Raw genomic sequence first — 1137406 nt, 5'->3', positions numbered from 1 at the left:
ACATACATTACAAACAAATATCATAAACTTATAGATTTTTCATGTTTTTTTACTGCATGTATTAACCCCTTCGCGCCGACTGTCACGTATACGTGCCAGCAACGAACGCACTTACCTACCGGCCGACACACAGGCGTGCCAGAGGATTGTTCCATTCTCTACCGACTGTCACGTATTTGTGCCAGTACTTTGGAACGTTTTTCAAACTATAATTTCTGCCACAAGATGGCACTGTATGTCCATATGGTTTCAGATACATGTAAATTAGACCTTCTACTGAGTCTACTTCTACTTCTACTACTTCTACTTCGAAATGAGAGAAGCATGACTCACATACACGTGTTTTTGATTATATAAACAAACGGGGAAATAAATGTTTCCGAATGGCGTGATTTATGACGTCTCTTTAAATTGCACTTTATTCGCACGTGGTAGTTGTTTACTGTAAGTAGAGAAGTTTTATTTGCTCTAAAGCGTTGGGTATTTCGGTTTGCAGTTCAGTTTTTAGAAAATAATTAGATCTTGTTAGACGTGAATTCTTTGTTTTTACCGTTGCAATGTCGAAGCGTCGAAAATGTTTAACAGAGCATGAAATAGCAGAAATGATGCAAAATATTTCAGATATTGATTCTGAAATTCTGATATTCTGATATTGATTCTGAAAGATTAACTGAAAGACATTTTCCAAAACTTTGTTCGCCCACCAGCGGCCGAGCGGTAAAGTCGCTGAACACTGGTAGTTCGGTCCGAGGTTCGAATCCCGCGAACGGGCTGGCTGCATGGGTGTTTTCGTGGTTTTCCCCATGTGTAACGTGTATACGAGCCAGTTTCCCTTAGAAAGTCCTCCACGAAGGCATCCCTCCCCTTAGGCAGATAGCCCTAGTGTGCTTTGCCATAATTAAATACACCACACCACACACACCAAAACTTTGTTCAGAAGAGACTGATAAGAAAATGAGACGACGATGCTTCGTTTGTTCACATTCCCGGAAAAATCCTCCAAAACGGCAAATGAGTTATTACGAGTGCAAGGAATGTAACGTAGGACTGTGTGTAGATCCCTGTTTTCAAATTTTTCATACGAAAAGAGAATTTTAAATATATTTAGTTTTCAGATGTATAATGTTAAAATTCATAAAATGGTGGTGTTGGTGTATTTAAGTATGGCAAAGCACACTAGGGCTATCTGCCTAAGAGGAGGGATGCCTTCGTGGAGGACTTTCTAAGGGAAACTGGCTCGTATACACGTTACACATGGGGAAAACCACGAAAACACCCATGCACAGCCAGCCCGTTCGCGGGATTCGAACCTCGGACCGAACTACCAGTGTTCAGCGACTTTACCGCTCGGCCGTTGGTGGGCCTCATAAAATGGTGAGTAATTAAAATAAAATGTGTAAAACATGCATTTAAACAAGAAATAAGGTAATTAAAGTATATATATATATAAATATTTATAAAGCATAAGCCGTTTAAATACTCTATAGAGCATTATTAAACAATGCGTTGATACTTCGGAAATTTCATGGATTTAGGCTTAGTAGCAAAAAAGGCCCCCGGCCCTGGAGAGACGCTCGCGTAAGACACTGCCGGCCTCAGCGATAAGCGCGCGTTTTCGCTACCCGGCTCGAAGGGGTTAAAATTTCCTAAAAAGAAGAATGCAGTTTAAACAGATTTCGTCGCATTAAGCAGATTTCGTTGCATAGAAGCAGCTTCTTTTACTAAACAGCTTTATTACAAACTTTTTTATTCAACTTATTAAATTTGCCCAAAAGGAATATTAATTTTGTTTTGGCATTTTGCGTTGATTCACTACAAGTCTTGTTTCATGTTTCAAATTGTTGCCACCAAATATTATCGCCCTGCATTATATTTAAGGAAATTAAATAATGAAGAATCTGCATAAATGTATGCATGTTTCTCGCATTGAGATAAAACAACGATACCTAGAGCCATCAAATTTTGATGCATTATCACGTCTGGTTTCAATAAATTCAGTTTTTGATAAACTTATGATGACGCTATAAAGCGAGCTTAAATTATCGAGACACAAATTCAGAATAATCACATATGTTTGGGAATAGAATTGCATTTCACATATGTGTAGCCTTCTGATCACATTGTTAAATGTAACAAGCCAACTGGCATTTATCACGTAATTCCCTTTCTCAACAAATTACTGTCTCAACAAGGACTTTCCGAAAAGCGGATGAATCGGGGGAAATTCAGCTTTCCATCATTTGGAATACTACTGAGAGGAATGGGGAAGATCGGCGGATAAAATGGGGAAAATTTTGTCAGTAGGGGTTACTGATGAGGTAGATGGGGGATTGCAGCGGATGAAACGGCACGATTTTGAACACCGGATGAAAACCGAAAGGACCAAATCGGAAATTCCCATTTGCTTCAGGAATAAATACCTTCATGAATAATTTTTTAAAGGAAATTGGTTCGTATTTCTGTCACAGATGAAAAAACCGCTAAAACTCCATTCGCTGGAGTTTGAATCAAGATTGAACTACTAGCATTCAACGATCTTATCCATTCAGCTACTCGTGGGCTCGATTATGTTTGAATTGCAAAAGGGTAAAAATTCGTAATTTTATAAACTCTTCAGTGTTACCAATTTTTATCTAAATATGTAAGTAACCGTACCTGTATCAATAGATTTTCTGGCTTCTAGAGCTTTATTAATTATTTTCCAAAATTTAATTGCTTCTCATCTTATTTTTTTTCTATTCATAAATTGTAGAATTCCTTTTTATTGTCGTCTTTTAAGGCTTTCATTAGTATGTAGCGTATGTTGGACCACCTCTAGATTTCTGTGACCATATTAAGGTTTCTAGACCATATTAAGGTCTTGTAAACTTTTGCCTTAATGAAAATAAAACTTCCACTCTCGTAATTTTTGACGTTCTTAGGATGCTTTAATTACTTACCTACTTAATCTTTGCTTATATTTTTCTTATTTGTAGAGGTTGATACATTCCTACTTAGTAAACATGACCCCTGAAGCAATGCTTCATTTCTTGGATCCAGTATAATTGCTATTTTCTGATAAATTAGTCGTTGGACAGATATAGAAAACATGAGCTCCATTTATTACTCTGCTCTATAATTAAGGTAAGAAAACGTAATATAAGCTCTATAACAACAGAACGCAAGAACTGTATTTATAACAGATATTTCTCATATATTGTAGCAGTCAGTCAAATAACTTACAGTATTTTACGTTAGTTAACTTAATAAAATCGAGAGGATCAAATCTCTGACAAGCAATGGGAGTTAGCAGCACTGCATGTTTTTGAATTGTTTGAATTATTACTATTACGAAAGCTTTGTTTTACAAGAAAAAGAAAATTAAAAACCATATCCCTTATATAATATAAAAAAGATAAAATTAGGCAATTAGTTTTAGTTTATTTAATTGCAATTTTAATAAAAGGAAATATCAAAATTATTATCTAACATCAGGAAAGTATATACTGAAAATTAAAATACAGCTTTACGGATATAAATATTGTTTCAAATTCCTTTAGAACCATAATTGCTCACCCCAAGTATAGTTCTCACTCAGCTTCAGAAAGACAAAATTTTCAGATCAAAACGCAGCATCTGAAGCACAAATCGCTTTGCAAGGATTGTTATTCTTTAAAATAACCTCAGTGCTGCTCACATCTGCTTTGATTTGTGCAGATCTATGTTTGTGACAAAAGTACAGCGCGACATGTATAAATTAAATTTAAATATATCAGGTTTAGATCCTCAGGTTTAATTAAGGTAATGGCCAACACTGATAAATTCTGAGGTGTTCGAGTCTGACATGGCTATTCCCACAATTTGTGTTAAGATAACCAGGTTATGAATTCCTACGCCGCAGTACAAGAGTTCCAGTGGTAGATCGTTGTTAGGTTACTTACGATTACTTTTGTGAAACTTTACGATTACATTTGAAATTAAAGAGAATTCAGAATCGGTCTTAATGAAACGTTTCAAAATTGCTAAAAAGAAAGAAAAGAACTTTATTAAGCTAACTCAAAAACTTGTGCTTCCCATGATTTTCTCCTTCCAACTAAGTTCAACAAAAGAAGATCTATTTAAAGTAACAGAAAAATTTATAATAAAAATCCAAGAAATCTGTTCAGATACCTTCCCAAAAAAATCTGCAAAACCCTATTTTCATATAAATTGGTGGACTGAAGAGTTATGTACTGAGAAGCATAAGGTGAGAACATTGAAACGTAAAATGAAATCGATTACTGATAATAAATTAAGACACCAATCCTGGATTAATTTCAAGCAAAGAAATGCAGGATACAAAAAGATAATTCTCAAAGCTAAATTAAAAAGTTGGCATAAATATTGCTCAAATAAAAAACAAATTTATGTCACCTCAAATTTGCAACAGTTCCAAATTCAGCTTCCCTCAAATTTGCTTTCAAGTTCTGCTGACATTCAGTATCCCACTCTCTCAATTCTAAATGAAATTCTTGACTCCGTCTTTCTAAAAGATGATCCAGCTGAAGCTTTTCCTACTCAAACTATAATCCGTAATTGCAATGATATTCCGCAAATAGACAACAGTATCCCTTTCTCAAAACAAGAAATTAAGCATAATAATTAAAATTTTAGCTTAAAAAACGCACCAGGCCCAGATGGCTTTGATAATCACATTATAAGATTAAACAATCAAGTGCATCCTGATATGATCTGTAGTTTTTGCAATCACTGTATACAGCTATCGACCCTTTTTTATTGCCTGAAAATTGGCAATATCATAACTCTTTAATAAGAAGAATAAAAGCTCCGATGAACCTGCATCTTATAGTCCGATAAATCTTCTCCCAACCTGGGTAAAAGGTTTGGAGAAATGTCTCTTTGGTAGCCTAAAATTTCATGTTTACAGCAAAAACTTAATAACGAATAACCAGTTTGAATTTCGAAGCTTCCTTTCAACAAGTCATGCAGTTAAGGCAGCTCTTCAACAAGTCAAAAACAATAAAATGAACTAACTTCATTCTGCAATAATTTGTCTTGATTTAAAATCAGCTTTTGATTCTCTGTGGCGGCCAACAATTTTACGATCTCTGCATTCCTTTAAGTGCCCGCAAAATTTATTTCTATTCAAAATTATTTCAGAAACAGGAAAAATATGATTCTTTACAAGAACACTGAAATTGTGCGTAATCAAGTCAGATGATGTCCTCAAGTGTTTTGCATGAGTGCAGATCTCTGGAATAACAGTTTCAACAACATCATTACCAATCCATCACCAAACCACTCAAAATTTGTCTTTTTTGTAGATGATTTTTCTTTTATTACAAACGGTCGTACCAGGGACATTTTACAGGATAATTGTAATGAAACACTTCAGATATTTAACCCACTTTGCAAAATTAAAACACTGCAGATCTCATATAGTAAATCTCAAGTCTTAGTAATCCCTAAACCAGGGCAAAATATAACTAAAGCTTGAGCTCTAAAAATTGATAATCAAAATATCAAATTTGTGAATACTATCAAGTACCTTGGGTTAATAATCGACAAGAAATTCTCCTGAATTCCTCATCTACAAATCATCAATAGCTAACTGTTTACGACGCATGAATGAATAGCTGAGGCTTAAATCCACATATAACACAGATTCTTCTAAAAACTGTTATATCTAAGATGATAAATTACTGTACCGGAATTTGGGCACAACCAGTAACAGTGAGAAAGATTAAATGTTTAAATTAAGTTCTAAGGCCTTTTATTCTTTGCATTAGTCGAGAGTATTGCGCAACTTCAAATATAGCTCTTGATACTTTAGCTAGTACTACTACTGAATAATAGTACTACTACTAGTACTACTACTGAATAATAGTACTACTACTAGTACTACTACTGAATAATAGTAGCTTCCACTATTATTCAGTGCAGAAATGGAAAGCACCTACATGAAAGTCCTTTAGCTTAACCAGGCAAACATTTAACAACCAAACCTTTGTTCTATCCAACTATGAAAAAAATTAATCCTAATCTTACTCATTCAGCGCTTTGTTTCAGCAAAATAAAATTCCCAAAGTCTGGTTGAAAATTCAAGTAGTTCATCTCCAGTTGCATAATCTGATGAATCAAAAATCGAAAGAATAGTTAGTTCAGCAATCTATTTTCAAACTGCCATCTCCATAATAATAATAGTGGTTTCCAGGCTGAATTGTCAGCCCTAAAAGCAGAGACTGTAATAATCATTTCCAAAATTCTCAACGTATTTAGTATACAATCTCGCTGCCAAGCAGTTATTTTAGCGATTAAGAATCCCTTACCTTCCTTTCCATTGATTTCCGACATAGATTCTCTTCTTGCTTCAATTCCAAACTACAAGATTCAAACTTCATGGATCAAAATACATAGTATCCATTTTGGTAATAATCAGGCAGATAAATTAGCCAAAGAAGCAACTCTTAATCAAGATGTATTGAAATCACCCTTCCATGGCCTCCCTCAATTATAATAAATATTGGCAAGCTTTATGGAATAATGCTTCACAGGGAAACTTGATCCCAATGTAAGTTTCGCATCCCTGCACTCGAATCCTTAATTAAATTATTATATAAAAGGACACGATCCCTTCCCCACATATTTCTACGAAAGAAATATGGCAAACTCCGACATTTACATATGTGGGGAACAGATAACTCCTGATCATTACACTTTCTCATGCCCCTTAACTGATGATAATCACATAAAATATTCAAAAACTCCAAAGGTTTCTAATTAAAGATAAACATCAGTATCCTAACTTTCCAAAAATTATGCAACGACTCTCTTCCTACTGCATAGATCTTTGTCAAGTATAAGTTCTCATACTTCATAAATTAAATGAACTTTTACATACTGTGAATATATTCAAAAGGACTCCGATTGGGAACTTTATGAACTGTAATAACCTTTTATAACTGTAATAACCCCATGGACACCTCTTTAGTATTATTATTACGGTTCATTATAAAAATTCGTTCCCAGTACTTATTATAGTATTTATCTCATTGCGTTTATTTGTATACTTATTATCTATTATTTTTGTTTTCAATTTCTGAAATTCAAATTGTATTGAAACTATGCTGTAATCTCTTTATGTCCTAAATCATTGTTTTTAATAAATACTGCATGGGGGATGCACGGTGGCATTGTACGATGTATCATGATAGGTAAAAACCAGATCCTTTGCAAAGCTTCAGTTGCTGATTTTCTCAACCTTTCATTGTAAACTCTAATAAAGCTTGCATTTTCTTTTTTTCCCTTTTCTTTTCTTTTTTTAACAGTTTATGTTAGAAGCCATTACCGTGGCGTGTATTTTATGTTCAAGTTCTGATTTAACAGAAATGTTATTTTAACTTTCTCAAGTCTTTGTAGTTCATTTCAGACACAGCGACAATTTGCTTAACGTCTGTTCTGTTAGGATTTTGATTCTAGTTTATGCTCCCAAAGCAAATCAAACTCTGTAAAGGTTTTATAGAAAGGATTTCAAGCACCAGTTTTCTGTGAATAAATATCTTTCGTGTTACCTATTTTGAACGCTCCATGCATGTTTAGTCAACTCCCAGCGCAAACTGCAATACGATAACTACAGCCTGAGTTAAAGAAATAAAATTGTATTCTATTGTATAAAAGATTTTTTTATTATAGCCTATTAGAATTCTTTTGATAAACGTATATGCATATATAGCGTTTCATTATATTAGTTAAGATCTTATATCTATATGAATTTAAGACACATCTGAAGTTATGAGCTTATGAAGATGCAGCAATATGAGGCGACAATGGCCAATCCCCTTCAAGGGTCGTAGGAAGTAGAACAACTAGTTTTAAGTGGCAATGAAAATTTTATTAAGATAAGGAGTGGCTGAAGAAATGCTCTTTAGAAGTGATTTCTGGCCGCTCCTCTGCGCGTAAAATGACTTCAAACCATTCTCTTGAATACTCAAATTTAGAAACTTGTCAAGAAAAGGTTAATAAATTCCTCAAAGAAACAATAACTGCTTTCCGCCAAACTGTCTTTGCCATATGTTCATACGTAAAAAATAAATAAGGATTTAAAATCTTGGTTACGTGTTTAAACTATAAATCGATAGATGTCGAGGAATTCCTGTGTGACTTTCTTCCCAATATAAAGACGGTAAAAATAAAAATTTTAAATGAAACTATCGTTTGTCAAACAGATATTTTAAAAGATAGTACTAAAAATTTAAATTACTCTAGACTTCTCACTGAAACAAATTTTACTTAAATATTTAAATTACTCTAGACTTCTCACTGAAACAAATTTTACTTAAATATTAAGCGCAAAGAAATTACATAAGGCGAACAAGCTTTTAAAAAGCTACTATCGCTTGAAAGATTTTATACGTTCATGTGAATAAAGAATGTGAATATAAATTTTTAATGATTTTCAAAATAAAGAAAGCTGATTTTGCAAAGCTTTTGATAAGCGTTTCATTTAAGTAAACGCAATGCTTGAGTGAGCATTTAACTTTGCGTTAAAAATATACATACATTTAAGGGTGTAGAGCAATAAATATTTCAAACTTGGTATTTTCAAGACCCAAAGTAAGCTTTTTACGTGTGTTAAGATGCGATAAGAAAGCTTTTTTTGCTTAAAATCAAAATTCACTTTACAGTCATACTTTCGACAGACTACGATAACTATAAAAATAAAACACATACAAATTTTAAAAAATTAACTACCCGGGTATTTTTTAGAGTAAGAGAATAATGCGTATTAAACATATCAATCACTTTAGCGTAATGAGTGAATTAATTAAATTTATTATTTAACCATTAACTAAAATGTATTAATTAAACGTTATTATTTATAAATTAAAGTTCTAATTATGTATGGTTAGGTTCATATTATTTCAATTTATTAATTAATGTATATATATATTTATTCTTTAAATTAATGTTGAAGCGACTTTTACAGAATTTGTTTTATGCCTTTGCATTAACATGAAATTAATAGTCGCATAGTTTCATTCTTTGCATCGGAAGATACATTAAAAAGTAAATTTTTAAGTGCAATTAACATAATTTACCGAACTTCCGAGATTTTTCCAAATTAATGGATATTTTCAATCCTCTCTAATGGCCAATATTTTATTCCAACCCTGGAAATCAGCTGTTTACAACGTTTGGATATTACTTGAGTGTTTAAGTATTTTAAGTTTCATAAATTCATTCAACAATATTCTCATTATACTCTTTAGCGACATTTGCGTCAAATTCTTGGCCGCACAGGTTGCAAGCAGATAATATTGTAGGATATTGACAGTTGGACCTTGGATTGGTGATGTCCACTTTTAACCGTGGATTTTGAGTCAGAAAGGTGTGTATTTAATTATGGCAAAGCACACGAGGGCTATCTGCCTAAGAGGAGGGATGCCTTCGTGGAGGACTTTCTAAGGGAAACTGGCTCGTATACACGTTACACATGGAGAAAACCACGAAAACACCCATGCAGCCAGCCCGTTCGCGGGATTCGAACCTCGGACTGAACTACCAGTGTTCAGCGACTTTACCGCTCGGCCGCTGGTGGGCTTGAGTCAGAAAGTGGAAAAAAAAAAGTGGATTCTTAGCCAAACATTCTGTCCCCCACGTAAGGAACATGTATAAGTAACCTGACTAATATCAGCTGTGGCCTGAATGTACAGTTTCAACTACTCAAAGTTATCCAATACGCACAACTGCACATTTGGCGATAACTTGCTAAACTTCGCTTTTGTAGAGCATTCGAACAATGGTGAAATACAATTTATATGAATTTAACCATGGTTAGAATTAATGTAAAAAAAACATGAAAGCTTTCAAATTCCACTATTTTCTCGATTTTCCCTTGGGGCTAAAAATCCACTGGCTAAAAGGAAACCAAACCCTTGGATTTTCCTAGTTTTTTTTTTTATAATGACTCTCTTTGATTGCGTAAAAAAAATTAAGTCGGGTGACGAAAGCGTGATGTGTAACTTAGAGGTTTGTACATTTTTCTGTTGAAATCAGTTTAAAACATCAATTTCAAAAAATATCTAGCCATTTTTCTGCCCGATATATTATATCTAACAGGGAAAGCATTCAAATATGTCACAATTAGCATGGTAATTAAAACTATTGTAAAAATAAAGGCTTAAATCAGTATATAAACTTTATATATGAGAAGAGAAATTGTAGTTGTATTGTTCTTACAACCTTGCTTATAATATATATATATATATACATGCGTATGTATGTAAGATATAACAAAATATGATAGCTGTTTCAAAATATAATGACCTCAAAATTAACATTCTAAATTTGATGATCTACCCCTAAATTCATCTCTTCTCACAGGTTCCAGAGTTTTCTATCTTACGTAACGTTTTAATGCAAATAGCTCTTGTCCAATCAAATTAATTCTAAACCAAAACTCTGAACTGAAACTTTCCCACTCCCAGCCTTCTTCCTATGAAAGTACTATAACCTTTCCCTTTTCCGCGTTAGCTCTCCTGCTGGTAAGACGCTTTTCATCCATGCTGCTGCCGCTTACTTGCTTAAGATGACGTCGTACTTCAAAATGGGAGTTATTCTATTCAAATATTATTAAGAAATATATCGTCTGAAAAAGGATTCTTTGATATGCATGGAAAAAATAAAGATTGTGATTTTTCAAGATATGTTGTGCTAAATTTCGTCATCATGCTTTCCACTCTGCCACCTTCAAGCCACTACGGTCTTCTCGGTCATCTACGCAGTACCGTAAGCTGTTGGGAGGTCCACTGCTTCCAATCATCACATGTATATGTAAGACAAAAATTGTGTAAATCAAAATTATAATTTAAACTAACTGTAGAACTTAATTTCTGCCTCTGGGTTTTAAAAATCGTAATAACGTCTCTGAATCGCCTCATATCCAGATTATTCCATTTTTCATAGCCTACGCAGCGCTGATGACGTAATAATTGGAAACTGAAACATTTTAACTCAAAACAAAACTTTTGTCTTCGTGTGCTTCCATCTTGCATAACTACGCACTTCAGCTTCTCTCTCTGCTCTGCTTGGACGTAATTCCGCTATGCTGCTTGCTGTTGCAATAATATCAAAAAATGTAAATGTTCTTGAATAGGCACGGTTAGAGTGCCAATCGAACTGTGGCCACAAATGTCAGTTGCAAATAAAAATGGAATTAAAACTGCCTCGACTGCCAAGTTTCTTAGATGTTGCGAACTCAACATGTTAGCATACTAACGCAATCGGAATGCTTCCTCTTCAGTATGGATCTACGTACGCAATCAGCCCGTCTTTTCCTTGCTGTTATTATGTCATATATATACTGATTTAAATATTTATTTATATAACGATTTAATTACAGAAAATGTATTTAAATAATTACGTGTACTATATACCGATTTAAATATTTAATTTTATAATGACTAAAATACGAAAACGTATTTAAATTGCACCCATTTTCAACAATCAACATAGAAGATATTTCAATCAGTACTTCAGAAATGGTTCCATCCACAGCGTGATACACTATCTGAGTACACACTTACTAGAGAAATTATTCAATATTTAGAACACTTTTAGTAAGTTTCCGATGGAATTTATTCATTGAAATCGGGTATATATTTACATCATATATAAATGTTGTATGATCTTAAATTCACTTAGAGCGAAATTGAGTTATTCTATATAATTGTTGTTTTAAGGACCAAATCAACAAATTTCAAACTTCCTACGTTTCTTAACCATCAGCTTTCCTTGAAAAAATCGTTTATGCGCTTTGAAGACAATAACGCATTCTGCCATGTATAAGCCGCACTGTTTTCGCAAAAAAGAAAGAAGATGATAATCGGGAATGCGCCTTATGTATGTAGGCAATTAGAAATAGGTATACTCAAACATGTGGCAACACAGCAATGCAATATGGCAACGCGTAATTTAACAACTGAATATGAAATGCATTGGTGTTGGGTGAACGTTTCATAGGACTGTACGATGTACAAATTTAGTTGTGATTAGATAATGATAATGTGGGCAACAACTCTTGTAGTACCGATAATGACAGTGAATAAGACGTGCTAAACTCAGAAGTATGTTTCTTTTGACCCATGATAAAAATTTTGTCTCAACTGCGGTAATTGCGGTGAGTACTGCTTTCAGTTTAGCTGCTTTCACAATTTAAAAACGAAAAAAAAAATATTGTAGATGGTAGACAAGTTATCCGCGGCTTATACTAGAGATTGACTTTTTTTTTGTTTGTTTGATTAGAGGTAAAACTTAAGGGTGTGGTTTATACACGAGAAAATACGGTATTTTGTTTCAGTAAGTACAAAAATAAAGTAACATAGAATATAAAAGAGATGTATCAAAATGTAGCATAATAACAATTATTTAATCACTAGTAAGTGTGCAGTGGCAAGCTTCCTACGTATCTGCTTAATAATATTAAACTTGAGTTTTTTGTCACCAATATATTTTACGCATTTTAAATTTAAGTAATAACAAATTTAGATAAAAGCATCGCTTTTCCTGTTTAAATACCAGTGTAACTTGAATGCGTATCGCATTATGCTCTAGGTGCAATAAATATATCGTTTTTAATCTCTTCTTCAAACAGACCTTGTTGAAAGGCTGAAAAAAAATTATTATTATCACTGTCTAGTGTTTTTCTGTTTCTGAGGAAGGCGTAAACCGGTTGCAATGGAAGAGATTGTTAAAAATTGGAAATGCAAAAATAAAAAGCACGTTGAACTTGCATTGTAATAAAGCGAACGAAAGTGCCATTATAGATATTATCTTGCTCTGTTCTTTGTTGCAAACAGCAATAGACTTCTCAGCTGTACAAATAGCGTGATTAGGGTTTGTTTGAGTAAGCGTAGCTAAATCAGAGCGTGCCTTTCAGACATAGCAAACATACATGAGTCTGATATTTGCCATAGTGGATAATATTGCCAAGAAAAGCAATAACTTTCCATTCCGCCCAATACAGTTTCCGTTACATTCGTCAAATGTCCTAAATATAAATAGCTGGACAGAAAGCATGTCACTTTGAAATTTAAAATTATTTAAAATTCAGTCTCGAACTGAATTTTGTTTAATTTCAAAAGCCTTAAATATTCTTCGCCATCACCTGGATAAAAGTATTAACATATATTTTCTGTTTACACTATTGTTATAATCGCGTGGTAAACTAATGTGTACAGGATGTGTCGTCTACAGATCTATCTAAGCAAGAAAAATTTCTCATTAATTAATAATCCTGTAAATATTTCACTTAGAGCTGGAAACATAATGATTGATGCAGATGTTTTTGCCGAGAATGGAATGGGTTGGAAAATTTATGTGTGTTCATTAAGATCACTTTCATCTTACACGACAAGCAGTCATTTATCAGCGCTGAGAAATAACATTATTAAGGAGGAAGAAAAGGTAATACTTACTTCTAACGTCTCCTTGAAAGATAGCCACCACTAAATCTTTATTTACGTACTATTTTTTATTACAAAAAACTTATTAAAGTATGAAGACGCTTTATGTTGGTATAGTTATCTTTCTGAATCACTGCGGTAAAAAGAATATATCTTCAAATGTAACACCCTATATATTACTTCTAGAAATGTGTACCTATGTTAGACATTTACGCCTCGTTGATATATGTAAATAATGCAAAATGCAAATTTTTTTTCTGATATATATATATATATATATATATATATATAAATTACAAATATGCTGATATATACAATACCAATATTTTTGTTTTTATTCATTCCACTCATAAGTCATTCCACTTATTAATTTTTAAAAATAATTTTCTTGTTAATTTCTGATACATATATATATGTATATATTTAAAATTCAAAAAATAATATAACATTTTAGAGTGAAATTTTACGCATTTTTAATACTCTTTTTTAAGTATAGTTTTTATTTATTATTTTAAACTATTTTTGAATCATTCTTACTAAATATTTATGCATATCATGCTCACAAGTCATTTTTTGAAAGTTGCGTAAATTTTCAATTTTGTTATTGGTGTATTAAAATATATGAAACCTAATATATTGAGTATTATTTACATGAAATAAATTCCCGATTTTAAATGTTAATTTTTCTTTAAATCGTTTGCTTATGAAAGAAATGCTCTCAAATTCGTTTGAAATGTCTGGGGTTTTGTCTCTGATGAAGAATACATTTTAAAATAATGTAATGTAAGCAAGAAATTATGTGCACTTTTACCAGGAAATAATTCATAATTTTTATAAAAAATTCAGGAATTTGCTTTTGATAATTTTTCAAAGGGTCTTTTTAAATAACTTGAAAGCCAAAAGAGCATAAAGAACTTTGTAAATCTGATTTACTTTAATTTTGTATTACTGGAGCAGATTGTGAAATTTGAACACTCCTAATAGGGCAAACAATATTCTGATACTCTTAGAAGTTACAGATAAGTACAAATGAGTAATATTTTAAGGAGTCTCACACTAAAAAAAGTCAACAAAGTGGAAGATATTTCATTAATTTAATTAAAATTTTTCATTTAAAGTCTCATGGAAGATATTTCATTAATTTAATTTTCAAAATAACTGAACACATTTTTCCGATTTTGAAATCAAGATAAATTCAATCTTAGATTAACATTGTTATAATTTGTGTTTTGAAATCGATACCAATATCAGATTAAATTTGCTTAATTTTAAAACTGGAATGCTTTTCTTATATCTTCTAACAGCATTTTCTAGATACATTTATATTTTTAATTTATTAGTTAAGATTTAGTATATGAACTTAGCCTATCTACTTGTTAGAGAAATTTGCATGAGAAGCTGAATCATATTTACATTATACATGAGGAAAGCGATAAAAAGACTCTGACAGCCAACCCGTTCAGTCTCTAAGACAAACTACTAAAGTTTCAGACATTTAGGCCACATTGCTGCCACTAGAGATGTCAGATCGGTACAGTGGTTTAAAGGGCTAGTTTCCACACTGATGTGTCTGGTCTTGAATCGCGGGTAAGACATAAACTTTTGACACTGTAACAGCTTTTGCTGAAGTGCTCTAACTATTAAGTGACCAGATGTTGGAAAAAGAAAAATACGGCCTTTCAATTTTATTCGTTATAAGAATTAGAAACATTCATATTAATTGAATAAAAAAGGAAATTTCTATCCATCGCAAGTCTTTTTGTCAATAATCGAGGTGGAACTTGAAGTCACTCGATCATTTCGAAAGCAACTTTGAATTACTGTAGATCTGAATACAATTCTATCGAGAGGGATCTGTCATAGTTCGTTCTTCTTTAGAAAGACAAACCAACCAACAAAAAAAATTATAATATCTCTTTTCCTGGAGACGAGGGTCGTATGGTAAAAAAAAAATTTCCTAATTTCTGTTTTTGCTTCTCCAAATGATCCTTGAAATCAACAAAGTATTATACAGAATTTTTGCCAGACTAAGGTTATATTTTTGCCTAATTTATTTTTCACATGGGTGAGTTTTTCTTTTAATTATATCTCTAAATTTCTTGTTTTTGCTGCCTTAAAACTTGCATATCACATCTGTTTCTTTACTGAACGTTCATGTTACATATAATTGCTGAATGCTGCAAGTACTTTGAAAATCTTTAAATTCGCTTCAATACCTAGTATTTCTTTATTAATACGTCACGTTCTTCTTTTTAAGTAACGCATTTGTTGAAAGTATTACTCACAACAGATGCAACTTTACATTAAGACATTCTGAATAACTCCTAAAAAAGATGGATGCACAAAATGGTAGTATAGAATGAAAAGGTGATAAAAGGAACAAAAGTTTCCCATGGAAGATAAGATATTAAATAATTTAAAAATAAAATCACAAAATGTAAAACTATTTCTTAATAACATATCATATCCCAATACCTCAACGATAAATGCTTTAGTAAACGTAGCTTAAATCCTCAATCTGACATCCATCTTATTCTACATTTCATAGCTTGAGGATTTGCAGACAGTTGATTTACAGATGAAAACATTCTATGGGAAAGAGACTGAAAAAAAAAGTTAAATTTAAACAAATAGCACCATTCTCATCATTTGCACACAGCGCGGAAAAAATTGTATATATATTTCACTTTTTATGATGTCGGAGTCTTTGGAAGTGACGATGATGGAGCGCGCAGCTCCAAGTCAGCGATAAATTCACACGAGAGATTTTTTAACAGAGACTTATCCCGCTTCTTTATGACTCATGATCGCAACTTGCCAAATGCTCAAGACACTTTACAACCCATTGGTTCTAAATTTTGTAGAGTAATGGAATTCGCATAAAAATATGTCTTCGCCTAGAAACGTCTTAGATTATAAATTTTAAATCATTTGCTATGTCAGCTTAAGTTTCGAGCAGTGACATTTTATTCAACTAAACAAATTGGCAATCCCCAAAAGGAGTCGTTACTTTCTCCTCCCATTCGACAGTCTAAGTGATAAATGTGATAAAACTCTTGAAGTATCTAACTAATAAAATATCTGGCGTCTGGTAACATGAATGAACTTCATATTAAAATCACAGCTGAGTTATATCCAAATGATCCAAACATTTTACACTTTCAGGACTAAAATTATTAAAATACATCATCCGCCTTTTAAAAAAGTGCAATGTGTTGTCTGTGGTTGCACTAAATTGACACATCATTGTCTCGATATTGTATCATCATCATTGTCTCGATATTGTATCATCATCATTGTCTCGATATTGTATCATCATCATTGTCTCGATATTGTATCATCATCATTGTCTCGATAAGCGAGCCTTCCTCAGAATCTTTCTTTACACTTCCTACTTAATAGCAGCTGTTGTTTCCAAGCTTTTTTTCCTTTCTCCTCTCTTCCGGTCATTCATATATCCCGTGCTATTATTTTATTTTACTCTGTTGGTAACTCCAATCCTTGAAAAATTTCGTAGAATTCATTCAAGTTTTGTGTTTAAAAAAAAAAATCAAAATTTGGCTTTATGTGCAGTGTTTGATTTCCCAGCATCTTCTCTAATGTACGCCTAAGAATTTTTTAAATGGTGTTTTTTTTCCTTTTTGTCTGTTTTTGCTAGAGTTTAACGTTTTCCGGGTTTTAGATCATGACAAGTCTTAAAAGCACTGTGTTCAAAATTAATTGCGTTCCCATATTGTTTAAATTAGATTTATCAAGTTGTAGAGCTACTAGATATTTTGGAAGCAGGAGAAATGAAAAATGAGCAACACCTTTGCCAGAAATCGAACCACGGAGCTCTGGAATGCGCGCCCAGCGTGCAGACCACCACACCACGAAGGCACGCTAAGAAGGCGGGAGACATACCTTATAAGGTTAATCGTAAAGAAATTCAAGGTTGGAAGAGAAAATTACCAAAGAGGAGAGGATATACCGTTCCTCAACATTAATTATTATATAATATCCATTATATCGTATGTCTTCTGTCCATCTTTCAGCTTTTCGATCTCCTTTCTGAAAAGAGTTTTTGATTTTGCGTCAAAATAATCATTTATTACGTTTTTAGCACTTTTTCCTCTTGGGAAGATTTGACAACAAGAAAATATTGCAGTGATCTAAAGTGGTAGTAACTGGAAGAGGAAATATCTAAGTCTCTAAATCGGATGAGTAAGAAGTGCTTATTAATCTTTTATAGAATCACTGTCGCAGTATGTGATTTAGCATTATCTTGCTGAAGAATCACATCAGATCTATTAAATAATGGAGGTCACTTGATGGTTAAAGGCTTTTCCAAATTCTTCAACTGATGAAAATTGATGTCTGCGCTAACAGTTTATGACCTAACAGTTAAATATAAAACACACCTTTCATATCTTACATTACAAATAACGAAACTTTTTATGGATGCAGTCATTTTTATCTATGAAGCCTGGCTTATGTTTTGGGCTCAACCGTTGTCTTTCTCGGTAATATAAACAAAGAATTATGTTTCTCATCTCCAGTAACAATAAGTATTGAGTACTCCACTCCATCTCCCGTGAACAGCTAATTTCAAATACATACTCATTGTTGACGATTTTCAAATAGAACCGAAAACTAGCAAATTATAACTAATATTTATTTCAAGTAATCTACTGCTGTTCACTGGATGCAATTGAAATCTTGTCGCTATTTCTTTATTGGTGATATGCGGCTTTCACTTTATCAGCATCTTCAGCCCATCATTTTCCACTGTCCATAGATGCTCCATTCCCGAGTTCGTCGTCAAGATTAATATTCCACTTTGAAATATTCTAAACAACACTTGAAATTGGCATCTAGTTATAGCACCTGGATATACGTAACATGTGTTCCAATTAGCCTGTATAATATTTCCATGAACGCAATACTCATAAAGCATGATGTGAAGAATATGCAGCTTATTTTATTAGTTTTACCCACATGAAATTATATCATTCAACCGTGGATAAAATGAATGAAATTGGAGCTGTGAAAGGAAATGCACGGAATGGAGATTAGAGATAATATGTAAAACTAATTTAAGAATAACTTCAGTACACAGAATAAGGTCAGTATACACGTAGATTTTGGTTAAATTAAAATTATAAATTATCTTTTTATCAACCGGACCAAAAACATTTATCATAAAAATGTAAAAATGCAAAGAATTCGCCCCTTTCCGTTAAGTGTTATAATAACATCTCTGACCTTATTTTAAATAAGAGTTATATTCTGTTATCCTGTAATTCTCAAACTGGGAGTTCATTCAAATTTTTAAGGCAAAATTCTTTTTTTCCTTAAAGAAAAAATTTAACCCTTAATTATTTCCTTAAACGAAATAGTTCTTCTAGTAGTGCTAATGCCATTCAGAACACTCAGAATTTTTACTGTAAAAAACATGCTTAGAAATCTAAAAGAAAAAAGGTTTTTATACTCTTTATAGAAATCGACGAGTAAGTTTAAAAGTTTCTCGAAACTGCCTTACACCATCGATTTATTTCATGTCAGTTCAGTTTCATAACAAATTTAATTTATAAATACTTTATAGAACTAGTTATAATCAATGAAATCATCAATTTCAGTAGCTCTGAAAGCAGTATGCTAGTATATTGACATGATTGACCAGTAAAGGGAAAATCTACTCAATTCTTAAGCAGTAATTTTCTAGCTGTTTTCATAAACCTTGAAATATCCTGTTTCCTGCATCATTACTTCAAAAATTCAGTAATTTCTCAAACCAATAAGTGTTTTTCCTTCCTCTTCGGAAAAAATTATCAAGTCATCCCGTAAGTAATGTCGTTATTTGAAGATAGTAATGAAGAAATCCTAAAAAAAAAAAAAAAAAAAAAAAAAAAAAAAAAAAAGGAAAGAAGTTGTATGGTTCTATTCTGTAACTTACCCTTACAGTCCTTAAACCCTACTTAGATTCACAAGCGAATTATCTCTCCATGTGTAAAATTATAGTAGCATCCTAAGAAACTTTAAACTATCTTTATATTAAAAACTTTAAATGGAAAAAAATGCACGACTTGTGCTTACAGTTTAACTCTCCGCTACTTTCGGGATACCAGCTAACAGAAAACTGAATTCATATTTTAAATGGATTCGGTACGAAAGACTACAATCCAAAGGGCCAACTAAACATTACCTCAGATTTTAAATGCACAATTTAACTTCGGCTAGCAATATGGCTATCGCCGTATAAATAAGGTACTAGAGCTGGACGAGAGAAAAGTACTACTGCGAGCGCCGCTGCCAAAGCTTTAGCTCGAAAGCTATCAATAACTCCGCCTTAAATATCTTTAATTCCGTAACATCATGGTCAGAGCTAATGAGAAGGAGAAGTGATAATATACTTCCAGATAGTAAGAAAATGAGTTAATTAGCATAAAATAGGCCTTACAATGTAAGATGCTAATAATTTAATTAATTGTATGTTTCCCATTTGAATCAACAACGTTCTTCGAATGCTGTAACAGTTTTTAATACCATTCCTAAATTTTTTATACCTGCTTATTGGGAAAAAAAGACTTGAATTTCCATTCCAGTAGCTTCTCCATCAATGAAGTTTTGCAAGCTTTAGAGCCACCAATCTCTTTTCATTACCGGAGGCTAGACGGTTCAAGAAAAGAAAATTTTTATCATGTGAATGAAAAGCAATCCAAATGTTCACACGTTCTCTTCCACTAGCATCAATAGGTTCGTGTCACCGAAGAAGGAAGGATAATTACTTCCATAGTTCATGTGGAACTCACCTTCCAAGTTTATTCAAATAGTGACAGATAGCTGATGATGAATTAACCTCTTCTGTCAATTCTTCAACAGCTGCACATGGATTTCTTTTAAATTCAGCTTTCAACACATCATTATCAAAAACCTACAGAGCGTCTACAGTATATACAATCTTAGATGACTAAAATAAATAGTATTTGAATAACTTGAATAAATGCGTACAAATTTAAGAACTGTTCTGACAAGAAAAATTTTTATGGCTTTTATACTTCAGAAGTTTTTAAAATTGCTAAAATATTTAACACGATTCGGAGGAATGAACCCCCTGCATACTCGCCTTCTCTTTTAGTTAGACATAAATGTAAAATTCGAATCTTCCGTTTTCTTAACGAAGAGTATCGCGAAGTTTCTTAACGAAGAGCTAAGCGATCTTTCCATGTTTCCCAACGACCCCTGTACCCCGCACCCACACCTTCTCGCAGAAGTTAAAAGTATCTGCACCTTCGATTGGAGTAGTATTGAGAGGTTGCCTGCAGAATGGTGGGTTACGTTTACTTCCGTATTAAGCTCAAAGTATTAGCCATGAGATCTATTTATAAGTGATTTAAGTAACAATCTTCGTCATGGCTCGTCTTTGAACTTTGCAACTAGCCCGGAATATGCCCACTAGTAGAAAGTTTTCTTATCCACAGAAAGTTATCAAAAATACCACAGAACATGGTTGACGCTCTGATACCAATCAGAAACAAAGTACGATATAATCATGCAGATTTAAAACAATAATAATTATTTGTTTAAATCACTTTAACTAGAAGTGCAGTTTTATTAAACAGTAGGCCTGTATACAGTACATTGCTTTACCATTAATGTTTATTAAGTACCTATTTGCCAAATGATATATGACTATTAAATGCGAAGAATGTACACGGCATGCTTATTATTGGTTTACAATATACTATTTTTTATTAGAAGCTAACGAATGTGTTACGCACATTCATCGAAATTTAAAAAAATTGCTTCTGAATAAATAATATACATCTTTTTTGTGTTAGCTAAATAAACGAAAAAATTAAAAGCCCTTAAACAAATTAACGGCAAGCTTAATTTTAAATGGCCTGGAAAGAACAAGCGATCCGGATGATCAGAATTTTACTGCGCGTATGGATCAGCTACATAAAAGTACAATAATGCCCCGATTAGTTAAGCCAGTATCTCACAGAACTTCTCCACCCTCATATAAAATATTTCATTATTGTGAATCTTACCCATGTGCTCTGTCGGAGCGTCTGCTTATCGGCCGGGTAGATCTCTCAAATCATTAATCAAAGGCATAAGGGAAATGTCTTACGTTAGTCACGAACGGGCTCCTAACTCGGAGGTGCAGTATTTTGACAAGCTTGGCAGGGAAATTCTTTTGCAATAAATCTCCAAGAAATTATTTCATCTGGAACATTTACATGGGAATATTGAGTTTGTATCATTAAATTCCAGATGGTTTTAATTAATATATATCTTCCAGTTTGCTCTGACTGGATTGTTTAAAAGAAAACCGAAATAAAAATGAAAACGATAATTGCTTCAACATAACGTTAGAGCAGAACTTATAAAGGTCTGTAAACAAATGAAAGCTTTATTTTCATTAAAGATTGCACTTTTATCTTTGAAATAGAAGTACTTAGCTGCGAAAGACATATCCTTAAACTTCTGCCCTAGAGAGTAACAAAGCTTTTGAAGTAAAATATATATATACTCATCATGTTAACATTATGTTATATATATACTCGTGCACTCAAAATACCGTTGCTAAACCTGTAATGTGCTGAATAATGGTATTGGATAATTTACGAATTTTAAACTGATTAATGAAAACAATTAAAGAAAACCTGTACTGCAAAATTAAATATGGCTAACAAAAATTATATCCATTTATACATTTTTCTACTAATGTCTTCTTTTGTATATATTAATTTATACAAAGATCAACAGTTTTTTATTATTTTCATTGTTTTTACAATGCTATAAGAGCGTCGGGGAATATATTTTCTAAAATAAAAATCTTCTCTAATTCAGTTCTTAAGGAATACCTTAAATTAAGAAGAATTTCTTACTCATTTTTATCTTAGATTTTTTTTTTTCTGATAAACAATTTTTTGGCTTATGTAGACTAATATCTTTCTAATAATTGAGTATTGTTCTCAGCTTATGATTTAACTTTCAGAAAATAACTAATTTGATCCTTATTTGAAAAAAGACGAAACACTCTCAGTTTATTTGGTTGTTGCTAATTGATAGTAGATTGGTTTGTTCCCCTAGACAAGTCAATTAATCTACGATCAATGGCAACAGCTACTTTTCCATAACTATGGATTTTTAATTTAATATTTCGAATTTTTACGGTTACGGGATTTTTCTATACAGATTTTAAATAATTTTTACTACAGTAGAAATCTAGATAACTCTGGATACTGACTTGGAAAGCTATTTTAAATACTAAAGTTTTTTCTAATAATTCATAGCTATAATTAAATTTCTTTTTCTTAAAGATGATATATAAATACGTTTTCTAAATAATAAATTATTGATTTATTATTTACAAGCTTTAACGCAAGTTTTCGGCTTTTAAAATTACTCAGAATTATTTTTACTTATATATGTAACGATAGCACAATTTTGGAAGCCCTAATGTAAGAAAACTGAGACGTAGAAGTGTAGCAATGTTGTTTAGTGTAGATACTGGATCCATGTAAAAGAGGAACACGTCGATCCAGATATATTTCCTTTTTTATTTAACTTTACATTTCTGGCCACAATTCACTTGGCACTCCAATCGTGCCTATTTCCAAAATATTTACATTTTTGATACTATGGCGATAGAAGCGAGCGTAGATGACTGCAGCATCGTCTTGCCAGGATGAAAGCATAAACGAAAAGTGACATAAGGATTCAGAGGAAGAAGGGAAAGAGTCAAAAGTTTCAGTTCGAGTTAGAAAAAGTTTTGGTTTATAGTTATTTGATTGGGCAAGAGGTATCTGAATTATGCGTTACGTAGGATCGTATGATTAATTTGAATGACGCAGTTTAAACTTATAGAGCCGTTTTTAAGATAGAGAGGAGAAGTCCCCAAATTCGATAAAAAAAAATAAAAGTGGTTATACCTAATTGAAATTAGAAGTTTGTCTTCATATTTTTTATTTATATATACCAAGAATAAAACTCCTTATATATGATTCGGTACAATTTCCTTGATCGTTCTGTATCTGATGGCAATATTTACCTTAAAAAGAGCTTTTCTGGCTCATAAAAAAAGTCTGATTTAAAATCCAGTTTATTTATTTTAATTAATTTCGTATGCTGTTTCTGAATTCATTGTTTTTAGATTTTGCTGAATTTTATATGAATAACGCTACCCTTTTTAAAAGGTCTACTTTAAGCCAATGGAATCCTTTTACTCAAATTTAAAAGTTGTATTCACAATTTTACTTCAAATTACATTGCAGTATTTTCAATACATAATGTTAAGTTTGCAGAAAGAATGAATACTCTTTGCAGCAGCGTGATTAGTCGCCTAAAAAGGAATCGTGATAAGGAATCACGATTTATATCACAGATCCTCCCCCATCCAATCACTGACAGGTTGTGGAAAATAAGATTTAAATTGGCATGCTGCAGCTGGTATTACCAACTATCTGGATGCTCACGTGGTCAACGTCTGCATCGTACAATAATAAATATTGATTGCTTGCACCTGAATTAAACTAATAAGCTAATAACTATTATCAATGACACAACATTCCTCAATTATTTAAGCAGCGTAGAAGTACTGTCAAAATGTCACGGTTTATTTCATACACCTCTATTCTTATTTTCGTGAACTATATATGCAACAAAAAGAAATTGAAATAAAAACAGCATGTTTTATTTTATTTAGCTCAAGAATTATTTTCATGAGTTAGGTAGGCAACACCGTGGTTTTAAAAAAATATTGAATAAAATAGTTTTTCTCTCCTTACGGCTTGCTTTGGTAATGCAATTGGAAGCACATCCATCTAGCACCGGGGAGTCCGGAGCTCGAATACCAGCTAAGACATTGCACATTTCTCATGTTTATTGTTTCAAAAAACCAAATGACTTTAGAGATGCGCCCGAACTAAAACCTAGTAGGGATAATTCAACACCAAGATCGGGCGATTGGGCGAAGGGCGACTAGTGGAGAGAATGTTAGTTTTACTTTCTTCTTACTTACCGCATGCCTTCGTGGTGTAATCGGAAACACGTCCGGGAAGCAGTTGGGAGATAGGGAGTCAACATCTCGGTGTAGGTATTGCACATTTTTCACGTTTCCTGCTCCGACAAACCTTATGTCCCTACAAATAAATCATTTATGTGCTTACTTGAAGTAGAGTTTATACAAAGTTACTCAATTTTATACAAAAATAATGCAGACAGAACAATTAAAATATTATTTATAAACCCTCATTTTTTTTACATTCCTCCCGATAATTCTTTTTCAAAATTAAATTAAAACAATTCATTCGAGTTAAATAAATGTAATAAGTATTTCCATGTACTAAGCAAATATCAGATTATATTTTACTTGTTATAATGAGATTAACGCAAAATTTCAGTTTCTTATAAATTGGATTCAGGTGATCTATATTTTCAGAGAAGAATTTTAATTTTCTTTTAACTTCCCTGACTTTTCTCGTTTCTAAGGAGAAAATAGAGAAGATTTAGAATCATAACAGAAAGATCATACGCAAGATGGAGTGAATAATGATTCTTCACAGATGCATTGAAAAATGGATATAAGTACTAATTCATGTGTAGCTATGAAAGCTACTAAATCGGTTTCCAGATTGATCAAAATATAAAATTTTGTCAAACCTCGGAATCGATTTCAAGATTTTCCGACAATTTTTATTGATACAGAAAAAGAAAATGCTTTCAAATTTTCTGCTACCCCTTCAAATGCTACCCCGCCTGAACCGTCTTTAAAAAATTCATATATAATTTTCTGTAAGTAATTTGATATACATTATTAAATTGGAAAAAATTATCACAAAAACCGGAGAATTTCTTAATGGATTTTTAGTCATGCCGCGATCATGGATGATTATAGAAACGCAGTCAGTCTGAAGTTCTTGAGATATATTATCAGGTTTTGTGTTCCTCCTTACTTGCTTTGGGAACATTAACTGTCCTGACTCGGAAGAGGGAGCTTATTAAAGCTATGTTCAATAAATTTGGGAAGTAGACAATACACACAGGAAGGGTATACGAAACCCTTTATTTTTCTCTCTTTACAATGATTTCCGGAACTTCGGAATACAGAGACCAACCACTTGTGGTCTGAACGTAAGAATATAAAAAATATTAACTAAAAATCTAACTAAACTAACTTTGGATTAATAAACAAGTGCCTAACTCCAAGATTGGCCGTATATTAACAAAAAGCCGTATGTAGTACAGAGAACTGCTAACACTACGATACGTTTAAAATTATCAAGAGGATTAAACCTCTGGCCTTGAAGGCAACCAGCAACCGAGTAAAACTACTATGGCAAGCGGCCTGCTTCTAATAGCTCCTTCCTCTCTCTTGCTTGGCAAAAAGCCACAACTTAAGTACTTGGTGTTAGCAAGACAAATTTGCATAAATAAGTTAAAGCTTTTAATTCTGGCCGGAAGTAGAAAATAAGAAGTGATAGTAAAGATTTAAAATAAAATAAACGTTAGTAAAACTTAGGATCCTTACAATATGATTCATTTGAAAGCAAAAAAGTCTAAACTTGATAATACGCTATAACGGCATATTAAAATTGCCCCGAAATTTTATCAGGTGTTAGTAAAATTACATTTTATTATTTTATTATGAACTTTCAGAGTATCTCTGACTTCACATCATTATCTAATTCAAAAAAAAAAAAACTTCTTTCCTCAGATCTTCCGTTGAATCATTAATCTAGATGTGAACTTTTCAAAGCTGGCTTAAATAATTGAAAGACTGACTGTGATAACAAGGTCTTATTATATATGTAGATTACAACTCTGAGCCTTCTAACTGTAATCTGATGTATGTCAGTCGCTTTGAATTACATGGTTAATAAAGATAATTGAAGGAATGTACCTACCGCTCTAAGGTGTGAAAAACGGCTAATTATTATTAATTCTTAGTTAATCTTTTACAGAATATCTTGGAGCATAATTCTGATGGCGCAACATCATTATTCAAAATAACCTCTCTCCTGAAAGCGGAAATAAGAGATCCGCAAAGTAAACCAGAGCAAGAACCGCAGTGAAACATTGTGAAGAAGGGGGAGCAAACTGGTTCTAGAAGTCTAATTTTTATTTGGTAAGGATTAAGTTTATACTTGACCGTGCGATTGAACAGGATATTAAACTGGCACTGAACTCCAATAAGTAAATAAGATGGTAACTTCTTTATGAACTTCATTTTTTAAAGGAAGAACAACTGTCAGTCTTTCAAAATATCAGTCATAAAACGTGCTAAGTTAACCAAAGCACACAGACTCGTAACCTTCGCTCTTCGAATGATACTTAATCTACCAAAGAAAAGTAACTAAAGAAATAGTTCATTCTCACGTATACTTCTGAGAGAAAATTAATTTTCTTATTTAACTCATTAAATATAAGATCACGTACTTCAAAATTAAATAACTACGCAATGTAGTATAATGTAAATTGCAACAGGAATAAGTAACTTTTTCATAAAATATACCTTATTTTTCGGAATTTGAAAGAAAAGTTCTGTTATATATCCAACACACAAGCTACCGCTGTTATCTCAGGAACAAAATATCAAAAATCAGTAACAAATACTATAACTTCTAATGCATCATTTACATTCCAGTTTAAAGGAATTGCTCTTCTTCTATGAATCTTGTATTTCAGAAATAATTTTGCTTTATCTATTTTATAGTAGGATACACACACAAACACGTATAATATATAGTAAATTTAAACAAAGAACAATATAAGTTCAAAACCAGAACCCAATTATGAGTTGAAAGCTCCAATGAATCTGTGGCCATACTCATGAATGTGATTTCAATCTACTTTGTTTATATTTATTCTTTAATATATGTGTATATAAAGTAAGTAATTCTTATGCGTGCTCCACCATGCTTAAGTTACTATATATGCTTACACCACGTTACCTCCGTATTAAGCGGGAGATGAGCTCACATTAGATGCTTTTCGGAGCGGAGTATCAGTATTGCTCAGTTGCCGCAACGACCCTGGTTCCCCAATGCACAGGACGGCGAACTTTTTAAACTGAATACTCTCTAAAACAATACTCTCTAAAATACTCTCTAAAACACCACATCGCTACAACGGTCTACAGGGTCACCACTCGTGGGGGCAGAGAGACGTCACCAACAGAAGACCGGTCTTTAGGTGGCGACGACGGAGATCACGAAGCGCGTGGAGCATATTGATACAAAACTGACCATCGTGCTAGCCACTCGGATTTTTTACGCCACTACCATCCGGGCAACATCGGTATCCGCCGAAATCATCACGGCAAAAACAACGCGGTCAAAAACATCGCGAAAAATACAAAGCAAGGCAAAAACATCGTCGTACAAAACATCTTGGAAAAAGGAATACAAGGAGATTGCATCGCAATTCTTAAACATCGTAGTCGAACACAAAACGGTCCAAAAACATCGCAGTTTTAAAACATATATCGTAACATAAGGAGCCAACCACTCAGAATAAAATCGAGAAGCGTAGTGTCTAATTACTCACTTGCTTGAGTTGTCTATAAAATTAATTTGAACAGATAGACAGATAGTTGTCTAGAATCTAGGTTTTGCTGTAAAAATGCAAAATATCAGGCGATATCGGCATCGATGTTTTTATTACATAAAAGAGTTTTATTGATGGTAAAATTCCTTTCATTTTTATCAGCTTATTGTAGACCAAACTTTTATTTCTTGCTTCTTATAAAAAATGTTATTAATTTTTTATAGCAGGGAATAATTTTATAATTATTTAATTTAATGGTATACTTTTCTGAAAAATTATTACAGTGAACATTGATATAAATTAAGTAGCTAGGAGCAAAATGCAATGCGTAAATTTAAAAAATATATATATTTCTAAAACTTCTATAACTAGCAGTTCTTAATATTTATTCTCATTTTCTGTGACAACTTAGTTTCTGTGACTAAATGGAGGAAAATCATTTATATATTTTCCGTCTATATAATTAATTATGTAGAAGGTGATAGTAGGGAAACGGAAGATCAAAATTCTCAGATTCTGTTCCATATATGCTTTCGATGAAAACTAGGGTAGAATATATGCCGATCAACTGTTGCGCTTTACCGAAACTGAATAATCCTATCCAGCCTAATAAATGACCTAAGTCCAATATCTGGACTGTACGTTGAAAAGATATGTTTTTATTAATTTTCACGATAACATATAATATAGCTAGGTAATGTATAGTAAAGGAACATCACATCTATATGTCTTTGTTGTCATGCTTTCTCGGAAGACATTTTACAAGAGAGACTGATCCCTAGTGAGCCAGTATTGTAAACTGGGAAAAAAATCTGTGGGAGAAACTAACAGTAGGTAATGTATAAATGATAGGCATATTCTGAATGTAGGGAAAATATATAAATGATACTGGACTTAAGTGCCATAGCCAACTGAGTCCAAGAGAGCCTACTAGTCTGTCAGAAAACAACAATACTAAACACCAAATCGATCAATGTTTCGAAGGAAAACAGTAGGAAAATGTAAATAGCATAGTAAATTAACATGCCATAGATTATTATTTGCTCACCATTGTGTCCGGACTATGAATCTCGATCAAATTGTGTTAGTATAGCCTTATTTCAACTACAAAAACTGTTTATGATCCCCCCAAAAAAGACTAACGTGTTTCTCAAAGAAGATTTATCAAAAGGTGCTATTTAGCCCAAGATTAGATTTTACTTCAAAATTGATTTATTTGCTTTCCTATTGTCTGGTTTGGGATATTTGAACATGGGGAAAGCACACGAGGGACATCTGCCTAAGGGAAGGGATGTTCTCTTGAAGGATTTTATAAGGAAAACTGACTCGTATTCGCGCCACAAATGGGGAAAATCAACCATCTAGCCAACCGTTTGCCTAAGTTCGAACCAGTATTCAACACACTTTTCGTCCACTGGTGGGCATAATAACCTTAGAATACTCTTAAGCGTATAATAGTTCCTCACTTAGAAAATACTATAAAAGATGCAATTTTTTAAATGTCAAAATAAAGTTAACAACAGGAAAAATGTATGCTTTTCCGGAAGGTGGAATTAATTTCAAAAGCTACCTTCACCTGTTCTTTCTGTCTTTGTCGTATTGTGCATTCCAAAATTTTCCACCCTTTTATTAAAATAACTAAAATCTCTGAAGCTTTATAAAAAGATTTGTATAAACCAGAAAATGATTTGATTTCTTTCAAAACTTATAGTTTGGTAATTTTTTCCATAATTCATTCTGATTCAAAATTATTTTCCTTTAATAACAGTCGTACTTTTTTCATTCTGAAAGCAAGTCTTGCAAAACTACTTGGTGTATACATTAAACAATCACGGATTTCGCATAACCGGTTACTTTCTTTCTTTTTTATGCGTATATTTGCACTTCGCCATCACCTGCCCACATGGATGATAAACCGCTAAAGCATATGGATTCCCTTCTGACCCAGACCTACGGCCCATGAATATGAATCCGGTGCGTAGTTTCCTAAACTAGTGTTTTTCTTCCGCCTTGTCATTCTTTTCTTAAGGTTTCTTTGAGAAATAAATACTATTAATCTTAACCTTTTCCACAGTTTGTTCAGTCGCTTAAACGCTGAATAAACTTAAAATCATTATTCATGCATAACGTTTTGCTGAAAGGAAACCGGACCTTACAGATTGAGATAAGCTAGGACTTCTCTTTACTTTAAACAGCACTGAGATGAGCATATGGCGTGCCAAATATTGCAGCAGTTTCCAGATTTAGAAAACTTTCATTGCTGTACCATCGAATAGGTGGAAACGAAATATTTTTTATACCGCAGAGCTTTAAATCGAATAAATATGGAATTGTGCTTTTCTGGATGCTGTTAGGCCGATAAAATGATGGTTCGTGAACATATAAAAGAAAATATGATTAAAGAAAGTATCTAAAAACAAGTATGCTTTGTTCAATTATAATAAACTTTGTTTCATAAAGAGACTAGACTTCGGAGGAGCCTGCGTTTCTTCTAGCTGTTTTATGCTTCTACATGTTTTGTAGAAGATAAAAATCTTTAAGCCTTCTATATTTTTTTTTCAGTTTTACTTTTCGAAAGTAAAAGCTATTTACAAATATTCTTTTGCCAAAATAAATCTGAATTTACTTTCGATCTACTTTTTATCTCCATTTAATTTTTGAAAGAAAAGTAAAAATCTTTTTTATTTTTCTCAATTTCGAGAAATAAATATTATAAATTAAGGACAAACATTTAAATGCTTTAAACTGGGAGACAGGTGCCTGCTATTTGTGACTTTGTAAGGATATTACACTACTCTTAATTTACAAAATTTCATGCTGATTTCAACTTCGATTCTGAAATAAAATTACTGGTTAGCATGCCAGATATAAAATTAATAATTAGTAAATGCTATCTTTGTCTGGCTTTAACAATTAAAGTGTTTAAAGAGATAGAAAAGTGGTGTCTCTTCTTTAAGAGCAAATGGCTATGAACAATTGCTGACGTATTCGGAGTCGAGATAAGCAGAAGTAAGAGAGATATAAGCTATTAGCAACGAATCTATAATTTCTTTGATAATTTAGATTGGGTTCGGAGTTTCAAAAGACAAAAAATGTTAATTTTATTAGAAAAAGACTAATTAAACTTGTTGGAGTCAGGATTTCTCTTTTACATATATACACTATGTACCGTTTTGTTTTACGTTATTTACCAGGACAGAAATTCACAACAACATCATCAAAATGCTTTATTCTACTTATCTTTTAAAAAGTGCATAAGTAATTAATATCGTCTGTTGCCATGGTTACATTCTTTATCTCTCGTTTTTATGCTTTGAATATCTTTTGATATCATGACGCCATCTGGCGGTAGACTGTGAAAATTGTTAACAAACTGGAAACTGAAAGTATGAATTATTTGAACTAATGTAAATGAAATGTAATGTAATTAATATTGTAACCAATGTAGACGAGAAGAAACAAATTTACAAACTATGGTTGTAAAGAATTTTCGCCTTCCTCACTGCATGCATTCGTGGTATAGCACATCCGGCTAGCAACTGGAGGATCCAATCAAGAATGAAAGATTCGTGTTCTTTGATGCAAAATTTTAAACTATCTAGATTATTTATTTTGCAATAACTGCATTGGTTAGGTGCAATAACTACATTTAATAATTTAGATCGGGTGAAGAACGGTATAGTGGCAGTTTTATCACAACAAGGTAAATGACGTTTGTTATGAAAAGAAAAATATGAAAAAATATTTTATCAGTAAATAAATTGACAGCGACAAATTATCTGGCAGCATTTGTGTACAGACTTTCACTGATAAGGAATTCATATTGGATGCTGCAAAAACGTCTCTAGCGACTGTTTAATCGCCGAGTGATTAAAGCTGCTGAACAACGAGAGTTCATACCAGTTTCTGATCCTGGCGGCAGAATGGATTGCCTCTTTCGGGTTACTGAAGTTGTTGTTACATGTGTAATGTAAACTCGGAGAGTTAGCCTTAGCAGCCTCTCACGAAGACATTCCTCCCTTTAGAGAGCTAGCCTTCCACTGCACTGCCGTAATAAATTAACTCAGACAACTTTGCGTACCTTGTAACTCCTACGACCTGCTAATATTTGTCGGAATATGTAGGATCATCATTACATAGGGCAGAAAGTTATATTTAGTCCCTTTGATGTACTTTACGTAGAGAGAGAATTTCAATGAAATTCCTTCGTATGAAGTTAGGTCTCTAGGGGTTCGGATGTTAACCAGTTGTGTAATCAATATACCTGATTACCAGTTCTTAAGCGTATGAGAGAAGAATGATGAACAAGCATTAATTTATAAATTCAAGTCCGACAAATAAATAATAAAAATAAGTTTTCTTTATCTATTGAAATACAGTAAGTTCGAAATACGCTGTTTTTGAAGCTACAGTAATAAGATGAATATTATCAAATAACTTAATTGAGCCATACACACAGAATAATATTTTGCTGTCGGTTTAAAATAAGTGTTGGTAGTGTCATTAACTATTTTTTCTTTGGAAAACAATTAAATCGGAATATGTAATAAGGGGCTAAGTGACAAAAATCAAATTTGGCAGGAGCAAACATAAAATTATCCCATTTCTCGCAAGAATGTTAGAAATCGAGAACAAACAACTATGAGATCTATTTAACTAAAATCCATATAATGAAGAATTACTTAAATTTTATAAGGTATTTCTCCCGCCTTCTTAGCATGCCTTCGTAGTGTAGTGGTCAGCACGCTGGACGCGTATTCCAGAGGTCCGTGGTTCGATTTCCGACGAGGCCGTTGCTCATTTTTATGACTCCTGCTTCTAAAAAATACCTTATGTCTCTACATTGGCCCCTGAACTAAAAGGGCGGTGGATGATGATTCTCCACACCCAGGGTTTGGCGATTGGGTCCCCTAAAAACCTCAGTCGCCCTTTAAAAAGTGGGAGTATATAAGGTATTTCTCCCGCCTTTTTAGCATGCCTTCGTCAGCACACTGGGCGTATATTCCAGAGATCCGTGGTTCGATTATCGGCGAGGGCGTTGCTCATTTTTCATCCCTCCTGCTTTAAAAATAACCTAATGAATCTACAGTGTCTTTTGACATTCTTATGAGGAATGGGATACTTTTTGTTGATTCTGTAAAATTTGACTCTTGTCCCGCAGCCGCTTTTTACATCTTCCGATTGAATTAAAATTGTTACAGAAATCTCATTTATGCGTGAAAGGTTTTATAAGGTATTTCTTCGTGGTTCTGCACCTTCTTGCCTTCGTGGTTCTGCACGCTAGGCCGGTATTCCAGAGGTCCGTGGCTGGATTCCCGGCGAAGGCGATTGCTCATTTTTCATCTCTCCGGCTTTTCCAACTAACCTAATGTCTCCACAGTTTAATTGTGCGTCTGTGAATAATGTGTTCTGGTTACGATAAAAGTAATGTAAATGTTAGAAGAAATGGAAATTTTCAGCTAACAGCGATTAACCGAACGAGACCATTGGTTACAGTCTTAATGAATATTTTAATGCATAAACGTGAGAAATATTTGACAAGAAGTAGCCAGTAAAATTGTGCGGTAAATAATAGGAATAGGTCAGATTTCAATAAAATTATTAATGCTTTATATAACATATAATCAATAAACATCACATTATTAGGTTGTGTAAATTGCTTAAAATATATAAGCACTAAAGGCATGATGGAAATTTGCTGAAGGAATTTTAATCATGTTCATTTTTCAAGTGACGTTATGGTCATGGTAAGTGTTTTACGTGAACATACAATCTGTGCATAATCATCTGCCAGTGTAAAGGATTCCAGACTTCGTTACTCAGGCAACAGAAAGAAACAAAAAGCTTGACTACTCAAGCGAAAGAATTCCACGAAGTCCCTGAGTATAGGGAGATTAATATCTATCTTCAACGTGATTGATTTTTTTTAAGAAAAATTCTTGAGTCAATGTGACTATGAGAACAACCTCACTTTCCTTGTGGAGAAAGAAATGATTGCATTGCAACATTAAGTGAATTATTCATTCGAGGGGCCAAATTCGCAAAAAAAAAAAATTACAAAATTGCTTTTTAATAATAATTTGATGCAGAAAAATTTTACAATGGAAATTCTGTGTTAATGGGCTTCTTGTGCTCAAACTGTGAAATTAGCCTCGAATTTTCATCAATATATTTGATTTCTAATTTTAAATTTACATTTTAATTCTGAATGAAATTATATGAAAAATACAGTCTAGAGCAGGGTATCTTAAACTTTTTTCAGTCGCGACTCCTTTTTATCACTGAGATTTTTTCGCGACCCCCAGGACCCCATAAGTATTGCGCAAATCCGACACACGTGTGAGTGAAACTGTCAATTTTTTCACTTATACTGTAATATACTATTGCAGTTTTAGGTCATTAATTTTAATTTCTAATTTTAAAACATAAAACAACGTGAAAATTTTTAATAAATAACAGACGAAATGACAGCGTCACGTGCAAAGAAAGGAAAATGAACGTTTATATTATAAAAATATTGCGTCTAAACGTTTTCGTTTTTTCTTTGTCTGTATTTACTTATCTTTAACTATTTTCAGAAATATTGTATAAAAATATTTAGTAATTGTAAAATTATTATAAGTTAAAAAATATCAAAACTGCTAAAATTTTTGGCGACCCCCTGCTGCAGGTGCCTGGGGGTCGCGACCCACAGTTTAAGAAATCCTGATCTCAACCTTTTCAGAATTTTTTATTCAACTCAAGGATTCTGAACCTTTTTTGACTAACGCGTACCATCTAAACAAAAATTGAAAAACTTCAGTACCACCGCTACATTTTACAAGGATTATAGTTTTCAAATTCTCAATAGAAATATTTAAAATATATATATATATATCGCCATTTGCATTACCTATTGGCTATTTATCTTAAATATACACACATACAAATGTTAAATTAAAAATTGGGTTTCATTTTAATTATCAAAATTTAAGTTATAATACTGAGATTCTAAATTTTAGTGTGAAATTTGGGTCTGTTTAAGAGAGATCAATTTCTTAACGCCTGGCCTTATTTCACTTAGCTTTAACTGTAAATTAGGATCCCCTTTTAATTTTGTTCTGTATTTATTTTTCAAATATAACATGGAAGAAAATCCTTGTTCACAAAAATAGGTTGTGAAAAAAGAAACAGCTGTTCTGGTCTGTTGCGAAACTCTATATATTTACATCTCTGATCACTTTTCAGGTTTGCCCAGTAACCGAGTGGTTAAAAACGTTGAATAATTTGAATTTGACTTACATTCCACTTACCAAGCAACTCTCTGGACTTCACCTCCTCTCCCTGGTATTCTCAGTCTTGGCATATTTTTAATTAAGTTACACACGGCAGTTATCCCTGTTGATCCTGTAGTATTCTACTCGTTATGTTGGCAAAATGTCCGAAAACTTTTTATCGATGTAAATTGTCCTCTGTAATCCTACTTGTAGGCAACTAAGTGGAAAATTCCTTTAGATGACCAGCAGAAGGAACAAAAGAAGTTGCCAAGTATCTTGTCTTGGCTTCATTCACACTAAGGAATCCAGTGACGGACATGGTTCTTTAATGACGATTTCCAAGCGGATACTATTGTATAATGTACTACCTATAACGAATGACCACACTAATGGAATCTATCAGGACAGATATTTGAAGGCGTTAGACACTAATGGTTATTGGGATCAAGTTTATAAAATTCGAATCTACAATTTTTTATTTATTAAAGTACAGAAAAAGAAACGCAAAACTTCCTGTATAAGTTTACATAGCGGTATATTAAGGTGATTGATAATATAATATGCAATAATTAGGTTTCTAGTTGCTGTCAGAACAGCCGCCCAGACGGTAAAGTCGTTAGTGACTATGACTGTGGTACAGAAAGGCCCGGGTTCGAATCTCGGATAAGGTATGCTTGTAAATTGCCTGTCCGTTCACAGGAGGCACCGATGGCCCACCTATTAGGTGCCTCCATAATAGAGTGATCACTGCTTCCGATCTTAGTAATGGCCAATGAATTGACTTATTATATTTGCCGTCGATAGCTATATATCACAATAAAATAACACCACACACACACTCAAACTTTCAATACATTAATTTTCCATAGCGACCCTCTGGCGCTAGGTTTCTTTCTTACTGCGTAACATATGAATCGCAACTTCGAATGTACAACAAAATCAAGTGCTTCACAGATTAAAATTTCAATGCCGACTCTGCTGGCGCATGCGCTATTAGACAAAGATTCTCCTCTGTCGCCAAGTATTTCTTAGCTAATACAAAACAGTCAACACCTATAACGGCTAGTGCCCACCATTACACATAAAAAATGTTGATGCCAGAATAACCTTAATTTCTCATACAGAATGCTGAAGATGTTACTTAAATGTTCTACTTTCATATGAAAAACCGCTGTAGCGAATTTGCATGCATACTATTGCAGCGAACCTTTTTGCTGTTACTGTGTAACTTGTCAGATCTTCACCACACTGCAGCACATGGATTGGCCGGCAAGGTCTCTGGATCTAAATCCCATCGAGCATGTATAAAACTTTCTATAGAGACGCGTGGCAGCACGTAACTTATTGCCAGTAACGATTCCGGAGCTGCGATTAGTGCTACAAGAGGAATGGGCAGAAATGCCTCAACAACTCACTGACAACCTCATATTCAGCATGAGCAAATGATGTGAAACCTACACAGCAATCAGGGGAGATCATATCCCTTACTAAAGGCTGGATGTTTCTTGCTGGACGCGTGTCACATGGATGTTTCGGCTTTCTGTTGCATTGTGCTCCATGCTTCGTTTTCAATTAAGTTCCTTTCTATCATTTTGATTTCTTTTTTGGGAAGTTTTGCTTACATTACCCATGTTATTACATCTTGGGAATCTTATGGTATTATTTTTGTTGATTTGGAAAGCTTTTGCATAACTTTATATTGGAAAAAACGCGTCTCGTCCTTAATTTTTGTGCCAGCTTCTTTACGATAACTCCAAAAATAAGCTTTAATATTAAAAAATGGTACTTTTGGAAAACAAATTAATCACTCTAATTCTCCTGTTTATTTGGCTGGACTATTTGTAATATAAAATAATTATTAACAGCTTCCTAGAAATCAATGGAAATGCGATAGAAAATATGCGTTAAAGAAACCTGATTGCAGTAAAGTAAAAGTAAATAAATTAAATCATATTTAAATAATTTTGTTTCTTATTATGTTGACCTTAGGCTGCTTCAAAATGTGAACTGAGAGGCGCCATCCATACTGAGAAGATGGCTACGAAAAGAACGACTAATGGAAATCACATAAGCAGCCATTATATACACAGAAAGAATGGAACATCAAGAATGCAGTGCTTTTTTATCATAAATAATGCTAATAAAATTGTATAGCTGTAAATATGGTTTAAAATAAATTCTTTTTGATGCGTTCCTAATTTGAAAGTTAACAATCATAATTCCTTTCTTAAAATTTATTTCTGATTTTTCATCGCTAATTTTTTCGCTCCTTCTAATTCTTCACCTGAGACAAGTGCTTCACTCGCCTTACCCTTATCCCGGCTCTGGCAGCTGCTGTATATTGTTCTTAAATTTTTCTAGTTATCAAATCATGTTGAAGAATGGAATTCTAAAATAATTAAAGGCAAAGTTTATTCAAATTTATATATTTGCACTCGAATATATTTTTATCAAAAAGATTTATTATAAGATTATTTTACTTTTTGACCATATAGATGTTTGGCTTGTTTTGGTTTACTGAAATACGACAAAGCACACTAGGGCTGTCTGCCTAAGGAGAGGGATGCCTTCATGGTGGACTTTGTAAGGGAAACTGGCCCATATACTTGTTACATATGGGAAAATCCACGAAAACACCCATGCAATCAGCCCTTTCGCCTAGAATCGAATCCAGTTCGGAACTATCAGTGTTCAGCGACTTACCGTTGTCGGTACGCTAGGCCACTGGTGGGCTTTGATCATATAGAATAATACCATGCCCTAAGCCAACCTGAAATCATATTGCAAATAAACTGTTATACTATCGAATTTATTTATGTTCTACCTGCTAGCTTTTAAGAACCATAAATTCAAAATTATGAAATTTCTGAATTTTTCACTAAATTTCGTTTTCATGATGATTTTTTTCCTCTTAGTTTTCTGCAAAGCAGTCAAGAAAATATATTTATTTTGTAGCATGAAAATGTTATATAGAACTATTTATATACCAAGACGTAAATGAGAGTAAATTATGAGAAAGTATAATCAGATTTGAAGTATTTTTATTATTTATTTACTTAAGCATATTTTGTGAAGTCTTGCGATATTCGTTGACTGAAGATGTGCAGATACGTTATTGAGTACACTTTTAATATTTGAATCTATAATGTAAATTACTTCCATAAAGTAGTTCATAAAACACTGAAATCTTGAACTATACATATCAGCAGCTACGCAATATAGCACAATAAGAAAAAAAAGGTAATTATGAATGATAAAAAGTATTTACGGAAGTTTATTATGGTAATTTTTGCAACTCAAGCAGCCTACGTTCTACCTGGCGGAATGCCATGTTCTTATTCTAGGAATAAACTATCAAGAAACTAGTTTTCTAAAAATGTGGCATCCTGTTAGAATAAAGAAACCAAACTACATTTTCAACTTTTGAGACATAATATATGGATATTTTTTAACAGACACAAATACCTACTTCAGCAAACTAAATACGTTGACACAGTTTTGAAGCAAAGCATCTGCGTTTGTTCTGAAATTATCCATTATTTAGAATTATGGCTCGAATATCATTTAAATTGCATTCTTTGAAAACGTAGGAAATTACTCGTTTTCAGGTGTCAAAATACACGAAATATACACACTTTTTTATATATTTTCTTACTAGTTTCAATCCAAGAGGATGGCTTCGTTTCCTGAGATTACGGCAAAGCCTCAAAGGCTATCTGCCTAAGGAGAGATATGCCTTCGTGGAGGACTTTTGAAGGGAAAGCAGCTTTGTTATTTCAGCTGTTGTTAATTATTGATTAAATATCAATTGTTGGAAGAAAGCTTCATAACTATAGGAAGCGAAAAACAAATATTCATAATATTAAAATAATTTTATTGTGTGTGCATTTAAGTCTGGAATATTTCCCTAGTGATGTTGGAGATAGCTTAAAAAAATAATTTTGCATATTTGAAATAAAGTTTAAAATTTGAATGTACAGAAATTTTTAAAGCTCCCATTTTTTCTTATATGAAATCCTAAAATAAAATAAAATTTGCATGAAAATTAATGTAGTCATTTCTTGAAATCTATAAAATCAAGAAGCTGCGTATTTTATTTTTATGGTGATAAAAGCCTAGCCTTGAAATATATAAAGTAATACAAGTTTATTTATTCATTTCATATAAAGGCTAGCCTGTCCAAAAGACATTTTCATAAAGATAGAAGTTAATGGCTGAGACTAATATTTCATATCAACTGCTATAATGCAGCAGAGATGAAGCATGAAACTTTATCTCTCAAAGAAAAGTGATTTATTCTTACTTCTGGTGGCTTCTTTATATCAAACGAAAAGAAATCTCGAAGGTTCTAATAAATCACTTCTTTGTTTTTTAAATTTTATATTAATGTCAAAACCTTCCATGTATAAATTCAGTGTCAGCTGTCATTATTAGCTATTTTAAGTAGTTAAAAAAAAGATGGTTTCGTTTTAAAATGCAAAGTTTGTTCTCCTACGGAGTTTTCTGTCGCTCATTTTAGAACGTAAATTTTTAAAGCAGTACTTTCTTCACCCTCTACAACTATATTGCCAAGTATACTTTTTTTACTAAAAATTTATCTTCTACATGTGTAAGCTAAAATTAACAGACTAATACCTAATAGGGACTAATAAATTACATAAATCAAGTGAAGAAACTCTATTGAAGTGTAAATATCTAAAATCCAGGTATTTTTCTTAAGAATTTCAGGTTTTGTTGCAATATAAAACTGGAGTGTCTTATTCAGCACTAAGGATTTCTCACTTATCAGTCAGTTATATCTTTTCATATCATTTCTAACTCCTTTACAACAAAAATTGAGGTGATAATTGGTTTTATTAATCGAAGAACTGAAAGCCACACCCTGGAAAAGCTAAAAATAGTTACTTATGGTTGTTAATATGAAATTAAAAATTATAAAATCTGTCCATGTAATTCATCCAAGTTGCATAGTTATTGCAGAATGATCAAAGAGCCAACTGCCAGAATGTAGCCAAAACTTTAAACAGATAGCAAGTTTACTCCGATTAGAGATCTCATTAGTAGTCATCCCACTGGAAATTGTTATTAAAGACATTGCCAGGGAGGTTAAATGCGACTTGTTTGTTAAAGGCTGTTGACAACCGTTTTCATACTGCGAGATGAATGAGATAATTTTGCATTTCATGGCATCTGCTGGAAGGCTTAGTGCTGAAGTAGTATTTTCTAGCTTAAAGTACCAGCAATAGATCTCAACGGCATTACTTTAAAATGCATGGTTAGCTAAACTTTATTAATTTCATTCCCTAATATGATTGGTTTTTTTATCTTTTGCAGGTTTGCTTCACTGCATTTTTTGTAATCTTTGGCAGTTTTGGTTCATTTTACATTGCTTTAGTATAGTTTCCGAATGCAGAAGTAAGCTATCTCATTCAAGAATTTTAATACTCTAGAACCATTAATATTGGACTAAGTTAGTGATCAAAATTTATTGGTTGCAAATTAAAATCTATGTTCTAATCAAATCTCTGTACGTCTAATGGTCCTTATCTTCTGTCAAATAGTCTGTCCAACATTTCCTTCTTTCCAGCCATGTCAAATTTCCTTTAAATTATATCATGGGACAAAAGTTTGAAGCAAAACGGTTTGAAATATTTTCTTAATAATTTAAAAAGCAAAATATTTTAGTAATCAATGTTACCAAAGCGATCACAGCAACCTTCGGGAAAATATCTCAGAAAGACTAATAAAATAATTAGAAAATGATTAAAAACCTACACTCGTGCTTCTTAAAAAGAAACGCAAAGAGATATATAGTTTCATGTTCTAGTTCCCTAAGTTAGCCGGATACGTGTCCCTTGCATCTGCCTTCCATCAAAAGCCTATTTTCGCTATATGATTCTTGCTGACTTTGTCTAATGATATACAGTAATAATACGACGATGAAATCTGCCATGATTGCCATTTACTTCAATATTGCTCACCTCAGAATTATTAACAGCAGGGCTATAAAATTGTATCACCTCAAATCTCAAGACAATGGTTGACTGTGTTATTCAGTGGCTGCCTTAATTATGTTTCAGAACTAGTATTTGAGGCTTAATTAATCGCATTATATCAGTAATTCAATAAGGAGGGTTGCCTTTACGACACTAAGTTTCGATTTGCGGCATGAAATTTCCAATCGTCATATTTTAAGATGAGAGGCAGAAAACATAATTTTCAATCAGTTTCGGGTTACTTTCTGAATCATTCTGAGCTTTCCTTCCAAAACGTATTATTAGTAAATTTATTCTGCTCATTATCAAAAAATTTCGCTTTTTACGACTGGTTAAAATTCAAATATGTATTTAATTTTTTGCACCACGACAATACTTAAAGGATGACATGCCTGGAAAGAAGCAAAAATATTCTTGCTTATTTGTATTTTCATTGTATATTGGTTTTTATTTCTTTTTTGTTATTAAAAGCCAGACAAGGAACAATGGACGTTATGAAGACTATCTCGACCCTTAAACTAAAAATTCAGTGTCTGTTAACTGAAAAATGGCACAAAGCTGGTACCAGCGCATCACTCATAGCAGAACCCAGTATTTTTTCCCACAAGTTATCAACGCACTAATCAGCGAAAAATTCGTATTTGATGCAAGTCTTCAATTGCTAAGGCTCGTTCTGTATCGCTTCGATCTCCAAGCAGATGATATCTGCTCATGCAAAAGAAAGATTGATGATGCAGACCACTTATGTTTTTGGATGTTCAAATGTAAGTATTGATTACATCATCTTGGGAAGATAAGAGTGACAGCATCAGCCCATAGTCTATGAACAAAATTAATAGTAAGATAGCTCAAAACTACATTGAACGTTCAATAAAACAGGCATTGCATTGGATTGGATTAGATTACGGTAAAGCACGTGAGGACTACCTGCTTAAGGGAAAGCAAGCCTCCACTTCTAAGAAAACTCGCTCATTCTTTCACGTTGCACATAGGGAAAACCACGATAGGCTTTCCATATAGCTAGCCTGTTCACCGGAATTTGAAACTAAATTGAATTACCAGTGTTTAATGGTCTTACCGCTTAGCGCTAAGGAGCTAATGAAGAAATCAGTAGCTCTAGTAGAAAGCTTAATTCTTGCACCTAATGAGCCTAATTCCTAAACCTAATGTGCATTTCTGTTTCTCTAAGATAAGTTTATATTTTGTTTATGTACACTGCACGACAACATATAGGATGGCTTAGTGTCACATAGCTAACTAAACGTATTCATGCAAGCAACAAGTCTATTTCACCTAGAAATTATGCAAAACTAAGTAATAATGCTGATGAAAGTTTTACTGAAAAACCTATCTAAAATAATGCATATAAATGCAATGTACTCAAATATTTATATGATGTGTTTACTTCTATTATTTACTCAATTTATTTTGTGAGTCTTGTCTTATATATTTGTTTGCATATTTAATACACTGTGTTTATTTATATCCTTATAATTACTTTTATTAATGAATAGCATATATAATATCTCGGAGAAAGAATGGTGAAATTTCACGTAGTTCCTATGAAGTCTGTATTGTATAAAATGGACTAAAAATGCTTTGATATAATTCAGTCACTCAAAAATGTTTAGAGTAATATTAATCAGTTTCATTACGCACGACATTTCATTAACAGCACCATAGATACAATAATGATGCCATTCTATATTTTGGAAAGAACACCTAGTATAAATTGCTTCCTTCAGGCCAACCGACCTGGAAATCAATAATTCAGTTTGTCAAGCTCATAATTTACAAAAGGGGGGTAGCTTTCCATCTTCTTGAAAGAAGATCTGCAACTCAACATTTTCCATTTCCATTTGCTCGATTTTGTGGAACAAACTTTGAAGTGGATACTAATGTCAACAAAGAAAATGTAGCTAAATATATTGCTACTCATTAGACCGCCCCTGACACTACCATAGGAGAATCTGAAATGTGTTAATGTGCCACACGCGGCTACAAGTGTTACAATAAAACATACACATACAGACCTTTTGAAATTAATCGAATTATAAAAAAGGCAGTTTCCGTTAATTTCACATAATTAACACTTCCTATACATGAAATTAATCGAATTAAAAAGAGGCAATTTCAGTTAATTTCACATAATACACACTTCCTATACATGAAATCTCACCATTCATACTCGGAGAATGCGAAATGCTTTCTGTAGTATTTCACAGTTCTACACAGTTATATATCTATATAAGTTTATAATCTCATGCTTTGTGTTTCTTTGTATTTACATGTAATTCATTACATATCTATCCATTACCTTGTGCTTTATGTACATCGATCTACAAATTTAACAAAAGGAACACACTTCTTTTTTTTTCTTCAAATTTTTCAAAAAGTAATGGATAGAAATTGATGAGGTTCGTATGGCTGCAGAGTAATATAAGACAAAAATTTATACTACACAAAAGTGAAAGGACCCAATGATGATCCTGAGTAATACTCAGGACAGCAATAATGTTCAAAAATGGCACTGCAAGATTAAATTGAAGCTGATAGAAAGCATGGTGACCTCTAACACATATGCAGATCTCACGGCAAGTTCTCATACTGTTAACGAAGCATATATGAGTACTTGCGGCAGCGGCGCCTACAACTGTACCCAAGAGTTTCAACTTACTGAATGTTCTTCGGAAGCAATTCGGGAATTGCTTTTGTCCTCCCAAGCACATTTTGAATATGTTCAATAGTGTTGAGGTCTGAATTTAGCCTTTATATCAGAATTTTTTAAAAATGTGTACTGAATATAATACTGAAATTTATTTCTTAAATTAAAAGCTGCAATTTTCATTTAATGGAAAATAAATTTAAGAATACACTTTTTAAAATTGCATTCGTATTTATTAAAAAGATATAAATGAAATTTAGTAGATGAAATAGTTAGTTGAAATCTTAAATTTAGAGGTTCATTTTCTTAGTATAATTTGAGAAAAAGTATTTGTCAATAGTTATAATATTTTACATTTTCCCAAAATATTTCTAAATCAAAGCAAGTGCAGAAGGAAGAGATTTATTTCAAGAGTTAGCATGAAACATAGACATCTTGATTATCTTCAAAAAATTAATTTATGTACGGTTACTTGTATATGAAAAGTATATGAGGGCTGCCAGCCTAACTGGAGAGATGTTTTCGTGGAGGATTTTCGAAGGGAACCTTAACTCAAGCTATAAAAGGGGAAATCCACAGAAAACACCCATGCAGTCTGCCTATTCTCCTAGGTTCTAACATGAGTCTAACTATCAGTATTCAGTGGTCTTAACCACTTGACCAATAGTATGGCCAAATAAATTTCAAAGTATGGCATTCAGATCCGCCACGAGGTGGTATTAATGATCCAAGTCCAAATTACAATAAATTTTGACGAATCGCGTCCTTTCATTTTATAAATAGAATGAATCTTTCTCAAGTTCAAAAAATATTGAACTGTTTTTAGGTTAAGATTCGAAAGATTCCAATGACGAAAAAAGCACTGTGATTCGAGTTTTCGAAGCTCGAGTTCTTTTTAGGATCTGAATGTCTCATCCCTACTTTGAACCCTAAATGATTTCCTGAGGGTAGTTATGTTGGTACTACGGTTAGCATGTTATTAAACGCGAGAGGTGGTTCCTCAGCTAAGTACTCGCTAAAATGGAGTGCTTTAAAATGATGAGAAACCTGAGATTTTTTTTCCTTGAGAAACTTGAGTTTTTTATTCACTTTGCAGTTAGAATTACACAATACATTAAAAATTTCTAGTTCTTTTTTACTCTTGAATGTTATGTAAAAGCTCATGCAAAACCTGTAAACGTCATATGTAACAATCTGTCATCCTTGCTTTATTACTTTTATGAACTTGATTTTTTAGCACATAATCACTCCTTCTCTCTAGATGAAATGAATGTAAAATTTCTGGATCTTTATTCTAAGAACATTCATTGTCGCTATATCTTTTATGCAAATGAAAGTTTACCATTAACATTTACTGTTTTTGTTTCATAATTTCAAAGGTTAATTAAATTTAGGAAATGAATTAATTCCAAAGGTTATTAAGTTAATAGAAATTTTTATAGCTCTGATGAGTTATGTGCACAAGTACTCGAAATCAGGTTATTAATTATCAAAATTAGCTCGCTATATTTTTCATCTTTTTATGGAACAATTTTCTGTCTTGGTTTACTTGTATCATTATATCAGTTCATCATTATATCGCATTATATGTCGTTTTAACTTCCGATGTCTTTTTTGTAATTATTCTTAAAATATATGTAAGCATATGCTTTAAGGATATAAGCGCTATTCATTAATCCACAGCTATTGCTTCCTCAGCTGCCTTTAGCATATAATAAACTTATTTCCGCATTTCGAGAACCCTGTTACCCAAATTTGAAGGAAAGAAAACCGGTTCTCTTATCCCCATCAGTTCTGACACTCTGTGCTGACTCTTAATAAAATATGAAATTCGCCACAAATCCTCTTTATTAAGCTCTGGCTAATGCAATTAAATGAGCGATTAATATCTGCTACAAACAAGTTAAACTGTAATTAAAGCTATAAAACTGTCAGTTCAACCAATAAAGGATGTTGACTGCTGGATATCCGAAGGAAAATAAAAAAAGAACTTCCATGAATTTTCGGAGATTACCTTCATTTTTTTACTACATTCATTAGATAATCTCCGTCCAGGAGCACACTTTTATACCGAGAGATTGTTAATGACCTAAGATGATCTAAAAGGCTAAAGTATACTATAATTGAGATTGATTATCAGAACGCTGTTATCAGATAATTTTTTTTAACTGGCGTAAAGTAGTTAATTCGGTGCAGCGTTCCTGTAGCAAACGAAATGGTAAAAACTTTTTGTGCCTAATACATTTATGGAATAACTTGTGTTTCACAAGCATTTTAGCAACAGTTATATATGATTCAGAGTTAAAGTGTAAATGTCGAAGAGTATTACGTAACAATGTAATTTTTCTTTGCACGGAGCATCTAATGAAACTTTATTATTCAATATCTTTATTTTAAAATGTTAAAATGACCTGGAAAGGTAAAATGTCATTGAATAGATTGATCTGAGAATTATAGCACTGTAGAAGTTTCTTTTGAAAGAAAACATATATTATCATTATCATATTTCATCCTTTGCAAGTTGGTGACTGCATTTTTTGATAAAATAATATTTTGTGAATATACAGATCAATAACACGTACTATTATAATAACAGTTACCATTTCATGTCAAGCGAATTCATTTAAAAGAGAAACTGTAATTTCCAAGTTTTCTTCTTAATATATATACTAAGTTAAAAGAATTTCTAGTCAATACTCATTCGAAAATTGACTAGTAATATAATGTAAGTGTATGTACCCGACAGAACCAAACTTTTAAAGCAGCTGAACACTGGGAGTTCGGAACGGGGTTTCAGTTTCGGTGAACAGGCTGGCTGCATGGGCGTTTCCCTGTTTTTCCCCAGGTGTAGCTTGGAAATCAGACAGTTTTCCTTAACCTTTTAACTGTCATTATCTCGTCTAATCAAATTTCTGTAATCAAAATTCTGTCGGGCACAGCACTGGTGTTCGAAAATGTCACGCCCGAGTATTTCTCGGAGTAATTTTTTTTTTTTTTTTTTTTGAGTGCATCGTATTGTCATACCCGATTATATATCGGGAGATGTTTATTTCGGCTACATTTGGTTTTTCCAATAAAAAAATTTGACAATTTGTGTACCCAAATCATCAAAATAACTTGACAGTTAAAGGGTTAATCCTCCACGGAGCATTGCTTCATTTCCGTATACCATACTAGCACGCTGCAGCGATCTACTGGTATTGCTCACGATTGAAGTTTTGGCAACCATTGTTCTGGATATAACTTAACATAGACATGGACAAAGCTTTTTTATGTATATATCAGTGATAAAGAAATAATTATATCATAATGATTGAGAACACGAATGTGTGTCTGATTCGAAATTCACTTTAAACTGAATTTTGAATAAGGTAATGGTAATGTAATATACGAGTGTGCAGCCATCTTCCTGGCTGACAATAATTACCATCATGGTTAACGTAGCACACCCAACACAGATCAAAACACAAATACAGCAAAAAATATCAAATAAAAATTCCCAACGTTGTTCTATTGCCATTTATAAGGGTTCACCAAATCCTTTGCAAATATAAACTCTTTCCTGCGGCAATAGCATTCCTTTATGTTACCATGTTTACGCAAGAATACGCAGTCTTCGACGAAATATCGTGCATTGCCTTCAGCGCTACAAATATTACATACTATTATTTTGCAGAGGTACACCGGGAAGTGCCTGTGTCGAATAATTATTCGATTGTAATCAAAATCATATATCTTTCTCATATTTTGAGAAAATTCAAAGTTCAACAAATGTTGTTTCCTTTTTCCCGAAATGTTCCATTTCTCTTTCCAGCAATCATAATAAAAATCCTTTATTTAATCAATAACAATTCTTTTTTATTCCTGAATATCGAACGCATCCCCGGCATTACCCATAGCAGCCTCTTTGGCCAGCATATCGGCCCTCTCATTACCTATGACACCCGTATGGGCTTTCACCCAGTTAATTTTCACTTCATGTATTTTCTCAACTTATACAAAGAGATCTTTTACATATGAGGCCAAAGTGTGTTATCAGCATCTGCTGGTGCTTCCAAACCTGATAATGAGTATATATATATATGTGTGTTTTTACAGTCAGGTTTTCACCAATCCATTTAAGAGCGAATATGATAGCAGCCTATTCGGCTTGAAAAACCGAATTGTAAGGTTTAAGTTCTAATTTTTCCATAGTATATTTCTGAACCAAACAAATAAACTACATATACTGCACCAATTCCATTGTCATAACCCGAACCGTCAGTAAATATATCAAATTCTCCTGCGCAAGGATTTGTTCTTTGATATTCCACAGTTTTTCTTAAAGCAGGATGTATACTGTTAATATTAAAGACAAGAAAACATACATTATAATCAGTAAAAAATCCGTAAGTAACAAAAGCAACATTTTGTGTGCTTAATCACCAATCTGATGTGTGTACCACATGACTTTCTTGTACGGAATATTAAATTATACGCATTTTTTCCTACATTTCATTCAAACTTACTGGATTGAATTAAATCTACTTCGTCGATAGCGCATAAACCACAATAAAATAAATGCACTCTTTAAAATTCAGTGTATTTGTTTATTATAGCAACACTTTGGCCCTAGGTTCTCTTAACAGCATTTCATTCATTTTTTATTAACAGCATTTTATTCATTTCATTCATATTTTAACTCAGAATGCACAAAATTTATATCATCTTAAGAATTATCTAATCGTTGCCACATGTTCTATTCAAATACTATAATAAATCTAAAAAGAAATTAAGCAAAGAACAACAACAACAAAACAGAAATAGTTTTTCACAGACGATTTAGTATTTCTCATTCAATTATTTCAGATTTCACTTCGCGACAAGGCAAAAATACATAAAAACTCAAATTGTCTGTATTGAAAATTACGAAGTAAATCTTAAACACTTATTTCCTCGAATAAATTCCAGAATGGATTAAGCATGATTTAATTCACAATAATAAAAGGAGGCGTTGTATTTGTTATTGAGAAGCTTACTTTCTCTAGATTGGCAACAAATCTACTATTCTGCAGTTTCAAATGTAAACAAACAATGGCCGCCATGGCAAAATTATTAGGCTTAACGGCACTTAAACAATTTTTAAATTGTTGATAGTCCTAAAAATATTACATACAGGTTTACTAAGGGCATAAAAACCTTAACTGGAAGATAAGAACAACATAACTCAATCATTTTTAAAACAAAAAAATGCATAATTTACAAACATATAAGAATAAAGAAACTGAGATCACTGAGCCGAGTAACAATAATAATGTAATAATGTTATTTTTCAGTGCTATATATATATAATAATGTTATTTCAAACTCAGCTGAGAAATTTCTTTCATAATACATCAGAATATAGTTAGTTCATTTATAAATATTATCAAAATGTTCTTCAAAATTCAGTTTACAATCGAAAAAAACACCAAGATATTTAAAGTATTCAACACATTTAATTCTTTACACCTTCATATTTTAGTTGTGGGGGTCTAGTTTTTTCCCCACTCTTTGGGTAAAACAAAAAATTAGTTTTTCTTTAAATTTAATCTCAGCTTTTCGTTTCAATCCACGTTCTTAGATCTTCTACAGCAAATGAATGCAGTTTCTCTAATTTCTCCAAGAGTATTCACGAATGACATATAAAATGTCATCAGCATAACATAACATTCTTACACCATTCAGACACATTTTCTTTAACAATCCATACATTACGGTGTTCCAGAGCAGCGCAGCACTTCAGGAACTCTGTGGGCATTCTTTGCAAACCATTCTTTCAGTACAAATATCCTTATTAAATTTGAAAATAACTTTCCTTCGGTTAAAATAACTATGAAAAATTCTATGATCATTTTTGGGTATCCCAAAAATCTCAAAGGGTGGGAGCAAAGATGTCCATCAAAGGGTCCCGAGACATTGAAGCAGACCATAGCCGCATGGAATACAGATTTTTTTAATAAGGTATCACATTTTTGCCTGGACCTTTCTGACCGGCCTTTCAGGTAGAACGAATGTTATATTAATTGCAGGTCACAGAAATGCTATCCGCCTATTATCAGGAATATCTTCATGAAATGCTTTCTGTGAGAAACAGTCTCATCTTTACGTTATCCATAAGGAACATCAAAACCTTTCGCTGAGAACTGAATCCAAGATGAACTATTAGTGTTCAATAATATTCCCCAATCGGTAATTAGTGAACTGGGAAGGAATGCCTTCTTAGAAAAGAGAAACTATTCTATGTTTAAATTAAATTATGAAAAGGGAAACTGTTCTGTTTTATAAGGGAAACTGTTTTGTGTTTAAATTTTAAATGGAGAAAACTGTAAAACCCTCAAGCAACCAGCTCGTTTAACCGTCAGGAATAGAACGCATGTGAACTAATAGCGTTTCCCCTTTTACGATATTGAAACTACTTTATATGAAAAAACGCAAATGTTCGTAAGACAAGAATTTTATGGATATGTTGCCTAAACTCTGATGATTGAAAAGAAGTTGAATTTAGATGAAAATTATAGAAATTTAATCTTTTAATCAATCTAATTCACTATTAAGCGTTTAAATACACAATCAAGGGATTCCACTAGAAATGAAAGCTTATTTTTTTAAACTGTAACTAAATTGCAATAATAAAAAATGTAATATTGCATTAATCTACCTCCCTCCCATAATAAATATATAAAATACTCTATTTATGAAATGCGACTTTGCGATAATTATTTTTAATATTAAAGAGAATGCAAATGCATATGAAAAAGTCTTGTCATTGCATAAAAGTAAACATTATTTTATATATGTAGAAATTTAATTTATGAAACAATATTATTATTACACATCTTAAACCCTCGGAAGCAGTGTTGACACTGATTTAGTTTCCTAAGGTGTGTAATAAATAAATTAATATGCAGATTAAGATTAAAAATATTATACTGAAAGTGTTAAAATATTTATCCTCAAAAAAGCTTTTTTTTATTATAATACTTGACATAATAAGGTATTTCTCCCGCCTTCCTAGCGTGCCTTCGTGGTGTATTGGTTCTGCACGCTGGGCGGGTATTCCAAAGGTCCGTGGTTCGATTCTCGGCGAAGGCTTTGCTAATTTTTCATATCTCCAGCTTCTCCAATTAACCTAATGTCTCTACAACATACGGGAAAAATTTTTAAATGTGTGTGCGAAGAAATGATATGAAACTAAAAAATTAATTAACTTTAGCTGTACATATTCACATAAACCTTCCCTTCTTATTCTTTAAAATTGAATGTAGTAACTTACAATATTCGATGCAGTTATTTAACAAAATTTCAGTCCTTAGCAGTTTTTCTTTTAAAGCTTTTAGGCTTTCATTTAAAATTTGGTACATCAATTTGGTTTCTTCAGCGCTTAAACAATCATAAGTCAAAATTCACTTTAAAATAAGTAATTAATAATATTTGTAATCAGTTTAAGCTAGTGTTTTAAAAGCACAGATAGGAATTCGTGACTAATGATGTAGGAATAGAAGTAAACAGAGAAATGGAGAATACTCCTATCTTCTCCCCTTCCCCTTGAGGCACGTGTAACGAAATAGAGGTATACTGGAGGAACATGCACTCCTCCGCTGGTGTCAAGGTAGAAAGAAAATTGGGCAAAAATTTATTTTAGTTTGTCGATACCCAGACCGATGAAGCAGTCGCAATTCATAAATGACCCTCGACGAGATGTCTAAGGAATGATTTCTGCTTAGCAATTTTCGTACTGGATAAGAAACTTTATTAACGCTTGCATGTAACCTGTGAAAGAAAAATAACTTAAAGAATGACAGAATTACAGAGCAATTATAGACAACCCTAAAACTAATTACCTTTACTTACCTAAGAGAGATAATCACTATCCATCATAATGAGAAAAAAAAATTACTGATAAAAGATTCAATGACAGCAGTTTTCTTACGGAAGTTTGAAACAAGCGTCCAAATAGATTCTCTTTAATGCGTTTAGTGTTTCTTTTTAATGTATTTTATTGAGCTAATATTCCCATTCGAGTTATAAAGATTTAATTTGCTGTCTGAAGCAGCCAGGTTCTAAAGAGTTCTGCGAAACATAATTTTTACATGTATAATTCAACATACATCTGGTTCTTCGATACATGACTTAAATCATTTAGATAGATTCATGAGCATTTTACTTTGTAGGTAATAATAAAGGTTATGTAATCGTAAAATAAGCAAAGAGCTTAAAGCTGCAATATGATAGTTAAAACAAGCTCTAGCTTAATAGGGCAGTAAAGAAACATTTTAACAACAATTATCCTTTTACTTCAACCGGCTGTAGCAAGTTAACGCCGACAACAGCAGACAAAAATAATTATTTATTAGACAAACACTACGTGCTTCTAAAAAATAAGACATTTGCAATGAGTCTATCGTAACATTTTCGGCATCTGCCTTTTGATATTTTTGCTATTGACACATAATTTTAAGATCATAATCATGTTAATCAAAGAAAATATGGATAAATAAGTACACCATTAATAAGCACATCAAGAATGGAAGGGTTGATCCAATTTATATTGCAGTTAAGTATTTATACTGCAAATCAAGCATCAAAATGAAAAAAACTAGAATTTCTAAAGAGATTTACAAATAGTTAACATTTTGCTTTATTTTATTACTTCTCCAGTTCTTCAATTCGTTTATGCTGATTAATGCGCATTTCTTCTGTAGTTTAATTTGAGCGGCTCTTACAAAATATCATTTCAAGAAACATGCTTAAATATATGGATCCAATTTGTAAAATTATCAAAAATGTTTAAATGCAGCGAATGTAATAATACTTAATAAAAGCAATGATAATTTGGTTTTCTCAGTTTAGAAGTATAAAATAGTCATAAATTCATCATTTAAAAAGTAACAATGTCTTAAAATGTCTCATTTTGAAATGGCCTGAGGATATTAATTAATAGGTAAGACGTAACATTTAATTCCTACGTTAAATAGTATGTAATATATGTTGTAAAAACAAATTTTGAAGTAGCAGTAATACCAATGGTGAAGCACGTAGTAGATCTAATCTTACCGGATAATTGTAAAAAAGCAAAATTTAGAAGTACTGATGTAGGAACACTGAGATGCAGAAACGTAGAAATACTGATTACATAGACGTAGATGGCATATTGTATACGTAGATGGCGGCATATTGAAGAGGAAGAATTCTGATTGGTAGTATGCTGAAATGTTGAATCTAAGTGTTAACGTGGTTAGGAAACTTGGGAGTCGAGGCGAATTAAATTCCATTTTTATTTAAATTCACATTGTGCCCACGATTTACTGGCAGTCTGATCGTGTCTATTTCCAGAACATTTACAATTTTGATACTATTGCGATAGAGAGAGAGAGTGCAAAGTGAAATAGCATCCGAGCAACACAGAGGGTGAAGCTAAAAGTGCGTATTTATCCAATACGGCAGCCTTTTAAAAGGAAGGTTTTGGTTTAGATTAGAAAAGTTTCAGTTCTCATATTTTAGGTTTCGAAATAACTACGTCATCAGCGTTACGCAAGCTCTGTGGCATATTAATCTAAAAATGGCGCAGTTTAGAAATGCTGTTGTTGTTATTCTTAGAATAGAGAGACGAAATACCCGAATTAAAAATGAGGAATTAAAAGACTGTTACTAAATTAAATTATAAAGCTGATTTACAAAACAAATAAACGTAGGAGACTTCAAAGTTTATCTGAACATATACTGATTCGTAAATTTAGTTAACATTAATTTCATGCTAATAATAGTTATTCAGGTTTTTCAATTAATCATGTTTTTATACGTTATTATTCTATTCTACATCAAAACATTTAATATTTTCTATAGTTATATTCAAAAACACTATTTGTTTATCATATTCTACACTAATTTTTTTAATTATTTCATGTACTTAAAAATTCTCATAAAAAATTCAAAAATTTCAATATAAATTCAAACATTATTATTTACCTTAATATCCTTCCCTAAAATAGTTTAAACATTTTTAAATTCGTGGCTTAATTTTGTCACACATAATGATAAAAAGTTAAATCTTTTGAACAATAATTTCACATTTTTGCAAAACAGCACACTCAAATTGCAAAACGTTTAAGCAAAATTTAAATGCAAACTATACAGTCCACAGTATGTTTAATAATTTTGTCTCACTGAAAAATCAACACGAGTTCAGTGCACACGAAGATAAACAATTTTGAGTTTTCGACTGTCGAAATGCGGTTTCAAAAAAGGGAAACGCAAATAATAATTTTCTGTCGCACATACTTGATCCACAATAAACAGATTGACGACCTTGAACCAACTTTAATGCTAAGTCTCTTAAGCAGTAATTCACTGATGATTTAAAACACTTTTTTTTTCCCTTTTAAATATTGCAGAGATGCCCGAGGCAAATTGTACACTTCGTTTCACTAGACGTTAGAATTTCCGGACTTGCAGATAAACAAGCACACTCTTTTTTTAAGCACACTTTTTTTAATGTCGTAGATATTTTACCGAAATCCTAACACACTGTCGACTCATTGTGATGAAAGGGAAAAAAACATAATCCAGAAATGTTATTCTTTTAGAATAAAGAAGAAATACGTAGATACGTAGATTACAAATGAGAAATTAAGAAGTTATTATTAAATTAAATTATAAAGCTGATTTACGTATTTTTTGGTCTAACGTATATATATATATAAAATAAAGCGAGGCCTTTATCAGAAGGCGCATTTCGTATTCCATTTTCAATGAATTTAATCATTTAATCGAATTGCTATGCCATTTCAAATCTTAAAACAACTTATAAATTTAAAAAGAAGATATCTCCCACTGGTTTTGTAAAAATGGTAAGAATTTTTAAAGGTAAGTACGTAAAAAGAAAGGGATTTTAGATGCGCTATTAGGGTAACACCTTGTCTTCTTTGCTGAGTGTAGCCACACTTTGCCGTGCAAGAGCATCATCCGTGATACACTGATGCCGTTGACATCAGAGACGAGGGTTGGATGTCATCCGACCTTAACTCCATTTCCTCCTTTCCCAGTTCAGCAATTTTCCAATTTCCAATTTTTCAGCTCAAAATAGTGCCGATTCGTCAGTTACCTTCCTCCACTGATTCCCTCTTTCCCATTTCATCCGCTCTTCAAAAAGTCACTTTCTGATCCAGCATTAGAAGGTTTGGACAAGAAGCCCAATGCTACAGCTTTTGTCAATTAAATCGTTTAGACGAGATAGCCCTCTTAGTTCTTTGACTTGGCATAGCTTTCAGTTTCTAATTTTTATTAAATATTTCCTTTTGAAAATTCAATCTGAGCTGAATAATGAACTATAGGTATCCTCAAAATGAGTATATCTGAATCTAGTTATTTTTTTCCCGTAGTGCCCCCCCCTTTTTTTTTCATTTTGAAGTAAATCAATAGAACTACTGCTCCACTGATGTGAATAAATAAATAAAAATGTAGCAAATGTATACATAAGACTAACGTACATATTTTACTAAACGTGCACGGAGTCTTCTTTCTTTAAAAGCGACCATCCACGGCTTTTGGAGCTCTGTGAATGTGGCAGGCTTAGAGAGGTTCATGTCTTAAAAGTCTAGTCTGAAATTAACAAAATTTCTTCGAAACCCATCTAAGACAGTCAGTAAGTTGTATGTACAAGTTGTGCAAGTGTTCAGTCAACAACTGCCAAACTTGTGCTTACAGCTTACATTTTCGCAGCTTGCAAGATATCAGTAACAGAAAAGTGAAATTAAAATTGTAATTAATTCATTGTTGGGGTCTACCTTATTAGAGTTTGCTCAAATTACTCAGTGCGCTATTTACTTCAGGTAGCAAAGTGACCTTCAACTTGTATAGACATTAGGCTATTTTTTGAAAGCCGGAAATATGAAAAATGAGCAATGACTTGGCCGGGAATCGAACCACGGACCTCTGGAATACTGGAGAGGAAAAGCCCTACGGCGAGTGTCGCTGCCCAAAGCTCATTGTCTAAGTTTTCAAGATCTCTGACTTAAATACGTGTATTTCATTTGCATTCTGCTGAAAGCGAACGAAAAGAAGTGACAGTAAAATTCCAAATCATAACAAAATGTGTTAATTAGCACAATGATACTTTACAAGTCTACCATGAAAAAAGTATGTTTTACATAATTTACAATTCTGTCATGAACAAACGTATGTTTTACATATTTAAAGAACATAAGATAGATTTTTAATATTTCTTATTTCATTTACTTAAGTTTCCAAAGGATAAGAATACAATTTAAAGCTCAGATTTAAAATTTTTTGTAGCGAAGATTAATCCGAAATATCGTACAGGTTAAAAATAACTGTCATTAAAAATGTACTGAAATTGAATAAGTACGTCACGCCCTCTCTTTTTTATACGCTCCCTTATCTCCTCTTAGATATGTCAGGAACGCAGATATTTTTTTTTTTTTTTTTTTTTTTTGTTGTTGTTTTTGTTTTGTTTTGTTTTTGTTGCCCAACATCATCTTCAGCGCCTGCCAGTGAAGTTCTGTAGCAGAATGCTTCTTGGCAAAGCTTGAGTTTATTCACATTTTTTTAATTTCTGTTTAATATTTATGATTTACCTTCGAAATTATTCCTAAATGACAACGCTTAGGAAACCAAATTCACGTTTCACATTTGTTTAAGCGTTCGTTAAACGTAATACATATATTTATGTTTCGTTTAAATTCATGATTATGCTTTAAATAGCTATGCATAAAAATATCAAAAGGCAGATTTAGAATAATCACACGCGATTGAAAACAGAATTGCATTTCCCGCCTGTGCATCACTAAAATCACTTCACGGCAATTGGTGCATTACTAAGTTAGGTTGTTAATTTAAACAAGCCAATGGGTATTTATCACGTACCAACAAATACTCTGTCAGCAACAGCTTTTTAAAAAGGGAATGAATCGGAAAAAATTCGGCCTCCTGTCAGTAGAGTTTATTGATGAGGTGGAATGAGGGATAGCAGAGGATACATAGATACGATTTTAATCACAGGATGAAACTGATAAGGATGAATCACGAAAATCCCTGTCACTCATTAAGAGTCAAAATACGACTCTTTCGAACTGAATGAGTCTTGTTTCCGCGATTCCTGTTTTCGCCAAAGCGTGCACTATTTCCCGCCTTCAATTTTCTGCCTGGGGTAAATCACGATTAGTCAGTAAGACAGATTGGGTTGTTTCTTTATGAATAATTGAAGCTTCGGCTCGATATTGTTCGGCTGATTTCGTTTGTTTTGGTTTATTTGATTACGGCAAAGCACAAGAGGGCTATCTGCCTTATTGCAGACGCGTCTGAGTTTAGTCTCTTTCTGCGAATCTCTAGTTTCCCATTTCTTGTTTTAATAAATATGGACATTTTTGAGACTAAAAGGGGAAAAAATATGAAAAAAGTATATAAAGCTTATCAATATTGAATTCTGCATAGAAATAAGGAAAATGAAGTTTACCGGATTTGCGTAAACGAAAAGCTCTAGACAAAAGAGCTAAAAACTGTAAAGGCGAGATTGAAACGAAAGCTGAAATCATTTTGCGAGAAATATTTTAGTCATGTCAAACTAATACAGAAAATTCTCTAGTTAAAATATATATATTAGTGGTAAAAGCAAAAGGAGAAAATATTCCAATTTACCAAATTTATAATGATAAAGCAGGAAAACTATATAATTAAGATTTCAACGTATTGACTAATATTACACATTTTCAGAACTGATCTATATAATTCTAAGCAAAGTACTCAATAATACTGTAGAGAAGCTACCTGTAAGAAAGATTTAGAAATTTCGCATGAATTATTATATATAATAATAATGGATAATAATTTTATATTCTCGTTATTTAATGACTTAAAAGATAGCCGAATTTTGGCTTTTTCGAAAAAGGAATGAAGGGATGCAATGAAAGGCGATGAAACTATCTTCATAGATCGAAGCTTAAAAGTTGTTCAAAACATTTTTCTGTGGTTCATACTATCCATATTACTATTGGCATCTCCAAATGAGGATAAATGTTTTTCCTGTGCTATTTTGCTTTCTAGCCGATGAACAAAAGCAAAGTTATGAAAAATTATTCTGATTACTTAAAATTTCAATGTTGGGTGGTATCCTGAAGAGAGCGTGATGTCATTTGAAGTTGCAGGTATAACTAGTCTAAAAAGTGTTTTATTTTTCTTTCATGGAAATAAAAAATTGCAGTTATTTCCTCATAAATAAATGTCTCTCGAAAAAAATTCAAGACTTGGGATTCGTTATCGAGTATAGGCACAATGAAGACATGAGAACTTACCTCAGAAAGTGCGCGTCCCTTGCATGCATAAACCCGCAAAATATATTAATGGTATTTGGCGTTCCATACAAAAAATTCACCATATGATGCAAATTAGAGGAATTTGATGATAGCTTTGTTCAGTAATAGATGGAAAATGACGTCATAACGATACAGATGTGGAACTGCAATGGAAAAATACACATGTTAAATAATACTGAAGAAGGATGGCATGATAGATTAAAGTCGTCCCTTTTCAGAAAAATCCATCCTAAAACTCTAGAGCTCATCAAATTTTTTAAATATTAAGCTATAGAAAGCGAATTTTTAATGCTCGCGGTTATATAAATGTAGGAGAAAAAGGAAATATATATACTTAAAAATTGTGAAAGAATCCAATGCACAACGCAAAATATGATAATGTACTAAGTTACTTCTTTTTTTTTTCATCTATAAAAATTAGACTAAAACATGTAAAAAGTGTTTTAAGTAACTTAAAAAAATAAAATTATTAACATCACACAACTTTTAAATACTTAAATACGCCGGGTTTTTTTTTTTTTTTTTTTTTCGGTCTTAAGCCTGGAAAAGTGTGACGGGTAGTTTTCTTATTTTCTCAATCATTAGACTAGTAATCAAACTATTAATTTTAGTTATCAAATCTATCAAATTTCATAATCATGCTACGAATTTTTTAGGGATTTTCAGAGGTTTACCGAATATTGAATTAACTCCTGAAATACCCGTCATCACAGAAGACCAAAATCTGTTGATAGTTGCCTCAGAAAGGCTTTATTAAACCAGTGCATCCTAAACTTTCTAATATTGCTATCAAAGGCTTAATTTTCAATTCTTGTAGTGGCAGCTGTAATTTTAGTAGCCCATAAAGCGTACTTTCTCTTTAAAAAAAAGCTAGAAGAAAAGAAGACTTAAGCAATGTGCAGTAAAAACCCGCTTAATGTGATCACGTCTGTCCACAGCTATTTCGATAACATTAACGGGTGAAAAAAATATCCTTCGAAACAGCAATAGAATATAGCTAATTTTACATAAATTACATAAAAGTACCAAGAAACATATAAATAGGATATATAAGTACTTTCACAGCGTTTTAATTAGGAAAATGCAAAAGTTTACGAGATGTCCATAATGTCTTTAATGCAAAGATTCATTTATGGCTTGGTTTACTTAATTATAATAAAGTACTCGAGGGTTAGCTGCATAACGGTAGTGAAGCCTTCGTGGAGGACTTTCTAAGGGAAACTGGCTCGTAGACACGTTATACACGGTAAAATACACGAAAACGCCATGCAGCCAGATCTATCGTCTAGATTCGAAACACGGAGAGAACTACCAGTGTTCAGCGACACTACTTGCCCACACGTAGGCTAAAGCTCATTTATGAACTGTTCATAACGTTTCTTGAAATTATTTGACCAATGCTGTACCCCTATTCTTGATATTCGGAAGGCATCCCTCATTGGAAGAGAACATGGCAATGTAAAAATATAAATTAAGCAAGAAAGCAATAGTTTATCGTAGATGTTTTCAGGGAATTTTTATTCCAAGGAAAAATCTCTGCAGATTTTTTTTTCCCCTGGAGAAGAAAGACTAGTGTCTGATCTTTCTTCAAAATCGATAGAAATTTTCAGAAACTACGTCAAACTAAGGCTGTTTTTTTTTTTTTTTTCTTTCTTTTTTTCCTCCCCTCTCCCCTTTTTAGGGGGGGGGCTAATTTTAAATGGTTGACTGAAATCGAAGCCAGTCTGTTTGGTGACGTAACCCCTCACTTGGCGACATTTCTTCATCCGTTGTCAACTGATCTTATTTGACGATTTTTTCTTTTATTTGCTGATCTTCCATCAATTTAAAAAATTTTTTCTATAGCAGTTTCATCATGTTAACCAAATTGTTGATTATATTAAGCGATGTATTTTCTGTGTTTTCGTCTACAAACAAGCAGCACTTCGGCAAATCAATAACAATATTAGAATGATCACATTAACCGCGATCACATTACGGCGTCTATTGTATAATAAAATCATATTGAATAATTTGATAATAATTAATAATTTCATTATTAATATTACATATATGATTATCTAAGACTATATATCTATATATCTACCATATGTAAATTTCTATATAGAACAATATATACGAGATTATCTAAAACAAAATTAATTAAAAATATATTATCTAACTACTTATTTGAATTATCAGTTATTATACTATAAATTATATAAATCATTTTACTAGATATTTTCATATAATAGCGTTTTAAAATTCGGTACCCTGAATTTAAACCGCTATCGGTAGCCTGAATTTATATAACATGGCTGATTTTCACAAACGAAGAGAAGCAAAAATATTTGTCTTCTGGTAACTCTCTTTAATCTGCAACAAAATCCTATTGTGATTTATGTTTTTTGCAATGCTTTCTAAGCATGTAAACCCGGTTTGATTAAGGGAATAATTTCTACCAACTTAATATCGATTTAAGTAACTTCAATTAGACCTGAAGGCGACAAGGAACTCAATCAACAAAATGCTGTCCGTGAGTTAGTTCTATTTGGAATTTTGAAATGGATTCATTCTTACTTTCGAAAATCTAACAGTGATCTAACAGTAACAGTGATCAATGATCTGTTTTTAAATTAACAGATCCTCATTTCTCCGAGTGTGTTATCGCAGTGAAAGTAAAGAAGCGTTATTTAAATAATTTTAAAATCTCAAAGCACAGAACTGAATATTACCTTGCTTTTAAATTCACGTTGAATGTTAGGCATTACTACAGGAAGATAACACACAGCATGAAGAAATTATAATGTTTTGAATATTTTCAGAACTGGAATTGGAAATTTAGATTCATATTGTGTCTTTTATTTTACGACATACCCTTTTTGATTAATAATGTTGTTGGCTTAAACTCTTAGAAAGTACCGCAATATTATAGCAGTTAAATCTGGTTACTGAAATTTCACACGGCATCTGTACACTGTTCACGAAAGACGATTCTTATCCACCTTTTTCACTTATTAGAATTTTTTTATCTACGTTGACAATATAAAAAGCTAGATTTCATATTTATATAGATCTCTACCTCAGACTGTTGAAACTGTTTTCTTAACTAAGATTCTCTACTTTATTTTAGGTGTGTATTTAATTATGGCAAGGCACACTAGGGCTATCTGCCTAAGGGAAGGGATGCCTTCGTGGAAGACTTTCTAAGGGAAACTGGCTCGTATACACGTTACACATGGGGAAAACCACGAAAACACCTATGCAGCCAGCCCGTTCGCGGGATTCGAACCTCGGACCGAACTACCAGTGTTCAGCGACTTTACCGCTCGGCCGATGGTGGGCTCTACTTTATTTAGAGAAACTCTGAAATTTACTGTTATTAAAATTTAATAGTTAGGCTGATTAATTTCAGACAATCAATTGCCGAGCGATATTTATAGAAACAGGCGAATTGCCATAATTTTCGCAGATTCTACACAACACTTTTCTGTTGAATCGAGGATGATTTGCGCGAAGTGTTATGTGTGTTTCCTTTGGAACCAGCTAAGCTATCTATGAGCTGTCTATATGAAACTTTTTTCGAATGTGACGCAAAAATAGAATGCAATGAACACTCTTCTACATTTCCCGCATTTTAGGGAAGTTAACCAAGCAAGAGCAAAGAAGATAATGGAAAACAGGGAAACTGAGAATAGTGAAACATCCCATAGCGGAGAAGGAAAAGAATGCACCCCTAAAATGCCATAGCCACCTCGTTAGAGGTTGCTGATTGACAGCAGGAAATACCAATTTAAGGGGACTTCTTGTATCTGAGTGAGGAGCTGCCATAACTCACCAAAACTGACGTGCAAAATCAAGGACCACGCGAGGCTGTATGAAAACTATAGGTGTCACTTTTTAACTAAATATTTTTTCCTCGCCGTTTCTGTCTGTAGGCGGAATAGTAAACCTTGCTTTAAAGAAACTTCTGAAAAGACATAAAGAAATCAGGTTTCGAGAGTTGTTTGAGGGCTATAACGACACCGTGTTTGAACTACGGTTCTATATATAGATCTAACCGCACAATAATATTATTTTCCAATGTGTTCCGCTTGACTTCTTGGAATGGGTGCCCATCTGTTACCCATTATTTTGGTATCTTCCGAAGCGTCTTTTTGTTCTCCTCCAGTTTAAGATTATATGAAATATCTGAACCAAATTACGGTTTCCAATACAATTTGTAACTGAAAAAGGGCTTTTTTTACTGTCAAATGAAGCTGAAGTTTCAAAGCACTTCTGAAAATATTTCTCAGACATAAAGGATGGACAGTTCGGCCATAGCATCAAACAGAAAATTTTAGAAAAGCCAACTCTGCACTTTCTTAAGCATCTGAGCTTTAAATATTTGCATGGCAGACTCTATAACCTTTTAATTTTATTCCATTACTAGCAGAAACAGACTCAGTTTCGGTGAGTTCAAGCTTCAGCCAACAGCGATTATTTATTTTTAGGGTCTGTAAAACTTAAATTTAGTAATTTTTACTCAGTGTAAGTGAATAGTTAATACCAATCGAATAACTCATCATGAAGGAAGCTTAATCCAGCATAATAACTGAAAGGCTATGCCTGACCTTGAACCATAGTTCCGTCAATTAAGTGCGACTGTGCTACATTTGAAATGATTCAAGCTGTAAACTGAAGAGTTTCAAGTATTAACAAACTGAGGTCGTCCCTTGAGTTCGGATGTAACTTACTTGGGAAAGGTAATAGTATTTCATCGTGCGTACTCCCCTGGTGTAAATGGTTGGCATATCCGTCTAGCATTGAAAAATTTGTGGTTAATATTCCAATCAAAGTACGATTGATTTCTCACGTTTTTTGCTCCCAAAAGTCTAACGGTGTTAATAATGGCACCCGAACGAAACCCGTGTTGGACGATAACTAGTCACTGCTTAGATTTGGTCAGCTGGGCCTCTTACCTGTCTTCAGTTGCCCTTTAAGTGGGGGCGAATGAAAAGATGCTGTCAGAGATACTGGCAGTCCTCAGCATCGCGTCGAAAGAAACATTTCTGGGAATCTTGGCTTTCAGGGTAACTAACAGGTTGACTTACGCATAAACCAGTTTTGGGGGGAAGACTTATGAGTGATTAAACATGCGTAGCGAAACATTTTTCGTCATCGTCGAAAAACACCCCGGGTAGCGCAGTTGTTTTGGTTAGAAACCCTGTCGTTTAAAGCAATGCTGGGAGGCACTCGTTCTTGGAAAAGTTTCCTCCAGCGTTACCCGTCGCTAGGTCGCTATTTTTCATATTATCTGATCCTTAATGTGTATTGGTTTTTAAACTCTTATTTAAATTTTGAAATCGACTATCCTTGAAAACCGTGAATGGTCGAAATGCAAACATATATTATTTTTATCTTGTAAATGTATTTCGGCAGCAGAAAAATCAAATAATTCACAGTTAAATCAATTGCGAATGAGAATAAAGTTGAAAACACTATCTTTGTGCAAAAATATTGTAAAATGATTAAATTATGGTGAAATAGATAAAAAGAACGTTGAATATATAGGTTCTATTTATAAATGAATTGGGATAAAGGAGCAGATATTTGATAATAAAGAATACTAATATTTTGATACTTTTTAAATCTCTTATGTGTAAGACATTATTCTCGGACAAAGACTTAATATTTTATAAAAATTAGAACCATAGAATTAATATCTGCTGACACGAATATATAATGTTTCCAATTTTGTTACCAACCCAGGATCGTTCATATTATAACGACGTGTTCTTTTCGGAAGTATGTTTGTGAAAACTGTGACACTATGAAGAAATCATGCAAGTACACTGCAACTTACAGGAAATGGCAAGCAGAGTATTATATACAAATACTAAGAACTTGAGAGTGATCGCTTATGCATGGGCTTATCTCATCCTTAACTTTCGTCTTAGCTGTATTCCATAGTGGAACGTTGAAAATAGGATTTTATTACCTGTCAACAGCAAGAGTTTCCTGAGAAATCATTATGCCTTGTCGACTGCTATAGGTGTGCCATCGGCAACTTCAACAGTTCATCAGCATCTGCTGTGGCATGAATTGCGTGCATGCATTTCTTTGCCCAGGATTTTCCTGATGTAAAGCCATAGACTCTTGTGGCTGCAATTTGCTCAACAACATAGCCATTGGCACGTCTGTTATCAACACATAGCATTTTTCTATGAATCTCGCTTCAGTCCGAGTACGACGGTGGTCGAGTACGTATAGGGCTATAGGGATGGACGCCATGTCCGGGATTGCATTATCCAGCTTAACACTTGATAATTGCCAAGCGTAATAGTCTAAGGCACCATGAAGTATGATGGACGATCTCGTCTGCTGAAAACTGAATATACTCCCACTAGCAACCACTATATCAGAAAGCTTGTGAAGCTCGAAATTTTCGGTTGTATTTTAAATCCTGTGATTCGTTATAGTAGAAGATGATATCAGAAGAGCTGCAGAATCATTGGTTAGTCGGCCCCTTAAAATCGTGGGGCTTTGATAACAGACACATTGCGGGTCGCTAGAAACTCCTGACACTGGTCGGGAAGTTACGGCTTTTGTAATCTCAAGCGGCGGCATTATTGAGCAAGTTATTGGGTTCTGTAACGTCAGAGCATGTTATTTGCCACCTCGTAACAGCTCGAAGATTGCGACTTGCACACATAAATTTCTTATCTTTCTGGGGTCCGGGTCCAATATGCAAGTTTGTGACAAGTTCATGAGCTTGACCTTTATGACGATCAAAACCAGGAGAAGGCCATATTGACCTTACATTAGTACACTAATGACGCATTACTAGGACAACCAAAATTTAGCCTTGCTGATGTGTTTCTTATATTTTATTTCAAGATAATGGATGAAAGAAAGTAGAAAAATTCTATGGAAGAAGAATTAAAAGAGCGCAATAACGAAAGTTAAAGAAGATAATCTTCCCGCCCAAGTAGCTGAGCAACAAAATACTGCAGAACCGTTTTACCAAAGAAACTAAAAAATTTAAATTAGCTACACAAAGGCAAATGTACTTTTTTGAAAAGGATCAAGAAAGTAACCATTTTCTGCTAATCAAATCTATATGACTTGCTACGTTTCCTGTTTCGACCGAAGCACTTATACATACCCTAGCAAAACTCGGGAAAAAAAGAAGAAGCTTTACCAAGGACAGGATAAGACGATTTAAGGAGAAAATAACATAAACATCTTTAAAAAGATGTCATTTTGATAGCAGAATGTAGACAATCCAAAATTTAAGTATAACCAGACAATAAAAATATCATAAAATTAATAAAAAATTAGTTTCTAGACAATAGCACTTACTTAAAATGCAAAAAACTTGAAGATATTTCATCTAACACAAAGTGATTCTCCACCTGCGATGAGAATGTTTTCTTTCTAAACCCCCAGGATAGAGAAAGTTCGCGCTGAAAGGCTTTAATAAAAAATTAACACAGAACCGAAGTCATTAAAATTTTAACTTGCTTGTTTTTTATTACGCAGAATAGATAGCGAACTTTTCAGTAACTATAGTGTTTTTACAGTGTTATAACATCGTAAAGATCTATATCAGTTAATTTAGATTATCAAACGTCTTCTGATCCTTGCATTTCTGCAAAGAAGAAGCAGGTGAATCTTCTGAGAGAGCACAACGAAAATGTTGAATCTGTTGAGGTGGGCTGATTATGCGAGAACGACCAGTTGGATTTGATGAAAATGCAGTGCACCAGCATCATTGGGCACTGTCATTGCTGGAGCGTGTAATAATGTATCATCTGCTTTCAAAAGAGATTTCTTTTCGATCCAGAAAGAACAGTTGACAAGGTAAATAAAAAGAGAAAGAAAGAAAAGTTGCTTACAACTGTGACTTCTCCTCAAGCACTTAAATAGTATAACAATGAAAAAAAGGACGTATCGAAAATATGAAAGTTGCGAGAAAAAAGTATGAAAAGAAGCTGAAGAAAAAAAAAGAAGGGGAGAAGAAAAAGGAGAAAAGACAGACAGAACCACAAAACATTTCGTCCGATCCTCTCTCATCCGAAGCTTCTACTTTGTAAAGAGTGCGACGATACGATTGATTTTCGGGATGAAACTTGCAGGGTTCTACTTTAACTGAAAGTTCTGGAGACCCTGCTAGACTGGTAGTGAGTTATTTTTGAGTCTGACACAAGTGCAAGGTCCAAAGAAAGGTTTAAAATAAAAGAAAAAGAAAAATCTCAAAGCTTTCAGATTTTATATTACGCTCAAAGAGGTGTTTTTTTAACGTTTTGTGTGTTTTTGCGCTACCTCGCGGAATAACCGTAGCAGAACCATAACTGAACGCTCAAATTTCAATGTCACTATACCGTAGTCGTAAACTACAATTAATATAAACTAATTAAGGTGGCTCAGATTTTTACCGTCACGTATTTTAAAGCATTTGCTAGCAGCAAAACCGTAGCTAGGATTTTCAAGCCCCGGGGACAACTAAAGATTTTGGCCCTCCTCCTGTTCGCCAAGAATGGAAAATATTTCATTCTAAAATAGTGTAACATTAAATTGGCGTCCCCTTGATGCTGCACTCGGGGACTGATGTGCCCCTTTGCTCCTCCCCCCGCAATGCCACTGGCTACCAAGACGTTAAACCTGGAATGTAACTTTAACAGACCTGGCGCAACAGTAAGACGCGGCTGCCAGCAGCTCTAATCTGAACATTCAAAATCCTCAGCTTAAATACACAAAAATCTTTTTTGCATTCTGGTGAAGAATACGGAAAAAAGAAGCTATGGTAAAGGCTGAAATCTTAATGATTGGTTAATTGAAATAAAATAACTTACAAGCTTTTTTACGTGCAAAATTCATGAAAACATTACAGATCACATTACGGATTATTCACACTTTAATGCAAATTTGTGACTGAGATAATGAGATCAAATATTCCCTGAAATTTTCAAAATGTTTATGGGGGAACTGCAAAACAAAGTAACTTGCTTTCACAATTAATGCATTTTTATTGGATAAAACAACACTAATAAAATTTCTCAAATACCAGGAGAAAATATTATTTATGAATACCTCATTCAATTATGTACGTTAAAGGTAAATGACTTCAGCATTTGATTCATTGACGCATAAAATTATTTTAAAACTGACGACTTTGCCCAAGGAAGATCATATAAAAGTTTAAATTTTACTTTCAAAATCATTCTACACACAGGGGCGTAGTTAGAGGGGGGCAAGGGGGGCATCTGTCCCCGGGCGCCGAATCCAAGGGGTGACAAACTGATGTTATGACATTTTAGAATTAAATGTTTTCCATCCTTGGCAAGCAGTAATGGAGCGCGAAATCTTCAGTTGTCCCAGGCGCTGAAAACCCTAGCTACGACTCTGTCTACACATGATCTCATAAAATAAACCAAATACTTAACCGTTCTGATATATTCTGAACTTTAATTTGGGAAATCTACGACCGAAAGTATTATGTCTAGGGTCAATATTTAAGAATATAAAGCCTTTACCACCCCTTTCGCGTACTACGTATAAAAGGTTAGGTATTTGACTATCACGAAATCTATCTGCGTAAGAGAAGAGATTTCTAAGGAAAACTGGCTTGCACACATCACGAAAATCAACCATGGAGCCAGCCAGTTTGTCTAGAATCGAACCCAAGCCAGGTCGGACTACCAGTATTCAGCGGTCTTAACCACTCAGCCGCTGGTGGAGCCTATGTGTAAAGGAATTATTGCCTGCTCATGCCTTTCGATTTTATGCCTGTCTAAACGCTGACCTAAAAAGAGAAAATACGTTTCCAAATAAAATATCTATCTAGTAATCAGTACATTATTAGCCTAGTGAATATTCCCTTCCTAAATTTAAATATGGGCCGAGAGTACTACACATTCGACATCATTTCTGTTACTAATGTGTAACTAATTCAGTGTGGATCCTGACATAATATGAAACCGTTTTCATGTATTATTAAATTTCATGTATACGTACAAAATTAAGTAATAAGCAAATTTAAACAGAGTTTAAGGTCATTTCCTGATCCACCTTTCTTTGAATGAAGATTTGGATAGTGCTGAAACCATGTAAAAATACGATATGCAAGAATAGAAAGAGTGAAACGAACATAAATATATTTTTTTTAAATCCTTTTTTACACCATGAATTTAAATATATCTAGTCTACATAGCGTACTTTATAAAAAAGTTTATATTAAAAAGTTGATTCTACTTTCTCTGTGTTACTAGAAGCTTTTCTTAAAATACAGTTAGACGTAAATTAAGAGCAAGACTGCGAGCTTAATTTTTTTATATGTTCACATTTCTGTCAACGCGGAACGTGCTTCTTTGGGTTCAGGAGTCGTTAAAACAGGACTTACGGTGTGTTGACAGTGTTCCAGTGGGCCATCTGTTTTTCGTAAGGAATAGCACGTTTTCGGAGTACTTTTAAATGATAGAAATGTGACACGACAAAGCGGCAAATACGTAAATTAAGATAACAGCCCTCGGTCTCGGAACTGCTGAAATGTTAACTACTCCATATCGAGAGAACGGGAGGGGATTTCCCAAGTTCCACAGCCGAGTAGAGGAATCACTCTGATTAGAGAAGCAAAGCCCTTAAATGTAAAACAACCCTACTGTGAGGGATGGGGGGTTAAAAAAAAAAAAGAGAAGGATACAGTTCCTTGGCGTATCCGAGCAAGCAGTAAGCTTTATTTATACACAGGAAGTTTAGCACTTCGATCTCTTCCTTCCTCGACATAAAGATATCAAATTTTACTTCGTTGGAAATGGAAAATGAGAGGGAAATAAATTGCATGAAATTTTATTTTTCCTTTTTAAAAGTATACTTCATCTCCTTATTCGAAAAATGTGTTTTTTGTTATCAGATTTGAAATATATATAAATATATGTAAATGAAATTTTACAGTCACTTTAATAATGAAAGGAATTATTAAGCAGTAGATAAAAGCTACTATTTTTATGGGAAAAAAATACGGTGTCTGTTACTCAAGAGCGAATTATAAATCTATAAATGTAACAGAATCCATTACTTTGTAATACTACTACGGAAAAGCAAGCTACCTGCAAAATCGAAATTCCACCAGAATGTTAGGGTATTAATCTTTGCTTTCATAATTTAACTGTGTGATTAAGATATTTCTTTATCAATTCAGCAATAAATAATTTATAGATTTTACAAAGCGGTCTAATATGATATAAAAATCATTCTGAATTTTTTCTATGGTAAAAGTCGCGTATATTTTAGGAAAAGAATTGATTTAATATATTATTTTAATATACTGTTTTTCCTCCCAAAACACTCCAAAAAAAGCGTTTTGGAGAACGCAAGTATCCCTCTTTTGTTAACTTTCTTCCATGTAAACGTAAATTATACAGTATCTCATTTCAGACATAATTTTTCTTCACGTCAGTAAAAAGTCGCAACGGAATGATATTTATCTTACATTAGAAAGTGTATAATAAACGTCATTTGAGCATATGCCATAATGTGGGAATATTCCTGGAAAAACTGGCAAAGGAATTAAGAACTTTATTTACGTCATTAGTTTATTTCCAAACGCATTAATTTAGCCCTAACCCTAAACCTTTAAAGGCTGTCAAACGGTATCTTATAGCAGTGGTCTCAAACTCAAAGGCAGCTGACGATCCGAAATAAAAATAAGTAAATAAATAAATAAATAAAACCTCTTACCCCCGAATGGCGAGCACTAGCCGTTATAAGCGTTGGCCATTACTAAGGCGGGAAGCGATGGTCACTTCATTATGGAGGCACCTGATCAAAGACCTTTGACCTAATAGATGGTCCACCGTTGCCTCCATGAACAGACAGACAATTTTACATCCATGCCTTCTATGGAATTCCAACCCAGGCCTTTAGCGGTACGGCAGTCACTAACCTCTTTACTTTTTACTAAATTACAATTGTTTACTACATGTTTGTAAACACATAAAGTAATAATAATGACGAAAAGAAAAAAATACAAATTTATACTTATTTTCTGTCTGAAATCTAAAGGCAACACTTTGGAATTCAAACGTATTGACAGCTAAATAATACATTTTCAGACTGAGATTTTTTCAAATAATGTTAGTGTAATGAAGTTAGAAGATATTTCTCCCGCCTTCTTAACATGCCTCAGTGGTCTAGGGGACAGCACGCTCGACGCGTATTTGAGAGATACGTGGTTCGAGTCTCGGCGAGGGAATTGCACATTTTTCACATCTTTTGCTTCCAAAATAACCTAATGTCTCTACAAAGTAACCATTAAAAAGTCGCAACGGAATAATATTTATCTTACATTATTTAAGTACGAATAATACATAAATAAATAATTTACAAAAATTTCCCAAGAGGAACAAACAAAAATTAAGAATAAATAATGACAAACAGTTTTCTTTTTTTATTTGTAACATTTTTCTACGACGCATACAGAAAATATACATATTTGTATGCAAATAATTATAAACTATTTTGTTGTTGTTGCTGTAATTTTCAGCTACAACACCCATGGCATTTTAATTTTGATAAAGTTTGTAATCTTAGAGAAAAATTACTAGGAATTATCTTCATCACAAACTGTAAGTACACATGGGCAATTTGTATTTTTTCTCAGTCTTATTAATTTCAACTACAGAAAAAAACTATTCACATCTAAATGCATTCTCAAGCAAAAGGTTTACTTTTACTGCAGAAATCCGTAACTGAGGGTATTTATCTTTTGACAAGAACGAATAAAGATTAATCAATGTTTTATCTTCAGATCCTTGAATAAGATTTATATCACAGTGCAAATTACTTAGCTCCATTTGTAGACTTTTGGGACTCACTTACGTTTGCTTTTGGAATGAAAATAACGTAAAATTGGGCACCAAATATTTAAAATTTTTCTTCAAATTCTTGCCATAATAATGCTTCTTAATTTATGGGAAATGTATTCGCCGGCGCGAAAAATTACTTTCGGTATGTGGCCTGATAGCCACGAGTTTGAGACCACTGTCTTGCACTACAAATGAAAAAAGAAATGGAGTGATGCTTGTAAAATTTTATCTTTTGATGTTTATCAGAACATAAACTCGATACTGACGTTCCTACTTCATAATTTCTAACACTAAAGTATACGTTAAAAATTTTATCTGTTAAATGCTACTATTTTTTTTATTTATTTATTTCTAGCAGTAGCATTTGATATAGATCATTCGCCAGAGTGTAAACAACCAAAAACATGCAAAAAGAAAGCAGAAACATCAAACAGTGAACCGTAAAGAACAAACACATCAATAACAAATGTCAGTCAGTTTGTAAGGCTTGTAACTGTTCTAAAGGTCTTCCAATATCTTATCGTAAATATTTCCTGAGACAGCTGGGCATACTCCGAGATGCTCAGCGTCCATCACATGGTCCCTGCTGCATAAGATACAGTTTATGGTGGACAGTATTCCAAATCTGTTCTGGTAACCAGCAAGGCAATAATGGCCTGATTTTAGCCTGAAGGCTGCAAAAGCATGCGGTCTTGGAAAATCAGAAATCCCTTCAAGATACTCTTTCCAAGTTTTATCACTGTAATTTCAGATAATGTTGTCTGGTAGTTCTTATTCAAAGTACTTTTGATTATTATATTTATTGAAGAGCATGGGATCTCTTTTTGTGTGGATTGCAGAATCCCATCTCATTTCCGTATATACCACAATGAGAAGTCAGCCAATACGGGTGTCAGTCTTGTTCCCATGGCATCAGATAATGCGCGTGTCTACGGAAGAGAGCATCATCATTCGACCATGGATGATTGATTCTATGTTGTCTTATTCAAATGGGCTACAGATTCACTGGGGGGGGAGTGAGTTGAACACTGGTAGTTGACGCGGATTTGGATTTTGGAAAACGAACTGACTGTAGGTTTCGTGATTTTTCCCACTTGTAAATTAATATAAGCAAATTTTCCTTCCAAAGAACTTAACAGAAGCTTTTGTGTGTTATATAGTCAATTAAGATAAAACAAAACGAACAAGAAAATTGTTTTCCATAGAAATAAGATTCGTGAGTCAAGAAGTCTGCATGAAGCTACAGATCCAGCCCATCAGCAACGTGTTCTTAAAGTAAGCGATAGCTCTGTCATGTTTAAGAATATTTTTTTTTTGATACCGATAAAAGATTTTGTGATAAGGAGGTACGCAAATCTTACTGTGCAAATTATTTGATTCCTTTATGAAAGCCATCTTCCTCAACGTTAATTGTACCAATACCATAATGCATTCTTCTCTTCAATCGTGCACGGATGACGCAAAAATGATTTCATGGACATTGCACTGATTTAGTGTACTCCATTTTGCCCCGGGATTTCCATATTTAATTCTTATGAAATACTAGGCATACTTCACTACGCGCTTTGTAGCAAAACCTAGTGAAGAGGGCCGCGTTATGAAGAACCACTGAATATGATTGGTACCTAAAAATAAATGAAATTATTCTTAAGCAATAATATTATACTCTATATTTAGTACTTTATTTAGCTCAAAGTATTGTCCACCAGTAACAATACGCACTTCCCAATGTTTTGTCCCCGATTGGAGACATGAAAACAGTATTAGAAATCTTGACACGGAATTTTATTCAAGGCAAAAAAAAAGTATTTTTGCACCTCATCCAAACCACTGAATAGCCGTTTTATGCACCGATCTGCTTTTTAAAAGGTTTCCCGTGAAAATAGAAAAAAGGTGAAACTGAGCAAGAGGAAGACCTGTTGAATAGCGCCAGTGAGAAGACAAGCACGATGCGTAACATCAAAATTCTCGCTTGACGCACAGTATTGCCTATTCGATTGCTTTTGAGTATAGCCCTACGTATGCTTGGCTCTATTTGATATATGATAACAGTGACTCTAGCACTAAATAATTCCATTTAGGATTTGGATGTCATTAGTTAAGCTTGTCTAATGCTTTGCACAGTTTATACGGTTAAGCAGTTTATATGGCGTTTATTTTTAGTGCCACCAATGAATCAGCTTGATTTTTTCGACGTTATTTTTACCATTAAAATTTGTTGTGACTTATCTCACTTGTTTGAGAGTATCATCAGAACAAACACACACATTTAATCATCGTGAGGAGACCAGGATTGCTATTGTCGAGACCTGGACTTTAGGCGCCTGATAGGTGAGAGTATGACTTTCCCCATTTCCGTTCCAGTTTTGAAAGAAAATCCCTCCGAAGGGGAATCCAAGCGTTTCCCATCCCTCTTTGGCTACCACTCGAGAGGACTTTTGGCTTGCCGTGTATTTTAGTGCTCCCATGCGACAAAGACACTGTACAATTATTACAAACCATGCAAACTTTTCCGGGATTCCTGCCTGGGCCCAATGATACTGCAGGCCAGCAACACTAACCGCTATGCTGATCAGAGCGCTCATTAAAACTGGAATTATGTTATCAGCAATTCACTGTCCTTCTTCATCTCTGTTGGGTCCACCAGCGGCTGAGCGGTAAAGTCGCTGAACACTGGTAGTTATGTCTAAGGTTCGAATCCCGCAAACGCGCTGGCTGCATGGGCATTTTCGTGTTTTCCCCCCATGTTTAACGTAAATACGAGCCAGTTTCCCTTAGAATGTCCTCCATGAAGGCATCCTCCCTTAGGTAGATAGCCCTCGAATGCTTTGCCATAATGAACTAAACCAAACCAGCTCTGTTATTACCTTCTGCTTCTGTAGTGTACCTTTCTCGTAATCGTAGCCTGCTTATTACGTTTCATTTACTGCAGACTTATAATTTAATCCTTCTTTTCTTCACTTTGTTCTTTTCGGTACAAGTATAGGTTTTTAGTGCCCCTTTTTTTACTTAATCTTTCGTCTGTTGTGAGAATTAGTAATTCTTTCTTCGCAAATATGTGCGATATCTGTCATTCGTAGTAAATTTGTAATTTTTTGCCTCATGCTGTGCGTAAATAGAATGCAAGCTGAGCTCGTTGATGTCCATCGAAACGTTAAAGTAAAATAAAATCAAAATGTTACAGTTGTATTTTTTTAGAAAGTCAGTTGCTTTTTAAAGATACGTAGGACTTGTACAGTGTGTTTAAGGAGTTTTCTCATTACAATGGTACGTTTTATTAAAAAATTCTAAGCCGAAAGTATTTAAATAAGCAGTGTCGAATTACTTAAGGCAACTCTTTTTCTGAATCAAGCATATCATTTCGTCATGAGGGCTAGGTGCACTTTGGGGCTTTTTGAAGAAGTCAATCCACCCACGCTGATCCCACAACAACAAATTGTTTTGCAACTAGGCATCGTCAGCAGTTCTTTACCACACCTACTTGTCGCGATGCGAGACTTCGGCAGAGAGGTGGTATGACAAGTTTTTTCTTTTGCGTGTGTTGACAAGCTAGGAAGATGTGATTAATGGCTCAAAACCTTTAGAAACCTCGCCCTCCATGATAGTTTACACTCAGTGGAAAGCTATCTCGTCAGAACAGATGTCATAAAAAGAAAATTTTGAACCTCATTTCGTGTGATTTATTTTTGAAGACTGAGTTTAAACAAATAAATAGAATTGCTATATTCAAAGTCATGCCTTGATACCTTATGGCAAATACCTTGTGAAAAGTACTAAACAGTTTAAGGATAATTAATTCTTGCTTTAGGTGGTGTTTTAATTTAATTTAATGTATCATTAAATTTATTTTATGATGTGTTAATTACAAATTTAATGATACATTAATTAATGAATCTTTTATTTTAATGATACATTATAACTCTATTCGAAAACATTGTAATTCATAATATTTAAAAAGGCATTAATATTTTTAGTTTGAAAGGTAATAATACACTTCTGCAGTGCCAGTTAAGTGAGTACTGACGTTAGAAATCTCTTGCGCAGAGTCTTATGAAATTTTTGGAGCTCTTACATCCCGTAACGTTTTTATCGCTACATGAGATGTAAAGTCTTTTATTTGTCTTTCGTGCGACCTGTCAAATAGCGAGTTTACACTACTGCTCATGTTACATCGATTCTTCTTGCTTATTATTAACTGCAATTAAAAAATTTCCTGAGTGATGCCATTCAATGTTTAGTAAGACTTTTAATTTATGTTCCAAATATCAATGTAGCTAACTGCTACAATTTAAAATATATTTTAATTTATACAGAATTAATAGTTTTTATAAACATTAATGGCATTACTCTAATTAATAAAACATGTTTTTCACGCCATATACTACATACCTGGTACAAAAAAGAAACTACTCCCTCCCGCCCCTTTCTTACCTGATACTTTAAAAATTATTCAAATGCAACTCTGGTAGTTTGACTCCCAAACATAAATATCATATCGAAATAAACATTCGTATAAAACTGAATAACATACATTATTACGGTCTTTAATTAATCTAAAGAAGAAAAAGGGAGACAAGAAGACTTTGATCAAACCCAGTCTCTTAAAACTTTGTTCATACACGATCATTTAAACTGTGAAATACGTATGTTTATTGGAAACCGAAGAAATGTTAACAAATCGAGAGCAGTGAGCGATAAAAAGAAAAAAAATTACCCCTTGCAAAACTGAAGATGAATAATTTTTTTTTAACATTTTTAAATTCAAATCGAAGCTGTTTGCTTGATAGATTTATCAATCATGTCACTATCAAACTGTTTATTTATTGAGAGAACTGGAGCTTACTAGTATACAATCATTCTTTCAAAATATCGAACGAGGTTCGTGAAATGTGTCAGAGATGACTATTTGAGTAGATAAACAAACTTGTCAAAGAAGGTATGATAATTATTGCTCCATAGCCCGGTTTCTTGCGATTAGCTGTCCGTTTCAAGGAAGGTCAGACTGTTGATTTAGAAATGGTCTGACGGGTCAAAAGATATCGCAGATCAAATTAATTTCAGGTTCAAAGGATAAGACATTCACTCTTTCCAATTAAATTATAGATTCTTAGTGAATTCTTTCTAGCCTTGTATTAAACGCTACTTTCCAGCTTAAGAGCAAATAAGCTCGGAAGTGGAAAAATAGAGGTGTTATACTTCACTTCTTTTTTCTTTCCCCACAAATTCTCGAATCATGCAGATAAAATCTAATAACCACCTCCCTTCTAAAAAAACTTTAAATAAAATAATAAATAAATAAATAAAAAGTTCTCAAAAACATATCTGTTAAAGTATTTACTAGGAGAAGATGCGGTAAAAGTATATTTACAAGTATCTCTTGGCGAAACTTGGCGATTTTGGGCTGTACATGGATACCGAGTTTGTGCAATTCTTTAACTTGTTATTTTGGCTTGCGTAGCGGTGACTTTTGGCCCCAAAATCGGCGCTATACAAAGCCAAAATAACAAGACAAAGAATTGCACAAACTTGGTATCCATGTACACATCGACCTATTTTCACTTAAAAAAATATCCCAAAATTGCACAAAAATGGCAATGCGCATTCCCTTGACGTTATCCATGTGCACATGACCTATTTTCACTTAAAAAAAAATCCGAGAATTGCACAAACTAGGCTTTGCGCACTCCCTTAAGATTGTCCATGTAGACATCGAACTATATTCGCTTAAAAAGTCAAACGAGCAGCCAACAAAAAAATATCTAATCTCAATAAACTGCATTTTAAATCAAACAATAAAATAACATAAAAAAGAAAATTCAAATTTGCACTACACAAAAGAAATATCCACTTACCTTATTTACGAATTCACACTTCTTTAGTCAAGCAAAATTCCTTAACAGCATCCAAAAACTTCCTAAATTTATCTGAACTAGAATCTGTAACTGGCGTCGCCACATAAATTCACAAAATAAGAGTCAAAAATATCCACCGTAACGACGTTCGACCGTACGCATTTCCGACGTTCGACCATACGCATTTCCTTCCTACAAACAGCACACCTAATAATGGCTACTAAGTAAACCTTCATTTACACACCAGTCAAGTAATGCTCTTTTTCCCTTTCTTTCAAAATCGTACAGAAACTTCAAATTAATCTTACCACATTCGGACATTTTACCGTTTAACCACGAAACAAGCAATGTAATATACTTCCTAACCAACACACACACACCACAAGCCCTAACGAATTTACCGCAATCATGCAAACGATTACGTCATAATAGGGTTTCCATAACATCCAACTACTCAGACTACCATAAATGAAACAACAACTTGGCGATAATATAAGGGGTACCCTTCTTTCTATTCTAACCGAAGATTTTAAATTTATGCTTAATAATTTGAATGTATGCCAAAAGTTTTGAAAGATATACGCCAAAAAGTATTCTGCTTAAAGATTTTAAGACACTGTGCTGAAAGTAATACTTCATTTATGAAACAGTCATGGTTATGAAGCAGGTACATATCAAGAACTGAAAAGCTGACAATAAGCAGTAACTTTCAGGAACGGTTAAGTTTTTTAAAACTTCGATTAAATACTTCTTCCACAAAAATCTTACTTTTTCCCCCTTCCTTCTAGTGCTTAGAAAGACAAGCGCAGTCTAGAGTAACAGAGCTTTGACTTTTATCACGATCAAAATGAAATTAATCAGCCGACATGCAAAATTATTTCAAATTACTAGCCACGAATGCAGACTTAATTGATTTACACTATTCGTCAGAATTAAAGATATTGGGAGGTTAAAAACATTATTTGCTACTTATTAGAAATTGATTTTAAAGCAATTTCTGCAAAGCATTATTTAATATAAATTGTCATATGATGAATCTTAAAATACTGAATTTAGAAACAAATTTATGGAAATTAAAAATCATGGAAAAATGATCTCCACTTTTTGCAACCAGTTTTTCTTTAATAAGGTGCATGTTCACCTCTGATAAAATACAAACCTCACGTATTGATTTCATGCCACTATAACAAGCTGTTAATCAAATCGCTCAGAATTGCACGCCACCCTTCTGAAAGTTTACTTTTCTGATCCTGAAGGGTCCGGGAATCATTTAGCGTTCTACAGATTAGCGACCAAGGCTTCCCACACATGCTGACAGGTATTCAAGTCTGGTAAACAAGCTAGCCGATCAGTTTGAGAGATATATTCTGTTTCTAAGTATTCTGACACCACAGATGCTCAATGCGAAAGAGTATTAGCAAAACTTCTGGACAAACACCACCCCTAAACAACGTTATATGGGATTTCAAAGATCTCGTTTACATATATGTGACTGCTGATAAAACCTTCGTCAAAGATATACATCTCGGTGCGTCCATTTTTGATAATACTAAATTAAGGCTTCCTGCAACAGCATACCAACTGTTTCGAGTTCCTGTGGTAGCCTAAACATCTGAAAGCAACTCTATTGTAGTCTCTTCACGGTTTTTTCGAGCTACATGATAGAAAACAGTATTCGTATGCAGATATTGCTCATGGTCAGTCGTGACAAACGGGTCTACTAACTGATTCAATGCTTAAAATTGGTACCACTTTGAGGGTATTTAGATCTTGGGCAACCTCCTTTTTTATTTGCTTCCCTCGAACTTACTACTTAACTGCGACTTTTGACATTCCCTTATATAATGCCTTTGAATCTGAATATTAATCACTTTCAGAAACTACGTTAATTTTAAAACCCAATACAAACTCTAATTCCAAAATGCGTCCATTCAGAAGCATCAGTCGTCTGATTTCATATTTCACACGCAAGTCTTCTATGCTCATAAGTCCAATTTTGCGTTCAATTACGAATAATTAACATAAATCAAACTACTGGACAGTGATTGAAAAATTTTATCTAAGGGCATGTTTTTAGATTATCCTTTAATTTTAATGAGTACATCAGTTAATCACACGACTCCTTACGGAATTTTTTCGCATAACTGAGGCAAAATATAAACAAGAGAAAATGTAATTATTATAGTAGTTTAACATCATTATGAGCTGCTAATTAGTTAAATATCTCTTTTAACAGCAGAGAAAACATATATGACATAAGAATAACAATTCAAAACAACGTATTGGAAAATATACTTTCTTAAAGATTGAATTATATTCTTTTCTTGGATTAAACCTGAACAATTTGTTCTAACTATAATTAAAAGTGTTTGGATTTTACAGCTGACAGTTATAATGAAAGCCGGAATAAGATCGTTCATGCTGCATGCTTCAGGTTTTGCGATTAACATGCAACGATAAGTTCTGAAATGTACTTATGTCAAGAGTGAAACAGCTATTCGTTTATAAACTTTCCACTCAAAATCTCTCCCTAAATCATTCGAGATTTAACGAGGATGTTAATAATATCTAAAATCAGAAAAGAAGTTTAAAAATTTACTTTTTGATTAGCCATTTTTTTTAAATTACGGCCCACCAAAAAAAAATGAATTGCAAAGAATATCAACTGTCAGTATTTGGGATGCTCCAAATTTGCATTTCCGGCAAATTCTCATTTTCATTGTGATTTCCCTCAATAAATAAATTCTGCTTTTAAAATAAAGCATCCTCCCTAAAAGGAAACTTTTAATTTGATAGTTATTATTAATCTGGAATTTTAAAAATAAAAATTATACTTTTTGAGAATAAAATCCCTAACTGAAGTGTTTGTGCATTTCATTTTCTTGGTTATGCGCTTGCTGGGAAACAGAAGGAGCCCGTTTGCTCATAAAACAAAATAATAACTAAAGAAGATGTAGAAAAAGGCTTTTGCCAGCTCTTTTTTCGCAAAGAGAAAAGAGTAGAATTAACAACTTTTTATTTCCGTTCCTTTTTCTTTTTTCTCAGAGCATTAATTCAATTGAATTTTCGAATTGTAGAATAAAGCTAGAGAAGGGACAGTTCCCTGCTTTCTTCTGATCAAGTAAATTCTTGACTGCCTGGAGTCATACATTTTAAAAACTCCGCCTAATTAAATGTTTAAATCAATTTCTTTTTATAAAGTCCATTAAATGGATGCCGTTAATTTACTGAACTGAAAGAGGCTTGACTCTTTCTTTTCTTTTTCTTTTTTTCTTTTTTTTTTTTTTTTTTTTTTTTTCGCTTCTAGTTTTCTATGGCGCATACGTTTTTAAGCACATTTTAATTTAAAAATTGTAGGTTCCGTAATTTAATAAAGCATTTTAACTCTGTTGTGATCCGTTTCTATCTACACGTCACTTACTTTCTAAAAATTACTCTGATACCATATGAGAACAAGAACAAAACCTTTGAGCTCAGCTTCAATTATATGCTTAAGCCATCCATATTTCTGCTACATTATGAACTAAAATCGCAATAAAAACATGTGACTAAAGCTGTTGTAGCCTTTATTGCGCTATTTACTTTCGAAGGAAAAGCCTTTTTGTGGAAGAATAATTTTCGTTCAATAAAGAGTTAATTGTTTTAATATTAAATCCCGAATTTAAATTATTCCTCCAATTTTCTGCTTTATTTGAGGTTACCTGAAACGTAATTTCATTAAAATGATCATTTGAAATTCTGATACTTTTTTCTTTCCTGTTACAAATTTAATAACTTTATATTTGTCAACTTTAAGGTAAACTAAAATTTTATATGAAATCGAAATCGAATTTTCGAAATTTAGATTTGAGAGTAATGTAGATTTCATGATTTTTGATTTCTGAAGCTCATAAAAACCAAAGCAGAGACCTATATTGATGAACTGTATCAACACGAAAAGCAGATAAGAAGAAAAAAATTTATCTCACTTTCAAATAATCAGAGTCGCTTAAAATTAATTCATCAGCTTTCAACGCCTTAAATGAAATGCTTCCGGTAAACCCTAATTGAAAAAGTACCTAGCTTTCAACGTTTTTATTGCATAATTTTTAATCTTGATCGCCTTAATAAATAAAGTATTTTAGTTATTCTGTCTAATTAAAATACTAATAGCAGGCTATTAAAACAGGTGGAGTTATTTTAAATAATTAATTACTCTCTGAAATGTTCCAGGAAAAAATGAATTATTGCGCCTCCTTTAGAATCTAAAGGAGGTAATTTAAACACTATGTATCAATCGTTAAATTAGAAAAACGTTAATAATGACTGACGTTTATGAAATAAAAGTGGTTTTAATACATAGAAGTGTTAGGAAAGTTAAAGAGGTACCTTATTCGTAGCAAATTTTTGCATCGCATTAAAGAACATGGCAAATCTTTTATATAAAAATTTATTTCATTTTCTTGAATGCATGTAAACTGCATTAATCATTAATTGTATTTCTATTGTTCAAAACTATGCAGCTTATCGCTTTGTAGATGAAAATATTAATGTATGAAAATGTATTTTCTGTGATTACAAAGTAAATGAACCAAAACATTTATTCGGAATATTTTGGTTCAGTTTTTAAATTTATAAGCATATGAATTTAAACTGAGTTATGTCAACTGCAGTACACAGGTATGTGAAATGCATATCAAAAGTATTCGGAACGGTTCATTTCGATCTGCTAGTTCAATTTTATTTCATAATATATATCATTCTCTTCTAAAAAAATATGCTCTTATAATCTTAGCTTAATGCATTTGTTCAAAAGTTCCGAATTGTTAATTCAATACAAATTTGAAATTCTCAGCATTCTGGATTTTCAATTGCTTCAGAAGTATAAGATATATATAATATATATATTTTCACAGGAATGAATATTCAGTTTTATATAGTGATTTAAAATATAAAGATCCTTTAGCTTGTGAGTTTATTATACTTCGCGCATAACGTGCATACTGTTGCAAATTTCGGAAAAGATTTGAGTGCTTTTGATTTTACTGTCCTTTCCGTATATTGTTATAATGTTTTTTCTTAATTTTATTTATTTAGTTTTTTATTTGCTGCATTTTAGGTAATGATTTTAAGGCGTATTTTTGTGCAGCTGAATGTTTAGGCCATGAATTTTGTATATAAATGCTTATTTCTTGTATATAATTGTAGATCTTGTGATTCTGAATACAACAACTTTTAAATTATGGAAACAGCCAGACTATAATTCAAGATATAAGCAGAAACTCGCCTGACGGGTCTTAGTGACAATTTTTGTCGGCAGATTGGCGCCATTTTTTGCTTTATCGCCAACATGGAGACTTTCTGGAAACTTTGAGGAAACGAAGCTCCAGAAATTTTGAAACTCCAGGAGCGATGTTTCCCAAAACTTCCCAAAAGCCTGGAAAACATACACGAACGACCGCTTTTGAACCGCCAAATATCAGTTTAGTTCTGAGTTAGTTGAAAGAGACTCCAGCTCAAAGAGTTAGCTGAATTGGAATTTAGAGTTTATTCTGAGAATAATATCGTTGAGACCGTACATTTCTTGTGTTTTAAGGAGGATTTGCCTTATCTCCGCTCTCTTTCTAGTTATTTACGGCTCTTTTTCCCCTGCGTAGACTTACTAATTACATACTCTGTCAAAAAAGTTCCAGGACAAAAGTCGTAAAAAATAGATAATTGCATTTATCAAGTAATGATCCTAGCTGCTATCAAAGTAATCCCCTTGGCTATCTATACACAACTGCCAACGTTTCTGGAGATCTTGGAAGCAAGCAGGGAACGCTTGCAAGCTCATTTGTCACATCTCGTTGGATGTCTGCAGTAATTTTGATGAAGCTTTCCTTTCAGCCACCTTTTCATTCATGGAAACAAGAAAAAGTTACAATAATCTTTGACACAAATGCGGGATCACGTCTGGCTCTATCCAATATTAATTAGAAGTCAAACAGCAAAAATCAGCGTTAAATTTTCAAATTTTCACAGGACTAGTTTCGATGGTTTTACCGAACCATCATTTTCAGCTGCAAAAGCGCAAATGAACGGAATAAGATATAATGATAGATAAGAAAAGAAAGCTTGGACAGGAGATACGCCCCTGGCGCCATCTGTTGATGAAACAGAACTAAAACATAATTTCTTTAAAGGTTTCCCATGCACAAACAAGAAAGTAATAATAAAAAAGTATTGGCGAATATAAAAAAACCTTAAAAAATCGATCTAACAATTTACTGGGATAGCTTTTCTTTTTATGAATTCACTGAATCTTCTAAGCATGGCTTTCATAAGATGTTGATTGAGATTTATTACTAAATGTCAATCAACATCTTATGAATTTATATTACTAAATGTTTGAGAGTTTCTTGAAGCACTTTAAGCACGATCAAATAACTAATGTTATAAAGTTCACAGAGCAAAATGTTGCCCAAAATTTCGATTCCGCAAGGAGAACATTTGCCAGCGGAGCTGCAAAAGAAAGAGTTGAAGAATTATCTCATTTTCTTCTATATGCTCTCGTGGTTTAAGTGGTTATCATTCCAACTGGTAGCTGAAAAAAATCCTTGGTTAGAATCCGGACCAACTATAGCTGTTTTCTAACGTTTTATGTTCTTCTAATTACGAGCTAGACGTGCTACGTATACAATTAAAACTGTTAATTGAAATAAATGAAGAAATTGAAGAAAGAATACGGCATCAGTACAAAAATAAAAGCGTTAAGCAGACGGCCAAACTGCCTAGCACCAGCCATGCAAGCAAGGCATTAAACACAATTTAATAAATAAATTTAAGCAGGAGTTATTATAAAGTGTTGAGTACTGAAAAAAACATCCACGTATTGTTGAAATAAACACGAATATGGGAAAAGTGAAAAACTGCTAAGTTTCCTGCTTCCACCTTAAAGGCCTTTCTCTTTAATTTTGCACGAAAAATAGCTAGGAACAAATTAATCATATATTATCGTTTCACTATACAAGTTAATCTCTCCTACAGCGAAAGCTGTCAAACAATTAATTCTAGGACATGTTCCACTGACATGTAGTTGGGATGACAGTTAATAATATTAAACTATCATGTCTAAACTAATCATTCTTGACCGCTTTGCGCTTGCATATCACCCGTCCTCCTACAAGATGCAAGTCAATTAATATACTATGAATTCTAGATTTGTCAATTACAAAGATAAGCACAGGTTATACCTAGTCCAGTTTCCTCAAACTAAATAATACTCTAATTTTACGTAAGTTATTTTGAGTTAGAAATTTAAAATACTGATTATAATTAATTTTCCTACGAAGTGAATGTTTTACTATCTTGGAGTTTCGTTTTAAGAAAAGCATTTTTTTTTTCAACTTGCTGTCGCCTTTCACGTAAATCTGCTGATGTGTCTTTGTAGAAAAGGAAATTAAATTGTTCACAAAAGTAAATATAATGATGTAAAGCGACTGTCAACAATTCGAATTTTTAAGGCTTCTCTTTGTCTGAAATATAAAAACTTGGTTTTTGACGTGATAAAGTACGAGCACTTTTTCCATTGAGTAAAAAGGCATTAGCTGAGAGAAAATTAATTAGTATTTCAGCTTCACAGAAAATTGCAAAAATTAAGTATTGAGCAAAGCTATTTACTTCCAGTTGATTAATCGGAGGGAGTGGTTTATTTGAAAGTTAATTTTTTTTCCAATTAATTGGAAACACTTTTGTGTGAGGCGTATGACATTTTTAGGGTAATGCATTGTGTCAAATGAGCAGTCTACGATATTTTGCGAGCTAATAATGATAAAAAATTAAGCTAAACTTTTGTACTTCTACCACATTTCTTTTACTTAATGATCTAATTATTTAATTCTGTCCTGTAACTTTACATTTTGATTGTTTACTTTCTCTGCTTTAGCATTTTACTTCTAGTTTCGGAAGAGATACCTAAATCGATTTGTAAAAAATCTAACAAATGGGTAACTATACGCTAACGAAAGCAATAACAATGCTCTTTCTAGAATATTATTTCATTATTTAATCGGTAATTCAATGGTTTCAGCTCTGTTTTGGTCATCGACTACGCAGACTCTTAGTTAAGTGCTAAAGCCTAGTCAATATCAAATTCGGTATAGTTCAAGGCAAATAATAATGTATTTGTATGCAAAACAGCCAGTGATGAAATAGGTTCCTAAAACTCTACAAGATTTTAAGGATCTAATTCAAATGCACTGTAAAAGCAGCTAGAGGAGAAATCTAATTATCTGTAATGGATCTAAATTATCAATCCTTCTGCCTAGCACTGTTATATTGAATTATGCGATAGTACTTCGCAATTTCAATATATAGTTACTCCCAAAATTCTATATATTATATTTTTAGACGTTTAGCAATGGAAAAGAAGAATAAAACACAGAGATAAGTTAAAAATATACAAGGGATGCTGTATAAATTATCAGATGTAATTACTTCGCATTTACATGTGTGCACAATCCAAACATTTCCGAAAGACAAACATTGTTATGCAGTAAAATTTCTGAATTTATCGACGAAAGATTTAAATAACGTAATTGTAATTATTTGGGAACTAGAATTATTCTAATGTAATTTTGTTCCTTTATTATTTGATTTAATAGGGGAGAATATCACTAAATTCTCATCTGAAAACCAGTGCTTCAATGTTATTTTTGTTTGTTAAATTTGGAAATTGTGAAAATAAGGAAGTAATTCTTGTATATAAAGGAAATCGGCAGGGCTGGCAAATTTTTACTACGCCATTTTCGGATTCCGGAAAGCAACAGATTTGTTAGAGAACATTCGCTTTTGTCTCATCTTTCTCGGTAGACTTGAGTACATGTTCTTTTTCATTAAAGGTTAAGGGTTAATGTTAGCTTACGCGGAAAGGTTAACGCGTTGGCTGTGTCCACTTTTGGCTTTTGGGCTTACTGGCCGCGCTTGCGCAAACGGGATTTTTTCTGACGAATTTGGTATTTAGTCGTTTTGGGGGCTGCGAAACTTGAGATTTTTGGTATCCTGTTTGTTTTTCGTTATCGCGTGAAAGATTCTGTGATCTCGTTACTTTTCGCTTGCTCCCAGCCAAGAGAGGTTGTTATAGTGTTGACCTCTGAGCTTGAAATGTTAGGAGAGTTCGAGTTTTAAAAAGGCAGTGTACTTTGCAGAGTTGTAATATGTCGTATTATAAGGTTTTTCCTTCTTTTGGAGAACCTCTACTAGCATCGCCTTTTAGTGAGCAGTGAAATAACTTCAGAAATAATCTTGTCCATACTTAGACATAGTTCGATAAAGAGCTCGATGTTTTTAAGCCGGTTTATTCAACTCGAAACAAAAGGTAGTCGCTACCTGCCAGTCTAGATGCCTGTCTGTCGTGATGGAAGTGAATTATGACGGTCTTCCATGGGTCAGCTCAACTTTGCCTATTAGACAATGTGCAGGCGGTATCCAGGAGCTAGGTCGACCAAAGTCTGGTTTTCCGAGGTCTTGACTTCCTTCTAGGACGATGCGAGTTTTCCTTCCCCAAAGATAGGCCAGATTCAAATTCTTCGTTCTCCGTGTTCCTGCACTCGTGGTTAAGCAGAGGAAGGAGCCCTTGCCCATTCCAGTTTCCAACCACCGATTGGCAAGAAGATTCTTTCAAGATAAGTTCGAATCATTTGTTTTTCCTGTTAAGTCTAGAATCCTTTTTAACGAATAGAAATTTGATGGACTGTAGCTTTACTTGCTAGTCTTCTTGACTTCAGAAGTAACATAAATAATTTTGTTTAAGGACTAAATTGAATTAATCTTACTGTGTTAATGGGAAAGCATCTTTCGCCTGTGTGGCTGTGGATCAAGATCTCCTCTTGAAAGAATAATTTAATTATTTTCTCTTTTGATGCTGACTTAATGTGTTCAAAAATATGATATGATATACTGTAGTAGTTCTAATAGTTAACCAGTTTAAGAAAATAGAGTAATTGACCTTTAAACATTTTACTCAAAAAGTAATGGAAAAGAGCTTAATTTAGTCTGACGATGGTTTATTTTATTCTAACTTATTATATTATATGTTCTCTTGCATGGTCATTTGACATATATTTCAGTATTTTTGTTACCTGTATGCATCAGCATGGTTAACTTAAGGTTGGGAATTTTAATTTAATAAATGTATGGTCATTCAACCGGCAGGAACCCGGAATTCTAATCACAACGCAACAACCACATACTCGGTTTAATTACGAATATGAGTAAAGGGAATTCTGTTAGTTATTAGAGTAATAATTGTAGTGCTTTTGAATGGTACTTTTTAGTTAGGATTTCATGTTCCCGCACTTTCCAATAGTACTTTTATTGTTTAAGTTATGTAACCAAATTCTTGAATGCTCTAACTAATTAACTGGCTCCGGAAGAACTAATTAACTGGCTTTTTTTAAACAAAGGTGAGGCTCAAAGTTGAAAATATCATATTTAATACATTAATACATGAAAATTTTAAAAATATTACATTAGTGAAAACTTAAAAATATTTATTGGTCCGGTTATACATTATATAATAATATGCTGAAGCAGCAGTTCCTAAAGCTCAAAGTACGGCTTATTATAGATTTTGGTGGTTCGCAAAATGTTTTGAAGTGTTAGTTTTTGTATTACGTAGTTATAGCACATATTTACATGCGGTTACAAATCAATTTATAATTCTGAATTAACTGTTACTTATTGTATGTGCATACTTATTCCAACTTATTCCTTTTTTCTTGAGTTCAAAAAAACTTTATTTTTTCCCTTCTTTCCATCAGAGCATATGAATCGCGATATTTTAAAGTCTACAAATCTCTGCACTTTATTTCAAGCACTTTTAACCAAACTACTTTCAAGATTTTTATCTATGCAGCCTAAGACATGAACTTATTTTTATTTCTCCATTTTAAAGAAAATAATTTTAAAACAGCAGGATTTGTCTAAAAAACTGTTTGGTCTTAGTAAAGTCATAAGGATTGCTCTAAATTACTTGATTATAGCAAGGCAGAATCTTGAATTATCTGGCTATGGGATTGTATGCATTTGTGGAGAGATTTTTCATATTTTGGTTACTCAAGAAGGCCTCTAAAACCTCAGACAGCAGCCCTTGTAAACTTACGCAGGCTACACACAGATTAGATAGACAGATAGATAGATAGATAGATAAATATATATACATATAGCTATAGATATAGATATATAGGAATGTGTGTGTGTAAAATTAAGAAATTTGAAAGCAAACTTCTAATTTTAATTGGCAATAGCCTCTTATATTCTTCATTTTAATTTGGGTATTTCGCCTTTCTGTCTTAAGAATAGTAGCTATTTACAATATCAATCTGAGCTGCGTCATTTCAAATTAACTCGTATCATGCGATCTTATATAACGCTGCAATTCAGATACTTTTTAGACAGTCAGCGAATAAGATTTCAATTGAAATCAAAACTTTTTTCGGAACCAAAACATTTTGACAATCTTCCAGGTTTTCTTCTGAATGCGTCGTACTCCCCGCTTGCTGGTCTCTAGCTAACATGTAACGGTTCACTTCTCTCTATCTATTGTATGTCTTAAGATGCAAAATTCCAAAGACTGGGTGCAGATTACGCCCTTGATAATGTGTGAACCAAAATATGCATCTCAAGTATTAGTTTGTCCAGAAATAAATTGTGTGAATCTGCAGCTATGTTTATATTCAGCTGTCATCATTCTACTATGCAGTAACGTATTCTACTCACCAGCACCATCTACAGCCATCGGCCATGATTAAAATTATTTGCGTCTTCTTCAGTAGTCTCGACTTTATATTTTGGATGAGACATCGAGGAAATCACAGGACAGAGACAGAGATTAAGTGCTGTTTTTTTTATTTTATTTTTTTATTTTTTTAATTTTTTAGGTTAACCTCTATATTTAGGTGTGTCTGAAAACAAAGAAACATGAGTATAGAATAATTACATTAATTTTGCAAAAAGATTCGTTCATGATTAAAAATGCAATTAGTTAACAGGAATTCTTTATTGAATGAAATTTTTATGGAGTAAATTGGAATATATGTGTAATTTTAATGATTAATCAATCACATAAGGTAAATTAACATTAGAATAGCTGTGGAAGCATGGACCATCAGTTGCAATACAAGTACCTGTTCGTCTCATCTTTTACGAATTTAGGCAAAATATTCTTAAGAAATATTTGTTTGTATTTCTAGAGCTCCTCGAAGGCTAAGAATTCAGAAATGGAATTTTTATTTTCGACAGATTCACTCTGCTTTTATTTCCTGAGTGTGTATTTGTATTTGTTTTTCATTTTCAAGCGGTTTTACAGTGTTCAACAAAAGGCCAACACAAATCATCCTCTTACAAGTAAAATATTAATGCAATGCAAATATTCATTAAATCTGGTTACGACATTTGCTCTGCATGTGGTGTGACAGAACTGGTTATGTTGAGCCAAATTCCCGTGCATTTGCATTTTCACATTAACTTCCGTTAGATAATGAGGAGAAAACCCTTATGTCTAACTTCTAACACATCTTCAAGTGGTTAAAAAGTGTATTTTAGACAACGTTTTGAAGGTCTACTTTTATACCTGGTTAGAAAGAAGGAAGTTAAAGACCTTCCCTTTATCATAAGATTATTTATCAAGCAGATTTCACTGTATATCTTGTCTTTTCACAAGTCATTAAAAATACGTTTACATTTTTTAACAGTTAGGAACTTATATCTGGTGTCGATTAATGTATTTTATATTTGCTTTAGACCTTTTCTTACGCTCCTTGCCTAAATTTTAATGTAATTTCTTACTAGTTCCTTTCTTGGTATCTCAAATACGAAATATAAGTAAAAATTATTTAATAAATTTTAATAAAATTTTCAATTTTTAACGAAAATATTAAGAAAAATGATCAATCTTACTCCTGTGAACAGTTACTCATAGAACTAAAAGTTCGTGAAAGACTTCGTGAAATATTTGCAATCCAAACAGTAACATTCTTCGACATAGGCAATATTTATTAATTAGTTTTAGTTTGAAAACTCATTTCCATTGTCAAAATTTAAAAAAACTCAAACTTCCCTCCACAAAAAAAATGAAGATGCTAGTTTGACATAGGTAAACATGTTCTTTCTTATTCGACCAAATTCGCCAACTTACCGTTTTCGCACAACGTGAAATAAATAGTAGGCGTTGACTGATAAGCACTGATGTACAGTACACTTCAGTAAATATCATGCCGCAGTAAAGTACATATTAAAAGAAAAGATGTCTCAAGAATGCATGTAATGAAACTGGAAGAAGAATGAAGGAGGCAATCGAAAATATGCATTATATATATGCAATTACATACTACATTCATTACATATAAGATGGGAAAGGAATCCATTTACACGAAATAATATAACTGCTGCTTACAACTGAGCCTGGTCCTTGCATTAGTGATACTAACGTTTAATGTACAATATTGATTATGTGTATCTCCGAAATTACTCTTATTGACATGTTAGCTCTAGTGACTTACTCATTTTGGGATAATAAGTTTGCTTCTGATTACTACTTAACTTCAAAAATTAGGATATGTAGGCAAAATGCTAGAAAATTATTATCTGAAGTAATTGTTGGATATGAAATGAAGAAATGGGACAGATGAAGTTTCGCATTGATTGAATGTTTTCTCTTCAAAAGACACTGTTAATCTAGCAATTTTTTATTTGCACTGTAAATGAAATCAGAACTGATTAAATAGGGATCATTGCAAAATGCAGTGTTTTGGTCTAAGCTAATTATCCGAACTACTCTAATTATCCGAAGGATAAGTTTTGTAGAGACATTAGGTTAATTGGAAGCAGGCAAGATAAAAAATGAGCAATCGCCTTCACCGGGAATCGAAACACGGACCTCTGGAATACCGGCCCAGCGTGCAGAACCACTACATCACGAAGGCACGCTAAGAAAGCGGGAGAAATACCTTATATACTCCCCTTTTTAAAGGGCGACTGGTGTTTTTAGGGAACCCTATCGCCAAATCCTGGGTGTGGAGAATCCTCATCAAATACCCTTTTTTTAGTTCGGGCGCCACTGTAGAGACATTAGGTATATTTTTGGAAGCAGGTAAGAGGAAAAATGAGCAATCGCCTTCGCCGAGAATCGAACCACGGACTTCTGGAATGCCGGCCCAGCGTGCAGAACCACTACACCACGAAGGCACGTTAGGAAGGCGAGAGAAATACCTTATAGTTTAAAATTAAAGAAAACTCAAAAACTGAAACTAGCATTTAAGAAGCTATGAATTATTCTTTCAAATGAATTACGCAACAACGAAAGGTAAAGAGCATATTTACTAATAAAGTGTTTTTATATTATGTTTTCTACTTAAATAAAAACTTCTAAAAATTATTCAGTTATATGTTTTTATCCATGATATACTTTTGCTTAATTTTCTTTAAAAACAATTATGAGAAAATAGATAACATTCAAATGTGCAGTTATTTTTCTGATACTGTACGTGTATTTATTTATCAAAGCTATTTCTAAAAGTTAGTGATGAAGTGATGAAAAAATTTATGCATTGTACCCTCCCATAATCTTGTGATTATGACTGAACAAAATTAGAAAAGATATTTTATCACTATTAGGAAAGATAAAGTTAGAATAGACATCCTATAATACTACTTTCCTATATGAAATTTGAGTTATCCTTGAATTCCCTGGCATATTTTTCAAGAGAAAGTGTCAAATGCGATATTGACACTTCCTCGATTCGACCCGATTCACCCGATACCTGGATTTGATATTTTAACAGAATGCTTCCAATTATTTAATCCCCACTATTTTCATTTTCATTGCGTTATTCGATGTATTAGTCGCCTTTAAAGTTTTTGCAGTTAATTATTCGAATTTTTAAATGATTCAAACTCATTTTCTTCAACTTCTGGAAATTTTATGGATGAATTTTTAAGGCTATAGAGAAAACATAATATTGCTCTTTTTTTTATCTCGTGGACCATCGGCAAAATAGTTGCATCGCTTTGAATAGATTCGCCTTCCATCGCACATCTTCCTTTGTAAAGTTAAACCTAATTAACTATCAAACTGCAAATCTGCTCCGACTTGTAAATCCGACCGAAAAATTTTCTTGCTCCGACAAGTTATTTTATTCAAGCTGAGACAGTAAACCCTAAAAGTATTCATTTCAATTTTTTAAACCATTTTTTTATTTATTTATTTACTCATTAGTTTTTAAATATTCAAAAGTAAATATGTAATTTATAACACAAATAAACGGTAGCAAAATATTACATGTAAAATTAGTGTAATTGTGATTTCTCTATTTAGGAGATGACTTCCATATTCATTCACATATTATGGCAATTAAAATTTAAGTTACATCAAAAGAAAAACTGACCAGAAACCGGAACCTCAAATATTTCAATAAAATTTGAGGGAGAAATAAACTTTTGTAATTTATATTAAGCTAATTTTTGCTATTTTGTGAGTAAATCCCCTAAAACTTGCCTGATTCTTGTTGTTTGACTTCTCCAATAATCATTATTCGCCGTGTTATTTTAACCTAAATTAAAGAAAGTTCGGGTTCAGCGAATTATTAATTTTAAGCATTCTCTTTCATCATTGTGGATTCTTGGTATTAGACAAACTTGTCCGCTCAGCTTAGTGAATTATTTGTGTTTTAGTACCTTTCAGATTAAATTGCCTAAAAATTGCCATCTGAAAATGACGTCGTTAGAGTTAGTTAAATATCCCGCTTCCTTTTCCGAGTATTTTTAAATGCATGTTCCTGTTTTTAAATCGTAATATTTTTATCACGTGTTTTTAAAACTTTATCAACGGCGCTAATAGTTTAAATGTAATAAAATAATAAAAAAATACGACAGATTTTGGAGAGGAGCTGGCAAATAACTAGAGATGCATGTTATTTCTTTCATATAATTCTAAAGCTCGTTTTATTCAAAAATTATTGTTGACAACGATATGTACAAAACTGAGATATTTTTTATTTTTAATGTAAATGATTCTGACCAAAAGAGCGTATTATCCGAAATGACTCCATCCCGGTTAATCCAAATACCAAGGGTTCTACTGTATTTTGGTAAAACTGCTCTTGTTTAAAAGTAATGATTTCCGAAAACTAACATTCGTAATAGTAAAAACTGGCTGGATTACAACAAATACTATTGCTTAATCTGAAAGGTATAAAAACACAAATAATTCACTAAGCTGAGCGGACAAGTTTATCTAATACCAAGAATCCACAATGATGAAATGATGAAAGCAGGAAAAAGTTTGCAAATTTTGCAAGACTAGTTTCCATGGTTTAACTACTGGACCAACTTTCTCAGTTGACTAAATGCAAATGAACAAGATAAGGTATGGAGATAAGAATGGTGGAAAGAAGTTAAGCTACTGGCGCCATCTATTTATGAAACAAGAAACTAAAACATAGCTTCCTTAAGAACTGTAGGTAAAGACAGATTAGATCTAGGACCGTTAATTAGAGCAGAAAGATATTTTGAATGCGAAATGCCATTAGTAAATCTAATTCACCAATGGAAGAAGTTTTATGAATAAATATGGCTGCAGAAAAATGGAAAGTGTGATTTTCTAACCAGCAGGTCTGGGCAAGAGAGGATTTCTGTGTTTCCTTTTTCCCTAACATATGTCTCATATTTTCTTTAACGCGAAATTTTAAGGCTCTCTTAGTTTGACCAACGTAAATTAAACCACACTGGCAAGGAATCCTGTAGATACCCCAGGAATTCATATCCGGAATAAGGTTCTTAAGTGTGGAATTGGGAATGTTATTGATAGGGAAAAAATACCCTTTAAATTTTAATTTAAAGTTAAATTTTTGTGAAATACCTGCAATTTTATAGAAAAGATATAGATAGAAAGAAACGAATGACAACAGAATTATCTTATCTTATCACCATATCTTATCTTGTTCATTTGCACTTAGGCAGCTGAGTAGGATGGTTCTGTAGTTAAACCATCGAAACTAGTCCTGCAAAATTTACAAATAGTACCTGATTTTTGTGGTCTGACTTCTCCAGTAACTGAAATTCCTTATTAGTTAAACATGAAGCTTTAAATTAGATAATTAAGAATAATGTGCCATGTTGCTAAACATGAATACGTAAGTATATTTTAAGCAACAAATAAACTAAATCTTTCAAAAATAATATCCAGCCTGTCTTGGAGAAAATATCTCCGAATTTTTATAAGTATTTAAGAGACCAAACTGAATGATTTCTTTAACTGTAATTTAAAAAAAAAAAATGTTTGTATACAGAATCGCTTCTTTCACAGAGAATGTTTGTTAGTTGAAAACAACTTACCGATATTTTATATGAATTTTTTAGCCTTTTTTCCGTCAAGAGATCTTGCTCTAAAGTTTTGTACTTTATTTATTTATTTTTTTTTTCAGCCTGCTTTCTTCAAATTTGCTTTTGTTTATGTAGGAAAAATGTATACGTCAATAAGCATAACTACGCTAAAAAGTAGTAGATATGCTGACGCTGGAATCGTTTCCATAATTTTTTGCTTTTATAGATTTTAAGTCGTCGCGCGCATAAAAATGTGCTGTAACTGCTGGAGTAGAGTTGCGTGCAGTTCGAACGTTCCACGAACGAATAAAAGCTAGCTGGTTGACCCTCCCAGTAATCCTATGCTTGTTTCACAGATTAAGCCATGTATGTCAACGTAAATGCCGTATTAAGGTGATCCAAGGAACTATAACTGATTTAATGAGCCACGAATGGTTCATTAAATCAGTTATATTTGCTTGGATCGTACCTTACTGCCTAGATAATTGTGGTAAGAAGCAGAGCTCCGAAGCTCTGACCTTTGGGGACGAGCGCTTTTATCAGACAAAAACCAGTAGGACGTCGTGTCCGTATTATGTGATGGCTCTATATATATAACTCTGGACTCTGGACTCTATATATATAACCTTTTAGTTGTCCGCGTTATCAACTGTCTATGGTAGGCTACGCACCTACCATGGTCGTAATGGGCGACGTAGATTCAGAGTTCGATTCTTGAATGCCAACAATATCGATAAGAAATTACAGCGACTAACTTTAAAATGAGTACTTTGCAGCTGATAACTTAAAGCTATTGGCGAAGAATAAATTTATTAAAATAAAATAGACATTAGTATAAATAATAAAATAAATATAAATATTGACAAAGTACATTAAATCATCATAGAGTTAACTTCCTAATTCTTTTCAAAACTGAAATAAAAAATACTGGAGCTACGCTACAATTTCTAAAAAAAAAAAAAAAATGTTTTCTAAAAAGGGCATTGCTTTCTTTCTCATGAGACAGATAACAAAATTTCTCAACATCCGAAAAAAATTAATTGCAGACGAAAAATCCAGATTTTCGCAAGAGATTTCTTAGCAACTTCTGAAAATTCCCACATTGTTTAGTACATCATGTTGATCTTCCTGATGAAAGACTGCCTTTTCAGTGATGCGAATTCCGAAAATAAAAATGAGAATTGGAGAGTTTATAAAATAGAATATTTACTTTTCTAGAACATTTTTTCTCTTATCTTAAAATTACATTTAGTAGAATTCACATGTATGAGAAACATCCTGAGATAATCCAAATTCAAGTTGTCCGAGGATATGAAGCATGATGAAGTGCTTTTTGTTTAGTATTTTACTATTTAATCATTCTACCATTGCAAAATAAACATACTGCTAAGGAAAAATGGTTTAGATGAAAATCATTGTTGCACTGAAATTTAAACCCCCACCCCCCCAAAAAAAAAACTTTTTAAAACCCTTAATTTTGAAAAGAAGTTGAAATCTGAAGTACTGTTTTCACGGAATCAGTAGTTTTGTAAACATACCACATTTATTTTACATTTTATAAACATAAAACACTAAAAACTAAGTTAAATAATAAATGATAAAAAAGTTTTTCCTTTTATTTCAAATATAATGCAAGTATTAAAGTTACTTAGGAAAATGGTGTTTATCTTATGCTAATAACCATTTTAATGAAAATGAGTTATTCTTACCGAAATATCTTCAGCTGGAAACTTATATTGAGACATAAGTGTTACTAAAGCTAAGATTAAATTAAGGAATCAACTTAAAAAAAAATGAGCGGTTGTTTAAATACATTTCTTTTACGTCAACAAAATAAACTGCGCGCACTAGAATACATTTTCCGTGGATGTGATTTAAAGACTCAGTATTAGCATCCGAACAGTTCTAAAAAGTAACTCGTAGATTACAAAATAAAGAACAGTAAAATATAAAGCATCCAAATGGATCAAACGAAATTTTTTTCTACGATATATAAAAGTAATTAGTTAATATAATTATAATATGCGTAGTAAAGTTTTAGATTGAAAAGCAGCCCCAACCGGGCCACAGTTTTTAAAGTACATTTACGTAATACTTAAAATCTAGAAATTAGTAAATATGTGTACAGATTGTTTATTCGTTTATGGTAGAGAAGCGGCTATTTTTGTAAAGAAAAAAAAAAAAAAAATTTTTTTATTTTTATTTTCAGTTCGATGTTTGTACCTTCATAGGATAAGCTTAGTTTTATATAAATTTGTAAAATACCATGAAAAAGCTTAGTGTAAAATGATATGTGACTATGTTGTTTTTAATTTCAAAAAGTTGAGATAAATTTAGTAATATAATGAGACAAATTACTTTTCATTTTTAGTTTTAAATCTGAAACCTGTAGTATTTTTAACCTTATATTGTCGGAAAGTAATAAAAGAAATTTTCATAGGATTGTTTTTAGTGCTGAACCAATCAAAAATTCCGAAGTTTTATCTTTAATTATTCCGAAATCATACAATGAAGTACGTAACACAGTATAGTGATTAGTGTTAATGGCTGACATATCGTTAATCCCGGATATGGCTGCGATGTTGGTGAGTGTAGAGTGTCTGCGCGGTACAGGGGCACTGTTAAGCCGAAATTCCTCTCGAGAGAAATGGTAATAGCGACAGAGGGATGGAAGAAGCTCGGGTCCAATTGTGACTGCTAAATGATTCGATGCATATTGGCCATTTCTTTTGAGAGCATTAAGTTGAAAGCGTCTCGCCTTAACCATTATGGTAAAGGGACAGTGCCCGTTACCTATACCTATGAAGGACAGACAATTTACATCCATGCCTTCTCCGGGATTCGAACCCTGGCCTTTCGGTACGGCAGTCAGAGTCACTGAACACTTTCGCGTCTGGGCGGAGTCTTTTTGATATAATACCGATAAATTAGTATAAAGAAAATAAACTTTTAACATAACACAAATCAATGTGCAAGGTTTGGTCTATGAAACTGAAACACTTGGCAAATACAGCACTCCAGTTTTCTAAGCAGCATATGCCCTTTGAGTTAGGCCTGAATTATTCTGAATTTTATTCTACCTTACAAAATGTAAAGTTTCAATCAGTCCCTCTAACATCCCTGAAATTATCCTCTAAATCCCTGAAAATTATGGGACGGAAATTAAGGAAGTATTGGGGATAAAAGGCGGAAAAATTATTAGAGCTCCTCTGGCTGATTTATTTGTTATCAAGGCAGTAAGTCCTTTTACTGCCACATTGCGAAAGCCACATTATGAAAGCTCATATCTGTACGCTTAGATACGCGAAGAACTGCATCCAGATGGAGTAATTGCCGAGATATGAGATTATCCGAAAATGTTTTCAAAATGGTAATAATAACCACAACCAAAAAAAATGACAAACTACGGAATTTATAACAAATATTTACATATTTTTTCAACTCACCAATTACTAAAACATTGTTTGTCGGGAGTTGCCCAGGTTTAACATACACGGTCTGCAGCTGTAGCAAAACCAGTGATAACCAGAATCCATGGTAAGCTAGTTTCAACGGTGTCAAGAGCATAAATCTCGTCATATTTTATGCATTATATATTGTAATGCATGCATTGTTCAGCGATGAATCCACCTACATCGTCTTACCTAGTTTTGAGAAAGTTTATATAGCAAGCAGAGCCTGAAAGTATGTGATCTGGACTATCACATATGCATACGAAAGCATGAAAGTGGACTGGGGTGGTTTGGGCCGCAGTATCAAGCAAGTCTCTGGGAAGTTGATTGTTCTTAGCGTTCACATTCTTGTCAAGGATAATCGGTGGTTTGAGTTTATAAGGAACTATCGCATTCCTTTGCGTGGGCTGGGGTAGTGTAAGTAATTATCACATGCTGTCAACAACTGGAAGATCCGTGGTTCGAATCTCAGCGAGATAAGGTGGACAACAACTCTTCATCACTTACATATGGCAGCAAATCTTTCTCAAACCTTTACATATGAAAATCTCCAAAATTTTCAACTTATCGTTAGATCCCCCTGGTCACGTGCTTCTTCCCTCCCCAAAAGAGAATATAAGGAATTGTCGCATTCCTTCATCCATTCTTTTGTGATGTTAGTTCGTTCAGCTAACTACTAGAAGACCCGTGGATGGAAACCCGACGAAGGAGCAGTTGATTCTTCTCGTTCTCTGGCTTCAAAAAATCCAATATTTGTACAAATTGCCCATGTGTTCAAACTTTGTATCCCCAAGGGCTGACATGTATCAAGGTAGCAACGTCAAAGAATGTCACCTTCAAAGAATGATTTGAAGAACATGAAAGGGAGCTTGAACATCTTCCGCGTACTACACAATTCTCTTAACACCAACGCTATTAAGGCTGTTTGGGAACAGAGCCGTAAAATTTTATTTTACTGCCTTTCCTCCTTTACTACTTGCTATGAAATGAAATAGGACTCCTTTGCGAGAGTAAATGCCTTTAATGATTTAATGAGATTTGCAATGGTAATTTTCAAGTAGATTCGTTGACCTGCGGAAGAGAACATGAAGTGTATTAATGTATCAAACTCTAGATGCAGATGTTTCAGATTCAAACGTTTTGCTTTCGAAATTTATGTGTGAAAGCTCAAAGTTTATTCTAATTTTTCTTGTAATTGCGCTGTAAAAACTACATATATACGAAGAAATGCAGTTACGGGCTAGGTTATTCTGATCATCATCATGTGGATCTTGATGTCCTACAGGCGACTTAAGTGTGGGATAAGAAGGCACCTACACAGATTCAAAAATATAAATGCTGCATACCGTCTTTTATGAAGCTATACATGTGTCCAAGTTAGAAGGAGCATTAACGTTATTTATGATACGTAATATACTTCCAAAAATGTGACATTGAAAACAATAGGACTTTGAAGAATGGCAAATGGAATTTCAAAGATGAGAACTGTATTGTGGAAAATAAGCTAATAATAATTTTATTACAGCACAGCCATTCTCAAAATAAGTTTCAACAATTTCTTGCTATAGAGCTGAAAAAGTGCGACTGTTAACAAAGTTTATAGCCGGATCATAAATTTTGAAACGTCTAATGTTCATTTTTATATATTATAAGGTATTTCTCCCGCCTTCTTAGCGAGCCTTTGTGGTGTAATGGTCAGCCCGCTCAGCGCGTAATTGAGAAATCCGCGGTTCGATTCCCGGCGAAAGCGGTTGCTCATTTTTCATCTTTCCTGCTTCCAAAAACAATCCTAATGTCTCCACAATATAATAAGAACAAATACATATAGAAATAATTTTAACTCTATATTCAGTATTAAACTACCTTTTTTAAATTGTTGAAATTTATAAAAACTTTTGGGACAGCAGAAGATAAACTCATAAAGTCGAATCTATGTAAATTAAATAAACTTCAAAGATTGAAGAGTCCCCTCCTACCTTATGCTCAGATGGTTTCATGTTTCCTCGAGATATCGAACTTTATTATCTTAGTCCATCTCGTATGGAAAGTAGTCGACATGACAAAGTGCACTTTTCCCAATAGGATGAACAAAATATAAGTACACAAAACTTTGAATAACTTACAGCATTCAGGAACTAGAGTATGAATATCATTTCTATTCTTGGAAAAGCAGTTCTGGGATATAAATAATGGGAAAGCAACATCTTTGGGATCAATCAGATCGTTTATTGTAATTGGTTTCAGCTGAAAATCTGATCAGATCATTATGATAACTAAGCGATTTCATTTCAAAATCGGCCAGATCATTACAATAACGAAGGGATTTGTTATGAAACGTATCCTTCCTATAGAAGCAAGTTTGAGAGCACCAGATTAGTATTTTAAATCTTCCAATTAATCAAAAATAGAAATTCTTTTTGATTAATTGGAATAGAAAAATACTCAGGAGGATAACTATGCGAATATAAATATTTCAAACGGTGATCTATAGTAAATAAGTAGATGAAAGCAATAAGTTCGCCAAGAAAAATTTAAAAAGAAAATAAAACGAAAGGTATTATAGTTAATTTAATTAACCTTAGAGAACAAACTTTTCTGGCACACAATGAGTTTTTCTTTTCTTTTTTTTCCTTGTAAGGGGAAAAGTAAGACAAATGTGAATATCTCTTTTATGGATTATTTCGATAAAAGGCATTTTATATCCCTGTGAAACACATTATCATTCTGGAATATAATAACTGCTTGTAAGAGTTACAAATATTGCACTTTAGTACAAAAAGGAAAATTTGTAAATAAAATTGTAGAGACTTTAGACATTTTTTTAAGCAGGCAAGATTGAAAAATTAGCAAAGCCTTCGCTGGGAATTGAACCAAGGACCTCTGGAATACGCACCCAACGTGCATACCACCACACCAACAAGGCACTTTATACATACGCAGTCGCCCTTTTAAAATACCCAGTCACCCTTTTAAAGGGCGACTGAAGTTTTAGGGAGTCCAATTGCCAAATCCTCTGTGTGGGGGATCATCATCCAACACCCTTTTAGTTCGGGCGTCACTGTAGAGACATTACGTATTTTTTGGAAGCAGGAAAGATGAAAAATGAGAAACACTTTCGCCGGGAATCGAACCACGGAGCTCTGGAATACGCACCCAGCGTGCAGACCACTACACCACGAAGGCATGCTAGGAAGGCGGGAGAAATACCTTTTAAAATAAATCCAAAATAAGACTTTAAAACAGCATATCGAAAGTTTTTAAATACTAGAATTTTTAACCCATCAAGAATAATAAATGAATATGCATAAAAGCTCCGACTTCAGTGAATAGATGAATTCAGGGCATACGAATTATTTTAAAAAAAAGTACCCTTTACAGTGCGTAACCACGATTAAGTAAAATAAGCAATAAGTAACTATTAATTATTTTAAGTAAAATAATTCTTGCTGTTCACTGACACGAAAATATAAGTAGAAAAGAAAAAGTTAGTGAAAATGATTTTTTTAAATACAGATATAATTTTGCAAAAATATTACATTTGTTTCCACACTTTGTTTCTTGAAATATTATAAGTTCTTTATTATTTAAATAAAATTGGATATAAATCATAGTTCTTACAGTAAATTTATAACTAGACTTTTTTTCACAGCAATTAATATTTTTACATTTTATTAAAAATGAGGTTGCAGATGGGTAATAAAAGGATCTTTCATATGTTCTGTATGATACACATACTTTTCCTTATCTTTTACTACTCTACATCTTCTTAATTCATTTTTTTAATTTATTTTTAGATAGTTCATCCTTTTTTTTTTTTTTTTTCTCCTGCGCAGCTGATGCTTTTGACAGGGAGATGGATTTAAAGGTAGCGCTATTCTCGCCCCTCGTGTCAGTGTCACAGGTAAGGGAAAAGCCGAAAAGTTTTATTGATATAACATAGCAGACTAATCTGAACCGAGAATTTCTTTGAATGTTTTTAAATAAAAGCTCAGAATAATAAGTTGCTTATCATAAACCGTTATTTGGCTTAATATTGCAATTAGCTGCAAATTGCCCAATGGAAAGGTTTATTTGAATGTGGATCTCCATTTACTGAGCTGCCCGCTTTCAAGAAAACGGATTCTTTTGATCATGACAAAGCACATCCTGACTGTCTGCCAAAGCGAAGGGAAGCCTTCATAGAGGGTATTTATAGTGGGATTCAGAAAATAAAAGAATCATTAAATAATTAATAATGCTTACGTTAATCACTTTCCTTCATTCTTCCATGTAGATATATGTACATATATATCAGTAGAGACATTATAAAGTATTACTACTTGACTTATAAGTACTACGTGCCTTATAAAGTATTTCTTCTGCTTTCTCAGCATACCTTCATAGTGTAATGGTGAGCACGCACGCGTATTCGAGTCCCTGCAAAGGCGTTGCTCATTTTTCATTTCTCTTGCTCCCAAATACATTATGTCTCTACAAGTAGCGCTCGAACTTAAAAGGTGGTGAATGATGATTCTTCACCACCAGGATTTGGCGATTGGATCCCCTAATCCCCAGTCGCCCTTTAAAAGGAGGAGTATATAAGGTATTCTTCCCGCCTTCGCAGTGTAGTGGTCAGCACGCTCAGCGCGTATTCGAGAAGCCCGTGGTTCGAGTCCCGGCAAAGGCGTTGCTCATTTCTCATCTCTCCTGCTTCCAAATACCTAATATCTCTACAACATAAAGTTAGACATGTAGAACCAATTTTGCACAAAGATCAAAGATTAAAATTCATAAGTAATAAATTTTAAAAAAATCCTAATAATGTGTAAAAGAAATATATATATAAAACAACAAAAAGTAAAGAATGAAATATATGTGTGTACGTGCTAAATATGAATTATTAAAATTATTAAACTTATTTGGAACCAATTGGCAACATACGTTTAAATTTATAAATTTTAATTAAACACATCCCGGCTTCAAGGATACGCTTTGCACAGTTTTGCGTCACTCTGCAGCATATTATGTCACTCTTTCCCTGCAGTTTCTTTACTTTGCGAAATTTTTAACTCCGTCGCTGCTCAGGATTAAAATAAAGAACTTATAAACAAGACCGCAGTTAGTATACGTCAACTTTTATATATTTTTATGCATATTTTAGTTTCAGTTTCCTCTCAAGTTAGACGCTTTTGATTTCATTGGTATTATGTACCTATCTATTCAATTTTCTAAATATTATGTTCTCCCCATTGTGAGAACACTTTATGTAATTTTCATCGTTATACTCCGAAAAGACCAGGTTGAATCTCTAAGAAGTATTACTTCGGTAACAAAAATCTAGAATAATACAACATTATCGCGTCACCTTTTCTCGCCTGCTGTTGTCTCAATAAACCACATCTGGCGCTTCACCTTCTTTCTCAATCGTTAAAAAATGCGATCGCGTATTTAAAAATTTTGGGGGAGCAGATTGCCTCCATTATGTGGTGATACTCAGTATGATGCCTGAATAGCGTATTCATCAACTAATAAAGACATATTGTGATTAGCCAAGGATTTTATGGTTCTTCTAAGAGTTCAAGACATTTGCGCTATCTGCATGTGTGTCACTTCTGTTACCGCTTGGACCATGACTAAAAAGTGAAAAGTACCACAATTGTACTTGTGTTCGGTTTGACTTATAATTTAAAATTCTTTTCCAGTAACTGAACATTTGAGACATGTCTTTTATTTCGTTTCAAACAAAATGCTACATTAATATTAATTTTACAAAAAATCTAGAATCAAGTCTTATCTCTGTAAACAAAAAGTGAGCATTTCAAATAGTGTGATTCCAATAACTGTGCGTATATCATTTTAAACGCAGTCTTAATAAGATCAAGGTATAACTGCATGCATTTACAGAATGAAAGAAATTTACACACCTGCATGAAAAATTTCGGCCAAACTTTCTACTGTGCAGACTAATATATGTATGCTTGTAAGACGAAATAATAATTTTAGACACAGTTTTTATGCAGAAAGTCAAACTCTGTGATAATGTCAAACTCTATGTTAAGGCTATAATTCTTAGTAAAAAGCACTGCACATTTTTTAAGTATAAATTCAACTATTAAACTGAATTCTTAGTATCATACACTGCATGTGGTGTCACACTTTCCAGGTTGCCAAGATTTCTAGAGAGACAAGTTTTCGATTCAATGGATTTACTTTTATTTTTTAACGAACTTTTATTCTGCTATCTTCTAATATTTATCAACATCCGCTAAAGATCATCTGCTAAACATCTGCATCAAAAAAAGGCTAAAGATAAGTAAAAAAAAAAAAAAAAAAAACTTTGCAAATACCTCTCTAAATATTACCGACATTAAAATGTTTATCTAATAACACTTTATAGTAAGCAGAGAAGCTAAATGAAAATGTATCAGACATTCAAACGCTGAGTTTTCATTTCTTTCCATAATTTTTTATTATAACTCAGTACTTAAGTAAAGAATTCGTTTGGCTGTTCTAAAAAAGGAAAAAAAAAAATACTGAAAGTATGACTAGAAATTATATCACTCAACGTTTTCTTGAATGGTAACCCTGGTTGGAACACACAAGGATCATGACAAATGAGCGGAACCGGTTTTTTGCCCTTTGAGGTTCCTCCCTCTCAACCAGAAGACGGCACTTACAATTGACTCCTTCAATTACGAAGATAAATCGCCTATCGCTATCTACGCGGAATGCCATGGACCATACTGTGCATGTTGGAAATAACGTGTTTTTCGTTTTGCAATGTTACAGCGACATGAAGATATTCCCCAACACGTTTTAAAATCAAACACTATTCATATTTAATAGATAGATCAAACAAAAAAAAAATGACAACTTAATAAATTAGGCGGTATTTGTTCTTACAACAGATTTGTTTTAGAAAAGACAGTTTTGTTATTACAATTGTGGGTTCAATTTTACTTAATTTTAAACAGTTCATGTTTAATTAATAACACGCCGAACAATACACGCCGAACAATACACGCCGAACAATAACACGCCGATACAATAACACGCTGAACAAATACTAATTCAGAAGTCAAACAAAAGAAAATCAGCGTTATATTTTCAAATTTTCATATCGAAACTAGTCCTGTGAAAATTTGAAAATATAACGCTGATTTTTGTTGTTTGACTTCTGAATTAGTTCATGTTTATTTACTGCAAGAAATTAGTCGGAGCTTAAAAGGAGGAAATTTAATTTAATTAATATTGCTTTCAATTACCTGTCAAATCATTATACAGTAAAATTTATTAATATATATAGCCAGATTACGTTACAGAATATGCGGGAGGCCAATCAGGACACTAGCAGAATTAATGAAACGCTAAATGTGTCAAAAATGAATTTAAATAAACTGTATTCTGGATGCTATTATATTAACAGGAGCCAAAGACATCTCCTTGACGAATTTTCAGCATTTATATAAAAATTCTTAATAATCATTCCCCCCCTTTTAAATAAGGTTATTCGAATGTGACAAAGTACATGAGGGCTGTATACTTAGGGAAGGCACGTTTTCGTGAAGAACTTTTTTATGGTTACACATACGGAAAAACGCCGAACACGTTACACGTAGGGAAAACCACCGAAAGTAAAAATGCAGCCAGCCCGTTTGCTTGTGATCGAGCCCAGCTTTCAGCGATCTTAACCATTCGGCCACTGGTGGGAAATTTTATTTATTTTTTTTTTATTTTAACATTATGAGGTGTTTAAAAAGAAACATATGAAAGTATATATTTAAAAATATTCCGGCAGCAACTTTTTTATCCGATTTTACATTTGAAGTATACTTTCTGACATCTGTGCAATCTGACACTGAACTAAGATTAATCACAGCCAGATTAAGGAGAGAAGGAAGGTGTTTCGGGAAGGTGTTTGGGCCTCCAATTTTAACGGGACACTAAATCTGATGTGTATTAAAATAAAGTCTGACAAAAATTTCATATTTTAATGGTGTTATTTTCTTCAGTCTTCCAGTTTGGCTGTTAAAGAAAAATGAAAGGTGTTTTTTTTTTTTTTTTTTTTTTTTTTTTTTTTTTCGGACGGAGGGGGGGCACTGTTAAAGAAGCCTTCTGTTTGAGACACAAAAGTATTTTCATCTGCTTTATATAGTGATAAATTTTATATAAACTATTTTTTACGCTTTTAGCAGTGTTAGATTTTCATAAAATAAGAGGGAAATAATTTATAAAATTCTGCTTAATTTATCCACATATATTTATTTTATTTCATGGGAACGGTATTATTTTTTTCCTCCTTCCTTCATCTGCAATTCTCAATTTTCTTGCCTTTAAAAATCGACTTCATAAAATAGTTTGTGCACGTTTTAAGAGGAAATGTCTAAAAAAAATTATGTAAATTTTTCGAAGGAAAAGGGCTGTGTTGCTTCAGCTAAATACATTCTAGCAATAATTCGTCGTCAATTGAAGCGTCGAACCCCTGTCGCTAACCACGCTATCCTCACCGCGGGGAACTGTGTTGCAGTTCAAAGCCTGGATCAACAACAAAAATGAGAGAGGTCTTCCTAGCGCTTTTTTGTCAGTGAATATTTATGAACTTTTTTCTAATTCATTTGCATTAACTCACACCCATCTTCGAATTTTCATACCCCAAATACAACCAAGTAATACTAAATTAAAGCCAAAAGATTAAAGTGATGCATTAAGAGTTGTAAGATCTGTCTCTGTAATTCCACATTAACTAAATTAGATCCTAAAATGAACCGAGCGAATTCTCGCACAGGCGGTGAATAAATTATCAGCACAGAAGAAGGGTGAAAAATAACCCTTTAATTTAATTCAAAATGATTAACAGAAAGGCGCGATCTTTGGGCTTTACAATGGCACCGTCAACTTGCGGTGAAAATGAAACGTAGAATATGATTCAAGTCGAAATCTAAAATAAAATAGTTCTAACAGGCGTGATGATAATCCGAAATGGCCAAGAGGTTTACTAACGTAAAAGCGAGATAGCAACGAAACCTGCGCACCCTAGCGAAAACACGCTCTGAATAAACTCAAATTCATCCATTCAAATACTCACTTTAAATTTACATCCTGGCGAGAAAATGTGAGGGGAAGTTGGGGAGTTCAGGAAAGTTATCAAACTTAAAATGAATTTGTTATGCAAAATAAGGGAAACCCTACAGAGTTCAGTTCAGAGCATTCAATTATTTAGATAATTATACGATTCATTCATACAGTTTTGAATGCTATCGGGTATATATTAGCTAATTGTTGCTGTAGTATTTGATTCGATATCTCATGTAGTATTTCCGAATGGAAAGGAAAGATAATTTAAGTTATTTATTCTTCCCTGAAATAGTATTTCCCGACTTCAGGTTTTGTTACCAAATCAATAAACGAAAATTCAAGAATTCTTTTTGACTACTCTCGAAACTTTTTGATTTCGTGAAATAAAACCTTTAGGCAAAGAAACGTTATGGCCCTTACAATTTTCTTTCTCTTTTCTTTTTTTTTTTTTTTTTTTTTTTTTTTTTTGTTTCTAGTTTGCTGTTTTGGGTCAAGATGAGTCACCAGATATTTGGGTGTGTCGTATAGCAAGGCACTTCTTAAAAGAAAAGACAAAAATACAAATCTTGAAGAGTACTTGTATCATAAATCTACCATATGCACTTTGTCAGTTTAATCGCGCATCTGATACTGACGTAATTTAATGTTAAAATATTTCTGAAGATCTCTTAGCCTGCATTCTTCATCAAGCTTCTTTGCCGCACTACTTTCTTTTTTTCCACTAGAGTTTCATCTTCCTATATAAAAGAAATGGCTAAAGGCACGGAATGCTTTGTGAATCATTAACTATTAATTACTGAATACACTCATGCAATTAGAATAAATTAAAACTATTTCCTTCCAAGATCGAACGCTTAATATCTGATTGCTCTTTATCTCATTGCTCAATTGCTTACTTTTCGTATTTTAAAGAGGAGATGGGTCAGTGACTGTGTAACAAATTAATATATATATATATATATATTGTCGCGTAGATGAGGGAATCCTACAAATGAACAGGCAAGTACAAGTCTAAACTCAATACTTTTTATTAACTAGAACTGAATGAAGAGCTACTTATATACAGCTGGTGAACATGCTGAAACATTCCAGACTTGGAATGTTCTGGAAGAATAAGAAGGAAATTTACATAAATAAGATAACATTAACAACAAGGATATTTACATAAAAACCAATTATCAGGCATCTTGCCGTTGATGGGTTTCGAACCCGGTACTTTCGTGTTTCGAGTCCTGCGCCTTCTCCGAGCTCCTCATAGCTTCTCCGCTAAGCTATGAGGAGCTCGGTCGAAAAGCGCGATTTTCGCTACAATATATATATGTGGAATACTGGAAAAAGTTTTGAATTAACCATTAGCAAAGTAATAAAGCTATTAAGTTTTTCGCTTAAATTCATACTAACACGCGGTCCTACAGCGGCCGAACGGCAAAGTGGCTGAACGCTGCTAGTTCGGTAAGGTGTTCGAATCACAGCGAACGAGCTTGGCTGCATCGGTATTTTTGTATTTTCCCTTTAGTGCAGTGTGTATCTCGAGTACTTTGTCATAATCAAATAAATCAAAACAAAACATAATAACACACATTCGATTTGCTTTACCATTAAAAGTAAACAATTCTCCCTTAAAAAAAAAAAAAAAAAATATGGGCCCTCATGAGGACGAATACATAAAATGTTAAGCACTTGTAGTTCGACTTGAAAGGTTTTGCTCTATGGGTTTTCGATAACGTTATCGTGGTGTTCCCGAGCATGACTTAAATGGAAGCCAGCTTTCTTTAAAGAGTCCTCCACGAAGACATCCCTCCGTTAGGCGAGACAGCCCTCGCACGCTTTGCTTTCATCAAAATATTAACTAAGTAAAAGCGCAGTGTATTTAAGTATTTCTTAATCCGTAGTGCTTCCTCAACAGGTAAAACTTTTGATGAAATTAGATTTCATTTGTAGTGTCATTAGGTTATTTTGATGCTAGAGACTTGAAAAATGAGCAATGCCCTCACCGGGACTCGAACCTGGACCTCTCGAATACGTGCCGAGTGTGATACCATTACAGCGTGAACAAAACAGAATAACTTTACCCATGCAGTAACACAATAGTTCCTACATTTAATTCTAAAGCTGATTACTTGATGCTGTTAAATATGCATAATAAATGCCAAAATACGTATTTTTAAATATTATTTCACAAAGCTATCATGTTTCCATTTGTGCTGTATAACAGAACATTTTATTTTTACTCTCATCTGGAAAAAATAAGAAGTATAATATCTTGTAAGTTTATTCCCTGCCCCCTTTTTTTCAAAATATTGATATTTCAGCGAACAGTTTATACTTCTCATAAAATCTGGCAAAGACTCAACATGCCAGAAAGAACTGTATGTTATGTATAGCAGTACTTACGTATTATCCCGCCGACTGACCAAACAGCCCGATTTAGTGACAATTATGGATGACCGTATCCTTTAGAATTCCGCAGTAACGACTGGCGACCATTGTCGAAATTTCCGTCAACGGTCGACGGGATAGTACGTAAGTACCTTTGTAGCTTATCCCTAAATTGAAAATAGTTTTCAATTTACTCAGATGATCTCATTTGTTAATGAACGTAGTCAGGGCAAAATAAAATGACTGTGTAAGTTAAAACACTGAAAAATTTTCTGCGTTTCCAAAACTTAGAATAACAGGAAGGCATTTAAATTGAAGTTCTGAAGTAAATTACATTCTATAAACAGGGGCATATAGAGCGAATATTTCATTAGTAGTTAAATATAGCAAATAATGTGTGTGTAGTCGCTCAGACGGTATAATGGTTAGGGGAGCCTACTACGCTGCCGAAAGGCCTGGGTACAAACATCCATGTTCCGGAGAAGACATGGATGTTTGTAAATGTATAGTGTCGGTGCGGCATGGCGGTACTCTAAATATGCGGCGAGCCGAAAGTCCGCTTGTGTGGATTGGTGGGAGGGGAGAGGGGTGGGAGATCTCCGGATTCCTCCGGAGTGCTCTCCCTCAAAATTGGGGGTGGAAAATAGAAGCCCAACCTCTCTTTGGAGTAGGCTCTGGCAACCATTGTTCCATGTAATATGGACAAGACAACAGCAGTGTGTTTGTTAGTTGCTTCATGTGACTGATGCATATAAAGTAAACTTTGCTATTAAAAATGCCTTCATTTGTATGGATTGTCGATCTATGAAATATCGCATAGCAAAAATAATATTGTGACCTCTGCATAAAATTTAATTCGGAGCTCCTCCATTATAGAACAAAACACACCAAAAAAATTTCTGCAGAAAGATATTTTATGCGTCAACACGGCTTACTGGACACTTTTAAATTAGAGATATTCTTACCGCTTGTAAGAGTGTACTTGTTTTTTTAAACAGCAATACTTCATAATCCGAGTAATTTGTTCCGCCAGTATCCCAGACAGTTGAAACCGGACTGTAGGTACTTCAATGTCTTTTCACCTTTCCTCATTTTCGATCGTAACATGTATCATCATCAGCGCAAAGTGCAGAGTTTCTTCCCCTTATTTGAGAAGTCAACTTTTTATTCGTATGCTTTTCACAAGGTGACACATGCTAAACGAAAGTAAAACAGGGAAAAAATAAAATATAAACTATGGAACTCTACAGTCGCCACAGTTATCGTTACTACAGCTATGAGGTAAGCCAGGCAAGATGAAATGACCATTAAGTGCTTATTCTGAAGTAATAAATTACAGTCGAGGAACTACATATATCTCATCCAATTATCCCTTTTTTGTTTATTATATAGTTCCTTATCCAATTATCACTTTTATATATAATTTTTGTTTCTGCATGTTTCTCAATAAATAAAATCAGATTCCTTTATTAGAAATAATTTTTATAAATATACGTTTTTCTTAATTCATTTTATGTTGTCTAAATATTGCAATAAAATTAATTTAATAAAAATTATGAAATTAAAGTCCTTTAATTTGCAGTATAGAAATATTAAAACTTTTACAAATGTAATTAATTTTTAAATAATCACCAAGATATAATCTGCTCCGATGACCCTAAAATAAAAATTGTTGAAACATTACAATAAATTTGATGATTAATTAAAATTAATTATATTAAAAAGGTTTAAATTTTCACTTTTTTAATTTTCACACTTTATTGTATTTTTAAAGGACTAATAAATTTTATTGAATTAAATTTTGTTCTACAACTTTTATTTCAAATATTCACATTCATCCAGATATAATTCAGAAACTTGGCTCTGTTGAAAATTCTTTGATTGCTCCTTGGAAAAGACCAAAGAATTTTCAACCACATTTCAAATGTTTAATTTTATTATAGTGTGTTAATTTATATTTTATTGATTTACTTTTGCTTCAGTTTTTATGCGTGTACTTCCATAATTGGAACATTCATTACATTCTTGATTTAATTTGCGATTTAATTGCGCGATTTTAATAATTTATTAATTTAATTAGAAATTACCAGTCTTTTGTTTATATATATATATATATGTATGTATCGAGAAAAATGGGGAGTTCAAGGTTGGGATGAACTGGAACTTTGAAAAGATAAGGAATGGGAAAGCAAATTTGTGGCTGCACTCCGGTTCATTTCCAGCTGATCGGGAGAATTAACATCTGTTGAATGGGGAAAGGAACGGTTGTGTATAGCCGGAAAAAACATAGACTGGAATAACTCCTTGCAGGAAGTTTGTACTTACAGCGTTCTAAACATAACTTCTGAAAAAACGGGAGGGCTTAAGAAAATAGTAGAAATGAACGAAAGCCTTTTTCCAAAGCGCAAAATCAATGCAGATCGAAGATTGTTTATTAAATAAAGAGGGGTCAGTTCCTTGATTTCCGCAGTAACGTCTGAAACAAATTTGACGGTATCTCCACCAGTTTTCATGACTCGATGGTAGCCAACTTTAACGGTCGGCGGGATAATGCGTAAGTACCAAAACAGAAAATTCTTTTTTATGTTTTCAAGCTGTTTATTTGCAATATTATTTGTAAGGAAAAGTACGAAACAGTCGTGGGATTGCGGTTATTGATTTAATTTCATACCCTATTAAGATACCTTTGTCTCAGTTTAAAGGATACAAAATATGTTCATTAAAATTTAAAAATACATTAGGGCAGCAACATTCCTCTTTAAGGTATAAGAAAGTGGACGCATATTTTATAATACCACTGTTGAGTTATGATGTTTAAGATCTGAGCTAAATTTCTGAAAGAAAAAAAAATCATTCCAAAAGTAGGGTGCTAAAATTAAGTAACAATATTCGGTTAAGTGGCATTTCATTTCAACTCGACAAATTTACAGCTTATGCACCAGGTGTTTATACAATAGAAATTTTGCTGCTTTCAGTAGCAGAAAATAACAGACGCAATAATATAGTACTGTTACTTACGGAGCCACTATCTTGTCATTTCCAACGCAAAAGAAAAAATTAATCACCTACTAAGATTTTAAAGTCGATTTGTCCTTACAATTACCGAGATTTTCCGTACTACTTCAGTTGCTGCAGCTCTTGTGCTTTCGGGTTTCTTTCCGTTGCATATTCGAGCGCAGCATGAAGCAATTAGCAGTTCTCATGACTTTACTACAAATACAAAGGCAAGTAAACTATGACGAAGAAGTATTTATTAATGAATATGCCATAACTTCAGATAACATTCATCCAGCACGTAAGGATTGTACATTAATAAAAATAATAAAGAAACACAACTTGAACATTTATCACATCGCAATAGAATGCCTAGAATCTGCACCGATGACGCCAAGATTAATGATACCAAAATTAATTATAATATGGGATTGATAATAATGAGCGCATTTGTCTACTGGAAGGTAATTCTATTCAGTATCAATAGAAAGGACGCCATGACAATGAGAGTAGTGTATTCCAGGCAGAAACATTAGCAATTCTTAAAGCAATTGAATATATTGTAAACAGTAATATTATTCATTTAAATATTTATGCTGATAATATGTCAGTACTTTCTGCAATTTCAAATTATTCGCAAATATCACCATTAATTTATAAGATTCAGCCATTATTACGAAACTGGAAAAGCATTCCTGTCGATCTTTGTTGAATAAAATCTCATGCTGAAACACATGGCAGAGTTGGCGGGTCAATCAGCAAAAGAGTGGCTGAAATTTATAATGCGGAATATGCTCTGATTCTTTGACCTAAAACATATCTTAAAAATATCTCCTGACAGCTCGGCTAAAAAAAAAATGTCAACAAGAAAATGGAATTTTTATGAACAGAGCCGATGCACCTTTAACTATCTGCCAACTTTGAACCTTTAAGTGGTAAAGTCGCTGAACTTCGCTGTTCGTTCCGGGGCTTCAATCCCGGTGGCTGGTTGCATGACCGTTTTCGTGGTTTTCCCCCACTGTGAACTTGTATACGAGCCAGTTTCCTTTTAAAAGTCCTCCACGAAGGTATCCCTCTACTTAGGCAGATAGCCTTCGAGTGCTTTGCCACAATCAAATAAAGCAAACCAAAATCTGCCAACAGCCGGAAAATTTAGATTCCGCAGTTATCAAGATGCCAATTGACTATGAGGTCAGTTAGCAACGTTCTTCTATATACATGGCTTTACCAATGCTGATCATGATCATTGTGTTTATGGAGGCAGTGGATCTCCAGATCATTATATAATGGTTTGGTTTATGTGGTTACGGCAAAGCCTCGAGGGCTATCTGCCTAAGGGAAGGGATGTCTTCGTGGAGAAATTTCTAAGGGAAACTGGCTCGTATACACGTTACACATGGGAAAACCACGAAAACGCCCATGCAGGCATCCCGTTCGCCGAATTCGAACGTCGGACCGAACTACCAGTGTTCAGCGACTTTACCGCTCGGCCGCTAAAGAAACAATACCATATCAAATTTTCTGCAGCTGATTTCATTTCTATTATTCTTAAAATTTTAAAATTATGAATCTATTTTCTGCATTGGGAAAGATACTTGACATTCCGCTTAGAATTATGAATATAATAGTAGCATATTTTTTTTAAATTTTCATTATTTTATTTATAAATTCACACGTAGTAACTTTATTTTACGTGCATAAGGTGTAAAAGCTTAATTAAGACATTATGATTATTTGTGTGATCGATTTTATGACTGTTTGATCGAACTTTGTGGACTATATGAACTGTGGACTTTTTGAACTTTACTTTTAATGCAACTGCATTTCAATTTTATTTTTTTAATTCCTCTTTCATGCAAGTATGTTTCAAAATTAGACTTTCAAATTGTGTATTGTAACATGAAAAACGTAATTAATTTGGCTGTTATTATTTTTAATTAAAATAAAATTAGTTAGTCATGATTTCTATTATTTCTTCTTCCCATACGCGACTGCAAATCATATAGCCATTAATATAAATTAATAATTAGGCGCATTTTTCTCTTGCAAGACAAATACGCCAATTTGAGATAGCTAGCAAAAAAAAAAAAAAAACACATTTGTCACCAGCTCATTTCGACTTTTTTCCAATCTAAGCTATTTCTTATGTTTGGTAAAATTTTACCAAACATAAGAAATAGATTAGTTAGTAGTGGAATGACACAACTTTAAAAACTTTTGTTCACAATATTGCTTTGTAAAAAGAAACACTTATACATGATTTAAAGAAATAATAATAAATAAATAAATCAGTTAAATGAAAATGAAAATCTGAAAGCTTTCAGATTTTACGTTACGCCCAAAGAGGCGTTTTTTTAACGTTTTGTGTGTTACCTTTATTTATTAAATATCATGTTATTCGCACTTAAAACATAAAATTTAATGCAACAGCAATATTGCAAAATACTTTTAAAATGAGCATATGTTTAGAATTTCCGATACACAGTCTCACGCGCTGGAGATAAAATGTTTCTTCTACCCCCCCTCCCGTATAGTGTTGCCATTGCTCGCTTTGAAATCGTCGAATTTGTTAATGAAAAATTCGTTAAAGTGTTACAAAATATGAAATCGATAATAAAACAAATTCCAAATTAGGGTTTCCAGATGCCCATATTCAGTGGAGGATTACGTTATTCAAAATTTGATGGCTCTAGGTACCGATGTTTTATCACAATGCGGGAAACGTACATGCATTTATGCAGATTCTTCATATTTAATTTCTTTAAATATAATACAGGACTCTAATATTTGGTGGCAACAATTTAAAAAATGATTCGCCGTTTATAGTGAATCAACGCAGCCAAAACGAAATTAATAGCCATTTTGGGCAAATTGTCCCTTTGGGCTAAAAAATAATTTCATTTTGAGGCGATCAATGGACAGTTTGAGCCATATATAGTGAAACTGATGAGCAGATAAGAGGTTGTGATTGAACCAATTAAAATCATTTGTCGTTAGCATGAGTCCTTGGTCAACAGTAGTAATAGAACTACTTTTATAACGATTATGAACGAGAACATCCCATGGAATGAAATCCAAAGGTCTTCTTTCATTTTCGAGTACCATAAACTTCTTAGACAGCCCATTTTGACTTGGTAGGTTTTAAATGTCGCACGCTTTACCCAAGATTTAAATCCAAGAGTTTGGCAATCAATTTTGTAAGTCTCTATACCGTACCGAACATAAATAATTACTTTAATTTTATAGTTACAGAACTGAAATTTATACATCACAGAAGGCTTTGAGCCCACTAGTGGCCAAGTAGTTAAACCTGGCGAGCATTGACAGTTTCATCCAGGAATAACTGCATAGTTGTTTTAGTTTTTTTCTCTATGCATAAAGTGAATACGAGCGATTTTCTCTCAAGTTTTCCACGAAGGCATCTCTTCCTTTAGGCAGATAGCTCTATATCAGTACTTTGCCATATTCTAATAAACGAACGAACAATGCCTTTGTAGGCATTTAAGCAAAATAAACTTTTATTCCTTCACATCCCCTCTCAAAGTAAAACTCAAAAGTGCCTGAGACAGAGTTCTGTTTAGTCCCCCCCCCGGTTTTAATAGATCTAATTAAATAAATCAAATTCAGGTGAGTAATTTTTAACTTTTTGCTAGTGATTAATTTGTATTTAAAAATTCAAAATTTGTTTTGATGTAAGCATGAATGAAGAACTCAAACATACTTATAATTTTTACGACAGTTTTATTCCAACTCAAAGCATATCCATTGCACGTCACGTTTTCTCTATCCATACATTACGATCGTAATGCGACAAAGGAAGCAGGAAAAGAAAAATAAAAAGCAACTATTTGTGGTTTCCTGCTAGAAGTTCTTCTAGCGGATATCTTTTGAGACAGTTGAAGACAAATTACTGTTTCTTCAAGCCGATAAATCCCTTGACATCCAACACACTTAAAGGTAAGCAGAGAGCAACCCTTTGACCCAACCAAGGCGACCTATCCTGAGGCTACTCAGCTTTTTTCAAGGACAAAATCATTCAGATACGGACCACCTAAAACTGGTCGCTCTCTGGATGATACCATTGCACGATAACGCAATGACTGAACTCGGTGGGAGGCCATATTCTTCCAATATCTATTAAAAAACGGTCTGCAACTAATGGTAGATTGAAAAGAGTGAAATTTTACTTTCCATTGAAATGTCATGGGAAATTATAAGCAGTGAATTAATTGCAGCCCCTGATGTAAAACTTCATTAATATAATTTACTCGTAATTCATTGATTGACTGATTGATTCTGCTATGAAGGAACCTTGAGTACGGGAATGGAAGACCCTATAACAAAGAGCAGGAAGTAATTTCCGCTATTATGCACGCCATTTAACAAGTCATTTTGTTAAAATATTTGAACATGAGAAAGCAACCGAGGGCTGTCTGCCTAATAGGAGGGATGCCTTCATGGAAGATTTTCTAGTAGAAACTGCCCTTTAAACATCTGGGAAACCACGAAATCCACCCATTCAGCCAGCCCGTTTTCCTCGGATCGAACTCCCAGTATTCAGTGGCCTTAACCACTCTGCCACTGGTGGAGCACAAATCATTTGTAGATCTCAAATTAGAGTGAGTCCATGCTGGTTTCGCTCAAAAACTCCTCCCACCATTGACGAGTAACGGTTCGACCTCCCTTTATGGTTCTCTCTTCCCCTTAGATATCCCTCCGTCTAAATCACTTCTAATTCTCCTCTTCCAATAGCAAGTCATCCTTCCGGTAGTTTATTATTTCGTCTCGTCCGAAGATTGTTTGAGTCTTCCTTAAGAGAGTTAAGATGCTCTGTGCTTGAAATTCACTTATAACTTATGTAACAATACAGCATAAGTAACAGTAGTTTATATCATATTATATGCATTTATATGATTATTACTAAATAAACTTGTACGATACTCTCAAATTTTAAATTATCTAGTCTAAGTAACTACTTAACTATTTAAAACCTTTTACGACTTTATATCCAAAATATCCGTACCATAACATAAAATACATTTAAGAACTAGATTTCCAATAGGAAAAAATGCTTGCTTAACTCACTGATTAATAGTTTTAACATTATATTTTAATGATGAATACTTTGAAAATGTCAAAGCCGTAACTTTCTATTGAGGCAATAATTCAAACAGATTCTGCAGTTTAAGTAGAGTTCTTAGAAATAAGTCACTTTGAACTTTTGTTTCTGATGAATGTTCATCAAATAGAGGAATAGTTTTATTATTCAGCTCTGGATAATTCTTGACACAAATGAATAGTTTCAGTTTTAAGGTTAGTAGCTTAAGTCTATTAGATTTAAGGCGGTGTAGCAATATTGCTACGGCGTTATTTCTCACGTAGCTTGCAGATTAAAATTTGAATTTATAACACTTTTATGGAAAATTAAGAGAATTAATAAATTATGCTTATTATTACGAAAAGTATTGAACCAAAGTTACTAATTATGCCGCCGAAGAATTATGCAAATATTCGGAATCGAATATGTAAGCGTACACGTACATGTGTGCGGAGCTGTGATTGAGGAGGGAATGAAGCGGACTAGGGGTTTTCGGCAATTTGTGCACTCGTACTCATTCATGACATTCACTGTGATGCTTGTAAGAGTCGTGTAAATTATTAGGTATCAGGTAAAATAAATTGCGACGAACGCATGAATGACGGAAAGAGATGGAGAATTGCCGGTAGATTGAAATCAGGCCAATCACAAATGCAGGTGCTCTACAGAGCTCAATATAACTCTCAGTGTCCTCTGATATTTATGGAAATAGTTTCAGAGTACTGTATCCATATTGAGAAGACCTGCTCAAGGTCTACCAAGATCCACAACGAGGAATGAGGATCATCATTTGGCATTTTCGGCGCAGCGGTACAGGACTCATACAGCTTCATAGCTTTCACATGAGCTTTGTGCTGCCACTGGAACCCGAGTTTCAAAGTCTAGAGTTGCCCGAAGGTTTAACGAGGTATAGCTGTATGCCAGAAGACCGACTATTTGCGTCTCACTCTCTGCAGCACACAAGAGAGCACGTTTATCATCATACACACAATATGCACCATGCTAAACCAAACTTCAGTGGAACACCATGCTTTTGACAAATGACTCGAGATTTAGAGTAGACACTGATGCTCGGCTTGAGGAGAGCGTCTGGAACATGATACCATCTCTCCTTCATCAAGGAAAAGGATCATTACGGTAGAGGAGTAATGGTTTTGGCAGGCATTATGTCAGACAGTTGCACATTCCTGCATGTGTTTGACAAAGGCTTGTTGACCGCTGTGAGGTGTGCAGAGGAGATCTTACAGCCCTATATTGGACTTTTCAGGAACGCAGCTGGTCCTTTAGACGGTAACACTCGTCCACATAGGCTCCCCGTTGGTCGACATTTACCTGGAACGTGAGGATATTCGTCGTATAGGTTGGCCAACCAGATCTCCTGATCTTAATCGTATAGAATATGTCTGGGACTTTCCTTGGAGAGCCAATTCATCTCGCCATCTCCCTCCGAGAACCGTCCCCGGATCTGAAAACTGCCTTGTTACTAGAGTGGGATCGATTGCTACAGAAAGTCTTCAGATGCCTTCAGTCCAGTACGCCGTCACGCTGTGCGACTTGTCTGGATGTGAGAGGGGATCATATCCCCTGTTAGATTCATTTTCTGTTCGATATCACAACTTGGATTTCGGACATTCCTGCATTATGAGCGTTATTGATAATCATGCGTGCATAAAAACGACTTTTGAATGGTACATCTCTTTCTCTGTTAAAAATGTATATTAATGACAAATTTCATTAAAATCTGTCCATTAGTTTTTCAGAAGTTCGACATAATGTGGATATCTTCTTGATATTGCACACGAGTGCATATAACCATATATTTACTGTATGGGTTCCTAAAGTTATCGTGAAAGAAAAGCATTCTTACATGAGCTACTAAGAATGCTGACGTGTACATTTAAGGTGTGAGTGTCATAAGGTGCCAGAGTCTACTCATTTCGCTTGGAGTGTTATGCTTTATCCAGCTGTACCTTAACTATAAAATCTACTATCTAGACCACGGGTTTCAACCAGAAGGGAACTTCATAGTTTCAGGGGAGGAATTTGGTCAGCCTTTTATTTACCTGCTAAGTATTTAGTTTTATTTTATGAATATAAAAATCTACTTTTATTCAAGTTTTAGTATTTATCAACATTTCCAATACTTTTCTTTGCCTTATTTCTAAAACATATTTAAAAAAATCTAAATTTAAGTAAATGTATGTATATTTTCCAAGCTTTGATTGTGTGTGGTCCTCCCACTGTGTGATTGTGTGTGTGTGGGATGATCGTCTAGAAATCTTGAAAGGGGTACATAAAGCAAAAATTGTTGAGAATCTCTTATCTAGATCAAGGGAGTCAGTTTAGCAGTTTAGTTAAACACTGTTCTGTAAAAGGCGAAAAATTAAACACCCGGTAGATATGTAATACATAAACAAAAGAATATAAGTTTTTTTCTGCACACTTTATCTCCTTAATTATATTTCAGATACATAAAAAGCTGACAGAAATACATGAACTCAGCAGACACAGTGTTTTTCAAAACAGATTTATGCAAGGAAAGACTGGATTAAACTTGATGGAAAAAGAAGATAACGGTACTTACATATTATCGCAACCATCTTAGTAGAAGTCGCCAAATTTTCAGAAATAGCCAAACTCTGGCAACCATGCGCATAACACTTCTTTAACAACCATGCGCATAACACTATATATCCATTGTAAGTTGTAAGCCGAAAATTCACCAAACCACCTTTATTTCTGAAAAAAGTTCGCTAAACTGCGCCAAGGTGGTTGCGCTAATACGTAACTACCAAACTAACAATGGATCTTATCATATTATGTTTCAGCTCACCGTTTACACTTTAATTTGTAAAATTACTCACTTTTTCCATGACGAGAAAGCATGCCTTATATGGTTTCCCTAGAAAGATATATGCGCGAACTTGATACTTCCAGAGAGAAAACATAGTAGATCCGTCATCAGATTATTTCGTCTGTAGCAAAATGTTTCTAAGCATCAGAAATATACGTCTTAAGAATAGAATCGAAAGAATAGAATAGGTTGCATACATTAAAAGTGTTTTATTGGCAAACTTCCTTTGAAAACACGAATACTGTTAAAAGAGAGAACATATTTAATTTAAAGCGCTTTGCAAAGCACGTCTCCGCCCTCTCTCATTCGAGGACTGAATTGCGTAATTGTGTATATACTCTTTTAAAAGAACAATATTGGAAGCGTGCGTTTAGCGCCTTAAAAGTACAGAACATGCACGGCCTCTTTGTTCAGCCGATTCTCACAACAGAAGTGGAATTCTCAATGACCTTGTGACAATCACGTCCCCTTTAAACAAGCACCACATGTTCAAACTGAAATATTGTTTATTACATTTGGCAGAGGACAGCTCGGGGGATTTAACGGAACACCGAGCAATGAAAATGAATCCTAAGACGGGGTTCAGTACTCCGACATGCTAAAAACTCAGTTGACCGGCCGCCCGGTCGTCGGTGCCAAAATCTGTAATATTTAAACAATCTTTAGCAATCTTGCTTTTAAGCAAGAAGAAAGGAGATGAAGACTTTGGCGAACGCCGTTTCCTCCAGTCCGTGATTGAAATCATCTCATCTGTAATACTTAGACATGAAAACGCTATGCGGTTTACGTAAAATTAAATTTGCTTTTAATTTTTTCATTAATTTGAAGGCTTTAAAATATGATGTAATACAGAACTTATTTCTTAAAAGCTGTTAAATTAATCCGGATGCATGCCTACGACATATAGATTAGTGTGAAATTCTAAACTTATAAGCCCATAAACACAAGCTTCAAAGTAATTACATACTGTTATCGGCTTACACTTCCTTGTTAAGTAGTTAGTCTACAGTCTTAGTAACAGTCTAAGTCTACAGTCATCTTTTAAAGTTTCTAAAACATCTCATCTAAACGAGTACTTGTTTTAATGTCATAATTTACAACGAAGTTGATGATATTAAAACGCTTGGTGTTTAAATCATTTTTCATTGCAAAAGCATTAAGTGATTTTGAAAAAAAAGTAAACATTACACAAGCAGTTTCTTATTTGTGTTATTTTTTAAATAAAAAAGTAATTAAATTAACTAGACTCACAAATATAAAGCACATAAAGGTAACATAACAGTTTTATTAGAATAAACTACTAAAAGAATTATTGATTTATGTTATACATAGTGCTGTTTTGGCCGCTTGTCTAAAGAAGCTATTGCTTAACCTTTTTAGCTATTTAAAGAAATCTTGTCATCACAGTCTCTAAGTTAAACAAGGACAGAAAGGGATTTGAGGGAAATTCACTTTAGGAAATTCCATCAAGTTTTTCTTGTGGATTTTTCAATTCTGAAAGACATTTTATTATATCTGAGAATGAAAACACCAGTTCTCACACTAAAGGAAAGTGATTTCATGCCTCAAGGCATTCCATGAAGGGAACGAAATGACATCATTTGAGGAAACTTAATAGTGGAAAGAGCCCCGGCGCTCCATCTTTATACTTTATTGTCAACTGTATGGCTGAAAGTATTTTCGGATGGCATAGACATTCCTATAAAACCATCCTCCGGGAAAAAAGTCATACTTTCCTTAAAAACATCTTGAAATATTTCTCATAGGAGAGAAAAAGTGAGGGCAAGTGTGAGTTTGATATGGCGTGTGGAGGTGGTTCCATATAAATTCAAAAAAATTCTTGATTTGATATGCAAAGCTTGAGTTGATATGATAAGAGGAGTGTAGAAAGTTCTACATCATATTGAAGTGAAGCCCAAATCTCATATCCTTTCACTTGTAACGTTTTTGACAGAAATATCCAAAGCTTTCAGCTTTGTTTCAGAGTTTCAGAGCAATATTCTCTAGAGGAAGCATAAAAGAAATTTCTATATTCCGTATAAAAGAATAAAATAAGATCGGATATAGTTCACAGCGGATAAAATTAAGTTACGTTTAAAAGTAGCGTGGAATTAAAAAATAACAGAAATTTAAGACAAAAATTAATTACTAAAATAGCAAAATATATTGAAATTTTGTAAGAAAAGTGAAAATATTTTATTACATCTGGTTACGTCCTGAAATCCTTGTCTTTACTTTTTGTACTCGGGTATACGTGAAAAACTCCCATTTCGCTCGCTAAAGTAATCAGAGACTGGGAGACTTTATAATATTACTTTTCTTTGTTGGTGACCCCATTTAGTTAAATTACTAATCTTAAAAGGTAACACTGAAAAGCTGTTTTATAGTCTACATAGTTTTTTTATAAAAAATTGCAAACTTGTTAGGTATATACAAAAATATCAAGGGAAAAATCATATTTTTTTCCCTTCCCTTTACATTTCTTTCGAAAAAACTTTCAGGGCTATTCTAATCAGATGCGCAGAATTCGTTAATACTAATTGAAAAGTTATCGTTGAACATAGTAACATCTATCGTTAAACACAGTGCTTTTAGGTCGAAAGTCCATGGATAAAAACTCCTTTACCAAAGCGAGCAATAGAGTCACTGATCAGGGTTCGATTCCAGGAGAAAGGGGCTGGCTGCATGAGCGTTTTCACGGTTTTCCCCGTATGTAAGAAAGTCCTTTACAAAACTATCATTCTCCTCATGTAGACAGCCCCGCGTGCTTTGCTATAATCTAATAAACCAAACTAAACCAGACCTCTATCAAAGATTAACAGATAAACACAACTCAATACGTACAGTTTCGTCTTCTGCTATCTAGCGTTTATCCAAAAGGCGATAAAAAATGGAGCTGTTATGATATTAAATAAATAGAAATAAAATATGCCCCTAAATGGAGCTGTTATGGTATTAAATGAAATTTAACACCATAACAGCTCCATTTAGGAGCCCACAGTGGCCGAGCGGTAAAGTCCCTCAACACTGGTAGTTCGGTCTGAGATTCGAATCCCGCGAACGGGCTGGCTGCATGGGCGTTTTCGTGGTTTTCCCCATGTGTAACGTGTTAATATGAGCCAGTTTCCCTTAGAAAGCCCTCCACGAAGGCATCCCTCACTTTCCTGTAGTGCATTAGGGCAGAACACGTAATTAATATTAATAAATGTCAAACTGGAAACAGCTCCATTTAAGCAATTCCCTACAGGTGTCTGATCATTGCTGGCTACATAGAGCATGTTTGACAAATGGATTGCCAACTGATTTTTACATTTCCTTCTTTACGTACCAAGCTTCATCAAAATCGAACACGTCGTCTCATTTGAGGGAAAATGTTTTTTCGCTTAAAAAATATAGCAGTGTTGAGTTTTCTTTTACCATTGCTCAAACGCAATTCATATAAACATATCACTATAGGAACGACTGAGATAAAATGCAGCTCAAATTTTGTTGCCGCGGAAAGATATTTTTATCGTGTTGAAAAACTTAATTGGGAAAACGTCTCTTCAGTAGCTAACCCGTAGAGTTTCTGTCTGGCTGTGTAAAAGCTGATAACGAAACCTTCGCAGTTACGAGTAGTGCATATATAAGCAGTAAAAAATAAAATGCGTATCATTTTTTTTCTCTGTTTGACGAATAAGCCAGAAAAAGTTAAATAGAAATCTTGAAGGCTCTCTAACGAAAGCAAATTGCTAAAGTAATCTTCGCAGATAAAATGGAAATGCAGTTAATATTTTTTTTTAAAATGAAAAAAATTAAAATTAACCTCCTTAAATTCACATTCAAATTCTAATTCAAATTCTTCTAGAAGAAAGACATGTTTTAATAAAAAAAGGCTTTCTTCTTCAGTATGCTATCAAAGCGAAACAGGAGGAAAATACGTAGCATGATAATGAGATATCTACTTTCTAAGGCACAATTCAAATTTTTCTGTTTCCCTAGGTTGAGTCACATTATTATTAATTTAATTCAAAAGATGTCTGAAACTTACACATATTGTAGCTTAAGGCATGATTGCCAGGTCCATAAAACTGAGACGACACTTTGAATGCTAACATTGATTTTTCACACCATTTCTTGTTCTACGAATTTTTAAATGCAGCTGTTTTAAAAGCAGAAAAGAAAACGTAGATGTTATGCGTCTACGCACGTTCTCTTAAAAGGTGAATGCATTCTGGTTGCCATATATATAGTGAATTATATTTATCTTTAGTCCCATTAGGCATTCCCCCCCCTTCCAAGCTACAATATCTTTATGTTCCACAAGGCTTTTAGGAGTAAGATGCAGAGTTAACATAGCAAACAAAAACAGTATCACATTACTGCAATATTAAAATAAAGGAAAGAAAAATAATTAAAGAATTTAAAATCAGTTAAAGATATTAAAAACCTAGAGTGAAATAAATTTCTGAAAAGCAGAAAAAGAAATTCAGGGCAAAATATAAGTAACCACGTTAAAGGGGTTTGGAGAATCATTTCTTCCTGAAACGACAAACAGAATACACCAACTCTAGGGCTACCTTCCTAAGGGAAGGCATGCCTTCGCGGAGGACTTTCTAGGGGATACTAGCGTGTATGTACATTACATGTGGGAGAAACCACGAAAACGCCCTTGCAGCCAGCCAGTTCTCTTAGGATCGAAATACCAGAGTTCAGCGACTTATGCTGCATCAATCCAATTTCGATACGATATATGATAAAAATATCCTATTGTAGGGGAGCTGGATATTTACACAGATGGATCTGGAATTGGGAAATGGCGAGTTGAACCCTGTTTATCAAGCAGAACTTCTAGCTATATACAAAGCTGTAATTTGGATTAAGAACAAGTTTGGGGAACTAAATAAGATTGCAGTTTATAGAGATTCTTTGTTCGTACTTCAGTTCTTCTCCAACCCGGACGACCCAATTGTCGATATTTAAGATGTAGAGGAACTTTACAAACGCTTAATGGAGAGACACTCGGTCAGCTTCTCCTGGGTGAGAGCACACGTGACTCACATAGGCAATGGGCAATGAGAGAGTGGACATCCTTGCTAAAGATTGGTTTTGTTTATTTTATTACGAAAAAGCACACTAGAGGCTAATTGACTCAGGGCAAGGAAGCCTTCGTGGAGGAAACTGACTCGTATACACGTTATACACGGGAAAAAACACGAAAACGTACATGCAGCCAGCCCGTTCGCCTGGAACCGGACCCAGGTCGAAACTACCAGTGTTCAGCGACTTAACCGCTCGGCTGCGGGTGGGCCTTCTCTTGCTAAAGAGGCCGCTGTGTAGGAGGGTATTAGAAAAATAGATTTCCATTCCATTAAAAGAGTTGAAAATTCCTGGCAATATTAATAAGATTTTACTAAATTATTTTTTATGGAAAAGTTGTTTAAAAATTAGATAAAAATGAGAATAGTATTACTCATATGGTTTTTAATCGTTGCCCACAAGGCTGATGCAGTACTCAGCTGTTCTGGAACTTTATTGTAAATAAGTTTATTACACGACTCTTTGACCAAATATCCAGTTGACTTGTTTATGCCGATGACTTTTATACTGACATTTTATTTTGATAGATACTTTATTAGAAAAAATGAGTACTCATTTAGTTTGTTGCGTAATATCCTTTAAGGCTGCATTAATAAAAAGAACTTGACTTTTAATTTAAAGAAATTAATTTCATGCATTTTATCTGATGATTTGCGTCTGCTGTTTCTTTCATCCCGGAAGATTAAAGTATTACATTGTATTTAGCATAATTTTGTTTGCAACATTTTCAGCATTTAAAATGTAACACCAAACAAATTCAAATGAAAAAGTTTTGATATGGTACTGTGCACTCGAATTCTTAACTGGTATCTTTAATTCGTAATTTTGAAAAAGTCTCACTAATGTTCCTAATATTGCTTTTAAATGATATCATTGCTTTAATTCTGTTTTCCCATGTAGTAATACAAAGCGGTTTTAAAATTAATAAGCTCTTTTACTTTTTGAGCCTGACGCAACATAAATACTGAAAAATAATTTTACAATTCCTACACGTTATTCTTTTCCCTCCAAAAATGCAACTGTTTCAAATGAAGTTTTAGCTGAAGAATTACTATCAAATTTAATGAAAAAGAAGCATATGGAATGAAAAAGAGTTTTGAATTTACCTCAATGAATTTTTGTTAAGTGTCTCTTATGTTTGCCTCGAATATTATCACCACTGTCAATGCTTCCTCAGTAATATCAATATCCCCAATATGCCTTCCTCAGTAAGTCTGAAGTATTAATATTCAGTAATTTGAAATTATTTATAATAAATTCAAATAATTCTGACTAATTATATTGTGTGCAGACTAAAATCTAAAGACCTATTAAAAAGTAAGTTCATGAATTTATGTGATATTAATACATTTATTGCAATAAACTATTCAAATAACAAACAGAATAACAGCATATTCAGCATTGCGTGTAGATCAAACCCACTATAGTATCAAAAATTATAGTACAAGTCGAACTTCAGTTATCCGGATGGACTGAAATTAACCGATACATTACAGTAGAAACAGTTTGCTGATTCGAAAATTTATAACATGATAATCATAACAAATAAAGCAGGAAAGTGCATATTAGTACATAAAGAACTCTCCAAGTTTTTGTTGTTCCTTATAGGTACTACATATAATATGAACCTCTGGTGATGCGACAGACTTCGGTCTCAAACATCGGTCCCGGTTTGTCAGTTTTGCATAGCATATGTTGAATTTGTTGCTCTAAGCAGTCTCGTTTGTAAAATTATTTTGTTTTATATTTCATACGAAATCTGCACTGTACTTCTATAACTGACTCGCATTCTAATTCTAAAATAAGCTTTCTGGCTCTCTAGAGATGCCATGTTTACGTTATAACCTACTACCACTTAACGACTAAATTTTAAATTATGCCATTGGATGTATTATGAGCGAAAATTTAAAGCAACGTTTTAGGTACTGAGTAGCACTTTTTTCCATATATATTACAGTTATTTTACGATCAACTTTCGAAATCCCGGAAGAAATTATAAATCGCACTATTTTTCTAAAAGCAGGAATATCAGTGATTTGATTTGATTCTTATGATACCAGCAAAGGAATAAGCAATAGAATCTATCCAAAATTGCTAGAATTAATGAACTTGGCTATCAACACCATTTTTTTTCTGCTGCATATCTAAAATTATCTTTCGTGAAAGTCTTTTGATATAAGTAAACTACATTACCATAATACTGAAAAATTATTTTAAGTAGAGAAGTTGTTGCGACTAATGTCGCTTGTCTGGTATCAGAACAAGCCCATGAAATTCATCGTGACAAGTAGGCAATATTGAGCCTCTCGTTGGCAAGATCCTAAATAGAGAAATAGGAAACTTTAGAAAGAAAAAATCACTTTTAAGCTGATTTTTAAGAATAAAATCACTCAACACTTTTCTTAATACAAATTTTCTTTTCGAAAGGAAAGGTTTTGTAAGGCGTATGTTATAATAATAAAATATTCCACGGCATGTTCATCACAATGAATTATATTGACTGTATAAAACGAATATACTGCTAAGACGCTAAAGATGGTGTATTAAACGGCATGTTTAATGTGCTCAATAAAATTTAAATAAGTAATGTCTTTCATGCAATTTATTATAAATTTTTCTTTTGCTGCTTTCCTCCCGACACACACAACGAATAATTTCTTCACGAATTTGATTCGCCGTTAAGTAAACAAAATTTAGTTTAGAATTTAAACAGCAAATAACTTGTTCGGCGTGTTATTTTATCTTAAGCAAAATTTAGTTATAAGAGGTCTCTTTTGTACCGTGTGACAAAGTACTGGGAATTGTTACGAAAACTCGAAGGAAAATGCTGGATGTAAATGAATAAATAGAGTCGAGTTTTTCTATGATTAATGTCAAACTTTTTCAAATGAATTTCAAAGCAATTTTAAGAAAAATCTTCGCACCTTACTCAAGTAACAAAAATTGCTTTCTGTAACTTCGTATTTTAATTTGTTTTCGTGTTTCAAAATAATGCTGCAATTCAACAATGAAATGGGTAGTTTAGGAAAGTCATGTATTTCTTCAAATGAACTTAAAAGCGAAATCAGATTGATTTTCATGTAATTATTTAGCAGAATTTTTAATCTAGTTTGAGAAATGAAAATAAATGAAGATCTGCAATAATGAATTAAATTATTACATAAAAATATAGCAAAAGTTCGATAATCCAATACGTTCGTGACTTGAGAGATGCCAGATTATCGGAATAAAATTTTACAGTGCTACAAAACGATTTTCTTTCGCATTATTGAATGCATTAGTTTGTAGCCTTCAAATGAAAGCAACTTTTGAATGCTAAAGGTAGTAAAACGATATTTACGATCTTCGATGAATGAAAGATGATTAAGACGGCTTTCTGTAACGAAAAAAAAAAAAAAAAAACACATCGTACATTCGCATATATAGCAAAGCTAGTTAAAACGTTTGATATTCAAAGATAAAGAAATGTGAAGGTTTGCAATGAGTAATGCAGAAAACAAAATATCCAAAGGTGAATGAAGTCATAAGAATAAAGAAAATATTATGGTGATTTTAATAGAAGAAAACTGTGACAATATAAGATAACTTTTACGAAAAATGATAAAAATAATGTGAGAAATAAATTAAATTACGTGCTTTTAAAGTAATTCTGACCCCACAGTATTGTTAAATCTAGAAATTACTAGAAGATATGTGTTGTAAAGTATAATAAATTGGGGTATGCTAATTTTTTCATACGTTTGAAAATTCTATGTGTTTAATTGCTAAATGCGTTGAAATTTTTGTTGGTTGTAATTTGTAAGTGCCTATAATTTTTATTTTCGAAGTAAAATGATTAGAGGCAATATGTAATAAGTCTCAATCTGCTACAGGAGATGCATTTTTAAAGCGGGTCGCGTTAAGAAGCCTTCATATCCCAGGTTTACGGATACCGCCGAACTACCTTATACATGCTTTGATTTAAATTTTGCATTTTGTTTATATTAATTAAAAATTATCATTTGGAATACATGCCATATATTATGTTCTATCGTTTGCCTTGAAATTTCCAAATTTGAAATTCTTAAATGAATAGTTATCGCGAAGCTGAACAGAATGTATTTCTCAAAATAAATTAAATAGGTCTAGCCAGAAAAAAAGAGGGACGGAAAAAGATACGGTCGAGTTCTTTTTGTTAATAACATTAGTAATTGATGTTTTAATTTCTAAGTTAAATCTTTAGCAAACCGTTCCCTTACCTAAACGAAAACCTAGAACCTGAACGAAATTTGTGCAAAACAGTGTAAACAATCCTTGCATAAAAGTGATATAAATGAAAAATTTTTAAAAATTAAATAATTTTATGGTAAAATTAAATACAAAATTGACACCGATCAAAATTTCAAAAAGGTGTACCCAGGTAAGTCAAAGCAGAAAAATGAGGAAACTCGACCAAAACAGTGCATATAGGCCACTGCAAAAATTTAAGAAATGTGGATAAAAAGCTCCTTACAGTTAAGCAAACTACCTAGCATCCTTACAATAAGTACACCTTCGGGCACTTCGTTTTAAGCGCCATCTATGCGAAGAAAAATTTACGATTTGTAAAATATTGATTTTGTTTTGCATAGTGTTCTTTCCCGTTTGGTCCTTCTTAAACTTTTATTGCAGCATAAATTTTCGTTAGCTGAATTGTATCATCTAACTTATATCTAATTATATTATTCTACATAAAATACTTTATCTTCTATATTATTTCATTGTTTTCAGAAACAAAGAAACACAAAACAGCAAAAATGACAAAATGCTTAGTTTTTGATGGAATGTAAATGCTGAAATAATGATTTGGTAACAATAATATACAAAATTACTTGCATTATGATCTGTTTGACCAGCCAACTTCGGAAAGCTAGAAAAAATTTATAGACTTTCAAGTAATTTTCTATTAGTCGATCTATTACTTTTCAATTATTTCTCGGTAAATAATCTCATCATAAATTATACATATAATGTGAAATAGTTTTTAAAGTTCATCAAAATTTTAACAAAAAATTTGACTTAAATATCATAACAGCTTAAAATTTAAATGAGGAATTACCTTAGTACTTTTATTAAAAAGATTATTTTAAAAGGCAAAATTCATATTATAATACTTCTGTCCATGTATTATATCATATGATATCTGCGTGTGTAAATATATATATATATATAATAAAAATAAAAATAGAAAACAATAATTTATAATAAAACGGAAGCTAAATTCCGCGTTGAAAGCTGCTGTAATTTAGTGATAATAATTTAAATGAAGTTAAAAATAAAGCAAATTCAAATATCATACTCAGATACAACGATATAGAACCTAAACGAAATTTGTGCAAAACAGTGTAAACAATCCTTGCATAAAAGTGATATAAATGAAAAATTTTTAAAAATTAAATAATTTCATGGTAAAATTAAATACAAAATTGACACCGATCAAAATTTCAAAAAGGTGTACTCAAGTAAGTCAAAGCAGAAAAATGAGGAAACTCGACCAAAACAGTGCATATAGGCCACTGCAAAAATTTAAGAAATGTGGATAAAAAGCAAATTTTAAAATTTATTTTAATTAAAGTAATTTACAATAAGCCATTCGTCAATATACAGAGCTAGTGCATGTTAATACGTTTTAGGCATCTTTATTTTTTGATGCTGATATAATTTTGGTGTGGTGGTGGGGTATTTAATTATGGCAAAGCACACTAGGGCTATCTGCCTAAGGGGGAGGGATGCCTTCGTGGAGGACTTTCTAAGGGAAACTGGTTCGTATACACGTTACACATAGGGAAAACCACGAAAGCACCCATGCAGTAAGCCCGTTCGCGGGATTCGAACCTCGGACCGAACTACCAGTGTTCAGCCACTTTACCGCTCCGCCTCTGGTGGGCCTGATATAATTTTGAGGAACATTGATGCACACTGTAAAATTTTATTTGTGTCTTATTTATGAACATTAAGTGTTCATTAATAAATAAATAAATAAAAATAACAATTAAATGAGAATTTGTAAAATAAAAGAAAACAAGCAAGTATAGAATAGTTTTAACACACGCCCCTATTTAAACATTGCGTGCTTTTGTCTCAGTGTGCATGAACTTCATGTACTTTTCATAAATCATTTCTTTGAATTTTTTTCATATGAGCAAAGAAACTGTATTAAAAAAAATTAATTCAAATATGTTTTGTTGGATTCTTAAAGATCGTAGCTGTTTGTAAATAAATTAAAGTATTTCGTCTGATCTTCTGCAGAGAGGTGTCGTCAAGGAAAAAAGCTCTAAATTTATTATTGAAATATGGGCTCCTATATATGCATAGCTACAAAGTTTTGTTTGAAATATCTTTTCCCTGTTGAATATGATAAACAGATGCAGTAAAATAATAACTCTGAAAAATAGAGAAAACGTGTAATCATCGTATGTTTTGAAGAAAAATACTTTTCATTGACATATATCTAAAAACTTCCATTTTAACGTGTGGTGCCTTTCTGTAGTCTATAATGAATAGTGAGTATCAGCTCGTGAATTAAAGTTATTTAGAGCAAATAACGCAGTGCTTTCAAGAAACTGATCAGGTTTCTAGAGGTCTAAGAAACCAGGGCTACACCCTGATAGTGAAAATGACATGTATCGCTTTGATCATCTGATCCAAGCAACTTCGTCCCCAATCTTCGTTTTCACCTGTGAGACAGTCATCTATAGGTGAAGTGTGAAAGTTCCGAGGTGACAGATATGAGATTCTAGTAGCTACTCGTCACACGCTATAGCCGGAATCTCGTGTCATTTTGATGGACAGTGCTGAAACGATAATCCCTGCCATCTGTAAGACATCCTAAATGAGAGTTGACGGGCTGACACTAGATCTTTGAAAAGAAGGCTTATTAAGTGATTGACCGCAATCAGAATGAAAGATAGGTGAACTGAATTTCCGGAAGAGGCCTTTATAGAAAAATTCCGAATTTTTTTTTAGATATTTTATTATCTAAGTGCAATATTTTTTTGATATTTTATTATTTATTTAAGAGTTTAAGACTCTCCCTTAAGCAAATCGAAAGGCTAAAATATATTAATTCAAGGTTTATATGATTATGACGGAAAGTTTTCAACTTTTATGTAAACCTAAATCACTGAAACAAAATAATTATCTGGTTTATTGCGACAGATATTAAAATTTCAAAAATGTTGATATCGTACTGAATTTTGGATAAAACCTGAAAATGTTTGAGCTGAGGTCTCAGAAAAAGAAACTCAGGTGATGTTTGCCCTTCGTAAATATTTTACAGGGCATACGTACATTCAGCGTACAATGAATTTGAAATAACAGTTTCGAAAGCTTTTAGTTGAAAGACATAAACCCGCTTAAAGAGATCTCATATTCAGTCAGAAGACGAGATGATTACCGAAATTAGAATGAAAGCAGTTTCGTTAACTTGAGAAACAGAAATAATTACAACAATTCACAATTCAAAACAAAACTAAATGCTTGCATTTGGAAATAAGTAATATACAGGTTTATTTAAAAATATCTGACAAAAATGTAAAGACAGGTGAGAGGACCGAAATAAACAGATTTTGTAATGGAATGAGTGAGCAGAAATGGCGCGATGAGGTAGTACAGGATGTTGTCCAGCGGTAGTATAAAGCATTCTGCTGGTGTAAATCTTCATTCCTCGCACGAATTTCGAGCGGTATGCGTCGCTATATGAAAACGAAGCTCACTGGTATGCATTTTATCTACGGCGTTGAGGATGGAAATAGAGCAGTTGTTGAAAAGAGGTATTCGGGAGCCGTTTTCTGTACCTGTAGTCTGTACCCTGGGGGGGGGGTTGACTCAGGCGAATGCCTCGGAAGTACTGGTTAGGATCTGTACCTAGGCAGTCTCAAATACGGGGGTATAAAAACAGACTTCACAGAAGTCCTGAGGGCTCTCGGGACAGAGTAAGGCTCTGCAGGGACCGTACGGGTACTGCCTTGTCTGCCCTTGCTCTGTGGGGTCGTCACATGGTAGATTGTAAATTCGGTGGGGCGGCACTTAATTCCGTTTGGCAATAGCCTCAGGTCGGAAGCGGCCCCATCCGCCAGCGTTGTACCTGTAGTCTAGTCATTTCTCGAAATGATCGCCTACATTATGTGGCGGTCATGTTACATTTTGGGGACAATCCTAAATCTGACAGCTACAACTTATACCGGCAAACTTAGAACTGGCTTGCTAAAGGCCGAAGTACTGATAAATTACAGCATATTTCGAATAATTAATTGATAATAAATAAATAAATTGTTGTATATTCCGAATAATTAACGAAGAATTATTACATCATTGAATATTTAAATTCGTGTTAGGCAGTATTATGCATGCTGTATTTTCATAACTTCTTTGTGTTTTTCTTCGGAACATTTTATTTTTTTTCTCTCTCCTTAAAAAATATTTGTAACTAAACTTTGACCGAGTTGAATACGGGATCTTCGGTATGCTGTACAGATAAACAAGCCATCGTACAGCAAAAGCATATGTAAAGAACGTCTGAATTCCTTATATTCTTAAATGCTAGGGTAAGGTATATAATACCTGGGACAAATAAAACTAGCTGATGCTTTATGCTATGGCTTCCGGTCAATATTAGGATCACGAATGGCCAAGTAATTAAGACCGCTGATTAGTGAAAGTTCAACATGGATTCTGTCCCATGCAAACAAACTAGTTGCACAGTTGGCTTTTCCCATGTGTTACGCAAATACGAAACAGTCTGCCTTAGAAAGTACCCCAAGAAGGTATCCCTCCCATCAGGCAGAGAGCCCTCGTGTGCTTTGCACAATTCTAATTTACCTAACAGGTTAGTATTAGATTACTAGTACTAAACAACAACTTTGTTCAAGGAAACTGTATTTTATTATAAAATAATATCTGAATTTATACATTCATTTGTTAAAAACTGGAAAGATAAATTGAAAGAATCTCAGAAATTTAACGTCGTTGCTTTTACGCATCATTTATGTGATCAAATTTCACTTTCACTTTAATGAATGTAAAAGACAATCCAAATAATCATGAAATCTTTGGAAGAAAAAATAGATTCGATAACAACAGAAGAATAGTTTAACAGTTACTGAATTACATTTTTCGGATTAATTAGTAGCATTAATTTTTGAGACCCACACATATCTTCATTAAATTTTTACCTCCAATGAACCTCAAAGCAGTGCTTTAACTCTCTTTTTAATCTTTAAGCAGTGCATATATTAAAAATTTTTAATTAATTTTCTTTTTTATTTGTAATATAACACATTAACGAAAAAATTAATAAAAATAAATTTAATGTAAAAATAAATAAAGATAATGTTAATGTAAAAATTAATAAAAATAAAATAACATTAAATTCTACGTTTTTCAGAGTCGTATTTATTCCTTAGATGTTCAGTAGGGTTACGTCTACTTTTTCACATTGGTAATGAAATGGTTCATTTCGTGTGACTTTTGACAGCCGTCAAGAAACTCGAAATCGCGTGCCATTTGATGGCTGTGCAAGTCGGTGCACTGCTTTGGCGATTGCAATCAGTTGGCTAGCTGCATATTCCAGTTTGGTAGATAAGTCTTAAATTATTCATATGTCGTGCTCCATTAATACAGGTATTATGGCTACTCATAGCGCTTTTTTTCTACCGCTAACTAATTATTGGCTTTCTACGACACTATCGGTTACTGCTCCTATTGGGAATCGTTTTAACACAGTGATTGATAGAAAATAAGAATTTTCGGCCTACAGAGCCTTGCTCTTCATCTAAGCGAACTGTGAACCCGGAAAATTCCAAAATTTTCTTACTGTTATCTTTATTTTTATTTCATTATTATTATTTTTTAAAAGAGGCGTCCGGTTTAGAGCTGATACTATTACTCATCTTGCGGCCACAAAGAATGTAATGTTCCTCTCTAATGGGACAAAATTGCAAGCATGATAAATTATGCTGTGGAGGGTCTAATCGTCATTACTATGCTTGTGGTGTTAGTTGTAGATTTGTGCGATGTACTAGACCTTTCAAAGGCAAAAGAAAATTTTCTATTCTTGTTCACGATAAATGCAAAAATTTTCTAAAGACAGAAATCATACCAACGTACTATTTAAGGAACATGTGTTTTTCTGCATTCATACGATTTAAATCTATCGAAGCGTCTCAATTCCTTCAAGTTTACTTCAAGTATGACTATTTATCTGCTGTAGAAACCAGGAAAGTGAATGAAAAGATTTAAACTAAAAATTGCTTCAATCACATTAACAGAATTAAACATATCTACACTACAGCAGTCATAGATTTGCAAAATCCTATTCTTATAATCATTTCAACATATGAAGAAAATGAAATTACCAAACACTTTATTAATGAATAACTTTAAAAAACTTGGAATTAAATACCCATTTTAACGCATGAAGTCTTAATTTAAACTCTTGGGGGGGGGGGTTCATTACGGAGGTGTAATTTATGTATAAACGTAAATGAGCTTCTTTGGTAGATTTCTGAACAAAGACCTTTTCGTTTTAAGTCTCATATGAGCAGAGAATTGAATTTTTTCTCCTACCATTTAAAAAAACATTATTTGCCTCATTTACTTAAATGTTCGCTCCTTGTGATTTCAGTTTTAATTAATCGTCTTCCAAAATGCAAAAACTTTAGTTTTTACGAGTATTTAATTTCTCCGAAAGGACAATTCTTCCGAAATGATTACCGTACCAGTTAAAACTCTCGCACCTTCTTACTTTCCCTAATGATAGACGTCAGTGGGTGGTTGTTCGTGCTCTCTTTTTCTCTTGTTCGTGCTCTCTTTTTCCCTCGTTCGTGCTCTCTTTTTTATGCTCAAAAATGGAGCTTAAATTGAGCTGGAGCTTACCGGAGTCAGGTTCCGGCACTCCTTAATTTTTGGATTAAATCGCAATTCTAGCCGGAGCGCACCTTAAATAAGCAGGCTTCGGTATTTCTTTTGTGTAATCGAGACCACAATTTTAGTAGAAAATTATTCCGAATCCTTAAAATTTTATTTGAGAAATAATAATAATAATAATAAAGAAAAAAAGAAAAAACCCAAAAGTTTTGAACGTATATTTCTTTTTTCCCTGGAAAACAAATACTTGGACGGAGGTCGAGACTTTTAGGTAAAGGAAAGACCCCCCACATATGTCAAATGCCTATTCTCCAGGAAGCGCAAAGAAGTTATGACTTCCTTCCTCCCTAGGAAAATAGTGTTTGAATAATTTTTGGAATGATGTAACCAAATACGCAGGACGAAAATTGTCACTTGTTACTTTGTTCTCAGCTAATCCTCATATTCCGAAGAAAATTTTTTCCCTTGTCACATATTCTGCTTAGGCTAAAATTATGTTACCCAAAGATCATGGTCAGAAAGTGTTGGAATTTTCACTCTTTTTTTCATACCTATACATCCTCCGTTAAAATTTCCTCCCCGCTTTGTTACTGTTTACATCATTCTCTCTATTCTCATAGTGATTCTTTAACCACCTGAACTTTTTTCATTCGTGTTTCGAGGAAAAAAAGATATTTGTTTCTAACATCTCTTGAAGTAATATATTATATTATATATTTAGAACTTAAATTCAGCCGAAGCCCGATCGAGCTTTTTCTTAATTTTTTGCGTGAACTGTAGATCCAGTCTGAGCCCCAAGACCATGTCTAGCCATATTATTTTTTATTCTACTATTTACCACTAATTTAAAAATTTATTAAATTTTTATTTATCTCTTTTCAGTTTATAAAATGTTAATTATTTATTTTAATTACTAATTAATTTATTATTTTATTGGTAATTTTATTTATTCGTTTTCCTTCTTTCCTGGTGGACTTCCACAGAGCTCTCATAGTTCTAATTTTAGAAATTAAGCCCTGCGGCAAGAAACGCCGTAGAACTCGCGGATTCCAGCATGTAAGTTTATCCCCTTATTCTCTTTTGTAAAAAGACGTTAACTTTTGGCTTTAGTTTCCCTTTTTCATTATTTGTATATATTTTTTGTATTGCTTTAGTTTTTCTGTATTTGTATATTGTTTATTTGATGTTTTTCTCTAATTACCTTTTGCAAGATTTTTTTTCTTCAGGCTCATTATTGAATTCCATTTCCTCCAGTTTAAATAATTTGGACGCGTTTAAATTTCTCTAAAAATTTTAATAAATTTCTTTTTATTTTTTTACTACAACATTTTCCGGAAAGCAAAACAACGTCGATGATGGAATTTATAACACAGCAGATTTTATTTAATTTTGTTTCTAAAAAACAATTTAACAGTTTATTCATTTGACAGTTTATTTATTTATTCTTTTGCTGGCCATTTTATAATTTTCAGAAACATTGCTATTGTACTTCTTTGATACTGGAACTTGGTAACTGTTTTAAATCCGTCCATTCCCTAGTTTTTAGATTTTTATCTTGCCCTTTCATTTTTTTTAAATCTTACGTTTATCATTTATGTTTTAATTAAATTACTTCGTTGTATTTTTTCCCATCACTGCTTAACTTTGCTTAATCATTTCTTACATACCTCTGGTATGAAAGTGGATAGTTTAAATTATTATTTAATTTTTTTTAATGGCGGGCAGTAGCCATTTTTGGTTTTGGGCTTTCACCACTACTAAGGCCAGAAGTAATGGTCGTTTTATTATGGAGGCACTTAACAGGCAGCCACCGTTACTTCCTACGTGAGGGGACAGAGGGTTTACATCCATGCCTTCTCCGGGATTCGAACCTGGATAGCAGTCGGCTGCCTAACCATTATACCGTCTGGGCGGCATTATTTTAAACTATATATATATAAGAAATGCCTAATCTTAGCCTCAACAAACAAAGGATTAGGCTTTGATATTAAAAATTTGACATAATTTTTAAGTTAAGGATATCCATGTTCTTCTTTAACCTTGATACATATTATTTACTTACAACAAAATTTTCGGATGAACTGAATGAGAAGAACAATTCAATTAATTGCTTTTCATCTATTTAACCGGATTTTTTTTTTTTTTTTTTTTGAAAATTTATATTTATCTTTTTTTCGGGGGGGGGATTCGTTTACTGAGAGAAATATACGTATCTTGGTCTGGAAACTATTGTTTCCTCGTAGCTTGGGGATCCCCCTGCTCAGGTTGTGTTTCTGTAAGAATATCTAATTGAGCAGAAATATCGAGAAGCGAATTCCCGCTAGTTTTTATTTCATATTCCAGATTGATGTAGTTCCGTTTCCCGTATAAAAGTGTCTTTGTAATTAAATTTAGGGATTACAGAATTTTTTATAAAACTAATAACTTTTTGGTCGAATAAAGTTCGAAAATTAAATCAAAACTTCTTTGGAAACTTTCTACTTAGAGTACGTGTATGAGTAGTAAAAAGTGTGAGTTTATAATAGTAAAAAAGGAGCTTTCTCTAACTTGGCAACTACTAGTGGTCACCTTGCCTCCACTCATTAAGGTCTCGAAAACAAGGATGGTAGTAGATTGCTCCCTATGAATAAAACATTTGAATGAGTTTTGTCTGTTTTTGTCTCCAACATGTAGTTCGAATTAATGTATTTACGATCTGTCTGTTTCATACGACAGGGGGGGGGAAGTTCTAAAAAAAACTGTTCGCACCTGATTCTGTTCATTCAATTCTGTTCATTCATTCAATCCATTACGAATCCTTACGCATGTAAAAATTTTACTACTTTCATATAAGTAAAACATAACAAAAAATTTTAAAATATACTATTGGCTATCTAGGAGTAATTTAAGAAATGTAGCAACTTTGTTATGATGCTGGATGACCGAAAAAAGACGGAATTTACCAGACAAGGACTTCAAGGCAGTTCAAGGTGATGCCATTTGGACAGTGTAATGTGCCGGCAACATTCGAACGCCTCATGGAGTCTGTTTTGAAAGGTCTTTCCTACAAAGCCTGTCTGATATAATTGGACGACATCATCATCGTCAGGAAGAGTTTTGAAGAACATATAGAAAATCTTAGAAAGATGCTTTAGAAACATAAAAACGCCAGTCTGAAGTTAAGTCCTGCCAAATGTAAATTATACGGTCAGGAAGTCACTTACCTCGGACATGTCATTTCTGCTGAAGGTGTGTGTACGGATCCTGTAAAAGTGTCAGCAGTTAAAGACTGGAGATGCCCCGAAAAATTCCATTATCTAAAACGTTTCCTTGGTCTTTGTCCCTACTACAGGACTTTTCCTCCATCACAAAACCCCTTCACAAGCTGACAAAGAGCAATCAAAAGTTTTTGTGGACAAAAGAATGTGAGGATACCTTAAACAACCTGAACTTGCTTCAATGCTGACGTATCCTCAACTCGACAGACCATTTATTCTCGACACAGATTGCGAGTAATGAAAGTGTCGGTGCTCTTTTTTCCTACCAAGAAGTAAACTGCCAAGAAAGTGTCGTGGCGTACCGGAGTGCCTGAGTGCCTGTCTAAACCGGAGAGAAATTATTGTGTCACCGGGAAAGAGTTACTTGCCATAGTTAAAGCCGTAGAACATTTCCATCATTATCTCTACGGCAGAAAATCCCTACTCTGCACGGATCTGCATCGTTGACCTGGCTTCCTGGTTTTTAAATTTCATGAATGCTGAAGATCAAATAGCCAGGTGATTGCAGAGACTCCAGGAATAAAACCCTTATGTTATGCAACATGTTAGTGAATATTCATCCTTTACCTCGTGTGATATTATACTTCATGTGTGTAAAAGAGTAATGTGCTTTATATAAAGACATTTTTATATACCTGAGGGATATCAAGAATTAAATATTACGATGTTTCTTTGCTTGAAAATTATCTGCTTCCACATCATAGAGATAAAAATAAGAGATGAAAATGAAGCGTAGGAGCCATTAGACTTCAAAGAAAAAAACAGTAGACAAAATTAACATGACTGAGAAAATGTTTGAAGATTTTATGATTTTTTAAAATATTTTTTTGGTATTTCTTAAACAGATTTGATATGTAAAATGATACAGCGCAGAGAAAGCAATTAATTATGTTAGGCTGTTTGTTCACATAGTCGGGGGGGGGGAAATGTGTTTCTCGCTGTCTTCATTATTTTCAGTGAAAATATTAAACATATTTTTTATGTTAAAATAAAATTATTGATCTTTTCTGTAAATAAGAGATTGCGTATTTGAAAAGTATTTCTGATTAATTATCATTTTTTTCCTTAAATAACATTCTTTAAATTTTTCATATTGTTACAATTTTACAAATCTTTTCCTAAATTAAAGTATTCAAAATATTACCCTGATAAAAGCAATTAGTTCAATTTCGTTAAAAATAAATCAGAACAAAAGTAAATCCACTTTTGCACGTTACGCGTTACGCGGGACTCGCAATTCACTACTGGCATTTAAAGAAATTGACTACATGTCATATATGTTACATGTCTGTCTGGAATCTAATGCCTGTCTTATTGGGTAGTAAGCAGGTCTACAAGAACATTTGATGCATGTACCATTATCCACTTTTGGTGCATGCGTCAAATGTTCTTGTAGACCTACTTACTACCCAATGTTACCATACCATGGGGTACATGTGTATGAAATATGTAACTTTAGGATGGAGTACATGATCTCTATGAACGACAGAATGCTTCAACCTCGCATATATTTTTCGTTTTTAAGTCTATGTCTGCAAAAATTGAAGACGCGCTTGCTACTTGATATTTCCTGTTCAGCGGTTTTGAACAGCAGCGAAAATATCACATTTTACATTTGGTGTTCATTTCACATGCTTTATCGTCGTTGCGATTGTCGTCGTGAAGTTCGAAACTTTCCTTGTCAGCAGCAGTGACAGTTAGTGATTTCTGAAAATGCTATTTCATGTTGCCTTATAGCAGCTTATTTTCAAGTAGTGCTCAATGAAGATAGTTAGTTGTACGATATTCAGTATTTGCTATTTGGTAGAAAATATGAAAACTCTCCCATATTCAACATTTATTATTATGGAAGAATGGCCATCTAGCGGTAGAAATGTATTTATAATTCATAAAATTTTTTTTAATGAGATTCTTCACAATTTAATGTATTTCTGAATTATTCGAACTACTGTGCGTTGCAAAGTCGTCGAAATACAATTTTGTTTTTAATTTTACTTACATTTGGATATCTTGTACTTTATTCGAGCTTATTATTTTTTGAATTTCGCCCGTTCTTAATATTTTTAACAAGAAAGTATATATAGTAAGATTTAAAAATTTCAATAATTTATCAACTCTTTTTTCAAAATTTTGATTCATTTTGAGCAGGGTTAGTTTTGATATTTCTTTAACTTATTATAATAATTTTACAATTACCAAATATTTTTACACTATGTATCTGAAAATAGATAAAGATAAGACAATACAGAGAAAGAAAAAAAACGAAAACATTTCGACGCATTCTTTTTATAATATAAACGTTCATTTTCCTTGCTTTGCACGTGATGCTGTCATTTCGTCTGTTACTTATTTAAAATTTTCACATTGTTCTATGTCTTAAAATTAGAAATTAAAGTCAATGACCTAAAACTGCAATAGTATATTACAGTACAACTGCAAAAATTGACAGTTTCTCTTACGCGTGTGTCGGATTTGCACAATACTTATGGAGTCCCACAAATTTTTGCTAAATGCTATGGGGTCCTGGGGGTCGCGAAAAAATCTCAATGATAAAAAGGAGTCGTGAATGCAAAAAGTTTAAGAATTCCTGATTTCGAGCATTTCTAGTGAAATATATGATAAATAGTACTTCTGCCGCCATCTGTGCGTAAAGCAGCAGTATTTGCTCAGTGAATCAGTTTTTATCCGGGGCATAGCGCAACTTTTGTTTCTTATCAAAGTGTTTCTTGAGATCCTATAGACAATATTTTATCATACAGTATTTTATATGTTTTTCGAAGTAAATAAAATAGCGTCCTTCAGATGTAAAGTTCTAAGTTTACTTCTTGAAATAAACAAATTAAAATGAATATGAAGAATATTTTTTTATTGCGCAGTCTTCTAACAAACTCATTTTATTGTCACTAGAAATATTGTCAAAACACAACTAACGACATCTGGGACTTCCTCAACCAAAATTTGACACGCCATTCTTTAGTAGCAAATGTTTCAACTTTGCATGATTTCTTTGATCGTTTTTCAAAAATGCTGTATCAAACACGTCAGTAAATGGATGGTGTAAGAAGCTAGTGTTGTTGCTCAATCCAAAATCTTAAAAAGTATATATTCAAGATATTTGAATTTAATATTAATATATGTCAATATAAGATAAGGATAATGACAAATTATTAAATTTCTGCTTCTTTAATTTTGACAGTAGGGAATTCCTTATGCTCTGCTAAGAACTGATGTAGAAATAAAAGAAACAGACCTGTTTTTTAGAGAAATTTTGAATAACAAAAACTATTCAAATAATAGCAACTGAGGTTTATTGTATGCATTATGCATGTCAAAATATTAATTCAACTCAGATTCAATAAGGAAAGCGGTGAATACTAAACAGCCTTACTAGTCATACTAAATAGCTTAATAGTCCCACTAAAGAGCTTTAACAATTAAAATAAAGCACTAATTTTGCAAAATCGAAGTTATCCTCGCATACGACGATGCCTATTTAACATAAATGTTACTCACGCTTTGTCAGGAAAATATTGTAAATTTGCTCGGCAGTCAGGTGCACAAACTGAGTTGCGTTTTTTAACAGTCATATAGTAGATGCGCATGTAAACAACATTTTCCCGTCTACAGCTTTGGTAATTGCACCGTATAAATAACAAAGAACAGACACGTGTTCATCATTTCGATCAATCATAGGAATTGATTTGTATTAAATGGCACGCAAAAACGATCCTTGCGTAAATTGATCACGCACTTGTGCCTCCGGTCACGCAGCTTCCCATTTCTGACCGATACCGAGTCCTCTTGTCTCTATCTGTCTTGCGGAATTTGCGGCTTATAGGACTAAGAAATAATCACATCTCGTACTCGTGCATTGCGTCGAAATGCACAGTCAGAGATTTGATGACGCAAGTAACCTAGGAATTGCCATTATTTGAAGTTACTGAAGAGATAAATGCTATTTTTTTTTTATTTCAAATCTGGTCTTTGTATTCATGGTTATAAAATATAAGTATGCGGGGATAATTTTTCCCCTAAATACCTTAATATTAAGATTGGATCTAAAAGCTAGATTCGGGACAAGGATAAGGCTAATGAGGTACTTGCTTCAAGTGAATGACTAGAAGTGTCTAAAATTAGCTACGAAAATTTAGAAATTCATTAAAGAAAATTACGGTTGCTAACTTTTAACTTTAATTACTTATTATTAAATATTACTAATTTTTTTATTATCAATTACGGTTGCTAACTTTAACTTTTAATTACGTCGCGAAAAGTTGTTTTTAACATCATATTTTAAAGTACCGAAATATTATCAACGCTATTTATTATTAGTTCGAAGTATTACATACTTGATAGTTCTTTCATTCTCTGTGCTACATGGCAAACTGTCTGATTTTCATCAACTATCTTTCGTAGTCACCTTCTTGGATAATGTGGTGACGCTCTGTTTGCATTTCAACATAATATCAACACAATAAAATTATTTAAATAGGGCTTAACTGATTTACTTTGTCACCTTGCCACAATAATTTTTTTTCTACATACTTTTTATTTCATGGTTTCTATTAATTCCTTGAAAGGGTTATGAGGTATTTCTCCCGCTTTCCTAGCGTTCCTTCGTGGTGTAGTGGTTTTGTTTGCTGGGCCGGTATTCCAGAGGCCGTGGTTCGATTCCCGGCGAAGGCGTTGCTAATTTTTCATCTTGCCTGCTTCCAAAAGCTTTCATCCTGCCTGCTTAATGTCTCTACAGTGGCGCCCGAACTAAAAGGTTGTTGGATGAGGATTCTCCACACCCAGCATTTGGCGATTGGGTCCCCTAAAAACCCCAGTCGCCCTTTAAAAAGGGGAGTATATAAGGTATTTCTCCCGCTTTCCTAGCGTGCCTTCGTGGTGTAGGGGTTCTGCACGCTGGGTCGGTATTCCAGAGGTCCGTGGTTCGATTCCCGGCGAAGGCGTTGCTAATTTTTCATCTTGCCTGCTTCCAAAAGCTTTCATCCTGCCTGCTTAATGTCTCTACAGTGGCGCCCGAACTAAAAGGTTGTTGGATGAGGATTCTCCACACCCAGCATTTGGCGATTGGGTCCCCTAAAAACCCCAGTCGCCCTTTAAAAAGGGGAGTATATAAGGTATTTCTCCCGCTTTCCTAGCGTGCCTTCGTGGTGTAGTGGTTCTGCACGCTGGGTCGGTATTCCAGAGGTCCGTGGTTCGATTCCCGGCGAAGGCGTTGCTAATTTTTCATCTTGCCTGCTTCCAAAAAAATACCTAATGTCTCTACAGGGTTAAGGTGAATTCTGTATCATAAACAATCCGGCTAAACTTAGAGGTAAATTAATAACGTTAATATATTCTAAAAAATGCTGCGGTTTATTCCTTTCTAATATTTAAATATATTATTAAAATTAGCGCAATAAAACTGACTTTTGTTTAATAAGCTTCATATAACCGACATCAATAATTATCATCCATTCCTTTCTTCTTATGAAACTTCTTATGAAAATTTCTTTACCAAATAACTGATACATATCATCATATGACTATTCCTAACTGCTATATACCGATCAACATTTCCAGGAACGCGAAGAGTGCTTAACCCAGAGGCTATTTTTTTAATTTCGTTGCGCCTTCTGCATCCCATTTACATCTTCGGAGCGCAGTGTCATGCGGTGATTCATCCCAAGTTTTGTAAAATAACTTAGGAAACGTCATAACTCACCAATGTTTGCTTTAATGTGCTCTGTAATTTCCCGAGAATGAAGAGATTCAAATAAAAAATTCGTGACAGTGCATTTTTTATGATATTTACTACTATTTCATGTGAATATTTACACATTGCAACTCTCATAATCTACAGTCTTTGTTACGATTCCAGTAATTTATATATTTTTTGACATTTTATCAAGCGAACATAGCGATTTCTCAAACGGGTTCTGTTCCTTTTTACTTCCTTGTACGAAGTAAAAAGGAAGTATTGTTATCGCGAAAAGTTTCAGGCAGCATATTTCAACGAAAATATCCATTTTGACCGCTATCGAATGCAATTTAACGATGTTTTTGCGTGATATCTGTACGTAAGGACAGAATAAAAGACTCTTTTCCTTCAAAAAAAATTATAAAACTGCTTTAAAATTAATTCTGAAGAGAATTTTTCGTGGCGTCTGTACGAACGTATGTACGTACGTGCGTAAGTACGTATCTCGCATAACTCAAAAACGAGTAGCCTCAGAACGTTGAAATTTTCTATATAGGACTGTTATACCATGTAGATGTGCACCTCGTATTTTGGTAGCAATCGGCCGCACCAAACGTATATAAATATATTTATATATATATCCACTCTGTTACCCGGCTCAGTGATCTCAGTTTCTTTACTTTTATATGTTTGTAAATTGTACATTTTCTGCTTTAAAAATGATTGAATTATGTTGTTTCTATCTTCCGGTTAAGGATTTTATGCCATTAGTAAATCTGTGTACAATATTTTTAGAATTATCAGCAATTTTAAAGTTGTTTAATTGCCGCTAAGCCTATTTTTAATGGCGGCCATTGATGTTTACATTTGAAACAGGAGACTAGTGGATTTGTTGCCAATCTAGAGAAACTTAGCTTCGCAACAACAAAGATAACGCATTCATTTATTATTGCCAATTAAATCATGCTTAATTCTTTCTGGAATTTTTTCGAGGAAATAAGCGTTTGAGATTTACTTCGTAATTTTTAATATAGATATTTCGAGTTTTTATGTATTTTTGCCTTCTCGCGAAGTGAGAACTAAATTTATTAAATGAGAAATACTCAATCGTCTGTGAAAAACTGTTTCTTTTTTGTTTTGTTTGCTTAATTTCTTTTATACATCATTCTAGCTTTATTATAGTATTTGAATAGAACATGTGGCAACGATTAGATAATTCTATTCTTTAAATGATATAAATTTTGTGCATTATGAGTTATAATATGAACGAAATATACAAGTTAATTGTTACGTAATTATTGGATTATATAACAGTTAACTTAGTTTCCGTTTTATAATTATTATATAAGTTAACTGCTATATAATTATTAATACTGTTAAGTGAATCTAGCGCCAGAGTGTCGCTATGGTAAACAAATACTAGAGTGAATTTTAAAGAATGAATTTATTCTATTGTGGTTTATGCGCTGTCGGCGAAGTAGATTTAATTCAATCCAATAAGTTTAAATGAAATGCAAGAAAAAATGGGTATAATTTAATATTCCAATACAAGGAAGTCATGTGGTGTACACATCAGATTTTTTTATACTGCATACATCTAGTATCTTTTGCCACATCAGATTCTTACGTGAATGTTTCATTTTCAAGTCGAAAATATATATATCAAAGTATTAATAATTTGATCTCAGTTCTTAAATTAATGAAACACGTAAAGAAAACTGCATTACAGCTGAAAAATAACTTACTTAGAGTAGCATTTAAAATTAATTTCGCTGGTATAGCAACAAATATATACTTCTTTTTGACAATGGAAAACAAGACGTGGCAAATAGAGAAATAAAACAAAACGAATAAATCTCTCTTCGGAAAAGACCCTCTCTCTGTTTCAAAAACATCTGAAGTCAATAAGAGCTCCGTATTTCTTTCTTGTTTGAAGCAAAATTTTTGTGGAGGTACTAAAATGCAAAACCAAAAGTAATCTGCTACTGTTGCAAATGTTTATTTCTGTTTCTATTAATTTCTGGAGAGAAACTCAAACGTAGTCTACGTTTATTTTTAACTGTTTACTGCATTTACTACGGATTTGATTAGAAAGTTTCAAATATTAGTACAACGACTCTTCCAATTGCTTTGACCCCCGAAACGTTTATTATTCTACATATTTTGCCTTTACTTCTGTATATGTCAGAATGTAAAATATTGAAAGAACTTAATTTTAGCGTATTATACGAAAAATAAGAAGATATTTGCCTTTTTCGTATTTGCTTCGAAGTTTCAGCATCTAGATAATTTATTCGTTTTTATAAAGCAGAGTTACCATCATTCTGAATTAGAAGCATGAAAATACTGACCATATAGTTTCCTATGAACATCTGTTATGTAGAGAAATTATCTGATAGCGTTGTAAAAACTAGGTGAATGATTTTATGATTTATGGAAATTTAAATTTTATTTTGATTCTGAATTATTTAATTTAAGACTTTAATTTTGGGGAAAAACAGATGCTTCTGGAAATATTATTTAGTTTAAAAGAGTATTATTTATTTTCCTCTATTTGTAAATCTTGTACAAACTTTTATTCATTGTGAAAGAAGCAGGGAAAGGGAGGCAATTTTCGCCAAGTCATGATTTCGCGCGCTTTAGAATGTTCGAGAAAGAATTTTCACATTGTTAGTTGACCTTAAGAGAGGAAAGTACGTGACGGAAAGGTCAAAGGTTGCTACTTGTCTTTCAATGTAAGTCATTCAGGTTTTTGGCGATTGAGGGTCCGGTTGTTGGCTAAGTGAAGAAGGGCGCGCATGCGCGATCACCCTTTTTTCCGCATTCTGGAGTTGAAAACGAAGATTTTGCCATAATAAAGGGGGCGATAAGTGAAGCCATAGTGGGAGCCCGTTTGGTGAAGGACAAGAAGGAAATTTGAGTTGGACACTTACTTTTGGCTGACTCTCGGACTGACTCGCTGATTTTTGGGCTTGCTGGACAAAATGTAAGTGACTCCGAGAGGTGTTTTCCGGCGGGGAGCGGCAAATATGCTCCCCGGCCGCGTTTGGTTAAGAGGCGAGACACACTTACTCTTGACCGGAGAAAGGAAAAGATTTAGTCGGCATCGAGCAGTGCTTCCGGCGGGGAGCGGCAATTATGCTCCCCGGCCGCGGGTTTTCTCAAAAATGCGAAGAAAAAAAAAACTGTTGAGCGAATAACAAAAAAAATTAACAGAGACTTGGGTCTCTATCTGTATCGGCAAAAGTCAGGACGATGTCCTCTGAACTCCGACTTGAAAACAGAAGGAATTATGTCACCTTAGTCAACTGGAAGCCTGCGTTAGCCGTTCTCTAAAATGCCTAGCTTCATTGTCTACGTTTTCCTTGGTGGAGCTGAGAGTCTGGGCAGACAGCCGTGCGGTGTAAGCTGTTCTCTTGCTTCCAGTGGGAATAATTTTCTATGGAAAACAGTAGCAGGCGTAAGATTTGACGGTATAGCTGATGTAATTTATTGTCGTGCCGTTCGAGTCTCTGTCTTGCGGATTTGCCAAGTGACGTAAGGATAGAGCTAAGATATGAGTTCTCCTCCACTTCAAGATGTCCACTCAAGATAAGTATTATTTTTTTTTTGGTGTGTTGGAACTTTAGGCAAGTTTTTTCAAAAACGTCCTTAGCAGTAAAAACAACGTCGAATCTAAAATTTAACTCTCAGGCCATAAATTGTTTCCCTTTCCTTTCTTTTAAATCACCAGACAAACCTTAAGTTTTTTTATGAATTTAAATGAACAGACTCTCAGATGAGGTTAAGATTTTTCTTATTGTGTTGTACGAATTGTGTCGTAATTGAATAAACTGATATTTAATCTGGAACCTCTTACAGTATGTTTTCTTTATATATTTAATATGAACTTTTCCTTTATATCTTGTATATGTTTTATGTTTTCGATCCTCTCACGGCGCGGTCCCGGAATGCATTTTTTTTCACAACGCAAAAAAATGCTGTACACGTTTCACTATACGATCACTCCCTTTAACGGCAAGTAGTTTCATATTTAACATTTTATATGAATTTAAGATATAACATTGGTGCCGTGAAGTAAGATTCATAACATTATTTCCCGGCGTGAACTTAAGCTATTTAACACATCTTCTATACAGTACATGAAACATTTAATCAATTTAAAAACTAAAAGTCCTTATTTTTGTTTGCTATAATGACAGTTCAGAAATCCAAATTGTAGTCCCCCCAAAAACTATTCAAATTGATCATCATATAACTAGCTTCAAATAATACTTATTCATCAACATTTAGTCCATTTTTTCCCAAATCAAAGAAAATAATATGTAAGCGTAATTTTTATAAAAATTATTACTTTTATCTTAAATGTTGTAGCAAATTTTTCTTTCTCTTGAAAATAGACATTAGCCATTTCATTTCATGCTCTCACCCTGCACTCATAAGATAAAATTTAGCGTATCTCTTATAACTGAACAACATGCTATTTGATTTGAGATTAAAAAGAGAACTACAGTTACAGCTTTATGCCTTTTGTTTGTTTCTTATTTCTTAAAGTGCAATGCATCTCATTATAATGCTGGGAACTGGCCAAGAATTCGGCTGATATTATAATGGAAAAGATGATTGCTGCAATAGAAAATATCAAATAGTATCTCTGCAGAATAAAGAATTATGTATTTTAGCATTTATTAGTAGGAAGCGAAAGCCGTTGTCATTTGTTTCAATCAATGAATTATTTTAAATAAAAAAACAAACTAGAACTTACGAAATATGATAGGTAAAACATGAAATATGAATGTGTAATTTCTGTGTGGATGTATATGTATATAAATTCAATCCAAAATTTGTATATAGTTTTATAAATATTTTTTTAATTCGTTCCCAAAATGTTCATCTGACTAAGTTCTTACGTAGAATTTAAATTTTGATCTCGGATAATTGCATTTTTTTGCGTCATTATATTTTTTCTCTTCATATTGATTCTCGTTTATACTGTAAAATTTTTTCAAAGATAATTCAATTTTTATTGTTGTTGTTGTTGTCGCTGTTAGATGCAAAATTTTGAAATATATTGTGATAAAATCTCTCCTAGCAGTTAAATGGCAACATCAAAATAATGAAACTTTTGAAAGTCTAACTTTAAATCTGAAATTTAAGCCTATAACATAAAAAGTACATAAGCCTATGACATAAAAAGTACTTTTGTGTTATGTTACTGCCACCCGAAATAATATACCTTATTCAACCAACGAACCAAGGAATTATCCAGAACGTACAGACGAATTACGTCAAGGCGTACAGACGAATTACGAATCCAGAACGTACAGACGAACGTACGTCTCTTTTTATGTATCGACGTGTGAAGTTGAAGGGAATGTTCAAGATTTTCAGAAAACATTCACATTGAAAAACGTCATAGTTACTTCATACCATAGTTACTTCAGGAAAGATGTAAATGACATTACTTTAAGCCCTTGTTGGCGCAAGTTGTGGGGCTTGTGATCATCTTCAAGACTGACTAGTCTAGTGACGAAGATTCTCGTTGTTTCAAAATACGTCCGTCGCTCGTGTCCGATCTCTTGGATTTAGTTACATGTTGGGCGAATGTTAACGTTAGTAAAGAGGTGTGGGCTTGGGTAGATGTAGACAGATCTGTTCTCGCCATACTCTTTTAAGGAGCCCGACGAAATAATCAGACATGTACTCAGAAATGAGAAAAAGGAGGAAGAGTAGGAAGAGGATGAAGATGAGGACGACACTCAGAACAAGAAATTTAAGTTGAAGGAAGCTGACGAACAGTTGAAGATTTTTATAAGATATTCCGAGCAATGTTCCTTTCTGTCAGTATATGATGTTACGAAGCTTTATTATATAAACAGAGAATTTTTAAAACTACGATGATAATCTTGTAAGGAGGCAGACATTTTAAGTTATTCCTCATCGCTCTAAGAAATGAGTATTTTTCATGTGATAATATATAAAGTAATTTTAAAATGTTGTTTAATTTTGTTTTTCTGAAATATATAATTTCATGTGATAATATATAAGGTAATTTTAAAATGTTGTTTAATTTTGTTTTTCTGAAATATATAATGATGTGCATGTATTTAAATTTTAAGTTATCTATATGATTTTCGATATTATTGATTTAATAGTGGCCGCTGGATTATATTATTTCCTTTATTTCATTTTCTCCGTGCTTTATTTATCATTGTTTGGTATATTAAAATTTTTTAATATTTTCATATGCTTGTATTCGTTTTCAGAAGTTATATGCATTGTCTTAATGCGGAATTCCCCTCAGCTTTAGGGCAGGAATTAATTCATAATACCATTAATGACGAATAAATAAAAAATACAGGATGTTTATAAAATATCGCGCAAATAGCTTTTCCTCCTGCAGTATGCTTTATAACTGAAGGTATATCTTACCATACAGATGCAATCATTTTGCTCCTGATTTTTTTAAAATCGAAATAAGTACAGCGTACTGTACACTGTTGATTATTTACTCTTATACAGTTAAATATTTATGAAGAATTTTCATTTGAGTTTAAAGTAATTTTGACTATAAGTGAACAACGGTACTGAGAAACTAGAATTCTTTTATGTGACAAATATTTATATATTTTAATTACGGGTTAAATTCAAAACTTTTCGATGTAGCCAAAGGTATCCGCTACCAGTAGGCGATCTGGCTAAAATAACTAAACAGAAGTAAATTCCATTCCCGAAGATGGGACTTTTGCTTTCGACTGTGTATAGTATAAATAACAGATTAAGGCAGTTCTCTACTATAGCGAGTCCCACTAAGCAAGAAACTAAGAGCAAAACATTAAGCTCATTCCCTTAAATTTTGAGATTATGTGGCCTATATGTCATGTATTAAGTCTTAGGTGTGAGAAAGAAACAAAGAGTGGTGTTGATTGTGCTCGAAATCTTTGATTCATTGGCAGAGAGAGGGAGAAAGAGAAAGGAAAACTAAACAACACTTAAATCCTCACTAAGAAGGGGGCAGTTTCACTGAAGCAGGAATGATCATATATATGAGCTCAGTTAAATTGTTTCGAGCATCATTAATTGGAATACAATCGAACCTGCTCAATGGAGTAAACATTTTGTCAGAGAAAAGTATTCCGCTAAGCTAGATATCCAGTTATTTGGGATTTTTTCATGTGAAATCACATATAAATTTCCATGCGAACTGAAATAAATTGTGAATGAAAACAAATTTTTAGAAATAGATAAAATGAAGTTAAATGAAGTATTACGGTAAAATTTATTTAAATTAAGTTAAATGAAGTGTTATGGTAAAATTTATTTAATTAACAATTTATAATGTTGTACATTTAAAAATTGCATAGATTTAATATTTATAGTTTAAAAAATAGTCAGTTATTTAGGTTGCTTTGTTTTCATATTTTAATAAATTTGTTACTTCATTTTCCATTCTATAATATACATTGATGCTTATTTTTTTTTACATTCCAAAACTCATCTTAAAATGCTGCATGCGTTAGTCACTCCTAGCACTTCAATATCCCGTTCTGATTGTGGAGTTTTCATGACGAAATAGATACTGGAGACGTAATTTCTTCAGCCACTTTGCACTGGTGCTCTTTACGCACTATTTTAAAAGTATCCTCCTGCCATTGCGATGTATTAATGTTATGCTACCTCAAATCCTATAGAAAATTGAATATATACAGTTCTAACTTGCATTGAAAGAACTGGAATTAATAAGAATCTTAGCTTTCCTGGATTCCGAATCATATGGCTTCTCAAATCTCAGATCTCTCGAATCTTCAAGTAATAATAATAAGAAGGAGAACAAGAATCTTGTCTTAATATTAAACGTTTTTAAATTAAGCAAAATTTAAAATTCCTGCGTAATGAAAAAATATTTTTAAGGGAATAGTTTAAAAAAAGATGCTCGTATAGTTATTAAGAAGATACATAAACGAAATTTAATGAATAAGTCTATAAATAAATTCTTGTATCTCGAGGCTCATATTCTTAATTTGACAAATATGGGTGAATAACTTTTCAATTTTCAACCGCGTGTTCAAAATTTAACAACCATGGCTGAATAGATTAACTGGCAGGTAAATGAAGTCATGTGCAGAACTCAACGTGTATACACCATGCAATTAACTGCTGGAAACAGCCAGGGTCTATAATTAGTAATTGAGTACCTTCAAAATCATCGAGACGACTGGAGAAATAGTTTGGAGAATTATTGACAAAATGCAGCGGACCAGTTATTTGAAAATTTTGATAGATTTCACTAAATACCATACTGAAACAATGTGATACTCAGAGCGGTCATAAGGTGATACTAGTATTTTAGATACTTCTGAAATTGCAACGCTCGTGTTCTTTTGTTATAAAATACCTCTGCAAGACGTCAGTAAACTTAATATTTCCAATGTTTAACGTGAAACCGTTCAATAGTTTATTAGGCTAAGATTTTAAATATTCGTTTGATGAAAAAAGAACTAATGTTTTGAATTTTCAGATCTTTTGAAGATAAGCTGTATTTGAAGAAACGAATGTCTCTTTTTAGAAAAACAAAAAATAATTGTTAATAGATTTGTATGTACTGAATTAATTCAATTATTTAAGGCTATAAAATATTTTCTCTCGCCTTTCCGCATGCCTTTGTGATGTAATTGAAGGCATACTCGACGCGTATTCGAGAGGTCCAGGGTTCGAGTCCCGACGAGGACACTGCACATTTTGCACGTCTCTAGCAGCAACCTGATGACTCTACAAGTAGAGCTCGAATTAAAAGGTGGTGGACTTTACTTCGTCACCCCTAGGATTTGGAGATTGGGTCCCCTAATCCCCAGTCGAGCTTTAAAAGGGGGTCTATCTGGCAATTTTTCCCTCCTTTCCGCATGCTTTTGCGGTGTAATTGGAAGCAAACTCGACGCGTGTTCCAGTGTTCCCGCAAGGGCACTGCATATTTTTCACGTCCTCTGCTTCGAAAAATTTAATGACTGTACAAGGCTAGCTTTAATCTCAGTTTTGTTTTATCTTCGTGTAAATGTACAGAAAAACTAAACCCTTAATTTTACACAAAAGCTCGTAGAAGTTGACAATTTTTCAAAAAAAAAAAAAAAAATCTTTTCATGAATCAAATTTTCTGTAATACTCACTGCCCTATAGCTCTTATTTTGTTATCGCCAAAGGAGTGCGTGTGAGTTAAAAATAAAGAAAATTACTGGCTCTGTTTTAAAAATTAAAACAATACTCGCTGATCAACTGTACTTTTTTTCACATTATTATGCTCTTAAGACCATTTCAGTTTACTTCTGCTGACAACAAGTAAATAATTTGCTAGTGTTCCTATTGATCTGAAAGCTGAAGTTAAACCTTGCAGACCCTAATAGGCAAGTTAACGAGTTATCGCTACGTCTGAAATATTATGACAAAGTCTTGAGAAGTTTAAAGTCTGAGAAGTCTGAAATATTATGACAAAGTTTTAAATAACCTTTTTTTTTAGTTAATATGAACTTTTAACATAAAAGACACAACTTGTGTTATGCTACTTGTGGTGATATGAATTAAGAAATGACTGGCAATTCAGTTCGAACTTTGATAACGTAGTCTAAGACAACGTAGTCAAATACGCTATAAGATGTCTTAATTGATTTTACTGGTGCGTAAGTTTAAACTATCGGCTAGCCAGAGAATGCAAAAGTCGGAATAATTACCTTTAGATAGAGCTAGCGAAATTCTAAAAATGCGGCGCGAGTGCCAGAAACTCTCTCTCTAAGATTCAAAACTCTGATCTTATATACTCTAAAAGCTAATTCGCGTTCTGGTGAGGAATACGGTAAGACGTTATAGTACAGACCAAAATCACAATAATTGGTTAATTAACTTAAGAACCTTACAAGCTACACAAAAAAATGAAAACCAGACGCAAAACGAGGGTTCAGTTGTCATCCAATGGTTAAAAATTTTTACATCCTGAGAATATATTTTATCAATTACAGTAAAGAAATATGCTCTATATATACAGAGGGAGAAAGAATTACTTACTTGTAATTATATTCAACTTCTTTAATTTCACAAGAAATGTGAAGATCTTAATTAATTTGCTAAAACGTTTTCGTTCCGTTTAAATTTGTTTCACTACTTTTAGAAATATGTAAATACAGCATTGCGGCTCTTGAATTTTTCCGAAATCTAATATGCGGCTATTACTGCTATGAGGTTTGGTCACCCCTATTATATTCAATTTTCGTGGTTTGGGATGTAGATCCTTTGAGAGGAACATTCCATTAACCGATATTCTATTCAGAAAGTTTGACTGCACACGCATTTTTTTTCCGTAAAGGATATTTAATATTATTTGCATTAGCTTTCTCATAAACCCCGTAACAAAAATGTAATATACTAAAAGATAAACGTACTCATAGTTTTGTACTTTGTTCAGTCAAAAATTCCATATTTAGTATTGGGTGATAAAATAATAAGGAGAAATCAATTTAAGAGTATGCTCTACTTACTTTATCTAACAAAAAAAACAAAAATAATAAATAAATACAGATGGATATTGAAATGAAGGGCATTTCATATAATTGCAGTTTTCCTAACATTGGTCATAAAAGTGAAGCATTTCCGATTATTCATTTATTTTAATTTTACTCCATAAAATTTATTTAATTATTAATTACAGCTCGTTATTATTACCTTTAGAAACAAAATTCCACCTTTTCTGCTTCCATTTTTTAAAAAAAAACGCTACAGCTAAGAAAGTAAATGAAAGGTAACACAAATGAATCTTCAATTAAGAAATAATGACAAACTTACCACAAATTTTTTCCTTAGGAACCAACATAGAAAAAGCAAATTCAGCAACTTTTTTTTCACTCCAACACATCTTTTTTCTTTTTTTTCCAGTAATTAAGCTCTTCATTACGCATGTTAATGATCATGAGTTACTTTCCTTTATAATTCTAACTTTCTTTATCATCCGTCAGAATTAAACTCTATTCATTTCATTCTAAGCAGTATTATTCCTTTACTGTGCTATTTTGTCATAGTATATATTTTATCTACAATTTTTCCTAAAAATTTCGCAGATGTTCAAATTATTGAGAACGTTATCCAAAAACAAAATCCAGGAGAACAACAGTTGAAAATAAAATCAAGAATATACTTTTCTTCAAACTAAATGAAAACGCTTTTAATGATTTCTTTTAATTTATTGACACACGAGTGCATAATATACTCAGTAAAGCTCCCTTTGCCTTACTCACTTTGCGTTCAAGAAGAGTTATTTCTAAAATAAATAAAAATAATTTAAAAATAATTCTATTTTGTTTACCTGACAACAAATTAAGCATCTATACACGGATTTCTTATTTAAAAAGTAATGGAAAAGATTTATCTTTAAAAATATATTCTGCAGCAGATTAAAGGAACGACTGATCATTTTGAATAATCATATTATTATTATGCGCAAACCGAATTGAAATTCGAACCGAAATACAAAACTGTACAAATAACTTCTGTTTGTAACGAACACACATTTCCATTTAATGCTTATTATTGAGAGAGAATTTAGCTGAGCTATGAATATAAATATTTTAACAGAAATCGTCATTTGTTATAGTAGGAAAACCAAGCAAACTACTATTTTCATTTTAATTTATTTTACTTAAGCATCTGAAGATGCAGCAAATATTAATAGCTAAAAGAGAAAATTTTCTTCTGATTTTTATAAAGTTCAAACAGTTTTGCTCGCCTGTGAACTATATAGGAAAAATTAAATAGCTCAAAAAACGCATCTTCCAATAAGAAATTGAAGTGGATCTTTTATGCGCAGCGAGGGGGCCTCCGCTGAATGCTCAAAGTGATGGCTGATTTCCCTAAGGGGCGGTGTTTCGCTCTGTAAGCACTATAATTCATAAACGTTATACAACCACTTGATATATCGCTTTAGAGCTAGTAAGTGGGATGTTTATACATACCACTGAGATGTAGTGTGATGAAACCAGGCGGAATCTCAAGTGGTTCTGGTTAGAATGATTGGAAGTAGCTAATTGGCACTTCATCATCAGAACTTTACCAGCTGTATTCGGAGGCCAGTCTGATAAAGGCATTTCAGGAGTTGATGACCAGCTGAAAACTGCGACGTAATTTCAGTCAGATCTAGGGACCGAAAAGGTTGAGAAATGGCGAAAGATTAAGCGACTGCACATTAGAAAGAATTTTTGCTTACCTTCGCAAACTAATTTTGCTTGCCTTTGTTTTGCTTAACTATTTACATTATTCCTGCTGCTTATTATAATTTTCCGCGTCGTATTTGCTCTTCTGCTTTCTTTTCTGCAATGGAAGGAAAGTATTTCAGACCATGGTCGTTTCCGGAAAAAGAGGTAAAATTTCCAATACGGCCAATAGCTTTGTTGCCGTGGTGCGTTGTTTTACAGCGTATGCAGAATTCCTTGAAGAAAAAGCACCGATGTTCGTTCTGCCCATCAGCATTTACCAATTGTTATCATCTTAAAGTACATATTCGCAAGCACACAGGTAAGTCACTTTCATTATGGTAAGACAAAAATTCCTATTGTATAAAGAAAGTTAATTTTTCTATCAAGGTAACTGAGCTTATGGGCGATCTGTTAAAAGTTCAGTTTTAAAAATTATTTCTTTTCAAATCTAAGCACTTTGCTACAGAGATATTTATTACTACAAATTGTATTTTCTGTTTTTAACTAAGAAACAAAGTGATATAGATTATATAACACATTTTTATATGTAACTCAATACTCTTGAAATATTAAGCTAATTTGAGCCTTAACTGTACTCTAGAAAAATATTTTTTAAGTAAAATTAAATGTATATGAAAATATTCATATGGTGAACAAAAAATAAAAAGTATGGCGTATAAATTTACACAGCGGCAAGAATTGTTTAGACCGCGATAGTCGAAGTATAGTTTAATTATTATCTTAAAGAAATGGTTTGAAAGAAATGCCCTAGGCAACCAAGAAAACATTTAACACTTGCATATGAAGCTATTTTAAGCTAAAGATGCTGCTGTGCTTTTCTTTTGTTCCAAACATGTATTAAAGTGTAACAGTTGTACTAGAACTCCCGAAATCTGTTTCAACAAATTTACTGGATAATACTAAAAAGTGTATTTTAGTCTTATTAGCCACCGGAAGACTCGAAATTTAATATTTCATTTAGTATGATATACTGGTGCCAACTGATTTGCTTCTGATTAATTTATTTTTTAGTGTATTCTTATGAAAATCCAGCTGTATAAATCGAATCAGATGAATTTTCTATTGTTTAAAAATTTTTCTGTTTTTCCATTTCTTGTATAATTCATTTTTTACTTTTTCATTCCGCCGGTATGGACCATTTTTCGGCAATCAGCAATTTTTAAAAAATTAAATTATCCGCCATTTTTACAAAACATTTCTTAAATAATTTATCTTGTGATATCTGTAAAATAATATTTGGTTTTTCCCAGTAGAGAAGATACTTATTTTCTATGTTTATTCAGTAAACTGCTAGGGCAAAAGTTAATGTTTCCTCTATGAAATTATTGCTTTCGTTATCAGATTACAATAAAAGATTATTGCAAATACATTCATAATATAAAAAATAACATACGTACGTTTGTGTTAAATAAATAAGTCAGGTAATTTAAATGTAATTGTTGACAATAATCACAAGAACTAATGACATAATCTTTCACAGTTTTATGAGGTAAGTTATTTTTCTAAATTATATAATAAATAAGAGTGAGTAACATCAGCTTGGATGAGAGCATAACGTAAGTATACCATGTAGAATCGAAACTGTGATGTACATGATTGAAAGAAATGACCCGTAATTTTAAAATATATATCGTTCAAACGCTTTCACTGTTAACTAATTTAAGCTTATGCTATTTCACTATCATTAGCTGCTGCTCTGCTTTGCTTTTAACTTAGCTTTTGCTTAAATGTAATTTCTTTCTCAGCCGTATAATATTGTATGAGTTATTAATTTGTATTTTTTTTAATAAATCATCGTCATTTTTAATTCATATGATTTTTTTAAAATTATGATTGCGTTTTGTATCTAAGAATTAAGTTGTATGCAGGAAAAGTACTTTGAAAAATTAAAGATTCATCCAATTCTTACGTGTCTCTTTCAATTAAGATGCGAGGTGTGCATATGATGCACTTTTAGTCTTCTAGGAACAACGAACATTTTAGGAAAGGTTCCCGGGTAATCATCATATCTCAGTTTCCTAAGCGAAATGCTAGAGTGCTAGAAAAGAGAATATAACTCTGATCTCGTCCTCGAATTTCAGATGAAGATCCGTTATGCTCTTCAACAAACAGAACTCAACTCAATGTAATCAATCAGTTTGAGATTGGAAAATGGTAAGATAAAGGTAGTCTTAGAAAAATAAGTGAATGAGTAAAAAATAAGTAATTACCAAATCATATTAATATTGTTTTCTAGCATGCATTTAATGGGACAACTATTCGAAGAACTGGATCATTTCAATAAATTAATGGTAATCGTGTTATTCAGATAATACAATCACTGTTTAATCACTGTTTATTCTATTCTTCACGATCACTTCGCGGTACACATTTAGGCTTTTACCATTTCTATATATTTTAAAAGTATTTATGTACATGCATTTAATAACATTTTTCTTAACTGATTAATTTCTTATATTAGTATGTTAGTATTGACATGCTTTAAAGTAACTACACTTACTATTTCAACATATCCAGATCCTGAAAATACAAGTCAAGTTGTTGAGCCTATTAGGACTTTTCGAAGCCAGAAACGTGAGAAATCAGATGCCGTCGCCGTTATTTGAACCATGGATCTTTCAATAGTTAAGATTCTTACTAAATTACAGATTACTGAATCTTCCTATTTCGGACGTGCTACCAGTTACACCACGAGGGGCCGCATGGGAAAGGGCAATAATTCCTTGCAATGTTAGCAAATCAACATGAATGAAGTTTAACCCTTAAACCTAAAGTTAGACCCACCAACAGCCTAACTCGTAAGACGTTAAACGCTGGTATTCTTCAAGGGTACGGTTGTTGAAGAGCAGACTTACTTGAGGTTTCAGTAGCTTTATGCAATAAAAGAGTATGTGTATGCGAGCCAGTTTTCCTGAAAAACTCTCCATGAAAATATTCTTCTTATGCCGGAGACCCCTTCTTGGCTTTGCCATAATTCATCATCCAACCTAATTATCTATAGTGTTCGCACTTAACATTATTCTCACGCATACAATTTTTATGTGTGTGAAAAATTTGTTTATTAACGAATTGCGTAATTAACGTTTGAATGTCTGAAACAAAAATGTTCGAAATGTTTTGAGTGGAATTAACGTTTCAGCAAGGATATTTTATAACCCTTAGACACGTTTTCTTAAAAATTTAAAATTATTCTCCTGAGTGTTTTGAATTATGGTTCCTTATTGTAGATCACACTTTTATTTTGGGCGGCTTATTTTAATTATTATTATAGACAACCCTTTTCTATAATTTTTTAATCCACTAGCTAACGAAAATTCAACTTGAAAAATGGTTTTATTGACTGTTATGATCTCTAATATAAGATTTAACATAACATTACATTTAGATATGATATTGATATAAAGAAATTGAATATATTATTGTATTATATTGATATACTATTGAAAGAAACTTTATAGTTGTTAAAAAAAAAAGAGTGAATGCCGGAAATGTAAGGATAAATAACTTTTAACACAATTTTAAGGGTTATCATATTTTTATAGTTTTCCAGAGTTAACAATAAAGTTATTGTTCGCTGTTATCTTTTCTGAATTTCATATTTATAAAGAATTGCCGAAACTTCCGTTAAATAAATTGTTTAACCTTCATACTTATATCGAAAAGTTTCACATTTACTGAGAATTAAAAATAACTTTTTTAACTCAAATTCTTTAAATTTAAATGTGCTTAAGCCTTTGCAGTCTTTTCATAAACATTTGAAGCACAACAATGAAATGAATTTATAAAGAAGTTTTAACACTATTGAGAATAATTAATTAACTTGGAAATGAAAATTAATAAAATTGCTCCAAAAACAAAGATATCTCAACTCACAGCATCATTTAAAATTACAGTTTGGACATCAAATTACGTATAGGAGAAAAATCGCACTTTTTACAACAGTTGTCAAGAGTCAGAGCTTAAGAAAAAACATACAAGTGCATTTCATACTCTATTTTAACCATAATGCAACAAATAAAAGTAAGTAAAGACATTTAATTTTAAAATGCAGCGATGAAAGTGCAAACTCCGTTCTCATCTGATTATGCTTTTTTTCTTTAAGCTTTTTAATCCTTTACAGAATAAAATGATAGTAAAACATTTTAAATGTAATCTCTTTAGTGTTAACTTGCTACAGCTTTTAGCTAGCAGATTGCATATTATTATGCTGAGCATAGGCCATATTCCTTCGTAAAATGTATTGTGTCTCTAGCTATTTACCCTGTGGACGCGATCAAGTTTTCCAGGAAATATCCCAGAAGATTTAAGAGTCATCTAAAGTTATTTTTGGAAGCATCAAAAATTATCTTTTTCGTTTGTCGTTATTAATACTACTGATCGAAACTACTACAAGTCTGAAAAATTGTCCTTGTATTAAATAACTTAATCTATCCCGATATGCAAGACAAAATTTAAACAGCAATAAAAAAATAAAAAAAAAAGAGAGAAGAAGAAGAAGAAGAAAAAGAAAAAAAAAGAAAGAAAGAAATTTCTTTAACATTTCGTTATTAGAACGATTTTTGACTACAAATGGACACTTAATTATCTTATTGTTTGATTATTATTTAAAATTGTCTGATCTATTCGGAACTTTTATAAATTAAATTTTATTAATTTTATGTAATTATTCAGTACAAATAAACGTTAAGGAATCTAAGGGCGCTGTCTGCATTGCAGAATGCTGTAAATATACTAAACCATCACACTTTTGTGTTTTTATAAATTTTTTATTATTATGTTTACATCACACTTTTGCGTTCTAGTTTAATTCTGCAGACAAATTATAGTTTAAGTACATTAGTTTTTCATAGTATTTATGAAATGCTGTTGAAGGAAAGTATTAAAGTTTCATTTTATTTATTTATTTAACGTTTTTCATATTTAATCTATGATATTCTAGGAAAAGTTATAATCTTATAAGAATTTTCTTTTGTAGTTTGTCACCGTCTTATCTTAATTTTAAGTGATTGAGAAGTAACATTAATAAGGCGTTTGAAAAGTTTAGATGTCACGTAAAAGCATTAAAAACTCAAGGTATTGACACGTGAAAAAAATTATTAATGACTGTGCAATTCAAAACTGCAATATCGCAAATTCATTACTACGCTTGGATTAATTTATGATTTGTTTTTACACGGTGAATATTATTACACTACTTCATGGGGAAAATACAAAGCGATGAAAATTTTACATTGGACTACGCAAATTTCAAGGTATGTAGAGAGAAACAAGTCATGCAAAGTTTTGCTGTTTTCTTTTAATGATATCATTTAAAAGCGTGATAAAGAGAAATATTCTTTCAGTTAAATTTTGAGACTTTCTGAATTCTTAGTTGGTTGTTGTACTGCTTTCACTGTTGTTAATGACTGAAAACGGTTTTCAGACACGGTTCATAATACTTTCTTCACACTGGTGAGTTTGTTAGATGTTTAATCGCAGTTCTACAAACAGACGATTGGCCTTTGGATCGTATTCTGGATGAAATTTAACATGAGACAACTGCGGGTTGAATATGGAAATAATATTTAGACTAGGCTAAAAGACTTCGTACTGAGAATGGAGCGTCAAGACAAACATAATTCATATTCGAGTCTATAAAGAAGTGCAACCATAATTTACATATGACTACCTAAACGCTTGCACTGATGTTGCACTTGAAATAGCTGAAATAATCCTTGCCACAGATTCATCTCGATTCTTGTCTTCGCAAATAGTATGATCACTGAGTATCTGAAGGTTGTGTGATCCTTCTGTCGTTTCTAAAAGTAACGCAACCCAAGCGTTATGGTTTGGATGCTATCAATATCAATAACTGAACACCTCTAGTTTACATAATGGGCAATGATGGCCCGACGCTCATGAACATTGCAATAAGGTATCTTCTACTCTGATCAAGTGACATTTTCCAAAGGAAGAATGCATGGTCATCCCACACAACTAACTTCAGCGTCAATCCTTTGTAACCATCTAGGTCAGGTGTTCTCAACCGGTGGTACGCGTACCACTGGTGGTACAAAAGAGAAAAACAGGTGGTACGCAAAGAAGCAAAATAATTATAATTATTAAATTTAAAAATTAAAACCCCAACATCCTGATTGAGTTTTTTTCTCTAACACTCGTAAATTTATGGGATCTGAGCTTTGGTAGTAGTGGTGGTGGTAGTAGTACTTTGTAGTGGTGGTAGTAGTAGTACTTTGTAGTGGTGGTACTAAAGGCTTTCAATTTATGTTCAGATGGTAAGCGTTAGTCAAAAGGTTGAGAATCGCTGATCTAGGTGATTCCTTGGAGAGCGCGATCCTCAGATATCTTTCCGATCAAAAATCTGTAGGACATTATGGTCATTAGATGAATGTTCTCCCACACTCTTTCAATGATCAAAAACTGAGAACTTTGTCAAGACATGATTCACGGTACCCAGCTAAGAATAATTCAAGTATTCATTGAATTAAGGCCAATCGAGTTAACAGTTACATCAACTCTGATTGTGACCGTGTTGCTTAATAAAGTCCCTCTATACTTAGCTGCTGAGCATGTGTCATTGTTTGATATTAAAGTATTCCTATCCTTCCGATAGTACACCTTCTGTTTTTCCAGTTTTGTCTCATTTGAAGCATTTTTCTATCGCTTTGCATTTTCACTGTGTTAGTAGTGCCTGATATGGGCACGATTTCAGTCTGTAATCATGAATAAGTATCCCCACGAAAATTAATTAGAAAATACTTAAATATGATTGACTAAAACTATTACGAGTTATTAATGGCCGAAAACTACGTCTTATTTGTCATGTGAATTGAAGACTGCATGCTATTTCGAAGTAAAAAGAATAACGTTAAACGTTGCAGTCATAAGGTTTATCGAAGCAGGAGATGTGAAGAATTAGCAATGCTCTCGCCGAAGTTCGAACTCCGAACCTCCCGCCTGATGGTCGGACGTACTTCCAATAACACCACGAAGACAACGCGGTAAGGAGGCAGAAAATAGGCGACTGAGAAAGAGGCCCTGTCTCCAAATCCTGGTGGTGACGAATTAGCTTCCACCATAATTTTGTTCGGGCGCTACTGTAGTGTTTTAAAATTTTTTGGGAGTTCAAAAACGCAATAAATCAACGATGTTCTCGCCAGGATTCGAACGCCGAACCTTCCAATTGCTAGCCCTCCTTCTTGTTACACCCGGCGATAAGAAGGGAGAAATTCCTTACAAAGTCTTAGAGACAGCTGCTTTCATAGGAATAATATGTAATGGATCTCCAGGTATTTCAGAAAACTGAAATTGGAACGCATAACAGTAGAGACTGGGAGCTACTTTTACTTCCTATTGGGTTTTGATTCTCGATTTCTATCGACTGCTTTAAAAATAAAAAATTCACCTTGCGATTCTGAATATTAATACTTAAGAAATTCATATTTAAATATATTGAAAGTCAATTTAACAATTAAACTAACGTTAGAATTGAATATAAATAGAATTTCAGTGTATCGACGAAGCTATTTAATTACCCATGCATTCAAAAAAATGGAAAATTACCCATGCATTCAAAAAACGTTCGTAAACTGATTGTAGCTATACCTCAATTCATTTCTCTTTTGGGGTTCTTAACATTTCCTCGTAAATAAATACAATATCATATTACCTTAGGAAATATGTTTTTTGTATAAGCAAATAATGAGCTTTTCTAAAAATAAAACTTCCATCTTTCCATCAAATTTTATAAGCTATCAAGTGTCAATCCAGTTTATCTATAAAACTTATGTAGGCATGAAAGGATATGCATTGATACTGAAATATGCAACATGCTTATCAAGAAAAAGCCTAATGCCGGGTGACATTCCTCAACATGCCGAGACACTTAATGGGATTTCGGCAGTATTTCATTTTTTTTTATCAGACCGAAAGAATGGATCCGTCGTATCATCTTTGAATCATGAAATGATTAGCCAGTTCTGACAGCTATGGCATCTGAAGTTCATTTAGTATGCGAGGCGTGTCAGTTGCTATCCGACTTTTCTAATTTGAGTATAATTGCTGTTATGAAGGATGCAAAATGTGATGGTAATGAAATTCGAGTTTCATAGCAACACTGAGATAAACCATAGGGATATAATAATATCCATTTTCGTTTCTTTTTTTTCCATTAATCTATCTTCTTAGTATAGGCTGAAATTGATTTCTAATGATCAAAGTCTAAATGAGTTGCTACGTTGCAATGTATCTACTAAGCTTCTAGACTAAAATTATTGCTAGTTTAGCCATCAATTAAAACACGTGATTTAAAAAATACATCATCGCATAATAAAATGGTGATTAGGTAACCATTAACTGTATTTGCAAAACAAAGCTGTTTTATTTGCAGAACACAGAAGTTAATTATGTATATTGGCCGATGTTGTCAAAATATGAGACGTCATTATCGAATCCTTAAAAATGAATCATCTCTTGAAAAAAGATCTAAGACGCATAAAAGTATAGTGCATACATTATCTCTTTAGCAAATGAATGGTCAAATATTTAAAGTTTTCATATTTTTATCGAAATGTTTTAGCTTTTTATAGCTGATATGGTTTTAGTTGCATTTTTATTCTCATTTCTCTGTGTGATACATCATATGGCTTAGTACCGTTTCATCCTTTCCCATTTCATCCCCACCTCGAAATAGTGTTGTTTCGTCTGCTGCTTTTCCCCGCCGATTCGTTACTTTCCGTTTCATCCTCTCTTCGAAAAGTCACTTTATGATATAGAGAACACCCGTTTTCGTCGATTAAACCGGTTTAGATAAGGTGACTTTTACAACTTCGACCTCTCTTAGCTTTTGATTTCTAATATTTATTAAATGTTTCCTATAGATAAATTAATCTGAACAGAATAAGAAATTTCAAGCAATCTAGTTATGTTTCTGTAATATAGTGCCTTTTTTACTGCCTTGAAAGAAAATAAAAATATAACAAATTTATAATTACGATTAATGCACACTGAATCAAAAGAAAATGGGACAGTCAGTTATAAATGTTCCGTTCTACTGCGCCAATTGACGAAATTTAACTTCCGTTTTTTATCTCTCGAAAGCGCGACTTAGGATATATATTATATTTATATATAGCATTGCTTTAACACAGGTAGTTTGAGACTAAAATCGGACTTTTTCTGAAATGAGATGAATTCTTTTTCTGAATTCTTTTTCCCATATTTCGATCCTATGTCTCAAATTATTTCAAAGTGCCAAGTTTTGTAAAAAATCGCATGAATAGTTTTTAAATAAATTAGCTCTAGAAATTTTAGCTCCTCAATGTTTAACTGCGTGTATAATTATTAATATCTCTTTTTTTTTACAACCTTACTTAATTCCTTCTTTCAAAACTCTAAATTTAGGTTGAGGCCAAATAAAATTCGCACAATTTTTAAGATTTATTTTTTTAAATTTATATTTTTAAATAATTTTTTTGGAATTTTTCGGGGAAAAAACTTGTTAATCTTAAAGTAGCTCTAGTTTTTCTAAGCATACATGATAAAAATTTAGTTGTTTACTCAAAATTTCCCAAGACAAACGTGTTTATATACTGGCGCGTTTTGAAATTTGGCATATTTGTTATAAATCAGCGGTTCTCAACCTTTTGACTAACACGTACCATTTAAACAAAAATTGAAAACCTTTAATACCACCACTACAAAGTACTACTACCACCACCACTCTTGAACAAAGCTCAGATAGCATAAATTTACGAGTGTTAGAGAAAAAACTCAATCATTATGTTGGGTTTTTAATTTTTAAATTTAAAAGTTAAAAATACTTTGCTTCTATGCGTACCACCTTTTTTTTTCTTGCGTACCACCAGTTGAGAACCCCTGTTATAAACGATAATAATGCCAAATGTAGTTACGCACTTTGTTATAATCTTCAATGAACTGCAACAGTTATTTTGAACCTTAAATTTCCAAATAAATTTTCACTGAGGATTATTCATGGGGAATTACTTTATTAATAATGCTTAATAAGTATTTATTAATAATATATGAAAAGATGTTTCTTTAATTTATAAAGAATATTAATTAATTTAAATGGTTTTTTTTTAATTGTATAAGAGGAAATTTTTACCTTCCCCATTTTATCGTCTGCTATTTTACTTAACTTAGTTTTATGTGCAACGAAATTTATTTTACTGTTTCAAAATTGTGCATCATATATGCATTCAGTACGTCTGAATATATCCAATACGTCAAAAATATAAAAACATGTCTCCTATTACAGAAATATTTAACAGCTGCAAAATTTGCTAGAATGAAAGATTATCTTCTTTCTTGTGTGTAGTAAACGCAAAATATTAAAATGATTTTCAAGATGTTTTACATCCAACAATATTTCGTGACCTTTACTGCAATGCGAATTTCTAAATTGTTGTTTGCGTTTCAAATGTAAACAACAACACTGTATGTGATTTTTGTTGTTTACATTTGAAAGGGACCCTAAGACCTTTTTTTCCCGGAAACAGAATAAAAGTTTTAGGTAAACATAGGATTTAGTATAAACGCATTTTTAAAATTTAATTGTGATTTATCAAAACCTGAATTCTGATCATTAGTAATATAGTAAATGATGATTGTTGTTACATCTATTTTCACGTTATTATTTCTGTTATATTAGATTTTATTAAAATTTTTCTCGTAAAATAGTTTTAAAAATTTGAAAGGTTCTGCATCGTTGGGAGCCATATTACTAATTTTATATCAATCAAAATTCTAACACTCTAATTTCTACTCTGTCCATAAGCTCTGCAACAAAGTATAAATTAAGTTAGTAACATTGGCAGTTTAACCGCCAGCACTGTATCTATCTTATTCCTTCCGATTAGATAACTACAATAGGCTTCGGTGAGTTTCTGGTTTTATTAGTTTAAAAATCGCTCATAAATTTGATTGGTTGGTTATTTAAATATGGCAAAGCACATGACGGCTGTTTGCTTAAGGGAAAGAATGCCTTCATGGAAGACTTTTCGAAGGAAAAGGTGGCTCGTATTCAGGCTGCACATGGCGAAAATTATGAAAACCATGCAGCCAGCTCGCTCATCTAGGTTGATTTCCGGGACAAAATATCATCAGCAGTCTTTAACCGCTTGGCCGTTAATTAACCACTTGTTATGATTTAAGTCTTTAGTATAACTTCTCTTTCCGTATTCGTAACAAGAATGTAAATTAGCTTTCTGTATATTTAAGTTGAGAGTTTTGAATATTTAGTTGAGAGAGCTTCTGGCAGTCACGTCTTGCTGTTAGTATTTTTCGCTAGCTTTGTTTAACAGTGATTTTCCGGCTTTAGCATTGTCGCTAGACGATGCTTTAACTATGCGCCGATAAAATATATGAGCTAGCTTATTTTGTATAATGTGTAGTCTTAGACTACGATATCAACGTTCGAATATAATTGTATATTCTGTTAATTTAAAATATCTCCCAAGTGGTTGAAATTTCGTCTGTAGCACAAGCTGAGCCTTTATGCTCAAACTGAAGCTGTAATGAGAAGTTATTTAAACCTTCTTCTGTATTTTGTGAGTTGTTTAAGACGCAGGGATAACTAACTCCCTATGTGTCTAGTAGGTTCTACAGGATTTAAACCCAGTTTATGGTAATAATAGTAATCCTACAGATTCTAGTTTATTGTTTGATTTGCAAATATTTATGCTTTTATTATGTTCTCAGGCACAAATATTAGAGTTTTGTTAACGCGTTAGATTTTAAACTACCAAGCCGTAGTGCAAATGAGCATTCAGTTATATTTGCTATTATTGTATTCACTCGATGTTCTTAAAAATCTAAGCTAGAGGTGGGATGATTATCTCAATACGTTAGTCACCGTTGGAAGATTAAGTGTCAAGTGTTTAAGTGACATTAGGTTTGTCTTACAAGCTGAGGTGTCAAAACAATTCTGCAGTTTTAAATGTTTTGTTGAGTAGCTGACTTAAATAACTGAGAATTAAGGAGACGATTGTTAATCTTACATTATTCACTTGGAAACCGTTGCACTGCATGATAATGCATCTTCGCACTAGTCAATAACCCCTTCGAAGAACCGCTCTGTCCTAAAAAAAAGTATATGTGCTTAATCATCCTGCGTTGTGCTCTAGATTTCTCTCCTTGAAATTATTTTCGCTTCACGAAAGTCGTCTCCTTTCATTCTACTCTTACAGACCTCAAGCCTTCTCTTTAATTGCCTGTCGTATTTGTATTAAGATAAGAAATTGCATCAATGTAAATTCTGCAACGTTTCTATTTTTTTAATATACTCTGATTACTTAATTCCCATACTTTGAATATGTACTAAAACTTGGTTTAGTTGAACTTCAGTTAGTTGTAATGATTGCGCAATTAGAAGCTCGAAGGTAACTCAAAGGGAATGTCGAAGCCTATTATTCGAAACTGAAACTGATTCAAAGTAAAATTATTATTTTTGGGGGCTATTCTTTCAATTTTGGCTTTTTGAAACTTGACTATATTTGGGCTAATTATTCGCTAAACGTGAGCTCTACAAAACATCGTGAGAGGAAAGAAAGCAGTGTGAAAATATCGCAGTTCTAAAACTTCATGATATAAAATCTTTCACCGGTGATGAACGGTAAAGGCCTCTGAATACCGGTAATTTGACCTGGCTTAGGTTCGATCTCCGACACACAGGCCGGCTGCATGTTTCCTTTTTGTGTTTTTCCCCATGTGTAAATTTAATACTAGCCAGTTCCCTTAGAAATTCCCTAACGAAGGTATCCCTCCTGTTAGATAAATAGCCCTCTTGGCTTTTCTGTATTCAAATAGCGTAATCTAACTTAAGCATGGTATAAAATTTCGTGGTAGAAAGTCTTCGAATCTTCGTGGTAGAAAGCCTTGCAAAATCTTCGAAGTTTTAAAAAATCGTAATACGTGGTAAAAATAAAGCACATACAAAGCAGATTATAAAACATTTAAGTAAATCTTTGCATAGTGATTTTGAGCATAAGAAGTAAACAATATTTTTACTTCTGGCATTTCATACTTTTGCATTAACTAATAAAGCTTACTAAAAAGGCGAAAAGGAAACTTCAGAATTTAAAATCTGAAAATCAGTAAAAATTAATCCTACATAAAATTTTAATCTTATGTTGTCAATTCATAAAAGCCATTATTTAATGAACCTGTTTTATAAAGATATATTATACGATTTTCACATAAAAACATTTACGTTTGTGAAAGAGATTAGAAAGGGAGAGATGCATAAGTTTAAGACTTTATTAACTGATATATATAGCATTAATTTACTCTTCCGTGAAGGCTTACCTGCTTATCACAGTGCGAGAAACATACATACATTTATGCAGAATCTTCATTAAAAATATAATACAGGGCGATAATATTTGGTGGCAACAGTTTGAAAAGTGAAACGGACATTCAGAGTGATTTGACACAAAATCGCAAATCGAAAACAATAATCCCTCAGAGACAAAGCCCCTTTGGAATAAATAAAAAATTGTTGTGAAATCTGAATGGTTGCAATTCCTTACAAATGATGTCGCCGTTTTTACTATATAATAAACATTCTGAACTATACACTGCGCACTAAATATTATTCATATTTTTCACATTATGTAATAATTCAGTATCGAATTTTATTTCGTGACTTCATGAACGCTTTACGTAACAGTTGTTAGACATGGAGATGAAATATACTCCGTATGTGTCTTGAAATAGAATGAACGTAATGTATAACTACTAAAAGGTAACCAATTCCACTTGACAAGTTTTCATGAAGCTATTGAAAATAGCTGAAATTTATAATGCATGATTCAGAGGAAAATTCTGTGCACGCCGAATTTAAATATCACCAGTTTTACAAGTCAGCGTAAGAAAAAATAACTTTTGATAAATATTATTAAATGCCAAAAAAACTATACTTATTAAAATAAATGGGCAAGTGGTAGAAAATTTCGAACTTTGTTTCGAATATAAAAACCACAGAGTGCAATAAAAGCGTAATTAATTGAATTGGCGTAGACTCAAAAGTTGCACACAATATAAAAATTAGCGAAATTCGATTTTTTTTTTCCTTTAACCTTCAAAATAGATCATTTCAAGAGATAAGTAACACTGTCCTCCTTCTCAACAGGCAAAATATTTAGCAGATCAATGGAAATTAACGCCTAAATAAAGACCAACTTTTAAAAATTATTGACTGAAAAATATTAAAATTCATTTTAATTTATGCATTATCTCGTATAATAAACGGTTATTGGAATTTTCGTGTCACTGTGCACTAGGTTATGTTATTTGAATATGACAAGTCTACGATGGCTATTTGTTTAAGGGAAGAGATGCCTTTGTGAAGGACTTTCTAAGAGAAACGGTCCCGTACTGACGTTACACATGAGGAAAAACGCAGAACCAACCATACAGCCAACCCCCCTTTGCCTGGGATCGTATTAGGGTCGTACTACTTGCATTCTGCGCTATTAACCTCTCGGTGTTTGGAAAGGCAAACAATATGTGACAGAAATATACACGGGAATCTTTATTTAATCATCGATTTTGGTTCGTAACATTTATCTCTAAATAGTTTGTATACCTAAGCCTCAATATGGCAGAGTCATTTTTGTTTTACATTTCGCTATCATATTTTAATATATATCTCTGTTAATAATATATTTAATGTAATTTACTTTGTTAATACTATATTTTAATATATAGCTCTGTTAAAAACAGTCAGAATCCAAGATTAATTTCAGTTATATAAAGCAATATCATGTGTAATTTATAGTACATCTGATCGTACAACAACCAGTGGGAAGCATGTTCGCAAAGCAGAAGCAGTTGATAAAACGTAATAGACATGCTGTTCTTGGCTTGGTCTTTAATCATGTTTAATAATCTTAGGAATTCGTTTAGTTTAATCCCTTATATAACTTGAATTTTTTAACATTTAATGATAGATTCTTCAGGTCTGTAATACATTTTTCATTGTCCTAAAGTTTAATGACACTGCAGATATAAAGTCTCAATACACTGCCTTTGTTACGAACTCATTTATGTTTATTCGAAAATTTTAATTTGCGAAAAATTCTTCACATATTTTTGGAGATGGGAATTAGTGACATTATTATTATTGCTTTACCTAAAAATTATCGTTTTCATTAGCTCAGCATTGTATTTCAAACACTTTTAAAGCAAGCACTCGGCTCTGAGGAAGAACGAAATCGTTTTATACGCAACAACTGAATAATTCCCCCTCCAAAAAAAAAAGCTTTTATATTTAAATATTAAAAAATTGATCGGTTGCAATTCAGCGTTTTAAATTCAAATCTGAAAAGTCAAAAAACATGCTTAAGTTTCCCACATCGCGATTAGTAAGGATCTTAAAATTTCACACAGGAAAAAAGATTCAAATAATAATTATGTTTGGCGGATACAGTCTTATCTAATTTGAATGATATAGAACGTAATATTAATGAGAAACGTTAATATTAATTTTATTTCTAAATTGCATGCATTGCAATAGTCCTCTTTATGTGTAACAAAATTTCAGGTTTCTATTTTATGTATTAAACAAAGAATACTTAACTGCAGGTGTTCAAAATTATGTTTAGAGTTTTATTTAATGGATCATTTTGATAACTAATTTGTCCAGGTGAAAAGTTCAAAAATATCTTCTACGGACTGTTGGTACCATCCCTCTGAACTGTTTATCCTATTTCTAAAATGTAGCATCTAGTTTTTCAAAATAATATTCTCTATTCTATCGAATCATGAAAAAACTGCTAGCTACGTCAGTAAAAATTAATCTTTTTGCGACAAGCATGTTATATTGTCCCCATGGAATTTCATCGCTAGTATTTGAATGTTCTAAAGTTGACACGCATTTTAAAATGAGAATCCAGACACGTTTAGACCAGAGCTTATCAAACATTTTTGGATTCTTGTTCCTTGTTTGCATTTTAGTAAAGACCTCTGCCTCTTTTTCATGTATGACTTTATATATACAAATTTATTTAATAATTTAGTTTTGTTAAAACGGACGATTTAATTCCCATTCTTCTTTTCTTTGACCAAAAATTAATAATAAGTAACACTGAACCTTAAATACTTTCTGATAAAAAAACCCATAAACATGCAGTTATACAATAATAATCAAACATTTTATGTTGCATTTAGGTGTCATAATTATCAAGATGCAAGCATTCACAATTGTCTTCTAGATACGCAAGGATACTAAAATGATTTTGTGACACTGTAATTAATGTACGGGTACCACATAAGAAATCTTGAAAAGATTTGGAAAATGTACTATGTTCTCTTCAAGACAGAATTTAATTAAAAAAGGCAATAATATGTACGAAAATATTTCAGATTTTTCTAATATTATTTTAATTATTAATATTGTAAATTATTTTATTTCCTTCTTTCCCCCTTTTTTAATGCAATTTGTGAATGCTTAATTCTTATTGATATTCTTTCATACTATATGGCGGGATCACCACCGGCAGAGCGGTAAATTCGCTGAACACTGGTAGTTCGTTGCAAATCCCGCAAACGGGTTGGCTAAATGGGCGTTTTCGTGGTTTTCCCCATGCGTAATGTGTATACGAACCAATTCCTTTCAGAAAGTCCTCCACTAAGTCATTCCTCACTTTAGGCAGATAGCCCTTGAAGGGTCGTCGTCGTCTTAAAGCTTTGTCGTTAATCGCATAAACCAAACCAAGCCAACCATATTATATGGCACTGAACAAATACTGCACAAAATTGCGATACCACTGAATTCGAACTCAATTTACTTAGACAGTTTAACAACTTGTCTACACATTTCACAGCGCGACTGTGGCCATCGTTACTATTTCATTTCCTTTTTTGCGTTCAATATTTGAGGTACTTCCCTTTGAGTCTCTGCATCACCAATCTTGGTTAGATAGAGTTCTATGCACATATTTTTCTTTTTTCAAACTTCTCTATTTTCTTCACTCACGTTTTCAAACTTTCAACACCACAAGTAGTTTCATTCAAGCCCAATGCTCCTTTCTTTATCGAAAGAAACCCGATTACAATTTTAGGGTTTAGTCTTTCCATCCGTGAACGACAAACTTTTAAAACATCATTTCATGTTTTAGCAGTGAAATCTAGGGCACCAAATATGTGAATTTCTTCTTAAAAAATCGTAAATTCCTTGCCTTTGTTAATAATCTGAGAGCTTTTCGGGAACGGTGAGCACACAACTTGCAAAAATGGTATTCCATGCGCGGATAATAGAGAATTTGTTGTAACCTTGTATGGGGAAAAAATACAAAAGACGGTGCTATTTTCATGTAGTACATTTATGTTATTAGATTTATTGTGCCTAATCGTATAGTATTATTGTAAAATTATTGCCAGTACTGATCATTCTTTAAGGCCTCTTGCCATCTTCTTGATGCCTAATATCTAATGAATAATTCAAACGCGGCCAAAGGAGGAATATTGTCATTTTCAAAAACCCTGGTTTACAGTTATTTTTAAATACTCAGATTTTCCAATGTTAACAAGCACTATGATGTAATAATGTATTAATAAACATTGGCATTTTTAACTCAGCATTTGAGCAAAAAGAGACTACTCTTTATTTAAGTGATAATAAACAACATACAATAGCATTTTGTTATTCTACATTTTTTAATAACCACTTACGAGCTGAAGTTTCGACTTTTAAAATATCCGTTTTGTAGATTTTTTATGCTCTTCAAATGTTTTTGAATATTTCCTTTATTTATATTCAAAATAAATTCATATGATAAGAAAGTCACTTTATTCAATCAAAGAGATGGAACTTCCCTATTACACATATGGCAAAATCATCAGATTCCAAATTTTGTCTTTGAGACTGAAAAATATTTAGAGCCTGAAGAAATACTGAAGACGATTTTCTAAAATCAAGTTATTTTTGATTCCATAAGTTTCAAGCAATTTACTTTGAGAACTGTGCTACGTGCAATAATTTTTCTAAATGTTCCTATATACTGTAAAGAAAGCATTACACATTTTTCAGAAACATGTTTTAATCTGGAAAAATATAACTTCAAATATTATGTAGAGACATTAGGATATTTTTGGAAGCAGGCAAGATGGAAATTTAGCAAACGCCTTCGCCGGGAAGCGAACCACGGACCTCTGGAATACCGGCCCAGCGTGCAAAACCACTACACCACGAAGGCACGCTAGGAAAGTGGGAGAAATACCTTATAATTAGATCTCCTCTTTTTATAATACAAAACTTGCCTTTTTGATTCAATGTACTTAAAGAGTAAATCTTGAGCTTACGTAAATAATAATAAAATATGCATGTAAATATGAAGAAGTAAAAAATAAGTACTATACAAATAAATGGTATTGACATGAATGCTTAAAAGTCAGTCGTTTTTGTGTAATTCTGCTTTTCGAAATGTGTTCCATTGATTCCCTTTTGCTTTCCGTTCCGTCATAGAAGCCCACGCGACTGTTTTTATCTATAGCTTTCTCGTGAACGCAATGTCTGTTATTTGTACATTAATCTTTTAAAAAAATTATTATAAAAAATGTTAAATTTATATTTGCAGACAGTGCCTTAAAGAGTAAATGATAATATATCTAACATCTACAGCTATGAAAACTTTCTCGAATCGTAAACATGATTGATTCTTTACGACGATCGGTTAAAAAAATAATCGGCGTAAGATTTATTTTCATACACAGATTAAATAATTTTCCTAACTTAAATTTATATCCGATACTTTACATAATACATTGTGTTTCAGTTTCAGTTTCATTGTATGATTAATTCTGTTAACTTGAAATCGATTTTGCAGAATAATACATATTTAGTACATCTCGTACAGCAAAATTCATTAAATCTAATGGCGACTTTCTCATACTAAGTTATATTACTGCATTATAAAGCATATTAACTTTCGGTAACATTTATGACATGATATTAAATATTTTCTTATAAAATTATCAAAAAATAAGTACAAGCTCCTATCCCCAGCACGAAGGACGTTCATTGGGTTACCCAGTCTTATCGGACAGGGAATGCACAGACAGAGACAAAGCAGACACACTGAATCCTTCAAGGCAGCGCGCGTGCGTGCGGCCGCGGACATCTTAAGGGTATCACAGACTCGTTTATTGCTCTGTCTCGTGCGCCTAATAAATGCCGCTTTAAGAACGTCGGACTCGAAGGATCACAGCGTATATTTAATTAGCTAGAGTCTTTTTCGTTATCGGAATCAACAAGACAAATCGCTCCACAAGCTAAGATAGGCCATGCATCACCATCCACCGAATCAAGAAAGAGCTCTTGAATTCGTCAATCCTTCCTGTGTCCGAGTCGGGTGTGTTCGCCCGTGTTGAGTCAAATTAAACCGCTAAAACAGCCATATATTTTAGAGACTTATTAATTTTTTTTCGGGGGTATATTTTTTGAGGTATTTTTTAAAAATAATTTTTCCCAACATCGCAAATTTTCTTAACACTACTTTTTACGAAATAATTATAGATTCACATTTATCAATGATCCGAAGTAATTTCAATCATCATTATCTGGGATACTCGAGATTCTACTCTATGTGACGAAAATCTAATTTAACAAAACTGAAGTATTGCAAAGCTCATATAAAATACTTATTAGGAAGACATTAACGCGAATTAATTAATTCAGGTTTAAATAATTTAATTATTTATGGTAAATTCCCCGTGCAATTCATAATTTAGCATCCTTTTAAGTTATTCAACCTAGGTGAGAACTTCTTTCGCTTCATCATTGTCTTGGTCCTGTTCTTATGACAGAAGTATTCAAATTATTTTCAAAAGCCTGCTCTAAAAATCAGAATTGTTTGGAAATAAGCACAATGCATAATTTAGACATTAGTTATGTATACATTTTAAATGTACATGTTTTACAGGTATGTTGTTTCCCAAAATTATTATAATCTCATATCATATGGCTTTATGTTTACAAGTTAGACTAGACTATGGTAACTGTCTGAAGAGAAGGAAGCCCACGTGAAAGACTTTCTTTCTTTTTTCAGGTTCGTATTCAAGTGACACGTGCGGAAACCAACCGTGTAGCCAACGCATTAGCCTGAATCGAACTCTAATCAAACTCCCAGTATTCAACAAACTTCTCTTCCCGGCCACTGGCGGGCCTTGCATGAAACAAATAGTGTTTTTACACGTTGGAATGATTTGGGAAACGTTTGCTTGAACAAAATTCAAGACAAAATACAAAACAAATGCAAAGAATATTGCTCGATTATACATGTAAAAATACAGATAGACAGTAAGTAACTAATAATGTATTTGACTGATTTCATAATTCGAATCTTTAAAAGTGTTTTACTAGTAAAAACAAATGGTACTGTATGCCTTTACCAATTTACTTATGACACATAGTATGCGCATGTAAGGCATATCTTCTTGATATGGATAACTAAAACTGGGCTGCTGAATTATTGCATTTTTAAACTACTTCTATTTTAATTCAGCATGAATATTTTTACTCTGACGAGTCTCACCTCTATCTGTTTCTTTGTTTGTATATTGCTTCTAGTTGTCTACTGTAGACATTTCGGTCTAATTATTTTGAGATTCAATTAGAATCTGTTATTTAATTTAACGACATTTTGATTTAGGGTTCAGCCGTTTTAAAATAATTAAATAATTTGTTCCGATTTTAAAATTTCTGTTTATTACTTTTTCTCGGTAAAAATAGTAATACTCGTCAAATGAAATGCGAACTTATAATTTAATTTTTATTTAATCTTTAATCTACATCCAGCGCTATGCATAAAAAGTGCTTATTCCTTTTAATATAACAAAACTAATTTCAGATGTGATAAAAATAAATCGAATTGCAAACTGCTTAGCTGACATTTTTCACCTTACGGAATACTTCTCATTTAACTATGTAGTGACTCGAGTGACATTTTTCAGTTAACAAAATGTGACAAAAATTATTTTAAAACGGCTGAAACCTAAATCAATATGTCGTTGAATTAAATGTCAGATTCTAGTATAATCTCAAAATAATTTCACTGAAATGTCTACAGTAGACAACTAGAAACAATATACAAACAAAAAGAAAGAGACAGAGTGACATTTTTCAGTTAAAAAAATGTGAAACGTTGTTCGGACCAGATCGGGAAGCAGGGGACTTACACCTGGAGGAAACCAGTGTTTGACAATCAATAGATAATATATATCTATCTAAACTGATTTATTGGTCGCTTCCAGATATCATAATTCAATATGTGTTAAAAAATAACAAGTAACAGTTCAAAAGTTTTCAAATAAAATAATTGAAAAATTAAATGCTTACTAAAGCAAAAAATCTGATGTGCACACCACATGACTTCCTTATACGGCATATTAAATTATGCACACATTTTGCTGTACTTCATCTAAACTATCTCCTAGTGTTTTTCTAACTTAAATAACTGAACCTTTAAGGCAAGTTGGAAATGGTATTAAAAACTGCAGATTTTGAAATTAAATATCCCGTCCAATTTTTGTCGTACGGGAGTTAGACTTCTTATCATTTTATTTCTTTCGTAACGAGTGTAAATCTCTCCTAAGTATAGGAACTTGGAGACCGCATTAAAATTTAGATTTCGTTATTTGTCAAAAATTATTATTTTTTTTAATTTGACCAAAACATGAATATTGTCGTCATTTGAAATACTTCTGTAATCTGTAATTGAAAGTAAATGATTACGACCAACGATTGAGAAAATAAAAGCTGGAAAGGCTTTTAAGTTGGGTAAGGGGTGAGTACATATATATAAGGGAAGAGAGTTAATTCCCTTTGAAAAGACGGCTCTCTTGCTGGTGTGGTGTAGTGGCCGAAACAGCTACTCAAATCCTGGGTTGTGACACTGGGTTGAAATGAACTTCACGAGAGGAATGATCGTTCTAGGAGGCCAACATACCCATAGCTCCAAACAGGAAAGTTGTCCCCTTTTTTCTCTCTCTGTAGAATGGTGTTTGAGACACCAGGGTGCCTGATCCAAGGCTCTACCACTTGTAGAACAGTTTGATCATTTCGAAAGGTAGTATACAATAACCGAAAGATAAATCGAATAGGGTTTTTTTTTATAATTTTGTTAAGGTCAGATAAGAATATTGTTAACGTATTTAATATCAATGGAGTTGTTGTCTAAATTAGTGAGAGCAGAAAAATCGAGAAACTGGTGACTGTGACAAGAATGAGGTAGTGCAAACATAGGCAAATTGAATCCATTAAGAATTATCAAGTACACAACATCAAATATTAAGACATGAACTTGAAATAATTATATTCATATATCTATAACATACACAAAAGTGAGAACGCAGACAGAAAATTTGAAGTATAACAGATAAGAGGAATGAAAATAAATACATAAATAAACACATATGTCAAATTATTAGAGTTACATATTACATGATCCATACATTTAGTTGGGCCATAGGCATATCCATATTTTCCAAACTGTTATCGTCATAATCACATATTTTAATACTGGGATTATCAATATTTTGCTGCCTTTCATTAATTTTTTTGGCTAAGTTATAATAATTGAGTGCGCAGTAACTCAATGCCTAACTCTTCATGTATTTTATTATTCCTTACATACCATTCAGCATTTACAATTTGTCGTAGAACAGTATTCTGGCAGACTTGCAATCTTTTCCTATGAGTTTTCTTGGTATATGCCCAAACTGGACTTGCATAACACAAAAGTGGACGTAGAATGGACTTGTAAATGAGTAACTTGTTGTCAATAGATAATATACTGTTTTGAGCAATTAAGGAGTATAGTTTGGCTTTACGAACTCGAAACTTCTGGATAATAGATGTAATGTGCGGGGACCATGTAAGTGACTTATTGAGGATCACCCCAAGATAAGGGACTTGCTTGGCCCAGGGAATATCAGTGCCATAGAACTTCAGGTTTTTCTTGAAGTTAGTCTTGTTCGTAAACATAATAGCTGTTGTTTTTTCCACGTTCACGAGGATCTTTCACCTGGAGAGCCAAGTCTCTAGCGTGTGTATGTAATTTTGCAGTCGTTGTATAACTGGACCTGGAAATGCACTTAATGAGAGGACCGCTGTGTCGTCTGCATACATAGGTAATGCTGTGTCGTGTGTGGAAGGTTCGTTCACATAAATATTAAAAAGTGTAGGTCCGAGCAAAGATCCTTGCGGGACGCCAGCCATGATGACATGGCTTGTGGAATTTGTGCCAAAGACGTGAACAACAAAGTGTCTACTTGTTAGGTAGGAATTAATAATGTTTATGATGTAGCCCGAGAAGCCCAGGAATTTGTAAGTGTATTTTGTAATGTGTAATTTGTAAGTGAGGCCATCCAGCACAAGGAGGTTAGAATAGAAGGAGGGAGGGTTCGCAGTTTCCTGCACTATCGGGGAATAAAACTCCACGGAACTTCAAAGCGGCGTCCATGTTTGTAATTTCAAAACATTGCATTACAGCAGTGAAACGTACGTGCTCCATGCATGCATTTTCCAGTAAAAATATGTTAAACTTATAATGAAATGCTTCGCTATTGTGAATTTTTTGTTTTAAAGTTATACAGATGATATTCGTAATTTACTACGTACAGAAAATCATTAAGAAATAGTTCGAAATCTAAATGCATGTGCATAACATTAAAGCCTTTAAAAATGATGTTTCTGCATATTTCAAGAATTTGTTTAGGTTTTATTAACAACCTGTTGGGTGTACTTTCCAATATTTCTTTTAAGAAGTGATATTTCTGATTTATTCACAATATTATCATAATTTATTAAAGAATCATTTCATATACAAAATTTAAGAGATAGGAAAGAAAGTTATTTATATTCCTTATTCTTACTTGCGCTTACAAATAAATCTTTGTGCGAATATGCATTTGTAACTTTTAAAGCCGGAAATACACATGTCTGTGATAATATCGTCATGCGATGATGTGTAGATGCTTTATTTTTAACCACAGTATTTTTTAAGACTGTTTTTTTATACCGCGATGTTTTTTTCTTGCTCTCATTTCTCCCACGATGTTTTGTACAACGATGTTTTCGGCTTGCGTTGTTTTCAAACCGACGTTTCCTTCCGCGGGATGTGTTCAGCTGACACCATGTCTATACCGTCCGAGCGGTACAAGTTTCCTTAATTTTTACTTGCGTTTAAAGAGTGTAATTATTTTTAATCTTTGATCTGAAAAGCGTTATCATGCACAAAGGAGACTAAAGGATAAATGGAAAAATTGATGACTGGATTACTGGTCACCCTTGTCCGCTTTAAAATTCATGCAATTCGTTGATAAAGTTTTGATTTATTGCTTTGATCATGGCAAGGCATCATAGCTATCTGTCTACATAAGTGAAGGAATGTCTTCTTTGAGGACTTTCTAAACGACACCGGTTTGTATTCAAGTGATACACGGAGAAAACCGCGAAAGCGGCGGCCAGCCGGCTGATAAAGTAGTTTAGGTGTATTATTGATAGTACTATACTATTCATTAAATAATTTACTGTTTGTGTTATTGCAGAAACACTTTTCTGTCTTAAAATTGTGTGTGTGTGTGTGTTTTTTAGTTCAAAGGGGCTTTGTCCCTGAAGGACTATTATTTTCGTTTTGCGATTTTGCGTCGGAACCCTATAAACGGCGTATCACTTTTCAAATCGTTGCCACCAAATACCATCGCCCTGTATTATATGTAAAGAAATTAAATAATGAAGAATCTGCATAAATGTATGTATGTTTCTCGCATTATGATAAAACAGATCCATCTAATTCCGAATGACGTAATCCTACTGCGAATATGGTCATCTGAAAGCCCAAATTTGAAATTTGTTTCATTAGCGATTTCATATTTTGTAAAACTTTAACGAATTTTTGATTAACAAACTCAACGATTTAAAAGCGAGCAATGGAAACACTCTACGGAAAAAAAAAAAAAAAAAAAAAAAAGAGAGAGAGAGAGAGAGAGAAAGAAAGAAAACACCTTTTTATCTCCAGCGCGCGGAACTGTGTGTATATGCTCATTTTAAAATTATTTTGCGACATTGCTGTTGAACTGAATTTTATGGTTTAAGTGCAAAGAACATGATATTTAATAAATAAAGGTAACACACAAAACGTTAAAAAAACGCCCCTTTGGACGTAATTTTAAAATTTGAAACCCTTCAGATATTTAGTCCAAAGGGCTCTGTCCCTGAAGGACTATAGTTTTCGTTTTGCGATTTTGCGTTGTTTCACTATAATGTCCGTTTCACTTTTCAAACTGTTGCCACTAAATGTTAGAGTCCTGCATTATGTTTGAAGAAATTAAATGATGAAAAATCTGCATAAATGTATGTATATTTCTCGCATTGTGATAAAACAACGGTACATAGAGCCGTCGAATTTTGAATGACGTAATTATCCTACGAATATGGGCATGTGGAAGCCCAAATTTGAAATTTGGAATTTGTTTTATTATCGATTTCACATTTTGTAAAACATTTAACGATTTTTGATTAACAAACTCAAGGATTTCAAAGCGAGCAGTGGCAACGTTGTACAGGAAAAGCATTTTTATCTCCAGCGCTCGAGTCTCTGTATCGGAAATTCTAAAGGATATGCTCATTTTAAAACTATTTTCCGATATTGCTGTTGAACTGAATTTTATGGTTTAAGTGCGAAGAACGTGATATTTAATAAATAAATGTGACACACAAAATGTTTAAAAAACGCCTTTTGGACGTAATTTAAAATCTGAAATCTTTCAGATTTTTTTTAAATTTTATTACTTTGTCTTATTTTTATTTTTTTTCAATGTAAAAAACGATTCATTCTGTTTACGGTATTATTCAGCATTACGCGGTTTGTATTCTCTGTTTTGAGAGAGCGTAATGCAGACCCACATGTTCGGCGTTTCCCGCTTTCGAAAACCGATACGACTTCTAATGTTATAGCTGTTTTGCTTATATTATTTATGTGTTCACAAATTTTTTTCTCCAGTAACTGAAATAAGTTTTTAAATGCAAAATTTTTTAACCTAAATATTTATTGATTGTTATTATTCGAAACCTCAAGTACGCTGAATGCTCTGAATTGCGAATAAAATGTAAATTTGCTGGCAATACACAGTTACGGAGAGAAAGAAAAGGTATACTTTCGTCAATGTACCAACAATAAAATTTAACAGCAGTTAACGTTGACTTCAAAATTTATTATAATGTTGGAACAACTAGCTGCATAGACATAGAGATAAAATTTCATCCGCTCAGCTTGTAGCAACTCAGATTATGAAGGCCCAACCTACATTTCGAAATGATTCTTTATGAATAATATTCGTAGAATAAGTGATGTTTAATGAAACTCTCTTTTCTGATATTTCTGCCTTTAAATTCATAAACTTCTGCTCTTGCGTTCAAAAGGTTTAAGGAAAGTGATTTAAGCAGCTGTTTTTGAAAGGTTAAAAAAGATATTACCTAGTGATCTTTGAATAATACCAACTGGAGCAAACGCAATTGCTTCAGCTGTCATAACATTTCTGAAAGCATCGGTAGATACATTCTTTAGACAACGGTCATAGACTGTCCGTCGCAAGCACTTTGGATAGCTTAAACTGTCTGAAAACTTTGTAGAACTATCCCGATTACAGAAACAGTGGGGTCAGAGGGGGAGATATAAAGTGATTTAGCATGATATGGGGTCAGTTTCTGAGGAAAGAAATCCAATTTTTTCCGCGCTCAAAATGAAACATCGTGGCAAATAGTCGAACAATATTTTAACTCCGTTAGCACTCCAACAAGAACTTCGTTATCCGGGTGATATCGTTTTATATGCTTCTTCTATATACTAAAGTATGATAACATTTTCTGACAACCAGATTCATGTATTTTAAGTGTTACACACGTGACATGGCTTATCCACGACCATTTCGAACACAGGGATATATTTACATTTACATTCAACATAAGCATACATTATAACAATATTGCTATTTCTCTGTTCTATTATATAAATAAGAATGCATTACATACTTGATTTTATGTTCTTTCCGTAGGAAAACTTGAAAAGCAAAGTGTTGTAAATTTAAACATTCAAAGCATATAAAAATCGTAAGAAAAAGCGCTACTTTTTAAAACGTTCACAAACTTCATGCGAATAAAATTCCTTATTAATTGATTTTAACAGTTTGAGGGAATAAGTATACATTTAAGTTAGGATAGATTAATCATTGTGGCAAAAACTCGAGAGAATCTTCCTTAGAAGGGTGTCTTTATATACCGTTCTTACTTTCGTTGCGACTAATTGCAAATTTCAAAACACTGCATGAGAATAACCTATTTCTAGAAATTCATTGCGACTCCAGAGTAAAAAATCAAGATGTTTTGATTTCCCTTTTATGAATATATTATACTTCATTTAAAGCGTAGACAGCTTAATTCACTGTGCTATTTTTAAGTCTAAAATATACTATACGAGATTTTATTAAATTTATCAAAGTATACACCACCTACAAAAAATATTTCATTTTCAGTTTATCTTTATTAGACATCCGAGAAAGGATCTTATTTTAGCATTAGTCAATTTGAGAAATCTTCAGGCGTCTGAAGTCTTGTGCACTGGTCAGACACCGCAAAAGAGTGATTTATAAGGTTATTTTTTTAACTTGAGTCGTAAATAAATACGGGTTTATACACTCAGGAAGTCATATATTTTCATCAAACATTCATCACCTCGATTTGCCAAAAAAAGGATTCTTCCTCAATTATCGTTCGACGGGGACTAGAGGTCTCTTCTTTAAGAGGGTGTCAACATAAATGTCTGTATTGGCGTCGTTCGCGATTCGGCCAGCGCACTGGAACCACTTCCACTAATTAACTCATGCCTCCATAGGGCGTGTGAGATATTTATGGAATGTGACGAGAATTAACTTTTCTCCATCCTCAGAAAGCACGCCGTTCATTATGAACTTCGTAGACGCCTGATTGGTGATTAAATTGTCTGTCATTAATAGGAAAATAAGTCTGTGGAATGACGTAGCAGGAAACGCAAGTAATTGGCTGTCAGCGCTTATATTAATTTGAGAAGATATTCAAATTTTAAAACCGTCCATGTTTAATTAAATGTTTTATATCAGCTGAAGGTTAAGCTCACTTTTAATTAGAGGCACTCAAAGGCTAACGAAAATATCTGTATTTAACTTTTATGCGATAGTTTAAATAATTATCGATATTCTAAGCATTGCATGACACAGCAGTTTACAAACATAGGAGATTTTTGCTCTTAGAGGTCGAATAAATTAGCAGTTCACAACTCCAGTATGCATAAATAAGGGACGTAAATTAAAACAAGCAGTTTAGAATTAGAAATGCAGTCACAGTTTGCACCTCTGAAATTAATGTGTTCGGATGTATGCAAATGCTTCAAAATCAATACTAGGGAGAGGTCTCATACATTTAGTAAATTCATTAACTTCCATCCACTTTGGGGGGAAGGAAAGTTTTAAATTAAGGAACTTATCCACTAAAAATTGCATAATTACTAGCACTGTGAGTTTCTTCAAACTTCCATGTGTTAAAATTTCTTTTATATTAAATGCACATTCCCGGTTTATAAATTGTTCATGTTTCGTTTGCATATTTTGATTAAGCTCTTAAATAACGTTTATAATATTTATAAAATATAACGGGCAGTGTGTTTATATACTTGTCATCAGTAAATGTTGATGACAGGTTAAAAAAGGATTAACGTTTCCATTTTCATGCAATTATAAAAGATTAGAAAATTGCTATTAAAACACTCTAGGTTTTAGTTCAAGATTCTTTACCGTTGTCTTATAAGAAAGATTAATCCTTAGACCATAATTATTGAATTAATTACCTAACAGATATTACTGTGACATATAGTAGATTTCCAATACCAGGGATAACGTCCATAGTTTACTCCAAACCACTATTAATCCGATAATCTCCCATCTCACCGAATCACCTGACTTTTCGCTCAGTAGTATTTTAAGTGCCCTCCATGCCACACAAGAACTGTACCCTTACAAATATGTGTGCCTCCTTCGGGACTTGAATCCGATCCCGATGATACAGGCATAGTTAAAAAAAGATCAAATCAGAAATCCAGCTGTAATTAGCGAACCTAATTGAATTAAAGTTGTCAGAAATGCAAGAACATTAGCGACCAAGCGGGTTCGACGTGAGTTAAAATTCCGACGAAACGGGTGGGTGTATGAGGAGTTTCCATCATTTTCCCTTGTATAATGGGAATATGAGCTACTTTCGCTTAAAAAAGTCTTTTGTTTAAATTATTTATTTATTTATTGTGATCGCCAGACTTTCGGAGTTCTTTCTCCCAACAATAAAAAATGCAGAAAGGATCACCTTATATAAAACTTTCTTACATAAAAATGCATAAAATTTAAAATATTTTATAAATTGGAAAACTAACTATTACGAATAAATAAATTTTTTTATTGTAAATTTCAAGTGCTTTTGTTATTTTCTTTCAATGTAGAAATGTGAACATTTTTATTCATCACTTTACGTTTATTCATCATTTTAGATTTTTCAATAATAAGAGAAATATGTAATCGAGCCGCTACTACATATAAAAACATACTTAGAGTTATTTCTCTCCAGTCAATCGCTATATATGACCTTTACAACTTGTATAGCCGAAGAATAGGTCATGTAGATAACTTGTAGGGTTTTATGTAAATTAAACCGATTACCAAATTATTTCACCTAACCTATCACTTCTATTTTTGTCGAATTCCACTAAGGTCCATGTTAAGGTATTTAAGCGCCCAGTTTTTGAGTTCAAGAGAGAGCCTTTGGCAGTATTCGCTGACATGTTATTCTTTCGTTACTCTTTGAGCTAATTATTAGCTTCGCTAGCCGCAGTTGCTACCTGAAATATGTAAAGTCAAGCCAAAGCTTATTTAGCTTATTTAGACATATTACTTTGCATTTAGTATTTTATTTAAATGGATATGTTGGTCTACGTTTTCTCGCAAATACTAGAGATTTTTCCTTTTATTTCCTTTTATCGTTATCAGATTTATGTAACAGCTAGTATACTATTTAATAAAAAGATTCTTTTAAAACCTCTATCTTAGTTTATAGTTACTCTGTTTAAAAGATATGACTGGACGATTCAAGGAGTCAGCAATTTAAGTAGTATATAATCTACATACCTTCGAATAAATTGCATTATCTCTTTACAAAAACATAAGCATCCAGAGCAAGTTAAGAAAGCATTCCTTAAATAATTCTACTCTTAAGCGGAGATAGCTTAACCTGGAAATACGAGCTTATTATATGTTTGCCTTTACATGCATGATTACTCGTATATTTGTTTTTCACATTGTCTTTCCATAAAAAGACCTCAGAATACAGACCAGATTTTAAAAATATTCCTTCAATAATTCTGTTTTTAAGCAAAAATATCTTAACCTGGAAATGAGAGCTTTTCATTTTTCCTTGCAGAAGTCTGTTCGTAGGTTTTTTTTGCATTATTATTTTTTTTTAAGTAGTGACCATGCCTTATACTTCGTGAAGCACATTCGTTTAGGGCTGACAAACTCATAAAGCAAAGAGTGATGAATAGTATAGGATGTATTAAAAAAAATAAACCTAAACTTAACTTGTAAACACGCCAATGGGATCAAAACTGATCCAGTAGGAAAGAATTTCCAATAAGCAAGTCAACACATTATCTAGTTCCTCTAACTATCAAGATATCTCTTATACTCATTTATCAGATGGTACAGATGTAAAATTTCAGGATCATTTCCTTATCTGTCTTTCTTGTGAATGATTTATTGGTGTGGGTGAAATTTTACCCCAAGTTTAAATTTTCTGTGTAAAATGTAATAAACTCATATTTTACTCAGAAAATTACAGTACCATACAATTTTTCAGAACATTCTTTACGCCGTAAAACAAATATATATGCTCAAATACATTTATTTCTGGGTAATAAATGTATTCCGAAAGAATCCATGTAAAAATCGCGGAAGAAAATAAAACGGATTTGATGCAAATGTACAAATTCGTAGATAATTATTAGTTATTTTCAAGTTTTATAATAAAATAAATTACACTGATACCTACAATCTTCATTTTCGTCTACTATTATTAAGTCACTATGCAATTTTTATAACATTTAATTTGAAGTAAATGTTAAATTCTAAAATTAGTGTACGAGTATCCTAATATTTCACAAACGCAGAAGCGTATGCTTAAGGTTTAAGCAAAGAGAATTCGGAATATGTTAATCTTATAATAACTTTAACCGTATCGATATGCCAACTAGTTTTGTCGCAATTTTTTATTATAGTGACCGTAACATATATTTAGTGAAAAGGTCTAAACAATCTAACTGATTAGTATCTAACTTTCCCGCTTTTAGGAATCTTTCTTGTTTGCCTTTTCATTTTTGCATATTTCTTACACTTTTCTACTTTTATATCTAAGAAATACGCAATATATTGTAAGTATTTTTTCTTATGTGTTTGTCCATTATATGGCAAATATGTGATCAATCACTAAGTATTCCTTCATTCAACAACGTTTTATTTTATCTTATTATGCAATATATTTCTTAAGAACATAAAAATACAACATGGCTTCTTTATAAAAATTTTATCTAAAATTTCGCTTTTCGTATTATAGGTGAAAAACCCCATATATGTGAAGTCTGCCGTCGTCCCTTTACCAGGAAAGAAGAACTTACTCGTCATAAGATGATCCATTCTGGTGAAAAACGTTTCACATGCATCGTATGCAACAAGAAATTTTATCGTAGAGACCATTTGAGAAAACACATGTCATCTATGCATTCTGACACCAAACTTCAGCCTAAAAAAGTGCGATATAATGAAACAGCTCCTTAATTAAATAGTTTGAGATAAAATCTTCAAAATATCATCAACGATACAGAGTTGCTGCATCACGTTTTTGCAAAAATAATTTGCTCCTCCAAAATCACTGAAGATCATAAAGTACATGAATTTTAACAATTAGAGGAATTCAACCGTTTTCGCTTTTATTCCAAATAAAAAGTGTCGATGCGTAAGAAGAGGCAACCAAGTGGTGTCTTTTCCTTAGAAGCAGATAATTCTGCTTCAGAACACCAAACAGCTATTGAAGTCTATTATTGTTAAAGCTGACATGCAGCTTTTGTAATTGTTGCATACAATACATTCAGAGTATGATACATTTTGCTTAATTTCATACATGAATTACTTATTTTCAGAACTTATATATCATATGAAATTTTAAAGATGTAGTTTATTTAATATTGCTACTGGAATGTAATACAAGAATTACATCCGAATTCCATGTATTTTATTCACTGTGAAACTATTTTTAAATATGCTCTTCGATCCAAGCATCATTATTTCAACTATTGTATTCGTTTTGCTTCCGTAGAGGACGTCTTTCCAAAAAACAGAAAAATAGTCAGTTTGGCATTCGTAATGAACTAAAACCAAGTTACTTCTCCATTTGCAGAACAAATAAAGTTATTTTTGGCTTCCTTAACGTGCCTTCTTATGAAGCGTGACGTACAGGCCTGTGCTTTAAATAGATTGTTGCGAGAAAAATGCGATTATCTATAATTAAGAATCGTTAAATCTCTAGAAGTTTCATGCTCAATATGCCTGTTTCTGAACGAAAGAAAAGCGAAATGGGGGAAGGATACTTTCCTCAACGAGAATCTTTTAATGAATCAATAAGGAAAAAAATTCGTAAATGGACTGGTGCCTTAATGGTTATATTATACAAAACACTAAAATCGGAAAAGGGTTTAAAGAAATAAAGAATAAGAAACAACATCCATGTTAATAAAAGCTATTATTACTGCAACTGTGACATTTTAATGTATGAAAGACTGAATTCCAAATAAAGGTCGAAAATTATTACAGTATATTGGCAATCAGTAAAGTCAATAGTTTAAATCAGTAGCGGCTGAATTCTATAGAACTGATGGCCAATTTAAGATGTGCGCTGGCATCGCCGCCAACATATTGTATTTTGTTTCGAACAAATCCTCGAATAATAAATACTAGTTATTTAAAATAGTACTTCTATGTGCCACTGTAAAGAGTTTTACTGCTAGGCCGCACCATAAGTAAAAACTTCATGCATAAGATATTTTAGATGCTATTTTGAAGATATTTTTCTGTAAAATGTTTATGTTTTAAAATTTTAATTGTATACAAGGTAGTGGGGAAAACTATGCATTAAATTTTAATGTACCATTACAAATTCATGAAAATTAAAGCGTCTTGTAAATTAGTGATAACATGCAACATGTTCGCAAAGTCAATTCTCATCTGCACTCTTTCAAAAATCTGTACTCATTCAACACATCTATACACTGTAAATTATCAGAAAAGCGCATGAAAATATACATACAACAGGATATCCGTGGTCCATAACAATAGTAAAAGAAATTTTGTTAATCCTGTTGTGAACCGCATGTAGCCCGTGGGCCACCATTTGGCCCCCAGTTATTTAAATGCCTTAAAAAGATTTTCACTATACAGCGTATTTGAATCCAGTAAGATTATATTATATACAGGTATATTCTTGGAAACGAAGACTTAATATCCTAATTAGGCCAGTGTCCAGATTTGAAATTATAAGCTACATCTGAAGCACCTATGTTTATTTTTGCAGATGTATATGATGATATATGATGTGAAAAGAGATATTTTAAAAGCACGGAGGAGCATGATTATGTAAAACGTTTTAGCACTCTTTTTCATCTAGGAAATACTGTTCGTCACTTCTAATAATTAACAATTTTAAAGAATTAAAAATTTGCCTTTATTTTTCATTGTTCGAAGCATTTATTGCAAATTAATTATTAGTTCCAGCGCAAACCATCAATTTAAGCCTTAGAACCTAAACAATTAATTTGCATGGTAAAAAAATTTCATTTAACTCTAGAACTGATTTGTGGAAATTCAGAAAGATTCTCTGAGCAGCATTATGATCTCTGATTTATTTATCAGCTAGAGCTAAACTGTAAATTAATAAATATAACAAAATATGAATCCATCTGTGTAACATAAATCTCTAATATACATGACACTGTAGCAAACTGTCGCAAAAAAATGACACTTTGAAATGTTACATTAAAATATTATTAAAAAATGATCATATTTGGGTTTCTAAACATTTTACAGTCATTGGTTATGTATTGAAAAAATAAATTAGTGTTTGAGAAACGTGTTAAACGTTCTAATGAAATGCGAGAAGTTGAAGTTTAACGCCATCTTGCGGACATCAGTAGCATTTGTACTGATAAATAAAATAATTTAAAAGGAATTATTTGGATAAAATACAACGCTAAAGAAAAAAAAAAAAGATGTAGAAGAAAAGAAAAACGGGGATGAAAGGAAAATAAAAGAAAATGAAAGAAACTCTTCTGTAAAATCAACATGTAAACAGCAACTGAATTTATACTTTATTTATTAATGAAGAAAAATAAGTAACTCTTAATTTAATAATTTTTTTAATGTTAACTGACCTAAAACCGTTGCAGTTTTCCCTAAAAGAGCTAAAGCGCTAAAAGGAAGTTACGATCATTGTATAATTGTCCATGGCAAAAACTGCTTGTTTCCGGGTTGCAAAATTTCTGTTTTCCACAGAGCTTTGAGTTCTAATTACATTAAAATAGTACTTTATATCACAAATTTGTTGTTAGCAGTAAACGAGGTGCGCAACTTTTTTTCTTTACTGAAAATTATTCTTAAGAGTCAACATTATCACTCACACTGAAATTGAAAGCTCCATTGCATTTTAAAATTTCTTTCGAAAAAAATAGAAACACCTATTTTTCTAATAAAAATCTTTCTAACATTTAAATCTCTGAATTTTTATTTTCTAAACATTCAAGATCTGTTGTGTAAATTCCAGAAGATTACCTAAAATTTGTGCAGGTAACATTTATGCTATTCTCTTTCGTCCTAATTTATTTCACAGCTGTAAAATAAGAGTTCAAGTGTTGCTTCTCTATATATGAATGAATAAATGCTTCTAACATTCTTCTCCGAAATGGCTAAAATATATTGCATTATATTAAAAATCTTCCATATATATATAGTATATGTATGTGTGTGTGTGTGTGTTTATGTATGAATATACACAAATATAGATATTTTCTGAGAAAAAATTTTGTGAACTTATTGAAATGAAAAAAAATTAAATATTTTAAAGAGGTTCTGCAAACTCTGACTAGTCTGTTAAAATGCCAATTAGAAGCATTCATGCGAAAACAGTTATGGTCAAAATATTATCAGCGTTTAACATACTTTGCAATTCTTCTATGATATAAAAGGCGGAACCAAAAATCTTTTAATTACGTCAAGGAAATTCTTAAAGTTTGTCATTCTTGGAGGGTGCTCGTAAGAGTCTGTTTTTAGAGATAACCTAAGATGGTCATTAATTAAGTTGAAGAAATTTTAATGTCAGATTAGTCAGGAATTCTTTATTTGTAAATATCTGCCAAAAACTTAATATTGTTCGAATACACAGAGCACATTTGCCTTAAGTTTAATAATCAAGAGTGTATATTTTATTTTGTGCATATCTACATTGCTATTAATTGCAGTATGTCCTATGAATGAAAGATTATATATTCGAAATGTTTACTCTTTGAAAGCTCGATTTTTGATACATGTATAGTCTGTGAATAAATTTTATTAAGGAAATAAAAATTCTTTTATTATTTTCATGAATCATTATCAAATTTTTAATCATTTCATAGAGTAAAATAAATATTACATTACAGGTAAAAGAACATTAATTCTACAGGATTCATAAAATCTGGCATGAAATTATGATACCACATGGCATGAAATTATGATACCACTTATTAGAAGTGAAACAAATTTTAGTTTAAATTATTAAGCTGAAATATAAATAAAGGTAAATGTTATTAAATTCAAATACTATTGCTGCAAAGTCTTTTTGAAATGTTCACTTATATGCAACAGTACTCAAACCGACTGATCTTGAAACAAAGTGGATTTTCGTGAAACAGTGTGCTTCAAAGGGAAAAAAATTGAAATAAAGAAATTGTGTAAAAGAAACTGACGTTCACTCACTGTTGCAAAGCAATAAGTACAAACCTTTCATCAAAATTTCGCCTTGCATGAAAACTGCATTGATTTCTTTATTCTGAAAAAGCATGCTAGGTTTATCTTTCTAAGCGCAGATTCTGGAAATCTCGTATTTATTTTGCATATTTAAAAGCTATGACGGCATTCACAAAATCAGTATATATTTTGGTATAAACTGAACTTCTTTATACCGTAACTTACGATATAGCTATGAAATATATATTTTCAAATTTACAAAACCTATATCCCTTAGTTAACGTGCATCTCCACAGTGTAGCAAGATATAATTATTCCACCCTAATAACATTACCTGCTCGCTAAATCTTTGCTCTTGCATTTATTAGGCATTGCCGTGAATTTATCCATATTATACTACATCCTATATTCTCTGTATTGTTCAATAAATTTCATTTTTTCCTTTAGAGGAGTTGATATTTATAGATGCACTCATGTATTGATTATTAAACATCAGAAAGAATATGCACTATTAAATTTTACTACATTAATAACAGCAAATAATACGAGCCAAATATTATAATTTATTATCAAATAAACTTGATCCAAAAATTAAATATCATAAAAGGATCATAAAGAAAACGGATCTGGAACAAAATTGTTTGTTTATTTGATATTGGAGAGAATACTGAACTTTCGAAATTAATTTATAATATTAGAATCTCATTTTAGAAAAGTATTTGCCATTATATTTTCAGATTAGGGCAAGGAAATAAACACTAAGCTGTTGAAATATAGCGGTTAATGAAATAATTGTTTTATTTCTACAGTGCAAAAGTTCAAGCATAACTTATGAGTTTATTTTTGTAATATGTAAAAAACTTAACTTGACAGTTAGATCGTACATTTAGTGTATAAAGTAGTTCAACTTAAAGCGAATGATTTTTTTAAACTAGAAAATGTTGCTTATCTGTATTGAATTACTGTATGTTTTACTGTTCGAATGTTATATATAAAGTACGTTTATACAAATGTAAAGCATTAATCACGTCGAATTACATTGAGCGTACATAGTATGCGCAGGCTGGAAATAGAGATTGTATAAACCTTCTGGGTTCATATTAGCCGTAAAAAAAAGCGGATTCATTCGTGTTTTCACATTTTTCCTAAGTGTAGCGTAAATATCAGGCTCTTAATTGCTTTATTTCCTCTGAATGACTAATGACTACATTTGTTAGATTTCGTCAAGAAATTCAAATACAATCTTCGGGATGAAACTCTATGAATTACACCTCAATTTCTTTTGTTTTAGGTGTTGCTTATGTTAGGAAAGAAGACAAGTGCGCTTGGAACTGGCAAAAAATTATTACCTCTTCCCCACTAGACACCTACGTATTATTCCTTCGACCTGAAAGTTGCCTATCATCGTACTATGAAAGTTGGCGAAGATCCTATCAAAGGTGTGCGAATCGTTTCTAGGGGATTTATTTATTTATTTAACAACCAGCATTAAACCCGTTTCGTTTTTGCTTTTCGTAAAAAGCCTTTCGTCGATTTCTACTATTTTGTTAGCCCCCCCCCGCCTCGATTTGGTCGAAATCCCTGTTTATAAGTTCTATTATAAGTTCTATTCCTCGAGAGTACAAATTTCCCATATTTAATTATTTCATTGTTGTCTTATTATTTACTGATTACAACTGACTTCACCGTATCTAGTAAACCACAGTTTTTTAAAGGTAGGATTTCATAACTTTTAAATTATTCCACTCTTGTTAACCTGCAGAAGACAGGGCCCCCATTTTAATATTTTTTTTTTTTCAAAATGGAAGAAAATAATGCAGCAATAACAGTTAATTCATATCCTTGTTTATAAAAATATAAGGTGCCTTATCGAGAATAAAGAGAAGAGAGAGAGGGGCCAAGCAAACGCGCAAATGTTATAAGTGTGTTATTATGTCCCACTTATCCGTAACTGGCGATAAATCGCGCTCACAGGCGACAGTTTCGGGATCGACGGGATAATACTTAAGTACCAATTATTATTTTTGATAAATTAACTTATATTCTTATTATTATTACTCTTTAAATTATCATAATACTTAAAATTGTATTACTCTATTAAATTATTATTTTTGGCCAGATGGGGGCTAAAAGTAATAATTTATTACAAACAGCAAAATGCTGCGGTATCGGTTAGTGTAAAACATAGATTTAGATGCATAATTTGTAATGGAATTAAAATGAAATCACTTATGGAGATCATCATGCATAAATGAATATTTCTGAGAGTGAATATAGTTCTTTAGAAAATAAAACCTCTAATTAAAATTCTACATTTGCGTTTTGAATTTAAGTAAGCCCAGGTTCTACGTAAAGCTCCGGGTCACTAAAACTTTTCATCTCAAGCATGGAGAGACGATGGTAAACCACCAATCAAATAAACAAATACGAATTTACCTTTAAAATATTTTTATTCATTTTCTAGATTAAATCAAACATTCAGATAGCTGGGATAACTGGCCAGGTCCATGCATGATTCTTTTAAAGGATAATAAGGCACATTTTAAGTTTTTAAGAGAAACATATTCATATTCTTAACACTGAAAATAGGTCTTTTTGAAATACTTCACTGGGCTAACTTATTTATCATTACAAGCCTAAACATTATAAATCATTATTTTTAGATACTATAGGCCTTTTTTTTCTGTAAACTTAAGTTTTTTATTAATTAAATTCAATTAATTACTTTCTCAAACTAAGGGGTGATGAACAATTTGAAAATAAGCAAAATAATACTGTGCAATTTACGACACAATTCATGAGACAAGCGCAAAAAAATACTGTGCATTTCTGCAATACCAAAACACTGGTGCACTAATACAAGTACATATAACGGTATAATACAATTATAATATTAGTACAATACTATGTTAAGCTCTTATATTGCAATACTAATACACTTTATAAATTTGTTCTACATATATTAATATTGTTAAACAAAATTTACATTGGAGATACAAGTTTGAAGAGAACTTGAAAAGGTGTCTTGTGAGCTGATATACTACTGTCTTGAAATATGTATATTATGCATTTTTCAAGTTTATGGCATTTCTTTCTTTCCAACCTGGCGGTTGGTCAACTCACGTTCACGGTTCTGGATCACTACTACCCTTAGCTGTTGAAAGCTGCTATCTAGTTATTTAGTCGAGTGGAGATTCCAAGAGCTATTTCAGAGCATTTCGAGATACGTCTGAGCGCGCATGTATTGCAGCAGATGTTATTTGCCCATACATGGTTGTTTTCAGCTGATGGAATGCGGAGCTAATAATCTCTTGTTTCTAAGCAATCAATCTCCAACCCCTCCACATATGCACTGCGCACTGTCCTGGAAATCGAAAAGAAAGAAGTAGCTCATGTATGGGCGATTCCATTCAGGAATTGTGTTATCTCAGAAGTCCTACTGCGTAATTTATCTTTGATCTTAATTACATACACGCCTGCCAGTGTCGTCGTTGTCCCGGGAACTTTGCCGTTGTTCCATTAAAAGGGCCCTAGTAGTCGCTTTTATGTGCGACTTCCGGCATAGAATGTACAGTAGCCGCGTACGTTCGTCCGTTCCCACTGGAGCTTTGGCCTGACACTTTCCGACAAGGACAGTAGCATTCTCTGGCTCTCCTGGACTATGGTGTTCCTATTTATCTAACTCCGTATAGACGCATGACGCTGAGTCAGAGTATATGGTTAATTCGTGACCAATTAGAATGCTGTTGTGAAATGCTACTTTAAGTGCTGCAAGCTCAGTCTTACTGTACTGACAAAATTCAGTTTTCGTGCCCAGGTAAATGCGCTGCTGGTGGCTTGTATCACAGAGAAACCACAGCCTGTGACTTGGTCCCCTTTCATCTACCAGGATATACCGCATATGACTCAGAGTTAATGAAGCTTGTAGTTTCGTATCAAGATAGAATTCTGCCGGGTGGCAGGGTACTGTTAGGCTACTGCGTTCAGAGTCAGTGCTGATGAATACTCTGTCCCATAGAGATGCGTTGGTGAGCAGTCTTAAGTATGTGGACAATGGCATTTTCCCTTTGTATGACGAGATGGAGGAGGGAAAGGCCAGCTAAGCCGTTTAATGTACTGGTAGGGAATGTTCTGCATCCCCGACAGATGCTCTGGAGAAAAGGTCGCAGTGCAGATCTGAGCTTCAAACTCATAGTTACTGTGATGTAAGAACACCACACAGGACCTCTGACAATTGTAACAGCGTGCAACCCTTTGATACACTCTAAACCCACTGGTGCTAAATCCCAGATGTATTCTGTTAAATTTCGTAAGCTGGTAGTATAACTTCAGCTGGATATCCGCTATTCAATGATATTTTCCCACAGCTATATACAAGGCGTTACTGGGCTGTATTTGATCTGCAGTAGCCAAGCGCACAATATCTAGCAAGGCCTGTCGAACAGCATCAACTGTTGCAGTGGTGGGACTACCCAAACAAGGTAATTGCAACTAGGAGTCCGAATCAAAACTATTTCCGATAATAAAGGTTTTTCATTAATTGCCAGGTGTTTTTTCTCTTTACACCCAATTAGAAGTTCTTTAGACTTGGTACGTCTGACCTCTCCAACTACAATGCCTAAAGTTCTTGTATTTATTTCTTAGGTTAATTATTCCCTAATCTGCTACGAAGAAGGCCCAGTGCTACTTCATTTCAGGAGCAGGACGTGGTCAGAGCTCAAAGTTCTTCTGAGCCATTCTCCTCTTACCTTTTACAAGTGTGAAAGAATTTTGCAGTCTTCTGCAGATTCCGGAACTTGTGCTGGTGATGTGTTTCGTGGTGGAATTATCGAAGACAGGGTACAATGGCTAGGATTTAATGCTTAATAATTCTTTGCTGCTGGCACTCAGTTGTTCCTATAACTCCTGCAATACTCTACGACGTTCATCGAAGGAAATGAGATGTTTTCTATCCTTTGCGTTAAGTATTCGTGAATCTTTGGCTTGTTGCAAAAATAAATCGAACTGTTCCCAAATATGATTAATTTTTCAATCTTGGATGTGGAAGAAGAAATATTTGGAGTGCACTTGTCTACTTTTGGAGAATTTTGCACAGTTGGCGAAACCAAATGGAGATGTGGGGGATACTATATGCAGATTATGCAGATTCATGTGCTGAGTTAATATAAAAGAAACTTGATAATGTGAAACAGAAACTTGAGTATTGTACTAGTTCAAATGAATCAAGCCGTAGCTAGTACACTTGTGCGCACAGTTAACGCTATAATAAATGGTGAGGTAAAAGTGCACTGAAGAATACCCTTTGCACAAAACACTGAATGCAGTCAAAGCAAATTAGCACTACCATGGCGAGACACGGCTGACGACAAAATTTAGCGGCAGTAGAAAGAAGCACAATAATTGTAATATACTGTACAAAATATTAAAATAATACTAAAAATTGAACTGATTAAATTCAATTCATCAATAAAATAATAAATAAATGTTATAATGATAGACGTGCTGAATAATAATAATAAAGAAAACACTTTGCGCTAAAAGGTACATACAATTAGCACTAATAATGCATTGAAGCTGTCAACAGGTGCAATTAAGTGCTAATTATACGTGGTCAAAAATGGCGGAACTGCAATTAATTGGATTAATTAACACAGTAGTGGAAAAACATGGCTAAAGGCATAATAAAGAAGCAATAGAGAGAAAGGCAATGATCAGAATGTACTGTTAACTTTAGAATTGTACAGAAAATAAAAATATCATTTAAATTTTATCTCATGGAATTAAACAAATATTAAATAAATGATACAATATTAGACACACAGGCAAAAAATAATAATTATAATACTTTTGAACACCCATATACTAAACACTAAATGCAATGAACACTAAAATATACTGAAACTTTTGGAATATGCAGTATGCTAAATGTATTCAAATCCAGAAAAAATTAAAAATATTAAGGTAAAACACTGATTTAACGAGACTAACAACACAAGAGTTTGAGAATTAAAAATAGAAACAGCTTTCGCCGCTCCGAAAGATATCAGCTTTGAATTCTTAATTGGGGCTGAAATATTAATTTTTTTAATTAATTTTTCTTTGGCTGAGATAATAATTTTTAAAAAAATCCTGGAAGAGCTGAGCACAGAGAAGAGCGCATGGTTTCACAGTGGCCGCAGACAGCTATGAAGAAATATCGCAGCAAAATAGATATTCACTGTAAACTGGACTCGCGAGAACGACCGTGCCTAAGTCCGCAGGCCCCACGGGGAGACGAAACTTCATATCTCTTTTTCTTTTTAGCTCTTCGGAATCTATACAGAATCTGATTTCTAAAGCTGTGCAAAAGTCCGAAGAAAACTTCGTTTCTCTGTTCCCAAAATATTACCTGTTGAAGAAGAAAATTAAAATGATGTTTTGACTAAATTGCACCTAAGCAGAGAGAATTTGTTTCAACTGAGTTTAAATTTTTCCCTCAAACCAGTCTCCGAATTGCGGTCACAACGACTCTTCTTTAACACTTGCAAAAGTGAATTAGGAAACTGCCATGCGGAAATCGGTAAAATTACGATCAACAGGAAGGGAAATTCTCCGGTCATCCTGTCAATAATAGTATGAAAATCACTTCACACACCCAGTAAAGGCAACCGCCGCAATTTTTTGGTTAAAGAAATACAGATGAAAGCAATAAATGTACCCAAACTTGAAACTTTACTCTCTTGGAAGCCATTTTAGTAGCGAAAAATGACACAATGCTCTTTCTCATAGCGATTCCTTTTTCAGACCCTAGTAATTTAAGCCCCATATTTCCTGTTCAGATATTCAGAAAAAAATAACTTGTTGCCCGCTCTCCTATCTCTTACGCCATAAGAAGTCTAATAAGAAGAACTGAAAATATAACGCTGAGCTTTTAACTGCCAAAATTAAATTCTTGCTACACTAATAAAAAAATCACTTACTTAAGTTGTGAATTAGGGAAATAATCCCTAATTCACAACTGACTTAAATTAATTAACACATGGTTAAAATTTGTGACATCTGCGGCACAACCCCATCTCCACAGAAAATCAAAATCGTCTGGAGTCGATGGTGGCCGTGTTAAAGAAGTTTCACTCTACTTTAAATCGGGCCATAAGTTTGTAGAGTTATTAGGTTAACTGGAAGCAAAAAAGATGAAAAATATGCAACCGCCTTCGCCGGGAATCGAACCACGGACCTCTGGAATACCGCCCTAGATTGCTACCGTTACACCACGAAGGCACGTTAGGGAAGTGGGAGAAATACCTTATAAGTTTATCCCTTAAAGCTCCTTATTAAAAGCTTTTTCTTTTATATATGTATGAATTTTGCGATAGGAATGCTCGTAGAATCATTCGGTTATTTTGATAAAGGAGACAAAAAAATATGCAGTATCCTCGCTGGAACTCGAACCGTGGACTTCTTGAATACGCATCGAACGTGCTTCCAAATACACCTCGAAGGTATGCGGAAAAGAGGGAAAAATATACCTTATATTATCTCCCCTTTAAAGGGCGACTGGGGATAGGGAACCCAATCGCCAAATCCCGGTGGTGACGAATTATGATCCACCAACTTTTATTTCGGGCGCCACTTGTAGCACCATTAGTTTTTTTTTTTTTTTTTTTTTTTTTTTAAAGCAGGAGACGTGAAAAGTGTGCAGTGCTCTCGCCGAGATTCGAATTCTGGATCTCTCGAATATGCATCGAGTACGCTTCCAGTCACCCCGAAGGTACGCAGAAAGGAGAGAGAAAATACCTTATATGTTTATTATTATTATTATTATTTATGTTCAGTTTGTTGTTAAAATGTTTATATTATTTACCAGTTTATGGTTCGAACGCTTGTTTTTATTATCAGTTCGAAACTAAGTTGTTTATATTGTTTATGAATTTGGGGGTTAGTTTTTTTGTTTTTATTTTAATTAACATAAACGTTTATGCGGATTCTGTAGAATATTTTCAGTTATGAAAGCTGAATAAAAAGATAATTTCTTATATTTAATTTTCTATTGCAGTTTAGAAAGTCATCTGTTTCTAAGCACAGTTTGAAGGAAACTTTCATCTAGTAATATGGTTCAAAATTAGCAAACCATAAAACCATTGTCAGTCTGTCTGAACAGTCTTTATCTAGCTCAATCATTTTTTTTTTAAATCTAGAACAGAATAATTCGTAATTAACGATTAACTCATTGCTTGAAACGACGATGCAAGAGCTTATTCTTTACTCATATTAAAAAGGTATTGGTAAAAAGAATCCCCTTTAGTCGAATTTTATACAAGATAGAGTAGATATTTTTTGGCCATAAAATAGTGCATCTTCTGCCTAATCCATCAGCTAACACTTGAATTGCATTGTTAAGACAATACTGTAATGTTTTTTCAGAGAGTTATATTTTTATGCTTATTAAAAATCTCTTCACTTCAGTTTGCTTCGTAATGGCAGAAGCCTCTATATTTAAAAATAATCCATGGCATTAATCGGCAAAAAGTCTGTCAGGAATTCTTTAAACTAACAAACAGTTCATAAAGAAAGTCTTCCTTTTCGTCTTTTCCTGTTGCATATATATAATAACTCTTTAATAAAATGTTACAACATATCGCTCTCATATTCAGAAGACGTATACAAACTCATGTAATTATATATTTCCCTAAACTGTATGAGCCATGAAATGTGAATAATAATAATAATAAAGAAATATTGAAGTGTAGAGCTTCAGTTTGATGGATTGCTTGCCTTAACAATTGACATTAAAACTGCCTGACGACAGTGATTTTTCATTGCATCTTATTATTTATTTATTTAATTTCTTTCTTTCATTTTTAATATGAATGTAAAATATAATCAAAAATGTAACTAACTGAATGATAGGTTATGTTATTCTTAGAAAAGTTCCGAAGCTAACAATTCACTCAAAACTATTCTTAGCTTTTTTGATAGCACAACTTATCACTTTTAAACGGCATACCACAAAAAAGTGAATGTCTGAAAACGAAGGTTTTCAATAAATAGTAAAACCGCTGGTATACTTTCGTCTTCTCTAGCTTCAGTTACTGCACTCTCCGTCGCGACTCAGATACAAAAGGTGAATTTGGTTAGACATTATTTGATAGATGGCATCCAAAGTGAGACGGATGGTTTATATGAGAATAACGTGGGCGGATCTAATCGCCTTCCAGCAAGCACTGTTTCGGGATGACGAAGTTTCATTTATCATTTAGGGACTGGTGTGACATGCACAGAAATCAGTTTCTAAAAAAACGCTTGTTGGGGCATTTTCAGTAATCTTTTGATTTCTCCTCTTTAGCGGTTCTCATGAATATATAAATGTAAAATATAACTATTAATGCTCCTTGCGAAGATGGATAATTATTTTCCTTGCAAATTCGTTTACTTTTGTGTAAGGGATACTGAATCTGCAAAAGGGGTACACATTTGCTGCTGACGTAAATAAATGAATTTCTAAATACCGCTATTCCTAGCAACAATTTGACGTAGAATGAAATATCTATCTGTTGAAAAAATATCTATCGTTGCATAATTACTTTCTCACTCATATACAATATACCCCTAAAGCAAAGAAATATGTTAACGATAAAAATCCACTGTAAATAAATATTATTTAATAGTTAATAATTAATTCATACTGCATTACCTGCAATTTTGCCTGCGTATAATATAATTTCCTTCGGAAAGTTGTCCAGGAAGGCATTTCTTTGGAAGAGGATCCTTGAGTACTTTGTGCAATAAATTAATTTAAACATTTTTTATTCCAGATTTTATATAGAGAAATAATAATTATGCGCATAAAACAAAAGAAAACATTAGTTTAGAAAGTCCTGTATGGAAAGTACCTCTTTCAGATAAATAATGTTTGTATATTTAACACTTGATTAAAAAACATTAAATAAGTATTGGGATTTATTTGTTCACTATTTTGAAACGATTTAAGCATTTAATTTGAGAATGGAAAAACAAATCGAATATTATAAAATATATATTAATAAATACGCAGATTTAACAATGAATAAACACCTTGAAATATGGCAAAATTTCTCACCATGCAACTTAAACCCTCAGTTTACTTTGATAAGAATTGCTTGTAGTTTCGAAATAGAAATAAGGTTATCTATTTTTCATTTATTTGAAATCTAAATAAAGAGTTGCATATAAAAGGCATACAGTTCTAGAGTAATTAAAATAATTGCTATCTAAATAAATTCTAAGTTCATAGAGAAATAGCACAAAGAATTAGAAAACAAGTCATACTGAAATAGAAATGAAACAATTAAGTACCGTAAGCTGATTTAAACACTTAAAAATTCATAAAGCAATGAAATGAAGACACGAAAATAAGATAATAAGCGGACGGAATTATTATCTTATCTAATCATTTTAGTATATATCTATATTTTAGTATATATATAACCCAGAGGCACTAAAATTTAATCCCCGGATTAAATTTCAATGCTTCTGGGTTACCTCTGGGTTCAGATACATTCTACTTATATTAAGAGATACTATAATCAATATTACTTTAGAAAATAAATTATTATTATCTTACTTTGCAGCTATTGCGCAAGTATTAAAAATGTATTCCGATATTAATGAATTTCAACTAATTACTTCAATCTATATTAACATACATGCACACACCTGTATGTGTCTGCATGTATGAAGGTAAGCACGCTTATGTACACAGTATAAATTTATTGGAACAGAATGTACACAGAATGTCTTCAAAAGAGATAACTTCATACAATTATACATGTTCATCTTTGTCGAAACAGAATTTCTAAGCATCAAAAACAAAGACGAGATAAAATTAAACATCATTAGTATGGAATAGTTTTGTAACTTTACAAATGCTGCTAAATAAGAAAGTTGAACAAAATGAACACGTTAAATACTTTATATCGTATTAAAGATGAGATTTCTAACACTGGTGACCAGAAATTTCACCAGAGTTCCTTATTTGAACTCATAACCTTAATGAATAGGAAAGCAGTGTACTGCCTGTTGTGAGGATGAGTACCCACTGCTCCCCAATGTGCGAATTTCATCCATCATTATCATGTCATCCCTGTCTTCCGATAACAAATAACTTCAAAACGTGTAGAAGTCTTTCTCACAAAAGAACAGATGTACAGCTTTTCCGCAGTTTGCCGGGGCAAAAATCAGTAATTGTCGAAGGTTAAGAATCGTTGTCACTGCTAAAGTATAAGCTCAGCTGTAAGTTTGATTAATGATTAAAACCTTGTGTCGGAGGAGGAGATAATATTGTAAAAAATTTGCAAAAAAACTTCTGAGCATTATGCTATCCAAGATAGAACGCCGATGACAAAAAGTCTCTTAACGAATTCTTAAAAAGCAGCAGCAATTACTTGTAGCATAGTCAGCTGATGTGTAATTTGTATTCCATATGTATATATACTCATTTGAAAGTCTGTGCTCACGTGTTTACAATACAATAAAGAAATTCATTTGAATTAAGTGCTATATACTAGATATATAGCTACGCCAATGTCAAATTGAGAGGTGAGTTATACTGATAGTTGTTCGAGGTGCTAGGCATAAAAGTATTAAACTTATCCAAAATTCATTTAAGTAAGCCATTAACCTTGGGCTAATATTATATTATAGAACGTCAGAGATGCCTTCTTCCCGGGACACAAAGGTATATTAACCCAACATTGAGTTATGCAAGACAAGAATAAAAATATTTAAATGATAATGCGAATATTTAATTTTAAAAGTGTTATATTGAATCCTGCAGCGATCTTCCCACGAGAAATGTTGCATTTGAGCAGAATTAAACTCTAGAGCCAGCCTTTGACCCAGGACGAATTCAGTACTGGTGGATTTAAGTTATATTACAAATATCTTTAGATTTCTCATCAATTACAAGAAGGAAAAGGCTATTACGAGCAGGCAAATAACATTATAGTAATCGCAAAAATCAGTCATTTATTGGCATAATTTTAAATTAGAATGCATTTCGAGAGAGAAAATTCGGGTCTTCCATCTTTAAGGGCATAATATTTTGTTTCTTCCTTTCGTTTGAAATTAAAGACAAACCAATTCGAATTTTTACTAATCATTAAGATTTACGCGAAAGTTTTGCATATTATTTTAAAAACAAGATATAGAATTTATATATTGATATAATCTTGAAAAACTTTATTATGACAAGAAAAGTCTAATTTTTACAGATATGCATATCCTTTACACAAAATAACCAACAGGTATGACGATTTGTTTAGTGCTAAATTTGATGATAAACATGTGTATTTGAATTCGCGTTATAAATAAAAAAATTAATATGAAATTCAAAAGAAAACAATTTTACGTCAGCTTACGTTATGTACCTAACTTTCAAGAAAACGAAGAAATAATAAGAAAGTAATAAATGTTATTTTGTGCATCTGTTTCTGCTGATACATCAGTTTAGATGTTAAAATTATAAAATTAAGGAACGTTGAAAGTTAAATTTCTACAGTGAGCTTTTATTATTTATTTTATTTCTGTAAAATTAAAGAATGAGATAAACACAAATATTTTCATACATGGGTATTATGTTAGCTCTTGTGTTTATTTTATTGTTTAAACTTTCTTTGGTTTAACTACAATACACCAAAACTTTTAATAGCAGATAAAAAGGGAATTAATACTTCTCAGATCGTTTCTATTCTACCTCCACGAAGAAAGCAAATCATCTAAAATATGCAAAAAGAATTTTTTTTTTGTCTCATATGTTGGTTGAAAATCTAAAACCTATTTTTCAATATATTTGCAGAAAGTGTATTGAATGATGGAATGATAAAGCCATCAGTGTCATGTTTGACAATCAAAATTTTTTGGGAGAAATATAGAATAATTCAAAGTTTCAATCGGATTTCAAATAACTTTATTTCTGAAATCTTCTACAATGAATGACAAGTAATGAATGAACGATATGAAATGAAAGGAAAGCTATCAAAGTGTGTTGTTTCACATGAACTCTTTTAGTTACATGCTCAACTAAGATGCCCTTTTTCCTTTGATATACTATATCAGATTAATAGCCGACAGATTACGCCAGATTACGACAGATTACAGAACTACGCTGATCTGAAGATTAGGTCTATCATTTTGAATTATGCTCATCTAAAATCAAATCAATCATTTGGAATTACTCTATATTACCAATTTACTTTGATTATTGGTAAAATGTTTACAAACAGTAAGTAAATATGAAATTTAAAAAGAAAAGATAATCCTCTTGTTAAAAAAAAAATCCTCACTCTAAAGCAAACTTCTGGTTAGAAACAATTACCTTCTTCATTAATGAAAATTAATTTTGAAGGGTCCTAAAACATATTTTACTCATCAACTTGCTATTAGAGTCATTACAAAACCAATTTATTCCATTCTTAATTTGATTAAAGAACAACCATTTATTATTATACATAAGTCATATATCTTCAAAGGCCATTCTCCAGTAAATTTTCTGGATTGTAAATACACATTTTAAGCACTAAATAACTGATGCTCTTTTCTTAATTACATTTTACTACACTACATTTCACTTACTTTACAACTATATTATAAAATTACTAATTTTTTTGAAAAGTTCACTCCGTTGAGAAAAATAAGGAGAGGAATAGTGAGAAAAACATACGATAGGGGGGAAAATGCTAAAATTAATAACAATTTGTCCGGATTTCTAATAAAATTTTAAAAACTTATTGCTCCAAAATTGTTTAAATATGCATTGCTAAACTATAGACGCATTCATAAAATTAAAAAAATTACTGATCCAGAATTATTCTAATCTGCATTGCAAAGGTATACGTGTATTTTGGTTACAAAAGTATTATGTATAACGCCAGATTATTCATATTTTGCATTCTATTTATGCATTCTAAAATGACATATATTATGTGTTGTATATATAATATATATATAATTACAAAACAATTTTTTAAAAAACATAGTATAATCTTGCCTAGTATTTTCACGCATTAAGCTGCTAAAACAGTTAATCATTATCACTTGTTAATCTAATATGGTAGAAAAACTTTGATTTAACTCCTATACAACAAGGATACTGTAACTAGCTCCCAACTCTCAAGGATAATGTCCAGCGATGGAGTAACTATTAGACTGCTTCCCCTTCCATAACCAAAAACTCCAAATATTATAACAACAGCTAGCCAAATAGTTATATTTTAGATATTTTGCGAGCGTCGATGGAACTATCCAGTAGTTTTGGTAACAGAAGCTCTCTTTTGACATCTGTCGAAAACTTAGAAACTAATTTTTTATTACACCCGTTTAGAGAAGAACAAAAGGTTGCTAAAGCAACCGTCGTATTGTGAGGCTAGACGTTGACCGGTGCAAAGGCATTGGAAAATATCTGCTGAGTGAACCGGGAAGCGAAATTAAAGCTGCACGGGCGAAAGTGTTTCCTACGGTTAAAGATAGGTCGGAACTAGAATCACAACAGTATGGCAGCTGTCCGGCGAATGCAGACGAGTTAACGGATTTCATTCTGGGAAAAATCCAGATCATGAAATTATTATACGGGAGGAAATCCGATGCAGAAATTATTGAGATAATGTTGCACAGGTTCTTGTCGCATATGCAAGACTTCGTAGAAGTGGTACTTTGCCGTGGTACGTTGGAACAACTATTTAAATTAGCCAGGGCTTAATTTCTAAGATTAGAAGTGACGGAGCCCTATGGAAGTCCGTCAGCAAAGAGGAACAAGAGTAAATAAATAAATAAAATGACTATTAAACTCATTAATAATTTTTAAATTAAACAGTTAATTACTATCAAATTAATTAATAGATATTTAATTAATGTTTATAAATTGTTATTCAATCAATACTTATTATATAATTAATTAATTATAATTTAATTGATAATTATTATAAAATTAATTATTATTTATTGAAATAATTAAAGATTTAAATAATTAAAATTAAATAAAATGTAAAGAGATAAATTGAAATTTTATAAGCGATTTTTAATATAATTTTATTGTTAAAATAAAATTTCTACTGAAATTGTTATTCAATTACATAAAAGAAGTACCGCAGCCTTCTTATTCAGGGCTCCGGTGCGTTCCGACTAGAATTATGATTTATTACAAAAACTAAGAAGCACCGGAGCCGAGATCCGGTGGGCTCCGGCCCAATTTAAGCTCTGATCGTAGGGAGGGGATGAAAAGTTCTTTTATCATCACAAAAATTAAATATACTTAAAGTACAGCTGATGAAAATTCCAGGGCGAAACAGAATGAGGGTATGAGTGGGTGGAAACAAAAAATGAGGGGAATTTTGGTGAGAGAGAACGTTCTCTTTGACCGCGGCTCTCTGCTGATATAATTATAGCCATTAAGCAGCTGTATGTCAGGGGTAAAATGAATCCTGAATCTGACTCCTAAGAATGAATGTAAAGTTGCTGACCATTATCGGATACTGTGGGAAGACGATGTAGAGGAGGTGCTTGAGCGGTTTATCTCAGTATTTTACTTTTATTGTACTCGCTGTCACTTAACGCACATTTTAGAACACAAATTTTCCTTCCTACGAGGATAACTAACTGTACGCAGAAGATACGATGGCATGGCAAGAAATTTACGCGTTTCTAAACTAACTCCCCCAAATTTATTGCCCTTCTTAAAGGAAAAGGTTTCCGCGTGTGAGTGAGAGGACTTTACTTGAACGTCTCACGTTCTCATGAGTTCGTATTTCTAGGGAAATAGAGGTCTGCTTATTGTTAAACTAAAACGTTTAGGAATTTAAAAATTTTCCCCCTTGAAATTGTGGTTCAGTTTTATAAAAAGAAGTACCGGAGCTCATCTTATTTAGGGCTCCGGTGAGCTCCGGCTAAAATTGTAATTTAAATTAAAAATTGATAAGTACCGGAGCCGGGCTCCGGCGCAATTTAAGCACTGAAATTAGCTATGAACTTTGAAAATTGTTTGTTTCAGCAAACAAGCGTGGGCGGAAGTATAATGAAAGATTTAGCCGAAGTTCTGGAATGCCTGTAGTCGAAACAGGTAACAAAGTTACAGAAGAAAAAGTTTTAGTGACCGGCAGAATTTTTTATCTAATAATGATGACCGCCAAAATAAGGCCTAAAAGCGAATAAAAGTTAAGCGGGTGCTGATAAAAAACAAACATTTAAAATTGTTAGATATGCTGTGGGTCAAAGAGGTCAGTCATCGTATAAAAAAGAGAAAGCTTCTCAGTTTCAACTGAACACTGTTTTCGTTAAAAATGCAGATCTGTCAAATTTCCAAATGTTCTTAAATTCGATCCCGTCTGTGATGTTGCTAGATACATATTTACTTACTGTTTAGTAGCGCACAGTAGCCTTTCCGCAGACTAGTTTTTTAAGAAAGATTTTAGAAAATTTAGATTGTTTGATATTATACGAATTGAGGTGATAACAACGGAAGGAAAACATTGTGAATGCATAAGGAGAGGCAACTTTGAATATTCAAGTTAAGAATGAGAAACATAAGTTGGTTATTTCGTGGTTATAAATTTGCAGGTAAGCATGGTTTTTGAGTTCGATTGCTTGAAAATTGCTGGAGTGAAAACTGACTTTCAGGAAGATTTGGGGCTGGTGGATATGAACACGTTGAAGAAGAAAGAGGTAGAGCCGCCAGCTTTGGACATGAAAGACTTGCCTCCAGAATGAAAGATAAAGCTGAAGCAACTGGTAGGAAATCTTTCAGACATGCACTGGTTATCATAAATTAAGGAAAAATCACAAAAATAGTGATAACTCCCTCAAAATTAAGCCAAACTGTGTAAAATTTGAATATGTTGCCAAGTAAGAGTAGGTGAGTAAAACTCCAATATGCAAATTAGTGGCCCTGCACTTGGAATACGTCATCTGCGAGGAGCATAAAAAGTCCATGTTTGAGAGCAAGCCCGCTTATTTCACTGTTATAGTGACATCAGAAATCTGAGATAGCCAATTCGTAACAATGACCTCCATGCATCATTTGCCTGCAGAACTACGATAGAGAGCCATTGGAAGACTAGAGGCAGGACAAAGTCAAACAGAAGGGGCTAGATGGCTCAATGTGAGTATTTCTGTGGTTCATAGACTTCGGAGACTATTTCAAATCACAGATTCGGCACCTAGGAGGTTCAGCCAAGGACGGCCAACTGCTACGACGAGCGCCGACGACCGATATTTGACATTATGTGCACTCAGGAATAGAACCGTTACTCCGACTCTTCTTATATCCTCCCTTGCTGCAGCCACCGGGAGGTTGGTGTCAGCGTCAACTGTGCATAGAAGGCTTCACGACGGTGGTCTGTATGCGAGGCGAACAACCATTTGCGTGCAGCTTAAGTCACGCCATAGGAGGGACCGTTTTCAGTGGACACGACAACATGTCCACTGGACGCCTGAGCAAAGGAGGGCTATTCTCTTTACGGATGAGTCCAGGTTTAGTCTATAAAGCAATAATACGCGTTATTTGATATGGAGAGAACCTGGAACCAGTTATTATCCGTCAAACATCCGTGAAAGAGAGGCATACGGAAGAGGCAGTGTCTGTATTTGGGGTGGCATCTTTTTGGGTGAACGCACAGACCTCCATGTTTTTCCAAGGGTAACCGTGAATGCTCATGTTTATAGAAATGACATCCTTGATGCTTAAGTGCGCCCATATGCTGGGGCAATAGGTGATGCTTTCCTGTTACAGGACGATAACGCAAGACCACACAGGGCTCGCATCGTAGATGATTATCTTCAACAGGAAACAATTATGCGCTTGGAGTGGCCAGCTCGATCCCCGGACTTGAATCCTATCGAGCACGTTTGGGATGCTTTAGGGAGACGTCTAGCTGCTCTCAATCCGCCCCCTTAGACCCTTGTCGCGCTTGCAACTTCTTTGCAAGAGCAATGGCTCTCGCTTCCTATGGAACTGATAGACCGCATAATTGAAAGCATCACACATCGCTGTATGTGCTGTATTGCTTCTAGAGGCGACCATATTCCATATTGAAGGCACTTTTCCTATAGCAAACTGACACCTTCGATTTGTTTATTTTATACATGTGCTAATTTCTATACTACCATAATTGTCTGGTAATTTCTTCTTGTGTTATTTGATACCTTACTATATGTTGTATATTGTGGGTAAGTTTCATAAAATTCTACATGTAACTTTTTCAGTAATCGTGATTTTTCCTTAAATTTATGATAACCAGTCTATTTAGTAAGACCCCTGGTTAATGCATATAGTGAGTCATGACATCGAAACGAGAAACAACCCTCCATGCAAGGAAAAAAAAACTTACCGCTATTGTAAAATAAGATCATAATCCCCATGAGTAGTCTTTACGCAAGCCCTGTAGTGTTATACAAAAAGAAAAATAATTTACCTCCCATCGAATTTAGGGCTGCTGATTCGCTAAATTCGGTTCAGTATCGATTGCAGAAAATTAAATTGTGTAACTAAATATCCGTTTTATCCCTAAACAGTAATTCAAGAAATAATAAGAAAATTTAAATCTCTAATTTATATGTTACGTCTCTAATTTATACGTTATATCTCACGTCTGGATATTTCCAGATAAGAGTGAAATATGAAGACGTTTTAAAACCAGCATTTGTTACCAAATCTGCAGTATACATGTTTCTTAGAATGTCGTGTGGCCCATGGAGAGCTTCTGCTGCATATCAAAAGGCAATAGACATAATTTTAAGGCCCGTATAAGAAATCAGCGATTAAATACTTAGATGATAGAATAAGCACAAGTAACACAATTGATGAACACACTGAGGATTTGCAAGAAGTTTTCACGCTTTTAAAGGAAGCAACTTTAAAAGTGAATGCAGCAAAATGTAAATTCGCCGCTAAAGAACTTCGGTACCTTTAATATAAAATATCAAAGCTTGAAACAGAAACCGAAGATTAAAAGATTTCAGTGATCAAAAATTATCCTCCATCTATCACGACAAAGAAATGGACATTATTTTTTGGCTCGTGTTCCTATTATAGGACTTTGATTAAAGAGTTTGCTCATATAGCAGAGCCTTTATTGAACTTAAAAAGAAAAGAGACTAGATTCACTTGGTTGGCAGAAGAGAATACGCATTTTGAAAAACTTAAAGCGACATTAATCTAAACCCGTTTTGGAAATTTCCAAAGCTGGAGGAAAAGTTAGAAATCGGCAGAGTTGCAACCCATTTTAAGGTAGAAGCCGTGCCTATGCAAGACTGACAACGAGTAGTGTATTTTAGCAGAACACTTAAACCAACTTAGAGAAATTATACCGTTACTTAGAGAAAACTACTAGTAGTCCTGTTCAGAAATTTAAAGTTAATTCTGGCAAGGAACCTGTTACTGTATACAGGGATCATGTTGCCATATCACGCCTGTATTCTGAAAAAATTTGTCGCACATACTCATAAGGTAGGCTTTTAAATTACAAGAATATAATTTAAACTTTAAACATACCCCGGGGATATAAAATCTTCCAGCGGATACCCTATCAAGAATTAAGCTAGATGACGAGGGGACCGAAATAAATAATGCTTTGTTGACTTAAAAAATTTTAGACTTGCGAAGGAACAGTTATTTCAGAACTAAAAACGGAACCAGAATTTAAAAATATTTATGTTTATTTGAAGGATCTTGATCACATTGAGCATCATGAGATAACCGGAACTAAGCACAGGGCCACAAACTATGAAATTACTGACAACCTTTTGTTTTATTCAAAGAGAAAAAATAAAAACAATAAATTACGACTGGTTATCCCAGCGATTTTAAGATTAAGTATTTTACATTAACTGCATCATTCGCCATTGTTAGGTCATCTCTGAATAAAGTATTTTACATTAACGGCATAATTCGCCATTGTTAGGCTATCTCTGAATAAGAAAAACAGTTTAGAAAGTAATTGCAGGTTTATTTATTTATTTCCCCAGCTGAAGAAATTTGAAACTGAATATGTCAAGCCCTGTATGTGGCAGTAAAATGCGTTGTTGATTTGATAACGTGTATTGTAAAGGAAAATTAAAAGCTAGCACATTTTAAATGAGATTACTTAAAAATCTTAGTCTCTTTAGTCAACAATTTAAAGTTACAGGAAATTTACGTCTAAAATATTAGGTGTAAATTTTGAAATACACTGTTACCTATTACTGAAATCTGATGAGTCAGAATGTTTTAACCATGTAGGAATTCAACTAGTAATTAGAAGTTGCTGAAATATTTTAACATTACGCACTTGTTCACACAACACAAAGCTGGAGAACGGGGTGAGAAAGATGTTAAGAGAAAGGTGAATTGTAAAAGATTATTCTCGTACATTAAGATACTATATATCTCAATTATTCTCTGCAAAACTATTTTTCCTTCGAGGAATCTGAAAGGAGATATGTGCCTAAGAAAGTCGTGAGAAAAAAGTGTTCTTCAGATGGCGTAACAATGTGAGCTTAGAAATAATGTTAAGCTAAATAATATTTTGTAAAAGGTCGATCAAGCTTTTAATTTTAAAATATCTCATCCAATGTCACTAAGACCTTTCTTTACGATTAGTTTAAACTCTGGTGGGTACGAATATAAGGTATTTTATGTTATTTAACCAATTTTTGTGATTTAAACATTTACTATAATTTCTCCTTTCCACATTCCTCACCAGGATGCAAATTAGAGGGTAGAGTATAAGTCAAGGTTTTGAGTGCTTTAGATGCGTAGCTTGCGTCATCTGCATCGCTCCGCTATGCCAGTGAATATCCCGGCTATTGAAACTCCAGTTTTTTTATTTTAAATACCCACAAATTGTGGAGTTTATTTTTTCACACAAAAAATCTTTCTATTCATTTATAGATTTAATAAAAAAGACTTACTTTTTAGGACTTTGTCATAATATTTTAGATGAAGAGATAACTCGCTTGTTATTCTAATAGATTCATTTCAGTTGATTTCATTTCCACGCAAGTAGGACATTATGAATTTATGCATTTGCATAAAACCTTACAAGTGAATCATCGGTATTAAACATATACCATGATGATTCTTTACTACTCAGAAATGTTTGTAGCAGAGCAAAATAACAGCACTAATAGTTCTCACTCTGTTGCCATTAGCAGCAATATTCGAATGAGAAGCTGTTTACGTTTTCATACACATTCGGACTTTCCGTAGGAGAAACAGTATAGCTTATCTTATGCATTAAAAAATCTGCAAGTAATTTACAAGTTAATGTTATTCAGAGAAAATTAAATTAAAATTTAACATTATATTAAAGAAAATTTTATAATCTCTATAATAAAAAATTCGGCGCACCAAGAAGGAGTTGTCCGATGGAGGCAAAAATTGGTGGATAGGAAGATTATGTAGAGAATAGAAAATGATTAAAATTTCACCACAGTTTGAATGATGTATTTCAAAATTACCTAGTTACAAAGTAACGAGCTCAATAAGGTGCTGACCCACCTCTGGCCTGTATGCAAGCTGCTACACGGCGTGGCATAGACTGATAAAGCTCCCGGATTGTTCCTGCGGTATTTCTTGCCAAATTGGCTCCAATTGTCGGGCTAGGTCATCAGCATTTCCTGGTAGATGCAGTCGCTTTCTCATCCTATTCCAGACATGCCGATGGGAGAGAGATCAGGCTGGCCAAGTGTTTGACAAGCTATAAGACAGCTCATAGCAACATGTGCCATATGTGGAATGACATTAAATTGCTGAAAAATAAGACCAGGATACTTCAAAAGGAACAGTAGCAAAACAGGTCTCAGAATGTCGTCGACGTACCGCTCTGCTGTACGTGTGCCTCTGATGACGACCAAATGGGCCCGGCTATCAAGGGAAATGACACTCCAGATCATAACTCCTGATTGAAAGCCTGTGTGGCGTGCACTAGTGAAGCAGGATCGGCACGCTGCTCTGGGTGTCTCCAGACACGTCTTTGATGATCGTCAAGACACAGTTGGAAGCGGGATTCGTCGCTAAAGACTATACGTCCCCACTCAGCATTATTCCAACCTGATCGAGCCAAGCGCCGCTGTAATCTGGCTCGACAGTGTGCAGGCGTGAGTAGCAAATGGCTTAATGGTCGCTACGAGCGTAGATTTCGTTCTATCAGCCGTCTGTGAATGGTCACGGTGGACACTCTCTGATGGTTGATAGCGATGGATCAGGCGCTGTGATAGCTGATATGACAACCACTCTGTATTCCCGATCTGTTGTGGCCCTAGGTAGACCGCTACCATCATGACGCTGAAATCTGCCATAGTCCACCCATTCTTGCCAGCGTCTTCTAATCTCCGCATCGCTTCGACTCATATGATGAGCGATTCTCTGATTTACCCAACCTGCCTCTTTCAATCCAATGATACGACTTCTTTCAAACTCTGATAGTTGCTCGTAATGAGCTCGAAATCTGTAAAGACTTTTACGAAGTTAGTGATTTCTCCTCATACAACGGAGCTGAAATAGTAAAACTTAATGTGTGGAAATGGAAGAAAGACTTTAAAATTTATGGTTGCTAGAGTCCACCCAGTAATACCAAACTTGACTTAAGTTTCTTGACTCTCTCCAGCAATAAAATTCTTTGTGTCGATTTTAATGCCCATAGTCAACTCTGGAAATATAAAAACACAAATTTTGCTGAAAGATCTTTTGAATTCTGCTAAACTGGAGTTTTTGTATAATGATTCAGACGTCCCAACCTATCTGCACTACAACGGTAGTGGAACAAATCCAAAGACTTAAGCTTCTACAGACATTTCCGATGTTGCTGAGAAAGAAGTAATTTACGATCCTGGTTCTGGCCATCGCATGATTGATACTACTTTCAATTTTACCTCTAAGAAATCACTAAGGAATTCCGTTACGCACAGATGGAATTTTACTACAGCTAATTGGAATGCCTTTGCTCTAGATCTTGAATCTATTTTTGGATCTACTTCTAGTTTCTGTGAAACAGGAGAGAGTATTGATAGCGCCTTTTCTAGATTTACTAATATCGTTTTTGGATACTACAAAAAGTGGATATCGAGGGAGAAGCAATTTATCTATAGACCTTTCTGGAATGAAAGTCTCGCCATTCTTAAAGAAAAATCTTTTATGGCTCGTACTGCTTCTGAATAATCCAAGAGACCTGAGGACACTCAATACTGAACAAGGTGTGTTCTATCCTTTGTAAAGAAATTCTTTCCGCTGAGGATGGCAAAAGAGTTTACAACTATGTAAACAAATTACAGAATAAGACGATTCCATCTACCAGACAGCCGTTGAAAATTGGTAGTAGTGTTTTAACTGATGACAGAGGTATTTCCAATGCTTTTAATTCTTTTCATTCTTCTAGACAACGCTTGAGGAGAGACCTCAAGATCCAATAGAACTTTATTAAACAGGAACTTCATCACTTCGCTTCTTCCCTAAATTGTGGACGCGAGATTTTTTATCAAAACTTTAATACGGCAGAACTTGCAGAAACTATTATACGTGTCAGGAGAGGCAAGAGCTCTGCTCCAATAGGTATCGACCCATTTCTTTAATTAGCGTTTTATCCAAAGACATGGAAAGAATGATTACATCTAGTCTGAATTGGTTTCTCGAGTCTAAACTCACTCCGGATTTAGAAAATGGATGTCTACAAGCCAACAAGTTATCTTACTGAGTCAGTCCATAAAGGACGCTCTCAGACATGCTCTGTTTTGAATGTGTTTGTGGACTTTGAGTTTGGTTTTGATAAAGTTTAGAGACTCAAATGTATCCAGAAATTACAAAAACCTGGATGTGTGCAGTAAAATGCTCTTTTGGATCAGGAGTTTTGTTTCACAACGTTTCTGCGCCACTCATTTTGGTGATTCTGTGTCCAACTTTAAACAAAGTGAAATTGGCTTACCACAGGTCACTGTGATCAGCCCTATTTTATTTAATATCCTTACTGATGTCCTACCGAGTATTGTTATTACTAAAACATAGTCTTATCATTAAATATCATTAAAATAAAAATACTTCCTTCACTCATCCCAGATACCGAGCAATCCAGAAAAACTAAAGACAAAACTTGCTCACTTAGCTACGTAGTGTGATGTTGAATCTGTAATAAAAACTCTAAGAAGTTGATTAATCTAATTATATTCTCTCTACACTACAAAATATATAATTTTTTAACAATTGTCGGGAAATTTTTCTGGCCCCGAAAGTTATTACACATCTTAATCAGTTCACGTCACGAGGTCGAAAGGGAAAAACCCTTTTTTTCTTCCTACTTCAATGACAGCCAGCGCCATCTGTGTCTCGTACATCAAAATGAAGAGATTTGTTTTTAATGTTTCAATGAAGTATTCCACAACACTCCCACCATTTTGATTTTCAGAAGCAAAATCAAAAATCAAATAATGGTATCCTTAGTACAGGAACACACTTCTAGAGGGTACAGTTTACGTACAGGACGAATCAATATGCCATTTCTAGTTTTCACTTTTACAACTCTTACACGTCCATCTCTGCTTGTACAAAGTTCTTGGACACGAGCAATTGGCCAGTTCACTCTTTTAATGTTCTCACAACCTATTAGCACGATGTCTCCAACTTTTAATTCACAGTCCTTCTGTCCATGCTTTTGTACTAACTGTCCAAGGTACTCCTTGCGGAAACGGCTACGAAATTGTTCTCGAAGTTCCTGGCAGAAACGCTGACGAGCCAAGAGTTTATTTCGATCTAAAGCATCCAAATCTGCTGTACCTGAAACCTTAATGTCCTGTAAGAACATAGAAGGCGTTAATGGTAGAAAATCCTCAGAGTCATTTGACACATAAGTAAGTGGTCGACAGTTTATTACGGCTTCCACATCACAGATGACGGTGAGTAACTCTTCGTAATTGACTGCAGTTTGTCCTAAGACTCTCACAATCAAATTCTTGGTTGTGCGGATTAGACGCTCCCACCATCCGCCCCACCAAGCAGCAGTGGGCGGAATGAATTTCCAAGTGATGGGATGCAAAGTTTCCTGAGCAATTACCTTTACCCAGTCAACCTTTTTCAGCAATGCAGATGTACCGACGAAATTTGTGCCGTTGTCTGAGTAAACTGTAGATGGCCGACCTCTTCTGGCTATGAACCGACGAAACGCTTGAATGAAGCATTCGGTACTTACGGATGTCACTAGTTCCAAATATACACATCTATATACAGCACACGTAAACAGTACTACCCAGGTTTTGTTTTTATTTTTGAGAATCAGAGGGCCACATAAATCTATGCCGGTAACTTCAAATGCGAAAGCATCTCGAACTCTGTCTAATGGTAATTGAATGGGTGCAGTAGTTGGAGGTTTTGCTGAAAATCGTTTACAACGGACGCACTGTTTCACCACCGATCTAATTCGGCGTCTTGCACCAATGATCCAGAATTCTTCTCTAATTATAACAGTTAATGCTTGTACGCCGGCATGAGAATGCTTTAAATGGTAATCTCTAATTAAACAGTCAACAATATAATGCTTAGAAGGTAATAAAATCGGGTACCGGAATGCATAAGAATCATCTCGTTCGGTGATTTTCGTTTTTACTCTTCTTAAGCCACTCTGATCTCGTACGGTCAAAAGACCATTGATGGAGTCTCCAGTCTCTGGAAAACTCTCCCCCTGGACAAGTGAAAGAAGTATAATTTTAGATTCCTTTATCTCGGAAGCAGACAGAAAAGGCTCTTTATTTACAATTTTCTTTCGACAATTTTTGATAAATCTCTTTATCCAACCTAAAACTCTTAACATTTTTGAAAATTTAGAAAACTTCTCACACCACTTAACTTTATCCACTTTTGTAGTTATACTAAGATTTACATTTAAATTTATGCCTTTCCTGGGCTCTGAAAAAACTAAAGTTTCATTTGGCTTAACCTCTAATTTTGGCCAGCTATCTCTAGGGTCTTTGAGCCAAACAGGCCCTCTCCACCAATTTAATTCGAAAAACTGAAGAGGGGAACAACCACGAGAAGGTAAATCAGCTGGGTTAGAATGACCCTGTACATATGACCACTGATTTGCTTTAGTGAAAGCGCAAATTTCCTTCACGCGATTGCCCACAAAAGTCCCCCACGCATCATTTCTTTGAATCCAAGATATGGCCGTGGTGGAATCGGTCCAAAAATATTTCGGGATGTCATCTAATGTAAGAGCTTCTGTCACATATTTGGAAAGAAGCACGCCCAAAAGACAGGCCATAAGTTCTAGACGGGGAATAGTAAGTTCTTTTAAGGGTGCGACTCTTGACTTAGCCATTGCAAAACTGACTAATGTTTCTTCTTTAGTTTCGCATCTCAAAAATATTACCGTGGCATAAGCATGCTGGCTAACATCACAAAATACATGAAGTGTCCAGGAACTTCTATCTCCAAAACCTATACGTCGCGGTATTCTCAACTTATTCAAAATTTGTAATTTATTATACCACCTCGAAAATTTACTTTTGATACTATCTGGTAATGGAGTATCCCAGTCTGCTTTTATCACCCAAATTTCCTGTAGCAGTAGGCAATTTCTTCCTCAGCAGCGTTAGTTGAATTCTGATGAGCATCTAATATTCCAATCTTAATCAGTTCACGTCACGAGGTCGAAAGGGAAAAACCCTTTTTTTCTTCCTACTTCAATGACAGCCAGCGGCATCTGTGTCTCGTACATCAAAATGAAGAGATTTGTTTTTAATGTTTGAATGAAGTATTTCACAACAAGTATCATGGCTTCTGGTGGACTGACTAACGCTGCCTTTTTTGCGGACGATCTTGCTATTTGGTCCTATGCACCTAAAGGTGATGAATCTAAGCTAAATACTGTCCTGAATAAGTCTCTCGAAAGGCTGGAGACCTGGAGTTTGGAGAATAATATGACTATATAAACTTGAGGAAGACTACTACTCAGTATTTTACTTTAAATAGACAGCCTTTCATTTCTGATCTTGTTTATATAGGTTCTCCCTTGCAGTATAATGATGACTCAATTTATCTAGGTTGCATCTTTGATAACATGTTGAAATGGACTAAGCATGCTGAATACGTCATCTCAAAAGCTAGGAAGAGACTTCTCCATTCTTAACAGACTAGTTGCTGCTATATGGGGATGTGGCATAACTAGCCTTAACACTACTTATAAGACCAGACGGTTTTAAATTATTGCAATGAAGTGCTGGTCTCTGTCTCGGATAGTCTTGGGAATGCTTGATGTTTTCCAAACAAAGCTTTACGCTTGATCACTGGCGGTGTTAAAACTACTCCCGTACTTGCTATGCATTTGCTTGTGACCTACACCCAATGACTAACCTGGTTCGGAGGAATGCAGCTATCCTTTATAATAGACTTACTAAACTCCCAAATATTTCTTTTTGGCGTGAACGCGATTTCAACAGAGTACGTAAGCTAAAGACTCAGACGGGCTTCATTCAGTGCGTCCAGGAGAATGCTCAATATAATGCCATTAACGATAAGGCTCATATAAATCCACTGGAGCTTATGTTTCTCGATGTCAGATTGGACTTGACTTTGAATGTGAGGAAAAACGACCTATGCCAATTGCTCTTCGTGCCATCTCTTTGGAAACCATTATTATTCTCTATCCTCCTGGTGAATGGCTTCATATCTACACTGATAGTTCCCTTTTGGATTTCACCCAGGGCGCTGGTGCTGGCGTCTTCTGTGATCTGACTTCCTTTTACCTACATGTTGGCTCTCATACAACCCATTTTGACGGTGAAGTCGAGGCCATCCATTTAGCCCTTCAACAGCTTTTTTCCCATCTCTCTCCTCTTGATAAGGCTGTAAGTTTATCGGACTCAAGTTCTGCTCTTCAGGCCTTAGAGAGTAACCTAGGAAAACACAGTGCTTGTGTCCACAGCTTCAGGGAGCTGTTGAGCAGAATTCAGACAAAGATTGCTTTCCAGTGGGTGCCATCACATTGTGGCCCTTGGGGAAATAAGATGGTGGACCTTTTGGTAAAGAAAGATACGGATATTCTCCAAAGGTCTTCCACAGAACTCTTCACTCAGCTAAACTTGAAATTAATAGGATTTATAAAAAATCCTTTCGTAATGCTACTGTTAGTGATTCTGAAAATAAATCATGGAGGGTGCTATTGAAAGCTGATTGTGTCTCGGACTCTCCTCGTGCTACTGCTGTGGCTGAGTTTAAGACTATTGACTGGACATGATTGCCATAGTGCTCATTTGTTTCGTTTTAATCTGATTTCCTCCCCTTTATGTGCTTTGTGTGATTCTGGACAAGTCATGGACGATGCTCATCTGGACGTCCGTTCTGCACTTGGTGCACTGGGGTTTGGACTGTATTGTGAAGAAGTATTGGACAACTCGTTGCCTAATGACCTGATGGTCAATGGCCAGGCATTTGATAACTAAATAAATGATGACAATTCTTAATTTTTTTGTGTGAAATTAAATACCTGTATTATGAAATATTTTTAACCTTAACAAAATTTATACTTCTATAAAAATGGTGACAGGATACCAAAACCAAATGTTGCATTTCTTCATTGAAAAATAAAGCATACGTTCAAATTATTCGCAAAGTGAAAATACTGCTATACTGTAATGACTAAATGATAAAAATTCGCAAGTTTCCTCCCCCCCTCTCTTTTTCATTAACTTCATGCTGAATCTTCTGCAAGTATATTTTGTTCTTTCGACAAAAGTCATATTTTATAAAACGTTGTTTAATATAATGGTGATTTACATAAAACGTTTTTTCTAAGAGCTACGCTAAAATATTTTTCAGTTAAGTGAAATTTTCAGTTAATGAACCCTTAAACGAAATGAGACACTCTGCCTTCTTACAAACAAATTAATTTCCATTCAAATATAATTGTTTCATGTTGCTAATTATCCACTGGTGGCTGTATTTGAGTCGCAACATTTCATTTCAGTATTACACTGCTTTCATATTGATATATAGTTCCTAAATTAAAATAATCCAAACGTGGAAGAAAAAATAGAATTCTGTAGGTCAAATGAAAGGTGATAGATAGATACTATTTTAGTTTATTCTATTATGAAATAAAATGACCTTGGTTCCCATAGTAATGCAGCACAAATTATGAGGTATTGATTTCTTTTGTGCTAGATTTCTCATACAGAAAAAGGACACTAAAAATCCTCTTAGAAACACTCAGCCCCAGGACATGTACCTTACAAAATTTGAAAAAAATTTCTCTTATTATTATTTTACTTAGAGATTTTGTGTGTCCTTCTGCTTCAAAATGTATTTCCCATGATGTTAAAACATGTGAAATGAAATGAAGCAAATGTGTCTCCCTTTATTCGCATTCTGTGTTTATGAGTAGAAAATATTTAGAGATTAACTCTTAATCTAGAAACGTTAAATTTCTGTGACACACACGTGCTCATAAGAAGAATGTAAATTTTGTACATCTTTTGGTTTTAAAACAACCGCGTAAAATTATAATAAAAAAATCTAGATTACATTTCAAAATATTATCATCTCTTTTATTTACTAGCTTTTTACAAGAAATAATTCAGTTTTTGAGTTCCTTCCAAGTTTTGATGAAAATCACACTTTGTCTTTGAACTATCTCTTTCCTTAATAAATTTCATTATAACAGTGACCGACTCCAAAACTTAAAAACGTACACTGGGTGAATTAGCAAATTAGGTACGGTAAGATAATTAAACAAAGTAATAATAAAGTGTAGTATACACTACTCTGTTTCATAATCCTTACAACTAAATAAAGTAGTGCCTTCCTATACATATGAAAGTAAGGGATTTTGACACTTTTTTAGCCTAATCCGCAAAAATGAGTGAAAATGTTGAATGCAGTTCCTTATACTATTTAAAGAAAGGCGGAAACAAAAATCATTCTTTTTCAAACAAAGCTATGAAAGAAGATCTTATGATTAGGGGAAGGTGGTATGAAACGTTGCACAAAATTCAAAACTAATCACAGGTCCGAAAGTAAGCGAATAAAAAGATAGTTTGCAATGCTATTGGCGTTTAACTTAGAGACTTACTGAGACTATAAACGGGTAAACGAAATGAGTTAATCTCACTGAAGCATTTGAAACATCTACTATGTTAATTTGTGCTGATAGTAAAACTAAGCATCTGGCTTTAAAGATAAAAGATCGTAACATACTGATCAGAGATCATAACACTAGCTGTCACTATTTCCCAATGTAAACGGCCTGAAAAACTAGGACAAAATAACCATTATACGTAAAAACAAACATGTAATTGTAGTTCCTGTCCTTTTTGCATTGTTTCAGCACCTCAAAATGAAAAATAGGGAAATACAATATTGTACTCCTTTACACCTTTCCGTTCTAACTTCCCTGCCACCTTTACACGGAAAATTATATGTGCGTACCTGTACAGAACCAGTAATAAAGAAAATTTGCTTTTGAAAAAATATAGTAATATTTCACGAGCACTCTTGAATTTCCCATTCTAGCTGCGGCGATGATCGCTGCTAATGACGGCAATGACTAGACTATATATGATGATAGCACAATGTCTGCGATAAGTCAATGAAACAAAGTCATGCTATAGGCATTGTTACGATATATTTGGCTGTCAATCCAAGGAAAGGAAAGACGGGAAAAAAAAGGTGAATAGATGAAAAAGTGATAATAGGATGACGTCAAGCGTAGATGATGACTAATATTTTTATTTCCTCACTCTTGTGGAAGAACATCATGAGAGAGAATTATAGCATCTGTCTTTCCAATCCGTTAATTACTCTTGGAGAGTTTATATGGCTTCCCCCTCGTTCCATCATAGAATTATCCTCCATTACTTTTCCTTTAGGATTTGTGCTATTCAGGTTCAGATGGAAATGTAGTGGGACACCCAATGTTTACTATAAGTAATGTAGGTAGAGTCCCACTACACTTCGGTTTATTTTTAAAGTTAATATTCAAAATAGTACATAGTATAATATAACATAACAGTATAAATAGTATATCGACATTTTGATTGATATCATATCTATTAGATATAATTCTAGTAGTTATAATAATAGTAGGCTAACAGTCATAATTTATAACAGTTCATAATAGTTCCTTGAGATAAAGTTTATTATATGAATCTATATCTTCTTCCTCTTTATTTCCCCTTTTTTTTTACTATATCATTATTATTGCAAGGATTTATTTTTAAGATAATTAGATAATAAAAGTTTAAGATGAATTGCAGCTTCAAAAATGAATTTTGACATTAATTACGTTAGTGCTCACATAAAGTTTTGCCTATTGAAGATAGATATTTGATTGTATTTTCTATTTTATTTTTAAATGTTTGTTGGTAATTGCAAAACGAAGGAAGGCACTGATATTTGAATTAGGCAGTTTAATATGAGTTGACTTTGTTAAAGGACATTGAGTAATATAATGGATTGGATCACCTTTATTTCCACATACACATTGCTCAGAGTTTGAGATGTTTATTCTGAAGAAGTATGTGGGAAATGGCCCATGTCCAGTTAAAAAGTGGTTTATATAACCATTGACCATTGTACATGTATCATTCACATGAGGTCCTATTTGATGTAATTCTTCTTCCCACATTTGGAAGTTGATTTTATGTAGATATTTCTTGAGGTATGATTTCGACCAGGAGATTTTTCTTGAAGGGATATTATTGTTGGTAGTAGCTGATTTGGCTGCTGAATCGGCTTCTTCGTTAACAAGAACTCCGACGTGAGCCTTTATCCAATAAATGTTTGCTGATATTGGATAATTTTGTTAAAAATATCTTGAATTATTTCAGATGTGTGCTTGGGATTTTGTAAAGCTAGTATTGCTGATTGACTATCTGAGAATATATTGATATTTTGTAAATTGTTATCGATTGAGTATTCTATTGCCATTCGAATTGCGTGTAAGATCTGCTTGGAAGATACTATTTTCCTTGGAAAGTCGGTTTTGGAGAATTATTTTCTGGGTTTGATCTATTTGTACGTATTATATATGCATAGCCAACTCCTAAGTCCATTTTCGATCCATCTGTATATATTATTGGTGGAGATATATGACTGGTTGGAGGTTTTATTGTGCTATATATTTTAGGATTAAAGGCAGGATGTCTTCTGTAGGGGTTGACTGAAATTTCAAAATTGTTTGGATTAAATATTTCATCATGTAATATACAGGATTTTTTTAAATTTGAGAACTGTAGCTTTTGCATGTACAGTTTGTGCTAAAGTATGAAGAGGTGCTATTCCTGAAAGTACACATAGGGCAGCATTCATGTTCTTTTATAAAATTTTGTGATCCGGAAAAGGAATTGACGTTGTATGGCTTGCAGTTGTTTTTGTTTTGGAATAGTCATAGGCTGCGCCCAAATTTCTGCACCATATAAGACTATTTTTGTTATTACTGTATTGAACAATATTTTTTGAATATGAGGATTTAGTCCTTGGACATAACGTAAGTTGTTTGCTATTTATGTGTTTTAATTCTCATATATTTGAGATGTTTAATCCAGTTGAGGTTTTTGTAAATGATTATGCCTAGAAATTTAAGTTTTTGAACTATTTTTATTCTATTATTTTCTACTGAAAATTTTGGTAGTCGAGTAATTTTTTGAGACTTTTTATGGAAAATTATAGCTTTTGATTTTTCTTCACTTACTGTCAGTTTCAATTTGTAGCATTCAGTTTTAAAAAGATGAAGAGTTTCATTTACATTATTTTCCAGAATATTTCGTTCTACAACTGATCACAAAAGCTGCGCCGTCAGCAAAAGCAACACTTTGTGTATGGTTTGGCCATTTGAAAGATGTTATTGAGTTAAAAGTAAGGTTCCAAAGGTCAGCACTAAGGCAGGAACCTTCTGGACAACCTCTTTGAGCATATTCTATTATCTCATTGTTGTATATTATAAAACTTTTTCTTTCACATAGATAATCTTGAAGTAAATTAAATATATTTTTTGGACAAATTGCTTTTCTTAATGCTTCAAGTACAGATGGCCACCATAATGAGTCAAAAGCTTTGGTTAGATCCAGGCAAATAAAAGCAGAATGCAGATTATTGGAGTTATTGATATGAATTTGGTTTAAAACTGTATCTATGGCATTCGTTGTCGATTTATTCGGGATGAATCCAAATTGATTATTGCTGATAAATTATATTTTTGTTAGATGATGTCGTAGGCGATTTGCTATTATTCTTTCCAAGACCTTTCCTAATGCTGGTAATAAGTTGATTGGTCTGTATGATTTTAGAGTATTTGCATCTGCACTTGGTTTGCTAAACAAAATGACTTGACCAGTTTTGAAATGAGTAGGAAATGTGCTTAATTGTAGGCACTTATTACTGAGATCTAAGAAAATAGTTCAATCAATAGAATGAATAAATTGGACTATTTGGTAACGTATTCCACCTGGTCCTGGTGCCTTATTTCTTGCTAAATTTTTTATTATATTAGAGATTTCCTTTAATGTAAATGGAAAGTCATCCATTCTATCTGGAGCTGTATTATTATTTCTGATGTACGATTGTTCAGCAGTATCTTCTTGAGAGGAGTCTTGTAGAAAAACTTGTTCCACGATATTAGAAAGAGTTATTAAAGTTGTATCTTGATCTTGATGTTGAAATTGATTAAGGTTTCAAGTGACGGAGATTTGGGTTGGTTTAAAAACTTCGTTCATACAGATCTTACAAATATTTCCATATCTTTGTGTTTTTGGTACAATAATCTCTCCAGCATTTATTTTTAGCTGATAGTATCATTTTTTATACATTGCTTTTTGTTGTGAGTATTTAATGTAAAATTTATCTTTCAGTTCTTGAAGGAAGGTTTTTTTTCATTTTCCTATAGAATGCTCGTTTTGTTTCTCTGTATCCTTAATTCTTTAGTCCACCAGTTTATTATTTGGTTCTTGGGTTATAAATGATTGTTTTCAGCAGTGTTGTATGAATATTGTAAGGTTTTCTATTGATTTATTGAGTGTTATTTTATCAGATGAATTATTGATTTCCCGATGGATCTTGAAGAGATCTTGTTTCATGAACTGATTAAAAGATCTTTGATTAATTTTAAATCATAAGTTAAGGTTATTTCAAAATTAAGATCCATTCTGAATGAGATTATTTTATGGTCAGATAGCGATATGGTATCTAAAACTTCCATGATAAAATTTTGTTAGCTATTTGATATGAGGTTACAGTTAAGTCAGGCCATCCACGTCCATGTATTGTTTCATACGTAGGTAGGCTGTTATCATTATTCTGAAGAATTAAATTATGTTCTGCTATAAAATCTTCGACATGCTCACCTCTTATATCAATATTATTATATCCCCATATTGTATGGTGGGCATTAAAGTCACCTCCTATTACGTGTTATTTTGAATGTTTCCTTATTATTGAAGAAAGGCTTGTAACGTTAATTTCTAGGTTTATTAATGGCGATGTATAGAAGGAGGTGATGATAAGTTGATTTTCTTTATTATTTAATAATATGGAAACTATATCTTGTAAAGATTATTATTGGAGATAAGTATTTGTTATTGATGATGATAGCTGATCTGACTGAAGATTTATATTGAATACAATTCCAACAGTTTGGTATTCCGCTAACACAGTAGGGTTCTTGTATGAGGATTATGTCTGGATTGAGCTCGGTTGAAATTTGGACCAGGTTTGTCAGAGAATAGTGGGCTCTTTGAAGGTTAATTTGTTGTATTTTGAGAGTCGTGTATCATTAACATTTTCATGTATAACGCGCAGTTAATCGTTTAGATATATTGCTTATGATGAAGCATGTCAACTAAACAACATTTATTCAAAATGTACTCAATTTTCTGGTTTTAAGTGCTTAAATTTCCTGCCTACTTTTTCAGTAAAAATTTATTAGTTCAAAAATATGAAATATAAAAGTCAAAATATTCCTCATTCCTTCTTGCACTCACAAATCATTAAGTGACTATGCATTTACAACTTTCAAAGACTGAAAAACGCATGAAAGTGATGCTATCATCATGCAACGATTTGTAGCAGCTTTATTTTTTAACACAATATTTTTGATGATGTTTTTAAACTACGAAGTTTCTTATCCGCTTTATTTTCAACAACGATATTTGGTGCCACTACGTTTTAGAACTGCGGTGTTTTCCCCTTGCTTTCTTTTCTTGCACGATATTTTGTATGACGACGTTTTTGGCTTGCGTTTGTTTTCTTCACAACATTTTCGTCCGCGATGCTTTCGGCAGACGCCACTCACTATATCACACCTAGCTAGAAAGAACCATGATTTCCGAATATTTCAATTTATCAAGAAAAGATATGGTGTACTCATACTTTTAAAAATTATTAATAAAATAATAAGTTTTAAATTGAAAAAATAAATTATGTCTTGTGTTTCTTTGCAGTGTTACCTGCATACAGTTTCGTAATACACTGAATGCACAGAGGTCAGATTATAAGTTAATATTTATTTTATCAAAAGAAACACTTCAAAGTTCTCAAATTTCACACAGAAATACTCGTACAGGTGTTCACAGTATCACATAGTACTAAGAACATTAAACGCAACTCAATGTAAAGCGGGCCTAAAGATAAAGCTAATCTGGAGAAATCTCATTTCACGTTAACTAACAAATCGAAAAAAAAAAAAAAAAATACTGAGAGCAGATGCTCTCTCCGTCCTTATATAATTTTCAACTGGCCGCCGAGATATTTCTTACTTTCTGCTTCTCGAAATTACTGGAAAGCAATGAGAGGGTCTAATTACGGTTACAGCTTACATTGTGGTCAATTACATTTATTCACTTAGAACACCTATTGCAGTGATACAGGGACAGGACCAAAATGTCGCCAAAACCAATGCTAGCTTGGCGATATCTCGCTAAATTAACAAGATACCTGTTTTCTCAAAGTTAAATGTTTCTTGCCCTTGTATTCCTTACTTTTCCGGCATGGCTTGATTCTTTTAGATTTTTCTTATGCCATATTACACAGAAAAATATGATTTCATATATAATTGCACTAAAATAATCTATCTATGTACAAAGTATGTAAAATTGCCCCTTTCCCAAGGACTACATGTTCCGGGCAGTACAATCGCTGGACAGGAAGCCATCCTTACTACTAAGAAGAATCAATGGACTACTTAAATAATAATTCAATAAATGACATAAAACAAATCAAATGCTAAACGGATAAAATGCGCATATTAACAAATTCATATGCAAAATAGGACCATGGCCTTAGTATACTATTTACATTATATACACTATGGGGACTACGTACTATGGCCATAGTAAGGAGTTAGCCTGTCGTAATGAACGACTTAGGCTTACAATTCTGTGACTTACGGATTCGAACTACGACATCGTTCAGCCTATTTAGAACTGTGTAATAGTATTATTACACTATTTAGAGTAAGGACCATCCCAAGGTGACTGTAGTTTAGGAGAGAGTCCTTTTCGTTGAATCGGACTTCACATAAAAAATCAGGTAAAATTTCTTTCTTGATCGGAATATAACTAAAAGAGGTACTCAATCTGGAAATCCAATTCGTGAAGTAATCAGTGACAACCAGGATGTATTTGTTGCCATAAGCAGTTTGTGGTAGAGGTTCCAGGGTTTCAAAGGCGATACGTTCAAAAGAGACTTCTACATTGTAACTTTGCCGCCTGCCTCAGCTGCGTTTCTTCGTTCCTTTCCAACCCGCACAGGCATCGCAAGACTGGCACCATTTTTGCACATCTTCCCTTGCATTACTCCAGATGAAGCACTCTCGGATACAGTGGGTCCATAAAGGTGGTAAACATTATTATTTGTGAGTTTTCTATGAAACCACAATGGTTATTAAACATTAGATTGTAAACTAGAAAAAATTAGTTGTACTGAAAACAAATTAAACCCTGAGAAACCAAGAAAATCATTTTGTGTCACCTTAATTTCAATTTTTTTCGAAACTACCTCTTTTAGCAAAATAATTTGAAGATACAGTCCAAGCACTGTGAGCCATATTCCACTGGCAAATTTACACTTTCACATAAGCTTACAGCCTGATTCTACAACATCCCATTGAGAAATAAAATAGAAATATGAGACAAAAAGAAAACTCAGCTTTAAAGCAAAAGGAATTTTTGTAAATGAAGATTGATTTCTTTCATACATTTTTTGATACAGGTGTCTAATTTGATTAAAAAAATAATAAACCAATAGTGTAAACAGTATACTTTTTAGAGTTAGGATAATTAAGTCCTTTACACTGTAGTTCAATTAAAATAATTAAATGAAAAAACTAAAAGAATGCAGAATTAAGACTTAAAAGTACTCCTTTATTACTATAAAAATAATTAATTCCGCTCTTTGATTAAATAATACCTCTCCCCTTTTCTTTAAAATACTGAAACACACATACAATTAGTCTTAGCCATAATATTAAAAATAGCTTTTGAGGAGCTTTTTCCCACCCACACATACACAAAATAAATAAATACCTTTTCTGATTTATCATCATAAGCTAACAGTTAGCCATTTAATCAAAATGCAGAAAGCTTGTTTTCCATTTAATAAAATAAACAAAGTAGCTATAAAAATGTAAACAGACATTTTGAAAAATCAAACTATTCCATTTATTATAAAAATCATAAATACATTTTATACTCATAGAAACCCTATGTCCTTTTATTAGTGTGAGCTTTTATCTATGTGCACTTTCATCCATGTGAATCTGCAATTATCACAGTGGGGTTATTTTTGTGGGCTTTCGTTGCATGCACTTTTGTCCAGCTGGTTTTTATCAGAGAACTAACGAGAGGAAGAAGAGAGAATAGATTGCCAGCCAATGTAAAGCAACAAGAGAGCTATACAAATGTGCAGTGTCCAAGTAATAAAATTATACTTTAAAAATTCTCAGATTTAACATAACATCTGTTTATTCTCAACTATGACCAATTGATATAAAATTCTTAAAGCATTGCTATCCATGAGCTCTTCCAAAGTTAAAAAAATTACAAGTGACTCTATTATTGACGAAAGCAACAATAAACGGTTCACGGAATAAACACTGATCTTTCCATTTCAAATCAAATGCATATTCATTTGATATTTGAAATTTATATTATTAAAAAATTCAGATAAGCAACATAATATCTTGAGTTTCTTATTTTTTATCCATTTTCCATTGTTTTTTAAAATTTTGTTCAATTTGCGGTTATTATCTACAGTGTCCACAGAGCCTTTCAAAATTACAAACAGTGCAGCACAGATTGGGAAACCACAAATTTAAACATATCACTTCAAGGAAATAATTGCAAAGTTAAAATATAAAACTGATTGTTAAAGATGTAAAAATATTAAAAAAAGAGGTTGCAAAGTGGATCTTGAAGAAAGATTTACAAAAAATGCTTTTTAGAATAACCCTTGAAAATATTTAATTCTGAAAGTTACAGACTGAAGTGTATCAAGACGAAAGAATATTTTCATTCAAATGTTCACAATGAAAACAGTGAGTTCAAAAAGCATACTCATCTGAAATGATTAATTCCAATCATTTACCATTAAACTCTAAAGAATTTGCTGCAATTTTGAGTGAGACGCATTTAAACTTGAGTTTGCCAAAAAATCATTAAATAAATTTTGGCTAGGGATAAGGATTTTTTAAACATTTTGATATGGTTGAGACACAATAACACGCCGAATAAATACTAATTCAGAAGTCAAACAACAAAAATCAGCATTATATTTACGAAATTTTCACAGGACTAGTTTCGATGGTTTTACCGAACCACCATCCTCAGCTGCAAAACCGCAAATGAGGATGGTAGTTCGGTAAAACCATCAAAACTAGTCCTGTGAAAATTTCATAAATATAATGCTGATTTTTGTTGTTTGACTTCTGAATTAGTACTTTGATATGGTCTTAAATATACTTCTAACATTTTGTACTATGCATTTGTTCAACTTCATATTTTCAGTATTAACAATTAATTATGCAGTAAAATACCTCAGTCAACTTTGCAAAATGTTGAAGAAACTGCAGTAACAAATATTCACTTAAGTCTTTACCTAACAGTACACAAGCACACCTAGCTCATTAATATGAATATTTGACTATCTTTAATACACAGTTAAATTAATACACAATAACACGCCGAATAAATACTAATTCAGAAGTCAAACAACAAAAATCAGCGTTATACTTACAAAATTTTCACAGGACTAGTTTCGATGGTTTTACCGAACCATCATCTTCAGCTGCAAAACCGCAAATGAACAAGATAGGAAATAATGATTAGATAAGATAAGAAAGCCTGGACAAGAATAAGCAAGTGGCGCCATCTGTTGGCGAAACCAGAACTAAAACATAATTTCTCTAAAAGCCGAAGGCAAATTTCTCCAATGGAAGATGTTTTTTGAATAATTTTGGCAGCAGAAAAATTGAAAGTGTGATTTTCGGACCAACAATGTTGAGCAACAGAAGACTTCTGTGTTTCCTTTTTTCTAACATATGCCTCATGTTCTTTGATGCGAAATTTTAAGGCTCTCTTAGTTTGGCCAATGTAAATTAAACCGCACTGGCAAGGAATCCTATAAATACCCCAGGAATTCATATCCGGAATGGGGTCCTTGAGTATAGAAGTTGGAATTTTATTGATGGAAGAGTAAACAACCCGAAAGTTAAATTTCTGCAAAATATGTGCAACTTTATAGCTAATTGATGGAAAGAAGGGAATGACAACAGAATTTTTATAATCTCCTAAAATAAGAGTGTGGCTTTTAGTGTGTTGAGATGAGAATTTTTTAACTGCTTGATTAATAATGTTGGGTGAAAAGCCCCTGTCAATAGCTATTGCTTTTAAATAATTTAGTTCTTCATCAAGGGCTAGTTTGGAGGAGCAAACTTGAAGAGCACGGAAAACATAGGAATAAAATGAAGCTAACTTTTGTTTAGTCGGATGACATCTTCTGTGCTCTTCAAGTTTGCTCCTCCAAACTAGCCCTTGATGAAGAACTAAATTATTTAAAAGCAATAGCTATTGACAGGGGCTTTTCACCCAACATTATTAATCAAGCAGTTAAAAAATTCTCATCTCAACACACTAAAAGCCACACCCTTATTTTAGGAGATTATAAAAATCCTGTTGTCATTCCCTTCTTTCCATCAATTAGCTATAAAGTTGCACATATTTTGCAGAAATTTAACTTTCGGGTTGTTTATTCTCCCATCAATAAAATTCCAACTTCTATACTCAAGGACCCCATTCCGGATATGAATTCCTGGGGTATTTATAGGATTCCTTGCCAGTGTGGTTTAATTTACATTGGCCAAACTAAGAGAGCCTTAAAATTTCGCGTCAAAGAACATGAGGCATATGTTAGAAAAAAGGAAACACAGAAGTCTTCTGTTGCTCAACATTGTTGGTCCGAAAATCACACTTTCAATTTTTCTGCTGCCAAAATTATTCAAAAAACATCTTCTATTGGAGAAATGGATTTTCTAGAGGCATTTCACATTCATAAAAATCTTTCTGTTCTAGTTAACGATCCTAATTCCGATCCAAATTTGCCTTCGGCTTTTAGAGAAATTATGTTTTAGTTCTGGTTTCGCCAACAGATGGCGCCACTTGCTTATTCTTGTCCAGGCTTTCTTATCTTATCTAATCATTATTTCCTATCTTGTTCATTTGCGGTTTTGCAGCTGAAGATGGTTCGGTAAAACCATCGAAACTAGTCCTGTGAAAATTTTGTAAGTATAACGCTGATTTTTGTTGTTTGACTTCTGAACACAGTTAAATTATATTCATGTATATATTAGAGAACAGTTTTTGAATAAATTTTCACTATGATTTAACAGCAAATGTTTCCACTCATAATCTTAGTTCACCTACCTCAATAAGCAAGGTCACATGCATTTTTGCTTGGGTAAATGGTGATCACAGAGTAGAAAAGTTTGAGAAGCTGTGATCTAGACTACATTACGAGGATTATTTCCAACATTCATGAAAAGACAGACTAACAAGCTTTTTTTTTTTTTTTAAAAAAAAAAGGAGTAGTTATGAAGCAGTATATTTTATATAGAAAATATGTTTAATTTGTAAAACCACACTTATGTGTCAAATGTATTTGAAATTTGATATATTTTAAGAAACGTTTTGTAAATAAAAATATTAAAGGCTTTAAGAAAAGGCATAACTATTTCATTAAATAATTTTTCATATTAATTCATTAGCTATTATTATGCTAAAGTGAAATAATTCAATTGCTAAGAATATTTGCATGCTACAGGTTCCCAGCACTATACTACAGTTACACAACATCTCTCATCAAGCAACCACTAAAGGCAAATCAAAAATTATGCATACACACAACAAATCAGTGCATGCAAAATTTCATGTTTTTTTTCACTTTCCACTAATAAGCAATATAAAATATGCTATTTTCTAACAAAAGTGATACTTGATTAATATTGCTTTAAGGAGTTGATTATACTACTACTCCTTTTCAATCATTGCACTCTTTCACTTGAAAACCTCATCATTTATGTATCATATTTTAAAATGAAAATTTTCAAGTTTTTGTATTAGTTTCTTAGCTTTCTATCGCTATGCATCTGCACCTGAAAATTCTTCAGAATTTAAGTAACACTTATAGATTTGAAACCAATACTGTGAATTTGTTTACTCTGGTTCACAAATACGGATTCAGAGAAGATTCTTTACACAGGGATACAAACAGGTAATTTTGGAGACCATTATATTCGCTGTTATAGTTTCATGTTTTCTTTACCAAGGATAAAAACTAGTAACGAATATATTTTTCATTAAGTTAAGGATACATGATCAGAGACAAACTGATTCATCTACTATAAAATCATTATATCTTTATGCCAAAAAATACTGAAAAAACACAGAGTCCATAAAGGAATGAGTAATGTACAACTCTCGACGAAATTCACAATACTGCCAACTAAAAAATAAATGTACAAATCTTCGTAACAACCATCATTCATACGTAATTTCAGGGGCTACCATTTACAGTTAATGATTATACATCTAAAAGATGCAACAAAATAATAGTTTTGCCAAACACTCTTGCCTGAATGGAAATGAATGAGTTATGTTCAAAAGCAAAAATTAACCACAGAGAATATAAAAATATGTACTAACTTGCACTTCTTCCCAGTTTGAATACAACAAACTGGGAACTCCACTAACAAAGAATGCATCATCATATTTGAGATTTTAGTTTTAAAATTTTGAGGGGAGACAGATGAATTAATTTGATATGGTGCAACACATCCACAAAGTGCATTAAAAAAGAGAAATGTGAAGCAGCAAATGTCTAAGTAGCATTTACACATAGCTAAGTAAAAAGCATATTTTGAAAAATACTACTTTGATTCCTCTGAAGATGTTTGCACGAATATATAAGAGATATTAATTTGCAGTTTTGTAAAAAATATAATTACTTTCCTCTATGTCACATATTTGTTCAATTACATCATTTATTTCTCACTATCGCCTAAAATAGGATATAATGTGATGACAATCATACGTTTTAGAAACATATTTATCATAGCCAAACCAGAGTGCTGTGACAATATTTTAACTGAAAACTTTATAAGATTCATAACACTTATTAAATCTGATCTCAAGTGATAAAGCATTTCACATCTTTTTTTTAATCCAGAACTCTTGGCAAAAGATAATCAGCAAGCTAAGATGTAATCACATATTAACATAACACTTGTTTCATCAATGCCTAATAGCTAAGTGATATTTGAGAAAAATTCTGTATGGTTTCCACATTTGCAGACAACAGTTATTCTAATGTACGTGTGATGTATTTATAAATTTGAAATCCTTTTCTTCTAGTAATTTAATTCATCAAATCAATCTACAAATTCAAATGATCAAATTGAGTGTGTTTCATTAAATGACTAATTTTATTGGAAATCATTTTACTCCAGGTTTTTCTTTGGTGGAGTCAAACATGGCACAAAGACTCCTGATTGCAAAACCTAAAATAAAAATTACTGTTTAAATATAAACAATATACCATTAAGAACAATAAAAATTTAATATAAATGAAAACATACAAGATGAAAATTTCAGTATACTTCTAAAGAGTAATCAGAGTTGGTTAATATGGAATTTCTTATTATGATTGCTTTACTGGTAACGATTTTTGGTTAGAGTTGACTTTAGTGTACCCCTTGTACTATCGCGAAGTTGGTGTTTCATTTATCATCAAGTTCTTGTTTCATTTATCACCAAGTTGTTATTTCGTTTATGGCCAAGTTGCTGTATCATTTATGGTAACCTGAGTAGTTAAATGTTATGGAATCCCTATTATGATGTAACCGTTTTCATTATTCCGGGAAATTTTGAATCATGGTATGTCTTGCAAGGGCTTTTGTGGTGTGTGTTGCTTAGGAAGTACATTATTTCTTTGTTTAGACGGTACAATGGTTGAATGTAGTAAAATTATGAAGTTTCTGTATAATTTGAAACGAAAGGGAAATGTGCATTAATTGGCTGGTGTGTAAATGAAAGTTTACTTAGTAGCCATTTTACTAACAGTCCAGAACTACGTAGTATATTTTTACTGTTATTTTTGTGAATTTATGTGGCTACGTCGATATACGGATTTTAGTTCGGATAATTTTAGGAAGTTTTTGAATGCTGAAGACGAACGAATTTCTAAATAAGGTAAGTAGATATTTGCTTCGTGTAGTGCTTAAATGCATAATAGGTTTTTCCTTTTCTATGTTATTTTATTATTTGGTTTAAAATGTAGTTTATTGAGATTATGTATTTTTTGTTTGCCTCTACTGTAGAATTGGGTGCTCAAAGTTTTTAAATGAAAATATATCGATGTGTACATGGACAAAGTCAAGGAAGTGTGTAAGGCATAGTTTGTGCAATTCTGATTTTTTTAAAGTGAAAATAGGTCGATGTGTACATGGATAAAGGGAGTGAGCAATGCCATTTTTGTGCAATTCTTTGTCTTGTTATTTTGTCTTTGTGTAGCGACGATTTAGCCTAGGTTGTGCAATTCTCAGATTTTTTTAAAGTGAAAATAGGTTGATGTGTACATGGATAACATCAAGGGAGTGCGCGATGCCATTTTTGTACAATTCTGGGATTTTTTTAAAAGTGAAAATAGATTGATGTGTACATGGATACTGAGTTTGTGCAATTCTTTGTCTTGCTATTTTGGCTTTGTGTAGCGGCGATTTTTGGCAGAAAAACTGCCGCTACCCAAGCCAAAATAACTCAAAGAATTGCACAAACTCGGCATCCATGTACCATCAAAAATCGCCAAGGGATATCCTAAAATATACTTTTACCTGATTTTTTACTCATTACTTTGCCCCCCAAAAATCATTACCCCTACATATACAGGTGGGAGATCATGTAAGAAATATACATAAACTGAAACTTGTACCATCGTAACACAGATTACGAGTTATGAGGGCATGTTAAAATACCCTTAACCAACCCAACATTTAACCAATTTAAGCCGATCAAGTCCCAATTTAAAAATTACATTTTAAACCAAAGCATGAATGGGAAATAAAAACTTAAAGTTTGGAATTTATCATCAAGAATGACTAGTATATTTAATAGCAGGGATAGATTGTTTTCATTCCCCATGAACATCTGTTACTTGTATTTAGTGTGGCTTGTTTACAATATTTGATTTTCCCACTTCTTTCTCCCTCCTACAGCATCCTCAGTACAACTTTATTTATAAGGTAGTGATAATCCTCATAAGCAAGAGTAATTTCTTGTTTTAAGTATCAGTCAAGTTCTGTTTATTTACCTCCACCTTTTTGTTTTTTCTTTCCAATTTTAGGCTTATTAACTTTTTGATTTTAGAGCATAATGATTTTACAGCATTTTTATACGACAGCATAACACCATTGCATAATCTATTTTCAAATTCTATTTGCAAACACATACAATCTTCTATGAAAATCAGTTTATGAACTTTCAATTAATGTGATTGTTTTAGGTAAGTCTCCAGTTAAAAGCTATATGAAGTTTAAATTTTATGACTAAAAATCACGACAGCAAATACTTCATTGCACAGCATTTAAAATCTACAAAAGCAATAAATCAGAAGCTCCGATTTATAATAAAAGGAAATTAAATCTAAACATGATCTTTAAAAAATTAGGGTAGCACAATCCTTTGAATCGTAATGATGATTCAAAAGCTCAAACTTCAGCACATTTTTTCATCATTCCAATGTTTCAAATGCTTAAGAAACATTTTACAAAAATAAAAAAAGGAGGAATACGCATGTTACAATTTCAGTAAACCTCACCACCTTTTTTTTTTTTTTTCTAGAAAAATATATGGCATTCCCTGTTTTAGATTTCACCTACCTTAATTCTTGAAAAAATTGACTTAAAAAGATTATTTAGGTGTTTTTTTAAAATTCCTAAATGTCATTAAATGCATATTTCAAATTAATTTTGCTTTAGTTAAAACCTTTAACCTCCCTTAACCCAAAAGATTTCAGATTTCATGGGATTTAAAGAAAATTTATGAATCACTGAGCTCTATTTACGAGTCAATTACACCAATATGCCAGAAAAGTTATTCTAAATGTTACGGAGCTTCAAAATTTCAGTACAATTTTTATAATAGAGGAAATAATATATATGAAAATTGACAAGTTAGTAATTTAGAAGGCAAAGCACAAGAGATTATCGGCTTAGAAAAGAACAGTTTGTATAGAATTTCCTAAAGGGATTACAATTATAAACTGACACACATCACAAAAAACCTGGAAACATCATGGAACCTAAACATTTTAAACTGCTGGAAATAGAATCATAAGCATCCAATGGCCTTCTTTACCATCACAGTAAATGACATATGACAGCTTAGATGTAAAAGAGTTAATGCAACTATTTAAATAAATCACAATATACTATAACATCATATATACTGCTATCAAGGAAAACTGTTGAACTGAGTTCCAGCGCAAAAAGGTAATGTTCCATCAAGATAATGAAAGGCCACATGTTTGCATTCACCAGCTGGACTCTGTATGGACTCCGAAATGAGGTTAATCTATTTCTGGACACACTAACACCAAGTTTCTAGGTAAAAGGCTTTGAAAAACTACCAAAACATTGGCAGAAAATCATAGATCTGGGTGCTGATTACTATCTGCACTACAAGTACTGTTTTCATGTGTTTTTTCCCCAACTTTATTAAGAACTTTCGGTGGAAAATGTTTCTTAACCAGATATTTAAAAATAGCATATCTTTAGAATTCAAGACAGTGTTATCATGCATTTTTCTATATTTGCTATATTATTTTTAAAAAATAACATGTTAACATTTGGTAGCAACATCCTTTTATTTGAAATGTAATTCAGACACAAATGTGATAAGGACAAAAAAGCGAGGATTGTGATTAATAGCACATCTAACAGACTAAAATTTAATATATAAACACTGGTCATCAAAATTAAAAATATAATGAGAAAAAAATTTTCACCAAGTTACTGCTGCAATCAAAGCCCAATGCTGCAATTATTTACGTTAATTAAAGACAACTGAGCACAAAATCGCACCAAAAATATACAAATTCAGTGACTGACAATACGGTGTGCAATGGTCACATGTCGGACTTCTGGTCTGTAGTCCTGTTTGATGTGAATGTGTTTTCAGAGAGTGATCAGTATTCAGTGGTTATGGCTCAAAGGCATCATTTAAGTGATGGTCAAAAGTGGAGAACAGAACCGAGGGAAGTCAAACACGAATGGAAATCAGCCAAGATTTGAATATCCCTTAAAGTGTCATATCAAGAATTTAGAGCCACTTTTTAAGCACTAGATGAGTTGATAGACAGCCTGTTCAAGGGCAACAACTATATCAGAAAACTCTTTTTCCATCATTGTCGGTTTGAAGAAATTGCAAAACGACTAGAAGAGATTTGGTTTTAGATCTTAAGGCTGCAACAGTGTACATTCAAGAATACACAAACTGAATGTTTGAAATCATACTTACAAAACTGCAAGTTGATATAAAAAACACTATGCCACAGGCGAGAACAAAATTGTTGCCAATCTGCCGCCTTTTATAGCCTACTTCAAATGGCTCATGAGGAACAGGGAAATCATTCATATGGGGTTCTTTAATTGATGGTGTATAATCTGACATACAACGACGATGAGGTCCTGGAAAAAGAGAAAAAATAATTGCAAAAATACAGAACTATATACTGCACATAAATTTTATAAACTTCCAAACTTCAAATATAAAACATGAGGAACTAAAGTGAATAAAATACTTTATAAATTAGGTTTCCATATGCATATTTATATTTAATATGAATGATATAGAAAGGAGAACACTGCACTACACTGTCATTAACTATCTCCTATTAAGAATGGTAACCAAAAAAGTTTCGTTTTCCAGAAGATTTCGCTCAAAGTCCACTGTGTGGCAAAATATGCCCAGTACTGTTTTCATTTTAACATATTACAATTATTAAGTTTCTTTCACAAACCATTTTTTGTTCTTCAGCCTCTTTATAAAAAATACAGATCTCTTACATATGATACCTATAGTCTATCAATATTCTCACTAATCTGTAACAACTCTTCATGACAGAATTAAATATTAGTTAATTCTTTGCTCGGGCAGTATAGAAATTTGACTGTAGCGAGAAGCAGATGATAATTATCAAACCATTTACTGGTATGAATCTCAACATGTTCAATACAGTCAAAAGTCTTTAATCCAGACGTCCATAATCCGGAATGATCTATAATCCGGACCTCAAAGCTACAAACTTTCTGCGCATGTGTAAATGCAAAATGCGTTTATGCATGCGCGTTTAATGTATAATGGACGGTATAAGCTAAGCTAAAATTATCTAATTACCTATTTCAGTTAATGTTGCAGATTGCGTTGTTCCTTAATCTTCGAATTGGATCCGGCTTATTATTTTTTGCAGACTGTTAGAGCAATTTTATAAAACGTAAGCTTGAACTTTTGATTATGTCACTTAATACCTCTTATATATATATAAATAAAATAATGTGTGAGGAAAAAAGAAGTCCCATTATTGGATTACCACAACGGATGACAGCAAACTAAATAACCTTTCAAAAGCAATCATCACATTGGTGTCAGAAGTGGGATCACTTTGTTGTCGTGGTGAGCATCATCAAGAAGATAAGAGGTAGGCAATAATTTTATCCGACCTTTTGATTTCTTCTCTTATTGCACGAAAATAAGACAAAATGTTTGCTGTAAAAGGAATAAGAAAAGAAGATTTAATATTTGTCGCGGAAGAATTAGGTCAGGCTGTTCCTCCTAACTTAACAGCAGCTGATCTAAGAAAACTTATTATTACAAAGTTCAGAATGTGAGAATGATCCAGAATTCATTACAGAAATTTTAAGGGGCACGGTCTCAGATAGGCTTAAATGTGAGGATCGAACTCTGGAGCTAGAGAAATTAAAATTAGTGCATGATAATCAATTAGAATTGGCTCGTATCCAAAGTAATACAAGTAGGAATTCCGATGTAGAAAGAACATTAACATTAGAAGATATGATTAAAAGCGTTTGGGCATTGACAATTCCCGTACCGCAACATGCAGAAATCTGGAATTTATTCTTCACTTTTTTAGAAAAAGCTTTTGAAATTAAAAACATCCCTAGCGAAATGAAAGTAGAAATATTACTTAATATATTGGGAGAAAAAGCAACGAATCTATTAACCTATGTTAAAAGCGAAGAAATGCGTAATTGCGAACGGGTGAAATCAATCGTTCTAAGGGAATTTGAACCAACGGCAGATGCATGCTTAGACAATTTCAGAAAAGATAAATGTTTCCGAAATGAAACCCATATACATTTTGCCTCAAGATTAAGAGCGACATGGGATTACTATTGCAAATTAAGAAAAGTTTAAATTAAGAAGATTTTGAAACTTTAAATGAATTAATTGTAGCAGTCAAATTGATGGAATCACTAGATAGCGAAACAGCAGCCCATATAAAAATACATCAAGGGGATCACTAGTTCACTCTAATAGATTTAGCTAAAGAAAGCGATCCCTATTTTACTTCGAAAGGAAAAATGCTTACGCAGACAGTAATAAGCGATGCAGCTGCGTTTCCTGGTCAACAGCTTCCAATTACCAGCGCAGAGAGAATAATTCAAACCCAGGAGGTAAGACCCCATAACCACTCCCAAACTAGAAGCAGCTGGAAGGGGAAAACTTTCTCTGATAAGCCACGGGGCCTTCGTACAAAGCAGTGCTATATTTGTGGCGACCAAACGCACTTAGCGCGGAACTGTCCTCAGAAGGCTAACCAAACAGAAAAGAATGTTTCGACTCAACGGGGGGAACAATGATGTGGTAATCGCAAAGGTGATTTCGTGCAACTTCGGGAGCCGTCGTTAACAAGTAAATGCATCGGAAGTTATTCAGCCCCTGAGATTTATTACGGTAAACGTGAATGGAAGGGAGATTGAATGTATTGAAGACAGCGGAACCCAGATTACCATCTTAAGACCAGAAAAATGTCCCTAATGTAAATGACAATTATGGAGTCATCACCTTAAGTTCAGCTTTCAGGGAAGAAATAAGAGCCAAATTAATTAAGACTTTTATGTCGATAAATAAGGGTAGAAGCAGTATATTATCAAAACCTATAGAAGTCGTTGTAGCGGTCACAGATAAACTGAAAGGGCCAGGGTTAATTCCTACCAATGTATTAAAAATGATGGAGAAGGAATATGAAAACTTCTTTACACTGTTAACATTTAGAGATTCACAAAAGTCAGACAAAGGGATAGTAGTCGAAAAGAGCCTAGATATCGAGACAGCAGATGATGGAAGTCAGTGCCAGAATTTAAATGTAATGGGAACACCATCGTTAGAAAGTGAAAACAACAGACTTATATCGGCTAATATTAAGGTAAATAATGAAGAAATTAAAGAAACGTCACAGGCAGAGAAATCGGAAAGGGAAAATTTGAAAGAAGAACAGAGGGAACGTGACGATTTAGAGACTGTCAGGTTAAATTTAAAGAAGGGTAAAGGAAATTTTCTTTTAATTGATGGTTTGATATATCATAATGATAAAGTTTCGGGTGAAAAGGTATCTCAACTGGTATTACCCATGAAAAGATGCTCGAAAGTTCTTCAGTTAGCACACGAATCAGTCTTTGGTGCACACTTAGGAATTAAGAAGACCAAAGAGCGGATTCGATATAACTTTTATTGGCCTTCCATGGTTAAGGACATTGCGGAGTATTGTAAATCTTGTGAAAATCGTCAGCTAAGAAATCCGGAAAGAATACATGAGAGAGCACCCATAACCCAGTGTGCAGACCGGATTTGCTATTCGAAGTCGTGAACATGGATATTATTGGTTCTATCGATCCACCATCGGGTCGAGGACATAAATATGTGTTACATGTGATGGATCAGCATACACGATGGCCAGAAGCTATACCTATAACTTCTTTGAGTGCTAAGTCTACGTGTGAAGCACTATTGCAAATACTTTCTAGGACAGGAGTACCAAATATAGAAGCAAGCGATCAGGGAACTAATTTTACTTCGGCATTGACCCAGGAATTTCTTAGAACTGGGGCATTCTCGAGATTTTCATGTCCAGGTCATGTAGCTAGCAATGGTTTAATAGAACAATGGAATAGAGTACTTAAGAATATGTTACATCATGTAATACGAGAAGACCCCAGAGGATGGGACAAACAAATTCCATTCCTATTATTTGCTTATAGAGAGGTTCCAACCTGCACTACAGGAGTGTTGCTTTTTAAACTTCTATATGGAAGAGAAGTCCGTGGACCTCTAGCAATTTTAAGGTCATTTTGGGCAGGAGATACACCCTTGCCAGCCAATATCTCACAATCCATTGTAGAATATCTACAAAATCTGAAAATACAATTACAGAAAGCAGCGAAACAAGCTTCTTTAACCACTCCGGATAAGCAGAGAGCCTATGCCGAATATTTTAACAGACGTTCCCCCGTTCGGAAATTTGACATCAGGAGCTAAGCTTAATAATGCTCATGCTTTGTCTCAATTACCTCTACAGGACTGATGTGTGGTAGTCCTCCTGATTATAGGTGCCATTATTGTGTGGACTCTGTGTGACTGTAAGTGACATTAATGGTGAACTAAGTAATTCACATCTGACTAAGTGGACACTTTACGTGGTTCTGTGTGACTTGAACTCTGTGAACTATATTGAAATAAGTGACTTTATTCAATATCTAACTAAAAACACTAAGCTTAAAACCATGACAAAACACTTACCTCTTATTGATATTTTTGTTATATTAAATAACCATATCTATCTTTTATATTTTACAGGTTCAGTGAAGATAAGAATTCTCATGTGGTTATTGTGTTAAGTAGATTTTAATCGAATTTTTAATATTTCATGCTTTGGTATTTATGTTTAGATATGTTATGCTGAGTTAGTGGTATGATATATTATTTGCTATGATTTCTATGAATTATTAGAACATTTTTTTTCATGTATTTTATATAGATAATAGTGATTAATCTATCATTGATAATTGTAATAATCAAGGTAGAAATTTGTATTGTATGAAAAATTATTCATGAAATTTATATGAATTGATGATAGAAATATTTCAATGTATCAGACGATTATCAGATATGTGATTTTGGGTTTGCACCCCAATCACAATCTTAGGTGGGGGGGTGTAATGTCTGATACCTCCCTCCCCGTGGTATTCAAGGGAAAAAGTTTGTACAACTCCCTCTGGCGATTGATTGCCGCAGGGGACAGTCAGGGTTTGGACAGCGTCGGAGGTGACTGCACGATTACTGTAGGCGTGCACTCACCGTATATCTTAATAGGACTACACGATAATATGCAGGCGTGTACTCTCCATTTGACTTTAATTAGTGTTAATCTTAATGTAAATATTTTGTAATCTACTTAATACCTCTTATATATATATAAATAAAATAATGTGTGAGGAAAAAAGAAGTCTCATTATTGGGTTACCACCACGGATGACAGCAAACTAAAGAACCTTTCAAAAGCAATCATCACACAACACTTGCAATTTTAATACTTACTTTTACACAAATTAAATAAACGTTGGTTCTTTTAATATCTTGCGCATGTAATTTTTTTTTAAATCTGTTCTGACGCACCGTACAAAAATTTTGGTTGTTATGTGTGCGTGTGTGAATGTAAAATCTTTCTGCTGCAAACAGTAGCACAAAAATATCCAAGACGGCAGTGCAGGCAAAGTAGTTGCAGCCACATAGTGGAGAATCAGTAAGCGGTATTATTTCTAATTTCAAGCTACCGCAAGAAAGAAAAAAAAAAAAGCATTACAACAAAAAGACTACCACCAAGTCTTTCATTGCAATATAGCCATTTCAAAACACCCACAAACCACCCAACCATTCCAGCAAAATAAAGTTTCAATGTCAAAAGGGTTGCCATACAAACAACATCGCGCCAAAAAACCATCGCAAAACACATCGATCCAAAAACCAGCGCAAAGCACATATTGCCACATTTGGCGATGCCATACATCTGAGGGTGTATATAAGAATAGTACCATTTTTTTATCGCACCTTTATTTCATCCTTGCAAATCATTTTCAATTGCACCAGCACACACTAATTATTAACACAAACATAATACATACACGTTAAATATTAAAATTCAAATTCTAAGCAGTTTTTAAAAACTTATAATGCACAATTTTCAACACATACATAGTACCAGTACTTTTTTCCCTTTTTCCACGTATTAGTTATCATAGTCATCCCTTTCTTTACTCGCATCTGCCTCATTTTCTTCATTCACATCATCTTTCTCCTTTTAGTCATTCACATTATCCTTCCAAAGGAGATAATCTTCTGTTCTATCCAAATCATTTGATATACCAGTTACTTTAAAATTTTCATAATCACTTTGTCGGATATGCTTATCCAAGCACACACTTCCGAGATGGATGCCCTTCTCAGATGTCTAGCTGCCGTGGTCCCCCTCCCCAACCAGAAGTCATCCAATTACGGTAGCTCCGTTTGAATGGCTTGTTTATACAAACATCAAGTGACTAAAGAATAGAAGTTGGACCTCCTGGAATCACAGCAAGATCAGTTCTTGAGGTTTCAAGATTTTGTTTCACTGCGTCTGTGAGAAGCCTTTTGAAGCTCACACGAGAAGAGAAGGTAGCTGCAACAGAGCTCCAGGTCGTTTATACCACTAACTCTGTAGCCAGTCCTGAACAAAAGTGTCATCCATCCAACTTTTCTCTCGAACTCGTTCCACAATTCCTGGTGGCAGTTTTTCTTTTGGCATTGTTTTTTTGCTTACAAACCACGTACGGCGGAAGTTTTTTTGCCATCGGCATTAACTGCTAACATAACAGTCGCTCTTTGTTTTTCATGCAAGTATTGGTACAGATCTTGCACCCTGTTCATTTACGGTGTAATTATCTGAAGCATCAAAATAAACTGCCGTCTGATCGGCATTCGCAATTTGTGAAGCTAAATAATGACAGCTTTGCAATTTGCGATAATGAAGCAATGAAAGGACATCATCTTATCTTCATAGTCACTGGGGAGTTTTTGACATATTGTTGTATACTAGGGAAACAAAAATCCATTTTGTTTCATCATTTGCCGCAACCAGCTTTCACTTGCCTTAAATTGAGATATAGGAATATATTCTCGTGCCGCAGCAAGCGCTCTTATTTGGCAATTTCCTGTGTTACTGTGTACCCTTGAGTACGCATATCACGAACATACACAACTACTTTTTTTAATAAAATCGGAAACTAGCATTTTGAACCACAAAACACATGTCTTGTTCTATTCGGTGCCGCCAGTTGATCAGACTGTTTGCTCCAATTGCACACACACTTTTCGTCCACCTTATATACTTTTGCTGCTGCTTCTTCCATTTGCCAGCACAAATTCTACAACTTTCAATTTAAAAGCCGCTGTATTTTTTAATTTCACGCACGCTACTTGCTAACAACCACCAATTCGAAATGATACAGTCAAAAGTCGTTAATTCGGACACACATAATCCGGACCTCAAAGCTAAAAACTTTCTGCGCATGCGCCGCGTTGATACATGCGCATAGGCGTTTACGCATGTGCGTAAGACCTTTATGACTGCGCATATGCGCGTGGCGCAAGCGCAGAATATGTTTTCGCATGCGCGTTTTATGTATAACGGACGGTATAAGCTAAAATTATCTAATTATCTATTTCAGTTAATGTTGATGATTGTGTCGTTCCTTAATCTTCGAATTGGATCCGGCTTATTATTTTTTGCAGACCGTAAGAGCAATTTTATAAAAGTAAACTTGAACTTTCGATTATGTGAAATAGAATTTTCGATGCTGGAGCTCCCAAAGGATCTACAAAACGAAAGTATGTTTCGATATCCATCAAACAAAAAGTGGAATATCTGCAAAAAAATGGATAAAGACATGAAGGTGACAGAGAGGTTAGTGAAAACGAAAAAATTTCGATTGACAAGTTAGTCGGTATTCTCGGCACAGCAATTACGGGACTTGAACAGCGGAACTTTGTAACTGAACAAGAAATTATGTCTGTTTATAGAATTAAAGAGAAAGTATTATCACATAAAACGAAGCAACTTAAACAACTTACATTGAAAGAAATGTTTAATAAAGTAAACAAATAAATATTAAGCTTTTTTTTTTTTTTTTTGTAAATTTTCATACCCTTTAGATCGTAATTTTTCTTTATTTCATAAATTACGGTTTCATATTTGTAATTTTAGAATTTCTGCATGCCATCTTAGGAGATTTAAACTGATGATCTATAATCCGGAATCGCCGAAGTCCCGACGAGTCCGGATTAACGACTTTTGACTGTACTATGAAAGAAAAGAGAAAGCTTGAAATAAGCAAATGCTCCAAGGAGGAAAGAGGGGGAGGTAATTTCATTACAAAACAGTATTTCCTGGAAGCCAGTTTGGTGAAAATCTGTTTGGACAGTCTTCATTTATTATCGACTCTGCCAAGTGGATTGCTGGTGCCGATGTTATGATTGAATAACAGCTGCACCAGAATGCAAGGAAAGTCTCTGCTTTCCATCCTGGCACCAATCATAGAAAAAACAAATAATGCATATTCTTTCTTTAAAGATGTTTATTGACTGAAGGGAAAAAGAAAATGTTAAAAAATATATATTTTTAAGTAAGAAATTTACTAGTTTTTGGGGCACTGACATTGTGCAGATCACTTTTTTTTTAACATAAATTTTATCTGTAAAGTTGGGGTGCGCACATTACACAAGCGTATACGGTATACGGCAATACCGTTCACAGACCCATATGATTTCCGGATAGTAGCATCCTTCAAATGATACATGTCAAAATTTCATGACATTCTGATAATTAGTTTACAGTGATTTTAGTTACCCCAGTTTTATAATTTTCAAAACAATGCACAAAAACAAATTTTGCGTGTTGAATAAACACTCTTTTTTCATGGGGGAAAATACTGCTGAAGCTATACAGTGGCTTAACAAGCATTATGAAGACTCTGCACCAGGGAAATCACCTATTAGTGAGTGGTATGCTGAATTTAAACAGGGCCATACAAACATCGATGGTGCCAAAACCTCTGGTTGCTAAAAACTGGCAGTTGTTCTGGAAAAGCATAGAGTGAAGTTGCATGAGATAGCTGACACCTTAAGATATCAAAAGGTTGTGCGTTTACAATTTTACACAAAAATATGAGTATGCATTAGTTTCTTTCGAAGTGGGTGCCGAGTTTGCTCACACTGGACCAAAAACAATGCACCAACAATTAACAGTGTTGTTTGAGCTGCTCAAGCAAAATAAAATGACTTCTTGCATCGGTACGTGACAATGGATGAAATATGGACCTACTACTACTGAATAAAAAAGATCATCAGCTGAGTGGACAGCAGCTGGTGAAAGTCATCCAAAGTGACCAAAATTTAAAAAAAAAATCAGCTGGCAAGGTTTTAGAATCCATATTTTAGGACGCGCATAGTATTTTATTCACTGACTATCTTGAGAAAGATAAAACTATCAATAGCGAATATTACATGCCATCACTGGATCGACTGAGTGCAGAAATCAAAGAAAAGGGCCTCACATTCAAAAGAAAAAAGTGCTGTTTCACCAAGACTCCATATGTCACAAGTCGATAAAAATGATGGTTAAATTGAATTAATTATGCTTTGAATTGCTGCTCCCCCACCATACTCTCCAGATCTGGCCCTCAGCAACTACTGGCTTTTTGCAAATATTAAAAGGATACTCTAGGGAAAATGTGGCTCAAATGAAGACGTGATTGCTGAAACAGATAACTATTTTGAGAGCAGACACAAATTGTTCGTATCACTTTTGAAAGAGAGTATGTTGACGAATAAAGTCGAATTCCTAAAACAAATTTTTTTTTTCTTAGCTAGACTGGAGACTTAATGAGCGACGTGTTACATTAATTTGATTATTTGTGATTTTGCAGCAAAATATTGTATTCCTCTTGAAATTCCAAAGCACTTTTCTCTTTCACTGCAGGCAAATTCTATAGATGTGCATTTTAAAACTGAGTTTAAAATAAAAAATATCACATTCTGCCTTTAAAAACTTTGCAGCTTGTAATACAACAACACAATAAGAAAATGGTGATGTTGCTTGCACAAACCGAAAGTTATGCTCAAGGTTGTCTGATAAATTGTCTTGTACATGGTTACCAGAATTTGCCTACTACTACTACTACTACTACTACTACTACTACTACAGTGGTCATGCTATTATGTAATCATCAACTTACTTAGACCATGATAAAATTTTTTTTAGAAAACAGGAAATATATCTTGTTGGTTATTTCAACAAAGAAAGAATGACAAACTATAAAAAATGTTTTAACTGATTATACAGTAGAAGTCCAGAAGAAATCCACAAAGCTTGGGACCAGAGGTTGCGTGGATTTTAGGATTTTGCGGATTTCAGGACAGAAAAGATATATCATAATATTCAGGCTAAAAAAGCAAAATAAATAAGGCGTATTAGATGCATTTAATTAAATTATTATATACATTATTACTTCTGCTTCCCCTTTTCTTGCAGAAGTTCTCCTGAAATTGGTACCCCATCACTCCACCGCTGCCAGAATCACTCGTACAAGACAGCATCAAGGTTTGCCGATTTCGCCTCTTGCAAAGATTTTTGGTTTCGGATTCCAGTGTTAGAATCACTGTTGCTGAAAAATTTCAACAGCTTTTCTTTATTTTTCCGTATATCATACACAGTCTGTCACAATTCCATACAATTCTGCTATAAACCAAGGAGTAACACCTGCCTCTATCTTTTGCAGAATTTCCACTTTTTGCATTACCGTCAATGCAACGTGTTTACGTTTTTTAACCTTTCAAAGCAGTAAAACCACAAGTGCGTTTCTTATCTGTCAATGTATTAAAAAGTGCTGAAGTTTAAAATATTCATAATTTATACACAAAATATCCAGAATAATAATAATAATAATAATAAAAAACGACAGCACTAAACAATCTTGTGAAATAACAAAGCTCAGAAACATAAATCGTGAACTTGAAAGAAGAGTTGAGTGAATCATCTGCTTTTTTACCTTGATGCAGATTGGAGAGGTAAAAACTTTTATCATGATGTCAATAATTTGATATTCCGTTATGACTCATTATTATTCAGTAATTATGACGTCACTATTCAGTAAGTATTTTTTCTTAGATATTTCGTACACTATGTTGCGGTTTCCGGAACCTATACATTGGATGTTTATATTTTGAGAGGCAACACAGATTTCAGGAGTTGGCGGATTTCACGTCGGCAGATTTTTGGTATTTGACTGTACTTTCAAAACCAAAACATTGTTAGTAGGGATACGAATATGACATTTAATTTAATGGTGGTCAATAGACAAACATTAGTATATATATCTTTCGGAAAAAAAAAATATATTTGGCATATGTCGTCTTTAACAGAAAAAATACAAGAAATATAATTTTTTTTTTTACATTTCCTTTATGCACTGTTTTAAATTAAATTTTTAATGAACATTCCACAGGTCAAGTTATTTGAATAAGGCAAAGCACATAAGACCCAGCTGCCTGAAGGGTTTGGTTTACTGGTTTATTTAATTTTAACTGCGGCAAAGAACTTGAAGGCTATCTGCTTAAGGAAAGGAATGCTTTCGTGGAGGACTTTCTAAGGAAAATTGGATCATACACACATACACATGGGGAAAACTACAAAACGCCCATGCAACCAGCCAATTTGCTCAGATTTGAGCCCTGGATGGAACTACCAGTATTCAGTGCCTTTACCACTCAGACAGTGGTGGGCTTGCAGCCTGAAGGGAAGGTTGCTTTTGCTGAGGGTTTTCTAAGAGAAAGTGAATTATATTTAGGAAGGAAACCACACAGACAGTCCATCATTTAACTCTCGGCAGGTGCAGGTGATAAAGTCGCCAATAATGGTAGAACCGAAGCTAAACGGAATATCCTCGCTGGTAACCTTTTACGCCTCATTTTCAAAACAAGTCACAGCTATTTCTTATCACATTGATTGTTTCTTTCAACACAGGCATACAATTACATAGAATTTTTACCAGATAGTTCAATTTTATGCCCTAAGGCAATTATAAGGCGGAAATTAAGTCAATTAGAATGCAATTAGGATGCGAAAATATAGAAAAGGCAAAATCAAGGGTTAAATTCATCAATTCTAATGAGAATGCATTAGTGAAGTAAAGCAATGCGGTTTTACATAATTTCTGAGTAAGCTATTTGTACGAATTGAAATAATTCTTGGATTTAAACTTGTGTTCCAAATTAAGATTTAACTTGTAATTAATGTAGATAATTATCAAGAGAATTAGATTTTGTAGCATAGTTTACGCGAGATGAGGTCATTTGAGTCACGTGATATGAACCGGCAAATCAGGATGTTGAACTATGAAAGCGTAGTAAATTCTTAAATTAATGTCTTTTTATAAATTTATTGTCTTTATTTATTGGTTTTTTACAAAACTTTAAACGACATTAAAATGTTTATGCCTTCAAAATAAAAAATTCGTAGAACTAACATTTGTTAATATTTTTTATGTGTATACTGTATGTTGTCGCCAATAAAGCCTGCTTGGCGAGATTTGTGCCGGTAAAACTGAAAAGTACCCAAAACAAAATATCCTATACCAATTAAATAAACCTAAACAATTAAAAATCAATGTTAGCATTAGAAATGTCTTTTGTTAATTACAAAGTGCAAATGTTTATAAGCAAAAGTAAAATATTTAAATTATTAAGTGTGTTTATTGCCTTTAAATTGCTTAACATATTATTTAATGCCAGGTTAATTGTATTTAAAAAGCAAATTAGTTACGGTTTATCAAATGAAACACATATGCGCGACAGCGTGTGAAAGGTACATATTTTGTTTCATGCAGTGAGAATACACTGCTTTTACTCTCTCTATTTATAAAAAGCAGGCTGATTCAGCTCTCTGAGAATCCACAAATTATATTTTGAAAGGGTAGAGCTGTATAAGATAGGCAAAAACAATACACTTCTTTCAAGGTATAAAACTAAAAAAACAGGCTTATCATATGGAAAATCTGGCTATCCCTTTCCTTATATGAAATCATCTGCATATTGAGTATATTCAAGACCAAGTTGCTTAAGCAGTGAAATGCTGATAGTATGCAGCAAGTTTGTTATGTCAAAGCACACAAAAACTATCTGACTAAGGGGTGAGATACATTCATGGAGAACTTTTTGAAGGAAACTGGCTAATATTCACATTACACATGAAGAAAACCACAAAAACCAATCATGAAGCCAACCTGTTTTCTTGGATTCAACCCAATGTCAAACGATCAGCATTCAGTAGTCTTAACCACTCGGCCCCCGATGTGGCACTTCCATATTAGATTTTCTAAGGGATGTCAGCTTGTATATACTATTATTTATAACTGTTTATAGTTCTGCCTATTTCTTAATTTGTGGCCTTGAAAATGGCCACCATACTTTTAATTTAATTTGTGTCCTCAATTCCGTTAAAATTATCGTCTGAAGAATCTGAGCAATTCATAAAATGCTAAATTTCATGCAATCAACGGTGCTCTCCACCAGGTAATCCAATTTCCAAATTTTTTCTTCTTCTATTATGTGTCTTCTGCATTTAGCCCATTGCATAAAAGTCACCAAATTAATTCCTTTCTCAATCAATTTATGGACTTAATCCTTTTAAGTTTAAGGACATAATCTTTTTTGGATGCTGCATATTACTCCATACGATTCAGTTAGCAATAATATGGCAGTAAATAGCCAAAGTATGTCCATCTTTAGCAGCTACAAGCATCGATAAGACACAATCTAAATTGTTTTTGAACCTTGGAAGTTAAAACTAAGAGTTCTGCTTTCAATATATCAGCTTCCCAAGGAATATTTTTTTCTGTTAGCCACAGTTAAATGTCTGCTTTCTTTGTAGCCAAAGATGGAATGTTTTCACACAAAATGCTATAGTAACACACATTGTCCAATGAAATTACACTGTTCAGTTGCAAGCTAGGCAGATTTTTTTTTTTTTCCCCCCATTTTCATAATAGTCTGCATTCATTTTTCAGGACAATCTCCTTTCCTTTTTTTTTTTTTTACCTTCAAATGTATTGCATACTTCAAGAATAAATCTGTCCTGGTTACCAGCGTGAACAACTATGCATCATGAGTGTTTTCCTGAGGGGAGCAATTAAACCTGTTGAAAGGCTGCTCAAAAAGGCTCTCTTAGCAATTCATAGTGATATCCTCTAAAATTTTGGTTTTAGAATGCCAAAAATTTACCCAAGTTTAATCAGTATAATAAATTGTTCTACCTTGCACACAATATTTTTTAACATCTCTTAGATATCAATGCCTCCAGCATTGAAAATCATCACGATCAATCAAAATTGACTGAGGTTTTCATTTTCTGTATGTAAATCTTAAATTATTCATCATTCATCCTACTGTGTGAATGCATGTATGTGCAAATTAGTTTCATCAAGCCACTTTTTGCACAGTAGGAATTTCATTCTGTAAAAAGAAACCATGAACGTGCCTTCATATTGTTGTTAAAGTTAGCTTACCATGTTATTTCATTTGGGTTTACGTACCGACCGTTTCTCCCCAGAACTGAAATTCTGCCATTTTCTATCAGTTCGGATTTAACACGATTTACGCTTATCACGGAAGTGCCAGTCAAATTAGCAACAAAAGTAACATGTCATCAGAGTTATTAAGAAAATGCTCTCGTAATTTGACAAAAACATTCATAATGAGTGCAGAACTGTGCAGTGGTTTTTTGGCCTTTATGATGTTGAAAATGATGCACGTATGTCAAAGATGAAGCAGATGCCATAACAACTGCTTTCTTCTGGTGAGCAAATGGATGCTTTAATTGCTTTTCTCATCGAGAGCTGGGCGAGATTCAGATTGCAGGAATTTGCAGGTTCACCAACAATGACAAAAACAAGGGAATGTCTTCCTGTTGGTCATTGAATGATTGATGTGATATTAGTAAATTTTTAAATAAAAAGCTGGACACAATGTAATTTATTGTTTTACACAATTTTTTTTCCCCTTCCGTTAACTCTGATCAATAATATTTATATTTCACGGTGTGATTTTTACTATATAACTTCTTGAAATGGTACAACTACATTCTACGGAGGACACACACACACACTTTCTGCTATGACTAGTGTTCTCATCTCAGGCTGACCTGTAGTATAAGATAAAAACACATGCTATCACTATAATCTTTCTTCTGGTCAGAATATACAAAATCTAATACACACTGCCTCCAAAAGTTAAGGATCAGCATGTTTTTCTGTCTAATCTGAGAATAAAGCAATACAAAAACACGGAATTTACAGGATATGTTCACTAAACAGTTCTTTAATGAATGCAACATAAAATGTTTCTAAAGTTCCACCAAACATAAATTGCAACAAAAAATTGCACTATTGGCAGAGAAATCCAGTCTTGAAGAAACAGTATATGACAGGTTTTTTTTTAGGAAAAATGGGGTGGTAACATTACAAAAATAGGTTCTAATAAGGAATGTGTCCACCCCTAGCTGTAAAACATTGGCGGCAGTGATGTTCCATGCAGTCAATTAAGTTGTCGGTCAGTGAATTGGGAAGCAACAACCAGACACAGAGAAATCCCTGTTCAAGCTCATCTAAGACCTTGGAGGAGGACTTGAAGCAGCAACCTGTCTCCCAAGGTAGTCCCAAACATGCTCTATCAGATTCAGGTCTGGAGATTGAGCTGGCTATTACATCCACTCCACACCATGACCCTCAAGATATTCTTCAGCAACCCGAGCTCACAGTCACGCATTGTTGTCCATCAAAAGAAATCCAGGATGAATAGCAGCGGCATATGGGCAGACAATATTGATCAAGGATCTCGTCTCAATACCTCACACCGGTTGAAGTTCCTCCATGCAGGTCAGTGTGGCCACCGAGAAAGATCCCAGCCCAAACCATTATCCAACCACCTCTGTAACTGTGTCTTTACACAGTGTAGGATTGGTTGTATTTGATGCATTACCTCCAGATCAGCTGACGATCTGAATCACTCTCCAATGTGAACCTGGACTCGTCTGTGAAGAGAACAGATGCTCATTGTTGACTGGTCCATTAGAAGTGTTCTCTTGCCCAGTATACATGGGCACCTCTACGTCCTCAGGTCAAGGGGACACAAAAAACTGGTCATCTTACATACACACCTGTATTGTGCAGCCGTCTGCACACTGTAGTAGCCAAGATTCTTGTTCCTATTGCCCCTAAATGATCTGCCACGAGCTGAGACACAGTAATGTTACTTCTCCTTTGGGCTGAGAAAGCTAAATAACGGTGTCCTGCAGGTGTTGTAACTCTAGGTCTGCCTGGAACATGTCTTCTAGACACAGAACTGATTCCGGAACATGTCTTCTAGACACAGAATCTTCGGATTCAAACCGATTCCATAGTCGTTGGACCACATTATGAGAGACATTGAGATGTCTAGCAACATCAGCTTGTGACATCCCCATTTCCATCCATCTGATCGCCCACCACCTCAAGGAATCAGGCAAATGACTTCTAGACACTGATAGACTCTCCTAGATATTGTCCATGAAACTGTAATAATAACTGAAGATCAAAAATTACAATTTTTGCATCTTTTTCCAACTCCTATAAAAGTATTCATTTCTATAAAATAAAAGTGGTAACTACTGTTTTTGCATATATTTTCTTAAACTTCATTACTGCCATTCACATAAACTGTGAATTCAAATGTTATTGACAGTTTTGTAATGGTGAGCTTTGGAAAACTTGCTGTTCCTTTTTTGGGGGGCAGTATGTACAGTGTCCCACCAACAATCGATTTAACAAGACCTCCCCTTTCCAATATTCTGAATAATAACATTTCTCAATTAGATCTGAATTAACATTTAAGAACATTAAAAGAATTCTTTTTGTTTCTTGAAAATACAAGCCATTACAAAGCAGTGATTCTCAAACTTTTCGGCCACATGCACCTCTGCTACATGATCATTTCCCTTTCCTAAGCTCGAAAAATAACATATACACTTATTTAAACTTCAATTATGCTTTAATATGCTTTATAAATTAAACAAGAAAAAGTATAGAAAATGTTGATAAATACTAAAACTTGAATAAAAGTACATTTGGAACTACTCTTATATATGCTCTCGTTTGGCGACAAATTTCTGGCCAACAACAGTGCCATATTACTACCTAAATTTTTTGTCTACATTTCGAACTTTAAGCCTAAAATGTTTCCAAAAAAGTGGTTTTTATTTTGAATAGACAATTTAAGCTAAAAATCCGAAACAAAAACAAAAAATTTTGATAGCAAAAACGTAAAGTTTCTAACCAAAAATATTTTAGGTTGATCTTTACAATATGGTAACTGGTAGTTTGGCGACATTTTGGAGGCGATAAATGTTACTACCTGGGACTTTGGTGATAATGTGAGCAGTACTCAGTTCCGATTACGCATTATTTTGTGTGAGGGAAATGAGAGATCATGGGATATGTCATGTGATATTAATGGACCAATTACGGTTCTTTAATCGGAAAAAGGGGGGAAATCGGAAAAAATCTGGAAATTTTGTATTTGGCTTTATTCTGTGTTGTGTGAAACAGTGTTCATGAATTTTTGGATCCCATGGCCGTAACTAAAGAAAAGTTTATCAGACACGTAATCAAGATTCTGAAGAAGATAAGGTAAGTTAGTATTTTTAATTATTTGAGGATATTATTTTTATGCATTGTTCTAAACGTAAGGTGGAAGTAAAGGAATTTGGTATTATTGGGAAAATTGTTATTACCAATGATTTAGTTTAAAGTAATTAGGATTGTAAGGTAATTTTTATTAATTTAATGTATGTGCTCATTTATATTTTAAGTAGTGTTTTTGAATTTAATTATATTTTAATTAAATGATAGTTATTTTGTGAATTTTATGTTTGTAGGAATTTGGTATACGTTTCAGTTGAAGTAAACGTGCATGGAAATAATTTAAATATCTGACACTAAGTATTTGTAATGGTTGCGGTATGAATTCGTTGGTGACGTTTATAATATAATAGATGATTTAGAGGTAAACGTTTTTGGATATTTTATTTATTTTATATGTGGAAATGTTCATATTTGGAAAGGGTAAATACTTTTTCGCGATGAGGTAATTTCATATATGTTCTTTTTACCGGGTTTAAAGATTGAGAAAATTGTCATGTATTTTCGTGAAATTTTTCTAATTTATGAGAAAAAAGCAGTGTACATGGATATAGTGAAGAGTGTGCGCAATGCCATTTTTGTGCAATTCTGGGATGTTTTTTTAAGTAAAAATAAGTCGACGTGTACATGGTTTAGTGATATTTTAATTAAATGATAGTTATTTTGTGAATTATATGTTTGTAGGAATTTGGTATACGTTTAAGTTGAAGTAAACGTGCATGGAAATAATTTAAATATTTGATACTAAGTATTTGTAATGCTTGCGGTATGAATTCGTTGGTGACGTGTATAATATAATAGATGATTTAGAGGTAAAAGTTTTTGGATATTTGATTTATTTTATATGTGGAAATGTTCATATTTGGAAAGGGTATAAACTTTTTCGCGATCAGGTAATTTCATATATGTTCTTTTTACCGGGTTTAAAGATTGAGAAAATTATCGTGTATTTTCGTGAAATTTTTGTAATTTATGAGAAAAAAGCAGTGTACATGGATATAGTGAAGAGTGTGCGCAATGCCATTTTTGTGTAATTCTGGGATGTTTTTTTAAGCAAAAATAAGTCGGCGTGTACATGGTTTATGTGTATCTGTTATTTTGAAAAACGCGTAAGGAGTATGGTATTGTGCACTTTTTCCCAATTTTGCAGTGAATATTTGTCATGATTAAGCAGTTTTGTTAGATAAAATTTCTAGCATAAGTGTAATTCGGCTAGTAGATTGTTGGAAGAAGTGTTCAGTAGATAAAAAGAAAAGAAAGATGTGTTTACTTCGTGAAGACAAAATGGCGGCGGGAAAAAAAAAATAGAGGGTTGCTGTAGGAGAGTTGGTCGCCAAATTTTCGCCAAAAAATCGCCAAGTTACCATAATGTAAAGATCAACCATATTTTACAAGAATCTATGTAGGCAGCAATATGTTTTAACTTAAAAAAAAACACAGAATTGCTTGCACAATCCATGCAACGAAAGAATCTACGAACTACGCACACCTAGCTTAAATAAATTAACACAACAATAAATTTCAAAAAATACCATGTACACAGCGTTCTGTTTAAACTTCTACGAACAAAACATCTATGAATTGCACAATCTAGGCATTGCGTACTAATCAACAAAATAAACTAAAATAAATTTCAAAGAATTAAAACAACAATGACAGAAATTCATACTAAAAAAACAATGAACCTAACATTCTACAAAATAAGAACAAGAATAAAATTAATTTACCATAAATGAATGCTTCTTCAAACAGCAGAAACACAAATTTCAAACATCACCAAAACAATTTCACCACAAATTTGTTAAAAGCATCTTCTCCCGTTTCAGAACAAGAATGGAAAAATATATAAACCACCAAATAAAACGCAAAATAGCAGACGATTTTGGATCTTCACGAGTGAAGGTTGCTCTATTTGATGCTCTTCTTGGATTATTCCATGTTCTAATTGTGTTTTCGCTGTTGTGCTCTTCACACCCTTTTTTATTCATCATGACCACGACTTTTCCTGAAATAGATGTTGAATTTGCCTCCAAGAAAATTATTCGATGGATGTTGGATAATAATAAAGAACCAGTTCAATTGATGTTAGCACTTGGAAAACTTGGTGATCTTCAAATTGCTTTAAAGAATGGTAAACTGGTTGAAGATGAACAGCCTGCTTTCGCGAAATTCAAAAAGAAGTTAAAAAATGAAGGTCTGGACCTCGTTCAGCTCATTAATAATGATAATAAGAAAATGATACTTTGTTCAAATACTTTCAAACAAAGTTTCATACAAAGTTCAAATACTTTGGAAAGTAACACTACTGAAGTTTCTTCTTCCAGAAAAGGAAAGAAACACAAGAAATCTCATAAGCCTGCAAGCTCTAAGGTCACAAATTACAATGAATCCAAAGATGAAAATAGTTGAACTACTCCTACTTAATGCGCTAAAAATACTGTTTCCGAGTCTGAGATGAATTATACCTCTTCTCAGAGAAGAAATTCTGCTTCTTCGAATAAATTCGAAGTTTTGAATTCTACTCCAGAAACAGACGATAAAATGGACTGCTATGAAGCTCCACCTCCCAAGGATAACTACAATCCGGATCCTCCCTTGGATTTAGACGCTACCTGTAAAAAGAAACGACTGCCACTGATCATTTGCCCTAAACCAGAGGTTACCTGGAAAGAAGTTAAAGAAATGGTGTCAAATATTTTACAGGAACTCTCCCCAGAGACAAAATTATCATTACTCTTGATTCTGGTCACTATCATGATCTTGCACTTGCTGGTTTTACAAAAAACAAAGTACAATTTAGTACTTCTCGTGCAAAAGCCGATAGTCCAATCAAAGTGGTGATTAGAGGATTAACTGAAGATTCCAGTGTTGATGAAATCAAAACTGAACTGTGTGAAGCCGGATATCCTGTTTTGAAGGTTACCCAATTCACTAAAAAATCTGATGGTGTTGTGACGAAGCTACCTGTTTTCTTTGTCTCTTTAAAAAGAGATGACATTGGATGTAGCATTTACAAGAAGCGTTCACTCTTAAGCTTTAGAGTGAGTATTCGTAAATATCATAGCAATTGCAGCTACATGATGTGTTTCAGATGCTAGCATTTTGGCCATAGTCAACTTTTTGCAACAACCTCCCAAGATGCTTAATTTGTGGTCAAGATCATCTCATGTATATATATCCCAAAACAGATCAACTTACTTGTGTCCGATGTGGAAAAAATCACGTGGCCTTTTTTAAAGATTGTGAATTATATCCAAAGTTTCGTAAGTCTCGAAATGATGAAAAGAAAGCTCATCCGCCGCCCACGGACTATAAAAAAGCTATCTCCTCTCAGAATGTTTCCACTCCTGTGTCTAAAGCTTCAAATGATTCTTCTGAACCCTCAGGAATGAACTTTGAAAAAATTACAGATGTAGTCAGCAGATTGATTACATTTGCTGATCAAATCAAGAAAAAGAAGACTGCAGCTGAAAAATTGAAGCTCGCACAGTCTTGTTGAACTTTTAGATGGCATAGATGCTTAATTTACATCTGCTTTTGAAAGATGACTGTCCTAGTTTCTTCTAGCGTCGATAGATGGCACCACATTGCGGTGACTTTTATGATGTCCTGCCCTGCGAAGTTCGTGACCACTCCTTCTCCAACCTCCTCCAATTTCTCTTCAGAGATCCTCCCACGTCTGGAACTTTATATGTCATGTGCCTTCGGGCTTTCTTTCAAAAACCGAGAAAGTTGCTTTTAGCAATACCTTGGTATAATATAGTGTCCAAGTCTAACAAAAATTTTATTATTTATTAAGCATTTCTGATTATAAGTAGGCAACATAGCTTTAACATGCCGCCACGTTAATCTGTATCATATTTATACGACAGTCACACTCACTATCCACAAAATTTATACTATCTCACAAATAAATGTTCAAAACCTTCTTCTAAATACTTGCAGAATTTCCAGCCACCCGAAAAAATAATTGTACCAGACACGCAACTAAAATTTTGCCAACATGTCTTTCACTGCATCATAAATCGCAAAACAATTAGCAACAAACCACTACAGTAAAATCCAAGTTTCTTTGTAAAAAAGGCTGCCATAGAAACCAACGTCGCCCCCCAAACCATTGCAGAACACGCAATCGCGCCAAAAATCCTCACACAACACATATCACCGCATTTGACAACCTGAGGGCGCATATAAAAGTAGTACCCTACATGTTTATACTCATATGCTAAACATAAGTACTTAACAGTAAATCAAAAGCTGATTACATCCTCACCTTGAAACTCTGAAATTCCTCCCTGCCCTAGTTAAGAACTTCTGCATCAGTTTAATCAGTTTCTCATATAAATTAAACAAGCTTAAGCTGCATTGACTCTATATGAGCACCAGACTAGCCAGTTCTCTTTTACTACAACTAGTATATTGGGTTTTAAGCTTATTAACCCAGTTATATTATTACTTTGCTTGCTAATTTAACATTTTGACACACACAGTGTAGTCTGCAGCTTAATTCAGTGCCAAGATATTTTGGGAATCTTTCAATTCAGTAAAAATAGTAAAATCTTCACATGGTAATGAAAGTTTACACTAATGAAAGTTACTAATCAGGAAAAGAAATCAAATAATTCTGATGAATATTAAAGACATTAAAAATTAATAATTTATTTGTTAACTTTTCTCTCTTCCTCATTTTGGTATTTATCAGTTCTAATAATTATTTGCAGTTTTAAAAGAGCTAAAGAAACACAATTTTGAATTTCTTATTAGTAAGGAGACATGACTTACTAATTTCAAGAGTAACTTAAAAACATTAATTTCCAAACTGTTGGAACACAAAGCAATTTGAAGTTTTGTTTTGTCATACTGGTGCTTGAAAAACTAACTATGGGTTTTAAAAATAGCATAGAACAACCCTTATAAAATAACCCAAGGCCACTTAATTGCCCTTCTACAAAATAAGCAAATGCTGCTCAGCTATTTTACAAGAGAACTACAAAAAACTATGAAAATTAAAGAATTTGAGAATAAATATGTTATCCTTGTGTTTAACACTAACAGTTTCATAAGATATTTACACTATAAATATTCTAGTATGACTACTTATACGGTATGTCATATTTTAGTTCTACAACTTTCACATTAGTCCGCACTACGTTCTTTGCCATAATAAACTAAACTAGACTAACTACCACATATGTACCTTAATTGAATAAAAGTTACTACAATGTTAATATTAATAGTTTATTAGTCATCAGAAAAATCTTGCTGCTGTTTTGAAGATATGAGCTAGTACACACGTTATTTTACAGAAAAATATAAATTGGAAAAAGTATACACAATTAAATTTAAACAGTTATTAAACATATAAGTGGATTAACTGTCAAGTTTCTATTTTTACAATAGTTCACATATTAAACTGTTCTTAAACTGCAATCTGAATGCCTTAATATTATCCTCAAATTAAATTTAAGTTTGATGGCATAGAATAATATAACTCTCCTTTTACTTATAGCAAATTCTGGTTTTAATTAACTCATTACTTTTCGGAAAAATTTACAGAAAAAAGGTGCAAAATTTAGTAACTTACAGGCTTTAAATATCCAGGTTTCATTTTCGGAGCTAAAAATGGCAATTCACATAGTTTTTTTATTGACATTAAAACATTTACTTTTATTTTGAATCCTCTGCAAAATTTCTATTCTCTAAAAAAGAATCTTACACCTGCTGTACAGAAACAGCTAATGCTTTGAATATACCATTCCGTAGGTTTACAAAGTACATACACACAACTATTTGTAAACATTTACATAGTTTAAAAAAGCCTTTTAACCCAACACCAGTAGATTATTTATATCAAGCAACAGTTACCATCCACACGACTTACAATTTTAAAACTATTTGCAGTAATCAAAGACCGAGTACAAATCGTACTCGAATCTCTCCCCTCAAGTTATAAATTAGCAGGCATGGTAACATAAATTTAGCGTGATTCGACATTCAGAATAAAATCGAGAATATAGCATAATGAAAAATTAAATTATCTACAAATTTAAAAAAAAAAAAAAAGTTAATTTAATGAACAATTTATTAATGCAGTATTATGTGAACTTCTTAATGTGAATCTCGTCACGCTGTAATAGTTAAATAATTCTGAAAGAGATATATGTTGTTTATGGACTTACGAATGAGTTTTGAGATATTTCCTCGAGTATTTATGAGTATTTTTGAGAACATCGCGGACCTTCGAAAAAACTATCTACAGCATCAATAAGGTCGACAAGGGCAATAATTGTTGAGTTGAGTTGAAGTACATTCATTGAAAAGTGCAACATAATAACACTGAGAGACTCTTACAAATTACTACTCATTATTAACATATTATTAGAACTGAAAATATCTTGGAATATAAAAATAGAGCAAAGAGTTTATCAACTCAATTTTCCTGGAGTTCAGATAAAGAGCCGAAATTGTTTTGAAAATAGTAATAATTGACAAACCGTTCTCACATATTTTTCATTCTTCAACAAACTTAAGATCTTTAAATACATTACATAAAATTCCAAATACAGGTTCATTATGTTGCTTTTTACAATTACTGCTATTATTTTAATAGTATTATTTTTAGCCTCTTGTCGCTTAACAGACATAATTTTTAATTAAAATAATTACTCAAAAAAGTCATTCCAAATATTCACCTACAGTCTTGTTAAAGTATGAAAATGGAAATCATTATCGACCTTCACTTTTCACTTATAAAGGAAATACATACATCCTGTATTAGTGTATATTGTTATAAAAATAGCTGAAGTATTTCATGAAACATTTATTTACGTTTTAAAACTTTGGATTCATAAAAAGAGAATAGGAGTTTAAAAAAATAATAAGAAGAGTAACCTCCTCGAAATCCAAACTTTCTTGCTTACCATAATAAAATATATAAAAATCTACTTTTGCCTTTCAGCGATTCAGTTATTCAAATAATCCTAATATTTGTGTAAAAACACTATAAATTAGGTATTATTTTTAATGAAATTTCACAATTTTATTGAATGACAAACTTAAAAATCTAGACGTACTGGCATCCGCAAAGATTGGAATGGCAACATTTTCTATGCGGATGCAGAGCAGCGGTTTGAGAATCGGCAGTTTGTTATGTTACCGCTGAGGAAAGTGTTGTATATAATAAATTTGGGAATGTTGGTATTGCTTCAATGGCTGTGTTTCTGGAGGGCAATTTAAGTTTTTGAAATTAAGCTAGCATTCATTGTTACTTAAGATCATTTTTCAAGGCTGCATTTTTGTACATCAGCATATTGTTTTTCTATGAATTGAACTTTTTCAGCTGTATTGAAAGGTAATTTTATTAGTTGCTTTGCTGACAGTTTGTGAAAAGTACAGTTTCCTTTTGTAATAAATTTAAACAAAGGTTTTGAAATTCTTTTCGATGTACATAATGCAAGGCATAATATATGTGCTGACATTATGTTTCATTTCTTTTTAAGCATTTTTTTCTTTGGTGATGTTATAATACTTGTTATATATAATAATGCGGAACATCAAAATAAAGTAATTTTGTCTTCAAGCGAAGAATGAAAATTGTGATCATATGGACCGCACGATTCTACTTTATGCTTACATTAATTTTGTTTATTTGAAATTTAAGTGGAATTTTAGAATTACATAATTCATGCCATTACTTATAATATGGATTGTTGTATCGATTCTCAAATACTTCTGAGAAAATTGTCGTAAAAATTTTAGATGTTATTTATAAATGCTTATGAATATAATTTTATGATTAATAAAAAGCGTGCATTTTAATAAAAGCCAAAATGCGTTGATGTGGTTTAAGTTGCGAAATATTTGTAATTCAGACTTCCGTTCCCTATGCCGAAGAGTGCTGGCTGTACGATTATTCCATAGTTTTCCTTATATGTAAAGTAAATATTGCCAATCTCCCGTAAAAAATATTTCATTAAAGCATCTCTTCTCATAAGCAGGTAATCTTAGTTAGCATTGCCATAATCAAATATGTCAATCAACCTTTGTTTTAACTGTTTCGTGGGGTAAATAAGGATAGACATAATTATTCATTTGTAATAAAGTGATACATACATACAGAATGAAGATAAATGGTACTGAATAGTGGAAGAATACATCTGAGATGGACTTGATTTTGTTTCAATGTAATCTAAGCTTTTTTACGTGCAAAAAGTTTTAGTTCTTATTGTTTCGCATGTTATGAAATATCTGTTTACTTCTTAGTCTTTTTAGAATGCATAGGTTTTCAATTTGTATATGCAAATTTCACAGTGAAAATTTTTATCTTAAAACGTATTTCAGTTATATGATTGAAGTTTATATATTTAAAAGTATACAGTCACTTAAAATTACGCAGTAGTGCATTGGAAATAGTTTGGAAATTCTTGCACATTTATATTAAAATGATTTGATGCTGAAGCTATTTTTGTATTGTTTTAAAGGATGCATGATTGATGGTAATCTCAGGCTGCAAGTTTGTACAATTTATTAGAGAAAAACATTTTTTTGTTTGGTTTTACATAATTATTTTTAACTGAAAAGTTCTGCATAATAATTATGATCCACGTGAAATTTTTTGTCTGTAAACTGCATAAAAATTAATGCTTAATTTGTACTCAGAATAGAGGAAGAATTATTGTACCAGATTACTGCCAAAGTTAGCCAATCCTACTCCATTAACATAGAAGTACCGTATACACAAGGTGAATGAATGTTGTCCCCTGAGAACTTTCCACAGGAAAAGGTTTGCCCAAAAAAGTGATCAAGTGTAGATATGCATTTACTATAATTGGTTTGAAGTTTGTATTGAAATAAACAACAACAAAAAACAGGTCATCCCCATCCTTTCTACCCCCTTCCCCAATGAAAAGAACAAGAACATTAACAAAAGATTTAAAAAAAATTCCCTTGTTCTAAAAACTTTGTAGTTATATTGAAGATAGATGAGGCAAAGACTAGTATGATTAGCATATTGTGTTTTTTTAAAGCAAATGAACTTAGCAAAGTAGTTAAAAGGAAGGAATTAGCTATAAATAAATTAGATGCTAAAAACTATCCAAAAAAATTCAAATTAAAAATAAAGTACCATTATTTCTGTGTTGTACCTACATAAATCTTCTTTATTGTGTCTGCTCTATGGTAATGTACTCCACCATATTTGAACAACATTTTCTGGCATGTAAAAGGGGTTGTTGTGCTCCATGTCCTCCTTCTCCCACCCACACACACTCACCAGATCTAACCCCTTCCAAATACCTTTCTCTTCATTTGAAGGAAAAATTAAAAGGAAAATGTTTTTCAGACAATACTGACATCCATCACAGTGTGAACACTGAACTCAACCACATCACACGTCCTACCTTCACCCTAAGGTCCCAATCACATTATGTTTTGGCTACGTGGGACTGGACGTCCAAAGGGACAATTCTCAGAACCCACACATTTCCAGGGAACTCACATAGCTATTTTACCATTTTCACTTACTACAAAGACTTGAATGCCAAATAGTAATCGATTATCGCTCAGATTGGGATTACGTTATCCTTCAAAAGCAGAACTTTCGTCTGATTAGTTGACTTTACCCGGGACAGAGCTCCAGCTGAGACATTTTTGGTAAGGTCTCAAAAAATCCCTTGTAACCGCGACATCGTTTCTGTAGCTAGGCGGGACTTTGCTTCCAGCGGGGCTCTTTTTTTTCTAGGGATCCTCCTGTTTAAACCAGTGCTACCAGAACTTTGTTTCTCAGAAAAGTCCCGTCTGGCTGGGACTGTCGATAGATGTGATAATACCTTAAGTATGCGAGACCTCTGTGCATATTTGCAGACGTGCACAACCATAGCCAATTATTTTGAAGGACAATAAGCTGTATTCCTGCATACATATCTCACCTCTTCTGCAAATAAATTATGAAATCATTTACAGTATTTATTGATCAAAGGTTGCTAAGTATAAGTTCATAGTGTTTAAACAGGAAAATCATTCTTGTTGGTCATGGAAAATTAGAGAAATTGAAGGACAGTAAGCTGTATTCCTGCATATGGTTGATCTTTACATTATGGTAACTTGGCGTTTTTTTGGCGAAAATTTGGCGACCAACTCTCCTACAGCAACCCTCTATTTTTTCTCCCCGCCGCCATTTTGTCTTCACAAAGTAAAGACATGTTTCTTTTCTTTTTATCTACTGAACGCTTCTTCCAACAATCTACTAGCCGAATTACACTTATGCTAGAAATTTTATCTAACAAAACTGCTTAATCATGACAAATATTCCCTGCAAAATTGGGAAAAAGTGCACAATACCATACTCCTTACGCGTTTTTCAAAATAACACATACACATAAACCATGTACACGCCGACTTATTTTTACTTTAAAAAAATCCCAGAATTGCACAAAAATGGCATTGTGCACACTCTTCAATATATCCATGTACACTGCTTTTTTCTCATAAATTAGAAAAATTTCACGAAAATACATGACAATTTTCTCAATCTTTAAACCCGGTAAAAAGAACATATATGAAATTACCTGATCGCGAAAAAGTATTTACCCTTTCCAAATATGAACATTTCCACATATAAAATAAATCAAATGTCCAAAAACTTTTACCTCTAAATCATCTATTACATTATACACGTGACCAACAAATTCATACCGCAAGCATTACAAATACTTAGTATCAAATATTTAAATTATTTCCATGCATGTTTATTTCAACTTAAACGTATACCAAATTCCTACAAACATAAAATTCACAAAATAACTATCATTTAATTAAAATATCACTAAACCATGTACACGTCGACTTATTTTTACTTAAAAAAACATCCCAGAATTGCACAAAAATGGCATTGCATCTTTAAACCCGGTAAAAAGAACATATATGAAATTACCTGATCGCGAAAAAGTATTTACCCTTTCCAATTATGAACATTTCCACATATAAAATAAATAAAATATCCAAAAACTTTTACCTCTAAATCATCTATTACATTATACACGTCACCAACGAATTCATACCGCAAGCATTACAAATACTTAGTATCAAATATTTAAATTATTTCCATGCACGTTTACTTCAACTTAAACGTGTACCAAATTCGTACAAACATAAAATTCACAAAATAACTATCATTTAATTAAAATATCACTAAACCATGTACACGTCGACTTATTTTTACTTGAAAAAACATCCCAGAATTGCACAAAAATGGCATTGCGCACACTCTTCACTACATCCATGTACGCTGCTTTTTTCTCATAAATTAGAAAAATTTCATGAAAATACATTACAATTTTCTCAATCTTTAAACCCGGTAAAAAGAACATATATGAAATTACCTGATCGTGAAAAAGTATTTACCCTTTCCAAATATGAACATTTCCACATATAAAATAAATAAAATATCCAAAAACTTTTACCTCTAAATCATCTATTACATTATACACGTGACCAACGAATTCATACCGCAAGCATTACAAATACTTAGTATCAAATATTTAAATTATTTCCATGCACGTTTATTTCAACTTAAACGTATACCAAATTCCTACAAACATAAAATTCACAAAATAACTATCATTTAATTAAAATATCACTAAACCATGTACACGTCGACTTATTTTTACTTAAAAAAACATCCCAGAATTGCACAAAAATGGCATTGCATCTTTAAACCCGGTAAAAAGAACATATATGAAATTACCTGATCGTGAAAAAGTATTTACCCTTTCCAATTATGAACATTTCCACATATAAAATAAATAAAATATCCAAAAACTTTTACCTCTAAATCATCTATTACATTATACACGTCACCAACGAATTCATACCGCAAGCATTACAAATACTTAGTATCAAATATTTAAATTATTTCCATGCACGTTTACTTCAACTTAAACGTGTACCAAATTCCTACAAACATAAAATTCACAAAATAACTATCATTTAATTAAAATATCACTAAACCATGTACACGTCGACTTATTTTTACTTAAAAAAACATCCCAGAATTGCACAAAAATGGCATTGCGCACACTCTTCACTACATCCATCTACGCTGCTTTTTTCTCATAAATTAGAAAAATTTCATGAAAATACATGACAATTTTCTCAATCTTTAAACCCGGTAAAAAGAACATATATGAAATTACCTCATCGCGAAAAAGTATTTACCCTTTCCAAATATGAACATTTCCACATATAAAATAAATAAAATATCCAAAAACGTTTACCTCTAAATCATCTATTACATTATACACGTCACCAACGAATTCATACCGCAAGCATTACAAATACTTAGTATCAAATATTTAAATTATTTCCATGCACGTTTACTTCAACTTAAACGTGTACCAAATTCCTACAAACATAAAATTCACAAAATAACTATCATTTAATTAAAATATCACTAAACCATGTACATGTCGACTTATTTTTACTTAAAAAAACATCCCAGAATTGCACAAAAATGGCATTGCGCACACTCTTCACTACATCCATGTACGCTGCTTTTTTCTCATAAATTAGAAAAATTTCACGAAAATACATGACAATTTTCTCAATCTTTAAACCCGGTAAAAAGAACATATATGAAATTACCTGATAACGTATACCAAATTCCTACAAACATAAAATTCACAAAATAACTATCATTTACTTAAAATATAATTAAATTCAAAAACACTACTTAAAATATAAATGAGCACATACATTAAATTAATAAAAATTACCTTACAATCCTAATTACTTTAAACTAAATCATTGCTAATAACAATTTTCCCAATAATACCAAATTCCTTTACTTCCACCTTACATTTAGAACAATGCATAAAAATAATATCCTCAAATAATTAAAAATACTAACTTACCTAATCTTCTTCAGAATCTTGATTACGTGTCCGATAAATTTTTCTTTAGTTACGGCCATGGGATCCATAAATCACGAACACTGTTTCACACAACACAGAATAAACCAAATACAAAATTTCCAGATTTTTCCCGATTTCCCCCCTTTTCCGATTCAAGAACCGTAATTCGTCCATTAATATCACATGACATATCCCATGATCTCTCATTTCCCTCACACAAAATAATGCGTAATCGGAACTGAGTACTGCTCACATTATTACCAAAGTCCCAGGTAGTAACCTTTATCGCCTCCAAAATGTCGCCAAACTACCAATTACCATATTGTAAAGATCAACCCTGCATATATATGTCACCTTTCCTGCAAAAAAAGTATGAAATTATTTGCTATATTTATTGATCAAAGGGTTCATTGTGTTTGAACAGGAAAATTGTTCTGTTTGGTCATGGAAAAGAGAAATTATTAAGTTTAATTTTAATAAGAATCCTTGAATTTTTCTTGCAATATATCATTTCTCTTGGGAAAAAACTTTACATTAAGTAGCAAACCTATTTACCTCTCTTTGTGAATGTGTGTATTTATTTATATATTTATCTAAAAATATTATGGTGTGTGTATGTATGCTTATTTTCTTTGTTTGGTTTGTTCATTTTTCTGAAACTAATTATTTTTATTCTTTTAGAAAATTAAATTTAAATTCACATGTCCTTCCATAAAGTATTTCTCCCACCTTCTTAGCATGCCTTCGTTGTATAGAAGTCATCATGCCCGATGCGTATTCAAGAGGTCTGTGGTTCGAGTCCCGTCGAGGGCATTGCTAATTTTTCATGTCTCCTGCTTCCAAATAACTTAATGTCTTTACAGTGGTGAATGATGAATCTTATCCACCAGGATTTAGGGAACAGATCTCTTAAAACACCAGCCGCTCTTTAAAAGGGGGAGTATGTAAGGTATTCCTCCCACCATCTTAGCATGCCTTCGTGTTGTAGTAGTAGGCACGTTCGACACGCATTCGAGAGGTCCGTGGTTCGAGTCCCGGTGAGGGCATTGCTCATGTTTCATATCTCCTGCTTCCAAATAACCTAATATCTCAACACATCTACAAATTTAATAGGTAATAAAACAGGAAACGGGTTTTTAAAACTTTATAAACGTACGTTGCTTTTCAACCATCTGCTTTTAAAATCCTTTTCCAGTTATATGCAGAACCCATATATTTGTTGTTTAATTTGGTACTTTTCCATTTTGCCGGCGCAAACAATAAAACTCACCAATAATGATACAACTGATGCCAAACAGAATATTTTCACTGGTAACCTTTTACGCCTCATTTTCAAAACAAGTCGCAGCCATTTCTTACCAGATTGATTGTTTCTTTCAATTCTGGCATACAATTACATAAAATATTTACAAAGATAATTAAATTTTATGCCCTAAGAACATTCGTGGTAATTAAGTCAATTAGGTTGCAATCACACCGCTCACCCGAAGGCGAAAATATAGAAAAGGCAAAATCAAGGGTTAAATTCATCAATTCTAATGAAAGTGCACTAGCGAAGTAAAGCACTATGGTTTTACATAATTTCTGAGTAAGCTATTCGTACGAATTGAAATAATTCTTGGATTTAAACTTGTATTCCAAATTAAGATTTAACTTGAAGTTAATGTAGATAATTACTGAGAGAATAATTTTTTTGTAGCGTAGTTTACGTGAGATGAGATCATTTGGGGTCACGTGATACGAACCGGTGAATCGGAATGTTGAACCATGATAGCATAGTAAATTCTTAAATTGTCTTTTTACAAATTTATTGGCTTTTTACGAAATTATAAACCATATAAAAACGCTTATGCCTTCAAAATAAAAAATTCTTAGAACTAACATTTGTTAACATTTTTTTATGTATATACTGTATGTTATTGCCAACAAAGTCTGCTTGCCGAAATTTGCACCGGCGAAATGGAAAAGTACCCTTAATTTTTATCTATTTCCCCATGTTCATAAATTTGAAAACAGGTGTTTACTTGTCCTTTTTTTTTTTTTCTGTGTGTGTGAATGTGAAGCGTGTTATTTAACTTTTACACAAATTCATAAATATTATGCAATGCAATGTTTGCATATTTTGGTACATAAAGACTTGTCGTATAAAAGGGGAAAATTTGCATTGTGGTGATCTTTTGTTATTGGCTGCTGTGATCTTTAATCATTTGAGTAAGTGAGAGAATGCTTGTATTAATAAGCATACTTCTGGTGTGATCAGATGATCCGACTTATTGTGTTTTAATAACAAGAGTGCGGGGTCTTTATCATGTTTATTTAAACAATTTTTCAACATATTTCAGAATGTTAATGTAGTAAGCTTCTGTTGAAATTATGTAGATCGTGGGTAATCAAACTTCATAACAGTAAGAACTGCATAGTATGATTGAGGAAATTTCAAGAACCACAACTAGGTATTTTCTAAAAGCTGTTATTTAGTATTTACGCGTAAAAAAAAAAAAAAAAAAAAAAAAAAATGTTTGAAGTAAAGTAATGTGAATTCCGAATTTTTCTTTTGTCTTTCTTTTGTTGTTGTTGTCGTAATTAATATGGTTATATAGAAATAAGAACTTTCACATTTATCCTACTATACATTTGTACATATATTCAGGAACATTTGTACTTAAGGTTGCAAGATGCAATTGATTTGTTTTTCAGACAGAAATCAAACATTTCTTCTGGTTTCCATTTCCCCTATTTAAATTGTTGACTGAATTTAGCAGGAATAATCTAACATCAAAAGAATTAATCATAATGATTTTTTTTGACAAATACAGATATATAAGAGAGTTTCCAATTGAATGAAAAATAAAGCATGAATTTGAGAAATATATTCAGTGATTTCAAAACGCAGTTTTCATCGAGTGGGGCAAACACTGAAGTGCTTGGTCTATGGTGACCTAACTCCATCGAAAAGTAATTTGCTACTGAACATAGCAACAAAATACTGCAGATGTTCCAGAATAGTGAATTGCAGTTCCAAAACTATTAGAAAGTAAAGAGCATAAAAATTATAGCAAAGCAATCGAGATGGTGAATAACATGGAAGATCAAATTTAGAAATATGCAACAGCATACAGAGTAGGATATTGCATTGCAATTACAAAAATAAGTGAGTTAAATAAGACATCTTACACCAATTATAACCAAATACAAAAATTTCCGGAGAATAGACCAAAGATTTGCCTAATACAAATTTAAAGTAAACCAAATAAGATAAATAATAAAGACCAAAGATTATAGGAAGTACACCAACAAGAAAGGAAATTACTGATCAAAATTAAATTAGTTGCATCCACAGGGGAGAGGGGGCTTCTGCTGAATAAATCTGCGAACATGTTGAAAATAATGAGCAATTTATCTTTGGGTGTAGGGAGCTTGTTTCATATCATGTAATTTACAGGTAATTGTTTGTAGGACATCCAAAATAGAAAAATCAGTAAATATTTTCTTAATCTCTGAGATCACACAGTAAAAAGAAAGACTGCAGAAATATTGTCATTACTGTTTCACAATTTTTTCATTGAGGAATTAGAGGTTTCATACAATTTAATTTTTTGTGATCCATCCATTGTATTTTTTGCACTTTCAGATGGCTTCTGAGAGCTAGGAATTTCTAGGTTTTGCATGCTGAAATCAACTGATTCACCACGTGGTCTAGAAACAGTTGCCTTACTATTTTGAAATTATCTGTACCTAGAATTTAGAAGATTTTTTTGCATTTCCTTTAATTAGCTCCGTGTTCTCCACCGCAATTATAGCAAGTGAGCTTTGACATCCATTTAGCTTCACAATCTGAGCTCTTGTAAGGCAAGGCACACTTGACAGACCTCGGAACGAGTTAACACTCATCAGACAGACTATGATCTACAGAGAAAACGCAATCTGAAATTTTGTTTTCAGCATATTACAGGATATTAGAATTCTTTGCATTGAATTTCAATTTAAAAGTTCTGATATTAGTTTCTGCATTTCTTTACTCAACATAAAGCAGTATAAACAAAAAAGTATTTAAAAAAAGCATTTTCTTTTTTAAATTAAATGTATGGAGAGGTTTGCAGTTTATATGCTACTAAAAAGGTTTTTTTCGTCCTTATCTTTGTTTTGTATGCAGAGTATAATGTAAAGGAAAATAGTTTTGTATTTGATATAGTGTGCGGTTTTAGGAATCTGTGATTCATTGCTCTTTTTGTACAAAATATTAAAAAGTAGAGAACAATAAACCTCTCCTATTTGTCAGAGTTAAAGGATATTGATGAAAATAAAACTTACTGAAAAATGATTGGAAAAAAGAAGAGCTAAAGCATGACATAAATTACTATATTTGTCAGTTGTGTAATCTCAAAATATTGAATTTAAAGTCAGAGTTATTGAAATTTAAAAATGATGAAAAAAATTCTCTCTCTTTTGTTACAAATTTGTCTTTAATATGGTGTAAGGTCATGTCTTACAGAAATGCAAATGTCACATCTTGATTTCATAAAATTTTCCAAACTGTAGATCAATCAAGTGTTACAGAATTGCACACCTTTCCTGAAAATGGACTTTTCAGATTCTGGGGTTCTATGGAAGCATTTGACATGTTGAAGTTTGATAACCTAAAGCATCTCACATGTGGTCAGTTAGATTAAAGTTTGAGTAAGCTGTATAATTAATTGATTTGAATGGTATCTTCTATTTTAACTAGTATTTTGACTCTGAAGATGCTCAGTGTGGATTGTGATTTATTAGCAAAAGTTCGGGGCAAAACCTGCCTTAAACAGCCTTATATGGAGTTTCAAAGTCATCTCCATATATCTGTATAATTGGTTACAGGACCCCCATCAAAGGTATGCAGCTATTTTTTGATGATTCCACAACAAACCATGAAACCACATCTGTAGCAGTAGGATATTTCATGAACAAAAGAAGGCAACTTGCATGTTTCTTGTTGCCTCTAGATTTAAGTACATTTAATGTCTGAACTCATCAGTAAAAAAGTACACAAAGCCATTTTCTTGGTTCCATTTCATATGACACCACCACCACCTTAAAGGGATCCTTTTGAAAGATGAATGAGGTGAAACTCAGACCATTATTTAATCTAGCATGAAAGTCCAACATCACAACGACTTCTTGCAACTGTAGGACAGATGATTCGAGTTCTTGTGGCAACATGAAGGTTAAAAACGAACTCTGTTATAGTTGCTTCCTGGTTTGAGCTGATAGAGAAAACAGTCTTTAGGTACAGTTATTGCTGTTAACCGACTGTCACTTATTCTGTGTTTGAAAAGCAATTTCAAATTCTTGATATGGTACTTTGGGGGATATTCATAATGATGGGCGTATTCTGTTTGTATTTACTCCCCTCCCTCGAGTCTCAATTAACTACCACTTATGCCTTTCACTTAACACCCTGAGTGGCATGATTGCCTGTATCTGGTCATGATTTTTTTTAATTATTTGATATATATTGCCTTATTATTTAAAATGTTTTGCTTTCTAATTTTTTAATGATCTAAATATTGTCTTAATGAATAAAAGTTCATGAAAACTAACTAAATTTGTATGAATTTGAATAAATTTTAATTAAACTAAATTTGAACTTAACTAAATTTAAATGAAAACTCACTAAATTAATTATACAAATTTAGTTAATAAGTTTCTTTTAAAAATAGTTTTACATAGCTATATTCAAAACATAACGCTACTCAGAAGATTTAGTGATGCTTTTGGGTTATAAGTAATAAATACAGACCACTCCTAAAAACCAGATTAACCCAAATTCCAAAACATGCATCTAAGCACAACACATTGTCAGTCACCTAATTTGCATATTTCATTTGCTAACCTATGAAAAAAATCTCTCTTTGCACTTAGGTACAAATAATTAACATGAATAATTCCATGTTTGGATATTAGTTAAGCATTTTTTTCCCCCAGATTATTCTTTAATTTTGGTAGGCAGTGTGTATCTGTAATAGATTAAATTTTGTTGCAAATTAATATGAGGTATAGAAAGAGGGGAATAAATTGCATTTTTTTTTTTTTTGCTTGTTACTAAGAATTATTACCTTTTTGTAGAGCAGAATAAATGTTAAAATTTTGCAAAAAGTGTCTGTACACACTAAATGTAAATTAGAATTTATATTATTATTATTATCTTATGTTTGATATCTGCCATAGTCTGTGATTTTAAATTCATTTCTAATAGTTTTTCTTTTCTTTTTCCAGGATAATATGTCATTAAATTTTCTTTCGATTGTTTGTGTTATAGATAATTTTGCATGTCTTTCGTGATGAAACTATATAAGTAAAGTTGTTATTTCAGGTAAGTTGACTTAAAATATTTATTTTTGGCTTATGATTTTTCAATAATTAGCTTTTCTTTATTATGCATATTTAATGATAAATTGTTTTGATTTCTTTTCATAGCAGGAATTGGCAGTATAATATGCACTAATTTAAAATACCAGATTTCCTCGCATTTATCCACCCTAGCTTTTTTAGCTCTGGGTTCTGAAAATTTTTTGAAGATTTGCATAATTTTCCCCCTTCTCGATACAGTCAGAGAATGAACTTCCTTAAATTTAAAAATATAGTAATTCACCCATGTAGTGAAGAGTTTCATTTTACTAACGAATACAGATCCACACAAAATACCTACGTTATGTCAAAACTTTCTCTTCTAACCATTGAAATTTGCTAACCTAATACATGAACTGACCAGTCATAGCAAAGCAAACATGAACTGACATTCAGTTTACGATTTCACTGAGTGAGCTACACGTTTACCTTTTCTAATTATTTATGGATGATTTGAGGCCCAAGGAGTAGCAGAGACAACAATGAGAATGGACGAGATTCAAGTTTCAGAGAAGTAGAAATGAAGATACCTTATTAGATTTCATAATGTTAATACTATCATGTATTCTTATTAGAATGTATGTTTCTTTTAATAAAATTAATTATATTGTAATAATAGTTATATAGATTTGTTATGTTCTTACTGTAACCAAAGAGCGTGAAGAGGAGAAAGCAGGCTCTTGTAGACACAAGTAATCTTGTAATGTAAACCTGCTTCGCTTGCCTCGGACAACTTTCGAATCCCGGCCAGTATGCAGTAAAGCAAATGCGTAGGGTACTGGCAAAAATACTACTGAAACACAAAGCATAAATTTTCTGTTTGACAATTAGTTTTTGCTGTTACTTTATTCTTGAAATTTTTGTTGTGTAGTGTGCTTTATATGCAATTTTTTGATTTTGCAGAAACTTTTTTTTTGTTTCATAATTATTCATTTTTATGCTTAAATATTTCATAAATGTTGCTATTATCTTAATATTTCCAGTGTAATTCTGTATTAGATTATGCTTTAATTTTTAGTGCTTATGCAATATATTTCCATAAATAAATTAATAAATGTAACATTTATTATTATTAAAAATATAAAAAATAACGAGAAGAGTAGCAAAAAATGGCTGATCATCTATAAGCGGGGTAACAGTAATAGTTGGCACCAGACTCGTTTCGTTTGCGATTTCAAATTTGCATCACTGTTTCATTTCCCAATTGTGAAAAGAAATGGTGATGTAAAATCTAACATCGCCAAATGAAAATGACGCTAAATATAACACAAGCATAAATTACTACAAACTAAAAAATAAATTTAAAATAAACTACAAAAAATTCAAGTCACAAACATGAAACTAAACATTACAAAAATAAATTACTACAAAAATACAGAAATAATACATACCACAAATATCTCTTCACTCAATATATTCGAATTCACTAATAATGGATGCATCATACACTCACTAAAAATATGCAAATTACTATCATCATGGACTTTAGTGCACTGAAACACTTTAGCTCAACACTTTAAACATTCCACATCTCTCAGTTGCCACAAGCAAGAAATAAAACTTAAAAAAAAATAATTAACTGACACGAAAAACATTAACTAAATAAAATTAAATGAAAACATTCATAAATTGTAAACTAATACATGTCATCTGAAATCCAACATTCTGCCACCAACACTAGCTTAACGTCCTGCAAATATTAAACAGTAAAACTTTTTAAAATAAATACGATATTTCAAAATTAAATTTGAAAAGAAAAGAATCTTCTGGCTACACTAAACTCACACTCATTTCATTCACCAAAATAAAGCTCTATGTTTGCCACAAGAAAACATACTGCTGGAAACCACAACTAAATCGGAACTGCACCAAATAAAAACTCTCGCTTATGGAAGATTAACCCAAAAAGTAAAGCATACAGTAAGCCTTAGTAGTGATCACCCTCTGAAATACTGGCTATGTCCTTGACTGCTTGGGTTTGGCTGAATGGCAAAAAATCGAGTTTTACCCTCTGGTCTAGCGAAATGTCAGGGTGAGAATTCATACTAAGGCATGTGTTTAAATATTGCAGTAATAGTTCAACTATCCCTTAGAGAGCTCAAGTAACCGGGGTGTTTTTGAAAAATTGAATAAATGAGAGATGTGTAATGTCCTTAAACTTGCAGTACTATTAGCTTGTATACATTGTCACTAAACAGTGCAATTTATAAGCATGGTGTCAAGAATTTTGTTTTGTTGTAATGTAAATTCAATTAACTCTTGATAATTTAATTTTTGTAAAGGAGGATATATAAGTTCTATTTTTTCGTCACATTTTAAAAATAATTACTATTTCGCACTGCATGAAATTTGGTGTTTTCAAAGGTACATGATCTGGGCATCAACAAAAGCCACAATACACATCTTTGAAAACAGATAAACAACGGTGATGTAACTTAAAAATTATTATAAGTGATTTAAGTTTTTCATATTCTATATCTTTAATTTATATCTCCTTATTATGTAACCATATTATAAATGATCTATTAGTTTAAACTTCTGCAGAATTGATTGCCGATATCTCCACCAGCTTTTCGTGTTTGGTGGGTTTTTATAATTTGATCAGGTCTTTTACTTTCACGTTTAAAGCCTAGGAAATATGTTTGGTTTTAATGTATTTTTTCCCTAAAATCTTACATAATTTTTTAGGTAGGCTATTGATATTCAAGCTGGTAACAAATAAGATGTCTGTTTTTATAATTTTGCAGTATAAATTTTTTATACTCATTTGTCTTTTCTTATGGGAATTCCATTTTTTATATGCTAAACTATGCGAAATTTTCACATATCCCAAATTTGGCATTTCGTGAGCTTTCCAAGTAGTTTAGCTTTTACTACTTCAGAATATTTTCTTTTCTTCAGAGATTAGGAATCAAGTGTTTTCTCTATTGGGATTTCAGCATTTCTTTGCTGTTGTAAGTTGTTATTAATAAGAAATGTTGATTAGGATAATTTAGTGCTTCAGATGTTTTCAAACTCCCTCATTATGCAATAATATTCAATAAAATTTTTATTGGCCTTAGTGTAAACTGTTTCAGAATAAGATTTATGTTTTAAGATAGGAGTAAATTTGGAATTGTTTCTGTTAGGTGTTATTTTGTTCTCGTTAGGTGGAGAGTTTCCTGGCTTGTCAATTTTTTGAGTAACATTATTATGTTGAAAATAGGTGGATTTGACAAAGTTCAGTTTTGGGATATTTTGGACAGCCATTGATTCTTGAAAGTGGCAGAGAATCTGCATTAGTTGAGAAAATTTGATATTGAAGATAATCCCAAATATTTACAATTTCTTTAATAATCTGAATAAGTAAAATCTTCCATTGAAAAATAAGTTTCAGTTCAGTTGTTCATTACATTTGGTTTCTTATTACTTTCTCGTGGTATGAAATGGATTTTTAACGTAATGCTGACCGGTTAAAGGTATTATTGTGAAACGTCCATCTGCAGTTAGATAAGATAACTTTCCTGCAAAGCAGGATAATGAAAGGCATGATTGCCAGATTTGGCGTGAAATCGCCTATTTGGCGACAAAATTGCTGATATGCCATGGACAGAGCGAGAACATTCTAGAGTGAATTCTTGCCAGTTTTCTCGAAAATGTTCTCAAAGGCAGGTCAAAAGCTATATGTACCCTGCCTGTATGTGGAGTAGGAGAGTATCTAGTAGTATGTTAAGTTCAGTAGTAGTGTCTTGATTATAAGTTATCAAGAATCTGGCTAAGACCAGTTTGTGCCTTTACCCCCTCAAATGGAAACATTTTAACAAATACAGTACAGAGTCCGAGATCCGGACTCGTCGGAACTCGGCAATTCCGGGTTTGGGATTTTTCCGGATATTAGATCATCAGTTTAAATCTAGTAAGATGTCATACAGAAATTAAAAATATGAAATAATGAAGCATCTATGATCTAAAGGCTATCAAAATTTACAAAATAAGCTTAATATTTATTTGTTTACTTTATTAAATATTTCTTTGAATGTAAATTGTTTTAAGTTGCTTCATTTTTTGTGCTTATTCTTTCTCTGCAGTTCTGTAGACGGACATAATTTCTTGTTCAGTTACAAAGTTCCGCTGTTCAAGCCCTGTAGTTGCTGCATCGAGAATTCCCGACTAACTGTCAATCGAAATTTTTTCATTTTCAATAACCTCTCGTCACTTTCTTCAGTATTGTTAACGGTATTTTCTGGATCTAGAACCATACTACAGACTTCGCCGTCCGTTAACCCTTTGACGCGCGCAATATTATTTTTATAATTTTTTTAATTAAAAACTCTAGAAATTGAATATTATGATCCTAGAGACAAATAATATATGAATTAAAAAAATCTACTCTTGCCCATTGTTCTGTGGTTGGTGGTTGTACTGTGAAACCACCGCGCGTCTATGACTTTGAAACTTACTGGTGTAGTAGGAAAAAAAAACTTGCCATTTTCCACGCGTGTTTCCAATAAATGACAAAATTTACGGATTTTAAAAAAATGTATGTAAGAATTGCATTATATATAATTTTTTTACATTATTTTACAAAGTAAATCGTCAGAAAAAATTAAAAAATAAACATTTATGTAATTTTTCTATAGCAGTGAAAATATAAGTACCTACATAATAAGGACATTTTGATAAATGGATTAAAAAAACTCAATAAAATAAAGATAAAAAAGAACTTTGGTTTTTTTTTTTTTTTTCCCCAAATTTCAAAGAACAAATTTTTTTTGTGACACTGCTCAAAGCATGTTTTGTCATTATGGTACATCCATAGACCCACATTGCACATTTCGCACATACACCTTGTTCTATGAGGTTTCTTTGTGCTACAAAATGTACACTGCCTGGATTTAAATTTCACTGGTATATGTCCAGCTTTATTTAGTTTCTTTTCATCTGGCACATGAAATTTGTGGATTTTTATGTTAATGGGGGGGGGGCTTGGTCTTTTTGGCTTTGTATGGATCATTTGTTTCCCATTCATACTTATTTTATTCGTATTTCGTCCCAAAATATTCAGAAAATATTTTTAATTTAAATAAAACTTTTACGAAATTTCTATTTTTAATTATAGCAAAGTATATTTACGTTAAATTTAAACCACAGTAAATAATTTATAAAATCACAATACTAGCTTGGGGAGCAAGTGTGTTGATGTCAGAGAAAAGTATTTGGTAAAGAAAGACCTCTTTATTGGGCAGGTGCATGTATTGTTTAGTAATAACTCTGTGGTTTGAAAGCCCTTTATCTATATCCGGGTAAAAATAAGCATTCCTATTTGAAAAGCAAGCAAAAGCCATTGAGAAGCAGACGGCAGTGGTTTCAAGGCACGACCACCGAGCCTCTAGAGAATTGTAAGCATTGTGACACAATGCTCTATTGGCGCAGTGGTCGCGCCATGAAACCACATAGCAAATGCCATACATATAGAGTTTTTTTTTATATGTGCAGTTTAATTACTGCAATTTTTTATTGTTTATGATAGAAATCATGATGTGCGATGACTAACTTTTGAAATTGAAAGTTGTTTATATTAATAAAAGGAAGCTATTTTGTCTCATCGAAAATGCATTTTAAAAATCATCCGATCTGAAGTACTAATACCTAAAACATATATGATTCTACAGTCATTTTGTGTTATTTAGATGTAAAAGATCAGTAATCAATTCATTTTCACTCAAAAATTCGGAAAATGGTGGTTTCAGGGCGCGACCACCATGCGTCAAAGGGTTAATTGATTGATGATTTGGGGTGTTGTTATCGCAATGAAAAACTTCTGTTATTTCATCTTCACTTATTACCACTTCTCCACGTTTCATTACAAAATCCATTAATTGGAAAAGCAGATACACAGCTGCAGAGCCAAATTATTGACACACAAATTTATGCTTAAAATGATTGTTTCTTCAGTAGCAAAGTATTTTATTCAGTACCGAAGTGAAATTAAGAATCAGTATTCTCCAAATGCTTTCGTACAGGGGAAAAAATCAAATGCGCATGTGTAAAGCATTAAAAAAATTCCAAAAAAATTTTGTTGGTGGCTTGAAGGTCCGGATATTGGACGTCCGGATCTCAGACTTTGTACTGTATAGCATTACTGTAATATTATTAAAATAACAGTAATATATCAAAATTACATATCTTCAAAAAGTAACATTACAAACTGCTATGATTTTGTTTTCCTCCATCATGTTTTATTATGCCTTTATCTTTCATTTTTGGAATTTGTTAAATATCTTGATTCTGAAATTTACAAAGTAATACATGTTATAAAGCTTTATTTCCTAATTATTTTTTAACAAAAGCTGAAAAGTTGTAGAAGTATGGTAAAATTATTTTCATTTATCTAATTTTCTGCTTTTTTTTTTTTTTTTTTTTAAGGTAAATGTTTTTCTCAACACAATTATTTCAAAATGCTGAGGTTTTCGGAAATGTTCTGTTTTTTTATTCTTGATGTAGTGTACAGATATGCTTTACACTTCTGAAGTATTTTTTATCCTTTGGATAATATGCTGTAGAATAGGATACTTTATTTATTTATGTCTTTTGATTCTGTAAACAGCCTTTTATGTATTGAAGGCTAGTACTGATGTATTAGCACAACCACCTTACTAAAAGTTTCCAGATTGATAGAATGGGGAAACTTAGACAACTGTATGCATAATAGTTCTTTAGTTTTAACAAGCAGCTTCACCAATTTTATGTGCATTCTTCATTGTAGTCAGTTTTCGAACAGTTTTTATGGACAACATGTATGTTTTGTCAAACTCAATTTAAAAATATATTCTTGTAGTACTGTAATTCTTTTGCCTGCAGTGAAAGGAATTACAAAAAATTTTTGCAGAAATATATTTTTCTACAAAATCATTAATAGGAACAACTACTTTGAAGTAATTGCCACGAAATTTCTATCAGAACTAAAGAAACAGTTCCCTGCTAGTAGGCAGGTTTGTTGATTGATTTTTGAAATAAATTACAATATGCACAATAATAGTATATAACAGGGGTGGCCAAAGTGTGGGTCACGAGCCTGATACGGCTCTCGCAGGCAATTTGTGTGGCTCATGCATGTAAAATATATGTATGAAATATCCTAAACTAAAACTATTCAGTGTCGAAAAGGAAGTAATTAATTAGTTTAGACTCTTTTTGCAAAGTTATCGGGGATTTTTTTTTCTATTTAAAACCTCCTCTACTTCTATAATGATGTAAATATGAACTTGTGGCTTTTAGAAATTCTAGATGCGCCTCTCGAACATTCCTGAATTCAAATGTGCGGCTCTTACATGAAGTTTGCCCAACCCTCGTATATAATAAATATGTATATAATAAATAGTTTTTGCAAATGTAAGTCATTATGCTTTTTCTTTTGTTAACAATTGCTAAATACATTTAGGTGGTTGCACTAATACATGAGTACCCAGTATTTTAAGATTGAAGGATTTTGTAAGTGTTATGATTTTATTGAAAAAATTATAAAACTTATGTATTGAACTATAGCTACAAATTATTAAGCAACCCTTCATGCAGAAAAACCAGTATTTTCAATCCTGGTGTTTTGTAAATAGAATTCAATAATATATACTTGGTAAGCTTAAGCTTTTAGAAAGTTTAATATTTCAATTTTAATATTCAAATAATTTTAACATTCCATAATTTTAGAAATTTGAACAGTTTTTAAAATAATGCTTGCTGTTGCCTTGCATATTGTTATTTGTAGAAAATTTCAACATGCTGTGGACAAGATATACGAGTTAAATACATAAAACAATCTGAAAATGTCACAGCTCTCTCCACAGAGTTGAATGTATTAAAATTTCACAGAAAAAGCAAGCGTAAAAGTCTCTTTTTCTTCATTTAAAAAAAGTGTTAATACAGGCTTGTTCATGACAGAATTTACTCTAAAACAATGCTATGTTTTTGGGTGCCTGTTCATTGACTGAACAACAGCCAAGATGTATGCAGTCACAGCAATATTATCCTTACTGCAAATCTATTGCAAATTGCCCCAAACATGCTAACTCACCACTTCTTCAGTTTTGCTGATTATTTTAGGAAGAAACCTGGATGGATTTCACAGTTCGAATTTTTCAAATGATAAGAGTCAGATGTTGAATTCTTTCTGGGAAAAGGAATTAATTATCCATACTAGTTGAATTATACAAATAGTATCAAGATAAAGTTATGTTTAACGTTGATTCAGTACTAAAATGTCACTGAAGTCAATGATCATGCCAAGAGATGAAAGAATTATGAATAATTTACATCATTTTGGAATTCTATAATACTTTTTCAGATAATAATCTACAATGATATTTTTAAACAGTGATGCATCGTGAATGTTTTCTTAAGTTTTTCATTACTCTTTCAGCATACATTTAACTCCAGTATTTATGTTTGTCGCTTATTGCTGCCCTGTTAATTGAAAAGTAGTGACCATTGTTATGTTTGTCTACATAGAAACACCATTGATTACTACTAATATTTTTTCTATCCCTGATGCCAACCTGGCGAATCATTATTTACTATATTTTGCTTTCATCATTGCATGTTTAACCAACATATGACAACTTGAGTAACGACTAGTAATTAATAAGGTAATAAACCCAGAGTGGCACCAGAGCTCGTATAGCACGCACCAAGCAGCAGACTTTAGGGAAGAGAGAATTTTTGGAATTTTTGAGAAGCATCGAGCAACAAAATTTCTAGAATTTAGGGAAAGAACTGGGACCCAAAATTGACAGGTGGCAAAAATTTAGAACTTAGGGAGATGCTTGATAGCAGAACATCAGGCGGTAAGAATCTAGCGCTGGCTCTTGTTAAGCATATATGATTTTTTATTTATTCAGGACTCGGATCAGTCTGAAGCATGTGCAAGAAATATACAGAAGTTAATAAATAACTAAACTAATACTATTCAGGCTTAATTGTTGTAGTGCACCACAGAAGCAATGCAAAATTTAGCAGAACAACTTTTCTTTCGTCCCCAATCTCATGATACATAGCCAGTAATTTATAGCAGATGCTTTTAAGCTAGACTAAAATTATACTCTACTGATTCCAAATATAATATAGCAAATTGCACTGTTCCTTAACTTTCTGATTTGATCCAGCTTATTTTTTGAAGGCTGTTTTTTTAAAAAATTTTATAGCAATTTTCTGAAAATTAAAATTTGAACTTTGAATTATGTCAAAAGGCATTTCGAATTCTGGAGCTGCAACAGGATCTATAGAAGCACGGCTACCAATAACTAAAGAAAGCATGTTTCGATGTCCATTAAACAAAAATTGGAATTGCTGCACAAAAATGGATAAAGATATATCCACCTCAAAATGATTCTAGGATTATGGCATTGCAAAGTCAGTTGTATATGACATAAGAAAACAGAAGAAAAAAAAAACTTTTAGAATTTTTTGTGGATTCCGATGCCGCACTCGTAATGAGTGACAGAAAAATTATTCGTTATGCTTAAACTTACGATCATTGCGAAGTGATAATTGAATATGGCAGACAGCATTGGAGCGAGAGCATGCCATTGATGGGTCGAATGTTAATGGCTCAAGCCAAAATATTTCAAAAAGAAATTAACTTAAAAACTGAGTGCACATATTCAACAGGTTGGTTAACCAAATTTAAAAATTACAATGGTGTTAAGGTAATAAAAAATTTTCAGGTGAAAGAGCTTCAGCTGATACTTAAGCTGCTGAACTATTTGCAGATGAATTCATCGAGCTCACTAATAGTGAAATGTTGTCCAGCACAAATTGACAATGCTGATGAACTGATCTTTTCTGGCAATATGTACTGCTAAATACCTTAGTAACCTTAACAGCAGAGACGTCTCCAACTGGTGTCAAAGATTCCAAAGCAAGACTAACAGTTTTAGCATGTGCAAATGCTACAAGAATGCACGTGTGCACTTTTCGTAATAAAAAAAAAGTACACTACGTTGAACATGTAAAGAAGTAAAGATTTTCCCTGTTATATATCATGCAAATAAAAGAGCATGGATAATGCAAGCGTTAATGAATGATTGGCTTGAAAATCATTTCATACCCGAAGTTTGGCAATATTTGTATTCTGTTCGTTTACCTGATGATACAAAAATTGTCCTGATTGTAGACAACTGTAGGGCTCATACTTCACTTTTAGTTTTTAGTGAAAGATAATGTATCCATATCATTCTTTCCCTCAAATTGTACATCCATCATTCAGTTAATGGATATTGGAATAGTGCGTGCACTAGAATGCAAATATAAAGTAGCATTTTTAAAGTTGATGTTAAATTTCTTTGAGTAATGGCTAGACTGTTCAAGAATTTTTGAAATATTTTAGCATAAAATCTGCTGTGTGGAGCATCGCAAAATCGTGGGAGGATGTGTCTCCAGATACTTTAAAAAATTATTGGCATAATTTATGGCTAGGTACCATATTTCATGGTGAGGACGATGAAGATGATAGCCACAAATTTGAAGGTTTTTGGATAGTGCAAACCAAAGGTGAAATTTTGCAATTAATGCATTTTTTAAATAAATGTGGAGAAGTTTTAATAAATGAAGATGATATAACAAAGGTTTTTCACTGCGATAACAGCACCCCAATCATCAATCAACTTACGGACGGCAAAATCTGTAGTATGGTTTTAGATCCAGAAAATACTGCTACCAATACTGAAGAAAGTGACAGTGAGGTTATTGAAAATGAAAAAATTTCGATTGACAAGTTACTCGGAATTCTCGACACAGCAATTACAAGACTTGAACAATGGAACTTTGTAACTGAACAAGAAATTGTGTTTGTCTATGGAATTAAAGAGAAAGTATTAGCAAAAAATGAAGCAACTTAAGCAAAGAAAAGAAAAATTTTACTTTATTAAACATTGAAAGAAATGTTTAATAAATTAAGCAAATAAATATTAAGCCTTTTTTTTTTTTTGTAAATTTTGATGGATTTTAGATCACAAATGATTCATTATTTCATATTTTTAATTTCTACTTGTCATCTTGCTAAATTTAAACTGATGATCTAATATCCAGAAAAACCCCAACTCCGGGATCACCCGAGTCCTGATGAGTCTAGGTCTTGAACTTTACTGTATTTAAAATCAAATTTGTATTGTGAATAATTTGTACTGCATTTAAAATTAAGTATTTCTTCGTTATTTTGAATGATTTTTATATGTTTGTAATAGAGCTGGTATACTGATTATTAAGCCATGTTAACTTAGGTATTTTATTAAAATCTTCGGATTAATAGCTTAGACCTAAAATTAATACTTGAGCTGTTAAGAGAATTTTCAGTCAGTACTTCCTGACTAATAACCTTCAGCAGCAGAAATTGCAAATGGCCTCTCTTTTCCTGCAAAACACATGGCACTTATTTTCAGTAGCTCTGTGAAGAATTTAATTGTTTTAATGATGAACTGATTATTACATTTTTTAAGTGAGTTCGTGTCTGAAAGAAAAGGCACTTGAAAAGTGCTTGTTTATTCTTCCATTAACCATTTGGATAAACAAAAGCTGTCACCCAAAAAGTATGTTAAGTCTGACATCACAACATTAATAAGTCCTCTGGTTTAGTTCTATGCAACCCAGATTAATTCTTGATAATCCAGTTTTATTTTTGTGAGAAGCAATATAAATAAACTGCTGTTTCTCTGTTTTTCTCTTGAATTTTGAGAAAACGATTAGAATCAGTAGAATAGCAAGCAGTGGATTTTTTAAAAGCAGTCTGACTATCATACCTAAAACACCAAAAGCTTTGGAATTCAGCAAAATGATGCAATAAAATACACCAGGTAATACAACTTAAATTGTTTTTTAACCACTTCCCAGTTTTGACTGAACTCTGTTCGGGTACTTGGAAATGGCACTTTTTTTATATTTTTTTTCTAGTCTAATATACTGATTTGCCCGAATTTTTTGCTTGTGTAGTGTGTAATGTTTCTGGTGGATGGCACTAGTAATCCAGTAAAATTAGAATTGCAAAACAACTGGTTTCAAAGTTAGGTTTTACTGAATTCTTTTACACAAGTAAAGGCGCGAAATTTCGTTTCACTAGCTCGGTGTAGCAGTTACTGCAAATACTATTACTTTTAAATTTGGAGCTAAAATAAAAGAAGAAATGAATGATAATGAGCAGCTTATAACTGAAGATAACTCTGACTCAGATAGTGAACCTGAAATTTCACTAAATGATTCTGGAAGTAATGACAGTTTATTATCTGACTTCTATAGTGATGAAGAAACGGAAAATATAGATAATCTAACGCAAATTCGGAACTTTTGTAAACTTGATATTAATAATCCTTCTTTCTTGATATTAATAATTCTTCTTTGGAATTGAACACATATGTAATAACAATAAAACATTTTAAATTCTGACATCTATTTTTGTAAAGTGTTCTTTCTGGTTCGCTTACTTGTTAAAAAAAAGCCAACTTTAAGGAAAAATGTGCTTTTTATGATGAAAATAAAAATTAGCATAAATCAATAAATTCAACACTTGTAATAGTTCTGACTGCTGATTTGGTTTTATATAATGAATTTCTTCATAAAAATGTTTATCAAAAATATGCTTATTTTTTTCATAACATGACGGAAAAAATAAACTGTTAAAGTGGTTAAGCAAGTTCGCGTGGTGTTCAGTTAACAAAAAAGATGGCTATTTTGTTCTAATTTTAACCCTTTAACTGCCATGGAAAACATACAAGATTCATTTCCCAGCGCCACAGTTTTTCACACAGGCGTGCAAAGTTATGCGATGTATGGGGGGGGGGAATGTGCAAGTTTTACTTTCTAAAACCTTGTTACTATCACAAAGTAAAGAATAAAAGAAAAAATGAATGCACAAAATTTAATGTTTTGAGTAAAAGTATAATAAAAATGATGTTTTTATAATAAAAAAGATCTCTAAAATGGAGTTTTGATCGACATTTTTAGACCAGTAAAGTGTAATATCAGGTTTCAGTGTTATACCTTGAGAAATCAGTATGCCTAAAAAAACATATATTTCTTCTGAACTGGTTGAATGCCATGATTTTGTTCTTGATTTTTCGTTTGCAAGGTGTTAGCTCATATAGTCGTTTACAAAACGGTTAGTTTCAGTAACAATATGAAGCATGAGCAGTTCATCAAAAAATAATTCAAAAAAGATAAAATGGGTTTGAAACATCCATTTATCTTTCCTTATTCCTGGAATCTACTATAAAGTAAATGAAAATGGAGGACACAGAATAAAAAAAATACATTTTACTCAAACAGCACCAGCCAGTACCGTGCAGTCATTACTTTCACGGCTTTAGACACATCCCTCTCTCCACACTTCTTTGAAATAGTATACTCCTTCACATACTTTGTCAAGGTCATTGAGGTGTTGCATTCCAAAGCTTTGCGAATAATTTTACGGGTAGCAGGGCAAAGCAAATGATAGTATTTTGGAAGGTCGTATATACCGTATTTGACAGTATATAAGACGCATCTTTATTTAGAAGGCCACACACAAGGAAAAAAAGTTTCAATAGTCCGCGTGGTACCACAATAACTTAAAATGTGGTCTCTTTCTCTTTCATCCATATTTCATCCTATTTGGCCGAGCTCAAAAGAAGTTTTCTTGCGTGCATGTATAACAAACCTATGAAATGCTAGTATTTTTTCTTCGTAATCTGCTGGCATTTTCTGTGCAATAGTTGTTTTTGATAAGCCTTGCCGTTTCATGAACCTGTAGCACCAGCCCTCAGACCCTGAAAAGTTGTGATTCCCACGTTTTTCTGCAAATCCTTTGGCCTCGTTGATTATCATTTTGGTTGAAACACTTATCCCAGATTTTCTCTTATCTATTACCCACATTTTTACGGCATTTTTAAGTTCAGGCCAAGATGGAGCTGGGCATCGAAGGTTATGTTTTTGTTTTTTAGCAGTCTTCAGTTGATCTTCCTGCAGTCGCCAAGTACGTATTATTTTTTCAGTAGGTGGTGGACCGAAATGCCTTGCTGCTGCTCTGTTTCCGTGCACTTTGGCGTAGGTTAACACTCCTAGTTTATACTGAATTGTATAGCTTAATCTTTTGTTTCCTGTAGTCATATTTTCCAGGGTATTTTTTTACTAATAGTTTTAAGCACCGATACCGACACATGTGTCGGCTGAGTTAAAGATCGTCTATGTAAACAAGGAAAGGCTTCATAGACGTAATGTGACCATCGAACCTGTTCGAACTTCGACATCTGCTTCGAGCTTTGGCGCTTTTGGGCGACAGATATTTCACGCATGCGCAAAATAATTATGGCAGATGTAGAAAACGTTATGTGTGTCTAGACCTTTATCCGGGCTAAAAATAGCATTCAGTATTGAAAGTTAACCTGTGTCCTTCACGTATAAGACGCAGGTAACTTTTTTGAGACCAAATTTAGGAAAAAAAGTGTGTCTTATATGCCGTCAAATACAGTATATGCCCGGGACAGTTAACTCATCTGCTGAGCAAGCCGTATATATACGCCCGCAGCAGTTAAGGGGTTAAACACCATTAGGCAATTTGGCCTCTCAGAATTAAGGGTGCTAGTTTCAGTGGATTTGTTTGTTAGATAATTCCAAAGCTTGAATTCATATTTATTTATTTATATGCTGTATAAGCAACTTGTATCTATCAATTATATATTCAAATGAAGAGGGATTTGTAATTATATAATCCAATGAAGTGCCATTTTGCTACAGCGATTGGCAGGACCTCTGCCAAGTTTCACATTCGCAGAAGGCAAATTTCAGGGTTAACAGGAAACTATGTAAGTACTGCAGACAATTATGGTGCAATTTTTAATTCGATCTAAGTTCACGAAATGCAATTAATTTCTATGAGTTAGTTTTTTTTTTTTTTTTTTTTTTTTTTTTAATGTTAGTTGAAGAGTAGACTGGAAAGTTCAACTGTACTCGGGGGCATATTTTTGCATTGCTTCTAAGGCTGGTTTGTATCTTATTAAGCAGGAGTCATTCAGATGAGCTGAGTTTCTTTGTATTCATTATGGTGCATATTTCAAATGTGAGTTAGAATTGCTCATGACCACTAAAGAATTGAGTGTTTTTATTTTATTTATATATTTATTTATTTTGAATGATCATTGTGAAAGACATCTTAACATTTTGCTATATCCATATAGTCTTTTAATCATGGTTTCTTCTTTTAGTTTGTGAGGGAACTAAATTGCACAAAAAAAAAAAAAAAAAAAAAAAAAAAAAATGAGCAAAAGCAGTACAGAGAAAATCTCCAGTCCTTTATTTTGCATGAGCTTAAAGAAGCTTTCTTTGGTGACAGTTGTGCTGCCATTGGCATCAATGGTGTTTTGTTTTGTAACTTCAATGGTATTCAGTTTTGAACTGGTGAATACTACTATATGTCAAGTAAGTTTCAAAATATGTTGAGTATCGTCTTCAGTATCCTTAATTGCTTTAATTTTTCTGTACATTTAAGCATTTGCCTTTATTAACAAATTTTACAGCTGTTATAATTACTTTTTATAGGTTTTTAATTTTTGTCCGTCAGTAAGCGCAATAACAGGTATATCACCTCAGAGATATGTTTGGCGTATAGGTGTTGCTCTCCACTCAACTCCACGTCTTCTCTTGGCTTCGGTATATTACAGTCATTACATCAGAAAGGCAAAAAATGTGAAAGAATCTTCAAAGTCTCTGTATGAACACCTTGTGACCTTTAATTATTGGTTTCATGTCACCGAAATAATGGCTCTAGTTGGTGTCACATATATTTCAAATAAGGAAAATTATCGTATGTATATTTTATTTCCTATAAAATTCAAATTTTTCACTCTATCTGTCTACCTGCATATTACTAGTCTTATTTCTAAACAGGAAATTTTTAGCAGGATTATGTAAATCATGCATTTTCCTTTTCAGTTTATTTTACCAAAGTTAATATATTGAAATGTCTCTTTTTCTTGTATTGGGGGCATATATTTGTGTAATAATTATAAGAAAATTAAGTTTTAAAAATTGCAAAATGGTGTTAAATAGTAAAATGTTCTGAATCTGCAGTAAATAAATCAGTGTTGTTATTAATATGTGTAAATTAAATAATTAATATGAATAACTGCTGTTGGCTATGGCATCATAAGTATTCTTTTGTTAATGTCACATAATAAGTTTCTGTATGTTTGTGATGTATTTATGTGTACAGTTATTTTATTATTTTAATTTAAAAATTTTTTTTATGTATAATGATTTAGAACCTGTAAAGGATCTTCAATGGAACTTATCAGATTAAAAAATTTTGCTGTTCAGATACCCATGCTTTTATTATTCGTGCTATAAAATTTTTATTCCTTTTTGTGGAGGATTATCCTAGTTATACGAGGCGTATTCGGAAACTAAGTACCATTTTGAAAAAAAAAAAAAAAAAAAATAGTAAAACAATTTTTTTCGATTCCAATTTTATTTTTACATGAAAATACATGTCTTAAACTATTTTTCAACATAGTTTCCGCCAATGATCAAACACTTGTCATAGCGGGTGACCAGCTTTTGTATACCATCGTCAAAGAAACTTCCCTCCAGTTTCGATAACCACGACTCCACAGCATTTTTCGTGTCATCGTCAGATCCAAAGCGCTTGCCACCAAGCTCGCGCTTCATGTGCAGGAACAAGTTATTGTCCAATGGCGCCAAGTCCGGGCTGTACGGCAGGTGATCGAACTGCTCCCAATGAAACTGTTGAATTAACGATTGAGTGACACCAGCAGTATGGGGCCAAGCATTGTCATGGAAAAAACACAATTCCTTTACTGAGCATTCCTCTTCGTTTGTTTTGAATGGCACGCCTTAGTTTTGTTAAAGTCTCATGTCGTGTCGCATTAATGGTTTCACCTCTGGGAAGAAATTCAGTAAGCAAAACGCCTTTCCTATCCCAGAAGACAGTGCACATGATTTTTTGTGATGACATTGTCACTTTGAACTTTTGTTTTTTCGGAGAATGAGTGTGTCTCCACTCCATCAATTGTTGCTTCGATTCTGGTGTGAAATGACACACCCAAGTTTCATCACCTGTCACAATTTGGTTTAAAAAGTTTTCTCCCTCATCACTGTACCGCGTGAGAAATGTCAGGGCACTACCAAGTTGCTTTGTTTTGTGAACAACAGTGAGCATTTTTGGAACCCATCGGGAACAAAGTTTGCGATAATTCAAGCGGTCAGACACAGTTTCAAACAAAACAGTATGTGAAATTTGTGGAAATGCCTCTGAAAGAGTTGTCATTGTGAAGCGTCTGTTTTCATGAATTGCTTCATCAACTTTCCTTCCCAAATCATCGGTGACAACAGAAGGCCGACCACTCTGAGCCTCGGCATGGACATTTGTTTGACCTGCATTAAACATTCTTACCTACTTTCTCACCATTCCATCACTTATCGCGTATTCACCATAAACTTCTGTCACTTGACGATAAATTTCGGCCGGTTTAACATTCCTCGCGTTCAAAAATTTAATCACGGCACGAATCTCACAGTCAGCGGGAGAACTATTTGTCTTAGACATTTTGAATGTGCACAACAAACTGAAAACACAACATAGAGCAACCAAAATGGCGACAATTGAAAGTCAGTGAACAAGAAAGACTAGTGCTCATGCACGGGACGCCTACCACAGCGCTGCGATGGCGCTAGAATGAAACGGTACTTAGTTTCCGAATACGCTACGTATTATAATTTTTCACTGTTTGTACTAAATCTAAACATTTCAGAGTTTCAGTGAAGAGCCTTATTGTTGGGTTATTTACTTAAAAGATCAAGTGTAATGCAACACTACAAATAAAACTCCTTTTTGAAAATTGTTAAATAAATCATATAGATTTTTAATAGGTTTTTTTTTTTTAATCATGTGTAAAGAAGTACAAAAAATTACTTATAGTGTTTGTCCGTAAAGTAATTAGACTAGGTCTGGTAAAAAGAATGTATTGATCTGATCAGTACATATTTTTAAAATTCTTCCAAATAGTCTCCTTGGGTCTCGATACACCACAGCCAATGTGATTCCCATGCTTGCAAAGGTTCCCTGTAAGTCAGCAGCCATATCCTTAACTGTGTAGCACTGCTCTAGCGAACACTCCATTTTTTTACATTTTCTGCCATGTTAAAAACAGCTTTTGTGTCACACGTGATCCTCACTGTGTCAGGCTCAGACGCAACTGCTGCCTAATGCATTGCTTATTTTAGATCCTTCACCACAAATCCTGCCCCAGGGACAGTACACTTCCGCTGCCTTCATTGTGACCACCTACCTGGCCTGAACAGCAATTGCAACTTTGCAGCAGCCCTGGCATGAGCCGACAGACTTTTCCCTGTTCCTGAAGCTTAACTTGGAAGGTCACTATTTTGAAGACTATTATTACTTATTTTTGTTCTCACTATCCAATGGGCTGTCACAGAGGTTACAACGGCTGATTTACAGGGAGCCTTTGCAAAGTGGGAATCATGCTGGCAGTGATGTATTGTCCCCCAAAAGAGATCATTTTGAAGAATTTTAATAACATGTACTGATCTGATCAATAAATTCTTTTTACCAGACCCAGTCTCATTGTTTTACGAACAAACCCCATGAAAAACAGCATTTCAGGAGGCAAAGGGTTAAGGCTTAAGCATATAGGAGATATTTGTACGTGAAGAGAAAACTACTTCTATCACAGCATAATTTTTAAAAATCGTTCTCTTAAATGTTAGTTGATTCCCAGTAGCTGAAAACAAAGCATCACATAAGTAACCAACTTTTGTAATAACCTTTTGTTTATAAGATATAAAACAATAGTTATATTTACATTACTCACAAGACAGTGTAAAATATGTATCACTTATATTACTGGTGGTGCATCGTAAAGTATCTTACTGTAGAGAATAATTAGGCAGTTAATACCAGCTCAAATAATGAATCAAAAGTAAATTTTCATAGAATAACAAAATTGTTTTAAAGCCTCTGTAGACATGAAATTAATGTAAAATAATGGCATTGTAGAGTTATTTCCGGGTGGACTGCAGTTTAAATTTAAAAACACAAACACTATTTAACATTTTTAAATATTTTTTTAAATCTTTTCAAATTTTGCTTCCGATGAAGCAGCGAATGAAAAACAAACGAATGAAATGACAAACGAATGAAAGTTTTTTAAAAAAAACTACATTATCATAGCAACATGCCATATTAAGCAATACAAATATAGCCAATTTAATGGCGCAGACGATTAGCTATTTTATAGAGTGGCATTAACACCGCCCGACTTTGAAATCCTTTGGATTTTAACAAAATTAGATTAGCAAATAACAATGAAATTTTTAAGAAATTATATAAGAAGGCATTTCAAAATTCAAAATAACAATAGTATAGTAAAATATGTTTTAATGCAATACACAATATTTATTAAAACAATAAAATGCTATAAAAGTATGTAAAGGTTAGGCATTATTTCCAGGAAATAAAAATAGATTAGAAATGCTGCGTTTACAAATCCTGCTAGGTGTTTTCACTTAAACAATACATATTTTTCCATCTTTCCCAGGTCTTACAGCATGAATTCTGCTATTAACCAAGAACAAATTGTGAGGTTATCTTCCTTTAACAATACAAGGCTAATCTTTTGGATGTTACTTTTTTCAAACTGCCATTTTCCTCATTGTTGGAGATTATTGAAATAATCTCTTGACCATTTTTGCCAAACGATTAAGTTTTTAAACTTGTTGCTATCTAGAAAATCTACTAGTCGAAACATTAATTTGTTGAGGTTCAGGAATGGCATTAATAGTTTGACCAATTAAAGAAATGACCGGGTGTTAAAAATCTTAAAGTCATTTGGATCTGATAACTTGATTGACAACTGTTAAGAATTCTTCAAGAATTAATTTGGAATTTCCTACAACCCCTTTTAGATGATATTTAAACAACTTAACTCCCGCTTCCCAAAGTCTGCCAAAATCAGGAAATAAAAATTTCTAAGCAATTGACTGTGAAACTAAATAAACAGCTAAATTTTCGGGATGGCTGGAAGCGAGGTGATACAATTTTTTCAGGTCTGAATTAGCACCTACAAAATTAGTAGTATCACCTATTGTTGTAGAAATGCCACGATGAAGGAAAAAAAATTTTTTTTAAGTAACAATTAAAGCCTCAGTTGTTAAATCAGTGAGAATTTCTATGTGTATTGCACGAGTGGAAAAACAAGCAACTACTGCTACATAAATTTTGTTTAAAGTACCTTTACATCGATTTTTATATTTTATGTAAAAGCGGCCACAAAGGTCCATACCGGTGTTAGGAAAAGGAGGAGTTACTGTGACTCTTTCCTTTGGCAAAGATGCCATTAACTGCCCTTCTATTTTTGGTTTTACTTTGAAGCATGTAATGCATTGATGTACAATTCTCCTAGCATTATTTCTTCCATTTAGTGGCCCTTAATATATTAAGTAGAATTTGAGCCCCAACATGCAAATTTTTATGAGAAAATGGTTCATTATAATATTAGTTTATGATCTTGAGGAAGTAAAATAGGATGTTTCTGGTCGAATGATAAATAAGAATGGACAGGCTGACCGCCAACACATAAGAGATCATAATCAAAAAAAATGTTTAAATTATTCACATTACTTCCCTTAACATTTTCTTTTAAGGCATTAATTTCTCTATGGTGTACTGTACATTTGCCTGTACTCCTCTAATGAAATACCTTTTTGGCATGCTCAAATTCTTCAATAGTTAAAGAACCAGATATCTTTTCGTTTTTTTCTGCAGTTATATGTGAACCTAAAAATAAAACTAAGAATTCATATAAGTTTATGAAAATTATTACTTAGAAATCTGTTGATAAAAGTCACTTGTAGTAGAAAGAACTAAGCTGATGTTAGATAATTTTTTTTTAAGTTCAGTTAAATATAGTTGCTTTTCAGTGGAGTCCATTTGTTTCATACTGGAACCATCTGAGATGTCAGTTTTGGTCAGGGCAGCAGTTGGCCCTGACCAGCGAACGTCAAGATATTTGAGATCAGAGGGATCAACACCATGAGATATTAGATCATCAGGATTTTCACTAGACAAAATATATTTCCACTGATAATTTGATGTAAGAGATTGAATTTTAGACACTCAATTTCATACAAAAGTTTTGAGCTGATAAGGGAGTGAATTTATCCAGGCGAGAGAGATAGTTGAGTCCGAAAATAACAGGACTTCGTGAATGTCCATTTTTAGGGAAAGGATGATTTTGTTGACACGTTGTGAGAGTAATAAGCAAGAAGATAGCTCTAGTCGTGAAACAGAAATTGACTTTAAAGGTGAAACTCTTGATTTGCTGGCAAGCAATTTAGTTGTTGGAGAAGAATTTTCATTATAACTTCAAAGATGCTCCATATGCAGCAATGGAAGCATCACAAAAACCTAGTAAAACAATGAATTGAGGATCAACACTCAAATTATATCTGTCAATTCTAATGTTTTCAGTTTCCTTTACGGTATGAACAAAATGGTTTCATTCTTTTCTCAGTTAATCAGTAAGTTTGTCATACCAGTTAATTTTCTCTAGCCACAGCTTTTGGAGAAATATCTTGGCCTTGGTTATAACAGGTCCAATAAATCCAAGTGGGTCATAAAGTTTAGCAGTAGCTGATAAAACTTCTCGTTTGGTATAAACATTTTGCAGTTTCACTGAAACTTTAAAAACAAATGTATGTTCTTTTGAATTCCAAACCATATTTAGCATTTTAGTAGAAGATTCTTCAGTGTGGACAAATAAATTCTCTTCCGAGTTTTGAATTTCTATTTCTAGTAGCTCATCGTAGTTAGAATTCCATTTATGTAGACTCATGAAACATGACTGAAGCATTTTAATTAACAAATCTTTAAGAACTTTACAAGTTTTGATATCTTGGCTACCGCTTATAATATCATCCATATATATATACTAGAAAGTGGAACTTCGACAGCTAAGGGGAACTTAGCAGATTTGTCTGAGGCTAATTGTTTTATAACTCTAGGAGCTAGAAGTGGTACACATTGGGTGCCATAAGTCACTATATTCAATTTATACTCTGTAGGAGTCTCGTGTTCTGTGGTTTTCCAGAAAAATCTTAACAGATCTCTCTGGGCTGAGTCTATCAGAATTTGTCTAAACATTAATGTAATATCAGCTATTAAAACTATTTTATGCTTTAAAAATCTAAGCATAGTATGAAAAATGTCTTCGTGTACTTTTCTAGCAGGACGAATATCATTTAAACTTCGACCAGAAGTGGTCAGGGCAGACCCGTTAAAAACCAACTGATGTTTGGTAAAAGTTTTCTCAGCTCTAAAGACACATGATACGGCAAAAAATAAATTATAGGGGGCCGGGTAATCCTCAATTACTTTCTGCATATGACCTAATTATTCATATTCTTGAAGAAACTCGCAATAAAGCTTATGCTTATCAGGACTTTTATTCAGTTTTCTGTTTGTTGCACTCATTTTTCAGATAAAATTTGTGAATTACCTAGAGTATTGAATCCCTCTTCTTTGATAGGCATCTGAACTGCAAATCTACCCGTACAATCCTGTTTGTATTAAAAATGTTTTTCACAGAATTGTTCCCCTGAACATATGGGTCGATCAATGGAAATTTCTTCAATTTCTCAAAATTTTCTTTGTTATCAGTAGTTTCCATATTAGTTGTTAAATAAAAACATTGTTTACATGTATCTGAAGCAATTGATCCGTTAGCAATCTAGCCAGATATGGAATTTATAAATATTTAATTTTCTGATACACATTTTCTACTATCTTTTATTATTTGATAAAAAAGTTTAGACCCTAAAATTATATCTATATTTTCAGGAATATCAAATTTTGGGTCGGCTAATGTAGAACGATTTGGCATACTTAATTTTTCGTGTTCAGGATGAGGACCTGATGAAGGAACTAAGTGTAATTTTAGGTACAACGAGAAAGTCTATTACTGAGGTAAAAGAAGACTCATTATTATTAATAAGAGCATCATGTATTTTCCATTTGATAGTCATTGCCATTCCACTTAAACCATTAACGGGAATGTTTACCTTATGTTTGATAAGACCCAGCTAAGAAGCAGATTGCAAAGTCATAAAATGCAATTGAGATGCAGTGTCAAGTATCGCTCGGCCGCTAATATAATCATTTCAAACTTTTGACCAAACCTTAACCGTAGCTGTAGAAAGCAAAACTGTTTTGTTTAATATTTTATTTAAAGAGGCAAAAGTCTTTACCACTTCAGTTAGGCTTGGATTCTTTATTACTTCTGCCAAATTAGGGTTGTTTATGCTTTGCATATTACTAGCATCTGCAGTCTCTGAAAGGGGAAGATTTCCCGACTGTGAGCTTGCCAAAATACTTTGGTCTGGTGAAGTTTTCCGCACAAGAAACTTTTAGTTTCAGACTGACATAATAGATAATTGTGCTTTCCTTGGCACAAGTGACAAGAATATTTGGATTTGCACGATGCAAGCTTATGTTTGTCACTTAAACAGTTTATACAAAGTGCATGTTTTTTAACAATATTAAATCTTTGCAATGGAGTCATTTTAAAAATAAGGAACAGCTCTATTCAAAATGTGACTTCTTACACAATATGCAGGAATTACTGTTTAACTTTAACATGAAATTTCTGGTTTTATTTGTATAAGAAGTTTTGGTTTTTAGTGACAATAATTGAACTCCATGCAAATTTTCTAACATTTGGGATCTTTTTTCTAAATATTCCATGAACTTTCCAAATATGGGTAATTCAGTCAATGTTAAACTAATTTCTTATTGTTTTCTTGTTTCTTTGCCTAACTTTTGAATGCCAATATTTGTTAGAAATTAATGCTTCATTAGCTTCTAATTTTATTAAATTGAAACCTCTTAATAGGTTTCTTAGGTTTCCTAAGACTCATATAAGATTCAACGTGTATTTTCTCAAAATTTAAAATATTGATGAGAATTAACAATCTGATGTTCATTTTCATACCTATCAATTAAAACCTCAAATAAAGACTGAAAACTGTCTTCTCCAGTTTCCAGAGCTTTCGCTTCTCCTTTCAACGCAGAACGCAAATAGAACAACTTTTTAATATCATTTAAAGAAGTTATTTGTAATCAAACTATCTTTTTTTTTTTTTTTTAATTACTCCAGTTCTCGATACAACCATCAAGTTCTGGTGAGCTTAAATCGGGTAACTTAAACAGAATTTGGTTCCTAATGTTATTCGTCAAAGCATTATCAACTGAATCACTTTAATGTTTGTAAGCTTACCTTTATTTCTTCTTTATTCTTCAGTCTTCTGTCTCTTCAAATTCTAAAACCACGCTTGATAAATTTTTATTGTTGATGACATCGTAATATTCCAGTTGTAGTGATTCGATCTGAGATATGTCTGAAACCATATCCGATTTGATTTGAAGATGTATCTTGTCAGCATTCAAAGTTGAATCTTTCAGAAAGGTTTCCAATTTTCTGATCCTAGATTTAAAGTTTCCACGGTGTTGATTAAGCACTCTTAGTTTTGCATCTGATGACATTCCTGTAGAGTTATCCTTGCTATTCAATACATTGTCTGAGTTAGCCATTTTCCTTTCTCATACGCAGTCAAACTAATGCTTTTAACGTTTGAAACAACAGTTTAATGTGCCGATCCTTCTTGGGCTCAGCGGACTACAAATATGTATCACTATTTCTGAGTGAATAGTAATATAAATTTAAAAATGCAAACACCATTTAATATTTAAAAATATTTTTATTTAACCTTTTCAAATTTTGCTTCCAATGAAGCAGAGAGACAAATGAATGTCTAATTTTTTTTAAACTACATTATCATAGCAACAACATAGTGTTGCCATAATACTATGTTGCAATACAAATAGACATAGTGTTGCCATAATACTATAAGCGACAACATAGCAACAACATAGTGTTGCCATAATACTATAAGCAATACAAATATAGCCAATTTAATGGCACAAATGATTAGCTATTTTACAGAGTGGTGTTAACAGGCATTATGAGCAAACTTTCTGGAGCATTTAAATCCAAGGTTAGGTAGGTTATTTGATTATGGCAAAGCACACAAGGCTATCTGCCTAAGGGAAGAGATGCTTTCATTAATCACTTTCTTAGGGAAACTTGTTCGTATTTGAACTACACATTGGAAGAACCATGAAACCCACACAAGCAGCCAGCCCATTCACTTGGGTTAAATTAACAATATTTAGCACTCCTAACTGCTGAGTTAGTGATGGGGCATTAAAAATCCAAGATAAATCCGTGTTAAAGGTAACACTTCATAGTAAATGATGATGATGTAATGTCAAAAATTATGATAACTGATTTAAGTTTTTTATATGCTGTATTCGTAATTTGTATCTTTATTACGTATATAAATAAAGAGCAATTTGTTTTTAAACTTCTTCCGGAATGATTGGTGACATCTCCGCCACCTTTGACATTGAGTGGGATTTCATAATCAAATCAGATGTTTTATTTTCATGTTTACGGACAATGAAATACTCTGCTTTATGTCTGAAAATTCCCTCTCCCCCCAAATCTTATATAATTTAGGCTTTTGATATTGAAGATGGTAACAAATAAGATGATTGTTTTCATAATTTTGGGGTAGAAAATTTCCCATGCATTTAGTTTTTTAATGTAAATTTCATTTTTTGTACGCTGAACTATCCAAAATTCGGCATTTTCCAAGTTTTCTAGATGATCAGGTTTTTAGTATATTACTTTGTTTCAGATGATCATGTACTTTTTAAAGATATCAGTATTTTTTAACAGTACTGATTTCTTCACTTTGGTCTAAATCACGAACATCATTCACACAAATGTGTTGAAGAAACAGAAGGGGTTAGAATTTTAAACTCTTCTTCTGGTACATATCAGTGGTCTGTTATTGATAATGGATTCACAATTGCAAACTGAAGTCTTAATTCTTCATATGTCGGAGAAGAACACTGAAAAATTCTTTTTGAGGAAGTCTTTTAGAATTCCATTGAGGCATTCCCAAAACCCTTCCCACCATGGACAGGATGGAATTGAATTTCCAGTGAATTTTTTTCACTTCAATTTTTATTTTGAATCTTCCAGTCCATTTGCTTTAAAGCAGTGAAATTAGAACCAGTATCTGAATGCAAAACAGATATCCATCAACTCCTTGTGACAAATATTCATATAGCCTGAATCAAGGCTTGTTTTTAGAGAAGATATTGGCTCTAAATATACAGCTGCTAATACCACATGGGAAAACAGTACAATTCAAACCTTTTCTTTAGATTTCTTCAGTAAGAGACTAGCTAAATCAACACCCAGATATCTGGAAAATAGCTGATATTCTAGTTTTGTCTTTTGAAAGAGGTTAAAAAGGTAACTCAGAATTTTTAACTCTTTGTTTCTTGCAGGGGATGCATTTGCTGATCGTAATGCAAATGGTTCTTTTCTCTTTTAAATTCATAGATCTTTCATGCAGAATGGTTAAAAGAGTGTGTATGTCCCAACATGTTTGTTCTCAATAAATCTTCTCAGTACCATATGTTTGGAAAGCAGAATTATTGGAAAATGAAATCTTGAGGTCCATCTTCATTTATTAATTTAGATTTAATTTGTGAAATTTCTTCATTATCTTCATAAATTTGAAGATTTATCAAATTCTTTAGTGTTTCTTCATCAACAAAATGTTCTTTTTACACAAGTACTTTTTGGTGCATTCAACAATTCATGTTTTGCAAAATCAGTGCATATTCTTAAATTTTTATATTTAAGACTTGTAGAAGAACAAATAGGAATAACAGTGCTTCCCCGCTCTCCGTGATCAAATATTCTTTCTTTTATCATGTGTGTAGTGGATTCAGTAATGGTGGTTAGCTCCGAAACTCTCTTTGTACACAACACACAATGATCAATGCAAAAAGTATGCTGCAGTTTTTTCTGTTCTTCAAAGTATTGTTCTTTCCATGATTCTTTGGACAAATGGTGGTTGATAATCACCATCAGCAAAAACAGACTACAAAATTACTACCAAATATAACATGAGTGTGACAAAATAACATGCACTATCATCATCATCATGCCAAAGAAATAAAAAACCGTAATCTGTTTCATTTAGAAATACAGTGCACACCACTTAATGGGATCGCAGTTAATGTTATCTTTTGGATATTGTTATTAAATTGCCAAAATCTGCCTCTGTGTATGCAGGAAGCATGAAAATTACATTGTTTATTATAATAAACAGTTTTGTTAATATCAAGATATTAAAAAATAATTTTTTTTAAACTGAAGTAAGTCATCAAATAAGGGATTAATTTGCCAACCGACTTGGTTTTGATTTCAGTCAGTGGCTTATAATTGAGAAAAAAGTAAACATTTGTAACATGCAGATTTTCAATAACTCGCCATTCTGAGGGTGATCAGACACAAATCTTTCTACTTCGGGAATAAAAAAAATGTGCCAAAAATCACCCCTGCTAAACTAAAGGCCAGTTTCCACCTGTCTGAGCCGCTCGTCCGGGCATCTCGAACCGAGTGGACTGACAACTCGCCTCCATTTGTTTACAAAATGGGATACAGACGTGGCAGCTGCAGCAAAAAATATGTATTGTAGATGTTCTTTGGGTGCAGTGCTTGAAGCCTGTGAAGCAGTTGCAAGCGAATTAATATCTGTTCGTGGGAAAAAAGAAGAAGAAAAGGAAATGAATATGTGACTGGGTAGCTTGCTGCGATTAATTAGGAGTATCTAATCAACTATTAAAGGACGAATATATTTTTTTCTCGAATTTCAGGACGAGGATGTCCAAACTTACAAAAACTTTATTGTATTTTAGGTACAAGAACTTAAAATATATTCTGTAAACATAATTGAAATTTATTCACTTTCAAATTATGTTCATTAATCGATTTAAAAGAAATTCAGTTTATTGAGGGAAGTTAAAAATCAATCGATTTAAAAGAAAGTCAGTTTATTGAGGGAAGTTATTTAGTCAACTGTGGTTATTGAAATTCAAGTTAACAAAGTTTTTCTACTATATATAACTGTTTATTTACTCCTAATTAATCGGTTACAAAATAATGTAAAAGTAATAAAGTGTTTTATTATTTATTAATAGAAAGAATATATTTATTCATCCAGAATCCACTGAATCAGTAGCTCTCTGTGCATGTAATTAATTATGCAAAGTTCTGACTGGAACTGTATTATTTCTAGAGGAGAATGCAAAATTAACACGTGGAATATTTATTCAAAGTTACCATTAACATGACATAAATAAATTGTATAATATCTGCCTAATTATTCAGAAAATCTTAAATAAATAAGAAGTAGCAAAAAACTTGGGAGCATGACATATATTATCAAAGGTAAAAGAATATATACTATATTATGACATAGTTCCAACAGAAAGATATTTATCGCAAATTGTTCCTTTTGGATCCTACTGAAATTGTGCTTCTGGATAACACACAAATAATATATAAAGTGATATCAACAAATATTAATAATAATTAAATATAGTGATTATACTTTACTTTTAAAATGCTGAAACGGATAGTTTAAGAAAATTAGAATTCATATAGCATAATTTGTATAAACCTTAATATGCCTTAAGTACTTGTACTCGGTGTTTCACATTCAAGCTGAATTGTTACAAATTATACCCCAGAATGTTTTATTCAAAGCAACAAATTTAAATATCCCCAATAAAACAGATCTACAGATTTTTTCTTAATTCCATTTGTATTTTTATAGTTTATAATATATATTTATTGCATCCTAATTTAGGGATGCTTGTAGAAAGATGAATATAAGCTCTCATAATTATAGAAGTATGCAACTTATTACTGAAGCAGTGAAGTGTTCCATAACACTTCATAAGATGCGTATGCATTAAAAAATACCATGGTTTGGCTGTCACTCCATCTCAGCATTTTCGACATTATAGAACTCACCATCACGATGTCTCTGTGAACGCTGCTTGGAGTAACTGCTTGGATAGATTTTCCAACAGGTTCAAAGTAGAAACGGAAGTGCTGACTTATCTCCCCTACATTTCTACTCGGTCGAAGTGAGCGTTTACATTGTCAAAGTAGTCGTAACGAGCGGCTTGCTACGAGCTGCTCTAGCAGGTGTATACTGCCCTTAAGGTTGCTTTTTAGCCTAATTTTAAAATGTCATTTTCTGTACTGGTGAGGGATGCCTTTCAAGTAGTGTTAAGATTAGGAGTACAGAAGAATATTCAGAAACATTATGACTATTTCAGAAAAAAAGGTTTTGCATTTTTCTAATTAAAATTATGTGAAAGTACGGATTTATACTCGTATGGTTCTAGTTATCCATTGCGTCAATTTCATTGCTATTTTGAAGGATATTTTTTCACATGGTTTAATGTTATTAAAAAAAAATCTCTGGAAAAATTTGATGACATTAACCAGTGTCTACTACATCTGTAAAAAAGTTCATCTAATATCCAAAACCACCAATTCCATGCAAGCAAAATATTACTAGACTGGAAGAAGTAGTTTCATTCAAATTAATTATTCTAGTTTGTAAGCTGCTGTTATTTAAAGATGGCTGATTGCCAAAACACTAAAGACTGGTCATATTTTCATGGAAGATACTGAGGATGTTTCTTTAATGCCTGGACAATATAGAAGGTTATCAGAAATGAGTAAGGATAACTGCTCTTGGGAAACTTCCTCAATCACTCCTTCCTGCAGCGATTCATTTAAGACTTCATAATACCTTTTTTTTTTCCAACCTCTTAGTAGTAGATTTGAGTCTTTTCTAAGACAGATTATAATTGCCCAATAAGTGGGTATGCTAACAGTAGAATCTGCATTCTCTTGAGTGTCAGTTGAACATATTTCTTAACTCAATCCAAAACCATGTCTTGTGATTAAAATATCATTACAAATGACGTCATGGTCAATGACACCTAGTGAGCAGGAATAATTACTCTAAAGTCTACTCAAATAAACCTTGTAACATTTATGTTTGCAAATTTTAGTTTTTGTTTTGCCAAATTAAGAGTGATTTAAATTATGCCTCCCACTGCATGTGAGAACCCATTTATTCATTCCTTTAGTGGTAGACCTTAAAATGTAACTTTTTTAGCTCCCTATATCCACCATTAATCTAGCTTTATGCTTTTTATTCTTATCCTATATGTGTATAATCATAGTCTGAAGAAAAACCTCATCCATACTATGTGAATGCAAAGAATCAATTGCTTTCTCTTTTCCTTCATTCTTTTTCTGCTTATGCATTTCAATAGACTTATTATATTCAATATTAGGCCATAAAATCTTCAAATTCCTTTTTGAATAGCTCTTTCACTTAACATTTGATCAACAACCTTGATTAATGAGGTAACCCTTAACCATGCCTTTCTTTATTACCACACACATTTTTACACCTGACACAGTATAACCCATTAACTGCCAAATTTTTATTTCATCAATTTTTATTTTATTTCTGTTAGTTTACCTCTAAATAATAAGAAAAACATGTTTGTCTCATAAATGTGTCAATTTGTTTTCAGAAATTTTAAATTTAAGTCCAATCCCCAAATGGGGATTATGGCTTATACTATCTACTTTTAATGCCAGCGTTCAAAACAGTCTACGTGTAATCCAACATTACATTTTACTCATTGTTTTCTTGCATTTGTTTTGCACACTGCACATTTTCTTTGTTTACCATTTTTGATCCATTCAATATAATAATTACCAAATGTTCTGATAACAATAAAAACACGATTAATTGCTGCTTTAGTGAAAGAATTCCTTCCATCCTTTTTTGCATCTGAGGGTTCTGAAGATAAAGCAAGATATCCTCTAGCAACCATCCTCCTAAAATCTAGCAATGGAATGTTATCATTTGAAATACAATACAGTGCGTGAGCATTAACCAGTGTTACGTCGTTGGCATTAGTAAGCAAAGGAAAATACCATTTTTCCCCCTTATTCTGATTCTGTATTTTTGAACATTCCAATCCATCTTGTCTACTCCACCCATGTATTTGTTATATTCTGATATCAGTTTGGGTTATGGTACTTGAATATCTTTCTTCTGTGTTCTACTCCATCACTTCACCTCTGATATTGGTTCGATAGTTTCATGATTAGACAGAAGCCTTACACTGTTGTCATTCCACGTGACAGCTAAAATTTCATTACGGGAATCGAATCTGAAGTCATATGCCCCACGTTTTTTTTTTTTTTTATCTCTTTGTCTGTTGCAATAGGGCATTTGTTCATTCTGTTGAATCGAACAGTTCCTGTTGCTCTAACGTCAATGTCCTGCAAATGTTTCATCAGAGAAAATCCTGTGAAAAAATTGTCGAAGTAAACTTTATGAGCATTTGGTGTCTGAAGAATAGATACCATCTGAAGGACAACAGATGTCCCAAGCCCATTGATGCTTTCATCATCTCCTAATTTCTTTGATTTGCCTTCATACACTTGAGTCTGATAACAATATCCAGTCTGTGAAGAACAGATAGCCCATTGTTTGAACCCAAACTGCACTGCCTTACCAGGTATAAATTTTTGAGGTAGTGATGTCCATAGTAATGAACCATTTGTTCGTCAATGCTCAAACTTTCAGAAAACACCCCAAATTGTTGAAATTTGTCATTCAGCTTGTCAATCAATGGGCGAATCTTGAAGAGGTTATCACGTTCACTTAGTGGAATCATTTCTAAATCAGAGTTGTCACTGATATGTAGGTACCATTTAATTTCCAGATACCTATTCCGACTCATGCATTAACACACAGAATGTTCATGTCTTCATCTTCACACCAATATAATTGTTCTTGCGGAAGTGAATGATAGCCAGTGAAAAGAAGTATTCCAATAAATTTTTTTAGGCAGTTATTAGAAAGATGAAATTGATGATGGTTTTTCTGTCTGGTGTATATTACAGACTTCTGGACAATATAGGTGACAGTTTCATTATCAAAAAGTATTTCAAAACACTCTACCGGGGATTTTCCCCTGAGTTTTCTAATGACATCATTTCGCCTTGTCTCTATAACGTCAGAATTTTCATATAGTTTCGAGTACTTAGGTTGCTTCTTTTTCTAATTGGAAGTCAATACTTTTTTCTCTTTTTAGCAGGTGGTAAGCCGGTACCTTTTGTTACTTCATTTGCTGAAGATTCAGTTGCATTCACTAAATCATTTTCCTCAAATCCTGCCACACGGTGAATTTCAACACACCCGGGAACATCAAGTGGTTCATCATCATCAATTACGTTGTCATCCATGTCCTCATTATTTGAAATCTCATCAACCCACTCTGGTGGAATTTCAACAATATCTATGGGGCGATTATCGTCCTCATCGTCAGATGCAAAAAAATCATCAGAATTTACAATTTCTTCTATTTCTTTTAAAGAAAGATATCTTTTACGCGACATTTCCTGGAGAAAAAAGAAAAACAGTTTTTTTTACAATTTTAGGATCGATATATCTAAGTTCACTGTACCCATCCAAATTACAGTATGAGGATAAATAATACATTAATTACTTACCAGTGATCAAGGGAAATCCAGTACAACAAAACTAATTGTTCTTAAGTAACTTTTTTGTGCTTTGAAAATAATCGTATTATTTTTCTCATGAAAAGTAACGAGAGAGCAAGAAAAATAAACTCATAAGCTTAACTAACTGAGTCCACATGTTTGTTTAAGATTTCTACCCTTAGTTGCAATCTTCAGGAAAGCATAACCACCCGTAAGGGACCACTCAGGTGCAGCATGACGTCACAATGTATATAATTGTAGGCGATCCCCATATGGGGATCATGGCAGGGAATGGGTTAAAATCCTTTTTTACACCTACTTGTTTCATGATGTTTTTAACTAAATAAACAACAATGGATTGCTTCACGATTTGCCAAGTCCTGCATCGAAGGAATATTTTGGCTACTTGCTAAGTGCTTGCAGTCAGAAAAGGAATAAATATCTGCTCTACTTAATTTTATTTTTTTATCCGACTAACCTTAGGTGTCAAAAATTCAGTTATTACATTAAAATTTTTAATTTTTTGCTCAGATTCAGTATTTTTGATTGTCTTTCAAAAGATTGCAATATATGAAAGGTAGCAAACTTTCAACTAGAAGATACAAAATTGTTCCACGCTGATCCATGGTTACACCTAAACTATTCAGTGCTGTAAGTTGTGTTGAAAGTTTGTTATACAAACTACTCAAAGAATCCAAAACAAGTTTTATTAATTCTCAAATATAAAAATCAATTAAGAGTTAGTTCTCTATGACGAAATCTCTCAGTAAAACTTTTTACAGCCAAAGGATAATTTTTATTCGTCGCAGGAAAAAATTCTACAATATCCCTAGCTTCTCATTTTTGTTGATTGAACCAAATAATGAAATATCTGCATTTAGTAAATTATTTTCATTGATGTTTTTAAACTGATTCCAGAATATAAGCCACTTTTTTATAGCACTTCTTAATTTATAAAATTCTACTTTCGGTCAATGTTGGTACAAAGTTTTATGCATAATTTCATCAACAACTAATTTGTGTTTATTCTGTGATTTAATTTTCAAGAAATCTTAATATTATCGAGAAAGCTTTCCAGTCTTAATTGCACCCTAACAGCCTTTTCTTGATATTCTGCTACTATTTCAAACTGTGTGTGTGTGTGTGTGTGTGAGTATGGCAAAGCCTCGGGGGCTATCTGCCTAAGAGGAGGGATGCCTTCGTGGAGGACTTTCTAAGGGAAACTGGCTCGTATACACGTTACACATGGGGAAAACCACGAAAACGCCCATGCAGCCAGCCCGTTCGCGGGATTCAAACCTCGGACCGAACTACCAGTGTTCAGCGACTTTACCGCTCGGCCGCTTGTGGGCCATTTCAAACTGTGATTCAAATTCTTTATCATCTGTTATACTATCTAAATAAGTACTTGGTGTCAATTCCATTGTTTCCACTTTCCTTTTGAATAAACAAAAGCTTATTTCTACTTCTTCGTAATCAACATTAAAATCACTTAAAATATCCTCTAACTTTTTATGTGCAAAGCAAGCAAAAGGTTGTGTAGTTCTATTTCATTTCATCACATCCATTTTGTCTTAAAAATAAAATATTCAAGAAAAAATTAAGAATAATATTTAAACTTCAGCAAAACAATTAGTAATCAATAGCTTAAAAATGGAAGTATAAAGTAAATTATATCTTACCCTATCTATTCTTTCATCCAAGATGTTTTCAACAACTGCACCTCCTTGGGGCACCAAATGCCAAAATCCTTATCATTAATTTAATCAAATAAATGAGTGGCTTGATAAAATATGATGAGTTGAAAGGTCTTCATTTTAATACAGCGTTATTTAAAGAGATGCACCCAATTCAATACTATGTATTTCACAAAGTATAAATTGAATGTGAACAGCCTAAATACCAAAGGAAAGAGGAAGTTTTGTTTACCACAGCTGGTGCGGTGATAGTTGTCTAAGTGGCCAATAGGGAGGCATTTTGTTTCACCATCAGTTGTGAGATATTTACGATGCAGCATGAGGTTTTCTGCATTCTTGAGTTTGCAAGACCTGCCTGCTACAGTTACAGTGAAACAGGCATTTCATCTCTGATTCAGCATTAACTCGCCAACTAAGAAAACCATCAAACATTTTATACAGTTTCAAGAAACTGGATGTCTCTGCAAAGGAAAAAGCCCAGGCCAACTGCGTGTGTCAGAAGATGATGTTAAAACAAATAGAAGACAGTTTTGTAAGTAGCCCAAGAACGTCAACTAATAGAGCTAGTAGAGAACTAGGAATAATACCCCCTACCAAGTGTTTTGAGATAGCGTTTGCTGTACAAGCCCTACTGCTTACAACTTGTGTAGGCTGTCTGTGAGAATGACAAAGAAAAGCATATTGATTTTTGTGGTGATATGCTAGAAATGATGGAAGATGACACATATCAACCATGCTTAATTTTTAACGACGGATCTACGTTCCATCTTAGTGGCAAAGTGAATGGAATAGCATAACTATACATGTTGGAACAATGGCTTTTTCCTCAACTTACTAAAGACTCACACGACTTCATTTTCCAAGAGGATGAAGCTCTGCCCCATCATGTCAGGATTTTAAAATCAGTCCCTTCATCAGTGATGGATAGGTTGCATGGGAAATCAAGACCTAGTTCTACACTTCTGGCCACTGAAATCTCCGGATCTCACATCATGTGACTTTTTCTTGTGGGGCTATGCTAAAGAGGTTGTTTGTGTCCCACCACTACCAACAGCTCTGACCGACCTGTGAAACTGGATCACAGCTGTGGTACACTCAGTAACACAAAACGTGCTTTCTTGCATGTAGGATGAGTTTGCCGTGCAGCGAGAGGGAGACATATTGAACATTTATAACCTGTGTATACAAAGCTTTGAAACTTACTCTTTTCATTAATATGTAGATTGTTCATGTCTAGTTTATACTTCATGATATACAAAGTAATTAAATTGGGTTCTCTTTTTTAATAACCCTGTATTTTAATATCCAGTGTATTATTAGTAGCTTCTGTGCATTTATTCACAGTACTTTTATATCCATTTACTTAAATCAAAACAATCTTTTGAACAAATGCTACATTGCCATACAATCACAAATAAAAAGACATTACTTACCTCCTTCTCATTTTTAAATCAATAAGTGGTGCAACAATTCCGTAATTTCTAACTTTACAGCAATAGAATCTTTTTTTCTAATCTGGGAAACAGTGTCCTGTTAATAATGCAGTTAAGTATTTTTGATAGCACTTGTCAAAGTGTAGCATCTCTAAAGGTGCGAATCTGCAAGTGTTTGTTTGCATTTATTTTATGGTAAATAAATTGAAAATATGGCTTGCAGAGTTGCCAACTCTCCCGATTTTCGACCGCTCTCCCGCCAACCCGATTTACAATATATTTCTCCCGACTTTTTCTTATTCTTAAAATTTCTCACAATTTTTATGGAACTTGGCTTAATACTTTGTCATAAAAACAAAAAAGTCATTTTGGACGTCTGAAAAGCAATTGAATTTTCTCTAGATTATATCTAAAACAAAACCTTGTGAATTAGATAACTTCTGCTTTGTGAGTGAGAACATATACGTATTCAGAAACGTCGTTCTCCAATGGGCATCGTGCTCCACTGCATGTCATCTGGCATATATTAGCCAATGAGGACAAAGCAAGCTGTTATTTGGATGTTCTTTAGTTAATTCGGTCATTTTGTCGTGAGTTGTGTGAGTACACGTGCCTTTGGTAAATATTTTTAGAAATTATCATCTTTTGTTATGTCTGCGAGAAAGGTGGAATACTCGTGTACGTTTCAAAAATTGTACAGAGTTGACTTTCATTCCATTATTTCCTCAAGGAAAAATAAATTTGCTATGTGTACCGCCTGTCGTTGCGATTTTTTGATTTCTCATGGTGGAAGGGCAGATATTCTCAAATATGTACGTACACAAAAACACAAGGCCAACATGAGTTGTTTTGAAAAAAATGAAAAATTAAATTTTTCTTCGGAAACAAAGGACCAAAAAATTATTAATGCAGAATGTCTGTTCTCTGCCTTTTTACTGGAACACAACCTGTCACTATGCCACAGCTGAAAGAGGGGCAGCTTCTTTACCAATAAATGTGGATGAACACATTGTTGATATTATTATCTTGAAAGGAGTTCCAAAAGGAAGGAAAATTTGAAACAGTTCAAACAGCTGCATAAGAGCAGTTTACAATTAGAAAACTTGGATGAAGTTATAAAATCAGCTAGGATTGACACCCAGTGGAGTTTGAAAACTGAAAGATGCTGATGGAATTTTAAAGTATAGTGAACTGTCTAGAATTATGTTGGCCATCTTGACAGTTCCCCATAGTAATGCAGAGTGTGAGAGGATTTTCAGTGTTGTGAAACCGAGGACTGAATTTAGATCTAATATGATGAAACATTAGAAATGTGATGTTCATGTGATTTCTAATGTGATGACACAATAGAAAAACTTGTATTAGCAAAAGCAGGCCTATGTGGCAATTGCTATGAACAAAATTATGAAGTTTCTTTCTTAAAGGTGTTGATGTTGGTGTATTTCATTATGGCAAAGCACACGAGGGCTATCTGCCTAAGGGGAGGGATGCCTTCATGGAGGACTTTCTAAGGGAAACTGGCTCGTATATACGTTACACATGGGGAAAACCACGAAAACGCCCATGCAGCCAGCCCGTTCGTGGGATTCGAACCTCAGACCGAACTACCAGTGTTCAGCGACTTTACCGCTCGGCCGCTGGTGGGCCCTTTCTTTCTTAAAGAAAGCAAAATCTACCACTGTTTATAACATTTGTACGAAAACTGATTAAAGTGTTTTTTTTTTTTTTTTTTTTGTTTTTGTTTTCTTAAATGATGCAAGTAATAAAAATGTTTTTTATGTATAAGGTATTTTTGTGTTGTTTGCATTTAAGAATTAGTTACTATTTAAAGTTAATTCATTATTAAAAACTATATTTTCGTCATTTAAAAAGTCTTTTTAACGTTGTGAAAAATCTCCCTATTTCTTAAAAAAATCTCCTGATTTTTGAGTGTCATAGGTTGGCAAGTATGGGCTTGTATCTGCATGCATTTTATGCAGTGACTAGCTAAAATGCTTGCAGATACCAATTTCTGTATTTGCAGGTATGTAATTTGTCTGCTAGTTGTAATTTTAGTTTTTGCAATTGTATTTTATTAAGTTTTTGTAGACTACGTAATTTATCTGCTAGTTGTAATTTGCTTAACAAGTGATAAAATGACTTGCATATTCATACGTTCATTATATGTACTCATAAGACTCTTGACTTGGTATTTGTATTCTGTATAGTTTGTCTAGTAATGTTTTCAGATTGTTCTAAATTAAAAAAAGAAAAAAAAGTTTCCAGTATATTTATATGAAATATATGTAAACAGTGAGGAAAACTGAAAAATTCAAATCTGTGTACTGTATAAAACTGTTTACTGAGTCATGACAACCACTGTTTTGGGGTAGCAGTGCAAGAAGTACAAAATATGTATGTTGCAAGAGATAATGTAGGCACTCATTTATTTACAGTAATTAATCATATTAGATGGTAGACTAAAGATGTAACAAAAACAGCACTTGTCACTACTATGTTTTGTTTCATCACAATAGCAGCAAACTTGAACTCTGAGTCATACATGAACTTTTATTATAAGCATAATACACACTTGTGAACATGGTAACATCTTTAAAAGTATTCGTCTAGACCAGGGGTCTCCAAACTATGGCTCGAGGGCCAAATCTGGCCCGTGACCACTAATGATCTGGTCCACCAGGTGTTTCTTAAAAGAATTTTGTAAAATTTAAAGTAAAAAATAACATGCACATTAACTATTTTATATCGCAGCCAATCTAGAAATGTGTTGCCTATTGTGCACATTCTTTATAAAATATATAAACATTATACAACCGTTTCTAAATTTACAGTGAGTGAAATACAGTAACACTCTATATAAAAAAAATCTACATGACTTCCTCATATGTCCTTTAATTTGTACACAGTTTTTGCTGCACTTCATTTAAATTTATTTCCTCGAATTTCATTAGAGCTATAGTTTTTATTCAATCAATTCAGTTCTCACTTCACGACGAGGCAAAAATACATAAAAACTGAAAACACCTTCAAACAAAACAAAATGTTTAAAATGTAAACAAATGGCGACTTCGTTAGTGTTAGTAGCACTTAAATAACTTTTAAATTATTGATAATTCTACAGAAATTGCATGCAGATTAACTAAAGTCATAAAAAGCTTAACCAGAATATAAGAACAACATAACTGAGTTACTTCAAAAGAAAAAATCGTACAATTTACAAACATATAAGAATAAAAAACCTGAGCTCAACAAGTCAAGTAACAGAGTGGGTAGATATGTGTAGACTTTTGATGCAGTCGATTGCAACCAAAAAGTGAGGTGCACAACTACATGTTGTAAACAGCCCCAAATCCAAAATTTAAATGTTTTGAGGCTACTCGTTTTTGAATTATGCGAGAAACATGCATATGTACGTACAGACATCACAGAAAAATCTCTCCTAAATCCACTTTAAATCCATTTTGGGCAAAAGATTCCTTTATTCTGTCCTACATACAAATGTCACACCAAAAAAATCATTCAGATGTATTTGAGATTGATCAAAATAGATATTTTTGTTGAAATATGGTATCCAAAATTTTTTCACAATTACAATAATTCCTTTATGTTGTACAAGGAAGTAAAAAATTTTCGTACATTTTACAAGAATAAAGGTTTCGTGTGTGATCTTTCCTACTTTCATAGTAGTATTCCAAGTTGATTCATAGAAATTTTCAGTAGTGATTTTATTTATATATGCTGTAATTTATTTTAATTTTGGAGATTTTTTTCCTGCACTAAAAAATGAGAAACACTTATGAGCAAAAGTTTGTACGTGATCAAAATGTAAACAAAATGCACTGATAAATCGATTGAAAAGTAAAGTACTGAACTGAAGAAATCTTTAATATTCTTAAAAATATATTTTTGAATATTTTTAAAAACAGCTTTAAGAAATTTATATTAGGTGAAACTGCATGAAAGTCTAAAAAAACAAGGCTCTTAGGTTCATAAGGATCTAAGGATAGTATGGGGTATTGATCCAATTACAAAAATCTCGCTGCCTTGTTTAAAAATGTTATGCTGTTCGTCATAGGTGCATCACCATGGTATGATGAATTACCTGGATCTTGGCTCTCAAAGCTTCATGAAAGTGCCAATATGGACTGCGAGCTGAAAAGTTTGGAGACCCCTGGTCTAGACTATCAGTCACTTGCTGCCAGCACAACATATCCCATCTGCTTCATCATCAAATCATCTGACTTCCTGATGCATGGCATTAGCAGGGTATTCTGGTGTTCAAGAACACTAGCCTTAAAATAGCTCTTTCAATAGCAAATTGCAATTACAATAGGTGTGGTGAACACCCCAAGCATCAGAAAAAGTTCACAGTCCACTGCTTTATGAATCGCTACATTATTGTGCAGGATGACTGCACTGTGTAACAAAGTAAAATTTATTCTGCTATTCATTATATTCTGTAGATACATTGATAATACCTGACACTAATTGCTTGAAACATGCAAAACACAATATCACATTCCATATACTATGTACTAAAATTAGCATTAATTTCTGTTGAGTAGAATTTGTGCCTTTGCTGCAGATCTTTGTAGTGCCTTTCATAGACTGCCACTTCAGCTTGGTCACAGCAGGGCCGGCACTGGATGCCATATCTTTGACTTGTAAATTAGGTTTCTCTTAAATCCCATCACTTGGTGCAACTCCACAGGTTGCACTAGCTCTGTTGTCAGTACTAGGTCCCAGTTTCATCAATAGCAATGGTTTTGTTTAATAACTGCTTGCCTTGCTGTTCATCCTAGGGTACACTTTGTACCATTTCCGTATTTGTGCTTTTTGTCAGTTCAGATGGCACCTATTCTGAGCTGTCTTGTACTTGTTCAAATTATAAAATTTCATGAAAAAATGCTTAGTTAATACCTGTATATCCATCTACCTCAAGCAGAGTCACTAGCTTTTCCCTTTGTGAACTTCACATGCCCAGTAATTAAGGATCAGCAACATTAGTGGCATTGTGTTCAAACATGTCTGCATTTTTTACTCTTACGTGCTGAAATGGCACTGCCTACCATGCTGCAGTTCTGTAATGTAGGGTACATTCACTTAAAGCTTTTGAAAGCTCTAAAAGACATTTCTTAGCATTCAGACTGGAATACTGCTATTTTGATGTAGGAATGCTGCTCTCACCAGCTTGTATTTATTTTCGATGACAACTAATACAAACTATTGTGTATCTGCTTTCATAATTCTAGTACAAGTGTGCCACCTAGTGGTGACATCTAAAGCAAATACATGAATTTGCGTACATCTGTAACAAAAGCCTTGTTGTTAAAAAATTAAATACATTTTTAGAACTTAAATATATGCTGTTGTGACTCCTATAAAGTTCAGCATTTCCCTTTTATTATTATTTAAGACTTTGTTTTGCAATTTTGTTTGATGTATGAATCTGGCAACCAGTTTCGAATGTTGTGATCAGGGAAAAGGGAAATTCCCATTCCTCTAAGCAAGCTGCAGTTAAGTTAGTTACATTACTGAAAAACTGAGGCTCACTTGAACTTTATACTAAACTCTGCATGTAAATAATCACATTTATCTGTATGTGTTTATAAAGTGAAATATATTGGATATAAAATGAAATCTGATTTCGAATTAAAACATATGCATTACAGTTTTTAGATTTTTATTATATAGTTATAATCAAACTACCACTGCCTAAAGATGAAAAAAAAAAAAAAAATCAGTGTAACATTCAGTCTCGTCCTATGTTAATAATATTCAACATGATCATATGTATATAGTTTTTAAAACCAGTGTCATAGCTAGGGTGTCATCTGTGTCCAGGCATACCATCCAGAGAGTGCCAAACTGATGTTCCCCATTGCATTTTGGCCAACAGGAGGCAGCACAAAATCATCATTTATCCCCGGGATGCTGAAAATCCTAACTACATCTCTGTTTTAAACAAGTTAATAATCATTCAAAACTTTGTTATCAACCACTCAAGAAAAAGAAAACTATTTAAGGAATTATTTTTATTTACATATATGCAAGCAACTGTTGTTGTAACTCCTTCTAGTTTTAGTATTTTTAAGGAGCAAAGCATTCAGCAAAATTTCCAATCCTAATTATTACAGTGTATGCTAAGAAATCTGTAGGGAGTTAGGACATGTAGAATATGAGATGTGTCTTTCAATAATAATCCTTAGTCGGTTCTCCCATAATGAAATTTATAATTCTTGAAATGTTAAAGTTTTTTCTTATCTGGTTTTATCAAGCTATTAACCCTTTCCGGCCTGCTACCTTTTAAAGTTGGAGTTTTGATAAAAAAAAAAGAAAAGGTAGGCAGTCTAATTAGGCCTAAAGGAGTACACAAGTAAAATTTTGTGAAGATAGCACTTATCTTTTAATTCTGCTGGGTGAGCCCAAAGTGGGCACACTGATTGAATAGAGCTTCAAAAAGAGTGCTGAAACGAGCATTGTTGTCAATGAACTGACCGATGAGATGCGGAGAAACAAAGAATACAGACTCTCAGTTGTCCTAAATTATCAGTGAGCCCGGTCTGGGCACACCTAGGGTTCACCGTTTGATTTTAGGCAAGATTTCAAGGTAAAAATTTAAAACTAATATAGAATAAGGAGATTAGCATACAGCCAAAAAAATTACATAGAAATTTCTTTTCAAACAATTCCTTTTATACCTTAAAAAAATCTGGAAGATTTCTTTGAAAAATAAAGTCATAAGAAAACTAAACATGGCTAAAATATATGGAAAATATATGGACTGGTTTGTGTTGAGCTGCCATCTACCATAAATAAAGAAGGTTCAGAGTAACCTAGAAATCCTTTTTGATTCAATTTTTCTGTGCGTACAGAAGGAAATTTTTAGGTGTGTCCAGACCGGACACACGACACACTGTGCTGCAAAGGGTTAACCCTTTCAGGAGGGGTGTATCATATATGCATCAGCAGTTAATCCTCTTATGAGATGGCATGCTGGTTAGCACAACTCATCTTGGAGACAGTGTGTTGTTGCAGTAATACAATCTCGTAAGATGGGATATTTCATGTCACTAAGCCTAACTTTAAAAAAAAAAAAAAAAAAATTCATTAAAAATATTTTTTTTATCAATTGTTTTGATTTTGTCTTTAATGGTATCTAACAGTAATATAATCATAAATACAGAATATCAAGAGATTCTGAGAATATTTTAATTAAAATCTAAATGCAAAATGAAATATGTGACTCATCTTGGTGAAATGTTGTAAAAAACTTTGAAATCTCTTAGTACATAAAAAGTAATGAAATATGTGATCAAATATTTTAGGATAAATGATTCAGAAAGGGGACAGTGCGTGATAATCTAGTCGTTACCATTTCATTAGTTATGAAACGCAATTTCAAGTCGAACTTTTTAATGATTCCATTCCAGCAGAATAATTAAGCCTAGGAATCCCCTCATTTTAGGCACATCTAGAGGAGTATATTTATTTTGGATGAAGATGGATTTTTCACTCATTTTTATTTCATAGAAATGATTAGTTTCTTCAACTGTTGTGTTCATTAGCATATAAAAAAGAATGGGGAAAAAATCATTTTCATAATTCTGAATTAAGTTTACTTCTACAATTCCATAAATTCATGAAGTAACGTAATAGATCAAAAACTTAACAGATCGAGTTCTTGACGGAGTAGCCACTGTTCTTCTGGATTGTAAGCTGAAAGAAAAACAAACTTCCAGTTCAGTCTCTGAGAAAATTTCGGTATTGAAATTGCTATTCTCACCTAAATCTAGAGTTTTCGGTTTTCGAACCAAAAAGGTCACTCATGTGCTTTACAATTTGAATACAGTGAAACCTCGGTACAACAATATTTTAGGGAACAAATAAATATTTTGTTGTAGAGAGGCATATTGTTATATCGAGGGCCCACATATTTTGAGCATTTAATAAGAGTTTTTTTTTATTATTATTATTAGTTTAAGGTGCATAACATACTACTTTTAAGTCTATATTTAGAAGAAATTAATTTGTAAAATACTAATAATAGTGGTTTAAATACTAAAAAAATAAATAAATAAGATAAATTCGGAAAATAAGCACAGAAATATTCACATACCTGAAAACACTTTTTATTGAAAATAATCCAATATTTTTGTCCCATCTCATTACACCTATTTCTTTAACTTCTTAATACCTCATCATTCCTTTGTAAATAAGACCCCTCCTTTTTTCCCCTTTCTTTTTTTTTAAGCTGCATTTCTGAACTAATAATGGGAAAAGTTTATTCCTATATGATTTATTTAATTCTATGGGGATGTCTTAGTGTCTCTGCCTTGCAGATGATTGGCATTGAGATGTGATGAGACATTGCCTAAGAACTGTTTTCCATTGCAAAGCTCTCGAGTTTATATTTTTTTGTCGGGGGGGGGGGAACAGTGTTAATAAAACCAGTCCTTAAGTGTTGCTCCATAGAAACATTTGACTGGCTTCTGTACCAAACAGGCAAGTGAGTGTAAATTCACATACTGTTTTATATCTTATAATATAGTAGGACTTTTCACTTTCCTTATAAGCATCAGTCTGATCGTCTGTTGCTTTGCTGTATCTAAGGATTAAAACTCATAATTTATTTTATAGGCAAGAGTAAATTTTTCAGTCATAAGCTGCAACTACTCTTGAAGGCAACATATGAAAATTGAGGCTAAATTCATCACAGTTTTCAATTTGGTGTATAGTTAAATTTATTTTTCTCTTAATTGTGAAATTCGTTTTAAATTAAATATTCAATTAATTTTGTGGAATTTTTTTTCTACAAATGCCGAATTGTCCGATTCCACACCAGTTTTCCATCTTTTTAGACAAACAGTGATTTCAACCAATCCTGTCTCGTGTTCAAGATTTATGCACTTTTTTAATTCACTTGCAAGCTGGTTTCATATGCCACCCCTCCATTTGTGATACCTTCTTTTCTCAAATTACATCTGTGATTCATCTATTGTAATTTTATTTACCACTTTGCCTTTATCCAATTTTTTTATGTTTATAGTTTGACATAATTTTCATGTCAAATTGTTAAGTGTCATGAGATGAACCAGCTGAATGCTGAATTATGATTGTGTGTAAAAGCATCATTGTAATGTTATCACATGTACAGCATTTAATATCATTGTATCACTGCACTTCTTTTAATACATTTATTTTAATATCCATCTCAATACTTCTTTGTTTTCATCTCTTCTCCTAAGATAGTTTTGCAACTCAGTGAAAATGAGGCATAATATATTACTTTCAGACTTTTAAAATGATTCTGTTAAAATTGACAGCTGAAATAGTATCTTCTCTAATTATAAAGGAATATGGCAACTTATTTACATGAGCTACATTGCTTTTAAGAATGTGAGGTAATAGGTTCTCAACACTAAGCAAATGTGTTTTTGAGTTAAGCTCAAGAAATCAGTTCCTTAAGCCCAAAAAAGAAACCAATAACATTTTTTGCATGAATGAAGCCCACTAGCAACTAAGCAGTAGAACTGTTAAACACTGGTACTTCAACTCAGTTCAAAACTTAGCAAGCATACTGCCTGCATGGGACTTGTTTTCCACCACATGTAACTTCAGTTTCTCTTGAAAATTCCTCCACATAGGCATCCCTACCCTTAGGTTAATAAGTGTTGAATGTTTTGTAATCTAAGTAATCAAAGAATAGAAATACTGTCCAAAGAGCAGCTAAAACAGTGGAAATGAGATTTAAGAACTCTGTCCAGCTTCTTTTATGAGATTTACAGCATATCAGATTTTCAAGTGCCAGGTTTGTGGGGTTCTACTTTACTTTCTTATCCTGCTTTGTCTACATTCCAATGATAAAATATGTTAATAGAGCTAAGATGATAAGAGAAAAATTTATAAAAGTTATGATTTGCATTTCACATATTTTGATGTTTTAATTTAATCACTAATGGGAATCTTGATAATTTATTGTTATAATATTTCTATTTTTAGCTGTCCATGAGAAAATTTTCATCACATTTATGGCAGCTTCCATTTCTTATATGTTGAGTACTTGTGTTTTGAGTTATATGAATAAATCACCAACACCTACATATTTGGTGAGTAATTACTACTATAATGATTTGCTATGTCTGTATTCATAAAGTTTTTCCTAATATTAAGTATAGGTGTAGGGAAGTAGATAATTAAGATGACTACAAAGGTAGTTCGTATGTACAATCACACATGCAAGAAACTATGATCCACTTTGCAATTTAGGATAATCAATCCATCAGCAAGTATTTGTAACAGGGTTGCCACGCTACCTGGAAAACCGGAAAAAGTCAGGGAATTCGGAAATTGACCAAAAAATTCAGGGAAAAGTCAGGGAATTTCATACAACGATCCCGCCAAAAGAGGCGAGTTTTGCACCGACGTCGGAAGAGATCACTTTTTTTGGCGAAATATGTATCACGTGTGTCATTCGGGCAGCTGGCATAGAGCCAATTTCCACAGCTCCAATTTGATTGTCTTTTAGAAAGGCAAAGCAATTTTCCCGCAACTTTTGGCTTACAGTAACCTCGAGAATCGCATGTGCAGTGCACAAACTAAAGAAAGTACATGTTCTCGTATAAAACAAAATGGGTTTAATCCTAGTATACGGTACCATGAAGGTTAGAATCAAAGAATATGTATTGTAAAGAAGGAAAACCTCTCTCAAACGGAGGTAGCTCTGTTCCATCATAGAGGGAAACAGCTGTGCATGCGCGATATATCTGTCGCCAAAGTTCGAAACCGGTGTCGAAGTTCGAAGGTCACGTTATCAAGTGTTCATAAAATGAATATCGTTTAAAATTTCTTTAAACTCTAAAGGAAAAGAAAATATTTTTTGGCGCAAGTAAATTAATTCATGGATCAATTATTTTGAGGAAGAAAAAAAAAAAAACCGACGAAAATCCGTTTTTAAAATTATTGCGAAAAGTCCAAGAAGAAATGTTTTATCAAAGAACGTTTTTTCTTGGATTTTTCGCAATAATTTAAAAACGGATTTTCGTAGTTTTCTTTTTTGTCAAAGAACATTTCTTGACATGATCATGAGCAAGCAGTAAACGGGTCATTTTGTTCTTGGCAACAATTTTCAGAATCGTGCGAAGGCCGTACCGTATAGTAGGATTTTACCGCAAAATCTTTTTAAACCTTTTTTTTTCCCCCTTTTCTTTTTAATAAATACGTTGTCATTTTGCAGTAAAATAAAAAAATAGTAATCAGTCGTCTAGGCTAACCATGTAATATAACTATATTCGCTAAAATATCGTTGATTATTCTAATTCAATTTTTAAGTAATTATTTTTATTTTTATGTTATTCATATCATTTAATGTTGCTTCTTCCCTCTAAATTTCTTTATCATTAGTAAATAATATTTCCAAATTTCAGGAAATTTTCGCTGGCATAATCCTGAAATTAATTCTAGCAGTATGATGACATACCATCACGAAATTTAATGCACATATTTTTTCCTTATGTATACTGCGAAATAAATATAAAATACCTCAATTTATTAAAAAAATATCATTAAATAGATTTCTTTCTTTCGTTTAGGTGCAGAATGTCTGCAAAAAAAGACATTTTATTCCAGATTGGGCAGATTCTAATCTCAATCTTCAGTGGAGAAAACAACTCCTATTATAATTATATTTGTGTTTTTGAGTGTTAAGGTGCCTTTTAAGAAGACACCTCATACAAATTAAATTTACCTAAAATCTAACCTAACTATTTAGCATTGCGTTGTGATTTATAAGAACCAAATTAGCCTTGTGTTGAACTGGTGATGATCATGAGTAATAATTAAATAAAACGTACAATTGTTATCCAATGTATATATCTTAAATTTTATTAAGGTTCATAAGTGGAAAAGTAAACAAAGTGTACAAAGAATAATTAATAATAAATGTCCTCTGGGATTTATTGAATAATTAAGTGAATTTGCTACATAATACAAGTAATACTATATTTAATATACCTCTTAGCACAGCCAATGTACATCACACTGATAGACTGGAATTTTCTTGAAACATACCTGAAAGACCTGGAAAAGTCAGGGAATTTCATTCTCGTGTTTGAGTGGCAACCCTGTTGTAAAACTAATTTTAAATAAACAACTTAGAATTCACAGGTGTGCAAAACTAATGAACAGCTTCATTTTATATTTTCACATTTCAACCTCTGATGTGAGAAAGCTTATGAGAATTTGCATAACTGTAGATCTTCAGCAGAAAGTTGATGCACATTCAGATTTTTGAATCATCACATCAGATGCAGTTCTATAGCCCATAAATAATAAAAGCAGAAATTCTTAAATTTCCAGAGATTGTAAACATTCAGCAAGTTTCATTCCATATTACAAGCAGTGAAATGGCCACTAAAACACATTTAGATGATTTGGGGAGTTGGTGAAAGGATGTAATTTGAAGAGTTGCAAATATGTCCAGTTTACTCCTGTCATATTGCAAGCATGAACAGTTTTCAGGCTTTTCAAATGTCTTTTTGATGGTCAACTTTGAACTGCATCTTCCACTGATAAGCCCTTTAACCCCTTAACTGCTGTAGAAAATGTACAAGATTCACTCCCCAGTGCTACCGTTTTTTCACAATAAGTGCAAATTTTCATGCCTTAAGGGATAAAATATTTTTGGAATTTAGGGAAAGCATTGGGGTCCGAAATTTAGGGGCAGTAAAAATTTAGAACTTAGGGAGGTGCTTGGTAGCAGAATTTAGGATCCGCACAGACTGCATCAGACGGTAAGATGTCTAGCTCCAGCCCTTGATAAGCCTTAAGTATATGCACGAATTTATTTATTCAGGACTCGGGTAAGTTTTAAGCACGTGCAAAAAATAGATGTAAGTATAATAAATAACTAAACTAATACAATCAGGCTTAATTGTCTCAGTGCCCTGTAGAAGCAAAACCAAATTTAGTAGAACAACTTGTCTTTCATCAATAATCTCATGCGGCATAGCCAATAATGTATAGCGGATGCTATTGAGCTGGGCTAAAATTATACTTTACTGATTCCAAGGAATTTCAGTCAATATAGCAAATTGTGCTATTCCTTAACTTTCTGATTTGATCCAGCTTAATTATTTTTTGCGGGCTGTTTTTATTATGGCACTTTTATGAAAATTAAAGTTTCATCTTTCGATAATGTCGAAAAGAGTTTCTAATTCTGGAGCTGCAACAGGATCTACAAAGTGAAAGCATATCTCAGTGTCCATTAAAAGGAAAAACAAATTGCTGCAAAAAATGGATAAAGTTGTATCTGAGATAGCTAAGGCAGTAAGCATCAGCATCTTCAATCGTTATTTGGCATGTTAAATGTTTACTTTAATACCATAGGATATTTTGTAATTCTGTTTTATTGATCAGAGGTGATACCAAGATATTTAAAACAAAGTGCAGTATTTTTCAAGGATGGTCTTAGAATAAGAATACTGAGATTGAAAATGGGAGTGTATTCAGTTCTTAATGAAGCAGTTCTAAATGCACATTCACATTATCTTATTTGAAGTACACTGTCACCATCAGATTACAGAGCTGCCTCAAGGAACAAATTTTGAGTAGTGAAACATGCGTATCAATATAAGACTGCAATCTTACAAGCAGCCTACTGCACACCATCATATAAGAATAGTTCCTCTGTTTCTTGCAGTTGCTTCCAGGTGCATTCATCACCATTTGCTAGAAACAGAACTAGGTTTTATTCAAAAAAAAAAAGGTATTCTATAACTAGTTTGTCCTTAGATCACGGCAAAGTATGCCTGTGGGTCAGCAACTAGGGAAGCTGTAAAATGGAGTATTTTCATTATACTCCATTGATTGTTATTGCTAATGAAATGAAGCATTTAAACCTAATGTTTCTTGTCATTCTATGGTTATGAGCCTTAAAAAGCAGCAATGATCCTACTCCTTTAGCACCTTTTTAAACTGCGTTTTTCATGTCTAGAATTTATGATTTTTTTTGGCTATGAGTATACAAAAACATAGGAACCTCTTTTAAAAATGGAGTGCATGTCTTTCACACCCATAGTGCCCTTGATCAAACAATATAAGTTCTTTCTGCATTGTATTACAGTATCTTTAGTTTACTTATATGTTTGTTATGTTTTATAAATACCTCCTAGGTTATCATGTTGAGTTTGTTTATTTCCTGTGGTTAGGAGAACAAAAAGCATACTTTCTCTCTCTTCCCCCTTTTTTTTTGAGGAGGTGCTTCAATTTGTAAGGGCATCTTATTTTTTTATATCAATGATATTATTTATCATTTATACTGTAAGTGGTTGTAAATGTCCGAAATGACTGAGGTGTTTTATTTTTTGTAAGTCTAAGCTTTAAATTGCAGATTTTAACATGAATGCAGATTTTAGCATTTTAGCTGAATGATTCGTTTAGCCTTTTACATAATTCTTGAGGTACTCAGGAATTCGCATAATAATTAAATTTCTTTTATGTAGGAGAAGCTGTCATACAGATCAAAGCTTTTCCTTTGTGTAGTTATTGCAGTTACATCTTTGGGTATGATGTACTTCTTTTATAAACATCGAGTGTACTGCGAAGAACTTGGTAAGTTAATTTAATTATGCTTTCATAAACGTAATTTCTATATTTAGGCTTTTCTTTTCTTTAATCTGTAAAAAGCTGATTAAAAATTACGGTAACCCTTGGAATATCTGTGTAATTCCCTTTATGACCATCTTCGAGGGCATTTATTGAAAGGATAAGAAGTAAATAACTTTTTTAATTTAATTTGAATTTCAAGAAATGTGAATTTTCTCTGTATTATGCTCTGCATTAGATCAAGTTGAGTTGTTTGTTTGAAATATTTTTATAATTTTTTCAACTTTTCAGCATTCAGCTGGTTTGCCTTATGTGAATATCTCATATGTTTTGCTAATATGGCCTTTCATGCTACAATAATTTGGGATTTGCCTGATGAAGAAATAATCATTTGCCTTCCATTAATGCACAGTTCACCCAATTGTCAAAGCATGACAAAAAAGCATGACTAAAAGAAAATTCTAGTTTAACTTGTAATTTATGCTGTAAAATTGTATATAGAATTTTTCACCTGAACACTACTTATGTTACATACTATAAACATTCTACGAATATTCTTAGGAGCATATTTTTAACAATTAGGATACTGCATCATGTGATAGCTCTTGGTACATTTTGTGATTTTCATTGTTAATTGAGATCTGGTGCTTTTATCCTGATATATCCACTCTTGATTTTGGATATTTCTTCAAGATTAATGGTGAAATGTTTTACAGAAGAACTGTTTAATCTATTTAAAGTCAAGATTAAGTTCCAACATTTTGTTCATGTATTTTTTGTTTGTGGAAATTATATTTAAATATTTAAGCTTTATTCATGTGTTAAGAAATGTCGTTGCATTTTGTTCTAATTTAATTACAAAGTAGGCCTTGAATTTAATGCTTTGTAAAATTTCTATGAAAATTTTCACAAGATAACCTGAAGAACAAGCTAGAGATTGTTTATTTGTTAAATTTCTAGTCATTGTAAAAAGTGTGATCTATTCATTTTTTGTGAAGTCTGTTATTTTTATGTAACTATTTTAAGTTTTTATATAAAATATACTTTTTATGCTTTTTTGACAATTTTTTTTATGTTTGGTTTTTATTGCCATATTGTTTTGCTTTTAGATGTCTTTATTTTAATGTTTTGTTCTGTATCAAACTATTTCTAAGTGTTTTGGATTTTTCTTACAAAGGTATATTGAGCATCTTAGAACTTAAAAACTATTGGTAATGGTCCTCATGTTTTAAAAGTACTTTTGAAAAATGGAAAATTTCTTCCTAATCACCTTAGTCATTTTGACAATCTGCTGGAAGTTCTCTATTCTAGTAGTAAGCATTAATTGATTATAGTTTTTATGTGTGTTGAAAGCAATAATTATGTAGTGAATGCTGATATTATATAGTGTAATATTTTTTTTGGTAGTATATTTAATTTTTAGCATGTAAAGTTAATGTAAGAAAATGCACATCTAATTCTTTTATTTTCTGCTTGAATAATTATTGTCAGTAATGCATAATTAAGAATTATTTAAGTTGAGATTTGTTGATCTGTTTTAAAGTTTTTATGTGTTTATTTTTTATATTTAATTCATTCCTTTTATGTTTTGGAGGGGAAAAAACCAATATGGAATACAGTTTTGATGTCTTTGCTGCATGTTGAATTGCAAATTATGATAAGAGGTTGATTTATATTATTTATTAAAAGGTACCTGGACCAAAAAATTAAATATTTAAAATTTCATATGAATGCTTTCTGTCTAATTTCAGAAAAGTTGTACCTGTTCTGCAACAGCACAAGATAATTTTGAAAGCATTAAAAAGTGTTGCTAGTCCATTTTTCTACCTAAAAAGTTCTAAAAATCTTTTTAAGGTATTTTGATTTTCTGTAATATATTTTCATGCAAATATATTTTTTACCTATATAATGTCCATTTAACACATAACTGCATCACCTGTATGATATCACCTGATATTTGTCTTTTGCTCATCATCTGATATCTTATTTTATGAGGTGTTTATTAATTTTATAATAAAACTAAATTTTTCCCCTATTATTTCAACATTTTATTGTTTGCCTTACTTTCTTGCATATTGATAAGAAGTAAATTATGGAATCAACTGTGCATGCATTTTGTGATTTATCTCTGAAATGAAGATTTGCATTATAATGTAAAAATATTTAGAAAAAGAGAAAAGATGTAAATCATCACAAATACTTTGAATACTTTTTAGATGCATAATTTTTGTACTTAGCACACATAATATGAATTGTTATACTAATTTAAAAAGTTAATGAGATCCATCTTGCAAAAATGGAAAAAATATGTTCAATTTTTAAATGTTATTGCAAATGTATTTTTAAATTAATTGAGTATCTTCACTACTCATTCTGTGAATGAAACAGCATGTCAACCTATTTAGAATTTTTATAATGGATGTTAAGTATCTCTTGTAGCTTCATTTTTGTTGGAAAAAATTGTATGTTCTTAAGTACATTTATTTCATTTCCTTAAAAATATTTCAGTTCCTTCTCTTGAACAGTTCTATTATGTATTTTTATTTCTCAATTCATTTTTTTGAAGTGATAATTTTCAGTGTCTTAGATACAGATTTTAATGGTGCACAACTGGTATATAAATGGACTTAAAAATGTCATAGTGCTCATGATTGGCCTTTCTTCATGGCTGTCTACTTTATAAAAAATTTGGTTGAATTATGCACAATTTTTATGCTTTTACCTATTTCTGATGCAGATATGTCTGAGAAAATATTAAACTGTGTTGTAAATATCTTGTCATTGGCTGTTAACTTGTTTTAAACATTAATTTCTTGTAATTTTCACTAGTAACAGTCCACAGTCTCTTTACTTTCATCTCTTTTATTTATTTGTTTTATGAAATATTGTGCTCAGCTCTTCTTTGGAAACAAAGAAACCTTCAGGAATCCTGCAAGTGTCTGTTCTGTCTTCATTTTGTTTGTTTTTAATGTTTTCTCTCATTCTGATTGCCTAATAAACAGAAACTTAAAAACAGAAGTGTTTATCCATCACCTTCTGTAATGCATTGCTACTCATGTTGACTGGCAATAGATTCAGCCATCACTGTATTGCTAAATGATATGTACTGTTTAGAGAGGCATAAAGTATATTTTAAAGCTCTTATACCTGGGAATCATATGTATATTATACCTTTGTCAGTGAATGTTTCTGCATTGGCACAAATTGATTACTTTCTTTTCTCCAAATCACCTCAAAATTCCTATTTTCTTTGTCATATTAGCCAATTAAAAAGGAAGTGTATTTGGTAAATAACTGCAATTGCTTGTTGCAAATTGTCAATCAGTAATTGAAATATGTAAAAAGTATGGAGATTTTTGTAAATGCCCTTGTTGAAAAATTCATAGTTTATGCAATATTTATTTTTTTACTTTGACTTAAAAACTATATTTGTTATATTTGCAAGGGGGGGGGACTGTACATTGTCAAAATTTAGCATGGCAGTAAGGATACTTAAATGTCAGTGTAACAGCACTTGATAATTTAAGTGTGTAGATTGCATATTTATTTTGTGATAAATATTCCATGTACAGCATGCCTAAATAACATGGTGATATTAATTATGCAAGCAATCATAGTAACATTTGAACCAGAAAAAAATGTAATTAAACTTATGCTAGAGCTTTAATTTAAAGCCTTTTAGTGACTTGCTCTTTGGAAAAGTGAACATTTTACAAAAATGAGCCTGCTCAATCTCAGACTAACTTGTATCTCTTTTAAGGTGGTGTAAATAGTTTTAAATTTGTGTATTTTAAAAGATGTGTAGAATTAATTCTTTAATAGGAATAACTTCCATATATATTTGTAAGAAAGTTGCATATTGGATGGTATTATATTGGAAGTGTGTGAATATATATTTTTTTCATTTATTCTAAATAAGTATGTTATTTCTTATATGATTAAAAAGTACTAGGAATAACAATGACAAAAATCTGCCTTAAATATTCTAGTATGCAGTTTTCTTATGTATGTAAAATTTTTAGAAAGCATTCATATGTGTGGGTATTTATTAGCAAGTAAGAAAATGTAGGCAGCTGATTTTAATCATGCGTTTTTCTGAGTGTCACAACATGGCATTATTTTGCACAGTTCTGTTAAAAAACTTAAATCCATTTTTCTCATTTTAAAAGTGGTAGATAAGCAGCAGTGAAAGGCTCATGTGAACAAAAAAGTGTTTTATGTGGCTTATAACTTTAATGCTGAATGTATATTCTGCTGTGAACAAAATAAGATCTATAAAAATTTGATGATATAAAATATTACATGTAAATTATTAATTTTTTTCTTTGATTGCAGAATATTATTATTCCAATCTTGATAATATGTATCTGTACATGCTGTAAGATATTGTCCAGAATATAATTCCTAAGTCTGATTTTTCTGTTAAAATTTGTCAATAGATCTTGAAAAATCTGGATATTTTAAAGCATAATTCATTTGTAATTCTCTAAAATGTAAATCTTATTTGATTTATTCAGATATCTGTGTTAGTTTTAGCTGTAGTGTGTAAGTTTTTTTTTCCTTCCTTTTTTAATTATTCAATGTGCATGGAATTTGAATCATGTAAGATTATTCTTTAAGTAAGTAAAAGTACTTAGCCAGTTAAGTGGTTTAAATTCTGTCTGAGAAACTTATTTCCTGTACCATTGTTGAACTTTCAAATAAAAGGCAGCATGCATATATGGTAATAAAATCATATTGGTATGTTTTTAAAAGGAGCATCACCGATTAACATTCAGTTATCTGTGTTTTCTGAAGCTAAAATTCTAGCATAATAATATATTGTTGCATGCTTTTCGTATGGCTGTATCCCTGTCTTATAATGTAGTATTAAATTAAATATTTATGTATATACTTTTGAGAATTTCCTCCTTGTTTTATATAATGTTTTGTAACCTTTTTTAAAATTTGTAATTGAAAGTTTGTCTAAGTATCATTTCCAGTAATCTACATGAGTTAAAGAAAAGGGGAGCAGTTTAATCGAATCTGCAATGCCTTTTAATGCATTAAGGACTAAAAGCAGGTATTACTGATGTTCAGAAAAATACTGTATATTCTAAGATATATTCTGAACACTTTTCTCAAGATATATTTTTTAATACATCCTGCACTTATCATTTCGTGCCATATAGATGCATATTTTATTTGATTAAGTATATTTTTATTATACATTGTATCCACAAAATTCCTTACGTAGCTTTTATTTTTCCAACCGTTGAATGTAGACGACAAACTTTGAGCTACAAAAATTTATTTTGCTATTTTAAAATAAGTTTTGTTTAAACTGCAAAACCTAACTTTTTATATACACTGAAGAGCCAAGACATTATGACCACCTACTCTATAATGCATTGCACGATTTTTGGCCATCGAGACAGCTGCAACTTGCCTTGGCATGGATGCCACAAGTTCTTTGTAGATGACTGGAGACAGGTTGTACCAAATCTCTAAGCAGCTGTCATGGAAAGTCAAGATACTTCGGCATGGTGGTGTTTAAGCTCTGAGCTGCTGCTTCATGACATCAGAAATGTACTCTGTCAGTAAGGCCGAGTTAGGTGGCCAGGACATTAACTGGAATTTATCCTTATGTTCCTTGAACCACTCCAACACAATTCAAGCCTTGTGACATAGGTCGTTGTCCTGCTGGAAGATCCCATTTCCAGTTGGGAAGACAGATGTGAGTGTTCAACTGATCAGCAATCAAGTAGAGATAGTCCGCAGCTTTCATGGTCTGTTCTACCATAACTCAGGGTCCCACAGCCATTCATGAGAACGGCCACAAAACATAATACTGCCACCACCAGCCTGTGTATGACCTGCTTACAGAAGGGACAACAATAACAGTTCACATGGAAGAAGCGTACCCTGACACGACCATCGACGTGATGAATGAGAAATCGTGATTCATGCGACCGAGGAACTGTCTTCGACGTATGCATGATCCAGTCTCGATATTCCCGGGACCATTGTAGGCGTATTTGACAATGACAGTCAACAGAAGTATACGATCGGGATATCTGCTGTGTAGTCTCATATCCAACAGTGTCCGCTGAACTGTATGTTCCGAAGCATCTGCTCTTGGGTCTCCATCGTATTTGACTGTCAGCTGAGCGACTGTCTGGCACCGATTTTACTGTACCAAGCAGGATAGTCTCCGACGTCCTTTTTCTTTGAGGACGCCCTGACGTCGAACTCCTTGCCATCTACTGCTCCTCTTTCCATAAATACTAACAACGGCAGCTCTTGAACAACTTGCCAGTCGCGAAATTTCGGAGTAACTCATTTTGGGTAATCGGGCCATTACAATTTGCCCTCTGTCAAATTCGCTTAGATCAACAGCCTTTCCCATTGCTCGCAAAAGTAAGCACAAGAATGATTCCTCACCTTCTCCAGTAGTAGTCAAAAACCATTACCACTTAATCACTTGCCCTCCACGTCATCCAGATGAGTTCATTGAAAAATGTGGCAATGGTCATAATGTTTTGGCTCGTGAGTGTATTTCCTTGGTCTCTGTATTTAATAAATTTCATTGTCAATAATAAACTAAAAATAAAGCACAAAACAATTGGCTCCCATACCACAAAAAAATTGACTTAATGTTTCATATATTCAAGGGTAGGACACAAATTGAAGAACAGTACGTTTACATTTGTACATTTCTAAAAATGAAATATCAGTTCAGGAAAAGTTTTCTCATGGCAGTAAATTAAATGACAAGCATTGCTTTCAATATTGCCTAGTTCACTTTTTGTGTATTTGAATATGGCTAAGCACATGCGAGCTATATGCTTAGGGAACATGACTTTTGGAGGACTTTCTGTATCATCATTTAGGATACACATTGCAAAAAGCCTGTCATGCAACCAGCCTATGCTCCTAGCATCAAATTGCCAACATTTGACAGTCTGAACCCTTCAGCCAGTGGTAGAGCTATGCAAATTGGCATGAAAAGTTTTGATCAGTATAATCCGCTCGAAAAAAGGAGTTCTTACGGAATCTAAAAAGCAGTAACAGGTTTCCAGATAACCATCTCATAATATCAGAAACATTAATTAAAAATGAAAATTTTTTCTAGTTTAATTATTTTAGGGAGTTGATTATGTTTCAAAAGTAATAAAACTGCATGCGAATATTAATAATGTAGTTTTAGCATTTGAAAGCTTAGAAATTTCCTGTGTGGAAATCCTTTTGACATATGATATGTAACAAAATTATGAAATAAAAAAGAAGTTATTCACTAGTAAACCACAAAAAAAAATATCATTGGATGACATTAGAGGTGGGAAATGCCCGGAAATATCCTAATTTTGAAAAGCTCTCAAGGCACATGAAAAATAGCATCCAAAATCTTCAATTAAATATCTCAGCTAATTTCTATCATATGGATATCAAACATTTTGTTTTATTTCTGTAAAACTTAATAATATAACGAGAGATGATCAGTTGTGTAAAAAGTTAGATTTTAAAATTTTTCCTTGATTTTTTTATTTTTTTTTTTTTGTTTGCATTTAAAAATGTGAAAAATTTGCATTATTATGAATTTTGTAACTTAATTTTATAATCTGTAACAATCAGTTGTGAAAATAATAGCCACATTAGGATTTTATGGACACACTGTATACTTATATTGATTTCTTTGTATAAAATAATGAAATGTAATTTTTATTTCAGTGTCTTAGTACCTAAAATTTCTTGAGAACTAGCTTTTATTGTTCATTTATGCAATATTTTTTCCAGTAAAACTGACTGTTAACTGTATTTCTTCTTTGCTGCTAATCTGATTGTGGCGGTTCGATCTTTTTCATATATTTAGTGCAATAATTCAATTCTATGAACAAGTGACATCTCGAATTACAATACCTCATTTTTAAGAAAATTTTGTAGTTCCTGTCATAAAAGCATCCTGTAGTTGTAAGTCAGATTTTATGTTTTTCAGTATTTTAACTTTTTTTCAGTATGTCTCAAAATCGTTTAATAAATATTTATATTGCACATTACTGATACCTTGGATCTTTTGTATTAAGAAATGTAAAATTATATGTAGACTAGAGGAATGTTAGACATTTAAATTCAGGAATCTCTATGCATTGTGCCCTCACACATATCATATCTCTTAGCATACATACGAGTGATATTTATAGCACTAACATGTATTAGTATGAGAATGCTTTAGTTACAGGGCTGTTAAAAAACTAAGAACTCTTGACTTCTTAGAGTATTAACCCTTTCCGGATGGGCATCCTATATACACATTATCTACCAACGTCTCGTGCAGCCAGGCATCCCAACCATGCATCACTGGAGTACGTACATAAGAGACAGTTGATGCATATATGCAATTTTAAGCTGAAACATGTTTTAAATACCTAGAGGTAGCATCCTGTGTCCATTACTTTGGAACTGAATATAGTTTTAGGATGCTAACCTTCAATTTGATCACATTCTGCAAAATATTGGTGTCAGGTGTTGCGGGGAAGGAAGCATCGTCTTTTCAACTGGCCACATGATATAAACAATCATGTCTCTGGTATCTTTTCAAATCTTATTCTTTTTTGTTATTATGTATGGTCTTTTATGGTTACTATATGGGATTCTATTACGCTTTATGTTGCTTTTATCTCTTATATTTTGCTCACTTCCCTTTTTATTTCGGAAAGCCTTGACTTCAGTTTATTAAAGCGTTGTTTATCAGGGGAAGGATATATACACATGGTAAGGATCCATTAAATGACATGGATGAGAGAGATAATTCATTTTCTAAAGAGTTAGCGATACTTCTAGTGATTCTCATGCGGACATTTTGTCAGTTGGAGTGCTGCCTTTCACTTCCCGTGAAAGATGAAAGATTTTCTTTCTACTTCTTGTAAATAGTCCTTCTTGTATTTTTGTATTAATTTTAAAGTGTATTAATATATTTTGGTCAATTAAAACTTTGGAGTAGTTTGAATAACACTTCCAGAAATGATTTTTCAAAGAAAGCAATTTGTTTTATATATTTTCGTGTAAAGTAAAGCACGATTATTAAATGCTAATGTTAACAGATATGATAGCTTAACCCATTAACCGCCAAAACTACAAGGAATGCTTCTTTTCTCATGAAAATAGTAACAAGTATTAAATTAAGCATTTATAACATAAATTTACATTGAAAATAAAAAAAAAAATGCTCTTACCTGTAGAAAAAGTGAGTGTTGCGTTTGCGCAACGTCAGCGGAATAAGACTACGGATGTTTAGTGAGTAGGATTGTACTCGTGTGATGTTTCTTTCTAGTGGAGTGCAGGATTACTTTTTATCTGTATAACATTTTAGAAATCTACAAATCACTTTACTTGTAATTAATTTAATATTAAAATATGCATTGTATTTCTTTTACAAATACAGATTATTTCAATTGAAAGATTCAAGCTTGAAAAGCTTGATTACAATCATGATGTAAAGCTACATTACATACTTTGCATCTATAAACAGTCTGGCTATGGTACTCTTTACAACAAAGTCTTTTGTTATCAACAGACTTTACGATAAAATATCTACCATCTCTATACAATGGTTTTTGAATGCTGAATTTACTAGGTCTTCCTGTTGCGGATCTATTTCTAGCTAATTCTACACTCTCAATAGGAGTCTGCAAAAGGAATAATGCATTCTCGCATCTGAAATCTAAAGAGACTTTATATTTCCAGCAGTAAAAAAAGTGGTGATATTTAGTAAGTTTAGATATGGTCTCACCTCATATAATTTATCAGTACTGTCAATTTAACTATTGTCAAATGCAAATTCTGTTTCATATTCCTGTACTGCAAATGTGATATCGTTCTCGTACAACAGAAACAGAAATGTCCTTATCAAAAGACCAATACATTTTTTCTTGAGGTAAAGAATGATATCTTGTAAGCAATATTTCAATAAATATTCTCATATAGGCTTCAAATGCAATAAATTCTGTTTTTTTTTTTTTTTTTTTTTTTTTTTTTTTTTTTTTTTCCTGAGCGTATATATATGTCTGTTCAATGAGAAGAGAGTAAATGTCTAAACCAAAAAGAAAATTGAAAATCTGTGCACTAGTTTTACCTTGTATTTTGTCTTTTATAATTTCTCTTCTATCTCTCTTCATGTTCTTCCTGAGTCATAACTAACAGTTCCTTTTTTATCCACTTCAAGATCTCAGTCTTCTGCTTTTTAATCTTTTTAGTATGACTATAACTGCTTTTAGAAGGCTGAAACTTACTTCTTACACGAATTTCAACTTCCCCAGCAGTATCATTTGGTAAAATATCATTATTTAAAACATTGCCATTCCTTTCTTCTTCGTCACTAGCTTCTGCAATTTTGGGGGGATCAAAAACAATATAATGTTAATAATATATATTATTGATGATGATGATAATTAACATTATCACCATGTTTCTTCATCAAAAAATCTTTGAAGGGCTTCTTCTAATGTAAGATACCTCGTTCTAGGCATTTTTAAATAACCAGAACATCGAAAGGAATGAGTGAAAAAGGAGATTGACTACCTATTTCCTGCTCATGTTACATCAGCGCAACACCTGTTTTCCCTTCCTTCCCAACACAAATATAAACATCTGACTGATGTAATGTTCTGATAAATGGTGACCTTGACTAAAAATAGATCATTCATAAAGACGGCGATTCTTTCGTTAAATATTTTCAGGAAATTTTGCTTAAAGTATGAGATTAATTATTATAAACAAAATGATTGTTGAAGGCAAATATTTTTTTACAGAAATAATCTTCATAATATTCCCTACACAAAATTATCTGCTGGTATAAAATATCATAGTCAGTTATATTTATATATGCATTTATTTTGACTGTTGCGTCAACGCAACTTCAGCGGCTAATGGGTTAAGTAATAATCTAAAATAGTACAATAAATTACGAAGTTAGGACTTAAACTCTTTGTGTGTGTGTGTGTGTGTGTGTTTTCCTCCTAAAGTTAGGCTTAGGAACACAAAACCCCCATCCTTGTAGGAGGCATCCAACTCTTTTCGACTCCCATCCATCCCAAGGGGGCATCTTAAACAAAGGTATGTCGTCTCGAAAGGGTTAAAGACTGCCATAGAGGAGTAGGATGACTTATTATGTATTACATCTGTAACAGATGTTCTTTTAATATGTGGAAATAGCATTTTAAATGTAATTCATGGTTATTTAATAGCATTTCTTTGCCCATCATGTGGGAGTCTTTACATCTTCAACATGCAAAAGCAGTAAAAGAACAAACTGTGGAGACCAGGGCAGTGAATTCATCCATCTATACATTGAACAAGGGGAAAAAAGGGGCTGCCAAAGTTCTTGCATATTGCAGCCACCTGGGTTGTAGTTTAAAAGGTACAATACAAAATTCGTAATCTAGAGTCGTCAGAACTTCGGCAATTTCAGATTAGGGGTTTTCCGGATTATAGATCATCAATTTAAATCTGGTAAGATGGCATGCAGAAATTATACAATTAAAAATATGAAACCATAATTTATGAAATAAAGAACAATTATGATCTAAAAGGTGTCAAAATTTACAAAAAAAAGCGTAATATTTATTTGTTTACTTCATTAAACATTTCTTTCAATGTAAGTTGTTTAAGTTACTTCTACAAAAAATTCAAAAAGTTCCTTTTTCTTTTTTTCTTATGTCATGTACAGTTGACTTTCCAATGTCACACTCGAATATGCCTTTATCCATTTTTTGCAGCAATTCCACTTTCTGTTTGATGGACATCGAAACGTGCTTTCGCTTTGTAGATCCTTTGGCAGCTCCAGAATTGGAAACTCTTTTTGACATAATCGAAAGTTCAAGCTTAATTTTTATAAAATTCCTCTAACAGTCTGCAAAAAATAATAAGCCGGATCCAATTAGAAGATTAAGGAACAGCGAAATCTGCAACATTAACTGAAATGCCTGAATCAGTAAAGATAATTTTAGTCTAACTTATGCCGTCCGTTATACATTAAACACGCATGCGTAAAGCATACAAAAAAAAATTTTGTGGCTTTGAGGTCCGGATTATAGATCATTCTGGATAATGGACCTCCGGATTATGTACTTTGTACTGTATATACTTACTTTACCACTTAACTGGTTAATGCATTTTTCTCGTACATTAAATCCATTGAAACCTCTCATGATGATTTCCTCTGAAAATGACCAATATTTTAGGCAGCTAAAACTTCTGTAGTGAACATCACCATTGCTAGGACCTCCTGAGAAGACCAAGATTATCTGAAACTGGACTTCATCATCTTGGGAGGTTTTATTGTATTTGAAATATGTGCAAGCAAACAAGTCATTTTTCCTAGTTTTTTTATGAAAGCTTTTGTGCATTTTAGTATTTACTGCATAACTCTTTATTTGTTGTAACTTCCTGTTACAAGGATTCACACATGCTTTTGACTGCATAGCTTTCAATTTAAGTTGTAAATCTGCTGCCAGAAACATTTTGCAACAGTTTTTATATTATTAATTTAGTAAGTGCTTGTAGTGAAATGCTAGTCATTTTAATGTGATATTCATATTCTAGCTTTAAAGTTTTCAATTTGTTTAGCAAGTATGGAACAATAATAATTTTACATTCTGTGTAGTTCACGTAGAAAACGGCAATATGGCTTAAAATGATCAGATATAACTCATTTTGAGTCCTATCACATTAAAAGCAATATCTTTGATATTGATCAATGGAAAATATCGGTAATTGTATTATTTGGCTTGCATTGTGACAAATGAAGAGGGTTTGATTCATATTCTAAGAAAAGGTAAAATATTTACTTTCATACATCTATTGAGAAATGCCTTTATATTTGTTTGTTATATATAAATAGTTATGTACAACTATGCCTTTAACCATGCAAGAATTAGAAAGTAAATCTCTTAAAATAATTTCAGAAATTACTTTTCAATGCAACAAATATTTTCTAAAGCAACAATATTGCCCAAAAGCTGTTGTACAGTTGTAAGCATTATCCAGTATGAATTGTGCTAGCATATTTATTCTCTATGGAAAGGATACTGAGCTCTTGTGATTAGGATGTTAAAATATGATAATATATGTTCTGTACAGCAGAATTTCAAAAAATCTTAAACACTTAAGCTCAGCTTTTTTCTTTTTCCCCTCTTTTTTAAATTTAATTTTTTATTCTTGTCTATACAAAGGCCATTACTGAAGTGGTAGATCTGTTGCATCTGCATATGAAATCAAAAGCTAAAAACCACACATTATAGTTTAAAATTATTTCTTCAGCATCTAACAGTAGGCACATACTTTACAATAAGAGCACTTTTCAGAACTTAACAAATTCCCTGTTTTTCACTGCGTAAGTAATAGCAAGGATCTGTTTTATTCTCGGCATTAATTTAAACCTTAGCTTCATAACATTTCTGCATTTTTAGCTTTGACAAGCTTAATGTAATAGCTCCTATATTCATGGTTTTAATGCCCAAGTCATAGCCCAAGTTTTAATGCAAGTCATATCAAGTGCTGTATATAAAGCAAACTATATATATTATAAATAACTCTGGCAAAATTTAGTTGACAAATTGCGTACAATAGAATATTAAAAATAATAAGTACTGTAAGCTGTTTTGTACATTTACGATTTATGTTTGTCATAATTATGAAAGTAAAGGATTTTAATTTTAGCCTTATGATCAAGAAGCAACAAAACAGTGAAAACAAAGCTGTGCTTTTAGTAGATACTATCATACAGCAGTGCGGTCCAATCTTTAGTTACCCAAGAAGCAATCAAATTTTAGTAAACAAAAATGGGAACCAGAGACATTAAAGAAAGAAAATTCTCACTGTAACATCAATAAGGCAAAATCTCGGGCCCTATTCTGGTAAGGCACTTTCAGTGTGATTTCTCTCTCTCTCTTTTTTTTTATTTAATTTGTTTGAGAGAAGAAACAGCATTTTCACATGCACATATATTGTCAAACAGCAGTAACATTTGCAAAGAGAATTTAATGAGTTTTTTTAGAAACCATTTTCCAGAAATGTTCAGGGACATCACACTTTTTAGTCTGCTGGAGTGGATCTGCCTGAAGGTCACAAATTTCCATTTGAAGGTCGCAGCTCATTTCAATTTCCATGGGATTGTTTAACAGTGCAAGTTTGGGATTTAGGGAGTCAAAATCCTGGAGTTCTTTCTTGATATCAATTATTATTTTATGAAATATATTAAAATTTATGTCATTTTCTTTTTTCAACTGCTGATAAGTTAGGAAGTGTATTTGCCTTCACTGCAATATGCATTACATCAAGTTTTTTGCAGAAGCCCCCAATAAATCCATAAATCTGGGATATATTTTGTTTTCTGCCATGTAATTTCAGGTTTAAAGCATTTAGATGGGATGTTAAATCTGTCAGGAAGGCAAGATTATTTAAAAACTGGATTTCTTCCATTTTTTCTTTTTTTGAAAAAAGCAAGAATTTATCCCCCCCCCAAAAAAAATTGTAGGTGATTTCCAGCACTTAGGCTGCATGCTTAACACTTGATAAAATGTCACCTTACTCAAATTCCAAATTATCCAGGAATGCAATAAATGTTCTGTGTCTCTGGGCTTTATTGCCTCCCCTTATTAAATTTACAGTATTTAGTTTTCATTGTCTTACTGAACCATATAATTTTTTTACAGACAGCCTCCTAGTGGATAATGCAGTCAAAAAACAAACAGTATATGCCTTATATTTACACAGGCCTGCTAACCCAGTTCTGCGACAAACCATTGCTTTAGCTCCAACTGTTGTAATGCTAGAGCACTTCCCAAAGCTTCATATTTAGAAATAACATTATCCAATGCATTGAATATGTGAATACAGTTAATGCTAGTTTTCAATGATTTTAATTCCACAGTTCTTTGTGAATTTCAAATTCGTCATTTATTGTTTTCTTAAAGATAAGGAGCTGATTGATATCAGCTATACTAGTGCTCTTAACCAGAGCCAGACAGTGAAATAAACATTTTCCTAAATTGCCGTTGAACGTATCTGAAACTTCACTACCCATTTCATTAATTTTCCTACTTACTGTTTGATAAGCTGAGGACAATGTTTCAAAATTTTAAGCTATTTTATTATTTCCAAATAAAGATGCCATTTTTACAGCACATCTTGTAATGGGCTCACCATCCCTAAAAGACTTTACTTTTAGCTATCTCTAAACCTGCTTCATAAGATGCCTTCAAACCAGCGGTGTTTGATGGTTGCTGAAAGATATGCCTAGGTAATTTCAGCTTCAAATCATTAAATGCACAACTCCTGGTATTGGTCATATTTTGATTTATGCAAGCTAGTATAATGCCTACTCACATTATACTCCTTCGAAACACCTTGAGAACAGATAACACACTGGTTTTCCATTATGTTCAACAAAAAATCCTGCCACTTGGACTGAAACTGTCATTTCTTATCTTTAACATGCTGTTTCCGCCATTTTAGGTAGTGCCAAATGAATGTGAAAATCGAAGCATGAATTCCATGGATTATAATGGTCAAAGAGTGAAGCTTGTTAACGAGGTGTTCGTTATAGGAGAAATGGAGATTGTATGGTGTTGCCATCTGATAGGCAGCATTGCCAGTGTCAGTAATTTTGCTCTAAATCTGCTTTTTTTTTATGTTCTACAGCATAGCAGAAAGAAAATAATGTTTAGTATTGGTCACTCTGTCCTGAATTGTTCTTGCTAACACTGCTGATGCGAGTTTCTTGAATTTTACTGAACACCACCAGCTAGTTCACATTCAGACAGCTGTTTTACATGGCCTGTTTTTGCACAAATATGATTTATTCTGTTTACTGTTATTTAAAGCAAGGAGGGTATACAATTTTTCCAAATGTTTTAAAATTTTTTATCCAGTAAAGCGGGCCAGTGTCAACAAAATGAATAATAGGGCTTTCTCATAAAGTTGGTTTTCCCTGTGTGTAATGTGTATAAGGCAATTTTCCTTACAAAGGCTCTCACAAAGGCATGCCTCCCCCTTAGACAGCTAGCACTCCAGTGATTTGCTGTAATCAAATAAACCAAACCTAGATATATATTTCTCATTGTAAGGTTTCTCAAAAAAAAAAAAAGTAGAAAAATTTGTGAAAACAATTTCCGCCCACTGGGTAGAAATGTGCTGTAACTATAAATTTACCATTTAATATGATCCCTTTAGAGCAGGGGTTCTGAACTAGGGGGGATGCAGTCAACCTAGAGACATTAGGTATTTTTTGGAAGCAGAAGAAATGAAAAATTAGCAACGCCTTCGCCAGGAATCGAACCACGAACCTGTCGATTACGCGCTGAGCATACAAGGCCCCTGCACCATGAAGGCTCCTTAAGAAGGTGGGAGAAATACCTTATAAGTCTTTTATTTACCTGTTAAGTATTTAGTTTATGAAAATAAAAAACTACTTTTATTCAAGTTTTGGTAATTATCACCATTTTCTAAATGTTTTCTTGTTTAATTTGCAAAATGCATTAAAAAATAATCTAAAGTAAATGTGTATGTGTTTTTCAAGTATTGAAAAGGAAGGCTGGTCATCTAGCAGTGATGAAAGGGGTGCATGGGGCAGAAAAGGGTGACAACCACTGCTCTAGAACAAAACATCCATTATGCTTTAATAAGTTGAATACCTAAATTTTTGCACTGTTGCATTCAGACTTCACTTAAATATTAGTAATGAATAGTTTCTGTTACTAGATAACAGGAACTGTTTTACTCGATGAAGAATCATTAATCACATAAGCATTTTATTAATAGAACATACAGAGACCATCTAAACATATTTTATATTTCCCAAAGTGCTGCATTCCTAATGTTGAAACTGTTTTTAAAAAATATGCAAAACTTATATAAATAGGTTAGAAGGAAAGAATTGAAATTGCAGGTTACTAAGAAAGCATGACACCTGTATCAGACACATTTGGGCTTCATTATGATCGCAGAAATATTTGTATGATTTTTTCCATATAGAACAAATACAAGCAAGTTTCCTTTAGAAAGCCCTTCACATTGACATTCTTCCCTTATGCAAACATTCTTCCCTTATGCAGCTATCTTTCTTATATTTGGCCTTAATCAATTAACCAGCTACTTCTCTATTGTATCTTATTGCTTGAGACACATTTTGTAACATGAGCTACTGATTTTTTTTATTTTTCGGGACACTTAAACTGCAAATGTAGCTACCCAACTACAGTAGAGTCATGGCGATAAGATTTTAACATTTGAGACAAATCTGCAGTTCATATTTTCTAAATATTTTTATCACCTTTCACATTAATAATTAATTTTATTCATTTTTGTCTTCTTGAACACTTTTTATCTCAGTCAAATGCCTCACTCAGTACACAAATAGCATGGCTTCGATATCTGAATTTAGCAAAATTTGAAATTTTATTTATATTAAACTTTTAAATCCGGTTCTTCCCTTCTAATTTTGAGTTCAGAAATGCAGTTATTTGATATGAAACCTAAATAAATATACATTTTGACTACTGAAAACATCAATTATTATTTTTCCACATAAGTGTAGAATGTCAATACTGTCAAGTAATTAAATTATGTGTTGTATGTTATAGTAAATATTTTACCTAATATAAGTACAAGGTCTGATTTTTATTTACTTCAATTACTTTACTTACTTATATTTCTAATAAAGTTGTACAAGTGCAACTTTATTAGAAAATTCATTTTACTAGGCAAGTAATGTAAAAAATAAAGAATTGGATTTTGTGGCATTTTTGTTACTAGTATTAATTTCCCCGGGACTTGTTCAAGTTTCAGCAGTTATAACTCATTTCTAGGATTCAGTTCTAAATTAATTTCTGTATTAAATTCCATTCTAAAAAATTAATTAATTCCATTAATTTCCATTTTAAAAAACCTTAGAATGTCATTTTATGTAAAAATGTATTTTTTCATCCTTTATGTTAATCTTTCAAAGTGTCTTTAATGTCAAAGTATGAAATTCCTTCAAAGTTGAAAATTGTTATAATGCAACAAAACATTCTTAAGTAGAGTTTTATATTGTGTGTATTATAGCTGAATAATTAATTGCTTTGTAGTGTGTAATGATTGCTTCAGTTTTTTATAATAGATCTATTTTCACTCATGAATGGGCAGGGTTATTCTGTGCCAATTGTAGCCCAAGTGTTGTTAATATGCTGAAATATGTATTGCTTCATGAAACAAAAATCTTGTTATTAAAAATCCCTAATTTAATGCAAATATCAGTGAACTAGGCATTTTTTTATCTTTTATAAAAATGCTGCTACTGGAAACTAAGCAGTTTGTGAGCATATTATTAAAATAACCCCCTGCAAGATATTTTATGTAGTTGATTAAATTAAATTCATACATTATCCCTAATTCATTAAATACTGTACTTAAAAACCCATTTTTTAAGTACAGTATTTTTTTCCCCTTTCAAATTTTATCACTTGAAAAACTGCATGCCATTTCTGAAGAGCAAAAATAAATTAGCAAATATAATTAGCCACATATAATTCTAAAAGATATGTCATCATATATATTTTTAAGATATCAGTTACCCTTTTTTTTATTATTATAATTTTTACTTTCACATTCTATGTAACTACCATAAACATGATAAAAAATGTTAAGTACAGAAGTTATACAGTTATCTCATTCTGTGTTTGCCTTCATACCTCTATATTATGTATGCGTATGTCTTGCAACAGTGTATGTATATATACTGCTATATTGAGGAAACCTGGAAGAACTAGAAATTTTTCTTACATGAAAAATAATGAAGGTGTTATATTTTTATACAGAAAAGAGCATCAAAATTAACTAACATGTTCAGCGACTAAAGAGCAATTTCATTAGTTTCAGTATAAAGTGTTATCAGCCCAAGATTCTCTTTCTATAATATCCCAACTTTGGGGACCCTCGTGAAAGTTAGCGTTTATGTACTTTAAAGTAAGTAAAACAAGCTTTAATTTTCAATAATCATTTTTGAAACATGTTTTTTTAACTTCCATATTTTGCATCATGCCAGTTTTATTCCATATTAAAGATATATCTTTAGTGTGCTAGTAGATTTTTAAGTCATTATTCTATACTGCAACATTATCGTTTATTATTCCATTTTTAGAATTTTATATACTCTTAATCTTATGATACATCATGCTGTTCAAAATATGCATTAATTACGATATTAGGTGTGCGAAAATATACTAAGAAATTCACTGTTTGATGAAAAGCTTGAATTGGTGCTGAAAATCGGAACGTAGTTAACTTAAAATAAGGTACTGTTATTAAAATTTTTTAAACATTACATATCTGTATTTTATCTCATATTTAGCTTTACTTAAAATATTTGTTTTCGAATTTCAAGTTTCCATTGTAACAAGATAATTTGCCATTGTAAGAGAAGTAACTAGTACTAGAATATACTTCAAGCACCATGTATTTTTTCGTAAAAATGATACATCATTTTCATCTTTTTTAGATGCAAAATTAATATATTGCTCTAGGTAGTGAATCAAATTTTAATATAGTAACTCTGGAACAATGTATTCTTAATTTTAGAAAGGATAAAGTTAGAAGCTTAGCTATAATGTTGTGCAAGTTTCTGCAAACTTTTTCTTGCTTCAGCTTATGCTAACATAAATGATCTGTTCTTTTCCAGAAATATTATTAATGTTTTATAACTATGTGTGATTGTGCTGATTACAAATGCATGTTGCTAAGAAACTTTCAATTCTGCTGAACTTGTTTTAGAATGTTCCTTCCTTGCAGTAGTTAGTGGAGAAAATATATATAAATAGGAATTTAATTTAAATGAAATTTTATTAAACTTGTAAGTGTAAACCATATGATTAAAAGAGAGTGTTTAGAAAAATTCCTTGTCATTTTTTTTTTAATTATTGCATTTACGTGATTTTTTTATTAAATATCTGAACTGGTTTCTAATACCTCAGCATAGAACAAAAAAGTTTTTCCATTTTTTAGGCTAATGTAATACAATATATTAAAAGCTAATGCAATACATTTGAAGAATTTTAAACATTTGTTAAAAAAAATTTGCCAGTATAGTAAAATTCTCATTTCAGGAAAAATATAATGCCATAGCCGTTTATTATACAGCAAATATGTGCAGTAATTAAAAAAAAAGTGTTTATTTGAATTATTTAATTTAGGTAAACCACATTAGTTTGAAGGAAGCGGTTGTATAATTTGAGCTGCTTTTTAACATGAATAGTTTGCCATGCTTTGAAGTTTAAATTAAAATGTTAAATAGTTTACAAATGGTGTCTGTAGTAGTTTCTTCCTGCTGTTTAACCTTTTGAAGCCGGGACTTTGGTAGCAGCAAAAGCTACCAAAGGACGGGAAATCTTAAACCCAATGCTTTCCCCTTTTTAAGAAATCACCTCCTATTTGCAACTAAGATTCTTGTGTGTAGTTTAATGGATTCTCAGAGGGGTGCATCTATGTCGGGAAAGGAAGACCTTTGAAAGAGATAAGTGGTTAAAACCCTAAAGCATCAAATTTGACATTTCACCCCACTTTTCAGCCTGGAAAATCGGGGGAAAAGACATGGCCACTAAAACCCCGTCTTTTCAAAGAGAGGACTCTATGGCCAAGGTGCCATTAGTGGCTGTCTTCAAAAGGTTAATATACAAAAATGTGTCTTTGATGGCATTTGAGAACCAGTAAAAGAAACTGGATTAGCTGTGCTTTCAGTATAATGGCATGGCAAGCCATTTATGAACTGTGAGAAAGCTGTGTGTTAGAGATTCAGTTTGAATAAAGCAGAGCCTTGATTAGGTGCAGTTGTGTTATAATTGTTAGAATTTAAGACCTTTTATACATCAGACAATAGACTCTGTATTTTACAAAACTATTACAGGTGGCGAGGACACCTGGTGTCTAACAAAGGTAAACAGGTACATGTCCAATGCCCTCCACTATCTTAAACCAGCAGCTCCTGAGGCCCAGGAAACCTGCCTCGGGAATGTACTTGCTTCTCTGTCAAGTAGCATGAACAAACTGGGACCTGGATGATGTTACATGAATTTGTTAGCTGCATGAATATGTAAGCTTTAGCTGTTCATTGTTGATGCTCTTGGGCATACGTTGCCATAATTCTTACATATATCAAATATTAATACTACTACTAATAATAATTCTTACAAATCATTATAATTGATAAATTGGAATGGCATTAAAAAGCGAAAAATACAATTTGTACTAAACTTCATTTGTTAGTAAATGCCCCCCTAAAAAATCAGTTTTCTTTGGTTTGTAACAATGCTCAGATAAATGTGTAATTCCATCCAATTAAAGTACTAGCAGATTTGCCAATACATGCAGGTGACTCCAGTTTTTGATCACATTCCGGGCAACCCAACAACATATTTTTCAAGATTTTTATTAGTTTAACTTACTATTTCATTACTTTCACCATAAAAAGTCATCAGAAATCATAGGCATTTTCTTTGATTATCCATTTTTATAAAAAAAAAGTTCATAAGGTTTTGGGAGTAAATATGTCTGAAAATGCTTTATTTTGCCGTCATTGAATATTCTGTAGCAGCTTCCAATTGAAGACTGAAAATTTTATTTATATGTTTCATTTTATTGAGGATGTGATTGCATACTACAGAAACTTCCAATTACTAGTGAAGTAATTTTATGTGCTAAAGTTGCAGATGTTTCTAACTTAACATCTGCATCATTTTTCTGATGTAAGATTTTTTTTTTTTTTTTTTTTTTTTTTTTTTTTTTAGTGCATTTCCAGTTTTACTTATCTTAGTTTTCAAAGATAAAGTTATTGCTATGACAAGAGATATAAACTGCAATCACAGTTTTGCAATTTATAATAAAGAAGTTTGGATAAAGCTGATGGAATTTTAAAATATGGCAAACTCTTTGAAATAATGTTGCCTAGCTTCACAATTCCCCACAGAAATGCAGAATGTGAGAGAAACACACTGGATAAACTTCTACTAGCAAAAAACAGGCCTACAGTGAAACATTAGGAGAATATTTTTTTAACATATGAGATCTTTTGTTCTAATTCCATTTAAAATTTAATGATTTTTTGAATATACGAGTTCTTTTATACTAATTCCATTTAAAATTTAATGATTACAGTTTCAGGTATTGATTAGATGTTTCTTAAAAACAAAACTATAAATACTATCTTTCTCACTTAAAACAAATCTGGTTTCTTAATGAAGAAGCTCTTGAGTTTAGAATTTGGCAAGTCTGTTCTTGACAACCATTTCAGCAATTTGCTTCAAAAGACAATAAATGCCCAGACCACCATTTTGTGTTTTCACTACATACAGCCTACTGAACAACTTTTGCTGATTCTTCTACCTTGTCAGATGGTCCCATTACACTTATGTATGATACTGATCAATATTTTAGCAGCAGTAGCTTCTCCCGTGCATTGGCATTCTCATCTCTATTCTGCAAAATTATATCTTCAGGAACTTGGATTTCTGAACAAAGATTTTACATGAAATTTATCATTCTTACTTATTTCTTGAACTGCAGTTTTAGTTTTAATCCTTTTGGGAGTCCTCATTTATTTCCATTATTATTTTCCATTTACACCATGGAGGGACCTGCACATTGAAATTAGTTTGCAGTTGTTATCTGCAAAACCTGTCCTTCAGACAATACCAGGAAATTGTTTTTAAATTTTAAGTGTTGTAAAAAAACTGTAAACAGAAAGGTAGAATATAAATCCATAAAAAAACACACACACACACACACACAAAATGTATAACTTAATTTTATAAACCAGAGAGGTAATTAACATTAATTCTGTAGAATATTTTTCGGAACCAACATAATATGTTGTTAACATGAGTCTATTGTACTTGAAGTAACTGAATATTATTTCATTGTAATAAATATGCTGAAATCTTTAAATTTAATGCAGGATATTTTTTAATTCTATACTTATAAAAAATTACAAATCCTACAAATATTGTTCAGTATGCATTTGCATGAATTTTTTTTTTAATTCTATATAACCTAATAACTAAGTAGATTGCTAATACCAAATGACTATGCTGATTCCTAACAACATTTGAATTTTAAGGGAGCCCCTGCCCCCATTTTTTAAATTATTATTTTGTATATTGTATTATTATTTTGAATTTTAAAATATTTTATTTTTAAAAAAACTAATACTTTTTTAGAGTTCTTAATACTTTAAATGCCAGTATATTTTTTGTATCTAGGTTTAAAGTTCTCTGTTTTTATTTCTATATAATAGTGGCCTTATTGTAAATATATAGAGTTTCCTTTATATGTGTTTTCTGATAAACGTATTTTATTAAGATGTTAAAGAAAATACATGCAGGATTGTTTCAAAATTATGATTTTTGTTACTTGGTTTAATGTCATGCATTTTTTGAGGGGATTGGAGTGTTGTGAGCTCCATTATCTTTTTTATATGTATAATTTCTGTTAATTTTAATGATATTCTTATGCTAATTTTTGTTCTACTACATCAAATTATCAAGAGCTATTGGGTTAATATGCACTAAATGAGATGTATGCACAATATCATGCATTAACATTAAAGTACAAATTTTGTGGAATGAGACTTTCCGGTTAAGACTATCATGTGTCCTTGTATTTCAATAGAATAGATACTGGTTTGCCTTACAGGACAATAGTCTTCACTACACTAGATACATATTCGTTCTTCTAGGCTAAGTGATAATGGACTTGTTACTTTATTTGCATGATTTTAATACAAAAAGTACATACAATGCATATTTTTAAGAAGCTGTTAAATTAATTTCAGTTACTGTTTACAAAATATTGATTGACCTGTGATATTTGGCAAATAAGTAGCTTATAATCATATTAATGGAACAGTAATTATGTAAGGTTTACTATTCTTTATTACCTCTATGAATATTTTTATCACTGTTCATTGGTAAAATATGTTAGCTTATTAGTTCATTGGTAAAATATGTTAGCTAGTAGAAGTTTATGTGCTTATTTTACACAAAGAAAACAATATCCTTGTTTAATTTTGGTGTAGTAAAATTAAAAATATGTTTAGTTTTAAGAATATGACTTACATGAATGAAACTCAACTTCATGGTATTAACTTAGTTGAAATGAAAATTTGTTCCTTATTAAAAAAAAATTAATTTCATTATTTAATTTTGTTAAAAAAAGTATATGTATTGTTTTATAGATATGTGCATATTTATTGAATTTTTTAATTGTGTTGAAGTGAAAGCAATACAAGAAAGGTACCCTTACTTACCTAACAATAAATATATATTTGGCCCAAGAGGAAAAGACAGCCCACTTATCAAGATTTTTTGAATATCTGGACAGGCTGTGGTCCTGCTTAGTTCTACTGTGTGTTGTTCTTTTGATGTAGTTCTTAAATCATACACAGTGAACTATCTTAGCTGAAGATTAGAAGAATGTTAAAATTAGAATACAGATTTACACTGATGCACAAAATTCTCTTTTAAATCCACTAAAAACATTGTTTTATGTGAAATATTCAAATGTATAGAAATGTTAGAAGGTTATAACTTTCCTGTTATTTTGTGAAAGAAATTAATAACTTTTTATTTATGTTCAAAAATTTCTGCAATAAAATGCATTTTACTTGATAAAATGCTTTTTTGTAAATAAAGAGTTCTTATTGTACATGAAATTACCTAATGTCACAAAGCATGAATTTTAACTGAAAATTTTTTTCCAGTTATTTACCTAGAAATTTGTGTACATCTGATACATCTAACAAATTATAAATCACTTCTTGTATTCAACTATGCCTCAAATATCACGAATGAACCATCAGTTTGAAAGTTAATTTAATTGCATTTTGTAGATGGAAGGGGATCTTAACATTAGAATTATACAAGTAGTCAAATTAATCGTTTTTATAATTTGCATCATTGTATCTATTATAATATTTTAGTTCTGAAATTGAAAATGTATGCTATTTCTTAGAACTACCAGAATATTTAGGATATAAAATTTCATACAAAATAACGATTGTTATATACCATTGGCAGCATTCAGTTTGACCTTTTTATCAATATAGTACTGGATGTTTACAAAATTTTTTATCTGAATAATGAAATAAATAATGCTTCAAGTGACTGAAAACACAGCATATATTTTAACACTAGAATTATGGAAGGGGTCATTTTGACACATAGCGAACTTTTATCTCTGACAGCTCTTCTTTTTTTTGCAAATATTTTAATCTTTTCTCGACTTTTCCTAAATCATTGTGATTTACGAAATAGTAAAGATTTCAAGAAAATCGTATTTTTATTTTAGCCCTTACAAATGTTTATACCTAGAAATACGGCAGGTGTCATTTTGACCCCTATGAGAGAAAAGAAATGTGAATACATTCCATTGTATTATCTGAACACAGTTACTTCTGTAAACTATTTTTATTTGCACCTAAACAAAATACAAACAAAGGAAAAGAATATGGTTGGTCTGCGTAGTTTCACATCAGTCACATGATTTGAAATATGTGCAATACTTTTCTTTGTGGAAAGAAAACAGAAAAGAGATTATTACGAGCTAAACGTTTGTAGATTTTTCATAGATATTTTTTATATCATTCATAACAAGTTTTAACAGGAAAATTTTATTCTATTTATATGAATTTATTATAGTGACATACTAATGGCGCATAGAAAAGAACTAATGCATGAAGAAATCATGAAACTGATGCAAGAACTATCTGATGCCGATTCCGGTTCTGAAATCGAACATAATTCTGCAGATAACGATGGAGATGAAACATCTTGCGATTCTGAATTTATTATAGAGAGTAATCAGGCAATATCATCCTCTAGCTCAAGTGAAAGTACAAATGGATTTGTTTCTATGAGTTCAAATTCTGCCGTACCTAAGAATGCCAAAGCGGGAACTAGTAGATGCTCAAAAGGGAATATGAAATTCAACGTAATTCAGACTAACACTTGTAAAGAAATTGCTAGTGATGGAACTGTATGGAAAGTAAAAAATACTTCAAATACTTCTGGTCGGCAACCCTTGCAAAATATCTTGCGAGAAAATGCAGGACTGACATCTTATGCTAAACTTCACATTTGTTCTCTTAGTGTGTGGAAGTTAATAATAAATGAAAAAATTTTATGCGTCATAAAGGAGTGTACTGATGCTGAAGCCAAGCGTAAAATTCATAATGACTCTCACTATTTTATTAGCAGAACTGGAAGCATACATAGTGTTGTTTTACATAAGGGGGGCATTAGCCGCCAAGGGCTAACCAATTCTTAGTTTGTGGTCCAAGACTTAAGGACCAAAGTTTTTTCATGCAAGTATGAGTAGAGATAGGTTTCTGGAAATTATGAAATTTCTTCATTTTGATAATAAACTAACAAGGTCCTCAAGTTTGCAGTGTGATAAATTTGCACTAATATCCGAGGTATGGAATACTTTTATAGAAAACTGTAAGCTTTCCTACCAAATGAAACCAATGAAAACCAAATGAAAAAATTATGATTGATCAACAGTTACTCCCTACGAAAACAAGATGCCGTTTTTTGCAGTATATGCCTAACAAGCCCGATAAATTCGGAATAAAATTTTAGCTAGCAGTAGACTTTAGGACAAAATACTTATTAAACGGATTTCCATATTTAGGAAAAGATGAAATGAGACCAAGTGATCAAAGTTTAGGAGAGAATGTAGTTTAGTCAATCCTTACAAAAATACTGGCCGAAATATAACTACAGACAGTTTCTTTACATCAGTAAAACTTGCGAAATCCCTAAAATCAAAACGATTGAGTCATGTTGAAACAGTAAATCACGCAAAAAGGGAAATTCCCTCTAGTTTCAAAAATGTAAGAAACGAACTTTTTTTTCTTCAGTTGTGATGAAACATGACTATATAATACTTACATCATATCAAGGTAAAAGGAACAAAAACGTAATTTTGTTAAGTACACTCAATTCATCAGTTGAATTTGAATCTAATGAATAGAAGGTTCTTGATGTAATACAGTTTTACAATTCTACAAAATTCGGGGTAGATGTTTTCGATCAAATGGCAAGAAAGTACTCCGTGAAAGCACCATCACGCCGTTGGCCAGTACATGTATTCTATAATATTTTGGACTTAGCAGGCATAAATGTGTGGATTCTGTTTAAGGAAGTTACTAAAGAAAATAGCAGCAGAAGGGATTTCTATTGCGTTTGGCAGAAGAATTAAGAGAAGAATATATATCTAGTAAAAACGAATTTGTTCTCTCTTCAAGTGGCTTTGTGGATGGACCAGATTCAATAGAATCAAAAAAAAGAAAGAAATGTCAAGTGAGGAAATGCAAAGGTAACAAAACTTCTAATATTTGCGACAACTGTAATAAATATGTATGCGGATAATTGTACACAAAAAATCAGAAAGATAAGCGTTTGTGCTAATTGCTGCACTGACTAATATATTATTTGTAAATATTTCTCTATATATTTTGTGTACTCTTTATAGCAAAAAGTTTGTTTTAAAATACTTCAATATTTGGTTTAAAAAACCACTTTTTTTTTTTAAACATTTGCATAAATATTTAGACATTTTATTTTCTATGTTTCTGAAATGTAAGCTATCGAAAATGGGGGGGGGAAAAAAAACATTTTCCGATGGAAATATTTAAATGCTCGTTCATTATTTGACTGCATACCTGCAAAGTCTCTATATTCTTTAAAATGAACTGTAGTTGTCATAATTTGCGTTTTTTAAATTTCTTTTTCACAAATATATTATATCATATAGAGAAATAAATATGCAGATATCTTATCAAGAGGTCAAAATGACACCCGTCGTAATTCTAGGTATACGAAGACCATCGTAATTCTAGTGTTAATAAGTACAGATAACCCTAAATGCTCCATTCAGTGCAAAAAAGAAAAGAAATGACATGTTTGGCTCCAAATAGAAATACATGTAATATTTTTCAATCACTAGAGAAATCATTTGTGAATAATGAGAAAATATATAACAAGATGATTTTTTTATGTTAGTAGGTAGATGGTTATTAAAAAATTACCTTTAGGAGAGCATTATGTAGTTTGTAGATCATTTCTTCAGTAAAGTAAGAATTATTACTGATGATACTTTTTTAGCTTCTCTATCATGAGGCATTAAAATGTAGACTTTCGTTGATTGATGAAATGGAGGTTCATCACAAAAACAATTATAATCATCAATAAAGTGGTCTTGAATTTACATGATAAAAAGAATATATAAGATTAATCCTACATGAAGGGAAAGTGAAAAAAAATGTCTTGATTCTGAGCACTTTATGTTCAGATATACAAGTAAAAAAGCATTTATAAGTCTACGAAATTTTGTGCAAGTTGAGTAAAAGTACTTCTAGGTTCACCCTAGTTATTTTTCAGTATTTTGAATTCTTAGTGCAACAGATTTGTGGGTTATTTATTATACAGTAATCCAAAGGAGAAAAGTTTCAAGAAAAGTGCTGTTTGAAAAATAACCAGCACCATTATTCTTTTAACACAGAAATGGGCAAAAAGCTATAATCATACTCTATAACTAAAATCCATAATTGCATAGATATTAATTACCTTCATCCATGGTAACAGCACGTGGTCATCTCATACAGTTCAATACACTCACAGGGAGCTACAGTTATGTTCATATAGCACTTTAAAAGCAACTGTAGATGGGATGATAATTTTTCTTTTTTCCATTGGCAGATGATGAATGTACATTTCTGCATCGCAAGAAATAATTTTTCAAATCCTACTTTTTGAAACATCCTCTGCATTTTTTATTTTGGATACTTTTCTTCTACTCAACTGACATTACAAAGAATGCTCCTATTAAAAAGAGTCACTTGATCTGCACAATTTTTTATGTGACAAAAACATACGAGACTTAAAAATAATGAATTATTCAGGGGAGTGAATGGATTATTATCATTTATTAGGTTTTAAAATATTAGCTCAATTCTCTCCCATAAATCTAATATTGCTAATGAAGCTATTTATTTTACTGCAAAGATCAGACCCATTTTCTATAATTCTCCATTTGGGACAACTGCACCTAAGTCCCACTGATTTTTTTTTTTTCTTTTTTTTTTCTTCTTCTTATTCCCAAAGCAAAGTCCTGAGAATAGTTCTTAATGTTCAGGTTTATTAGAAATCAAATTGACTTAAAATTTGATAAATCCTCAATGACTTAAAACTTGGAATCTCTAGACATCTTTATTTTGAGATTCTCTAATAAATTCTTTTTGTGAGTTAATAGCTGCAAGTTTAACTCTATTCATTGCTTTAACTATAATTCAAAAAGGGATTTCCTTTTTAGAGGCCATGAACAATTCCATAATGAGGCATGGTAAGCTCTGTCAGCTTTGTGCTCTTAAGCAACAGAGAATGCCTTTCCAGAGTACAACTCAGTTTTGAGACACCATGTACTGACAAATCTGGTATGTGCATCGCTTTGAGTGCAACAACTATATTTCAGCATATACAGGGGAGGAGAACAAAGGAAATGATCCTGTCAGTGGAATATTCATATAAGTGTTATGCCAGAATCCACTTTCATTCATGGTACTCAACTTCACATAAGGTATTCAGAAAAGATGGTTACAAGCTTTATTTCCTTAAATACAGATCCAGGATACATTCTTCTAATTACAAAATTTTTCAAATTATGATAGTTTTGTCACTATTGTACAATGATTTTATGAATACAATTTTTTACATAGCTTTAAGGAGCATTAGAAATAACTGAAAAACTGCATATTTTAAGTGAAAAAAATTTAAGTAAATAATTTTGATTGCCATATTCATATTAATAGGATAACAATTGCAATTTTAGCTAACTGGATTCTTTCTTATGAACATCAAAAATAAGTTACTAAATGATTATTGTGAGTATGCTAAACCAAAGTACATTTACAAATAAAAACACTAGTAAAAATGTAAATAAGATATAAAGTTAAAAAATATTACACGCTTTGTCAAAAACAATCACTTTTGAGAAGAGTATTTTCACTTTTTAAAGTGACACTGGGATTTCTTAAAAACTGAATATGAATGAAAAAAGTGAATCAGATAAATGTGTGTGAAATGATATGAATGCCAAGCAGCAGATATGTGAGCTATAAAAAATACATACGTAAATTAAAAATTCAGAAACTTGTTCAAACTTGTGTAATTTGTCAATTTGGTTAAATTTGGTCTATTTTAAAATTAGCTAATGTGCATAAACTGAACACATGATAGTTTCCAAACTGTCAACTCGCATGATTAGCCATACAGTACACTGTTTCAAGTTTAAACTGGAAAAATAACATAAAGAAAGAAAATCTCAAAGGGATTTGTTACGCCGTCACTGAACATTGCCAGTTACAAATCTGCTCTCAGATTCACTCCTACTAACACATTTTTCCCCCCATTTTAGCTTTATTATTAAGCATCGCTTTCTTTGCACTAATGCCAGATAAAATTTGAAAGCAAAATCACAAAGTATTTAAAAACATCGTATCATTAGAATCCCCAAGAGAGTATTAGGGATTGCCATACTTTTTTTTTTATTCACTATATTATTTCTTTGAAAATTAGCTGCCTAAAAGAGTTATCATAAAAAAAGTATATAATGATTTTAATGAGTCCAGCTAGTGCCATTTCATATTTCTAATTAGGCATCACATAATTTAAATATATTTTTAATTTAATCAACCAGCTTTAGAAGTAGTAAAAATATTTTTTTAAGAACTGCACTTATTTCTTTTCAATCAATTCATTTGCTACTCAATACCAGAAACATTATAAATCTTATACTTTTTTGAATGGCAACATGCTGGTGTATGGAGATATTAAGTATTCTATTTTGGTATGGTAACACGTTGCTTTTAAAGAGCCGAACATGTTAATTAAAACTGAAAGAATATCTAACATTTTGCTGAATGGCAACAGTCTGGCTCGCTGGATCTAAAAATGTTTTATTTCAAACAGCGTTGTCACTCCTCACTTTTAAATCAGTGAGTTTGTTAAACAAAAATTCATAAAATTTGAAAAAAATATGAAATAAAAGCAAATTCAAAATTCGGGCTTTGAGGAGCCTATGTTCGTGTGATGAATTATGTGAATTAAAAATTCTGTGTCTCTATATGCCATTGTTTTTCCAGAATACATTTTTTAAATAATACATGGTGATAATATTTAGTGTCAACCATTACAAAAGTGATTTGGACAAAAGGTGTGTTTTGATAGTAATTCTGGTGCTAATAAAAATGATTTTATACATTACAAAGTCCGTAATCCGGACTCGTCGGGATTTCGGCGATTCCTGATTAAGGGTTTTTCTGGATTATAGATCATCAATTTAAATCTGGTAAGATGGCATGCAGAAATTATACAATTAAAAATATGAAACCGTAATTTATGAAATAAAGAGCAATTATGATCTAAAGGGTATCAAAATTTACAAAAAAAAAAAGCTTAATATTTATTTGTTTCAATGTAAGTTCTTTAAGTTGCTTCGTTTTTTGTGCTAACATTAAACACGCATGCATAACATTAAACGCGCATGCGTAAACCATACCAAAAAAAAAAAAAGTTTGTGGCTTTGAGGTCCGGATAATGGACGTCCAGATTACAGACTTTGTACTGTATATTGATTAAAGTCAAATAGAAATTTAGAAATTCCATTAATACCAGAATTAAATAGCAACTTATTTCCAATTTACTTATCAGGTATGTACAAATTAAAGAACATAGAATTTGTATAAATGGAAGAAAAATAACCTAAAATAGAACAAACAGGTTTACAGAAAATGTACCTAAATCTGATACACATCTACAAAATTATAACGAAGACTCTGACATGGTCGCTTAGAGAAACATGCCCTACATTAAGGAAATTAATTTATTGCTTTTAAACGTCAATCACTTCACAGCGACATTTAGGTCATTCTAAGAATATTTTGCATTCAATAACCATATGACTAGATAAGAATAGTCGAGATCTATATTTGCTCCTCCAGTTTCATGCTTAGATACAATTATCACTTTTCAGCATTCTATTTAATAGCAAAATGAAAAAAAAATCTTAACAAAGCAAACGCCCTTTATCTGGTAAACTTATTACCTTGCATACAGAATATTTAAGGTTAAGGCTTCATAGCCAAAGAAACAATTATGCATGCAAACAGACAAAACTGAAATGTGCAATCTTATAAGACTTTCCTTTAAAAGTTATCACACACTACATACATACTTTGAGACCAAATGAATTTTGCACGAGTATTCAAAGGAATTGTAATTCATTATATTCCATTCTCACTTTAAACTGAAATGTATGCAACCAAAACAAACACATTTTTCCAACTATATTTGTAGCTACAGGTTTTATTCATACATGAAGACAAGAAATTAAAATGTAAAGGTAAATAATCTCATAAACAGACAATCATAACAAAAAATTAATATTTAAACTTAAAAAGAGTTTGTCTTATAATATGTAAAATTCATACAATGATTTCTAATACTTATAACTACATTCATTATTTACAGTAAGAACTATTTACATTATGTTAATGTTTACATTGAACACTTTGACAAACTAAAATTTGCTTGCTGCTTATTATCAGCAATAAATTTTAGCATGGCTCAAAAAAGTATTATGACACCTTAGATTCTGTTGTAAATATATAATGCAAAAGGATATATTAAAACTTTTGAAATTTTTTTATGAAAACTATCAATTTTCTAATCTTTATAGCAATTATCAAAATAATAATTTAGCTATTATAAAAAATTTAATATTTTGTTTCCTGAAAAATTAAATTTTTATAAAGTCACTTTATGTTCTGTTTTTATAACATTTGGATATTAGGCTGAAAACTTAATATGCAAATAAATTCCAATTTAGTTCTTTTCATGAAATCACAACATAGTGTTAGAAATAAACATCTACTGAAATTAAGCCAGTAGAATTAAAGAAATGTCAAGTTTGAAAATTGATTAGTTTTATTGTAAATTTGATTTTTATTAGTTTTATGGTTACATAAATGGTTAAAGATACTGCTAAAAAGTGAGTCTGTTGCAGAAGCATACCTTACCAAACCAACATTTTGTACTTAGAAAAATTTCAAGACATCCATCATCAAGTGCTGCAAAATTTAATAAAAGATTTGAGACATCAGTTCTCCTCAAATTGGTAGAAAAGTGATAATTTTTCAAAAACAAAAGGGTTTTAAGGTTTATTTGATTATGGCATAGCACTTCCGGATATCTATGCAAGGGCAGGTGTGACTTTGTGGAGGAATTTCCAAGGGAAACTGACTCGTATGTGCATTACACATGGGGAAAACTACAAAAATGCCCATGCAGCCAGCCCGTTCACGGGATTCAAACCTCAAACTATCAGTGTGCAGTGAATTTACCACTGGACGGCTGGTAAGCCTTTTCATAAGGAAAAAAAAAAACTTTGGTTCTTATTCCCAAAATAAATGATGGACTTTGTCATAGTAGGATTAGGATCAGGTGTTTTAGTAGATGCAAACAAATTTTATACTCTCAGTTCAAATGGTTGTTTTATTGTCTATAGAAAGAATTAAACCCATGGAATTTTATCACAATAACAAATGAAGGCAGCAGAGGTATACTTTTATGGGGTTATATGCTTCCATCAGGACTGGGTGAACTTTACTGAAGCGTTGACGAACCGTCTATTGAATATGAAAACATTAGCCCAAAATCATTGAATTATCATAAAAATCTTAAAACTACTGCTAGACAATAAGCATAAACAAGTCACATTAAATGTATCCCTGTAGTGAGTTTTCATTTAATGTGAAACAATTAAACTTGATTTGAATGTTACAGAAATATTTGGCAAGAACTGGAGATCTGGGCAAGGAAAAACAGCATTTCACCAAAAGCTGAAGGGAAAAAATTGTGGAACAATAGTCATAGGATGCCATTCCACTTCTTCCCCCCAGTAAAGGGATAAAAGGACACAGAAGAAACCCCCACAATCATGATTGCCCACACGGAAAATAAATCTACTTGGATTAATATGTCATGCACCAGAAAAACAATTTTCAAATTACACAAAGACAATTCTTATTTCAAAATTTAATTGCATTCTGTGTTTTAAAATAGAAATAAACTGTAAAAATTATATTTCAAAGTTTATGAACCTTTACATATGTATAATTTTATTATACGGGGTGATCTTTTTTAAAGTGACAGTCTTTGGAGTGCGATCTAATAGCCGAAATGGCACCAAACTTGGTATTTAGACTAATCAAGACATGGGAAAACGGATTCTGTGAAAAAAAAAATTAATTCCAAAAATCCCCGCTAGGGTATTTTGTGGCGGTGCTGTAGCTTACAATTATGAGAATTAGCATAAAACATGGGTATCAAAGAAAAATCCAAATGCTGTGTGATGACAGCACCAGTAATAGGGGCTATAAAAGCAAGTAGTAGACAGCTCCGACAAATAATCTCAGCTGAAGTAAACGAGCTCCAGTGGACATGCTTCTCACGTCACCGGAATGTGCGTTACTGGTGAAGCTGTAGTACATGAATCAATGTAATGCATCCACAGCTCCCCTGACCTCACGCCATGCGATTTTTGGCTCTGGGGTTATTTGAAATCTCAAGTTTATGTTGGTGGAGTATCAAATTTGTCAATTCTAAAGGACAACATAACAAAGACAGTATGGAATATTCCTCGTGATATGTTACATAAAGCTCTGGAGAACGTTGTGCACAGAATGCACGGTGTTATTTCTGAGAACGTTTCTCACATTGAATGTGGTCTAATTCCTCACCGGGGAAGTTAATGTAGTAAATAAACATTAATAATTTAACTGTACGATTGTATGTCTTGATGTCCCATGTCTTGATTAGTCTAAATACCAAGTTTGGTGCCATTTCGGTTATTAGATTGCGCTACGGGGCGCTCCAAACACTGTCACTTTAAAAAAGATCACCCTGTATTTAAACTATGGATAAGTCTAACAAAAGGGATGCGTTTCTCGTGTTTTCCTGAGTTCTGAGAAATTATAAGGAGAATAAATTGCATGTATGCATCATGTACAGAGAATAATTATTACTACATTATATGTATGTAAGCTATTTAACACCTCAGAAAATTGTATGTGTACAAAATTTATGTACTAAAATAAGAAGTAAAACAGAACTTTTGTTTCAATGAAAGTGATTATGAAAATATTCGTTTGCACCATCAGAAATATGGTTGTAATGAATTAAAATGGTAGTTTCAAATACTTCAGTTGGTTTTTTAACTGCTGTTTATTTATATAATTTAACATCATGGAAATCCAAAGCTTCACAATTAATCATTATTTGTAAAATTTCACGAGTTTTTCTCAGGTAATCTTCTAAATGCCTTCTTATTCCTTGTTAAATAATATCAGTAATTCAATCCTATGTGCCACAGAAAATTTAATTGCTAAGTCCCAATTATAGAGTGATAATACTGTAGGGCTAGGGTGGTTCCCCTTTTTGTTTCACTGCTCTTATCAAGCTAAGCACATGTGAAGGTGAATTTCATTGCAGATGACATTCCTTCCATTACTCCCCCTCATATTTTCTACCTATGTTTCAGATCATTACTCTTTATAAATTTTGTTATAACTCTGCGCAATGGAAGTTCAGTGTTGCTTAGCAGTCTGTGTAAAACATCTCAGCAGAAATGTCTTATTGCATCTTTTTCTGAATTTCTGTTTTAACAAGTGTGATAGTTTTTAGAACTAAACTAACTATGGATAAGTCGAATTGTTAATATTTGTTATCAAAGATGCTTTTTCCTGTTACTATAGATTTATAACATTTAGTTTAGCTGAAGCTATATCACTGATACAAGAACAAAGTAGCTCTGTGTATGATAAAATATACACTAATAAGTCTTTATTTTTTATAGTTTTTGCAATTCCATTTTTTCACAATGCATTTTCTTCAGAATCAAAAGGTATCTGAGATAATTTTTGGACAACAGACACCAACATTACATTACAAAACAATTTACATGTAATTTGTATAGCTCAAACTTGGTAAATATAAAATGACTTTCTGTCATTTGCACATTTTCCTAACACAGATTTCAAGATTCTAGTATTCTAAATTATGCCTATTTTAATATCTGTAATTATAATATAGTTTTTTTATTTCATGTGATTCCTATCTTTCTGTTCAATAGCTTGTTTATTTTTTCATTCTGCATATATCTTAATTCTAATAATTTTCAGTTACCTACGGTAATGGACAAATAAATTTTCTTAATTGAAAAAAAATAATCAAAATCATAAGCCCAAGAAAATGAAGCAGATAAAATTTAAGATGGCAATACAGTCAGTCATAGACTATATAAAGAGGATTACCTGAAATTTGGTTTCAATGTACTCTGACAATACTTTTGCATCCCAGTGTCTCATGTACCTTGAAAATATGTCAAATGAAGTGATGGTATCAAGTAAACCTCACTGACATCTTTCTTCCAAGCATCCTTCATATGCAGGTAAGATTTTACCTATTTTAAATATCAGTTAACTCAGAACTGAAAAGTTCTTTAATAAGATCTGCAACAACAGTATCTAGTCAAGCTCTAAAAAGTGATGAAATAAAATAACTTGAACAAGTATCATTTTAAGCTCATATGATGAGCAGGCATATTAAATACAGTTAGCATAGAAGAAACACTGATACAGAAAAGTTCTGAACTTAATAAATTTTTTCTATATGTCGATGAATCAGTACAGGTTAGCAAGTCATCAGCTGATTGCATTTGTTTGAATTTTTGATGAGAAAGAGTTCAAACAGTATTATATATTCAGCAATGAATTTCAGAAACAAACAGCTGTGAAGGAAATCTTTCAGCTGACCATTGAAGAGTTCGACACAAACAAAACTCCGTGGACAAATTGTGCAAGTTTATGAAATGATGGCACAGCTGCAATAACAGGAAGAGTAAGAAGTTTGACATCCGAAGTTCAGGTTAAAAATCCTGATGCTCAATCAATACAATACTTTATTTTTGAGAAGCTCTCATGCCAAATAGTTTACCACAAGAGCTTGTCCACCCTAACTGGCATTATAAAAATGATAAAAAGGTAGACTATTTCAATCGTGCCTTTTTAAAATTTTATGAGATGAAATGGGATCAAATTATCAATCTTTGCTATTGCATACTGAAGTTTGTTATCTATCAAGAGTTCTGTCTAAAGTTGAAAGAAGAATTAAAAATATGTTTTAGAGGGTAACTCTCAGTATTCAGCTAAGTTAAAAGACAAGTAATGGTTTCAAAAAATGGCTTACTTAACTGCTACATTAGAATCCTAAACGAACTTAATCGAAAATTCAAAGACTGCTTCAAAATATATTAGCTTTCACTAACAAAATTCATAGATTAAAAATTTTGCTTTGGAAAGATGTGGTGAAAAATGGGTCTTCTGAAATGTTTAGTCAGTGTTTAATTTTAATCCTAAAAAACTACTAAAACTTGTAGATTAATACCTATGTAGACTTGAGAGAAAAAGTTCCTCACTATCTTGTGTAACCAAAGACAAAATATTTCTGAATTTGAAATTCAATTGCATCTTTGTTAGACAAATAGCCTTTGATTTATCAGTGAAAAAAAAAGGCATTATTACTTTAAAAAATGACCGTCCCCTTGAAACTGATTTTAACAATGGTCCCCTTCCTCAATTCAGGGTAACTGCAGAAAAGGACTTCTCATCCATCGACGAAAAAGCTATACACATACTTCAGTCATTTGCTACTAAGAAGAAAGTTTCTCTTCTATACTCTTAATTTCAACAAATTATCACTGAAAAGTCTTAATCGTGATTTGCATGTAGCTCTTGACTACAGACCCAGATATAAGAAAGTTGTGAACTGAGAGATTAGATTACTATTTGAATATGGCAAAGCACATGAGGGCTATCTGCTTAAGAGACGAGATGCTTTTGTGGAGGAATTTCTAAGGAAAACTGTCACATGTCAAATTACATTTTTTTTATTTTTAGGTATATTCTCCGCAAATGCGAATCCTTTTCTTTAAGAAGAAACATGAAAGGTACATGTGCTCTTATCCTTTGAAGTCATTTAGTTGGATGATTTTTCTGACGCTTTCGAACAATGGTATACTGAATTGACAAGCAATAAGAGGAACTCTAGGTGTATGGAGAAACGTATGAGAGAGTAAATAATTCTGCAAAGAGAGTGGGTTGTATTCAATGCAGATGCACACAGGAATGTTATTCTACAGTTTCGAGAAAAGGCAGACATAATTTGGGGTAAGACTGCACTTTCGACCTGAATGAATTCGCAGAGTCAGATATTTTCTTTTTCTGTAGTCATTTGAAGCCATGATTTTGAAATGAACATCAAAGGCTTTAGTAAACTGTATTTGCTTTAGTTGAAATACAGTTGATCTAGTATCCCTTTTAGTGTATACATGGTTCAGCCAAATGAAAGAAACACAGTACTGGTTTCAAATGCAAAGTCATTCAATTTGTGAAATAAAATTTGGCTGCAGCAAGGATGTTTGGTGTTAGTGAAAAACTCCATATGTGAGTGAAAGAGAAATGAAATCCCAATAATTAATATGTCAAACAATAAATGTGCTTTGCCTAAAGGATTAATGAAATGTCCTAGCCTAAAGGAAAGTGTTGCAAATTGGGTCCTAAAAATAGCTAGGATGGATTAATTATTACAACAAACAGCATACATTTATTTTCCTTAAAGTGGCAAAAAAAGGAATTTAAATGAAAGTGAAACCTTTAAAGCAACTTTGAGTTGATGTAGTCAATTTATGGCAAGGAATAATTTAATTCTATGAGGGAAAATGAAAGTTTCGCAAAGGCTTCTGAAACATTTGGACAAAAAACAAAAGGTTCATGAAGTATGTTAATGATCTACAAAGGTAAAATAAAAGTTATTTGCTATCACATATTGGAAAAATGGATGAAACTCAAGCAATATTCAATATGACAGGAAATAGAATAATTGATGTGAAAGGAAGAAAAACAGTTCACATCAAAACAACAAGTCATGAAAAACATAACTCATGGTAGTGATTTCCTGCTTAGCAGACAGTACAAAATTAAAGTCGATGGTTATTTTTAAAAGAAAGATTACGTTCAAATCTTTCTTTTAAAAATAACACAATTTCACAAACACAACAAAGTGTAGCACTCTTCTTTTTACCTTTTCAAGCTTGCGTCTCTACAAAATGTACTTTCACGAAATAAAGAACCTCCAGCGCTTCATTTAAACTAGTAAAATTCTACTTCATGCAACAGACCAGTAATTATGTGATATGTTCGTATTTGTATTCGAAATATGAATTCCTGAATAATGGTCTCGTTCATGTTCATGAAAAAGATGGATGGGTCAAAGCAGTGTGAAATTGTGAATAAGAAATTTTGGGCAAAAGCGTCCTGTTGCCTTAAGGAATGCAGACAGTCTGTTAGACTGGGAAATGTTCAGATCCCATCTAATGAATAATAGAAAGAAATTGTTGAAAGACTGTAATAGAGATAAGGCAGTTATTCCAGGCTGATTAGTAACATTAGTTTAGCCTTTAGATGTGTGCATCAATTAACCATTAAAGAAAATTTAAAATGAGCGTGGAATTCGTGGATGTTAGCAGACAAAAAACATTTACAAAAGGAAGGCAAATGCATCATGCCTGATTAGAAATACTGCGTGACTGGATAATGAAAGCATGGAATATAATTAAATACAATATAAAAATGTAGTACATCTAACAATTTAGATGGAATGGAAGATGATTATTTATATTTGGATCAGAGTAACAGGGATGGCAAAGATGAAACAGAATTTGATGATATATTAGAAGATTTCATGAAGACAAATATGACGAACTTTTCATGTTATCCGCTAACAAAAAAATCTTTAAGATCACATGGCTTGTCATTTGTTTTAGATAAAGAGTATTTAGGTACATGTAGAAATCTGATTTTTATATGCTCATCTTTTCCTTATTTTTAAACCTATCATTTTTATGGCTCGGCACATAATACACACCCATAAATTTTTATCTTATTTTTTGTATTAATAAAAGTGCACGTTATACACTGGAATTTATAGTGTTCATATTATACATGGAAAACCAATCATGCCGCCAGCCTATTCACCTGAGATTGAACCCAGATATGTATTCAGCACTGTTATAAAGAAATATATGCAATGAATGTGGCAAAAAAATATTGCAGATATTTATATTAATAATTAAAATGTTTATTATATCATTAATTATTATTATTAGCATATTTATACATAGTCGGTAATTCTTTTGTGTATAATTAATTTTACTCTTGTATTTTCATTTTACAGTTTTATAAAGTGTTAAAAAATTTAATTACACTTTCACTGTCAAATCTCACAATTTAATTCATGCCGCCCAGATGGTATAGTGGTTAGGGAGCCTAATGCGGTACTGAAGGAACAGGGTTTGAATCCCAGAAAAGGCTTGGTTGTATCCGCTTCTTCATAAGAGGCAGCGGTGGCTACCTATTAGGTGCCTCCGCAATAAAGAGTAGACAATGCTGAATAGGCAAGTGCCTGCCACTGCGTTAAAAAAATTAGTTCATAGATGCGATAAATAAAATACGTCAACTATCAGTCACTGAGGATACATGGATTAGGTATTTTCATTCCATTTGTTTTGCTTACTTCATGGACTGCATGAGAAGATTTACATAAAACAAATCACTAGATGGAATGTGTATATATTAAAATGCATAAATATTTGGGGGAAAAGATCTTATTAACTGAATCCTTAGCAAGAAGTAGAAGAAATTAATCACACTAATAAGAAAAATGTTTCGTCATAGTATGCCACAAAATGATTGCTTGTGAGTTATGACACAACATGAAAAGAAGGTTGGGAAGAATTGCACTATGCGATATTTTCAGTTTTGTTTCTTTCACCCTCAATGAGTAAGAAAACAGAACCATGTTTAATTGTTATAACCCTCTTCGAAACTGGGGAAATGGAGGTACATTGCCAGTGGCTTGACTAGCATTGGCTTTTAATCACACAATGCTCAAGTAGTCAGTACGTATTTTCAAAGCTGGGGGGGGTGTCAATTCAAAGACTTGCTTAGAGATCAGTGAGAATTAAATTAGTTTTCAGGAGGGTTTTAGAAATTTTAATATTTAACAGATAGTAGCAATCTAAAGTTTTGCTTGTAACTGTTATTAAAAAAAAACTATTTCTTGCTAATACATTAAATAAATTATATTATCTTAAGTATTTGTCTGAAATAATTTATAGACAACTGAAACTTTTTTAAAAACTGAAAAGTAATGAATATAAAAAAACACAGAATTTTTATAAATTTTACATTAAATCATTCTGTAAACCGTTTTACTGAAAACAGAATCTTTTAAACCATTTTAAAAGAGTAATCTGAGATTTCAGCTATAGATTTGCAAACCTGCAAATTATACAAACTCTTGATTAGACTGTGTTTCTTTTTGACTGCTATATAAACCAAAATAACATAAAACAAATTTTTGATTAACTGATTAGATACCTTAGTTATACTAAAGCAAGAGCATTATTGAAAAATAAGACCTAAAAATTTGAACAAGTGAATTAAAAATATGACAGAAGAAAATCTCTTTTAAATGAGAGATATTTTTCAGAAAAAACACTAATGATTTCTTGCATTTATTTATTTATATATATGTCTGTTTAATATGCTGATTATAATTAGAGAAAATGATTTTTTAATCAGCGGTCAAAGCCTGAGAAGATATTGCATTACCAGTGCCATAGCTAAGGTGGGGCAAAGGGGGACATCTGTCCCCAGGTGCAGCATCCAGGCAGCGCCGAATTGATGCTACGAAATTTTTTCATGAAACGTTTTCCATTCTTGGCACAGAGAAAGGGGCGTAAATTCCTCAGTTGTCCCTGGGCGCTAGAATTCTAGCTGCGCCGCTTACATTACATTATTCTTCAGGAACTAAAAGAGGCTGAAAGAATATTCTGTTATACTTATAAAAATAATTCTGTTCTTTCATTAAATAACACACAGAGTATATATCCCCCATTCCTTAATACTACATGCAAATAATATTTATAGCATAAAATTCTGATTGTATACAAAAAGAAAAACAAAATTAATAAAAAGGAAATTTGAAGAATTTGCCGATCTGAGTTCCGGTTTAACTACTGACAGGTAAGATATATAATTAAGAATTGCCTAATTAATATACAAGTAAATTTTTTTAAATCTAATTAAATTTCTCAGTTGGTATAAATGAATAAGCTAATGAAAGCAAAAATTTTTTAAAGGAGTTGATATCTTAAATCCAGTTTAAATTTCCCTATAAACTACACATAATAAAAACAATAAGCATGCTTATGTATGTGTATGTGAATGTACACATACATCTATCTAAAATAAAAAATGTATAAATACAAATTATAGTTTAAATTAGTAATAGCCCCTGAATCCTTAATTTGTTAATTTCCCCTCTCTATTCTAAAAAAAGTAATCCCTTTTTCAGCACAGCATTATTTGGAGAGTAATCCAACTCATATGACTCTTGCATACTGTTGGTGATGTAAATGGAACTAAAACTCTAACAACCAATAATAATTTTACAGCAGTATTAATCATCCAATCAAATGCATTGAGAACTGAAACTAACTCATTCTGAATTAAGATTTCATCTTGAACACCAGTCACCCTCTGCTCTTTGGCATAGATAAACTGCTGCTTGCTGCAATGCTATCAAAAATGTAAACATTTTGAAACAGGCATGAGTAGTGTGCCAAGTAGTATGTGGTCGCAACATGTTTTTTAAAATAAAGATAAATATTTAATCTGCCTTAGCTGCCAAGTTGCTCTTCATTATGGATAGGCATTCTACGTCATCAATATTTCCACAATATCATTACAGTTAGGTTTTGATTCACGATATATATTTATATATGATATATATTTATATGCTATTTTTGAAACTAAAATCAGAATAAACTAGGAAACATATGTACAATTAGTCTTAGCCATATATTTTTAAAATTTTTTGAGGAACTTTATAATACACTCATGTACAAAATTATGAGAATTTACAAATTATATCTATTTTTATGAAATCTAGAAAAACAAAAGTACTCATTATGCCATCAAAGAATTATACAAATATTCAAAGTTGAATACATAAGCAAGCATGTGTATGTCTGCTCAGCTGCGGTTGTGGAAGGTATACACACTCTTGATGAGCTTTCGGCGATTTGTGTGCTCGTTCTCCATCACGACATTTATCGCGTTTCTCCCAAGAGTTGGATAAATTTTATAAGGTATCAGGTAAAATGAGTAGCCACGAATGTACGGATGATGGAATGAGATCGGAAATTGACAGTAGATTGAAGGCATGCAAATCACAAGCCCAGTTGCCAATAGAGTTCAATGTAATGCCCAGAGTCATCTATAATTTGTGGTAACAGTTTCAGGGCACGGGATCCATATCTGATCTCACCAAAGTTGAACAAGGTCTACAACAATGAATGAGGATCATTATTTGGCACTTTCAGGGACAAAGGACTGTTACAGCTCTCACGTGAGCTGCATATTGCCCCAGGATCCTAAGTTTTATGGTCTACAGTTGTCCAACGGATTCACAAGATAGAACTGTATGCCAGATGACCAGCTGTTTTCATCCTGCTCACTGCAGCACGCAAGAGAGCATATTTAGCATAGCACAGACAATATGTGCCTTGGACTAGACTTCAGTGGAGTAGTGCACTTTTTGCGGATATTTCAAGATTCTGCCTAGACACGGATTCTCATGGTACCTGTATCTGAAGAACGCTTGGAATATGATACCATTCCTTCCTTGGAATATGATACCTACCATGGAAAGAATCATTATGGTGGCAGAGTTTTAATAGTTTGAGCAGGCATTCTGCTGAATGGCAGCACATCTCTGCATGTGTTTGACAAAGGCTCCCTGACTGCTATAAGATATAAAGAGCAGAGCATACAGTCCTATGTTTGACTTTTCAAGAGGCACAGTTGGTCCTGAGTTCCTGTTACGGAAAGACAATGCTTGTCCACAGACGGCTCATATGGCACGATGATTACCTGGAAAGGAAGGATATTCATAGCATGAATTGGCCAGCCAGATCTAGTGACCTTAACTCTACAGATTATGTCTGAGATGTTCTGAGGACAGCAATTTCATCATGCCATCCCTCTCTGAAAACCAACCAGAGTTGAAAACTGCCTTGCTGCAGGAGTGGGATCAATTGCCACAGGGACTCCTCAGCTGCCTCTCCTGTCCAGTGTGCTGTCATGCTGCATGACTTGTTTAGCTGTGACAGGAACCATACCCCATATTATCATTTCAAGTTCAATCCCACAATGCAGATTTTGGACATCCCTGCACTATGAGCTTTATAGCTAATCATGCAAAATTAAAATAACTTTTGAATGGTACATCTCTTTCTCTGCTAAAAATGTATATTCACACCAAATTTCATTTAAACACGTCCATTAATTTTTCAAAAATTTGACATAATATGCGAATTCTCAATTTTATCATTTTCACTCATCAGAAAAAGATTTAAAAAGGGTACAAAATTTACAGATTTAACACCAAAACATTACAACTAGCCACTTACTCACAAAGCAAGCTCGTACCACCTGCACAAGCATAATATATTACTAAACACATTTTTAAGTATTATCAAGTTGATAGCTTAGATAAACAAATTTCCCTGTAAAAATTTATCTTTGACACATTGACAAGATATATTTTTAAGACATCAAACATCATTTTAATGCAATTCAAATGCTCTATCAAAATGCCTGCACTATCTCCACAGTATGCAAACTGGAAAAAAAAAATAGACACTTCCCCCTTTCAGAAGTTTTGCAGATGTAAACATAAATTGCAAAATATTTTTATTAAAAGTGTAGTGCAAATTACAGTGGAATCAAAGAAAGAATGGAAGTCAGTGACATGAAAGCAAAATTTAGTCCTTCCGACAACACGCCATTAAAGCTTCAGTATCTCCATTACTTGCACCAAATCTAGAATCTTCAAATTAGTAATTACTTCCTTTTGTTACAGTTTATAAGAATGTTAAAATACATAAACTACAGTGCACAGGTCATTCCGAGAAAAGATTGAGACGCAAATGGAGTGAATTTAAAAAATATATGCAGTCAAACTGCTCAGTGATGGCAAATCTCTGAATGATAAATTAAGTAAACTGATGCTCTAATATTGAAATTCATTTAACCTTTTGAAGAAAGACTGGTAACATAAACACAAAGAGACACTTGGGTAGAACATTTCCATCTTTTGTTAACAACCTGAGCTCTGAACTTCATTTGATGATCCTGACAGATGGTATAAATGTAACTGTGCAGAAGCTAAGGCAGTGGCATATTACCTTATAGCTCGCATGCACATTCCACTACTATACTGTTTCTTTAGAACAGACAGTTGAAGGTCTTTTCTTCTAGTTTCTTTAGCAATCATGGATATGTCAAGTCCCATTTATCTTTTCTAATTTTACATCGATTTAGTGTGCTCTGATACTACTAAAATAAAATCACATACAGGTAGGACTGTGAATTATTCTAACAACTGGAAATAATTACAAGCTATCTTCATCAAACAATTTTTTCAAAACATAATGAATAATCCAAAATTATATTCTTCTGATTATAAAGAAACATTTATAAGCTACTATGTAAAGAAATATCACACCAAATTGATAGGAAATAACTGTTGGAACTGAGTTTTTATAACCTAAAAATAAAATATTAACGAATGCTTTTTGGATGTATCATATTTATGAATAAAAGTTTTAAAAAATGTAAAACACTTGTAATCTGAGAAATATGAGCTCATCAGTCTAACACCTGAAGAGTTCAGTATGAAAATTAATTTTAATCTATAAAAAATCATATAAAAGTGTTTGGCCCTAATTTAAAAAGTAAAATAATATTTACAGTCATCAAAACTTCATTCAATATGAGTTTTAATTTTACAAGCTTTAGGTTTATTTCTACATTTCTCTTTTGAACATAAAAGCATATTACCATTTAAATATAATATTACGAAAAAATATTAATTATAATAAGGAAGAAAGAAAATAAAAAAGAAGAATAAAATATGGAAAGAAGCTTGCAGTCTAAATATTAATGTAAAAACTTCAAAGCTCAGAAAGAAAATCAGATATATGGTAGCACAAATGTGTAAAAAAAAGACTTTATTCACAAATGAAATGGGTAAAATCAAGTGCAGTACCAGGACGTTTACGACTATAAAACCAGGAAGTGTTACGACTATAAAACTGAGTGAGCAGTTGTGGCCTTGAAGCGCATACAAAATATAACAACAATGAAACTGTTGAACCCTTTATCTGGCATGGTTGCTCAAAAGTAACAAGTGTTTTCATTCACTGTTATGGGAGATTTGCCAAGTAAAGTGTTAAATTATTTAAGGAACTTCTAAAAAGGTGTGTTCACGGTAAGATACACAATCTTAATTTATCATTTTATCATGTAATACTGACAAGTTTTCGAAAGGCAAGGCACTGAATATACTCAAAGATACTTGATACAATTTAAATTAAAATTAATGGCATAATGCAAAATAATATACTTTAATCTAAGACTGGAATCAATTCAAATATACACTACTTTATGGGTAAATTTACAATATGTTATTTTTAAAACAACCTTCATATTAAAAGTGTAGTTTCTGCAGAACTTTATATTACAATTTGCATTTTATGTACCTGAAATTAAATTCATATGCAATGGGGGAAATGCCCTGAATAACAATTTTGAAAACAAAAGAAACAATTAAAAATTAAAACGCTACATGCAGAATTGAATATTTGTTAAAATTCAAATATATGGATATATTAAATTACAGGATAAACAAAAAATTCATAAAAGCATTTATTTTTGAAAGCCTAAAGGCACTAAATTTTGCAACACATGACAATTTTGAAAGGTGCCATAGAAATATTTCAATACTGTTATAAATAAATTATGACATAAAGATTCTATACTTATATTCAGATGATTTATATCAAGAAAAATGAGAAACTGGGTAAAAATAAGATATGTATCATAATTCCTTTCAGCAAAACATAAAAAATAAAGACAAAAAAATATCATGCAGATTGTTTTTTGAAATTATTAATCAGAATAAATACTTATAATACAAAAATATTTTATAAATCTATTTAATATAGTTAATTAAAAACATTATGATGCTAGTACAAGAAAAATAAAATTTTAATTAACATTGAGTATTTCAAAAATTAATTTAAAATGCTATTATTTGAATTCAGAAATAATAACTTGTTTTTAATTACAGTTTATCACATTCACAAGTGAGTAAGACTCTTATGTCAATATTTTACAACAAGTAAGTAAGATTTTCATGTCGATAATTTACATAATCATTTTCCCCGACAAAAACAGGGAACATTTTGCACACTTTGCAAAAACCAAGTTTGAAGACAACTGCTTCAACTAAGTAAAGAAAAAACAAGAACATAAAAATTAAATACAGTAGATGACAAAATCCACCAGCCAAATTTTTTTAATTCTTAAATTAGAATTAAAAAAATTTAGAGTCAAAAATCAGAAGTATGCAGTATTTGACATCACAGGAAAAGAATAAGTCGATCATGTAAGAGATTTTCTACTGCTTACTGATTAGAAAAAACAAAAAATTAATAAAAAAAGAAGCGTCTGAATTTAAATAATAGGCTATGTATCTCTATGTATAACTGTGCTTTAGTTGGGAGTACACAAATTGCTTTTGTGATTGTTGGCAATATGCGGCCATTACTGGCAATACATTTCCTTCCTTCAGAATTGAAGCAAGCTAATCAAGTTTATTATTCACTTTCAGAACCACTGCCAAGTAAATATTTTGTCAAAAGTTATCAAAACTCTACCCCTAGCTCAAGATAAAACACGAGTTATTTTAATTGAAAAAGAACACAGTACTTGAGAATTTAAAATTTTATTAAGAGCTAAAAATAGATCTTTTTGCCATATCAGGATGGTAGGTTCTACATAAACTCGTGATTTTATTCTAAAGTAAGAATGAAAAGAAACAGTAAAATTATATAATTGATAAAGAAATTATGATTCTATAATTTAAAACAAAAGCTTCAAACTAGAATATCTTTTAAGTTTTAAAACAAAATTCTGAGATTAAAAAAAAAAAGTTTGAAAATGTTTTAAAAAATCCTTATTTTCATTTTACATAAAATTACAAATATTTTACACATATTATATGCATTGTCTCCATAAAAATGTCCAAAAAAAATATTTTATGAATGTGTTTTTATGTATTCCAGCTTTTTTCAATCTAAATCTAACTATTTTTAACTCTAAAATATGCACAACCTCAAGTCCCAAGCTGTGTGGATTATTAGCCTTCTACTGTAATACAAACTACACAAAACAATAAAAAATCAGCAAATTTAGAATCCATCAACTCACAAAATCTCATAATTTATGCAATAATCAAAGCAAATTTATTTCATTTCATATCAAAGCAAATTTATTTCAATTTAAGTCATTTTGTAGAAAATTAGAAAACCTTTTTCACTCTCTGTGGCAAAATGCTTTCCTTCGCATAATTAAAAAATGATAAAAGCCCATAACGTTTGCTGCGACGAGAAAAGTAATTTGTAACAACATCACTTTCATCTGAAATGAAATTACAATAAATTGAAATATGCATGCTAATATATTTCAATGAAAACTCCAAATAATATTGCACAGTAAAATTTTTAAATAATTAAATTTAAGAAACAAATGAATAAATATAAACACAATTAAAATTTAACAAAGCAGCAAAATATGCTGGTTTTTAAATGTAAGTATTACAGCATTTTGTACATAAACGCATAGCACATATTAATACATTTCAAACATTTTGGCAAAACCATCTTATGTGTTATATCATCTTATATCACACTTTATTGTAAAAAACTGCATGCATATAGTAGTGTCCTTTATCCACAGATACCATGTTCCAAGAACTATCACGGTTGTGTGAAATCAGAGATAATAATAAATGCTATATAAACATGATATCCACCTTATATATGCAAAATTTTATTCATAAAATACTCATTTTAAGATAGGATCAATATTTAAAAAAATAATAAAGTATACTATGGGCTGCATTATTTATTGCTGCGAGTTGTATAATACCTTTCTGATACTTGGTCTCTATGCTATGTATACATAAAAGATTCTCTATGATATGTATACATAAACGTGAGGATAATTACCTTAACACTTAAGAGATGAAAGAACAATAAAAAAATCTGAAAGCTTTCAGGTTTTATACTATGCCCAAAGGGGTGTTATTTTAACGCTTTGTGTGTTACCTTTATTATATATCATGTTCTTCACACTTAAACCATAAAATTCAATTCAACAGCAAAATCACAAAATATATAAAGAGCATATCTTTAGAATTTCCAATACACAGTCTCGCATGCTAGAAATAAAAATGTCCCCCCCCCCCACACGTACAATGTTGCTATTGCTCGCTTTGAAATCATTGAGTTTGTTAATCAAAAACTCTTTAAAGTTTTACAAAATGTGAAATAGATAATAAAACAAATCCCATATACGGGCTTCCAGATGCTCATATTCAAGTGCAGGACTGTTATTCAAAATTTTATGTCTCTACGTACCATTGTTTTTTCACAGTACGAGAAAGATAACATACATTCATGCAAATTCTTCATTATTTAATTTCTTTAAATATGATGCAGGGCTCTAATATTAAGTTTCAACAATTTGAAAATAGAAGTGCCATTTATAGTGAACCAACCCAAAATGCCAAAATGAAATTAATAGCCCTTATGGGCAAATTGCCCCTTTGGGCTAAAATCTGACCTTATGCTGTTTTCTATTATATAAAATTTAGAATTACAATAGAACAATAAACACAAGGCAAAGAAACACATTCCACATATGAACAATACACAGGCAATGAAATTATGCTCCAAATCATGTATGCATATGGTCAGGATTGCTATAGAAACTCAATGTCAGGATTGCCATAAAAAGATAGTACTGACCACATCTGGACTGCTCTATTTCGAACATTGCGGTTTCGAATATTTCTTGCTAAAGTACTGCTTTGCGATAGGTTTGATACTTATTACAGTGATACGGAGCAATTTGTTCCTAGGCAATGCACTTTCTGAGATGCATAGTCCTAAAGGAAACAATCCATGTTGGAACTGCACAAACATATTACTTCCACACATATACAATGGGTATCCAAACTGTATAAACAATGCTTTATAGCTGAATTCTTTTAAAACCAAGGACTAAAGAAAACAACTTTATCTGCAAGTAGCTCTTTAGATTTCTAATACTAAACATCTCTTGGCATTTTTAACTTAAAATAACACATCGAATAATTATTATTGGTTAACATTTGCACTTAGCAGCTGAAGAAGTTGCTTTTTATTTAAACCATTGAAACTAGTCCTGCAAAAAATTTACAAACATTAGGCTTATTCTGGTTATTTAACTTCTCCAATAATCTCTTGGCATGCTCACACAGATTCTAAATACCTCCACAGCAGCCAGCTATTAGGATATACAGTAGATACTGCTTAATGCGATCGCATTTATGCAGTTATTTTGATAATGCTAATTGAATGATAATATTAAATGATGAGAAAATTTACTTTTAAAATTGTAATATAATTAAGCTAATTTAATATAACCAGAAACATATAAATATGCATTTTCACAGTATTTTATTTAGAAAAAGAGAAAAAAAAATTTTTTTATGAACTCTTCACAATGCCTTTAATGCAAAAGTTTACTTACAAACTGTTCATAATGTTTCTGTAAATACTGATGCTGAACACCTTAATCTTAATACTTGGAGCACATTCCTTGTTGAAATGGAACATTTTAAATGATCGAATGTAAAAATGTTTACTCTCACTACTTAAAAAATTTTTTCTCTGCACATTTGGCTCAGTACTTGAAAACCTTATTCTTAATATGTATTATATGTAAATTAATACCTTTTCTTGCCAAATCTATCCTTTTTATTAAATTTTATGGGCTCTTTTCGTTTCAAAGAAGCTTGAAAGCCCTCTAGCTTGAAGAATTACGACTTTAACTAACAAATTACTGTATTTTTCTGATTTCAACTGCTTTTTTGGCCAATTTTACCAAGAGTAAGAATTGGCCCTTTTGCATTCACCTTTTCAAACCATTCATGAATTGACATTGCGCAGGACAGACGCCATGTTGAAACAAAACTACCATCTACACCCCCCCCAAAATTTTCGGACTCAGATCCCCCCAGTTAGTTATGTTTCATTGAACATTGCTTCCTGACGTGTGTTTCCCCCCCTTGGAGTAGTCTCACCCAATTGGTGAATTTAATTCTTATTTTTTTCACTCTTTTCTGTTGCTACTTACAACCCATCTTTCTGCCATTTTTTGAAAACAGCTTCTAGCAGAAAGAAGTCTTGAATTCAGGTATGTTTTTACATTTTATCTTTTTGGTCATAAACTGACTCAATATGAATCTTTTATTCTCTTTATAAAACATTGCTGCTGTTACTGCTTTTTTAAAGCTATAACCCTTCAGATTAAGAAGGTTCAGCCATAAAGTTTGTGAATATGTTGACTAATAGCAATTTCGCTATTTATTTTAATGCTGTAAATTTGCCTTACCAGGCTTCTTGTATAGATTTTCCTGCACAAATTAAGTATTTCTCATATACTTGTTAACAGCGGACGTGTCGGGAAATGAACCAGGGAAATTGAGACTCAGATACAATTAATATTTAGACCTTTTCTAATAAAAAAATTTTTGGCTATCAGTCTCAATGTCCTGTTTGACGTAGCACATTTTGGAATTTAGCAGAGTTCGAATCTCACCATGCATTTCCCTTGAAAAGTCCATGGTGATATTTGAATTAGGCTAATTATTCCATTTACTGCTGCTTGTAGTAGTTATTGTTTTTTAACATGATGTTTTTGTAGTTTTTTTTCTAATATGTTTTGAGATAGCTTACACTTTATTCTACATACATATTAACTTTTAAGTTTGAATCAAGTTAAGCTTTAATCTTTTTCTAATTTTCTTAATTAGTATTTCATGCATATTGTGTTTTTACATTTTGAATTACATTTGGATCTTTACTTTGTGTTTATACTACTTTGCTAAGGAACCGAAGTATCACTTTAGCTCATAAGCTATAGCTTGAAGAATTTACTTTTTAATTTTATTTCAAATTTTGCAGCTCAATGCGCAAAATTCTTGACCTCACAGGTCCTTTTAAGTTTAGTTAATTTGCCTTTCTTACATTATATATATATATATATATATATACCAATGGGCGGGAGTTTGACAACTTGATAACAACATTTAAATGATAGCATTAAAAACTATCACATTAAGCTGTGTCCACTGCACTTTTATTTGCTGGTTAGAATTTTTGGAAACACCCTCGAAATTTCATTCTAAGGTGAGATTTAAATTTAGAAGCAGTTCACAATAAGTGCCTAATCTGATGAATAAAGTAATAGGTTAAAATTTTTTCTGTAATACATAACATTATGTAGTTGCTATGAAATATAACTTGTTTGCAAAGAAGAAAACATTTTAATCGGTTTCCATTTATGTCTTCCTAAAATCCAAAAATAAATAAATAAATAAATACTCCATATTCAAACTGGTTTGAATGTTACAGTTGCAAATAAAAAGAACTATGTAACCCACTTGATGATTCATTCATTATCGAAAATATGACTGGTGGCAATAATTTTATATGATACACAGTGACAGGGTGGGAAAGGAGGTGGCTATATGTTATGTACATGGTCAAGTAATGCAACTAGTGCAGGCATGGTTATTTACATGTTAGTGCATATTTGGATCAGAAATTATTCCATGGCAAACTTAAATTCTCTGAAAATATTGCTTTTTTAAGAGCACTGTTTTCCATTATTATTGAAAAATTTTTGCGTGCCAAGGGTGTGTGTACTAGGTCAGCAAGAGCAACTCAAGTTATTTACATTTAAAAGCTTGTGCTGTCTCAGAATTTCACAGCAGTGCATGATTTTACATTTGAAAATTGTTATATTCTAACTTCTTTATGTGCTTTTTAAATCTGTCATTAACTATTGGACTCACCTAGTATTATGTTACAGTATTTATTTATTTCAAAGGATTAATTTATACAATTAAGTTGTCACTGCTTACATAATTCAGTTTCATTCCCCCTTTGGCTTTATTCTTAGCTGAGGTTCCCCTAAAGATTCCTAAGGTATTCTTCAGAAATTATATGAACTGAAAGCAAATTTAACAAACTGATTTCTAAAATATTTAGTAGTGTTGTAGCATAACTGATTTATGGAAAACATATTTGACATGTTGCAATGTTTTGTAAAATTTACAGGAAATAAAGAAAAAGATTGAAGAGTCAAGAAAAGTCTCACTGAGTTTTACCTTGAAGTAAAATTACCTAATATTTATTTCTGGTTTTAAATGGAGAAAAAATATTTTTCTACATTTTTTACTTCATTTGCATTGATTATATTAAAAGTTTGTGATGAAAATTTTGGCCCATTTATATCACCTAAAAAATGTAAAAGAAAAGATAAGAAAACAGAATTTTAAGTTTCTTTTGCTTATATACTTGGAAGTATGATAAACCTAATATTTTCTATGGGTGGAAAGAATTCTCTAGTAAAGCCATTTACCGAGTTATGCAAAGTAAATAGAGCCTAGGTATACGTTTTCTATTCAAAAGTATATATGGACATTAGAAATGTCTTTGAAGAAGTCTTTCCAAAATTTTATACCATCGCATTATTTTTAGCTACACTGTATAGACTATTCAATTTTTCGGTGCAGGAAATGTGAAAAATCCATTGAAACCTTGGTTGATTTTGGAATATGGATTTTTCACTTGCTAGCTAGGAATGTTAATCATTTACTCCACAAAGGCATACACAGGGAAATTATATTTTTTCCCATTCAGAGAGGAACGGGGAAGAAGAATAAGACCACGCTGACTGAATCAATGTGACTAGACCATCCATCCCTTTGTAGCTCAGGCATCATTTTAAGTGTTTTAATCAAGTTACATATCAAGAAACATGCAATGAAGCTATTAGGAAACTTCACAACACTACTGTTATGGTATTAAAAAATTTTGTAACAAAGCATTTTTTGAAAAAGTTATGAGGTTTTAAACTCTTAGATATGTTTGGTTGGAATTACGTAAGTTATCTGAAGCAGCAACAGAAAATTAAGGGCGTAATATACGCACATAGTTTCCCCAATGGCATGAGGATAGCAACTCATCTTTCCAAATGAAAACAAAAATTATCTAATATGCTGTTTTACAGCAATATTTTTGATATTTTATATAAAGAATATCATTCAATCAAATCATCTGCTCTTGGGTAAAGACCAATAAAAAGTTGGCGGTTAACAATACAGCTTTTCTCTCATGAAAATGAATTTACAATTCATGAGAAAGGATGTAAACTGAACAATTAGCATTGGCAGTGTCAAAATCTAGAAAACAAAAGCAGGATATCAAAGCCAAATTCAGAAAAAGATCAAGGTGGTCTGTGATTATGGCAAAGCCTCCAGAGCTATCTGCCTAAGGGGAGGGATGCCTTCATGGAGGACTTTTTAAGGGAAACTGGCTTGCATACGTATTACACATGGGGAAAACCACAAACACGCCCCATGCAGCTGGCCCATTTGTGGGATTTGAAATTCGGACTGAACTACCAGTGTTCAGTAACTTTACCACTCACTCGCTGGTGGGTTAGAAAAAGATCAAGAAAACATAATATTGTCATCTACTGCAAGTAAAAATGACAATGAGTGAAAGATTGCAAATAATGGATTGTTGAAGGAAAACCAGCCAAGAATAAGCCATTAAGAATTATTCAAGAAAATAAAGCCAATGTAAGAATGATGTTCATTCAGAAAGAAATTTACATCATTAAGATTTGTTTGGTTTGGTTTTTTGAGAATATGGCAAAACACACTAGGGCTAGCTGCCTAAGGGGAGGGATGCCTTCGTGGAGGACTTTCTAAGGGAAACTGGCTCGTATACACGTTACACATGGGGAAAACCACGAAAACGCCCATGCAGCCAGCCTGTTTGCGGGATTCTAACCTCGGACTGAACTACCAGTTTTCAGCAACTTTACCGTTCGGCTGCTGGTGGGCCTACATCATTAAAAAACAGACGTGCATTATTTCATTGTGGCTATTTTATCAAGAACTCAAAAGCTGAGTATATGCTAAAGCACATGTTTGTACATGTTAAAGTTTTGAGATACTCAATCAAAGAATTTCTCAGTTACATGGAGGCACATTTGACAATGAAAATGTGCATGCAATTCTTTATTCTAGAGCAGAGGTCTCCAAAGTTTCCAGCCTTAAAGGCTATACTGATTACTCAAGTAAGTTCCAAGGGCCAAAACGATTTTAATTTTCTAGACATTTGGCAGTCAAAAGCGGAAACAGCTAGCACTCTCTATACACTAACTGCTTACAGATAGCGCTAGTAGTCCTTTCAAAAGGGCAGTACAACAATTAAACATTCTAGGGAAAGCAAAGGAAGTGAAACTGTCTGTTGTCAAATAATAAAGTATTGCATAACCCTGTTTTAAAAGACATCTTCGAACCGCCGAATGCCCGTAGGTAACATAATTTTGATTTGACTTGTTGTTTTTGTGTATGATCTACTAACATGGAAAAGACGCGAAAAATACACAGTGAGCCCAGGACATTTGAAGATGAATGGAATTTTCAATATTTCATGATTCAGTCCAGCAATAAGGCACTGTGTTTAATTTGCAATGAAACCACAGCCATTCTAAAAAAATATAACATTAAACATCATTATCAAACAGTACATGTTCAAAATTACTCAAAAAAGCAGGAAGTTTGTGGACAGACAAATTTGAAGCTTTGAAGCACGAATTGCAACTGCAGACATATTTGTTTATAAAAGTCAGTACTGAACTCGTGCCAGCTTTCATGTGGCTATTGAAATCTCAAAATGTGGGAAACCACTCACCAATGGAGAAAAAACGATCAAAGAATGCGTAATTGAAGTAGTCAAAGAAATGTGCCTCGAAAAGGTAAATTTATTCAAAACTGTCAGTTTGTCAGCAAACACTGTTGCTCAGAGTGTAATGTAATGTAATATACGAGTATGCTGCAACCCTCTTGACCACTAATAATCGGCCGCATGATTAACACAGCACACCCAACATAGACAAACAAAAATACAGTTAAAAGATTAACACACAAATACAGTTAAAACTACAAAACCATAATTTTCTACTGCTATTGATAAAGTTCAATTAATCCTTTGCAAATCGAAACTCTTTATTGCAGCAGTAGAATTCCTTTATATTACCATGTTTTTCTCTAACATGTCGCAACGATGCGCAGTTTTTGACGAAATGTCGTGCATTGCCTTCAACACTACAAAAACTACAAAGACATTTTGCAAATCATATCTTTTCAGGTACAATGAGAAGCGCCCTTGTCCAGTAATTATTTGATTGTAATCAAAATCACATAAGCATTGCTGAAGGTAGAAGACATCGCAGAAAATATCTGAGAAAAATTGACATCTTGAGTGGTTTTCTCTCGCCTTGGATGAGTCAACGGATGTGTCAGATACTGTTCAGGTATTGAATTTTATCCAAGTAGTAAATAAAAGCTATAAAGTGAATTAAGAACTTCATAACATTTATAGTATTCATGGCACAACTAGCGGGGAATACTTTAAAGGGAGTTGAAAATGCCATTAATAAAAAGAACCTTCGACGGAAAAAACTTGAAATCTATTACAACTCATTGAGGCAGAGACGTGTGGTAAAAATAAAGGAGTGGTTGCTTTTGCATCAAAGGCTGTAAAAAATGATGGTGGTTCAAAACCATTAGTATTACATTGTGTCATTAATCAAGTCTTTGTGTGGGAAATGTTTGCATATGTCTGAAGTTCTAAAACTAGTCATATCAGTTTTTAATTTCATTTGATCCACTAGGCTGAATTATCTACAATTCCACATGTTTATTGAAGAGACTGAAGAAAAATGACTTACCATATCATACTGCCGTATGCTGGCTTAGTTGCGGAAAAAGTCCTTCAGCGCTTTTTTGAGCAGAGATCAAAATTTGTTTAATGAAAAGCATCTCCCTCTTACTGAATTACAAAATAGCGAATGACTGTTTAAGTTAGTATTCTATGTCGATTTGACAAAACATATGAATGAGCTAAATTTGAGAATGCAAGGAGAAAACCAGCTTCTCTCTTATTTATACACTAATATCAAGGTTCTCCAGCAGAAAATAATACTGATTCAATCACAATTATGTAAAAAATGTTTCACACATTTTAAAATGCATAATATTCAGCCACACTACTGAGACTGAATTTCCCGTTGATTTTGCAATCAAAGCTTTGAGTGCTTTGAAGATAAAATTTGACACTTGTTTCTCAGGCTTTAATGTCTGTCACTGCAAATGAAATTACGTTTTTTCAAAATCCTTTCGGTACTACCCTAGCCCTGAAACTGCAAATGGAAATTACTGATTTACAATGCAGATATATAATTAAGAACAAATATCAAAACTTATCTTTGCTGGAATTTTATAAGAGTCTTCCACCAGTACGATTTGATACTTTGTATAAATTTGCGCATGAGCTGTTTTCTGCTCGTGGTACTACTTACTCGTGTGAGAAAATATTCTCCAAACTGAAGTACACAAAAAATGTTTATAGATCTGAGTTAACCAATGAGCATCTTAAATCTCATTTAATAATTGGTAAAAGTAAAATTGGTTTACTATTACAAACAATTCTCAATGGAAAATCACAAATACATAAATCCCATTAGTGATTTTTTCAAGTGGGCAGTTTACCTAGTAAGTAATAAAACTGAGTTATTACTATTCATTTTATCCAACTTATCACAGCAACAATAATAACAATAAGCCATTATCTGTCACAGGCCGGATTCATTACACTAATGGACCACATTTGGCCTACAGACCGTAGATCAGAGACCCCTGTTATAGAGGAATCATTCAAAGACTTAACAATGCCTTATGCATCTCAGCCAAATGGTGTCAGTGTATGAGATACACACGCAATAACCAAACAACCAGAAAATTCAAAAATTTGAATTCTGAAGCTCATTTTCCTGTAGCAGTATTTGTTGAGGTACTAAACACTGCAATATACAGCTAAAGAGAGGAGCAGGAACACCTTTTATTTTTCAAAGTTAATAATAGCATCTGTTTAACTTATTTAATTCATGACTGCTGTGCAATGTTTAGACCCACCAAACAGTGCAGTTGTGGTGAAGTTACCAGAATGTATATTACAGTGCAAAGTCCGATATCCAGACGTCCAATATCTGGAATGATCTAAAATCCGGACCTCAAAACCACCAACAACGTTTTTCTCATAGGCTTTATGCATGCACATTTGATTCCCCCCCCTTTGTGCATAATAAAACATCTGGAGAGTCCTGATTCTTAATTTTACTTTGACACTAAAGAAAATATCTTGTTACTGAAGAAACAAACATTTTAGCATAAGTTTGTACAATCAGTAATTTGGCTCCATTGCTGCGTATCTGCTTTTCGGCACACATCTCAAACCGAAACATTCCACATAGATACATCATTGATCTGATGCCCACCTGGCAAATCATTATTTATTATGCTTTCATTTCATCACCGCATGCTTATCAAAACATGACAACTTGAGTAATGACTCATGTAGCGATGCCTAAACAATTTTTTTTATGTTAGTAATTGAATAATAAAGGAATATGGTAACCTTTTAAGTTGACATTATGCTTGGCGATGATTACAGATTTAAGTTAAATGCGCTAAAAAATGACGACAAGGAAAAATTTACCGAAAATTTCTATCTGTATGCTAAAAATAGATTTTGTTGATGATACTCATAGACCCAAAGATTACATTTAGGGCTATATGAATTAAAAATAACTGATTTGTTTTACACATAAACCCAGAACCAGCGCCAGAGCACGTATGGCCGCATGGAGTCGCAGAATTTAGGATCCACAGAGACTGCGTCAGGCAAAAAGATATCTAGCGCCAGTCCTCAATAACATAACATTAGTGGTGCTTCCTTCTTATGAAAAGAAGGACAAGAGCTTAGGCAATATTGCCCATTGCTCTTCTGCCTTTTGATCATTTAAGTCAAAGGTTTTAAATGGTAACTCCTGTGAAAGGTAAATAAGAAATAAGTAGATAAGATCCCAAACTGACAACAAATATATAGTATCAGCAAAAGATCCCATCTCTAAATTCAGGGTGTCGGTTAAATCGTTAAAACTTCCCATTCAATCCCTCCCAAACCACCAAACACAAACTCTTGACCAAACAAGAGTGCAATGGCGAGTCTAAAAAAAATTAATTAATTAATCAATTAAATAAGGAGGGCAGAAGTACTTTCTTAAGCCAAATGGCCAGGTGGTGTATAAAGATTTCATATTTATTTCCAAATTATATTCCAAAACACAGCTATGAGAGGGAAATCCCTGCATAGTTTCTTTTACAAAAAAAAAAAAAAAAAAAAAAAAATTGCAGGGTGTCCCAATGCTTGTGTCTTGTGGTTTCAAATTCACCTTACCTGCAGGTGTTTAGTATACATCAGAAACCCTATTATGCCAGAGAGCCCTTTGTATAAAAGGGCTTGATCAAAGCTAATATAGGAAAACCCAAGGAATTTGTTTCTATGGACAGAAAACACTGGACATCGTCCTAGGAAGTGAAAAGGTGTTTTCTCTTCTTCCCCACAAGCTGGGCAGAGAGGAGATTTGACAAGACCACATTTGTGGAGATGCTTCACCAGATAAAGCACGTCCGGTAACAACTTGAATTACCTGGCGTAAGTTAGTTCTACTGAGGTGTACAAGTTTACCTGATAAGTTAAGTGTACTGAGAACCAATTTAGAATGAGCACAGTCTTGTGTTTAGTGATAGTATTTGTTTATAAAGCATAATTTTAAGTTTTAATATTTTGGCAACATTGATATAAAATTGTAAAAAGAATGAGTTAAAAATGTATCTGGAAGAGAGAGAGTTTCATTATTATGGTTTGGTAGAATGTGGTAAGATTTCTTATGTCTGATTTTCTTTAATAAAGTTTCCTTTTTGTATATTGCCATAATGTATTTTTGTTAGAAGTGGATGATTCTTTTGAGAATGTTATATATATGCCAATCTTTAAAAAAAAAAAAAATTGGTAGCAGAGCGTGGTTGCCCCCTCTGTTAATAAACTTTCAGATAGAACATTGATGTTGTTTAGGCTTAACAAAATCACCAATTTCTCTAAGAGATAAATTAAACTTGTATTATAATTAGTGAATATAAATTAGAAAATATGGCATATAACATGATAAATTTGAGTCATATAGAAAAATTAAGTGACGATAATTATCTTATTTGGGCCAACAGAATTGAAAGTGAATTAAGAAGTTTAAAAATATGGAGAAGTGTGATAGAAGCTGATGAACCACCAAAACCATATAAAAAGGATGATGTTAATTTTGAAAATGAAATAAAAACTTTGGAAATATGGGATGATAATAACGCGATAGCAAGAAATATAATGAATCAAACTATGACAGTTCCACAAGACTTAAAATATGCAAATGAAAAGAACGCAAGGAAGTTATGGGAGAAATTAAAAAATGAAATGGCGGCAAGAACAGAAGATATTCAAATCAAATGTAGAATAGAATTAGCTCAACTGAAAATGAGTCAAAATGAATCAGTAGATGATTATATGAATAGAGCAGTAAGTCTGAAAAGTAAAAGTATTCAAGTTGGAGATGAAATAAGAAATAAAGAATTAATTTATTTCATACTAGGACTTTGAAAGGAATTTGAATTTGAAGTTAAAATTATTAAAAGCAATAAAGAGAAAGATCTAGCTTCAATTAGACAAGCTTTAAAAGAAACAGAAGGAAAAAATAAACAAAGAGGAAAAGAAATAGAAGTAAGTTCAAAGGCAAAAGAAAACTGGATAAAATCGAAATATGAAAGAAGATGCTTTAATTGTGGAAAATTAGGATATTTAATAAAAGAATGTCGAAATAATAATAATAGTATAAAGTGCTTTAACTGTGAAAATTCGGCCACAAATCAACTGAATGTAAAAGGAAAACTAAACAAGAACACCGACAGCAGAGAAATGTAACAAATAAAACTTATCGAATGTCAAGCAAGGAAAGAGAATATGAATCAGCTACATGCTTATTTGAAGTATTTAAGAAAACAGAAACCTCATATCTTAATCAAGATAGAAATGATGGAAAGAATAAAATAAATGAACAAGAGAATAGAAAAATTAAATGGATTATTGATTCAGGAGCCACATCTCACATGGCAGCTAATAAAGAAATATTTACTAATTTTAAAGATGAAGAACGACAAATAATGATGGCTGAAAAAGGGGCCATGATCAAATCAGTTGGTATAGGTAACATTAAAATGCAAACTGATAGAAATACGAACATCTTGAGAGTAGAAAATGTTCTGCAAGTACCGAATTTAAGTGAAAATCTGCTGTCAGTATCAAAAATTGTAATCATGATTTAAATGTAATTTTTACCAAGAATAAAGCAGAAGTGATCACTAAACAGGGAAACATTCTATATATAGCTAACAGAAATAGAAATAAATTTGAAGTTGAAGGAAATATTGTTGAAGAAGCTAAAATTAGTTATGTTAATGATGTACTATGGCATCAGAGACTAGGTCATATAAATTATCAAAGGCTGATAGAAATGAAAAAACACTCATCAGTCATTGGGTTAGAAAATGTAAAAATTTCTGAAAACAATTGTGAACCTTGTACATTAGGTAAAATAACATGAACATCTTATAAAAGTAATAACATGAACATCTTATAAAAGTGTGAAATTTAAGCAATCTGAATATATTTTAGAATTATGGCACATAGATTTAGTTGGACCAATTGAGAAATCAATAGATGGAAGCTGTTATTTTTTAACAGTTGTAGATGATTACAGTAATTTCATATTTGTGATAACAATTGAGAAGAGTGAAACTTCTGAAGCTATAATCTAACTTATCATTCAAGAAGAAAGACAAACAGGAAAGAAACTAAAAAGAATTCGTAGTGATAATTAATGGTAGTGAGTTTTTAGCTAAAAATATAAAAGAGTTTTTTGAAAAAATGGCAAATAAACATGAACTTACAACCCCTTATACTTCGAAAAGTAATGGAAAAGCTGAACGTTTTAATCGTACTATAATTGAATCTGCTAGAACTATGTTAATTGATGCAGAATTACCAATAAAATTTTGGTCTGAAAGCGTTAAAGTAGCTGTACATGTGAATAACAGGAGTCACAAAAATGATAAAAGGTTTACACCACATGAACTATATAAAGGACGCAAGCCTAACATTACTTATCTGAAAAGATTTGGATGTGAAGCATATGTTCATATAAGACGAGAAAAACGTAGAAAGATGGATCTAAAAGCTAAAAACGGAATTATGATAGGCTATAGCATGAAGAGAAATGCATACAAAATTTATATCCCTGAACTAAATAAAATTCAAGAAGTGAGAGATGTAAAATTTAATGAACAGAAACTTGGATCACCTTTACTAAAAGAAAATTATTTAAAATTCGATAAAATCAAATATTAGAAGAACTTATTATTTTTTATAAGGAACAAACTAATGGAAATGTAAATAATTCAGAAATAACTGACAGATACTATAGAGAAGATAATACAACAGATGAAGAAGCTGAGAAAATTTTGCCATCCAACAGTGCTGATGAACATGGTGATAACAATTCATTGGAAAAGCCAACCGAGTATCCACAAATAAATGAAGAACCTGGAAATGATAGTCATGGAAATTCTGTACAGAAAAAACCAGCGTGAACTATGAAGCCCCGAGAAAAATTAAAAGATTATATAGTATACAATACAAATGAAGGATTACCTAAGACGTATGATGAAGCTATAGAATCTGCTGAAAGTGAATTCCGGCTACATGCAATGACAGAATTGAGTTCAATGGAGGCTAATGAAGTCTATGAATTAGTTGAAAGACCCATCGATAAGAAAGTTATTAAAAACCACTGGATATTCTCAAAAAGGGATGAGAAGGGTAATTTAGAAACAATTTACAAAGCAAGATTAGTAGCAACCGGATTTAATCAAAGAAAAGGAATTGATTATGAAGATGGATTTAGCCCAGTAATGAGACTTGCAACCTTTAGAACATTACTATCGATTGCAGTTTACAAAAACTACAAAATAAGATTTTTCGATGTAAAAACTGCATATTTAAATGGATACTTGGATAAACCAATTTACATGGAACAACCACCTGGCTTTATATCAGATCCAAATAAAGTATATCTTGTAAACAAAAGTATATATGGATTACCACAATCAGGAAAATGCTGGTATGATGAATTATGTAAAGTTCTTAAAGAAAAGAATTTAGCTAGACCTAAAGTCAGATCCGTGTGTTTATATTTATAAAGATAAGATCAAATATTTTATCATAGCAGTATACGTGGATGACTTAATGGTGATTGGAAATTCAAATTCTGAGATAAATGACATCATCTCCCAAATATCTAAATCGTTCACATTAAGAGAAGTCACTAAAACACAAAAATTTTTAGGAATAGACATCCAGCAAGAATCTGGAAAACTTATGCTCAGTCAAGAAAACTATATAACTAAAATCTTAAAAAACTTTGAAATGGATGAATGTAAACCTATCAAGACTCCAGGAATATTGGGTGAAAATCTTGATGACATAGCATCTTCGCCACCTGTGTCGAAAACAAAATATCAAGAAGCATTAGGTTCATTGATGTACTTAGCAACAGGCACAAGGCCAGACTTAGCTTTTGCAGTAAGTAATTTGTCCAGATATAATCAAGATCCCAGAGAGAAACATTGGAAAGCTGTAAAGAGGATATTTAGATATATTAAAGGAACACAAAATGTTTGTTTAGTGTATACTTCAGACAATGGGAAATTAAATGCTACATCAGATGCAAGTTGGTGTACCACTGAAGATGGAAAATCATTTGGAGGTTATTTCATTAAATTAGGTAAAAATTTCATAAATTGGAAGTGCAACAAACAAAGAATAGTTGCTCTATCTACAATGGAAGCTTAACTTTTAGCATTCTGTGAATGTGCATGTGAAGTTAAATGGTATATCTTTTTACTTGAAGAATTGGGTCAAGATGATCTAATTGACAAACCAATAGGAATTAAAACAGACTGTCAAGCATTAATAGATTGGATTAAAAAACCAAAACAAAGTAGCAGTTCAAGGCACATTAATAGAAAATATTTCTTTCTTAAGGATGAATATGAAATGAATCAAATCATTCCTCAGTTTGTGTGTTCACAAAATCAAGAAGTGGATATTTTAACAAAGTATCTACCTAGGGTGAAATTAAAAGATGAACTATTAAAGTATGGGCATGACTGACTGATTAAAATTATATCTTTAAATACAAATAAGGGGGAAATTGATAGTATTTGTTTATAAAGCATAATTTTAAGTTTTAATATTTGGGCAACATTGATATAAAATTGTAAAAAGAATGAGTTAAAAATTTATCTGGAAGAGAGAGAGTTTCATTATTATGGTTTGGTAGAATGTGGTAAGATTTCTTATGTCTGATTTTCTTTAATAAAGTTTTCTTTTTGTATATTGCCATAATGTATTTTTGTTAGAAGTGGATGATTCTTTTGAGAATGTTATATATATGCCAATCTAAAAAAAACCAACAGTTTAGACCATATATCATCATGTTTGTTCTTTATCCAGCTTCTTACTTCTTTTTTAACAGTTTCATATGAAACTGGGTAAAATGGTTCTGGGCTAGACAGGGGTAGTTGCGAAGCATCTTTAGCTACTTTATTAGCTAGTTCATTTCCAGCAAAATCACAATGACCTGGGACCCAGACTAAACTAATGGTGTTATGGGCCTGAGCCAGAGAATTGAGATCTTGAGTACAGTTCAAAACACAGTTTTGTAACTTGACACAATTAGCCAGGGCAAGGATGGCTCATTGGCTGTCAGAAAGAATCTCAATGAAAAGAGAAAGAATGGTCTTATCAACCATATTTTTAGCTAAGAGCTCCCTGGCGACCATACTGATCGTCAGAACCTCGGCTTGGAAAATAGTTGTTAGTTTACCAAGGTATAGCTGAAATCTAATGAAATCTTCTCCAGATCCTTTGGTTCTTATAATAGCTCCAGCTCCAGTGAAGTTGGATTTTGATCCATCTGTGTAACATTCAATTGATGCTGTTGGAATTAGGTCAATTAGAGATTCTATCTCATTCCTTTTTGGTATATAAGTTGAGAATAGTTTATCTGGAACTATTGTTTTAGTAATTGCATCCTTGGGCATATATAAATTATAGAGATCTCACTGCCCAAGTCCAGGCATATGTCAATGTGGCTATTCAGGTGGCTTTTATGACCGAAACCTGTGCCATTTTTATTCAAACTATACATGGCTTTAATTGCTTCTCCGCTCAAGAATAATTTCAAGGGTGAAATTTGCAATAAAAATTCTAATACAGCAATATGGGTACTGTTTAAAGCCCCACTAATGCATAGGGAAGCACAATAAGTATATGTGGAAATTTATTTATTCAGAAGTCTGATAAGCCTTAAGCATGTGCAAGAAATAGACATAAGTATAATAAATAACTAAACTAATACAATTCATGCTTAATTGTCTGAGTGCACAATTGAAGCAAGATAAAATTTAACAGAACTTGTCATTAGTCACCAAGCTCATGAAGCATAGTCAAATATGTATAATGAAGGAGTTAATTTGATGATGACAGCCACTAATTTTAAAGGTTTTCAGATATCGCAAAACAAAGGTGAAATTTTTCAATTAACGGATTTTTTTAAAGAAATGTGGAGAAGTGGTAATAAATGAAGATGATTTAAAGGAGTTTTTCCTTCTGATGACAATGCTTCTCAATCATCAATCAATTAATTAATGTATGGCAAAATCTGTAGTATGGTTCTAGATCCAGAAAATACCACTACCGATAGCGAAGAGAGTGACAGAGAAGTTACTGAAAACGAAAACAATTCGATTGGCAAGTTAGTCAGAATTCTCGACGCAGCAGTTACAGGACTTCAACAATGTAACTCAACATGAGATTATGTCTGTCTATAGAATTAAAGAGAAAGTATTAACACAAAAAAACGAAGCAATGTGAACAACTTGCATTCAAAGAGATGTTTAATAAGGTAAACAAATAAATATTAAGCTTTTTTTATAAATTTCGGTACCCTTTAGATCATAAATACTTCATTATTTCATAAATCACGATTTCATATTTTTAATTTCATAATTTCTACATGCCATCTTACTAAATTTAAACTGATGATCTAATATCCGGAAAAATTCCAAATCCGGAATCGGCGAAAATCCAAAGAGTCCAGATTTCGGACTTTGTACTGTATAAAAATATCATAAGCAGTAAAATACAATAGACAGAAATAGAAATAATAATACATGCATAAAAATGTTACAGATGCAGTACAAAGGACTCAGGATCTGCTCGAGTTTAGTAGTTAACAGCTTCCTCTCCCAAATTTCAGGTTTGTTTCCAACCCGCAAGGCTTTAGCTTTTGCTTTATACTTGTGCGGAGAGTGTACTGGAGCATTTGTGGTTCCCTTTCTAATTGATTTTCTTTTAGGTGAGTACAGGCGGCGTTTGGTATTTTTTCTTTTATGTGTTTTGCATGTTCCTACATGTTTGGCTGCTGCTGCATTTGAAAGGCTCGAGTATTATTTTATTACAATTTCTGAGGAAGTGGAAATTGGTGATTCTCAGTAATATGATAACACTATATCGCATTATTTGAGGAGAGAGGGTGCATAATGCTAGCCCCCATAGAAGAGAACATCATCGGGATGTCCTAGTTAAGTTGCATTATCCCAGGACATACTTAGGATATCCTGAGTTTGTTGATTCTAAGATGTCTTGAGGACATTGTAGTTTAATATCCTGAGAATGTCCTATTTAAATTGCTATGTCTCAGATATATGAGGATGTCCTGAAGATGTTGATTCTCAGATGACCTGACGACTTCACCAATTTCACATCCTAAAGATATTCATACTGCATTTTCCGGAGGATATCCATTGTAAAACATTCTAAACATATTATTTGTTCTCAAATTTACCAACTTTAGTTTTTTGACATTGCACATCTGGCAGCATGTATATTATTTCATTTTCATACATATTTTGCTAAGAGTTGTTTCTAAATATTGTTCATTAAAAATATCGATATCCAGGTTGTTATTTCGTTATTAATTTTAACTGCTTTTTTTTCTAGCATTTTTAAAAAATTTATTTAGGCATGGGAAAGATATTTTCAGTGGATTAGCAGTTTCTAGAATATTTACTAAATTCTAAATAACGTGTATTTTTATGAAAAATTGTTTAAATTACTTATATAATTACTTGCAGATTGCAAACGTCGCTATAAATATAGGCAAAATTAGAAAAATAGACTTTTTTTTTAATTACAGGACATAAAATGCTTTTCAATCGTGTACACTGTTATTGCTATTGAATTACAGTTGTGTGATAATTTTGCAGTAAAGAAAATTCTCTCTGATGACTATCCATGATTCCAGAAGTTTTGGTCTTCTATAGAGACAGTCGTCTTAGAGAAATAATGCTTAATATCAATATTTATTTATATTCCTAGAAATACCGGTCACTTTCAGAAGTGGTCATTTGAGAGGTGATGTTCTATAACATTTATTCACTTATACTCCCAGATTTCTAAATTTGTTTATATTCTCAGAAATACTGCACAGAAGGTGGTCATCACATACCTGCAAAGTTTTACATTTCAATGAAAATTAATTCATTATTATTCAACTTTCGCCTCATCAATTAATTAATGAGATAAAGAAAAATTATGAAATAAGTACTGTTTATTATGGAATGACATAGAAAGCTCTGATTTATTTCGCAGCATTATACATTCTATCCTACATTCTTTCGCAGCATTATACATTCTATCCAAGCAAATTGCTAGTTCCTCGTATTCTTCCTCGCCAAATCACTGAAGGTCTGATTTGAAACAAAAAATAAAATGGGTATGATGTGCAGATTAGTTGCTTTGTGGATATTTTGTCGTATGTAAGACAAGTTCAGTTGTAATATTTGTATGTTTACTTTTTGCTTTTCAAATTTATGTCTTTATGTTATTTATGTCATTTTGACAATTTAAACATGTTAGTGATCTTCTGCTTTTGATGTGCAGGTGCTCACTTTGTGAACTTTCTTCGCCTGAGTTGACATCTAGAAATTACCATAAACATTATACAATAATCCTTTGAAAACTGTGCACTGAAACTTTACTCTTTCCATCTTGCTTTACATTGTAAGCATTCTGAATGGGAAGTGAATCATTTGTATATCTCAATTACGTGTTTTCAAATATCTGATTTGCCCTGCTATCCAAGTGTTTAGTAACTAGTGAATATAATGCTTAAACAAGCATTCTTTTTCACTGATATAGTAAAGGGATGCAAATTTTCAAGCACTTCAACAAAAAAACAATGTAAATACACTAAACATAAAAATTGCATGAACATTGCTAAATAGAAAACGGTACACTACTTTTTGAACAGTTGTTATAGATTAAACTTATTTTAGAAGTAAATGGATCAATAAATCTAATCTACTTATTTTAGAAGTAAATGGATCAATAAATCAATAAATTCTCAAGTATTTTTATGTTTTCCTTTAAGTAAAAACATAAAAATGCTTGAGAATTTTAACTGCAGCATGCTCTAAATCTCTGTTTCCCACACAGTTGTTACATTTCAGTTTAGAACACTAGAGGCATGTTGGCTTCAACCCATTTTATATTTCTGAAGTACTAAATCATCATAAATTGATACTATGTCTCTGGTTTATTGAGATTAGAAGTTATTATGAAATGCAATTCATGAGATCATCAAGGGTTCCATAGCTGCTATTCCATATCATCATGTATGGGTTTGAATTTTAAAGATTTCTTTACCCTCTGAGAGCCATTACTGCCTTTATCCAGTCATGAAATTTTTTGTCACTTGTTATACACTGGTGTGCAAAAATTAAGGACGAAGTCGAAAAATTAGCATATCAGCTGAACGAAGAGGCAGAGCGGACAGAAAGACCAATCAGGACATTAAGTAAGGTGATAGGCAGAGCGGACAGAAAGACCAATCAGGAGATTAAGTAAGGTGATGTACGGTAGCACATGCCCAGATATGCAGGTAGACGTAATGGGGAGTGTCTGAGTAGTATTAAGCATGTTGTCGGTGTAAGATCAGTATTTCTGGCAAAGAGATTGCACGCCGTATAGCAGTTAAAATCACACCGAGTTGCTGCCTCAGCGAGAAATGGCGAATAATCAATCTGTTAGACGACATCTGGATGCTTTTACCTGAGGTCGAATCATTGAAAAGTTGGAGGAAGCCCGCAAAGTGGTGACAAGTGTGGCTGCAGAGTTCGGAATTGCTCACAGCATCGTTTCACGACTTTGGAGACAATTTCAAACAACAGGAACAGCTATCCGGGGTTTAGTAGTGGTCGTCCACGAGGAACCACACCCGCAGATGACCGGTATATTGCCTTACAGGCCAGAAGTAACAGGCGGCAGACAGCGAGAGAAATCGCTAGACACACGACACAGGCGACTGGACTACCGATATCGCATTTTACTGTGGCCAGAAGACTGCACGGTGGTGGTCTGTTTGCACGGCGCACTGTACGGTGTGTACCTCTAACGCCTGCCCTTCGGAGAAGGCGTTCTCTGTGGTGCCAGGAACACCGCAATTGGAGAGACAATGAATGGGGACGAGTACTGTTTACAGATGAGAGCAGATTCAGTCTGAGTAGCAATTCTCATCGCATACTCATCTGGAGAGAGCGGGGAAGCCGCTATCATCCCTCGTACATCATTGAAAGGGACAGGTATGGAGGTGGCAGTGTTCTCGTTTGGGGACGCATCATGCTTGGTAGTCGTACAGACTTCATATCTTCGACGCAGGTTCAGTCAACAGGACCCGTTATTGTATCGAGATTCTTCTTCCATATGTGCGTCTTTTTAGAGGCGCTATGGGTCCGCAGTTCCTTATCATGGACGACAATGCACCATGTCATCGCACAGTAGCTGCCGAACAGCTCTTAGAGAGTGAGGATATTGAACGTATGGATTGGCCGGCACGATCTCCGGATCTCAATCCCATCGAGCATGTATGGGATTTTCTAGGAAGACGCTTGGCAGCTCGTACCTTACCACCAGTAATGATTCCGGAGCTTTGATTGGTGCTGCAAGACGAATGGGCAGCAATGCCTCAACAACTCATTGACACCCTCATTCTCAGCATGGGCAGATGCTGTGAAACCTGCCTAGCAGTCAGGGAAGATCATATCCCCTATTAAAGACCAGATGTTTCTTGCTGGACACCCATCACAGGGATGTTTCGGCCTTCAGTCACATTGCACTCCATGCTACTTTTTCAATAAAGCTTCTTTTTATCCCTCTGATTTCTCTTTTAGTAAGTGCTTACATTACTCATGTCCTTACATATTGGATATCTTACGGTATTAAATGTGTTGATTTGGAAAGATTTTGTACAAAGTTATATTGAAAAAACCGTCTCGTCCTTAATTTTTGCACACCAGTGTATATTAGCTTATAATTTAAGATATTTTGCTTTCTTACTGTCATTAATAATATAAATGCCATCTTGATGAATACAAGTTCATGAAAATAGAGAATAAAATAGGTAACTATACATATTTCGCTAACAAAGGCTCTTTAAATAAATACAGGTCTTCATAACAGACCCAAAAACCCCAGGTTGCTCAGAGAGTTAAATCTAGACTTTTCCTTTCCTTAAATTTTCCTTCTGGCTGTGAGGTAGGATGTTATAGCTACCACACAAAATAATTCTCCTTTTTCTTCTTTCAAATTCTTCCTTTTAAAACTAGTGTTTTTACACTCTATATAGGGCTATTTTCAAACATATGTTTACTTTTATCTAAGACTCCTTTATTTTTAATATTTTCACTTAATCAGCTATCAGTATTTTCTGATAAGGTTGGTTCACTACCTTGTTCAGACTCAATGCATTCTTCCTCTGAAATATTATCTGAATCTTTTATAGCCATTTTGATTTCATTCAAACACACTATTATCGTTTCTTCAAAGTCTTGATCACTATCATATACATTACTTTCATGACTCCGCTATACAGATGCTTTGTAGAATTTGTAACACAAACAGACATCCACTGTCTAATGATTTGATTGAACTAAAAACTGTTATTCTTTCAAATACTTATAATGTATATGCATTGCAATTAGGAGGGCAAGAAAAAATTCATTTGTTTGGTCTAGGTGAACTAAGAATGAGGATGAGCTTATCTCGAAATGCCAGAAGGTTTATAAATGAAAGTTTCAAAGATAGGATATGAATAATAATAAAGGATTACATGTTTGGATACATAAACTACACAATTGATATTTAACAAAATTTGCAAATAACAGAACATTTAATATTTAATTCAGTGTTCTTTAACTGAATTATGTTTCACATACATTTTGCCATAAATTCAGCAAATGTTTTCATGTAGTACCAGGCTACTTTATTTCATCTCTTCATCATAATTAATTTTAGTTTAGTTTTTTTTTTAAAGAAATACCACTATATTTACTTTTTCCGTTTTCCAGTTAATTCTTCACATGTTTGATAAGATTTAAATTTGGAGAATGCTGAGAAATGTCGATACCTTCAAGGCAATCAACATTTAGAATGCTACATTTTGAATCATTTTTATGGTTAGAACTTAAATGCAGTTTTATAGCACATATTTTCAAAATTTCTTTCTGAATATCTATATTTTTATGCTGCTAGAGTAGTATTTGTATAAAAACTTAGCTTTGCACAACAACTGCAATAAACATCCCCTAACCTTTGTTTTTAATGGTAAATAAGTTTTTTTTAATTTTTTCATAGCTTAACATTCTTAACATGAGCAGATTTTATTTTCTGCATGTGACTTATGTGCTGTCAGCAAAATGTTACTATATGCACTAACATTATTAGTTCAAAGGGGCATTAGCCCAGTAAGGCTATTCGTCTCAATATGGCATCTTGCATTGAATCACTATAAACGGCTGTATCACTTTTCAGAAAGTTGCTACCAAATATTATTGCCCTGTATTATGATTAAAGAAATCAGGTAATGAAGAATCTACATGAATGCATGCATGTTCCTCGCATTGTGAAAAAACACCTAGAGCCACCAAATTTTGAATGACATAGTTCTCCACCTGAATATGGGTACCTATAAGCCCGAATCTTGACTTTGTTTTATCATCTATTTCATATTTTTTAATGAATTTTTGATTAAGAAACTCAGTTATTTCAAAGCAAACACACTGTGCAGAATAAAATACTTTTATCACCAGCATGTGAGACTGTCTATAGGAAATTCTAATTTTTGAAACATTTTAGCCCAAATGCTGTCTAAATGTGTACATATGAGTAAATGAAAAAAATTACCTTTGGGTGTAATATAAAATCTGAAAGTTTTCAGAGTTTTATTAATTATTTTTTATTTGCCAATTACACACACAACTTCTTTTGCTCCTGCAAGACAATTTTGTGTTACAAAATAAATTCATTCTTATTGTTTTTGGACATGTCTATATAATAAATGTAAAATAGTTTTATGATTAGGTAAAATATGATTATTATAATTTTGTTCCTCTTTTTATCCTAGCAACTTTATATGTTGATTCGCTACCCAGATTGCTTACCAATGGCCGATTGATAAAATTGCTGACATTTTCAGCTTGTGACTTGAGTTCAGTTCCAACATAAGAGTATCAGCAAGAAATTTAAAAAGGTATCTCCCATATTTATTTTGCTATAATTGAGTAACCAAATAATTACTACTTTGTTTATAGATAATAAATGTTAAATTGCTTTTGAATGCTTCCTGTAACTTGCATTCTTCTGGTATTTAATTTCATGTCTTTAATAGTCATTCGTTTAAATTTAATTATTAATTTTATTCACATATAGTAATTGCAAGTGTTTATATATATATATATATATATATAAGGTGCTGTGAAAGGCAATGGCAAAGATGCACTTTATCATTCAAGAGTTCTTATATATGTCATCTTTTACATGTTTAGCATTAAACTATTTAAAATGCATTTAATTAAATATAAATAATTTTGAATGAATTGAAAGAAAATGTGATAAATTGAATTTATAAAAACAATTTTGAATTTTGAAGAATGTGTTTTTTCTGCATTTAATCATATGACAGTGCCTGATATTTCTAAATTTGTTTATTTTTCATGCCAATAAATTTGTTTAAAAAAATTTGTCATATTAATAGTTGATAGAAGATTTAGCATTATTATAAGTTTTTACAATAACAGATTAAGTTAAACTACTTTTTGTAAAGTCTCTCTGAAGTTGAAATTACAAAGGTAAATGGTTAAATACTTTCTTCATGCCACATTAAGTAATTTTATCTAGTAAATTAACAATATTCATTTACTAAAGGTAACAGAATACTTAACTTTTTCTTGAAAATAGAAACATTTTTAGACATTTTAAAAATTGATATACCTAGAAAATTCTCAGATTGAACTATATGGGACACTCAAAAATGTTATACATGAAATATTTCATAAATGAGGTGTAAATATTTTCATGATTTGTTGACTATAATTCATTGCATATTTTATATACACTGGTGTGCAAAAATTAAGGACGAGACGGTTTTTTCAATATAACTTTGTACAAAAGCTTTCCAAATCAACACATTTAATACCGTAAGATCCCCAATACGTAAATACATGAGTAATGTAAGCAACACTTACTAAAAAAGAAATCAGAGGGATAAAAAGAAGCTTTATTGAAAAAGTAGCATGGAGCGCAATGCGACTGAAGGCTGAAACATCCCTTTAATGGGGGTCCAGCACGAAACATCCGGTCTTTAATAGGGGATATGATCTCCCCTGACTGCTAGGCAGGTTTCACAGTGTCTGCCCATGCTGAGAATGAGGGTGTCAATGAGTTGTTGAGGCATTGCTGCCCATTCGTCTTGCAGCGCCAATCAAAGCTCCGGAATCATTACTGGTGGTAAGGTACGAGCTGCCAAGCGTCTTCCTAGAAAATCCCATACATGCTCGATGGGATTGAGATCCGGAGATCGTGCCGGCCAATCCATACGTTCAATATCCTCACTCTCTAAGAGCTGTTCGGCAGCTACTGTGCGATGACATGGTGCATTGTCGTCCATGATAAGGAACTGCGGACCCATAGCGCCTCTAAAAAGACGCACATATGGAAGAAGAATCTCGATACAATAACGGGTCCTGTTGACTGAACCTGCGTCGAAGATATGAAGTCTGTACGACTACCAAGCATGATGCGTCCCCAAACGAGAACACTGCCACCTCCATACCTGTCCCTTTCAATGATGTACGAGGGATGATAGCGGCTTCCCCGCTCTCTCCAGATGAGTATGCGATGAGAATTGCTACTCAGACTGAATCTGCTCTCATCTCTAAAGAGTACTCGTCCCCATTCATTATCTCTCCAATTCCAGTGTTCCCGGCACCACAGAAAATGCCTTCTCCGATGGGCAGGCGTTAGAGGTACACACCGTACAGGGCGTCGTGCAAACAGACCACCACCGTGCAGTCCTCTGGCCATGGTAAACGCGATATCGGTAGTCCAGTCGCCTGTGTCGTGTGTCTAGCGATTCTCTCGCTGTCTGCCGCCTGTAAGGCAACATAACGGTCATCTGCGGGTGTGGTTCCTCGTGGACGACCACTACTAAACCCCCGGATAGCTGTTCCTGTAGTTTGAAATTGTCTCCAAAGTCGTGAAACGATGCTGTGAGCAATTCCGAACTCTGTAGCCACACTTGTCACACTGCGGCTTTCCTCCAACTTCCCAATGATTCGACCTCGGGTAAAAGCATCCACATGTCGTCTAACAGATTGATTATTCGCCATTTCTCGCTGAGGCAGCAACTCGGTGTGATTTTAACTGCTATACGGCGTGCAATCTCTTTGCCAGAAATACTGATCTTACACCGACAACATGCTTTATACTACTCAGATACTCCCCCATTACGTCTACCTGCATATTTGCGCATGTGCTACCATACATCACCTTACTTAATCTCCTGATTGGTCTTTCTGTCCGCTGCGCCTCTTCGTTCAGCTGATATGCTAATTCTTCGACTTTGTCCTTAATTTTTGCGCACCAGTGTATTGTCACAGATTAAGGTAGCAGTGCTTCTCTCACTATAATATAAATCCACATATTTTTTTTATTATTATTATTTCTATTTTGAGACCGAATGGATTAAACATTGTCATAGGCATTGAGAGTTGAATACAGCTCATCTCAAAATAAAGTGAATTAGTAAATTTATGGGAAATTTTACACAACATATATTAAGCAGAAAGAATAAACTGAATATACTTAGAAGTATTAACAAGTGGTAGAGTTGATTTCAGAATAAAATGCCTGAATGGCATAATGGTAAACATATAGTAGAACTTCATTTAGAGTCATTATGTATTGCATAATGTGCATATTTAAATTTTATGATATTGATGATTGTCATATAAATAGCAATAATTGTTTTATTTTGCTTTGAAATGAATGGTCAGTAATAAAATACTAGATGAGGTAAACTTTAACAGGTGCAAGACTTTACAAATTTACAAAGTTTAATTGGTGCTGATTTCAACTGGCAAATTTCATTTTGTTAAATTTTGCACAAATTAATAACAATGAACCAGGGCATATTATTTGCAGACTTTTTTTAAAATCCAAACAGGCTATTATTCTTGAAATGTGACTTCATATCACCACTGTAAACTCGTTTCACTTTTCATTCAAGTGTCTTGCCATTTGGCAAAATGTAAGATATTTATTTATCTTTCAAATCTAATCTATTAGTAACAAACTAAGCTATTAAATACTGAACTATATAATACACACAGTTCTTAAGAATTATTTTTTATTTTATAATCCGATTGATAAAAATTCATTTAATTCACATATATCTAATTAAAAATATTAAATATTTGTATATAATTACATGATATATTTCTTCACTTTTCAAACATACAGAAGATATATAACTTTCCAGTCCCATTATCCTATAAAACGTTTTGCTACTTCCCCTTGGCCATCTCTACTAATAATCTTCACTGATAAACCATCTTAAACTTTGAGCCCTCTTAGATGATTTAAAATCTGGGCCCTTTCAGCTTTTTTTTTTTTTTTTTCTTTTTAATGTGTGAGCAAAATGGTAGAATTTTAAAAGAGTTTCTTGAATTACCTTTCTAATGAAAGTTATTAACAGTGTCAATACCATAGTTTTTATAACTAAATATTAAATAAATAAGCCTGCAGCAATTTCATATAACAAAAGTACTTATTCATATTTATTTACTCTGTGGCTAGGAATTGAACCTTAAAAAGTTCTTTACATGCTTTAAAAAAGGGTGATTCATTAAACCTGTAAAGGTTATTACATACTTAATTTTATTATTAAATTTTGAATACAAATTAACTGAAATCTTATGAATATATTGAAGAATTCAGTTTTGGGCTATGGAATGTTTAAAATTGGTCGAAAGATTTTTAATATCTTAAAAATAAAGTAAAATTTTCTCTTATAATATTTTATATTAATAATTCATTTTAAGACCTTTGATCAGTTTCAGATATATTTACAAATTATTATATAAATAGAAATTCAAATTAAAAAAAATATGTTGTATAAATATTCTCAACATTTCTCATTTTTTCATAGTAACCAAAGGAGGAGGACCTGGGATTATTTATGGAAAATAAGTAGGTTTTAGGTCATCACAACACCTTCACACACTTTCACTGGAATGTAAGGAAGATTCCTGGAAATAAACTGGGATGTGACATTAAGCAGTCGAGAATATGTATTTAAGAGGTTAAAGGGATATTCCAGGATATAGTAACTAGTATTTCAAATCCTGATAATATCCCATATGCTGTCTATGGGCTTAGATTGGATGTCCTAAGGATATACTGGGATGTGACATTAAGCCCTCGGGAGGATGAGTTTAGGAGGAAACTGGGATATTACGGGATGTCCTAAGGATTAAGTAAGTAAGACTTGAAATTGTAATAACATCCCATACCCTGTCGATGGGACTTAGAGTGAATGATCTGAGGATATAATGGGATGTATTTAGGAAGTTAGAGGGATGTCCTGAGGATGTAGTAAGTAGGATTTCGGATCATAACGTCCCATACACTGTCGATGGGACTTAGGATGTCCTGGGGATATACTGTGATGTGACATTAAGTACTCAGGAGGATGTGTTTAGGAGGTTTGGGAGATATTCCGGGATGTCCTGAGGATGTGCACATATCCTGCGAGTAACATCCTCAAGATATCCCAAGGATGTTTTTCTCCTATGTGGGTACAGTAAGTAATATTGCTGGAAATGCTGTACTTAAATATGCCTTTGCAAAAAATATATTTGCAAAATTTACTTCTTCACATAACACTTGGTTCCAGGCTATATGAAGTTCTTCCAAAAATGTAGGAGAAAAAATGACATGAGGTCAATCAGTTTTGAGTCCAAAACTACATGTAAAGAAAAATGGCATCAAATATTTGGTTTAAAACATACAGTTCTGTTTTTCATATTAATAATGTGTACTAACTTCAAATAGTACATTCTCATTTTTAGCAGTTACTTGCCCATAATGTCTTTAAAATTCTCATTGCACCTGTAAAATAACTGCATTTACTTTATATTCAAACTCAATTTTCAATTTAAACTCAATTTCCATGTCTCAGATAACTTGGATGAACGAATTACTTTATTTTTATCCAACCCCTAAATCATGAATACATTTAAATTTAAATTTTAATAATCCTCTATAAAATTCAGTAGAAAAGCAACAGAAATGATAATAATTGTTACCTGAAGTTAAAGGTCTTGTTTCTGCAACAGTTGGCAAAACATTCTCATTTGCAGAAAGTGAAACAAAAAAGGAAAATGGCACTAACCACAAGCATAGAGTGAAGTATGCCAATACCTATCAATAATAAAAATGTGAGACAAAGTATATAAATGATAACATATATTTACATTCAACATACTAACACTGTTATTCCTCTAGGTCAATTTATGCTGAAATGGTTCCAAAATTCAATCTTCAAATAATGTCCCTCAGTCTTAACAATTACCTCACTAGAACATAAACTAAAAATTTGCAATATAACAATCATTACTTGCAATATTTACCTGAAGTACCAGCAGTTATCTGCAGTCTAATTCAAAATCTAGACATCCAATATCCAGATCACCAGCAATTTTTTTAGAATTCCTCCGCCCTTGCAGTCTACGGATGGAGAATATAATAATCAATAAAAAGCAGGTGTGTCTAAAGGCGATTTTTCTCCCAAGATTCCTGCTGGTCACTTTCAAGCATCTCCCTGCCCAGGGAAATCACAGCATGACAGATACATTGATTGATGATATATTCATGTTAGCTACAATCACACTTTCAGCCTTTGAGCGGTTGTGGGTGGTTAGCATTTCACTATCTCACCTAAAAAGTGAAGCCCCGAAATACATTTGATTTGGAATGGTATGTTGTGTATATCAGTCTGCATAGGAACTGGCAATTCTCCAGAATGTAATCTCAGTTTCTTTTGTTGGCATACCAGTTCCTCAGAACACAATTTAATGTCAGTTCCTTAGCATTTCGCCAGAATCTTATTCATCAAATATTAAAAACTGTTATGGAACCATGAATGCTAAGAAACTCTGAAGTAACATAGAAAAGTTTGAGGCACTAGATGATACAGCATTTCCACATTTGAATTCCTGCACATAAGACCCTTGATATAAAAAAAGCACATTTCGAAACTGCACCATGTTGAGAATGAAACATTTTACATGATGTTCACAAAAATATCTGTAATGCATGAGAGGAATGTTTCCCTTAATAGATTAGCAAGATTGTTAGTATAAAAGCGGTTGAGAGCTCGTAACAAGAGTAACATTGAATATTAATATTATGAATTAATACTAATATTCAAAGTTAAGTATAAACATAACAGTTCACGTAAGTATTTAGCATAATGCCCTTTATGATTACAAACATTAGGAATAATCTGCACTTATAAAATGTCCATTATAGTTAGTCTAGGTATGTGCATGACAAATATAAGTCCAAAGCACAGAAGCATGCTAATTATCAGTCAGGTCTAACACAAGTAAATCACAGGAGGTGAATAGCACAAAAACTAATGTTTATCAATAAGTGTTCATGTGAATATGTAACATAAGAGAGTCTGTCATAGGTCAGTGAGAGGTAACTTTCACAGAAGTAATTTTCAGTGTTAGCAAGAAATAATTGCATTGCTAGATGACCACATAGGTCAACTAAATTTCTGGAACCTTAAAAATACATAAATAATACAGGTGGAACAAGATATTGCTAAACATATAAAGAATTTTATGGCTTACATTCAGTAACAAAAATCTAGGTAGCTTTAGATTTACCTCTAGGTAATCACAGCACTTAACCTCCTTAATACCTTAAGCTGCACATTCTGAACTTCTGTGCGGCTCCACAGATTTGAAGCACCATGGCTTAACTTGGCAATTCTCAGCTGTATATGTAAAATAGCACAATACATTGTGCTAGCACAAACAACAGTAGCAAAAAAAAATGAAGGAATTTCATATGTTTGAGTTAGCAAGCCAAATTATGATTATTGGAGGAGTTAAAAGTAACAAGAATCAGCAAAACATTCCAAAATTTTTCTGAAGATTTAAATATAGAACCCCTTTTTTCAGCTGCAGAAATGCAAATGATCTCTCAAATGGCCTTCACTTGTTCCTTTAACTCCTCCAATAAGAATTTCATAAGTTTTCTTAATTCCAGGTGCCTTGATTAACTGGATCTAGAATATGCATTTGAGCAACTTTTTCACATGGAAACCTCTATTAATGAATTCACTTCCAATCAGTGCCAAGGGTGCAGGTTAATTAGCCTCTTACCTGGTTTATAAACCTTTGCATAGACTACATACTATTCTATGTCATTAGACACAAGATAAAATTCCTCACTTCATAGAACAAGAAAGTTTCCATTGATGACAATGCTAAAATCATCTGTATTTTGTAAATCAGCACTATTGTGTTAAATCAGCTGTACTTGTGAAATCGCTGAGCTTCACATTGGGTTTAACCATGACTGATTTGACTCAAGGTGGTGCAGGTTGCTCAGAGATTTCAAGATTAGCCTGAACATGAGTTTGCATCAATATTTAGAAGAACATAAAATTTATTCAGTTGTAATGTAGACATCATTTTGAATTACACTGACAGGTCTGACCAGTTTTTAGGAGATTTGAAATTATCTGCATTATTTCTGGAAATAGTACCATTTATTGATAATTTCTGCATCGTTTTTAGAATTTTTCATTTAAAACGTTTAATCAGAAACAATGTTATCATGCAAATTACTATTTTATCATTTATACATATATGAACATAAGCATCAAAACTTTCAGTTGTAGTACTTGATATTAAGTACTTGATTTCAGTACTTGATATTAAGAACAGAAATAGAGTTACAGTCTAGTACCATTAAAAACAATATTAGCATACCAATTATTAACCCTTTGACTACTAACAGGACATATATGTCTCACTAGTTTACCATTATTTAATACAACTGGTAGCACTAAATCCTTTGCACTTGTCTTGCATACATAGTAGAATCACTTCTGAGGCCTTGGTTCTCACATGAAGTGCTACTTAAGTGGTACTGAGACGCTAGTTGAGCAAATGCAAAAGTTTCCAAGGAGATATGCAAAAATCGCAGATCTTGTTTAATACCCTTCATGTACACACACCACACACACATAATCCTCATCATTTCATACATCCTTCCATGGCAAAATTCTTGTAATCAAGTTCAGAATAGGCTGCAAAGATCACAGTAATTTCTTTGTCTAACAGTTCCATAAAGAAACTACTGAGCATGAAGAATTGAAAATCACAAAATGATGTTCTCTCCTTACACAATTGGGAGAAATTGGTCAGGTCAAGAAATGGTCAGAAAGCAAATATTCAAACAAGTACCTTAAAAAGCCACGGAAAAATAAGAAAGGTATAATGGCACAGCCAAAGGGATACATAGATATCCTATATGATTGGAATAACATCTTCTACACCAAATAAATGAGTATGGGAAAGAGTTAGGAAAGCACATGGATTATATGATGGCCACTTACTTTCCATTCTGGAAAAAAAATGGCAGAATTAACTGGTACCACAGAAAAAACTGTGAATACTGCATACAACTTTGCTGCCATTAATAGTAGCAGCAATTACCCACCAGCATTTTTTCTATCAAGCTGTACTCAGAGAAAATTCCCGTGCATTAAATTCTCTGAGCTCAGAGGCATGCAATGGTGATTTAACATGCTTAAACTAAAGACAGATTTGTTGCAGACACAAATTTATAGTATAATCCCAGGTGTGTCGATGAAATGCTAAACTATCGTTCCTGTACATCACTGACTGCTCTTCTCAATCTTTACAATACAGTGAGGTGGGGTACTTTTCCTAGTAAATGGAAGAAAAGTATTGTCTTTCCCTCAGTTATGTCATGGAAGTTTCAGAGTAATCCCCTAACTACTGATCCACTGCTCTTAAGAGTAGAGTTTGCAAGCTATTTGAAAAAATGGCAAACTGCTGTTTAGTCTATTAAAAAAATATGACATAATCTCGCCTTATCAGAGTAGTTTCCATAAAAAGAGCAGCATTCCTTCTATCCTTATAATACACTTCTTTTGGAACCCTTCATCCATAAAGCCTTTTCAAACGAAACCATCTCGTTTCCCTTTCGACATAAAAAAGCTTATAACAAGACATGGAGATGTACAGCATTCTGAGTGATCTTCACACTAGTCACTTACATGGAGGCCTGCCACATTTTATACACAATTTTTGAAAGGAACGAACCTTCTTAATAAGGATTAGCTCTGTGTTATCAGATATTTTCTGTCAACAAGAGGGTGTGCCTCAATGGTGATTTAGTCTACAAATCTCTTTGTACAATACTAATAAAACAATAATATAAGACATTAACGGAATTTTTGTATATTCTTAAACCAATAAGCTTTTCATTTGGTGATGCCTCCATTGTTAACATCAGTCATCTCTAGTGAAATGGCAATTGTTGTCTTTGGAAATGGCAACTGTTGCCAAAAAACTTGGAAAGTTAACTTTTTTTGTTATAGCTTAGTGAAATCAATCATTGAAACGATCATAGGTGTTTTCTTTTCGCACCATTCATTTTGAATTCTCCTGTACTTTAAAAGGAGAAAACATTGTGAAACTGTCATTTAAGATCAAAGTTAAACAGATATTCCTCCACAGCTTTATTTGAGTAAGGTGTGCGGGTAAATTCCGACCTTATAAAAATGCAAACTGGGAACTATGTTGCAAAGATTTCCATGAAGAGGCATATAGCATATGTGCACCTAAGGTGGAATGAAAAAGAAGAGACTACTATGTAATGACATGTGAAAGCCTCCTTCGAAGTTTAAGCATGTTATTCATTAAAGCACATCTAAAACATGCTTTAACCCTTTAAAGGGCACCGTATTTAAAATATACCGGTTGTTTGTCAATTTTTTAACCTCTTAAAAAATGCTAATTTTTCTATACCAAAAGCTGTAATTGTAAGTTTCTAGAGTTTCCTTTTCAAATGGCAGCACTACCCTATGAATGCTCAATATTTTGCAGTTATGAAATTAATATACCTTGTTTCAAGGTATCATGTTTGAAGATTCATAAATTCTACTGGAGAGGAAGAAAAAATTCAAAATCTGCATATATATGATGTACAACACATGCTGAATCTTATATATTTATTTCATTCAGTCAGAAGTGATAATTAACAGATTATTTATGCGAATTTAAAACCGGTATATAATATATACCAGTGCCTAATGCTGAGGGTGCCATGCCAATAGGTGGCAGAACCAGGCTTCTCCTTTTCTACTCCTTGAGATGACAGAATTTCTTTATATTATAATTTATGATGTAATAATATTTTTATGATTAATTTACAAGTTGTTCAAGATTCAATTTTATGTTCATGAGGGGATGAGGACTTAACTGACCCTGCACTAAGACTGAATACATGTATATTAGTTTCTTTTTATTCTTTGTTTACTACACTCGAGTTTCATTCATCTCTGTTTAGCTCAAATTTTAATTTCAGCACTTCACCCTTTTCCAGGAGAAAGACTCGTCGATTTCAAACTTGTTGTCTGGAGTCAAAACGTTACACAATTGTAGGGGTTAAATGTGGCACGTCAGCCCCAAAAGACACCCGTTGTTTCATGTTTTCCAAAATCCTAGAATGCTGTGAAAATGAAAAGCACAAAGGGAAAGCTTACTTAAAAATATGGGAAATGGAAATGCACTTTAGGTCCATATCTTAGTGTAATAAAAAAAAAACTGCTGATTTGAAAGCATGCTTAATTCTTTAGCATATCATCTTTGTTAATTTGAGATGAAACACTAGGGAACATAAATTTTACCTATGGGTTAGGATACAAATAGGTTGTTTTCTAAATAAATTTTCACAGTTGGTAAAAGGAGAGAAAATATTTCTGTTTTAGGCGCAAACCAAAATTTATCCAAAAGTTGAAAAGGGGCCCCTAGGAGGACAAATGGGTTGAAAACCGAAATAAGAGCTTTGAGGTATATCAAATAATAAAATCATTTAACGGCGTTTCGTCCTGAACAAAGATATATTACAACAAAGAACATTATATTTACAAAAAAATAAAAAAGGGTCATTACGGTCCTTGATAATGCACGAAGCATTGTCTTTTTTATATATTATCTAAAACATAAAGTATAATAACTTCAAAAAAGCAACATACTTTCTCAGCTGAGTCACAGTGTTTCATTTTTCAATTTTTTGGCTGAGTTACATCTTGTAACATTACACAAGCTCAGTTATAGTGTGATACGGTTTATGTATGCAGTGTTATATTTGCTAAATTTTTTCATAAACTAATAATATTGAATTTAAATCAAGTTTAATAGCTTTTTACCCATATTTTACATAAGTATGTTCAGCTGGGTTGCATCAACAAAGTGCATAAAAAAATTATTTTTAAAATTTTAAATTTCAAGTGAAATTTTAAAAGTCTTTGTCTTCAGACTTACATAACTATATTCAAGCAACCATCTCTACAGCTGAACATCAAAAGTGCGTAATATTAATTTAAAAAACAAAAATTAACAATTGGCAGCTACCTGGGGAAAAAAAGTCTTAGAAGGGCACAGGTATAAAATATATACCGCATCTCAAAATTCAGAATTTTGCTCTAGATTTTTTTAAAGTCTCAATTTTGTGTTCTTAGGGTCCATAAGTTACAATTCACGCAAAATTTTACCACAATTTAAATTATTTTATATACTGTCCCTCAAAGGGTTAAAAAAATGGCTTGGTTTTAATTTCTAAAAACTAGAAATAACCTTTATATAATGTTTATAAAATGTAATAAAATGTATAAATGTAATAACCTTTATAAAATGTAATAACAATGTAGAAGGCTACAGAAATTCATATACAGAGGCAACATATGATGCTAGCATAAGATGGAAGATTTATCTTTTAAGAGATTACATTTTTCAAATATTTCCTATTTATTGTTTTAAGTTGGTCACAATCTAGCGGTTCAGATATGATCTAAGACAAATGACATAGCCTTCCTTGTCTTGTATGACTACAATACTGCAATCTCTTGATTAGAAATTAATTTAAGTTTGATTTTAATAACTGTTCAAGTTAAAGGCTAGTATGCATCTCGTGGTTTTTTTCTTATAAATGAAAACATGTAACGACTTATGAAACCATAATAAAGGGAAAATATCTTAATTAGCATGTATTAATCATAAAATCATGCAGACTGTTGCTTTAGAATGGATAGTATACATAAGAGTAGTAATTTAAACATACTGCCTTTAGGAACCTTATTACTGCCTTTAGGCTTGCTTTAAACATACTAGAGTCATCTTGTCATCCCTAAAACGTTCTGCTATTATCTGTGTGATATGGAATATATATGTGATATATATTTCTTTCCCCTTTGGATTCTTAGATCTCCAACATTTTTCATAGCATGCCTCCGTCTTGAATATTACACAGAAAGTACATACCTTTTGTACAAAATTAATGCGCTATATTGACATTTATCAGTTTATTGTCAAATGTACAACATTCTATATTTTAGAATTAGCCCATAAAAAGGAACTAAAATAGCTAATCCATATGATTTACAATATCTGAGGAACGTTAGCTGTTCATCAAATACATTATATTCTCTTAACTACCACCAGTAAAGCTGACCATCATATGGTGTTGTCATTTCTTCACACTGTACAATAAAATATAATTACAGTATTTATTAAAGTTTTCATATGCAGTACAAATAATATCAAATATTAATGATACAGCATTACTAACAACAGTTTCAGTAACATAAATTATATTTTCAATGTTTATGAAGCAAAACTAATGTTTATGAAGCAATCTACAGTTTAATTTGATACTTAATTCCCTGTAATGTGAAATTTATGTCAACATCATGTACAAAAATGCCATTTCACAATGATTAAATAAAATGAACAAACACTAGAGTGATGAAAATCTAATAAGAGTACATACATTAAGTAACAGAAGAAGTAACCAAAAAAGCCAAGTGATGATGATTATTATTTTTCTAAAATTATTCATTTTGTAAACATATAATGAAATTACAGACTATATAAAGTTAACCTTACCTCAGAAAATGGATAATAGATGGAAGAAAAATACCTAAATGCTAAATAATGATTGATAGCAACGAAAGCTGAAAGAAAAAGTAAACAAAATCAACAAAAGCAATTCCTTTACAGTCAAACAAAACAATTTAAAATGAATAATACTAAATTACATAAGCAGAGATAAACAAGTTCAACTTGAGATTTGTACAGCGTATCCAGTAAAGGAGTCCTTGATTTCAAAATTGAAAATCTCGAAAACAAAGATCAATACAGAAATACAACAAGTGGTATATTTATTGTGAAAGCTGTCAAAATGTAATACAGAAGTTTTGAAATAATAGTTACAAAAGCTGCCGACAGATGGCACTGTAATCACAGTACACAGCATTTATAAATAGCACTGGTAAAGATATAATAACAATCAGTTCCAATGTTGAAAAGTGAAAGGAGGTTAGCATGTACCGAAGCAAGAGGTTGAAATCATGTATTCTATTGAACAGTGTGTGTTACTGGTACTGAATACCACAGATTAAGAGCACAGTCATATGGCAACAAGGTGTAGTTTTCAAACACAATTTAATGTTGCAAAACAAACCCGATGTGAAAACCATTAGCAAGCTCTTCACTGAATTCCAATGGATAGGCAGCGTGGGTGATCATCTGATAGGGAATGTTGGTCAAAGGCAAACTGTAGTTACTCCTGAAAAATCTCGCCGTTTCTGGAATTATTCATCAAAATACAAGAAAATCTATCCAAAGAACTACAACAGAGAGTGTTTGAAGCATTCCAGCATGCAGAAAATACTGAGAAATGCCTAGACATGGTTCTATTAAAATCCAAAGTCAATTATTCAAAATCCAAAGGCGCATACAGACCATACCTGTATGAGCTACGTGACAAAGGACTGACTTTGCGAACCACATTCTCACAATGATTGATAATGGATTTGATGTTGGCCATATATGGTTCACAGATGAAACATACTCCCACGTGAATGAGTTTGCAAATAAATAAAACTGGTGATTGTGTGAACCGAAACAACTGTATTCTCCAAAAGTTATTTTTTGAGATGTGGTACGCAGCAGAGGCATTATCGGTTCTTTTTTCATGCGAGACACAATCACCGGCAAAAGTTACATTGCAATTTTGGAATAATTTGTTGTCACACAGCTAGCGTTGAAGAAACGACCAAGCACTGACTGGTTTATGCAAGATGGAGTCCAACTACATCACATCAAACAGGTGTTTTGCTTTCTTGAAAATGTTTTACTTTGAAAACAGTCACTGCATTGGATTATTCAAAAATTTACTGGCACAGGCATGGACTGGCCTCCATATTTTGCCCAATCTGGCTCCTTGTGACAGCTTTTTGCTGGGCACATTGAAAGACTCTGTTTATCAGAACAATCCAAATCACAGTGGATGAGCTTGAACTAAATCCATTCCCAACTGAGACAATGCAGGATGTGACAGCAAATTTCACTTCATTTCCGCCATCATGAACTGCGAGCAGTGGACATTTCAAAAAGAGTGTGATATATAGCACAGACTGCTTGCAGAGGATAAGTTTATGCATGTTGATACAAGTGGTACAACATCATCTGTTGACAGATTTTGTAACTGTTATTTTGAAACTTTTGAAAAGACTGTTTGCAGAGGTCGAGTTTATTTATGCACATTGATACAAGCAGTACAGTGTCATCTCTTGTAACTAGCAATTCATGTAATTATTATTTTGAAATTTCTGTATAACATTCTTACAGCTTTCACAATACATATACTGCTTGTTGCACTCCTCTTCTGTTCTCTGTTTTCGAGACTTTTAATTTTATAATCAGGGACTCCTTTGCTTGACACCCTGTATATGCCGACAACAAGTTCACTTTAATTAGAAAACATTACAGATGACATTAAAGTAAATATAATATTGATGAATCAAAATAACCTTATGACAAAAATATGCTCAATTAGAAAGCCTGACACATTTTTCTTCACATCATTGTGCAACTCGAAATGAAATGTTTCACTGACATTCATAGAGGATTAAAAAATATAAAACATGCACAGTGACTGACTAGGTTATGGTCTCCTTTTTAAAAGAGACTAATTTTTGCATCATGACCTTAGAAACACAAGGTCATGTGTAATCCTTGGATAATACTAGGATAACCTTTACTTGTTCTTGCTAAATACTAGGATAACCACTTTACAAAGTTACTCAACACTTCATCTCTTTTCTACATTGCAATTAGATGTATGAATCCAGATAAACCACCACTAACTTATGCCCTTAAAAATCAGAAAGTGGAATACCTTTACATTAGACACATACAGTACGCCAACAATTTGTGCATCTAATCTCACATTTACTCAATTTCAATTTCTCTATGCAAATCTGTTTCACTGTGGACAGCTCAAAGGTATTTCAAAAACACTGCACAACTTAATACCGTTTAGACAGTTGGTCTCGCACACACAATGTTCCAGTTAGAGAAATGAACCAAATAAGGTAGACCTTCCAGTCCATGATTTATGATATTTTGTCAGACATTTTTTGGTAAAAATTTATATAATTTAAAATATGGACCTCATAAAAAAACACACCCAATAAAAATTGGACCTCATAAAAAAAAACACACAATAAATGCTTATGCATTAGTACAACCACCTAAGCAGAAGTTCTCAAATTTTTAGAATGTACCAGTCTAATAAATATTCACAAAAAAAAAAATTCTTCAAATAGCCATGACAATGTATATATTATTTCTTCAGTTTAACAAACAAAGTTGCCATTTTTATCGCTTGTTGTATTCCAAAGACTTCTATAGACAAGTTGTAGCAAAACAGGCACTTGTGAGATTTGCCTGCAATGGAAGAAACTGTGAAAATATTTCTGAAAGAACATTTTGCCACAAAATTCCAAAAGAGAACAACTACTCTGGACTGCGGGAGGGAGAGGATTGCAGGTAAATAGGTTTAATTTGATTTTCAAAATTAGTAGCTAATTAAAATATAAAATATGTTTGTAACAAAAAATCTTTTGCAATTATAAGTAATTATTCCTTTTCTTCGGTAAAAAATCACTTAAGTGTACTAATGTGGTTGCAATAATATGCAAGTGCCTGCTTTTCATATCTAAAGCAGCCAAACCTGCTGTGCCCCTTCCCCCACAAAAATTGTCAGATAAATATTTATGCAGAAGAATGAGTTTCAAGTCCTTTTTATGCAAAAATAACAAAACATCCCTAAAATAAGCATATCTACTTTGGATGAATGTGGTTTAACATATTTTCAAGGTCCAATTTGCATATCAGAGACCTTCCTGTCTTCTAAAAGATATTTAACAGAATAAGGGAAAACTCAGAATTTTCACTGTAAGTGTGATATAAAGTTTAAATTCATATATTTTCACTAAAATCTGTCACATGATCAAAATCATCATAAACCAAAAGTATATTTTATATGATGCATTTCCCAAATTGGAATCATGGATTTAAATTCACCATCTTTTTTAAGTACACTTAATATGTGCAGGCAATTCCCAAGCTATGAACAAAACATGTTCCTAAACACATCTTTAATAGGTTTTACATGCAGCTTCAATCAGGATGAATCGTATATATGTGTGTGTGTGCATATGTTAGTATGCATAATAAAGAAAATTTAGTAATATTGATGGCAGAGAATGTTGATTCATAATGAAAAGAAAGAATGGCAGCCGAGGCAGATTAAACATTCATCTTTTATTTCAATCGACATAGTGGCCACAATTCACTCGACACTCTAATCATGTCTATTCACAAACATTTACATTTTTGATACTGTTACCAGAGGAAGAGAGCAGCGGGGCACCATCTTAATGAGAACTGAGGGTAGAAGGAAAGTGTACAGTTGTCCAATATGGAAGCTCACCAAGAGAAAGGTTTCAAATCTCGAAATTTTGAATTCAATCCAAATTAGCTTTGTCATCAATGTTATGCAAGTCATATGATATAGAATGAGCTAGAAACAATGCAGTTCAGAAAGAGTTACTATTATTTTTAGAACAAAGAGGGAAAACATCCAAATTAAAAATGAGGAATTAAGGGGCTATTGCTAATTTAAATTGAAATTTTGATTTACATATTTTTATCTAACATATTGCCCCCCTTCAAAGAGAAAAAATCTTGGCCACATGAAACACTTTTAGAGATATAGCATTGAACCAATAGTAAACGAAGAAAGATTATATTAAATACAAATCACTAAATTTGGTCCAAAATAATTGTTTGAATAATTGAAAAATATACACTTTGATAATATTTTAGAGTCCTACGAAAGTTTTCAGTCCAAAAGTCTGTATCCACATAATCACAGTTTTTTCAGGGAAGGCATTTCAAAACTTTTCACACAATATCACAATTATAAAAAAATTTATTCACCTATTACTTATTCTCGATAACCGCAACAGATTTCAAAATTTCATCACTAATTTTCATTACTAGAACTTATATTTTATCATCATAAATTTTATATTATTATTACTGAAATTATGGTTCTTCTGTTGATACTACATTTCTAATTTTCTTATCTTACACTAAACTGGAAGACCCCACAGTTTTCTCCAAATACAAATGTATCCATCTGTTGGGGAAATCCACTTAAACTGACTGATGTATGAATATTCATTAGCATCTAAGGGAAGCTCAAGTTATTTGACAAGCCCTCCATTCCTTGTTTAAATGAAACTACCAGCCTCTTTGAACTGCACTAAAATATTTCATTTGCATTAGAAATTTAAATTTCACTCAATTATAAAAAAATAATAATAATAATAATTATGTATGAAAAACTTCAAGGCAGGAGCCTTCAAAGCGTATATCGTATGCAGAGGGTAAAAGGAACAATTATACTGAGGTAATAGGCCTCTGTTTCCAAACCAGTACTCCCTTAACATTTTCTATATTTTACACCCCTTCACATATAACATTAAATGAACATTCATCCACCACATACATTAAAATGATTTTTTCTTAACCATTTCACTTTTTAATTATATAAAGAATATTTATTTTTATTACAATTATTCAATTTTAAAATTGTTAATGTTATATATTCATTTCGATAATGCTAAAAGTTACGCTTTGTGTCATTGGAACATGGAGCAATGCATTAACATGAAGTTTTGTTTCAAGTTAGGGAAAACAACAGACTCACGGAATGTTAATGCAAGTGTAGGATGTTGAAGCAGTGAATAAAATGTGTGTTTTTGAGTGGTTTAAAAGCTTAAGAGATGGAAAAGAAGGTGTCGAGAATCAGCTGTGTTCGTGTCAACCATCAACAAGCACAATCCCAGACAACATCAAATGACTGCGACGAATGTCCGTGGATGATTGACACTGTCTTTGAGAATGATAGCAGAAGTGTTGAATATCAGCAAAGCACACATGTTGAACATTTGAAAACACAAAACATCTATGCCCGATTTGTACCGCACAGCTGACAGACAAGCAGGGGAAAAAACTCAGATGGAAACATCTGGAAATTTCATCGATATGTCTACCAGAATCTACAGTTTTTTTAAATCATCACAACAGGAGATGTAACCTGGTACTACCAATACAATCCAGAGACCAAGCAACAATCAATGGCATGGTGTTCATCATCTTTCACACCTCCCAAAGATTAATACAATGTTTATTCAACAGCAAGGGCTTCATTCATCCTGGATTTCTATCCCAGATTTAAACTGTCAATGCTGAAGTTTATGAGGGAGTTTTGAAAAAGCTGCTGCACTGCATCTGGTGGGTTCATCCAGAATTCCACTGGAATGTACAGTGGAATTTCCTCCATCAAAATATTGTGATCCTCGTGCTCAACGTTCTCCCTCAACGCAAGGTGACTGTTCTTCAACACCCTCCTCATTCTTCAGATTGGTGCCAGCAGACTTCTTTTTGTTTTCCCACCTTAAATTAGTCCTAAAATACTTATGCTTTAGAGATGTTGTGGATATCCAACAACGCGTAAATTACAGTGCTTTGAGTGATTCCACAAGACATGTTTGGCAATTGCTGTCGGTTCCCAAGAGCTTCACAATCAATGTCAGAAATATGCAGTAATAATAATGATTACTTTGAAGGCCAGTAAAGGTATTTTGTTTGCAATTCTTGTTTCCTTCATTTTTCTGAGCAATTAATAGAACACATCTTGTATTTTAAATTCAGCATGATAAAAAATTACCAATTCGCTATTCGATTACAATACAAAATATTCTTAACTGCTCACAAGATGAATAAATTACTTCAAAGATACCAAAACATGTTTAAAGCATATACTATTATCATGGTAAGAACATTAAATGAACTCGCATGTTTTATACCTGCAAAATCATTTAAAGAAAAGAAAATCTTGCTAATTTTAATAATTTTTAAACAACAATTAATATGCTTTTCCAAAATTGCTAAATCAAAACTATAAAATTTTAAAGCAAAGCAAAGGCATCATGCTAAGCTGAAATCTCATAGCACTTTTATCAATTTCACATTACTGAAAAGAAGTGCAGTTTATTCCATCGAAGACATCTCTGTCAATTTACATCTAAAACTGAAGTAGATGAAAAAACATCTGACCTCATCCTTGAAATCCATTTATTATAAATATTCAGATTGAACTTTTAAACACTAGTAGATCACACTAAAACAATGACTAACATTGAGCATCTTATATAAGCAAGGATTTAAATAGACGGTCAAAATTTTATGCAGGCACAAAATAAATGTTTAGCATAGCGAAAAGCTAAACAGGATGGCTTCACTGTAGAATTCATTGACTCGGCACATTACTTTGAAGATCCATGCATCCTTTTGTAGATAAATTTCATGTTGAAGAATGCAGCATTAATTTTATCTTGATACATGGAAACTTTTTGCTGAAAAATGAATTTTTCCAATGATGTACCCACGCTCACTACATTCTGTCTGACTCGATGTAATGAAAGCAGCAGACTTTGAAGTAATGATGTAGAAGCATTAATAGCATAGAATGTAAAATGTTGAATTCATAAAGAACAGTAAACTTGGCAGCTGAAGCAGATTAAATATTCATCTTTATTTCCATTGACGTTTGCAGGCACAATTAACTTACTCTAGTTGGGCCTGTTCAAGGATATTTACATTTTTTATACTGTTGCAACAAAGACAGCAACAAGTGTTTTAGTGAGAAGAGAGAAAAAAGCAAAGTGTGCAGTTATCCAATATGAAAGCTTACCAAGATAATGGTTTTAGTTCTTGAAATTTTGAGTTCAAGTTCTAAATCAGCTACATCATCAGCATTATGCAATTCATATGATATGGACCTATCTAGAAATAATGCAGTCCATAAGTAGTTATTGCTATTTATAGAAAGAATAAAGATGGGAAATACCCAAATTAAAAATGAGGAATTAAGGGGCTATTGCAGACGTATACTTCCAGTTACAAAAATATTTTAAATAATGCAAAAATTAATCTTTTAATATTTTTAGATTTAAAAAATAAATGTTATAAATATTACGACATTTAACTTTTTACACATTGTTCCAGTCATTAAACTCACAGTTATGAAAATTCCAAACTTGTTATAAAAGAAATACAAAAAATGTGATTCTTGTGAGACAAAAATTTACCAAGATATTTCATTTTAAACTTGAAGATGACATTCAGGACCCATACGTGAAGTGAAGAACGTAATGTTTGCATTTGTACATAACAGAAAATAAAATATTCATTTAATAGGTATCTTATGTTAATAAATTAAGTGATGAGCATCCCAATTCATATAGTCATGAAATTAATGATCAACATAAAGTGCTACAAAAAAATCCTATTCACAGAATCTTACAGATTTCGTGTTCTTGAAAACAGTTCTGACACATAGCCAACTCAGAATATTATTTTCATGTATATTAAAAATAAAAATATTTCTATTTTAATGAATGTTTTGTATGATTATTAGATAATAATTCTAAAGTAATAAATCTCCATGAGAATACATTAAACCATTTTTAGCTTCTGAAAACTTATAAATTACTTTCATGAATAAATGAAAATTCTTCCAGCATACCAATTTTAACAAAATTATAAATTAAAGTATGTTACACTGTAGGGTAGTTAGTTCAATTAACCAACTATCCAAATTTTGTTATCCTCAACTTCCGCTCAAATTTCTTTGCCAGGATGCTAATTTAAAGTTAAGTGAAATAAATATTTAAATGGGTGAATCTTGGAGTTTACTCAGAGTGTGTTTTCGCTAGCCAGCCACGTTATGATTCTGACCTTGCTGTTATGTGAAGCTGCTAATACACCTTTTGGCCATTTAAATAATTATCATGCTGGGTAGGCTGTCGAGTCAACCTAATTAGCCTTAACTTAAAGTGCTAGTCCAGCACTACTCTTTAGACTTGAACTGATTTGTGTAACAACTCTTAAGTTCCAACGAAAGTTGTGTAAAGCAAGAAGTATGTCCCTTTCTATTCATAGTTGGTAATAATAAAGAGTTATTTTCACACCTGTGTGAGAAGTTGCCAGGTTCCTTAGTAGGATCTAGTAGGATATATGTGGCCAAAGAGAGTAAGATCCTATAACACACTAAGAAATTACAAAAGAATATCACTGAATGACATTTAAGGAACCTCAGATTATTTGCAGTTATATATTAACCTGCTTATCAATGCAAGTGGAAAATATCAAATATCCCAAATTTTGAGATAAAATATCCAAGTCAATTTTTGTCACACAAAAGTCACACTTTTTATTTTTTTTAATAAGTATAAAATTTTCCAAAATATTGGAGCAACCATACAAAAAGTTAAATTTTGTAATTTTTATAACCTCTTTTTTATATTTTATTTTTTTATTCCAGAACATGAATACTTACAGTGTTTAAAACATTTCTTCCATACTTGAAAGTAATGTTTCCAACCAAAATTTGTGAAAATGAAGACCAGACAAGGACTTAAATGGACACAGTAATGGTAATAATAACAATGATTCATGCAATAATAATTAAATACAACATAATATTTAAACTAACATAATAAAAATAATAGCCTTGAATTGAAATACATTACAGAGTTACAGAGAGTGCACTCACAGTTTTAATTCCAAACAAACCCATTTAAATATTTCATATGATGGATTGGAAAAGTGTAAAATACAGAGAATAATTTGGACACTAAATACTCTAATTTACTCAAAGGGAGTATTTTTGATGCAAGTAGTCAGTCTAACTTTAATTGGAAGTTGATGAAGACTATGGTGATAAAAAGGATGAGGTGGATGAAGAAGAATGAGAAATTGATTTACTCTGGAGGAAAGGTCATAAAAGTGAAGACAAAAGTGGTATTGTGGGATTTACATACAAATTATATTATACTAGCTACTAGTATAAAGATGCAGAAATGGTCTACCAACAAACTGCTTATACCAAGGGATACTTGTTTACATGCACAGAAGATTGCACAGTCCTTGAATTATTAGTTTCATTATGAATTACTTTACAAAGAACTTTAGAAAACAGTTTCTGGGTCTTCTGTACATGCACAGACTAACAGCTGCATGTTACTCCACCACATACATTCAATTTAAAATTTATATCACTTACCTATAGATCCAATGAATGGAACTGATGTTAAATCAAAGAAGGGAAAAGTTCTTAGCACCAAAAAGTGCATAACTTGACTAATAATACCACAAATTATCATTGATGCGGGGAAGTCTTCAAATAAAAACATCCCTCCATATATAGCCATAGTGAACTGAAAGATAATTGAGAAATTAGTTTTAAGGAAAAAATTTACATTATACACAAGTCATACACATTTTGACATATATATATGTCAAAATGTATATATATGTCTATATATATATTAAAATTTTATATATGCAAGTTCAATTGCAAACAAAATAAATTAGTCATTGCTGCGAACTAATTTGCAATATCATTCAATTCAGAAAACATTAAATAAAGTACAAGCATGTAAATAAAAGAAAAGCATAATACAATTCTAAAATTTTATCTGAAAAACTTTAAAAATATTTTTCAAATGAATTTTAATTTGCATAAAGTGATTATACATGTAATATAAACAAAGTCAGAAGTAACTAAAGAGCAGGAAGAGGAATTCTGATGCCGAAGAAGTGCTGATCCATAATGACTAGGGAACTGGAGGCGAATGCAGATTAAATCTTCAGTTTTATTTTCAGCAACATGTAGTGGCTACACACAAGTCGGCATATTAAATGTGCCTGTTCCAAAAGGCTTACATTTTTTATAACTTTGTAGCAAGAAAGCAGCAGCAGATAGACAGCAGTCTAGCTAGGCCAAAGGGTGGAAAGCAAGTGTGTAATGTTCAGGGTGAAATCTTAAGTCAAACTGAATTAGTTTTGATTGGATAGTGAATACTGCTGTAAAATTATTATTGGCTGCTTAAGTTTTAGTTCAATTTACATCACACTTAAGATTCATATGACATAAGATTTTTCTCGAAATGACGCAGTGCAGAGAAAGGTTACTATTTTTAGATTTGAGAAGGGAAATGTACGTTGCTAATTTAATCTTTTACATATTCCTTTTCTTACATACATATATATACATATACACACATATATATAATATAAATCTCTGTTGCATGCTTTTACATTCTGAAGAATAACAGTAATAATACAGAAAACAGCACGTAGAATAAGAGCATGCATGAAAAATTTTAGAAGAATACCTCTTCTTTGTACAAAAATAATTTACAGCATTTTATATGTAAAGATGAAATATTCTCATCAAAACTAATATTAGAATTATGCAGCAAAATAATTATTTTTTAGTTAGTAACAAATCTACAGATGAAGTTCAGACTTCCACATTTATTTGTTATACAAAAGGTCATGGTTGATTAAAATCACAGCTGAGGGTAGAGATAACGCTTTTCATTATGTTTGTAAATTTTCCAGATTCTTTTCAAACTATCACATTTGACTGTTCTTGGGTAATACGCATTTCCTCTCCATTGGTAACTAACATCATTAAACAAAAACCTCAGTTACTAAGGTGGCAATTTTATTGCTAGCAAATCTATTAAATCTGTAGTATTCCTGAGGAAATCAACAAATGTATCAAAGATGGCCACTTCTGCATAAAAATAAGGGAGACTAAACAAATGGAACATTACATCAGCTTTAACTCAAAACTATGAAATGAAGAATATTCTCATCCATGGCTTCAGGTTACATCAGAGTTGTAAGTGTATATGAAACAAAGAAAGTTTGTAAAGGGTGGATGAAGGTGGATTTTAAGGGGGATGAAGGAGATTGTTATATCAATATAAAAAGGAAGCCCTACCCTTCATTTGCAACAGTGAGAAATTCTTGGAATATCTGATCAGCCTAGTTGTAACTTTCACATTTTAGAGAGGTCAGAAGCAGCAGTGGAAGTATCATAGACTTTTTCTTCAGCGTCAGTACAACTGCTTTCTGCACGTCAACAGTCACCTGCATGTCAGCATGACTACTGACATGCAGTCATGCATTGATTTTCCCTTTAAATGTCAACAGTCATGAGAAAGCAATAACACTAATACTGAGGTTCAAGTCATTAGGCCTACCACTTAACATAGCTCCTGTAAAGGTTATAGCTATACATTTGTATCAAAAGAAACTTCAAAAATTCTAAAATAAATATCTCATAATCATAAGATCACCAATAAAAAGGTGATTTGTGAAAACCTCATAAGCTACACAGAACTAATGAATTACTGATGCATACTTATTAATTTTGCTTCTGACTGCTCCAAAGAATAGAAAATTCTACATTTAGCTAAAATACAAGTAATTTTTATATTATGCTGAATGTACTGATATGCCAGTAAAAAGCAAAAAAAATTGTTTCTCAGTTTTGAATCTTAAATATTAACTACTGCCTCATGGAAGCCTTGTTCAATTCCTCTTAGGAGTAAACACTTCAGGCCAATTTCTAGATTTATCTTTTAAAGGAAAAGGTAGCTTTGCCACTAAAACTTAAAGCACCTCCTTGTTTGCCCATCTCCTTCATGGTCCTTCTAAGCAAAATAGTTCATATTTATATTAAACTGATGAAAACACTGGCCAACTGGTCTCTAGGAATGAAACCCACAAAAATACAGTGCTAGACATCTATTAACGAATGGCGAGATTTTGTGGCAAAACTGAATAACATAAGATAGATACTGTTCCAGAAAATTAAAATATAATTAACCCTTCAGCAGTTGCGAGATTAAGCAATTCTTTCTTCCTAAATATGCATGATATCTGTCAGTTGTAAATTTATAACATGGGTTATGTTTGTCTGCACCCACTGTGGTGCATAACTGGAACAAGGGCTGTTCAAAACCATTGACAGGTTAAACAATGTATCTTTATTAAACTGAAATAGTACAGATTCAGACCAGGGGAAAAGAAACAGAAAATCAAAAAGAAGACCTATGCATAATCAATGAGTAATCATAGAAAATGAAAATGCCGTGTGAATGGAAAACAATCAGTTGATAACATCAGCTCTTCAAACTCCAGTTCATGCACACTATCTTAAAGACTGTCCAGATATAGTGTCAGAATATTTTCTCATTCTTTCTGCAAGACATTTTGGAGTTTTTGTGCATTTTGGCAAGATGCTCTCCCTGGCCCACAACATCTAATGCAAACATCCCACGCCTATTCAGTGGGATTGAGGTTAGAAAATATGCAGACCACGTTATGTAGATGACAACTTTACACGACCTGATTCATATCATCTGCCCTGTAATTCTGAACAATGTCATGCATAGAAAGTTGAACATACCCCCCACCCCCCGCAGAAAAAATGAATGTGAATTACACCTACTTCTGCACAGTACCTCTGTGTCAGATCTAATGCAAAAATATGCAAGTGCTCTGGCATCATAAATGATCCTTGTTTATACCATTACACCCCAAACATAACAATCAACTTCTTAAGCATACCATTCGTGGTAATAAGTTCTCTGTCTCTACCAGATAGCTTAATGGCCATAACGACTCTGAGCAACTAACTCTGAACTAGGATTACTCTAAGAACATCACCATCAATCATGTCTCAGTTGATGCTCCCTTTGCAAGAGTGCAATACAGCCAGATGGCAAACCAATGATAGAAAGCAGATCTAGCTGAATTCCATACACATAACCTAAACAACAAACTTTAACAAAATATGGTTTGAGCAGATGCACAGGTGCCTATAATACTCCAAATGAATAGAGCAACTTGTGCATATGTAGTGCTTCTGATGTTTTCCACTGCAGCAAAAACATACTAATTATCTCTCTCTGTTGCATTTCTTCTGCATATGCATATGTATAGCTGCTCCTTTGAATTCGGCAGATGTTATTCAATTGTGAAATGATATTTTCTGAGACATCCATTGCTACTGTAACAGTAATAATTTATCTTATTTTGAGGGATCCAACTGCTCTTTGCAAGTATATTCATACTTACATTTACATACTCAATTAAGTAATATCATGGAGGTATTTCACAACTGATATTTATTGCAAATGATACTATTCCTCAAACAAATATATGATGTAATTTCCAAAATGCAAATGAGATTTTTACATTTCTACTGCCTGCAGCTTACTTCAAATTAATAGCAGCTCAACTCACTTTGATCAGGTATTTCATTTACTCTTAAAATATATTCTGTAAAATATTACTCACATATCACACTTTTGACAGAAGGTGAACACACTTTCTGCAATATTTTCTTATACCATATCAGAGTCTTGTTTACACTTTTAAGAAGTTTTAACATGGAAATATGCCAACTTTATAATAATTTGACTGACAATCTGCTATAGGAACTCAATTGGACATTATTGGTCTAAAAGTAATATCAGAAAAAAGTTAATTAAAAAAATTCCATATTAATCGTCAAACAGACACCAGAATTTTATTGCTTCAACTATCAGCATGCATACATTCTACACAGATTAGCAGAGCCTCACTGCTAATCAGAAAACCAAGGGTGTGGTTGGGTTCCTGCATAAGGTTCTGTTTTATATGTATTTCCATCCCTTTTATGGGTCTTCCCCTTCAGTCACCTGCTTATGTATCTCCAGCCTTTTTGTGGGTCTTCATGTCTTCAGTCATCTGCTCTGATGCACCTAGAACAGCATTCTCAGTGACACAACAGAAGATTCAGCAATTCCTGATGAATGCTTAGTAAGTAAGTGTCCAGCCATGAGAGAAAAGACATGATGATGACGAGATTTGGCATGGAGAGGAAAGCACACAGAAAAAAAGCTTTCTAATAAACTATAATACTACAGTTAAATGCAAACTTTGTTTTGCAAGGTGGACAGGGCTCCGCCCTCACAAAACAAAACAGTTAAATATTTAAAAAATATCAGAATCAGCAGAAAAATATCAGAAGTAGAATCAGCAGATTTAGTTTTAAGAGGTAACTGAATGGCAGAAACAATAGTTTACAATTTGTAAGCTATTTGTTAACTTCCTTCCCATCAAAATATATATGATCATTAGCATACTGTTATGAATTTTCCATAAATAGTGTAAATAATTTTAATAAAAATGTGAAATTGTGGTATTTTTTTGTATAATGTAACATGAAATGTTGAAGGGCATGAAGCTCTGCCAAAAAAATAAGATTACAGGAAATAAGTCTATTAAACATTAGGTAAATGGCTATCTCACTAAAATGGCATGATATTGCCTAACTGGTGATGGTTTTGGTAACTAATTTTTGATGCCAGATTTGGCGAGAAATCGCCAAACATCACCAAACTTTGCGATCATTTGGTGACATTTCGGTATGATCCTTGTATAACTAGATGATAACGTAATTGATCCCTATATGTAACTGTAACCATATCTGGCCATTAGATGTAACTTAAACTGTATATGCCTTCCAGTAATTTTGAGAAATGGAAGGTACTAGATATTTCTCAGCAACCAGGTGAAAACTATATAAGACCGGAGAGTGTGTTTTCTTTCACTTGTTAGTTCAGAGCTGAATTCGGAGTATTTAGATATCATCAGTGAGAGTTTTGCCTTTTAGATGTGCTTTGCATTGCATTGCATTTAAACATTCTCAGTAGTTTGAAGTGCAACTACTGACTGCACTCTGTGATACTGAGAAGAGCTGTACGAGTATTTTTGTGGAAAGTTCCAGAACTGTAAACTGTTTCTTTTGGTAAAATAAATTTTATCAAGCCATCATCGATTCTGTGTGCATTCTACTTATTACGAATAAGTACGCATGTAACAATAGCAATCCAAAATAGAAAATACTGTTTATATAACAAAATATTACAGCTACATAGCAGTAATTACTAGATTGAAAAAAGTTCTTGCAGCAAATCATTTAATTTAGTGACAGTAAGGTTTTAAAAATTAAAGGGGTTTTAAAAATTAAAGTGAATATGATTTAATGAAATTCAATGATAGATATTAATTCTTCCATTTCAGAACAACAGAAAAAGAATTCTTGAAGCCTAATCAACTAACTACTGCTCCTTCAACTGAAACTTTAATAGAATGATTTGATCTTTAAAAAGGTCATTAATATATTTGGCAGACAAATGCTCTTAAGGTTAGAGACAAATTCAGAAGAATTCTTTTTATAGTGCAAATACTGTTAAATGACAGAAGAAACTGTGTGACTAAATATTTGCCCAATTACTATTAAGCTTTTCCTAAATTAAAAACAATAGGATGAAAAAAAATACTTAGTTTTAACTTTTAGATAAGCATACTCAAAAGGAGAGCTAACAATACTTGGATTTACTGACTGCTTTAAGCCAGTAAGAACATAAAGCAAGTAAACCGATATATGTCTAGTTACAAGTGCTCACTACAGCAACTGGCAAAGAACAGTACTTGCAGACATCCAACATGCTATGATCCTCCACTGGTACAGATGTAATACACAGTTTATCACTACTGTGTGGCACAGATGCTTATTTTTTATTTGCAATATAGACATTTGTGCTCCAATCTTTCATGATTAAGGCTAGCTCCAAGCACAGTTATTATAGGTATCTGACTATGGTACAAATTTTTGGAAACAACTATCACAAGTGATAGCTAAAAACAAAGGTACATTTTGCTTTTTCAATAATTAGCAGGTTTTATTTACATAGAATACCATATCTACTGGTAACCCAGGGCACTGAAAATGCTGAAGGCGGGCTTTCTCACAATCACATGTAGCATTTTCATTTCCTTGGCCTTTAAATATTCACTTCACATTAATTGTTTGCCCATCACATGCAGCAATATTACAATATGGCAAGCAAACACCTAATAATTCTCTTCTTTTATGTTTTGCCAACAGAATACAATTTACCTTGTTCAAAAAAGGCAATGTTTAGGCACACGCAAGACAAAAGTAATGCTAAATTTATTGACAGAATTTTTGAAAATGTGTTTTTTAAGACCTTTTACAGCTACCACATTATGTGCATCAGCACCAATACAGCTTCTATGCATAATACCAGATCTGCAATCACCTACATTTTCACAATTTATCACATAAATTTCCAGCAAATCCCACACCTTTTTCGTGATATCACTTTCTTAATGAACAGGAATGTATGTTTTGTAACACTCTTAGTAAAAGTTTTCATCATTTAAAAATATACCTAACATGACATACTCCTAAAAAACACATTTGTCAATATGCATTAACTCTACAAAATGAAATTTTTAATGCTCATCAGATAATAATGTAATATTAAGGAGTATAATACATAATTCCAGCTTTCTGTAGTTTAAATCCAATAGTTAGCATCCCATTCTTCAAAATTCCAACATTCATAAAATATGTCATACAATGGAAATGAACAATCCACCTATATTAAGTTCAATACCAGTCAATTCATAGAAAGTGTAAACAAAATTATTATAGTTTAGAATGTGGAAACAATGATAAAAGAATACTATTTAAGGAGCATTATGTAGAAAATATTTCTACAAATGTGTTAAGACAAACGAGAAAAAAATTTTTTTAAATAATTATGAAGGTGGCATACAAAAATTCCTGAATTTCCATAAATGCTCTTTTAACTCACAGCTAGAGAGCTACTCAAAGTAGATAGTTTTAATGTAAGATATATCAGACCACTTAAAGGCCCAGTGAAAAAGCAGCATTTGCCACTGATTTAGCAATACATGGCATTCTTTTGGCAATCACTGATACCTTTTGTTATATTTAAGAACGATCACCAAACTAGCATATTTCTATTATCTGAACAAACACAAAATAAAATCTTTAACAAATGCTATTTGGATATTATTGCAAGATAAGATTTATAATCACATTTAAATACTTTCTAAGAAGGCATACATATAAACATAATAGAAGAATACAAAACTCCAATATTGGGTTGTGTAAACATCATTCTTTAGACAGCTGATATATATCACCTGCATTCTAATGAACTTAGTAATAATGCTGATGTTTCAGTTATGCAAAAATTATATGTAACTACTTTTAAAACAAAAATATCAATGAATTCCTTTAATAGTACATATACAATATAACATTTATTTAGGACAAATTTAAATAATTCCCTTTAGGCATCACATTTCCACAAGAAAGAAATTTTCAAACTTTCTTCTCTCCCATTACAGTATGGTTTTATGGCAGCTGCCTCTTTTATCACTGACTCCTTCAGTTGTTAAGCTAAAGAGCTCATTTAAATGATAAAATAATTCTCAAATGATTTAATTATTGATAATACTGTACTTTTACTTTTCAGTTTACAGTGGCATTGAAACTATCCCTGAAATCATTACCTGCATATTTTACTTTAGTTTTTGAAATGTTCTAAATAAGTTGGGCACAAAATTAAGAGTACTTTTTCTTCTTTCCTCTCTTCTGTTTTTTAAATCTTGTAATTGTTTAAATAAATTCCTTTTTAATTTATAATTTAAATATGATAAAATTTATGATTTAAACTAACTCTTGATTTAAGAGATATAAAATGGAATATGAATAACAAATCATCAATGTTAGCTAAAGAAGCAAATGCGAACAATTATTAAAAACTTTTTAAAAAATCTCTTTATGTAGTAGTATCATTTCATTATAGCTTACTTTAAAAGTAATATTTTTGCTTAACAAATTAGATGACTAGGATAAAAACATAACAATTCTTTTTGTTTATACTTAAAACTCAATTGTATTTATAGTTAATTAATTCTTTATCTATGCAATTGAACAAACATACAAGCACTATCAGCCTACAGGATGAAATGTTTTCCCAGTTGAATTTCAAACTGGCCCATATTTTTACTAAAAATGAGGAAAACCTCAAATATTCTATGCAGCTACTGGAAAAAGAATATGAGGTGAACTACCAATATCCTGGGGTTTTAACCACCTGGCCGCATATAAGCATTCTATACTGCGCCACACGCATAGGTAAAAATCCGCACTTGTAATTGAACATATTTTCAGATGACATCATTTTATCTTGGCATAATGACAGGATGTTTAGGCAGGATTCTTATGGTTTTGTTTTCATTGAATGACACGCACAGTGAAATGGAAGCATGAAAATTATCGTTTATTTTCTTTGATATGGAAATATTTAGCTGCAGCGTTCTGCAAATGGCTTACTGTTTCATGGAATAATAAAATTATAAAATCTTTCAAAGATGCTGTTAATATCAGAAGCAATCTTAAACGCTTAGATTATATAAATAGCTGAGTTCATGAATTTATTGCAAAAACCAAAACATGACAATCTCGATCCAACTGTAAAGGCATTGTGTACTAGAAAAGTATAGTATTATTATTGCAATTTTGTTGCATTATGTTTTTTTCACACTGCAGAAAATATTTCCTTTGCAAATGTTATCTTATTTCCATGTTAATGCCCATGTCATTCTAATATTCTGTTGCCTTAAATTTAAAAAAAAGTTCATTCATTATCCTTTCTAGCGACAAACCCATTCAAAGCCATCTGAAGGAGCTTTACGTTCGACCATACGCATTTTCTTTGCACAAACAAGACACTTATAATGACTACTAAGTAATCCTTCATTTATACACCAGTCAATTAATGCTCTTTTTCCCTTTCATTCCAAATCATGCACAAACTTCAGATTAATCTCATCACATACAGCCATTTTAAGGTGTACAACACAAAATAAGCAACATACTTTTTATATGACCTCCAATGCAGTAATAAGCCCTTACAAACGTTTTCCCATCAGTCAAATTCACCACAATCACACAATCAATCCTTTCATAATAGGGTTGCCATAACATTCAACTACTCAAATCACCATACATGAAACAACAATTTGGCAATACATGAAACAACAACTTGGCGATAATCCAAGGGGGACCCTAAAATACAGACCAACCAAAAAGAAAAAAAAAAAAAAAATCACCCACAAAAAGTTTAAGTACTAATGTCAAAAATTTTTTATACTGTTTTAGATTATTACTTAAGCTATCATATATGTTAAAATTAGCAATTAATAATCCTTTTCCTTTACATGAAAATATATAAAAAGAAAAATTGTTTACTTTGAGAAATAATTTTTGGAAAAACTATTGAAATTATTCAGAAGTTTTAATTGACAGAATACATTAATAAACTTTAAAATTAACAAAAAATAAAATAATGTATATTTACAAGAGGAAGTAACAAAATCTTTCATGAGAAATGAAAAGCAGGCACTCACTGAGCTCAGTCTCTGACAAAATGTCTGCATTAGAATCACTAGAAATATCACTATATAACATTTTAGAAAATGAATCATCACTCTCATCCATGTCACTAACTGGCTCGTTTACCATGCAAGTATATCCTGCTTCTGATAAATAACACTTGCTCCCCATAATTAACTAAAGTCAAGTCTTTGCGAAATAAAAAGGGAAGTTTTTGAAATATAAGAGATAAAAGCAATGCAAAATGTAACAGAAACCCACATAGTAATCCTAAAAGACACTACATAGAAGTAAAAAAAAAAAAACTTTTTTTAATGAATAAAAAAAGATATCTGAAGGGAAATCAGAAATGTGAATGTGTATATCATGTGCAAGTTAACTAGCCGAGCTCTGTTTCTTTGCATTACACTTTCTCTCCTACTTTGCAACAGTTAACACCAAAGGTAAGCAGAATGTGATCGATCTGAAGGTCAGGATCCTAAAACTATATTCATTTCAAAAGTAATAGACACAAAATGCCATCTAGTGGTCTTTACAAAATGTTTCAGGTTAAAATGCATATATTTATCACCCATCTCTTCTCCAGTGATGCATGTTTGGGCTGCCCGGCTGCGAAAGACGTTCAGAGGAATGGGTATATGGGACACCCAATCCGGAAAGGGTTAAATTTTAAAATGCATGTAATAACTTAAAATAATGATGTTCAAAATTATTGGCAATATAATAAAAATAAATGGCATAATTATTTTAAAAAATTAATCAACTGCTGTTTAGCATAAAGCGATTTAGCTTCAAATTTTGAAACCAAGTAAGAAGTCTTTCCATAATATGCTATACAGTCAAAAGTCGTTAATTCGGACACCCATAATTCGGAATGATCTATAATCCGGACATCAAAACTAAAAACTTTCTGCGCATGCGCCGCGTTGACACATGCGCAGAGGCGTTTACGCGTGCGCGTAAGACCTTTTACGACTGCGCATATGAGTGTGCGCAAGTGCAGAATACGTTTTCGCGTGCGCATTTTATGTATAATGGACGTATAAGCTAAATAATTATCTATTTCAGTTAATGTTGATGATTGCGTTGTTCCTTAATTTTCGAATTGCATCCGGCTTATTATTTTTTGCAGACTGTAAGAGCAATTTTATAAAAGTAAGCTTAAACTTTCGATTATATCAAATAGAATTTCCGATATATATTTGTTAATATGTAAAGGATCTAAAGCAAAAGTATGTTTTGAAATCCGAAATCTGTTTATCAATTTCACGCTGCTCGGCGGCGGGCGCGTAATGAATTGGAAGTTGATTTGTCAGCACTATCCTTATCTTCAGCGCAGATGTTTTTATTTTATTTGGCTTATAATTCCTTACCAAATGTAGTATTTCATCTCGATATGCTTCGTCTTTGATATGATTTAAAACAAGTTCCTCGTCATTATAATTCGCTTCCGGTAGCGAAGAAAAGTGACAGAGGTTATTGAAAACAAAAAAATTTCGATTGACAAATTAGTCGGTTTCTCGACACAGCAATTATAGGACTTGAACGGCGGAACTTTGTAACTGAACAAGAAATTATGTCTGTTTAATAGAATTAAAGAGAAAGTATTATCACATGAAACGAAGCAAAACTTAAACAACTTACATTGAAAGAAATGTTTAATAAAGTAAACAAATAAATATTAAGCTTTTTCTTTTTGCAAATTTTGATACCCTTTAGATCATAATTGTTCTTTATTTCATAAATTACGGTTTCATATTTTTAATTTTATAATTTCTGCATGCCATCTTACGAGATTTAAACTGATGATCTATAATCCGGAAAAATCGATAATCCGGAATCGCCGAAGTCCCGACGAGTCCGGATTAACGACTTTTGACTGTAGTAAATAAATAAGAAGTTTCACTATTTTGATGTATATCTTTTCAAATGCAATTTGGATGTCAAATCCTTCATTCTTTTCACTAAATCAAATAAATGATATAAAAAATACAAGAATTCTTCAAGCCTGAGATACAGGACAAAAAGTCCAAAATGCAGATGTTCAATTCTGGAATGATCTAAATTAGAAATTTTTTTGCATGCTTTATACATATGCATTTGATAGTTTCTCATAAAAAGCGTGAAGCGTCCTAATAATTAATTTCACGTTAGCACTAAATAAAATACCACCATCTCGAACAATCAATCGTTTATTATTACACTTACTGAATAATTTAAAGCCCTGATGCCAACCTCGCAAATTATTTGTAGAGACATTAGGATTTTTGGAAGACACAGCGAAGAAAAATTAGCAATTGCATTCACCAGAAATCGAACCACGGCCCTCTGAAATACCGGCTCAGTGTGCTGACCACTGCACCACGAAGGCGGGAGAAATACCTTATCTACTCCCAATTTTAAAACGCAAGTGAGGTTTTTAGGGGGCCTAGTCACGAAATCCTGGGTGTGGAGAGTCATCATCCATCACCCTTTTAGTTCAGGTGCCACTGTAGAGACATTAGGTTAATTGGAAAAGCTGGAGACATGAAAAATGAGCAATCGGCTTCGCTGGGAATCGAACCACAGACCTCTGGAATACGGGCTCAGTGTGCTGACCACTACACCACGAAGGCATGCTAGGAAGGCTTGAGAAATACCTTATATACTCCCCTTTTTAAAGGGTGACTGGGGTTTTTAGGGGACCCAATCGCCAAATTCTGGGTAGGGAGAAATCATCATCTACCACCCTTTTAGTTCAGGTGCCACTGTAGAGACATTAGGATTTTTGGAAGCCGCAGAGATGAAAAATTAGCAATTGTCTCCGCCGGGAATCAAACCACGGACCTCTGAAATACCAGCTCAGTGTGTTGACCACTACACCACAAAGGCAAACTAGGAAGGGAGGAGAAATACCTTATACATTATTTATTATTTTTTGCTATCATCCCCACATGATGATCAACACAGCAGCATAAGACATGGACTCGTGCAAACATTTTTTTTTTTTTTTTTTTTTTTTTTTTTTTGAAATATTAGTAACTGAATACCAACCAGCATGGTAACCTTTTATGTTGACATTACACTTGGCAATGATTACAGACTTCAGCTAACAGTGCTCTGAAGTGTTGAGTGTATTGACAATAAGAAATTTCTTTCCATAATCAAAAATACATTTTATAAGTTATACTCATAGGCCAAAAAAATTGCATCTTGTGTTGTTTGAAATGAAAAGAACTTATTTTTTATTCGGATAAGCACTGGACTGGTGGCAGAGCTGGTGGGCTAGAGCTGTGGGTAGTAGCATTTAGGGGAGGCAAAAATTTTTAACAACAAAATTAGTCTGGCAACTCAGTAAAAGTAGGCGGCCAATATAACTCTGATTAAAAATCTGGAACCACGTGCAGTGCTGATAAAGACCACGTGTTTCTGAGACTCCTTCCCCTTTATTTTCTTCTTTCTAGGTATTTCTTTCTCCTGATGAGGAGGGACCTTTAGCTGCCCTCGAAATCGATTGAGTGTTTCAATATACTTACGTTAAATACAAGGTTGTTTTTACGATTTTGAAATACAATGCTCTTTTCACTTAAACCATAAAATTCAGTTCAAAAGCAATATCGCAAAATAGTTGCTCATTTTAGAGCGTATCTTTAGAATTTCCAATATAGAGACTTGCGCTGGAGATAAAAATGTTTTTTCTACAGAACGTTGCCATTGCTCCCCTTGAAATCCTCGAGTTTGTTAATCAAAAATTTGTTGAAGCTTTACAAAATCTGAAATAGATAATAAAACAAATTTCAAATTCCAAATTTGGGCTTCCACATGCCCATATTCGCAGTAGGATTACGTCATTCAAAATTTGATGGCTCTACGTACTGTTGTTTTATCACAATGCGAGAAAGATACATAAATTTGTGCAGATTTTTCATTATTTAATTTCTTCAAATATAATGCAGGACTCTAACATACTCTAGCACATGCGCAAGATAAGTAAGTTCTCTGCTGCGTAATACTTTTCTAAGTAGTTAGCCAAAGTCAATGGTGAGTATTGCATGTAAGCGAGAAGTGTAAAGCGCTGTGTAATATCATGTTTCTACTCTGCCGTTCAACGTCTTCATAGTTTAAATAAATGTTTATCATGTATATGGAAGACATCATTTTATTCTTCATAGGTTATGGGCCCAGATAGCGCTTAACTGTGCAGTCCAACCACCATTGTTAAATTCTTTCGGTAAGCCAAGCTGCGTCGACTGAAATCAAAATGACGACGACTAATACAGTGTCAATTGAAAAGCTAAACAAGGACAACTTTGACACGTGGAAGTTGCAAATGGAAACAATACTGATTAAAAATGATCATTGGGACTACGTAACTGGGAAAATTCCGAAACCAGAACCTGGTGATGAAGAATTTGCTAAATGGAAAACTACTGACCAAAAAGCACGAGCGGATATAATCCTATCCATCTTACCCAGTGAACTTCCACAAGTAAAGAATTGTGTAACATCTAACGAACTGTGGAGTAAATTGCATTCTATTTACGAATCGAAGGGACCAGCTAGAAAGGCCACAATTCTAAAAAAAAAAAAAAAAAAAAAATGCTTTTTACAAAAATGAGTGATTCTAAACAAATGAATGATCATCTAAATGATTTTTTCATTCTTGTGCACAAACTTAACGAAATGGAAATAAACATTGTGGATGATTTGCTCACAATATTGCTTTTATATGGCATACCGGACTCGTATGAAAGCTTTCGAATAGCCATCGAATCTCGTGATGAAACGCTGAAAATTAAACTGTTGGAAGAAGCTAACGTTCGCAAAAATAAAGATTCATCGTTTTCCGAACCACAACACGCATTCTATTCAAAAGATCGGGAGTATAAACGACTGGTTCCTAAACCGAAACCACATAAGTCTGCAAACCGAAGACAGTATCCAGTTAACTACAGATGCAACTTCTGCCATATCTATGGGCATAGAGCATTGGAATGTAGTAAGAAAAGTAAAGAAACTAAAAGCAAACAGCTCAGTGAAACTGCGATGTCTGCAGAAAATCAGAATTCCTTGGAGCAAGAAAAAGCCGTAGCATGCATTAATAGTAATTCTAAAGACATTTTTTGTCTGGATAGTGGTGCAACATCGCATATGTGTAACAGCAAGAAACTGTTTCAAGAAATTCACGAGGTAGGTGATACTTATGTTAAATTAGCTGCTGATAAAATAGTTAAAGCTATTGGAAAAGGAACTGCGAAATTTAAAGTTCGCATAAGTTCTGAAACTGAAAATATCAAACTCAAAAATATATTGTGTGTACCTGATTTGAAAAATAATTTAATCTCAGTGTCTAAAGTAACTAAACATAATCTTTCAGTAATTTTCAGAGAAATGTGCTCAAATAATTAATTCTAGTAACGAAACAGTAATTTTAGCTAAACGCAAAAATGATCTTTATTTTGTCATGCCAATATTTGAATCTGTATGAATTGCTAAAGAAATAGATCAGTGGCATATAAGATTTGGCCATTTAAATGAAAACGATCTTAACCCATTAAAGAGCCGGTCCTTCAGAACGAAATGCTTCGAAAATGGCTGTATTGTTGTCTAACAAATCCCTCCAAAAACATCTGCTTCGCCTTCCAGGAAACGCTCTAAGATGGGCCATTGCCTAGAGCGTTATGTTCGCCTCCCCTTTGGAGTGATGGAGAGGTCATAAAATGACGTCCCTAATAATGAATGCCAACTTATTCACTACTTGTTAGTTTTTGAATCTCGAAACTTTCTGATGCATTATAGCTTGCATTCTTGTAAATTCTTGATTATTCGACATGTTTTACGTGTTTACTTTTTTCACTATTTAGTTTTATTTATCTGTTTGGTTACTGGTAGACCAGTTTATTTTGGGAAATTAAATGTTAACCACTTTTTCACCGAACATGTTTTCTTGATATTTTAAGTCTATATATATTTGGAATAATAATACAATATTCCTCAGGAATGTTTCCAAAATTTATTATACATATTTATATTTAGAACTGAATTTTGTTTTTCAGAAATCAAACTAATCCTCATAATGATTGATCTTTTGATCATAGGATTGATCAAACAATGATTTTTCTAGTGAACATTTTTCAGAATTTTAAAGAAATTTCTCGAATGTTGGCGGTTTTCTAAAAAATTTCAGTAAGTTTAGCTATTGTGCATTTTCTAGCAATATGGAGTTTTAAATCAAAATTTTATTGACCTGAGAGAATGCATTTCTAAATCAAACAGAAATTTAAGTGAATCTGATGCCTTCTTAAGCTAGCCTAGAAAGAACTATTTTTTAGGGTTCAAAGACAGGATTTTCTCGCTTTTCCGCATTTTACAGATTTAATATATGTAATAAAATATAGAATCCTTTTTAATTCTCACAGTTAAATGAATTGTAACTTTTTTTTTAACTTTTCTAATATTTCTGCTCGTACGTGACTAAGTCTGATATTGTGGAACTCCAACTTACAAATTACATCATGACATTACAGTATCTCAAAGAACAATTGAAATTAGGGTACTGAAATGACATAGAATATAAAAATGGTTATTGTCAATTTAAATAAATTTCTGTTTGCCAATTTTCATTTAAAATTTTCCATTATTTGCAGCCTTACAGTTTTATTTAACCTTGAGATTACCATATACAAATTGTATTAGGACCTCAACATAATTTCGTGGAATAATAGAAGTGATAATATGAAAAGGCTAGTGGCTTAAATACCAAAAGCCAAACATTCTTAATTAAATAAATAAACAAAAATAAATACTGAATACCTGTCCTTTTGTTTTATTTTTAACCATATAATCAACAGTATTTTATTATCTAGAAATTATTTTTTACTTTAAGTATTTAACTATGTAACTTTTTCAGTGTAGTTTATATGAACGAGATAATAAAAATGTTTTACTAATTCAGTTCACTGTTATTAATGAAATATGCCACCAAATTTCTAGTTCTTTTTCCAGAATTATATATAAAATGTTTTGATTGAATATGATTAAATGAGTTTTTCAATTGTACTCTTTTATATATCCTAATATAACTTAACAGAATATTGTTTACCTTTAACAAATTATATCTAGAGGAATTAAGTTTTGAAGAAAGATAAACAACGAGATCAGTGGTTTCATTTTATGCTTTATGCATCTATTTATATGAAAATGGAATCTAGCTATTGAATTTATGATTTGTATATGAATTGAAAAATAACATATTGATAAAACTTTTCAGGACATTACAAACTCATATGTTGTAATAAGGATATTAGTATGTTAATCATACTTCTGTAGAGAAAAAGGCAATTTATAATTACTAGGCTACATATCCGAATGTTTTTATTATGATATGGTTTTACCAAACTATGGCTCTTTGGTTCGTTAAATATGGCTTAGGTCGAGCAAATGCCAGTTTCATTTATGAAATATTATTCCAAATGAAACAGAAATCGTGAAACGATACAAACTTAAAACAGTTTTACATTTTAAGTTATATGTATGGACATTTTAAACACTTTCAAAGAGCGTCATTTCTGCACTTTCCGGCCATGGCGGTACTATTTTCGGAATAGATTAAAGACTTTATAAAATACAAACACATTGGCACCAGGCAATGTTAATGATATAGCTAAAAATGTTATTGAATGTCTCTACGTCTATGTTTAGTTGTAATTGCAAGAAGTAAAACATATCAGATGATCCGCATTTAAAGAATTGGTACAACTCTAATATACGCCCTAATTTCCCCAAATGTGGCGATATGTGTTCTGCGCTGGTTTTTGGCGCGATTGCGTGTTCTATGGCAACCCTGTTGACGTTGAAAAATCTTTCGCTGCAGCTCGTTGGTTTGCCTCTGTGTCTGAGAAGATGGGAGGGAAAGATAAAATGGTAGTTGTTGAATTGAAGTTCGGCAAAAGGAAATATGATTGTGGCTATCCTGTTGAGGGGTAGTGGGTATTTGGAACTGTGGAAAGAGAGTCTGGGAGATTATTTTTAATGGCAGTGCATGATAGAAGTAAGGATTTGTGATTTTATTTATTTGTGAACCATAGTATAAATTTTCTGGATAGTGTGTCTGGCTGTCATGTAAATACGATAGTGATTACATGGCGGCATGTTAAAGGCGGTATGAAATTTATATTTCTGCTATTCGAAAACGCATTAATTCATGGTAAGTGCATTTTATTTTATCCTTGTTCTTATTTTGTAGAATGTTATGTTCATTGGTTCTTTAGTATGAATTTCTATCAATATTGTTGTTTTTTTAAATTGTTTGAAATTTATTTTAGTTTATTTTGTTGTTTAGTGTCTAGACTGTACAATTCATAGATGTTTTTTAAAGTTGAAACAGAACGCTGTGTACATGGTATTATTTGAAATTTATTGTTGTTATGTTATTTTATTAAAGCGAGGAGTGTGTAGATCGTAGGTTCCTTCCTTGCCTAAATTGTGCAATTCGTAGAATTTTTTTTAAGTTTTAACAGGATGGTGTGTACGTGGTATTCTTTGAAATTTATTGTTTGTTATGTTAATTTATTAAAGTGAGGTCTGCGTAGTTTTTAGATTCGTTTGTTGCCTACATTGTGCAATTCGTAGATGTTTTTTTAAGTTAAAACATGTCACTGTGTACATGGATTCTTGTCAAATATTTTTGGTTAGAAACTTTACGTTTTTGCTATCTAAATTTTTTTTTTTTTTTTTGTTTCGGATTTTTAGCTAAATTGTGTGCTCAAAACGTAGTTTTTGCATGTGCGAAAACCGCGTTTTTGGAGACATTTTAGGCTAAAAGTTCAAAATGTAGACAAAAAATTTAGATAGTAATATGGCAGCATGAAGTTTCTCGCCAAAAATATTTGGCGAGAAATTTGGCGACTCGAGGGCACATATCAGAGTAGTTCCAAAGAATTAAATGAGAATATCATATGTGCATTTATATATGTATGCTGGGTCGGATAATAGTTGCAATGGAAAACTAAACTGTTTGTTTATGCAATAGCCCTGCTAAAAGCTGACAACATATTTTACATAAATTTTGAATACTGAATACAGCTTCTCCACAGGGTGTTCTTTCCCGTCTTATTTGTCTTAGAGGTCAAATTAATGGAATATCGTTTAGTTCTTTTTTCCAGATAACTGTCTTATTTACACGAATAAAGAACCTTTCATAAATTTTATTTCTTTTCGTTAACCCTCCCCCCCCCCCCGAAAAAAAAAAAGAAAAATTGTTCGGTTTTCTATCTGGTAAAAATAATGCCCAGATACAACATACGAAAAAAGAAACTATATTTTGATTAAAATGCAATTTTGGCATGCGCAAGAAGCGCAACAATCTATATAAATACGTTTCCAAAAAATTCTGCTAAAATATTAAAAGTTGTATTTGTAGAGCATTTATTAGTTAGATTTGTAACTGCCTACTCAACTTTTGGTTTTCATAACCTATAAGGTATTTTTTCCCGCCTTCTTAGCATACCTTTGTGGTGTAATGGTCAACACGCTCGGCGTGTATTCGAGAGGTCCGTGGTTCAAGTCCCGGTGAAGGCATTGCTCCTATTTCACATGTCCTGCTTCGAAATAACCTAATGTTTCTATAGTGGCGCCCAAACCAAAAAAGGTGGTGGATGATGATTCTCCACCGCAGGGATTTGGCGATTCGGTCCCCTAATCCCCAGTTGCCCTTTAAAAGGGGGAGTACATACGGTATTTTCTCCCACCCTTTTAGCATGCCTTCATGGTGTCAGTACGCTTGGCGCGCATTCGAGAAGTCCGTGGTTCGTGTCCCGGGTAGGGCATTGCTCATTTTTCATGTCTCTTGCTGTTAAAAAAAAATGTAGTCTTTACAAACCTTCCATTCATCAGAATAGTAATAAAGTCATGAAGCATAGGGGGTAGGGGGAAAAAGGAATTTTAAAGAAAGATTATTTTTACAAAATGACTCAAAATTTCTTGAGACAGTATAAGTAGTTATATAACTCAAATAATTAAATATTTGACCTCTTAATTTTACCAGTATTTCTGCATAGAAATAAAACATAATTAAATATCGATAATGAGTATCATAGATAGCGGAGCACATCGAATGAGCTTCACAATATTTTCAAAAGCAGCCACTTTGACAAATGACCAGAACTGTAGGGAATCACTTATGAATGTCACTTACACGTTTCATAATGCCAAGAATGTTATAAAAATAACGGTTATGCTATATCAACAACTTACCGATCTTTCCAAAGTGCTTAAAAATAGAGCTGTTCCAAAAATTGTATTAAGTTCGTTCACGGTGTTTAATCAAAAGCTCGTCGTCGATTTTTGAACTATTTCTCGATAAGCTATTGAATTCAAATTTTATATATACACCGTTTACAGATGATAATAATTCGATTTAGAGTTTTTAAAATTTAATGTCGAAGAAATTTTTTGCGCATATTTCCATTTAAAGAATAAACTAAAAATCTCAGAATTTTTAAGTTTGCATCATTTTACAGAGCATAAAATAGCTTTTGAAATAAAATTTGCATGAAATTCGTAACCTAATTTCTGATTTTGGGGCAAATTTTGTTTTAAATTTATATATCTTTTCGATTATTTGAGGTAAAAGGATACTTGGAAGTAAAAGACTGAACCAAAAGTAATAATAATAATTTATCGCATAGATTAATGGTAATAAGAGATTACTTAATAGTCTCTTTGCTAAATTCCTGTACAGTTTTATAAGAAGAATCATAGGTTTTTAAATTACGAAATCAAATAATTGAATCGCATTGTCAGACGTATAAGATTTATAAATTTATCAAGAGAGCCTCACGTTTTTATTATTCGTGATATAAATTTGTAGAAGAATTTTTTAAAGAGAATTATTTAATCTCGTATTCCCATTAAATTACACGATACATTATTTTTAGAACAAAGGGTGTTAGCCGTGAAGGTCTATTAACTTCATTTTGGCATTTTGCGTTGAAAACTATGTCAGTTCACTTTTCAAACTGTTGCTACCAAATATTACATCCCTGTATTATATTTAAAGAAATTAAATAATTGTTTTGGTATATTAGATTACAGCAAAGCACTCAAGGGCTATCTGCCTTGAAATTAAATAATGAATAACCTGCATAAATATATGTATGTTCCTCGCATTGTGATAAAACAACGGTACCTATACCCATCCAATTTTGAATAACGTACATTTCCACCCGAATATGGGCATCTCGAAGCCGAGATTTGGAATTTGTTTTATTATCTGTATCATATTTCGTAAAACTTCAATAAATTTTTTACTAAGAAACTCAACAATTTCAAAGCGAGCAAAGGCAACACTGTATGAAAATAATAATATAAAAAAATTATCTCCAACGGGCGAGATTGTGTATCAGAAATTCTAAAGATACGCTCATTTAAAATTTATTTTGCAGTATTGCTGTTTAACTGAAGTTTTATTTATACTTTAGTTTAAGTGCGAAGAACATGATATTTAAAAATAAAGGTAAACCACAAACCGTTGAAAAAAACGCCCCTTTGGGCGTAATGTAAAATCTGAAAGATTTGCATTTTCAGATTTTTATGTTTGCATTTATTATTTTTATTTTTCTCGTTTTAATTCATTAATGCTCTTATAGATAAACGTTCATTTTGTAAAAAATTCTATTTTTTATTCAATAACTGCTTTAAAACGGAAATTCTTAAATCCCTTTATATATGCATCCACTTTGTAACTGGTAATAAATTTGTTTCTTTAGAGTCAGTGTAAGGCCTTTATCCCAAAACATCAAGAAGATTTCTCCCCATGCTAATGACAGCCATTACCCATTGTCGTCAGGATTGCATGGACTCTTGTCACCTGAGGCATTGGGGGTTGGAAGACATACAAAAATACGGGCTAGTCGTTTTTGGCGCGTTTTTTCAATAATACAAAAACACGGGACTGTCCGTTTTTGAGGGTACATTTAAACTAACAATAATCTGTAACGAACTGTTAAGAGACCTGCATAAAAGAACAAGAAAATCTGGGTCAAACTGTTAAAGGGTTAAAAAACTTCAAATAAATAACATGGTTAGAGGTCTTTCTTTTTCTCAAAATGACTCTCTTTCTACTTGCAAGGTATGCATTCAGGGTAAACAAACCGCAACCCCCCCTTCCCAAAGAATCTGAATATAGAAGTACTGAATTGTTAAATCTAATTCATTCTGATTTGTGTGGTCCCATGAGAACCGAATCAATAGGTGGATCATTTTATTTCTCAACATTTATCGATGATAAATCTCAATATGTTCGTGTTTATTTTCTGAAATCTAAGGATGAGGTTAAAGAAGCTTTCAGAAATTTTAAAGCATCTTTTGAAAATAAACTTAACTCTAAAATCAGAATCCTGCGAACCGATAACAGGCTAGAATATTTAGGGAAAGACTTTAATGAATTTCTTAATGATGCGGGAATAAAACACGAAATGAGCACTCCTTACACTCCAGCCCAGAATGGCGTCGCTGAAAGATTAAATCGCACTTTAGTTTCAATGGCGCGATGTTTGTTATTGCAATCCAATCTACCTCAGAAATTCTGGGCCGAAGCCGTCAATACGGCTGCTTACATTCGAAATCACTGCCCAACACGAGGTTTTAAAAACGAAATAAAAACACCTTATGAAGTGATGTTTGGCAGAGTACCAGCTGTCTCTCACTTCAGAACCTTTGGCCAAAAAGCATTTTCGCTAAATAAAAGGCCAGGAAAAGGCAAATTTGATATTCGATCTAAAGAATGTATTTTTATTGGCTATTCTGACGAATCAAAAGCGTATAGACTTTGGGATCCCGAGGCACGTAAAGTGATAATAAGCAAAGACGTAAAATTTATTAATGAGTTTGAAAACTGCTGTAGTTATGACTCAGAGCAAGAAATTAATCTGCCTTTCGCTCCGGAGGAAAAATTAAAAGATGTTGTGATGAATAGTCACCTCTGGACGGTAGCGAGTCGCCACTTCACTCTGAAGTTGAAAAGGAAAGCGGAAGTGATTTAGATAGTGAATCAATGCTTCCTATCCTGATTAAAAGGGGGCCTGGTCGACCCAAGAAACTAAAAACAGGTTTGCCAGAAAGGCCTAGAAAGGAATATCACTATACAGTTGTAAATAAAAATGAACAAACTCAAAATGTTGTTGAGGAAAGCATTAATCCTATGGTGCAAGAAGCATTAAATGGACCACATGCTGAAAATTGGCATAATGCCATGCTGTTAGAATATAACTCGCTTGTTCAAGAAAAGGCTTGGAAATTAGTAAAAAGACCTGAAAACAAGAAAGTTATTGGTAGTAAATGGGTTCTTAAATTAAAAACATAATCACGACGGCACTATCAAAAAATACAAAGCTAGGCTAGTTGCCAAAAGGTGCACTCAAATCCCTGGTCTTGATTTCACTGAAAACTTTTCCCCTGTTGCTAGATTAAGTTCCATAAGAACAGTTTTAGTCTACGCAGTAGAACACAATCTCAAAGGTTACCAATTAGATTTTGTAATGGCCTATGTAAATGGAAATTTAGATGAAGAAATCTACATGGAAATTCCCGAAGGATTTCGTGATGAAACTAATTCAGATAAGGTGTCTTTTAAAGGGATCATTATACAGTCTTAAACAGTCAGTATGTCAGTGGTACAAAAAGTTAGATGAAAAATTAAAATCTATGAAATTTAAATCTCTTAATTCAGATAATTGTGTTTATATTAAAAAGACGCCTAACAGTGAAACTATTATAATCGTTTATGTAGACGATCTTATCGTTTTTACCGATTCTAAGCAAACGTATGAAACAATTCGCGATAGTTTAGCTTCTGCTTTCAAAGTGAAAGACTTGGGAAAATTACATTATTGCTTAGGAATAGAATTTCGCCAAAATGAGAATTCAATTAAAATTTCTCAAAAGAAATACGTTGATGATATTTTAATTCAGTATAATATGCAAAATGCTAAATCCGTGTCTTCACCTATAGATAACAGCAAAAAATTATCAAAAGAGATGAATCCTAAAAACAAAAACGAAATCGCTGACATGAAAAATATTCAATTTAGAAATCTGATCGGATCGCTAATGTACCTTTCAGTAGCTACTAGACCAGATATCACATACGCCGTGAATTTCTTAACTCAATTTAACAACAATCCTGGAAAAAAACATTGGCATGCTGCGAAAAGAATACTTTGATATCTAAAGGGAACACCAGATCAAGGCCTAATTTATACGAAAACAGGAAAACCACTCATCGCCTTTGTGGATGCAGATTGGGTGTCAAATGTCGATGATAGAAAATCCTACACCGGTTTTGTATATATATTAAGTGGTTCAGCAGTAACCTGGGAATCACGAAAAATACGCAATGTAGCTCTATCTTCAATGGAGGCGGAATATATGGCTTTGTCTGAGGCCGCAAAAGTTACAACATAGAACACCCAACAACAATATACTGCGACAATAAAGGAGCTCAGAAAATTACGAAGAATTCAGTGTTTCACTCCCATACAAAGCACATAGACATTCACCATCATTTTGTGCGTGAAGTATATGAACGCGGTGAATTAGACGTGCAGTACATACCTACCAGTGAAATGGGAGCTGATGTGTTAACCAAACCCGACTCCTGTTAAACATCAAAACTGTTGTACAATTGTAGGATTGAATACTGTTTAATATGCATTTTGTTTTACTTTTCAGGAATAGGAGAATCGACGTCGAAAGGGGGTATGTTGGCAACTGCCGTCGATTCCCCTAGCACATGCGCACGATAAGTAAGTTCTCTGCTACGTAATTCTTTTCTAGGTTGTTAGCCAAAGTCAATGGTGAGTATCGCATGTAAGTGAGAAGTGTAAAGTGCTGTGTAATATGATGTTTCTACTCTGCTGTTCAACGTCTTCATAGTTTAAATAAATGTTTGTCATGTATATGGAAGACGTCATTTTATTCTTCACAATTAATGGGGGAAAAAATGACAACAAAATTCTTATAATCTCCTAAAACAAAAGTATGCCTTTTGTTGAGATGAGAATTTTTTAACTGCTTGGTTAATAATGTTGGATGAAAAGCCTCTATCAATAGCCACTGCTTTTAAATAATTTAGTTCTTGATCAAGGGCCAATTTAGAGGAGCAAACTTGAAATGCACAGAAAATAGGAATAAAATGAAGCTAACTATTGTGAAGTCATGTGACATGATTTAAAGTGTGGTAGAAGGTAAACAGATGAAGGTTTATGGTAAACAGTTGTACTGAAGTTGGATGTGTTACGTGTGACCAAAATGTCAAGGAATGGAACAGAATTGGATGTCTCAAGTTCAAAAGTAAGGTGAACAGTTAAAAACATTTTTCCTAGAAATTTACTCATGGTTTCTTTTGATGCAAAATCATTATTTACTAATGTTCCAGTGGAGGGTGCATTAATATGTCTAGAAACCAGATTTTGTCAACTACATTTCTCCTGCATCAAAATTGATGGGATAATTTCCCTTACTCAACTCTGTTTGAAACAAACACATTTTGTTTTCCAAAATAAGTATCACAAGCAAACTAGGGATTAGCCATGGCAGGGTTTCTTAAACGTTTTTCAGTCACGACCCCTTTTTATTACTGAGATTTTTTCATGACCCCCCAGGACCCCATAAGTATTGCGTAAATCCGACACATGTATGAGTGAAACTGTCAATTTTTTCACTTGTACCATAATATACTATTGTAGTTTTAGGTCATTAACTTTAATTTCTAATTTTAAGACATAGAACAATGTGAAAATTTTAAATAAGTAACAGATGAAATGACAGCATCACATGCAAAGCAAGTACAATGAACGTTTATAATATAAAAAGAATGTGTCGAAACGTTTTAAATTTTTTCTTTGTCTGTATTGTCTTTTTCTTTATCTATTTTCAGTTATATTGTGTAAAAATATTTGATAATTGTAAAATTATTATAATACGTTAAAGAAACATCAAAACTGCTAAAATTTTTGGTGACCTACTGCTGCAGGTCCCGCCACTTCCAAGGGGGTCATGACCCAAAGATTAAGAAACCCTGAGCCATGGGAAGGCCTCTTAGTTCCATTCTGGCTGGTATCTGCATGTATTTTTATGAATCAGAATTATCTGAAACTTTCCGGTATGGTTCCGCTACATAGACGATACTTTTACCCTGTTTGGCGGTAATAAAGATGATTTAAATAAAGTTCTTTCAATAATGACTTCTATTGACCCTGTAGGCAACATTTATTATTGATCATAATAACTACAACTACTTCTACTAGATAAGAACTATTACTTTCACTTCACCTATAATTTTAGTTTTTAAAGTTGTGATGGCTGAAATCAGCAAGGAGTTAGCGAGCACTACAAAGAATAATAAAGATGTCATATATAAAAAAAATCAATTCTTGCTTTTGTTTTTTGCCATTTAAATTATTATAAAAAAATTTACAAGCAACTACAGCCCTTTCAGCTCACTCCTGAACTTGAGACATACAATTATCTTAAATTCCTCGACATTTTGGTCTCACACGTAACACATCCAACTTCAGTACTACTGTTTAACGTAAACCTTCATCGGTGTGTTTTCCACCACTCTTTCACCAAAAATCATGTCATCCGACTAAACAAAAGTTAGCTTCATTTTATTCCTCTGTTTTCCCTGCACTTCAAGTTTGCTCCTCCAAACTGGCTCTTGATCAAGAACTAAATTATTTAAAAGTAGTAGCTATTGACAGGAGCTTTTCAACCAACATTATTAACCAAGCAGTTAAAAAATTCTTATCTCAACACATCAAAAGGTACACTCTCGTTTTAGAAGATTATAACAATTCTGTTGTCATTCCTTTCTTTCCATCAATTAGCTATAAAATTGCATGTATTTTACAGAAATTTAATGTTAGGGCCGTTAATTCTCCTATCAAAAAAATTCGGACTTCCGTACTTAAGGACCCCATTCTGGATATGAATTCCTGGGTTATTTACAGCACTCCTTGCCATTGTGGTTTAATTTACATTGGTCAAACTAAGAAAGCTTTAAAATTTTGCATTAAAGAACATGGGGCATATGTTATAAAAAAAGGAAACACTGAAGTCCTCTGTTGCCCAGCATTGTTGTTCCGAAAATCCCACTTTCCATTTTTGTGCAGCCAAACTTATTCAAAAAATATCTTCAATTGGTGAATTAGATTTTCTAGAGATGTTTCACATTCAAAAAAAATCTTTCTGTTCTAGTTAATGACACTAATTCCAATCCATCTTCACCTTCAGCCTTTAAGGAAATTATGTTTCAGTTTTCTTGTTCATCAACAGATGGCAACAGTAGCTTAGCTCCTGCCCAACCACTTTTATCATATATTTTCACTATATCTTATCTTGTTCATTTGCAGTTTGGCAGCTAGATGATGGTTTGGTAAAACTATCAAAACTAGTCCTGTAAAAATTTGCAAATATAATGTTGATTTTTCTTGTATGACTTCTAAATTAACTATTTCATACTTTTAATAATATAATTTCTATATATCATTTTACTAGACTTAACTGATTATCTAAGACCTGGAATCACAGAGTTCCCTGCGATTTTGGATCTCAGACTTTATATTGGAATAATTTTTTATTATACAGTCGAAAGTCGTTAATCCGGACTCGTCGGGACTTCGGCGATTCCGGATTATCGATTTTTCCGGATTATAGATCATCAGTTTAAATCTCGTAAGATGGCATGCAGAAATTCTAAAATTAAAAACATGAAACCGTAATTTATGAAATAAAGAACAATTATGATCTAAAGGGTATCAAAATTTACAAAAAAAAAAAAGCTTAATATTTATTTGTTTACTTTATTAAACATTTCTTTCAATGTAAGTTATTTAAGTTGCTTCGTTTTATGTGATAATACTTTCTCTTTAATTCTATAAACAGACATAATTTCTTGTTCAGTTACAAAGTTCCGCTGTTCAAGTCCCGCAATTGCTGTGCCGAGAATACCAACTAACTTGTCAATCGAAATTTTTTCGTTTTCACTAAACCTCTCTGTCACCTTCTTCATGTCTTTATCCATTTTTTGCAGCAATTCCACTTTTTGTTTGATGGACATCGAAACATACTTTCGTTTTGTAGATCCTTTGGGAGCTCCAGCATCAGAAATTCTGTTTGACATAATCGAAAGTTCAAGTTTACTTTTATAACATTGCTCTTACAGTCTGCAAAAAATAATAAGCCGCATCCAATTCGAAGATTAAGGAACAATGCAATCATCAACATTAACTGAAATAGATAATTTTAGCTTATACCATCCATTATACATTAAACGCGCACAAGAAAATGTATCCTGTACTTGCTCACACGCATCTGCGCAGTCGTAAAGGTCTTAAGCCCACGCATAAACGCCTATGCGCATGTGTCAACGCGGCGCATGCACAGAAAGTTTTTAGCTTTGAGGTCCGGATTATAGATCATTCCAGATTATGGGTGTCTGAATTAACGACTTTTGACTGCAGTACACTAGTTATTACACTTTACCAAGGATTACAGAAGAATTAATTTCTTATTACACTTGTATTTTTACCAATACATAAATAAATAAAAACATAAAATTAAAAATGATGTAATTAAACAATTAATTACAAACAATATTTTGCTTGCTCCTAAAATAATCTCCCACCTCTCTGTTTGAACACTATGTAAAACATACAGGAAAAAATTCTCTATTGTTTATCCATCCATGTTAGTTCATAAATAAATTGGTATGAATTGCATATGTGAATTTGTGCTCATGGTGTGACTGTGGTGGTCCAACTATACTTTTCAAAAAATGAAAGGTTGTATAGCAAGAAAAATAGAATGTGGCACAACACTTACTCCAAAGACACATTATCAAATTTGGAAAAACTTGGAAAATAGTTAAAAATTAAGCTTTAAAATTCTTTCAATTAAAAACAGAAAAAGAGGGGAACAGAAAACAATTTAATTTAAGAAAATCACTTTTAACTTTACCAGAATAAGTATCCTTATAACTCGGCATGTGAAGACAGTGTATTCCTCAATTAGTTCTGCTATGTAATACAGGCCAGCAGCTGCAAAGGAAGGGAAATTAGAATGATAAATAATATCAGCTCAATAGAAAGCTTTACACAAATTAACCAATTAAAATAAAAGTACCTTTATAAATAAACAGAATCTTAAATTGCACAAACATGTGAGCCAAATATATTTTAGAAAATAGTTCAAATACTTTAGTTCAGATACTTATATTTGCTTCAAATACCTTATTTTCAGACAGCAATTGATACAAACTTGAAACAATTAAAAACTATATATTAATAAGAATCAACTGTAGTAATTCCCCTTCACTATACTTCCAGGCTAATTCTTAATCACAATCTTTTTTTCTTATAAAAAAATACTTCATCAAATTTTAAGAAAACATGAAGATACATCAAGCCCCTTATCTTTAAAATGTGATTCAATTATTTAAGATGAAATTTATTTATTTTTCAAATCTGCTATTTTAATTTCTGCTCTGATTTTTACACATTATGCAAACTTTTTGCCATTCATAAAGCATTAAATATTTTTCTTTGATTTCCTTTTATTTCAACTATAAACTAGAAAAGTTACCAAATTACGTATAATTCCCCCCCCCATTGCACTAAAACAATTTACAGCAGTATATCAATATATATACCAAATTTATATTGTGATTCTTGGTCACCAAGTTAATTTCTGGTCAGTATTACTGCTCAGCTCAATTTTTTCTTCTTTTTTTGAAGGGGGCGGGGAAGCTTAATTGCAAAGTGTCTTTCCTAATAATAACTACAATGTCCAATCACTTCTGATCTCACACACTAAGTTCTAGAAAATGAGGGTATTAAAAAAAAAGTATTTGTTTTAAGCTGAAAGGAGAAGACTAAGTATCAGTTTCAACATTTTCTTCATCCTTCCTGGATTTTCAGACATAGGCCTAAACACTCTTCAACTGCTTGTCAACCTCAGTATCATTCCCCTTGAACATCCATTAAGCAAATGTTTTAAGCAACAATCTACTGTAGCTCTTTCAGCAAGAACTCCACACACAGTCAAAAAGAAAAGAAATAATAAGACATTATCTAAAATGGAAAAAAAAAATGCCCTTTAAAGAAAACACTGGAAGAATATCAACACAATAACTACCACCAATGCATTTACCTATACATAATCCAGAGAACATAGGCATTATGCCATACACAGTGATGAAAGTCCATTTTATATTAGTGAAGTGAAAAAAAAAGCACAGTTGTGATGTTTCTTCACAATTTATTAAAAAAGGAGACAAAAATTTCAGTGGCCGATACAATACATAGAGAAAAATATGGCATTTTTAGTACAGATTTTAAGGACAAAGAGATTTGCTCATCAACTCACAGTAGGCCATGAATTACTTCGATTCCTGAAGCTGTTTATTTTGAATACAGTTTCATTTGTTTATATTCAAAAGAAAATATATAAACAAGTTTCTATAATCCATACATAGATTGTCATCTGGCCAGTGAAAAATCAGCATCAAATTATTACAAAAACTGTTGAAAGTTTCCAATTTCAGCATGAAATAATCATAAGATATACCAAGAATTGATTCAAACCTCAGATAGTTCCAGATTACTAAAAAATCAGAATTATGTCAAATACAAGCAGATTCATATCAAAGGGAAATTTTTATAGTACTGACATGTCTTCTGTATAACAACAATAATGTAATATCCCAACTTACACAAACTTGGATGGTACAGGGTTCCTAGTTTAATTTAAAACTTTGTTTGTATTTAATTTGTATCTAAAGTTGTCAGCAATTTCAACAATGCTGATAAATAAGACATTACTCTGCCTATATACCAGAATAAGTTTTAAAAAAATAATATGTATCAAAGCTTAATAATTTACACGCTTCAAAAACTGCATTGAGTTATACTTTGATTCACAGACAGTGCAGTTATTCCATGTTTACATACACAATGCAGTCACTGCTGTAATTTTTAACACAGAAGATAGAATGAAGCCATCGGTATTAAAGAAACTATATTTTATGTTCGTATGTACTTTATTATTTTGTCCTGACATGCATGAAAATTACATTCTTTGTTATAGCCCTTGTTCTTGTCTGATTAAAATATGACCAAGGATACAGTTATACTCCAATAAACTTTTAGTCAGTTCCATTTATCGCCTAGCTTCTGGGTATTATGGTACAGCTTCTAAAGAAATGCAACTTTGACAAATATCCCATTCCTATTCTAATTACACACTGTAAATCATATTTTTACACTTCATACAAATAAGTGTGAATTTATGATTCAGATTACTCAATTTATGATATGCAAATTAAAATTTCTTGTAAAACCAAGACTGGAATAAGTACTAGAATAAGAATGCATTATGAGGGCAATTTAAAGTCAAACTTGAATGCAAGTGCACTAGGAGATATAAAAGCTGCTTTATTATAACTATTAAAAGAATTAAATATGCATGGAAATACACACAAAATGAGATTTTGGCTAATCTTTGGAATATGGTAACAGGTAGTTTGGCGACATTTTGGTAAGGCGATAAAGGTTACTAGCTAGGACTTTAGCAGTGTACATGGATAGTCAAGAGTGTGCGCAATGCCATTTTTGCACAATTCTGGGATGTTTTTTCAAGTGAAAATAGGTCGACGTGTACATGGATACCGCGTATGTGCAACGCGGCAAGCAGTTTGCGTTTCTGCACTTTCTCCCAATTTCGCACCTAATCTTCGTCATGATTAAGCACTTTTGTTCCATAAAAGTTCTAGCATAAGGCTAGCAGATTGTTGGAAAAAAATGTTGAGTAAAAAAAAAAAAAAACATGCCATTACTTCGTGAAAACGAAATGGCGTCAAAACAAAAACTAGCAGGTTGCAGTAGCAGGGTTAGTCGCCAAATTTTCGCCAAAAAATTGCCAAGTTAGCATAATCCAAAGATTACCAAGATTTTTTTTTTTTTTTAATTACAACCAAGATATTGATACACCTGTATCAGTTACCACCACTTTCAACTGCCTGTACTTCATCAAAGAAAACCTAAACTTTTTTTTTATTTTAAAGTTTTTGTGTGTGTGTGTGTGTGTTTGAACCGTTGTGTTCTTGCTTCGAATTACATGGGATTTGCACTTTTCGAAGGTAAATACCAGTCATGTATTATCTTTCAAAAAGCTCTAAATTCCTTTTTTTATGAAATTTGTTTGCACTGATAAATCAAATAAGCTTACCAACTGATAATATGACAAAGCTTAGCTGAACAACGATACCAATCCAACTAAGAAAATACAGAAACCACATTCCGATCGAATGACAAGTTTATCTCAAATTCTAGAAGTTCGTACTTTGTCAGGCTTTTAAAAAATTATTGTTACAAGAAACTGCACATAAAATATGTGTTTTAATGTTCTTTACAATGGCCGCACTGAAGTTATCATTCATATTATGTTAATAAACCCGATCACCTGCCACTTCGCCACACTTTCCTCGTTACATCAAAATGACTACACAACCTCATCATTGTTTACAGACAGACAGACAGACAAAGGAGACATATGTCTTGTTTTGCACCCGCTATGTCTTTCTGTCCTCAGGGGGGGAAATTAAGCCTAATAGCTGAGAAGGGAAGGCAAATAAAAAGAGGTGTCAAAGAAAAATAATTTCGTAGCATTTGATACTACGTTTTTTAAACACAGGTAAAAAAGTAGGTTAAAAAAGATCATAAAAAATAAGAAAATACTTATGGATCTATGTAAAATAAAGTTGAAGAAAGAGAAGCGTGAACTAACCTAACCTTGAATATATTCTAAAGTGCAACAAACAATGTGTTAAAAAAATCAGAAATCCATGTGACCTATCACTTTATAATGAAGGCCCTAATACGTTTTTCAAATGTGTACTATGTTGAGCGAAGTATTCAAAATACTCACCTAATGTAAATGAAAAAAGGGTTAAGAAAGGGGATGCTTCTTTCCAAAAACAGAGCTCTCCTGAACATTTGTTTCTCATCACAGGAAAGTTAAAAAGCCACTGCTCAGGAGTGTGATGCTTTGAACACTATAAGTGTGCTTAAGCTAGTTAAAAGCCCCGATAAAGGCCAAAGAAAAAAATGAAGATGGAGGCTAGATGCACAACAATTTAAAATCTAACTTTAGGTTAAGACAAGAAAGCAAAAATAATAAACAAAGTTTTTATTTTACGTCCAAAGGGGCGTTTTTTAAACATTTTGTGGATTACATTTATTTATTAAATATCACGTTCTTAGCGCTTAAACCGTAAAATTCAGTTCAACAGCAATATCGCAAAATAATTTTAAAAGGAGCTTATCTTTAGAATTTCCGATACACGTTCTCGCGCGCTGGAGATGTGTGTGTGTGTGAACAGTGTTGTCAATGCTCGCTTTGAAATTTGAAATCATTGAGTTTGTTAATCAAAAAATTGTTAAAGTTTTACAAAATATGAAATAGATAATAAAACAAATTCCAAATTAGGGCTTCCAGATGCCCATATTCGGGTGATAACGTACGTTTACTTAAATTTGATGGATTTAGGTACCGTCGTTTTATCACAATGCTAGAAAAATACATACATTTATGCAAATCGTTCATTATTTAATTTCTTTAAATATAAAACAGAACTGTAGTATTTTGTGGCAACAGTTTGAAAAGTGAACCGATATTTAAAGTTTTCAACGCAAAAAGCCAAAACGAAATTAATAGCCTTTCTGGGCTAACACCCTTTGTGTCATAAAAAATAATCTGAAATCCTTCAGATTTTACATTACTCCCAAAGGGACTTTTTTTTAACCTTTTTCGTGTTCAATAAATGCTCTTTGCACTTAAATCACAAAATTCAATTCAACAGAAATATCGCGAAATAATTTTAAAATGAGCATATCTTTAGAATTTCTGATACACAGTCTCGCGCGCTGGCGATAAACAGTGTTGCCATTGCTCGCTTTGAAATCGTTGAATTTGTTAATCAAAAATTTGTTAAAGTGTTACAAAACATGAAATCAATAATAAAATAAATTCAAAATTCCAAATTAGGGCTTCTAGATATTCGGATGGAGGATTACGTAATTCAAAATTTGATGGCTCTAAGCACCGTTGTTTTATCACAATGCGAGAAACATACATACATTTATGCAAATTCTTCATTATTAATTTCTTTAAATGTAACATTGGGGGATAATATTTGGTGACAACAATTTGAAAAGTGAAACGGACATTTAAAGTTATATAGACGCAAAATGCCAAAAAGAAATTAGTAGCCCTTCTGGGTTAACGCCCTTTGTTCTAAAAAGAAAAATGAAAAGAAAAGAAATGAGGGAGGTAAATCGAAACAGAAAATAAGGCAAAAATTTTTACTTCCATTTTCAGACACAACAGCAGAATGAAACACAACATGAGACAAAACAGATATCCATACACAATAAGGGACCATATCAATTCCCAACAAAAAATAAATAAAATAAAAACAAGAGAGGAAGAGTAATATCTATACACAACTGAGTTCAAAGTAAAAAGTATGCAGTTAGAAAGCATAGTGAAACTTCAGATAAAAGTAGTACATTATTGGAGTATATCACCCTTATTACGAATTAATCAGTAACCACCTTAAAAAAGAATTACAGGAAATGAACGAGAAAAACCAGCTGTAACACTTCTACGTAAGTCTTCAACATTCATACAAATAATAATAATAATAATAATAATAATGACCTCCGTGAATAAATCACAAATGCCCAAGTTAAGCTCTAGAAAAGGTACTCAATTTTACGGAGCAAAATACCATTCGTGTAAGAGGGATTTAATTTATAAATCTAAGTACTTAAGTTATTGTAACAAGAATAAATGAATAAATATAAGAAAAATCGTTCTTCCATTCGTACATATTACTAATTTCAAGGCGCAGAAAAGATTTTCCTTAGAATCTGCCTTCTCCCCAGTGAGGCCTCCCAGGTGTGTAAACAAAGCCTTCAATAGCAGGGTACAGACGGTATGGAAAAATGGCACTATATCCATAAAAACGTTTTAAAAATGTATTGTTGACGCCAGAGGCGCCATCTGTGAAAAATATGTAATATTTGTGTTCTAAAACGATGACGCTGATGTTTTTTATAGCGCCATCTTGCGGCCACTTGTATTGAGCTTTGAGTGTGTTCTGAGACGCTGCCGAGAGATGTGAACTAACTATGCGGCTTTTGAGTAATTAATAAATTTTAGTATACAGTCCATTTTTGAGTTTTTGTGTAAAGTGATTTATTTAACTATGAGTTTTACTGAGCTATTGACGGGCCCATTGTTGGTCTTTACTCATCCGGAGCTCGAATGTGTGTCAAAGTCGGAAGACAAGTGTTATGGAAGAAAACTTGTGGATTACTCTTAAATAGAAGGTACGTGGCCTTAATTGTAATAACTGTGTAATTGAAAAAGTAGATTCAAAATGTTTAAAAGTGCAAAAAAAAAAAAAAAGAAGATTATCAGCGTATTGCTGTAGAGCTGAATTTAGACATTTCAGAAGAGAAAACTATATCAGATTTAACTGATATAATTAAAAACAGTGAAAGCTATAAGAAGGATCCTGTATTAGTTGCGCAGTGGCTAATCGCACCGACGGTACGAATAGCTAACAGGCTATTCACACCACCTACGTTCGCGCATGCGCACAATCAGCCCAGGTACCAGCATTTTACGCCGATTTCCGTAAGGCAGACGGTAGTGAGAGCGAATGTTGTTAATAGTTCACCAGCAAGAGAATAATTTGCAAGTAATAATTATCAGTTACAAAGACGAGGTCAATCTATATACATGATAATGTTCAGGAAATGATTAGATAAAATATGGATTTAATGATAGTTCTAATTGCAAGTTTAACTGGTGATGCTGACATCCATTTGCTGTTGAATGTATCTTTATATGCTACATAAATAATAATAGCCATCGTATAAAATTTAATATCATTTGTGCACCTGAAGTGTTTTAAATGGTAATGGATGGTCTTCTCAAGTGTTTGCCCGATATTTATCCATATTATGGCAGTATCGTAATACATTTTGAAACTATTAATTGGCTGTTGTAAAAAGTTAATAACGGTGTTTGTAATTGCCAGACAAAATGGGTTGAAATTTAACTAATAGAAACTTGAACTTGCAGTATCAAAATTTAAATATTAAGGTCACATAGTCTCATCTTATTGTTTCTGATGAGACCCAATTAATATAGAAGCAGTTTTGAAATTTTCACACCTGTTAATAAATAAGAATTGATGAGATTTCTTAGTATGGCAATATGCTTAATGAGATTTCTGCTTCAATTTTTACAAGAAAGTTTGAATAATTTATTGATAAAAAGAGATCAGCTGGTTTTAATTTATTTGTATGTTATAACTTAGGTGTTGTGTTGTTATGCTGACTGCTTGCATAAAATTGTAAATAAATTTTTTTTATTTTTCACTTGTGAATCTTTATTTTCAAGTTCAGCTATATAACTAACACAATACAGTTAAGTACATATACAACTAATATTATTGGTTCTACAGGTTTAAGCAATAATTTTAAATTGCACATTGAATTATTTGCTAAGTAAACCTCTGATATACTAATTTATTTGAAACTTGCAAGACACATAGCATATTATAGACAAAATTTAGTGCACTTTTATACCATTTTCTTTTAAAGACAAATTACTGATTGGAAGAAAAATGAAATGATAAGTAATAGTTTGTATGCAGATAATTTGGGTTTTTTTCATAAATATTAGAAAAATATAAAGCAATATTAAATTATGAGGGAAAAGTCAGAAATTCCTTTTTTGAGTTAGTACGGCTGATTTTTAACTTTTTAAATGCTGCTGTGCAACCTACAAGGAAGTATAATTTATTAAAGTCAAGAAATAAGAAACAAAAAATTCTTAAATTTATGTCAAATTTTATTGTGTTAAATTTTGAAGTAATTAAATTATTCATTATATATAATTGAATCTCTGATTAAAATCCCACCCAAGTATCTATATCAAATAGTGAAATCAACGTTAAGTACGGCACTAGCGCGCAGCCTGTTTTGTTTCGTTGCTCTCTCGGGGTTTCGACATAGACGACTACGCATGACGTCACAATCCAGTGTCTCGGCTTCCTTCTATAAGGAATGCTCAATTAATTTTTTGTGTCTTGTTACATGCATTAAAGTTACTAAACTTACTAGTCTATGAAATACAGCATCATTTGAATTAAAACCTACATTTTTTAAATGTTTAATTGCTAAACACCCATTATATTTTTATTTATGCTTTAAAGTTTTCAATTTGCGCTCTTTTGCAATGCTGTTCTGGTTTAGTGTATCATTCTTTAATTTGCAATAATTATTTAAAAATGTGTTCGTTGATGACCAAAGAATCTGTGACTCATGAGCTTTAGGGCAATCATCTAGATTTAAAAAAAAAAATGTCATTTTCTATCAGTATGTCTAGAGTTAAGTTACATGCTATATCCCTCTGATTTGCAGAAAATAAAAATTCATTCTCAAATTCTTCAGATACAAGTTTTTGAATAACAACATAATTATATATTACTGAATTTAGTACATCAGGATGAGGATATAGAAGTCCTCTATCAAATCTTTTTATCCAAGACTGTCCTTCATTTTCTACAATTAATTCTTTATCAATAGTTAGATTGCCTTTACAAATATCACAGCTTAATAGTTTCACAACTTTATAACTACAGTAACCAGCTATATACATTAAAAATGGTATGTCATTTTGAACATTTTGTATATCTTCATTTGTAATAGTTATTCTTCCTGAGAAAGTGCATCCAATATTTTCTTGCTCCAGAGATTCAATACACAGGTTTTTACAATTTAGATAAATAGGAATTCCTCCATACTTTGATGATTTAATAACAGTTGGCAGAAGACTTTGTAATCTTAATTTTGCTTCAGTTTCATATACTTGCCTTATAGAAATATTATGTTGTGAACCAGCCAGCTGTCTATATTTTCCGAATCTATTCTCTAGGAGATCTGTCTGAACTTTTCCTGGTAAAAAGTAAGTAAATTTTAGCTCCTCAATGCAATACCTTGCCATTTCGAGCAACGAATAGCTAGTATGTGCTAATGCAAAATGTGTTTCCTTAGTTAGTCCACCACTAGAACAGCCTAAAAGTTTCCACTGATCTAACCACTCAAGTAACTTATTTAAATAAATATATCTAACATCATCATTTTGCACAGTTAACGGCTTTTGATACTCATTCATCTTATGGTGTCCTTTAAAGATACTTTTGACATTGACTATTGACCACCATGTAGATATAATTTTAATAAATTCAGCTGTTGTTTCGTAATTTAAAATACTATTTTCTTTACCAATAACCATTATTGCCTCTGCAAGACGACTGTCAAATATTTGTAATGCTAGCTTGACATTTTGTCTTTCCAAATTGGTTGGATACAGAGCTTTCAGAGTCAAACCATAACTATATTTTACAATTCTGCCTGCCTCTAATGAATGGAGACTTTTTATGCATGCAAATGCCGCTGTTTCGACCTTGGAAAAATTTTCAAAATTTGGATAAAATAAACATTGCCCAGAAGTTTTTTGATTTATCCAGTTGTTCCTGACACACTTCAAGATGTGCACTGAGTCAATAACAAAAAATAGTGGCAGAGATAAGTCTGCAGGGTTTTTATACACAATACTAATTTTTGGAGGCATACAAAATAATGACATGGCTTTTTTATTTATTGAATTATTGTCAGAGACAACTGCCACAATTCTATAACCTATATTTTCTAAACCAATTATAATTTTCTTAAGATATTGATACAGATCCTCAGCATTTAATGATTTAACTGGTAATATATGTGCCACATCCTTGAAAGGTGATAATAAGCTACGTATCATAAAAACATAAGCACTTGTAGCAGCTTTTTCACAGTTGTAGGCCATGCCACACAAATTTCCTCCTTTAAAATCGAAACATGAATTTAAATGCACTTCATCCATCATAATAATTACAGTTTTATCATTTTCTTCTAAATCCTTGCATCTTTGTTTAACATATCCTAAAAAGTCATCATTAAATTGCTCAGTAATAGGATTAAGAGAAAACATTGAACAAATTCTACGAATAGTACGTGGATTTCCTCCTTTAAAATCGAAACATGAATTTAAATGCACTTCATCCATCATAATAATTACAGTTTTATCATTTTCTTCTAAATCCTTGCATCTTTGTTTAACATATCCTAAAAAGTCATCATTAAATTGCTCAGTAATAGGATTAAGAGAAAACATTGAACAAATTCTACGAATAGTACGTGGATGGGGAATAGAAATGTAACCTGAATGTCGTAAAAACTTGTATGCATGCGGTGAGATCGAGTTTAACAAACTGCAAAAAATAAGTAAATCTGGAGTATATCGATACTTCTCTTTCTTTACATTTAGTTTATTTACTTGCTCTGAAAGGAAGTTCAGTTCAGTTTCTTTTTCAGGTAACACTCTTTTCAATTCTGAAAGCATATCATCCACAATTTGTATAGAATTCTTAATATATTCTTCATTTTGTAAGTTATGAGACAGACTTTCAACTTCCTTTAGTACTTCTAGAAACATATTTACATTACTAATTTTTAGAGGGAAAACAAATTTACCAATAGATTTTATAGCGATGTTTTTAATATAAACACATACTGTTAAATCCTCATTTATTACTACCGATTTCTGAATTTCTGGAGCTGGGTCACTTAAAATATCAAGTAACATAGTTGAATTTTCAGTATGTACAGTTGTCCAAAATGTTTCTAAAATCTGATGTTCTAGGCAATTATTGAATTCAATTAAACTTTCAAATGATCGTTCATTATCATACCGTTCTTTCATTTTCAAACTTTCTTCTATCGCTTTCTCCAGGTATTTCTCTTCTAAACGAGCTTTCTTCTTTTCTGGTGACATTCTCGATACAGAATTTGATGACATGTAGGATGGGCCATCAGGGAACTGAGAAGGTATGCATCCTTTTTTCAAACGTGGCCTAGAAATTGGGGCTTTAATTAACTTCGCTGATTTCTCATCATACATTTCGATTTCTCGTATTATTTCATCTGATCGAAAATGTAATTCACATACCTATAAAAGAAAATATTCAAAAATCAACTTGTTGTGAGTACAAAAGTTAGATGCATATTAATATTTAGTAACAGAAGTCAATAAGCCCTATGATTTAAATAAATAATTTGATACATAAATACGAATTAAAAAACCAGTAATATCATTTCAATTACGTGTATAATTTAAGTAATTTGTAAAATCTGGAATGCTCATCATAATGATTACAGCTTTATTTACATTTAAAGAAAATTATATATTTGAGATAATTGTTTACAACAAACACTGGTTACCAAATACAAATAATTACCTTGAATACATCATACCAAACTTTCATATATCATTACAAAAATTTTAAAATGAAACCTATTATGATTACTTAGTAGTTCCTTGTCATATAAATTATGATAAATTTGGAATAACTACAGAATCTGCCTGCACAGTATACTAGAAAGCATTTACAAATTATTGGCATTTATGTAACTACTAAATTTAGAATTATTCCTGTTATATGGAACTTTATTTCATTCATAAAACTTTGAAGGAAAATATTTTTTTGAAATGATTAAAACAGGCAAGATTAAAATCTTTCAAACATAAAACTTCTTACCCACAGATCAAAATCTAATATCGTAAGCATAAACATCACATACCTATCAATAAAAGTAATAAAAAAATGTAAAGATACAAAACATAAAAAATGCAGTAAAATTGAACTTACTCTGGTATGTTTAGTAGGTTGAAAGCCATCTTTTCTTCGTAGACTCCTTATCCATTTCATCCGGAGTTCAGTCTCATTTGGAAACTTGAATACAGCCACTTTTGGTCCGTTTTTATAATTACCACGACATGTGGCTACAGCACATTTATGAGGCATCGTATGAAATTATAAAAGCACGAGACAATATAAAAACTCTGTCGCTAACGCAAATAACCGCTCCACGTTCGTCGCTCTTGGCTCAACTACGGGGCTTTGATTTTGTTTGAAGGAGCGAGGTGAGTCAGAGACGACTACCTGTGACGTCAGAGCTTCCCCTCGCTTCAGTGTCCCGGCTTCCTTCTATAAGGAGGTGTTGGCTGACCTCACAATATGCCTGTCCTTTCGGGTATTAATCATGGGACGGCAATGAGATCCTGCATGACGTTCAGGATAATCCTCAGCCATATTCGCTTAGCCATATCCTACACATATCCTACACATGCCATATTCGCTTAACAGTGGTTGGATGTTGACTAGTGCAACGGGCGATATCACAGAACGATAATGCACACACTCTATAGGCAACAATCCTGGCTCTATTGAATTCTGACCCTTGCTGGTAAGCATTTCTTCTTATTATTCAAGGCATACCATGATATTCTGAACACATTCCAACCTTGCAAAGTGCTTTCCGAACGACAAATCCACTGCACAACTTTTTGAAATTATTAATTCACCATGCCAAACTTTGCCTAGAAATACCATAATGACTGTTTCCAAGTTTTTTAATGCTATTTTTTTCCTGTGATTCACATAAAGTAGTATGCAACTGAATACCCACATCCAAAACTGAAACAATGTTTTTGATATATTACTTGTGACAATGACAAAGTAGTGTTCTAGTTAGCCTTTTTGTACCTTTTTAAAAGACGGACATCATCAGAAGTTGCTCTATATTTTTAAATAATCGAAAACAATATTCTTTTTTAGAATATCGGTTATTACTGCAAATATTAACAGTCCTCCATTTTTTAATTTCAGTTCCAGAAATATTAACATACCAATGAAATATTAAAAGATTAAACTGTTCTTCTGCCAAAACTTTTCAAAAATACAAAACCAATCTTGATTTATTATAAAATAAATAAAAAATCTGTTCATGCCAAGCTCCAACTCCCTCAAAATTTAATCTCTAATGTTAAATCATAATTCTCTTACATTATATCACAACCTCTGATATTTGAAAATCTAAAGTACAATAATACATACTTTTATGCTCCGGTAACGAAATTTCTTTTGCATAATTATACATTTTGTTTGCCGAAATTTGTCTTCCTAGTAAACATATCTTATGCCGTCCAAATAAAATACTTCAAGCGTTATGTCTGAAGAGGTTTGTGTTCTATATATATTCTTTACCAGGTGTACCTTTTAGTGGTTTATTATTAATTCAGAATTGTATATGCATACAAAATTTATTACGTCTTATACAGCAAACTACAAATTACACTTTCACAACACTTCAGAATCCATGCAATCGGCTTGTCACGTAACCAAACAAGTGTCGTTTTTTACGTAGCAAGTCGGTCAGCCAATAGTGATTCAGCATTGTCACAGCAGGGGGTACGGCGAGTACGTTTTAGGAACATGCGTACGGGAGAACCTGTTTAGGGCTACTTCATCTTACTTCCTACCTCCATGAGTAGGAGGTGTGGGAGGGGGAGGAAAAGAGAGTCAGCTCCGCATTAGCGGCGGCGAAAGGGGGGTGAGGTTACTGTCCTTACAAGATGTAGCAGCGAGTGACATACCGCGGAGCCAGTTTAGAGTGAATAAGTCAATTAAGGTTGTAATTCTTATGTGGGTAGGATACCACAAGTGTACCGATGATTTTCACCGGGATACGGGGAGTGTTGGCCGTTAATCGTTTAATATACTCTTGAATAAGTTCGATTTGAAGGTCTCTGTGAATGTCCGTAGTAGTCAAACGTGGGGTACGCCGTCTTCTTTTTGACAGGAGAAACCAGTCGATATTTCCGTGACGTCAAAAATTCGAAAAGTGGGGTAGGGATAGGAAATACGCCCGCCATCAGTCGTCGAGGGTGAGTTTCTGGTGGAAGGTCCAAATCAATGAATTGAAGAGTCTAGTATGAGTAATAAATGGTAAGGATGAAGAATGTCAGATGAATATTTGGGGTTTTTCTCTGTGAAATTGAGAACATCTAAGATAGTTGATGCAGTTGCTAGGATGAGTGAAGCAACGCAGACGATAATCCGAAGCAGCAGACGAGACGAAAGTAACCTTCGTCTACGACGGCACCAGGTTGAATGCAATGATTTGAGAAGTTGCATCTAAAATTAAAGGGAAATAGGAGCCTAAACTGCACTTTGTCGAGATTGATGCGTAAAATTTTTTGGAATCTACTTACAAGAAAGGTCAGCCAGTCTTTCCTGTAAATTTCATTGCCGAAAAATAGAGTGGAAATTTCGTCAGGAATAGACGTTTTTTATTTAGCAGCCAAAAACTACCTGACCTGCATATTACTCGAGACTCAGGAGAAGACCCACTTTAATGTTAATCAAAATAGCTGTTTCGAAAGTGCGTTTCCCTGGGGATGGAGACAGAAAAAAAAAGAAAAACTACTATAGTTTACCCGCGTCGGCTACGGCCATAAGCAAAAGCACGCATGTGCTCTTCGAACCGTTATTGACGAAATACGGTGGATGGATGTTAAATTGGGTTCGATTTGGGGCAGGGCTTAAAGCCTAGGCACTCAGGTCTCCGCTATGCCAGCAGTGCAGATTTTTCAACTTGCTGCCCTATGGGAAGAACCTGGTTTTGGAGACGGGTGAGCTATGTCAGCTGTGTCCGTTAGCTCAGATGATCCAGTTTTAGCTCAGATGATCCAGTTTTAGCTCGGATGATCCCGTTTTAGCTCAGATGAACCCGCCATTTTAAGGACATGAATCACCAAGGAGGGAATTTTTTCTATCTTATTTCTTCCCTATTTAAGTTCCCTGAGATTAAGGAGCACAGATTTAAGAACGCAGAAAATTACTTTCAAGTAATCTAAGATAATATGCTGATCACCATTTGTAATTAACTGTTTGATTACACTGTGTTTAGTTTTGTGCATTCATATATTTTATATGTCATGATTCCGGGAACACAGAAGAGGAATTAGCTTGCAGTCATCGTAGCTGTGCTTACAGATGAAGATAGCAAAGCAAGAACTTGATGAATTTCCAGTCTTTATTGTCACACATATAAAATCATCTCCATAGATGTTTATCCAATCATAATGAAATTTGATACATTTCCATGATTCAATCATAACAAAATACGATAAATTGCTATTTACATTGATTCTTAAATTTAAGATGCAGCCACTTTAGATGGGGAAACAAAGCGAGGAGATATTAGCAAGATGGGTGCTAGCAGAAGTGACGTAATTAACTGCTAGGGTTTTTTTTATACCAGAGTAGGTGCGGTTCTAGAGATAAGCTATGACTGGTTAGTTATTAGTTTTGGTTAGTTATTAGTTTATAATGACAGGTTAGTTATTAGTTTATAATGACAGGTTAGTTATCAGTTTTCGACGTTACGTAATGGTTTTTCAAGCAGCATTACGCAACGTCGAAAGATCTCAAATTTGTAAGAACAGATGAATTTAGGGGAAGATCACCAAATCTAGAATGTTAATTTTGAGGTCGCCAATTATTTTTTAAAGCAGCTATCGTATTTTGTTATATCTTACATATATATATTGTTAAAAATATGAGTGTTTTCAAAGCTTAATTTTGTTATATATATGTACTTTTATGGCAAAGTGTAACAAATGACTATTACTGGAAAATAATTGTTATCATAATTATCTAATTATTATATTTTATTGTATAATTTTCATTATAATGAGTGCTAATATAATAATTATAATAACTGATTATCATAATTTAACGATAGTAAATAAATAATATAATAATATTATAATTAATTATTATTACAAATCTTTTTATTTTTGAACCAAATTATATGTCCATTAATAAACACTGAAAAAAAATTTCTTAATAATAAGTTACAATAATCATACGATAATTAACGATTATTATAGTAACTTAACAAATTAAAATAATTATATTCTAATAAGTAATTATTACACTTCTTTTAGATTTTGGGGTTAAATCTTTAGGCATTATTATAAATAGCTGAAGAGGGGGAGAAAAATAAAACTTATATATATTTAAAAAAAGAATGGAAACAATCCTTGCATAAAAGATCATAATATTAGTAAATTTCACGTTAAATAAACTACGATCAAGGCAGCTACAGACAATGCTCAACTGGGGTAGATACTTGTTCACTTTTTTAACTACAGAAAGAATATTTACATTAAAATTATAGTTCCATTATTTTTAGAGACCTTATTTTTAAAACTAAGCAATGAAATATATACTGTAAAATTTGTATGTTATGAAAAAAATCTTTTGGTTTCCAGACTTGCACATCAATGTGAATCTTCGAGTTTATTTCTGTGAATATGAAAAAAGGCGCAAAACACAACTGCCGACAGGATCACCCGATGACACGAAGACTTTCCTTGGTGGCCCACCACAGGCCGTTGGTAAAGTCGCTGAAAACTGGTAGTTCGGTCCGAGGCTTGAATCCCGCGAACGGGCTGGCTGCAGGGGCGTTTTGGGTTTTTTTCCCTAATGTGTTATATGCTCCAATTTTCCTTAGAAAGTCCTCCATAAAGGCATCCTTCCCTTCCGTGTAGTGCCTTAGGGCGGAACACGTAATAAGTCAAAAATAATACTTTGGATACAGTAATATCACCTTGTTCTAATTAAACCATACCAGAATCTTCTTTATGACGTTCATACTGAAACATAAAATTAAAATTATTATTTTACAAAATTATGGAACATGTCTAGTAACAAAATAGCATAAATTTACCCTTACTTCCTCCTTCTTTATGTATATTAGCTTTTAATGGTCATCATTTGTGATCTTGATACTTGGGCCCGTCAATAGCTCAGTAAAACTCAAGTTAAATAAACCACTTTACACAAAACTCAAAAATGGACTGTATACTAAAATTTATTAATTACTCAAAAAGCCGCGTAGTTAGTTCACATCTCTCGGCGGCGTCTCAGAACACATTCAAAGCTCAATACAATTGGCCGCAAGATGGCGCTATAAAAAACATCAGCGTCATCGTTTTAGAACACAAATATTACATATTTTTCACAGATGGCGCCTCCGGCATCAACATCCAGCCCGGCCTTGAATGTTACATTCAACAATAAATTTATAACACAAGTTATAAAATACAAACACAACACTCCAAGATAATAATAATGATGGTTATAACAATTATACAAACTCAAACTTGATAATTAACTGCAAATAAAATTTAAGCAACTGAAACTTTTTCATTTACAAAAGGCAAAGGTACAATTTTTGTCATTGGCCTTTTATACGTTCCATTTTTATCTTTAAGTGTCACAACTCGTATAATATTATCTTGACCTGGATGGGTTTTAATAATTCGTGCTAAATGCCACTTTAAAGGAGAGTAATTATCCGAATCCTTTACTAAAACTAAATCTCCTTCCTTCATTTCTACTTTTCCTTTATACCATTTAGGTCTATAAATATTAAAAGTTTGTTTAAATGTTCAGACGAACCATTGTTTCCAAAAAATTTGATTTAATTTCTGAACCATTTGCCATCTAATTATACGATTTATAGTAATCTCTGTAAAATTAGGTTCAGGCAATGCAATTAAAGATGAACCAATAAGAAAGTGAGCAGGTGTCAATGCCTCTACATCATTTGGATCATTTGATATGGGACAAAGAGGGCGAGAATTAAGTACAGATTCTCGAAATCGAATTTTTTACTCTAATTTGAAAAATTAGAGTAAAAAATTATTCATAATATTCTACATTTATAGGATTTTTATGAAATTCATTTGAATTTGAATTTTTTAGTCTTTGTAAAAAGTTGGTTCTAAATTTCTTTATATATATATCAGAACTCCTACACTCCTAGAAAAAACTAATTTATGGCTTTAGTTATCCCACATTTTCATTTTGAAACATTTTAGTACATGCTTTTCCTCAATATTTTAAAATTTGATTTTTTGTTGAACTGAAATATGTAATATGGAAAAATTCTATCAAAAAATATAATTCAAACAGAAGATAAATACAGATAATAATAATAATGTGGGGTATTTGCTCCTCTTCCCCTAATAGTCATTTGAAATATTTTAGCGTATTTTTCCATTCAGCTGAAACAATAAAAATATAGAAAATATAATTCGGCTGAGAAACAAAACAGGAAAAAAATGGGTTGGCGTCAGGAAATTGATTGGTCTAAAACAGGGCTTCTTAAACTTTTTTTCAGTCAGCTTTTTATGACGGATTCTTTGACGGATTCTCCAGAATATTTACGAAAATTTTATGGGACCCCATAAGCATTGCGAAAATCCGACACACGCATGAGTGAAACTGTCAAAGTTTTCGCATGTACTGTAAGATACTATTGCAGTTTTAGGTCATTAACACTAATTTCTAATTTTAAGACATAGAACAATGTGAAAATTATTAAGTAACAGACGAAATGACAGCGTCACGTGCAAAGTAAGTAAAATGAACATTTATATTATAAAAAGGTCGAAACGTTTTTGTTTTTCTCTTTGTCTGTATTGTCTTACCTTTATCTATTTTCAGATACATTGTGTAAAAATATTTGGTAATTGTAAAATTATTATATTAAGTTAAAGAAATACCAAAACTACTAAAATTTTTTGCGACCCCTGCTGTAGATGGGGGTTGCGATCCACAGTTTAAGAAACTCTGGTCTAAAATAACGTTACAATATTTTACTTTGTTAGAATGTTGGATAACTGAGGCCACAGCTAGTGCGGTTATGGCAGGTGTGCAAAATTTTGGAATTTACAGAAATATCAAGTAGCAAAATTTTCGGAATTTAGGTGTGGAAAAGTTTTTAGAATTTAGGACTCACAGAGATTGCATAGCACAGCAAAATGTACCTGCTGAGGCTAGAACTCCAGTGCATGGTTATATTCTTGTAAGGAGTGTATGCCTGAACGCAGAGATGCATTTTGAGTCATCATTGCTAGGTCACCAGCCTACACAGCATTGTGTTCATTCATGTAAATAAGAAATAAAATTGATTGCACATTAGTTAAATAATCTAACTCATTCCTTGTAAGTATTATGCGAGAGTACGGTAATTGTTCAGTAAGAATACAACACTTGCTTTCTGTTCATCTAAAATGGGATAGATCTTCTAGCAGTTATTCCGGCAGAAGTTTGAAAGAACGGATCATTCTGCATTTAGTCAGATAATCAAAATACACAAGCTATGTACATAATACATTAAACCGTAATTCACTTTTCCCATTGGATAGCCCATGTTTATCCATTTTCATATAAGTCGTACTTTCCCGTAATTTTGAAAATACTCTATTGCATGCTGTTCTGTTGATCACAAGTCTGAAATCACTTTTTTTCTCAAAATGCAACTGATAACTTGTATTGTTTTTTACAAAATTTAAACCTAGGAGTTATGAACAAATTTGTGGGGGGTAACCAAATTCAAAAACATTTATTTGGCAATAAAAGATATACGGAATTTGAAGAGAATTTTGGATGTTTTTTAACATTTGCCAGGAATTTTAAATTAAACATTTTCATATTTTGATTTTATTGTTTTCCACTTGATTTGTGTGTTATGCTTTTATTTCCAAACAGCTCGAATCGAATTTTAAAGCAATTGCATACGCGCAGCTAAGATGTAGTTTTTTCAGCTATCTTAGTAGTGTCTTGCACGCAATTTGTAATTGTAATACGCATCGTTTATAAACTATGTTTCTTATTTCTATTCACATTTGTTGTCAAGTAAGCACATAACATTTCCTAAGTATTGGAAAATTCAGTAGCGTCTTGAAAGATAATAAAAACAATTTTGTTTTAGTTGCAATTTCGTTCATGATGGTTAAATGGCTCAAAATAAATACACAATGTTCACAAGAGAAACGGTATGGATGGACCAACATCAAATAAACTTAGAGAATAACTATTAATGAAAATGCAAACAAAAATGAATCCACTGGCTCTCTTTCTACTTCTAATAAAAAACTGAGTAAATATCAAGAGGAGTTTATTTTATACCGTTTTACATGATCCATTATCAATGGAAAATGAATATCCATTGTGTGTTAAATGCAATGAAAACTTAGCACATGGAAAGCATGAAACCTGCGAAATTAAAAACGCATTTATAAACTAAACATAAATGTTTAGTAAATAAATCAGAAGAGGTTTTTTTTTTTTTTTTTTTTTTTTTTTTTTTTTTTTAAAGGAATGAGCTGAAAGCATGAAAAACTAAAATGTATTTTTGAAAAAATATACAAAAGTTCCCGAGAAGGGCTTTACGGACATCCTTAAAAGTTTCATATTTAATTGCAAAAAAGTTAAAATATCAAACAATTGGAGAATCGCTCATTCTTCCTTCAGCAATTAAAATGACATCATTTATGCATGGAGGAAAATATAGTAATAATTTAAAAACAATAGCATTATCAAAAGATACTGTTTCTTGCCAAATTTCTGTCATATCAGACAGTATAGAATACAAAATTCTGTCTTTACTATACAATCTGATGAAACAACCGACATTAATAAAATGTCTCAATTCATTGCTTATCTGAGATACGTTTTTGAAGACGGCGCAGTAGAATATTTTCTGTTTTAATATTTGGGAAGGAAAAGCAACTGGAGAGAAAATATGTGAAATTATTAACAGATATTTTCAAACGAATAATCTTACTTAGACACACTGTGTCGCAGTTTGTACTGATGATGCTGCAGCATTAACAGGTAATTATAAAGGACTAAGAGCGTTAATATTGAAAATTGCTACCCATATAAATATTCCATCATTGCTTGACACATAGACAAGTTCTTGTTGCAAAAGACATTGACGAAGGATTGCACAAGATATTTCAGGGTTATTACTGCAATTAATTACATTAAAAGGCAATATCCTAAACAGTTGTCTCTTTTTAATACGCTGTAATGAAATAAGTTCTGTGTATGAGACATTATTACCAAAGTCAGTTGGTTTTCGCAGAGAAAAGTACTGTAACATATTTTCGATTTGAAAAATACAGTTTACATAAAAGGCGGTCGCGTGCTAGCTAGAATCTCTGGTTCTCTCTAACGAAGTCAGTAGAACTTCGCGGTTAAATACTTCTCATCAATTTGCATTCAAACGCGTTTCTAAACCTACGTTCTGGCCGGAAGTTGTAAGTTAAAATTCAGGAAGACAAGAAAGGAACTTTATCTTAAAACTTAACTGTTAAAGAAATTAACATAATCCTTACAGTTTAATTGATATTTCAAGCGACGAAATACTGTGTGTTCAAGTTAAGTCTCTAACTTGCGAAAAATTTGACTTCTCTATTGGAAATGAATATGCTGATTTAAAAAGAATGAAAGTAAATTAATTCGTGTCTTATATAAAATTGTATAGTAAACCTTTAGCTTATATTTTAAAGCTTCTAAAATGCTTATGTTACATTTCTGTGTTATATAAGATTTGAAAGTGGATTTCTCACTGAAGTAGAAATAATTTTGCTGTTAAATTAACATGGAGAACTTTTTTATTGAAATAATTTTTCTCTGTGCCATTTAGTTGTATCTACTAAAGATTCTTCTACAAGATTCTTCTATAAGATTAAAGAACTGTTTTTAAAACATTTTGAATTCGTTGTCATATTGATCTACGAAGCACTAGATTAGTGAGTTTTTATTACATTATTGACAAATATAGTTTTTAAACAAACAAACAATTTTCAGCAGAGATAATTATTTGTCAAACATATGAATGCGTTTTCAAGACGGAAATAAATAATAAGTGATAAAAAGGAAATTCAGCTAGAACATTCACATCTCTAACAAAGTAATTTGCTTTGATTTAATCTTTATAATACAATATATTTTATAATGATAAGGCAAAATCCAATGTGAAATTCAGCATTTCGTATAATTCTATAACCAGATAATAATATGAAAATAAATTTTATCTGAATGAAGTTATCTTAATACAAAAACAGTCAAATTAAGCAATTACATAAACGAATGCACTTTCAATACTTAATACTGTTTACAAATGCAAGCCAAAGTTCTGTTTGTTACTTCTCGCCCTTCAGCGCATGCTCAAGAATTACCATCCAGACGAAACTAATTGATTTTTTTCATGACGTCAAAAATTCGAAAAGTGGGGTAGGGAACGCCTGATGGAGGCCACTTAATACTTTCGTCTTATTTTGTCCACACTACTCATTTTGCTTTACTGATGACCTTTACCAGATGCAGAATAAAACGAAGCACTGCTTTCTGAAACTCTCATTCACTATATGTTCTTAGTAGTTGTAAATTATTGTAGTATTCTGCATAACTTTTTTTTTGTGCTTCGAAACCCGTGTAGTAGGTATTATCGGCCATTTCCGTTCCGTTTACCGCTGTTCGCCTCGCTTAGCTAGAAATTCTTGCTTTTGCCGGCTGTCATGAAATGTAGTTGCTAGCAGGTGCTCGAATGCTTCAATAGGAGACAAGATAGGAGATGGAGAGGGGTGACGCCAGGTCACGTATGGCATGGAGACATCAGAATGATAGTTTAGGAGGAAATTCCAGCATCGCATCTTAAAGTATAGAGGATGCAGCAAATATACAAAAGAAAATATTATAACATGATTTTTCGCTTACAAAATAGGGGTAAAAGTGAAAATATGCACAAAAATTAATAAGATATATCCTGACTGCATAATAAGAAGGGAGTGATCTTCATGGCTGCATTTGATTGGCGTTTGGCCGCAGAGTCCACATTACAGAGTAATTTGCACTAAATAAAATAAAATAGTAAAGAAAGCATAGTAATTATACTTTTCCCCAGCATCGGAAGATGGTATTTAATAATAAAAGTGAGGAATGGTACAATAAAAAGCAAAATTCAGTCCATATCAGATCAGAAAAGTCCTCACAGTCAGAGTCACGTGGGTTACTCCCTTGAAGAGTCCGACTGGTTACTGTCCACAGAGTCCGATAAACACAGATAACATAAGTAAAAATAAATAAGTAATAATATCATTCATTTCTCTACCTTCAGCGCTCTTAGCAGCATCTAAATCAAGACAGCCGGAACACAGCACGTAATTACTGCGTGCTAATCGCGGCTTAGAGAGGAACTTGGAACTTGGATTGCATTCGGAGGGGAGACGCCGTAGCAGTAGGTTCGTCGCTGAGATTGTGCCTGCTACCTACGTCCGGACCAGCGTGTACGCCCTGTCTGATTAGCGGCTGATAAGCATTTTTTAATGCTAACTACGGTTTGTATTTATGATTGTTGGATGCAATCATTCATTATTTTTGAGAGTTTACCTGATTGCTGGTTAAGCTTATTTTAGCTGTTATCTTATTTGCGTGCGCGACCTATTATTGGATTTTGATCGTACGGTTAGCTTAGTTACTACCAAACTCACACTGTCAAGGGCCTAGCTTACCTCCTCCTGGCCATTCGTCTGCCGCGACACCATCGAGTGGGCCCAGTTCCGGGGCGCTGGATTTAATGATTTTGGATTTGCGAAAATGGATACGATTTTAGGAGCAGTGAGGTGTCAAATCAAGGACTTGGAATTTCTTCGAGAGCAGAATGGACAGTTCACAAAAACTGAAGGTAAGCTTCATAATTTTTTATTAAGTTTGTATGAAATGTTAGAGTTGACTAACTCACAGTTATTACGTTCTCAAGATGATAACGATACTCATGATAGTGATTCTGCGTAAAATGCAGAGGCCTGAATAAATATCACTGAGAACAACGATAGGGATAGAAGTCCCATCAAGATAAATGACTTTACTCCTGTTACGGTTTCACGTGAAATCCCCTTAGATCAAACTACCAGTTCGGAGGATGAATTGGCGATCAAGGCCAAATGTGATCAGACCATCCGTAAGAGAAATCATAGAAGTAATTTTAAGAAAATTAAGTTAAGCAACCAGACTGAAAGTTCACCGAAAATTTCACAGCCTCAGGAAATAACCCTAGTTAATATTGACTCAAATGAAATCGCTGCTGTGCAGACAAATAATTCAGATATGGACACTAGCCCCCCCACAGTTAGTGTAAGTCATGATAACACGAGTTCTAATGCTCAAACTCCGAATCAAACACAAACTACCAGTAATTCACGGATCTCTTCCATCACCACTTTAAAAGAAACTAAGTTGAAATGGAATGAAATTACTAAACTTTTTCATGAACAGAAACTTAAATGTTATGGAGTGCAAATCCCCAATTGTATCAAAGTTCACGCTGAGAGCCCAGATGATTATAGGGCTATAGTTAAAATCTTAAAAGCACATGACATAGAGCATCACTCTTACATTTTACTTGAAGACAGGTACTTAAAACAGTCATTCGAGGACTCACTAGTAACACGCAGATAGACGATATCAAAGAAGAATTGGAAAGCCTAAATTATATAGTAAAAGATATCAAACAAATGACTAGGCGTCAGAATGGCGAGGTCTCTAAATTACTATTATTTCTTTTCTCACTTCCTAAGGATGAGGCGTCCAAACGCATATATAATGAACGATATCTATGTGATATGAAAATAAATGTCAAAGAATATTTAGGCAGACAGGGACCCCTGTAATGTTTCCGTTGTCAGGGTTCAATCATACTCAGGCTGGGTGTCGATATGCCCCAAAATGTGTCAGATGTGGTCAGGATCACTGTATAAAAAACTGCCCTTATAAAAACAACAAAGATAAGCCACTCTATTGTGTGAATTGCGGTGGTTCTCACACCTCCAGTTTTAGGGGGTGTGAGAAGTTCCCTAAACGCAATATTGACAAGACTTAATAATTTCCCTACTAGAGTAGTCCAAAATAAGTCATATGCCCAGGCATTATCAACTGGTGTTTACTCCGACATGTTAAGCAAAGCGAAGAAAGTTTTCACGGATCTTTCAGAACTTGTGTCCGTGATAAAAACTGCGGGATTTCAACTCTCCCAACAAGTTAAAAATTTAAACCTAAACAATCGAGAGCCTAACAAACCCGTTCAGTCTGATAATGGGTTTAATTAGACCTACTAGAGCTCCTATCAAAATAATGACATGGAACGCTTGTAGCATTCTGAACAAACTCCACGAGCTCTCGGACTTTCTAGCTAATTATGATATCGACGTGGCCATGCTCACTGAGACATTTGCTACGCCTAGCTCACATCTGAATATCCCGAATTATAAGTGTTATCGTTGTGATAGGTTGAGTCACAGAGGTGGGGGGTTGCCGTCTATGTTAGGTATTCACTGCAGGCCCGCCTAATTAGTGAAGAGCGTAATAATGGCCAGGTGTCAGTTACAGTTTCAGTCCTTCTCCCCTTCTATGGAGTTGTGTATTTTAATTCATTATACAAATCCCCCGCAAAATCTCTTAGAGATTAGCAGGCTGGCAAATATACTGCACACGAATAAGAATGTGATTTTGGCAGGTGATCTCAATGCCAAGAATAAGGAGTGGTATTGCCGGAAGACGAACAAGAATGATGAACAGCTGATGGAGTTCATTAATAATTATCATGTGTATTTTATGCTCCGAGTGAGTATACTTTTCCTAGTGCACAACTCACGTAGGGGAGATATTTTGGATTTGTTCCTTTCCACTACTGCCTTGCCTCTCTACCTTGAAGTTCTCCAAGAAATGCGCTCCGATCACTGCCCGGTTGTCGCCACGCTTGGCACTACCAAGAACATTGAGAATGAATTCACTAAGACCACCAACTGGAAGCTTTTCTATAATCTCCTAGACGATAACTCCTCTGATACATACAGTCTCAGGGCGGCTACGGATATTGATTTTGCTGTAAATCAGCTCACGTTAAAAATCAACACTGCCTATAATAAGGCTACTAGGAGCATTCCTAAGCAGCACATTACAGATCGACTTTTTAGTCATATCAGGGAACGCATTAAAGACAGGAATAGGCTCAGAAAGAGGTTCCACGTCCCCTGGGATCCGCACGCAAAGAGGCATATTAATAAGCTTAATAAAGAAATCAAGAATTTAATCTCCACGCACCGAAAGAAGCTTTGGGATGAAAAGATCACGAGCTTTAATGAACCTGATAATAACTTCTGGTCTTTTGTGAAAAGTCTCAAGAATACCCCCACTGTTAACAAGCCAATCTTCACGGGAAATAAGATCGTCCTCACAAATAAAGACAAGGCTCAGCTCCTCGCGGAGGACTTCGAGAAGCAGTTTTATCCGAATAATTGGCCATGTGACGACAACTTTGTTCAAGATGTCAGTCATTCTGTAAAGGACTGGTTTAATGCCCCCAATGCTCAGAATTCTCTTGAACTTACTTCTCCCCGAGAGATTACGGAAATTATCAGGAAACTCAAGAACAGAAAGGCGCCCGGATTTGATGATATTAACAACGTTGCACTTAAGTTGCAACTCAGTATCATCACCAGATTTACTGAGATACTAAGTGCATGCCTTTACAACAGCTACTTCCCCAGACAGTGGAAAAAGACCAAGATGATTTTCATTCCAAAGCCTTGAAAGGACCAGACAAAGCCGGAGGCCTATAGGCCAATTAGCTTGCTGCCCAGCATGGGCAAGATTTTAGAGAGACTGATTCTTAGTAGAATGCAGCCGTACCTTGATAAGTTACCATTGGAACAGTTCGGGTTCCGAAAGGACTTATCCACCACACAGTAGCTCGTGCGTCTCAATGAGTATATTGGGGGCGCCTTACATAATAAGCAGGAAGTCCCTTTACTCATGCTGGACGTGGCGAAGGCATTCGACCGCGTCTGGCACGAGGGGCTTATCTTCAAGCTAATAGGTCTCCAGTTCAGCAGAGAACTCATACTCCTCATCCACTCCTTTCTCTTGGAAAGGAGATTTTTTGTGCAGCTTGGAAAGGACACTTCTGATTGCAAGGGCATCAACGCCGGCGTCCCGCAGAGTTCGATTATTGGGCCCGTGTTATATCTATTTTATGTGGCTGATCTGCATACTATGAACATGGACCTTACCTACTACCTTGGATGTTAAGCAGATGATACTGCTATTGCAGCGAAGTCCTTCTGCCCGAATCATGCCATCAAAAAGCTTCAGAGACTCATGTCTCAGATCGAGCAGTGGTGTTCGAGGTGGAGAATTGCGATCAATGCGGATAAGTCAAATTTCCTAATTATTAAGAAGAAGCGCACATGGGCGCCAGTCACGGCTCAGCTCAAGCTTTTCGACACTGTTGTGCCGATTGTCACTAAGGCCATTTATCTTGGCGTTAAGTATACTTCAGACTTCAAGTGGAAGGAGCATATCAGCTATATTAGGGGAAAAGTGCTCAGAGCTATCCAGAGTCTCATGCCTCTGCTTGTTGCAGACTCCAAGTTAGACCTAAGGAGAAAGCGGCATATTTAATATTGCCCTTACCAGGCCCCTTTTTGCCTACGCATCGCCCTGCATGGGCGACGGTTCGCACAATTGACCTAAGAAAATTGCAGATTACTCAAAATAAGTTCTTACGACTGATTACCCGTGATCATTGCTATGTCTCTAATGATACACTCCATAAATACCTATAGATCGAGACTGTCGATAAATTCTCCATAGAATGAACGGTAATTTCTTGAAGAAGGCCCAGACTTGTTCCCACCTGGGATAGCTTAATGTTTTCAATTATGTAATCCTCGAAATGGACTAAGATCGTAGACCCCTTGCGGCCCACCTCATTCGTGACTCAAACTTTCCTACCTAATTTTTGTACATATTCATGCAAATATTGTTTTTACTTTATTTTTATCCTTATGTATCTTGATTTCAGTAATATTTGATTACAACTTTATCTCATTTATCTTTTAACTTGTATGTATTGTTTAATTTGTCATGTAATGTTATTTATTTATGCTTGAATAATTTGTCATGATCTTGTCTTTGTCTTCAAGCATAGCGCTGAAATGCCTCTCAGTTGGCCCTCACTGCTCCGATTCTTTGTATCCTCCTCTGTCTTTGGCCGTTCTCGGACTGTGACTCCTTTTACCCATTTCAGACCTCTAATTTACTACGTCCGGCATTTTCTAACGTCATGTGCCTTCTTGGCCTTATCATCGAGCCGGAGACGTCGGGCCTTGCGAGATATTCCGGAAATATTTGTGCGGATAAAGATAAGGATAATAACACAGTGAGGTCGTGACCAAAACAAATGCTGCTTGAGAGTGCGTAAAATCGCTGTTGTAAAATGAACTGAAGTAATAACTGGCGCGAGGCGCTGCTGTTCGTGACGTCAGCCTGCGTGCTGAATGTTTCGAATGTTTTGCTTGTAGACAGAACGGAAGCTGATCTCGGAAGAGTAAGACTGTTTTGATGAAAATAAAGAATGGCTTATTAAGAATTTTTTGTCTTTATTCATAATGTACCCAGCCTCGGGTAGAGGCAGCCCGCAACTGAATGAACTATTTTGAATATATTTGATTTATATATTTTCTGTGTTCTTCGTAACAACCGCTATGTTGGGAAGTTTTCATTTTCCCATAACGTGAAAGCACTAAAAGGTCGTAAATAGCGGACCTCATTGAGAATTTCATAGGTGAATACATTAAAATAATTCATAACATAATTTCGCAGCCTGTTAAGCTTGCCAAGATGCTTAGTAATAGTGTCAATTTTCAAATCATCATGTTTCCTCACGAAGAAGTGAGCGTTAGTGATGATTCTAAGGTATCTATTCTGTACCTTCTGTAGTTTATCGAGATCAGATTTCAGAGCACTGTTTGTTATGCAAGGCAGCAGCTACAAATTCTGATATTCTAACCAGTTGTTTCGTAGTTGATAATTTTGCACGGAAGCCAAACTGCTCCGGCGGTAAACATTCCAAGTGGGGTTGCATGCGTTTTAAGATAATCCTCTTATACATTTTCCCTAGTATAGGGAGCAAACTGATCAGACGATATCCGTCCGGTTTCATGTGGTTTTTGAAGAGTTTAGGAATTAGCCACCTTCCACTGTTTTGGGAAGTAGGATAAAGATAAACATGCATTAAAAATGCTGAGTTTGCTGATGACAGATGATGGGAGTTTCTTCATCGCAGTATTGGTAATTTCATCATTTCCAGGTGCTTTACGTGTCTTGAGTTTTCTTATGATGTTATTTACTTCTGCAGGGGTAGCAAATTTCGGCAGGTTTCTTACTGAGGGTGCATTAAACCAGTCTCTTTAAGCTTAGCGGAGTAGAGATCTCGAAATCATTATTAACCGGCCATTCATTCGGCGCGAATTGTTCCACCAAGTGAGTTGCGAAGATATCCGCTTTTTCTTGATTTTAAGGAGCAACAACACCATTATAAAATAATGGGCGATTGGAAACATAGTTTGACTTCAGATTTTTAATAAGAGTCCAAAACGACCCGTCTTGGATGTTAATATGGGAAATTTTATCACTCCACAAGTCATCGCTGTATTGTTTTACTGCTTTTCTGATGCTCTTGTTTAGGCGGTTTATCTCTCATTTGGCGACAGGATCCCACGTAAGATGATAAGCTTTGCGGATGGTGTTTCGCTCTCGCATCATCCGTCGAATTTCACTTGGAAGTTTTAAGATTTTTATCCGATTTCTGAATTGTATTGCTCGCTTACTCAAACGCGTTCTGAATAATTTCAGTAAGGGAGGAGACAGCGGAGTAAATGTTATTCGTGCTATTTTAAATGCTGCATCTCAATTTTTGCTTCTCCCATGATAGTTTGTAATTTTGCGAGTGCATGAAGAGTCTTTTTTGATAACTCCAAGTGTTGCTATCACCAGGAGGTGATCTGAAGACAATTCATGTGTGACATCTAGAGTAATGGGGATGGAAGTAGTTGTAATATCCAAGTCAAGAATATCCGATTTCGTTATGTTAGCCGTTCGATAAGTATATTCATCAGGTGCGTATAACCAAGGCCAACTAGATATATCTAGTTGGCCTTGGTATAACGCAACCGGATGATTGATGAGATAATTTTAATAAGATAAGAATATTGCCATTGAAGTTCCCCCTCTGGCAGTTCCACGCTGCACGTTTCGCGTTGAAGTCCCCTGCTAAGATCGTGGGGTATCAGGAGGTAGAAGCGTATCAAGCAGCGTATCAGTAAGAGCATTTGGCGGGGGATTATATAATGCCGTGAAATGAATATCATTATATACCGGGAGATTAACACTATTACGTACTCACATCCATGAACACTTAGAATTGATGAGGCAAGAGAAATAATTCCGTTTGATATAAATAGCGACACCACCGCCGCGATGCGTAGTTCTGTCACAGCGATATATGTAATAATTTGGCATTTTGAGGCGATGACATCGCTGTGCATGTGATTCAGAGATCAGAGCGATGTCGATAATCATACATGATCATACATGAATTTCTGAAGCTGTAGCTTCCTGTTATGGAGACCGTTGCAGTTCCATATCATAAAACGGATAAATTTCACATTTTTGTTGTACTTATCCATTTAAGGGGAGAGTACAATCTTGAGATGATTTTTTCATATCTGAGGTGAGACGTTGAAAGATGAGAGGTAATCCGGACTCTTGAATAATTCTAACAAAGCTCTTTAATTCATGTAATATAGTCTTTGCTTCGGAGACTTCTTCCGGGGCTAGCCCGGGTGCTAGGGCTTGAGAGTAGGATTCGTTAGTCACAATCCTGTCTTTGAAAGGTGCAGGTTGCTGTACAGGACGGGGCTTTGGGAATTTAACGCAACCATGGTAGTTCGCGGTATGACTTTCTTCAAGGCAGTTCGCGCACTTAGGGGGGGGGCTCTCTGGCCTTGGTACACTTGAGAGATTCATGCGGGTCTCCGCATTTCACGCATCTTGGCTCGTGCTTGCAATGCGTTTGTGCATTTTGGAAGCCCTGGCAGCGAAAACACTACAAGGGCCCTGCACGTCCTCTGTATTTTTCCATAGTAATGCGCATACCATAGATATATTTTCGTGGAAGATATCATGACATTGTCCTTTCTTTCGAGTGTAATCAGGAATGGAGGAAGATTAATGATGTCACCATGCCGTCTACTTTTCAGTTGGTTTATACGTATCACAGTATAGCCTTTCATTTTTTTAAATCCTCGTTGATTTCCTCAGTTGACATATCATGAGGTAAGCGGCGGATAACCGCCTTGATGCATTTATCTTCCCGTAACTCGAAGCAGTGATAGCTTAGTTTATCATCCGTCAGGACCTTGATTATTTGTTTATAGAAGGTGGCAGTTTCAGCTTGAAGTTTAAATCCTCCTTGGATGAGCTGGCCAAAATAAAGATTATGTGCTATTAATAGGGCCTTGAAATGCGTAAAGTTGAATCTAGGATCTTTAACCATGATTGGTGGAGGTTTACGGCCGGTAGCAAGTAGCTGTGCAGATGAGGGCCTCGGTACTGGTTGATTCGCGGCTGTCGTATCCATAGAATCTAAATTTTCCATGTTCCCGTTTGTAGCAGCAGGAACAGGTGGTTCAGCATTGTAATTGTCAGAATTTTCCTGTATAGGAGCAGTGGAAGCAACCTTACGGTATGGTTTCCTGGTCCTTATAGTAGTGTCCCCTCTGGGAGCAGAGTCAGAATCGGAGGAGCTCTCATCAAGAGCTTTGTATTTACATTTTTCCTCATCTGAGCAGGCTGGGCTGACAGCTTTTTTCACATTTGGTTTGGGTGCAGATAATAGTGGAGATACAGCATCAAACGTACCGCTGAGGGATTCTGCAGCAACGGTTGTAGTGGAACTATTCCACTCACACACAGCAACTCCGCATCAATGAAGCTTTTAAGGCGTCTTAAAAAAGACAAGTCCCGATAATCAGAATCAGTTAAGTTGCTATAAGTCTCTACCTCGGATTCCAGCGTAGAGATTTCAGCGGCAACGTAATTGATGAGCCGTTCCATGCTAACACGGAAGAGTAAGCAGCAATGCTAATCAGATAAGGCCAATGGTATTCTGTAGTGTTCAACCAGGATCCCATTATATTATCGGCCATAGGGTACCACACTAGCTTAATAGGGTCCCGCCTTCATGTTGTTAATAACTTTAAGAACAGATCCTACTGGGATCTACTGGGATATGTTTTTAACCAGGTGCCCATTTCTCTGAACTTTCGGTTCACCGAGGAAGAACAGATCCTGAAGTAGCCCTCTACTTTTTTATAAATGCTTTTGCGGTTGCAAAATAATTTAACTAAAACTCAATTTTTTTTTTTTTTTTTTTTTTTTTCTATTGGCCAAGGTATGGTTTATGTTCATGCTGTTTAAGAGCCACAAGCAGAGGTATTTTATCTTCAGCGGGAAGGTGACAAGAAAGCGGAAGTGCACAATTAAAAGTATTGATGTTGTTATAGAAAATATTTGTATCGAAGTTCAGTGAGCTGGGAATCGAAGTTGTCTGTGGAATTAAGTTGTAAACTGTTTTCTACTGTGTCCATTATGTGACGTAATTAAAAACCAAATGATGGTAAGTTTAGCGTTTTGGTTTAAAGAATATTTGCGAAATCAAAATACTTTTATCATGTTTTGACGTTTATTTTCAAAACAAGAGCAAATTATGTTCCCATAAATAAGTGATTAACAGATCTGAATGTGATCCTAACCATCGTGCCTTTAATATATGCATGTGGTAATTTTTTGGCTGTATTAATATACACATTTACTTTTTATATATGTATTGTAATTTTAAGTTGTGCGAGTATTCTTACAGTTTATAAAACAATATGTTTGTCTATGTAAATATGATTCAGTAGTATACAGGGGCTCTCATTTGTTTTCAAACATTTGTATTGCAGAAATTTATTTGCATATATCGTGCACTAAATATTGTCAAGACTCCGGATTTTTTTTTCTGATGTATTATTTTTTGTCTATTGTAAACCTCTCTTGTTCTCTTGTTACAAAACAAGTATCATCAAAATATGCCTTGCTATAAAATAATTTATCGGAAAAGTGTTAGTTGGTAATTCACGCAATAATTCGGACAACTCAGGCGAACGCAGTTCTAGGTTCCCGCGCGTGAGTGCGCTATTCCCTGGATAACAAGTAGTCGATTTTCTAGCAGTTATTCCATAGCATACGTTCGAGTATCAGAAAAAAAGAAGTAGCAGTCAGAGTGTATTACCGCTAAACTGTCACGGATAATAATTCAGACTCTTGAAAGTTTCGCTGAAATGTTTTGGCAAAAAATGCTTAACAAAATATATTAACAGTTCCATTTTTGAAGTGAACATGGTGACACACTATAAATGAACAACATGTTCTGTTAGAAACTTAATAATTAATCAATTAATCATTTTAAAGGTAATAAAATTATTTGAAATGTCGAAAAAACAAAAATCCTTGCTGTTCCTTCAACTATCTTTGATGTTATAGAATCATGAAAATACTGAAAATGCACTGAAGTGTGAACCCCATTTTAAGCTAATACCTAGAATTATGAGGTTTATCAATTAAAAATCAACTAAGCTATCAAAATTAGTGCTATAAAACTTGAAGTAGGTATAAAGGAGCAGTTTGCAACGGAAAGAGCAGAGGAATATGGAGGAGCAGTTTGCAACTTGGCTAATCTTTGGAATATGGTACCAGGTAGTTTGGCAACATTTTGATAAGGTGAAAAAGGTTGCTAGCTAGGACTTTAGCAGTGTACATGGATAAAGTCAAGAGTGTGCACAATGCCATTTTCGTGTAAATCTGGGATGTTTTTTTAAGTGAAAATAGGTCGACATGTACATGGATACCGTGTATGTCCAATTCTTAAAAATGCGGCAAGCAGTTTGCGATTCTGCACTTTCTCCCAATTTCGCACCTACTTTTATTCCATAGAAGTTCTAGCATAAGCGTAATGCGGCTTAGCAGGTTACTGTAGCAGGGTTGGTCGCCAAATTTTCGCCAAGTTACCATAATCCAAAAATTAACCGTTAACTCTTGAAATTATTAAAAAAAGAGTCATAAGGGTGTATGGATACAGTGCTCCATCAACTAGAAGGACATTTTTCAGTTGATCTTTACATTATGGTAACTTGGCGATTTTTTGGCGAACATTTGGCGACCAACTTTCCTACAGCAACCCTCTATTTTTTTTTCCCCGCCGCCATTTTGTCTTCACGAAGTAAAGACATGTTTCTTTTCTTTTTATCTCCTGAACACTTCTTCCAACAATCTACTAGCTGAATTACACTTATGCTAGAAATTTTATCAAACAAAACTGCTTAATCATGACAAATATTCACTGCAAAATTAGGAAAAACTGCACAATACCATTCTCCTTACGCATTTTTCAAAATAACACATACACATAAACCATGTACACGCCGACTTATTTTTACTTAAAAAAAAATCCCAGAATTGCACAAAAATGGCATTGCGTACACTCTTCACTATATCCATGTACACTGCTTTTTTCTCATAAATTAGAAAAATTTCACGAAAATACATGACAATTTTCTCAATCTTTAAACCCGGTAAAAAGAACATATATGAAATTACCTGATCGCGAAAAAGTATTTACCCTTTACAAATATGAACATTTCCACATATAAAATAAATAAAATATCCAAAAACTTTTACCTCTAAATCATCTATTACATTATAAACGTCACCAACGAATTCATACTGCAAGCATTACAAATACTTAGTATCAAATATTTAAATTATTTCCATGCACGTTTATTTCAACTTAAACGTATACCAAATTCCTACAAGCATAAAATTCACAAAATAACTATCATTTCATTAAAATATCACTAAACCATGTACACGTCGACTTATTTTTACTTTAAAAAACATCTCAGAATTGCACAAAAATGGCATTGCGCACACTCTTCACTATATCCATGTACACTGCTTTTTTCTCATAAATTAAAAAAATTTCACGAAAATACATGACAATTTTCTCAATCTTTAAACCCGGTAAAAAGAACATATATGAAATTACATGATCGCGAAAAAGTATTTACCCTTTACAAATATCAACATTTCCACATATAAAATAAATAGAATATCCAAAAACTTTTACCTCTAAATCATCTATTACATTATACACGTCACCAACGAATTCATACCTCAAGCATTACAAATACTTAATATCAAATATTTAAATTATTTCCATGCACGTTTATTTCAACTTAAACATATACCAAATTCCTACAAACATAAAATTCACAAAATAACTATCATTTCATTAAAATATAATTAAATTCAAAAACACTACTTAAAATATAAATGAGCCCATACATTAAATTAATAAAAATTACCTTACAATCCTAATTACTTTAAACTAAATCATTGCTAATAACAATTTTCCCAATAATACCAAATTCCTTTCCACCTTACATTTACAACAATGCATAAAAATAATATCCTCAAATAATTAAAAATACTAACTTACCTAATCTTCTTCAGAATCTTGATTACGTGGCGGATACACTTTTCTTACTTCTGTTTCAGAATCTTTAAAATCATACTTATCTTTCAAAGCAAGATACCAGGTAAAATAAATAACATAATAAAACATCTTTATTTCTCTCTCGCACAACCTTAAAAAACATTTATTACTATCCTTTTCAATACCACTAAATACCCATTTCGAATTCACTTTAGTTACGGCCATGGGATCCAAAAATTCACAAACACTATTTCACACAACACAGAATAAAGCCAAATACAAAATTGCCAGATTTTTTCCCGATTAAAGAACAGTAATTCGTCCATTAATATGACATAACATATCCCATGATCTCTCATTTCCCTCACACAAAATAATGCGTAATCAGAACTGAATACTACTCACATTCTTAACAAAGTCTAACTAACCTAATCTTCTTCCGAATCTTCCTTACATGGTGGATACACTTTTATTATGGATTCAATAAAATTACTGAACGATTTTTTTTCCGAATTTGAGAGAATTTGATAAAAAAAAATTCTTTTTATCACATCTACAATTCACTTTAGACAGCGCCATACAATCCCAAAATTATTCAACCCTACTTCACACAACACACAATGAAGCTTAATACAAAATAATATACATCCACAGATACTTGTCCAAATTCCCCCCTTTTCCGATTAAAGAACCGTAATTCGTCCATTAATATCACATGACATATCCCATGATCTCTCATTTCCCCCACACAAAATTATGCGTAATCGGAACTGAGTACTGCTCACATTATTACCAAAGTCCCAGGTAGTAACCTTTATCGCCTCCAAAATGTCGCCAAACTACCAGTTACCATATTGTAAAGATCAACCAATTTTTCATTTTGCAAAATCCATGACAAGCAAAGAGTTATTGTATGGAACAATGCTGTATTTGCAGATAAGTTGAAATTTAATATATTTTGGGTCAGATGTATGAATTACTGTGTGGCGAAACTACTGTTAAGCATGGGAGTGGAGGTATAACAGTTTGAGTATGTTTTGCTGCCATTGGGGTGGGAAATTTAATTTTATGGAAAATAATATTGATAAGTACTACCATATAAGTATTTTTAATGAAAATCTAAAAGCATCTGCATATAAACTTGAAATGAGAAATACGAGGGCTATCCAGAAAGTAGATTACGTTTTGGAATAAAAAAATAAACAAAGTATAGGAAACAAATTTTATTATATACAGATGAAAGCCACACTCAAATACTACTTTTCTACATAGTCACCATACAAATTAAGGCATTTATCGTAGCGATGTACGAGCTTGGAAATTCCTTCGTCGAAAAATTCGGCCGCCTGCGCCTTCAACCACTTCGTTTCCTCTTCTTGCAGCTGTGCGTCGTCATCAAAACGCTGCATAGCCAGCCACTTCTTCATTGCTGGGAATAGGTGGAAGTCGCTCGGTGCCAGGTCGGGACTGTACGGCGGATGAGGAAACAACTCCCACTTAAAAGATTCAAGAACTTTACGAGTGACATTTGCCGTGTGGGGCCGGGCGTTGTCGTAAATCAACAAGATCTTAGAGCTCAACATTCCTCTGCGCTTGTTTTGAATTGCTCTTCTGAGTTTTTGGAGAGTTTGGCAATACCTTTGAGAGTTTATTGTAGTGCCTCTTTCCAGGAAGTCCACCAAAATTACACCTTTTCTGTCCCAAAAAACAGTCGCCATCATCTTCCTTGCCGACATTGTTTGCATGCATTTCTTGGGTTTTTGGGGAGAACTTGTGTGCCCCCACTGCATTGATTGCAATTTCGTTTCACAGTTCACATGTTTCACCCATGTTTCGTCACCAGTAATGATGCGATCGAGTAAAGAGTCACCATCCTTATGGTAAGCGTCCAAAAAGTTCAACGCTGCAGCCATTCGCTGATTTTTGTGGTCCTCTGTCAAGATTTTTGGAATCCATCTTGCACAAAACTTGTGGTAACCAAGCTTTTCGCTGATGATTTCGTGCAACAAACTTCGCGAAATTTGTGGAAAACTCAAAGAAAGTTCCGTTATTGTGAAATTTCGATTTTCACGGACTTTAGCATCGACTTTTTCGAGAAGTTCGGCGGTCACTATGCTGGGTCTCCCACTTCGATCTTCGTCGTGAACATTGGTTCGGCCATTTTGAAATCTTATGACCCACTGACGCACTCCACCTTCAGTGATAATGTTGTCCCCATACACTTCACGAAGCTGCCGATAGATTTCTATCGGTTTACAGTTTTTTGCAGTCAGAAACCTTATTACTGAGCGCACCTCGCAGCTCGCGGGATTTTCAATTAACGCAGACATTTCAAACCGTCACAGTATCTGAACGGAGCACAGCACGAACCTCTCGCTAGCACGGCTAGATGCAGACTGAGCTGCGCAACGCTCTGACCCCAAGATGGCCGCGCTAGCCCCGCCCCTAGCGGACACAGACGGAAACGTAATCTACTTCCTGGATGGCCCTCGTAGATTGAAGTTCTAACAGCATAACAATTCTAAACATATAGGCCTAAATGTTTGCTTTTGGCTATTATACAAGTGTCCTGAAGTGAACAAAGCCATGCTTCCTAGACTTAAATCCTATCGAACATATAAGGAATAGGTTGGAGGAAAAAATAATAAAATATTATATTTCTTTGAAAGCTCTATTAAAAGTAATTCTTACAGAGGAATGGAACAAAATGGAACATTCTTTGAAAAAAATTAGTTGAATCCATACCATATTGTAGCATTTATGATCTAAAGGGTATCAAAATTTACAAAAACAAAGCTTAATATTTATTTGTTTAATTTATTAAACATTTCTTTCAATGTAAGTTGCTTTGTTTTTTTTGTGCTTATACTTTCTCCTTCTTTCTATAAATTGACATAATTTCTCATGGAACTACTCTGATATGCGCCCTCAAGTCGCCAAATTTCTTGCCAAATATTTTTGGCGAGAAACTTCACGCTGCCATATTACTATCTAAATTTTTTGTCTACATTTCGAACTTTAAGCCTAAAATGTCTCCAAAAACACGGTTTTCGCACATGCAAAAACTACGTTTTGAAAACATGATTTAAGCTAAAAATCCGAAACAAAAACAAAAAATTTAGATAGCAAAAACGTAAAGTTTCTAACCAAAAATATTTGACAAGAATCCATGTACACAGCGACATGTTTTAACTTAAAAAAACATCTACGAATGGCACACTGTAGGCAACGAACGAATCTACGAACTACGCACACCTCGCTTTAATAAATTAACATAACAACAATAAATTTCAAAGAATACCATGTACACAGCGTTCTGTTTCAACTTTAAAAAACATCTATGAATTGCACAATCTACACTAAAAACAAATCAAGAAAATAAAGTAAAATAAATTTCAGACAATTCAAAAAACAACAATAAAAACAGAAATTCATACAAAAAACAATGAATATAACATTCTACAAAATAAAACAATAAAATAAGATGCACTTACCATAATGAAAGCTTCTTTTAAAACCAGAAATATCTTTCCCCCCCTATCTTCTCAGATACAGAGCATACAAAGTCCAAAATACATTCGTTAATAAAATTTCGCCAGTCACACAACGTCTGTGAAGAAAACTTCTACGATTTTGCTATGTCACATGCCTTCCTACGATTCAAAATTTCGAAAGTAACAAAAACTTCCTCCAATGTTAACTTGCTACACGAAAACCTTAAACCTTAAACTCCGCTGACACCCACATACTTTATTAGCAACAATTTTACTGCAAACCCACACAAGTCTATCAAAAACACCATTTTTCGTCCGAATTCTCATATCAGCTCCGCATTTCGGACACGTCAAACTCCGTTTTAAAAGTCCCGACTCCCGCAGAAATTCCAAAAATACACTACGATCCCCATAAATACATCCGTGAACAAAAGACTCGTTAACAACTCCAACATCGTACCTTTTCATACTAAATTTACCCTGCGCACAATCTAAAATACGTGGCTGAAACCTTCCCACCACGTCTTTCGCAACATAGGCCATTTCAAAAACACACGCAACACGAACCAACTAGCAATTAAACTACTCCACCAAAAGATTTTTCAACATCAACATGGTTGCCATACAACACGCAATCGCACCAAAAACCAGCGCAAAACACATATCGCCACATTTGGTGAAATTAGGGCGTTTATCAGAGTTGTACCTTTCTCGTTCAGGTACAAAGTTCCACTGTTCAAGTCCTGTAATTGCTATGTCAAGAGTTCTAACTAACTTGTAAATCGGAATTTTTTTGTTTTCAATAACCTCATTGTTACTTTCTTCACTATCGGTAGCCATATTTTCTGGATTTAGAACCATACTACAGATTTTACCATCCGTTAATTGATTGATGATGGGGGGCATCATCATTGCAATGACAAACTTCTGTTATATCATCTTCATTTATTGCCACTTCTTCACATTTCTTTGTAAAATCCATTAGCTGGAAAATTTCACCTTTAGTTTGCGATATCGGAAAACCTTCAAATTCGCGGCTATCATCTTCATCATCCTCACCATCAAATATGTTAGCTGGCCATAAATTATCCCAAGCATTTTTCAAAGTATCTGGAGACAATATCCCACAATCTTGCGATGCCCCGCACAGCAGGTTTTATGCTAAAATATTGAATAGTCTTGCAGTTGTTCAAGAAATGTAACATGGATTTTAAAAATGCTACTTTATATTTGCATTTCAGCGTGCACAGTATTCCAACATCCATAAGCTAAATGACAGACCTACTATTTGTAAGAAAGAATAATACGGATATATCATCTTTCACTAAAACTTTAAGGGAAGTATGAGCTGAACAGTTGTCTACAGTCAGAACTATTTTTGAATCATCAGGTAAACCTACTGAATTCAAATGTTGCCAAGCCTTGGGTATAAATTGATTTTTAAAGAAGTCATTCATTAATGCTTGTGTCATGCATACTACGGGGAAAATTGTTACTCTTTTAAATGCTCAAGGTCATGTATGTTTTCCGATTATGAAAAGTTTGCACTTGTGCTTTCCTGTCGCATTTGCACACACTGAAATTGTTAGTCTTGATTTGGAATCTTTGACACCAGTTGGAACCTTTTCTGTAGAGGTTGGCAAAGTATTTTGCAGTGCATATTGCAAGAAAAGACCAGTTTCATCAGCATTGTAAATTTGTTCTGGAGATAATTTTTCATTAGTAACAAGTTCAATGAATTCATCTGTAAATAGTTCAGCAGCTCCAGTATTAACTGAAGCTTTTTCACCAGAAATTTTTAATTGCCTTATACCATTGTGATTTTTAAATTTGGTTAACCAATCTGTTGAATATGTGCACTCGGTTTTTCAGTTCATTTCTTAATGAAATATTTTGGCTTGAGCCTAATTAGCATTGGACCCATAAATAGCACGCCCTCGCTGCGATGATGTCTAACCCATTCAGTCGTCAGTTTGTCATGATTCTCACTTTTAGCATAACGAGCAATTTTTCTGTTGTTCATTGTGAGTGGATGTTGGAATCCACAAAAAAATTTTAAAAGTTCCTTTTTCTGTTTTCTTAAGTCATATACAGTTGACTTTACAATACCATACTCGCATAATTTTGAGACGGGTATGCCTTTATCCATTTTTTCAGCAGTTTCATTTTTTGTTTAATGGACATTGAAACGTGCTTTCACTTTGTAGATCCTGTGGCAGCTCCAAAATTAGAAACACTTTTCAACATAATCGAAAGATCAAGCTTTAATTTTTATAAAAGTGCTGTAATAATAACACTCTGCAAAAAATAATAAGCTGGATCAAATTAGAAGATTAAGGAGCAGCGCAGTCTGCTACATTAACTGAAATTCCTTAGACTCAGTAAAGATTATTTTAACCTTGCTTTATAGTGTGCGCTATACATTATTGGGTGTGCATTATAAGATTGGCGAAAGACAAGTTTTCCCACTAAATTTAGCCTTGCTTCTATCGCGTGCTGAATTAAGCCCGAATTGTATTAGTTTAGTTATTTATTATACCTACTTGTATTTCTTGTGTACATGCTTAAGACTAATCTGAGTCCTGAATAAATAAACTCCTATATATACTTAAGGGTCGTCTAGGGCCAAGGCTAGATACTGCCTGATGCAGTCTCTGCAGGTCCTAAATTCTGCTACAAAGCACCTTCCTAAGTTCTAAATTTTCACTACCTCTAAACTTTGGATCCCAGTGCCCTAATTGTAACCCTAAATTGTAAATAGTTTGTGATCCCTTAATTTTGGCGCTCGGTGCTTCTCTTAATTTCGAAAATTTTGTCTTCCCAAAATTCTGCTGTCCGGTGCGGCCATCGAGCTAAGATGCTGGTTCTGGGTTTATGTGAATAACATATCAGTTATTCTTAATTCAAATAGCGCTAAATTTAATCTTTAGGCCTAAGAGTTTCATTAACAAAATCTATTTTTAGCATATGAAAAGAAATTTTGGTTAAATTTTTCCTTGTCAACATTTCTTAGAGCATTTAAACTTAAATCTGTAATCACCGCGAAGCGCAATGTTAGTATAAATAGTTGCCATACTCTTGTTATTCAGTTACTAATAAAAAGAAAAAAAAAAAGTGTTTAGACATTGCTGCATGAGTCATTACTAAATTTGTCATGTATTGATAAACATGCGGTAATGAAAGCAAAATATACAGTACAAAGTCCGAAATCCGTACTTCTCGGGACTTCAATGATTCCTGATTAGGGATTTTTCCTGATATTAGATCATTAGTTTAAATCTAGTGGGCATGTAGAAATTATAAAATTAAAAATATAAAATCATGATTTATGAAATAATGAAGTATTTATGATCTAAAGGGTATCAAAATTTACAAAAAAAAAAAAAAAAAAAAAAAAAAAGCTTAATATTTATTTGTTTACCTTATTAAACATTTCTTTCAATGTAAGTTGTTTAAGTTACTGCATTTTTTTTTTTTTTGTGCTAATACTTTCTCTTTAATTCTGTAGACAGACATAATCTCTTGTTTAGTTACATTGTTGAAGTCCTGTAACTGCTGTTTCGAGAATTCCGACTAACTTGTCAATCAAAAATTTCCTGTTTTCAGTAACGTCTCTGTCACTTTCTTCAGTATCGGTAGCAGTATTTTCTGGATCTAGAACCACACTACAGATTTCACTATTCATTAATTGATTGATGATTGAGAAGCACAGTCATCACAATGAAAAACTTTTTATATCATCTTCATTTATTACCTCTTCTCCACATTTCTTTACAAAAATCCGTTAATTGGAAAATTTCACCTTTGTTTTGTGATATCCGAAAACCTTTAAAATTAGCAGCTATCATCGTCAAATTTAGCTAACAACAAGTTGTTCCGTTAAATTTTATCTTGCTGCTATTGCACACTGAGACAATTAAGCCCAAATTGTATTAGTTTAGTTCTTTATTATAATACATGTGTTTTTGTATATCGTTGGTTTATTCTTGTTATGTGGTTTACCACACCCGCCTCTTGGATGAATTTCAGGCATTTCCATGAAGTAGTTATTGTTTTATTCCATGTTTTGGCTTTGTTGCTTATTTTTTAGCAGGATTGTAGTTACCTAGGAAATCAAGTATTTCCAGGATTTAGAAGAGAAGGACTAGTTCATACAGCTTTTATCCCTAAAACAGGTAGCGAAAAGTAATGGTGTAGTCATGTTGACATTAACTGCAAATATGCAGTTTGCAGCAAAGAAATTAACGTTTTAAATTTGAAAAACTACCTTAAAAACTGTGTGTGAAAAAGTAGCTATAATTTAGAAAATATTATTATATGTATTTATAATGTGTAAAGTTAAATAATACTTATTTATTAATTTTAAAATAGTAAATAAAATGCTGTGCGGTTTCATTTTCTTAAAAGTTGCAGTTTTTCTCATTTCCATGAATTTTCTGATACTTTGCTACAACGCAAGAAGACAAATTTCATAAATGATACTTTACAATGGTGGTCTCAAACTTACATTGCACACGGGCCAATGAACAATATGAAAGTAGCTGACAGGCAGCAGTAAATTAAAAAAAGAGGGAAGGGGGATTTTTTTTTAATGAAACAAAATTTGTTAGTTAAATTTTAACTTTTTATTAGGTATTTTGTCAAAACATACAAATAAAAATAACTCTAAGAAAAATATCAAATTTATACTTATATTTTGCTTGAAATCTAAAAGTTGGTTATCTGCAAGAAATTTCTGTTGGTCACAATTTGTAATTCAAACAGACAGCTAAATATTAAAATTTTAGAGCTATAAATATTAAAATTTTCAGATTGGCATTTAGTCAAATAATTATATTAAATAACTTACTTTTAATTTAAACTAAAAGGGAATGTAGAAAAGCTTCCCAAGATGGAAAAACCTTGAGAATAAATAATGATAACCTATTCTGTTTCTTTTATTTGTTATATTTTTCTATGATGCATACAGAAAAAGTAAACAAATAAATATTAAGCTTTTTTTTTTTGTAAATTTTGATACACTTTAGATCATAATTGCTCTTTATTTCATAAATTACGGTTTCATATTTTTAATTTTATAATTTTTGCATGCCATCTTGCCAGATTTAAACTGATGATCTATAATTTGGAAAAACCGATAATCTGGAATAGCCGAAGTTCCGACGATTCCGGATTAAAGACTTTTGACTGTATTCTGTTATTGGGACCAGATTCAGAAATGTATGAAAGTATGCTTGTGTGTATGTATACACTGGTGTGCAAAAATTAAGGATGAGACGGTTTTTTCAATATATTTTGTACAAAAGCTTTCCAAATCAACACATTTAATACTGTAAGATCCCCAATACGTAAATACATGAGTAATGTAAGCAACACTTACTAAAAGAGAAATCAGAGGGATAAAAAGAAGCTTTATTGAAAAAGTAGCATGGAGCGCAATGCGACTGAAGGCCAAAACATCCCTGTGATGGGATCCAGCAAGAAACATCCGGTCTTTAATAGGGGATATGATCTCCCCTGACTACTAGGCAGGTTTCACAGTGTCTGCCCATGCTGAGAATGAGGGTGTCAGTGAGTTGTTGAGGCATTGCTGCCCAGTCGTCTTGCAGCGCCAATCGAAGCTCCGGAATCGTTACTGGTGGTAAGGTACGAGCTGCCAAGCGTCTGCCTAGAAAATCCCATACATGCTCGATGGGATTGAGATCCGGAGATCGTGCCGGCCAATCCATACGTACAATATCCTCACTCTCTAAGAGCTGTTCGGCAGCTACTGTGCGATGACATGGTGCATTGTCGTCCATGAAAAGGAACTGCGGACCCATAGCGCCTCTAAAAAGACGCACATATGGAAGAAGAATCGCGTTACAATACCGGGTCCCGTTGACTGAACCTGCGTCGAAGATGTGAAGGTCTGTACGACTACCAAGCATGATGCGTCCCCAAACGAGAACACCGCCACCTCCATACCTGTCCCTTTCAATGATGTTTGAGGAATGATTGCGGCTTCCCCGCTCTCTCCAGATGAGTATGTGATGAGAATCGCTACTCAGACTGAATCTACTCTCATCTAATTCAGAAGTCAAACAACAAAAATCAGCGTTAATTTACAAAATTTTCACAGGACTAGTTTCGATGGTTTTACCGAACCATCATCTTCAGCTGCAAAACCGCAAATGAACAAGACAGGAAATAATGTTTAGATAAGATAAGAAAGCCTGGACAAGAATAAGCAAGTGGCACCATCTGTTGGCGAAACCAGAACTAAAACATAATTTCTCTAAAAGCGGAAGGCAAATTTGGATTGGAATTAGGATCGTTAACTAGAACAGAAAGATTTTTATGAATGTGATATGCCTCTAGAAAATCCAGTTCTCCAATGGAAGATGTTTTTTGAATAATTTTGGCAGCAGAAAAATTGAAAGTGTGATTTTCGGACCAACAATGTTGAGCAACAGAAGACTTCTGTGTTTCCTTTTTTCTAACATATGCCTCATGTTCTTTGACGCGAAATTTTAAGGCTCTCTTAGTTTGGCCAATGTAAATTAAACCGCACTGGCAAGGAATCCTATAAATACCCCAGGAATTCATATCCGGAATGGGGTCCTTGAGTATAGAAGTTGGAATTTTATTGATGGAAGAGTAAACAACCCGAAAGTTAAATTTCTGCAAAATATGTGCAACTTTATAGCTAATTGATGGAAAGAAGGGAATGACAACAGAATTTTTATAATCTCCTAAAATAAGAGTGTGGCTTTTAGTGTGTTGAGATGAGAATTTTTTAACTGCTTGATTAATAATGTTGGGTGAAAAGCCCCTGTCAATAGCTATTGCTTTTAAATAATTTAGTTCTTCATCAAGGGCTAGTTTGGAGGAGCAAACTTGAAGAGCACGGAAAACATAGGAATAAAATGAAGCTAACTTTTGTTTAGTCGGATGACATGATTTAAAGTGTGGTGGAAGGCAAACCGATGAAGGTTTACGGTAAACTGTAGTACTGAAGTTGGATGTGTTACGTGTGACCAGAATGTCGAGAAACGGAAGAGAATTGCAAGTCTCAAGTTCAAAAGTGAACTGAATAGCAGGATCAATAGAATTCATTGTTGAAAGAACTCTATTTAAATCATCTTTATTACCTTCAAACAGGGTAAAAGTATCGTCTACGTAGCGGAACCATGCCGGGAAGTTTAAAGTTTCAAACAATTTTGATTCATAATAATGCATGTAGATATCAGCCAGGATGGGACTGAGGGGGCTTTGCATGGCTAATCCCTCAGTTTGCTTGTAATATTTATTTTGGAAAACAAAATGTGTTTGTTTCAAACAGAGTTGAGTGAGAGAAATTAGCTCATCAATTTCGATGCAAGAGAAATGAAATTCGCGAAGTCTGGTTTCTAGACATCTTAATGCACCCTCCACTGGGACATTGGTGAATAATGATTTTACATCAAAAGAAACCATGAGTAAATTACGAGGAGAAATGTTTTTAACCTTTTTTACAAACTCTATTGAATTTTTTATGGTGTAAATGTTATTGTCTAATAGATTGGAAAATCTAGAAACTAAATATTTAGCTAATGGATACGAGGCAGTACCTAAATTTGATACAATAGGGCGGAAAGGAATACCACTTTTATGAATTTTGGGAAGAGCATATAATCTGGCACAATTCGCAACAGATGGGATAAGCGAATGTTTTAAGTTGCTTGAAATGATTTGCGAAGATTTGACCGCAGTTTTTATTTTGGATAAGTCCGAAGGTGAAGGATCTTTAGGGATCGGATTATATGGTCCTTCGTTTAAGAGTTTAGTGACACCATCGATGTAAGTGTTCTTATCCATGACGACTATCTGGCCACCTTTGTCGGCCTTTGAAATGACAATATCCGGGTTAGAATGAATCTCGCGCATTGTAGCTCTTTCTCTCGCAGTTAGATTTGGTTTCAAAGGTTTATTATTGAATTTCACATTATGAGCGATAAGATGCCTAATCATTTCTTTTTGTGAATCTGAAACTTTACTGAACTTGAAAGCTTTTTCGATAGGAGCCAAAATCTTTGGAATCGAGGGTTTACAGGTTTGTGAGAAGTTAAAATTATATTTTAGAATTCTCTCTTGTTCTTCTGAAAGACTAACATTAGAAATATTAACTATTGGCTTGATGTTTACAATGGGAAGATTTTTTGAACTACTTGAACTGGAAGACTGTAAAATAAGTTTTTCGAATTTAACTGCAAGGGTGTTTTTATGACGGTTAACTGCATTCTCCGTTCTAGACCAAGACTTTTGTTCAAGGGCAGTGAATTTTGGATATGATTTAGCGAGTTCCAGATGAAGCTTATAGAGTTCATGTTCAATTTTGGACAATTGTTGACGTGTATCCCTTATCACGGACCGAAGCAAGGCAAGTTTGCAATTTAACAGAATTCTTGAAACGCGACTCGAAGGTTTTTGATTAGATTTGATTTGAATAAAATTGGGGATCAATTTTTTACATTTACATTTAAGTAAAAAGTCAAGATGATTCAGGAAATTTTGCCGTTTCAGGCGTAATTTAGTGAAACGATTAACGGATGAAGGCATGATAAACAATGCAGAAAATCAAACTAAATTAACTGAGCAATAATAAAGTACACACAAAATAGCAGAAAAATCCCTCACTGAAATGAATAGAAAACAAAATGTTTGTAAGCAAAATGCATGAAATCAGACAAGCAAAGCACAATATCCAAATGTACAAAACATAAACATAACTTGAAAATTGCAAAAATGTACTCACCGAAACTCCTACAATCACAAAATGGCGGCCACACCACGTGCAAAAAAGAAAGCAAAATGTAAGCCTGTTTGGGGCTTCTATAATTAAGACACAATAAGTTTACTCTCCCATCAATAAAATTCCAACTTCTATACTCAAGGACCCCATTCCGGATATGAATTCCTGGGGTATTTATAGGATTCCTTGCCAGTGCGGTTTAATTTACATTGGCCAAACTAAGAGAGCCTTAAAATTTCGCGTCAAAGAACATGAGGCATATGTTAGAAAAAAGGAAACACAGAAGTCTTCTGTTGCTCAACATTGTTGGTCCGAAAATCACACTTTCAATTTTTCTGCTGCCAAAATTATTCAAAAAACATCTTCCATTGGAGAACTGGATTTTCTAGAGGCATTTCACATTCATAAAAATCTTTCTGTTCTAGTTAACGATCCTAATTCCAATCCAAATTTGCCTTCCGCTTTTAGAGAAATTATGTTTTAGTTCTGGTTTCGCCAACAGATGGCGCCACTTGCTTATTCTTGTCCAGGCTTTCTTATCTTATCTAAACATTATTTCCTGTCTTGTTCATTTGCGGTTTTGCAGCTGAAGATGATGGTTCGGTAAAACCATCGAAACTAGTCCTGTGAAAATTTTGTAAATTAACGCTGATTTTTGTTGTTTGACTTCTGAATTAGTATTTATTCGGCGTGTTTGTGTCTTTACTCTCATCTGTAAAGAGTACTTGTCCCCATTCATCGTCTCTCCAATTCCGGTGTTCCCGGCTTCACAGAGAACGCCTTCTCCGATGGGCAGACGTTAGAGGTACACACCGTACAGGGCGTCGTGCAAACAGACCACCACCGTGCAGTTTTCTGGCCACGGTGAAACGCAATATTGGTCGTCCAGTCGCCTGTGTCGTGTGTCTAGCGATTTCTCCTGCTGTCTGCCGCCTGTTTCTTCTGGCCTGTAAGGCAATATACCGGTCATCTGCGGTAGTGGTTCCTCGTGGACGACCACTACTAAACCCCCGGATAGCTGTTCCTGTAGTTTGAAATTGTCTCCAAAGTCGTGAAACGATGCTGTGAGCAATTCCGAACTCTGCAGCCACACTTGTCACACTGCGGCCTTCCTCCAACTTCCCAATGATTCGACCTTGGGTAAAAGCATCCAGATGTCGTCTAACAGATTGATTATTCGCCATTTCTCGCTGAGGCAGCAACTCGGTGTGATTTTAACTGCTATACGGCATGCAATCTCTTTGCCAGAAATACTGATCTTACACCGACAACATGCTTTATACTACTCAGACACTCCCCCATTACGTCTACCTGCATATCTGTGCATGTGCTACCGTACATCACCTTACTTAATCTCCTGATTGGTCTTTCTGTCCGCTCTGCCTCTTCGTTCAGCTGATATGCTAATTTTTTGACTTCGTCCTTAATTTTTGCACACCAGTGAATATGTGCATTAATGTGTATATGTATACACACACATACATCCATTCATATTTGCATACATACGTACATTTCTGAATCTGGTTCTGATAATGGAACAGTACCAAAGTGTTCTACAAATTCTTTTCATAATAATGCTAATTAATTTATGAAAAATACATTCTTGGGCCACATAAAATTACGTCGTGGTCTGTCAGTTTGAGATCACTGCTTTCGTAGAAAACAAATGTGTGTGATTAAAATTAATTTGGGATGTCCACATTGTTAGAATATTGCTTCGCAGCAGAATACGACTACAGTTTTGTTTCCAAAGAGGTACAGAAGTGAAAAATTAAAATCTCTTTTTGGTAAGCATAATATTTTAGTTGTTGAAATGTTTTATCTCTAAACACCTGTGGATATACTTCATTTGGTGAAAGACTGTATGTTTAAATCTGTCTGTTCATGTTCTGTAGCAGCGATTTGTTCGTTTACTCGAACAATTTAAAGCACATAAAGGCTATCTGCCTAAGATAAGTGATACCTTAGAGGAAGATATTCAAAGCAAAACTGTATCATGTTAATGTTATATGTGGAGGAAAACCATGAATGTACCCATACAGCCAGCTCATTCTCTGGGATTTAAACTGGGGTTGTATTACCAGTGTTTTAATGTCTTATCTACTTTGACATTGGTTGGCTGTATACTGAGACTACTAAATGAGAATGATGTTAAAGATTTTCTTTGGGTAGAAGCTCTTTGTGCATTTTGCTTTGTTATTAAAGATTTTTCTCTTTGTTATTGTTTTGAATGTACTGCAAGCGTTTGAAAAATGCTTTAGGTAAAACTGCTTGCTGTGCTGTGTGGTGCAGCGTTGCCAAAAAACATTGAGAATTTTTTGCTTTTAAACCAATATGATAAGTGCTTTTGCTGCATGTATAATAATACCTATTTTTTGAAGCAAGAAATATGAATATTAATATGACAACTTTATATTCACTTTCAGCAGATAAATTTGATATATGACTATTGTTTAATTCATTATACTATGAAGGAACTTATCAAGAGTCTAAAATGGCTATGCGACCTATAGATGATTATTTAAAAGCAGATGGATATACAGTTTATATTTTTCTAATTTTATCGGGTTATTATTGGATAAAGTAAAACTAACTTTTTTTAATCTCTTCCATAAAAGGTAAGAGTATATGTCAGATTTTTATATTTATTTTGGGAATAAAACTTGTCAGTTGCTCTTGCAAATTCCAGTTAATGTCTGCTTAAAATTTATGCGCAAGGTTATAATCACCTAAAATTTCTGATGATTTTTTTAAAGCTCATTATCCATATTTCAAAGTTCTCTTATTTTAGTATACAATGAATGTAAATGTTTTTTTTAAAATGAAGTTACTAACATCACTATTCTGTTATCTCAGTTTCTGTAGGTATCCTGAAGAAATTTTTTTTTTTTTTTTTGTTATCATCAAAATGCCAATTGCAAACACGAATAGTGGCCATGGTAAGTAAAATTTCATCTTCCTTTATTGAAAGATGTATTTAAATTTTTTGCATAACACACGTGCATGCGTGTGTGTGCACAAACAAAAGACCAAGATTTGGTAATAATCATGTTCAGTTTATTTTAAAGAGGTTTAGAATCAGAAACTGAAATATTTTTTAAACTTTTGTTTAATTTGGTACTAGGAAACCAATAATAAAAATGCTTAGTCATTATTCAGGAGCTTTAGAATTCAATAAAATTATGTAATTCATTAAACTTTTAATTAATTTAATGTAAAATTGTTAAATAATTTTCTGTCTTGAATTAAAACGTGAGTTTTTTTAGGTGAAGGGGTGATCATGTGTTTATGTTCTTTGCAGTTCTGCAAAGTCTTAATTCTTCTTAAGAACATTATTCTTGAATGACCTACTGTATATGTAAATTTAATATATCCCATATGATTTACATAATTTCTGGATAACTTTCTCTAATTCTTCTAAATGTCCTGAAACTTTTTCCACAAATTGCAGCAATACTGGATGTTCGAGATTTGCAAGAACTACCTGTTCTCCTTTCTCCTAATAAACTTAAAATAAAATAACTTTACATATAAAATTCTAAAGCGTCATATTTATTTTCAAAATCCGTAGAACTACAACAAAAATCAGATGGTTGCCATTCTTACAGTGATAAACTATGAAAAGAAAAATAACAACTGAGGCTGGGTTCTAACAATACTCCCACCTTTTGATTGATGACATATACTTAATCAATCAAAACAAAATATAATAAAAATACTGTCCACACAAATATTAAGGCTAAATAATAAACAAAAGAAAAAATTAAGTTCTTAAATTTCTACTCTAAAATAACTCAAGTAGTGTTCAAGTTAGAAATCTAGATGGAATTTTAATTTGTCGTCCACTTCTAGTCATGACAATCTTAATGTCCTTTGATAAATCTGCAGCTGAATTATTCTTTGGTAATTTTGAGACTAAACTGTCTTCACTCTGCGTCTCAGTTTCATTTGCCTCATCTGACTCCAAAGATGAAGTTATTTCGAGAGGGTTCTCTGGATTGGTCAAACTAATTCTCCAGACATGGTTTTGACATGAACTACTCGAATGTTGCCATCCTTTCCAGGATATAGTTCAATTACTTTTGCTAGAGGCCACAACACCTTGCGTTTGTCATCACATTCGATAAGAACTATATCCCCGATTTTTATCTGTTGAGAAATCGGCCCTGTAGATGAACGTTGCACTAGCAGGCCGAGATATTCATTTCTAAATCTCTTTCTCAAGAGCTCTCGTAAATTCTGTAAATGTATCAGTCTCTTGTTGAAATCAACTTTATCAAGATGATCCAAGTCAGGAACTCCAAAGACTGGAATTTCACCTAAAAACAAGGACGGTTGCAAAGGGATGAGATCATCAGAGTCCTCTGACACAAAAGTGAGTGGTCTGGCATTCACAGTTGCTTCGCAGTCGCACAGCACACTCATCAATTCTTCATAATTCAGACATGACTGGCCTAGGACTCGATGCAAAAGCTTCTTAATCATTTGAACAAGTCATTCCCAAAAGTCACCCCACCATGGTGCTGCGGGTGGACTGAACTTCCAATCGATCTTATTTGTGGCTGCTTCTATCTCAATGGTATTCCAATTAATCGATCTCAAGAGATTATTGGATCCGACAAAATTGCTTCCCTTATCGCTATAAATTATCGATGGACTCCCTCTACGAGCAATAAATCTTCTAAGACCGAGTAAAAATCCTTGAGTTGAAAGGGACAAAATCAATTCCAAATGGACCGACTTGAAAACAGCGCATGTGAAAAGTAAAATCCAAGCTTTTCTTTTATCCTTCAAAATTAATGGGCCAGCTAAATCAACGCCGACAATCTCAAAAACACGAGCCTCTCTAACTCTGTTTTCTGGTAGAGTAGCAGGCACAGTCTGTAGTCGTTTACCTCCATATCTCCTGCACCTGACACATGCATATAAAGCTTTTCAAATCGAAGCTCTACTTTTCAGGATCCAAAACGTCTCTCTAAGTGTTGACATCAGTACGTGAATTCCTGCATGAGACATAGAGAGATGTTTATCAATAATCAATTTCTCCACAATCTTATGATTCTTCAGAAGTAACATTGGATAAATAAAATTTTCATTGTCTTTCCTTTCAGTCAACCTAGACCTGACACGTAAAATGCCATCATCATCTTTGAACACACTTATTGACTTCAGCTTCTTAATATCATGAGATGAAAAAGAATCATGTTGAATAATCTTCATGATAGATTTCTCAGCCCTTATCAATTCATAAACTTTTAACTCTCCTGATACTCTGTCTTCTTTCCTCTTTCGGGTATTTCCTATGAATCTGTGTATCCACCCAATCATTCTAAGTATTTTCTTATACTTTGAAAAATAGCCAAAGAATTGTGAAGACATATCACTAACATTGCTTAACGAAACTATAACTGCTTTACGTTTTTCAGTATTAACCTCTTCTTTATTATCAATTCGGATAGAATGAGGCCATTCTTCTTCCGGCAGTGCCAACCAAGGTTTGCCCTCCCACCATCTTGATTCAATGAGTTTCTTCACAGAACATCCTCTTGATGGCATATCGGCTGGGTTTTCTGCACCTGGTACATGATGCCAATTTTCACGATCCGATAGGATTCTAATTTCTGAAACTGTTATTCACAAAAGTGCTCCAAACTTCTACGTTCTTTATCCAGAACAGTGCTGTTGACGAATCGATCCAGTAATATTCCTTTGAAATTTCGACCTTAAGGTTCTTCTTGACAAATGATGCTAATCGCACCCCAATAAGACAAGCAAGCAATTCAAGTCGTGATATACTTATTTTTTTCAAGGTAGCCACTCATGCTTTGGCTTGCACTAGGGTCACTTTGACTTCTTTATTTTGACTTCTCAAATATACTGCACTTGCATAAGATCCTTGTGAAGCATCGGCAAACGTATGCAAACTACTAAAAGATTGTCCTTCTGTCAATGAAAATAATCTGGGAATCTTCACAGAGGATAACAAGGGCAATTCTTTGACCCACTTCAAGAATTTTCTTTTAATATCTTCAGGTAGCTCTGCTTCCCAGCTCAATTTAGTTTCCCACCTCTTTTGCAAGTATAACTTTGGAAGGAGTGTAAAAGGGCAGGTGAAACCTATTGGGTCAAAAACTCTCTGTACAATGATAGTACGTTTCATCTTGTCACTGAGAGATCAATCAAGTTGATATTAGGGATGTCACAAAACTAAGAATCTTCATATTTATCCCACAGGAGACCAAGTACTTTCAATGGTTCGCTCATTGTAGATTTTCCACTGTTCAGTTCTGTTTGCTCCCACCCTCTTAAGTCAAAGATAGCACTTGCCATTAACTGAGTTGATTTTGCAATAAAGTATTCTGCTTCTTCATTCGAATTCACTGAAGTGACACAGTTGTCAACATAGAAGGAATTTTTCAATTTTGTAGCCACTTCCTTCAAAGAAGGTTCACATTGGTCTAAATGAGAGTTGATCACTGCTCCTTAAAGAAACGGACTGCATTTTAGTCCGAAGACTACTCTGCAATGGCGAAATTTTCTTATTTCCTTTTGTTCAGAGTTTTTCCACCATAGGAATCTTAGGAAATCACGATCAGATCTTTGAACAGATATTTGAAGAAAAGCTCTTTTAATATCTGAGATAATCCCTATTTTTCCTTGCCTAAATTCAAGAAGCAATCTAGGTATTAATTCAATTAAATTTTGACCTTTTGCTAAACAGTCATTAAGTGACAGGAAATCTTTTTGCTTGCATTGTCAAATACAGGCCTTACTGTTGTACATCTTTGAAGATCGGTCTGTGGGGAAGATAATGATTGTTAACTCATTCCTCTTCTTCTGTTACTTCTTCTATTACTCCAGATTCGAGCCATTCTTCGAACGCTGCATTGTATGTTTCAAATTTATCTTTCAACATGAGGTTCTTTCTCGTGGAAATCAATCGCTTTTCAGCAACTTCTCTGTTACTTGGTAAAGCTTCTTTATCGTTGATCCAAGGTAAACTGACTTCATAGCGATCATCCACCCTCTTCAGAGTCTTGTGAAAGTGATCCCACACTGCTTCTTCTAACTCTGAGTCAGTTTTACTTTCTTTGGCATCCGTAATTTCCAGTGCTTCTAGCTTCCACAAGTTTTCTATGTCACTGCTGTGAGTCAACATCGACGTTACGGTTGAAGACATGGACAAAGAGTTTCTTTCTGGAACGTTATCTTTTATCTTTCCCATGATTGTCCATCCAAGTAGTGATTCCACAGCAGTCAGCCCATTTTCTAATTTCTGAATTCTTCCGGTTAACAGAACACCTGCGACGTCAGCTTCAATAAGAACTTCTATTTTCAAATCCTTTTTTCCTACATCAGATGCATGGATATTCTTCTGTCTTAGTTCTTCTATCCATGGTCCAGGCTGTAAACTGACTACTGGTCCACAAATCTTCGACTGTTCCAACAAGATTAGTCATCTAGAAAAATCACCTCTTAGACTTCTTACGTTCACTTCATAGCGTTTGTGAATTTCTCTCTTTGTTGTTACTCCTCCAAAAAGTGCATGGATTAAAGATTCAAATCCAATTGCATGGCACCATATGTCTACAGCAGTCTTCTTTAATATGTATGAACGTTGCGATCCTGTATCGATAAGTGCCCTTACTGTCTTCTGCTTTTTATTTGCATGTATATTAATTAATAGTGTTTGAAGAAACACTTCATCTAGGAAATTAGTGCTCACAAGTGATACGTTTTGTGTTTCCTCTTCTTTATTCTTTTCAACATCATTGCTCTTTTGATTGGTAGGCAAATCCGGACACATGACACCACAGTGTCTTTTCGAGCATAACATCGTACATTTGTCTTGCATTGCTTGGCCCTGTGTCCAATTTTGAGGCAGAAGAAGCCTCAAAATTGGACACAATTTTGAGATCTTCTTTTTCTTAATTTCATCATTCTTTTGACTCAGAGGCATCTTCTGAGCAACAAAGCAATCTCGACTTTCATGAAATTTTTCACAAAATATGCAAGAACTATAATTGGTTGCTTTATTTTGGCCTGAGAATAAATCATTTGCTGTAGGCACGAAATGTTCACTCTGGTACTTTTTATCTTTTCTACTTTCTTTCTTGGCACCCGAATCAATTAATTTAAATCCAGCTTTTGCCAAAGAAATTCTCTGCTCTCCTTCCACTTCATTCTTTAAAAACAATAATAATTGTTTCAATTTCTCAGAGTGAGAATTTTCTGCTGTAATTATTGATGCATAATTTCTAATCCAAACTCGTAAAATTTCCTCAGGAATGCAAGATTCCACAAGCGGAAACAGCATTGCAGTGTATTTATCGCTTGTCATTTCTATTGACTCCAACGAACGTAAATACGACTCTAACTTGTCATACAATTCTGATGTACTGCATTTTCTCTTTGATCAGTGACATTTTTAATAATCAAACCTAATAATTCCCGAATATAGAATTCTACCAACAATTCTTCCCTGCCGAACCTATTTTTTAAGCTTTCTATAACCTTTTCATAATTTTCGCCAATTGCAGGGAAGCTATTTACAATATCTCGGGGTCTCGTACCGGGTACCATCGCTTGAACGAGATAATGCATCTTATCCTCGTTTCGAATTTCTTTATCTTCATGTATTCGCCGAAATTGCCCCCAAAATGGTAATCAATCTTTAATTTCGCCACCGAATTGTTTTAACTCTATTTTAGGTAATTTCAGTTTCCGTTTGTTCGAATTCGGCGGAATAGTGCTAGTAGATTGTATCATTTGGCGATTGAAGAATAATTCCGTTTTTACTCGTATTGAATCTAATTTTTCTTTGTAATCTTCAATTTTCGCCCATTCATTTTCAAACTGATCATTTGAAGAAAATTCTGATTTTAATATTTGAGTATCAAATGCATTAAGTTCAACAGATAAATGTTCTAAAGTAACAAGTTTTGTTTTTATAAATTCTTCATCAGGAATTTCCTTTTCTGATTCCTGCTAAATTGCATTAATTGTTCTCATAAAAGACACTCTGACAGGTACATTTCATTTACATTTCAGTAAAAATAAATTCAATAAAGTCAAATAGAATTAAATTCGATAAAACCAATAAAATTACCTTGACTTGTTTTACCGAACACTTCTGTTGTCACCAAAATTGTTCGACATTTGCAAGAAATATCCATTCTCCTTTCTCCTAATAAACTTAAAATAAAATAACTTTACATATAAAATTCTAAAGCGTCATTTTTATTTTCAAAATTCGTAGAACTACAACAAAAATCAGATGGTTGCCATTCTTACAGTGACAAAATATGAAAAGAAAAATAACAACTGAGGCTGGGTTCTAACACTGGATGTTATATTGAGCTCTTGTAGCCTGAACTCGGAATTGCTGTGCCTCCAATTTGCCAATGATTCTTCGTTTCATTCCATCATTTAGATGTGCTGTACTAGTGCCCAACTGGTGAAGACCACTGAATGCTGAATTTTCAAACCCAGATGAACAGGCTGGCTGCACGGATAGTTTTCATGATTTCCCCCTTGTGTAATATGAGCCAGTTTCCTCTTGAAAATACTTTATAAAGGAAACTCTTCCCTTAGTCAGATACCCCTTAGGGGCTCACTTTTTGTGAGTATTGGTGTGGCAATCCCGAGATATCATAGCCCTTCAGGGAATCATCGTCTTGGTGAGATGGGGGTCAAGATCTTGGAGCCCCAGTGATCTATCCTCTTTTCTGTCTCCCCTGAACTCATACTTTCCTCTTCCACTCTTCTTTGTGGTTTTCCTCCTCGGAGGTTGGGGCTCGTCATGTGAAACTGTATCAGCTGTTGTCTCTAATTTTTGAGTGTCGAGAAAACTGCCTATATGTTTGCCGTGCATGGAAACCCATGTTGCTGGAAAGGAGGGACCTGGTACTTGAGGGGCAAGGCACACTGCTTTGGCCTCTGCTTCAGCTAAATGGTTGGCACCTTGTCGTCCTCACAGGTGCCAATCGGCTAGTCAGTAGTCCTTGTGTCAGTGGCTTGGGGATAAGCTCTCGGGTAAGCCAGCTTTGGGGTTTCAGTTTGCGTATAGGTCTGGCTAGCTCTAATGCAGGAATCTGTGTTCCGTGGTGGGTGGGTTGGTCGGACCCAAGTCTTTTCTTTCTTCAATATGGCTAATCCTAATATATATTTAATTAAAGACTTTGAGTCCAGTCACATCACTCTAAGTGCCAATTCTTCTGAAAAATGTACTGTTGAAAAGGTGCATACAGATGCAGATGCGAATAATCCTAACAGTTGTCCCCGTTTCCTTGTCTGTAGTCCTTGTGGTAAGCTGCAAAAGATATCTCGTTTCGTAATAAATAAATACATTCATTCTTGTATTGGTGAGTTGAGAAATATAAAGTGTCTCCACTCTGGAGACTTGTTTATTGATACAACTTCGTCTATCCAATCTGTTTCCTTACTTCAAATAACTAAACTTGGCCAAGCGAATGTCACTGTAACAGCATATAAGACATTGAATTATTGTCGCGGTGTAATCTTGGAAGTTGTCTCTCTGTTTGTTCCTGAAGAAGAGATCCTCTCCGAGCTGTCTGACCAAAATATCTGTGGTGCTAAGTGGATCAAGATGCATAAGGAAGGTCAGTTGATCAATACAAAACGTGATCCTGACCTTCAACTCATCTGATTTGTCTAAGAATATTAAGGCAGAATATCCAAATTGTCCTGTAAAACCTTATATTCCAAACCCTATGTGATGCTTCCAATGCCAGCCATTCTGAGATGTCCTGTCATGGCAGCCTTAGATGTGCCTGATGCTCACAGATTGGCCACAATTGTGATAATTGCACCGCTGTGCCTTTGTGTATAAATTGCAAGGAAGAACACCCAGCATTTTCTCACTTGTGCCCAAAATGGAAATCAGAGAAGGAAATGCAGACTGAAAAAGTTACTAGGAACATCTCATATGTTGAAGCTTTCTAGCTTCAGTCAGATTAGTCCAAAGCACACAACTTCAGCAAAATACATCTTACGCCTATGCTCTTAAATCATCTTTTATGGTTGCCACTCAAACTTCAGTTGGCATGCAGACTACAAGTAACAAGAAAAAAGAAAACCCAATCCATATAATAATAATAATAAAAAAAAAAAAATGTGAGTCAAAGCAAACCAAAAATTGCCCCTCCAAAAACAGTTAAGAAAAATAGAAACCCTAGCAATAGCTTCTTTGATGACATGATCTCTGAATCTGCTGATTCAGATAGTATGGAAGTAGAGGAGGGGCTGGAAGTTCCCAAACACATGCTTCTACACAAAACTAAAAAGCAGCACAGAAAGAACAAACATCAATCATATTGGCCACCCTCGTCTCATGAAACTGTCGCGGTTTCCAATGAAATTTGCGTGACATCAAAGCTTATAAGTGCTTAGCTGTGCAGGAAACAAATCTGAAACCAGGACAACAAATAAAGCTTTAGAGATTTTCTTTTATCAGGAAAGACAGTCTTTCAGGTGAGTGTGCCAGTGGCAGTGTAGGCCTCCTCACCTCATTGAACTATCCATCAAATGTACTTCCTTTGACGACATCCCTCCAAGTTGTCATTACTCAGGTAAATTTTTATATTGTTTCAGTCATTTCTTTTTATTTGCTTCCATATGAGCATGTTGATCAGCAGGATTTAAATGGCCTTATAGAGCAGCTGCCTGAGCCTTTTATCATAATAGGGGATTTTAACGGCCATAGTCCGCTGTGGGGAAGTAAAGACACAAATTCCCGAGGAAGACAAATTGAACAGATGATAAAGATGTCTCCTGAATAATGGGCAGGACACATACTTCCGTGAGGCTTCAAGAAAATTCCATGCTCACGACCTTGCCATCTGTTCACCATCTCTGTGTGGATCATCTTTTATTGTGGGAAATGATCTTTATAACAGTTATCGTTATCCCATTTTTGTATCTCTCACCCGAAGAGGAGCAAACCCAATGCTGAGATCCCCTCAGTTCATACTCGATAGGGCAGACTGGGAACTCTTCTCTTCCACTGCAGAGCTCACAGAGAAAATGGTAGAAGATATGCATAGCAGTGATGCAGTTGAAGCAGTTACTGATTCTATTCTTCAGGCAGCTGCGCTCTCCATTCCTAAAACATCAGGAAAAAGGCTAAAGTATTCGAAACCATGGTGGAATCGTGACTGTCATGAAGCATTGAAGAAACAGAGAAAAGCATGGGGAATTTTTCGTAGATACCCTACTTAGCGAAACCTTATAGTGTTTAAAAGAGCCAAAGCAAATGCACGAAAAGTAAGATGGCAGAGCCCAGAGGGATTCCTGGATTTCGTATGTGTCTTTAATATTATCCTCTAGGCCTAGTAAGTGGGTTTGGGAAAAAATTAGAAAAGCATGCAGAATATATAAAGACCACTCACTTTCCTTTCTGGAAAAAAGATGGGAAAGTGATTAGCTCCATAGGAAAAATTGTGAATACTATTGGTGAGACATTTGCTGCCATTTCTTCCAGCAGAAATTATTCACTCACATTTTTTTCTATCAAGGAGCGCTCTGAGAGAAATCCCATTGCATTCAACTATTCGAGCCCTGTAACTGAGATTTTACTATTGTTGAGTTAACGACTCGTAGGTCTTCTCTGGGTTTTGATGGTGTAGTTTATGAAATGCTGAAACATCTGTCTTGTAAGTCACTTACTGCCATTCTCACTCTTTACAGTACAGTATGGAAGGAGCATAGTTTTCTCAGTACATGTGAAGCCCCGTTCACATGCAATGTTCTTTCGCACAGCTACTGTTTGTATTAGAGAGAAACGGGGGAAGCAGTTTCGCCTTCAGGACCCGTTCAGATGCACATCGTCTTCCATCCCTCAACCCGTAAGCCACTGCGAGCAATGAATGTTGTCACAAATGTGGATCGGATTGGCAGATTTCTAACGTTTGCTCACATCTTTTTTTGGCATTGTTTGCTATTGCTATCGAAAGCCATCAGAGTTTAACTCTTTCATTAACTAAAATACACCTGAATTAATTTAAAATGCAATTTATATACGAGACCAAATGGTTAAAAGAAGAAATCTATGTTGCTGAATGGTTTTAAATAAAATGTTTTCTGGCTGTTAAAATTTCAAACTTTGCTTTTTGAAAAAATGAATAAAATGACAAATTAAATATTATTTATATTAATTATAAACGTTTTAATATTGATTATAAACGTTTTAGAAAATATGTTATAATTAATTCATGCATTAAAATTGTTTTGAACCTGTTTTACGAAGATTTTAAATAAAAGCTTGTAATTTATGTTTATATTAACCAACTGAATAGCACTAGGTTTTATTATATATATATATATATATATGTGTGTGTATTGAAATTCAGTAATAACATTTTTAAGAAATTTGAAATGATTTAATGACGATTTATGCCGTTTATATTTTTTAAAGTGCTTTTTCTCAGTTTGCATTTTTTCGATAAATCCTTTTATTTAATGTCCTAAAGCTTATATGGATATGGCCTAAATTATTTAGTATTTTTACCACTTATATAAAATTATGTACTTTATAGAAACAAAGAAAATTTATTTGAAGTGAAAATGTGAATGAGATAGTTTCAGAGTTTTAATGTAAAAATATGTTTTTATTTTTCTTAGAAACAAATTCATTATTTGCAAAATCGATCATTAAAGTTATTAAGAACTCTCTAATAAATACAATAAGAAAATTTGGGAAAAAACATTAAAAACTGTGGGAGAAGAATGACATTTTAATTGTTAAACCTTATTTCAAAAATTGAAATTAAAAAAAAATTACTGGCCAAAAAAAGTATTAAAAAAGTTTGAAAGGTTTTCAGATTTTAAATTGCATCCAAAGGGACTTTTTTTAACGTTTTATGTGTTACCTTTATTTATTAAATATCATGTTCTTTGTACTCAAACTATAAAATTAAGTTCAACAGCAGCATCGCAAAATAATTTTAAAATGAGCATATCTTTAGAATTTCCAATACAGAGTCTACGCTGGAGATAAAGAATTTTTTTTTTCCCCTGAAGTTTTGTCATTGCTTGCTTTGAAATCATCGAGTTTGTTAGTAAAAAAATTCCTGAAAGTTTTACAAAATATGAAATAGTTAATAAAACAAATTCCAAATTTGGGCTTCGAGATGCCCGTACTGGGGTGGAAAAGCATGTTATTCAAAACTGGATGGCTGTAGGTACCGTTGTTTTATCGCAATGCGAGAAATATACATACATTTATGCAGAATCTTCCTTGTTTAATTAATTTAAATATAATACAGGACAATAATATTTGGTGACAACAATTTGAAAAGTGATCTGCCGTTTAGTTTTCAATGCAAAATGCCAAAACGAAATAAATAGTCCTTCAGGGCAAATTGTCCCTTTGGACTAAAAATTTTCTTTCAGCTTAAAATTATCTTGGCTTACAAAATTATTTAATAATATTAAAAAAAAGTAGATAAAGGTTCTTAAATTAAAAAAAAAAAAAAAAAAAAAACATTCAAAATGTACCGAGTCCCCTTGTCTCATTGAAGACGATATGCACGTCTTTAGTTTTAATTTGAATGGTATTTCTGGAATACCCAGCATCAAATAACCTTGTTTATACTAGTTTACAAATTTCTGTATTTCGTATGGTTTCATCTAATTTTTTTGGATGATATCGCATCCCCAGATATCTATCAACGCGATTATTTTGCTGACAGTCCAGCGAGCAGTCAGTTTTACGTCAGCCATGTTGTTTGTTGAAATTAATGAATGGCGCAATCGCGCAGTGCAGTATGGAAATCTCTCTATTTGCCCTGCTCCAGAGAGGTAGGAACATTCAACTAAGTTCTACCTCCAATTTGGCCAGGCAGTTAATGCTTGTTCGCCATGTGAATGGGACATGTTGAAAGAACCGGTTTTTGCTACCGGTCGAATTTGCTCTTGTGAATGGGGCTTAAGAGAGCTGGTGTTATTCCTATTGCTAAGTTAGGGAAAGACCCAAGGAATCCCTCAAATGATCGGCCAGTTCCCCTTACAAGTTGGGTATGTAAGCTGTTTGAAGAAATGGTAAACAGCTGCTTAGTGTATTTCTTAAAGAAAAATAATATAATATCCCCTTATCAGAGCGGTTTTTGAAAGGGAAGGACAATGATTGAAAATATGCTCCTTTTGTAGGCATCTATTTGTAAAGCTTTTGTAAGAAGAAATCAACTTGTCTCAATATTCTTTGACATTGGCTTATGATAAGGCGTAGAGATATGGTATACTTCGGGATCTTAATAATAGTGGCTTGCGTAGCAACCCACCATTCTTCATTCAGAATTTTTTTGGAAGCTAAAGCTTTTCAAGTGTGGATTGGCTCTGTTTTGTCAGAAGTTTGCAGACAGGAAGAGGGTTATGCCTCAAGGCTGTGTGCTTAATGTAACCCTGTTCAGCTTAAAAATGAACTGCATTACAAGAACTTCCACCATTTTAGGATCTTTATATGTAGTTGACCTACAAATTAGCTGTCGAGGGGTAGATATGAGACATGTAGAGAGGCAGTTCCAGATCAGTTTGAACAGGATCCAGGAATGGGCAAACAAACAAGGATTTACATTTTCAAAACAGAAGACTGTGCGGGCACTTTTGTAGAAAGCAAGGTCTCCATCCTGAGCATGAATTATATTTCAGTGGGTCAATGATTCCAGTTGCACCTGAAGTAAAGTTTTAAGGGGTGATGTTCGACCAAAAATTGACTTTCCTTTCTTATGTCGTAAACCTGAGAAAGAAGTGTACAAAAGTTTTAAATAGTTTAAGTCCTGGTGAACACCTTCTGGGGAGCAGAGCATTGCTCTGTGCTTCACATTTACAGAGCTCTTGTTTGCTCTAGACTGGACTACGGCTCAGTTGTGTACGGATCCACTAGGTCTTCAGTGTTGTTAAAACTAGATCCTGTTCATTACCAAGCTCTGTGGATTTGTTCTGGTGCTTTCAGGATGTAGCGATCGTGAGAACAACTCAATGCTCACAAATTTGAAAGAGTTGGAATTCTTGAACCTAGTGCAACGGAGCTCTTTTGGGCTAGTGGTAAAGAATTCGACTCTTGTAAACAGACCAAGGACCGTGTCCCGATCATGCAATACAGCATTTCTCACTGGTGTTAATAGATGGCGACACAAGCAAGCAACTACCGAGGTTACACAAACCATGTGATTGCTACATTGGTGACCTGGAGAACTACATACTCTTCCTTCCTCTGAGGACAAATGATGAATTATGTCACACGCTCCATCCTACAACCTAACAGCGACACACATGTGAACAAAATGGGGTTTCTCAAACATCTCCACCAGCCATCAACAGATCCAACTGCGCACATCCATTCACTGCCCATCAAACATAACAATCAATCACATCCAAAGCACTGGGCTCGCAGTCACACCTACAAACTGAACATCTCCTTATATCACATCATAGATGCTTGGGAGGACAGTGTGTAGTGATCTTGAGAACAAGTCAGCACTTGCAAATTCAAAAGAGTGAGAATTCTTGAACTTAGCATAACGAAGATCTTTTAGGTTATTGGTAAAGAATTTGACTTGTAGTGAACACAGGGTTCGTAGCGGTCCTTACAAAAGCTTATAAGTCCTTATATTTGAAAATAAAATATAAAGGCCCTTATAGGTGCTTACTTTTTCTTTAAAGCCCTTATTTTTTTGTTTTTAGTGCTTATTTTTCGCTTTTATTGCTTTTTTTTAATTCTTTGTTTTTAATGAACGCGCATTTTTTCCCCGTACCAAAGCCGAAACTTAAATAAACAACTTTTCTTCCTTATATGCAACGTCAGATGGTGAATCATACTCCCGAAAATTGCTTTCGCCCCCTTCCTCTGCATAAACGTAACCTGTGGTGCGCGCGAGAGTACAGACAGGTGCACGTCGTTCTATTGGCCAAAGAATTGCGAAAACGTAGAAAATTCCGGTACATTCGGTATTCTTTTCCTCCCACCCAAATACTACACACGTTTGAATTTCTATCAAGATTTTAATAAATTTGCATTCTCGTTCCGCGTGGTCAGTTCATATTCGTGTTTATTATGATCGTTATGCTTATATTATGGGCATATGTATGAATATTTATAATAATATAATTGCAGTAACTGCTGAAGTATAGATAAACTTCCAAAAATGGGTGTGTTTTTACACAGATTAGCTTTCTAAGGCATAATATTCGGAATGGCTTAAATAAAAGGAAAGTAATCGAATAGTCAAAATAATTTCATTTTCCTTGCCAATGCATTATACAGTACAGAGGTTGGGAGTTTCTCCGCAAAATCTCTAATATTGAAGCAGCGGACTTTTTTTTTGTCACTGTCCAATCTGGATTAGGACCAAAAGTTTTTGCGGTCTACCCAACCCAAGCGAAGATTGATTCTATTCCGGAAATTTAATACAGTCTGTTGAAAATTAGAATCAGAAACACCCCAGATTAGTAAGTCTCTTTCTTTTCCTTTATTTAGTTCTTTCTCCGAATACCGGCAGGTGTTGATTCCGATTGCGTAATATCACATATGGAATGGAATTACGCCGCACGTATTGTGCAATAACGTTTGCGGTATTTTGCATTGGTAATTAATTTTGATGTTCAATCTGAGATTTGTTTATGAACACTTAAAAGAGTTTTACTGTGCTTTCTAAGCAGAATATTTCTCAGTTCCGTTGGTTTTTATATGATGCACATATCGAAATGTCAAAATCATTTATTTAGCCTAAATTTAAATCTAAAGAACGGCTACAATCTTCCCCACTCCTCTTTTTCCAGTTACTATCCGGAAAATTCGGGAATTTCCGAGTATGCTGGTTAGTTAAGCTTTTATTGTTAAAGGATGACTGAATGAAGCAATTTCCCGTCTTCTGATTTCAGAAATGTGCCTCTTTTTACTTAAGAGCGTTTAATACCCCTTTCTCATGTCGATTTTTAATAACAGATGGCGCTACGAACGTTGAGCGATAAAGACTCAAATCTGTAAGACTACCTACAGCCTGGTTACTATGGCAACGACGCTTCCTTCCTCTGTACTTGTTTGGCGGGAAAGTGAGTAAGCCATAAAACACATCCCCTCAGTTGAACAAAAGACCTGCTGTCATTTCTTCCGTCTGTGACTCAGACTGCAGGGTATGTTTTGAACAGGAATAGAACTTTTTCACCTTTGTGTTGAATGAAAGATATCTGTGAGATACGTGCAGCAGTCGCTATTTCTTTTCGCAAAATTTGTTCATCACGCTTTTCAATGTTGCGTAATGTTTCATAATTTGCCGTTATTTTGCGGAAGAAAACAAATTTCATCGCGACATAAAAATTATATATAAATGATTTTATACTTGATGATATGTGTATACATATATAGCACGCACATAATATTCCATTTACTCATCCATCCATAATATTTCATAAATTACCATCCATAATATTCCATAAATATGTGTTAGCACTTTCCAGAGCTTTATATATATTTTTTACTTGTATTATAAAATCGTATAACACTCCTAACTATTATTTTTTTACTTCAAAAGTGGATAAATCATTATCAAATTTTTCTAGTACACGGAGAAATGGTCTATGTATCCACACACATAAACGTAGTAAAAGATACTATTGTTGATTGAATATCTTTTGGCAGCAATATCAAGATGCAACGAAAATTCGAAATCAATTAATAACATGCATTTTATTACAAAAACACTAGCAGGACGTATTATTTGCACAAAAAACTTAGTGTGGAAATAATTTGCGGCACATTATCTGAGATCCGCTTTGAATGAATACATAAAGTGTTATAATGAACAATCAGTTTTAATATTTCACTTGATACTGAAATGCATAAAATCAAATTGTGTTTCTATGTTTTAGGTTTATAAAATACAGCTGATAATTGAAGGGGTATCAGGTTTATAAAGTACAAGCTGATAATATATGATAAGGGAGAAGAAATTCCTAAATTACAAAATTGAATATTATATTTTAATAAAGTAAAATGATACATATTATAGATACATCCTAAAAAACGACAATATATATATATATTGTATATCGTTGTATACCGTATATATATATTATGTATTTATATGTATATCTACTCTTTTCCGGATGTAACTGTAATTACGTACTGTGCTGGTTTATCATCTTCCTGTAGCGATGCATTTGGATTTGCTGTGTATGAATCTGTTTCATTGAACAGGAACAAATAGGAAACAGAATATTGAAAATTGAATTTTTTTAAAGCATTAGTAATTTATATATATTAGATTGACTAAAAAGAGTATATTCATGCATAACGTATAAATATGCGAAGTGAATACTTTTTGGCAATCACCTTTCTAGGATGATCATTTTTAAAAATAACCAGTACTGTTGATAAAATAAACACCGGTACGATCTATCTGCCTAAGGGAAAGGATGCCTTCGTGGAAGACTTTCTAAGGGAAATTGGCTCCTAGACACGTTACACAGGGTAAAACCACGAAAGCGCAACCAGTCCCTTCGCGGGATTCGAAACTCGGACCGAAATATTGGTGTTCAGCTACTTTACCGCTTCGTGCCTCATTTCAGAGCGGATTCGCTATATATGAAACAGAGTAATGTGCTGTTACCGTATTTAGCAGCCTGCCTTTTTTCTTGACCTACCATAAAAAAATAAAATAGCAAAATTATAACAGCGTCTCTAAAAAGATGCTTTGCTATATTCTCATTAAATCTTTATCATTCTGCGCTACTAAAAACGAAGTACGATTATTTCAAATTCAAAATTTTATAACATTACTTTACAGAAAGCGATCTCATGTCTTCTAAAAATAAAACCCAACATCTGTTTCTACTCAAGCGCTTACTTTCTAGACAAAGTAATTTCAGTGTAACGTACGTTCAGTTTTATCTAACTTTGAACGGAAAAAAAAAAAAAAAAAAAATATGTACATAACAGGCAAAGATATTAACAGCACATAAATTTAATCAATTATATTGGATTACCAGAGGAGAAAAAAATAATTCGATGAGATAATTCTCTGAGAATTCATAAACGCTAAATTAAGAATAAATTTTATAAAATGTTTACTAATGAATACATGTATTTGCATAGTAAGTTTCCTTTTTTAAAAAATTTTTCATCTTTATCACGTTTATCGGAGTGTCGTATTTAACTTCACAATTATGCTCCGAAATTTCATTGCTGTAGATTGGATTATTACCAATATATAATTCTACTAGTAACCAGAGCCAGTATTAGAGGTTTTTGCTGCTCACTACAATATCTGTGGCTCTTACTTCTGCCACGCGCCGCCAGTGGCTGAGTGGTTAAGAATATTGATTACTGGAAGTTCGACCTGGTTTCGGTTCGATCCCAGGCGAACCAGCTGGCTGCATGGTTTGTTTTCCTGTTGTGCAACATGAATACGACCCAGTTTCCTTCAGCAATTAGGCTCACCCGCGGCCGAGCGGTTAAATCGCTGAACACTGGTAGTTCCGACCTGGGTTCGAATCAAGGCGAACGGGCTGGCTACATGGGCGTTTTCATAATCTTCCCCGTGTGTAACGTGTATGGGGAGCTTTGCTATAAACTAAACTAAGCCTTCAGAAACTTCCTCCACGAAAGCATCTGCTATCTGCCACCTCGTGGCTTTGCTATATTCAAAGAGCCTAACCCAATTCTAGCACTCAGTTCCTCTCTAAATTCTAGCGGGCGAGCGCTAAAGTCGCCTATTACTGGTAGTTCAACCTCGGCACATTATCTGAGTTCAGCTTTGAATGAAAACAACATAAAGTGTTATAATGAACGATTAGTTTAAAGATTTCACTTGATACTGAAATGCATAAAATCAAATTGCGTTTCTACATATCAGATTTATAAAGTACAGCTGATAATTGTAGGAATATCAGGTTCATAAAGAACAGTTGATAAATACATGAGAAGTGGGAAGGAATTCATAAATTACAGAATTTAATGGTTGTAACGAAAATTTTAAGCACGAACGTTCTTCATAAAGTTATGAAAAAAAAAGCAGTCAGTACCTTTAGTGCGGATAGTAATCACTACCAAAAATCTATGCTTTTCTGCCAATTTTTTGGTAGTTTTTCAAAACCTTCGGCTCGGAAACTTGGTGGCCCGAGTCCAAACACAGGTCAACCTCATTTCGGACGTCTTGTGCAGAAGTGAAGATAGGACCAGCAAGATGTAGCTGAAAGTCCGAACGTGCGATGTCGGGGTTATATGGTGGATGTGGTGAAAGATCCCTTTCGAGTCAGTACAGAGGCTAGCCGGTGAATGCAGACACGTATGGTATTATCTTGATGGAACGTTACCTTTCTGCGCCGGAACTCAATTCGACTCTTTTCCTTGATAGCAGCGTCAACATGCACTAGCATCTCGTTGTATCCTTTACTGTCAAGGGTTTTACCTTTTTCCATATACTATTTGTGATTAATACCACGGCAATCCCACCAAATACAAAAGAATGATCTTTTTGTTAGTCAAATTACACTTTACGATGCTGCCGACGGACTCACGGGCGCAGATCAACTAAATTTTTGGCCTATGTTGTTGAAATAAATTTATTTTTCAACACAAGTGACTATCCAGATCACCAGATCCAAAGCATGATCTTTTCGTTAGTCAAATTACGCTTTGCGACGCTGCCGACAGGCTCACCGGGCGCAGACCAGCTCCCTTTTCGACCTATATTGTTTGTGTAAACTTGTCTAACTTTGAAAGAAAAAAAAAAAAAAACTATGTATATAACACGCAAAGATATTACAGAACATAAATTTACTCAATTTTATTGGATTACCAAAGGAGGAAAAAATACTCAGATAACTCTCTTAGAATTCTTAAACGCTAAATTAAGAATAAATTTTATAAAATGTTTACTAATAAATACAAGTATTTTAAATAATAAATTTTTCCATCTCTACATATACCACGTTTATCGGAGTGTCGCATTTGACTTTACAATTAAGCTCCGAAATTTCCTTGCTGTAGATTGGATGATTACCAATATACTTACAATCCTACTAGTAACCAGGGCCACTATTAGGGATTTTTGCTACTCAGTACATTATCTGTGGCTCCTACCACACGCCACCAGTGGCCGAGTGGTTAAAACTACTGAATACTGGAAGTTCGAACTGGTTTGGGTTCGATGCCAGACGAATCAGCTGGTTGCATTGTTTGTTTTCACCGTGTGTAACATGAATACAAGCCAGTTCCCTTCAGCAATTAGGCCCTCCCGCGGTAGAGGAATTAAATCGCTGAACACTGGTAGTTTCGACCTGGATTCGAATAAAGGCTAACGGGCTGGCTGCATGGACGTTTTCATAATTTTCTGTATGTGTAACGTGTATGGGTTGTCAATTTCTCTAAGAAAGTTCAACATGAAGGCATCCTACTGTGCTTTGCCATAATAACCTAATCTAAGCCTTCAGAAAATGACTCCACGAAGGCCTGCCATCTTAAGAAGGTAACCCTCATGGCTTTGCTACATTCAAAGAGCCTAACGCAGTTCTAGCAAGCGAGCCGCCGAACACTGGTAGTTCATCCGGAGTTCAAGCCTCGATAACGAGTTGGATGCATGACCGATTTTGGTGTTTTCCAAATTCACCTGCTTTGGCGTAATCAAACTCTATAATTCTAAACAAACTGACGTTCGGTTCGGCTCCAACGGCTCTAGCACCACGTTCCAAATTATAACTACAGTTCAACAAATAAATGTCTGGCGTATACATTCGAATAACCTAAGTAAAAAAAAAAAAAAGGGGGGGGGGGCTTTTTAATTTCTTCCACAACCAAGCATGCATGCATGCACATAAAGCGAATAAAGAAAAACTTATGGAGTGCAATAGGGTTCTAATCCATAACATATTTAGTTAGTGATCACCATCATTGGGAGCTATAAATATGCTATATTGACGGGAAGGAGAAAATTTTACTTCCTGAGTGAGCTAATTCAGAACTAGTCATTATTTCATCTGTCATCTTAAATTTAGGATGTCAAATTACGTGACTAACAAAAACCTAGTATTTATATGAAGCTTGATAAAAATCAAAGTTTTGAAGACGGTATATGTGATCATGTTCGGTTGATTACCATTATGATCAGCAAATAACAACAGCAATTTACTGATGTCTTTCTTATCTTTATATTCAGATGTAGTTTTCAGGGCAACTAGAGAAAATTTATTAATTACTTTTATTATTTTTGATACTTTATACGTACGAAGATACATACTTGTAGGAAGAGAGATATAAATATCATATTCGAACAAATAAAAACAAATCATGACTTGAAGACCCTAGAGATACGGCTTCTGATTGCTTTTCAAATTTTTACCATATTAGTAACGATATAATCGAATAATCTTTCAAAGATTATTGTTTACCGATTTTAGGTAACAACTAGAAAACATTTTTTCGAACTTATCCTCAAACAAGTTTGCTATTGGTAATGAATACTGCTGTATCATGAATCAGGTACGGCGCTATGCATTTTGCTGACTTTGTACGCAATAAATTCTGTTGTCAAGTGCCCTTCCCACAAAATTCTAAAATTTTATTGCTTGATGCTTCGCTGAATTTTACAATTTTGCTGTACGTAAATTCTGCCGTACCGGCAGTGATCATGATTTCAAATTCCCCCTCCCCGAGATTTACTGTGTTATCTGAAAAACAGCTCGCAAGTTGCTAAAAATAGCTATAAAACTGGTTCCACAGCTTTTAGCAACGGCCTCCCGTTGTGCGTTTGGAAACTCAGCTTTTGAAAGAAAAGGAAGGGGAATAATTTCTCTCTGACTACGGTATAGATGAGGTCCGTGACTTTGTTTGAGCTACTGCAGAATGTTCTGAAGTACACTTTTTTCTGTTTCGGCAACATTCATCTTGAGAATTCAACACTTGTTCATTAGCCCTTAGTAATTGACAGAAATGCTTTTAGAAAGTAGTGGGTTCATTGATACCAACAAAATGGTTGGTATCAATAAACTGGGGATACGTTAGTTTCAGTTGTTGGGTTCAAATGAACCTTTCAAATACTAAAAAAGTCCTTTTGCATAATCGAATCCTTTTGCATAAAGAATTTCATCTGAGAATAATTTTTCTACTTAAAAATGAGTTTTGCAGTACTTTTTAAATACTACTTGTATTTTTATTTTCGAAAATTTTCATAAATATTGTAATTAATTATTTCCAATTTTAATAACTCGCAGAAAAAACACAATTTTTTTATTATGGTTATTCAAACTTATACTAATATACAGCATCTTTTATATTCCTTATACATTTGACACTGCATGCTTCAACCTGCATGTAAGTTTCTCTTCCTTAGTAACTCCTGACCCAGAGACGTCTCAATGAAAGCCAAATCATGCACAAAATTTTCACCTGAAAAGAAAAAAAAAAGAAAATGATAAAATATTTTTAACACCATATTCTCGACCCCCCCAAAAAAAAGAAATTGCAAGAAATACAAATTTCTAACAGAAAAATGCATTTTCAAGCAGGTGAAATTGTTTCACAAATTAATAATGCAGATAGCAAATGTAACATATGGCACTATTGCCACTCAGTGCAATCTCTGCATATCCTAAATTCTGCTGGCTGATGTCTTCGTAAGTTCTGAACATTTTTTTGCCTCTAAATTTTGCTGCTCAGTGCCCTCTGCTAAATTATAAAATTTTGACTACCACTGGTTGCACAGGCCCTGATCAAAGCAAAGAGGCAAGATGCTACCTGCTATTGATAAACTGCCTTATAAATACCACAAATCTAAATAAATATCAGTTTTATTTCCAAAACAGAATTATCTCACAGCTAAAGCATTGCCTTTGCAGAAAATCTTCTAAATGGAAATAGAATTGCATCCACATTACATGTGCAGAATCCCAATAATTCATTATAAACAGTTCCAAACCATAGTTAGGCTTAGAACTCACAACAGTATTCTTCTTGGAAGTCTTCCTAAGGAAATGGTAGTATATTCAGGGAACATGTGGGCAAAATCATGACAGTATATCACAAGCCTAATTCTTGACCATACATACTAGAAAGATCACAGAAATTCCTCACAGGAAGCTAGATTCATATAACAAAATTTCATGCAACATATGGCATATGGGAAAAAGCAAGGACATTATAATCACTAGCATAGTTTATACCCAAATGAGTTGCAGATGGTGCACTATGTGCTCACAGCTGATTATCACTAATGCAGATATATATTTACTAATATTTAGAAGATGATGAAGTATAGCAAAATATACAAAACATTAGTCCTTAAATCCAACACATTTTCTGATTTTCATACCATCTAGAATAATAGATTTGACGTTAGGTACAATATCAGAATTTTGGGTACATGAAATGTGAAATGGTTTTTTATTTTTAGTCACTGTTTCTAGTAATTTGTTCGAAAGTAACAAATAAGCTGGTTTCAGTCTGTCAATGAAATGTTAACTTGTCTGTCCTTAATTAAGACTCGGAAATATTTATCATATTTTTTCACCACAAAAAAATGGTCCCTCAATAAGCAAATTCAAGTGCCTTTTTCACACGATCAGTTCTCACAAACACATGAGAACATGATCTCAAGTCTTTATGCATAAATATTTTATGTTTGTTAGCAGTTGATAAACTGGTGCTGATCCATAAAAGACAGTAAATTTGTTATGGTTCAGGTTTAGTTTTAGTGGTAGGTAGTCGAAAAACTCACATGGTAACCTTATTTGCATAAAATATACCATTTGAGCTACAGAGTGATTAGTATCAGGACATATTGCAACTCTGAATCCTAGAAGGATTTCTGTCCATCTGATGTTGCTGTGAGCCTTTATTGCATTTTTTTAAGTTCTGAGAAACTGCTCAATTTTCCCACTGCAATGTGGGTGGTATGGAGTGGAATGTAAAACTTTAGCACCACATACTTTTGCAAGGCTCTTGAAAGGCTGCGACTCAAACTGTCTTCCTTGATCTGAGATTATGGAACTAGGCACAACAAATCTGCTAATCCAATGATTGTAAAATGCTTTGACAACCATTTCTCTTGTGATATCTGGTAAAGAAACTATTTCTCCCTAACAGGAAAAATGGTCAATAAATGTCAGATAATACGTCCTATCAGCAGATGGTGGTAATGGCCCAATCAGGTCAACTTGCACAATACTTAATCTAGCATGAGGTGCTTGGAACTCGGCTATTTTAGATTTTGTATGCCTGTTGACTTTGCTCCTTTGACAATTAACAGGACTTTAAGTCTATTCGTGAATTTCTTTCTTTATATTTGGAAAGATAAATTTTTCAGTCATCTCGTTGACAGTTGTCCTGATACCAGAGGAGCAAAATTATGAATTTGATGAAACATTTGTTGTCTAAATTGCTTTGAAATAAAAGGCCTGATACTGGTTGTTGAGCTGTCACATCTTAATGTTTTCCAAAATGCTAATGTAGATGATTTAAATTTCAGTGAAGCACTACCTGTCATTAAATGTTGCAATTCTTCATTATATTCTTGAGCATCTGCTACTGCTTCATAGCCAGTAACTGAGACTACTTCAACTGCAACTAAATTTTCTTTGGCATCAATATGCTGAATATCAGTTGAAAATTCCGATATATACTGAAGTTGGTGTTGTTGTCTGGGTTATGCCTTCCCATTCTTTTGCTTCTATGCATATGACAGTGGCTTGTGATCAGTAAGTATGATGAATTTCCGTCCTTCCGATACATGTTTAAAATGCTTGACAGAAAGATATATTCCTAAGAATTCTCTGTCATAGGTACTATGAACCTTCTGTGCATTATTTAATGTTTTAGAGTAGAACACAATAGGTTTTCAGTCTTGTTCTTGTTCTTCCAATTGCTGCAATACTGATCCTATAGGAAAGTCTGATGTATCTGCACACAAAGGGTAATCCATTGGGAAACACAAAAGGGCACCATTGACTAAATCAGATTTGCACTTCTCAAACTGGTGAATTCCTTCATCTGTGCAGGCCTACCAGCGGCAGAGCGGTAAAATCGCTGAACACTGGTAGTTCGGTCCGAGGTTCGAATCCCGCGAACGTACTGGCTGCATGGGCGTTTTCGTGGTTTTCCCCATGTGTAACGTGTATATGAGCCAGTTTTCCTTAGAAAGTCCTCCACGAAGGCATCCCTTATCTTAGGCAAATAGCCCTAGTGTGCTTTGCCATAATTAAATACACTAAACACCTTCATCTGTGCATGGAACTTTACAATGATCTTTTTTTATCACCCTTTAACATTTCGTGTATGACTCCTTGAGTTTCTGCAGCATTTTTCAAAAAGCATCGATAAAATTTTATCATGCCCATAAATGAACAAAGCTCATGTATTGTCGGTAATTTACATTGCAGATTACTTCAACCTTTTCTGGCAGCGAACAGGAACCTTCTGTAGTTATGAGGTAACCCATAACTTATGTTTAATATGTAATACATAATGTAATATCCCACCACATTACCCATTTCCAATCCTCAGATGTCCAGTGTCTTTTCTCGACACCACTGAAAATGAAGTCTTGCATGTCGGCAGAACTGAGTGATTTTCTTACAGGCACCAAAACCATGCATTCCTATCCCTCTGCAATTCGCTGCGCATAGTTCTAGCTGAAATTTGTTGGGAAGAGCCTTGGTTGACGATTTGTGATAGTTGAATCCGTGTTCTGCCGTACAATTCATCGGAGATACCGCCGATCACTGTCTTTGAAAACTATGCTCGAACTGCAGTTACATTTTTTAGAGAAGGATTCGAAATCGATGCCCCCACTAAATGTGCACCAACAATAAGCCCCTTTTTCAAATGGTAAACGATCTGCTACCTTTTTTCCCCATTTTACTTCATTCATCATGAAAAGCACTCTTACACCTTACTTATACTGGCATTTTAACCAAGTATAATCCACATCATAGAAAAAATTTGGATATTTCATCCCTAGCATGCATTCAGATGAAAATCTGAAAGGTTTCTTATTGATTGGCCAGTGTGTGTATTATTATATTATGCAACATGAGGCAGCATTAACATGTGGAGCTGGGAAGGCTTCTAATGATCACCTTTCTCTCTTGTGAGAGCAGGATGCACTGAAATTTGATGTCCTTATTTTTTAGAATGGTTATGAGTTTTGTAGACAAGTGGATCATCCACGTTCAAGATATAAGCAATCATCTTTCCACAATACTCAATTTTGTATGTCTTCTTCTCAAATATCATTGTATGGATGTCCTTCCAGCTGAATCAGGAGTCCTGAATTGTGATAGGATTAATGCAAGCCACTTGTTTGGTGTAGCAGAATCCGAGACTGCCTAGATACAGATCCTAGCCAGTAGCTTCGCAGAGTTCTCTACGTCAACCCCCGGGGGGGGGGAATGTCAGGCTGGGTACTGGCATTTCTATTTCCATCAGCTTTTTTGCAGCATCAAAAACCTTCATTCTCATGTTAGCAGACACTTTCCTTACTCTTTCTGGCTGGTGACAAATAGTTTTATTTCTTCTTGGCTCATTGCCGGAATCTGAACTTCCGCCGATCGGCTTATAGCAGCTATCATCATTTAAATTTTCTTGCCTGTCGGGTCACCAGATTTTATGACTTTCATCATCCCCAGGTTGCTGTTCAATGCTATCCGCTTGCTTTGAAGAGTTTGGAAACTTTCATCTCTGGATGCTCATTTTTGCTTCTGCAGGAAATCGTTATGAGCAAGCATTTTAAGGTGTTTGAAGAAATCAAGGTCACATTCTTCAGCAGCAGTGAGAGGAACCACTACTTTCGAATATATATTCCAAGTTTGTGATCTCAGAAACAATAAACTGGAAAAAATTGCTCATTAATAATGCAGAAATCAGTAAAAAATTCAATAAAACCATATGGCATGCTAGGCCTTCCTACAGTGCTCCTAACTGAAGTTGGCGCACCAAACTACTATAGCAGTATCAGGCGAAACACAAAGCGAGGGGAACTAGCAACTTAACGCTCACTGTCTCGGAGTCCTCTCCGCAAACGATATCTATACCCTCTTAAGCAATGTCCTTGCCTTATAAAGCACATGTTGTAGCATACAGGAAAGTCCCTCATGTCCAATAGAATTCCTGTAAATCCAACGTATCTTTTTGCTTTATAAAGCACATGTTGTAGCATACAGGAAATACCCAATGTCCAATAGAATTCCTGTAAATAAAACGTGTCTTTTTACTTAGTACAATTGTAATTTCACTTTCGATGCCAAGTTATTAATTTCCAATACTTTCAAAAATTTCTAAAGCCTATCAGAATACACAATGTAAATAATTGTATTGGAGATCTTTCTTTGTGGAGCTTTTCCTTGGAGAACTGGAGTTATACTGAAATTACTGATGAATAAAACCAAAATATTTCATTGCAGACAATGTTTACATTGAAAAGTATAACACTTGGTGCAGAAAATGCTCACAACAAGTTAGCAGCTATAAATGAAAGCACACAGGAATATTTGGAAGCATAACTGGATGAGGAAACATTCGGAAAGAGATATCTTCTGCAATGGGAATGAGCACAGGATATGTAATCTTCAAAAGTTGATTACTGAAATAAGGCAGAGTTCATCAGATACATTTTTTTACAGAAACAGTGACTTTGTGGAGGTCATTACAGAAATGTGGTTATACTTAAATTACTGATGAATAAAACCAAAATACTTCATTGTAGGCACTGTTTACTCTGAGAAAAACATGGTGCAGAAAATGTTCAAGTTAGCAGCTACGGGAAAAGCACACAGGAATATTTAGAAGCAGAAGTGGATGACAAAACATTTGGAAATGAGATCAATTTAATTTTCTGCAATAGCAGTGCAGCACTGGAGATGCTCTCTTCAAACATTGATTACTGAATTATGGTACAGTTATCAGACACATTTTTCTACAGAAGCAGTGACTTTGTGGAGGTCTTTCTTGGAGAAATGGAGTTATACTGGAATTACAGAAGAATGAAACCAAAATACTTCACTGCAGGCATTGTTTTACATTGTGAAGTATAACACGTGGTGAAGAAAATGTTCACATGTTAGCAGCTATGGAGAAAGCACACAGGAATATTTAGAAGCAGAAGTGGATGTGGAAACATTCGGAAAAGAGATCAATTTAATTTTCAGCAATCGCGTGCAGCACTGGAGATGCTCTCTTCAAACATTGATTACTGAATTATGGTACAGTTATCAGACACATTTTTCTGCAGAAGCGGTGACTTTGTGGAGGTCTTCCTTGGAGAAATGGAGTTATACTGGAATTACAGAAGAATGAAACCAAAATACTTCACTGCAGGCATTGTTTTACATTGTGAAGTATAACACGTAGTGCAGAAAATGTTCAAATGTTAGCAGCTATGGAGAAAGCACACAGGAATATTTAGAAGCAGAAGTGGACGTGGAAACATTCGGAAACGAGATCAGTTTAATTTTCAGCAATCGCACTGCAGCACAGGAGATGCTATCTTCAAAAATTGATTACTGAATTAGGGCAGAGTTCATCAGACATATATTTATTTCTTGTATTCAAATTAAGTATATGTAGATGTACATCACTTAATGGCTATCACTGTTTACAAGCAGGTGTATACAGTATGGTGGAGAAAATGTTCACAAAAAGTTAGCAGCTGCACAGAAAATATACAGGAATGTTTAGAGAACAAGCATATCAGGCCACATGAGTACTAGAACAAATTCAGAAAAGAAAAGATTTTCATTTTCTGCAACGGTAGGGCAAAAGAAACGATGTTATCTTTAATAATTAGTGGCAGTGCAGCACAGGAGATTATCTTCAAAAAATGACTGCTGAATTATGGCAGAGTTTATCAGACTTGTTTTGCTTTCTACAGAGGCAGTGACTTTATGGAGGTTTTCTTTACAGACATGTGGTTATTCAGAAGTTACTGATGATTGAAACCGAAAAACATCATTACAGGTATTGTTTACATAGCGAAGTATAATATGTGGCGCAGAAAATATTCTCAACAAGTTATCAGCTATGGATCAAAGCACACAAGAATACTTAGAAACAGAAGTGCATGAGGAAACATTCAGAAAAGAGATGACTTTAATTTTTTCCAATGTTAGTGCAGCACAGGTGATGCTATTTTAAAAAATTATTTATTGAATTATGACAGAGGTCATCAAACTTATTTTCTTTTTCACAGAAACTGTGACTTTATGGAAGTCTTCTTTGCATAAATGTAGTTTTACCAAAGTTACTGATGATTAAAACCAAAATATATGATTGCACGCATTATTTACACTGCAAAATATAACATGTGGTGCAGAAAATGTTCACAAGTTAGCAGCTATAAATGAAAGCACACAGGAATATTTAGAATGAGAAGTGGATGATGAAACATTCAGAAAAGAGATGCGATGGCAGTGCAGCACAGGAGATTCTAGCTTCAAGTATTGATTACAGAATTATGGCAGAATTGATCAGACGTATCTATTACTCAAAGCAGAGACTTTTTGAACATATTTTTTTTAGAGAAATGGGGTAATATTCTAATTAGGTATGGATTTAATCATAATGCTTTGTTGCAGGCATAGTTTTTATTCAGACGTAGAAAATGTTACGGTGTGCTGGCTTGGCTTGTTACTGATTACAAATCAAAAATAATTTTTGGTTTCCTGATTCTTTTCTCTCCTGCATTCTTTCTAGGAGATGAAATAATTTTATCTGCTTCTGAAATTTCAATTTCTCTTTTTTCTTGTGTTTGTTTTACAGAAGCAGTGGTCTGTTTTTGTTTCTCATTCTGTGCTCTAGCATCAACAATATACTTCGGTTCTCTAAGAGACATTTTTCTTGGTGCTCTTGGATCAACAAGCTCAGGAAGAATACAATTCACGTAAAATTTTTCGAGTTTTGGAACTAAACTGATCCAGAAAGTTTTGTCTTCGGGTATTCTTAATGTGATTGCATCTTCTCTGCACCATATATATAAATCACACCAATTCCTCTCTGTTATGGCTAACTGCCCTTGAATTTGAAAATAATATTTGTGGCTTTTCGGTAAATAAAGATTATTATCAGCATCCATCCGAAGACCAACAGAATTAGGCTTGCTGAAAAAGTCTGACAAGTCTGCTGAGAATCTGGCTGTATAAGGACATTTTATTTCAAGTAATCCATCTTCGTCTATCAATCCATCTGGCGAAGTACAAAGAAAGGGATATTTAGGATCAATAAAAAGGCCACAACGTCTGATGTTTTTTCCCATGTGCTTTTCCTTGTATTGATTTAAGGCTACTGCTTCGTTAGCCAAGCCATACTTTAATGCTTTAGTTGAAACGTTATCATTATATATGATACGTTTCACTAAAGCAGCACTGAGTGTTGTTGGACGCCTATCAGCAACATCTTTGAAAAAGGATGATGATATTCTTCTTGATCTTTCATGACGCCATCTTTCAGATGATGACTGTCCACGTGTTACGGCCTCAAGAGAATCTTTTTTTGGAACTTCAGTTGATATAAAAAAATTTTTAGCTGCCAATTCATATGCTTCATCTGATAGGTCTGGTTTCTCAGGAAAATCACCATAAGAAATATCCCCACCTTGCTGAATATGTCCTGCTTTCCTCATATTTCTCTTTTTCTTCTCAGTGTCAAAAAGTCTACGTCTCTCAAGACGTTTTACATGGCGCTTATTTCTGGAAGCTAAGAATTTCAAAGTTGGAGTCCTGGGGCTACTTCCTGTTACAGCTTTTTGTGCATTTTTTTGCCACTGCTGTGCTGGATTTTGATAGGCCATGACAGCAATACTCGCACGCCTGTTCATGCCACCAGCTTTGGAAAAATCAACTCTTTTTCCACCAGATGTTTTACACAGTTGACTCATGAAGCTTTCAGCAGGATTATTTGTGGCATTCCAAATAAGAGTACTGCTACACGATATCAGTACTCTTCCCACTTCTGCTTCAATAGCTTGCAACATACCCGAGGAAAAAATTTCATTGTATGTGCTGTCCAACTCTGCACCTTTCTTTGCACAAAAAGCACTACAAGCATCATGCTTGCCAAATATATGATGTGGCCCATTTCTCAAGTCAGATACTAATGCATCAATAGCTTCTTGTGTGTGCTGATAATGGCTAGGTAAAGCATGAGCTTTTATAGCTACTCTAGCACCTCTGACTAACAGTGGCATTTTAATTTTCAGCAATTTACGGGCAGCAATTCCTTTAGCCCCGGGGAAGCGCGCAGTATTTTGCTGAAGTTTCTCAAGAGCTCTGCGATATCTTCGAACAGCATGGTTAGCACATTCTACTTTGATCACCCGTCCTCCATATGAAACGCTTTCTTTCACTTTGGCCATTGTGTTAGCATCTCCATCTCCAACAAGTCGAGTACAACGTATTTTGTGAACACACTGGAGATAATTCAGACCTTCCACAATGGCACTGCTTTCCATACTTGTAGAAGGCCCATTCCAATTTCGCCAACAAAGGTGCACTTTATTTGGCATCTTGCCATCTTCAATAGCACTGCATATAAGGCACACTTTGTTGCGAATTCCAACAAACAAAATTTTCTGGGTGACCATGCCTATAATAACAGATATGCCACTTGAAGCATTGTAACCATGCCCATAGCTTCTTTTACACCAACCTCCATCAACAATGACAGTTATACAGTGATAACCATCATTATCTTTATCATTGCGAAGTTCTGCCTGCCTTTTCTCCTCTTCTATAGCAGCACACATAGTTTCCTGTGCACATCCCTGTATTATTTTGCCAGTAGTTCGCTCACAAGAAGCAAAGGTCGAGTTGCTCATATACGGAATTTCCATGATGCTAAACTTTTCCTCCTCTTGTGAAAATCCACTGCCAGTAGATAACGCACCTAATACTGCAAGCTGATTTAGGCTGCTTTTCTCCATATCAGAACAAATTGTTGCCATTTCCCCACATAAAATTTTATCACATACATAGTTATATGTAGTGACAAGACCACGTCGAATCACTTTGTTAAAAATAAATGATCCTCCAAATTTACAATTTAGGGAATGTTGCTCTAATGTCCTAGCCTGCACTATTACAAAAGACATATTGCAAATTGTTCTGCCAGATGGTAATGGATTTGCCTTTCTTCGATCTTCCCTTTCGATAATTAAAGGTGAATCAGGACACAGAAATTCATCATTAAGGTTCTCCTGAAGAGGCTCAGACTCCAAGCTAAAATATATATATATACAATATATATACATATATATAATTAATATATATAAATATTACAAATTAGGTTTAAATTTGGCTTATTTGATGACAGCAAAGCACTTGATCTTCCTAAGAGGAGGAATGCTTTCATGGAGGACTTTCTAAGGGAAATGGCTCATATACACGGGGAAAACCATGAAAACACCCATGCAGGCAGCCCATTCGCAATTAGGTTTAGGAAATTTAGGCAACAGATAGCAAATAAATTAACAATAATAATACACTGGATTACCAGTATATTACTACAAGAAGATGAGTCATCTTCACAACTGCTGCTTCCATGCTCGCAGTGTCATTTGCTCATGCAATATTAGTCACTACTTTGTGTGCCGGAGGTTTCACATGAAGGGCCTCTACACCTGAGTATAAAATGTTCGTGTTCCAGTAAACACTGAATTCAGAGGGGCAAGAATAACTCTTTCATGGTGGATAACTCAGTTACCAAATGGCTTTCTAAGGCTCTATTCAAGCCGTTGTATAAATGTCATAATTCCCAACTAACAACGCTTTATAGTCAGACCTTGCTATGTCACAAAAACTAGTTTGGGCATTAAGCTTGAAGTTTTCAACTTTGTGCCGACTTGATATAAGAGTCGGCCAATCAGAGCATATACATAAAACCTATTGAGAGAGAAAGCTGTAGACACATACATGCATGCACAAATTTAGCTTCTCTAATTGGCTATGGCTTAGACCCTCTCTCGCAGGTGTGAATGGAACTCCCACATTTTGTGCCTTATGATTATGCGTCTATGACATTTATACCATCATGTGAACGGAGCCTTAGGATGGCATACTAAGAAGATGCACTGTCTTGTGGGGATAAGCAATTTATACTCCTAAGCCTAAAAAAAAAAAACTTGGAAAAAAAAAGATCACGACTTAAATTTGTTGTCTAATTGCTCTAATTTGAGGCACATTATGAGAGGAAAGCAAAGGTAGTAATCAGAATTATTTAAAAAATTTTATCCTTATATTTTTCTTAAAAATTCTGTAAAATAATAAAATTTGTGGTTTTCCTCAAATAAATATATATGGAAAAAATAACAGCCACATAATCACAGATTTCATTTTGTTATATTTTATTAACAAAATTTAAATTATTAAAAATCTCTTTCATGAAGGGAACATAAAACATCATGAAAACAATGAAAAAGAAGCAATATTTAAAAAAGATAGTAGGCTTATTGATGAGGCTCCCATCAAAAGAATCAAACCCCAAAATATTTTCATTTGCTTCAGTGTCCCGACTGAAAATTTCACTGATTTCAATGAATATATTTTTAAAAAAATCTTTTATTTTCAAGTTCTTTCATGCAAAACATCCAAATTTGGTACAAATCAAATTCATCCCCCTCTTTTTGATAGCTACAATATTATATTTAACAGTTTTAATAGCTATCAGTATGTAAACAACATAATGTAACACCATAAAAGAAAAACATAAATGATGACATTTTAATTTTGGCATAGAGAAATACATATTTACCCCAAAAGAGAGCTTGTATTTCTACCTTCTACGTCAGAGTCAATAACTGAAATGTCCAGATCAGAACTGAGAAGAAAAGAACCATAATTAGTTTAATTAAGATACAATAACACACCGACCAAGTATTAATTTGAGAGTCAAGCAACAAAAATCAACATCATATTTTGAAATATTCACTATTTGAAAATATAACGCTGATTTTGGTTGCTTGACTTCTAAATTAATACATAATTAGTTAACCATAATTAAGTAACTGTAATATCATGCACAGCTAATATCTATTTTAAAAATAAACCAACTTACCTCAGGAAAGCCTGGTTTGTCTTAGGAACATTAGCTGTAACTTCTGGCGTAGAAAAGTCAAATTTTTCACTTCCGGACCTAAGAATGAAAGAAATAAACTGCTATAACATAATTAAAAAAAAAAAAAAAAAAAACATGAATAAATAAATAACACAACAAATTTAAGCATTAAGCTATGTATGACTACCACCCATCTCAGACAGTGCGACAGATATTGCTGTATACTGTTTCGCCATACCCTGTGTAGCTATTATATCATGCTGTATAACCACAGTTTAGAAAAATTACAAAATGTGTTATTTATATCTATCTAAAATGGTACATTACTACATGATTTGTAAGAATAAATTAGAGGGCTCTGCGAATGAAATTCCTTCCAATTAAAAAATGTAGGAATAAAGAAAATGCAGGAATTGCAAATGCAGAAATGAAAAAGGGGATTATATTTTTTGTACAGAATCCAGATGACATATTTTTCAACATTTTAGAAATTTCAATATTAATTTTAGGGGCATAAAATATTAGGCCCCTAAAAGCAGAATATAGTTTTTAAATGTTCAGATAATCTTCCTATGAGAAGAATTCCTTTGAGAAGTACACATCTGAACCACAATTAAAAAACATGTACAAGAACAGAGCTGAGGACTTCTGTTTGCAGAAAGTCTGTCACATAACATATGAAAAGTTTCTTATTGGTAGATTTTTGATCAGACGGATATTTTAATGTTATACAGAGAAAGCATTCACTCCCTTTATACTGGAGATAATTCAATTTGGACAATGGCAAAAAGGCTAAGCAAGCCTGAGCGTATTGGTCCCATTCTTGGCACTAGTTTGGTTTACGCTCAAAATACACAGCAGATATTTTCTAATTACCTGCATCCCAATATCAATTCAATTCAGCTTTTGGTGGAATTTAACATTTGTGACATATTTTTCAAAAACTACACTTCACAACATGCATACATGACAAATACACAGAACCATAAATAAACAAGCAATAATATATATTTATATATAAATTTTACTAAATGATCATAAAATGTTCCAACGCTAAAAGAAAGTTTTAACATCCAAGTAAATGACATAATAAAAAAAAGCAAGTTGAACAGCGAGCACATGAATAAATGTGCATACACCTGTTAAAATATACCATAGGTAACTGACAAAGCATTTCGTAGCAAACATATGACTATAAAATTTCCAATAATACATGTAATGATGGTGAATTCAATTTAGATCGCAAGAACATGCTCATACTTTTGAAAAGATTCAATTATTTCAGCAATTCCTTGTGAATTGGAATTTACCCTTTCAATATTTCCCAACAATTTAGTGTGAATGGAGGAATAAATTCTTATAACAGAATTGAACAATTATTAGCATCCCCTCATACACACACATAAAAAAAAAACTTACTTTGTAAAAAAATCATCCGGGCAATGATTCTCCTTTGACACAGATGCAGTTGTATCAATAATTTCTGACCTTCAATAAAAAAAATACGCATATTTTACTTCGGAATTAACTTACTACGAAATCATAAACACGGGGTAGTCGATATAAAGAATAAATTATTTCTCACCTTTCGAAAACATCCGCTTGTTCGGAATCTTCCACATCTCGGGAATTTAATTTCATATTTTTTTCTTGAGCTCGACGTTTACGCTGAATTCTGGATCTTTTATTAAAACCAGGATGTTTTTTCGGTCGTCCTTGATATTTTCGCATATTTTTTGCAAACTGACCACAGTACAAATAAATGTAAACAAAACGAGTGCGGAATAGCAATGCAATAGGGTTGCCGTAAACGTCATTCTGCTGACAGCTGACAATGTTTAGTGAAAACTGTGTATAAAGGAATATATGAAACGCTTCTAAATATTATTTAGAAAAAAATATGATTTATAACTGATATCAAAATCAATTACTTCGTGAATTTTTGCAGAAATAAGATTACAATGTTAAATTTTAACTCGTAGCGCCATCTATTGATGGCTTTCCAAACTACACATTAAAATTACGTATTTCAAACTAATTTTTTTAAAATATAATATTTAAGTAAATTTCATTTCAAACCTGATTCTAACATTGTGATTCGAAAACTGACCTATTGCTTTATATTTCTGCCAAATTGCACGCAACATAGTTTCTTAATTAGCGATTCTGCGTGTAAAAAAATTTTTAGTATTGTAATGCTGCTGTAGTAGACCACCTTAAATTACTTTGCTTGGAATATATGTTAAGGGAAAACTGTTATGCAATGAAAATTTAGAAAATGTTCAGAATTTTGATTTAAGTTAAATTATTTAAATGTTAATATGAGTGGAAAAATAAATTGTATTTATTATTAGGTGCCGTACGAATACAATTAATATAGCTTATTATTATTTATTTTCTATATTTTCAACTGAAATATCATCATTAAATTTTGTAATAAAGTTTAGTTCTGCATAGTTTTTTTTCCTCTCATTGTAAACTAATTCTGTAAATTGAACTGTCATTTAAAATTTAAAAAAAAAAAAAAAGTTAATTGTTTTCCATTGTTGAGGTAATGCTCATTCTCTTAATAAATATTGCATTGCTCATATTTTAAATTACAAGTCTAATTTTTCTTTTAAGGTTATGCAGGTGTGTATAATGTAATTAGACAGGTGCTAATTTTTTTCTTAAAATGTGCTTGAAAAGTGCTTATAGGTGCTTATTTTTTTTAACTAAAATGTGGCTATGAACCCTGTGAACAGACCCAAGCTTGGGTCACGCTGATGATATGCAGCACTTCTCGCTGGTGTTAATAGATGGCGACACGAGCAAGCAACTACTGAAGCTTCACGAATAATGTGATCGTTACAAGGACATCTCCTGTCGAGAGTCTTTGTGTTAATATAGAAGTAAAACAACAAAAATCAGCTTTATATTTGCAAATTTTCACAGGACTAGTTTTGATGGTTTTACCTAACCCTCAGCTGCCAAAGAGCAAATGAACAAGATAAGCTATAGTGATAAGATAAGAATGGCTGGATAGGAGTTAAGCTACCAGTGCCATCTATTGATGAAACGAGAAAACTAAAACATAATTTCCTTAGAGGCTGAAGGTAAAGATGGATTGGAATTGGGGTTGTTAACTAGAACAGAGAATTTTTTTCTTTTTTTTATGTTGACTATTACGAACCTTCACTTCATTTGAGACGTGAAGAGTTGTCTCTTTTATAGTATCTTAATATATTGTCTCAACCTGACCGTCCTTATAAACTGTATTTACTTGATAATATCTCTGACATTTTATTTGAAGCACATCCATCCCATGTGCCTTCTTTTCCTGTAAGAGTTCATCCTCTCATTGAAGAACTCTTCTTGTCTGATATGTCTCTACAAGCAGCATTTTGAAATCCCACCTTGGGAAAATGCACGAATCCAGCTCCTTGATATCTTCCACCGTTACGTCAAAACAACCACTAATGAGAACATCTACAGACGAATTTTTGCTGAGCACAGGCATAGATACGGCAGTTATCTTTCCATATATACAGATGGATCTAAGTCAGCTGGTCATGTTGGGATGTCATTTATAATTGGTGACCACATGAAGAGCAGCCGTTTACATGATGCTTCCTCAGTCTTAACCCCTGAACTGACTGCCATATATTATGCGCTTTTGTACATCTCAAGACTGCGTCATAAAAAATTCATTATATATACAGACTCGTACAGTGCATTGAAGGCTTTAGAATCATTTTCCAGCACTGAGAATTCTGTGATAGTTGTTGTACAGAATTTAACAAGTTGTGTATATGAAATTCTGTACTGCTTGGTTCCCGGGCATACAGGAATAAAGCGTACTGAGCTGGCAGATATCACAGCGAAATCTGATGTTTAAATGTCCGGTCGCCTCGTCCCTTTGAAAGATACGAGTTGTATCATCAAATAAAGATCCTAAAAATTGGCAGCGACTTAACGACTTCCAATCTTGTAACAAGTTGAGAAGAGTGAATCCTAAAATATAGGATTGCGATTCTACTAGAAATCATAAGGAGGAAGTTCTTTTTGACTCGCCTTAGAATTGGTCACATTAGAGGGACACATAACTACCTACTGAAAGCTGAGAATGAGCCTGTTTTGTCAGTCCATCATATTTTAATTGAGTGTCCATATTTTAATAGTCTTCATCAGAAGTAGTTTAATAGCTGTGACTTGCCTCTCGACCGTTTAATAGGAAGAAAGGTCAATACCAATTTGTTTCACTACCTGAAAGAAGCAGGTCTCTATTATTTTATTTAATTTTGTGTTGGGATTTGATGTTAGAATTTTAATGCTATGTATTTTAATGAATCATATGTTCTATGATTTTATATCTATACTGCATATATCATTATCTGAATGCTTAAGGATTCAAGGAAAAGAGGTATGAGAAAAAATACTCATTGCCTGTTTTGCCCTGGAATGTGTGATGCAGCTAAATCAAACTGAGAGAAAATGAATGCAAGTAAAAACTGGTATTTTTAGTACATGGGTATTGTACATTGTAAAATTTAAGTGTACCAAAATATTTTAAGTTTTATATCTGGCCGTGATAGCGTTTTATTCTTTTTCTTTTCCAACTGTGTGGTATTTTATATTGAATGAATATAAAGTAGAGTTTTCATATGTACACTGCTCAAAAAAAGGGGGGGCAGTTCTGTATCTCCCGTTCTACTGGGCCGATTGACAAAATTCAAATTGCGTTTTTCATGTCTCGAAAGCGCGACTTAGGATATATATTAGATTTATATGTAGCACTATTCTAACGTAGGTATTTTGACCCAAAATCAGACTTTTTCTGAAATAACATACCAATTTTTTTCCATATTTCAATTCTACGACTCAAATTATGCCAGAATGCCAAGTTTTGTAAAAATCGTACGAGTAGTTTTTAAAATATTAGCTCTCAAAATTTTAGCTCCTCAATGTTAATTGAATTTGGCAAATATTTATTAATATCTCTTTTTTACTAAACTTTTTTGATTTTTCCTTTCACATTTCGAAATTTAGGTTCATTCCAAATAAAATTTACCCATTTTTTTGTGTTTTATTTTTTAAATTTGTATTTTTAAATAATTTTTATAAATTTTTCGAAAAAAATTTTGAATTATAACCTAGAAAATGTTTACCATCATTTTAAGTATTTGTAGGTGTATTTCTAAGCAGTAGGTGTCATCATCAGTAGGTGTATTTCTAAGCATATCTGCAAAAAATTAAACTCTTTTCTTCAAAATTTTCCAAGATATACATGAATTTACATATTTTCGCGTTTTGAAATTTGGCATGTTTTTTTGAGCGATAATAATGCCAAATGTGGTCTATGGATTTTTGTTACAATGAATTGCCAGAACTATTTTTAACATTGTGGTGTTGCGCGATCCCAACCTACACGCAACAATAGTAGTGACTGCTATGAACTTACAAAACTCTTAAGAAGGGTTTAACTCCCTATTTATTCTACTTTAGTAGTTACAGATGCGTGCACTTGACGCTCACAAACTACGCCGACCCGGCGGTAAAATAAAAATAAGAAACTAAAAATGAATAATAACAAGTTACTACCTACGAGGCTCTCTAAACGTAACTAACCTAACCGCGTTCTAAGATACAGCTGATATTTCAGCAAACTTCTGAATATTAAGTTGAAAGATTCAACTATCTGCCGAGGCAAGCACACAGGCCGAAACGCGCGGTTCTTCAATTTCTACCTAGCAACCTTCACGCTCGTGAAGCAAGAAAGCACACTTTCGAACTCGTTTCCCTTCTATTTAACTCAAATTACTTCTGCTTAAAATTTGAATACTTTGCGCGTTCTACTAAAATTTACATACTCTGGCATTGGCAATTCCAGGGGAAAGTGAGGCTTGACAGGAAAGATAGTTTAAACTTAAAATAAATGTTAGTTAAAATAAATATAAACCCTACAACATTAAATTTCAAATAAATTTTTACGGAGAATTAATTACATGAATTCCCCCCTCAATGATGCGTAATAAATATTTATTAATACTTTGTGAAAAATTATTATTTTTTAAATTATAGATGATATTATTCAAATCTTTACTTTTTTTTAAAAATTTCTTCCCCCCCCTTTTTTTTTTCTTAAATATTTGTAAGAGTAAATTTTTATCTTCACCGTTTTATTGTCTGCTACTTTACTTTAACTTTGTTTAAATCGAATTGTCTAAAGCTGAGAACTTTCGTTTGATGTTTATTCGAATTTTCCGAAAATATTTCTGACATTAACTGCATAATTTATTTTTAAACAAGCTGTTGCTTATGAAATGGCTGAAAGAAAGGCTGATACTATCATCCATATTTTTATAGAAACATAAGATTTAGAATAATCATTTTTATAAAAGTCAAATTATGATATAAACATACAACCCTCTAGAAACCGAATTAATGGAAGTTCAATGGTTATGTAGAAATGATCTTCGGCTACTTAATGGCTATATAAGTCAGCAGCTTCTGTGGACAAGTAAGAATAATTATATAAACGACATCCAACATTCTGGATTCAATTACCAACGAGAGAAATTTAATGAATTTAAGAAGAATTTAAATGAATTAAGAAGTTTTTAAACATAAAAAATCAACTCACTTTTTATCCTAAAATGTATTTTTCTGCGTAGCGTATTTTCATTATATCCTGAAAATTCTAATTTAGAATGTAATTGTCAAGAACTGAATTCTAATCATCAGTAATATAATGAGTAATTATTACGGTTGTTAATAAATCCTTCTTATAAAGTAATTGCAAATATTTCAAAAAACCTTTCTGTCTGAGTTAAAATATTTTTCTATGCAAATATTTCTAATTTTATATTAATCAAGATTGCACAAGATATTATTTATTTCCACTTCAATTCTTACCATCAGCTCTAGTAGAAGTTACAAATCAATTATATTTAATTAAGGAATGACCATCTAAGTTTAGAAACAGCGTACCGTAACAGCAATTCAATTATTGGTGCCGTATCTTTCATGTTATTCCCGATTATCAAACTACATGATTTTTAATGATTATTCAGGTTCTGCTAGTAACTTCACTTGGAAATCGCGCTTAAACTGGGTTAGTTGGTTATTTGAACATAGAAAGAACATGGGAGCTATTTGTTTAAGATGCTTTCATAGAGGACCTTTGTAAAGAGAACCTAGAAAACTACGAAAACCAACCATGCAGCCTGGGTTAAACTTCAAAACAAACAATTAGTATTTAACAATCTTCAAATGCTAGGCAACTGGGGAGGCTCCAATTAAATCTCAATTTAATGTTTTATTTGTAAATATTTAAAATATTTTTGTATTCTTAGACACAAAAAGCAGAATTAAGTTTTGTTAACTCGTTAGTAAACTACCAAACCGTAGTGCAAATGAATATTCAATTTCTTTTGCAATACTTGTATTCACTTAATATTCTTGGAATATGAGCTGAAGAAGGAATTTTCTCGGAAGATTAAAGAAGTGTTTAAATCCAGTGATATTAGGTTTGTCTTACAAGCTCAGCTATCAAAACGATTCTGCAATTACCCGAGTATTGACTTGTAAATGGCTGTGAATTAAGCAGATGACTTTTAATCTTACGTTATTTAGTCAGAAAAGGTATTCCAAATGTTTTGTACTGCATGAGAATGCATCTTTTCATTATTCAATAACCAATCGGAGAACCGCTTGTATTCTGAAAATAAGTATGTGTACTCAATCATCCTGCATGTTCTTCATATTTGTCTTCTTGTGATTTTTTTCTTTCCCAAAAATTAAAGTTGCCTCTCAAAGGAATGTTTTTTGACATTGAAGAGACAAAAGGAGTATGACATCTACTTTTAGAGGCATGTCAAAAACAGATCTCTACAAGCCTTCTCTTCCATTACATGTTGTGCATTCAGACAAAAAGTTGCATTAGCTTAAATTCTATAGTCTATTTTTATTACACTCTGATTATTTTATTAACATACAGTGAATATATACTAAACCTTTTACTTCAGCTTCAGTAATTTGGAATTTTTGTCAGAACTAGGACTTAGAAGATAAGTCAAATTGAATATTTCGATAAGCCAATAAATTCAAGGTCAAAGTTTTAATAATTTATTTTTGGAGGGAGAGGAAATGTTTTCAGTTTTGGTCCATTATCCTAAGTATATTTGCTTCGATTCTTTATTTTTTCCATAAGAGCGAAAATCTTACGCATGGTATATATATAACGCATAGCTTCAAATTAAAATTTAATAATGTACAGGGTGGTTATAATTAAAGGTCCACTTTGACATGGTCATAAAAGAAAAACTACTGGATCAAATGTTATCAAACTTATCAAACTTAAAGGAGGTCATGAAAATTTATTTTCCGCAAAAAAAAGAAAGTTCAAAACCTCACCACCAGGGGGGAAATGGCGCTGTATGCAATATTGTTAACTGAAATTTGGGTCAGAATCTAACTTAACCTTTTCTTACGTGGGTTTAATATGTTGTATACCCTTAAGAAACTTTAAAATAAGCAAATTACCATTTAAAGGCGTTAAATTCGATAAAAGTCGAGTGCACCATCCGTGTAAGTAAAAATTTGTCCGTGAAAACCACGAATTAGCAATTAGAAAATGTGAGATCGCAAATCACTCGCACAAGTGCGTACAATCTGAAAATTGTTTTCTTACAGATCGCTAATTGGTAATTTTTTAAGCCGGAATTTGGCCCTAAAAAATGAAAATACTGATTCAAAACACTTTTAATCGATTTGGGCCAAAGAAATCCCTCATGTTATCTACCTAGTTCCATTGCATTCTCCTACTGCATTCCATTGCATAGCAGTCATTCCACACCAGACAGCTAGTTTCATAACTGAATCATTTTCTCTGAAGAGCAGTCAACTTCACTTGGAAATCGCGCTTAAACTAGGTTAGTTGGTTATTTGAACATAGAAAGAACATGGGAGCTATTTGTTTAAGATGCTTTCATAGAGGACCTTTGTAAAGAGAACCTAGAAAACTACGAAAACCAACCATGCAGCCTGGGTTAAACTTCAAAACAAACAATTAGTATTTAACAATCTTCAAATGCTAGGCAACTGGGGAGGCTCCAATTAAATCTCCAATTTAATGTTTTATTTGTAAATATTTAAAATATTTTTGTATTCTTAGACACAAAAAGCAGAATTAAGTTTTGTTAACTCGTTTTGTGATTGCAGCTCGCTTAGAGTCAGTGTTAAAATGTTTCGTGATACATGAACTGCAGTAACGTGGCATTTTAGATACGATGATTTTTATGCAGGCCCGTCGCACAGTTACTTAGGCAACATTTCACGAATGAACGTCTTATAGACCGACACTTTCCCACTTACCACCAGACCTCAACCTCTGTGACTTTTGGCTATGGGGTTATCTCAAAAGCACTGTTTATGGTGATAATCTAAACAATTTGGCAGAATGAAAAATGTGATACACCGACATGTCCGTAACATTCCTCCTGATATGCTAAGAGCTGCTGTTGAGAATGCAGTAACAGGATTTAACTTTTCGGAAAATGTTGGACGCTACATTGAACGTGCTTTGTAACACTTTTCGGAAACAATTAAACACATTTTAAACCGATGTTTTCATGTCTTATATCATTTAACAATATTGCATACAGCGCCATTTTTCCCATGGTGGTGAGTTTTTGAACTCTTCCCCCCCCCCTCGCGGAAAACTATCTGGTCTGGTCGTTTTCCTTTTATGACCATTTCAAAATGGAACTTATAACTTATTTTTCTTCATGCCAGAACTTTATAACCACCATGTAAATTAAACTTTAAAAGTTAGACAGTTTGGTTCAAGTCCCAGCTTTAAAAATATATATATATAAATAAAAATTTCTATATTAATCCTTTTAGAAAGAATGTTTTAAGAAGCTAATTTTTTTCTAGCATTATAGATTGTATAAAAAACATGATCTTTAATTATGATTTAGATTGTTTCAGCCGATATAAGAATCGGGTTCCTCGGTGGTACAGAATAAACACTGCTGGACTGTTTTATTTCTTTCTCGTTTAGCAAAAAATCCTTTAATTAAAATATTTATCCTTTGGACTTCACTTTAAATTTTATTTATAGTTAAAATGACTAGAAAATGAAAAGCTGTCTTCAGCTGAAACACAATCCATGTAATTGATATTTTAAAAAGTCAATGCAAAATTTATGGAAGTCTAGCAATAGAAAAATCTTAATTTTCTTGTGTGAGCACTGGAAATAACTGTAGAAGGAAAGAAGAAAATTGGAGAGAAAAGTAAGCAAAAATTTGAAGGGAAATTTGGCTGTCAGACATACCAAGATGTTTAAAAAAGTTGGACGCTTTTGAATATACTTTCAGGATACTTCAAAGAATTTAGATGTTCAAAGAGAAAACGCTTGGGTGTGTACAACAGCAAACACAGAAAAGACAAAAACGATATCATTGCAGATTAAAGTGAAGAGCGACTGGTTTTAGACTATATGGTTGTATAAATTTAAATTACGTTATAAAACATCATATCGTATCATAAACGGAGAATCCCATGATTTCTCAGTGGAATTATTTGAAGATTCAGGAGTTTATCCAGTGATGTATGTGGATGTCATCTAAAGACTTTTTTTTCCCTCTTGATGAAACAGCGGCCGAGCGGTAAAGTCACTGAACACTGGTAATTTGGTCTGAGTTTCGAATCCCGCGAACAGGCTGGCTGCATGGGCATTTTCGTGGTTTTCCTCATGTGTAACGTGTATATGAACCAGTTTCCCTTAGAAAGTCCTCCATGAAGGCATCTCTCCCCTTAAGCAGATAGCCCTAGTGTGCTTTGCCATAATTAAATAAACCAAAACCTCTCGATGAAACCAGTCTTTCCTTTCATCTCATACCTTCAAAATGCTTAGCCTCTAAAGATTGATAAAAGCTCTGACCAAATATTGATGAAAAGATTGAATTGGATTATTAAGTTACGGCAAAGCAGGGCTATCTGCCTAAAAGGAAAGATGCCTTCGTTAAGAACTTTCTAAGGGAAATTAGCTGACATACACGTTACACATGAGAAAATCCACGAAAATGCCCATGCAACCAGCCTGTTTACCGGAATTCGAACCCCGGAGTGAACTACCGGTGTTCAGCGACTTTAACGCTTGGCCGTTTGTGGGCCTTTATGAAATGGAAGGCGATAACTTTATTTAAAATGATTGTCAGAAATACCAAGATGTTTCGAAAAGTTGGATGCTTTTTAATATACTTGCAGAATGCCTGAAGAAAAAGAGAAGAAAAAGTAAATTTTTGCGTAAAATTTAGTACAGTCAAAAGTCTTTAATCCGGACTCGTTGGGACTTCGGCAATTCCAGATTATCGGTTATTCCGAATTATAGATCATCAGTTTAAATCTGGTAAGATTGCATGCAGAAGTTATAAAATTAAAAATATGAAACCATAATTTATGAAATAAAGAGCAGTTATGATCTAAAGGGTATCAAAATTTACAAAAAAAAAAAAAAAAAAAAAAAAAAAAAAAAAAAAAAAAAAAAAAGGCTTAATATTTATTTGTTTACTTTATTAAACATTTCTTTCAACGTGCGCATGCGTAAAGCAAACATTGCATAGTCGAAATTAGAAGATTTCAACCAGAAAACTATTTGATGTGTATTCGGGATATTTAAAATGACGAGGAATTTGATTTAAATCACATCAAAGACGGAGTACATCGAGATGAAATACTAAATTTAGTAAGGAATTATAAGCCGAATAAAATAAAAACATCTGCCCTGAAGATAAGGATAGTGCTGACAGATCAACTTCCAGTTCATTGCGGGCTGCGACGTCCCCCCCCCCGCAGAGCAGCTTGAAATTGATAAACAGATTTCGGAATGGTTAGAGAAACAAAGGATATGCATTTATCCATTTTTTTTGCAGCAATTCCCCTTTTTGTTTGATGGGCATCGAAACAAGCTTTCGCTTTGTAGATCCTTTGGCAGCTCCAGAGTCGGAAATTCTTTTTGACATAATTGAGTCAAGCTTATTTTTATAAAATTGCTGTAACAGTCTGCAAAAATTAATAAGCCGGATTAGAAGATTAAGGAACAATGCAATCTGCAACATTAACTGAAATAGATAATTAGAGCTTAACTTATACCGTCCGTTTTACATTAAACGCACATGCGTAAACGTATTATGCGCATGCGTAAAAGTATTAAGCGCGTGCGTAGATGCATTATGTGTTTACGCATGCGCAGAAAGTTTGTAGCTTTGAGTTCAGGATTATAGATCATTTTGGATTATGGACGTCCGGATTAAAGACTTTTGACTGTATTTGTATTTTTTTTAATTTAAAACTTTTTTAATCTTATGATATTTGATTCTTGTGATTTCAAAAATAAAATATTTGCCTAAAATATGAATAACATTTTAAGAAACCAATTGTAGGATGATAAAATTGTGTAAAGCAATGGGCATAATGGTAAAACTGTTTGAAGCACTGTGTGCAAGTCACCCTAAGTTAAAATGTCGATTATACATCTCTCTTATTTATAAACCTTTTTTGAATGGAACATTGAAAGGTGTGTTAACTGTGCTTTAAGGTATTTTCTCTTTTAATATATGCAGTTTTCAAATGCATCATAGTCTGGGTTACAAAGTATTCTTCTGAAAGAAATGCAATTCAAATAAATAAAATCAAATTCCGGAAAATTTATATTAATAAATATATTTAAAATGCTCAGTTCGAATGAGTAAATAGAAAATTTTAAAATAATTATCTGAAGAGACAATGCAACACTAACAATTAAATTAAAAGTCTAAAAATTACCTAAAATAGTAACTAAAAATATAGTATAAAGAAAACTATTTGAGGAAAAAAATAAATAAAAACGATGCACCTTTGATTTAAACTACGCAGTTCGAATGAATAAATAGAAATTTTTAAAACAGATATTCGAAAGAAACCATGCAACTTAAACAATTAAAATGAAATTCGAAACAGAAAAAATACTTAAAATAATAACAGTTATAATTAAAAATATAATTTAAAGACCATTATCTGAAAAAAGGAACATTCGTAACTTTTTCCCCCTCACGCACGAGGTAGAAAGGGAAAGGAAAATAGGTTGTCATATATTATATTAAGAAGTTCGCCAAGTGAACTACTCTTGGCGCAAACTGAAAAAAAGAGCGCCAACATAAACTGTTGAATTTCTGCGTAAATTTCGCACCAAATTATACAAAATTTAGTATCTAAGCATAATTTGAGTCCTAGAATCGAAATATGTAAAAAAAATTGTATGTTATTTCAGAAAAATTCCGATTTTGTGTCAAAATACCTATATTAGAATAGTGTTATATATAAATCTAATATATATCCTAAGTCGCGCTTTCAAGACATGAAGAATGCTATTTGAATTTCTCGAATTGGCCCAGTAGAACGGGAGATATAGAACTGTCATTTTTTTTAGCAGTGTACCTAATGTTCCAATATGGTATCAAAAACATTAAAAAAAAGTTTTGTTTGTTTAATGTAATACAGCAAAACATACAGGGTCTTCTGAAGGGGTGGGACTCTTCATATGGAGTTTTCTAAAGGAAATTTGCTCAAATTTACGTTCTTGGGAAAACTAAAAAATTCGCTTGTGCAAGCTGGGATTCGAATCCAGATTGAATTACCAATGTTCATGGTCTTTCTTTTTCTACTTGGCCACTGGAGGGCTTTCCAGAAAGTATTTTAATTAATGTCACTTTTGAGTATTTTTGAGAGGTGGTGAGCATAAAGTTCATATAGCTGCAAAAGAATCTTAGTATGCCATTGCAAATTTGGGAATATTCATACCATTTTAGTATTTTCTGTGAGTGCCAAATTTGTAGAAAATCTGGGTCATGATTCAGATTTTTTAGATGATTTAGGATGGAATTCTTGAAGCACATTTTATTTATAAGTTATAAATGTTTAAAAAAGTGCTGTATTAATAGTTTGAAATAGTTTGAATGTTTAAATGTATAGTATGAACGAATAAATAATAGTATAAACCAATGAATAGTTTGGAATAGTGGAAACCAAAAATTATTTACAAATGTAATTTTCTGTAATACATAGTCAGGAAAATTACTCTGGGGAGAGCTTTTCACTTGATGGGAAATGAAATTCATATGAAAGTCTCCAAAAATTGCCTGCCGACCAGAACTTTAGATGTCAGACAGTCCTGCGTCATTCATACTGCATAATTTTAAATATTTTGCTGTATTTTGTGCTGGAAATTGTTTTGTATTTCCATCTGTAAGTGGAAGTTTTTACATTATAATTAATATATATCAGATGGATATGTAGAATGTCTGGCATCCTTTTTCAGGGTTAAGAATTTTAGTGTGTCTATTCTCTTAACTAATTTTGTTTAATGTTCTTTTGAAAGCCGTAGATAATATTCTTATGAATGATTAATTAGTGAGAGCTTTATATTTAATTTTAATTACTTTTGTTGGCCGATATGTTTGTCATAAAAATATTCTTTAAATAAATCTGCAGTTCTAAATCAGTTGCTTGTGCTACTTACACCTGTATAAAGAATAATCGCAATGCTACAAAAACGGCGCTTCAATTTTTTATTTTAGAGCAAAATTAAATGGCTGATCAGGTGATCAGATTTTATAACATTGGTAAAGCGGAACACCATTGCCCGGGGGGGGGAGGGTGATTAAACATTTGGTTTATACAGAGCAACACAAATTTTCATAGAACGAAAAATAGTATTGTAATATATTTTTAAAATTTCAACAAAAGTACAATTTACAACTAAATTAAAAGAAATTATGCATAGTATTATTTTATTCTTTGGCATATTTCTCGTTTGAGTGAATTTTGTTTAGTAGATTGCTGTTGTTGTTTGAAAGGTCATGACATTTTTCACTAGAATTTGTTAAAGTATATTTCACACATAAAATGGCTTTAAAAGTCTCAACACTTAATTGTGATTTTTCTAATGTCCGCACTTTATTTACCGTAGAAAAAAAGCGCTGTCACAGCATTAGTTCCTGGGGTATTCCACAGTTTTGAGTGCATTATTGTATGAAACATGGTTTGTTTCAAAATAATGAAATATTTCTAACTATTTTTTCTCTATTGTGATTTTCACTGATGTCCAAGATTTAATCTTTTCCTTATCAATATATTTTTTAATAATGATGTCTAATTAAAAAGATCATTTTCAGAAATATTACTATATGGGGAAATTTGAGTAATATGATCGAATGATTTTTGCACATTCTAATTAAGTTCTTGCATTACTATATTCCGTAGCTTGTCGTGCATCCTTCCTAAAAACCGGGACTTTTTTAAAAAGCCGCGGGACAAATTGTTAAAAATCGGGGCGGGACGTCTGGTCACCTTACTTTAGATTCCGTTTCTAGCCTGTTCAGTTACTTCGCGCATAACTCTGACGATGCGTTGCGTTTGAGGCGTTGCCTTCCAGCGTCACTAATCATGACGACATTTTCCCTCCCAGACAAAGCCAATAGCTGAATTCCGAGCATATTTTAATGGATGTGCTCACATTTTACGGTTTATCGCCGTTTGGCGATTAATTGTATGTGTAAATTTACGAAGGTTGCATGGCTTGTTTTTAGAAATGAGTAAATACTGTAAAACACGCAGCGAACGGAATTGTGAATTTTACTGCTATCATTCATTATATATTTGATGAAAAAACAAGTAATATCTTTATTGGGCAATTCAACAATGAAAGGCTTGTGTTTCTTTTCATTTTTTTTTTTTTTTTTTTAAATTGTTATCTTAATCACGGAATTAGCTTAGACCAGCGGTTCTCAACCTTTTGACTAACGCGCCGTCTAAACAAAAACTGAAAAACCTTAGTACCACCACTACATTTTACAATGATTATTTTTCAAATAGAAATATTTAAAAATATATATTTTTTGCCATTTGCACAATTTATTGGCTATTTGTAGTAAATATGCACACATAAAAAATGTTAGATTAAATGTTAGACTTCTGAAAAAGTATGTAAGAACATTAAACACTGGTCAGTTCGACTTGACATCGAATCCCTGTCCTTTTAGGCAGATATCCCGTATGCTTTGCCATATAAAAAGGAAAAACGAATATAAAAGCAAGCAAACGAAGCAGTTTTATCCGAAAGTGTAATATTTGATACAAAAGTACGGTTTATCGTGGCCAGTTTTAAAATTTCAGCTTTTGTCTCTTTCCGTAAATTTGTAATATTTTCAGTTTACGAGCTGTGTACATAATATTGTTACAGATTTTGTATTTAGTTAGCTATTTTTGGTAGAATTGTAATTAAAATTGTTTTATTTCCCCATGTAATGCAGCGCGTGACGAGGTTTAAGGGAAAGCTACGCCGAAAAAGTAAAACTGCAGGGCACGTGCATTTAATAAATAGATATCTCGTAATTTATATTTAAATTGAAATAATGTAATTGTGTGTTAGCTGTAGCTGTAATTCTACTCTTTTGCTTTCCAGAAACCTGATGTAAACAATTTTATGATGTTTCAGAAAAAACTGATGTAATTTTGAGATCGGATTAGCTTCCTCTGCGCTTTGAATTTTGTTCTAGTTAACGTTTTAGTAGTTTAAAATGTAACTACTGTGTGATATTGTACAAATATTTGTGAGGAAAAATAAGAATAATTTTTTTTTAAACTTTTCATCAGACTTATGCATTAACTCTATTACGAACTCGTTGCGTTGGCACGCAACAATGAGCTTTTATGGTGTATGGTTTTTGTTATTACCTATTTCAGGTTTTGATCGTGATGTGGTGTATGAGAAACAAGAGTTTTTAAACTCTAAGTTGATGCATTGAAGCTTTTTTATTTTCCAGAATTTTAGCGTGATTTAAAAAGAATGAAGTAGGCATAAGATTATTGTGTTGCTTTTGACAGTTGTATTGCTTGCTGTTATAGACTTTTAGCCTATAATTTATTGATTTAAAAAGAATGAAGTAGGCATAAGATTATTGTGTTGCTTTTGACAGTTGTGTTGCTTCCTGTTATAAAAGTAGATTTGCTAGTGTGATTAATTCTTTTGATGATTTTATCATTTGCAAGAGGAGAAACTGCACGTCTTGTCAGTCATAATCTAAAGAGATTATATGTATAGATATATAAAAAAATGATTAGATATAGATTTAAAATGCTCTTTTTGCTCTGTTTAAAAAAGCAGTGCGATCTTTCGTATCCGTGGTTGCTAGCGGAGAAAGCCGGTAGGTGATTAAAACAGCTGTTTCCTTAACAATTTGTTTATTCAATTGTGTTCTACATTCGTAGATAAGCCATGCATTTGAAAATATTATTGTGGGCAACTTACGCGTTGCTCACCTGTTACATTATTATTAGCGAATGTGCGTTTACTGTTGAAGAAGTAGACCTATGTCCTGATCGTCAAAAAAATCGATAGAGATTTATTCAAAACCTACGCCGAACTGAAGTTGTTTTTACGTCCCGCCGACTTATACGCATAGGTAAAGCAGGTAATGTTTTCGGACCAAAAATTCGAGGGTAAGTTTTCGGTGAATAAGTACGAATTAGGATCCCCACAACAAGTTTTTACTACTTTTACAATGATATCCGTGTATGTTTATGACAGGTTTTTCGTCCACGAAAACTTATATAAAACTTCAAGAATTTTTTTTTTTTTTTTTTCCGTATTTAACTTTTCTACATTCATATAAAGAGTTGATTAAATTTTGGGTAAAATTGGACACCCGGAATTGATACTTTACATGAAGCACATAACAGTCCTTTAATAACATAACCGAAAGTGGTACTTTACTTTGAATCCTGTGACAGTTTTTAATTTAAAGATATTTAAAGATTAATTCAACATTTTTCAGTTTTAGTATTTACGACTTTTTTATCAGTGGGAACAACATATAAGATTTATATATATCGCTAAAATCAATAAAACCGGAAATGGTACTTTACTTGAAGCTCTGAACATATTCTCGTAAAATGATATATTAATCCAAAACTTCTCGATTTTGATATTTAAAACAAGTATGTGATTGAGAACAACGTATTACATGTATAAACATTAAATGCATTCTTGGTATTATGCTGAATGCAACGAGAATAAGCTCATTATGAAGACAAGCTGTTGTTATGAAACAAATGTATTAACCTCAATCCTCAGTTTTATGTTCGCTTTACTTTTGTGTCTAATCTCTTTTCAAATGAAAGGATGCTGCCCCTAAATATTATCGCTATTTATTAGTTTTAAAGAAATAATCTGCTAAACATTAATATAGCGAATATGAAACGAAATGTATGGCAACACTCTATTGGGAATTCTAAAGATTTTGAGATTTAGTTGATAAATTTTATGTGGCATACATCCGAAGATAGCGATATTAAATAAAGCTGAAAGGACAAATAAAAAAGATGCTATTTTTCTAAGAAAACTGAGCATTGATTTTATGAACTGAGAAAAGACTGGAAAAAATATTAAGCAACACTTTGTTGAGTCATTGATTTATGAATCCGAAACACGACTAGGGATATACCACTATGCATGCAATATTTTCAAATCAAAGCATGAGAACTGATGTGTAGTTATCATGGTCTATTGAATAAGAGAATATACTAATAAAAGCGAGTACTGTTTATCGTTAACATTGAGACATGAGTTTAATAAACAAATAAGATTTTATTTACAAGCGATTAACCGAAACGGATAGTTTACTTAAAGCTCGTTGCTATTCTACCAATTCCTTACCGGGAGGTCATATGCTGGCCAGCAGCGGACTTTTTTTCTTTTTTTGCCTAATTTTATATTTTGCATTAATGTGTTTCTCTTCCAGTTTGACTATTCATTGCTTAAGTGAAACTTGGAACTTTTTTCCAGTTGCGATGACATCCGTCTCTGATATAACTTAAAGAAGAGAAATGTGCGAGTATTTGTTTGAACGAATAGCAGACGTGAACAGGAAAATGCCGTTAAATAGGAATTTGATATTCGTGATAATCAGCGTAATTAACAGAATGATACTATTTCTCGCTGTTCGCAAGAGCTTAATCAGTAAATGCGATTTTTAAAAAAAATTACGCGAGATTTCTTTATTATTATTATTATTATTGATGGTGGTGGATTTCTGGATCGAAAGATTTGATCCTTCCTTCAATTTTATGTGATGGATGTCTAAATTAATCAAAACTTTAATTACAGCGGGCATTTAAAGTGGCTATTAATTACACTGAAGTGACAAAAGTCATGGGATAGCAATATGCAAATATACAGATGCCAGTAGTATCGCGTAGAAAATGTATAAATGCGAAGTGCTTTGGCAGGGCTTTCATTTGTGTTCAAGTTATTCATGTGAAGAGGCTTTGACGTGATTATGGCCGCACGACGAGAATTAACAGACTTTGAACGCGGAATGGTAGTTGGAGCTAGACGCATGGGTCGTTCCATTTCGGATATCGTTAGGGAAGGTATGAGATGAGATGAAAGGAAAGACTGGTTTCATCGAGAGGTTTTGGTTTATTTAATTATGGCAATTCAACATTCCGAGATCCACATTGTCAAGAGTGTGCCGAGAGTATATAATTTCAGGCATCATCCCACCATGGACAGCGCAGTGGCCGACCACCTGCACTTAACGACCGAGACCAGCGACGTCTGCGTAGAGTTGTCAATGTTCACAGACAAGCAACACTGCGTCAAATAACCGCAGAAATCAATGTGGGACGTACAAGGGACGTGTCCGATAGGACAGTGCGGCGCAATTTGTCTTCCTTGGGCTATGCCAGCAGAAGACCGACTCGAGTGCCTTTACTAACACCACGACATCGCCTGCAGCGACTCTCGTGGGTATATCGGTTGGTCCCTAAACGAATGGAAAACCGTGGCTTGGTCAGATGAGTCACGATTTCAGTTGATAAGAGCTGATGGTAGGGTTCGAGTGTGGCGTAGACCCCACGAAGCCACGGACCCAAGTTGTCAACAAGGCACTGTTCAAGCTGGTGGTGGTTCCATAATGGTCTGGGCTGTTTTTACATGGCATGGACTCGGTCCTCTGGTGCAACTGAACCGATCATTGACTGGAAATGGATACCTTCAGCTACTTGGAGATCACTTACAGCCATTCATGGATTTTTATGGATGACAATGCGCCATGTCACCGGGCCACAATTGTTCGCGATTGGTTAGAAGAACATTTTGGACAATTCCAGCGAATGATCTGACCACCTAGATCGCCCGACATGAATCCCATCGAACATTTATGGGACATCATCGAGAGGTCAGTTCGTGCCCAAAATTCTGCACCGTCAGCACTTTCACAATTATGGACGTCTATAGAGGCAGCATGGCTCAATATTCCTGCAGGGGACTTCCAACGACTTGTTGAGTCCATGCCACGTTGAGTTGCTGCACTTCGCTGGGCAAAAGGAGGACCGACAAAATATTAGGAGGTATCCCATGACTTTTGTCACTTCAGTGTATATTAACAGATGCGGGGTTGGGAGATTTTGCCGCATTTAAAAAATATTATCAAGATTTTTTCATATTTTTCCCATGTGTAAAGTGTAGCGGATTAGAAAGGTGTATGTTACAATTAGACATTTTTAATTAACAAAGCGCTTTCTCAAAGAGGTCAGCTTAACTGTCGCATTACATTTTAGATGCAATAAAATAAAACTTGCAGTGTGATAAAGAATAGTTTCCAAATTAAAATTAAGTGTCTGAAATTAAAATTAAATTTTTATGTTTTATATACCGTATTTACTCGCGTAATTAGTCGCATCTCCGTTTTGAAGCAGAAGAAATCTTCAAAAGTGCGCAATATTGTCTAGTAGATTTTCCCGCGTAATAGTCGCTCCTAGACTTTCACAATGAAGAATTGGCAAACAAAGCGAGTAAACACGGTACACACATACGAAGTGATTAAAAAATACCAGGGAATAATGTAAGGGCAGCTGGAGGGGATCGAAATAAGTAGATTTGATGATGGAATGCGTGTGCTGAAACAGCGCTTTGAGGAGATACAAGCCAATGTTGAACGGCAGATAAAAGCGTTTTGCTAGCGAAGATCTTCATTCCACGGGCGATTTCGAGCGGTATGCATCCCTACATGAAGACAAAATTCGGTGATATACATTTTGTCTATGGAGCTGCGGTTAAAACGGAGCAGCTACTTAAAGGAGGTACAGAGAAAGATTCCCGAGTACCTTCATTGAGGAGTTGTTCCGTTTCCGTCCGCAGCCCGTAGGTACATATATCGGAAAGCTCCACGTTCATGCAGTGATGTATACCACTAGAAATCCATACGGAAAGTAACAATTTACGTCAACATTGCTTTGCTCAGCAGCGCCCTGTTCCACCGTATTGCGAGATTTTGACGCACGTATTCCATTACAAAATCTGCTTATTTCAGTCCATCTACCTGCCTTTACATATTTGCCAGATATTTTTTAATCACCCTGTATATACCATATGTATAATGCAATATTTAGTGAACGATTAACTGCAGTCATTGTGTGACAGCAATGTCTTCCTTTCACATTCTCCTTATTTTTTATGGCAACTGAAGCCACAAAATACTTCAAATTGATATTTAATCAGCCCTATTGCTTCAATACACGTTTTCTAGTTTGTATCTAAAATTTTCTTTGATCGAAACTTGGAAGAAAAATTTTTCAAAACATGCATCTGTCGATAATAATAATAATAATAATATAAACATTAAAAAATATCTAAAACTGCTTTAATAAACGGCGAAGAAAAGAAAAAAAGGAGGGGGATTTACCTTGTTACATTTAATTTCATTTCTTACTATTAACTTCAGAAAGTAGTATGAGCTGGGTTAAATCCGGGACAGGGGTAGGCATTTTTATGCCCGGTGCAGTCTTTGCAGGTCCTAAATTCTGCTGCCCGGTGCTTCTATAAATTCTAAAAATTTTACCATCCCTAAATTTTGTTGCTCGATACTTCACTTAATTCTAAAATTTTCCCTGCCCCCTAAATTCTGCCGCCCGGTGCAGTCACACCGATTGCACTGGCTAAATCCAATAAACGCTTTTATGCTCTGTTATTTTCTCCATCTATATATATATTGGCTTCATTATAATGTTTTCGACCACGTAAATCATTTAAATTTATTCCAAAATTACCAACTACTACAACTGTTTTCTGACTTTAGTTGAGTTTTCAATTATTATTCACAAGAATCGTGCAGTTATTTTTAGATTGTTTAAATAAAAAATTGAACAACGGTGTCTGATTACTGTCTAGGACGTAAGAGTCATGTTTTAGAGTGAGGGCCATGTTTTAGAGTGCCCCAATTTCCTTGTAATTCTGCCTTTCTCTCACACAAAAAAAGAGGGGGGGACCCTGAAAGCATTCTTTTCTTAGAATAGTATTAATTGGGCTCCCTTAACAATAATCGACATTTATTCTGACGGATCCTAGGCGAAGCCTAAGATAATATTTGCGTTGCACACCGTAGTTAGAGATAGTAATTTGCAATTGTCCTGCCATTTGGGGAAGGGAAGAGTTGCAGATAAACATAAAACACAATAACTTACTTCCAAAAATGTTTCTTGTATCCATCGACGCAAACAAAACGCGCTAAATTTTGTTAATAAATATGTTTCTAAATGCCATATCCAGGTATCTACTCCACAAATGGCCACCTGTTTTACTTTCGAATTACATACATGTTCGAAAATCGCTTAAACATAGTTCGTCTGGGATAGCATTTGCACGCAGGAGTCCGAATCAGCGAACGCTTCGCCTGAGCTAAGGGGAAAACATTTTTCATGCAGTTGGCTCTATGGGAACGTCCTGTTGTATGACACCCGGGGAATTCAGTGATTTGCTAGCTAATCAGCAGCACAAAAGGAAGTAGAAAGCAAATTTCATCTACTAAGAAATTTCATTTTGTTATTAAAAAATGTATATACTTTCAGATTTTTTTATGAATTGTTTGCGTTTTGAGTTTGTTATGGATTTCGTTTAATTTTTCTCATCAAAATTACTTTAGTATTTTTGTCATACGTTTCTCTCTCTTTCTTTTCCGTCGTAAGTATGCCTGTCATTGACCGCATAGATTAAATCACTTCATTGCTAGTTTTATTTCCTGTTCTGTTAAGCGATGGCATAAGTTTGCATATATTTTAGAAATTATCCTCATATCTCATATCTATAGAATACTTTCTCAAAAAATTTCTGTGAAACACATTTCTTAATAAATATCTTTTATGTTCTTAATTATACTTTAAAAATATATTTAATTAACTTTAAAAGTATTATTAAAATATAAATAAATGATCCTACGGTATGAATCGGAAAAATGAGCCAACCCTCTCTTGAACTGTCTTTGTAAAAGTGCTTATCGTAGCGCTGGACGATTAATTCCTCATTAGAAAGTGTCTCGTGAAATATTTACTGATTTGTATGTATGCAAATTGTCCCGACTTCCCGTTTTTTTCTGTGTTTTTGTGTAGGCATTTGAAATGAATGGATATGTATGCGAAGTTACAAATTAAAAAAAAAAAAAAAAAGTCTGAAAGCTTTCAAATTTAATAATTTCAAATTATGTTTCAAATTTTCACTGCGGATTCAAAACGGGATTTGAAAAGTGATACAAACATTCAAAGTCATTCGACGCAAAATACCGCTAGCTATTGTAACGTCTTTGAGTTGCTACGCTGCCAACATAATACCAGTATAATAAATGTAAAGAAGCCTCGCGCATAAAATATCCGTGCTTAAAGATGCATGCGATGTTAATGTTTGTAAAACGCTTTGAAATCGTTGAGTTTGTTAATATAAATTCTTTAAAGTTTTACAAAATATGAAATAAATAATAAAGAAAATTCTAAACTTGGGCTTCCAGAAGTCCATATTCGAGTGGAGAACTACTTTATTGAAAATTTGATGTCTCTAGGTACCGTTGTTTTTTTTCACAGTGCGAGAAACATGCATACATTCGTGCAGATTCTTCATTATTTAATTTCTTTAAATATAATACAAGGCTTCTAATATTTGGTGGCAACAATTTGAAAAGTGAAATCCCGTTTTATGATGAATCATCGCAAAAAAACCCTTCTGAGCTAAAATTGTACGTGCATACCACCATATATTGCAATGCATTAGCGTAGCTAGAGGGAGGCAGTCGCCCCGGGCGACACATTTTTTGGGGCGGCGTTTTTCTCTTGAAACATTATTTCATAGTTGGTAGTCATGTGAATCGTCAAGGCACGTAAGGAATAATGAGATTCAGAATTGCGTAACGAATTATATTGAGTGGGGGGGATAGTTTTTACTCGAGGTAAAATATTCAAAGAATCATGAAATTTCAATAGCTGCATTGTCTTGTTATACCTTTTTGTATTCCTTGGAAACTTTTGAGTGAAATTGCGAATACCAACTAAATTATAATCACAGTGACATTAATAGTGAAGAACTCCTTGTTAAGAGACAAGTATTTCAAAAGTTTTATTTCCGTTTGAATTTTTGCAGTTTATTTTAAAATGCAGTCACCAGAACAATGTCCCAAATACTATAATACTATTGCGAATTCTCTTCACAGTTGTTGTAAGCGCTGCTGGTTGTGAGAAGCGTTTTCCGATAAAAATCATTTAGAAAGTATGTTAAAACTATAAATATTAATCTTGCACCTAAGAAGTATTTAAGAACGATTTATTTTGCATTTAAGAAATCTTCCTATGCTGTCTACATTTTACAGCAGTTGGAGCAATCAGGTAGACCTCTACAATGGCATTGATGGTTTTGAGGAGGGGAAGCAAAATAGTAATATAATTTTAAAATGTTGGGATTAAAATTTTTCGTAAAAAATAAGGCATAGTTTAAATTTATTTCCCTATATGAAATTTTGAAATTTTTTTAGTTGTTTGTATATCAAGAGGGGCACCAAATTCAGGGACCGCCTCAGGCGACAAAAGCTCTAGCGTAGCTACTATTGTAATTGCATGGTCGCTGAGGGTATGCTATATTCTGTAATGGTTGCTATTACCATCCTATATTGTGTATGATAACATAATGCTAGCAGCAGATTTCTTTGTAATTTAAAAGTACGACATGATATAATCTTGAGTTAACTTCAAAAAGCAAAAATACTTGGCGCAATATTTTTTCTAAATATAGTTTTGAGATGTGTAATTCATAGTCAGAATTTTTTAGTACTGTCTAATGCATCTCGGTTTTTTCATGATAAATATACATGGCTACTATAAACGATTCATTCATTTTTCAAAACACTGTATATTCAAAAGTATTACATGTACAAGTATGAGTGATATATAAAAATAACAGCAGATTCACCAAGTTTTCTGCACACTTTACAAATATTCTATGTGCGACCCCTGGGCCACACGACACATGTTCAGGCGGTAGTTAATCTCAGTCCACACATTTTGTAGCGTCATCACTGCAGCATTGGTCAATTCTCTGAGTTCTGATGTTTTTGGTAGTGGGAAAATATAAAAAGGTCCTTCATGTGCCTTGAAAGGAAGAAGTGGCAAGTTAGATCAAGTGACCTGGGGAAGCCCAAGGGGGAAAAAGCGAGGTCATCCTCGCCAATACGCCCAATCTAGTGATGCGGAACTTGAATGTTCAGTGGGGGGTGGGGGTGCCCCGTCCTGTTGGAATGTTGGAAGACAAAAGTCCCTGGAATCAGAAACAACCACAACTGCAACATATCCAGTTAACATGCATCAATCACATTCACTTGGTGAACACAAGCTTGATGAGTTATGGTTATTTTCAAATATTACTCGTATATGTACGTGCATTACTTGAATGTATAGCGTTTTTGAAAATGCATGAATCTTTTATTATTATTAGCCCTGTATAATTATTCCAAGTTTTCTTAGAGGAGAGACGGTTTATTCGTTAACTGATAACAACAAAGAGCTATCACCTGAGGGGGGGAAAATGGAATCTTGAGGAAATTTTTTAAGAAAAGCTGGCTCATATTAACGTTACACACGGGAAAACCAATGAGAACATCATGCAGCAATTCCGTACGCCGGGGATTTGAATATGGGACCAACTACCAGTATTCAGTGGTCTTATCTATTCAATAGCTTGTGAGCAGAGGAGAATTGGAAGAGCAGTTTCTGCATCTGAATTTTTTATGTGATGGTGTATACTTTTTTTAGCTTTCAGAATTTGGTGTCTTAAATTCTGTATACATTGGAATGTTATAAATCTTCGAATCCCTCAAGTGGTCGAATGGGTAAGACTGCTGAACCCTCTAAAATCGACTTAGATTCAAATCTCTGCTAAAGAGCTGGTTGTATGAATGTTTGTTTTTGTGGTTTTCAGTATGTGTAATGTGAATACAATCCATTTTCCCTTAAAGTTTTCCATGAAGGCATCCTGTTTTTGAAGATAAACTTTGCCTGCTTCGCTGTAATTTATATTGACCAACCAACCAGTTTAAAAAAATGTTTGGAGAGAGAATCTTGACCTAAATTCCGTGATTTGTTTCTCGTAATATACATCAGAAAATTGGGGGTGGGGAGTCTAAAGGAGATGTCTAAGCATCTGAAAGGTCGAGCGTTAATCACTAGAAAATCGTGGATAATATGATCTCCTGAGTAGTGAATTTGCCGAAGTCATCCTTTGATTACTGTACGCACAGACTAATGACCAGTGACATGCATTCATATACCGATCTTGATTCTTCATGGGCAGGGGGTAAGAAGTACGAATAAAAGAAAAATGGAGAAGTCTGCTGCCTTTGTTGACTTGATAATTTTATGAAATTTTTCACTTATTTGTAACTTTCAAATCTTTCATTGGAAAAGTCACTTTTTCAAATAAAACAATTCTTAACTGCGATTGTACTCTCTAGCGCCTGCAGTGTTTTTCGACATATAGTTTAAAAATACCTTTATAACGAACTTCTGAAGGCAGTTGTTTTCGACAGAAACTTTTAAATTTTGAAAACATCTCGACGAAAAGGCTGGGGAAGAGCATTTTCGTTCAAAAGGGGGTGAGAGAAAAAAAAAAAAAAAAACTCATTTTAAAGAAGAAAACTTGTAGAGGCATGCAGTACTTGACAAGAAAGAACCCTTTCCTTGATTCAAAAAATCTCGCTTAAATTTGCAGAAATATTTTGTATCCATTAAAACAATCGTCCACATTTTCATATTGCTTTTGTAATCAACTGATAGAAATTTTAGCCTAAATATTTTTTCTTTTTAGCCGTCTTTTTGACTTTACGGTTGTTATTAATTTTATTGTGTCATAAAATTTGTATGCCATAATATACTTAATCTTGCTACGTTGATATGCAGAACATCTTTTTCCTTAAACAATCGCAATTTAATTAGTATAAAGACGGGGTAGGAGAATTTGTCTCACAGAGAATGTTTCAAAGCTATTACAGGCTGATTTTAAGCTGGAACGATTAAATGTCATCTGACCATAGATCCATGGTTCCAGTTTTAAAAAATAAGTCAAATAAGGAAGAATTTTTTATTGCGTTGGGCACTTACTATTGTGATAATGTTGGCCAGATTTTTTATTATAAATTTTTTTTATAAACGAAATTTAAGTTTATTAGTAAACAAGTGAAGAAAGAGATTTCGCGTAAAAATTTGCACAAATAAGCAAAAATTATTGGTAACTCCAATTTTATTAGACTGCAGTCTCTAAAAGTTTTTGCTAATTTTTGCAAATTTTTACATTATAACTCTTTCTTTGTTTGAACTGTACAAAGTTATTTTTAAGTATTCCTTTAAATATGGGTCTTCCCATATTTAAAGAAAGTTGCAGAATTCTCATTAGTTAGTTATTCTGTCATGGCAGTAAAATTGTTTTTAAAAATTCAGTCCATGATATGTAAAATTGATCCTCCAAATTTTTTTAAAAGATGTGTACCTTGAAGCAGGGGTTCTCAACCGGTGGTAAGCTTACTACTGGTGGTACGCAAGAGAAAAATAGGTGGTTCGCAAAAGAAGCAAGATATTTTTAACTATTAAACTCAAAAAAAATGAAAACCCCGGCATCCTGATTGAGGTTTTTCTCTAACAGTCACAAATTTATACGATCTAAACTTTGTTCAAGAGCAGTACTTTGTAGTGGTAGTACTAAAGGTTTTCAATTCTTGTTTAGATGGTACACGTTAGTCAAAAGGTTGAGAACCGCTGCCTTAAAGCATTCATTTCAGAAAAGGGAAACTTAGGGACGTATGCAATAAAATTTCATTTAATGAAAAATTTTTAATTTTAATATTTCTGCAAATGGTAATTTCAAACCAGTGCTATTAAAAAAGTGTTTTGTTAAACCTTAAAGTATGTTTTTTAGAAATTCGTATAGGAAAACTTAACATCTGTGGTATTTGTATACTAAGCCCCCAGAATTTTAATTTATGATATTCTGATTAATTTTGAATATAAATTAGATAGGTTTGCTTTTGGAGTTTATCGGCTATGGAAATGTCTATTGCGGGATTGTTTTATGAGTCTTTAAAAATTTTTAAAGAAAAAATATGGATTTTTTACTAAACCGTATAATGCGACCACATTGTCGTAGTCTGAAGTTCTACTTTATTTATTCTTTAACTGGAACCATACATCAGCTTTCACTATTTAAGAAATATTTAATTTTGCATTCTTTTTGAAACACTACATTATTACTGAAAGCTTATGGGTAGCCTTATGCAATGTCTGTTTTTAAAGATACATGCACATTTTCGATTTCCATTACAACAGCTGTTAGATTAGAGCCATGAGTAAGACATAACATGTTTGTAACTAGCTATTCAGTACTTACTTCAAGCAGGAATGTTAATCATTTAGTGCTTATATGCAAATAAAGCACGGCAGTAAAGCAGTGAACTAGTATTTTAATCAAATTTTCGTTTTCATATATGGCTGGACCTCCCTCCGAATACTTTACCGTTGCGTATCTCAAAATTTCAATTTTAGTGTAGTATTATCTCAAAATTTCAATTTTAGTGTATATTTATTACAATTGATAGTGTAGTATTTTGGAGATTTTTGACGATGATTCTACGCACGAGTGAAACAGACACAAAATTGAGGACTAAGGCTGATAAATTTAATTGCTTCATAACGATAGCTTATCTTCATAAGGACCATTTTCTCGTTGCATTCCGAGAATACATTTAATGGAAAACAAATTTAATTTTAATAAATGTAATGTTCGCAATGACTAACATGTTTTAAATACCAAACTTGAAAAGTTTTGTATTGTCTCATAATATATTTTTCAGGAAAATCTGTTCAGAGTTTCAAGTAAAATATCTTTTCCGGTTGTTCGTTAAAACGTGTGAAGAGCTTCGTGTAAAGTACCACTTCCGGTTTTCGAATTTTAACTAAAAATCTAATCAGCTCTTTATATTATTGCAGAAAGCGGGAAAATGGAAATTTTTGGAAGCTTCTTATAAGAGTTATCGCGATAAAAACAATCGTCGCACAGATACACACAAACCGACATTGTAAAGGTCGTAAAAACATGTTGTGATGACCCTAATTCGTGCTTATTCACGGATTTGAAGACTCGCTACCGAATTTTTAACCGAAAATATTACCTCCCTTACCTATGTATATAAGTTGGTGGGAATTTTTTTTAAAGAAATTTTTTTACACTTTAAATATTCAAACGTTGAACGTAAAATTAAAAACGTTTATTAATAATTTTGTTTCAGTATATATTACTTACAGATTTGAAGTGTTAAAAAAGTGCATAGGAGAATTTTTTAAGTGTAGTTGAAATAAAAGTTTTTGATTAAAGATTAGATTTTATTCATTTTGAATTCGACCATCGTAAATAATGAAAATTCGTTATGAGTAATAATGCGAAAATTATAATTTAATATTTAAAATTTTATTTTTCTAATTCTTTGCCATACGTATATTTTGTATATTGCTTAAAGCAAGGACATTCTCAGTTATATACCATCAAAATGTATAGAAAATCTAAACTTGTGTAATAATTAACTATGAAAGGAAAGTTTCAGTTATATTTATTGCATTTAAATCTCTCGTAGTAACGAACACATTATAATAGCCAGTCATTTATTTAGTTGATATTAGATTAAATTAATTCTCTTATCTATTAAACATAATTATAATGAATCATCCTAAGATCCGTGTCTGAAAAGCTACAAATATTTTGAATACATATGTAAAAGCTTTTCTAAAATTTTTTCTTGGTCGCGTTTAGAGAGGTTTCAGTATAGTTTTAATAAAGTACATACATTAAATTTAGTTACGCATTTGTTGCATTTTTAGTTTCCTTTCAGAGCGTCCACCAGCGGCCGAGCGGTAAAGTCGCTGAACCCTGGTAGTTCGGTCTGAGGTTCGAATCCCGCAAACGGGCTGGCTGCATGGGCGTTTTCGTGGTTTTCCCCATGTGTAACGTGTATACGAGCCAGTTCTCCTTAGAAAATCCTCCACGAAGGCATCTATCTCCTTAGGCAGACAGCCCTAGTGTGCTTTGCATTAATTAAATAAACCAAACCAAACCTTTTAGAGCATTGGAAATGTAGTTCCGTTTCTAATACCCGGTTTTCATATTCAAGTGAAAGCAGTAAGACCCACCTCACCTAAACCGTTTTAATTCATGAAAGCCAGTGTTTGCTCAAAAATTGGCGTTTAGAGAAGGGCTTAAAACGAGAAAAAAAGGAATCAGTAGGGCATCGTAGCGGACGAATTTAAGCAGAGGAGAATCGGACAAGCATAAATCGGCACTAAAGACCTGTTGAGAACACCTCTGCTTTAACAGATATTTTAGTTACATGGCAATGAGAATTTAATTATTTATAAAAGTGGCCTATGTAAAGGTAAGTGCATCTAACGTCTGGGATTAAACTGAGAAAACTGTTTTAGTAATCGATGAAAACATGTATGTGAGAACGCTTCAAATATTGCCTCTTAAGCCATGACGGCGCAAAAGTGAAAAAATGTCAACGTCATAATTACAGACGTGTGAAAATTACTAGAGTAAATGTAACTTTTATCACATTTTTATTTGTAACGTATTACATAATATTTCTATATTCAAATCAATTTATCGTATGTATGATTTTGTTCATTGTATAAATCCTGATAGATTTTTAAATATGCAGTTTTGTTTTGTTCTTTCGTAATTGTGAAGAATTTGAATAAGAAATCAATTGAAACGCCGTTGATTTTTTTTTTTTTTTTTTTTTTTTAGTTGCATGTTCTGAAAAAAGTCTTTGTGGACTGTAAATTTTATGTGGAATTCCTATCAGAGTTATTGTGTAGTCAAGGAAGAATAATTTATATACTTGGAGATAAATTCTTTCTCGAGGTTACCCTTATAAACGAAGGAAGTGGCTCCGTTTTGGAAAATAAATTAAAATTTGAGGCATCGTGATAGTCTTAAGGATTTCTGAAATGCTACAATTTCTGTTATCTTATATCCGTTTCGTCAGTTTTGCCTGCCCTGTCACATTTTCATATACGGCAATCATGATACGCTGTTATTGTTAACTGTCTATTTGATATGATTCATAGATTTCTGAGAGATAATTAACCATGTTTTATTTTTTTTATTCATAATGAAAACAAAATAGCTTTAATATTGTATACTAAAAATTAATCACTAAATAAGTGAAATTCGAAAAGCTGAAGTGTTGATGCTAAAAATCGTTTCAGATCAGACTTTAAAACTGGGGGAAAAAAAAAAAAAAAAAAAAAAAAAATTATATTGGAAAAGAATATGATTAGGGGTCTTGTGGAATTTGTTTGCGGATGGAAAGCTATTAAATACATATTTATTACTTTTGCACCGACTAATAAAATTCATTACGTTAGAAAATCAGTCATCTGTGTCTGATGCATTCTACTTGATATTTTGTTGCACTATGTTCAAAACTGGAGAAACTAAAGGGAGGTAGAAAGGTGTACTGCTCCCTCCCCCCCCCAAACTGCTAAAGAAAGTGTTACACATCATTAGGGTAACATAATTTTGATCTCCTCGAAATTACGTTATGCGAAAAATTCCATGTCTAAATTTGTAATTTTGGTCTTCCTAACTAATGTAGGTTGTTAAAATACTTACATGTTTTAATTTTACTCGCAGCAGCTGTATTTATATCTTCTCCAAGATTGTATTCTATGCTGCAGGATGCTTTTCATGCGTAATCTGATAATGTGAATTAGTGGTCGTACTGCTTTCTAATAGTGATTGCTTGTTACACAAATCTTTCTTTGCTTTTTTTTTTTTTTATTTGCTAAGTATTATCTGACAAGAAGCTGAGTAATATATCATGTAGGAAGAAAGATATTTTAACTTTCTCAGAATTGAAGCCCTTGGACTCAAGAATATGAACCGTAGTGTCGAAACAAACAGCGAAGTTAAAGTTTTAAACTGCGGAGCATTTTTCGAGGAATAGCTTATTTATTGTCTGCCCTTTCTCTTTCTTTCTAAGGAGACAGTTGTGTATACAGAGTGGAGTTATTCCATCCGGAGTAAATCATCTCAGTTCCGTGAAAACGTTTGCTTGCCATGGTGTGTGTGTTCATGTTCATCAAGAAGAAAGGAACTCAGAAAGTTGCAAAGCACGAAAACTTCTATTAAAGAGACATGCTTGAGAGTGGAACAGGAGGGAAAAAAGAGGCATAATATTATTTGTTGTATATACCGGAAATACAGCTTCAAAACGTTTTTTCATCAAATCTTTATGACAATCTTCATTCTGGGTTGGGGGGAGATGTAATATCATTACACTGAAGTAGCCGTTATCGTGGAGATCTTTCAAGAAATTTTAAAGTAGCTTAATGAGAAGTTGTTTAAATATTATTTCCTTAAATTTGGAAACAAGCAGCATTTGTGAGAAATGTCTCTATATAAATTATAAAAAGCGGAATAGTGGAGTTTTTCAGAACTTAAACAAATATGTAATATTTTTAACATTTTATCAAATACTGTTACGAAACTGTGATAGTGAATGCGTGTTTTTCCTTTTAGTCTGTGAACACGATTTCAGCTTTTTTTGTATGGATCATATAGATACCTGGTTTATATAGATACCTGACAAAATTTGTATTATTTAGTTTTAAATTAAAATGAAACATAAGTACATTAAAGCGCCATTTATATGCTTTTCGTTTATACGTCTTTACATTTATACATCGTTTCATCTTGGTCCCGATTAAGCCCTAGTTATTTTTAGTAACATCTTTCTTTTGTACGTCTAATAAGTTCGTTATACGTCGCTTTTGCTTGACTTGCTGCACTGGTATTGCATTTCGCAGTCCCATCTTTCATGTATTTTCCTCAGAAATGGGGATTGGAGAAGGCGTGAAGGATAGGCATGAGACATAATCTAGTACAGAAGTCGAGAACCAATTCATGAATAGAGAGAATACCTGAAAGACAAAATGCATCAGTTTTTTTCTTTTTAACAGGACGCTGTGTTAAGGAAACTGGATGGTGCAGAATTAATTGATGCAAACTATCAAGAAGGCGAAATACACTCTCATTAAAAGATAAAAATTCAAATCTTAAAATTGATGAGAATACTGTTTGATGAAAGCTGAGTTAGCAAAGAAACTGGATATTCCTGTGACAACACTATGAACGGTTGCTTATGATAGGGTGGGGGGGAAGTGAAGAACGAGCAGAAATTTGTGGACAATCCGCTTCAAAGAAATTACGTGTTCAAGATGAGAAAGTTCTTGACGTCGAAGCCATTTTGCAAAAATATTTCGTTCAGTATCGTGCATTCATCCCAGTGAACGGCCCCCATGTTAATCGAAAAGTCAAAAGAAACAACACTTCGGTTGAAGGTGAAGGAAGCTTGCTTTCCAACTGGATGACCAGTCGTAGCTAGGGTTTTCAGCGCCCAGGGACAACTGAAGATTTCGTGTCCCCTACTGCTTGCCAAGGATGGAAAACATAATTCTAAAATGTCGTAACATCAGTTTGCGCCCCTTGGATTCTGCGCCCGGGGACAGATCCCCCCTTGCCCCTTTCTAGCTACGCCCCTGTGGATGACTGCATAAACTACGACGTGGAATCTCATGTCATACAATTAATGGAGAAACGATAAGCATTTCTGCTGACTCGGTTGAAGAGTGGGTTAAGAATTGATTCACGAAAATAAATGGATATGAATTAAAAATAATGTTTAATGTTGATGAACTGTTCTGTTCTTTATGTCTGCAAGAGCCTTAGCTTTCAAAGGTGACCAGTTTCGTGGAGCTGAGCAGAGTAAAGAATGCCTCACTGCTTTACTTTGCGCAGAGGCTGATGGTACGGACAAAAATGACTCCCTTAGTTATAGGAAAGTCACAAAAACCAAGGTCCTTCAAACATGTTTAAAATATAGAATTAAAGCAAATAAGGAATATGGAGAAATAAGAAATATAAAGCAATATAAGCCATTAGAATATAAAGTAAATAAGAACGCATGGATGAATACGGACATTTTTACAGAACGGTTCAAGAAAATATACAAAACTGTGAGGAGACAAAACCGCAAATTTTTACTTTCTATAGATCAGTGTGTAAGGTATTTCTCCCGCCTTCCTAGCGTGCCTTCGTGGAGTAGTGGTCAGCACACTGAGCCGGTATTTCAGAGGTCCGTGGTTCGATTCCCGGCGAAGGCGTTGCTAATTTTTCATCTTGCTTGCTTCAAAAAAAAAAAAAAAAAAAAAAAAAAAATCTTGATGTCCCGAATTAAAAGGGTGTTGGATGTGGATTCTCCAAACCCAGGGTTTGGCGATTGGGTCCCCTAAAACCACGGTCACCCTTTAAAAAGGGGAGTATATAAGGTATTTCTCCCACTTTCCTAGCGTACCTTCGTGGTGTAGTGGTTCTGCACGCTGGGCCGGTATTCCAGAGGTCCGTGGTTCAAGTCCCTTCGAAGGCGTTTGCTAATTTTTCATCTTGCCTGTTTCCTAAAAACATCTAATGTCTCTACAGGTGTAACACCCATCTTCAAATGACAGATTTCTTGCAAAATGTGAAAGTTGCACTAGTGTAATTAATTTAAGGGTTTTTAATGAAGTGCATTAAGAATTTTAAAATGTTCTACAGAGAATGGTTAATTCAAATAGCTCTTCAAAATATAACTACAGGAAATACACAGAGAAATTAAAATATTCTTGAGGCTAGGAATATAATTTCATTTGCCTGGATTCAAGTAAAATCACAAATAATTAAAGATTGCTTCATTAAAGCAGTATTTTCTAACCCAGAGTCAAGTGGAAGTGTTGATAATGACGCTATGATTGTGGGTGAAGACAACTGGAAACTTCTGGGATAAAACACTACAGTTGAGGAATACGTAAACTATGATGCCAATGTAATGACGTCAGACTTTATACAGTTTGTCAGACTTTTGTACGAACTGATTGAAAACATTTTACCTGATGAACATTTAAGATGAGAAGAAAAGTGAAGAAATAATCCCACCTTCTTTTCAAAATGCTGTCTTCTGCACCGACACCCTCAGAAAATTCTTTGCATGTACCCTTGAGAAAGCGAAAAACTTTTCAAGAATTGAGTTCGTTTGATAGCGCTTTGCTTAAGATTCAGAAGCAAAAGAACGTCAGACGATAATTTAAGACTTTTTCTGTAAAGAAAATTAAAAATTTGCTTTAAAATTTTCTTGGAAAAAAATTTTTACTTCCAGAAATCTTCGTGCTTAAAATTTGTATTAATATTAATATATAAATTTGTTTTAATATTTTAAAATATTAATTATTAAAAAAGTTTAAATTGTTTACTTACTTTAAGTATTACTATTAATTAAATATTTATTTAAAATATTAATTTAAAATTTGATTTATTTTTTGATTAATTTTAAATTTGATAAATTTATTTAAACATAGTTAATATTTAAAAAAAATTGAAAGTACGATAATAAAATTTTATAATATCAGTAGTAAGTTAGTAGTATCAAAACTATGCAGATAATATATATGTATTTCCCAACGTAAATTAAAATTTCGTTTATACATTTTCTCATTTATACGTCGTTTCTGAATGGTGCCTTGAAAGCCGTATAGACGGTGCTCCACTGTATCAAATATTTTAATTTTTCAGTGATCTGAAAAATGTAGGCTTGACGGCGTTACGTAATTTGAAATAAACTAACATATTCTTTTACGACTCTTATATCAATTTAAATTTTTTTGTTGTAAACATTTACATCTACCATCGTGTTTTACTTTTGCTCTACAGTATTATGAATTTAAACCAGAAGTTGTTCAGTTGTCTGTCGTGACTGAGACATTATTTCTATTAACAGATGTTACTTGTACTCAGAGCGGAACCGACTGATTCTTCTCATCCTTGTGTTAATATTAAGCTGTATGTGATGTGCTTTAGGTATCATTATTTATCAGAAATTTACTCCGTAGTCGGCTGTACTGAACTGTGATACTCGTATTTCAGTCGAAGCGATTTTCTTCAAGTGATGCACATACGGATCTTTCAAGCTAAGTTATGATTGTCATAGCTGTTAGATGAAACCTTTTTTTTATTATTATCTGTAGTCTCATAAATGTGCGAATTTCGAAGTAATTTTTGATTCATAGAACTAGGAATTTCTATCCTAATTTAATGATTTGTTTTTATTACATTTGAGTAATTGTGTTCATGTATACGTGCGTAATATCATATGTATCTAGATTAGGTTAACTGATCAAGGTAAAGCAACTCGAGGGCTATCTGCCTATTGGGAGATGCCTTCGTGAAGGACTTTTTAAGGGAATCTGGTTCGTTGCACACGGGAAAGACTATGAAAACCAAACATGCAGTCAGCCCGTTCGCCGAGATTTGAACCCAGGTACAGTATGTAGCTATGCCTTCAAACTAAGGACACTTATTTCTATCCATTTGTCTGCCATTCACCTCTTATTTAGTTCACTCTGATAAAAAAGAATATACATTTTCTTCTACAAACATACGAGTGACTGAAACCAAATGTGTTGATGGCTAAGCAGATTCATATCCTTTATTTGGAAATATTGTGAGTTCAAGAAGACCTTCTCAGCTGCACGAGTGTGCTGCCCCTCCTCCCACTCACTGATTTTTGTAAACTTATTTGCAGTCAAAGCATTCACGGTGAACTGTAGAATGCTACGATTTATGATTATCTAAATAATGTAATGCACAAATATTATATTTCTGATCTATGAAGATAAATTCCTTCAGCATACAATTATATAATTCTGCTGTCGCTGCTATAAGACAGTTTTGCAGAATACTGATCAAAACATGTAGACGCATTTAAAATTTGCTTAATAGCTAATAAATAGTGAATGATAACTTTATGTGGGAATTATTGTATAAGTATCTTGAACAGTATATTGTAAAAATGCTGTATATAAATATATTATTACAAATAAATTACATTTATTTAATCTGCTTTCTTCTTATAAACGTTATGTAGGATTTTTTAAGGGAAGTTAATTCACATTTCTAATCAAACATTGGGAAAACCAAGAAAATCTTGTGCAGCCAGCCCATTCTTTAGGGTTTGAACTCCATTCGAATTATCAATGTTCAGCGTTCTTATCTGCCCGGGCCGTTGGTGGACGCTACTAATCGCAAATAACTTAACGTACTTAAATTTGTCAAGAGTGTAAAAGATATATCAGTCTTGCGAACTTAAAACGAAATATTGCTAATTTCCAAAAGTATTCAAAATTTATTAATATTTCAGACATTAAAAAAGTGAAGAATTATTAAGAGATAATTCCAAGAAGAGGAACGAAAGTAGATTTAGAAGGCTGGGCTAGATTTTTACGATAAACTACAGTTTTTTTTTCAGGAAATGAGATTTATTCAGGAGAAAAATGTAATATTTCATTAAGCTATACCTCCATGCAAGTTTAAAGAAATATATATTACAACTGGGAAAAAAAAAAAAAAAAAAAGGTAAATGCGAAGATGATAACAAGAAGACGATTTATTTAGCGTAAGTTATGTTTTCATATTTATGCTTCTTTCACAACTGTTGAGAATAACAGAGTATCAAAATTTGTTAAAAGCTTTACTTTAGTATAGAATAAGTTTGTTAGATAGGTTTATTGAAAAGGTTTGAACTTAAAAAAAGAAAGGAAAATACTGTGTTTTCAAACGGCAACCCTTATTTGATAAATAATAAAAATTCTTTGGTGTTAATATATTTATCTCAGGAGATTATTAAATATGTTGTATCAAAAGAATGACGAAAAAATATAAAAATTATTTGCTAAATTTGATATATTATGAGATATTTGATATAATTTTAATCATGAAAATAATTGTTGGTTGAGAACTACTACTGAACTTTATTTTAGTAGACAGCTAATATAAAGTTTTCCAGATTTGTAAATAATGCAATAAGCTATTAATTATTTGCTAATTCTAAAGGTTACTAAATACTGTTTCAGATTCTTCAGTTGTACCCTTAATGTGATTAAAACCAAACGCGCTAAAGGTGTAAAATAGTGTGTTTGTTATATACGGCATTAAAAGCTTGATTGTAGTAAAACACTTTTTTATGTGAATGTAATTTATAACTTGACACATTCCTTATTTTTTTGGGGGGGGCGCGAATAAATTTATGCTTTTTCGAGGCATATTTTGATTTTCCATTACAGCAAAATAAGAGCCTATTTTCTCATATTGGAATTTTCAGCAATCATATAAAATTTCATCATTTACTTTCCAGTATGAATATTTCTAAATAACTTAAGATTCGTAATCAGAGAAAAACGTAAACTAAAAATATTGTTCATTAAATAATGTATTTCAAGGTCTTTATAAAAAAAATTATAAGTAGAAATCCGGTCTTCGGTTAATGGAGTAACTGGAATCAGTGAGAATCTTAAATGGAAATTTTACAAGTTGTTGACTCTAGAGTCCGTCATTTACATGAATTAAACATTTGGAAAATGTGTTATATTATCTATCAGAATGTAAGCTGTCAGTGATACGACAGCGAAGTGAATATAAAAGGAAGGGGAAAAAAATTAAAATTTTTCATTGAAATGTAAAATTTAGGGCATTTTAACTCTGTGTGCTTTTCTTGCTCTAAATTTAACAATAAATGTTACATCAAAAGTCAAAGAAGACCCTATTATTCTTTTCATCACCAAGACTTGGAGTACGCCTTTGAAATCTCTATCCAGTTTAATACGGAAGTAGTCATTGTACGCTGCATGAGGAAGTCAAATTAAAGCATTTCGATCCTTACGATATCATTTAGGAGAAATTTATGACGCACTGCCTTGAATTATGACAGTTCTACTTTAAAAGCGCGAAGAAAAAAATTACATTGAATATTTCAAATTTATATTTTATAAGAAAATTTTACGCTGTGTTTTTGCTATGATAACGATCGTCAACAAACAGTTCGAAGATAAAGTTTAAGTGTTATGCTTGTTTTCCTGTTTTATATTGTATTAAAAAGGTTAAAAAAAAATAGAGAACAGATATTCATTCCAAAGAACGTGCTTGAAATGGAGGGGGCGAGGATAGTGATAAGAAAAGTAATACATTGAGAATCAAAATTCAAATTTACAATTGAAATTTGACGAAGGTATAGCAAGCACACTGTCAGTTTAGATATAATGATGAATCGCCACAAAACTTGTCAGTAAATTTAGAATCAGCATGTTGTATATCTTATGGATACTGTGTGTGCTTAACTCAAGGTTTTGACCTCGTCTCAAAAACAAAAAGAAATAATTCATAGTAAGGTTGTGTTCTTGCCAGAAATAAAAAGTTTGTTAGGATTTCGGAAATATTTTGTAAGATCTTAATAATTATAAAGATATAAATTTGTGTTGGTTCTGAAGGTTACTGAATACTATTTCAGTTTTGCCGGCTGCGCGTTTGATGTGAGTAAAACGCAACTCGCGAAAAATGTAACACATGTGCATTATTTAACCTTTTATGGTATTGAAGGTCTGCGACAGAAAGAGTTATTTACAGCTAGGGTAAATTAAAAACTCAAAATCCTAGTTAACTTTATAAGGTATTTCTCCCGCCTTCTTAGGATGCCTTGGTAGTATAGTGGTTTGCACGCTGGGCGCGTATTCCAGAACTCCGTGGTTCGGTTCCCGGCAAGAGCGTTGCTCATTTTTCATCTTTCCTGCTTCCAAAAGATACTTAATGTCTCACAGTGGCGACCGAGCTAAAAAGGGTGGGGGATGATGATTCTCCACACCCAGGATTTGGCAATTGGGTCCCCTAAAAACCCCAGTCACCCTTTAAAAGGGGGAGTATATAAGATATTTCTCTCGCCTTCTTAGCATTCCTTCGTAGTGTAGTGGTCTGCACGCTGGGCGCGTATTCCAGAGGTCCGTGGTTCGATTCCCGGTGAGGGCATTGCTCATTTTTCGTCTTTCCTGCTTCCAAAAAAATACCTAATGTCTCTACAACTTAAATATCCCAAAGAAGCTTGTAAATATTTGCACGGCTAGCAAGTGATGATTACACACACAACAAATCAGATGTTTTAAAAAAGGCCCTAAAAATGTAAACAGATTTGTTTCCAAAATGTAATGTTACTGTTTGATTAAATTTATTTGATTTACTGTACTCTAAAATTTCATGTAATTTTGATTTACTGTACTCTAAAATTTCATGTAAACATGCAAAGAATGTAAAATGTAATAATTTTTTAAAGGTGCCATTTTTTTAATTCGCATGACCCGACTTTTAAAACACTCTTTTCAGCCCTGTTTGTGTGGATCAATTTATTTTCTTGAAACTCATTTGATCTAGCACCATCACCCATCACCAAGATCGCTCACGATCGTGATTAAATAGCTATTTTTAATGAAATGATACCACTGATGGTAACAAAAGAAATAAATTATTTGTTGTGTGAATTGTTTCCTGTGGAAAGAACAAAATTGGAAAGTGATATGGGCCCACCAGCGGTCGTCGAATACTGGTAGCTCGTTCCGAGGTTTGAATCCCGGCGAACGGACTGGCTGCTGTGTCGATTTTGTGGTTTTTCTCATGTGTAACGTGTATACTAGACAGTTTCTCTTAGAAAGTTCTCCACGAAGGCACAGTTTACCTTAGGTAGTTAGTCCTCGAGTGTTTTGCAACAATCAAATAAACCAAACTAATGAAAAGTGATAAAATCGTAGATTGGCAGCATCCAGTTTTAATTTTACATTTTATTGATTTCATTTTTAGTGAAAGGTCTCAATAAAACTGTTACATTTGATTTATCTATTCATAAATCTTTAATTTTCCGTCTGTTTTATTGATTTCATTTTTTAACCTGTCTTTTCACTGTGTACTGGTTTTTTATACATATGTTTTCAGTAACACTATAGTTCTTTTAATAAAATTACAAAGTAGGCCAGTTAATAACGATATTGAAAAAACATATAAAAACATGTAATCTGCCGGGCAAATAAGTAATGAGCAGCCATGATGTTGGGCAGTCTAACCATACTCGCCCTCTGTAATGTGCTTGACCAACTCCAAAGCTGCAGTCAGCTGTTTGAATCCAAATGAGCAGGAAGGTCCCATATGTAGACAAGAATGAAAAATGCGAAATAACTCTAGATATCGATTAAAAACTATTCTACTACAATATGAAATGAAAATATCTCCAACAATAACGTAAAAATTATGAATGCCAAACCGACTCAGCGTTTATAAAAGTTAGATACTTCACCAACAAAATATCAATAAGCATAAAGAACGGTAAAAAAATGTCAAAGATTATAATAAATTTTTTTTAAAAATGTGGTCTGAAAGTTTCAGATTGCAATATAATGCTTAAAAAATGATTTGAAATTAAAAAGAAGAAATTAAAAGCGTAAAAAATTAACAATTGTTTCGTTTCATAAATCAAATAATATCTTGTGTTGCCAATCATAAAGTTAAATCTTTACTTTTGAATGACATGAAGACTCACCTCAAGAAGACCCACTAACCACCTAATGCTAAAACTGCTGAACACTTGTAGAATCTCAATCCGGGATTAAATGCCTGTGACACGGGCTGCGTTTTCCCCACGTGCGTGAATGCGTGTGAGTTTCACGTAGAAAGTCCTTAATGAAGGCATCCCTGGCTATAGGAAGATAAACCTCGCGTGCTTTGACATAATTTAAACAATCCCATAATCCATTGTTTCAGTTTTAAATTCGTATTTATTTTTACTTTTTTAGTGTAAATTGTATAAAAAGAAAATAAAAGAGCTATTAAAAACGGATTTGGCTTTAATACACATGCTATCCAGATTTTTGCCAGAGCTTTAATTGTGTATGAAACATTTTCAGAAACATTTACGTTATATGATATGTATGCACACATGCACACGCACATAATTCTTTTAAATTTTGAACGAGCTCTATACACACCACTAACTAAGCGTTGAAGTCGCTGAACACTAGTAATTCGGTTTGGGGTTCGAATTTCGGTGAACTACATGGCAGTGGCGTAGCGAGCATAACTGGCGCCCGGGCAAAATATTTTTTGGCGCCCCCCAAAATAATACACAGTAATATAATGTATAAAATATATTTATAATAAGAAAGTAATGCAAATAATAGTAAAATGCTGAATGTACCATAAAATACTCTAAAATACATTAAGAATAGTCATTACCTAACTACACTAGCATTGGATTCGGAAATATATCTGTGTCAGTGAGAAAAATCAGATATACTTATGATCTATAATTAGTTAAAAAGGTATTATTTATTTTACATATTTATATAGTAGTTTAAAAAAAAGGTATAATTTTTAACCAATTAAAAGTTTAATATTAGATTATAGATAAGTAGGTATATTTATTAATAATAATATTATAATACATTAATACAATTAATTACTATGTATACATTTTTCTTGCCTTGGTTGAAGCAAATTTATCAATGACTTCATGATTCGATCATTTCAAATTTTTTCATATTCCACATTTGAAACAATTGACCACGCGTTGAATGCTTTGTAGTAGTGAATTATGCGATGTCTCAGCAAGATGACTTAGTTAAATCGGCAGCCAGGAAAGCCATCAGTCGTTTACAGGAAAGTCAAACGCAATCCGTTGTAGCGAAAGTGTTAGGAGTTTCCCAAAATGTCATTTCCGGACTATAGAATCGTTTTTTTGGAAACTGGATATGTTTGAGAAATTCGGGACAAGGTCGTGTTATCGTTTTAAAATAAAAAGCGGAAGCTATATATGCATTTCGTTTAAAAAAAATTAAAATATCTCTCTATTTTAGAAAAATAAAGTGGTCAGAAAGAACGTTTTGTATGGGGAGATATTTGGTTGATGTACTGCTAACATTTTATTACACATTTTTTTCAGACAAATCAAGAAAGTAAATAATTAATTATATTACAATAATTATCAATTTTAAATATATTTTCCAGAAATCGAACAAAATAAAAACTGAAAATTTCAGGATAATCTTGTTTGGAGACCATTTGGCGTCCCTCTGCAAGCGGCGCCCGGGGCATCATACACCCCTTGCCCCCCTTTCCCCCTCCGTACGCCATGGAGGTAAGAAAGTTACTTCTTACCTCCATGGTACGCCATTGATACATGGCCGTTTTCGTGGTTTTTCCCATGTGTAACATGTATACGAGCCAGTTTCCCTTAGAAAGCCCTCCGAAGGCATTCCTTCCCTTAGGCAGATAGCCCTCGAGTGCTTTGCTATAATCAGATAAACTAAACGAGCTCCGACAGAGCGGAAAAAGTTTTATTTTTCCGAAAAGTACTGTCATTATCTTTCTCTTCTTCAAACTGAAATTTCAGTTATTCTGCGCTTTTAAAAAATATTGAAATTATATGAATGAAAGTAGTTATTCTAACTATTCAATGTGATGATTTAAAGAAAAAATCGTTTTTAATATGGTTACGTACCATTGTTTACAGCCATGTTCAAATGAAATGATGAGACCTTGTTTTAGTATTTTTTCTCCTCTAAGATCCGTATGACTGATAAGTGGTTGGCCATCTTGTATACTTGTTTGGCGAGAATTTTAAAGTGTTCTGCTAGAATCTTGGCGCTATTGAATGACGAAAGTGGCAGATTTCTTTTATGATAACCCTACGCATTCTGCTATCTGAAGACAGTAAATCATCGTTTCCTTGAATAGTGCTGTCGATTTCATTTGTCACGTTTCAAGATGATCACGAACAGTACTGCTTACCAACTAGTCAGATATGTGATTGTGTTGTATCCATAATTTGTAGAAGTTTCGCAATTTATTTATACCCCCTTGTTTATATGTGACTCAGCATTACGCGCTTGACTGCTGAGAGTTCGTTGGCGTGTTATGGTTAACCGTCGTCATGGTGATATGTGGAAGTAAACATGATAGTGAGGAAAGTCGTAAGCTCTTGAGAAGCATGGAAAAAATTAATGAACAGAAGCATGGAAGTAAGTTTTATGCCATGTGAGCAGTATGCTAGTGGTTAAATAATGAAATCGTGATATAAATTGGAGTGTTGTAACAAAAGTTATGGAACAAAATTAATCGAGAATCCTGTAATGTTACGTAACTTATAATATATATTACGTTATAATGATGTTATTTATCTACCACATATTAATTAGTCTATAACAAAATCTGATTTTGAACTTTTCGAAATATTTTACATTTGATCCATAAAGCTTTCTAAATGTATTTCGATAGTTCGCGCCCCACCCTTGTGAGATAGGGATCTTCTCCAAAGTGCATATGTGTTTATATGAGGAAAGCAGCTATTGAAATGAACACTGTGCGTTAAGTGTACTGTAAAGGTACTTTTTATTTGTCAGTATGTATTGAAGTGATCATTATGTTGCTTAATTTTCGTTTTGGTGTAAAGTAAAAGTGACCAACTTTATCAAAGCACCCAAACAGGCTCCATGGTTTCAAATGAATTTTAATAACATTTATCTGGAAAGCATGATTATTTTATGATTGAGTATATTTTTTATCCTATAAAACATATTCATAACCTTTTGAAGTGGGATCAATAAAATTCATATCTAATTTATGAAATCTTGGAATTAACCTTCTAAAACCTGGCTGAAATTCTCATAATATAGCCTTCAATCCGGTGCAATCCAAAACACATTTGCCCCCTCTTTGACATTTTCCTAATGAGAAAAGTCTTTAGTCCCCTCCATGGATGCAGTAAAATTTACATGTTTGTCGGATGCTGTTCCATAGTAGATGGGTTGCTAGATTTGCGATTTTTTCGATGATTATTTTGCTTTCATTTAAATGAAGTTCTAAATAATAGTGCATCCAGTGCACTATTTATTTAGAACAAAATGTATGCTATGTTTATATTTTATTTACTATTTCTGATCAATCTAGGCAATAATTTGGGAATTTTATAACTTTGTTTTCACACTTCATTTATATTCGCATGTTTTCGTATTAGAAAACGAGAACAAAATTTTACAAAATAGAATAAATACGAACTAGCTTCGTAAGTCTGCAGGTTGGAATGTGATTTTTAATAACATATTTTCATTAACAAAATAATGGTAATGACTAATTTAATGAAATAATAATAATAAATTCAATAAAAATATTTATTACTATTAGATGATTAGAATGACATTCAATACAATTAGGTTTTGAGATGAACTTAAAGCTTTATTTAACAATAACAGAGCTTTAAATCTGCTTTTTTCGATAATTTTGTTATAATATAAAAAAGAAAATCAGAGATACATTGGTTGTGTTTCATCATTTAACAAATATTACATTGGACTATCAGGCATAGGAGGTATATTTTTAACAAGAATTTTTATTTGTAAAATTGGCTTTTGTTTATGTTAGCAGAGAAAACAATCTGTGACCTATACATGCAGTCATCAGAAGTATTTTTCAGAACAGTTTAATTGTTTATGAAGATACGTCAGTTTTCTTTCATAGGCAAGAATTTCGTCTAAAACCATCATTATATCCAAACGTTGAAGTCTGTTTCATTTTTATCGAATATTCTATTTGCACATATTTTCTAATTTATTTTAGAAAGAGTAATCTTTCACGTTTTCAAAGAAATAAGGGCATACTGGGTGTTGACACTTACAATGTAGTAAATCTGTTTTTCATATTTCTTCCAGTAATAAAAACGATTACCCTGGAATATTTTCAGAGCAAAATTAAGAAAACTGTTTACACCAAATTTTGCATAAAGTATCTTCTAGTGTATTTTTTATTTAAAGTGTGAAATTTTCTCTTTGAAAAAATAAAAAATCATGAACGGAGCAAAATTAATTCATGAGAAATAACTTTGAAATGCAATAATTCCATCGTAATATGAAATAGTGGAGAAAAGTGCAATACAGTTTATTTATTCACAAATAATCCCCTCATATGCCTAATTTATATACTCTTGATTGAGAAATATCAGTTAGTAAATTAAAGTGGTTATTTCAATACTTTTTCTTTATCAATTTTTTTACGAGCCGTTCAGTAGAGCGGTAAAGGTGGCTGAATACTTGTAGCTTGCTCGGGTTTGAATTCCGGCTAAAGGGTTGGATTCAGGGTTTTTGTGTAACGTCAGTTCAAGCCAGCTTCCCTTAAGAAGTCCTTCGCGAATGCATCCCTCCCTTTGTACAGATAATTGTTGTGTGCTTTGATGTAATTCAGTAAGCGAACAAAATTAATCCAATTAAATTCAGAGTACTACTTGATTACATGTGGAGTTTTCCATCTGGAACGTAAATGTAAGCAATTTCTCTTAGAAAGATTTACACGAAAGCATCCATCCCCTTAAGCAGATAGCGTTCGTGTGCTTTTCTGTAATCCAATCCTAATTCTCATACATTTAATAATAAGTTGACATACACCTTATTGCAGACAAAATAACATTCCTTTTTTAAGGATAAATTTTTTATTAACTTGTCTGAATTCCCCTTATCTCTTGAGGAGTATAAGAATTTCAGCAAATAAAACTGGCCGAAATTTTATGCAAAGTAACTGATGTTTTGGTTCAATTTAGAAGTTACATGAGCTTTAATGATATTTAAATACTTTTTGGCAGATGTTATTCTAAAAGAGGGTCTAAAGATAAATATGTTTTATTTAATTTACAATGAATGAAAATCATTGAAAGCAATCATTGAATGAATGAAAATTCTAAAAACTATTATGCATGCAATTGTCTCTTATTTATCTTCTGATAAATCAGACAAAATTGCCTACATAATAGAAGCACTTTGAAAGAGTTAACAGTTCTTAAGGGTTTTATGCACTCCAAAAAAAGGGTCAAAATAACATCTTATTATTCATAAGTGTAAAAAGGAACTAAACAATAAAAGCGATTTTACCTATTTTCTAGAAGGGAATTAAATCTAAAATATTAATTTAATCTTATTTGCTATGATTAAAAAGCATTAAATCTGGTAAGCTAAAACAATGTGCAAAATCACTGACTTTTTAATCATAACAAAAGTTAGTACTAAAAAAGTTAGCACTAAAATTATGAGACAGTGGTCTAAAGTTTGAGAAAGAGATGGCTCCTATTTGATTTTCAAGTATATTGGCACAAGACGAAACCTGCGGTTTTTGCAAAAATGTAGCCAAACTGATAAGAAGAGGGTTAACAATCCGGCGGCTATTCTGAGCAGTGACAATGGACCACCCAGAGATCTACAGATAGGCGATTCTCTAAAATAGGGAGGGGATGGCTGGTATGACAGTTGTACCACAGCTGGTGGTAAAGAAAGTCATTTTCATGGTACAACTGCTGTACCGCCAGCTTTAGAAAGTTAAATGCAGGAAATTTTACAGCACAAAGTGGACACTGCATTAAAAAGACTACTACGCAAGATGCTTTCATTTCAGTACAAGAAAAGGGTTTTATTTATTTAGCATATGTATGAAAGCAGTTTTAAGTTTAAATACATCAAGGTTGTTTGCAGATCTGTTTTGGCTTACTGTTTTTTAAAAAAATTATAGAATTAGTTAAGGCATAATTATTTGTGAACTTCAAGGTAATTAACTTATATGTAAAATAGAAGCACATTCCTTTAGCCTTCAAATTACTTCAAGCCCGTTACTAAGTAGGAATTTTTTTAAAATTTAAATTAAAAAAAAACAGGGTCCGTGCAGTCCTTAAGAGTCCTTAAATGTCCTTAAGTTTTTTGGAATCGATTTTTTGGTCCTTAAAAGTCCTTAATTTCGGCCAAAATCGGCAGAAGGTCCTTAATTTTAATAATCTGAAATTTCTGTCTGTTTTTACGACTGCCATTTTGAGTGTGAATTAGCATTTTGCAGCAATGTTTTTGGCAATTCACTGACAAATATAGTTATTTTTTGAATGGGTTCATGGGTTATAATTTGTTCCTATTTGTAATATAACTGGTGGGATACTCAAGTTTGTGAGCAAGAAGTGAAACATAAGCATTTCGAAATTATTTCATTTTTTTGTAATGAAGATCTCTCAAACAACTTTCCGCGTTGGGGGATGTGAATTTTTTTATTAAATGGTTCTAAATTTGGCGACTTATCAACATTTTGGTGATTTTAAGATCGGTTTCTATGGAAAATTTTTAATTCCGAAATCTGGGAAATTTTCGGCGACTTTTTTAGAACATTCTAACACTGATAAATTTCATTAAAATAATGGTAATGTATTGGAATTATATTTAAGAAATAACATTAAAATAAAGCATTTTTATTTTTCACTGTCATATTATAAGGTTCCGTTTTGGCAACATATTATACAATGTTTTGAATCTGAAAAATAAGCAAGGTATAATGCTATAAAGCACAATTTACGAAACAGTTTTTAGCAAAAGCAAAATAGCTATGTGATTAATTAGAAACATCTTTTTAATTTTTTCATGGTAAGAGTTTTCCCCCATTTCTCAGAATTCTCAGAATATGCATCAGTTTTCTCTTTCTTTACTTTTCACTAGACACAAGCATGAAAAATATCAAAAATGCCTCTAATCTTATCATATGGGCAGGTATTATAGAAATAAATTTTTTTTATTAATAAAGATATTGAAAACTGACATTTTAAAAAACAGGGCAACACAGGGCTGGCGCTAGGCATTTTGCCACCTGCTGCAGTCTCTGTAGATCCTAAATTCTGCTGCCTGGTGCCTTTCTAAATTCTGCTTCCAATGTCTGCTCTAAATTCTAAACGTTTTGCCATTTCTATATTTTGTAGCTCGGTGTGTCACTAAATTCTAAAAATTATGTCACACCAACTCTGTGACCAGACCTTACCATATGTATTTCATATTTCTTCTGAATGCTCGTATTACTCAAGGAATAAAACAAGCAGCTTTTTCCATACATTCTAAATGCATTTTGTCTTTTAGAATAACAGACATCTTTAATTAAATCCAAAAATTCTAAAGTAAAAAGGAAACTTATTGAAGAAACGAACTAAATATGTTAAGAGAAAGAAAATTATTCTTCAGAGATATGTAGTTAATATTGTATAAATTATCCAGTTGTTAACAATTTAAGCCTTTACTATAATTTCTCATTTCTGTTTCCTCACCAGAATGCAAATCACTGAGACAGTTTTTAAACTGAGATTTTTGGAGTGTAAGACAAGAGTGTGTTTCTGACCTCCTGTTGCTCCTTGTATTAGTTCCTATCAGTTCTGATAATTTCCATTACCGCTGCTGATATTTGAGTTTATTAGTTTATTATGATGATAGGGTTATTGAACGAGATTAAATTGACCACTTGTCTTTGACCACTAGTCCATATTTTTATTTTGAATTTGACTCTTTTTGCTTAATTACATCACCACGAGCTGTAATTGATTTTGTTAGCATCAGAACATGCCTTCATGCCTTAAGTTCTTTTTAAATAAGAAGCTTATTTAAACCTCTGATTTATAGTTACTTTCAGACATAGCCTTAATTTGTTTCACGTTTGTCGGGGGGAGGACTATTTAACTTTTACCAAATAAAGTAAACCCTCATAGGTAGTACATTGTGGAGAGGTTGATAGTTAGTTTATTATGACGATAGGGTATTAAAAATAAAAAAGCTAACTGTTAGTAAAATGTAACTAAAATGTCATTTATCATCTTTCAAATATGTCCAATTATTATAAGTGTAAAATATTTAATGATACTTAATAAATTTCATAATATTTAATTTATTCTCAAATGTATTAATAATTATGTCACTTAAGCTAGCTATGTTTAATAATAATGCATCCTGCTTATGGATTTCTTTTATTTTTAGGATGGTATTAAAAAGTGAAATTCAGGCATAGATATAATATTTTTAATTGAATTTATTCAGTTCCCATTTGCTCTTTAGGTCCTTCATTTTTTTCATTAATGGTCCTTAAAAGTCCTTAAAAGTACTTTATTTCCATGTGCAGAGATGTGTACGAACCCTGAAAAAGTAAAATTTTTAATCTGTAATTGAAATTCTTATGATTTACATAATTAAAGTTTAAACATAGTAGAACATCTTTTGATTGGGTCTTTATCAACCAAGATCTCAGGTAAGTGAGCCAGAGATGTAGCTAGGGTGTTGCAACTCACAGGGCTACAACATGCAGGTTACAAATTAAATACAGCAGGGATTATTAATATAAAGATTTTAATATGGATATTTCACACAAGCGAAAAAATGTTACATTACTTTAACATCTGCATACACACGTATAACTGAGTGAAAATGGAATTTCCCCCGCTTAGTTCACAGTTAAAGAAAAAATAAGAAGAATAAAAAATAGTCCAATCAAAAGCGGCGCTCCTTCTCTCGACTTCACCCAGCCGTTACGTAATTGTCTGTCTGCAGCAGCCATCCTCTACTTTCTCCCCTTCTTTGAGTTGACTTCAGGTTGGCTCAAAGACATACAATATCTGGTCGAAGAGATCTAATCTTTGAGGCACCTTGATCACATGTCCAAATCTTGACACTTTAGCACCTTGCAGGGTGTTACTAGAGTCATTTGAAGAGTCATTAGCATCTGAATGCTCATCACTAGAAATAGAAGAAACAGGATTAGTAAAAGAGTTATCGTGTATGGGGATCAGTGGGGGTATCCGTTAACTGCACTTCCAATGGAAAGACTCTCTGAATGGGACGAAGCAGTGTACCAGCTTGAGTCTTCAATTTTACAGTTCTGACCTTGCCATCTTCCCCAGGAATTAGTTGAATGACCTTAGCTAAAGGCCAATGCATCCGTTTTGTGATGTCATCTTCTATTAGGGCAATTTCACCCAGATGTAGCTCTGACGATGGACCCTTCTTATTTTGAACCAGAAGGCCTAAATCTATGTCTTAACCCTTTGACGTGCGCAATATTATTTTTATAATTTTTTTAACTAAAAACTCTAGAAATTGAATATTATGATCCTAGAGACAAATAATATATGAATTTTAAAAAATCTACTCTTGCCTATTGTTTTGTGGGTGGTAATCGCACTGTGAAATCACCGCGCGTCTAGGACTTTGAAACTTACCTGGGTAGTAGGAAAAAAAAATTTACCTTTCTCCGTGCACTTTTCCGATAAATGACGAAATTTACGAATTTAAAAAAAAATGCATGTAAGAATTGCATAATGTATATTTTTTCACATTATTTTACAAACTGAATCGTCAGAAAAATTAAAAAATAAACATTTATGTAATTTTTCTATAGCAGTGAAAGTATAAGTACCTACATAATAAGGATGTTTGGCTACATGGATTAAAAACTCAGTAAAGTAAGGATAAAAAAAGACTCAGTGTTTTTCTTTTTAATTTCAAAAAACAAATATTTTTTGTGACACTGTTCAAAGCATGTTTTGTCTTTTTGGACATGCATAGACCCACATTGCACGTTTCGCACACGTATCTTCTTCTATGATGTTTCTTCCTTGTGCTACAAAATGTACACTGATTGGATCTAAATTTCACTGGTATATGTCCAGCGTTATTTAATTTGTTTTCATATGGCACATGAAATTTGAGGGTTTTTTATGTTAATGGAGGGGGGGGCTTGGTTTTTGGCTTTGGTACGGATCATTCGTTTCCCATTCATACTTATTTTATTCGTATTTCGTCTCAAAATATTCAGAAAATATTTTTAATTTAAATAAAACTTTACGCGATTTCTATTTTTAATTACAGCAAAGTATATTTACATTAAATTTAAACCACAGGAAATAATTTATAAAATCACAATACTAGCTTGGGAAGCAAGTGTGTTGAGGTCAGAGAAAAGTCTCTGGAAAAGAAAGACCTTTTTACTGGGCAGGTGCATGTATTGTTCAGTAATAAAATAACTCTGTGATTTCAAAACCTCTTATCTATATCCGGGTGAAAATAAACATTCCTATTTGAGAAGCAAGCAAACGTCATTGTGAAGAGCTGTGTTTTCAAGGCGCGACCACCGAGCCTCTAGCATTGTGTCACAATGCTGTAATAGGGCAATGGTCGTGCCCTGAAACCACAAAGCAAATGCCATACATATAGAGGTTTTTTTTTTTTTATATATGCAGTTTAATTATTGCTATTTTTTTATTGTTTATAAAAAATAGCAATGATTGATGTGCGATGAATAACTTTTGAGGTTTAAAGTTGTTTATATTAATAAAAGGAAGTTATTTTGTCTCATTGAAAACAAATTTTAAAAGGCATCTGATTTGAAATACTAAAACCTAAAACATGTATGATTCTGCAGTCATTTTGTGTTATTTAGAGGTAAAAGATCAGTAATCAATTGATTTTCACTCAAAAATTTCGGAAGGAAGAGGGGGAAAAAATTTGAAAATTGGTGATTTCAGGGCGTGAATACCGCGCATCATAGGGTTAAATCATTAAGCAGTTTTTGGGGATGTCTAGCCCTTTTTCGAAGACCTTTCAAATCGCAGAAATCAATATCGGGAACACCTAAGCTACGATTCTCGATGAGAAACATGTCTGGGGAAAGTGAGATTAAATCATTTGAATTTTTGGGCAGATAGGTAAGAGGTCTAGAGTTAATTATTGACTCACAGTCGCACAATACTGTGTACAATTCCTTGGTTATAAGAACCGCGTTACCGAGTGTCCTTCTCAACAGTTCCTTTACTACGCGAACTAACCTCTCCCACCAGCCTCTTGAAAGCATATCTGCCGGGTTTAAATAACCTGGTACATGGTGCCAACACTGAGAAGGAATCAGACTGTTTATTTCTTTTACCGTATTCGCAACGAAAACTGACATCACCACGGTTCTTAATCCACCAGAGTGGTACCATAGAATCACTCCATGCAATAATTTTCAAATTGGGCTAATCGAAGGCAGCGTATACTAAATGTTCCAGTCTCGCGCGAATGCAACAGGCCATCAACTCTAACCGGGTATTGTCAGAGGTTTTAACTGCGCTACCCTGGATTTGGCTCTGATCAATCGAATTTTGACTCCCATGGGTGTTAGTGTTCTAATGTAGACACATGCACCATAGGAGCTCTTACAGGCATCAATGAATAGATGTACCTTTGAATTCCCATTTATCTCTACATATCGTGGAATACAGTAGAAGTCCAGAAATCTGCAAAGCTTGGGACCAGAGGTTGTGCAGATTTTGCGGATTTCAGGACAGAAAAGATAAATCATAATATTCAGACTAAAAGTGCAAAATAAATAAGGCGTATTAGATACATTTAATTAAATTATTATATACATTATTGCAATAACTTATTATATGCATACAGCATCGAGGTTTGCCGATTTCACCTCATGCAAAGATTTCTGGTTTCGGATTCCGGTGTTAGAATTACTGTTGCTGGAAATTTTCAACAGCTTTTCTTTATTTTTCCATATATCATACACAATCATATCGCAATTCCATACAATTCTGCTATAAAATGCACCTATCTCCATCTTTTGCAGAATTTGCACTTTTTGCATTATCGTCAATGCAACATGTTTACGTTTTTCAACGTTGCAAGCAGTAAAATCATGAGTGCATGTCGTATCTGTAATTGCATTAAAAAGGGCTGAAATTTAAAATATTCTTAATTTATCCACAAAATATCTGGATAAAAAAAAAGGCAGCACTAAATAGTCTCGTGAAATAACAAAGCTTATCAAATACAACAACGTGAATCGGGAACTTGAAAGAAGAGTTGAGTGAATCATCTGCTTTCTAACCTCGATGCAGAGATTAGAGGAGAGAAACTTTTTGTCATGATGTCAATAATTGGATATTTCCGTTATGGCTCCTTAAAAAGGGCTGAAATTTAAAATATTCTTAATTTATCCACAAAATATTCGGATAAAAAAAAGGCAGCACTAAATGCTCTCGTGAAATAACAAAGCTTAGAAAATACAACGTGAATCGGGAACTTGAAAGAAGAGTTGAGTGAATCATCTGCTTTGTAACCTCGATGCAGAGATTAGAGGAGAGAAAACTTTTGTCATGACGTCAATAATTGGATATTTCCGTTATGGCTCATTATTTTTCGGTAATTATGACGTAATTATTTGGTAAGTATTTTTTCTTCGATATTTCTTGCTCAATGTTGCATTTCCGGAACGTATAAACTGAATGTTTATAATTTGAGAGGCAACGTGAATTTCAGGAGTTCACGGATTTCAGGTTGGCGAATTTTCGGTATTTGACTTTACTAATTTTCTCAAGATACTTAATTTCATCCTGCCACTTCTGAAAAGTTTTCTGAATGTTGTCTGGCAAGGGGGTCATCCCATTTAAATTTCATAGTCCAAGCCTCCTGTCATAGTAACTTAGGTAACAAGGTAGTTGGACTAAAAAAACCCTGCAGATCAAAAATTTTATGTACCATAGCCAAAATATTATGTTTACTTATCTCATTATCCATTGAATAATTAAGATTACATTTTAATGTATCATTATCCAAATCCCATAAGATTCCAAGAAGAGAAGTTATACCTGAACTACGGGAAATACAATGACCTGGAACATTACTTTCCCAACCCCGTAGGTTAAAACATCCCCGAGTCATTACTTTTGTCACCTTAACTATAAACGTTTCTTGCTGTTTGATATCGTGAACCCCCAGTGACACAATTGTCAACATAAAACGAATGCTTTAATTTTTGGGTCACATCGTCAAACTCGGCAGTGGAATTATCCAACAGATGCTCTATCGATGCAGAGAGTTGGAATGGAGATGAACAAACGCCGAACACCACTGTGCAGTGTCTGTAAATCATAGGTTCTTCAAGAGTTGGAAGAAAAAAACCTCAAATAATCTCAATGTTCTGGGATAATACTCAGCTGAAGAAATACTTTCTCAATGTCCGATGATAAACCAACTGAATGCAATCTAAACCTGTTGATTATATCAGGTATGAGTTCAATTAAATTCGGCCCTCTATTTAGACAATCATTTGGAGACGGTTTATTTCTCTTTCGGGCTGAAGCGTCAAACACCGGCCTTACCTTCATTGTCTGGCTAGTATGCTTTATAACAGGTCTATGGGGCAAATAATAACTCAAATCATCAATTTCAGTTTCAGGAACCTTTCCTATTACTTTTAGGTCTTCCCATTGCTTAAACTAGTTTATAGTCATCTAACTGATTTTCCTCATTAATTTGTAGACACATTCTTTGATGCCTTTTAAAAGCGATAGACTTATTGTTAGGTAACAGAATTTCAGATTTAAAGGGTAGTGGCAATTCATATCGGCCATCAGGAAGAACATTTAAATTCCCTTTACATTGCTTAACGGTGTCAGAGTAAGCAAGTTTACGTTTAACATCTTCAGTAGTGGTCTGTTATGCCAATGGCGTCTAAATTCCAGAGTTCAGTTACGCTAAGATTAGCACAATGCAACAAAACTACATTATTGCACAAATTATTTTCTAGTGATGCTGAAATAGTAGCTGAAGTAGTTTCTTTAAATAAGCTGTTTACTTTACCAATCACAGTGTATCCGAATTTAGTCTCAACTACAGTTACACCAGAGTTCAGTTTCAGAGAGCTGCCAGTAATAATGTCCCCAATGGCATCCATTCCTAAAAGCAATTCAATGTCAGATTCTTTAGCTTGCAAGTCAGACAAGGTAATATTTCTTTCTTTTAATTCTTTTAGGGTATTGGGATCAACTGCTTTTGGAACCCATCCACATATTATGTTTTGAGAAAGTACTTCAAAGTTATGGTCATATGTGCCCTCAAAATTTCTCAAATTAACATCAAACACTAAATGGGAATGAGGACTTGTCTCTCTCCCCCCAAACTAACCGTGTATAATAGTTTGTTTCGATTTAGGACGCAGGTGCAAAAACGTGATGACCTTTTCTGAAAGATAAGATTTCGGAGAACCACTGTCCAAAATCGTACGAACTGTAAGTTGCCTACCTTCGAATACTATTTTTAAAACAAGTGTTTGCAAATACACATTTTCATTAACAGTTGACTGATTAGACAATAAGTTACTTGAAATAACGGTACTGTCAGTTTCATTTGGCTTTACAGGTTTGCCATTTGAGCACATAATGGTATAGGGAATTTTATCACAAGTCAAACATTTTACTTTACTTTTGCATGCCTGTGAACTATGTTCAACTTGGAGGCAGTGAAAACAGGCGCGCTTTTGCACCAAAAGCTTTCATTTATCTTCTAAAGACATTTTATGAGCAGAAAAATATTTGGCAGAATTGTGGGATTTCTCACTAAATATAAAATGTAAATTTCGCCTACCTGTATTGTTTTAAACATTTACCAAAGCAGCAGCTGTAGAGCAACCCGGATCATCAGCATGTGGATGCGAATGAGCAGAACATTAAGCTCCCAACCCGGTACGAGCGAGCTTAATCATTTCCTCACTTTGCACTTCGTTTCGAAGAAAGCACAAAAGTTTATCCAAAGAACGTGCACTATCTTGCTGGGACACAATATCTTCCATCGAGTGGCTTCTTTCCCATGCACGTAGAACGTATTAAATATTATACATCACTCTAAAAATTGAACTGAGATGGACTAATTTATGGGTCATTTAAACTGCACTCGAGAAGAATCCTGCATTCCAGAATGTTTGTAAATAACTGATTAATTTTTAAGAAGTCGTAAAATTACCTTGCACATTAATGATGAGAAAACTCCAGAAGTTCAAATGAAGTGTACTCATTGCATCATAAATCTGCTACTTGAGTTGGGGAGGGGAGCATTCTTTTAGATGTAGGACAGTCACTTCATTGTTATCTTCTTTTGGTTAAAAAACATATGACAAGTATTTTTTTGTTTAATGTGTCCCTATTGGATACTATATAATATCATTCATTAGATCGTTTTTTTAAGGAAATGTCACATTAATCATATGCCATTATTTGAAACATATCTGTTAATAAAATGTAGTATTTAAATAAATATAAAAGTTAGAGAGGTGTGAACATGCTTTTCTTTAATAGTTATGTATGTATTGAGGCAAAATTATATTTTTATGTGTAATAAGTCATTTTTTGGATTTTTTTTTTTTTTTTTTTGTAGGTAATATGTATTAAAAGGCCACTATAACAGTTTTCCTATAGACTAACCCCCTCCCAATAATTATGATACTTTATTATTGCAAAAGTAAGAAGGCAACCTTGTACAGACAAAAATTTTAACTTTGTGCTGTTGTTTATGTTGGATGTTGTAATTTTCTTTCCTTCACTTTTGTGCAAATTTTTTTTAGATTTAATAGTAAAGATTTTTATTTACTGTTTTTTATAGCTGCATTCCAGCATGTACGTGAAAACATTGAGGACCTTAATGGAAAAGTTGGTGCTAGAGATACAGACATTATTTTTTTAAAGGGCTTAATGGAATCACCTGTTGTCAGTTCTCTGGTTAAGGTGAGAAATTGGATAAAATAATTAATATTTTTTATGCCTGTTTAAAATTTATTCAGTGAGTATCAAATCTGTTTAACTTGTTACCTGTACCAGATATATGATAAGTTAAACAGTTTAACAATTAAAAAGATATTGTGATACCATTATTAAACAGTTTAACAGCCAGTGAATGGTTTCTGGTTTCTTTTCTTTCATCCCCACCGACTGGAAGAAGCAATTAAAGAATAAAAAATCTTTTTTACTCTGGAAAGAAAGAGGAGGTGTATTGTACTATAGCATGGACAGAGTTGGCCTATATAAACCTGCTTTGTAAATCAAGGGTTGCCAAAATAATGAGTAATGGGGAGTTCATAAAAAAAATAAAAATCGTAAGAAAATTATGAAAAATTCATTCATAAAAAATTATGAAGAATATTGATAGTTTTGGAATCTTTCTGAGAAAAGTTTCGAAAACTAGTAGCTTCTGTCCAATAAGTAACATTTACCTTTTCATCTCTAGAAAATCTTCAGATTATGTGAAGGTCAACCTTGTTGCGTTAATACCGGAGTATCAGTTTTAGTTTAATACGAAAAGGTTATGATGCGTGATTAATTGTAAATACCTTTTAAAATGTAATTTATTTTACAATACTGTAATTGTTATTATTCAAAAACCCTTTATGAGGTAGATTTAAACTCTGTTTATTATATAAATTTCACAAGAGGTTGTCTCCAGACTTTAATTGAAACAACTAAATGGTCTTTAAGATGAAAAGTGTGTCAATCAGAGTATTAAATGCTTTAAAAATAGAATAAAAGCACAAATTGAGAACAGCTGAATTATGTTTTATTCCTGGGGGGGGGTAGATTGTATTTATAAGATAAGCTTCTTTTTTTTAATGCACACTTCAGTACGGATGAGAAATGTGCAGTTGGTTTGGGACTGCAAATTATTTTGCATGAATATTAATTTATAATATGGTTCATCAATAGGAAACATTTTTATACTTATCAAAAACTTAGATTTCTAGAAGTTCAAGTAATTGTAGTTGTACTGTTATTGTATTATCTCCTGTGATTTCAGTCTCGTAAACAATTTCAGTACTTGCACATTCCTGCTATAATGGAGGTAATTTTATCTTCATTTGGATGCTTATAATTGATGATTATTTTTTAAATGCACTAGCAAACCTATTAAATTGATCGTTTAATTTATTAAAAAAAAGTACACAAGAACTGTTGCAAATGTTGGGTAATAATTGTTTATATTCATTAAAGTGCTCAACAGTGACCAGGTATTACAGTCTCATTTTCAGAAATTAAATAAAGATATGACAAGATTTAAAAAAAATAAATTAAAGATATTTTTGCAAAAGAAGGTTCATGATTTTTTGTATATATGTCTTGATACTAGGTGTCTAATAAAACTAAAAATAATAATTCATTCACGAGAAAGCAGTCACTAATGAAAGCAGTGCAGGAAGAACAGTCCAAATTCTTCCAATCTCCTGCCCCTCAAATAAACCTGAATTATAACTTCTATTCAAAAAAGAACTAAATAAAATACATCTAATGAGCACCATTATTATTAGTACAGTACAAAGTCCAAAATCCATACTCGCCGAGACTTCGGCGATTCCGAATTTGGGATTTTTCTGGGTATTAGATCATCAGTTTAAATTTAGTAAGATAGCATGTAGAAATTATAAAATTAAAAATATGAAATCGGGATTTATGAAATAATGAAGTATTTATGATCTAAAGGGTATCAAAATTTACAAAAAAAAAACTTAATATTTATTTGTTTACCTTATTAAACATTTCTTTCAATGTAAGGTATTCCGTTTTTTGTATTAATACTTTTCTCTTTAATTCTGTGGACAGACATAATTTCCTCTTCAGTTACATTGTTGGAAGTCCTGTACCTGCTGTTTCGAGAATTCCGACTAACTCGTCAATCCAAGTTTTCTCGTTTTCAGTACCTTCTCTGTCACTTTCTTCACTATCAGTAGCAGTATTTTCTGGATCTAAAACCATACTACAGATTTCGCCATTCATTAATTTGATTGATGATTGAGAAGCATTGTCATCACACTGAAAAACTTCTTTTATATCACCTTCATTTATTACTGCTTCTCCACATTTCTTTACAAAATCTGTTAACTGGAAAATTTTACCTTTTTTTGCAATATCCGAAAACCTTTCAAATTAGTGGCTATCATCATCAAATTTAGCTATCCTTCACTATACGTATTTGGCTATGCATCATGTGCTTGGCAACTAACAACAGGTTGTTCCGGTAAGTTTTATCTTCCTTCTATTGCGCACTGAGACAATTAAGCCTGAATTGTATTAGTTTAGTTATTTATTATACTTATGTCTATTTCTTACACATGCTTAAGTCTTATCAGAGTTCTGAATAAATAAATTTCCACATATATTTAACCCTTATTGAGGGCCGATGCTAGATATTTTACCGCTTGATGCAGTCTCTGTGGGTCCTAAATTCTGCGACTCAGTGCGGCCATATGTGCCCTGGCGCTGGTTCTAGGTTTATGTGAAAAACAAATCAGTTATTTTTAATTCAAATAGTCCTAAATGTAATCTTTGGGTCTATGAGTATCATCAAATCTATTTTTAGCATACAGATAGAAATTTTTGGTAAATTTTCCCTCGTCGTCATTTTTTAGCGCATTTAACTTAAATCTGTAATCATCGCCAAGCATAGTGTCAACTTAAAAGGTTACCATACTCCTTTATTATTCAATTACTAACATAAAAAAAAAATGTACATGAGTCATTACTCAAGTTGTCATGTTTTGATAAACATGAGGTGATGAAAGGAAAGCATTGTAAATAATGATTTGCCAGTTTGGCGTCAGATCAACAATGTATCTATGTGGAATGTTTCGGTTTAAGATGTGTGTCAAAAAGCAGATACGCAGCAACAGAGCCAAATTACTGATTGTACAAACTTACGTTAAAATGTTTGTTTCTTCAGTAACAAAATATTTTATTTAGTGTCGATGTGAAATTAAGAATCGGGACTCTCCAGATGTTTTATTATGTGCGGTAGGGGGGGATTAAATGCGCATGCGTAAAGCCTAGGAGGAAAAAAAAAGTTAATAACACTTGCTTTGTTAAAAAAAAGAGCAATGCTTTTTTAGTCAGCATGTATTAGTCCTTGAAGATATTATTCTGTTGCATTGTTGTTAAGGGCTAAAAAAGGGTTTAAAAATATTCTGTTATATGTGAAAAATAATATATCATGTTCTTTGATTTAGTAATGTACAAAGTGCAACTTCTCGATTTTTTAATATCGAATGCAAATAAATATGTATAGCATAAATTTTTGACCATATATCTAAAGAAAAGTGAAATAATAAAAAAACATTACTGTAGAAAAGAAATTTGAAAATTTCTCTGAATTCTCTGTCAATTATTAACAGGTAAAAGTATAATTAAAGGTTTACATAATACAAAGGTAATTATTATGCCAAATATAGAATATTTCAGTACTGAAATTTTTCTAATAAACATTAAAAAAAATTCTCTCTTGATGTAAGTGATTAAGTGAAGGAAAGTAAAAATTTGTTACAAGAGAATCCAGCTTTTATAGCTTCCCTAAAATTATATATATATACACTGATGGGCAATTGCTAAGCATGGATGACAATAGGAGAGATAGCAACCACGAAATAGAAGGCGTGAAAATTAGCATAAGTGCGGGATACAGGAAAGACGTGTTGTGCAATGTCATCATTAATGAAGGTGTATGAAATCATGATCCGGGACTGTGATGCATGCCTCACTTCTGCAGCGCATGGAAGATATGCATGATGCATGGTTCTTGCATCATGGTATGAGGTCGTAATTTTGAATGCCTTCTTTGATGATGATCTGTATTTGGGTTTGTGCTGTACTTAGCATAAAAATCATGATTTCTCATTCTGTTTATGTCCTTCCTTTCATGTGACTTCATGAAAGCATTTCCGACCATGCATTGCTATATAATTTTCCATTGTCAAAGAGTTGCTAAAATACCACACACATATATATATATAAATTACAGAACTAAGGTTAAAATAAAGTCTGAAACACACATATATGTAATTAATCTTAGCAATGTTATATTAAAAATTGCTTTCGAGGATCTTCACAATGATATATTTCATTTTCACTCGGGCAGTCCTAGTGTGCTTTATCATAATCCATATAATTCAGATCTAATTTAAATCCATTTTCACTTGCATGGGAAGAAAAATGAAAGTAAACAATTAAAAAAATGAAAAATAATAAAGAAGTAAAATAAAACTGAAGTAAAATTTTCAGGCTTAATAACAAAGAACTTTTGTTAACTACTTCATCTGAGAGAGCAAATCAACTTGCATTGTTTGCACCTGCAAAAAATTGTGCTAATCACCGTTATTAAATAGTGCTAATTACACAATTATTAATTATCAGTTACTTTCATAAACGAGTAAGGCTGCATGGAAGAGTTTTGTCTATGACACGTACATAAAACATGCATCTGAAATATTAAAAATCAGTTGAATAGAATTCATAACTGTGTGACTTATAATTTCAATTGTAAGTACATTTTTTTGGTCACTCGCAAAGGTGTGCAGTTTTTGAAATAGAAGCACATTTTCTTCTGTTTATTTTACTACTGCTGGTAACTGATAAACAGCAAGTATATAAATATGGTCTTTTCTTTTCATTTTGTTTATTAGCGTGTGTTGTGGCATAATTTTTTTATTTAAATTTTTTTTTTTTTTTTTTTTTTTTTTTAGCGCAGTGGGGGGGAGCCCACCAGCGGCCGAGCGGTAAAGTCGCTGAACACTGGTAGTTCGGTCCGAGGTTCAAATCCGCGGACGGGCTGCCTGCATGGTTGTTTTCGTGGTTTTCACCATGTGTAACGGGTATACGAGACAGTTTCCCTTAGAAAGCCCTCCACGAAGGCATCCCTCACCTTAGGCAGATAGCCCTCGAGGCTTTGCCGTAATTAAATAACCTAACCTAACCTAACCTTTAGTGCAGTGCTGAAAATAAGAGAATCCAAAAGTTTATTTTTGTCTTATTATGCATGTTCTTTTGTTTAAAAAAAAGGAAAAAGATGCTAGTCTTTTTCTTTTTTATGCTTGTAGACTTAAGTGCTGCTTCTGATGATACAGTTCAGAGGTGGGTGAGGAGTTTGAGCACTGAAACATCAAAGAAAATTCGAAGATGAATACCTACTTAGGGCAACCATCTTTTATAAAAAAAAGGGCTTGTTAAAAGAAGCTCTCTTGGAAAATCCACATTTTTCAGTTCATCAACTATCAGGCAGATTAAATGTTCAGAAAAGTGCAGTACATGATTGTTTGTAAAAGACTGGATATGCAGAGCTTTTCAAACATCTTTGTGCCAGGCAGTGTCAAATAGCCAACCCGAGTATTATATTCTCATAAACTTCAATTAATAATATCATGCACATCATTTTATTTATTTCTCTGATGTAATGAGTACTTACTTCTATTATAGAAGCTGTTTAAAATGATTTCCATGTGTTGCAGTTATTCCTAACATCTTTTTATCAAATCAGTATTCCCGCACAAAAGCTCTTTTTCTGAAACATTTTGACTTTCTGTTCGAAAGTTGTTTTTGAATTTATCAAATAGTGTGAAGATTTCAATAGACTTTATTCTTTAGGGTTCTCCTCATAAAAAATAGTCACACATGCTCAGATCTGGGGAACGTCGGGGCCATAAACCTTTAGAAATGATTCTGTCGTCAGACACCTCTCTTATAGCATGCAAAGAATTAAAATCAGCGGGTTCTTTCCGTTGAACCCTGTACTTAGTAATTGATTCTGTGATAGGTTTGAGGGAGGCAACAGTAAACATGCTTTCACACATAATAAACCATAAAGGCCCGTCTACACGTAGCGATTTTCTCGGCCGACAATATCTGAGATAGCTCGCCTGTACACACGGAACGATTTTCTAGTACAGGAATTCACTCAGCCAATCACTATGAAAGGAAGTGTTCCCGCCCTCTACAGCGTCACACTGTCTACGATTGGTAAACAAAGCTTATGGTGGTGTCAAATAGTCAAAATAATGGATGACTATTTTAAATTGCTACTATAGATACAGATACAATTTTGAACTTAGCTTCTGCTACAGAAGGGGGGAAAAATGCGTTTGGACTAGAAATTTGGTCAAATGGTGAGAAATTCATAGTGCCTTTGTAATTTCCTGCTCCGGGAGTTGCGTATTGAAGATAGTACAATTCGGAAAGTATTTACGGATGATGCCGCGTGATTTTGATTTTTTGCTAAATTTAGTTTGCAAGAATATTTTTTTTTTTTTTTTTTTTTTTTTAAGGCTTTTCTTTTCTGTACTGAGTACACAGTTTACTCTTTTTTTTTTTTTTTTTTTTTTTTTTTTTGTAAAAAGTATTAATAAAGAATAAAGATTACTACATTACAAAGCAACAGTGTAATTTCAGTGCAAAAATTTTAAATAAGAAATATAAAGGTGCAAAGTCTTAAGTAGTATATTTATTGAACATTAAAAAACTAATATCAGCATAATTAAATAACTAATACAGTCTGAAAACTATGATTATATGACTCTATTAGTTAATCAGCGAATAAAGTTTAGCAATATTGAATTAAATTGGGCTGTAATTTGCTTTCGCAAAATTCAATTAACACAAAACTGGGTTTGTGACTTTTGACTTTCTTTTGACGAGTAGATCTAAAACACGTGCCAACGGCCATTCGAAAAATAAAAAGAAAGACGTTAAAATTCAATAAACACCCCACCCGTAGGCAAAAAAATAAAACGCGACTTTTGAGTCGTGCAGTTCGAATTTAGTGATGGAGAAACTAAATTAAAAAGTTCTTCCAGGCACAGAAAGTCCAAAATTAAGGTAGGGGATCGAACCCACGATCTCGACCGTACGGAGAAAACCTAGTCTACTCTTTACCACTAGGCTATGATCGCTCGTGTAGGAGCTGTCGGAAAAGCTATGTATTTTGTCATCTGATTAACTCCCATTTTCGGCGAAGTCAATTGAGTCTCTGCATTGCTTTATTCTCGACTGGAGATTTTACTTTTTGAATTTTTTCAGTAAGTGCAACCACAGTTTCAAGTAGTTTCTTAATATTTTCATCTAGTACCCATGACATGGCATCATTAACAGTTTTTGGAAATTTTCTTGGGGGAGTTAAAATCATTTTCACTCGGAATTAGAAAATATTTGAATATATATAAAGTAACGGGGAAGACAAATCTTATCAAAATAAGAGAATCCCTTAATTTTTTATTTTTAAAATTTACATTAGTCCCACAACACAACATTTTCTTTATAGAACTCTATTAGCTGAGTTTCGCTCCAACGAAATGCAGCCATGTTTATTATTCCAAATGAGGAGAAAAGCACGTGATCACTCAAAGCAATCTTATTGGCTAGAGACTGCGATTTTATCATTCGCTAGTGAGCAGTGAACACCAGTTCTGAAATTGCGGCAGAGAAAATGACCGATTTTTGGTGCATGCGCAGATCCTTAAAATTGTTGCTGTACGAGAAAATTGCTTCGTGTAGACTGGCCTTAAGACTGGGTCTGATGAGTTATAAACTGGGATTTGGACGGCATGTACATTGGACATTGTGAAAGGTTAAAGCCAAAATAATGTAAAAATGCAACTAAAAAAGATAAAATATGAATGAGTAGAAAACAAAATTATAAAATGGATTTAGTTACCCAGTTGTAAAATTTTATATGAACTCTAAGAACACACAGTTGAGACTAAAAAAATCTGTAGTTAAATCCTGAGTTTTGAGGTCCGGCCCCATTTTTTCCCCATACAACTGCCAATTGTTAATTTTTGTTTTTTAAGTCTATTGATATTTGATGTGTGTCTAAAGAAATGGATGTTTGAATATATTTATGTAAGTCTAAAGTCAAAAAGTTCTAAAATTTCTCTGGAAATTTAAAATTTTAGAAATAAAATTTATGTTTTTAGTTACTTTGATGATGCCACCCAGTTGAACACACTATGTAAAATATGTGTTAAAAGCTTAGGAGGTTAACCCTTTCCAGCACGCTACTTTTTAAAGTCGGAGTTTTGATTTAAAAAAAGAAAAAAAGGTAGGTAGTCTAATTAGGCCTAGAGGAGTACACAAGTAAAATTTTGTGAAGATAGCACTTATCGTTTTAATTCTGTGGCTGTGCCCAAAGCGGGCACACTGATTGAATAGATCTTTGAAAAGAGTGCTGAAATGAGCATTGTTGTGAATGAACTGACCGAAGAGATGCAGAGAAACAAAGAATACAGACTCAGTTGTCCTAGATTATCGGTGAGCCCGGTGTGGGCACACCTAGGGTTCGCCGTTTGATTTTAAACAAGATTTCAAGGTAAAAATTTAAAACTAATATAGAATAAGGAGATAAGCATACAGCCAAAAACATAACATAGAAATTTCTTTTCAAACAATTCCTTTTATACTCTAAAAAAAATCTGGAAGATTTCTTTGAAAAATGAATGTCTTAAAAAACTAAACATGGCTAAAATATATGGACTTGCTTGTATTGAGCTGCCATCTACTATAAATAAAGAAGGTTCAGAGTAACCTATAGTAGCCTATAAATCCTTTTTCATTCAATTTTTCTGTGGGTACAGAAGGAAATTTTTAGGTGTGTCCAGGCCGGACAAGGGTTAAAAGACAAACTTCTGATTTATATTATATATCGGCACCGTGGCTGAAAGATGCAAAGTTGAAGTTTTAGTTTGAAAATATAATCAAGTAAATACCATTTACTCATTGCCTTTTAGGAATGTTTACAGTTTACAGGCAGCCTTTGTCTGTTTGAAAGGTAAATAACAGGAATTAAATTTTGCAACAGAATATTACGAATGTAGAATTTAAAAGTAAATCCTTATGTTGTGCATCTTAAAATATGAGGTCTTTAAGGCTTGGTTAAATGATGGCTGTAGTATTGGTTTAAAAGTAGTTATTAGAGCAAAAATATTGGAAGACATAGATTGGTTTTTATGCATTTGTAAAATTTTTTTAAAATGGCAGTACTCTCCCTCCCAAAAAAATCTGAATTTGAAATGGAAGTGTAAATCTGCTCAAAATTTTACTTTTAGTTATCCGGTAAAAGACTTGATATATAAAAATGCATTAATGTTTCATGTTGTTCTCTAAAATCTACATCTTCTTTTGAAGTGTTAATGTTTGAGCCCAAGTGTACATAACATGTCTGGAAAGTAATACAGTACAAAGTCCATAATCAGGACTCCTTGGGACTTCTGCGATTCCGGATTAGGGTTTTTTCCAGATTATAGATAATCAATTTAAATTTGGTAAGATGACATGCAGAAATTATACAATTAAAAATATGAAACCGTAATTTATGAAATAAAGAGCAATTATGATTTAATATTTATATTATGATTTATTATAAAGGCTATTAAAATTTACAAAAAAAAGCTTAATATTTATTTGTTTACTTTATTAAACATTTCTTTCAATGTAAGTTGCTTAAGTTGCTTCATTTTTTGTGCTAATACTTTCTCCTTCTTTCTATAAATTGACATAATTTCTTGTTCAGGTACGAAGTTCCTTTGTTCAAGTCCTGTAATTGCTATGTCAAGAATTCCGACTAACTTGTAAATCGAAATTTTTTTTGTTTTCTATAACCTCTTTGTCACTATCGGTAGCGATATTTTCTGGATTTAGAACCATACTACAGATTTTGCCATCCGTTAATTGATTGATGATGGGGGGCATCGTCATTGCAATGACAAACTTCTGTTATATCATCTTCATTTATTGCCACTTCTTCACATTTCTTTGTAAAATCCATTAGCTGGAAAATTTCACCTTTAGTTTGCGATATCGGAAAACCTTCAAATTCGCGGCTATCATCTTCATCATCCTCACCATCAAATATGTTAGCTGGCCATAAATTATCCCAAGCATTTTTCAAAGTATCTGGAGACATCATCCCACGATATTGCGATGCCCCGTGCAGCAGGTTTTATGCTAAAATATTGAATAGTCTTGCAATTGTTCAAGAAATGTAACATGGATTTTAAAAATGCTACTTTATATTTGCATTTCAGCACGCACAGTATTCTGACATCCATAAGCTAAATGACAGACCTACAATTTGTAAGAAAGAATAATATGGATGTACAGTCAAAAGTCTTTAATCCGGACGTCCATAATCCGGAATGATCTATAAACCGGACTTCAAAGCTACAAACTTTCTGCACATGCATAAACGCTGCGATTACGTATGCACATTTAATGTATAACGGCCGGTATAAGCAAAGCCAAAATTATCTAATTATCTATTTCAGTTAATGTTGCAGATTGCGTTGTTCCTTAATCTTCGAATTGGATCCGGCTTATTATTTTTTGCAGACTGTTAGGGCAATTTTATAAAAGTAAGCTTGAACTTTCGATTATGTCAAAATGAATTTCCGATGCTGGAGCTGCCAAAGGATCTACAAAGCGAAAGCATGTTTCGATGTCCATCAAACAAAAAGTGGAATTGCTGCAAAAAATGGATAAAGGCATATCCTTTGTTTCTCTAACTGTTCCGAAATCTCTTTATCAATTTCACGCTGCTCTGCGGGGGGAGGGGGGGAGCATCGCGGGTGCAATAAACTGGAAGTTGATCGTGTCAGCACTATCCTTATCTTCAGGGCAGATTTCTTTTTTTATTCGGCTTATAATTCCTTACTAAATGTAGTATTTCATCTCGATGTACTCTGTCTTTGATATGATTTAAATCAAATTCCTCGTCATTATGAATACACATCAAATAGTTTTCTGGTTGCAATTTTCTAATTTCGTCTATGGGTAATGTATGCTTTATGCATGCATGCATTAAAAGAAATGTTTAATAAAGTAAACAAATAAATATTAAGCTTTTTTTAAATTTTTTAAGTTTTGTAAATTTTGATATGCTTTAGATCATAATTGCTTTTTATTGCATAAGTTACGGTTTCATATTTTTAATTTTATAATTTCTGCATGCCATCTTACCAGATTTAAATTGATGAATCCGGAAAAACCGATAATCCGGAATCGCCGAAATCCCGACGAGTCTGGATTAAAAGTCTTTTGACTGTATTATCTTTCACTAAAACTTTAAGTGAAGAATGAGCTGAACAGTTTTCTACAGTCAGAACTATTTTTGAATCATCAGGTAAACCTCCCAAATTCAAATGTTGCCAAGCCTTGGGTATAAATTGATTTTCAAACAAGTCATTCATTAATGCTTGTGTCATGCATACTACGAGGAAAATTGTTACTCTTTTAAATGCTCAAGGTCATGTATGTTTTCAGATTATGAAAAGTTTGCACTTGTGCTTTCCTGTCGCATTTGCGCACACTAAAATTGTTAGTCTCGCTTTGGAATCTTTGACACCAGTTGGAGCCTTTTCTGTAGAGGTTGGCAAGGTATTTTGCAGTGCATATTGCCAGAAAAGACCAGTTTCATCAGCATAGTAAATTTGTTCTGGAGGTAATTTCTCACTAGTAACAAGTTCAATGAATTCATCTGTAAATAGTTCAGCAGCTCCAGTATTAACTGAATCTTTTTCACCTTAAATTTTTAATTGCCTTATACCACTGCGCTTTTTTAATTTGGTTAACCAATCTGTCGAATGTGTGCACTCGGTTTTTCAGTTCATTTCTTAATGAAATATTTTGGCTTGAGCCTAATTAGCATTGGACCCATAAATAGCACGCCCTCACTGCGATGATGTCGATCCCATTCAGTCGTCAGTTTGTCATGATTCTCACTTTTAGCATAACGAGCAATTTTTCTGTTGTTCATTGTGAGTGGATGTTGGAATCCACAAAAAAATTTAAAAAGTTCCTTTTTCTGTTTTCTTAAGTGATATATAGTTGACTTTACAATACCATACTCGCATAATTTTGAGACAGGTATGCCTTTATCCATTTTTTCAGCAGTTTCATTTTTTGTTTAATGGACATTGAAACGTGCTTTCACTTTGTAGATCCTGTGGCAGCTCCAAAATTAGAAACACTTTTCAACATAATCGAAAGATCAAGCTTTAATTTTTATAAAATTGCTGGATCAAATCAGAAGATTAAGGGGCAGCGCAGTCTGCTACATTAACTGAAATTCCTTAGACTCAGTAAAGATTATTTTAACCTTGCTTTATAGCGTGCGCTATACATTATTGGGTGTGCATTATAAGATTGGCGAAAGACAAGTTTTCCCACTAAATTTAGCCTTGCTTCTTTCGCGTTCTGAATTAAGCCCGAATTGTATTAGTTTAGTTATTTATTATACCTACTTGTATTTCTTGTACGTGCCTAAGACTAATCTGAGTCCTGAATAAATAAACTACATATACTTAAGGGTCGTCTAGGGCCGGCGCTAGATACTGCCTGATGCAGTCTCTGCAGGTCTTTTGTTGCAACAAAGCTGCTTTTCAAAAACAAATTACAAAATTAAAATTTTGTAGTGCCATTATAATATAGACATTAATTTAGAAATAGAATTGATTCTCAGAGTGACAGCTAGCAAGTAACAAATTTTGACAGAACTAATAAAAAATAAATAAATAAATAAATAAATAAAAAAAAAACTGGACAAGTAAAAAATGAAAGGATAGTATTTTTAAGGTTCCTTTGTTCTTTTTAAAAATTGATTGATTAATTAATTATTATTTTTTTTAATTTCACAGTGCGTGCATCTTTATAGCTGTGTGTTTTATATAACTTTCAATGCTCAACTTATCAGTTGTTTTGTTAAAATATTAAGTTATTATATGTTATGTTTAACTGTATGTTGTAAGTATTTTTTAATACAGTTTTCTATTTTAGGTTCAGGATCAGTTAGAGGATAGTTCTGAATCTGTCCAGCCTGTTAGCATAGGAAATAGTAAGCTGCTAAGAGAGGTACGAAAGATTTGTTGTGGTGTTTCAAGCAAAGAATCTCAAGAATTAGTGAAGATTTTAAATGATCCTCATTTAGAGGTACGTTTAATTTGCTCTGAAAAATTTGTTTTTAAAATTGTTATTAATATGGCTGCTCTTTTTGTAGAATAAAAACTATCAGTTCAGTTGTATTATGTTTTTCAGAAAAGCGACTGCTCTTGTTGTAGAATAAAAACTCTATCATTTTTTAGGGTGGTTCAGTTGTATTATTTTCTTGGAAAAGCTTCTAATGTAAAATTTCTCTGAAATTGTGCCAAACCATGTGACAAATTAAACCTCTCAAAATTTTGAAACATGTGAGCACTCATTTGTTCATCCTTTTTAGGTTCTTTTAAGAGGATAATGGAATAGTTTTAAACGTCTTACCTTTTTTTTCTAATCTTTTAAGTCAGAGATAGAAAATCTTGCATGTAGTGTATTCTTCAGTAATACCATTCTTTTTATTTCTGTTAATGTGTTTCTTCTACAGAAACTCACCAAATGCTTGTTCAGAGTTGCCAACTCTAGACGTTCTCTTATTTTTAAAATTTCTGAAGATTTTTATGTAGCTTGGCTTAATACTTCATTATTGGCACCCAAAAAGTGGTTTTTGGCGTCTGAAAGCATTTGCATGCTTCCAAGAAACAGTCTTGGTTATATCTGTGAAAATGCACTTAAAAATCGCATACAGATGACTTTCCTTCTGTTATTTCGTCGAGGAAACGTAATACTGCAATGTGTACTGTTTATCATTGCAATTTTTTGATTTCACATGGTGGAAGAGTCAACGTTCTTAAACATGTGTGTACACAAGGACAACGTGAGTTGTATTGGGAAAAAAGAAATGAAATTTTTCTGTGGAAATAAAGGACAAAATGTTACTAATGCAGAATGCTTCCTCTCTGCCTTTTTACTCAAGCACCACCTGCCACTGAATGCATCGAATCATGCTGAAGCCAATATATTGCATAGCTAATTATTGAAACTTTAAAAGAAAGTTGAATTTCTTCAGGATAATTGCTTAACACTTAGTTCCGACAGTGCACCACAAATGGTAGGCTTGAAGACTGATGTTGCAAGCATATTAAAAAAAGAAAATTCATCTTTCAAATTATGGAATGCACCTCTTAAATTTAACAGTAGCAAAAGTGTCAGCTTCCTTGCCAATAAGTGGGGATGAACACATTGTTGATATTCATTATCTTGAAAGATTTCTAAAGGGAGAAACTGAAACAGTTCCAACAGCTGCATAATACTGAAATAAGAAAAAAATCTGAATTATGTATATACATGATGCTTAACTTTAGAGAAATGTTTATCTAAAATCTTCGACCAATGGAACCCACTACATATATATTTTAAGGAAGAAGTAAATGCTTCTAAAGTTAAGATAAAAGGTTGTGTTGAAAGTTATAAAATAAGCAATTTAATATGCCCAACATCTGGGCATCCACTGGTGGTTTCACCATCATTTATCCACTTTGCATAAATACTAACGGCACATCGCGAACAACCTACCAGTTGTGCAGTTTCAGAGGTGTACTCGTTCCACGTTTTTGGGCTATTACAATTTGCTCTCTATAAAATTCTGTTAGATCAGCAGCCTTTCCCATCGCTCACAGAAAACTGCAATAATGATTCCTTACTTTCTCCAGCAACGGTCAAATGCCAATCACATGGCCTTATCACGTGACATTATCCAATTGAGTTCACTGAAAAATGTGTAGATGGTCATAATGTTTTGGCTTGCCAATGTATATGCTTATATTAAAAGTGTTTTTTTTAATAAAGCTATAATTCATGACAATTTTGTTACAATTAATGGTGGAAAAAATCCAATGTTCGTACATTGCATTGAAAAATGAATGAATTTCATTTCTGATCTTGTTTATTACTTGGATGGAACGTTTTGTAGATATTGAATTTGTTTATAAATTAATGTTTTTATTGCACGTAAAATTAATTTTTAAGTTATGCTTTTAACTTTTTATGGGCCCACCAGCAGCAGAGTGTTAAAGTTGCTGAACACTGGTAGTTCGGTCCAAGGTTCAAATCCCATGAAAAGCGAAACGAGCTAACTGCATGGGCGTTTTCATGGTTTTCCCCATGTTTAACATATATACGGGCCAGTTTTCCTTAAGAAATCTTCAACAAAGCATCCTTCTCCGTAGGCAGATAACCTTCGAGGCTTTGACATAACCATATAAAACAAATTCAACTACCGTATATACCCGCGTATAAGTCGAGATATTTTGGACAAAAAAACTTATACGCGGGGCCATAAAAAATCAAAAGAATCGGAAGTTCAAAAATTTTTTTATATAATGCAGTTGTTTTCTTCCCGCACTCAAATTGGACGACTTATCAAATAAATCACTTACTTGAAGTAACTTCATGTCTTAAATTATGTGACGAACTAATCACAGAGTTTCTCATACTTTAACTAAGTTTCGATTAAGCGAAAGAATTTTCGGTCCCCAAACAAATGATGAATATCGAGCAATAAAAAAGTTTCGCCTACATGCCAAGAAAAGAGAAATGCAAATAGTTTTTACGTACGTATAAGTCTTTATAATAGTTTGTAAGGATTATGTTAATTTTATTAACAGTTAAATTTTAAGTTAAAGTTCCTTTCCTGTCAAATTCTTAACTTAAAAAATCTGAATTATGTATATACATGATGCTTAACTTTAGAGAAATGTTTATCTAAAATCTTCGACCAATGGAACCCACTACGTATATATTTTAAGGAAGAAGTAAATGCTTCTAAAGTTAAGATAAAAGGTTGTGTTGAAAGTTATAAAATAAGCAATTCCGGCCAGAACGTAGTTTTGGAATTTGCTGAATATTTAATGAGAAGGAGCGGTATTTAAACCACGAAGTAACTTACTGAGCCAGAGAGAGAAACAGAGTTTCTGAAGTACGCGCGTCTGCCTTTTTGGCCGCTCTCTCTCTCAAAGCTGTTATACGCTCGGCCGTACTCAGGCCCTTGCTAAGCTTTGTAGTAAAATAGGTTAAGGGGCCAACTCTCATTGTACCTTGATAGCTTTGGCTATACTTAGTTAGTTAATCTTAGTTTTAGTTTAATTCTTAGTCTTTTAAGTTCAAGTCCAAAGTGCGGACTTTATTTGTTCACTCCCAGGTAGAGTTTTGTGAAATCTTATAGAAATAATGAAGGGTTATTTACCCTTCTCTCTTGTTGTTTCCTGTCTTCGAACTCTAGCGATTATTCGCTTATCAGTTCCTAGGTTCCTCACTTCCAACATTAACTTAGAATTTCAAGTGAGGGACCTTACAAGTTATTGTTCATTCATGAAATACTTTTGTTAACAGGCGTACACGTCAAAATTTAAAAAAATAGCCCATGCAATAACTGAACAGTTTTCAATATTCAATTATAATAATTAGCTTTCAAAAAACCTTCTCTTTTAGTGTACGATTTCTTTCGTGGACACTTTTCTGATGAAGTGACAAAAGTGACAAAACACCTAAAAACGACTGTGGGCGTAATTCCGGGAGGATTGACATCCGTCATTCAATCCCTAGATGTCTGCCTCAATAAGCCCTTCAAAGTAAATGTTAGAAAATATTGGGCAGTGTGGATTAGTTCCGATCGACCAACATTTACAAAGGGAGGCAACATTAAAAAGCCCGATATTACATTAATTGCTCAGTGTGTTAAAGATGCTTGGAACGAAATACCCTCTGAAATGATTATAAAATCATTTAAAAAATGTTGTATTAGCAACGAACTAGACGGCACAGAAGATGATGCTGTTTTTGAAAGTGAAAATGATGATGAAGGCTCTAGTAGTGATTGTAACAGTATAGAGTTCGAGACTGAAAATATGTATGATGACGAGCCAATGACGACAGAAGAGTTCTATGAAATGTTTGGCGAATTTGACCATAAATCGGACGTTGAAGGATTTTGATTTTGCTTATTTACCAAGGTATTTTTTATTGTATATTTACTTTTTTTCTCAGATGATTTTGAATAAATGTAGTACTTAAAAAAAAATTTTCGAAGTTTCTCGATCGATTTCGAAAGTGGGGGGGTCGACTTATACGCGGGTATATACGGTAATTATATTTGTTCTGACATTTTATTATAAATGTATTTCTTTGTCATTGACTGCAAATATTTCAGTAACACTAACAATCACTTCGATATTATATGCTCTTTTCATGTAATTAAAAAGGGGATTTATTTGGACTTAACTGATTTGATGATACAGTTGATGATTGCTGAAAAGAATGGTGGTTTAGTGTGGAAATATGGTATAGCAAGTCTTCTTAGTTTGGCAAGAACTTAATGTGAAAGTCATTGAGGAAAACAACTCCTATTATAGCTATAATAGTAATGCTTGGGGAATTTGTGTGTATATATATATATGTAAAAGTCAGATGTAATTGGAAAATTTTTTTGTGTTTTCAAGTGGTACCATAATTAATTTACCCTCAGCACAGCCAACACGCACTATGCGGATAGACTAGAATTTTCTTAAAACACACTTGGCAAATCTGGAAGAGTTGGGGAATTTCATTCGCCTGTTTGGTGGCAACCCTGATTCTTAAAATGGTACAGTCATAAGTAATGCCAGTAGAAATTACATGATCCGAAAACGAGTTTTAAACTCTACATTTAATTTTCTTTTTCACTAGGCAATGATTGAAGCACATGATATTGTTGCAAGCAAAAGGTATGAATCTCCGGAGCCATCTCCTCTCGCTCCTGTTTTTACTACCCCTATAATTCAAAGCAATGGCCCAACAGCTGAAGCTATTAGAATGGTTGGAATACGGAAGACTGATGAAGAGCCTTTGGTAATTAATGACCTATGAGTTTTAATATTTGTCAAAATTCTGAGGGTGAAAGTAAATTTAATTTACTGTAATCTCAAACACGATTATTAAAAATATTACCTTTGGTAGCTTATGAACTGTGATTTTTTTTAATGTATAATTTTTAAGATTTTAAGTTAATATTTGTGCTCAGAATTGAAGCATAATGAAAGTTGATTTAATTTGCTGTGATCTCTAGCAAAAATGTTACACAGTTTATTAGTTACTGTGGATGCATATTCTAAGCTAAAGAGAATCACTTCCATAGACAGTAAAATAGTTGCAGTAAGAAGCAGTGTAGTAACTAAGTGCAAAAGGTTAAAGGAGAGTTTTAAAAAGCTAAACAGTTATGTTTCCTTCTAATCTTGATTTTTAATTCATTTAATCGTATTATTTTGTAAACTGTGTATATGTAAAACCAAGTTTATCTCTTGTTGTAAATGTAATGTAAGAAGCATTTGAACTGTAATAGATAGCAGCACAAAAAAATTATGTTAAATTGTATTGTTGTGAGTTATTCTCTGTATATCTAATACTGGTTTGAAAATTTCAGGGGATTACTGTTCGAAATGAAGAACATGGCCTTGTTATTGCCAGGATTCTAGCAGGAGGCATTATAGATCGCCAAGGTATAATATGAGTGGAAAAAATCTCGTACTTTTATTGAATAAAATTTACCATTTATCCAGTAGTAAGACAATTTTCCCTCTATTAATTTTTCTAAAATTCTGCCTGCATAAGAGCAGATGAAGTAATATAATATGAGGGGGAAAACTGCTATATATTTTATTGGATAAAATTTACTAATTATCCAGTAGTAAGACAATTTTTCCCCTGTTAATTTTTCTAAATTTCTGCCTACATAAGAGCGAAGTAGCTTTTGTCTGTTGTGGGTAGTTCAAAAGGGCAGTGATACAGTGTGTCTAGGAAGTCCCTATAGACCCACATTGCTCCACAGATGTTTTAAAGCAGTAAAATAAAGGGATTTTTAACAACATAATGCATATCCCAGATGCACTGTAATGGCCCCTCATCATATAATTTGATAATGTGTTTTATTCAAAGATATCAAATGCTATGGATTTTACTTGAAATTAGGCATGTAAGCTTTGTCTGAACTTATATAAAAATTTGGTAAAATGTTTTTGAGGAATTTTCTTTTTGCCATATTTTCCAGAAACATATTAATGTCTAAATAATAACTTATTAAATAACTGTATTCCATTGGTTTAATTAATGCTGTCCTTGGCTGTGGGCTGGTCGGTGTCTAAAACCACTGAATGTTGGTTTCTCGTCCTCCTTTTTAAGGCTACATTTCCAATTTCAAGCTCCTTTCTCTGAAAAACAGAGAAAAGTTGTGATTTGTTTGTGTTGGATTTTCAGATATCTTAAACAAAATTAACAGCTTTTGTATTGTTTATCAAAGCCAGTAGGCAAAAGTGTCTTATATGTGTATGATTAAGCATAAATTTCTGTTGGTTGGTCCAAAAGCTATGAAAGCCACATGCGAATTGTATTAAATATAAGTATGGATAATGCTACGCAAATCTTTCAAGAGTGTGAATTGCTTTTACATTTGATTCTTAGTTGTTAATCATTTTCAGTCCTATGTTTTGTGCGACTCGAAAAATAATATATCTGCAGAAAAGTTTTCAGACCACATTAGTTAATGCAGAAGGAGTTCATCTGATACAGAGAAATATAAATAAGTAAATGGATGTATAGGCTGGTTACAATTAAAGCAACCATACTCATACCTATATAAAACCCATTTTAAGTGATGTATTTTATTGAAATGTCATGCATATGTCATATATATCATTGGGAAAACTGCAGTGAAAATAATAGTTCAAATTTTGACGGCTAAGTGAAAAGGTGGCACACTAAGAATAAGAAAGACAAACTGAAAGCATAAAACTTTAATCACGGTATTTGTTCAATATGTATTCCATTTGCATCAGTCGCTTGTTCAACAGTATCGTGAAGGGTTTCCTGAAGAAGTGCAGCAAAATGGCATGTTATGCTAGCTTTCAGTTCAAGCAGAGGACCACAATAAGAAGTCACAGGGATTCAAGTCAGGAGAATTTAAAAAAAAAAAAAAAAAACTGGTAAAAAATTACCCAGTCATCTCGAAAATCAGTTCCTTGCATTAAGATAAGTGAGTAATATCTAAACATTCTCATTTTTGTAAGGAAGGGATGACTTTGCTGCAGAAGTTTGTGCTAACAAGCGCTCTTGACAGTACCCGTTTCAAGTAGTGAACTCCTCTGAGAAAAAAAGGCAAAAAAATAAAGTCAGCAATTAAATCTCACCATGCGGTCATGTAATGAGAATGCAGAGGCTGTTCATGCATAGCATGGAGATCTACATTACCCCATATGTGACACTTCTGAGTAGTCATTATTCTGTCCAAAGTTAAAATCACCTTGTCTGACTACAAAATATTCCACAAAAATTGAAACCATCATCAGTGGTTGCTTTCGCTACTAACTGGTGAGCAAAATTAGTGCATTGACACAGCTCTTAAGGTTACAGCTTCTGCATCATGTGATTCTTGTGTGGCTACCACATGCAAATAAATTCCAGAACCATTTATACTGTAGACTAAGGAACACAAAAAAAAAAAAAAAAAAAAAAAAAAAAAAAAAAAAAAAAAAAAAAAATCACTGTACTCAGTTTAAACACATGCTGAAGAATATTAGGAACAGGATGCTCTGTCAACCAGAGGTGTAACTACTTGAAATCTGTTTCTGTCATCTAATAATAAAGCAGCAGTTTTTGATGTAATCAGTTTAACCTTCAAGCCACAGCTCCAAGGCTTACGAGTTCTATCCTCGGCCAAGCAGCATCAGTCAGAAATAACACTGACTTTCACAGATGCCCTCAGTTGGCAAACATCACCATTAAAATATCTAACTGAACAGACCAAGGAGCAGTTAGTGCACAACATCACTTATAGATGGTGCCACAAGATTGGCAATTTTAAATACAGTTTGTAGCGATGACTCATGAAGCAAATGCCTTTGCACTATATACTGCATGTAAATAGTTCAACAGCTGTAACGTATAGATATCAAGAAGTAGAAGATTCAAGAAGTATATGTATGTTATTAATATAATGCAACAGTTGTGTTTCATTTGTTTGTTTTGCTTGTAAACTACTTAGAAATAGAACAAAATATTCATCCATATTTCAAAAAGTACAAGAAATGAAAATTAATCATATGAAAGATTCTAATAAAAACTGAAAGCTGGATCGTTATATCTACATCCTAGGAGCAGGAATAAAGGACTTCAGATAGGCAACGAGAAAAAAATATGTATCAGAAGACTCATTTAATCTGGTAGCATGCGAGTGATTTTATTTTTGAGTTGTTGATTAAAACTGCTTTTACTTCATCTTAATAGATAAGAATAATATACATTAGTTTTTGTCTGGGAACAAGTTTATTTGCTTGTGCTTATACAAGGGATATTAATTGTTTGATGTTGACTTCAACTTCTTAATGTACAGAATAATGATTGTTATCTGTATGTGATTTCTTTTAGGCCTGTTAAATGTGGGTGACACAATTCTAGAAGTTAATGCCGTGGAAGTGCATTCTCCTTTAGACTTACAGCAACAGCTACAAAGGTCTATGGGTAGTGTAACATTTAAAATTCGTCCATCAAACACTGATATCATTACTCCAGCTCAGGTAATTAATATTTATTGATGTATTTAGAATATGCAAAATTTGTAGCCTAGTAGAATATTTGGCCATTTAAAAATGCACTTTAAATGGCCAAATTTTTTAATGCACTTTAAATTCCAATTCTTTTATAAGCTTTCTTTATGATGTGTATTTTTGATTTGTTGGTGCCATCTACTATATATGTACTAAAGAATTTAAATTTTTAATTTCTTCAGACTTTTGTGAAGGCACTTTATGCATATGATCCGTCCAAGGATTCTCTTTTACCGTGTAAAGAAATAGGACTTGCTTTCAAACAAGGTGATATTCTCCAAATATTAAATCAAGACGATCCTAATTGGTGGCAGGTAATTATAAAAGTTTCTGTGAAAGAATTTCTTCCTGTTTTGGAAATGCAAACATGTCAACTTGAAAAAGATTTGTATTTTTTGTGCACTGTTTTTCCCTTTACTGATTTTTGAAATCAATAATATATATATTTTAGTACCATATTTAATTCTGAACTAAAATGCTTTATTATACTTCAGGCAAGGAGATTAGATTCTCTTGGTCATGCTGGATTAATACCGTCTCAAGAGTTAGAAGAACGAAGGCGTGCTTTTGTTCGACCTGAATATGATCATGCCACTAAAAGCAGTATGTGTGTATTTAAAATATATTTTTAATAGTCACCATGTCATGAATGTAACTATGACATTGATGCTTGAGTCTGGTCCTGAGTGATAATATTTAAATGTCATAAGCTGATTTCGTTGTAGTTTGTAGGCATATTTTAAAAAATATATGTGCTTGTATCGTTAACATTTGGCTTATGACTGGCATTGCCTTGAATTGAAATTGTGTGAAGTTTGAATGTGAATGATTCTCTTTTTAATGTATATTTTATTATTAATGTAAAATATTACTGTGTAAACACCGAAGAGCCATTACATTGTGATCACCATCCATCTGTAACAGTGGGCTTGCCCAGGAACAAAAGCACTGCATGTGCACAGCTGACGTTAAAGTAAATAAAGTGGCTATGCATTGTCTTTCCAAACATAGCGCGATTAACAACATAATGGGAAAAGTAGCGGATTTATCAGATTTTGATAAAGGTCAAATTGTTATGGCTCAGTTACTGGGAACATAAGTATCAGAAATGCCATGTTTAGTGGGCTGTTCATGTGCAGCTGTTGTGAGCACATGTGCTCACAACAGCTGCACATGACAAACTGTCAGTGTTGTGAGCACATGTGTTCACAACACTGACAGTTTGTCATTGCAGCTGCATCTGCAATGGGCCAAGAAACATCCAAATTGGACATTAGATAAATGGAAGAAAGTTGCATGGTCTGACGAATCACGTTTTCTGGTCCATCACATTTACGGGCGTGTGCTAACATGCTGATTTTCAAACGAAACCCTGGCTCTCGGTTGCACAGTTGGACGGAGACAAGCTGGTAATAGGGGTATTATGCTGTGGGCAGTGTTTTCATGGAACACATTATAAGACCCATAATCCTCATAGAACAATCCCTGATGTCTTTGCGCTATGTGAACATCGTTGCAGACCAGGTTCACCCATTCATGATAACAGTATTTCTGGCTAGGGATGGTATTCAGCAACAGAATAATGCACCATGTCATATGGGTTGAATCATCAGGGAAGTGGTTTGAGGAACCTTCTAATGACTTTAAAGTCATGTCTTGGCCTCCAAATTCACCTGACATTAATCCATTAGAGCATTTGTGGTCCCACCTGGAAAAAAAATTCGTGCTGCCACGCTACCCCCTCACAATCTGCAGGAATTGCAGGAGCAGTTGGTGAATGCTTAGTACCAGATACCTCAGACTAGTATCAGAACCTTGTGGAGTCAATGCCATGCCTGGTGCTGGCAGTTTTGAGGGCTGAATGTGGTATTACATGTTATTAACAGGCTGGCCATAATGTAATGAGTCTTTGGTGTGTTACTGTATTGTAATTATTCCATTTTATCACATTCTTAATGATATGTCCTTAACTGTATACCACAGGACTTGACTCTTCCGTGTTTAATAAAGTAATCAGTCAACTAGTTGCAGACACCTGCAATGTAAACACAGCAGACCATCCATATAATTCAATTAGGTAGAACTTATTTCCAGTTTACAAACGGTTAAACCAAATTATATGGATATATAGTTTAGTAAACATTACTTCTCAAGATGAGTAGAAAGAGGAATCTGTCAAACACTTTTAACACAATGTAACATTTATACTGTCACTTTTTAAAACTAAACTTTTTAGTTTTAAAAATACATACGTGAAGAAAGAAAATTCTGTGTTCTAGTAGAAATCGATAAAATTTCTTTGTGCAGAGGGTTTCTCAATGATGTTCCTGTACTCTTCTTAAAACTTTTTCTAAAATGATTTTTTGTACTTTTTTTATTACATCGAAAGAGAAAATGTATGCACATTGTTAAAGATATAAGAACCTTCTCCTTTCCAATTTACAAGAAAAAGTTCGTTTTTGGAATAGAACACAGAGTTAGTCATTTTACATTAATCTGAATGCAGCCACTGGAGTTTCCTCAGTAGCAAAAAGTTTTATTCGTGGTAGTTTAAACAGCCCAGTTTCATCGGTATTGCAGGCTTGATATAATTTTTTTTTCAATGTAATCCTTTTTTTAATGCCTCTGCTACTATTGTATCTGCCAATAGATTTTCATCATAGGTACCCATAAAATGAACTGCATTGGATTTTCCCCACTTGTACAGCCACTCGTTAATAGCTGAAAAATGACACATTATCAAACTTAATCTGTGGAATAAGTGCTTTTATTTTGAAATTTGTGCTATTTATTGGCCCTTATGTTCTTGCTACGATCTTAAACATATAAAGCATTGTCAGTCAGTTTCATTTGTAAATTTGGGGTGTTGAAGAAAGATTTTTCTGTGGTCAACTTAATGCAAAAGTCTTGAATGGATTTATGATTTTAGTGCCACTTGTTCATTATATTCTTTCCTGTTTCATTGTTTTGCCTTTGTTGAACTGTTCTAGAGCATTTAGTTTATGTTCCATCATTTGCTGCATTGCATTTTTGTTTTTCACTTATTTCGTCAGTGCAAGGTTTTTGACAGTAAGTAGAAGTAACTGTAAACATTGCTTGCACAAAACAACAATAGTGCATAGACTGCTTTACTGAAAAAAAGCATTTTGGATTGGGGGAACTGGAGATTAGAAATAAACACTGTATGACCTGCATGAATTGATTCCTTGGCTGAGCAGCGAATTAAGAGGGCCCTTTAGTGTATTCTCTTTTTTCATTTCTTTTGTAGTTAGTTATTTTTGGAAAATGAATGCTTTTAAAATATTTTCTTGGTGTGCACATGAAAAATATTATGCAAACAAAAAAATTTCATCCAATTTTCTAACTTTATGTATGTAAGCCAAGGTTCATACGGTCCATAAGGGTCCTTAAAAGTCCTTAAGTTGTTTGGAATCGATTTCTGGTCCTTGAAAGTCTTTAATTTTGGCCAAAATTGGCAAAAGGTACTTTATTTTAACCATCTGAAATTTGTTTCTGTTTTTATGACTGCCATTTTGAGTGTGAATTAACATTTTGGAGGAATATTATTGTGTTAATGTATTATAATTTGCTTCTACTTCTAATATAAATGGTGAGATACTCAAGTTTTTGAGCAAGAAGTGAAACATAAGCATTTTGAAATTATTTAATTTTTTTCTAATAAAGAGCTCTTAAACGACTTATCGCTTTTAGGGGTGTGAGTTCTTTTATTATTTGGCGACTTATCAACAGTTTAGCAATTTTACGATTAGTTTCTATAGAAAATTTTTAATTTTGAGATCTGGAAATTTTCGAACATTGATAAACATTATTACAATAATAGTAATATATTGAAATTATATTTGAAAAATAACATTAAAATATAACATTTTAATTTTGCCATCGTATTATAAATATTATATAATTATACATTTCCATTTTGGCCACTTATGCAATATTTTGAATCTGAAAACTAAACAAGGTGTAATGCCATAAAGCGTAATTTATGAAACAGCTCTTAGCAAAAACAAAATAGCTATGTAATTAATTAAAAATATCGTTTTAATTTTTTCATGGTAAGAATTTTTCCCGTTTAATTGTCTCAGAATTCTCAGAATATGCGTCAGTTTTCTCTATAAAATTAATTTTACACCATTTCCCTGTTGATTCTTTTTTTCAAAGTATTTCTGGCTTTTTGCTGTTACAGAATTGGTTGGGATAGTTTTTCTTTAGGATTTTAGCCATTGCAGCTTGGAAAGTCTAGAAGGATTTGAGGGCAAGATTTATTGACCAACAATTCTAGAAGATTCCAGAAAAATAAAAAATGTGACAAAATAAAAAATGTCTGCATGGTATTAACACATAATTTATGTATTTTACAGAAAGTTTGCTACAAATTTCTTTTTGAAGAACGTCTGGAAGAAAATGAAAACATAATATTGAATGTTTTGCTTCTAATACTAGAATCTTTTTCTTGACACGTTTATCTTTCTTTTATTTTCTCTACTTTTCACTGGCATGGAAAGTACAGCAGAATTCCAGAAATCCGTAAAGCTTGGGACCAGAGGTTGTGCGGATTTTAGGATTTTGCGGATTTCAGGACAGAAAAGATAAAGCATAATATTCAGACTAAAAGTGTAAAATGAATAAGGCATATAAGATACACTTAATTAAATTATTATATACACTATCGCGATAATTTATTATATGCATTAAATTATTATTACATATATAAATTGATTGTATTATATGTACATAGCATTGAGGTTTGCCAATTTCGCCTCGTTCAAAGATTTCCGGTTTCACATTCCAGTGTTAGAATCACTGTTGCTGTAAAATTTCAACAGCTTTTCTTCCCCCCCATATATCTTACACAATTGTGTCACAATTCCATACCATTCTGCTATAAATTGAGGAGTAGCACCTGCTTCCAACTTTTGCAGAATTTGCACTTTTTGCGTTACCATCAATGCAACGTGTTTACGTTTTTCAATGGTGCAAGCAGGAAAATCATGAATATGTTTCTTATCTGTCATCGTATTAAAAAGGGCTGAAATTTAAAATATTCTTAATTCCACAAAATATCTGGATTAAAAAAAGGCAGCACTAAACAATCTCGTGAAATAAAATAACAAAGCTCAGAAAATGCAACAACGTGAATCGTGAACTTGAACAAAGAGTTGAGTGAATCGTCTGCTTTTTTACCTCGATGCAGATTAGAGGGTAAAAAACTTATTTATCTTATTTTTAAAACTTTTTTGTATCAATAATTTGGTATTTCCGTTTTGACTCATTATTATTCGGTAATTATGACATCATTATTCAATAATTATTTTTTTCTTTGTTATTTCGTGCTCAATGTTGCAGTTTCTGAAACCTATAACCCGAATGTTTATATTCTGAGAAGCAACGTGGATTTCAGGTTAGCGGATTTTCAGTGTTTGACTGTATCAAAAATGCTTTTAATCTTATCACATGGACAGGCATAATAGAAAGGAATTTTTTTATTAATAAAGAAATTGAAAACTGACAATTTAAAAGGTTCATCTAATATGTCTTAATGCTTTATACACAGGGCTGGCGCTAAGCATTTTCCCCATCTGATGCAATCCCTGTGGGTCCTAAATTCTGCTGCCTAGTGCCTTTATAAATTTTGCTTTCAGCAAAAAGTTTTGACATTTTTAGATTTTCTGCTTGGCATGTCGCTAAATTCTAAAAATTCTGCCTTACCAGTTCTGTTATTGGCCCTTACCATATATATTTAGTATTTCTTCTGAATGTTCATATTACTAAAGAAATAGAATTAGCAGCTTTTCTATATATTCTACATGCATTTAGTTTTTTTTAGAACAAAAGAAATCTTTAATTAAATCCTAAAATTCTAAAATAAAAAGGAAACATGTTGAAAGAAAAAACTGAATACATAAAGAGAAACAGAGTGCATCTAGTGAGACTTAAAATAATACAAAACAACTTATAACCTTTGGTGCTTTAGTGGCTTATTGGAACCTTAAAGTATATTAACTCGGTTACAACCCCTGGAACTCTACACGAAGCTACAACACTAACTGCAGCAAAGCCAAACTAATTTTCCAAACTTGCCAACCATGCCAGGCCTTTCAGGTTTGTTCTGATTAGCAGGTCTATCTCTTGGCAAGCAGCAGCAGTGGCAAAAGCCAGTCTTTTGTTGGTTATGGTTTTACTACTTATTTTAACCTGCTTGACAAAATGAGAGAGGGGGGGAAATAAGAGAGAAGCTGTTAGTAAAACGTAAATAAAATGTCACTTATCTTCTTTCAAATATGCCCAACTAGTGCAAAATATTTAATGCTACTTGATAAATTTCATAAAGTTTATTTTATTCTCAAACTTATTAATAATTATGTTAATCATGTTTAATAATAAATCAGCCTACTTACGGATATATTTATTTTTAGGATGGTATAACAAAAGTGAATTTCAAGCCTAGATAATATTTTTAATTGAATTTATTCATTTCCTGTTTGTTCATAGGTTCTTAATTTTTTTCATTAATGGTCCTTAAAAGTCAAGTACTTAATTTCCGGTGGAGAAATGTGTAAGAACCGTGTAATCGGATTTTTTTAAAATCGTAGCATAATAATAGTCTGTGAATTGGTTTACCTATTTGATTATTGAGACTTCATATTTGTTTGTGTTCATAAGATATTTTACTTCACAACATGGCACTTTTTAATGGCACTTTTCTTTCTGCCATGCAATCTTGTAGAATCTAAGCATCTTATTATTACGACTGTATGCATGTTTAAATGATTAGCTCATTCTGTCATTTATTTCCATTAGCAATGTGTGGCACGAAGATTACAAAAAAGAAACGCAAAACTATGTATCAAAGTAGAGCAAATGCAGGTATGTTTCTGTTTTTTAGTTTAAAGAGAGCTTTTTTTTTTTTTTTTTTTTTTTTTTTTTAAATTTTGTAACTTATGTATTTAATCAGTTAGTTTTGAAACATTAATTTCATCCCAGTTTCTTTTGTTATTCATATCTAAAAGCAGTTGATCCATTGCATAGGATATATATGTGCTAATTTTTAATCTTCATGAATATGTTTTGGAGATTGAAATTTATATATAGTAGAATGATCAGCTGAGAAATCATGTTTTTCTGTGTCAAATATTTTGGAGTATATCTTAGAGATGGAAATATATTTATGCATCAGCTGAAAAATCTTGTGTTTTCATGTTGAGCGTAATTTCTGTGTCAACTAATAACCACTGTTTTAAACAGACGTCTTTCTTGTTGTTACAAAACTCAGCATGTTTCTTGAAATGTTTTCTTATATTTTTTGGAAATTGATTTAAAGTTTGTGTTGTCACAAATAGAAGAAAATGTTACTTTTTGCATTTTTTTGTGTGATTTCTTTATGAAGACTTCTCGAAAGTAATCATTTATGTTTTAAGAGGGGAAAAGTAGAATTATTTAAAAAATGTTGTAGTAATTGTTAATATTAGAATAAGTGTATACTGTAGGAATTATGACCGTAACTGAGTTTTATATAATGGCAAAGTGCCATTGAATGGACATGCAGAGAGACAAGAGGTCGATGATGATGAGAGCAGGCGCATAAAGTGATGATTTGTCTTTTTTTCCCCTTTTCTTTTCATTCTAAAGTGTATAAATATACCCTAATTTAGCAATAACTTAATGAGTTTTAATGGTGATTATAGTTCTGCTTATTCATGTCTTCCCTACAGTACTGAAATTTAAAAAAAATGTATGTTTAATTTTCCTTTTTTTTGTGTATGTGTTAAAAAATGTAAAAAGTTATAGTTGCTTTTTTGTTTCTGAAAAATAAGTTTTTCTCCTCTAGAATTTGATAAAGCTGAATTGCTTTTGTATGAAGAAGTTGCACGTATGCCTCCATTTGAAAGAAAAACTCTTGTTCTTCTTGGTGCTCAAGGTGTTGGGCGTCGATCCATGAAAAATAGGTTAATCAAAGAGGATCCAGCTAAATTTGGAACTCCTGTTGCTCGTATGTATAGAATTGTTTTGGTGAGAAACAATTCATTCCACATGTGATTATCAAACTTTAAACATCTTTATTTTTCCTAAATTTATAATAAATATGGGCTTTTTGATGCATATTGTGGTATCTTTGTTGAAAAGTTCATATTTTGCAGATACTTCAAGACCTATAAGAGAATCGGAGCAAGATGGAAAGAACTATTTTTTTGTAACTAGAGAAGCAATGGAGGCTGATATAGCTGAAAATAAATATTTAGAGTATGGCGAGCATAATGGTCATTTGTATGGAACGAAATTGGAATCTGTTAGAGCCATAATTCGTGCTGGCAAAATGTGTATTCTAGATTGCAATCCTCAGGTACGGAAGTATTTAATTTTGTTCATTATGCTGTGTGAATTTGAAGTTTTCTTGTGTATTAGCATACATTTGATTTGTATACTGTTTTATAATTTTACAAGTTTTATTTTTATGTGTAAAATTTTTCTGTGCGCATCCTTCTAGTGCTTATTTTAACAGTACATCAGATGTCCTATCTATACTCTACTTTTACAAAAAATGTTAAGTGCTTAACTTCTGGGAGCACCTGCTGCATGTGTAGTAAATAGGTTGTATCCTTGATATGGTGGGTATGTGGTGCAGATTTTTAAGATTACTGTGATCTCATGCTCACACAATCTGTGTATTACCATTTGTGAAATAGCCATCAATTCTAAGGACATGTGTAAGGACCATGGGCTGCATATAATCTTCAAAAGCATCTAGCATCCTGCTGCTACAGTGCAGGCATCAGTAATGATTAGAAAACATCAATCTGTCATCTCTCCAAAAGTTTGGATTCGAAAGCCACACAGTTTCCCAAAATGCCTTGAAAAAGGTATTTTCTTCATTATAATTTCAAAATACCTGTTGTTTTGTATCTGAGCAACTTTTTTCCAAATAAAATCATTAATACACTGCTGTACATTAAACATACACTGCTTTACATACATTACAGTTTGGTATGAAGACAAAATGATTACACTTGTGAGCATTTTGGAGGTTTATAGGGGTGCAAAATTAGTGGGAAAAGCTCCCTTCCCTGGCAGCTAAAATGTTCCTTACCCCATTAGGTATGGAGTCAAACTGGGGTTGGATGACAGAAATGGGCAACTCATCCATGCTGCTGCAAATTTATGCCACACTTCATCAACCATATTAGCTGGAGAGGGATGGCAGGTTAGTCTTAGCGACCCAGGGCCAAAAGTTTTCAATGGGCGACAGATCTGGAGACTGTGCAGGCCAGGACAGCAGTTGAATATGCTGTGTATCGAGGAAGGTGAGATGATGTGCAACATGCAGTCTTGCATTATCTTGTTTGAATATGACATTTCAGATAGGACACAACCACTGGACATAAGATGTCAGAATTTTACCCATCTTCATTCAAATTACTGTCTATCCGAACTAGAGATGTGCATGTCAGTACCCAATGGGCTGCCCAAACCATCACACTAGATGTAGGGCCCCTATGCTGATATCGATGGAGGTAGGCGATGTGCGGTCTCCTCGGATACTCCAGACTCATATACGGCCATCAGAATACTGCACATAGAACTGGGACTCATTTGAAGAGGCGACATTGTGCCACTCCTGTACCCAGCTTTGTTGTTTGGCACACCAGAGGCTATAACTCTCTATGCTTCATTGTGAAGGGAAGCCAGAGTAATGGTCACCATGCTGATAGTCCACACTGCTGCAAACATCAACGCACTTCCTTACTAGCTGGGCGTGCTGCAAACATACCCATTTCCTGACTGATAGGTCCATGATGTGGTTGTATGGTTTTGCAGGGCTTACCTCACAATATGCTTGTCCTCTATGGCATTAGTCATGGTGGGCATAGAGATCCTGCATGCTGCACCCATAGCAATCCATTGAATCCATATTTGCATGACAGTGGTTGGATGTCGACCAGTGTGACCGGCGATATCATGCAACAATATTTTATACTTTTGATAGGCAATGCATCCTGCCTATCAAATTTCAAAACTTGCTGGTAACCATTTCCTCTTCTTATTTGGGGCATAACATGAGAGCACTTTCCACAATCCACTACACAAATTTTATGCAGTACTTCAGATTTCTTTTCTCTCTCCTGCATCGTCTAAATGTGCAGAAATACTAATCATTTGCATATTCCATTTTCATCTTGCTTTATGTGATTTTTGACATTTGTCAGATCCTTCCTGGTTTTGTGATTTTAATTGCCAGCAATGTAGTTTGAACATATTTCAAGATGCATGCATGTGCATGAAATTATAAACACGAGTGAAAATATTCGTGGATGTGTACGATTAATATATATATATATATATATTTTTCATGTATTAGCAAGTCTTCCAGCACTAAATTTGGCAGTTTTATCGCGTGTTTACAGTTTTTCCAGTTATTCCAGACAAATTTCTTATTATTTATGTAGTACTATGTTTCAATATTTTGTGGAGCTACAGCTCCTGGTAACTTTTTAGCAAGTTTGCTGCAATGTTCCTACCTACTACTATAGTATTTTTAGTGGTAGATTCCGAAAATTTTAAAAATATTCATGTAATTTCCTCCTTTCTCAGTTCGTTTAGAAAATAAGCATCTTTAAATTTTAAAATGGATCATTTTGTTTTGTTTCATGAACAAAGACAGACCAAGTATATCCCTTCTAACTGTTCAACTTTATGCAAGCCTAATACAAGAACTGATGAGTCACAGCAAAGCAAATACAAACTGACATTCAGTCTACAATTTCACCAAGTCAACTGCACATTTACCTTCTCTAACCCCCCCCCCGGTGGTCGATGTACAGAACTCTGCGAAGCTACTGTCTAGGATATGAACCTAGGCAGTCTTGGCCATGGGGGTATATAAATCATGAACCTAGTGGTTCTGGAGGCCCAGAAAAGGTATAATTTATTGGCTGGCCCAACGGTCTGGTACATCCTAGAGCAGTTGGCTCTAATAGCCCAGGTTTGCTGGGTAATGTCTCTCTGCAACCAGCAACACGAGCGACTGGCAGGTAGCAAATCATAGTCAATCATCAGTGTCGCAAAAGCGATGCGTCTCTCTTGCCAAGGTTCAAGGGCAGGAGTCGGAACTCTTGTGCCCTTGTTCTGAGGGGGAAAGGGACTCTTAATGCCCTAAGGCAGAAAGAGGAATGCCCACATTGCTAGGCTTACCTTCTGTAATTATTTATGGATGATTTGAGGACTAAAGAATAGCATAGACAACGATAAGAATGGGTAAGATTTTGGTTGCAGAGTAGAAATGAAGTTATTAGATATTATCTTAATATTGTTCTGTGTTCTTATTGCTGATATTGTTCTTATTGCAGATTTCCTTTAAAGAAATGATGTTGTGATAGTTATCTCTAGTTTATCTGTGACTATTTTTCATTTGTTATGTTCTTCCTGTAAATATGTTCTTCAAAAATGAAATTGTTTGCACAATTTCATGATTTTTGGGAATTAAAAGTAGTATAAAGAAGGGGGAAATGTAATATATAACCTGGCTGTTAGGGTGGTTGACAGTCTGTCCACACACACACTTAAGACCAAAACAGTCCTTTACATTGCCATATAATCTTCACAAAGTGCAGGCTGAATACTTCTGTGATCTTCCGAGTTTCTGATCATGTATTACCTTGAAATATCCATAAAATGTGAATTATGTTTTAGAAACTATTAGGTTTTTCAGAGCAGGAAATATGAGTAATAAATTGTGCCTTCTGTGTGATTAGAACCATGGATCTTCCACTTGCCTGTTGGACAAGCTAAGCATTTAATCACGAGTGCTTACTGGGTTATATGATAATTTCTTACATTCTTCTTCATGTAAAGGATGAAGAAAGAGAGGCACGAGACTCAGTTGACTAGATCTAGTTATTCTATCTCAGTTTTTGTGAGAGTGGAACTTAGTAGAGTGAGTTCATTGATGATTGTTATGTTCATTCTTTGTGGCCAATGTGGAGCTTAGTGAAGGTACAGTTCAGCTTCTATTACATGCAGTCATTATCTAAAGTGTTGATCTTTGTTGTTTTTGCTAAGTAAGCCTAAAAAGCATGTTAGGTTCCAGTCTTGCAGTATTCTTTTTTGGTGTGATTGTGTCTCATTTTTGCAGTTTTCCTATTTTGTTTCTGTTGTTGATATACCACAGACACAATCTTCTTGGGTACATCTACTTGTAAATTAATAGCTTTAGTGATGACCTTTTTATGAGACCTAATTGTGAACCTTCATATAAAATTACTAATATATTTATGCATACCTCTGTTTCAAGATACTAGCACTGTACTAAAGTCATGCTTCAGTATGTAGCAAAATTGTAGGTAGAAATCCCAACCAATGAGTTATGAAGAATCTTAGCTTCTAAGTAATACTCTTTTTAATGCGTTTAGTAAATGACATATTCATTATATACATGAAAGCAGATTTAATAAAATCACTGAGTAATCAGTTAAGTAAAATATCTGAACAGCTTAAAATGTATTTACTAACTTAGTATATGTGCTTTCAATTTTATAGATTTGAAAAAAAAAAAAAATATGATAGAAAATGAATAACATTTTAACACGTTTTGATTTAAGATAGCAACATAATGTAATGAGTTAAGGATGTTCCTCTGATGCATGGTTGTTATATAGCAAACTGATCTGAAGCAGAAGTCTTCTGTGTTGATTCCAAGCAATGGTATTGCTCATTGTTAAGCATTTCGTGTAACTAAACTCATTCTGTGTCTAATTACCTTGCTTTTTTTTTGTTCTTGCTGTCATAATTTGGCATGTGAAATTTTTATCACATTTTAAAAATTTTCAGTTGTATAATTTAAATTGTGTGTGTGTATATATATGGATATCGAAATGTGATTGAACAGAAAGAAATGCTTAAAACGTCATGTAAAAATATGTATCATTTACTATACTTTTAGCATGGTTTCTAAGTCAGGATTTTTCTATTATTACCCTAATTTCAGTTTGTAGCTATTTTTTCATTATGTAAGAATAAAATTTGTAAATGAAATAAATAGAAGACTGAGTTGCTCAAAATATCATTTTATGTAAAATGTTTGAAAAAAATGGCGACTCTAAATGTTGATCTTACATTTACAGATCTATTTATAGAGTTCCATAAAATAGCATAGAGAATTCCATGGAAGATTTTTTAATACTATGGTGGGAGAATTTTTTAAAGGACTTTTTATATTCTTGACTTAGTGAAGGAACTCCAATTAGTGAATTATTCGTAAGGCATTAGTGAATTAAAGTTTCATACTTTATGTAGAATTCTCAGAGGTATTTAAGAGTGAATGTTCTTTTCATTGATTTTAATTCAATATATATTAAGCAAATCTTGGAAGCAGCTGCAAAACAAAAGTTTCTTGTTCAGTGGTATCCAACATAAGTAAATCATCATTCAATGGTACATTTGTAGCTGATCCCATAAAATTATTTATTAAGTACTTTGCTTAGGATTATGTACTTAAAGATATGAAAATGTGTGATTTTTTAGCTCTTTAAGTATAATAAATATTTGGATTAAAATTTTTGTACATGTTTGACTGTTTGAAATTTTTTCTCTACTGGGACTGTTAGTATTTTTATTATAGAACCTTTGTATTAACAGTGTTGAAACTGTTCTAATGAAGTCCACTACCATATTTTAAGAAATTTAGCAATTGAAAGTACATGAATTAAGATGTATGGAAATAACATAGGGTCATCATCTTGCATGTGTACTTCAGAAAGTAGATCAGTTTTCATGTGTGACAATTTATGTAATTATGTGATTATAATTATTTTAAAAAGATGAATGAATTAATTATGAGGTTATCTGTTCTTGAGTATGTATGGGAAAGAAGATTACCATGCTTGTATTTAACTTTTAAAGAAAGCAAATAATTTTTAGTTTCAATTGTGTTAAAATAGGCTCTGAAGATTCTTAAAACATCTGAATTCATGCCTTACGTCGTATTTATTGCTGCTCCACCTATAGATCAATTGAAACATATGCATGAGTTTGGCAGGCATCATAATTACAGCAGTAAAAACCTCACGGTGAGTGATTTAATATGCTTAATTTTTTAGGTTAATAAGTACTTTAGTTCCTTTTAGACATATTGTTTATTTAATTTTTTTCTATTATTCCTCAGTAGTGTTACATTCTCTAAGTTATGCATGTTATTTAGCTGATTTTTTATTTTTGCATGTGTGTTTTTATTTTTGGGTTGCAGTTTGATCGTGCTATGGGTCGGCATGGATCAAGACGTGCCAGAACATTGGAAAGCTTAGCATCATTATATGAGGTATGGGAATGCTTCTGAATTTTTTGAATGCATGAGTCAAACTATTTTCATTTTTTAAAGTTAAAAATTTTCTTGATTGTTGTATCTTCAAAAATTGATATAAGAAGTATTTCATGAGACAGTTATCATAGTTCATACACAATGCCATCCTTCATGCAATAATTGCTATTTTAATTTTATATTACCAATTGGCATTAATTACTTAGGATTCACAATTGTTATATGTTGTTTTCAAGCTTCAATTATTATTTTTGAATAGTTAGGCAAGTTACAAGTGAACATCTTACCTCTTCAGAAATAATATATATAATTACAAATCTTGTGTCTATGCTATAAATATAAATTGGTTTAAATCATTGTGAAAGACTATTTAGCTTCTGATATGCCTTTCATTGATGACTTAATAGGTTGGTCTATTTATTGCTTACTTATAAGATAAAATTTGAAAAGTTCTGTGCAGTAATTTATACAGTATATAGGGTGAAGTTGCTAATATTTAACTATTGTCTATAATGTATTTAAGCTAAATAATTTCGATGTTCTAATCTTTACAGAATAATACTAAAATTTATTATTAAATTAATACAGTCATGATTTAGTTTTTTATATCTGTGCAAGTTGACTAATCATTGTGATAACATTGCAGGGAAACCGTGCGACTCAATTACGGTACAGAATCTGTTTAGGGCTTTTTGGCATAAACTTTATTATAGAAATAGTAAAGCTGCAAGTTCTATGGTGCCATTTCTCTTTAGCAAAAGATCCTGCCCAGCATAGAGAATTGTAAAGATTACATTCCTTACATATTCTATAGAAATGCATTTTTAGGCAAAAAATTTGTTTTACTTCTCATATAAAACAAAAAGAAATCATGCTAGCAAGACAAATAAACTGCTACCTGTTTTTTTAAATTTATGACCATATCATTTTCAAGCATGTCTGAAAAGAAGGCACATTGATTGTAAATAAGTGCAATTGGAAAGATTCATTAACAAATGAGATTAAATTTGCAAGAATGCATCAAACAAATGTTTCATTCACTACATAGCAATTTTTTTTTTAATTGTTGATCATCTTGAGCATTAAATATTACAAAAGCTTTTCAAAACGACAGTTATATTTTATGGGGAAAACACTGATTTGCTACATCTTTTAGGACTTCAGACCAAATATTATAAAAAATAGTACCTGTGCCCATGGGTTGTAAAAGGTAGTCTCTCTCAAAAATATCATTCTGTATTGTTGTCCAGTTGATCTGTATGATAGTCCAGCTGAAAAGAGGTGCTGGAAGCTTGTTGCATTTGAACTTGAAATACCATTTTGCATCATACAGTTGCTATGCTTATGAAACAAGCCCTTGCTAGCAAATAATAGATAAACTGAAAGGAAGCATGGATGCTGAAAGTTGCATATTGTACTAACCTAGGAAAAAAATTGATGACAATTTAGACATGAGGTAAAAATCAGAAAGCAGTTCTTAGTGTATGCACGATTGTAATCTAAAGAAATACATTTACCCTGCTTATCATACATTTAATAATTTCTGTGTTTTCTATGATAGCTGTAGTGGTTGCTGATGGTTGTTGATTAGAAATTCCAGAATCTGTTGTCAAAACCTGCATACTATGTGTATTTACTTGTATTTATTTGTGTAATTTTGAAGCAAAAATTATGAAATGTATGCTGGTTATTTCATTTAGACTTAGTGTGAATTTAATAGTGTAGCTGGAAAATTATTCTGCATGCTGTCTAGTAGCTGCTCATTACAGTAATCATTTTAACAATTTGCGGCATGCTACCATTTAAAGTTGGAAGAGTAGAGGAGTCAATAGGTAAAATTTTGTAAAGATAGCACAGTGAATGTGCCTGAAGTGGGATTACTGAATGAATGGAGCATTGCTGGGAAGAACATAATAGAGTAAAAGATTTTGCTATGATTAAAATATACTAGATTATTATTACCATAGCAGATTTAGCATTACCCTGGGTGGAGCAGGGGGAGGCTTGCAACCCTACATTCCCCAGAAACGTCTTCTTGTGTATATGATGAATACATGCATATGAAAAAAGGAAACTTGGCTATATGATATTTACATTATTTGCATTTCACTCACATTACATTTTACACTTTCGTCTATTTTTTCATGGTTGTACTTTATGAAGCAAGTGACACCACCTTTGAAAAAGTGCAACCCAACATTTCATGCTTTGCACATGTACCAGGACCCATATCAGATTCATTACCTCAAAGCAATTCGTTTAGCATTTTCAGCACTCCAGAAATGGTCAGCCCTCCCCATGCATTTGCAAAATAATTAAAAAGTCAGGAAGAATAAACTAAACATCTAAACTCAAAACTATCCAAACATAGAGCTAACAAAACTTCAATTTCTTACCTAATAGCAAAACCTTCCCTCCAAAAAAACAGAAAAATTAAAAAAAAAAAAAAAAAAAAGGAAATGAAACATGAGTGTGCATCTACTTTTCTGTTGTGAATGAGCTCACCAAAGAAAGTACTATATTGAAATAAAGATACAGTTGTTGTTTGGTCCTGGTGTTTTAGTGATCCTACTCTGGGCACACCAGATGTTCGTTATTCGATTTGAGGCAGGATTTCAAGGTACAAATTTAAAACTAATATAGAATAAGATTAGCATACACCAAAGAAAATAACATGGAAATTTCTTTTCAAACAGTTCTTTTTATATTCAACAATTCCTTAAAAAAATCTAGAAGATTTCTCTGAAAAATGAGGTTCTTTAAAAACTGAACATATCTAAAATATATGGACTGTTGTGTGTTGTGCTGTCATCTAATATAAGTAAAGAAGGCTAAAAGTAACCTATGAAGCTTTTTTCATGAATTTATGTGTAGAGGGAATTTGGGCACCATGCCAGAAAGAGTTAAATAATGTGCATATGAAAATTTAGTTTGTTTTCAATGGCATAAGAACTACATGAAAACTTTTAGAGCTGATACAACTGAAAGAAGTCATCTCATTTAGATTTCCTGGCAAAATTATTAGCATTCTTATTCCATTGCTGTTTTTAAAACTTTTATGTTTAAGAAATTTAAAAAAAAAAAAAAAAAAAATTGCTAGTGTGAAAGGGCATTGTAGAACTTGCGACTTTAATATGTCCATAATTTTAAGGTGTATGTTGAAGACTTAGAAACACTATGCATATGGCATTATCTATTACCTCCTTAAACATTGTAATAATGAGTACAACACAAGGTGTGGGTAAATCCTTAAAAGATACAGCATTATCATATAATATGAGATATATATACTGCTGTTCCATTTAGTGTTTACTTATTAGGCTGTTAGTGTTTTTGGGTTAGGCTCCTGTAATGATTTTATGAGAGATTTTTAAGAAGCTTTTTAGAATTTTTATGCACAGCATGAATGAGAATTTAGAATCTTAAAATTCCTTGTTTGTTTTTTAATTTATCTTTGTAAAACAAGAATAGTCCACCATCAGCTGGATAAGGAGTAATTCTGCTTATCATTTTACATTTTCAGAGTCCTGAAATATCTCAGCTAGCTGTATAAGTTATTTGGTTTGTCCTGTTTCTATTTAAGGGAGAATTTTTTATTATTCTGTCATCTTCAATTTGTATTTTTGTTGTGCTTTAATTTTCCTTTGGAGAAAAACTGTTCAATTATCCTGATTTATGCAGGGAAAAATGGGGTATATACTCAATTTCCACATAGCTTGTTTACTCCAACATCCTGTTTGATGATTTTGCAGATGAGTTCTTTATTTTTTCTAAATGAATAAATGAATTCTAAATGAACAATTGAGTAAAATTTTTAAATGGGTTCTTTTCTTTCTTTAAAAATGAACTGCGAGTAAGTCAGAGGTTAAAATTATAAAATTTAATTAGCTAATGTTTATAATAAATCAATAAGAAATCTACTGAGGTTTTTTTTCATCAATTTTGTTAAGAGGGCATGCTTCAAAATACATGAGCTTATATTTCATACAGCATAAAATAAACTGTAAAATGCACCACTAAAGGCGCAGTTTGTTTGTTAAACCCTCCCAGTGGCCTAGTGTGTAACCCCAAACTCCTGAATTCCTTTCCCCAAAAGACCTTCAATAAGAGTTATGTTTTTAATTCCAAAATGAACTGTCTAATATGTACCTTTACTTATTTGTCCATTATATATGCTATTTTAATTGTCTGGACACATTTTAAAGTGCAAGTCCTGATGTTTAAAAAATGTCAAGAATATTTTTAAGCATATATGTGCAGTTTCACAGTTTAGATTAAATAACTTAAAATATTGAATTACTAGGCTATTTAATGAATTCATATCAGCTATATTTACTACAGGGGAGGGAACTTCTGTAAAATGTTTTTGCCTCTAGTTTTATAAATCAGTCGCTGACTATTGTGTTTCCAGAACTATGTATTTGGCAGATTTTGATGAGACAGTGCAAAAAATTAACTATTTCCTGTCTTTTCCCTGAGTAGCATATGCAACTGTAGAATGGTAGAGAGTTCAATTTTTTAGCATGTAAGCTGTCTTTCCCAAAGTGTGATCTCATCTTGGAATTCCTCAATGACTATCCAGGTTGCTATATTTTACCTGTTTTAACTGAAGTATTTTAAACCAAATGATTTTTTAAATATATTTGGCATTGTAACTATTACCCTTAAGAAAAAAAATTCGCGATCTTCCACCTGTTTAGATCGTAAACAGATGTATTTGGAAATATTTTGAGTCTCGTTTATTGAGAGCATCATTAATTTGATGCTTTAAACAAAGAAAACTCAGTAATGTTCCTTATTCTAAAGCCATCTAAAAATAATTCATGTAAGCAAACTCAAACTGCCATTTAAAATAAGACTGCTATGTAAATAATAAATTATTTCTTTCTGTCTGTAGATTACATTTTAAAATTGATAAAATCTATTTTTTTTTTTTTTTTTTTTTAACTCTAGAAGTCACTGTTAATGGTTCCAATGATGCAATGTGTGATGAATATTAACTGTTTAATTCTGTTAGATTTCTGTGTGTTTGAGTATCTATCACTTTCATTTTCATGATTTACTAATTTTTATGCTATAGTTATTATTGTAACATTTATCGTAATTACTTCGTGATACAGGAAGAAGATTTAAGAAATACAATAGAAGAAAGTGCAAGATTGCAGCGTGCATTTGAGAAATATTTTGATTTGGTTCTTTTGAATACAAATTTTGATAAAACATATGAACAGCTGAAAGAAGCTATAGAATCTCTATCAACAGAGCCTCAGTGGGTTCCAATATCTTGGGTTTATTAAGCCCTTGCTCTCTTTTTTGAGTAAATATGTTTTATATCAAGATTACTGAAATCAATTCTAGTTTTTCAAATGAGAGATCTGTTTTTAAAGCTGTTCTTTCACATATTTGTTGCATTATCTTTTGTAAATTAACATGAATCCACATTGTTAATTATACCAGAAAAGTAAAAATGCTGTCTATAAAGAATAAAAAAGTATCTTCATTAATGGAAAGGAATGCTTAATACAGTTCTACAGCAGATCTTGAAAAATGTGCTTGACGTTTTGCATGCTAATTCATGTTTGTCTTCCATATTTCTGTAAAAATTCATTCCTCATAATAAATTACTTGTTTGTTGATAAAAATGTATCAAAAAGCACCAAAAGTTTTTATGTATGAAATAAAATTTCTTTCAATAAAATGCAGTTCATTTTGATAGATGAAAAATAATGAAATCATGAGTTTTGTAGGTTTCACCCTGTTTATTTTGCATGTTTAGTTGAAATTTATAAAAAATTTTAATTATTTGAGAGTTTATTTTAATAATTACATTGTAAATATAAGGAAATACTTATCATTCTGAGTGAAGTAATCTATTAATGTTGTACATAAAATATGTTCTATAGTATATATTGTCACATGAAAGAAAGTTATATGTCATGCATATTTTCCATGCTAGTTGATTATGCAGTTGGGCATAAAAGTTGCATTACATATTTCTAAAAACACTGCCAGTCTGAATTTCTATACAAAGTGTGGCAAAATGAGTTTCAGGGCTTCAGTTGTAATGTAAACTTAACGGCTAAAATTTATTAGTAAGTAGTTTTGAAAGAATTACACCAGGACAGCAATATTATAATTGTTTTGTGACTAGATTTGAAACAGTTGTTCTGAATAATAAAATTTCAAATAGAATTCTCAGAACATTAAGTTAGAATGGAAGTCTGTGTTTAAGAGGAGGGAAAATCCCATTCCCGTGAAAAAAATATATTTAGTATTGATAATAAATAATTCTAAATTTTTTTATGCGTGAAATTATGAGATAAGCAGTATAGTAAGTGAAACAAAAGTATGCAGGGTGTTTGAGAATATTTTTTCAAATACAACCAAAAATTGTTTGCATGTTGAGGAATGCGAAGCAAAGTTTTTTAAAATAGCCTTTTATTATGAACATGTCAAAGGATTCCTTCTGGTTCTACTTTTTTAGCAAGTTTCTTTCTAGAACTTTTAACTGTAGAAAGTATACAACTTTTATTTGTAGAAGGCTGATGAACATTATTACATCATAACTGATAGAAATAGCCATAACATTTATTCAAACCACCACATAATATTCATTTGCCTATAGACATACATAGGCAAATACATGTCATTTCCCTATGTATGTCTTACATAGTCAATTGATGTGCTGCAAATGGCAAACGTCTGTGCCAATGTATGAGAATGTTTGACCCCACGTCAAGTAACTGCAGTACCTGAATTTGAGGACAGAGGAAGACATTTACATCAGAAAACCAGCTTGGTTGAATGGAAACTGTCAAATTTAGGGGTAGGAATTAACATTTATTCCTATCAAATTAAATATTAGTGAATAATAATTATTTTCATCTTTTTTTAAAAGCGTTAGGGAATTATCATCTTCATCTTTATTGCCATTATCCTGCCTCTTTCCACATTAAAGTATTATCTTACTGTCTTCACCTAAAAGGTTGCATTATTTTATTCTGATAAATAAAACCTTGAGTCACGTTATTTATTTACGTGTACTTAGGGAGATTACTGATTACGTCTGGTCATAAAAAATATGACTAACTTTTCATTTTAGGAGTTTTTAAAAGTAGAACTGGCATCAAAGATAGGAAGAGAAGCAAAGTAATTAGCTTTTTGTTGGTCTGATTGTCAGGCTAAAAGAAAGTTTTACGTCTAAGAATATGCTTCATTAATAGCAGTTCTTTATCATACATTTGACTAATAGTTTAGGAAGCAATCTGATAGTGTTTTAAGGGAACATATAAGAGGTTAAAAAATTTATAAAAGAAAATGCTGCTTTCTAGTATTCACATAAGCATCTCATATATATGTAAATATATACATATTATATACATGTGTCTTTTCTATTTGTATATATATATATATATATATATATATATATCTTTTCTATTTTCATACAGACATGTAATATAAGGCAGCTATTTTTAAAATAACGCATTATATCCTAGTTGAGCTTTTATTAAACATTCAGAATTTTGAGCATTATTTTAAAATCATCTTTCTGTGGTATTTAGGCAAACCTACACTAATAAGGAAATCTTAATTATCTAATAACAACAGTTTACACTTGCAGCTTTTTTCTTCATGTGTACACAAATGCATGCATGCATAGTTTCAAGAAATGATTTATAGAAGAGTTGAGGCATTAGTTAATCTCATGCTAGTCATCTTGTTGAGATATTTTATTTCTACTCTTTATTTGCAATGCTGTAGTCCTGGAGCTTACTACCACTTTGTAGGTGCTTCTGTTAGTTATGTTTGACAGAATGCTGGAGATTTCTAGCACAGAGTATCAAATTTGAGAAATGTCTTATTTTTGTTAACATTATTAAGCTGAATTTGAATATTCATTAAGCAGTTATGGCTTTACACCATGCTTTTATATGTGTCAAAGCAGATTGGCAGTGCAGTCTTATTTTCCAGTCATTGTTATTAATTGAATAAATTTATTTGAAATATAAATGATTTAGAAACTAGATATTAGTTTTAAAAGATGTCCTACTTGACCATCTATTTTTTAATTGAGAACTTTATAAGCAGAATTTTTAAATTTTTGACAATCACAATTTAGCATTCCATTTTGTTTGCGCTTTAACTCCATATATTTATATTCATAATGTTTTTATAGTGTATTGAATATTAGTTGAACAGTTCTAAGTTGTTACTGTTTGCTGATGTTAATATTAAATCTGGTGCTTAAATGACTATGTAATGTTATCAAAATAATTTATATCATTTCATTGTGTTTACAGATACACTGCAATGTTATTCTCACTCCCAATTTTATTGGCAGCATATTTTTCAATTAGTTAGAATTAGATTGTTTTTTTAAATATTTATATATTTATAATTTTATCAGATATCAACATTGTTAATTTGTTGCACTTATTTTGTTGAATTTGGTGATGGAATTTTTCTGAACTTGTTATACTTGTAGGTTGTATTTTTATGATATGAAGATATGATTTTTAAAAATAGTTGAATAATTATTTATGGGGAAACAAGTTTTCACTGTCCTCTTTTTTTCAAGGTAGCTTTTCATATTTCAAGTGCTGAAACTGATTGTTGACTTCCCCCCCCCCTTGTATATAAGTATTTTTTATATGGATTAATGTGAAATTATTTTATTTGCTCTGTCTTAGCTGTCATGCTTTAAAAAATGTAATTTTGTATTCATAAAATTCTGTGTCTGATGAAAGTAGACGTGTAATTAAAATTTATAATATACAGTTTATTTTTAATTTGTACTTTCATTAGGAGAAGTAAATAAATACAATCTAACCATTCTTAAGTTTTGCTTTTCAGAGTGATTCCAAAAATATGACACTTGCAAAGAAGATATTTTTCTACATGATGTTTTATTTTATCTTTTATATTTTGATCATGCATTGTATTTACGTAGTCATGTGGTATTTGTTAAATCTAGATACCAAACTTCTAACTTCTGAGACAGCCCCAAGTTTTATAAATATATTTTATTTCTATTTTACATCAAATCCTAATTAAAGCGAAATGTTGCATTTTTTCATTCATATTTTGATCATTTATTTTGTTTACTATAAAAAGTGATTTGATAGGCTTAGATTTTTTTTTCTCCTGTGTATTGGTATTTTCATATACTGTTGATTCCTATGCATGATAATGTGCATTCAGTTTTTGAGCAAAGAATGAATTCATTTCAAAGGAAGTAAAATTGTGCTTTTAGAAATTTGTATATGTGTAAACTGTTTGATGAATTTTTATAATTCTCTGACCACATGTGATATAATCTGATTTTTCATAAATATGAATGCAGAAATCCTTTGCTTCCTATAATTAATTCTGCATTCCTTCAAATCCAAAATGCTGCTTCTAATTTAAGTATGCAGTACCAGTATATGGTATTACATTTGTATTACTTTTACTTATAGTGTTTGCAGTTAATAATACCATGATACCGTATATATGCAACATTTTTAAAATAAATATTTGCTGTGGTTGATTTTCCAACAATAAATGTATACTTCACATTCAGTAAATTGTCAGCTATCTGAATGGTTGCTATATTCCTGAACACACAAAGTAATTTTAAAATGCTTGTGTTTCTACAATTTTGATGTCTTTTTAATGAGCTCTTTACAAAAGTTGATGCATTTACCTTGTATTTCTTACCATGAGCATACTTTATTCCTTTGTTTCCCTTTAATATTTAGTGCTGAAAGTAGATTGACTACTTGTTTATTGCAACTCCAAACAAGAAATATTATTTTCCTGCAATTGCTGTAATAATGGCATTAATAGCTATGGCACTACAGAAAATTAAAAATTAATTTTTCTAAAGCTGTCTCTTGCATCTCTTAACACAGTATTTGCTTTCATAGTTGTCATGTATTAATACTAAAACTGAGTGGGTTAGAAAACAGTAACATCAACAAAATGTAATGGAAAAGACTTGCTCATTTAAATAGACAAATACTGAATTCGAAAATCTATGGATTTTGTTTTGTATATTGTATTAATAAATTCAAATTCAGAGTGCTAATGTATTGAAGGTGCTTCTGAATTTCCATCTGACCATCTAAATCCCGAAAAAAAGTATAAAATTTGACACAAATAAATTTGAGGAAAATTAAAAAAATTATAAATTTTTAAATAAATTTAGGAAATAACAGTATTAATAAATTTGAAGAAATAACAGTACTAGTTCATATTTTGCAGTTGATGTTTTAGTTACGCTTTCATTGTCAGTGTAGTATCTTGAAGCTTTTTATTCACTTCTTATTTACATTGAAGAACAATAATTATGTACTAAATTTCAATCTTAAAACATAAAAGTTTCTCTCAGTTACAATCCAAGATTTAGCAGATTTTTGTTTCTATTGAGTGCTATTATTTTAACATTCATTGTAATTTTTTTATTGGTAAACCATATTTAATAAATAGCATGAGTCATTTGAAGGCATACTGTTGTATTTATTCTAAGGATTCATGTTTTTCATGTGAACTTTTCAGTATAATTCCCTACATTAAGTAAATTAAAAACCATTTTTACTAATAAATTTTGTCACTTGGTAAGTTTTTATTTAATTTTTAGTTGGTGAAACAGTATTTATCATGGAAGTATGGGATTGGAGTGAAATTACCAGGATGCATTTGATGAATTGTACTACAGTCTTGATATATGAAGGATATTTCTGATCTGTTTTACATCAGTCATGCCTCATAATTTGTTTTAAATTTTGAAAGTTAACCAAAATTGGTAATCCATAAAGAGGCTCTAAATTTTTCAGGCATTAAGATTGCCTAATGATTGAAGTAAAATGTTAGTGCATAGTATATTGTTAGAGTGAGTCATTTGCTTTCAATTTATTTGTATCTTAAAAGGCTAGTATGAGAATTTTGTGGAACAAATTAGCATTGAAGAACATTAACTTGGAAAAGCAATCAACTGAAAAAAGTATGTAGCTTTGAAAATAGCTGAAGCTTGAATTAACTGAGGTAATTTTAAAACTGAGCAATCGTGGAGGGTTTTTGTTAATATGCAGAAAAGTTTTAAAATTTACATGTATAAGCAACTGAAGCTTTTTTTTTTTTTTTTTTTGAATCAATAAATTTCACCGTCGTTTGCATTATTGGTCACAGCTAAAATTTTGGCATTGGTAATTAATTGGTCAGAAACTAGTAGTGATTTCTATGTGATTAAGAATAATTTTAATTTTATGTTGTGAATTTTAATAGAATTACATGTATTTTTTAGCTTATCCAGAATATAGCGTGTACAGAGAGGTTTGCATTTTGCCAAAACACCTGAATAAAATATTTTGAACATACTGTTTTATGCTTTGTTTTATTTTTAATTGTCTTGATTTACTATGCCAATGACAAAGGATTATTGTAAATTAAAGAATTCCTGGAAATGTACTGCACTTTAAATGAAAATTAATTACTGTCATAGAAGTATTTGCTTTTACTGAAAGCGCGATTTTTATATTTAAGCAAGTAAGAATGTTTGCTGTGAACTTATTTTAAATCAAAATGTTTTAAAATGTGTGTGCATAAAGCTACTCACTGAGTTTTCTAAGCATTTTGTTTTGCTTAAAATTAGCTAAAATTGCTGTAGAACCTTAAAAATAATAATTATGTGTGTTCATTATTTTTAAGAAATACTAATTTTTGAGTAATGAATATTCATCAGTATTGTTTAAAAAATTGATGGAAATAATAGATGTTCATTCGTCACTTAGGAGTGCAGTAAAAACTTGACTATCCGGCATTCAGCTAACTAGAAAGCTTAAGTAACCGGAATACTTTAGAAAAAAATTCAGTAAAAGAGATATTTGTAATGCCATTATAGAGCTTGAAATACTATTAACATGTATACATGGGTGACAATGTCATTTAGCAACAAAAAGTAATTGATAAAGCATGACATTGCAACACAATCTTGAGATGTTCGTTTCAGTTTAATGTGAATTCGATTAATTCTTGCTAAGCCAGTTTAATTTTTGTAAAGAATGTTTTAAATTCTATTTTCCCTAGAATTTTCAAGGGAAAAAAAAAAAGATTAATATTTGTTGCTGCATGAACTGGCGTATTTTCGAGAATCGAAGGCGTCAATAAAAGCCACAATATGTGACTTTGAAAACGAATAAACTGGCACTGTAACGTGAACAATTATAACGAATTTGTATCTTTTAATTACTTAACTAACTAAAGAATGATCTGTTCATTTCAACTTCTGCCACAATGATCAACAACATCTCCACCAAGTTTCATGTTTGGCATGATTTCATAATCAGATCAGAAGTTTAAAGCCTACAAAATACATTGGCTTTTATGTGCGAAATGCAACTTTTTTTAAAAATTTATTATAAGTGTATGATTTTGGTATTCAAGCTGGTAAGAATAATGTGACTGTTGTTTTTCCCTTTTCTGACTTATACTCAGAAAAGTGGTTACTCAGCTATCTGGAATTTGACATTTCTGAAGCTCTCCTGAGTATTCAATATGATCTGAAAAGTTCGAGCTCTATTATGTTATTCAATTAAGTATATATTCTAGTTTAAACTGCAAGTATAATCACATTGTGCATATTATAAGAGACATTTCCAAAGCTCTCGTGAGCATTTAATGTGATCTGAAAAGTTCGAGCTCTATTATGTTATTCAATTAAGTATATATTCTAGTTTAAACTGCAAGTATAATCACATTGTGCATATTATAAGAGAATTGATGTATTGACATGTTTTAGTTAGTTATTTAAAATTATTATGAAACTTATGAAAATATCTTCTTTTTTGGGAGATTAATGGGCCTGCCTGATAAAGGTTGCTTTTAGTGAATTATTTACTAAAGCATGATATGTATTTAAATGTAGATTAATTTCAAGTTTTAAAGACTGATACATATAGAACATATCCCCCCCCCCCCCCGCCAAAGTTCACAGGGAATGAGTGAATTCTTGTTTTCCTCTCAGATTATTTGATGTGATTAATTTATAGCTCAAAAATCCATTCTTTAATTTTGAAAGTATTTCATTGCAAAAAATTTGCTTCTGACTTTTTATATTTGTATATAATTCCAGTCCTTCCATACAACACTTCTTCATTGATATTTTAATTAAATTGTATTATTTGCATTCCATTTATAATCAAATCTTACTGTATTTGGCATATAAAGGGCAATTAGTCACTTTGCTTGTTTTACTATGCCCTCTTGTGATATATTAAATGCAGATTTTTTTATATTATCCTTTTAATTTTTGTAATTAGTTTATCAGAATTGTTTGTCATTTTAATTTAAATTAAATTTTTATATATAGTTTTTATATTTTAGAGGTTCATACATTTTGTATTTAAGTGAATACCTCAGGTTGGATTTTGAGTCATTAAAGTATTGTATTTCATCTTATTTAGAAAAATATGTTTTTGGTAAAATATTTTAAGTGAAATCCTTTGTAGTGTGTACAAATGTTTACAATATCTAAAGCTTGTGTAATACCATATTTTTAAAGATAACTTTTGTATGAAAATATGAATAAACTATTCATAGGCACCTAGCTGTTTTTCTGTCTTTAAATGATAATACCTGCTGCAGACTGCTTTGAAAGCTTGAAAAGGTGAAATTGAATGTCATGTGAATCTGTGTGCTGAGGTATTGCCCAGGTTTTATGCGCTGCTGCAGACTAATTGAGATCATTACTCTTTTTCCATATCTAGGGCTGGTAAACAGTGTATTAATTTTAAATTACTCTTTTTCTTGGGGGGATATTAAATGATATATTTTATTTAAGAGTTGTGTTTTCCATAGTTTTAATGAGGTAAGTTTTAAGCACTGCTTGTTTTCTTTTTCTGTCTTAAGGTATTTGAAAAGAGCCAGATAAGTAAGTTGATAGTCATGGAAAATATATTTGTTCAGTGGATTCTGTTATGACAATTTTCCATTTCACATTGGTACCCTGGCATACTGCATCAGCCAAAACTGAAAATTATTCAAAGCAATATTTAGTGCTTGTTTTTAAATGTCTTGATTCATGCAAAACAAAGCGATCCACAAAAATCTCATATCTTAATTAAAGGACTGCGTCATACATTTGAATGCTAATTACTGTGAAAAACTATTTATACTATGGAGATTCAACTTTTAGATAATTTCAAGAAATACCAAATTAATTTCTCTGTCAGATCTGATGTTAGACACTCCAAGACAGATTTACCAGATTTTTTAACTCAATTTTTACTGAAGTCCTCAAATTTTCTCTTCTCTTACCTGCTTTCCCTGACATGTATATTGTCCCACCCTTATCATTTCTTGGTTTTTCTTCAAGGAGATTCAGTACCATTAATGCAAGGTATATAAGTGATTGATCTGATGGGACATGGAAATTGCTTTCACATGTGTATATATTTTCTGCATCATGTATTGCACCACAAGTGAGTTGACTGTAGTGTAACCTGTTAGTAAGTACTGTTGAGTGACGATTTTAAAATCTCTACGAGTAGTTTAGAAGTTTTGATGCATGTTTATTAACTTTATAGATTTTTAACTGCAGTGATCCAGCATTTTCAGAACTGAAGTGATAATATTCATTCCTGCTTGATGCAGAATTATAATATTACTTCTCCTTGATTTATTTTTAATCAATAAACTTTATTTGTAAAGTACTCATTGCTTGAAACTGCAAATTTTCTCTTTATTTGGCATGTTTTGGTGATCGTTATGTGCTGATAACTGTAATAATAAGAATAAATAAGTCAGCATTACGATATAAGAGCAGAAATATTTAGTTTGATCTGTACTAGAAGGAGAAATAAAAGCATACAATAACTCACTTTCCATTTACAGTTTGGGTGACACTAACTTTATTTCATTTTTATGTTATGCTTTACAATGAAACATTTTAAGTAACAAAACAATATTTATTAAATGTTTAGAAACGAAATGAATGTCTAAACTTTGAGCACTCGGATAATGACAAGCAATTATGTCGTTTGTTGCGCTTATTATGAGTAATTAGATTTAAAAAAGTTTTGAATAATCCGTAAATTCCCAAAACTGCAACCACAATTTCATTGAAAGGTTTCGCACCCAAATACCTCGAGCATAAATCACGAATATAATAATAAGTCTTTCAGTAAAAATGAAACAAGAATGTTCTTAAAAGGAAATAAATTAATTAGAATAATTCCTTCTGAAATATAAACAATGCTACATATTTTAAATTCTTTCAGGATAAACAAACTGCAAGTGCAGTGTATTGACAGCTATATTGTTCATTTGAACAATCAATTTTGAATATTATGAATGTAATGTATATACAAATATATTTGTATTGTCTTATATTCAAACTGGGTTATTTTTCTTTCATAATTAGTGAAATGGAATGAGCACATATCAGCATTAAAGGTTATAAAGAAATAATTATCTTGCATTAACAAAATTTAAAAAAACTGTTCACAAAAGTGTGCTTCTGACAATTAAGTTGCTGTGAAATTTTATGTAATAGTTGATATTTTGTGGTTATAGTAATGCAATAAACTGAAATAAAATGTGCGATTCGGTTGTCTTTAAGATTGATAAAACTGCGCATAAATAGATGAAAATTTAATAATTCACGACTTTGTTTCCTTTTCCTTTGATGAAGTTCATAAGTTAGTTTCTCATGAATCAATTGTGTATACACAGTTAGGTGAAATCGAAATTTTTAGTACAAACTTGCTGTGTTTTAGGTCATTTTATGTTGAACTAGAAGTTAAAATGATATATATAAATGGAATAGAAAGGCTGTCAAGTGACTTGTTTTTGAGCCAAGTATTCTGAGTATACGCTTTCTTTCTCTTGAAATGTAGAGTATAAATATTTCTGAATAAATAATTTTACTTCATCTTGTAAAAAGCCTTTCTATTGCAGTGCATCTTATGCTGGTTTATGCTTTTCGAAAATTTTTATAGGATTTTGCAGTCGGGACAGTCTTTCTGTAAAGTCTGGATTAAAATATTTCATGTAGAATATCCCCCTCTTTTTTTTTTTTTTTTTTTTTTTTTTTTTTTTATGTTTAGTTTATGCCTTATTCTATGCACTAGTAGGTTTCTCCTCTTCTTCCTTTTCATCCTGAAGTTGTCCTGGCAAATCAGAATTCCAAGCCATTCTAGAATGAGGATTAATCGTAGTCCATATTTTCACTGCGTCCGAATTCGAACAGCAAGGCGGCACACTACTACCATCTGGCAGTTCAGCCATGCCCGAATGAAAAGCGATGCATTTAATAATACTTTGCTCTCGATTTCGTATTATCTGACGGCTCCTTGAATAAGCACACCCGATGGCACCTAAAAGAATGATAAAGAACCCCCCACCAAGTATGAGCAGCGATACTTCCCAAACTTTGTCTTCCAGCTTCTCTGTAGTCTGCAGTCCAAAAATTATCATAGTGACACCTACAGTACCCAGAAGCAAGCCTCCCAACAAACATATGGTGGAAGCTGCGTACCAGGCCCATTGTTCTTGCCGCTCACTCATCAGGGGTCTTTCACCTGCAAGGAATTAAAAAAAAAAAACTGAAATACATCGTATTGCTATGTACTATGTGATAACTTGCTTTAAGCTATGACAAATTAAAAGAGCACGGGAAGAAAATATGAAATGTCCAATATGTTAAGCAATTGTATGAAAGCTTAATACAAGCATTAAAATAGACAAAACTAAAGCAACAACTTCCGTTGAGTAATGAAAATTTTCTCTTATTACATTTTACTACCCGGAAGAAGTTCTTAATAAATGACTGAATTTGACATTCAGTGATGGTAGTAACTCAAACTCATTGACAGACGATTCTTAACTAGATCATCTGTCTTAGGATCTACCCTGAACCAGTGCTCAGAAATTTCATGAATATTTTAAAGTAAAATGCAGCATATTTCACTTAAGAGGACAGATGAAAAGCTATAAATTTGGACTATTATTTAGATGTTTAAATGGTCTTTACATATCTCATTCTGAAATTCTGAGAAGAGTTTTAAAAGATATTTATGAAAATTTAAAGATAAAACAAGTATATAAGTAATTTTATACTACTAATGTTTTTAACATACTAATCCATATTTTTCTACTAACTGGAATTTTTAAACACACACTTAAGTATTTATCAAAAACTGACAAAACTGGTGTCTTGAAATTAGAGCAGAATGCAGGAAAAACTTCCCTTAATTTAATGAACCTATTTTAATTTGATAGTCGTAAATATTAAATATATATATATGTATAAATGTTATTCATCACAAATTACGTATTTTAAAACCCTAATTCCAAAAGTAAGAAATATCTTAAGATCCTAAAATCGCAAAAAATAAATTCATGGATGGATATCACTGATTTCTTACTGTAATAAAACTTGCTTGCACGTATATGTTAAATTTTTTCTCGAAGAATGTATAAATTTGAGGAGGAGGGGGGGGGTAATGATTCGTAATCTAAATGTTGCACATTTTTTAAGAACTCAAACTGTCTAATTGTCTTAATATTTTAGCATTCTGTGCCTGCTCTTTTTTTTTTTTTTTTCCTTCTAAATCTTAGTTTTAAGCATTCTATCGGCAGAGTTTAAATTCTTAATTTCTTTTTCGCAAAATTTTAATTCATCTAATTTTCAAGTGCCACTTCCATGTATTTTCCAAGTACGAATCGCATAGCCTATACTTTGTTGAAAAAGATATTTTGGTACTCAGTTCAGTCAGAAAGCGGTTCTTACAGGGAAATAAATTTGAGCATATCAACGAAAAAAATAACAGTATGTGCTATCACTAAAGCAAACAGCAGCATTTAATTATAACAATAGTCGCAATAGCTCCCGAACTTGGTTTTAGATGCTCATTTCTCTAAACAGCTAATAAAGTTTTCGTTGGATTTGTTTAAACCCTTGCAAACATTTTTCAAGAGGTTTCCTGTTAGCAAGATTTTTGAAGGCTGGCACTAGTGCAGGGACAGTGTGTTTGTCTACAGTTTTAAATGCGTAATAATCCTCTTTATCGAAGCAAAAGATGTATAAAATACATACTTTTATAATCAGCAGATTTGAAGTAAAAATCGATTTTTTGAAGGTGTTTAATGTCTGCTTAAGGTTTTTTTGCAATAATTTGTCAGTGGCGGCCTGTGTATTCTTCTATACGTACGATGGCTAATTTAAGATGTGTTCTGGTTTTGTGGACTCTATACGTACAATGGCTAATTTAAGATGTGTTCTGGTTCTGTGGACTGCACTGCGTGTTTCATTCATCCAGTATTCAGTATATCCTAAAATAACTTTCAGTGTGTTCATATTAATTATGCATTTAAATAATTGTTCTCTTCCTATAAAATACTTGACATCATCACGACTTTTTTTTACAAGCATAGCATTCAGTATGGCCCTTCTGGACCTACCGATTAAATATTCGCCCGTCAGTCCTGACAACACGAGTAGCAATGTCGTTTTCTCCTTCTTACAAGAGGCATAACACCACCTTTACACAAACAATCAACGCTCAAATGCAATTTCCAGATGAGAAACCTGCTCTGAAGTTTTCCTACTTGTAAACAACGTAGATGGCATTACTTACATTTGCTTTGTATGCATGGGTTAGAACAGCGGTTTTCAACATTTTGACTAACGTCTACCATCTAAACAAAAACTGAAAAAACTTTAGCACCACGACTACATTGTAAAATTACAATGATTATTTTTCAGTTTCTCAATAGAAATATTAAAAAAAGATATATTTTGCCATAAAAATAATTAGATTAAAAATTGGTTATAATTTTAATTACCAAAGGTAAAGTTATACTACTTAATTCTAAAATTTAGCGCGAAATTTGGGCCTGTTTAATAGAGATCAATTTCTTTACGTCTGGTCTTATTCCACTTAGTTTAAACTGTAAATTAGAATCAACTTTTAATTTTGTTTTGTATTTATTTTTCAAATATAACATGGAAGAAAATCTTTGTTCACACAAACAGGTTCTGCGAAAAGGCAATACAAATTTAATAGCTTTATTTGAAATACCATTAAATTCTTTTTTTTTTTTTTTTTTTTTTTTTTGTTTCAGCCAAAAGTTAACAAGTGTGTTATATTTTAAATCGTCAGATATATTTTGATCATAGGAAATTTCGATCAATTGTTCTTTTTCTTCACGAGATAAAATTTCAGGTACATTTGATCAAAATGGATTTCTGATCCAATTTTCTTTTTCCTCGGGAAAATACATGTTGAAATAATTTATCAATGAAAAATAATGATTTTTAATATAGGATACAAATTCTTCTTTTATTTTCAAATTATTATCAGAAAACTTTCTAACAGTGGTAAAAATCTTAACGCTTCGCTACGGAGCCGTCCGTCATTTGTTCCGTAACTCCGTAGGTTCCGCTGCGGAGCCCGATGTTTTTAGCATGATTAGGCTTAAGATGTTACGGAATCGTCGGCATTGGCAATTGTTATCTGTAGTTAAAACGTGCTCAGTCTCGCTACTGTTACGATTGAAACATTATTTGACCCATTTTATGGTTAGCAACATGGAGAAAAATAATTATTGTGATGAGAATATAGAGTTGAGTGATAGTGAAGATGTGTTTGATTTTTCATTGTTAGAAGATATTGTGGAAGACAATGTTGATTAAAATTCTGACACTTAGTAGTGGTTCCGAAATTATATTACCAAAGAGACGACAAATGGTAGTTATTGAAAGTGAAAGCTAAGAGTCGCCGGAAGACCTTAGATGAATAGCGCGATGTCCCGGAAGAATTAGATATTCCGGATAGACATTTTAATGTATCACCAAAGGTCATTGGACCACAAATTCCTACAAATATTGTACAGCCGACACAATATTTCAAATTATTTTTCACAAACGAATTGGTAAATGAAATTATATATAAAAAAAAAAAAAAAAAACCAACAATTACGCAGAAAATGTTCTAAAGAATAAAGAAATATCTAGTAATTCTATTTGGAAAACGTGGCGTGCGATGGAAGAGGATGAATTTTGTGCTTTTATTGGAGTTATTATCAAAATATGGGTACGATACCCTTGACGAATATGCAGAAGTATTGGTCAGTTAAGGAGAATAGTCACATCTCTTTATTTGGTAAAATATTTACAAGAAAGAGATTTATGCAGATATTCTGGATGCTGCATTCCGCTGCGAAAATGTGCCGGAGTTGCTGGTAGGCAATGGTACAAAAACGTGCGGAGCGCTAAGGGTTAAAATATTATTATCCAAATCTTTGATAATTAGCTCGAGATTTTCCATCACTGCATTTATTTTATCTCTAATGGTAAACAAATTAACACTTTGTCTTTGTAATCCTGAACTTAATTCATTTAACTTTCCAAAAGTATCAGTTAAATATGCTAAACGCGCCAACCATAATTCACTAAATAAACATTTTATAAACATTTTTACAATTTCAAATTTTGAATCACAGAGGAAAATTTGAATTTCTGATAGAAGTTCAAAAAGATGATTTAAAACTTTGCCTCTAGATAATCATCTTACTTAGGAATGCAACAAAAGCCTTTCATGTTCACTGCCCATCTCTTGGCATAACATAGTAAATATTCTTGAATTTAAAGCTTGGCTTTTAATAAAATTGACAATGTTCACAACTTGATTCAAAACGATTTTCGGGGATTGTTTTCGCTACTAAAGCTTCACAATGAATGGAGCAGTGAATAAATTTAGTTTTAGGTGTGACTTTCTTTATTTCGGAAATAACATGGGAATGTTTTCCTATTAAATCCTCCGTCACAGCATACGGCAATGCACTTATTCCAAGGAATATCTTTCTCAGACATAAAACTGTCAGTTACTTTGAAAATTACATTTGCAATTCCTCTATCATGAAGAGATTCACAAAATGAATAGTCTTCGGCTTTTTACTTCTCTTTTTTGAAATGCATATAAACTAATAACGGAATAAAGTTCATTATATCAGAACTCTCATCCAACTGCAATGCAAAATACTCACTGTGTTTTATTTTTGGAATAAGAGTCTCTTTTATGGAATGTGTTATTTCATTAATTCGTTGACTTAATATATCATTTGATAAGGGAATATTATTAAGTTCATTAGCCGGTTTTTCGTTGAACAATGTTAAAAAGATATCTTTAGCTGCTGGTAATATAAGCTTTTCTTGAACTGTGTGAGCCTACCAAATCTTGGTAATTCTTAGGCTTAGTAGGTAACTAGCTTCCAAAGCTTTTTCACTTTAACAAAACATTTCATTCCTTGTTTACTATTTTTGAACTCCGATAATTTCCTCTTAAAAATGTTCTTCAGATTTATCCTTCAAGTTGGCATGCATGGATTCAAGATGTCTTTAAAGAACCGATGATTTCATACTTTGATTGGATAATGGTTGACCGCAAACAACACATTGAGGTTGATGGTCCATTCCAGGTAAACCCAAATGATAAATAACTTTATTATATTTTCTATAAACAATTTTTCTTTTCTTTTCAATATTTAGTGCTAGTAGATTTTCCTGGATCCATCACCTGTGAATCATCACTTTTCCGCTCAGTCAATCCTAACCATTTTTCTGTTTTTAAAATCTAGGTTTGTCTTATCATTTTTTCACAAATATTTAAATTCACAATATATTACGAGATCTTTAAAAAAAAAAAAAACTACAATATTCAAAAATCGCTGAGAAAAGTAAGGAACACAAAGCAACAAGAAGACAAAACACCTACTGTTATGAGACTGCAAATCGAAAAAAAGAAAAAAAAAGGGGCTAATAAATCGGTTACCTCTAAAAGAATTAATGAGATACTATTATTTTTTTTAATAGGAACTTATTTTTATTTCCTATTAAATACAACATCCATTTATATTACTCCTTTGAAAAACATCATTTATGATAAATTTTGTTATGTCTGTGGCTAAAATAATATTTGTGAAAATAAAAACTGATTATTTTGCTAGAGTCTGTGATAGGCAGTTGACCTTGAACAAAGCTCAGATCGCATAAATTTGCGAGTGTTTTGGAGAAAATGTAAGCAGGATGTTGGGCTATTTAATTTTTGAATTTGATAGTTAAAAATACTTTTTTTCTTGCGTACCACCAGTGGTATGCGTACCAGCGGTTGAGAATCATTTGTAAATGCCAGCTTTGCTGCATGCCAGTTTGCTGCATGTCGCCTATATAAGGTAGCAATTTTAATAGCCACTAGTGTGTTAAAAAGCTTTGCTGAAGGCGTTAAGGATTATTGGTGATCGTGCTGTAAAACCGTTGTTTTGTGGTAGTTCGATCTGCATTTAAATTCAGCTGCATGGAAATTTTCATGGTTTATCCCACATGTAACGTATGTATGATCTAATTTCCTTAAGGGGACTCATACACCTTAAAACCCAATAAGATGTTCGAATAGTTGACTGTTGCAAGAATAGGGATAACTTATTTATTTTAAAAGCAATTACTACCAACTTTTTACAGCTGACTACATAATATAGCTGCTTTCTGAAATAGTAATCAGGAAGTTTGTGTTGCCACAAATATTTTTATAATTTAATCTGCTTTGTGACAACATTTTTCGTCATGTTTCCAACTTGGGCGCACAGTTTAAAACATTCTGTTTCATAATTTAATTCCATATTTAATATATAGCTTTTATAACATTTGGAAACTACTGTGAACCTAAAATTCTAAAAATTTCATGTTCAATTTTTATTTCATTTTGAGTTGAGTTTATAAAGTGTATTTTATTAACAAAATTTTTAATGTTTTCATCCATAAAATTTTTCAATATTAGAATATTTTTCAGATTGTTGGTTCAGTTCGAAAGTAGTGCCCATATAAAGAATTCTATCCATTTCCAAGTATGTATCATTAGCCATTTTTAAAATATCATGCGCGCAAAGTGGAAACATGGCGAAATATTTTGTCACAAAGAGGATGAAATTACAAAAATATTTGTGGCAACACAAACTTTCTGGTTACTAGTTTCTAAAGCAGCTATATTGTGTAGTCAGCTGTAAAAAGTTGGAAGTAATTGCTTTTCAAATAAATAAAATATCCCAATTCTTGCAACAGTCACCTATTCGAAGATCATGAAGGGTTTAAGGTGTATGAGTCCCCTTTTAAAGAAGCTTTCTGAGAAGGAGTCTTTTTCTTTCGGTAGAGTCCCTCGTTGCCAGCTTGGGTAAATTTTACATTTTATGTTTTATCGTCATCCTCAAAATCACTGCATTTTTTATTGTTCTCTTTATTTATGCCACTAATGATTTCATCATCACTCAGAACTTGAAATTTTGCTTCGCTGTTTTCTACATTTATCGGTTTAGACACGTGATGCATTTATCCTTTGAAATATATCAACAAAGTAAGCTTTGCTTTCGTCAACTCATGTAAATCACGTATTTTATCCCAGTGCGGAATAGGAAGGCCGCTAAATGACCCATTACTGATATGAAAGGGTAAAAGAAGTATCACTGATAGAACGCGAATGTTAAGTGATTTTCACTGTTATTTTTTCTAATGTTATTACATGCTTCCCAATTATTTCTTTAGCCGGCTTTATTGACACAGACCCTGGTTCGTATAGAGGTTCTACTGCAATAAAAAAATGTGGAGATAGGACGGAACCTTATAAAAATTTCAGTTTTCATGAAATTTATTTTTTATTCTTAGAAATGCCGAAACAGGAATATTTACGTAATTAAAAACAGTTTTGTAGTTTGTAAAAGTATATGTTTGCGATCAGTGGTTGCGAAAATAAAGGTCTGCATAAGAGTTTTTGTGGACGCGGTTTGTGTGTGTGTGTGTGTGCGTGCGTATGTGTAGTGTATAGATACATACATACACACGCACATATATATATATCTAGAGAGAGAGAGAGACCCATAAATTTGAGGTCAATAACAAAATGCAATTAATTTTCCCATACTGCCGATAAAGTTAATGTTAAGCAGATCATCTATGATATCCCTCTTTTTAAGTTCCAAAGAGTAATGTATGTAAAATATTCCGTAAAGACGTACCAAGGAAGAACGATGGAAGACGAAATGCGTGCGTTTATTCCATATAAATTCATCTATTAAATGACACCTCTGAATCATTTAGTTGATGAATTAATCAGCTAAATGTGTCAATTTATTTGATTTTTTTTTAAGTCTAAAACAATTCACTTCATAATTATTGCAGTGGTACTTATGGGAGCATGTAGTGCAAGCCACCAGTCAGTTATTTAAGGTGTCCATACATCTTTTAAACCTGACTTAAGGCCATCATTGATTTAAGGAAACACCAGCGGCCGAGCGGTAACGTCGCTGAACACTGGTAGTTCGGTCCGAGGTTCGAATCCCGCGAACGGGCTAGCTCCATGGGTGTTTTCGTGATTTTCCCCATGTGTAACGTGTATACGAGCCAGTTTCCCTTAAAAAGTCCTCCACGAAGGTATCCCTACCTTAAGGCAGATAGCCCTCGAGTGCTTTACCGTAATCTAATAAACCAAACTAAACCATTGACTTAAGTCTTACGCACACCCTTAAAATATGGGATCTCATCAAAATGTACACTGACGAGCCAAAACATTACAAGCATTCGCACATTTTTCAATGAACTCGTTTGGATGACAAGGAGGGCACGTGATGAAGTGGGACTGGTCTTTAACTGCTGCTGGAGAAGGTAAGGAATCATTCTTGCACTTACTTTTGCTAGTGATGAGGAAGGCTGCTGATCTAAGCGAATTTGATAGAGGGCAGATTGTAATGCCCCGAAGACTCGGGACGAGTATTTCCGAAACTGCACGACTGATAGGTTGTTCACAATCTGCCGTTGTTAGTATTTATGCAAAGTGGATAAATGGCGGTGATACTAGCAGTAGATGCCAAAGTGTTGGACGTCCATGCGTCATAAAAAAAAGGACGTCGGAGGCTGTTCCTTTTGGTTCAGCAAAATCGGCACCAGACAGTAGTTCATCCGACAACCCAATACAGTGCAGGTCCAAGTGCAGGTGTTTCGGAACACGCAGTTCAGCGGACACTGTTGAATATGGAACTGCGCAGCAGACGTCCCATTCGTGTGCCTTTGTTGAACAAGCGTCAATGTCAAGTACACCTACAGTGATCCGGGAGCATCGGGACTGAACCATAAATAAGTAGAAGGCAGTTGCCTGGTCGGATAGATCATGATTTCTCATTCATCACGTCGAAGGTTGTGCCAGGGTACGCCGTCTTCCAGACGAACAGTTGCTACCCCCTGTACAACAGGTTATAAGGTATTTCTCCCGCTTTCCTAGCGTGCTCTCGTGATGTAGTGGTCAGCACACTGAGCCGGTATGTAAGAGGTCCGTGGTTCGATTCCTGGCGAAGGCGATTGCTAATTTTTCATCTCTCCGTCTTTTCCAATTAACCTAATGTCTCTACAGTGGCGCCCGAACTAAAAGGGTTTTGGATGAGGATTCTCCACACCCAGGATTTGGTGATTGGGTCCCCTATAAACCCCAGTCGCCCTTTATAAAGGGGAGTATATAAAGTAGTTCTGCTTTCCTAGCATGCCTTCGTGGTGTAGTGGTCAGCACAATGAGCCGGTATTTCAGAGGTCCGTGGTTCGATTCCCGGCAAAGGCAATTGCTAATTTTTCATCTCTCCGGCTTTTCCAATTAACCTTATGTCTCTATAAGGTCATACACAGGCTGAGAGACATTCTCATGGGCAGCTCTGGGACCCTGTTTGTGGTGAAACAGACCATGAAAGCTGCATGAAAGCAGAATCTGAAAATAACTGCGGACCAGTTGCACCTTGTAACGAACCTGCATTTTTCCATGGCGGCCCGAAGAGCTAACACAAAGCATCCGGTGGTTCAGTTTTTCTAATGCTTTTTATTATCCGTTATATTTACATATTTACAACTGTCCTATTTTTAGGCGGACTACCTTCACAGAAATCATATTGCCTAATTAAACGATATTTCGTTTCTACTTACTTTCATTGCGCTACTGCCAAGCAGCGCTCTCTACTTCTCTCTTTACAACACTCCTCACCTGTGAACTCAAAGTTCACACAAACCGAAAATAAACCAGTATTTCTAAATCAAACACAACATTTGAATACTATATAAACTACATCAAATTACAAATAACAATTAAGTAACGTTTAAACACATTAATCAACTTATAAAGTAATTACTAAATAAGAAACATTATACTAAATCAAAATTCGCAATAATTATATAAACTAAACTACATTTAGCAACAATCAATAAAGATACTCAGAGGATGACATAAGTGCAAACAACAAATTAGATTATTACACAGTCACTCTTTACTACTAATTATGCACTTCAAGGTTGTACAGCAATTGCACTGGTCTCTTTAGATTACCTGTTTGAGTTTTAATGAGACAAGAACGAACCTGACCATCTCTGCCAGGATAAGTTTCTATTATCTTACCTAGTGTCCACAAATTCCTAGGTAAACGGTCGTCATGTACAAGAACTACGTCATTAACATTAAACTGACCAGATACTTTAGTAGGTGGACATAAATTCACAGATCTTAAAGAAAGCAAGTAATCCTTCCTCCACCTATTCCAAAAATGGTTTAACAAGGTTTGTTGATGTTTATACCTTTTGATCAAGGAATGTCTAGACCCAATCAAGTCTTCTCTGCACACTCGTGTAACTGGAAGAGAAAGTAAACGTTTACCAATTAAAAAATGAGCAGGAGTTAGCGGTGAGGGTTCTGAAGGGTCACAGTAGACATACGTTATGGGCCTTGAATTAATTATGGCTTCGATTTCTAAGAAGACTGTTTCTAGCTCATTCAAACAGAGACTAGAACGTCCAACTATTTTTCTTAAACAAGTTTTAATCGTTCTAAAATGCCTTTCCCAGAACCCTCCCCACCATGCTCCTTTTTCCACAATAAACTTCCATGTTATACCGTGGGAAGAAAACAAATTTTGTACAGATGGATGTTGAATACAAATTTTTCGCAACTCGAGATCAGCACATTTGAATGTCTTGGCATTGTCCGAATATATCGTTGAGCACAATCCACGACGAGAAATAAACCTGCGAAACGCAAGCATGAAATTCTCCACACTCATAGAAGGGACAAGTTCTAGATGTAAAGCTCGAGTTGTAGCACATGTAAACAAAAGCAGATAATGTTTATTCTTGCTGTCCTTTGTAAAGAAGGGACCAGCATAATCCAGCCCTGTTACAGAAAATGGAGATGATTGAAGAACACGATCAGGTGGTAAAGGAGCGGTTTCGTTCTAAAATGCCTTTCCCAGAACCCTCCCCACCATGCTCCTTTTTCCACAATAAACTTCCATGTCATACCGTGGGAAGAAAACAAATTTTGTACAGATGGATGTTGAATACAAATTTTTCGCAACTCGAGATCAGCACATTCGAATGTCTTGACATTGTCCGAATATATCGTTGAGCACAATCCACGACGAGAAATAAACCTGCGAAACGCAAGCATGAAATTCTCCACACTCATAGAAGGGACAAGTTCTAGATGTAAAGCTCGAGTTGTAGCACATGTAAACAAAAGCAGATAATGTTTATTCTTGCTGTCCTTTGTAAAGAAGGGACCAGCATAATCCAGCCCTGTTACAGAAAATGGAGATGATTGAAGAACACGATCAGGTGGTAAAGGAGCGGTTTCCTGTGTACCGGCACGCACCTCGTATCGTTTACACAAAAAGCACTTACTTAACGTAGACTTGACGAATTGGCGTCCTTTTATGATCCAAAACTTTTTTTCTAATATCGGCTAAAGTAACTTCGACTCCAGCATGAAACAATTTGTTATGAGACTCAAAAATTACTAGTTCACTGTATCTATCTTTATAAGGTAACAGCCATGGGTGTTTTTCTTCGAAAGCAAAGTCTGAGAGTTGAAGTCTGCCCTTTAACCGCAGAAGTCCATGGGTATCCAATTCTGGGTTAAGTGAATAAATCGACGATGTCTTTTCTAAGCATTTTCCACTTGACAGATCTAGAATCTCTTTCGCAAAGTATTTTCGCTGTGTAACTTTTACCCAATAGAGCTCAGCTCGCGAAATCTCAACAGAGCTTAATGGACCTTTGACTTTCACAGAATTTTGTTTTATATTGTTGGTAAACCGCATAACATATGCCGTAATTCGATACACTTTCAGCAGCCTGCTGAATCGCGTTAACTCTAGTAATGCCGAAGATTCTACATCTTCAACAGAAACATGAAGAGATGTTTGCATCCTTGCTTCGTTCTGAACGCTCTCCTCGTCGATGTTGATCTGTTGATTTACTGGCCAAACACTTTCAGGTTGAGAAAGCCAGCTAGGTCCCTGTAACCAAAGGGAACTTCTCACAAGGTTAAAGGCATTTTCTCCTCGAGATAAAAGGTCAGCAGGGTTTTCACTCCCACTGCAGTGAAACCAGCATTCAGGATCCGCGAGTGACTGAATCTCAGAAACTCGGTTTGATACAAAGGGTTTCCAGTTTCTTGCACATCCCTTTAGTTATTTGGCTATCACTCCAAAGAAACTTTTGATGACACAGTTCAGGAAACAGCTTTGTCAAATACATAGACAATTTGGCGCCTACTAAAGCAGCCATCAACTCCAAACGAGGTAGAGTCATAGTCTTGAGTGGAGCTACGCGACCTTTCGCTGTAATGAAACTGGTGCAAATAATATTTTTTGAATCAAGGTATCTAAAGTATGCTACTGCGCCGTACGCTTTAGGGCTAGCGTCAGCAAATACATGAAGGCTAACATTAGATTTTTCACTACTACCAAAATATTTTCTCGGAAGAGAAAAATCCTCCAACGCCTTTAATTCAGCTTGCCAGCGACTCCAGTTCTTAATTATTTCTAATGGAAGGGTACCATCCCAGTCCACACCTAATGTCCAAATTTTTTGTAACAGAAGTTTCATTTTCATCACAAAGGGTTGAAATACACCAATTGGATCCTAAACTTTGGCCACCATTTGGAGAATAGTCCTTTTTGTGGCCTCAGCACTGTCATGGGATAAATTTCCTAAAAATTCGCAATTCAACTTGATCTTATCTGCTTCAGAGTTCCAAATCATGCCCCAAAGTTTTGACCCCTTTAGCTGGTTTTTTGTTATAACCTTTTCCAATCCACCAGGAATTAAGTTCCTCGGAATTTGACCTTAATTTTCTCAAATTAATCTCAGCGTCTTTAAAAATCTTAATCGCGTCTGAGGATAATCGACATGCATCTTCAACAGTGTCTGAACCGTAGTATAAATCGTCTACATATAACGAGGAATCTAACATTTCATAACTTTCTGGATTTGTGCTTTTATATTTTTTAATGTGGAATTTTATCGTCATCGCTAAAATTGCTGGACTACAGCAAAGTCCGAATGGAAGACGTTTAAACCTTAAAATTTTATATTTTCCCTCACTATTCCCGAACCAAAGAAATTTTAAATATTCCCTATCCTTTTCTAAGATTCCTATCATTAAAAAGGCCTTAGCTAAATCTCCGCTGAAAGCAATTTCATATTTCCGGAATTTTAAAATTATGTCCAAAACCACGGGGATCAAACTAGGTCCAATGTCTAAAAAATCATTTAAAAACTTTACACCTTTAGCTCTAGAAGAGCTCGCGTCGTAAACAATCCTACACCTTGTGGTTTCCTTAGGTTTTATTATTTCACTGTGCGGCATGAAATACGATGCCTCCGTTACTTCCTGTGAACACTTCTCAACTATACCCTCCTTCATTTGCTCTTCAATTACGAATTTATACTGCTGATAAATCTCAGGATTTCTAATAAGTCTATTTTTAAGACTTTCAAATTGTCTTAATGCGACTCCGAAATTATTTTCTAACTGCCCTGCTTCCGATTTCCATAATAAACTGACATAGTATCTATTACTTTCTACCCGTATTTCCTTTTCAAAGCTCTGAATCATTTCCCTCACCTCGTTAGAAATCGCTGAGTCATCGGTAAGGCCCATCAAATCTAAAGTCCATAACGATCGCAAAAAATCAGTTACGCAAGAAGAAAGATTGCCGTGTTTTGAGATACTATTTCGCTCTCTTTATTTTGAAGGCCAACTGGGACCCATCCAAACATAGTAGAAATCGCATAAATTTCCTTTCCTAATTGGAATCTTTTTTTCCCCCCTTACCATCTATAATCCACACCTATTAGAATTCCAACGCTTCTTTTACATAAACAAGCGATTCGCAATCCGCACTCATTCATCATTTTTAGTGTTTGTTTTGACGGCGTGGTCATATGCGCAGCCGTAATGGCGTCAGTGACGAGATAGCTGATTTTTATTTTGTTCTTTTGCTTCGCATCCGAAACACAGAATTCGACAACCTTATATGTTTTAGGTATTGCGTATTTCATTCCGAAAGAATAAATAGACAATGTTTCTTCTCCAACAAATTTTAAGTTTAATTTCTTAACTACACTAATATGAACAAAACTTCGTGTAGCACCACAATCGAAAATTAAATTAGTTAACTCTGACTTTCCGTCATAATGAGCTAACAGTGAACAGGTTTGCAATAAAGCATTTTTCTTCAATGATTTATCACAAGGAACAACAGAAAGCGTGTGTTCTTTTGGGGAGTTTTGTGTTTCATCTACTGAATTGTCTCGCGAGCTTTCGCACAATTCTTTTATGTTTCGATCCACAATCGAAAATTAAATTAGTTAACTCTGACTTTCCGTCATAATGAGCTAACAGTGAACAGGTTTGCAATAAAGCATTTTTCTTCAATGATTTATCACAAGGAACAACAGAAAGCGTGTGTTCTTTTGGGGAGTTTTGTGTTTCATCTATTGAATTGTCTCGCGAGCTTTCGCACAATTCTTTTATGTTTCGATTTGAAGCCGTTCGCGCTTTGTTACGATTTGAACTACTCGTACATAGTGACTCATGATGCGACTTAAACCCGCAATTTAAGCAGTTAGTTTTATTTCTACACGATTTCCAAATGTGATATTTTCGAAAACAAATAAAGCATCTATTTTCAGTACGTAACTTACATATTTTTTCTTTAATGCCTTTGTCACAACAAAATGAATTATGGGACTTTTCGCAGAAGATGCATGCACGATTATCAACAGCATTGAAACTGGCAACCGTAGGTACATTTCTGTGAATATTTTTATAATAAGACTTAGCATGTTCGAAACGTGGAAGCAAGGTATTTCTTTTATCTCGCATCAATAAACTCGACGCTTCACGACATTCAGTTTCCCGCTTTATGAAATCCAACAAGTCAGATACATTAATTTCTTCATTTGGGATTTTCCTTCGATTAAATTCCAGAACGAACTCTTCTGGAATAGCTTTTAACAACACAGGTATTAATAACTGACCAAATGAACCTTTCGTAACTCTTTGCGCTTCCAGATTCCGAACTGCAATTTCGATTTCATCATATAACCCACGTAAAGCTTTAATATTATTTGAATTCCTTACTGGTTCTAAATTTAACAGTTTGTTCATGAATTGACTAATTATTATTTCTTTTTTCCCGAATCTATCCTTCAAAGTTTTTATACTCTCATCGTAATTTTTTGCATTTAATTCTAATGAAGATACTACATTACTCGCGGCACCTGTAAGTAATGTTTTCAAGTATGCGAATTTTTCTATCTTACTAAGACTTTCGTTTTTGTCTATAGTGCTTTCGTAACTGTTCCAAAACTCCGTAAATTTTTCAGGATCACCTGAATATTTCTCTAAAACTAGTTTTGGAAGTTTTACCGTACTTTGTACATTTTGCAGTCTAACCAAGTTTTGTTCAGGATCTTTAATACTTATTTTATCCTCTTCCAACATTCGATTAATTCGTTTAACAGCTCGAGAACATTTTTCCTGATATTCCTCAGAACTAACTACATCCGCTTCTAGAGAATCTATCTCAATCACAGAATGAATTGCCTCGTCTAATTCTTTCAAATTACTTTTCTTTTCTATTAATAATTCATGCACTTCGCATAATTCATCTGTATCTTTCTTTGCTAAGCTATCCTCGACTTTCTTTAATAGTTTAGATACTACCGTTCTCAATGCGGTTCTCTTTCGTTTTAATCTATCTAATTCTGCTATTATGTCGCGTTAATACCTAAATGTACCTAAGACTGCTAATGATCAAAATTCAAATCAACCACGTTCAGAATTTAATAATAATCATGCTCTTTACTAGGGCATGGTCTGGACGCATACTTCCTCGTGAAGTTCACTTTAACAAATCCAAACATTTCCGTAAGATGCACCATTGTAACGAACCTGCATTTTTCCATGGCGGCCCGAAGAGCTAACACAAAGCATCCGGTGGTTCAGTTTTTCTAATGCTATTTATTATCCGTTATATTTACATATTTACAACTGTCCTATTGTTAGGCGGACTACCTTCACAGAAATCATATTGCCTAAATCAAACGATATTTCGTTTCTACTTACATTCATTGCGCTACTGCCAAGCAGCGCCCTCTACTTCTCTCTTTACAACACACCCTTACATGGCGTCTGTCTTTCCAAATGAAAATTGAATCTTCCAGCAGGACAACGCCTCATGTCACAAGGCTCGATGGTTCGAAGAGCATAAAGATAAATTTCAGTGAATATATAATAAGTATCCCGTTTTACCTTCGATATCAGAAGAATTATGATGGAAAATGAGTATACAATCAATTATCCAATGAAAGACATCTCGTCACAACACAAACAGTTTAATATTACAATTCTATTTACAAGTCTAATAAAGTGTTAGTTTTAGCTTTGACACCTCAAAGCAATACTCAGAACATAAATGGCATAAAATAATACTCATCAGTTTTTTGAAATACTCATGAAAAACATCTCAAAAGTCATTATTCTCATTACTTAAAACGAAAGTAAACAATAGAACAAACTCGAAAACGTAGATGTAAAAACGCAACTGTTGCCAATCGCGATTTACTAAATTACATCAAAATAAAGATAATAATCAGGTAGAGGTTTAACTTCACATCCTGCCACCTAAGTTAATATTTTTACCTCAAAAATTTAACTTACAAAAGAAAATTGTGAATATTTTATAAGTTAGAAAAAGAAAATTATAAGTAGTTCATAAGTCCAGTCTCTTAGGTACTTTGATTGTACGACCTGCTCTAGTCTTTTGAATCTGAGGTTCAAGTCCACACACGTTATCAAAGGAAGAATTGGCACAGGTTTCACCTCCCACCTTCGCGGTTGAAAATTTCTCAATAATGGGATCATCGTTGGAAACTTCAAGTGGATACAATCTTGGAATTGGTCTTAGCAAGTGTCCATTAGCTGTTTTAAGCTTGACAAGTCTTGTAATTCCATCTTTTCCTGGAAGAATCTGAATTGTTTTACCTAATGGCCAATTGATTCGCTTGGTGTTATCACTTCCTATCAATACAATATCACCAATATTCACTTTCACAGATTTTTTGTTTCCTGCTTTTTGAATAAGTGCTCCTAAATATTCAGACCTAAACCTGTTTCTCAAATCCTTTTGCAAGTTTTCTCTATATTTGACTCGCTTATTAAGACTTTTATGCCCAATGTCATGAAGATCTGGAACACCACTTATTTGATTATCCTGCAGAAATAGAGACGGACTTAAAGGCATTAAAGTAGCATCACTTTCAGTTACATATGTCAATGGACGGGAATTAATTACTGCTTCACAGTCACAGAGAGTCGTGTTCATTTCTTCAGAAGTTAACGAAGCTCTTCCTAATACTCGTCTCAGCAATTTTTTAAGAATTCCTATCAATCTCTCCCACCAGGAGGCAGTTGGTGGGTTGAACTTCCACTGAATTGGTGGTATAGATGTGTCTTCAGTGATTTGCTTCCAGTTTAAGTCTTGAAGTACATTTGAAGCACCAACAAAATTGGTTCCGTTGTCACAGTATATGATTCTGCTCCGTCCTCTACGAGCTATAAATCTTCTAAGAGCTAGTAGAAAACTCTAAGTAGACATCGATTCAACCAACTCTAAATGGAGTGCCCTATAAAAGGCGCAGGTGAATAAACAAATCCAAGATTTCTTGTTGCCTTTCAGGATTACTGGTCCCGCAAGATCAACTCCACAGATTTCAAATACAGCTGCTTCTCGTAATCTTTCTTCTGGAGGAGCCCCAGTACAAGTTTCTAGGTTCTTTGCAGAAAATCTTCTACACACGGTGCATTGATTGATGATAGATCTCACAGTTTTACGAGCATTCAGAATCCAAAATCTCTCTCGTAGAATATTTATTAAAATTTGAGTACCAGCATGTGCATTTTTCTCATGATAGTATCGCACTAGTCTCTTGACAACCTCATGATTGGATGGAAGAATAACTGGCGTTTTAAAGTCTTCTGTATCCTCACGAAAGGTAAGTTTAGTTTTTAGTCTGAGGATTCCACTTTGATCCTTGAATACTCCTAAAGTTCTTAATTTCTCCTCCTTTTCATTCACAAAACAATCTTCTTGAACCATTTTGATCAATAACTTCTCAGCCTCAAAAATTTCATCAGAATCAAGGTTTCCATGCTTTCTCACTGTTTTTTCAGTTCGACAATTGTAGGTGAATCTTAGGATCCAGGCAATTAGATTAACTATCCTTTTGTATTGGGAAAAGTATCTGTAATACCAGTCTCTCTTGGTAACCAAGCATGCAGAAACTAAACATTTTGTTACAGAAGAAACTATGCTCTTTTTCTTTTCTCTAACAATCTCAGTCTCATCTAAATTTAAGTCACTTTTAGGCCAATCTTCTTCAGGCAAGTAAAGCCAACTTGGACCTAACCACCACTGAGATTTCAATAAGGAGAGAGCTGAACAACCTCTACTCGGAAGATCAGCTGGATTCATGCAACCAGGAATATGTCTCCAAGAATTTTTATTTGTTAGTCTTTTTATTTCCTTCACCCTATTCTATTTCCTTAACCCTATTCTGGACAAATACACTCCAGGCTTCTTCTCTCGTTATCCAGGCTAAAACAGTAGAAGAATCAGTCCAGAAGTAAAATTCTTCACTCTGTATCTCAGACAAAATTGAGGACGAAAGGCGAGACGCCATAGTAGCTGCAAGTAATTCCAATCTCACGATAGTAATTTCTTCTTTTCCAGTTGGTGTAACTCGACTCCTGGCTTGTATCAGTTGTACTTTAGTAGAATCAAAAGTTTTTATACGAATGAAAGCAGCCACGGCATAAGCATGCTTACTGGCATCACAGAAATTATGTACTGAAGTATTTTCACTCGTACTCCTTGAACCAAAATATCTTGGAAAATGGATCTTTTCCAGATAGTAAATATCTTTCAACCATTTTAAAAATGTAGTTCTCGTACAGGTATCAACTTCTTCATCCCATGTTATCTTCTGCTTCCAAGTTTCTTGAAGTAATAACTTAGGGATAAGGATAACAGGACAACATATACCAAGAGGATCAAACAATCTATGAGCTGTAGATAAGATTAAGCGCTTAGTCACTTTTTCAAAACATAACTCTTTTATACTACCAGTATTTATTCTTAGAGTGTCAGATTTTTTATTCCATATTAAACCGAGCACATTTGTATCAGCAGAAGCATCAGCATTAATATCATTGAACTCCCACCCTCTAAGCTCAAATTTTCTCTTAGCCATTACCTCAGTTGATACACTAATAAAATGATTGAGTTCTTCATTTTTAACACAACTGACACAAAGTGACTTTTTCTAAGCAGTCATTAAGACTAGGAAATCCCTTTACTTTGGCCGAAGCATCAAATACCGGTCGGAGTTTTGTAGTGCTATTCTTTTTGATAACTTCTCGATGAGGAAGGTAAAGAACTTGCCCTTGATAATTTTTATCAGCCTCTTCAATTACTCCCTCTTCTAGCCATTCCTTGAAAACATCTCCATAAGCTTCATAATTGGACTCGATTTTAAGACGTTTAACAGTTTTGTTCAGTCTTCTCTCGGCTAAGTCAAAATAGTCTGTTAGTGGTGGATGATATTCCAACCAGGGCAAATCAACCTCGAAACGATCATCGACTATACGAACTGTATTTAGAAAATGTAACCGAGCAGCTTCTTGTAGTTCAGTCTGGTTTCTCTTGACTGATGGGTCAGTGATCCCAAGTGTGTCCAAAGTCCATAGATATGTTATGGTCTCCACAGTAGATAATAAGGATGTAACTAAGAACGATGATGAAAACTCACTTTTCGAAGTATTCGGCATTCGTCCCATAACTGACCGTCCAAATTTGGTCTCAATAGCTACGAGACCACAAGGCAACTCACGACGACCACCTGTCATGAGTTTTCCAGCTACATCAGCCCCAATAAGAATCTCAATAGGATTTTGATAATCATCCACAATATTTATATTACAGGCTGCTAACTCTTTCAGACAAAGCTTGTTGACAGTAGGTGGCACTGACTTACAAATAATTTGTTGACTAAGAACTTTAAACTTGCAATTATAATTCCCATGCACACTCGATAAATATAAAGTGTATACATCATGCTTGCATATCCCTGAGTCCTTCCCTCCAATTAAAGAGTGTTGTAAATATTCACAACTCTGAGGTTCATAGTTCATTTCTTTAGCTGTACTTCTAAATAAATATGATCGCTGTGAAGCAGTATCGATAATAGCTCTTGCGACGCGTTTTTTCCCATTACTTCTAATTATAACTTTGAATGTTTGAAGCATTACGTAGTAGAAGATAAATTGGAAAGAGCTTGATCCACTTCAGCACTAATCTCAGTTTTCTTTTCAAGTTCAGGTGATTCTTCATTTTTTGACATAGTTATTTGGTGCATCTTTCTACACAGAAGAATATAGTGTTTTTTACCACAACACAAGCAACCAACTTTCAAGTTACAATCCTTGACTGAATGTCCAGATTTCAAACATAAAAAACATTTGTGAGATTGTTGAACCAGTGACTCCCTCCGCCTTAAAGGTATTTTTCTTACTTCTAGACAGTCTCCAGAAAAATGTGAATTAGAACAGAATATACACTGTTTTGATACTTGAGATGAAGTTAGAAGGTCTGTTGCACTAGGTATATTTCTCTTACATTCGTTCTCTATTACCTTTTTCTCATAGGAAAGATTATGTTTTACTTCTGCTTTTGGTTTCGATGTGTTGAAACTTTGAGAGGCTAAAAAAATGCGTTCTTCAGCTTCGACTTCGGCTTGTAAAAATTCTAAAATGCATTCTAAATCACTTTTCTCAATTATAGTTTTACTTTCGTCTGAATCATCTAAATTCACTTCTCGAATTCTACGATGAGCAGATCTATAGCGCTGCCAAGCAACAAGAGTTTCTTCGAGTAATGATGATTCAACTAGTGGAAAAAGCATTGCAGCATATTTTTCCCTAGTAACACCTAATAATTCAAGTGATCGCAGTTTACTCTCAAGCTGATCGAACAATTTTCTTAATGAATTTTTAGAAGTGTTCTGTTTTTGAAGAACTAATACTAATAAGTCTCTGACATATACCTGAATCAATAGTTCCTCTCTGCCAAAACGCATTTTCAGCTGTTTTAAAGCTTTTTCGTAACTATTACCCCCTGGGGGATAGCTCTTAATTAATTCTTCAGCAGGACTGCCTTTTTCCATTGCTTGAGATAAATACGAAAATTTATCGTGAAAATCGATATTAATATCCTCATCAATTTTTTGAAACTGACCCCAAAAGTATAGCCAATTTCGTACACTACCGTCAAAAGTAGGTAATTTTATTTTTGGGTAACGTAATAAAGTGTTCGGCTGCGAAACAATGTTCAAATTTTCATTTTTAGAAGACAATTGTTCACTCACTAGTGTTTCTAGCTTCTGTTTTAAAGATCTCCATCGATCAATATACATTTCTGACTCATCTACCGCTTTCTCTATTTCGGTATCCGAAGTATTTTCAGAATACAACAAATGTTTATATTTCTCTTCACATGCTATCATTAATAAAGCTTTCTCTTCAATTAGCTTTAATTTATTAATTTTATCAGCACGATTTAATTTGATTTCTTCCTCATCAAAAGTATTACATGCTCGAGTAAACAACCTTCTAAGTTGCTTTCTATCTTTCAAAACAATATCCATAATGCACAAAGAATAAAAGAAAATATAAAAATATTTTTTCACTCACTCTTAAAAATGCAGCCGTAGTCCTGTCTCTTGGACGCCAGATATCCCGTTTTACCTTCGATATCAGAAGAATTATGATGGAAAATGAGTATACAATCAATTATCCAATGAAAGACATCTCGTCACAACACAAACAGTTTAATATTACAATTCTATTTACAAGTCTAATAAAGTGTTAGTTTTAGCTTTGACACCTCAAAGCAATACTCAGAACATAAATGGCTTAAAATAATACTCATCAGTTTTTTGAAATACTCATGAAAAACATCTCAAAAGTCATTATTCTCATTACTTAAAACGAAAGTAAACAATAGAACAAACTCGAAAACGTAGATGTAAAAACTCAACTGTTGCCAATCGCGATTCACTAAATTACATCAAAATAAAGATAATAATCAGGTAGAGGTTCAACTTCACAATAAGGATAAACTCCAGCCACTTAATTCGCCCGATCGTAACCCGATAGAGCACATTTGGGATCTCATGGAGCGGTAGCTCAAACGCTGCTTGGACATTTTTTACAACCTGTCTCCAATCACCTACTGAGAACTTGTGACATCTATGCTAAGGCGAATTGCAGCTGTTTTGCAGGCCAGAGGTCGCTCAACGCGTTATTCAGAACGTGGTCATAGTGTTTTGGATCTTCAGTGTAGATTCTGCCTTTTTGATATAGTACTATAGACATATCTTGGTTCTTTTGAACCACGAAGAAAACTTGTTTTACTATTATTATTTAGGACATGAGTTATAAGTTTTTTAATAATATTTGACCATGTTCTTCGAATCCACTAAAATGTTTATTTATATGATTAGTTCTTTAAATTTTGTTTTCATATTGGATTCGGTAGCTAAATAACTATTTATAACTGCAATTTTAGCTTTTGAAAACATTTAAATTATATTTAGAATTTTTTTCGGGGGTGTGTGGGGGGGCTAATTCAGTTAAAATTACTGAAAGCTATATATTTATAATAACTCTAATGTTTTGCTTCTTTGATTTTTTTTATCTTTAACGTTATAAATTGCTAATATTTTAATGATTCTTCAGAATAGTTAAATAATAAGGATATTAAAAATATGCAAATATGTAGTAACTGAATTTTTTATGTTAAAATTCCCTTATGTAAAAATGTAATAATTTCTTTTCCGATCCTTGTGCTCAGGCTATAATGCCAACTGGATTAAATTTACATTAATGGAATTATATGGCCAAAATCACATCATACACAGAGAAGGGGAAATGAGAGGTTTCTTTACGAGATCAAGGAGTATATGATCTCTTGAGAATCAGGAAGATAATCACATTGCAATTTGCCGGAAAGTTTTCGATCTTGCAAATAGGGAGAAAAATTTAGTTAAAGGATTAAGGGTTGATGGAATGCCTTTTATACTAAAACGAAAGCTGATCCTCACAATACATTGGAAAAGTTTCCCCCAAACTGGGAAAAGCACAGTGGATCAAATCAAAAGTCAGACTCATGTTTGGCGTTCATTTTTTTTAATCCACGATATCATCCACCATGACTTTTTGCAAAAAGAACACAGTGTACCTTTGTATTATCTTGAGGTGTTGAGATGATTAAAACAGAGAACGACCGGAACGGTAGATGAGAAAATTTTGGTTTCTTCATCAAGATAATCATGATAATCTCTGTTAGTTCGCGATTATTGCTCCAAAAGGCACAACCGTACTTCCTTATCTCTTTTATTCTCCCATTCTTTTGCTGGAAACGTTTTCCTTTTTCCAAAAGGGAAAGTAACTTCGAAAGAATGAAAGTTCAACATAAACAATGAAATGAAAGAAAATTCACCAAGAGTGCTGCGCAAACCCTGAAAATTGCTTTCCAGGATTGCTACACAAATTTGAAACGGTGTTGGGAGCGATATATCAGTCGAAGAGGTGAACAACGGTAACAAGATTTATTAAAACTCTTTCAATGAAATAAGAGGAATGATAATACTCATTAAGACCAACGGTAATTACAATGTAATCTAGGGCCTCATTTCACTAAGAATGTCAGAAAGTCTTAAATATCCAAACTAAACTTTTAACTGTGAAAAAAAAAAGAATTAACGAAATCATAAATTGCTTAATCCCATTCAGGTCAGGTTACTACTGTTATTTATAACACTAGAAAGTCTTCTTCTTCTGTATCGCACTTAGAAGCGGTCTAACACCAGGGTGTCTGGGTCGAGGACCCTACCCCTTGTCGAACATGTAGGTTGTTTCGAATGCTGTCATGAGTAATTAACATAAGATATAATAATTTTCTTTATAAATTATGATCATATTTTTGAGAAATAGGATAATAAGATGTTCTAGCAGAAATAAAGTGTGCGCCGAGTTCCAATAAAGACCTGAAAATGCCATCAGGGAGAGCTGAGAAAGGGGAAAAAAGGGCTTTAACCTAAGTTTAGAGATACATATAATACATACATACAATACAGATAGTGTGAGTCAACTGGTGTAAATCATAGCATAAGTCATAAAGTACAGTACAGGTAAAGTAAGTCAAATTAAACAATATGAGTACTAAGTATGGCCATAGGCCGTTTACAATTATTTAGGTCATTTACATCATAATCGTAGACCCTTATAACAGGGTTGTTGATACTTGCGAGGTTAGCATAAAAATTCCGGGCAAGCGGCAATAAAAATATTTCAGTTCTTCAATGCCTAATTCATCATGAAGTTTTTGCTTTCGAACGTACCAGGGCGAGTTGATGATCTGTCTTAGGAGACAATTTTGTGCCTGCTGTAACTTTTTCCTATATGATTTGCATGAATATGCCCAAACCGGGCTGGCATAACATAGTATGAGACGCAATACAGTTTTATAAATAAGCAACTTGTTATCTATTGAAAGTACACTGTTTCGAGAACTTAAGGGGTGAAGTGTAGCTCTACTAATTCGAAACCTTTTGAGGATAAATGTTATATGTGGGTACCATGAGAGAGTTTTACTGATCATGAGAGAGTTTTACTGAGGATCACCCCAAGATAAAGGACTTGCTTGGCCCATGGGATATCTTCTACGAAAAGTTACAGGTTTTTATTGAACTTGTTCTTCTTGGTAAAAAAGATTGCTACATTAACTTTTATCTTCTTATCTAAACTTTTATCTTCCATTTTGCCAGCCAAGTCTCGAGTGTGTTTATGTAGTCTTGTAATCGTTGTATTACTGGGCTAATGAATGGAGTTTGTGAGAGAATCTCAGTGTCGTCTGCATACATTGCAAGTGTTGTGTTCTGTGTGGTGGGAATGTCGTTCACGTAAATATTAAATGAAGTGTGTCCAAGCAGACTCCCCTGGGGGACCCCAGCAAGGATTTCCCTACGTGTTGATAGTGTATTGGTGACACGAACGACAAAATGTCTACCGGTTAGGTAAGATTTGACTATGTGATTTAGCCTGGGATGCCCAGGTTGTGTAGTTTGTAAATGACTGCGTCCAGCCATACACAGTCGAAAGCCTTTGCTGTATCCAGGAACAGACCTCCGGTAACTTTCTTATTCTGCAACCCTTCGCTGAAGAGTTCCACAACCCGATATAGTTGGTTGACCATCGAATGTCTGCTTCGGAACCCAAATTGGTGAGGTATGATAATACTATTTTGTTCCAGATGTTGGTTGATCCTGTTGAGTAGTACTGCCTCCATAATTTTGCTAAGTGAGGACAACAGGCTTAACTGTAGGATTCTAGTGAACTTGCCGGCTTCTTGGGTTTCAGAATCGGTGTAATTTGAGCCAACTTCCAACTTTCCGGGAAATGCTGCCATCTGAGTAAGATGTTGATAATCCTTGTGAAGTAAAGTAAGATTTTGACTGAGAATCTTTTCATCATCCTGTTGCTAATAGCATCGTACGCAGGGCTCTTATTATTTTTCAGTTTTTTTACATACGAGCAGACCTCCGAGCAGACCGCATGACTAAGATTGTGATGTCTGTGTGTGGCTTGTCGTATAGTTGTTGTGAAAGTCAATAATTAATAATGATCATAAATGTTGTTTGTGAGAAACTGAGATTGCAGATGCAGTGGTGGGTTATTTTCTTAGTTTTATGGATTATTCAAATTCACAATTGTTGAATAGTTAACGGAATAGTCAGCGAAGACCGAACTCACGACCTACTTAAGAAACCAACGACTTTTAACCACAAGTTCTTCTGTATTCGAAGTTGATAAGAGTGAAAAGATCATTGACACTGACTGAATTCTCACATACATTGATGGAGACATTAAACTAATAAGTGAAGGTCCATACTGCTCGATTTCTAAACATCCTTCAGATTTTGACCACATCAGAGTTATAATACTTATTAAGTCCTGTTATATACTCCCAAAACGATATAATAAATTGTTCACTCCATTTATTTCTAACTGTGTTAGGTTTTATGGTCTTCCCAAAGTTCACAAAATTGGAGCTTCAATTTCCCTCTATATTTTTGAACTTAGGAACAACGTCATAACATTAACTCTAAAACTTAAGTTTCTAGATTATTTTTTTCAGTTTCTAACGATATTTATACATTAAAAAATTGTTTTGAAGTCGTCGGTAAACTGAAAAGATTCCCAGCACTCAATTATGGCTCCTTTTTATGTTTAATTATTGTTTACTAACGCTGCAGCTAAGGGAGCATTAAATTTCTTTAGAATTAAACTTCGAGAATTTATTTTCACACATATTGAAATTGAGGAGTTAGTTTCTCTCACGAAAGTTTCCTTAAGTCAAACCCACTTTGTTTTCCAAAATAATCACTATCGCCAAACTGAAACTATGGGTAATCCTTTCGGGCGAGTACATACTTACTGATATGCAGTATTTTGAAGTCCAATTATTTAAGAATCTATCTTTTGAATCTGGATTCGCTACATAACAGATTCGCGGAATTTGAGGCTAATAAAGAAGGGTTTAACCAAAATTTTGTCTATTATGAATTCCATTGATTCAGCCATCAGTTTACTTCAAAATTGAATTTGATAACTCCCTTTGCATAATATTCTAATTATCTGTAATAAATTTCATTTCAGCACTGCTCTTTACCTTAAATGTTTTTTTTTTCTGTTTATGTGCCTTTCCATGCTAAATCTGTTCACTCTATTAAACAAACAAACAAACAAACAAACAAACAAACAAAAAAAAAAAAAAAGAAAATCTGAAATGTTTCAGATTTTAAATTACGTCCAAAGGGGCGTTTTTTAACATTTTGTGTGTTACCTTTCTTTATTAAATATCATGTTCCTCGCACTTAAACCATAAGATCCAGTGCAACAGCAATATCGCAAAATAGTTTTAAAACGAGCATATCTTTAGAATTTCCGATACAGAGACTCACGCGCTGGAGATAAAAATGTTTTTTCTGCACAACGTTGCCATTGCTCGCTTTGAAATCCTTGAGTTTGTTAATCAAAAATTCGTCAAAGTTTTAAAAAATAGGAAATCGATCATAAAACAAATTTCAAATTTCAAATTTGGTCTTCCACATGCTCATATTCGTTGGAGGATTACGTTATTCAAAATTCGATGACTCTATGTACCGTTGTTTTATCACAATACGAGAAATATACATACATTTATGCAGATTTTTCATTATTTAATTTCTTCAAATATAATGCAGGACTCTAACATTTTGTGGCAACAGTTTGAAAAGTGAACCGACATTTATGAGTCCGACGCAAAATGCCAAAACGAAACTAATAGTCCTTCGGGATTCAAATCTCTTTGGACTAAAAAAAAGGCTTGTTTTTATTCTTATGCATCTCAAAGTTTGTTGTTTAGACTTTTTGATTTCTCACTAATCGAGATCGACTGCCACTGACAAAAGATTTTTCATTGATAAAGCCAAAAAAATTGTGCTTTGTTGTAAAAGAAGACATTCCAATGTTAGGAAAATACATTAATCCTTTTTCTCCTAATTTTAAGTTTTACACTGATGCGTTTCTCTTGCAATTTACACTTTTCTTAGTTTATTCCAGACAGAAGTTGGTTTTTGCCGGGGAAACAATGACACTCTTATAGTAATACTCAAAACACGCAATTAATTTTCTTTTAGTAACATCTTTACTCAGCGATTTTAATTTTTAAGTTTCAGCAGTTTAAAGTTTCTTTTACATGTAAAAATGTATACACAACGAAATCTGGAAAACTGACCACCTTAATGAAGTAACCACTGACTACTCTGATCACAAAAATGATCAGACTCCTTTAGTTTCTCAAAATAACTTCAAAAACCTTCAATGCATTGAGCTGTATTTTTAAACGTGGTTTAATTTATTACGGTATGTGTTAACCAAATCTCTTTTTTTTTTTTTGTAATAAATTTTTTCTCAGAATAAAATACTGAGATCCGTAGCTGTATTGCAGAATAGCAAATCCCTCTTTTTACCGAGGGAAATTAATGCCAAAAAAACTGATTGGACTCTTCATTGCCCTACTTCATAAAAAATAAGAAAAACGGTTTCTTAAAATTCTCTAATAATATTTTGTTGGAGTATTGTAAATATTTACAATATAATTTTTTTTGGCCGCATGGAGTAGTTTTTTTTTTATTATTATTTCTAGCCTAATTTTCCCTACTCATTTTGTATTATTAATTCAAAATGCTCTTCAGAAAGTGTTTCGTTTTCGAAGTTTATATTCCGTTCCTTCCCAAATATGTTCAACGGAATTTAAATCTGGGCATTCATTAAGTATTTTGAATATTTCATGGCAATTATAGATCAGCCAGGACTGCATTTCCGGAGTCCTGACTTCGTATCATTTAGAATTATATCAAAGGTTAGGTTTTTGGGCTGATGATTTCGTATTTCATTTTAAGGTATTAATATACATTTTGTGATCTATTAGATAATCACTAAACGTAAGATTATGGCTTTAACGTCACCATATACTCTTATTTGGTAAATTATCTTCCGACGTGTTCTACTGTTAAAACTAAGTTCTGCTTTTGAAATACCTTTGACTAAATGTTAATCATCCTAACCAGACGTTTAATCAGTTCTGAGCAGCAAATGGAACTTTTATTCCAGTATTTTGATTCCTTTAAAAATTTCTTGTAGGAATTGAGGAAGAAAGCTGTATTGTTCTTTTTCCTGGCGTAATTGTTTTTTTCCTTGCCAGGCATTATATCCAGATAACTGGCATATTATTTTAATAATATCTGAATTAATAAGTACTCAACTTGATTAATGAAGCTCTGTTGCAAGTTTAGTATCATTAAGTCTTAGATAAGTTTAACATTTTTATCAGCATTGCGTTATAATCCACAGGAAAGAACTAATTGTCTCTTTTTTCGTGCAACTTATTGAGCTCTATTACGTTCAGTAACATTTTGTTACATCAAAAACTGTTAAATGCTAAAGTTTAACCATTTCAGGAAGCTTTCTTACACACGCACACACACACACACACATATATATGTATACATGTAAGATATAATAAAATACAATGGCTATAATAAGAAATAATTGGCAACCTCAAAATTGACAGCTCTAGATTTTATGTCCTCCGCCTAAGTTCATCTGTTTCCCCAAATTCGAGATCTTTCAAATTACATAACGCTGCTTGAAATGAGAACTAAAACTAAAATTAGCCAATCACAGCTTAGCTTTACTTATGCACCTACCTAATATAAATTGCTTTGCGAACAATTACGTCGCTTCTTCTTCCTAACTTCTCCTGCCATGCAAAACTTCTGCTGCTATGCTTACTTATCTAAGATGACGTTGTACTTTAAAACCCGTGTACATGGAAATTATTGTATTCAACTATGATTAAAAAATATCTTATCTGCAAAAGGGTGATTTGATATGCGAAAAAAAAAAAAAAAAAAAAGATGGTGATTTTTCAATTCAGCTTTGTTAATTCAATTCATCTGTATGCTTTCACCCTCAGCAATATCACACGCATTAAAATATCACATTTTTAAAGAGTCGACTAGGATGTGTACCTGCTGCCTCGACTTCAGTGGAAAATGTGTTTCAGTTCAAAGCTATTAGTACAAATTCTTCTCGTGATTAAAAAGCATGCCTTTCCACTCAGCCATGACCACCACCGAAAGCTGTTTAAAGTACCAGTGTCTCCTACGGTGTAACCCACTAAGCGAAAAGGCCGTATATATACGGCCTACAATATTTATTGTGATATCTGTAAGAAAGTATATATACGTGCATATTAAAATATGTCAACCAAATTAAGGCAATATATCAAAAAAAAAAAAAAATCCAGGTATGAAATACCAGGAGAGGTTTTACTTTAAAATCAAAAAAATAATTTGTTCTCATAGTAGTTTTGGGAAATTTGTACTTTTTTAACAAAAATTCTGCCCTCCCAGAAGATAACACTTAACTATTTTTTCTTTGTATATATATACCGGGTGGCCATAATTAAACTGACAGGGCTCACAGTGTTCTGTAGCGCGAACTATTTGCGAGAATGACGCCACATTTTGTAGGAAGATTAAACAAGACGGGGGACGAAGGTTTCCGCGAAAAAACAAATTAGTTCCAAAAGTCACCGCTAGAGGAATATTTGGCGCTGTGTAATAGAAAATAGAGTGTTAACAAATGCAAATTAATACGGAATAAAATTACCTTTTATCATGCACATTTTCTGATTTAGTTCAAGTGCAATATGGCAACACTTTTAAAAAAGCGTAAAATCTACATAAACACCGATAAAGTCTCGTGATCTGAAATATCACGTACGCTGAGCGGAAGAAGAAGTTCTTTATTCAAATTTCACGTTACATCCCTTCGCACAGTGCCAGCTGCTTGGGTTTTAAAACGCAATGTGTTACGTTTCGAATCAATCGCATTGAAAGTTTATGTGCAATGTCTCCTTCTTTAGTCGAGCGTGCGTTACGGGTCAAATTCTTTTACCTGAACCAGTGCAACGCGTCAGCCGCTCTTCGGGCTTTTAGAACGCACAAAAAAATACTTAAAGGTAACGGTCCTGTGTCAGTTAATGGGCTAAAAGCAATGGTTGCGGCGTTTGAGAAAACAGGTTCTCTGAAGGTTCAGTCAGGCAGAGGACGAAAACCTGTACCACAGGATACAATCGAAGCAGTTGCCACGGCGATTGTCGACAGAGGACCAGACAATATTGCTGCAACCTCTAGCGCTCGTAGAGTAGCTCGGAATATGGATATGCCTTACAGTACGGTATGGAAAATCTTACGAAAGATTATCGACTTCTATCCGCACAAGATCAGCCGTGTGCAGGAGTTACTGTATCCCGATCACGATAAGCGATTGACTTTTGCTCTCCCCTTTCTTGCCAGAATGGAGGTGGATGATGCTTGGCCGTGGAAAATCTTATGGGGAGACGAGGCCCACTTTTACCCGAATGGAACTGTGAATACCCAGAACTGCCGAATTTGGGATAACAAATCACCACATGCAGTCACAGCAATTCCCTTACATTCACCAAAGGTAACTGTTTGGTGTGGGTTCACAGCGGAATTTATCGTAGGTCCATTCTTCTATGAGAACCGAAAACTTGTTCTGTTACCGGAGAGAAATATCGCCACATGTTGAACAGCTTTGTCATTCCGGCACTTCAGCAAAGACAATGCCTGGGGAAATCATTTTCATGCAAGATGGAGCCCCTCCACACGTTGCTGTACGGGTGCAACAGATGCTACGACAGAAATTCACAACAGAAAGAGTCATTAGCGGTTACTTTCCAACTGCATGGTCACCTTGGTAGCTTGATCTTACCCCATGCGACTTCTGGCTATGGGGTTACCTTAAGTCCAAGGTCTATGAAGGAGTGGTCCAGGACCTGGCTAAGTTGAAGGATAACATATCACGGACTGTACGGGAGATTCCTGTAGTCATGTTACTTTCTGCTGTTGTGCATACTGTGCACAGAATGCAATATGTGGTCCACAACAACGGCAGCCACATTGAACCTCATTTGAATGCAAAATAAAAGGTAATTTCCGTATTAATTTGCATTTGTTAACACTCTATTTTCTATTACACAGCGCCAAATATTCCCCTAGCGGTGACTTTTGGAACTAATTTGTTTTTTCGCGGAATCCTTCGTCCTCCGTCTTGTTTAATCTTCCTGTAAAATGTGGCGTCATTCTCGCAAATAGATCGCGCTACAGAACACTGTGAGCACTGTCAGTTTAATTATGACCACCCGGTATATACAGGGTGATTATAATTAAAGTTTAAGTTTCAAAATGCTATAAAAAAAGAACCACTCATGAAAATGACGTCAAAATTGAAAGGAATGTTATTGAAGAAAGCGGAAATCGTATGGCAGAAGAAAAAATTTAGTTTCAAAAGTTAGCAACAGATGGCGCTGCAAGCGGAAGAAGACGTAAATTAAAATGCTAGTTAAATTTCAGTGTTATAAAGCCGCCAGGTACCAGGCTGTTCCTCAATTCGCGTCTCAGATGTTCGCCATGGGTGTTTCACTGCAGGACCGCGCTCTGCTGGTAAAGCTGTATTACAAGAATGATGATTGTGCAAGAGTAGCTCTGCAAAATTTCAGGACACTGAAGGGTATAAAAGAAGGCGTTGGTCCAATGAGTGTCGTAGGTCTAAAGAAAATGATGCAAAAATTCGAAACGACAGGTTCGTTTGATGTGCAATCTGGTAGAGGGAGAAAACGAGTGCATTCGACGGTAGTTGAAGAAGTGGCCACAGCATTACATGAGGGGTCGGCCGGTGGTGTGCAACCGTGCAGTGCACGAGGAATTGCTCGAACATTTGACAGGCCTACGAGCACGGTGCTGAAAATTGTACGAAACATCCTGCAATGCTATCCGTACAAAATTGGCCATGTGCAGGAGTTGCTTCCGTCTGACCTGATAGGTAGGGAGACGTTGACAGCTAGGGAGACGTTTACGTTAGAATTCCTGGCTCGCATGGAAGTGGATAATTAATGGCCGTGGAAAATTTTGTGGACAGATGAAGCCCATTTCCATCTGACAGGATACGTGAATACCTAGAATTGTCGAATATGGGCAACAGAAAATCCACTGGCAACGCACCCCGTACCACTTCACGGTATGGTGTGGCTTTACGGCATCATTCATCCTACAACCATATTTTTTCGAGCAGACGGGTGCTTCCGGTCCTGTTACCGAAACCGTCACTGGTCAGAGGTATGCGTCTCTTTTGCGCAACCACGTGATTCCAGCTCTGCAACAGCGTGGATGTGTGGATGAAATCATTTTTATGCAAGATGGCGCTCCTCCGCACATTGCACATCTCGTGAAGCAGCTGCTGAGACGCCATTTCGGAAATGCTCGAATTATCAGCCGTCATTTCCCTACAGCCTGGCCGTCCCGATCGCCTGATCTTACTCCGTGTGATTTCTGGCTGTGGGGATATCTGAAGGATGTTGTGTTCCGTGCTCCAATTGCAAATTTAGCAGAATTAAATGCACGCATTCCGCAACACATTCTGAACATCACCCCGGAGACACTGCGATCCGTTATGGAACATGCTGTTTGTCGCTTTCAACTTGTTGCACACAACGGTGGACACCATATTGAACATGTTTTGCGCCAGTCTCGCGACAGTTCCGAACTTCTTTGATGAATGGTTCTTATGCGGTATGTCGCCACAAAACTCTTGAAACCGATTTGTCCCTTTCGATGTGATATGTACAGTCATGCAAATAAAATTATTCAACAATTCTAATTTATCAATGCGTTTTAATGTGTAACTTCCACCTTAGCCGTTGTTTTACGAATCATTTCTCGTTTCTCGTCGTGATTCTGTCGCTTACAGCGCCATCTGTTGCTAACTTTTGAAACTAACTTTTTTCTTCTGCCATACGCTTTCCGCCTTCTTCAATAACATTCCTTTCAAATTTCACATCATTTTCATCAGTGGTTCTTTTTTTATAGCGTTTTGAAACTTAAACTTTAATTATAATCACCCTGTATATATATATATATATATATAATTAAAGAAAAGAGAACAAACTATAAAAAGCCTATGTGGTCAAAAACTTTGCGCATTGAGCTGCAAAATTTAGGAAAAAGTTAAAAGAAAATTCCTAGTTCGTACACCAAAAGGTTGCTTAGATACTGTGGTTCCGTTGACAATATTAACATAAAGTGCAATGATATGTGTAAATATAAAAGATTAAATAAACAATAGAAACACTTGAATATTTACAAATAAAATTCAATACTAATTGTAAGCAATATGCTGATCAAAGTAAGGCACATTTTAAACATTAGAATTAAAGTGTGACAAAAGATTTAAGCAAAAATACAAAAACAAAGGGGTGGTAAATGTTAGATTAGCCCAATTCGAATCTCATTAAGGCTCTTGAGGGGAAATTATTTTAATAATTTTCGAATCCAGCTAACTCCATATAGCGTTTCGCCGAAAAAGACAATTGACACTGTATACGAAACTCTTTTTTTTAAAAATTAATTGAATAAACTTAGCCATAAAGTTTAGTCTCAATTCTCTGTTCCAATTTTACGACGCGTCCGCTTGAAGAAACACATTAAGGTGTAATAATACTAACTATACGTAATGGACTGGTAATGCCAATGTACAAAAAAAAAAAAAAAAAAAAAAAAAACAGTGATTTGCTATTAGTCAAATAGTATAAGATTTTATGAGAGGAACTACTAGCTTATAGAGTTTAAACTTTGTGAAAGTACCAAAAATTAAATTTAATATTTAAAATTATAATAAAAAACAAATTTTTTGAAAGAGTCTTGCTAAGACCAAAAGTCAATACAAGGGAAAGAAACATTTTTAATGTTGTATGATCTTAAATTCACTTAGTTCGAAAACAAGTTATGCTAATACTTGCGCAATAGCTGCAAAGTAAGATAATAATAATTTATTTACTAAAGAAATATTTATTATATTATCTCCTAATATTAATTTTAGTAGAAGTATCTAAAAAGAGTGAACCCATAAGTAGGAAGTTTAATTCCGAAAATTGTTTTAAAGTAACTTGAATGTAAATTGTTAAAAATGTTTTACGGGGACTTGAATTAAATTATGAATAACAAAATTTCGAACTTTGAAAAAGAAATTAAATTAAAACCAAGTAATTATTGCTATTGATCGAAAATTAGTTGATTTTTCAAGGGGAACAAACCAACTCCCGTTCAATGAACAATGCAAAAAGTTTTATATATACCCCCTCCCCCCATATACAGGGTGATTCTAAATTGTTTTTACAAATTAAGAGAGGTGATAGTACCCATTCAGACGAGCAATAATTATCATAGAATATAAGGTCGCATTCCATTCTGAGAGGCAGAAAAGAGGAATATTAGAATTCCAACCGGAACTTACAACAGTGTTGGGAAAGCGAATGAACGAGACCAAAATTTGCGCAATCAGATTTTTTGTTTGGTGAAAAATTCATAGAAAGTCCTCAAAATGCCGACATCTCACTCTTCCATTTCTGGCGTTCGGGCATTTCGCGAACGTAGTCATGTTATGTTAGGCACGATATGTTTTTCGCACGAGTTACACACAGGATGCGGCTTCCAGCCTATGTGCCTGACGAAAGTTTGTATAACACCTGAGCCTTCGCGAACGTCCTGCATTGCTTTCTGAAATGGCAAAAGAACCGGTTTCTCTCATCCTTCGATCAACACTGGAAAAATTCAATCTTGGGTGACTTGGAATCCGACATGTTGGAAACCACTGTTCGTACAATCGTCGTGCTTCGCGTCCATTCCCTTTCACTTTACCGTATGCCAGGTGAATATTTGCCAATTCCTCGTACATGTACTCTGCCACTGCATTCACGAAAAATTTCAGAAGATGTTACCAAGGTAATACTTAAAGATGATGTTGTGCCGGTTTTAAGGATACCGTTTGCTCTGATTGGCTTTCTCCGGTACCAACTAAGAGCAAAATGCTGCTGCTTCTCGGTGCAAATTTGCATACGGTTAATTCTTGATGGTCTTTGGAGATAATCTCCTTGTTTCTCCTCGATACGTTTTTACTTTCCTCATTTCTGCATCTCAGAGTGGAATGCGACTTTACGTTTTATGGTAATTATTGCTCGTCTGGATGGGTACTATCACTCCTCTTAATTTGTAAAAATTTAGATTTACCCTATATATATGCTCAAGTGCCACTGAATTAGGGATAGACATGACTATGCGAATTTTGTAGGGCTGCGCCGCATTTATGCTCGCATGAGGGCGTTATGGTAACTGCATTTGTAGATAGAACTATGTTGTTAATCAGTCGTTTCAATGGCCAGTATGAGTGAAACATCTGGTTTAGACACCTTCGATTTCGAACAAATAGTAAACATCTCCCAGCCCTTTCAAACCTTTGGTGGGTGAGCCACCAATCCACACTAGAGGACTTTTGGCTTGCCGTATATTTAGAGTGCCACCATGCCGCACTGACGCTATACATTTACACACATCCATGGTTTACCCGGAATTCGAAGCCGGGTCCTTCGGTACCGTAGTAGGTATGGCAAGAACGTTGGGATCAAGCCTCCACAGGAAGACGTGTTTACAATCTCATTCCCAAAGTCAAGACAACAATCAAAACTCATAGCAATTACATGACATATTTCCTCACTGGTCATGGGCCCTTCCCTTCACATCTCTGCCGCTTTGGCTTGAGAGAGAATGGTAACTGTGAATGTGGAGAGGAGGGCCATCCAGACCATTTTGTGTTCTCCTGGCCCACCAATATGTCAGCAACAGAGTATGTGGTATTTATTCTGTGCCATTTTTTCATACACAAAGTTCGTACTGTATCTGTACATGTTTATATCTTTTATTTATGGTATCTAATTTATACTAAGGATCACGCGTAACTCAATGGCATGCTTCATGTAAACTTTAACTATCATGATAACGTATATTGCATAGATGTATATATGAATATGAGTGAGAGTATGTATACTTTTATTTGTTTCGGAATATATATGTATGTAAGTCTGTATATATCTGTATTTGAGTTGGTATTTATATTGTAGAGTTATTAGGTTAATTGGAAGCAGACAAGATGAAAAATAAGCAACCGCCTTCGCCGGGAATCGAACCACGGAACTCTGAAATACCGGCTCAGTGTGCAGAACCACTACACCACGAAGGCACGCTAGGGAAGTGAGAGAAATACCTTATAATATGCATATATATATATATTTTGATTGTACTCTTCTTCAAGTGCCTTGTATGCACATGTATATTTCTTTGCACATTGTTGTACTCTTTTTTCAAGTGCCTTGTATGCACATGTATATTTCTTTTTTGCATTTTATAAATGTCGTCTGCTCAGCCGGGGCTGCCCAGGGCTGTGGCCTGGCAGCTAGGGTTGACTACTGCTGAGTTGGTAACCAATTCTGCATGAATATATCTATACCTGGGTCGGAAGCCAACTCAGCGGTTTACTCCCCTAACCACTATACCGTCTGGCGACACCCTATTCAGAAGGCTTATTGACTGAGCCACTATATGGCAAAAATATCATTCGTTGAAATTATTCTCTAAGAATCTCAGTTAATAAAATATTAAAAAAATTCGTTTAATAAAATATTAAAAAACTCGTTTTAATAAAATATTAAAAAAAGTTCATTATTTAAATTTTAGTTGCTTTAGTTACAATGTTTATTTACTAACGTTATTACCGGTATCTCTACGTATAATAAAAGGAAGAGTCTGCCTGTCCGTGTGTATGTCTTTCGTTCTTGTTGCGTGTAAGGTAATAGACCCAGAGCTACGAAATTTGGTACATAGGTGCATCTAGACAAGAGCCAGAACACCTCGAAGCGATTTTTTTCAAAATTCGAATGAGTTTTTTTTTTTTTTTTAATTTTATGTTTTTTGATGAAATTGCATCATTTTGAGACATAATGGGCTACAGAAACAATTGCATATCAGCAACAATGGCACGCAGCCATTGTTGCTGATATCAGTACTGTTGCTACTTGGAAAAATGAGGGCGAAAATTAGCGTTTTGAGTTTTTAATTCATATCTCTGATTTTAGCTATTTTTTAGGGGGGGGGAAGTGGACGTCGACCTTAGAGAAGAATTGTAAAAGTTTGGTGACGATAACTATAATAGTGATTGAATCATTAGCGAACAAACACACAGACTTTCTCTTTCTCGCTATGCTTTGTATAATGGGCTGCTGTCTGCCTTCTCTTAAAAATGTGAGATAAAATATTATTAATAATTTACTTTCCGTTTCAGAATTTTTTTTGTGTGTTTCTTTCATGTTATTAATTATTTCTCTGTTTGTAAGATACTGAAATGTTTTGCGTGTTTTTTTTAAGGAAAGAAAGTTCTTAACTTTTTTATACCATTTTAATTCTTAAGATTTTGAAACAGGAAGTTGGTTAATTTATTTATTAGGATAATTAATATTTGTTTTAATTGATATTGCTTATTTCATTGTAATGTTTTTATGCATAATACATTTTTATTGAATTTTTTCTTTTTTTTAAAAAAGTTGTGCAGAGTAAAACTGCGCAGTTTTTAAATTTAATGTTTGGTGTTCCCTTTAGGAATTTTCCGGTACATTTAAAAGCCAGATGAAGGCTGGCCGAGTAGCGGCTAGTTAAGAATATAATATTTTCGGTATTACTGATATTGGCGAACATCGGCATTTTGGCGTTATTAGTATCAGAAATTTCATGTAATACATTACTTGAAACAGTATAGGTGGTGTGGTGTGGCAAAGCACACTAGGGCTATCTGCCTAAGGGGAGGGATGCCTTCGTGGAGGACTTTCTAAGGGAAACTGACTCGTATACACGTTACACATGGGGAAAACCACGAAAACACCCATGCAGCCAGCCCGTTCGCGGGATTCGAACCTCGGACCAAACTACCAGTGTTCAACGACTTTACCGCTCGGCCGCTGGTGGGCTGAAACAGTATAGGAATGTCATCTATTGAAACAATTTGCTCTTTATATCTACTGTGGATTTTCCAGAATATTTTAAAATTTGATGTGCGCGACTTTTGGATCACCCTGCAAAACAACCCAGTAAAGGAAAGGTCTCGTCATACCTTATCACTTTACATTCCAGTCGATTAGAAAAACTTAATGAGTCCCTAATCGCTTTAGCAACAATTACAGCTATTTCAGGAATAAACGTAAATGAAACTAACTGAACAGGTGTTAGAGAATTAAAAATGCATATAATAAGGAAAAAACTATACGTTACTTGAAGGGTAGTTTTATAACAAAACACCCACGAACCCCCCCCCCCCCCGAAAAAAATCACTCTGAAAGGTTTCAGATTTTAAATTACGTCCAAAGGGGCGTTTTGTTAACGTCTTGTGTGTTACCTTTATTTATTAAATATCATGTTCTTTGCACTTAAACCATAAAATTCAGTTCAACAGCAATGTCGCAATATAATTTTAAAATGAGCATATCTTTAGAATTTTCGATACACAGTTCCGCGCGCTGGAGATAATTTATTTATTTATTTATTTATTTTTTTTTTTCGTAGAGAGGTTGCCATTGCTTGCTTTTAAATCTTTGAGTTTGTTAATCAAAAATTCGTTAAAATCGATAATGAAAATTCGTGAAATGATTCGTTAAAATATGAAATCGGTAATAAAACAAATTCCAAATTTCAAATTTGGGCTTTCAGATGCCTATATCCGCAGTGGGATTACGTCATTAAAAAATGGATGGCTCTAGGTACCGTTGTTTTATCACAATGCGAGAAACATACATATATTTATCCAGATTCTTCATTATTTAATTTCTTCAAATATAATACAGGGCGGTGTCCCAACGATTTGAAAAGTGATACGTAGTTTATAGGGTTCCGACGCAAAATCGCAAAACGAAAACAATAGTCCTTCAGGGACGAAGCCCCTTTGGACTAAAAACCTAAAATTTATGCAAAATATGGAGAAAGAAACTGATAACCTGTATATTTCATTTATATACATCTGTGCTTTATCTACAGATGCCATTTGAATAGGCATTAGTTCGTTAGATCTGCGGAAACAAATTTTATGCAATTGCCGCTTACGTCCAAGTTCGATTAGTGGATTCTGAAAAACATGGTACGGCAAAGTAAGAGTGCTAGGTGCTGCTGTTCAAATTAAAAGAAGACACGAAAACAACTGGTGTCGTCAGTATGTTAAGTTTTTGAAGCTCAGCAAAATTTCACAAAATTCTTCTTAACTACTTGCCAGGAATTAACGGAAACCATGCGATGATAATTAAAGAAACCTGATCTCGGTTAGAAGAGAAAGTAAATTAATCAATTCATATTCAGATCATTTTTCTGCATATTATGCTGACATTATGCTGCGGTAAACGTAAACTGAGTAGTGCCATTTTATTCCTTCCATGTAGCACAGAGAATGTAAGAGGGATCTTACTTTTAAATAATCATAATTATTATCAAGAAAATTTTGCTGTTTTAAGTGTGATATTTTTAAATAGTTCTTGATGTGCTTCAAAGCTGAAAGTTAACAACTATAATTTCTTTCTTAAATTTCTAACCTTTCGTATCAATTCGGCGCCGTTTCTAGTTGTTCATCTGAGGGAACTTGCCTAACCGTTGTCCCGGGTTTGATGCTTACATTTATTGGACTTTTAATGTTATGATAGAAATTCTGTTTTTATGATCATGAAAAATAGCAGGTATATATATATTTATATATACGTATATATAGGTATTTCTCTCGTAACCTAAGAACTTATTTTAAGCACTTATTAGTGCACAATACTTATTAGTGCTCATTAGCATTGTGCTTCGCAGCTCCAGTTTAAATTGCGTTTTAATTAATAGCGTTTATACTAATCTTTAAGTAGGATTTGATGACTATATTGTCTTCTTATAAGTAACTGAAAAAAAGATTCTGCATAATTGTTCATTTTGTCAATTTATCATTCGTTCATCTATTTTCTTCGAAATCCTCTTTATCATATTAAACATAAAAGACTGCATATGACATAACATGTTATTTCAACATATTTTTACTTTACTTAATGAGGCTTATTACCTAGAATCTTGATTAAGTTAGGTTTATAAGCAGCACTTTAAAAATTTTGTCAGCAGAAATGTTTTAGAATGGCATTCTATTTAATGCAAAATAGTGTATGGCTTACATTTCGGTATAAACGTAAATACAGAACAATTTCCTTTAGAAAGATTTTCTTTCCCATCTCTTCTTCTTATAAAGAAATTAAAAAATAAGTTAAAATTTGCAATTTACACAAATTCCATGTCGACGTCTGTCACGTTATTTATTAAAGTATGAAATTACTGAAGGATTTTAATTGGTCAGTTTAAATAAAAATAAGCCATTAAAGATGAAAATTTCGCTATGCGCTCACGCTACATTTTACGCGAGAATTTGAAGAAAAGCTTAATTTTCATAATCTTGCGCTTTTGGGAATTCACTTGTTTATAAAATAATCGATCAAAGAATTCATTTAAAGTATTTATTTCAGTTGTACTTAGAGAATCACCATTGTGCACTAGAGGTCTTTAACCTCTGAATCTATATAGCCTTTAGATTCTCCAGAGTACAATCATCTTGAATGAAGTATTTTAGTAGTTTAAAGCGTAGAAAATTACTGGTCTGTATGGTGCTGCAATATCAATGCGGCGGGTTATACAAAAACTTCTTGTCTGAGGGGTAGTAGAGAGAAAACTTGAGATTCCTCTTTACTCTTAAATCGCGTGCTCTTGATCACGAAAATCATCAAATCAGAAGGCCACTGACCTCTTGCGGGTAAGAGGTGCGCACGAAAAATATCATAGCGAATCGTATACTTTGCTAATCCAATAGACTGCTTGTATTGTTCCTTTAAATGCATTTAGGGTTACTATAAAAATGAAGACACAAGAACCTTTATAAGATTCACCGATTAATATTTTACGATATATTTTGTACTCAGAAGCGCCATCTTTCGTTGAAAAAAATATGCCGATCATTTCTTGAACATTTACCGATTAATTTTACGATACATTTTCTGCTCAGATGCATCCTCTTTTGCTGAAAAAATATGCTGATCATTTTTTGAACATTGAAAGCTTTTGCTTTTGATTAAAATTTGCAATTAACACTAAGAGACCCTTTTGGTATTCTCAAATTAGCATTACATGACTGATAACTGCCTCATTTATATCATTTATCATGACTGATAACTGCCTTATTTAAGTTTCATCTTTTTCAAGTTGAAATGAAAGTAGAAGTTTGAGATTAGTTTTTATTTTCTTTCTTTCTCTCTCTTATTTTAATGCTTACTACTTCTTAGTCTTTACTAATTTTCTCTCTGCATTTCAATCCATGCGAATGACCCTGAAAAAGTTTTTGGATGCAATATGAAATGCATGCTTCCTGAAATCTCCTCATTTTCTATAACATAGTGCCACTGAACATTGCTATTTTCTTTCCGGACTGATTTTATTGAAGGACTGAATTAGTTTCGCATGTCGGTCTGACTGAAGGTCGGGGTGTGTAATAATTATGTTCACGAAGAAAAGATAATACAGCACAAAAGAATAAATTTCATTCTTTACTATATTTGATTATAAAGGAGTTTGTTTGTGAAAATTGTATGCATAATTAAGTGGGAATTCAGGAGTCATATACGAAATTAGCGCAACTGTTTTGTACAAGATTGTTGTTAAATAAAGAGAGCATTTGTAATGATAAGGAAGACACATAAAATCAGTGACAGAACAAGCTATACATAATAACAAGCTATACGAGAGTGATAACAATGAGGTTTTGATTCTGAAAATAAGTGCTTAATTGATATTATTCATAGCTTAAGAACTTCAAATTCAGGGAAAGAAAACCTTTTTTCGAAGTTTAAACGCTACAGAATCGATCCGGTGATGTGTTTGTTAAGAAACGAACTCATAACAGCACTTTTAAGGTTACCGTAAAGTCATGCTTAGGTTTGGAAACTCGAAGCAAAAATTAATACTTGCTTAAGAAAAGCAATAATTGCCAGCGTATATGAAGATCAGCTAGAACATTCGCTTTCGTTTTAATCTAGCGGCAATATTCTTTTCGAAGAAAGAGATGTGAAATTAATCTATTGACGTACATTTTTTTTCTTAATTAGACTTAAAAATTTAATACGTTATGCATAGAGAAAGATAGTGTTAAATATATTTTATTAATTATTTAGCAAATATATTTAAGAAATCACAAAATTCAGCCGTAATTCAACCTAAAATGAAGGTCTTCTAAGGTTATAGCCTTAATGCAGTGGCAGATTTGGGAAGTGGTAGGTAGACCCCTTCACATGCACCTTTGGGGGGCACTTTGAAATTCTGACGTGCGCGATCCTGTAAATCCATTAGACTGAGGATCAGTGCAAAAATTCACCTTGAACTTCTAAAGTCGAACTTGGTAGCTTTCAATTACAAGATTGAAGTGCTGACTGTTACACATCCAGAGCATGTGTGTGGGCTGCCTTTAATTCGCTATATGCTCTTCTCCCTAAATGTAACTATGCGGTTGCTGGGCGTGCAAAATATTTCAATCGACCAGTCCAAGCCTGGTGACAAATTATGTGACTCTACTTTCATTTAAGTGCAATCAGATATATTACAGTCTTCAACATAATGGTTAGCAAGTTTCCATTCTTCATATAAATTATATAAATAATTTTATTGATATAAATTTTTTCCAGGATTCAAAAGCATCTTACTGGATCGTCTTTGAACTAAGCGTAAGGTTTAATGTGTATGGCTCGCGAAACAATCAATGATATTATTGATTATTTCTTAAAAAATTGTTGTGTTTAATCGATCTTTACCACATATCCAACTTAATACGAATAGAAGCAATACAGGTCCACTAGCAAGTTGATGGCCAATAACATGTGTTCTGTTTTCCTGTAGAGGTCTGGTCATTACTGATAAGAATTTGTAGAAATAAATCTGCTCGTAGTTGTACTTCGGTTGTGTTAATTTGATCTTTATTTTACGTGCAATAATTGTAATATCAATTGGTACCACAGGATACAGTGAATATATATTAGTGCTCTGATAGTCTATAAAATAGAATTATAGCATTAAAAATTTATTCATTTCAGCAATAGTTTTCTCAGTCTTGGAGATTAGGAAACATTTTCAGATATTCTTTCTTTGCCCCTTTATCTGGAATAAACTTATTTTTGAGATGTCTTTAGATTGCATTTTTTCATCTGTGTACACTGTTGGCCATTAAAATTGCTACACCATGAAGGAAAGCAAATACAAAAAAGATATTTATTGCACATAAACAGTATGGGATGAAGACAAAATGATTACATTTCTAAGCTTTTTGGAGGTTTACAGGGGTGCGAAATTAGTAGAAACAGCTGCCATCCCTGACAGCTAACACGGCCCTTACCCCATTAGGCATGGAGTCAAACTGGGCTTGGATAACAGAAATGAGCAACTCATTCCATGCTGCTTCAAAACAATGCCACACTTCATCAACCGTATTAGCTGGAGAGGAGTGGCAGGCTAGTATCTTAGCAACCCATGGCTAGATGTTTTCAATGGACGACAGATCTGGAGACCGTGCAGGCCAGGGCAGCAATTGAATGTGCTGTGTATCGAGGAAGGTGAGAACATGATGTGCAACACGTGGTCTTGCATTATCTTGTTGGAACATGGCGTTTCAGATAGGGCGCAATCACTGAACGTAAGATGTCAGAAACGTACCCATCTGCGTTCAAATTACGGTCGATCTGAAATAGAGATGTGCATGTACGCAATGGCTGCCCAAATCATCACGCCAGGTTCAGGACCACTATGCCGAAATCGATGCAAGCAGGCGACGTGCCGTCTCCATGGACACTCCAGACACGTATACGGCCATCAGAATACTGCACGTAGGACCACGACTCGTTTGAAAAGGCCACATTGTGTCACTACTGTACCTAGCTTTGTCGTGTGGCGCACCGATGTCGCCGTCTCTCTCTATGCGGTACTGTCAAGGGAAGCTAAAGTAATGGTCATCCTGCTGATAGTCCACGCTGCTGTAAAGGTCGACGCACCTTACGAATTAATACTGTGCGTGCTGCAAACATGCCCATTTCCTGACTAATGGTCCGGAATGTGGTCGTACGGTTTTGCAGGGTTGAACTCACAATATGTCTGAGATCCTGCATGCCGTTCAGAATGACCCTTAGCAATCCATTGACTCCATATTCGTATGACAGTGGTAGGATGTCGACCAATGGGACCGGCGATATCACGGAACAATAATCTACACTTTCGAGAGGCAACAATCCTGCCTCTATAGAATTTCGAAACTTGCTGGTAAGCATTTCCTCTTCTTATGCGAAGCATAACACAATATTCGGAGCAAAATCCAACCTTACAAAGCACTTTCTGAATGAGAAGTCCACTATGCAACTTTTCTTTTATGCAGTGCTGTTCAGGTGTCATTTGTCCCTCCCGCGTCGTCTAAATGCGCTGAAATACTAATCATTTGCGTACCCCAACTTCTTCCTTTCATGCGATTTTAACGTTTGTCACCTTCCTGGTGTTGGAATTTTAATGGCCATCAGTGTATAGTTTTTTTTTAAAGTTTTAAGTCCTTATATTTACGTTTTTGCAGAAAAAATTTGAAATCAATTTCTGTTGTCTTTCCTTAATAAAGTTTAAATATTTAAATCTAGTTCACTAGAATTACAAAGCCTCTTAGGGTTTCGGGCCTCTTTGGAGCGGCATATCTTATATACCAATATTTATGCCACTGCTGAAGGAAACTGCGTCTTTCTGTGATACCGATTTCTGCATTTTCTTTATTGGTTTCGTAAACACAGTTTTTTATATTTTGTGTCATAACACTAACCTCAAAATGCTTGAAATATATTTTACCAACTATTTTTCACATTATTTTAATTTAAAATTATGCCGTGATAAACAAATATGTATCATTAAATATAGATTACGATGCACACTTTCTGCAAAATATTGATAATTTTCAACATCTTGTTTACATCATCTGGAGCCTTAGATCTGGAGACTTTCCAGATTAAGAAGTGCGATTAATGAGAAGAATACAAAGATGTTAAAGAAATGTTATTTGAGAGAATACACAGCTTTCCACAAAGAGCCTGAGAAATGAAGTAAGACATTGCATTTGAAAGACAAGTATTTTACTTCGGAAATTTCTTTTCAACAGCACATCATGAATGTCTCTGATATATTTCCTGACGAAATTAATCAACATCTCAAATGGGAATATTCTGATATTCCTATAATAGAAAAAGAGATCTTCAAACATAGAAAAGTGGTTCTGAATATCTACAACAACGTCAAAATAATCATCAAAGGTTTCGCCACTTCAAAAACCAAATTGTTTTTAAATTTGTAACGTTGCGCGCTTCCAACCTGCACGCAACAATAGTGGTGACTGCTAAGAACTGGAAAGTAGACCAAAGTCTTGAGAAGGGTTTAATTCCCTTTTTATTCAACTTTAGAAATTACAAATGCGTGCTCTTGACGCTCACAAACTACGCCGACCCGGCGGTAAAATAAAAATAAGAAACTAAGAAAAGAACAGTAACAAGTGACTAACTACGAGGCTCTCTAAACGTAACTAACCTCACCGCGTTCTAAAATACCGCTGATAATTCAGCAAACTCTGAATATTACGTTGAAAGATTAACAAACTGCCGAGGCAAGCACACAGGCCGAAACGCGTGGTTCTTCAATTTCTAACTAGCCACCTCCACGCTCGTGAAGTAAGAGAGCACACCTTCGAACTCGTTTCCCCTCTATTTAACTGAGAATACTTCCGCTGACAATTTGAATCCTTGCGCGTTCTACTAAAATTTTCATACTCTGGCATTGGCAATTCCTGGGGAAAGTAAGGCTTAACAGGAAAGATAGTTTAAACTTAAAATAAATGTTAGTTAAAATAAAAATAAACCCTACATTTGCCGCTGCCAGAATTTGGTAAACTTGGAAGCAGGTCCTAGAAACGACCTGTCAAAAAGTTTCCACAATTCTGAACTAAATTTTAAGAGCCTCGTTTACATAAAAAAAAACTGTTTTTTCACAAAAGGTAGAATAAATTTCTGTATATATTTATTTAATTCTCTCTTCTTACAGCAACCTTTCCTGGACTTCAGCAATCAATCTGTTCTCTTCCTTCCAGCATCTGGAAGGAATAAGTATCAGTATCTTTCTAAATACATTATAATTTACACTTTCTTGACACTGAATAAGTTTTTGTTTTTGAACGATTTATTTTCCTTAGTTACTGCTTAATTCACATTCATTCAAGTATTCAAACATGAATTTAACTTTACCCTGGCTCTCCACCATGTGTGGTGTCAAACGGGAATATTCGTGTTTTAGTATTGCAACACTTCCCCTAACCACAATGATTTGTTAGAATTCAACGACCAAATAGACACACCTTACTCTACATTCTACAACTCGATGAGCTACTTTAACATTCTTAAAAATTCAAGTGTAGGTGGAGAACCCTAGAAACACATTCATTCTAACTTCCCCCTCATTCATCTTTAGACATGCAGGCTTTCGCTCTAAAGCATGATTTTATCTACAGTTTAATACTTAAATTTGAATTCATTGCTTTTGAGCATTTACTTTTAGCATCTAAAATTTTATGCTTCTAGACTAAATTCAACTTTAACATTCAACAATAACATTCAAGTATTTACGTATATTTACAAAATTCTAATACATATCATTTTTACAATTTACCATAAAATGAATAAGAGAAAAATAAATTTTTACTTTACCCATTCTTCGCCAAGCTGGCGGCACTGAAACTAAAGTTCTTATTAATACAAGAATACGAAGTTATTTTTATCTTCGGCCAAATTTTGGCTTTAACATAACAGAATTAGTCTTTCGACCAACAGAAACTGCTTGTTCTTAGATTTTATACTTAAAGAAAATAATACTTTTGCCTTAGCTAAATAAAGTAAAACAAAACTAAGTCTCAACAGAGACACATTGACTTCCGTCAAAACATAGAACTTCGTATTTACGCATAACATTTCGGAACAAAAGAAAAAAAAAATTATAGAAGATTTTAACTTATCTTTGAGTTTTCGATGATTGGAACTCCGACATCCTTTTCTGGCAGAACTGCTCCCACGTTATAGGTTTCATCGACGTAAGTCTTCTCCTTAGTGTCCTCCGAGTGTCGTCCACGTTACTTTTTCTTTTTCGCCCTCTGCATGCTGGCCTCTTGGAGTAGTCGTCGGGTTGCTGTCTTTTCCGTTTTTCTCCTGGACGGCTGGTCTTGGAGTCCTCCGGTCTGGGATCATGCTTGAATTTCTTCTGTTGGTGGTGGTCTTTTCGTTCCTCCTGCTGTCTTTTCTTTCTCGGGAACGGCGGCCTTGTTTGCATCGGACTCTCTGGCCCTGGAAGCGTTCTCCTCGATGTAGAATTTCTACTGCGATACGCTGTAAGTGGTGTTTTCCTCTTTACCAAGGTTTCTTTACGCGGCGGCTTTACTTTCTTGTATTTCTTAAATGCTGGAGTCTGAAAGTTTTCGTTTCTTCTTTTTCGGTACCATCGCATGGGTTGTAGAAGGGCTAGGTTTCTCTTCAGTTCTCTGCTTCTTGGGTGGTGGAACGGGTGACGTTACTTCTGAACCTTCTACTTCTTTTACGCTTGAATACTGCAAGAAACTTTTAAGGATTTCAAAATCATTTTGATTATAATATTTTTTCACCTGGTCGGGACTTGCTTTACAGATTTCCCCTCTCTCGTTCTTAAAGTACAATACGACTCTCTTGATTTCCTGAATTACATAGGGGCCTTCAAATTTTGGAGCTAACTTTGCAGTAAAATTGTCTGGGGCACTTGATAAAGAAAACTTCCGCTTCAACACTTTATCCCCAACTTTAAAATCTGCTTCACGGCGTTTTCTATCATAATATAATTTTTGCCTATTTCTTGCCGTATCCGAGCTTTTAACCGCCTGGTCAATAAGTGTTTGTACATCTTTCTGTTTAAATTCTTGCTCGCTTTGTTGCACAAAGAATAATTTATCTAATGGCGTAATTAACTTTCGTCCTAAAAATAATTCTGCTGGGGTTTTTCCCGTAGTATCGTGATTTGCCGTTCTTAAAGCATAAGCTAATTCATTTATGTAGCCATCCCAGCGCTTGTGATGTGTGCTAACATAACTTCGAATTATTTTTACAGTGTTTTTATTAACTCTTTCTGCTATGTTTGCCTGTGGTCTATACGGAACCATTTTGATATGGCGTATGCCAAGTCCAGTGCATATGTTTTCAAATATTTGACTAATGAATTGTTTACCGTTATCGCTAATGACTTTTATCGGTGCACCGTATTTTAAAATGCATCTGTGTAAGAATGCATCTGCGACTGTTTTGGCTGACGCGCGTTTAAGTGGAACAATTTCTATCCATTTTGAAAAATGATCTACAATTACTAAAAGAAAACGATTTTTATTTAACTCACTCTGGGGGAAAGGACCAAGAAGATCTATGCCTAAAATTTCATTCGGAAATGTAGCGCGAATGCTATTTAAGTACCTGGCCGGGCTGTAATTAATATCATTTATTAACTGACATTGATTGCAGGACCTGACATACGCAGTTACTATTTTGTATAATTGCGGGAAATATACCGCCTCGCGTACCCTTTTTAAAGTTTTTCTGACCCCTAAATGACCCGCTGTTTTCGCGTCGTGTAATTCCTTCAAAATGCTTAATCGAAGCGAGGCTGGGATGATTGGTTTGTACTCGAGATTTTCGTTTGTTGTTTTCGTATAAAATAATAAATTATCTATTATTTCATAGTTTTCTGCTCTATTTCTTATCGCATCGATATCTGTGTGCTCAAAGCTTTCGGGGTCTTTCAAATATGCATAGATATTTCCAAATTCAGGATCAGCTTTCAATTCAGCAATAATTGTATCTCTAGAATCTAAAATTTTTGAAGTCAACACAGCGCATTTAAGTTCATTGCCTTCATCGTCCAGTTTTATACGAGAAAGTGCGTCAGCTACATTGTTTCCCTTACCCGGTTTATATTTGATTATTAGATTATATTCTTGGAGTTTTAAAGCCCATCTTATTAACCTGGGCGTTAGGTTTTTCCCCGAGTAAAGTCTACCAACAGCCGCATGATCCGAAAAGACTGTTACTGGCGCTTTGCCGAAATAAACTCGAAATTTGTGTACAGCCATTAATACGGCTAATGTTTCTCTCTCTGTAGCTGTATAATTCCTTTGTGTATGATTCAACGTTTTACTAAAAAATGCCAAAGGATGGCCATTTTGCATAAGAACCGCACCCACAGCATAGTCCGAAGCATCTGCTGCAATTTCCAGGTTTTCGTCCCCCTCCGGGAATTTCAAAACAGGGGCATTGATAAGCGCTTCTTTTAACCTTTCGAATGCGGTATTTGCTTCTGCTGTCCACGTGAATTTACTTTTCTTTCTTTTAATTACTAACAAGGGTTCAACAATATTAGCAAAATCTTTTATGATTGACCGATAATAAGAACATAACCCAAGGAAAGAAGAAAGTTTCTTGGCGGTGTTGGGAGGTGGGAAATTCTTGATTGCTTTTATTTTTGAATCTTGAGTTTCTATACCCTTTTGCGAAATTTTATAACCCAGATATTTAAGTTCTTTAGTTGCGAACTTGCATTTTGAGGCGTTAATTGTAAGACCGGCCTCTTTTAATAATTTAAAAACTTCTTCTAGATCTTTAATATGTTGTTCCAACGTACTGCTCGTTATAATTATATCATCTAGATAGATTAAAGTCGATTTTCCTAGGACAGGCTTTAGAACAATGTCCATAGCTCTCTGGAATGTTGATGGGGCCCCACACAACCAAAAGGGCATGCGTAAAAATGCATAAGTGCCCGATTTTGTTATAAACGCGGTTTTATGTATGTCTTCGGGTCTGATAGCTATTTGATAGTAGCCAGACGTTAAGTCCAAAGTAGTCATGTATCTAGTAGATTTAATCTTTCTAATAATTTCCTCTATACCCGGCAATGGGTAAACTGGGAATTTAGTAATACTATTCAGTTTTCTGTAATCGATAGCAAACCTCCAAGCCCTTTTATCCGAAGGAGGAAACTCGTTCTTTTTCCTACATAGTACGACTGGACTCGCGTACTCACTATTTATGGGCGTTATTATTTTGTTCTTTAACATTTCCTGAATATGTTCTTCTATGATTAGCTCTTTCTGTTTATCATAGCGATAAGGTTTAGTCCTACAGGTTTTGTCGGCAGTTAACTGTATATAATGCGTAACTATTTGACAGCTACCAGGCCGTTCTGAAAACAAGTTTGAAAAAGTACTCACCACTTGCTGGATGGCTTGACTTTCATGGTCATTCAAATGGCTAAGGTCAACTTGCGGTTGTTCCACTGGTTCCACCACCCTCCGGTCCATCTCCAGCACAATAGAACTGTCCTGAAAATTCAGTTTGGCCTTCGCGGCTTTTAAAAACTCCATACCTAAAATAAGTGGACTTTGCAAATGTTTTACTACGCAAATTAATACTTTAAGGCTTTCATTCTGAACTTGTATCTTTAAAGATAGTTTTCCGATACATTGACAAGTTTGTCCTTGTGCTGCTATGATTTCTGTGTTTTTATTTTTAAATAATCGAAACCTATTAAAGTTCTTAAAAAAATCACTCATAAAATTACCTTCTGCTCCTGTATCGATGAGGGCTTCTACTGGTAAATCGCCAACCAGGACTTGTATAATTGGTAACTGGGAGTTCTTTACGATGACCGTATTTAAGTGTCTTCTTGAGAGTTTTCTTAAAACTTCCGGGGTCTGGACCCTCGCTTTCACAGGCCCCTCTACTCATTTAAAGCTTTCCTTTCAACTTCTGCCTTCTGGGTACGCGGACGGTTTTTTTCAAATTTCCTTTTTGGGCCTTGACCTTCGAGCTTCAATGAGTTAGCTTGATAGCTCTTTCCCCCATAAGAGCGGTTTGCATTTCTGGTCTGCTCATTTGAAGATTGCCTTCGGATACTTTGAGAATACGATGCCCCTCTAACTTTTTCCGCTATTCTGCGATTTTGAAACTTGACCGCCAATTCGAAGAGCTCCTGCAATGTGCTTGGGTTTCTAATTTCAAAGTAATCTTGAACAGCAGGTAGTAATCTTGGTAAGATTATTTCAATAATCTCCGCGTCGGGCTTCTTCCCATACAGCATATCCGTCAGCTTAATTTTTCGCAGAATAAAGTCCGTCAACTCTTCTATATCCCATTGATAGAAACTATATAGTTCGGCTTCCAGCCTTGCTCGATCTTTCACTATGGGGAAGGCCTTTAATAACGATTTTTTGAAATTTTCAAATGTATATGTCTGACCTCCGAAATCCCCTAATAAAAATTTGCCTATATTCTTCCACCATAGCGAGGCCTGTCCTCTTAGTGCAGATGTGGCGATGGCAACCTTTTGTCTTTCAGGCACAGGGTAGAGCTGGAAGTGATTTTCAAGGTCTTCTAGAAATATCGCCACCGAATTTTTTCCGTCGAAATTGACGTTTGGCTTGATTGACGCTCTCATCGTCTGGACCAGGTATCCAAATCCTTCCAATTGGCTTGCCATTTCTTGTTGTTGTCCAGCAACTTCCATCCACAAGTGTTCAGGCGCCAATGTAACGTTGCGCGCTTCCAACCTGCACGCAACAATAGTGGTGACTGCTAAGAACTGGAAAGTAGACCAAAGTCTTGAGAAGAATTTAAATCCCTTTTTTATTCAACTTTAGAAATTACAAATGCGTGCTCTTGACGCTCACAAACTACGCCGACCCGGCGGTAAAATAAAAATAAGAAACTAAGAAAAGAACAGTAACAAGTGACTAACTACGAGGCTCTCTAAACGTAACTAACCTCACCGCGTTCTAAAATACCGCTGATAATTCAGCAAACTCTGAATATTACGTTGAAAGATTAACAAACTGCCGAGGCAAGCACACAGGCCGAAACGCAAGGTTCTTCAATTTCTAACTAGCCACCTCCACGCTCGTGAAGTAAGAGAGCACACCTTCGAACTCGTTTCCCTTCTATTTAACTCAGAATACTTCTGCTGACAATTTGAATCCTTGCGCGTTCTACTAAAATTTTCATTACTCTGGCATTGGCAATTCCAGGGGAAAGTAAGGCTTGACAGGAAAGATAGTTTAAACTTAAAATAAATGTTAGTTAAAATAAATATAAAGCCTACAAATTAACATTTTCATGCATGACATAAAAAAAGGGGAAAACGTCAAACGAAATCTCAGATGACGGAAGAGTAAATAAAATTCTGTTCTCTAGAAGTTTTTTTTTTTTTTTTTCGATTTCAAAAATAGAGACTGGTTACCATCTTCGCTAACTAAACATAAATGTTTTTACTATCATTTTCTGCAATAATAAGCTATATTCGTGAGGAATGAGCTTGATTGTCATACATATTTTACTTTTGTCGAATATTATAATAAGTTGTAGAGCCATTATTATTATTATTATTATTATTATTATTATTATTATTATTATTATTATTATTATTTTATACGGGAGACGTGAGAAATGAGGAATGCCCTCGCCGGTACTCGAACCGAGACCTCTCGAATACTCGGCGAGTGTGCTATCGTTACCTTACGAAAGTATGAAGAAAGGAGGGAGAAAGTACCTTATATACACCCCCGTTTAAAGGGCGACTGGGGATTAGGGTGTCCAATCGCCAAATCCTGGTGTGAATCATCATCATCCACCACCTTTAGTTTGGGCACCACTTTAGAGTCATTAGGCTATTTTGATGCAGGAGATATAGAAAATGTACAGTTTCCTCGCCAGGACTCGAGCCTGGACCTCTTGAAAACACGCCGAATGTTCTACCGTTACTTCACGAAAGCATGCAGGAAGGAGGGAGAAAATACCTTATAAAGTATTTCATAAGTTGAGCCGTAAAGACTTAAAACTTGTAATAATAACTCTCTCTATATGTATATATATATAAAATATTTATTATTAAATGCTTAGATAGCAAAGCAAAAATGTAGAAGTTTGTATACAGTGAGAGTTGTTTAATAGTAATGATGCTTTTTGACATTTTTTGCATTTTTTTTAGATGTGAAATAAATGCTCGTGTTTTAAATCTCCGACAAGTAAATTTTGTAACTGTATTGTTTCACTGAAGATAAAATTTTGTTAGAAGACATTTCAATAGATAATAAAAATAAGCGCGATTAGAAATTTTCATTAACGAAAGAATGTTTCCTTTCTTGAATAACCTCAATTAAGAAAGAACATATTGAAATAATAATTCGTTATATTTGGATGCATAAAATAGACATGCCTGATGTAAAAACAATGCATGAAAGCTCTTGATGTAATAGGATAGTTTCTTTTTATACTCTCAGATATTCAGCTTTCATTAGAACATTTATTCATTTGAATAGTTAATTCTTAGATTTTAGCAACTATCAGGGCATCGGACCATTATCTAAAATATATCATTCATACCAAATAGAAAGCAAATAATATAAACACTTAGTCATTCAAACCTCGGGAAACAATGGCGCTTTGAGTGACATATTACGTTGCATTCCTAAGTTGACATATTACGCTTCGTGAGACGACATTTTACACAACAGAGCCATCACGAACATTACATAACGCAAAGGATGAATTCTTTGCATTACTCGAAAAATGAAGATTTCCCAAGTTTCCAGTTTTAAAGCAGCATTTAGTTATCTCGATCAGAATGTCACTTTCAGAACATGCAGAAAGTTTTTGCTAAAGAATGTTCTGTATTGTACCATATAACTGCGAGCAAACTATTTATGTCGCTGAATTTCTATGTGTCAAAAGATAAGTGTTGCGAGAAGCGCAGCTTGGGAATGGTGCAAAATTTAAGAAATTAAAACAGGAAGTAAGAGGAAAAAATTAGACATATTAATTACGGTTATTTCTTTAAATCAGCGGTTCTCAAACTTTTAACTAACGGGCACCATCTAAACAAAAATTGAAAAGTTTTGTAACACCACTACATTTTACAATCATTATTTTTCAATTTCTCAATAGAAATATTAAAAAATATACAGTTGCCATAAAATACATATTTTGCAATTTTGCACAACCTATTGGCTATTTGTATTAAATTTGCACTCATAAAAACTTAAGATTAAAAATTGGTTACCCTTTTAATTATCAAAATTTAAGTTATAATACTTTACTTATAAATTTATTAAATTTGGGCCTGTTTAAGAGATATCTGTTTCTTTATGTCTGTTCTTATTTCATACCGTAAATTAGGATTCATTAACCGTAAATTAGGATTCCACTTTTAATTTTGTTCTGTATTTATTTTTCAAATATAACACGAAAGAAAATCTTTATTCCCAAAAATAGGTCGGGCAAAATAACAAAGTGCAAAAAGGCAATAAAAATTTAATAGTTTTATTTGAAATGGCTTTAAATTCTTTTTTTCGGGTCAGCCGAAAGTTAACGAGTGTGTTATTTTTGAAATCTTTAGTTAAGATTCGATCACAGGAAATTTCTACCAATTGGTTCTTTTTCTTTACAAGATTTTTGAATTTAATAGTTAAAAATACTTTGCAGTTTTGTGTACCACCTATTTTTCTCTTGTATACCACTGGTTGAGAATCGCTGCTCTAAATGATATATGAAATAAAGGCTTTCAAAATGCGAAGTACTTCGATGGTGTTTATTATTTTAAATTTTCTAACTACCGGTCTTAAACTGCTGATTTGAAGTTCTATACGAAAATGACATAGATCTTATACAGCTGAAGTTTGTTTCTTTTTTTTGGGGGGGGGGAAGGCTTTCGTCGCTGTTAGAAAATGAAACTAAGGGCAGTTAATTTTCCCATTCTTTGGTTCTCCCACTGTGGAGTCCATTCCTTTTAGTTTCAATTCTTAATAACAGACGATATTTCATTTCTTAAAAATCCGTAGCCTAATAAACCTCGTTGGTATTATTTGCTAGCGTTTACGTGTGTTTCAAGATTCAGATCTCAGAGAATGAAAAGGTTGAATCAAATAATTGCATGCTTTTCTTACAAATATTTTAAATTTCAGAAGGCTTTTATGAAATCTGTGATGTACAAGTGCGTCATGGCAGTTTAATTCATCTTCACATATATTATATTCTTGCAAAATTTATTTTTGCTAATATGCAGTTTTGAGAGATGTTTTAAAAATGAAAAATATTTACATAAACGCAACAATATTTTCTAACCCTCCTCCCAAAATCTACCTTTTGGAAAATTTTAGAATAAAATATTGTATATAAATAATGGAAGAAAGATTTCTTTCTAGAATAGATATTGACATACATTTTTACATAAACGCAACAAGATTTCCTAACCCTCCTCCCAAAATCTACCTTTTCGAAAATTTTAGAATAAAATATTGTATATAAATGATGGAAGAAAGATTTCTTTCTAGAAAAGACATCGATATTTATTCATTGATCGGGAGCTGTAAGAATTTTTATTCTTTCTTTATCTCATGGGCATATAGTGCACATGCACGCGTATCAGGACTTATATTCCTTTTAATCTGTTTTGGGAACATGACGTGTCCTGAATGGGAACAGGGAGCTTATTCAAGCTATGTTCAAATAGATGTGGAATAGACAACACAAGCAGGAAAAGTTAACTTTACCCTTTATTTTCTACAACATTATAGGTGCTCCGGCACTTCGGGATCCAGAGACCAAGCACTTGTGGTCTAAACGTAAAAAAATAAAACTACTAACTAAAATTTTAAATAAGAGCTGACTTTGAATAGTTTACACAAATACCTAAGACTGGTCTTTTAAAATATTACAAATGTAGTACGCAAACTGCCGAAACTACAATAAATTTTAAATATCAAGAGGATTAAACCTCTGGCCTTAAAGGTGGACAGCAGCTGATTGAAGACTCACGTGTAACGCAGTGGTAAAGCTGCTCACTTTCTCTCTCTATCTAACTCTTGGCAAAAAGCCACAACTTAAATACTTGGGCGTTAGCAAGTACAATTTGCATAAACAAGTTAACGCGTCTAATTCTGGTCGGAAGTGGAAAATAAGAGTCGATAGTATAGTTTTAAAAAATAATAAACGTTAGTACAACTTAAGATCCTTACACACTTTCTATGTATTTCTGCCCTACATAATGAAAGCATTATCTCATTCTATTTCAAACTTTTTTCTAAGTCTTTCCTTCTTAATTATTTAGTCTTCCGGTATTTTTTGAAGTACTTTTATTGAACATTCTTCTATTCTGTAAAATCACTCTTACCGTTTCCTCGTTTTTGGATCAATGCCGCCAAGACATTTTCATTCTTCCCAAATAAAGTAATTCTCGAATAAAGAGGTTTTAAATATTTAATACTGTAGAATGTAAATTTAAATACTTGCCACCATTTTTCGATAGAAAGCGTAAAAAATTAAAAGTTAATAAATATAGTTTTTGTCATTTCGGAACTGAAGAAAGTCATTAAGCAAAGTAGTTTCTTGAATGGTTTGTTTATGCACATGTTATGTTATTGTATGGTTTGTATGGTAGTTAGCTTTAAGCAGCTGAACGGAACATATGAATAATTCATTGACGTGCATGGAAATCACAAACATTAATATACTGATTAAATGCAAATACTCATAATATGCTATAGATGCATTAAGACAATGAATTAAAATTATGTGAGCTGTTTAGTGCTCTGCTTGCTGATTCCTCTTTTGGGTAAGTCTCGATTTTTTACTTTGCTTAAATTAATTAAGCTTTAACTTAATATTTTTGTTTGTATGCAAGTAATTTATTAGATAGGGAGCATAAAGCTCTTTGCTTTAACGAGGAAACTTCTTAGAGAGCTTTCGGAGAAAATTGATTCTTATTCAAATAATGGAAACACAGGAAATTTCTATTCAGCCATGTTTAGGATTGGATTGGATTACTCAATTACGGCAAAGCACACGAGGGCTATCTGCCTAAAGGGAGGGATGCCTTCGTGGAGGACGTGGAGAGTCATCATCCATCACCCTTTTAGTTTAGGCGCCACTGTAGAGACATTAGGCTAATTGGAAAAGCCCGAGAGATGAAAAATTAACAATCGCCTTCTCCTTCCACGGACCTCTGAAATATCGGCTCAGTGTTCTGACCACTACATCACGAAGGCTCGCCAGGAAGCTCGACGCGTGTTAGGGACGCCCGTAGTTCGAATCCCGAAACGAGCATTGCGGATTTCTTCAGTTTCCTTGCTTCAAAACAATTCTAAACAATTCTACAAGTAGCACTCAAACTAAAAGTTGGAGGACTCTATTTCATCCCAACCAGGATCTGATGACTGAGTCCTCTAATCTAAAGTCGCAGTTTAAAAGAGCAGTATATAAGGTATTACCTTCCTTCTTTCTTCAGACCTTCCTGTTATAACTGGAAGCACAGTAGACGGGAGGTCCAGAGCTCAAATCTCGGCGAGGGCATTGCTGATTTCGAAAATTTATAATGACTGTACAAATTCTAATGCTGTATGAACCTTTTTCGGTTCTAACCCATTTTCAAACAGTGTGTTAAGTTTCTATAATGAACAAAAGAGTGTTGTTAATGATATAAATTTGCAACAATCTACCCATTTTGCCCAATACCTTGTGGGTACATTAGGTATTTTTTGGAAGCAGGCAAGATCAAAAATGAGCAATCGCCTTCACCGGGAATCGAACACGGACCTCTGGAATACCTGCCCAGCGTGCAGATTCACTATACCACGAAGGCACGCTAGGAAAGTGGAAGAAATACCTTATATACTCCCCTTTTTAGAGGGCGACTGGGGTTTATAGGAGACCCAATCACCAAATCCTGGGTGAGGAGAATCCTCATCCAAAACCCTTTTAGTTCGGGCGAAACTGTAGAGATATTACGTATTTTTGAGGACGGAGATATGAAAAACGAGCAATAGCCTTCGCCGGGAATCGAACCACGGACCTATGGAATACCGGCCCAGCGTGCAGAACCATTACACCAAGAACGCACGCCACTAAGGTGGGAGAAATACCTTATAAAAGTTTTTGAATTAAGATTATAAATAAAATTATAATAGTGGTTTTAATTAAGAGATAAATTTCTAAGATATGTCTTTAACCCATGATGAAAGAAAAACGGAAGAAAAATTAGAAATCATGTATTTTTATGATGCTGAGCGCAATAAAATTGCTTGTTTCATTTGTAGAAACCTGGTTTAACGATCAAAAGGATTTACCGATGAATGATTCTTTAAAGACTGTTTGATTACTTCTGTTGAACTATTGTGTCCTGGCAAGAAACAGTTGCTCAAAATATTATTTTATAAGTTAGCATGGTAATGGAATCAACCTTGTTGATCGATACACTTCCTCACTGAAGAAGATGTTCCGGAAAACGTTAAATCCACTATTTCTTTTGGTAATGTTTTGAATTATTCCTTTATAATTTTCGTGTTTGAAGTGATTTTTTTTGTTCGAGTTTACATATTACACTGCTTGAGTTTGTCTCATGGTTTTGGAATTGCTCTTGGTTTGGATTCTGGATTAGAATTTCCACAGTTAATTGCATACAGTTTATATATATATATTATATATATTCACTCTAATTATATATATATATATATACTCTAATTTTCGTTAAAAAAACTTCCTGCCCGTCAGCTGATTTCAGATCATGATTCGGCCTGCATGCGGTTTGAGTTTGAAACCACTGTTCTAGAGTACGCCTAGTATCTTCTGACCAGTCTATAATCAACTGGCGAAATCATTTCCGACAAACATTTGCGTCTCGAAGAGACCAGATCTTAAACAGCATGTTTTCATCATGCTCTCGACTCATAATAATACATAATTCTTATAACGTTTAGATATTCGAATGGCTTCCGAGACTGTTTTGGGCTGTGTATGATTCCGAGACTGAGCATAAAAATGAAGCGAGAAGTATGTAGATTAACACCTCAAAAATTGGGCCAAATGTTGAACCAGTATGATTTTCCTCATACATAATAGGTATATTATCAGGAATAACAGACATACATTTGTAACCACAGATGTGCAAAAACAATTCGTTCTGAAACTGATTTTTGTAGGATAACATATAAGTGAGAATTACTGCGTATTAAGTACAATTCTGGAAATTAGGTTTTAGTAATGAGATGATGTTTGAGATCAACCATTTTCTTCCATCATGCTTCCTTGCAGATAATAATTTCTATAATTTTCTGCTAAAGGCTGCTGCAATCACTTATGCTCTAGATGAATGAAGGGCGAGAACAAGAGGTATGCACTTAACAATATAGTCTCAGATCATTCATTCTGACACAAAAGAGATACGAGTAAAATTTTATTTAGACCGGCACATTAGAATATAACTTCAGTGCTTCAGATTCTTGAGAGACAGGTTTTATAAATCAGTTGTAAGATTCTACAACATCCATTTTAACCACAGTTTGAATCCGAGATTTGCTAAAATGCAAATTCGATAGCAGCTGATTCACTGATTAACGAAGGAAGCTGAAAACCTTAATAATTAAGACACAATAACACGTCGAATAAATACTAATTCAGAAGTCAAACAACAAAAAGCAGCGTTATATCATCAAATTTTTCACAGGACTAGTTTCGATGGTTTTACCGAACCATCATCCTTCGATGGTTCCTAGTTTCGATGGTTCGGTAAAACTATCGAAACTAGTCCTGTTAAAATTTGAAAATATAATGCTAATTTTTGTTGTTTGACTTCTAAATTAGTTTAATAATATTTATTATACAAGAAATGCTGTCTCTAATGAACTGAATTGGTATAGTTATTAATACGATGCAGATGAGAACTTTTCTCTGAATTACTATTAATTCAAATCGTTGCCACATAAATAGCATAGGATTGGAATTGCTGAAGTTTTGGAAATATATTAAATAGCTGCGTGAAACGACTTCTACTCGGCACTATTTTAAAACGCTTTAGTACTTAGCAGAATCTGCCTCACTCAAACTTTAAAAACTTTTCGGTTAACTGATTACCTAATTATTCGTTTAAGGATAAGACAAAACGCCAGCACTTTTAAGCATAAGTCTTACGTATATTCCGAGTACAAAGGAATTTTAGAAACATCCACTGTTTTCGATTTGCATATGTTCCGAATCATTATGAGAGTTTATTTTTAATTCATATTTTTCCGCATATTTTTTAATTTTGGAGCTTGAGCATTTTAGAACATGCGGAACATGTATAGCTCTAGATTGAGGAAATTGCTAAGACTTCTAATAGAGTTTTAGAACGAATTTAACAAATAAAATAAAGACATTTAAAACGTTTCAAAAGAAATATTTGACAACAACTCAGAATTCAGAAACTGAATTATTAGCTGATGTACTTAAATTTTATCTTCTTTAAAATCGCGTATGTAACGAGTTTTAGATAGACAGGATAGGGTTTTTGTTTTTTCTAAAGAGAAATTCTAATTAAATACTTTGAAAACATTGTGAAAATTTAGGGAGTTACTCTTCTCAAATCAAACGATTTTGCAGAACACTTATTTCTATAGCTATTTGAAATGTAAGAGTCTGATCTCAAAGAAAATCCATCGACTCGGGGAACAAATTAATATCTTGTAATACCTTTGTGTCATTCATGAACAAAATAATAAGCAAAACTAAAAAATTTAAGCCTTTTTAATCTTGAAAGACTAAAAAGCATAGTGTTGTTTGTCTTCTGCGTAGGATATAAGGTATTTCTCCCACCTTCTTATCGCGCCTTCGTGGTGTGGTTGTCTGTACGCTGGGCGCGTATTCCAGAGGTCCGCGGTTCGATTCCCGGCGAAGGCGTTGCTCATTTTTCATCTTGCCTGTTTCCAAAAATACCTAATGTTTCTACAGTGGCGCCCGAACTGAAAAGGTGGTGGGTGATTATTCTCCACACCCAGGTTTGGAGACTGGGTCCCCTAAAATCCCAGTCTCTCTTTAAAGAGGGAGTATATAAAGTATTTGGTATTTCTTCTGCCTCCTTAGCGTGCCTTCGTGGTGTAGTGGTCTGCACGCTGGGCGCGTATTCCAGAGGTCCGTCGTTCGATTCCTGGCAAAAACGCTGCTATTTCTCATCTCTCCTGCTTTCCAAAAATACCTAATATCTCTACAAGGAATGTGGCTACATGTAGAACATATTGTAGAGCATTTTACCAACTCTTATAGCCCTCTTTATCCAGTTCATTTAGTAGCCAAATAGAAATATATTGCGTTTTTCAGTGAAGCATAGATTTTGATAAATGATTATAATAAATTAAAAAAAGAGAGAGAAGATGCATTTACTATCTCAAAAGTAAAGAGAAAAGGTCTACAGACTTTTCAAGAAAGGTCTCAAGAAAGGAATCAAGAAAGGTCTTGGCTTTATGAATGAAGAGAAAGTTCCCATAAAGGTTTTATAAAATGCTTCTGATTTTTTGCAGCAACGGGAAATTAAAGTTTTGCAAAGTTGAAACAAATGTTGAAATTTTTTGTGCTATCAAAATAATATTAATAAATGCATACATACGTGACATTTACAGTAGATCGGCATTGAAAATGATGAAACTTGGCATCAAAATCTGGACATGACTGAGTGGCTTACAGCAGAAATGATGACACCGAAGGGTTTCATTTTTTAAAACTCCATGTCTTTATTCACCTAAAATGGCAGGTCATTATTCCTTTGGATTCTTCAAGATTACATATGGGATAGTAATTTAGACAATATGATAACTTTAAATTTACTTCGTTATACTATTCAAACAAAGAAAGACAGACAGGAAGAGCGGGAGCAAAGAGTTTTACAGCGGCTGGGCGAAGAAAAGGAATCTGACGAAAAATGGCGCGAACTCTTCATTTATAGCAGCGATTACGTAACATGCCAGAATGTTCTCGAAAGTACTGGTCTAGGGGGAAGATCCCGAAATTGCAGAAAATTAATAAGAGGTTGCCTGTTCGCGTAGAGCAAAGCCGTATTTTTTATATTTTACATCTTCCCCCCCCCTCTTCAAAACGAGAGGCCGGGAGAGCAAAACCTTAGTATATTAGTGAAGCAATAACAAGATGCAATATTTAATAAGACAATAACACCTTGAATTAAGTCTTTGGTATATATATATATATATATATATATATATATATATGCTATATCCGCAAAAGTTCTTACTCAGCCTCTGGTTTTGCAGCCCTTGGTTGCAGACATATACTGCCAGTTGCGAAAATGCTTTAAATGGAGTAAATATTCATGTTTTGGCATTTTTAAATCTAAATGAATAAATAAATTTAATTCATTAAATAAATATTATTCGAAAATGTTTTTTTTTATTCCTCCCAAATTGTTCATCAAGCTGTTCATAAATTATTTTGCATTTTCTCATGCAGAATATTTAAATTCTTGAACATAATATATATTATAGAGGTTAATGTTTCAATTTTATGTAATTGCACAAAAGATTTTAAGTTTGTTTCAAAGCTCAAAACAATATATTTCTTATGCCATATTTTAGTTAAGCCATATTTTGTACTTTAAATGGAATTAAATCAAGATTTCCTACAATATAGTTATAAAATTATTTCATTGTAAAAAAAAAATAGGTTTATGCAATTTTTGGGAGGTTGGTTAATTTAAATGGTAAAGTGAAAAGAGATTGTAGTAGATGATGAGTGAATTCATTAAATATTTTGGTTATTATTATTTTTTTAGTTAACCAATTATTATGATTTAGGCCTTTACTGTAACTTCTCCTTTTCCGTTTCCTCACCATAAATGTAAATCAATTTGAAAGTGTGAATTTGTAGGTTAGTTTTATTTTGTGTTGTGTTGTTGTATTTGTTTATTTTTTAAATTACTTCTGTAAGTCTTATGTTATACTATGTGGTGCACAAGGAATTTAAATATTTAATTAAAAAAGTATTTAAGTCGAGGGTTTCGGATTATAAGGTAGAGCGTGTTTCTGCCTCTAGAGGTCACGTTACTAGGTTTCGTCATCTCTGTTCACCTCTCTCATTTAAGTGTTACTCCGGTGAGAAGTTTTTAAACTTCGTTTTAAATTTGAATTTGATGGTTATTTTAAGATACACATCTCGACAAGTGGTGCATTAATGTTCAAGTTCCGTTTTAATAAAAATGTTGTTTTAAATCTTTTGAACACTCTACTATCACTTCAGGCACAGCGATAATTCGTTCCAAGTCTGTTGCGAGTCTGATACTAAAGAAGGCCAAATTCTGTAGATAAAACAAATAATTAGTTTTATTTAAGCCTATTTAAAGCTAGTGCACAGCGAATAAGATACGTCGAGGTATAGAGAGATAATATGATATTTAAACAAAATAATTACAATTCAACATTAAATAGCTCTTAGTATGAATAGTTGGTAATTTCCAGTAATTCCAAAATAGTGAATTTCACCATAATCTTGAAACGGTTTAGATATATTTTTAAACACGAATATTATGAAATTACTCAATAACAACGGTTTTTCATCAATCCTCTTTGATAAAAAATGCAGTTTGATATACTATAAGCTTTAAATCTTTTTCTTCAATGACAACAGAAATTTACAGGCGAGCAGATTTGCTGAGAATTCCTTATCGAATTTTTTTAAAAATCTTATCTACTCTTAATTTTTAGTACCTACTATTATTTCATGATTGTTTTAATTATCACATACTACCGAATTTTGTATGAATGTTATACTTAAATGATCTGGAAGAAGTCCATGCATAAGAAATCACACCCACTAGTTCTTGCATTATTTGCAGTGCAAGACTTCAGGTCATTTAGTTCAAATATTTTTAAAGCTAACCTATATTTGTCATCTAGTGTTTTTTTTCCCTAACAGTTGCTTTAGCAATATCATTTACTCTTTCCAATATCGCTATAAAGCAAACATTTTAAGGCAATGAGATTTAGTTAAGAGTGATTTTCTTTGGCACTCGATGCAAATAGGTGGCACGCAAAGTTTTGTTTCAGGAACACTGATATTTCTGTTGTAGAAACGTCATTTTCGTTATGATATTATACGAGGCATAACAAAAGTTTTAAAAGGACCAAGAATGGGAATTATTGAAGCTTTGTTGTACTCGTGGAAATCCAACAAAGTTTTTTTATGGTGACATGTATTGATCGGTTGTCCTCTTTACCATTTGAAAGTAGGATCAACTCATTTTTCTAGAAAGCGGGGATATTATATCAGTAGAAACGAGCTGAGAACTAGCAACCCATTTCTTTAAAAATACAAGTATTTTCTTTAAAAATAAAAATTTTTGCTATTCGTGTTAGTTCATAGCTAAAAACAAGTATCATTCAAAGAGATAATTTATGTCTATAACAGTCTCTTATCCATGCCACTTGAGCAAATACATTTCCCTCACTGAATGCAGTTATTCGGCAGGTGTTGCTCAAGTTTTGCATATTATTTTACAAAAAGGATATTTAACACGCTTTCTAATCTTTGCAACATTAAATGAGTTTTGATAAGTAATGACTATGCAGTTTTCTATACGTTTAACATAGCATTTTCATATATTTAAGCTAGTTGGTTGATTAATAATAGCAAAGCAATCTAGGACTACTTTAAATGAAAAGGATGCTTCTGTGAAAGATTTTCTGAAAGAAACTAAATCATATATACGCAACAAAATACGAAGGAAATGAAAACCCATGCAAGCAGCCCGTTCACGAAGACAAATTCCTAACGCCTTTATGGCCACCTTTTGGTCCATTCATTATTCAGTACCTCATTTTTTAATTCAAGAAAGTTCACCGCGTAAGCAGATATTACTGAATTAGGTTACAGCCGAAAACATCGCGGACGAAAACGTGGCGGAGAAAACAACGCAAGGCGAAAACGTCGTGATACAAAACATCGTGGGAGAAAACATCGCAAAGAGAAAACATCGCAGTTCTAAAACATCGTGATACAAAATATCGTCGTCCAAAATAAAGCGGTTCAAAAATTTCGCAGTTTAAAAACATCGTCGTCGAAAATATCGTGGTAAAAAATAAAGTATCTACAAATCATCGCATGACGATAACATCGCAGACATGTTTTTTTCAGGCTTTAATAATTGTAAATGGATATTTCCATAATGATTTGTGAGCGCAAGATGGAAAGAAGGACATTCTTTACTTTCATATTTTTTATTAACTAATAAATTTTTGCTGAAAAAGTAAGAAGGAAATTAAAGCATAGAAAATTAAGGCAACTTATAGCACTTAATATAATTTTAAACTGACATAGTTAACTAACAAAGGTCATTAATAAATCATTTTTTTATAAAGTTTGTACTGGTAATTTTTCATTAAAAGTAAAATCTAAAAATGTTTAGAAAAAGGAAGCTACGTAACTGCATGAACTTATCTATAAAAAATTGCTAATTATGAGATTATTTTCTTCACTTTTGTCAATCTAATACTCTTAATGAAAATTATTTCTTCTTCTGCTTCAGTTTATTCTTAAGTATTAAGTTTCCTTCTTACTTTTTTAGCAAGAATTGATTAGTTAATAAAAAATATGAAAGTAAAAATTATCTTTCTTTCCATCTCGCGCTCACAAATCATTATGGGAATATCCATTTACAATTATTAAAGCCTGAAAAAAGCAGGTCTGCGATGTTATCGTCCTGCGATGATTTGTTGATACATTATTTTTTGCCGCGATATTTTCGACGACGATGTTTTTAAACTGCGAAGTTTTTGAACCGCTTTATTTTCGATGACGTTTTTTTGTACCACGATGTTTTAGAACTGCGATGTTTTCTCTTTGCGATGTTTTCTCCCACGATGTTTTGTAGCACGACGTTTTCTCTGCGACGTTTTCGCCCGCGATGATTTTGCCGCGATGTTATCGGTGGACACCATGAATTATACTGTAGGCAACAGAGTATTTACTCACTGTGTATAGATGCTTTATTTATTTTGATTAAATAACGATTTTTTTTATTGATGAAACAGTGAATTAATCTTTATATTCAGCTTTTCTGAGTGACCGCAATTTGTTTTTGTCTTTTATTGTCCAGTTCACTTTCAAAACAGAAAACTTATTAGTATTTTAGTTTCTAACATGTATAGGAAATTTATTTTTCCGTAGACATGGCATTAGATACCACAGAGACTTAAAACAAGTAGCAATATGTACGTACGCAATTATAACCATCTAACACAGTCACTGAGTACCTCGTATTTAGAATTTTCACACTTAAATTTATTTGAACTATTAATTTCTTAACGAAGAGCATTTTCTCTGATTAAAATTTGATTGAGATCGTAAGCATTAAGAAAGCCCTGAAGTAGAAAAAAAGATTCTTTTTTAAAATTGAAATAGTTGATATTCCATAAATAATTCTTTCACAAATTTAATCGTGTTACTGTTATTAGCCCTGGGCTAATTAACCATTTTCCGCTTCTTAATTTTAATATTTTTTTATATTTTGCGTTGATCAATTGATTAGTATTTTACTGTGTTTTATAATCTACTTTTTATTTAGCATTTAGCCTACTTTCTTTATATATCTTTATTTTACCTTATTCAATTGATTTGTTTTTTACTGTGTTAAAAATTTCCTAATTTGTTTAGCATATAGCTTTTTTATTAATTTTTTTATTAATTAATTTATTAATTTGTAAATATTCAAATATTTTTTCTCCTATTTCACACTTTTCATAGCAACTAAATATGCTTATGTTGGAGTTTTCTCGGAGCCACGGTTTTTGGCAACTTTTTGGCGTGCTTACTAAAATTTATCTTCTAATTTCCTTAATTTTGCAGCACAATGCGCAAAATTTTGACCTAAATTAGCCTTTTTTCGTTTGTTCTTACAACCTTACTTATAATAATATTTTATGTATGTATATATCATGTTTATTAATTATTACTTATAGTCTATATTTCTATTTTTTATAAACAATTTTTCTTTTCTTTTCAATAGTCTTAGTGCTAGTAGATTGTCCTGGATCCGTTACCTGTGAATCATCCCTTTTCCGCTTAGTCAATCCTAGCCACTTTTCCACTTTGAAAATCTAAGGTTTGTTCTATTATTTTTTCACAAATATTTAAATGCATAATATATTACGTTTTCTTCAAAAGCAAACGACAGTATTCTGAAAACGCGTAGAAAAGTAAGGAATATAAGGCAGCAAGAAGACAAAATACGTGCTGTTAGAGACAGCAAATCGAAGTTAAAAAATTATTCTAATTGAATATGAGCCAGGAAACGGTGGCAACATAAAGTGTAGACATACTAATAAATCGATCATCTCTAAAATAATTAATGAGATCTTTTTATAGGTACTTTTTTATTTCCTATTAAATACAACGTCCATTTCTATTTCTTCTTTTAAAAACACCATTTGTAACAAATTTTGTTATGTCTATGGCTAAAACATATTTGCGAAAATAAAAACGGATTATTTTGCTTAAGTCTATGAGCGGCTATTGACCTTGAACAAAGCTCAGATCGCATGAATTTACAAGTGTTAGAGAAAAAAAACCTAAAACAGTATGTTGGAGTATTTAATTTTTGAATTTAATAGTTAAAAATACTTTGCTTCTCTGCGTACCACCTATTTTTCTCTTGTGTACAACTGGTTGAGAATCTCTGCTCTAACACGAAGGAAAAATATTTGAATATGCAAACAATTATTTTATCCTAGTATCCAGATAGATTTATATTTAAAAAAATGGTCTGCACGAGTCAAATAAAATTCACTTTAAAACATATCTAGCTTAATCCACGAAGTTTTAGGAGCGCGCACTTTTAATGAAAAGTATTATATTACTTTGCGCATAAAGCTAGTGTAAAGACTGAAAAGTTTACGTTAATTTTCTGTCCTCCTATAAATTTATACCAAAGTCAGATGTAGTCATAGTAAACACTGTTTTTTAGTTTCACGTGATATTACCCTATTTGTATTTGCTTTTTATGTTTTGTGTACTAAAGCACTTAAAAATACCTGAAAAGAGACAAGAATGAATTTGGCATGCAAGTTCTTTCTACATTCGAGAACTCCATCCCCACCCCATTTGATAAAACTGATCGAAAACCACTGCTTTAAAAGCAGACACTACATGTACTGTATTGACATTATTTAAAATGTTTGTCACATTAAAAACAAGTAGAATTCCTGACATTGGTTTTACAGATTCCTGCCAAATAGTTGCAGTACAACAACTAAAACTCTCAGTTTGCTCAGCTCAGCTTTTGAAAGCTCTCAGTTTTCTTTGTACAACTAAAAAGTCTAAGCGTTTTCCATATTAAAAACAAAACAAAAGGATAACTGAGCTGTTCTTTATTGTCTCTCGATTGAATGGTTTTCCGAATCCAGCTCCAGAAAGTAAATTCGTATGTTCAACAAACCCTGAACTTAGTTTGCATTCTAGCTAATTATTGTACTATAAATTTTGATTAAAAGTTTTAAATTTTGATAATTAGAGAAAGAAATAAGATATACTTATTAAGAACGATGAGAATTTTTAACGGGTTTTATTGTCATTATTTATAATATACCCTCAAAAAATCCCAAGTATAAAAATTCCTTGAAATCTTAAATCTAAGAAAAAGCACACTAATGCAAGTGTAATAAATACCATAACATACACAGACCTCCAGACTTAATTTGCTGCTGTACTTGAGGCTTAAACAATGAATTCGCAACTGTGAATTCTATTCTTTCTATTCATTTTTTAATTACGCGATATTTTAGAAATAAGACAATAAAAAAGCACATTTTTACTGCTGATCTCTTGCATCGCAACATTCAGTCTAGTTATCTGTTTCGTTTTTATCCAACTATTAGCATTAAGAGCAGCTATTTCTAGCTGAAAAGAGAAATTTTTGCAACACCCCTTTTGAATTATTCAGCAAAAATACAATCTACTTGTTTTGCTTACTTTTCCCTTGAACAAATACTACATTTAATGACCAAGAACAGATTCTGCGGCCATTTTTATCTAACCATCTGTTGCTACTTTGATTCAGCTATTATCTACGAATGTGAAAAGCAGAACTCATTATTCTTAATGTCTTTGTTAGGATTTACCAAAAGAAATTTTCTGTCTGAGGATGTGTTTATCTTATGTATAGAATTCGCGTTTGGTCACGCAGTTTAATTTTAAGGAAGGAAAAGAAAGGTGTTAACAGGAAAAAACAAAGATCACTGAAATCAAAATCCTGATGATTTCTAATACTCTCAGATCAATAAGAAGATTTCTGTAGAAATATTGATATAGTTGAGAAGTAAAAATTCTTATATGCTTACTTTCTGGGCTTTAAATTTAGTCTGAACACAGTGAAAGAGAAAAAAATTCTTAATGACCTTTATATGACGACATTTTGATTCTGAATAACTAGGAAAATTCATTTCTTCTTCTTAAGAAATTAGCTGTATCCGAAAAAAGGTTTGAGTTTTCACCTTACTATTTTTCAGCATTTCTTCATATGTACAAATTTTTAAAAAATAAGCGTTTTTAAGTAACTCACGCATGGAAAGTTACAAATTTAGATACCTAGATGTCACTGAATTCCTTTGGATAAACTTGCTGTCAGTTGGATTTTTTGCTGTCAGCAAGAAAATTAAGGAGTTGAGTAATATACGCTATTAGAATGTAAATATAGATGAATTGGTCAGCAAACGATACTTGGAAATTTTCATATGGAGATGTGAAAATCTGTTCAGATGTGTTTGACTTTTATGTACACTTTGTAGACTCTGAGACTCACGTGGAAATTAATTCATATATTCTTGTCATAGATTTGTATGTTTTTAATAATTTGTAAATCTTTCCTAAATTTTATTAAATTTATGAAGTATAACCTGCTAATTCCTTTATACAACATATTGTCAAAAAGCATATGTCTGTCAAACCTCCTTTTTTATTACTATATGTTTTACATTGCAGATAGAAAAAACATATAATTTACTTTTATTATACATCAGAAATGCGTTTCCTTTTTCATCTTAACCAGAAGAGCCTTTTTTCTGTTAGAAATTAAAATTTCTCAAGTCTGACGTAAAGAAATACATTTTGAAACTACACTCACGAGATCGAACATACACTAAAATTCCAATCACCCGGCCGTCAAATATCCGTAAATCCAGTCGTCTGGTTCATATTTTTTAAAAATTTAACCCAAGTAAATTTATGTTTAATGTTAATTTATTTAAGGTGTTTTTTTAATTTTCCGCTGGCTTGAATAATATAAAATGGTAATAAAGCATATTACATACACTTTGGAGAAGCTATTAAATTAATTTAAATGAATCTGTACTTCGTAGATTGATATACATTGTTCGGCAAGTATTATAAATAATAACGGAAACGCAATGTTATTTATTTTTAGGGCAGTAAAAATAAATCTTCAGTTTCAAGAATATCTTTAGTTTTAGAGTCAATCAAGAGTATCTTTAGTTTTAGAGTCAACTTCATTACTTTATTTCAGATAGAAAAAATATCAGTTCTAAGCATACGTAAATATTAATTATTTAATTTTGCAGAGAATGACGTCATTTTTATTTTGCTCTACGCACATGAACTATTTAATTTTCTTCAACTACACATAATCTTGCATAAATGAAATACTGCACATGAAAAAATAAAATTCGTTTAATTGGATTACAGTATATGATACACATTTGGCTTAGAAGAAAAAAAAAAAAAAAGACAGCTAAATATTTTGAATTTTTCGATTTTTCTGGATTAGGGGATCCAGCTAGTTCGGCTACATAGAGTTTTGCGACAGTATAGCATATTTATAACATAGAAAATGTTTATTCGATGTAGCTGGGAACGATGAATCAAACATTTAAAGAAGGTATTTTTTATTAAATAAAAGTTTTCAACGCAAAAATTATAAAGATGTTTCTAAATACAACTAGTCGCCGTACTTTGTTTGTTGCTCTTTTACGTTTTGAAGGAAAAATCGCTAAAGAAACAAATTATTACTGAAAAACCGAAGACATACATTTGTTAAAAATCAAATAATCTTTTCATTTCTGGAGAAGTTACGTTTTTATGTACCATCAGGAAATGTTGTAATATTTTTTAAATTTTTTATTTATTATTGTTATTATTTTGAACCGGAAAGGTAAATTTTTGATGAATCCATTACTGCATTATCTACCTTCCTTTTTTTCAAATTAATTAGCAAGTATCACTCTAGACATACGCACTCTGAAAACTGAAATTATTTTATTATTTGTGCAAAAAATCATGTTCTGTTCGACATTAATATATTAAAAATGCTTCATTTATTGTGCACATTTAACTTCCTGCAAAAGAAGCTTTTTAGTTCGTTTTTAATTTGTTAGTATCGAGAAATCATGAGAGCGGTAGGCATCACAAGCATGCACTCAATTTTAGGCAGGTCAAACTTTAATTTAGTCAAGTTCTGGCTATTTTATCCGAAACATGTGGAAAAAGTTTTTCAGTCCTTTCAAATTTCTAGCACCAGAAGTGCTATTAGAGCCGATCCTCACATTTTTGTCCGTATCACTTTTCAAATAAAATGATGTTGCCACCAAATACTATCATCATGTATTCCGTTTAAAGAAATAACATAGCAAATTTAAAAAAAAAAAAAAAAAACATGGCAACACAAATAAAATGATGTTGCCATCAAATGTTATCGCCATGCATTATTTTTAAAGATATGATATAACAAATATAAACAAATGCATATCAATACTTAACTTTCTATATAGAATTCTAAAGATACTGCTAGTAAGTCCAAATTCTGTAAACAATCGAATAAGCGAACGTGTGCAACTCGCTACGGTATGAAGTGTAGGGGAATGAGATCGGGAGAATAACGAAGGTGGATCAATTAAAATATGACTTAAATTTTGTGCAAAGTAACAAAACAAATCAAACCATGAAATTAATCAAAAACTTCTGGATAAAAACATTGTTTAAACATTGACATACATATAATACACATGCACTTACTTTAAACTAGATGTAAATTTCGGAGAAGAAAACTTGCCTTTGGTTTACCTAATCATAATAATAAACTGCATTATAATTAGTATTAAAACAACGAACACACACAGATATAATTAGCAGATAGGAAAAAAATTCGTCCATGCTTTCACTTTGTGGGAGGAAAACGAATTCCTTCGAAGAATTCCTTCGAATTCAGCTGACTGAGTCCATGATGCATGCATTCGCTTTTTCTAATATAAGATTTAAAAAAAAATATTTTGTAATTTTGCTGTTGAATTTTATGTGGCATAAGTATGAAGAAATGGATGTTTCTAGAGGCATTTCATATTCAAAAAAATCTTTCTGTTCTAGTTAACGATCCTAATTCCAATCCATCTTTGCCTTCGGCCTTTAAAGAAATTATGTTTTAGTTCTGGTTTCATCAACAGATGGTGCCACTTGCTTATTCTTGCCCAGGCTTTCTTATCTAATCTAATCATTATCTCCTATCTTGTTCATTTGCGGTTTTGCAGCTGAGGATGGTGGTTCGGTAAAACCATCGAAACTAGTCCTGTGAAAATTTTGAAAATATAACGCTGATTTTTGTTGTTTGACTTCTGAATTATTATTTGTTCGGCGTGTTATTGTGTCTTAATTATATCCAATTAATGCTTAGTTATAAATTTACGTGTTTTCCCTTATTCTGTTATTATGGTTAATATATATATTTTGAGTACAAGTATGTATGCATATTCTCTTGCCTTTTTTTGGAAACACTTTTATGAAATAATCACTTATGCATTTTTTAACAGTTAGTAAAAAAATACGGATTACATCTAAAAAAAATTCGGTTTTAAATATATTTGGTTAGAATTTTTTTCCAATTTGATTATGTAATTTTTTTAATAATTGGAAAGATCTATTTGATTCAAGATAACTGATTACATAGCACTTTTTATAAAAAAATCATTCATGCTAATGTGCACTTATAGTATAGCTATCATTCCATTTATAATTTATTATACATAGTTTATTATAGACCTTTATTTATAATTTATGACGTTTATACCTATTTTTGCCTACTTTGAAAAAAAAAAAAAAAAAAAAAAACCCTTCCTTCTGCTTTACTGGTAGATAGCCGGCAATATATTTTTCTGATTCGCTATTCGATATTTTTTATCTTTTTTTTTTTAAATCAGCGTTTAAGTTATAGAATTAATTAACACATTTTTTTTATTTGCTTATGTGAAAATGAGTCGTTTCTGATTATATTTGCTTATCAACAGGAATTAAAATTTAAGTGCCAATAATATTTTTTATTAGCAAGGAAAGGATTATTTAAATTATTAGGAAATTATTAGCAATTATTATTCTTAGAGGATTATTCTCAGCCATTGGTAGATCATATTTCTTTAGCAAGGCTGAATCCTTTTGGATTATTCTATGGCATCAACAGTGTGCTACCCATTTACAAAATTTCACTGAAATTTTCCCAGTATCATTACTTTTATTTTTATTCTTATGTTTATCTCTTTAATTTTTCCCACCCAGTGTAATTTAATTTTCAACAATGCGGAAATAAGTGCTTCCTTCCTCAACTAGAGACTTATTAAAATACCTGGCCGCTGAAGGGAAACTAGTCTTGCGTGCTAAACGTTGTAATAAATCATGAAGGAAGATTTTTCGGGAAATCTGAAAGTGAATGTGAATTAAGTACTGGAATATTTATTTATTTGTTGAGAAGATAGTAAGTAAATCAGCTGAAATAAATCTGAGTATTAGTTTTTGCCCTTTCGGAAGTTGCATTCGTAAAAAAACGGTTAGGTAATTATTTTTTTTTCGTTCTTGGGATGAAAAATGTCGAAACGTTTCGGGCGTTCGAACAGCTCAGTCGGTAGAGCACGAGACTCTTATGTGTGTATTTAATTATGGCAAAGCACACTAGGGCTATCTGCCTAAGAGGAGGGATGCCTTTCGTGGAGGACTTTCTAAGGGAAACTGGCTCGTATACACGTTACACATGGGGAAAACCACGAAAACACCCATGCAGCCAGCCCGTTCGCGGGATTCGAACCTCGGACCGAACTACCAGTGTTCAGCGACTTTACCGCTCGGCCGCTGGTGGGCCCGCACGAGACTCTTAAGCCCTAATACTTTTAAGGAGCTATTTATTTCATTTTCTGATTTAATTATTTCACAATCATCCCAAAGTTTTTTGAGTTTCTCTGAATTTGTATTAAACTAACGCAAATTCATTCCGGCATCTTTAACCCTATCACTGCGTACGTTTTTTTTTTATCAAAATAGGTTCAAAAAATTGCTTTTTTTATTACATATTTCAAATCTACATACATTTTAGGGTTAAAATATAGTTAAAATATAGGAAAAAATTGTGAAAGTTTTTTTTTTTTTTTTTTTTTTTTCAATATAGTGTTAGATCATAGAAAAAGGTTGTCAGAATACTGAAACTGAAGAACAATGATATAAAGGAAAAATTTTAAAAATGAATATTCTTTAAATTATGATTTATTTTATAAAATACAAAGGTAAAACATATATACTAATGAAAATATTTGCATAATGTAATATTTTGAATATAAATTTTGCACCACTGTCGAACATTTTCAATAGAAACTGAATTTTCAGATTCATCACTACCTGCAGAGGAATCCGAGAAATTCTCATCAGTGTCGCTATAACTATCTTCAATATACTTGAAATCAGAGTCGAAACTACTATTAGTGTCGGAAATATCGTCAGGTATATAGGTTATATCACTCGCGAAACGCTTCCTGCCAAACATCTTCCAGACATCTTTGAGCTTTGAAAAGAGCGCGCAAAATGCTACATTATGTATTCTTGTATATTTGTCTACATACGTATTCTTGTATTGGCAGAAATGTGGACAACTAACACCATCTGTTAGCCCACATCTAAATAAACAATTAAACATCACAGAAAAGCCGAAAGGAAACCTTGAACTAGGAAAGAGCGGGTTGCACAGTTAAATAGACGGCAAAAATTCATCTCCGCGGAAATCGCGGGTTGCGCAGATTTTGCTACTTCTAACATTCCCCGTGAAAATCGCGGGATGCGCAGCGAGAAGGTTAAGCACGCAATAGGCTCCAGTACTTAACTTAAAAGCCTGTTCCACGGAATCTGTCCCATAGAAAACATCATCTACGTAGATCGAACGGTTCAACATTTCAAAAATATCTGGATTTTTAACTAATATATGCTTTTTTATAGCGCACGCCAGAATGAAAGGGCTATATAACACACCAAAAGGAACACGTGTCATTCTATAATGTTTTAAATTGTAATTATTATCAAAGCATAAAAGCCGTAATACATCTCTTTCAATGTCAGAAATTCCAATCTGGAGAAAGGTATTTTCAATATCTGCTGAGAACGCATGTTTGTATTGTCCGAACCACAATATCAAGTCCAAAACAGAAGGATTCAAATTTGGGCCAGGCATCAAACAATTGTTCAGAGATACCCCATTGTTACACTTCGAAGATGCGTCAAACACGATACGGACTTTAGTTTTTAATACATTTTTTCTTACCACGGGAGAATGTGTCGTGTAATACATTTTATTACTGCCACGACTTTCAATTTCTCACTCTTCAATTATTCATTTTTTAACTGTTCGTTTATTATGCTATCATAATTCACCTTAAGCCATTCATCATTTTTTAGTTTATTAACTAAATATACTAGACGTCTCTTGGCATTTTCTAAATTATTACCCAAGTTTTCATGATGTGATTTCCATAACAAACGAGCTACATATCTACCATTAGTAAAATGCAATTCTTTTTCAAATTTCTCAATGACTGATTTATCATCAGGATTCTCCTTTTCCTCTAAAAGTCCAAAACCTTCGCAAACCGTTATCAACTGAATTATTATCTTCCTTCAAGCAATGAGAAGCACCAGTTGTAAAAATACAGGCACTAGACTGATCACCTTCCAAAGATCCAACCAAGGACCAACCAAATATAGAAAAGATACCGCAAATAATTTATTACTTACTCTTTTCTTTTCTCCTGTTTGCACTTCCCAACATGAATCAAATCCTAACAATATTTTTATTTCAGCTGCTTCACCATCATCGGCTAATTTTAAATTTTCTGATTTTAATATTTCTAAAATATTTTTAGAGGGAATTTTTATGATCGCTCCAGAAATAGTATCTGTAACAAGAGCTTCAACAGTGATTGAGTCATTAGGGCAATGTATATTTTTCAGGGTAATTTGAACAACATTATATTTCATTAGTCTACCCTGGATATACCCAAAAGAATAAATATATAACCTTTCTTTCCTTAAAGTCCTTAATTTTAGTTCTTTAGCCAAATCAGATCTGATAAATGACCTCTGAGATCCACCATCAATTTTTTACTATTTGGCTTCTAGTATTATCTGTATCTGAAGCGTAAACAGTGCACGTTTGTAAATATAACACCTTTATCAGCAGTTTCAGAAACAGCCTTAGAGTTAAACGACAGGGATGCAACTACATTCTGCTTAGAATCTGATAGTGTAACTACTTTCTGTTTAATATCTGAACTGGCTTCAAGAACAGTATTTTTACAAAATAACTTATTATGATTTGAACCATTACACAACTCACAAGGCTGAAGTTTCACTTTACATCTGGACGATACATGAACTTTCTTAAGACATCTGTAACAACGTCCATGGTTTCTTAATATCGCTCTTTTTTGCTCATTTGTTTTCTCACATTTTCCTACATCATGTGTATTTTGATTACAATAGAAAATAGGCTTAGTAACTGTGGCTAACGCCGAAGCAGTAGGAACGCTTGCCCCTTTTAAGTAATTATTTTTATTCTGCTTAACACCGTAATTTGTGTCTCTTTTCTTTGAGTTTATTATTAAATTAAAAGCTTCCCGACTCTCAACTTTCAGTCTAATGAATTCGAGCAGTTCTGTTAGGCTATATTGCTGTTTAGAGTTTTTTTTTTTCCCTATTAAACTCCAGATTTATATCGTCTGGTAAAAGCTTCAAAATAACAGGTCCTAAAAGGGTTTCATCAGCTTCCGACACAATACCCAATGAATTTAAACTTCTTATATTGATTTCACAGGATTCGTAAAGTATTCTTAGTGCTTTCACATTAGACGAACTTCTAACCGAATCAAGAGTTTATTCATGTGCGAAGATATAACCAGATATGTTCGTTCAAATTTTTCTTTAATTAAACTTATAGAAGCGTCATAATTTTCACTAGATAGTGCAAACCCAGATACTGCACTTAAAACAGGTCCTACGAGTAAGGATTTAAGATAGGTAAATTTCTCAGTCGAAACATTCGAACTACTGATTGAGATAAAACAATACAGTAAGCAAAATAGATTAGATTTTTGAAAAGTCCGACAAATGCAATTCTCTCTTATCTTAAGTCTGCCTATTTTTAACAGCTATTGATGAAAGGTAAAAAGGAAATAGCGAAACATATTATCAGATCAACAATTAATTTTTATTTTCTTCGAAAACAAATGACTATTTAGGAATATTATTGTAACATTAAGATGACTATTTAAAATTATCATATATTTAAATATAGTTTATGCATCAAATGCAAATTCCAATCTGAACAGAGGTTTGCTTTTATTAAGCATGTATAAATATTAAATACACAAAGACTAACATAATGATAAACGATATGATAACTTTGAAGTACAGGTATCAAGTTTGATGAAAATTTGAGGAAGCATTCGATAAAGCAGTGAAGACAACGAAATTTAGTATTAGCCATACATTTTAGTCATTGAATTCCTTATGTAAAGAGGGATTTATAAATTTCGTTAAAATTATACTTGTATCGAAGAAATATATCGAACTGAAACTAAGCGGTACGCGAAAAATTCTTGTGTGCCAATGCACCGTAATATTTGACGTAAAGGAAACTTTTATTACAAATCATTAAACCCGTATGACTCCTTTACGTACAAATACTAAACAAAAAACATTACCAGTCGTGTATTAAAGTTACGTAAATTAGATAAAAATATATAAAAATGTAAATGAAATATAACAGAATTCCGTTTACATGAAGTGTTATTAAATTTTCTCAAATCGAATTCCAGGGACTCCAACCTGGACATCTGGAATACACACTGAGTGTGCTACCGTTACATCATGAAGGCATGCAGAAAGGACGGAGAAAGTGCCTTATAAATCAAAATTCTCAACTTTAAAGGGTTAGTAAGATTTTAAGTTAAAACAGAAAAACTCTTAACATGACGCAATACTTATGCTGTCATCATGAATATTATTAATTTTTTAAAAGAAATATATTATCCGTTACTTAAATTGTCACATGTTTACAATTTTTCATTCTGTATAAATCTAAATAAATAATGTAGAAAAGGAATGTTATGTAAACAAAGGGATATTTGTAAGTGACAGTAGCTGAGTCTGAACGTGAGGAAAGAAGATTCAGGATTCATAAGAGAAAAATATGAATCAACAAGATGTCAAATATTATAGATAGGAAATATATTGATAAACAAAAAAGTTTAATCCAAAATAAGAGTTGATACCCAGTGCTCTAATGGCTAAGGCAATAGAATATTGCTAGTTTCTTGCTGTTCTCTGGAAATGAACGATAATAGAGAGTTTTCGTGGGTTTGCCTTAGAGAGCAATTACCCTTAAAAAGTCCCCCCTCTAGGCAGAAAGCCAACCAGTACTTTGCAACAGTTATCTTACACCAGATAACAGAAGACAAAAAATTAAAGAGAAATGAGTGCTTATAACCTTTCGAAAAGAATGTAATAAAAGGAAGAATGTTTTCGGTATTAAACTATTTTTATTTTAAGTACAAAAAATTACCTTAATGAAACAAATGAGAACGTCTCAGTTATTTACTCTTTCTTTGAGCCTATGAAAGTCAGACGTTTAAATTGTTTCAAGTACCCTGCTGTGCTTTAAAATTGCTGCATCTCGAACGCAGCGCAAAACTAACCTGAAAATCATATGAAAGGTCGAACATTCTTGGATATGGAAATGATTAACATTTTACTTGCACAGGCACATTACAAGCAAGAGTAATGATACTTCCAGGAAATGTTGTTAAGTAGTTTTAAGTAATCATAAAGTAATAATTTTTTAAGACTGCTTGACAATTATAAAGTAAAATAATTCATACTTACAGTGCGTGCTGTTATTTAAGCATTTCATGTGTACTTAATGGGCACAAAAATATCACATAAATTCATTCAGATTTATAACCAGAGCACATATTTCCATCGTAATTTTGAAGATTTCATTATTACTAAGTATTTTTCTGCTAAGGTAGTGGAATTAAGCATGATAACTGTGGGAAAAGACATTCGATATGGAAACAATGCATAAAATATAAGTAACCTTTCAAAGACAATTTAAGGGTATTGCGTCATTTTGAACAGAAGAAATTAAAAAGTAATAAAATCAACATTTTCTTATGCTTTACTTTATTCTTTTTGTGATATTTTTTATTTTAGTTAGTCTGTAGAAACGTTTTCCTTCTAGAAAATCTTCCTCGAAGACATCTCTTTGCTTAGATAGAATTTTGTGTGCTTTGATAAGTAATTAATTTATCACTCTTAGTGTATTCAAATACATACGATCTATTACAATATACATACGATAGAATTTTGTGTGCTTTGATAAGTAATTAATTTATCACTCTTAGTGTATTCAAATACATACGATCTATTTTCATGTGCGTGTATGTGATTATAAAATCATCTGGCATCTATGTTACTATTGATCATATTTCCTCGCAGTCTTTGAGGCTCATGACTGTTTCAAAGAGCAATTAAATCAACACGAAAAGCAAATCGCTTAAAACTAGATGTGTTAACCCTAACCCACGCATTAGTTATACAATTTATTTTTTAATCTACCAAATTTTTAATTGAAAGCTTCCAAGAGTAATTAAAGGGGTAATTCCATGGAAAAGATTAGAATCAAAAGTTCAGCATCAGTTGCTTTTACATGTTTAAACACCCAGACTTCGACTATCAATGGCAGATATTTTAAGATTTTCTATTGCCTTTACTTTTTCTACTTTGACGCTCAACCGGTATAGTGGTTAGCGATGCTGACTGCCGTAGCGAAGGACCCGGGTTCGAATCCCTGAGTAGGCATGGATATTTGTAAATACATAGTATCTGTGCGACATGGAGGCACTCTAAATATTCGGTGAGCCAAAAGTCCTCGCGAGAGGTTGCTGGTAGGGAAAGAGGGGTGGGATACCCTTGGACCCGTCCCTCCGGGGTACTCTCCTTCAAAATGGGGGCGGAACTGAGCAACGCCATACTGTCACCTTATGGTACTCAAGGTGACAATTGCCAACGACAGGCGCAATTTTGCTCCTTTAGCCACGATGAATTTCGTGCTCTTGTTCTGATGGTACTGTCAGACAAGTGAGATAAGTCAAACACTTTTTTTACTTTACTCCAGTGACAGGGGAGGTGATCTACTTGCTTTCTTTTTCACTGAAGCGTACGGAGGTTTTGGCGTCACTATCAAAAGCTACTTTAGCTTAGAAGTAATACTTCTAGTTTTAGAGATCATCAGAAGAATTATGTGGTAAATTTTACAATTAAAATAGTCTTTTTGGCTACTCAGTTTGTTTTTTTGTTTAGTAGATTATGACAAAGTACACAAGGACCTACAGACATACAAAGATGTCGCACAATTTAGGGTTGCAAATGGTTCACATTAATTTAACACAACGAAGGAAAGGGATGACTTCGTAGAAGACTCAATTCGCTCTATATATGAGGTTTGGTTTATTTGATTATGGCAAGGGCTATTTACCTGAGGGAAAGGATACTTTCTGGAGGACTTTTTAAGGGAAACTGGTTCGTATCCATGCTACATATGGGGAAAACCGTTAAAGCTCTCATTTAAGCAGTCCGTTCTGAGAGTTTTGAGCCCGATTCGAACTACTGGTGAGCTCTTCTAAACATGGTAAAATTCGCCCCCGCAAGCACACCATTCGGCGAATTTGAACCAGGGTCAAATTACCAACTTTCATCGGTGTTCATTGTTCACCCCTAGTTTTCTCAAGCGGACTAACAGATGAGTGAAAAATGTCGCAGAACAGTGACAGGTAGTCCTGGATTGTTCTCGATGAGTGGATGAGATGGCTGTATAAGGTTCTGACATATTGTTTTTTCTATTGTAGCGAAAATACGAGCCAGTTTCCATCAAAAGTCTTCAATGAAGGCACCATTGCTCTTCCGTAGATATCCATAAGAGGTTATATTTGCTACAACTGATCAAAACAGCGTTAAGCTGTGTGTCTTAAGATCCAACGGTGAAGCACTTCAATTTTTCTTTCATTGCTAATGTTAAGGCATAAATGTTATGTACAGCTTCCATTTATTTTAGAATTTTGGATGGCATTAAAAAGTGTTGCTTTCACAACATGTCCGAGTATTTTGAAAACAATATAAGTACAATAAATGCATTCGATATATATAATATTTCAGTAGTCGGCCTATTTAATATTGCAATTCTTTCTTTTCATAAAGGATAGCAATTATATAATCATTCATTTATGACTATTAAAAGTAAAGAACAATTTCAGATTTATTTGCATACAAGATTTACCTACCTAAGGAAAGTTATGCCTTTGAAAGAACTAAGTGAAAAAAGAATTCATCTTCCTCACAGGAGAAACTATGGAAACTCCCTTGCAGCTCGTCGCCTTGATTTGGACCCGGGTCGATCTACCTAATAGCAGTGTAATCCATTCGGTTATTGCTGGCCAGTATTTATGCCGCATCTTATATTTCATTTCAGTCTTTACTGCACGTAAATTAACGATTTCTGTTTTACAAAATGGCTTATATTAACTTCTCAAAATATTAGTAAATATTCTGTTTCCTTTTAATTATTTTCAGTGGAAAAAATTTGGCTATTTCAAATTTTTTAAAATTTCGAATAAATTTAGCGGAACATCTCGATTCTTATTTTACTAATGCTTTTGAAATTGAAGTTACGTTTAAAAAAAATGGAAGATAATTTAGGAATTTCTCTCCTATTCTCAATAAAATAATAAATCTTACCGATATATAATTTTCAGGACATCATTGGCAAAACTTTTGCAGCAATTTCCAGTAACAGTGCAGTCTGAATTTTGTGATTTTTTATGTATCCACTTTACAACGTGTTACAAGTTAATAGCAGTTCGATCTATTCCATACGAGAACTATTCCCATCGTTCAATTCACTGTCAACTAACTGTCTTTTAGTTTCGCGCCACTCAAATGCACGCAACAAAATTCAATGTTTTCGGTTAAAAAGATTTGAAGACTTATCGCTCTTCCGGAGAGGCAAATTTTCGCCAACCGATCGCCAAAGCCCTTTTTAAACAAATGTCGTAAAACCGCGCATTTAATATTTATTAGAAATTCCTGCAAGTAGATTTTTATAAAAGAATATCTGTTGTTTTCCACAAAAGCAGAACGTTTATTCACTGATTTTTTTTTCAATGGATTATTCATCTGATCTGTAAATAATGTTTCTGCAATTGAAAAGAAAGAATTCTTAGAACTTTACTAGCATTTTCCAGTTTAAGGTTGAAAAGCAAAATTCAAGTTTGAAGCAAAATAATATTTTATTTCTTTTTATAAATTTTCTAAATGCTCATTTCTTTTATAAGTTTTATATCCTACGTATATATATATAGATAATAATTTATTTACTAAAGAAATATTGATTATATTATCTCCTAAGATTAATTTCGGAATTAAACTTACTAACTATGGATTCACTCTTTTTAGATAATTCTACTAAATTTAATCTTAGGAGATAATATAATCAATATTTCTTTAGTAAATAAATTATTATTAACTTACTTTGCAGCTATTGCGCAAGTAGTAGAATAACTTGATTTCGCACTAAGTGAATTTAAGATCATACAACATTATATATATATATTATAAGAAAAGTTGTAAGAACAATATATATATATTGATATTTGCGCCAAGCAATGTCTTCTGTACGGCGGAACCGGCAATATAATGTCTTGAATATGATGCAAGAAATTTCATCTTCAGTAGTTAAATCCTGAATATCCAACCCCAACTCTTTCTCCTACTGCACCATCTAGCATTTTCCAACTAATGTTAGCTTATTTAAGTAATTAAAAAATGCCCCATTCAGTTACCAAGAAATTGATACAACATTAGGTTAGTGTTATTCTTTATGCATACATCTATACTTCTATATATCTCAGCTATACATATTCATATATAAAAACTTCTTTGACTTCTTATCTAACTTTTGTCATGAATTTGTTTTCATATTCTGTTTGTTTAAACAAAAGGAAAAATGCAATGTATCTGTAATTTATTATTTCACTACAGGAGTGTTATTAGTATTATTATGATAGTTCTTACATCGTCATATTATTAATACATGTAGCCCAATGTAGTACTATTACTGTTGTTAACAGAACCATATGCTGTTTAACAAGGATCCGAGTTACACATAAAATTCCGAATTGCCGGCATTTCCAGCACTATATCTTTTTCGTAAATACGAGATTTTAACGACGTATACATACGATAGTTCCACTTTTTCTGTAACCAACTTTGTCTACAACATTCAAGCCAAAGTTATACAATTGAGCTTGTATTATTTTTCAATAATGAGCAGCCAGAGCATCGAAGCATGTATCTGAGATCTTTCCTCAAAAGGCGGCCGGACTGACTACCTCGGAATTTCCTTCAATTATACATATCATTTTCTCTTTAAAGTGTTCTCGGCAAAGATGATCTTGTATGCTTTAAAAAACAAAGTACCCAGTCAAAGTGTTACTGTGGCCTGCATTTCTGTTTTCTAGTTACATGAATCCTATGTCCTTCTTTCAAGAGGCATTATTACAATTGGTTTGTAAAAGATGTCATTAAAACAAGAGTTTTTACCGCCGCCCACTCGGTTTAGTGGTTCGCGTCGCTGACTGCCGTGCCGAAGGGCCCGGGTTCGAATCCCGGAGAAGCCATGGATGTTTTTAAATGTATAATGTCCGTGCTGCATGGGGACACTAAATATGCGGCGAGCCGAAAGTCCTCTCGAGAGGCTGGTGTTAGAGGAAGAGAGGTGGGAGACCCTTGGACCAGTTCTTCCCTCCCTGGGGTGCACAAGGAATTTCGTGGGCTTGGGCTGATTATAGGTAAGACAAGTGAGCATCAGCAACAACAACAGACCTTTCATCTTCTGCTTATACACCTGGAACGCGAGAGCTACCTGTCTCGCGTTCCAGGTGTCTTTAAAAACACTTAAAACGTTTAAAGTCTTTAAAAACATAGAACAAAATGTGCAGTAATTTGCTTATCTTCATCTTTTAAATCCTTTTAAGTTATTAATCTTCATCTTTTAAGTTATTAATATTGTTCATCCGTAAGTATGACAATAATCGTAGGAAAACTTTTATACTGTACTACCTGATGGGTATATTTTCAATGAATTCAGTGTGCAGGAAGATGCACGCGAAAATTTCAATGATCTCTAAAACACATTTTTTAGGCAAGTTTTATGAGAATAATACGATAAGGTCAAATTTAAGATTTTAATTGTTTTAAATTTAGGATAGTGAAAATTTTGAATTCTGTAATTGTCTTAGTTTGGCCATTTTGTCCAGAAATATACTAAAAATTTATTATAGGTAGTTAATTAACCTAAGAAAATATTAATTACAATTTTCGTTAAAAATATTAGTCTGAGAGAACGCAAATATATTTTCCCTTAGGTAAAAATGTTTAGCACTGGCATTTTTCTATTATTAGAAAAATAAATTTCTTTTGCTTCTTGTTACTAAAATATATCATTTAGAATTTAGAAATTATATTTCGATTTTATTAGAGATGTGGCTGCTATTAACATTAATCTTGTGATAATTTGATTAATATACCACTAATTTGATTAATAAGACAAGTTATGTTCTTTCAGTGACAGCATTTTTCTCTCTTATCTTCAAGATTATGATATACTGAAATACAGCATGAGACGTTAATACTAGCCTGAACTTTAATGGCTCTCTAGAGATGATACCCTTCCCAGCATATTCAGAATTTAGATCTTTAGAGGTGGATGTAATATTTACTAGAAGGCTCTAACATTTTGATTTCGATTTCAGTTTGCTTTAGTGACGTATTTTTAAAATACTCATGGTTAAGTATTAGCAAATATTGGTTAAATTTTTATTAAAATAAATACAGAATTGTGCAATCATGCAGTATGTTTCGGTTCTTAATGAACGCGAAAATGAAAATTTGTACTTGAAATTTGAAAAATGAAATGTGGATTTTATGTTTTGGATATTATGCTATGAATAGATGGTGGTCTGGCGGGTAGAAGGATGACAAATGAAAAACTCTCATCTCTTGTAGAATGGCGACACCATACTGCGTGAATGATAATTTCCTTGGTAGCATAACGGAGTGGGACCAAGATGTATAAAAACTAAGTTATAGGTATTTCTAAAGTCACAAATTTCCTTCTAAATCTTGAATATAAGGGCAAATAGTTGATTCAAGAAAGCACACAAAGGCACTATGCTTTGAGAAGGCTGCTTTCAGGGAGGACATTGAAAAGTAAGCTCAAAAATCTTAATTATATTGCAGTTTTCTTGAAGGAGAAGCTGTTAAATTTCTGAAATATTATTCTGCAGGATTACGTCATTTAATTTATGAAACATGGCGAATTTTCTTGCTGAGGTTGTAGAGACATTAGGTTTTTTTGGAAGCAGGCAAGATGAAAAATGAGCAATACCTTCACCGGGAAACGAACCACGGACTTCTGGAATACGCTCCCAGCGTGAAGACCACCACACCACGAAGGCATGCCAAGAAGGCGGGAGAAATACCTTATAAGGTTAGGAAACATTTTCAGATCAAGTTACGACTGAGTAAACATTCATTGAAAATAGTCGAATGGATAATATAATGCTGACGCAAATCAGGAAAACTTGATATTTAAGGTATCGTCTCTGGCTGTTTTTATTTCTGTTGTACAAAGACATTTTACTTTGACGAGTGATTTTATTCTATTTTATTTAACACGTAATTTTTGACTTATTTTTGCTGTCTTTAGTAATTAGAAAGGCTTGGATCATGGAAACATGGTACACATAGAAAATATGCAAGTAACCTATGAGCAAATAAATTTAGTTGAGGTAAATCTTCATTACAGCCGTAAAATATTTTTTTCAGTTAATTTGTGGATACAGAAATTCGACCAAAATTTCTTCAGACGCTTTACAGTCCCTTTCCTTTTACTCAGTACGGTAATCGTTTTTGCTGTTACATCATACATTTTAACGCAAATGATATTTTATTCACACGGAAACCAAATAAATATTTCTGTAAGTTTAAAAATATATTATAATCGCATTTTGACGCAAAATATTAGGTAAACTAACTATACACTTAAAAATTTTACACGCAAAATTTGTCAAATGTAACGCAAAGTTGTAGAAAGAAGTGGCTCGTTACACCACATTCGAAAATAAGATAACCGCACTGTCGGTTTGATGCTGATTAAATCACTTTAGTGTATAATGCCTTAAGGCTTTAATTTCTCTACAAATCATAATACACCCAGATCTGCGTCATCTTCATATAACCGTCCCGAAGTCTGCCGTATTCAGACAAAACCAAACAGCTTCATTTCCGATATCGTACTAATAGACTAAAAATTAAAACGTAAAATAAATTTTAAACTCTTACGTTATTTTGGCTTTCAACAAATTTCTGCGTTGCAGAAAGAAGGAAAGTCATTTTGCATCTGAGAACTGTCATAGCTTGTGTCCCTTTGCGCTTATGTAAATAAATATTTACTAATTCCTCTTAGAAAGACCTCCATAAAAGCATATGTTTCCATACAGAAGTAGATAGTCCTAGTAAATTTGTAATAATTAAGTAATATAATCCACATAATAAAAAAACTGTGTTTACCGAGTATTCTAAATTTTAATTTGTAGTGATTCGATGGAAGATTGGTTCTTAATCAAATATTTACTTTCAAACATTGCTCTTTAATGAACCATTTATAATTAAAGTTTCAAAGGATATGCTGCAATCAGGCTTGAAATTAAATTTCGAACCACAGTTTCAGCGTATAAAAAATCACCAGCATCTGATTTCTGATTCATGCGAAAGAGCAATAAGAATTCATCTTTCTCTGAGAAAAATTAGAAAAGTTACTTGTTAAGAAAACACGACAGTTAGTTAGATAAGGAATATTCATTCCACTTTTTGAAAGCTTAAAAAGGAGTGATTAAAAAGAGCTTACTTAATCAAATCTGAATAATTTTAAAATTCGTAGCAGCTTTACCAAAATTTGGATATTCATAGTAGCTTTACCATATGAAACTTGTTGCAAACAGAAGGGATATTTTTAAACATTACAATAGCAAAATTAGACAAATAATCTTATTGCAATTTAAATTAATGTTAAAGTTCAGTGCTTAGTTTAAAATTGGTTGAAATGCAATTTTTTTCAATAACACACTGTGTGTGGCAACAGAAATGAGATTAGAACGAACTGTATTTTGAAAAAACGCAAATCTCGGACTATTCCTTTTGATTATAAATTCTTTTCCCACTTAATTTGTCTATTTTATTCTTTTAACTCTGACAGATATTCATCACTGTCATGGACAAGATGCCAGACGGAGCAATGGGTAGATTGTGCTTGAAGAAAAATCTTGCCGTGAAGGAGTAAAGTTACGAATGGTGATATTTTCGTAGAAATCGACTTCATTTGGAAGACTCCTTATGAGAAAAATTACTGAAACCTGACAGATAGCCACGATAGGCTTGGCTTATTTCATTATAGCAAAGCACAAAAAGACTATCTGCCTAAGAGGAGAAATGCCTTCATGGAGGAATTTCTAAGGGAACTGGCACATATCTACTTTACACATGGAGAAAGCTACAAAAACACCCATGCAGACAGCCCGTTGGCAGAGATTCTAACCCCTGTCAACCTGCCAATGTTCAACGACCGCTGGTGGACAATGAAAGATGGCTATTTAGCAACCATGTTGTTAGGTAGTTTGGAATCATGCAATAACATGGTATCCAGGACCTGGAAGATGTTTCATTCTAATAGAATACATTCCAAGTACATGCTAGGTTGTCAGCCTGTATTTATCCAGAAATATGATGGCAATTTCTTTTAGCTGATCAGGCAGCCAGTCGCGACTGTTCCAACGTAGAAGCCTCTAATATCTTGACAAACTGTAGTAAGACGTAGAGTTGTATATCCAATGACTTGTAATCTGTCTAACATTCGGAAGTCAAACTGATGAACATTTTAAGCGGTGCAACATACTCATAAACTAGCCAAGTCAATAAATGCTTAATGTCAGCAATGTTAAAAAGAAATGAATTAATACTCAGAGAGAAATGGAGTAATTTGTCTCGTAAGTCCTTAGATCAATTGATATAGAGCATATCACGATTCTTTGAGATCAGTAGTACAGGGTGGGTGTATTTCACACTGACATTTCTGCCAAAATATTAATAAAATCTGTATTTGGTAAGTGTGTATGTTCATTATCTAAATATTTCTTTCAAAAATCTGTAACTTTTGGAAGTGGCTTTTTTTTTTTTTTTTTTCCTTGTGAAGCTGCTTGTTAAAATTTAATGTGTAAGTGATTCACCATTTTTAATATCATGTAAAAGTATGCAGTATCATCTCATGCAGCCAGTCTATTTGTTGCAAACCGAATTTGGGACGAACTGCTAGTATTCAGTAATCTTATTCATTCGGCCGTTAGTGAATACGAAATATTTATTTACAGATTTAGCAGTAGTTAAAAGTATTTTTTATATATAGGTAAATACTAAACACGTGCTTAGGTTTTAGACTTCATTACATATACTAGCTAGATGTAGTGCTCATTTTGTCTTATATTTACTCTATTCGTTATTTATCGGGGCTCTGTTGCATTTTCCTAAAATGATAAGTAATGACATTTTTGTATACTGTAGTTTTTATATTTTATTAGAATGCAAATATCATAACGAAATTTAGAAAACGTTAAAAACCACAATGGGAAAAATAATACTATTGTCAGGCATGCTTTACAAATTGAAATTGTTTTTTTACAAATCATGTACATAAAATTGTATGTAAAACATCAAATAATAAAAACTTAATCCTGAATAGATAGCGATGTTAGACAGAAAATGTATCTCATGGTAATAATTATTGAACAATCTCTTATACTTTCTTTCCTAAGGAAATAGTTTTAATCTCAATTACAAGAACGCATCTAGTTCACATGGATTACAAAAGGTTTGTTAAGCTCTTAATAATGAAATCAAAAGCCGCTTCTCTTATTAATTTACTTTTGTAATCAGTGTGCAGGTACATGGAAATTTTGAATAGGATATAGCGTTAACGAACCTGTGTGTAAGATCATTGTAAATATTATTTGCTCAGGTTTTCCGAGTTTTTCTTTAAAAAAATATTAGTAGAGAATCTTCATGTAAATACAATATATTATTTTCCCAAACAATAAAATAACAACTTGATAAATTCACAGCAAGCAACTCACGATTTATTCACAATTTATATCTTTTGAAAAATTTTTATTTTGCGATGTCTAAAAATACGGTTTTAATGATTTTTCTCCAAACACGAACTAATAAATTTAACATGCACAGTATGAAATGCTTAATTTTTGGCCGCTTTTTTTAGAGGCAGTAAACGAAATGTTTCCGTGTTTCATGTCAAAAATGATTTGCAAAGTAGTTTCTCAATTTTAAGCTGTAGCTAGGCAAATTTATATTGTTTATGTACAAAGAAAGAGAATCCTGTATTTTTATTTATTTATTTATTTATTTTTATACGTGTATGTTTCAGACGAGAAGAGTGAAAATCATATTGATTTCTTTCATTTTTTATATTCGGCACTTAATCCATGCCTTTTTTTTTTTTTTTTTGGCTTAGTAACGTTAACACGCAACGTTTCAAAACAGCGTATGAAGTTAAAGCGGAATCATTGAGTTTACTCTGCTCCCATAGCAACTGTTTGTGCCTGTCACGTGGTATATGACGTCATGCCCAATATCGAAGTATAGCTCTGTAAGCTATTGGATGAAATTTTCGAGTATTGCTTGGCGGTTAAATGTTTCTTTCGATTTTTCCTCTTTTCCTGTTTTTGTGTTTAGAGATTGCATTATTATCTTTCAAATAAACTTTCTGAACCATTCTGAAAACCAAATGGCTCACGAACATATAAGCATAATATTAGCTAACTGTTCAATTTATGAAGCCTTAAGTAGAATTTTTTTTTTATCGGTTTGTCTATTGTTTGTAGTTTGCAATATGTCAATGTCCTAGCGTTTCTTTAGAAATTTAAAGCTTATCGGGGGAAAAAAAAAAAAAAAAAAAAAAAAAAAATGAAGATTATTTTAGCAAACTGATACTCATTCTGAAATGGAAAAATAATGGTAACATTTTAGTTTAGACTAAAATTATACCTTTCTTTGTAATACACCACGAGCTGCGTTGAACAATTAACTAAGCAAATCTTTCCATTATCTTCTGTAACACAACAATTATCAGAGCAAGGCAACTAAAGGTACAAATTTCTGTCATGTATGGAACATGTATGCAAGCCATACTGTCATACAGACCATATAATAAAATGCACGAATCATACTTTTGTAGTCTATTTCTACTATATTGCAACTAAGCCGCATTAAGCTAAGTATTTTTTTATATAAATTTACATCAAGGTACATGTGTTAGGAAAGCAAATGAAAAGTGAAATTTGCATTTTTACTTCCTTGAACGAAGTTCTACCTGTGTTCTAATTGTATCTGAATTTATGCTCTTCCCAAAGTTAACAAAACTGGAATTCTGTTTCGCCCTGTATTTTCTAACTTATGACAACATGATACCCTTTAGTCTAATATTCAATTTCTAGGTTTTTCCTATTAGTTTCTACCCTAGTAGCACACGACGTTGCAAACTAGTCCGAGAGGTTGCAAAGTGGTCGTGGTAACTTTTACGACGTCTTTACAATGTTGCGAAGACGCAAAATATTTGCCGTTGCATCTTGGCAATTTGTCGACGTCGCTGAAACGTCATGATATGACCGCTTTTAGACGTGGTCGTTTTAGCATTTTTTTTTTAGTTCATCAGCATTATTTTTAGAATGAAAAGAGACTAAATCTGCCCTTTCAAGAATCTGAAGTCCGCATAAGATTTACTTTACAATGTTTCATTAATTTATTTCATCTAAATATATTAATCTAAGGTAGATTCATCTAATGAAATGTAAATTGAATATAAATACTTTTGATTTATTAAATTTAACTAGTACTAAAAATACGTGCGAAATAATTGTTTAAAATTTTGTTAAAATAATTAATACTTAAAATATTTTTTTATAAATATTATAGCAAAATATTAAAAAATGAAACTAATCTATAAAGTAAGTTATTAAGTTATGCATTTTATATACTAAAAAAATCATATTTCCGAAATCAATGCAAATCACGTGTTAACAACTATTTCACTACTGAAATACAACTTTATTTCTTATTTATAAGATTATCTCAATAAATGAATGTTGGAGATAAGGTTTTATTTTTAATTAAATTTCAGTATATTCTATTGCCGTTATGTATGTTTATTAGATTATCTCAATAAATCAATGTTGGAAATTAGGTTTTATTTTTTATTAAATTTAAGTATATTCTATTGTCTTCGCTTACTTTTTATGTGCTTGTGATAACAAAGAAATTCATAATAAATAGAAACAAAAAGTTTCATCGTGTGCTATTTAACGTACTTAGCTTACTATCGTATACTGTATTATTTCAATTATTTCTGTACAGTAACAAAAAGGTGTGGTGTTGGTGCATTTAATTATGGCAAAGCACACTAGGGCTATCTGCCTAAGGAGAAGGATGCCTTCGTGGAGGACTTTCTAAGGGAAACAGGCTCGGATACACGTTACACATGGGGAAACCACGAAAACACCCATGCTGCCAGCTCGTTCGCGGGATTCGAACCTCGGACCGAACTACCAGTGTTCGGCGACTATACCGCTCGGCCGCTGGTGGGCCTCAGTAACAAAAAGGAATGTTATTGATTATAAAATGTACATAAAATAATCATTGTAATCTACCACTATTCTAAAATGTATAAACTAAAAAACAAATAAATACATTAACATATGATCGAAAGAAATGGCGTTAAGAATCCTCAGCATTACTAGTAAATACTGCAATCCATAATTATTGAACTTTTAATTGCTTACTATTTAAAAACAAAAGTATTTTTTTATTAATAGGAAATTTTTGTTCTGTTACCTTTCTTCTGCTATTTATACTTTCAAACACTACTAGTTCATGTTTTTTTCTTAAATAGTGCTGTCATGTATGTTGTTTGTTAGGTTATTATTTCATTTTAGATATGAATATGGGACGTTATTAGATTTAGGTATATTTTTGATCACATTTATTAACTACTTTATGCTGTCTTTAATTTGCATATCTTGGAGATATAGAAGTTAATGGTTATATTTTTTTACTGTGAAAAGCGAATAAATTTATTTATACTTGAGTTCAGGTAAAATACTAATTATGTTACCTTAAGAACCGCTTCCTAATTTATCATGACAGGGAAAATTTTCAATGTCTCTGAGATTTAACAGAAATAAATGTGATAATGCTGTTATCAGAAACGCTCTTTTTTACCCACATATATATCTTTACTTTTATTTATGTCTAATTGAGTTTTATTTACTTAAAACCTACTATTAATGTTATATATTTATAATAACCACTTTCATAATTACTCTCCCTTAAGGAAAAAAAGTGATGAAATCTTAAATAATCGTAACTCAGAATTTAAGTTATTTAAAAAATATAGTTTAAAAGTACTGAAAATAATTAAGGCTATTATTAATTATGCATATTTATTCTAAAGAGAAATTTAAAAACTTTAAAGTACTGAAAATAATTAAGGCTATTATTAATTATGCATATTTAGTCTAAAGAGAAAAAAATTTATTATCTTCTGGTTTTCAGGAAATGATAAAATATTTAAACTTTAGAAAAATACAAGGAATACAAAAATTTAAAAAAGAAGAAAAATATATTAATTATTAAGCTTATTTTTCTGCATAAATCAATATGTAACACAAGGACATAATAACGACATTTTCACAACTGTTGCAAAAAGGTGGAATTTTGCGAACATTTAGGCGTCTTTAAGACGTCATGATACGATGCTTTCACAACCAAAATATCACCTGCGAAAGACGCAATAACGACGTCTATGCCACAAAAACTTCATCTACAAAGACGTAATAAAGACGTCTTTGCAACGGTTGCAAAACAGTGGACGTTCGCGGACATCTGAGCGTCTTAAAGACGGCATATTACAACGTTTTTGCAACGACATCCGCGACGAGTTTGCAACGTCGTTATGACGTTGCTGTGCTACTTGTAACGATACTTATACATTAAAAAGTTCTTTTGAAGTCGTCGATAAACTAGGAAAAAAAAGATTCTCTCCAGCATTCAATTATGGCTTCTTTTTATGCTAAATTACTCTTTACAGACGCTGCAGTTAAGGTAATATTAAATTGCTCTGGAATTAAACTTCGAGAATTTCATTTCACATGTACTGAAATTGAGGAGTAAGTTTCTGTCACGAAAGTTTCCTTAAGTCAGACCCACTTTGTTTTCCAAAATAATCACTATCGCCAAAGAAGGCTTGGATATGGGTAATCCTTTCGATTCAGTATTTACTTGCTGATATTCATATGCAGTATTTTGAGGTCGAATTATTTGAGAAACTATTTTTTCGGATTTGGGCTCGCTACGTTATGACACATTAGCGGTATTTGAAGTAAATAAGGAAGGTTTAGCCAAGATTTTATCTATTGTGAATTCCCCTGATTCAGCCATTTAGTTTACTTTTGAAATTGAATCTGATAACTCCCATCCTTAGCTCGATATTCTAATTATCCGTAATCAGATTTACTTCAGCACTTCGCTTTACCTTAAATATTTTTTCTGTTTGTTTGCCTTCCCATGCTAAATCTTGTCACTCTATTAAACAAAAAAGACTTTTTTCTCTTATGCATATCGCACTCTCAAAGTTTGTTGTTCAGACTTTTTGGTTTATCATTAATTGAGATCGGTTGCTGCTAACAGAAGACCTTTTCAATGAGAAAGCCAAACAAATTTTGTTTTGCAGTAAAAGAGGATATTCCGCTGTTAAAAATAACATGAACCTTTTTCCTCTAATTTTAAATTTTAATCTGGTGTATTTCTCTTCCAATTTATATTTTTCTTAGTTTAATCTATGTAGAAGTTGGTTTCTGCAGGGAAAACAATGGCACTCTTATAGTAATACTCAAAACACGCAATTACTTATCCTTTTAGTGACATCTTATTCAACGGTGTTCATTTTTAAATTTCAGCGGTTTAAAGTGTCTTTTACGTATAAAGAAGAAAGAAGTGAAATCTGGAAAAGCAATCCCCTTAATAGAGTGACCGCTGACTTATTGTGATAACAAAAGGGATAGGACTATTTTAGCTTTTCAAACTAATGTTAAAAACTTTTAGTGCATTTAATCGAATTTTTGAAACGTGGATTAATTTATTACGGTAACTGTTTACTAAGTCTTTTTTTTTTCTCACTGAATATTTTTTCTCAGAATAAAATTCAGAGATCAATTGTATTGCAGAATGGCATATCCTTCTTTTCACAGCGGGAAAATCATTTCCAAGAAAGGGATTGGACTCTTCATTGCCCTACTACATAAAAATTACGAAAAAAGGTTTCTTAAAATTGTCTAATATTTTGTTGGAGTATTATGAACATTTAAAATATAATTTTTTGGGGAAAACTTGTATTATTAATTTAAAATGCTCCTTTAGAAAGAGTTTCGCTTTCGAAATTTGTATTCCATTTCTTCCCATTTTCGAAATTTGGAAAACAGTTGGCATGTCATTTCAGTAAAAGTTGATTTTGTGTCAAAGTACCTATATTAGAACAATGCTTTATATAAATCTAATACACATCCTAAATTGCGCTTTCAAGACCTGCAAAACGCAAGTTGGATATCGTCAAACGGCCCATTAAAACGGAAGATATAGAACTGTCCCCCCTTTTTTTTAGCGCAGTGTACCATTATGTTGCGCTGTTACAATGAACAGTATGTATCCTATTTCTGACAAAATTAACAGTTTGGAGGAATTTATCATTTTATGTGACCGCCCCCCCCCAAAAAAAAACGTTTGATTTGGAAATGATATCGTCTAAACACCGAATTTCACAATATGTGCGTTTCTGAAGTATTGCTGTGAAATTTTACAACTTCAAACTTTATGGTAAATATTAGACTAAGACGAAGGAGGTAATAGACTTTATTGTAAGAAACGTACAGATGGTAAATTTGTTGTATGGGAGAAAACCCGATGCATAAGATATTCAGATAATAATACCTAGGTTGTTGCCGCAGATTCAAGGTATTTTAGAGCTAACCCTGGTAGTCCAGAACAACGTTTTCAATTAGCAGCGAAATTTTAAAGTCGACGAGTGTCAACAAACACGCTTGCTTGGGGATATGATGAAAGATTTAATGGAAACTTTCGGAAACCTGTAGCGGAAGGAGGAGCTAAATTTGACGGTAGGAAGTAGTTTATTAACTGGCAAAATGTTTTGTCCGCTTATATCAATTTCGAAGACAAATTTCAAAAGAGGAAGATAGTAGAAGATAAAAAGAAACGTTTAAACTGGACAAGGGTGCTATGAGTTAGGTAGAACAGTCACCCAAGTGGAAAGAAAAAGCATCTCACATCTAATTAAACATTGTACTAATTAAAAATTTTTGTTCCCAATTATTCAGATTATATTAAAATGGCATAACTTCTGATGCTTTATTGGACGCGGGGACGCAAAGTATTTCTTTGATCAAAAAATATTTCGGGAAAAATTTTAAGAGATTTCGACTATTCGTTGTGGCGGGAACTAAGGTGATAGAGGCACTGAGAAAACATTGTGAACGCACAGGCAGAATGAATTTAAATGTGAAGGTTAAAAATAAGCTCTAGAAGGTAGTTTTTTTAGGCAGAGTAAAATACAAGCAAAAATACAGGCAAATGTAATACAGGTGTTGGAGTTTTTAAAATCTGCTGAAGCGAAAATTAATTTTCAGGAAGATATGATACATAAACAAAGTGGTCGAAAAAGGAATGGAGCCACCGATCTTAGACATGAAAGAACTGAATCCAGAAGAGAAAAGGAAGTTGAAGTAGTTGGTAAGAAAAATTTCAGACTTATTTGATGATACCTCAGGGTTGACATATGCGGTGAGTCACTCGATTGAAAAAGGAAATATCCCACCATGTAGAACAAAATCCTACCGCTATGATGAAGTTAAAGATGAAATCATAGGAAAACGTACTGCGGACATGCTGAAAAACAAAATAAGGTCCCTATAAGTAGACCTTTCGCTATCCCTGTAGCGAAGGGTCTATGCCAAAAATGCCGAAAAAGAAAATACTCACCCATCGGATTCAAAGCATGTCATTTTGTTGTTGACTACGGAATAATATCCAGACAAAATATCCGGTTTACACGTTACCAATAGCTGAGGAATTAATACGAAAATTAAATCTATAAATATATGATGACACTAGACCTCAAGACCATATTTTCAGATATGTCTGGATCCGGAGGATATGCATTTGTTACCAAATCAGGGGTTTATGTTTTCCTTAGATTGCTGTTTGGCCTATGCGGAGGTCTCGGTACGTTTCAGAGAGGCATTCGCTACGTTTCAGAGAGGCATGGACATAATCTTAAGGCCTGTCCTTGGTAAATCAACGTTTATATATTTATACGGCATAATAGTCACAAGCGATACAATTGATGAGAACATTTGGATTTGCACAAGGCTTTCTCGCTTCTAAAAGAAGCAGGTTTAAAAGTGAATGAGGCAAAATGTCAGTTCGCAGCCAAAGAACTTCGATATTTTGGTTATAAGGTAGGTTCCAAAACTGCAGCTACCAAAAATTATTCACCACCTAATATGATTTAGTGTTTCCTCAACATGTTTTGATTATTTTTATAATGATGTCTGCCTATGTGTGTGTATGTGTGTAACAATTTTTTCGTCCACAATAACTCGTATATAGTACTTCAAAAATTTCTATTTTCCATATTTAAGCTTTCTGTATTCATAAAAATTTGGGCCGGAAGTAGTACTTGAAGCCCATAACAGTTTTTAAAGAGCAAGCGCCAAGTGATACTTAGTTAAAACTCATACCTTTTTCAGCAGTCAACATAACATATTGTTAGAACAACCGGATGTTGTATTTGAAGCTAATGACAATTTTTGATAGACAACTGTAAGTGGTACTTCTCTAAAGGCCAGTTTACATCTGTCAAAGCTGCTCGTAGCGAGCCGCTCGTCCGGGCGTTTCGAACCGAGTGAACGGACCTGTACTCTGATAGATTGTTTACACCAATCAGAGTGGACTGGCAACTCGCCTCCGTTTGTTTAAGAAATGGATACCGACGTCGCAGCTGCAGGAAAGAATATGCATTGAACATACATAGATGTTCTTAGGCTGCAGTGCTTGAAGTCTGCGAAGCAATTTCAAACGAATTAATTCTTGGGAGGGGGGAAAAAAAGAAGGGGGAAAAATGGGTACGTGATTGGGTAGCTTGCCGCGATTAATTAGGAGTATCAAATGAACTATTAAATGAATTTCGGATGAGAATGTCCAAAGTTACAAAAACGTTATTGCATATCAGATACAAGAATTTAAAAGAAACTGAGTTTGAGAGAAGTTATTTAGTCAACTGTGGTTACTGAAAGTCAAATTAACAAAGTTTTTCTACTATATACAACTGTTTATTTACACCTAATTAATCATTTACAAAATAATGTAAAAGTAATAATGTGTTTTATTATTTATTAATAGAAAGAATATATTTATTCATCCAGAATCCACAGAATCAGTAGCTCTCTGTGCATGAATTAATTATGCAGAGTTCTGACTGGAACTGTGTTATTTCTAGAGAAGAATGCAAAATTAACACATGGAATATTTATTCAAAGCTACCATTAACACGACAGAAGTAAACTGTATGATATCGACCTAATTATTCAGAAAATCTTAAATAAATAAGAAGTAGCAAAAAACTTGGGAGCATTACATATATTACCACAGGTAAAAGAATATATATATTATGACATAGTTCCAAGAGGAAGATATTTATCGCAAATTGTTACTTTTGAATCCTACTGAAATTGTGTTTCTGGACAACACACAAAGTGATATCAACAAAATTACTAATGCGTAAATATAGTGATTATACTTTTAAAATGATAAAACGGATAGTTTAAGGAGATTAGAATTCATCTAGCATAATTTGTATAAACCTTAATACACCTTCAGTTCTTGCACTCACACATCCAAGCTGAACATGTTTCACATCCAAGCTGAATTGTAACGAATTATAGCCCAGAATGTTTTTATACAAAGCAAGAAATTTAAATATCCCCAATAAAACAGATCTACATATCTTTTTCATAATTTTTTTTTATTTTTATAGTTTATCATATATTTATTGCATCCTCATGTAGGGATGCTTGTAGAAAAATGAATATAAGCTCACATAATTATAGAAGTAAAACACTTCATAAGATGCGTATGCATTAAAAAATGCCATGGTTTGGCTATCGTTTAATCTCGGATTATAGAACTCACTGTCACGACGTCCCTGCGAACGCTGCTCGGAGTAACTGCCCAGAGAGATTTTTCAACAGGTTCAAAGTAGAAACGGAAGCGCTGACTCATCTCCCCTACGTTTGTACTCCGTCGAAGTGAGCGTTTACATTGTCAAAGTAATCGTAAGGAGCGACTCGCTCCGAGCCGCTCTGACAGGTGTAAACTGACCTTAACTCGCAAACAGTTTTAAATGGATAATCGGAAGTGCTGCTTTACTTGAAGCTCTTGACAGCAATCAACATAACATATTGTTGCATATATAATACATAACATATTGTTTGGACCACCAGAAATAACATTTGAAGCCCATAACAGTTTCTGATGGACAACCGAAAGTTTACTTTACTTGAGGCCCATAACAGTTTCGCAGCAAATAACATGACATATTGTTGCATATATAAGCTGTAACATATCGTTGCAACTGACTGAGCATTGTTTACTGATACCTGAATATAGGTGCAGCTCAAAATGAATTTAGATTTGTTGATACTGTAGATAAAATACAAAAGAAAATTAAATTATGGTATTCATTTCAAAGCATTTATTTTAAATGTATTATTAACCGTTAACTTTCTTTAATTAAAAACCAATTAAATTATGTGTTATTCAAATTACCCATGAAATACAATTTAGAATAAATAAAATAAAGGCACAAACATTTTATTCCGTTGACATATATTTATATAAACTAGTTTTTACCCATGACCATTTCTATCTAATAAAATATAACCTAAAATTCTGTATTACAGACCTTTCTATTTGTTGAAACAACTAATTAGATTTGGTTTGCAAACGATCAGTTGGAAGTGATACTTTACTTAAAGCTCATTTCTATTTAAAAGACGATTTGGTTTGAAATCATCTGTTGGGACATCATGCTCATTTCTATTTAAAATACAAGTTGGCTTGAAACCATGCGTTGGGACATTATATTTTTGCCTTTTTTTGTAAGTTTCATTTTAGAAAATCAGTCAGCGAAATAAACAAAAAAAACTTCAAGCGCTCGTCTCTGTTGATAAGGTTGCTTGATTCAAGCCAAATGCAGAACTCCATGATTACGTCGGAGCATCGTCCTAATGAAGCACCGCATTAACTAAAAATTAATTTGCTGCTTAATTAATATGAAATAATTAGTTTTCAGTGGCTTGCGGTATTATAAGATATTTTCTTCCCTCCAGCATGCCTTCATAGTGTAACGGTAGTACGCTCGGCTCGTATTTGAGAAGTCCAGGTTCGAGTACCGGCGAGAACATTGCTCATTTTTCATGTCTTCTGCTTCTTCAAGAAACAAAATGACTTTACAGGGGCTCCCGAACTAAAAGGTGTGGGCAATAATTCGTCACCACCAGGATTTGGCGATTGGATACCTTAATCCCCAGTCGCCCTTTAAAAGGGGGAGTGGATAAGGTAATGTGATGTAATACATTATATTATAGGTGTATAGCTATAAGGTAGTTTTAGTGTATAGGTATAAGGAGTATATTTTCTCCCTCCTTCCAGCATGCCTTCGTGGTGTAAGAGTAGCACATTCGGCGCATATTCGAGAGGTCCAGGTTCAGGTCTCGATGAGGGCACTGCACATTTTCCCCAGCTCCTCCTTCAAAAAATCTAATGCCTGTACAGTATTAATTACAACAATAATACTAAATCCTTTATTATGATTCTCGAAATAATTTTATCAGGACTGGTATTCCTCTTTACTTGCTTTGGAAACATTAACTGTCCTGATTCGGAACAGGGAGCTTACTGAAGCTATGTTCAATGAATTGTGAAGTAGACAATACACACAGGAAGGGTATACGAAACCCTTTATTTTTCTCTCTTTACAATGATTTCCGGACTTCGGAATACAGAGACCAACCACTTGTGGTCTGAACGTAAGAATATAAAAATATGAACTAAAATTCTAACTAAACTAACTTTGGATTAATAAACAAGTGCCTAACTCCAAGATTGGCCTTTAATTAACAAAAAGCCGTATGTAGTACAGAGAGCTGCTAAAACTACGATACGTTTAAAATTATCAAGAGAATTAAACCTCTGGCCTTGAAGGCAACCAGCAAACGAGTAAAACTACTATGGCAAGCGGCCTGCTTCTAATAACTCCTTCCTCCCTCTTGCTTGGCAAAAAGCCACAACTTAAGTACTTGGCGTTAGCAAGACAAATTTGCATAAATAAGTTAAAAGCTTTTAATTCTGGCCGGAAGTAGAAAATAAGAAGTGATAGTAAAGATTTAAAATAAAATAAACGTTAGTAAAACTTAGGATCCTTACAATTTGATCTTAAAAAAATTATTTTTTGAACATTTTATTAAAAATTATATTTTTACTAGGCATCTTGAATAATCCAGACATAGGTAACTTCTTTCATTCTCTAAACTTTTATTTCATTTTTTCACATGAAATGCATCCATCTGGAATAATGCATCCGTGAAGAAGATCGTTTTCTTACTCGTTTCTTCATTTATTATTAACAGCTGAATTGCTGCAGGTAGTAGCAAAGCGGAATTATATCCATAAGAATGACATTTACCTTGATCTATAAGTCTAGAAAATAGAACATTAGGCTTTGCACCAGAAATAACTTCTTTTCTGGACGTGTTTATTTTCTGAATTTCTGCTATTTTTCTTTACTTACTCTGGGAAAAACTATACGAAAAATATTAAATTATTAATAGAAAATTTTAGAGTTGAATTAAGGAAAGGATAATTTGAATCATTCGCTTTAGTTTTGAGACAAATTGACAGTATTTGTATAAAAAAATAATACCTGGAAATTTGAAGGTCTAAGAAATATTTTCCTCCGTTCATATGGCCTTGGAAATAATGGTATCCAAAGGCGTGAATTATATTTCTGTTGTTACAAATAGCTCGCCAGGGACATTTGACTTGCAATTTTGATATGCCCATCATAAAAATCCCAAGTTTTAATATTTTGTGCAATCCCCCTTGTACTAATCAAGGTAAAGAATTAAAAATGAATATTATGCATACACACGTAAATTAATCTTAGAAAATGCTCATTTAAGATGTAAAAACAATCCTTTAAAATTCAGTGTAAACCCAAATGAGACATACCCAAATCATAAATTAGTTTAACTTGTTAAGCGTCGAATTTTTTTTTCTTCTGAAGAAGAGGGATCTGTGTCTCATCCCCTTGGAAGTCGATAGAGTTTTATTCAAAATCTACCCCAAAATAAAGCTTTAATTAAAATAAGGTCTAAATAAAAAAAGTCTAAAGTAAGGATTTTAAAATAAGACCTAAATTTAGAATAAATATACATTTTAACATATATTAAAATGTCTTTTTGATCGTATTGAAAATTAGGGAATTTTTGATGTTGAGTTTTCAGTTTTTAGCGCACATTATTTCTAGCGTGCTCAAACTTTTAGCTCAAAGTCAGGCTTTTGTTTTTAAAAAAATAATATTTAAACAAATCCGGACTGTATTTTAATCGTAGGCTGCTGTTTTAGAAAACTCTTGTTACTCTTGTTTTAGAGTTAAAATAGTTGCAAGGGAATAAAATGCAATATATATTCCGTAATATGTAATAGTTTTGTATTTTCTTTACTTTTAAAATTAAATAGAAAAAACATGCATTTCAGGAACGTTAATATAGTGCGTCCGTAAAGCCATGGTTCACTTTTGTCTGTCACAGGAAAGCAACAAAACAAGATAGAAATGTGAAATCTTCACCAAACAATAGTAAAACTCTCCAAGTTTCCGTAATATAATGTGCAAGCATGTGTGCACACACTTGATAACGCGACACCGCGAATTGCGAAGCAGATCATCAGTCCATCCACGCGTAACGCCAGTCTAAATGTGGACGTAGAGAGGAAAGTTCAGTGTATTCTGTTGCTTGCCAAATTCGAATCAGTGACCAAAGCGCAAAGTGAATATCGTTGCGTGTACAACGAACCGCCACCACATAGGAATAATATTAATCAGTGGGATAAGCAGTTGAAGGATGCCGGCAGTTTGTTGGACAAACCTCGTTTTGGCAGGCCATCGGTCAGTGACAAGTCTGTAGAGGCTATATGGAAGAGTTAAACTGCACTGAATTGGTATGAAACTTCAAGAGGTTTTCTTTTGTTTGGTGAAGATTTCACATTTCTATCTTGTTTAGTTGCTTTCTTGTGACCGATAAAAAGTGCACCATGATTTTACGGACGCATTATATATAAATGAAGGAGGAAATTTGTGCCGTTAATAAAAGAAGTTTGAACTTCCTAGTGCCAAAATGCGAGAAGGTGCCTATTAGTTTAATTAGAAGTACGGTAAAAAATTTCAAAGTCAACTGGGGGGGGGGCGGACTAATTAAATAAAATGACATTTTAGCAGTAATTTTACATTTTCTTCCTCCTTTCTGCATGCTTTCGTGGTGTAATTGGAAGCATACTCGTAGCGTATTTGAGAGGTCCAGGGTGTTACGTAATGTATATCGTAGCGCCACCACTAATAACTAGGAACGCCCTCTAGCGTGGTGGATGTACGTATAGCAGCTTTGCTCAAGCTCTAGCAACTAGCGGAATGTAAAACGTTTGTCCAATGCAAACTGTGCATTGATAATAAATTCATTTTTTTAAACTACAGTCCACTCAGTTCAAATATTAAGAACAATGGCGACTGAATCAGCCATTACAATGCTGAATCGCAAACTTGAGTCAGCCAAAGAACTTCGAAACTTGCTAGGTAATATAAATAAAAACCTTAGATCGCTGAAAATTTTAGATTTCGAAAGAGACAAATTTTCTAATGCCTTGTTATTAAATGTTATTCTCGAAAAAATAGACAGAGAAACAAGAAAACAGTTTGAATTCACGTTAAAGGACAATGAAGTCCCAGATTTTGATAACTTTTTACAATTCTTAGAAAGAATGTGTCAAGTTCTAAGTAGTGTTAACACCAACACTCCATCTAAGCACATCTGCGAACGGTCGAAAACCTTTATCGTCAATTCTAATGATTCGCTTAAAATATGTGTTGCTTGTAAAACCCAAACTAATCATCCATTATGTCACTGTGATAAAATTAAAGAAATGAAATTAACAGACAGATTAGATTTGGTTAAAACTAATAAACTCTGTTATAATTGCTTAAGTAAGCAAGTAAGCGACATTCTGTTTATGATTGTAAGTCTAAGAGAGTTTGTATTGTTTGTAAAAAATCTAGTCACCATTCACTGATTCATAAGTATTCCCCCTCGACAATTAATAAAAGTGCCTCGATGTATTCAATTCAGGGTTGTGGAAACATTCCGTTTTCTAACGCTATAAATAACTCGAAGATAGTTCCCGCTCATAATGATGACTCATCACATATGGTGTCGCCAATCAATCAAAATAAAAATATTACAGTCACCTCATTAATCACGGATGTGGATAAGTGTTGTCTACCATCAAAAGCAGCCGTTTATGCACTGCGATGTTATTTATTGAGAATTCATTTGGCGAAAAAATAAAAGTAAAAGCAATTTTAGATAGCGGAAGTTTCTATATGCACACAAGAAGTGGCTCATATTTCGAGATTAAAGAAAGAAAAATTTAATTCCTCTATTTCAGGAATTAACGGAGGAGAATATTTTATTAAAAATTAAGTAATAGCAAAAATTTCTAATGATGAATGTAACTTTTCAAAAACATTATCATTTCTTGTGCTACCTAAAATCACAGAATTAACACCTGTGAAGAAAATCGACATTTCTAATATTTGTATACCTCGCGAATTAAAATTAGCTGATCCTACATTTTACATTCCAAGTAAAATCAATTTACTTACAGGTTGTGAGGTATTTTTTTAATTACTCAAGGCAGAAAAATTCAAATCACACGACAATAATTTAATGTTTCAGAACAGTGTCTTTGGGTATTTGGTCACGGGGACTGTAAAAATACAGTGTCTTACAATTTTACTGGTTTTACTCTATAACGTCGCGCGCCTCCAACTTGCACGCAACCAAGAGGTGACTGTGAAAACTTGTATAAAAGATAGAGCCTAGTGAAGGGTTTAAGTCCCTTTTTATTCAACGTAATAAATTACAATTGCGTCCTCTTGACGCTTACAGACTGTGCCAACTTGGCAGTCAAATAAAAATAATAACCTGAAAAGAAAGTAAAGACAAGATTCTAACTACGAGGCTCTCTAAAATAACTAACTCACCGCGTTTTACAATACCGCTGCTAATTCAGCAGACTTGAAGCTCACTGGAAAGATTACTACTACTTCCCGCCAAGCACATAGGCCGCAACGCGGGGTTCTTCAATTCTCGCTAACTACCTCCGCGCTCGCTAAGTAAGAATCTCTCACCGAACTCGTTTCCTTCTATTTAAATCATAATACTTCCGCTGATAATTTGAATGCTTGCGCGTTCTACTAAAATTTACATATTCTGGCATTGGCAGTTCCAGGGGAAAGTAAGGCTTGACAGGAAAGATAGTTTAAACTTAAAATAAATGTTAGTTAAAATAAATATAAACCCTACATTTGCCGCTGCCAGAATTTGGAAAACTTGGAAGCAGGTCCTACAAACGACCTGTTGTAAGTTTCTCTAATTCTGAACTAACTGGCGAGAACCTCGTTTACACACACACAAAAAAAAAAAAAAAAAAAAAAAAAAAAATCTTATGTAACAATTATACTAAAATTCTGTTGCTCGTTACAAAGCTTTCTTCTTACAGCAACTTTTCCTGGACTTCATCAATCAATCTTGGTCTTTCCTTCCAGCATCTGGAAGGAATAAGTATCAGTATCTTTCTACATACATTATAATTTACACTTTCTTGACACAATAAATTTTTCTTTTTAAACGATTCGTTTTTCTTAGTTATTGCTTACTTCACATTCATTCAATTTTTCAATCATTAATTTAACTTTACCCTGGCTCTCCACCGTGTGTGGTGTCAAACGGGAATATTCGTGTTTTAGTCTTACAACACTTCCCCTAACCACCATGATTTGTTAGAATTCAACGACCAAATAGACACACCTTACTCGACATTCTACAACTCAATGAGCTACTTTAATATTCTTAAAAATTCAAATGTAGGTGGAGAACCCTACAAAACACATTCATTCTAACTTCCCCCTCATTCATCTTTAAATATGCAGGCTTTCGCTCTAAAGCATGACTTTATCTACAATTTACTACTTAAATTTTGACTTCATTGCTTTTAAGCATTCACTTTTAGCATCTACAATTTTATGCTTCTAGACTAAATTCTACTTTTACATAACCTTCAAGTATTTACATACATTTACAAATTTTTAATACATATGCTTTTTACAATTTACCATAAAATGAATAAGAGAAAATAATTTTTTACTTTACTCATTCTTCGCCAAGCTGGCGGCACTGAAACTAAAATTCTTATTAGTACAAGAATACGAAGTTATTTTTATCTTCGGCCAAATTTTGGCTTTAACATAACAGAATTAGTCTTTCGACCAACAGAAAATGCTTGTTTTTAGCTTTTACACTTAAAGAAAATAATACTTTTGCCTTAGCTAAATAAAGTAAAACAAAACTAAGTCTCAACCGAGACATATTGACTTTCGTCAAAACATAGAACTTCGTACTTATGCATAACATTTCGGAACAAAAGAGAGAAAAAAATTTATAGAAGGTTTTAACTTATGTTTGAGTTTTCGATGCTTGAAACGCCGTCATCCGTTTTTGGAAAAATTGATCCCAAGTTAGAGGTTTCATGGATGTCAATCTTCTCCTTATTGATCTCCGAGTGTCGTCCACGTTGCTTTTTCTTTTGCGTCCTCTACATGCTGGCCTCTTGACGGAGTAATCGTCTGGTTGTTGGCCTTTCCGTTTCTGCCTGGGACGGCTGGTCTTGACGTCCTCCGGTCTGGAGTCCCTCTTGAATTTCTTCTGTTCCTCGTATTTTTGTGCCTCCTGCTGGCGTTTCAGTTTCCGGAACGGCGGCCTTGCTGGCACCTGACTCTGTGGCCGTGTGCGCGTTCTCCTTGATGTGTAATTTCTCCTGCTATCCTTTGTAGGTGGTGTTTTTCTCTTTACCACGGTTTCTTTACCCGGTTCATCTGTATTTTTGTTTTTCTTAAACGCCGGAGTTTGAAAATCATTTTTTCTTTTTGATACCGACGTCCGGGTTGTATAAGTGCTAGGTCTCTCTTCAGTTCTCTGTTTCTTGGGTGGTGGAATAGTTGTTGTAGTCTCTGAACCTTCGTTTAGACTTGAGTCCTGCAAGAAACTTTTAAGGATTTCAAAATCATTTGGATTATAGTATTTTTTCACCTGGTCGAGACTTGCTTTACAGATTTCCCCTCTGTCGTTCTTAAGATATAATACTACCCCTTTGATTTCCTGAATTACATAGGGGCCTTCAAACTTTGGAGCTAGCTTTGCCATAAAATTGTCTGGGGCACTTGATAAAGAAAATTTCCGCTTCAATACTTTATCCCCAACTTTAAAATCTGCTTCACGGCGTTTTCTATCATAATAAATTTTCTGTCTATTTCTTGCCGTGTCCGAGGTTTTAAGTGCCTGATCAATTAGCTTTTGCACATCTTGTTGTTTAAACTCCTGCTCTCTTTGTTGCACAAAGAATAATTTATCTAAAGGCGTAATTAACTTTCTGCCTAAAAATAATTCTGCTGGAGTTTTTCCCGTAGTATCATGATGTGCCGTTCTTAAAGCATAAGCTAATTCATTTATGTAGCCATCCCAGCGCTTGTGATGTGTGCTAACGTAACTGCGAATTATTTTTACAATGTTTTTATTAACTCTTTCTGCTATGTTAGCCTGTGGTCTATACGGAACCATTTTGATATGGCGTATGCCAAGTCCATTGCATATGTTTTCAAATATTTGACTAATGAATTGTTTTCCGTTATCGCTAATGACTTTTATCGGTGCACCGTATTTTAAAATGCATCTGTGTAAGAATGCATCTGCGACTGTTTTGGCTGACGCGCGTTTAAGTGGAACAATTTCTATCCATTTTGAAAAATGATCTACTATTACTAAAAGAAAACGATTTTTATTTAACTCGGTCTGGGGGAAGGGACCAAGGAGATCTATGCCTAAAATTTCATTCGGAAATGTAGCGCGAATGCTATTTAAGTACCCGGCCGGGCTGTAATTAATATCATTTATTAACTGACATTGATTGCAGGACCTGACATACGCCGTTACTATTTTGTATAATTGCGGGAAATATACCGCCTCGCGTACCCTTTTTAAAGTTTTTCTGACCCCTAAATGACCCGCTGTTTTCGCGTCGTGTAATTCCTTCAAAATGCTTAATCGAAGCGAGGCTGGGATGACTGGTTTGTACTCGAGATTTTCGTTTGTTGTTTTCGTATAAAATAATAAATTATCTATTATTTCATAGTTTTCTGCTCTATTTCTTATCGCATCGATATCTGTGTGCTCAAAGCTTTCGGGGTCTTTCAAATATGCATAGATATTTCCAAATTCAGGATCAGCTTTCAGTTCAGTAATAACCGTATCTCTAGAATCTAAAATTTTTGAAGTCAACACAGCGCATTTAAGTTCATTTCCTTCGTCGTCCAGTTTTATACGAGAAAGTGCGTCAGCTACATTGTTTTCCTTACCCGGTTTATATTTTATTGTGATATTATATTCTTGGAGTTTTAAAGCCCATCTTATTAACCTGGGCGTTAGGTTTTTTCCCGAGTAAAGTCTACCAACAGCCGCATGATCCGAAAAGACTGTTACTGGCGATTTGCCGAAATAAACTCGAAATTTGTGTACAGCCATTAATACGGCTAATGTTTCTCTTTCTGTAGCTGTATAATTCCTTTGTGTCTGATTCAACGTTTTACTAAAAAATGCCAGCGGATGGTTATTTTGCATAAGAATCGCACCCACCGCATAGTCTGACGCATCTGCTGCAATTTCCAGGTTTTCGTCCCCCTCAGGGAATTTTAAAACAGGGGCATTAATAAGCGCTTCTTTTAATATTTCAAAAGCTGTGTTAGCTTCCGCTGTCCACGTAAATTTACTCTTTTTTCTTTTGATTACTAAGAGTGGTTCAACAATATTAGCGAAATCTTTTATGAAAGATCGATAGTAAGAACATAATCCAAGGAAAGATGAAAGTTTCTTGGCGGTGTTGGGCGGTGGGAAATTCTTAATAGCTTTTATTTTTGAATCTTGCGTTTCTATACCCTTTTGCGAAATTTTATAACCGAAATATTTAAGTTCTTTAGTTGCGAACTTGCATTTTGAGGCGTTAATTGTAAGACCGGCCTCTTTTAATAATTTAAAAACTTGTTCGAGGTCATTAATGTGTTGTTCCAACGTACTACTCGTTATAATTATATCATCTAGATAAATTAATGTTGATTTTCCTAGGACAGGCTTTAGAACAATGTCTATAGCTGTCTGGAATGTTGATGGGGCCCCACACAACCCAAAGGGCATGCGTAAAAATGCATAAGTGCCCGATTTTGTTATAAACGCGGTTTTATGTATATCTTCGGGTCTCATAGCTATTTGATAGTAGCCAGACGTTAAGTCCAAAGTAGACATATATCTTGTCGATTTGATCTGTCTAATGATCTCGTCTATAACCGGCAAAGGGTAAACTGGAAATTTAGTAATACTATTTAGTTTTCTGTAATCGATAGCAAACCTCCAAGCCCTTTTATCCGAAGGAGGAAACTCGTTCTTTTTCCTACATAGTACGACTGGACTCGCGTACTCACTATTTATGGGCGTTATTATTTTATTCTTTAACATCTCCTGAATATGTTCTTCGATGATTAGGTCTTTTTGTTTATCATAACGATACGGTTTAGTCCTACAAGGTTTTTCGGCATTTAATTGAATCTTATGAGTCACGATTTGGCAGTTTCCTGGTTTTTCTGAAAACAAATGAGAAAAATTACTTACCACTTGCTGTATTGCTTTACTTTCCTGGTCATTCAGATGGCTAAGGTCCAATTCAGGTGTCTCCACAGGCTCCACCACCCTCTGGTCCATCTCCAACACCACGGAACTATCTTGAAAATTTAATTTGACCCTCGCGGCCCTTAGAAAGTCCATACCTAAAATAAGAGAGTGTTGCAGGTGTTTCACCACAAAAATTAATACTTTGAGATTTTCCTCTTTTACCTGTAAGTTTAATGATAATTTCCCGATGCAGTGACATGTTTTTCCTTGCGCCGCTATAATTTCCGTATTTCTGGTTTTAAATAGTCGTATCCTATAAAAATTCTTTTTGAAGAACTTTTCACTCATAAAATTTCCTTCTGCTCCTGTATCTATGAGGGCTTCTACTGGTACATCGCCAACCAGGACTTGTATAATTGGTAGCTGTGAGTTTTTTACGATGACCGTGTTTAAATGTCTATTTGAGGGTTTTTTTAAAACTTCCGGGGTCTGGACCCTCCCTTTCACAGGCCCCTCTAGTCGTTTAAAGCTTTCCTTTCAATCTGTGTCTTCTGGGTACGCGGATGTTTATTTTCAAATTTTCTTTTTGGGCCTTGACCTTCGAGTTTCGATGCGTTAGCTTGATAGTTCTTTCCCCCATACGAGCGATTTCCATTTCTGGTTTCCTCCTTCCTTCGGGTACTTTGAGAATATGTTTCCCCTCTCGCTCTTTCCGCTATTCTGCGATTTTGAAACTTCACCGCCAATTCGAAAAGTTCCTGCAATGTGCTTGGGTTTCTAATTTCAAAGTAGTCTTGGACAGCGGGTAACAATCTTGGTAATATTATTTCAATTATCTCCGCATCGGGTTTTTTTCCATACAGCATATCCGTTAGCTTGATTTTTCGTAAAATAAAGTCCGTCAATTGTGCTGTATCCCGTTGATAGAAACTATATAGCTCGGCTTCCAGCCGTGCGCGATCTTTCACTATGGGGAAGGCCTTTACTAACGATTTTTTGAAATTTTCAAATGTATACGTCGGGCTTCCAAATTCACCTAGAAGAAATTTGCCTATATTTTTCCACCATAGCGCGGCCTGTCCTCTTAGTGCTGATGTGGCGATGGCAACATTTTGTCTTTCAGGCACAGGGTAGAGCTGAAAGTGGTTTTCTAGACCTTCTAAAAATACCGCCACCGAATTTTTTCCGTCGAAATGGACGTTTGGCTTGATTGATGCTCTCAAAGTCTGGACCAGGTATCCAAATCCTTCTAACTGAGTTGTCATTTCTTGGTGTTGTCCAGCGGCTTCCATCCAATTTTCGGCCATTTCAGTTCGATAAGTGTTCGGGCGCCAATATAACGTTGGGCGCCTCCAACTTGCACGCAACCAAGAGGTGACTGTGAAAACTTGTATAAAAGATAGAGCCTAGTGAAGGGTTTAAGTCCCTTTTTATTCAACGTAATAAATTACAATTGCGTCCTCTTGACGCTTACAGACTGTGCCAACTTGGCAGTCAAATAAAAATAATAACCTGAAAAGAAAGTAAAGACAAGATTCTAACTACGAGGCTCTCTAAAATAACTAAGTCACCGCGTTTTACAATACCGCTGCTAATTCAGCAGACTTGAAGCTCACTGGAACGATTACCACTACTTCCCGCCAAGCACATAGGCCGCAACGCGGGGTTCTTCAATTCTCGCTAACTACCTCCGCGCTCGCTAAGTAAGAATCTCTCACCGAACTCGTTTCCTTCTATTTAAATCATAATACTTCCGCTGATAATTTGAATGCTTGCGCGTTCTACTAAAATTTACATATTCTGGCATTGGCAGTTCCAGGGGAAAGTAAGGCTTGACAGGAAAGATAGTTTAAACTTAAAATAAATGTTAGTTAAAATAAATATAAACCCTACAACTCGTATGTCTCAAGAGGATTCTTTAGAACATTCTATCAAAAAATTCTTTGAAGTTGAATCCTTTCCAGGAGATGATACAAATGACAATTCTCAAACATTTGAAAGAGAATATTGTGAGCAACATTTTATAGCCACTCACAAGCGCGATGACACTGAAAGATTTATTGTTAGATTACCCATTAAGGAAGGCAAACGTTGTAGTTTAGGAGAATCTAAATCAATGGCGAAGGACGTCTAAATTTGCTCTGGAACAAATTGGACAAAAATCAAACTATGTCCGCTTTATATACGGCATCCATGAACGAATATCTTGCATTAAATCATATGGAAAAGGTTACTTCAGACTGCGAGAACTGCAGTGAAAATTATTGCATCTCACATCACGCAGTATTCCGACCAGAAAGCATTTCTACCCCTCTTCGCGTCGTGTTTGATGCATCAGCAAAGTGCGCAAATGGAGTAAGTCTCAACTCTTTATTACTCAATGGTGGAATTGTGCAGCAAGATCTCTTCTCAATAGTAACTCGTTTTCGAACACATACATATGTATTTAGCACAGACATTACTAAAATGTACAGGCAAATTCTTGTCGAAGAAACTGATAGAGAACTCCAGAGGATTTTGTGGAAATCAAGCTCGTGCTCACCTGTTGAAACTTACAGACTGAGAACAATTACATATGGTACAACATGTGCCCCGTATTTGGCCACTAGAACTTTAAAAGCTTTAGCTGAGGAGGTGCAAGTTTGTTTTCCCCGTGCTTCCGCAGTTTTATTTACCGACGTCTACGTGAATGATATTTTATCAGGTTCAGAAAATTTAGAAGACACAATTTCTTTGCAAGTTGAGTTAATAAATCTATTGAACAAGGGTGGCATCCAGTTACATAAATGTGTTTCAAACCATCCAGACTTGTTAAACGACAACAAGGCTATTGAATATAACTTTTCTTCAGATTCCCATCTTGTGAAAACTCTCGGCATGTTTTGGGCATGTATTTCCGATAATTTAACCTTTAAGGTTAATATAGAATCAGAGGCAAGTTTCATAAAAAGAGATGTTCTATCTACCATAGCAAGCCTGTTTGATCCTCTCGGACTAATTGGTCCAGTGATTACAAGGGCAAAGATATTTCTACAAAATCTGTGGAGACAAAAATTAAAATGGTCTGATCCAATTCCTCCCAATGATGTGAAGGAATGGTTAAATTTCTTAATCCAACTTCCTGCTTTAAATCAAGTTAAGGCTCCTAGGAATTTGGTCATTACAAATCCCATAATGATTGAATTACATGGATTCAGCGATGCGTTGGAACGTGCCTATGGTGCAGCAATCTACATAAGCTAAAAAAATAGCCAAGGACAGTGTAAATCAACATTGTTATGCGCTAAATCTAGACTATCTCCGATAAAATCCTTAATAGTACCCAGGCTAGAATTATGTGCAGCGTTGCTACTTGCTCGACTAACTTCAAAGGTCATCTCCATTATTCAAGTTGAGTTTCATCATGTGTACCTGTGGTCGGGCTCTATGATAACGTTGGCATGGATAAAAACTCCTCATGAAAGACTTAAACCCTTTGTGTCCAACCGAGTTAAACTAATCAACGAACTATGTCCTGACTATGATTGGAGACATGTTTCTTCTGAAAGCAATACTGCTGACTTCATATTTAGAGGAACCAGTGTGACCAGTCTTCTGCAGAACTCTATGTGGTGGACTGGCCCTTCATTTTTAAACTCGAACATTCCCATCTTCTAAGGAACCTATTAACATGACTGATAATGATTAATCTAATGAACTAAAGACTGATTATAATCCTGTTTTAGTTTCTAACCCTACTAATAATTTCATTGATGATTTTTTTAAATATTAGTAACAGTTTTACTAAACTTGTACATGTTTTTAGTTATATTTGCAGATTTATAAATAATATCAAATGTCCTGAGAATCGGCAAGTTGGTAAGTTAACAACAGAAGAAGTAATAAGTGCATCTAATCATTTAATTAAATTAGTTCAACATGCAACTTTCAGCCATGAAATTAATTGTTTAAAACATAACAAGGACTTGAAGCTGAGTCAGGTAAGAAAGTAAAATCCCTTTTTAGATCAAAATGAACTTTTTAGAGTTGGAAGTCGATTACAAAATTCTCAATTGAGTAGGGATTCAAAACCCAAAAAGCTATTACTGGCTAGGCATAGGTTCACTGAAATTATTATGGAATATTTTTATAAGAAAAACTTGCCTGTGGGTCCACAGGCACTTTTGCATTTTGTCAGACAAGAGTTTTGGCCCATCGGAGGCAGAAATCTGGCTAGAAAGATTGCAAATGCTTGTGTGATTTGTTTCAAAAACAAACCAATCAATTCTAATCAATTAATGGGAAATTTACCAATGGAGCGAGTCAATCCAAGCCCAACCTTGTTTAAGTGTGGGATTGACTTCTGCGGTCCTTTTCTTATAAGGGTCAACGTAAAGGAACCTCTCAAAAGGTATATGTAGCAATATTCGTATGTTTTGCAACCAAAGGCAATTCATTTAGAGCTTATCACTGATTTAACATCAAAGGCTCTTATAGCAACATTAAAACGTTTCTTCTCAAGAAGAGGAAAATGTTCATGTATATTCTCTGACAATGCTAAGAATTTCATTGGGGCAAATGCAGAGCTAAAGAGATTACACAAATTTATGAATAATCCAGAGGAAGATTTAGCGAACTATTTAACATCCGAAGGTAGTAAATGGAAATTCATCCCTCCCAGGTCTTCAAACTTTGGTGGGTTATGGGAATCAGGAGTTAAATCCTTCAAATACCACTTACGAAAAGTAACTGGTTCATCTAAATTAACATTTGAAGAATTGTTGACAGTTTTTACACAAATAGATGGGATCTTAAATAGCCGACCAATCAGTCCAATGTCAGCAGACCCCAGTGATTTAACTGCATTGATCCCAGGTCATTTTCTAATTGGACGTCCATTAAATTCTATTGCAGAACAAACGATAATCGATAAACCATACAATTATTTAACAAGATGGCAAAGAACAACAAAATTTGTTCAATGTATTTGGAAACGATGGTCACTTGATTACCTTAATCATTTAAACTTGCAAAACAAATGGATGTTTCTAAAAAATAATGTGAAACACAATGACATGGTTATTCTTAAGGATAAAGATTTGCCTCCATACAAATGGAAACTTGGTCGAATCGAAAGCTTTGTTAAAGGTGCAGACAACGCTGTTAGAGTTGTGTATATCAGAACAGCTAATGGAGTAGTAAAACGAGGAATTACTCAAATTTCTTTGTTACCCATAAATGATAATTATAAATCTGGTATATATCTTAAGAGCCTTTTTCAATTTATGTAATATTTCTCTAATTGTTATTTTTGTAATATGCTTTGTATTAACTTCATATATTTTTTGTTTAATATGTATAATATTTAATGTGTAATTTGTTTATATGTATTTTGAAATTTTCAAAATTTCAACGCGGGAGGCTGTTACGCAATGTATATCGTAGCGCCACCACTAATAACTAGGAACGTCCTCTAGCGGGGTGGATGTACATATTTGCTCGAGCTCCAGCAGCTAGCGGAGTGTAAAACTTTTGTCCAATGCAATCTGTGCATTGATAATAAATTCATTTTTTAAACTACAGTCCACTATTTCATAATCAAACCTCCATAACACAGGGTTCGAGTCCCGGAGAGGGTAATGCATATTTTTGACGTCTCCTGCTTCAAAATAACTAATGACCCTATGTCTTAACTACTATTCCATGAAGTTTTCGAATACTTTTACATATACTTTTTTAAAATCTTCATTAACACGAAACTATTCCCACCAGCGGCCGAGCGGTAAAGTTGCTGAACACTGGTAGTTCGGTCTGAGATTCGAATCCCGTGAACGGACTGACGACATGGGCGTTTTCGTGGTTTTTCCCCATGTTTAACGTGCATTCGAGCCAGTTTCCCTTAGAAAGTCCTCCACGAAGGCATCCCTTCGTTTAGGCAGATAGCCCTAGCGTGCTTTGCCATAATCTCAATAAACCAAGCCATTGACACGAAACTAAAAAATAAATATATTTTTGGAATGGCACAGTTGGGAAAAATTTCATGAACCATGAACTAAGAAACATTTGTTCAAGAGAATTTACCTTGAAATACATGTGTAAGAAGGAAAAATAATAAAAGTAAAACTTAAAATTTCCTCTTGTTGTACAAAACAATAAAAAATGCTAATATTTCTTTTATTTTAAAACTTATCAAGCAAAATTAATTATGTCATTTCAATTAAAAATATCAAATTAATCGTTAAACTAACATTAGAGCAGCTGGTTTTAATTATGGGGATGCAATTACCATCCTGAATGAGACATTTTTGACACTGCATATGTTTAAAAATCGAAATCAAAAGCACATGAATGCTCAAAAGAAAACTAACGAATTAAATTTCTATAAAAATTGTGTTTAAAGGAAGAATATTGGAAACTATGATGTGGTTTTAATTATTCTAAATGTTATCGTTATGATAGTATGCAAGACGTTTACATTCGATTTCGTTTGCTTTCTTATCTCTTAATTTATTTGTTCATCATTTATTAATATACCTATTTTCGTATGTTTACTTCTGCTGTGAAACACGGTGATAATTATTCTGCTGATGATAAATATACAGAAAAATTCCTTAATATGGCGTAATCCAAATATCGCTTTACCCGTAAATTTACAAAAAGCTATCTATAAATGAAGCCACACAGGTGAATGCCGGGGAGAATCTTCAATAAAAAGATAGAAGGTTGAGCACTGCCAATTGTTTCAATGGAAAGGTTGCAATTAGTTTTCAAAGACAGAAATATTTCTAGACATCTTTAGCCATCAAGTTCACTATACCTGATTCTACCAGTATTTGTTTTTTAACTTGTGGTTACTAAATAATATTATTTTAATCCCGTAATATTTCTTAAAACAGCGGGTGGGGCAAATAATTCTTACATTACTGAGGAACTGCAACCGTTGTCGAGAGTGTAAAAATGGGTCGCCCCTTGTGATGCGCTTTGGACAACGTTCTCGGTGACAAGATGGCTAAATGACCGATGGCTATTGACCACTGTCGACGACTGCATTAATTTGCAAATGTCAGGCCACTTCAAAGCAACAACAACAAATACAGCTTAAAGGATTAAATACAAATATTTTTCTCAAAAGCAAATATAAAAAAACCATCTATCTTTTAAATGGCAAAGGTTAGAACTACTTTTTTTCTAGAGCGAATTTTTACGTAAGGTTTGTTTCAAAAATCTTAAAAAAAACTGAATTTTAATATAAAAACGTAAAAAAAAATTTTTTTTGTTTATGTAAGGGTATATAATCATATATTAAATTTGAATACTTAATCTTTTGATATGGTAGATGAACCTAAGTATCAAATTTTAATTGCAAATGAATGAAATTTTAAAATAACGTCTTTTCTAGAAAATTTTCTAACTATTCTTCTGACATCTTTTTACGTTTGAAACATGTAGTTTAAAGCAGTTTTAAGATCTTTTGAGAATTTGAACAACTTTATGTTTAAAATGTAAAATTTATAAGAGTTTTTATTTTATATAAGTTCCTAAACATTTTTGCACGTGATCATTCAATAAAGCTATAAGGTATTTTCTCCCTTCTTTCTGCATTCTGGTGTAACAGTTAGAAATTTCCGCACGTTATCGACAGGTCCAGATTCAAGTCCCGGCGAGGGCATTGCTAATTTTTCATGGCTGCAGTTCAGAAAAAAAAAAAAAAAAAAAAAAAAAAAAAAAACTCCACAAAGAAATGAAAAATATCATGGTTAACCTAAGGCAGAAGTTAGTGAAGTGAAGTTATATTGGCACCCCAATGAAATTTAGCAAAAAATTTTGAACGCAAATGGCTTCGAAATGGTTTGCATGAATTTTAGAAAATTTGGGATCTATGCATAAATTGGTCTCATAGAATCGAACTATGGGGAAAATATGGCACATCATTTCAGAAAAAGTCCGGTTTTATGTCAAAATACGTGTGTCAGAACAATGCTACATATAATATATATATATCCTAAGTCGTGTTTTCGCAGTTAACCAGTTAGAACCGGATATACAAAACTGTTCGCCCTTTTTTAACTCGCAGTATAATATATGTTCTTTTATTATACATTGTACTATTCGTATCTTATTAGAAATCTGAAGCTGAGTATTATATACCACTATTCATTTGAGGTGGAAGTACGTTATAATTCAACATATAAACGCAAAAAATTAATTTTAATTTGTGATTCCCAACTTAAATCTATTCGCGTTTGTAATTTTATCGCATTTCAAAGTAAGAGGGAGGGGGAGAACTAGTATGAGAACTGAAAAACCCATTCTTAGCTTACGGAAGCAAATACGTAGTAACTAAGTAGATGATTTAAAATTTTTATTTTTCTCTCTGAATCCTTTTTTTTTATAAACACAACTTCATTACTAAAAAACAGCAAAATATGGGAATTTCATTCAATTATGCACACGTTTCTTTACGCCTTCTATTTTAATATAAAATCAAATACAATTTGACAGTCTTCTTAGTAGAAGAAAGAAGGGGGAAATCAGCACTTATTCCTGATATGAAGCTTTAAAGCAATAAGTCATTTGAATTTAGTTATCAATATATTTAACAGCCACTACATCATTGGCAGAAAACTTTTTGTAGTGGTGACTTTAACTCGTGTCATTCCCCTCGATTTGGATTTAAAAATTACCTAATTTTATAGTAATAAATGCATGCTTTGCGAAAATTTGTTTGAAAATTATATTAGCAGTAATAATAATAATTTTATTGGGTTTCTTTGTTTCATAAACTTCGCGAAAGAAGAATGAAATTTGTAATAGCTTTGCGGCAATTTTTCCTGCCTTAATCATTGCTTTGGCATTATGATATCAGGATTCAATAGTCTTTATCTACTACCGAAGTTGTTCAGGTTGGATTGATAATGCCAAAGGGATTATGCAATTGCTCTTCATAAATTTTCGTGGAACGTTTGACAAAATGCCTCAAATTATTTTTGTTTGATGCAAGTATTTGTGCAACAACATAAAACATGCACACTGTATTCAGTATTGTCAATTAAATGAACTCATAAGCATGTGCTCTTTTTATAGACAGGTTTTAAGCGGCGTTCTCACATAATCAAGCGTACTGGTATAATAAAGAGTTTTTCAATCGGAAGAATAAAAATATGCAATTCAGTTTATTGATGCAACCTTAATTTTATCAAACCTGTTGCTTGATATTGCGTGAAAGTCGTCCTCGTGACGACTGTAAATTTAAAGGCGAATAATAAAGTGAAAAAGTATTTTCTCTGGATAAAAAGTTTAAAGTATGTTATTAGCATGAGGAATAGGAAAAGGAAAAAGGCCTTTTCAACAGATGCGTGTTTTCCTTTACCAATGAGGAAAAGCTATCCTAAACATAATTCTGCGTTTCGTTTTTATATTGTAATTACTTGTAAAACTGTTATTTAACATCAAGTGAGTTTTTTCTCCTCCACAGGCAAACGTACCATACATCGAAAAGTGTTTTCTTGAAGGGAGTTAGTTGTTCGCAGTGGAAAACTATATTTTGTATTTCATACGGTAATAGGAACTCCAATTTTTAATTTCAATATATTAAAAATGCCTATATACAATAAAAGCAAAAGGAATGCTATAACATCAGCCATTTGTTTTTTGCCGTAAAGCATTTCAGCTGGAGCTATTTATGCGATCATGCACAGTGCATGAAAACTGAGCAAGTATTTAAGTTGTTTCATGAACTAAATACTAACACGTATAAAATAATTGAAAGCACAAATTTTCCTTCTTTCCTTCCTCAACCTATTCCGTACTAACGGAATGTTTTAACCTAGGTTCGGTAGATAAAGTTTTTTTTAGTACAAAATAGGTCTAGCACCTTACGTGTAATGCTCGACATTGGGATGGCGGAACACGTACATCCCAATGTCAAGCAATTTACTTTCAGCTTTATATTTTATTAATGGACAGTCTTATAATTTAGAAATTTAGAAAGGAAATGTAGAGATTTTTGTACATTACCTACTTATCTTGAAAAAGTAATTGTAATTATAATTTTGACTTTAAATATCGAAACCGATTTCACGATTCAGTGCTACTTCAAAACGTAAATATAGATCCTCTATTTAGAGATAGTAAATAATACAGCTAAGAAGATTTTTATTTTTACCTTGTTGTAAGAAAATTTTGCATTACTCTTTTACTGCTATCTGAATTGAGATTCCGTGCTTGTCTTATGATAATCTGATTCTGTATCAATATATTTTAATAGGAGACTTAGTAATTTCATTTGTATATAAGATCTTAACAGTTAGCATTTGAACACTTGATTTTTAATAATGCTTTTCTGATCATACCAGCATCATCAAAGAAATATGTGTCAATGATATATATATTCTTTTAGCTCAAGAACTTTTGAAATGCATGATTTAGAAAGAGTTTTCTATTTCTTAGCCACAGTCAAACGGCTTAAAAATGGTGACATTTATTAAGTCCTGAATTTCTCCTAGGAGATAATGAGTTTTAGTTTGCAAATGTTAATTTCTGTCTTGAAAATGGACTAAATAGCCTCTGATGGAAAATGCGTAATTTAAAAGTATGTGTAAACAATAAATCAAGTTATTTCGTTGTAAAGCGCCTCATAATTTTTACAATATTTCTTTAACGGAACATTGTTAAATTATTGTATAGAACACTGTGTGTGTATAACGTCAAAGAACGAAAAAGTGCGCATGCAGTATAAACTGCTATTAGGCTATACAAATTTCCAAATCCAGCAAATTTCTCATACATTTCGTGCACATTGTTATTAGGTAGCATTAAATCCTTCCACTTGATTCATTTTTCAGACACTTTTGTACAGATTGTGTCTATCATGACATTTCGTTTGAGCAAAAAAGCAAAAATCTCTACATTTCCTTTCTAAATTTCTAAATTATAAGACTGTCCATTAATAAAATATAAAGCTGAAAGTAAATTAAGCGTTCTATCTTGAAATGGGGAAAGGAGGACATATTATACGACACGAATGACTTATTTTACCTATAAAATGAATGTAGTTTTATTTGTCATTTACTATCGTTATGAATGTCAGTAGATAGAAAATGGGGGTTCTGCGACAGGTGGATCAGTGGATCAGGGGGCGTGGTCAATGACATCACAGAGGGCGGGGCCAAAGGCAACGTCATTACACTAGGAGGCGTGGTTTCGAGTGGAGTTGAGTTGTTCGTAGACTACTGATTGAGTTGTAGACCTCCTGCTTTTCATTTAAAGTTAGTTTTTTTTTTAAATTGACAACGGGAAATATTTTCTGCATCTTAATTTTGATGAAATGTCGATGCTGCCCTCTCTTGACGAAAAAGTGAATTATATGTTTTAGAAATATATTTTTTAAGTCTGGTGTTAAAATTATTCAATGCGCGACTCTGAAAACAATGTAAAAGAAACAAATATAAAAAAGACTTTCCTTTAATGATAGTTCATCATGTCATGAAAATGAAACTACAAGATAATTTGTTTTTGTTACTCAATTTTATTCTGATACTTTTATCCTTTCTAGTTTTCCATGAAACTTTAACTTATTTCTTAGGTTTTCTGTTCATAATAACATATTCATTTACTGTCATATTTTTTTTAATACTTAACACGTTTCTAATTTGTAATATTTATTTAAATTCCACATACTATTTTTTTCCCACCTTTCATAAATTTCAGCATACCCTGATTTTTAACTTATATGTTATATTTCACAAACGTTCCCGCACGTGCTGTTTATTTGTTACATTACTTAATTTTAGATGAAATTTCACACTTGTTTTAACGTTATAATGTTCAATATATTCTCAATTTTAACTTCATTTACTTTTTTTAAACCATTCTAGTATTCTATACACACTTTAACTTAGTGGTATGAAATTGTATTTAAAAAGAAACGTTTATTTTTCATGATCTTAGTTCTTTTACTAAATTTCCTACAGAATTTCTAATTTCTTTCACATGTTCAACAATATTTTCCTTATATTACCGAATATTTTTTTAAAAACTTAAGTCTATAACTGTTAATTGCTTTTTTTACGTTCACGATTTCCCTTCTGTGTTTATATTTCTTAATTCTAGTTTAACTTATTTATTATAATGTTTTTATTTCTGTCTCATCACTCGTAATTCCAACATTTTATCCCTTTTTATTCATTTTAACGATATGGATTGTTTTCATTTACTCCATATTCAAATATTTCAAATATAATTTTTATAATACTTGTTTTATTCCTCGATCATAATAGATCCTCTACAGGTTTTACTCAGAAATTTCCATTCACAACTTTACAGTTTAATACCATTTATATCTAAATGTATTTCTTTCTCATATAGTTTTATGGTCTTCAAAGTTTCTAACATCATATTTAGTTTTAAATCCCGATTACCTTTAAGTGTGTTGATAATTTTCATTTCTAATTTTACAACCACGTTCAGTGTTTCATCCACACATACCAATATATTTCTTACATTTTCTGATATTTAGTCTATGTCATATTTCAGTACTTCAAATGAATTTACACTGCTCACACTATTATTTTTTCATATTTTAGAGACACTAACTATACTAATTTTAATATTTTTCCTGCACTAATTGCATCTATGTCAGCACTCATGCTAAACTAGCAATTGTTTTGCATCACATGCATAAAGAAATTCTTAAAACCAACTTTTTTCAATATCGTACTCAAATTACTGTTTTCCAGATAGGAATTACCAGTATTCTTTGGTTTTACTCTGTTACATCTTTTTAAATTTTAACATCTTACTTTTAATTCTAACATACATCTTTTAAACAGTTTTTTCTTTTAATGATAGCCTTACCTTATTTGTTCAAATTAATTCTTTCATTCACCTTCTTTACTACATTTCAGTACCTTCATAATTCACTATGCAAACGCAATGTCTTTCACTGACATTCTGTTTAATAATACCACAAGTTTCCTTAATTGACAAAAAGCGAATTATATCTCATTTCAAAATAGAACTACTATATTTTTGCACAAACATTTCCTTTATCCATTCAAGCCACCCCTTAACCTGTAACTGACGTAGCGATAGGAAAGGAGATTCTTATCATATGCTCTTTCGACATTTGAGGTTTCTAGAACTTCTTTGACAGGTATATCAATACCATCAGAAAATATACTTAACACTTTTACCCAGTTTAAAGGCAACATACTGTTATAAGAATGGTTTTAGTTAAATTTATAACACAAATAAACGCATTTTGTGCTAAATAGGCATAAACATTTAGATTCAGAATATTTCTTTTTAATCCGATGTAAGACTTGAATTTCATTCATGATACGGATTGTCTCTTGATTTTCTTTTTGTTTACCTTACACTAATAGAAAATTTTTATTTTACAAGTTCAGCTTTTAATGAAATAGAAATAAAAACTACGATACACCTGCTGTTTTTAAGAAAAGGAACTTTGATATATTTCTGGAAATGTAAATGCTTTTAGAGTTTTCTTTCAATAACGTTGATTTTCATTACTTTACTAACTTCAATAATTCTCTTATTAGCTAATATGAATGAAAGAAGATTGTCAAAAATGTGACACAGTATAATTCTTACGAACATATGTACCTTTACCAGCATACAGATATTACCGATTGAAATGAAGAAAGATACAGATATTTTACTCCAATCTACATTAAATTAAAAAAAAAATATTTAAACTTTCATACATTCCAAAGAATAAACGAAAACTCAATAGATATTGTCATGTTTGTATATATGAGATAAAAGTTTTATGAATGGTATTTAAAGTAATGCTTAGAACTTCATAAAAGCGAACATTCACTATGTTAATACACATATCATCAGTTATTTACATTAATCAATGTAATATTAATCATTACATGTACTATATGCATATATATTTAAAGTTTAATTGTCTTACAATTGAATAATTAACTATTGAGAGAAAGAGGTTCATATCTTACACTATTTAATTCACATGGAACAAATTTTTCCATCAACCACATTGAACCAAGTTTATTAAATTCGCCAAAGCTCTTTTATTTCTGCATTTTCACACTCACGACACATTTTAAATGTAACTATTGATTACCATTTCAAACACTGATATCATAACTCAGTGTTAACTCAGTGTAACTACATCATAACTCATTTTTTCCCTACTAACTACAATTTTATATATTCAAGAAGTACATCTGAGACATGATCATTTTCTACGTTCTAGCAAATCGATTCAATTGCGAACATACTATTAAGACTTGCGATTTTAGAAGACTTGCATGTATTAACGATGTCAACGTTTCTTCGTTTTTGTAAGATTCGTATCAAACCATGTCGCATTCGAATGTGGTGTAAGAGATCACTTTTTCTTTTAAACACTTGTAAACAATGGATGCAATTTATAAGAAGAGAAGTATCATGTTGTTTCAAAACATCATCATCAGCATATTTCTGTTTCTTTTGACACCAGCAAAATTTAAAAAAAAAAAAAAAAAAAAAGGTTCGTGAGATTTTCTTCAAATTCTGTTTTACTTGAAAAAAATGTCCGAACATTCAATACGATGTAAAGATTCATATTGTTTTAAATTCTTATGCTCACTAAATATTTTTTTATCACGATTTACTCTTAAAAGTAACTTTATAAGTTTTCATATCCTTTTTACATGAAAAGAACTTGTGATTATTCACTACAAAATTCTAAGACGAGAAGCTTCGCGACTTTTCAAACTACAAACTTAAATTTCTTAGGACATACACTACATCTGATGTTTCTTTCATGAGATTTCAAATATCTCTTCAGATTACTCGTATTCAAGAAACCTTACAAATATATCACATAAGTTCAGCGAATAATCGCTTCATAAACTCTTAAATTTTCAACACGAGTGAATCACTTGAAGCATATACTGCACTGTAAACATACAATACTTAAAAAATTGTTATAAAAAATAAAAATACATTCATTTCACCAAGAAGCTTTTCTATTTAAATACATTTATTTATTTCCAAAGAACAAGTTTCTGTATTATACATAAAATATACTTAGAATTTTCTTTCATTAGTTAATATCAAATTAACAACAATATCCATTTACTGATATTTGATATACATGTTTGCTTTAAAATTAAAACTAAAATTTCAATATATTTCTATTAAAAAAACATAATGAAAAAAAAATACTCATAACATCAACCAAAGACAGAAATTTAAATAGAATAGCTGTACTTATATTAGTGCATTTTTATAATCTTCATAACATTTCGATTCAAAAAACCTATTACAAAATAAATGAAACATTTTTTTCTGCCTTAAAGAATCTCTTATATTTTTAAAATTAATACATAAAAATATATCTTCACCAATATATTTAATTCTGTCCTCAACACTTATTATAATGCAATCATGTCTTGTTTGTGAAGGATGATTTACAATGCAACCTTCGCATTTATATAGCTTTTTTATCACTGAATTTAATTCAGTTTTGATAGAGTTTATGAGTTCTTTAAAAAGTTCATCATCATCACTTACCATATCCGAACAATTGTTTTTACATTTGATTTTCAACGGTAAAATAATTTCAAAAATACTTTTATATAAAGTATTAGATACATCAGGAATAATTTCTTTCAATTTTTTAAAATATCACAGTTTACTTTTAGGTATGTAGGTTTTAGTTTAAAAGAATTTTCATCTTGTTTAGAAACTTGTTGAAAAATACACTCACCTTCTTTGTTGAAAACTACCAACTCATTATTGCAAATGATGCTGGCACTCATATAGACAAGATTAAATTCATATATTTTTGAGGAAAATTCTTGCCATGTTGCAGGAGTTATAACAACACCGCGTGTAGTAGGGTATATTATTTTATTTTGTTCCACACATTCACGTAGATGAATGTTCATTCTGTTTTCAAACTGATTTATGGACACAAAATATCCCCAACCAAGAGTCCACTGTGCAATCAACTTCGAACTTTCTTTTTTCTGTTCTCGATTATTCGGCATGAAGATATTTTCAGGAACAGACTTCATATAGTGGGCAAACCAGTCATCCTCTGGAAGTTCATCCTCATTATCTTCCAAGCGTCGTTTTTTAATTTTCGAAATTTTTATGGTTCGGAATGTGATACTAATTCTAGGATCTTTAACGTCAGGTTGAGAGGGTATTCCGTGCATCCAAAATTGATTCGTTGGGTGTTTCATTACAAGGAGAGTTCCATGAGTTAAGTCCACGCTTCGAGATGTGAAATTTCGCCTGGTAAATACCATTTGACGTTTTGCACTTAAACTGATGATAGGTATATCACTTTCAGGTTCGAGACAAGTTTCATTGTCTTTATGCGTTGAAATTTTCGCCACTCCGTCAGGATAATAGTTCAATAAAGGAAAATTATATTTTTTGCCAGTTATCGTTTCAACATAATCTTTTACATTTAGAAGAGTTTGAGTCCATGGTTCTGCACAAATGCTCGTTCCAGAGAATTCGTAACTAGGTCCTTCATCACCAAAAGAGTACTTTTCTTCGTGGAACATACTGAGTCCCATTAATTTCAAATCTAATATTTTTAAAATCATAATTTGATAGTTCATCTAGCAAAATATCAGTTTCATTTCGTGAATAAAATTCTTCGTATAATTCCACATTTAACTCTGTATCACATATATTCCTCATATTCGCTTTTGAATCTAAAGACAATTCTGAATGATATAGAAATACGTAGCATTCTTAAATAGCAAAAATTATCTAAAACATACATTAACGAAATGATTTCATCAACACTTATCGTAATACATTCTTGTCATGTCTTGTTTGTGAAGCCAGTCTTTCCGGCGTCATATGTGTAAAAATAATCATGATAGGATAGTGGCAAAGAGTTATAGTGTCCTAATGTTGTTATTCTGAACCTCGATATTACATATATGCATAAGGAGAATCTTAAAAGTATCATCCACTTATCATGATAGAGTAATGGAAAATTTCTAAAACTCTGATAATCATACGCGAAAGAATGTATTATCTTAAGGTTGTTGTTGCTATTCCAAGTTTGACAGTACATACAGAAGTGAAGGAAGATCCTTGATAAGCGCTGTAGACTTCGCGTTATCATGATAACGTGCAGCACTCATCAAGGGTCTTCCTTCACTTCTGTATGTATTGTCAAACTTGGAATAGCAACAACAACCTTAAGATAATACATTCTTTCGCGTATGATTATCAGAGTTTTAGAAATTTTCCATTACTCTATCATGATAAGTGGATGATACTTTTAAGATTCTCCTTATGCATATATGTAATATCGAGGTTCAGAATAACAACATTAGGACACTATAACTCTTTGCCACTATCCTATCATGATTATTTTTACACATATGACGCCGGAAAGACTGGCTTCACAAACAAGACATGACAAGAATGTATTACGATAAGTGTTGATGAAATCATTTCGTTAATGTATGTTTTAGATAATTTTTGCTATTTAAGAATGCTACGTATTTCTATATCATTCAGAATTGTCTTTAGATTCAAAAGCGAATATGAGGAATATATGTGATACAGAGTTAAATGTGGAATTATACGAAGAATTTTATTCACGAAATGAAACTGATATTTTGCTAGATGAACTATCAAATTATGATTTTAAAAATATTAGATTTGAAATTAATGGGACTCAGTATGTTCCACGAAGAAAAGTACTCTTTTGGTGATGAAGGACCTAGTTACGAATTCTCTGGAACGAGCATTTGTGCAGAACCATGGACTCAAACTCTTCTAAATGTAAAAGATTATGTTGAAACGATAACTGGCAAAAAATATAATTTTCCTTTATTGAACTATTATCCTGACGGAGTGGCGAAAATTTCAACGCATAAAGACAATGAAACTTGTCTCGAACCTGAAAGTGATATACCTATCATCAGTTTAAGTGCAAAACGTCAAATGGTATTTACCAGGCGAAATTTCACATCTCGAAGCGTGGACTTAACTCATGGAACTCTCCTTGTAATGAAACACCCAACGAATCAATTTTGGATGCACGGAATACCCTCTCAACCTGACGTTAAAGATCCTAGAATTAGTATCACATTCCGAACCATAAAAATTTCGAAAATTAAAAAACGACGCTTGGAAGATAATGAGGATGAACTTCCAGAGGATGACTGGTTTGCCCACTATATGAAGTCTGTTCCTGAAAATATCTTCATGCCGAATAATCGAGAACAGAAAAAAGAAAGTTCGAAGTTGATTGCACAGTGGACTCTTGGTTGGGGATATTTTGTGTCCATAAATCAGTTTGAAAACAGAATGAACATTCATCTACGTGAATGTGTGGAACAAAATAAAATAATATACCCTACTACACGCGGTGTTGTTATAACTCCTGCAACATGGCAAGAATTTTCCTCAAAAATATATGAATTTAATCTTGTCTATATGAGTGCCAGCATCATTTGCAATAATGAGTTGGTAGTTTTCAACAAAGAAGGTGAGTGTATTTTTCAACAAGTTTCTAAACAAGATGAAAATTCTTTTAAACTAAAACCTACATACCTAAAAGTAAACTGTGATATTTTAAAAAATTGAAAGAAATTATTCCTGATGTATCTAATACTTTATATAAAAGTATTTTTGAAATTATTTTACCGTTGAAAATCAAATGTAAAAACAATTGTTCGGATATGGTAAGTGATGATGATGAACTTTTTAAAGAACTCATAAACTCTATCAAAACTGAATTAAATTCAGTGATAAAAAAGCTATATAAATGCGAAGGTTGCATTGTAAATCATCCTTCACAAACAAGACATGATTGCATTATAATAAGTGTTGAGGACAGAATTAAATATATTGGTGAAGATATATTTTTATGTATTAATTTTAAAAATATAAGAGATTCTTTAAGGCAGAAAAAAATGTTTCATTTATTTTGTAATAGGTTTTTTGAATCGAAATGTTATGAAGATTATAAAAATGCACTAATATAAGTACAGCTATTCTATTTAAATTTCTGTCTTTGGTTGATGTTATGAGTATTTTTTTTCATTATGTTTTTTTAATAGAAATATATTGAAATTTTAGTTTTAATTTTAAAGCAAACATGTATATCAAATATCAGTAAATGGATATTGTTGTTAATTTGATATTAACTAATGAAAGAAAATTCTAAGTATATTTTATGTATAATACAGAAACTTGTTCTTTGGAAATAAATAAATGTATTTAAATAGAAAAGCTTCTTGGTGAAATGAATGTATTTTTATTTTTTATAACAATTTTTTTAAGTATTGTATGTTTACAGTGCAGTATATGCTTCAAGTGATTCACTCGTGTTGAAAATTTAAGAGTTTATGAAGCGATTATTCGCTGAACTTATGTGATATATTTGTAAGGTTTCTTGAATACGAGTAATCTGAAGAGATATTTGAAATCTCATGAAAGAAACATCAGATGTAGTGTATGTCCTAAGAAATTTAAGTTTGTAGTTTGAAAAGTCGCGAAGCTTCTCGTCTTAGAATTTTGTAGTGAATAATCACAAGTTCTTTTCATGTAAAAAGGATATGAAAACTTATAAAGTTACTTTTAAGAGTAAATCGTGATAAAAAAATATTTAGTGAGCATAAGAATTTAAAACAATATGAATCTTTACATCGTATTGAATGTTCGGACATTTTTTTCAAGTAAAACAGAATTTGAAGAAAATCTCACGAACCTTTTTTTTTTTTTTTTTTTTTAAATTTTGCTGGTGTCAAAAGAAACAGAAATATGCTGATGATGATGTTTTGAAACAACATGATACTTCTCTTCTTATAAATTGCATCCATTGTTTACAAGTGTTTAAAAGAAAAAGTGATCTCTTACACCACATTCGAATGCGACATGGTTTGATACGAATCTTACAAAAACGAAGAAACGTTGACATCGTTAATACATGCAAGTCTTCTAAAATCGCAAGTCTTAATAGTATGTTCGCAATTGAATCGATTTGCTAGAACGTAGAAAATGATCATGTCTCAGATGTACTTCTTGAATATATAAAATTGTAGTTAGTAGGGAAAAAATGAGTTATGATGTAGTTACACTGAGTTAACACTGAGTTATGATATCAGTGTTTGAAATGGTAATCAATAGTTACATTTAAAATGTGTCGTGAGTGTGAAAATGCAGAAATAAAAGAGCTTTGGCGAATTTAATAAACTTGGTTCAATGTGGTTGATGGAAAAATTTGTTCCATGTGAATTAAATAGTGTAAGATATGAACCTCTTTCTCTCAATAGTTAATTATTCAATTGTAAGACAATTAAACTTTAAATATATATGCATATAGTACATGTAATGATTAATATTACATTGATTAATGTAAATAACTGATGATATGTGTATTAACATAGTGAATGTTCGCTTTTATGAAGTTCTAAGCATTACTTTAAATACCATTCATAAAACTTTTATCTCATATATACAAACATGACAATATCTATTGAGTTTTCGTTTATTCTTTGGAATGTATGAAAGTTTAAATATTTTTTTTTTAATTTAATGTAGATTGGAGTAAAATATCTGTATCTTTCTTCATTTCAATCGGTAATATCTGTATGCTGGTAAAGGTACATATGTTCGTAAGAATTATACTGTGTCACATTTTTGACAATCTTCTTTCATTCATATTAGCTAATAAGAGAATTATTGAAGTTAGTAAAGTAATGAAAATCAACGTTATTGAAAGAAAACTCTAAAAGCATTTACATTTCCAGAAATATATCAAAGTTCCTTTTCTTAAAAACAGCAGGTGTATCGTAGTTTTTATTTCTATTTCATTAAAAGCTGAACTTGTAAAATAAAAATTTTCTATTAGTGTAAGGTAAACAAAAAGAAAATCAAGAGACAATCCGTATCATGAATGAAATTCAAGTCTTACATCGGATTAAAAAGAAATATTCTGAATCTAAATGTTTATGCCTATTTAGCACAAAATGCGTTTATTTGTGTTATAAATTTAACTAAAACCATTCTTATAACAGTATGTTGCCTTTAAACTGGGTAAAAGTGTTAAGTATATTTTCTGATGGTATTGATATACCTGTCAAAGAAGTTCTAGAAACCTCAAATGTCGAAAGAGCATATGATAAGAATCTCCTTTCCTATCGCTACGTCAGTTACAGGTTAAGGGGTGGCTTGAATGGATAAAGGAAATGTTTGTGCAAAAATATAGTAGTTCTATTTTGAAATGAGATATAATTCGCTTTTTGTCAATTAAGGAAACTTGTGGTATTATTAAACAGAATGTCAGTGAAAGACATTGCGTTTGCATAGTGAATTATGAAGGTACTGAAATGTAGTAAAGAAGGTGAATGAAAGAATTAATTTGAACAAATAAGGTAAGGCTATCATTAAAAGAAAAAACTGTTTAAAAGATGTATGTTAGAATTAAAAGTAAGATGTTAAAATTTAAAAAGATGTAACAGAGTAAAACCAAAGAATACTGGTAATTCCTATCTGGAAAACAGTAATTTGAGTACGATATTGAAAAAAGTTGGTTTTAAGAATTTCTTTATGCATGTGATGCAAAACAATTGCTAGTTTAGCATGAGTGCTGACATAGATGCAATTAGTGCAGGAAAAATATTAAAATTAGTATAGTTAGTGTCTCTAAAATATGAAAAAATAATAGTGTGAGCAGTGTAAATTCATTTGAAGTACTGAAATATGACATAGACTAAATATCAGAAAATGTAAGAAATATATTGGTATGTGTGGATGAAACACTGAACGTGGTTGTAAAATTAGAAATGAAAATTATCAACACACTTAAAGGTAATCGGGATTTAAAACTAAATATGATGTTAGAAACTTTGAAGACCATAAAACTATATGAGAAAGAAATACATTTAGATATAAATGGTATTAAACTGTAAAGTTGTGAATGGAAATTTCTGAGTAAAACCTGTAGAGGATCTATTATGATCGAGGAATAAAACAAGTATTATAAAAATTATATTTGAAATATTTGAATATGGAGTAAATGAAAACAATCCATATCGTTAAAATGAATAAAAAGGGATAAAATGTTGGAATTACGAGTGATGAGACAGAAATAAAAACATTATAATAAATAAGTTAAACTAGAATTAAGAAATATAAACACAGAAGGGAAATCGTGAACGTAAAAAAAGCAATTAACAGTTATAGACTTAAGTTTTTAAAAAAATATTCGGTAATATAAGGAAAATATTGTTGAACATGTGAAAGAAATTAGAAATTCTGTAGGAAATTTAGTAAAAGAACTAAGATCATGAAAAATAAACGTTTCTTTTTAAATACAATTTCATACCACTAAGTTAAAGTGTGTATAGAATACTAGAATGGTTTAAAAAAAGTAAATGAAGTTAAAATTGAGAATATATTGAACATTATAACGTTAAAACAAGTGTGAAATTTCATCTAAAATTAAGTAATGTAACAAATAAACAGCACGTGCGGGAACGTTTGTGAAATATAACATATAAGTTAAAAATCAGGGTATGCTGAAATTTATGAAAGGTGGGAAAAAATAGTATGTGGAAAATAAATAAATATTACAAATTAGAAACGTCTTAAGTATTAAAAAAAATATGACAGTAAATGAATATGTTATTATGAACAGGAAACCTAAGAAATAAGTTAAAGTTTCATGGAAAACTAGAAAGGATAAAAGTATCAGAATAAAATTGAGTAACAAAAACAAATTATCTTGTAGTTTCATTTTCATGACATGATGAACTATCATTAAAGGAAAGTCTTTTTTATATTTGTTTCTTTTACATTGTTTTCAGAGTCGCGCATTGAATAATTTTAACACCAGACTTAAAAAATATATTTCTAAAACATATAATTCACTTTTTCGTCAAGAGAGGGCAGCATCGACATTTCATCAAAATTAAGATGCAGAAAATATTTCCCGTTGTCAATTTAAAAAAAAAAAACTAACTTTAAATGAAAAGCAGGAGGTCTACAACTCAATCAGTAGTCTACGAACAACTCAACTCCACTCGAAACCACGCCTCCTAGTGTAATGACGTTGCCTTTGGCCCCGCCCTCTGTGATGTCATTGACCACGCCCCCTGATCCACTGATCCACCTGTCGCAGAACCCCCATTTTCTATCTACTAATGTCCTGTTGTACAAAAAGAATATTTTAATCCTATTTATTATCTTTTTATTTTGAAATAAGCCCCAGACCATTTTCTGAATTTTATCGTGAAAAGAAAATTATGTATGCGGTAGATGTCCATTCGTTGTTTTCTACAAGGTTGACCACTTACTTAACACTGTATTCAGAAAAACAAATATTGCAGGAATGAATTTGAATAAAGGCAGTGATATCAGTGAATTTTAATACCACTATCAGGGCCGTTCCTAGCGGGGGTGTAGCTCGCAAAACCAAGGGGGCGGCCAAAATCAGGGGCGGCCGGACTCTCGCGATACCAAGCCTAAATATTTTAAATTCATTGCAAGTACGTTTTATACAGTTTGTCATATGTAAGTACTTAGTGAGTATGAAATAAAAAATGTATTAGTCATTAAACATTTTTTTTTAATTTGGGGGCGTCAATCTTAGGAAAGTACGCGGGCAGCCAATGGCCTACGAACGGCCCTGACTCTGTTATAAGTACCATGATAATCCATTTCTATGCTTTTGTAAACTGCTGATTTAGATTTTCACTTTTAACGGCTTCACATGCCTACCAAAGCTATGCCATATAACATACATTAAAACTTCCAACGAATTGGAATATGTGATCATAAATAAACTATTGGCTTTCTAGGTGTTAGCATATGGCCCTACCCCGTTAGAAGGACTTAGGGCAGCTATATCGCAAAAGCTGCTGTCAAAATTTAAAGATCCATCTACGAATCTATATATGCAAAAACGTGTTGAATGTGTAAAAGCTTTGAAACCTTAGCTCCGGTTAATGTTTTTAGGATATCCAGGCTGGTGTAATTCAATTCGCTGAGAATGGGCCCTCTCGCGGCCGAGCGGTAAAGTCGCTGAACACTGGTAGTTCGGTCCGAGTTTCGAATCGCGGGAACGGACCGGCTGCATTGGCGTTTTCGTGGTTTTCCACATGTGAAACGTGTAAACGAGCCAGTTTCTCTCAGAAAGTCCTCCACGAAGGCATCCCTCCCCTTAGGCGAGATAGCCCTCGAGGCTTTGCCATAATCACACATCACTCACTCGCTGAGAATGATCGGTTCCCCCCTCTTTTATATTATAATTATGAAATTATTTCAGTTTATATTAATTTTAACACTAATTTTCTGGTTTAGAAGGGAATTTTATAGTAATTATTTTCACCTAAGAAGCTTTTGTTCAATTAGTTTGTTTCATTCTTTTTTGTTAGAAAACGGATGCTACTTTCTAAATGTGAGGAGTAATATATTAAATTCGGGAGGGAAAGTAAAACTGGACACGTTTTTTTAAATAAGTTTAACCGGAAAAAAATTCCAGCGGCGTAAAGTAAACCTCTAGGGTTCAAGGCATTCCTTTGATTAACTTAGAACCCTGGGCCCTATTGAGACCATTAGGCAACTTATCTTCCCGTGTACGCAGGTAACAACAGAAGAAGACTTACACAAAGCTTTTTATGTTAAACTTAATAATGCATACCTTGTGTTTACAAATAAATTTCCGTTAGCTTGGGGAATTTCAGAAACATAAAATGTGAGAAAAATAAAATTGAAATTAAAAGTAATTTAACGCTAGAGGTTCACAACTTCAAAAGCTGAACAAGTGTTGGATCAGCTTTAACTTCATCTACTAAAAAGGCTGACACCGAATCAAACAACTCTCAGAGCTGGGAGAGGAAATATCACAACGGTCAGCGTCACTGCTCTCTCTAACTCTCAAAGCTCTCTCTAACTTTCAGGAACTTCATACACACACTAACTCTTCTTCTACATCTTAGTGAGAAGTGATGGAAAATAGAAGTGATAATATAGGTCAACTCATAAAATAATATGTTGATTAAAATAAATCCTTAAGAAGGAGTAGAACAATATTAATCTTATTTAAAATTCCAAGCACTATGTCTGAAAAGATTTATCCTTTTACGATTAAAATTTCCCCTAATTTGACAAATGTTCTCCCTTCCCTTGAAAATTTGTCCTGTAAGCTGATACACTGCTATTCACTTTCATACTGAAGCTTTGTTCTCTTGATCATTTGACTGTAAAAATCTGATATTTCCTGAAAATACTAACAGCTATTTCTCTAAAAATAAAAAATATTAATCGCTTGACTTTGTGTGTGACCGGGGGGGGGGGGCGGAAGCTTTCCTTTGAAGTTGGCAGTTTTAATTTATGCTAATACATGCATGTTCGTACTTTTTAGGAGTATATTGTTGCTTGAGTACGAGTTCGTAATGGACTGAATGCACACAGAATGGATGAAAGCTTCATAAAGTTTATTTTCCCTAAAGGAACGTTTACAGTGATGGAACTTTCCACAAAGCTACCCGCACAGCGCTCTTCTCGGAATAACAGAGCATAACCAGTAGTTATCACTTCAAACTATAAAGAATGTTAAACACAATACATTGCTAAGCGAATCTAAACAGCAAAGTTCGCACGGAGATCTCAATACTCCGAATTAAAAAGCTGAGAACTGACGCTCTCTCCGAGTTTATATAGTTCCTTCCACCCTCAGCCGCTGAGAAATACCTAGTACCTTCTATTTCTAGAAATTACTGAAGGCATATACGGTTAAAGTTACATATAAAGTGTAGATGCGGTTACAGTATAGAGATCAATTACAGTTATACAGGGAGATTATTGTCTCCAGGTGGTCGTCAAGCTTGGTGACTTTTAGCTTTTTATCGCCAATTTTGGCGAAAAACCTAATCACCAAAATTATCCCCATCTTGGCGATAGCTCGCCAATTTAGCGAAATTGCCATTTACCTCAATGTTAATTCTGTAATCTTATTTTTTCAGCAGAGCTTCGTGTCTTGAGGCATTTCATATTGCTTTATGCAAAAGATACTAAAATTTTACATATAATTTGACTAAAATTATTTACATATTAACAAACTCGTAACAACATTTTAATCATTTTTTACTCCCCTAAAAATCTTCTCTTGCATTATAAATATCTCTTGCATTAGTTGTGTTTAGAATTTTACTTGCTATAGGAATTTTGCATGATCAAAATGACTGCAAAAGCAAAATCGATGAAACAGTAACAATACATATTGTTTTAGAAGAAGTTCCAACCAGTTTGTGTTCTCAAAGTTGCTGTAAAGTAACGATATCTGTTTACTAACTATGTGAATGTGCTTCGAAAACTTTATTTAATTCGTTTGAATTTCCAGAAAAACAGCTCCTGTCTACTCTGAGTTAAATATTATTTATTAGCAATCACACTGTACAATTATCTCCACTTTAAAGATATTTAATTCCAGTAATCGGTCTGGAAGAAATAGAATCCTCCAAAATCTCTTTTAAAATACAAATCATAAGTTTTCAAAATTATCTTGACAATATTTTCATTTATTTTTACCCATTTTGGGTACATATTAAATTTCTCCCTCTTCCGTTTTGGGATTTTTGTAATACTTGAAACAGTTAAATGTTGAGAAACGAGTCTATGCTGAGCACGTGTCCTAAAATTATTTTGAATAAATCTTATTGCAAAATATTGACACCGAATGAGATTTGATTTCTAAAGATGGTTTCAAAGAAATATGTGCACATTCGTAAGGCAAAGGACTCTAGGCCTGTCAGCATAAAGTGATGCCTTAGTAATGCTCATCTCCACCTCGTTGAGTACTTTCTAAAGGAAATTGGCTCTTATTTGTAACGCATGCGGAAAACGTCGAAAATACTCATAAATTCATCGCCTTCGACAAGAGTGAAATCCACGTCGAAATACCAGTGTTTAGGGAATCTCATTCTCTTGGTCAGTGGCAGGTTTAAATAAAAGTTTAATATTTAATTTCTGCTTTTTTTAAGGTAACATCCAAAGATGGTTTTATAGTGCTTGTTCAATCAATAAATTCAAGTGTAAAGTTTCAGAAGGTGAGTAACCATGCAAAAGTATTTGAAATGTGATTACTTTATTCTGTAGTTTGACACGTACTCTGAGATCGTCATCAGTGCATCTGAAAATGCATATCTGCATAAATTCCTCGCTCTGAAAAGATACTCTAGCAGAGGGCGTCTTGTATAATATCAGGGTTAATTAAATCAAATGAAGGCAGAGTAAAAAATGCCATTAATGATTAGAGCATCGAAAATACCGAAGTGCTTCAGGCTTGGGACTGAGAGGGAACCGACCTGTAAGAAGGCGGTTTTGAAGTTTTCCCGTCACCTACTTTAAAGTAGCTGAGCGCCGCGGGCTAGTGCAGAAATAGGTCTCTGTCGAATCGGCCACTGACATCCAAGCTTCTTCATTCATTCAGTCCCAAGGCAAACCGTAAAGAAACTCATCTTCTTATTCGATCGGATTCAGCTTCGGCATTCGGTAACTCCGCTGACTAAATTATGCTGATTTTAATGAAGCTAATGTCTGTATTCCTTAGCGGTATGTGAAACGAAACATATTCTTTGCTTTATTTCCACTTCAATTTCTATACTTTTAATTTAATATATCACACAATTTTTTATACGTTAATGACTATAGACAATTCCAAACAAATAATATTGAATCAATGTTATGATTCAATATTATTTGCTTTCATTTGTACATTTTTTTAATTATTTGTTTTATTTTGTACTTTGTTAATATTAGCTAAAAAATAATCTAAAAACAATTTTGGGGTCTAAAATTAATAATAAAATTTATAAAATGCCGTTGTGATTCCTTTCGAATAAAATATCATTTCCCCCCATTTTTGTGATAATTTTAATTGGTTCAAGAAATTTTATTAGAAGATGTAAACTTCAGTGATATAAGAATAATTTAAATAAATGAAATGAAATTTCTATAATCAATCGAAAATGGAATCTGTTTTAGTATTGTTCAACTGATGTTTGCACAACATTTTGGAATTTGTCAGAAATATATTTACAAATTGATTAAATGTCTATGATAGAGGAATGAAGCAGTATGTAATTTCTAGGCTTCAGGCGAAGAGCAAATATTCTTTTTACGGTGCGAGTCTTAAAAATCACCTAATTTATTTAATTTTTCATAAAAATTATTTATGCACATAGCGCGGAATAGAAATACTTGATTCCTATAATGCGAGTTACTTAATTAAAATGATATATGAGTAAAACTCTGGATATTTTTTTTTAACTATTTATTTACGACCAAGCTATATTGATTTTTATCTTATGAAAATTGGTGTTTAACAATGCTTTCTAAAACTGCTAAATAGTGGGTGTAGATTTACCGTTGATCTCCTGCGACAGTTCCCTCTCAAATCCTGTACATAAAACGTTGCATTTTGATTCTCATTTTAACTTGCTGTGAGCTAATATGATGTAACACATTTTGTAATGCATGAAAAATACGAAAATTTACTGTTTTGAGTTTGATGAGGATGGAGTTGATGATGATACAATCATTGTATTTTGTTGCATATATTAACTCCTATAAGGATTTTCATATCTAAAATTATTGAACACTCATTTATCACAGAGGTTTGTTTTTTACTGTGGAAAATATCATACTCGATAGCCTCAGATTTGTACTATATTTTCGAGCAAAATTGGAATGCTAAATTTTTATTGTAAATTGATAAATATACTAAATAAAACAGTATTAATTTCCTAGAAATGTTAGTAAGTGCGTGCTACACGCCAGTCATTTAGTCAACAAATATTCACTCTTTGTTTGTTTGATATCAAATGAAAAGTCCCGATATAAACAAAGAAACAAAATAGCGGTTCTTCAATAGAATTTATTTACTCTTAAAGAGATAAGACAGCTGTTTTTTGTCTCGAAATACATTGAATTGTTTTAGTTGGTTTTGGTGCTACACGAGGTTTAATTTCACCAGTTAAAAACAAAAGATTGTTTTATTTTTTACCAAATTTTAAAGGAAATTTTATAATTCTGTCAAATTTAATTTCCTTAGACGTATTTTATGTTAAGGTGATATTCATCACTATAAAATAACCGTGTACTATGTATTATTACAACAGTTTGTTACTTTTTTTTGTGTGCGAACATCTTCGCAAAATGATAATAAGGGAGAAAGTTTGCCTAATAGAAAATGTGGAATTAGAATAGAAATGTAAGCGCATAATGAATTTCTATATAATCGTATAATCTATATACACATATGTGTAATAAATATATGGAAGTGTAATTTTGGTGTTGTGACGCTTAAATACTCACGTGAATTTTAAATATATTTCAAACGTAATGCATATTTTTCAGTACTTTTCAAAGACAATGTGGTTAATTCCATATATTTTTGAAGTCACAGGATCGCTGTTTCATTCGTTTTCAGTGCAGAATTTGCAAGAAAATCTATATATTTTCTCCTTTTAAATATAATACAGACGGGAATAACTAGTGAATTTTTTAAGATAATTTTGTTCGATAGTTTTGTATAGATTTTGAAATTAGGAAACCTTGAAAACTAACTAATTTTTTTTAGTTGTATGAGAAATATAAAATTAATATTAACATTATCACAAGCATTATTCGTCAACAACGTGAATTTAAATTATCAATAACCAAAAGCTGTCGAAATTCTAGGGTGTTAAAATGCTAAACTAGGGTTTGCAACTCTAAAGAAATTCGTGCATGAAAATAACTTGAAAATGCTGATGTAATGTTTGGTTAGGAAAATCATATACATATAGTATTATGAGATTATAATAAATGTTGCGAATCCTCCACTTTCGTCGGATCGTGCGTCTTTTCGAAAAGCGTGTAAGCCAAGCAATTCCTGTTTTTGACAATAGTGACGTTTAATTGTGTAGTTAAAAATAGGTAAAAATAAAAGAATAGATACTCAAAATCTGAAGCTGGTTAGCGATCGCAATAAATACCTGAACTATTTGACTCAACAATTTGAAAGCACCGCTGAAAAAAATCATCGCGTTTTATCAATTATAAATCACTGATTTGTGAAAAAGCTAAACTAAGCGAAACAAAGGTCTTTCTACCATATCATTGCTCTCGTTCAACCGTGGGCCTTGTTTAAAGGAAGAAGATCAGATATAGAAAGTGAATCCACCTGAGCGCAAAGAAAAGTTCTTTTTTCGTTTTTTAAGTTTTGTAATGCTGAGTTATAAAGGTTAATTGCAATTTAAACAGCAAAAACCGACATTTGTTATTAAGTTGATAATTTATTTTATATCTTTTTTAACACAGAAATATGTCAAAAATTTATTTCATATACATCATGAAAACGTTTTAAAGACACGCTTTATACAAATCGATTTAATTTTTTTACTGTGCATCTTAAACGAAAGCAATATAACTACTAAAAAAAGTAGTAAACTTTACGTTTTCGGAAAGTTAAGACTATTTTTAAGACACTATTTTTAAGAAATTTTTAAGACACGCTTTATACAAATCGATTTCATTTTTTTATTGTGCATCTTAATCGAAGGCATTATTATAAACAATAGAACTTCTAAAAAAGTTGTAAACTTTCCGTTAAACGTAAAGTGTAAACTGATAATTTGAAAAACGAACGTTTTTGCTGGCGAAAATAAGTGAATTTTTAACATTAATTGTCACAAGTATGTCACAAGTATGTCACTGTTTCAAAAAAATATCTAATGTCTCTACAGTTTTAGAAAGAGTTTTTTATTTCTGTTGATTTCTCGTGCAAAACAAAATAAAAGTTAACAATAGGAAAAAAAAAGTTAAAATCTACTATGAGAGTTATCTAAGTAATGTTTTATAGATTCCAAATTCTGAAAAAGAGTTTCTTTATCCCCAGAACCCTTAATGAAAACTACTCGATCACAATAAAACTTCTAACCACGACATTAGAAATCATAACTAAATGTTTTGAGAAAAGAATGCCCTCCTCAAAAAGGAATCAGATCTATATCTTTCTTTATTCATGCGAAAGCTCTTGATATTTAACCAGAGTTCTATAGTCCTTCTAGAATAATAAAAGCAAATTAGCGCTTTTTAAAAATGTAGACTAAAAATTGGCTAGATTGTGGAAAACTGTAGAAGAGGGATGTAGTAAAGCAGTTAATTGTAAGCAGTGTCCTCTTATCTTGTAATTCAAAGTAGAGATTTATAATCTGGAGAAAAGGAAAATCACATAGAACATTAAAAAATAAGTATTTTTGCTGAAAACATTAAATGTAAGGGGGAAAAACAACCTAGGAATGTAGTTACAGTTACAGTCTTACGTGTTATAAATGTGCCCTTCTACGTCTAGAAATAAAATATTGTTGCGCAAATTAAATGCACGTTCAATCCGAAAAAGCAGAATTAATATTGTAGGAAATATCACCAAGTGTATTATATTGATGCTATTATATTTGTTCTTTAACATATAATTGTAGTAACGCCATAAAATTAAGTTTCTTTATTTTTAATATCTAAATAGTTTTTAATTTAAAAAAGGAACGTTCTGAATTTCATCTTGAATTTTGTATAGAATATATATGCTTTTTTTAATATGTCATTCTGTTTTAATATGAATGCAGCTTCATTTATTTTATCATAGTATAAACTATAAAGGGCATTATTAACTCAACCTCAGTTTCCCTGTTTATGAAAACTAAATTATTTAGAATAAGAATTTCCTACCTTTACTTAAAATACGGTGGAACAAAGCATTAAATTATTGATTCCTTTAGAAATTATCACCTCTATACCAGACCTTTCATAAAGGTTAAAATGTTTTAAGCTGTTGAAGGTATTAGAAACTAATTTTCTGAAATGTTCATATGTTCGTATAACTATCAAAACTTGACTGATATAGCTTTGAACAGACAGTAAAAATGAGTCCTATAAAAATTAACCGTTCGCCTGCTTGCTTATGATTAATTAACTATAACAGATATTGCTTAGTTATTAGATTAAGGAAAAAACACGAAAGAGCTATCTGCTTGAAAGACTGATGTCTTCCAAGGGACTTTCCAAGGAAAAATCTCTCACATCCAGTTACACGTAGAAAAAAAAACTACAAAAACTCGACTCTGACTTAAAATGCCTATTTGAATTCGTAGTATAACTTTGAAATACTAATCTGAACATTTATAGCTTTAGGAACGTGCCAGTACATTATAAAATCTTTTCAATTCCTGAAATTTGTCTCAAAACAAATGGTAGGTAATCAGAGAGAAGTAAAAGTTGAGTTCCACGCGTAAGAAGACAGTATTTAATGTCAGTCGACAGAAGAAAGGTATGACTTTAAATGAACTTTATATCTTGAATGAATCTTAGACTCTGATCTACTTAGGCAAACTCTGTAAAAACTTGGAGTTAACTAATTAACATTTTTTTATTCTGTGTGAAGAAATAATTATTCTAAAAATTTCATGCGATCTCTTCGCCAACGCCTTCAAGGATCAAAGAATAGTTAAGATATGTACTTCTAACAAAAATTTCAAATTAGGGAAATGTGTTTTAATCAAGAACATTTCTAAAAGACGGTCGAAACTTAAATCCCATCTTCATATAATTGACGTTGGCTATTACTTTAATGTATTTTCTTGTTTGTAGGAGATAACAGAGAGAAAAAATCTGATGTGTACACCCCATGACTTCCTTGTACAGAATATTAAAATTATACTCACTTTTTCCTGCATTTCATTTAAACTTATTTCCTCGAATTTCATTAGAGACATATTTCTCATTCAATTAATTCTGTTTCCAGTTCGCGGCAAGGTAAAAATACATAAAACCTCAAAATAACTTCATTAAAAATTGGAAAATATAGAAAAAATAAAACACCAAATACAGTTAAAATAATAATAAAAAAATTTTACAATTAAAATCGTGTTTCTGCGCAAATGCAAGCAATTCGGCCAGCAGGGGAAAAGGCAGATTTTTCGGAGCACAAAACTAAAAGTTTCCTTTTGGTCCCACTCGGCAAAAAGACACTGAAGGAGCAGCAAGATTTAATTCACTGTTCTGCTAAGATTCAAATGTAAACAAATATGGCTCCTATGGTAAACAAGAATTAGGCTTAGAGGCACTTAAACAACTTTTAAATTATTGATAATTCAACAACTATTGCATGAAGATTAACTAAAGGTATAAATACCTTAATTGGAAGAACAACCGGAAAAAAATAAGATAGTGCAATCATTTTTGAAGCAAAAAATGCGCACAACATATAAGAAAAAAAAACTAAGCTCACTGAGGCGAGTGGCTATATATACATATATATTTATATACTTTTCGTGCGACCGATTGCAACTAAAAAAGGAGGTGCACAACTCAGTCATAGATACTAAAAACCTATGTAAAACAATGAGTGATTATGAAACCTAAGATTTTGAAATAATAAATGCTGTCGGATCAGCGAGTCATGATTAGACAGCATCTGCCAAGTGGTAACAAATACCGTAAGGCTTACTATAGTTAAGGGCGGCAGTCCACTTGAGCAGCGTTCAGCAGTCATATATTCAAAATTTCAAAGTTCTGAGGACACTCGTTTTTGAGATACATACATACCTACGTACGTACGTACGTACAGACGCCACGAAAAAATCTCTTCCGAATCCATGTTAAATTAGTTTTATAATTCGTCTGAGGAAAAAGAGTCCTTTATTCTGTCCTTCAGTACGGATGTCAAGCAAAAGCATCGTTAAATTGCATTCAATAGCGGCCAAAATGTATATTTTTGTTGAAATATGATACCCGAAATTTTCCTGATTACAATACTTCCTTTACTTCGTATAAGGAAGTAAAAAGACTGCTGAAGTCCAACAGCGTCTAAAATATAAAAATTATTGAAATAAACTTTGCATGCGCCGAGTTGCATACATTTTTGAACTAATGTACAAACGTAATCAATGTGAAAAAGTAGATGAGTAAAATCAATAAATCTCTCCTTGAATTGCATTTCATAATTTTTTTAATCATGTACGTAAAATAAAATATTGAAAATAATGCAGTAGTGCTCTTTGCATGACTTGAGCTTAAAACTGCATGCAGTGGTTACAGTAGTAGCATAAACTTTGCGAATAAGTGATTTATATGGGATATTTTCTCTTTTGCTAAAAGACTGAAATATAGATAATATTTCGATATTTTTGTACTGCTATTCAGCATTAGGATATTTTTTAAATCCCCAAAAGTGTATGTTTGAAAGTTAAGAGATTGAGCTATAGGCTCAGGAAAGATTCAAAAACGGCAAATCATTTGTATCAATTAATTACTTCCGAGCTGGGAACTAAAAAATAAATTGTTACACTTGAACGTGTTTCATAATAATGGAATAAAAATTTTTAAATGAATCTTAAAACTTTCTTATATTCAGTGTTAACTATCAAATTCAAGAAATCCATCTACCTCTTCACCTTGATTACATTTGCACCTTTGTTCAGAAATTTATGCCGCCTCGATGCATCAAAATTTTATTAATTATTTTTCATTATATAATAATTAGTTTTCTGTCTTGAAAGCTGTAAGATTGTCCAAGTATATTTTCTCTCTTTCCTTCTAAAACAAGAAAATGCATTAAAATAACAACACGTTAATCAATAATGTGGCTCATGAAATGTAATAGAGTTTAATTAGTTCATCCCAAAGTGAATATCCCCGATTTTCTAAGCAGTTTAGTTACTGTTATTTGGATCGAATTCATAATACGCGTTGGAGGAAAATTTTTATTATTATCATCAATGTAATTCCAAAAAACTTTATATATAGATATGCATTACGTTTTATATTGTGTAAGTGAAAAAATGTTTCTAAAAGTCTGAATGATAATCTGTTCGAATTGATTAAATATTCATAATGGCAGAAGAAATTTGCAAAATTTTCTTGTCGGGTATTAAGATTATAACGTATTCAAAACGTGTTTCCTCTAAATCTGTAGTTATTCCGATTTATTTCATGAAGTAAGAATTTCCAGTCGATGAGCATAATTTTTTTTTTCAATCATTCTTCTGATATCGTGCGAATATTGCGCAAGAAATACAGAACCGTCAAACTGAACTGGATTACTTGCTCTTATCGAGAAATAATATTAATGTAAGTTCAAATGAAAAATCTAAGGAGAAACGAGGAAAGCAGTGCTGCCTTAGCGGAACTCAATTAAAATTACCCTGAAGCTTGAAAATCAGTCATTCGTATCTTTTAATCATAAATAACAAGAAAATGAAATTACATGTTGATGCCACAGAAGCGCAGCGGCGCTGTTGCGGAACGTCGAGGAAGCGCAAAACAACGGATTTGAAGATTTTCATTTCTTGGACTCAGAATTGAACTTTGAATAGTTTATCCCAGAAATCCTGCATTTTTGTTATTATAACAAATACATCCCTCCTTATTTCCTAATGTGTATACAAATGTAATTTAGTAGTAACTGCGAATTTTATTAAAATATCGAAAAGCTTAGATTAATTATCAGTAATATTCGTTTAATAAAATATAAATAAATGCAGTATTCTATTTTAAAATGAGTTATTTCATTCATTTTAACACACATATATGGCGAAGTTTTGAAGAAAGAACCGCTTATATTTCATTCAATATTCACAGACATTTTCTTCTCGAAATAAATAGTACACATGTACTTACCACACACTCACACACACGAAAATGCTACCATTACTAGTAGGCCTTAACCTTAACTCCGAAACATTGCTTCTATATTATTATTAAGAATATTTAATTTGTGTGCAATAGCTAGTGGTTAAAAAAGCAACGCATAACTAAAATTAAGAAATCCTTTATAATAAACCCTGCATAAAGGAAAAAATAAGATAGGGAGAACAAAGATCTAGAAATTCCTATGAATATTTTAAATTTATCCCAAACCCCAATTTTACAATTACACGACAGATTCATTTTAGAAGAATTAATACGCTTTAATGGTGTAAAAGTTAATTTCTTTTGCCAAGAAAAGTAAAATTTCTTTCGAACAATATATGAACTAGATTTGATTTTCCTACAAAATATTAAGTTGTGAGCTGTAAATTTTAGAGATACGTAGCACAAATTTAATAAGGTAACACAATGGGTAAAAAGAACATGTTAATTAAAATAAGTAGAATTTATTTTATTGAAGACTTAAAATGCAGTGATATATAAATTTGCTAAGAACGGCAAAGACTCGCATTATTGTAACATTTGTAAATTAAAAAAATAAAATAGCTTTGGATTTTCATAGCATTTAAAATCATTTCATTATACGTCATTCCAAAATGAGCAAAGAACGTATAGAAAGTGAATAAGTATTTTAATACTAATAATTGGAAGTTATTAATGAAAAGAGTCTCGAATCTCTTTCTGTATGTTCATACAGAATATGCGTGTTTATGTAGGTACATGAAATACGATACATAATGAAGTGGCGGATTAAAATGATTGTATTAATATGTTTTAATCGTGTAAAAATTAATATATTAGTATGCTTTAATAGTGTGAAATTTAATTTGTTTTGCCAAGAAAATTAAAATTTCTTTCGAACAACATATGAACTAGATTTAAATTTCCTACAAAATAATCAGAGTTTATTTTTATAAACAACAATAAAAAAATTGTTAATCTGAGTAAGCGATTTAAATCTTTAGTAAAATCGCCCACCAGCGGCCGAGTAGAACTAGATTTGATTTAAAATCGCCCACCAGCGGCCGAGTAGTAACGTCGCTGAACACTGATAGTTCGGTCCGAGGTTCGAATCGCGCGAACGGGCTGGCTGCATGGGCGTTTTCGTGGTTTTCCCCATGTGTAACGTGTTAACGAGCCAGTTTCCCTTAGAAAGTCCTCCACGAAGGCATCCCTCCCTTAAGGCAGATAGCCTTCGAGTGCTTTGCTGTAATCTAATAAACCAAACCAGCCTTTAGTAAAACCTTCCTCTAAAATTAAGCTGAAAACTTTATTGCATGTGGGTGTACAGAAAATTTTGCTTTTCTTGATGAAAAATGTGAAATATATATGAAAAACTAATTTTAAAAAATTAAAAGTTGCTGTCAGTTAATCTAATTTGTAAAAAAACTTTGAGTTATTAAACTGCTGCTTGTGAAATTGAATTTTAAACCTTATTGGCTAAAGTGTTCTAATTTTTGATTTAAATGTGATAATGACATATATACGGTACATATGAATAAACGTGAAACTCGTTAATGGACACAAAATGTACAAATCTAAAGTGTTTACCCAGTTGCAATTTTATAACTGCTTTTGGTATTAATTGAATAAAAATCGCTTCATATTCTCATCAGCGTAGGAATGGCAAATTTTGAAGCGTAGTCGGGATATGTCCCCCCCCCCAAATGAATCTAAAATTTGCGTTATAATAACTGTCGTAAGTTTATGGGACGAAGTGATCTGCATGCAAACTTCGGGTTTTAATTTTCCACGTCCTTTGTCTTTTTGTCTGTCTTTCCAGACTTGGATAGAGCTACACACATTACTTTAGGGCACTTTTTGGTGACGGACGAATAGGTCAGCAATCTGTACCAGAAACGCAAACAAACCAAAATAATTTTTATCATTTATTTGTATTAAATAAATGGCAATTTTATTTTGATATATTAGAGTTCCTACACCCATTCTGACGTAACATAATTTCATTTTACTAATAAGTTGTAGGGTTTATATTTATTTTAACTAACATTTATTTTAAGTTTAAACTATCTTTCCTGTCAAGCCTTACTTTCCTCTGGAATTGCCAATGCCAGAGTATGTAAATTTTAGTAGAACGCGCAAGGATTCAAATTATCAGCGGACGTATTCTGAGTTAAATAGAAAGGAAACGAGTTCGAAAGTGTGCTTTCTTGTTTCACGAGTGTGGAGGTGGCTAGTTGGAAATTGAAGAACCACGCGTTTCGGCCTGTGTGCTTGCCTCGGCAAACTGTTAATCTTTCAACGTAATATTCAGAGTTTGCTGAATTATCAGCGGTATTTTAGAACGCGGTGAGGTTAGTCACGTTTAGAGAGCCTCGTAGTTAATCACTTGTTATTATCTCTTTTCAATTTCTTATTTTTATTTTACCGCCGGGTCGGCGTAGTTTGTGAGCGTCAAGAGCACGCATTTGTAATTTCTGAAGTTGAATAAAAAGGGATTTAAACCCTTCTCAAGACTTTGGTCTATTTCCAGTTCTCAGCAATCACGACTTTGTTGCGTGCAGGTTGGAAGCGCGCAACTTTACAAAGTATAAGCCCAAGATGCCTGTTAATGAAAGCAGAGTCTTGTAAAATTAATTCTTCGCCCTGATATACTGACTGATATGGACGTATCAGCAAGACTCGTATTCTGGAATTGAATCATACCAAAGTTTGGCTGATAAGCTAGGTTCAATAAGCATATGCCCAGCTTCATACAGTTTCTACTAATTTGCTACTTTGTTGTTATATTGCTAATGTTTTGATGTCATGAAATAATCTGTTGAGTTATTGATGGATATGAAATTACAGGAAGGGAAATATAATCAGGACACTTTTGAGGATAATATTTTAATGGTCTAAACAATTGATACGCTTTAAAATAAAAAAATATTAGAAATATTAGGTAATAGTATGAAAAAGGATCTGTTTCTTTTAGCAAAAATGTGCTTTTAGTTTAAATCAGTAACGAAATTAACAAAACATACTTTGAAACTGAAACGGAAAATTTACTGAGAGCCTTAATTTGAGGGATTACAGATTGAAACATTTAGTTACAACATGGAAGATATCTATTAGAGTTTCAGATAACACAGACTTATAACACTGACTATGCAGATAAGGTTAACACAAATAGGATCCAATGAGTTAATTACTCTGTTCTTGTTAAATTAAATACTTAACTAACAGTTATTTTCATTTACCATGTGTAGAAAGTTCGGAGATAATTTTCCCGGATTTGTTATGTTTAAAGTTACGCAAATACAAAACACTTGTAAAATTTGTAATCTGAAAATAAATTCGTTGTTAAACAAGTGCTCCTCATTCTCTCCTAATCTCTGCGTGTTTTTACCCAGCGGTTGAGTGGATAAGACGACTGAACACTTCTTGTTTTACCTAGGTTCAAATTTCGGTGAGGTTTCAGATTCTTTATCTTCTTTCGGAAATGTCTACTTTAAAGCCACACAAATAAAACAAAATAAAGTCATACTATGCAAATAAATCAGATGCTAGACAAGAACTTTCCATTCTATTCTAATTCCTAATTAGACTAATGTTTTAACTAGTGGCTAAGTGGATAACATTGCTGAATACTAGTAGTTCGATTGAGGTTCAAATCCTGATGAAAGGGATGGCTGTACAGGTTTCATTGCGGGTAAAGCATATAACGAGCCAGTTACTCTTAGAATGTGATACAAAGGCATCTCTCCCCTTCAGCAAATAGCCATTAAGTGCTTTGCCTATTCGATCAAACAAATTAACTAGTTGTAATAGTTCTTTTTACCTATCGCTGCTCATGCTGTTTAAGAATTCTTTTATACAATTTTGTTTGAAATTTGAGCAGAAGTAAAGGTTACTATGAGCTATTTAAATAAAGAAATTTTTTTCATAAAAATTAAAACATATTGAGTAATAAAATTACTATGTTTTCTAAATTTGATTACTGTGATCTCGAAAATATGAATTAACACTGCCATTAGGAAAGCTGGCTAGTTTGTTTAAATTTTCCTTTTCTAAAGATTTGACCATGACTATAGTCAATGGTTATTAACTTTGACACAGGCGTCTTGGATGTCAGAGTTTATTTTCGTGTAAACAGCAGGCCACAGGGAAAGAAATAAACATAACATCCTTAAACTGAATAGCAATGTTGCGTTGAAAATCCTTTAAGAGTTTTACATATTATTCCCGAGTTCCTTAGGGTCATTCATGGTATAGTGAACTCGCACTACATATTACGGTAATGACAAACTATCGAAGTTTATTTTAGACATCTGCTTTACGACTTGAAAATATGATACCTTCGCAAAAGACTTTATGAAAGGGGTGAGTTGGCGTATTTTTAAATCATGCTCATCTTAAGAATGAGAACTGTAGTAGAATAAATTAATATTTTGCATATGTATTTCACATGCTTAAAAAGTTTTGATTTAAAAACAAAACAAGAATTAAATGCTTAGAAAAATGAGATGATGCCACAGCATTGCTTTAGATGATTTTTAGCCTCATTTTAGCTCTCTCTGTCTATATATATGTCGGAAATATTTAAATATTTCTTTTTTCTTTCTAACTATTTCCAGCCGTTGCACTTTTTCCTTCATTCTGGCATTACGGCATGCCTTTGTTGTTATAAAAAATAGCCGTAGAAGTATTTTTTAAAGCTTTTTGAGTCTCAGGTTTTTTATTCAGTAATTTATTTCATTATAAAAAATTATTTGACTTTCGATTTAAAATTTATAGACCATTACTGCCTTCATATAATGGAAATAAAATATGAATTGGAGACTCTTATTTTATTCATCTGATCATTTCCATGAAACAGTATCGTGAAATGGATAGAAATCTTAAAATTTCTGAGTCCGAGGACTGTTCATCAAAATTTTAATTTTTAAAGAACAAAAAATGTATGCACTGCAATAATCCTTCCCTAAATCATTACAGAAGATCCCTATCGCAAAATAGCGAAAACAAATGAGTTCAAAATAGATTCAAATTCACCTTAAAGTAAGCAGTCAGCCCATCTATAGCAAATTATTCTTTATCTTCTTGCTGTATTCTGTTATATGATGATGAGCACTGCAGTTTAACACTAAAACCTGATGTTTGACATTCAAGAATCTAGAAATAAAAATATCCCATGCTTAATCTAAGATATGCTTTATTGAATTTTAATGACTCTTGCTTTGAGACTTACATCTCGAAAGGGAAGTAATAAAAACTTCCTGTAGGAAGAATTCCTTGTAATAATACCGTGATTAGGGGCACGAAATATTTGGTGCATTTTTTTTTTTCAAATAAGCGGATCTTGCACATTATTCCGAAGAATTGCCTGTGCTTAATATATTAGGTAATTTGCGCTGCCTAATGAATGACAAATAGGAATTTTTTAACGCAAACTAGATGCTTTATAACTTTTTAAAATGTACACTTGAAGAAAAATGTGATACAAGTTCATGACTCTAGAAAACTACTTTAATTGGCTTGGAAGGATCTCCCAGTAGACTTTCTAACAGAAATAATGAAAGAAGTGGTGAAGACAAATCCTTGAAGGTAGTCCCAATTTAAATAATTTTGGGGGCCTTTGATTGAAGTTGATTTGTGCCCCCCCAACGGCACTTCTCTTCATAATTGTAATTTCTAGGGAAATTTATGTAGACTGTGACATAATTTATTACCAGTAATCATTTTATTTATAAAATAAAGATTCTAAGTACTTACACAAAATATATCGTATGTAATATACGATTAAATCTGAAATTGCTTTTTTCTCATTCATCTGTTTTCTTCATATTTACATTTTCATTCATGAATTGTTTTCACCCATTAACTTATGCTATATTTACAATCTCTGTATCGCTATCTTCTGCTTCCTCGTTTCTCCTTAAAACTGAAAATATTTTTGCCAAATTCCAGATTTTGTTTGCGTTATTTTCCGTTTCTTACATAGTTTACTTACAACCATACCATCATTTTGCATTTCCTTTCAATATTTATTTAATTAGCTTTCTTAACGTGATGTTTTCTTCAAGATATCCATCTTATACTTTCTTTTTACTCTGATTGAGAAGATGGCATGATCTACTTTGAACAAAGACACTATGCGGATAAGAGCTATTTTAAATTCATGATTTATAAGTATAATAATATGGTCACATAAAAAATGATATATAATCACTCTTGAGCGGGATCCAGCTCATATGTTGCAAAAATATTCTATATACAAAAGGCATCTACTCCTAGATACAGCATAAGCACTAATTCACTTGTAAGATTTGTTTATGGAAAAGGATTCTAAATTTTGTATTTGTGCTGAATCTAATCTGAGAATAATGGATATACAAGGAAGCATATACTTAGCCAAAAAAATCTAATTCAATTGTTTATACTAGTGGTATTTTGAAAATTACGCAATGAAATAAGAATATTGTTAAGGAAAAACTGAAAAGAGAAGGGAGCTTAAGGACAAGTTCTGATGTGCTGCAACAATAGATTAGTTAAGAAGGAACTCTGTTAAGTATGAAATCCACCAATGGCTGAGCGATAAAAACCGCTGAATACTCGGTAGTTAGACTTAGGTTCAAATCTTGGCGAATGTATTGTAGACTCAGTAGTTAGACTCAGGTTCAAATCTTGGCGAAACTAGTTGCATGATGGCTTTTGTGGTTTACCCAATTGTGCCGTTTGAGCACGAATCAGTTTTCCTTGAAAGGTCCTCCATGAAGACACTTCTTCCTTTAGGCAAGTAGCCTTCACGTTTCGTAATAATCTAAATAAGCCAATTAAATAGATGATCGTTTACACCATTATTTCTCAGAATGGACCTAGAGTATCCTCTTGGAGGCATTTGCATTTTCGAGGGAATATTAGGCGTCATGGATGGGGAGGAAACTTTAGGTTTCAAGAGAGCTGCTGTACTAATTTCTAAAATGATACTAGTAATACTACATCCTTCTCTTCCTCATCATATTATTATATGACCGTATATGTATGTGACTTTTACCACAAAACATAAAAACATATTTATACCTGTATTTTTTGCAAATAAATAATAAATTTTTAATAAATCGATCATTATAATATGTAATTAAAGGATTAATTATCTAAGTCATAAATTAATTTTGCGTAATCACATACAATTGATTAAAGTATTATATACAAAAATACATACGTGCATGTATAAAAAAGGGCAGAGAATAATATTAGGATACATATTTTAAATAAGGTGGACGGTGACTTAGGAAAGTTTGAGAAATACCAATTTAAACCTCGCTAGAATATAAATAAATGATCCAAACTTCCTGAAATTAACTGTTGAGAGGAAATTTAATAGTTTTAGTACTGTTGTGTTTCGTATTATGTGAAAGAAACCAGGCGCTGCTCTAAACTATATAATTCCAATAGTTAAACGTGATGGAATGGTAGGTCGTGATGATGCGAGACTGCATGATTACAAGAAGTTATTGGACTGAGCTGGATTATTTGGCTTAGGCAAATACCTGCTTATGGGAATGTTGCTAAATTTGTTTTCCCTATTTATTTTCTGCTTAGGACTGAAAAAAAAATCTCAAAGAAACTGATTTGAAGCTAAGGTTGAATACATTTCCTAATCCAAATAAAATAATGTAAGGCATAATGTACTCCTGACAGTCCTGAACATTAGTATCATCGGACATTTGCAGTCTATACTCAAAACAGGAGTGTACAAATATATAACATGCAGAGCATAGGTTACCTGAAATATGTTGAGGAAAAGGAATGGAACAATAAACAGTTGTTGAGGAAAAGGAATGGCACAATAATCAGATATAATTCTAATTTTGGTGGAGCGTTTGCCATGAAGCTAAAGATCACGCAACTAAATATTAACACTTCCGATAATAAATTCGAAAGAACAGAAAATATTTCTGTCTTAGAAAGGATTAAAAAAAAATTATTGTCCTTAGTTCTGATACTTAGTTTGAAAACCTAATTTATCTAGAGTTTGATATAGCCTTAATGTTTGAAGTCACTGTAAATAAATTTGCAGTATTCAATTAACATTTGACCCAAGCTGCACAAAATAGCAAAGTTACGGCAATAAATTCCGCTGTACTTTGTTTGAAGAAACATCTCTTGGCGCTGAGATAGAATGGAAAGTTATGCACATATTTGGTTGCTTTAGTTTTCATAATGCTTCCCGTTTATCATTGCCCAAAGTATAGGTTACATTCATACAGACTTTTAAATGTGAAAGAATTAACATTCTATGTTTTACAACAGTGGACTGAAGAACTGCATTTAACCTTTTCTAGTTTTATTTATAAGAAACATCTTTTTTATTCAAAGTAATTTATCTTCCAATGAGCATATACAGGTAATTCTCATTCATACGCCTTTGCATAAATGTATTTGTATCGATCTCCCTGTGGGGTTATGTGCTCTTTTACAACCCAGATTTTTTTTTCAAGCTTTTGATAATCAGTAACTTATCGTATTAACAGGAAACTGCACTGCTGTCATAAGGAAATGAAGTAGAGTTGGAAGCCATTAAGCTGTTAATTTCCCAGACGGCAGCCTCAGGTCTTATTCCTCCCGGTGTGCAATTCGAAGTGCATGACCTTCCTTTCGTAAAGAAAATGGGGCATATTCTGTCTTTCTGACTTAGTTCTTCAGATAAGTGTTTAAATTACACCTGGCTGTAAATATGTATGTGTGTAATTTTATAACACAAAGTAAGGTCATACAGTATCCATGTTTGAGGAAAACAACGAACGCTTTTAAGATGATTTTAAAAACTTCAGCTGTAAAAATTAGAGCTCGCGACCGAATTTACTCGCATAGATCATGGAATAAAGTGCTACTGGCGAAATATGAAGCTATTATTTATATAGGATGAATGTAAAAGATTAACAGATATTAAAAAACTCATTTCTGCTGAGAAATCACGTGCATATATGCATATAATAAATTAGCTATGATGGATTGGTGATTGACTGGTTTATTGCGTAGAAGTAACTTGGAGAGCCTTTGCTCAATTTGGAGAGACTTAACTGTAGATGGAATCATCTGTAGATGTAGATGTACTTAACTGTAGATGTAACTGTAACTAACTCTAGATGTAGATGTACTTAACTGTAGATGTAACTGTAACTAACTATAGATATACTTAACTGTATAAAGTTATACATGGTATTGACCTGTGTTAATAATGCAGCTGCTCCCAACTTACCTACTATACCGGAGCAAACGATATGAGAAACGTTTAACTGCGTATGTACTTGCAATATATGTAACTTGAAATACATAGGACAAACCAGAAACGTTCTTAATCTCATAATTAATAACCAGAGAGCCTTTATTAAAATTTTAACAAAATTTTTAAATACAATATTTACTAGATAGCAGAGTTTGAGCACTTTAAGCAACATAGTTTAATGATATTAAGATTGTATTTTTAGAAATTATACCTAACACAGAAGAACGGCTGAATCAAGACTCATCATATACCTAAATTTAAAACACTTTATCCTTATGGACTGCGTACTAATTTTCATACGCAACAATTGAAGAAACAACTCTTGGCGTCTTCCTAGCAGTTGCAGCATCTATAAAAACCAACATTCTTAATTAAATACTAATTAATAAATTTAACGCCTATGATAATAAACTTAAAATTATCATCAAGCCACAGTACAATATTTTCCAGTTTGTATGTTCTACTAAAATTTCACAAGAATTCTGTCGAATACAGATTTATAGCTAATGGTGTGAATAACTATAAAAAAGCGGTCGATATTAATTAAAAAATATTTCAAAAAGTTTGCCTAAAATTCTAGATGCACACAAATATAACTTTACTTAAATTGCATTATTACTAATAATCAGAAGCTAATTAAAACTATTATCAAAAATCAAATTTATAATATTAACTGTTATGATTTTGAAAGCTTGTATACCACTCTTCCACTTAATAGGATTTATACTAGTTTAATTGAAGTTCACTGTCTTATTCCCAACATTAATGAATTAATTTATTTTCGAAAATAGGATATATATCTGAAATGTACACTATTTCGCAACTTTATTAAATTTCAAGAGAACATTTATTTACAAATTAATGGTATTCCAATAGTTACTAAGTATTCTTCTGCCATGTGTAATCATTTCCTCTTTTTTGTAGAATTTAACAACAGCCACCAAAAAACATGAGTTCTTTAAATTTACCTTCAGGTGTATTGATGGTATAATTGCCATTAATAATAATGAAATAGGAAATTAAAATATCTATTCTAGATGCCTGAAACTTAAGCAAAACTAATACCAATGAGTAAGAAGCAGATCATTTAGACCTACAAATATATAACCTCAAAATAAAAATCTTTGAGCTAAGAAGACTATTCAGTTTTGATAATCATAAAACTGATTAATTGGCAATTAAATATCTCCAGAAAAAATCATAACAAACACTATTAATAATCCTACCGAAGGAATTCAAAATATCTGTAGTGACACTCAATGTTTCTCAAAAGAAATTGGATTATTAATTAAAATATCCAAAAATAATAAATTGAATTTAAATTCCAAAGCTTTTACCTTCGGCTAACAATAATGTTTCTCTTTTCATGATGCTTGGTACCACAATTTGTTCTCCTGTTTGGGATTTGATTATTGCCTAGGTACTGTAAAAATATTTTAACTATAAATGTAAATTAAAAATTTTTAAATTTAAGTTAATTTTCACTTTTGCATGTTTTTCGATTTCCAGATATTCTTTGCAATTTTCTATATCTTTTGTATTCCAAGTTATTATTTTTTAAAGTTAAAATAATATCTTCTACTTGTTTCAAAATTTTGACTTTTTGTCTTTTTTCTATTGCTATTCTTTTGCATGTTATGTGCATTTATCATTTTGCATATTATGCACTTCAAGTCGTGTCGTGGCAGGTTATATCTTGACGATTGCCTTTTAAATATTCTTAAAAACATTTCTCTTAAAAAAAACAAAAAGTTTAAATTTTATATAATATATTATTATTTAATTACGTACATGTTAAATTAAAAAAAAATTCTTTGATTATTTCTTTCTGAAATTCATCCGAATATAATTCAGAAACACGGCTCTGTTGATAATTCTTTCGGTTGCTCCTTAACAAAGACCCAAGAAATAGTCAACTATTGTTTATTACTTATTATTTAATTATTATTGTTCTACTTTTGCTTTAATTTACTTTTGTTTTAGCTTTGTTTTTCAAGTATTTATTCAAATTGTTTTTAATTTGTATCTTACTACTCTTGACTGATAAAAATTCTTAATTCATTAATTTCTCAGTATTTTACTTGGCATTAATAGTATTTATTAATAAATAATCTTCTATTTACGTATATCATCGTAAAACAGTTATCGTGTAATATCTAATCATGTGAACCATTTTGACACAGATATTTTTTTCCAAATCAAATATTTTAACTCAAAACTGATCCACAATGGGCTAGAGATTACGACCTGTGAACTCTGATTGTAGATCAACAGGATTTAAATCCCGGCGAATTGTCTGGCTGAGTTGGAACATGTTTTAGTAGATGGTGTTAGACACCGGGGTTCCTAGAATTACCCAAAGCCATAATCGAATAAAATTTAAAGTTTCGAAATTTTTTATAAAAATAACTTATCCCGTATCTAAATAGTAAAAAGAAGAAAAACAATTAGGGCCACTTTTACTAAACTATGAGCAAAGAGCTGTTGAACTGGTGATTAGTCCATCATAGAAAAGTGCGAATTAAATGGTTAAATGGTGCCACAGAGATACAGAAAGTACATAGGATACATAAATAGAAATGAGAAAGTACACATAAACAGTAACCAAGTGCAACATAGCTGCAAAATTTTATGATTAGTTATGGATTTAAAATGGCCATTGACCTTTTGATGTTAGAATAATTAAAGTCATAGTCACAGATTTTAACTGCAGAATTATTTATTTGCTCCTGGCTCTCATGAAATCTTTAATTGGATCCTTAATTGGATGGTTTTAAGTCCCTCATGAATTACACTATTTCTTAGCTACCAGGGCAAATTATTTATTTACAGCAGTCATTATTCTAGGCAGTTTGCGATTGATTTCTGTTGGTTCTACATGAGTAAACAAAGAGAGGACAGGCATAACAGAACGGGAACCACAGAATGGATTTATAAATGAGTATTAATAGATAAAACGTCGTTTCGAGCAATTCCAGAATAGAGTTTAGCTTTATTCGCTTGAAACTTCTGGATAGCAGATGTAATGTGTAGGGTTCAAATTATAAGGTATTTCTTCCGCCTTCTTATCATGCCTTCGTGGTTCATACCAAATTCGTGTACATACCAAATTTCATTAAAATCTGTTTAGTTAGTCTGTCTTTTTAGTTTTTTAAGAAATTCAGCATTATGTGCAAATTCTATTAATTTTGTACACGTGTGTATATACTGTCACCTAAAATTAAAAATTTTCTTCATGTAAATGACATTTAAATCATGCAGTTTTGAACAATTTGTTTCAGGATTACTTTCGCATGATACTGAACATTTAAGAAATAGGAATTTCTTTGCATATCTCTGCAAAAATCGTAATTTAGTATATTTTTAAGAAAAATATAAAGTGAGAAAAATTATAACAGTCATAAAAGCTATCTCATTTGACTCAGATCTTAAACTGAATTTGTGCAGCTACGAACAACCCTTAAAACAAATATTAATTTAAGCAATCAATTATAAATTCTTTTTATTTAGAAGCAAGAGGAAAAGAATTCAGATTTTTTTTTTTCATTTCTTCGGGAGCTTTAGGATTTTTGAAGGCTTTTGTAAAATAAAATGTCGTGAAAAAGCTGAAATAGTATGATATTTAAATGTTAAGCATCATATTAAAGTGAGAAAAACCTTGACAGCATTGGACTTATCTTGCAGACCGATCTCATCTTTAAGTTGAAATTTTTCACGTGCACTCATGTTGCGGATGTGCATTTTACTTTTTAATTAACCTTCTTTCAGCGCGTCTTCACTTAGGGTCTAATTTACCAGAATTTTTGCTCGTAACATTATCTCTAGAAGAAGCAAAACTTTTTTTATCGGTTTTCACACGGTTTATTAAAATCATTGCATAAAAAGTTGTACATTTCAGCATGTACTACTTAGAAGGTAGTTAAAATCAAATTTATGCTGATAAAAAGGTCTGATTCTATACGATATTACACGAGAAAGTAATGAAGTTTAACAAAGCAGAATTTCCATTAGGAATATCATTCATTTCCAAATCTCAATAAAGACAATGCTAAAGCTCAGTGAAGATAAAACGATTTTGCGTATCTCGGTAAGATACTCAAAAAATTTTCACGTCATTCAGATAATTTTAATTTTCGTTTCGTTGATTAGAAAATACGTCATAATGGTTTCTGGTTACTATGGAGGAGTTACTATTAAGACTAAATGATATAGAAAATATAATAATGTACTCAAATGCTTGTTTTCTTTGAAAATCACGTTTGACGAATAATGTGAGATGTGGAATACTTTCAGAAAAGTAAAATTATACTTACTTGAATCCTTCCATTTAAATCAGTTTTCAAATAAATGAAATAAAATTTAAAATAAATATTTTTAACTTTTAGACTTTTCAGTCCCCTTTTTATAATCGCAGTTCTAATATACGTATATGAATTGCATATATTTTTTTATCCATGCAAATTCCTTATTTTTCGTTTTCTGTATGTATTTACATTATGAACCACTATTCTTTCATTTATTTTTCCAGAAAACAGTTTCTCATATAAGCTTAAATTTCTAAAGAACTGAAGTTAAAAACTTAAGGCTACATTATCTTAACTTGAATTTTTCTCTGATGACGAGAGATTATGATAATTTTTCTAGTAACATATTTTAAATTTTTTGCCAAACGTGTAATAAAAAATTACTCCAGAGAAGCTTTTTGGGAAGACGTTACTGAAAGGAACAATTATAAAGTATGGATTAACAAATTTTTGACATTCCTTAATGGTCCAGAAAGAAATATTTTGCTATTTTTCGTGTTTCTACAGGCCATGATTGCTTTCTGAAACATCTGCATCGAATGAACACTATCACAACCCCCAGTTTGTAAACTCTGCAACCTTCATGAGGAAATGGAGGCTTTATGTCTGAGTCGTTGCCCTGCACTCTGGGAGAGATACTGGGAAGCGAAACATAAAACAGATTTTTGCATGTTCTGTCTACAGCTGTCTTTGTAATCAGCCATAAGAAATAAAAAAAAAAGTAATAATAATTCCGTTACAGATTCTATTAGTTAGAATTACTTCTGAAAATTTCTTTTTGCATGATTTTTATTAAAAGTTTCGACTATTTCCCTAGCTTGTTGCTTAAAATTTAAATTCAAGAAATATTAAGACTTCGTAATAGAAACTGACTAGGAGAAAAAATATCAGGGGTGATTTCCTTTTTTGTAGACAACAGATGACAAAATTTATGTTACTTGACTTTCAGCTAGATTCGTTAATTTAGTAAAAGGTAGATGAAGAATAACTGACGGAGCTCAGAATATTGAGTGGGGTTTGATTGTGGCAAAACACACGACATCTACCTGCCTGAAAGGAAGCATGCCTTCGTGGATCATTTTCTAAGAAAACAACGCTCATATCCACGTTACATATGAGAAAAGGTAGTAAACATGTGTAAACCTCTTTTATTAGACCAAAGGGGCGTTAGACCCAAAGAGCTATTAGTCTCAAAACGGCATTTTGCATCGTTTCATTGTCTGCGTTGATTCAAATTGTTTTCACACTGTTGCCACCAAATATTATCACCATCTATTATAGTTATAGAAACTAAATAATGAAGAATCTGGATGAATGTTTTTCGCATTGTGAAAAAAACAATGGTACCTAGAGCCATCAAATTTTGAATAACGTAGTCCTCCAACCGAACATGGGCACTTAGAAGCCCGAATTTGGAATTTGGAATTTGTTTTATTATCTATTTCAAATTTTCGTAAAACTTTAAGGAACTTTAACAAATTCAACGATTTTAAAGTGAGCAATGGCAACACTGTAGGGTTAAAAAAAAAAAAAAAACATTTTTATCTCCAACGCGCGGGACTATGCATCGGGAATTCTAAAAATATGCTGTTTTTATAAAATATGCTGTTTTTAAATAGTTTATAATATTGCTGCTGAATTTAATTTTATGTGCTTTAAGTGCGACGAACATGATATTTAATAAATAAAGGCAGCACACTAAACCTTAAACAAACGCCATTTTAGATGTAATATAAAATCTGAAAGCTTTCAAAATTTCTTTCTTTTTTTTTCCAATTTAATAAATTGTGGTTAGAAAAAATGCAGTTAGTAGACGACTGATTGGTTTATTGTACTGTAGGTAATATTTTCACAAAAGGATAATTTAACTGGAGCCTAAATGTTAACTGATGAGTAATTAATTTTATTTTGAAATAATGAAGTTCTATCTCAGTTAAAAGGTATAAAACATTTAAATGAAAATTGATGACGTAATCTTGGTATACACTTGTAGCATTTTATTAGTTAAATGCTTAAATGCAAAATATAATTTTCTTAATCTAAAATGCCAAAAATAAAACTAAAAAACGTATGCTAGAATAAAAGATAGATAACCTCTGTATAACTCAGTATAACTTCTCTCTGTATTACTTCTAAAATGTGCCGTGTTAAGTAAAATGATATTGCATAAAAAAAAAATTATATAATATGATTTTACGTAACACGGCACAGAAATGTAAGGTTAGATGACAAAAGGTTTGCAAAATTACACTACTAACTGTATTCATTCAGATTTATTTAATTATGGCAAAGTACACTAGGCCTAAGAAAAGGAAAGCCTTCGTGGAGGATTTCTAAAGGGTCACTGGCTCATATTTTCAGTAGGCATGGGAGGAACCATGAAAACATCTATGCAAACCTGCGTAGAGCGACCAGCATTCAGCTGTTAACCTCTCGGCCGCTTGGGGGAGGAGCTTAGTATATTTATTAAAAGTATCAGTAACTGATGAAAGGTGTTGCAGAATAATGGTACACAAAGCACGATATTCTTTTCTTTCTTAATCTTCTTGCTTGGGGGGTGGCTTTGCCTTTGAATTTTATTCTTATAAAATCTTTAGTTTCAAACTCTATTCCCCCCCCCCGAAGGAAAAAACTATTTTATTCTCGGATGTTTGCATTTTTCTTTTTTAACTAATCTTAATAAATTCTGAAATATATGGCGAAATATGTGAAACTCTGTCTTTAATTCTCCGCTTTTTTCTAAAGAAGGAGCTATGTTTAGAAAATAGATTCAGTCGTTCGACTAAATTTATATCTTCTTGTATGCTTCTGAAGTGATAAAATTTTGAATTTCTGTGTGAATCTGTTCTCATTCCCTCGAGCAGTATTTTTACCAAAATGTTTTGGAACAACTAGATGTAAAAGAATGCTTCTTTTTTGGTCAATTATTGATGTATCAATATTAAAGTAAAATGTTTCCTTTAAATTATTTGGTATTATTCAGCAAGGGTGTAGAGACATTAGGTTTTTTTTGGAAGCAGGCAAGATGAAAAATGAGCAATCGCCTTCGGCGGGAATCGAACCACGAACCTCTGGAATGCCGGCCCAACGTGCAGAACCACTACACCACGAAGGCATACCAGGAAGGCGGGAGAAATACCTTATGTACTTCCCCTTTTAAAGGGCAACTGGTGCTTTTAGGGGACCCAATGGCCAAATTCTGGGTGAGGAGAATCATCATCCAACTCCCATTTAGTTCGGACGCCACTGTAGAGACATAAGTTATTTTTTTAGAAGCAGGCAAGATGAAAAATTAGCAACGCCTTCGCCGGGAATCGAGTCGCCGAATCCAGGTGGAGATGAGCTATTGTCCACCGTATTTTAGTTCCGTAGCCACTTGTAGGCTTTTTTATATCAGTTTCAAAGTTAGGAAAGATGAAGAATCAGCGGCGCCCTGGTCCAGATTCGAGATCTCTCAATGCTAGCCGAAGGTGCTTCTAATTTAATCGACGAAGGTAAACGGTAAGGAAGTATAAAATTCCTTACGTGGCTTTCAATTCACATTAATCATTAAAGAAAAAGGAATCAATCAATCTATTTTTCTAAATCTAGAAAATATGAACTTTACACTAATTTTATTTAAAAATATTTGCTGTAGATATTTTTCAATAAAGGCTGTTATATTCTCATATAATTTAAAACATTTAGTTCCTAATATTAAAAGCATATTGGTGTAATATTACAACCTTTTTAAAGGGGGGTTGCAGAAATTTTTATTTATGACCGAATCTTATACACTTTAATGTGATAGAATACACTATAACTGGTACGTATATGTGACAATATATATTGATTTTAATTACAAATAATTTTAAATCTGCACTGTCGCTTCTATTCTTATGATTTGCTTGCGGTAAATCAAATATAACATTCTGAGAAAGCAGATAAAATATTTTTTGTATTTGAAATATTGCACGAAAAGAGTTTTTGTTTTCATTTATGCAGAAATACTTTGAATGCAATTCAGAAAAAAATTAAAGAGAATGCGTTGATAAAGTCTCAGTTTCGCAACTGCCATTTTCAACCTCACAATTGTTCTTAACGATAATTTAGCACCCAGAATCAAACTTCTGTATCGAACATTTATCATATTAAAAGAAAGGAAAGCGTCTTACAAAGAGCTAATCGAACAACGCGAAATATTTTCCCTCCATTATGATTTGCCCTCAAACGTGAAGCACCAATTAAGGACGGAATACATCGCTTGTTTTACAAGGACAATGCCCGACAAGGAATCACAAAAAAAGGTCTAGACTTCAGATTTATGTAAAGATTTCATTAAAAAAAAACCCTCTTCGTAGTGCCACAAATGATGTTAAAATTTAGTTCGCATGTCCAATGTGCTTAGCAATAATGTATTGAATAAACAAGTCAAGCACAACGAAATAACAAATATATGTTTCATTAATAATTCCAACAATAACAAACATTTATGTAAAGTTTTCACTTCATTTACTCCAAAATTATTTAAAATGATACTAAGCATTTAATTTAAGGCATTCAGAAAATGGAAGAGACTAAATTGACAGAAAATACACACCTGGAATTTAGTAAATGAATTTTACGTGTAAGGGCAAAAAACTTAACTAAAGAACTATTGAGAAAAAATTTTGTAGCTTCTCTATTTGACATACTTGAAATCTGAAATTTTAAAATGTCATTTTTTATTACTCGTAAATACATTTCTTTGTATTAAGTGGTGTGTACTGTATAATAATAAAGTGTGTAAAACTGATGGCTGATTAAATTCTGCGTAAATAGCGCAAAGTATTTGATGCAGTAAACGCTTATGTCGTAGGAATATTCCCTAAATTTCTCTTAAACTACTCAAGGTTATGTCGTAAAGGGATAAAGAAAGCAATATTAGTGATTAGATTACTAATAAATTAGGATATCCTGCTCTCGGATCAGAAGAATCCAGTTATATTTTTAGCATGAAAACCTAATGCATAATTAGTAACACTCTATAAATTGTTGTAATGGGATCTTTATTCTAATAATATATATATATATATATTATTAATGCTTATGGATATATATATATACATAAGCAATAATAAAACTAAATTATATAGATGTTTGTGCATACAAGAGATTTTTGCAAAGTTTTAGGAATTTAGGTATAATGTTTTTAAATGGTCAAGTTTGATCAATATTACAGTGCAGATTTTCAACATAATCCCGATTAAATTAAATACACTTATCCCAAAGATAACTAACTTTTTTAAAGCTGTCCTCAAAGAACTTTTTAGGTGTCTTCTCGATCCTCCCATTTACGGTATGGTTAAACTTACTAATCCAATACCTGGTAAAAGCTTTTCACATTTTAGCCAATACTGTGCTCTCTGAAGCTTTCCAACTATTTTTGACTTGCCTCGATTCTATTGACTATTTGATACTTCCTGCCTTTATCTATATGATGTTTTTCAGACATGATTAACAAAGTCTGACAACTTGCAAACTCAAAGCTTTTCATTTAACCTAGATACGAGACGACGTCGAATATATTTCCTGTCATGATTTGCTCATTTTCTCCTTATTTGCAAACTTCGTCCTTAAATATCTGCGTAATGGCATTTTTTTTGTTCAATATCATATAAATAATATATCCAATATTATTTTAATTATCTTTGTATATATAACAATATTTTTCTTTAATTTTCTTTGTCAGTTTTACATTTTGAACGCCGATGTAAATTAATGTTTCGGAAGAATTTGATAGTTTTTTTTTTTTTTTTTTTTTTTTTTTTTTGTATTTTACTCGTATTACATCTATTTAAATAATGAGAAACCTAAGTAAGAGATTTAAAAATGCAACATCTTGCATCAAATTTAAAATTAATAACTAAAAGCATCCTCAAATACGTTTGCTGAATCAGATACGTTTTCAGTTTAAGCTGAATATATGAATTCTATATATGACAAAATTACAGCATTTATTGCATCGTATACTTCGAAGACAATGTAATAAAGAAGAGGTGTGATTACATATTACACACTCCGTTCTGCCATTCTCAAGGAAGGCACGAAGGGTTCAGAATATCATCCCGGTTTGTTGCACTAGTAATCGTTTTGTCAGTTAGGCCAGCCATTCTAATTCATTTTTTTGCTTTTTTTGAATTAAGTCCTTCATTTAATATATTTTACAGAAACCCAGTTGCGGTTACAATAGTTATATCGAGAGTAAATCAAAAGGTTAGAAAATCTTTTTATTATTATTGGGTTACAGTATTTACATTATATACGTAACGTGAGCGTCTGACGAACGTGACCTTGGACAGGCTTTCGCTTGTTACATTGAATCTTCCACTTCTTTGATGAAGTGTCCTGTGTTGATTTGCGTCATGATAGCTGGAATACCCTTTACACAGTAGTAGTCGGGGAAAAGATATTTGGTTGTGACATCCCAGATGTTAGAAGGGAAGAATTTAGTACGAAGCTCCTTTGTCTCTGGACAAGATCTCATAGCGTCTGCTACGGAACTTGTGGCGCCGCAGGCGCATTTCACGTTTCGATGCAAGAAACGCATGTAGTAAGTAGGGAAGTGACCGTGGTTGGTGCACTATTTATCGGTGAAAGAGAGGTGTCTGGAAAAATATTTAATGTGAATCTCCCGGTGTCTCCTTTTCTCTATATTTCCTGCCAGTCTGCCATAAAGACTTCTTTGATTAGTCTCCCGGTGACATCTTCTGAAACTGGGATTTCTTCATCGATTTCTGTTTTTTTGTCGTGGCAATTTTTGCTAGGGTATCGGCTGTCGCATTTCCTGCCAGACTCGTGTGGCCCCTTACCCAATTTAGCTGTATTTTCTGGCTTGTTCGAAGAGTAGCGAGGACTTAGCGTAGCGCTTTAAATATTTTCATTCATAGCATATTCACCGCGGATAATGATGTAATAGGAGGCAATTCCTTTATAACTCAAAGGATAGCAACAATGGCTATTACCATTTTACTCTTCAAAGGCTATAAACGTGCTTTACAAGCTGCTCTCGCGCGAGCGAAACGTATTTACGCAGATGAATATCTGTTTTGTATGTGTAGAAAGAAATCACATGCTGAACATCTGTTCAACTGAGGATGAATATAATTGCGAGCATTTTACTTCGAATATTCCCCTCTGCCAGGGATCTAAACACTTTTTCGATGATTTAATGCATTCGAAAGTAGCTGAATACAATATTACCAGAAAAAGAATTTTTTTCTCCTCCACTTTTTTTAAGTAATATAGAAAAAATGTTTAATAAAACTTCGATAAGCTTCAATAGTTTCATCCCTTTTCATTCACTTTTCATCAGAATCCTTGATCAGCATCAATAGATTTAACAGTCTTTTGAAACATTTTAACAAAAACGAAGTAACTTATTCATTGCAAAATTTTTCTCCATAATTTATTACCGTTAACTTTAATTTGTAAAATGCTTTTGTTCAAACCTGGAAACTAAGCAGCTGAGAAATGCATGTTGATTCTCAAGTTTGATTCGCCACGTTTCGAAGTAATGTCTTTTGGCAAAAACATCCAAGCGCATTACTCTCGTGTCTTTTGTTACTTAAGTAATCACATCTTGCTTATATGCGTATTATTATTTAGATATTTTTCACTCTTTGAATGAACACTCCATTATTACTTTAAGATATCTTTACGAAATGATACATTTTTTTCTTTAATTTGCACATAGCATGGTAATGATAAAACATACACTTTTTAATTTTTTAATGAAATTATTCGTAGACCTTTTTCTTTGATTTGTATATAGCATAGATAAAGAACTTCTAATGTTAATTCCGTTTACTCCCGTTACGTTGCCACATGCAAAGCTAACTCTGATTTCCGATATGCAATTTTTAGCCTTGTTTTCATATTATTATACCCCTAACGTCACAGATTATGCTTTATTTTTCCTTTCTTATCTTTCTAAACTCCTCCACGGAGGCATCCCTCCCCTTAGGCATTAGGATTATGCAAAGACCTCACGGGCTTTGTCATAATGAATTAATCCAAACCTTCTAAACACTTTTCCTTTTCTACACATGGGTCAAATTACGTTTATATAATAAAAAGTATAAAGTATTAAAAAGTTTTTGTTACTTTTATGTGAAGCATAGATTTCCTTTTTGTAAAAATTTGACTATTCTATGGAAAGCAATTAAAAATACGTCGGGTTTTAACGAATGTTTCCTGCCAAACAGCCTATGCAAACAGCTCGCGTTGGCGTGTTTAATCATATTTTGTCAAATGATTTTTGGCATTTGAAAAAAACAGACTTGTTTTAGAACACTCTGTTGTGAAATTTGTAAAAAAAAATATAGTTAGCATTAAATACAAGGTGTCTGAAATGGAACTATCAAGCTATCAGATTAGAACCATTATTTGCTTCCAGTTTTGTTGCAAAAAGGTCAGTTACAGAACGTCACCAAATCATGCATACAGCTTTAGGTACAAACGTTGTGTCATGTGACACTGTGAAGGTTTGGTACCGAAAGTTCAAAAACAAGGATTATGACATTCAACAAGCAGAGTACCACTTGAGAGCTTGCTAAGGACATAGACGTTATTGCCATGTCCGTTTGTTGTGCTGTGCATTACATAAACTTGACGTTTCAGTCGTTGGGTGCCGCATGAACTAACTCAAGCAGATAAGGGCAGACGTTTTCGGGCCTGCACTAATCTGCTCGAATATCAACACAAGAACCAACGTCACCAAATCATGCGTACAGCTTTAGGTACAAACGTTGTGTCATGTGACACTATGAAGGTTTGGTACCGAAAGTTCAAAAACAAGGATTATGACATTCAACAAGCAGAGTACCACTTGAGAGCTTGCTAAGGAGGTAGACGTTATTGCCATGTCCGTTTGTTGTGCTGTGCATTACATAAACTTGACGTTTCAGTCGTTGGGTGTCGCATGAACTAACTTAAGCAGATAAGGGCAGACGTATTCGGGCCTGCACTAATCTGCTCGAATATCAACGCAAGAACAAAATTCTGGACTGGATCCTCACATGTGACAAAACGTGGATTTACTTCACGGCACAGGCTGAAAAAGGGGTTGTTCTGCGCCCGGTGTGCCCGACGGCAGCGTCGTCGCAAAGCGCAATTTATTTGACTAACAAAAAGATCATACTTTGTATCGGGTGGGATTGCCGTGGTATTATACACAAAGAATACCTGGAAAAAGGTAAAACCCTCGACAGTAAAGGGTACAGGGAGATCCTAGCCCGTGTTGATGCTGCTATCAAGGAAAAAGGTCGAACTGAGTTCCGACACAAAAGGTAATGTTCCATCAAGTTAATGTAAAACTGACTGGTGTAAAGCAGCGAATTAATGGGCAAAATTAACTTTCCTTAAAAAAAGTGTGTGTGTGCTGTCATAGCTTGTATTTCCTCTAAGGATAGAATGAGAGGATTTCTGCATACAGTGTCAATCCTAGTGTCGAAAGCTGAGAATATGAGATACAACTTTAAATTTAATTTCTAATAGTCTCTTAAGTCTCCTTTTTAAATTTGTTAGTTCCGCTTTCCAGTCTAAAGCAGTAAAATACTCGTGATAAATTTTTCTGCATAGCATCATTTTCAAATTAATTAGTGTTATGTAACGCAGATGATGTATATACTTATATCAGGTGAAAGGTTAAAATAATTTATCGAATTATGATTAAACGGAAGTTTTTACTAACTAGTACTAATAAAACGATATTATGTCTGTTTATTAAATAATGTAACTTCATTATTGAATTAAAATCTTCACCATCGAACTAAAATAGCAAGATTAAAAGAGCCTCTGCACTGATAAAGGTCTCTGTATGCTTTTATGTACATTTCATATATAATACACTGTAATGAACGGTGGATGTAACTGTGGTGGTAATTGAATTGCTTCATTATATTTATTCTAGCCTAAATAAAGACGCTTTGTGAAAAATCAGTGATTGCTTATTGCACTGAAAAATCTCCATCATGATGTTCCACATTATCTATATTCTTTTCTTTTAAGGAAGTTAGAAAATTTTTATTTGAAGTTCCAAGGAAAATGATCAATTTGCGCAGTAGCAGTAAAACTAATAAAATGCTTATTAAATATATAAAAGCATAAACTTTGTATTTTATAATAAAAGAATGTTATAAAAGAACTATCTTAACTACTCTTTTGGAATTATTTTTGATTGCGTACCTTAGTTTATTTTAACATTATATACAAAATTTTTTTTTGTTTAATTACTTAATTATTAGAATATATTTACATGCATCATTTTAAAATACATTTTATGACGTATTTTTATTTTATTCTTTCATAAGGTTGTTAGATTAAAAAAAATTAATGTACATATATACAGAGTCAGAGACGGATATAGATATAGATAAACACATATTACCCTCTAAAAGTCAAGGAACAAATTTTTTACACAGCCAGTAAAAGAGTAAAACTCTCACGATTTAACTTTATCCAGATTGTAGGTAGTTAATGCAGGTAATTCGTTTTCATTTTTATTACCTAGTTAATTGTATTCTCTGCACCCTTTCAAGCAGTGCTTAATTTCTTAAATTAGAAGTTCCGGAGCCCTATGGAAGGCAATCAAAAAATAGTAACAAAAATAACTAAATGAAATAATTAATAAGCTAATTAAAATTAAAATTCAATAAAATGTAAAGAGTTAAATAAAGATGTTAATTTACAATTAAATGAATGATAAATGGTTAAATATTAAAATAAAATACCGAATCTCGTCTAAATTGGGATTCCGGCTGACGTTACAATTTCACTCAAAACCTAAAAGTAGTTCAGCCAGGTTTCCGCTAAATTTCAACCCTCACTATATAATATAAAAGTAATGTATTTTATGGTATAAAAGACTATTTCAAAAGACAACAGAAATAAAGACCATTCTGTTTTCAGCACTCTGATCAAAAATCGTTAAACAGTCAAGGCGCCACTAATAGAAATGGAGAGAATGCTACAAGCAATGCAAAAGTATGGATGGAAGTTTTAACAGAGATGGGTGTAAGTATGAAAACAAAGAAAGAAGAGTCCAACACTTTCCTGTATTTGGTTACATCGTTCCCAAGTGTCTGCAGCTGTCCTTTCCGTGCAAAGTCACTAGCATTGGACATACACGACCACAGGGATCACTTGCAGTATTTCTGGGAACGAAAAATTTACCCGCTTTTACTGCACTTCCTGGTGAATAAGCCTTTGGCATATGGGTAGGCTTTTCTTTCCTTAAAAGTCTTAACATCCTTCAAAGAGTTTGATTCCCAGAGAACGAGAAGTATACATGCAGAAGTTAGAATCTGTTTTTAAATCCATACTTATCATTAAAATTAAATTTTGGAGATCAGAAGAATTTTCTGTTTGGAATTGTGGTTCAGCTGAAATTGGGTCGGAGCTCTCTTAGTTAGGGCTCTGGTGAGTTTCGGCTAAAATTACAATTTATAAAAAAAAGTAGTACAAAAGTCGGGCTCCGGTGGGCAATTTAAGCTCCGCTTCCAATTTGAAATTCTATAGGGAAGTAATTGCCACAAACGGGAAACACACTATTTCTGTAATCTTTCAAGATCTTGAAGGAGGAAAGAGGATAGCTAACGGTCCTTTCTGGATAAACTCACATCTGATTGAGATCTATTGATCGAAAAGGCTGATTCGCTTAATGCTTTGATCTTCAAAACTTGGAAATTAAAGCTGTTCCGAGAAGTCAGTCCTTTACATTCTTCATTAAAATATCCCCATCCCTTGCAAAGCAGACTGACTCGGTGATCAAGGTTTCTCCCCTTTCGTGAATTATATACACAGAAGTCATCATTGTTGCCAGAAGATCCTCGTATTCAGTTGGTTATACGAGTTATATTCATATAATGGTTACAGAAACAGTACTTGACAATACTCTTTCTGTAACCATGTCCTTGAGAAATATTTCACTAGCAGCATCTGATTGCTCGTTCTACAGAGATTATAGATGAAAAGAGTCATATTTTTAAGTGAACCTATAAGGTATTTCTCCCTCCTTCTTAACGAGCCTTCGTGGTGTAGTGGTCTGCACGCTCAGCGCGTAATTGAGAGGTCCGCGATTCGATTCCCGGCGAAGGCATTGCTAATTTTTCATCTTTCCTCCTTCCAAAAAAAATACCTAATATCTCTACAGTGGCGCCCGAACTAAAAGGGTGTTCGATGATGATTCTCCTCACCCAGGATTTGGCGATCGGGTCCCCTAAAAACCCCAGTCGCCCTTTAAAAGGGGGAAATATATAAGGTATTTCTCCTGCTTTCTTAACGAGCCTTCGTGGCGTAGTGGTCTGCACGCTCAGCGCGTAGTTGAGAGGTTCGCGGTTCGATTCCCGGCGAAAGCGTTGCTAATTTTTCATCTTTCCTGCTTCCAAAAAAAAATACCTAATGTCTCTACAAACCTTCTATGGATTTTTTTAATACTCTTTATTATTAATTCTGCAAACTATATTTGACATTTTCCGTTTTTCAGTAGTATAGATAAAATTTCTCCTTTATCAATTTTTTATCTTTTAGAATTATTTGTTTTGTGCATTTTTAGGGGCATTTTGTAGAAGTATGTTATGGTGTTTTAAATATTTTTCATTGGGTTCAGTTATGATATCTGAAATCCTTTTCTTTGCGAGACTTAAAATTTTAAAACTAAAACATAAATTCTTATACGAAGGTTCAATTGTCTAAAATTTCTCATTACCCTTTTTCTATAGATTTTTCTCTCTTATTTCAAAAATTATACTTTATGCGTTAATCAAGGTATACTGCATGTTCATAATTAAGAATTATTTTATTATTTGAATTTAATCGTGAAAGTTAATTTTTGCTTAAAATGTGTATCTTCATGCATCGCTGCTCAAATGGTACAAGCTTCTGAAAGGCATACTTATACGTTTGCTCTCAGTTATCTTTAATTATGTTTACGCGGAATGCATTAGATTAAGATTCCTTTGCTTCCCCTTCATTTTGAAAACGCATAGTAGGAAATGTTTGAATTGCAACGCCTAGATTCATTCAACAAATTATTGGAGTAAAAATAAATCCTCGTACTGATTTTCTTCCTGGGTATGCACTTCGAAGCATTTCCGGTCTCATTTTCGTAAGTCAACTAATGACTTTGACTAAATTTTTCATTCAGCCGAGCAGCACGCAATATCTGCAGTTGAAGTGGATTCCTTCACATACACTTCTTATGGCAGAAAAAAAAATTCTCCCTTTTTTTTTATTGAGCAGCGTTTAATAATTCCATAATAATACAAGTAATTAGACGGTGGAAGTATTTTTACTTTTACGAAAAATTTGATTTTCACATAGAACTAATTTATACTCTCTTAGTAGCAGAATTTCTACCACTCCTAGAAATTCCTTCTATTAGTGCTAACTATTTTTAACAATTACGATGATACCAAAATCGCAAAAATATTTCAATATTGGGTGGACAAATATTACATACTTGCTAAGTATCTGCACTTCGTTTTGAAATTTATATCATCAGGAAAGTACAATAAACCTTTAAAATTAAATTTTAGATAACAGTGTTGCAAAGCTCTTTGGATTGAAGTTTTATATTTCTTGTCTGGAATTGTTCCTACACCTTCCAAATTCCCAGTAACATTTATATTTTAATTTTGTACAGAAAGGATTGTTCTTCAGAATTTCCCAGAGTAAGAATTGAGCTTGAATTGATATTCTACTTTACAATTTAAATCAAAAGATCCTCCGACATTTGTTCTTTGGGATTCATCATTTTGATTCGAAACGAAATGAAATGCCCTTTTCTGGGAGTCAGTGACAAGCTCCTTCGAAGACTGATTATGGATGCATTCAAGTAAAAATTCACAATTAAATAATCTCCTTCAATAGCAAGTCTAATGTTTAAACGATATCTTTATATTTGTCTATTAACGTTTTTCTCCATGTTAATAGTTAAGTGAATATTTTTAAAGCTAATTTATATACAAATTTTTAATAATTATTATTTTTCTAAGTCTAAAATAATTCCTGCAAAATACATCATCAGTTTTCAAAAACGAATATTCTTCGAGGTTAACTTCTTAATTGAGGAAATTTTTCTTTTCATCAGTAATGAAAGACAATCAGATTTGTTTCACTACGCTTCGAATTTAGGTTAACATCAAATAGCAGATCACCCAGTTCTCTATTATTTAGGTTAGAATCACAATGAAGATGAATTGGAAATGTTTTTGAACTTCAATTAAATACCCAAGAATGCGATTTAATGTAACTCGTCTGATGGATTTCAATTGCAGTCACCTTGACGGTGAAGTGTTAAATATTTTTAAGTTTATCTGAAATATACAGTTAAGCTCTAGAAGGTGAGGAGATATATGAATTTTTTATGAATAGAGCGAAAGGAATAAAGAAGAAGGAAGAAGGATATCTTTGAACTGAATAAAGAACACCAAGAACAACAACAACAACAACAACAACAACAACAACAAAAAAAAAAAAAAAAAAAAAACTGAAAAGCTTCAGATTTTAAATTATGTCCAAAGGAGCGTTCTTTTGACGTTTTGGGTGTTACCTTTATTTATTAAATATCACGTTTTTTGCACTTAAACCATAAAATTCAGTTCAACAGTAATGCCGCATAATAATATTAAAATGAGCATATCTTTAGAATTTCCAATGCACACTTCTGTGAGCTGGAAATGATAAAAAGATTTCCCCCCCCCCCGCTCGCTTTTAAATCGTTGAGTTTGGTAATCAAAAATTCGTTAAAGGTTTACAAAATATGAAATCGATAATAAAACAAATTCCAAATTTCAAATTTGGGCTTTCAGATGCCAATATTCGCAGTAGGATTACGTCATTCAAAACTGAATGGCTCTAGGTACCGTTGTTTTATCACAATGCGAGAAACATGCATACATTTATGCAGATTCTTCATTATTTAATTTCTTCTTCAATGCAGTAATCTTGTTTGATCGTTGCTTTGGAATTTTTATATCAGACAGATAAACTGTTGAAAAATATTTTAAATATTTGTTGTAAATCGTAGGTGAGGAAGATAAAGTTTTTATGTCCTTATATGTTACCTTTTCTTTGGGACCACCAGCGGCCGAGCGGTAAAGTCGCTAAACACTGGTAGTTCGGTCCGAGGTTCGAATCCCGCGAACGGGCTGGCTGCATGGGTGCTTTCGTGGTTTTCCCCATGTGTAACGTGTATACGAGCCAGTTACCCTTAGAAAGTCCTCCACGAAGGCATCCCTCCCGTTAGGCAGATAGCCCTAGTGTGCTTTGCCATAATTAAATACACCACACCTTTTCTTTGTTTTATCAGGAATATTTGCGCGTATGAATACAAATTTACTTTGCCATTTGCTTTTAGGTTTCTTAAATTTCCCCTTTGCCATATATTAGTTAGAAAAATTATAAAGTCTTATTCGTCTGTGCATTACAAGAAATCTGTGAACATATATGAGATAAGCAAGTTCCTTCGAAGCTCTACATCTTCTAATTTTATAAAAATATAACTTTCTAAAGAAATATCAAAAGTTTACATGTATAGTCTTAAAATTAGCATGTTTTAAATCGAAGGCCTGGCTGGTTTTAAGGACTTAAAAATTCATTTGGTCGTTACAGAGACATCGAAGATATATTATCCATATAAGCTGTAATTACAAAATGGAAAATGTGTTTTCATTTAACTATCTGTTTTCAGTTGTGACAGTATAACTACCCGAATATGTGAGAAACAAGAACATTATTATTTTATACCTGAAGCTTCTGAAATGTATAAAAATAAAATAATGAAATTGAACGGGACCATGGTCTTAATGATCCTAGTTCCGTCTTGTGTTCATGATGCTTGAAATAGTTTGAGAAGGTCGTAGAATGAGGGGAATGAAGGTTCAACAATGGTATATGTAACACAGCAGTTTATTTCAAGAGCATGGATGTGGTTAAATATAATTGCGGAAGGGTACGCAGTTAGCGCAGATGCAAAATTTGCGTCTAACTCCATAGAAAAATGACTTTTCTGAATTTGATCGGCTATAACAAAACTTCTCGAACCTTCTACTTGTGATCCCTTTTGATCCCATGAAGATTTTTTAACACTTTCATTTGAATAGAGACCTAATTATCGAAAGCTGCAATGTGTTCATATAATATTATGAATATGTAAGATTTATTAAAAAATAAATTAATACTTTTGTACAAATAAATAACCGTACAAGTAACACAAGGCAATTTTTGGAAATACGTTAGTGAATAACTCTTCAGACAGGGACCATAAAAACTATTCATTAATACTTTCTTAGATAAAATCTGAAGTTACCTAATTATGAAAAATAAAATTTAAAATACTTTTGAGACCGTTATTTTGAGAACTCTTGGCCTTAAATGCTAGCTTAAAATACAACTTAAATTATGGGAATAATTATTTTGTGTTTTTGTATACAAAAATTGTTTGAAAAGTATATAAAATCTCCTGGAATGATTGAAACTTTTCACAATACTTTAGAGTTTCTTCTGTAGCTGTGGCATACTATTTCATTTCCCAGATTTTAAAAAAAGGTTATAATTTCATTTTTCTTCTTTCTGGTGAAATTGAATTAATCTGAATTAATAACGTTGTAAAATTTTTCGTTTTAAATTAATATCCAAATTTAAATAAACTGCTTTGATGCACCTAATAAAGTTAATCAAGTGGAGTATATTTCGAAACTCTTAATTTAATTATATGCTGTATCGTTTTCCCCTTACTTTTAGCACTTTCTCATTTTTGCACTCTGAAGTGAATGCATTAGCACGCTGCGGTTTAATGACCTTCAGTTACTCCATCTGAGGATCGGCAACTGCGGATGTTCATGCTAAGTGTTAAATAGTGCGTGACAGAAACGCAGAAGCCTCAGAGTTCCACGCTCTGGAAGTAAAGATAACAAGTGGATTCATTGTAGTTAAAATATGAATTGCTTATAAAAATTGCTTATAAAAATTATTTATAGTAAATTTAACAAAATGCATTTTTATTGATAAAAGTGTTACGAATTGTTTCATATTACAATAACAATGAATTACTTCCTATTACACCTGTAAACATTTTACACGCAAAAGAAGATTTTACATTTAAAGAAGTACTCTAAATATATATACAAGAGGAAATAAAAGTATTTAATGTTACCAATTTCCATTATCCAGAGCAAGTGTGACAATAAGAAACTAAACTGCGCAAACACAAAATAATAAACGCTAAAAAAATGAAGAAAAAAAAATACTGGTGCAGAAGAAATGAAGCAAACTGCCAACGAACACGTCAGTTGGGGGGGGGCACAAATTCCCTTTAATACGTACTCTTACAAAAGGTGAAGGACAATAAAATGGCAATTTATTTTTGTCTTTTATTTCTTATTTATTTTTACTGTTCAGGAATAAACTGAGATCCCTTTTGTGATTGGTGAATGTGTCTTTGTACCATGATACTAGAGTCTCTAGCAGTTTTGGTTGAATATTATAAAGTACATTGTAAAGTTACATTGGCGATTTTTGGCGTTACATGGATACCGAGTTTGCGCAATTCTTTGACTTGTTATTTTGTCTTTGTGTAGCGGCGATTTCGCCGCTACACAAAGACAAAATAACAAGAAAGAGAAGTCAAACAATTGCACAAACTCGGTATCCATGTACACATTGACCTAATTTCACTTAAAAAAAACATTACAGAATTGCACAAACTAGGCATTGCGCACTCCCTTGACTTTATCCATGTACACGTCCAACAACTTGGCGATAAATGAAACAACAGTTTCGCGATAACACAACGGGTACCCTTCAGTCTACTCTAACCAATATGCCTTTTTATAATGTAGATCTAAATAATAGGTACAAAGAAATATTGGTATAATATAGAACAAGAATAATTTTCATCCAAAGCAAAATATATATATATATATATTATTAATATTTCGATTAAATGACACTCGGCCACCAAATTCGGAAAGAGAAGTGATGGAGATGAGAATTTTAAATGATTTAATTTTTTTAATTTCTCTGGTAGTAGTATATTAGAAAGGAAGTAAAAGGTATTTTTAAGGTCTATTGATATAATAAATTATTATGTAAGTTATACTTTTAATATGAATAAATTACATGCATTTATTATCTGTTTAATAGAAATAGTCTGTAACTGTAATTTATTTTATTTTAACTTATTGTTTCGTTACAGGTCCTTAAAACTTAGAACTCAGGAATTCCATTAACGCAAATGGATTCTTTAGACGCTGTGCCATCCGCTGATTACGCATCTTTGCTAACCTTATCTCCACCTAATGAGACTGCACTGCAATTCACAGTTGACCGAAATCAAAATTTTAACAAACCCAATCAAGTACATATTTATGCTCAAGTCACTCAAAATGGACACTGTCACGGAAATGCAGCCCCATGTCAAGAATCGAAGACAAGTAAGATGTCAAAAGTTGAAGTCAAAAGTAAAGTTAATCTAAGCAAAACTTGTTTACCGGATACAAGTTTACTCAGAAGCTCAGCACTTTCTTTAAGTCATTCAAATAGTGCTCCAGATGTTAGACGACCCTATCCAAATCTTCCAAGTTTATGTCCTAACAGTTATGGATCACTTAATGTCACTAAAGTCGATAGTAAAGTGCTCAAGAAAGAGACAGAAACCTCTAATGATTCGTCCGTGTTTTCAATTAGTGGACGTAGAGTAGTGGTCTCAAGTGGCTTTAAAGGAAACAATGATAAAAAGAAAACTAATGGTATTCATCTGCCTTCTACTACAGTTGATGTACAAAATGAGTAAGTAATGAAATAGTTCGAAAATTCTTTCATTTTTTAGTAAATACATGGATAAAATTTTCAAAACTAGCATCAGAATTTACATAGTACGGAGTTATTTTATATTTTGTTAGCAATGATTTAGGGCATGCTATTTACTACAAAATGACAACTGATATATTTTTAAAGAACTTTTTAAGAGAAATTTCCGTAACTTCAAGGAAGAAGTTTGAAACCCATTGAAAATTTTCAAAAATACAAATGAAAATGCTTGGCAAAGTATTTTTCAGTTACGTATCCTAAGTGGAATCTCATAAGAAGCAAGTTAGCTTCAGAATTAAGAAAATTTCAAGCTTTGGTCTTGATTTACATACATAGCCTTTGTATTTTAGTAGAAATCTTACATTTATCTTTCTTCGTTGCTCTCAACATTCTCCACACAACTATATCTCTTTAAAATTCAGAGGGAGTATGGTATTGGAGGACAAGGAAATGGGAAGCATTTTTAGGTATGACTTATCTTAGAACTGAAGCTGATTTTGGTGAATGTGTAAAACTTCAAATGAATTTTATTTACCAACTAAAAGGACTTTTTAGTTAATTTGAGGGGCAAAAATTTAAATAATTATTTAATTGAGCAAACTGATGACTAGAGATTCAAGTTTTATTAATTTCATTTTCCCTGACTTGAGATTTTGCTCGTTAATGTAGAATTTCAAAGTTAGACAGATAAAGCCCCTTTTGAAAAAGGATTCAAATCTGATACGGGATTTTTAACTATTGAACAATAAATTTCGTTAACAAAAGAGAAAATAGCTTGGAAGTTGGGCTATGAAGAATTCGAGCAATCTTTATAATTAAGAAGAAGATGAAAATTTGATGGTGAAATAATTGTAGGAGCATATTGTAACACGAATTAAAGCATTAAATATTTTCCAAGAAAAGAGTTTCTACCCAAGATTTTTTTGTGTTTCTCTAATTTGAGAATATCTCAAAAGCAGAAAAAATCTTATTAAATTCAAATTTCAAATCAAAAGACTTTTCGCAAAAAATATTTTAGAATTTAAATTTGTAAAAGAAACGAAAATAAACTATAATAAATGCTAATAAAACGTAAAGTTGCAACATAATTTAGTTAGGAAAAAGGCTAGAACAATGATGCCCAAACTTTGGTCTCTCGCAAGTCCATTTTAGCCTATGGCGAGCACATTTCCAAAACATCAACATTTTTGTTAAACATATTTCCAATCATATGTGATACATCTGAAATATTAATTTCGGCAAGGGGGTTTGAGATTAATAATAAAATTGGTTGAACTTTATGGAAAGAGAAGCAGAGTTCAAAATTATTTTTCAGTGCATTTAGGTTTTTCGAGTATTTCTCTGTTTCAATTGCCTTGTGGTTATTAATATGGCTTGATAAATTCTGAAAAATGGGAGAAATTGTTTTCTTTCCTCTGATTTATCCACAAATTTAACTTTATCTGAAAAGCAGTTACAGTCCCAGTCAATTGAAAAAGGGTTTTTTCTTTTCCCTGGAGATCTTCGTTCAGATTGTTCAGTTTAGCTGTTATATCCGTGAGAAAATACAGATCGGATAACCAATTATTATTGTCCAATTCTTTATAACTTTCGTTTCCGGATTCCAAAAACTACTTTATTGTCGAAAGAAATTCTACAAACCATTGAAGTACTTTTTCCCTGCTGAGCCATCTAAACATCTAATGGAGCAATAAGATTCCATATTCGCTATCAAGTTCATCATTCAGCAATCAATTATTTTATAACGTCTTGCAAGATATCTCTTATGACTTTTTTTTTTTTTTTTACTTTTACACTGCTAAGGAGGACTACTGACCGGGAACAAGCCCTTGCAGTATGATGTCCGCCCTGCAGACATTTATTAAGTCTAATTTAAAAAAAAAAAAAAAAAAAAAACAGAGTCACATCTAGATAGGGAATACATCTCTTATGACTGTAAATGCTTACCATATTTTAACAATTAAGAAATATAAATGAATGGTTATTTTTAAAATATATTTTTGTTCGTAGTACGTAATCGGGCTGGCGAGCAGAAGGTTGGGTACCGCTGAGCTAGAATAATCTTAACAGCAACAATAACCACAAGAAAAGTGTTTTTTATTAATTAAGGAAAATTTTTATTGCATTTTAAATGCTTTTAAATCCGCAAACCTTTAATGTCTGGATATGCTTATATATAATTGTATTATTTCGAACTTTGTAAGTCTCGGATTTTTGAAGTTTACTGCAAATTATTGCACAATTTATGATCTTAATATTAATATAAAACTGACCAACTGTTAAATCTTGTATTGTTCAGGCATTGACCATTTTGAAAATGTGTGAAATGGGAAATTGTTCCGACATTTAAGTCTTGATTACAACATAAGCCCATTCAAGCCCGATAAGTTTTAAGCTAACATACTTACGAGGAATAAATGCCCAAAATAGCATAACATGCTCAGTTTTTTAAAGTAGTATACCTTGACTTCAGTGCACGTAGCACTTCCATTAGTTATAACTGTAGTAGAAAAGAATGCTTTGTCACAAATTTGAAAATATTCTTGAACAGCATCTTTCACATCATCATCGTCTCTGTATTATGAATCACACGAGTGTAGTTTCAATCTTTGATAAGAGAGAAAAGTACCTGGAGTCAAGTCTGGAAAATATCGGGGATGACGAAAAGCAGAAATGCTCATTGATACATATTATTGTGAGAAATCTAGGCCCTGTGTACGGATGCACTCTAATGCAAAATCAACATTTTTTTGTTGAGTTTTCATGCCATTTTTTCTTTGTAACTAATCTTATTTGACGCAAAAACTTGGCATAACAAAAATCAGGTGTAATATTGTTGCTTGGCAAATAATCAATGAACAACGGATTCTCTTCATCTTGAAAATGGAAAATAAATTCTTCTTTTATGAATTCATTTATTAATTTTTTATGAATTTATTTATGACTTTTTTATTTTTTCTTATTTATGGCAAATAAATTCTTCTTTTCCGTCCACTGTGAATTCACATCATGGTCTTTTTTTGAATATTCGGAATTCAGTGATGAATCTACGTGTCACGTGCTCTTAATAACGTGGATAAAAATTGTCTTTCTTTACAGTTGTAACAGACAGCACCTCTCAAAAACGGTCCAGCTGAATTTTTTTTTTCATTTCTAGCTTCAGCGACCAAGGCATCTGGCGCAGATCTCCGGCATATCTGGATTTTAATATGCAAGATTTTTTTCCACCAGTCGAACACTGATGCCTATTTCCATTTCAGTCTAACTAAATGTCATACATCGATTTTTTATTACATGTTCATTGACTTTCGTTTACATTATTCAGCCTTCATGGCTACAATGCTTCTTTTTCTAAGGCCATCTTTGAGTGATGTTCCTTCTTGCCCAATCATGGCAATCAGTCTTTATGAAGGAACAGTACCACTATAAACCTCAAACCACAGATGCGTAAATATTCTCCAGTATTATGCTTTGTTTCGTCAAGAACTCAATCACCGATCGACGTGTGGTATTTTGGATATTCACAGACATTGCTAACTAGCAACATTTCGCTGCTTCGCAAAAGTAAGCGGACAATTTTTAGTGGTCCTTGCATTCGTTTTCATATTTCCGAAAGATAATGCAATCTTTTTTTTGTTTTTTGTTAACCAATAAATATTAGGTCACAATTAAGCTTAGAACTTATCCAGCGCTCTCCGAGCGTATAGTCTGCTTAGAAGAAAATCTTATAAAAACGAATGAAGGAGATAGCAAATTTCAATATAGCAGTATTTTCGCTAGGAAAAATGAATTTTACCATTTTACCATTTAGAACAATTGTTATTTTGTAATGGTACAAATTCATACAAAACTTCAGAATGACCGACGTTTTTTCGCATATAGAGAAAATTGTACGTGAAAGAAGATAAATATGTCAAGCTATTTATTTTATAATGCCTAAGACGAGGAAATAACTAACAACCTGGCGTAAATAATAAACCAAAGTAGTGGTAGCGAGACCTTTTGCAGAAAATTACTCATAGAACTTGCTCATAGGCCAAGGATGGATGAAAAGTGCTAATCAATATCGAGTAAATTTGTGTTGTTATTAGGGAATATCTCCACCTCGAACTATGAGGGAGCATTCACAACGCAGTGGCAAGCTCATTGCTTAGTGATTTAAGAGTTTCTGAGGCATATTGTTATTTCTGTTTTTGAGTATGAATTAGGCCTTGTTTGTTTACCAGCAAAGCTGTGAAAGCTGTAGTTTGTTTCCCCATAATGCCCTATGCGTGCTTCATGGGACTTAGGTCCGGGAAGCATACAGGCCAGTTGATTCGCCGGTATCCTCCCTTTCCAGGCAATTCTACATACATTCCTTAGTTTCAATGAAGCGTGACATCATCATCCATAAAAGAAATATGTAGCCAACGGCATTGTGGAACAAGCGAATGTAAAGTTCAGTAACCCCTAAACCAAATAAACGAGAGGAACTCCTAGTAAAGTGCCTAACCAAACGCAAAAGTCATTACATAACAAAGGCACCATGATGGACAGCGGTCAGTATATCGTGGCATTATCAACCTTTAAAGAAATGCTTCACCAATTCCACCAATAAACAGGTGTACATATGTTCACCAGTATATGTGCAAATTCAGTACGTTTACCAGATTATTACTGGAAATATTACGGACATGCATGCCTAGTTATATACGCTGTTCTGAGGATTGTCGGCGATTTCGAAACCCACGCTTTGCGCCTGCAGTTTATCTCACAGCTTCGTCACCAATGGAAGTTTCATCGCAATTATCATCGGGAAGTCCGATAGTTTTCTTTATTGGTAATATAACAGATACAAAATATACAAAAACACTATATTCAGAAGTGGTTTTATTACACTGATTACAGTAACACGGATGAATTACTGTCAAAATTATATAAAAATAAAAAGCTATCTTCAGTATGGATTAAAATCATCCCAAACGAAGATGCATGTTTCCTACTTCAAGGACAAACTTTGAATGAGGTTACTGATAAACTCTAGCGTTAGCACTGCCCATTCCTTTATCAGCACCCTTTTTCATTATTGAACACTTGCCAAAAGATGTGAATGTCTTAGGATGTGTTTCCCCACAGCGCGTCAAGTACAAACACGCTCTTTTACTCCGTCTCTGTGTAGTAGCAGCTTTCCTCAGCTAGAAGACCGCCACTTACTCGCCTCGGCATGCAAATACTGACTGTGACCTTTTGGCTTAGTCATTACGGCTTCACTGTGAATTTCTGTGCTCTTCACACATCGAACTGTACATCAACGTTAGCCAAAAAAAGCTATGTTCAACACCTAAATGTTATACACAGGATTGGTCTCCGTTCGGTAGTCATAGGCAAGTGGCTTCGTCGCCTAAGGCAGGTGCAGGCGCAAGTGAACGGGACATCAAACATTCACCATTGGTCTTCTAGGTATAATCCCATCGTACTAACCGAGAGGTTTAGTCTCAGGTTTGAGAGAGAACTCCATTGGACGGTCCAAAGTTCTCCCAGCTTTCTTTCTTTACCATCGATTTCTCAAGAAGTCTTTCGGCTCGCCGTGTATTTACAGTGCTTCCTTGGCGCACAGACACTGCAAACTTACAAGCTTCGAAGACTTCTTCGGGATTCGAACCCGGGAACATTGGTACGGCAAACAGAGTCAATAATCATTATACTGACTGGGTGGCCAGAGCGTGTTAGTTGTATTAAATGGATTTTATATTAGGAGAACGAGCAGGCTAATCCGTTTGAATAATGTGTTCCCTTTCGAATAGCATATCGACAACCGTAGAGCAATAATGCCGTCTATAAAGCACTGCCGTCTATAAAAATAAATTTGTGTCAAAAGCATCTTGTAAGAAATGCATATGGGGCAACATAATTTCAGTATAGTAGTGTTCAGCGTTTAAAATATGGGCTTTCATTATCTACACTTAAGTAAATCGATTGAATGAAATTCGTCTTCAGACTCAAAACACCTCGAAAGCCATTATTTACGTAATGTTTGTTGTAAGGTAGCGTGTGCCAAATTGTCGCAAAATTAGTTGACGTTCAGTATGATTGATGTGGCTGAATCTACTTTCATTTTTAAACAGTACTTTATCACACTGCGATATTTATCAATCCTTGTGTTTTTTGTACACTTATATCCGGGGATGCTAACGAACAAATGTTGAAGAAATACAGCGTACCGTCTGCTTAACAGATAGTCGATATGTATAGCATATACCAAAATATCCGGTTCCCACGCTGCTAATTTGCAATGGCTTTCGCTATTCTGTGTCGGTGTCTCTTGGTCGCGGATGACCATCACTAGTCCATCAAACAGCTAAATCTATCGTTCTGAAACGTCCGTGGTGCAATGTTCGGGACCGCCATCCACGCCAGTGGACAACATCGATCATGACGTTGGACATTTTCAAGAGCTATGTCCTTCCTCTAGAATCCAGATTATTCTACCATGCACGTTGTCACGCAGATGCTTCTTAGAGGTCATTTTTTATCTTCAGTGAGTAATAAAAGTCACAAAACGTGTGTATCTATCGTGCTCGCCATTAGTAGATTTAAGGAGAATTCTCGAACTCTTCTTTCATCATTTCACGTGCTGTAACATCGCTTTTGGTCACTATTCCAAAATCTGGATATTTAACAGCATTCTGTTGAACATCTACATTTATGTAAATCACCTTAGCTTTACCAGTTAATTTTGAAGTTGCATCCTTTGTAAATAGTGTTATTAATTTCATGATTCGAATTATCTGCTCAGAAGATTGTTTCTAATAATTATGCAAGTCCGCGGTATAAAAATAGAGCAGCTAGTTAAATTTTCATGACAGGAAATGCTGAGAGAAGTGGGTTCTATTGGCAACAGTTTTTCTTTCGGATCTTGTTCCACATTATTTATTGAAAAGATGCTTAGCATCAACATATTTACTGATATTCTATCATTGCTACTAATCATTATAAATTAATTCAGTTTTAAGTTAAGAGAACAAATATGCTTTGTTCATAAACATCTTTGTACCTTTTTAAATAATAAAGTAAAATGCGGGAAGTTACAAGAAAACCCTAAACTTTTAGAGAAACCACATTTTTATTAGGAAACGTAATTCCCTGTCATGATTCTATTTTTAATCTAAATTCTTGAAATTTGATTAAGTGTCATGGGATAGAATATTTTTTTAGAATTGAGTGTTTCTTCTAGAGCTTAAGAAACTCTCAAATTCGGTCCGATCTCTTCGTTCAGTTATTATCCATGGATTAAATGTATATGTATTGATGTATTTTAAATGATAATACTGTATTTATATAACTCTAAATCATCTTTTGATATGTTTGCACTATTATTTACCCTCTACTTCAAACATTTTCTGATCTTATGGATAGAAGAATTGTCATAAAAAGTGATAGCTCAAGAGGAAAGGGTAGAATATTTCACTGCCGCAATCAGTTTGAATGTCAGAAGCTCTTCTTTAACTTTACTCTCTAGAAATGTCTGCAATGTATCTGAATACTCTACAATTTATCTGGATGTTGACTTTTCATGAGAGCAATTAATAAAACAAGCTAATTGAAACTGACTTATTTTAATCTTTCACTCCCAATTTAAACATTTTTATTACCGAATAACATTTTTCTCAGTTTCATTACTAGACCTAAATAATATCCGCTGCAGAAAATCTAATATTTTATGGTACGATGCTAATTTCACTAATACTCTATTGCCATAATTTTTCATTAGGTGATGACATACAGTCTACGAAGCTATGTTTTTGTAGCATTTCTAATATTTGGAACAGGTATTTAAAATGACTATATAGTACCTGGAACACAAATGCGTTAAATTCTTTAATATAACTTAGTCATATATGAGAGGTAAGACATTTCTTTGAAATCTGTATAACATAGTTTAGTTTTATTTGCTTAATTATCGCAAAACTCGAAAGCGCTATGTGCCTAAGGAGAGGGCTTTCTAAAGGAAACTGGCTCGTATTCAATGCTCATGCAGACAGTTGATGCAGCAAAGATTTGAACTCAGGCTCAACTACCAGTGTTTAATGACTTTACCGCTCAGCCCCTCGTATACGATATTTATAACAGGACTGTTTGGTTTAAGAACACAGTACGGTTCAAATTGGAAGAGAAACACGCCAACGTAAAATTTAAAATTAGTCAAAAATGCAACCTTAGAACGGTATAGATTTTGAATAAAACTCTGTTGGTTCCGGATCAGATATAGGTTGCTTTACTTCAAGAGCACCCCCGCCTCCCACTCTAAAAAAAAAAAAAAAAAAAAAAATATTCTTGGGCAAAGTTCGGAGAAACGATAACCATTTCATGGGAAAACCAATGCATGGAGAGAAGCAAAAAAGAAGAACGTAGCTCCATTCGTTAAGGAAAAGTGATGAAAGATGGAAAAGCTAAGGTATTAGAATTTTGAAAGCGCTGAGAGGAACCGGATTGGAATTAATGTCATTAATTTCAGTTAACTTTCCTGAAAGACTAAACAAATCCAAATCATTGAAGAATCTTTATGGATAATTTTCGAAGTCAAAATTGTGGTTAAATACCCAACTATGAGGAGATATCACAGATAAGTTTATTTTTAATTTTCGAAAAGAAGATTCAATTTATATCAGATAGTTAAAATAGCATTAAACATTAAAGTTTGGCATTAAACATGAATATGACATTCAGAAAGGGGAAATAAACAAGTTTTCGATAACTAATCATAGCTAAGCTTATAACCACAAATTTCACTTTGCTAAAATTATCTACAAAATTTCTTCATTTGGTAAATTAGGCCTTGAATTTTTCATTTTTATCTACTTTAGTGAATGACATTAATTCCAGTCCAATTCTTCCCAAGGCTTCCAGGATTCTAGTATCTTAGATTTGTCACGTTTCAGTACTATTTTTCTCTCAGGAAAAGTGTTTTAGCTTCTGAACAGGATCTATTTCTGATCGCGGCCAAAATAGATAGTTTATTCAAATCCCCGCTCAATAAAGGTTATTTTCTCTGTTTAGGATATGGTATAGGAGAATAATACTTGTGTTCTGTGTGCAATTATCTGAGATATCAAGATGATTGAAAACTGGGGAATTGAGAAAAAATTTGACATTCAATTTCCGTCCGTTATTGTTTCTGTAAAACTTATAGAGCTCATATGAAAATAAACTGTAAAATAATCAACAAGATGGATGCGCTGTAGATTGTAAATAAACATTTTAAACTTTAAAATATTCTGAGATTTCTTCTCTTCCCAAGACTAGAATCGTTATTTGGTCGAAGCAGGTCGTTTCGACGCCGACGGTTCGACGCTAACGGTTCGACGTAAACGGTTCGACGCCAACGTTTCGACGCCATATTTTTTTCGTATTTTTATTTATTTTTAGAATAAATATGAAGTAATATAAATAAGTAATATGACTGATTTTTATTATTGAATTAACGATTGTTTGCATGCATATTTGAAATAAATATATGTGTGAAAGTGTTCTAGATTTTTTGTTTGTGTCCCAGATTAGTGAGAAGCCCCCTCGCCAACGTCAAGGCCCCAGGAAATGAGGGAGGTTTTTTTTTATTTATTTATTTCACAAAACAGCATCAAAAAGGCAAAATACACAAGTGGTAAATAAACATATGGTTTCAAAGTAGTTATATTATATTGCAGACAAATATAATTACAGATAAATAAGATTACAGATAAATAAGATTGCACATAAATAAGATTACACATAAATAAGATTACACATAAATAAGATTACATTACAGAACTGTTATTATACTAATCCATTGCAAAATTATGCGGCACACCTTTCAGGTATTCCATTATTTCTCGATTTTCAAAATCTTCAACTATTACTTTAATTCTCATATCAGCTCACAGATGCCTATTCCGCTTGTGCGACGGCTCATCTCCACGTACAAATTGTTCATAACATTGATCAATTGATTTTTGAACACGCCTGAGACCATCTATGTTGTGGTGTGGTGTATTTAATTATGGCAAAGCATACTAGGGTTATCTGCCTAAGGGGAGGGATACCTTTCGTGGAGGACTTTCTAAGGGAAACCGGCTCGTATACACGTTACACATGGGGAAAACCACGAAAACGCCCAGAGACCATCTATGAATTCTCATAATTTGGGGTGTGAAACACCAAATGATGATGACACCAAATTTATTTGAATGATGATGCAAACTTATTCTAAAAATAAATAAAAATACGAGTATGGCGTCAAAAAAAAAAAGCAAAAAATGTATGGCGTCGAACTGACTTCGCGTCGAAACGACCTCGTGTCGAATTGACCATGCGTCGAAACGCTGGCGTCGAACCGTTGGCGTCGAACTGACCTGTACCGTTATTTGGTATCCTTAGTGTGGCTATTCTACGTATGCATTTTTCTTGCTTGCAATATACATTACAGTAATTTGAAAATATATAAATGTTTTTTTGTTGTTATAGAGAATTTTGCATGTAAACTTATTTTTTTCCCTCCTTTCACAGAAGGGCGAGTGTTTGGTCTAGAAGATCTTCCGTGGATAGTCAGACCGAAACAAAGAGGCGGAAACTTCAAGTGTGTACGGACTGCTTTTCTCTATGTCTCTTTGTTCCGGGAACTGTACTCTGCATTCTTAGCCCTTGGTTATTAGTGCCCATATATATAATTCCAAACTTTTCTGGGAGTCATTTCCAAACTCTTATATGGATCAGCTGTATTGGTTCTGCCATATTAGTTTTCATGGGCTGCATGGTAGGCAACCTCGTGTGGTACAGAAAAGGAGAAGATTGGAAATGTCGTCTACATTGCGGAAAAGGACCTAAAAATCATTACTGGGGCGACAGTTTAACATCAAGAAGAACGTTGCACACCGTTTGATAAGAAATTAGGCATCATTACCTATTGGAATCAAGAACCAAATATTAAGTCTGTTATTTCAAATTAAAATTATAATATCCTACTAAGTCACTGAAACTTAGAAAGATCATTTCTTAACAGTTTAGGCTGTTTATGATACGTCAGGAAACAGTTCATTTTCAGAGTTTGGAATATACAACGTCTAGAACCTTAAATGAGAGGTTTTGTGGCAGTACAAGAATAAATAAAGTTTTCAGCTATGTTTCTATATGTTATTTTCGAATTTCTCAAAGTAAAAAATTTTTATTGTATCAAAACGTGCCTTTTTCTATTATGTTATAAGAAATTAAAATCACTTTTTCCATGTGCCGATGGTATCATGCTCAGCACATCCAACTAAGAACTAGAAGATCTCGCATCTAATAACAGATTATGGCAGCATTGACCTCGCACATTTCTTTCTTGGGTACTGATACAGGCACGCATCAAGAGGGAAATATGAAACATCAGTGCCATTATCGGGAGTTGATTCCAGGGTCTCAGTTACTAACTGGATGTGCTGAATACAGGGACATATCAGAACTTAATTCCTTACAAAATTAAAATCAGCTTAAATAAATGAAAACTAATTATTAAGAGCTTAAATTAATTATTTTAAATATATAATAGTTCTAAAATGTTATAAAATTTAAATTGATACTACTTTAGTGACAAAAACTTGAAATAGCACTTTCTTCATTCAATTCATAACATGTTTAGCATGCATTAATGAACACGGTGAATGAGGCAAACATTAAGGGAAACATGAGGACTGTTAAATCAAGGCTAGAATAAGTAATCCAAAAAATATGCGTATTTAATTTGATATGTTATTTTTCTCACACCCAGTATACTATCGAATGAAATAAACTTGCCCAATATTCTGTACCATCTTTGAAGCTATTTCTTGCAAGTCGGAGTTCTATTTCTTGCAAGTCTTTTCAAAGCTTTCTCAGCCTTTACAGCTATTATTTTGGTCTCAAAATGTACTTTTTAGTAGTAGGATAAAGAAAGAGTTAGGTGGAGTTAAGCCTGGACTATATTAGAGCTTGGGCTTTATGAATTTTTCATAAAAGTAAGCTCGTATAATGGTAAAAATATGTGGTCTTGCGTTAGTGTGACCACATATTTTTACCATTATACCTAGTGAGCGTTTCCTTTGATTTTTCAAAAAAGATATTTTTTGGATTATGCTTCATTAAGGATTACAGTACAAGTATTTACCATCTTTCACCTAATGCAGTACAGGAAAACCTGGTCTACCACTTATTTTAGAATTCTGACGCCCAGTTTTTAATTTTTCCAATCAAGAAAACAATAACTGATCAGCAGGTGATGGAAGCCTACAAGTTGACTGAAGAATTTTGGAAATTTCTGGGAGTATTTTATCGACTAAAGGATTTCATGAAGTTTCTGTAGCTATTTTGTCCAGATAAAAGCGTGAATGACAGAATAATTGTTAATAATTTTGGGTATTTTTTAAAGCAAGCTTAAAGGAGAAAAATAACTACTTTACTATATTTTAATTGCATTGCACGGTAAAAACTAAACCTCAGCCCTTGAAGGAAATGGCTTTGAATTATTCATCCCGACTAAGGCTTCTTTTCCTAGGGATCAGGCATCCCGTTTTCGTGGGAAAAGTAATCTGTTTATTGTTTTGCATTTCGAGGAAACTTTTCCCATCTTGAGAATTTTTTTAGAATAATTCACTTCTCTTATATTAGTTTGTTTTAAATATCAATTAAGAGTGATTTTTCTTTAATTTTAGAATAAAAAGATCATTTGTTAAACTTACTAGTAGATTCACGAATTTGAAATTGCATAAAATAATGAAGAAGTACAATTGTTGTCTGTTTTACTTTAACATTTAAATAAAGGTGAAATTTATATTACCGTATACGCTCGTGTAATGTCCGCAACCCAACTTTACAGATGAAATTTATGTAAAAAAAAAAGTGACCCGCACAATGTCCGCACCCCAAAAACTAAGAATTTTTTACTTTAAAATATATTTTTTAACATCGCCTCTTTACTTTCAGTCAATAACATTAGTCAGTAAAGATCTTTAAAGAAAGAATATGCGTTTCTTTTGTCTTTGGTTGGCGCCAGGATGGGAAGCAGAGACTTTCCTTGTATTCTGGTGCAGCTGTTATACAGTGTAGTGTGTTTGTAAATTTTAGGTAGCTATAAGAAAACTTTAAATTTGATACTTTTATTACTTATGCCATTTTCTTATACTTAGCTTGGTTGTTTGAAATGAAATTTACACCCAAAATTACTCACGAGTAAAAGCGCAACATTTGAACGACCCGTGTAATGTTTGCATTTTAGTGTGTAATTAATAACCTGCATTTTAGTGATGTAATTTTAGTAAAAAAAGTGCAGACATTACGTGAGCATGTACGGTAATTCTGATTTGGCTACTGGACTTTCACCACTACCAAAATTTGAATTTTCTAAGAAAGTATTGATCAGGCTTTTAATGAAGCCTTTTAATGAAGCCAAAGCTTTGAACATTATTTGCTTTTTGCAAGCAGTAGAAAGTAATTATGCAAGCCTGTAACGTTTGAAGAGGTTATTTAGCCTTAAGCAACACTTAGGCAAACCTTTCCTCAAATCCGGAAATACTATTCGAGCATAGATTTGAAAAAATAGCTTTTAGTTATCTGAGACATGGATGGAAATAGAGCTTCCAATATTATGTGCACAGTAGATCCTGAAATCTACTCAAGCTTTATCTCCGTTTAAGCAAGAAAATATTCCTGAAATCTGATAATCTTTGCTATAAACAACTAAAATTAACGGTTAAAGGGTCAATACCTTGATTCTTTTAAGAAGATGCATAAAAATTTGTTTTGAGTATAAATTTCGAAGGTTTATCGAAAAAGACTTTTTAAAAAAAATTCCAATTTGCTTTATTTTGCACAAATTTAACAGAAAATAAGAAAATATTTTTAATTCTTGCTTATGAAGTGTGTAATTTTTAGCCATGCAAGCATAGACAAGTGACATTATTCCTGGGATCCCGGGAAGGCAAAATGTGCATATTTGAGAAACGACTTCTTTAACCAGACGCGCCGACAGCTGTTCAGCACTATCTGTACTTTTCCACGAAATTTAGTGTTAGTATTTATTGAATATTACATGTATTGCAATTTCAGCATTTCTACTTTGTTTTAATCACTCTTTCTGAAAATCTGCTACTATTAACTGTTCTTCAGAAAAACTGCTTTCTAAGAGCTAAGTTATAGGATCTCTTCAGGATGCCTACCGAGTAAAAGTATTTCGTGCCAACTTACGCAAGAGAAAGTACTAAATTTTGATTTAAAAAACGAACAGTACATTCTTAATTATTCAATACGCTACTTACACATAATTTTACATAGAAATAAAATGCTAAAATAACTCATTCATTTTTTAATCCCGTTTTGTTAACATGATTAACTCTTCAGAAAAAGTAAATTTTTCATTTGATTTTTGTTTTGGCCAAAAGAAATCGGTTTGGTAGACAAAGGTGTTTGTAAACGATTTATTATTTTATCCTTGTTTATTGCTAATATAAAAAAATTAATCCGTTAAGGGTGATGAAGAGGGAGTCACAATATAGTTTTAACGGATGTGTAAATATGGGAATATATATTCTCCTGTAGCACTTTTGATTATTTGTTTTCCAAAAAGGTACGTACCTTAGCTCTTTTTGAATATTTTTTAGTCTTCACTTGTTACTATTAAGTTCTTCATATAGTCTTTAATAACATTCTTAAAAGTCTAAGGGACTAACACCATAGGCCAAAAATAGTGGAATTTGCACCTTTCAGGATTCAACATCGCCAAACCTGTTAAGTAGCCAAGTAGATAAAACAACTAAACGCTGTCAGTTCAACCGGAGTTTCAATCCCGGGGGAAAACCATCTACGTGGGTCGTTTTGTTGTTCTTCCAGTTTTGCAACCAATTCTTCCTAGAAAGTCCTCAAGAGGCAGAATGAAAATATGCTTAGGCAGATTTACCTAGTGTGCTTCGCCATAATTGATTAAGCATTTAACATTTGACCTTAAAAATTTATTTCATTAGAAAATTGGCTACAGAGCTCATCACAAAATCAAAATTTTCATTTTAAAGTCCCTGTATCTCTTCCTGGAACTTGAATCTTATTGTAAACTTATTTTCCAATTTCACTTTCACCGTTAGGTACACATTTTCTAGAAACAAAAACTTGCCGTAGTTTGTTGGTCGTATCTTTTAATTTATTGCAGTATTTCCTAGATGTAGTATATAAATTTTTATTTTATCTTTTAATGATGAAATTAGAAGGTGAAGACGAATTAATTGTAGTGAAGACGATATTCATTGCGTTGAAAATGAAATTTGAATTCGTTATTATTTTAAGTAAACACTATGAAGAAAAGGTATTCCTTAATTATATATATATATATGTTACCGTGAAAGACCGAAATTGGAGAATGTCAACTTTCACCAGAGAATATCAACATTCACCAAATACGTCGGTGAAAGACCGAATATTTCACTACATTCTTGTATATTCGGACTCTCACCGGTGTATGTCGACAATCACAGATATGCTCTGGTGAAAGTCGAAAAGAGAGGTCATAAAGTGGCATAATAGTTTAAGTTGTTGCAATAAATAAGATTTGAATCACATAATTTAGTAAGTTTTCTATTACTGTTATTTTATTTTCTCATTTAGAACGTACTGTATAATTAAATAACTTTATAACTTCTATTATTTTCCTTTCTCATTTTGAATGTATTGTGTGTTTTAGGTTCTCATGTTAAGTTCTTATTTCAAGTTACAAGTGCGTTTATTCGCCACTGAATTACGGAGAAGAAAATATAATATTGTTATATGTTCAACATTCACCATTAGTACATGGTGAATGTCGACATTGACCGCTGTAAGTCAGAAATAAGAGTATTTGGAAAATATTTCGGACATACAACCAAGAGACTATGTGAATGTTGACATTCACCGGTGAAAGTCGACATTCTCCACATTTCGGTGTTTCATCGTAACATATGTTTATATATATATATATATATGAGGAATTTTGATACGCAGTTAAAGCTGATTTGGCTCGTTCATCGCTCATTTTCACTTTCTTCTGCTCTCAAAATGAGTTATGAATTAATGTGTCTAACTCCCATGTTGTTATTGTCATTAGTGTGGTGGAATAATGCTAAATTTGATACGGATGTATCAATGGTGATCACCCTACAATTATCTAATATTTACAAAGCTAATCTCATATGATATTCAAACTTTCTTTTATATTTCAGAATTAGAAAATATATAAAACACTTTTTAACTGAATTTATAGTTTTAGTTAAATTTAACTTAGGAGATTTAATTTAAATTTAGTTTAAACAAAATAATAATTTAAATTTAATTTAACATATGTATATTATTATACAAAATTTTAACTAGTAATGAAATACAGGGTGATTATAAATTACTTTTACGAATTAAGAGGGGTGATAGTACTCTTCCAGATGAGCAATAATTACCATAGAACATAGGGTCTCATTCCACTCTGAGAGGCAGAAAAGAAGAATATTAGAATTCCAATCTGGACTTACAACAGTTTTGGGAGAGAGAATGAACGAGACCAAATGTTGCACAATTAGTTTAGTGGCAAACTCACAGAGAGTGCACAAAACGGATAAAACCGAAAACTTGACGTTCGAGTGTTAATTCGAGCTCAGACTTTGATGGCAAACACTCAAATGCACATCTTTGGTTGGCAAGGCCTCAACCTCCCAAACGATTGCAACTAGTTAATTATGTAAGTAAGGGTTGAATATTATCAACTAACTCTAACTATATAAACTATTAAACGTCCGCTGCATGCCGAGATTAGCATGAAAAGCTCATGCTGCGTTCCGGCTGTCAGAACTTCGTGTCCCATATAAGGGAGCTTCAAGTAGAATGAGCGCAGCAAAGTAAATCCAGGAAGGCAGGATAGAAGATGGCTGAGAGAAAAACAACTGCTACTTTGATACTTGATATCAAGGTAGTTTTCCCCCTAATAGATAATTTACCTCTAATAATTTAGATAATTAACTTGTTGCAATCATTTGCGAGGTTGAGACCTTGCAAACCAAAGATGTGCATTTGAGTGTTAGCCATCAAAGTCTCAGCTCGAATTAACACTCGAACGCCAAGTTTTGGGTTTTATCCGTTTCGTACACTCTCTGTAGAGTTTGTCACTAAACTGATTGTGCAATATTTGGTCTCGTTCATTCTCTCTCCCAACACTGTTGTGTAAGTTCAGATTGGAATTCTAATATTCTTCTTTTCTGCCTCTCAGAGTGGAATGCGACCCTATGTTCTATGGTAATTATTGCTCATCTGGATGAGTACTATCACCCCTCTTGTAAAAGTAATTCAGAATCACCCTGTATATTATTTGGTATTACGGAAATCAAGTACAACACTGTTGCTTCTCATCAGAAATAAACAAACTTGTAAAACAATTCTTAAGTCAATTAGGGTTTACGATGCAGGAAACATGAGAAAACAGCAATGTCCTCGCCAGAATGCAAACTCCAGACCATCCGATGCTAGTCAAACATGCTTCCAAATACACCAGGAAGGCACATAGCAGGAAGGAGAAAATTCCTTATACAATTCATGCTGAGCATTAAGCATGTTTAAATTACTAAAAATAAATATGATATGAAATAAAATAAATTGATTTAATCATATTTCAGATTAAGTTTTCTAATCTAATTTACCTCTCAATTTTCTAGCTTGTTCATTCCAATATATTATATTGCTTAATTATAAGACATTAAATAAAATATTTCATTTTGTCCGATTAATTTGAGAGTTTGAGTCCACGTTTTGTGAAAGGGGCGACAGAGAAGTTCGTTCATCTAGTAACAGGACATGTGAAAATGAGAATTTAAAGTTTTAATAATTTCTTACTTGCAACATAAAAATGGGGATATTGCTCTTCAAGTATCGTGACAATTGCTCCATTATTTACAGCATGTGAAACTTTGCTGCTGTCTAAACCGATTTTGCTACCATTGAAGGTTAAGTCATATATATAACTAAAGAAACTTCCCAATTTTGGACTTAAAAAGTCTAAATCTTGCTCTAAAGCTGCTAAGTAAGTAAATATGAATGAATTTATTCAGCAGTTTTTGGGATTATCTCTTAGGAAAAGAAACTGTGAATTCATATGTATATTCAAAACACATTTAGTTTTAGTTTTAATTGAAACTTATTCTAGTCTTATGTTGAATTTCAAAATTTCTTTTCATTATTTTAAAAATTAACAGGTTTTTAAAGTAATGAAGGGAAATTTAATAAATTCCAAAGAGAGCCTTTAAAAAGTTAAAATAAGTTTCTGAAGCGAAAAATATTTTAAGCAAGTAATTTATAATGTTTACTAGTTTACTGCACACTTTTAGCTCTTTGGTGCATGGAAAGGTGAAAGAGGCCATTTCTGAAAAAAATATAAGGGAAAATATATGTACAGCTAAAAATTTAATTGGTTCAGGTTCTCATAATGTATGAACAAAATTGTAATTTTCCAGAATATTTCTTCTTGGAATATAGCACTTGAGATTTATCTAAAACATTATCCTTGAGATTTAGCTAAAACATTTCAGTTCCTCTGGAAGACAATTTCCTATTAATACAAAGACTTAGTTTTGTATTATAAATGTAATCTTTAACAAGAAATGATCATAAACTATTGTTAAATAGTTCAACAAGGTAAATATCACAAATTATGATAAATTCGTTTAACAAGAAAAGAATCACAAATTATGGTTAATTCAAAAATGCCTTGAGAAAGTTTTTAACATTGTTACGCTTATTCATACCCAATAAAAATTGTTAACTGATTTCAATTTCTGATACAGCTTGAATATCCTTTTCGGACTCGATTTCTTCTTTTTCGACTGAAGAGTCTTTTACAGCTGGAATTTCCTGTGTGCATTTCGTAGCATCATTAGTGTGTGTTAAAATTTCATTACTCGCCTGCTGTAAATGATCGAAATGTAAAATGTTTGCAGAAGCAGCATCAGTTTTTTCAGGTGATTCGTCACTTTTGTCATCGTGAGAAAAGTTTTTTTCTGATATTGAGCTTTCAGATTTCTTTTCTTTTGTTCCATGAATTTCTTCAACTGAAAAACTGCCCAAATTATCGACATGTTTAGCAGCCTCATTGTTTTCTAATTGTTGATCGCGGTAAATTATAGTTTCCAAATTTTCTAATTCATTAAATTTTTCCATATCAGCAACATCTTCATTTGCTCTAGCGTGACATTTAGTGGACTGTAGTATCTCTCTCTTTTGAAAATCACAATGTTCTTCTGCTTGCGATGTTGCTCCATTGTTGTTGACATTATTGCTGTCATTAGTCATGCTAGGTTTGAGACTTGACTCCACATTGAAGGCTAGGTGTTGCATTTCTTGAGACTCTTTATTAGCATCAGTCACTGGTTTATCCAGATCTTTGTTTGGAATATTATCTTCCTTTAATTCCGGACTCAGTATTTGATTCTTTAAGTCCTCTGCGACACAGCTATCTGAGTTTTGATGAACATATTCATTTTGTGTAGATTTGTTTTCTAATAGTGACAACACTGGATTTATTTCATTTATTACAGGTGTTTCTACTTGAGCTTTTGTATATTCATTAAAATTTGCTGATAAATCACCCGAATTGCTAGTTCGTTCTATATCTTGGTCATTTAATGTTTGGAGTCCTTTGTCCTTACTTGCTAATATGTCTGCATTTTCTTCTGTCACACTTACATCAGAAGGCTCATCATCTTTAGGCATATCCACAAAAATAACGTTTTTATCGTACTCGTGGTAGTTTGGTGATATTAGTCTCATGTCGTCATGTAATAAAACATTGTTTATAATTTCATTCGATTCAGTATTAGCATATGGGTTTTCGTTTCCTTTTACAATGTTATTGGGAGTTATTTCAGGCACAGATTTTGCTTCTAAAACCGATATGTTAGAAGAAGAGAATTTTTCATCAGATGATCCCACCGGCGTTCTAAAAGTTGAGTTTTCTGAATCTAGAGGAAGAGTATTTGAAGTTGATATTGGCGGTTTTATTTCTTCAACTTGCATATCATGTCCTGGAGATTGCAATGAATCGTGAAATGAGGTTGATGGGGTCTGGAATTCTGTGCTCACATTCCATGATGTCTCTGAACTTGTGAAAGATTTCAAGAAAGACGATGAAGTTACAGTTTCACTGTCACGCGAATTCGAATGCATAGTCATTGTTTCTTTTTCAAAAGAGCTGGGAGGTGTTAGAAACTTATCACTTGCAGTTAAGAACTGCTTTGATGCGTTTATGGTTGCTTCTGAAAGAACTGGTAGAGGCGAAGCAGGTGACGGAGATTTCTGATCAGTTCTATTCTTCCTAGAATGTGGCTTTTTATTTGCTACTTTGGGCTCTCTAGGTGAAGAAGACTTTTTTCGAGTTCCCCGATGATGATTATGGGTATGATTTGCTTCTAATGGCTCAGTAGTTGGATTAGGATCCTCTTGTTGATCAGCTATAAGCGGTCTTGCATCAGCACTTCTACGGCATACTTTTGTTTCAACAAGACACATTGCAATCCCTACAATTACTATAAAGCCCCCTATTCCCATAATAGCAGGACCAACGTAAGACATTGGAGCTTTAGTTTCGATCTCCTCATAATTTGCAGGTTTTTCATCTTTACTATCGATGCCGATAACTAATATTAGGCCACCTATAAGTATCAAAGCTAAGCCTAAGAAAACACTACACATTATGACCTTGCCGCTGAAATGAAAGTTCTGCCAACGAGATCTTGTGTGATGACTGCATTTGTGCTCTTTTCTTGTTTCTGAAGGCATTTTTGATCTTTTATTCTGCAAAGAAATAAAATAAATCCGATTTAGTTTTTAGGAAGAAACACAAAAGAATGATTTTGTGAAATTAATTTCATTATCAGCATCAAGCGATAAACATCTTCAAAAATAAGGGTTAGAATATGAAAAGATAATTATTAGCTCCTAATTAAATTTATACCAGCAACTTGCTAAACTTTACTCCCTCAGATTAAAAGAGCGTTCTGACATTTTCCTTTATATGCGATTTCTTTCAAATTCATTAGGGATTATCACCATTGACATGTGCTTGAGATGTTGTGATTTCCTTTGCAACTGAATCTTTACTTTATGGACTACCAGTGTTTTACGAATTGAACATATCTGTTAGCATTATTAGCATTTAAACTTCAAAGTAATGCTGTCGGCATACTGAGGAAATGTATTACACGTACTGATTCGACATCTCGGATAATTCAATCAACTCCTCAACTGTCATTTTATAGCATCTGTATTGCAGAATATATATCATCTGATAAATCGACTCTTTTTACCAATTTACTTTAACTTAACATAAAACATTTTTATATGTATATAGAAGAATCCTTCAGAAATCGTTCAGCATTCTCTAAAACCTTTCTTAATGCTAGAACCCATGGTTCTTCCGTCCATCTCATTTATTCAGTGCTTCACAGTACAATCGCGTGCTGAAAAATAAATTAGATTCTTCTTTTTCTAACTTTATAAATATCGGTTGGTGATAACTTACTACATTGTTCCATTTCAAAAATTTAGATGGCTACTTTAGTTTTATTAAATATCATAATTTATCCTTCTGTATATATGTTATCGTGAAAGACCGAAATGGAGAATGTCGACTTTCACCGGAGAATGTCAACATTCACCAAATACGTCGGTGAAAGATCGAATATTGCACTACATTCTTGTATATTCGGACCCTCACCGGTGTATGTCGACAATCACAGATATGCTCTGGTGAAAGTTGAAAAGAGAGGTTATAAAGTTATAAGTTGTTGCAATAAATAAGATTTGAATCACATAATTTAGTAAGTTTTTATTACTGTTATTTTATTTTCTCATTTAGAACGTACTGTATAATTAAGTAAGTTTTTAACTTCTATTATTTTCCTTTCTCATTTTGAATGTATTGTGTGTTTTAGGTTCTCATGTTCTTAAGTTCTTATTTCAAGTCTCAAGTGCGTTTATTCGCGACTGAATTACGGAGAAGAAAATATAATATTGTTATATGTTCAACATTCACCATTAGTACATGGTGAATGTCGACATTGACCGGTGTAAGTCAGAAATAAGAGTATTTGGAAAATATTTCGGACATACACCAAGGGACTATGTGAATGTTGACATTCACCGGTGAAAGTCGACATTCTCCAGATTTCGGTGTTTCACCGTAACATATATAATGAATAGTTTAACGTTAGAATTAAGATCTTCCAATCATTTGTATTTTCAGAAGGAACCCGAATTATTTCTTTCATCTGAAAATTTTATTTTATTGTATTTTACATTTAGGATAATTTTCCTTGTTATCCTATTAGAATGTCATTCAAGAAATTCAATGTTAAAATTTATGAAATTTGATGTCAGATTATAATAAAAGGACTTATGTTATTGTTATATCTTTCTATAGAAAGATACCATGTGAGATCAAATGTTTCGCCTTTTTAGCCTCATAAACTCATACCTAGAGTTTCTTATCTACTATATTGTAAAAAGCGTTTCTTATCTGTATTGCAAAAGTGTAAGGAATTAGAGACCCTCTAAAATGATGAACTGCAATACAGTTAGCAAAGAGTACAAATTAATCGAATGATTATAGCAAGTTTATAAGTAAAACCGATTTTTAAAGACTAACAGAACAGTTGAGGAATGGCATCAGCTCCCTAATGTCTATTACGAAAGTGTCCGCCGAAAACATCACGAAAGAAAGGTAACAGAAAAAACAACGCAAAGCGAAAACGACATTCAACAAAACATCCTGGGAGAAAACAAAGCAAGGAGGAAAACATAACAGTTCTAAAACATCATGATATAAAACTTCGTGATATAAAACATCGTCTTCGAAAATAAAGCCGTCACAGAAAACATCGTCGTAGAAAATATCGTGGAAATACAAAGCCCCTACAATTCATCGCATGACAATAATATTGCAATCAGGTTTTTTTTTTTCAAGCTTTAAAAGTTATAAATGTATTCACATAGCGATTTATGAGTGCAAGAAGGAGTGAGGAATATTTTACCTTCATATTTCACATTTTTCTAATTAACTAAGAAGTTTTTACAGCAAAAGTAGGAAGGAAACTTAAGCATTCAGAAATCGGAAATAACTAGAAAAGTAATGCTAAGTATAGCAATTAATAATTTTTTTAATTTATGTACTTAAAGTACTTATGTATTAAAGGTCATTATTTATTTAAGCTAATTTTTAAAGTTCTATTGGCAGTTTTCAATAAAAATATTGTCCAACAGATTTAGGAAAGAGAAGATGATTAACTGCTTGAGGTTGATTGTTTTTGTAATTGTAATTAAAATTGTTTAATTAATTGCCAAACTGAAAAATTATTTTATTTCACTTAAGGTGATATTCTTTCAGCAAAAATTAAATCTTGTTTTAATTTTTGCTAAATAATTGTTAAAAATTATACCCAAAATATATAAAAGCAGAATTATGTCAGAAATAATGTATAATTACAATGGAGCCTCTTGTCGATCAACTTCTTAAGAGGACTAGTCTTTCTGAGAACATAAGTATTAAACATTACCTCTCTAAGATGAGTACATCCACAGAAGACTAAATAGATACGGAACCGCAAATGATGACTTTAAAGAGGATATTTTATATTTAACTTTACATTTAAATATTTTTTATAAGTACTGCAAAAATATTATTTAATTTTTTCGAATATACGGTACTCGAAAATCGTTTAGTTATTGCTTGAAATTTTATGACATTCAATGAACCATCTTCCTGAGGCAGCCACCTCTACGAGTGAGCAGTATAACTATGATTCTTTGGTATTGAATCTCACCTTTATAAGACGACCAGACTCATAGAAAAGACTATTTAGAGCCGTGAATGGTCGCCTTAGAGAGAGTTCTCCATTCATGTAATTTTTATTTCCTGTAGTAAATATTTAATTTTTCTATTTTTTTTTATTTGAAAGATTTAGATTTATTTCTTGATCTGTCTTAACACATAGTGAATCATCTCGTAACAACATCATCACGAGATCTTAACACATAATGAATCATTTTCTGGACGTGACCTATACTCGGTTTATTGTGATTCTCCATAAGTTAATAGGTAGGTCTTTTAACACGGCTGCCGCTATTATCGTTGAGATGTGGCTTCCGTGAGAAAGTTCTAAGGAAAACCGGCTCACATTAGTAATTAGAACACAGGTACTGGCTAGTGTCTTTTATTCTTAAGGTCACGTTTTTATTGGAATTTCTGAGTTTTCAGAATATCTTAATTTATTCACAATCATATCAAAAACTGTTAGCGGAACTGCATTAATATTTTTGAGTAAGATTTATTTTGAAATGGTTCTTCCCCCTGGGAAGTTTGTAACTACTAAGTCTAACACGATTATTAGTGTTAGACTATAATATAACGCGATTATAAGTGCTATATTATAAAAATTAATAAAATAAAAACTTCATTAGACCGCTCTTAAAGATAGTTATAAGGATAAATACTGCATATATATTACACTGACTTTTATTCTCAATAAACGAAACTTTCCATATACAGTTTTTCGTATTTTAATGACCAGTTATTGTAAATAATATAGATTTCTCTATTTATATTATGTTACTTTAAATGTTTTATAAGCATATCAGTTTGAATGTAAATCATAATTAAAAATTAATATCCGTGTTCACTTCCTGTATATAATCATTTTTTGAACTAAAATGATCAGAAACAATCACTTTTCAGTAAAATGAAGCTATTTTGTGCTTCTATGCACTAAACTAAAAGCATCTAAGTTATTTCGAGAAAACGATATTTTAAGTAACTTTTTTTATAGTTTACGTTTTAAATCGAACAAAATTATGTTTTCATTTTTAATAAATTTATAAATTTTAAACTATGTATTAGAAACATAATATTAATTTTATTTCTAAATGGCATATATTTCAATATTACTTCTTACATGTAATGGAAATTTCGAATTTCGAATTTATATACTAAACAAATAAGGATAGGTAATTGCACATATTTATAACAACGTTTAGAACATTTTATTTAATAAATCCTTTTTATAACTAATTTACCTACGTGAAATGTTTAAAATATCTTTTACAGACTGTTGACTCACTCTTTCTTAATTGTTTATCCCATTTTTTGGAATGCAACTTTTAGTTTTTCAAAAGATAGCCTCTATTTTGTCGAATCATGAAAAATATTGCTAGATAAGATGCGACAAAGGAATTTTTTTACAACAAACATATGCTGCACTTAAGGACAGGGTAACACAGAGGAGGAATTCATTTACATCTCTAACAGTTTTTATTGTCTACCACCATAGAATTTATAAGGATCTACCATTATAAATTCTTTGTCTACCATTTTAGTGGAGAGGGCTGCAACACGATACCACTGTCAGAATGGTTTTGTCTTAGAGAGACCGGGCATAAGTTCTCGAGTTCTTTGCCACCTACGCCCTAAAGACTATTTTGCTAATAGAAAACAGCTAAAATTTCAGGTCACTAAAGAAGATCTCTATGTGCTTAGTAATCAAACAAAGAAAAATAGCATTTCATCTCTTTACTTAATAGTAGGTTTATTAAACGTGTTCTTTGTTTGCATTCGTTTAAAACTGCCTCTTTTGCATGTATGCATTTAATTAATACCTAATTTTATTAATTAATTAGATTAAAAAATCGATTTAATTCCCATTTTCCTTTCCTGTAGTCCAAAATTAGCCGCAAAGTATTTTAATCTTTTTCTTGAAAGAAATCTTAGAAAGTTTTCCGCTAAGATGTATCGCTCCTAAGACAGGCAGTTTTTGTACGCTTTGTTATAAATAATTGACTACGTTTGGAGTAAGTTAATCAATTAATGTGTGATGTAGACAGTTTCTGTACAAAAGAGAGCTAATTAAGAATGTTGGGACCCTGGGTCTCAAGGTATTTGTATGCACTAAAGCTTAGTTTTGCAAATATTTAAGAATACATTCGGATTAATAAACATCATTTGTTTCAAGATAATGTAAAGTATATTTTATATTATCTTTGTTGATAGTGTTGCAGGTGAGTTGAGAGTTGAGAGCAGAATCTGGACACCCGTGCGGCTTACTAAGACTATTCGGGTCTAGTCCAGGTTCCGCAACTATCCGGGGCAACACCTCATGGGGACTATAAGGGCATACGTTGGTCCTGTATACATGCTTACATAGTTCATAATATATGCTTACATAGTTACATAGTTCATAGTACATGCTTATATACAAGTAGTTCATAATACATAGATCTTGCTTACATAATACTTGCTTACATAGTTAGTGTTGCAGGTGGACCGACAGTGAGACCAAATGCTATATTACACATAAAAAATTTTCAAATCCCTTTTTGAATATATTTTTCTGAAAAATATTTACGGCCTTAAATTTTATGAATGAAAATGCAATGCAGGGTTATTGAAACCTTAATGGACATTTATGCTAAGCAGCAAATTCGTCCAAACCAATTTTGTTGTTGATATTTTAACTGAATTCTGGAAAGGATGAAAAGTATGAAAATATATAGGCTGCAATAAGAATAATATTCATTTTTATAACTTTGCTACCAGTTACGGAAAAGGTCTCAAAAGCTGCCGGTTGACTAAATTTTGTTTAACTTATACTAACATTTTTTATTTTGTCTTCTTGCCTGATTAATATTCGCGTAATTGCAAATTTTTATAGTCATTATAGCTTTCTTGTAAAAATTCCAAAATTATACTTATTACAACTTTATGTAAGATCATAAAAATTCATATAATCGGGAGTAAATTTCACTTAATTTTTGTTCTTACGTTCTAAAGATGTTTATGTTTTCGGACTGAATATGCTCTAATATATAAAATGCATTAAAATTATTGTATTACAGGATCAAAAAGAATTCTTAAATATTACTAAAATGAATAAATACCTATATACAGTTTCTTACATACACATCATCACCATAACTCTTTATAAAAATTAAATATGTTTCAGCAGTAAGTTATAAATTTATGTTCAGCATTTGTTCCTTTTTATCACATGCAGATGCAATAGCGAACATTGAAGAGTTTTTATAGTTGGAAAAAGAGATAAAGAAGTCATTTTTTCCCCCTGTGAAGTGTAAGGTGAGGAAAAGGTTTCACCATGCATTTGGCTTGATGGGATAAAGGAATCCATATGAGCAATTAGTGTATTCGTTGTTTGCAGAGTGTTTTGGCCTCCTCGGTGATTGCGGTGATTTGTACCCAGAGGGCGCACCGCACAAAAAGTTAGTTGCGTTACAGAACGTAAGGGAAGCGGACATGTCGGGCGTATTACCGCTAATTGAGGTAATTGCATCGTATCTGTCAGGTGGCAGAAAACTAATATGATGTATCAATTTACATGCCAGGTGGCAGAATATGTCTATCATGTACATGCCAGGAGGCATAACGCTTGTAAACATGCCAGGTGGCATACGACTTGTAAATAAATTGTAAATAAATGTACAGTAAAATATCTTGGTGCAATAGATCAAGGAACACGCATCAACAACCTTCTGATCATTTGAATACGTACATTTTTTCTGGTGACACCGGACTTGATTTGTGGAGATGAAGAATGGACGAAGAAAATTAGTGAGTTCATCACTGAAAAGCCAGGATTTAACGCGAAGAAATTCAAGGTAGGCCCTTTTTCATTTTTCCAGTTTTGAATAGAATTGTTGAATAAAAATATTGGTGATTATTATAGTTGATAGAATCTAATGGTAAAATGGAGGCTATGAATAAGGCAAAGAAGTTGCGTACGGTGACGCGTAGCTTAACTACTAAGTTGATGAGTAAAATAGATTCTGCATTGTTAGAAGAGGGTGAAACCGCGGATGAGAAATTAAAAGAATTACTCGAAATGTTACTTGAAAAATCGCAGTTGTTGAAATAATACGATTCTGAGATTGAAAAACTTATAATTACAGAACAGGAGTTAGAAACAGAAGTAATTTCCGCGCAGGAATATCAGGAAAGAATTATAAGTTTTAAATGTAAAATTCAGGAAAAATTAAGAAAAAACGCATGTAAAGTTGAATCTAGAAATTCTAGTGAGGAAACTATATCCCCGAAGTTGAAAACTTGTGAAGTTAATACTTTAAAATTGCCAAAATTAACGATTACAAAATATTACGGTGATCCTTGTTCTTGGCTTGAATTCTGGAATCAGTTTAGTAATTCCATTCACCAAAACGAAAGTCTCAGTTCGGTTGACAAGTTTTGTTATTTAAAATCGCTTTTGGGAGGTTTAGCTTTAAATGCTATTAGTGGATTAACATTTACTAGTGAAAACTATACGGTGGCTGTTGATATACTAAAAAACCGTTTCGGCAGAGATGACCTGCTAATTAATGCGCATATGAATAAATTGTTGAGTTTAGAACCTGTAAAATATTCCGGAAATACGGCTTCTTTGAGGAAGCTTTATGACGATATAGAAATACAAATAAGGAATTTAAATTCTTTAAATGTTACTAGTGGTTCTTATGGACATTTATTATCCCCTATTTTGTTAAAGTTAATACCCGAGAATTTAACTCTAGAATTCACTAGGAAAAGAAGTGATAAACAAAATTTCGATGTTAATGAACTACTAACGTAACGCCGCATCGAAAGGTTTAGAGACGGATACTTCCAATCAGACAAAACAAACGCCAATCCCTGAAGCTTCTCTTTCGCTCTTATGTAATGAAAATAATAACAAAATTAAACTACCGACTTCCGTTCTTTTACAGACGTTTTCGGCAACAGTTAGGTGTAAAGGGGGCAACGAAAAGGAATTACGTTGTATGCTAGATTCAGGGTCAACAAAGTCATTCATCTTACGAGAAGTGGTTGATTCACTGGGGTTGAAAATTATTAATAAAGAAGCGCTTATTATTTTCACATTTGGATGCAAAGATGCAAAAGAGCGCTTGTATGATACCGTAGAAATAGTATTGCAAAATGTAAACCATCCCAATAAAAAGATAAAAATTAAAGCAATAGTCATTGATTCTATAACACTAGGGCAAGTAAAAGTTCCTTCTCGGTGGATACGAAAGATGGCGTTTGAGAAGGGAATAGAATTAGCAGATGCTGGTACGAGTGACGAAATTCAAGTATTAATAGGTTCGGATTATATTTGGGAAATTTTAGGAGAACGAAACGTGAAGATTTGTAAAAAATTAGTCGCAACAGAAAGCACTTTCGGTTTTGTGATTCAAGGCAAGGACGAAGGATCAAAGTGTAAGGACGCAAGAGTTAATCATATAACCGTTGTAAATGAGGACTTAGATTATGAAAGAGTTAAAAAATTATGGGAATTAGAAGCAATTGGGATAAGTTCGGATAAAGAAATATCTCTATCAGATAAAGAAATTTTAGAGTCATTTGAACGAAATACAACTTACAAGAATAAAAGGTATGAAACTCGATTATTGTGGAAAGAGGGTGTTGAAGGTTTAAATAACAATTATGAAATCGCGAAACAGCGTTTACAATTTTTAAATAATAAGTTTCAGAAAAATAGCGAGCTATATTTAAAATATAATGAGATAATTAATGAACACTTGAGAGATGGTATAGTGGAACGGGTAGATACGTATTTAAATAGTAGTTTGAAAACGGGGTATTACATGCCTCATCACGCGGTAGTGCGCGAGCAGAAGGTTTCTACAAAGGTTCGAATAGTTTTTGACGCTTCTTCTAAAAGCAAGGGAAATTTATCACTTAATGATTGTTTGGAAAGCGGACCTAATTTAAATACTGATTTGCTAAAGATTATCATTAAATTCAGGGTACATTCAATTGCGTTTTGTGCCGACATTCAGCGTGCATTTTTAGAGGTAGGCTTAGCTAAAGAAGATAGGGATTTTTTAAAGTTTTTGTGGATAAATGAAGAAGGGTCAAATCTCGATCACAGTAATCCCAACTTACAAGTTCTCCAACACAATCGAGTTCCTTTCGGGGTCAAGTGCTCACCTTATTTATAAACAGTTACAGTAAGACTGCATTTAAAAAAGTATGAAGATGCCTACGAAGAGGCATGCAGTATGTTAAAAGAGATTTACGTAGATGATTTAATTTCTGGGACAGTTAATGTAGCAAAGGCCTTACATTTAAGCAAGGACATGATTTTCATTCTTAGCGAGGCCAGTATGAATTTACGTAGATGGGTTTCAAACTCACCTGAGCTGAATGAACTATGGAAACTTAATGGAATTGACTCTCGTGAAACATCTGAAGACTCTTTGGTACCGTTGAAAGTTTTAGGTCTTATCTGGGACAATGTCAATGATAATTTGAAAATAGATGTATCTCAGTTTGAGAAGTTACAAAATCTCAAAGTAACTAAACGCATCATTTTAGCAGCATGTGGTATGCTCTTTGATCCCTTAGGAATTATGAATCCATTTACTGTTCGAATTAAACTCTTAATGCAAACTATGTGGGAAAAGGGTATTCAATGGGACGAAAGTGTTCCCCTTGATACAGAATTCATATTTCAGGAATGGTTAAAAGAAATTGAAAAAATAAAGTTTTTCGAAATTCCCAGACAGTACTTCAGTCATATGTGTTGGAAGTTTATAGAAGTTCACATATTTTCTGATGCCAGTCCCAAGTGTTATGGTGCTGTAACATATTTTAGATTTAAGAAGAAAAATAAATGTAAAACAAGTTTCATAATGTCGAAATCCCGTTTGTCTCCATTAAAAGGGGTAACACTCCCTAGGCTTGAACTTTTGGGAACATTAATTTCTGCAAGATTAGGTTCGTATTTGCAATCGATATTTCCGCAGTTGGATAAGGGAAATATACTTTACTGGACTGATTCCCAAATTTGCATTCACTGGATCAAGGGATCTGCCAACGAGTGGAAACAATTTGTTAGAAATCGTGTGGTAGAAATCAAGGAGAAAACAATTTTAAACAACTGGTACTTTTTCAGTGGGAAGACAAACCCTGCTGATAAACTTACGAGGGGGATGGATGCTGAAGCTCTAATTAATGATAGTGATTGGTTTTCTGGGCCACCCTGGCTTTCAGAAGTAGATATTCGACATCACATAAACGAAATGAATACCGAAGCTGACTTGCAAAACGTTAGTGAAGAACGAAAATGTGTTACTTTGAAAACACTTGTGGAATCTACAGAACCGTTACTAAATCTTGAACTGTACGGAGATTTAACCGAAGTACGAGTGTCTCCATTGCAAAGATGGCAACTAACACAGCAGATGTTCCAAGGGTTTTGGAAGCGGTGGTCTAAAGAGTACCTGTGCCAACTACAGCAGCGTAGCAAATGGAGACAGCCTAGCAGAAATATTCGCCTAAATGACTTGGTTCTCATTAAAGAAGATAATATGCCTTCATTACGTTGGAAACTCGGGCGAGTAATAGAAGTGTTTCCTGGAAGAGACAATAATGTCCGAGTGGTTAGACTAAAAACTGTGCACGGGGACATTAAACGTCCTATTACCAAACTGTGTCTTTTACCAGTTGAAGAACATTAACTTAAGCGTTTGGTTTATATTGAATATGTTTTATTATTATTTTCATTTCTTATTGTACTAATAATTTTATTTGTTTGTTCCAGTTTAACCCTCATAGTTAACGTTTCAATATAGTAAGATATAAGATGTTTTGATAGAAGATTGGTAAGTGTAACATGTAATTTTATACTTTTTGAAGGTTTTTGTATGTTTTCAGTTTCTATATTTTTCATTTACTTGTTTGCATATATCGAAGATTGTATTAAGATGAATGTAATTCATCGGGGGGGGGAGGATGTTTTGGCCTCCTCGGTGATTGCGGTGATTTGTGCCCAGAGGGCGCACCGCACAAAAAGTTAGTTGCGTTACAGAACGTAAGGGAAGCGGACACGACAAAATGTCGGGCGTATTACCGCTAATTGAGGTAATTGCATCGTATCTGTCAGGTGGCAGAAAACTAATATGATGTATCAATTCACATGCCAGGTGGCAGAATATGTCTATCATGTACATGCCAGGAGGCATAACGCTTGTAAACATGCCAGGTGGCATACGACTTGTAAATAAATTGTAAATAAGTGTACAGTAAAATATCTTGGTGCAATAGATCAAGGAACACGCATCAACAACCTTCTGATCATTTGGATACGTACACAGAGATAGTAGTTGAATTCCTTACTTAGTTGAATTGACTTTGAATTGACTTGGTAGTTGAATTGACTTATTTCTAAATTTATCGTAAATGATAATATACCTTCCAATGATTCAGATAATTCAGGGCATATCTTATTATGAACTGAAAAACTATAATTGCAATTAACTACAGATAAAAATTTGCAACCACATTTTCGCAAGAAATAGATTTCTCTATAATTACTAAACACTCCTCCATTATCCATTATCTCCATTATCTATCCAAAAATACTTAATGTCTCTACAGTTTGAGGATCGTTTTCTTAGATTTCGAAACTTTCGACAATCCCCCCCCTGCCTCGAACGGCATGGGAATCAGCCAGCACCTAGTAATCATCATGTTCCCGGGGTGGTAACATTTCATTATGTTAAATGTTCAAGTTGTTTAAAAAAGACTGCACATCTAATTATCTATTGCACGGGCAAATGTAGACCTAACGGTTCCACGGAAGAAATGAAACAAATAAGATAGGCTTCCGAAATATGACTTAGATCATCAAGTGCACTTAAAAAAATAGTTTCGGATACTACTTTTATTAGTAATATCCAAATTAAATATTTTAAGCGCCTTTTGTCAAAAAGTTACAATTAATTAGTTATTTAATATTAAGCAAAATCCCGGCCTTAGTTAGTGGAGTTTCTAACTAAAATTTGATCGATTCCAAGGTAATAATTCCAAGCTAATTCCATAAGCAGATCTCTCTTTGCCAGGAGTTAAAAGTAAGAGACCTTTGTTTGATAGCCATTGAAGTCGAGAATTTTATTCAAAATTTACATCGATCTTAGGCTGCTTTTTTGCCTAATTCCTCATCCTAATAATCATCTCTCAGGGAAGAAAAACCGATCCGCAATATGCTGAACTGGTGCTGATGAAGGGAAGAGATTCAAACTATATCATTTAAACCCTTTTAACTTACGAAATGAAAGGCATTCTATGTCTTATAAAAACTGATATATTCGGTTGTCCGGAAAGTTCTACGATTTTGTGATGCAAAATACAAATGATGCAGTACACAAAACATGCAAATTTCATTGAAGCTTATAAACACTATATTTTACCATGACTTTTTGCTATCTCTCTGGCAGGGAAAAAATTCCTGTTTTGAAAACGCTGTGAGGTTTTTAATTGTAAAGAAGTTATAGAGGTAGTCTCTGACTCTCTTTAAAGAAGTGAATTCCAGGACGTTCAGAAAATTTCGGAGTAACCAGAGGAGATGAAAATCAAAGAGGCAAGGTCTAGTTAATACGGGGAAGTTACGTTTTGCTTAGATTTTTGTATTTAAAACTGCGATTTGGGACGTGTGTTTTTCTAAATTTATTGTCTAATTAAGTGGCAACAATTCTTAGTCTGCATTTCCTATATACTCACATCATAAACAAAGCATTAATTTTTTGGGATGCAAGCCATTCTCGATGGTACTGTAGGAGATTCTCCTGGCTTATCCCAAGATATTTTTCTTTAAACACTATTATATAGTATCGCGACCTTCAAGAAAGAAGGCCATTCAACAGTCTCAGCAGCGAAGAAACCTATCCCATTCGTTGAAAGCACGTGTTTCACTTGCTCACAAATGGGATAGACTTTTCAAATTCTTCATGATGAAGTCATGAGAGAGCTGGTAGGCCTTGTTTTTCGAAGATCGCCATATTGTTCACTTCTCCGGTAATAGGCTGTTTCAAAAAAGGAACCTTTTTATTCTTTTTGGGAAGGATTCACGTACCAGAATTCGAGCTATTCGAATAAATATCTCCTGTAGTATTCAGGATGCACACGAGAATCCCGGATAAAAACAAAGGGGGGATGATTTTTTAGATGGGCAAAATATAATATCCCTCTTAGTGGTTTTTTTTTTTTTTTTTTTAATATTGCATATTGAACATGCTTTATGCTTGTCACTGAGAAAATGGGTTGTGATCATTTACCCTCATTTTCCTTTCTTTTCGTTTTGCTTCTTTTTCCGTTTCTTTGGGTGTGTATGTATGTAATATTGAAAGCAAACCCGAAAAAGCAAAATTTATAGTGAAAAACGCACAGATAAACTTTAGAAATGTGATTTCAACTTTTAACAGCTTTCGTATTTAATTCCACAGTATATCGATGGTGTGCATTAAGACTAGGAAATTCTTCCTCAAACAAATTTAGGTAGTTACTGCAATACTTTATTAAATCGAGTATAAAACAAACTTTCCTGAAACTTTTCTTTTAACCTGAAATCGTACTTGTATAATGCGGCAGACTAGTTGACTTCTAAAAAAAAAAAAAAAAAAATTACTACTGATAAATGGTACAGGTGTTATCGCAATTGCAATCTTATCTATATAATTTTAGATTAAAGCATGATTGTTTATTAGTTTAAAAGTATTATATGAAAACTTATCAATATAACTTTTTGTTAGATTCATGTAACGTACGCATATGTTCGTTTGCATTACTAGATATTGAGAGTATTAGCGCATTAGATTTGTTCCTAACTTTAGCAAAGTTTTTGGATTGTATTCCGCCCGTACGTTTCCATCATATATGTACTACTATGAGGGATGCAGTAATATTTTATTTTTTATTATACAGAGAAACATGAACTTTTACGCGTTTAAATGCCATTTGTGTTAGGCTGCTTGAGCATTTTATCTTTACTGCACAGATTTGCTTGAGCTTTTTGATGTCATTAGGGCTAGAATTCGCTTCTTAACTGCATTTGGATCTAAAATTAAAATTATAAGCACATTTATTGCGCTTATTCGAAAATTATACTACTAATATTTTAAAAATATCATGACATGTAGTGCCCGTTGGTGGAGGTTTCTCATATTCCAGAATGAATTATACTGAAAACTCTTATGTCTTATTCATTGTTGTAAATCATGAATTTTAATTATTTCAGTATTTTCTAACCAAAATAGGATTAGTAACTTGCATATAATTATTTTCCTATTCACTGCAAATAGTAACAGAATATTTATTTGTTTTACCTAAGAACGTCACATGATAAGCTATGTCTCTCCTACTGGCAGAGAAGGCCCACCAGCACCCGAGCTGTAAAGTCGCTGAACACTGGTAGTTCGGTACGAGGCTCGAATCCCGCAAACGGGCTGACTGCATGGGCGTTTTCGTGGTTTTCCCCATGTGTACCGTGTATACGAGCCAGTTTCCCTTAGAAAGTCCTCCACGAAGGCATCCCTTCCCTTAGGCAGATAGTCCTAGTGTGCTTTGCCCTAATTAAATAAACCAAACCAAACTAAATTAATCGAAACGTTTGACATCACAGATTTAGTCTTCTTTAAATCGCGTGTTATTAATATCCGAAAACTGATACCAAATTAATAATAAGAATTACGCATTACAAATGAATAAGTTAAAATGCTTATGTAATTTTCTTTTCAAAGCAAGCATCTACCATATGAAAAACTCGTTTTTTATGCATAATAATCAACAAGATTTCATGCGCTAATACAAAGTCACATTAATCATTTCAGTTATTTACTGAACAAAACTTACGAAATACACAGTCCAATCACATTAATGTGACCACCACGTACTTTCCATGTCAGAGTTAAATAACCAATCACAGAAGGCAGGTGGCAGCACAGTGCAGTTGAGCGTATATAAAGGGTGTGTGAGGGCTTCGGAAAACATTTCAATCGTTGCCGTAATGCAGAAACGAAGCGATTTATCCGACTTCCAAAAGGGCATGATCATTGGCTTTCGGGCCAAGGGTGGAAGCATTTCCGAAACGGCTGAGTTTGTGAACTGTTCGCGTGCCGCCGTGGTAAAAGTGTACCGTGCATGGCAAAATGGGACTGTCCAAAATCAGCGACGTGGCAAATGTGGTGCACCACGGGCCATAGATGACAGAGGCGAACGATGGTTGCGGAGATGCGTTCGGGCAGATAGACGGGCTACCGTTGAGCAACTGACCACCAAAATGAACCAAGGGGCTACCAAAAGTGTCTCCCAAAGTACTATTCAGCGAACATTGCTGCGTCTGGGCCTCCGAAGCAGACGCCTGGTTCGTGCACCTATGCTGACTGCTGTTCATCGACGGCGAAGGCTAGAATTTGCACGCCAGTACAGCAGCTGGACGTCCACTGAGTGGCGACAGGTTGCGTTTTCGGATGAATCGCGTTTTATGCTCCATCGGACAGATGGACGTTGGCGTATAAGGCGTGAAACCTCTGAAAGGAACCACCCTGCAACCATTGCCGGAACGGTCCAAGCTGGAGGCGGGAGCATTATGGTCCGGGGAATGTTTTCCTGGCATTCTCTAGGTTCACTGATCATTGTGGAAGGCACAATGGATCAATACAAGTACGCATCTGTCCTTGCGGACCATGTTCACCCCTACATGCGCATTGTTTTTCCTCAGGATGATGGCATCTTCCAGCAGGACTATGCGAGGTGCCATACAGCTGCCAGTGTACGTGCGTGGTTCGAAGAGCACCAGGATGAGTTTACCGTCCTCCCCTGGCCAGCAAACTCACCTGACTTAAACCCAATCGAGCATCTGTGGGACCATCTCGATCGAGTTGTTCGCGCCATGGATCCTCAACCGCGTAATCTAGCGCAGCTGGCCACGGCATGGCTCAACATCCCAGAGAACACCTTCAGGGACCTATGTGACTCTCTTCCTGCACGTCTCGCAGCAGTCCGCTCTGCGAAAGGTGGTTATTCTGGCTTTTGACAGATGGTCACATTAATGTGACTGGACTGTGTATACCTTTTTTAGATATGACTCAATGCAAGATAAAAGCAGATAAGTTTAGAACTGTGCGTTAATTTCCTAACTGTTGTATAACTGTTGTTTTTACTTTTGAATTTGAAAATGAGAGTGTCGGGGAATATCTCTTCTTAAGGGTCTCGTTTAGTTGCATTCTTTATGAGCAACTTAAATTTAGAAGATTATTTACTAATTTATATTGTTTATGAAGGTTCTTTTGACTTGACTAAATTCTTTCTACTGATTGAGTATTGTTCATGACTTATGATTTGGCTCTAGCAAAATATAATTTGATCCTTACTTGGAAGAAAGATGAAACACTGTCACTTAATTTAGCTGTTGTTAAAAGATAGTAGATTGGTTTGTTCCCCTTGACAAGTTTTAATCTGCGATCAATGACAATAGCTTTTTTTTTTTTTTCAATATTTGAAATTTTTACTTTTTATTTTATTTTATTTATTTATTTATTTTTTGCGATTAAGGATTTTTCTGTACAGATTTGTACGTTTTTACAGCAACAGAGGACTAGAAAATACTAATCTAAAATGCTAATTAAAATACTGATTAAAAATTTTCTTTCTTTCAATAAGTCATGGCTTAAATTGAATTTCTGTTCCTTGGAGATAGTACATAAAAATTTTCTAATTATAGATATTTTAAAAGCGAACTTACTTTTGGCGAAGTAATGATAAAATAGTTTTTTTTTTATCTTACACACATTGCCAGTACTGCTGCAGGGTACTGGCAATGCGTCTAAGATAAAAAAAACTATCTAAATATGAATTATAATTTAAATTAGCAATAGCACCGTAATGCTTAATTTTAACTTGGTTTTCTGTACTATTTCATTTCGAAACTAATCCATGTCATGCGCCCCTTATATAACGCTGGTGATGTAAATGGAATTAGAAAACTCAAACCGCCAATAGTAATTTTATAGCATTATTAATTATCCAATCAAATGCTTTGAGACCCGAAATTAACTCATTCTGAATTAAGATTTCATCCTGAACACAACTTACATGCTTTCTACACTTCGGCCTAACTGGACTTCTACTTGCTGCTCTCTTCTTACTGTAAAGCTATAAAAAATGTATAGGTTTTGAAATAGGCACCAGTGATGTTCTAAGTTGTTTGTGGGCCGCAACGTGTTTTTAAAATAAAGATAAACATTTAGTCTGCCTCGGTTGCCCACTTTACTCTTCATTATGGATGAACATTTCAGCATGCTATGCCATCAATATTTCTAAAACTTCATTACTTCTAAGTTTGCTTCATTAGATATATAATTTAACGATACGCGCGCGGCTGTGTGTGTGTGTGTGTGTATTTATATGTTTAAAAATTTTCTCATTCCTCTAAACATTAATCATAACATTAAATTAAACCCAACCAACTATTTGCATTACTCTTATTACATTAATACATTTACATTAATAAACATTCTATTTTTTTGGTATGTTCTTTGATATTTTATACAGTACATTTTGTTCAGTATATATATTGTGATTGTGTGTAATAAAAAAAAACAAAATTAGATGTACTGATGTAGGAATACTGAAACGCAGAAATGCGCAGAATTCACAGAACGTTGTAGTTCCATATTGAGAAGGAAGAATTATGATTGCGTAATATGCTAAAATGTTGAGTCCGTGGTGATTAGGAAACTTGACAGTCGAGTAATATTAAATATTCATTTTTATTTCAATGGACATTTCTGGCCACAATTTACTTGGCACTTTAATCGTGCCTATTTCCAGAACATTTACATTTTTTATACTATTGCGATAAGAAGAAAGCATAGCAAAATAGCGTTCAAGCAGCAAGAGTGGCACAAGCGAAGTACGCATTTATCCAATACGGAATATCGCCAAGAGGGAGGTTTTGGTTTAGGTCAGAAAAGTTTCAGTTCTGAAAATTTTGAGTTCAAGTTGTAAATAAACTACGTCATCAGCTTTAAGCAAGCTCTGTGTCATAGATTAATCTAGAAATGGCGCAGTCAAGAAAGTTATTACTACTTTGAAAATACAGAGAGGAAATACCCAAATTAAAAGTGAGGAATTAAGAAGCTATCACTAAATTAAATTATAAAGTTGATTTACACATGTTTTATCTTACACATATAAATATAAATGCAAAATAAAATAAATAATAAGTTCAAAAGTTACCCCATATTCAATTCGGAATAAATATATGCAGAAACACACTGACAAACTGCAAGAAAAGGGATAAAAAAGAGGGGATTCTTCTTATAACGAGGTATTATATTTTAGCTGTTTTTGTTTTCATTTGCATATCACAAAACGTTTGCCCAAGATTATATTCTTACATTACTATTAGATTTCTAATATACTGAACACCTGTGTCCACAGTTTCATTAAAATATGACTATTTTTCGATATAACACCTAGTTTTGTATTTATAAATTTAATTTTGGACACAACAAGCTAGGTTTCTAGGTTTTCATATTATGATAATTCTATTCACGTGACATCTTTCAGCCAAAACATACTAATATTATATGGAGCCTTTAAGAAAGGAGTTCGGATACTACAAATTCTTCACTTTTCTATTAATAATTTTAGGGTAAAAAAATATCAGTCAAAACTGGCGCAGAAAAATAACTTCAAAATTATGACTTAAATCATTTCCACCCCAAGCAAAACACGGGAAGTCATTCATTTACTAATCGCATATATTAAATTTCATGAAATGCAAAATTTCAAATTTCTAAATACAGTATTAATTTCGAAAATTTTTATTCACTGCCTTGAAATTTTTCTCATTTGCACTTTTTTATTGGTTTGCGTGTGTATGTTTGTGTGCACTTGTACAAGGCCCGTAACAAAGCTCTTCAATTTTGTATGTTTTACTTAAAAATACCACGGAACCACAGCTTCGCAGGTCAGCCATATTATTTTTTTATTTTAAATTGGAAATATAGGATGATGATCAGTAGTTCACGGGCAGTCGCTCAATTTTTTTTTTCCTTTGAATTTCTCTGTATATGTAAAACTACAGAAATTAATCAAAATACATGCACATCATATATGTTGTTGTTGTTATTTACTCCGGCATTCGAATCGGGGTCCTTTGGCACAGAAGTCAGCGACGCTAACCGCTATACCGGTTGGGTGGCATACCATCTATTATGATTAATAATGATGACGAAATATTACTCAGGTTTATACACTTATTTAAAAACACATGTTTACAAACTACCATCAATTTTTTCCCCTTAATATTTACGATGGCACTTATTGTACCTACAAATTTGATTTACACTCTGCCAGAATGCAGGGGCGCATGTGAGACATATCTACATCCTGGTTAATTGCGGTTGTGAGAGCCTTAATTCAAACAGGTTCTGTGACAGACGCTCAATGGGTATTGTGGCGGAATAATGAAGATCGCCAGAGCTGTGGGCAACACAGTTGGTAAATACTATAAATTTGTTCCAATAGGATGGAAGAGACGGTTTAAAGGTAAACACAAGTATGGTTGACTGCACTCTGCCAGGTATTTCTAAATCATCTGATCTTTAGTAGAAAATGATGTGCAAAGGCTCTTTTAGATTACCCTAGAGGAATTAATTCGAAGCCGTCAAATTTTAGAAGCGGGATGGTCAGTCAAATTACCAAAGCGGAAAATCCTGTTGGAGCAGAGTCATACTTATACTCCGCCTTGTTGAAACTAGGTTATGTCCAGAAACTCCCTTGTCCACAGCGTTAATTGCAAATATTCAATATCTTTTACAGCATAATAATCAAGTCTATATTAAATATGGGTCTTGTACGCAACCAAAACAGCGGACAGATTAGATAAAAAAGTAAGCAGTAGTTATGATACAGAGGAGCTAACTATCCCGGCACCTTTCTCTCACTAAAAAGAATTCATCATGAAAAAGTAGTACAACAGTGGCAAATAGAATGTGATTTAGGAGAAACTGGCAGACGTGCATATACTTTCATTCCTAAAGTCAGCACAAACAGACACATAGACATCTCACAACTAATTTTATTACAAAGCATGCAGTTTATCCAACCTACATTCATCGCCTTCGCATCTCAAATACAAGTACATGTATCTGCGGATTAGAAGGTTCACCTGACCATTACGCCTTTTACTGTGCACTTACCTCAACCGACCTGCACTATGAACTCCTTAAAAAAATTATTATCGAAGACTGTGCATCGATTAAAACCATCTGCAGTACAATCAACACTATTTCAGCTATGGGGGGGGGGAAGGATGTTTGTCAAAAAAAATGAAGACGCCAATAAAATACAGATGTGATAATTACAATAGGACAAGTGCTAAAGAATTATCCAAAGAACTTTAAATCAGATTCTAAGAACTGACATAGACATTTAGCTATTAAACAGAGTAATTAAAATTTTACTTTAGGTTATAATAACTATAACATGTACACTTTAAACATAATTTTTAATCCAAATAGAAGAGAAGCACGCCGAAATGAAACATAAAATCAGCAAAGGATTAGGGGGCCTAATCGCCAAATCCTGGTGGTGAAGAATCATCATCCACCACCTTTTAATTCGAGCGCCACTGTAGAGACATTAGATACGTATTTAAGCGGGAGACGTGAAGAATGCGCAATGCTCTCGCCGGGACTCGAACCTAGACCTCTCGAATACGCGCCAGTGCGCTATCGTCACACCACGAATGCGTGCAGAAAGAAGGGAGAAAATACCTTATAGCTTAATCGTGAGAAACCTCTCGTTCCAAAGGGTACATATAACTTTTAAACAGAAGAAGTGGCGCCGTGTGATTTAGGATGAAGGTACCCAAAAGTTTAAATGAAATCCCCTTATATTGGGACTGGATTCCAAGGAAAAAGGCCTGCCTGCATGGATTTTTCTCTATATGTATTATAAATACGAGTCATTTTGACTCGGAATGCCCTCGTTTCCTCTGTCAGAGTAATCCTTGCTTACTTTTCCATATAAGTTAGTTAATTAACCAAACTTTTGATTTTTAACTCAATATAGGGAAAACAAGAAAAACAAAGTGTAAAGCGGGAAGAGTACAGGTATAGGGGGAAAAGAAAATGGAATGAAAACAGGTTTATGTCTAATTTTGTGTAAAACTGAGACTCTGGATAAAGAATAATGCTTATTTTTGTTGAGAAAACCAAGAGTTGCGAAATGTAATTTTTTTCTGTATTCTCCTTCCTATCTTGAAAACCAAAATACGTCAGAAATAGCAAGTGTATTATTGATAAAATGTTATGAAACAAGTTGTGCTCGGTCATAAACATCCGGTACTCATTGTTTTCAAAATGCCGCCTTTGAACGCAGCAATTAGCAGGTTGACTGATAGTCTGAAACCAAGGGTCTGGGTTTAATTCCTTGAAAAGGCTTGGCTGCATTCTGTTGGTATCTTTCCATGTTCGCGGGGTAATATAGACCCTTTCTTGTGATGCAGTTTATACAACATTCTCGCATATGAGATTTCGGTCGTTCACAACGGATGCTTAATGGGCAAACATTCCTGGCCATTTTGGAAAAAAAATGTTTTTGTCAATTGTTGTTATCTATATACTATATCTATTGTTGTTATCTATATATAAAGAAGAAAGTCTGTGTGTTTGTTTGTTCGCTAATAACTCAGTCAGTACTATATAGCTATCGTCACCAAACTTTCTACAATTCTTTTCTGGGTCCTGGAAAAGGTCGACGTCCATTCCCCCCCCCAAAGAAAAGGCTAAAATCAGAGATATTAAAAACTTTTAAACCGCTAATTTTTGCCCTCATTTTTGAGAGTGGCAACAGTGGTCGTATCAGCAACAATGGCATCAGTGATATATCAGCAATAATGGTTGCGTGCCATTGTTGCTGGTATAATGAGAGAGAATTAGTTTATTTTTCTATCGAAATTTTTATGTAGGTTCCAAATCGCTCAAAATAATTCATTTTGATCAAAATAATGATGTATTTGTTTTTATTTTTGCTGACCCAAATAGCTATTCCATTTGTCATATGAGTATATATACCATATGATTCTGTAATTAGATAGTCAGTTGTGGCACATGTATTGAATATTACTTTTATTCTTTGGCTTTTTTATGCATTACAATGACGCATCATATTCCTTATGACGTGTAATGTGCTGTTATACCAATTTTCACATGATGTCATGAGTAAAATATTACAATACTCTCAATTTAACTTAACGGCATGAGGTACTTCCGTTAGTAAAAAATAATAAAGGAAAAGAAAGGGGAATATGCGCTCAATTAGAAAAACAACATCTTTGGTATTTGTTTAAAAATAATTAATGCATTAAATACTATAAAATGTGGGTACACAAGATTGTTTATAATGCAGATCCGTGATGAGAGTAAAAATTGAGAGAAAGAACAGTAAAACATGATAAATTAAATATTAACATAAGAGCAATAAACAGTATTTAGATGGCGCAATTCTGAGCAATTTCCTAATTATTATTATACATTTTTCACAACAGAACAAAAGTTTTTTTACAGAAAAAGGCGTCAGACAGTAACTACTTCAAGACCTAGGCATATTTATTTATAATTATACTTCCAGAGTCTAAAAAGTAACATCTCCAAATTATTTGCATTTCAGATGTTTCTGTCAATACTGACATTTGAAGTCTCTTGTTAAAGGAGAAAAAATTTCATTTACAAGTCAAAATAATGTAAACAATTAACCCGACAATTTTTATATTTCTTTTCCTCAAATTCAAGATTTCGGTTAGATTTGGCGTATTTTAATAAAAATTCAGAACTATAGTATCTCTTTTAAGCATTTAGAGTTGCATACATCATTTATTAAAATTACACAAATAAATATGTAAAAGGGGGTAAATGCAAAATATAAAAGCAACGTACCTGGGCTTCAGTAAAACAGCGTTTGCAAAGTTTTGCAGTCAGTAGTAAAACTGCTGAGAGTCTAATTTACTGATTTCATCTTGAATCATTCTTTTTGAAGTAAACACTGCCTTTCATTTTTGCGAAATAGAAAATTAAAACAACCTCCCCCAAGGAACTTTGATTTGTGACGCCATTTATCTTTCACGTGGAGCTGATTGTTCCACGCTAAACGTTATCATTGTTTCAGAAATATCTATGATTCAAACGTAAGTCGAAACATATGGATAATGTAGATGGTGTAATTTCAAACATTTAACTTAATAAACGATGCTGATAACATTACATTTTGACACAAGTAATAAAACGCATTAAAAAATAATGTTATTTTATGTATAATATATTATTTAATATATATAATATATTATTATAATTATAAAATTTAGGGTTTAGGTAACTTTAATAGTTTGGAAATGTCGCTGATGTTGCTACAAAGATCGAAACTCTGATTGGAGCATAAAATTTTCCAATCAAACTGTAACAGAATTTAAAGTTATAACAACAAAATCTTGATTTAATACCAACACATGGGTTTGAGAGCATAACAAACTATGACGTTATCCGATTTCGACCAAAACAAAGGGAAAATGATTATCAGAAATTCCATCTGATAAGTGAAAATAAGTGAAAATAATCTGATAAGTGTGGGTTAACTGTATTTAAACGATTAAAAAAGCTAAATCTTTTTTGGCTGGCAGGCGGCTGGCATCTCTTTATAAAAGTTCATGCTTTCTTAAATCAAAGGTATCGAACATTTTATTATACATTATATATATATATATATTATATATATACATGCATACAGTATACATAAACACACAAACAAACACTACTTAAGAAGTGTATTTTCAAATGTCTAGCTTTTTTATATCAAATTTCTAGCTGTCTAAAAAAAAAAAAAAAAAAAAAAAAATATATATATATATATTATAGTTCCTTATTGCAGTTTAAATATTGTAATGTGAATTGCAAGTGAGACTGATTAAAGTTACGCCACTCATAAATAAAGAACAATCAAAGCGTTCAACTTTAAGAGTGCATTTGTAACGTTACGGCAGTGACGCAATATTTTGAATATCTATGCTAACTTAAGCTAGCGACTCTAGTAACATTATCAGAAATTACATCTGATAAGTGAAAACGCGATTATCTCAGTTGGCTTTATTTAATCTATTAAAAAAGCTGCATTCTTTGGCAGATGGCTGGTATCTCTGTTTCAAGTTTTTGATAGCATATATGTAAAATTTAAATCTTCTATTTTTTTAAATCAAAGGTATTGAGCTTCATATATATATACATAGAGAGAGAGAGACAAAAAGTAAGATTTAGAACCAATTTTGCACAAAAACCCAAAAGAAGTGAAATTCAATACCAATAAATTTTCAAATACCCTATAAATATGCAAAATGAGAATTCAAGAAATGTGAAACTAGAATCTAAAAATTACAAAAACCAGATTTTAAAAAAAATACCAAAACCAGAAAAAAATACAAAAGAAGAGGAATTTAATCAAATCTTATATAACGTCGGGGAGGACTTTTTCGGATGAACTGTTATATTTAAATACTTTAGAACATCAGCTAATTTTGGATTCAGAAACATGGTGATTTTCAAGCGGAAGGGGGATTGTAACTGAGTCTGACGTATCCTTCTCTTAATAACGTTATATCAGATTCGATTGAATTCCTTTTCTTTTGTATTTTTTCTAGTTTTGGTATTTTTTTCTGATTTTTGTAATTTTTAAGTTTTAGTGTCACATTTCTTTAATTCTTATTTTGCACATTTATAGGGTATTTTTAAATTTATTGGTACTGAATCTCACTTCTTTTGGATATTTGTGTAAAACTGGTTCTAAATTTCTTACTTTTTATCTATACTGATCACTTTTCAGCAGCATATAGCGCGGAAATACTTGGAGTAATTATGTTTTTAAATAACATATTTTGTAATACTATATATATATATATATATATATATATATAGTATATATATTGATAGTAAATTAAAATGAAATCGGAACGTAAATTAAATATTGGGCTTATATATATATATACATATATATATGTTAATGCAAAACCTCGAAGTCTGGTAAATTCATGGAGGTAGGAAGTAAGAAGGAGAAGCCCTAAAACCGGTTTTCCCCGTTGAAGTCCGAAGTGTGCTTTAATATAATTCCATTTCGGACTTTTATCAAGCCTTTGGGGTAAAACCTAGAACTTACCAACGCCTTCCGGTAAAAGCCCTAAACGACGGATTACTTATGGTAGGATTTTCCATTCGCAGATATATTGTATACAGTCTGTCCCAAAAAAAAGTTAAAGCACATTTTAACTTTTTAATTGGTAATATAAAATGTAAAAGTGATCGAAATAAGACATGATTTAAGATTATGTCGATCAAACTGTCTTACAATTATTTTCAAAGAATTACAAGAAATAAAAAAAAAAAATGCAATATTCATGCAATTTCACAAATAAGATATCGTGTGAAAAAAACTGAATTAATGCACAATTCACTCCATAAATACTGAAGAGATTTCAATAATTTTTTAAAATAATTTTGGCAATAGTTAAATTAAATTGATAGCTCAGAAACAAATTAATATGAAATTTAAAAAATAATAAAAATATAGTATGTTTTTCTTTAATACATCTAATACTTCTTACTACCTGTTACAACAAGGTTGATTGTTATGGCATTTTGAATTATAAAGTAGATCAGCTGATTTGCACAAACACATCTTCGTAGTACACTTCTTTAAACAGTTGCATTTTCTGAATCCTTTTGTCTCCCAATTAAAGAAAGTTTTTTACTTCTTCATGTACACTTATTTCCACTGTACCAACTTCTTCGATGTTGACAAAATTTCCTTTTCAAAAAGTAACCTGGTCTCTTGCGTACAACGATTTTAATTTACCAAACGTAGTACCATGAATATAAAACTCATTATCTCTTATGTTTGTAATAACTGATATTACTCATTTTGAATCCAATTTCGATCTATAAATATCAGGTACTTATATTTGAACATTTTGTCCTAGACTAGGTTTCCGAAAGTTTTTAGTAGACGCAATCTTTATCCTCTTATCCTTCTTCTCAAGTCCTCCCTTAGCTGTCTTTCGAAACACTTTCACATTTTGAACTTTATTGATAATCACACCCGCTGTATCAGAGCATATATCTGGTTCTTTTTTTTTTTTTTTTAATTTGAACTTCAGTATCTACTTCCATCGTTATGCATGACTCTTTTTACACGTATTATTATTATTATCTTGCGATTCTACATTAACTGTTCACTCGAGATTAGTGTCTTCATCTTCTGTGTTAACCATGCATTCGTTTATAATTTTTTTCGATAAATAAATAAATAATTTATTTATAATTTTTTCGAAGTTCTCTTCACTGGCCATGTTACCAATCAAATTACGCGGAAAAAGTGATTTAGCAAGTCCTAGCTTCATAGGAAAACCAAATATAGCTTTGTAAGGTGAGCATTCTATTCCCTCGTGGTATGCTTTGTTTTTCAGTGCTTGAACAAATTTTAATCCTTCCGACCACTTTTATATCTTATTTGTTTCCATCCATGATGTCAACATGATCTGAACGTCTTGGTTCTCCCTTTCGACAGGACCTTGCGATTGACTATGTCAGGGCTTACTGTGAACTATTTTTATATCATTACACATTTCACATAGACTGTTTATGAGTTGGTTGAAAAATTCCTTCCCATTGTCGGAATGGAGAACGTTCGGGGCTCCTAAAGTTGTGAAAATATCCAGAAGGTGATACGTTATTTCATCAGCTCTTTTAATGTGCAGACTTCGGAGTAATACGAATTTTGTAACATGATCTTTATATACTAAAATGAATTTCATCAGAATTGGATTGCATATCTGTTAGTTCGACTTGGCTTCGAGAATTCGTTTCGCAATGCATGACTGGTTTGATTTTAATCCTCTTTTTCACAGTTTTCGTTTTTTTTTTTTCAGGCATGGTTCACATAGTCTCAAATACGTGACGATAGATTCTACTACTACAAATTCTTGTACTTGCGATTCAGTACCACCATGGCCAACTGCGATTTGAGCGCTGTGTATGACGTTGAAGATTTCATCAATTGCAACATAATATAGAATTTCTGCTTTTTATGCAGATAGTGGTGCTATAAGTTTGTCCTCTCCTCCAATATTTAGAATATCATAGCGTTTCAACCTTCTGTAATGCACTGATAGTTTTTGCTTCTTTCGCTTCATTTATTAAAGAAGTATATTTCTCATTTGTTAAATAAAAGCTGTTATCGTGCTAATTTTTTACAGGTTCTATCAAAATGTCGTAAACCTTTTTCCACATAGCATCAAACATTTTCTTTCAGCAAAATAAAAAAACGAAAAATATGTTGAAATAGAAAAAAACAGCTTCTATTTTAGATTGTAGCCGCTTACACTTGTTTGAATTCACTCGAAGTTAGACTGCAAATGGCACAAATAAGAGGGAGCAGGATTCATATTTCACACATTTTCTTTCATTCAAATGACTAACTTGCAAAGTATGAAATACATTTCTGATTCGTTTCGAAGAACCACGCTACTTACCAGAATTAAATAAATGATATAAAAAGACCAAAATGACTATTAAGAAGGAACCACGGAACTACTGGCTGTTGAATCGCTAGGCTGTGATGTTTGTGGCAAACAAAATTACATTCATTTATCCTGTTAAAGAAAGCGTCTGTACTATACAGTATTACTTCACGGACGCTGAGTTATTTCCCGTAATTCATGAAAACTCGTTTGAATACTGGACACGAACGACGTGACACGAACGACGTGTTGAAAAACTTTCAGCCCAAATACAGAAACATTACACTTAATGATATTGAACTGTGCAATCACCTTTCTGAACCCTGTCAGAAAAAAACAATAAGGTAAATGATATTGAATTGTGCAATCACCTTTGTGAACCCTGTCAGAAAAAACAATAAGGGCATTGTTAAATGCCCTTATTAATTAAATATTAAAAGGGCATTGTTTAATTAAATATTAAAAGGGCCTATTAATTAAAAAGGGCATTGTTGTGAAACTTATATTTGTTTCTGAATTTAATTTTCATTGTCAGATAGATCTTATTGATTCCCAGTCTCAGCCAGATAGAAAATACAAATTTATTATGTTGTATCAAGATAGTCTCACTATCTTTTTTTACATATTTCGAATAACAGTTTTTAAATGGCATTCTCATTAAGTTAATTTTTCAAAATAACATTTGTATTTTTTAGGAATGAAGCATTTGTCATTCTATAGAATGCCTAGGTATTATATACAATGCTTAGGGAAAGTATGTAATAATTCACGTTTTTCACACTTTGCCTAAAATCGTCCGGCATTATATAGAATACCTTGGAATTCTACAGAATGCCGGCGTTTCCTACTTTGCCGGTAACATAACATATAGACAAAAAAACTGAATATTTTATAATGCATTTATTTACTTACTTTATACGATGCTTTAAGTTTATATATATATATATATATATATACATACAGAACCACAAACGCATATATCTTCTTTAGGAACACTTTTAACTCATATTTCTAGCTTTTCAACTCTAAAAACTATTACAGTTTCATATTACAGATTTATAAGACTCGCAAACGAGTCGGATTAAAATTACATTCTCAATTAAAGCATAATCAAAGCGTTTGACTTTGGAGTGCATTTGCATGTATATTTTGGTATATAACAAATAGATTAAATAAGTAAATGCTGCAGGAAAAAAGAAAAAAAAAAGGAAAAAAAAAGAAAAAAAATAGATGACTTTATTTCTGTGCATTAGTATTCACGTATATGCCGCTACATGGCAGCACCGTCCAACATAAAATCTTCCGCAAGCTATGGTATGCAGGTGTTAGAATTCTAATAAAGCAGCTTAAAACAGTATAACACAGCATTGTATATACTATATATATATATATTTAAATGCCACGTCTTTTTTGATAAATGGATTGCCTATGATTCCAGAAATTTTCCATAAACTAAAGGAAATCGGTAACATGTAGTGGACGGGGAGGAATTATCAAATAAACGTAACTAACGACTTAAAAGAATCAGAGGGAAAAAGGAAACTGCTTTTACCGATTACTATAGTTAAACATTTTACATTGTAATGAGAGTATGAAGATGAGGGAGCCAGATAGCGTTAGAAAATTAATTTTGTGCTTATGCCAATGATAGAAATTATTGCACAGAAACCGCAGTCTATGCAATGAAAACTTTATTAATGATCTTGCTGCAGTCCGAAGCTTCAACACATGATTAATAAGCATTTTTTTTGGGGGGGGGTCTTTTAACGACTCACTTTACTGTAATCTAGAGAGATCTCACACAAAATTAGAATGGAACTTAATCCAGATATCTCTCATGTACTTTGCCTAAATTAAATAATCTGATCCCATTAAATTCACTATATGATTACACAGTGGAATAGCTAGAGGGTGGTGGTGGCACATTTCTGTGGGGCGTGGATATGCATTTTTCGCATGATGCATTATTTTATAGGGATTAGTCATAAGAATCGTTATTGAGGCATGTAAATACCAACGAGGTTCTGAACTACCGTGCACAATTAAACTGAGAAAAAATTAGTTTTTACTCTATATAAATGATTAAAAACATCCCCACGAAATTTCAACAGCTACATATTCTTGTTCCCTTTTTTCTTCCGCCGAAACCTTTGAACGAGAATTACAAAAATCAACTATATTCTGATCACAGTCACATTCATAAGGCAAAATTCTTCGTTAAGAAAAATGTATTTCAGATTTTATTTTCTCTATTGCTTGGGAAAACAAAATAGGAACGTGGAAGGAGGGGGGACTTTTGAATATCTGCAGTTTATTCTAAAATACAGTATCCAGAATAAAGTTCCAATATTTTACTACTATTGTGAACTTTCTTCACAATTGTTGCAAGTGCTGTCAGTTGTGAGAAGAGTTTTCCAAATAAAAATCCTTTAAGGAGTATTTATGAACTAAGTTTATTTTGATTTAAAATTGCTGCACTATCTACATTACAGAAACTGGAGCAACCAAGTAGACCTCTACAATATCTCCGATGGTTTTGTAAACAAAAGAAAAAAATTAAACGTTGGAATTAAAAATTTTCTTCAAAAACACATAGAATTTAAATTTATGTCCCTATATGTCATTTTTTAGTTATTTGTTTGTATATCAAGAAAGGCTGCAAAATCAGGAATCTCCCCGGGCGGCAGAAACTCTAGACACATGTGATGCCACAAAATAGGAGCTAAATTCAACATAGAACCCTTATTACTCAGTTTTTTTGTGTGCTCATTGGTTAATTTGTACCCTATTACTGTGGGTGCAGCCAGCAGGCCTAGTTGCTAAATCCTCGGAATATCTAGATTTTGCTTGGTTTGGGTGTGTCAATAAGGAGAGACTGGCTTCATAGATCCCACAACGTTTTCACCTTGCGTGATGTAAATAAAGTAAAAACTGTCAATAAAGTCATTTACGTATCCATCCTTCCCCTTATACTGATTACTCTGCCATAATTAACCAATCTCAGTTGGTGCCTCTCCGCTAACCTTTATTTGAATTCATAAAGGGTCCTTTACACCCTTTCCCTATTTCTGTAGTACTTGTAAGACATAGAGACAACTCACAAATTGTCTTTTAGGATTCCAGTCTAACTGTACGCTACCTAAGAAGGCCACACTTTATAAAGTATCTTGGTGTGATGCTCGATTAAAAATTAATCTGGCGTCTTCATACCGAGATTTTGCCCAAAAAAAGCGAAGATAGGTAGAGCCTAATTATTCCCACAATTAGCTCGAAAGAGCCATCCGTCAGTTAAAAACAAAGCACTTCTCTGTTATATAGATTATGGGACCAATCATCCTTTATGCATGTACTATCTGGAGTACCGCTACGAAGACGCATATTAAGAAACTCCAAGCCTTGAAAAATAAAAGTTAAGCTCAACCCTTAAAGCATCATCCGTAGCGATGTGATTCATTCGGATCTAAACACTGAAAAATCTGAACTTTACGAAAACGGAGCTAGTCGATAAAGGGAACCGATTCCGCTAACTCAGATAAAACCCTTTACTTTGCTAATCTCTGATTTTATAAGTGTGAACGACCCTTTACATTGCTAATCTCTGATTTTATATCTATGTGACGAAGAAGCCGATTAATCTTAACCACCAAATTGTTGGCTTTTATCTTTGGTGTTGTGCTTGTCATAAAAAATTTAAAAAATATAAAAATACTTGCATTCTACTTAGCTTTGTGGTTAACGCGTTAAACTCGTGTTCCTTATGTCCCGGGATCGAGTTTCGTTAACTGCTATTTATTTTTCAAAAATTTTAAAATACTTAAAAGCTAACTTTTTCTCCCTAAAACATTCTCAAATCATATCTACTTTTTCTTAACATCTATGTATGCATCTTTTTCTCAACTCTGCTTACTATTCTAATTTTATGATGTGGGGACAGTTGGTATTATACCAAAGATACTCCGAAATAATTAATCCTTGAATCCTGAGACACTTTAGATTTTAGTCCAGATAATTTGTAGAATGAAAATCCGCTGAGTTCATTGGTTAGTAATTTTAGAGCGATTTAGCAGTTCTGCGCGTCTATAATTTTAAAATTATGGAATTACAATTGCAACGATCTTGCGGATTTGGCATCGAACTGGTGATATTCGTTTCTGCGTTAGGTAGAATCGCAGCATTATTTTTCATTTCTCCTTGATCATCTTCATTCGTAAAAACAGTTATAGTTGCAATACAGTTTTCGAGGTTCCATCTTCACAAGCCGATAAAAAGCAAAAATTTGGATAAAATCTTTTTTTGATGTTTGCTTAATTTTCAACAGGTGTTTGATTCTGGTAAGTTTTAGTGTTAAAAATTAATATTATCAGCAATCTAAAAAGAACATGCCGTTAAATCACTAGAAATATACCATACCACGTGAGGTACACAGTGTACGTCCAGGATATTTAAGGAAGTAAAGTAAGAGAAGCATTTCCTTCAGTACTCTATGTGCATTGTGCTTCTCATTCGCTGAATTAATGCAATTTCAGATGCATATTACGTTAAAGGTATTCATAATTTCATAGAAGCGATAGAAAAGTGTTCTTTTGTGAACACCCTTAAAAGAAATTCTATGTTACAAGAAAATATAACAAATTTCGGCCCTTCTTCAAGAATACTATCTCTGAAAAACTGTGTCTTCGTTGGATAGAGAGACACGAATCTGTTATGGTTGAATTACTAAAATCTTAGGTTCATATACAAGAAATAATAAAGAATTAGCATGATAAGGAATCATATTCTGTGAATTATGTACTTCTGAGTTAATTCAAATTATCTGCTTTTGTGACTGCATTATTTTCAAGTCAGAAAACATATACCTTATTATTAAGTAGGATTTTTAAAGTTAAAATCGATACATATCACAGCAGATATTCAATTATGTGACGATGTTTCATGAGAACTGCAAGAAATTAGTGAAAATTCAGGAAACGCTTTCAATGCAATTTATTCAGAGTCAACCACAACTCTAAAGCAAATAAAAGTATAATTTTAAATTTCTCCTGCGTAACTGGCAAACAAACAAAAATATCGTTTTGATATTATAACTGAATCCACCTAATCCTATTTTTGAAGTAAATTTTAATCACTTCTTGGACGGTGTAATCCTGGATTTAAAAGAGCATTTTTTTAAACAGAAAGAAATACTGAATTCTTTTGATTTTTAATTTTCCAAAAAAAAATAATAAATTTCCTCTCTAATCTGAATATGAAGGTTTGGCTTGTTTGATTATGGCAAGACACTAGAGGGCTATCTGATTAAAAGGATGGATGCCTTCGTGGAGGTTTGGTTTGGTTTATTAGATTACGGCAAAGTACTCGAGGGCTATCTGCCTTAAAGGAGGGATGCCTTCGTGGAGGACTTTTTAAGGGAAACTGGCTCGTATACACATTACACATGGGGAAAACCGAACTACCAGTTTTCAGCGACGTTACCGCTCGGCCGCTGGTGGGCTCCTTCGTGGAGGACTTTCTAAGAAAAACTGGCTCATATACATGGGGAAAACTGGTTTAGTGACTTAATCACTCGGGCTCTGAATATGAAGGAAAATTCAAAATAGTTTTAAATACATATTTTTCTGATTTGTGGGATAATGATATTGATAATTTAAGCACTAAATATCAACATTTGCGAAGAAAATTGCAACAAGAGCAAAATAGTAGTTGCTTATCTGCAACAGAAGATTTTTCCTAATCATAATAACATTAGCAGTTGCCACGTGCAAAATTATTTTCTAATCTAAATTATCTAAAAAACTATGTACAAAACAGTACATGAGAAATGGGCTTAAAAGGATTAATTTTGTTGTATATAATTAAAAATACACTTGTAGAAGAAAACGTTTTATTCCACTGTCGACTGATCTCCAGCAGCATAACATGAATGAAATTATTCAGAGGTTATTTCGACATCATGATAGTGGTTGTCCCCTCCCCCAAATTAAATTCTAGATCTGCCACTGCTCTCATGGGCACAGACGAAATGAACAAGCCATGTCAACTGTGACCAGATGCAGATGATTACCCATGCAGATTAAACCCTCAAAGACAGAGAGAAAAATCATACATTCAGTTGTGATTAGTGCCCATCGCCAAGTAAAGCAAATACATAGTACTCATATTGCAAGACCATGCTCACTTATAAAGCTAAAATTTATTAAAAATTTTGCTCATCTTGCAAAGGATTTGTAGACCAAATTACTTGCAATTGAAGGTTTTACACAACACATATACCATCTACCTTATACAAATATACCATCTTGTTGTATACAACGTAACATTGAAGATGATTGGTAGTCAAAGGTAACATTTTCACTTTTAATCAATATTTTTGTCATTTGCAGTGACTTTTTTTAGTGTTTTAGCTAAATCCATTTTACAAACTAACTGTAGGAAAATTACACCAGTTTTTATCATTCCTCAATAAGATAGATAATGAATGTTCTTATTTTTTCCCTACAGCTAATTTTTAACTGCCACAATTACCTGTTGCATTAACTGCTGGCATTTATCTCAGTGTTGAATGTAGCCTGCATTAATGGCAGATGATGAGTCTGCTATGTGGTGTTTTCATGATACAAAATATGGGCTGGTTTTCCTTACGAAGTTCTTCAGAAAGGTAATCTTCAAACCAGAAGCCACAGGCAAAGGAAGATCTAGTGAGCTTTGCCGTAAATAAACAAAACAGTGATGACATTCAAGCAGTATTGCAGAAGTTCAAGAGTTTTATGATTAGGTCATGACGCCATGATTTTATTGCTATTGATTAAAGAGTGTTTACTAAAGTTCCAATCTTGAATGCTCAATATGTCTGAATTATGTAAATTATGTATGTATTCATAAAAATCATATAGTAATAATTAAAATAAAAAATTAAAAAGAGCTAAAAAAATCTAAAAGCTGAATCGGAAGCAAAAACATTTAATGTCTTTCTTTAATTGTCAAAATTAAGATAGTTACGAAAAGAAAAAAGGAAAACAATAGAAAAAGGCCATTAAGGCTATTTCCCACAAATAAGACACGGGAAGCAATAGCTAATCAGAAACAAGTTCAGTGGTGGTATTTGCAGAATGGCTGGAGGCCACAGGAGCTAAACCAACTTCAAACACTTTCTGCATCAGTTTAAGGTATAACATGAATAAAAGATTATGCTGTTTTGCTTACCAATTGACTAATGTATCTTTAGAAAATTATTTCTGATTCAAACTGGACGTCAGTTGAAACTTAATGATTAAAAAGGAGAGTTCTTTAAACAAACATTCAGGCATAGTAATTGCCTCAGCAAATTCTGGGACAAAATATGATTCTTGTATAAAATCATGTCGATTATACTGAAACTGCCGAAATCGCTAAAAAAAGTTCAGAATTTCACGAAGCATGTCAAAAAGAAAATGAAACAGCACTCCCATCTACCCTCTGCATGAGACTAGAACAACAATAAGAATCATAGAAGATTGTACAAAGTGCGAATTAATCACACATTTCCCCTTTCTCTGACAGTGGCTAAGCTTCCAGTCTCATTCCTTCTCCAGCAATTTTCATGTATTTGCATCTTCACTTAGTGTGCATAATGATTTATCCACATTTTCAACTTTACTTTGCTCATTTGATGCAGCGGGTGTCTTCTGTCATTTCAGGTAAAACAAAGCAGCAGCTACTGTGGACAACAGATCAGAGGATGACCTCTCGTTGACTATTCCCCCCTCATACCTTATCTTGTATTATTTTCATTTGTTTTTTTCTTATTCTCGATCGTACTTTTGTACCAGGTTTATATTTATTCCCGATATGTATTTGGTTGCTTAGTACTTAATTTTCCTGAAACCAGATTTGAACTGCTTGAAGTAATGAACTTTTTTCCACATTCAAATCAGTCTTATAGAATTTCTGTTCTAAAAAACAATGACAGGCTTTGATATTGTCATACTGCCAACTAGTTAACTTATTTTCATAAATTAAAAATAAAATATTTGTATTTAAACAATTTTTTGTGCGAGTTTTAGATTAAGATTCTAAAGTAATAGACTGCATGAGAATATTAATGACACATTTCAGAACTTAAATTATTTGGGTGAAAACTCAACATTCCAGCTGTAACATAATTATAAATCCCACACCAGGTAAATCACATAAGAATATTACTAAATGGCATGTAAGGAGAAAATTAACCTTGAACTACTCTAATTTATTTATTAACCGACCCCTCAAGGCTGGTGGAAAATGATGACAAAAAATTGCAAATTTTAAAATTAAATGTATTTTTATAATGAATATAAAATTTTACTAAATATAAATACAGAAACTGAAGAAATGTATAAAAAGTTAGATTTGTATTTTATGTAGAACTCAATTACAAAATAAAAAAACGTGAATCTTTGAATTAAAATAATTTTGTGACTGGAAGTGTATATGTACAGTCAACAATTGCAATAAAAAAAGCTGGTTAAAGACTTTTGAGGACATGGTGTACAATATCATAGAAATTAACTGTAAAATCGAGGTAAAGAATCAATTACACAAATAAAACTATACACTGGAATGCGGTATTGTTTTATAACTTTATGAAAAACTTGTTATTTCAAAAGAAATAAAATTTGTTTTTTAATGAATTTTTCTGATTATCAAAAGAAATTTAGCAGCTAATTTTAGCTGATTTAATTCTTTTTGAATGTATTAGGCAGCTAAATTTCTTCCTCAAACTTCCAACTGTTGCTCAAAGTTGGAAGACCTTTCGCGTTAGAATGTTTGGTTTATTTGATTATGGAAAAGCATACTAGTTAATAGGATAGGCTTCGTATGCTTTCCTTAAACATATATATCGAACTGCAAGCAGTATATCAGCTAGTGTAGATTCATCACTTTCTTCAATGAGACATATGACAACCAGTCTAAAATGGCAAAACAGTTCCTTTCAGTAGTACTGTTCCTGCATTTGTATAATAAACTTGATTCTGTTTATTATAAGAAACTGAACAAAAATTTTTAGTTTCAGATATCTTCTGGAATCTGTCATCATTAGTGGTTGGCCACTAGTACCGTAATTTCGCGCGTATAGTCCGCGGACTATCTGTGTTTAAAATGCGAATTTTTGAAGCTGCGGACTATCCACCAGTGCAGATAATACGCTGGTTGTTCACAGTTAAAATTGTTGAAATTTAAAAAACACGCTGTCATGAACTGCCGATGATCAAATATAAAAAAAGCGCAAGATTCCAAGTATCCTTCGCACTGCTTTAGCACAACTGCCGGGAGGGGGAAAAGTAGTTGATGCGTCAGCTCGGTTTTTAGGAGCCATAGTAGAAAGTACCTGGAGTACAAAAAAAAAAAAAGCGTGATTTGGCAACACCGAGTGAGTGGGGTCGAAGGTCACATTTCATTACCACTTATCACGAGGATAGCACATTGCACAGTATTTTGTTTTCGTATTTTGTCTTTCATCTTTGCTAACGTTGATGAGATTTACTGCTGAGAGGTACTTGAGAAAACTGAAAAAGATGGAAATAGAGAAGCGGGCCGTTGTTGGTTTAATCCTAGTATCCGGTGCACATGGGATTTGACTACTTTTGGCGACTTTATGATGAGCAGTAAAAACGGGACATATACGATGAGTAGTTAATGGGTCATTCAAAGAAAATATATAGTTAAACATAGTATATACTATGTATATAGTATATATACTATGCATGTATAGTACATATATAGACGTTCTTTGGATCATTTTTGGTGTTGGCGATAATTTTCAAAGTCGCGCCAAGGCTGCACCGTATACTAGGATTTTACTCTGTTATTTTGAAGTGGACAAGAAAGCGGTGAGAAATTTGCGCAAACAAAAGGATGTGTTAAAAAAGCATGGGAATATTGCTGTATTAAAAAAACGTAATTTCGGACGTATAGTCCGCGGACTATCCGGTGGTGCGGACTATCTGACAATTTAAAAAAATTTTTTTTTTATATAAAATCGTGTCTGCGAACTATACGATGGTGCGGACTATACGTGCGAAATTACGGTAAATATACTCATAGAATGACCAAAAAATCATTTGGGATGTTCTATATTTTTTTAAAAACATTACTGGAATCTCTAATTATTCTGATTTTGATAATTTAGAAATTTCCTCCTATTTAAGATGAATTTTAATGTCTAAAAACTTATCAACAAATAGAGATATTTAAATTCTTCTAAAGAGAGTATTTCATAGTTCACTATTTTTGTATATTGTGATCACTTTACTACATTTAAAAATGAAACAATAAAAAAATAGTTTAAAAAAGATGTAAATGATTACTTCTACGTCTGAGATATTTTTCATCATTGTTTCATTCAAGTGGTTTTTATTATAATATTTGAGACATGACACAATAAAATACAGCTTGTATTAAAGGAAAGTCAGTTTAATAAATATATTTTTTCGTTCATATACATGACCAGCATAATATTTCAACTTTTCTTACAAAATGTAAGTCTGATCAAAATTTTTGTTAAGTTCAATAAAAATATCTTCCACTAACTCTCTCTTATATTTTTTCAAATAAATTTTAAAACCTATTTATTACCAAATAGTATGAACACAAAGGCAGATACAGTAATATTTTAGAGCATAAATGCTCTTTCATCCTTTTAAAAATCTTTTAAAAACTGAAGGTTGAAAAACATCAAAACAGCATTGGTTCATTTAAATTAAGGCACAGCATGCAATGGCTATCTGTAAGGACAAAAATGCCCTCATAAAACACTTTCTAAAAGATTGTAATCATGTTACACATGGTGAAGATCACAGACAGGATTTTCATTTATTTTTAGAATTTAAATGAAGTGAGAACAAGTGCAAAGTGATTAAAATAATTATCAATATAGTAATAAAATACAAAAAAAAAAAAAAAAAAAAAAGAAACAGCAATAAAATTTTGTCATAAGAATTTTCAAAGCTCATTGAAAAGTATTTACAATTTTAATATTAGCTAGAACAAATAAGATATATATAAAAATACACATATACATCAAACTCAAAGTATAAAAAGACTTCAAAATTCTTGGTCGGCAATTAAGTCCCAGTTAAATACTCGGAAGTTCTCAGATGCACATATGCATTACTTTTGCAAGAACATAAATAAAACAATTGTCTTTAGCATAAACAAATGGTTTATAAAATACATAAATTACTGATCGCAAAAAGAATTTCAGTACTGTATAACTGTTTACATGTTAAGCATAAGACTTATCCAGTATTCAAGTCAGAGTGTAGTATGACCACAGAAAATTTCTTTACTGTAATAAAATATGCAGCTTAACAACACATGCCTTTATTTACTAAATAAGATTTCTTAAAGCAAAATATTTTTTATAAGACTCACAATGACTATCTTTACTTAGCTTTTTAGGTTTTGCAGTTACAAAGTTAGATAAATCACAAAGAATACCCCCCCCCCAAATTCTACCTATTTGGCTGCCAAGAAATTAATCTAACTATAAATGCTTATTTAAGATCAGTGACCCACTACTTGAAATAAGATCATATATTATATCATAGATAACATTCTTTGGAAACATGCATGTTATGTAATAAGCATAACACCTATGAGCACCAATATAATACGAAGCACAAAGAGCAATCTAAAGCAGTTAAAATAACTATGATTTTAGTGTATTAGTGATTCTACCCCGAATAAAATGAATCCAACCAGAATGAGGTTCTACTTATTATTATTTATTATTTTTGCATTTTCATAACAAGTTACATGCTCTTTGGTATCATCAATACATTATAAGAAGTGAATTTGTTTGGCATTTTTTATTTCAGTATTTGTTTTAATTTACAGAATCTGATATAATTAACAAAAGTGATTGCATTTTGAACTTTTGACTCGCATTAATGGATAGTTGAATTTCAGTGCACTTTGTTGAAGATAAAGTTAACATTATATATGAGGAATATTTAGTCTTAGTAAGCCACTAGTGCCTGCTAGTAACTATCAGCACAAGAAAATCACCGATTTTTTTATATCACAGTCCCAGTCTATTTGATTCCAGACAACATACACACAATCAACCCCCCTTTTTGCTGATAATTTGGGAAAATTTTAAATATAAATTTCTTGATAATGCTGCCTTCAAAATACTTTAAAGAAAATAATTGGTGTGAAACTTGCAATGCTTTAAGTTTTCTGTTAGAAACCATTAACATACTAAGTACAGAAGAAACGCATGAAGTTACACCATCAAGATCAAATATTTAGTGTTCTACACCAAATAGTTAGTGTTCTAGCCCAAAGTTAAAGTAGCTATCAATTGCTCAGTGTCATGTCACCCTTTGAGCAAAGCTATCTGGGTTTTTTGATAAAAAAACAGATTCCTTTCACGCCACAACCATCTACATTTCTCATTCTCTTATCTTGCTGTTCTCACTTATCAACATGGTTCCACAGCATCAGTATTTTCAGAAATTCAATTGATGTGATGGTCAATCTATGGTATACATTAAAAATGGCATTCTTCCAATAATTCCAGGAATGTCAGAAGCAATGGAGCAAGTGTATGTATTGTGATATACTATTTGAAGGTTCCTATGTAACAATTGGTAACATTTCAAACAGAATTTCCCTACATTTTCCATGAGCTTTTTGAAGACAGGATTGTATATTTTATTCTTATCTCCAAATATCTGTTTCAAGCTTATTCATAAATTTAATCTCATAACAGTCATGATTACAGAAGTAAGAAAGGTAATCTATACAAACCAGTGTTATGATATCACTTCTAGGTTAATTAAGAGAAACAATGATCTGTATATTTTGTCTCCATTCTACATTGCAATTCAGTGCTTAGAAAATGTATCACTACTATTTTTATAAACCTAAATTTCAAAATTACATTCATTTATCAAAAGGGCAGCCAGTCATTCATCATTCTGAAAGTAGAATGAATTTTATTTCATACAAGATGGATGTATTATATTTTGGCTTAATGTTTATTTAGTTATGGCAAAGCATTCGAGTACTACCTAGGAACAGGGATGCCTTCATGGAGGACTTTCTAAGAGAAACTGGCTTGTATACACATTACACATGGGGAAAACCACAAAAATGTTCATGCTGCCAGCCCATTCATCAAGTTATGAGCCCTGGACAAAACTAATGTTCAGTGACTTTACCGCACGGCCACTGTTGGACCAAAAGTATTACAGAGTTGTTCACATATTTTTTGTCATAATTCAAAGATGCTTCTTAAAAAGCACTGCAAGTAAGAAATTTGAAGAAGTTAATTTAGCTTTCCAAACAAACTTTCAAGCAAAATACAATCTCTGTTTTTTTTTTAACCCTCTGAGCATTATGACTGGCTTTATATGGTCATCAGAAGTTTTGCTACTTGGCATATATTAGCTTATTAAATATATTTTGCTTTCTTACTTTCTTTAATAATGTAAATATCATTTTAATGAATGTAAGTTTACGAAAATACAGACTAAAATAAGTAATTATAAAAACTCAATTAATAAATGCTGTTTAAATACAAGTCTTCATGATGGATCCAAAATCTTGTGCCGCTCAGAGGGTTAATCACAGTAGTGAACAGAAATATGATTTATCACCTCATCTGTTCAATACGTTAAGAACTAAAGCAGTGTTGAAAACGGAAAATAATCAAACTGCAAATTTAGTGGATTTTTCACCAGAATGTTGCTTCATATTTTACTTGCAAAAGCTAAAGAACATACTTAAAAAATAGTATAAAGAAAAACAAATGCTTTCTTTAAATTCACTAAACACAAGGAAATAAGTCAACAGTAGCTACATTACACATCAAACATATGATGAAAATAACATTTTGTAATGAGACATAATTCATGGATTTAGCATTTTGGGAAAGATACAAGAGTTTTCCTGTCAAAAAGTTCAGATCAATGATAATATGGAAAAATAATTTAGAAAACAGATTTCTCTTTCTTTGTTTTAAAACTGGACAAAATAAAATAGAAATCAGATGGGCTCATTAATACAGATGATAATTTGGTTAGGAACTCAGGTTCCTGTATAAAATTTTTATTAACAGAATAAGAATCACTTGATAAATTTTGCAGAGAAATACTTTCAAACCACTTTGAAATATCAAGACTACTTTCCATCGCATCTTTGACCAAAGCATTACCTTCTGTAGTATTTCCGATAGTTATGAGTTCATGCACAGACATGCTCATCTTTTTTAAAAGTGATATACAACAAGCTTCTTTGAACTTCTTTTTCTTTGTTAATGACTTTATATCTTCAATATCTTCAACCTAAATAGCATAACAAGTTAATAAAAGAAAAGATTATAAAATAATTCAGTATAGCCACTTTAGCAGCAAAACAGAAAATAATCACAACAAAAATTTTCCAGATTTGGCATAAGCAGGGCTGTGAAGTCGGAGTCATGGAGTCAGGTAGATTTTGAGGTAGAAAGAGTCGGAGCTGGAGTCGCTAAAAACAGGTCGATCCCAGCTTTTGTTGGACAGTTTGAATATGAAATGAAATTAAAATGAATTGAAAAAAATTAATGACAGGCTGAGTTATTTTTATTTATGGATTGTATACATTAATAGATAGTTATTTTCTATTTTATTGACATATTAATAAATAAATATAAGGGAGGAAGATGGATGTGATAATTGCCATTAGTGATTAAACTGATTCATTTAGTTACAAATCTCACTGGTAAATTTAGGTAAGCAGCAATAGCAGCAAATCTTAAAATTGATGCCATTCTTAGGAAGCAAGCAGGAAAAGGAGCAATTATTGATCAGGCAACACGATAAGGAAGTACATATTTGATGATAAAGAGGTTTTTAGAATTAAGAACATTTTTAGGAGATGTAGATAACCCTAATGTTTCACTAACAGAAAGACTGTGGAATGATCTTGCAGAATTGGAAACACTTCTTTCTATACTATATGTAGCCACAAAAAAAGCTGCAATCTGAAGAATTGACAGGAGGCAAGAATGGGATGTTTGATCTTTCTGAAATGGAGGGTTTATTGCAGAAGAAATATATCGGAGTCATTAAAATTCCAGGAATCAGAGTCGGTTATTTTTCCTATTGACTCCACAGCCCTGGGCATAAGTACCTGTTTCCCCAATTATAAAATCCATAATCTATTAAAATGTGTAAGTTACTAAAAAAAAAGTACAAGCTACTCAACTATAAACAAAAATACTTCTGTATTTACAAGAGTAGGAAAAAATTCTTTTCAGAAGTTATTAAATTTGTACTCTTCATACTATATACTACTGTATATGCAGCTTTAAAGAAATTATGCTCAACAGTTTTTAGATATATTTAGTCTCAAGAGTTAATAAAAAGCTTACCTCAAAATTAATAGCCTTTAAAACATTTTCAAGATATTTAGAATCAAATGTTTTAAAAGGACATCCACCTTCATTAACACAAATACTTTGGTGAGACTGAAGTGCATTGCAACTATGAGCTTTATAATTTTTTCCAGATCCCCTCTTTCCATAAAGATGTTCTATACTATATATGTATCGAGTTTTGCTATCTCTCCAGGAGTGACTGCATATGCTGCCTTTACCCTCACAATTATCACTAGGCAGAGAATATTCTTTCATAAACAAAGTCACTACTTCATGACATGGCATACCAATTTCTTTCAAGAAAAGGGTATATTGAATCTGTGAAGGCAAAATTTATGAAAAATAATCAATACATATGATTAAACAATAAAATTTTAATGAAATAAAAAATAATTATAACTTAATAAACTTTACACAACTTCATATATGAAGAGACCATATTGCGGATTGGTACTCAAACAAAACACATAATACAGTCGTAATGAAGACAACAACAACAAAAAAAAAAAAAAAAAAAAAAAAAGGCCTTACTTTAACAAACACAAAGAATTTTGTTATAACAACTCTTTAGGTAATGGTGCTCAAACAAAATATGCAAGTCATAATGAAGGAAACAACACTTTACTTAAATGAAAACAAAAGAATTTATGAAATAAAACTGTGGATATTGATACTCAAAACAAAACATGCAATACAGTTTTTTTTAATAAAGGAAAAGAAAAGCCTGACCGAAATGAACACAACAGAATTTGTGTTATACTTTAAAATTACAGGCATGTACCTCAAGTAAGAGGAGATATAAGAATGAATTTTCAAAAATAAAATGCTATAATTTATTTTACTTAATATGATTTTTGCAGAAATAATCTTATTTGAAGTGTCAATCTCATATTGACTACTTCAAATAAACCCTAGATCTAAAAAATGAAACAAAACTTAAAGAATAAAAGAATGATTTAGGAAAACTATAAATATATATGAAAAGACATAAAAAAAGAGATGTAGAAGTTTATCTGGAAAGAAAGTATCCCCCCCCCCCGAAAAAAAAAACTTTCTTCCAGATTTTGGCCTTTATAGCATTACTTGGTAAGACAATATTTGCCAGTAGTGTGTGCCAAAGGCTTCACATGAAATAAATGTTTGCGTGAGTGTCCAGTGTTTGTATTCCATTAACCACCTACTCCAGGCTGGCAAGATTAAAGTGATATCAACACCTTAATTGCACAGACTGTCTCAGAATGGTACAACATCCTATTTGCGGACCAGTCCTGATTTGCACTGGAATCAGATGATAAGCATGCAAGGGTCCAGAGGGACATACAAAATGAGGCATAAAATTATGTATTTAGAGGTGGCAGCATGGTGTGGGCTCGAATTTCAATGGCATATCAAACCTAGCTACACATCTTTAAAGATGGTTCTGTGAAGTTTGAGCATTATTGGGATGAATACCTACATCCCACTATGACTATGCTGCAGTAGTTGGTCCTGAGTACCACCTTATGAATAATAATGCCCATACCCATTAAGTCAACATCATTAATGAATAATTGGAGAGTGAGAGCGCTTTTTGTATGAAATGACCATCATATTCCCTCGACCTTAACCCCATTGCAAATTTTTGAGATACCCTCAGGCGGCTCTCTGTGCACATTTACCTTTCTCAGTCAGTCTCATACACTCAAAAATTACCGAAAAGGAGAAATTATTTTTATGGTTGATCACCTCATTGAAAGCATGAGAAATCAATGTAAAGTTTGCATGAAGGTCTATAGTGGTCACATACCTTAATTATATATACCTGTTAAATTTGTCTGATTCGTTTGATTTTAGCTTTAAACATCAATATGTTATTGACTCAAACGTGACATCACATAATTTTCAAAAACTAAAATACTGTTTTAATCTTTGCACATAATCTTTGTTTCCTTTCATGATAAACACATTTGCTGGCATTTGGTGCTTTGCATTTCCATTTTTGTTGATTTTCCCATCATATGCTTAACTTTAAGATGGTAGTGGAGAACAACTGCTGCTTTTAACAACTTGCGCTAAAAAGACGTGCCACGCACTTCGAGATGCTTTTGTCTCAAACCGCAAGCGACGTGAACACCACGTCAATAGGCATTTATCGCAAAACTGAAAATAACGTGGTGCACACGTCACCTAACAACGAGATTGTTTATTTCTCTAGTTACAGCTCTGGATTGCACTCGCAGACGCGGAACAGCGTAAATGAGACACTTTACCGTTGTTATATTGTAGCGCATGGTACCGCAACCATGAAGTTAAATCGTAGCGCAAGTGGTTAAGGAAAACCTACACAGATAATAAGCAACCACTAACAAACCTAAAGAACAGACGATTTGATGGAAAAGAATATGAGCATACATTGCAAATCTGGGAAAACTATTCAGTGTTGATATCATCCCACTAATTTAATAAATATTCATTAAATTAAATGAACAAATTAGATTATTCTGCTCATTTGGAATTATATAATAACCTATAGTCATTATGTTTCTTTGAAGCAGGAGATGTTAAAAATATGCAGTGCCCTCGCCAGGACTCGAAACATAGAGTCCTGGTAAAGTAAATACGTATTGAGTATGCTTCCAATTAAACTACAAAGGTATATAGAAAGGAGGGAGAAAATACCTGATATACTTCTCCTTTTGAAGGATGGCAGGGAATCAGGAGACCCAATCGCCATATCCTGCTGGTGACAAATTATCATCCATCACCTTTTTAGTTCGGGCCCTTTTTAGAGTCATTAGGTTTTTTTGAAACAGGAAATGTGAAAAATGTGCAGTGCCCTCTTTGGGACTCGAAACCTAGACCTCTCAAATATGCATAAAATCATGCTTAAAATTACACCATGAATGCAAATGGAAAGGAGGGAGAAAATACCATATGAACCAAACAAAAAATAATCATTGTATGAAGATGATTAAGAAAAGTGGTTTAAAAAATTAATTGCTGATACACTTTTTTCTAATGCACAAAAATTACTATAGCAGTTTGCCTGTTTTTTTTTTCTAGAAAATTTAGCACTTTTTTCTAAAAGGAATGCCTTCTTTATTTTTCTTACCCTGCCAAAAAAAAACCCAGTTTTATGCATGAAAATACCAGGAGCTTTAGGATGATTCATTCCCTACACCTAAACAAGCATAATTAGAAGAAATGAAACTTCAGAAGATTAAAAAAAAGCATAATGTATAATAAAAGTATGCCAATATTTTTGTTCTAAGGACAAAGTTTTATTCAACTACTCATTTAAAATTTATATTTAGCATAAATTAAAATAAAAATGGGCAATTTTTTTTTTTTTTTGCAAATTTTCATTTGCTTTTACTTTTATTTATTTTTATGTACTTTTCCTTTATTTTTATGTAGAAGACACTAAAAATGATTGAATGATAATTAGTTATAGCTATGCAGCAGATTTCAATCAGTTTAATTGCAGCTGAAAACCAGTATAAAGGGATTTTATTTCTTCTACATCTGTTCACGAAACTCAAAGAATTAAAAACAAATTTGCGTACCAGAGAAAATGTTTGAAATTTCAGCATCAATATATTCTTTGTTGTAACACTACCTTTAAGCCCAGTACAATTTTAATATTAATATATTCACAAAATCAGTTTTTTAAATGAGCATACATTTGATGCATTTCACTCTTACCAACAGTTTTGGCCAAAGAACTCATGGAACTACGGTCATATGATAGCCATCATTTTTTCCTCTATGGTCAAATCAAGATAATATGACACTAGAAATATAATGTGCAAATGAGAACCTGAGCACAAAACAGTCAGCAACAACTATTAAAATATTGGTACACTTCTGTTATCGGGACTAGATTCAGAAATGTGTGTATGTGTGTACATATGTATATCCTGGAGCATATAATTAGCCATAAAATTTGATGGAATGTTTTGGTTTGATAAATATGCCAAACAATAAGGTGGCCGGCTATGAAACCAAATTATTGATCATACAGATTTATGTTAACCCTTTGAGGTTCGGTGCATAAAAAAAATTTTTTTTGGAAAAAAATAACTTTACACATAGGTAACTAGCCCCTAAAACAATGTTATTTCATGCCCCCCCCCAAAAAAACCACACAGGTAAACTTTTAAGGTAATTCATGACATAATGGGATAACGCTTGTCCCACCGCTCACCTAGAGCAGTAAAACGGCATCTTTGCCACAGCGTAAATTCTCCTAACATGCTTAGCAACAAAATGAAAATGCAAGATATAAAAAACGTTTTTGAATAATTACCTAGAAAATATCGATCATATTCACAAAATAAAAAATATTTATTTTCAAAAAATTTACATAATAAAAAAATCACTCTCTGTACAACTTTTTATATATTTTTCAATGATTTCATAATAGATTTGAAACAGAGAAGATTTTCACTCCAGTACTTTATTTGCTACAGGTTTGAAAAGGAAGAAATTTAGAAAACCGTCATGATTTACATTTCACCTCTCTTTCCTCTGCTTAGGATATTTTTCTATGGTGAATCACATTTACATATCCATTCAGTATTCAATGACATTTCATGTGACAGAGTTATATTTTCAATTCTTTCGAAAAAAATACTAAATATTTTTCATGTTTTAACATTATTGCAATTTATTAAAAAATATAAATCTGCATTACAACATATAAAATTAACATGATACTTGAATTTAAAAATATTTGAACGATGCTGCCATCTAGTAGCAGCAGTTTCTACATACACGGTGAGACGTATTTGGTTTCACCTTTTAATTTCAACCATTCTTAATTAATATATATGAATTCAAATAATATTTTTTTTTGTAGTAAAGGAAACTTTCACATAAAAATATTCATTTTAACACCCAAAGTTGTTGTTCAGACGATTTAAATTGCATTAGAAATAAATAAATTAATTAAAAAAAAAACTGCTTCAAAATTAGACCTGCAAAGAATTTTTATTTTACATTATTTCTATGAATGAATACTAGTGCTGTCATCTGTTATACATTTAGAGAACTAAAAGGCGTAATTGTATGTACTTTAAATGGAATTTTGCAGCTTTCATCTGAGAGATAAAAACTGGTAAAAAAAGGTGTGGCGTTCCACCACCCGTCAAAGGGTTAATAAATGACTGTTCAACATTGATTATGTTTTATTTAGCATCAAAAGTGAAATTAAAAATTAGGACTTTCCATATTCTTTATTAGGAAAAAATGTCTATTGCATATGTGCAAAGTATTAAGCATATACGCCTCTCAGAATCTAATTCTTTCTTCCTTTCCCCTCAAATTTTTAAAAACAAATTGCTGGTGGTCAGAAAGTCCAGATGTTAGATCATTCTGGATATTGGACATCTGAATTTCAGACTTTGTACTGTATTACATAAAATTTCACACTTTTGTTTATCTGCAATATGATATTGAAAACACAACTAAGAATATCTCTCTTAAAACATTTTCGTGTCTGACCCAAAACATAGGTCAGAAGAAAATATCCCCCCAGAAAAAAACTTGTACTTCCAATAATTGCTGCATGACAGCTTTCTTGAACAATACTGTTGCTTACCTAGAGTCATTGAATGGACAGACCTATGCATGCAACAGGTGCATTTCCAGTGGTGGCAGAACTTGGCCAAAAGTGGATCTCTATTTTACCCAATTCAGTGTGAGAATATCCCAATGGATGGAATGCTCATATCTCATAATGAGCAGCTCATATCTTGATTTATTGAAACATATCTTCATTTACTGAAAACCTCTTCAGATGATTTTTGGATAAACAAATTTTAAGTGCATTTGCTGTATATAAACCTTACAATCGCAAACGTGCACGCTCAACTCAAGTTTAGAAATGCAGCCCTTTGGTGTGGGAAGCAGTGAAAAACAGCACCATACTGTGTGGACAATTTTCTTAGGCACATTACAGTAAGTACAGTGATTTTCCCTATTTACTGTCCTCTGTTCCACTTAGCTTTTGATAGCCTAGCTCTAAAAGCTTTTGATATATACAACCTAATGTAAGTTGTCAGAATATTCAAAATTGCACAATGTAGTCAAGAAGAATAAAATTTACACAAGAAGATGAAAAAATGCTTACCCTACAAAAATGTTTCAATCTATGGAACTTCCGCAATATAACGTGCAAATTTTCCATACATAAAGGAAAATTCTTGCTTTCAGTATTTAGGCATTCCTCTAGAATTGCATGTTTATTTAATAGAACTAAGATTGGAATATTAATACAGGAGTAAAACCATGCCTGAAACATAATATAAAAATACACAAACTATTGGAAAACGTAATTCACATCAGCAACCGACAAAGAAAGTAATTACATTTGAATACATTTTTATTCATTTTAATGATATACCTTTTAAACAAAACAATTTTGAATAAAAGATAAAAACTGATTTCATGAAACTTTTCTTGAACATACAAAAAATAAATAAAATAAAATTGAACAAATCATTTTAAACAATTTAATATGCTAACTTCCAGGTTTTTGAAGATACTCCTTGGCTTTAGATCAAAAGTATGAGAACAGCTGTGTACTTTATTCCCCTTTTAAATAAAACTTCACTGTTAAAATAAGAATTATGAATCTATTTTCTGCTGAGATTACAGCTACCAAGCACTCTTAAGAAGTTTAACACAAAAGCTGAAATGCTAGCTGGAACTTCCATCAGTTTTTCTAAATGGTTAATCTTTCCAACATAAATGGAAATCAGAGCATAGTCCACATTTATCATTCCAATTCGCCCCAAAGAGTTCTACAGAATAGCTATTTCATCTAAATTCATGTAATCAAACCAGCACTTTAAGACAGGTGCATGACCATGCAATAAAAATGAAACTTTAGGTTGGAGTACTAAATAGCAATTCTCGAAAACTAATAAATTTACATATCTTAGGAGTATCTTCATGTCAGATTCCATTCAAACTATCTTAAGTGACATTTGAAATTGACAAGCTTAAAAATAGATTACATGCAGCTGCTCAGTAATGAAAATTGAGCATATGATGAACTCTTGAGCTCATCAGGAATTATTATGGTCTTAATATAATATCTGGATTCATTCTGCAACTTCTCGCAGTTAACAACAGACAACTGCAATTCACTATTCTCTTCAGCAAACACAGTCAAAGAGGTTGCAATTTTATTTTAGTAACTTCTAGGCACTTTCATTTCATTTACAAATAAAAGAAGAACACATCGCTTAAAAAAATTAAAAATAGATTTCTTCCAATTATTTCACCATATTCAAAATCATTAAGCTTTCTATACATTTATGCTAGAAAGTCAGTTTTGCAAATTCACCAATTTGGCACACAAATATGGGTAAATTCATTATTTAGAAAACGCATACTTTTGATCACAGCACACATTTCTGTTTTGAAAAATCTGTTATTGCAAGAAAAATTCAAGGCACAAGAAGTTTGTACAATGTTTTTTCAAAATGATTAAAATATTCACATACAGCTGAGCATTCGTCTTTGTTTAGAAACTGTATTCCCTAGTTTCTGCCATACTTTTCAGTAACAACATTGCTTTGCAACTTGAAAACTAAAGAAAATTCAGATTCTTTTTGGAATACTTTATTACTGCATACTTATAATGGTTAAAACTGTTTCAACAAAACATTAACAGATAAATTTTATTGCTGGAAATACACAAGATATTAGCTCTTTGCCGATGGGAAGTGAGTTTTGTTTAAGATACTATGCAAACAGAAACTACCACAATATCACTGTAAAGCAGAGGTTCTCAGCTGGGGGAAGGGGAATTTGGTCAGCCATTTACTTATCTGATAAGTATTTAGTTTTAGTTATGAATATAAAAAACTACTTTTATTCAAGTTTTGGTATTTATTAATATTTTCTACACTGTTTCTAGTTTAATTTATAAAACACATTACAAATTAATCTAAATTGAAATAAATGTATATGTATTTTTCAAGTTGAAAAGAGGGGGCAATGATAGTCTAGCAATGGTGAAAGGGATGCATGGGACAAAAAAGGGCTCTAGATGGGAGAAATTTATTGCTAAACCTAATTTAAAATAATGTTTCAATAATCATGGTTTTGAAATGTTACACAATTGTTATATATGCAATTGTTATATATATACACATATTGCAGTATAATGTGTGCAATAAAATTCAAGTGATAATAGCCTTTATAAGCCCTCTTCACCTACTTTGTCCTTCAATTCACAAAGATCATAAATCTTCACCATGTACTGAGCTTTCATTGCTGTGACTCTTCTGGAAAAAAATTATTTTCTCTTTCCTGACAAATATATATATTTTTTCCTTATACTTACCTTCAATCTGATGTATCCATTCTCATATCTAACAGGTGAGAAACATTTTCTTTAAAAATTAATGACTAAAGAAATTTTAAAAAATTAAATATAAATACAATATACAATAAAAATAAACATTTTCTGAATAAACAAGAAATAAAAAGTTGCATATCCGATGCAGTGGACAAGAAGTACTATCATTAAAGTGCAAATGTTGTACATGGAAACATTTACATGGCACCTGTTTTCTAATAAAAAATTTGAATTTGCACTTGTCATAAATGCATGATGATCACAAAGGATTATATTATACTGCACACTTTAAATATTAAGAAAGGTATTAAATAGTAGGAAGTTTTTAAACAGTAATTGGAGATTTGTTGCTTCAAAAAAGAGCTTTTAAACTATAATCCTACTTTGAAAATTTGGCCAGTTTTTCAAGGAAACATACAGAACTATACAAATGTTTGCTAATGAAAGGGCTAATGTCAAAGCAGGAAATAAAATTCCAATAGCTTACAATATGGCATAACAATCAACAAGGGGAAAAAAATTAAGCAGCAGGAACAGTTTAAAGAAAATACTTCTGTTTAAGCAATTACCATGGAAGAGAAACTTTATTATTGGAAATTCTAAAAGGTTAAGAGTGTATGCATGTAGAATTAGGCAAAGAACTTACGTTATTAAACAAGAATATCATGCACTTGTAAAGGCAACATCCCCTAATGAAAAATGAAACAAATTCTGCACTCATAATTCTTTCAATGCCAAATGAACTACTGGTGCCAATCATTCCCATAATGTAACAAAACTGAAGCTACTTGAACTTTTTATTTAATATCTGAAAGTGAAGATCACGTTTTGGAAAAATGTGTTATGCCGCCAGAAGAAAGAAAGAAGAGTTTAAAAGATTCCAATGATCACTTTCTTTATTTTGAAAGGAACCACAGAATAAAAAATCCCTTCTCAATCCAAATACTCAAAATGTAATACTAAGTAACATACACTGCTGCCCAAAGATAAGAAAAAGTTTAATAAGGAAGAAATTAAGAATAATTCTAACACTGTAACCACAAAAATTTCTTCTAGATATTTTAGAGTGAATCAAGAAGCTAGGGGATTAATCGATGACTTGCCGACCATTAAACTTATTTATGGTAAATTAATCAACACAGTAGCAGATACAGGCATGCAATTAACTGTTATTAAGGCTGATACTGTACCAAAAGAATACCATATGCCATATGGAACTGTTATTCTCATGGTAGCATTTGGACAATCTTTAAAAGCTCCTCTCAATAATTTACCTCTACGGAAGCATTCTGAAGATGGTAAATTTAAGTCACCTATTTTTATAACATGTGCAATGGTTGATACGTTATGTAATGATTTACTTTTGTCATTCAGTGCTTTAATGAGTTAAATGAAAGTTTAATTTTGAATGCAAAAATGTAACATTACTGATGATAGCTTGGTTGAAATGCCATTTTATGAAACTGAAAATTTAGACAAAATATTTAACCATGATATGGAAAACTTTATTAATGGAAAATGTAATGAAACTGTTAAGATAACAGTAGAATATTGTGTTATGCTACATGCAAAGATAGGTAAGAATGATTCTAAAGAAAGTATGAGACACAATCATAATGTGTTGGATTCATAACTGTATTTATTGGGTTCAACCAATGAGTGATTCCTCCTTAAAAAACATGCGGCCAAGTTCCAAAGAATGGAAGTAATAATTTTATTGTTATTGACAACTTTTTGTATCATAAAGATAAGATTTTAGTAGAAAGAGTTCACCAGTTAGTTGTTCCTAATGAAAGATGAAAACAAATTTTGGACTTAGCTCATTCTAGCTTATGGGGAGATCACCTGAGGGTCAAGAAGACTGCCGAGCAATTGAGATATTCCTTCCCTTGATCTAAAATTAAGAGATGTGAATAAATATTGTAACACTTGTACTTCTTGTCAACTTCAAGCTAAAAAGCTTCCTTTTGAAGAAGGTACTAATATGCCATCGACAAGTTCTGAAAAAACCATTCTAGATAATTAATGTGGATATCCTGATATCCTCGTACCTGTGGAACCAAATCGTCAAGGTTATAAGTTCTGCGTGCTCTTGACCAATGTATGAGATGGCCAGAAGCAGTGCCAGAAGAATCTTAATGCAAAATCAACATGTGATGTGTTGTTGCAGATCTACATGCCCTGGATCTACATGCCCTGAATTCCTTTAACTGTAACAGACCAAGGAACTAACTTAACTGCTTTGTTGACTCAAGAGTTTTTGAAAAGAATTGGATCTTTACCACAGTTTTTGACTTATTACCATCCAAGTTCAAACAGCCTTGCAGAATGTTTTAAAGCTGTTATAAAGAGAATGGTACATCATGCCATCAAACTAAAGCCTGAAAGTGTACCAAAGAAGCAGAAGCCATACCTAGTACCAATGTTTAAAAAAAAAAAAGTTGATTGACAAACAGCTATTATAGCTAAGACTAATTGTTGAAAAAGAAAGTGAATATACACATCCAGTAGTTTGTGTGTTGAAAAAAAATAGAACTGTAAGATTATCTGTGGATTAAAAGAATATGCTGAGTGTAATATTGATGATGTGATTTAATGGTGTGATTATAGTTTTCAGTGACTGAAACATGACTGAAAGTCGATAATTTAAAAAATGTTATGAACATTTTGACTATTTCGTTTGAACATGTTTTTAAGACCTAAAATGCTAGACAAATTTCTGATATGACGGAATAAGCTTAATAGTTAACCATGGTTTCTCAAATTATAATATTTAATGTTAATGACTGATTTGTATTGTTTTGTTGACATAATTACTGTTTATATGATAATGTTAAAGATTTAGGTTTAAAGAAAAGTTGTTATGTTATATTAAAATGTTACATCTTTTAATGATTAAAATTATTGAATTTAGGTTGAAATAAATTTAATTCAAATGAGTAAGAATTGATTAATTTTGAAAATTTCATGAATATAATTTTTGCTGTTGTTTGAAGAAATAGTTACATGTAAATTTGACAGGTCATTGAAAAACACAATTAAATCTTTTAGAGGGGAGGTGTGATGATTTGACTATGCACACGCACTTTAGCTGAACAGTGCACATATTCGCCTCTCTCTCGCGTGACAGAGTCGAGAATATAACAATAACAGATGTTACACGTTGTACGCCAGTGGAATGTTAGGAATATTATGTTACTATATGTACATTATATTTGTTTTGCACGTATTATAATAAAGTGCTCGTCCTAATCATATGTATGGTATATGAAAATGCTCACATCAAGTCCATGTTAAATATATCTTAAATTCACCTCATTATGGATATACAATACCCTACCTCCCCTCCAAAAAATCCCAGGTGTATTCTGAATTCGTTGACATTAGCTAGACAGAATCAATCAGAAAAGGGACTTTTTCTAGAACAGGAGTTCATAAATAAATTTGTTGTTTTAATATGAGCTATACAGAAACACCATGTAACTATATTTATACATACTAATCAATATCCCCCTTTTTTTTACAAAGGGGAAAAGGAGTTAAAAAAAGTTTCAATACCTTAATCTGTTGTTGCAAGTAATTTAGTCGTGGATCTTTCAATTCCTGCATGCAAAGAGAACTTCTCATTTGATTAACACCTTGCATTAAAATTTCTTCAAACAATGAGGCAAGAAGAACTTTTATTCCTTTTAGGGGCACAGAAATATAACCCAAATTAAGAGGATAAGAACGTTCTCTCACAAATTTTAAGGCTGATGTAAATGGCACTAAAATTTTAAAAAAATCCAATATTACATTCCAGAAGAAAGTATAATATAGCATTGAAAAACAGTTTGAAAGATCACTTTTCACAAATAAAACCACAACTAATAATACAGTACAAAGTCTGAAATCCGAACTCGTCGAGAATTCGGCAATTCCAGATTTGGGATTTTTCCTGATAACAGATCATCAGTTTAAATCTAGTAAGATGGCATGTAGAAATTATAAAATTAAAAATATGAAATCGCGATTTATGAAATAATGAAGTACTTATGATCTAAAGAGTATCAAAATTTACAAAAAAAAAAAAAAAAAAAAAAAAAAAAAGCTTAATATTTATTTTACTTTATTAAACATTTCTTTCAATGTAAGTTAAGTTACTTTGTTTTTTGTGCTAATACTTTCTCTTTAATTCTGTAGACAGAGATAATCTCTTGTTTAGTTACATTGTTGAAGTCCTGTAACTGTTGCTTTGAGAACTCTGACTAACTTTTCAATCGAAATTTTCTCGTTTTCAGTAACTTCTCTGTCACTTTCTTCACTATTGGTAGGAGTATTTTCTGGATCTAGAACCATACTACAGATTTCTCCATTCATGAATTGATTGATGATTGAGAAGCATTGTCATCACAATGAAAAACTTCTTTTATATCATCTTCATTTATTACCTTTTCTCCACATTTCTTTACAAAATCCGTTAGCTGGAAAATTTCACATTTGTTTTGCGATATCTGAAAACCTTTAAAATTTGCGGCTATCATAATCAAATTTAGCTATCATTCACTATACATATTTGGCTATGCATCATGAGCTTGGTGACTAACGATAAGTTGTTCCATTAAATTTTATCTTGCTTCAATCGCGCACTGAGACAATTAAGCCTGAATTGTATTAGTTTAGTTATTTATTACACTTATGTCTATTTCTTGCACATGCTTAAGGCTTATCAGATAAATAAATTCCCACATATACTTAAAACTTTTTGAGAGCTGGCGCTAGATATCTTATCGCCTGATGCAGTCTCTGTGGGTCCTAAATTTTGCTACTCGGCGCGGCCATACGAGTCCTGCCGCTGGTTCTGGGTTTATGCGAATAACAAATCAGTTATTCTTAATTCAAATAGCCCTAAATGTAATCTTTGGGTCAATGAGTATCATTGAGAAAATCTATTTTTAGCATATGAAAAGAAATTTTTGGTAAACTTTCTCGCCAACATTTTTAGCGCAACTGAAATCTGTAATCATCAGCAAGTGTAATGTCAGCATAAAAGGTTATCACACTCCTTTATTATTCAAATTCTAACATAAAAAAAAAATGTTTAGGTATTGCTACATGAATCATTACTCAAGTTGTCATGTTTTGATAAAAATGCGGCAATGAAAGGAAAGTATAATAAACAATGATTCGCCAGGTTGGCGTCAAATCAACGATGTATCTATGTGCAATGGTTCGGTTTGAGATGCATGCCAAGCAAATACACAGCAACGGAGCCAAATTACTGATCGTACAAATTTATGCTAAATTGATTGTTTCTTCAGTAACAAGGTATTTTATTTAGTGTGAAAGTGAAATTAAGAATCGTGACTTTTCAGATGTTTTATTATGCGCAGAAGAGGAAATCAAATGTGTATGCATAAAGCTTACGAGAAAAATTTTGTTGTTGGTTTTGAGGTCCGGATTTTAGATTATTCCATATAATGGACATCTGGATTTCGGACTTTGTACTGTACATATCTTATCATAATATCACTCATTAAATTTTTCATAAGAACAATGCATATTTTTTATAAACATGGAAAACTGAACAACGTTTCATTGAAATTAGATAACAGAAAAAATGTACTATACAAATGCATTAAAAATTTCAAAAAATAGCAGCAAAATGTACAAAGCAATAGCTTAATTAATAGTACCTATTAATTATTACTAACAGTGCAAAATTATAACAGACCTAACTAGTGAATTAATTTCTGAGCCTATTATTTCACTAATACTAGCTAAAATTGTTAAAAAAACATATTTTTCTGAAATTTTTCTAAAATGGGCTACATGACCAGTAAACTTAGTGACAAACTTATTTACACAGAAATTTGCTACTACTGAACATCAATCATACACAAAAACAACACTTTCTGCTCTTGGTCACAAGTGCATGCTATTTGAAAATAAGATTTATCATTGTTAGTTCATAGTGATAAGTGGTTCAAGTTCACGAGAAAATTTGTGCAAATAGAGGTGTCATTATCTCTGATTTTTTGTCGATGTTTTCTGAAGTTTCGTGTACAATTCAGCAAGAAACTGTTATTGAACTCTTTGATTACCAAAAAGTATATGCGTGGTGGGTACAGAAGAGCATAAAGGCAAGTGTTTTGCCGCTGCTTTGACCTTTCTGAGAAAGTACTCTAACAAGAGGAATGGATTGTTCAACTCCATTGTCACTGGTGATGAGACTTGGACTTTCCATAGAGAAGCAACAATCAAAAGAATGGTAGCACTGGTCATGCCGACCTGGCAGAAGTTCAAATGGACCATCTCCACATGCAAAATCATGCACACTATTTTACGACACAGAAAAAGGTGTCAAATTGATGGATTTCACACCCAGAGACAAAACTGTCAATACTGCTTGCTGCTTATGGTGCAACACCAGAAAACCTGCAACGTCATTCAAAGCAAGAGATGTGCCTTACATAGTGATGGATCATTTTATTGCATGACAATTCTGGGCCACATTCTGCTCATGTGTCTCACGATCTCATTGAGTCCTTTGGTTGGGAACAAAAAAGTCATCCACCATATAGCCCTAACTTACGCCAAGTGACTTTTACCTATTTTTGCACTTGAAGTAATTCCTGGGTGGCCAGTGTTTTGATGAAGAAGTGAAAGATGGCATAACTTCCTGGTTAACCTCACAGATAGCTACCTCATATGATGCTGCCATACAAAACCTTGTTTCTCGACATGATAAACGCCTTGATGTGGCGGTGACTGCATCGAAAAAACTGTGATGTGTGTAAATCATTATTAAATATTTATCTTTGACTACTCACTCCGTTTTCATTTACACAGTAAGTGAAATTATTTTCCAAACAACTCTCATATATTTAGTTGGCAGTTACACTCATAATACATTAATAGGTAGCAGTTCATTGCTGTCTGTTACTTTCTTCTGTTACATAAATTGCTGTCTGTTATTTTCTTCTGTTACATAAATTGCTGTCTGTTACATAAATCATTCAAAGTGAAATATCACTTTGAATGATTTATGTTTGCTACAAGATCTACAAGAAAATTTATTCAAACATAAGTTTTCTAGTATTCACAACCCTTCAGGTAGTATATTTTACTTTCAAATTAAATTTTTATGTAACTTCAGATTATAGATAACTTATGCATTCTAAAATCAATCGCTTGTTAATTATTTAAATAAAAAAAAGAATAATTTCTTATGCCTAAAAAAGAGGCACAAGTACACCTGCTTATGCATGCTTGCTATCAAAACATAGAAAACCCAACCGGTATAGTGGTTAGCATTGGGACTGCAGTGCTGAAGGGCCTCGGATGCTTTTAAATGTATAGCATCAGTGTGGTACTCTAAATAGTCGGCGAGCCAAAAGACCTCTCGTGTCGTTTGGTGGAAGGGGACAGGAGTGATTCTCCGACATGTTCCCCTGGGGTGCTCTCCATCAAAATTGGAGGCAGACCTGAGCTAAACCGCACTATCACCTGTAAGGTGCTCAAGGCTGTTGCCAATGACAGGTGCAATCTTGCACTCCTTAGCATGAAGAATTTCGTGAGCTTGGTCTGACTACGTCAGACATGTCGGCATAAGTAACAACAACATAAAAAACTGCATTCATAAATGAAAACTAATTGTTGTTATATTATAATTACCTTTGAAATGTCCATATTTGTTTTCAAGAGCAAAATTAAGACTTTCTGTAACAACAATTAAAGACTTTAACACAGACTTATAAGCAGTTATAATATGCTGGCTATTCTGAAGAATATATCTACTTTGCTTAGAAGCATTGCAGAGGATTTGCTTTATTTTACACAGATCATAAAACTGTAAACGATATGCAAAAAATTCTGTTTCACTTTGTATGAAAAATGTTTGCATCTCGAAATCAGATGCGCATAGGAACCTGAAAAAGAAAACTTAAAGATTAGATTTATGATTTGTAATGCATTGTCTTCATTGCATGTATTTAATTTTTAATTAACATCTGTTCTGAAAGAAAGATAACATTTCAGATAGATATTCCAAAAAATTAAACAATTACTTAAATGAAAATATTACAGACACATTGATTTAAACTACAAAACAATTATCAAAAGTAAACAATACTTTTTGTAGATTTCAGGGAAAAGGCAAAAATTATTTTTCCTCACAATATAAACATCAGGGATACTTACGAAATGTGACATCTGCATTTTCTAATCTCACTGCAATAATGTAACATTAATATTTCCCAACAGAATAATTTTATTAGCCACATGCAAGTTATTTAATTTTGTAACAGTCATACAAAATTCATAAAAAATTAAATGCTTTAAGTATATATTTTATTTTATGATCTGTTGTTAACACAGCTGTTATTACTTTTGCAATAAACATAAGGGTTATTTTTATGACAATTCATCATCAAGCTAGATCCACTGAATGAGTGTTACATCATCAGAACTAAATATTTTTTAAGACCATGAAATAAAGTCTCCAGATTAACTAGTCTTCAGATTCTTTTCAGTACTCATCAGTGACTGTAGAGTTCACCAAGTCCCAGCTCAAATAATAGATTGAGGAAAACAAAGTCCTTGTAACCAAGCCCAACTTTAAAAATATGAAGGCAAAAAGGTTATAAAATTATGGTTTGTTACTCAAATATATTCCTTTTATCTGCTTTTGTAGTGTTGTGGTTAGCATAGCAGTCTGTCAATACAATTCAATTACAACTGAGAGCATAGTGAATTTTTAAAAAATTCCATTCCAAAACTTCTATTATTCTGAGAATTTTATAAAAATTGAATTCCAACAAAGCTGTAAATGTTCATAAAAAATTATCAGTTATACAGATTACAAATTAAGTGTAATATTTCAGTTTGTATTATCTATATATATTACAAAAAGTAAAATAAAGATTTGAACTATTTAGAAGAGCATTTCTTGTTTTTAAGTCATTCAACTTGCTAACCAATAATAATAATGAAAGATAAAGATCTTTAACTTTAATTAATGGCAATACTGAGAACTTTTTACATGGGTTGTTCTAAATTTCAGAAGTGTAACTAAAGGACTCAGCTATTATTTTATTACAATTAATCTAGAGCTATAATTTCAATTAGACCAGGCCTCACTTTTTCTCAGGCTATGAATTCTTCTATTAAATACAATAGTCTTAACAAAACTAAGAAACCATAACAAGTACTAGCTGTGGTGGTTCTGTTACCCCTCTGCTATTTGATATAGAAAAGAAAAATTTAACTGATATTCCTGTTAACTAGTAAAAGAGTTCACAGACTTCCCTCAGAGAAAATCACAATGTATTTATCCATAACAAACTAACACGTATGAAAACCATTAAAAAAAAAGACACACTCAAAATATTTAATGAGGTTATTGAAAAATTGCATGTGTACTTTAAAATTATAAATCATGACTGCAAAAATGATATTTGACTAAATTATGCACTTATAATGAATTTATTGATAACTATTTAATAGGCTTTCCCTTAATTTTATTTTGGTCTGCCTTTACATCTCTAAGATCCTCATACATCTCTCTATTCCCTCTCCACCAATGACAATACTGTATCAACTTGCATTTTTTTTCTACAGCAGTCTCTTAAATTCAGCAAGTAACCAGGACTTGCTCCAATATTTTCATTACCCCAGGCAATCAGTACAATGTGTGCCCTGTATAAATTAAATATATTAGTAATTTAGAGCAAAATGTAGTTTAATTTAGATCTCGCTTATGAGAAAAACTTAGCTGGGGCCCTAGACAACTGTCTCTGTTGCCATGTGCTTACAGCTGGATTCGAATTCTTTTCTGTTACACCAACTGCCCAGCAGTCTGTCATAGTTTCACAGCTACCCATACAGCCACTCTCTGGTAGACACTAACTCCCAAAGTTGGAATCAATTTTTCCATGTGTCACTTAGATGACAAAGCAATACAAAATCTGATCACATACAATAAAAGCCAGATTATTTAGCATTCAACTAATCAGAATACTTTTGAATTTTAAAAACTTTCTTTTTAATGTAAATTAAGCAATTAAGAGATTTGTAACTCTGTTATAAAGGACAAATAGGACTATGATTCGATTGGTTTGGTTTAGTTGATTATGGCAAAGCAAACTAGACTATCTATCTAAGGGGAAGGGTGCCTTTGTGGGGGACTCTCTAAGTGAAATGACCATGCAGCCAGCCTGTACGCCTGAAGTGGAACTCAGGTCAGAACTACCACTGTTCAGCAATTTTATTGCTTGGCCACTGGTGGACAGAATACGATTCGAATCAAACAAAAACTGGGCTAATCTTTGGAATATGGTAACAGGTAGTTTGGCGACATTTTGGTAAGGAGATAAAAGTTACTAGCTAGGACTTTAGCAGTGTACATGGATTAAGTCAAGAGTGTGCACAATGCCATTTTTGTGCAATTCTGGGATGTATTTTTAAGTGAAAATAGGTCGACGTGTACATGGATGATACCGTCCGTGTATGTGCAATTCTTAAAAACACGGCAAGCAGTTTGCGATTCTACACTTTCTCCCAATTTCGCACCTAATCTTTGTCATGATTAAGCATTTTTGTTCCATAAAAGTTCTAGTATAAGCGAAATTCGGCTAGCAGATTGTTGGAAAAAATGTCGAGTAAAAAAAAATGCCACGGTATAAGCGTAATTTGGCTAGCAGATTGTTGGAAAAAAATGTCGAGTTAAAAAAAAAAAAAAAAAAAAAAAAAAAAAAAATGCCTTTACTTCGTGAAAACAAAATGGTGTCCAAAACAAAACTAGCAGGTTGCTGTAGCAGGGTTAGTTGCCAAAAAATCGCCAAGTTACCATAATCCAAAGATTAACCAAAAACTGCTGCCAAATAGTGTGTTTTAGTGATAATAATGGATTAACTGCTACATAAGTCTTTGGTTTTTATGTAAACTCAATTTTCAATAAGCTGGTTTATCTTTTGTAAAACTCAATGTAAATTAACTGTTGTTTATACAGTCAAAAGTCGTTAATTTGGACACCCATAATTCGGACATCAAAACTAAAAACTTTCTGCGCATGCGCCACGTTGACACATGCGCAGAGGCGTTCATGCGTGCGCGTAAGACCTTTTACGACTGCGCATATGAGTGTGCGCAAGTGCAGAATACGTTTTCGCGTGCGCATTTTATGTATAATGGACGTATAAGCTAAAATTATCTAATTATCTATTTCAGTTAATGTTGATGATTGCGTTGTTCCTTAATTTTCGAATTGCATCCGGCTTATTATTTTTTGCAGACTGTAAGAGCAATTTTATAAAAGTAAGCTTAAACTTTCGATTATATCAAATAGAATTTCCAATATATATTTGTTAATATGTAAAGGATCTAAAGCGAAAGTATGTTTTGAAATCCGAAATCTGTTTATCAATTTCACCCTGCTCGGCGGCGGGCGCCTAATGAATTGGAAGTTGATTTGTCAGCACTATCCTTATCTTCAGCGCAGATGTTTTTATTTTATTTGGCTTATAATTCCTTACCAAATGTAGTATTTCATCTCGATATGCTCCGTCTTTGATATGATTTAAAACAAGTTCCTCGTCATTATAATTCGCTTCCGATAGCGAAGAAAAGTGACAGAGGTTATTGAAAACAAAAAAATTTCGATTGACAAATTAGTCGGTGTTCTTGACACAGCAATTATAGGACTTGAACGGCGGAACTTTGTAACTGAACAAGAAATTATGTCTGTTTAATAGAATTAAAGAGAAAGTATTATCACATGAAACGAAGCAAAACTTAAACAACTTACATTGAAAGAAATGTTTAATAAAGTAAACAAATAAATATTAAGCTTTTTCTTTTTGCAAATTTTGATACCCTTTAGATCATAATTGTTCTTTATTTCATAAATTACAGTTTCATATTTTTAATTTTAGAATTTCTGCATGCCATCTTACGAGATTTAAACTGATAATCTATAATCCGGAAAAATCGATAATCCGGAATCGCCGAAGTCCCGACGAGTCCGGATTAACGACTTTTGACTGTATACATTTCAACTGCATTTTGAAAAAAATTACTAAAATTTGGGACTTGTCTTCAATAGGGTAGCAAGCTGTATTTAAAATTTAGGAATCCTGACATCAAGAAAAGTGTGAATTATTTGACAGTGGATAAACAGTGGCTGCACTGCATGCAAACGTTATTACAAGCTATTTAAGCTTTTTATACATTATATAACTTCTACATGTTGATTAACTAAATAAAGAGTGATCAGTTCTTTCAAACTTCTGCCAGAATAACTCGTGCAAACTTGGTAAGATTGCTGGCAATTCTCAATAGAATTTCATAATTGAATATGATGTTTTACTTCAGTATTTATGTCTGAAATGCCCTTTTTGCTTTTGACATCTCATATAATTTAAATGTAGGTGTTTGATATTTCAGCTGATAACAAATAAAATTTAATAATTTTAGAATGGATATTTTTTTTTGCCATTCATCTGACTTTTCTACCATGAATTGCATTTTTTATATACTCCATTATCTGGAATTCAGCATTTCCTGATCTTTCCACGTAGTCGAGAATTTACGTCTATGCTGTTAGTGTAAATGTTAACTGATGTTTCATGTTGCTCCTAAAGCTATCCATTATTTTGTTAAAACATAATTTTACCAGTGACAGCAATATTCTTCTGAAGTCAGATAACTTTACAAGGGAAAACAATATTCCTTTGAAATGTTCAAAAATAAAACAGTAAATTACTTTAGATGAATTATTATTATTCTAAATGAAGGTCAGGTGCTTTGGAAGGTAGAATGTCATCAAGGGGCTTTAAAATTTTACAAAGATTAAGTGATCCAGTGTGTCTATATATCAGTGTAATCAGATATTATAGCATTTTCTTAGGGACTTCATTATTTAAATAGTAGCAAAATTTACGATGATCTGCCAATGCATGCTGCAATAAACCTTCCTAGCGGCTGGCTGTCTTAACCATAGTCTCTTACATTTCATAAAAAAAGAAAAGGGGGAAAAAATAACACCTAGTAGGTCACATGCTTTTGTTGTATTTCCATCTTTTTCCAACAAATGTTAACAACTTTTCATTTCCTAAGGAGTGAGGAAAATGCACCATCACTTTTCCACGAAAGACATTTTATCTCGATTTCAAATATATGAAAATGGTCATGAAATAACGAGGACTAATTATGAAGAAGTAATATTCTAGGTAACTGTCAAGGAAGCACTGTAGTTATTACACATAAATACAACATATCATACAGCAGCAGTATGATGCTTTAATTAAGACAAATGAAGAGAGATAACAAAAGATGATCTTTAGCATTAAAAATCGAAACAAAAAATTACACAATGACAAATCTGAATAAACCAAAGTCATTTTCTTCACTTCTAATTATACACAAATTAAATATATATACTGTTAATAATTAAAAGGAGTGAGAAAGCACCACTGCAAACTTATTTTATTAGATCACTATACTGATATAGTTATCTGATATTAACAACATCCAAAATAAAAATGATAAACCGAAAGGAATAAAAAATTGTAATTCAACTATTCTTCACAATACCTCAAGAAAGTATTTAGATGGTATATTATTCAATAGTCCCATTGCAGTAGTCAAGTCAAAGATGTACAAGAAATGAGGCCAAAACTATATAACATGTAGTTTTTAACTTAATTTCCTATACTGAACAAATTACAAAGTGAATACAGAAAAAATATTTCTGAATCAAACAGCTATAAATGTGCAGGAACAATTTTCTGGCTTACAATACAGAAAAAATATAGAGACAATCATTGTTCTTCTTAAGATACTGCATACATAAATAATACAATTATGAAAATATGATTTTTAAGGTATTTCACAAAAATGATGGGAACATTTGGATTTCCGCAAATAATGTAAAAAATTTTAAGGTATTAAACTAAAAGCATAAAATGAGGATTTATTTGAAGTATATGCTTATTAAGTTTTCTTTCTATATTAAGTATTTTTCTCAAAAGTAAAATATTAAACTTACAAATTAACATTTTGTCTATCAGATGTGAAAAAATTGTCATAAAAATAAAGGGATGTTCATTATTCCAATACAAATTTTAAATACATTGTTAATACCTTATAGTATTATTATCAGCCGTCAGAAATACGGGTTTAATTCTTTTGGCATATTCCTAGCTTAAATTTCTGTACTTTAGCTACATTTTTTTTTCAAGATATGTTTGATATTGTTTAAAATCTAGATATTAAGGTATTATAATATCAAAAACATTAAACAGGAACCAGAACCACTAATTCACAGCAATAAGTTTAGGTTCATTATCTTGACAGAATTATTATGTAGGTTAAGGCTTTGTGATAATAATTTAAAATTTTACTTTATGCCCATGTGTTTATACCGATCCATTACAACATCAAGAAACTTAAGATTATGATTTCAAAAAGTAACACATGCACATATATCATAACTTCTCCTCTAACATTTTTTGCTGGATTTAACTCATATTTGGCTCCTCTGCATACTAAAACTTGACAGAAGATATTACATAACTTTTTTCATTTAATATTTCCTCATTCCAGTATTAAGAATGATTTTATCTCATAAATCTAAAAGAGAAAGTTGAAGGTTTTTATTTTTGCTCTCGTGCAGAATTTTTAACTTTTAACAGTTGGTCATTATACTTAGCATACATATTATTTTAAGGATCCTGTTCAGTGTTTAGGAACATTAAGTCTTAAATTATTTTAGATAATATTGCATTGCATTCCCCCAGGACATCTAAGATGGTGTTATAAGTCTTCTTTAATTTTGAATTCTGTCATATTTTGAATATTTTACTTTGTTAGAAACTGTTAATACTTTAAAATAAATGAATTCCAAGAACTTTTCCAATAGATTTTGTATTTTCCTAGTCAGAAAATCAGAAAAACTGCAGAATTTCTAATTCCATACACTTTCTTGCATAATTCATGGTAATAAAATGTTAAAATAATACAAGTTTAAGAAAACTTAATTGAAGAGTTCTAGGAAAGCGTTTTTGAGATAAGCCTCTTGTATTTTAACGCACTGTCGTAAATACATATATTCTGAGAAATATTCCATCACTACTGTGACAAGTTTTTTTTTTTTTGCATTTAAGACAATATGGTGACTTTTAGTGACTTTTAAAACGATTATTTTATTTTTAGGAAAAAGTAAAGTCTTAAACAAACATTTAATTCAAAGAAAATCACATTTTATAATTTTGGTTAAATGCATTTAAATCTTTTGACAATATTTTCGAAATCCATAATCGTCTCTCACTTTTGTGAGACACTAGACAGAAGTAAAATAGGCGATTCTGTCATAAATACTGTGTCTCAAAACTATCGAAATTTAGCAGCAAAAACTCAAATGCTCCAGGACTAATTTTTGAAATAATCCAATTTCGAAATACTATTAAAATGATCAAAAAATATTATAATTATTATGAGGATGTTTAACTAATAGCTCAAAGGATAAAAAGTGTACAACCGAAGTAAGAAATGTGAAATTTTATCTTTTGCAGTTCCTTCAATAAGACATTCTGATGATTCAGTCAAATTTTCACATTCGATACCAATCCTTATTTCGTCATATGTTCTACCTCTAATAAACTGCAAGAACAGAAATCGCTTTTTAACAAATTCACATAATTTATGGAAAGAGACGTTTCCGATCGGCGGTTTGATGTAAAGCGCCATACGAAAGCCGTGTGTTGCCGAAAATATTTTAGTTTATTCATCTCGAATACGAGTTGGCCTTTTCGCTAGAATACCCAAGCGAAGAAGCAGCTTTACGTAAATCTGGTATTATTTGCTAACGGCAAATTCAAAAGAGAGACCAGAAGTCGAACGTGAAAATACAAACTACATGTGTATTCCATTTCATCTTGTATTACGAGTTTGGCTTTTACAGAAACAAGATTCTTGTAAGATAGCAAATAGCTAAGGGGTGAATTTAATTGCAACGCATTGGCAATTTGCTAAGTTTGAATAGCAAAAGGCGTTCCTACTATCATCTGGTAAACTGCAACCCAACCGGTATAATAGTTAGCTTTGCTGACTGTCGTTCCGAAGGGTCCGGGTTCGAATCTCGGAGAAGGCATGGATGTTTGTAAATGTTTAATAAAACGTTGTAAAAAGGTTTGTTGTTAATTTTAATATTAACCCTCACGGATTGGAGGAAACGGCATTCGCCAAAGTCCTCATCTTCTTTCTTCTTGCTTAAAAAGCAAGATTGATACAGATCTGGTAAATCGAATTTAACTGCTTTACCGGTTTGGCAACTGATGACGTCAAATCTGCAATGGGGAGCTAGTTTGCTTTCATGCCAGGAGAGCTTGTCCGATGAACTACATCGATGAGATACATTCCTCAAGAGAAAAAATGTGGCCACGTGGTTTAGGAACAACAACATCCGCATGTGCTATGTTTACAATGGAGTCGAGAGCAGATATTCCGCTGAAATTAATTGATTTTCGAATTTAGAAATTTATGGCTATTGCGAGAAATTAAAAAATACGCTTTGAAATTATTTCTCTTTCCTTGATGTCAACAAGAACGGTCTTTTGTTATTCAAGGAAAAACGTGTGAACAATATTTGCTTCAAAGTAATGCCGAATAGCATGGGACTTACAGCAAGCTGTGTTAAGGGGGAAATGAAGAAATCAATTAATTATGAAACATCAGTGCAAATTTCTGCAGAAAACGAGGTAAGATTTATAAATTTTTCTTATGCATGATGCTTACCAGTATTAATAATGTTTTCATTAAAAACATTAAGTGTATATCAGTTAACTGAAAACTATTCCTGAGACCTTGAATAATGTTTTCCAAACTTTTAAATGTAAGTGTCTTCTAAATTACTGAAATAGCCGAATTCGTGAAAGATCTGCTTATCTGCAAGAACATAAATACATAGCCAATTTTCTCTTATATTAATTAGTGTCACAGAATATTTTATGCAGCTAAAATTTCATTAATTTCATCGGGATATGTTTTAACATTTTAGCTGTTCTAATCCATTTTTAATGAATACACATACATATCGGAATGTTAAATTTTTTAATATCCTCTATTGTAGATATTAAGGATACCAACAGCTGTAATATTAAAAGCATCAATAATACTGAAACATTTTAATATAAAAGGATGCTTTTATATTAAAAGAATTTATACTTAATTCGAAATTTTCATGGGATATTGCTGAGTTTTTAGTTTAAATATTAAATTAGCGTGCATATTTAGGTCTTGAAAATCAGTGGTTGTGTCAGTCCATAGTTTGAGATAACATGTGCCTTAGGTATATGCATTAAAATTACTCTAGTCTATTTCCTATGGTATATCTTTTCAATAAATACACTTGAAAATCTCTTTGAGCTACATGATTTTAAAATAAAAAATTCTGCACATAAATTATGCAATTTACAAAATTAAAAATAACTTCAAATTTATTTTTTGAATATTTAAAATGTATACAGATAGTATTATTTATTATTATAAAATGAAGAAAAATGTATTATGAATAATTATTAGTTTCACAGCTAGTACTGCAGTGAACTCAGTTGCACAAATCTAAATATTTTTCTTTTTGACATTTATATTATAGTATACAAAATGTGTTAATTTGCAGTTTGTACTATCAATAGGATAATAGTCAGTGGCTAAAAATTAAATTTTAAGTTGTATAAGATTATATATTAATTTTGAACTGAGCAGATATTTGGCATCGTTATCCTTACATGATTTAAAGGACAACTATATTTACAGTGCTCCGGAAATTTGACTATTACGATTTTCAAAAACCAACTATTTATATTTACTGTTAAAGCTGATAAAATTATGACTTAAAATATTTATAGTAATTTTCTTTTTAGCGTAGAAGAGCAATCTATGTAAACATGATTTTATGTATTCATTTTTACATTTTTTATAAATGAATCAGACGAAGGAAAGAATTCATAAATAAATATTAACAATCAAAACATGGTAGAGCAGCGAACAAAAGAGTATCATGAAGATAACAATAAGATATAAGAGTTACCAAAATGATACTAACCACATGAATGAACAGTTAATTAATGGATGAAATAATAATCAAAGATGAAATGCAAATTTCATAACTAATTAAAAATAAACAAAGTTTCCTAATTTTCAACACATCTACCACAGCACAAGCTTGTTTGTTTACATTAGCAGTTCTTAAATCACGTGACCTCCGACGTCACCGGAATGTATCCATGGACCTTGGATTTATATATTGTGCTGTTACATTATTACATGTGCTATATTAGCATAATCTTAGAGGCAATTCTGACCACGTGCAATGCAGGAAAAGGATTTTCCTTCATTGCATAAAAGGGATGCTACCGCCACTGTTCAGAATCGCGTGGCAGGTTAACTGTTGAAATGTGCAAATTCGCTGAAGGACTTTTGGATGATTGGACTGCACTTTTGGTTACTGAGACTCGTACTCTTGTTGATTATCTCGCTGATTTGAATCAGCAAAATTCAAGCTGCGGTTACAATTACGGAAATAACTACGGAAGAAAGAAGTTGGTGACGCATTAGTACCAGTGTTGCCAGAGAATTTTCAACTAAAGTAGCAAAAGCAGACTCGGAGATCATCATTCCTTAAGTGGTATTCGACCCGAAGGCCTTTACCACTACATGTTTATCATTCCCCTAAGGACCTGTAAAAGTTCGTTAAATTCTATAAAAATGGAAAAATTCTGTGCACTTATAATAAAAGTGCAAAGTCTTCAGTAGTGAAGAAATTGATCAGGCGTGGCGCCATCTATCGGCCACAAATGAAGTCTTCGTTGGATAAGCAATAATAGCAACTAATAACTTTGGCATATCTTTTCGCAATGGCATATCTTTTACACATTATCGTAGATTTGACACAGTATCGTACAGTAAAAATAGAAAATAATATATACAAGTCCCAGAAATTTTTGTGCTTTCGTCTGAGGCGAAAGTACCTATATCTTAATACTCATAGGGAAGTAGACTGTCACGTGATATAAAGTCAGTAGCCTTGGTACCGGGCAAGTCCATAAATAAGATGAAAATGAAGACTAAAAAAAATCCGCAAATGACGTCAGGGATCACGTGATTTTTGTGACGTCATAGTTATGCATTCTCACATGACATCTGACGTAATGACAAATTTACCGTCTATTGGTTCTATAAGTTAGTTACGGATTGCATTCGATTCTCAAGTCTTTTTAATTACGCATCTTAGCTTTAATGAAAATTTTAAAACTATATTTCTCATTTTCAACTTTTTAAATGTCCATTTCTTTTTTAGTTAATTCTCATTTAATTCAGGTTTATATTTTAAAATTAATTTGTGGATATCCATTCTTAAGTGATTCTTCGCCTTTAGACTGTTAGCGCTTTTTGTACCAAATTTTTAAAGTTGACAATTAATTTTTTAATTAACCCTCTCACTGCGTACTTTTTTTATCACAATAGGTTCAAAAATTGCGTATTTTGTTGTTACATATTTCAAATCTACATATATTTTAGAGTTAAAATATTGAAAAAATTTTTATAAAAGAGTTTTTTTTTTTCAATATAGAATTAAATCATAGAAAAAGGTTATCAGAATACTGAAAATGAAGAATAATGATATAAAAGGAAAATTTTGAAAATTAATATTCGTTAAATTATGGTTTATTTTATAAAATACAAAGGTAAAACATAGTATATACTAATGAAAATATTTTGCATATCAATTTTGCACCACTGTCGAACATTTTCAATAGAAACTGAATTTTCAGATTCATCACTATCTGCAGAGGAATCCGAGAAATTCTCATCAGTTTCGCTATAACTATATTCAATATACTTGAAATCAGAGTCAGAACTACTATCAGTGTCGGAAATATCGTCAAGAATATAGGTTATATCCCTCGCGAAACGCTTCCTGCAAGACCTCTTTGAGCTCTGAAAAGCGCGCACAAAATGCTACTTTACGTATTCTTATATATTTGGCAGAAATGTGGACAATTAACGCCATCTGTTAGCCCACATCTAAATAAACAATTAAACATTACAGAAAAGCCGAAAGGAAACCTTGAGCGGGTTGCACAGTTAAATGGACGGCAAAAGTTCATCATCGCGGGTTGCGCAAATTTTGCTCCTTCTACGTTGCCCGTGGTTATCGCGAGATGCGCAGCGAGAGGGTTAATTAATTTTTTTGCTTAATTGTGAACCTTTTATTTGAAGAATGCTTTTTCAGTGAGTTTTCCGTTTTATGTGGTGAATCTGTTTCAGATTCTGATTACTTAAGAAAGGCCTTGTTCTTTCACTGCTAAATTTATTTCTATTGTTACTTAGAAAAATGCATTTGCTTTAAAATACCTCAATTATTAAGTCATTTCCATTGCTTAATTCTTAGCAATATTATAATCAGGAGTATGAATTTCATTTCTTTCTCTGTCTGAATACCCAATATATCGCGCGCAAGCGTGAAGTTCTGTGGTTCGATTCATTATCACCATACAACTGAATGGGGAGAACTGACTTAAAAACAAAACGCACGGGGAGGGCGAGGAAGGTCGGTAACAGGTCCCGAAGCATTTTTTTTCTTTTTTTCCACTTTTTTCACTTTCTTTACACTCTTTTCGCTATACCGGCGTCAAGCTGTGCAGTCTTGTAAAGGAAACCCCACATGTAAATCAAATTGCCAGATGCCAACTTTTATTTAAGCCTGAATAATTTTTTTAATATAAATTATTTTTAATTGATAGATCATTTTAACATGAAAGCATTTTACGATATATTTAAAAAATCTTTGAAGTCTCAAAAAGTAGCGTAAGAAAATGACGGATGTCGCAAAAATTTCGCAAAATCGCAAATATTAAAATTTTAGCAGCACAAGTTTGTCAAAAGTCGCAAATTTGTAAAAAATCTCGCTGTCTAGTCAAACAATGATTAGTACAACGATTCAAAGGAAGTGCAACTCGTTTGGTGCGCTAAATCCCTCTTATGTTAACATGCCTCCTCATTTAATCGCTACTAAAATTATTATAAATAAGGTTAAAAATATGAAATCCGATAATGCTAGCAATTCTAATATTAATGCCAATCATGTTATAAATGCAAAAAATGATAATGATATGAATATTAAATCTGATTCTAATTGTGTTAAAACTGATGTTAATAATGTTAAAATTAATGTATGTAAAAATAAAGATGCTGTCAGTGTTGAAAGAGGCCCTCAAAACAAAGTAAAATGAATGTAAATGGGTTACAGGATGCAGATGGTTTGTTCGTAATGTGGCCAGGTCATCAAAACAAGTTAAATTCAGTGTGGATATTCCAGTTAACAATAAATTTGATAGTATAAATCAGGGGTTCTCCACTGGTGGTACGCAAAAGAAAAATAGGTGGTAAGCAAAAAAGCAAAATATTTTTACTATTAAATTCAAAAATTAAAACTCCAACATCCTGATTGAGTTTCTTCTATATCACTTGTAATTTTATGCGATCTGAGCTTTGTTCAAGGTCAATAGCCGCTTATAGACTTTAGCAAGAGGCGAACGATCTGTCTGCATGGCAGTTTTCATGGTTCTTGCATGTTGAACGTTTCACAAATATTCTTTAGCCATAACAACCAGACATAACAACGACATTTGTTAGACATAGCAAAATTTGCCATAAATGATGTTTTTAAAAGGAATGATAGAAGTGGATGCTGTATTTAATAGGAAATAAAAATAAGTTCCTATAAAATAAGTATCTTATAAATTCTGTTAGAGTTTATCAATTTATTAGCATGTCAGCACTTCATGGCGCCATTTCCGTACTCATATTTCTCCATTTTCAATCCCAAGTAGCACACGACGTTGCAAACTGGTCCGAGAGGTTGCAAAGTGGTTGTGGTAACTTCTACGACGTCTTTACAACGTTGCGACGACGCAAAATATCTACCGTTGCATCTTGGCAATTTGACGACGTCGCTGAAACGTCATGATATGACCGCTTTTAGACATGGTCATTTTAGCAATTTTCTCATAATTCATCAGCGTTATTTTTTGAATGAAAAGAGACTAAATCTGCCCTTTCACGAATCTGGAGTCCGCATAAGATTTACTTTGAAATGTTTCATTACTTTATTTCATCTAAATATATTAATCTAAGATAGATTCATCTAATGAAATATAAATTTAATATAAATACTTTTGAATTATTAAATTTAATTAGTACCAAAAATACGTGCTAAATTATTGTTTAAAATTTTGTTAAAATAATTAATATTTAAAATATTTTTTATAAATATTATCGCAAAATATTTAAAAATGAAACTAATCTATAAAGTAAGTTATTAAGTTATGCATTTTATATATATTAAAAAATCATGTTTCCGAAATAAATGCAAATCGCATGTTAGCATTTACTTCACTACTGAAATATGACTTTATTTATTGTTTTTGAAATAAGGATGAATTTATTTGAATTAATATGGTGACAGAATGGAAAAATTAATGGAAAAAGAGAAAGAAATATTAACACTTTTCATGGAGAACAACAAAATTAATGGATTTGATAAATTACTAATAAATGTTGGCATAAAAATTAGAGAAACTCTACATTGCTCTTCAACCGGTGACATTCCATGTACATTATTTACTTTACTGGATGCTTTATAAACGAATGTCTCGAGGTTTTGAGCGCTTTGGCTAGCTGCCAAAAATTCGAAGAATTTAACTGCGGAGTTACTTGAAAGCTAGACTTTCTAGCTGAGTGGCGAACAGTGGTAAACGGAACGGAAAGATTCCAGCAGATCTTTCAAGTAATTTGGTAAAGGTGCAATCTGTAAGGCATTTGAAAAGACTGACTTCATGTATGAAATTGAATCAAGCAATGACTGATATAAATATTTGCTTATATTAAAAGTAAATATCAATATCACTGTCAATCAAAGAACGCACTGTGAATCTTCTCATTGTTCTGTCCCTATCTGCTTACTTCAACTGTCTTCAGCAAGTGAATTTGCATTGCTGTGAGCTCCTGTTTGGAAGCCTGAAATATCATCGTGAGAATGCGGAGTTTTTGATTATTTTGTTTGTGAATATGTGATCTACAAGAAGACACCAAAATTTTGGATATATCATTTAAAAAATATTGAATGCAACGAGTTACAATGCTCATCGTGAATATAGTGTTCGTGAAATTGTGTTCTGTTTTGGTGTTTTATGTGCAGCGGGTGATTAAAAAGTTATATGGTGGTTTGTACCTCGGTTACAACGTCCAAAGTGCTATATCGTATAACATGCATATTAATGGATTATTGTGTTCATATTGAAAGGTTTGTTCTCAGAATTAATTCATATGAAACCAAAAATAACATATAACAGTAAGGCACTTTCTGGTTTTGCTGCAAAGGCAATCAGTGCAGAAGCAACAACAATTCAAGCTGTTATGGTATGTTCATTATTTTCAAAATGCAAAGAAATTCTTGGACTGGTACCAGTACTTAATATGACTGCTGAAGATGAATTAGATATATGTAACAGCAAGAAGCAGCACATTAAAATTAATAATAATGCACATTCTATACTGTGTTGTCTTTTGTATAGTATGCAGAAAAGGTTAATGATTTTAAACAGTGTTAAAGAAACATTAGCGTGTCTATAAAATATTGTAATCTATAATTATGTGATATTTAATTGTGTAATATTAAAAAACAATAAATATTTTTTATTGATTGCAAATTGCAGTTTTATTACTTTTCGTTTGGTATTTATTCTTCCAAACACTGTGTAATTCGCTTTTTTTAAAATATTGCCGTTATTGTATGTTTATTACATTATTTCAATAAACGAATGTTGGAAATTAGGTTTTATTTTTTTTATTAAATTTAAGGGTTAATCTTTGGATTATGGTAAATTGGCGATTTTTCGGCGAAAATTTGGCGATTAACCCTGCTACAGCAACCTGCTAGTTTTTTTTTTGGACACCATTTTGTTTTCACGAAGTAAAGGCATTTTTTTCTTTAACTCAACATTTTTTTCCAACAATCTGCTAGCCGAATTACGCTTATGCTAGAACTTTTATGGAACAAAAGTGCTTAATCATGACGAAGATTAGGTGCGAAATTGGGAGAAAGTGCAGAATCGCCCAGTGCTTGCCGCGTTTTCAAGAATTGCACATACACGGTATCCATGTACACGTCGACCTATTTTCACTTAAAAAAACATCCCAGAATTGCACGAAAATGGCATTGCGCACACTCTTGACTTTATCCATGTACACTGCTAAAGTCCTAGCTAGTAACCTTTATCGCCTTACCAAAATGTCGCCAAACTACCTGTTACCATATTCCAAAGATCAATCAATTTAAGTATTTTCTATTGCCGTTATGTATGTTTATTAGTTTATCTCAATAAATGAATGTTGGAAATTAGGGTTGATCTTTACATTATGGTAACTTGGCGTTTTTTTGGCGAAAATTTGGCGACCAACTCTCCTACAGCAACCCTCTATTTTTTTTTCCCGCCGCCATTTTGTCTTCACGAAGTAAAGACATGTTTCTTTTCTTTTTATCTACTGAACACTTCTTCCAACAATCTACTAGCCGAATTACACTTATGCTAGAAATTTTATCTAACAAAACTGCTTCATTATGACAAATATTCACTGCAAAATTGGGAAAAAGTGCACAATACCATACTCCTTACGCGTTTTTCAAAATAACACATACACATAAACCATGTACACGCCGACTTATTTTTACTTAAAAAAAACATCCCAGAATTGCACAAAAATGGCATTGCGCACACTCTTCACTATATCCATGTACACTGCTTTGTTCTCGTAAATTAGAAAAATTTCACGAAAATACATGACAATTTTCTCAATCTTTAAACCCGGTAAAAAGAACATATATGAAATTACCCGATCGCGAAAAAGTAATGAACATTTCCACATATAAAATAAATAAAATATCCAAAAACTTTTACCTCTAAATCATCTATTACATTATACACGTCACCAACGAATTCATACCGCAAGCATTACAAATACTTAGTATCAAATATTTAAATTATTTCCATGCACGTTTACTTCAACTTAAACGTGTACCAAATTCCTACAAACATAAAATTCACAAAATAAATATCATTTAATTAAAATATCACTAAACCATGTACACGTCGACTTAAAACATCCCAGAACTGCACAAAAATGGCATTGCGCACACTCTTCACTACATCCATGTACACTGCTTTTTTCTCATAAATTAGAAAAATTTCACGAAAATACATGACAATTTTCTCAATCTTTAAACCCGGTAAAAAGAACATATATGAAATTACCTGATCGCGAAAAAGTATTTACCCTTTCCAAATATGAACATTTCCACATATAAAATAAATAAAATATTCAAAAGCTTTTACCTCTAAATCATCTATTACATTATACACGTCACCAACGAATTCATACCACAAGCATTACAAATACTTAGTATCAAATATTTAAATTATTTCCATGCACGTTTACTTCAACTAAAACGTATACCAAATTTTTACAAACATAAAATTCACAAAATAACTATCATTTAATTAAAATATAATTAAATTCAAAAACACTACTTAAAATATAAATGAGCACATACATTAAATTAATACATACATAAATACCCATTTCGAATTCACTTTAGTTACGGCCATGGGATTCAAAAATTCACGAACACTGTTTCACACAACACAGAATAAAGCCAAATACAAAATTTCCAGATTTTTTCCCGATTTCCCCCCTTTTCCGATTAAAGAACCGTAATTCGTCCATTAATATCACATGACATATCCCATGATCTCTCATTTCCCTCACACAAAATAATGCGTAATCGGAACTGAGTACTGCTCACATTATTACCAAAGTGCCAGGTAGTAACCTTTATCGCCTCCAAAATGTCGCCAAACTACCAGTGACCATGTTGTAAAGATCAACCGAAATTAGGTTTTATTTATCTCAATAAAGGAATGTTGGAAATTAGATTTTCTTTTTTCTTAAATTTAAGTATATTCTATTTCCTTCGCTTACTTTTTATGTGCTTGTGATAACAAAGAAATTCATAATAAATAGAAACAAAAAGTTTCATCATGTGCTATTTAACGTACTTAGCTTACTATCGTATACTATATTATTTAAATTATTTCTGTTCAGTAACAAAAGGAATGTTATTGATTATAAAAAGTGCATGAAATAATCATTGTAATCAACCTTTATTCTAAAATGTAGAAACTAAAAATAAGTAAATACATTAACATAAGATCGAAAGGAATGGTGTTAAGAAACATTAGTATTACTAGTAAATACTGCAATTCATAATGATTGCACTTTTAATTGCTTACTATTTAAAAAACACAAATATTTTTTATTAATTGGAAATTTTAGTTCTCTTACCTTTCTTCTGATATTTATACTTTCAAACACTACTAGTTCATGTTTTTTCTTAAATAGTATGTTATATGTTGTTTTGTTAGGTTATTATTTTATTTTAGATATGGATGTGAGAAGTTTTTTTTGGTTATTAGATTTAGGTATATTTTTGTATGAAATATTTTTTAACACATTTATTAACTGCTTTATACAGTCTTTCATTTGCATATCTTGGAGATATAGAAGTTAATGGTTATATTGTTTGCTATGAAAGGCGAATAAATTTATACTTCAGGTAAAATACTGATTAAGCTACCTTAAGAACCGCCTCCTAATTTATCATGACAGGGCCAATTTTCAATGTCTCTGAGATTTAACAGAAATAAATGTGATAATGCTGTTATAATCAGAAACGCTCTTTGTTTTACCCACATATATAGCTTTACTTTTATTTATGTCTAATTGAGTTTTATTTACTTAAAACCTACTATTAATGTTATACATTTATAATAACAACTTTCATAATTACTCTCACTTAAGAAAAAAAAGTGATGAAGTATTAAATAATCGTAACTTAGAATTTAAGTTATGAAATCTTAAATAATTGTAACTTAGAATTTAAGTTCTTTAAAAAATATAGTTTAAACTACTGAAAATAATTAAGGCTATTATTAATTATGCATATTTAGTCTAGAGAGAAAAAATTGTATTATCTTCTGATTTTCAGGAAATGATAAAATATTTAAACTTTAAATAAATACAAGGAATACAAAATTTTAAAAAAGAAGAAAAATATATTAATTATTAAGCTTATTTTTCTGCATAAATCAATATGTAACACAAGCACATAATAGCGACATTTTCACAACTGTTGCAAAAAGGTGGAATTTGGCGAACATTTAGGTGATACGATGCTTTCACAACCAAAATATCGCCTGCGGAAGACGCAATAACGACGTCAAAATGCGACGACGATGCGACAAAAACCTCATCTGCAAAGACGTCTTTGCAACGGTTGTAAAACAGTAGATGTTCGCGAACATCTGGGCGTTTAAAAGACGACATATTGCAACGTTTTTGCAACGACATCCGCGATGAGTTTGCATCGTCGTTAGGACGTTGCTGTGCTACTTGGGTTAAGAATCATTTTTTACGTTGGTTTGTTAACTATAACAGCAGTTATTTTATCTTCTTGTTGGTTTGTATTTCCTTACTTTTCTACATGATTTGATAATGATTTTCTGTTTTTGAAGATCTCGTAATATATTGTGCATTTAAATATTTGTGGAAAAATAATAAAAGACACCTAGATATTCAAAATGGAAAAATGTCTACGAGTGACTATGCGGGAAAATGACGATTCACAGGTGATGGATCCAGTACAATTTATTAACACTAAGAATATTGAAAAGAAAAAAATTGTTTCTAGAAAATATAATGATAGTTATTTATCATTTGTATTTACCTGGAATGGAGATGAAATGGACCCTCAACCTCAATGTGTTGTTTGCGGTGAACTGTTATCCAATCAAAGTACGAAACCATCGTTTCTTAAAAGCAACTTGAATATAAGCATCCCAATTTAAAGGATAAACTTAAAGAATATTTTAAGAGAAAATTATCGGAGTTCAAAAACAGTAGAAAAGTAATGAAAGGTTTTGTTATTTCGATTGAAAAAGCTTTGTGACCTAGTAAGCCTAAGAACTGCTAAGACTAGGCAGGCTCACACTATTGAAGAAAACCTTATATTACCAGCAGCTAAAGATATGGTTTTAACATCAATTCAACGAAAAAGCGGCAAATGAACTTAATAATATTCCGTTATCAAATGATATAGTAAATCGACGAATTCATGAATTGGCAAATTCCATAAAAAAGGCACTTATTCAAAAAATAAAACTCAGTGAGTATTTCGCATTAGAATTGCATGAAAGTACTGATATAATGAACTTTGTTCAATCCAGATTCAAGCATTCATAGTTTCTTTCTTTCTTTTTAGCCCAGAAAGGCTATTAACTTCGTTTTGGCATTTTGCGTTGAAAACTTAAATGTCCGTTTCACTTTTTAAATTGTTGCCACTAAATATTATCGCACTGTGTTATATTATAAATTAAATAATGAGGAATCTGCATAAATGTATGTATGTTTTTCGCATTGTGTTAAAACAACGGTACCTAGAGCCATCAAATTTTAAATAACATAATCCCCCACCGAATATGGGCATATGGAAGCCCTAATTTGGATTTGGTTTTATAAACGATTTCATATTTTGTAACACTTTAACGAATTTTTGATTAACAAATTCAACGATTTCAAAGCAAGCAATGGCAACATTGTACAAAAAAAAAAAAAAAAAAAAAAAAAAAAAAAAAAAAAAAATTCCAGCGCTCGACGAGACTGTGTATCAGAAATTTTAAAGATAAGTTGTTTTAAATATTTTGTAATATTGCTGTTGATTGAATTTTATGATTGAAATGCGAAGAACATGATACTTAATAAATAAAGGTAACACTCAAAACGTCAATAATTTTCCGATCTTTTAATTTGTTTATGCAGCGGATAAATTAAAAATCTTCATTATGTTATGTTAAATGTACAAATTGTTCCGTAAATGATGATACGGTAGTGTTTAAAAGGAAGGAGGGCCGGTTTTAAAATTTCCTTTAGCATCATTTGTAGTTAATCTAATATTTCATAGTCAAAAATAGTTCCATTTTTGTTCTTCCTCGAATTATTGAAAATAAAATTATCGATGTTCAGAACGTTTGCTATTTCCTTTGTAGAATTAATAATACTTTCAAAATGTTGATCATTCCTTCCAGGGCCGACTAAGACGTTTAGAGCAGCGGTCGTCAACCCTTAGAACTTCACGGACCACTACGTATATAATTTTATATTTGGAGGACCACTAATATGAATTACAAAACAAAAGGTAAATACATTTATACAATAATAATCAGCAAACTACACATATTTCGTTCACATTGAAAAATTGCATGAAAAGTACAAAAATCTTACGTTCTTGTACAGAAAGCTTCCCATTTCCATATCCCTGAAAAGGAACTTTTTGAAAAGCAAGAACAAATCGGCAAACGCAAAGCAATATCAATAAACTGATAGTGTTATGCCGCCAATTTTTAATTATTGTAAACATAATAATCATCGCTTACTCAGAAATGGCGCCATCCATCAGCAGTTAGACAAAACAAAAACGGAAACTTTCAGTGATGCAATTAATAAACAAGAATGCGTATGAACCATCTGCATTCTTCTTTATAATTCCCTCAAGTTCCATCCACAAAAATCCATTAGTTGCCTATTGACACGAAGAAAAACTGTGTTATTAACGACTACAATAGCATATGTTTGTACTTCAAAAGGAAAGAGAATTCCAGTTAGCTCTAATATTGATAACAGCAGCATATCCATGGATGCCAACTCTCACTTTCAAATGTCGCTAGATACACCTTGAAAAGACGCTAAATCCAGAAGGTACTTCGCTAAAACTACTAGCTAAATTTAAAAAAAGAGTATAACCCATATTCCATAATAGGTTTTGTTACTCGTCATTTTTTAAACTGAATCTTCATAAAAATATAAATAATGTCCCAAATTTTCTGCGGACCAGCAAAAGGTTATCACGGACCACCGGTTGGCGACCGCTGGTTTAGAGGCTATGAACACATAAAAGATTTTGGGAACCAACAATATTTACGCCAGTTTTTCTCCATGTTTACTCTCTTGGTCTCGGTTTAGCTGCACCACTCCATGGTAAAACTTGCAATGGAAATTTTCTGGGGTGCCCTTTTTCCCTTGATGCCCTAAACACGTGCTTATTTTGCTTAACGGTTATCCCAGGTTTGAAACCTTTGAGTCATTATATCCTTCGAAAAAAGATCTAGATATTAACAGAACAAAGAAATTTAAAAGATATTCAACTGTTTTCTCACCAAGCAGTAGAAAGCTGTTTTAAGCTTTGAATAGATTCTTCCAGTAAAACGCACAGAGAAAAATAATTGTACAATTCCTGCATTAATCCAAAAAACAGGAGGGAAAAAAAAATTGTCTGTTGAAATTTTGGCTATATAATTAAATATGAAAATCAATGTATAAGCAGGCATGGAATGAATAAACTCTTGAATTTATCTCAAAGATTGTTTTCTGGAATTCTTTGTCTTTTCTTTTAATGTTAATACCATTTTAATACGCTTGTTCTCGTAAATCCTAATTATTGACGTTGAAAAATTTTAAATGATGCACGATAAATTCAAATAATCTTCGACTCATAGTGTCAGGTAAAAGCCGACAATCCCACAACAATACTCACGAATTTCTGCAATATTTGTATCTTTATCATGATAAAAAAGCTAATAATAATAGTTCAGTTTTTCAATGAGGCTCAGGTCCAGAATAGTAGGAAAATTGAAAAAACGTACTTTTATTAGTTTTTTCCCCCTAAAAATGTTGAATATACAGAGAAATGATGTAAATGATTTCATCAATAAGCACAAAAAAAAAAAAAAAAAAAAAAAAAAACCGCTGTTCATTACTGTCTAAATAATGAGCAGCACTTTTTTGGGTTGTTTGGATGCAATGCAAATATTCTGCTATTGTAAAACCATATTTAGTGCTAATTTCTACTAATTAAAAAATTATCATTATTGTTAGCAAATAGACGTTTTGAAGAATCTCTGAAAGCTAGATATTTTCTTGATAATTATAATGGTGTTAAATGTGTGTTGACTTATTGATGTTGTTGATTTTTTAATTTTGAAAATTAAGATTATACTGTGTTGTGTGTTACAAACACAAAACATGTGATAATTAAAAAAATGGTTTATTGCAATGAAATTTTGGAAACAGATGAGAAGCAATCTGAGAATTTAAATGTTATCCTTTCTTTTTTTGGATCACGTACATCCACACTAGTTCAGAAATAAATCTGTTCGAATATCGCTGCAGGTTTCTGTTCATGATTGCGTATCTCATGATTGGATAGCATAAAGCTAAGCTTAAAATGATTAATCCTTTGCTATGGGAGGAATTATACCCTCCGGGGGGGGGGCTGCAACTGATCAATTTTAAGATGGGGTGAGTATAACAGATTTTATCTGTTGCGTTCTCAGTAACTAATAAATATATAATTGTAGTAAATTTTGTTAGTAAACAAACACTTCGCACAAGTTTTCTGTAATTCTGACGATCTGATAAGTGGCAGAGACTAAGGAAAAAAAAAAAAAAAAAAAAAGATTGAAATAGTGTGCTCAGAGAGGAGGATGGGAATGGCATTTTTCTATAATTTATTTGCAATGGAAAGAATGATCGTTTGTAACTTTAACAGCGTTTTACTTTTGAGAGGCTTTTTGTGTAAGGTGATATGAGCAACTTCCGCTGTCGGAAAATACAGTGAACGAAGACAAACGTTAAATGATTGCGAAGAAAACACTGATTTTTCTTTGGGAAGGTTTTAGGCCTTATGTGGGATCTTACTTTATCAGCTACGCTATTCTTTAATTAAACTTTGAATTTCATTAAGAGTAGTTTAGATGAGCTTCTCTATAGCTGCAGTGCTAAGTAAATTTGCGCAGCTGAGTCGTTGTCTTCTGTCCAATAAAGCGGTGAAAATTAATTAACGCAACAGAGGAGCTCCAGGCTATTCGCTGTTGAATTGGTCACTCCTTTTTGTGTTTAAACTAATTTGTTATCAGCAAAGATTGGACAGATATGGTTATTTTTATTCTTTAGAGCTTTCATTAACTTTCAAACAAAAATATGGGAAGAATTTTGATCATCAGCCATTTCATTTATTTTGTCTGAAATAGATATTTTTGTTTCACGTTTCGCACAAGACTCAGAAAGTTTTCAAAGAAATTTATCGCAAATATTCTTTGAAGGCTTTCTTAGCAGCACAGAAAAAAAGGCTTTATCGTTTACAGCGCGAATTTCGATTGTTTAATGGAGCGTAATCTTTCCTTATAGTGACATCATAGCTTATTAATTTACCGATGACTGAAGGTGAAGGTTACCAGAAATAATGTTTAACAGTTCCTCTTAAAACAGAAGCCTTGATTTATGCTTTAAATGCACGCTATGGAATGTTTTCCCTTTCAAAACTACACTTTTAAAAAATTTACTAATATTTTTATTGTTTACATAACAACTCTAATACGTTAATGAATAAAATTTAATGTATATGGAATAAAAAGTTATGTTTTCCTCAATCTAAAAACAGCTTATACCTTTTCTTTTATTTTGCGATACTATGGAATTATTTTTCAGTTGTGAGAATGAGCTAATTGATTTGTATTTCCTCAAAATTTATTCATATAAATTTTCTACGTTTTTCAATCTATACATTTTAAAAATATATATACAGGATTTTAATATACTATCAAAGCCATTTTTATCGGGAATAACATTTTTATGATTGCCTATCAACATTAGTGACAAAGGTATATTTAATTTTAATTTACTGTGGGGCATTAATTACCACTTAGACTGATATGGTAGGATTGGATTGGATTGGATTATTTAATTATGGCAAAGCACACGAGGGCTATCTGCCTAAAGGGAGGGATGCCTTCGTGGAGGACTTTCTAAGGGAAACTGGCTCGTATACACGTTACACATGGGGAAAACCACGAAAACGCCCATGCAGCCAGCCCGTTCGCGGGATTCGAACCTCAGACCGAACTACCAGTGTTCAGCGTCTTTACCGCTCGGCCGCTGGTGGGCGATATGGTAGGAGCATAAAACCAAAAATATCATACGTTTCCCCACAATCTTGTTCTCACTCACAGAAACAATGTGTAAAGTTTAGAAACTTTCTTTGCAATCATAACTATAACTAAACTTTAGACAGACTGGCAGTCAACTATCGCTAAGTAACGGTTGAAACTTGAGAAAAATGTAAAAGGCACTTTATTTAAAGCTAAACAAAACAAAAGGCATACTTGTTGCTTACAGCTCAGCCAACCACTCGTGGAAGTCCGAATGCAGAATTTAAATTCAAATAAGCTAGTAGCTGAAGGCTACACAAATCAATTAACGCAAAGCTGGCTCAAAACGTAACTGGCGTGGACATTCAAATATCGGCACATATAATGCACTACAATTATATAATAATTGTATTTTTCGGCCTTGCATTATAAGTACAAGGCCGAAGACTACAAATCTTAGCTTATCTAGCAACCTAGTAAGTGGCCTCGAGAGAAAGAACACGCTCTGTCTTACAATCTAAAAAACACCTCACCTTAAATACACACATACTAATTTACATTCTAGTGGGAAAACAGAAGGAAGAAGTCACAGTAAAAATCCAAAACATAAAATAACCGGTTAACTAGCATAAAAAAAAACCCCTTACATTGTTCCTCCCCCCAGAATTGAAGCAATCGCAACGATGGTCTTTAACGACATTGGTAAGTCTTCAATTTTAAACTTATCAAGAACCAACGTTTTACAAGCAAGAAAATTTACAATCTAAGCTAAAACTAAATTGCGCGTCTCTCATCTTTCAGTTATCAACATTATTTTAACTTTTCTTGTAGAACTGCTAGTTCATAAAGTTGCAAAAAAAAAATGAACTATCCATTCGGCATTGTCCGAATTGTTTTCTTTAACTAGCAGTTTCAGCAACTTTAATTAAATTATTCTTTCTTACTGAATTAGGAGATTATATATGACAATTTGTTTGCTATTTTTTCCTTAAAAAATGCATAATACATTTCGCTGATAAAGGGGAGGTATCTATGTATTCTCTCGAAATCGAGAGAATTTTGTTAGAGATCTGCACCAAACAAAGTTTCAACCCCCCCCCTTATTTTAAACTTTTTTTTATTTACTGTCGCCTTTTTGAAACACATTTAATTTCTTTGAAAGACGCATATTAATATACGATAAAAGAAGAAGTGCTTTAAATGCAATAATTTAATGACTGATTATTTATGCTTTTAAAGCAAGCTACTATAACGTCTATGGCAGTCTAGCTAATAAACGACTTCTGCTCTGCTCACCCTTAAGTTACCTTTATATGCCGGCAAGTTATCGTCTTTTTAAATTCTGACTGTATACTTCAGATGCAAGACAAAATGCAAAATTAACTTGAAACTTAAATTCCACAGCACTGGGGAGTTTGATGAACTTAAAATAAGACGACATAAAATTAAAGTCTTCTTGACAATAGCATCTTGCTAAATCTTACAATATATTACCTGGATTACACTTCCTGTAAGCCTACGTGAAGCCTCAAAGCAAACTGGTAAGACAGACAAAGTTCAACTGATATTTAACACATACCAATCGTTCGAAATGTCAGATGTTTACGTCTATTTTGATAAGCGGTTCTCTTTTTATAAGCAAACAATATCAGCGGCGGTCACATCCAAGTCTCTACTACTAATCACGCCGGTTACAATTCTTCTTGTTTAACTTAGGCCCCTATCACACAGGCATTTGTTTCATACGAACAACAGTTTCGGACAATTTTTCTGCCTGGTTTACTATTGAAAGAAAGACACGCGATTTTTTCCTTCCTTTGTAAAAAAGTAGCAAGTTGTTCATTTTCAACCTATCAGTTTCGAATGCAATCATCTTGTTTGTAATGGAGAACCAGTGTCCGCTGTGTTAACCCCAAAGCGATCTGTGATGATTGGCTGTTGTGACAAAGCAGAAAAATTGTTCAAATAATTGTTCTTTCGAAACAAACTGATGTGTGATAGCAGCCTATTAAGCAGCTTGCTAAAAATATGCATAACGCTCTGGACTAAGTTCTTACCTGATGAAACTAGATACAGAGGAAGGAATCAACATAAGCTTAACTGTTAGTCAGCTTAAATGAAATGTCCACACTAATTAATATAATCTTATGGTGCCTTGAGTATGCTAGTTACTGAAGTAAAATTAAGTGACTGTGCTGGTCTAATTAAGGCATTCCTGAAATTCTCTTAACCTTTTAGAGGTTAGTAGGGATGAGAGTCACATAAAACAAAATCTTTCGAGAATAAAATTAAGTTGCTTCATTTGTACTGAGTTAATAGTAGTTACTGCGTAGAGACATTAAGATATTTTTGAAAGCGGAAGAGCTGAAAAATTGGCAAAGCCTTTGCCGGGAATCGAACCACGGACCTCTGAAATACACACCCAGTGTGAAAACCACACCACGAAGGCATGCGAAGAAGGGGGGATAAATACATTATATACTCCCCCCTTTTAAAGGGAGACTGGGGTTATTAGGGGACCCAATCGCCAAATCCTGGGTGAGGAGAATCGTCATCTAACACCCTTTTAGTTCGGGCGCCACTGTAGAGACATTAGGACATTTTTGAAAGCAGGAGAGGTGAAAAATGAGGTACGCCTTCGCAAGGAATCGAACCACGGACCTCTGGAATACGCGCCCAGCGTGCAGACCACCACACCACGAAGGCATGCGAAGAAGGTGGGAGAAATACCTTATAATTGAAATAGTAAAACAATTGTCGTGCTCTTTTACACAGTATACTCTGCTGTTATCCACTTTTAGCCTCATCACTTGTTTTGGTTTGAACAAATTTCTGGTTCAGTGCTTTCTCAGCTGTCGGTTTTTTTGTGCAATTTTGGTTGAGAAAGTTCTATAAAGTCATAAAGGTAAAATGTTCTTTAGCCACGTTAAGAAACGCAAGCTATAAATTACCCTTCACTTTCATAGGTTTAGCTATTCGTTATAAAGAGCCAGTTTATCTTTTCTTATTGTAACGTGCCAGTTAAGCTTCCATTCCGATATTTTACAAAACAGTTTTAAAGTGTGACGTGTCATTAAAAAAACAATAAGCTCACACTGAAAAGAAAAAAAAAGTAACACTGCAAAGCTCTGACTTCATTTAAGTTAACATTCAATAAAACACATGCGTTAATTGATGATGGAGGGATGTTTTGAATTGGAGTTGAGATAGAATAGATTTTAACACTTTATATGTAAAGCCTAGATATTACTCTGTTCCGAAATCTACGTCTGAAATTACATGCCAATATTCAGTTGCGAAGTAAATTAATAGTTGGCTAGTCTCACGCGGTGCTGCGTCTCATTTCATGGTATTCTAAGAAGTTCGTAGGCGAAAAAAAAAAAAAGAGTGCGGAAGGGTATTCCATCAAAGTAATGACGGGTGATTTTGAAAAGATGAATTGAGGGGAATTTGGAATTTAATTATAAACTCATTCTTTTTATAAAATGCTAAATTAACGTTAAAAGTATTCCAAACCATGTGATATATTCTCACATTGTTATAAAAAACAAAACATGGCAAAATGGAAGTATATAGAAATTGTTCAATAAAGGCATCTTCGAAAAATCTTAGAATAGTGCACATATAAAGATATATAATAGTGCACATATAAAGTAATGAAAGATAAAAAATAATAAGCGTAAATTAATACAATGAATCTTGAGCTTAAATTTCAGAGGTAATGAATGAAATATTAGAAATGGAATGAAGCATGCTATCTATTTTGGCAAATGATTGCATTTCTCTGGAAGCTGAATTTAAGTGATTTTCCATATGTGTAATTTGAAAGCCAACCAATTTCCATTCAAGCCTTCAACAAACATCACTCCTCTCAGGCAAAAAGTCCATAATCGTCCAGTTCCATAATCAATTAAATAAAACATAACTGTGATTTAACATAAATTAATATAATTATAAGGACTTTAGTTAATTTTTGATTCCACTTCTGATTCTGACCTAGCATTAAAACTTTACTAAACTAAATAGCGAGGTTTAACTAATACAGCAATGCAAACAAACTTACTAAGAATCACCCTACATATATTCAGGATAAATGGTGGACGCCGTATTCAAGGCTTCCGCGGTCAAGGATTTATTACACTTGACTTCTAAATTTACTTATAAAATGCTCTTTCGTTTGAAGAAAAAGTCATTGAAATACAAAAAGTTGAAATGGCTAAGTTGTGCGATTTTGTTTTCTTTGATAGACTACCAGTAAGTTATTAACAGATATTTTAAAGCATTAATTTTATTACCTTTTATGCACGACTGTAAAATTAAACCCAACTCATTCAAACTATTCCTACTTTAGGCCTTCTGTGCTATGGAAGATTATTGTCTTCGCACTTTGGCTTGAAGTCTATCATTCTAAGAAGTACAGACAAGAGGAAAAATAAAACTAAAAGAATATTCGTATTATTTGTTGTAGAGACAAGGAAAATTCATTAAAACTTGTTCACGAAACTTTGCAGGTTCTTGGAATGAAAAAATTGCACAATAAACAACTAGATTTACAAACTAATCCAGCTCCGAATGATTCGCGACCTTTAAGCACAACACTAGCAAAGGTCAGCAAACACTCGCCGAAATCAATTCAGACTAAAATGAGTTGCTCATAAGAGAAACAATTTATCTAGGATACAATTAAAAATCTTTCTTCAAATTCCACTCTTCGCTCTGTGTTTGAATCCTATCTAATTATCCTCCTGGTTAAGCCGAAGGAAGTAGAGAAATAACAAGAAAGAATTAACTTAAAAGAATATGTTAATTAAAATAAATTTTACACGATATTATTTAACACACCAATTTTAACTCCAGAATTTTCTTAAGCTGTAGAGTCATTAGGTTATTTTTGAAGCAGGAGACCTGAAAAATTAGCAGTGCCCTTTCCGGGACTCGAATCTTGGATCTCTTGAATATATGCGCCGAGTGTGCTATTGTTCCATCACGAAGGCATGAGAAAGAAGGGAGAAAATACCTTACAAATAATAATAACAAATGTAATTCAAAGTTTATCATTTTATAATTTACAAATTACAGACCAAAAGAAAACAACAATAAACACTCATACTCGAATTTACTAACTAGATTAAGACCACGGAAAACTGCTAAATAATGGAAACCAATGATATCGGGTTCTTTAGGAGATCAAGAAATAGTTTGGTTTAAAGGTTGCATTAATATACAGTCCAACATTACTGGTTTAAAAAGACTAATTTTTGCAAATCATTTTGCAGATTTCTTCTTTTAATCTTGTTTCTAGATTAACAGAGTAATATTAATAAATAAATAAAATAATTAATTTGCAGCGATAATTTATTCACAATAATAATTAATTACAAATGCATTTCATCCGAGACCAAAAACTAAGAATAAGATGTTACAACCAGTGGGCTATATGTTTTGTCAAAACGTTATTGCAAATTTTATCACAGAAAATATACAGTGCTGTTACTAGTTGCGTAAATCTAAGTATCTGTTGACTACATAGAGTAAATTCCGGTAGAAATATAAAAAGTGAAGTTTCACAAAAACCCAGTCACAGTATAGCATTAGAAGTTGCTTGAAACAGGTTTACTGACAGGAAAAAAGATGAGGTAAAAAATGCTGAACAAATAAATAGCTTTCCTGAGACAATTAACCGTAGTGCTAGCAAATCTTCGTCATGCAAGCAGAGAATTAAGAATTCCAGTTTCAAAAGCCGCAATTTTCTTCATGCAATGTAATCTGCTTATGCCTGCAAGATCAAGCTAGTGCAACTATCAAAACCTAATGATCAGTCTTTAAATACCAGTTGGCTTCCGATGTGTTGGTAAAGATTGATGGAAACAACAGCTTTCTTAAAGCGATAACAAGAAAGCATAATAGTTTGCATATCTCAGTTGTGACTAATAGACAAATAGGGGAAGGCATTTACTGGTCAAATTTACAAATATATACAAGATTTTCGAATTGTACTTGACAGATTTAAATAGATATTACATTTCAGTAAACACAGATTTTGTTAATAAAGCAATGCCGATGCAAAAGCGCATTTGTGAATGTGGTTTAGTAATTTTCATACGTGTGAGACGAGCCGTGAGCGCGTTAATATAGTTTAAACAAAAAAGACAGTCATTCGTTTTGGAAAAGCACAATGTATGTGATGGTATCCAGACACAAAATAACACCACCAAGGTCTGGAAAAGACAATTTTTTTTTCAATAAGGAGGGAGATGAAATGTCACGCTGGTGATACACCCTGAGTGTTAGACGAACATGCCGAGCCATTAAGACATTGTTTCACAGGACGCGCAAGAAATGCAAGCCAAAATTTTGCGCAAGCCAAAATTAGCTAGGAACTCCAGATGCCATTGAACACAACATCATGTATAAAAGATTGCATTTTTACACATATAAGGTGCGGGGGTTGTAAGAAACTAAGCCAAACTACCCGGAAGAACATTTATGTACTTCTGACATTCTGCAAAAGACTGGTAAGAATCCTGTGTTTCTATCGAATAATACGTTTTTAGATGAGGAAACTTGTCAGGTATATTAACGAACGCCCCTCTAAGTATGCAGAGAGCCGAAAGTCCTCTCGAGAGGTTGATCGTAGGGGTGAAGAGGGGTGGAAGACTCTCGGACTCGTTCCCCTCCGAGTTGCTCTCCATCAAAATTCGGGAGGAACTGAGCAAAGTCGTACTGTCATCCTTATGGTGCTGAGCGCCGTCTGAGATAACCACTGACCTGACTTTGCTGTAAAAGTCTTAGTGTTAATAGTCATCCTGGCAGAAGGGAATATTTCCTCCGTATAAAAATATAAATATAAATATGACATGGGCATACAAGGCATGTGTATAAGCATAGATATGTTGATTACAAACATTGTCTTGTACAAGTTACATATGATAATTACATAAAATCATGACAGCTATGTGTACATTTAAACATTATCCGAATTCATATTTACAATACTTTTACTGAGATAATCAAAGTAAACTTGTAATTCATTTACACAATGACTGGATTTTTAATATCATTTAAACTGCTTTACAATGTTATTTTTATCAAGTACATACAAACTGGATAGTAATACGCTGACATTACAATAGTTTTGCTCTTACAGTCCTGTTACTATTCTACGGGGTGAGCTATTTTTCTAGTGTTGATTATCAGTTGTTGTAGTATTTTGAATTGCTATTAAAATTATACTGCGAAGATACAATTCTCAAGGGAGGGGGAGAATTTCTTATTGAGAGAATGCTGAGCATAGCCTGATTACCTCCTCTATTTTAGTTTTCGTCTGCTTGTTGCCGCAGGTATTCTCCGCCCATTGCGGCCAGTATTCACTGCTTGGCATTTTTAAATGCAGTTTATTTGCGGGCAGTTGAAGAGGAAGTGATCTGCATCATCTACCGCACCACATTCACACAATGATGCTTAAGGCTCTTGCCAACGGCAGGCGCAATCTTGCACTCTTCGCCAGGATGAACTTTGTGGGCTTGTTTTGATGTTACTGTCAGACAAGTGAGATAAGTCACAACACAGAACAACATATTAATGGACACATTGGTTAGAATATGGGGCTCTGAGAACTCGAATATGAATGTGAAAATATCCGTGGAATTTCGAAATTGAACGGTATGCTTCGACTCATGTTTCAAGTGGCAGATGGTGTGACAAACGAGCTCATAAACTTTTTAGTTTCCTAATTACATTATGTACAAACAACAAGGATATTACAACTATATGGTGCCCTGGCTAAATGGAAAACAATAGATGATGGAGTATCTTGATATGGATATCCTAATACTGGCTCTGACGGTGGTGTGGGCTAATTTTCTGGTTACCACTCTGTTCTTCGGATATTTTTCTTCCGGACATCTTTCTTTAGCGGTATGTCAACGAAATGTTGCGTTCCTATAGAAAGAAAAATGATCTAGAAGAACTGAAGGGCTGTATTCGGAATGCTATTGGCTCTTTAACCCCTGAAACGCTGCAGTGTAGGTGCAGAGAGATTGAATACAGTTGAATACAATTGAATACAATTGAATACACACTCCATGTAACAAAAGAAGCTCATGTTGAACTGTAACTGTTTTCAGTAAAATGTAGCGAGTTTGCCTACAAAATGCATGCATTTGTTCTTAGATACACCTTGCCGTATTAAAATAAAATACTTCAAAAACTGTCATTAACACTCAGGAAACCCTGTGTGTACGAAACAACATTTATATTTTTAATGCAGATGATATCTGCTCAAAGTGCAAAAAGATATTTTCTAAATAAATCTTGAAAATGGTAAGCACTGTTTCATATTATTATATAAAATTTCTTCAAAATAATGTGAATTCAAAATTTGATGAAAGGAAGGTTAAAAAGTCTTAAAAGCACTTTCAGAAAAAACTTTGGTTTTGATTTGGTTTGGTTTAGTTTATAAGGGAAAAACATTACTAGGACTACCTGCCTAAGGGAAGGGATGCCTGCGTGAAGGAATTTCTAAAGGAAACTTGATCGTACACACGCTACACATAGGAAATCACGAAAACACCCATGCAGAAGCCCGTTCGCCTAGATTCGAACTCAGGTCGGAACTACCACTGTTCAGCGATTTTATCGCTCGGCCGCTGGTAGGTTTCTTGCAGAAAAATGAATTGTATGAGCATAATTCGGCATTTTTTTCTATTTAAAATGAATTATCCAGTACATGATACAATTCAAGCATGTTTTCATGAATGTTACTTTTCTTACTTATTTTAAGAAATGCTAACTCTTCTTATGGGCTTTCAAAATAAAGTGAAAAATATGCTTATTACCTCAGATACATTTTCTTATGGTTTTCCAAAATAAATGGCAAGAAAAGATTTATTTATTAACTCATATTCTTCTTCATTACACAGTAATTAGACAAAAACTGTACTGCGTTCTTTGAAAAATGCTTTAAGCTTTTGATTCTGCAAGACTATTCACTTAGTTTTTTTTGTAATTATAAGCATTACCTTTATTCATATGTGTACTATTTCTTATGCTGATTTCTTCATTTTCTGAAATTTTAATGAATTCTTTTGTAGATTTGATATTATATAATATGTATCAAATGGTTGTTTTGTTTGCTGCAAACTGAAGTTTTATGAGATGTTTTCATAGGAAACGGAGACAGAAATGCCTAAAAAATGCAGGCAGAAATGTGGTGACAGGTTACTAGATATTGATAGTAAGTTTTATTTCATTTGAGTTATCCTTTAAAGTAGAACAGATATCTTTGATTTCTAATGTGATTAATACTACAAATATTTAAAACATTTTTGCTTCTGATAGCAAGCGAATATGAGTATTATATTCCCTTAATAATGATTACAGTACCTATAGCGTATTAAATAAAGGTTCTGAACTACTCTGGATTTTAATGAATTCGTGAATGATTTCATAATTTGTGAAAATTTGTCGTAAGACTAAAATTTGCACTTCGTCTATTAAATAGTTTTTATTGTGTGTGTGATTATGGCAAACCCTCGAGGGCTATCTGCCTAAGGTGAGGTATGCCTTCGTGGAAGACTTTCCAAGGGAAACTGGCTTGTATACACGTTACACATGGGGAAAACCACGAAAACGCCCATGCAGCCAGCCCGTTCGCGGGATTCGAACCTCGGACCGAATTACCAGTGTTCAGCGACTTTACCGCTCAGCCACTGGTGGGCCTAGTTTTTGTTAAAAATACACTGATAGAATATAGCGTCTTTTAAATCCTAATAAATGTTTTGCGAAGTGAAATACTTTTGATCCCTTTGATGCACCTTTCTTGCACATTTTCAAAACTCTCGCTTTAAATGTTTTTTGTCACCATATTTTTGAAGTAACAATTATTAAAGCGCTGTATCTACTTTTAGTATTCTCTAGAAGGGGGAGAAAATCTTTAAGATTTATGCTAACGAAAAGCAGTTCGCTCGTACATATGCTCGTACATCTGAATAATTTAAACCAAGAAAGTCCCGAAAGCTTAATCATTATGCACAGCCGAAAAGAACAAAATATTTAAAGGGCTGGATGGAATTTCTTGAATATATTTCTGAATAATTAAACTATCGTACCTATTTTATGCATTTGGCCGATGAGACTATGAATAGTCATGCTCTTAAGTTATTATACAGAATGTGAAAATAAGTAATAACTCTTTTATACGCGCTTCTTAGTAAATCTCTAAAAAGATAATTATTATGCATTATTAAAGCAGGAAAGATCTAAACTGTAGACCAGCGGCTCCCAAGTTATGCTCTACCGGTTCCGCGTGCACTTCCCAGGGGGTTCTCTGCCGCCTTAGGAAACTAACATAAAATAACAACTGAATGAAATTAAAGGATAAGAAACAAAAGTAGAATAGAAATCAGAAATTTCAGAAATTACATTTAGAATGTGGAAATTCGCCATGCTAAACTTCATGTTTTCTCTAGCAGATTACGCTTGGTCATTCCTTGAATTGCATATTCGAAGAGCTTTTCTCTCTCTCTCGATCTTTTGATCATTCGTGGAACCACTGGTGGCTTTTTTGAATTTAGCACCGTGTAAATACATACTTAGTCGATTTGCAGTCGCTTCATATTGAATTTTCATTATGATAATACTGTGATATCTTAGCAATTCTTCTACGGGTTTCTGTGCATTTGATTTCTTTGTGACATTTAGTTATACATGTAACTCATCAGACAGTTCGTATAAAAGTTCATATTCTTCAAGTAGTGTCTGTTTCAATTGTCTGTTGTTGTCCGGAGATAGTGACGCCAGGCATATCCTTAAGGTATCCCATACATGTTAAATGGGATTTAAGTTAGGGGAGCACATTGGGCAATCCATTCTATGGATCTCTTCCCTTTTCAGGGGCTCCTCAGCAGCATGAGTCCTGTGTGGCCGTGCATTATAATGCATAAAAACAAAATCGGGACCTACGGCACCTCGGAAAAAACGCACACGTGGAGTGAATAGCTTTATTACCGTAACGGTCTCCGTTAAGTGAACATCTGTCGAAAATATGGAGTTTAGTCCGTTGCGTTCATCACAATACCTCTATATACAAGGATCGGCCTCTCTCCCTGATGTTAGTGGGATGAAAGCTTGTGTCTACCTCTCTCCATATCAACTGGTGACGAGAATGGTTGTTATGTTTGGATGATGATGTTATTATGTTCGGATGTTGTGATGTTATGTTCGGATTCAACCGGATGTTCACAGCAACCGGATGATGTTTATAATGTTGCTTTCAATCTCTTTTCATCTGCAGGGCATTATATCGGTCATCAATCATTTTATTTTCCTTAGTGGACTACCACCAGCAATTCTTACAACTGTACCTGTCGTCTGGAAGGCTTTTCGAGCTCGTGAAACAACACTTTTATCAATTTCAAACTCTCTGTCGACAGACGTCAAATTATGCAGCATAGTAATTTTGGTACTGGGATTTTATTTTTAGTTTCTTATAACTTTATTGTGCAATCTTATTGTTAGATCTTGGTACAATAATCGGAAGGATATAATTTAGGAAGGATATTTTCGAAACTATAAGATTTATGTACATGAACATAATTGCAGCTGCACTTGGTTTATATGCTTTTCTGAGTAAAATATAGTTGACTCTTACTGTTAATTACATTTAACATTCTTATCATTTCATTTTTTGAATGGTATGAAGGAAAAATATTTGAATGGCAATGTTACATACTTTCTCAGACCTCCTTAACTTTTGCAGGACAATGTAATATACGTAATCACTCAATTTTGCAGTATATTGCCCAAAGCAATGATGAAGAGGAATGACTTTATTTATGAGTACTCACCTTGTAGACGTCTGGAACAAATCCCAAATATAACGGCTGAAATCTGTAATAAATAGATGAAGCTAAAAATAATAAGAAAACATTAATGTGGAACAATTCTTATCGTATAAACCTGATTTTTGTAATTGTAAATAATTGACCGAGAACGCAATGCTACGTTAACTATCATAACTTCGTATAACTTTTTATATGATTCTGGATGATTCAACAACTTCCTTCCTACATTTTCTGTCTCTTAATTCAGCTAAAAGTAATTTTTTTCTGTTGAAAAAAAGAGGGAGTCATCTCATCTGAATAATTTAAACCAAGAAACATCTCCTTTATTTTTCAAAATATCTGAAGCTCAATATAATTCATTTATGGTCCTCAGGTTACAAATCCTCGAAAGATACATCTGTAAATTTCGAGAGAAACCGGAAAATCAGTTATTTTTATAATAGTTTGGATTGCTAGAGGGCTGGAAGTATAGTTAACGAACTGTGACGTGCAATTTGAATTGAAAATTTAGTAGCGCTTCTGCGGAACCAAAACGGAACAAAACTCCTAGAAGTGAAAATATATGTGAACCATAATTTTTATTTCCTAAGTGAAATGTAGTTATCAATCGATCTTTAATTTTAAACTGGAAATTAAAACATAGTGTTAATATTCATGATAAATTTACTATGTCAGTCTACTGAAAATTTAGAAATTTGTATTAAGTTAATAATTAGCAACTTTGTTGCTCTCTTGAATTGTTTTTAAACTTTTTAATTATTTTTTACATGTTTACATGTTTCAAAAGCTATGGAAATAATGTATATGTAGAGGAAAATTAAGCTTGTGTAGCTGTCAGATGAATAGAATATCTCAGTGTATGCGAAACTGAAAAAAAATTATACTATGTATAAATAAGCAAATAAATGAATACATACATACAAAAAAAATCATAATCTTTTTCGATTTTACAGGATTAGTCAGAATTCGATCTGTCAAAGTAGAAGGAAAATCATAACCGAAAGAATTAAAAAAAATAAAGCGTTCCATATTTCGTAACATGACTTAGGTATGTGTTTTAATAAAAAATGTTTATCTATATTGAAATGTATCTTTATTTAGCTGTGGACTGTTTCTTCTTATGTTTTAAATAAATATCTTTTTACCTTATCTTACTTCTTAAGCCTTGATAAATTATCATAATAATAATCATTTTACCCTATACTGCTTATAAGAAATAATTTTTTACTCAGATTTTATACTAATGCATTACAAGATTTTACATTTCATCGAAAATTAGGCACAATTTTACATTTTCTAATGAGCGGCATCCTCTTAATATGTATGTGGGTATTGTATATTCAATTGCATTTTCCCCCAATAACGCTTGGGACTAATCTAATAGTAATATATAGCATAAATATGCTAGTATTTTAAAAGTCATAATTGAAAGTTAATTTAAGTTATTTGAATCATTATTAAATATATCTAAAGTACTGATTTGTGTCTATAATGATAAGGCTAGATAAAGTGAACATCAGGTTTTCCCACTTATAGTAAATCTGGAGCAGATAAGAAAGTGTTAAGACTCCTTTTAAGGTAAATAATTTGTTTGCTATGGCTTATTTTCTAAAACATTATTGGGAATTCTGGGTAAATAATTTAAATTCCCTAAAAGTTCTATCATTATTTGGGTAAAACCGTAAATATGCTGCTGTGAAACATACTTATTTCCTATTTACTTGTTAATATTATGCTAAGAAAATAGATCTAAGCTATTCTGTACTGAGTATGTAATCTAGAAAAATTTGAATGATTTAGATAGTCTTTGGGATTTTTGACTTAGAAAAAAGCAATATGTAGTAACATTAATTAAATTACAGTTTCGAAAATGCATAGAAAGTTCTTATAATGTAAACGTATACGTAAAATTATAAGAAAATAGAACATTATTTGGGTGTAATTTTGTATTGAAAAGGGGTTAATATCTCTTTACTGTTCCTTTCTTTGGTTCCTTGTATATCAGTAATGATATGTTGTGTAAGTACGAAATGTTGTACAGCAGGATGTTATGTTGTATAGTAATGTTTAACAAGATTTCGTTCATAAGAAAATGCATTGGTAAATAAATTGGGGAAAACTGACTTTCACGAAAGAAAATTTTAGCATACGAAATTACAATAGACTATAAGTGAAGTTGGCTAGTGAATTAAATTGGAATTGAACTAAGTTTGAATAAATGTGTTAATGTTATGCGTTAGAAATAAAAGTATATGAATAAAGCAAAATTTAAACAGAGGAAACCGTTGAGCACTGGATGATTCACCTCTGATTCGATACAGGAAATGTTTATTTTAGGACTTTCTTTGTACATTGTGGAGTGTACATTTAGTTTCATTAACCAGTGATTTTAGGTTAATTGGTTTTTCTGTTTTTTTTTTTTTTTTTTTTTGCTTTGTATTTTCCTGTCAGAATGCTAATTTTCTAGTTCGCGCATATTCAAATGATATGGGAAGAAATAGAATTTAAAAAAAGTTTTAGATGGTAGAAGCAGCATGTGTTCCGGCTGCTGAAAGCCAAGTTTGTTACTCGATTCTCTTGAAAGCAGTTTATCTGCGGCGTTCCGTTAAGTTTGACGGGCCAAAATTAGGTCTGAGGCAACTTGTGTGTTTCTTGTTTGTGTAGCCCTTATGACAAACTTATGATTTACGATTAACGTAGTTTTAATTGATACTTTTGAGTTAAACCATAAATGCTAGCTGGCTCAAGACGTGCACAGATAAAAGTTAACAGAAACACAAGACGTGCCTTCTGTTAACTTTTATCTGAATTAAGTAAGAGGGTCTATTACATCGTTCACAGTTTCTGTTGTAATTTTCAAGACATAGCGATAAGTCGCTTACTTCTTAGGTAGAATTCTCATAATTTGTGTTACCAAAGAGAAAAAGACTTTATATCATGTAACGAAAATAATTGTTAATTTCTCTTTTGTCCATAAAGGTTTAATATCCGTACTTAGAGCAGGAAAAGGTAATAAAGTAAAAATTTGCATAGTCAGGCATTCAAAATGTAAAAAAAGTACTAAATTAAAATGTATTAGACATTATAATAAGAAGAAAGATTTCTGTATGAGAACATGAAGCAGTGAATATGGTTTTAAAATTATGGATGAAAGTTGTGATTTCGTTCTAAAAATTTGGAATATATCGAGCTAGCATAAAGGGAATAGAGGCTCGAAACTAAACATTGGTAACATTGCAGAGATTAAAAACATGCATTTAAATATAAATGACATAAAAAATTATAAGGGAATTGAATATGAAGCAAATTACAAAGTTTGAACATGCAAATAAAGCTAATAATGAAGTAAAATAGTAAAATTAGTGATGCTAAGACTATTACAGAATGAGAAACTGTAGAATATGCAAATTAAAATATGGACTGAGTAAGAAGTATTCAAAGAATTGGATATGAATAATAGTTAACTGTTATAAAATAAAATGTTTAATTGAAAATTATATGTATGTTTAAGAAATTTAAGCATCTAAAACTAAGTGAAGTAGTAAAATAAGTGAAGTAAAAAGCGTTAATACGATTAAAAATTATAAAAAATGAGTTTAAAATTCAGAGTATGTTGGAAACTAAAAAGAAAAAAAATAAAGTTCATATATATATTGTAATTAATTATGGCAAAGCACACGAGGGCTATCTGCCTAAAGGGAGGGATGCCTTCGTGGAGGACTTTCTAAGGGAAATTGGCTCGTATACACGTTACACATAGGGAAAACCACGAAAACACCCATGCAGCCAGCCCGTTCGCGGGATTCGAACCTCGGACCGAACTAGCAGGGTTCAGCGACTTTACCGCTCGGCCGCTGGTGGGCCGTTCATATACATAGGAATTATGGTAAATATATATTAAGGTAATATAGGAATTAAGTTAAAATAAAGGGTATCTTGGAAATTACAGAAGTTAAAAATGTGTGAAATTAGTTAAAAATTAAATGAAAGTCATGTATATAGTGTGAAAATATAACAAGTGAGTTAAATTCAGAGTATGTTAGAAATAACAAAAAAAAAAAAAAAAAAAAAAAAAAAAAAATAAATAAATAAATAAAAAATAAATAGCAAAGTAGAAAAGAATTTAAAAATTACATCTACAATTAAATAAACGTCAGCTATATGATCTAAATATATGGGAATTATCTTATAATTAAGACTGGAAATTATGAAACTTAAAATTGGAATTATGGAATTTAAATAGGAAATTATGAAACTTAAAATGTATGAACGAAATTAAGGAATTAAAGTCATGTTTATGGTGTGAAAATATATTAAATTAGTTAAAAATTATAGTACGTTAAATATTATAAAGGTTAAAATGTGTACAAAACAAGTTAAAAATTTGACATCTACATAATATTATATCATGTTTATTTATCAATATTATATTATATCATGTTTAAAAAATAATGTGATCAGAAAATATAAGAAATAAGTTAAAATTCAGAATACGTTAAAGATCAGAAACATTAAAAAGTACGAAAAATTAAAAATTACATCTAAAATTAAAGAACATAATAAATTAAAACGCGTATTCTAGTAATTACGCTCTAAAATGTAAGAATTAAATTAAAATTAAGAGTCTTGGTTAATAGGTATGAAAAAAATTCTGTGTAAAATGAAATAAATTATAAAATTTAGTAATGCAATTAAGATTACGGAAAGTAATGTGGTATTATGAACAGAAGATTTAAGAAATGAAGTAAAATTCAGAGTATATAGGAAATTAAATGGTTTAAAATATATCTTAAAAAATGAAAAATTTACATCTAAAATTGTGGCCTTTTGAATCAGTCAAAAAATTAAATTCGAAAATAAGCGATATTAAGGATACATAGGAATTAATTATGATACATACGTTGTAAAATAGATGGAATACGAAGAAAAATACAAAGGCTAAAAATTGATTAACAAAGGTTACCTCCGGAAAATTAATAAGAGATAATCTCTATCTAATGATCTCGCTTATATCGGTCCTACACCTTATCAGCTGGCTGGCTTCTCGCCTCCCTCTGCGCGTTTCAATTGCGTACTTGATCTGCGCTCCGCCTCTGTCGCTGAACCGTTTAATACTACTATTGCTAGTCAGAGGACATGCAGATAAGGCTAAAAATTTTTTAAAGTTGACACTTTTCAGAAAATTAACGGAAGTTATTGGTTCCGTGCTATTCAATACATCAAATATAATTTGTGTAATAGGTAAAAGAGAACCCATTCGACGTAAAGTGCAATAGTAGGTAAAATTCAGGCTTAGATCGGTTTTGAGTATAATTAATGTTTTATTGATTTGAGCAGACGACCTAGCACGAATCTTTATTCTCGTCAACAGCATTAATAACAAAAATCAAAGAAGCAACATTAGTATCTAGGATCCTGATTATGAACAATATGCGCTACGAATATAGTATAACTGAATCCTGGTTAAAATTTCTAATTAGAGTTCTAATACTGATATTAATATCACAGTGCTTTTATATCATTTGTATCACAAACGGATATTTTTTTGCAAAGATTTCATCAGCAAATTTGTCAAGGCTCCTTTATCAGTAAACCAAATTCTACTCTACTTTTTATCGAAAAGATGGTAAAAAAAGGTTTATTCAACCAGTATGTTAAGGATAGCTGAAGTGGATTAAAAAAATAAATATGTATTTTCGATTCTTTGGAGTGCTAAGAGTAAGAAGTTTCTTTCTCTTTTTTTCTTTCTGACAGAAGCACTAGAGAAGCTTTTATTTTTTTAGTACTGTTTCTTGTCATCTTCTTTTGAGATGCTAGATTCTTTTTCTTTATGTGGTTGAAAAGTAAGTATCGGGGTAGACTGAAGTTAAAATCAAATTTTAAAAAATTGACGTTCAAGGTACACTTCATGTCAGCTGCATCGCTTGTACAATGCGAACGCATTAAAATACAGGTTTTACTTTTGCGTCCTTTTGCCCTTACTTTTAAAAGGGAATAAATAGATATTTTTATAAATGTAGTAGATTTTACTTAAAGATATTTTTAATTAGTAATAAACAAGAAATAGCTCCGCCTTACTTAATTGTGCATTATTCTCATTAATAAATTTATTACAAAATTCGATTTACTCCCTTTTTAAGGTTATTGAGTTTTCGAATTATTGGCATTCTTTAAAATGAAGCTATCTTTTTAGTCCGCCATGTTATGCAAAATTATGATAGGAGCTGAATTTTGAGCTTAAAATGCATACATTGTTTATTGTCATAATAAATGGTTTTCATTCTTTAGTATCGATTTGTTTACCTTCAGAGGCATACTGAAGTAGGTATATTTACATGCAATTTCTATCAATCAGCTACTTGGAAGGAAAAGCATATATGGCTTGTATTCACATTCAATATGCAACCGAGGCGGCCATGAAAACAAATTCAAGCTTTCATCTGCCTCGAGTCAAATTTCTTCTAAAACACTAACGCTGGCTGAATGCGAGGAAGTATATATTATATGAGAAGGCAGACCTTTATTTACGCCTGGAAAAAAAAAAAAAAAAAAAAAAAAAAAAAAAAAAAAAAAACATTGTTTCAAGATTAAAATAAAAGTGCTCACACATCACTACATGCAGAAAAAGCATCGAATGTATTAAACTCTGCAGTGGATTTATGAGAGATATACAATAAGGCTTTATGTTTATAAAAGGAATGGGTGAAGCTATTGGAAAAGGTTTCTGGAGCTTCTGATAAACAATCCGATTCAATATTTGCTTGCAACTCAATGGTGGGAAGCGACGGAAAACAAAATTAGATGTTTATACTTGCAAAGAATGATATTTATTGGAAACTTCTCAAGATTTTAACGTTTCCGGCTTTCCAGGCATTACCTTCGAAAATAAGCAGATCTGGAAATATTTAAGAGGTATTGCTCGTGACATAGCGTGTGATATTGAGCATTCCTTTAGGCAGTTGTTTCATAACAACCGAGAAGTAATAGAAGATTGAAAATTTAAGCATTCTTATGCTTGGAGAAACCATAAGTCATGGGTGATAGCCATTTAAAAATAAATCCTTTTTCAAAATACTTTATATATTTTTAACATGCTTCTTTGAGCAAGCAGTGCAAAATAAATAGCTATTTTTTACTATTTAAAATAATTCTAGAATTCTGCTTTTAAATTATAGAACATTGAATTTTGGGAAGCTAGAGAGTAAGCGTTGCGAATTAAAATATCTTCTTCACTAAACTAATAGATTTACTATTAGTTTAAGATATGTTTTGCACAGTTTATCATCTCTATGAGATAAATATCTCTATATACTGTATCCATAAATTTATTTTGCAGTCGCTAGTTGCAGATGCATACAGTCAATCAGAGAATATTTTAAATGACGCAAATATTCATGTCTTTACCTTTTTAAATAAAAAGAAGTAAATCCCTGGTTCCTATAATTATATTTAGTGAATGTTTGTACATTAAGAGCGTTTAATGTTATCACAACATTACGGCTATTTTGAAACCATTAACCTAACATTAACGATCAGAGCAAGTATCATTCAATATAGTAATGAACTTTATTACTTTAATAAAAGTATACCAAGAAATGTATTTATTATATACTTTCACAGCATTTTAACTAGGAAGAAAACCATTACTAGTGAAATGTCTGCAAGTGTTAAACAAAAGTTCGTTTCGAATTGCTCATAATGTTTCTGAAAATCATTATGAACATCTGACCGATGATCATAATACTCAAGTATTCATAAGAAATACACCAATTTCATTATGATCATCTTCAGAAAATTTATCACATTATATGCTTGAATTTGTTTCAGGATGCGACTGACGGTTACTTTCTTCTGTCACAAGGGTCAGAACTTGTTTTTCATCAATATCCACTCATGCGTTAAACTGCTTATAATTTACTTTAATTAGATACGTTACATTTTATTCTTTATTATTATCTCCTTCATTATTTATTAAAAGGTTGGTATCTTTAAAATAGCTTTTTATTGTCTTTCCTAACAAGAGGTTTTGAGGCAGATTAAAAAAATGCAGAGCATTAAGGAGGTTAGTTTTCTTTGCTATTTCAGTTGCACTTCCATCCATATCATTAATATTATAAAGGACTCTAATACTCAGTTCACGGCAATAATTTCTTTTATCCTCTAATTTCCACTATTCACGCAGTTGAATCAGAGGTGTGGTATTTGCTAAATGTTCAGTTTCGAAATGCTCTAAGAGAAATGTTTACGTTACATACTGCGCAGTTGTTAGTAAGACGAAAGAATATCATTCTTCAGTTCGTTACCTCAGTTAAAAAGCCAGTAATTAAAATTTTACTGACATTATCTACGTCTTGAATTATATCTTTATTCCAATGGTAAACTCTTTACTCCTTTAAACCATTGCGGCTTTTCCGCCGCCATGTCACTAATATTTATTTTTTTTTGTCACATACCCTAACGCAGCATAAAACGATCACACAATCTTTCGACATTTTACAACCTTTTGAACTTACAGTTTTGTATAAAAATATGTTTCTCCAGTTTTCACGGTTAATTCTTTAGCATTCTGCCATATCAATGAATCTGTGACTGCTACATTTTTTTCAGGAAATTTTATTGCGTATCCTTATTATATTATGTTTTCATTTCAATTTTGCTTTGAATTGCAAACAATATCTTCGTGATTCTTTAAAAATCTTGCATAAGAGTGTTTGAGAAGTATTTTATTTAAAAGCAGTATCCTGCTGACTGATATTTGTGAGCCAGTCATAGCAGTCTAATCTCTTAGACTCAGATAACTACGCCTTTTACTAGTCTCCATAATTTCAAAATGATAAAGGCAAGTATAAGTGTTTATAACTAAACAAAAAAATGAGAGCTTCCTAGAACAGAACATTCACCAAAACATAAAGGTCGCAACAAGGCGAAGAGACTTTGGTGCATAAAAGTCATCTAAACTATGTAGAGTCATTAGGTTATTTTGAAGCAGGAGACCATGAAAAATAAGAAACGCCCACGCCGGAACTCGAAACTGGACCTCTGGAATACGCGCCGAATGTGCTAACCGTTACACCACGAAGGCATACAGACGAGGGAGAAAATACCTTATACGTTAAAGTTTCATTAAACTGGTTATTATAGCAGATATTTGCAAAATTTGGAAAACAGGCTTATCTGTATATGATTCACTTAATTAAATCAGAAGAAAACAGGTAAATGTAAAATTTAAATTTAAGGGGAAAAAAAAAAAAAAAAAAAAAAAAAAAAAACTATCTAGTTTGGTATCGATATTTTTCAGGAGAAAAGAAAATCCTCAGAAGTATTTTTATTCTTTTAAGAAGTCTAGGTCTGGTCGCCCCCAAAATCGATAGAGTTATTCAAAAACCTTCGCCAAACTAATGTTAGTTTCTTATGCTTAGTCTTAAACGGTTGACTAAAATCAAAATCAAGCTCTTTGTCGATTTAATCTTTATATAGCTACATTTCTCCGTTATTTGGCAATTTTTTGTAATCTATTTTGATATTAAATACCGATTTTACTACAGTTTAAAAATTTGTTCTGTAATATTTCGATTATATGAACAACACTGCTGATTAAAATAAGCCATGCATTTTCTATAAATATTTATATACAAACATATGAAACTTAAACAATTCTATAACAATATCCGAATGATAACATTAACCACGAGCAGAGTAAGTAGCTTCTGTTTTAATCATTGTGAAAAGTAGAACACAAAGAATCTGACATTAGTACTACAAACAGTGATCGAGCTATTCAAAGTTAAAGGTTTCCGATAATTTTTTTTGTAAATTCAGGAGTCGTGTACAAATCAAAGAACGAAATGTATAAACTTGTACGTAACTAAATAATTAAATATCAGTTTAGTAAAATTCTTCTAATGCTCATAGTGGGGTTTTCAGTTAGGGAAAATTTTATAGTTTCAAGCGGGAGGGGGACGGGGTCAGCATTTTATTTATCCGTTAAGTACAGGGTGATCATAATTAAACTTGGCTTAGTCAGAGCACTATGTAGTTATAACGAAGATGCGGATTGATTCGGAAATTTGTAGACAGACAATTCAGATAATGAGCTAAAAGATTTTCCTCCCCCTCCAAAAAAAAGTAAAAAAGAATTCAGCTAAGAAGCGCATTACATCGAAATACGAATAAGCTGCAAATTCCAACATAAGAATCATTTATTTGTTACAGACTATTTAAGTATGAAGCATATTATTCAGTGTGAGCCACCTGATTTAAGTGTAAAATGCGCGGGCAATGAACAGTGTGTTCAACAGCTGATCACAGCTGATCGTCAGCAACATGCAACGTTTTTCGCACATGCAACATTATACAGCTCTTCATGTCAGCCAAAGTTGCAAGATTCAGAAGTGTTTAAAGAAAAAACTGCTTGTTACTGTTGTTTCCGCAATTACTACTAATATTAGTAGCTGTTTCATTTCCTTTGCGGCTAGTACGCCTTAAAGTGAACTATCTAAACTGAAGTTATCAATTTATCGGTACATGATTTTAACTTAATCTGTGAAGTGGGAATTACATAGGCATCATTTGAAGAGTAAAAATAAAATTTAGACCGAGAGAAAGATTCCTTCTTAAAAATAAATTAAGTTGCTTGTCGAACATTATGAAGACCGGTAGTATAAGAATTAAATCTGATTTAACTCTAGAACCGTGGCAGCGGTCAGATTTACCGCTTTGAAAGTTTGCGTCCTTATATTTTCCACGGCGTACTAGATTTGAAATGAAACTTCATGATTTTTATTAAAATTACTCATAGATATAGCATATAAAATTTCAAAGAGATTACTGCTTTAATTTCAGATTTACACTAGTCTACATCTAGAAACATGGCATCAGATAGTTTGACCGCTTTATTGATGCAGTACTAAAAGCTGAGATAATTTTTTTTTTATCTTAAAGAACTTTTATTATAAGAAAAGAAATCAGAATTTGCCTAGTTTAAACATTTTCATATATAACAACCAAAGTAAAATATTTTATTTTCGGGTAAGTTGTTTGGATAAGTGCGAAATTTTCGGAGTTTTGAGTTTAAGGACAATGTAAGCAGACTTTTATTTGTAAATAGCCGTGCCTGCACTATTTGCATTACTTGACCATGTATATCACATGTAGCCACCTTAGGAGACAGTATTTGTGTAAACATGTTTGGAGCTTAATGAAACGCAAATGAAATACAAGCAAGTGGATAGCTAATTTATAAGGTATTTTGTGCCAAAGAATCACTGTTAAAATTGTACTTGAAAACAAATGCATATTAACACGCTAAGCGTCAAGCCTATTTTATCTTCCTTTCCGTTTATCCCGCTATAGAATAATACATAAAAATGTCCGTTGGCTGTCCGTTAAAACACACACACACACAAAAAAAAAAAAAAAAAAAACGCCCTTTAGCTGTGCGTTGGCATCCTAATATATCTGAAATCGTTTACCCCCTAAATTAAATTTTTGGTTTTCAGCTTAGTATACACAAGACAAACAAACAAAAAAGTGATATTTCCTGCCCATTTCTGTTTTCAAAAGTCTATATAAAAGTGCTGCACTGAATCCTACCGGTAAATGATGTGTTAGAAACTACCCTAGAAATTACTCAGAGAAAACATCAGAGCCGAATTTATACGATAATTTTTAATTGAAAAAAAATCTGTTTAGTTTTATTTTGAACTATAATTTACAGTATTTTTCAGTTATTCTTAACACATGTAAGGTTAATTCAGCAGTCTGTAACTTTTCCTTTCCATATTTCTCACTGGAATGAAAATTAGCTTTCTGTGTATGTAAGTTGAAGGTCTGGAATCTTTAGATTAGAGCTCCTGGCAACCGCGTCTTACCGTTAGTATTTCCGCCCTTTGTCGATGTTTTAAAATTCGCTTCTGTAAAATTCTGAGCTAGTTTCGTCTATGTGTATTCAGACTACGTTTCTACGCTTGAACTTAACTTCGTTATATTGATTTAATATGCACAAGCAATTGAATTTAATATTCACAAATAGTGGAAGTTTCGTCTGTAGCACAAGTTGTGCCTGTTCTATTACATTTAAAACGAACCAAAAGAGGTTATGTTAACCTTATTCTATTTTTTATTTAGTTTTTTAAGACGTATCGAAAACTCTCTGTTAGTCTAGTAGTATATGCAGAACTTCAGCTTCACACTTCAGCACACAGAAAACCTATAGGTAAGGTTGCAGATAGCTCTGTTTATGAACTGAATTTCAGGAAATCTGAGAAAAGCAGTATCACACTATGTTTAAAATACATTTTATGATTAAATCTCTTTAATGTTTCTCGTAGACTCATGCTTCCAGCTTAAAATATGAGTCAAATAAAACTTAGGTTTTCAGTATACAATATTGTTTTTACTTTGTTAAGACAATTAGGTTATTTTAAAGTAGGAGACTAGAAGAATGAGCAATGCCCTCACCGGGACTCGAACCACAGACCTCTTGAATACGCGTCGAGCGTGTTGACCCCTACACCACGAAGGTAAGCTAAGAAGGCAGGAGAAATTCCTTATAACTTAATACCTTTTAGTAGAAAATGTTAAGAAATTAAAATTTTAGCTGGGTCCTTTGCTAAGAAAGTTCTAATTATTATTGGAAAAACTAAACGACAAAAATCAACGCCATGTTCGTAAAACATGGCGCTAATTCTTGATGTTTAACTTCACTTCTCCAATAATCGTTACTTGGCGTGTTATTTTAACCTAAACAAGTTCTAATTGGTAAATTTCTTTTCATCCTACCCAAAAGTCTTCCAAAAAAAATAATGGCAATAATATATTCGGTGGCCTGGAAAAAACTGCCAAAATTATGTGGCTTAAGCCACTTAATCTCGGAGGAAAAAAATCAGAGCTGTGTAAAATTAAATTTTATTAAATGCAGAATTCCATAATTTAGATTTCCTACGAATGTTATTTTTAAACTGACGCTTCTAAACAAATGTTTTTATATTACTAGGAATATTTTCAGAACTTATCATTCGAAAACTTAACGTATTCATCTGCTCGTATAGATATTTTTATATAGTTCTTAGCATTTTAATTAGCAATTTACAGAGTACTGTGGTACAAGAATAGACTTCTTGTTTGATCAAACTGGTTGTGAAAAAAATTTTCTTCTTTTCATATTCTTAAGTATTTTTACGACGCCCGCATTGTCATTTAAGGTGTAAGAATTATGTTAATTTTATTAACAGTTAAATTTTAAGTTCCTTTCCTGTCAAATTCTTAACTTCAACTTACTACTTCCGGCCAGAACGTAGTTTTGGAATTTGCTGAATATTTAATGAGGAGGAGCAGTATTTAAACCACGAAGTTACAGAGTCAGAGAGAATCAGAGTTTCTGATTTACACGCGTCTGCCTTTTTGGCCACTCTCTCTCTCAAAGCTGTTATTACGCTCGGCCGTACTCAGGCCCTTGCTAAGCTTAGTAGTAAAATAATTTAAGAAGCCAACTCAAATTGAACCTTGATAACTTCGGCTAAACTTGTTTTATTTAATCTTAGTTTTAGTTTAATTTTTAGTCTTTTAAGTTCAAGTCCAAGTGCGGGATTTGCTTGTACACTCCCAGGCGGAGTTTTGTTAAACCTTATTGGAATAATAAAGGGTTAGTTACCCTTCTATCTTGTTGTTTCTTGTGACCGAACGCAAGTGATTAGTTGCTTACCAGTTCTTAGGTTCCTCACTTCCAACATTAACTTAGAATTTCAAAGTGAGGTACTCTACAAAGGTTTTTATAATTTTACTGAAAGGTATGTCGTCCTGAAAATTATTGTTGTATAGTACTGTCTTATTTGATCCATACCTTAAGCTGAAGTCTATGCTGAAACTGGAATACGCATGAAAGGATCATGTGTACCTGATCAACCATTCAAGAGACAGTTAGTCACGCACATTGTTTTGTTACACTTAATTTATTAAGTGACAGTGAATTGATCAAAGAGAACGGATAAATTAGATTTACCTACACTTTTCATACTCAAATGGAGATTTAGTTATGAAATTAAAGCAGACCTCTTAGAATTTTGTTACAGAAAAACTGTTAAAATTAAGTTTCAACCTTTAAGAAATTTCACTTTCAAATATAATTACATGAACTGATTTAATATAGCAAAAATAACTGCCGATTTGATTAAGAAGAAAATATTTTTTTTAGGGTTCTTATATTCCTTCGTTCCAAATTAGTAGTCTGTCTTTTTTTTTTTTTTTATCTTGGAGGGGGATAGGTCTTTCTCTACACAGAACACACTTGTTTGAATGCTGCTCTATGCTGTAGGGAGAAACAAACTTCAATTTATTTTTTCTAACTTCTCAATTTTTTATATTATCTAGATAAGGTATCAGCATCTTATTACTAGTTTTTGCCACACATGTTGCTAACAACGTATTACGTAAGAGTAGTTTTTCCAATTAAAAATTTAAAATAACTTACTTGGAGATAAAACTCTAATTAGGCGGAGAGTAGGTTTCTTAAAATGCTTCCTTTTCAGAGCTCATTGTGAATTTTAATAAGCTATTTAAATATAATAAGTTTTTTTTAGGCTGATTAAGAAATTTGATCTTGTTTTTCTGTAGATAAACTGGGCAAGTTCGTTTTTATTCAATCGCACATTACTCCTCATTATTCACATTATCCCCTACATAATTTTGTGACGTCTCCATTCAGAGGAATCCATTTTAAGGAATTATTTTTAAAGCGAGCAAATGATCCACTGGATAATTATTTCCTTATTATTTTGCATTTAAACTCAAGCTGATATACATTCTCTTGCAGAGTTTGGCTTGCTTTGGGAGCATAAACTAGCTCCAAACTCCTAACACAGACGCAAAACGAATTATTGATGTGTCTGAAGTAATTACAAAGTCTGGAAAAGGTTTAAATAAACCTTTTTTATTTAATAGAAATGCTGTCTAATTTGCATTTCTGGTGAGGGAACGGAAAGGAGAAATTATAGTAAAGGCTAAATTCATAAATAACTGGTCAATTTAAATAACCTTATATACACTCATTATAAAGATAGGTAGGCAGAAATAATTTATAAACTTTGGGCATAGAATTTGGAGAAATAATGTTTGGATCTCAAACTCTTTGGGAATAAATATAAGAACTCTCTATGACGCAAGTATATCTTCTCCAAAACAAAAAAATGTATGCTCATCAAATAGTGTATAACAATGTATTGAAATAATTAAAATAGGGTGAGTTTATGTAATAATCCTTCATTTGAATGTAGCATGAATGCACTTATAATTAAGGGAATTAATAAGTTTTACTGATTTGTATGCAGTGTTATATATGACAAAGATAGCAGAAATCAGCGACTCTAACATCTCAGATGCGAGGAAATGGTTTGGAACTTAAATATTTCAATGACTATTTCTTGATTATTAATACCGCAATTTTGCATAATCGTGAAGTACAATAAGAGACATAAAATGTCTTTCTAAAAGCGCAGGATTTACCGAACAAGCATGATAAATTAACGTGATTATATTCTTATTGATTTATTTACACGGTTGCTAACTTGTAATAGATTGGCAGGAAAAATTAATGGAGAATCTTATAAAAATTTAAGTGATTTGAATGATTTTGCAGTTACGAATATGGAACTTGTAGAAGATCTTTATTTCGTCAAGTCTGATATATCTTCAAAATGCAACTTTGCCATTTCTGAAAAAAAAATTAATTAAAAAATATTTAAATAAGAGTGTAAGAAATGTGATATAAAGTGGGGCAGGTAAAGTTGGTGTTACAACTTCCAGAGAAACATAGAAAATGAAAGACTGTATAGTCATTCCTGATCAAAATGCAAGATTTACAGCGATTTTTCATGATGTATATTAGATTGTCCAGGAGTTCCTGCGATAAAATGTGAACTCACGATAAATAGCATCTTGAATTTCGTCCAAAGTACTAGGTGGAGGCTGCAGCTTCTGACACATGTTTTATCCAATTTAAATATTGAGAATATGGGAGTAACTTTATCCGCTGGATTCCTTCGCTGTTAAATATAATTTTTCATTAGTGAAGCATGATAGAAACGAGCATTATCGTTTGTTAGGAGGAAGTTATTATTGATAGCATCCTCTAAAGAACTCGACACAGTATTCATGAACCTCATTTTTGTTGATTTCAGCATTCATAGACTCCTTGTAAAAATGTGTACATCAATGCGGCCTTTCGAAATGATGTCCACCCGTTTCATCACGTTTGTACTGATGCCTTTTATGAATGCTTTCAGGCTCATTGCATGTGTTTTTCTGTCGTTCTCCCAGCTGTACTGGTTCGTACGGCCATTCATATAAGATGTCTGTCCACTTGTCCTCTTCAGCAGTAATGACCTGAGTTCATTGTGATGTTGCATGTCTTTCCGTCTCTCTTTTGTATTATCCATTCTTATCATAGTGGCCAATTCGACTAATTCGAGCTGCAATTAAACGATATGGTAATTCGAATAATGCAAAGAAGGCTCACTGAATGCAATATTTCTGGATAAAGGCGAATAAACTTCATGAGAATATTTATGTAAGAACTTGTGCTTACTTAAGCACAGGAGCCTTGAGAGAAAAGTTGTTCTAAAACGTGTCAGTACAATACACAGGGAGAAAAAGATGCTTATCTAGGAAAGGAGTTGAGGAGCATGTGAATTGCATAAAGGCTCACGTATAAGTAAGTTTTCTAAAATTATTTTTGGGCCAAACTATATGAAAATTTGAGCAGGTTACTTGTACGTGCTTTGTTGAAGAGTTTTTCATTTTTTTCATTAATAAATTTACCAAAAACAGGCAATTTTGGAACTTTGTGTAGAGCACATTTATGACTTATTAAGGTGAATTGATATTAAAGCCTTTGAAGAATTAGAACGCACTTGTCAAGAGCATTTACCTAGCAGACAGGCATACGTAATTATTGGCTTAACTGATGAGATATAAAGATGACTTTTGTGATTAAAATATAATTTTAAGCCTTCTAAGCACAAGCTTTAAAATTACGTCACATGCATTAGGAGCTACTTTCTTAAAATGCTTCTGCCAGAAGAAATTGTTGGTGAGCAGGAGCCACATAAGCGTAACTTAGGGTACTTTGCCCATTTTACCAAAAGTAAGCTTTCGCCAAAAAGTAGTGCAATACCTGCTGTAACAGTATCTTTCATCCCCTTCTACCTGTACTTACGAATCATGAAAAGTTTTGATTTTTCTGGGTTGATATTAATTTTCCATCACTCATACCATACTTCAGAAATTTTATCCTGCATTTTTTCTGTGCGTGACTGAGCCTTCTGGATTTAGATAAAATTATGGTGATGTTTGTATAGCGAGTCGAGAGGTAATTTATTTTCAAACCCTGGAAAATCGCGGACGAAAAAATGGTATAAAATAGGGCCAAGAATTGATTTTTGTTAGATACTGGGGCGAATTGTCTTGTTAAGTGAATTACACTTCCTTTGTTTGATTGTAAACGATCTGCCGATGGCGGCCTATTAGGTGCGTTTATAATAAAATGACCAACGCTTCTGGCCTTAGTAGCGGGCAAAGCCTAAAATGACTAGTGCTCGCCGTAAAAAAATTACATGATGAGAATCATCTCCCTTTCCAGGTCGAGCTGAAGTTAATTATAAAGAAGTTTCTCAGCCGACCAGTCGGTATAGTGGTCAGGGAAGCTGATCGCGATGCCGAAGGGCCTGGGTTCGAATCCCGGAGAAGGCATGGTTGTAATTGTCCGTCCATTCATAGGAAAGGCGATGGTGGTCCACCTATTAGGTGCCTCCATAAAAAGAGACCACCACATCCGACCTTGTATAGATTAATGGGCTGGGTTACATTTGTAATTGTTCCCAATATGCCATTGGAAAAAAATAAGTCTCTCATATCAAACGCTGTCGAAAGCTTTTGCCACGTCTAGACTTTATGTAGAGCCAAACATAAACGTTGGTGCGAAATCTAACTAGATGGCGGTAACCCTAACGATACATAAAACTTCATGAGAAGAATAACTATTTTATCCAGAATAAATATAAAAAATAAAGACAAAAGAGAAATATCAAATAGATTTAGCGTGTGTAATGCCTAATTTATCTTGATATTTCGTGAGCGAAAACCGATCGTTGTTAACATGGGGAGAACGAAACTGTAGTTCTTCCCTTTGTACACTATTTTTGCTTAAAAACATCAGAACATTGCACAAATTTAGCTTTGCGCACAATTTCATTATTTTGCACATTAAACAATAGGTTACCACATTTGGCGTTTGGGTGCAAATTTGGCTACTGTCACCTCGTTAATAGAAAAATACTGAAACTGATACTCTTCATTGCCAACTGTAAGTACTAAAATCCTGGAATTTTACTTGCAACTACAGCTTTAAAAGTTGCTAGTGTTATTACATACAGTAAACCCTCAAGAACCATCTGCACCGGTGGAGTGATACCTTCGTGGATGACGGGCTCTCTCAGAAGAACTGGCTCCTATTCACGTTACATACAGAAAAACGTGCTATTGCTTTTAAAGAAAATATAATCAAGGTTTTTTTTTTTTTTTTTTTCCTTTGAGAACATACAGACTCCCCGTGCACCACATATGTACAACACGGGGCTTACAGAAGTAAGTTAACTAGAACATTAAAGGTTACATGTATAAATAAACATTAAAAATTACATGCATAAATAAAGCGAACAAAAGCAGAGAACAGTAGTCTGGACTTCACGAAAACAGATAAGTTCACTGGCCAAGTCACTCCGAACATTTTCAAATCGTTCTGTAAGCATAATCTAGGGCCATCAAATGTAGGGCACGAGAAAATCAAATGTTCCACATCCTGAGGAACTCTTTTTGAACATTAACATAAATTGTTTGATCGTAGATTAAAACGAAACAGATAACTTGCAAATTTACCGTGACCAGATAAAAACTGAGACACTTTAAAATTTAACGAGAGGAAAGACTCGGAATTCAGTCTATGGTAAATAGAAGGAAAGAACTTTTTGGTGACTTCAGCATTACGAGATGAAATGTATTCCTCATTCCACATAGCTAAAAGCTTTTTATAATGAAAGGACTTCCAATAACTCTTTGGAATGCTAATGTTGATATCAATGGGTAAATTTAAGGCATCTTTAGCTAAGAAATCAGCTCTTTCATTTCCGTAGAAACCATGATGAGCGCGCACATAAGCAAAGCAGATATCAATACCTCTAATTCTGTATTTCTAACACCATTGCACATTCTCATGGTTAAAGTAACCCTATTTTTAAATTTCTGTCATTTTTGTAACTCCTTAATAGTTCGAAAGTGCTTATATAACGATAGTTTAAATCTACCAGACAAGAACAAAACCTTAACAGAATGAACAGGAGAAAAAGAAGATGGAATTAACTACAGTAAAATTCCGATTGTATATGATGTGCCTATTGTATTTCATTTAGGTAAAGATATTTTCGTTTGAAATTGTGTTATTCCCCCAATAAATAACAGCTCCTTATTTGATTTTATTATATCAACTGAAGTGTGTTTTTATTCTTTAAACCACACAGTTTTCTAAAAACATTTATTGATAGCGATATTAAAAATATGATTAATTAAATCTGTACCAAAGAACGAAATGAACAGTATGAATTAAAGGAAGTAAGCATGATGACACTATATTTAATTCGCCAGACACCGAATTGCAACTAGGCGGCGATTACCTTGCAGTGTTCCTCCCTTTTATATATAAACTAAGTGTAGAGTAACCTAAAGAACAGCTAAGCGAGTAATCGCTTAAGTTCGTAAATAGAAACATAAACTCACGAAGGGTTAATTACCCTTTATTGCTCAAAATAAAGACATGCAGTCGTCACCTTTATCAGGGCGTACAGCAAAGCCTCCACTCGGACTTAAACTCAAAAGCGTCAGAAATAAGAACTTAACTAATGACTAACTAAAGAGATTTAGCCGAAGCTAACACATTTCTAACTAGTTGGCTCCTAAATATCGAATTAGTAGTGAAGCTATTAAGGGCACGTAATACGGCCGAGCGTAGTAACAGCTTAGCGAGACCTGGCCAAAAGGCAAACGCGCGGTACTCAGAAACTCTGATTCTCTGCCCCGAAGTCAGTGGAACTTCGACTTAATGCCACTCCTTCTTCCTTCTCTTTTGCATTAAACTCGATTCTGAAACTCAACTGTAAGCTGAAGAAAGAAGCTTTAACTTAAAAATAACTATTATAAACTTAAGATAAACCTTACAACCTTCATTTCGAAGTTATTTTCGAAAGAGAACATAAATATTTTGCATACTTATGCAGAAATGTCTAGCGCGCGCTTCATTATTCACAGTTTTATAAGTTAGCTTTCCTTCTATACAATTAAATCACGTAATTAGGGCATAATAAAGAATTATGAAGAATTGTTGCTTAAACATTTATCTTCCTAACAGGGAAAAATATTGCGAGAATTTATCTTATCAGGGTAAAATGTTTAAAAATGTGACAAAAACCTATTTTGATATCGCAGAATAACGGTATAATACAGCGATTTCCTAATATTTCTCAGTAGCGGTGCCTTTTTTCAATTAAAATTTTTCCATGCCGCTCTACTTTATGTAAAAGTACGACTAATTGTAAGTAAAAAATAAAAATAATAACTAAAACTCATGTACCTTCATTATTTAACACTTGTTTTCACTTTATTAACATTAAATTAATAATTAACGTAATAGATGAGACTACAAATCATTGCACATTTTCTCAACTTGGGGAATTAAACTAGACATAGCCACTCTGATTTGCTTTTACACAATAATTTTGCTCTATACTTGCTTTTTATTATAGCGACCGCCGAAAACTCAGCTTTGCACAAATACGACGTCGCAGATGAAATTAAAATCCTCTGAACCTTATCACTTAGAAAAGGATATTCATCTTTTATTGTAATAAAAAGCTCTGTCAATTCTGTGCTACTAAATTTTGTTTTCAAATTGTTGTTGTAAGATAATTCGATAAGATTCTTTTCTTACACAGAAGTAAATTAAGACGGGCATTAACGCTAAATGGAGCTTGAATCTATACAAACCTATCGAAAGTTTCATTTTGAAAGTATTTATCAAACTAGATTATTAGCTGTGATGGTTTGTGTGAAACCTTCAAATGTGCTTTTTATATCTTGAGGAAGATCAAGTTCATTTGACTTCAAAACTTGCTGCAATATTAAAATATAATATTAAGTTTTCTTCTCTATAGTTAAAGGTTTTTAGTAACAGCTCATATGTTTTTTTCGTTGACATCGAAAGGCGCATGTTTTTTTCTTACAGAGAGAGATTGAGGTAATTCAGCTTTTCACAAATGTTGCATAAATATGCCAGTTTTATTAGAATATCGGCATCAGCAAAATCTTCTGCATCTTTGCATCCTTTCTCTTTAAGTAACATAAAAATTTCTTGCTGCAGTTCAAAGTAACGTAATAAAACATTACCATGAGAAAGCCATCGTGCACTGCTATAGTATAACAAAGGCGAGTGGGGCTCGACTCTCATATCCTCACACAATTTGTTTCTAAAAAGTTGCTTTCAATGGACGATATTTTATAAAATTTACTATATTCACTACACACAGGACTCAAGCGCTTCTAGGTGAATGCAAGGGTCCACAGTGCATCTGGTGGTTTGTTTCGAGTAAGTGATTGTAATCCTTCAAAGTAGCCAGCAAGCTCCATCAGTACAGACACTAATGAGACCAATTCAAATGATTTTCAGATATGAATGCATCAAGAATCTCGAATAGGTCCTGGGCCTTAGCTCCTACAGTGATATGTTTATAAAACAGATCTTATTTAATATTATTGCTGTCTATAAATCTTATATAGAATATCAGAAGAACTCTAAATAATTGTCATCAGATTTACGATACTTTCGTTCCTTCACAGTCCTGCTACTTGTTGAAGACATAATTTCATTAGCAGTAGTATTACGTTTATTACTCTTCAAAAATCGGTCCATTATCAAAGATACAAGAGCAAAAAATCACAAAACTATGTATCAAAGAAAACAAGCATCACTGTTCACTTATCTGAAGTGCTGAGTTTAATTTCACTAGATTTGGCTTGTAGGATTCCCCACTGTGTAATTCTAAGTTACTGTTGGAAGTGGAGAATCTAAAGAACTAATAAGCGAATATTCGCTTGAGTTCGTGTGACAGGAAACAACAAAATAGAAGGGTGAAATAACCCTTTATTATTCCTATTAAAGTTTAACAAAACTCCGTCTTGGAGTTGTACAATAAAGCCGACACTTGGGCTTGAACTTAAGAGACTAAGAATTAAACTAAGCTAATCTCAACTAAAGGAGATATAGCCGAAGCTAGAAAAATTCTAACAGAGCTGGCCCCTTATTTTAACGCTAATTGACTGCGAAGCTATCAAGGGCCTGTACGGCCGAGCGTAATAATAGGTTACGAGAGAGTAGCCTAAAAAGGCGGAAACGTACAGCCAGAATACCTGGTATCTCTCTCACTAAGACACTAGAACTTCGCGGTTAAATACCGCTCTTCCTCATTAACATTCAGACGTGCTTCTAAAACTACGTTCTGGCCGGAAGTGGTAAGTTGAAATTAAGAAGCGATAGGAAAGGAAGTTTAACTCAAAATTTAACTGTTAATGAAATTAACATAATCATTACAAGCTTTAAACCGACTGAATGAATCGAGCCGGCAAACGCTTAATTATATGCTTTCTGAAAAATTCTGCAGAGCAGACGAAATCTGTCGCGAAGGCTCTAGGCACCTAGACATGTCTTTATTCTACCAGTCAACCTAAGTTGAGAACACTGGATATAGTAGAAAGCGTATGCGTCCGCCGTAGAATATAGTTCTACCGCTTCGAGATGTCATATTGTAAAAATTACGCTATGAAATATGAATATTGTTGAGCAAAGAGAACGGAATGAAAAGAATGTGTGATACGATAGATTATGTTGCATCCATCTTTTTATTAAAAAATTTGATAATATCATGTCAGTCATTCTATACCAATAGGAAGACATCACATAAAGCTGCGTTCAGAAGGCGGCATAAAGAACATAGAGGCATAGTCATAAGGGCATAAAATACGGGAGTTTCGTTCGCACCTGCGAGACGGGAGTCTAAGCTGTGGTCAATGAGAAAAGCTAAATTTGCGCATGCGTGGATGTGTCTACACCTTTCGCGCGCTGTGTTCCAGCTCGATTGATTTCCCGCTCTCGCTCTGCTTGTTTTCGTTATTTTGTATCATGGCTTTTTCAGCTCACCACAAAGCTTCACTGGTTCAAAGAATGCTCTTTTATCTTCCCTTCTTACCAAGAGGCAACGGAAGAAGGTTTAAAAAAGAAAAAGAACGAAATGGTCTAGAAATATTTTTTTGGAAAGATCAATACTTGGTTGGCACATATTTCTGTGCAAAGCAGTATGGAATATTTCTGCATTGTACTGTAGTACTCTCTATACTATAAACATGCACATGAATATTTATATATATAAAACCTTCTTCAATTTTTATATATAATTTCTCTTAGGAGAAATACGATATTCTAAATATGCTTAATTAAAAAAATCTTGAGGATAAATGGCAGATAGCCTGTATATAATATTTTTCCATTTTGCAGGTGTGAAAGCAGTTAAGCGGAAAACAGTACTTACCATACATTAATTGTTTTTTTTTTTTTTTTAATTTTCAATCAAAAGGAACATGTTTCTGTGCTTAGCACTCCTTATTCACTGTCACTGTCGATCACTACAGTAGTTGGCGGCACTACCAGTATCAATTATCACTAGTACTAGTATCTCACAACTGGTCACCATAACCAGCAACCACAATTAGTACAATACTATGAAACGTTCACCCAACAATGTATTTTATGCTCAATCATTATATACATTTTGCTGTGTTGCCAGCTGCTTGTATATGTCTATTTCTAATAATCTGCATGTAAAGGTCGCAATCCTGAATTTCATATGCTTTTTCTGAAAAAAAAAGGGGGGTTACACTCGAGAGACTACAGTACATAGTAAGCACTAACTTTCAGGAATTTTTGTGGATAATTCTGCAAACTAGTATGTTTACATCATATGATTAATTCAAATTAAACTCTGCTCTGCTGTGAGATATCATAGATGTAAGTTTCATCCACGTCTGTTGTCAGAAGTAATTACTTTTAATGATTTCTCAGTTGCTGACAGATTATGACAATTCTTCACTCACTGGCAGACATGCATATTAAAGCACGAAAAAGAGTTTAATTTAAACATATGCTGTCGTTTCTATTTACGATCAATATCTCAAAAGTAATTTCACATTGACAAATTTTAGGTACCCAAGTCTTCAAATACAACAAAATTATAAACATTCATACCTTATCCAGGAATTTCTACCAGTGAAATAGCATAAAATTATTGATCAAAATTCCATTCAAATGATAGTGATAAATCGTGGATAATAATAACAAATACTATTCATTAAATTATAGTCCATGTTATGCATTATGTGTGCTATACAGTTTCATTAAAAGTAAATTCCTTTCATGGAGAACGTAATTAAAAAACAGAACATAACATGAACAGGAGACAAAATTATCTAGACTGTTGACTGTTGTTTTAAGCATACTTCACTACATTTTTTCCTTCTTGAAATTCATAAGCGCATTTTCTCAAAAGATTAATCTTCTATTACTTATATAAAGCTTACACCATTGAATTGACTATTGTGACTATTCTTAAATAATTGAAAATAATTTTTTCTTTTTTTTTTTTTTTTAAAGTAATATTTTTACTGTAAAAAAACAGCAGGTTCTTGATATTGATTTGATGTTTTAGTAAAATTAATTCATGATGGTTTGGAAAGAAAATCAGCATTTGAAGCAAATAGCAATACAATTAAGACACAATAATTAGCAATACAATATTTTCAGCTTTTTCAATAAATTTATTCTTATATACAAAAATAATTAAACAGGAAGAACATGATAGTAATAATTTATACAAAAAACAAAAAATAAACAGAAAGAAAGTAATAATAATAATTTACACAGGAAAAATAAAATTTTTGCAAGCATGCATTTTTTAAACAATTTTCACAATAAAATGAAAATAATGAATGGAATCAATCATCTACAGGATCATATACAGCGTGCATGAGCCTGAGCTTAATTTTCGCTTTACGAGTTTCATCCATATTTTTAAATTTATTGTGAAAACTTATTAAAAAATGCATGTCATCATCGTAGATTTCTTGCAATATCATTATTTCGTTCAGATACGATTACAACTCATTCGGATATGATGTGCTCCATATTAAAAAAAAATGTCGCCTTCGATGTAACAGCGAAATCGTTTGCAGAAAGCCGCTTCGTTTTAGCTTCACTCTGATTGGTCGACACTTATCCCAAACTCGGTGTAAAGTTCAAAACTTGGAACCTTGTGCCAGATTTAAACCAGATTGTGTGACGTAGCACAGACTGGTTGCCGTGGCAACGCAGCTCGGCTTTAACCACTTCTGCTCTTTATGCCCCCGTCTGAACACAGCCTTATGCGCCGGTGAGTTTAGTTTCATACAACGTAAAGTAAAAACAAACTACATAAAAATCTAGATATTTTTAGCTTCTCATTTTGTTTGTTTTGTTTAATTAGGGCCAAATGTCTTGGTTCAATTAATTATGAAGCTTTTACAATATTTCATGGCGCCCTTTTGAGGACACGGCGCACAGTTTTGAGAACCACTGTTATAATACATTATGAAATTAAAGTCAAAAAATAAAATAGACTTAGCGCATTAACCATTTTGGCTATTTTCTTTTATAAGATAGCATGCGCCAAATAATGATACTAATGATACTTCTTTAGAAGAAACGTATGTTTGTGATGAGTTCATTTCAACTATCAAATTTTTTTGATTTTCAAAAATTTGTTTTCAATATTAGAAACATATCTCTTAAGTTTGTTATTTTAATAAAAAAGAACGAAATAGATCATTCTTTAAAATTATTTTATTGACAATGCTTTCTTTGAGAATAAGAATACTGTTGTAAGAAATAAAGAACAACGAATTTAAATTAACAGTAGCTAGTACAAACGTTGGTGCGTATATCTTTCTGTAAAAATCTGTCAAGAGAGTTGTCTTATAACAGTAAAGATTTATTGCTTCGATAATTTAAAATAAAGCAGAAAGGAAAATTTAGATTGGAATATTTCTCCGATTATATTTGAGAAATAACTTTAATTGAACATTTTAGAGTATCCTAAATATCTAAGGTGTATTTCTACATTTTATAAGGCATTTTTGATGCTACTAAGAGAACATTTTTCTGTTTAACGGCTTTTGGAGAATATTGCTTGGCAGTTAAAACACTTTCAAAGCCTTTTCATTAACTGTTAATTTTGATTTCTCCCAGTTTTAATTCTTGCTCATTTATAACTATGATTTTATTTTTAAATCTGGATTCCTTTTAGCGTAATTTAGCTACAACATTTAATTTGTTAGTTTTTTAATTGATATTGTGAATGCTTCTTTAATTTAGATGACAGTTTTTCATTAAAATATCATATTTCATTTCATTTCAGATCCTAAATTATATTATGTCAAAATTCTAAACTCTATTATGCTATTAAATACGAAAATAGAGGTTTTCCACCATGTCAGTTAAAACGTTTCTGGCCAACTGGTATCTTTTTCTAGTCAACTGCAACACAGGCATTTAGATAAAAAAGCTTTTAACGGTATCTTCATTTTAGAGCTAGTGCATTCGTCTGTGATTAAAATTATGAGCGCTCCTAGTTTTAGGAAAAAACGGATTCTTAAAACTAAAGTCAAGAATTTCCTCACATTTTAATGTATAAAAGATAATTATCTAAATCTAGGATTATTCAGAAATCATGGGATTTTGTCTTTAAATCCAGCCTCATAAACTTCAGATCTTATTTTACTTTGAGCAACTGCATGTTTCTGAGAAGCCCATTGAATACTGAGGTCTTTAAATTTCTCCAAACAAGGAGTTCTCTTTTAGATCTTTGAATAAAATCAAGTACAGTTAAAACGCCTGTTGGAGAAATAAGAGGGGATCTTCATTCTCTAACCCAAACTTCTTTTCCTATTGATTTCTACGAAACGAAATGATTCTTTGAAGGCGGTGCATCGAGTTAAAGAAAAAAGTTTCAAAAATAAAATCCAGGAGACTTTCCGAACGTTACCTTCATTCTTTTACCGACTTGGCGTGTAGGAATGTTTTAAAAAGAAAAAACGTTTCGCTGGCCTGCTGGAAATGTTCGTAAAGAAATTCTTTCAATGGGAAATCTTTCATTATCGCATATATATGAGAATTCGATAGGCTGAACTTACGTCTTTTTCGCACTAGCTATCTTTATTTCTTGAAATATATTGCTGTCTGTTAGACATTTTAACAGTGAAATGCCTTTGACTTGTGAAACCAATGTCTTAGCTTAGAAATGCCTACGAACTTCCATAATTATCGACTTATCAATCTCTCCGAGGGACCTTGTTAGAGGAAAAGAGAATCGTTAGTTGTCTATGTAATAAATGCATTAGTTTACTGTATACATTCTCTTTCCCACCATTTTTTTTTGTTAGCACAGCATAGTCAGTTAGCCAGTCTGGCTCTTGCTCTAATAATACCAATCAACCAACCAATTCTTTGCCTTTTTGCGATTTACTCAAATCTGAACTAGAGCATTATCTAATTTTAGTGTCGCATTTTCCGAGGCTTCTCATCGGTTCCAAAGTTCAGTAGAACACTGGTAGACAGACATGGGTTCAATTCCAGGTGAACGGGCTGGCTGCACGTGGGTTTGGGGGATTTTCCCAATGGATAAAGTGAATGCGAGCCAGTTTCTTCTAGAAAGTCCTCCTCGAAGGTATCCCCTTAAGCAGATAGCTCTAGCGGACTTTGCCATAATGAAATAAATCTAACAGAACCTAACATATATGATTAAAAAAACTTCTGATTTTCTATTGCAGGTTGTTTTTGAAACATCATTTGCAGGCTCTCCTGTGCAATTATTTAATTTTGTAGCGTGTATGTTAAAAGTACGGTGTAACAAGTATTATTATAAATTTTTTAGTTAATAAAAAATTCATAAAGGGTATATACTCATGTATTTTTTTGCCTGTAATGTTGTCACTGTATGAAATATTTCTAGTTTTCAGCTTGGATATTCCTTAATTATATATAATTAACTAATTAACTGGGATCTAGAGAAATACTGTACGGAGTAAATGAGAATTCAAACCTTAACTAATTAAAATCAGCTAATATAAATAATTATTAGTATACGTTCGTAACTATAATTTTGATGTGTGTATTGAAATTTATTGCTAAAGTTACATTATTTTTTATCTTAACAGATGCATATGAAAAAATAGCGGTAGTACTGCGATTTAAATCTATATACATTTTTCCAAAAATTGATAAATATTTCAAAAATATGTAAATATCATACTATCCTGTCGACCGCGAAACTGTTGCCAGGCAGCACGACTCGCAGCCAATTAATGGATAAACGTAACGTCATAACACACCCATAAAATTTGCATTTTCGTCTGATGGCACCTGATTCCATAAGCCAACATTCATTTTTATGAACAAAAATATAAATTAATTGTTACTAGTGTATTTTCCCATTGCATTTGAAGGCTAAAGAAGTTCTGCTGTAAAAAATGTTCAGAGGGCTGTAGAAACACATTTGTGACCGCACTGCGGTTCATTTACAGCTGGCCGAGAAAACTAACTCGTGTTGAATGGGGAAAAGAACAGCTTGATATGGTCTGGACTTCTGTAATATTTTATGCTCGCTTTCTCGCAAGGAGATACCGTGATGGGGGCATTAATCTTCGATCATAGTGCATTTTTCTTACATTTAAAAACATGTAACTAAAACCTCAGGTCGTTCTTTTTGGAGCTAGAACGAGTTAATGGTTGACTGGCTTACGAACTGAGTCACGGAGTGAATTAATTTTGCATGCTGATGCACCACTATATATTGAAATAATACTTTTTTTTTTTAGAAACAAATAATGAATATTGTAATATTAAGCTTATAATCTTATGCTGCATAAACGAATTATCATCATTGTAAGCTAACTAAATGTAAACAGTGAACTTCAGTAACCCTCACAGACAGAACTGAATTAAATATTTTTTACTACCTGTAGATTATAATTAGTACTTAAAATTAACAAAAACATTTCTAAATACTCACATGTCTTCTAGTTAACAAAAACTATTGAAAAGAATGCAACTAAGATCACGCCTGTTAGTCATTGGCTTCAACTTTCTTTCCTCCAGTTTTACATCAGTCTTAAAAAAACCGTTTTGTGAGATATTTGCTTTAAACTAATCTTTTTAACAGGATGTAATGTTGCGCTCTTCCAACATGCACGCAACAATAGTGGTGACTGCTAAGAACTGGAAAGTAGACAAAGTCTTGAGAAGGGTTTAAATCCCTTTTTATTCAACTTTAGAAATTACAAATGCGTGCTCTTGACGCTCACAAACTACGCCGACCCGGCGGTAAAATAAAAATAAGAAACTCAAAAAAGAATAATAACAAGTGACTAACTACGAGGCTCTCTAAGCGTAACTAACCTAACCGCGTTCTAAGATACCGCTGACAATTCAGCAAACTTCTGAATATTACGTTGAAAGATTTAACTATCTACGGAGGCAAGCACACAGGCCGAAACGCGTGGTTCTTCAATTTCTAACTAGCCACCTCCACGCTCGTGAAGCAAGAAAGCACACCTTCGAACTCGTTTCCTTTCTATTTAACTCAGATTACTTCCGCTGACAATTTGAATCCTTGCGCGTTCTACTAAAATTTACATACTCTGGCATTGGCAATTCCAGGGAAAGTAAGGCTTGACAGGAAAGATAGTTTAAACTTAAAATAAATGTTAGTTAAAATAAATATAAACCCTACAAGGAACCAAATCATTCATCAAACTCTATAGGACAGCTATTCACAAAGGCATAGTTCAAGGCTGTTGAAACGCAGAGCAACGCAATTTAAACGCTAGTTACATTTACTCTTTAAACTTAACCTAATTTTCATTTTGACGAAAGTTGACAGTAAAATAGAAAGTATCAAAAAGAATTAACAAAAAAAAAAAAAAAAAAAAAAAAAAAAAAAAATGCTAGTTAAATAAACCTTACAATGTGTCTTAGGAAAAGGTTTCAAATTTCATATAAAGAATTGTGAGGGATTTGCGGTATTATTGACTGAGTATTACCGTTGCCAGATTTATGGCTTTATCACGCGGAATGTATCATCTTTATCATACGTATGGAATTTTACTAAGTGCGAAAATGCAAATTGATTCTATTGTTTTTATATTCTACGGAAGGAAAAATACAAAATATATTAATGAAACATTTGACAGAAATGGAATAAATTTTAATTCCAGTGGTATCTCGCAAAACAAAGACAACGATTAAAGGTGAATAAAGATATTTCTTAATATTGCATTACCACTTAAGAGTTGCTAGTCTCAAGAAGTTCTTGAAGCAACTTGGAAAAGCGTTTTCTGGAAAGAAGGAGTCGGTGCTAACAGCCATCAAGGACCTTCTATAGAAGTGAGAATTAGAATGATTCAACAAATCATGAAGCGAAAATTTATGAAATTAGAAGTGGGAAGAACTTCGGATCACAGCTGAGCTATGGTATCCTCAAAAGCTGAGATAAAACTTCGGTTGATCTATTCAATGGAAGTGCCATGCACTATTTAAGGACGATCTTGAAGACAAAGAAATACACTTTAGGTAAATCTTATATCATTTTAGTTAACTTCTATGAAACCAAATGCAGATGTAAAAGATGGATGAAGGAGAGCTGGGAACCATCTACAGAAGACTGGGAAAATTGAACAAACCGGAATTAAAAGTCTGAGAGATTGTGCTTATAACATTGTGCATGTGAATATATATATTAAAAAATCTATCTCATAGTAATCTATAAGACACCGTATTTCCCATAATGAATGATTCGTAGGATTCCTGACGGAAGGGATTTTGAGCATACGAGGTGCCACTGTCCTTGCAAACGGACAGTTTGCAATCAAAAATTGTTCGAGGTACACAGTTTGAATGCCATAGCAGCATTGATTAGAGATAATAAAACTAAGTGAATGTTCTACTTTGGTAACTATATTGAATATTGTAGTAATATTCGGAGTATCAATACTTGAGTTATCAATAATAGTTAAAACAAACAAGCAAGTTATAACATAATAGTTAAAACATCATCATAGCTGTCCTTAAAACCTTTATCTTTAAAACATCTTGACCTGTCCAGATACATTCAACCAAAAGAGCAGAACAGAACATATTTTAGGCTTCCCTGCCTCGTGAACCCAATCACACTACAGGTCCACTCCCTCTTTGGGCACTTCGCGGAGGTTCAACCTCCACTATTACCCTTCCAGGGGAGCAGCGCACCACCTGGAAAACTCACCAGGCAGCACCGGTCGTCAAAATGCTCCTGCCAGTCGCATGGGCGAGCCCGTCGCAGTGGGCCGTTACCCAGCAAACCATGGAGGTAGGAAGTAAGATGGAGTCGCCCTAAACAAGTTTCTCCGTACTCTGCTCTGAAGCACCGGCGATCCCTACGTGGTGACCGAAACATTGGGTCATTTACCATTGAGTTCTATGGGATTTGACGCGTTCGGGTGTAAATATTTTGTAATTACGTCGTAAATATACATATAAATGTATATATTTTCTTTTTCTACAACACTTCAGAGTCCTAAGTATGTGAAAACAACATATTTTTAAACAACATTTCATTCTGAACGGAATTAAATGCTATACTTTTCACAGGGCAGTTTTCTAAGAATGGTTTAATTTGAATGAAATATTTTCACAAGTTTTCGTTAATTACATTAGAAAAAAAAATTAAGTTAATTCGATTTTATTCGGTTAAGGTACAAAAATTAAGATCAAAGTTTATTGTATTATTAATATTAAAATTATGCATTATTTCTTTTCTATTTATAGAGCTTCTTCCTAAAATACTTTCTTAAATATGACATGATTTTTTGGCTTCTTTTAAATCGAAAAATGTAAGTCAATTTATAATTAATGCTCTATTCTGTTCATTTTAAATTAGAGAATTATTTTCGCTAATTCCTAATAATTAAATAGGTATTAAATAGTATTTGACTTTCGCTGAACATTTCTGAAAGGAAATAAAATAAGATTTTTTTTTTTTTTTTTAAGTATTATTTAAAACTTGTAACTGAGTTATTATAAAATGTAATGTTCTTTTAATTATACTTATCAGATTTTTTTTTTACCCTTCATTTCAACAATACATATTCCAAAACTCTTTATTACGTTCTTAAGTGCGCATCTCATAGCATTTGCTTTACAATACCTTTTAACAGATTGCTTTCCAATACGAACAATTCTTGCTTAAATAGTTTTATAACGTATTTGTCAACAGGATTTCAATTTATGTTTACAATTCAATATTAAGGTTATTATATATTTAGATAACATTTATAATCATTATAAATTAGATACATTTAATCATTAGATTTCTTCACAGTACTTTCACAGTTGTTTATAAGTGAATAAATTCTTCATTTCAAATACATTTATAAATAATTTAATGAATATTTATGTATTTTGTCAAAGGCAGATACATGCTTTTTGCAAGCACATGCATAAATACCCATACATATTTCCTATTTATCATTTCCGGCATGTGCAAATCTTTAATTTCTGTGCATTCACTATATTTTTCGTGTAAAGTAATTTACACTAATTTAGCATACACTCGAAAGTTTTACATAAAAAATATATATGAATATAATTTGAATGAAAATTAAGTATTATTTTTAATACCCACTCAAAGGTCAGTTTTTCTTCAAAATTCCCCCACGATGGCATCTCTCTCTTTAGGCAGATAGCCCTTGCATGCGTTACTCTATTTAATAAAAACTTAATCTGACCTATGTGCCTAATTACAAATATTTTAATATACATAATTTTATATTTACATTTAGCCATCAAGTTTCAAACTTCTCAAATCTTCTAGAAAATAAATTTTGGCAGATCTCTTTTAGCAATTTTCTTAAAATCTATATTTTTGTAGTGCAACAGCTTAGAATTTTATAAAACAAATTCATAATCAAAATCGCTGTTGTTAGTTATCGAAAAATAACCAAGATGTGATTTTTGCGTAAATGTCAGTAAACTATACAAATTGCTATTATCCATCACACTATGAATGTTTCTTTCATGCGAGAGTGTCCCTTTTTCGATTTCTATGGAACTGTCGTGTGTCGAAATACTATCAGAATCTTGTCAAGCGAGCTTCAGAATGTAAACAAAGAACACCCCGTCTGGTGACCCAAGCTTCAAAGCAGTGCTTCACTTCTAGCGCGGAATGGCCCCTCCTCCCTTTCCTACCTCCATGTAGCAAACCGGGGGGAACTAGCCCTCCGGCTACGGTTCCACACCACTCAGGACATGCCAGTCCCCGAGGACGGCCAATAAATGACCTTTCCCAGGGGCTTCAGAACGACCAAGTTCATAAATTTTATCCCCCGTGGCCGAGACTGCCTAGGTACAGATCCTAGCCAGTAGCTTCGCAGAGTTCTCTACGTCGACCCCCGCGGGGGGAACCAAAAGAGCAGTCGTTACTGGATATTAACTGCAGATAGGTCTTTACATCATATGAGCGTACAATGAAAGAATGCCATGTCATAGAATATAACTTAGCATTTTGTTTAAAATAGAGAAAAATTGTAATGTATTGCTATGAAACCTGAGAAGGCATGAAGTTTATGAAATTATTGCTTTCATGTTTTGCAGTCTAATGATGCACACAATAATTTTGCTCTAGATATAAACTAAATAAATCAACAATTTTATTTAGTGTACTGTGTTAACCATGTTAACTAAAATTCAACTATCTGAAGTGCTCTTTAGTCAGATCATTAAAAGCCCGATTTCATTAATACTCATACATAATTCATGTAGCTCTGTCAATGATATTAGAAAGTCATACGAGGCCTTAAAGAGATAAACTAGTAGCGATATGATGATCGATTAACATAGGGCTACTAATCAATTACACTTCATGACAGTTCAGATGTGCATTCTAATAACTAATCTATGCAAGAGTGGCTGTAATAAATGGCTTAATGGTTGAAATGAAACAAGACTGAAAACTTTCATTCCCTGACGTATCATTAGCAAGTGATTACAATAGCATATATTCAAATTTTAGGATCTAGCACTGTCTGATTTAAGATTTGGTTTCAGTATAACTTCGAAATCTCTTACAGTCGATATTTAAAACTGAAAGTATCATTATAAAATAAGTGTTGAAAGATTTGTAAATGCTTATAAATACAGTGAGTTTGGAAATATGAACAATATCATATTTTTATTCATTGCATTGTAGAAGCATTAGGTTAACTGGAAAAGCCGGAGAGATGAAAAATTAGCAACCGCCTTCGCCGGGAATCGAACCACGGACCTCAGGAATACCGGCCCAGCATACAGAACCACTACAACCCGAAGGCACGCTAGAAAGGCGGGAGAAATACCTTATATACTCCCACTTTTAAAGGGCGACTGGGGATTTTAGGGGACACAATTGCCAAATCCTGGGTGCGGAGAATCCTCATAGAACACCTTTTTAGTTCGGGCCTCACTGTAGAGACATTAGGTTAATTGGAAAAGCCGGAGAGATGAAAAATTAGCAACCACCTTCGCCGGGAATCGAACCACGGACCTCTGGAATACCGGCCCAGCGTGCATAATCACTACACTACAAAAGCACGCTAGGAAATTGGGAGAAATACCCTCACCATTGTCAAACATGCATTTCAGCTAGAATGTATCATACTCTCATATCACTGCACTTATAAGGGTTATATTATTTTTAAGAATAGTTTCTTGTTTAAAAAAAGGTTAATTAGAGCTTATTTTAGTTTTTGAATGCGCATGTTGTTATTTCTATCAGCTGTTGGAGTTCTGAACTTCGACTTCGCAGTTTTGCCAACGAAACTTAATATCACGCCGGTGTAAGTTCCTGGGTCAACCTGCTAGGTTAAATTAAATTGTGTATCTTGAACTACTAGCTTATCTTTAAATTTAGTTTAGTTTAATGTTATTTCCAGTTTTATCGGCACAAGTAGATGGCGGATTTAGTAAGCACAGAGATTGTGCCGTATGTAATTAAATAAGATCAATAAAAAGGTTTTTTACACCCTTCCCCTGTTGTATTCATCTTCTAGTCTTAGCAATAAGTCACTATGCACATTTTTAAATAGGTCTATATTAGCAAAGAAAATTTTCTAGTAGGTATATATTAGCAGTTTATATTAGCAAAGAAAACTAGATCTTACACTGGCGTCCTAAATAAATTCAAATCAATGGTAATAAGTTCACCTTCTTGCTTGTCCCACCAACGTAACAGACCCCACCGGCTCCAGAAACCCCATGGAAGGGTTTGGTTTCTTAGTGGAAATAATGCGAGCTTCCATGAAATCCGCGAAGAAATTTTATGATAGAACATTGGTCACCAGAGTTTTGGAAAAGCTGGACAGCCACCTTTTACTGTATCCAGTCCCAGAAGTTCAAAAAATAAAGATAGCTGTCGCCGCCCTGCGAGAACAGACTTTAAGTTGGTACAAAAGAATCGGCACATTTTTGTTAGGAGAAATAGGCAGTGAGACGTACTTATTTGAATTAATACCGCCCTAGAGGAGCATTCTCAGAGGTCAGAGCAAAGCTACAAGCCGATATAATATTTAGTAAGTAAGGAAGGTCAAAGTGTTGATCCAGTTTATTTTAAGAAAAATTCAAATTATTAATTTTATTGTACGGGAAGAGGCCTGACAACTAAGTGATTCAGACTTTACTGAATTGAGAAACTCCAGCACTCTGGAACTGTTTTTTGAGATGACGATTAAATCCGAAGCGGCCGAAAGTACGCGTAAGATTACGACCAGAGATCGAACGGACATTCCTGGGCCCATGTTCCTAGGCCATTCATAGCGGAAAAGGCTCTAGAAATAAAAGAAAAAAAAATTGGCGATCACCAAGGTAAGCCTCAAGGTAAAAACAAGGGGCGGAGAAGCTGAAGTTAAACTAATCCTAACTAAACTAACTTAAACTACTGATGGAATGAGGGTATAGCTAGCCCGCTCTTATGGAAATTTCTCTAAACTATTATTAAATACAGTGGCCATAAAAAATTTGATCTCGCCGGTTATTCAGAATTTGCTAAATAATGTGCCAGCAGAAATCCTGTTAGATACAGGGGCGTAAGCAAACTTCCTTTCTGAAACGTGTTTCATAAAAGTTAAAAAAATATCTACTATTTAGTGAAGAAAATACGAAGGTTATTACCGCACAAGGCAAACATTTCACTTGCATAAGAAAGGCCGCATTAATTGTTCAAGTTAAAAATGAGACCCAAAAGACAATTTTTTCGTTGTTAAAGATTTACAGGCTCCAGTTATTTTAGACACGGAATTCCTCAAAGCAGCTGGGGCACAAATTTTTTGCGGCAAAGAGGCAGGGGCACAGATAATCCCCTCATCCCCAGTCGTCATTTGAAAGGGGGAGTATATAAGGTATTTTCTCTCTCCTTACCGCAGGTCTTCGTGGTATAATTAGAAGCACCCTCGACGTGTATCCGGGAGGTCTCGAGTTCGAATTCTCGCGAGACAACTGCACATTTTTCAGCTTCGTGACGTCAAACAAACTTAATGACTACAAATTATTTAAAATCATTTTATTTTTAATGCTACAACTAATGGATATAATTTAAATCGAATAAATTAACGCTTTAGTCAACTGGTAATGTTGGATTATCAGCAGCATTATTACAATTAATAAAACATATTTTCTGCCATTATTTGGCATGCTGGTTCAGAATAATTCGATTTCCTTAATTTATTCTTTTGCATCACTTACTTTAGTACTTGAAACACCAACCCGCACAATTCTTTACTACTTGTAATAAAACCCGCGCATATTAATTAATTCATTTTTATTGGAAGTAACGTATACGTAGAATTTCTATTGTTCTTTCTGGAACATATATTTAATCTTCCTACTCCATTATAATATGAACTGAACTTTTGTATTTTTTTTTGTGCTTTAGGAAAATATAAAAACTCTTTTTAAGAAGATACGAGTGTTATAAATATGATTTTAGGAATGTTTTAAGATAACAACTTTTTATTTTGTTCATCTACATTTTGCAGTGGGAAATCAACCTGCTCATTTTCTAAGCTCCGCATATAAACTGTTTTGAATAAATGATCATTTTCTATATCTTTCGAAAGTTTGAAGTTGGAAGTTTTGACCGGGAGTGTCGATCATTTCATACACTATGATGCACTCTCTCTCAAAATGTTACAGTGCGCCTCCCAGGTGTTCATATCTGTGCACAATTCCCAACCATTATTATGTTTTTAAAATAAAATCTTAAGTAATAAAAAATAGTAAAGCATAAATAATATTTTAATGATTTACTTTGTATCATGACTCTGTTGTAGCTATTCTCAGGTTCTGTATTGTTTTGAATTTTAAGTAGGGAAAAATGTTATGTTAGTTCATTTGTGAGAGAACGAAAACTTTTTCCAGACTATTTGATTAATATTTAAATATAAGGAGGAACTGAATTTGCTCTTGTTTAGGAGCTCCTAATGCAGCTCCGTGCACCCTTCTAGATTAGCCTGTGCTAAGAGATTAAATATTTCGAGAAAAAATTTGAAAAAGAAGCTGGAAGGAGCAAAGCTGCTACACAAATGGTTTGTGTGCGTTGATCTTAACATATAAAAGAGAAATAATTGTTATTCTGTGATATTATAAAAATTATATCAAACGCTAAATTTATTATTTCAAAAGAAACGTTATAAGTATAGTGAAATAAGTAAGTGATTTTCCCCGAAGGAAATATATCTTCTGGGAGAAAATTGTTTCAAAAATTTTAAAAGGCCATTCTGATACTAGGATGCAGTCCAAACTGAAACTTAACTACAAACATACAAAGAGTGTCACGAAAAGTTAAACAATTGGTTCAGAGAACTTATCACGAATTGAAAGAGGAAAAAATTTGAACATGTTTTACACAGCTCATGGAGAATTTTCAGTTGGGATAATCTATTGTTTTAAATTCTAAGTAGGAGGAAATCAAGCTGAACGAGATAAAAACTTACATACCTCTACAGGAGATGATTAAAATTTTATTGGACTTTTAACACCTACTGCAGTAAAAGAACTTACACCAATAATAGTGACTTATGCTTAAGTAAGTTTAAAATAGTGCAGATTTAGTTCAGTAAACTTAGATTATTAAATACATTTTTATCCCTAGAATCTACAGTGAATTAGTTAAGAGGAAAAAATTTGAACATGTTTTACACAGCTCATGTCAACAAAATGTTTTCAGTCAACATGTTTTGTTGACTGAAAGTACAACAAAAATATTACTGAACCTGCTGCGGTGGATCATCTGCTAAAGAAGGAAAAGATAAGCTACTGGTAATGCAATTGCACTCAGTACTATCATTGAACACTGTCATTTGCTAGATAAACTGAAAATGTGTCACTTCCTTCCAGGGGAATTCTTTCTGGCCATACGTAGAAGTTGATAACAAAAAGAAAAAGATAGAAGATTCTTGCAGTTGTAACTTCTTTTCAAATGCTTTTGAATAATGAGAAAAAGAGATACTGAAAATATGGAAGCTGAAAAAACAAGAGGAAAGAAAACTCAGGAAAATAAAGGAAAAAGAGAAAAAGGAGAAAAAGAAAGTTTCGTCGAAGTCTTTCCAACTTTTTACATTTAAAGCTTCTATATCTGAAGAATGGAATGTTTCGATTAATTTAGGGATGAAACTGTTAAGGCAAGAGAGCATCTCCTGGAAACTCTGAAGTAAAGGAGGCTCAGTTCGCGCTAAGTAGAGGAAAGAAATGCAAAAACAAATATAGTGTGTGATTCAAGAAATGAAGAAAAAGCAATATAATACGTGTTTAAGGAGGAGTGGAGGAAACAATAATGACTTTTGTTACCACGGAAAAGGATATTTTTCATATAACTACTTCAGATATTGTTACTATGGTACTGCAACTACAGTTTCGAATTAAAGATAACTTTTTATAAAAAATATTAATAAAGACAGCGAATGATTCTGTCTTGAAACGTTTTCCTAAAATAATTTGTTATGCAGCCAGTTTAGAATTTTATTATTTTGCATCGATTTTAGCAATTATACTATAAGGCATTTCTCCCACCTTTGTAGTATGCCTTCGTAGTATAGTGGTTAGCACGCTGGGCGCGTATTCCAGAGGTCCGTGGTTCGATTCCCGGCGAAGGCGTAGCTCTTTTTTCACTTCTTCCTGTTTCAAAAATAACCTAGTGACTCTACAATGCTAATGATAATATATATATATATATATATATATATATATATATATATATATACAGGGTGATTATAATTAAAGTTTAAGTTTCAAAACGCTATAAAAAAAGAACCACTGATGAAAAAGGTGTGAAATTTGAAAGGAATGTTATTGAAGAAGGCGGAAAGCGTATGGCAGAAGAAAAAAATTAGTTTCAAAAGTTAGCAACAGATGGCGCTGTAAGCGGCAGAATCACGACGAGAAACGAGAAATGATTAGTAAAACAATGGCTAAGGTGGAAGTTACACATTAAAACGCATTGACAAATTAGAATTGTTGAATAATTTTATTTGCATGACTGTACATATCACATCGAAAGGGACAAATCGGTTTCAAGAGTTTTGCGGCGACATACCGCATAAGAACCATTCATCAAAGAAGTTCGGAACTGTCGCGAGACTGGCGCAAAACATGTTCAATATGGTGTCCACTGTTGTGTGCAACAAGTTGAAAGCGACAAACAGCATGTTCCACAACGGATCGCAGTGTCTCCGCGGTGATGTTTAGAATGTGTTGCTAAATGCGTGCCTTTAATTCCGCTAAATTTGCAATTGGAGCACGGAACACAACATCCTTCAGATATCCCCACACGGAGTAAATCACACGGAGTAAGATCAGGCGATCGGGACGGCCAGGCTGTAGGGAAATGACGCCTGATAAATCGAGCATTTCGGAAATGGCGCCTCAGCAGCTGCTTCACGGAATGTGCAATGTGCGGAGGAGCGCCATCTTGCATAAAAATGATTCCATCCACACATCCACGCTGTTGCAGAGCTAGAATCACGTGGTTGCGCAAAAGAGACGAATATCTCTGACGAGTGACGGTAGCGGTAACAGGACCGGAAGCACCCGTCTGCTCGAAAAAATATGGTTGTAGGATGAATGATGCCGTAAAGCCACACCATACCGTGGCCCTTTCAGGATGAAGTGGTACGGGGTGCGTTACCAGTGGGTTTTCTGTTGCCCATATTCGACAATTCTGGGTACTCACGTATCCTGTCAGATGGAAATGGGCTTCATCTGTCCACAAAATTTTCCATGGCCATTCATTATTCACTTCCATGCGAGTCAGGAATTCTAACGCAAACGTCTCCCTAGCTGTCAGGTCAGACGGAAGCAACTCCTGCACATGGCCAATTTTGTACGGATAGCATTGCAGGATGTTTCGTACAATTTTCAGCACCGTGCTCGTAGGCCTGTCCAATGTTCGGCCTCGTGCACTGCACGGTTGCACACCACCGGTCGATCCCTCCTGTAATGCTGTGGCGACTTCTTCAACTACCGTCGAATGCACTCGATTTCTCCCTCTACCAGATTGCATATCAAACGGACCTGTCGTTTCGAATTTTCGCATCATTTTCTTTAGACCTACGACACTCCTTGGACCAACGCCTTCTTTTATACCCTTCAGTGTCCTGAATTTTTGCAGAGCTACTCTTGCACAATCATCATTCTTGTAATACAGCTTTACCAGCAGAGCCCGGTCCTCCAGTGAAACACCCATGGCGAACGTCTGAGACGCGAAATGAGGAACAGCCTGGTACCTGGCGGCTTTATAACACTGAAATTTAACTAACATTTTAATTTATGTCTTCTTCCGTTTGCACCGCCATCTGTTGCTAACTTTTGAAACTAAATTTTTTCTTCTGCCATACGCTTTCCGCCTTCTTCAATAACATTCCTTTCAAATTTGACGTCATTTTAATGAGTGGTTCTTTTTTTATAGCGTTTTCAAACTTAAACTTTAATTATAATCACCCTGTATATAAACGTAACTTATCTTGTATAAATCTTATATATCAGTAACCCACATCATGACATCATGGGTGCCTCCTATGGGTACTTCATTTACGCTAGAGTTCTCTAGGCTTAAGGCTAATTAATTAACTTAAGTTTGTCCAAAATTTGCTTTTTTTTAACGAAAACATTTGATTTTTCTAAGGCAAATGTTAATACGTATTAACATCATTGCATAGTAAAGCAGATGTTAATACATATTAATATATAATATGTTTAAATATTGAGTTTTCACATTAAAATATAGCATCACAATTATGTAAGACGACATCGAGACTGTCATATAATAAAATTTTCAAAGATATTTATTTTATTAAAATCGTTCATCGCAGTAAATAAATATTCTAATTCCAAATTATGCCCTAAATTGTCAAATATAATTAAAATTACATTTCTTTTAACCTGGATATTAATAATATGTATTTCAACTGCACGTTTTGTAAACGCAGTTAGCTTTGCTGATCCAGATTTGCAGCTATTTTTATTCTTCAATGGCCTTCTATTTCATGATGTCTGCTATTATATCAGGCAAACATTATGTCTAGCAGCCTCCCCCCAGCTGTCGCGTTATCTTTTGCGACACTTATTACATTTAGAATCGGCCTTCAGCCTTTTGGGTTCATTTCCTCCAACTACGTGGACAGTAAGAAAAGTTTGGAGATCAACAGCTTTGCTCAGACTTCTGTCTGACTGGCAAAGATTTATTCTTTTTCGCTTTGTACACATGTGAAGAAGAAAGTATGTAAAGCCTGGTTGGAAAAATTGTTTAGATAGCAAGAGCTTATACTAGTCACGAATAAAGAAAAGTAGAAGACTGCAGAAAAATATATGTAGAATAATATTAAGAGCAGACATCTACCTAATAAAAATTTTATCACAAGATATATTAAAAATGGCTTAAATATTCACAAGATCAGAAAAAAGATGAAAAAGCTTCTTCAAGCGCTACGAACAGTCTTTGCGCATCTCGTGTATCATAACATATTTTACTAGGTACTTTTTTCAATCGTAAAGAAATGACTTAGTTCACAAAATTATAGTTATTTTGGTAGCTGCTGCCATTAAAACAGCGTCCAATTTATGGATTGCAGTAATAAATCTGTTGTAATGAAATCTCGCATCTTAATATAGTATTCAACTGTTAAATTACGGTTTCTATGTAAGGAACTATGGCATTTTCCAGATCTGCTCCTACTGTAAGTGGTATCCCGCCCAAATAATAACTGGAAGATCCGTGGTTCTAATCCCAGCAACGGCATAAATATTTCTATTTGGTTGTGCATTTGTTTGATTGAAAGCAAGATAAGTAAGATTGAAAACGCGGCTGTTTGAACACTTCTAATTTTCAATATACTGGCTAAAACTATACCTCTCATTCAATCTTTTCACAAATATGGATTTTGAATTTGGAAACATTTTGTTTATAAATTTCCGTAGTGTAATAACTGAGCAAGTTCCATGTGCTTTATTTCAACCAAACAGTATTCTAAAATTATAAGCTATTACACCTAGCGAGTAATCATCATATTTAAATGCCCCTTGGCATGTATTTTTATATACACGCACTTCCAAAAGTTAAGCACGAAGATGTAAAATGCAAAAAAATCAACAAATATTGTTTTGATTGACACAAAATTCGGCAGGAAAGTAGCATATATATTTATGCATAAAACAAAATCAATAATTATATACAGAAATGAAAACAATATTAAATTTTTGTAAGTTATCAGATAATGACATACTGGAGACTTAAACAGAATTATGTATAAAGTAAAAATAAACAGCATAAAATGAGAAAAAAGGACATTAATAGGGTATGTGATCCCCCCCCCCTCATCTGTACACAAAGTTTACACTTTGTGACCATGCTTTCGATTAGGTGGTCAATCACCGCAGAATTAAGCAATCGCCATTCTTCTTATAGAGCAGTTCCCAGCTCAATAAGACTGGCTGGAGGTGGGAAACGTGAAGATACAGTACGGCCGAGAGCATCCCAAAGAATTTCAAAGGGATTCAATTATATAAGCAGCTGTAACGAAGATTGCTTTCGCTAAGTTAAAAAACGAACTTTTCTGTAACTGAGGTGACAGCCTCCAAATGTGTGACAAATGTGGCAGCCTATTTGTATCGTGACTTGGAATAGTGAAATGTTTAATATGAGTAATACCAAAGTTGTGCGCGATGACGAAAATGTGCAATTATGTCTTCGCTTAAGTTTCGCTGTGTGTTTTCGCTTAATAACAAAAGGCAGCTCATAAGAGAACTGCACAATTTGTCGTACTATTTCAGCACTGTGCGCATTAAACATTATGCATATTATACGATGTATCGATATATGTTATATCGATATATGTTATACCATTATATTCATATTATACGATATTGATATACGTTGTTATTACAAGTTCGTTTTTTCAAGGAGATTTACGCATCATTAGGGTTACCACCATCCACTTAGATTTCGTCCAAAGTTTATATTTTGGCGTCAAATGGCGTCCTGTTAACAGAGAAGAACCCTCCAAATCAGCTGATTGTCAGTAAAGTGGTAACATAAATGAGTCAGTTTCCTTTAGAATATCCTTCATGAATGCACCCCTACTCTATACGAGGGCAGATAACCCTCCTATATTTCGCCGAAATCAGCAAGATAAAGCAAAATGAAACATTGCAATGATGTTTTATATAAAAAATACAAAAACGCATTTTGCACAAGCTTTATTTGACTTGATGAATTTGTAGAGACATTAGGTACTTTTTGAAATCAAGAGATGAAAAATGATCAATGCTCTCGCCGGGACTCGAACGACGGACTTCTCGAATAAGCGTCGAGCGTGCTAACCGCTACACCAAGAAGGCTGGAGAAATACCTTATGTACTTCCCCTTTTAAAGAGCGACTGGGGATTAGGGGACACAATCGCCAAATCCTGGTGGTGGAGAATCATCATCCACCGCTTTTTTTATTTCGGGCGCAAAAAATAATAGGCGTCGAGCCTCTCTCAAATAGCTCGACGCCTCTCAAATAGGCGTCGAGCGTGCTGACCACTACACCACGAAGGCATGCCAAGAAGGTGGGAGAAATACCTTATAAATGTAAAGGAGAATAATATAATTTAAAACGTGGAATCTATATTTCTGACTTGTATTTAGATAAGTTCATATAATCTACATAATATTATTTAAATCGTTAACAAGTGAAATAAAATAAGGAATATTTTTTGAAGACTATCTTATTCGTTCTATCACAGCCATTTTTGCACTGAATACTTTATTTTAAATAATTGGGTTAAAAATTTCCTTCTAATATTTTATGCAGTATAGCTATAATAAATAAATACCGTCTCCTTTGGAAGTATATAATACTGATGAACTATGAAACCGATTTATTATAGAGAATTATTAATAGAAAACGACGACTTAATTATTCAGACCAAGTAAATGCAGGTTATCTAAAAATTTATAATAATAAGAAAGTTTTTAAATCATTTAATTTTTAATAATTTTTATGAAATGTTTCATACTTGCTTTTAAATATAATTAAAAAAATCAGTACTTTTGTTTCTTTTGTTATAAGTATATTGTTTGTTTCTTTTCTTTTACATTTTTAGTATGTTATATTAAATACTTTGTTGTGTAATACACCTGTTTTCTTAAAATGTAATTAAATGTTTGAGATATACGTTTATACCAGGGATCGGCAAATATTTTTTAAAAAGCGCGACACTGTAAAAATTGTAGGCTTGGCGGACCAAGTAGCAGACATAAAGGCATGAATGGGTAATTTTCTCGTACAGCAAAAAGAAGAAAAAAAAAAAAGGTTTATTTTTTAATTATGAAGCGATAGCTATACATAATATTTATACACATTTTATAGACACATACAAAAAAAGAATAAAAGATTTGCATTTACATATTAAAAAAGTTATTATTAGATAGATTAAAATTTCTAATGCGAAGAATAATAATTATTTTTCCTGAGATACTATTTCATCATACTTCAGTTCGAAATTAGTACTTCCTACAATTAAAGCTGTTTGTAAAAGGGATCAACTGTTAATAATGATCTAAACTGCGATTTTACAATCTTCAATTTCAGATATGTTTATCAGTACACCTGTTATGAATCCTCGGTTTATACAATGCAATAAGATGCAGAAAAAGTTTTGCTATACCAAGGATGATTGACTGAACTACCAAAAAATTAAAAGATTACCATATCAACACCAGATATAATTTTATTCACCAGCTCAATAGTCAAAAACTCATCTTCTGTTATTTTTAACAAATTGCATTCCAAAGATAAAAACTGTTGCCAAAAACCATAATACAATAATATGCAAAGTAAACATTTAGAATTATTGAGATATTTATGAGTTACTTTCAAACTAATTATTTACATTTTATGCCGTTACATGTCTTTTTGCATTGATAAGTACTCCCAAATACGAATATCCATTACCGTGAATATAATTTTAATTAAGTGTATTTATCTTCCGAATTCTGAATTAGATCCTTTTCTTTAAACATCATTTTTAACATATCATCATTCTGCAAGTCAATGAGTTCCAGTTGAAGGCCTGATGAAAGTTCCTCAATTATACAATCAAAGGGATTTTGAAACATGGAAATACCATTTACACCTGCATCAAGATGTAAAAAATGTTCTTGTAAGTGAAATATAAGTTCAGAAAATGTGTCCTGCGTGAATATTTTTGTAAAGGGGATTTTGCTAATATTTGAAATGTTTTACAACATATAAAATGGTCAAATTTATTTAATGTTACTTGCTTTACAACAGCGCGATTTATCGGAGCCTTTATGATAGAATATATTTCATGTATAAGTACTGTTTCCGCTTGCAATTTAATTTTACTTTCGTTGAGCTATCCCACGACGCTTGTAGAAAAAGCTAATCCATAGCCCATTCGCTGTTCGATAATAAAGTTTATGAGTAAATTTCCTAGTTTAAAAAAATATCTATGACTTCTCTCAGTTCGAATAATCCTAACAAAAATTTCCCATTGCTGAGCGTCAGCTGTATGATAAGGCAAGTCTGGATATTCAGCTTCGATCTCTAATAAAAGTTTCACGAAACTGGTTATGGTTAAGTCCACGAGAGCGAATAAAGGTTACTACTGATACAACTGTTTCAATAACACCATGACAGATTGAGATGTTTCCCACAAAGAGCTTGCTTTTATAATACACTGAATCACCAGAGGTTTTAAACATTTAGAAGCTACACAGGCCTGAAAAATTCGCCCGACTAATCCTTTCCTAGTTTTACACATAATCTTTCTACAGTTATGACACATTTTAACTGATCCCATTGCAAACTGTATTGTGTTAGACTTCCCTCGACATCTTTGAAGATATTTTCACCTGTAATTGTTTCACACAGACTATTCATAGAAGCTAATTTTTCAATCACTACAAATTCAGCATTGATCTCTCAAATAAGCACCAGCAAATGGACCTTATCAGTAATATCTGTCGACTCATGAAGAGCCAACGAAAAACCATTAGAATTTTTTGCCTTGTTTTTTAATTGACTCTTGATGTGACTCCTGATGTCTTCTAAACCGTTGTTTTTCAAATATCGCTGTTTCATGGTAATATGACGATTTATCCAGACATCAAATATGGCCATTCTATGGAATTACGGAATTAAGTGATCAGATAGTAGGTTGTAATAGCACAAAATGTGCAATTGTAATAGTATAGCATATAAATAATTAATTTAAAAGTAACTCACAGATATTTTAATAATTGTAAATGCTCATTTTGCAAATTATTGTATTACCGTTTTTTGGCAACAGTTTTCATATTAGATTTCTTTTTAGAATCCAACGTTTATTTTTAATACAAGATTTAGTTTTGCTACTATAATTGAAAAATAAAGGATTTGATGTTAATATGCTAGTGTTGTTTGTAGTTTAGTAAAATGCCGGTAAGAATAGTGAGTCTTTATCTGAATTTTATTACTTTGTCTCAGCTAAGAACCAACAAAGTTTTGAACAAATTATTGACGATTTTGCTTCGTTAAAAGCAAGAAGAATTAAAATATTAAAATGCTTGAAAAAATGAAAGCGATACTTTTTACATTAGATGCATTACTGTTTATGTTGTTTCAATGTTACGTACCATTTATTAGAAAATTAATATTTAATACTTTTCATTTCAAAACTGTAAATAATTATGAGTGTTGTCATTTCCCCCCTGAATATATAAAGTTATATATATATGAATATATAAAGTTGTAAATAATATTATAAGAGTCTTGACATTGTGATTTGAAATATAATAATGAATGCACTATGCAACTAAATATATACACACACATGTATATGTATACGTTTAAAACACACACATATATATAGGTGCGTGTGTTTTAAATCCCTAGACACCTTGTATTACACATAGGAAGCGCATTTATCTCTTTGCCTCAAGTGAAAAAGTACGCAGGCATGGATCTGCTCATTTATATTTAAAGTGTGTCCAGCAGTAAGTTTTAATCACTTATAGGTCTTTTTTATACAATAACCAGAATATTTTGTGATCACATTTTCCTTATTTTATAGGTTATTTAATTTTTTTTTCATTTTAGTGTTCGAATTGCTCTTGATCTTTGAGCATTATTAGGAAAGAAAATAAATATTAAATTAATTACTTTTAAAAAATACAGTTTTTAAAATTATTAGCATAGTCAAATTTAAAGCTTTAAATATCCTTTGACTAATTCCCATCTATCGTGGTAAGGTGTGACGACGTTAAAAAGCACTAATAGTACAGCGGTTTCGCTTACCCAAGGTTGCTCCCTATTTTTGCCGTGTCATGGTGAGCTGTCCGATACAAAATTGAAGATACCTAGTTACATTTACAAAGACTGTTTATTCATTACGCCATGCTAAACTGTGCTCCATAATGATTATTTTAGGCCCACCACTGTAGAATCCTTCCTCCTATTCCTGGAACTGAGAAATGATATTCCTCTGCTCCGAATGTAGCTTCTACAACCTTCGTAATGGCAGCCAAATTCATCTTCATTACAGTGAGCGCGAATGAAAATCTAAACCTGTAAGTAGAAAACACCAGAAGAGAAAAAAAGGCTGTAGCACGCATTAAATGAGGGTGTGAGTACTAATATCAGCCATCACCACTGCATCTGCACGTAAAAGCTCCTCCAGTTGTAATGCCATTATAGCACTTACTCATCTAACTGCGAAAGAAGGCGAAGAAAAGCCAACAGCTAAAAAGAGGCTTGAACGTAAGACAAGAAGAAGAATAAAAGCAGTAAAAAAGCCCCGAGGTTCAACGCTGCCACAAGTGAAAAGAAATAGACCCTAATATGCTGTATATATTTCAAGAAAAACTGAGGATTCAGTGTTGAAAGGCATTCTTCGTAAGAGTAAATTTTCCTCAGAAAGTCCTCCGCAAGCGCACGCATCCCTTAGGCAGATAACCCTCATGAGATTTGTTATAATTAAATCCTTAACTCTTGCTTTATTTCCAGAAAAGTAATACAAAATAACTTTTGCCTAGCTTCGATTATCCGCAACTTCATAGAAACGTCATGTTGAATAGTATATAGCATGAATACGTTGGCGACTTTCGAGAGGATTCGCAAATTCGTTAGAGATTAGTTTTTCATCAAGCTAATGCGCGAGAGGCATCAATTACTATCAGAGTGGTGGAGCACTAAAAGTTCTATGCAAGAGCAATCAATGAATTAAATTGAAAAAGCAAGAAACATTGGTAATAAAATACTTACTAATTTCAGTTCTCTTTTTGCGCTGTTGTTTTTACCATGTATACGGCAGAAACATCAGGAAGTTGTACAAATTAAGCATCTTGTAAATTTGGCATTGCGCATTGGCCAAAACAGACATGTACTATGCACGTACCTGGGTTTCCACGTAAGTACGTTTTGGTGACATCGTGGACTGTGATATAATTATTTTGGTGGCATAACTATTTTGACTTTGCTTCGCGAATATTTTTATGACTTTTCTATGAGAGTACAGATAATGAGAAAGCAACTAATTTTTTAACTGTAAATAACCAAAATTTGAATATTTCTGGCTTTGAAAGCAAAAATGTAATCACATTTTATCCAAGTATCCAAGTTAAAAGGAAAAATGTAATCACATTTTTGCTTTTAACTCTCTTGAAAATTAAAAAAAAAAAATTCACTATTATGCAACACTAGCTTGTAATCTTTGCACACGTAAGGCTTATGTTTTAAGGAATTAAAGGTCTTAATATACTCTTGTAGTGCAATGGTAAGCGATCCAGCTAGCAACCAGGGCATCTAGGTTATTGGTTGCGAATTGCTGTCAGTTTTTCAGTTCTTCCACTCCGAAAACGCTTAATACACTTACAAAAATTATATGTACTTGGCATTTTGATTTTTTGTTGAATTTTTGAATAAGAGATTTTAAAACTATTTAAAGCCAAAAAAATCCCTTTATAGTATTAATGTAATAATTCTTTTGCATGTTGAATACTTGAAAGCGAAAATTCAATTTTCGTGCCTATACGATTTCGGAATGAATATTATTGCTGTTAAGGTCCAAAGATAATATTAAAATAAGGAAAGTCGGCTAACAATAGTTTCGTATGTTTCCTATAATTTTCAAGTCCTCATCGCAAGAATACAATTTCTTGATATATAATTTACTTAATCTATGTTTATTATGTTTCAACTTTATTTTGCATTTCTCATATAGCAAATAACATTTTCATGCTTGTTTAACTTGGATACTAATCTAAAGTTGCGTAAAGGGGCTAGCGGCTGATTTTTCAAGAACCACCAGCGATGTCCGAGATCTGAAATTCTTTGATCAGTTCATCAAGTTGTGCAGTACAAAACAAAATTTAATGTTCTAAAATCTTTCACAAAATGCTGTTTCTCAGCCCAATCTATACAAGGCGAATATTGCAACTATAAAATCTTAGTAAACAAATTCTTAATTAAATATGCAGATAAGGTCTAATATTTAAGTTATTAACAGTTTTTTTTTAAATTGACGATTCAGTGGATGAAGGGATAAAACGGCTGGACACTGCTAGTTCTACTTGGGTTTTTTCACGCAAATAGTCTAGCTGCATGAACATTGTTTTGAATTCCCAATTTTGATATAAATACGGACAAAATTTCCTAAAATTTCCCTCACGAAGGCATTCATACCTTCAAGGTGATAGCTTCTGTATGCTTCGCCATGATTCGCCTCTTAATTTTCTTACGAGTCATACGAGTCACAATCAGTGAAATAAACAACTTCAAAAGAAGAAATAAATAAATAAGAAACACAAAGAAATAAACAATTTTAATTCAACTTCCGTTCCTCTTAGTTTTAAAATATGCCATTACTTTCTCCAACGGGTAATACAAAATAGTTGAACAGGAAGACAGGAGTCCTCCCTAATTGCAATCGATTAATGAGAGTAGATCTAGGCTGGTAGAGTAATATTGAGAACAACGATATTTCGAACACTCTTCCTTCCCGAAGTTTGTTTGCGCTACCGACGAAGTTTGTTTGCGTGAATTGGGTGACAGCTGACTTCTTATTAGCAAGGATCCTTTGAGGCAGCCAACGGAGAAAACTTATCATCTGTCAAAACATGCCCGAGGGTCAGGATGGAAGACCAAACCGGCAATACTGTCAAATCCCACTTATTCAGAATAGTACGACTTTTACGATTTATCTGAGAACAGTTAAAATAAAGAAAAAAAAAGAAAGTAAAATAATCTGTATTATAACTAAAATGAAAAAAATAATGGCAATTAGCTGTATTTTCAGACATTTTATTATGGAGAATAAATCTATTTGATTCGGTAAATTAAATTAGCATTAAAAACAAAAGTAAACCCTTAAAAACAACCCATTGTTTTCCTTTTATATTTCTCCTGCATTTTGACAGGAGTCAATATGGAAAAATTGTTTGCTGGATGCATACTTCATTTGTTTTCACGATTAAGCAATTTATCTTTAACGAATCATTTAACACTGCTGTTATATTACGTACAGTCAAATTATTATGTCAAATTACATAATGTTGTAGATAAAATAAATTTCCGAATAGCTTTCATCATCTTCTATCCTAGTTTCCAAAATTCAAAAGTGTAAGTAAACTCGTTCATCGTGAAACTGACATCATTTTAAATTATACAATCTTTGAATGTTTGCAATAAAAATTTTTTCTTTTCTTACACTTTTAATTATATGCATTTATCATAGTAGCCATATTTGGCTATGTCTATGGTATTTGACAACACTGGTCTGTAATCAACACACGACCTTATAGAATTTGTAGCCTTCAATAAATGATATTCAAAAAAAGTTTTAAACCACTTCCACGTATAATTTCTTTTTCTGACAATTCAGACTGGTTAACAATGCAATGATGAGTTTTTAGGATTTGTAGTTAGATAAACGTATGCTTATTTTTAGATTTTTTGTTTTATTCTTTTACAACTTTCATCTATTTAATTTCTTGCTAGAGAAAATTCATAACGAGATTCCGTATTTCACTCCAAACGCATTCTTCAGTCGTTAACTCAAATCCACTTCAATCTCATCGAGGCCACTTCCCACATTAATCAAAAAATGATCACTATTACTCTTTTTAAAATTAGTTCTCTTCTGCAAACGATCAATATATTCCTTGAATTACTTTAGTGCCCATAATTTTGTCAAAATTTAGTTAACAGCTTTTAAAGATTTTATCTTTAAAAGTTCTTAATGATTTTAGACAATTTAATAACTGTATATTCCAATTTAGGTTACATCAATAGTTTTGCTAAAAATACTCTCGAAATAATTTTTTACTACCTGTATCAGTTAAAGCCTGCTAAATTCAAACTATGAATCTTATTAGTTTTAGCAATAATATTTTGAGAATGGACGTTTCTTTCCAAAATTACCTGTGACGGCGCGTTTTTAAAGTCACATTCTTTCGCTTTATGCCCAAAATCCATTTGCATTTAAAACATTTGGCTCCTTTATGTTTATTTTCACACAGTTCAGGGCGATGTCAGTTTTGTACAAGTAAAGCAACGACATCGTTAGTGATATAGGAGTTCCGAATTTACTTTTGGTTTTAACTTCTCATACACTATTGGTTTCGATATCAGCTTTCGTTTTATGTAAAACTGGAATCGTCTAATTTCATTTTATCGTACTATAACACTTTTGCTTAAATACTAGAAAGTTTTGGAAAATTTATTAAACAGATTTATTAGTTTCCATGTCAGGAATACCTTTAATTACATATTGCATTAGTGCCTCGTTCTGTACGCTACCGGCCCACCTGCGGACGACCAGTAAAGTCATTTTACATAGGTAGTTCGGCTCGGGATTCGAATCCCGGTGAGAGGCTGCATGGGCGTTTTCGTGGTTTTCTCCATGTGTAACATGCATACGAGATTTCTCTTAGTCCACAAAGACATCCCTCTCGAAGGCCCCACGAAGGCAGAGAGCCCTCGAGTGCTTTGCCATAATCAAATAAACCAAACCAAACCTCTCTGCTACCAGAATAATACAACTTTCAAAATTAAGAAATTAATTCTGGTGATTCGCTTTTATTTTCAATTTTGATACTATTTCATACAATTCAGCAGATTTACAGTGGATAAAACAAGTTTCTTTACGTGGCTATGACCGTAAATAAAAATTTTGTTTGTCACACAAAATCCTCAGTGAAGAAAATGAAAATTGGCAAATTGGTTCAACACAATTGCATATTTTATTTATAAATATTATTAAAACATATTGAGATAATTAAAAAAAGTTTAGAGAAACAAAAATTGCCACTAATGAGGAGTAAAAATGTTTCCGTATGTTATTTACATATTTTATGAAATATCTTTTTAATGTTAACCAAGTTATATTTAATGGTCGGTAGGCCTTCTTGTTGCCTTTATTATTTTTCTCAAACATGGTGGCATGACTCCTACAAGTTTCAAACGAAACGTTGCTCTAAATGTCTTGAATGTCTCGTTATAGTTCAACCTTGTTCTTAATGTTATCTTTTTTGTGTTGAAGACCAATTTCTTCCCATAAATGTTCGATGGGGTTTAAATCCGGAGACTGAATTTCACTATGATGCTACTATTTAACATGATAGAGGTATCATTTTTGATGAATCTTGAAGGCGTGTTTAGGATAGCTGTCTTCCTGGAAAATAAAATATAGTTACAAGGGACAATTTTTCTAGTTCAGTTTCCGCGATGTCTCTTTCCGCGTTTTTCAAAATTCTTCCTGTTCTCACGAAATAGGAGGATACAGTCCCCCTCCCGTAGCAGCTCAGGGAATGTCGCGATGAGTCATTAAGAAGAGCTGGGCAGTTTTTTTTTTTGAATAATTTAGTCTTCGTTAGATTGAAGGCGTGTCTTAGTTTAGGATCTTCTCGAAATCTTTAATTTTATTGTATTTGTAATTCTATTACAATATTAGCTGTTTTTTCTTATCTTATGTTAATCAATATGGATGAACATTTAGATGAACATCTCTCTCCCCTTTTAAATACAGTATTAACTTCATTTATGCAAAGATCTGAGATCCTAAATATTTTTCGATTATTTCTATTAAAAATTCTTGTTATAAATCTAAAACATATTTTGCTTTCCTATATTTCGGGTAAGATCAAGGCCCAGTCGCCCCACTATGTAACCCATTTTGAGAACGGGGTATTGAAAATTGATTATTTCGCGGAAACAGGAACGTTTTTGGCAACCGCGAAAACAGGAAGACACCAATTTTCTTAATTAGCTAAGACGTGTTGCTTTAGAATGTCAAGCTACATGTACCTATTCATATTTCCATCTGAAAAACATAAATTGCCGACACCAGCAGTACTCATACATACCCAAACCATGACGCCTCCGCTATTATGTTTGACGGTTCCACATAAATTCGTACTCAGCAAACATAACTCGACCAAGCCAAAGAAAATAAATTTTGATTCATCAGTAAAAAATATTGATTCGCCAGAAATATAAAACCTTGCTTACATGCTTCTTTCCAAACTCGAGCTGCTATTTTTGTCTGTTACAGAGACTTATAAAAGTCTTGCGGGTCGCACTTTTATTGTATCTTGCTTCTTTAATGATATTTCTCACTGTTTGAGGTGTCACTTCAATGTTGTAATCAGTCTTATAAGGCAGCTGTAAACCGAGATGCACTTATTCGTGTATTATCTTGAATCTTATGCATGATACTTCAACACAGATAAAAATAGTGTACGCAGTTATAAGCTCATTTAATGAAAATGCTTGCTGCAAAAAAATTTCTCTTATAAAGCCTCATTTTTTGGCCTGAAATGCAAAACCTCAGAATTCTCTCAGCAGCTTTCTCTGGTGCTTATGTATTATCCCGACAACCTTGAAAGTTGGCTCCCATCGAAACATAAAAGTTAGTGGAAATCCCGCTAAAGTTGTGCCAGTCTTTCTTGCAGAATTATGAAGGAACTTACGCCTGTTTATTGAATATACCAGTATTCGACCCACTCCGTTTTTGGGCTTCGTGAAAAGGCTTTCTTTCATTTCTACTATTTTGTTAGACTATCCAGTTTCACCAGAAGCTCTGCTTAGAATGCTATAAGTTACAAATTCCCCTCAGATAATTCTTCCAATTTGTTACTGTTTTGTTGGCCATGTTTAACTGACTAAATAGTACTTACTGATTTAATATGACATTAATACATACTTTTTTTCGCACTTACATATTAGTGCAAACACCTTGGCTCAATTTGGCGATTTTTTACAAAAGAAAAGGTGATTCGTTAATTTTCGGATTGCAACTTTTAATGGATATGGTTACCTAAAGATCATTATGCGCATGGTTGCCAGATTTTGGCGACTTCTGAAAATGTGCCCGCTTCTACTAAGGTGGTTGCGATAATACGTAAGTACCCTTTTTTATGCTAAGATCCCATAACTTTGAAAGCAATCTATTGTTTCTTTTTCCGTAGAACGCAGGTCTTAAATTGTAATAAATTTTCCATTTTAAAATACAGAAAAAAGAAACAGTAACAGCCAATGTATATTATTGTTCTTAAAAACAAATAATGGCTTACAGAGAATCAGTTAGAGTTACATGAAACGAAAGCGCAGATGTTATGAATGTGTTAATACGACATAACTTACATCCATAACTGACGCTAAATCGCTCTGCTTGTGAGAGTTTCATGGTCGACGCGATAACATGCAAGTACCCTTCTTTTTTGTCTGTAACTATCGCCATAAAATGTTTATTTGTATAAACCATCCGTTTTTTGTAGACTTTTCAGTTTTTCATGTAGTTCCCATTTCCTTAGTACTTTTTTTTCCCAATGGCAGATTGTAAACAATTACAAATGTAACTCAGTTCATTAATCTATACAAGGCCGGATGTGGTGGTCTCTTTATGATGGAAGCGCCTAATAGGTGGGCCACCATCGCCTTTCCTATGGAGGGACGCATACAGGTACAGGTAAAAGTAAGGGGGACACCAGCGATGTACCATAGGTCAACTGGTAATGCCTTCCCATACTAACTCTAAAAAAAGGGGGGGGAAATTGCAAGTTTTATAAGAATTTACTTAGACTGAAACTTTCCAAAAGGTCTAGAGTTTGCCAGTTATGGTACATCGTGCAATCCCACAGTACGCCCCGCATCCAATATTTATTAAAAATAATGGTGTAGGACATAAGTAGATTACAAAATAGTCGGAATACAATTTGAGATTCACAAGATAAATTGAACATCTGATTTGGTGCAACAAAAATAGGAGATAAACATAATTAATAAACAGATAAACATAATGAGATAATTATAATTAGTACTAGCAACACAATGTTAAAATGAATTTTAATAACAATGCTAAAGAGGTGGGTGTCCATGGGTTATTTCAGATATATTGAACGGACAGTTACAACCATGCCTTCTCCGGGATTCGAACCCAGGCCTTCGGCATCGCAGTTAGCTTCCCTGACCACCATAACGACTAGGCGGCTTTCCTTCGTACTAAGCAACTTCATTTTAAATTAAAGGCATTAATGAATCACTTCAAGTTAGGCATAACTCATCGTCGTCGCCTGATTCTTATCTCAAATTCTGATATCACTATTTAAAGAAAATGGAAAATAATGACTTTAGCAATTTCCTCTCATCAGTCACTTTTAATGAAACGACGACGTTGGTGTTGGTGTATTTAATTATGGCAAAGCACACGAGGGCTATCTGCCTAAGGGGAGAGATGCCTTCGTGGAGGACTTTCTAAGGGAAACTGGCTCGCATACACGTTACACATGGGGAAAACCACGAAAACTCCCATGCTGCCAGCCTGTTCGCGGGATTTGAAACGACGACGGGTTAATAGTATATGGTACATTAGGTATCACCAGTGGCGTAGCCAGAGGGTTTGCAGCTCTGAGTGACTCTTGCTTGAAAGCTCGTTATTCTTACAATACAAAAGCGTGTTACATATCGCCTGATACGGTGAACAAAGAAATTCGCTTAAGAAATGTTCTACATATGTGTTTTCTGTTAGTGGACATATATCACAACAATATTCAGTTTCGTGCCATACATATTTTAGCTTCCTAAGAGTTATAGAAAACACCAATGCAACAATTGGTTGATAAATTTCTTACAGTGTGATGGGTAATGTTAACAACAACATTACACAATAAGTTTTAGTATGTTTCTTACGGTCACATGCAGCCCGAAAATCTTAAAATGAGTAACTCGCAACAAAAGTAAGACACACTACGAGATATTATGGAATATATAATCAAATGTCCCAAAGCGAATTTTAGTATGATACTTTAAGATTAAATTTTATTACTTTTTTAGATTTAAATTTCGTTGTGATTGTTAGAAAATGCACTACTGTTTATTAAAAAATGCCATTTTCATAACTTACTATTATATTTACCACGATAGGTACTATTCCGTTTTGAGGACCGTACAAAAATTGCAGCAAAAATGTATGCGCAAAAGCGCCAAATCTAGCAAATGCTCCCATTTAACAGCTCGCCAAATCTAGCGCAGTCGCTGATTTCAAATTGCGTAAGTTCAGATAGTTCTATATTTCTTAAGACGCCATTGAAATACTAGTTTAATTTTTTAAATCCTTTTTTAATATCCTATGGATTTAACAATTTGGGAATTGCCCATGATGAAAAGTCTGCAATAGAATTTTTTCAAAAAAGCATCATTCATTATAGAAAATTATGTTTGAACAACCAACGAGATAAAATTAAGCTTTAGCGATAACTCGGTAGCGAAATAGCGATGCAGGAATCCATTCAATTATGTTTAGCCTTTTTTTATATAAATTATAATAATGATCTGAAATAGTTATTTACTGTTATACTTCCATTTAGTTATGTTTATAATTTTTATATAAATTATAATAATAAAAAAGTATTATATGAGATTAACCTTTCATTAAAAATTAAAACAATAATCTTTAGATAGGTATTTACTATTACACTTCCTTTCTTGCGTTAGGGTTGCCGCAATTATTTTTGGCAGCACTGGCATCAACAATAGTTTGGCGATATTTTACGGTCCTCAAAACGGAATAGTACCAAATGAATGGAATTAAATCATGTTTAAATTTTATTTTTTAAATTTCTTATTCAAATCAAAGCTTAGCTTCCAATATCTTCTTTTTTACTGAATCCTAATTCTGATATTTCTGATGCAAGTGGTTATATTGAAGATACGGTAGCGAATGAAAAGAGGAAATTTATTTTTCAAATAAAACTTGTATATATACTTTCAAATTAAAGTATGATACGATTGTCTTGGTTTACAACATTAAAACACATAGAAGAGTTGCAAATTGAAATTTATCAATATTCAACACTAACTTGATAGTATTCGCAATTATAGCATTATTGAGTATAACATATACTTTCCCCTAAATAATATCTTTCGCATTCCTGAAATTTTTACTTGACTTGTGAGGAAGATGCATCACTTGGCTGCTTTCTTATATTTTCTTTTTTCCCGTCGCGAATTTTATTTTGTTCCTCAACTAATACTTATTTGTCACAGTTTAGGTTATCGGCTTATTTTTAAAGACTATTGGCGATAAGAAGTTCTAGACAGTAAGCCAACATAACGAATAGCCATCTATCAACGTCAAGAATACAGATTGGCAGAGGTGATACCATGTATCGCTAAATATTTTTTTGTTATTTGTATGTATTTATATTTATATTAAAATTTTGTATCCGCATTCTTTTATATTCTGCATAGTTTACTTTTACAAGTTAAAAATATTATCCACAACACCCTTTTTCATTTAAAAATACTTGCGTTACGCTCTCCTTTCTGTTTTTCAAAAGCATTCTCCTTTGTTATGAAATACATTTATTTCCTTTCAGGTATTTTCATATGACAAATAAGAAGACATTTTTTTGCCAACAACGCTGTTTTTAATTCATTGATTATTTAAGGAAATATTCCTTAAATTTTATTAACGCTAGAAATTTGGCAAATTGCTATGTAAATGTCCTTGTAAAACGAAAAGTAGCTTACTATTGATAAATCTTTTCCTTAAGTAATACTGCTATACTAATATATTTTATTCTCATATTTTAATGCCAAATTTGTAGCATTGACTATCAGTTGAAGTTATTAAAGCAGTTTACATGCGTAATTTTTTTGAAGGACGTTTTTTGTACATTGTTAATTTTGTATTTCGAAAATATGAGACTTAAACGTTGTCACAGATTTATACTGTTACGTTATAATATAATACTCTAGGACAAGCCATGAAAATAATTCATGGAGAAAATTTCAAAAAGTGAATCGTATCTGGCTCATCATAATTTCTTAAGCTATACGGAAAAAAACAAAAAACCAAGACCACGTACCACTACCACCAGAAAGTGGTTTGGTTTATATAATTATGGCACTGCCTAAGGTAAAGGATGCCTTCCGTGAGAAAATTTCTAAGAGAAACTGGATCGCATCCACGTTCCACATGGGGAAAATCTATGCAGCAATCTCGCTCGCCTAGAATGGAGCCTAAGTCGAACTACCAGTGTTTCACGACTTTAACCACTAATTGAATATGAAAAAAAAAAATCATTTTTGATTAGACAATTTGATTGCTTCAAACTACCTTTTTGATTTTGTTTTATCCAGTATCTAAAAATTATAAACGATAACTTTCCAGAGTTATACCTTCAGACCAGTTCCACATATAGTAATTTACAAAGTGCACTCTAGTCTTGGGCTGTTCTAAAGAATAATCGTGACTAGAAAAAGCTGAAATGCCTTTCGCTAGAGGATTGTACTAATTTGCATATTCTGAAAACGTTTGGGAGACAGCAGAAGAAATGATAGCGAAATAAAAGTGGTTATAACAAAAAAGTGATTAATTAAATTATAATCTTACAAAAGTTTGAATGGAAAAGAAAAATTAGTGAGCTATAATTAATAGTACATATTACAATCAAATTACGAAAATAATTCTCTAAACACAACGTGAATAAGGTGTGTTGGTGTTGGTGTATTTAATTATGGCAGAGCACACTAGGGCTATCTGCCTAAGGGGAGGAATGCCTTTCGTGGAGGACTTTTTAAGGGAAACTGGCTCGTATATACGTTACACATGGGGAAAACCACGAAAACGCCCATGCAGTCAGCCCGTTTGCGGGATTCGAACCTCGGACCGAACTACCAGTGTTCAGCGACATTACCGCTCGGCCGCTGGTGAGCCTCAACGTGAATAAGAAGTGTTTCTTTAGTTAAAACTTCATCTCTTAAATTATAAAAAAATTTAAGTATCATAAATTTAAAGTTTCGAACAAATTATGTCTTACATTAATTTCTATAATAAGCATAATACATTTCAATAATAAGCATAAAGGTATAAGTATTGTACTTAATAGAAAAATAAGTGCAAAATCATTTGATCTATTAGGAAATACAAACTAAATAAATCTTCTGTAGCTACTTGCTTCTAATTTTGAATTATCTTCAAGTGATAAAAAATAAAAGGCTAGGCATATTATAATTTCAAATAAAAATGAGAATAATTGACCTGCACTTAAACTGCTAACATTAATACTGATTAATATAAGCGTTTTGTACTTAAACTCGAATATTAATGCTAATTAATATAAGCATTTTTTGAGAGCATAAGGTGATATTATTTTAATGTAGCTAAGAGCCATTCAACATAATTTTGTATCCAACTTAAGTTTTAATGCAGCAAATGTGAAATTAGATTAAATCATGAAAAACTTTTACAGTGTATTATACATTTTAGACACAAGCAATTTCCCAAAACGCGAAGCATTGTAGTTTTTAAAAGTTCTTACGCATGGAAAAGATAGAACTTGTTCAGCTGTAAGGCCTTCATCTGACGGGAAACGAAAAGCGAATGGCGACCAGTCCACTTGCTGTTTGTCATATAATCCATTCAGTTTCATTTAATTGAACGCAATATATTATAATACCGATCAGTGAATTTTAAATTCCTTCGAATAGACAATTTGCTCCGATATAATTAATAAAAATTTCGGTATTTTTGCATAATTAATACCTTCTTTGTCCCATACTCAATAAGACTTAAATTTAAGCTTAGTAAAGAAATTATACAAACAGATTTTAGCAAAACAAATCCTATTTCCATCAACTCTTTTCTCCCATTCGAAACTGTCTAATAAATAATAGTAAAATAACATAACATAGATATTTTAAGCAAACTATTTTGTCACTTTGGAGCAATATTCTAGTCAAAAATTGCAACAAAATTAATCAAGTAAGGATTCTTATAAATACGATGTTATGAAGTGTTTAAAAAATTTTGTACGAAAAAAATCCTCTTCACATCCTGCTCAATTTCCTCTTTAACCTTTGATCCCAGTTTAAAAAATGTATCAAATAAAGTAAATCCTCAAATAGTTACAATTTTATACCATAAATATCTTTCTGTAAAAGTATGCGAAGTTTAAATGTTCAGCAGAATTTTAAAATTTAAATATTATGATTTATCTGTATATTATCAATACCCAATATGTAATGAGTTGACATTTCCGCTGCTGGTGAAAACGGTTTAAGTCAAGCAACGCAGTTTAACAGTTTTTTTCCCCAGGGTCATTCTTGTATATGATAGAATCGGGGTTTTTTAAATCTGTTTTATTGGATATGAAATGATTTATTAACTGACGTTTCTCTGTAGAGAGCACAAGCAAAAATTTAACTTTTTAATTTATGTTTGATGATTTCACATTACCGAAATTTTGATAGTCTAAAATCCGACTTCATTTGATTAATTTTTTAAACTCACCTGTTATTTTATACCCGACCAACTATTCAAGAAATATTTAGTCGTGTAATATTTCTGAACCACTATCTTTATTGATTTATGCATACAAGTATTTGCGTGAAGAAAGTTTTTACACTCAATCCAATCTATTTCTTCCTCCAATAAAAGGGGACAAATTCAATTTTCTCGAGCTGAAGCCGCAAAATATCAACCTTGATAGGTAATCGATCATCATACTTCAGTAACTGATTAGATCGAAGGAACAGAGTCAGAAGTTTAAAAGTTCTTCACAAAAGGCATCAAAATAAAACAACAGCCTTTATTTCTCATTAAATGTTACACGAAGAAGGAAAAAAAGAGACAGAAGCAATCTGGAAGAACTTAATAACAGGTACACCTATTATTTTTACTCTTTGAAATTTGTTTTATTTAATGCGGTGAAATAAAATGTAACTTTTTTATAAAAAAATTTAACCAAAACAAAAACCAAAACCTTTTTAAATTTTAACCAAAAAAGTGAAAGAAGCTAGACGCTGATGACAACCCCTGATTAGACGATATCTCTTTTCCGTCAAGAAAAAGATAAGGCTGTAAGTGTGTGTGAAGAAGATGTTATGATGAAAATTGTGATTTCAAATTGTTGTCTACTGCTAATATACTTTTTAATATGCTGGTTCGAGAAAGAGTTTTAGAAAAATCCGGTAAGAAGGATTTCACCTCCCCTCCCCTCCGCATGACAGGAAATTTCCCAGTTTTTTTAAATCAGCTATCGATAAAAATTGTTTTCATGTGATTAGGAGCCAATTAAGTTTTCAGGAAAGCATTATAAATTTTATGTTATTTATAAATTGCAGTATTTGACCCACCTATTTCTTACTTCTGTGAATAAAGCTACCATAATTTTTATTAGTCCAAAGGGGCTTAGTCCCTGAAGGACTATTGTTTTCGTTTTGCGATTTTGCGTTGAATCACTATAAATGTCCGTTTCACTTTTCAAACTGTTGCCACTAAATGTTAGAGTTATTATTAGATATTTGAAGAAATTAAATAATGAAAAATCTGCATAAATGTATGTCCATTTCTCGCATTGTGATAAAACAACAGCACATAGAGCCATCAAATTTTGAAAGACGTAATCCTCCTAACGAATATGGGCATTGGAAGACCAAATTTGAAATTTGGAATTTGTTTTATTATAGATTTCATATTTTGTAAACCTTTAACGAATTTTTGAATAACAAACTCAACGATTTAAAAGCGAGCAATGGCAACACTCTACGGCGGGAGAGGAAACCTTTTTATCTCCAGCGCGCGGAACTGTGCATCGGAAATTCTAAAGATATGCTCATTTTAATATTATTATGCGACACTGCTGTTGAACTGAATTTTATGGTTTAAGTGCAAAGAACATAATATTTAATAAATAAAGGTAACACACAAAACGAAAAAAAAAGTCCCTTTGGATACAATTTAAAATCGGAAACCTTTCAGATTTAAAAAAAAAATAAAAAAATTTTCTTTATTTTACTCTTCATTTATTTATTTATTAATTAATTTATTTTTTATAATAATGGCAAAACGCAAATGAGCAATTATAGAATTCATTTGTTCCACCAGTGATCAAATATTGATAGGAAAGAAACATTCGGTGTTTGTCACTGAAGACTTGCAGCAGTTAAACGGGTTGACTTTATACGATCTTTTTTCCTCCACGTATAAAATGCATTGAGCTGGTATAAATCAGAAAATCTCTAACATAGGCTTAAGAGAAGAATTCATCCGCTTTGACGTAATTATTGAGTTATTAAGACTGAAAGGTACTATAGACATACTAGATCACCTTTAAAAGCTAAACACATAAATTCAGTTATACCTGGTTAACCAAATTAAACTCTCTTGAGATTTCATACACTTCGTTAACAAATGGTTCGTTTGTTTCTTTTCTTCGATAAAGAAATCAAGAATTTATGTCGCGAAGTACTTGTCAACTGCATGTTGGATATTTCGGTGATTAAAAAATTACTTTGTTACTAAAAAGTGATCAAAAGACAGCGAAAGGAGTAATTGTCAGTATTTCAATGAGAGATAACTTACAAAAAAGGTCTTCCAACCTCAAACATTATTTTCCTGAAATTTGAAAATTGAGTTTTTCTCAAATGTACAAATAAATAAATGTACAAATAAATACTGTTACAAATATCAACTGCTAATATTTTACAGATAATCGGAAAATGTTGCCAAAAACGAAGTTCTGGATCCTCAGTGGCGAACTTTCTCACAAATTTGATCACCTACGGCAAATCTTCTGATTTCCCAATCATAGTAGACTTGTATATTTTCGAATTTTCGATTTCCGGTACTAACATGCTATCCTGTCGACCGTGAAACTGTTGTCAAGCAGCGTGATTTAATGCCAGTTACGGATAAGTGTAACTCAACAACGCACTTGTAACATCTGCGTTTTCATTTGATGTTCTTAATAAGCCACCTTTTGTTTTTATGAATAAGTATGTAAATTAATTATGCCTCATTAGTGGTCGACAGGCTAAATCCAATAAATACTGATAATTCTATATGCTTTGGATTCCATCCCAGGCGAACGAGCTAGATTGCATGACTGGATTTTTTTTCAGTTCCTTTTGTTTATCATTATTTTTCAATAATTTCGATGTTTTATCATAAACGTTTGTTCAGTTTCCCAATAAAATTGTAATTTACACTTACTTTAACACTCACTGGATTTGGGGGAAAAATAGTTAGTTCTGTAAATCATTTCAGATATCCGAAAAATAAACTGTAAGTGTAATCTTTTTACAAAAACTTATTAATTAGGTATTTCATTTTGCCTTCAATCTGAAAGATTCATTGTTCCTATTTATTGACAAATATTATTTTAATTTTATATTTTATTGATTCTTATGTTTAACTTCTGTAATAATACAGCAATGTCTGTAATAAATACAGTATTTCCCAACTACTCTGAATAATTAAAAACGGTTACTTAACGGTTATTAAAAACGGTTCTGTTACGAATTTGGTATTCAAATAGCTAATGATAGTTGAATTATAAATTAAATTGTTTTATTCCCCGTGCAGTGCAGCGGGTGACGAATATTAAAGGAAAGCTAAGCCGGAAAATTAAAAATACAAGAACACGTGCATTTAACATTTAATAAATAAATAAATATCTCTTTTTGATTTCGAGAAAGTTCTAGAAAATTCTCGCCTACGATTTAAAATCTTATAAAAAGGAGGAAAACCTCTCAATCCAGTTATTATTAGTTAGTTTGTTATTGGTTTAAGAGTTTGTTTAGAAAACTGCTCTTGTTGACTGTAGCGAATTCGCGGATTAGCTTTCTTTAGCTGTTTTGAAATAAGTTGTCTTGAACGTTTGAGTAGTTAAAAGATAACTACTGTGAGATATTGTAATACTGAACGAATATCTGAGGAAATTTAAGCATTTCTGTTAAGATAATAATAAATTTTGTCCATTTTTCATCGGACTTGTGCATTCAATTCAAACGAACACGTACGCACGCAACAATTTGTGCTTATTCGTTATTTTAAATTAAATTAAGTAAATGTCATTTACAAATTTAATAAACGCGTTGCTTCCGAACTCGTAACTTATGTACTGAACTCGGGCTACCAGCGGCCGAGCGGTAAAGTCGCTGAACACTGGTAATTCGGTCCGAGGTTCGAAACCCGCGAACGGGCTGGCTGCATAAATGTTTTCGTGGTTTTCCCCATGTGTAACGTGTATACGAGTCAGTTTCCCTTAGAACGTCCTCCCCGAAGGCATCCCTTCTCTTGGGCAGATAGCCTTAGTGTGCTTTGCCATAATTAAATAAATCAACCAATACGTATTGAACCCGACAAAGGGTTAAGAATTCTTTTCTTTTAAATAACCTTACTAAATCTCTAACCGCGGGTACAAAATTCATTAAAGCGTCAAAAAAGATTCAAAAGATTCATACCATTTCTTTCTGTGAAACTGATCCCAGTTGAAAGCTCAGTTTCTACTTTCGCGATAATAACGTTCCCCACATATACGCAAGATAAAATATGAGCGCGTTATTCAAGGATTCAGCGGTCAGAAGGTTAAGTCAAGAGAATATTAGCACAATCTTTGCTTTGCAAAATACAAAAAAATGCTTTAAGAATCTCAATACAGAGGTTGATTACAATAGTTACATAAGAGAGTTATGTGATAATTCCTTGTTACCCTATTCGAATATTAAAATCTATGGAGACAACAAAATTGTTAAAATTGATGAAAGCCCATTCAGAGAACTTAGAACAATATCGTAGGTCATATTCTTCTCTTCTAGTTGGGTTTTGGAGGATTTTAGCATTGACATTAGAAGAATATTCCCTTGTTGCTGTTTCCCATCGTCCTGTTTTGTCTAATCTTTAGCCCAAGGCGTGAGAAAAGAAACAAGCGGAAATGTGCCAATATGCCTCCGAAAATGCGTGGTAAGTCTTTAACGAAAACATACTTGTTTCACTTGCACGTTCTGTCGAAATATACTTTGAAAATAGGAAACCAATTATTCTAAGGTACTTACGCATTAACGCAGCATCCTTTGTAGAAGTAGTCAAATTTTCAGAATGTGCCAAACTCTGACAATCATGTTCATAACAATTCTTCAGTCAAGCAACGCCGATATTTTCTTATGCGTTCCTCTTTGTTGCATTCCAAGTTCCAACGGTTTTTATTAGGAAATCGTAATATTTTTGGCCTTAAATTTAGTTTTAAAATATGAGTTTGTGAAATTTGCGAGCAATGGAAGAAAATACGGTAAAAGTTCTGGAAGAATACAGAATTTTACTGACAATTTTCTAAAGGGAACAACAAGGAGATGCGTTTCCTTGATAGCCGATGTTGCCGATAATTGCAAGGAGCAAAGTCTCCGCAATTCAGTGATGTTTATCAAACGAAAAAAGATCGCCGTGTACTTCGGGAGAAGAGAAGCGCAAAAACATTACAAAATGATTTGGGAAAAAAATGCAAGGTTTTATTTTTAAAATTTATTACGTAATCCATATTTAATTATTCAAATTTTTACTTTAATTTGCTAGAGCATGTTTTCTTTGCCAATGTTTATAATATTTATCGACTTACGATAAATATAAATAGTTTCAGAATTTTTATAAAATGGAGTGAAAGCCACAAGCTTGCACTCGATAAGTAGCTTTTAACCTTTCCATTTATAAAACATCGCTAACTTGCGCCAAGGTGATTGCGTTATTACGTAAGTACCTATTCTAGTTAGCATAAAGAAAAAGAACGATACAAGACAAAATTCAACATTTTTTTATCAATTTTACACAACATTATCAAAAATTCGCTGCTTTAAATTCTCTGAAAGCTTCAATCGGGAGTACATGTATAAAATAAATTTACTCATGAATATATTTCGTTACCTCAAGGCGAATAAAAAGCCTTTTACTGTAGAGAATTACAGACATAAAACAAATGGTAAACTCATTTATAAACATTGCGTAAATTCTGAAAAAATATTTCGTCTAATATATTTTTATCCTTTTTCTTCAAAGTAAAGATATTCATGGTTCAACTATTAAATCTTTTGATATGCGAAAGAAAATAATACTGAAATTCGATAAGGAAAGGGTTTTATTTTAAGCGAAAGCCAGCATAATACTCCATGCTTTTCAGTCTCATTGGAATTTTTCCAATAAAATCTGCGGATATATAGCAGTTTCGCTAAGATAAGCTTTCCGTCTGGCGAGGTTTATCTGCAGCTGAAAATAATGACATTCCGATCAAATATAGAAATAATCATTCAATTCTCCTATAAACAGGAAATGGATATGTCAGTTTTAATGTTTTTGTCAATCACAGGAGCTACTACATACCTCGCAGATTAGAACGTATTATGAGGTTAGAGACCTTATGACGAAGGAAACTTCAGAGATAATTTTGTAATTCCTATAAAAATAGATAGACTAAGCTTTCATGCACAGTAAAGCATTAAAATAGGATATTGAGAAAGAATTTTTTTGTTTTTCAAAAGTAATAGGTCCAATTTCTCTTCTTTTCAGTAACCTACAATTGATCTTAGAAATTTTTAAATGTTTAGAGAGAAAGGGAAATGATTACTTTTAAAAATTTAGTACGTAATCCGATGTTTTCTGGAGCATTTGTGGGTGGAATGGCAGGCGAAAGAACAACAGCAGGACTTTCAGGCTAGATAACGCTACAGTTATTGAAAACTTTTATCTTTTCTTATTGATGCTTTCATTATTATTACTTTTTTTAATTCTACATGCTTTAATTCATTAGGGAATGAGCTGTTTCATTAAAGCCTTTTTCTTAAAGAAGATGCTTATTGTTCATCATCATTCTCTCTGAAAGCATATTGATTACAAAATCATAACCATCAAGAATTTAAAAGTAGACTATAGGAAAGCGCTAGAACTATCACTCGCTGAAAAAAGATAATTTGAATGTCATCCTTATTTCAACAACAAATGCGCCTTTTTTGAAGACCGCGTTTGATAAATGGTATTAGATTTGTATTTAAAAGGCTTTCTTAAGTTTTGAAAAAATAAATGAATTTAAATAAAAACCTTGCTGAAATTTTTATTTGTCTAACACCGCATATTTTGAATAATTAAGACACAATAACACGCCGAATAAATACTAATTCAGAAGTCAAACAACAAAAATCAGCGTTATAGTTACAAAATTTTCACAGGACTAGTTTCGATGGTTTTACCGAACCACCATCCTCAGCTGCAAAACCGCAAATGAACAAGATAGGAAATAATGATTAGATAAGATAAGAAAGCCTGGACAAGAATAAGCAAGTGGCGCCATCTGTTGGTGAAGCCAGAACTAAAACATAATTTCTTTATAGGCAGAAGGCAAATTTGGATTGAAATTAGGATCGCTAACTAGAACAGAAAGATTTTTATGAATGTGAAATGCCTCTAAAAAATCCATTTCTGCAATGGAAGCTGTTTTTTGAATAATTTTGACGGCGGAAAAATTGAAAGTGTGATTTTGAGACCAACAATGTTGAGCAACAGAAGACTTCTGTGTTTCCTTTTTTCTAACATATGCCTCATGTTCCTTGACGCGAAATTTTAAGGCTCTCTTAGTTTGGGCAATGTAAATTAAACCACACTGGCAAGGAATCCTATAAATACCTAAAATTTCGCGTCAAGGAAGATGAGGCATATGTTAGAAAAAAGGAAACACAGAAGTCTTCTGTTGCTCAACATTGTTGGTCAGAAAATCATACTTTCAATTTTTCCGCCGCCAAAATTATTTAAAAAACATCTTCCATTGGAGAACTGGATTTTCTAGAGGCATATCACATTCATAAAAATCTTTCTGTTCTAGTTAACGATCCTAATTTCAATCCAAATTTGCCTTCGGCCTATAATAAAATTATGTTTTAGTTCTGGCTTCACCAACAGATGGCGCCACTTGCTTATTCTTGTCCAGGCTTTCTTATCTAATTATTATTTCCTATCTTGTTCATTTGCGGTTTTGCAGCTGAGGATGGTGGTTCGGTAAAACCATCGAAACTAGTCCTGTGAAAATTTTGTAACTATAACGCTGATTTTTGTTGTTTGACTTCTGAACCGCATATTTTGGTAAAAGCATGAAACATAATGGAAATTTTTAAATGCGTATAATGATAATATTTTATGTACTTCTTAAACTAAATAAATTTACATGGCCATCGGTGGACAACATTTTAGCATATTTAAGTTCGCATATATCTGCGTGCTACTTTTAAGAGATGAAGAATGTCCATATAAGTGTCCTTATTAACCATTATGCGTGATGCTGCACTATGTACTATATTTGATCACTTTTTATACATATGAGAAATACTGAGAATATTTTCCTACCTTTTAGTTATAGATCAGGAACTAGAAGGTTAAGGTTCTTTTGTTTATATATTCATTTTGAAGCTGTGCTAGTTAAATTTCGTATAGGCATATGAATATATCGGCATCTATCTAGATTTTAATGGTTACCAAAACGCCGGGGAAAAACTGACACTAGGTCTAGCGCCATAAAAATTATATATGCCATGCTCGGCCATGCTCGCCATGCTTTTATATAACGGAATGAGAACAAAAATGGTAAAAAACTATACATATAATTACTTGGATTGGGATTTCCTACGTCGTTTTGCGTTGACCACGGCGATTAATCTCTGGTCTTTGGAATCGAAACGTCAAATATCAGTTAATCTGATGCAATTTTTAAATGGAATTCAGTACAGATAATTCTGGCCTTAACAAATTAATTGGGACCGAATTATCGCTTCTAAAGCGAGAGTGATTTTTCCATAGGACTGATATAATAAAGAGAACATTGGTTCCGAACAAAAAAGATGTTTTCAATTTCGGTCAAAAAGACAAAGAAATAAGCCAAAATATTTATTAAAAAAACACTTTGGTTTTGCATAAATAAAAAATTGTTTGACCAAAAAAAAATAATTTTTTTTTAAATTTGAATTTTCAACAAATGGCAAAGTGTTTTTTTCTTTAGAAAGGCTTCATGTGTGTCTTACGTATGAGATTGCTTTTTCTTTTCTTCGTAAGTCTGATCATAGTAAGCATATGGATTTTTAGATCTGCTGCAACCTTTTTGTGTCATTCATTGAGAGGAAAGATCTTGAGAGGAAAAGAATTATGACCATTTCAGTCTGTTCAAAAGCTTTTTGAAGTCTTTCCGATGCAGTAGGGATTTCTGTTTCTTCTTCCTGTTGCTTTTTCGTTTTCGTTACACCAGAGAGGGAGGCTCCCAGACCTTGGCCTTTTTCATGTTCTTACGCGGTTATTGCTTATTCTCTTCCAGAGGCGTTCCAAGTAGGCATAACTTCCTGCGGTCAACTCATGGGCACAAAATTGCACACATTCAAAGTTATCAGAACACAAGTCAGTGGGGCTGGGCAATGCGGGTCACCTTCAAAGAGAATTTCATTTCAATTCATCAAAGTCAAGTCAAAGACTGTCTTCCAGTGTTGACGAAGGGGAGCCAACCCCTGCAAGGAGGACCTTCGATATCTAACCATGGTAGAGTGCCCACAACCAAGGGGCAGACAAAACAGTACTAGCACGGTACCTGCAGTCTGAATCTACCAGAGAAGAATATATAGTTAGTGACTGTGAACACTGTTGTCTTCCCCAGAAGCCGAGTCTGTCTCAGTACAGTTCTTAGCCAGAATGCCGGGGGGTTGCCGCTCAGTCGTCCCCGGGGGTTTGTTTTTACAAGGTATTATTTCATGAAGATCTTCAATCAAAATTTCAGTAATGTGTGGTTTGTAAAGATTAGTTATATCATTAGTAGAAACTTCGATATTTAATATTTCAGCAATCTGCACAATCTTTTCAGTTTCGTGCCTAATTATTTTTGGATTGTTTTTCCTCAAGGCCTTCAAAATTAGCCAAAAGTTAAAATAAAGCTTTCGCCAAATGCCGCTCATAGTTTTTTTTTTTTTTTTTTTTTTTTTTTTTTTGTAACCTTGCTCCAAGCATGCTTCATTCTTTTAACAGCATCTGAAATATTAAAATGTTTCCAAAACTGTTTAAGAGCCAGAACATCATCAGAGTCCTTTAGTATCTGTGACTCCCCTTAAGCAATGATAAACTCGCTTTGTTCAAATCTTGAATTTTAATGAATTCAGATTCAGAACTTAGAAGCCATAACGTATATGTGCTATTTTATAATGTAAACAGGCCATTTTATCTAAATAAATTTTGTGTAAAAATAGTATAGTAAGAGATGATTTTTAAGTACATACATTTCCTTGATGTATTATGTCAGCTAAAATTTGCTTTGTCCTAAAAGCTTTCACTAAAATGGATAAAGCATCTATGATTTAACAACTGTGATTTAAGTAAATTATAAAATATGTTGCATTTCAACGCAAGAACCATTGTCATTCTTGTCAGTGGACTAACGTTGGTATTCAGAATATTTGAGAATGAAATCTTTGAAAATACATATGACGTTTATTTATGGGATACTGTGAGCTAATTTCAATTTCACCGTTTTACAGGACTCATTTTTTAAATAATATTCTTTCAGCTGAACTAGAGGATTATTAATCATTCTTCATTTTATTTACTAACTTCATTGTTATAATATTCTTTTAATAATTTAAAAGACATCACAATGAAAATTAATAATGGTTTTATGATTACGGGTGTATATTACTCCTTTTATAAAGTTTAAATGAAGACAAAATATTTAAACGAGATATTCGGAAATTAATTTTAAGCAAAATCTGTTCAAAAATAATATTAATTTTGAGAACGATGTGAAAGAAATAAGCGATTTCTACTTGGAATGAAGATTAAGCAGAGATTATACGAAAAAAAGGGTTATCGCTATGCCTCTATTAGCTTGAGTCAGCAGGGCTTCACTGCCCTTTAAAGAAATTCCCAAAGTGTGCAGATTGGAGAAATTCATAACATTACTTCGAATAATAAATGGTCTAAAAAATTTATTTCTTTAACATAATGCTTTGAAACAAAGTATTTTGTAAAACATTTTGATTAAAACAGAACTGTAAAGTAGTCTTGCTTTAAGTTTGCACGCTGTCTATAAAATTGCAGAGATGCTAATACGGATGTAGAGACTAAGTGAAAAAAAAGGAAATTAATAGGCAACGAAATTACCGTACAGCAAAAAATGTCTTACATCAGCACGACATTAAGAAGAAAAAGACTAATTTTTTAACTTACGCGTTATTTTTTCTAAGCAAATTAGTCATAAATAAGCCATGATTTCCTAAGAACGACATGATGATGCATTAAAGCAAAGGTCGAGAAAATCATGGGGAGAAAACGCATTTAAGTTAGCTTAGAAGACTGTTGCATTACTTTAAATAATATGCATTAAAACGAAGCACAAGTGGTAGAAATCTTTGCTGAGAGTTCAGAAGAGGATGAAGCTTAAAATATTTCCTAGACTGACTACATTCAGTATAAATATTTTTGTTTTAAAATTATTTTCTGCCGAAATCTGAAATTATTTAACAAATGCTTTCGAAATACACTTACACTTGTGTGGAAAATTAAGATAATTTGGATATAATATTGAATTTCTGAAAAACTAATGGCCAGCTTTTAATGAAATTTCGTATGAATATACATTTTCAACAACGAAAGAGATGTACCATTCAAAGGGGATTTTGTGCAGGGATGATTATTATTAAAGCTCATAGTACAGAGATGTTCAAAGCTCATGTTGCGTAATCGAACTGAAAATATGTCTAATAAGGTGTATGGTCCCCTCTCCCAATCAGACAGGTCGCTCAGTCTGACAGTACGTTGCACAGAAGGCAGTTAAGGAGTCCCTGTGGCAGTCGATCTCACTACTGAAGCGGGGCAGTTTTCAACGCGGGATGGTTCTCGGAGAGGGATGGCGTAAGGAATTTGCTTCTTTACATGCTGCATAGGGTTAAGATCAGGAGATCTGTCTGGCCAATCCATGAGCCGAATATCCTCACTTTCCAGGTAATCCTTGACCAGCTGAGCCCTATATAGTTGCACGTTTTTCGTCCATTGATAGGAACACAGGATCAACTGCGCCGCTGAAAAGTAGAACATATGGCTCTAAGATCCAGCGTTCTCAGTAAACACACAAACACAGCACTTACACAGCAAAATTTGATCCACTTCTCTGAATTATCCTAGAATCATTGCAGGTCATTTCAACTCAAGAAGTCCAAGTTAAAACTTAAGGAACTACAATCCATATGGGAGATTCCTTGAAAACTTTCTGTCATAAATGGAATTATAATTTTGAGTCCTTCAAGTCCTACTCGTTATGATCACAACGCCAGAGGTGATGTGTTAGATATTCTAATCATGATGAGGCTTACACAAGTTCCTTATCGGAAGATTGTTAATGAACTTCTGTCAGATCACTTGTCAGTTAATTTTAATTTCTACGCTTTTACCAACAGCATGTATGCACGTATATTATTACTCTAAACTGGTGCAATTTGTTGAAAGAATTGTTAGAAGTTTACAGTAATATTCAGCCGAATAATATTGCAGACTTCGAGAATGTAATATGCTTTTTGAGCTGCTAAGAGATACTATTGAAAAATCATACAGGCCAGAGAATAATGAAATTAACCACTCATTAACTGAGCACATTTAGATAAAATCAGAGGTAAAATCCAGATTCGCAAGAGCTGGCGAATGGCACTGAATTCATCCATCAAACGGAGATTAAACAACGGGTACATATCTTGCCTGATTATGAAATTATTTTCTGTAAAATGGGAAATGTTACTCGAAGATTTTTGAAAATCGTAAAATCATTCATATAGGAGCAGACCAACACGATCGGGCTCCTTAGTGGCAAGGCTAAAGCTGTTTTATTTAGAAAGTGATATCGGAAATCCTATGGTTACGGTACTTGAAAAAACTTTTGATATGCATATTGCCACTATGTAATAGTTTCATCTTTTGCCTTTGAAGTTGTTATTTTCCTCAAGAACGGAAGCATTCAATTCTCACAAACCATTTTCATATCTGGGAAAGATTCTAAAATTGTGGTTAGCTATCGGTTGACGAGTCTTCATTCCTGTAGAGGGAAAATATTCTAGAGAGTCTGTTATATTAGAATCAAGGAGCACTTTTTAATATATAACCTGCTTAGAGAATCCCAGCTCAGATTCAGGAAAGATCACGCATCAGACTTGTGCTGTAGAATCCGTTGCAGAGGCATTTACGAAAAAGGAAATGGTTGTTGCTTGTTTTCTAGATATTGAAAATGCGTTTGTCAAGGTATGGCACAAAGGGTTAACCCTTTGTGTGATCCAAGTGACTAATATAATGATCCTATATTTAAAAAGAAGGACATTTCAGGTGAAAGTAGATGATGCTATTTCCACAACTAAGTAACATCTTTAAAGTTCACATCATTAAAGGCCCTTAAGGGTCAATCTTACGTCCGATCCCGTTCACCAACTTCATTGACCTTCTGATGGTCATGAGTGAGCTCAACTAACGTTCGAATTACGCACTGGAATGAGCAGAAATGAACAAAGCTTGCATAATAAATTTCTGACTAAATGCTAAGGAAGGAATCCCACTCGCGAATTAGATTTTTGCCCAAATGCACGCAGACGAAATCTTTTAGAATGATCCAATCGTTTTTCAGGTTTAAGAATGGTTTGAATTCGCAAATTAGTTGATTTTTACTATACATGGCGGTAGGAGTACTAGTTAATTTTCTTGTTTAAATAAGAGTGAATTTGGATGTTTTTTCAGAAATTTTTAGCCCTATAATTTGAATGAGTGTTAAAGCTAGAAATGACGTCATAGAATGCTGAAGGAAACGTTTTTAAAAGAAGAATGGGATTCTGAAGGCGAAAACCCTTTATTAGATAATGAAAAGGATTCGGATAAGGTATTTATTTTAAAACTCGGAGGATGATTCTAGCGGAGACGATGATTTTAGCAGTGAAAAAAAATTGCCGCATTTTCTGCCATTTCATGTTTCAAAGTCTACCACACACTAAATCTTTTTCAGGTAAATATATGCATATTGATTTCATTTCTGATATAATTTCGTTTCCCATTTTAATTATTCCCGCCGAAGGCGTTGCTCATTTTTCACTTCTTCCTGTTTAAAAAAAAATACCTAATGTCTGTACAGTACCAGGACCATTTTCCTGCAAAAGGGTTGTCTGTATGGAATGTTTCCTAAGTGTAACATGAATACAAGTTTAGTTTTCACAAGTTTCCCACTAAGTGTCTATTCTATGCTGTCGATTCCTTAGCAATTTTTGGTCAATTAAAAATTTTAGATAATACAGATTTTTAAAGGCACGGCGGAAATTTAATGTTTCTTCATGATTCATCTCTCCATCTAACACCCATTGTTAAATATTTGCATAATCGCCTGTAGTAACGGCAACCGCCGGCAATAAAAGGAGGTGCTTTCCTTAGTGTCACCGCAGTTCATTTTAGTTCGAGCCAGAATAGACCTGCCCGGGGAAGAAGTCAGGGGATGAGAGATTCCGGTTCCCGTCCTGTTTCGGTTCCCGTCTTGTTGCGGATCCAGTCCTGTTCCGGTTCCCCCTCTTGTTCCGGTCCTGATCCAGTCCTATTCCAGTTCCAGTCTGGCCGTTTAAGTCCAAAACACGTAGGAGCAGAAGTCTGAATCCAGCGAATGGAGATATATGCCGAAAGGGCTAGATGGATTCTGTCTTTTAAGGGAAAGTGTTCTTCACCGTGTCGGCATAGCTGTTACTTTAAAGCACATTGAATGTTTTCCACCCAAGATGTTAAGTTTTCATCAGTGTTGAAGTTCCAGTTAAATAAACCTTTAAATTTTAGACAAGGTTTTTGTGTTCTTCAGAAAATTTTAGATTCGAAGTCAGATATATCACATAGGATTATTAGCGGAAAAATCAACACTTGGCGCCAAGCGACAGGATATTGTTTGCAAGGTAAGCGACTTTTTATTTTTGAATCATGGAAGCCTTAAAGTTAGCACGAACTCAATATAGAAGATTATTCAGTAAAGCCTGTAATGAATTTGAGAATGAAGAAACTAAATTTAATCAGGTAGAAAAATTAATTAAAATAAAAGTTATTGCCGAGAAAGCTAAAGTTTTGTTTGATACTGAAATGAAAATACGAGAATTAATGTTTAAAGAAATTACAGATGAGACTTTACTTATTAAGGAAATGGATGAATCTGAATTATATTTTGATAGGTGGAGACTTATAGAAAGTAAACTAAAAGATCTTACTTCTGGTACCCCGAATGTAACTTTAATTGATCCATCTTTTGTTCAGAATAAAATGTTACATTATCCGAAGATTAAATTGCCTATCTTTGATGGCAACGTGAAGAAATGGCTAGGATTTTGGGGGCAATTCCAAAAGATTGATAAAGATCCTACATTAGATAATAATGATAAATTTGCTTATTTGGCACAGGCTATGGAGAAGAATTCTCCCGCAGAGGAAATAGTTACAAGCTTTCCGTCAACGGGCGATAGTTACAAGAGCGCAATCGCAGCATTGCAGACGCGTTTGGGTAACAAAAAATTACTAACGGAGATTTATATTCGTGATTTGTTAACCCTTGTTATTCAAAAACAAGGTACACACTCTTTGCGGAAACTATATGATGAACTCGAATCTAATCTAAGAGCCTTGGAGATATTGGGAATAAATAGAGGAAAATATTGCGCGATATTATATCCATTGGTAGAATCAGCATTGCCGAATGAAGTCTTAAAAACGTGGGAGAGACTTAGGTTTTCGCGTAAAGGATCAGAAAGTTTAACCGGCGAAAACGTCGAGTTAAGAGAAAGGGAATCTGACCTTGAGCGTCTTTTATGTTTCTTGCGCGGTGAAGTTGAAAGTGAGGAAAGAATTTCTTTAGCAGCTAAATCTTTCAATGTTTTCGATCGATTGGCTCACGGTAATAAGAAAGGAAATTCTGGTTTAAAGATAAGAGAACCTCACTTAAAACCTACGGCAGCTGAACTGTTTACTTCTTCTAATGAAGCTAGAAAAGGCTGCATATTTTGTTTCAGTATAAATCATGGTTCTGCGAAATGTTTTCAAGCGCGTAACTTATCGTTGTCGGAAAGAGAAGTTTTGGTCCAAAGGACACGTTCTTGTTATCTGTGTCTGAAATCTGGACATTCTGTCAGGAGGTGTAGGTTAAAAACAGTTTGTTTTACATGCGGCAAAAGGCATCATATTTTTCTATGTAAGGGCCATTCACAAATGAGTGAGACAAGGGCAATGGAACAGCCTCCAAATCAGGCTGAAACACTCGCCAACATTTCTTCTAGGTCTCCTAAAGTTTTGCTGCAAACAATAAGAGTAATAATTAAAGGAGATAAAAAATCTCGTTCGGCTCGAGCGATAATTGATACTGGTTCTCAAAGGTCATATATTCTGCAAAGCGCAGCTCAAGATATGGGTTATAGGTATACGGTAAAGGAATACTTTAGCCACGCATTATTTGGCGGTACGACGACCAGTTTGTGTGAACATAAAGTTTACAAAATTCATTTATCTAATACGTCTGGCTCTTACAGGTGTAATTTTGATACGTTAAGTCAGCCTGTTATTTGTAATAATATACCTTCTATTGGACAAGGAATATGGCTTAAAGAGCTTGCTGACTGTGGAATAAGTCTAACAGATTGTTTAGAAGGACCTATAGAAATTTTAATAGGAGCCGATGTTGCCGGACGATTATTAACGGGAAATCGTAAACAAATTTCAAACGGTCTTGTAGCTATTGAGACAAATTTAGGATGGACGGTTATGGGAAAAACCGGGGAGTTGAATAGTGAAGGTTCAACATTCTTAGTTACTTCAATGTTGAATAAAGCGGCTTGTATTTCTGATTTATGGGCCCTCGACTCGCTTGGTATTACGGACCCATCCGAACAAAAGAGTAAATTGGAATTGTATGAGGCTACCAGGCAACATTTTCTTGATACTGTAAAAATAGAAGATGACCGCTTTTTAGTGTCTTTGCCTTGGTTGGAAGGGCACCCTGCCCTGTCGGATAATTTTGAGTTATCGCTTAAAAGGTTGCACGGTACGATTAGGCAACTTGAAATAGATAATCTTCGCCAAGAGTATGAAAATATATTCCAAGAATGGCTCAAAGAGGGCATAATAGAGGAAGTACCCGTAAATGAATTGGATTTACCCCATCATTATTTGCCACATAGACATGTTGTTAAGGAACATAGTACTACGAAGTTACGGCCAGTATTTGACGCTTCGTCTAAAGCAAAGGGTTCTCCAAGTCTCAACGATTGTCTTGAAAAGGGATTAAACCTTATTGCATTTATTCCTACAATCTTAAATAGATTTCGCCAAGAAAAATTAGGGGTGATTTCTGATATTCGTAAGGCCTATCTACAAATTGGCCTGAATTCTAGTGACAGAAACTTCCTCCGATTTCTTTGGATAAAGGGTGAAGATGGCTTGAAGCATTTTCGCCATTGTCGAGTCGTATTTGGTGTAACCAGTAGTCCATTTTTACTTGGAGCTGTTATTCAATATCACTTAAATTCAATTTTAGAGAAAAATGATGCAGATGTAAAATATCCTTCCAACATTATTGTTAAATTAATGAATAGTTTCTATGTTGATAACTGTGTAACAAGTGTCGGAAGTGAAGATGAATTACAGCGCTTCATGAAAGTATCTTCAGATGTTATGGCAGAACGAAAATTTGAATTACGGGGTTGGGAATATACCGACTGTAGTTTAGGAACAGAAACTATTGCGAATGTATTAGGTTTGTTATGGGAAAGACAAGGCGATACTTTTCAAATAAATGTTGCTAATTTACAAAATCTTTGTTTCGAGAAAGTTACGAAAAGAAGTATTTTGGCAATAGTCCATAAAGTATTTGATCCCATCGGTATAACATGTCCAGTCCTTATATTACCTAAGATGTTATTACAGCGTACATGGGAAACAAAAGTAAAATGGGACGAAGAAGTTAACACCGAAATTAGAAGTAAATTTTTGAAATGGGTAAAAGACGTTTCTCTTTTGAAAAACATTAAAATTCCAAGGTGGGTACGATATCAGCCAAAACAGTGTTCAATCCATGTTTTTTGTGACGCCAGTCAAGCAGCGTATGCGGCAGTAGTTTTTATTCGTGTAGAAGAACCTGAATCCGTTAAAGTCCAGTTGCTTCTGGCTAGGTCTAGAGTTTCTCCTTGTGGTAAAAAGGGAAAGACTATTGTAAAATTAGAATTGTTAGCAGCAACTATTGCATCTCGTCTTGCTGCAGACGTTCTAAAAGACTTTGAGGTCAGAAGTACATTTTTCTGGACAGATTCAACTACTGTCCTTGCATGGATAAAAAGGGAAGAACCATGGGAGACATTTGTAGAAAATAGAGTACAGGAAATAAGGCTTTTGACACGTGTGGAGGATTGGAGGCATATACCTGGTCACCTTAACCCTGCAGATCTTGCAAGTAGAGGTTGTTCAGTTCGCCAACTCTCCCGGTCAAAATGGTGGGATGGTCCGAGCTGGCTTTTAAAATCGCAAGAAAATTGGCCGAGTGCCGAATTTATAACTGATGAAGCGGAAATAGCCAGCGAGAAAAAAAAGGGCAGTGGTTTCATCTCTAGTGTCTACTGAAAGGTTTAGTTTGAGTGAGCGATTTTCTAGCTATCGAAAAACAGTTAGAGTTGTTGGTTGGATTCAACGATTTTTCTTTAATTGCAGAAATAAGAAAAAAGGAAAGGTGAACTCACTGTTGATGAAATTGATTTTGCAGAAAAGGTTGTTATTCGCTTGATTCAACCGGAATCGTTTCAGGATATAGAAGACGCACGCTTACGAACTCGTAGTCCATTTTATGATGCGGGAATTCTAAGAATTAAAACTGGTGCGTTTCGAAGAGATGATACGTTAGAGTTTAGAACACCTATAATATTACCAGGAGAACATCCATTAGTTAGGAATTTAATTATGGAAGAACATAAAAAGAAAGGACATGCAGGTGTACAATATATACTGAATACCTTAAGGGAAAGGTTTTGGTTGTTATCTGGCAGAAGAACTGTGCGTTCTGTTTTGAGTAAATGCATTACTTGCAAGAGATATTCTGCTGTACCTGTTGACCACATATCAGCCCCACCGCCAATAGAGCGAGTAAATGATTCAGTAGTATTTCAAGTCACGGGTATAGACCTTTGTGGTCCTTTATTGTTGATAAACAAAAAAAAGGCATGGATTTGTGTTTTTACATGCGCCGTTTATAGAGCGGTCCATTTGGAGTTGCTGACTTCTCTATCTACAGAAGTGTTTCTTCAGGCTTTTCATCGGTTCGTGTCGCGAAGAGGTAAACCCACAACTGTGTACAGTGATAATGGAACTAATTTTGTAGGAGCGTCAAATGCATTCAAATTAATAGATTTTGAACAAATTAATCGGCAGGCAGCCAATGAGCGAATAACATGGAAATTTATTCCCCCTGGTGCTCCATGGTGGGGTGGTTGGTGGGAACGTCTGATCGGAATGATGAAGCAAGTCCTTAAAGTTCTTAAACATGCTTGTTTAAATTATGAAGAAATGTACACGATACTGTGTGACTGTGAAGCGATTCTTAATGACCGACCGTTGACAGTAATTCCTTCCGATCCTGAATTTAAAGCTTTAACTCCTGCCGAATTTTTAAAAGAAATTAGAACTAGTAGTTTGTGGCATATAAAATACGGTATTAAATCAAGTAATTTACAAAGAAGATTTCAGTATATTCAAACTGTACGAGAAGCATTTAAAAATAGATTTCGTAAAGAATATTTGGGAATTCTCAAGGTTTCGCATAAAAGAGCTGAAAGGAAAGTTACTATTAAATTAGATGATATTGTTTTGATCGGTAGTAGTGACAAAAGACTTTTTTGGCAACTTGGTCATGTCATAGAACTACTTCCAGGACCTGATGGAATAAATCGGCTTGCAAGAGTAAAGACCCGAAATGGAATTTTGCTTAGAGCGGTTCGAACTCTGTATCCTTTAGAGGTAGCGCAAAATGATGCACCCGTGAATCTGCAGAATGAAAAACAAGATTCGTTGTCTGAACTTAAACTCGACATAGATGATAAATCTGTGAGACTTGTAACACGATCTGGTAGAACTGTAACTCCGCCGGACAGACTGGCATATTAAGGCTCTTTACAATTGTTTTACTTTGATGTGAAAGTTCACTTTTTTTTTCCTTAGGTGGAAGGATGTTAAATATTTGCATAATCGCCTGTAGTAACGGCAACCGCCGGCAATAAAAGGAGGTGCTCTCCTTAGTGTCACCGCAGTTCATTTTAGTTCGAGCCAGAATAGACCTGCCCGGGGAAGAAGTCAGGGGATGAGAGATTCCGGTTCCCGTCCTGTTTCGGTTCCCGTCTTGTTGCGGATCCAGTCCTGTTCCGGTTCCCCCTCTTGTTCCGGTCCTGATCCAGTCCTATTCCAGTTCCAGTCTGGCCGTTTAAGTCCAAAACACGTAGGAGCAGAAGTCTGAATCCAGCGAATGGAGATATATGCCGAAAGGGCTAGATGGATTCTGTCTTTTAAGGGAAAGTGTTCTTCACCGTGTCGGCATAGCTGTTACTTTAAAGCACTTTGAATGTTTTCCGCCCAAGATGTTAAGTTTTCATCAGTGTTGAAGTTCCAGTTAAATAAACCTTTAAATTTTAGACAAGGTTTTTGTGTTCTTCAGAAAATTTTAGATTCGAAGTCAGATATATCACATAGGATTATTAGCGGAAAAATCAACACCCATCATCGATTTCCTTATGGGACTTAAATGTTGTGAATTTTGTGATTTTGATAAGTGAGTAGTGACTATTGCATTCTATTTCTCTTTTTTTTACTTAACTAACTTTATAGCTCTTCAATGTTTTTACAAAATCAGGTCTCTTTTAAAGAATATATTGTTTTACATCAGTTACCCGAGAATTAACAGAAAGAAATTTTAAAATATATTCTTTTATACTAATTATTTTATAATTAGTGAAATTGAAGTAAGCTTTCATGCTATCAGTTATATTTAGAGGAGGCATTTATCTTAATTCTGTAGCGACAAATTTCAAAACTTTTTTTTAGTCCGTTGATACTAAACATTTTATTTTAGAACTTCATATAAACAACAAAACAGTTCAGTAAAAGTGAAACAATGTTTTATTTTGTCTCGTGGAAATTTTTCTAGGGTACGGCTTGCTGTATCCAACAACGGTAATAGAATGCAAAGAATTATAATTAAATAAGTATTATCAACTACGCAGTTCGGAGACAAACTAAGTATGGATACTGTGAGGTAAACACTTAAACCTCGAATTTCCTTCTAGAACCATCTTTTTTCCAAAAATATTGCAAGACCAGTGCATTTTTCTTCAACTATTCTTTGGGTGTAGTTTGTATGTGGGGAGGTAAGGAACGTAAATTAATTAAATACGACTTAAATAACTATTGTTGTTTTGGTACTACGGTGAATCAAACGTATACTGAAAATTCGACAGCCTGATTAAAAGAATGATTAATCGAGTAGGAAAGATGATAAACGATAATTGACATTAAAATAAAGTAATTGATATTATAACACTGAGAATGAAAAGCAGTGTCAAATTCTAGAGCGCTTTTTATTACTACTAAGAATGGTATTTTTAAAATGTTTCTTCTCAGTGTTTTGCAAAATTTAGAAGATGCAAACAGTCTTTTTTAAAAGAGAAGTCTAACTTTTTTTTTAACTAATTCGGCGCCACTGCTAGCCTTGTATTCGAGGCAAGAACCTCACCCTTTTCCTGGCTCTGAATGACATTGTTGGAGTTTCAGAATCATTCAATCCGCAATTTGCAATTAATAGATTGCAGACCCACGTCAATAAAATTGCTCATTGGTGCAAGTTACGTAGAATAAAGCTTAATGCTTCTAAGTGTCGTGTTGCACGTTTTCGAAGACGCAAGAAAATTACTCAGTAAAAACGGGCATTTATGTAAACTGTGAATTCATTCCTACGTTAAACTCAACAAAATATTTTGAAGTTATCTTAGATAAGAAAATCACCTTCAAGGAACATGCTGAATTTGTACTGCTGGAAAAAACGCAGCATATTTGACTATATATTGTCTAACTCAAAGAAATTCCAAGTTAAGCAATGTAATTAAAAGAACCATTTTTTAATATGACTTGTTCTATACTACGAGGTTACTACCTTAACCACTGCGCGTAAATTAAAACTTTGTAACACCGAAGTAATTATGAATAAAATTCCGTGGAGTAATGTCAACTCCCAGTGGTTTGTACGAAATATTCTATTTCCCAAGGATTTATGAATGATGAAATCACGATTATATACTCACCACGTTGCATAACCTTTTTCAAAATGTCAAAAACTCAGAATTCCCAGGTATTGCTAGGCTTGCGAATTTTGATCAGAACATCAAAAATTCCCATAAAATGCCCAGGATTATATTCCACAATGCAAAATGGTGAAACTTTCTAGAGTTATTATTTCGCTTTAATTTCAAACCATATTTAATCAATATGTATTTGCAAAATATTTTGTAGAGGATTTCAGCTCGTCATGAAATTTTGAATGCCCCCTTGTCGCACATTCAAGATATGCTTACAAATATTTATGTCTTTTCAGGGATTCGAACCCGGGCCTTTCAGACAGCAGTGACTGTGAACAAGATATCTCAGATTATCATGACGATTGCAGCCCTGAGAGAGGACATCTGCCAGGTCATAAAAAACTCACTCATTGACCTACCCCATTTAAGTCAACAAAACAGCTTATATTCTGCAATGCAGAGCTGTAGCGTATTCCGTGCGCAATCTGAACACTTGGTGCAGTACAATCTGAACACTTGGTGTGATCATGCGAATTACAATGGACGGCGAACCGCGAACTTAAGCAAACTTGTTATAGTCTTCGAACATTCTACCATTCGTCTAAAGATTTGTCATACATTTAAAGTCCCGAATGTTGCATCTAGCTCGAGGAAAACGTGGGACAAAAACCTGCTTACCTCTGTTAGCCACCAGTAATCCCCTCGCTTCATCACCTCTCACTTGCCAGTACGATTGTTAGCGTCACTAACCATTATTGCGTCCGGGCAGTACATACCAGCAGTAATTGAATTACCCAAGTTTTTCACGTATGTCTAGTAGTTAACTTCTTATGTTTCCTGTGGGACCATGGGATCGGTTTCTGGGATCGAATGTGTCTTAAAACCTACGCCAAAATAAAGTGGAATTTTTACTTTGTTTTAAACTTGAAATTGACGTGTTTGCATTCCATTTGATTATTTTTTGAGAAATTTAGGTTTGTCGCTTCATTCCATGCGTCTTTTTTTTTTTTTTTCAAATCTCCATTTTACATTTACACTAGTTATCATAAATTAAAAAAAATCACAAAAATCACAATTACTGAAACAGTTACATGTAGAATTTTATGAAACTTACCCACAATATGCAACATATGGTAAGGTATCAAATAACATAAAAATAAATTACCAGACAATTATGGTAGTATAGAGATTAGCAAATGTATAAAATGAACAAATCGAAGGTGCCAGTTTGTTATACTAAAAGTACCTTGAATATGGAATATAATCACCTCTAGAAGCAATACAGCACATTCAGCGATGTGTGATGCTTTCAATTATGCGGTCTATCAGTTCCATAGAAAGCGAGAGCCATTGCTCTTGCAAAGCAGTTGCAAGCGCGACAAGGGTCTGAGGGGGCGGAATAAGAGCAGCTAGACGTCTCTCTAAAGCATCCCAAACGTGCTCGATAGAATTCAAGTCCGGGGTTCGAGCTGGCCACTCCATGCGCATAATTGTTTCCTATTGAAGATAATCATCTACGATGCGAGCCCTGTGTGGTCTTGCGTTATCGTCCTGTAACAGGAAAGCATCACCTATTGCCCCGGCACATGGGCGCACATAAGCATCAAGGATGTCATCTCTAGAAACCGGAGCATTCACGCTTTCCGTTGGAAAGACATGGAGGTCTGTGCGTTTACCTAAATAGATACCACCCAAACACAGACACTGCCTCTTCCGCATGCATCTCTTTAACGGATGTTTGACAGATGTTCCGGGTTCTCTCCATATCAAATAACGCACAGCGTTCTAGACTAAACCGGGACTCATCCGTAAAGAGAACAGCCCTCCACTGATCAGGTGTCCAGTGGACATGTTGTCGTGCCTACTGCAAACGGTCCCTCCTATGGCGTGACGTGAGCGGCACGCAAATGTCTGGTCGTCTCGCATACAGACCACCTTCGTGAAGCCTTCTACGCACAGTTGACGTTGACACCAACCTTCCGGTGGCTGCACCAAGGGAGGATCTAAGAAGAGTCGGAGTAGCGGTTCTATTCCTGCGTGTGCATAATGTCAAATATCGGTCATCGGCGCTCGTCGTAGCAGTTGGCTGTCCTTGGCTTAACCTCCTAGATGCCGAATATGTGGTTTGAAATTGCCTCCAAAGTCTATGAATCACAGAAGGACTCACATTTAGCCATCTGGCCACTTCTGTTTGACTTTATTCTGCCTCTAGTCTCCCATTGGCTTTCCATCGTAGTTCTGCAGGCAAATGATGCCTGGAGGTCATTGTTACGAATTGGCTATCTCACATTTCTGATGTCACTATCACAGTAAAATATGTAGGCGTGCTCTCAAACATGGACTTTTATTCTCCCCGCAGATGACGTATTCCGAGTGCAGCGCCACTAATTTTCATATTGCAGTTTTACTCAGCTACTCTTACTTGGCAATATATTTAAATTTTACACGGTTTGGCTTATTTTTGAGGGAGTTATCTCTATTTTTGTGCTTTTTCTTAATTTATGATAACCAGTGTATAATGACTTTTTTCATTCTCGAAAGTTGCTGAGTTTTTATTTAAGATTTATTTATCCATAAGTCTTTGTGATTTACTCCAAATTTGATATTTTCTTAATTTGAGTTTTTTGTTAAATCTAAGCAATCTACATCATAAGCACTGTTTCTCGTTTGCTCTGTTTTGCAGTTTTGATGGATTTGGAAGCTTTTACCTTCTTACTGCGATTTCCGATGTTTTTATATTTTAAACATTTTGCTCTTTTTACCTACTATTTCGAGCGTTTGGATTTTACTACACGTTTTTGTGTTTCTCCTCTTTGTTTTACTATGCCATTAAAACAAGTGATTTTATAAATAATTCTGAAGAGTATGAAAGTCCTGAATCATCTTCGACTTTTCTTAAATGCAAACGGGATGCAGTTAGTTTTTTTTTTTGGGGGGGGGCGGAAGCAGAAGTGAAAAAGGAGCAATGTCATCGCCGGGAACCGAATTCCGGACCATCCGAATACGCATCGAGTGTGCTTCCAGTTGCACTACGAAGGCATGCGGAAAGGAGGGAGAAAATACCTTTGAAGGGTGACTAGGGATTATGGGGTCCAGTCGCCAAATCTTGGTTGTAACGAATTATCGTCCACCACCTTTTAGTTCGGGAGCCACCTGTAGCGTCATTAGGTGATTTTGAAGCAGGAGATGTGAAACATGTGTAGTGCTCTCATCAGGACTCGAACCCTGGACCTCTGGAATGCGCGTGATTATAAATCCTATTCTCGAAGTAAAACGGCTTGTCAGCGGCAGGGACATTTATTTCCTCTAAATTATAAAATCTTACACCCCCCGTCATCTAAACCTACCTAATCTGATAATTTTTCAAATATTAATACTAATCGCATAGTTAATTTTTTGGAGCATCACACAAAAGTATTAAAATTTAACTTCAACTTTTCACGAAACTTGTTAATCTTCAGCTCCTCAAATTATTGTTCCTATCGAAAAAAACTCTTAAATTTAGCAATTTTTTGGAAACACATAAAGATAAAGTCCATCACTTAATTATTCAATACATTAATTTCAATAACGAATTGTTCGTTTCGTATCGGTCTTCTAAGTGAAATTTATGTCTTTTTCAGAAGTGCATAGTCCGATCTCTAGCATGCATCTGAAAACAAAAAATATAATTTTCCATTGGTATGTGTGTGTCACACTTTCCACTGCTTTACTGCGAATGAAACGCTATCCTCAGTTATTTTAGATCTGCTAATTCACTTGAGCTCTTATTAAAATTAATTTAAAGTCAGTCCTGTAAGTTTTGGACAGCAAATTATTTTTAAGGAGTTTGTTGATTTTTTTAAAGTTTTTCTTAACTAGTTTTAAAGATACTTATCCTGAATTTACTTGAGCTATTATTAATTAGTTTAGCGAAATCAGCTCTTCATACAGGTATTAGTATTGACTTCTATATGTATATATTTCCAGAAAGGTTATGCCCCTTAACTGATAAACATAAAAGCCTCTCCTGCCTAAATTTCTAAGTATTCTAGCTTAGATTCACCTACAGAATATACATGAGTGAAGGAGAAATTAATAATGCAGAAAAAATCAACAACAGTTAAATTAATCACTAAGTGCATTATTATTTTTACTTAAAGAAACAATAAGATTAACTTTTAAAGGAAATCAAGATCACGGAAACTTTTCTTGCACATGGCTAAACAAATTAAATTACTAGTTTCAACGAACAAGTATATCGTACGTACTGATGACTCAAAGTAGAGAGAGAGAAATAGCGGTAGAAGACTTAATTCTCATCTTAAGCATCCAACCGAAATAGTAACAAGATAAACACTGGGTAAATGATTTTACAAACAAATTTCTATTGAATATTCATCGCTGAATTAGTTACGGACAAATTCTCTGTCTCCTAACTTGCTGTTCCCAGTTATTTCAAAAGAAGTTTGCTTTCACGGAGACCTCTTTAAAACGCAAAGCTTTTGATGAACTCCTTTTCTAGCGTAAACCAAAAAGGCTTGGGAAGAAGGAATGGGAAATAATATTGAAAAATGAAAGATGCATTCTTCTGAATAAAATCAAAAACACAGCAATGCTTTTCATGAATTCTTTAACTAAAGGAATCACATTTCCTTGTTTAGCGGGAGTTTAAGATTGTTTTTATGAAAACAAATAATTTAAGAGCTTAAAATGTTAAATTGAACAGTAAATTTATTTTATTTAAAGAAGAAGTTTACAAATGCATGCCTGAAGTTATCAGTGATTACAAAAGTTTAGTACTATTTTGCGGAAGCAGTTTGCAGTATTTGCGGAAGTTTAGTACTATTTGTAAATACAACCAAGGAAGTTCTCCTAAACATGAACTCTCAAATTTTGTGAAAAATATAAACAAACCTACTCACCTAGAGGTACTTAATAGCAAAACAATTTAGCTACCATAATTCTACAGGTATGCAAAAAGTTATTAAATATTGAGTTTGATTGCTCATGAAGAAACTTTCCGATGAAACGTAGCAGAAATTTAAAATTTCGCAAAATTAAACAGGATTAAACAGTACTTCAAATGTAGTCTGATTTACGATTTTTATACTGAGGTAAATTTAAAAATGGATGTTTTAAAAATATTATATACTTTTATTCTTGTAAATGAGCAAAAATATTTGCAGTTTTCTGTGTATTGTTTTATTTTGGATAATTTCAATGTTCTCTCGGAAACGTTTACTCATGTTTGCAAAATTGTAAACTCCATTTACTTGAAAAAAGGTATTTTATACCTTTTTCCAAGTAAATGGCAATACAAATAATGAACAATACAAATAATGAGATTATTCTCATTATTTGTAATCATTAAGCGTCTCTCTCATTATTTGTATTGTCTTCTCATTATTTGTATTGCTCAGTATGGGGTAAAGCCCCCCCCTGGCAGCCATAAAAGCCGATACTTGGTTAGGCCGATACTAGTCTAACAAGTTGCTAATGTCTATTTGAGGTACATTGCGCCACAAATGGAACAACTGGTCAGCGAGTTGGAACGTATTTGTACACGGCTGAATTTGCCTACTCAGCATGTCCCGAACATGTTAGATTGTCGACAGGTCTCGAGGCTCGGAGAGCTCGAAGTACATTAACTTGTCGAAGACATTGTTGGAAAAGCTCTGCTATATGTGGCTGAATTTTGTCTTGCTGGGAAGCAGAACATGGATGACCTGCAAGCATAGGCAGTACGTAAATGTCGTCAACGCACCTGCGAGCATTCAGAGTACCTCGCAGCGAACAGCTGTCCCAGTTGATCGCTTACCAGGTTGTCACATCCGTGTTCTAGAATATTATATAGAATTCGTTTTCTTGAAAGCACTAGTAGGCTTCATTATTGGCACGTACCCCATTTTATAAAAATATTTGCATAAACTAAAAATATTTTTAACTTAATTTTTTTCTTATAATATTGTGATTCTAAAGTAATAAAATTCATGAGAATATTAATAACGAACTTTTAGCGTTGCGACACTTATAAATTACTTGTGTGAAAATTCTTTCGCCATGCCAGTTGTAAAAGAATTATAAATTAAAGAATGTTAATCACTAGTAAATTATAAAAGAATACATTTGAATGGCATTTAAATAGAAAAATCGACTGCGAATTATTTTAATTTATTTATTAACTGACGCTGTGTAAAATTCAGAATGACGTCAAATATCCAAAATTTTGAAATTAAATATATCGGTCAGTATTTGTTACAAGGGAATCAAACTTTTTGTTTTTACTTCCTTGTACGGAGTAAAAAGGAAGTATTGTAATCGCGACAAGTTTCAGGCAGCATATTTCAACGAAAATATCCATTTTGACCGCTATCGAATGCAATTTAACGATGTTTTTGCGTCATATCTGTACCTAAGGACAGAATAAAATACTCTTTTCCTTCAAAAAAATTATAAAACTGCTTTAAAATTAATTCTGAAGAGAATTTTTCGTGGCGTCTGTACGAACGTATGTACGTACGTGCGTACGTACGTATCTCGCATAATTTAAAAACGAGTAGCCTCAGAACGTTGAAATTTTGTATATAGGACTGCTATAACATGTAGATGTGCACCTCGTATTTTGGTTGCAATCGGCAGCACCAAACGTATATAAATATTTTTATATATATATCCACTCTATTACCCGGCTCAGTAATCTCAGTTTCTTTACTCTTATATGTTTGTAAATTGTACATTTTCTGCTTTAAAAATGATTGAATTATGTTGTTTTTATCTTCCGGTTAAGGATTTTATGCCTTTAGTAAATCTGTGTGCAATATTTTTAGAATTATCAGCAATTTTAAAGTTGTTTATTTGCCGCTAAGCCTGTTTTTAATGGCGGCCATTGATGTTTACATTTGAAACAGGAGACTAGTGGATTTGTTGTCAATCTAGAGAAACTTAGCTTCGCAACAACAAAGATAACTCATTCATTTATTATTGCCAATTAAATCATGCTTAATTCTTTTTGGAATTTTTTCGAGGAAATAAGCGTTTGAGATTTACTTCGTAATTTTTAATATAGATATTTTGAGTTTTTATGTATTTTTGCCTTCTCGCGAAGTGAGAACTGAATTAATTAAATGAGAAATACTCAATCGTCTGTGAAAAACTGTTTCTGTTTTGTTTTGTTTGCTTAATTTCTTTTATACATAGTTCTAGCTTTATTATAGTATTTGAATGGAACATGTGGCAACGATTATATAATTCTTTAAATGATATACATTTTGTGCATTCTGAGTTATAATATGAATGAAATATAATACTGTTAAGTAAACCTAGCGCCAGAATGTCGCTATGGTAAACAAAGTGAATTTTAAAGAATGCATTTATTCTATTGTGGTTTATGCGCTGTCGGCGAAGTAGGTTTAATTCAATCTGATAAGTTTAAATAAAATGCAAGAAAAAATGCGTATAATTTAATATTCCGTACAAGGAATCCATGTGGTGTACACATCAGATTTTTTCCTTTTTAACAATGCGTATAAAAGTTTTTTAGATAAGTACAAAGACCGTAGGATCGTATGAAAAGATTGATTTCGTAATTTGTATAAAATTGATTCTTTTTTAAATTTAAAATTGCAAAAATATGAATACTTGTGTAATTTAAAGCATTTTTATAACTGAAAGTATACGTCTACGACCAATGGTTACAAAAATATAGGTCGTGTAAGGACTATTGTGGACACGATGTATACAGGGTGTTTCATAGATCATGGGACAACCTTGGAGGGGTGGGGGAGCGTAATAAAACATGCATTTTTGTATAGGAATGTAGGGTCTAAAATGACGGGTTAAGGAAAGAAAGAAAAAAAAAAGACACGAGAGGAAAATGTGTTTATGTACAAAATCAACGCAAAGTGCTTCTTTGCAGCAATACAGTATTCACAATAAATATTGAAAAAAGGGAACACTAACAGTAATAGAAAGTACAGCTGTGATTGGCTGGCAATGCAACGGTAGAGGGCGGTAGTGAGCCAGACAAACCACGATCCGATGCATCAGAAGATCATTCGCAACTCTGATGTCGAGCGTGATGGGTGAGTTTACGCACAGAGAAAAAGCTGACATGCATCTCATGTATGTTGCAGCTAACGGGAACGGCAGAGCAACGCTACGGTTGTACCAGGAACGTTTTCCGAACAGGCGTATGCCGAAGCTCACAATGTTCGAGAGGTTGCATCGGTCTCAGTGTGAAAACGGGCCATTTGAAGTCGCCTCTGACACTAGGAATGGAAGAACAAGTGCACGACAATCTCGCATTGAAGAATCCATCTTGAACATTGTGCATGAATCACCTCAGACAAGTACAAGAACTATTGCACATCGCCTGCAGCTGAATCATTCCACCGTTTGGTAATAACTGAAAATAAGAAACTCTGTAGAAGTTTGAGTTATTCTGGAGATAAATGAACGACCAGTATTTTTGCTATTTTTTATGTATAACCGCTTAATAAATGCCCAAATTTTGATTGTCTTGAAGATTGTTGGAACCGTCTTTCCATTATATTGGGTGATTTTCATGCTCATTCTCAGAGATGGCTTGAAGATGCGTAAGGTAAGCTTTCATCAATCGTGTTCGGATCAAAATATAGAGACTTTCAAATTAAACTAACTAAGTAAGTTTTATTAACAAGTTTCTAAAATTATCATTATTATTACCGAGGATTTAATCTCGGTTCAAATCAAAACTATCCGAATATAGCGCAGGAGACTCGCTTCAAACACTTATCTAATCTACTAGACGTACAAGAAGAAATATATTTAGGGTTACATTAAAATACTTGGCGAGAATAAATCGGCGCCACAGCGGGTTGCAACACACCGCCCCCGGATGAACAATGATAATTGTTCAGCATCTAATTATTTCAAAAGAGATTAACAAACAGAAATGTATAAAACATACATACAATGTAAGAATGAAGTTACTTACTTTCACAGAAAACATTTGAAGAATAAATTAAAGTCTACAAAATACAATAACAAACTGAATTAGAATACATAATAAAAAATACTCACAAAATTACGAAAGAAAAAGAAAAGAAAGGATTGTTCATTGCTAAATAATAAAATGTCAATCATGATCATGTTATGATAACATCAGTTTAGCTGAGAGTTTAGCTGAGCTTATCATTAAGAACTTTACTGATTCTGCTTAGCTGGAGTTAGTTGAGAATACAGATAGGTTCTCAGCTTTTCTCTCTTAAGAGCAACTGGTTTCTCACCCTGATCTTTAGATGGCGCTCACTAATTTTTTGAACTATGCCTCTCATCCTCTCACATCTCTTTACCTGCTCCTAGAGATCGCTTTTGGCTCCTTTTTTGCCAGACGAAGCAGACCAAGAAAATTGAGATTTCCTCATTAGAACTTGAGAAAACAAATTGGATTGAATATCAGCAATTTCAAATTCTGTAATGAATAACTCTTTTATACATCTGGAAATAACAGCGCCACTGGAAGTATTAATTGACATTGCGTGTGCAAAATAGTACATTCCTAGAGAAGAGATAAAATATTTTCTCCATTTTGGAGTCATGAACTGCAGGGTCTTACAGAAAAACGAGATGAGTGTAGACGCAGAGCAGAGTTGGTTGGACTCATCTTTGACTGCATTGCGCTTACCGAAAGAAAAGCAATAATTAAACTGATATTAAAGAACTCAAGCAACAATATTTCCGCACTTTGATACAGCATTTGGATGAGACTCTTAGGCCTAAGGATCAAGACATACGGATGCTTCAAGCCATAAGGATGTCTTGAAGGCACATCGTTTCTCTTTCAAGATCGATAAACTTGTATAAATGAATGTGTGGATTTCATAAAGAAATAGATTATTGCTGATTAAGGAATAGCACGTATCTATTCTTTTATTATTTTGTTTCCTTTCATACTATGCATCAACTATGGGCTCAGATAAGAGCATTTTAAAATTCTGAAATATCACAGATTTGCTCTGCATTGCTAAATGTATTTAGTTTTTAGATTTTTGGATGCTGATATACAATGTTTCAGTAGCTAATTATTAAAGTATTTTAGCGGATGTATATATTACATTGAAAAACATTAAAAACTCAGAACTGGAAAAATGAAGCTGGAAAAAATGAAGATTTTACATTAATTTAAAAATTTTGTAGTGAGCTAAAAGAATATTACATATGACTTAGTGAAACAATTCAAAAATCTGAATTACACATGCCAGAGTAAAGAAATTGGAATAGCAACGTATATTTCACTGAAAGAGCAGCATTAGAATATGGCATATAAAAAGCAAATTGAAGTGCCGTTAACGCTGCATAGACTTTATAACATATCTTATTTTTTGAAAGACACCGAAAGTTCTGAGCATAATAAAATGTACTGCTGATTTGTTGCTTATTTTAACACGAAGATTAAATTCACACACAAAGTATGGGCTTCGATGGGTAACAAAACTCTTATGCAAATACTTATATTTCTGCTTTGGAAGCTGAGCTGTGAAGAGATTCTTATGCCAAATAAACAAAAATCTTCAAGGGCTGAAGATTTTTATTGATGCTTAAAAATATCCTTACAATGTTTTCATCCTATACGTGCAATGTAATACATTCGTCTGCGCCGCTCTCGATTAATGTAATACAAAGGAAAAGTTTTCCTTTTTATTGTTAAAGATATAAAACTATTCTTTATACATTTGGAAGGAGTGAGATATTTTTCAATGCGCCAGGAGAACTGCTCTATACAGGAACGTAAAATTGAAATTGTAAAGCCTTACGACAAATTACATCTGCTGTATAGCTCCCGAATCAAGGGAGAACATTATTGTTTTCAGAGAAAGGGTATTTGAATAATATCTCCTTTAATTCTGGATAAGAGAAGGAAAACAAGCTCAGTAATACCCCTGAATATATCTTTCTTTTCACTCCAAGAACCATCTTTTGTATTCTATGAGCAGTTTTCGCTTCATAACTGTATCAGAAACAAAGAACATAAAACTAAATTAATAATCTTTTCTTATATGAAGCATTTCGATGACACACGAGCGAAATGTATTCTGAGAAAAGTGAATTATAATATCACACTTTTAATGCAAATGTTGAAGTACATTTTTGTTAGAATGTTAGGTTATCATTTTTCCCTTTGCCATGATTTTGTAGGAATGTCTTAACAGATACTTCTGATTTAAAGACATTGTACCGAGTTTTACTGCTGAGAAAATACGTCATTTTGAACGTGATTGTAAGCAAATTATGCTAATTTGTACATAAAATGCCTTTAAAACTCATTTATAAATATGTAGGTTAAGATGTTATAGAATTGTAGCTAGTTATTTTCTTTCATTCCGTAAATTTCAACCGTGCTTGAGTCAATGCAAGAATCTTATAAACTCTGGTGCATGACTGAAAATGAGTTTTTCTTTTTATAATTGAAGGTATTTTTACACATTACGGGAAGTTAAAGTAGTTTGTGATATTGTTGGTAACTGGTTAATACTACCATATTAAATGGAGACTGATAAAATAACAGACCTTTAGTTAACTGCAGAAAAAAAAATAAAATATAACGTAACACAATTTAAAGCAGCAATTTCACTCTGTCGCATTATTCAGTTTGGATCCTTTAAAAAATGACAATGTTTATGCTTATAAATTAACGAAACTCAAACGTTTAATGAACTTATGCACATGAAATTATTATCAACTTCTTGATAGGAAGCCATGTATTACAGGCCCTAGTCTCAAGACAGAAAGCTCACGTATTCTTTAATGGCTACTTGTTTTTCTATATATATTATTTCTATTCTATATATCATTTCTACTTTTAAATATGGCTGGGTATAATCTTAGAGTTTCTGGATGCTTTATTAGAAGTCAACTGTTGTATTCTTGTATTCTGTTTTTACTTTTCTGAATCTTCTATACGCTGTGTTCTTTAACTAATATTTCACTTAAAAAAAAGGCAGTCCTCAAGAATGCCACATGTGAAATCTGAATGACTGATTACTAAAAGTTTCAATTTTTTAGGGAGGGTGATTATCAGTTACAGGCTAGACAACAGTTGGTTTGCTGGTCTGACAAGTTAATTATTTAGAGAACTTGGCTCTACTACTGTTTTGCTGACACAGAATAATTTTCTTCAATTTAAAACACAACTTTTGTGAATTACTTCATGCTAATAGTAAAAGATATCACCAGTGCTTTATAAGATGCTTCTAAAAGCTAAATTTCTTCTTTGGTCGAGACAAATTTTCTCCTACCAATGCAGACGTTTGTCAGTTTGAATCTAAGTTTAAAGTAAAAACATTTTTGGACAATTTGCCCTACAAACAGTAACCATACAAAAGCACACAAAAGTACCATATAAAGTAAACAGTAACCCTACAAAAGTAGGTCTTTAATTAGAAATTTTTCTTTAGTTTTTTTCCTCATTTATGTTTGAGTGAGAAGCTAATTGGTCATTTATCAAAAATTACTATACGCTTCAGAAGATAGCAATCTCCAATCATGTTAGAAATTTTTATGATGTTTCATGAAGTATATATATTATAATAAAATTGAAAATATATTTATATTGGTTTCATAAAGGTCCTTAGCGATGTCTTTCCAAAATATTTAAATTTTACGTAAACTGGAAAATAGCCAGGTTTTAGAATATTGTCATTCAATGTACTAAAAGATCTTTAATTTATCCTTCATTTATAACTTATTTGTTTAACAGCCTGCATGAAAGCAATAAACCCTCATACTAATAATTAGGCATTTATTTAATTTTTCAATGCTATATTCAAGTTGATATAATGTAAAGAGCATTTAGTTTATATAATATACCTAACTGATAATTTTTCTGAATATTTACAGCACTATTGTACGTTTCTAGCACCGTAAACTAAATACCTCAACACAGAATCTTTCTTCTCAGCCTTTTCTGTTCCTGTTTTAACGTTTTAAATATTCATATAGTTTGTTCCTTCTGTGCTATGAAATTCTTATATAAAATTCCTTAAATTATGCAAGAGACAACTCTTCCAAATAAAGTACTGCTTTCAGAGTTATTCGGAGAAAAGAATTTTTAAAATGGTGGTGTTTATGAAGTGGCTGGTTGAAGCTTGTGATTGAATTTTAAAGTACTTTTTGAAGGAAAGCAGAACTTAAATTAACAACTTCAAGGGGTTATTTAGAAATCAAAATATCACATACAGTAGTTTAGTTAAATTTTCATACAAAGACACCGTGCTTAAGATTCCTCTTAGAATTGTTTAGATTATTTGCTATAGGAGAGCGAAACTTCAGTGACATCCAAAGATTGAGTGAAATTTGATTACATGGGAAATTCAAGAAAGATAATATGGAGTTCCGAACTGAAATGACGTGATGATGGGCTACGTTTGACAAAAGCATAAAAGGAGCTTATCACATGATAAATGAAAACAGAAAACTAAATTTTTCTCGAATGAGATTGTGATAACTGAGGTAGCTTGATCACACGTTGCTGAGTTAAAGTTCTAACTTTGCTGAGTTAAAGTTATTCGTTTGCAGTAACAGTAAGAAACTTTTCATGCATAAAAGATAAATAACTAAAACGTTTTCACCGACTAAATACTACCAGAAGTGACCAGTGTCCTGACCTTCTCAAGGAAAGTTTTTCATTGTTTTATTCATCACTCCAGCAGACAATTTATTGGCCTAATGATAATTATACATGGGCAAGAAAGGCCTGATTCTGACACAGATACAAATAGTACGTAAGTTTGAGAAATCACAGGTTTGGGAACTGTTACAGAAGAAGAATTTATGTACCTCACATTACATCTACTTTGACAGGTATTTTAATTAAGACACCAATATATTAAAAAAGTAATAATAATGATATTAAAAAAGAGAAATTAAAAATAAAAATAACAATAATAATGGCAATAATAATAATAATAATTTATATACAGGCAATGAGTATAATAAGATTTAAGTAATATATCTCCAGCATATTATGCTTGAAATTCGCTCCAATGTCTATGCACAATCAGTAAAATAAAATAAACTCATTAAATACAATAAATAACGATCAGAAATGTTCTGTTGTTTTAACCGAATTGCCATACCCGTTTACAGGTACGAAAGATAAAATTAACATGAAGAAGCATGAGGACATGTCATCGGAAATTAGCGGTGCCGCATGGCCTTGGGAGAAAAATTACCGACTTTTCTTGTAGCCTTCATTCACGCTTCCTCAGAATACACCTGCAGTTGATGCAAAGGGAAAAGTCTGAGTGACCTTCAACCCGGTCTATTTATAGTCTCTTTAGCGAAAGTCCATTGTTACTGTCGAAATGGAATTCGGAGTGAAAAAAAGTGAGGGGTTGCCATAGCATTATTATTTTTTCTAGAATTCCAGTGTCGCAATGCATTTTAATTTTATTTATTTCTTACAGTTTGTGCCGTATGTATTTGTTTTAGACCTTTCACTATACATTTACATTTAACTGCTGTGAATTCGATGATATAAATCACTTTAAATAAAATCCATTACATCTTTTCTAATAATTTCTGAGAAATCAGTGTTTTTAGCTTTCGGATAATTTGAAATACTAATATACTTTTTCAGTTTGTACTGCAAGAACGTATTAGGAACTGTACAATTTTATAATCCCCCCCTTATACCAATCGCAGTGGATTATGTTTTTTTATCTACAATTCATAATACATAAAAGTGTTATCAGTTAGTTTTGCAGTTATTTCTTAGTCGACCTAATAATGCATTATTAACTAAAACGACGTTACATTCAAAATTCTTAAGATTAGGAATTAAGATGTTTCATTTTTTAATTTTACGATTTCGGTTAGTTTTATTAGTACTGTGTGGTTAACTATTTGATCGGCTGAATAAGGGAAAGCACGCGAATGCTTCATGCCTTAGGGGAAATTATTTTATAAGGTACCAGAAGTGGGTGCAGGCCGACCCACATAACCAAACAAGTTGGTCTTATGGCTATAGCAGGCCACTCCTGATTTTATAAGGTATATTCTCCCTCCTTCCAGCATGCCTTTGTGGTGTAACGGTAGCAAACTCGCGCGTATTCGAGAGGTCCAGGTTCGAGTCCCGGCTAGGGCTTGCGCTTTTCTCACGAGCCCTGCTTCAAAATAATCCAATGACTCTACAATTTCTTGGAAGACTTTTGATGAAAGTTAGCTCGCGCTTGAGAGTATATTTAAAACATAATCCTTTTGTACATTTATTATTAGAACAGTGTATATTGGGAATTTACTTTAGTTATTCGATTTTGTTTTCAATATCAAAATATGTGCCCTCGATGATTTTAAGATTTTAATTGGGCACTTAGTAACAAAAATTTGCCGAACCCGTTTTAGAGGATTCGACAATCTTGACAAATAATAAGAATCTGCTTATTATCTTACTGTAACAATAAAATTGTGTAAGTGACTCTACATTTTGAGGGACTTAATGCATTAACTTAGGCTTGAAGCAGAAGGATATCGCCTAAATTACTTTAGCATTTAAAATTAAGCGAAATTCCCATTTGTTCGATTACTTCAAGATCTAACTGAAACAGATTTCAATGACATTTAGTCTGAACATACGTAGGTTGATATGATAATAAATATCATGCAATAATTATGATACGATCAGTTAGATCGTTAGATATTCATACGATTAGTTAGATCAGTAAGATCAGTTAGCTCAGGAATATCTAAAACGGATGTTGCAAGATCGGAAAAAAGGCGACTCATTAAGGTGTGGTCCTCTTTAATAATCATACATCTCTTACAATATAAGCTCACGCTTGGAATGAGTCACTTCATGAGTCTCTGTGGCAGTCGTTCCTAATCCTGCATTAGCGTTGTTTTCTGGAAGACGTGTCGCAATTACAAGAACGTCTCAACCATGTTCTATATGGTTAGACCATGCACCAATCTTTAAGGGTACTATCTTCGCTCTCCAGAATACAAGCCATTAGATTGTAGAGACATTAAGATATTTCGAAGAGGGAGAGTTGAAAAATGAGCAATGCTCTCGAAGTGACTCTAACCTCTCGAATACGCGCCGAGTGTGCTGTCTATTACACACGAAGACATGCTAAGAAGGCGGGAGGAATACCTTATTAGCTCTATATTGATGGCCACTTCTTGAAAGTGTAATTGCCACTTGCTTTCTCCCTCACAGAAGCCACCAGTACCTGTAAACAGTGCTCCTGTAGGACTGGGATCTACTGCTACAATCAGTCATGAACCGCCTCATTTCCAAAATAAATTAACGTTGTGAGAGTGCATGTTAAAGAGGACTATACTCCCTTTTAACCTTTTTTTCTTTTGTTTTATCTTGCAATCTTGTTTCAGTCCTTAGGCAGCCTAAATAGTGATTCTCGATATATCTTTATCTAGACAGAACCAAGACCTCACTACCTATCCTTCAACATCTGAGAAAGAAACAGGATGGCAGATCTGATGGGCTGGGCTTGCGTCATGCTGAGTGGTTGCATAAACCACGATTTTGACAAAAGCTATCTGACTGCTGCGAGTTATAAGGAAGAGATCATAGTCTTATGTTTTACTTTTCAAGGTGCAGTTAGTCCTGTTTTCATTTCTATAGAAGACAAAGTTCGTCCACATAGGATTACTCTGGTAGATGATTATTATAGAAAATGATGACATTAATCAGTTGGATCGTCCAGCCACATCTACAGTCCTATAGAATATGGCTGAGAATCTGCTGTGGAGAAGGTAAATGCAATTTCTCTTCTTCCTCACAAAGACCTGTAGGACCTGAAATCAGCATTACTGCAAGAGTGGTGCCGTCTGCCGCAGGGGATAGTAATTTGCCTCATTTTCAGTATAATGTCACATTGTGAAAGCTATACTACTGTTAGACAGGATCATACCCCTCTTATTCCCTTCTGTTCTTTGATCTTGTATCCTTCAGTTTAGACACTTCTGCGCCGATGAGCCTTACACGGCATGAGTGTGTACCATGACTGTCATATAGTGTATGATTTTGCACTAAATCGGTCTTTTTCCGTACCATATTTAATTAATATCCACTCATCATTTCTGCAGATGATCGAGTTAATGTGAAAGTTCTCTTAATTTTGAAGACAAGCAGACCTTTAAAATCATTTGACCGCGGATTTTGCTTTGCTTTGAAAGTTTATTTTAATTTTAATTAGAGACTCTATAACTTCATAAATGGTTTTATTTACAGCGATAAATATAAAAACCATTCTGATAATGCAGCATCTCTAATTAAGGAGTGTGACTTTCGAAGTGGTGCAGTTATACTCATGCCATTTAAAATCTGCGAAGTATTCCTAATGATTTCTAGAAAAACCAAGTAATTGTCTAGAAAATTAAAATTAGAAATATAATATATAGATTCTGTAAACAGGAGAAATCACTGCATGTGAAGTAAACATTGTTAGGTGATAAGTTTAATACATTGAAACCTAGAATTATACATAAGAATACTCTGAATGATAACATAAATATAAATAAGATTTACATTTTTATATTACAATCGGCTTTACAGCAACTAACAAAACTGTTAACGTATGCGGTGGAAAATTTGTTACAGAACGAAATAGTTAGCATTAGGCGAATGTTATTAGATTACTCTAAATGAAGGCAACGCACTTTATTTGAAGTGAAAGACAAGAAATGAGGCAGTCGGAAAACCTCTGTGCACTATACATACTATGTGTTGTTTAGATTTCGCTGGCATATGTAATAAATAGGATTTATTATTTAAAAACGTGAATACAAAAAAAAAAAGGTAAATTTCCATCTTTTTGTATCAGGTTTGATCCGTAATTCGCACATTTTTCGTAGTCACTTTCCTATTACCAAGAACATGCACATTAAAGTTTTGCAATAAAGAATTCAGTAAGCTCTTTTAATATTGGGCCTGCAAGGAAAGTAATAAATATCCTTGCACTCAAAAATATTTAGTCTCTTGGAAATGGAATGCAGAGTGACCTAAGATTAGACCAGAGTAACCTAAATTTCCTTTTTCCATTCATTCACAGAACACCTAAACCATTGCGGTTCGATAAATTTTTATAATAACACGCAATTCCATTAATAGATATTCAAATATCTGTTTATCCTTTATACAGGCCTCAAAGCATTGCATATAGAAATGAATGTTTACGAGCTTTTAGCAGTGTTTTAAATTACTGAACTTTACAAGTAGCCAGCATTAATTTTCCATAAAATGTTAAGTTTGAAGTAACAGCATTTAAGAGTAACGCATGCAATTTAATGGGAGCAAATACCAAATACATGGATTTCATTGTAGTTAATTTCTAATAAAAACTCCCCAAATAAAGGAGGCAACGAAGATTTATCGGATTTTTCTTTTCCTGGTGTCTTTCTAAGTCAATTAAGAGAATGCATTTTCTAGAAACAGAAATCGGATTGTATTAAGGTAAAATCATTTAAGTTCCTGGGAATTGCATTGAGGAAGAACGTTGCAAAGGAATAGTCCAAGGCACAATGTAATAAGTCATAGTAAGGCTTCTAGATTCTGAATTTGAAATCCAATAATGCGTTCTGAGTTTGCTAATAATGACATGAAGCATTTTCTGTTGATACTACTTACCAAATCAAGAGTGTCAAAAAATAAAATGAGGTTAATGAACAATTATATGATAGAATGTCGCATAAGTGAGCAGGAAAAATGTGTCTGAGTACTAAATGAAACGCTTATATGTGCACTACAGGAAGAATCGCAAACGGTGTAAATTATATATTGGGGAATATTTTGGAAAAAGTTATTAAATGCATGTAATAAAATCCCATTTTTTATTAATCTACCACAAGTACTTTTGTTAAACCACATTTAAATTTCAAACTGTGTTAGTAACATCCTAGGCGTGCGTAAAATAAATTTCTAACTGAAAAGATGTTTTTCCAACTTCCTGAAAACACGATATTGGCAATTTACTAAACAAATGTTTAAGAAGCAAACATAAAAAACATATTTATGATACTTGTGAGAAAAATCTGCTGAAATAAAAATTTTATTAGTTTCTCTTTTATGAAGTTAAAGCCCACAGAAAAAGGAATTGAACTCAGAAGAATCATACAGCATATCTTTCAAATATGCTTTTCAGTTAAACCGCAGTTTTAACATTTATAATATATGCATTTGCACAGAGAAAAATAATAATGTAAATAAACTGTACTTTATTATATGCAATTTGTAAAATACGAGAACTCTTATTACTGTTAAAACTGCAAGGTTCGTAAATAATTTTCAAGTCTTTTAAAGCAAATTTTGCACATGGAAATTTGTGGAATATAGAAGTAAATGTCGTTTGCCCTAGATATTTTAAATTTACTTTTAGTTTTATGCTTAGAAATTTATTCAGAATGTATACTAGTAATGTAACAATTTCTAAGGAAACTACATTAATTTTAATCAAAATCGCAATAACAGCCTTAAGCTAATAAATGTACGCGAAATACAAGGTTGTTATTGCGATTTTGATTGTCCCATTGGCGTGTTTCTCTTCTATTCTACATTAATTTTGTTATAATTAATGTTTGTGATAAAGAAGCAAAATTTCTTGTTGCACACAAAATCTTTGTTTTTGAAAGTATTTAATTTATCTGTTTATGAGATTGAAATCCAGCTCTCTAAATAGTTATTGTGCAATAATGACGTTACATGATATCATAATAATATTATCCTTGCTTTATAGCTTAAATATCTAAATCTTATTTCATAAAATGTCTTTCTCTCCCTATATATATGTATGTAAGATAAAAATATGTAAATTAGCTTTATAATTGTAATTTAACAATGAACTCGTAATACCTAATTTTTAATTTGGATATTATCTCTCTTTATTCTAAAAATAGTAATACCTTTTCTGAACTGCATCCTTCGTCCTTCGCCACCAATATTGCCATGTCTTTCTCTCACTGTCTATCTATCTAATTATCTATTTATCTAATTGTCTGTCTTATTACTGTATAAGTGTTTATGTATATCATTTCTAGTAGTTTATGTATAGTCATACAGGATGGTACACGATTACGTGTAATCATTATTTGTCATCTTCTGCATTAATGCGCCAGTTGCATTATCAGAGTATAATTTCTTTTAATGTATAAGTGTTTATTGTTTGCCTATCTCATTAACCACTTAGGCCAGTACTCATATGTATCCAATGTACCTATACCAGTCAATGTACCTATGTATGAAATTTTTATTAATTGTATGCTAAAGCATATATGCATACGCCCTTGTTTGGCCACATCAAAATTTCATAATCTCCATTAATAAATTCCCGATGCAGCCCTCGCGGGAAGCCGCAAGGGTTGTGTTGTTCTAGATAGGTTCGGGTACCGGACGACACTCGATTTGTCATATAAAGCAGTCTGGGTGTCCGGGCCCTGCATTCACCTGTCACCTGTCTGTCTATCTATTTAGCTAGCTAGCTATATATAAAGATATATAAATAAACAAAAGTTTAGAAATTTCAAAATTAAAATTATTAATTATTCTGCGATATAAATTAAATAACCAAGAAATAGTAAATCAAAAGGTAGATGACAAGCTAACAGAAAGAACACAAATCAAAATCGTAGCATAAAACAGTACAACTCAATAAAATAATATATAAAAAATAATTGAAAAGTTTTCAGTCCTTTCCAAGGAGTAGCCGAGAACTTTCCAACAGAGCAACGCTTCTGAATAATATCTGCATGATTATAAAAACAAATTCATAAAACTTTCTATGATGAAATCATTAAAGAGAACTAAATAATGAAATTCGTATTAAATTTGCAGTTACAATGAAAAAACTATTATAAAAAACTTAACAGTGTTCCATAAAAATATTAAAAATTTCTAATAAATTTTATTATAACAAATTTCCCAATCTTCCCAAATTTCATTTAACACCACTCAAATTCAGATTTATTGCCAGTGGTGCTAAAAATTATAAAAAGAAAATCGAATTTATTTTGGAAAATGTTAAAGAAAGTTTGTATTTACATAGTCCATAATACTAATTTACCATTTGATCATTACTGGATTACTAAAGAAATAAAAGATTATTAAAAACCTTTAAAAATAATATTTATGATTTTGAAAACCTGTAAAACAAAAAAAAAAAAAAAAAAAAAAAAAAAAAAATTAATTATAGTCTTACTAAACTTCACGAAATCTTTACAGGACTCACTAGCATCCTCAAATTTGAAAAACGGATTATCTTCTTTAATTTCCCTTTTTTCCACAGTTTTATAAAATTTAAAGGCAAAAATCATCTAACAGAGTCATGAAATTCCCATTGGCACGTAGTATTCAACTTATATTTGCAATCTACTCTTTGAGTTCAATTTTATGCAAAACTGACAACAAAAGGAAGAAGTTAATCTTTCTTTTATATACATAAATTATCAATTTAAATAGTTATGGATTAATTGAAACTTCTAATATATCTCCTAAATGTCTGAAATTTAACAAAATCAATACTAATATTATCAAACTGATTACCTTGACTTAAACAGTTTCAGCCGTTAAAAGCTTAAACGTTTTGATAAGAAAAAGGTTTTTTAGCTTACATATTATTATCGTAATACATTAGGATTCAAATATTTCCTTAGAAAATTTTCTAACACAATTATCAACCATATTCTTAGAATTGAAAGTATTTGCACTGACGTCGAAGAATCTTCTTCAAGAAGTTCAGTATCGCAAAATTACACTTATTAATTAATAATCCGATTCCTCTTAACTTTATCAACTTAATATTCCATAAACTACACGTTTGTCCTTTTAAATTTTTTAAAAAATGCTTAAACCAAATTTGGTGCATTTACTTAACACGTAACAATAATAAATATGTATATAATCTCCCTGTCTCTGTTATAAAAGAGGACCATTTCCTTTCCAGCCATATTATGCACTAAATAGGTTGCTTTGTAAGTAACAATAAGTAATTTGTAAGTAAGTTTTATTGTTACTTACTTTTTTTCGTTTTCACGACGTTTTCTATTCCCTATTATATGCAGTTAAACTAAAAATTACACAGACTTCTATTAAAATTTAACTTTTTCTCACAACATTTATTTTTAATTACCATTACCTGCAAGTAAAACATAGTAAAATTAATTAATTAAACATAATTTATTTCTAATTTAGTATATTTTAATTTTTCACATTTTAAGAGTTTAATTTCTCTATCTTTTTCCAATCACTGCGTTTACATTCTCCACCTACTTCATGTTTCAGGCCACATTTATTCAACCAAGCTCAGTTCTGAAATTTTTAATTGACATTTAACTGGATACACTCCAGGAACTCAACTCCTCTCATTCTGTCACATCTTTTTTCACACCATCATATCTTAGCTAATTTCATACTCGTGTACACCAGTCCAAGAATTTTAGAAAAAGTACTTTAAACAGGACGATTATTTTATTCATATTCCTTTAATTTTTATTTATTTAATTTCTTTATTATTTAATTAATTCTTTTCCAAAATAGTTAGGGAAATTAGTTTACAAATTTAAACTCATTGCCTGATATGGTTGTTTCTTCAATTTGAAAATCTTAAAAATTTTTGCAATTATTTTATATATAAATTTTTTTTGCTTTTCTTTTAGGTGAACTGCCTTCTTAAATAATTTAATTTCATTTTCTTAAGTTTTGACTTTAATTAGGTTTGCTTTATAATAGTCATTTCCCAGTTTTGCCATCTCTTAAGTTTAATATTTATTAATTGAATATTGATTTGCCAACTTTTTTTAATCTCCCCAATTGTTTCTCAGGTTTCTAATTTGAATATTATAATTTTATGTTAATTAATTTTTAATGCAGTATTACCTGCTTTAAGTTCATATCGGAATAGATTATATCTTAATAATCGATCAAGAAATGAAAAAATATTTTATTACATTCATTATTTAAAAACATTAATGATCTTTGTTTAAAATTAATTACATTTAGTCTTTCTTTGAAATTTTGAATTATATTACGCACTTTTTTTATAATTATATAGATATAATTCAGAAACGTGATTCTCTTGAAAATTTTACGGCTGCTATTTGAAAAAGACCAAAGAAGTTTCAACTATTAATTATATTGTATGAATTTTATATTATTTTATAAGTTGTTTTGTTTCTGTTTCGATTTTGATTTTGTTCTTCCTATTAGGTTGTTAGTAACCACGTTTTGATTTAACTATTATCTCTTGATTATATATACATAAAACCTTGTATAAAATTAGCTTCGCTTCCTGAAAGAAGTGCTGCATTAAGTTAATGATTTATAACATATAAAAGACAGCTGTAAAACAATTAGTTTCATAGTTCTGAAGCCGAGAAAAATACCTTAATTCTAGTTATATCTTCAATTTGTGAGAGCTTAGTAGTTCAAATAGTCTTATATAAATTTTCAATGTAACGTACCTTCTAATTTTTTCTGTCTTCCTATAGGTTTCCATATATTACTATTTTAAAAGCACAGTTCCATGAAAGCATTTATCATTCTTGTTTCATTACCATGTCTAGCAATATCGTAAACAGACATGTCAAGCCACAAGTTATCTACGAGTAAAGAAATTCAGAGACTTTGTAATTTTACTTTATTTTAAATTCCTAAAAATATATTAAAATCATAAGTTACAGAATAGTGTATTCGCCGAACGTAACACAATGTTTATTTCATCAAAATAATTTTCTGCAAAGCATACATGTCATATACGGACGCTGTACTTGGACCATCTAATTACATTATGATATTCAAATATGTCAAACCATCTTACAGGCAACTGCTTCTGGTCCAAATGAAACAATACCAAAAATTCAAGGCCGTCTTATATGTTACACCTTTTTAATTTGAAATGAAACGGTAAAAAGAAGTTAATATTCTTTGTTCACCAAGTAAAATATATTTTGTATAATTTATTTATATTCCTCTTACACAACTATTTCTAAAAACAAAATACAAGAGTTCTCCTGTTTTATCATAATTTCTACCGAGATTCCGGACGCAATAAATGTTAGAAAATATTACTTAATTTAAATATACAAATACAAAGTGGAAGAACTAATGCAAATGTTGACTAGGTTTAAAAATAGCAGTACTAGATTCAGTGAATTCTTATTAAAATCAGGCAAATAAAATATTGCTCATAAAATTTTTACTGTTAATTCCCAGTGAAAAAGAATTGCATTAAAATTTTATGGGCAAAATATTTAAATTTACACTACTTATATAAATATTAAGAGAATTTACATTTAGTATTGGTAGTTTTTAATGATTTACTAATTTAAGCTGTACACTTAGAATTATTATCAAATAAATTTTTGGCTTTATTATATCAGTTACTACGAATTAAACTAAATGTATGATAATTAAGGTAAATAATATACTAATTAAAAAAATCAACTTTAGACACAGAAACAGGTTGCTAAAAATGTAGTTTCTTAATAAATACTGAGTAGCCTAATTTCAGTTGTTGAATTAAACCTTGTCCTATTCGCTGTTTCAAGAAAAAGCATTAAAGCTTACAGTGTTAAATTGCAGCATTACATGAAAGAATTTCATGTTTTTTTTTTTTTTTTTTGCAATAAATATTGTTTATTTAACTATATTACAAGAAATAAAGAGTAGCAAGTCTAAAAGAGTTTTGCTAGTGACGTGATAATTAAAAGCGGAATTGAATGATGACTTACTTTTATTTATTTACTTTTGACATTCTTAGTAGCAGGAAAGCTTTGCATTTTATGAAATATTTAATAATAAGATTACTTCTAATTTTTTTTCTTGATTTTGTTTTTATCTGTCATGCTTTCAATATCAATATATTTAAGTCTTTGTGAGAAAGAGCAAAAAGCTTTGACAGTTTGCATATCTGATTGTGATGAAAGTTAATTAAAAGCTTTCTTTCTCCGCTAAATGATGGCTTTCCAAAATGTAATGAATTTCTAAGCAAAAATTTATTTAAAAGAAATTGCAAAGAGCATTAATTCGCAAGTAGTCACATAAATATATATTAAATAATTTTCTGGAGCTTACAGGAAATTTAAGAAACATGTATAATTTATTTGATGATACGATTTGAAGCGATAGTAAGCTATCAACAGAGTAAATAAATTTATTATTTTGTACACTTCTTTTATCATACTATGTGGTCACACTTTGAGGAAGAGATCAGTATTTTAATTAAGTTATTTCAGCCTTCAGGGAAAACTCAAGAGTTTATGTCTAACTCATAATGGACAAAGGAAGTTGATAAGTAAACGTAAATAAAAGTAAAGTGTAAAATAGAGTGAATAAAATATTTTACCCATATAGAAAGCAAATTTCTACGTAAAGGAGTGTTTCCTTCAAAACGTAGCAAGACGTAAATTTAAAATGTTATGTGGTCATGTTGTTATGTCGCGAATTTCAATTATTAATATGTGTTTCAAGTCATTAATATTCTAATATTTTATTTGTATTCATGTGTATTTTAATGTGGAAAAAAGTATTCTTAAGCTCTTAAGGTTTTATTTAACTCGTTATTCTTGAGTAGGAATTGTAACAAAGGCGAGAGACGGTTGCAAGGAAACACATCTGGTTTATTGGGTTATAGCCTTTTTACTAACGATGGAGGCAGAAGGTGGTGTATTTGGTGGTGTATTTAATTATGGCAAAGCACACTAGAGCTATCTGCCTAAGGGGAGGGATGCCTTCGTGGAGGACTTTCTAAGGGAAATTGGCTCGTATACACGTTACACATGGGGAAAACCACGAAAACACCCATGCAGCCAGCTCGTTCGCAGGATTCGAACCTCGGACCGAACTACCAGTGCTTAGCGACTTTACCGCTCGGCCGCTGGTGGGCAGGAGGCAGAAGGGGGTTGTGTTGTCGCCTTTTAACGAAAAGGCGTTTGAAACGGAAATCGTCCTCCTGTCGCTTTGTTAACGTTGCAGTTTGGCTTACTTCAAGACAGGGGAGGTGTACTAAGTTTAGGTAATTGGATTCTCGTAAAGCTTAGTTTCGCTTGTTAGTTGGGGGGTCCATTTTTTTTTCACACGTTGTGTGTACAGATGTTTTTCGGACTGCATTGTCAGATTTTCTGGTGTTTAATTCGTCATGGGTGTGTCATTTTCTCAATTTAGATAACGTAAAATTCCGGCACTGATAAGATTTGATTTGATGAATTTTTGAAAGCCTATGATCTCACAAAGGCGGAGAAACCGAGATTTCCTGGGTGCTTGCATCAGGCTAGAGATTATTCTGATTCTGATTTTCAAGAAGAGTAAGAGGAGAAAAAGTGGGGGCTTGACCCTTCGGGTCTTGCTCTCGCGAGCCGCGTAGGCGTTTAGCTGGCGAGAATTTGCGTTGGCATAAGGCGTAGAGCTCAGCAGAAAATTTCGATTCTCTTGTTCCAAGAATTGTACGGCAGATTCTCTTGGTGATCCTGATATCCTGATGCGGTATTCCTGTTCTTTTACCGACTTTGACTTCCTAATCAGATTTTGTTTCAAAGGTGCTCTACATTTTTTTTGTGCGTTTCGAGGCTTACAGAACGAAAGAGACTCATGTAGGATCCGTCTAAGGTGTGCGATGCTGTTTATTCTGCCTGTGTCAGCTGCGTCGATTTTTTCATCCTTCCATGCTCTGGAATTTATTTATTGTAAGGACAGCTTCAGTGGTGTTTCAACCAAGTCATCTTTAAAATTCGCAAGAACTGTCTGCCTTCATTAACGATGATTTTGTGAATAAAGGACAGCAGGAATAATGTGGTGCTCGAGTAAACTTTGGACGCTGGACGATCTGTGGAGCTGTCAAATCACCTTATTAATCAGTATACGAAGGTATACCCGAGTAAAGTGAGTGAGCGGTGTGGACTTCACCCCGTGAGTGATTTGTTTTTTTTTTTATTTGTTTTACTTTAATAATTATCTTAATACTCAAGCAAGAGTCGTCATGTTAATGGTTGTTGAAATCTGAGTAATTACTTAAATTAATTAATCGATGTGAAAATTATCAGTGTTCTTAAAGTGAATTACCATGATAAATACTTAAAGTTAGAAGATGAAATGGGGAAAAATACTAGTGTTACACTTATGATACAGTAGAATTTGATAATGTTAATCTTAATTAATGTAAGCTGTAATTTGGTGTAGTATTATGTGTTATTTTGCTTAGAAGAATACGTGGTAGGATTACTGATCAGTTATCCATTATTTAATTATATAAAATAGTCAAGAATTTAATAAATGTGTGTTTAAAATTTAATTGCCTTTGTGTATTTATGTTGTGTATAATTTACTGTGGTCTGTCATGTCCCTCCATTTGTTTGAGCCGGGAGGCTTTTAAGAAACATGGAGTTTAATTGAATTTGGGGTTATTGATATTTCCTTTTGCATAGGTTACTCACAACACAAACCTAAAAGTTAAATTGTACTACTACTATACGAATGTTTATAAGATTGTCGATATGAATATAAGAATGTGGAAAAGATTATATTATTGTTTTGAATTATTTGATTATTATGAATTAGATTTGTTTTAATGTTTATACGAATTTCGATGTTCATATGAATGTTTGGATTATATTTGAATTTTTAGTTAGCTTTGTCCGGCACCGTGAATTAGTTTCAGTAAAGTATAAAAACTATTAAAATCCCAAAATGTTTCATACATAACATTGTTTTGATATACTAAAGTTAATGAAAGAAAAGAATGAAACAGGGAGTATTTTTATTTAACTGCGAAGCAATTTAGAAAATGTTTATTGAAAGTGGCCATTTGACTAAGACAAACATTAAACAGAAACATCAAATAGGAATGTAATTTAGGTAATTAATGTTTGATAAGCAATTATTTCTTGCTCTATCTCCCTTCCTTATAAAACAAAAAACTTTCCTTTCCCTGTTGTTCAACTATTTTGGTCTGTAAATCATCTATGTAATTACTAAATAGTTTTGTGGGGAAAACTCTCGAATTCAGATGATGTAATAAATGTGCTTTTTTATATTACTCATTATTTATTTTAAAGTAGCTATAATTCGTCAAGATAAAAAATGTATTGTGCACGTGCTATGTTGGCACTAAAGTACAGAATTACATAAAATGATCAAATATACCAGTATTTGCTATCAAAATCTTAATGCATATTAATATATTTCTCCCTTAAAGTTAGTAAATAAATCATCTCCTATATGGCAGTTCATTAGGATATAGACCCGGAAAACTGTTCAAATACTTAAGATAATCATTTTATAAATTTCAGCAAGAGAAGAAAACTTATAGTTACCATACTAATGTGAAATCCTCAATTTTGATGCTTATTTACATAAAGCGCAGTTAACGGAGTTTGTAAACCCCACAAAACGTGCATAATAATCTGTCTAAGCTAATAAAATAAATGAATGTGAAAAGGTCAACAATGATTCTTAAAATATCTCCACGCGGAAATGAAAGATGACTTTCGGCAGAAAGATAAAAATGAAGGACAGAAAGCAATCAACATTTACAAATGCATGAAGTGTCATGAAGCACCCTCCATTTCATTATTAAAACTAATACCAACTGTTCTGTGTTTGAAGAAGAGAAATGTCTTATTACCTTCAGTCTTAAATGCAAACAATTTTCTACTACAGTTAAGTCAATAAATTTGACGAAGTTATCATGAGCAAAGCCGGATTACTGATTTCGCTTGATTCTAATGCAGATAGTAAAAGCAAAAATTTATATTTGCGTTGAAAAGAAGAAGCATTCTAATGAATTCATTACGTTCTCCTACGAGATGTTCTAGAAAATGACAGCAAATGATGAATCGCTTAGTGCAAATATTCCAGTCTTTTCTATAGATGTTAACTCCACAGAGTGACTGAATAGCATACCATTAACTTAAGAAAATAATTTACACTTATAAGCCTATTCATTTATTTACTTATGAACTAATTAAAAAATAAGTTAGCATTATTGTGTTACGATTACATTTAGCATGCTTTTTTTCTCATACTGAAGTAAAGAAGTATAGATAAAATAAGCCTAATTAATCTTTACAAGAAATGACTGAAAAAAAAACACAGAAGATTTTTAATGTGACATATTCTATTGATCAGTTCATAAAAGGTTCTTAGATTTTAAACTGATGCTGCAAGCTGACACCCTGTATCATCACTAAATTCAAATAAAAAAAAAGGAATTTTCTTCTGACATTGCTATTCATAAGTGGTATTTTGTTTCATTTTGATATTGTAAGACATATTTTACATTAGAAAGGCTATATTTCTAAATATTTAGTCAGCAGCTAGTAAGTTTAAGTCACTTCGTTTAACGAAATTTCTTAACTAGTCAAATATGAATAAGCTGTTACCTTGCATATTTTGTCGTAATGTGTACTTTTTTGTATTTTTAATTATCCATGCTTAGTTACTGTAATAATGCTTAATATTCAATAGTAATGCTAATTATTTATCCTTGTTGTATTTACGGTATTTTAATACTATTCTAGTGTTTTAGCTCAGGATTAAAAATCTATTTTTCCAATGCCCCAGCTGGACTGAAAATACTTACAGGATAAGTTACAGCTGCAAAGTGCGTAATTTTTTAACGGAGTTATGGAAACTGTCATTTGACTCTCTTTTTCTCTACTATTGACTATCCTCTGTAATTTTAGTTAGTGTTTTCGTTAGTTATTAGTTAGTGTTTTCCTTAAACACAGAATGATGTCGTGAAATATACACAGATGTAGTTTCCGAAATCTTTTGTTCAGAATAAGATTAATATTACTTGTGAAAATAAGACGTTTATCATTCACTAGCATGGTAGTTTTATATTCTTATACCATTTCAAACTAGTGTAGAATACTTGCCTCAGAAAATACGTCAAATGAGATAAATTCTAAAGAGAACAGGAATAAAAGAAGATAAATATACCTTACCCTTCGAGAACTTGAGGGAAGCTTAGAGAATTTTGTGACCAAATGATAGCAGACGAAATCCTTAACGCCGTCTGTTGATGGAAAAGAGAAGCAAATACGATACAAACTCTTTAAAAGTTAACGACGAATAGGAGTTAAAGTTTGGATCATTAACTGAAGAAGAAGACTTTCCTGGATGAGTTAAGCCCTCTAGAAATTAAGATTTTGACCAACAATAAAGCGTAGTGGATGATTTATAAGTTTATTTCTAGAAAGTAAGTTTCATGCTCGTTGGTACAGAACTTCGAGATTCGCTTTATTAACTTAATGCACATGATGACTAAAACATAGGTACCAAGGTTAAGTTTAATTTATTCTATCACTAGTACATATAATGTGAAAACCTTTAGATACAAAAGATGATGATAATCTCCAATGCATAGAATCTACTGATAAGATTTTGAATAACGTTAGGTAATAGAGTCATTGCTGTGGGTTATTCGAAGCAAATAGAAAAATCTGGCACGAATATTTCCCTGATTTAAATCCGCGTAAACATTTAATGGAGATTCTTGGAAGATGGAAAGTATTAGAGCAACCAACACAATTTGGAAGAGTTGATAATAAACAATGTGCATAAAATCTTTGTTATTCAAACAGACCTCTTCAACTAATTGTGTCAAATGAGACTGAAAATGCTGTCTTTGATAGGGAAAACATGTTGAGAACTTGTAGTATGGACGATGCTTATACATTTTTAGAACAATTTCGGAGCCTTTCAATTAAGGTTGTAAAGTATATCTTAATTTTATAACAGTTATTTTAAGTTTATGAACCTTTCCTATCTCTTCTAGGATCTTACAATTCCATACCAGAATGAGGTTTTAGAATCGCGTTAAATACAAATGAGAAGTAGAAAGTATTTAGTTCAAAGCTCCACTGACTTTGAGAGAGAGAGTTAGAATTCCTGAATAGTACGCTCTTGCTCTCTTTTGGCTATGTCTCTCTAACTGTTATTACGCTCGGCCGTATTACGTGCCTTTGATAGCTTCGCTCGTTAGTTTAATATTAGAGGCCAGCTAGGTTAGAATTGTGTTAGCTTCGGCTAAATCTCTTTAGTTAGTCATTAGTTAGTTCTTATTTATCACATTTTGTGTTTAAGCCCAAGTGGAGGTTTTGCTGTACGCTCTGAGGAAGGAGCCGACTGTATACCTTTATTTGGAGCAAATTAAGGGTAATTAACTTTTCTTGAGTTTACGGTTCTGTTCTTGGACTTAAGCGATTATTCCCTTAGTAGTTCACTAGGTTCCTCAACACTTAGTTTAATAAAATACAACTGAGGAACACTGCAATGTTTAAAATGGAAAGGGTACTTTTTATAATGTTTAATCTGATAGTCTTTTATCTAATATGCAAGTCTTGCATTGCAGTTTACTTGATAGAAGGACTTTTCATATTTCTAGGGTTAATTACTTTCATTCTTATTCCACTACTTTTCAGTGAAAGGCTGGCAATTAGAAAGGGCTGTTTTCAATAGAACGAACGCACAAGAGTCTATAGGAAACATCAGAGAAATTCGCAAGAATACGTTGAAAATACATACATGCTACACACGTATCAGTTTTCATAATTTCAAGTAATGCAAGACTACTTTTGGAAGAGCGACTTGTTGCTTTGCCTTGATGAAGTTTCACTCTTCGAAAGTAATTGGGCTTCTGTAAATATCGAACTACAACTTTCTTTCGTAGTACACCGAGTTAATTTTAACATTTCTTTGTCTCTTCTTATTTTTAATTTCCCATTGCAATAGCATCCTGAAACAATCATAAAACCCTTACTGAGACATACTTTGTATTGCCGGAACCAGATTCGTACGTTTTTTTGTCTCTTCGGTTTCGATAATAAGCATACCATTTTTTGTTGCAGTCATCCATTCTTCATCAAGGGTCATAATGTATTTCCATTTATGTTATGCTCAATAGTTTTCATACAGGATTTTAAAAATTGTCCTGCGTTGAGCCATATGATTTGGTAAAAGCTGGTGAGCATTATATTTTTTAGCGTTTTTATGTTGGAAACCTTGGTATATTATTTTATTTATTTTTGCTACAGACCTATTTAAACATTTTGCAATTGACTTCTGCTTTGCCGAATTTTCTGTTGTTACCAACGATTTAATTTAGAAACATCAGAGACAATACGTATAATAAAGTTAGTGTTAAGATATAAAAGGAGACTGATTACATATCTAGAGTTCAATCATAATTATGATAGTAAGATCTATGTGTATAAATTATAAATAGCAGGATATATTTATAATTGAGAGAACTTTAATTAAATCTCGTTAATTACCGGAAAGTATAGCATATATATATATATATATATATATATATATATATATATATATATATTTTGCATTGTATTGATGATATATATATATATATATATATATGTATATCAATATATATCATCAATACAATGCAAAACTGGAAAATGTAATGCTTTAAATAATTTTGATTAACAGAAATGCGTAAAACTGCTTATAAGAAGAGAATTGAGATAGCTGCCCTAGTTAATCTTTCATTCTTAGCGGTTGTAATTACTTTGGGAAACAAAGCATGTTTGTTTAGGACAAAGTTCACTTAACAGTGTTTGTATAGTAAGAGAGATTATATAGTCTCTTAATGGATATTTTCAACTTAAGCTTCTCAAAGAAACAAAATAAATTTTTCAAATATAATTAAAATTTCTCAAAAACTCGAAATCTTCTATTCCCAGAATGTTTTTTCCAAGTTTTTCAAATTTAGCACAATATCAAACTCACTTACACAACCTAGTTTAAACGCAAAACATTTTGTCTTCAAAAATACTTATTATCGCCACACTCAAGTATTGGCATGGAAATGTCTTTCAGTCCTGCTCCTAGGTGATATTTATGCATATAATTACGAACATACATTATTTTAATATTAAATTTTCAATTTTAAATCCGTCATATTGATGATATATTTGATATATTAATAAAGAAAATGTAACTAAATTTCTGTTAGATATGAATTTAACAGATCATGTATTCAGTTTCCTTTTGAGATCGAGGTATCCATTCCCCCGCCTTTTCTTCGAATTTTTAGTCATATGTGTTCTAGTCACACGTCCTAGTCTCATCCTTTAGTATTTTAATGCGGAAGTAGTTTTTTTTTTAGTTTAATGCAGATAAGAAGGTATTTTTCTACTTTATTTTTTGAGTGTTAATAGAAAGAAAATTTTTTATCTATTTAATATGTTTAAGATGACTGAGACTTTGCTCATTTCTTTATAAAGTTTATATCTTAGTGAGAGACTTTTAAACCATCATTTCAATAACAAATGCGTATATATGTATGTGTGTATGTATATATATTATATATACACATATATATATATATGTGTGTATATAGATATAGATATAGATCTGCGTTGTGTGCTTATGTTATCTTCGAATTACCTGATGTAATTCATGAATACGGATATACTGTTAACTCTTCTTCTAAATCCATTTTACAGTAAAATGTGTACTTTCTTGCTTAGTATATAAGGTATTTCTCCCACTTTCCTAGCGTCCTTCGTGGTGTAGTGGTTCTGCACACTGAGCCGGTATTTCAGAGGTCCGTGGTTCGATACCCGGCGAAGGCGTTTGCTAATTTTTCATCTTGCTGGCCTCTAAAAAAATCCTAATGACTCTACAAGTGGAGCCCGAACTAAAAGGGTTGTGGATGATGATTCTCCGCACCCAGGATTTGGCGACTAGGTCCCCTAAAACCCTAGTCGCCCTTTAAAAAGGGCAGTATATAAGGTATTTCTCCCACTTTCCTAGCGTCCTTCGTGGTGTAGTGGTTCTGCACACTGAGCCGGTATTTCAGAGGTCCGTGGTTCGATTCCCGGTGAAGGAGTTTGCTAATTTTTCATCTTGCTGGCCTCTAAAAATATCCTAATGACTCTACAAGTACATCACACTGAAATACATTATTAAATGACCGAATATTTTTCTTGTTTTTGTTTATTTATCTTTCTGATAGTTAAAGGCATGTCTATCTCTTCAGTTGGTATTTTGTATAGAACACTGTTGCACGGATAATAAAATTCTATTCACTTTCCAAATTACATTAGGTTTTTTTTTTGTGTGTTTGCTGTTAAACTACTTTAAGAGCATTCGAATATCTCTTTGTTTTGCTATTGTTGCAACTGACTTTTTTGAAACCTATCCATAAGTTTGTGATTATATTCTATTTATGAAATTATCTGTAGATTTAGAATTGGAATCGTAGTTTTATCTGAAGAACTAAATTAGATTTTATAGACTTGTTTAGTTAGAATCTATTAGCTTTGTAAACATCATTTTGTCTTTTCTTGATGTACTTTTATCTTGTCTCTTAGCTGTCGCAATCTATTTGAGGTTTTTCTGAAATTCGAAACTATAATATTTCTTTAAATGGCCACAATTTAGGAACTGTAGTTTTTCTTTGATTACATATGGCAGTATAGAGGAACATATTCTTTTTTTATTTATTATAAATGGACTAAGGATTCAGTTTTGTCATTTTATCGTAAATCGCTTTATTTCTGTATCATAAGCTTTATTTTAGCTTCTATTCTTCTTCTGTTCTTGTACTCAGTCTTTACACCATTGAATTTATTTTTCGTTATTTTGAAATAAAGCATTTAGTTTTTGAAACACTAATCTAGTTTTTGATAAAGTGGATTCTATATTGTATGCATTTGTGAAATGTAAAGTATTTGTTTTTATGGTATAAGTTTATAAGGTATTTCTTCCGCCTTTCTAGCGCGCCTTTGTGGTGTAGTGGTTCTGCACACTGGGCAGATATCCAGAGTTCCGTGGTTCGATTCCTGGTGAAGGTGATTGCATATTTCTCATCTCTCCTTCCAATGAACCAATGTCTCTACAGTGGCGCCCAAACTAAAAAAGTGTGTTGAATGATTATTATCTTCACTCAGGATTTGGCGATTGGGTCCCCTAAAATCCCCAGTCTCCCTTTAAAAGTGGGAGTACATAAGGTATTTCTCCAGCCTTCCTAGCGTGCCTTCGTGGTGTAGTGGTTTTGCACTCTGGGCTGGTATCCAGAGGTCCGCGGTTCGATTCCCGGCGAAGGCGATTGCATATTTTTCATCTCTCCTGCTTCCAATTAATCTAACGTCTCTACAAATTTAAAGTGTTAGAATATTATTTTTAAAATTTCTTATGGTTATAGTATTTATTTATTAATTATCTTTACTAAGTTGTAGCAATAAGCGCTTAAATAACTAAATATCTCGTAACTTCGATGAATAAATATTTGTAATTGCTGTGTTAAGCAAATCAGTTTAAAAGATTTTTCCTTTATTAACATTACACTGCATATTAATGGCTGAGCTTACTGATGGTACACTGTAGTTATTGTCTTGAATTTACTCCTGGCTAGCTCAGCACGGCCGCTACGTGCTCTAAGTGATGTGACAACCGACGTTAATAAACTCTCAGATATTTACCTTCTTTTTATTTTCTTTATTTGTAAAAACCACATCGCGTTTAGAATGGTTCCAACAAAACGAATAATTGCTTACTTAAAAGTATATTATTCCTCCTCTGAGTTGCAATGGACAGTTTCCACTATCCTGCCGCCCAACCGGGATAACGGTTAGCGTCGCTGACTGCCGTGCCGAAGGGCCCGGGTTCGAATCCTGGAGAAGGCATGGAAGTTTGTAAATGTATAGCGTCCGTGCAGCATATAGGCACTCTAAATATGCGGCGAGTCGAAAGTCCTCTCGAGAGGTTGACGGTAAGGGAAGAGGAGTGGGAGAGCCTCGGACCCGTCCCCCCTTGGATGCTCTCCATAAAAATTGGAAGCGGAACTGAGCTAAATCGCACTGTCGCCTGTAAGGTTCTCAAGGCTATTGCCGACGGCAGGCGTAAACTTTCGCTCCTTGTCGCGAGGAATTTCGTGGGCTTGTGCTGACCATAGGTCAGACAAGTGAGCATTAGTAACAACAGTTTCTACGATCCTAGAAACATCTTTATGTCTTATTTAAAGAAAGTACTTGGTCGTGTGCGTATTCATGTTCGAACTGTGATAAGCGTCTTACTTATTCATCATTCTGGCAAGTTCCACATGCGACTGAAAAGATCGAAATCATTTGCTTACACAGGCTGATGTATTCAGTGTCATTACGTTTGTTGCATAGTAACATATCGCGTGATATTTTAATGCTATAGTACACACTTCGGTAATATACGATACGTGTGCCAGGAGTGCTGTAGCGCACACACACTGAGTAAACTGAAAAACAGTGATTGTTGCCTCACAATAATCGATATTTTAATTAAACAGAAGGATGTAATTCTCTAAAAGACATTTCTCGTTATATATCTGTTCAGCATCAAGGTTGTTAACCACGAAAAATAAAGTGATGTGACGACCGACGTTAATAAACTCTCAGATTTATGAAAATGAAGATTTATTTATATCTCAATAAATAATTGAAATTTGTTTTTAAAGAAAACTGTTTTTCTTGCCTTCTGTGTTCAGTTCAATTTATAGTAGTAAACAAATATTTGTGTTCATGAAAACTGCTCTAAATCTCGCGTCAGGCTGCTTAACGATTCAGATGCCTATGTCAAGCCGGAAGTCACCACATGCACATCTGATATTGAAATATGTAGAAGCAAATTCACGGATCCCATTAATTAATTAATGAATCATTTTAAAAATAATCAGTGATTACTCTATTAAAATTTTAACAACATGTTTTACGTTTTAACAACATTTTATTTTATTCTTCAAACTATCGGAAAACAGCACTGGACTTCGTAATAGGTTTTCAAAACAATAGATAATCACTGAAGAATAGAATGATTGTAATAGTATTAGATTTTCAAAGACTTTCAAAACAGTGATAATCACTGAACAATAGATAGATATAAAATAAGAGAATGACATAAATCACTAATAAATTACTAACTTAATTAGCATTAGCTCTTTAAATTTCTTATTTAGACTTAATTACATACCTCCTAAAACCCGTCATCTGCAGTGCGTTCCCCAGTGCCGAAAATTCTTGACCGATCTCTTCTTAGATTCTAGACAAAGACGTTGCATCTGTATATCCTAGCTCTTATTACGTTGTCCCTTTCTTCCATTTCTAGCTCCTGCTTCATTAACATGCAGTAGTCGCTTGTTGACTTTGCCCATCGTTTGAAAATATGATACGTTGCGTAACTATTGCAAAGTGCCTATTGCATTCATAATGCTGTCCCAGCTCCGCAGATATGTATTTCTAAGAAATCATTCTTCAGAAAATGAATCTATGCCGTAGAAAAAGTTGTTAGTGCTTCTTCAAAAGTGCAGTCATCTAGAGCGCAACGTAATTGTAACGAGTAATCATTCATAACCACCCATTTAACTGCAAGATAGCTGACGCCCTCTCTTTCTCCATAGAAAATATTTCTTCATTTCCACAGCCTAAATCATTACACATACACACACACAAATACACATGATATATATATATATATATATATATATATATATATATATATATATATAGAAAGATAGCAAGAGAGAATGCTTAATTTATTGGAAACATGTTATTGCAAAATGAAGTTGATGTATTTCAACGTTTTTAACATATAACCATATAAGCATGTTGTAGACTTAGGGCCAGCATATGCTGAGTAATGTTGCATCATTACTTCGGTACATCACAGGTAAAAGGTTGAAGGTTGTTGAATCCTGTCCTAGTAAATACAAATTTGATTACAAGAGTTAATAAAATCTCTGTAAAGACATCCTTACATGGTACAATGTCCTTTGCGTAATGATATGTGTATTGTAGCCTTGCGTACTACGTCTATAAAATAAATCAAAGCCTCCTTGGAAATCAAATTCTTTTTATTTGTTAACAATTAAAAATGTAATGTTTACGTGGCCATGTTAATGTTACTTATTAGTGGCCTTTATACTTATCACAGAAGGGCGTAATTCGATTACTCTGAATTCTGCTTCAGTTTCATAATAAATCAGAGTTTATTTCACACTGAAGCATTGCCATAAGCTAAAGCATTTATTTAGATTACAATTTAAGTTTACCTTTGTATGAAAATATGGAGAAGTTCAAACGACAAAGTTGGTAACTTTTGTACGAGTTTTATTGTAACAATCGTCTAAGTATTATTAAGAAATTGCTAAAATACAATCTTATATAATTCAAAAATCATCTTAATTCAGAAGCAAAATGAGAAAAACCTAAGTTCATAAAACGTTATTTGTTTATAATCAGAATTAACGTACCTAAGATCAGAAAGCAAATACTTTCAATGTATTATTTTATTGATCTGTATAAATGTGTTTTTCCTTCTATAAGTTTAATTAGATTTATGAGAGAAAGGAAACTAAACCGTTCATTTGTAATATTTTATTGAGTATAGTCAGCATATGTGATTTGTTACGCTATATATTCAGTATATGCAGTTATATCCGTAAAAGCAATACCATAATGTTGATATTTTATCATAACATTAAATGGCCGATTCTAAAGGACAATTGAAAAAGAAGAGAATAGAAAAGGGCGAAGAATATATACTTAATCAAAGTAATATGCAGCAGCAAAAATGTATTGTAGCCAACATATGGCAAGGTCATTTATACAACGTTTCGTGGTGAGAATTTTTTGGAAGTTGGTAGTGAAAGATTTTTGTTATGATGCTGTTGTGATGGATGCTGAGCGGTATATAAGAATAATCATGAATAGTGGCTTGCCCAAAATAAAATCTTGGTTGATAGTCTCTGTGATGAGGAGTGACTAGAGAACAATAAAAAGACGCATTTTAACTCATTAATATTCGTATTAGTTTTCACTTCAAAGTTCTCATACTCACCAATGCAAATGGATTCGAATTTAGAACATCTCATTAACTTCTTGGGTATTCAATCGTAGAAAAAAACTGAGCGAGCCGCCCAACAGGTATAGCGGTTAGCGTAGCTGACTGCCATGCTGATGGACCAAGGTTCAAATCCTGGAGAATGCATGGATGATCGTAAATGTATAGTGTCCGTGCGGCACGGGACTGCTCTAAATTTTCGGCGAATCAAAAGTCCTGTCGGAAGGTTGACGGTAGGGGAAGAGGAGTGGGAGACCCTCGGACCCGTCGCCCCAGGGTGCTCTCCATCAAAATTGGGGACGGAACAGCTAAATCGCAATGCCACCTGTAAGGTTCCCAAGGCTGTTGCCAACGACAGGCGTAAACTTGTGCTACTTGCGACGAGGAAGTTCGTGGGCTTGGGCTGACTACTTCAGACAAATGAACATTAGCAACAACAACAACAAAAGGCTGGGTCTTCATCGTTCAACTGTGCACTCGCCTTTCCAGCACAGCAAAACATGTAGCTGGTAAGCGCGAAGCGTGTAAGAGAGTTCATGAATGCCGGGTAGAAAGAAGGCAAAGTCCGCGCGAAAAGGAAAAATGCCCACCTAACTGCAAAAACGCCTCTTGTGAAAAACTCGAAAGGTGAAAAAGAAGCTCGAGGTTGAATATTCGAATAATCGGTTGTTTATGCTTACATGACCAGTAGGTTTCGGCCTTTATAAGCTAACTCTGCTATTGCGAAGTGGGCACATCACGTGAAGAGCTCTCATACAGGGAAAAATCTTAAACTGAGAAACGGAAATGAAGCATTCCGCTACTGTAGGGAGGAATTAATCGCCCAATGAGGGTGCTATTAACCCTGGAGAATAGAAATTTAGTTAAGAGGAGTGGCCTTCATATGACTTCGCGTCGAATAATCTTCATGGGCGAGAATTCTTTATTACTATTTTCCATTTTCCAGTTAGTCCAAGACTGAAAGGTGCGAATTTCAGTTTCTGAATCGGCGACTCCGTAGTCTTGCAATTTCTCGCAATTTCTGCAATACTGTGCAGAAGATTGTCAAGTAATTTTCCTTTAGAACGTCCATAATATTCTATTGGGAAGTATTACTCTGCGTTTGATCGTGGGCAGTCCTGGCCAGAGATATATTCCTATCCTTAGAAGCTGTTTTGACGGAATCACTGAACACGTCTGAAGCTTGCTTTTTGCTCAGAAATCTTCTGCGAGGCATTTGGATAAAGTTCACAGCCAGAGTAAGAAACAATATGACTTCGTCTGCACCACACAAAAGTGTGCTTTTCCTACCTTGGGAGATCGCAAGTACATGTATGATGACTTTCACCACACTTAAGACAACAAGGCAGGTTATTACAAAGGATTTGCCTGTGTCCAAACGTTTGATATCTGAAGCAAATCATAGGCCTTTTTCCAGGTCTGCGTGTCTAATATTCAGGTGCAGATCCACAAGAGCTTTGATAGTGGAGATTTTCTTTCCCTTCGTCCATTCTGCTTACTGTTACGAAGAACACAGGAAGCTACTGTATGGGAATCTTGATTTTTTAGAGAATTGCTGAACGTTGTGGACGGGGTATCCCCTAATTCGAAGTTTCATCGGTATTTCTTATTCTGTCTCAACAGGAAACCCTCGAAAGACAACGTTTATGGCAGTTTGCGCTTTACTTCTTAAATTTCTGAATTTCAGTTTTTTTCTTCATCATGCAAGCAAATACCTTTTCGCGCATGGCGCTAGTGGTAAAATTGACTGAGATCGTCTCTTTAATCAGCGATCCCGTGTGATAGTCTATCTCGTCTCGTGTGTTGAGAAGAGGCTCCTCAGGTCTTTCCAGGTCACCTCTGGTTTGAAAGACCTGGTAACCTTTTATTATCACGTTCTTGCATAGGGTCGGGGGTCGAATTCTATAGGCTTTCAGTAGTTTCGTCAGAGATCGATTTATCATCCTTGACCAGATTGGGCGGAGAAGGAAGTTTCGCGATTGAATAAAACACTTTTTTTCACTCTTTTGTTTTTTAAAAGGTCACGAATAAAACGTTTATATTCTTTTTCATTGAGTTCCACTCCTTCATTCTTTTGTGCTCTATTACAAGGATTTCCAGAGTTATCGGCTTCTTGTCGTGACTTTCAACTATCATAATTAAATTGAGAAAGATTTTCTGTTCACCAGTCTCTACTCTGATTTTCCTAATAGCATCTGACAAGTTTTCAACAGTTGGTATATTCTTCGAGAACGTCAGTAAGCCGTAAGCAATGATATTCTTGAGATTAGCAATGATTTTATCATAAATAGACCTCTTTTCTCTTATCAGAGATTTCCGAGATTTCATAGCTGAGCAAGCGGTCTAGCCCGTGATTACGAGGCAAGAGTGTCTCAAAAGGGGAAGATCAGTGTCCATGTCAACCTCGAGTTTTGGTATCTTCCTGCATTTTATTTCCTCCTACAGTTAAGTAGACAGTTACAAATTTCAACCAGCAAAAAACGTTCTACAGAGTAAAGATCAAGCAATGGGAAAAGTCTTGCCTACTACATGAAATCAATTGAGAAAAATTCCTGTCTGACTACATGCATTACTCAGGTTACAATATCAAATTGGCGAGGGAAACTGTAGCTGAAAGAATCTGATGCAATCGCTCAGATGCTTGTATAGTATTTTGTAAAATTCTAAGGGGCTCCAGATTTAAATTTAATTAATATGACTCCATCACACCACATTTGTACAAATCAGTGTCTACGGAAATGATAACATGCTTCATTTTCCTATAAATTGATACATCGCTAAGAAAACATTTTTTAGACCATTCCTGAAAAATCAAACGGATTAGTAATTAGTCGATTTTGCATTCCAAATGCTAACGTTGACACTACTGTGTGTGGTTTGGAGCTATCTTCATCCTTTATTCTTTCACCACACGAAAGGAATGGTTATTGAATGGAACCAGAAGAGCACCATACAATAAATAACATTCTCTTAGAATGCAAAGATCACTTAATAGTACTCCCTGGAACAATTTTCACTATCAACCCTTACTGCGGATTCATGCAACTGTCGCAGAATAGCCACCTCTAAACAATTACTTACAAGAACCTTTCATCTTTACTTCTTAAAACAGAAAATCACGTTTCCAAACGACGTGTTTTCTTTTTATCAGTGAGTTCGTCAGGCACCCAGTTGTCCATCTTCTTTACTTTCCCTATTATTGAAAAGCGCCGTTACTTTGGAACTTTAATTCATTCGAATAAAAGGAAAAAAGACAAAGGACATGGAATTCATTTTGTAGACTAAAATATCCTGATGAAAATTTTCAAAACCACTACCGTGTTGGCATTGTGGTATGAGAGCCTAGAGCCATCAAATTTTGAATAAAGTACGTCTAGACCCGAATATGGGAATCTAGAAGCCCAAATTTGGAATTTGAAATTTGTTTTATTATCGATTTCATGTTTTGTAACACTTTAATGAAATCTTCAATAACAAAGTCAACGATTTCAAAACGAGCAGTGGCAACACTGTATAAAAAAGAAACATTTCTATCTCCAGCGCGCGAGACTGATTATCGGAAATTTTAAAGATATGCTCATTTTAAAATTATTTTGCAATATATACAATTGAATTGAATTTTATGGTTTAAGTGCGAAGAACATGATATTTAATAAATAAAGGTAATACATAAAACATAAAAAGACACCCGTTTGGGCGTAATGTAAAAACCTAAAGCTTTCAGATTTTATTTTTAGTCCAAAGGGGCTTTCTCCCTGAAGGACTATTGTTTTCGTTTTGCGATTTTTCGTTGAATCACTATAAATGTCAGTTTCACTTTTGAAACTGTTGCCACCAAATGTTAGAGTCTTGCATTATATTTGAAGAAATTAAATAATGAAAAATTTGCATATATGTATGTCTATTTCTCGCACTATGATAAAACAACGGTTCACAGAGCCATTGAATTTTGAATGACGTAACCCGCCTACGAATATGGGCATGTGGAAAACCAAATTTGAAATTTGGAATTTGTTTTATTATCGATTTCATATTTTGTAAAACTTTAACGAATTTTCGAGTAACAATTTCAACGATTTAAAAGCGAGCAATGGCAATACTCTACGGCGGGGGAGGGAAACCTTTTTATCTCCAGCGCGCGGAACTGTGCATCGGAAATTCTAAAGATATGCTCATTTTAATATTATTATGCGACATTGCTGTTGAACTGAATTTTATGGTTTAAGTGCAAAGAACATAATATTTAATAAATAAAGGTAACACAAAAAACGTAAAAATAGTCCCTTTGGATATAATTTAAAATCTGAAACCTTTCAGATTTTTAAAAAATTTTTTCTTATCCAGTAGTAAAAAAAATAAGAATTATTTTTTCTTTATCTCATTCTGTATCATTTGCGTACAAAAGCGCGTTATTATATTAAAGGGAGACATAAATTCAATGATAAATACTCCCATCTGTCTTAAATCGGTTAAAGACAAGAATTCTAAGTTCTTCAAATCACCATTAGAGGCGAGACTAAAGACCTTTTATATCGCAAGATTGTAAATATCTATTTGGATTAAATATCTTTTCTCCAGGTTTATAGCTCTTCGGAAGCTGAAGAAATAAACAAACACTTTAAGCGAGGAAACCTTCACACAGGGTTCTGAAAACCAACTTGTTAACACTTTAGCAGACTTTCGACTGAACAGCAGAAAAAAGCTGTTCCTTTGCACAAATTTCCTTTGCACAAATTGGTTTTTCCTTTGCACAAATTTCATTACATTTATGACTGTTGAAGGAATTGTATAACAAACACGTAATTTTAACAAAAACTTAATTTCAGTAATTTAAACCACTGAAGTAAATAAGAAGAATTCACGAAAACAATTTACTCCTTTCTTGTACAAACTACTGAAATTAAATTAGGAGCACTTTTAATTCTAACAACTGCTGAACTTGGAAGAAAAAAATTCAAGAAACTAAACATACGGAAAAAAATAAAATAATAATAATAAAAAAAAAAAAATAAAATCAAGCGCGGCTATTTTATGTATCGAATCGAAACTAAGCGTGTTTAAGAAAAGCACTGAGGACTTTTTAATTTAATTCAGAATAAAGCTGGAAAAGGCAGACGTATTTTAATATTATAAGAATTATCTTCTAATCCGTTATTTTGACTGAATTACGAATAAATATTTCGTTTTTCTATTCTGCGACATTACGAATGCATCATTGCTTTCTATAAGCAAGACGAACGTCTATGGAATAGATACACACGTTATCACCTGTTCGAAAAAATGATTTACTATGTCATTTACCGTGAAAAAGAACTACTGCATCTACTGTGTACTCAAAATGAGAAGACTTCCACCACGTTTATTCAAAAACACACAACTTTAAATATCGATTTTTAACGTCAAATACTGAGGTCTTCTCACAAACCTGTGAGAAACTTATAGCTTCAAAATTTGGGGAAAGGTAATGTTCCCATTTATGATAATGCCATGTAACAAATTGCAAATTAACACAAGTTTTGTTTCAATTTTCTAATGGTTTACTATCGATAAACAGGTAAAGCAGAAGTTTGATTTCATGTTCAAACAGCACTTTTCTTTCGTCAGGAATAACGAACCTTTAGTTATAAGTTCAAACTATTATTTACGAAGCCATGGTTATTATGGCACAGAAAGAGAATAATATTTCTGTGTGAAATTGTATTGAAATGCTGTTCAGAGCAGATTTCTTAATTTACAATAATAAAGTGTAATTTATATTTGGGTTCCCACATCTTTATTTGATACTTGTCGTCTACTGAAATATAAATATGAATACTTTATACAATTTTAGAGTGTTGATGATATTTCATTGGCCGAAACCGGGAAGAAACAGTTTACATGATTTTGGTGTAATAGACTTCTCCGTTTTAATATTCATATTTAATTAAGCCTAAGACATTAAAATATAGTTTATGCTCTATCGGTAGGAATCAATTATTTATCTGTACTGTTAAAATCGGTCTTTGAAATGAGGATTAAAATTGTATCTTATATTTATTCTTGGGCTGGATTTGTTAAAAAAGTGTTATTTTTCAACATGTTGCTAATAATAATGCTTACAATCGATAAACGAACCAAATTTTACGTTATCCATGAATATCATTTTATACCTTCTACACTAGATAAACTTTGCTAACATTAAAGCAATTTAAAGTTTAAAATATAAGTTTAGAATTTGAAGAAAATACTATAGGCTTCTAGGGAAATAATAAAATCATTTCAAATAGTCCGTTTCCAACTTTTGTTTAACTGTAAGGAAAAATTTTTGTAAGGATATAAATTGAAAATATTTTTCCTTGAATAGAATTGCTTTTATAGCTTATTATGGCAAAGCAGTCGAGAGATATTTGAGTAGAGTGAATACATTTTACAGAAACGTTTCAAAAGAAGCAGCCTAGACTTGAGTAGGTACGTTACTTTTCTTAAATCTTATACAAGCATATCATTTCGTAAGTGAATGAAAGCCCAACTAAACTACAAATTTTATTCAAACATTTAGTTGCAGGTTGGTCTTGTTCTAAAGGCATTAGGAAAAGTGAAGTATAACTTATTTAAAAATGCTTCCTCCTCTGTTGATACATTACATTTAAGAAAGAGCTATCTACATTTTTTTAAAATTGGATTTTTAATGCATGAATTAAGATGAATTTTAGTAATTTAATATGAGCGTCTAGTGGAGATGGTGGCCAACTGTTATAAAAAACTTAATTTTAACATACAAGATATCGTCTCCACGAATAATTACTTGAAGTGTATGGAAGGTACTCAAAGAGCAATGGTATTCCGACTAGAAATAAATTTCAACGCGTTGCGAGGGCGCAATAACCCAATTGTTAAAATACCTGAATTATCGATAATAATATTCAATATTGTTTAAACATGTTACTTAAGGAATAGGGCCAATTCTTAATCTAAGGTGTACCCACAAGGAACATATTTTTTGCACATTTTGATAATTTTATTACTTATGTAGCTTTTTCCTGAAATTTACCAATTTCTTGAATAAATATATTTATATAACACTTTAGCGTTACACGGAAGTTATCGTTAATAATTGAATGAAATAAAAGTGCACATCGTGATCGTATTGATTGCCTCGGTTTGCAAGCTTGCACGTGCACAGATTCGTATCTTGAAACATCTCTGGATTAATTAATTAGGAAAACACAAATTATGCGGCGAATCGGCGAATGATACGTTCTTCAAATCACAAGTGATATTTTAGCATGTACAAAGAATTATTCAGTCATTACACATGCGTTCACAATACTTGCAGCACATGGTGAACGATGGAGGAAGTTGTCCGAAGTCGCCTGCAATAATTCATCTCAACTTTCAAATGGAATCAAGCATGACGAAATTCCTGTAGTAATTCTATCCTTGCAGAGCGAGAACATAAATATTGTGTCATTGCTTTTCTCAAAGTGTGAGGCAAATATGACTTAAAATAACCTTGGGTCCGAAAAATGCAATTGCAATTGAATCCATTATTTCTCACTGGAAGTAGGATTTAAGTGACTATTTTCAGTCAAACGGGTTTTTTTATCATTACAAATGAAATTTTATAGTAAGTGGATACTGAGAGTCACAATGAAGCCATATTTTAAATGACCGAAAAGTAAATCTGGAAGCTTACATCATAATGAATTATGCTATTTTTGCAGATTTTAAAAGATGAGGAACATTGTTAAAAATTGTACGAAAAGGTTATAATCTATCTTAGTTTCTGGAGATTTCCTTTAAAAGTAATGTGTTGGATTTATATGTACATTTAAATTCTTTTAACTAAAATAATTTTTTCGGTTATTTTAATGTATAAATTTTCCTGACGTTTCGACAAAATGTTCATGCACTTTTATTTAACTTCAGCTGCAATAAGAATTTGATTTCTCTCGTTGGGTAGTTATCTTAATCTGAAGTTTTAATAAATAAAAAAATGAAGTGTATACATGTTGCATACAGGAAAAGCATTTGAGAAGTGAATTTTTAAAAGCACTAGTTGCAATAAGAAACTCATTTGAGTCTAAAGATTTTGTATTTAAATTTGTATAGAAAAAATATTGGGTATCCGAAACCTTGCCAGTTTTGATCAGTACTAACTCAAAAGTATTTAGTGTTGGGATAAAATTAAATAGATGTATCATGAAATAAAATGTATTTAAAGCATTTTATGAAAAAAAAAATAAACATTTAAAAATAAAATGTGAAAGCTTTCAGATTGTACATTCCGCCCAAAGGGAGTTTTTTTAACGTTTGGTATATTAGTTTTATTTATTAAATATCATGTTCTTCGCACTTAAACCATCAAAATCAATTCAAGACCAATATCGCAATGATAAAAAAGGAACATATTTTTAAAATGATTCTAAAAATGAACATATTTTTAGAATTTCCGATACACAGTCTAAGCGCGCTGGATTTTTTTTTTTTTTTTTTTTTTTTTTACAGTGTTACCATTTGCTCGCTTTGAAATCGTTCAGTTTGTTAATAAAAAATTCGTCAAAATGTTACAAAATATGAAGTAGATAATAAAACAAATTCCAATTAAGGCTTCTAGATGCCCATATTCGGCGGAGGATTATGTTATTCAAAATTTGATTACTCTAGGTACCGTTGTTTTATCCCAATGCGAGAAACATATCTACATTTATGCAAATACTTCATTATTTAATTTCTTTAAATATAATACAGGGCGATAATATTTAGTGGCAACAATTTGAAAAGTGAAACGGACATATAAAGTTTTCAACGCAAAATTTCAACGAAATTAATAGCCCTTCTGAGCTATATATATATATATATATGCGTTTTACAAAGAAAATATATATATATATTACAAAAAATAGGGAAAACATTTTATTTCAAAGATTTAGTAACCCAATTTTACGATTAAGCTGTAGAATTATAAGGTTTTATTTTTAATAGCAGGTGAAAAATGTGCAATGCCCTCGCCGGGACGCGAATGGGAACCTCTCCGCGTCGATTGTGCTACCGCTACAGCACAAAGGCATGCTGGTAGGAGGAAAAAATACCTTTTATACTTCCACTTTTATAAGGGGATTAGGGAACCAAGTCCTCAAATCCTAGTGGTGACGAATTATTGTCCACCACCATCTAGTTCGAGCACCATTTGTAGAGTCATTAGTTTTTTTTTGAAGCAGGAGAGGTAAAAAACGTGCAATACCTTCTCCGGGATTCGAACCTGGACCTCTCGAATACGTGCCAAATGTGCTAACGTTACACCAAGATGGCATGCTGGAAGAAAGGAGAAGATATCTTATAAGGAAGGCGTGGCCTGTTATGACCGTAAGACCAACTTTTTTTATTAGGTGGGTCAGGCTTTGCCCACTTCTGATATCTTATAAGGCAAGAAATTTCTGCCCAAGGTATAACAGAAGATACACATCGCATACATTTGTGATTTTTTCTATATGTATAACTTTTGTCCTCAGTGAATGTGACATGGATCGCTAATATTAATTTTCCACCTATAGATGCGTTTATTGTAATTACTATTAATAGTGATATAAAATTTATTTGGATACTGACCGTCGTTTTTACAGCCACTGTGTTGTTTTTCCTGTTTTATACAAAATATTTATTTATTTATAGATCATTTATATGCCATTTTTAAATTTGTCTTTTATTATTCCATTTTAGATGAGAGTAATTTTAAATTCAAGTTTCATTTATCTTGTATCTCAGTGTTTCTCCGATTTACAAAAATGGAGTAATTCAGTGAAATCTGCAGCTGCGAAAATAGCGTAAAGCAAAGAATCGATTACCGTTAATTCATGTAAGGGAAAATCTTTGAGTTTCCCAAAGTGCCAAGCAAAGGTATGCCTTATTATTACCAAATGACACAAGCATAAAATAACTCTAAAATCAAGCGTGATACGATAAATATACAGTACGCAAAAATAGCAACATATCCAAAATGCCGTTAAAGTTTTCAGATATTGGAAGAGAGCTGCCACAGACTTAATAACTTGCGGGCGGCGACAATGATATGTTAAACTGACGAGGAAGATCTTAGAAGTTCTCTCTTTTTCTGAAAGAAATATATACGAATCAACTCATCTAGCAATACATATTGCTAAAATATAGTTACTAATTGATATCTGCTTTGCTTATGTGCGTGCTCATCATGGTTTATACGGAAATGAAAGAGCTGATTTCTTAGCTAAAGATGCCTTAAATTTACCCATTGATATCAACATTAGCATTCCAAAGAGTTATTGGAAGTCCTTTCATTATAAAAAGCTTTTAGCTATGTGGAATGAGGAATACATTTCATCTTGTAATGCGGAAGTCACCAAAAAGTTCCTTCCTTCTATTTACCATAGACTGAATTCCGAGTCTTTCCTCTCGTTAAATTTTAAAGTGTCTCAGTTTTTATCTGGTCACGGTAAATTTGCAAGTTATCTGTTTCGTTTTAATCTACGATCAAACAATTTATGTGAATGTTCAAAAAGAGTTCCTCAGGATGTGGAACATTTGATTTTCTCGTGCCCTACATTTGATGGCCCTAGATTATGCTTACAGAACGATTTGAAAATGTTCGGAGTGACTTGGCCAGTGAACCTATCTGTTTTCGTGAAGTCCAGACTGCTGTTTTCTGCTTTTGTTCGCTTTATTTATACATGTAACCTTTAATGTTCTAGTTAACTTACTTCTGTAAGCCCCGTGTTGTACATATGTGGTGCACGGGGAGTCTGTATGTTCTCAAAGGAAAAAAAAATATTCTACAGATGGGCAATTAAAAACTAACGAGATTTGACAATACAGCTCTATTTGGCGACTTTCAAAATTCTCAGAAAGAATGCGAGGTAGTTTAGGAAATTGAGAATGTCTCCAAGCTGATAGATTCAAGCAACAAAAATATAAAATAATAAATGAAAAAATTAAAAGTTAAAGATACTTATTTTGCCTGTCAATACACGAAAACGCAGTGTGAAAATTTAAACAGAACAAATAAAAATTCAATTATTAAAAAATTAGATCTAGATACAAGAAATTCTGGAAATAATTTTACCTCAGAAAAATATCTCCTACCCTTATTGGCAGAATATAAATAGTACAAACTTTTATGTGATAATATATATGCTGGCGGCAGACTGAATGTTCAGCGCAGAATGGTAATAGAAAAAACAAGTAATTTAACATGGTTTTAAATCAAAGGAAACAAACTAATTTCATGTGCGTTTTCATAATTTTTCCATATGTAAAAGAGAATACAAGCTTTTCACTTAGAAAGGCCTCCGTTCCTTTTAAAATTTTTTTTCTGGTTCTCAGGGGACTTTTAAAGTTTTTTCCCCTCTCAACTATCGGAGTTGTTTTTGTTACCTATGCTCACTTGTCTGACAGTAACATTAGCCCAAGTCCACGAAATTTCTCGTGGCAAGAAGCGCAAGGTACACCTATCGTCGGAAACAGAACCATACAAGGTGACAGTGCGATTTAGCTCAGTTCCGTCCCCCATTTGACGGAGAGCACCCAGGAGAGACGGGAGAGAGGGTCTCCCACCCCTCTCTCTTTCACGAAACCACACAAGAGGACTTTTGGCTCGCCGCCTATTTAGAGTGCCGCCATGCTGCCTCAATAATACACATTTACAAACATCTATGCCTTCTCCGGCATTCGAACCCAAGGGCCTTCGGCACGGCAATCAGCGACGTTAACCGCTATACCGCTAGGGCGGCTCTCAACTATTAAAAGGCGGCTCTCAACTATTATTTTGTTGTTTGACTTTTGAATTGGTATTAAAAGGCTATAATATTTCCAGTGCCTAAATTTATTTTGGACAGACTGAAATTTGTATTTTGTATTTGTGTTTTTTTTTCCTCAGCAGAACTTTACAGCTTTTCCTTTGAAATCCGTAAATGATTATTCAGGCTTTGTTTTTTTCCCCTCAAAACTCATTATTTGCCAAATCTATCTTCAATTTACTTTCAAATGTGTTATGGCATACATCTTCAGAGCCAGTCTCAGCTGGCAAGGCGAGAATTAACTTATTCTTTTAAAACAAGAGATATCATATTTTTAGTTTAATATCCCTTTGCGTAAAATCTGTTAAATTAGATTTAATTCCGCCAGGTCAATACATTAACAAGACTCATGCTTGTGCGTCCCAGTATTGAAAGTCAAGCCTGTTTTCCGTGCTCTCTCATGCGAAAGCTTGAAATTCGAGATTTTTCTTGATTATTTCGAATGGAACATTTTTGTGCATGATACAGCTTTCCAGAAGAAATCAAAACATGAAAATTTCAGTTCATGAAAAACATTACATGGTATTTCACATTTAAAGTCATTCTTTATTTCAATCACTAAGCAACAGCAAACGATAAATGAAGTTTATCTAGTATTGATCTTTCGTAACGTCGAAGTGGCTTAAAGCAAAATAACGGCATAAGATCTTTCTTAGCCATAGCATCCCATTATTTTAAAAATATATAAAGAAGCTTTGCTACTTAATCTGTAAGTTAGATTACGATTCCGCGTCGAAATGGAGCGCTTTTCAAAACACCAAAATCGTAACTAATATGATGGCAAACATTTTGGAAATATGTGTTATCTACCCATATAAATAATAAAACGAATCATAAATTATGGAAAATAAGCTTAGTCATTCAAGAACATCAAATTAAATCTAAGAACATTTTCATCAGTTTGCGTGAGAACGCATAATGTAAAATCGGTTCAACAACGGCAAAGCGGTAAAATCTCGGAACACTAGTGGTTAGTTTCAGCTTAAAACCGAAATTTTATAATACTTTATGATCGGGACGATGTTGTTAGTAAGAATAAGTTCAGTAGTCTTAACATCTAATTGATATGGTTTTTAAAATTTATGCAAGGATGTTGAAATATTGCAGTAGTATTGTTAATTAGAGTTACTCATTTTATGGGAATGTTTGAAAACAGTAACTGGATAGAAATTTAATAAAAGTGCTGTTGAATAGAAATGCAGTTGAATGAAATGTAATTGAATAGAAAACTTATCAAACATACATATATAATACATGAAAGAAACTATGAATGGCAAACAGAATAGTGCCTACAGTGTTAAACTTTATTTAAAATGCATTTTTCTTCATCAGTGAGAGTTCATTACGGCATAGATTCATAAAACGTAACAAGAATATTGTAAAAGTTACAGAATTATTTACTTCAATTAAAATAAAAGCGATTAATAGGCAAAACAGAACAAATTCAGGTAAAACTGCACTTTACGAACAGTATAAGTAATTTCATATACATGAACGATAAATATTCATGTATATTAATAACTAAATGTTAATAAATGCTATTCTCAGAAATGACATCTAGTGTGCTTAAGAAGAAATTTTCTAAATTAAGTTTTAGACTTTCCATTTTGGAGGTAATAATTTCTCGACTAATGGAAAAATGCTACTTGTTTTATTACCATACTACTCGTTGTATTAATATTTGGGAAAACAGAGTCTTAATTTGAAGTATTCTTACATACTTAAAGCAATTTTCGAAGGAAAACATTCTCATGTTAGAACATAATAATGATCTTTTTTAAAAGCATTACAAATTATAGCTATTGAGCTAGAGTACCAACCAAATCCAACAGATGGTTATAATTAGGTTATCTAGATTATGTTAAAGTACACGAGAGCTATCTGCCTAAGGAAACCATGTCTTTGTGAAGGAGTTTAAGAAAACTAGCTCGGATTCTCTTTACATATGAGAAAAACCGGAATATTCCCATGTAGCGAGCTCATTCTTCGGGAATTCAACACGAATTGAATTATCAATGCTATCAATCCTACCACTCCGCCGCTGGTGAGCCATAAATCTAATGGAGTATTTAATATAAGGAGCTCTTTATGTATTCAGGTATTTTGTATCAAGTACGAAAGGCAAAAACTCGAAGCTTGTTTGCTCGCCATTCTACTTCGACGCAAAATACATATTATACATGAGCAAATATACAAAATATGATATATACCAGATATGATAATAAAATGTACAAAATATGATATATACAAAATATTGTACATGAACTGCAACAAATGTATAGAAGTCCACCAGTGGTCGAGTAGATAAGACAGCTGAATATTGGTAGTTTCATCCCGACCAGAGACCAAGCTGATTGCTTTTTATGGCTGACCGTTTTCATGGCTTTCGCTTTATGTGATATAAATACGATTTGTTTTACCTTACCAAAAGTTCTCCTGTTTTATTTGAAGCAGTCTCTTCCCTTAGGGAGACAGCTTTCATCGTATGCTTTCCCATATTCAAAACAAACAAGCGATGTTCCCTATAAATAAATGCACACTTAAGTCGCTACTTAGTAGCAGTAGTATATTTTTATACGCTTCTAATGAAGTATTACTCAGAAATATTTACATAACGTATTTTGAGTAGACTGTTTTTAATCTATTCCTTTCTTTAACACAGTTTCATTCACTCATCTTATACATGCTCGCATTTAATTTTAACTGTCTGGGACATGTCAGTAATAGAAGATACTTTGAAACAGCGTGTTCTTTAGATTTTACAGGTATTTAAATAATGTTTTCAAGTACTTGCGTAACATTTGCTTTTGCATTTTAAAGTAATGCTTTTTAGTTAGACTTATATTTTTTATAAAGCGAATTATCTTCTTGAATGCTCTAAAAGACGCCCATTTAACATACTGTCATAATTTTGAAACGTATGATTAAGGAAATTTCAGCAGTTCCGAAGGGTGTCAGAAGCACTCCGCTTTAATTACGTGATGTCGACTCATCTCGGGCGTTAGACCATTTCATTATCGTCTCAAATGAACGCATATCGTAGTCCTAGTCTCCCATATCATCTAATAATAAGGTCAATAATATTTCTATCAAAATGACTAGAAATGGCATTTCGAATACATGAGCAACAATACTGCGCATTGGCTTAATGGTCTGAATCTGGTTACCTAATTGATGCCGAATATTCTGTCATAAATATAGAGATTATGTATCTTTAATGTTAAACATACTGTTACGAATTTTGTATTTAGATAGTTAATGTTAGTAGAATTATAATTAAAATTATTTTATTTCCTCGTGCAATACATCGGGAGACGAGTTTTAAGAGAATGCTATCCCGGAAAGTAAAAATACAGGAGCACGTGGATTTAAGTTTATTTCGGTGAATTATATTTAAATTGAATAAATGTAATTGAACATTATGTTAGCTGTAACCATATTTCCCCTCTTTTTGCTTTCGATAAATCTCGAGAAGCAGAATTTACTAGAAAGAACTCGCGTGACCGATTGAAAGCTATAAACAGTCAGAGAGAGAACATCTCAGCTCACTTGTTTAGTTAGCTGCTTTGTTATTGTACGGATTTCAGCGGGAGAATGGATTAGCTTTCTCTTTAAATGCGCTGTGAATTGATTCTATTTAACGTAGTCCCGTTCTACTGATTATATTGCGTGATATTGTGAATACTTGTACGAATACCTCTGAGGAAAATTATAGCCTTCTGTGACATTTCTGCTAGTAAGAATAAGTTTTGCTAACCTTTTATAGGACTTATGCATTCAATCTATTACGAACCCGTACGCACGCAGCAATATTATGATTTCATATATTTTAATGATAGTATTTCTTGTTATGAATGCGATTTTCCAATGTGGAAGGCATGTATTATCATACCGGGGGAAAAAGAACATGGTATAATTCATATGCACTGCAATCAGTAAATTTGTTGCAGTGCGTGTAAAAACATCGTAAACTTGAAAGGGGATTAATTAATACAACTTATCAAAAGGTACGGGTAAATGAGGTCTGAGTAATTATCAACTGCAAAATTAAAATTTACGAAAATCAAACAAAATATAAAATTAAACTTCTCTTTTTTCCCTGCAGTGTGGCTGATTGGGAGAAATTTTATAGTCCCTAACAATGTAAAATAGATTATTTTAGACGGATTTATATATAACTCATTTGAGATTTATTGGAACTTATTTATTCTCAAGTATTATTATAAAATGCAGCAATTAAAGTGCCAGTTTCATTTACACTCTGTTTCTGAGTTTTCTAATTTTAATATACTATTTAATGCCTATGTGAATATTTTAAATAATTTCATATTATTGAATTTTGAGTTCCCATGTTTTTAGTCTTAGAAATGCTGTTGTGTAAAATCACCAGATGTCGCTGACACCATTCCAGATACCACTGAACTCAAATTGAATCGCTGACATCATTCCAAGTATTTGATGCACCCATGCACAGTGAGAATCTTTTAGTGTATATTTTTATCTGCTTATTAAACAATTATTTTAAATCTTTTTCCCTTATATGTAAAAGGTAAAGAATTATTTAAGAATTATTTAAAAGTTTTATTTAAAGTTAGAATTTTTTTAGTTCACAAATGTTAAAGCTTTTAAACTTTATTTATCTCACAGGAATTAAAGCCTTTCATGATATATGTTTATGTCTGTAAAGGTTCTTGAAGAAATTAAAACAGAAATGTTTATTGTAAAATCTAAAGAAAGCTTAAAAATAATTTTCCCATAATTTTTCACCACTAATCGAAGAAGAAATAAAATTCATACGAAATGAGACCTAATCAAACCTGGCCTTACAAAAGCTCTCATTAGTATAAACGATTTCTAATTAAATTCTAGACAGCAAGTAACTTACACTTATCAGCGCAGCGTCAGCTCTACCTCACTATCGTACTCACACAGGCCCAAAGGAACGTAAATGCACGAACTCAGAATCCGTTTATAGCTTGAAACTGATGTTTGATACCCTTATGCCAATCCAGAGGTTTTGATAAAGGTGCTCTCACCATTACGAAAAGTCCAATTTCAGTTAAAATTATTAATTAATTAATTAATCAGAGGATGAAATAAAACTTCGGTATCTTTATGAAAAACGGGAACTTTGTGTAAGAGTGCCAGCGTTTTATCTTTCACGAAAATTTTTCTGCTTGTGCGTTTGGGAATGGATTGCATGTCTGCGGAGCTGTGATAGTGGAGGGGGTATAAGCGCGAGGGTTTTCGACAAATTGTGTGTTCATACTCCTTCATGACATTCCTCGTTTTTCTCGCATGAGTTGGGCAAATTTTATAAGGTTATCAGATAAAATAATTAGCCACGAACGAATGGATGACGGAATGTGATACAAAATTATGGGCAGATTGGAGTAAGGCCAATCACGCTATACTCAGGTGCCCATTGTAGTCTGCAATTTGGTGAAGCAGTTTCAAGACACTGGATTCGTACTGAGAAAATCTGGACAAAGTCATCCAAGATTCATAGCGACGAATGAGGATCATTATTTGGCACTTTCAGCTCGGTGACACAGGACTGCTACAGGTTAAGAGCCCTCACGTGAGATGTATGCTGCCAATGGAAACCGAGATTCATGTATTATTCTAAAGTTGCCCGAAGTTTTCATGAGATGGTGCTGTGTGCCAGAAGACACGCTCTTTGCGTCCCGCTCGCTGCAGCACTCAAGAAAGCGCTTTTAGTATGGTGTAGACAACATGTGCCTTCGACCATACTTCAATGGAAACCGTGCTTTTAAAAGATGAGCAGAGATTCAGCCTGGACACTGGTTCTCGGCGTACCTGTACCTGGAGAGAGCTAGGAACACGATACCATTCCTCCCTCATTAGGGAACGGGATCAGTACGGTGGTGGAGGTGTAATGGTTTGGGCAGGTATTATGTCGGGCGGCAGCACGGCCCTGCATGTGTTTGAAAAAGGCTCCCTGATTGCTGTGAGTTAAAGAGAGGTGATCTTAAAGTCCTATGTTCAAATTTCTGTTAATGGACGCCAACGCTCATACACATAGGCCTTAGCTGTTAGACGATTATATTGAAAGCGAAGCTATTCTCCGCATGGATTGGACAGCCAGGTCTTCTGATCTTACTCTATAAAGCACGTTTGAGACGCTCTTGGGAGGACAACTTTATATTGTAATCACCCTCCGAGAACTATCTCGGTGTTGAAAACTGCCTTGCTACAGGAGTAGAATCGTCTGACACAGGGTCTCTTTAACTGCATCCTGTCCAATATTCCATTAATCTGCGCTATCTGTCTAGCTGTAAGAGGCGACCATACCCTATTTTAGTCGAATAGAACTGAGAACTGAGAATGAACGGGTAGCGACCATACCCATTCATTCTCAGTTCGATATCACCGCGTGGACTTTGGACATCCCTGCACTATATGATTTACTGATAATCATGCGTATATTAAATGCCTTTTGAATGGTACATCACTTTCTCTACTTTCTATGTATATTCATATCAAATTCCATTAAAATCAGACCATTAGGTTTTAAGAATTTAGATATAATGTAGAAATTCTCTTAATTTTACGAGTATTTCGCGAGTGTATTTCATGAAATCTTATCAAACAGATTACTAGAATAAAATTTAATTTATAAATTGTTAATAACTTGACATAGAGTTTTGTCTATTATTGTCGCGAAGAGTGAAATTAAATTTGTGTTCTCTAGTTTTAGTTTTGTAGAACAACGGAACGGGAATTACTATACTATAATTCGGCTATTCTCTATCTCAGTATCTGTAATTTTATATCAGAATTATTTATGTCATTAACTTCGCATATTATGATTACGAACTTGAATCCAACAAATGAGTCATCTAAATTAATTTTAGGACTGTTTACAGTAACAGAATTAGACGGTAATTCAAATAATACATCAACCTAAAGTGATAATTATTTTTCAACGATGAACGCTCTAACTCAATATAGAAGCAAAAGGAAGAAAAAAAGAAGTGGATTTGCTCAGAATCTGTTTTGATGGTGAGTTCTAAAACGTTTAAAACACAAATACGACAACTCTTTCATATATTTTTAATTAAATTTACCCTAAAATTCCCTTAAAGTCTATGAAGTAGAAAATACATATTACAAAATATTGCAATATATTTGAAGCTTATTTAGCTGAATATTTTTCATTTTGTTTTCCTACTATATATTATGACCACGAACCCATATCTTTTGAAGAATCTTGTATGAGGGAATTCCTTTCCTTAAAGCCACCAAATTCTTTGCAAATAACCTCCCTTAGCCTCCTTAGGCAAATAAATGAATGTTTATTTGCCTAAGGAAAATGAATGTTTCCAAACGTTGTTCCTAATACTTTTGGTTTGGGGTTAGAGAGTCAAATAACGGTTTCAATTAACTTCTTTGAAAGAAATTTCGGAATAATTTATTGTTTGTCAAATCAGGTTTTAGGTCTGAAAATATTGAAGAAACGCCAAAGGAATTCTTGTTATCTTGAAAACAGAGTAGTTTATAAACAAACATTACAGTATTTGAAGGAGTAATTATGGTAAACAGCATTTTCAGACAGATGAATCATTAAAGATAGAAATAATCATTAAACACCTGGAAGTTCAATTCCTTTTTCTCTTACTATTACTTGCTTTAAAAAGAAAAGCAAATTAATAATTATCTCGCTTTGCTTTCATTTTTTTCAGCTGAATATAATCAATATATATATATGTATTATTTCTAGTTTCTAGAAGATGAAAGCAGTTTTCCAGAAGGATTCCAGAAAAAAAAGCCGATCCCAAATTTTAAAGGTTGTTTACCTGCATTTATGTACAGTATGTAAATGCGAAAATTTCTTCGGTAGAAGCACCTTTTATAGCCCGTTTCCGTCGTTAGAAAAAGGAACTCAACATATTTTCCGCCAGTTAAAAATCTGAAATTACTTTATCACTTCATTCTGCATTCAATATTTTTTTAATTACACGCATTCTTTTCTTACTAAAAAAATTAGTTCTCAACGTAAAGTTACCAATGCATCAGATTCTATATTAAAATATTAATCGAATTATAAAGCCGGATTTATAAAGTTTCTATATCGACTTTATTTGAGCATGCAGCGTAGAAAGAAAACTCATTAAATGCAGAAATTGAATTTTGCATGAATGCTAAAGACGTAACTAGCTTTTCTAAGTACAAAATTATATTCTTATTTCTTGTTTAATTTGGGTTCTTTTATCAAATAAAAATGCAATAAATGAAAAGAAATACGCCTTTTATTCGAAACAATATTCGTTATTAGTGTTTATAAATAGAAATGTAATGCTCTGGAAATGTCTGAAGGAAGCCAGACATAAAAAATTGTGGAATGTATCGGCATCTTGCATAATTAAATCCTCTTGAAACTAACTATTCATAACAATGATTCCAATTAAGTCTTTTCCTAAATGAAACTATTTCATAAATAACTGGTCACGTTAATGAATTAATTATTATGTTCAGTATAGTTGAAAAAAAAATGAATCTTAGTGCATAATTTCGAGTATTATGTCTCTTAAAGTTTCGGTAACGAGAAATTAAGTATGTGCATTTTAAAAATGCACAGAGAAAAATATTAGAATTAATAAGCTTTTAAAATCCGAAAAATGTGGGTTAAAAGTGATTTTAATGACATAAAATAATCAAAATAAAATCATGCATAAAAATTAATTTTTTCCCATAAGATCTTCCAGTCATTTTAAAACCATACGTCTTCAGGTTTGGATGCTTATAAGTAAATGATTTTTAAGTTGCTTATATTCGTTATCTTAATCAGCGAAACTGCAATTTCAAGAAAATTGAAGTCATTTTGTAATTAAATGTGTAGCCGCCACATATGACAAGTGAAAACCATTTACATATATTCTTCGAACGTTTTCAAGACATATATAAAATTAAATTTATTAAACTTTATTAATTTATAAAAATTTATTATTTTTATTTATTTATTTAATTATTTGTCCATTAAAGAAATATTCTTTTAGCAATTCAATATTCATAACAGTGTAACCTGAAGAATATTACAATTAGATGTGTGAAAACACTAGAGAGAGATCTTCGTTCAATCCCGAAATGTTTTAGAGAATTTGAAAAGAAAATGAGAATCCGCAAACAAATCTTTCAAATTCCGAGGCTTTATACACTGAGTTATTAAAGACTTAAATACAGTAAAATAGTTTAATATGCTTTAACACGGACACTCTTCGCACAGATTATTTGTCATAGTTTTCAGTGCTAAATCAAGGACCTACTAAAGTTTCACATGTCGTTTTGAACTACGTATGGATGTAAATGGAGGTATTTTAAACACACGAAAACACTTATTGTTGCACACAGTCTGCTTCTCTGTTTCTCCAAACACAATATTTTGTCTTTAAATATTAAATCTAATTTTTAGGGTACAAATGCCCGCCAATTTCTGAATATGGAAGTTGCACTGCCATATTTATAAAAATATCTTACGATGGAGAAAAAAGCAATTTGCAGTTGAACCTTGAACTACGCAGGTTTGAATTGAGCATATCTGGTTACACCAGAATTTTTTCATCAGTAAGTAAATCGTAAAAACTTTGAAGTTCTGCTGCATTTTTCAAAGAAGATAGCTTACGTATAATATATTACAAAATTTAGTCAACTCTGCTCCGAATGTTGTAATAGCGGGATCGTCTGCTACATGAGAACCCATAGGCTGCCTCACTTTCAGTGTCATGTTAGACTGTGAGCGTTCTATGACGGTTAGCCCTTTGTGGTGCACTACACTTTAAAGTCGGCATTTCAACAAGAAAAGTTGTATGCAGTCTATCTAGGCCTAATGGAGTATACAGATAAAATTTTGTAAAAAGTGCACTTACCGTTTCAATTCTGTGGGTGTTCCATGATGTGGAACACTGCGCCACTAGAGCTGTTAAAAGTGCGACTGAGCGAGCATTGCTGTGAAGCACGGAAATGTGTAGAAGCTTTTGTATAGTAATGGAAAAACACTCTATTATAGCTGTATACATGATTTTCTGGATATGCACAACTTTCTTGAATGTATATGGATTAATGAGATAAATATATGTATATACACAAATCCTATATACAAAAATATTTACAAATTTATCGATTTCATAGCTTCGTGAAATTTTCAAAGCATGTCACATTTTTTTGATAGAAGCATAAACCAACTTTGCAGATTTTGGACAAAAAACGTGTTTTGTGCGGCTTCTGTTCCGTGCAACAATATGTTTAGAATTCCAAGTAAAAAGAAAGAAAAAAGAGAAAAAGAAATTCTCCTCTTCGAGAAGAGTTTTCTCGCCATTTATAGAAAATTAATAATAAAAAATTAACTGTAATTAATATTAACAATAAAGAAAAATAAGCAATAAGATATACATACACAAAAAATATCTACACAATTATTGTAAATAAATGGGAATGAGACTAAAAAGCGATAGCATAATAATTCGCGCAGCTTCCCTACAGATGTTCTGATGCGTAACAGCATGAGATCGCTAAAGGCGCAGTGTTCCCGCTAATGGAACACCCCGTTTTATTGAATGATTCTGCTCATGCTTTTTGTATGAAAAATGTAAAAAAAAATATATAACAAATAATACAGAATACAACCATCAAAATTATACGGAATTTTGTTTTCAAACAAATTTTTTTTTTTTCGTCACAAAAAATATAGAAAATAATTAGATTTTAATAACACATCATAAATGAAAATTCTAGGTCCCCTTGTGACATGCTGCTATCGACTATTTAAAAAGAGAAGTTTGAAGTATATTATAAAGGCATTTTTATTCATTTACGGTTGAACTTAACAGTTTCAGAAGCGATTCAATTTGGGTGTTCCATGTAGTGGAACACTGAGCAACAAAGGGTTAGAGGGTATCAAGCCCCCTATTGGTCTTCCTTCTGAAAACTGTCGTAATTTTGAATACCAGTGAATTTTGAATACTAGACTAGTTGCAGAGTTCTAACTCCTGGTGACTGTGGGTGCCATGTTTCCGTGCACTATATATTATAATCTGGCCATATAGAGGAAAGTTCTTGATCACCTTGTCAGGACTTGTGTTTCTCTTGATTTGCTTTGGAAATATAAATTATCCTCAATAGGAACAGGGAGCTTACTCAAGCTCTGTTCAAGGAGGTGTGAAGTAGACAGCACAAGCAGGAAGGGTATACGAAACCCTTTATTTTCAATCTTTTACAGGATCTTCCGAACTTCGGAATACAAAGCCCAACTACTTGTGGTCTGAGTGTAAGAATATAAAAACTACTAACTAAAACTCTAACTAAAAAACTAACTTTGAATTAGTATACAAATGCTTAGCACTAAGACTGGCCTTTACTTAGAAAAAGGTACGTATGTAGTACGCCGAGCTGCTTAAACTACAATACGTTTGCAACTATCAAGAGAGCTAAACCTCTGGCCTTAAAGGAAACCAGCAACCGAGTGAAAACTCGTAAAACTACAGTGGCAAGCGGCTTGCTTCCTAAAACTCCTTCTCTCTCTCGCTCTCTTGGCAAAAAGCCGAAACTTAAGTACTTGGGCGTTAGCAAGACAATTTGCATAAACAAGTTAAAACATGTTCTTTATCCTTTTGTGGATGCAGCTTTGCACGCTTAAACAGAATAAAGTTTGAATTTAAAACAGATACAGATTTAATAGTATAAATAGCAGTAAAAATATTATTTTATAAATACAGAATTTCTTCTTCATATTTACAACATTACTATATTAAATAAGATATTTATTCTAAATGTGAATAAGAGATTTTTTTAAATATAATTTATTTTTGAATGAGGCGGTGTAACGCAAGATTCGCCTAAAGATGGCAAATACAAGTATCTTTAGGGTATCCTGGTATTGTGTCCGATTATCTTGAAGATGTTGGTTGATTGTTTAAAGTTCTTAATTGCAAAGAACGCACCGACTTTACATGAATATAATAGTAAATATATGTGAAAATTCCTACGAAATGTTAAAAATTATTTCAAATAAAAATTTTCATTTGTTCTCCCCTGAGACAAAACAAAAATGAGACAAGTGAAAAATAAGCTATCGAGAGTTTAGCTGAAATACAATTACTTTATATGTTCAAAAACTCTTTTTTTTTATAGCAGTGTGTTTCCTCTAGGATTAACAAAAAAGTTTATTACTTCACTCCTACTGAGAAATAACCTGTCGAGGATGTCAGAAGCAGAGAGTTGTAATCTTAAAATAAAGATGTCTGTTAAACCTACAAAAAACTTAATTTCATACTTGTACAGCATTCCTATATTACAGAAAAGGAAAGAAAAGTTTTATTGTTATATTTCGCAGAGAATATTATTTAAAGACAGTTCATCTTAAATTTCCGTAAAACTCTTCCAAAATTTAACAACCCTATATTTTTACACTTGACGCTGTATAACCTCTGCACAGTAGAAACTTATATATTTTACATCTTTTCATATCCAGTATACAACAAAGGAAAGAATTTAAGAACTTTCTGTTATAATTTGAAACTGCTGTATTTTTACTGAATATCGGAAACTGATTTCACCGTGCAAAGTGAGCGGAAATGCTGAAATTTGTTTAATTAAAGAATTATTTATTTTATTGAAATAAATTTCATTTTTAGTAGTATATTTATTTTGTATATTCAAATTTATTTTAAGTATTCAAGTAATTTGAATGAATTCATTATTATCTTGCAAAAACGTACAGCATCACTATAGGTGGATATTGATAGGACAAACTCCAATGAAATATATTATTTTACACTGGAGGGACAAACACAATGTATGATCTAAAATAAACAACCAGGAAAATCCAGGAAATAAATTATTTTGCACTGGAGGGACAAACACAATGTATGATCTAAAATAAGCAACCAGGAAAATCCAGTTTGTACAAAATTTACTAAAATGTTAAAGTTGTAAATAGTTTACCCAATCGAAGTTTCAGTTAATTCATGCGTAGACAAAAATGAGCAAATTAGGAATGATCTATCAGATTTCATAACAGAAGAGTGCGTCATAGAACTGATTGCTGTTATTACAAATTGGTTTCCAGTTAATCAGCAAATTTTGACTATTCCGTAATTTATTGTGAAGATAAGTAAGAACATAAATGATTCTGAAAAATGACGAACCATTGGAAGAACAGAAGACAAGTAGAGTCAGTCAATGGATCCCAAACTATAGGCATAACCGTAAATATCCTCTCAAAATGGTAGGAATAATTAATATAATGAAATTTGTATAATAAATCTGGTGAAAGTAGGCTTCTGCACCTAAAAGAAGAAAGGATCTTTGTGGAAGATATTCTGAGAGACACTGGCTCGTATTCATATCACACGTATGAAAATCCTCATAAAAGAGTGTATACACTGAGCCCATTCGCCATGCAGTGGTATGACTTGCATGTAAAACATTTTATTTCAAAGAAAATCTGCATACAATTGAATTACAATAGAATTCTGCAAGAGCATCTGAGTGCAATTAATATAATTTCATTTTAGAACTAACTGATGAAGCATCATGAAATGAGTTAAGCTACAGAAATACAAGAGACAGCTGGAAGGTATGAGAAGAGGAGGAGACGCTATGCCTCTGAGAAGTTAAAAAGGTGTTTACGTATAGGTAAGTACCTAACGTAACATACAATAAACAGTAATACAAAACCTATCAATGAAAATGCACATGAAACACATGAGCGCTAAGCTGACAGAAAAATAAGGAATTTCTGAATAGGTGTGTTCAGTATGCTACAATGAATTATATTCAGCAAGGCTTCCACAGTCGAGGTTGCCTACAACATAAACAATTTTAAAGCTTTTTGTTTTGGAGCAAAATTATCCATTATCCTCGTGTAGGTATCCTCTAACATGTGCTCATTTTAAGATCTTTTATTGTTTTGAGATCTTTATGTAAAGCCTAGCTTTTATTATAACATGCAGCATCTGAGATGATGTTATTCAATATTTGGTGCATCCGAATGTAACTATGAGTCATTAGAAAAGATAAATATTCGCCAAATTCTAGATATGTAAATATGGCACTTCGTTTGCAGAATGATAGAACAGTCATCATTCAAACGGAACTTTGGCTTAGCCACAATGCTGTAAACTTTGCCTTGAATTTGGTTGATGTGGGTATAAGGAAGATTAAGGAAGATATAATTACTAACCATAGCCATATCTCTGTCTATATTGTCTGATAATATTAATCACTAAATTTTAGTCCAGTGATTTTGCAGTTATTGCAGTTTCGAACCGCCCCTGGTGGCAATGCATGCTTGAATTTGTCGAGGCAAGGAGTAGTAGAGGTTCCAAATGTCATCATGCGGCATTCTGCCAAGCATTCAACAGTTGTATCTCCAGATCTGCGGTATTTTGTGGTGCCCGAATCTGGCGGCCTACCATGTCCCAGACATGCTCGATTGGTGAAAGGTCTGGTGACCTTGATGGCCAAGGAAGAGTATCAACCGCACGGAGACATTCCAGAGATATGCGAGAGGTACGTGGCCTGGCATTATCTTGTTGGAAAATGGCCCCAGGATGAAGTGCCATGAAGGGTAATGCAACAGGCCGCAGGATGGTATCAACCTATCGTTGAGTTGTTAAAGATGTACGGAGGATGACTAAAGATGACCTGCTGTCATAAGAAATAACGTTCCACACCATCACATGAGGGGTTATGGCTGTATACCTTTGTAAAACAAAGGCTGTTTTCGACCGCTGGCCCCGTCCTCTCCAGACACGAACACGGTGGTCATCTGCTTCAAGAGTGAAGTGGGATTAATCGCTGAACACTATACGATGCCAGTCATGATGATCGGCTGCGACACTATTCCAGACGACTTCGTCGATGTTGTGAGATCAAAGGCAAACGTCTTAAAGGCCTTTGTGAGCGTAACTCCGCCTCAGACAAGCGCTGTGAGATGGTGGACGGTACCACGGGAGGTATAGACGTGGCTGTAGTGCGTTGAATAGTCTACAATGATACCGTTGGGGCGGTTCGGGCATGCCGAACAATCACCCTATCTTGACTCGGATTTGTGATACAGAGCCTTTATTTCGTGGGCAATTTCCTTCTAGCAATAATTGCTGCCAACAACTTTGCACAGCAGTGTTTGTACGCTGCAGGTGGCGGCCTATTGCTCGGTATGACCACGCAGTTTCACGCAACCCTACAATGTGACCACGTTCGAAGTCGTTTAGTTGTCTGTAAGGGGCTTCGATATCGTCGTAATGGCATCTCTAGTTGCTTCTTTATGGAATTATAATGGCAGCAACAAAAAAAGATAAATTTTTCTCCTCTGTTAGTTTTATACTTTGCAAATTGCGTACTAGAAATGTCTGCTATAATCGCAATTCCTGCTCATTTGCCTTGAAACGTTGATCATTTGCATGTTCGATCAACATGTTTTTGAATACCAAGTTTCGTCACGATCGCAAAAGTCTTGGTGTTCAATTTTTTCACAAAAAGAGTGTATTAGAAGGCAGTAAATCTTTAAACTTACTTTTATTGAACTTTTTTAAAAATGCAATATTAGAATAGTCTTTAATAACATCCGCATCAGTACTACCTCTTTTATTTATCTTTGACAGGTCTTCGTGTTTAACAGATACGTCGTTAGTTTATTAATGAGTTTTGTGCAATGGGTGGAAAACTAAAATGCGACTTACTGAATTTAACGTAATAAATGTAAAGTAATAAATAAAAAGGAAAGTTTTATATTTTCATATAAATTTTAATATAATTTAAGCTCTTATGTAAACTTTAATTTAATTTTAATATTAATAAATTTTAAATAAATTTTCACAAAGCGTATAAATACAATACGCTGCACGCATACCTCACAGTTAAACATCGAATACTGTAAGTTTTACGCATAACTGAGTAAGCATGATATTTCAAAATTGTGAGTGCGATCAGCAAGGATTAACAGCTCCTCTGTTGACGGTGTGGGTAAGATGGCTGAAAGCTGGTAGTTTGAACCAGAATAGAACCACAAATGCATGCACTGGTTGTTTGCGTCTATTCGTGACCTTCGTCACATGCAACAAAACTTCGGATTAGTTTTCATTCGTAAGTCATCCGCGAGAGCGTTCCTATCCGTAGGCAGTTAGCTCACATGTGTTCTGCGTTATTCAAACAGCCAACAACATAAAACAAGAACAGATATCGCAGAGCTTTCCTTGGAGTTATCCTATTAAATATTGCAGTATCTGCTCTTGAGGTTATACTATTAACTAAAGTCTTCGGAGATTGCTTTTTTTCTTCTTGAGAGGCTAGTCTAAGGTCCTGTAGTTCTGTAGGTTCTGTAGATAGAAAGATAGCTGACATGTTACAACTCGACTTTCCAAGAAATTCCCCAAAATTTCAATACGAAGGGTGTATGCTGGCAATTCAGCTGACCGACATTCAAGTTATTCATTCTCCAGATGGGATAAATTAACTCTTAAATAATGTTTCACTAATAGAAATTCTGTTGTTTCAGGCTCCTAAAATGCTGCTGGCAGTAACTCAATTGTGCAAACATTGTGATCGGTTTGGCCATTTATTTTGATATGCATTCACAAAACTGAATGTTTTGTGCCTGCTTACTTTTATATTTGATGTTCTTTCCAACTAAAAGTTAGTTGAGAAATAATATTTAATGTGTACTTTGATTCACGAGGAAAGGGGAAGAGAAGAAAAGCTCGTGCACAGTTTTTGGGTTGCACTAGAGATACAAGAAATACAATCATATTTATTCACCGCTGAAAAGCAAAAGGTGGTACTAGTGCCTTGCTTTCATGTAACGTTCCTGCACATTTCGGTAAACAATTCTTTTTTTCCATTGACCGGCACTCAGCCGACTTATCCTTGGCCACTATTAAGGCCGGAAGTGGTGGTCACTTTATTTTTGAAGCACATAAATGAGCCACCGTTACCTTCTGTGAAGGGACAGTAATTACAGCCATGCCTCTTCTGGGATTCGAACTTGGCACTTGATAGTGCAGTAGGCTCCCGAACCATTATCTCGTCTGGGCAGCTCTGTAAACAGTAAGCCTATTTACTCTTGGCTAATTCGAAATCGGACGCAAATTGCTTTTCAGTTACCCCAAAACTTTGCATCGCTAATATAGCTAGTGAACTTCAGATTAAGTAATAGCCTTTGAAAGACCGTTAGTTTTCCTAATGAAGATTATTTTTAATACTAAAAAATGCTTCTTTCCTTGTATAGAGCCATTTTGATAGAATTTTGGACCCCCAGGGCTTTTGCAACCTTGTGAGATCCTTGCTCACATCAGTGCTTTCGAGTTTAATGTAGCCCAGACAACGAATATGGACTATTATATTCGAGGAATCCTTGGTAATTGTCTGTAATGCCTATAAGATGGCACCTCACCCATATCATTGAGATGAATGTCTCTGGAATAAATCCCTGGTGAGACGTCTAACTGCGATTAATCAGCTTCCAGTCTACCAAATACTCGCAATGGCACACACTGATACATATGATGTCTCCGAGACATATATTATTATAATGCTTAAATGGCGTCTAACTCCTAAAGTTAAGGTCTAACTATGTTACGTAGAGCAGGCATAGGTATGTATTTCATTTGTTCCCTTTTCTTGTATTCGCATATTCTGTGAGTTAACCTATTTCGCTAGTTTCAAATTAATATATGAACTCTCATAAAATTACATTAAATGACATTATTGTCTAAAAATTATAATAAATAAAATACTCTAATCCATGTAACCTCCTCTTTTATAAATGGCAAATTTGTTTCAGTCAACCAACAAAGTGGTAAGTTTGTATCTGTCAACTGTATGTCCCAGAAAACCTAATGTTTGCCCAGATAATGTCATTTTCAGACTAACCTTAACCCTAAGAATTTTGTTTTATAAACATAGTGGATGCCTCGTGCGACTTCATTGCATAGAAACAATAAAATCTGAAGTGATTTTTAGCTACCCCATTTGCAAGTATATTATCCAACAGGTTCTCGCTTGGTACTGTTATTGTAATAAAAAGCATTTTAATATTATTATTAATTAGATTAATTGAATAAAAGCAATCTACAACTGCGTGTAATGAAATGACACAATTTGAATCTATTGAAAATGAGAACTCACTTTTTATTTACTCAAAAAACAGCCATTTACAAGAGATATTCGTATTACGTTTATGTTGTGAGATATACCGTCGTGAGATCTAAAGCTGTTACAGGAAAAATTAAATAAACGCATGATTTGTGTTACATTTTTTAACCTGTTGTACATTTGCATTCTATTAAATATATGGTTTTGCAGCATTTTATTTTATTGCATCATATTTAGTTAATTTTGATACTGCTACTTTGATTAAGATGGAGAGTTTTTTTATATTTCATGGAAATAATTCTATTTTGTATTTAAATTTTCCCCTCAAAATCGAGCCCTACTTTTAAAATTAAAATGTTCTAGAAGAAACTAAATTAATTGAAGTTCGATTTAATCTTTTCTCGTTGATTTGCCTACTTCGACATTTAACAGATAGAATAGGCATTAAATTGTTTAACACTTAGTTTTAAATTTATTTAAAATCCCTTCAAATCTAGGCACTTGCTTTGCTTCCCTCTGTTCATTAAAATATATGCGGATGATCTCATGAATGTCACTTATATAAAATCAGTCTGTTAGAAATTTTAGAAACATATTCAATGAAAGTAGCTGCGAAAGACTCAATTTTGCTGTTAGAGATCAAGGCATTATTCTTATGCTATAAGAGTGTCTTGAACTATAGCTCTGTGAATCTTTAAACTTTGTCTCGTTTCGACGTAGCCATAGCTGAATTACTTCTATAGCGAAATTAAGAATTCAAGAAGGAAATTAAAAGTTTACAGTCAAAACACTACAGAACTTAGTCACAATTATTCCTCCTTCGCTAGTCGTGGGTGTGGAATTAAATCAAACTATAAAGTTTACCTTAGATAAATCTTGCACTAATCCTCAGTTTAAAATAGGTCTCATGTGCTTAAATCTTGTTTTCCTAACCGAACGCAAATCGATTAAGTGTAATGTGATTTCAATATGTTTCTAATGTGTAACCTGAATACAAGCCATTTTTTTATAGAAGGAACATCATGAAAACGTTCCTCTACTTAGGTAGCCACCGTGTATTTTGTCGTGATATGATGGAGATTAGTTAACTAATCAAATAATTCAAGAACACTTTTTAGCCCAATACCAAAATATTTGGTTTATAACACGGTTTGTTATTTTTTTGAAGATAACTGTCTGTCTTTTAAGTGGAAATTTCTTATAAATATCTGCCTTTCAGTAAAAAAGGTCACTAAAAAGTTTTTTGTTTGAGGTTCTGAAACCGCAGTTTATGGAGCTAGTATAATTTTCTTTTATTAGTATTATGACAATCGTTTTATGTCTGAGTCAGAGCAAAACATGAGTTGCAATATATTGCCTTCGAGTCATAAGTATTACATGAGTCATAATCAACAATGATTTATTTGTTTTAAAATCAATGTTATTGCCGTTATTTAAATCAAATCTCGAAAAGCAAACTTTCAACCTTCCTTCGGTTCTGCGGTAGATGAATGAGGTATAAAACGAGAACACATTTTATATTTCTTTGGATCTATATAAACAGTTTTCAAGACCTTTGGCGAATTTAATCTTATCTGCCTATGATCATTTTCTTGCCTGTCATGAAACCGTCTCTAATAGGGAAAAGATCCTGTTATTGCCTGATTTTTTAATTTCTGAAGCTGTTTTAATACTTATGATGCAGTATCAGCAGCTTTTAGCTGAAAATATCGTTATTTCTCATTGTTCATTCTGTTAATTCGCTGTAAAAGATATCAGCTGCATAACGACGTACAATAATTACATTTAACTTGTCTCTTTAGAACATGATACTTTGAAAGTGGTAAGCTAAGGCACGTTAGAAATCCTTTTCCCTAGCTATCATTTGACAGCTTTGGTTTGATTGAATTAATCTACTCTTTAAATTGTAGTGAAAATTATTATTAAGAAGAGCTATATGTAGTGAAAATTATTATATGTAGTGGAAATATTTGTATGTAGTAAAAACACTTATATATTTTAATTTCTTATGTAATGAAAATGTGTTAATTTCTGTAAGCTATGAGAAATATTTAATATAATTATTCAAGTGTATAAGTGATAACCAAAATTTTGAATATCAATTTTATCAGCGATGAAATTATAACTATGATTAAGAGTACATCACGTTGCTTCCACAATAACCCGAATGATAGGGATAAAATATGTGACCCACAGAGGATAGCAAAATAAAGTACTTACCCCAGACGTTGTGATAGTTGAAGAAGAAAATACAAGTTATACAACTACAATTCACTCTTTTTATCTTTCCTATCAAAAATTTTATTGTTGAGCTCACACAAATAAACAAGAAAATTAAATATCAGATCATAACTATAGTCCTACTATTAATACCGAGCGTCCATTCGTTTATCGATGTACTACAGAGCACTATCCATTTGCATCACTTTCTATAAATCACGAAATATCTGGAATCGAAGAAATATGTAGACCAGGAGTATACTCATCTTGAAATTTCTTTTGATTTTGAAGCTTCTACCAGTGAATTAATTTGGAGCAGTCACCACGTGGCGATAGACAATGGATGAGTCTTAAATTGCACAATGAGATCTTTTAAGATTCTTGTTTTAAATCTTCATTCCACCCAGGATGAATTTTCAGCAACTGCATATAGAATGAAGATATTCAATAAAAAAACTACAGTTATCGGACTTTTCAGGAAAGTTAAACGTGCATCATGACACGGCTGTAGGTGAAGAGACAGTCAGTGAAGAGACAGGCCGAAGCCCGTCCTTCACCCTTGAACTCCCAGCAGCGAAGAGGAAAAAAACCGGTCCAACAACTGCCACCAAGGGCTTGGACGAAACGATGACGATTCTTGAAGCGATAGTCTGATGATAGATGCCGGCTTGCTAGCACATAAAGTTTTCAAATGTACTATGCATTATTTCTTATAATATATAGCACATTCCAAATAATACATTTCTTATAGTACATAGTACATTTCTCATAATGCATAGTGCATTTCAAATGTACTATGTATTACACTCTTAAAATATAAGGATAATACAATATTATAAGGAGATGATGCACGTTTTCCGTTTTAAGCTAAAAATGAAAAATTCTTTAAAATATGCCATGGAGTATGTGACTTCATCTCTAAGAAAATATTTTACCGGATGTTAACGCCATAAGTGACTTTCTAGAGTACAAACTATTACTAAGAGCATTTAATGTTAATTATATTATTTAACTGAAAACATTAGGTGCATAGCTCCAGAATTCTAATTTAGTTTTTATACATAATGACAGCGGTCATATTGGGGAATAGTGATGCCATGAATAGCTGCGGAGCAAATTAATTAATTATTTGTATAACCGTTTTCTTAATTCTGTAAACAGTGTCAGCTAATAATGATGCGAACACTCATGCACAAAAGAATAAAATTTGAAATAAGTTTTTTTTTTGCATTCTTAACTTAGAAATGTGAACTTTGTTTTAGACTAATCACTTTTCTTAAATAATGCTTAATTCGATAATAGAACTAAAAACTGCCTCCTTTTAATATTGAGGTAACACACTAAACTGTAAAACTACAGCAAATGTTTTTGTTATCATAGCTACACTTAACGTGATTGAAGGCTATTTCGTTACTACTCACTTTTCTTTCAGGAAACAGCGAAAAATATGTCATTATCTTAATCCTATAATTCATGAAAATGCTTCAGTAAACTAATTAATAAATATTTTTTTCTTATTATTTTCTTATTCGCGTATATAGCAGCAATTTCTGTCTTTTTAAACAAGTACTGCGTTTTCATTAATTTTCAAAGTTTTAATACTAATTTTTTTTCGAAATATTCGTTTCAGTCCACAAGAATTTTATTTGCTCTAGCTACATTCTTTTGCATACTAACATTTCTACATCTATCACTTTATGTTATGGTAACTTTAATAGCTTTTTAGAAACGATTACTCATCCGAATAGCTGTACAATTATAGTATTTCAACTGTGGTAATGAAAACATTTTCGTATTTGATTGAATTGAAATTTCAAATACTAATTTTAATATTTGGTACATATAATTTGTTTAATTGTGATGAAAGTTAAGTAATAGAAATAATTCAGTGCTTTGTGTTAACTCTAATTCTCCGACAAGTTGTTGGAATGGGAAAACATTTCTGCTTTCCCAGAATTTGTTAAAACTATTTTTTCTTCTCTCTAGTCTCTAACTCTTTTTGAAGGTGACATTTTGTCAAACGTTTGGCCATCTGAATTTTTTTGCACATTCTGCACCCTTGACTCACAGAGTTCTTTTTATATGTAATTGTGTTACGGGGGTATGCTTGCGGGAATGAAATGCTTGGAAGTTCAGTGTAACCCTGCGTTAAAGTTGCACTCTGCTGACTTTTCAGGCGAGGCTAGCTCTTGTTGATGTCGTTATTCGGCGGAGGAGTGTTTAACCTCTCGGAATAGTCTTGAAGTATTTCAATTGAAGATCAGAGCGGAAAGAACTTTTGGAAACCCTTGTCCCTGGTTATTTGCTGGTTCGCACTGAGAGGGTTGTTGGAATTGGGCGACTGTTTCTTCCTTACTCATCGCCAAGTTCAAGGTTCTCTTAAAATGAAGGAAAAGCAATTGCGCAGTTTTTCCAGACAGAGAGAGACAGAGAGCAGCTGGAACTGAAACGGGAGACTCACTTCGAGACTCACTCGACGACAGACTTCGAAGAAAATACTTACCATTCATCGAACAGCTGAGAATGGCCAGCGGAATCTTGGAAGCTTAGGACCCGGAAAAGACAGAAGCGCTGTCCAGGGCGGAAAAATGAGTGGAAAGCCTTCACTCGGTCGCCGATACTTTTTTGTCTAAATAATTGCTTACAGGTTTCTTTTCATTTTTACAGATATCCATTATCTTGGCGGGATGGTTGTTTTGTTTCCCCGCGAAATGTTTCTTTCCTTACTTCTTGAAATATGAGTGAAAATGTGTTAAAGCTCAAAATAAAAACGTGGTGGCCCACTTATGATGGGCCTACGTTTGCTGAATTATAAATAATTTAGACAGGTATGCTTCATATTTTGTTTCACTGTTTGTTTCTACGGTGCCAAGTTATTACCTAACTTGCCACCGCAGAAGATCACTACTACAATGTAACTTTTTCTAACAATAATGTTTTACTCTAAATAAATGTTTAAGATTTACTTTAACTTCATTTGTATGTTTTAATTTTTACTATTTACACACTGGAATTCTTAAACTGGGATTTCATTGTTACTTCACAAAGCAAAGTTTGTAATAGTTTTATATTTTAAATTTTACTATGTTGCCTCTAAGTTTGAAATAATATATGTGTATACCCATTACATCTTGTTCAATATATATTGCTTATGACCTGATAAACAGCTAATGTGAAACCTATTAAATTGTATCGCAAAGTTCAGAGAATACAAGTTCGCCCTCAAAACACACTGTTAGGCACAGAATAATTAATCCAAATTCTTACCTGGGAAGTAAATTTTTAAATTATCTGAAATACTTTAGTCATTTAAAAATGATTAAGAAACACATCTAAAAGCTGCGGATAAAAATGTGCGAGCAAATGCAGTTTCTAAAACTAAAAGTAATAGATCTCGCAAATTAGGGAAGGTAACAGATAATTCTCCTACTCCTAAATATTCAAAACTATGAAAATGTCGTAACTTTTTTTTAAGATTTATAATAAAAATTATACTCTTAAAAATTTACCTTAAACGATAGAGTTAATGCATTATATAAATACTAGTTTTATGTATATTATTATATTTTTAGTATTTATATAAATTCTCTTTTCTCAGTGTTAACATGTGAAGTATATAAAGGAAATTTTAAATCCACACTAAAATCTACGTAATAATGACCTCTCAAGTGTGTTCTCCAGAAAGCAATTTTCTTATGGCAGATATTATTTATTTCCGTTTGAGTTAAAAATATCGCTAAGAAAACAGCAAAAAAGCTTTAGCAAAGATAGCTGCTATTCTCAGATACCTTCATGCTTCTGAATCATGCACAGTCGTCTAAGCATAGTGTATATAAAGCAATTTTAGCAATAGAATATCACATTTTTAGAAAGCGCGTGTAATGCAGATACCCTTATTTTCCATTTAAGCACTACAATACCGAATTACTCTTATTTTAAATTTTCTAACTAAGTCCTACACTATGCTGTAATACTGAACACTGTGACGTAATTGTTTTTTAAAATAAACTTTCTTTCAACAGAATGCATAAATTCTTATAACGTCTCCTAAGCTCTTTTACAATAATGCACTCCAATGTTTGTAATAACATGGAAAAAGTCTTTTAGGATTAACGTTTCATTTAATTGTAGATATGCAAACCTTTCCTGTAATTCCACAACAGCTACTGACTTTAGAAATTAGTCAAAAAATGGTTTTCCTATTTTAATTTCCAATTAAAATAAAGTCATCTTTTTTCTATATTTTCTTTTTTAAATTTTATTAACTGAATTTAAGTTTAAAAATGTTTGTTTTGGTTAAAATTTAAATAAGCCGTGATTTCTGATATGGTAAAATGTTTTATGATACGCTTCCTATTAATAATTTTGCTTGCATTCCAGAAATTTTGGAAATTTATTTAAACTTTAGATAGTCGAAATGCAGTTTAAAATAATTCTCACAATAGAAATTCTGTTTCCTTTAGTCTAAGGGGAGACATATGATGTACGCTTTTCGTAAACACAGAATATAGCGTGCTTAATAAATTGGTAGCTATTTAAGGTACCTGACTGCAACTGATGAAGCAATATCTAAAATTTTAAGGCTTTTACTTTACCGTTCTTTAGAAATACATGCAGCAAAAATTATCAAATCTGAAGTTGCGCATTTTCTCTCGACTGCTTATTATAAGATGACTCAATACTTTATGATTTACTGCTGCAAAATAAAAGCTCACTCATCGGAAGCTAAATTCCAAGGAGATTTAATACCGGAAGTCATTTTTAGAGTAAATTACGAGTGCGCATTATCTCCGAAAGTCCAATAAATCCCTTATATCTCTGTCAGTATCATATATTATCATAATATAGGCGTATAAAAATTGCTGTTTAAAGCGTTTAGTAAATATAATGAATTAGAAGTGTGCGGAGAAATAATTTACGTACGTTTTAAAACAGCAATTTTGAAGAAACTCAGTTACAGAGTAAACTAGTGAGTGTTTTGTGTGCGCCAGTGTAGAACTTTCCATTAAATTATGCGCTTCTTTTTTCGAAAGAGGCGACGTAATGCTAAGAACAGGAACTCATATTTTAACTCAGCTTAAAATTTGAATAGATAGTGATTTCTAAAGCAAATATATGCGAAAAAAATAAAATCATTTTTGAAATGCAAGTTCTGATAATGGAAATAGATTGATGGTCTTTCTTGGTGAAGTTAAAGAGCTTAAAGTGCAACAACTGAAAATTGAAATGTCAATAACTCAGGAATTTAACTCAAACACGAAAACTTTAATTTAAAAGAAAGTTTTGCAACACTTTGAGAAGGAGAGTGCTTTTAAATCTATTACTTGTTTCTCGAAGCTATTTTTAGATTGTGTCTGCCGCCTACCATTCCAAGTCAATAACTCAAATATTTTAATAATGTAAAACGAGTTTCGAAGTTTTAAATCATGAACAAATATTAAAATACAAGAAGCTGCATTATCTAAGCTTTGTTTAATAAAGAATTTGAATAAAAATGTGCTTAAAATTTCTTACATGCAGCTACATGTCCAAAAATCTGAAAAGGAACAGAGACTCAAAGACTCCAGTTGATCATTTGCACTGTAGGACTCGAGAGAGTTTAATGTAAACTAATTTCTTTCTAAAATTTACAAGTATATTTTTCAACTTCGTAAAATGAAACAGATCACCAGCCTTTACTTTTAGGACATATTTTTGTTGAAATGTCTTAAATTTTCTTTCAGCAAAATTTCACTGTATAATTGATTTTTTATTAATTAAGCATTTGTTTTCAACAGGTTTAAGTAAGAAAAAGAAATTATTTACATTAATGAAAATATGTTTGATGCTTTAATAAATAAAGATTCTTAAAACCTATTGAGATACAGTTATACCATATAAGTTAAAGAAGTTATTTGGCTTATGTACTATTCTGACTGGAGTACCTCATTCTAAATTTTCAAGGAGAAGTACAAAAGTTATACCCATATTTAATATGAATTAAATAGTTTGACTACAGTTTTGTACTTTTCGCCAAATTTAACTCTCTACGAGGCATATCTTTTGACAAAAGCTCCAATGGTATTCAGTAAATACAGATAAAGAAACAGCGTGGATGAGAATTCCTTCAAATGTATTTCCCCAAATGAATTACAAGCTGCCATTGAATTGAATGAAGAATCAAACCATGTCAGAAAAAATTTCTTTAAGTAATCAAAACGCGACAGTGGCGCATGATTTATATTAAAAATCAGAACTATATATTTAAATGTCAGAATACTTAAAAATTACATCGTAAACAGCAAATTTCATTAAAGAACTGTTCCGTTTTAAGAAAAATTTCGGAAGGCCGACAACAGCTTTGCTTTAAATTTAAATGTTTCTTTCATAATGAGCAGTATCATTCAATATTGTTGTCAAATTCACGAGAGCCAAAGAAAGCTAAATAGGAAAACACTATTCTCACACTTTTACTCCCTTGATTATTTATCTAAATGATGATGCTTCTATAATTTATACGAAGAACTTTCAAGTCAAATAGAGAGTTCTGAGCAGGCAAAATCAAAAAAGCAAACTTAGAAAAGTGGTTTGGTATATTTAATTACAGGGACGCCTCAAGGGCTCTCTGCCTAAGGGGAGGGATGCCTTCGTGGAGGACGTTCTAAGGGAAAACAGGCTCGTATACACGTTACAGACGGGAAAACCCACGAAACGACCATGCAACTGGCCCGTTCGCGGGATTCGGACCTCGGACCGAACTACTAGTTTTCAGTGACTTTACCGCTCGACCGCTGGTGGGCGCTTGAAAAAGTGGAACTTCATTTATTGTTTGGCATATAATGCGGCTACATTTATAGATTTAGTACAGCATTTAAACTAATATCTGGAAAGCTTCGGCATAAAAAAATTTGTCACTGATCCTGAACCATCCTAGGAAAAACAACTCCGCATGCATTCCAGTTCGAAAATGCAGAATTCCAAAGAAGTCTTTTAGGCATCCTGCTTAAAAGATGCATCAACTGCTGCTAGACTGCTCAAGAAAAGAATGTGTAGAAACGAACTCAGTCATTCATAAACATTTACATTTTAGCGCACGCTGGGTACCAAGAAAACTTTACGACTTTACCGGCGCAGAAGAGTTCAAATTTGCTTTAAGCTGAAAGAGAGTTGTATGCCTAAAGGCATTTCTTGGAGGCCACATTTTATCACCTATGTTCAAGTGAAACAAGTTGTTGTGAAATGGTTCACGCACCCTGCCAAAATTTTCTGTGACGGACCTTTCCAGGAATTAGTTAACAGCTCGAGTAAATATTTTAATGCTGCACGGAAATACGTCGAGAAATAAATGTAGTTCTCAGTCCTTGAAGATTTTATTTTATTTTTCATATAAACTAAAACGTCTTGATTTGACTTGAATATCCTCCATAACAACTCAAGTGTGCTAGTAATGTTTCAGAACTAATTAAAAAGAATTAAACTTTACTTTTTGAAATAAACTGTTAATAGTGATTCATCTTCATTTACTTGCAAATAAACAACAGAAATTATTTTTTTTCATTTAAAAATGATGTTTTGTGGTTGTCTTATGTAATACTAGATGTCAGAAATTATTGTGTGGTGTTTAAATAAATGCCATTTATTCAGGAGGAGGGAATATTTTAGTCTGAAGCTTTCAGATTGCAGAGTAGGGTTTTACGTTATTTTCCTAATAGTTATTTTTTATTTTTAACGCAGATTTCCTTTACTTTCTCATTTTCCTAACTAGGCGTTCCTACGAGAATGAGCTTATCGTTTCACGCTTTATGCAAAATAGGGAGAAAATATTATTTAAGCTGAGGTCTGAGGAACTTCAGGTAGAGAGCTAGCGATTTAAAACGTGTTCTGCCCTTCAGCCACGTTGTTGCTGCGAGTTAAAGTTTTCAAATTTACGGCCGTGCTTATTACGTGCCTAATAGTCTCCGCCGTTGATTTTCAGATAAGAGGTGCACGATAACAATTCTGCGCAGCTCAGGCTGTTTTAGTTTAATTTAACATTTTCTTGGCTTGAACAATAAGTTCAAGCCAAAACTATTTGCTTCCCATACGCCCAAGAGGAGCCGTCTATAAATATCTTGAGTTGAAGTGAAAGGGTATTTTAACCCTTCTGCGGAGTTGTTATTGAAGCAATAAGAACTTAGCGAATAGTCTCTACTGAGTTCTAGCAATTGAAGGACTTTATTTAATCTAGAACATTACAATAGTCTAATCTCAGAAAATAACTTGATCATTAAAACTGCATAATAATGTAAATCGATGCTTGAATTGCCCTGAAAACTATTCTTTAAAATACGAGAGAACAAAAATATTGTTGGCGAGCAGCTTTGCATGCTGCTTTCCTGCAGTATTAGTATCCTTGCTGAGTAATAAATATACAGGTGGACTTAGTTTCGTGGGTTGCTACTGTATAATTCGCCGTATAAAGTGCAGTAATAATTCCCTTTTTAAGAGAATTTTGTGAAGGAACTTGTTTTCTTTTTCTTAACATAATTCTTTTTACCGAGATAATGTTCTTATACAATTGCGCATCATATTTTAAGACATCAATGAATTTGAAATATACACTGTCACAAAAAAAGAAATATATGCATTCAGAGATATCGAGCCAGAATCATGAAAATCGGCAAGAATGCTATCTTGTAAGAAATATGCAAATGATTTAAATTTCGAAGCCAGTGAGTCAAGGGTAAGTGTTCTATGCGCTTATGAGATACGTAGCTGTAAGAGTTTAGAAGCATGATTGCTCGTACTGTAGGGCTATTCAAACAAATCTGTCGACTTCGATGGACGGTATTGTGTTTAGATATGCCTCTGAGATGTAACCGGCGGCAGTCCGAGTAGTTGTCGGAATTTGAGAAGGGAAGTATCAGTATCAGTAGCGGGCGCAGCCCGACCCGCCTAACCAAACAAGTTGGTCTTATAGTCATGACAGGCCATGCATGAAGGGAAGTATAGTAGACCAATGAAACAGATTAGTAGAACAGGCCTATCGGCCACCACCTAGGTCGGAACGATGTCGTAATTGCTCGGTGTTGGTGACAATGGATTATGGAACGGATAGTCTACCGTCGCGGAAAGTCAGGGTGTCCCAGGAACACAAATCCGCGCAAGGATCGCACAATTATAACACCAGCCACTTCCTCACCAGAAACGTCGCTAGCATCAATTAGATGTCATTTACCATCTTCCAAGCATCTGGTGGCATCATAGGAAACCATTACGATACGAGTGGCTGGTATACGCTGCAGATGTCCATTAAGACGTGTACCGCTGACCCCACATTATAGGCAGTGTCGACCGGATTTTTGCCGAACTCAGGCAAGTTGGAGTGTGACGAACTGGAGGCTTGTGATCTTCAGTAATGAATTCCGATTCAGTCTCAGTACTGATGGCCAAGGCAGATGTGGCCAGGCCAGCGGTCCGATTCGACATTTGTTGCCGAGCGGCATACGGCGATTGCACAAGGTGTGACAGTGTGACGAGCGATTTATTGGGATACACGATCACATCTAGTCATCCTTCAAGGCACCATGACGGCTTGCATTTAACATGGACAAAATTTTAACGCCGGTTGTACTGCCTATGCTATTAAGTCGCGCAGGTGCCATTTATCAGCAAGACAACGCTCGTCCACATACTGTGCAATTCTTCCAACAGTGTCTTCAAGGATGTAACGTACTCCCGTGGTCTGCCAGGTCACCAGACCTCTAGCGAATAGAGCACGTTTGGTACATGCTTGGAAGGCAACTGCAGCCGTCCCGGAATATTAGTGAAATAATTGCTTAGTTGCAAAGATTATGGCATGATTTTCCGCAGAGGATCATAGGTGACCTACCCGATTTGATGCCATTCCGTTTTTCGGCTTGTATAGTTGCCAGAAGTGGCTGTAAAACGTGCTGATTTGTAACATTTTTCACGCCATAATGTCTTATTAAAACGAGTTTTTGTTTCGAATTTGTAATAATTTGTTTATCTCCTCATACACTACATGCATGTAAATTTCATGATAGTAGTTCGTTTCCTTCTGGGTGTATACACTTTTTAGGACAGAATGTATATCTGTAATGAATATTTAAGGAAATAAGGTCTGAAGTCTCCGTTGTTAAACTCATACGGATCTCTTAAAATTTATTGCCAGAGAAAATTGCTGAAAACGAAATTTAGGAATTTCTGACCGAGAATTGAATAAACAGAAAAACGAAAGAATCTCTTTGAATTTTGGAAAGATTACCTTAAAATTATACACCAACTATTAGAATAAAGGTTTGATTTTGTTTACCTGTCTAAGACACTCGAAGGTTATTTGCAAAGACTTCGTGGAGGACTTTCTAAGGGAATCTGGTTTGCATTCGCGTTACACATATGGAAAACCAACATGCAGCCAGCCCATTCACGTGTAACCCATATTGAATTACCAGTGTCAGCAACTTTACCGGTTGACCATTGGTAAGGCTTCTTAGAATTAATATTTGGTTTGGTTAGTATGATTATGGCAAAGCTCGAGGGCTATCTGCCTAAGGGGAAGGATGCCTCCGTGGAAGACTTTCTAAGGGACGCTGGCTCGTATAACATTACACATGGGGAAAACTATAAAAAGGCCCATGCAGCCAACCCTTTTTCGGGATTAGAACCTCGGACCGAACTACCAGTGTTCAAAGACTTTATCGTTCGAACCCTGGTAGGTCCCTTAGAATTAAGGATATCTGCATTAAATACCTGCTCAAGGTAACTGCCCATGTGTAACGTGTATACGAGCCAGTTTCTATTAGAAAGTTTCCATGAAGGCATCCTTCCCTTCAGGCAGATAGCCCTCGTGTGCTTTGCCATAACTGAACAATCCAATTTAATCCAAGCTAACTGTCAAAGTCAGGCAAAGGCTATCCAATTACTATGTTAATAGTAGAACTTACTATTGTGACAGGAGATGAAAGTTTTCATGAATTGATACTTACAGACATTATAGAAATTCTGGTAAAGAAAGACTGATTAAGGTTTCCTGCAAACAGCTATTGTAAACCCGAAAGGAATTTAGATACTGTACTCGGATGAAAACTACAAAAGTGGATTTGGTTTGCTTTATTTAATAATGGCAAAGCACGCTCGGGCTGCCTGCCTAAGGGAAGGGACGTCTTCGTCAAGGATTTTCTAAGGGAAACTAGCTGGTACTTATGTTACACATGAGAACATCAGAAAAATGCAAAAACACTCATTCTGCCAATCTGATCACCTGAAAGTGAATTCATGTTGAATTACCAGTGTTGGGCGAATTCACCGTCGGCCACTGGTTGAGCTATAAGAGGGGAAGTTAGTAATAAAATGCTGTACATGCGTGCAGAAAATATGAGTCAATTTCCTTTAGAAAATTCTTAAGGAAGCATTTCTCCCTACGTGAATGGTATTTGCTTATAATGCTGTTTTCCGTTAAATAAACAAACACGAGTATCGAGCAAAACCATGAAAGAAAGTACAATAACGCAGCTGTATTTTTTATCATTTACAGAGAACTAAACGAAGTACAAATTCGAAAGAGTGCTTGAGAAATATTTGATGCTGAACTTCGGCATTAACTAATTAATCAGATAAAAGCAAATTAATTTCAGTTATATTACTTTAATGTTGTTATATTTTAAGCACAAACCTCGATGAAATTTGGATGCTCCAGAAAAAAGTTCCGAAAGTTTCACACTTCCAAACAGAAGCAATCTTCCGAGTGTGTTGCAGACTAGAAGTAAAGTGAAAATTAAGTAATATTGTATTCCTTGCACATAAAAGGGGCAGTTTATATTTCCCGTTCTCCTGGGCTGATTGATGAAATTAAACTTGCATTTGTCATATCTCGAAAGCGCAACTTAGGATATTTATTAGATTTAGATATAACATTATTTTATATAGATATTTGGACACAAAATCCGACTTTTTCTTAAATAACATAACTAATTTTCCCATATCTCTATTCTACTCTCATATTTAGAATACCAAAACGTATAACTGGTTGTATAATCCTACTTACAGAGGATCCATATTAACAGATCCAAATTATATCCATCTTGGCTGTAGAAGTGCACATTTTCTAAACTTAGTAAGTAGCTTTTTAAATTGCGTAGTAAATTTGGTGTTATTAAATATATATACTGAGGATGTTCTGTCAGAATTATGTTAATTTTATTAACAGTTAAATTTTACAGTTAAATTAAATTAATTTAAGTTCCATTCCTGTCAAATTCTTAATTCTGCATGCCGGCAAGAGCTTTGCTCGGTTTTCATGTTGCCTGCATGAAAATAATCCTAATGTCTCTACAATGCTGCTTGCATTATTTAATACTATTGAGAATCCAGTTTAGTTACAACAAAGCTAGACTCAGATCTACAGACACATGAGAACGGAGTGGCAATTTAACCCCTTAAACAACTTCTAGAGCGCACCAACATTTCTCAGTAGCTCCTTCACAATTATTGCAGTCAACTCTCATAGGCAAGGCGAAAGAAATACGGTTAAAGGTCCAGTTAGGATCACATCACAGTTGACCGCTTATTTTTAAACTATGTCGTTTGCATAATTCTGGTCTAAGCGAATATTGTAACGAACCATGGAGACTAATACAGAATTTAATGTTAAAAGAATTATTACTAAAACTTTAAGCAAAGTTTTTACTCGTAAATATGAAGAAGTATTTAGGTTTTATATACTGTCATTTGGTAATTAGTTAGTTGGTATTCCTCGATAACTGATAGTTCGCCAAATGCTTCTAAATTTATCAATTGTCGATTCATTTATGGTTGCTTTACGTTATTAAATAAACAAATACTTTGAATTGCCAACAGATTATACAAAAACAGCATAATATTTATTTAAAATAGCTTCTTGTTACATAAGTGTGTTCGAGGACTATCATTTTCCAGACACAGTTAGATACTATTATAAATTGTATACGTACTTCAGTTTACTAGTTTTAGAAACAGAAACAAATGTCATTATTAGCGGAGAATGCAAGTGATGTAATCTATATGAATGCAACTCGATGGAATTACGCATTCACTGCTGATGAATATTAATTACAAGCCAAGCAACTGCTTTTCATCATGTAAACTGGGAAAGCTAATTAGTTATCAACTATTGTTCTTCGAGGAATATAACACAGTAAATTATATTAATATTGGATTTAATACATTTTATAATATCGAAAGGGTTTTTAGCAAATGAACACTTCCATCATATCAATAAATATGCGCAGAACTGAAACCAATGTAATAAACATAGATGCAGTTTATACTGCAATGTAAAACGAGAATTCTTATATAGGTTAAAAATAGAAAAGAAACGTTATTTCCTAAAACTATGTATAAAATTCTGCGAGTCTCTGTCATAAATATTTCTCAAACTGGAACCGTATTTCCTTCTTCAAACGCAACGAAAAATGGGGAATTATGGGCAATAAAAGATAATAAAAGTTACGGAAGAAAGGTCTTTTTAAGGAAAAAAATATTTTATTTCTTAAACCATAGTAAATAATTTAGGTGGTAAATAATAAGTAAATGGTTTTCATACGTATCATTTACTCCGAGTTAACTGATTGTTCCTGAATTTATTTTAAGTTCAGAAAAGCATTGATCGATAAAGTTGATTTAAATTTTTTAAGTTTCTTTTTAATGAAATAGGTAGTTTTTATGTGTCAATCTTAAAGAAAATTAAAAATTTTCCTTTTGAAATATTCCTTGCTACTTGTATGTAATAACTTGAGTATATCTCTTTTCATCGAAAACAGAGATCTACTAATTTGCATGTATTAGCTTAAATTACGTTTTTGGAGACCTTTTTTACTGGAACGTATGCAGGGCCATTGGTCAAGTAAAAGAGATGGCTATGTGGAGGACATTCTAAGGAAAACTGGCTTGTATCCACATTACATGTGGTAAAGCCACGAAAATTCCCTTGCAGACAGCACGGTTACCCGGAATTTGAATCCAAATCGAAATACCAGTGTTCAGTGACTTTACCTCTCGGCTGGTGGTGGGCTTTAATTATACTGGAACATATAAATATGTTGTTACAGAAAACCATGAAGATTCGTAAAGCAATCAATTAATATTAAATTTACGTTTCATTAACATATGATGATAAATCCCAAGGCATTCCGTATACCTTGCCTTTTATCGGTTGTAAATAGTTTGGTAAGTTACAAAATATATCGCTTACGAATTTGTCGGCAGATTTTGCTGTTTGGAAAGTTGCGTTTTACAAGCAGCAAAATATGTTGCCATGTTTTGCGTCTAACATTGTGTTTTGGCTTGATTATGTGACGGCATCGCATTTAAAGTGTGATGGAATTTTCTGCGGGTGTCACACGTAGAATTTTATTTGCATACGAGATTACTTCAAATATATAATTTTAATATGTACAGACTGTTTAGTCAGAAAAATAGTTAAAACGGTTGTGGGGATTTATTTAATTTAATTTGTCAGGACTTGTGTTTCTCTTTATTTGCGTTGGAAACATGAATGATCCTGAATATGAAGAGGGAGCTTACTCAAGCTATATTCAAGAAGGTGTGAAGTAGACAACACAAGCAGGAAGGGTAAACGAAACCCTTTATTTTCAATACTTTACAGGTATTTCCGAACTTCGGAATACAGAGACCAACCACTTGTGGTCTGAACGTAAGAATATAGAAACTACTAACTAAAACTCTAACTAAAAGCTAACTTTGAATTAGTATACAAATGCCTAGCACTAAGACTGGCCTTTATTTAAAAAAAGGTACGTATGTAGTACGCCGAGCTGCTAAAACTACGATACGTCTGCAAATATCAAGAGGGCTAAACCTTTGGCCTTAAAGGCAACCAGCAACCGAGTAAAAACTCGTAAAACTGCAGTTGCCAGCGGCTTGCTTCCTAAAACTCCTTCTCTCTCTTTTGGCAAAAAGCCACAACTTAAGTACTTGGGCGTTAGCAAGACAATTTGCATAAACAAGTTAAAGCATTTAATTCTGGCCGGAAGTAGAAAATAAGAAGTGATAGTACAGTTTTAAAATAAAATAAACATTAGTGAAACTTAGGATCCTTACATACTTCCCGCCAGAGTTAATTAGTTTGAAATTGAGGTCTAAAACGACCTTGATTAAAACTTTTAGCTCTAGATTCTAAATCTAACGCGAGGCCAATCTTTCACAAACATTCTTCACTAGAAACTATCTAATCTAAAAATTAAAAATTCGTTTTTACATGATCAATTCCATGGACAATTACTTTTCATCTGTACTGCATCTATAAACAGGAGTTTTTCTTAGTTGAATCTGGTTCCTTCCAGAGATCTGGAAGGAAAACTAGTTTAATGAAATGTTAAACAATCAAATAGCAAGTAACATGAATACGTATATTTTTCTTTTAAAACTATTCTTATTTCATTCATGCCATTATTTAATTATCTCTCCGTGCTCTCTGACATGTGTTGTAAAGATAAACACCAAACACGTGCGTGTCTATGAACAAGTGTTCAACACTACCACCTGCAATCAAAACACTAACGTGTTAAAATTCAACATAACAAGACCTCAGAATACACTTTATATTCATCTCTAAACCCTGAGGTACTATTCTCAAACGTGGCTAACTCTGAAGTGTAGCGTCAGAGAGCCTAACTACATTCATTCAACCTTTAGCACATATTCACACTACTTTGCTCTTTTTACAGTCATACCAATAAGTTAAAATTTTGGCATTACCATAACATTTTCACTTTTAACATATCACAGTATTTCTTAACTTTTAAGATAACAGTTCACATTGTACATAAGGACATATTAACATGCCGTTAATTTTACGCATTTTAAAACATACATTAGTAGTACAATGTTTGTTAACTTCTATTTCCTCCAAGTAAGTGCTAATTATTTTACATTTAAATACTACATTTCAAAAGTCCTTCAGACAAAAACTTCTTTTCTTGACAGAATCTTTTAAATAAAATTTTATACAATAATTTTGCAACTTTCTTAAGGTACCTTTCTCAAAGATTACCAATGCTTTTACAATATTCAAGTATTTACACATTCCTATTATACAATAATTTTAGTTTCACTCGCGAGTAATTGAAAAACATAGTAACAAAATAGGTAAAACTCATTTCTCTCCTTTTTGGCGATAAAGGCAGGTCTCACATGAGGTAAAACTTCTTAAATTCTGCCACATGCAGTAAGAACGAAAAATTAACTTAAAGTTTCAAAGTAACATAAAGTTTTACTTATCTTTATGATATTCCGACAACCGTTTTGCCGCCCAGTCCTGGAAAGTGTCAAAGACTACAGTCTGGTTTATCTGTGCAGGTTCGCCCTTCAGTTCCTTCCTCAGTGAGCTTTCTTTTTTTTTCCTGTTTGATGATCCTTGAAGAACTTTTTTTAACATCTGATTGTACTCCCGGACGCTTGATGGCAGCTGTTCTTGGCGGAATAGGGACAACTCTCTCCCGTTGTTGCCTGGATCTAGTTGCTGGCTGTTCAAACGTTTGTTGCTTCCTTGCATATGCAGTTGGTTTTCCTTCGTCGATTTGTCGACATTTGCTGCGTAGACTCCTATCTGATGGGTACATCTTTCGTTTTGGAGCCGTGTTATGGTTGCTGCCATTTCTCCTGCCTCTCTTTGGATTAGTAGAACTTTTCCCTTCTTCCTGCTGGGGGTGGTTGTGCTCTCTCTTTTCTAGTCGGCGGAACGGCTTCTTTTTCTTGTCACCTTCAGTTTTCCCAACGGGGAAACTTTCTTTTCATATGCACCTGTCTATTCATGGCTTGCCCTTGTGATTGTCGTTGTGCCACCTCTGGAGATTGTGCCTGCCGTGCCGGATCCTGCAAAAGATCCTTAAATATTTGCATTTTATTACGATTATAGAATGGTTTGATCTGGTCAATGTTTGCGGTGCAGGTTTCACCATTCTTCGCTTTTAACACCACTACAGCCTGAGTTACTTTCTTTATAACATACGGTCCTTCAAATCGTGGATAGAACAGTTGTTTTATGTTTAAGAGACTTTCCTATCGCTCATGCTTTCAACTTCGCTTTCTTACCAGAACGCGAATTATTTAGCGCGAGTATATTCAAACGAGGTAGAAAGAAATTATTACTTAAGGGAGGTTTTTGTAAGACGAAATCAGAGCGTGTTCTACCTATCTGAAAGACACATGGCTATCTTTGCTTTTATAGCGATTAGATTTCTATGGTGTTGAGCGACTCTTCCCTTTAATTTTGTTTACGCAGACTTTCGAGTCAGAGCCAGCTTGCGCGATAGTTAAACAATGAAGTCATTAGGTTAAACTTAATTTAATTTTATATTATTCGTTAGCTTTTGAGTTAAGCCAAAAGTGATTGCTTTTGTAAATACGAGCTGACGCCATCTGAGAACTTTATTTGAGTTTTGGGTTCTTCACACCTCTTTAAGACTTACGGATAATTCTCTAAACAGTTTTCAGACTTCGAGCTCAGTTTATGATAGCTAAGCAGACAAGATGTTATACTGGTGCCCGAACTGTAAAGAGAACCATGTGACCGAAAACTTTCTCTTTTACTTTGATCCCCTCAACGTCGCAAGTTTCGTCGGCCACAGTTAATTCCATGAAGGGATTTGGATTTATCGTCGACATCCTAAGGGCTACCATGAAGACAGCAGCAAAACTTTGTAGGAAGACTCCAATTCTGAATTTTATCGAAAAGAGAAATTCCCGTTTTCCACTGCATCCAATGCCAGAGGTACAAAATGCTACTATTTCTGCGACCGCACTTAGAGGCCAGACTTTAACGTGGTGTCAAGTGCATTAAAAAATTCGTGTTGTGTGAGCCTAGGAGCTATAGCTACACATCGAAAATTTTAAAAACGCACTCATCAAAGCTTATCAGGTTCAATTGTTCCGTCTTACCTTCTTCGGGAACATGCAAGGACCTGACTCGGAACAGAGAGCTTACTAAAGCTATGTTCAAAACTGTGGGAAGTAGACAGGATACACAAGAAGGGTATACAAAACCCTTTATTTTTCTCTATTTACAATAATTTACGTACTTCGGAATACAAAGATCCACTACTTGTGGTCTAAACGTAAGAATATAAAAATAAAACTAAACTCTAATTTAACTTTAAAATAATAAACGTGGAAGATTGGCCTTATATTAACAGGAAGCCGTATGTAGTACAGAGAACTGTGAACACTACAATACGTTTAAAAATTATCAAGAGGATTAAAACCTCTGGCCTGGACGGCAACCAGCAACTGAGTAAAACTTCTAAGGTAAGCGGCCTGCTTCGACTCACTGCTTCCTCTCTCTCGCTTGGCAAAAAGCCACAACTTAAATACTTGGCGTTCGCCAGACAAACTTTGCATAAATACATTAACGCTTATAATTCTGGCCGGAAGTAGAAAATAAGAAGTGATAGTAAAGATTTAAAATAAAATAAACGTTAGTAAAACTTAAGATCCTTACAAGCTGTCTCCATTGTTAAGGGTAGAATCAAGCTCGAGTCGGAGTCGACTGGTTTTCATTCGCGGTCGCAAGATATTTAAACCTTGTTTACTTTATTATGCTACTATTAACAGCTTCTTGATACTCAGAAACTGTGTACAAAAGCTCATTGCAATATGCCAACTATTTTTCAAGATATCTTACGTTTGCAATATGCCAACTATTTTTCAAGATATCTTACGTTTTCTATCAACTTTACTCTTGGACCCCCTTGTAATATGAAACTGATATACTGGTTTTACAAGCACCACTGCGCTCAGTCAAACGCAAATAAAAAATAGCCTACAAAATAACAAAGAAACACCATTCGTCAGTCTGTTTGCATGGAAGTCCTTACAATTTTAGTCATTTCAAGTTGAAAAATTGTTTTTAACCCTATATCCCAACAATAATAACTAAAAAGTAAAATAAATAATTAAAATAAAATAAAGTCTTGAAAAGGAATGCGAAATACATTTACAGATAATCCCTCTACAGCCAGACTGTTTTAATAAAAAGGAAATATAAATTACGTCACAGCCATGAAAATTAACGTTACGTTATCAGAGTGATTAGTAAATCAATAACCATATTTAGGAACGTCTTTTCAAATTGTTTAACAAAGCATTATAATGAAACGACTTTTTTTCAACTTTCGATCGCCGTCAGAGGTTTTACAATTTGATAAAATAATGTACAATCTAATTTAAAGCTTACTATCGTGATTAGAAATAAGAATACATTTATTTGACTTCACAAAAATTACATGTCTCCTGAAGGAACTGAGATTTAATATTTCCCCAGAGTATAAGTAATGATCGAAAAATGTAGTCATGGAATAATGTTAACTAATATGGGGTTTAGGTAGTAGATTTAGAGATATATTTTTGCAATGCTTATTCCGCAAAATTTTCTGATTTAAGATATTGCGAATAACGAATAATTTTAATTAGGTTTGGCTTTAGTTTTGGCAAAAGGAAAATTTTTTCTTGGAATTTATTACACTATTTTGCGCTTCAACCCTAAGAAAGATGTCCCCAAAGAAACAAAACTGAAGCTAAATTTTTGTAAAACTGACAAATAAAGTCCTTTGCATTTTCATTAAGAATATATTTATATGATTTAAATATAACGTTTTAAATCAGAAAGCCTAGTTTACAGCTTCACTGGGGAAACAATTTACAAAATTTCGAGAAACAATTTACAATATAGAATGCTGTTTTTTATATTTGGCTGAAAATAATATTTAAAAATAACTATGCTGCAAATGAGTTTGTTGCAATAGGATAGGAAGGGAAATTAAGAATAGACAGCTAGTAATCTAATTATACTTAATTTGTTTCTGTACTTTGCTATCGGTGCAGCTCTACCCGACGAGACGGCTCCTGATCTAAGCTGTCCTGGAGGACAACGAAAGCATTTCTAATACTGATGGCAGAAACACATTATTTCTTATACTAATGGTAAAAACATATCAGTGGAAAAATTTGTTTAGTTTGCTGGTAAAAAGTTCTTTAGAAGTTGACCCGTAGCATTATAAAACTATAGTATCGGAAACGTCGAGCAACTAACGTAAACGCTTTTAACAGCCCATTTTTTTTCAAATACTGGAAACTGATTAATTCCTTTTTATTCCTTGCTAAGAGATTTTCATTTATTTGTGTATGTAATTTTTCAAAAGGGAAGGATATAGCCTATTGATTGTTGTCTTAATTTTAGGTATTATAAACTTCTAAATAAACTGCCAGAAGATGAGCATTTTTTAAACTTCAGAAGTAGCGTGTCTATTACTGTTTCTTTCACACTTGGATTACATTAAGTTATAGAAATTCCTTCAGGCATGCAAATTCACTTTTATTTTTAACAATTTTTATAAGATGAAAATTATTGACTGAAATCTTCAGCAGTTTAAAAGGCTTAGATTAAAAGTTAAATTTACGAATGGTAAACAACAGGGATCGAAGTAATATGAACGCAAACAATAAAACGTTTACGTCGATTCTTAATATTACTACATTACATTCTTATTATACATTACTACAGCATTAATGTTTCAGCATACATGTTTCGTTCTTTTTATTTCAAGTTTAGAGCCTTATCCTGAATTTCATTTTAAATGCTTTAATTATGAGTCGTATGTCATTTATTATATCGAAATGTACATATGATTATATTCTTTTGAAAGTCTCGCTGCTAGAGAATGTAACTAACATTATGTGCCCTGCAAACGAATTTAATTGAATTTATAATGAAATCGCCTTGTTTAATCCGCAGAAGAACTTGAAGGGGAATTATTAGTTTCTAAGCGATGTTACGCTATGGGTTACAGGGGGGGATCTTTGAAAATTGAGCTCGGAGAAGGAAATATTTTTTACTCAGATGCATCTTTAAGAGTGTCATATAGAATTAGTTAAAATGTAGAGTCATTAGGTTAATTGGAAGCAGAAAAGATGAAAAATATGCAACCGTCTTCGCCGGGAACCGAACCACGGACCTCTGGAATACCGGCCCAGCGTGCTACTGTTACACCACGAAGGCACGCTGGAAAAGTGGGAGAAATACCTCATATACTCCCTTTTTTAAAGGGCGACTAGGTTCTTAGGGGACCTAGTCTCTAAATCCTGGGTGCAGAGAATCATCATCCACAACCCTTTTAGTTCAGGCGCCACTGTAGAGACATTAGGATTTTTTTTTTGAAAGCAAGAGAGATGAAAAATAGCAAACGCCTTCGCCGGGAATCGAACCACGGACCACTGGAATACCGTCCCAGAGTGTAGAACCACTACACTACGAAGGACGCTAGGAAAGTGAGAGAAATACTTTATAAAATGTCTTGGCTTTTCGTATGCATTGTTCCATATCAATAATGCATTAATTATAGGTATAATTTGTACATTTAATTTCATGTCTGGATGCAACTTTTATTCAAAATTTATTAGGCAATCATTTTTATTCTTGCAGAATTTCAAAAATTTCAGACAATTCAGAGTATTCAATGAATGTAAAGATTAAGTCCTGTGTTTCAGGTCTTCACATTAATAATGATTTTTTTTCAGACAGCATAGTAAGAAAAACTAATGCATAAAAAAAAGCAATTTTCACTGATGTATAAACACCTCTGGAGAAAGAGAGCTTAATTCAGATAATTTCCGGGTTGCAAGCTCGCAGGTACTAATTTGTTGTTTTAATATCCCCTCATGAAAATGACCGTCAAAAAACAGCACATGTGACATTCCACACTTAACGAATATTAAAAAAAATAAAATAAAAGTTCATCAAATGGAGTCAAGATGTGCAAGAAGTGAATGGTAAAGTTGTTTTGAATACTTACAATGGCCAATGACTTGAGGAGGCAGCCTCAGCTAGAAAGATGCCAGTAGCTGGAAGAGCTTTGTCTATTTTGATAATGATGTGTTAAAAGCTGTAGCTATAGGAAATTCCCGTGCGATTGTTGAAGAGTCGGTAGGAGAATTTATTCATAACTATAAACCACACGTCACCATTTGAAGGAACTTGGAATAGTGTTTAAGTTAGGCAGGTATGTTTTACATGAGCTTACTGACTGTAAACTAAGAAAACGCGCAGACATCTGCAATGACCTTCATTTGCATGAAAAAAACTCTCCTTTTTTTAATCATCCAGTAACTGGTGATGTAAAGTGACTGGTAATTCAGAGCCTGAAAAATTTCATTGATGCAAAAGAACAAATTTCTCGTTAGGTACTTGAAACTAAAAGACCGTTTCTCCAATAAACCGTCTAATTAATTTGAGAATGGCATTCAAAAACCTGTTATAGCTATGGAAGAATACTATTAATTTAGTTGGGGAATTATAAATACTTAAAATTAGTACTTTACTTATTTTTTATTTATTCAAAACGTACTTCAAAAACAACATTACTTATGTAATGGCCTCACAGACGATTGGCAGGGGTACGAATATCCACAGATTTCAAGAATATAAGTATCCAATCTACTGAAATGAACTGCGTTAACGTATGCCCTCGGTAAAACTAATGTACTATTCTTTGTATCTTTAAGAGTATGTTTCGCAAGTCATTTGGACCTTCGGTTATTTCTAATAATAACTAAGCAGTTGCTTTCGTGTAACTAGAATTCAGATATCAGTGGAGGATTGACAACATCTTTCAGGAAACACAGTTGTGCAAACTTTCAAACAGTTACTTGCAGTTACAGTCATGCAAGCATTCGTTTTTGGAAATAAGTTGAGTTAAATGGAAGTTCTTTCCAGAAGGTCATTAAAACTTTATCCGGTTATGAAGAAGTTGCAGCCGTTAAAAGCAATGCTCTATATTTCCAAAATATTTAAACCTACCTTGGATAAATTAATATGTAATTTTGTTTCATATTTTAACCTTTTTTAGTTCCGAATAAAGGACAAAAAGCGAATTACAGTATCACAAATTCTTATTTTTGAAACTAAAACATTTAATTATGTTGCGGGTTAAATAATCTGAATCAAAAAATGTCTTAATGTAAGCTGTTTTGCTAGTAGTGTAGGGTACCACTAACTTATTTAATATAAACTTAGCCTCTGATGAGACTGTCAGGCGACTTACCCCCCCCCCTGTCTAAAAGTACTACAACTCAGAAGAAGGTTCCGACAACTTTTTGAAAGCTTAAAACTTACTAATACATAACGTTTACTTACATAATGAACTCTGCAGCTTGCAGGATTGAAACTTACATAAAATATAAATTAAAATTCAAAGCAATTTAACTCTGCAGATTCACAAATCTAAATCCATGGATCAAACTAATCTAATTACTCGTTCATATTTGGCTAGTAAAATGCTAACACTGCTCTAAAGTAACTTGCCGTCACTGCTAAAGCTCTCATTCTCTCTGATTAAGAATACATATTAAGTTCCTTCTGTGGCCCAAGAGGGATCTTAATGAGCTGGATAAAAAAATTAAGCCTCTGACGAAACTTGAGTTTGAAGAGTCAGCTGGCCAAACTCCAACAACTGTCAAGAGTGTGAGGCAAAATTGGGCAGACCGTTGTCGTCTATATTGCAAGTACGCCAATCAGATAGAAAACGATCACAGACATAAGTTACGCCACGAAAGGAAATAAGTAAAAGTCAAAAGTCTAAGATAGGTCACGAAATAGCGGTCTTTAAGCGAGTAGGAAGCAAACAGTCTGATCAAAGTAGCTTCTGAAGTTACATACTAGTTCAGGACTTCTTGAGAAATTGCAGTTTCATAGTTCAGTCCAGCTTTGAGGAAACGCTCATTAAAAATAAAAGTCTGTTTCTCTGTAAAGTCAATTTTCAAATCATGAATCAGTCTTTCTAAATCAGGTAATGAGTATTTATAATTCCTCTCAGAATCTTATTTTATACTACTTGAAGTTAGTGGAAATTGATAAATTTGCGAATGAGGCCCTTGCTCTTATAATTCATAAGTATGTAAGGTATATTTTAATTTTAAAACCCTTTCCTTTCAATTCTTGTTTTCCATTTACAACTCCCTACCAGAATGAGTTTTTAGTATCGGGTTAAATGTAAATGAGAAAGAGAATAGTATTTAAGTCAAGTTCAACTGGCTTCGCCAGGGAGAGTCAGGATACCTGAGTAGCGCCTGTTTGCCTTTGGGCTACCTCTCTCTAAGCTATTAGTACGCTCGGCCATATTACGTGCCCTTTAATAATTCGCTGGCAAATTTAATATTACGGGGGGCAACTAGTTTAGAATTGTGTTAGCTTCGGCTAAATCTCTTTAGTTAGTCATTACTTAGTTCGTATTTCTTACATTTTGACTTTAAGGCCAAGTGGAGGCTTTGCTGTACTTCCTAAGAAAAGAGCCGACTGTTAATCTTATTTTGAGTGAAATAAAAGGGTAATTTACCCTTATTGAGTTTATGTTTCTAAGCGATTATTCGCTTAGCAGTTCACTAGGTTCCTCGACACTTAATTTAACAGAATACAAGTGAGGAACTCTATAAGTAAACGTTTCGCATTTTATTGAAAGACAGATCAGGGTAGTTTCCGATAGGTAGAGAAAGCTGGTTGGCGATACTACAGGATTGTTGCAAGCAAAGTGTCTCTAATTCAGTTTATCAGAAATGTGAGGTAAGTGTAATTGGATTTTCTCATAATATTTATTAAATTTTTATCTGACTAATAATCTATTATTAATCTGGCGATTGATAAAGCCGTAAAATTACAGCTGGAAATTTAAATTTTACCTCCGTGATCGAGAGTTAATCAGGTTGGCATCTGCTGCTTAAAGTGGAGATCAGACTATCAGAATATATAAGTATAACCAAGATTCAAACCAGGCATCCAAGTAAGAGATCATAGGGCTAATTACTTCTGTCTCACTTTGCAAAGATTAAATTTAATATTTCCCTTCAGAATACCTTAAATTTCTTTTTTAAGACTCGACGTTCTAATATTGAAATCGAAGATAATTTCAACACAGGTGACATAGCAATTATCTGTAGAACGAAAAGACACGGACTTTATTTCTAGCCAAAACTAATTTTTACAGTAATGCAGGCTCAATTAAAATAACAATTTATGGAGGCTAGACAGCTATGTGAATCTGAAAATGACCCGAATAATATCCGTTAATTCCCGTAGTGAAATTTCTCCTTTTCATTTATTTCTTCTTTTGCAATAACGATAATTAAATCTCGAAGACTGCTTGAATTTTAATCAAGTGGTTGATTTATAAAATTTGCTGCACATAATACACCATTTATGAGGAAAAAATCTCTGTGTTATTACAATAACCCTCTATTTCAAACTTTTAAGAAAAGTTCAGAAATAATTCAATTATTAAGACTAATAATTTAATTAAATATACTGAAGCTCTTGAAAAATTCTTCATTTAATTATACGCTTATTCATTTAGACATAATAGATGATTTTGATAAAAAGCATGTTCTAATTAATGCTGTAAATCCTCTCGACAATCATTCATGTTTGCAGACGAGTCTTACTATTGTTTTTGGAAAGGGTAGTCATAAAGAAGATGATTGTAGACGATGGTGATTTTAGATTCGTATTACAGCTTTATTCTATTCAAAATTCTTGGAATTCTCTTAAAGATAAATACTGAAAAAGTGCTGCATATCGGTTTTATAGAATTGCGGTATATTGGCTTATCGTTTCTTAACAAATATTATGAATTAATTTCAAAAATAAATAGCTCATATTAAAGAATCTAAATCATTAAAAATATTCAATGCTTAATTTTTAAAAAATATTACAAGTGAATGATAGTCTGAATCGAGAAAAGAGTTCTTATGAGCAGTCGAAAATCTTCCTTTTTGAATTTTGTTTAATAATTTCAGAAAGGTTCACTGCTTATTAAAGTATCATTCAGCTTGTCTCTCGATAATTTTCTTCAATTAATCGCTTCCTTCATAAAACGATTAGCACTTCTGAACATTAATTAACACTTTATTTACTGCCAACCTTCAGTGGTACAGATCAGATAAACAGACAGTAACATTTTTAATATTATTTAACCATGTTTCTGAATTTAGGGCTGTAAGGTTCGTTTTGTATCTAAGGTGAATTAAAAATGAACGAAATTAAAATTTAAAAAAACATCAGTATGCATGAACTGAACTGTCAGCATCGCAATAAATGCACCTGATTTCGATAACAGGAAATAATGTGAAATTAGAATTAACGGTTCAATATAAAATTATGAATACCTTAACGAGTATTGCATCAAACTGATGAAACAAATCAATAAGATAAGTTATATTGCTCCAATAAAGAATAAAATTAGTAGATCTGAAATGATTAACTATTATTTTTCATAAAAGTAGTTTGGCCGCAAGAGTAAGAATTCTGAATATGACTCCTTCATTAATTTATTACGTTATTTTTTATATCTGATAGAGATATTATAGATATAAATTATGATATATTGTTTATATTTATATTTCATTAATTTATTACATAATTATTTATATTTGTTACTTTTGTCGTCGCCTTATACTCAATGGATAGCAGCAATCAGATTAGAATGTTATTGTTTTAAGAGAATAGTATAGCACCGATATTTATTCATGCCGTCAGAAGTATTCACTTCTAATTTCAGAGGTGATTGTCTACGGAATGTAGTATGACAGCATTCACAAAAATTTAGAAAGCGGAAATAAAAGTACATAGTAGAAGGATTTCAAGAAGATGCGGCATATAGCCATGAACTGTTCTTACACCTATAGAAAATATTTGTGTGTGTGTGTCTTTATATATATATATACAGTGTGCTCATAAAATATTCCCCCAATATATGTATCCTCGGCGGCCTATTCAATCAACCAATGGAAATGTAATTTTATATATTTTTATTTGAAGATACGCGCTCCAGATTGTGGTGATTTAAAACTATAAGTCTCTCAAGGTTACAATGACGAATGGCAACACCCACGTTTTTTCTGCTTAAATTGATCAGCTCACTGAAGAACCATATATAGAGTTTGAACGATATATGTATGACGAACATTGGCAATATAAAACATAATAGAATAGCATTGTAAATAACCGAGAATGTAAGGAATAGCATTCTAAATCACCGACGACAAAATAGAGAGAAGGTGCATTGACGAACTCTGCAAAATTCATTCAGTAAGACTGTAGAAGGGTTCACTAGCCTGACGAAAATCCTCACCATGGGGCACCAGCACCCTTACACGAACCTCCAGTGATTGTGTGGTGCGGCATCGCGAACACATTCGTTCTCGGTATGTACTTCTTCGAAGAGATCACTTAAACAGGTATGAAAATGTGCTCCACCACACGTGATCAGTATACAACAATGTAGCAGAATTTCATAATTCTAGAATTACGGCAACGAATTGTCATTAATGACACTGTATGGATGCAGGATGGTGTTTCTTCCACGCCTCCACCTGTGTTCAGCAATTGCTGCAACAGCACTTTGGAGATACAGTCATTTTTTGTAACTTTGCAGTTTCGCAGCCACCGCGATCCTCCGAACCCACTCCGATGCATTTCTTGTCCTGGGGTTATCTGAAACCTAGGGTATATACATCAAATGCATAAGATTTGTCAGACTTGAAAGATGCCATAAAACTTACAAGTTATACATATTCCTCCTGTGAACGTAACGTATGCGAAGCTGGGCACTTGAAAATTTGTAATTCCAATTAAAAGTTAACTCTCTCCTTTCTTGTGCTCTGAGTGATCCTTTACAATGCTCTTTTTTTGCAAATGCTTTGCGTCCGCAATTTTCGTCATATATCGTTCCAACTCCATTTATGGTTTTTCAATGCGCTGATTAGTTTGCTTAGGAAACCCGTATGTGTTGCTATTCGGAAATTTGGAAATTTTTCACTCTGTCCGTAACCGCGAGGGATCTACTCTTTTAAATCCTCATAATCTCGAGCGCATATCGGCAAATGACAATATTTAAATACAGAAAACGATACTGAAATTTCAGTACCGAAATTTCATTTCGGTTGGTTGAGCGGATAGGTCGTACAGATTCATATATCGAGGAATTATTTTATGACTACACTATGCATGCAGGGTGGTTATAATTACAGTTCCATTTTCATAAAGCTGTAAATGAAAGAGCCACTGGTCAGGATGTCCTGAAATTTGTCCTGTATATAGATGAAGCAATGGGAAGTTTTCTAAAAACAAAATATTCAAAATTGTATTAATAGATGGTGTTGTACTCATCCTAATATGCTAATTAAAGGATGTGTTCTGGGCACCACACATTAGATGTATATTAGAAACATGAGATGAATGCAGTTCCTTTCATTCTGTGTCTGATAAGTTTGTCATGACTCTGCTAATGAAAACTCAGTTCTGATTGTAAAGCTTTTTTACAAGAACGGTGATTGTACGTCAGATGTCATGAAGGAGTTCCATCAATTAATGGTTATAAGGTCACTGTTCTGGCCCGATATCCGTCAAAAGTCTGCGAAAGATGATTCGTAAATTCGAAGAGATCAGTTTGTTTAATGCGAGACATCGCAGTAACAGGAAAGCAATTGTTTCGACAGCAGTGAAAGATGTGGCTATAGGATTGTGAGAAGAGCCGAGCAGTGGTGTTGGAACCTGCAGTGCAAGGGGAATTGCCCAATCTTTTAAACATGCCTAGCCACTCGTTTCATAACATTTCACAAAACATTCTGCAGTGCTACTCATTCAGTTCTATGCACATTCAGCAGTTGATTTCTTTTGACGCGCCAGTGCAATAAACGTTCGTCATATCATACAAGTTCTTACAATGAATGGAACTGGACGACACATGGCCATGAAACATTTTGTGGACAGACGAAGCGCATTTTTATCTCCAAAGTTCTAATAATATAAAAAATTATGGGATATGGAGAACGGATAATCCATTCCCATAGTACCAATTGCCTCTTCGTTATGAAAGGTCACTGTGTGGTGCGAGTTTGGGGCTGCATTTATCGTTCCTCTATTCTTTTTGGAACAGATATTTCCTGCGGGTCCTGTTGCCTGTACCGTTAATGATAAAAAGTATGAATCTCTTATTCGCAACCAGATCGTTCCAGCACTTCAACTACCTGCATACGTGGGTAATACAACTTTTATGAAAGAGACGCTCCTCCGCACATTGTAAGTCGAGTGAAGCTGCTGTTGAGTATCCATTTTGGAGAGGACAGAATCATCAACCATCATTTCCCAACAGCCTGACCGCTACGATTACCTGTAACTTCTGGATTTGCGATTACCTGAAAAATGCTGTTTACAGTGATGGAAGTTTAGCTGACCTGGAGACACAAAATATGCACTACATGGATACACTCCGACCCAAAATCAAGTACAGTGTTTTTATTTCCATTTATAGCAGGAAACGGTGGACAGCATGCTGAACATTTCTAAAAAAGTTTAGGGACAATTAAAACTAAACAACTGATTTTGTTTTCTTCGATGTTTGGTTTAAAAACAATTAAATGATGAATTTTTTGATAAAATTTCGATCTACATTTTGCATTCGCGAGATTAATTCCCGCTGCTTAACGTATATACAGGTTACATTTCAGGTCATTCTCATCAGTGGTTCTTTTTATAGTCTCTTGAAACTGAGACTTTAATTATACTCTCCCAGTATATATATATAGCAAAGGCATTTAGAGAAGGTATACAGAATTTAAAAAGGTATAGAAAAAGAGCGGCAATTATTTGTGATTGCTGCACCTTCTCTATAAATTTGTGATATATATATATATATATATTTGTGATATATATTAAAAAAACTGTAAGCTATAGAGCGTACATAAAGTCACTAGCACACCATATAGTTCCTACGTTTATAACCAATTTCAGCAGCCGAGAAGAGAAAAGCGCTGAACAATGGTAGTTTATCTCGGTCACCAGATGCTTGCTGATAGGCTGATTTTATCCAGTATTCCTATTTTTCCAACCGTAACATGAATACGATCCAGTGTTCTCAACAAAGTCGCCTGTGAATGCATGCTCCTCTTTAGGCAGTATTACTTGATTGTTTTGCCCTAATCAATTACCAGCCTTCTATGTGGTTTTAAAATAAAATAGCTTGACAACACAAGAAGATTTCCCCTCCATTTTAATTAAAAGATGTTGTTTGCTTTTATTTGCTACCATTTCCTTCTCAATATGTTTTGACATTGCTACTGTATAAATCATACTATGTGAAACTTGCAGGGAGAAAAATAGAAACATTTACGTGACTTGCAGACTTAAGCTTAATTAAAACTGAAAGAGATTAAATGCTGAAATTTCATAATGAATTTAAATAGAGTTGAAATTGTAATGCGATCCGAAAATCTGCAGTCTTTCTACGAAACTTTAATGTATCATAAAAGGTAAAAAACGAGATGAATCCATAATTAGGAAAAAATCATTTGAAGTTCTAAATCTAAAACTTCCATATTTATTATATTCTGTGATTTTGAATTTCATGTAATGCATGTAAGAACTTTTTGTGGAACATAAGGAAAACTAAGGAATTCAGCTTCATTTATAATCAGATGAACAGCATTTGAATTGGAAAAATCATTTAATACATTTCCATTCCTGAGTCATTTGCATGTGACATGAGCTCAATTCTCGGAATGAGAATGTTAAATGGCTAGTACATGTACATTTTTAAATTGTAAATAATTCATTTCTTGTTTATTCAGTAAAACAGTATACATAATTAATTTCACCGAGAATGTATAAAAAGATGGTATATATTCTTTTCTTCCAAATTCATTGTTTTTGCCTTAGTGTACAAAACGTAAGACTGAATAGCAGAAAATAATTAGCTTATAATTCATGCAAGACATATCAATATGATTGTTTGTTGCATAGATTAAATAGTATACATAAAATTATCGTGGCACTGAATATATAAAAGACCAAATTACATGAAATTTGTGAACAGGTGAATGAAAACTAAACTTCATAAGAAAAGTTAAGTGTTCTTGTAAGTACTCGTATATTCACAAATAATTATAATAATAATTGTAATCACAAATATAAAAGTAAGTATATTCACAAATAAGAGTAGGCCTAATTTAAATTATATCTTGCTTTTGAGAGTATTTTGTTAAGTTAAAAAATTCTGAATCTTAAACAGAGCCTTTCGAAATATATGAATTGACTAATATGAAAATAACTATAAGGTATTTCTCCCGCCTTCTTAGCATGCCTTCGTGGTGTAGTGGTTTGCATGCTGAACGCGTATTCCAGAGGTATGTCGTTAGATTCCCGGCGAAGGCGTTGCTAATTCTTCATCTTGCCTGCTTCCAAAAAATACCCAATGTCTGTACAGTTCTTAAATTCGAAAGTACTTGTGTTATTGGTACTATGGCAATTTATTTGAGTTTTACTAATAAAGCTGATTGTAATTTGCCTGTTTCTGCTAATTTAATTTTCCTGTTCCCGCATTTCGCCAAGAAATTTTCGCATTCTAGAGTTTATGCAGATTTTAGTGGCAAGCAGTTTAGTATTAAGTTAGAAGAATAGTTCGTTACTGTAGGTGAGAGTTAGGATCAATGTCGATTGCCTGCAATCTAACTTGTGACTTTGGTGAATAGTCGCTGCCTCGTGTAAAAGTAAATTCCCATGGCATATTTGGTTCGTAAGTTAAGAATTGGAGTAGCTTTCAGTAGTTATCTGTGAGCTTAAAGACTGTATAAGAAATTAATTAGATATTGCACTTCCAAGAAGTTTCAATGGCAAGCTTTGCATTCACAAACAGATACAGGTAACTGGTAATTTTGTGTTGAACTGTTTTTAATTCGTTATGCGAAATAAACGCAATATTGCATTCGCGAAAGGTTTCCAACGGAAATATGTATTCTAACCATTCCCGAACCTATTTGGATGATTGTTTTGCTTGACATCTGTACATACAAACAGAATGAAGGACTTTTTTTTCCAAAGCGGATAATTGGATTTAAAATAGAGTCAAAATAGAGAGGGATTTCCTTTCATGACGCCTGTACGTCTGTACTTGCATATCATGAAACCATGATGTACATTCACATGATGGTGATATAACCATGAAATTTATTCATTGAAATTCCAGTATTTCAAAAAATAATTGTTAATACCTTAATCAACCAAACCAACAGTAATAAGAAAATTGATCTAACATTGAAAATTTTCATAAAGCATTAATTATGCTTATAGCAACAATTAATAAAAATGAAATTTCGAAAACTTATGAAAAGCAATTAAAATTGCTCTTCAGCTCCTTTTAAACTATAACGTTACGAATGAAAGGATTAACTTAAAGAGGTAAATTTATGATGCGTCATAGATCATCTATAAATCTGTAAATACACTGCACTTTACTATCTCTTTTACTAATAAATGGGGGTATTTAATTTTAAGTCCTTACGACGACCTGTAAACTTTGATATTTTCAACTATTTATTTCAGTACCTGACTTTTACTTTGAACACTTGCAAATTAAATTAAAAATTAGTTATCAAAACTAGTTTAAAGTTTAAACTGAATTTAAATGTTATAAAAGTTTAATATAAATATCGTCTTTAAGTTAGAAATGAATTTAAGTATTATAAAAGTTCAATAAAAAATTTGCTTTTAACTTGATGAATGAATCTAAAATAAATTCCCTTCTGAAAAAGCAGAAATTCATTCCTTTCAATATATTTTGCTCAAAATTTTACATTCCGCAATTATTTCTATATTTAGAATTGGCAACAATCTGCTTCCTTCATTTTTAGCGGAAATTGAACAAAAGTATCAAGTAGATACTTTGTCTTTGTCTTTCTGCCTTGTCTTTCCTGTATTAAATTGATTCTGTTTTAAACATGAATTTGTATTTAGCATCTGGGGATTTTTGCGCTTATTTTAGAGTATTAATGGGGCATATTTTGTTAATTTTCACGCATGTTTCAGATAATAATATGATATTTTTGTATTTAAAAGTTTTATTACCATTAATCACAGTTATTTTGAAATTTAGTTTAACATTAAGGATATAATTGGTATATTTTAATGCATTTTTTTATTTATTCTTGAATTACAGTATTTCGCTTTGAAATAAAAAAATGATATACTAAATATTGATTGTTTCAGTGCTTTCGCCATGTTGGTTTTGTTTTGTTATGTTTTATTAGAACTGATTTTGTTTTTGGTATGAGATTTAGTTTATTTTTGATTATGGTCTAAAAAATTTAAAACTTTTAAAATTATCTTAAAATTACAAAATTCTTCAATATATGAATTCAGGAAAGCGGTAATTATTTAGAAATTTTGGTTTCCTCCCTGACAAAGAATTGTAATCTTCTATAATCACCTTATTTCTTACATTTTGCTTTTCTGTTCTATTCTTGCTGCTTGAGATTTTCTTTTACTGGTACTTACGTATTTTGCCGTCAATTATTTTGACAAGTAAAAATTGTCGCCAAACATTGAAATTTAGCGCCAATAATCCAGAAGCGACGTCAAAGCCCACTCATGAAGTCTTCGCTTTATTTTTATGCAATTCCTATTCTCGATAAGGCAGCAAAAGGTATCTAGCCCGTTTCACTTTTTCATCTACAGTTGCTTTGGATTCTTGGAAAGGTTATAAGATTAACAAATTATAAGCTGCTGCATTTGAACAGCATTAAAGTTAATCATCCTTAATTAAGCATAATTTTGACTAATATTTTAGATTCCGATACTGGTGTGCATATTCAGAATATTAAAAGACTTTGGGGTTTTTCAAAACTGCGCAGTAAAAATCATTGCGGAACCTAGTGACAACAGTTAGATTGGTGTTTAGACGAATTTACTATCTGGCACCGATTTCACTAAAAGAAAACTATTCTATTGCTAGTTGAAATGCAATTAGCAGTTTGGAGCCACTGGAATGACTGGCGGAATTTTTATATTTCTTTTTCAAATAATTACAAACCTTAAACTGTATTTGTTTCAAACTTTTATATGCTATACCGGTAGCTTGTAACGCCTGATTATGTAAATAAATGAAGAGTGATTAGTGATTACACAACTAAAAAAATATTAGGTTAAGTTTATTTGAATGTAGACATGAATAAGAAGGCTATCTATCTAAGAGTGGAGATGCCTTCTTGAAGGACTATCTAAGGAACACTGGTTTCTAATTACATTACACGTGGAAAACACTATGAAAAACCAACCATGCAGCTAAATGGTTCACCTGGGTTTGGACTACCAATATTCAGCGGTTTTTATCGCTTGTTCAGTGCTGGGGCAACTAAGTATCCACCTGTCCTTTCAAAATTTCACCAGAATTATTCTTTAAAATTTAACGGGGGTACTTCCGCCAGCTTCTACAATTGATGGGAATATAAGTAAGTGCCTTTTTTCTCTTTTTTCGTCCTTTTCCTTCTATACTTGCTAACCACGAACAATCAATATGTTTTATTTATTTGCTTAAAGTCATGTTTGTGTGTATGTTAAAATAAATAATAAATGAAATAAATATGCGCAAAATTCTAGGACTATGTTTGTTTCGAAATTAATTTTTGGCAATATTAAATTTTTCATTATGGGGTTCAACGTGACTATACCACGTTGCATTATATCGTACCAGAAGCCCCGAAAAAAAGTTGTTAGTTATGTAGAACCTCGTGTTATTTTTTAATTATTTTGCTTTTATACTATCGAGTCTGTACCTTAGTTATTTAATTATTATTTAAACTTTTCTTTCTCTCTTTTTTGAAGTATGAGACTTTAGCTGTTCTGTAAAGATATTTAGAAAATTCGTTTTCGTTTGTATGAGCATGTATATCTAGACAGTGTTTGGAATATTTCTTTAACACAGGCTTTATTTTCGCAACTGTTGGTCACAAATTGCGAAAGTAAAGGTTGGTTAAAGGAGCATATACTACTAAATACAAAAATGCTTTAAATGACGCGAAGTTTTATGCTTTCGTACTTTTAAGTTTACAAAAGTCATTTATTTATAAAATATGAAGTCTAACTTTATATACGTTTCTTTGGTATCTATAGTTGTAAGGTATTTCTCCCGCCTTCGTGGCATGTGCCTTCGTGGTGTAGTGGTCAGCACACTCGGTGCATATTCGAGAGATCCGTGGCTCGAGTCCCGCCCAGGGCATCGCTCATTTTCCCTCTCTCTTGCTTCGAAATAGCCTAATAGTCTCTACATACTTATATTTAAGAAGTCCTCGTTCTAGAAAATAAGACACAGGAATTTGGCTCTCGTCCAGAACATACAAATGCACTAAACATAGAAAGTCGTATGAGAAAAAATTGATTGAAATATTAGATATTAAAGTAGGCGATTATATCTACGGGTCTAACACAAACTAAAGAGAAAAATGTTTGCATGTGTGCGTAAAAAATAAAATATCAGTTTAGAAAAATGTTTCAGATGTTAATAGACTTGTAAAGGGCCGTTCCCACTGGGGTTTATCTGAGTTAACGAACACAACTAATGTAGTCGACCCATCTCCAAAACCAGTTTTTCCCCATAGGGCAGCAAGTTGAAAAATCTTAACTGCAGGCACAGCGGAGCTAATCGACACATGGAACTGACTCCAATACCTCATATAAATCCCAGAGGGAACGGCGCTTAAGATCTATCTCTACTTGTTCACATACACTAACATAGATCCTACAAGTAACCTGGCGAATTCTCGCACAGGCGTGAATTAAATACTAGCACAGAAGAAGGGTGCAAAATAATCATTTATTAAATCAAACTTATTTAACAGAAAAGCACGGAATTCGTGCGTTACAAAACACCGTTCACTTGCGGCGGTAACTAAACGTAGACTGTAATACAAATCAAATCTGAAAAAAAATAAACGAGTGCAAAAACGCAATTCAAAGTTACTCCTAAGAGATGGACTCACAGAAATCTAACCGGCGTGATACTAAACTGATCAGGCCAAAAGGCTTACTTGCGTGACCGCGAAATAACAACGAAAACGCGCGCTAGGCTAGCGAAACACGCTTTGAATAAACTGAGATAATCACACATTTAAATAGCACTTTACTTTACTTTAAATTTACATCCTGGCGAAAGAATGTGAGGGGAAGTTTGAGAAGTTGAGAACAGGAAAACGTAAAGTAAATTTGTTATGCAAAATAAGGAAAACCTTACAATTTCCCTCCCCAGAATTTAACTATCGCATAACAAAGCTTTAAAAGCCTGGATAAGATAGTTAATGTCTAAATCTACATGTGAATTCCCCTTTACAATCTTAATCTATATCTTAACTAAATCTGAAGGTTTTTACAGATAGAGAAATGTGGCACATAATTACAATATCTTCTCTCTTTAGCAATTCTTATTAAAAAAGTTTAGTACGTGCTTACATAATTCTTACACTTGCCACACTTTTAATACATATATATTCTAACAGTTCAACTTTCTCTACATTTACTCAATTCAATCTTTCTAAATAACATTGAAACTCCCCCTTGCTGTCCAGCATAGTGTACCGTAAAATGCGAGCGTGCATTATGTAAAATGAGTACAACACTTACCGACTACCCCACATTTACTTGCTAAAGTTAAACCTACTAGACCTAGACAGACACCTTATAATCAAATCTCAGCCTGAGGTGCTAACGCTAGTGAAAATTAACTTAGTGTTGTCTTGAGAGCCTAACCTTTTAAATTACATTCATTCTCAAATTATCTTAACTTCTTTTTAGTACTTATCATCAGTAACATAGACTACTCATCACAATTTCAAGCATACAAAATACTTCATTCAAGTAATTCAGAATTCAAACATTTTTACATAATCAATTTATTACTTTACTCCGCTGAAAAATAAGCATAATTCGTGCATAATTACATGCACGAATTTCTAACACTTTCAGTAACGAAGTTCGTTTACTTGATATACATTTTTCTATTTTCAGTCTCTACGACCAAAGTTAACATTTCATTCAATTAAAGTGAAGATTATTTGATAAACTTTCTTGCTTTTTATAAACATTTAAAGCTACTTGCTTAATACAACAATTTTAAATTACTTGCATAATAACAATAATACAAAAACAATTCTTTTTATTTTTTTTTTTCCAAACACAAAAATTGTAAGCTTCTTGCTAAATTGTAGGCTTTTATTGTTTTATTATTATTTTAAATTGTACGCTGTAAATACAAAATTGTAGGCTTTTTGCTAATTTAAACAAATATTGTCTTCTTCCGAGGCAAAACTGACATAAATATTTTCAACCAACTTCGTACTAGATTTTAAAATAAATTTAAATAGAATAATTTGGACTTATCTTTTGTATGGCGTGTTATGTCATTCTCTTTTTGAAGAAGTCTTCCCACGATAGAACTTGATTGAGGCGTCTCACGCGTATCTTCTGGCGACTCTGAGCGTTTCCATTGCTCTCCGTTGCCGACCGTTTTCTTTTGATGCCTCGGTCCCACACTGGTTTCTTTCGGCTATGTTCTACTTCTGCGTGCGCTGGACGCTTTCCGGTTGTGGCCAAGGAACCTCCTTGTATTGGCCAGAGAAATTTTTGCTGGACCTCTGTAGGCTCTCCTCCGTTTTTTAGATATTTCCTTCTGTTTAACGGCTCCTCGTCTAATAGACGTTTCCTATGTGGAACTTGAGATGCTAACTTCTTCCTTCCTTAGTGGCTGGCGTCGTAAGTTCTGATGTCTCAAATGCTGTTTCCTCTCCATTTGCCTGCTTGTCGATCTTGCGCGGGGTCTAGTCTCCCCTTCCTTTCTCAGGACCTTATTTCTCCTATGGAGCTTTTCTATTTTGCGTTTGTTTAAACATCTAGGTTCTTGAAGTCGCAGCTTCTTTCCATCAGGCTCCAAGACTCTGTCTTCATTCCTTTTGGTTCCTGGAAGAACGATTTGTGCTGTTGAGGGCCCTTCTCCTATGTTTGAAGTTTCCTGAAAAAGATCTTTAAAAATAGGCATGTCGTTACGATCATGGTATTTTCTTACTTGATCCACATTGGCAGTGATCTTGCACTCTTTGCTTCCTTTTAAATATAAAACTGATCCACAAATACGCTCAATCGCGTAGGGGGCCTTCGAATCTAGGGAAAAATTTTGACACTTTTTCGAGTGGGGCGCAAGACAATGCATGCTTTCTTTTCAGTACTTTATTCCCAGGTTTAAAATTAAACTCTCGTCTTTTCTTATTATAGTAGAGCGACTGTTTTTCTCTAGCTACATCTGAATTTTTGATTGCATCATTAATTAATTTTTGGATGACTTTTTGTTTAAATTCTGCCTCCCTTTTCTGGACAAAAAATAATTTATCTAAAGGGGTAATTATCTTCCTCCCCAGAAAGTGTTCACAAGGAGCCTTTCCCGTGGTATCATGCTTGGCCGTTCTGAGGGCATACGGCAATTGATCTACACAGTCATCCCTGCGTCGGTGATACGTTTTTACATAGCTCCGAAAGATTTTAACTATATTTCTGTTTACGCGCTCGGCAGTACTTGACTGCAGTCTATACGGGACCATCTTAAGGTGGCGGATGCCAAGCCCTGCACATAGCTCCTCGAAAATTTGACTAACGAATTGGGAGCCATTATCTGATATTACCCTAAGTGGTGCACCATATTTTAAAATGTATTTATTTAGAAAAGAATCGGCTACAATTTTCGCTGAGGCTGTTTTAAGGGGGACTATTTCTAACCAGTTTGAGAAATGGTCAACTATCACTAGTAAATATCTATTTCTATTACTTTCCCTTTTTGGAAATGGACCCAGTAGATCTATTCCAATTAACTCATTAGGAAAAGTAGCTCTTATACTTTTTAGATACCCGTCCGGGTAATAATTTACATCGTTAACTAACTGGCATGTATGGCAGGACCTGATATACTCGGTTACCACTCTTTGAAGTTGTGGGAAAAAAACCGCCTCGCGCACTCTTTGTACTGTTTTTCGAATACCTTGGTGTCCAGCTGAGTGAAGAGAATTTCTATGCAGACTATGTGAAAATACTGATCGATATATATATATTTAAAATGGTCATCGTATTACAGAATCTTACAAGTTTCGTGCTCTGGCAAGCACTTGCAGGCTTTAGTATTGGGACGCAAACAACTAATAGTATTATTGGAATTAATTAGAAACGAATACATATCTGTGGTTTTGTAAATATTTTTAACCGGATTATGATTTTAATGTAGTAAAACTTCATAAGACTATTGATAACACATGTTTAGACTTTGAAAATTTATAAATTACTTGTGTGAAATTTCTTTCTTGCGTATTAACCGTGAAAAAATTACAAATTAAAGACATTAGTAAATCATAAATTAATATCATTGAATGGCATTTAAGGGAAAAAATCAACTTCGAATTATTTTAATTTATTTATTAACCAACGATTTAATGCAAATTGTATATGACATCAAACACGCAAACTTTGAAATTAGAAATCTCTCACAATTTTTCCTTATGGCAGTCAAGGTTATTGCATATTATTTTTTATAATATATCCAAATGTTTCTTAAATACAAATGAAGGGACCAAAGAACTGTATAAAAGGGTAGATTTCGTATTTGTTTACAAAACTGGTTTGCTTACATTTAAAAATGCAAAAATAGGAATATATGTATTGTTTGAAGTATGGTGAGATAACAAAGACCGGAGGAGGACTTTTATGGATATTGTGTATATACATATCTGAAGCTATAACATAAATCATACACCAGCGAAATTTCGATGTTCTTAAATGATGTAATTTCAGTAAGCTAGAGAAGACCTATGTATGTAAGCGAAACGTCCATCTGATAATACTTCTCAGTAAAATTGCATCTAAAATTTATTAATCGCTGCAGAAGAAAGAACAAATAGAGGAATAAATTTAGTTGAAAAAATGAATCATTCAAGAAGCTTAGGACTGATTTCAGCAAAATGTTCTGAAACTTCCCTTCATATAGTGGATGTTATCAAAAATAGTGATTAAACACTAACTGCACTTTATATAAGCGGGCGTTGTAAAAACATGGTGACGAAACTAACCCTATATCAAGGAATATTAGACAAAAGCATATTTATTCCCCTACAAATCAATTAAAAATAAAGAAATTAAAGTCTGTGTAAAAGGATTCAAAGAATAAGTAATATTTTAAAACACTAAAATATATGATGGATATGTTTAGATAAAATGATAAAACATGTTACATAAAAGCAGGTTCTGGACATTGTTTGCTCTAATTAGGACAAATGGATGGCTGTTTACAAGGAAATGTATCCAGTGTAAATGTATGTCACTTATTAACTAAATTACAAATGTAAATAAAATATGTTTCAATTATTAACTGATATACGAATACAAATAATATAAGTTTCGTGAGATGAAAACTACGCAAGATTCGTTATATCTGGATATTGTTTTTCATTCAGTTTTCAAAAACAGCTTACCATTTTATGCAAGTACTTAGGAAATATTCCGAGAACCATCTTTCAAATATCATCGGCATTCTGAGAGAAACAGTTTAATTTTTCCACGGCAAACGTTACCTCTCTTAACAAACTGGATTTCTCTTAACTATTCCTTTTGAAATAGTCCCTTAACTATCTAAATTGATATACCGTATCTAACTGACTTGTGGGAAATAAAATTCAGCACAAGGAATAATATCTGTTTAATAAGTGAACCTTCAAGAGCAAGTTTTAGTTACATTTTATTGGAACGTTTATGCGAAGGATAAGCCTACATATGAATATCGGGAACAAATAGATTCCTTCACAGTATAAGAAAATATGTAATTAAATGAGACATTTATTTCCAAGATGATGGAACTCTGGATACGCCTGGCTTGCGGCATTCATCCTACATGTCCAAATATATTGTATTCATCTGGGGATATTATACAGAAAATACTCTTGTGAGATCATGGTATCCTCAGTGGGCAGATTCGTGATGCTAAATGAATAATTTAAAAGTTCCTGACGGGAATATGCAAATTTATATGACATAAATAGCTCATTGCACAGGGTATCGATGTCAAGTGGTATATTAATAATCTATAAAGGGCTGATTCAGTAACGTAAAAAATTTGCAGCCGAAAAATGAAGGAAAACTTCGAACTAATATGCAATTAAGGGAATAATTCTGTTTGCAATATTTGAATAAAAGACACAGCCCGTTCAAGAATAGAAGATCTTAGTAAACAAATTTTCTACGTTAGCCTTTAAAAACTAAATTCAGTATTTATGCAGTAGATAAATTAATGATTAAAGAATAAATAGTCCTCCTATGTTTAAAACGTATAAAATTGCTTTATTATCTAGCTATTTAATGGTTTGTGCTTAACACGGATAAGTCATATAATAGTGTATTTATCAACATGTTATGGTACTGAACATTCTTTCTAAACCTTTCCAGAAGTTCAAAATCCTATTCAGTGCTCTTTATAAATTTTTTTAGAACAGATGTAATTTTAGATCTTTCTTATCACCTGAAATATCTCGATTTACGGAATTAATTCAATGTTTTAGGAATAGTTTTATATTCAAATATGTAAAACAAATATATTATGCTATATGTTGCTTTTAGATATGCTAGAGTATGTGTGGAAAATGAATGAAAATTTTTATTTTAATGTTAATTTTGGCTTAAACTGATATTGATATCACATGTAAATTATACGCAGAGGAAGGATGATTGCGATATGGGTACCTATTTCGGAATTGACAAAATTATCAAGAACTGTATAAAATTTAATTCTACAGAGTAAACATCTTGTAATAAGAGGAACCTTTCCTGCTATAAAGATAAAGCGAGATATTAATGTTTA

At 33.0% G+C, this 1137406-nt stretch overlaps 11 protein-coding genes and 1 long non-coding RNA gene across 24 annotated transcripts; 4 read left to right on the top strand and 8 right to left on the bottom strand.

Annotated features, from left to right (window-relative positions):
• Positions 1 to 177063: 177063 nt before the first annotated feature.
• On the top strand, positions 177064 to 193836 carry LOC146993416 (uncharacterized). The gene is made up of 2 exons (XR_015038752.1): positions 177064 to 177572; positions 188955 to 193836. It is a non-coding gene; the product is annotated as an uncharacterized LOC146993416 (long non-coding RNA).
• A 42398-nt stretch (positions 193837 to 236234) lies between these two features.
• LOC146993415 (uncharacterized) lies at positions 236235 to 264068 on the bottom strand. Its single transcript, XM_085808503.1, has 3 exons — positions 263910 to 264068; positions 240410 to 240579; positions 236235 to 236394 (listed from the first exon to the last, which is right to left on the bottom strand). Exons 1-3 carry the CDS (start codon positions 263959 to 263961, stop codon positions 236335 to 236337), a joined length of 282 nt encoding a protein of 93 aa, XP_085664629.1. The 5' UTR covers positions 263962 to 264068; the 3' UTR covers positions 236235 to 236334.
• A 758-nt stretch (positions 264069 to 264826) lies between these two features.
• On the top strand, positions 264827 to 352020 carry LOC118195929 (post-GPI attachment to proteins factor 2-like). Of its 3 annotated transcripts, XM_085808499.1 has the most exons (9): positions 264827 to 265081; positions 276891 to 276987; positions 292223 to 292436; positions 292557 to 292821; positions 322725 to 322831; positions 327224 to 327332; positions 327618 to 346307; positions 348241 to 348426; positions 351604 to 352020. In XM_085808499.1, the coding sequence occupies exons 3-7, from the start codon at positions 292275 to 292277 to the stop codon at positions 327776 to 327778; spliced, it is 804 nt and encodes a 267-aa protein (XP_085664625.1). In that variant the 5' UTR covers positions 264827 to 265081; positions 276891 to 276987; positions 292223 to 292274; the 3' UTR covers positions 327779 to 346307; positions 348241 to 348426; positions 351604 to 352020. The 3 variants fall into 3 exon arrangements, with proteins under 3 accessions (XP_085664625.1, XP_085664626.1, XP_085664624.1); XM_085808500.1 differs by having other exon boundaries at positions 329078 to 348426; XM_085808498.1 differs by having other exon boundaries at positions 327618 to 348426.
• A 4958-nt stretch (positions 352021 to 356978) lies between these two features.
• On the bottom strand, positions 356979 to 455771 carry LOC118195930 (protein TEX261). The gene is made up of 6 exons (XM_085808501.1): positions 455463 to 455771; positions 452196 to 452275; positions 423111 to 423264; positions 413510 to 413577; positions 405599 to 405713; positions 356979 to 376116 (listed from the first exon to the last, which is right to left on the bottom strand). The coding sequence occupies exons 1-6, from the start codon at positions 455530 to 455532 to the stop codon at positions 375998 to 376000; spliced, it is 606 nt and encodes a 201-aa protein (XP_085664627.1). The 5' UTR covers positions 455533 to 455771; the 3' UTR covers positions 356979 to 375997.
• Positions 455772 to 460596: 4825 nt separating this feature from the next.
• LOC146993414 (uncharacterized) lies at positions 460597 to 464357 on the bottom strand. The gene is made up of 4 exons (XM_085808251.1): positions 464065 to 464357; positions 462371 to 463364; positions 460803 to 461269; positions 460597 to 460656 (listed from the first exon to the last, which is right to left on the bottom strand). The coding sequence occupies exons 1-4, from the start codon at positions 464218 to 464220 to the stop codon at positions 460597 to 460599; spliced, it is 1677 nt and encodes a 558-aa protein (XP_085664377.1). The 5' UTR covers positions 464221 to 464357.
• Positions 464358 to 484473: 20116 nt separating this feature from the next.
• On the top strand, positions 484474 to 642998 carry vari (MAGUK p55 subfamily member vari). 2 transcript variants are annotated; one of them, XM_085808489.1, is made up of 15 exons: positions 484474 to 484642; positions 502685 to 502767; positions 593454 to 593575; positions 606422 to 606574; positions 611180 to 611341; positions 611913 to 611988; positions 614909 to 615057; positions 615270 to 615401; positions 615582 to 615690; positions 621907 to 621972; positions 622934 to 623095; positions 623244 to 623446; positions 629037 to 629165; positions 629342 to 629413; positions 634534 to 642998. In XM_085808489.1, the coding sequence occupies exons 2-15, from the start codon at positions 502737 to 502739 to the stop codon at positions 634708 to 634710; spliced, it is 1743 nt and encodes a 580-aa protein (XP_085664615.1). In that variant the 5' UTR covers positions 484474 to 484642; positions 502685 to 502736; the 3' UTR covers positions 634711 to 642998. The 2 variants fall into 2 exon arrangements, with proteins under 2 accessions (XP_085664615.1, XP_035231789.1); XM_035375898.2 differs by lacking the exons at positions 484474 to 484642; positions 502685 to 502767 and adding an exon at positions 579876 to 580229.
• LOC146993413 (uncharacterized) lies at positions 524058 to 538092 on the bottom strand. Of its 2 annotated transcripts, XM_085808486.1 has the most exons (5): positions 537463 to 538092; positions 537297 to 537365; positions 535878 to 535955; positions 535575 to 535640; positions 524058 to 524228 (listed from the first exon to the last, which is right to left on the bottom strand). In XM_085808486.1, the coding sequence occupies exons 1-5, from the start codon at positions 537606 to 537608 to the stop codon at positions 524225 to 524227; spliced, it is 363 nt and encodes a 120-aa protein (XP_085664612.1). In that variant the 5' UTR covers positions 537609 to 538092; the 3' UTR covers positions 524058 to 524224. The 2 variants fall into 2 exon arrangements, with proteins under 2 accessions (XP_085664612.1, XP_085664613.1); XM_085808487.1 differs by lacking the exon at positions 537297 to 537365.
• On the bottom strand, positions 531301 to 533925 carry LOC118195559 (uncharacterized). The gene has a single exon (XM_085808485.1). The coding sequence runs from the start codon at positions 533914 to 533916 to the stop codon at positions 531466 to 531468; it is 2451 nt and encodes an 816-aa protein (XP_085664611.1). The 5' UTR covers positions 533917 to 533925; the 3' UTR covers positions 531301 to 531465.
• A 1286-nt stretch (positions 642999 to 644284) lies between the features above and the next one.
• Positions 644285 to 842455, bottom strand: LOC146993412 (uncharacterized). 7 transcript variants are annotated; one of them, XM_085808492.1, is made up of 3 exons: positions 743761 to 743913; positions 708018 to 708149; positions 644285 to 645972 (listed from the first exon to the last, which is right to left on the bottom strand). In XM_085808492.1, exons 2-3 carry the CDS (start codon positions 708022 to 708024, stop codon positions 645512 to 645514), a joined length of 468 nt encoding a protein of 155 aa, XP_085664618.1. In that variant the 5' UTR covers positions 708025 to 708149; positions 743761 to 743913; the 3' UTR covers positions 644285 to 645511. The 7 variants fall into 7 exon arrangements, with proteins under 7 accessions (XP_085664618.1, XP_085664617.1, XP_085664619.1 ...); XM_085808491.1 differs by lacking the exon at positions 743761 to 743913 and adding an exon at positions 728510 to 728697; XM_085808493.1 differs by lacking the exon at positions 743761 to 743913 and adding an exon at positions 718436 to 718454.
• On the top strand, positions 783519 to 835324 carry LOC118188304 (uncharacterized). The gene is made up of 3 exons (XM_035358719.2): positions 783519 to 783681; positions 823574 to 824166; positions 834709 to 835324. The coding sequence occupies exons 2-3, from the start codon at positions 823613 to 823615 to the stop codon at positions 835079 to 835081; spliced, it is 927 nt and encodes a 308-aa protein (XP_035214610.1). The 5' UTR covers positions 783519 to 783681; positions 823574 to 823612; the 3' UTR covers positions 835082 to 835324.
• Positions 842456 to 842600: 145 nt separating the features above from the next.
• On the bottom strand, positions 842601 to 868145 carry LOC118188288 (uncharacterized). Of its 2 annotated transcripts, XM_085808488.1 has the most exons (3): positions 867988 to 868138; positions 859366 to 859608; positions 842601 to 844998 (listed from the first exon to the last, which is right to left on the bottom strand). In XM_085808488.1, the coding sequence occupies exon 3, from the start codon at positions 844981 to 844983 to the stop codon at positions 842968 to 842970; it is 2016 nt and encodes a 671-aa protein (XP_085664614.1). In that variant the 5' UTR covers positions 844984 to 844998; positions 859366 to 859608; positions 867988 to 868138; the 3' UTR covers positions 842601 to 842967. The 2 variants fall into 2 exon arrangements, with proteins under 2 accessions (XP_085664614.1, XP_035214594.2); XM_035358703.2 differs by lacking the exon at positions 859366 to 859608 and having other exon boundaries at positions 867988 to 868145.
• A 15585-nt stretch (positions 868146 to 883730) lies between these two features.
• LOC118188339 (uncharacterized) lies at positions 883731 to 912067 on the bottom strand. 2 transcript variants are annotated; one of them, XM_035358755.2, is made up of 6 exons: positions 911859 to 912067; positions 903998 to 904251; positions 899900 to 900108; positions 894101 to 894262; positions 887983 to 888306; positions 883731 to 886915 (listed from the first exon to the last, which is right to left on the bottom strand). In XM_035358755.2, exons 1-6 carry the CDS (start codon positions 912065 to 912067, stop codon positions 886562 to 886564), a joined length of 1512 nt encoding a protein of 503 aa, XP_035214646.2. In that variant the 3' UTR covers positions 883731 to 886561. The 2 variants fall into 2 exon arrangements, with proteins under 2 accessions (XP_035214646.2, XP_085664604.1); XM_085808478.1 differs by lacking the exon at positions 894101 to 894262.
• Positions 912068 to 1137406: the final 225339 nt, after the last annotated feature.

This window comes from Stegodyphus dumicola, chromosome X1 (genome assembly GCF_044657685.1).
Source record: "Stegodyphus dumicola isolate Sdum_Otavi_A_Nest chromosome X1, ASM4465768v1".
Classification (NCBI taxonomy): domain Eukaryota; kingdom Metazoa; phylum Arthropoda; class Arachnida; order Araneae; family Eresidae; genus Stegodyphus; species Stegodyphus dumicola.
Note: the sequence above shows the minus strand (reverse complement) of the source record. Positions and strands in the feature narration are given on the sequence as shown.

What these genes read in the sequence shown, in the direction of transcription:
- LOC118188288 (XM_035358703.2), bottom strand. Translation starts at nt 844,983, where the DNA reads ATGCCTTCAGAAACAAGAAAAGAGCACAAATGCAGTCATCACACAAGA.
- LOC146993414 (XM_085808251.1), bottom strand. Translation starts at nt 464,220, where the DNA reads ATGCCTCATAAATGTGCTGTAGCCACATGTCGTGGTAATTATAAAAAC. An exon ending in AACCTACTAAACATACCAGA is followed by an intron (nt 463,365 to 464,064) that starts GTAAGTTCAATT and finishes TTTCTTTTATAG; the next exon opens with GTATGTGAATTACATTTTCG. An exon ending in ATCCTGATGTACTAAATTCA is followed by an intron (nt 460,657 to 460,802) that starts GTAATATATAAT and finishes TTTTAAATCTAG; the next exon opens with ATGATTGCCCTAAAGCTCAT.
- LOC146993413 (XM_085808486.1), bottom strand. Translation starts at nt 537,608, where the DNA reads ATGCGAAAATATCAAGGACGACCGAAAAAACATCCTGGTTTTAATAAA. An exon ending in CCGGATGATTTTTTTACAAA is followed by an intron (nt 535,956 to 537,296) that starts GTAAGTTTTTTT and finishes TTTCATTCTTAG; the next exon opens with GTCCGGAAGTGAAAAATTTG. An exon ending in ACAAACCAGGCTTTCCTGAG is followed by an intron (nt 535,641 to 535,877) that starts GTAAGTTGGTTT and finishes TTTTCTTCTCAG; the next exon opens with TTCTGATCTGGACATTTCAG.
- LOC146993415 (XM_085808503.1), bottom strand. Translation starts at nt 263,961, where the DNA reads ATGTTCTCAAAAATACTCATAAATACTCGAGGAAATATCTCAAAACTC. An exon ending in AAATATCTCAAAACTCATTC is followed by an intron (nt 240,580 to 263,909) that starts GTAAGTCCATAA and finishes CTCTTTTTCCAG; the next exon opens with GACCTCATCGTCGTTGTATG. An exon ending in TTATATCAACTTGCAGTTTT is followed by an intron (nt 236,395 to 240,409) that starts GTAAGTATGATT and finishes TTTTTATTTTAG; the next exon opens with GTTTTGCAATCAGGAGTCTT.
- LOC118188304 (XM_035358719.2), top strand. Translation starts at nt 823,613, where the DNA reads ATGGATTCTTTAGACGCTGTGCCATCCGCTGATTACGCATCTTTGCTA. An exon ending in ACAGTTGATGTACAAAATGA is followed by an intron (nt 824,167 to 834,708) that starts GTAAGTAATGAA and finishes CTCCTTTCACAG; the next exon opens with AAGGGCGAGTGTTTGGTCTA.
- LOC118195559 (XM_085808485.1), bottom strand. Translation starts at nt 533,916, where the DNA reads ATGTCTTTTGTAATAGTGCAGGCTAGGACATTAGAGCAACATTCCCTA.
- LOC118188339 (XM_035358755.2), bottom strand. Translation starts at nt 912,067, where the DNA reads ATGGCGCTTTACATCAAACCGCCGATCGGAAACGTCTCTTTCCATAAA. An exon ending in CAAATATGGACATTTCAAAG is followed by an intron (nt 900,109 to 903,997) that starts GTAATTATAATA and finishes TTAAAATTTTAG; the next exon opens with TGCCATTTACATCAGCCTTA. An exon ending in GATTGAAACATTTTTGTAGG is followed by an intron (nt 888,307 to 894,100) that starts GTAAGCATTTTT and finishes TTGCCTTCACAG; the next exon opens with ATTCAATATACCCTTTTCTT.
- LOC118195930 (XM_085808501.1), bottom strand. Translation starts at nt 455,532, where the DNA reads ATGTGGTTTCTGTATTTTCTTAGTTGGATTGGTATCGTTGTTCAGCTA. An exon ending in CTTTGTCATATTATCAGTTG is followed by an intron (nt 452,276 to 455,462) that starts GTAAGCTTATTT and finishes CTTCCTTTGCAG; the next exon opens with CTGCTGGCCTGTATTACATA. An exon ending in TCCATTCATTGGATCTATAG is followed by an intron (nt 413,578 to 423,110) that starts GTAAGTGATATA and finishes TTTTTCTTTCAG; the next exon opens with CTTTCGTTGCTATCAATCAT.
- vari (XM_035375898.2), top strand. Translation starts at nt 580,142, where the DNA reads ATGGTGATATGTGGAAGTAAACATGATAGTGAGGAAAGTCGTAAGCTC. An exon ending in TAATGAACAGAAGCATGGAA is followed by an intron (nt 580,230 to 593,453) that starts GTAAGTTTTATG and finishes TGTTTTTTATAG; the next exon opens with CTGCATTCCAGCATGTACGT. An exon ending in TGATCATGCCACTAAAAGCA is followed by an intron (nt 615,691 to 621,906) that starts GTATGTGTGTAT and finishes TATTTCCATTAG; the next exon opens with CAATGTGTGGCACGAAGATT.
- LOC118195929 (XM_085808499.1), top strand. Translation starts at nt 292,275, where the DNA reads ATGAGCAAAAGCAGTACAGAGAAAATCTCCAGTCCTTTATTTTGCATG. An exon ending in TGAATACTACTATATGTCAA is followed by an intron (nt 292,437 to 292,556) that starts GTAAGTTTCAAA and finishes TACTTTTTATAG; the next exon opens with GTTTTTAATTTTTGTCCGTC. An exon ending in CACCAACACCTACATATTTG is followed by an intron (nt 322,832 to 327,223) that starts GTGAGTAATTAC and finishes TCTTTTATGTAG; the next exon opens with GAGAAGCTGTCATACAGATC.